The 1,153,433-nt window shown below is 39.9% G+C and overlaps 9 protein-coding genes, 1 non-coding gene and 3 pseudogenes across 20 annotated transcripts; 7 read left to right on the top strand and 6 right to left on the bottom strand.

Moving 5' to 3' along the window:
- The first annotated feature begins 6,656 nt into the window (after positions 1-6,656).
- On the top strand, positions 6,657-92,346 carry Itprid1 (ITPR interacting domain containing 1). Its single transcript, XM_026401572.2, has 14 exons — positions 6,657-6,843; positions 8,089-8,137; positions 8,455-8,498; positions 24,308-24,359; positions 26,788-26,874; positions 28,819-29,021; positions 32,155-32,729; positions 34,761-34,818; positions 77,010-77,092; positions 77,652-78,890; positions 85,061-85,188; positions 86,630-86,741; positions 87,149-87,293; positions 92,258-92,346. Exons 1-14 carry the CDS (start codon positions 6,684-6,686, stop codon positions 92,344-92,346), a joined length of 3,024 nt encoding a protein of 1,007 aa, XP_026257357.2. The 5' UTR covers positions 6,657-6,683.
- Positions 92,347-124,943: 32,597 nt separating this feature from the next.
- Ppp1r17 (protein phosphatase 1 regulatory subunit 17) lies at positions 124,944-138,031 on the top strand. The gene is made up of 4 exons (XM_026401575.2): positions 124,944-125,025; positions 128,470-128,622; positions 129,997-130,149; positions 137,952-138,031. Exons 1-4 carry the CDS (start codon positions 124,944-124,946, stop codon positions 138,029-138,031), a joined length of 468 nt encoding a protein of 155 aa, XP_026257360.1.
- Positions 138,032-186,971: 48,940 nt separating this feature from the next.
- Positions 186,972-775,367, bottom strand: Pde1c (phosphodiesterase 1C). 3 transcript variants are annotated; one of them, XM_077796773.1, is made up of 20 exons: positions 775,076-775,367; positions 693,272-693,358; positions 593,095-593,145; positions 560,703-560,874; positions 303,794-303,907; positions 301,442-301,624; positions 300,424-300,490; positions 296,057-296,173; positions 293,689-293,829; positions 278,563-278,663; positions 275,723-275,851; positions 270,197-270,298; positions 269,525-269,645; positions 258,457-258,538; positions 255,450-255,570; positions 253,406-253,584; positions 244,789-245,016; positions 238,395-238,472; positions 205,507-205,575; positions 186,972-187,141 (listed from the first exon to the last, which is right to left on the bottom strand). In XM_077796773.1, the coding sequence occupies exons 1-20, from the start codon at positions 775,365-775,367 to the stop codon at positions 186,972-186,974; spliced, it is 2,604 nt and encodes an 867-aa protein (XP_077652899.1). The 3 variants fall into 3 exon arrangements, with proteins under 3 accessions (XP_077652899.1, XP_026257325.1, XP_026257326.1); XM_026401540.2 differs by lacking the exons at positions 693,272-693,358; positions 775,076-775,367 and adding an exon at positions 677,574-677,659; XM_026401541.2 differs by lacking the exons at positions 560,703-560,874; positions 593,095-593,145; positions 693,272-693,358; positions 775,076-775,367 and adding exons at positions 462,384-462,410; positions 482,037-482,137.
- Positions 775,368-809,879: 34,512 nt separating this feature from the next.
- Positions 809,880-810,335, bottom strand: LOC113191739 (ribose-phosphate pyrophosphokinase 1 pseudogene; annotated as a pseudogene).
- A 16,119-nt stretch (positions 810,336-826,454) lies between these two features.
- Lsm5 (LSM5 homolog, U6 small nuclear RNA and mRNA degradation associated) lies at positions 826,455-830,033 on the bottom strand. Its single transcript, XM_077796774.1, has 6 exons — positions 829,972-830,033; positions 828,648-828,743; positions 828,331-828,358; positions 827,745-827,813; positions 827,335-827,407; positions 826,455-826,918 (listed from the first exon to the last, which is right to left on the bottom strand). The coding sequence occupies exons 1-6, from the start codon at positions 830,015-830,017 to the stop codon at positions 826,886-826,888; spliced, it is 345 nt and encodes a 114-aa protein (XP_077652900.1). The 5' UTR covers positions 830,018-830,033; the 3' UTR covers positions 826,455-826,885.
- A 198-nt stretch (positions 830,034-830,231) lies between these two features.
- LOC113191741 (signal recognition particle 14 kDa protein pseudogene) lies at positions 830,232-835,168 on the top strand (annotated as a pseudogene).
- Positions 835,169-838,002: 2,834 nt separating this feature from the next.
- Avl9 (AVL9 cell migration associated) lies at positions 838,003-945,777 on the top strand. Of its 5 annotated transcripts, none has more exons than XM_026401580.2 (16): positions 838,003-838,317; positions 852,516-852,636; positions 853,969-854,054; positions 858,058-858,129; positions 860,321-860,410; positions 861,487-861,553; positions 862,553-862,593; positions 864,958-864,996; positions 868,164-868,233; positions 868,573-869,111; positions 874,387-874,521; positions 875,992-876,211; positions 879,670-879,787; positions 883,041-883,094; positions 883,595-883,683; positions 945,741-945,777. In XM_026401580.2, the coding sequence occupies exons 1-16, from the start codon at positions 838,225-838,227 to the stop codon at positions 945,755-945,757; spliced, it is 1,851 nt and encodes a 616-aa protein (XP_026257365.1). In that variant the 5' UTR covers positions 838,003-838,224; the 3' UTR covers positions 945,758-945,777. The 5 variants fall into 5 exon arrangements, with proteins under 5 accessions (XP_026257365.1, XP_026257362.1, XP_026257364.1 ...); XM_026401577.2 differs by lacking the exon at positions 945,741-945,777 and adding an exon at positions 902,078-902,786; XM_026401579.2 differs by lacking the exon at positions 945,741-945,777 and adding an exon at positions 895,830-895,875.
- Positions 920,954-947,051, bottom strand: Kbtbd2 (kelch repeat and BTB domain containing 2). 2 transcript variants are annotated; one of them, XM_026401582.2, is made up of 4 exons: positions 946,986-947,051; positions 934,765-935,267; positions 927,185-927,350; positions 920,954-923,882 (listed from the first exon to the last, which is right to left on the bottom strand). In XM_026401582.2, the coding sequence occupies exons 2-4, from the start codon at positions 934,932-934,934 to the stop codon at positions 922,347-922,349; spliced, it is 1,872 nt and encodes a 623-aa protein (XP_026257367.1). In that variant the 5' UTR covers positions 934,935-935,267; positions 946,986-947,051; the 3' UTR covers positions 920,954-922,346. The 2 variants fall into 2 exon arrangements, with proteins under 2 accessions (XP_026257367.1, XP_026257366.1); XM_026401581.2 differs by lacking the exon at positions 946,986-947,051 and adding an exon at positions 946,463-946,748.
- A 23,366-nt stretch (positions 947,052-970,417) lies between these two features.
- On the bottom strand, positions 970,418-1,010,238 carry Rp9 (RP9 pre-mRNA splicing factor). 2 transcript variants are annotated; one of them, XR_003301929.2, is made up of 8 exons: positions 1,009,994-1,010,238; positions 999,771-999,801; positions 997,657-997,786; positions 994,500-994,591; positions 991,153-991,214; positions 989,673-989,997; positions 987,349-987,557; positions 970,418-972,506 (listed from the first exon to the last, which is right to left on the bottom strand). XR_003301929.2 is itself a non-coding variant. In XM_026401568.2 (6 exons), exons 1-6 carry the CDS (start codon positions 1,010,143-1,010,145, stop codon positions 989,799-989,801), a joined length of 666 nt encoding a protein of 221 aa, XP_026257353.1. In that variant the 5' UTR covers positions 1,010,146-1,010,238; the 3' UTR covers positions 989,414-989,798. The 2 variants fall into 2 exon arrangements, 1 of the variants encoding a protein (XP_026257353.1); XM_026401568.2 differs by lacking the exons at positions 970,418-972,506; positions 987,349-987,557 and having other exon boundaries at positions 989,414-989,997.
- On the top strand, positions 983,772-984,286 carry LOC113191742 (translationally-controlled tumor protein-like; annotated as a pseudogene).
- A 12,431-nt stretch (positions 1,010,239-1,022,669) lies between the features above and the next one.
- Fkbp9 (FKBP prolyl isomerase 9) lies at positions 1,022,670-1,070,315 on the top strand. Its single transcript, XM_026401555.2, has 10 exons — positions 1,022,670-1,023,052; positions 1,040,787-1,040,932; positions 1,041,465-1,041,654; positions 1,042,281-1,042,426; positions 1,051,231-1,051,420; positions 1,053,048-1,053,193; positions 1,059,513-1,059,699; positions 1,063,875-1,064,020; positions 1,066,396-1,066,559; positions 1,069,633-1,070,315. Exons 1-10 carry the CDS (start codon positions 1,022,820-1,022,822, stop codon positions 1,069,807-1,069,809), a joined length of 1,725 nt encoding a protein of 574 aa, XP_026257340.1. The 5' UTR covers positions 1,022,670-1,022,819; the 3' UTR covers positions 1,069,810-1,070,315.
- A 3,285-nt stretch (positions 1,070,316-1,073,600) lies between these two features.
- Nt5c3a (5'-nucleotidase, cytosolic IIIA) lies at positions 1,073,601-1,122,653 on the bottom strand. Of its 3 annotated transcripts, none has more exons than XM_026401560.2 (10): positions 1,122,245-1,122,319; positions 1,095,466-1,095,520; positions 1,085,980-1,086,078; positions 1,084,840-1,084,909; positions 1,081,495-1,081,541; positions 1,080,583-1,080,668; positions 1,077,801-1,077,890; positions 1,075,954-1,076,116; positions 1,075,178-1,075,378; positions 1,073,601-1,074,287 (listed from the first exon to the last, which is right to left on the bottom strand). In XM_026401560.2, exons 2-10 carry the CDS (start codon positions 1,095,499-1,095,501, stop codon positions 1,074,186-1,074,188), a joined length of 894 nt encoding a protein of 297 aa, XP_026257345.1. In that variant the 5' UTR covers positions 1,095,502-1,095,520; positions 1,122,245-1,122,319; the 3' UTR covers positions 1,073,601-1,074,185. The 3 variants fall into 3 exon arrangements, with proteins under 3 accessions (XP_026257345.1, XP_026257344.1, XP_026257343.1); XM_026401559.2 differs by lacking the exon at positions 1,122,245-1,122,319 and adding an exon at positions 1,099,839-1,099,900; XM_026401558.2 differs by lacking the exon at positions 1,095,466-1,095,520 and having other exon boundaries at positions 1,122,245-1,122,653.
- On the top strand, positions 1,076,946-1,077,052 carry LOC113191748 (U6 spliceosomal RNA). Its single transcript, XR_003301932.1, has one exon. It is a non-coding gene; the product is annotated as a U6 spliceosomal RNA (small nuclear RNA).
- Positions 1,122,654-1,153,433: the final 30,780 nt, after the last annotated feature.

The following is a 1,153,433-nucleotide window of genomic DNA, read 5'->3' on the forward strand; positions in this document are numbered from 1 at the left end:
GGACTTCGACACTTGGATAGGAAGGGGGAGCAGAAGGGCAATTCCTGGCTTCACTCTGTTGTTTCGTTTTTCAGTTTTCCAAACTTATGAGTAATAAAACAATGCTTTCTTCTTGTTGTTGTTTTTATAATTTTGAAGAATATAACTTTAAAATATTTTAAAATGTGAGCTCCATTGATCAGATATTAAGCAGTCCATGTGGACCCTGGAAACAGAATAATGAACTTATGGAATCATCTTATTTCATCCAATTATCTCATATTATGCAAAAGGAAATAGCATTCGGAGTGAACTTGAAAGTACATGCCGGATGTCATACAGCCAATTGGTAACTCTTTGTTGATTAATGAAAATTAACTTACTTTTTTGTTTTGCGGGTGATCAATTCAGAACTTTCATCTGCTTGTTAGCTGTTAGGGAACATATAAAAGGAGCTAAAAGACTTTGTTTATTCAGATAGTTGTTTTTCAAAAGGCTGAAGAGGCACTCACCAACTGATTGGTCAGAAAATTTTGCTAGAGAATGGAGAAAATATTGTATGCATGTGTGTGTGTGAGTGTGTGTGTGTGTGTGTGTGTGTGTGTGTAGGTCTATAATCTCATCATTTTTCTAATTCAGACTTACAGTCCATTACTCTTTGGTGCTGTGAACTATTTCTGGCAAATTTGTAGTAGCTGCACTTCCTGATAAATTGTTTAACTACCAAATAACAAACTAACCTTAATTATGTCATAATCAGATTTTCTTTGCGGTTTCTCAGTTCCTTTTGGTATTCATGTAAAGACCCAGCCATTCAACAAACATACAAGAGTACCTTTTCCCTGTAGTTATATAATATGAGCTAAAATCTCTATCCTGAAGAAATTCTTAGGGTGGTTAAATTGAAGTGTAAATAAAGATTTATAAATCAAAGTAAAATACCTTAATATTGAACCATGGGATTATCAAAGAACAATTAAAGTTACGCTCACTTGGAGACAGCATGTGAATGGAGGGGATTGTGGATAGCTAAAGTTTGAGGTATAGAACATATAAAATTTAGAGGTCAGAAAGGGGAAAACCAGCCAGTAAGCTTGAGAAGGAAAAGCTTTGAGTGAGGTAGGAAGAAATTTTGAAGGGGAAGATGCTAAAACTCAAATTAATAGAGTATTTCCATTAAACAGAAGTGATCAATTATATAAAATGTTACCAAAATTTCTAAAATGAAAGAAACTGAGAGTTGGCCACTAGTGTGCTGATTCAGGTGGGTTGTGGAGTGAAAGGCGTGGTCAGCTCTGTAGATGGGAGCCTCTTACTATGATCCAAGTGTAAGTACAAGTTCTGGTTCATATCAGCAGTAAAGGTAGTTTGCCTGAGATCTATTGTAAGGGGATCTCTCTTTTTTAATGATTTAATGTGAGATATGAAAGGAACAGAGAAATCAAGGAAGACTTGTAAGTTCTTGACCCAGCAACCGTCTTGATGGTGATGCCATTCATTGAGATAGCCACACTGGAATAGAGGCAAGTGTGTTAGAAGGTAAACAGTAGGCAAGGAAACAACAAAGAATTCAGTGCAACATATTCAAGTTTGTCTAAATACATCCAAGTGAAAATATCAAGTAAGCCATAATCTGAATTTCTGAGGCTGGACCAGATTTGGAAATGTGAATTTGGTGGATTATTTGCACAGGTAATGCAATCTTCCAGAAAGACCATAGAAATGGCATTCTAAAATTTTCAGTAAAATAAGAGACAATGTTCTGGATGGTGACAACTCCTTAGGATGATGCATATGCTTCAAGGGACAGAGAAAACAAAGTCTGAAAGCAGCAATGAAGAGCATAGAGGAAATTTATACCATCTCCAAGAATATGGCAAGATTATATGATAGGAAAAAAAGTGTCACAACTTGAGAGCAGCAAAGGAAGACATGTACAGATTTCAGTTAGAGAAAGGAGATGAAGTCACTGTCAATGAAGAGGTTAGAACAGAGGGGACTTGGTGGATGGCAATGAATGAATTCCAGAGGGCACAGGGGTTAGAAGAGTCCAGGAGGGATGGTAGATTGGCTCAATGAGATAATGTCACTGCCACATGAGCATGACCCAAGAGAATGATGAATTACTCCTGGGGTTTCCAGTTTCCTTGAACTGTCAGCCTCTCAGTACTGAACTTTTAGTTTGTAGAAATGAGTAAGTAATGTTAAGGCTCATGATAATCATCTTTTTGAGAACATGAGTTCTGGGGGCTACCTTTATGAACTTCTAGGAGTGGCACCATAGCTGGAAAAGGGGCAGATTTTACTGGAGCATGTAGATTTCTTTTAGATGATGCTATTGGGGAAGCACTGGTTACCGAGGATGGAAGGGGTAAGGCAAGCTGGACAGTGTTGGGGACCTTAAAAAGGACTGAAGAGGGGCTGTGATGAGGAAGATCCATAGAGGAGACATGAAGGTTGTTGGGAGTCACCCTGGCTCCAAATACTAACTTCCCCATCCCCCAAGAAAAGCCGTCCAATGGTGAGCCCTGCTGGCTCACATGATCTTGCCATCCAATGGTGAGCCCTGCTGGCTCACATGATCCTTACCCACCAATCAGACTAGCCCTGCTGGCTCACATGATCCTTACCCACCAATCAGAAAGCACCCCAGCCCACTGTCAAACCGGTTTGTTCAACCATTAAACTGTCATAACTGTCAAACCACCCCCGGCTCTATAAATATGCAGAGCTGTTCCTCAATAAATGGGCATTTTCTCCAAAGGCAAGCCTTGATCGTTCTTTCAAAGATACTGTTAGAGATCCCTTGTGGGCCCAAAATGTCTTGGGGTTGTTCTCCCATTATGAGATTCTATTCCTGACCACAGAGATTATTCAGAAGTGGTGGCCAAGGCCAGCACAACATCCTATGATTATAACCTTGAAATTAAGTACATAGTTGAAGGAAGTTCAAGACTGTTCAGAACCTCTAACTCTACCCTCAGGAAGATATGCAATTTCTTGGTCACAGAAAAACTCTATCCCATAGCCCCCAAATATCTCTTCATTACCCAAACTAAGCAATCTGGAGACAACACAGGTTATCCATAAACTAATAATGTCGAATCTATCTTCTATGAGAAAAACTCTGCACGGGTTGGTGAATCTTCTTTCCTTGGCAATTCTTGAACACGATAATGATACAAGGAAACAGAAAAGAGAAGGAAAAAGAAAGAAAACTGACAAATATGAGTATCAATTGTTTTATATACATTTTCCATTAATTTTTCCAAACAACCCTTTGAAATGGTTATTTTATATCTACTACAGATATGAAGGAATAGATGAGCATAGATATTTGAAAATTCTCTTAAGATGTCAGAACGCAGCAGAGCTGAGATAAAAATCAAGAGTTATCTGATCTGAAAACTCTTGCTCTTTTATGGTTGGCACATGTAATATCTGATGAAAAACTCATTTGTTAAATGATGCAGGAATTTTCAGAGGTGAAATGATTAGATTATAGAGCTGGACCCTCACTATTGAATTAATCTATTTGATGGATTAATAATTTGGATGACTACTGGTGGTAGTAGGCAGGTGGAGCATGGCTAGAGGAAGTAGGTCACCTTATAGGATGTGTCCTAGGACTATATGTTGTCCCTGGCTTCTCTCTCTTTCTTGGATTCCTGGCTGACCTCTGGCAAGCCCTTCCACCATGATGTTCTGCCTTACCTCAGACCAGAGCAATGGAGTTGGCCGTCCATGGCCTGAGGCTCTGAAACTGTGAGCCCAAAATAACTTTTCCTCCTCAGTATTATTCTTGTTAGGTATTTTAGTCATAGTGACAAGAAACTGACTACCACACTGGCCAAGCTAACTGGATGTTCCTTTCCCATGTAACCAAGCAATTCACTAAACAGAGTATTTACCCTGGGCCAAATGTTGTACTGGAATCTATGGAGAAAACATAGAACACAGTTTCCGTTCTCTCAGTATGAATGTCTTGTTTGGCAAGACAACCCGTCTGCATAGAGGTACAAAAAAGATGAACCCCAATGGACAAGAATGTAATGATTGTCACTGTTTAAATTTCAACGTATCAAGTTCTATGGTTTCATGGTGCACTGAAGACACCATGGTATAAAGGAGCAGGTATGGGTAAACTTGGTCTAGTTCAAGAAAACATGAGGCAGGGTCAATTTAACAAAGTTAATTGTCTTCTAGTGTTGATTATAAAAAATTGAAAACTTGATAACATTTTGATGCATTTCCTTTTCTTTGTTTTCAGTAGTTAGTGTTTTTCCTTTTATAAAATGAAGGTTTTTATGAGTATATAATTTTGCATTTTTTAAAAATTAAAATGACAATATAAGCAATTTCCCCCCATTACTAGACACACACACACACACACACACACACACACACACACACACGTAAGGATTGATGAAAGTATAGTAATTCAAAATAGAAGGAACTGAAGTACAGGGGAGAACCTGATCCAGGATGAGGGTGCCACTTTGGGCCAAGTCAGAGCTGGCAAGAATTGGGCTCCAAATGGTCCTGGGGACTGAGGGGTTAACTAGAGGAGTTGGCAGAGGTCATATGCCAGAATGCTGCCTGTCTATCCTCTGGGCAATTCAGGGTTGCCACCTGATCCAAAGGGCTGCTCTGGGGAGCCACGTGAGTGGATGCCAAAGGAAGGTCATTCAAGCATCAGAGAATCCATTTCCAGAAGCAGATTTGTTTACTAACTGGGAAGGCATCCATCGAAACAGAGGGAACAAAAGAGTTTTTCTTTACAAACCAGTCCCTGACCCTTGCCTTTAGCAAGGGTTCCCACTTTTCTTTGGCAGCCTTTATTCTGCTCTATAGCCAAGTACAACTGAGCTGGCAGAGAGCTTACCTTCTCTGGTTGTGCAAAGCTAGAGGCTGAGGTCAGACTTGCCATTGTAGAATAGGAGTTTGGGGACATGCAGATAAAGTAGAGCTTTCATTAAAATTTTTACAAACTTTTATGTTATATATGTGGAAAAGCAATAGCTGGATTAAAATTTAACATTATGGTACCTGCTTCTTGTCCCTTCTCTTTACAATGCAAAGTCTCTCCTACTAAATAAAAATTAAAATTTGTATAGTTCACTATCAGAGGCTCTTCCTAAAATTGACTAGGTAACTTGTTTTCTGTCAGTGTCGATTGCAACTGCCCACCTTTTGCCCTATGTTTTAGCTAACTGAAATTTTTTAGTGTTTGCTTATTTTGAATGTAAAATTAGCAGCCATCAAAGTTATCATTATTTTTCAGCAATTTACAAATATACAGTATTTATACTGTGTATTTATACTTCAACAATGTTTGCATTTGAATATATAAAGCACATAAAGAAACTGCTACTGCTAGTTGCACCTAGAATGTTCACCTATACTTAAAAGAGAATAGTCAGATGTTTATAAAAAATCAGAATGGTTTACCTTTCTTAAAAAATGATTAAAAGATGGTTTACATGTATGTCATGTGAACAGTGATTGCACACCAGTGTGGAGTGTGAGGAATGCTGAAGTGGTGTTGGGCTCTTTGGCTATTTCTCTAAACCTGAAGAAAACACTAAAGCAAATTTAAATATATGCCTGGAAAGAATTGAGCCAGAAAGTGTGAAGGCTAGTTGCGTCTGAGCCCTAGCCCTGTTTATTTTTCACATGTTAATTTAATACCTCTTGTGTGCCAAAAATTCAGTCAAATACTAAATACACAAATGAGGAAGGGAATACCTCTTGTTCTCAAGGTGCTTATAGTCAGGGGAAATTGAACAGTTTATATAGCTGCTCTAAGCTCTGGTCTCCTGCTCTAAGTCTATGATAAGGAGGTTCATAAAAGTCAAATTAGATAATAGGAACCATTAATATTTCTTGTGCCAGGTGTATCATATATTCATTAGCTCTAGTTGTCCCAACAACCCTAGGGTAGATAGTACAGTCTCCGACTATGACTGGAGGGCCTCTGTTTGAATCCTAGTTGGCTGTATGGCTTTGGCTATGCAACTTAATCTCTCTGTTCTTCAATTTACTATAAATTGTGACAATTATGTAACTTCTTTCACTGAAGATTGTACCTTCTGTAATAGATGTATAGAATTCAGCACAGAAGCTAGCACACAATAAATATGCCACTGAAGTTAACTATTATTAAAGTTCAGTACAATGTACCCCCAAATAAGGGGGTGAGAGAGACTATGTAATTTATACAAGACCACACAATAATAAGTTGTAGAGATGACTCTCAGCCAAAATCAATCTGTTGCCAAAACCTTCATTTCCACCCATCATTTTGGGTCTCTAAAAATATTTTTAGAAATGTAACTGTTGGATAAGTTTGAAGGCTATTCATGGGTGGATCCTCAAGTCCAATTTCTTTACTCTCCATCCACATCCCAGACTATCAAATTGAATCCTTTAGCATGTGGATGTGGCCTGGTGACTGGCAAGGCCAAGTTGGTCCCTGTTCCCCAGCTGTTGGTTCATGGAGAGAAAATAATTCTACCAACTTGAGATCAGGAGTTTGGCTCTCATGGCCGAGCCAGGCTCCCATGTGACTGTAGAGCTGGACCACTCACTGGACCACAAGCATCCTGACCTACTCCCTCGCACTGAGCCAGGCCTAAAAGCTAGTTCACTGCATCTGATTTGCTTGTGTGATTTAAGTTAGTTTGCAGAAATACCCTCTTGTGATGGCGGAGAGGCCGCGAGGACCCGACAGACCACAAGATGGTCAAGAAAAGAGCAAGAGACGGATCCTGAGGTACACCAAGAGGGCGTGGGCTCCTCTAGATGAGCAGCTGTTTCCTGGCTCTGAGGAGGAAAGTCAGAGGGTCACCATACCCCTGCTAGGTGAGAAGGGCACTCAGGGCTATTCGTAAAAGGTGCTTCTGGGGGTGGCAAAGGATGCAGGGCTTTGGGCTGGAACAAGGGCTTGGCTTTGAGGAAACCAGTGTTTCTGGCTTAATGCCAGACCATTCTATGAAATGGACACTCTGGTTTTCCACAGAGATTCAAACCACAGAGACTCTGAACAGAAGTTGACCAACTAAGGAATGAACTCTACTTCCTTTCCATTCCAGCACCCCCTCATCCCAAGTTTCAGGGACTTGAGAGCTAAATGGGATCCAAGTTTGTTTCAGGACATCATTTTATTGAAAGGTTCTTGGGGTCTGGCATGAGACATTAACAATAATGTTAATAATTTGAAGGGTGATAAATAGAAAATACTTCTCCCTCCCCTTCCTGAGATGTTAACTGTTGGATGTTTGTTTTTTTTCTTTTCCCATCAGCTAATTTATTCTGTCCTTAATGGCACCTTGATTGAAGAACAAACACACCTCTAAGGCCATGGCTTTTGGTTTGGCTGACATCTTGTGAGGAGGATAATTCAGTGCCCCAGTGTTAGGAGAAAATCAAGGGAGATCAGCCCAGGTTAGATAGTAGCCAACCAGAACAGAAATAAATATTTAATAAGAAATGTTGCCTTTATATCCTTTCTTTATGCCTTCTGACTTATCTTTTGAGCCAGTGCTAAAGATCCACCTTAAAGACTGGTGCCTTTTTAACACAGGGTGCCTTTGGCAATCCTGGGATTCTAGTGCAATTTGTCCCTGGAATGAATGCAAATTTCATTTCTAACCTGGCAGAGAACTCCTTGCAAATAAACATCACTGGCTGTCTGCCTTAGGTAAATGTAGTGATTCAATCAGGAGAGGCTCTGTGGTGATTTACACCCCAAAGAGAAAGACAAAACTCTCATATTCTTTTGCACCCTTTCTATTCACACCAGGTAATTTAAAAATTATTCTAGCATCTCTTGCTCTAGTCTGATTTATTTTTCTCTTCTTTAACATTTTCTTTAATTTTTTCCTAAGTTTCAGTCCTTTGGCAAGTTTACACACTCTTCTCAGGAAAGGATGATTATGGAAAACAGGAGGTTGTACCTTCAGGGATAAAAAATGAATATGCTTATAGAAACATGTGACTAAATATGTAGGGAATTGAGCTTTTGAGTGATGACTGGATGATACAGTGGAGTCATTTGAGCTGGTGGTGGTGCTTTAACTAACTGTGCTGTTTCTTTCTCATTTTTAGAAGATTCCAAACAGGAAAGTATCCAGCAGTGGCTAGACTCTGGATTCTTGTAAGTGTTGCTTTGTGTCTTCTATATTTCTCTTGTAAAGATCCATGACAACCATTTGGGTAACCCTGACTGGACAAGGTGGGATGCTCATATTCACTAGGTACTTGAAGGATTATCCTATTATTGCAAAAGATCTATATCAATTTAAAAGTACAAAAGAAAATGCTATTTGAATCCCTGACTGTTCACTGGTTTCCAAAGGTCCTCTTTCCATAAAATCTAACTGCATTCACACACGTCAGTTTAATTAAAAAGCAATTTCATACAGTTTGCTTGCCTACATTGTTTGACTCACAGTACTTTTGTTTTTTTTATAGTGTCTCTGTAAATGAAAACTTTCAGCAAGTCACCGATCATACTGGTAAGACAAGAGAACCCAGAACAGTTGTAGTTTGTGATGCTGACGATGAGACGTATGTGTGAACGTGTCTATGTGAGAATTATCAGAGGTTTTTAGAAATGGAGCAGACCTCAATCCTTCTGTTTGATTAGTAAGACAGACTCAGAAGGCAGAATGGGTAGTTGTCTCCTGAGCACCAGGTTAGGGACTGAAATCGGGGCTCCTGTCCTGTCATCACTTAGACTATAGCAGGACACCTGCTGGTTTCTATGAAGATGTTTGCAGGGATATAATTGTGGAAATCGTTTGAATTTCCCTTGTATTGTATTGTACTTTTATTTCTTAATCCAGCCTCTATTTTTGGTCTCAAAATTACACTTACATTTTTTTCTCTCTCATGATACATTTGTTCTAGGGAAGAACAAATGACTAAATCCTAAAGCAAACAGTGCAAGTATTTATGAGGCAAAAAAAAAAAAAGTATGACATTTGTCTTGCTGAGATTTGATAAGAACATTATAAAAAGAAAAAGAAATTTAATTACAGGTCTCACATATTTCATCTTTCATCCATGAAATTTCATATTTCATAGAATCTGAGATCCCTCAATTACAAAATGTACTTATAATTACCATTCAGATAAATTAAAATGAAAGCCTGTTGGTAAATGAAAGGCATCCTGATTTTGTATATATTAAAATGTGAAAAATATGTTTTAAAATTGATTCCATGTCATAAAGAATGCATGTGAGGAAAAAAATTGACATAAATTAGAAGTTCAATGATTAGAAGGGAAAATGATCAGTCTAGTAGTAACTAAATTTGCTGGTTTTAATTATCTCACTCACTTTCTCTATGGAGATTTTAAGTGAAGTTTGACCATTGTCTACAAAACAGCTTGTATTTATAATTTTTTTTTACTTAAAAAATTCCTCAGTTTATTATTAAAATTTCCTTCCTCACCAAGTTTTCATTTTTCTTTAATATCAAAGTTCCATGATATCTAAAGTTCCAATAAATCAGATTGAAATACCCCTCTATTCATAATAGCTCAGACTTAAGGGAAAAAAAATGCAAGAATTTAAGAAATCCAGCTGGGTATTCAATGGCCCTGAGGATGTCTCTTGCCCTGGTGCTGGTGAGAGCCTGGTTCCGGGGTCATCAGTAACTGTGTTAACATTGTCACTTCCCCCAAATTAAAGTCAAATCATGGCCTTGCTTCCTCAGAACCAGCTCAACAGATGACAAAGGCACAGATAGGATAGAACCACCTGGAGGAAAACAGGGCCATCAGCAAGGCTAAGCTCTGAGAGACCCAGCTTAGATTCGGCAGCTCTTTCATCTCCAGCAAGACTTTTAATAATAATCGAATCGCTTCTTACAAGTTTAACTGAGCCTTTCCCTTGACAAGCCCCTTGCTCATCGATCATACATTAAACTCAGTAGCTAGGATGGGAATGTGGCTAGTTCTCATTTCTGCTTCACAGATGAAGAATCTGGGCACAGAGTGGTCTAGGGCCATGATTTTTGGTCACAGCTGGTTAGAGGCAGGTGGAGGAACTGGAGGCCCAACCTTCCATGAGCCCCTCCATGCACTGGCCTCGGCCAGGATGCAAGAGCTGCACACCGAGCTCAGGGAAGCCCAGAGTCACCTGGGAAATGTGGGTGTGGGCTCTGTATGGATAACTGGTCACCAGAGGTCATGGAAAGGGTATCAGGGAGAAAAATGGTGGTAGATGGTAAAGGAAGTTCAGAGGAAGAAAGGTGTCACTACTGGAGAAATTATCCTGCCAAAACTCTTAAAATCCTGATAGGATGCCAAGTGAACATGCAGAAAGTTATCAGGGCAGCCAATAACAAATGAGTTCTAACCTGATGCTTAAAACACAAGAAATTTATTCTCTCAAAGTTATGGAGGCTGGACGTCCAAAATCAACGTGGCAGCAAATCATTCTTCCTCTGGAGAATCCTCCTCTGTCTCTTCTCATTCCTGGTGGCTCCTAAAAATCCTTGGTATTCCTTGATTTGTGGGTGAATCATTTTGTTCTGCCTTCACAAGGCCTCTTCTCCCTGTGTGAGTTCTCTTCTTCTGAGAACACAGGTCATTGAATTTAGGACTCACCCTAATCCAGCATGAACTCATCTTAACTAATCATACCTGTAAAATCCCTATTTCTAATTAAGCCCATCTTTAGAGGTCCTGGAAGGAAATCAAATTTGGGGGAACATTACTAAACTCACTGTAAGTGGAATTTATTCTGAGGCTTCTTCCTCATTGATTATTTCTGAGGCTTGGCACATGGAAGTGGTATTAAGAGCCAAAGGTCTTATCAACTCAGTTCTAACTGGATACCTTAAAATACAAGAACTTATTCTCTCATAGTTATGGAGGCTGGACGTGCCCTCCATGGAAAGCATTCTGCTGGGCCTATGGGCCCTGCACTGGGCCCAAATAAAATGGCTTCGGTGGTTCTGTTCCTGGGTTTCTCCCGAGTCCTGTGATGGTCAAGATGAGACCTCAGTCTGTTATGGTGATTCTTTGGCTTTTGTGCTCTTGTATGACTACCTATGGTCTCATTTTTATTAAGCTAGCATCTAGTTGACCCATTTTATACCTCATTCATCACCCTGTGCTAGGTAAAGCCTCTAACCTTTGGCACTTCAGCCTCTTCATCAGCAGAACTGAAACGGGAAGGAAATTAATATGCATTGAGGGTGCACATGCTAAGTTTTTCCTGCATATTGCTTCATTTACCAGAACCATATCCTGAGGTGAATATTACTACAATTAAATTTTTAAAAAAATATTTTCTGAATTGTAGATGGACACGGTATCTTTTTTTTTTTTTTTTTAAATCTGGGGATTGAACCCAGTGCCTCATGCATGCTAGGCAAGCCCTCTACCACTAAGCTACAACCCCCTGCCCCTACTATGATCAAATTTTGCAAGAAGAAAAAAGAGACTGAGAAAAGTTAAATACCAAAGTAGTTCAATTAAAAGGTAAAGGAATTGAGATGTGAACTTGGACTGGTCTGTCTGTATAGCCTCTTGCCCTCTCAAGAAAATCAGTGGTATTTACTATACACGTCACACATGGCAAGACCTGAGAGCCCCAGCATCCTTGCCGAAAAGTCAGAGCCCCACGAGCAACGGGAGAGAGAGAAGGAGCCACTGGCACTGTCTCCAAAACTTCTCAATCGAGTGCACCAGCTCTCTGGGATCACTACATGGTCCTGAGTTTAAAAATTTTATATGGGACAACACTACTTTTTAATGTCAATCAAGTGTCTATGGAAATGCAGAATGATCACATCTAGATCTTAAAATTGAAAAAAAGAAACATTTATCAAGTTGACCAATAGGTACAAACTCGAGGAATAAGTTCATGAGCCCTGATGTGTAGTATGGTGATTATAGTTAACAATCCTATATTGTATACTTTAAATTTGCTGAGGGGGTAGATTGTAAGTATTCTTGCCTGAGGATAAAAGTAACTGTGTGAGGTGATGGTTTGTTAATAAGGTTGATTGTGATAATCATTTCACACTATAGATTACACATACATATATGTATATACCTATATATGCACATACACATCAAAATACATTGTACACCTTGAACAGATATCATTTGGTCAATTATACTTTAGTAAAGCAGAATAAATATATCAAGTAATTCATCTGGAAAGCTCTAAGTAGTCATTTTGCTTAGGTTTCAGAAATTTTAAATTAAAAGAAACTAAATTCTTATGAAATTTGATGTGATTGAAAAACTAATGCTTGAAACACTCTATGGTGATTGTCTTTTTCTGATACTGTGTTTCAGATCTCCATACAGTCTGGACTAAAATAATGATTATATAAGTACTATGATTAGTGATTCTTATTAATTATCAAATACTTATTGTGTATTTTAAGACTATTTCCAAGTACACCTCAAGCAAAACAGCAGGATGACTAACTTTATTAAATACTGAGGAAGTTAGATATTCAGAAAGGTTACAGGATTTGCCTAAAACTACACACCAATGAAAGATAAGAGACATGATTTGAATTCAAGTGTGTCTGATTTCAAAGTTCATGCTCTTTCTATCAGAAACTAGTATGCCTTTCAACTTCACTAGCTGGAAGTTGGTGTAAATCAACTAATATGCCTCTAAACTGCACTAATGGTAGTGGATGTAAATCAACTACCATAAATTTTATCTCCAGCTTGTCCTTACTTGTGTGAGTCAATTTGGGGTGGCAGAAAAGAACTCTCCCTGAATTTAAGATTTTATGCTGAGACATGCTCCAAAGTGTATTCCATTTAAACCTACATGTACATAAAGTAGATTTTAGTTCAAAGAAAAATTGATTAACAACAGTTCTAAAAGTAAGAAAGAGGTTCGATACTATTCTGAAATTAATCTATAAATAACTCCTGTAACTCAAATTTGTATTATGTCTCACCATTTTGCAAGTTTCAATTATGTTATTAAAAAAAAAGTTGTTTCCCAAGTTTGGGTGGATTATTGCTACTATCTTGGTATCACAGGATCTTTCTGCAAAATGACTCCAGGAGAATTTCTGGAAGCCATTAGATGTTACAGGCATTTTCATGAATGAGTCCCCTTCACTGTCACTTATGGTACTCCAATAGAAACCTCTTTGGCATTACCTCATAGAAAAGTTGTCTTAACACTTCCTAAGCATCCTGTTCTTCTGCTCCCCAGGGACCACCATCATTGCATTTGAGCCCTTACACTGCTCTATTTCTTGCAGAATTTGTATAAATGCTCATTTTCATTCTACTGCCTGACTCTATCACCTGGGGATTTAGGCAGTGGTACTAGTGTTTTATGTTACATAAAATGCATGAAGGAAGTAATCTTTCAGCTTATTCCTGCAGTCCATATTTCTCCTCACACCTTTGACTTAGTCTGGAGACTAGAGAACAAACATGCTGTCCACTCCATTCCCTGCACACAGGCACAATGGTGCTGACAGATCCCCTTTTGTTCCATTCTTCAGTTTTTAGCAAATACATATAAGATGACCCTACAAACTAGATGCTCCTTTAGGATTGGAGACAATGAAGAAAATAAATGTGGTGCTAAGATAGACAATAAACAATTAAGTAAACATGTAACAGCCAGGAACAGGCATCGGGGAAGGCATTTCAGCAGCTGCCTGAGAGAAGTGAAAGAGAAGGACATTTGCTTCTCTGGGGGAACTGGACTGTTCCAGGCACAGGAAACAACATGAGCAAATGCTGTGGGGTTGCAACATGCCGTTTGTATTCCAGGTAAACCAAGGAGGCTAAAATGGCTGTAGCTCAGTGAGCAAGGAAGAGAGTAGCAGGCCAGAGTTTAAACAATTAGCTAGAGCTGGTACAGTGACACATGACTGTAATCCCAGCAGCTTGGGAGGCTGAGGCAGGAGGATTTTAACTTCTAGGCCAGCCTCAGCCACTTAACAAGGCACTAAGCAACTTATTGACACCTTGTCTCAAAATAAAATATAAAAAGGGCTGTGAATGTGACTCAGTGGTTAAGTGCCCCTGGGTTTAATTCGCAGTACTCTCCCCCCCAAAAAATTAGCTAGAAGCAAAATAATTTAGGGCCATATATAGCCCTATAAATACTTTGACTTTTATTCAGCATGACTTCTTGAAAAAAATTTAATTAAAAGGAGTAGTATGATCTTGATTCTTTTCTGCTATCTAATTGGCTACTATTTGGAGAACAGACTCCAGGCAGTGGGGAGCTGGAAAAGGTAGAATCAGGAAGCCCAGTTAGGAGGCTAATAAAATAATTCAGAGGAGAGAGGATGGGGACTGACAACGGGGCACTAGCAGTTATTATAGAGAGAAGTGTTGGATTCTGGATTATTTGGAATTTAGGATAAAATATGTTGATGGATTAGATGTGGGGCATTAAAGATAGGAGAAGTCCAAGGGGACTCTAATGATTTTTTTTTCCCAGGCATCTAGGAAGATGGATGGCCATTTACTGAGATGGGAAAAACAATATAAGAATCAGCCTTGGGGTAAGAGATGAGAAACTCAGTAAGAGAAACTCAATGTTAGACATGTAATGATTCAAATGCTTAATAGATATCCAAACAGATACTATCAGGGAGGTAGTCAGAAATGAAAATCTGGAGTTAAGGGAAAAATGACTGGTCATTTAGATGGTGTTTAAAGCCAGAAGATCAGATGAGATCATCAAGCAAGTAAGTATAGCTGGAGGAAAGGCCAGGAAGATATGGGGAAAAATAGCAAGAGAGAAGGAGAAGGATTGTATCATGAGGTCCACAGAGAACCAAGAGGAAAGAGTCTGGAAGGAAAGTTGGTGTGTCAAAGAGGGAGCGATCAACACCATCAGCTCCTGATCATGGTTATAGATGAAGAGGAATGACAGCTGGCCCTCAGGTTTGGCAGTAGATGCCATTAGTGACCTTGAGAAGATTTGTGTTAGAGTAATGCTGGGGAGAAAGCCTACATGTACAGCCTTCTCATGGGAATGAAAGCAGAAGAAGTGGAGACAGAAAACTACTCTGAGAAGTTGCCAGGTGAAAGGGAGCAGTGAAATGAAATTATAACTGCAAGAAAGGAAGACAAATGCAGATTTTCTCTTTGTTGTTGTAAAGGGGTAGGAGTTCTTCCCAGATTGTAGATTTTAACCCCTTGTTGTACATATGATTGACACGGGTTTGCTTTCACAGGTGGCTGCCCAGCAGGCGTACAGGATAATAGGCATGATCAGTGAGTGAGATGTACTAACCTGCTTGGCGCCTCTGCCTGGCCTTCTGTGGGACAAGCCTGGGCTCCCCTCTGGGACCTCTGCTCTTAGGGCTTTGCGATCTCTTCCAAAGAAACATTGCTCACCCAAGCTTACTTGCTGCAAAAATTATTTGGGTCTTTCCTTTTAATGGTGCCAACCTTCCCTTATACCTTCTTCCTATGTTAATTTCAATCACTGCTGAAGACTGTATGGGTGCCCCTGCTCATATCCCAAGTCAGACTAAAGAAATTCCTGAAGGATTCTCTTCTTACTTCTGCACTGTCTTCTGGTGAACATTAGGGCATTTTAGCTGAGTGCTCTCACAGCCTTCTTTTTAAATATCCCATAGAATTTGCTGCTCAGGGTACATGGATGACTTACAAGGAAGAGCCTCCTGGTCATCTTTCAACTGTTTTCTCTTTTCCCTTTCCAAGAATCCCCACCACTGAGTGCAGAGTAACTCTGCTTAGTGCATACCAACTGCACAAGCAGTTGATTCTCAGTTTGGTCACAGTCAAGATCCACAAATCTTCCTACAACCATAACCATAGGATATTCAGAGCCCCTGTGGGATCCATCATGGTGCTCTAGGGATGATGGCCACGGGTGCTAACATTCCTCTTCCCAGGCCGCTGACTCGTTCTTAACCTCATACTCTATCTAAGTATAAGCAAACCCATAGAATGTATCCTGTTTGTGGCAAACTTGTTCACATCACCAGAAAACAAATTAAATATCAGTACTACCCAACAATAAGAGTACATGGTCATTACAATGCAAAGGTAAGAAGCATATAATGAATGCATGCTTCAACACATAGGTTTATATAATTGGCACTGGTTTAACAACTTATCCAAGCATCATTATAAGTGAAGTACTAGAACTATCTCCTACAACAAAAAAAGGCAGTTTGGCTCAAAGCTCTGCTTGGTGCTAGTTACTACTTGATGGGTAACTAATTTATTTGTCCTTTTTTTGTTTTTTATTTTGTTTTCAGTATTCAGAAAAGAAGAGTAAAATTCATTTCCAGGAGGAATGTATTAAGTACTAAGAACTTAGAAAATAAAATTCTAAAACCCGTGCTCTATATCATAAGAAAAGGTCAAAATAAATCCAGTTAAATAGACTAAATGTCCCCTTAAAGCTTCTCAAGAGAATATGTCTAGAGCAAAGACCTGTACTAGGTGAAGGGTACAAAAATGTAGAATATGAGACTTATACTCTCAGGAATGTCACTCACTTTCTAGGATCATCCCAATTCAAATGTAACCTACACCAACTTTTCTACAAAACCTTCTCCTCTTATCTCTTTTCATTGCACTCCTGGTTCTTGACCTTCCTTCATCTAACTCCTCTTGCCTTAAAGTCAGCCCCATTCTGATAACTTCTCACAATTCTCTGGAGGCCTGAACCAAGCCCCATATTCTCTATGAAGCCCTCCCTGACTTCTGCACTGAGACACGATTTCTCTTCTGAACACCCCTAACATCTATTCTGGGTTCTAATCAAGAGGCAGTTCTTCTGTGCTGCCTCACATTATGAGGGATATGATCTTTCTCCCTGAAAACAGCTGTGATCCCTGCTAGTGTAGGAATCGTCTCTCTCCAAATGTACCAAGGCTAGTCAATAAAAGAATCTTGGTAGAACAAAATGAAGATAAGGTTGTCAGGTTGAGAAATCTCAGAAGTGAGATTTGAGCTAACCAATCAGAAAAAAATAAAGAGGCAGAGCAAAAATGTTTAATTTGGTGGAAATAAAAGAAATTTGAACAAAATGAGAAGAAACTAAACAGGTGTGGGAAAGTAATCAAGCTGGAGATCTGGTTTCAGGCTAGAGAACAAGGGTAGAACTTTCTCTGCTACATAGGGTGTGGTCAGATTATAAATGTCTTTAAAATCCAGAATGAAGGAATCATGCTTGATGTCATAGGACTAGGATGGCACATCTCTAGTTCCTCTTCAAATGGATAGATAGTTGTAACCAGAATGAGGAAGATTTGGGTGGAGGATCTCTGTTCCCCTGAAAAAGATGGCATGAATAATTTAGGATAATAATTGCAGGAAATCATATGTTACCACATCTCTGTTGTGGTGAGTTCTGAACTCAGTACAGTGAGGAGAGAAATGGCAGACCTTGGTGCTTATCTTGGCAAGGGGAAGAAGGTGCACATGTTGGGAAGAAGTTACAGGACTCAGGTTTGAGCTGACAAGGACTTATACTGGGCTTAACAGTGGAATGGGGAAGAAGAGTATCACCATCTCAAAAATAAACAGATACCAGGTGGGGTATGGGGAGAAGAGACCAGCATTCCATTTGCTTTAAGGTTTTGAGCATGAGAATCAGGCAGAATGTAAGAATCTCATTTTGTAAGAATATGGGCTAATAATTTGCCAATGGAGACAATACACTGCTGACTGCCTTTACTAAGTATCGTGGTCATGCAGTAGTTAAATATGCAGAAAGCTGCAGAATGCTATTATTTTAGAGCCCTGCAAAAATGTGATTTGATTAGTCTATTGGACGATATTCCAAAGAACCAAATGTCTTCCATGAATCAGTCAGAAATGCTTAGGAAAACCAAAATAAAAAATGCTTTCTAAGCCAATAAAGGTGCTAATTAGTGCCTTCTGCATATCTAACTACATCTTCTCCAGTAATACATTTTGCAGGGTTAAGTGCGGTATCTGCTGCTTCAGATGGCAGAAGTCCGCCTCACAGTCGGGAGGGTGGCTAGAGACTCAAGCATCTAGAAGGGAATCAGAATTGGAATTTTAACCCATGGAATGGGATGTACTAGATAGAGCAGGGACTTTTTTCTCACTTTAATTTTCCTCTAAACCGATCCTTAGGAAACTTGGGGATAGCAGGACTTAATTTGTAATTTTTTTTCTTCCTCCCCCAGTGCTTTTAGAAAATAAAATCTGGTTTTAAAATTTTAACAAGGGTATCCCAGAAGGAAGAAAGAGGTGAAAATATCAAACCCAAGCAATTAGAGAAGTGAGTGTGAAATTGAGAAGGGCCTAGCTAGCAGAGCTTTGTGTGGGAGACACAGGTAGGCATCCAAGGGTCCCACCTTCTTCGTGGGGTATCCCCAAGCCTGATGCCTGCAGAGGCCTAAGGAGATCTGGGGTAACAAGGGCAGTTTGTCTGTCCTGGCATGGCCTTCCCTTTGTATCAGAGTCTTGCTCTAATCAGAAGCTTCCAGGAACGGGCAGGTAATCGCTAATGAACAAAGCAGGTAAGAGGGAGACTGCGGAAAATTGGAGAACCCACTGCTTTTAACAGATTGCTGCCCCGAAGACACCTGGGCCTGTAATGCTGGCTTTTCCAAGTTTTTAGGCAAATCTAGGAATCCCAGTCTCTGTGAGAACTGGCACATTGTGGGCTATCAGCTTCTGTGTCTCTGTTCAAGTTCATTATTGAAAACAGGCCAAGGGAAACAGGACCTGACCCCAACAAACCAATTCTCAGGCTCCAGGCAGTTTACCTTACAAATTAGCAAACTGGGAAAGAAAGAAAAAAAAAAAAAAAAAAAAAAAAAAAAAACCTCTAACAGACAAGGAATCACAGGCAAAAACAAAACCTCTTTTAACAGTCAAGTTTCTGCTCTGTGCAAGACTCTTAGCTGCCAGAATCCAAATGCCGAGAAGGCCAATCACTGATTCCCCCATAACCAAGAAGTCAGCACACAGAGACACCGTGAAAATAGCACTTGGTCTCCGAGGACCTAGAGAGCCAAGGAATGTAAAATGGAAATCAACCAGGGAACCTAATTAATTTTTGATGATTTTATCACAATTGAAAAAATCAGGCTCATCTTATGAATGTTTCAAAAATTATACCAGTTTTCCTTGGCTTGAGTTTCTCTAAAAAATCTAAGCTTGGCAGCAGAAAAGGCTAATGTCTGAATGCATTGGCTACAGATAGACATTTGTGTCATTTTCAGCAAGATCAAGAAGAAAGAGGAAAGGGGTGTAGGAAAGAATATAAATGCTGTATTTCTTCATCAGTGATGATGGGGTTCAGGTGAGGGGGCTAACATCCCCTAACTGTTGCTGATGGTGGGGGAATGGGACACAGAATGTTAGCTGTGGGGTATAGGGGAGGAAGGTCCTTCTCCCTGCTTGTGCTAAAACCCTAAGACTTTCATATATGACAGAAACCCTCCACTGTGATCAAGCCAATCCACTTCTCACTTCCTAGACAGCACCTTGCCCTTGGACCTTCTTTTCTCCTGGATGAAGCTTATGGTTTCCTGGCTACCAAAATTGCTTGTAACAACAGTGGCAGGGGCTAGGGACGTGATCCACAGAGTGCGGCTGGCAGATTTGTGTGGACTCTGGGATCCATGAAGAAGTCCTGAGTGAAAGCCTCCAGATCCTACATGACTAGATTTTTTTCTGGATGACAAGATTTTCTGCAGGGCTAGGGTTTTGGAAAGTTCAGCAAGGCTGAACTAACTCTTCTCATCAATATCTGAAAATGGATCATTTCCTCTATGACAGTTTGAGCAATTCATTATGGTCACCGTGGCAGGTCCCTGGCCTGGACATGCTTGTTTGTTCACACTTTTTAAGAACCCCAGAGCAGTAGCAGACAACTGGAAAAGATAGAGAGAGTAATGAGGACTGTGGCACCAGCAGAACCTGCAGCCAAATGGCCAGGACTGTGGGAAATTTTAGGCAAGGAACACTGATCAGAAACTCTCCAGAATTCTCCAGATGAGCTCACTCAGGTATAAATGTAGGCTTATTTTATGTGTTACATGCAATGCTATAGTTACAGGTAGTGCTGGTTAAGAAGGTGGGGGACAGGGGAAATGGGAAATTTTTGTTAGGGAAATAGGAAATTATATTTATCTTACCTTCTGTTTGGGCCACTTATTATTTATTTCATCTTGGTATCAAGTCATTACAAATAGTTGCCTAAAAATTATACTGTGCTTGGATCGATGACATTAATGAATAGCAAAAGCTATTCTTTCATGTGACATCTTCAATCAACTGGCAGTGGTTTTATGAGTTGGAGTTGTGCTGAGACTGGGTTGGGTTCAGTAAGCAACTGTGTTGCAATGGATTAGTAACGCCCAGAAGAAAGACCTGTGTCTGGAAGTTGTCAAATCTTTCTCCTGGAGGTGCCTCACAGGGTCAAGGAAGAACAGAATGAAAGAAGGCATGCCCTATAGTATTTTATATTCCCCATAATGTTTTATATTCCCTATAATGTATTTTCTTAAAGTTGTTGACATCTGAAATTTAGGTGCAAGACCTGAAATTTCTGTTTTTCTCAACTACTCACTCAGGAAGTTTAGTCTAAACAAAGGGTGGCAAATACACTCCATCTCACAAGACAATCCCAATCAGGTGTTGGTGACTATTTTGAGAGCCTATCCAGGCTCAGTGAGAAAGTAATGCAATTGATTAATGATGTCTGCCATGGGCAGTGGGCTTGAAATTGGAGCACAGAGACCATCCTTAACTGTTTCAACCTTTGAAATCAATTTATGTTTCTCACTCTATCTGACTGCCATAGTGACAGAGTTACATTTGTTTTGCAAGGCAAACATTTACTGTGCCTGTTCTTTCACTGTCTCTAAATGTAGTTGTATATTTTGAGCTTAGTTCAGAATACTCTATTTGCACACATCTTAACAATGTATCTCTGTCTTTTTCTTTCTGGACAAGAGTTCCTTTTTCCTAGCAGGGTAACTAAGCTTTTTTAAAAAAATCTGCTAAAAATGATGAATATTCCAGCTCTGATTTTAACTATTTCCTGTCTTCTATTGCTTTTGGTGTTGATTTGTTCTTTATTCTAGGGCTTTGAGATGTAATGTTAGTTACATATTTGATAACTTTCTATTCTTTTAATGGAAGAGCTCAATGCAACAGACTTTCCACTTAGAACCACACTCATAGTGTCCCAGAGATTTTGATATATGGTGTGTTGCTATTCTCATTTTACCTCTAAGTATTTTTTAAAATTTCCTCACTGTTTCTTTTGCTAGTATTCAGGTATTAGAGTAGTTTCTATTTTTCACTTTATCATTGATTTCTAATTTTGTTCCATTGTAATCTGACAGAATGCAGGATTTACCTCTAATTTTTTTTTTTTTTTTTTTTTTTTTTTTTTTTTTGCAAAGTGTTGCTTTGGGGCCTCAGATATGGTCTGCTTTGGAGAAGGATCTATATGCTGCTAAGAAGAAAGTATATTAAGTTATTGATGGATGAAATATTCTATGTATGTCTGTTAAGTCTAAATTATTAATTGTATTTTTTAGTTCTGGACCTTTTTTATTTAGTTTTCATTTGGAGGATCTATCCAGTAATGAGAGAGCCATGTGAAAGTTACCCAGTATTATTGTGTTGTGGTCTATTTGATTCTTGAAATTGAGAAGAGTTTGTTTGATGTATGTCAATGCTCAATTGTTTGAGGCACAAATACTTATGATTGTTTATGTCTTGTTGATATGTAATTCTGTTAAGCAGTTATGAAGTGAGATGGTATCAAACTCAAAAGTTTCTTCACAGCAAAGAAAACAATCAAGAATGTGAAGAGAGAATGGGAAAAAATCTTTGCCACCTGCACCTCAGATAGAACATTAATGTCCAGGATAAATAAAGAACTCAAAAAAATTCTGAACACCAAAATAAATAAACAAATAAATAGTCCAATTAATAAATGGGCAAAGGAACTGAACAGACACTTCACAGAAGAAGAAATACAGTCAACAAATATATGAAAAATGTTCAACATCTCTAGCAATTAAAGAAATGCAAATTAAAACTACACTGAGATTTCATCTCACTCCAGTCATAATTGCACAACAAAAAGTAACAATAAATGTTAGTGAGGATTTTGGGGGAAAGGCACATTCATATATTGCTGGTGAGACTGCAAACAGGTACAACCACTCTGGAAAGCAGTATGGAGATTCCTCAGAAAACTTTGAATGAAACCACCATTTGACTCAGTTATCCAACTCCTCAGCATACATATATAGTGAGAGACCACATCAATGTTTATAGTAGCTCAATGCACAATAGCTAAGCTATGGAACCAACCTAGGTGCCCTTCAACAAATGAGAAGATAAAGAAAATGTGGGATATATCCATAACAGAGTAGTATTCATAAAAAAGAATGACTTTTGCCAATAAATGGATAGATCTGGAGATTATAATGCTAAATGAATTAAGCCAATCCAAAAAAATCAAAGGCTGAATGTTCTCCTGATATGCAGATGCTAGCACACAATAAGAGTGCAGGGAGAGGAAAGAATAGAAGTTGATTGAATTAGACAAAGAGTAATGAAGGGAAGGGTGGGAGGATGGGAGTAGGAAAAACAGTAGAATGAATCAGACATAACTTTCGTATGTTCATATATAAATAAACCACCAGTGAAAGTCCACATCATGTACAACCACAAGAATAGAATCCTAACTAGAATAAGTAATACTCCATGTATATAGAATATGTCAAAATAAACTCTACTGTCTATATCTAAAAAGAATAAGAAAATGTGATTATTGCTATAAAAATTATGGAGATCCCTATTTCCATCCACCAAATTTGACATTCTCAAACAAGTTGGTTCATGGATAACTTAAAGCCTACATATAGTCCACTGCCCCCCTCTACCACCCAGACAAGAATTCTGGTTCCAAATGAAAGCTCTTTATTATTTTCAAAATTCTTTCGTATATTTTAATCACTCGGGTTTGTTCATCTAAAACTTTTTCCAACCTGCATTCTCTTTCTTATGATGAAAAACTTCATGTTCTCATAGAAGTACAGGGTGAGGACACTTCCTAGTGTTGTGCATGTTCCACATTTGTACCCAAGAAAGCCATGAGGGAAAGTAAGTGATAAAATGTACACATACTGGGAAATAGTTCCTTTTGCAGATGTCAGCTGCATGTGTTGTCGTGACACACAGTATGATACTGCAAGAGCCCTGGAATGGGCCTCGGATATCTAATACATGTTCATCCTGAGATATTCTGTCCTCAGCTCCACTGCCCAGCAAATGGACTATCAGCATCATCATTCTCACATTTATATGTTTGCTCAAAAACTTTTCTTGGTTTTTCATGTCCTGATGTATACTTATAAACTCTCATTTTCAGTTTTCAAGTCAACTACAAGATATTCTATTAGCAGTGTGTGTTTTTTTTTTTTAAAAAAAAAAAAACAAAAGAAGCTATGGCATTTTTAGTGACCATGAGAAATGTATTTAATCTCTCTGAGCCTCAGTTTTCTTCTCTATTATGTGGGAATAAGAACAACAATAAAAATTTTGGTTTTATTTCGTGGTTTTATTGTAGAAAATGGGATTATGCATGTAACAGGCTTAGCTGTTGCTTGAGTAGATTATACTAAATACATTGTGGTAAATAGATAGTATGTTATTGCTAAAATCGATAATACAGGTAGTAACAAATTCCTAGATCTGTTACTTGATCATGGACTCATTACTAAATTTCTGTGAGTCTCAGTTTCCTTATTGGAGAAATGAGGTTATATCCTAAATCAAATGGCTTTTGGATGGATTGGATGGTACCCGCTAATGGAAGATGCTCCGTAAATGCCAATTCCTTCCCTGTGTTCCTTTGCCTGCCCAGGCTGTGTTTTTGATGGGCCACAGGTTCCACAAGCGAGCCTCCCCACGTGCTCTGCCATCTAATCAGATCAGTCTCAGACCTTCCTCTTTTTACAGATACCTTTTTCTCTTCTTTAGTGGTGATACCTACTTTCCATTCATCAAATTCACCTCATTCTTAAACATCCAATATAAATCCCATTTCCCCCATTGAAACCTCCACTGATTCCTCCATTCGCTCCTGACTTCTCGCTTCATTGAACAAGTATATTTCTTCCAGGGCTTTGTCCTACGGTTTAGCCATTCATTATATTCTGTCTTGTTCACTCCTGACATACCTTCTCTTCCATGCTTATATAACCCGGGAGATGGAAATTCAGTCCCACATTGTTTCATTTAGATATAAGAAAATCTCCCATGAGATAAAAGACAATTAAGTTCACCTCTACTGTTTTTTTTCTTCCAGTTTCTTTGCATGAACAAGGAATGGTTCAGATGACTGTGAAAGACTACATGAGGTAGGTAGCAGAATCAGAGTTCCTTCTCCCCACTATGTTACATTTGAATCTTTCCTAAATGAAGTAGAAGTGAGAAAATTTCTCAATAATACCATGGATCCTAGGCTCTCACGAAAGGTCACACTGGTTGAGTGCCTGGAACATGTTCACTAACCTTAGAGAAATAGAGATTCCTTAGATGTCATAAAGGAACAAACAAATTAAATCAGCAAATGCTGACTTGGGAGGCTATTTAATTAGAACCTGTGCATCAGTGACATTTTACTATAGTACAGCTGTTCATAAAGACCTGTTCATATGACAGTTGTATTCATACTTTCATCTGGCCAATGTTATTAATCATCATGATATTTACTGGATAATAATGCATACAATTTTCAAAGTTAGATTGAAAGCAGTGAGAGTCTCTTGATACAAGGAGAGAGACTAGATCTCAAAGTGTGGTTCCCAGACCAGCAGCACCAGCAGCACCTGGGAACTTAATAGAAAAGCAAGTTGCTGAGCTCCCTCCCTGCTCAGACTTACTGCACTACAAACCCTTCAAGTAAGGTTCAGAAACAAAGATGTGTTTCTTCAAGTCTTCCAGATGATTCTTGGGCATACTCTAGTTTATAAAATGCTGGGTTAAACTTTGAGATCCCCTGAGTTTAGGAACTCTGCTTTCTGGGCTCTCATTCTTGCATTTTTGAGATAATTCCAACTAGCCAGAAACCATTGCTATATCCCTCTTACTTCTACAGTTCACACTTTGTTTTAGTCAGCTTTTTCACTGCTGTGACTAAAGGACTCAGCCAGAACAATTGTAGGGGAGGAAAAGTTTATTTGAGGGTTCATGGTTTCTCCATCCATAGACAGCCAGTTCCATTCCTCAGGGCTCGAGGTGAGGCAGGGTATCTTGGTGGAAGAGTATGGTGGAGGGAAGTTGCTCACATAATGATCAGAGAGTAGAGGGCAAGAGAGGTCTCCACTCTCCAGATACAAAATATATACCCCATAGCCATGCCCTCAATGAACCACTTCCTCCAGCCACACCCACCTGCCTCCAGTTACCACTCAGTTAATCCCATGAGGGATCAATTCACTGATTAGATTAAGTCTATGACCCCATCTTTCTCGTCCAAAACATCTTGCATTGTCCCACACATGAGGTTTTGGGGGACACCACATCTAAACCATAACACACTTTAAATGCCATTTTTCTTAATTTTTTCCCTCCCTTTAAGGACTGTTGTTTTTGTTTCCTGTGGAATCATAGAGTAATATAGGATCACAGGAAGCTCCCAGAAAACCCTCTATTTTCTCAAAAAGGAAGATGAGTGTTGGATTCAGTGACCAGCTCTGCTCCCTGCCCCCACCCCCACTTTATCAGAACAGTGACTAGACATGAATTCTTCTGGACTCAAGGCCAGAGTTGCTCCTGGGTGTCTCTGATGAACATTACAAAATAAGATGTGACCCATAAACGCAAAATGAAAAGTAACTTAAGCACCGTTGCTAAAAACTGAGATGTATCAATAAATAAAAGGATATTTTTCTGCCACACCTCAAGAGTCAATAGTCTTTTAAAACTGGAGTTCATATTATCCAGAAACATGCTCTTTCTCAGTCTTCATGAAAAGAAGCAATTAAACAAGGAAGTGGCAAACCCCAGCTCTTCTTCCTAAATGTGGACAGAACAAAGACAAATTCAGCAGCCCAAGTAAGAGAACTTGATGTCCTTGGGAACACTGCCCTCTGCATTGGAGTCTTTGATAAAGTCTAATTGTATTGTCTATTGTGTTTGACGATTCTAGATGTGACCCATGGTAGAGCCGAGATTTATAAAACTGAACTACATAATAATAATGTTCCACTCTCCTTGAAAGTGCTTTCAAATGATTTGTAAATGCAAACCTATTGCATAGAGTGACTAATTTTTTTTCTTTTCAGTAATAAAGGAGTTTGTTACTGTTGCATATGGATGGCCACAAGAACCCTGGGGATAGCACTTCGAGATTTTTCTCCTTGCAATATGAAATTCTTTTCCATTATAGAATTAACATGGATTTGCTTCAGTGACTGTTCCCTGTGCCTATTTCAGCACATAATTTTAACTTCTTCCCCAAGGTTGGAACCTAACAAAGCTGTGTTCCTGAAAAGGTTCCCCAATGATTTACCATCTGCCAAGAGTATGACACTCTGTCACCTTTATAATGAGCAGTAGCTGGGCACCTAACACTTAAATTCTCACACCTGCTATAACACAGTGCTCTGAAACGAGAATCAGCCCTGGGCTGCACACTTGGTCTCTTCAAAGTTGTGGCCAATGTGGGGTTGTTAGAAACTAAGAGAAATGCACATTTGATCTGGAAGGGAAAGATTGACAGTGACCTCCCAGGAACTACCTCAATCAAAACATCTCATGTTGGCATTCCCCCCTTGGTTGTAGGTCTCTGCATCAGTTTTCTGAAACTCCCACTCTATCCAGAGGAACCAGTTTCAATTCTTGCCATTCTACCACAAGTGTACCACAAAGGTATGTGTTTTCCACACATTTTTCCTCCAGAAATACATTCTGGGCAACAACCAATTTTATAAAATTATAAATAAGGACTTGAGAAAAACTTGCTGAATGAATGGATGAGAGAATAAACAAAGGACTTCCAAATTCCAACTTGCAAGAACCATAGTTATGTAAAAATGGCCAAATAAACCATTGGCCCATTCATTTTATGGAATTTCATGCAATGATTGAAAAAGTAGGCAGAGATATGCCCTGTATATACAGTTTATTCCCTGTAGATCTGCACCTATTAGAAAGATCTTCAAGGCATATCTTTTAAGGGGAAAAAAGCAAGATGTAGAAAGATACATAGAGTGTGTTACTATTTATAAAACAAGCTAGTGAATCTGTGGAGCATTATATAGCTATATAGAATAATGTCCAGAAGAATATACATAGGTTTAGGAGGAAAAGGCTCAGAATTACTGGGGACAATGAGGAAAGTAAGAAAGATATTTGTGTGTAATATTATAATTTTTAACATGTTAAGCATATTTTAAATATTTCTTGCAAAATTCAATAAAAAATTTAAAACAGTGATATTTTCATAATGATTTGCAAAAATTTTAAATGACAAACCAATCAATAATTGTATTATTGGCCATGAGATTGTACTTTTGGATTGCAAGGACTATCTTTATTCATTTTTGTGCCATAGGTGCCTAGCATAGAGGCTAGAACATGACAGACACTCAATAAATATTTGCATACATGGGCTGAATAAAATTTTGTGCAATAAGGTCAATAGACTAATGGATTAAGTCTTCCCCCATATAATTTAGACTTCTTGCCAGATATTTTTTTCTCCCTTGAACCTCCTTTTGTTCCTATGTCCATATCATTGACAGATGGGCACTCCCAGTTCTTCCAAGTAATTTCTATGACTAAATGTACAAGCCAAGCCATTTCAGTTCCCATTGAAGGTTGCTGGACTACCTTTTCTTACGTAACTGAATCAAGAGGCAAAGCACTAAATATCTATGTTACTTGGAAAGTGAAAGTGTGTTGCCGGTGGTTTCATTAAGCAGGCCTGGCCATGAGACTAAAAGTTCATGACCATAAAATCATCTCAACTATTGCAAATAAGCTCATCAGTGTTGCATGTCAAGGTGAACACTAACATCAAACAAAAAGGCGGAAAAAAAAAGAAGAAAGAAGTAAAAAGAGAAAAAAGCAAATATGGTAAAACCTCATCAAAAGTTCTGATTCCCAGAATCCATGAGTTTTAAAAGTTCCAACTCAAAAGAAGCTCAACAACTGGGAAGTGAACTAGTATACATAAATACAAATTCCAGATAACGGATATTTATCATTTTCAGTGACAAAGCAGACTAGAACAATTTGATGCAAACATTTGTTTATCAACCAAGTCCAAAAAAAGAAGAGAGATAGAACATGTGAATCCTACCTAGGGACTTAAAATCATTATTCATAAACATGAGCCCTGGGGTTCTGCATTTAATATCCTCAACAGATTATGTAGCTGAGTATGCTCCACACTAATACTCTTTAAAAATATTCTTCTGCGAGTCTACTGTTGACTTTTTTTCCCCCATATTTTTCTCTTGCCATCAATTACCACTTCTTTGTGGTTGACAGTGCACTATCTCTGGCATCCATTCCACAATCTTCCTGCACTGTCTAATTTAACATTTGCTCTTGGGGAAATAAAAAAGCCAGATGGATGAACTCGTGATATTGTATGTAAAGTATAGGCGAGCAGTCCCTCGGTGCAGAGGCTGACTGTCCTTTAAGTAAGTATATATGAATGCTAGTGAAGGCACCATCTGTCTGTTCAGGTTCCTCTTCCGCTCAGTTTCTGGAAGTTTGGGTGACTAGAAAAATGTGGCTTAGGCTTCAGTGAAGTGTTATGGATAAAGGGACTCATATATATGTTCATTTTTTTTTTAATCACAGCATTCCTGAATGGCTGGAATTTTGGGAAAAAGACCCAGTGGAGATTCTCTTAGATCTGGGGTTTGGTGCTGACGAGCCAGACATCTGCACACAAATCCCAGCCAGATTCCTTGGTTGTAGCTCAGCAGCCAGAGGGATCAACATCCGTGTTTTTCTTGAAGCTCAAAAGCAGCGGATGGACATTGAGAATCCTAACTTGTATGGTAAGTGACGACCTTGTGAGCACCTCAGCAATGGCAGTGAGTGGCCGGGTGGACCACAGTATTGAACGGACAGACTAGTAGGCTGTGTGTAGTGACATTCTGTTCTTTTCGCACAGTAGCTTAAAGCAGAAGAGATTTCTTTCTTGATCAGTCTACATGTCCACTGTGGGCTGGTGTGTATATTTGGAAGAAGGATCGATCTGCTCCAAATAGTCCTCATTTGAGGAATTGCTCCCCGCCCCCACCCCACATACCACCAATATGGAATGTCACTAGTAGCAATAACAGGAAAAGGGTAGAAATGGAAAGCCATAGTTAGCACTTAAATCCTCTGCCCATAACTACACGTATCAGGTCTTCTCAGATTCTATTGGCCAGAATATGTCATAGGCTTACATACCCCAAGGGGTAGGAAGATGTAATCCTGCCATATGCCCCTGGCAAGAGGAAAACTGGTAATACTGGTGAGCAGCTCTAATATATACCACAACCACATACCCAGGAAGCAGAGAAACCAAGGTCTGACCAGGCTTATCTGGGTCATCAGGTGACACCTTCTCATCTGGGAGGCTTAGACACACACCATTGGCAACCTGGGCTATAAGTGGTAGTTATTAATCTGTCATACCTGCAGATTTGTAGACTAGCTCTGCCTAATCTTTATAGCTATTGTACATTGTTCTGTTTCTGCTACTGGTCATTAGTGGAAGACTTTTCTTTAGGACATTCCTGAGGATGTTCTTGAGGTACACATACTGTGCTTGAATAATTTGGAGGGAGGATATCTTATAGTTTATTTACTACAGGATTGATGTAATAAATCAAAGGTGTATTTTCAGTGTCCTAGAGGAGAAATGCAGCATTTTAAAAATCATTTGAATTTAGAACCCCCTCTTGGAGCAACAAAGAATATCTCCATGGAACAGAGTTTGAGTGACTCTAGATGGGGAAAACGGCAAAGTTCTGTTTCTGAAATAAATTATTTTAAATAAATAAATTCACTGAAAGGAATGTCAAAGGGAGCTGAAGTGTGATTTTTTTTCATCAAATAATTATCTGAAATCAGGACTTCATGTGGATTTCTTATTTTAGTTTCCACTTCTCTATTTCTATGTAGATGAAATGGGTTTTAAAATTGAAGCAATGGGGTTTTTGAAAGGGAGTATATCAACCTGAACATGTTGTGATGTGAATTTTCTTTATTTTTTTAGAAGCAATTAATATTGTTCTTTGTTGTCTTCTCTTCTGAGTCCCACAGAGATGTAAGCTTCTTGATCAATTCTTTATTTGGGAAAAATAAGGACATTTACAAACTCTTGAGCAGTGTTTGAACTGATCTGTGAAGGAAACACTTTCCAAATGAAATCGACATGGATTTTAGAGGAACTAGGAGTTTTCCCATAATCCTGTAATGGCTGCCCTCTTATTTCTGCTACTTAACAATACACTTTTGATTCAAGGCTGCTGAGAAGGTCAAATGTAAAACTAGCAATAACAAAATTAGTTGGCTGTTAGAAAGATAGATTGGAGATGTATGTCTCATTCAAAGTCAGGAGAAAAAAAAATTCAAACATGAGGGTGAGAATCAATTCGTCCATTGTTCAGTCTACCCAAAGGCAAAAATAAAAGAAGACACTCATCCAACTCTTCAGACTATTGTGTTCTCTGAATTGACTGAACCAATTAATTTGATAGGCTTTGTCTAAGTATAAAAACCTGCTATGGGGTAGATGGGAGACAATCATAAAAGCTGAATTATGCTTCAATCTTACCCTCTGGCTCACAAAAGAGATTTGGTTTCAACTAAAGCTTAACTTGGGGGGAGGAATTTAATCAGAATTATTCTGAAACATCCCAAACCCAAATTCCTATAGGTGTTAAAAGAATAACACAGTCCTCTATGGGAAATCCCTCATAATTTTTTGGAGGATGATGAGTTAATATCTTTTCCTTTCCAGTGAAAGAAGCAGGTAAGTGTAAAGATGTGCCCAGCATTGCTGTGATGGTGGGAAAAAAAACAAAAAAAACGTGCAGAGGACAGCACCTTCCCCTCCCATGTGGTCCTTGGCCCTCGCTGGGCTATGCAACCCTGCATGCTGTCACCGAGTTTTAAAAAAAGGGCTGTGAAATAGATTGAGTGTTTTGTTTCCATTACTGTGGCTTCATTATCTTCAGATACCAAAAATACTTTTTCAAACTGGCAAAGTATCCTCAAATGAACCCTTAGTACATTAGGCCTCACCCTCTGCTAAGTCAACACTTGCATATATTACCTGAATACTGAAGCCAGATCATCCATAAAGACTTACAAGATGAGCGGGTTTGTTTTGAAAGACAAATGCATTTTTGCATTCATGACTTCTTTCTCTTGAAAGACTGAGTAAAATACATTTCCTTCCTGTCTTGCACATTGAAATCATTTAACGGCTGATACTTTCATAGCAGCATGTTTTACAACTTTTTTTGATGCTCACAGCAAATATGACACATATATAAAACAGTCATGATTCCAAGATTAAAAAAAAAGAGAAAAAAACTGACCATTTACTATGTCTGGCATAGAGATTAACACTAACTATTCATTCATGTAGTCAGGGTTGAAGTTCCAGCAATGATTCACCTGAGATTTGCATCCAGGCCTTCTGGCTCCATATGCCAGCCATTCCACACTCTCTAGTTCTGGAGATGATGGAGGTGATGGAGGTCATGATGAGATATTGACCCCATGAAGCTGTGAGAAGAATACTCAGGCTGCTTCATGTTGAAAGAGCCAGGTTCATTCTTTTACAGTTAATTTAATACATATAGGTGTATAGACTCATACATGTCCATAGTTTTTAATAAATTAACACCTAAAAATGAGGACATATAATCCATATAGCTATGTATATTCAGCTACATTTAAGAGGTGTTGACTTTCTCCATAGCACAAGGATTTCTCATTACACTGGAGAATCATCTCCATACGAGCAAAGATATGTGTAAAAATTTACTTTCAAGAGTTCAAAGTCCTCCCCGTCTTGAAAATCACATGGCAACCAACTTTTCCATTTTGACAACACCATCCACCGCATCAGTGCAGTTTTGCTGAGAAAACTCAGTGTAAAACGTTTGCGTTCCTTGTATTCTTCAGGTCGTTTCCGGCAGCTGGAAATCCTGGACCACGTAACCAATGCCTTCTCATCTCTACTGAATGATGTCAACCTCCCACAGAGCCCCGCAGAGGAGAAAGCCAGAGGAGACAGGATTCGAAGAAGGGCAGCGAGTGGGGCTAAAGAGCCTCAAAGAAGAACAAGAAAGATTTTACGGAGAGCCTCGAGATGGCATATCCAGAGGGACTGTGACCCAGAAGCATCTGAATCTTTCAAGATGAAAGACAGAATTTTTATCCCTTCTGCCAAACCTTGTGAGCGTGGGACAGAGTTACCAGCAGCCTCAATCAGCCACAACCAAAGCCATGTGTCTCCTTTGGCGGAGCATTGGTCTGCGCAAGCCTGTGATGACTTGACACCTTGTCACCCTCCCCGAGATCTTCTGGGCAAGCAGTGGCCTCGCTCACCCATGCTGGCCAAGCAGGCTTCTCTTTCCCACGTGCCTGAGGGATCAGTCAGGGACAGAGCTCGGAAGGAGAATTTGATCCACATTAACAAGCTCAGGAACATGCCTCATCTTGTGGGTAAAGGACCAGACTCCTTTGAAATGGAAGAGGTCAGTGTTGTACCTACGTGCTCAGCATCCTAAGGGGTATAACCTGCCTTCCAACTCTCACTTAACTATCTTTCATCCTGTCAATGGTTATTATTCCTAATTCAGTTTGGTCTAAGACATTTAAAGCTATTCTACTTGCTTGAGTCAGAAATAATCTAGTATGAAATGAACTTTCTTCACTTCCTTTTCTTTGTCTGGCCCACAGATTAATCCATGAGTTGCTTGTGCTCACTGTTTTATGATGCATCTCAGTGTGCTTTGTATGATCAGTATGCTAACTTCACGTTTCACCTTTAAGGGTCACATCAGCTACTGCCCTCTCAGTGAAACCTGCCCTGACAATTCCCCCGCCGTGTTCTCACAGCTTGTTTTGTAAGAAAATTGCACATGAGTCAGTGGCCCCTCCAGGTCTCACCTCTCAGCAGCTTGGAGACCAGGGACTGTGTCTTGGAAATGTTTTCTCTGCCATGCCTACTACAGTGCCAGGGGCAAAGCAGTAGAATCCAGTGGGTTTTGATGTTAGGGGGTTAGTTTTATTTTCTCTGGGGTTTGTTGGTATTCATATGTCTTGACCTTTTTCGCACGTACTCTCTGCTCCTTCATGTCACCTACAGTCACACTAATTTTCACTCTCATTTAGATCTCTACCAGTACTTCTTAGTCCCCCAACCCCCAAATACATACATCTTTCCACTCTCTTCTATTCATATAATCCCCAGGTGGGGTCACCTCTCCATTGAGCCTTCTATGTGCCAGCCACAGACAGAACAGCCCAGAACTGGTAATAGAATCTGCTTTGAAGGGAGCTCCAGAGAAGTGTTAGAAAATCATAACGTGGGACAGTGGCAGGTCTGCAAACATACTTTTAAGGCAATCTATAGACTTGTTTTGGTGTATCCAGGCAGCAATTAAAAGGATTCTTAACCAGCCAGGGGGGTCTAAGAGGATCATGGAAATTATGGGAAATAAAGCTTAACTAAAATATTAAAAGAAGAATAGGATTTAATTAAGTAAATATAATCTATCACCAGCCCTCCCTGCCCCACAAAGACATAAAAATTTATTCAAAATATGTTTAATCCTGCATCTTTTTTTTTGGTCATATAACCACAATATTTAAAATGTTTATGTCCTTTGATTCAGCTTTCAATATTTAGATATCAATCCCCAATAAATAAAATGATATGTAGAAATAGATACACAAAGATATTATTGTTAGTTGCAAAATTTTTAAAACATTCCAACAATTGGAGAGTTGTTATGTAAATTAATGTACATTTAAATTATGGCCTACCAGGCAGTCATGAAAATGGTGCTTTCAAAGAAACTATATGATGTGGGTGGAAAGCTTTCCTTCTAAATTTTGAATGAAAAAAATTGACTACATCATCATATTCAGGATAAATTTACAAAAAAGAAAACTTGCGAAGAAACACTTCAAGATGTTAGCAGTAACTGTTTTCTTATACTTTCTTTTTTCTGCATCATGCTTCTATAGTAAAGTACATTACCATTTTTAAAGTAATATTTATTATTTTGTTTTAATATAGCCTTATTCTCCTTGATAGAGTATTATTTATTAGTTTCTAATAAATATCAAAAATAAATTATGCTCCATTGATTTGTAAATTAAATTTTCTTTTATCCATCTAGGCACTATATAGCACTTCAATTTTTTGAATTATTCTCCATAGTTTAGCAAGCCAAATTAACTTAGTTTCTCCAAATATTTTTAATGTGTTCTTGATAGCAAAAAAGTCTTTCATAATAATATTATTACGTGAATTCAATTAAAATTTATATCTCCCAAGAAGAATTGTGTATCCTCACCTTCTTCCCTTCTCCTGAACTCTTTAAATCTTTATCTTGGGTACTTCATCCTTACCATCTCCTCCAGCAGACTATAAACTATTTGAGATGAGGAATTCATGTTTACCCTACTTACAAGTTGCCAGTAGACAGTTAACTAAATGAAGAGAATCTTTATGAAAAAAAAAATTCTAATGAGATTGTTGCAATTTGATGCCTTAGGTCCAGAGCTTTGAAGAAGAGACTGGTAACTCTCTTGACCTGACTTCAGGAACTGTAGGTAAGAAGTCATCAAGGTCAATGACTGCATTCATGACCTTTCAGAAAGAGAATGTAAACAACTGGCTTAACTTTCTTAAATATGTGGAGAGCTTGAATTATCTCCAGAAGATACCCTACATTATGCATCATTTTAGCTGTTAACAATCTAGCCTTAGTGCAAATGTGTACATGTGAATTTTAAAATACTTACTAGGAAAAAAGGTTTGATATCCCTAGGGCTAATGGAGTGTGTGGATGTCTAACACCAACTCAGTTATGATCTGCCTACCTTAACTGAATGGATTTCAGATAGGACTAACTAGGTGAATACCTTCCTATTCAGACTACCAACTGCTTGATATTGCACAAGTCATATCTTTTTATTGATCCTCTTCCTAACTATGATGAAAGATAAGTACAGATAATTTTAAGTTCTCTACCAGCACTTACATTCTAAACTTTGTATGACCTTGATGTTCAGCTCTCAGTGGAAACAAGTTGTCTAGATCTGACTTCCAGATGTCCTCTTAGAAGGGTGCTCTCTCATTCCTGTCACAGAAGAGGAAGTCTTTCTTCACTCCCGGACCTAATGCTCTCATGCAGTTATCATAGTGATTCAGCATTTCCATGATCCTCTAATGGAGCTAGACGGAGGCATTGATTAGTCAAGCAAAATAGAGCAGATGAAGCTAGTGCATTTCCTGGAAAAAAAATATGCAAATTTTTAATTTAATTTAGTGTGGTGTCAAACACATCTTTTCCATTACGAAGTGTATGTATAGGCCTCATTTTGCTAAATGCTGTTTAGAAATTATGCATTAGTAATTATAGGGTCCTGCTGATTACATAAATTGTTATCCTGCTCTTTGAAGTAATTACCACATAACCTGCATTGAGGTTTATAAGACAAAAATAAGCATCTGTTTTCTATCTAATTGAATGCTTCTCAATGAAGCTGGAGGTCCCCCTGCCAATAGAAACTGCCTTCCTTGACATTAGTTTAAGAGGTCTACTGATATCATGTAAGCCATTCCAATTATGCAAAAAAAAAAAATGATTTAGGAAGTTAGGCCAAGAATTACTAATCTACATTTAACCTCAAACTGAGAAAGTAAAGTGAGATAAGGTTAAGGCTAGCCTAATGGAGAAAATCTGGACCACAAATGAGATTTATTACTTTCAAAAAGAGTGTTGTTAACTTACAAAATGAAAAAAAAATGGACTGAAATCTAATAAGAAAAATTAGTTGAATTAATGAGGTAATGATCTTAGATATGTGATTACTTAGATCCACAATATGTACACATCATATCTGCATTTTAACTAAAATTTAATAGACCACTGTTTAATAGACCACTTAATTTGAAATATAAAGGCACGTGGAATATTTTGATGAACCGAATATGGCAGAAGTGATGTAGCCCTTAGCCCACTCACCTGCTTCCTGGCTCTTGGGAAGTCATTCTTGAAACAGTCCTGCTGGAAACCCAGAGCCCATGTTGTGAGAAGCCCAAGTTACCTGGGGTGACATGTGCAGGCACTTTGGTGGACAGCCCTGAGTGTGCTCCCCCATGGATAAGCCTTCAATGATGTCCAGCTTTGTTAACCTTTCAAATGATTCTAATCCAGATTCCAAATCCAAGTGAAGCCCCACAACTGAGCTATCTAGCTCACAAAACCCTGAGAGATAAGAGTACCTTGTTTTAAGCCATACGTTCCACACACTATACACAAATACACAGGCATGTGATAATATCTTCAAATATCTTTAAAATTTAATTGCAAATCACTTTAAGTCGGTATGGTCTCTACACATGCAAAGTACCTTAGCAGGAAAGATGTACTTCAGCAATTTCTAAATGAATTTAAGCAAGGTGACTTCCTATAGAAAATGGAGACTCAAAGCCCCAGATGTACTGTCCTACCTTCACCTCTGAAAATTCATCACTGAAATGACAAGGTAACACAAGGAGAAGAGGGACATGATTAAAAGTGCTATTTAAAGGGTAAAGGTACATCATCTACATTCCAGAAGCTCTGAGTACTATAAGGGTGATATAATGCTGTGGGATATAATGGTGAATGAGGATGCAGACAATTCTTTTCTTTTTAAAAATATTTTTAGTTGTAGATGGGACATAATAATTTTATTGATTGACTGATTGATTGATGTGGTGCTGAGGATCAAACCCAGTGCCTCACACGTGCTAGGCAATCGCTGTACTATTGAGCCAAAACCCCAACCCAATTGCAGACAACTGTAAAGGAAGAATCATCTAGGGATTAAAGGGAGGTGTTTACTAGAGGTCAAAATTTCCAAATGAATCCTACTTATCAAATTGAACATGGCATACTTTCATTCCTTATGAAATGGATAAACACAAGAAAAATTACCACAAAAAGATTGAGTATTTTAAGAATCAGATTCAGAAGAAATGCCCCTATTACTCAAAGCATGAGTGCAAGGAAACATTAGAAATTCTTGGAAATGAATATATGTATGAGGAGATTGTATCTGCAAAGAAAACAATCTCCAGTAAGTAAAGTTAAGATTCCTTTCAGACATGATTGACATTATCTGATTCTATTTCTGATAATAGATAAGTAAGTCCTAATGGGCCAATCCTCCCACAGATTACTACAAACTCTGGACAAAATATTTTTTAAATGCCTATCTAAGGACACTAAAGAGTACACAAGAGCAGGCAAATAGGGTGTTGGGGTGGGATAGGGAGTCAATACTTGAACACTTGGGTCAGTTTCCTTTATTAAAAGAGTTTTAACCTGGGAAGTGTCTGCTCAGTTCCTTGACCCATTTATTGATTAGATGATTTGTCAAAATGGCAGCTATTAAAAATACAAACAATAATAAGTGTTGGTGAGGATGTGGGAAAAAAGGCACACTCATACATTGCTGGTGGGACAGCAAATTGGTGTAGCCAATATGGAAAACAGTATGGAAATTCCTTGGAAAACTTTGATGGAACCACCATTTGACCCAACTATCCCACTCCTTGATCTATACCCAAAGGACTTAAAAACAGCATAGTATAGTGATGAAGCTACATCAATGTTTATAGCAGCACAATTCGTAATAGCTAAATTGTGGAACTAATCTAGATGCCCTACAGCAGATGAATGGATAGGGAAACTTTGATTCCAGGCAAGTTTCCTGCCTCCTAAAACAATGTACAATTCCCAATATCCAGGCACAGTAAGAATTTACTTCACACACACACACACACACACACACACACACACAATGGAATATTATTCAACATTTAAAGAGAATAAAATCATGGCATTTGCAGGTAAATGGGTGGAGTTGGAGAATATAATGCTAAGTGTTAGCCAAGTCCAAAAAAAACAAATGCTGAATGTTTTCTCTGATATACAATGGGGATCGGGGGGCATGGGAGAAATAGATGAACTTTAAATAGGATAAAGGGAAATGACAAGGTAACATAAAGAGAAGAGGGAAATGATTAAAAATGCTATTTAAAGGGTAAAGGTGCATCATTTAAAGGGAGGGAAAGGGAGGGGGAATGGGAGTAGGAAACTGGGGAATGAGATGGACATCATTACCCCAATTACATGTATGAAGACACGAATGGTGTGACTCTACTTTTGTCCCAAACAAAGACATGAAAAATTATGCTCTATATGTGTAATATGAATTGAATTGCATTCTGCTCTCATATATAACAAATTTGAATAAATAAAAATTTTTATGAAGACTTTTAACCTGAAGGCAGGAACCATTCTAACCCTCCAACAGACAGTAGTAGTCTTACTACCCAGAAAAATCAGAAGACAGAACCTGGGACAATGGCAATAGCTGGAAAGTGAGTGTGTGTGTGTGAGTATGTGTGTGTCAAGGGGAAATCCCAGAAAAGAGAGAGATTGGAAAATCCCTAAATTCTAATCTTGAAATCTGTCCATATCTCTGGCCAATATGTGAACTCAAATGCATAGAAAAGACTTCAAGAATTTCATCTAAGATTAAAGGAAAATTTCCATTTTAAATTTGATTCCAGGCAAGTTTCCTGCCTCCTAAAACAATGTACAATTCCCAATATCCAGGCACAGTAAGAATGTACTGGACATATGAAAAAATAAAAGAATGTAACCCATAGTGGGGGGTAATTAGTAGAAACAAGCCATGAGAAAATCCATATGCTGGAGTGAGCAAATAAGTGCTTTAGGTGGGGTATTAGAGTCACACTGAAGAATGTAAAGGGAAATGTCCTATAATAAATGGGAAGATAGCAAATCTCAAAAGAAAAATAGAAATAATACAGATACAGGATGAAATGGAAATTCTGTAAGTGAAAATTACAGTTTTGTCATTCAAAACCCATTGAATAAATTTAACAGCAGGTTAAATGATAAAATGAAGACTTGGTGAACTTGGAGATATAACAATCATCCAACAATCAGGAGAACAAGGGAAAAAAGAGATTAAAAAGTACATAAAATTTTTTCTGAATTTCAAGTTCCTGTGAGACAAGAAATATAAAAAGGTGAAGCATTTGTAGTTACAGACAGAGAAGAGGAAAGGACTAAAGAGAAAAATACTGGAAGAAATAAATGTGAAAATTTTTCCTAATTCACTCACAGAGACATTTATAGATTCAAAGTTCAGTAAACTCAAAGTGGAATAAATAACAGAAAATTATACCTAAACAGTGTTATGATCAAAGTCATAAAAATCAAAGATAAGAAAACATGTTCAAAGCAGGCACAGAAATGTGATAAGGGAATTAAGATTTGAATGCCGAGACATCTCATTAGAGAAAATGGAAACTAAAGATAAAAGAATAAAGATAAAATAATCAGGAATAAAGATAAAATAAAGACATTTTCAGATAAAACAAACTCATTAAGAGCATACCTGCTCTGCAAGATGGACACTGTATTGTGTTGTTTTATGCCATATGCTGATGTAATACATGATAATTTATACCATAGAGGATGGAGGAATTGGTAAATGGAGCAAGAATACAATAAGCCTTCTACATTTTACATGTAGTGGTACAATATTGAATTTAAGTAGATTGTAAAAATAAGGATATAAAACCGTCACCAATATTAGAGTCATACATATAGAGGTGGATAGACAGATGATAATGATAGAAAGTAGACTAGCAGTATAATTAAGCCAATTCTGTCATTTATGATAGAACCAAATAGATCCAGACTCAAATTATAGCTAGTTACTACTTTTATGTGACCTAGAGCAAGTCAGTTTACTTCCTCATTTCCTTAAATATAAAACAATAGCAATCTATTCACACAGTTGTTGGGAAGATAAAATGAGTTAATTCATGAAAGGGGATAAGAAGATCCTGAGCATGTAAAACACTCAATAATAATTGTAATAAGTTGCTAATGTAAATTAAGAAATAGCAATAATACACATTATTTAGAAATAAACTGCATGACTAGGAGAATCCCTTTTGGAAAGGAAGTAAAGTGGTTACCTTTCAGGAATTCATTTTCTTTGCATGCTCTTTTAGTACAATTTGACTTTTTATGTGTGTATTATGCTTTGATTAAATAACTGTTGCATCAAAATTTGTTTTTATTAAATCCAAGCACATCAATGAAATGAGAAAACCTAATGATAATAGTAAAATGCACAAATTAGAAGGATATAGCATCCACAAACATCCAGATAGAAAAGCATAAATTAATCACAAATAAGAAAAAATTAAAACATTCATAAATAACACTAAATAGTGGATGAAAATAAACTAATATACTATAATTTAGAAATGGAAAAGTAAGAACCAATGATTTTGTACCTGGCCATATTCTTCTCTTATCTATAAAAGTAGCCTGAAGTTATTTTCAAAGATAGGAGGAGTCACCCTCTGTATCTCCCACTTCACCTCTAGGACAGTGTCTTCCACAGAGTGAGGACATGCTTGGATCATGGATATAGGAAGCAAATTTCAGCTTTCTTAGATTCCAATACTACAGTGTAGCAATTGCCAGCTCAGTTCCTCTAGACAAATTATGCAATCTCCAAGTCTTCATCTAAAGAAAATAAAAATAGGATTCATAAAAGCATCTACTTCATGGTATTATTAAAATATTAAATAAGTTAACACATGTAAGACCCTTAGTTTATCAGCTGTTTTTATTCTTCCTCTAAATAAGATGTTACTTAAAGCACTCTAGAATAACCAAAAAATGGCATGGGAAAATGAACTCAAGTAGTAGAATCCACAAAATATATGTTAAAATTTAATTAATTATTATTAAAGCTTATGAAAAATAAAATGCTAAAATACTTATGATTTAAAAATTACAATAATGCTTTATTTAAATGTACTTTATTATAACAAACTTATTAAGGAAGGTTAATTCTGAAAGATTGGCCATACGATAAGAAAAGAAAGACAAAAATCAATCAGGGGCTATAATATTAAAATCTAATAGTAGATACTTTAAGGCAAAGGAAAATTTTAAAAATAAAATAGAAATTTAGAAATTAACAAATTATAAACCTCATTTAAGAATTAATAATTAGGGCTATGTGGCTCAGTGGTAGAGCACTTGCCTGACATGTGTGAAGCACTGGGTTCAATCCTCAGTACTGCATATAAATAAATTAATAAAATAAAGGTATTTAAAAGAAAAGAATTAATAATCATAAATCACTATTTTCCAAATAGCTTAATATCCAATATATAAAAGCTGACTCTATTAATGTTTTTAAAAGCCCACATAAATCAATAAGAAAAACAGCAAGATCATCTTATTAGATTAATAGGGAAAGGAAATACATGGGCACTCTGAAGGAATAAATATAAAAGATCCACAGGAAGTGCAAAACATGTTCAACTTCATTTTTTTGTCTATCACATTAGCAACTATTTAAAGGTTTAGTAATATAAAGTGAGAGAAGAAGTGTTAAATAGACACCCACTATTGGTTTGAAATTAAATTGTCATAATTACTTTGTGGTTTGATGTGACAGTTTAAAATGGATGTAGCTTTTGATGCATTTATTTCAGCCCTGGATTTTAACCTGCCAACAGAATCCAATGTACACACAAAGATTCATACTACAATAATTCATACTACAATAATAACAAGCTAAAGACAACCTACATACACCCCAAATTAATATTCTTTGAGAAACTATGTTACATCCCTACATTAAAAACTATTCAGTCATTATTTTGAAAAATGAGGAAGAATTTTATGTATTGATAAAGAAAGATCTCTCATGTGGCTTGAGGATATAGTTATAGCTCAGTGGCCAAATACTTGCCTATCAAGCATGAGGCTCTGAGTTTGATCCCCAGCACTGCAAAAAAAAAAAAAAAAAACAAAAAAACAAAAAAAAATGGAGTTGTTAAATGAGAAAAAAGCTATGTGCAAAAGATTCTGTATGTGCACTCTTTTGTATTAAAATAGTATGTTTCTATTGCATGAAAGTATGCATAAAATGCTTCTGGATGAATGTAAAAGGAACTGTTAATGATAATACTTTAACAGAAGGGAAACTGAAATGTGTTAAATTAATTGGCATCTTTTAATTTTCTTTTGTTGCGATGTGCATATGTTATTTTCATAACACTCCATAGCAAAAACTTCTGGCAATACCACAGGAAATGGACACAATAAAAACATAATGTTTTAATATTTCTCTCAGTCTTTTACAGAAAGAGCATGAAATTAAAAGGATGATCAAAAGATATTAATCTTATAATTAATAACATTCATTTAATACAAAAATATTGAAATAAGTGTTCTTTGCCAAAATTCTTGAAATATCTACTTAAATGTCAAACAATGCATAAATGCAAAGATTATTTCATTAATTTTTTCATACAGATGCAAACAGTAAAGGCCGCTTTTCCATAGACATAAATGTATATAATAACATTGACATTCAATAGTAAAAGTAGACACAACAATTTCCAAACCCAGATAAACAAACTAACAATCCCAACAGTTAATGGCTGTGTTTACCATCCTAAATAAAATGTAGAAAATTATAAGTTAAAACTATGAATCCAGATAACTTAAATAACGATAAAGGTGTTTTATTAAAATCAGAGTTGTAGCAAAATCAGCAATCTGAGGCAAATTCATAGCATTGATTACTTTCATTATCCAATAAGTAAAATAAACTGCCTCTAGAAGTCATGAAAATAATAAAATGAGCATAATTAGAGATTAATGAAAATACATGAGAATTAGTAATGTAGAAAGCAAAAACAAGTGATATGGTAAGTAAAATCCAAGCACTAACTCTTTTATAGGAGAAAAAGTCAAATTTAAGAACCCAAAGAAATAAAAGAGAAACGGTACATACAAATACAATTAGAAAAGCAAAATAAAATTAGAGACAAGACATAAAAACATTCATGCAGAAAATAAAATGAAGAGCTGCAAAATCTTTTTTTAAATCACAAAAGAACTCCAGTACAACTATTATATTTAAAACCAGTTATTAATTACTATGAATTCCATTTTAGGAAATATATAGATGTGCATGTGTTGCATCTTATATAATTCATAAAGAGATATATATATATATATATATATATATATATATAAACTTTGTGTTCATGTATAAATGCCATGCAAATTTTATTGTTTTACATATGTTATAAATTTTATATAACAAATAACTGAAATTAACAATTAATATAGTCAATATGCTAAATTAGGAAATTTAGTGTTGGATATTTAGTGTTTTATATCTTGTCTCCTGATTGTTGTATTCTCTTTTTTAATGATTGCCTGACATCCATTTTATGTATTATTATTTTAAAAATTCTCCTTACTGGACATTTAGGCTAGTTCTAATTTTTCATAGCTCTTTTATGGCCCTTAGGATAACTTTCTAGCGGGTCCATGAAGGTCAGGATGTGAACACAGTTGAAGGTTTCTGACACACATTGTTCTAATATGTTTCTTGGCCAATATTAGATTTCACAGACTCCTAAACCTCCACTAATTTAAAATTCATTTGTCTGAGAGTAATATCAATTTGTATTTCTTAGATTGGAGCTGAGTGTGAAAATTGATCATTTTACACACTTCTTATTTACCAAAATTCCTTTTGATATCTTTGGGTTTTATTAATTTTTTGTTAAAAAAACATGAAATATCTGAAAAATCTTTCAAATCAATGGAAAGTATAGAAAAACACTGCAGATATTTACTCCTTGAAGCCACCCAAAAGCTCTATTAAAATGCAACCTTTGGTTTGGTCATAGTCATTTCAGAATTTCTTTAAAAGGAATCATTACAGATACAGTAGGAGTCCTGGGTTTACCTTTTCTAATCTCATGTCCTCCTTCTCTTCTTTCCTCCCAGAATTAACCAGGGTTCTGAATTTGGTGTTTATAATTCCCTTGCATATTTCTGTACTTTTACTTTGTGTGTGCATTATTAACACACAAGTTTGCTAAAATTAATATATCTTATATGCCTATGTATCCAATTTATATCTACCTTATATTTATGATATTAATCTATATAGATAAATTGTTTATTATCATTGCTGCTTGATAATAAACATTTTATTTATCTATATAGATACATGATATTTATCTATATAGATAAATTATTTATTATCATTCTACAATATGAGTATGGTACTCTAAATTTCCTAATTTAGCATATTGATTATATTAATTGGTTAATTTCAGTTATTTGTTATATAAAATTTATAACATATGTAAAACAATAAAATTTGCATAGCATTTATATATGAACACAAAGTTTATATATATAAAAGAATTATATAAGATGCAACACACATGCACACATCTATATATTTCCTAAAATGGAATTCATAGTAATTAATACCTGATTTTAAATATAATAGTTGTACTGGAGTTCTTTTGTGATTTAAAAATAGATTTTGCAACTCTTCATTTATTTTCTGCATGAGACATTTTTATGTCTTGGTCTCTAATTTTATTTTGCTTTTCTAATTGTATTTTTAGGTACCTTTTGTCATTTATTTCTTTATGTTCTTAAAGTTTGACTACTTTTTCTCCTTCATGACAAAGTGATTAAAGACATACAGTTAAGAGACAAAAATATTCATAAAATATACATTCTCACAGGAAAATATCTCAATTCTCTTACATAAAATCACATATATCATCATTATAACATACATAAAAATTGCATAGGAGACGAACTACACTTAATAGTTTGGTGACCATTTGAGTGCAATTAGTTTTGAGTAATATATTTTTCTTTCTTCCTTTTACATATTGTAGAGTGCAGATTTAATTTGTAGCAAGTATCTAACCTCACCCACAAAAATAGAGATGATATATCCATAGGTAGATGATAATCGATCATAGTGTTGACAATGCCAATCTTTGATAATAGGATTGCACCTCTTTTTTTCCCCTTATTTGCTTATCTCCTAATTTGTCCCAAACATTACAAATAATCATTCAACAAAGATAACCCTAAGTGTTGATGTTTACAGATTGAGTACACTTGAGAATTTATTAAGAATAAATTATTAAGATTTTATTAATAGGAATTTTGCTCTGAATCAGACTTAGAAGAGTTTAACTTTGAGTACATATCTTTTATATCCTGTCTCCTGATTGGTTGGCACTAAACACTAGTCTATTTATTCATTCTCTCTCTTTCATTCTTTGATGATATTTCAAAGGAGTTGAGGTGTTCATCAGAACTTTCTCCATTCTGAAGAAGACAAATTCTCAGTCTCTGCCTCTCTTCCTCTTCCGTTTCACCCCCGCTGCCCTTGTTAAATGACATCTCTACCGGTCTCACTAAAGAAACTATCTTTTTGCTTATGTTTCTCTTATGGTAAATTGTGCGCTGCTTAAGGGTAGGACCCTTGACGTATTTACTTTGCATCCCTAGACTTGTAAAGAAGCCCCCAATCTTATCAAGGCATCCTTTTAAATTCTTGGCAACGTATAGGCAGCCTCCTCACATGGGTCGTGTCACATCTGAGCATCTTTCATCTTAGGAAGAAGAGTTTCCATTCTATCCACCAACTTGTGATTTAACTCTGCAACAATATATTATATGCAGAGTGTTCATGACTATTCTGACAATGTATGACATGATATTTTTAGTTACTTTGCTGATAAGGATTGCAATAGGGTCATTCCTCATTATCCTTAGATGATTGATTCCAGGACTCCCTGACAGATATTGGAATCCATAGGTGCTCAAGTCCCTTATTTCAAAAGGTATTATAGTTGCATATAATCAACATGCACCCTTTCATATAGTTAAATCATCTCGACATTACTTGTAATGTGTAGTGGAGTGAAGACACTATATAGTTGTTCTATTATTTTCTTTGTGTTGTTTTTATTGTCATATTCAAATATTTTTCATCTGTGATTGGTTGAATCTGCTAATGTAAAACCCACAAATACAGAGGGCTGACCAAATTAGGTATGTATTCAGTTATATATTCTTTCCAAATTTATAAATCAGTGCTTTACTATGTAGAAGTAAAGACAGTGAGGCCAGCTTTGGCACAAAGGTGGAGGTAGGGGTTAATTGCCTTGTTTTGGGATGGCTTTCTGGTCTCTGATAAGTCTGAGTCCATGTTTTAGTTCTTGTCCTCTGAGTGTGTAAACCATGAAAATTCCAAATAAATTTATTTTACTAAAAAAAAAAATCAGTGCTTTATTTTTTGCACATTGCATTTAGTCCTAAGTAATACAGACCTCTATATTCAAGTTTCAGACTCACTACAGCAGCATGTCTCAGAAAATGGTTATATCTGAATGTACACGGAGTGTGTTGCTTAACTTTATATTCCAAATCAATTACAGTTTGTATCAGGAAGCAGCTCCTTGTTAACATAGTAATAATTTACACTGATACACAGGTTTTGCACTGTCCTAAACAGTTTCAATTATATTATTAAATGCAATCTCATGCTACTCTTTCCCTTTTAGAGATTGGACATCAATGAATTAAATAACTTGCCTAAATTACACAACTGGCTGAGGAGGACCAAAATTCAAGCCAACATCCTTTGAATTCAAATCTATTCCTCTTTGTATCCTGAATCCATGTATTCAACAAATATTTAATGAATACTTATATGCATAGGAACCCATTTTGGGTGCTGGGGATACTGATGGGAGGAAAAGAGAAGTCCTCCAATTCTTCCAAGTCTCATGGAACTTGTACGTGTTGGAAGAAACTAGTAATTGGTGAATTAAGTAGAATAAGCAATAGATAGAAAGATGCTAACATCTGTGAAAGAGATAAGAAAACCTTTTAAGGCATCCTTTTAAATTCTTGGCAACCTATAGTAAGTGCTTACTCTGCCAGCTGAGGTTCCAGGCACTTTACATGTATTAATTCGGGAATCCTCCCTGGAGGTAGATTCTGTTGTTCCTAGTCCCATTGCACAGATGAGGAAACTGAGGTAGAGATGGTGCCGCTGTCCACAGCCACACACTCCAGAACCCTGACTGTCTGATTCCAATTGCTTTCTGACTTGACCTTGAGCAAATGCTCCCAGCCAGGTGCTGCAGCTCTTGCCTTAAATTCTAGTGCTGCAAAACAATTAACCAACACCAATGTTCAAAGATAAAAGAAACTGAAATCATGAGTCTCCGAAGATACTGATGCCTTCAGCAATCTACACATGAAACTACTTTGCCATTGATGGTTTCATTCCTGGATTATTGTCACTGTCCTCCCTGATGAGGTGAATTGCTAATGCAGAGGTCAAAAGGGACTCAGCTGTCACTGAAAAGAGGGATGAGGCGCTCATCTTATTTGTTGGTTGTTTGGTTTGGGTCGTGCTATTTGTTTTCAGGGGATCAATGCATATGGGAGAGAGATACTGTTCATCAGCAACTGCTTATTCACAAGACAGAGTAAGACCAGGACACTGGTGGAGAACAAGCCACAGTGGCCCTGTCCCTTGGCTCAGTCACCTGGCCTCAATTTGAGTCCAATTGCTTAATTTTCTGTACACCCTGTGAAAGCCAATTCCCATGTCGCTCTGTGTCTTCTTTATTTTTCTCCATAATGTAGTTTCTGGCTGTTTGGCTGTTTAACTGCAGCAGGCTTTATGATAAGGTTTTTTTTTTTTTTTTTTTTTTTTTACTTTTACTTTTTTTTTTCTTCCTTGGCAATAGGCATAGACTTAATTTTAAAAGACACACTCAAACTCCAACAGCCCTGAACAACTTGCACAGAGAGCGGGGTGTTTTCTGCCTTGTTTTTAAAATATTACAATTTTTTTATTAGGCAATTTTATCATTGTTATAAATAAGTAATTGTACTGGGGAGAAGGGATAATCCTTATTTAATTAAATTCATCTATACTCCCAGGTTGGCAGCAACAAGACATATGTGAGACTAATACCCGCAGCCTGCCTCTTTGCATGTGCAATTAAAAATTCACTCTACAGTAGCACTGGCAGTTTAGTGTTGCTTTTGGCATTTACAAATTCTTTTATTTTGTGACTTTTTTTTTTTACCATACACATATGCTGGAGCAGATGTTGCTTATTTGTTGTTTATTCAAATCTGTAGGCTCTGGCAGCTAACTCCATTGTTCTGTAATGAAGCTTTATTCACTGTCCTGTATTAGGACCCAGCGCCTGCATGAGAGGCTGCCTTCGTTCCCAGTAGGACGCCACAGTTATTGCCCTTGTAGTTGGCTGTTTATAGTTGGAAGCTTGCACTGGGGGAAAAAAGCAGCCGAAAAAAGGCTGGGTGGTCACCGTCAGGGTGCGTGCAGGGGAACCGACAGGAAGGTCATGGAGCTGTGTCCTCTGCTCTGTCTCTGCCTGGTGGTCTCCGCCTGGCATCCAGCTCATCTGCTGTGGGGATTTGGTGTCTGCGACTTGGAAGCATTGTCTTCCTGCTCCCTCTCTGTTTTCCCTTTCTTTTTCTCTGTCTAGTTATTTATTTCCTTCACAAGCAGGCTGTCCGCTGCCTCTTCCCACTCCCGTCACCACCCTCTTATTTCCACGGCATCCATAGAGTTTCGTTCATAACCATGCTTAGCCCTAGAGCTCCGTCCAACACAAACCGGTTTCTTCCACATCTCACACCTTCATCTCATCTTTCCTGGTCCAGGCACTGTTTCTGGCTGCCCATGTCTTGGGGGCAGCCACACTTCATAAAGTTGAGAATGTCAGGTCCATGTTGACCATAATAAAGACCTGCTGATCCCCAGAGCTCCAATGCCAATTTGGAGACACTCGCCTTCAGAAAAACCCCGATCTTGGCCAGGAGGCAATCAATCAGAGATGTAACCACCTCCATCTGGCACATTATGACATGGAACCTCACTATTAACACATTTGTGATTCATCTTGTCCCAACGAGTGGTGCCAGGGATCAACCGCATCCTCCCTCCCCATGGCAGCTGGGAGCATTCTAGCTTCCCAGCATGCAGAGTTAACACATTGGCTCCTGTGACATCGCAAGTAACAATTCTTTTAATTATCACACCTTCCCTCCCCCTCCCCACCCACTCTACAGACATTTTGTCACCAGGGGGATATTTTGCAGCCGGCAATCAGTACTTTTCTTAATTGACTGATTACGTTCCAATAACGTGAAGCCTGGTATTTTCCACTATCATCAAAGGGGAAGTTCTTTGATGCTAAGTTCTATAGATACAACACCCTACGCTTGTTTGGGGGGACTTTTACTTCTATAAGTATGCTGCGGTGTTCATTCATATTTTTTAATTGATTTCTGTTGTCCGTATCATGAGTGTGAATCCCTTTAGGATTGAATTCAAGGTCTTTTCTATTCTGACCTCAGCCCATCCTGATAGCCGTCCTTCCTCTCCAATGCCTAGACTCTGTGTGTTGGGTTGCTCATCATCTCCCCAAATTCTCTACTTTCACATTCTCTACTTTCACATCTCATTCTTTCCTTTTCGTGGAATCTACTTCTGAGTTACCACACGCCAAAAGTCATCCATCGTTCAAGGTCTCAGCTCATTTACTGCCTCATCTATTATTTCCTCCAAGAACCCTACTCCCGGGTATACTCCTTCTTCAGTACTCCTGAAAATGTACATATATATATATATATATATACCTGTACCACAGACCTTAGCTCCCTTTGCCTTGTGTTGTAATTAGCTGTGTACATAATGTATGTTCTTAACATTACTTCTTTTAAGGACAGTTGCCATGTGTTTTTGTAGCTATCTCTTGTTCCATCTACAGAGGGGGCTCGAGCAAATATTGTAAGAAATGACAATAAAACTTTATTGAGCATTCTGTGTGCCAGTGCTACACAAAACACTTCAAATTCTTAATTCATCCTTGAAACCTCCATGGTAATAAGTGAATATTATTCCCATCTTACAGATGAGGGAAGAGAGATTCAGACAGGATAAGGAATTGGATCAAGATCACTCAACTAGTGAGAAATTGAGCTTGGATTCACTGATCCGTATGATCCTAAAATTTTATTCTTATTAGAACACCCCTCTTTTCCCTAGCAAGAAAGAAAAAAATTAATGCTGCTATGTTAGAATGATTAAAATACCAGTCTAATATTAAAATATAGAGAGAACTAGATTTATGGTTCAATAGAGAAAACGCTGCTAAATTTCTAATGGAATATTAAAATCAAAATATATTATGTTTGAAATGATTCATACCAAGAAGAGCGAGAGAACAAAATAAGGCTTATTCTTTAACCAGTGATTGAATTCATTTGAACTCAGGCTTAGTTATGGTTATCATCATCATCATCATCATCATCATCATCATCATCTAAACACTCTCACCCCTGTAACTATGGCAGATAGAAAAGTGAGCAGGAGGCTGCTTTGCCATGCCTCTTACAAAAATTGAACTTTTATGTTTAACAGGAGATGTGTTTCCGAACTTTTGCAGAGGACATGTCTATGTCAGCCTCTGTTTTGTTTTAAGCTGGGGATTTTTTGGAAGGGGGTTGGAGAGTAAATGTCTGACAGGTCTTTGAGCCTGAAGAGGTCACTGTGGAAGGAGCGACAGTGGCCCAGCTAGCTGGTAGTAGTCTCTGAGGAAAAAGGAAGAAGGTAAAGCTGATGTATTTCAGGCTCTTTTTGTCTCACTGGCCAAGTGTGAGCATAAAACAGTTCCAAGGTCAACAGTAAATCAGGAAATCTGGGCTATTAATTAAGGAGTTTATGTTTTGCCAGAAGTCCCAGGGAGGGAGGGAGCTGGGGAAACCCTTAGCTTCCCACCTCCTCTTCAGGTGTCTGTTGGAAGCACCATCCCAGGTTTTGCCTTGTGTAGCAAACAGGATTCTTTACAATGAACATGAGGCTCTGTATGGGGTTGAGCAAGTAAGGCATCCCAATGAGAAGGGAACTGGTGACCGAAGAGGCTTCGGGTGTTAGGGTTCCTCCTTCCCTAACTAATCTGATTCTAGCTGTTCTTGCCTTGGAAAGAGATTTGGCATTTCCCCTCCTCGCCTTCCCTGGGAAAGTTGAAGCCAGAGGTGAGGCTGGGTCCTCTTTCTGGGAAGAGAGGTTGGAGAGGGACTCAGAGCCAGAGCAGCTGAGATTTTGATTGGTTTCTTCTGCTGCCAACTCTCGCCAGCTTCTGGTGCCCACACAGACCTCAATGATGATATCTGACATGGTCTATTTCCTCCATCATGTGCAATTTGCCCACCTGCGTGGCCTTCTCACAGGTTTAACCTTGGTCACAGATGGCTGCGCTAACCAATAGGATTTACATTTGTTTTACAAAATGTAACACGATATGGATTTGTAGGTATTCTGTTTTCATTAAATGACTTTCCTTTAAAAAATGTGTAGATTTGGTCTACAGGGAGTTTCAAATTTCTAATTTATTATTATTATTCCCGTTGTGTTAAGGGAAAGATTAATAACACAAATTCTTACTTCTGAGCAATATGACTATTGAAAAAATACATTTAACTATAAAGTGAAGAAATTATAATTTCATGGGAGTACAAAGATCCTGACATGCATAGTCTGATAATCCCACAGTTTTTTCTGTGGGATCTGACACCTACGGGAAGCTCAGTGATTATTTGTTCAATGGGTGAACAGGATCAGCAAAGGCTTCTCAGGGGCTGTATCTGTCTGTGATAAAAGCCAACAAAGCCAAACCCTTCACTCACCATCTTTATACTGCAGTGAGACAGACGAGAGAGTGGGGTGGGGGGAGAGAGAGAGAGAGAGAGAGAGAGAGAGAGAGAGAGAGAGAGAGAGAGAGAGAGGAAGGACTCAAGATGGTCAAGCCTCAGGCTTAAATAAAACCACTTAGATAAAACTCTGCAAAAAAAAAAAAAATGTAGCCCAGTATCATACATGTGTATTACTCTGACTTTATATGGATAAAAGAACTTAAAACTTAGAGGAATAAAAAAAATTATCCATCAGACAATGATATATTTCAAATAATACTATCAAATATTATGCCAACTGAAGTTTTCATCAGGGAAATTGAAGTGGAAATTAAAAGCTTACAAAGAGATGATTTTTAAAAAAAGGTGTAAACCAAGACATTTCCAGGAAGTATTTTGACTGGGTTCCCAGATCACAGATTGACTGATTTTTTATGATTGTTAGGATTGACCACTGACACTATTTTCTTTTGTATATTGGCAACTCTTCCATCTTGTCCAATATATCCTCAGTATTTTTTTTTCACAAAGTAAATTTTTATATCAGATCAGATAGGAAATCTAACAATTTGAATTTACTCTTCTTTTCTTCCCCTCTATTAATTTCTATTCTTTTTCTCTCTAGATAAGGTGATTGAAACTGTCACCCTTGTTTCACCTCACCTTTTTCTTGGATTAGATTCTCTCTCTCTTTTAGAGTTCATGTCTGTCTTCCTCTTCTTTAAACACTTCCTGCATCTCTATTGATTGTTTTTTGAATAGAATATACTCCAACAATTTTACTAGATCCCAAGGTGCAGTGTTAGAGAACAAAGCTGGGCCCTCTGAGTGCCTTTCCCACCAACCCAATGGTGCTCTGATTGCCTGGTGCACCCATGCCTTTCTAGGACATTTTAGCATCACCAACTTGGAGATTCCCTTGGATTGGATTCTTGTTAATCTCCTGTTTCTTGATCTTGTCTGTATTGATGGGTACCTTCACTTTGATGAAGGGCTGTCTCTATTAGCTTCCTAAGAAGTATGCAAAAGATATACATTTTTTGAGAACGTGGATATCTGAAAATGTTTTAATCCTGCTCTCACTATTAATATGTGGGCTCAGCATCATATTCAGGGTTCAAAATTACTTCCTTCAGAATTCCGAAGTCTGTGCTCCATGGTCTTTTTACTTCCAGTGCTATACTGTTGAGAAGCATGAAGCCAGAGTCCTGTTTTGTTTTACTCTCTGTCTAGAAGCTTATACATTTTCTTACTGTTTCTAGTACTCTAGAAGTTCACATTGATGTGTAGGAGCCTAGTTTCATCTTGGATTGGGTGCTCAGGGTAAATCACAAATCAATGCCCTTCAGTTTCACATTACTGTTAATAAATTTCTAATCCTATTTTTCCCTCTATTTCTTCTGAAAGTTAAAATTATTTGAATGTTGGCACTTATGACCAAATTCTCAAATTTTCTAATTCTTTATTAGTTAACTCTACTTTCAGGAAGAGTTTTTCAGTTTATCATCTAATATCTTTAGATTCTGTTATGGTTTGGATCTGTCATGTTCCTTTAAGGCCCCTGTGTTGAAGGCTTGGTCATCAGCTTAAGGCACCATTGGGAGATGGTGGAACCTTTAGGGGGCGGAGCCTAATGGAAGGAAATTAGGTCATCAACAGTGTGCCCTGAATCCCATCTCTGCTCTCAGTGCGATGGCACTATGAGGCAAATAGACGTCCTCTGCCATGTGTTCCTGCCATGATGTACTGTGCTGCCATAGGCTCAAAGTAAGAGGGCCAAGCAACCATGGACTAAAACCTCTGGAATTGTGAACCAAAGTAAACCTTTCCTCCTTTTATGCTGATTATACAGTATTTTTTTACAGTGATGGAAAGCTAACACAAATTCATTTGTTTTTATGTATTTAACTGACATAAGGCTATATTCTTCCAATGCCCCCCAGCATTCTTTTCTTGTGTAATCATTGCAAAGTTTTTTTCTTATCTCTTTGAATATAGTGATATTTTATATATATGCATGCATGTTCATGTATGTACCTGTAAACTTTTCTTCTCACCACAAGTTTTTTTCTGGTCAATCTTTTTTTAAAGAGAAAGAGAGAGAGAGAGAGAGAGAGAGAGAGAGAGAGAGAGAGAGAGAGAGAGAGAATTTTTAAATATTTTTTAGTTTTCGGTGGACACAACATCTTTATTTTATTTATATGTGGTGCTGAGGATCGAACCCAGCTTCCCACACATGCCAGGCGAGCACATTACCGCTTGAGCCACATCCCCAGCCCCTGGTCAATTTTTTTTTCCATTTGCTTATTATGGTCTTTATCTTCTATGTTGGCAGTTATTTTAGATATCTGGTGGTCTTTCATATATATATATATGAAAGTTGGCAATCTGGGAACCTAGTCATGAAGAGTTTAGATGTTTTAGCTTTCAATATCCAACATATGCACATCTATAATATGGTAAGCAGAAGTATCAAATGAAAGTCATTGTATTTTCTGTTTTCTGAGGACCAGTGAATGAACTTATATCATTTTTTTCTGGGTTGAAGTTGGGGAACCACTCAAAAAGGTGGCCTTGTAAAGAGAGGGATCTAGGATTTAGTGGCTTCACCAACAGCCTTTACCCAATCCTATTATCTCCATACTTCCCTTTACCTCCAGTTATGGAAGTCATTGCTATTGGCAGTTCTGAGTTATGTATGGGGCTGGTTCTCATTTTTGTTTATGGTTTAGTTTCCTCTAGGAAATATATATATATACACACACACACACACACACACACACACATACATACACATTCACACACACACATATACATACACACTTTCCCATCTACTTCCTAGTTCTTAAAATAAATAAACAAAGCATATTTATAGTCATTTGTTTTTAAGACATCTTTATTGACATATCATTTATATGCCATAAATTTTACCCTTTTAGCATGTGCCATTTAGTGATTTTTAAGGATATTCACAGTATGTAACTATCACCACTAATTTTAGTTTCCCATCCTTCTCAAAATAAATCCTATATCTATTAGTCATTTCTTCATTTCTGATGCCCTCTCTTCCTAGTCTACATAAATAACTAATTTATTTTCTATTTCAATGTCTATTTGATACATTTTATAGATATGGAATCACACACTATGTGTCTTTTGTGAATAGTTTCTTTTATCATAAGATTGAGTTTCATTCATGTTATAGTATGTATTATATTTTATTCCTTCTTGTTGCCAAATAGTATTCTCATGTATGGATATAATTCATTTTATTCATCTCTCAGATGATAGATGTTAAGGTAATTTCTACATTTTCACTATTATGAATAAAGTTGCTATAAACATTCACATTTAAATTTTTATGTAGACTCACATTGTTATTTCTCTTTGGTGTATACCTAATAGTGGAATTGCTAAGTCATGTGGTGGCTCTCTGTTTAACATTTTCAGAACTTCTTAAATTGTTTAACAAAGCAGTTAAATCATTTTACAATATCACAGAAAAGTGAAGGTTCCAATTCTCCTAATCATTGTTGACATTTATTATCTCTCCTCTTAATTTTCACCATTCTAGTAGTACTTTATTGTGGTTTTCATTTGCATGTTGAACGACTTTTAATATAATTATCAACTATTTATATAACTTGTTTGAAGAAATAATTTGAAATTCTTTTCCCATTTTTAAGTTGGGTGATTTATCTTTCTATTTTTGAGTTCTAAGTGTTTCTTACATATTACAGATATAAGCCCTTTATCATATAGATGATTTTCAAATAGTTTCTCCTATTCTATGGATTGTCTTTTCCTCTTGACAGTGTCATTTAAAACTCAGTTTTAAACTTTGAGGAAGTCTCTATCTCTATTTCTCTACCTTCCCCCCACCTCTCTCATGCTAGGGATTGAACCCAAGGGGTGCTTTACCACTGACTTGTGATCCTTCTGTCTCAGCCTCCCAAGTGTTCTTGGTTTCATATCTCAGAAAACATTGCACAGTACAAGTTCATCACATTTACAACTGTGTTTATTTATAAGTGTTTCATAGTTTTATGTATTGAAAATTATCTATATTCATTTGAGTTAATATTTGTACATCGTATTAGCTAGGAAGTTCAACTTTATTCTTTTACATGTGGCTCTTTGGTTGTTCTGACATCATTTGTTGATACATCTATTTTTCCCCAATGAATTATCTTAGTAACTTTGTTGGAAATTAATTGACTATAAATATACAGATTTATTTCTATTTACTTCTTTTAATTTTATTCCAATTAACTATACGTCTCTCCATATGCTAGAGTTACACTGTCTTCATTATAAGTAAGTTTCAGATAAATAAATAGAAGTCCCCCAACTTTGTTCATCTCTCTCAAGACTGTTTCAGCTACTCTGGGTCCTTTAGATTTCCATATGGAAATTAGGGTCACCTTGTCATTTCTACCTAAAAAGGTAGCTGAGATTTTGACAGAAATTGTACTGAACCTTAAAATCAATTTACAGACTATTGTTATCTTAACCTTAGTTTTCTGACCTATATATGGAGTATAGTTCCATTTATTTGTTTGGGTTTTTTTTAATATTTTCAACTGTGTTTTATAATTTTCTATACAGAAGTCTTGCAGCTCTTTGGTTAAATGTATTTTAAGTACTTTATTCTTTTCAATGTTGTTGTAAATGCAATTATTTTCTTGATTTGTTTTGAACTGTTTATTGCTACTATGTGGAAATAAAATGTTTCTATATTTATCTTGTGTTCTCCAACCTCAGTGAGTTTATTTTTAGTTTTAATAGTTTTTAGTGGATTTTTTAGATATAGATATATGTTTGTGCATATATATATATTTATATATATATATATATTCATATGTGTGTGAACACACACACACACATGATCATGTTATCTGCAAATAGACATAGTTTTAATTCTTCCTTTTCATTCTGAATGTCTTTTTATTTATTTCTTTTTCTGACATAATTGTCCAGAAGCAGGGAAAATGGATATCCTGTCTGCTTCTTAATTGTAGGGGGAAAACATTCAGTCTTTTACCATAAAGTACAATGTTACTCTGTTAATTTTGTATGTGCCCTTTACCAGGTGGAGGATGGTCAGTTATATTTCTAATTTTTTGAGGGTTTGGATCATTAGAAATTGTTACATTTTGTCCAAGGCTTTTTTCTGCATCAATCTAGGTGACCATAGGTATTTAATTCTTGATTTTACTTATTGCCTATGGCATTGACTGATTTTTAGTTAAAATATCATATTTCTTTTAGAAAGAGTGGGAGAGAGAGAGAGAGAGAGAGAGAGAGAGAGAGAGAGAGAGAGAGAGAGAGAGAGAATTTTTTAATATTTATTTTTTAGTTCTCGGCGGACACAACATCTTTGTTTGTATGTGGTGCTGAGGATCGAACCCAGGCTGCACGCATGCCAGGCGAGCGTGCTACCGCTTGAGCCACATCCCCAGCCCCTTATTTGGGACTTTTACATGTATATTCACAAGGACTTTTCATGTGATGTCTTTGTCTATACTTGATATCAAATCTAGACGTAGAATTAGTTGGAAAATGCTATGGTTTGGATCTGGAATGTCCTCCAAAGGCCCATATAGCAGAGGTTTGGTAACAAGTGTGGTGCTGTTGAGGGATGGTAGAACTTTAAAGACATGGGGCCTAGGGGAGATCTTTGGGTCTTAGGGGCATGCCGTTGAAGAGGATAATGCAACCCTGCCCCCCTCTTTTCTCTCTCTCTCTCTCTCTCTCTCTCTCTCTCTCTCTCTCTCTCTCTCTCCATGGTTGTGAGCTGACCTGTTTTGCTATACCACACATTTCCATTATGATATTCTTCCTTGTCCAAAAGCAATGAGACTAGCTGATCATGTACTAGAACTTCCAAAGTTGTTAGCCAAAATAAAGCTTTTTTCTTTATAAGTTGATTACCCAAGTATTTTTTTATAGTGACAGAAAGCTAATATAGTAAATGTTCTCTCCTCCGGTATTTTTAGGAGAGTTCTGAAGTATTAAGTTATTAAGGTTTTATTAAGAACCTTATATTATTAATAATTCTTTAAACATTTGGTAGAATCCACCAGCAAAGCAAATAGACATGGGCTTTCATTTGTGAAATGTTTTTAAATTATTAATTAAATACCTTTACTTTTCATAGGCCTCTTCAGATTTTTTATTTCTTCTAGACTAAATCTCAATAGGTTTTATCTTTTTAGGAATTTCTGCAATTTATCTAAGTCATCAAATTTGTCATTCATTTCATTTTCTTGTAATGCATGTTCCTTCAGGAAAGTTACTAATACTATGTTTTCTTTCATTTTTGATTTATTAATTCAGTCTTACTTTTTTTCTTGGTCAAGCTACCTAAAGATATGTCAGTTTTGTTGACCGTTTCAAAGAAAAAAATCTTTAAAAATCTTTCTATTGTTTTTTAATCATCTATTTTACTTATCTCTCCTCTATATTATTTCCTTCATCCTGCTTGTTTTACATTTAGTTTGATAGTTTTGTAGTTTCTTAAGGTGGAGGTTTAGATGACTGACTTGAATTCTTTCTTAATATAAGCCTTTTAGAGCTGAAAATTTCCCTTGAAACATTGCTTTGGCTGCATCCCATAAATTATGACTTGTTGCAATGGTTTGCACTCATCATAAAGTATATTCTAATTTCCTTGTGGTATCTTCTTTACTCGGGAGTGAGCTTTTTAAAACAACAAGAACAAAAAAAAAACTTTGTGAATTTCTCAGTTCCTTTTGTTACTGACTTCTAAATTTCATTATATTGCACTCAGAAAATATGCTTTGTATATTTTAATCCTTCAAATATATTGAGGCATGTTTCATGACCTATTATATGGCTTATCCCAGAGAATGTTGCAGTACATTTGAGAAGAATGTGTTTTCTTCTGTTAGGAGGAGTGTTCCTCAAATATCTATTGGGTTTACTTGACTTATGGTATTATTCAACTCTTCTATTTTGTTGTCGATCTTCAGTCTGATTGTTCTACTCATTATTAAAAATAGAGTACTAAAGTCCTTCATTACTATTGTTGAATTATATGTTTTATCTTTCAAATCCATCAGGGTTTTTGTTTGATTGTTTGTTTGTTTTAATGTATTTTGGAGCTTGGTCTTTGGTATATTTTTTGGTTGTAATTGTAATGTCTTCCTGATAAATTGATTATTTTATCATTATAAAATGATATATTTCTCTGATTTTATTAACAATTTTTGTCTTGATGTCAATATAATATAATGTAATATGAAAAATATAGTCACTCCAGTTCTTTTTGGGTGCTATGCTTTTTCTAACATTTTACTTCAAACTTATTTGTCTTTTCTAATCTAAAATTTTTCTTTTGTAGAGAGTTTATAGTTGAATCATATTTTTATTTTTTATCCATGATGCCAATCTTTTTCATTTGGAGTATTTCCTCTATTTTGATTTAATGCTATTATTGATAAGGTATCAATTATCTTCTATTTTGCTAATTTTTTATGTCTTATATATTTTTATTCTTTTGTTCCTACATACTGCATTCTTTTTTAATATTTATTTTTTGGTTTTAGGTGGACAAATATCTTTATTTTTCATTTATATGATGCTGAGGATCTAATCCAGTACCTCATGCATGCTAGGCGAGCACTCTACCACTGAGCCACAGCTCCATCCCCCATACTGCATTCTTTTGAGTTAAAGAAATATTATCTAATATGTCATTTTAATTATGTTGTTTTTTATTACATTTTTAAATTTAGTTTCTTAGGGTTAATCATGGAATTGTCAACGTCTTAGCTTGGATACCAAAAATTTTAAAAGCATGTAAATACTTTGCTCCAATATAGTTTCATTCCCTACCTTCATTTATAATATTATTGCCATATAAGTTATATTTTATACATTATGATTCCATTAATACCATTTTATATTTATTACTTTTTCTTTTAAATCAGATGACAGAATAAAGAAGTTATAAGCAAAGATATATTGTTATTGTATGTCATCTTATGTAGTTATCATAAGTGTGCAGTTTAATTCTTCTTGTGACTCTGAGTTACTGTGTATTCTTTCATTTGAGACTGAAGAATTTTCATTAGTTTTTCTTAACTAAGAATGAATGAATTCTTTCAGTTTTTGTTCAGTTAGGATTTCTTAAATTATATTTTATTTTCGGAGGATAATTTTTCTGGATAGAGAATTCTTGATTGGTATTTTTCTCTTTCAATAGTTCAAATCCCTTTAAATCAGCCTTCCAATTCCCATGGTTTCCGCTGAGACGTCAGCTGTTAATGTTACATCCCTTGTATTGATGAGTTGTTGTTGTTGTTTTTTTTTATGGCTACTTGAGAGATTATTTCTTGTCTTTAGAGAGTTTTACTACCATATATATAAGTATGTATTTCTCTAAATTTATACTAATTGAAGTTCACTGGATTTTTTTGATTGATCTCATTATTTTTTAAATCAAATTTGGAAAGTTACAAACATTGTTTATTGAGATAGTCTTCATGCTCCTTTCTTTTCTCTTTCTTGAACTCGTATTATGTACCAATCTCTAATGCTCTGTTAGTTTTTCTTAATTTTTTTTCTATTTGTTTTGACAGCTGAGTAATCTAAGTTGACTTGTTCTCAAGATTTCTGATGCTTTCTTTGGCAATCTCACTTCTGATGTCAACAACCTGCTCTGAATTTTTCATTTCATTTATCATTCTTTGCAACTCTAAAATTTTATTGATTTTTTTAATAATTTAAATCTATTTGGCAATATTCCAAACTTGATGAAACATTGTTCTCACATATCCCTTTAAATATTTAGATATAGTTTCCTTTAATTGTTTTCCTTTAATTTCCTTTAATTGTTTTCCTTTAAAATATATATACATACACATATACATACATATATATGTGTATATATATAAAATTATATATATATATAATATGTACATATATTATATATATTATATATATATATATATAAATAGGCTAATTTATTGTTCTTGTGACTACTTCTGCACTTTCTCAAGTTTTATTGACTTTCATTTTGTTTTGCTATGTAGTGACCATACTTACCTGTTTCTTTTCATGTTTTATAATATTTTGTAATAAACTTGGCATTTGGAATAATATAATATGAAATTTATCAAATTCAGATATTACCCCAAGGAATTTCGGGAGTTGATTTAGTTGTATTTTTATAGCTAGTTTGGGATGAATTGCATAAAGTCTATTCTTTGTCATTGCAGCCACTGAAGTCTCTACTAAAATTTCTTAGTTAAGCACTAAGTTAATTAAGCTAATGACAGAGATCTTCTTAAGTGCCCTGAACAAATAAATTTAGCACCCCATGATAAGGTGCTCTGTATATTGTTGGGGCATGCTTATGATATTCTAAGTATTTAAAATTCTGCTTTAGTTTTCACTTCCTATTTGTTCAGCACCTCATGGTCAGCCAGATGTGAGTAATCAAGGTCATCTCACATCTTTCCTGAGCATGCACACAAACCTTGCAAAGAAAAAAAATTATAGATATGTATGTTCATTCTACCCTTATAGTCAGAGTCTATTTTATAAAATAATATATTTAATTATATTTAAATCAAGGTCTATGTTTATTATAATTCCTCAATAGTCTACCTGATTTTTATTGAATAATAGACTTAAAAATATCTACTAGTAAACTATCCAGTAGAAAGAAACACCAGAAGGAAAAATATTCTTGTTCACAACCATCCTTCATTTAAAATGTCCTTATGACCAAAGGTCTCATTTGCTCTCTGTTCTATCTTTTAAATAAAACTCTTTGCACTTGGAAAAAATAACATCAGTAAACTAGAATAATTATAAAAATATGCTATAATAAAATTATGGTCCCCCCCTCTCTGTTCTACACCTCCTCAAAATACCTACTTGTGCCTGGCAAGTGGTGCACATGTCTAATCCAGTGGCTCGGGAGGCTGAGGTAGGAGGATCACAAGTTCAAAGCCAACCTCAACAATTTAGCAAGACCCTATGCAACTCAGCAAGACCCTGTTTCTAAATAAAATATTAAAAAGGGCTGGGGACGTTACTCAGTGCTAAAATGCTAGTGTGTTCAATCCCTGGTACAAACAAAACAAAACAAAACAAAAAACCCTTCTTTTATTTGTATCTGTATTCTACTATATTTTGCAGACTATAGTTGAATGTGGGTAAGTGAAACACAAAACTGGATAGGTGGCTGGGTGCAGTGGTATATGCCTATTACCCCAATGGCTCGGGATGCTGAGACAGGAGGATTGTGAGTTCAAAGCCAGCCTCAGCAAAAGTGAGGTACTAAGCAACTCAGTGAGACCCCGTCTCTAAATAAAATATAAAATAGGGCTGGGGATGTGGTTCAGCAGCCCAGTGCTCCTGAGTTCCATCCTCGGTACCCCCCCAAAAAAAATCTGGATAAGGGGAACTACTGTAGTAGGGACTCATCTTGAAAGTAATTTGCAATATTGTGATATTTTTATCCACAAAAATGTGAAGGCATGATCAGTAATTATCAATATATAGCCCTTAGTACTCTCTTAAGGAAAATGAGACATTAAATCATTCAAAAATGAAAATTCTTTCTTTGCTTCTTATTAGCAAGGTATGTGTAAATTTGTAGACTTCCATTTTTAGATATGACCAAAATAATTACTAATAGTACTAAGTGACTAATTAAGCATTAATACAAGCAGTGTGTTGGAGTTTACTAAGAATTCAAATTTGGTTTTCTATGAAGAGGCCTGCTTTCTATACAATGCTTTAACAATATACTGCAAGATTCCTACTTTACATGCAAACATAGAAGTTTTTGGGAACGTTGCAATTTTCAATAATTATGATTTGTAATCACTATATTGGTAACATCTTGAATGGATCGTGGTTCTCCATAGTGGCTTACCTTGCATTTTAAAATGTAAATAATTATTAATTTACCTTTTATATTTATGTTTATTATTATATTTATGTTTATACCTTTAGGATCTAATACTAATGTTGGTGCCTATTGCCATCAGTAGATTTTTAAACATGTAGATCTTAGAGTTCAGTTACAAATCATCCCTACCACTTGTCATAGATTAGGTTTCCCAGAGATAGACTATGGGTTGATGTTTGATTTATTAAGAAGTGCTCCTAGGAAGAGCAGTAGGGGAATGGCAAATGGGATCATGAAGAGAAGAAGAAAATCCACTCCTCAGCACATCCTTCCACCCGCTGACAAAGATCCAATTGTTCTGTCATCTTTTGGATTCCTCAGGGCCTATTTGTTTCAGCTTCGAAAACAGCTAGTACCTTAAATCACACAGTCAATTCTCCAGATCGCTTGATGAGCAGTTTTCAATGGCCTTGTCTCTGATTTCCTCTGTGCCCAAAGCAGAAAGCAGCATGAAGATTATGCATAAACAAAAGAGAGAAAAACAAAAACAAAAACAAAAACCACATAAGACCAAAAAGGTTTCTAAAACTCACATGTTGGCAGCTTAAAAAGAGTGGCTTATCTTTCAGACAGTTATCAGACACTACCACCCCCCATCCTTCCTCCTGCTTTTGCCTTTCCAAATCCAAACATTCTATTTATAAAAGGAATGCTTTTAATCTTGTGGTTTGTGGGTATGGGATGGGTGTCCTGGTCATATTCCAATCAAGATAATTACATTCTTTCTTCCTCAAACCCCCTGTTGCTTACATTCCAAGTGACATTCTTCTTTCCTCTTTAGCAAACTGCTCTGAGGCAGCACTGTGAGGTGGTAAACAGCTGGAGGGGCTCCCCCAGAGGTGGTTGCACATCAGTGTTAAGTGAGCTCCTCCCAGTATAGTTTGTCTATCAACTTGTTGAAAGCATTTGGCATTTTTAAAGCATTTGGCATCTTTCAGAGGAAAAAAAGGGAAGATTCTATGATTAGTGCTATAGCCTCAGTAGATTTGAAGCACTGCTGTAATTAGAATGGAAATAACAGCAACAATTAAAAAGTGATAGACCTTTGCAGACAGGATGATTGATATAAATGAGTTTCTCAATAACAAGTGTTTTATAGATAACCTATAATAAAATTAGACCTTACATTTTAGGTTATCAAAGATACTGTACCTCCAGTATTAAGCATTTTCAAGCTAGGCAAAAGGCTCATTGAAATAGTAACCAAATTTCCCCAGTAGTTTAATTAAACTGAAATGCCTATTAGCATAAAATCAAAATCATATCATTTTTGTGAAAAAAGACATCCTGAATGTAGATAAAAGAGTTCAGATCAAGTTATTTCCAGAGAAATACATTCTAATTGGTTTCCTCCATTTACAGGGACCCTTTGGATGAGTTCCTTACCATTTGAATAATTCAGTGTCCTTGATTCATATCACCACACTCTCCTGCCATTTTCTGGTTTAGATTTGTGTACCCTCCCATACCCACACCACCTGAGGGACACAATCTAAAATTCAGTAAGTTTGGTCGAGAGAATGAAGATAAATAATTTGAAGAATATTGGAATTTTAGATGAAAATACTTGGTGTCTTAAGAAAAGGTTGCTTAGATTCACTTCTCACCCTACAAATCATAGCAGAGAAAGAAAATTCAATCCCTCTTCTGTTTGAACATGACAGGGAAAGAATTTCAGAAGTAGACATATTTGCAGTCAGTAGAGAAATTGCTAATGCTCAGGGACATTTCAAGCAGATGTGGTCTCCCTGGGATCCTGAGGGAAGGAGAGAAGACAGACCTTAGGAAACCATGTGCCTTCTCAGAGCTCACCATGTGACTCAGTCACCCAGATCAAAAGTGTAAAGTTCCTCCAAACTTGAGATCAGCTTTTCTACTTGATCTTCTCCAGCCACTACCCAATTTGCTTCCCTCACTCCACAACACATTCAGTACCCTGTTCCAAATAATTAGGGCCGTTAGTGGGAAAATCTGGAGGGGGCAAGCTCAGTTACTCTTGGGAAGACCCTTCCGTCTATGGAAGAAGAGGCATCTAGGCGTTGCCTACTCCCGACACTTGCTCAAATTCCACAAACCTTTGAGAATGTTTCTTTGCTGACTCATAGCCTAATCCCCAGGTAAGAATGCCTCCAGAGGCCCTTCTCCTCGCAGGTAGAGCTGATGTTAGAAAAGGGTTTGGGCCAAGAAAGGCTAAAAGCGGATTTCAGAAACTCCCCTTCCGGTTATAGCATAGATCCCTATGATTAACCTGTTACTAACTTAGTCTTTGTTTAAACCTTATTTGTAAAGCTAGGTTGGAAGCAATGCATTCCACTCTACCATAGCATTCTGAAGGCAAGGATAATACCCAATTTCTTTTCAACTGCCAGAATTTACCTCGGTGCCTGGATATAAAACAGATTCTCAAAAGCATGCAAGTTAAGGAAACAGCTGATCAAGTAGGTAAATGAAGCAACTTATCTTCTTCACCATTAAAAATTAGAGTGAGCTTTTCTTAGAATGCCTTTAAAATTTTTTTATAACATGATTTTATAAATGTTTTATCAAAGGAAAGTGATCTCATCTAAAATTAAAGAAATATATTTCAGATTCTACTACACTCAATGCTACTAAGAAGGGTCTTTATTTACAGATAGTTGGATATGATAAAAATTTTCAGCAAACTTTTTGAGACTTAAAGAATCTATGGCTAAATCTATTATTTTTTTCCAATGCTCAAAGATACCCCTATTGATTCTAAAATCAAAGAACAGACAGAAGTTCAAGTGGGTTGTAAACTTGGCAACAACATACTCTACCAAGAAATAAAAAAGAATTTGGTTTCAAAATCTGTTACAGTACAGGCATCTTCTGGTTTTCCTTTTACAAGAGAAGTCCAAGAAAAAAGAATTGTAACGTCACTTAACACAATGAAATATACTTTATGTAACTAACAATATTAAAACCGCTTTTCTGAAAATGAGGCCAAAGGATGTAACTCCCTTTGAAAAATCAGTTTGGAAAAATAAGCCACTTAGTGACCATCATCTTGCCTTAGGTGTGGGTGTTTAACCTCCTCTTGTCATTTGGACCTTGATGACCTAAAGTGATCACCCTTTACTGTCATCACTCATCTGATAGCAGTGTTTCTCCATTGTATTTCTGTTTGCATTTTACTGTTTATAAGCCCAGGACTGTCCTGTCTATATGGTGCTTCCCTCTGCTCTCATGAATATCGCAAAGGATACAACAGCTTGATTAGACTTTTTCTGTGGTCATTATTGAGAACATCTCTTCCGAACAGTTTTTGGCACTTGAATTTGTTCTTCATATGTCAGTGCAATTGTGCCCTAAAGGAAGAGTCAGTGCTGCAGGGACAAAGGGGCTTAATTCTAAATGTGCCCAAGGACTCTTATGACAGGCAGTCTTACTGTCTGCAAGGGCTGCTAAATATCCTCAGATTCTAGATTTGAAACATTAGATGGAACTTCTAGAGAACAGAAGCACAGTCTTTCACTCCATTGCATCTTCTAATCTAGCACATTGCCTAACACACAGTAAGCCTTCAGTAGACATATGTTTGTGGAAAGAACCAATATAGCAAAGTATAGTAATCTCTCTCCTAGAGGGTGGATAGTTATCCAGCTTTATGATTAATTTATTTTACTTTGAAGTTTAGGAAGTATTCCTTGTAAATTGTGTGTCTCTAAAAACAATATACTGGGAATTGTGTTTTTCATTGCTATGATATTAAATAAAATTCATTTTTTAAAAAAATATTTTTTAATTATAGTTGGACACAATACCTTTATTTTTATTTGTTTTTATTTTTGTGTAGTGCTGAGGATCAAACCCACCACCTGGCACGTGCTAGGCAAGCACTCTACCGCTGAGCCACAGCCTCAGCCCCAGTAAAGTGCATTTTTAGTATTTTTCTTTACTCTATATTTTAACCTTAATTTATAGCTTGTCACTTAGACAAGTACCTCAAAGGATGGGCCGTGTCTTACAATTCTCTAATCAGTGCCTAGACAATCAATGTTCAATCAGAGCAGCTGATTAGAAAAGGCTGCTATACGAATGACTGAGAATATAAAAAAATAATGTCTACTGTGTTTAAAATAATATGGAAGCAATAAAAATAATATTGCTGGTGCCAAAAAAAGGTAATATGGAAGACATTCTTTAGAGAATCATCAAAATGCTAGTGAACAAGCCAGAGATGAAAGGATTAAATTTGACAGATATGAAGGATAATGTCCCAATCTTCTCTCCATTTTTGTTCTAAGCTTGGATGGTTTGAGATCCCTAAAAACTCAAATTTCCTTTTTGTTACAGAGGAAATGAATTCAAATTAAAGCAAAAAGATACAATGTTACATGAATACTGGGTTAAATTGTCTGGCTGATTGTGGTAGTTGTATCACTCAGGCAGAGAAAAAAAAACATATTCTAAAAGGGTTTAACTGAAGAGAGTTTTGAAAAGGGACCATTTACCAAAGTGGGCTGGATTCATGGAACCACCAAAGAAACACCCAAGGCTAGCAAGAACAGAAAGCCATTGTCACTTTTAGGTCTGGGGAAACAGTGTGATCCTGGTCCTGGAACCAATAAAAGTTGGAGCTTTAAAAGAAAGACTCAAAGGGGTCTTTTATCCTAAAGATGCAGCCACTTTTAAACTGTCCCTAGAAAAGGAGGCGATGGATATGTGATCCTTTCCCTTTCTCCTGTCCATCCATCTCCTTCTTCTCCTGGCACATCCCATTGACTAAACACAAGTCAAAGCCTCGAGTACAGGCAGGGCAGACAATGATGGGAATGGAGGGTAGTGGAGACCAGGAAGGGTGAGTGTAGAATAATGCACACACATTACCTCCCTGAAAAGACTCTGTCTCTCACAGAGCCATGAGTCCCTGTGAGGCCTCTAGAGTACAGCTGGAGATGAAATCATCAGCTTGACTTTTGATGGAAACTTTGGTTCTAAGTTGGTCAATATTTATTTTCTTCTCCAACTTGGGTTATTAGTTTTGATCAACTAGGCTGCCATAGAAAAGGACTACTCCTTCTTTCTGTCTGAGCATTAGATGTAATCACCTGCCAATCAACTGGTTAACTAAAGCAAGGATAAATGTTTGTTCCCACTCAGATTCACAAGAGAGGGGAAAAAAAAAATTGGACTAGTTATCACTAGAACTATGCTAGTTGAATCAGTACAGAAATTAAACACTCAAGAGAAGTCAAAATTTGAAATCTACTTATTATCTCACCTGGAGAGACTGTTCATGTAGTCCTAGAAATGTCTATTATTCTGTTTTCAAAGATCTAAATTAAAATTTGCCATTACTTGACATTCTTACAGGATAACGAATGAACATTTAGTACTCAAAATTGGATCTCCCCCCTTCTTTTTATCTCAGGAATGTCTAATAAATAAGTATCCTTGTAGACAAAGAAGATAAGTGTGGTTAAACAATACAATCTTTATAGATTCACAGAAATGTTCTACTTCAGAAATATCTAACTGTATTAAAATCCTGGCTTTTTTCATTCCAAGATCCTGGGTCACCAATTATTCCCTGATTACTCTATGCCACAAAGCTCCAGGAACCCTGGCCTCTTTTCATTCCTCTGACAGAAGCATAGTAGGGGAAGGGAGATCGAGGACAGATATCATTGGGTCACATTCTCTGAATATATTACCCCAGAGTGTTCTTTTCAACGATTTTCAAGGTAAGGTGTTAATCTGACAGTTTTTAGAGAGAAAGGTATTCACACTGCTAGAGGGGCCAGATGAGTTATATATTTAAAAATACAATGGTCAGTTAATTGGACCAACATAGGGGTTTGGTTTTTTTTTTTTTTTTTCATTTTTGTTTTTGTTTTTTCTCATTGATAGCTCAGCAAATGTCCTCAGGTCAGATGCCAGAAGATAGTATAGGTGCATACTTTTTTCTTTCTTTCTTTTTTTCTTTTTTGTAGGAAGAATTGAACCCAATGTTACTTAACCAGTGAGCTATATCCCCAGCCCTTTTTAATATTTTTATTAGAGACAAAGTCTCACTGAGTTGCTTAGGACCTCACTAGTTGCTGAGGCTGGGTTTGAACTCATAATCCTCCTGCTTTGGCCTCCCGAGTCACTGGGATTACAGCAATACACCACCAAGACCAGTTTAGAATTCTTGAGTAGTAAACTTTATACTTTAAATTCCATGGATGTGATGGGCGCAGTGGACACCCCTGTAATCCCAGTGACTCCAGAGATAGAGGCAGGAGGATCTCGAGTTCAAAGCCAGCCTCAGCAAAAGCAAGGCACTAAGCAACTCATTGAGACCCTATCTCTAAATAAAATACAAAATAGGGCTAGGAGTGTGAGTTCAATCCCCTGTATGAAAAAAAAAATTCTATATGCTTTCAGGTGTTCATATGAAGCAGCATTTCAGATAAGCAAAGGCCAAGGAAATAGAGCATCCATGGATTCTTCCTGAAAAAGAAGTGTACAAGATATATAGCAGCCTACCAGATAAGGGAGTCCTGTTTGAGTGGACAGGCAAGACAGAGTCTGAAGAATTATAAATATAATTGTGAATAAGATAAATTATCATGAATATTTAAAAAATAACAATTACTGGATCTAAAATTCTAGATCATGTCATAGAAAGTTATAATAGAAGAGAAACTGTTAAATATGGATTCATTAGGAAGTCAATAGATACTGTTTAGTTCTCAACATTGACAATTATAATTTTAAATGGGTAAAATTTTGATGTTAATATTGTTAAATACAAAAATATTCTATAAACCTTTGGAATTACTGTGGGTGGAGGGGACAAAGAAACAAAGGAAATATAGTCCACTGGCAAAAGAATATGAATTGAAAACTAATTATATTAATAAAACTATCAAATATTGAGTGTCAGAGTAAGCTATGCAATTTACCTTATCTCCTTTTATTCTCTTTCTAGTCTCTGTGATAACTATGATCCAACTCAAAATCAATCTACTTACGCATGAAATTAGGTCAGTTTTTATTGATACACCAGTAAGTAGAAGGACGACGGTTAAAAACGTGTGTTCTGATTAGTTTTAGCCACTAGTAATTTTGATCTGACAAAGATGCTGAGGCTGAATTCCAGTATAGCAGAAAAATCTGTCATGGACTATTAGTGATACCTATTTCCAGAAAAAGAGGGAGGATTTGTATCCAGTGTGCCACATTTTTACTACATCCATCACAATTGTAAAAGTAGATAATATACAATTATAACCAATAAGATTGAATGTATATCACATGAAAATGGAGCTAGAATAAATATATCTAAACAAAGAAATAGATTTAAAGGTCATTCAAAAATTCTATTCACATTTAAAATAAAGAATCAAAGAAAAGTAAAGAGTAGAATGAATGAGCAAGATAAATACCAAAAAGTATGCCAATGAAACAACAAGAAAACAGAAAATATAGCATGTATTACATACAAAAATTTATGAATTAAGACCACAACTAAGATGAAAGGCAGACATAGTATTCTCCATTCTTAGAGAATATGAAATAAAAATAAATTATTTAATTGATGACATAGAAAATAAATTTAAAAGATTGAGTTTAAAAAATCACTAATTCAAGAAGTAAAAAATCCTGAAATTTCAGTAGTTTCTGAAGAGATTAAGTGCTGCTGGTGGCATGTACCCTGAGTCCCAGTTATTGAAGGCAAATCATAAAGAAATTAAAAGTTGCCACAAAATTTTATCTTTTATGGTATTTTTATAAGAAAAAAAATAATATATGATGTGACAAAAGCAGGATATAAAGTGTGCATATTATGATTATTATTTTACAACACAGACACACACATGCATGTGCTCAAAGACAATTCAACCTGCAGAAATATTTTCCTAAATGATTAGATTATATATGAATCTTTTTTGCTTTTTTGCATTTCTTCACCACTATGTATTGCTTCTATCATAATGAACAACAAGTAATGGTATTAAGCCAAGAAAAGTTAATTTTAGAGAAGCAGCTTTCCACCCCCCCCCCTTAATGATGAAGAAAGTTTATTCTAACAAAAGAACAAAGGAAAAACAGCTAAACTGAAGCAATCAGTAAGAGAAAAGGGAAGGGGGAAGAGAGAGAAAAGGAAATGGGAAAAAAAGGAGGGGTGGGATTCCTGGGCTAAGGAACTTGAACCAAAAGTATCAGCAGGATGCTGCTAATGGAAGTTATCAGAATGTTACATAGAAACCTTGCAGGGGAAGTCTTCTACCAAGACTTCTGGCATAGAAGGAAGAATCAACTTGTCTCAGGAATGTCTTCCATAACAACTAATTCTCCTGGGTCACAGTCAAGACATAAGCTCCATGAGGGCAGGTGTCTTTGCTGACACTGTGGACTATCTTAGGACTGCATAGGACATGGGGGACCAAGGCTCATTTGTTAAGAATGAAGATTTCCTCAAGAGCCACCCAGGCTCTGCCTCCAAAGTCTGTTGCCGTCAGTAATTAACAGTGCCTTGATCCACAGCAAGAACATTTTTCCAAGCTATAGATAGATAATACAAGTAGGTTTCAGAATAAATACATGGAATAAATACATCTAAACAAAGAAATAGACTTAAGCATCATTCAAAAATTCTATTCACATTCAAAATAAAGAATCAAAGAAAAGTAAAAAAGCAAAATGAATGAGCAAAATAAATACCAAAAGTATGCCGACAAAACAAGATGAAAACGGAAATTATAACATGTACAATATACAAAAATTCATGAACTAAGACCAAAACTAAGGTGAAAGGCAGACATAATATTCTCCATTCTTAGAGAATATAAAATGAAAATAAATTATTTAATTGATGATCAAAATCATCCTTGACAGGAAGGCACTATGATCTCAAATGAGCAATTCCAGAAGGATACAAGCTAAATCCTTCATTTAGTTTTCAGAATATGTATTCCTTAGTTTCAAAGTAGAGGCCCATGTTGGCATAACTCAACCCTGGGAGCACCATTTCTAACTAAACTCCACAATCTTAGGCTGTGTATGGAACCAAAATACCCAGAAATAGGGATGAGAACAATCTTCCTGCCAACCATGCTGGCCAGACCAGTTCTCAGCTGGCTTCGGAAACAAGATCTGGAAGCCAGGCTTTACAGCAAGCATTATTAAGTAAGAGCTTATTGGAAAGTACAAGGGACAAACAATAGGAAATCCTGTCCTATGAGGACTGATCTAAAGGGACTGGGGGGACTACACTAAGGAGAAAGACCTGGAAAGTACAAGAGAACTGTCTTCAGAAAAGGGGGTTAGTTGTGTTCTGTTTGTTACTTCACTGAGTTTTACTGTGATCAATAAATGAAAAATTCTATGGATTTCAGCATTTTCTGAAAAGTATAATATGCTTTTAGGTTCTAATCACATAGGAACAATTCCCCATAACAAGAATTGTGAACACTGCTAGGTGACATCTATTAGGATTATTCTAGAAGGGATTCCTGCATTATATGGTACATGACACCATCTTGACTTCTTACCTGGAGACTGTGGCCAATGGAGAGATTTTGTTAGTCTAGAAAACATTTTTAAATTAATTTTTAAATGCCCTTGGGGAACAACCAGAGTAGTCCACACAATCCACACCACACCACTCCTGGTTCTGAACCCAGCTGCTTCACATACTTAGGCTACCTGCTCACCTCCTAAGGGTGTTTGCATTTGCCTCATCTGCAAAGTCCACTCCAGTTCTAAGATACCTTGGTCTGTGACTCAGCTTCAACCCTGAGCTCTCACAGAAATTTTCTATCATTATAAGATGGAAGAGATAGGAACTCGGCAATGACATAAATGAATTAGAATCTCTGATGAAGGCAGTGAGTCCAAACATTTTCAGGTTGTTCTCTTTCTCTATACAACTTTGGCCTGCCATACTATTCTTTTTCTCCCTCTGCCTTCTTAACCTTTCAATTCCATAGGTTTTTTTTTCCCCTGAGCCTTTATGAACAGACTATTTAAGATGTAAAAATTTTCACTTAGGATTCAGAAGCTTTTATTATCATTACAGTCCAGAAAAGCAGCCTTCAGGTTGACTTGGCTTACTCATTTGAACCATCCCAAGGTTCTTGGTAGGGATCTGGCTCCTCGCTCTGTGGTTGGTGTAATGCTGCCATCTAGTGATTATTTAGATAAAGTGCCTGAGGCATTGGCCTCCTCCCAGGCACAAAATGTTTTTAAATGTATATAACAGTGAAGTAGTCCTGCACCAGGCAGGGTCCACCTAATTGGGAGGATAAAACTGATATTCATGAAGACAGCTGTGTACTGAAAAAGGAAACTTATAATGAATATTAATATTAATCACAGTGATCATTCATGATGTTTAATAATAATATCAATAGTGATTGAGTTATAATAATGATGCTCTGCAGGAAATATATATACATATATATAATGACTTTCATATAATATTTTTCAATATCTTTCACATGAAGTAAATATATATATATATATATATATATATATAATTAGATTTTTTTTTATTTCTTACATACATGACAATAGTGGATATTATTCTAATCAAAACTCCACAAATAACAGTATCATATTCATTCTTTCCACATGAGGGATCAGACACAAAGAGGGCAAGCAGACTTCCCCCAGATTACATAGCTCATAAATAAAAGAGTGAGAATTTGAACCAGATCGGTGGCTCCAGATCTTCTAGATGATTCAGTCACGGAGCCTAGCAGCATTTCAGCAGTGTTCATCATAGAGAAGTTGGCCTGGTGGGAGAACCAGCCATTGAAACAACACAACAAAATCATGTGGAAGGTTGGTAGTGAAGGGTTCTATTTATCTAACTGGTTTGGAACAAGAGCCAGCCAGGAGTGGAAGGCTGGGGTAATAAGATCTAGCTGGAGGACAAGGACTGGTAGCAGACAAGTTGGAAGTCAAGGCCCCCATTTAGCAGAGTAAGGAAGAGCTCTGGCTCTTGGATATGTTAAGTGCTCAGGGGAAATTCTCTTGAGGATCCTGAGACTTGGGTTGCTCACTCTTGGTCTAGCTAGCTTCAGGGACTGACCTGGGCATGCTGGTACCATTGCTGTTACTCTTACCAAAAGCCCAACTGCCTTTCCTGAAGTCCAGCCTCCCTTGTGATACACATTCATATGAGGGTGGGGGAGTGATAAATGATACACATTTGTTTTTGTCTGTTTGTTTAATAATCCATCATAGCCATCCTGAGCTAGGTGATTTCTCATCCTTTGTCTTTTTAAATTCCTACAACCCTAAGGGAATATTTAGAATTTGGAAGCCCAGTATCTAGGTGCTTAGGGTCTAGTTGCTGAAAAGGTGCTTTATAAGGAGCAAGAATTTTGAACCTCCTAAAGAAATTAACCCATCTGTAAATTGTCCCACATTTTGCTTGCTGAGTTTCTTAAAATAATTTAGATGCATGCATTCAACGTTTAGAGCAAACACAGGATAAAAAGCTTCATTCCTGACAGAACCATGCCCAACTCCACCATTTGATCTCATCACACAAGTGAGGTTCTTAAAGCCTGATGGACTCACAGATTCTCTTAAGTCAGTTTCCGAGATTTGTTTGGTTTTGCTTTATAGTTAATGAAAAGTACCAGTTATTTGACAAATATACCCCTTTTAGAGGAGATTACTCCTTGTACTTTTTAGAGGCCCTTCATGTATATGGTTGTTTATTCTGTCCTCCATACATGAAGGGCTTCTGCATCCACAGCCCAACCACAGAACAAAAATATTCGGAGGAACAAAGCTTTTATAACTGATCATATACAACACATAACATTGACATTGTATTAGCTATTATAAATAATCTAAGAAGATTTAAATTACATGAAAAGCATCCTAAAAACACAAAGTACACGTAGCAGGGCATGGTGGTACATGCCTGTAATCCCAGCAGCTCAGGAGGCTGAGGGAGGAGGATCACAAGTTCAAAGCCAGCCTCAGCAAAAGTGAGGCGCTAGGCAACTCAGTGAGACCCTGTCTCTAAATAAAATACAAAATAGGGCTCAGGATGTGGCTAAGTGGTCAAGTGCCCCTGAATTTAATAGCCAATAATTTCCCTCTCTCCCACAAAGAAAACCTAACTCAAAAAACAAAGAAGATATGTGAAGGTTATATGCTAACACTATGCCATTTTTTTTTTAATATAAGGGACTTGAGCATCTGAGGATTTTGGAATTCTGGGAGAGGTCCTGGAACCAATCTCCTACCCATACCAGGGACATCTGTATTTGCATTTGAACCAGACTGTTATGGGCCACCCAGTCCGTGGATGAATACTCTGTAACACATCATTTTATTCTAATATTCTAATTTATCATTCCATTTTTCATTGTAAGAAGGGGAATGGCAAACATCATATGTGAAGTTTATACTCCAGAATAAAAATTACTTAGATATTATCTGGAAAGTTGAAATAATAATGACATACTGGGAGTCCTTCAGTTTGTAGTGCAAATTTTATACCAAAACATAAAGAAAGAACAAGAGGTTGCAAAGTCTACCTTGCCATCCTCCAACAAGGGTTCAAGCATCCTGTTGGGTTTCTAATGCTATGTAGTATGGGGGTGGGGAGTGAAGGGTGGAAGTTAGTCCTGTCCTCTTCTCTCCTGTCTGCATACTGTACTGCAGAGGGGCTTTGGGAGTGAGTAGTAACAGGCAGCCAGGGGTCCTGAAGCTTGTATGATAAGCTTGCAAGATGGGGTTCATGTAGAAAATATTTGAAGACAGGGTGTCCACACTATAGGGTTGTGCCAAAATGACAGGGCCCGTTGCAAAATACTTTAAAAAAATTATATTCTGCACTGAGCTTTTGAAAGTTTACTACCATCATCATCATTTATTTTTTTCACAGAAGCACAAATTTTTCTCCTAACTCTGAAAGGATCTAGAAAGTTTTAATACTGATTGAGTTAAAATTATAATAAAAGCATTAAAATCACATGTGTTACACAAATTAAATATACATTTAATTTGTATATTTAAAATGTATTTATTTCTATAATAAATACACAATCAATAGTCTCTATTTTCTCTGACAATAAGTAAACAAGTCTATTACCCAAGTTAAATGTTCTGTACATATTGCACATGTTAAAGGAATATCTTTGGGGTAGCTATTACCATGCACACAACTCAGTTTTATAATAATAAGTGCTAATTTTTGCAGACTTTTCACTTTTCTAGGTCTTTGTTATAATCCCCATAACACATTGCTATTATTTTTGTTTATTCAATTATCTTCTTTGTGTGTGTGTGTGTGTGTGTGTGTGTGTGTGCCAGGATTGAACCCAGAGTCACTTAACCACTAAGCCACATTCCCAGCCCTTTTTTTATATTTTATTTCAAGAATGGTCTCACTGAGTTGCTTTAGGACCTCACTAAGTTGCTGAGGCTGTCTTTGAATTTGTGATTCTCCTGCCTTGACCTCCTGTGCCACTGGGATTACAGGCTTGTGCCACCACACCTGGCTTAGGAAAAGATTCTCATCTAAAATTTAGTAACAATTTAGTAAAAGGAAAAAGAATATGTAAATATACACACACGTACAAATTTTAGTTTTTTACTGTTTTATTAGTGTAGCATTTAAGGCGTGTAAGGTCTCCTTCTGAATTTTCTTCCCCTTAGTAAAGAATCTGCTCACAACCATATTGTTATTGAGTTTTTTGTTTGTTTGTTTGGAGGGGTGCCAGGGACTGAACTCAGGGACACTCAACCACTGAGCCACATCCCCAGCCCTATTTTGTATTTTATTTAGAGACAGGGTCTCACTGAGTTCTTAGCACCTTGTTATTGAGGTTAGCTTTGAACTCTTGACTCTCCTGCCTCAGCCTCCCAAGCTGCTGGGATTACATGCATGCATGACCGTGCCTGGCTGTAATTTAGTTTTGAGAGAAGTTAGTTCCCCTTCCTTTAGTACATGCTTTCCTCTTTGTATTGGGAAACTAGAGATGCAGATTTACATGAACTCTTTAGCAACTAAGAGAGAAAGTCATGGAATTCCTTTATTCCTATGTGCTTGGCATTTGTGGAGGCTCTCTGACATGCCGGGCACCTAGGGGGTCCTGTTGGCAGCATGTTTTTATTTTACTGACCTCATGGCCTCTTTCTTCCCACAGGCACCAGGGTGGACAGAACAAACAGCTGTCAGTCCGACAGCAGTGGGTTTCTGGAGGAGCCACCGGAAGCCCCGCCCTTCCAGGTAGGAAGAGGGCCCTTATTGCTCACCCCACATGGTCCACTCTAACCTCACTCATGGCTAACTTAGAAGGAAAGATAAGTTTAAGGTGGCTGCCAGATTCGGAAGGGTTTGGAGGCACATGCCATGTGCAGTCAAGGGGCAGAGCATGATGGAGTCACTGTAGATGAGGTTCCAGAATATTCCACCTTTCCTTTTCATTTTTTTAATATATATTTTTTTAGTTGTAGATGGACACAAAACCATCCCTTCTTTTTTTCCCTTTATTTCTTCCTTTCTTTCCTTCTTTCTTTCTTCCTTTTTATGTGGTGCTAAGGATGGAACACAGTGCCTCCCGCATGCTAGGCAAGCGCTCTACCACTGAGCCACAACCCCAGCCCCATCCTTTTAACTTTTTTAATCAAGAAAGTGGAGCCTCATCAGCTGATGCTGGATGAAGCACTCACTGATGTAGAGCTTGAGCCTGTAACTTCAGAGTCAACCACGATGACACTTACAACCTTACCCCTATTGCCTTCCCCACCTCCTGACACCTTTCCCTTTGTCCCGGTTGCTCCTGCAGATGCCTTCCTTCCCAAGCAGCCAGAGTCCTGCTGAGAACGGAGGCAGAAAGCCAGGGGATCAGAGCCACAGCTTAGTGTCATCCCAGGACTGTCAGCAGGAGTCAGAGAGGTCTGGTTCCAAGAGCATGGTGGGCACATCTTTTTCTAGCCAAGACTGGAGCATCTTGGAGGAAAAGGCTTCAGCATCTGTGGTGGAGGAAGAGCCTCAGCTTGAGGCCACAGAGGGGCCACCAGAGCTGTTGATCCCAGACGCGACCCTGGCCAAGACCGCCACTGGGAAAGAACACCCAAGGGAAGTCAGCCATCTGTGGCAGCCCCCGCCAGTGTCCCATGCTGAATACGAAGGCCCTGGAGCCATGGTCACCTCCACATATTGTGGCCCTCTGGGATTGGCCCACATCACAGAAGAGAAGGACAGGACTCTGGGGCCTGAGGGAACAGAGGAAGGGCTCGCACAAGGCCACCACTGTGAGTCTCAAAGTTTGCCTGGGATTCATCAGACTCAAGACAATTTCCCTCATGTGGACTTGGAGGCCCTAGGAGCAGAAGAGGGCAGCAAGCTCTGTCCCGACACCAGCCACACCTCACCAGTACAAGAGAGGCCACCACAGCAACTTCCTAAGCACAGAGAAGTCACGTCCTGTTCAGTTGACCTTGGCCAAACATCTGACAGGTCTGTTTCCCACCTCAATAAACTGCCTGGAGATGTTCCCACCGACTCAAACGCTGGCTGCTCCCAGGCTGTGTCGGCCCAGATGTCCTCTAATCTGGTGTCAGCTGCTCACAGTGCCATGGCCTTGGGGACTGACTGTGGAAGCACAGATTTAGAATGCACTCTGTGTGACCCTCTGACTACCACAGGACCAAGACTAGGGACAGAAGCGAGACAGGTCGCTGATGTTTCTGTTCAGACTTACACCTGTGAACCCCAGCCCTGGTGTTGCTGTTCATCCCCAAGTGACAAGGCCTTCGCTCAGAGGTCCCTGCCCCTCACCAAATCGGTCTCTCTGGACACGGGTTTCCCTAGTCTTTACCCAGTGGGCACCTGCCACACGACACCCACCCTCTGCTGTGTCTGCTGTCATCACCATCCCCACTGCTGTGCAGAAGGGCCAAGCCCTGGCCCTGCAACTCCAGCCTGTAGGCACGGCCTGGGCTCACACACAGATCACCCAGAAGCCCAGTTCACGAAGACCTTGAAAGCCCTTCAGGACGCCGCCATGAGGGAGCTTTGTTCTGTAAGTGTTTCCCCTGCAAAGATGAGAAGGCAAGTGCAACAAAGGCACCACTAATGCCTCAGGGATAAGGTCGAGGCTTCCTTTCTGAATGTGAGATCTTGGGGATCGCCCTCCTGATTTAAATCATGGGAACTATTTGTAGAGTACTTTATCATGGAGGGCATATTCTCCCAAATCTCTTCTTATTTCCTGCTTCTAATCAATCACCTTTTGAAGCAAGGAAAGCAGATTTTATGATTGGTCTTCATTTTACAGAAGGGAAAACTAAGGCATAAAACAGTAAATACATATCCCCAAGATTGTCAGCATTCATGCACTCGCTCATCTCCAGTTCAGTCTAGCTGAGAAGTTCTGGATCTTACATTTTTTCTTAGCTAAATAATCTTGCCCAAGCCATTTAATTTCTCTGGGTCCACCCTATCAAATAAGGAGATGAGGCAGTCTGCAGATATGGATTGTCTTATTATTAAATAAGCTTGTAAAGTACTCAGCACAGTCTGGTACAGAGAAGCTCTAGGTAATATTAGTTGGGTGTTCCTCTCATCTTCAGTTATTAATACTGTTTTACTTCTGCTCACCTCTTGAACCTAGAACTCCTCATGTCAGGTAGAAGGACTTTGGTCCACCCTTTTCTAGGCTTGTTTCAAAGCAGACACTGGGGTTATTAGAAATTGATCAACCTTTTTGGGCCTTTGATTAGTCAACAGGTATTTAATGAGTCCTTCCAGTGCCTTCTTTTCCACAGTCCTCAAGGTATGAAATAATCTAGGCCCACCATTGATTCAAAAAATCAAGTCTCTCACACATGAAATTGCATACAGAGAGAGTTAAAAGAGGGACACAGACACTAGGATTGCAGCTATTCAAAGAAAATGAATAGAAATTGTGATTTACTGAGCATCTAGGGTTTGGTGTCTGCTAGGTTACCTTCCAATTCTTCAGTTCCATAAATATTTGTTGAGTACCTACGCTAACCATTTTAATGACTTTACGTCCTTTGACCTTGGATTCATACATACCATAAATATTTATTGGATTCCTAATATATTCCATGTCCTCTCTCTTTTATAGACCAGGAACTAGAACTGAGAGAGGTTATATAATTCTTCCAGCACTTCCAAACTACAAAGTGATAAATACAAATTCAAATTTGGAAGACATGAACGTTTTGGACATCCATTCCAAGCAAAGGTGTGTCCAACTCTAAAATATCTAAATATATATAAAAGTAATGTTAACATTAGAAAGTGATTATTTGGAAGAGAAAGCATATTTCTACATGATCTCTCAACAAATAGAAATAGCTATCAATGTGATGATAAAGAAAATAATTACATGAAAGTTGAAATAATTTGTCACATTATTCTTTCACATTTCAAAACTATCAGGCATTTGGAATGTTTTTAAATGATACATGAATGAAGGTTATCTTCTTGTAAGAGAAAGTTTTATTCAAGCAATAAGATAGTACCTCTTCTGTTCACATCCACCCTTGAAAACAATACAAATCACTTATTGATTGTGTTGAGAAGAGAGATTCCAAACATGTATCAATTGAGAAGCACTATCATTCAATTTATCACTTGATATTAAAGTCAGGTATCTGTGACAACAGATGAGTATAGATACTCAGTTAGACTATCCTTCATTCAGTGATTTGACCACAATTGAACAAAGGGGAAAAAAAAGGTAACCCAGTCTCCCATGGCACAAACTAAAGTGTCCAGCTACAGGAGGTTATTTGACGTGGTTGAGTTAATGAATACATAAGCTCCAGAGTCTAGAGCAGCTAATGGATGGGCTTGACACAAGTTCTAGAAGGATGCCTACTTCATCAGGCAAGCCCTGGCATCCAGGAGCACAGCAGATCAAGTAGCACAGCCTGGTCAGACCATTGCTACTGAAGGCTTGGAGATATGAGGTATTGGAGGTGTCCTCAGAAATTTGTAGGAGCATGATTCTGAGGACTGAGAGAGAAAGTGGGCATCTGGCACTAGGGAGCATATAAGCAGGTAGAAGGACTACAGCTTCTGGAAGGCAGAAACAGACAGACACAGCCCTAGAGAAACTTAGGCTCAGGAATCCAGAGCCAGGTACTAGGCAAGGATGCTACTTAGACAGGAGACTAACGTAGGTCTAGGGGTGACCCTGAGTCTAGACCAGAGGTCTTCCCTTTCTTCCTACTTTAGGCCTTGGGCCTGCATAGTCCCATCTGGGTGTTACAACTTGTCATCTAGAAATAGATGCTCCTACTGGGTTGACCCTATGACATATCAGCACTTCTGCTGAAAATAGAGAGGCTTTGTGGCCCATAATGCAAAGTGGACATCCTCAGATGGCTATGTAGGTTTTAAACAAGCAGGAGTTGGAATGAGTGTGCGTGCCACCAGCCCACGGTTTAAGATACCTTGCCTTAGCCTTCTCCCCTTCTAGAGCTTGCAATTATACAAAAAAGTACTTTTACCAAATTAATTTGGTATTATATACCTACTTAAATGAATACTATATAGAGTTTTACTAGATGTTAATGTTTATCTTTATTTAGATCCAAGGAACCAGAAACACACATTGAAAGGAAACAATCAAAACACATGCAACTATGCACATGTGTATTTGTGCTTGTAAGCAGACATACATACATGCCTACACACACACACACACACACACACACACACACACACACACACAGGAGAACAAGTGAAAATAAGGGATTGCATTCCTCGGTGAGCCCAGAGGCCACACAAAGAAACTTAAAGAACAAAGAGGAAAAAGGTGCATAATGAAGCAACATCTGCCACCTGGGTTTATAAGGCCTGAAAAATATTCCAGAGAAAAATGATTTTAAGTTAAATGCTATGTGTTGGCAAGGGTTAGGAAAGATATTTAGGAGAAAATTAACTAGAAAATGCGTCTTGGAGCAAATGAAGATTATAGGCAGGCATGGATATCTCCTTTTACATAACAGGAATTCCAAACAGAAGTTAAAACTAAGAGCGATTTTAGGTAAAATATATGACACAGAGAAACACCTCCAGCTTATCCAGTGGTTTCACTGCAGAGAAACACATGGCCATTTTTGTGGTCTTCTGGGATATCTAAAATAAAGGTTTGCTGATACGAATAAATTCTTAGAAGTGAATGCCCAGTGGACATCCTCAGATGGCTATGTAGGTTTTAAACAAGCAGGAGTTGGAATGAGTGTGCATGCCACCCGCTCACGGTTACAGGCCTGAGCCTGTTTTAATGGGTTTGGGTCAGTAGAGCAGAACTTGTATTAGATTAGGGTTTAACCTTATGACCTTAAATTGGAAAGAAAAAAAAAAAAGCCAAGTGTGGTGGGTTAGGCCTGTAATCCCAGCAGCTCAGGAGGCTGAGGCAGGAGAATCATGAGTTCAAAGCCAGCCTCAACAATAGCAAGGCACTAAGCAACTCAGTGAGACCCTGTCTCTCAATAAAATACAAAATAGGGCTGGGGATGTGGCTCAGTCATTGAGTGCTCCTGAGTTCAATCTCTGTACCAGACACCTCCCCCCCCAAAAAAAGAGTACAAAATACATTCTTCCTTGCATAAAGTTTCCTTCCTTGCAAACTGTTTCCTTATCTGTTCTAGGGCTAAAATGTATTTTCTTTGTGTTTCCAAATGACCAGAAGATGGCAGCCTTTCAGAATCTTCCACATCACTGAGGGGAATGTGAACATTCCATTGGTTATTTCCAAATCCAACCCCACACCATCCAATCATGAAGGGTCACCCTGAAAGATCTAGATGGAGCATGAAACCCAATGTTTATGATGTCCAGCCAACTTGGGCAACGTCTTTTGAAGGGCCTAATCTGACTGTCCCCAGAACTTTGAGGTGAATTTGAACCAGCTGGCCAGTCTTGGATATTGTATAATAGTACATTTGAACTACTTGATCAACTCCTTCCTGAGGGACAGATATTTTCTCCACCTGTCTAGCTACTCCATAGGCCCTGTTGTGACCCAGTCAGGTACCGAGAAGAAAAGAGATGAATCTGGAGGCTTGGGTTTGAATTCTGGCTGCCATTTTTTTTTTGATCACAAAGTGATTAACCATTCTTTTTCAGAACGTGTGTCTATGAAGGAAGCCCTCATGGTCTCCAGGATATTTTCTGGCTTTAAAGGCCATAATATGATCATCCTCCAAGCACTCTTGCCAATATCAAAAATGCTTCAGAGTTTCCTTATTGGTGGTTCACATACACTCGGACTGAGGCAGTTAAATGGTGCATTAAAAAATTATAAAATTTGGAGGATAAACTCAAAACTTAACTCTCAAAGCAAAAAGAAAGTATTATCATTATGACAGTTCTGAAAAGAACAATCATAGGACTGCCAGGATCTTGGCCATGTGGTTTTGGGGAGAAGGAAAAGAAATATGGAACTTCCTAGAAACAGGACTGGAGGAATTAGCCTAGGTAATTCCTGTGGAGGGGTGAGAAGAAAATGTTAAATGGGCTTGCTAGCCATGTCAGATTCCTCTAAAGAGTGTCTCAAAGGCCCACATCAGGCTCTCTGCTTCCATCCCATTGGCTGTCCTATCTGCAAGGGACACTGGGAAATGTAGTTCTTCAGCTAGACACATTGCTGCCCCTAAGTAGAATTATGTTAATGAGAAGGGAAAAAGTGAGCAGGCAGCTAGGCACAGTGATGGGGTCTGGGGAACCTGGTAGAGATAACTTTAAGGTCCAATAAGCATTAACCTCATCCAGAGTTGGGTAGGTAATGATCCTAGGGTCCTGGGTCCTGGGTTTATTCAAAGCATGATCCAACCAGATTGCAAAATGAGGGAGACAGCTGGGTAAAAACTCAGCATATCATCAGAGTGTCCCACAAATGGACAGAGCTTGAGTGTGTCAAAGATACACAGCAGACAGAAGTCAGAGCAGTGAAAAGAGATTTTGTTCAACTGCTGGTAGTAGGGGAAAGAACTGAACTCCATTCTGGTTTGCCCCCAGATCATTTAGGCATTTTAAAGAAAGTAAGAGAAAGGGAAGAGCAGGAGCTTAATAGAGTCAGAGATGAGAAAACTTACAAAAGGTTGGTCAGTGTAAATGCTGTTCAGCCAGCTGACAGGTACTGAAACTAAGATTCTACCCTCCCACAGAGCCTGGGCAATAGCCTTCCAGATGAGTATGTTTCAAAGGAATTGTTCTTGGGTCCTTGAGAAAGACAATTCTGAGTTGTAAGAGATATACTATCATAATTTTAAGCCCCTTTTAGTAAATGATATAAGAAAGGTCAGGGGTCTATGCCAGGTTTTGGCTAAAGCAAACTATAAATTTTCCTGGCAGCCCTGAGCTTTTCTCGGGCAGGCATTTTAATTAGGGGCTGAGGCTAAGCATTCTAGGGACAGAGTCTTGTTCTACTAGAAGCCATGCTAGAGTTTGATTAAGTATGTTAACACAGGTCAGAGTTGTTAGGTGGAGAGAATTCTGCAATTTCAGATGCTGCAGGAATATGTTTAAATTAGGAAACCAAGGCAAAGGCACAGTTCTAGAGAGAATGTAAAATTTGAAGGATGATTCACACCAGGAGCAATGGAAAGCAAGATGGAGAGTGTAGATGGAGCTCAATTCCAGATTCCAACTCCCAGAAAGGATGGGATGCCCAACCTTTGGCTGTCTTACTCTGGGTGGGCTTGTTAGCTGGGTGGAGCTGATGCTGCAGATCTCAACCTCCAGGAATGGTGGCTAAGCAGGGCTATGACTCATTAAAAATATATTCTAAGCAGATTTTCTTTAATCAGGCACACACCATCTAAGCAGATGTGTCCAGTGTTCTTGGTACTCAGCACCAAAGTTAAACAAAATTAAATGAAAGATACAATTTTTCTAAGCACAAGCCCTCTGGCTGGCCTCCCCCACCTCCTTCTCTCCATGTCTTTGCAGCCCCACATCACCCAGTCTGTTTGAGAGGTAATGATTGCCACTCAAGGGCTGCCCAAGAACCTCTGCCTTCCTGTTTCAGCTAACTATGGGCCCTAGTTACTTCCTGAGGCCCAAGGCTGGGTCTCCCTATTCTCTTCCTCGTATATTAACAGGAGAACTTTGATCCCCAGTGGGAAGGAGACCCATTCCCTTCTCTAGGTGAGCTTTTCCAGTGCATCAGAAAGGACACCTTTCTCAGCTCTTTCTAATCGTTCTCAGTGCACAGTCCTCGAGATGGAAGCCATGAAGACTGTATGCCAGAGTTTCCGGGAGCATTTAGAGGAAATTGAGCAGCACCTCACAGGACAGCAGGCACTTTTTTCCAGGGACATGTCGGAGGAGGAAAGGTAATTATCTGAGGGAGTCATAAAAGTAAGTACCAGACCACACACCTGGAGCAAGGGAAGGTAATCAGGGCAGGACAGGACTGGTGAGCACCCTGGAGCAGGGCTAATGAGAAACGGGCCAGGTTTTCCTTAACTTTCATGGTCTTGTTTTTGCTTTCTCAGTGGGAGCCTGTGAGAGTCATTTGCTGGATGGGAACATTTACTCTTTAAGGCCAGGGCTATATGAGAAGGTCAGAAGAAAGGCAGTGGGCTGGGAGGAGGGGGATTATCTGCAGGAAATCTTCAGGGGATGTGAATAGGGTTCGTGCAAATGCAAATGTGTCCAGATTATTAGAGTTTTGAAAATCTGCATTATTTTCACATGGATTAAAAATATGTCCCAAATCTCTCAAAAACAGAAAGATCAGTAGAGGCCAGTCAGAGGCTCTAAGGGGGGTGGAGAGGGAGGAAAAGTGAAGTACTGGGGACTGAAATGGAACAAATTATATCAAAATGATTTTATATCCGGCTGGGGTTGTGGCTCAGTGGCAACGAGCTTGCCTAGCATGTGTGAGGTACTGGGTTCGATTCTCAGTACCACATATAAATACATAAAATAAAGGTCCATCAACAACTTAGAAAATATTTTTTAAAAAGAATTTAAAAATGATTTTATATCAAAATGAACCTTACCATGATATATGACTATAATGTACTAATAAAACATTTTCTTAAAAATATGTCCCCAAAGCAGAGGCATTGTTCATTGCCTGAACAATAGGATAGGGGTAGGATTTAACTGTACAGGGCCATGAGGGTTCTTTTTGGGGAGATGGTACATGAACTGGATGATGGTAATGGTTGCTCACCTTGTTAAATTTATTAGAAATCAGGTAAACTTTAAAACAGTAAACTTTATGATAGGTAAATTATACTATCATGGAGTTGTTTTAAAGAAAAAAAAGGATGGGAATACAGCTCAGTGGAAGAGCACATGCCTAGCATGCATAAAGCCCTGGGTTCAATCCTCAGCACCCCTACCTGCCTAACACCCCAGAAAAAAGCAACCTTCGTGAAGAATATATCTGTTTCTGTAACTGAATCAAATAGAGAAGGCGACATTCTCTTTTCAGAAATTTCAAAGAAAGGCTAGGCATGGCGGCACATGCCTATAATCTGTAATCCCAGCTCAGGAGGCTGAGATAGGAGGATCCCAAGTTCAAAGACAGCCTCAGCAAAAGCTAAGTGCTAAGCAACTCAGTGAGACCCTGTCTCTAAATAAAAAAAAAACAAAATAGGGCTGGGGGTATGGCTCAGTGGTCAGACGCCCTTGAGTTCAATCCCATATACCCTGCCAAAAAAAGAAATTTCCAAGACAGGACCAACATTTTGAGAGGGACAATGTAAGACTGCCCTTAGAGGTGATCATTAAATTTGGTTATTTTCTGTTATTTATCTGCAGGGAAGAGGCTGAACAACTTCAAACTTTGCGTGAGGCCCTGAGGCAGCAAGTGGAAGAGCTGGAGTTTCAGTTAGGAGACCGGGCTCAGCAAATCAGAGAAGGACTTCTATTGGTATGGAGCAATGGGGGCAGAGTGTGACTGTGTCCAACCTGCCAGAGGAGGAGGGCATTCATTGAGAACCCGATTTTGCCATCATTTCAGATTCCAGAATCATGTGCCCACACCTCATTTCAGGAACAAAGTACCTTGGGAACTCAGTTCCCCTAACTGCCATCTTCAGCATCCCCCCTGCCCCATAAATAAGAGGGGAGTGCTATCACCCATTTTCCAATTAAGAACAAGAATCACGGACATGGTGCAACTTACTCTTGAGCCAATCGAAACTAAGTACTACCATAATGTGCTGCTGGCCCATTCTAGAGAATTTATACCTCATAAATGCCTCTCTCCCGAGTGAGTGAGCTATTTGGTACAAATACTATACGTTGTCCACTCTTTTTATTCTTGTTTCCCTTCAGCAGCTGGAGTTTCTCACGGCGGAGCCTCCTGAACACTATACACACCTGCAGCAGCAAAACTGGACAGAAGAAAACAGTAGCCAGACTTCAAGTGCTAACACCCACACAGCCATGGACGATGGCCAGCAGCCTCCCTGCTCAGGTGTGGTCCAGTTGGCTGCCCTTGATTTATCAGCCAAGGAGACCAGAACCGAGATGTCTCCCCCATCACCAGCTCCAGAGGAGGGAGAAAAAGATACGAATACCTTCCTCTAGTTCCAAGTGGATTTGGTGTACAATGTAAGAGCTCACAACAGCTGTAGCAAGGAGATCTAAATTTCCCCTCCAGAATTGTCTCCCAACCCTTCATCACCTATATCTTTGTTTGTTTGTTTTCATATTCTGCTCTATGATTAAACTCAAAGCAATTTGGAATACTACGTACTCATTGATTATGGAGTAATTAATCACCTACTATGTACCTGACCCAGGCTATACAGTGGTAACCAAGTGGTGTACAGTCTTTGCCCTGCTAGACCTTACTGCCTGATGGGGGAGAGAGAATATAAACACACACATGCATTCGTCATTAAAAGCTGGGTAAGTGCTTTGAAGAAAATTACCAGATTTTAAGAAAGAGGACACATTGGAGAGTCTGATTCAGATTAGGTGTTCAAAGGCCTGGTTGGGGAAGTGACAAAGGTGAGGGAAAGAGAATCCAGAAGGCAGAAGTACCAGGGCATCCAAAGGGCCTGAGTCAGTCAGCCAATGGAGTGCAGATGAAGCACGTACAGTGTGCCAGGGATCCTTTGTGCAAGAGGCAGCCAGGAGCAAGACAGAATGACTACATTGCATGAGTCAGGTGAAGATTGCAAACAACAACCACGGACAACTCAGTGAGCTAATTTCAGTACTGACAATATGGTGGAGAAGCCTGTGTGTAATGTGGCAGAGGGTGACGTGGAGTGAGAAGTGTTTGACATTAACTTGTTCCAGAGACACTGACTCTCTGTGGAATGGGGAATACAGGGAGAATAGAATGGGCAAGGAACATGTCATGGAAAAATAATGCCCTGGGGGAAGTTTATAATTTGTAGAAGAGAATGGACAGGCAGAGGTCACCCTCTAGCAAAGGAATTAGGACACTGTTTTGAAACTGGCCATCGCCAGAACCAGCCTCACCACCTGCTTCCACTCCTCATCCTTCTTGCATTTTGGAAACTCTTTGACTTTTTATTCCCAACTTCCCTCCTTGATTCCTCCACTGACTGTACTTCCTCAGAATGTGGAAGCTCCCATCCTCTCCTTAATTCTCCTTTTCCCTTCATACCGCTCCCCTCCATATACACGTCCCCTCTGCAGTCCTCCATGCCCCCAGTTCCTACCTGTCTCCGAAATCCCAATCCAGCATCTTCTATTTCCCTGCCACACAGACTCTAAGCCACCATTTTGCCTTATCTTCTCATGTCTTTGTCCCTGTTACCTCAGAATCTGTCACCATGTTATTGCTGAGTTTCCCACCACAACGTGGTCTCCAGAAGTCCCTTCAGAACCTGGTGACAGCACAAGGCAGTGGCCTTCTATGTAACCCTAGCTTCTTTCTCCCTGAACCACACTGGCCTCTGCCTGGTTGGTCCCCCTCAGGCACCACTTGGGCCATATTTCCTTGATTAAGGTGAGTACCAGGAAGTACTTTTAGGATATCCCAGAGAAGTGAAGAGAAATCACTAGATCATATCACCCCCACCTGCGCCGTCTTCCACCAAAATGTGTCTTTGCCCCAGAAGCAACAAGCCTCTGCTCTTGTCTCCCATTGTATCACCTCCCTGTGCCATGTCCCTCTTTTGGGTTCCTGCATTCTGGCTCTACCTCTAGTCACAATTGCATTTGTACCTACCAAATGGCTTTTCTTTCTGAACTTCTTCAAATCTTCACCTGGATCAGGCTTTAGGCCTCCATTTTCCAGGACACTTTGAGTTTGCCTGTGATCTCTGCCTGCTTCTTCCCCATAACTCCTGCTGAAGAGAAATACCTGGCTCTGGGCCCTCCCTAACCTGACCACCATAGCTTTACAGTCTCAGATCCTACTCGGCCTTCATATGAATCTTAAATGCTATTCCACCAAACCACCCCGTACATGCCTGCTCCCTTGATAATCTATACAAACTACAGTCTGATCTCCATATCTACAGGCTCTCCATCCATGGATTCAACCAACCAGGGCTCAACAATATTCAGAAAAAAAAATGCATCTGTCTCAACATGTAGAGACTTTTTCTCATCAATATTCTCTAAATAGCATAACAACTGTTTACCTAGCATTTACATTATACTAGGTATTGTAAGTAATCTAGAGATGATTTTAAGTATGTGGAAGGATATGTAGGTTCTGTGCAAATACTATACCAATTTATAGAAGGGATTTGAGCCTCTATGATTTTGGCATCCTTGAGGAACCCAGAACCAATCCATTGCAGATAAAGGGAAGACTGCATCTCTCCAGTAAGTCTTGGGCTCGACCTCACCCATACATAGCACAGGATTTCTTTGATGATCTCTGGTTGAAGGGATCCCTATGTTTTGGAACTCCTTTATCACTTTGCACCTTTATTAAGACCCTTAAAACCTATTACCTTGAGTTATCATTATCTGCATAGGATGCATCCTCCCCACTAAACCAAAAGCTACTTAAGGGCTGTATAGCACCCTTTACCCTTGTGTTTAAGAGAAACTATCAGGATGAAAGTTAAGGCTTCTTTTTACCACATAGGACTTTGGCCACTTGCTATCTTTTCCCTCACTTCTTCCTCTGTAAAATAAGAATAAGAAAAACCACGCCAGGTGGTTGGACAGAATAAATGCAGTAAACCAGGTTTAGCAGCAATTCATCCAGTACCAGTCACATAGTAAATGCTCAGTGTATGATGGCTGTTATGTTGAGTGCACGAGAACTCAACAAATGCCAGCTTCCTTCTGTCGAAAAGCACTCTGCGAGCAAAGTACCTTACACACAAAGAATATTAACAAACGCCTGATGAATGAGGGAGATGGAAATAAATTAACAGTCTCAGGAGGGAGTGAGGAAAATGATCTGAATACAGAAGAAGCACTATTTTAGGCTATAGTAGAAGCTAAGTTTGGGTTTTAAAAATGGATTTGTTTGTGGTTATTCCTGACAATCAGGCAGATGACTTCAGATATGATGGAGGAGTAAAAGAGACCCATTGTTTCCAAGTGACAGTTAGCATATGGAATCCCCAAAGACCTCTAAATATTCCATGGTGTTTCCTAGTTTATTCTTCTAACTCTCCAACAAAGATCACAAAGAGAAACTGAGATGTAGAAAGGCCAGAGCCTTTGCCATCTTCCATGCACCATGAACTGGTTAGCAGTGCTGCTTCCCAATCCCACCTCTCATTCTCAGGCCTTTGGATGCAGACTGCATGACACCACCAGCTTTCCTGGTTCACATAATAAATCTCCTCTTACCTTTGCCTGGCTCTGTTTCTTTGTAGAAAACTAAGAGTACACTAAGAAAGAGTTCAGAGATGGAGTGACAGACCTACAAAAGGTAAACAGAGTCCTAAAACATATTAATAAGAAGCAACTGAGCTCTGGTGTTAAATTCAAGATTTCAGGCTTAACCTATTGTGGCTCAGAGTCCCATGTAGAAGACCCCCTCTATGGAATGCTGGGACACAATGAGTTAAATTCAACTCCACTACTCACTATGTATTCTGGATAAACTATTTCATCTCCCTAAGCCCCAGGGGCATCATGTGTAAATTAACAGAAGCAATGCACACTAGCCCTTTAGACAAAGCCTGGAATGTGATTAGGGTCAGTAAACCCTACTGTTAATGATTAGGAAGATACTGATAGTAAGGAGAGTGCATGCCATTTATTGAATATCTGCCTATAGGCCAGGTATTGAGCTAAGCACTTCATGTGCCTTAGCACTTATCTTCACAATAATCCTGAGAGGTAGGAATTCATCTACATATACACACACACACACACACACACACACACACACACAGAGAGAGAAAGAGAGAGAGAGAGAGAGAGAGAGAGAGAGAGAGAGAGAGAGAGAGAGACTATATTGTCTAAGGTCCAGCAACTAGTAAGGGGTTGAGTTCACACTCTGGTTTGCTAAACCAATGGCGTATCATGATGGTTCTGCCAGGCCTAAGGGCTTATATAAAGCTCACCAATGGGCCCAACTTAAACACAGTGTCCCTGCTTGTGTCTGCACTACCTAGTGGGCTGAAGCAGGTATTTTTTTAAAAAAAAAATACTTATGGCTTAGAAAAGTTTGAAAAATATTGCATGAAATCTAATCACATATAACCTCTCTTGCATTCAAAGAGGTTCAGAGCTGCTTTTATTCCAGGAGACATCTTCTATCACAACAATCTTTTTGAACCTCTCATCCTGCCCAATTTCAGCTTGCTATTATCTGCTCCTCTCCCACAAAAAAAGTGGCCAGAGTCTCTTTTCTGTCCCTGCATGGGATATCTTACTATTCTCTCACCAAGTCCCAAAGTCCTGGACTCTCTTTTTCTCTTTGATGTTAATCATGTTCAAGTTGATTCTACAAGAAAAACCCAGACCACATATATGAAAATAAAGAAGAAGATTTCAATAAATACTAGCAGAAAGTGAATAACAGGAACTCTTTTACTGAAATTGGCATGATTTCCTTTCAATTAAAAAGAAATAAAAAGTAAAATGACACTATCTAATGGTTTTCAGTTTAGAACTGGCCAGGGAACAATTTGGCTTATTCTACCTCAAAGTTTCAGGGTCTTTCCCTGATTTAATTTATTCCATCTGGGTTCCACATTTCAGTGTTCAAGTCCTATAGCTGTGAATAGAGAGGTTGATCTGAGAAACAGCCCTTGGAATGCAAGTCACACATTTTCCTTGATCTCGTTATGCATGAGTAAAGACCCAAGTTGCATGATTGAGACACAAAGATGAAACCCTGAAGGCTCTTCTGAACCAAAGCGTATGTGTAGACCTTGTAGATTTCAGTAAAGAAATCCATTTTTTAGCCCATAGAAAAACATTCCTCAGAAAAGTGGCCCATTAGATTTGGTTGATTTTACAGATATTCTCTTACATGTAAACTTTTGTCCAAAGAGATGGAGCCTTTTTATTTCCTTAAAAGGAAATATTTTTTCTCAAGTGGAAAAATAAAATCAAAAGACTTTTGACTGGCATAAGAATCTGGCCTGCTATAATTGTTGCTTCTTTATTGAGGAAGTAGTTGGTGTCTTTGGTATAACATAAGTCAATAAAATAGGCCATTTGTGAAGAAGTTAAAGGAGACAAGCTATTTCCCTTGGAAAAGACAAACTTTCAGAGTGTTTTCAAGTGGGTTGCATGCCTAATTTGAACAACAAATGGCAGCTACAATTGCAGGGATTATAGATTATTTAAAATAATGTCAAATTGCCTTTCTTACAAATTGGAGAATATAAACACAAGCTAAAACAAGGCATTCTTCTCTGACCCAAGCTCAGCCTCTCTGATAGTCTAATTTTAAAACATTATCAGGCCAGAAGATTTGGTATGGGATGTTCCTCTCTGAATTTGTTCTTGGCTAAGAAAGAAATCTCCACATCAAGAATGATTTCAAATCATAAGAACCACATAAGAACCAAATCATAGGACTTTGGCCACTTGCTATCTTTTCCCTCACTTCTTCCTCTGTGAAATAAGAATAAGAAAAACCACGGCAGGTGGTTGGACAGAATAAATGCAGTAAACCAGGTTCAGCAGCGATTCATCCAATACCAGTCACATAGTAAATGCTCAGTGTATGATGGCTGTTTTGATGAGTGTGCGAGAACTCAACAAATGCCAGCTTCCTTCTGTTGAAAAGCACTTTACACGCAAAGAATATTAACAAACACCTGATGGAGTACTTTGAGAACTCGAATTCCATCCAACACTAGTAAGGCCCTCAAACACTCAGTGTCTTATTCATTCCCCAGAAAAACGGAAGTGAAAGAAAACACTAGCATTTAATGCAGTTCTTAAATGTACCACCAGTTTCTTCTCATTATATTTAACAATTGTTTATTTGCTAGTTATAATGTATCAGAGTCACAGGACATCTATATATTTTTCTTTGCTAAAACCTTAAATATTTGGGATATCTCACAAGGGTGTAGTTTGCAAGACTAAAGAAATATAAATATAAATATCTGGCATTTTCTCTCCCCAAATGTGTGTGTGTGTGTGTGTGTGTGTGTGTGTTAATTCACTATAATTATATGTAATATTATGTATAAAATTGGGGCTCATTTTGACATAATCATTCAAGCATAGAATATAATTTGTTCCAGTTCAGTCCCTAGTACTTCCCCTTTCTCTCCTCCCTTTTTCTGTTCCCCTCCCTCTACTAGTTTTTCTTCTATTTGTTTATAGTTTTTTTTTAAAAAAATTGGTGCTTTATAGATATAAAGATTCACTGTATTATATTCATACATACATATGTACATAAGATAGCCTTGCTCAATTTCATTCCATCATTTCTCCCTTCTCCCCATACCTCCTCCCTCCCCCAATCCCTTTCCCTACTCCACTGACCTCACTTCTACTTTCATAGGATTTCTGCCCCCTCCTCTCCCAGCCCCCTGCATTTCCCCCCTTATTTTGATCTAGCTTCTGCACATGAGAGAAAACATTCATTCTTTGACTTTCTGAATCTGGTTATTTCACTTTACATGATGGTCTCCAGTTCCATCCATTTACTAGCAAATGCCATAACTCCATTCTTCTTTATGGCTGAGGAACAGTGCACTGTGAATATATACCACATCTTCATTATTCATTCATATGTTGACAGATAACAGATATGTATTTTAAAGTGATTTATTCTTACTTTGGATCATCTGTATTCTTCTATGGACACTTGTTATTTGTCAAATGTACTGCTTTGTTTTTAAGTCCTACGAATAAAAGTATTCCCTTCTATTTTGTATTACCTAGTGGCATAGTTTCCTTAAACTATTCGAAGCTGTTGAACCATGTGAAATGTATCCTGCTTTGATCAGTAGCCTATCACTGATGTATGTTGGGGGGAGGGTTTCTGCCCTGAGCAGCAACATCACTCATTCTTGCTCAGTGGTCTTGCCCACTTTGTCTGTTCCACATAGCCCCAAGTTCTACCTACCCCTCTGCTTCCTCTGCCCCAGTGGAGGCTCCAAAGCTCAGTAGGGCAAGCCATAGACAGTTATATGTTCATTGCTTGTTTAGAAAACAATTCCTTATTCTCTAATCCAAACAAATGTATATCTTCTGTTATTTTGATGAGAATGACTGTCTTCCATTTCACACTTACATCAGGGCTCATCAGTACAAACTGTGCTTTAAAGTCTTTGATAATTTCCACATCTGGGTTACCTTGCAGTTTGTATCTAGTGATTATATTTTCCCTTGAAGGGTATTAAACTTTTCCTGGTTCTTCATATGTCAAGTAATTCTAGATTGTATTCTGGACATTTTGACATTATTCTATGAGACTTTTAAGTTCTGTTAAAAAGTTCCTGAAGATTGTTGTTTGCTTGCTTGCTCTAAAAGGTAATCAATGCACTTAGCTTTGAATTCTAGTCCTGATCCATCTGTGTAATGGTTCCAGAGTCAATTTTGGCTTTCTCAGCCTTGTCTGACCTATCTATCCAGCTCTGTTCATGTACCCCATACAGGTCAGTCTTCGACCTGGATGGTGGTCTACACTGTAGTTCAATTTTCAAAGCCTTTGTTAGATTGCTTCTGATCAAGGTTCAGAAATGAGTTTAAGACTTTATGAATGAATTTAAAGTTCCCCTTCCTCCAACTACCTCTTAATCTCTGAATAATCCCTGTCCATAATCTCACTCCTATGGGTCTCTTTTCCAGGCTCTGGGTAGAAAACTATGGTTTTGGCATCCTGTACTATCATGGATCTCCTGCAACTGAGTCCACCTCAAAGCAAAGAGAAAACAGCGTCAAGAGCCAGAGCTGTTACCCCTGATTCCATCTCCATTGCTATGGCAATTGCCACTGCATGAGAGAAAATGCCACTTCATTGCTGGGACGTGCCTGAGGAGGATTGGGAGGAATAAAAGGTCTCTGTTTCCCAGGAGCTCCTTTCGCAGATCTGCGGCCCAAGACAGAATGCTTTACTTGCACCTGTTTATGTTTGTACCTGTTGCATAATTTCAAATTACAGGCTGCCCTAGAAATATGGTGGGGGTTATTTCCTTAAGGGTTATTCTTTTTATTTTTGCTCCCCAGTTGTCCTGTTATTAATTACTTTCAAATTCCTCAAATAGTTGTTTCATATATTCTATTCAGGAACGTCAAGTGGTAATCAATGCAAAAGAAAGAGTAGCATTAACTTTCTCCTAACCAGAATTATAATATATAAATGTAATTTTTTTTAAATCCGGAGTTGCTTACCACTGAGCCACATCTCCAGCCCCTATTTTATTTTATTATTTATTTTGAGACAGAGTCTCACTAACTTGCTGAGGCTGGATTTGAACTTGTGATCCTACTGCCTCAGCCTCTTGAGTTGCTAGGATTACAGGTGTGCACCACCCCACCCAGATCAACAGAAATGTTTTTAATATTCTGTTATTATGAGAAAAATGCTAACACTTATTTATCATGTGCTAAATACTGTGATAAACCTTTTATATGTGTGATTTATATATTAAGAAAACAAACATTTTAAGTAATTATCATTATCCCAACTTAAAAGATGGGAAAACAAGGGCTTACTGAGGTTAAGTGAATTGCTCCATGTCACACAACTGGAAAACCGGACATAATCCCAGTTCTATCCTGAGCTAAATGCTGAATCACCCTACACTGTAGCCGTTGCCAAGTCCGTTATGCAAACTGGGTTGGGCCAGAGATGCTAACATTTTGATTATCTGAACGGATCAGGCAGTACGGAGTCTTCTCGGAAACTTGTGTTTTTCTAGCTTTCTGCATTGATTAGGTCAAGTTGAAAGACGTACTTATGCACAAGGCGGATGGAGATTTAATATTGCTTTGTGTTGGTTATTGGGCAGGTGTTTGTTTAAAGGAAGTGGAAACAGGTGTGTGGGCCTTGATTCAATTACATGATGGAGGGGGACACATTGATCCATGGCCATTTTCAAGGAGAGCTGCTGATTGTGCTAATTAATCATTTGTCTGTCAGAACAAAATAGAACATAATGGAAAATGATGTTCCAGTGCCATAGGTATGGAACACAGACTCATGGGCCTGGCTCTCCTAGCAAGCAGATGCAGCTGTTTATGATGACAGTCGTTACGATGCAGTCTCTGACTCCTCCCGGATCATCATGTCTGCGATGGTTTGCAGGAAGGGCGTTTTATAAACTCTTGCCAACAGCATGGGACCTCATCCAACAGGAATTGCCTCTCAAAGAAACCTTTCCCTTCAAAGAGATTAATTAAGTCTTTTTAGATCATGAGGGCATCCCCAGGATAGGGCTGGAAGGGACATTTTCTATTCTGTGTCTTGGAACACTCAATCTACTTCACCTGACCAGACATTTGTGCTCATAATGGGACATCATAATAATACTTAATTCATTCTTTCAATTATCCACTTGCCAATCAATAGACATACTAGTCTTTTAAAACCATTAATCAGGCACATTGATCTGCTTGAGTATCTTCAATGACTCTTCAGCACACTTATGATGAAATCCCAACTCCTTACCAAGATTGACAAAGAGGCACATGATCCCACCCTGCATATCTCTCTGATCTCATTTCTATTCTCTCTCTCTCTCTCTCTCTCTCTCTCTCTCTCTCTCTCTCTCTCTCTCTCCCTCCCCTCTCTCCCCTCTCTCCCCTCTCTCCCCTCTCTCCTCTCTCAACTTCATGGATCTTCTTGCTATTTCTTGAGCACATTAAAGTCATTCTGGTCTCAGGGGCTTTTCCTCACTGCTTCCTCTTTGTATGGCTTTCTGCATTTCTCAGATATTCATAGGGCTGGCACTTTCTCAAGCCTCTGATTAAATGTCACCTCTTCAGGGAGATTTCTTTGACAACTGTGTCAGTTGTCCATGAGTATAACAAATACCTGAGATAATAAATGTAAAAGGAGAAAAGATTTCTTTTGGAGGTTTCATTCCATAATCCATTGCTTTGGGGCCGGTGGCAAAGCAGCACATCATGGCAGAAATGTGGTAGAGCCTAACTGCTCACCTCATGGTTGGCAAGAAAAAGAAAGAGGAAGGGCTGGGATCCCACAATCCCCTTCAGAGGAATATTTTCAATGACCAGAAGACCTCCTTCTAGACTCTACCTCTTTAAAGTTTCTGTTACCTCTTGATGATGCTAAGCTAGGGACCAAGACTTTAATATATGAGCCTTTGGGGCCCAAACTATACCAAAAAACCTTCTTATCCAAAACAGGACTTATTTCTACACACAACTCTATTCTCCATCCACTTACCCTACTTTGTTTCTTTTCATAGCCTGTATTATCTCCATAATTATTTGTTTGTTTTCTTGACTGTCTCCCCTACTAGATTCTAAAGTTCATGCATAAGGGACTTGCCTCTCTTTCCCATATTAACCCCAGGCCTAAAACATTGCCTGACTCATAGTGAGTTTAGAAAATGATTTGATGAATGACTGGACAAGAGAATTAATTACTGTATTTCACTATGTTGTCACCACATTAACACATATTCACGAATGTTCTGACATCCTAAGCTTGGGCCTTAGGAATCAATTTTTTCAAGCAATACCAGCACAATTTAAAAAAAAAAAAATCTTCACATAATGGTCACATCCCATTTTTTTGGACAAAACATTTAGCATAAAATCTGCAATAATTATGCAGTAAAATAAATATATAAATGTTAATGAACATTGAATAAACACAAACAAGACAGAGGAATTTTTAGTTCGGGGATGAAAACACACATAGCTAATAATCAGTTCATTCTACTTTTTTGTTCATCCCTCCCTGCCAATTTCCTATCGGTAAGAGGGCTCTCAAGCCTGAGATCACAATTTTCACAAGTTCATGTGAAATGAGGAAAAACTAATATTAGAACTACAGGGCCAGTCTTTAATGAAGTCAATGCATCTCAAGTAATACTGCTGTCCCCCTTGTGCCTCAGCTGCTTCTCTCTCTAAATGAAAGGAGTTGTCTCCAGTTGGTTTCAGCATCATATAGCTGACTCTCATCATATAGTCTGCCTCCAGGGTTTCCCCTGCACTCTCTTCTGCTGTTTACCTCACCAGCACAAGGAACTCTTTATCTGCAGAACCCGGACCCCCTTGTTGTAAATCAGCCTCCTTTCAAGAGCCTGCCCTGAAGCAGGATTCAGTATGAACAGGTTTCCTTTCCCTTTGAGACTCCATGCCTGTATGGGTTTTGCAAATTTTAGTCAAGTATCTAGGTTACTGATTCTCAAATGTGATTGTCTATTAATAAAAACTGAGAGATTGCAAAAGATATCATTGCCTAGAAAATACACACAGAAATGTTTATAGAATTGGTCCAGGGTGAGATCTGGGCATTGGCATTTTACAAAAATGCTCAGAGTAATTTTAATATGTACATGGGGTTAGGACCATGCATTTGAATAGGAAAGACAATGAAAATGATTCTGACATAATTTTTCTAGGTACATATGTGAAAATACCTACATGAATCCCACGATTGTGTACATGCACAAGAACAAGGTGTTAATTAGAACAAGATATATTCCATATTTGTATAAGTTTATAAAAATGGATTCTACTGTCATGTATAACTAAAAAGAACCAATAAAAAAAAGAAAGAACCATTAGTTTACATAACCTAGAGAGGATTATAAGGACATAATTTAAATACATATGCTAAATTTGACTTCTGTTCCAAAGGAGAAGCGACTCACAAGGTAAGCACTTCTTAGTTGGGCCCTTCATTTATCCTTTAGGTCCTATTCTTGGTTACCTGTTCTCAGGTTTGGGGTTTTTTCTTCAAAAAGTACCTCATTCAAATATTCTCCATAAAAATATCCACTGGTTTTTGTTGTTGTTGTTGTTGTTGTTGTTGTTTTTAAAGCAACCACATCTCCTACCTACAAATGTTGTTATTGCCCCACGATCATCCCTCCTCTCCAAGTCTGCATTGTTAGGTCTTGATCTTCACTTTTGGATTCCTCAAAATTCCTTCAGACCTTTTCTCTAGTCTTATGGATGGAGTGGAGAGCAGAGAACATGAAGGTACTTACTCCCTGGATTGAGACTCATTTTCCCTTGAAGTGTCTGATTCAAAAACACCTTGCTACATCATACATCACTTTCAGAGAGATCTCCTTCTCTTAGGATATAAAAAGTTAAAGTGAGTGTCACTCTGAACAATGAATACAAGTCAGGTAAAGGTCAAACCTATAAAAAATCTGAGATCAAGTAAATGGAAGTACTTTTCAAGTACATGGAAATCAACCTCCTACCTCTTCCCAGGAGAGATAGCCTTGTTGCATTGGTGACAGAGCATGGGAGGAATATTGATTGGTATGTGTATTTTTTTGTGTGTAGATAAAAGCTATTAAATTTTGCACATTCACTTTATAACCCAGATACCATATTTTTAAAAACAGATATTCTCAGAGAAAAATTATCCATTGATATCCCTCATGAATGTCAGTACAGATATTCTTAATAATATATTAGTAAATTATATTTTCATTGGATAAAAAGTATAGCAAATTGTGATAAACTGGGGCTATTCCTAGTAATGACAGGTTGGTCATTTTTAAAATGAAAAATTACATGAAAAATACATATAATCACCTCAACAGATTCAGAAGGCACATTAATTAAAAGTTCAAGCCTTTCATAATAAAATCTCTATGGAAGTAGGAGTTAAAGGGAAGGTCCACAAAAATGATCAAGGACATCTGAAATAATCTATAGGTTACCTCATATTAATGGTAAAAGATTTGACTGTTGATCCCTAAAAGCAAGAACAAGGCAGGAATGTCCACTGCTATTCAATATTTTACTGGACATTCTACATGGTGCAAAAGCAAGAAAAGTGAAAAAATGGCAGAGAGATTGTGAGGAGATAAAATTCTTTCTGTTTTCAGAAAAAGAATAAAATTCTTTCTGTGACATTATTGTCTGCGCAGTAAATCCCTAAGAATCTATTAAACAACTATGGAAACAATGAGTTTAGCAAGACCATGGGATACTATGCCAACATGTCAATCTTGTATTTCTTCATACTATCAGTTATTAACCAGAAAAAATTAAAGTGTAATGTAAATTGTAGCAAAGAAAAAATTTTGCACATAAATCCAAGAAAATATATGAAATTTTCCTTAGTGAAAACTACAAGATATTGATGCCCCTCACCCAGAAGCCTTTGCTAACTTCCTGTCTTTTATGCCTACTAGAGGAGGGCCATTCCTTTTCTGTTTTTCCAATGAGTGGCATCTACTTCAACCCTATGCCTCATGCCTAGAGTCTACAACCCACTGCTGCACCACTGCCATGCCAACTTTTGCTGCACCCTCTACATGCATCCTCTGCTGCTCGGGTACTTCTGTATTTGGCCATGCAGAAGTTCCTACAGACCATCCTGTTAGAATTAGTCTGGCCTCTCCTGCTACAAAGCAAGACTCCTCCGACATTTCAGTCATTTTTGTTTTAGCCATTGGTTCAGATAGGAACAACCTCTCATGGGAAGGCCTCCAGGAAACCAAATTAAGGTGAACACTGGTTACAAGAGTAAGTTCAGATAACAGGAGACGGGGACACAAGCTGTGGTCACACTGGAAGCAGATGGTGACTAATGTCTGGTTGACCCATTAACCATAACTCTCTGAATTCCTCTTTCTTGTAGTCACAAGACTAGGATTGGTCCGTGAATCTAGAGTTATAGTAGATCCTTAGGAAGGAGCCATTACCTCTAGTTTGGGAAATTAAGAAGACACAAGTCCGAAACTATATGAAAGGCAGAGTCTCTGTTCCATGCAGCTGTGCATTTCAAGAGACTTATTCCAATTTTGGTTTAATAATTATATGTCACTTTATTAATTTGGATAATAAATAGCGATTGAGTGTATATTCTATGTCAGGCTCTGTTGTTATAGGGTCTCAAAAACAAAAAAATATAGACAAGTTCTTACTTTCAATTAAACAAATATGCAAAATGAAATTTCAAATAATAATATTTTATATAATCAATAAATTAGACAATATGATAGTGATTGTGGGTGTTACGTTACACTGGGTCATGAAAGTGGGCCAGCTTTATCACTGGGTTGCAGACCAAAATAATGAAATATTCAACCACATACATTGGTGAAGATATAGAGAAATTGGGACCCTCTTACACTGCTGGTGGGAATAAAAAATGGTTGTAGCTACTCTAGGAAACAATTTGTCAGCTGCTCAAAATGCTAAGCTACCACTTTATCTAGAAATTCTACTCCTATTTACCCAAGAAAATGGAAATGTATGGCCACACAAAGGCTCATACATCAATGTTCATAGAAGCATCGTTCATAGTAGCTAAAAAAGAGAAACAACACAAATATCTATCCACTGATTAATGGATAAACAAGATGTGGTACATCCATACAAAGGAGAATTTTTGAGCAATAAAAAAGACTGGAGTACTGACACCTGCTATGACACAGCTGAATCTCAAAAGCATTATACTGAGTGAAAAAATTCAGACACAATAAACCCATATATTTTATGTTCCCATGCATGTAAAGTGTTCAGTATAGACAAATATATAGAAACATAGAGTACCTTAACCATTGTCCAGGGTTGGAGAATGTTTTGGGGGAATGAGTGATTGCTATGCATACAAGGGTTTTTTTAGGGGTAATTAAAATATTATGAAATTAGACTATGGAGATGGTTGCATAATTTTGTAAATATATTAATAACCACTAAATCATTTACTTGAATTGTATCATATGTAAATTATACCTCAATGAAGGGTTTAAAAATAAGCAACCACACAAACATTTATTGCAGGGTGTTAGACAGCAGCAAACACAAGCACCTGAGCTGGGAAGGAATTTTCTCTGTTACAGAAAGGAGTTCAGTAAAGCTGGAGCTAGGTGAGTTAAGAGGTAAGTCAGGGATTTCTTCATACTATCGGTAAGAAATTGGAAAAAAACTAAAGTATAATGTAAATTGTAGCAAAGAAAAATTCTTGCACATAAATCTAAGAAAATATGTAAAAATCTTCTTAGTGAAAACCACAAGATATTGCTGAAGTAAATCAAAGAAGACCTGATGAAATGACAAGAGGTATCCTGTTAATGAATTGGAAGACTCAAAATTGGGTAAGATGAGTTATGGCTTGTGTGTCAGCCTGCTCTCCATCACTGTGACAAATACATGGATAAACAATTTAAAAGGAGGGAATGCTTTATTTCATCTCACCATTTCAGAGGTATCAGTCCATAGTTGGTTGGCCCCATTGATTTTGAGCCCATGGTGAAGCAGAACATCATGGTAGGAATGCATGACTAAGGAAAAATTACTCATTTCATGGCAACTGGGAATCAACAGGAGAGAAAGAGTCCCAACATCCCTTTCAAGGGCATGAACCCCAACAGCATAACTTCCTTCTGCTAGGCCACTCCTTTTAAAGGTTCTACCACCAACGAACATTGCCACAGGTTGGTGACCAAGCCTTTATCATGAGGTCTTTGGAGAACATTCAAGATCCAAATGTTAGCAGTTTAAGACACCATGGTAGGGATTTGGTTTTAACTTTGCATATAATGAGAAGCATCTGAGGGTACAAAGTAGGACACTGATAGAACATGTGATGCATTTTAAGATGATTAGTCTGGCTACTTGGTGAGTAATTGACTCGTGACAAGAAAGGAAGAAGGATAACCAGCAGGGAGCTACTGTAATGTGGAAAACTCCGAGAAATGTAGATTTCTTTATCTTTTCTTCCCTTTCCTTTTTCTTTCCTTCTTTCCTTTCACTTCTTTCCTTTTGTTCAGAGACAAAAGACAAGGTCACATTATATTTAGCAGAACCATTCTCATGAGTTGTCCCAGAAAAAGATGCTATTTGACCCACGGTTAACCTTCACTGATCACTAAAGAATAGTCTATTAATAATGAAAAGTAAGCTGCTTTTACGTAATTAGTACCTATAAAGGGAGTATTATCCCAATTTAGTATCTGAATCCACTTTTCCTACAAAAAACATTGTCAAGGTAAAACGTAGACCACTTTCTATGGCTATGGAAACTCTTTCCACATTAGTTCCCTAGCCCACAGCAACCAAATGACTTCCTACGTCACCACCCACAGTCTTCAGTGCTATATTTGGAAAAGGGACAATAGGGCATCTGTAGGAACACAGAATTTGCATCAGACTCCTCTTCTTGCCTAAGGAGTTATTTCCGTTGTGCAAACTAAAGTGGGTGGCAAAGAACAGGCAGGCTTTGTTAGACCATTACTCATGTAATGAGATTTGAGCTCTGCTATTCAACACAATTTTCAATGGGCACTTTCCCCAGAGCTAAATTACTGCCTACACACATTTTGGTGATCAAATATAATTTAAAAAATAAAAGAGGACAAAATACCCCTTATTTTCTCTAGCTCCCGGTCCTTTTGAGTTGGTTAACTTATCTTGTGGAAGAAGGTTGCAAGGCAGGACACTGCTCAGCCTTGAGATGTCCCACTCTCATCTGGGATTCCTCGGGTCCTTCACCCATCCCATGACAGGTCCCTCGGTAGCTCTCTTGATAACCCAGTAGGGGCAAAATACTGGGGAGGACCAGGTCTGTGTCAGGAGCCAATCAACCTTGAAAGTATGAATTATTTGACCCCTGGTCTCTCAGCCAGCCCATACCTACTTCTCCATAAAACTGAGCCACATCCAACCACTGGCTATAGATCCTGCTTATCAACTCTAAATCTGTTCCTACTCAGTGCAGTTTTCTTCCAGGTTCTCTGTCTCCTGTGTGATCCTACATATCTCCCTGTGAATCTTCTTGTGTCCCTAATCCCGATAACTGGTAACTCTTGTTCCTGTATAGCTTGAATTCTAGGAGGCTCAGAGTATGTTTCAACATAGATTAGAAGGTATCTTAAGAACTTCAGGCCCAAGTCCTGACTACAAAAACTGGTATGATGTTATGACTCTTACCACCTCTATTACAAAGTCCCATTGAACCTCATTCATTGTCTTGTGCCCTGGTGGTAGCCTCACAGGTCCACTGGCTCTCCAAAGTCAGGTACCAGCTGTGCACCCCACACACACCACCTCATCCCACCAAACTGGGTACAGTGGAATGTCTGGCTCTCTTCTACACCATGCCAAGATTTTGCCATAGTATCTTCCTCTCAATATTCACATAAAAGCTACATTCACCCGGCTGGGGTTGTGGCTCAGTGGTGGAGCATGTGCGAAGCCCTGGGTTCGATCCTCAGCACCACATAAAAATAAATAAATAAAACAAAGGTATTATGCCCAACTACAACTAAACAATAAATATTTTTTAAAAAGATACATTTATTAACAATGAACCTTATTCCATATCCTGTCCATGTTAAATCATATCACTTACTTAAATCCTTGCTAGTTTGATAGATGAGCTTGGTTTGTGATTGTCTAAATACTAGTGAGCTCAAATGTATTTTCATACATTTTGAACACTTTCTGATTTCTCCTCCTCCTTCTCCTCCTTCTTCTCTGGTTTTTAATAGTTGTCCATTCAAATTCATTGCTCACTTTTCTATGAAGTACATGTTCAAGGGTTTATAAATGAAGGTATAAATGAAGACCATTTAAATGAGAACAGACAGAGAATATCTATTAAGAGCTGGCTAGAGCAATGGAATAAGCCACATCACTGTTTGATAGATTCAAAGGCAGGCAAAAGAGCTAAAAAGCCTTAAAAAGAAAAGGTTGGGAAGCTTCAGTGTGCCTTGATTAGAAGTTGGCAGAGGGAAACTGGAGGCAGGCTAAGTAGAAGCAGGACTTCCTATGTGGTTGATTTATGAAGCATATTTGGCTTTATCTGATGATTTATGGAGTTGAAAGTAGGGGCAAAATACTAGGAAGAACCAGGTAAGAAATTTTTGAACCAAATCCAATTGCTTCAGAGATGGAAGGTTAGAGTTATATTTTTGTACATGATTTGATCAATTGTATGTTCAGTTTTTTTAGGAAATAACCTCTCTTTCTCTTTGATATGTAAGAACTCTTTATAGATTAAGGAGATTTGATTATTTTTTACCTGTTGCAAATTGATTTCGAGTTTTTAATTTGTTTAATAGGCTTATGTTTTGACAGTTTTTTAAATTTTACATAACCAATTTTCTTATCCTCTCCTCCAGGTTAGAAAGATTTTTCCCACTCAAAGAATGTAAAATGTTCAGTTGTATTTTCTTCTAGTACTTTTAATGGGCAATTTGTTTCTTACATTTAATGTTAAAATCTATTTGGAATTTATGTTGGTAAAAAGCAGGTGGTGGTAATTAGTTTTCTATTTATCCAGATTTATATGCCGTTGTCTTAGCTTTACTTATTGACAAGTCTCTTCATGCCCTACAAAGGATTCGCCACCAAGAGTTTTCCTTTTGCTGAGATCATAGTAGAGAGTGAATCTCTGGCTGAGTTCTAAGTGATGAAGTGCCTTCCAGAACTTTAGGAAGAGTCCAAGGGCAGGAAGGAAACATCATGGGCAGACAAAAGATAATCCAGAAAACCTTATCTGGTAAGAGTTTGCATTTAACTTATAAAATCTTGTGTTTTCTTTATAGTTTTATTTTCTTTAAATATGCAAAGAAGAGCACAAAATGTACATTCAATTATTTTTTGACATATGTTTACACCTGTGCAATTTAAACTACTATCAAGATAAGAGGCAGTACATTCATCTTGGAAATTCCCTCATATTCTTTCCTGATCAGCCCTGCTCTGCCCTACAGAGAAATCATGGTTCTGATTTTTTCCTTGTAAGTTTTGTCCATTATGGTCAACAACTTACTTTGAAATTCGTCCAAAAATAACATACATGGGTGAGAGGATAGAGGGATGGATATGTGGAGAGTTTTACATTAAAGCAAATATTCAGTAAAATGACAGTAATAAAATCTGGATAATAGGGATATGGCCATTCCCTGTAAAATGTTTTCAATTTTCCTGTAAGTTTGAAGATTCATATAATAAAGCATTAGAAAAAAAAGAGAAGAAAGGCCCAAAAAAGAACAACAATACTTTTGAAGAAGATAAAGATCAGGGTAATATATCTTGCTAGATAGCAAGGAAAATATAAAGATAGATTGATCAAAACAGTGTAATGACGGTTCAGATATAGAAGAATTGGAAAATGGAACAGAACAGAGAACCAAGAAACAGTTCCACATATGCAGAAACTATGACAGAAATAGCATTGCAGATCACGGAGGGAAGAACATATTTTTCAAGAAACAGTACTTGTACAATCCGTTATCTATGTGGAAAAATAAAATAATACCAGATGAACAAATTAAGAACTTAAATTGGAAGACAAAACTGTGAAAGTTTTAGAAGAACTTAATGTAGTTGAGTGATGCTCAGAATCCATTTCTTCGATATATTTTTCCTGCATGTTGGAAATCTTGAAAAAAAATTAAAAGACATTTCTTAATCTCTCAGTATCTAATGATCTGGATATTAATTAAGTCCCATCTACCAGGTGAACTCACATAAATTAAGAAGGTGACAGCTAACGCCTGCTGATGTAAGCTGTTTTCTGCTTCACGGAGCACTTTACTCTATAGGAAGAGTCCAGCAGGAAGCCAGCCTCCCACCTGCCATAGCTCCAGCCTTCACTCACCTGCTTCAGAGGGGTTAAGTGATTGGAATGGTTTAAATCTGAAATGTCCCCCCAAAGGCTCATGTACTTTCCATAGTATTTTAAAAAACAATTGGCTCATAAAGGCTCTGACCACATCAGTAGGTTAATCCATTGATTAACCCTCTTCAGCCAGGTTCGGCTTTGCCTCAGGCCCAAAGCAATGGAGCCAGCCCCAAGTGGACTGAATCCTATGAAACTATGAGCCCAAACAAATTTTTCCTCCTGTAAGTTGTTATTGTCAGGTGTTTTGGTCATAACAACAAAAAGCTGACCGTCACAGTGGGCATGCTGTAACTGGATTGTGTTACTAGTCCCAAATATAGCTGCCCACTGCATGACAGATAATAAAGTCTGGAGACAGGTGGTGAACCAAGGAAGGGACCTTTATTCAAAAAAGTCAATGGAGTGAGAAGGTGTCCAAAGTCCATCTTGCTCCTGAGGGCCAGTGAGGAGATTTTAAAGGTGAAGTTTAAAGAAGAGGGAACAAAGGAGTACAAACAGAATCCCAAAGTTATTTTTTAATTGCAGGCTGCAGGCCTCATGAAGATTGGCTGGCTGGGGTTGATGCTGTCTGGTCCTCCCAGGTTTCTGTAACTCAGTTTCTGGTTAGCATAGATGGTTCACCTTAAGCTACTCATTAACAGATCATATGCTTCCTGCTTACCTGTGTGCAAGAATGCAGGTTGCTTAAGGGCTATGTTGGTTACCACTGTGTTCTGTGACATTACTGGCAAGTAATATATCAAGTTTTAGCAAGCCTCTATTTTCTGGGACTAATAAACTTTTCAATATGGAGTTGATGCTGCCACAATATCAGCTTTGCAGCTATGGCTTTCTGTTTAGCTAATAACTACAGTGGTACATCTATGAACCCCACAGTTACCATGGTGACTATTTGATTTCCTCTCTTCCGATTTGTGCACACTATAAACACCTATTGAAAGTTCTATCATTTCTGGGAGTCATTTATAAAGGCTCAATTTAGATTTTGCCCGTACAGTTTTGACATAGATTTCATCAGAATTAATGTCCTCTTTCAAAAAAAAAATTCTGATGAAAACCTTGGCTATGTTGCCAGCACTGAATTCAAATTATCCAAATATAATATTTTTAAAAATATGCTAACAGCCTTGATATTAAAACATTTCCTAAACAGAATACATATTGGACAAACCATATATTAAAGTGATTCACATTTAACTTCTATTCAACAAAAGATAACATAAACAGACAACCCTCATAAAATTGTAGATGATGTTTGCTATACATAGGTTTGGCATATATCAAAGTCCAATTAGATCTTTTTAGAACTAATATGAATAAATAAAAAAGGAGGAGAAAAACACAAAAATGGGCAAAAGATATGAACAAGAGGAGGTACATATTCCATAAATATAAATGTCATGGTTTAGAGATGAGATGTCCCCTAAAAGGTTTATGTGTGAGACAATGCAAAAAAATTTAGAGGTGACATAATTGGGTTATGAGAGTTTTAACCTCACCAGTGCATTCATCCCCTGATAGGGATTAACTGGTGGTAACTGTAGACAGGTAGGGTGTGGCTGGTAGAAGTGGGTCATTTGGGTGAGGGGTACTTTTGGGGTATATATTTTGTTCCTCTGAGTAGTGAAGTATCTCTCTTTTCTCTCCCTTGAGTTGTTCTGCTTCACCTTGAGTCCCAAGGAATGGAGTGGGCTGTCTGTCGACTGAGACCTCTGAAACAGGAGCACCAAATTAACTTTTCCTCCTTAAGATTGTTCTTGTCATATATTTTGCTCACAGAGCAAAAGTTGACAAAAAAACAAGGAACGATAGTTAACCTCATTTTACCCCCAGAAAAGGGCACATTAACCCCCTTTTAAGGGGGGGGTTGTATGAATCAAATTTGAAGTTAAACTGGTTTTGTCTTAACTTTGATTAGATTCACTTCATTACTAGCTTCAAACATTTTCATAGTGGGATAAGGGCAATCCCTTCAGAAAAGGTTAGGATCCATACATTAGTAATTTCAATTACTAATCACACACTCTGGAGTGATTTCTCTTGATTTTCTTGCTTGTCCCCAACATTCAATGGTGGCTGCCTTATTCCCAGTGAAGGTCTGCAGTGCCTCAGGTGTTTCTTGTTAGCTTTCCTGCCTTGAATGCAATCTTTAACTTGGAGTAGGTTCCACCAGTCTCAGGGAAAATATCTGTCTTGTTCCAGATCTCCTCCCTTCCCCTGTAGCATGTCACCTACTCTGTTACATTTGGGAAAGAGAGAGCGAGCAGGTGGAGAATCTCTCTGACAAAGGCTCTTCAGGATTCTAATTCATCACTTTAGCTCATTATGACTACTTCTTTTCTCTTTTCTTCCTCTTTTTTTCTCTACCCTGGATTCTTCCTTCTCTGCTCTCTCTACCATTGGTGAAGGCAGCCATAGTCCCCTTCCTCCTAGGATGTGTTACTTTTTCTAACAGCTTATTCTCAGATTCCCTTGCATTGTCTATTATTATTCCTTTGAATTGTCTATTCCCTTGCATTGTGATGGTTAAAAACACTATGATTTTTTGTCTTATCGTGTAGCCTCTTGTTATCTTCAGGATATCCAGATGGGGTTGAGTTCCCCCTCATGTCCCAAACAAAAAATTGAGCAAGACACACATAAGTAACAGGCAAAGTACAGATATTTTGAAGGTGAAGGTGGAAGTAGCACTCTGTTGAATAGAGCAGAGCAGGCCTAGCAAGACAGAGGAACTCAAGGCCCAGATGTCTGGAAATTGGTGTTCTATGTGATGAGCTATGAGGTGTTATCTTTGCTACACAGTCCTGATTGAAGGCCTTACTGTCACCTTAGGATAGTTGATTAGAATAATGCCCAATTTTCCCCATTGGTTACTTCAGAAAATCTAATTCGAATATTGCACACTTGACCCACACTGGTCAATTAAAAATATCAAACCTGTGGCAGGAGTTGTCATGGTAATAAATCCTCAGTGGAAGGAGTTGTCATGGTAACTTATTGTGAACAGGGACTTATTATGAAGTGGGACATGACTGTCTCCCCGAATCCACCATCTTGGTTTCCCTGAACTCCTACATAACACTCTCATTGTTAGAATCTTGTCATTTGTATCCTGACTGGTAGCAGAAATATCTACCTTTTCCTTTGTGTATACTTTGAATGCTCATGGAGCTATATACCCTTTTACCAGATGTTCTAACACATGATTTTCAAAATTCTGTGAGTATCTAAATTTAGAGTTTGTCTAAGTTTGTCCAGGAGATTTATATTTGACTAAATTAAACTTGACATTATCATTAATGGAAAGGTAAGAAAAAAACATGATATAAAAGAAGTGAGGAAAATGAGTATTAGGTGTATGCCATGAGCCAAGCCCTGTATTGGATACTTTGATGTATTATCTCACTTAACATTCATCACAACTTTCTACCACAAGTATTTTCATTCCCTGCCATCTCTAGGTGGAAACAAGCTCTCAGAGATAAAAATCATCTGTGGTCACCCAGAGCACAAATAGAGAAGATAGGATTTCAGCCCAGTTCTCTATGATTTCAGATCTTGCACGTTCTTTCTCTCTATAGTATATGCATGAAAAACACATGATGCATGCACACCGGGGCTATCTCTCAGTCTGGAGATGTTGGCTTCTCCCTTGAATGTGTATTCCTTGCTTTACCCCCAAAACTTCTCACTCTCGAGATAGTTCTTATTCTTCCATGAATGTCTCTGGTTTTGGAAATAAAACTTAACCTGTATCTCTGGGGGGAGAAAAATAAAGAATATGTAGGAAAAAGCAAGGATGAAATTGGTTAGGAAATAGTGGACAACCAGGTCCAGGCTGGAGAGGTAAGACAGGGTGATATTCTTGCTATACAGGTTCAAAATTGACTTCAGGGAAACTGGTCTCATTTCATTTTCCCAGATGGTGGTGGGAATGTAGGAAAAGTCTCTCTGGAAGCACTGGCAAAGCTAAGGTCTGATTGACTTAGTCTGCACCACCAATCCAAACCCAAATGAACATACAATCTAGTAAAAATCATGTGCTTTCTAAATACAGCCTGGAGGAAGATCCTCTGACCTCCCCTTCCAACCAGAGTGCATCCCCTGGGCCCCTTCTAGATAGACATTCTAGAGCTGTCACTGCCCAGCCAGGGTATATGGGACAGATGGGAGGAGAAGGCCAAAGCTCTGCAGAGAGACCCTTGCCAGAAACTGGGTAGCTGGCCTTTTCATTGGCAAAAGGCAAGAGAGTTTCCTACTGGGCTTTATGCGTACAGTAATATGAGGCATGTGATTTTCTTGAAATCAAGTGCAGAAGTTATAGCCGCTATTTTAAATACATGCTGGGTTTAAAATTTGCTTTCACATATTCCTAAATTGTGTGTCATTTTTCATACAGTTGAAACCAAAGAGGCACAGTCCTAAAACTTTAGAAAGGTTTTTTTCCACCTCGTAAAAACCTTAGTCGACACTTTTCCTTATGCTCCTAGAGAGTTAATGAACTTACTTATTAATATTTTGTAGCACAATTCAAACACGATAACCCTGCATATCTAAACACTTCTCTCTGAGCAACAAAAGCTTTAAACAACACGGCACATACCTTAAAATTCTATGTGCCCTCTGGGAAAATATATATACTTGCTCCCTCTGTGTTCAGAAGCCCCCATAAACAGTGTGCTGTGTCTGCTGCTATCACCATCTGGTAGCTGACATCAATTCCCTCGCTGGCTCCCTCCAACAAGGCAGTCTTATATGAATGCTCACAGCAACATTGGACAGGCCTTGGCGACACGGTGGGGAAAAGGCTCGGTTCCTTTATGATGCTGCCTCTCTAGTGGAGAGTGCTCAGAATCCAGGCAATTCTCAGATTTGGAAAATTATAATAGTTTCTCTGGATAGAAGCAAGCGAGGAAAGAAGGCAGCAGCTTGGTTCTCTCCAGGCCTATTCATTCTCGTGTGCTGTGAGAGGTAAGCGGTGACCGGAGTGTCCAGGCCTGCCCCTTAATGACTTCCAGTTGCATTAGTCAGCGTATTTCCAGGATGTTCCTCATCTTCAGAGCACTCACTTAACTGAGTGTCAGAGAAGCTGTGATAGAATTAATATTCCAGTAAAGCTCTGGATTAGTAACCGAATAAAAGCCACATGGCTCCCTCGCTGTTCTGCTGAGTAGTGATCACCGTTTTATACCGAAGCCAGATGTCCAGCTTTGAGAACATGTTACTCAAAAAAAAAAAAAAAAAAAGATCAGCTTGGTTTTTGTGAAGGAGCAAATGTTGGGTCAGATCCGTTTCATTAATGCCAGAGAAGAGCATGAAGCATGAGGAGACCGCGCCCCCCCCCTTTGTGGGGACAGCTGGGAAAGGGTCACACTCATTCCAGAGTGAGACAAAGGGAAACACTGGAGAAGACAGACGTGGCTTCAAGTCACCCCCATCTCTTAGTAGCTATGCGGCATGGACCAGTGACCCAGGTCGCTGAAAATCAGCTTTTACACTTATGCTATAACACGAGAGGACACACTTTGTGGAGATCTGATGAGAATTAACCAGAATGTACTTGGGAGATTGGAGTTGAGAACTTCATGAAAGGTAATTAGATCAGAGTGTGCTTGTGGCCCTTTCAATCAGAACAGTCACAAGGTCAGTGTGACTTTGGTCCCTTGGGTCAGAATGTTCTTAAGGACCTTATGTCTCTGGATGTCCATTGAATCAGACAAAGCAATAGAGACGAGCAGCTGGAGTCTAGATGGAAAGATGGTACCTTTGGTGGAACAAGGCCCGGAACTGAATCAGTTACAGGAAATGAAAGAAAAATCAAGGCAATGGGGTGAGATTAAAATAAAATTGGAGTGGGGAGTGGAAAATGGTTACATCTTGCAGATCAGATGCCAGGTCATCCAAAGCTCCAGTGACAGGTCCTGTTGGGAAAGTGGTGCATCCTTAGAGATATTCAAGTCAGCAACTGACACGAGAAAGTAGGGACCAGCCCATACATAAAGGAGATTTTCTCACATCCCAGATGAGATGCTAGGATGGAGACAAAATATCAGAAATATTTCAAAGGTTTATTTAAAATTTGGTGGTTCTTGAAACCATATGGCATTGCCCCTCTGAAAGACTGGAACTTTTTTGTCTCAATAGGGCAGTTAAATAGTTGCTATCTTCTTCCAACTTTCAAAAGTTGACTAGACTTTGCCATGTTCTCCTGCCACTTGCCATGCAAAGGACTTTGAGATTGTGGTGGCAGTGTATTTTGTACACCATTGAATCTGCAGTACCGAATACTACCTGTACATTATTTCATACTGTTCAGTAGATGAGTGTATAGATATATGGATGATGGACAGATATCATACTACTTCTCACCCTTGATTATCTTTTCTTTTCTTTCATGAAAAGTCCTCCTTATATCAACCACTCTTGCAAATCTCTCCAGAAATAAATTCTTGCTTCTTGCCCTGTGCTTTGAAAACACTTGATCAGCCAGGTGTGGTGGTGCATGCCTATATCCTAGCAACTTGGGAGGCTGAGGCAGGAGGATTGTGGTTTTATGCCTAGCCTCTGCAATTTATGGAGGCCATGGACAATTCAGTAAGACCCTGTCTTAAAATGTTCCTAGCAAATTAAAAAATAAAAGGGGCTAGGGATGTAGCTCAGTGGTAAATTACTCTTGGGTTCAATCCCCAGTACAAAACTAAAAAAAAAAAAAAACAAAGCAACATTTGATCATATTTCTTTTAGAGTACTGAGTGCCCCTTATGATAATTTTATGCATCAACTTATGAGCTCTAAAAAAATGGGCACCACAGACTGTTTATATTAACTCCCTAACACCAAGTTAATCTTCAGTAAACAACAATTGAATAAAAGCACTCCTTTTCAATTCTTTGAGGCCAAAAATTGGCTGATGCTTTTTCTGACTTATGGTATATGTTTCAGGGCTTGGCAGAGAAACCCACATGTTGGTAAAATCCAACAACAAAGTAGAGGCAACAGTAATCATAACAAGTTAATTTTTTTGCTAAATGTCCTCTTAGACCTTGTTGAAAGTGACTTTCTCTGAAATGAGTCTCCATTCTCTATCTCTCAAGCAGCTTTCAAATTACAATCTGGTCAGTGACTTAGGGCACAGATGCTGGAGCCAGACTGGGATTGAATCTTGTTTCTACAGCTTCTTGTGTATGTGCTTAGCCTCTTTGTGCCTTAATTTATCCCCCAAAGAAGCTTAAATTATAATCTCTCCAGGAAGGGTTATTATAAAGATTAAAAGAATAGATTCCTGTACTTACTTAGGTGCTTAGAACTGTGTTTGGCACATAGTAATTACTCAACTAAATATGGAAAACTTTGACAATTTACCATTTTTTAAATATGTAAAAGGGAAACCTCTCATATAGATAAGATGTTATAGAAAATAAGCAAATGTCATGAAGAAATATTTTGCTGAAGAAGATGGAAATAAGTACATGAAAGCATATTCAATATCATTAGCCATCAAAGAAATGCAAATTAAGTGGATTAGACAAAGGGGATTGAAGGGAGGGGAGAGGGATGGGACTAGGAAAGTCAGTAGTATGAATTGGACATAACTTTCCTATGTTCACATATGAATACACAACCAGTGTAACTCCACATCACATACAGCCACAAGAATGGGAAGCTGTACTCCATGTATGTGTAATATGTCAAAATACACTTTACTGTCATATATTCTAAACAGAACAAAGAAAAAAGAATATTAGTGCAGTTAAAGAAAGAATAAAAATGAAAAAAAAAAGAACTCAGCAATATATTACCTCACACCAATCAAAATAAGTGAAATAAAAAATAATGAGAACACCAAATTCTGGTGAGGATGCAAAGAGACCAGCTCACTCACATATTACTGGTAGGGATGAAAAATGGTCCTATTCCAGAAAATACTTATAAAATCAAACATGCAATATCCTGTGGGCCAGCAATCGCACTCTTGGGCATTAATCCCAGGGGTATTAAAACTTACATTCGCACAAAAACATGTACGCAAATATTCCTAGCATCTTTGTTTGAAATAAGTGAAACTTGAGTCACTCCAAATACCCTTCAACAGGTGACTGGATGGACAAATTGTGGTACATTCATAACGTGGATATTTCTCAACCAAAATAATGAATGAGCTACTGATAATATCTGCAAAACCTTCAATAAATTTTCACAGAATACTGAGTAAAAAAAACAACAAATACCAATGATTGTATGCTATATGATTTCGTTTGTATAACATCCTTGAAATGATGAGATTATAGAAATGGAGAACCAAATTACTGGTTGCCAGCAATGTCTTGGAAGTTGGGAGAGTAAAGGGAGGGACCCTGGTTGTAAAGAATAGCAGGAGGGATTCTTGTGGTGTTGGAAATATTCAGCACCTAAACTGTGATAGTAAATAACATGAACTTGCTCAGAAGATAAAATTGTACAGAACTTAACACATGAGAAAAACCTGAGTAAGATAGGATTTTAATATTGGTCCAGTCTACCTGATTGAGGCAGTGTGATATTCGCCCATAATTTTACAAAATGCCACTATTAATCACAATATACAGGGCATCTCTCTCTCTCTCTCTGTATTATCATTTACAACTATATGTGAATCTACAATAATTTCCATGCAAATTGCCTTTGAAATTATCAAGGAAAAGACAAGTATTCACCTTTTCTCTTATTTTAATAGGTACTTATTAAGTATAACATAATTGATATCAAACAGTGAAAGTTTTCCATATTTTTAATTTCAATGAAATAGCAATTGATATTATATTTTCTTTTAGCTTAACTCAAATAGCCTCCTATTATCAAGAGTTAAAATACTTTCAAAACTGCCCAAAGCAAAGACGTGGACACTTATTTTCAAGATATTGATCGAAAACAGCTAATTCCCTCTATGAGAGGCTGATGGAGACATTCAAGAAAATCCAGCAAGAATTCTGGACAAAAAAAAAAAAAAAATGCCTGAAAATATTCAGCCTCATTCCTCCACCTCACAAACCCCTGTACAGTCAGAGTCCTGTCACCCATCAACACAGAAACTTCCAGATGGACGTGAAAGGCAAATCTTTCAAGTGGACATTTTATAGATTATTGACTAAAATCATCTGGAAATATTCATCACTGTGATGGGTCTGTTGATAAGGATGGGATATTTGTGATTAAAATGAAAATAGATTCATTTAACGCTAGTTACCATTAGGCATCCATCAGGAAAGAAGCCAGAAGCCAATTCAGGCAGAGAGCAGAGGGCCTTTGGACCTACAAATCATGTCATAGACACAATGGCTCCTTGCACTTACCCTGGGAGCGCTGTAGGCTGCAGGGTCTATGACTTCAACACTGCACACATGCGGATATTATTTAGAACTCTCCAAGGTATAGATTTACATGACCATCTGCCATCTCAGTTGCTGTTTACATCTGCCTTAGAAGGGGGAGGGACAAAATCAATTAAAGTGCATGTAGAAGGTCTTGAAAAAATCAACAGCAGCAACCACCTGAACTTGAGGCAAGTATGCATGTCTCTCCAAAGGTGAAATAAGGGGGAAGTAACGAAAGGGTTTCTTAAAATCCCCAGGCCCTGTACACTTGGAAAAATGAGAAATTATACCCCATTTGATTCAAATGTATGATATGTCAAGATCAATGTATTGTCAGGAGCAACTAATAAAAAAAAAAATCCTCAAGTTAAAATACCGTAAAATAGTTCACCTGCTTTAAAAAGCCTCAGGAACTCTCTCAACAATGCATGCTTTCAAATTAATTTACTTTGATAAATTAGACTTTGTAAAAATTAAAAACTTTTGCTTTATGAAAGATACTTACTGTTCAAAGGTTTAAAAAGACAAGCTACAAATTAAGAGTAAATATTTGCTAACTGTATTTCTGACAAAGGATTAATATCCAGAATATATAAAGAACTTTGAAAATTCAACAACAAATATTAATACAATTAGAGAGCAAATAAAAGACACAAATAAAAATATACAGGTGACAAATAAGCACATAAAAGATGTTAAGTCTCATGAGCCATCGAGGAACTACAAATAAAAATTACAATGAGATATTTCTGCATACCTATAAGACTGACTCTAAAAAAAGTGATGACACAAATTGCTGGGGAAGATTCAGAAAAATTGAAGCAATCTTACTTTGCTGGTGGGATTAAAAAATAGTCCAACTACTTTAATGGCATCATAAAATTAAACATGCAATGGCCAAAACTTGCACTTCTGGTTTTTCACACCAGAGAAATGAACAATTTTGTTCATACAAAAGCCCCTATACAAATATTCATAGCAGCTTTATTTGTAACAGCGAAATATTAGGAATAATCAAGATGTTCTTCAACAGGTGCATAGAGCAAACTGGTGTGTACCCCAGAATACTACTCAGCAATAAAAAAGGACCACATTTAAGTGATGGACATTATTATCCAAAGTACATGTATGAAGACACAAATTGGTGTGAATATACTTTGTATATAACCAGAGATATAAAAAATTATGATACACACACACACACACACACACACACACATTTGATGCAGGCAACAACCTGGATGAATCTCCAGGGAATAAAGTTGAGTGAGGAAAAAAGAAAAACACAAAAGATCACACACTATGATTCCATTTTTATAACCTTTTTGAAATAACACCATTAAAGAAGTGGAGAACAGATAAGTAGTAGGCAAGTGTTAAGGAATCGGTGGTGCTAGAGAAGGTGAGGAGGAAGGAGACCGGGGTGCCTCTTTAAGGGCAAGATGGGAGAGGCTTGTGGTGGTGGAAAGCCTCTGTTTCTGCCTGTCTCATTGTCAATATTCAGGTCTCCATATTGTACTATAGTGTTCAAGCTGTTGCTATTGAGAGAACAGTACGAGTGTTCTCCAGCTATTATTCTTTACAACTACATGTATGTGGCTCTACCATTATCTCAGAAAGGTGACACTTAAAAAGAAGTTAAGGATTTAGGAAAGGATATCTTTTCCACTGAGGTTGGATGAAGACGCTGCTCACTCAGTGGCCAAAAGGCTTTGGACAAGATGAAGCAGGAAGCCAGGCACAGAGGGTTGTATCTAGGCACCATCCCACAGAACCTGGGCCTTTCTTCCTAACCAGGAGTAGTGCCTATGGACAGCCTCCATTTCCTTCCAGAAGGTTCCAAAAAGAAAGCAACCAAGTGAATCAGACAAGGATGCCCACTTCCTGCCAACTTGTTACCAAGGCCTCTGAAGAAATCCTTACCCTGCAAGTCAACCTCAAACTAGTTTACTGTGATTCCAGTTCTGTTATTTAGAGGCTCGTCAGTGGAAGGGAAGCATCCATCACCCATTACCAGAGACAAGCAGGGGGAAAGGGGCTGCCCAAGGCCTGTACTGTACGTGACCTCCAGGAAGGAAACAACGTGCTTGATCGTGATCGGTCATCATCTGTGAAAAGAAGTCTCTTGGGCATCATTGGGTGGTATCTGGGCTACCCTCGGGGGTCTCAAGCCCTTCCTTCCTGTCTGTGCTGATCCCTACCTGATCTCTGGGACTGTCCTCACTGCAAAAAGATACCCAGAGCCATGACTGTGAAACTGCAGTTCCTCCAATCAGCACAGAGAGCTCACAGCGAGCTTTCTTCCCCTGCACCCATTGGCTCCAAAGCGTGCGTACCACATGTGCATTCCTAATACTGGAACATTTGGTTCAGTTCCTTTGAAGGAGTCAACTTTTCCTGGCTTCCCCATCCCAACCTGCGTAGTAAAGAGTTGCCTTCTTTGCCATTGTGCTATTTGGAATACTCTGGTGAGCAGTGTTGCAAAGTGGTTAAAAGTATGAACCTAGCATCCGGTTGCCAGGTTCAAACCCCAACCCTGGCATTTAGTAGTGGTGAGATCTAGGGTAGATGATTTGATCACTCTGAGTCCCAGCTTCCTCATCATTATAATGGGGAATGACAGTCTCTCATCTCACAGGGTTGTTTGAGGATTAAATGAGTTGATACATGTGAAGAGTTTGGAAAAGTGCCTGATGTATGAGAATATTAACACCATGTCAACAATAATGACAATTGCTATTATTACTTTTCCTTTACCTCATCATCATATTATTCTAAGAAACAGTAGGAGTAGTCAAAAGTCTGCTGAACTGAAATTTAAATTGATTTGAGGGTCAATTTAAAATATGCTGTATCACCGTAAGGTCAAGTCACTTAACCTCTCTGGGCCTCAGTTTCCATATCTGCAATATCAGGCAAAAAAAAGAAAATATAAAACTATTGCTGGATTGTTAGGGGGCTTTAAGGATGTAGCTGCTTAGTCGGAATTTCTCTGGTTTGCACACTGTAAACCCAAAGCAGGATTCGATGCATTGTACTTTTCTAATATTCAATTATTGCTGTTGAGAGCAGTGCCCGCTAAGGCGAGGTTAGTCCTCTCTCCTTCTCCATCCCCCTTGCCCTGGTGCCTGAGAAGCAGAGCATCCCCATAGCAACAGCAGCAGCTGGTCCCTAGATAAGAGGAGCTGGAGCGGGGCAGCAGCAGCCTCTGCTGCAGAGCAACCAGCCAGCCTCAGTGAATAGGAAAGCCTCCTCCTAGTCTCTGGCCTTCTCATCCCGGGGCCCTCACCGATTGGTAAGTGCTTTGGATTTTTTTCTCCACAAACTTTTGTGATGAGCAAAGCAAGTTTCCAGTAAGTTACAGCTTCTTTGTGGTTGCTGGGACAAAGAAGGTTGTAGCTGATGGCACTGGGGTTGGGCTTTATGGAGCATGGCTAAGCCGAGGTGTGGAGCAGAAAGTCACTATTTTCATGTCATTTTTTCCAAGAGACGTGGGGTCCTGAGTTTTGTGAAAGCCTGTACCCTCGCAAACTACATTGTAAAGTTTTAAAATGAGCGTTGTGTGTATCTGCGTATTCACACAAGGAGTCTCAGCTTATCAGGCTGGGCAATGTATACCATCTGCATGCCCTACTTCAAGTCACTCCTTGAGGAATACTGTGGATTTAGGTCTTCTCAGTGAATAAATTTGATTTTTAAACATCGTACTCTTTGGCCTGAATTTCTCAGGTTAAAGAGAAGGGGTAGCAAAGGATATGAATTGTACATAGCTAGATGGGGCATTAATCAGACATTAATCAGCACATTGAGTGATGGTTGTAATTGTTGAAACTTTTGATTGCATCAAGTACATCTAGACCTGATTACTTTTAGGATACTCTTTAAAATACCATCATCTCACCCAAGTATCCACTGGCTACAGAGAATCACTATGTGCTCAAGTTCTGAAAGTGGGTATTCTGCCATTGGTTTGTGCCTTGAAATGTTCAAATCTTATTAACAGCTTTAGAGAAGTCCAGGCATGGAGCGGGATTATTCTGAAAATCAATTTAGGTAGTTATAGATGTAGGCATCATAATCACAAGACTAAGAGTGCAAAGAAGGCAACTCATGCTCATGATAGTGTTAGCATGCGCTGGGTCCTGGGCTGGGTGCTATCCGCATATTATATTATTAATTCTCTCAGTGATGCTAGAAAACAGGCACTAGCATCCCCTATTTACAGATGTGAAAGCTAAGTTTTTCAAGAGAACACATGGATTTCCCAAATTCACCAAGTTAAAGAGGGACAAGCAACCCAGCATTTGCTTCTGCCTCCGAGCATACAAGGTTTACAGTCAGAGAGTAATTTTCTGCCCATGAGTTAAACCATATATTCTTACATCCAACTGAGAAAGTTACTGGGTCTCAAAAGAAAAAGTTTCCAGACCAGCTTCTGACCTCAAACTGAACTCACTAATCTCCTGCAGCTGCAGAGATAGCATGTAATCCCCCTGAAAAAGAACTAGCCTGAGATGATGGAAGCTGGTCTCAGCAAAAACGGCTCCTCAAGTTTCTGCAGGCTGGATTGCCCTCCGGCAACTTCTTGGGGATCCTGCCCAGGCATCCAGTTCCTTAGCCCTTTCAGTTGCTCTTCTCAAAAGGTTAGGTGACCTCTGCCATTAACATTTGTTGAGAACTGTGACATCTGTTTATAGATCTCCTCTCTCAGTCCTATTTGCTTTTACAAGTGTCTCTGTGAAAAGAAAGGCTTTGTCTCTTGGGAAAAGGATTAGTCAGGAAGTTGTAAGAGTTTAGCATCTGGGGTCCTACAAACCCTCCTCAGATCCTGAAATCACAACCCCTGATCTCTTTCTTGTACATGCTTTGCTCATTCTCCCAAACCAACACCCAAGAAAAGAGTACAGATCCACAATCCTTTATTCTCTAATTAAGAAATGTGAAAATTTCTGAAAACCAAAAAAAAATCTGATGCTGTTTGTGTGAAGCTCAACATAAAGTTATTTGGTAGCCAAACCTGACCTGGAAGGATTGGAATCTTCATAGGGTCTGTGCTTGCCGCCATTCAGTGTGAAGATTCATATTTAGCTGCAGAAATAAGGTGTGCAATCCCTGGTGCTCCCTAAGGCCCCTTGGGGGTATTACATAATAAAAATGCCCTCATTTCCACAGCATATTTGACTTCAAGCTCATCAGGTGAGGGTAGGTGGCCTCAAATTGACAATGACAGAGCAGGACAAGCCACACACTGTCAGTGTTAAAATTCAGAGACCACGCTGAACCAGAAAAGGCAAGAGATAATAAAGGGTCACAAATCTTTCTACTAGAGACAATTATGGAACAACCCCAAAGGTAAAGTCTCCATCAACAAGTGCCACTGAATGCCCTAGCTTTTGCGTTGCAATCTGAAGACCCAGAGAACCTTAGATATAAAGGGAACTGGTACCTCCCAAGTCCCCAAATGATAGGAAGCTGCTCAGGAAGATGATGGACACTTCCCTGGATCACGTGACTAGGGCAGGTCCCTGTATGATGCCTGCTTGGAGGGGAGAATGAATCAAAGAGGAAAGCAGGGCAGAGTCAAGAAATAGGCTCAGGTCTTACAATGGTTTGCTCCTAAAGAGCATCCTTTTCTCTGAGAAGGCAAGTGGGGAGTGGAGCAGGTGGTGGCCTCAAACTGATATTCAACAGGCAAGTACAGTGGCAATGATCAATAAGAGGGTACACATTCCAAATAGCTCTGCCCTGCAAGTACTTGCTCTTGATGGAGTTTCTGACAGGAAGGTCACAATGACATAACCCCATGGGCAGAATGTGTTCCACCAAACATGGGAAATTTTTGTGATAGAAAATATTTTTGAATCTCAAATCTGGAAATCTTCTCTCAACCCCTCTAGCAAATAGTCCTGCTGGTTCACACTGATTTAGAACAGCGTTTGTTTTCCCCATGGACGATACAGCCTCCTTGCAGAGGTAGCACCTGTCAGTCTCATGAGGAATCTCTAGCTGCCCTAGCATGTCCGGGGCCCTCTACTGTGTGGAACTGATCAACCTGGGGCAGGTTCTTCTCTCTCTGCTCGGGTGCTGTCAGGGCAGCTTTGTTTGGATGAAACTGCATTTGAATTGTTGAAAACAAAAGGTTCAATTGTTTCTTAGAATTTTCCACTTACACAGCTATCTAGTGAGGTGTAGAAAATGGTACATGATAAGAGCTATCATCTCTTGAAGAGGGAATACAATGTGCTAAGCAGTGAACTACACAGGAACTCTATGAGGCAGTTATTATTTCTGTTTTACAAATAAGAAAACTGAGTAAAAATGGCAATTGTGAGGGGGGGGTGGGGTGCGGAGAAGAGAAGGCCATATGTCCCTGAGGGTCAGTCTATAGGGGTATAACAAAGAAGCTAGTCTTGCAATTTTCATCACAGCTTCTAGGGATAGAGGGTAAAAATGACTATATTGGGCTGGGGCTCCATTTACCCTCACCTCATCATTAATATTTAGCAACTTCATCAAAGTCACATAGCTTTTTAGTTACTAACTGAGCTGAGATTTAACCAAGGTTTATTGACTTGAAAGCCTGTGTTCAAATTAAATAATCAGCTATTGGACACTTGGGGGCAGCCTTGTGACCCAAGCATGAAGAAGAGCTACCTTAAGTTGGGGAGAAGAAGAAGAACAATCACCAGATAAGACCAGAACTCCAAGATCAAATGATGGCTTTGACCATGAGTGCATAACTACTTGGGTCAGATCTTCCCTGGGGTGATTTTCTGTACAATGGCTATGACTGGACCCATGACTTCCCAGAGAAGAGAAAGATGGGTTAATTAGGTGCAAAGTTCCCCATCTGAGGCTGTAACTTTTCCTTGAGACCTCAGCACAGAGCCCCCTTCTAAGTAGTTTCCCATAGCTCTTATCATTAAAGATGGAGGTAGGAGCTACCCGAAATAATAGCACACTTCTTTATGGTCCTGGGGAGTTGGCCATGTCTATATATACATTAAGAACAACGGTCAGCATTGATTTCTGCTGAAGTCACATAGCACAATCAGTCTGCCCAGAGTGACACTAAAAGCCAGGCTCAAGTGATCAGTTAATGGCTCCATCTGCTATGCAATGATCTCAGCTCACAGGGGGAGAGGCCCTCCAGCCTTTCCTGAGAACACTGGCTAATTCCTCAGAAGACAACTGAGTCGAACTTATTCTATGAGCTTGAAATGTTAGCACAATTGGTCTTTGTGTTCCTCTGCACACCACAGGTCCAGAAAATCTCAAGAGAAGATGATTAGCTGAGCCAATTTAATCTTATTTGTTCCTCCCCCACCATTCTTACTATTGTAGGACCTGAGTGCTAATTATCAGAGAACCTCAGAAAGGAACTTAAGAAACAGAATTTGAACAGTCTCTAATGAAGATTTCCTATAAATCTCAGCTAATGCATTTTTCATTCAGACCTGACGCATGTCCATTCTGGATTTTCACTCCTCCTGGGCAATGACTATATCTAATGGCTCTGGAAGTTCAAATGGATTTGTGGTTCAGGAAAGATGGAGGATAAGGGGAGGCAGACAGATTTGCTCTCATGTCAGGAATCCCTAGGGAGAAAATAATGAAGATCCATCTGAGGCCTAAATTTTCTCCTGGCACAGCTCTACCACCCTCATAATATGGACTGGGAAGCAGTCTCATAACTTTATAGTTATGAGATAGAATGGTGGAAAACTAGAAGCCTGGTTAAATTTGGATTCAATAATTCACTTTGTTTTTAAGAGATGTGTCTAGTGAAGTCTGTAGAACTAGATTTGGATCTAGGCTTGGTAATTTAATAGATGCATGACTAAGTAAATTAGGTAAACTTTGTGAGCCTCAGTTTCTTCATCTGTGAAACAGACATAATCCTATTTTGCAGGATTCAGCTGACAAAATACAGGTGAAGTTCAATCAAGATTTTCTACTCTGATATGTGGATGCTAATCCATAATGGGGATGTGGGGGGAGCATGGGAGGAATGGAAGAACTTTAGATAGGGCAAAGGGGAGGGAAGGGAGGAGAGGGGGTAGGAGAGATGGTACAATGAGATGGAAATTATTACCCTAAGTACATATATGAAGACATAAATGGTGTGACTCTGAACAACCAGTGACATGAAAAATTTTGCTGTATATATGTATTATGAATTGAAATGCATTCTGCTGTCTTGTATGACAAATTAAAATAAATAAATAAATTTAAAATTTAAAAAAAAAGATTTTCTATAACTCTGAGCTAACTCATTTCTAACTCAGAATCGGTCTAGGTATTTATTCTGAAACTCTTAAAATACCTCTGAAAGAGGAAAAATACTGAACATTTGATATATGACAATTAGCAAATAAATTGTGCCTGCATGGGTGGGTGTATGATCCATCTTATTTGGGCTTAAAGTTTCATACCTAAGTATAAGAAGCAGTCTTAAAAAATAAGATTCACTTGGGAAATAATAGTTAGTGCTCAAAAAAAGATATTTATTTAATAAGTGAATGAGTGGATGAGCCAAGGGCACACTTACGGACTGTTTCTTACACACCTGTAGTATAAGAAGCACACCCGCTCTCCTTGGATGATGTCCACTGAGCAAATGCAGCCCCTGGAGCTCTCAGAAGACAGACTAGACAAACTAGACCCTCGTTACAGCCACTTAGGTAAGTGCTCCACTGTGAATGTCAGTCATGGAAGTCAGAAAGGGGTGTCTCTGCCATACGGCTTGCAGGCAAGTCAGAAAAGAGGCCCCTGAAACCTGATAGACTGTGCCTTCTGGTGACAGCTAACACCAGCTGGACGGGCAAATAGCCATGGGTCTGTGGGGTCTGCCATGTAAATATTAGCTGAAGCACTGGGGACAGGTTCATTAAAGAGAGAGAGAAGGAGGAAGCATGGTCCTCTTTTGTGGGTCTGCTAGAGTCCCAGGCAAAGCATTTTTGAGGCAATAAATGGGATGTGGCAGTAGAGGTTGTTTCCAGTATTTCCCGGCACACTTACACCCCATGTGCAGTGCCAATAAAATATTTCAAATATCTCTCTTTGCCTATCAAGACAGAATTTTAAATAGCCTTTTTCTGTTTTATTGTCAATCTGTTTCCTTTCCAGAACTGACTTTTTGCATAACCTTTGTAATGAAAATACCAGAAACATTTCTGCCTCTACCCATTTCTAAAAATGAGACACTCAGACTTTTGATGGATGGGCCTTTTGCATATTCATAGCCTTTGTTTATGCCTCGCCCGGTTATGACTCCCCCCTCCTCTTCCCACTCCCCATTTGCCATCAAGATATTTTATGTTCAGAATTTCTCCAAAAGTGGGGAAAAATGCAATTGAAGTTAAAGTATAAACTGAAGCAAATGTCTTGCTCTATGTACTGTGTGCAGAGTGTAGTGCCTTAGGGTCAAAGGGTGGCCCACACCCCTGACAGGTACATTGCCAGGCTGCACCCCCAGAGACCCCACAGCTGGGCAACACCCATTCTAAGCAACATTCATTCATTCAGTAATTCATTCATTCCTACCTATGGTATGTACAATATGGGAGAAATTAACTGTGCTGTGGGAGAACATGTTTTAAGAATTGCTCTTTTAACCAGGCATATGAAGACTCACAATTCCAAGAGCCCAGGTTTAATTCTGATCCCATAACCTGCCATTAGTGTCCCCTTCTGCCTTTTATTTGACATTTTGAACCTCATTTTCCTTATCTGCAAATTGGGGATAAACAGTACACTGTTTTGATAGGCTTCTTTTGGAATTAAATGAGATGATGTGTTCAGGAATAATATTAGTGTATTTGACAACCAGGAAAGCACAGGCAGAGGTGAATCAGAAAAACCGCTGGCCAATCTTGTGTGCTGGAATGACACGGAATCACCTAGAACATAAGTGATACTCAGTAAAGGCTCCTTTACAGCCTTTTTATTGTATATATAAACTTCGTATAATCCAATGCCTCATACGTAGTTTGACTTCAATAAATGTTTATTAAATGGAGATGATTGGATGAAATTATCAAAATCTTTTAGGTAAAGGAAATGTTTATTACTATGCATGTGACTGAAGAAAATAATGTTATTTGATTTGGGGGTTATGTATAGTGACCTTTTGATAATACAGACATACTAATGTATGGTTACCAAGGGATGGTGGTTTCCTCAGGCATATTGAATTTTCTAAAACAAAGGATAATTGTTTTAGAAACAATTGTTTCTATTGTTTGCCCAATAAACCATAAAACTTGAAGGCAAGAACAATCTACTTGTCCTTTTTATTCCTAGATTCTAGCAAGCCCTGATAATACACTAGGAGCTTAATAAACATTGATTTTATAAATGAACAAATGAAAGATCCACAAATGTCCAGATCCACAAACTAAAATGAAGAGATTTGACCTATTTAATTTTCAATGTTTCCAAGAAATTTATCTGAATATTTTACTGAAAAAAGAAACAGAGAAGGAAAGAGAAAGAGAGGAGGGGAAAGAGGGAAAGAGGAGAGGGAGGGAGAGGCAGGGACCTGAAAGACCCAGTTAACCTCTGAATGTCCCCCATGTTCCTTCCCATTTGTAGATCTAGCCAGACTGCATTCAGATCATGGCTCAGAGTTTCCAGAGAGGACAAATAACCTGGTTGTTTTTGTGGAACTGGCTTCTTTGAATCCCAACAGAATATCTCTTTACGCTAAACATGTTGGAGTCCATTCATTCAAACATATATTCAGCAGACATTTAATTATTGCTGCTAAGGAGATGAAAGACAAGATGCTATCATTAAAAAAGGGAAGAGAAGACCTGCACAAATCAAAACTACGTCAGTAAATTCCTCACTCATCTTCACTTCTATGGCCAGAAGAGGCCTCCTGCTGATTCACGCTCGGGCTTCATCATTTGTCACCTTTAACAACTCTGAAGGTGTTACCTGAGCAAAAATCCTGTGACTATTCAGAAAATGAGAAAGGACATACAGGACTGGAGTTTGCATGGAAAGACGGACGAAGAGGGGGCCTTCCTCTGGGCCTGGTGGGACTTTAAGGGCTGAGCCATGGCAGAGGGAACGTTTTATTAAAACATGTGAAATATATCAAATGTATCAGAGGCTTTGCTAACATGAGCAAACACACACACACACACACACACACACACACACACACACACATTCACACACTGATTCAATATTATCCTTGCTTTAAATATTGAGAGACTATTAAAGTTCCTACAAATTAAGGCCACGCTCCCACAATTGGCAAATGAGAGAGTTAGGACTTGGACGTGGTGTGGCTGATTCTCATTCAACAAGCACTTATTGAAGGGAGAGGCCATTAAGAATAAAATTGCATGAAAGCATCTACTCTCTAATGTCTGGGAAGATGCTGAATAGAGCAACAGATGAATCACGGGGAGCAGAGAAGGACGAAGGAGAGCAGTAACAACCTTCAGGGGCCACGACTGATGATCTGATGGAAGTGAGGTAGCCGCTGGACTCCAAAGGCTCTCCTGAGGTCCTGAGGGGACTGAGAAAAAGAAAGAGATGCAGAAGAAGACAAAAGGGCTGGGGCTAGGATGGGCAAATAGGAGAGATGCCAGGCCGGGGAAAAGAAAGATGAGTGGTGGAACCCACGCGTGAACCATCAGGACGACAAGGCTGTCCCAGAAGCGAAAGAGTCAGGAATTTACTGAGCACCCCAGGGAAACTTCCCAAGATCAAGGGAGCTGTAGGTTCCACGCTGACCCTTGGGGTGTCTAAAGAGAGCAAGCCTTGGGCAAAGGAAATTGAGCATTAGCACAGAGAGCCTACCCCGTCAGAAACAACGCAAACCCACGCTGAGGTCTGCCCAACCATATTTTGAAGTTCTTCTTTGTCTTGCTTTTCAAATTCTCTTAATTTGGGGTTTCACAGAATTCCAGTTTTCCTTTCTTCTATTCTAGTCTATACTTGAGTAGATCATTCTGTAAGTCTACCTAAGTCCTCTGCTGAAGAGACAAAAATAATAAACATTTTCCTTTTTCAGAAAAATGACCTCTGCTCCCAGTGTGGGACTAACCCTTACTCATGTTATATTCTTCTTCTTTTTTTTTTTTTGCTTCATATCCTGTCAAAAGCAGATGATCTTTCAGACCAGTTCATTAAGGACTGTGACCTCAAAAAGAAGCCAAGAAAGGGGAAGAACACACAGGCCAACCTGAATGTTGAGTCAGACCAAAAAAAACCAAGGAGGAAAGATACACCCGCCCTGCACATCCCACCTTTTATACCAGGTAATGGACAGCGCAGCCGCCTTGCACAGCTGTGAAAGGGAACCACCTCCACTGGACCATGTTGGTCCTAACACATCTCTTTAAATATTTGGGTATTTAAATGCTAAATAATAGCTATACATTTCTATATTTATAATGGAGTATTTTTAACTCACTGAGAGTGGACTTTGGGGACAGAAAGGCATGCACTGCTCCAGTCATTGGGGGTCCAGCTGATGGGCTCTGATGTTATCAACAGACAGTGAATAAAGCCACCACGAGAACTTCCAAAGCCATCATGCTCATCAACATCCAGCAGGCATGAGGCGTTGGAGAGGAGGGTTGGTGGGGAGATGGGTGTGGGATAATCACAGGCCACACCTGACTACAAAGGAGCCTGGAAATCTAATCCAGCTCCATGCCCAGGAAAAACATGGAGCAGTTTGATGAACAACTAACATGTCTCTCTATAAGACATGAGATGTGACATGTGACACTCCCTGATGCTCTTACACTTTATTTGCTTGGTCTCTTTCTCCTTCACTCTTGGTCATTCCCTTCTTGTCCTTTCTATTCACAACATACTTTGAGGGGTACAAAATAAAAGAAACAGATATTTCTGGGAAGGAATTTTCATATGTGTAAGAAATAACAGCCCAGACACACCTGAAATCTGAAATAAGAAGAAACATCATGGGCTGGGATGGAACTCCGTTGTAGAGCACTTGCCTAGGATGCCTGAGGCCCTGGGTTCGATTTCCAGCACTGTTAGAGAAGGAAAATGAAGGAGCATCATAATGGATGTTCTAATTAAAAACCAAGGAAACTGAGCCTGAGTAGTGAGTTTTGATTTTTAGAGCATTATTAAATGATGGAGAAAATTTTCACATGCAGAACAGAGGTGAGAAGGCAAGTAGGTAAAGGTGGGTGGAGGTAGGGCAATAATTAAAGTCTAAGGGTGGAAGTGTGAGGCACAGAACTTGCAGAACAGAAAATGACCCCCCCCCCTTGGCTAAGGAAGATGAGCTTTGGAGACAAAAAAAATCCAGGCTCAATCCCTGTCCAACACCTAGGAAATGGAATAAATTGAGTCCATTTCTTTATCTCACCTATCATCTCAGGTAGATCATGGTGGTGGTAATACTAAATCCCTCAGGGATTTATGAGGCTAAAATGAAATCAGGCATGCAAACCCCTTTGTATAGAGGATGCTCTTAGTGCAGTCTGCATAAGTATTATTCTTACGCTAAGGAAACTTCATTGATTAAAATAATTTTGGGAAAGCAACCTTGACTACCTTCACCAGGTGTATGTGCTGTGTTTATGCACAACCCTTCTGTATGGGATATGTTCACTTGACCCTGCTTCTGTCTCTCTGTTCCCCTAACCATGCAGGTGTGATTTCAGAACATCTAATTAAAAGATATGATGTTCAGGACAGACGTCCAAAGGGCAAAATAAACCCAGCTCTTCATAACTCTGACCTGGAACAGAAAAGGCCAAGGAGAAAAGACACACCTGCCTTGCACGTGCCCCCCTATGCAGCAGGTAAAAGAGCAGGAGGTGGTGGTGGGAATGGGTCAGGAGCCTGACCATCTGGAGGTGCCTGGACATGGCCTTTGTCCTGGCCCAGCAAGCTCGGTCTTGCCCAAGTGCTCTAGGGAGGAGTCACATTTACTGCTGCCTCTCAGATTTATCTTCATTGGCAGTTCCCCGGGGGATGACCTGGAGATGCCAGAGGCTCGGAGATGACTCCTGCTTCAGCAGAGCTGGTCAAATTCACTGAGCCAGTGAAACAGAAATGTCAGTGGGTCCTTGAGAACTGGTGAAATACCCTTCCCCGTCGCAAGTGGATCGTGTGTCCAGTAACTGATGGCTGATCCTCCCAAGTCGCATGGACTGATTGACCAAGTTCTCAAAATAGGAGAGAGAGGAAGGGAGGAAAGAAAGAGAAATGCAGAAATACTGATAGCTATCTTATTATGTGTCCAATAGAAAACCTTACTGATCTGTGTTTATAATCCCAGGCTATAAGGGAGACTCTGTATGAGGTATAGTTCTTGTCCCTGAGAACTTTATATGCAAGTTAGGAAATAAAATGTGTACACTCATGATGATTAGAGTGTGAGACTGTGTGTGTGTGTGTGTGTGTGTGTGTGTGTATGTGTGAGAGAGAGAGAGAGAGAGAGAGAGAGAGAGAGAGAGATACAGATGGTTTTGTAGGGAGAATAGCAAGTGAGAGATGAACTAATATTTACTGAGAACCCACAAAATGTAAGAAATGGCTTGTATCATGGATTTTTAAAAAGTCTACTCTAACAGAGTAGCATTAACCTCCCTTTAAAGACAGAGAAACAGAAAAACAATTTAATTCACTTGTCAGACGGTTTAAAGTCTTACCTGGATGAGATGGATAGATGGAAGGATGGATAGAAGGATGGCTGATTAACTGGTTGGACTAATGATAGAATGGCCAGATAAATAAGTGAACCAATCAAGGTTAAACACTACTAGGTAGAACAGCTGGAGTTCAAACCCAAGCCTCTCCGGCTTTAGCCAGGTTTTTACTATGCTGTGGGGTGGTTTGGACTTCTAGCATCATAGGAATGCAGAAGTTCCACTTTTGGAAGGAGATAAGATTTGATTGTTATTAAGAGTTTTCCATTGTTTAATTTTTTTGGGGGGGAGGGGGTACTGGGGATTGAACTCAGGGGCACTCGACCACTGAGCCACATCCCCAGCCCTATTTCTTATTTTATTTAGAGACCGGGTCTCACTGAGTTGCTTAGCGCCTCACTTTTGCTGAGGCTGGCTTTGAACTCGAAATCCTCCTGCCTCAGTCTCTTGGGATTATAGGTGTGCACCACCACACCCAGCATTCCATTATTTAATTTAATAAAGGAGGAAAAAGACATCTCAGAAAAAGACACCATGACAAACGAGGTCAGGGCCTCTAGACCTCCAAGCAAGCTAGAGGGACGAGTCCCAAGTTCCACGAAATTTGTGTTCTCTGTCCTTCCCTTCCTTCCATACCCCTCATCCTCTCTTTCCAACTCTTTTTCCTTTCATCCATCCTTCCTTCTTCACCACTTACCTACTTACCTGTATATCAAATGTATGTGACCCCACCTGGTCATGTTTAGCAGTATTTCTCCCCCACCCCACCCCACACACACACTTATATCCACACACATTTCTAGTGACCAGCCTTTCTGAGCTCTGACTAGATGTAACCTTTTAACATAATAAATTATACTGATAACACAAGAAGTTTGGAACAGGCAGAAGTCTAATCCTCAAACAACCCTCAGTATCTTAATGAATATTTATTAAATCCTTGCTGTGTTCTAGGCACGGATACTGCAAGAAAGTCAATCATCATAGAGTTAGCCAGAAACAATAGTGCATGCCTATAATCCTTGGGAGGCTGAGGCAGGAGTTCAAAGCCAGCCTGAGGAACCTAGTGAAGCCCTCTCTCTAAATAAAATATAAAAAGGGCTGGGGATGTGGCTCAGTGGTAAAGTGTCCCTGGATTCGATCCCTGGTACCAAAATAGTAATCATAATCATAATCGTACAAAGAGGCAATAGAATCTCTCCTAGGGATAAATGCTAGGGAGAGAAGTAAAGGTGGGTATGGAAAGACAGAGAGCTAGAGACTGCTTCCTGAGTAGGGAGTGCAGGGAAGACTTCTCTTATGGGGAGACACTGAAACAGAGACCTGATTGGGGAGTGTGGGAGGGTGCCATGGGGATAACTGGGCGAAGAGTATTTGAGCCAAAGTGATGAGTTCAAGTGACCTCAAGTGGCAAAGTCTTTAGCCTTTACTCCCTCAGTATTTATTGAGAACCTACTATGCGCTAGGCACTGTTGGGAGTGCTAGACATACATTAGAAAACAAAACTAAAAAAAAAAGTTCTTGTTTTCCCCAAGTGTATATTCTAGGTAGGGGAATATAATAACTAAATATTTGGTCCTGAAGCAGTAGAATTAACACACATTTTCCAAAACTCACTCACAGGTAGACAAATTGTAAACCACGAGATAACTCGCTCAGAGAGAAGGATGGTTCCCATGATCCCTTGTATCACTTGCCTGGGCAGGATCTGCATTAGCCTCTTCCTTCCCTCATTTGTCTTTTACTTCAGTCAACAGAGGTGGCTGAGCACAACTCTCCTACCTCATGCAGGACTTGAAGGAAGAAGCCGATCTCCAGCCTCTAACGGGTACACGGAGAGCAAGCCAGGGGCAAAATCCTTTCTTCTTTCACAGTAGATTTGCTATTGGAAAAGGAGTCCAGAGACCTTGGTGTAACTGACTTAAGAATAATAGCCAATAGTTACAATTTATCCATTCCCACACTTAACCAAAGGAAGAAGGAGCTGTTACACGGTGATATTTCCATGGTAGAGTTTCATCCGTTGATGCAATAATAAAATATCTGATAAGTCTTGCATCAAAGTAATCATTTTGACTTATGTAACCCAGATGAGCAAACTCTGATCCATTGCCATGATTTTTTTTTCCTGTTTCCTATTAGTCTACTCATTCTTTAGGTTATGCTGCAATATGGGAAATTCTATTTTAGAATTGTGTATGACTTAAATCGATTTTCTTGTTTTTTTTTTTTCTTTTTTTGCCTCTATTAAATATTTCTGTCCTTAAATCAAATGAGAAGGAAAGAAAGACACAGACTGTAATACATGCTTTCTCATTTGCAAATAAGGGGCAGAGCGAGGCAAGGTAGGGTGGAGCATATAGACAATTCTCAGGAGAAATGGACCAAGGATGGGTGGGAAAGTCTACTCCTGCTCAGCCATGCTGCGTTCCCACCTTTACTGACCCTCAAACTGACACACTTTCCCCCAGCTCCCCCGGTCCAGGTCCCAGTGACCTCAGCCAACTCAAAGCCTCTGTTGACCGATCTTTTCAAGTCCAAAATGACTTTTTCCTTTCCGAACTAACTCTCTACTAGACATGGGCATGCAAATACCCAAGACTCTGCCATTGTTGTTAGTATGGTCTTTTGTTCTCATTACTGTTATTATACCTGTTACATAAATTGACCTCCGTCAACAACTTGTTTGCTGAGTTCATGAGGACTGGGTTGTGATTCAATCGCCTTATGTTTCTGGTGTTGACCTTGATATCAGCTAGTCCAATCCTTTCTATATAGCAATGCTCCATAATTATCTGCTGATTTGATATTCTACCTGTCAATCATGATTCTGCAGTACCTGATAGAGACTGATTATTTTCTACCCATTCTTGTGTTTATTTTACTGCCACAGAGTTAGTAGAGGGAACAAAATACTTACAGGCAGGGAGCCATCTGACTACATAAAATTTTGCATGGGCTTTGAAGGCAAGAAAACTCTAGATTTTCTTTTCTGATCCTTAGTACCTTCAAAGCTCTGGAAAATGAACACAACTAAGAACTTTTTTTTTATTTCATCCATTCCTAAAAGGGGGGCTCTAAAGTCTATCTCAAAGCACTGAGAAAACTATTAAATAAAGTGTCAAAGCACTTAGCAGAGTTTTTGGCATATTGAAAGTCCTCAATAAATGTTAGTTCCTCTTCATTTTCTGTTTAATCTTACATTCTTTAAGATAGGTCAAACAATTTCTGAAGATGAGAATTCTCCTACTTCATACAAATCTGCTGATTCAGGGAACTTCCTAATTGATTGAATTCTGATCACTTGGCAATGGATGTTGCCTATATGCCACTACCTAAATCCCCAATTAACAGCTTCCCCATTGAATCAAAAATGTTTATCAAATACTGCAGCATGTGTAAGGGTTGGAGGGGTGCTGTATGGCCATAGACTCGACACTCATTATGGAAATTTTTTGAGTCAGCAAATGTTTACATTTAAATATGTGCAATTATAGATATTGTTGTATGATTCTAGCTTTTATTAGCATATTAGCTGAAGTACTCTATTTTTGAAGAGCCTTTTAGTATCTAAAGATTTGGCAGTAATCAAAATGCTAGTTAAGCTGATAAGGATAGCGCCTTCGGCAGATGTTCAGAAAAACTCACATTGGTTCTAATGAGGGTGTTGGGAGGAACTCACAGACAAATGCACCCTGGAGACATCTCCTCTCATTAGCCCTTGGCAAGGGAACACTGGACATGGATTCACTCTCCCTTCTAAGTCTCTTGCTAACCACCGTCCTTCTCCTAGGTTAATGAGCTCATTTGACAGGTTCCAACTGCCAGAATAGCCCCTCAATAGGGTATCTCAGGCTCCCTTGCCAGCTCCAGGCTTGCTCCCAACTTGGTCCACAGTTTGCCAGGACCCCCATCTTGATGATTTCATGGCAGGGAGTGCTGGTGATTGGTCAGGACCAGGTAACCAAGCATTGCTTGAGAGAGAAGGAAGTCTTGAGTTGGAGTCTGTAGCAAATAGAGCCAAGCAAAGCTTGGCTAGAAGCATGAAAGAGGAACCTGCTGGAAAACTGGTCCATAAGCTGTGAACATCTGGCAGTCTAGGGGAATCAGACATTAAAATAGTGTGCTTGTACAAAGGAAAGGGAGTGGTTTGTCCTTTGAAAGTGACACCTCCTCTGTCTTGCTTGTAATAACGTATTTTCTAAGATGGTTAGTTAGGACAGGGGGTGCCTTCTCTCTGGTTCCTCTAGGTCAGAGTGGATGATCAGTTGTAGATGGTGCTTTACATGGGATCCTGCTCGAGGTCATTTTCAAATCACCAAAGCATCAAGAACAACAATGCAGTGGTGAGATATATATATATATATATATATATATATATATATATATATATATTCAGTTTGTCTCACAATTTCAGAGATTTCAGTTCTTGGTCCTTGACTCTGCTGCCTTTGGGCCTGTAAAAGCAGAATATCATGCCACGAATGGTGTGATGAAATAGAGCGACTCACCTCATGATGGCCAGGAAGCAGAGAAGAGAAAGAGAGAGAGAAGGACCCAAAGGGGCCAGTGTCCCAATATCCTCTTCAAGGGCATGCCCACAATGACCTAACTTCCTCCCACTAGGCCCCACCTCCTAAAAGTTCCATCTCCTCCCAAGAGTTCTGTAAGCTGGGGAACAAACCTTCAATATCTGAATCTTAGGGGAGACATTTAATTAAGCTCCAAATCATAACACATAACTTTATTATAAAACATTAAAATTACTGTTTAGCTACACAAATATAAAACAGTGTTTCACATTATTTTTTTATTTTTTTAATTTGGTATAATTAGTTTTACATGGCAGTAGAATGCACTTTGACACATCATACATAAATGGAGAATAACTCTCATTCTTCTGGTTGTACATGATGTAGAATTAACACTGATCATGTAATCATATATGTGCATAAGATAATTTATGTCTGATTCATTCTACTATTCTTCCTACCTCCATACCCCTTCCCCTCCTTTCACTCCCCTCTGTCTAATCCAAAGTAACTCTATTCTTCCCTAGCTCCCACCTTATTATGAATTTGCATCCACCTATTAGAGAAAATATTCAGCATTTGGTTTTGGGGATTGACTTATTTTGCTTAGCATGGTAGTTTGCTTTCAACTTGAAATTACCTCATGTGCTCCTGTGGGTAGGCCACTCCACTTTAGGCCTACTTTCAGCCTTTGTCATTTAGTAGGTTCCTCCTATCCTTGAAATCCCAGGACCTCCCCACCCCCCCAACTTTTGGCCCAGATTTTCATCTTACTCTATGTCAAGGATACCCAAAGTAACCACAAAGCGTACCAAGACCTGGGAATACAAAGGCTCTCACCCATTTTGAATCAACCTACATGGAGCTTAATATAAAGACATATCCAGGAAGGAAGGATGAAAAGTTTCAGAATTCAACATAGTTAAATCGACATTCTCCTACAGGCTATCTTAAAATCAAATAAAAATCCAATCCTCCACGCAGCTGGTATCAGAGAGAATATCTCCCACTGTGTTTCATACGTGATTTATGCAGAAGCTTTAGTTCCAGCCAGACTCTTGAAATTGTTTTTCTCCTCCAATAAATATTAGCTAATTGGTAAGGAACCCATCAGAACAAACTAGGAACTGAATCAAATGAATAGTCATTAAGATTAACACGTAGTTTTCATTAATTTGCCACTGTTGAATGGAGTCCAGTGCTATAGACAGGCCTCTTGTGGTGCTCAGCTTCCTTCCTCAAGTTTAGATCTTTATGAACTGCTTCACGGACTGGAGCCTCTAATTACGAGAGGAAGGAGAGAGGGATCCAAGGCAAGGGTACAGGACACAACTAGGGGCTGGAATGGGAGGACAGGATTGGCCTCAGTCACAGTTCCACTGACCTTTGTTAAAATGATTCTACTTGACCCTTCATAGGGTGAGCAGAACTATCCCGACCTCCTTGGCTGGACTTTTCTGAGCTAATCAGCCCAGAAAATTGGGCTCAGAAAAGAAATTCAGACTTCTGAGTTTCATAGACCAGAAAATTCTTTAAGAACAAAATACCACGGGGCCCAACAGAGGGATAGCAACTTCTTTATTTTATTTTATTTTTTTTTGAGTAAGAATAAGAAGAAACAATCATCTAGCATGTCTAAAGATTTTTAAAAGAAAAAGATATTTTAATCCTCCAAAGAAGGCAAAGAGTTGTCTCAAAATAAAGAGCCCCTTTTTTAAATTATAGCTATAGAGTTATATGGAAAAACTCACTACATTTTTTCTTATTTTCCCTTTTTGCTCTAAACTATGTGTACCTCATCATTTCCTGGGACTAACTTTTGGAAATGGCATGTCCAGCACCTTGGCTTAATATTTTCCCTGGTTGTTGGTAAAATATTTCAAAGCTTGACTTCATGAGGATGACCAGTTGATTTGGGGGGTGGGGGGAGGGGGGGAGGGGGGGAGGGGGGGAGGGGGGAGGGGGGAGGTGAGAAAGAAAAAGAAAAATGCATTTAGTTGTTCACAAGTATGATTCTTTGCTAAGTGGGTTATATTTACCTTAGTTAACCCAATAACACTTTATAATAAGCAGTAGTGTTCTCATTTTACATATGAGATTAAGAGGCTGGCTGAACTAAGCCCAGTGTAATTGAACTCCAAAATCCCATGTTTTCCATCCTATAGTACTGCAAGCTTAGGATCAGAAATCAGAGAAAGAAGGTGAAGGTTGTCTCTGACTCCCAGGCTTTGCATCCCCTTGCACCCAGAGTGGTGTCCTCATTGAGCACCTTGGGAAGGCCAAATAAGGCCACCCAGTACCCTCTCCCTCAGCACAGATGCTAAACGTTTCTAGGTTGCTGAGCTCCTGTGTCTGCACTACAAGGTTGTCTAATATTTGAAGCAGAGGCACTTAATTGCAGCTCTGTGCTTTGTTTTGCAGGTGTGAGACTGCTCAGGGACCAGAGACCCAAAGCGATTGTGGAAGATGACGAAAAGGATGGTGACAAGATAGCTATTTAAAGATATTTCCCCTGAGATCACTTGTAAATAGGTTAGATTGGTTCCCTATGGTGACCTAGGGAAAAAAAATAGCCTTATTTCTGTTCGCATTTTGTCCTAGTCTGACGTTCAGATCTAGACACCTTCTCCCCAAGAGACATACTACATCAGATTGCCAGTCACCTCTGCTGTCTTTTTTTTTTCTTTCTTGAGCCTGGTTTCTATTCCAACTCTGTACATTTTCATTTTCCAATGCATGAGAAAAGAAACAGATCATCCCAAATTAGGAGTTAACAGGGAAAGCTCGGGGATTCCATTTCTGCATCTTCTGGATCAATTCACAGAGCAGAGAACATGGATACCAAGGGGGTCCTTTGTGGCTGGTTCATCTGTGAGTCAGAACTCACCATCCAAACACCAGTTCTGGTAGGGGCTCCCTATTCTAGCTGGGGAGGTAAGAAGGTTTGGATCTTAACTCACTGATTGCTTTGGAGTCTTATTTCTCCTGCCCTGACTTGAGAGTCCAGTTCTTTTGACGCTCCTAAGAATCTTGTAACAGAAGCTGTAAAGGTGAATTTATGAACTCTAAGAGTCGACCCAGTTCCCCATGGCAGGGCTGAAAATGCTGGTAACAGAGAGGACTTGTCTGTCTGGAAATTTTACCAACATATCCTCTTATTTATTTTTGTTTTTTTTTTTTTAAAAAACAATTCTTCACCATGGTTGTCCTGACATTTGAGAATTATGTCACAAGTGAGTTATTACTAATGGTGGGTAAAATATCGATGCTCATGATGGATTTACTTTTTATAAATTTAAGGCCAAATGAAGGTCATTCTCGTATTTTTTGGCATCTCACTTATTATGGTTTGTTACAGAAGAGAGGAAATTGTGGTGTTAGCCAGTGAGCAGTGGTCTGTATTTAGCTCCTGTCCCGGTTTCCAATCTGCGGCTGCCTTTGAGGAGTTTTGCAAATGGATCTCATCCATCAACCAATAGATGAGAAAAAAAGACGAGAACTACCATTAAAAATAAGAAAAGCCAATATTGAAATCATCATACTTCAGAGTGAGAATACAGAAGCTCTGTGTATTCCCTAGTTCCAACGGTTTATTAATTCCTTCTGTGTTTCTGTTCCCCTCACAAAGAGGAAAAAGATGCAAGACAGCTGGAAATAAAGATACTTCTATCCACATCTCTATGCCCTGGTGCATTTGTCCTGAAAGCACTACTTACAAAGAACGGAGGTTGCAAAAGAGACTCCCAAGTCTTGGTTTTGGTTCGGTTTGGTTTGGTTTGGAAATGCTTGAATTAGCTGTTAATATGTAACAACCCAATCAGGAGAACTTACACAAAATTCTAGATTTCCAGATTCTCTTGGGAAAAAAACATCTCAAAAGCTAGTAACTTTGGGTCTGATTAGAATTGTGGACCTCCAGCAGGAGCTGACCACTGGATGCCCTTGTAGAAGAAGCTAGGTTCCCAGTTGGCTGTGGGCTATGTTCTCACACCACTGTGTTTACCTCCAGCCTTTGCATGTAAGTAGAGAGCCCAGTAGCAAGGACCCGCATCCTATTCCCTGACTTTGGATTCCAGCACTCCATTCCCATTCTGAACACCTCAATCCTAGTGTTTTGAGGGAGGGAAATAAAGTAATCAGGTTGCTGGTTGCAGCACAAATGGTTAAACAGCCTATAAGAAGCCAAAGCAGGGCTGGGGTTGTAGCTCAGTGGTAGAGAGCTTGCCTAGCATGTGTGAGGCACTGGGTTCAATTCTCAGCACCACATAAGAAAATAATAATAAGTAAAATTAAAGTTATTACAACTAAAAATATTTTTTTAAAAAAAGAAGCCAAAGCAATTATAGGTATGTGAATAGCAGGATTATATCACTACCAATAGCCATTTTTACCAAAGGATCCTTACCCAAAAAGCATACATGTACTCTCGTCCTATCTGATTTGCTGAATAAACATGTCCACAGGGTATAATTGACAACTCCTAGGCTGCTCAGAAAAGTCTCCATTATTTCTGACTTCCTGAGGTAGGGTGACTGCAAAGTGGCTATTGTAGAAATAAAGATCCTAGTTCCAGCCCCAACTGAGCAAGTCCCTGGGATTGAGTCTGGCTCTTTTTTTCTTGAAAATAAGGATAATAATATTTGCTTTTCTTTCTTTATAGTTTGAGAATTAAACGAGATAATGTGTGACAAAGAGCTTTGTAAGCTAAAATGCCCTCTCCAACTGTAGCACAGGAGAATGTGAAGACATCTTCAGAGCATGGACCATGCCTTTTCCATGTTCAAGTCCCCACTGCCTGGGTGTTGAATGGGGAGCAATTTTGTAGAACTGACTCATGGCACTTAAAGAAGGGTTTCAAGTAGGGAGATCAGGTCACTTTTCACAGTCTTCACTGAAAGACCAGCCCTCTCCTCCTCTGTGGCCCAGTTCCAGCCTCAAACCAGGCATACTCAGAATGGGAGGGACCCAACCAACCCAACCATAACCAACCCTCACATTGCTGGAGTGATTTGGATGGAACCCACTAAGTGGACAGGATATGTCACATTCCTCTGCAAACTGCCTGTTATCTGCAAGAAAATGCAGGCAGGGATATGATATTGATAAGAGGAGCCCAAGTTACTTTGAAGGGAGAGACTTTTGTGATTCTTTTCACAGACCAGATTTTGGAGGCAAGGATAATTCTGTGGTTAAGGAACCAATTAGAACCTCTGAGCCTGGGCTTAAGTGATAGAGTTGATGTCGCCCTGTTGTCAGCCAAAAGTCAAGAGGTGGACTTGGCAGGTTTCCTTGGAAATTTCCCTGAGACCCCCAATAAAACTGGAGTGCAGGACAGGCACCTTGTCCCTCTCCTCTCTGAGAGGACCCACTCTCTCCCTTGAGAGTGTCCCCTTCCCCTTTTCCTATCCCTTTTTTTTTTTTAAGAGAGAGTGAGAGAGGAGAGAGAGAGGAGAGAGAGAGAGAGAATTTTTTTAATATTTATTTTTTAGTTCTCGGCGGACACAACATCTTTGTTGGTATGTGGTGCTGAGGATCGAACCCGGGCTGCACGCATGCCAGGCGAGCGCGCTACCGCTGAGCCACATCCCCAGCCCTTTCCTATCCCTTTAATAAACTCATTTCTGTTACTCTGAGCAGACATGTCTAAAATCTTTCTGACTTGTATAGGATTCAGGGTTTGAAGGGGGTCTTCATGCTGCCTCAGTTTCCTGGAAGGTCGGCTCTGAACATCACGGCATAATCCAATCCAGCCCTAACCAGCCCTCACATTGCTGGGGTGATGTGGGTGGAAGCCAAACCTCGTGTCCCTTGCCCCATGGGACTGTTTTCTAGCTAGGTAAAGGAAAGGTTTAATTACTAGGTTTGCATTCCAATTATAATGATTCTCAGTATGTTTTGAACAACTGCCCTCCAACCAATAATAGTTCTAATAAATTAAAAGCATTTCATGGTATCCATTCAGAAAGAATGCTCAAATTTAAGGCGCCCCAACAGGATTGGCGCACAGCAGCCATTCCTTCATGCTGAAGGCCATCTACCAGGACATGGAGCCCAGGCTGCTGAGAGGAGGAGGCACTGGAGAGACTTAGCTGCCTTTCAAAAGCCCCACACAGGGCCTTTCTTTAAATCCATACAGCCTTTAAAAGCCATTGGCTGAGATCACACAGCCAGCTTCTAAGGCCTAATTATCACTTGAAGAGGCAGAAGCTGGTGCTGATGGGTAGAGATAGGACCATAAAGGACTCAAGCAGAGTTTCCTTTTAAATGCAATGAAGTGGGTTTTCTCCCGACAGCCTGTGCAGTCCAGGTTCTCTTCTTCAAAGAAGGATAGGCTGAGATAGCATGCAGTCATGAAAATAAGTTAGTAAAGCAATCATTTTTTGCCAGCTGAGAATCAGAGGCTAGTTACATGACGGATCTTAGAGAATCTCTGTCATCCAGTGTAAATGAGGCTCCCTTGCCACCTGCAATTTGTAAGTGTGAACATGTGTCAGAAAGCTCCCTAAGGCCATGAGAGAATGCACAGGAAATGGATGGACTTGCAACTTCCTCCTCCAGTTCTCCAGGACTGCCTTTCACTTATGATCTGTGCAGAGGCTCAGAACACTCTGATGACCATGAATGATTCTTAACCCAAAAAAATCGGGGCCGAAGACTCTCCATAGGTAAATGTACTCATAGGGAAAATCGTGTGTGATTCAAAATCACCTCTGCCCTGGAAAATCCAAGATATCAGCTACCATTTCTCCAGAAGAAAAGGATGGGCATGTCCTAAGATAATGGAAACCTTCTGAGATGTCCTAAATTTTGTTATATGGGCCAACAAATGGAGGAGGGGAGTGGGGGGAGAGATAACATGTCAAACTAACAGTAGAACTATTCCACACTCCAGATTGAATGCTGAAACCCTGACTCAAATCCCAGGTGGCCCATGGACACAGGACATCATGTCCTGCTTACCTCCCCCAACCAACCCAGAAACAGTAAGGGCTTCTCCTTATGATCTGTCATATTCCCAAACTTTCTCCATTCTTTTGTCCTTCCCCTCTTATCTACATCTAACGTAAGCCTGAGGCAAACTCTGATGCTTTCCTTCTCCAAATTTTCTTTATAAAATACTCTCAGCTCTGTCCAGTAGACAGCTTTCCAATTTCTATATAGACTTGCTGGAACTTCTATACAAGTTTGCTGGAACTTGTCCCAGATTCTAGGACTGTGTCCTTTTATGGTTAGCACTGTGAGGGTTCAACAAAACCTTTTATTTCAGAGTTCCATCAGTCTCAAGACTTTGGACTTAACACTAACCCAGAGTAACATGTCCTTCCTAGTAAGATGAGATTCCTTCAAGGAAATTGCAGGAGACTTCCTGAGAAGAAACAAGATATGGAAAACAGATTTGCTCCTCTGAAACCACATGGCTCTTCCATCTGATGTCAGATATGTACCTTGAAGGCTAAGTAAAAACAGCAAATTTTAGATTTTTGTGTCCTTAAAATGTATGTGTTAAAGCTGTAGTGAAACAATATATAATTTAATATTTATCAGTTAAATCATACTTAAAATTTATTACTTAACTACTGAAGTAGTGCTCTTTGGAAAAGGAACAGTGTTCTCTGAGCCTTTGTGTTTGTTCAATGTTTTTCTCATGTCACCTCATCTGATCCTCAAAAGCAATTTATAAGAAAGCTAAGGTGGGAAACGGAGCTGGAAAGGAAGCCAGGACTGGAACTCAGGTCTCAGAACTCCCTGCCCAATGCCATTTATATGGTACAGAGCTCTTCTGAAATCTTCCTTTAAAGTAGGGCCCAGCATGTAAAAGAGGTCAAAGAGGGAAGTCTTTCAGAGATCCAAAAAGGAATAAATTATAAAAGTGTTTTCTGACCCTAACCTTCTGTCTCCATTTTTGAATGAATAAATATATAAACTTTCCAACATGCAAAACTGAATCACTGCTACCAGACCAAATGACAGAGGGAGGTGATGAGGTTATTTCTGTCTTCTCACTCCATCCTAGACACCGTGTCATCTATTCTCCACTTTGCAGCTAGAAGGACCCTTTCAAACTCACATCTTATGATGTGGGGCCCTCCTATGTCTTCTCTCTGCTTCAAATAAGGGCAGATGTCTCAGCCAGTACCCTGCTCTCTCCACCTCCACTGAGCTCCAGTGACATTGGCCTGTACTACTGCAGGGGACACTCCTCTCCCTTCTCTCCTTTGTATCCACTCATCCATCCCCAGCCCTGCATCACACAGTGAAATCCTGCTCACCCTAGAACTCAGCAAGCTGCTACTTCCTCTCCTTTCTGACCAGGCCAGGGTTCTCCATTATTCACACGTTCATGAACCAACAGGTTCTATTCCTCTACAGTTCTTAGCTCCTTTTGCGATCATTCATTTGTATAACTGGTTAACATCTGTCTTCACTGTTGTGCAAGGGCTGTGAGTGCAAGAATTGTGTCTGGTTTTGCACCACTTGTGTCCTATATAGGGTTTAGAATTTTGTAGATGCTTAAGAAATGTCAGTAAATGAGTGAATGAATGGACAAATTTTGTAAGAATCCAAGTTTGATAGCTCAAAGTTGTCTTGCCACCTCATCAATTGGAGGAACACAAGGTTACCATCTCCTGCAAAAGATTAGGTAATGACTATAGAGCTGAAAGCAACTATCAGCTACAGCAAGTTGATCTGCTTCCTGGACCCAATATCTTTCAGAGAGTCTTCTTAATACACAAACCCACCTCACCAAGAACAGTTTCCTGTCAATAAAGTCTACAGGCCCTCAGGAATCAATAGTGAGGCACAAAGAGGGAAGAGCACCTTCCACCAACCTGAGGGTTCTAGTGTAAAGGCTTCAGAATACCATGGCCAGCCCAGAGGAGTACCTCACAGATGCTGGAGCAGGAGAGTTTCAGCATGAGATGCAGGGGTTGCTGTGCCTCCACAGTTCTGCTTTGTTAAGAGCCTGGATTTTCACTCTGTGTGCACAACCTAGTGGTTACTTAATATGAGGAGAAAATGCCAATAATTGACATTTGAGAACTATCAAAAGGTCAAGAACTAAGGTGTTGGTTTGACCATTAAAATTATTATTACAATAGCAATAACATTCCTCATTAATTATATATGAAGTCATCTTTGCATAATCATAGGAGGAAGCACTCTGTCATTTGACTCCATATTCCTTGTCTATTGACTATATTATATGTTTTGGGCTGGGAAGCCTTCAGTTAGCAGACATACCTTCTATACCTTAACCTTGGACCTATGGCGTTTGGGTCTATCCATTGGCTATACCCTAAAGCTCTGTGTGTCATATATTCTGAGAATAGGAACCTTCTTGTACACAAATACCTTATCAAGCTGCTTTCACTGAGACTCATCACTAAATCACTCCTGCTGCTGTTCTAAGTGGCTACTAAGTGAGTCAGCTTGTAATGTGGCATCAAAGGCAACAAGAGTCCATGCCCACCTGTGTGCATTAGTCTTAGAAAAATTCACATTTGTTATGAGTTTGGTTGATAATTCCTCTTACAAAATGATCCTTTGATGGTTCTGCTGTACAGCTAATGCCTACCTTGGTCCTGTGATTCTGGCAACTGTCCCTTTTTCTTCTGAGACTTTGGGCCTGAATCCAGGGCCATCTGAAATGAGACAAGTAAAGGGTCTAGGGTGCAAAAGAGAAGAAGGAATTCATTCTCAGGGACATGTAAGTGCCAACCTCGTTTGATTCAAATTTCCTCTCTCCTGAATTTCAAGTATCTTCCTATCCATCCTCTTTTTTCACTCAGTAACCCAAAGTATTTCCTACAGGACCAGATTCTACCCAGTGTGAACTCACCAGGAAAAAAAAAATACACGCAGTTCTAAAGTTGCATAATTCCAATATATACAAACTTGGATTACCACAGTTTAGTTAAATACCATTAGTCCTGCCATAACATGGTTCAGATTTCAGAAACTCTGCATGGTATCTAATACTGACATACTGAGAGTATATTTATCATAACTCATAAAGTATAAGCTTCATCAATAGCTCTTCAACCCCAAAATTACTGTGTAAATAACAGATATGCACCATGATCAGTGACCGGTTTCTTGGCTTCTTTCAAAGTTTGCTGGCAAATGGTCTCTGCATGTGTTATTCAGTTCCTGCACAGACAGAAAAGCACATAGTTAGGTTGCTTTTTTATTTCCTGGTGATAGACCAATTTCACAAAATCAATAATTTAAAGGAGGGAATTTGCCACAGAGATGAAAGTGTGGGAAAGAAACAAAAAGAAATAACACTAAGTGAAAGTGAAGTTGAAGGCAAATGTAGTTAAAGAAAACAAAGCCAACCATAGGCCTAATGAGGCTGCCAGTGTCAGGAACTTGAGGCATGTAGCAGAGGAACTTCGTGAAGACCGTTTGATCAACAAAAAATGGGAAAAGCAGTTGTGATACAAAGGATGAACCCATCCCAGAAGAAATGAGGCCAACATAAACCTCACATTAGAACAGCTCTGAAGACATACTTCATGACATTGAAAGTGCAAAGTATAAAATGTTGGAAGTTGATCCAAACTTAAACCCTTGGACAATCCAAAGGGGAAAGAAGGGAAGGGAGAAGGGCTAGGAATAGGAAAGGTAGTAGAATGAACCAGACAGAACTTTCCAATGTTCCTAGATGAATACAGCACAATGAATCTCCACATCATAAGACTGGGATCCTAATTAGCACAAGTTATACTCCATATATGTTTGAAATGTCAAAATACACTCTACGGTCATGTATAACTAAAAAAGGACAAATAAAAAACAAAAAAATAAAAATATTTAAAACCACACACACACACACACACACACACACACACACACCCCTGAAAATTCAACAAGACATAGGAAAGGTACTCACTCTTTATTGAAAGCCATGTAACAAAGATAAGGCACAATAGAGCGCTGGGTCCTGTGTTCTTGATAGGATTTTTTGTTTTTGTTTTTGCAAAGAAATAAAACACTTTTAATTCTCAATATCCCTAGTCTTTCAAATGACAAAATACTAAATATTAATTTTACTATTTTTTATTTCTCTATGCATTCATAACTAAGAGCAAGGTAGTATTTAATGTTTTTATAAAAAAAATGTTAAAGATCACAAAACAATGGTAGATTTTCCCATTTATGATTAAGATCACTGTTCATGGTTTCCATTTGCAGAGCTGTATTTATGGTTCCAAACTACCACAGAAGCAAAGGTTGTTTGTCTTTAGGTCTTGGACCAACCCAAAGAGAGTGAATGTGTGCTACTTGGGGTGGAGCTGGGAGAAGGAAAGGTAGGAAGGATTGCATATTATTAATTCATACAGATTCCAGGAAGCAAGAAGAGATGATTAGGACCCAGAGAAAGAGGTCCCAAGTGAGAAGCCAGAAAGTGAACTATGCAGCCTAATGGACAGGGTAAACAAATTAGAATGCAAATAAATAACAACAACAAGAAGAAAATCATAAAATAAACAATTTATTGAGACTTTAGAAATACCAGCTCTGGAGCCCAGTACTCCTAAGACTTTGCTTTCATTCACAATGATAACTATTTCCCTTAAAAAGACCTCAGAATTTTAGAGACCAGTTCCTACTTTAAAAACAAAAACAAAAACAAAAAACCCTCTTCAGGCATAGGGAAAGAAGGTAGCCCTTTCCCTGGACCAGCAGCAACTCGGAGACCTGAAATGGATGCTAGAGTCTTTGAGATTGGCCTTTGTCAATAGAAGATGGGACAAATTGAGAGTCGTGGGGAAAAATCACAACAAAATTGCTTTCCAAAATGAGGATTTAATGCAAGAATGTAAGGGAAGTAGAGATAGCAAGCAGCAAGGCATTCTTAGCTGTATGGTGGCCCCTCCAGATTCAGAACTTGACTCAAGAATACCAGCCTTGGATTCAGAGTAGGTTCACTAGTTGGGAGCAGGGTCCCAGATATCCCCTGAACTATACATTTGTGGGTGTGGTGGGATCCCCCATTAACACCTTACAATCTAATCTGCAGGCTGCATCTTTATCTGGAAGCTCTAATAATGGGCAGAGGGACACACAGGATGGAGACTGAAAGGAAGACTTGGTCAATGGGGATGAAAGAATGGGCAAACAGCATTGACTTGGCTACCCATGAATTTTCGCACCATAATTTATTGCATTAGGTTCATAAAAAATGAGAAGACCCAAACCTACTTGTTTTTTTTTTTTTTTTTGGCATGGAGACCTGCAGCTAAACACAGTGTTCCTAAAGAGGAGAGCTACAACAGGAACATCCTGAGCTCTCCCCAAACAAGAGATCCTGACTGGTGATTCTTTCCTATCAAATAGTTAAATGCCAGTAGATCACTTTGTATACCTGGTTGAAAGACTGCCCATCAGGAGTGAAGGGATGCTCTTTAACAATCTTCAAAAGAAGTGAAAAGGAGACTAGGTTGTATCAAGGCCAACTTCTGGGTGTGCTCATGCACTATAATAATGCAAGAAGTTGCCTCTGGAGGAAACCAGGTAAAGGGCCCATGAGGTCTCTCCATAGTTCTTCTTACAACTGTATGTGAGTCCATGGTTACTTCAATATAAAAGCTTTAAGAAAAGGGACAGGAGTTGGGTGCAGTGGCACATGCCCATAATCCCAGCAACTTGGAAGGCTGAGCCAGTAGGATCACAAGTTCAAAGCTAATCTCAGCAACTTAGCGAGGCTCTAAGCAACTTAGCAAGACACTGTCCCAAAATAAAATTTAAAAAAGGGCTGAGGATATAGCTCAGTGGTTAAGCACCCCAGGGTTCAATCCCTGGTACCAAAAAAAAAAAAAAGATAGAAGATCATCACGTTAATGTCGTCCATGTATTTTGTTTGTTTGTTCTTACTGGGTTTGTAATTACATCTTATAGCACTTTACAGGCTATTTTTTTTTTTCTTACAGAAGCAATGTCTGATTTTAAAAAGAGATTCTGCACAGTAGAAGGAAAAAGAAAGCAAGAAAAAATTATGTGTATTTTTCCCTCATTAAGTTGATAATGGTACAAATGTGGTTAGATTCTTGGTTTCTTATGGTTTTGTGAAATTAAAAATAATACTCTTAATTTTATATTTTCCACTTTCAATTAACAATTCAGAAATCAAAAAGTGACCTCTGATTATCAGAGATCTGACCTGGTACTCATAGCCAGGTGTTCTCCTGATGAGCGTCAACAATTTCATAGGACACCAACATCAAGAAAAGCCACTCTGTAACCATGATAGACCAAAACGAAAACAAGACCACCTGTAGCTATGTCTGATTCCAGGTGAACCATGAACATTAAGCCACAAACTATCTCCCCCATATACACCTTAGTGACTATGAGTGACAGTTGTTTGGAAGAATGGGCCCATTAGGAGCTCAGAGGGGAGAACAAGGACCACAGCATGCATGGACATCAGATGGTGAATGCTTAGCTGTCCTCTACTACACATGGGTGGGGTACATAGACAGGGACAGCAACAAAGTGCACAGAAAACCCAGTCACTCTTAGGGAATAAAGACTCAATTTTGTGACTCCCATCTGAATGAAAAACCAGAGAGGCTCTCATTACTTTCTTCCAGGAGCTTGATGTGAATTGTTCAACCACATCTGAAGGGAAAGAAGTTCTAAGACCCCAGGTTCCTGGTGGCTCATCTCTGGGACTGTGAGCATCAGAGTTAGAATTCTGGAGATTGGGCACATGCAGACCCAAGCCATAGGTCTTTGTTTGAGGCAGACCTTGTGGTAGGCAGAGGAATCCCTACTCCCACTCCCTCCCCTGCAACACACACATCTTTCAACATGAACTCGAAGCTAAAGAATGGAAATTCAGGGCCTAGACCTGGAACTGGGAATGGAGGAATTACCACTGAGTACTATCCTCTGCAGCTATTAGCTACTGCTGGGCACCCAGGGTAGCTCCTATGGCTTATCACAGGTCCTGGGATCACCTTAGGGGAAACACCCACCAAGGTAAGTAGAGTCAAGGCTGTGATCCCTCCTGAGGTTTGGAAACCAGTCTTACACCAAAAAGACCCTCAGTGACTGGCATGGGGCCTCCAAACAGCAGCTGAGAAGGGATAAGAGGCAGACAGGAAGATTGAAGGAAGCGTATAGAGATGGGGTGGGAAGACTGTGGGTTGGGAATGAAGCTAGGACCAGTGGCAAGTCCAAGTTCTGGAATCTTGACTATTTGGGCCCTTTCTTTTCAGGTTTCTTAGGCAATTTAAGAGAAATGCTTAGATAGGAATGCTTCCTATTGGTAGCCTGGATAACCCCCTCCCTGAACACTCAAGAGGATCAATGCAAGTGAGGGGCCCTCAGGCTTGGACGTTTTTAACTTCCAGGTAAATCTCTCATTAGGCAGACCCTGAGACAGTAGACTGCCTGTCCTGGGAGGAGCAGGGGCTACCATGAGCCTGAGCAAGGTTTTTTTTTTTCTCCTTTTTTGCAGAAATTCTCGACATCATATATGTTCTCCACATACTGTCACTGAGCGCAATTTTTTGGCCACATGATTGATGGTTTTAAAAGGTGAATGTTAATAAGACTGAAAGTACCCATTTCAGGAAGTTTAAAGACGTCTCTTCACAGTTCATTGTCAAATGTCTGGGGATCCTTTTGTTGGGAGGAAATCACACTTAGAAGTCCAGCATGTGGAATACATAAAAACTGAGATGCCAAGTTGGAAGAGTGGGGGCATGGGGGCAGTCCCCTGCTCTCCACTTTGTGCCCACCCCTGGCCTTCATAGAGTGGCCTTTAGAGAAAGCCCTAGCACTCTTCAGAGCAGGGTCAGAAAGCAGCTCACTAGGTGATCAGGCAGGTCTAGCTTTCCTTCAGCTGCCTCCAACCCATGTGAGAGTTCTCCATTCACCCTCAGCCCCAACCTCCCATGTCGAGTGGGATGAGGGCTTTCATTGCATGGGTAATGGATGGGTTTTAATATACAAGCTTGCCGTCTCTGTCTTTGATATACCCTGTGCATTTCTGAATAGGAACAACATCCCTGGCGACTCCACACTCTGAGCAGCAGCCAAATCGGCAGCCCGTCTCCTATAGAGCAATGCAAAAAGCCAGCAATAAAAAAACTAAATAGCAGATCAACAGGGTGTAGTTCTTGAACAAATGTACATTCATAATTTGTAACTGTGTAGTTATAAATCCCCTCCTAGAGCTTTGCTCTAACGACCCAAAGCAGAGAGGAAGCTTTTATTCTATTTTTTTTTCCCGTTTGAATATTTGGTGAAGGAACAATGTACATTTGTCAACAGTACAAATAGTTAATTTTTTTTAACCTTAAAGAATTACCTCAGACATAATGGAGTTACAAAGAATCAATGCCTGAATTTACTAAACCTTGCCTCTGAAATGGAAATTTTCATCAGCTACATAGATAATTTGAATAGAAAAAAAAGTATACTTGATTTTCCCCCAAAAGATTTAAGGACATTGAGTCCATTACCAAATCCTCAACTGCAGGCTGTGTGTGTGAATGAATGCATATAAATCAGGATCCCAAAGGTTCTTTCAATCAATGTTAATTAAGCACACAGCGCTTGGCAAAAGAGCACATTCCAGGTCCATTTCATCTCAATTCTGGAGAAGAGTGGGCAAAGAGGTCACCAGGAAGAAAATTCTAGAGCAGACAGAGTGCTTCCCATTCAGAGATGACTGGCTCTCAACTAGGCTTCCAGTTTCAGAGTGCTTAAGGTAGCAAACATTTGATTATTTGAAACAAGAGTGACCAATAGAACACCATGCAATGACAAATCTTCTAGATCTGTGCTGTCCAATATGGCAGGCACTAGCCACATGAGGCTACTTGAGCTCTTGGAATGTGGCTAGTGAGTGTAAATTAAGTTTTACCTTCATTTAATTTTGATTAATTTAAATTTAAATAGCTACATGTGAGCACTGGCTACTGTATTGCCCAGTGCAGATGTGGAACATTAGGATCCTAATTTGGAATTCTGTGGTTAGATACAGAGTCAACTATCCAAGGAGCCAATCTGATTGAGTATGCAGAAACAAGGAGTTTTAAGTTGGAAGATATCTTAGCATTCTCCTGTAGGGGACAGTAGGGTTCAGGTACTTTATGTTATATGCTAGAGATTAAATAATCATGGAATTGTATAGGAATAATGGCAGTGCTTAGAAAGCTCTGTTAGGAATCTCCAACTCATGCTGAGATGAGTTTGGTCTCAAAAGAGCCAACCTGATGACCTGATATCTCCCCAGTTGCATAAAGAAAGCCAGAGGAGGGCGCGGGGGAAGATGTCAGAAGAGAATACTATTCCCTAAATATATACCCTGTAGCAAATGCTTTCACCAATGGCCTTTCATATCATTGTCACAACCCCAATGCCCAGAGAGTAGGAAGTAGGAAGGAGAAACAGCCTCAGAATACAGAGGCTTAGACAGAACTCTTGGGATTCAGAGTCCAGACATATTTGCATCAAAATCTCTCAGAAGCTGAACTTGGTGGCTCACATTTGCAATCCTAGTGGCTCAGAGGCAGGAGGATCAAGAGTTCAAAGACAGCCTCAACAACTTAGTGAGGCCTTAAGCAACTAAGACCTGGTCTCAAAAAAAAAAAAAAAAAAATGAAAGGGCTAGGGATGTGGCTCAGTAATTAAATGTTCCTGGGTTCAATCTCTGGTACCCCAACCCCCCCAAAAAAAATCCCTCAAAAAACTTTGTGTCTTTCTTCTAATAAGGACTTTCTCCAATAGACCTTATTTGTGTTTGGTTCTCTCAATTTCCCTCTTCAGCTTCTCATCCCACCCCTAAATGCTTCAGCCTCACTCCCAGGAGCTCAGATGCCCTCCCTCCCTCTCCAGCCCTCCAGCAAGCCCCCGTCCCCATCCTCCACTATTGTGGGCACCTGGCGCTGGCTCCACACTGAGAATCTTAGTTCTGAAACTAAGGTCTTGTCAACCTGACTGCTTTTTTGGTCTCTCCCTCAAAAGTTCTGAACTCTTCTACTGGTGTGAAATTTACTAACCACATCCACTCAGTGATTACTCCTTGAACATTGGACTAGATTAATGCCCCACAAAATGGTGATAAGGACCTTGCCCAATTCACCAGCTAAGCAAATATCAAAGCGGGAATAATTCAATTATGTATTTAAATACAATCATGCTGGGTACATCAGGGTTGGGAGGGCTTATAACAAGAGAGCCTGAATTATCTGGGGGCTGAGCAGTAGTCAAGAAAATCTGCCTCCAAGGAATAATATTCCAGCTGAGATCTCAAAAATGCATGAGAGTTAATAGGTGAAGAGGGAGGAGGGGCGGAAGAGGACCACAGTTCCAGATGGTTAGAAGAGCAGGTGTTAACCCCTAAGAAGGAGCAAGGCTTCCTAGAGAAAGCCAGTGTAATTGGAATGCAGAGAGTCCAGGGGGTGGCCAGAGATGGCCAGGGGGTTCCTTCAAATCAGGAAGATTCTCGTCTTCACTGTTTTCAAGTCATAGTGTTTTCCCTTCCTCCAGAAGATGTTGGTGGACAGTTCTTCTCTACTCTGCATCTGTTAATGTGTGTTTTAGCTTTTCTGCTGCTGCGACTAAAAGACCTGACCAACACAATTTTAGAGGAGGAAAAGTTTATTTGAGGGCTCACAGTTTCAAAGGTCTCAGTCCATAGAAGGCCAGCTCCATTCCTCAGAGCTCAAGGTGGGGCTGACCATCATGGCGGAAGAGTGTGGCAGAGGGAAGCCGCTCACAGGATAGTCAAGAAGCAGAGAGGGACTCCACTTGCCAGACAGAAAATATATACCCCAACGCCACGCCCCCAATGACCAACCTCCTGCAGCCATACCCCACCTGCCTTCATTCATTGCTCAGTTAATCCTGGCCATCCACAGGGGCTGTCAGCTATGAAGGGTGCTCACTCTTCATTGCTGCTTTTGTCAGCCTGGGTACAGGAAAACAGCAGTGACCTTTGCTACAGATGAGTTTTCTCACCATGATTTAGTGCAACTTCTGATAAAGCTCTATCCAAAATGATAAGGCCCAACCAACTTTCTAGGCATGAAGACTTGTGGCAGCCAAACAGAGTGGTCCTAGCCAAGAGGAGAGCTACGACCAACAACTTCCTGAGCTTTCCCCAAACAGAGATCCTGGCTGATGATGCTTTCCTATCAAATACTTCAATGCCAGGAGATCATTTGTTGACCTCGTTGAAGGACTGCCTGTGAGGAGTGAAGGGATGCTATGCTCTTTAACAATCTTCAAATGCAGAAGTGAAAAGTGAACTGGGTTGTATCAAGGCCAAGTTCCTGGTATGCTCATGTACTATAGTAATGCAGGGTATTTCCTTTGGGGGAAAGTGGGTAAGGGGCACATGGGATCTCTCCATAGTTCTTAAAACTGTATATGAGTCCACAGATAACCTCAAAATAAAAGTTTGAAAACAGGAACTGGAGTCATTACACTAATATCATCCATGTATTTATTTGTTTGTTCTTAGTGGATTTACAGTTACATCTTATTGCACTTTACGGTTATTTTTTTTCCTTACAAAAGCAATGCTTGATTTAAAAAAAAGAGAGAGAGAAATCCTGAAAGGTAGGGAGAAATAAAAAAGAAAGCTAGAAAAAATTCTGTGTATTCCTCCCTCATTAAGTTGATAATGGTACCCATGTGCTGAGATTCTTGGTTTCTCATAGTCTTTGTGAAGTTAAAAATAATACTCTTAATATTGCATTTTGCATATTTAATTTTAAAATTAACAATTGAGAAAGAAAAAAGCAGCCCCTGATATCAGGGAGCTGGTGTGGCACTCACAACGAGGTCTTGACATTCTCCTGAAGAGTCATGATTTCATAGAACACCACCATCCAGCAGGGCCACTGGGTAACCATGATGGATCCAGACAAAACCAAGACTACCCTAACTGTGACAGATGATTCCAGATAAAACATGAATATTTCCTAAACCTCAAAATAACCAAACAGAATTCCCCCATCTTAGTTACTCTGAGTGACTACTGTGTCTTTCCTAATTATAGCTTGAGCTTCAATCTAGCCTGCTCCCTAAATAGAATCCCCTTCACCTCCTGTCCACAGCTGATCCAGAGCAAAGCCCTACTCCCCAAACCCTCTCCAATCATTCATCACAAGCCCAAGCCTATCAGTCTTTTCCGACCCTCTTCTGAGACCTCTCATTTCCCTGCTGTGTGTATTCTCCCTTCTACAGTAAGAAATAAACCTAACTTCTTCAACCACAGGTGTGTCTCCAGCAGCTTTGGCTGAAAGGCATTGATACAGCATATTGTAAATATTCAAATGTGCTATCACATGTACTTCTCTAATCTTTTTTTTTTTTTTTTTTTTTTTGCACCAGGAATTGAACTCTGGGGCACTCCACCACTCAGCCACATCCCCAGCCCTATTTTGTGTTTTATTTACAGACAGGGTCTCACTGAGTTGCTTAGTGCCTGGCCATTGCTGAGGCTGGCTTTGAACTCACGATCCTCCTGCCTCAGTCTCCAGAGACATGAGGATTACAGGCATGTGCCACCATACCCCCCACTCAGTTTTCCTTTTTAATACTTGCATTATACTTCATTCAGTGACTGTAACATAGTTCCCTTGACCCTAATGATGGACTACTAGTTATCTTTCAGGTCCTCCATTTGTAAATGGTTACAGAATGTTCACCTCATACAGATATTTCTGGTTATTTCCTCTGATAGGATGAATAGAAATAGAATTCCCAAGACAAAAAGTGTAGGTATTTTTAAGGCCCTTGGTGTATATTGTCCATCTTTTCATTTTATGCAAGAGGAAAATGAGAAACAGAGGTGGAAAGTGTCTTATCCAAAATTAAAAACTATCTAATAATGACTCAGGATACAGGTTTACTGACTCCAAGTACAGGCTCCTTTATTTATTTATTTATTTATTTATTTATTTATTTGGAGACTACAGAGATATGTGCATATAAATCAATAAATAAAACTTCTCACGTTGTATCCATGTATGGATGACTTATAATCACTGAAAGTGTAGGTATACAACAAGGGGAAAGTGCATGAGCAGTGCTTGGTTATGCTGAGTGAGGGTCTCTGGAACCATCTGGCACTTGAGCCTCTCAAGGCCCCTGTGGCTATGTCTTTCCTAAGTGCTTCAGAGGCACAGGTCTGAATCTATTAGGTATTAATCCTATAGCCTGTGGGCCCAGGAAACCCTGGGGCTGCCCTCCATCCTCTGGGAAAGACAGCAGCTCTTTTCTCTTTGGTGAAGACAATCAGGCTCCATAAGGTACAGACCTTAGGTCCCAGGGGATCATTAGCCTGTGGATAATGAGGGTCATTCCAGGCCAACCAAATACCAAAACATGAGAAAGCAGCATTTTTCTTATCCAGTTCTGTTTTTGGCTATTATTTTGGAAATTCAGTTCTTCTAAATTGACTTCAAGGCCCTCCTCTATAAAAAAGCAGGGAAACAAAATCTGAGCACACAAGTTGACATTATAGTCCTTAAAACCAATGTTCTCGCCTTAAGTCCTGAAGTTTTTTAGCTCTTTTATGAATGTATTCCCTCCTTCCTCAGGGATTTATGGATTATTTCCTGAAAAATGAGGATTCAGAGATAAGATAGGTCACAGTCCTGACCTTCCCTGAGTTCACGCCATCCTGGAGGAGGCCACCTTATATGCAGGTATGACTTGTTATGTCTAGTCTTAAATAAATGTCCATTCTGAGCCCCAGAAGGATGGGCTGGAGCTAAGTGCTGCCAGAGAGGAACTCAGAGAGAAAGTGAGATTTGAGCTTGATTTAAATCATTTGGCAGAGAGAAAATGGGAAGAAGAGAGAGTCCTCTCAGACCTAAGGACAACTGAGCGGAAGCAAAAAAGGAACAGAAGTGAAAGAATATATTCTGCATCCTATGGTAATAAATTCTGCAGTCTAGAGCCTGGATTTTGTACTTTGCAACTGGTGGTCCTGGTTCAATATCAAGTCCACACCACTAATATGGATTTGTCCTTAGGCACATGTTTTTACCTCTTTGGAATTTTGCTTCCTCATCAAAAAATATAAATGATAGGGTTTGGGATACAGCCCAGTTGGAAAAGTGCTTGCCTCAAATGCACAAGGCCCTGGGTTCAATCCTCAGCACCACCAAAAAAAAAAAAAAAAAAAAAAAAAAAAAACTATAAATGATAAATAAAGCTGTCATTAGGCAATTGTGAGAACTAAATGTAAAAACACATGTGAAAGTTTCCAGCACTGGCCCTGGCATGAGCGAGGCACAAAATAAAGACTAGATGCTTATCAGTAAAAGTCAGTGTTTTTTCTTCATTCCACGGACCCAGGTCATCTTTAGCTTCACTGTTGTGGAAGATGGTTGCTTTGACCCAGAGAACCTCAGCCATTTACCTGGTCTGGGGTAAGCTTAGGCTGAAAGGATTCCTTGTCCTCCTTATCAAAGGCTTTGCTCTGGAGGTAAAACCAAATCTCTTAAAAGTCCAACTCCTATCATACACCACAGGCCTTCATAGAGTGAGCACTTATGGAAGGCACGGTGAGAGAAAAGAGAACAATTTTTGCATTTTTAACATTTTTACCTGTTGCATGTGTTTTGTCTTCAAATTTTTAACAACAAAAAAATAAAGCTTCAGCATCACCTGCTGGTTCTGAATCTACCTTCCCAGTAGGTGACTCATCAGTTTCCCAGTGACTCACATCCAATGTATTAGAGAAAATTGTGGCTACAACCTATTCCCAGCCAGGTTGGTGAGCCCAGGCCAGTTCCAAATCCTAAATTCAGTCCAGTTGGAAAAACTGAATCAGGTATGTCAAGGGTGCCAAGGATCAGCAAAGGGCCTTAAATGATCTTCTTGGTCTAATCCAGAATCCACAGATACATGGGACAAGTGTTTCTGATTGAATCCATATTCTAAAGTGTCCTCAGGATGCTTCTATACAAAAAGCATAAAAACATAATTTGAAAGCACAAATATGTATCAGAAGGACAAGTGATATCCAGGGGACTTTGGAACTAGACCCATGGGGTATGAATATCAGCCCAGCCCTGCACAGCTATCCCTCCTGCGGCAAGTCACTCAACCTCTATTGATGTCAGTGTATGGATAGAAACGATTCAGTAAACCTTCTCATCTGGTAGATATGACAAGTAATTGAGATCATGCATTTAAAGCCTCTGGTTCCAGACACTTCACAGAAGAAGAGATATGATCAGTCAACAAATATCTGAAAAAATGTCCAAAATTTGGAGCAATTAGAGAAATGCAAAGTAAAACTACACTGAGATATCATCTCATTCCAGTCAGAATGGCAATTATCAAGAATAAAAGTAACAAGAAATGTTGGTGAGGATGGAAGGGAAAAGGTACACTCACACATTGCTAGTGGGATTGCAAATTGGTGCAATCACTATGGAAAGCAGTATGGAGATTCCTCAGAAAACTTGGAATGGAACCATCGCTTGACCCAGTTATCCAACTCCTCGTTTATACCCAAAGGACTTAAAATCAGCATACTATAGTGATGCAGCCACATCAATGTTTATAGCAGCTCAATTCACAATAGCTAAGCTATGGAACCAACCTAAGCACTCTTCAACAGATGAATGAATGAAGAAAATGTGGCATATATACACAATAAAATATTACTCAACCATAAAGAAGAATGAAATTATGGCATTTTCCAGTAAATTGGATGGAACTGGAGACTATCATGGTAAGTAAAACAAGTCAATCCCAAAACACCAAAGGCTGAATGTTCTCTCTGATATGTGGGTGCTGACTCACAATAAGGGGGAGGGAGGGAGGAAAGAAAAAAAGTACTTTGGATTAGACAAAGGGGACTGAAGGCAAGGGAGGTGAAATGAAGGGAAGGGGAGGGTAATGGGAATAGGAAAGATAGTAGCATGAATAGACATTACTAACCTATTTTCATGTATGAATACAGAAACCATGTAACTCCACATCACGTACAACCAGAAGAATGGGAAGTGATTCTCCATGTATGTATGATATGTAGAAATATCTACTCTTATGTATAACTAAGAAGAACAAAAAAATTAAAAAGAAAAAAAGAGTACCTATGAATACTAAAAAAAATTAAATTAAATTAAAATAAAGCCTCTGGTTTCTCTAGACATTAATTCAGTCTTAGTTTACCTTCCTGACCCACTACACTCCTCTTGGCAGCTGTGGCCTTAAACTAGGCGGTTCACTGGTGGACGCTGTTCTGCCCAGACGCACACATGTAATGTACACAGTGCATATGCGCACCCGGATGTGATTTTCAGCTCAGGAGAAATATTTAGAAATGCTGATATCCAGTGACGAAAGGATGGCACCGGCAGAGTAGCTCAGTGGTACAGTGTGTGCTTAACATGTGAGAGGCCCTGGGTTTACTTTCTAGTACCAAAAAGAAAGAAAAAGAAAAAAGCACTTTTTGTTGTTGTTGTTTGCTTGTTTAGAACAAAATGACAACAAATTTAGCTTAAAGATCTCAAATGTCTTTTATTTTCACTTCTGGAATCAGGCGGCACTTCATTCCATGAAACAGAATAAATGTTCTGGTGAGCCTAACCATAGAAGTTGGTTTGATGGACATAGAAAGGCTAAGAAAAGCAGCGATTGGTCTTTTTGGGTTACTTTCTGTTTTTAGTCAGCTGTTTTGCTGCTGTGAGTAAAGGACCAGACCAGAACCATTGCCAAGGAAAAAAAAGTAAACTTGGCTGCTTCTCCTTTCAGAGATCTCAGTCCATAACAGGCTGGCTCCATTCTGGTTCCAGGTGAGGCAGATATCATGGTGGAAGAGTGTGACTGAGGAAGCAGCTCACAAGATCACAAAGCAGAGAGAGGACACCGTTCTCCAGATACAAATATACACCCCATAGCCATGCCCCCAGTGAACCACTTCCTCCAGCCACACCTGGCCTACCTCCAGTTATCACTGTTAATCCCATCGGGGATTAATTAACTGATGGTTAGGTTAAGGTGATGACCCAATCATTTATCCCCCAAACCTTCTTGCATTGTCTCACATGTGAACTTCTGGAGGATACCTCACATCCAAACCCTAACACCTTCCTGGTAAGACAGGAATAAGGAAACAGAACAACAGAAAAATGACTGAATGGCTAACAGCAGGTTGCTTCAGGTTGCTGTTTTGGTAAGAATTAAAGCAGAGGGGCTCTCACTAATGTGTCAATTGAAACTAGTCTTTTTGGAAAATTTGACTAATATGTCTCCCTCCTGATTTCTCAGAAGGTTACATAACAATTTAGTTTGGTGATGTGAAACTTCAGCATGGGTAGCTCCGCTTTCATTTTTACTATGGTCTGTTGGGACCCAGGACAGGAGCCTCACCCCAAACCACCCTCCTGTAAAGTTTACTTACTCTGATCTGCATTCTCAGCCCTTACTTTCAGTCTCTGTTCCCTTTCTCTGCCTCCTCCTCACCCCAACCAGGATTCCACCTTAGCGCTCCTCATTCTTTCTTTCATGGTGGCGCTCCAGTTACCTTCTCATCTTATTCCCATTCCAGCACATCCAGCCTCCCTGACCTCTGAGCTGTAGGTGGATCAAGCACAAGTTGTTTAGTCTGTGATTCCTTCCATCCAGAATTGTGTGGAAGACAAAGACTGGGCTTCCAGGTCAACAGTTAAATAAACACTTAACCCCCTTCTCATGTTTCCAGTTGAGAATCAAGTGCCTACTGTGTGCCCACTGCGTGTCTAGCACCTTAGTAGGTGCTGCAGATAAGAGGCTAAGTCACCTCTGTCCTTGGTGAGCAAGAAAGGGCAACTCTGGGAAGGCAGAGAAACAGGAATATTGAAACCCACGTGACAATGGGCGTGAATCTGAGAAACAGAGGCCCCGCATGAGATGGCCAGGACTACTTCACTGGTAAGGAAGCAAGTAGATCCGAGAGAGCTTAAGGAGAGGGAGACCTGTGGAAAAGGGTGTGAAGGGTGGACAAAAGAGGAGATGACCTTCAGGGGGAAGGAACCACAGACCTGGAATAGCCTGTAGGATTGGAAAATCTAACTACTTGGTCACAAAACGCAGGATGGGTACAAACCAGACAGTCACTAGTAGGTGCTTGGCTGAGCTTCTCCGGGGCTGTGGGCAGGAGGAGCGCCACGGAAGCTGTCCATCACCAGGAAGGCTGCGCATCATGGAAAGGAAAGGCATTGATTGCCATCTATCTGCCTTTTGGAAGCTTGCAGCGAGTTGGGTGGGCAGATCCCCATCCAACCAAGAGGGAGGCAGGGGAATCCAGAGTCACTAGACAGCAAGCTCACAGATGGGAAAGGAGGGCTGAGGGTCCATGTGGTGTTGGGTGTTTAGCCCTGCGCAGGGGCCCCCAACCTACCACTGCCACCGTCACCAACACACACCGCTGCGGTAGAGCATCTGGCAGGGAGAGAATTGGCAAACGTATCCAGGATTACCTTTGTCACAGGCGCAGGGTCTGGCGCCAACCCTCCTCCAAGCTACCCTTCTGCCATTGGGCAGATCTGGCCCACATTCAGGCAGAGAAAGAGGGGAGGGCTGAGGAAGAGACACACTCCTTCCTGGAGTGACTCCTTGGACAGTTGAATTCCTCACAGCTTCTTCGGTTCTGAACCTGATAAAACAGGGCATGGTTAGGAGGGATTCCCGGTGGAGGAGAAAATGCTGGTGAATAGGGGACCGACAGCCTCCCAGGGGCCCCGGCATGCAGAGGTCCCCACCCCATCTCTCCACCGGGTCCTGACTCCATACACCTGTGTTGGACATGGGCACTTCATTTTCCTAAGACATTTGCCTGGGAAAGTTCCTCCTTCCAGAATCTTTTCTTCCACTCAGTTTTACTCATCTGAAAGTAGTAACAGCTGAATCATAAGCAGCTCATTTAGGCTATTTGGAAGGGGCTTCCATCCTTTTTGAATAGCAACTCTGTGGTTAATATACAGGTCAACTTGGCAAGATTATGGTGCACCGCTGTTTGGGGAGGGTATTTTTTTTTTAGATGTGCTTAATGTTTAAATCTGTAAACCGAATGAAACATAATGTGGATGGGCTTCATCCCACCAATTGAAGTCCGTAAGAAGAAAGACTGAAGTTTCCTGAAAAGGAGATTTAGCCTCAAGATTACATCTTAGTATGGCTATGCTGAATCACAATAGATAAGGGTAGGGTGGGGAGTGAAGGTTCACCCGATTGGACAGGGGGGAGTGGAGGGAAGGAAGGAGGGATGGAAATGAGAAAGATAGTAGAATGGATTGGACCTAACTTTCCTATGTTCATATATGAAGCCACAACCAGTGTAACTCCACAGGAATATACTCCATGTAATGTATGAAATGTCAAAATACATTCGACTGTCATATATAACTAAAAAATTAAAATTAATTTTTTAAAATAAAAAATAAAATGCAAAAGCAAAAAAGAAAAATTACATCTTAGAAACTGAGCCTGAGTGTCAGATCTACCTGGTTTATCCTGAAGATTTCAGACTTGCCAGACACCATAATTTCTTGAGCCGACTCCTTAAAAAAAAAAAAAAAAAAAAAACTGTGTGGGGGGGGGAGTAGGGGAAGATAGATAGATAGATACATAGAGAGAGACAGAGAATATGTATGTGTTATTGCTGTTTCTCTGAAGTACCCTACCTAATGCACTGACACACTTAGAGTTCTTTATTCCCGCAATTCGTGTTTGGATTGTTTTATGTTGAACAGTTAACATGGCTAAAATCAATAATGGTAGACTATCTCATCTCAGAAAGACCTCAGGGGATTAGCTGATGGATGTTTTTGGATCCTATTCTCAAAAGAGAGGGTTGGTAGAACCCTGAAGCGCATCAGCTCAGGGCAGGAAGGACAGCTGAGTTAGGGGAGTTGAAGGAATAATTCACCCTTATGCAAGCTGAGATTGGTTTTCATTTTAGGGGAAAATCTCAGGTTCTGAGCTTGGAATTTCCATTCCTCGGGACAAGCCATGCCATAGGATTATCTCAAGGAAACAATAAAAACACTAGGCATTTTTCCAATGTCCATTTTCTTTTGTTTCCCCAGATCAGGGTGAAAGTTGCTGTCTCAAAGGACACATAAATATTTATGAGATAAATTGACTGATGATGCCTAATTTGTTACCTCTCAAATGGATAGAGATGGAGTGTCTCCTTCTCCTCCCTAATGGCTCTTTTCCAAATGTCTGCATCACAGCAGAGCCCCATAATTTAACAAGTAGTGCTGGAGTGAGGATTTACACTCACTGGTCATGATTTTCAGATGCTAATGTCATTGCTGAACATAGCACACACAGCCAGACTGTGTGGAGGGGACATTGAGAGAACTATGGAGATGGTGACGGGGATTCCTCACTCACCAAGTATTTTCCCATTCAGTGCCTCTTTGGGGTAGAGAACCATCATTTTGAACCTCATTAAACAGAAAGAGACAGGTACAAAGAATCAAATGACTTGCTCGAGTTGTCTGTGGTAGTAAGCAGCTATCCTATATTTGGAATCTCAGCTCTGACTGTATCTGCACCCATTGCCATTTCTAGAACTCTGTGATACAAGGGTCTCCACTATAAACCTTCATTTCTTTTTAAAATTATTACAAAACACTGGCCATTAAAATGCATCTTTCTTACATAAAAATGTTTTGGATATTAAAATAGTAATAAAAATCTCTTTCTCTCTCTCTCTCTCTCTCTCTCTCTCTCTCTCTCTCTCTCTCTCACACACACACACACACACACACACACACACACACACACAAGCAGGAAATTAAGGTCTTTTCAAAAGGTATTTATTGCACAGATTTTTGCCGAACAAATACTGTGTTCAGCAGTATTTGGGTATGATGCTGAATAAGACACAGCCCCTGTCCTTTATCAGCTTAATTTCATGGGGGAGCTGAGGTCATGGGATGTGTTGAAAAAAAGTTAGAAGCATGGATATTATATCAGCTTGATCTTAAGGGCTGGTTGAGCTGATCCCTCTGGAGTCAGTAAAAGGCTCCAAGATGTTGGCAACCTGCTGAGTCAGCCAGTAGTTTAGTAAGAATCTGGTGCAAAGCTCTCAAGGTCTCCTCACCATAGTGCTTTCATGTAAGTCAGAGTGCATTAAACACACTGTTCCCAATCTGTGTACCAAGGAGTCATAGGGTGCCACAGGGTATTTTAAGTTTCTCAGAATGCAGCAGGGATTTCTGAGGGAATCTGTTACACTTCATGTGAACTACTTGCTCCAGTAGTTCCCTATTTTAACATGCTCAAAATTCCTTTTGACAGTATCATTCCCTTTATAAGCTGAGTTTTCAGCTGTTGCTTTGCTAAAGAGTGAATAAGGCAAAACATCAGTAGAAAAACAGAAAGTGAGAGTGAGGGGGATACAATCCAATTTCAGAATTCAAGGAGTTGGACAGGGCCAAGGAGTGCCTATATTCCATTAGTAATTGTGGCAATTTAAGAGGAAAATATGAGTATTGTTTTCTTTCCTTACAGAATTTTTTTTTTTCAAATAGCTACTAGCTACTAAGTTGTTAGAACCTACATACTTAAGTCACTTAGACCTAATATCTTAAAAAACGGTAAGAATTTCTTTGGGCCTGGTGTTCTGGGAAAACCAGAAACAATGAAAAATATTAGGAACCTCTGCAAATGGAAATCTTGCTACTCAAAATATGGGACCCCAACTAGCACCTTTGGGGTCATTAGAAATACAAAACCCCTGTCTCACCCAAATCAAATTTCATTTTCATAAGAGCCCCTGGAGATCTGTGATTCATACATGCTAAATTAGTGTTTGCAAAGTGCTTCACAGAAGTATCCAAAGGACAATATAAGCAAATGCCTCAGGCCTGTTACTGCACATAGAATATAAGCTGGAGTCAGATTTCAGGTCTTGACCTTGACATTTACTAGCTGTGGATTTTAGGTATTACTGTGAATCCTCAACCTCAGTTTTATTAACCATCAGGTGAGAATGATGGCTGCTCCTCTCTTTGGGGGATGGTAACAAAAGTTAAGTGAGATGATGCTTCTAAATTAGAATTCCCATCCCAGATAGCTGGATACAGTGGCGCATGCCTGTAATCCCAGCAGCTCAGGGGACTGAGACAGGAGGATCTTGAGTTCACAGCCGGCCTCAGCAACTTAGTAAGGCAGTAAGCAACTCAGTGAGATCCTGACTCTAAATAAAATATAAAATAGGGCTGGGAGTGTGGCTCAGTGGTTGAGTGCCCCTTGAGTTCAATTCCTGGTACCAAAAAAAAAAAAAAAAAAAAAGTGCCCATCCCACAGTAGATGTTCAATATAGAACAGTTTCTTTTTCCTTCCTAGATCCAAGGCTTTAGGGCCGGTTATTTGTCTTCTTTTTCTGAACCTTTGATAGGTCACAACTGCAGAAGGAATCAAATTTTATATACAATCACTGGGGAGATGAATGCCTCCTACAATGGCCAGGCAAATATAAATACTTATTCTCTGGCCAGGTCTTGTGCCAAAATGTGCTGCCTGGAAATATGTGTAGATTTGCCTTTGGCATTTCTCTGACCCTTCATCAAGAACAAACACTGAAGGTCCAGGAACAGAAAAGAACTATCTGGGTTTTTTTTTTTTGTTGTTGTTGTTTGATTTTAAAAAATTATTTGTTGAGAGCAGCATGAATGACCCTGCCTGATAGACAAGAACACATTCTCCCCTAAATCTGTGAGTTACCCGAGCTGAGAGACCCTGCCATACTACACCCCCTTCACAGCTCCGCAGGTGCCTGGAGAATGGAAGGGCCAGTATGTGTTTGCTGAGCCCCACAGAAATGTACCAAGCCAGCCCCCATTCTCTATCCTGGGGACCTTTGTCCCAGTGTGGCTTTTCTTCCTACACACCACTGCCACCTGCTGGATAAATTGTCACATTGCAGTTGCCAGTTGATGGCTAGTAACATTTGTCAAACACGGATTTGGAATCTCATGTTCAGGATTCTTTAAAAACAAGGTTGAAATTCGTTTTTTCTTTCTTAGAGATCACATGTAATTGAATTACATTTATTAGTATGCAAAAAAAGAAAGCTGTGGCAGGGAGCATTTAAGAGAGAAATCCAGGGTGACATTCCAAACTCTGAGAGTTTCTTGTGTGGAACAAGCACTGTGAAAAAAATGGAACATGGCAAAGCGTGACAGCAGTATGACACAGAGGTCGAGGCCAGAGCAAGCTGGCCTTTAAAAGTGGTCATTTAATTCAGTTGATGTTCAGATTATACACTGAAGCTGTTCTTTATCACAGCTCTTTTAATTCTAATCATAGCTGCAGGGGAAAAAAAAATAAATGAATACCCCACCATTAACCTAGTTTAGTCTTTTTGTCTTCATTATTCAAAAAACTGATTCTTTTGAAAACTAGAATCAAGATTTGTCTAGCAAGGAAGAAGCAAGGGCTTGGACTCAAGCAGACCTAGGTTCAAACCAAATTGTTCTTTCTTTGCAGAACATGAAAGTTCCCTCCTGGTCTCAGCTCTCCTTCAACCCCTGCCTCATATACCATGTATCTGTACTCCATCCCACACCCCTATGAACACCCTACCTGCCTGTTTGCATCCTCAGCCTCTAAACCCAGTAGCATTTTTCTGTGTGCGCTGTGCTGTAACCTATTGAGATCTTTCAAGATTCTGAGATTGCTCCTCACTAAGACATCAATGGCTGGTGTTGGCAGTAACTTTTAAACACACACACACACACAGATCCCTTTCTAATGGATTTCAATCATGATTACATCCTTGAATGAAAAAAATTTAAGTTTCACTCAGACATTCATTGGCCAATCCAGAATAGAGTTATGAAGAGTGAGGGCAAGAGAGTCCTACGAGAGCTCCTAGAGATGGATGGCATGGGTGATAAAGAGCGCCCTTATTTTAAGAAGTCTCCTGAAAGCACTTGTAGTTTCAATGGGAATATCAATCATCATGTATATGCCAGGCACTTTGTTGTAGTTTTATGTGCCTTTTAGAATATAATCATCCCAACTACTATTATGTACGTTTAATCTATAAGAAGGTAGTTGCCTGAAGGTTTCAATCATCCGTCCAGTATCACACATCTGGGGCAGCTGTAAGTCAACAGAGCTGTGGTGCAAGTCTAGTAATGGTCATGTGCTTAGGAGCCAAGGCTCTAGTAGCAGTCCTCCTGGAAGGCAGCTAAAAATCACACTGTCAATGCAAGGGTGGCTTCTGGTCCCTTTTTGACCACCTGTCCCAGCTGCCTCTTTCCACTGAGCACTATTGCTGGTCCTCTTGGATTGTATCTTGACCAGCAACGACTGCAATAATCTGTGCAGACTGATATCCTAACCAGCTCAGCCCTCCCATGGCCCAGAGCTGCCCCTCACTGCTCCCATTTTTGTCATCAAAAAGAAATCTGGTAAATGGAGATTATTACAAGATTTAAGAGCAATTAATAATGAGATGGTTATTATGGGACCTGCTCAATCAGGGATTCCTCAATTGTCTGCTTTACCAAAAACGTGGCATGTTTTAGCTATAGACATTAAAGATTGCTTTTTTTCGATTCCAATTCATCCCGAGGATAGTCCACGTTTTGCATTTACTATCCCTGCATTAAATCATGAAGGTCCTGATGAGAGATATGAATGGAAAGCACTCCCTCAAGGGATGGCTAACAGCCCAATTATGTGTCAAATGTATGTTAATAAAGCAACCCAGCCACTTAGAAATCAAAATCCTGAACTACAGATATTTCACTATATGGATGATGTGTTATTGGCACATAAAGATAAAAACACATTGCTGGAATGTTATGCCACACTTACAAACTTGTTAAAAAATTATAATCTAGAGATAGGAATAGATAAGGTACAATTAAATTTTCCAATTAATTATTTAGGAGTTCTATTATCCTCAACCATGGTCCGTCCACCTAAAATTCAAATACGAGTAGATCAACTCAAATCACTTAATGACTTTCAAAAGTTATTGGGAGATATAAATTGGATAAGGCCTTATCTAGGCATACCAACAGGAGAGTTGGGACCTTTATTTGATATTCTAAAAGGTCCATCAGATCCAAATTCACCCCGAATGTTAACTCCTAAAGCTAGAAAGGCATTAAAAATTATTGAAACATATATGGAAAATATGATAGAATTGATATAAGTTTGCCTTTATTATTTATTGTATTACCAACAAAAAATATTCCTACAGGAGTATTTTGGCAGGAAGGTCCATTATTGTGGATACATTTATCTTACTCTCCTAACACTATTCTTACTAGGTATCCTGAGGCTGTAGGACAATTAATACTCAAAGGAATAAAAGCAGCAAAGGGAGTGTTTGGAATTTCTCCCAATAAAATTATTACTCCATATACTATGGAGCAAATTGATGAGTTAGCTAATGAGTTAAATACATGGGCAATAATCATGTGTAAATCAAATGTTTCATTTGATAATCATTTACCATCTAATCCTTTGTTGTCTTTTTGGTCTAAGCATCCTGTATTTCCTAAAATGACAAGAAAAACACCTATCGTGAATGCTCCAAATATATTCACTGATGGGTCTAATAATGGTACAGCTGCAGTAGTTACCCCTGATCAAACTTTTACATTTTTAGTTCCCAAACAATCAGCTCAAAAGCTAGAGCTTAATGCAGTTTTACAAGCTTTTGTAATGTTCAAAGATTCTGTATTTAATTTATTTTCTGATAGTCAGTATATAATTAATGCTATAATATCCCTTGAAGATGCTGGTAGGATTTCCCCTTCCTCTACTGTTTTCTCTTTGTTTTCCACTATACAAAGTCTAATCTGGGATAGAAAAGATCCATTCTTTATAGGACATATCAGGGCACATACAGGATTGCCTGGAGCCCTTAGTTTGGGCAATGATTTAGCAGATAAAACTACACATGATATACATATTTTTTCTACTGTAGAAGAAGCTACAAATTTTCATAAAAGGTTTCATGTTAATGCTAATACTTTACAAAAGCATTTTAAAATAACTAAGGAACAAGCCAGGCATATAATAAAACAATGTCAAAATTGTGTGACCTTTTTACCACAAGTTAATCTTGGAGTCAATCCTAGAGGACTGATACCTAACCATATTTGGCAGATGGACGTCACACACTTGCCAGAATTTGGAAAATTAAAATATTTACATGTTACAGTTGATACTTCTTCCAGATTTTTGATGGGCTCCCTTCATGCCGGAGAAAAAAACTAAAGATGTTATAGCTCATTGCTTACAAAATTTTGCCACTGTGGGCGTTCCAAAACAGTTAAAAACTGATAATGGTCCTGGTTACACTTCTAACTCTTTTAAACAATTTTGCTCATCATTTGGCATTACTCATATAACAGGAATCCCATACAATCCACAGGGACAAGGCATAGTTGAAAGAGCTCATCAAACTATTAAAACGTACTTATTAAAGCAAAAAGAGGGAATTGGAAAGGGGTATATATCCCCCAAAGATAAACTTAAAATAACCCTTTTTACTCTAAACTTTCTAAATTTGGATTCATCAGGACTTAGTGCTGCGGAAAGACATATGTATCCAAAAAATGTACATAAGCCTAAGGTACTTTGGAAAGATATTCTAACAGGACAATGGAAAGGTCCTGACCCAGTTATTGTCTGGAGTCGGGGTTCCGTTTGTGTGTTCCCACAGGGAGAACAGCAGCCGATTTGGATTCCAGAGAGGTTAACCAAAACGATTTCTACAGAAAAAGAAGATGATTTGACTGAAATTCATAACAGCTGATATCCAGAGCTCCAGCTTGGCTATTCTTACATCTGCGACAGTGATTAACCACGGTGCTTTTTTTCAATATCTATTTTATTATAGCATTTTTCCCACATCATAAAGTTCTATTTTATTTTTTGAGCTCATACAAACCTAGGTTAATGTTTTTCTGATCAGTTTTGTTTTTTGACTGTGTTTTATTTTTTGACTGTGGAGTTTTAAAACATTGCAATGGAGATTTTACTTAGGTAAAGCTACAAGGCCGTTATTATTGTCTTATATGTTGTATGTTATGTGTGCACTGTTTTGTGTTGCATGTCAGTATGTGTGTATGTCCATATTTTTATTTGAGGAGCGCTTATGAAATAATGGATCCGAATTTTTTTTTTATTATTCACGTGATTTAAGTGGTTTAATCTAAATTAGGTAAACAGCTGTTAATGATTGTTTTCAAAGGTGGTTAACAGATCTGTTTGCTTACTATTGTTTTTAAAAGTGATTAACAGATCTGTTTGTTTACTTTCACTTTTCCTTTTCATTATATTTAACAATTCTGTTCAGGATAATGTCTCTTTAACATCATTGCCAGAATTCCCATCTCCATCCCAGTGCCGGTGAAGACTAAGAAAACTAAACTACAGCTTCTATGATAGCTATCACAGTAAACTGTATAAACTGATGCATCAATGAATATAACTCAACAAGTAATGCTCAATCAAGGACTTGATTTACTTTGGGAGGAAATGGACATATTGATAGACTCTTCCACTTTGAACTGCCTGCAGAACTTGCCTGGACTATATATCAGTTGCATGCATTGTTAACTATCGTCTGGTGCAGCGAATTGTGGTACTGCTGGCATATTTTTGCTGATGGTGTCACCAGTGACGCAATTTTTCCAAAGGAGCCGTCAATTGGCTTGGTGTCGTGGCATTTCTGTATCTTCCTCCCTTCTACTAGTGATGGTCTAAAATTTGGGGGCCAACAGAGGTGAGGCAAGAACCTCACCCCCCCCACTGGTGCTTAGGCCTATCCACAAGCATGGCTGAATGCTGGACCGGTAGTCAGTGACGGGTTGATCTGGTTGCAGTGGATTCAACCTAAGACAGGAAACTGACGTCTAAAGGTCAGTTCTCCCATGATGGGTAAGAACCATATGTTGAATTAGACAACCTACCAGGCACGGTCCTTAAGCCACATTGCTTGTTGTTTAATTAATCAGAAGGGGGGAGATGCTGAGAGTCATTACAAGTAGGAATGACACATCGTAATCCTTGCCAGTGTACCCCATGTTAATTGGACTTGCCTTGGAAATTTGCTGCGACCTTGCTTGTGTGTTTGAGAAAGATGACCCTGCTCAAGGTGATCGAGGGTGGATCCAGGTTTGAGGAAGTATCCTGCAGGTTTGAGGAAGTATCCCGGTCCTTGGGTTTAGGGTGTTCCCAGTTTAAGGCGTTTCCCGGTTTAAGAATATGGGTTTTAGGGAAGTTGAGGTTGAAGATTATGGCTGCTGGGATTAGGGTGTTCCTGCTGCTTGTTCCCGTTGAGTTCTCGTGAGAGTCAAATGGGATTTGAAAAAAGCCTCGTGGAGTAGGTGAATCGTGGGGGCAGATGGAGACTGCCCCTGAACGTGTGTGGAGGCTGGTGTGAGATCCGGAATGAAGAATTGCTGTTTGAACCTACAAAGCTGTGTGGTGGCTCGTGATTCTGTGCCAAGCCGAGACATTGGCACTTGGCTTTTGGCATGCTACCTGCCCCAACCCCAGCGTTGTCTCACCAGCTGACCCAAACCAAGCTGGGGAAACAGGACATCCACAGGCAACAGATCCACGACAGCTGGCATTTGAACAGCTGAAGCTCATGGAGCATGAGTGGGAGGGTGAAGGAGCAAAGATGGGCAGCAGGCAGGCACAGGTCACTGAGGGCATCTGAGCTGCCTCAGACACTCAGATCCAGTTCCAAAAGCAGTGGAAAGTGACTTGGTCATATTCGGAATTAATATATTATACTGGTAGTTTTAGTAGCTGTGACTTTGCATTCTGCAGTCCATGAAAAATGTTTTGGGGTCTCCAACTCAGTTGTCATGGAATGAACAATAGTAAATTTTCCTGTAGGAAAAAGAACAGTTACCTAGAAACCATGGAATTTTAGAAACAGAAGCAAATATTAGAGATTACTGAAGTCACTGATTCTCTATATTACTATTAAAAATGTCCCAGCTCGTGTGGTGGTGCACACCTATAATCCCAGAGACTCTGGAGGCTGAGGCAGGAGGATGATGAGTTGGAAGACAGCCTCAGCAACTTAGTCAGGCCCTAAGTAACTTAGTGCAGCCCTGCCTCTAAATAAAATATAAAAAGAGCTGGGGATGTGACTCAGCACCCCTGGGTTCAATCCCCCGTAGGTGCTGCCCCCCCCCCAAAAAAAAGTCCCAACATATGTGAAAACAGACTTATGGAAAGAAAACATGCTTTGAGAAAAAGAAATGAGAAAAAAACTACTCCTTTGAATTCAACAATATTAGAGGTCTACTTTACTGCTTACAACCACATCCACAAAGTTTTGGAAGGAAAATCCATATCTATATCTCCATCTATCTGTATATAGATCTATGCACATGCATATGAGTGATATGCCTTCATTTTGTAGAATCTTGATATATAAACAAAACATTTTCTAGTTAATGATGGGGATAAAATAAAGTATTATAAAGACATAAAAATAACTCTAGGTATTTTAGAAACAAATATATTTAGCAATCTGAATACCAGCAGACATACCTCTCTCCTCACCTCAAAATGCAAACCCTAAAACAAAAACAGTGATGACACACGGAAGTCAGTTTAACATCTACCCAAGAAAAGGTCAAAGCAAAGTCATATCCTCTGCATAATATGAATTTACATAGTTTGCAGACATTTGGAATAAAATAGGGCTCATCAGGGTGATCTACTGCAATACACAGCCCCAACCTCAGTGGATTCCTACCTGAAGGAATTGTTTGCCATCAAGCCACAGCCCAGCATGGGCTTGCAGGAGAGTTGATGGGGAGATATTTCCCCAGACTCACTCATGCAGGGACCTACCATCTCATGGCTGCATCAACCTCTGCAGCTTCAGAGCTTACGGTAACCCCTTGCATTCAGTGGCTGATGAGGTTAAAAAAAATATTGCAAATAGTATAGGAAGTGTGAAGGCCTGAGCTGAAGGACACGTCATAGGTCATCTTTCCCTACATTCCCTTGGTCAGGACTCAGTCCTGTGGCTCGCCTAATTGCAGGTGATTCTGAGAAAGGATAGCTAAGTGAGAGGCCAGCAGGAAAGGGAACTGGTTTGGTGAACACTCAATTCATGTCAGCCACTCTATTCACACACAAATGTTAAAAAGGAAAAAGAAAAGAAAAAGAATAAGAGAAAGTAAGGAAAAAAAGGTAAAATCCTAGAATTTGTATCCTTATCTAAGAAGGACAAAGTGCACATCAGAAATGATATCTCCAATAGCAGTCTTCAAACGGGATTTGCCCACCATGTTTATTGTGAACTTTCTGAGGGGCACATGGACATAGGAAAATTAAGACAATTCAGTTTTGTGATTGTTTTAGGCAGCATTTTTTGCTGCTATGAATAAAAGGACCCAACCAGAACAATTGTGGAGGAGAAAAAGTTAATTTGAGGGCTCTCAGTTTCATAGGTCTCAATCCATAGACAGCAGGCTCCATTTCTTGGGGATCAAGGTGAGGCAGAACAACATGGTGGAGGAGTGTGGCAGAGGGAAGCAGCTCACATGGTGATCAAGAAGCAGAGAAAGAGACTCCAACTTGTCAGCCAGGCCCCCAGTGCCCCCACCTCCTCCAGCCACACCCCACCTGCCTCCAGTTACCACTCAGTTCATCTCATCAGGTGATTGATTCACAGATTGGGTTAAGGCTCTTATAACCTAATCATTTCTTCCCTGAACCTTCTTGCGTTGTCTCACATGTGAGCTTTTGGGAGATACCTCACATCCAAACCATAACAGTGATTTTTCACTTTCTTCTTCTCTCTCCTAAGAACTGGTCTTTGTGCTCATATAGGTTATCATTCCTCATCCCACTTTTTTCCCACTTTATGAAAGAAAAGCATGTCACAAAATACCAGCTGTGGAAGCCTCGAGTGATGATTCATCAAAGCCCAGAAGGCCAGCCCAGAAGGGCTGGTCCTCCCTGTCTTGAGCTTTTTGTTATGAAAGGTTAGGATGTAACTTTGGGCCCCCTCTGTAGGGCTCTGGTGGAACTCCCTGGGATAACAATGGGCTCTTTGCTGGTATTTGGAGGATGTAGTCCATGAAACCACCCTCTACCCCACTCTTTAATGTGGCAAAGAAAAAAATAATATTGGCAAAGTGCACCATAACTAACATTTCTTTTTCCCAAGTGGTGAATGACTTTTACATATGACTTTTAGATAGATAGATAGATGACACACATGTGCACACTAAACACACATTATGTGTGTGTGTTTATAATCATTTGACAAATCTAGGTAAAAGCTTTCAGTATTTTTTTAATTGAGATGAGTGTCTCAAAAGCCTGCGTTATAAATACCTCTCCAACTCAAGTAGCTTTCCGTTCTTCACTTACAACAAAATTGAAATAAGATCTATATAAGCTGTCAGAATGCTATCACCATGTGCTTATATTTGGCACATTACCCCAAAAGAGTTTAAAGATTTAAGGAACATTACTATAATAAAACTCCATCCATTTCTAGATCTTTATTTATGTGAAGCAGTTTTCTCAATGCTAGAAAATGAAACACCATTCTAGCAATAAATAATATCTGGCAATAGAAGCATGAATTAATCCAGAAAAACAGCCTCATTCCCTCATTAAGAAAAGCATTGCCAAAGAAACTGTACATTTTCTTTCATAATTTGCTTATCAAAATTTATAGTGTAATTTTGTTATTTTGATCTATTTTGTTCCATTCATAATTCTTTATGATTTTTACAGTTGAAGATAATTTTCACTATATTCTGTGATATAATATATGTTAGCCTCGCATTTTGTGGTGCAATGCCTTTGCATCTTTTTTGTTTGTCTTTCCCTATTCTGTCTTTCCTGGGTATTATTTCTTAGACATGTGGAATGTTTACCTGAGGTGTTGGTGACTATGTTGACTGGTTTTATCTTAACTGTATCTCTCTCTCTAAATTTTCATAATAAATACCCTAAACAATCAATTTTCAGCCTTTTTCCATAATTTCACTTCATATAGTTTAATCTTTAGGTTTTAGGCTTTTCTGTTCCAAAATCATACTTGTCCATATTAATTATTTTCTCACTCCTTTATAATAAAATCTTTCAATTTCTTATGTTAGTTCCCTTTTATCTTAATTTTATTCTAGTATATTTTAAATTTTGTCCTATCTTGACCTTGGCTTTTAGTCTCAAGCGTCTATTCGGTCATTCTTTCCCACATTGAGTGTCACCCCAGCCTGCCTTTCTCCTGCCTATAAACAGAGTGGGTTGTCCACCCTCTGCACAGTCCCGGGACTCTGGCTCATCACCAAGGCCAGGAGAGGTGCACTCAGCTAGAAATTTGGTGTGAGTGGAATGAAAGGCATCAGGGCAGGAAAGGGCCACAGAAGACACTGGAGAGGAGGCAGTCAGCTCTTCCCATGGGACCTGGAGTGAACAGCCTTCTGTTCCCACAGCCCAGGGACAGCCCTCTGCAGGCTGTTTACTGCGCAGTCAACAGTTTCTTGTTCCTAAAGCTCCCTGTGCACTGGATGAGTGCTCCTCAAGACCAGGGGCTGTGCCTCTGTCACTGTGGCTGTCCCAGCACCCTCAGCGGGGAAGGAATCCCGACACTACTATGGAAGGAAAGAATAACCAGATGGTACCCCAGGCCGGGAATGAGGGGCATGCAGAAGGAAAATGAAAATGGCATGGCACGTGTGTTAGCCAGGTTTTTGTTGCTGTGACCAAAATATCTGACAAAAACAATGTGGAGAAAGAAAAGCTGATTTGGGCTCATGGTTCCAGAAGTTTCAGTCCATGGTCAGCCAACTCCAAGGCTCCAGACCTGAGGAGAGTTAGAACATCAAGGTGGAAGGCAGTGGCAGAGGAAAGCTGCTCAGCTCACAGCAGCCAGGAAGCAGGGAGTGGGAAAGGTATACCCTTCTAGGGCATACCCCACTGACCTCCTTGCTCCAGCTAAGTCCCACCTCCCTGTAGTCCAGTCAGTCATCAATGGATTAATCCACCAATGAAGTCAGAGTCCTCATGATCCAATTGCTTCCCAAATGACCCACCTCCCAACACATGAGATTTTGGGGAACATTCCAGACCCACACTATCATAGCATGTGTATATGTATATGTTTGTGGACAGCGAGAGCACATGTCCTTTAATTTTACTAAGGAAACAAAAGGAACCCAACAGCATTTCACAGAAGAAGACGTACAAATGGTCAACAAATATATGAAAAAAAAAATGTCCAACATCTCTAGCAATTAGAAAAATGCAAATGAAAACTACACTGAGATTCCAGCTCACTCTAGTCAGAATGGCAATTATCAAGAATACAAGCAACAATAAGTATTGGTGAGGGTGTGGGGAAAAGGCATACTCATACATTGCTGGTGGGACAGCAAATTGGTGTAACCACTATGGAAAGCAGTATGGAGATTCCTCAGAAAACTTGGAATGAAACCACCACTTGATTTAGTTATCCGACTAATAGGTATATATCCAAAGAACATAAAACCAGCATACTACAATAAAGTAGCCACATCAATGTTTATAGCAGCTCAATTCATAATAGCTGAGCTATAGAACCAAACTAGGTGCCCCAAAATAAATGAACCCATAAGGAAAATGTAGTATATATACACAGTGGAATGCTACTCAGCCATAAAAAGAATGACTTTATGGCATTTGCCAGCAAATGGATGGATCTGGAGACCTTCAGGCTAAGTGAAATGAGCCAATCTCAAAAAAACCAAAGGTCAAATGTTCTCTCTGATATGTGGATGCTAACATGCAACAAGAGGGAAGAGGGGAAGAATAGAAGTTCAGAGGATTAGACAAAGGGGAATGAAGGGAAGGGAGAGGGAATAGGAATAAGAAAGACAGTGGAATGAATCTGACACAACTTTCCAAAGTCCATATATGAATACACCACAGTGAATCTGCACATGGTGTACAACCACACGACTGGGTTCCTAATTAGAATAAGATACACTCCATGTTGTATAAATATGTCAAAATATACTTTATTGTCATGTATATCTAAAAAGAACAAATAAAAATATTTTAAAAATATTTTCATATTAGCAAAGAAAAAGAACAAACATCCCACAGAACTTCTGTTTGCTCAAGAAACACAGAAGGTCCTGGGTTCTGCTGGTCCCATCAGCTCTTCGCATCAACCAAGAAGCCAACTCCTTCCTAAGGTCATTGCCGATGGCTGTCAGGACTCTGCAGTCTGTTTCTTTTAATAACTCTGGGCTCCCTATGAACCAGGCCTCAGCATTACATTCTAACTGAATTCAAGCAGCACTTCTCAGTCTGCCTTCACTGAAACACGAGACGGGGTGTAAGGTTCCCCTCGAGAGAAGAGCTTTGCTTTCCACATTCTGAAACATTACTCGCCCAGAAGTCACCTAGAGCACAAAAGTAATGTGAAGTACAGTTGGGGTAAGGCCAGGTAGACCATGAACATTTGTAAATGTTCTAGTTTTAACTTGAACTTTCTTCTGAGCTGTTGACTAGCAAACCAACGGCTAACTATGTCTTATAAAAGTTATAAGTGAAAGACAGAACAGTTTTCCCTCCTGTTCTAACCCACTCCTCTTTACCTGCCTCCCATGTAACCAGGAGCCAGTGCTTTCCCTTAGCCCCACCCTTAGGGGAATCAGCACTGACCCTCCTCCCTCAACCCCATCTCAGTTCCTCCACATCTGCTCAACTCTCTACATCCAGTGCCACTTCCATGTCTGGCTTCAGTTCCTCCCTAGCTCTGTGGTTACCTAGCTGGCTTCTTAGCTTTATCTCTGGGTCCTCCCCCCCCCCCAATGATCTTTGTAAAATGTGAAGTGTATGCAGCTGGAATCCTGCTAATTTTTGTAAAAATAAAATTCCATTGCATTTAATAACAAATCCCCAACCCCCCAATACACCCCTACAGGCACTGCAGGATTTAGCCCTATCCTGAGGGCTCATCTCCAGCCAGCTCCCAATCACTCACAACCCTCCCACGATGGAGGCCTTTTCCAGTTCATTACACAAGCTCTTCCTCTGCTTAGAATTGCTTCTCTGTCCTGCAGATGCCTGAGGCTGATCTTGCAGAAATTAAGATGAAGAGGCTCATCAGAAATGGAAGAAATGACAGCTTGGGCTTCCACATCAGTGGACCCATGGTGTCAACAACCAAAGTTCTAAAGTCACATCAGCATTGAACAGTCAATCCACTGAAGGACACAGCACACCCCCTACACACACACACACACACACACACACACACACACACACACACACTTCTGCAAAAAAGTAAACTGGATGTAGAAGCATCTTATTGGTAGTTCAGGGAAGCAAGGCTTCTACTCACTCAGGAATTAGCATCCAGGGTAACAATCGAAATAGTTAACAGCAATATAATGTGAAATACAGTTGGGGTGAGGGAAGGTGGACCATGAACAACTTAAACAAAGAAGAGTATTTTCCTTCATACATAGTAGGCCACCAGACATCAGCCTAGGAGTGGTGTGGCGTTTCAGTAGTAATCAGGAACCTTTCTTCTTGCTCTGCTACACGCAGCAGGCTAGATGTCAATCCCAGGCTCCTCATTGCTCCCTGGGCTGCTACTCCTCCAGGCTCAGGTGGGTTCCCCAGGCAGGAAAAGGACACCTGGAAGAGGCAGCTTTACTCTCATTAGCCAGAATTGTCCTGTGGCTTCTCCTAGAGGGAAGACAACTGGGAAGTTGAATGTTTAGCTTTGTCAGGTTCTCAGCAAGAGACAGGCAAGGGACAAGACCTTGGAAATGGAGGTCGAGTCAGTAAGTCAGCATCTTAGTGATAATAAATAGAACTGAGTGGTACTTTGGCCATTTTTTATTCACATATATAAAATTCCATGGATATTGTCTTTAATTTTTTTTTTAAATTTCTTGTGGTTGTAGTTGGACAGAATGTCTTTATTTTATTTGTTTATTTTATGTGGTGCTAAGGATCAAACTTGGTACCTCACATGTGCTAGGCAAGTGCTCTACCACTGAGCTTAAGCCCCAGGCTGATAATGTCTTTTATTTAGAGTCCTGTCTTTATTATATTTACTATGATATCTATAGTTTGTCTCCCCACTGTATTTTCTTCATTAGTTAAGATTTCTTCACTTATATTTTTAACAGTAGGACTATTCAAGACCCCAGGACCTGTGTCTGATAGAGGAACAAGCCTATACAGAAAAGGACTGGTCACTACAGCCTGCCTGCCCATCTGAAATCTCAGGTTCAGTGAGCTATAAACTACCCTGGTGAAAGACGCCTGGAACTCCTGTTGCCTCAGGACGGTAGGTGGCAGTGCAGGCCAAGAAGTGACCGATCCAGTCGGATTAGGGCTGCAACTGCATCCCGTCAAATTAAAAAAGCAAGTATAACTTTTTAAGTTTGGGTCTGACCCAAGTCCTTGAGCCACCAAATCATGGTGGCTTCAACCTCATTCCCAGAAATGAGAGAGACGTGGTGCCCTTGGAGGGCCGCCCATTGTGTTTACTTGTTAACAGGCAAATTCACCTCAGGGGGAGGCTGTTGACTGCAAACACAACTGTGTTGTCTCACACAACATCACCAAGGCATTGTCAGGCTACATCAGGAAATAACAAGGTCACACTCTGATCTTGTTATTGTGGCCCAGGTTCTGGATTGCTAGGGAGGCTCCACAGGGAGGATGTTGGGGTGTAGAATGTTCCAGACAGACTATGGGCTTTTAAGGGTGAGTTTGGAGGGCTGGAGCTCTATTCTTTTCTGTTCTAGGAATTTTGACTCTTGAAAAATATAAAGCAGAGATACATGAGGAACATTGGCATTTTGTGAAGAAGAAGAAAAAAGACATGTCAATCCTTAACATACATTCATTTTTTAATTAAGATTTAGACATAGAAAAAGATGTTTGATCAGCAATCCTAGCATTAAGAGAAAGGCAACACTTGTTCCTCTTCTCATCCAGGGGTACTAACTGGTTTTAAGACCATGAAAACGCCAGTGGATTAGAATCGGTGGCTTGAAGCTCTGTGCTGGGAAGACTTCTGAGGCTCTCTTTGGGCTTGGCGAGAGCAGTGAGTGATGGCGGGCCCTCAGTCAGTGGTGAGGACAGGTAATGTGTTTTCTGCTCACTTGCACATTTTCTGTCCCTGTCTTGCTCCCATTTGGTACCATCCCCACCCATGATATTTTTGAGGATGTGTTTTATATAAAACATGATGTTGATCACTAGAGAGGAATCAAATAGGAAAAGGGGATGGGATGATCTCTGCTCTCAGGAAATGGTCTTACAGCAGAGGATTAAGATCTATGAACTTGGAGGTGGAATGACTTGAGAGTCCTAAGGAGTAAAATGGACCAAAGCATCATTTTTACCTGAAGAAACTGGAGCCCTGAGAAGGTGAAATCGGCTGGGCCTTGAAGCCTAACTAAGACTCACACAGGCAGAAAGCCCATAGAAGGAACTTTTTAAAAATGGAGTCAGGTCAACAAAAATGAGACCTGGCTCAGTTAAGACCTGGCTCAGCCTTGGTACGTGAAGACAGAGAGTGAAAACCGTGCTCAAAGTGGTAGGTGTCACTTCATGAGGAATGTTGTCTTCCAGAAAAGGAACAATTAATAGGTTCCCTACATATTTATTCACTAAGCAGAATTCCCCACACCTTTATGGCTGATAATGTTTGAATTCAAGTGTTTGGGCATTCATTTGATCTCTGTGCTGAGTGTGGTGGGGGAAGAGGGGACAGGCAAGAACCTGTGCAAGGCATCAGCAGTACTCAGACCTCTCAACTCCTCAATATTTATGGACAGGTGCTGGGTCTCAATCTGTGAGAAGCCTACTGGGTGAGATGGCAGTGGGCAAATTTCTCCAACAGGAAGAACACACATGCTGGCAAACTTGTTATTCATGTTGCTTTTGATAAAGCCTCCACCATTGGTCATCGAAAGTGGGTTTTCTGATGGGAATAGTGGAGCATACCTGTAATCCCAGCAGCTGGGGAGACTGAGGAAGGAGGATTGCGAATTTGAAGCCAGCCTCAGCAACTTAACAAGGCCCTAAGCAATTTAGTGAGAACCTGTCTCTAAATAAAATATTTTTTTAAAAAGGGTTGGTGATGTGGCTTATTGGTTAAGTGCCTCTGGGTTCATTCTCTGGTACAAACAAAAAAGAAAGAAGGAAGGAAAGAAAGAGTGTTTTCTGCTTCTAGGAGGAGCCTGACATGGAAGGAAATATCATCTCTTGCAAAAGAAGTCTCTAAGGAAGGAATTTAGAACCTTTAGCAGAATCCCAGAGAAAAATCTGTGACAAATGACAAATGTAAATTCTGATTTGAAGAAACAGACGAGATCAATGACCTTGAGAAAGCAAAAGTAGGAAAATGGTGGTAGCAATAACAGAAATCTAAACACCAGAAAGGGGACAGTATGGGAACTGTGAAGGAATCTGGGAATCAGGCTTACAGAATAAAAATCTAAATGCATAAGACCCAGGGCCTTAGAGCTAGGCTTGCTCTGAGTGTGAACACACTCAGAGGAAGAAGTTCAACCATCAGATGGGAATACAGATATAGGATTGAGAGATAGAGTTTGATACTTTTAGCAGTCAAGCTGATAGAGTTGGTGAGTAAAATCCTGAGAAAAGATACAGTTTGTGAGAAGAAATTTGCAAAAGAGAAATAAGATGTTGGTATAATCTTGAGGAAAGTCCTATGAGTAAGAGAAATGGTAGATGCCAATAAAGCAGAGAAGAAAAAATAAGAGATAAATCAGGAGAGGGCAGTGCTCACAGGCAATCGGGGTGGCTTTCTAAATGAGATGATGTGGTCAACCTTGTTTAAAGCTTTGGAAGGCTCGATGGGAATGGGCCTGTGAAAACATGATGTTTTAGCAATTTGGGTATCTATCTACTAAATGGTTATACTAATTTCATTGCTGATTTTCTATAAAAATCAAATATGAGCATATTGGTCATTAGAAAAGGGAAATGTTTCAGAGGTGGAAAGTGGTTTTAAGGAGAAAAAGAGACATGGTTTCATCTGAGAAGTCAGGGAAGTATAAGAGATGGTACGGAGTCAGATGTTTACAGAGCGGGGACACAGAGTAAGTAGGTAGTGCTCCCCACATGGAGTGGGTTTCTTTGGGCCTGGTGGAGGAGATGGGAGAAAGGATTTAAGGAGTTGAGGAAAGAGCCATCTATTTGGATTATTGATGAGAGGCGAGGACAATTCATTCAATGAGCAATGGTCTGTGGAAGATTGAGGAACAGATCTGTGAGTGTTGTGGTACTCAGTTGTAGGGCTTCTCCTAGCAAGACCATCCTCCCTTAGTATCCATAGGGGATTGCTTCCATGACCCCCCAAAGACACCAAAATCCATGAATGCTCAAGTCTCTTATATAAAATGCATCGTATTTGCATATAATTTATATATACCCTTCCATATATTTTAAATCATTTCTAGATTCCCTTAAATACCTAATACAGTATGGATTCTATGTAAATAGGTGTTGTATTGCTTAGGGAATAATAAAGGAAATAAAAGTCTGCTTGTTCAATACAGATGCATTTCTTTCTCTGTGTACTTTTGATCCACAGTTGGTCGAATCAAGGAATGTGGATCCCAGAAATATGGAGGTCCAACTGTAGTTCATGACATGGTTTCAAAATAAAGGGCACAATCCTGGTCTAAGATGAGGAGAGAAAATAACACTCCGTGTGTGGGGAAGGATCCTGCTGTTATTGCTGGTCCTGAATCTGTGTTGGAATGACATGAGCATGGTTAAACTCTGGAAGACTCACGTTGAAGGTGAGTAGGTTAAACAAAGAGGTGCACATGGAGAATTTGGAGAAGCAACATGGTGTACAGAAAAAATAAATAGCAGTGTGATTAAAAATCCTCCACTGAATTCCACTTTGTAAAAATGCAAGCCATTTGAGTCTCAATTTACTAATCATTAGTAAGGACAATAAGTCTTCTCACACAGGCTTACTTAAAAGAATTAAGTATATTAACATATATAAAATAGCTAGAACTTGGTGTTAAATTAAAATATTAAATGAATTTTAAAATCTATTGTGCTAGAGCAGTGTTCTATAATTTCAAGTTTTCAGTCACTTTAATTGGACATATTTCTCTTTTTATTTGTTTACTGTTCTTTTATCTCTGGGTTTTAAAGTTTAGAATCTTCCTTTAAACAGGAAATCATAAGAGTTGCTGATAAAAGGGTAATGATCATAAGTGAGCTGTTTCCATAGTGGCTGGTTTCCCAGGTGAGGACTTCCGTAGGCTCAGATCTACTGAACATCTTATTTCAAGTATGCCAAAGAAAGCATGCCTTGGAGGATCCATGGGGAATTCAAGTTGAAGGTTAATGGGTGCATGCAAGTCAGGAGAGTATTCTGTAGTTATTATTCCTTGTTATTCCCCCAAAGCAGCTTTTCATGTCCTCTGAATATAACAAAAGTATATGCTTAAGTCTCTTATATAAAATGCATCATATTTGCATATAATTTATATATACCCTTCCATATATTAAATCAGTTCTAGATTCCTTTAAATGCCTAGTATAATATGAATTCTATGTAAATAGATGTTGTATTGTTCAATACAGTCTGCTTGTTCAATACAGATATTAATGCTCCTATGTCTCCCAAATCAGTCTTAACAACAATGCTTGTCATCAGCAATCCCACTTTATCTTTGGTACTGCATGGCTTCTCTTGCCTCAGCTAGCTTTGCTGCAGCCATCTCAGGGTTATATGCAAGATTCAGCAAGGAAGCCAGTTCATTACCCCATCACCCCCCATCACTCCCATCCCTAGTTCTAACATTTGACTGATTTCGAATAAATCAACGTGTTGGCCCGATAGGATTTTTTAATTGGAAATGAATAAAGATAATGTAACTGATCAAGTGCAGTTGGCAGCCAGTGGAAAAACAAACTCTTACAGACAAGGAGTGACCTTCTCTCTGTCTTAGGAACAGCATTTTGGGTGGAAATCCTAGATTTAAAAAATAGTGGATATCAACCACCCCACCCCACCCTTTTTCTATCCTGTGCTGAAACTAGAAATAACCTTGGGAGCACTGGAGAGCTTTTTCTATTTCAGAAGCTCAGCAAATGTGCACATGATAAGGCTTGATCAGGTTGTGGCAGCAAGAGAAGAAAATCAGTGTTTCCAGAGCACCTATAAGTCGCTGTCCCTGCCCTAACTTCTGCAGTTGGTATCGTAACTAGATGAAAAAAGAAAGAAACAACCAGATCTCCTGCAGATTCTTCTGGTCAGAGGGTGGGGATCAGAGAAGGAGAGACCTATTTACAGTGCTTTTTTCTTACAAGGACTGGTCTTCCCTAAGAATTGGATTATGTTGAAAAGAAAAACTGCCACTGTGAAGCTTTGAGTTCTTTGAGCTTATATAAAGGGGACCCAAAGTAAATGCCATGTATTGGCAGAGTGATTTCACACACTCTGAAAATGCCCACATCTGAGGGGTGTACGGGGTGAGAAGCAGACCGCTCTGTGCTGTCCCAGGAATGCAAACCATTGTAGAGGAGAAAGGTGATGGTAGAAGAAATCCAAGAGATAGAAGTTCACCTGTGCTTAAGGAAGCCACAGTCAGGGAGAAATCTTCACAAAGGAAGGCCAGCTGACATTGTGTTGTTGTTATTGTGGTCTGGTTTTTAATTGAAGTAATGGCTTTCACCATGCCGTCACCCAGAGTCTTCAGAAGAATCTTCTCTGTGCAGTTAGAACACTTGTCAGGGTAGAACTTTGGAATAACAAAGCAATTGGGTATGGGGGATGGATAGAGTGAACAGGAACAGAATGAAGGATCCGCATTGTAGAAATCAAGAATCAGGAAGTTGGTCAGGTATTCAGAGGAAGAGGGACTTGAGAGCAAGAGGAAGCCAAAACAGACAGAGGCCCAAGACTCCAGGGTGTGGGGACACAGGTGAAGGGGACCTTGGGGGGAGGGCATTGAGTTTCCTACCGAGTGTAGGAATGCATTGAAGACTCCAGTGCAAGGTGATGTAGAACTGGGTACCTGTAGGAGTAGCCAGATGGGTAATGCACAGCTAAATTATCAATGCCCTTTAACTGAGATCAAAAACTATCTACCTGATTCATGCAACTAGTAGGGAACATGCACAATTAAGAAGCAAATTGAAAAGGATAAGTTATACTATTCACCTTGACAAGATATTCAGGGCTGAATAGTGCCAAACATGGAGGGAATCTAACTTTTTTTCAAATGAATTCCAGAGCAGAAAAACATGACTCACAAACAAGAATATCCTTTAAAAGCATCTTTTTATTCACTATAAGAATATAATCTGCATGTCTATACAATCCATCATGCAAAAATCATGGTAGGCATTTTATAAGCAGTTCAGACTCTCAACATCTGTATGTTTGCCCAACTAAAATATTAACAAAGGTTGAAAAACAACATCTTAGGAGAAAGGAATGCAGAAGGAACCAACTCTCTTCCTCAGCCACATGACTTCCAACATCAAGAAGAACAGCCAAGAAAGCACAGCCACACTGAAGTCTGAAACCTGAGTCCAAAGGGACTGAGAGATATGGAGCATCACCAAGGATGCCTCCTCTTTGGGTATCCAAAGAGCTCTGCACAGCCAGCACTAAAGCATCTGTAGACAAACAGGTAGGAATTAACCTAATACAGGTGGAAGAGACACTGTCAGCCTGCAAAAGGGTCTTCTTACCCACACACCAAGCAGGGAGCTGAGAATAACAATCGCCTCCCTTAATGAAAAGTCACAGTGATTTTTCTGCTTGTACAGCAATTAAATTTCCCCGAAACACCATCAGGAAGCACATTATAAATAAATTGCTCAATAGCATGATGGTCACTAAACTCTGGAGCTTGCTCAACTTGGTTAGCTGCAGTTTAGAAATGAATGTGGGTGAGGACAGGACAAAGTGACACTAAACCCTTGACAATCAAGTCCTGCAGGTTGTGGCTATGGAGGACTGCTCCTTCTTTGTGGGACTGTCCTGGAGCATTTGTCCCGCCTATTCAATGCTCTTAGCTACTTCTTTTGTGCAAATATTATCCACCAGTTTTAGAGATAGCAATCTGAAACCTACAACATTGTTCATTAATCTCCATCACAAAAGGCAGAGTGTGTATTATGATTCTCATTTTCTAGTTAAGCAAACTGAAGCTTTTTAAAAAATATGCCATTAGACCAGGGATCTGAAATGAGGCAGAACAGAATGGAAATCTCATCAACAGCAAACCTAGATTTGTCTGTTGAAGCAGGCCATTTCTGAGGGAGCAAAAGTTAACTGTGGTCTTGAACCTTTCCTTGCCATTTCTGTGATTTTATTCCCAAAGCAAAAACTCTAGGGAAAAACACAGAAAAAGCTAAAAATGCCACCTTGAAGAGAGGTGAGATATAAAGGCCCCTATTCCACCAGCAGCTCTGAGAGCAACTGGGGTCCAAAAGGGCTTCATCATGTGGTTTGTCAGGAAGGAATCTTCAGACTCAAGGAGAAAACTATGGAAATAAGAAATTAAAGCTACATTCACCATTTTACACCTACCTGTCCTAGGACTACAAAACCAAACTGACATCTCTAGTGCTAAATCTCAAATATGAAGTCTTTAAGGCCTGGGAATGCTACTGATTTCTAGTGTTTTCTACTGTGGTATAAATAGAGGATTTTTTTTTAAAGGAGCCAAATGCACCCACTGAAAAGTCTCAAATCCTTGAAAAAAACACTGAGACTACTGGGCATGAGACATGCGATCAGAAATCAGAAAGACCTTTTTATTATCATTTTTTTAAACCTGGATCTATTTTGTAAAGTCTGAATTCCAAAATGTGCATGAACACAACAATTCATGGGTCTTTTTGCTCTAAGATTATTACATTCAGAAACACAAATTTTGTTTTGAGAGCAATTTACTTTGAAATTTACATATTTGCTTTAATTTTACATGTAAATATTTCAATTTTAAATAAAGATAGTTAAAATTGAAAAGGCATTTTAGAAATGCATTTATTAATTATGAAGAATATTAAGCCAGTATATTTATTGAGGCAAGTCAACTCTTAGAGATGAAAACAGTGGCAGGGGGAGGAATTTCATCCCCCTGCACCCCATGAACAGGAGCTATCATTCCATTGGTCCAACTTAGACTCTGAAAGACCCAAACAATAAAAACCACACATAACAACCTGCTTACTAGTTTGTTGCTACATCTGGATTGATCCCACATCTAATGATTGAGGAGTCTACTGGAGAATGAAAGTGCAAACAGCTTCATTTTGCCTTGTTGGAGTCATCCTTCACAGAGCCAGCCCCAACGACTCCCACGGGTCTGGGAAGCCTGTCCTGCTGTGGCCGGTGAGGGCAGAGAAGCAGACACGTGGCCCTTCTTCACTCCCTCTCCTCTTCCTCTTGACCTACTTTCTGTTCCAATTATGTGAGATGTTCTGAATCTTTTTCATTTTGATCCTCTGATCCAGCATCTTGTATCTTGCAGGATGCTCATCAGTTTTCTTTGGAACTGAGGGTACGTAGGAACTGGACGCATAAGCAGGGCGTTTAAAATGGCGCAAAGGAGGCTTGATGACTGGAGGCCATGGAAAGGAAGACAGATAGTCATTAACCTCAACAATGATATGGCAGGACCTAAATATTGGGGCAACTTTCCTTTTGACTTTTCTTTTTAACCTTTAAGAAAAGAAACAGTTGTATTCTTATGGAACTTATTGAATATAGATGAATAAGCACATTATCAACTTGATCATTGGCTTAAAGTACATAAAGGCAGGAAATTCCTAGAGAGAGATAGTGCTGACCCTATACATAAAGGTTCCCTGACAATGAATGGATGAGGTTAAGGATGTGAGAGGGCACACTGAGATCACTATTGGGAATAGCACAACAAACACTGGTGGGCAGAATCCTACCATAGACAGCATGTAATATTGCATATAAGTTTTTAGGGTTGCAAAGTCAGTCCCAAAGGGCTACTTGTAAGTTCCTCATTAAGAAAATATTTGCAAAATGCAAATAAAGGTTATACACACACACACACACACACACACACACACACATTAAAGCTTCACCAAAGGAAACAACTCAGTTTAAACAGGGGCAAAAGATCAGAATAGAATTCTCACCAAAGAAGATACATATGTCAAATAAACACAGGAAAAGATGCTCAACAAATTTGTCACCAAGGAATTGTAAATTAAAAATACAATGATATTCTACTACATATCTACATAAAGTTAAAATTTAAAAAGTTGACAATATCAATTGTTTGCAAGGATCTAGAGCAACAAGGACCCTCTTCCTCATGGGGATGCAAAATAGTACAGCCACTTTGAAAGACTGACAGTTTCTTATGAAGCTAGACATAGTCTTATGTGATACAGCAATTGTGCTCCCAGGAGTTTACCCAATTGACTGAAAATTGTCCACAATAAAAACCGGCATATGAAGTTTTGTGAAAACTTTATTCACAAGTGCCCCAACCTGGAAACAACCAAAATCTCCTCCAACAGGTGAATGGATAAAGAAATTGTAGTACATTCATACCATGGAATCTTATTGAATGATAAAAAGAAACACATTATCAAACCACACAAAGGCAAGAATGAATTTTAAATGTACATTGCTAAGTGAAAGAAGTCATTCTGAAAAAGCAATCTACCAGATAAACCCATTTATGTGAAGTTCATGAAAGGACAAAACTATAGGGATGTTGAGATTAGAGACTTCCAGGGGATCAGAGGAAGGATTGAACAGGTGAAACAGAGGATTTTTAGGGCATTGAAACTATTACATATGATATCCTAGTGATAGGTACATGACACATATTTGTCAAAACTCATAGAATTTTATAGAACAAGGAGAGATTTTATTTTTTAAAATAAAAGCTATTTAGTAAGTTCTGAGAATGCCAGAATGGAATTCAAAATGTAGCAAAACAATCTGAATGTGTTGCAAATGCAGGAAACAGTCTCACTGTAGAGGGTGGAAGACAAAATGCTTACCAAAGTAAATTTTGATATGAGCAGAATCTGTAAAACCACAGAGGAGAGAAGCTGTACACCTGCACTGTGTTTGTTGATAAAGTTGCTCCCCACATAGGTACAGGTGAACAATTCTAATGCCACTCTGCATGTGTCTGGAATCAAACAATTATGTCAGTGGAGAGCAGAAGGTGAGAACTATTGGTATAATTTAAACTATTGGTTTATAGATAGGCAACAAGGAGACTAGAATGATACATGTACTATTGGATTAGACTTGAAGACATGAATGTGACCTCATTTAGCTTAACAGTGTCATAAACATATCTATAGAAATATGTACTCACATGGGCTAGTACACACATTTTCTTCCTGTATCATTTTAAAAGTCCTAGAAGAAATGATGTAGCTACAGACCTAGTAGCAACAAACATGCCTGTCACGTAGATCTTGATTTCTAACATCATTCTCCAGTAAAAGGAACCAGAGCGCCTTGCAAAAATGCCTCCTTCTAGGACTAGAACAAAAACTATCAAAGATAGACTGGGAGAATATTTTAGAGCCATAAAATTAAAAGGCGCTCAAGACCAAACAAACCATGGTAGAAAAAAATAAGAGTTCTAAATGAAAATCTACCAAATTGTACAAGTCAGAATAATTTGAGCACCAAAATAGGTAAGGCAGTACCAGATCATAACTCAAAGTATAAAATAAACATCCATAAGTCTTTACTGACATAAATGATTGGATAAATAAATAATTATGAGAGAACAGACAAATCTCTTAGGCAGATTTTCAAATAAATTATGTGGATATACTACTCACAACAAGAGGACCCCTTAGTGTGGGCAGGACTTTATTATATCCTCCCAAAGAACATGGTCTAGAAAGGAGACAATGGAGTAGTTTTTCAGTGAAAAAATCCAATAAACACGACCCCATTCAGGAGACTGATGTTGACATCAATAGGAATAAGTGATGTTGGTAGTATGCATCTTTGGACTTATGAAATGGAAATTAATATTTTGTGATGAAAATGGAACTTTACCTCTGAAAATACATAATCCCATTTTAATAATGAGAAAATATCAGGTCAATCCCAACCGAGGGATATACCACAAAATACCTGACTGGTATTCCTCAAGCAGTCAAGGTCATAAAAAAGGAGAAGTTTGAGAAACTGTCCGAGCCAAGAGGAGCCTAGAGAGACATGATGACTAAATGTAATATGTTATCCTGGACAGGATTTCAGAACAGGAAAAAAAAGTCACAGGTAACAGCGAGGGAAATGTGAATAAAGTATGCACTTCAGAAAATAATAATAGAAGTAGTAATACTAGTAAAATAATATATATCATCTAACCTACAGTTCTATAAAAATAAAAAAAAATTAAAAAAAATAAAAAGTAGGGATTGATTCTTTCCTCCCAGCACCTCTAGTCTCCTATCTCCCTTTCCCATATCTGCTGAAAAGTGTTTGGTCAGTGAATAAAGGTTAAAAAAAAAAAAAAAACTGTCAAATTATCACTAAAGAACAAGTGGAGCTGGCACTGAGCCACCGCTCCCAAAACCAGCTCTCCCTGGAGCCATTGCACTCTCAACTGAAAAACCAGCAAAGGAGAGAGAGAGAGAGAGAGAGAGAGAGAGAGAGAGAGACAGAGAGAGAGAGAGAGAGAGAGAGAGACAGAGACAGACAGAGACAGAGACAGGTGGGTCAGCTTGAAGGGTAAGGCTGGGTACACATCTGTGAAATTACAGACAGAGGCTACCTTTGAAAAACACCAGCTCTTCTGCGTATCTCTGCCAATAATAGGAACAGGCTTTGTGTTTATGATGAACAGAAAATTAGACACAACTTAAATATTCAATCATAGGGAATTAAGTTCTGGTATATTCTTAAAACATACTACTGTGACATCATGGAAAGACGACATAGAAGTCTACTAACAAAAATAGATGTTCAGGTAATACTGTAATGGGAAAAAAAACAGTGTATACAATCTAATCTCATTACTGTAAAATATATAAATATGTGTGCCCAGGAAAATCTGAAAGAACAGCCATTTACATCATAGCAGTGGTTATCTCTGAGTAGCCTAAACATGCTATTTCATTAGGTTTGTTTATTGGGGCTTATCCTTTCTGATTTTTCCATGGTGGCAGGGTTTTAGTGATATAGCTTTTTAAAAAGAAATACACTATTAAAATTTCTCCTATAGAATCAGGAATCACGACGATTGTACAAAATCATACCTAATGGGAAGTCAGTAAAACTGAGTTCACTGTGGGCTTTTGCACTAGATGGCTGAGAACCCATAGCTGAGTGAGCTTTTTTTTGCATTCTACAGATTAATATTTATTCATTGATTTCTTAGAGCACCTACTGTATGCTGCTGATGTAACAGTGAACAAAAGACAGAAATCCCTGCCCTCATGGAGGGCACCCTAGGAAACTTTTTAGCTGGTTTTCAGAAGAAAAATGTGCCCAGGTTTAAGTGCTCATTAATGCCAACATTGCCTTTTGAGTTATCCTAATGTTGTAAAGACTGTCAGCAAAGGGTCCTATTGTGACAAAATAATATAAATTCTTCCATAATAATATAGAAGAACATAGTTATTTTTAAGATCTTAGAGTGTGTAATTTTGTTTCTTAGGGTAAACAAGGGATTACAGTACCAAACACTATGAGAACAAATATAAAAACTGTCTTGCTACCCTGGAGAATGGAGCAGAGATAGGAGAGGATTTCAGATCAAGAGCAAATGGCTGGAAAGGTCTGGGCTAGCTGATTTATCACCCTTCCAGTTAGCGTCCCTATCCACTTCATTCTATTTTTGCAACTCAGCGTGAACCCAGCCAAAGTATTATTGAATTTCCCACTTCTCAGCAGGAAGAAACATTCACCATTTGCTGGAATTCTGATTGTCAGAACAAAAACTCCTTACCACTGGAGTGGCTGCAAATAGAGTTGGGCCTGCTGATAGAGTTCGGCTCCCCGCTGAGGCCCTGGAAATACTTGTATGCCTGCTGTCACCCTCACTCAAAGTGTGAGAAAAGGGACATTTCATACAGAGCTGTTTTGTATGCATTCATTGCCTTTCCCCTCTGCAGGGGATAGTGATTGGATGACAGGGCACAAGAGCAGTAGCAGGTGTCAGGGCACCATCTGGGGTGCTAGGGTGGCCTCCTGAGGGTGTTTCATTCATCTTCTGGCTATTCCTGAGATTTAAGAAGAGGTCTGACCCTCCTTTCAGTAATTGGGCCCTTCCACAACTGAACCCACTGATAGTACAACCTCTTTTCCTTGGTGGAGAAGAACTGAGAGGGAACAAAGCTCTTCCCACTCATATGCTTAATTACCAGCAAGTTGGACACTTTTTACCCTTGGGGACACATTTGAAAAAAATCTCCTCTCCCCTCTTAGAGCAATTTACTTGGAGAAAATGATCTAATCAGCTAATGAAGGTTTTGACAAAGGCACATAATTCTGCACAGAGCCCCAAGTTTGGAAAGTCATTATCTGTATTACTTTTAATCGCACTTAGGAAAAGTTCAAGACAGAAATGGACACATCACCATTCTTGATCTCACAATTAACCATAATGTTTACTTCTCTTTAAAGTGATGCTTTTTGGAAAGTTTTAACTCTTGTTAAACTCCCATCTTTTTAATAAACATCACAGTTCCTCTCAGAGATGTCTATGACTTTCTCCTCTTCCTCTGCCACCACCAACCCCTCTGTATTCTCCCTCCCCCCGAACCATGCTTCTTGCTCTCAGACCATTTCGCTTAATGACTACTTTTTTTTTTTTTTTTGCATAGGAAATTATTGCACAGAACTTTTCTTCTTCAGAAAACAGACTATGACTTATTCCTAAATCAAATTCTTACAGTTGTTAGTTGGATTCAGATGTCAAAACATAAGTGGGAATTTTTAAAACTCCTTCTTTAAGATTATTTACACTAGACTCCTATTTCCAAAAGTATCCCTTAATAAAGTTGTGAATGCCATAGGTGGGTAAGAGAGGGGGCTTCTTCGGCCAAATTTAAGAGACTGGGAGTTAAACAAGGACCTTCACACCAGAACTTACCAATGCCTTACATAATGGTGACAGTATTATGAGTCTCTTAGAACAGCAAAGGGTGTATAGTTTTTCTCAAATTTAATTGTCTAAAGGAGCTTCCTTTTTATCAGGAGTATCTGATAGAGTGTAGAAATCTCTGATAGAGAGTTCAGCAGAAAACACCTTCAGAAAAACTGCATTAAACTCCTTTTTAATAGCATATCATATATCCTAAGTCACTAATTCAGTACACCCTTCCATTTTGCATTGAGAGTAATCCAGAATGAATAGTCACTAGTCCTCATCCAAAGTTGGGTCTGCTCCTAATTACCTTGACTTAAGCTTGATTTTCATTGGAACTGGTGTTGGTTCTTTCAGCCCATTGTGAGACTTGTGATCTTTTGGAACCATCACTCTCTAGCACAGAGCTGCATCTTCAGGTGGATAATTTCCAAATTTCTGTCACAGTGCATCATCTTCAATGAGGATAACACAGTCTACTCTTCACTGCTGAATAGATTCTAATATTGGCATTTTTTTTTAAAAAAAAGAAGCATTGGACATCTGTTTTCATCTCTTTCAAAGGTAATGCCATATGACCATTGGAAAAAACATTTCCACCTATAGATATTTTCTACCTGCATTTATATACACACGTGTGTGTGTGCAAAACACATACACTAATCCAAGATAAAAATAATCATTTATTGCCACTTAAGTACTGTTTTGCATAAATAGAAAAATTCTATTGTTGTACACTCCATTTCTAAGATCATTATCTATTTGTCGTGTTTCTGTGAAATCTCACGGAAGGCCCTTACAAAAATGCACAAAAATCACCCAGGAGTTTGGAATTGCATGAGACTGGAATGTTAACACAGCTCCCCTGAAGATGGAGCAATATAAGAACTCTGATTTCCATTTCAAGAAGTGCTCTGGTGAAATAAATACAGTAGCTGACGTGTATTGTGTTCTAAGCAAAGCACACTGCTAAGGATTTACCATGAGTTAGTCTTTAATCCTCACTGTGCCCCTCAAGGCAAACACTCTTATCACTCCTTTCCTGGGTGAGGAAACTGAGGTTCAAAGAATGAAAGTCACTTGCCCAATGTTACTCAGCTAGGATGAAGGATATTTGGAGACTGGCTTTACATCTAAGCAGCTGGATTTCAGAGACTTCTCCCATATTAAAATGATTTGGGTAAATGTCAATCTTATAACTACCATGACTGGTTAAAAGAATCAAGTTACAACTGTACCTCATTTATAGTATCAATACTTGAGTATATACCTGTGTCATGTGCTGGATTCTTGGATACCCTTGTTAGTAGCTATGATCATGCTTCCCCTGAAATGGTTTCAATAATAGATTACCTTAATACAGTACATGGTCATTCAGGAGGGAACTACATAAACGCCTTCTCTAAAAGATCTACTAAGTAATTTCTTTCTTTCCTCACCTACGCATGTTGAAACAGGTATTCTGAAGGTCTAGACCAGTGGAAATAAGCATCAAGCCAGGTGAGATCCAGGACCTTAGGTGAGATCCAGGACTTTAGGCGAGGTTGTTCCTTGGTGGTTCTCAGCCCAGGCTGCAGACAAGAGCCACATACAGTCTTTAAAACTCCTGGTGCTCACTGTGCAGCTCAGACACTTAGAGCAGAATCTAAGGGGTGGGTGGTGTGGGACTGAGCCTCCAGAATTCTGGAGTTTGAGTGCTACTATTCTCATCTCGCCAAGCCTCTCCTTTCTCATCTTTACAACCATTATCTCATTTGTATCCCCAACATCCTTGGAAGGTGGTCAGATTCAGCTCTGTCCCCATGTGACTGATGTACTTAAATTCAGTTTCCCATTAGAAGAAGAAGGAGGAGGAGTAGGGGGGAGGAGGAGGAGGAGGAGAAAGGAGGAGGAGGAGGGAAAAGGTGGAAGAGAAGGAGGAGGAGGAGGAGGGAGAAGCAGGAGGAGGAGGAGGAAAGAAAGAAAATAGCACTCACTTCAGAGGACTCTGATGAGAAAGAAAAGAAATCATGCATGTGAAAGTGACCAGCACATGCTGACGCCTGGCAGATGCTCACTTGAGATCAGGTTCCATTCCTTTCCTGAGCGAAGACCCTACACTTCTGTAATTATCTGGAAGACTTGAAGTTGCTAGGAAAACTCAGTAGCAGCCTCCATCCCCTACTTGGGAATTCATTCTTTCCCAAAACACAGGAGCATTTCAGTGAAGCCACACTGATAGGCAGTCCTTTCCTTTTGTAGAAATGCAATTTAGCAACGTTAACCCAACCAGAAAATTACCCTTAAACCATGCACATAAGATGTAGTGTTGTCTAAGGTGATAATCTATTCTTAAACTCCTCAAAGTGTATTTTATATTAAAAACTAGAATGATTAAGCTCATTATCTACCTTTTTAAAGATTCTGGTCCTCCAAGGACTTTACCTGAAGAAAATGAGCAGACTAAATTACCTACTGTGGCTTCTTCTTCTTCTATTTTTTTTTTTTTTTAAAGCTCAGGGGAAAAAAGCCTATAGTCTGAGAAGCTGTATGGTAAAGCGGAGTTGAACCGCCTGAATCAATTCACTATCAATGTGGTTATGGAAAGATTGCCCACTAGCATTTCAGGTCTCCAGAGTAACACCTGCAGAGATGGAAGAGATAAGCTACGAAGTTTCTCTGCCCTCTACCCAACTTGAAGCTATCTGTTGCCACTGGTGTTCCTCAACCCTAGAGGTTCATCAGATCACCAAGGAAGCGCTACAAAGTACTGATGCTTAGGTCCTACCCCGAAGAGTCTATGAAGTATTTTGGAGTGCTACCAAAGCATCAGTATGTTTGTAAGACCCAATCACACTACTGTGTAGCCAAGGTTAAGGACCACCGGGCTGAGTTTGTTTTGAGAACAAGCCAGCCATCATATAGGCATGTGCCACATTGTGAGAATCCATCACTGACAGCCACATATAGAACAGTCTATGCCACACAGGCATAGAGGTAGTAGGCCACACCACCAAGTGTTGTATAAGTACACCGTGTCATGTCCGGACAACAATGCAATCACAATGAATGTGTCCCTGGTGTGAAGGGACATATGACTATATTGAAGGTCAGAGAGATGGCTGGGGCAGCTGACGGGTCTGGTCAGTATGGGCGAACCTGCTCCCATCCCCGCTGGTTTGACCTTCCCACCCTTGTCAGTGTCTATGATGGAAAAACAAACCCATGAAATCTCCTTTGGAGAGAAGCATAGCCTGGGGCCCACAAAACTGGGCTAAGTAAGCGTTACTAGTTGTAAGATCCTGAGGAAATCGCTCATCAGTTCTGGCATCCAGGGATTTGTTCTTTCTTCCTTCTGTAAAATGGGGAAAACAGTAGCTGTCTTGCATGGCTGTTAGGAGGATTTTAAAGTGAATGTAAGTGAGAATGTGCATGGAGTCCCTGGCACAGTGTCCAATGTGTAGCAGGTACTTGGAATAGGGTGGCCACTATTACACAGCACAGGAACACAGAAGGCCATCACCAGGACCTTGTAAGGGTGCCCTCACAGCTCAGTTCTCTCACGACGGTGCAGAAAAGTCATTAATTCCCCACACAGTTAGATTTTACCTCATAAAAGGTCTGATCACACAATGAAGAGATTAAATTAATGAATTTATTGGTGAATATTTGGCAGAGAGGCAAATTTTCCACATATTTTCCACATAGCTCTCTGTCGTTCGTCCCACACTCACAGTGACCACTTGGATTCACAAAAAGACTAATTATCCAAAATGTACATTTGTAGGTATCTATATGTTCTTTCTTTTCCCATTCATTCAGAAAGGGAATGACTTTCTGAAACCACGTACCATTCTAAGGAAAACATTTTGAATTAAGCAATGTAAAATTATGGGGGTTCATTCAGTTTCTTTGAGCAAGGCCTAACCTCAAATATGAAAGAGTGCCAGAAATCCCCGTGGGAAGTGTGGTTTAGACAAGCACCCACCCTGGAAGGAGTTCTAGTCCCTGAATTTTAATCTTGTTGTAATTAGGAAAATGTAGGGAAATTAGGGAAATGGCAAGGGCGCTTCTGATTCTTTCAGACTCTTTGCATTCATTAGGCTGAGGCATAATAATTCTTTGAGTCACTTTCATTTATAAGCCATTATTGAGCCGATTCCCTGATCTTTTAGACCCTTCATCTTTGTGCTTTTCCCCACAGGCAATTCAGTCCTGCATATCGACTTCCTGAGGACAGGGACACTAGCATCCCTAGAACTTCATCACAGTACCGATCACGGTTGGTGCTGAGAAGTATGTAAACCGCTGAACACATTACATCACACTCAGCTGCCTTCAGAAATTTCCCATTTAAAGGATAAATGACTCTCCTGAAATATACAGTAAACTGGCAAAGTTGCCAGAGTCCACAGAAGCCAATATTTCTTCCTTACTTCTGCAGCCTAGGTTGGCTGCCCGTGTCTGCCCACAAAGAATGTCAGCATGTTCCTTTCCCCTCAAGTTTCAAGTTTGGGGCCTGAGTGAATTTCTGTTTTATTACAAATGCTCCAATCTCAGCTTGTTTCTACAGGTCTCACAGTAATACAGAAAGGCACTGAGGCATAGTTTCTAAGCCCTCCTCTCCTGACAGTGGCAAAGAGGAGGAACAATTAAATAAGGTGGGGAAATCAACTCTTATTCTAATAGTGATTATCTGTCAAATACACTGTGTGTGACATTGAAAAAAAATTTTTTTTTAAAAATAAGCTCCTTGAAGGAGCTGATCATTTTTAGTTTCATTCTTCATTTTCATTTTGTTTGCTATGGCACGTACAAGGGGCATGATTCATGCTGTTTCAATGGAGAAAAATATTTTAGATATTACGCAAGCTGTCCTTCACTTGATTTTTTCTCATCAACGTGTATATTTTCTACATAGTTCTCTGTCCTTTGTCCACACTCACAGTGACCAATTTCAGAAGAAGCCTGTAAAGACACATTTCTTCAGGGTCATAGAACTCTGAAGCACTAAATCGAAGCATAACAAATGAGCTTTGACTCTGTCCATAGTAAATGACAGTTGCCATCTCTCATACTGAACTCAAGGTGAAATCTAGTCGCAGAGAGAACAATCATTCAAGACTTCACTTGAAAGAGTCTAGGGTCCCTCCACATCCCAATGAGGGACTTGGAGTTGGTAGATGGGGAACTGATCTGCTCCCCATGCAGAATACAAGTGTGAACTAAGTAGTAACAGGTGTAGACTAATTAGCATCAGCTTTGCTAAGTGGCAATGAGTTGCACAGAAAAGGGCTAACTTTGGGCTAGTCATTATCTGTGCCTCAGTTTCTTAAACTGCAAAACGAAGGTAAAATACCTTCCTTGGAGAGCTGTGAGGTTCTAATACATGTTAAGAACCTAGCATTGTCCCTGATTTTTATAGATATGTAATACATATAAAGATACTTGTTAAAAACATGTATTAGGAACTTAGTGACATGGCACACACCTCTAATCCAAGTAGCTCGGGAGGCTGAGGCAGGAGGATTGCTAGTTCAGCAATTTAGAGAGGTGCTAAGCAACTCAGTGAGAATCTGTTTTTATTTTTATAAGTAAAATATAAAAAGGTTTTGGGATGTGGCTCGGTGGTTAAGTGCCCCTGGGTTCAATCCCTGTTACAAAAACAAAGACAAAAACTAAAAAACAAACCTGTATTAGGGAGCTCAGAAGTCAACATATTTGAAGTTAAATACTCAACAACTTACAATATGTATCATTTTTGTTTTGGAAAAAGAATCATAAGCTTTCTAAAATGTCTTCAGACCTCAGAGATGGCCAGTTCTCGTCCGAGGAAGCTTCCAGAGGGATGTTTTATCCGTAGTCCCCTAAAACAGGACACACAACAATGTCATTGAGAGCCAGCTGGCGTCTAACCCACAAACTCTTTCTACAGCAGGCAGTGGAGTTTAGAAGCAGAGCCGCGTCTACTGCCAAGACTAGGGTGCACTCCAGCAGCAGCACGCAGGGAGGAGCAGTCAGCCACATCTGCATCAGCAAGTGACTAAGGTACTGTACCTTTTCATCTAAGATCACTTCAGGAAAGTCAGGCGCCCTGGAACTGCTCAGAGGCAAGTCCATGGACTAGCCGGGATCATTAGCGGTCATGAGCCACTCCTCCAGGAAGAGCCAACATTCCCCCAGCTCTCCATCACTGATGGCCCACCCATGGAGCTTGGTGGGTTCACAAATCCCATGGGGCAATAGATGAATTGGGCTCTAGAAAAAAAATGGCTGCAGGTGCTATTACTTTCCCATACAATAGTCACTTTGCTACAGATGTACAAGAAATCAAGGCTGTGTCCCCACAAGAAGTTTTCCAGGGCTAGATGTTCCAGGTGACCCCTTAGATAATTTTAGAAACCATACAGGCAGCTGTTTAAGGAAGGGATTGCTGGTGGCTTCTGGATTGCCATGCTGCTGACAGAACTTTCTTCATACTCAAATGCTCATATCCCAACACCATCCCACCCAAGAGGTTAGAGAGGAAGGCATTACATTTCTTAGAAACACATGTTAAATCATCAACTTGAAAGAAACCAAACAATATTGGTTTGCACAACAGCCAGAGATTTTTCGCATAAAATTTCTTTAATATAAGCTATTTTAAGCATACAAAAAGCAGAAATGCTCACATAATAAAAACCTGTATTCTCAGTACAGTTTAGTCAGATATTAATGCTTTCCATAATTGCTCAAAAATGTTTTTAAAGAGATTAGATAATACTGGTGAAATTGAGTTACCTAGTATTCCTCCTTTCTATTTTATTCTCTGTAATCACCCCCCCCCCAAAAAAAAACCCATCATTGAAAATTTGGTATTTATTATTCTTGTGCATATATGTATGAGATTAATATATTTGCATCCATAAAATATCTACTATTTCTGCATGTTTTAAATAATATACTTTGTATTAGATGTAATATATATTGTTGCAACTTGCTTTATTTGCTTAACATTATGTTAATAATGTAACATTAAAAAATCAAAACAACCATAAATAGGAGGATGATTAAATATCTTGTGGTACATTTGCATACTAGAATGCTATACAGATACATTGCAAAGAGCTACCTTTATATTTTGCATGTCTTTTGTAATACATTAACAAACCTCAGTAAGTTTCAAAATAGATGTGTCTCCTAAAAGCAGAAAGGAGCTGGATTTTTTGAATCAGTTAAGCTCTGTATTTTAAAAGAAAATTTAAACCACTTGCAATTATTGTTATTTATTGATACTATTGGACGTATATTGACCATCTAATATTGTTTTGTGTTTGTCATTCTTTATTCTCCGCTATTTTGTTTTTCTTTCTTTTACTAAGTTGATGTATTTTCCTATATTCTCTGTTGTTGTTCATTTGTTGATTTAGATATCTGTTCTAGTCAGCTTGGGATGCTAGAACAAAGTACAACGAAAATTTATTTCTTTCAGTTCTGAGGCTGGAAGTCTATGGTTGGGATGTCAGCATGGTTGGGTTCTGGTGAGGGTCCTCTTCCCTCGGGTTATGGACTGTCAACTTCTTCTTGCATTCTCTTTCAGTGGAAAGAGCAGCCAGCTCTCTGGCTTTTATAAGGGCACTAATCCATGAGCATCCATTCTCATGACTAACTCACCTCCAAATATGGTTATACTGGGGTTAGATTTCAACATATGAACTGGGGGCTCATTAAGTTCATAAAAAAATGTAAGTCATATTTTAATTATTTCACAAATGATCCTTTGTGATAAAAGTTACAAAATTACCAAGTTGTGCCCAAAGACAAAATAGATCATAGTATTCCTTAACTCCATATTAAAATATCTCTTCTTCCATACATAGCCTCTGTTTCATATTTTAATCAAAATTGGACATTATTTCTATAGCCACTAGTTACTCAAACTTATCAACTAATTTTTTAATTTACTTGTGTGGTCACCATTAATTCTTGTATTTCACTCCTTTGTTTTAGGTATATCTTCTTGAAGTATATCTCCTAACACTTTTTAAAGCAAAGGCTTATAAGTGGTAAATTATATCCTTGTATACCTGAAAATATTTTTACTTTGACTTCACTCATGAATAATAAGCTAGCTATTTTAGCTATTACATATTTCTTTATTTTCCCTTTGCACATGGAAGATATATTTTCATTGCCTTCTGGCATCTACTGCTGCCAATGCAAATTTTGCTGTCAGTTGATTTCTTTCAGCTTCCCTAAACCTAACCAGCCTCTTTCAGCATTTAAGACCCCTCCTCACCTGGCATAATTTTGGGGCAATCCCCCCCACACCAAATGTCTTTATGTATGCATTTGTTTTTAGTTAGGGCAATTGGGGTACATGTACCATCTTTGAATCTGAATATTTCTTCAATTCTGGAACACCATATCTTGTTTGATGAAATGTGGCTTCTCCACTACTTTTTCAATATCCTACTAGAGTTCCTGACAGATGCATGGTAGTTTATCTTCATACTCCTTCATTTTTTATTGAGTTACAATTCATATACCATAAAATTCATTTTCTGAGGTATACTATTTAGTATCTTTTGGGATATTAATAACATCACTACCACCTAATTCCAGAGCACTTTAATTACCTCTAAAAGAAATGTTCCACTCTTGAGAAGTCTGACCTCATTCTGACCTCACCTCAGCCCCTGACAATCACTAATTTGCTTTCTGTCTCTATGAATTAGCCATTCTGGATATTTTCTAGAAAAGAAATCATTTGACACATGTCTCTGACTTTTTCTGCTGAACAAAATGTTTTCAAGGTTCATCCATGATGTAGAATGTATCAGCGTACTTCATCCATTTAAAGAGATATGACATTTTACTTATATATTCATCATTTGATGAAGATTTATGTTGCTTTTATGTTTGGGATACTATGAGTAATAATGCTTCTGTGGACAGTTGTAAACCAAGTTTTATGTGAATATATTTTCATTTCTGTTGGGCATATACCTGGGAGTGAACTTGGGGGGTCACATGGTCACCCTATGTTTAACTTTTTACTGTCAAACTTTGACAAAGTGCTTATGCCATTTTATATCCCTACCAGCAACATGTAAGGCTCCCAATTTCTCTACGTCTTCACCAACACTTCTTATTATCCATTTTTTTAATCTAGCCATCCTAGTGCATTTGAAGTCAGCTCTCACTGTAGTTTTGATTTGCATTTCCCTGATTTACACGATGTCAAGTATCTTGCTATATGCTTATTGGCTGTGTGTAGATCTTCACTGGAGACCTGTCTATTCTAATCCTTCCCTCATCTTTTAGTTGGGTTGCTTGGTTTTTGCTGCTGTTGAAGTTCTTTACATTCCTGGATGTTAACCCTTCATCAGGCATCTGATCTGCTAATACTTTCTCCCATTCCGTGAGTTGCCTTTCATTCTGCTGGTAATGTCCTTTGATGCGCACAAGTTTTTAACCTTGATAAAGTCCAACTTTAGTGCTTCTCTTGTGACCTGTGGAATTTTAGTGCTTTGTGCTTCCCTACTGCCTTCCCTCCTGCTCCCCAAGTTCCTTCTCCTGTCTAGAGTTGTATAATTGTTTCTATGGGTCCCTTAAACTTCCACATCAGAGCCAGGACTTATAATGATAATTTGTGTCTAGAGTCTCCAGAATCATTGGGGATATTGCAGATCCAATTCCGAAGCTAGTGTGGTCTGGTCGAAAACCTGGATCAATGTTTTTCCAACTCTCTAGGCCACCAGCTTCCTGTTGGTACTATTTGGCTGCAGCAGCAGGCTGCAGGTCAGCAGTAGTGGTTTTAGCCCTCAGCCCAAGTCCTGTGTTCAGATCTCTCCTGACAGTTTAGCTCCTTCTGCTCTTTCCTGACCCTTCCCACTCAGGATACAGAGCACAGCTGTCTATGGCTTGACTGTTGGTCACAGTTTGTGTGAAAGGATTCCCTTTTATTTCTGGTCCCTAGAGCAGGTTGTCTAATATTGGTCTTTAATTTTTTTAAAATTGATTTTTCTATTTTGCCCATCCTTACATGTGTTTGGAGCAAAGGAATGTGTGTTAAAGAATGAACTTCCTAGGCCACTTGGCTGGAATTCACAACAGACGTTTTCACCCCTTAATGCAACAATGATTGATGAATTGATCAGCCTGCAGCTAACAGAGTTGATTACAATGGATCTGGCCAAGTAGATGGTATTGAAGAAAACAACATCTAAATCTTGAAATCCTGAGCTAGGTCTATTCAACTGATTGTATGATCAAAGGTGTTTAAAAGCTGTTTGTTGTTGGTGGTTAAGGATTGTGCCTTGTACAGCTGTGATGGCAATGAGACTCCTCTTAAGCGGGGGCATGAGCAGGCACTGGCGAGGCCAGGGGAGGAGGCCTCAGTGCATTTGAGCAACAGGCAAACGATGAGTGAAGCTCCTGAGGGAGGACGGGAGGGGAGCTGGCCACTGTAATGGGCGAGGTGGAGAGGATCAGCTGGACTGTGTGGTCAATTGTGTCATGTGCTTTGGGAGCCACCCTTCCACTTCTCTAGGCTTTCAAGATGGTCAGAACTCAAAAACCTGAGACACAAGTCTGGGATCAACTCAGACTACCATAGTCAGACTAAGAACAAGGTGGTGTGCCTCTGATCAGAGGCCATGCAAGCCCAACAGGCCAGCCATTGGTGCCCAGCAGAGCAGGTGGGACCCTGTCAACTTGGCACCTCCTTGTGTAAGACCAGGTAGACCTCCACGGTTCCACCTGAATCAGGAATAAAATGAGTCTATGAGGAGCAGATGTCATCCCTTGACTCTGGAATTGCTTGGTATAGAGCTGTTTTCCTCCTAATGCTTTAAAGTCCTAAAAGCATGATGGCCCCAGCAAGGACACCATGACAGGGGCTTCCAGACCCTGTGGGGCCAGGTCCACTCAGTACTAAAAAGCAAGCGAGTATAGTTGAAAGGAATCCAAACTTCAAAATGAGTTTGGATGGTTTCTTTCAACAGCGTCATGTTTCAACCCACTCTTGTACCCAACCTTGTAAACACTGGCTGATGCCTGGAGTCAGAAAAGAATAAGATGGTCTCCACTGTGGAAAAAGCAACCTATCAACAGGTAAAGGCATGTATCAGCAAATCCCCATAATGCAATCACCACCTAGATGATCTGGAGAGGACTACAATGAGAAATGAACCAAGAGAAGCCAAGGGAAATTAGTTTCAGGCAGTGACAGAGGCAGGAAATTCAAGGGCTACTCAACAGACACCCAGTGAATACAGATGTTGAACCGGGGTAAAGAAGCTGCAGAAATTGAAGTTGAAAAAGCAAGTAGACGTAGATTATATTTCATTTGCCTAATAATGCCACTAATTATGAAGTGAACTATTATTTCATGCACAAGCAAGAAAAAATAGCTGCTAGTTAAATTATCACAGACCACAGACTGCAAAGTACCCCGACTTCAGAAGGGTTAAAATACAAGGCAATGTGCCTTTCAGAATGGATGCAATATGTTAGTTCCCAAAATAAGAAATCCAAGACATGAATTAACATCACAAGACAGACAGGTTTTTTTTTTGGTAAAAATTAATAAAGGCAAGCCAAATATGAATAGCATGTCATATTTTCTTACCAAGGTGGTAAAATATTAAAAATAATGCTCAGCATTAGCAATAGTGGACAATAGTGGAATGGGAAAATTCACACTAAAAGTGTAAATTAACATTACCTTTCTGAAAATTATTTTGTAATAAATGTCAGGAAACTAAATATGTATAAATCCTTAAGTTAATAATCTGTCTCTAGGAATCTATCCCAATGCATTCTTATAGGCTCTTGCATAAGAAGATAACATTACTTATAGCAATAAAAATGTAAGCTACATGAATGGCAAATTATCAATAAGTAAATCATAGTGTAATCACAAAAATATGAACCAATCACTGAAACATTTGTTAAATTTACTGACATGAAGAAACATTTAATGTAAGGGTAAATTTCAAAGGGGAGAAACAAAATTCCACTTAAAGTGTCATTTGAATTTAAACATCAAAGTATTTAGTGAAGACGGAAGGAGAGGTCATTTCGGTTAAGTCTGAGGGAATACCATTATTCTTCAAATTTTTCCTTCCCCAATTTTGTATTATTTAAAAAGTTTTTTAGATGGCCATGTTTACCTTTTATAATCTCTCCTTCTCCCCAAATAGTTATGTGTTTTCCAAGTTCCACTACAATTAAATTGTAGTAGAAAATGTAAGACTATGTCTGGACACAGAGTGACCAATTGGCACCCCTTATATTAACTGGCATCTACAAATGATCATTATCAATGTTTAAAAATTATCTAGTCTGGGTTAGATGGGATCCAGGTCATGAATATTTTCAAATTCCTCAAAAGTAGAAATGAGCTACATCATTAGCTATGATACTGGGTCAGTACTATGCTACATTTACAAGCATTATTTCCCAATCCTCATCAGACAGAGGAAACCCATGAGAAAAACAAAGTTCCAGTAAGATACAGTGTAGATGAGGTGGCAAAGTTTGAACAAGGCAAAACTGAATTATGAATTCATGTCTTTCTCTCCAGATCCACACTTCTTTCCCTACACCACCTGCCTCTCAGACTACAGGTTTCTGTAGCCTGTCTAGATGAATGTCCATAAAGAACAAAACTCTATTCTTTCCGTTGGTGAGTAGAAGAGATTGTGAACCAATTATGGAACCCTTTCTGTTGGAACCTCACCCATATCGATGCCAGGCACGTAGCTCTCTGATAGTGAAGCAGAATAGATAAACAAGGGGCTAGATTTTCAGTTTATTAACCACTACACTCGACTCTTGATAAAGCAGTCTTCTAGGTTGTGTGTGGTCACTAAGATCATAGCACAATACCATTTACCCACCTGGCAAGGTAAGTCGACTTGTGGAGCTAGTGCTGGGGGCTGGTGAGCCATGAGAACGCTTCTTTGTGCCTGTGAAGAGGAAAAAGAGGATAAGGAAAAGTAGGATGGTGGATACACACCTGAAATACGTTTGATAAATCCAAAAGTTTGGGTCTAATAGAAAGTTGGGTGAGATGACAGGGCAATGCACAGTCTATGGTCCCAAAGAGCCTCCAGTCCAGCTTTGACTTTGAGTGAGTGATTGTGCTCGGTCCCCTGGTTGGCAGGTTGGCATGTACAGACCAATGCACCTGAACAGATTGCACCTTGGCAGCACTAGGAAAGCTTCCAAAACATGCAATTCCTTAGGGTGTTGCCCCCAAATCTTCTGTTTACATGGTACTGGGGTGGAGCCCAGCTTTAGTATTTTTCTTTTGATACTATCAATTAAACCCAGCAATGCTTAACCAATGAACCACATCCACATCATTTTTGTTTTTTTTTCTTGCGACAGAGTCTCATTGAGTTGCTTAGGATCTTGCTAAGTTGCTGAAGCTGGCTTTGAATGCCATCCTGCTGCCTCAGCCTCCCGAGCCTCTGGGATTATAGGCATGTGCCCATGCACCCGGCTAGCATTGGTATTTTTAAATCCCCTCAGATGATCCTAATATGCATCCATGGTACAGAACTACTGGCTGAGAAAGGAAAATTCTGGATTTAGAATTGAGGAACTGGGGTTTGGTTCCTGCTTTTTTTTTTTTTTTTTCCTCTCTAGCCTCTCCTTGCCATTGGATCTCAAGTCATTATAACCAGATCTCTCTGAGGCTCAGGTCTCCACCCAAAATAAAAGTGAAAGAAGAATAATTACATCCAAGTGTGCTGGTGAAGATCAAAGGAACCAAGGTATGTTAGAGCACTCAGGAACTGTGGGAGACTGCACAAATGCCAGGGAGCAGATTCTCTGAGCACCCCAGTATCTTATCAGGAACGGGATTATCTGTGTTCTATAAACAGTTTAATGGGTTCCTGAGGGATTGAAAAGGCAGCCTCCAGAATAGAATCAGTAAGGACAAATCAGCAAAGGGACAGAGGAAGGGCTGATTGTTTTACAAAAGAACATTTACATTTTACACATGTGTGTGTACACAGATAAGTGTACTGGTTATTGTATACACACATACACATACATATTCATATGTAAATATGTAGGTACACATCGACTCATACATGCAAATGTATTTTATATACATTTATAAATATCATTCATTCAATCATTCATTCTTTCATTCTTTGATTTTGCCATTCAGAATGAGGAGGAAGAGGCCTGGAAGCCAGAATCCAGCAACCCAGCAGATGCCAGAAGTCTGAGCTAGTAGGAATGCAGAGAGAATCCTTGAGCAGAGAGTAGAGAGTCAGTGTTATTCCTGTTATGAGTCCCTCAGATTTTAAATGAAGTTTGCTCCATACATGGAGGCCTGGTGTGAGTGGTAGTTGGGTTGATGGAGAAAACTGTCAACAGAGTCACCAGAAAAGGTAACAAGATGACCCACAGGCTGATAGGCATCAAAGGAAGCAGGAATTTGGGGCTGGAGGTAGTGGGTGAGCAGTGAGCTTTCCCTGTACCTGGATTCCTGGTGAGAAGTGGGGGAATGCATTTTGGATGGTGTTTGAAGCTGTTTCATTTTAATCTTAAAGAACAAGGGAACAACCCCAATGTTCTGTGTTATTATTAATTATTAGTATTATTATTGGCAGGAATAGCAGTAGTGTGAAGGATTAATAAAAAATAGAAAATACAAAATCAATCCAATCACCTCAGACTTATAAAAAAAATTGATTTGCATGAGGTGTAAAAAAAAAAAACTGTATCCGGCAGGATTTCAGTTGTACGTTTCCTAGGTTTCATGGCTGCCCTGAAAGTCAGAGTCATAGGGGGAACTTCAAAGGTCTAACCTGGCTGCACCTGTGCTTCAGAGTCCCTGAAGGCAATTTTTATAACTATGGCTTTCAGAGTTTTCTCCTGGACCCTGAAGAAGAATCTGTAGGAATGGAGTCAGTGTTCTGCCTTTTTGGCAAGTTCCCCAGGTGAATCTAGTCTCATAAGGTGTCTTGGTCACTACAAAATTAAAAAAAAAAATGTACCTAGGATGACACTGTGGTCCAGTCTAGGCCCACCTCACTGGTGCAGCCCAAAGGGTGTGGTTCACATTGTATTCCACATAAAGCATGGAGGACCACTAGTCAGCCCTGACCAGGGGTGCTACCAGGATGCAAATCCAACCTCCGAACTTCCTGCTCCATCAGAAATGCCTGTGTCCTGATTGATCCACCTCCACTATGGGGACAATAACTATGGCTTTCAGAGTTTTCTCCTGGACTCTGAAGAAGGATACAATACGTTTATCCTTCCTTTTTGTTTGTCTCACAATATTTGGGACATGTTTTTTCAACAGGGACACAATGACATTTGAGCTGCATGATTCTTTGTGATGGGAGTGTCCTGGGCATTGCAGGAGGTTTTAGAACTATTCCTGGCCTCTACCCACTAGATGTCAGTACCACCTCCCACTGTCACAACAATCAAAAGTATCCTCCGGGCAATGACAAATTTCTTCTGGAGGCAAAATTGCCCTCAGTTGAGAATGCCTCTTCTAGGATGGAGACAGGATTTAGGACTTTTTTATTCAGAGCCATTATTCCCAATGGGTTGCTTGGTCCTTAGTAATAGTCACTGCCAGCTATTAAGAGGTTTCTATGTCCCTGGTACACTATTAACTAGGAACAAGGAAGTGCACATTCTTTCTGAGAATAACATTCTGACAATAAGATTATTCACATTTTATGATATTTGGAGACAAAGGAAGTTTAAGCAATTTGTGCAAAGTTACTGGGTATTGAGGGTGGATAAAATTTAGCCAAGACCCTTCAAAGTTCAAACATACAGAATTTTTTTCCCCATGGCTCTTACTTCCTCTTGGTCTTCCAATACAGCCTCTCCACTTTGTGTAAGGATCAGAAAAACCTGGAACAATGAACAAAAGGAGAAAACAAAACCAGGTTCTCTGACCAGACCAAACCCTAGGGAGCCAGCACTTCTGGAGAAGATGCCCCAGGGATATGGATATTTCACATTTGCTCCAGATGGCTCTGAGGTGGCTCTCAGCTGGCTGTGAGGCTCAGGCATCCATTTACCCACTTCACCAGAACTTTCCTTCCTGGTAGAAAATATGGCTTTTGGTGGAGACTCTTCTGGAGAGGTCCAATTTAATGCTGCCTACATGAGTACTTGAAAATTGCAAAGCACTTGGAGACACTGCTTTCAGCAGGGAAATATCTACTGTGACCAGGTTACTTCATAGGAATTTTGGGTGCAATTAAAAAAATAATGACGTACTGTGATCTTCCAAAGCCTGCAGTTTAATAGCTTGCCCTGGAGGCAGGTTTTCACTCCTTTGATGCCTTCTTAGCAGACACCAAGTAAGACAGGGAACTCTTCAGGCCTCGGGGCAGTGAAAAAGCAGAGACATGCCCTATCTTCTATAAACGCTGTTGTTTACCCTGTTTGCTTGATGAAATGTGTGGTCTATCAGGAAGGGTTGAAACCATCCCAACCAGCCTCTCAGAATCATGAGTCATAGGCAGGCAGCAGGCAGGGATGCATAAAATAACCCTCAGACAGCACCTAGGACCACTGGGGGTGGTGAGGTTCTGAGTCAGCCTCCCAGCGGATGCCAGTTTACTGCCTTTGCATTCGCAAAGTCATTTTCCACTCCAGAGCCAACCAATTACCTATCACTCTGCTCAAAAGTTCCACTTGTGGGAATAATACCAATTCAGACTTAAGTTTTGACTTCTAAAACCCTTTGCCTCTCTCTGACTCCCATCCCAGGGAGAACATTAGAAACTGTCAGAAGATCCAGATACAAGTTCAGTTTCTAAACTTTGCTCCATGGTACCACGTAGGTGGACAGCTGGGGACAAAGCATCCCATGGAACTGGCTTTTGGATGTACTGCAGAAGTCCAGGCAGGGATACTGATCCATGAGTGACTGGTTAACCACTCTGTCAGTGGTTTTTAATCCTGGCTACATATAAGGATCATCTGCTGTCATGTGGTGACATTTGAGTGCTTTACCCAGGGATTGGTTTGGTTTGGTTTTTGTCTGGGGTGGGATCAGGGCCTAGGTACTTTGTAAAGTGAATTCCCAGCAAAGATGTTTCTTTCAGCTGTCAGGAGTTCTGTCATCTGAAGAGCTAGGGTGCTTTATCCTCCTACAGAATATGAATTTTGTAAGGAATTTCTTTCCTTTTTTTTTTTTTAAAGGTTTCCTGGAAGCTCAGATCCAGTTTAGGACTTCATGCTGGGAACTGGGAAACCTTTTATTTAACATGCATGTTCCCAAAGGAACATTTGCCCTGGTTCACTAACTCACTATGCCTCAGTTTTATTCTGATGTTTTTTTTTAAGCAACAGGGATTAAACCCAGGGGTGCTTAACCACTGAGCCACATCTCTAGCCCCTTTTTTAAAAAATATATTATATTTAGAGACAGGGTCTCACTGAGTTGCTTATGGCCTTGCTAAATTGCTTGGGCTGGCTTTGAACTCAGGATCCTCCTGCCTTGGCCTCCCCCAAGCTGCTGGGATTACAGGCACATGGCACTATACCCGACTTTTATTCTGATTTCTTAATTCAAAGAAAAACAATTTTATAATCAATTTATGTGATTTTAGAATTCTCAAATATTTTACAAATGAGGTAGATAATATAAAAACAAACAATTATGTGGATACTGACATAATATTTCATTTTCCTCATTTTTTTTAATTTCTAAAAACTTCAATTTGAGAACATAATGGTGAGGCTCAAGTAAGAAAATACTTGTGTAAACCGTGAAGTGTAACATACTGTTTGTTATTATTCAGTTTATATTCAAAGAAAGTGGTGTGTGTGTGTGCGTGCGTGTGTGTGTGTGTGTGTGTGTGTGTGTAGTAGGTAATACATCATCTTTGGTAAATAAACATTTCAAGGTCAAGAATTACATTGTCCTTGACCTAGAGTGAATGTTTAAGGAGTAAACAACCCAATCAGTCAGCTTGGGGCAGAATGTCATCACCACAGCTTATGTGACTGGAGGTACCTTCTGACAAATGAATGGCTTTCAGTATTTCAAATTAATGTCCTTGGTTGGTTCAGCTAAAAAGGCAATGAATTCAATTCGTCAGGAGTCTGGAGAGAGGACAGTGATGGAAGTGACAACCAAGGCTGCCCGCCTTGGGGTGAACACACACATCTAAGATTCAGGATGTCCTGAAGTTAGTGCTAAACCCCGGTGATTTGCAGCTTAACCTCAAACAACTCACTTCCCTCTGCAAAATAGGGTTAGCATGGCCAAGCCCACGCCTGCTGGGCAAAGGGTGATTTAAAAGCCCTTCTAGACCAAGCATCATCTGTATGAGCGGTGTGACAACAGCAATATTATGATAGAATTGGGCCCCACAGGGCAGAGGTGGATGCTGAAAGACTAGGGAGGGAAAGAGTTTGTCAACATACTAGACATTTTCAACCACTTTCTTTTAGCGTATTACAAACGCCAGCCTTTATGACACCCACAAACCTCTGACCACAATTGTACCTGTGTCTGCTGACATCTTTATGTTCCATTTAGGCTGTAGTAAAGGGCAACAAGCCAACATCTCAGAACACACCATCATTTTTGCCCTTTTACATCATTACAGAAAGAGCATCAAAAGAAGTCCAAGTTCTGCTTTGGGCCATGGAATCACTGAGAGTTTGGAGGGCTTCAAACCACTCACACCTGTGAGTTGTCTTCCAATGGTATATAAACCAGAAGTGCATCTTCACAGTTTTTTTTTTTTTTTTTCTACCGCAACACTATCTATACTATTCTGGTTTGGTGTGACCTGACTATGTTCATCACAAAGAACAATGATCAAAAACACAAGAGCACATCAACAATATATGCTGTTTTAATATTTGAATATGCTTTGAAATTGTTCAGAATCTTTGACACACTGATTGCAATCTAGAAATTTGTCCAGTGGAGATATTTGGAAATGTGACAAAGATTTATATAAAAAGGGATTCATTGCTTTTATTTAAAACTGCTAAAACTAAAAAATGAAAACATAGAACTTAATTGTCCAACAGTGGAGTGGTCGTTAAGTAAACTGCTAGAGCCACAAAATGAAATATTGCATTATGTTGCTATTGAAATTACATTAATGAGGAGTTAAAAAAGAAATCAGAAAAATGCTTATAAACCAATGTTATGTGAATGAATCATAATGCAAAATTAAATATACTGTGTGGCTTTAACTGTGCAAAAATTCATAGTAAAATACCATAAGGGCATAGAGTATTGACTGATTGTCAGGGTATTGCAGGTGATTTTAAGTTCTTGGTCTGATAACAGCAATGTTGTTACAAGTACAACCAGATCCCACAGGGCATAGGTGGATTTCAAAGACTATATTTTCCAAAATGGATAATAATCCAGGGGAGTCACTGCACATGAATAATACTTGGTGGCAGCCCACCAAGGGGTGGTATTTGTGTAATGCACCTCATCATCACTAGGGGGTCCCCTTCAAGGAGCCTGTTTGAAGAAAGCAGGCTGGGTGCTTGACAATATGTAAACCACTTGTATCAACTAATGACTATTTGCTAGTCAGACTCCTGAAGAGCAGGAGAATATTTACTTACAAATATAAGCTTTTCACAAGAGAAAAGGGAGAAAAAAAATGGAATTCGAAAGCTAGCATCACATGGCTGTAAAACCATATATCATTGTACCCTAATGAAAAATAATATGCAAATCAGCCTAATCCCATGAGTGCTGAGGTTTCTTATGCCTTGGAAGAGCTTCTGATAACCCATCCACCTCATCCCCAATAAAAAAGGATTATATGAAGCATGATACAGTTGTATGCTGTGAATATCCACCAGTGTGTAGGCAAAGGTCCTTTGTACCTGGAAATTATGGGGTGCATGCAGAAATATAAAAGTGACAAAGGGCAGAGTGAGATTAGGCAGCTACATATCGGGGAACAGAACATAGACAACAATAGAAAAACATTGGAAGAAAAAAAATACAGCCTTTTAATTTTTCAAATTCCAATTAAGAGGTTAACTCATTGTTTTTATTTGGTTATCAGAAGAACATACAAGTCGTTATTCATTACTAGATGCTGGGGGGGGAATTATACATTGAAGGACTATCAGGCTCATTGGTGCAATAAAGATTTACAATAAACACATCTTTAATTTTTTGAGAGCAGTTTAGCATTCTCTGCTTTACATGAATCTTTATGATTTACTTTTGCATTTGGAGATATAATGCTATGGCATTGGAACAGATTGTTTTAGTAGAAAGCAGCATCACAGGGAACAGAACACTCTTTGTTAGAACACGTGGTCATTCTCTCTCTCTCTCTGATGTACTGCAAACTGTATTTTGTTTGCCAGAAGGACGATTCACACCATGCAAGTACATAGCATCACTACTGCAAAACAGAGATAAGTCCATTTCCATCTTCCCTTTTGGAAGAGCATTTATAGATCCTATACAGAAATCTCTTCCTTATTCCTGTGATCTGGGTGGGAGTTTGGGATTTTGTGTGTTCTGATTGTTTCCTTCTTTTGAGTTTTGCTAAAGCATCTTGATATTGATTCAGGCATTTCCCACAAATCCAGTGGCAGGGATTTGAACAGTAGCAAAATCGAAGGCTGAGGGGATGAGCCAAGTTTTCAGTTCACATGTGAACAGAGCCCTTACTAGCAGGCAGTCTACAGACTCATGGTGAGGGTACAATATCCTACAGAGAAGAGCTTGTGACTGTACAGACTGTATTCCCACCGAGAGAAAAGAAGAGCCATATTACAAGGGCCTTCAAGTGACTCACATTGCTTTGAGTACTGGATCTCCCATCAGGACTTCTTTTTTCTTGATTCCTTTCACCCATCTATTCCCTCCCGCCACCTACCCAGCTGTACCTTTGACATGTAACTCTTCTTTGTGTACATTACACGGGAACTTGGTGCTTTTTGTTTTTTCCTCCATTATTTTGTGTTCTGTGTGCAGAATGGCCTACCTGGACAGAGGTGAATGAAAGAATTTCTGAAAGGTAGAAAAAAATGGAAGAAGATAAGAAGGAAGAGATAAAGAAAGGGTATGAAAGAGGGAGAAGAGATTTAAATTAGATGGGGTTGACGGGTCTGGCTGTTCAGTGGGCACGAGAGCTGATAAAAAACCTAACCAAGCTCTACCAACGAAAATAGCAAATATATTTTCAAGAAATTTACAGCATATAAAATTGTATAAAAATATCATCAAAGCAAGAAAAAAGGAAAAGTGTACTCTATAGTTCTACTCTAGAATCAGTTACTGAACAATACTTATGGCTGTAGATTTGTACTATAAATCTATGCATGTTGGTGTGTGACTTCTATATTTCTGTACCATTGCACACATACCCACTCAGAGACAAGGATAATAGTGCAAAAACCCCTACCCCAAGATAGATCAACACTGAAGAGCAAAGACTATACAACAGTGTGCCTCCAGAACAATCTATTTAAAAACCATTCCAAAGCCACTGGGTAGTGGGAATTATTTCAGTTGAATTACCCTACACATAAACTGACTGATAAATGCTTCTTCTGGTGCAGAAGTCAGAGCCCATGAAGAATACATGGCTGAGGTCCAAGTGCCATGACCGAAGCTGACCAAAGTAGAGGATGAGCCTTCAGATGGCACTGACCATGGCTAGCTACAGCCAGCATTTACCCCGGGAGGTGGCACGGCCTCCCTAGAGAAAACTGAGCTCTGGGTGAGCTGAAGGAGCCCACACAACATTTCCTGGCTCTGCCATGGCAACCTAGGCTGGGTTCAAGTTCATTCAGTGAAGCTCGCCATTGTCCGTGTTAATCCACTTCTGCCTGGGAACAGAAGCCAGAATGAATGTGAACTCATCTTAGATATGCCTGCCAGTGTTTTAAAGAAAAATGGGTAGGATGAGGATGTTAAGAGAATAATCAGGAATGAATAATATTTAATATGACCTCTATGAACCATTCAGTCCGGGTCTCCCACCACACCTCATCTTTGTTTAATGTAAAAAGGATTTCTCTTAATAAAGGAATTCTTCCTTATCATGGATTCTCCTGGAGAAGCACCTGTCTTTTTCAAATACCTGATGAGGATCTCCAGAGGCCAACTTCCTATTTTTTTCTCGACTCCATGGACCCATATTCACTAATAACATAAACCCTAATGTCAGCAGTGCTGGTTTATTCCAATTCTAGTGTCATTTCTATGCTCATCAGTGTCTTTGATGACAGGAAATCTTAAAACTAAAATTTGGCATTGAGGTAATGTGTCTCTTGGTTCTCAGAGGGATATTTCAGAAGAATACCGTTGGTGTTCATAACAATTTTTTCATTAAGTTCATTTTCTCAGTGATAATGAGGCTTTTAATCATAGATCACTGTTGATGAATTACAAGCATTACTCTCCATTTATTCATGAATAAGATCCAATATAACATCATTATTGCAACATTATGTTCTTTAATATCCAATTTTGCTGTGGTTCAGAGCTATACCCACCGTAATAATGGAGAAGCAGAACTGCTGTGCAATGATTTCTCATGGTGCACATATAGATTTTCCTATTTTCTCCAAGAGAGTGCACTTTGGATCTAAAAAGTTTACTTTGATTCAAAATAAATCCACTGACATTTCATTCATGGAGAGTGGTGTCATCACTTCTTTTGGTAGAACATTCTCAGACAAATTATGTCGAGTTGTTATGATTTTTTTCATTTCTCTTACATTAAAAGGCCATGGTAAAATTCTTATTTATTTTTCTTAAACTTGGCTCTCTTAAACAGTTTCCCCTACATAACCTGCCATTTTCCATATCTTATAATAAGCTATTTGTATGACCAGGGTGTGTCTGCATATATTTGAAATACAAGTCTCATGAACATAAGTGAAGTGCTTGGCACATGGGAGTTGCTGAATACATTACCAGGCAAATTTGAATTTTGTTTATATGAACAGGTGGATGATGGGATCCATTCAATAATTCCTCCTGTGTTTTCTGAAGGCTGGCAGAGTGCCAGGCAGTGTGATGGGCCAGTACAACTCTTATAATACACAAGGGCATCTCAGCATCAGGAGAAAAATGTTGCCTGAATCTCCCAAATCTTTATTTGGGAGATAATTCAACATACATAGGCTTTTGATCTCAGAATCTATCCTGTTATTTAAAAAAAAAAGGAAAAAAGATTTTTGTGCTTTTTCTTTTGTTTATCCCCAAGCTTCACTGGGAATATTACAAAGTAACTTCTATTATCTAAGTCTCTGTTTAGACATTAAGAAAGACTAAAAGAAAATATGTTCCATATACTATCTATTCATCTATCTATCTAAAGAAAAGGGATCCATGAGAGAAATAATAGTCAAAGGCCAGGACTCCCCAAATGTAGATTACAAAATTTGTTTTTCTTTTTTTTTGTTTTTTAATCTGCTCTCCCTCTCAGAGCCCATGATAATGTTGCTTCTTATTTTTCACTTTTACACAAATACATGGTACCAGGTGGATGTCATAATGTCTTAAATTCTGCAAATGAAATGGATATGTGATTTTTTCTTTGATTTCATATGTGCAGTATCATTTATCATTTAAGTATGTCTCCTCCATAATGGGATCCTGTCGTATGTCTTCAGTAGTTCTTATAAAGCTCCAAGAATGAAATGGACTGTGGAAGAAAGCCCATTTGAATTGATGGGTTTGAAGCAAGTCTTTTGCTTGCTGCCATAAGCTATTAGGGGTCAGAGTCGAGGAAAGGTAGGCACGAATAAAACATGGCACATGGACCTCTGTAAGGATAAGTCATCATGCCACCCAACCACACCACAGCAGAACAACCTGGAAAGGGAGCTATTTAGTGACATGGGCACACACACTCAAGGGCTGACTCCATTTGTCAGGTTCTACCCAGGAATACGTAGCATGTGTGGTTGACTAGTGGGAGAATGTCTCTACTGCTACATTACACACTAGTCAATCTTCAATTCAGGTGTGTGCACCCTGCTCTGTATGTAAATCAGAGGCAGATTCCACCATTGGCACAAGGAAACAATCTTCATCTCTTATTGCAGCTGAATTTGGAGAAAGTTGTTTCCAGAGAATTCAAAGACCCTAGAAAATGAGCTAGAGCTTTGGAAACACTGTTCTTCCAGTCAATACTGACTTGTAAAAGTTGTTCTACTGTTTTATAAGCTCCAACCCCAATTCAGAACATAATACAGATTTTTGTGCACTTTTTAAATAAATTTGCATTTTTACTCAATGTGTCTTCAAAACATTTTTTAAAAGATTTAAGTCAGAGTGAGTTACACAGAGCTTTTGTTTTTCCTCACTGAACATTCCAGACAAAGTTCTACACTGTATAAAATTCTCCTCCCATTCTTTTTCAGTTGGTTAATGACTTAAAACAAATGAAAATATTTCCATCTTTATTGGTGCTAGAAAAAAATGGCTATATTCCTGTTCCTTTTTCAAATATTGTTTAGTGTTGCTTACTAGATTATAAAATGGAAGCTGTAGACATTCTATTTTGTCTGCACAAAAAGCTCCATGTACAAAAATACAGAATAGAAATGAGGTAAAAGGTCCAGGTTCCAAGGTCAAGAATTGACATCCCTTAGCTCATATCGAATTCCTATACAAAGTCATATCCCCCTTTAAGAACACAGTTTGCTCCCTGATGTCCCACGGATTACAAACAGCTCATCTACATATTTTGTTTGACCCGCACAGTATAAGTTTCTGAGTTAGTTGCCAAGATGTAAAAATTTTGAAAGGATTTACATAAAATTCTAGATTTCTAGAATCTTCCTTCCTACATAGAACCCCTGTGGCTACATAGCTCAAGTCAGGTGGCTGACTATACTCTGCCTCTTTTTGACAGTACCAACCCTTGGCAATTCGTCACAGTTCTCATTGATCCTTACTGTCTCCTTGATGCCAAACCCCTTGATAAATTGCCATGCATCACAATAATTGGAACATTGCATGGCTTGCTTTCCTCATTTACTTGACCTGGTAGGCACCTGAAGTCATTTGAATTTGTGATCATATTATCTACTGTGGGCACTATTAGGAAAAATGTAAGTATTCTTATGAGGCCAAATGTAAAATGGACAGAAGAGACCTGTCACATATTAGTATGCTACTGGGTACTCTTTATGATAAAGTTCTGCAAATCTTCCTTTGAAGAATATTTCAGTGAGCAAAAAGGCCTCATAGACTACCTGTGATCTCTCTCTCTCTCTGAGGAAGTATGGACATTTTGCTTTAGTAAAACAGAGGTTTCTAAACATTTGTGCTTTTGTGTAGAAATTAAATCTGCAAGGGATAATACACTGAAGCCCATTGCTTAGCCCACTTTCTATTCCTAATCCCACTTCACCACAGAATACCCATGTGATTTACTTTTGGGAAGAACTCGGGATTCCACAGGCACATTGTAAGAATCATTTGTATCCAAATCATACCATTTAGACCCATAAAATCACATGCTTTTCTTGTACTCCATGGGATCCCACTTTTATTTTGGCTTCAAGGGATGGTATCATTATTCCTCTTCCTGGATAAATTTACTATTTTTATTTTCTACTTTTGTGCTATGAAAATCAACTCCTATCTGTTATTTGTAAAGCCTCACTAAAATTAAAAAAAAAAAACTTATCTGACCTATCTCCCTGGTACTAGGATGCTTATCACTTCCCTGGAAAAAAAAAAAAAAAAAGATGAAGTCAAATCACAGATATCCCAAAGAAGAGGACTAACCAATCTGTGGTCAAAATTTCAGTAACCCCTTGGTTATGGATGCCACCCAATGAAAACAATAGGGTTCCCACCTGACAGTAGAATCATCAGCTGACACATTTGAGGTTCACATTTATGAATGCACAGATAAAATAAATTAAGCATCAAATACAGATTCCCATAGGATAGTCTCCTTAAAAAAAATAAACGGAATTTTATATTATACAAATGGGGGGAAAAGGCATAAGAACAATTTTTAAATCTAAAAGAAAACTGGAGAAAAACAAATTTTCTCGACTCAGGAAAGAACCAGAGATGGAAATCATTTTAGCTGTGATGAGGGCCAGCATGGCTATTTCTACCATCAGTAGCCAGTGCAAAAGAAAAAAAAAAAAAAAACACAAAAAAACAACATTTCACAGAACAGCATTGACAGTTATAAAATGGCAAGTAAAGTGTGTGTGTGGCTTTTCCAGGCCTCTCCCAGCACATCCAGGGTGTCCGTTCTCATCAGGCCAGACAGGTGCCGTGAAAGCCACATCATTGGCAAAGGATTTTGAGGAAGTCCCTTCACGTTTTGTTTCTGCTTGTGCAAAAAAAAAAAAAAAAAAAAAATCTCAAGTGGTTTTGTTGGCTCAGGGGAAAATCCCCTAGAATTCTAAGGACCTCAAACCAACCTCCCAGGACTCATCCCTGGGAGGAGATGGCATGAGAGAAGGCCAAGTGTGGGGGGGCTTGTTTTTGGAAGTTGTACACCTTCCCCAGAGAGGGGTCTTTGTGGAAGAAGAAGAAGGAGAATGAAGAAGCTCAGCTAAAATGAAGCAAGACACTGGCAGCCTCTCTTAGTGTATATGAGGTCTTTTCTACTCTTCGGAATCTGAAAAAAAAGAAAAAGAAAAAAGAAAAGTGTCAATGCTGCCTTCCCCACCCCCTCCACCCTCCGGGTCTTAGGAGAAGAAAATCTGGGGAGGATAAAAACGAAAACAAACCAACCAAAAAAATAAATAAATAACAATTAAAACACGGATCAATGAAAAATTCAAGACTGATCATGGTGGTCTCCTTTGTAATATGATTCATTGAATCCATAAGGGGAAAAATCTTAATGTAGAACTTTAAATACTGGTACATTTGAAAAATCTAATAGTGGCTTTAAACTAGATTATAAACATTTGGTTCATGCAACATGGATATTAAATCACTTTATTTTGCAATCAAGACGACAGTGGTTGCTCATCTGGTCAATTTACCTCAATGGTCAGCAGGATTGGAAGAAATCAGATTCATCTAATCCCAAGGGCCTCCATGCAAAAAAAGCAAGGTTGCTCTTTCACAGAATTCTGTGAATTCTCAGCAGCTTCCCAAAGACATTTAAAACAAGACGCGTCCCAACCAAAATCATTACAGGGATGTTAAATCACCGGCATCCTCCACTGGACCCAGAGTGAGGGGGTGGAGGAAGGGAATGAAGATGAAAACAGGACTAAGTTAATGGAAAAAGACAATGCTGGATTTTTTTCTTCCTCCTGGCATTCTCTACCCCATGGAAGCTAATGGTCTTGGGCAGAATTTAAAACAACAAAAAAACACTATATTATTGGCTCCCACTGGTGAGCCATCTTGCCTATAGTTAAGTGTCCTGGGCAGGGTTCTGAAGGGATTGGAGTACAGACTTTAAGAAGGGTGATGTAATCACCTATAGAGATGTTCAAAGTCAATTCAGGATAAGGAAAATTTCCCACTCAACTTTAAAGGCTAAGATCCTCTCCTAAATAAGGTTTAACTGAAATTAGGCAGAAAATGAGTTGGGAAATAGGAGAACCTCTTCTGATCTATTGTAATTACAGTCAATTCTTAATTTTCCAGGAGCCATTGATTTAGACCTCCTGTGGTTCCTTTCTTTAATCTGGTCCTGATGTTTTGTTATGTTTACCCTGCATTAGCACCTTCTCCTATTTGAAAGAGAAATAATAAAGAAAAGAAAGCTCTACTATGATACTTGCACTGAAAACTTGTCAGTGAGGGAAGGAGACACAATAAAGCCAAAATCAAGAGTTAGAAAATTTCCACTGATTTTTTGACAGCCTAAGTACGTGTGGTCCATGGGGAAGATGCAAGCCAGGGCTGCCTCTTTAGTGCTCTGGCCATCATGATCGGCTTAGGGTCACATGTACTACTAATCACCTACAGTGATATTTCTTGGCCTCACATGCAAGACCCATAAAGCCCAGTTTTGTTATGATGACTTAAGATTGAATTTTATTCCCATTGATTGGAAGGAAGCTAAGGTCAGGCAGCTGGTTTAGTAGGAAGGACCACATTAAACATGGTGAGCTTCAACTGGCCCACAAGGAGACTGATGCACCTGCTGTCCCAGGCTGCCTAGGGCAGCAATGCCCACTGACAAGACTGGTGGGTGCCCAAGATGCAAAAAGGCCCATCGGGGATCTTAGGGAATCCAAAGGTCTTTCTAATCATGGCTTGTGGGGGGGACAGTGGGGTGCTCCCTCTGGCTATGGACCTCCATTCTCCTCTCCACTTTTGGATCAAGAGTGGAAGGAAGAAGCTGGTCAAGGGGTAGCAGAATGGGCAAAGAGAGAAAGCTTGTGTGTTGTGTGTTTAAGATGCATTTGTGTTCCCGGTCATTAAGTACAATGAACATCAAAAGAACTAAGGGCTTATGTTCTGAAGCTGGGGCTGTGATAATAATTATTTGTGAAAATAATTCAGAATATTCCCAAATTCGTTCTCTCTCTCTCTCTCTCTCTCTCTCTCTCTCTCTCTCTCTCTCTCTCCCAGGGATTGAACTCAGGGGCATTCAAATACTGAGCCATATCCCCAGCCCTATTTTATATTTTATTTAGAGACAGGGTCTTCCTGAATTGCTTAGAGCCTTGTTTTTGCCGAGGCTGGCTCACAATCCTCCTGTCTCAGCCTCCCAAGCCACTGGGATTACAGGTGTGTGCCACCACACCTGGTCACATCTGCTCTCTCTCTCTTTTAAAAACATCTTGTTTTTATTTTGGTAGTTCAAATGGTTAAAGGCTGGCATGTACATATTTAGCATTGTTTACACAAATATAATGAGTTTGTTCCTCATGTAAGGAAATGCTCAAACTCTTCCTAACTTTTTTTTTTGCATTAAATCCTTATTACGTGTATACAGTACAATTTTTTCATATCGCTGGTTGTATATAAAGTATGTTGACACCAATTGGATGATGATGTCTATCACACTCCACCATCCTTGCTAATCCCCTGCCCCCTCCCTTCCCTCCCACCCCTCTGCCCTATCTAGAATTCATCAAAGGAACTTCTGTTTCAGAATCTCTTCTGGCACTTGTCCTGAGGTGCCTAGTTTCGGAGCTGGCTGCAGGCAGATGTTTTACCCAGATTACAGAACCCTTGAGAACGGGGAAGGCATCCTACTTCTCTAACACCTCCTGCAGGTGAAGCAATACCAGATACATAGCACATACTCCACAAATAATTATTTTTTAATTAAAATGAAGTGAATTGAATTAAAATGAGATGGATGGGGATAAAGATGACGAGCAAGAGGTTTCCTGCCACACTTTCTAATTTTGACTTTCATAGCGTAAAATAAAAATTAAAAAGAAAATCATAAGGACATTGATTTTATATTTTATTTAATAGCAAGGTGTGATATGTCAAAAAATTATATTACCTGTAAAAAAAAAAAAAACATTATGGACGGCTTTCTGAGCGCTTAATCTCACAGAAAAGGAACATTTGCTACCCAGGTGTCTTTGCCATGGTTTGTAAATCAGGGCCAAGTCGCTCCTCATTTTATGTACTATATTTGCTTTATTACATTTTGGGTTTCTGTATTTGTTTTCAATTTAAACTGAAATGGAGTAAGTATCAGCAAGATCACAAAGCATATCAAAACAGGGACCCCGAGGGCAAAGTGTTAAGAGGCCACTCTGTACTGAACTGAGAAGCATGACCATTTTTGTAATTGCTGCTTTGAAATCCATTGATTCTAAACCTATGCTGGCTTTTTGGAGGGTTCAAAAAGTAGTTAAATGCACCACACTTGATGAACTAAAATGGAAGCTGGTCCCATCTTGGGTACTGAAGCAAATTGTCATCCCTCACCTGCCCCTGAACCAAAGACTTCTTGTATCTCATAAGGGGCAGCTGGAGTGGTTTTGAATCCTGGAGCACAAATATTCTACCTAGTGTATACTTATTCTGAAGGTAAGAAGATATGTTGTATATAGAACTTACAACCAATTGGTTTAAAGATACTTGTTTTAAGAAATGGATAAAGTTCTCATTCCAGTCAGAATGGCAGCTATTAAGAATACAAACAATAATAAGTGTTGGCGAGGATGTGGGGAAAAAGGCACACTCATACATTGCTGGTGGGACTGCAAATTGGTGCAACCAATTTGGAAAGCAGTATGGAGATTCCTTGGAAAAACTGGGAGTGGAATCACCATTTGACTCAGCTATCCCACTCCTCGGTTTATACCCAAAGGACTTAAAAACAGCAAACTACAGGGACACAGCCACATCAATGTTTATAACAGCACAATTCACAATAGCTAAATTGTAGAACCAACCTAGATGCCCTTCAGTAGATGAATGAATAAAAAAAATGTGGCATATATACACAATGGAATATTACTCAGCAATAAGAAAATAAAATCATGGCATTTGCAGTAAATTCATGGTGTTTAAGAATATCATGCTAAGTGAAGCTAGCCAATCCCAAAAAAACAAATGCTGAATGTTTTCTCTGATATAAAGATGCTGATTCATAATGGGTATGGGGGGCAAGCAAGGGAGGAATGGAGAATCTTTAGATGAACTTAGATAGGGCAAAGGGGAGGGAGGGGAAGGGAGGGGGCATGGGGGTAGGAAGACAGTGGAATGAGATGGACATTATTACCCTAAGTACATGTATGAAAACACGAATGGTGTGACTCTATTTTGTGTACAACCAGAGACAAGAAAAACTGTGCTTTATTTATGTAATATGAATTGAATTGCATTCTGCTGTCTTATATGACAATTAGAATAATAAAATAAAATAAATGGATACAGTTGAAGTTAATATGACTTAACTCTAAAAAATGTGATTATCAGTCATTTGCATTTATGCCTAGCTCATACATGGCATGTTGATGAGGCAGACTTCATAAGAATCTGACACTGGCTTTAAAAACATTGTAAATACATTTCTTTGTCATTTTTCTTGGGTTTGATTTGCTGTTGTTGTTGTTTACAGTCCGATTCAACTTTCACCCAAACACAAAGTAAGTTCACTTGACTGGAGATAAAGGAGGGATTCAAATCAGATTTTTAAGTCCCAGAAAAAAATATTGCTGCTTCTCTATAAAATTAACTTTCTACAGAAACAGAGTGACACAGGAGGCAACCAAAACAGTTGCAAAATACAAAATAGAAATAAAGCAAGTGGAGAAGACTAAAGCTCGTGAACCCAAGCCCAATTTTAAATGTCAAATTGGATTGTACTGGGCATGTGAATGAGTCTTGGTTTTGTTTTATAATAATGAGAATATACTAAGAAAAAAATTCTTTTAGAGATAGCTGTTGGCTTTTCAGAGTATAGATTTCACTGTTTCTAGATGATAAGTGCATTCTAGCTATTTTAAACTACTTTTTTTTCAATGTGTGCATGCTTTCTCTTTGCCCCAAACCATAATTGTACGATTATAATAAGATTTTTCTAAATTAATTTCACTGCATATAATATCAATGTTACAGCATTATTAAAATACTCTGATAATTTACTATTTTTCTGTAGCTAGATGAGATAGATGGTTGAATGGATAGGTAGGGTAGTAGAAGGGTAGGTAGATTAGAAAGGTAGATGATAGATACATGATATTTATGGCAACAGAACTTCCTAAAGCCCAGCCTATGGCGTCATCTTATAGAACAATGGTGCTGAACTTGTTGATTATACTTGTGCTGCTTTCTTTCTCCCTTTATTTAGTATGTCCTTTCTTTACAAAATTTAAAATATGTGAATAACTGTTTCTGTTCTTCTGTCTGTACTCTCCAAGGCATCTTCCTGTTGTTATTCCCCTCTGTTGTAGGAACCTTGTACAATGACATTTAAGGAAATATTAAAATGCCAACTCTGCAAGTGCCCCAGGGCCCAGCCCACTCCTGGCAGAGCAGTATCAGCCAGGTCTGGGGAACTCTTGCAGCTGCACTGGGGATGACCCAACGGCCAGCCTTCTCAGAGTGTGACGAGGACGGGTTCAAGCAACCCTGTCTACAAGAGAGCTTTTTTGCTTGGTCAGCCTTGGAGTCTGTGAAGCCAAGAAGCAGCCAGGACCATAGACAAAGAAAGTCCTTCAGAACATGCCAGAAAGGCTTGGATTTTAGACCTCACATATTCAGACTGCTCTTCACATTTTTTCTCAATCTTATGAGTTCAGGAAAAACACCAAATGCTTCAGAATGAAAGAAAATAAATAAAGCACAAACATTTTCTCATAGTTTTACTGTGCCTCCAGGTTATACAGTAAAAATAGCACATACTGTAGCAGGATAATACTTAGAAACATAGATGTCATCACTTGGAGATGAGGGTGCCCCTTGGTGGAGCATGCTAGGAATAAATACAGAAGGACAGATGGAATACTTGCTTGATACTGCACTGGACATGGCTCTTGGAACACAAGGACGTCTAGACAGGAAATGGCACTAACTATTAACATGGACCATCCAAAGTCCTGGCTTTGACACATACTTGCTTCAAAGGCAGCTGTTTTTTTTAAAGAATGTTTTATAAAGTCAATGAAGAGTTCCCTTTGGCAAAAGTGTCATTATTTTTGTTTCTCCAGTCTTTACACAAAATCTGACAAAATATAACTTTTCTACAGGGAAAACAGATAAATATCTATTTCATGATTGCTAAGATTTTTTTTAAAAATTCTGAACATCAGCATTATGGAAAAAAAAATAAAAATTGCTTTTTCTCTAGTCATTCCAAGTTTTTGATTCTCTCTATCAAGCTAGGTTCTTTTAAAAATAGAATGGTACATTAAGAGAGAAGCGAAATGTCCAGGAGATAGAGTGAAACAATGAAAGTTTATATACCAATAATTGCAAAGGAAAGTTGTTTTAAAAGATTAATTTTGTCATTAACAAAAAGTGCACTACACACTTTATTTGATCCTTCACTATGTAGTTAGTAACAGACTTGAATCTAAAAAGCTAGGTAAACTGCACAAATTGATGTTAGAAGTTTTCCTTAATATAACACAATTTAATTTCTTAAACCCACCAATCTTATGTTACATATATATGTATGTGTGTATATATACATATATATGTAATACATATATGTATGCATTTATATATATATATATATATATACACATACATATATATACACACACACATATATGCACTGTTACACATATATGTATATATATATACACACACATATATGTACATACACAAGATATATGTGTGTGTATACACATGTGTACATGATTTCAATAGCTTTTTTGATACTAAAAATGTGAATTTCAAAAATGCAAAATCTACAAGAGGATGATGCCAGTCACACGCCACCTTTGTCCTTTACAATGTCCATGAGGATATCTATTGTATGCACTCCTTGAAAAGCACAAGGACATTCCTTGAACCTAAAGTTGTATTAAAAATGCATTGATTTGTGACCAAAAGAGCTAGCTGTTCTGATTTGCTGTGATTCACCAGTTAGAACCTTAGGTAAGTGACTGGCTGGGCATGTCCATACTCCCAGGAGTATAAGCCCACTGCAAAAAGGAGCAATGATGTTTTCTAGTTCACCCACTTGACCACTTCTCACTCACATATGGATTGGTTAATAGATTTCACCCAAATCCATCCAACAACACACACACACACACACACACACACACACACACAAATTATATTGGGTCTCAGCATCATTGAACTCAAAATAACTCTTATTACTGGGTCAACCTACAGCCCACATTCTGAAATTAACCACAAAATGACACTAAAGTATATGAGCAAGAATATTTAGGCAACAAAACTGTTTAGAGTCTAATGAGCAAGGGCTTATGCAGATGCATAACAGGCAGCCACCTAAAAATAACACTGTGATTCTCCTCTCCATTTACTGATGCTTTGCTGTGGCCTTCTGACGAGGACATCAGGTGTAGGCTCAAATATTTGTCAAGCTACTTGAGAAAATAAGGGTGTCAAATGATCTAAAAGACCAACACCCCATGCCTATTCATGTAAACCACAGCTTTTGCTTACTGTGGGATGTTGGGTAAAAGGTCACAGGAGTTTTCAGCAACACATGGCTAAGGGAAAAGGGATACTGATCAGAGCACATGCTATAATGAGGATTTATCTTAACTGGGATCCAGAGCATCCAGGTAGAGTGTCTCTACACTCATGAAAACTAATCCACAAAGACACTGGGTTCTTGTGTTAAGGGCAATCCTTTCATTAATCAATAAGCCTGCTTTTCTGACGATACATAGAAGACTATAGTGAGATACTTTTCCAGGACTAAGAAATAATGCTATCCTCTGAGATGAACACTAGCTCAAAAACTAAAGAAGGCAATTAACTATTGGGAGAAACGACGCTCAAGTCAGCAGATGTTGATTTTAGTGGCATCATCAAATGGTGAGGTGGACTGAAATCACTCATTATTAAAAACCTGTTAAGCACCAAAGTTAAAAAGTTCTCATCTTTAAAGTAATTAGAATTCAAGGTCATGATGACACTTTCTTGAGTAGGAGAGAAAAGGATGGGGTAACAGCTACTGTTCCCAGAACTTCTCACCATCTGTGGCCTATTTGACACACCACAGGATCTGGGCACACAGTCGGGAGGGGAGTGGGTGAAGAGTTAAGGGGGACAAAAACGAATGAGACTGAAAAAGTTTGAGAACACCTGCTTATAGACACCAAATTTCTTCAAGATCAAGGCAGAAGAAAGCAAACAAGGAGGACCAGAGGTGAACAAGAATAATAACCTATTCCAAGATATTAACTATCTGATGGCTAAAGGTGACTGAGAAGGAGACTAGAAACAGGATGTCGTGGAAGAGTACTTCATGCCCTGTCAGGATACAGGGCACACGAGACCACCCCCAGTCTCCTCTGCAGGTCCGTCCCAGTAGTAGAGACAGACATCAGGGTATTCTATTCCAAAGTTATAGTTCATCAACTAACTCCCCTGTCATCCTCAGGTGGCCAAGCAACTTTCTGGTGTTGGGAATTCACAAGCAAAATTTCCTTTAAGAAGAAGAAACCCCTGACTGGCCTGTTGACATGGGCATTCCAGTGTACACAGAGCATCTATTTCTAACCGTATACCAATAAACTGGCAGTCAAAGCTATGCCTTGGTCAAAAAAAAAATTCATTTCAGTGTCAACAAATCCTCTGCATCTCAATCAATGCTTCATTTCTGTTCGTGTAGACTTCTCCGTCATCAGGTGCATCCCAAGCTCCCAGGTAAAGGATGTCTATTTCCCACATGAGGGAAATGTTTATGTATGAATACATGACCAGTGAAACTCCACATCTTGTGTACAGAAGAATATGGTGAGTCACAAAGTGGATTTCCCTTCAAGACTCCTATGTAGCAGAATGAAACTGAACCCTATCTCTCACTCTGCACAAAACTCAACTCAAAGTGGATCAAGGACCTAAGCATTAGACCAGAGACCCTGAACTTACCAGAAGAAAATGTAGGCCCAACTCTCCATCATGTCTGCTTAGGAACCAGATTCCTCAACAAAACTTCTAGGGTACAAGAAGTAAAATCAAGAATCGATAAAAGGGATGATATCAAAATAAAAAAGCTTCTTCACAGCAAAGAAAATAAACAAGAATGTGAAGAGAGAGCCTATAGATGAGGAGAAGATCTTTGCTACCTAATGCTCAGATAGAGCATTAATCTTCAGGATGTATAAAGAACTCAAAAAGCTTAACACCCAAAAAACCAACAACCCAGATCAATAAATGGGCAAAAGAACAGAACAGACACTTCACAGAAGAGGAAATATGATCGGTCAACAAATATATGAAAAAATGTTCAACATCACTAGCAATTAGAGAAATGCAAATTAAAACTACACTGAGAGTCCATCTCATTCTAGTCAGAATGGCAATTATCAAGAATACAAGTAACAAGAAATGTTGGTGAGGACAAGGGTATACATTCGTACATTGCTGGTGGGACTGCAAATTGGTGCAACCACTATGGAAAGCAGTATGGAGATTCCTCAGAAAACTTGGAATGGAACCACCATTTGACCCAGTTATCCCACTCCTCAGAATATACCCAAAGGACTTAAAATCAGCACACTATAGTAACACCGTCACATCAATGTTCACAGCAGTTCAATTCACAATAGCTAAGCTATGGAACCAAACTAGGTGCCTCAAAACAGATGAATGGATAAAGAAAATGTGACATATGTACACAAGGGAATATTACTTAGCCACAAAGAAGAATGAAATTATGGTACTTGCCAGTAAATGGATGGAACTGGAGACTATCAGGCTAAGTGAAATCATCCAATCCCAAAAAACTAAAGGCCAAAGGTTCTCTCTGATATGTGGATAATAACACATAATAAATGGGGGGGGGAATAAAAGTTCATTGAATTAGACAAAGGGGGAATGAAGGGAAGGGAGAGAGAAAGGCAATAGGAAAGAGAATAGAATGTATCAGTCATAACTTTCCTATGTTTATATATGAATACAAAACCAGTGAAACTCCACATCATGTACAATCAGAAGAATGGGATCCGAATTAGAATAAAGTTTCCCATGTATGTATAATATGCCAAGATACACTCTATTGTCATGTATTCCTAAAAAGAATGAATAAAAATTAAATTAAAAAAAAGAATTCTCGAGATGCCACAACCTCTTCAATGATTGAATTATCTTATATGTAGTTCATGTAGGATAGAAGTTTGAACTAAAATGGCCATAAAGACCACCACCCTGTAAGAATTGTGAATGTATTAGAATTCTTCCTAAAATCATATTGACAGTTCCTTAGAAAACACATCAACCTTTCAGAAATTGAGAAAAACATTAAATCGGTACAATATTCCCTATCAAGTCCCCCGCAGCTAGGGTGCAGGAGATTAATTAAAAGATGAGTGTGCTGAAAATGAGTCATGTGTTCAATGGCTGCTGTGGTTCTGAACTGACTAATGCACAGTCACCATCAACCTCGGGTGACAAGAAGTCCTTCAGGAAGAAAGAGCAGAGACGGGCCATGAGGTAATAAGATGAGGCCTCCATGACAAGGACAGGGAAGGTTATAGAGGGGTCTGAAACAGCCAATTGTTAGTTCTGAAGCATCAAGACAGCCCAAGGCTGTTGCTCTGAGCAGTACAGGGGTGGGGGGCAGCAATACCAGGAAGACAAAGTGAGATGAGGCTAATTCCATGAGACAGAACACCAGGACACAGGCGTCTCTGCTGACAACCACAGTCTCAGTGCCTGGATGACAAGTGGATGCCCACCTCCTGAAAGACAGTAATGTTCCAGGGCATGCGTTGCTTCCCAAATTCCTACATTGGAACCTGAGTAAGAAACAACCTCTGTGGTATCACGGGCACCCACATGTCGTAGTTCTGCCAGCTTGGCTTTCCTCCCTGGATCTGCAGAGCTGGGTGCACCTCCAGGTCTGCACAGGCCCCATCTGTCATTCACTACCAGGTCCACTGACAGCAGGGTGGTGCCCCTTCCTTTAGGTAACGAACAGAGTCCAATGTAACATAGGAATGTTACAAGAATGAAGTGCAACTCCAACGTAAAGGCTCATGATTATATCCTTCTACTGCTTTTATTAAGAACTCAGTAAGTATAATAGAACAAAAGGTATCTAACAAACTCACTCCTTCCAACTTTATGTATGTATCTCAATCCAAATTAACTTTCTAGGAATCAGCTATTTTAAAAAAAATGGGAAAACATATTCAATTCTTCAGATGACTCTTGTAAGCTCTGTAACAAGTCAGGGTCACAAGATAATAGCCTGGTGAAGGACCAAGTGACAGGTAAGTTCCTCTTCCTCTTGTGTTCACAATAAGCCTTCTGATCACAATTAGTTGCTCTAAGCAGACTCCCAAGAATATTAGCTATACTGCCTCCTGCATTTTCCCTGTACTGAGATGTTGAGCAGGAGAATAAGAGCAGCTTAAGAAATGAGGCTGGGGTCAAGGCTCAGTGGTAGAGCGCTTGCCCTACCATGTGTGAGGCACTGTGTTTGGTTCTCAGCTATATATATATATATATATATATATATATATATATATATATATACATACACACACACACACACACACACGTATGTAAAGGTCCATCGATACCTATTAAAATATTAAAAAAATAAAAAGAAATGAGGCTACAAGAAATATCATATGCTCTTTGAGAAATGAGCTAAAAAAGTTACATCCTGACAGTCACAGAAGTCAAGAGCTAAGAAATTATTAGTTGAATACAATCTGCAAGTGTGAAATCTTCTTCTTCCCTTACATGAGCTTCATTTTGTTTTGTTCTCTCTCAATATGTTTCATTTGTCTTCATTTTTTAATTTGTCTCTCCTTAATGATGCTAAAGACCCTTTAATGTGCTTCTTTGCTAGCGGTTATCTTCCTTTGTGACATGTTGGTTAAAATGTTCATATGATTTTAATTAGATTCTTACTTTCTTATTATTGAATATTGAGAATTCTTTCTATATTGTGGATAAAAATCTTTTAACAGATCTATACTTTGCAAATATTCTCTCAGTCTGTGGATTGTATTTTTATTCTCCTACCAGGTCTTTAAGAGCAGAAATTTTTAATTTTGATAAAGTATCATTTATCAATTTGTTCTTTTATGGTTTGTACTTTTATTTTCATATCTAGGATTTTTTCCCTAATCCAAGTTAGAAGGGAGTTTCTCATATGTATTTTTAAATAGAGGTTTATAATTTTACATTCTACACTTAGGTTTTTGGACCCATTCTAGTATCATGCGTTTATGTGGCACACACACAGGTAGAAGTTCATTATTTTGCTCCAATTGCTCCATCACCATTTGCTGATGACCATCATTTTCCATAGAATTTCCTTCTCCCTTTGTAAAAAATAAGCTCTAATGAACATACGGATCTGTATCTGGACTCTATTCCATTGACCATTGTCTATGTTGATGCCCATAGTATGCTGCTTTGATTACTGTAGCTATAGAAGTCTTGAAATCGGGTCAACTTTTCCTTCTCTTCCAAAGTTTTTTGCTTTGTCTATTCTGGGTGTTTTGCATTCCATACATATTTTAAGTCAGTTTGCCCACTTCTACAGAATGTCATGCTAGGATTTTAATTGGGACTGTGTTGACTGTATAGATCAATCTGAGGAAAACCAACATCTCAACTATCTCTAGAAATCCCCAAATATTTAGAAAGAAAACATTATACTTCTAAATAACTGTTCAGTTGATGTAGAAATTGAAGTGGAGCTGGGCACGTTGGCTCATGCCTGTAATTCCAGCAGTTCGGGATACTAAGGCAGGAGGATCATTAGTTCAAGGCCAGCCTCAGCAATTTAGTGAGGCCCTAAACAACTAAGTGAGATCTTGTCTCTAAATAAAATTTAGAAAAAGGGATTGGAGATGTGGTTCAGTGGTTAAGTGTGCCTGGATTCAATCCCCAGTACCAAAGGGGAAAAAAAAAAGTAGAAATTAGAAAGTATTCTGAGCTCATATAAATATATACGCAACATATCCAAATTTTTGGCATGATGCTAATGTACTTATAGGGAAACTACAGCACTGCCTAGAATAGAAAAAGAAAAAAAATACTCATTGACCTTAACTTCCACCTTAAAAACTAAAATAAATAAATAAATAAGTCAAATTATATCTATTAGCAAGCAGAAGAAGGAAAATAATAAAGATCACACCAGATATCAATTAAATAGAAAAGAAAAACAACAGATAATGTTAATGATAATAATTAATAAAATATATTAACCTCTAGCCAGACTGGTCAGAAAAAAATTATGAAAACACAAATTTTCATTTCAATATAATGTGTGTTCTCCTATTCTACTTCTTGAGTATATCAGAAATGCCAATTAGGTCAAGTTGATTACTAGTGTTGTTTCAGTCTTTTCAACACTGATTTTATATCTACTGATTCTATCACTTATGGAGATGACTATTAATGTGTGCAAATGGTGGATTTAAATTTTTTCTGCAGTTCAATCCATGCATTTCAGTGCAAAAATGTGAAATATCATTATATTATTATATTTTCTTGATAGATGGACAAATTTATCATTAGGAAATAAACTTCTTTAACCCTGAAACTTTCTTTTTTCTGTTCTTTGCCCTGAAATCTACTTTGTTTGATATTAATGTAGCTATTCAAATATTCTTTTGTCTAGTGTTGCTATATCAATTTCAATTTTTTTAAATTTTGGGGCAGAATAAATTGGGGTCTTATGATCTGACAATCTCTACTTTTTAATTGGGGTATTTAGGTCATTTATATTGATATGCTTGATTTTAAGCGGATGGTGTTCCTATTTATTTTTTATTTCATTTTCTCTCTCTCTCTTTTTTATTTCCTTATTATTCTTTTTTCCACCTGCTTTTGGATTAATTATTATTTTTGGTCCCCTATTATCTCTTGTTAGCTAGTCAGCTATATATCTTTTTTATTATTTTGGTGATTGACTTAAAGCTTATAGTATATGCTCTTAATATATCTCAGTCTCTCTTCACATATTACACCATTTCGTGTATAGCATTAGAATCTATAATAGTATACTTCCATTGCTTTCCCTTTGTATTTTATGCCATTGTAGTCACACATTTTGTTTTTGTATATGTTATAAGGCCAACAATACATTAACTACTTTGTTTCAAGTAGCCAATTATCTTTTGGAGCATTAAATAATAATAAAGTATATACATTTGTCTTTTGCTATCTGTGGGAAACTGGTCCCAGGACCTGTCACAGATACCAAAATCTGTAGAAGGTCAAGTTCCTTGCATACAATGTCATAGTATTTGAACATAACCTATGCACATCCTCCCATATTCTTTTTAGATTATCTCTAGATAACTTAGACTACCTTACACAGCATAAATGCTAGGTAAATAGTTATTATAGTATATTGTTTAGGGAGTAATGATAAGAAAACCTTTGTATGGTATGAAATTATCTTTAATGAAAATTATCTTTAGTTCACCTGAATTTCTAAAAAAAAATATTTTTGGTGGATACAGAATTCTTGGGTGATTTTTTTTTTTTTCCTTTCAGGATTTTAAAGATGGTGCTCCCCTGTTGACTTGTTTTCTCTAACAAGAAATCTACTATCATCCTCACCTTTGTTCACTTGTGCACATGTGGTTTTTTTTCCCTCTCTTTGGCTGTTTTTAAACATTTCTTTTCATCTTTGTTAAGAGCAATTTGATTTCGATATGTTTGGTGTAATTTTTTCTTTGTGTTTCTTGTTCTTGGGCTTTATTGAGCTTCTTAGATTTATAGTTTTCATCATGCAGCAAAATTTTGCCCATTGAGTCTTCAAATAGTTTCCTTTCTTCCCCACTCTTTCTTCTATTTGGAGATTCCAAGGAATCTGCTATTTATAATAATTTATATTGTATTCTTTATTCTGTTTTTATTCCTTTTATGCTTTATTTATATGTCTAATTTTTTCACTACTTTTTTTCCCTCAATGTCTAATCCCATTGCCTTTACTATTAATCCCACCCAATGTCTTCCTATTAACACCATCCAGTGTATTTTTCATATCAGACCTATAGTTTTCATATCTGGAAGCTTGATTTTTGATCTTTATAAATGTATGCATGTCTCTTCTTAAGTTCTGAACATATGTACTAAAGTTGTAAGAGCTGCTTTAATTTCCTAGTCTGATAATTCTAACATTTATCTTTGAGTTGGTTTCAACTAGTTGGGTATTTGCTTGTTAGTTTATTCCTCATTATGAGCAGTGTTTTTTTGTTGCTTTGAATGCCCAGGGATTTTATTATTATTATTATTAGATGCAGACATTGTGAATTTTAATTTGTTGGGTGCTAGATCACACACACACACACACACACACACACACACACACACACACACCCTCCTTGAGCTGTGTTCTGGGATGTAATTAAGTTACCTGGAAACATTTTGATCCTTTTGTCTTGCTTTTTGAGATTTGTTAGGCAGGACTAGAGCAGCACTTAGCCTACAGCTAAGTAGCTAATTATTTCTCCCTACAAATTCAAGACAATTGTGAGTACCTAATTTCCTTTAAATGATGAGAGGTTCAATTCTAGTTGGTGGGAATAGGCACAATTCTTGCTCCTTGTGAACATCAGGACCATTACCTCTAATCCTCTTGGCTGGTTCTTTTTAGGCCTCAGGTAGTTTCCTCATTGCATGGGTTGATCAGAATTCTGGAGAATACATTCCAGATCTCTGGAGTTTTCTAGTTCTCTTCTTTTATATTTTATTTTGTCAACCCTAACCAGGTTGGAACTCAGGGATGGAATGCCCAGGTTGGTTTCCCTGAACTCTTACTCAAATTCTCAACTCAGAGGGTCAACCAGGTCTGCCCATGTCCCTCCTTTCCATTGTTGTCGAAGAATCCTCTCATGGCAGTAACTGGGGCCATCACAGGGTTCACCTCATTCATCTCTTTTCTCTCCAAAATCACTCTTCTTCATTTTCTGACCTCTGGTATCTTGAAAACCATTCTATTACAAACATTGTCCAGTGGTGGTCAGCCTCTCTTTTCCTCTCTCTCTTGATTCAGGTGAGAAGAGAAATCCAGTTCTGGTTATTTCTCTTTGTCAGAGGCAGACATTTGTGGATTTTCTTTTGTCCACCTTTTCCACTTTTCCCAGCTTGCTTTTAAATTTCATGAACTGATATTAAACATTCCAATTCCCAGAATGTTCAGTGAAGGAGAAACTCCAGTTGGACTCACTCTCTGGGATTTGGCTAATAACAGTGCAGGACCTAATTATAACCCATCTTCTGAGAGACACAAAAGGTGGGCGTCTCATCTCTCTCTGTTACGTGGTCAAGTATAACGAAGGGTAAGTTTGTATTTTTGAACAACTATAATAAATCATGTTAGGTCAAGAGGCAATGCTCTTACAACCATGACTAAAAATGCCCTAAAAGAATTAATTTGTGTGGTACCCTGCAAGTCTCCCAATAATGATGGAAAATTTTAGACACTAAGAGAAATTTGGCTCAGAGACCTAGATTTTTTTATGTTAGTGCATTTCTCTCTGGAGGTAAGTAAGGTACTTTCAGAGGACAGCCATTCTTTGAAGTCAGTTAGAAAATTATTGCTACAGGGTACTAAAGAGAACCTCAGTAACCTGACAGAGATAATGTGCCATTGCAGTGTGGTCATTATGCAAGGATGTAATTTACTGTTTCAGAACACATTACCTCCCCACCATGTGCAGGCCCAAGGTCATGAGAGTTTGGGAAAAACCAACTGGTTTCTCTCTGAATGTTTACAATGCTACAACCACGAACCATAGTGGGTTAATCACAGTGGGTATGAATTGTACCTGGATACTCCCCTCTCAAAAATTATAGAGAGCTACTCGTCAATGATTCTCAGGGTTGGAATGGGAATAGGGTCATTGAAAAGTTAAATGAACTCTACCTGGTCACCAAACATAATAAGAGCCACTAGAACGAAATGTTCAAAATGTTATTTCTATATGGGATTTTAAATCAATATATCCACTGATCTATATATTCCTTTAAAAAAAAAAAAAACTTCTGTAGCAAAGAGCTTTAGTGACTTAAAAGGAAAGGGTAGGTGAGAGTCATTCTTTTGCACTTCATTCCACCAAGAATTAGCTTTAGTCCTAGTAAAGGTTTTGGACTAAACCATTGTAAGTCACTGAAGTTCAATGCTCTGCCTCTTGGGTAGGTGCCAAAGTAGTGATGATGACAGATGTCAGATCGGTTCAATAACGACATTAGAATACAAAGTTGTTCCTGTCTATGTTTGCATATAAATTTGCAAGTGTAAGGGCACAGCAGCCCCTCTTGAGGCTGGTGAAGGGTGGGATTATGGAGGAAAAACAGAGGATAGATGTTAGAGCTTGTCTTTATTTACTAGAGCCAGTTCACACTCCCATAAGATCAAGAATCCTGCTCATTAAATAATCAAATTTTACACTTATTTATACAACAGGATATAGAATCTATTTCATCACCTTCCTCCCCCTAAAATTTTTCAGTCTTATAAATATTTGGAAATCATTCAGTTAAAAGGGGACCAGATAACATAATAGGGCTTTATGAAGGTAATAGAACTTAAATCACAAGGCCCACATGACATTATAGCAGCTATTTATAGTATAATAAAAATCATAAGATGGAAGATTCCATATTAAAAATTTTGGACCTGATTTATTATGGGCTTTTGTGCTATAGGAATTCAGATCAGGGAGCAATGGGCCAAGTGTGGATGGGGAAGATGTCCAGGTGCTAGGTTTAGGTGACCCCATTCTTCCTCGGTACCTTTCCTGGATTGGGTTGCCTTGATGTGGGTCCGATGATGCCTGGCAAAGAGTCCCTGGTATTTGAACAACCTTTCCCATAAAAGTCTGATTGAGATATTACCATTTTGAATTCTATTTTATCTCTGTTTAATTCACTTCTTATTTACAATTATTCAAGGAGATATGTTCATTAAGTGGTTTCTATTTGCATAAGCAAGTTGGTTAAAAATGACAGATGTGAGTTCCCCAGGTATTGTGTGATAAGACACTTGGAGTGACTTCTTACATCTTAAAAGGAAAGGTTTGAAAATGGATTTCATGCAAGCATGTTGTTATGGCGTAAGGCTAAAAGCTAAAGGAGCTGTTTCATTTTTAATAGATGTGTGAATGCTCGTGTTTAAATTTCTTCTTATTCCTGAACCTGAATACCCAACACTTGTTCTTATTCACAGAATACCTTAGCATCAAGTACAATGTCTCCTGGGAAGTTTCAACAAGGGCATGGGACTCTTAACAAAAGCCATGCCCACGAAATTTTCATTTTTAGTTAAATATCATGTCAATGCCTAAAGGGATGCTCAAGAATGAACATGTATGACAAACAAAACAATAAAATGTATGTAAAAAGTAAGGGTAGGTTTCTCAATCCAATAGTTCCAAGTGTGGCAGGTAATTTAATTTTGAACTTTCAGGTTTTAGAAAGAATGGAATGTTGTTTATAAAAAGTATAAACGATGCTCATGAAGCACCTCACTGTGGTGGTTTATGCTGCATTTTGCGCTGTCACTGCCTTTAGGACTTGTTCTTACTGGCCCAATTGTGTTCTATAACTATATATGTTGCATTGCAACATTGCACTGACCCAATTCCTGTTTATTTTTACCAAAAGTAATAATTTACTCAAGGGAAAAATTGTGCAAACTAAAAGCACAGAACATGTCCTATTTATGTTGCCCAATTCGTGATCAGAAACTCATAAATACATTAGCAGAATGTCTTATTCCATTGCATTGCAGTCAGCAAGTCCAAAATGAAGTTTGGGATTTTGATGAAGTTTAGGATTCAAATATGTCAAGTGGGAAAACTGATTTCATGCATGCAAGTAAAGGCAGCATGGCGGTATGGGGTGCAGCTGCCAGCTGAAGGGGCTCTCTCCTTTTTAATAGATGCATGAAGAATTATGTTCAAATTTCAAAACCACTCCCTGGAAACTTTCACTTTTAGCTTGATATCATGTCCATGCATAAAGAAATAATTAGGAATGAGCCATTATGACAACCAAAACAATGAAGGATTTCAGAGAAGAAGAGACACAGCAATAATTAGTAAATTATTGAAAATGAGATACCAGTATTATTAAATGTAGTGGAGTGGGGTGTTTTTTAGGGTGTAAAACTATATTAACCATCTCTATTTCAGTTTCAGGTATGATTCTAACAAGTTTTCAGTAATTGCAAATTTTATGGAAAAAGCGTAATGGGAAAAATACTCTTACCATCTGTTTTCTTTGAATCATTTCCGATGTTGGAGTGATCCTTCTTGTCTGTCTTATTTTTACCATCTTTCAAGTCACCTGAAAGCAATAAACGTGACAAACAGTATATGTATACAGCTAAGGGGAAGTTATGAATATCTCTAAACCTGCCAAGGTAAAAAAAAAAAAAAAACGTGTGGCATAATTTTATAGTCACAAGGGAGTACATGTCTCAGTGTAAACATCTTCCATCATCACGCATTAGATTCTGGTAATTGGATTATGATAGGAAATCAAGATTGAAAGTTCCTAACAGACAAGGTTGTAATTAAGTCCACAGTGTTTGTCTTCTAAGAAAGGCAGTTCAAATTATGGTTAGACTGTGGAGTGAGGAAAAGTCTGGGTTAAGTGTAAATTCTACCAGTTAATAGCTATTTAACATCTCTGTGCTTCAGTTTTCTTATCTGCAAAATGGGTTTATAATGCCTATCTACTGGCATTTAAAACGTGTAAGTACTGAATATGATACTGCTCAATGATAGCTGTTATTATTCTAAAACAGAGCTATAAATAATATTCTAATTAACAAGCTTGTCAGAGTATAATTTATAAGGTTAAAAATTTCACCCTTAAACAAATGTAGAATGAACATGTGTGAAAAATACACTGAACTTATGTATGAGGGAGATGGTAAGGATGGTTCTAAGAGCATTTAAGGAAATAGGCATTTTAGAGACATGTTAAAATAAGATTACTAAGAAACAGAAATGTTTATACTCCACAAGGCAATAAAACTATAGCCTTTTTGGTTATCTTCTCTATAAGTCAAAATTTTCCAAATTAGCAAGTAACTCCACAGTTAATTAGTAAATAACAAAATAAGACACAGCCATATTCTCCAACAGCAGGGGTCAGCAGATTACAGCCTATGGGACAATCAGGCTTGCCACCTGTTGGGGTCAATAAAGTTTTATTGGCATGCACTCATACACATCCACTTACATATAGTCTGTGACTGCTTTCATGTGGCAAAAATAGAAACAAACGAAAATATTTTCTGTCTAGCCCTTTAAAGAAAAAGTGTGCTAATCCCTGTCCAGGGTAATTTAATGATCCTTAGGCAGGTCTGTTCAATCATAGGCCAGTGTCATACCAAAAGATCATGGATACCTTCCCCTAGCTTTATTTTAAAGTTTTGGCATATTTATTTTTAATCAATTTTACTAATATAGGCTTTCTTTTTAGCCCTGTATACATTTAAGAATACGTTACAACTCAAATGTTGTGCACCTACTGAAGCAAAAAGATCCTAACACTAACTAAAGTGAGGATAGTATCCAAGCCTCCAAGATGTGTATGTAAGGAAAAGGATTTATCTTTTTGTTTTTTAGCTTTGTGCCAGGAAGTGTGCTAAATGCTTTGTATGCATCATTTCATTTAATTCTTACAGCAACCTCATTATGAAGGAACTGCTATTGGAAGTAGAGAAACTCATCAAAGATTCACCTACTAAATGGTCAATTTGCTAAATAATCAACTCACCAAATGATTGAGGATGTTTTACAAGTTTGAATTTTTCCTGACATCACTGCAGCCACCTGGGCAAACTCTAGCCAGTCCATCTGCATCTTGTGTAACCCACTGTCCCCCAGCATGCATTTCAGACACTCCCCTGGCCTGGCCTCTGATCCCAGCCTTATATCCACATCTCCCTCCGGTGGCAAAACTGTTCCTGTCAGCTACTGTAGATCTGGTTTAAGCCACTTGTCTGACAGGTTGTTTTTGTTTGTTTGTTTTTATTTTAACAAATGGTCAATAGATCTTTCTACAAAGTACTCTCACTTAAGTCAACTTGTAAGGAATCGACCTGAAACACATATGACATATCATCCCTATTTTATGGCCGAGGAATCTAAGGCGCACATATAACACCACAGGCCACGAGGGTGGGTCTGACTCTAGAGACCAAATTTTCAACTATTATAGTTATAGCTTCCCTTCAAAGCTCAATTTTTTGATTTCAGTTTTCCATTTCTAAATGCCTTTGGATCTACAAAGAAATGATTACCTAAGGCTAATGCAAGGCTATTTTGGGCTGTGATGCAGTCTATGAAGTTTGTACTTCTAATTGGACAAATCCTAAGCTAAATTAGATGTTAATAAACTCCCCCAGGTTTTTCTCATTCTTAATTCAGAAATGGGAAGAATGGAGAAGAAGGGATGTCCACCTTGCCCTGGGCCCAAACAGGTCAGGTTTAAGTAAAGGACATGATTATCTCCCCTTCTACCACCAGCGCTTGTCCAAAGAGAAGGGTCTCTTTAGAAGTCCCATGAAACAATCCCCACAACAGCCTTTCCCTCTTTTAGGACACCAGAGATGGACTCAAGGATCTCAAGCCCTGTAGTCAAATTAGTGTCATGCAGAAAAATAACCCTTCTTCCTGAAGCGAGCTTTCACACCCCACATGCACTCTATTTTAGGCCTTCCAGCTTGCTCTGAACTGGAGTTTGACCCACAGCTGCAGCAAGACCAAGATGTCTTCCTAAAGTCAGCAGAAATGGTTCGATTTGCTGGATGCCAGCCAGTAGCCCATGCAGCCTGTATACTCAGCCAGGGTCTGGAAGGCTGAGGGAGGAAGTTGCCTTGATCCAGAGCTTAAAGGAACCACTAATTGGCAAGAGGAAAGCAAACCCCCAGAACTTCTCTAACCAATATCCTTCAGCCCTCACCTGGAAAATGCCTTGGGCAACCCACAAGGAGGGGTGCCTAGGAAAAGACCCATGCTTATTTGATGATGTTCCCTGAACAGAACCCATTAGGCAATTTCCCATGGGTTGGGCATAGAGTAATGGCTGATGTGAGCTGTTACTCAATAAACAGGGGCAAACAGAAGAGCCTTTCTGGGCAGTCATAAATCATTTTAATTAGGCTGCTATAACAAAGTCCCCAATCACCATTAGCCTTTCTTATTATTGCTCTGAATTGATTTCTTTTCCCACCTCTGATTTCATACTCAATTTTTAAGGGAAATGGTAGGCTAGTGCTTTGGAAAATAAACACAGCTGTGGAATCAAGCCAGCCTTGTTGGAGAGGCAGGCTCCTGTGTCTTTCAGGATCCCTACACCCCTGACATCTTCAAAATAAATCCCTGTCCCCTCTGCCCTCTCTGATTCTTTGTAGGATTTATGACCATTTTGTGTGTGTGTCTGGCTTGTTAGTGTTTATTGGTTTCTCTTACTGACTAAGCCAAGGGTTAGCAAACCAGGACCCAGGGGCCAAAGCTGGCCCTGCTGCCTGGTTTTATTATCATCCACAAACTAAGAACGGCTTTTATATATTTTTAAAGGACTGGGAAACAAAAAGATTGATATTTTGTGATGTGAACATCAGATGGAATTCAAATTTTAATTTCCATAAATAAAGTTTTATTGGAATACAGCCTCAATCATTTGCTTTGGTATCATCGTGTCTTTCACGCTAAATGGCAGTGTTGAGTAGCTGCAACAGAAACCATATAGCCCCAAAGCTGCAAATGTTTACTATATGGTCCATTACATAAAAAGGGTGCCAACCCCTGAAACAAAAAGATACCGAATATATATATATAGACTGCAGGCACAACTCCTATTTCTCCTATTCCCCACTTTCTCTGCCATCACCAAATCTGCAAATGATAAGGGTGTGGCAGTTACATAGTAGAGAATAGAGACACCCATGAAACTGAGTTTCGCCTGGGATCTCTACTGAAAGGTAGCTTGACCTTAGGCAAGCGATTTAATTTTAATTTTTCCAACTGTGAGATGGGAATAAGTATCTTGACAAAATTGTTGGGATTTTTAAATGCTTTAATCTTACGTTAAAAATCTCAAGATACAGCATCTGGCACATTAGGTATTCAATAAATGGCAGTACTCTTAATTATGATTACTGTTTTTATTCAAGACATGTTTAGCCAGAAGAAAAAAGGAGGGAAGAAATGCATTTTTCCTCTTTGGTGGCCCCTCCTTTGGAGGAGTGACTTAGCTAGGAGGAGGAGCCAAATTACGCAGTGCTCACCCCAGCCACCCACTTCCCTTCCATGTGTTTTCCACAAGATGCACATATATTCAGTCCCTGCTGGGGGGTGGAGGCACTGAGCCCCAAACATGCCTGGTTCTCCCAGTGTCAAGTTGTAAAGCTCAGCTCAGGTCAGATGCAGGAAGAAGCCCAGGTGTTTAGTAGAACAAGTCCATGTTCCCAGGCCAGCTCCAGTTGCCATGGAATTGACACCTTCATCATTGACTTTCTGATTTTCCTATCTATTTCTTTGTTGGTTCAGATCTCAGGAGGGGAAGAGAGGGATGGTTTGTATCACCCTCTAAAACTTCAACAGGAGCATCATAAATTCTTAATAACAATTTTTTTTTCTGGATGATGATGCATTTGAATACAAAACATACTAAAATGTCTCCAGAACCAGGCTGCTAGGGATTGGACTAGCTGGAACAATGGCCTTCCCTGTCACTTAAGAGTGGTCATGAAGATTAGTTGAAGGAACTCATGCAAACTTCTTGGAGTGTGATATGAACTATTATCATCATTATATGTTTTAAAATACTCTTTTATGATTTTACATAAAACATGGTATATATTCTATTTTTAAAAGTTGGAGACTGTCGTGTAAGTACTTTGCACTATTTCTCATTTCCCCAGACCCTGTAGCATAATAACTATAGCTAGAGGAAATCGCCTGGTCCTACTGTGCAGGTAAGAAAATAAATATGGAAAGAGAGAACTTAAAACAGCACCTGGCATAAGTTATTTTCTTTGTAGTTTTTGGTACCATATTATTATTAAGGCTCATAAGAAAACCATGCTGTATGTACATTGAACAGAGACAACGAAAGGTTAAATAATCTGGCCAAGGCCACCAAGAAGAGGAAAAGATGTAACTTGAATCCGGGTCTGTTGGACTGCAAAGCTACCTTGCTACCCATCCACAACCTGGCACTTGCAAGCTGCAGACTCTGAACTTCCTGCCCTTCCCAAAACAAGGGGACCAAGTCCATGCCCTCAAAGGGCATTCATCAAGTCCTCTGTGTCTGGAAGCCTCTTTTTCCTATTTTATCAGCAAACTTCAGCTCTTAACACCTGGCTGAGGCCCCATCTCCTCTTGAAGCCTTCTCTGCCTTCACCCTATCTCACACCTTCCCGTCCCAACAAAGTTAATGTCTTTCTTTGCAGGGTGTTTTTTTGGGGGCATTTTATCTGCCACACCATGGCTGTTTTCTGTCTGCATTTCACTAGAATTATTAGTGAGGCTGTCTATGTCCCCTATGACATCATAGATTTCCTGGGGCTTCTTCATTCTAAATCCCCCATGCCTAGTAAAGCACTTGACACATAGTTGTTAATGAATCAATATCTGTTGTATCAAATATAAGACATCATGAATTAGCTGCACATTATGGTGGCCAGCTCGTCCCAGCTTGCCTGGAACATTTTTCTGTTGTTTATTTCTGTTGTTTGTTTCTGTTGTTTATTTTTTATGTTTGTTCTTATTAGTTATCATGACAGTAGAATGTATTTTGACATTTATGGTTATATCATGTATAACCATTCTTTTGGTTGTACATGATATAGAATTATACTGGTCATGTGTTCATATATGCACTTAGGAAAGTAATGGCCTGGACCATTTTTTATTTTAAAACTGAAAGTCTTGCTGGGCGCAGTGGCACATGCCTATAATCCCAGCAGCTCGGGAGGCTGAGGCAGGAGGATCACAAAGTTCAAAGCCAGCCTCAGCAAAAGTGAGGTGCTAAGCAACTCAGTGAGACCCTGTTTCTTAATAAAATACAAAATAGGGCTGGGGATGTGGTTCAGTGATTGAGTGCCTCTGAGTTCAATCCCCTGTACCAAAACAAAACTGAAAGACTTGCATTCCAGGAAATTCTTAGTTTCAGGCAAATTAAAATGGTTGGTCACCATAATACCTGCACGACTGTGGGTGGTATGTACATACAAACAGCAAGAGGCCTCAGGCAGACCTAAGGCCTGGCTCTCCTGGGGCTGGAACAATTGAGAAGTTCACTTTTCATCCACCCCCCTGGCAGCGAGCTCCCAGGACTGTGCAGGTGTGGTTAGTGGTAATTTGCACCTGGTGGGCATGTGGGCATTGGCTAGAGTCTCCAGGGCAGCTGGGAGAGCCAGAGAGATGCCAAGCTTCCTAGGGGGAAGGCGCAGAGGAGCTGGTGGCTGATTGTGATGGGATCCTGCTGACATCCCCAGCCAGGGGAAGTGGGATCAGCAGGAGCCAATGGTCAGGGAGGCCCTGGGCCAGGAGCTGCTGACATGGGGAAGGGTCTGGCCAGCTCCCACTCATCACACCATGAACACCCCAGAGAGCCACTGTCCAGCTGGCAGTCTACTCACCATTCTGCTGCTTTTCTCCTGACTTCTCCGCTTTGGGATTTTTCCCACGAGGCTCGTCGCTTTTGTTTGTTCGAGTTCCGTTGACGTGACTCTTGGGGTCTCCAGATGCCTTTTTCTCAGTCTTGCTGGACGAGCCTTCTTGGGCCTGGCTTTTGGCTTCCATTTCCTTTTGCTTCTCCTCTGCAGCCAGGCGGGCCTTCTCCTCGGCCTCCTTCTTGGCCTTCTCCTCTGATCCGCAGCAAGTCAGGCAAGGAGAAGGAAGCGGGGAAAGAAGTCACACCTTTAGAAGACCTGCCTCTTTCAAAAACAGTAGTGACAGTGATCTGCAGTGGGAATTAATACACTCCAATTACCTAAGGTGTCCAGTGCATGTTCTGAGGGTATTTTTAGTTAACCCAAGCCATATTGGCATATGTATTTAGGAAGGCAATAAAACAGCCTCATCATCATGTCATTTCTGAAAACAGTGAGTCAGAGGAGAGGGCAGGGAGAAAATCATTAGGATGACAATGATTAATGAACCAGTATTGTATTAGACATTATTATTACTAATAATAACATTTATTGAGTATGTTCTCTAGGCCAGGTATTATGTAAAGTGCTTTTCTTTTTTTTTTTTAATTGGTTGTTCACAACATTACAAAGCTCTTGACATATCATATTTTATACATTAGATTGAAGTGGGTTATGAACTCCCAATTTTACCCCAAATGCAGATTGCAGAATCACGTCGGTTACACATCCACAATTTTACATAATGCCCAATTCGATTCAAGGGTTTTTTTCATTCATTTTTTTTTGGGGGGGGGTACCAGAGATTGAATTCTGGGGCACTCAACCACTGAGCCGCATCCCAAGCCCTATTTTATATTTTATTTAGAGACAGCGTCAAAGTTGCTTAGTGCCTCACTTTTGCTGAGGCTGGCTTTGAACTCACAAGCCTCCTGCCTCAGCCTCCTGAGCTGCTGGGATGATGGGCATGTGTCACTGCACCTGGCTCTTTTCATTCTTAAAACAACTTTTCAGCAGCTATTAATATTATGACCCTATTTTAGAGATATGGAAATTAAGCCTCAGAGAGAAGATAAAAGTTTCCTCCAGCCACAGGGAAAAGAAAAAGAACAGCATTTTATGTAGGTTTGCTTAGGACCTAGACATACTCGATTAATTGCAAAACAAAAAGGGCAAATAACCAACAACAGAATAATATATATTCAGGCCACTGTCTGTTAATTAATAAATAAGAAGAGGACAGTTGTGCCCAAACAAACTTGGTCCTCAACTGTCCTCAGGATGAGAGGTGGCTGTTAGGTTGGCCAGGTACTGAGTCTGTGTCCTCCCCTTTAATGAAAGTGTGTCAGCATTATTTCAAATTCAGCTGATTATGAAAGGGCTTGGTTCTGTGCTTAATGTAAAGTACAGCATCACTGCATAGGTCAAATATTTATGAAAAGTTTGGTTTTTTTCACTCAATGAATATTTATTGAGCAGCTACAGTGTCAAGCACTCTTTTAGGTATTGGGAATACCTAAAATCTCAAGCAAGATGGAATCATGGAAAAGCTCATTTTTAAACAAACAAATAACTGAAATAATTTCAAATGGTATAAAGTGCTTTGCAAAAAAACAAAGCAGAGTGAAGTATTGAAATACCATCAGCTTTAGAAATGTTCAAAGGACACTGAGTTGCCTACTATGGCCAAAGCAGATTTGGCAAATGGTCACTAAGAGATGATGTGATCAAATGGCCAAGGACAGGCAGGGTTCAGAACATGCAGGGGCTGGGAGGCATCCAGGGGAGCTCTGTGGAAGAGAACAAGATTCATGGAAAGCTCCCAGCAGAGCCCAATCCTCCTTGAGGTCTAGAGACTCACTCTCTATATGTTCAGCTCACTCAAAAGGCCTTCTAGACTGTGCCATCAACCTCCACTGGGAAAAGCATGACTATATTTTTCTCTAGATGTCTTAAAAATGCCCACATCTCATTATCGAGGGTCCTATTCCACCCCCCCCCCCCGAGTTAGTCCTGGTCTTAAGAAAAAGCTTGGACTTTATAGATGGTTTGTTTGTTTTTAATTAAGCAAACACAAGAGTAGTTATGCATCTAATCATGTTTCCCTTTTGTTTTAGCCGCTAAAGTGCTCAAAGTTCAAATTTTACTTTTTCTGCCCGTCTATTTGCTCACCCCAAATGTTCTCTCTAACATATTAGGGCATTTTCATCCATTATTTCATTGCTCCTTCAACCCATCTATCCATTCACGCACCCACCCACCCATCCATCCACTCATCTGTCCAAACCTAAGGCCTGGCCTCACCCCAGACAAATTAAATCAGATTCTGAAGAGACAGGGACCAAAAGAGGATATGTGAAATGTTTTTTTAGGCGATTCTAACAAGCAGTAAGGATGGAGAAAGACTGATTCAAAGTTTAAGAGTTTGCCATTCAGCATGTCATGACTCTCTACTTCCCAACATGATTCGTTACAGCTTACATTGAAAGGAGAAGGAAATATTTCTTTATAAATAACAAAATGACGTGCCTACCTATCATGTCTTCTGACTTCTACAGAAAGGCAGGACTTAAAAGTGAAAGAACGCCCACATGGATGGCAAGACGGTATTCCCAGTGCACTGCAGGCCACAGAAGATCCCTAGAATGCTCCCCATGCTACCCCTCATCCTTCTTTAATGCCCTAAGGATAGGGGTTAAATGTCACCTCCAATCACTGCTTGGCACAGCACCTGGCACATAGCACATATTCATGAAGGACCTGTTGACTCAGTGAAACGTACCCCAGGGGTGTGGTGGACACTCTCTACCAATGTACCTTCCTTGTACGTTTTCCGTCTTCAGCTATCTAGACAGGTACACAATACAGAAAATATGCCTATTCTGAAAGAGTCATGTGACGAATATTAGCTTCCTTGAACTGCTAATGTGAGTAAAACAATGACTGTTCTGACTACACAGGGAGGGAAAATGAGGCAAGGAGGAGGAAAATTCATGCACACTCAGCCTTCAGTATCAGGGAAAACAATTTATATCTCTTTCAACAGTATCCCTACTGCTGACAAGCTGTCAGCATTTAAAATATCCCTACGTTGAACATAATTTTGATGAAAAGTGAAGGTGTTAAATTCTGGTTTGCTACCAAAGACCATAAAATATTATATGAGCAAGAAAAATTCATTTGACAACTGAGTCAGACCAATTTTCCACAGGAATCTAACAAAAGTTTTGTTTAAAAACTGAGAGGAGACATATTTCAGAAACAAATCTGCTTCTGCTCAAGTGTGGCTGGCATCGGGCAATTGATGTTAAATTCATGAATTTAAATGCATTCTTTTGGCATCATGATCAAATTAGATATGAGCCTTCCCCCCTGTGTGGTTCCTTTCTCTGCAGTGATCACTTTCCAGAGGGTGGCTCTGCTCATGTCTGAAATAGCTGATACAAGTGCCATCGGCCCATAGGGTACCCTAAAAGATACTACTCAGAACAAGTAGACAAAAACCAGCAAACACACAGACAGAAAACAACGCAGCAACAGGAGGCAGCTCTCCACTGCAATCAGATTCCTTCATGTTTCCAAGGTGAAATTACTAGTACAGATAAATAAGAAAAAAATAGGTGGCCACACTGTTGATTGGTTGGCACTGTTAATTGGTTCATATTAACAGGTTCCAATGATGTCATGGATACAAAGGACACATTTTCAAGTCTGAGGTTTAGCATCCTTGGCACCCCTAGGCCTCTAGGCTAGCATAATTCAAATTGCATTTTCCAATTGCCTTCCATTTCAAACTATGTGTCACGATGTGACTCACTATGAAAATGGCCAATGGCAAGCAGCTCAACAGTTAGGGTGGAACAGAGCCCTCAAAATCCATAAATTACACTCCTCCTAACAGACAGCTGATTCTGCCTCACACTGAACATCTGTAGAGACTCAAAGACATACACTTGATTTCTTTATTATGTACATTCTTGAACAATAATACTATGGGCTCTGTAGTTAATAATGCACTGGGATAGTTTTCTATCCCAGTGATACAGCTTTCTGAATCTGTACTTAAACTACCACAAACAAAGAGAAAGAAAAATAAAAAACAGGAACAGGGGACTGACAGACAGACTGGGGCGGTTGGGGGGGGGGGCGGTGGCACAGGGAAAGCAACCAAAATACTATGTGAACTTTCCATTGTGTTCAGTACCAGAACGATAGAAAGGAACTTTCAGGCACATCTAAGAACTCACAGGTGTTCCCATAGCAACTTCCCGAAAATTTTAGTCAAAGAAGTACTACGGGTGACAGAAAATTTCAATCAATGCTAAAAACTCAAAAACGAGGAAAACATGTCAATTGGGCAAGTGAAACTAGCAAAATTTATTGCCAAATAAAATTGTTGCTAAACTAGAAATGAAATTTGATGAAATTATGAAAAAAACAATATTTAAGAGTAATTTGATTATAAAAGAACACTTCACACCAGGCATAGTGGTGCATGCCTGTAATCCCAGCAGCTCAGGAGTATGAGGGCAGAAAGATCCTGAGTTGAAAGGCAGCCTCAGCAAAAGCAAGGTGCTAAGCAACTCAGTGAGACTCTATCTCTAAATAAAATGCAAAATAGGGTTGGGGATGTGGCCCAGGAGTGGAGTGTCCCTGAGTTCAATCCCTGCTATGTTCCCTTAAAACAAACAAACAAACTTCACTTAAAACCAACTAGTTTGAAATTCCCCTCTTCAGTAAAAGCTGAGAATTGATGAAGGAAATGAGTAAAAATTAACTGAATTTCTCAACATTGCAACGCAGCATCACTATATACTCTTCCATGTATACATTTATGGAGAATTATAAGTAAATAGAAAACCTTAAAAGTAATTTTTAGAAAAATGAAATTTGGAGGTATAAAGAGAAGAGGCCATAAGCAAAGTTAAAAGCATAAGACCAACTGGGGTGGAGTACAAATTGGAAGATATTTTGACAACTAAAGAATTATCATCCTCAATATATAAAAATAATTATGACTCAATGACATGAAAGTAAACATTCTGATGGAAAAATAAAGGAGGAAATGGTAAACAGAAATAGGCACTCTTACTATATGTCCAATTGAGAGAGAAAATTTCTTTAAAAATTTAGAGAAATTTTATAGTATAATAACCAAGAATTTAAAAAGTTTTCATCTGCCTTGACAGAGGAATATCAGATCTAGGAATTTATACCAAATAAATAATCTGAAATATGCTCAGAAACTTTTGAATATGTAGGTACATAATAATGTTATATGTAATAGTGAAGTGGAAGTCTAATACTGAATAATAAAGAAGGATTCAACTATGGTTTTGTAAATGATGGAGCCACTTAAGTCAGAATATGCAGCATCAGGATAAAATACTTAGAATAGAAAAAAAAAATAGAACACAACACATATTCTAGTATGATCCCAATTTGGTAGGGGAAACCTTTACTTACACATATACATAGTTAAGCAAATAAAAAAGAATGACTTTAGGATATGAACAATAGTTAAAATCCTGAATAGGTCATAAGCACTTATGGCCTAAACACATGATATTCTTACATCAGAAAATTCATGTTAAAATATATTAAATATTGGGTGGAAATTGATATAGATCTGACTTGCAAACTGTTATACAGAATATCTTGATTGGGAATAATGATATTTAGCCCTAAAAGTTATAAAAAATCTTGATGTTACATTTCCTAAGAACTATGAATTCTGGCCTAGTTGGCTTTGTAAATTAGGTTGGTTAATAAAACCAAGACTTTAGATCCAATTCCATTTCCAATCAGTTTAATGACAATATATGTTCAAATGCCACATGGAGGGCAGACACTTTTGAAATCAGGGTCCTCTGAGGGGAAATGGGGAAAAACAAAGCAATGTGAAACACACCTGGGATTATCTAATCAAGCAGACCACTGAAACAAATGCAAACGGAACTTCTCATTAGCATCAGTCAAACAATCAACAGTATTACCAGGAAGCCAAAAATGTTATAAAAACATTAGCTTTAGGTTGGGTATTTTTACCACCTGCATCTCGACTTTGCTTTACAACTGCTAACCTTCTTTTCTAAAGTATTTAGATAACAGCTGCCATTTATTAGGCACTACCATGTGCAGGCTCTGTTCTTAGTGCTTTGCATGTTATCTCTCTGTGCATCAACTCTGTCAAGTTCATTACCATCCCCAAAATGGACTCTAAAAGAACCCAGCTGAATTTGCCAAAGAACCTTGCAAGTCAGGATTCAATTCTCCATTTGCCCACTTACTGAAATTTGCCTTGGTAACCAAACGATCCTCCCACAAAATACCCATAACCCGGGCTCTGCACCTGGATCCATCTTCTTTCTCCTTGTTCCCATTCCTAATGCCTCCTTCAGGTCCACTCAGGTGTTCTTCAAATCCTTACTACACAGGGCCTTAACCAAAGAACCAAGCAGGGTGAGGGAATAGTCATTCTATGCTGCTAAAAAAGCCTAACACATCTTTATCTGCATACCTAATACATTGAAAAATTTGAGCTATTTACCTGTCCTTCTTTTAAAAGCCAATTTTCCATAGGAAAAGAAATTGCCTAGTATTTTCCCAGGTAATTAGTTTCAGAAAGTAATTTTTGTAAGCTAGATGATTGCAAACAAATTATTTTGAAGTACCTCTTTAAACTGTGCCTTGTCAGGCTTTAAATTTTCAAGTGCAATTGATTGCGAGTGTGTGCTTCTTTTGAGATGATGCAGGAGCTGCCATGGCTGCTTGCAATGCCTGCCAACATGGAGGATTTGAATGTTTGCAGCATTTGAATGGACTGTGAGCCCTCCAACACTTAAAATATGGAAGAGGTGTTGGCTCCCTCTGCAGCTCAGGGTGCAACATCTGTCCCAAATGATAAGGGTCCAATTATGCCTTAGAAGCACCATAAATGCAAACACTTTGCTTCTCCTCAATGAGCAGCCATGCGGACAGGATTTTGTGGGCAAGTCACATTGTTGGATCTTTAAATAAATCCAACGGTGAGGATGAGGCTGCTCCTCTCCACTGGGAGCAGACCCGGCCTACCCTGATGTATGAGGATCAAGACTGCCAGTCATGCTCTTCCTCTAAATGGTATCAAAGTATCCTCCAAATTTCACAAATTGAAATTTTAATCCCTAAATTTATACATTGCTTCGAGGTGGGACCATTGGGAGGTAATTAGGATTAGAAAAGGTCATGAGTCTGGGCCTCCATGATGGCAGGAGTGGTCCTGTAGAAAGGGGAAGAGAAGCTGAGCTAACATGCTTGGTCTGCCTCAACAAGTGATGTCCTCCACTAGGCAGATGCCAAGAGTGTGTTCTTGGACTTCTTGGCCTCCAGAACTGTGAAACAAATACATTTTTAACCTATATAAATTTCCAGACTTATGTATGTTGTTATAGCAACAGAAAATGGACTAAGACATCCACCATCCCACCCTTCTTTTCACACATTGTGCTGACACTGGGAGAATAAAATTCTGGGGAGTGTGTTTGGGGTTAAAACCCTCTTTGACTGCTGTGAGGGTCTGGGGCTCAGGGTTGGTGGGGACTGGTGACAAGTGCAAGGTTGCGACTGAAGTCCTACGCTTCCTCTGCAGGCAACTCCAAAGTAATGTCTATGTCCCTCTCCTGCCAAAGACTGCCACCACTGAGGATAAACATGTCTGTTACTCATCTCTATGTCCTCAGCACTGGGCACACAACAGATGTCAGCAAAAACTGACTATTGTTGAAGGCTCACCTCCGTACAGCCCACTGGAATCAGGCACTTCACTGAGCCCCAAGAGTCACCCACGTCTGTATCTCTGGCTGGAACCAGGCCTCAGAGCTTTCCCCCCTCACACCAGGTTTGTGCCACCTCTGTTTATGGTGCCTCCGTACCTAAGATACAGGCTGCTCACGTAGCACATGCTGATCCTGAAGTTCATTTGTTCACACCAGCATGTTAAGCTTCCAAGAAATGAGTGAATTTCCGTCTTTGTGAATAGTCCCACAAGACAGTTTTTCTGGTCTGAACTTTTGATGATGTTGACTCAGGGGATTCTGTTTACTTACAAGTCACACCATCTCAGAAAAGCAGTTTTACGGTCGGAGCAATGAGTGAATGGAAATAGTGAATATGAAAGAAACATAAAAATGTATGCACATAAGGAAAGAAAAGCTCCTAATATCCCAACATAATGGCCAAGGTGGGTACTGGCTGGGCTTTGCTTAGGCAAAAGAAATAGTAAAGGCCTCAGAACATGAAATGAGTCTGACAAGATAGTCTAACAAAAACCAAGAAATAATAATACCCCTCCCCCACAGAATCATCACACCAGGAAAAGGAGTCCAGTTAAATCACAAAGGGCAAGATGGCAGGAGGCACCGAGGCCTGCCACAGTTTACCACACATTGAGTTTCAGGTAACTAAGATCAAAGATGGGAGAGCCTAATAATCAGTGACTGCAGCACCCTGAGCACTTGTGTTTTATTTGCCACATCCATAGTCAGGGAAGACAACCATTGCTTCATGAGTGAATGTTGAGTTGGTTTAGGTGTCCTGGAAGATTCTTTCCCCCATAGCATATTACCTTTTGGCACCTTGGCTCTCCATCTCTCCCGATTGATGTGCACCACCTCCGTCCAAGTGGCTTTAAAGCTCTTGTAGTCAACAGGGATAACGGAATTGTTGATGGGGGCACTTCCTTCTGACCCAGAGCTCTTGACACCTGATCGCTGCTTTGCATCTGATGAGCTGATGCTGTTCAAACTGGAGGACCAAATAAGAAATTGCATCGAAGAGGAGTGTTACTGTTTGAAAGACGTATGCAACAAGCAAACCCAAGAGAAAGGCAGTTGGCACTCATCAATACGTTGTCATAAAATTCCTGGGTCCTGAAAATATATTCCTGGAAATACATTTTCCAAATATGAAACGTGGGAAATTCTAAATTTTCAGCAGGAAAAATATCGACCCTGCACCCTCAGGAGTCTTCACAGTCCTGCTTCTCTTCTGGGCTGAGTGATCCCTTCATTTTTCCTGTACCTAGAATCCACCCACATGAATTTTCCAGTGTATTGTCTCATATAAATGAATTTGAACTTGGAAATCTACTTGTTCCGCAGTTTACCCCCTGCTGCTACACTGGCTGCTTTTCCAAGTTACCCAGCAATTTGGTCCTCTCTCTCTCCAGCTCCTCCCTTGTCCTGGACTCAGGGTCCCTTTGCTCTTGGTTTTCTGAGTGCACAAGGAGTGAGGATTTCCTCATGTGCCTTGGAGATGACAGAGAGACACAGACAGCTTGGAGGTTGTGGAGGATGAAGTTGTGCAAAAGGCCTTACTTTAAATGAATACTACTTTATTCTTCGAATGTGGGTGATTTAGCAAATATCAGAAAATATCATACTGACGAAGTATTTCCTACTCCTCAGTGGCTAAGGCAGTGACTGGCATAAATGACTATGACAATGAAGGCTAATTTGTCACTAAATGACAGTGAAGACTGACTGGAGGAGCAAGGTAAGTTTCAACCAGTGCTTAAAGAGCCCTGGGATTGTGAGGACTTGGTCACGGGCTTCTGTCCTCTTTGTTAGCAACCTCAATGGTGGTCCATCTTGAGTATCCCTGACATCTCCCTGTCCTAATGTTCCTCTTACTTCCCCCCTCCCCATTAACTTTTTTTCTTGACCTTTTCTTCTCTTCTTCCTATCCACTCTGTTTTTTTCTCCTTGATGATGAAGCCCAGGGTTTTGCATGGATGAGGAGGAGAATGTCATTATAGTAGTAGCAGTAGTAATAGTAGCAATAGTGTGAAGTAACACTAGCTATAGTAGTGGTGGAGGTATTAGCAGTTTTCATTCAAGTCATAGTGGTGGCAGTAGTAATAGTACTAGCAGTAGTAGTAATATAGGTGTAGTAGTTGTAGGAGCTGCAGCGGTAACCTTGCCAATAAAGACTAATTGCCAGCTTTAATACAGTTAAATTTAATGCCAGATTCTGTTCTAAGCAGTTATATAATGAATAACTCACTGAATCTTTCCAGCAACCTATGAATATTATAATCCACACTTTCTCAGATGAGGAAACTGAGGAACCTGCTTGATACTGCACAGGTAATAAGTGATGGAGTCTGGATTCTAACACCGGCACGCTCACTCCAGAGTCTGAGCTCTCCTACTCTACACTCTTCTCCATTTGGAACAATAGCACTGAAGCAGAAGGCGATTAAAAATGTTCAGGGTTTTTTTTTTTTTTTTTCTCTATTCATTCTCTTCCTGAATCTAGAAATGAAAGTCAGTTTCAGTTCTTGTAAGAACTCTGATCAGTGGTTCTTTTTGAAGAATCAGGAGCAAGGCTTTCTGGGAACAGTGGGCTAAAGTTCAATGGTGGCTCCTTCCATGAGCAAAGGCCAAGAGAGGACAGGGGTTGGGGGTACCAGGGACCTGCCAGTCATAATTTGAATGTGGGTTACCATTTTCAGGCCAGTCTGGAGAGTACAGAGAGTAGAGTTTCAACTTCTCTGAGGAAATAAGCAGCAGATCTCTCATAAAAAGGAGGTGAGGGTCCCCACCAACAGGAGAGGATCCTTGTAGACAGGCCAACCGCCCCCCCCCTCCTCAAACTTCTCCACTGACCTTGAGCGCCTCTGTCCTGTCCCACCAGTTTGGGAGGTTTCATCGATTAATGGACTCACAATCTTTTCGGTCATGTCCGTGAGCACAGTGAAGGTCGGTTCCACAATGAAATCAATAAAACCTGCAGAGAAACAGCAATGCCTCAGAGGAACTACAGAGTCAATGGGCTGTTCCACGCTCCCCAGGGGAAACGGGTGAGTCTTTTCTGTCTTAAAATTCAGGAGCTGAAGATCAGATTAAGAGCCAGCGGGTCTTGTTCGTTTAATAGATTCCTTGATTTGAATGCCATGAGTCAGCTCCGTGTCTCCTTCCTAACTTTATGGCTTTTCAATAGGAAATACAATTAAGTACTTTAAAATACATATTCAGCACCTGCCGTGTAATAAGCAGTGTGATAGGAATTGTGAGAAGAATAACCGCACCGGCCTGCCCACAAGGAATTTACAGGAGAGATGAAATGAACACAAAGATGACCCCCAGGAGCATTTGGAGGGCCAGAGGAGGAAGGTGTGAGAGAGAGGGGACACTGCCCTCCGCTGAAAGACCTGTGAACAGCTTTATGAGGTTGTAGTGTTTGAGCTGAGGCCTTAAGAATGGGTGGAGAGGAAGACTCGGCCACTCACTCTGGGTAGACAGGGTGGGGTTAGTGAAGGCAGATGGGACAGTGCCGGAGGTGTTGAGCAATGTTTGGGGGCTTCTGGACTCTTTTAGACTTGAGAAAAGAAAGCTCAGAAGGTAGATCACCCGTAGTTCAGGAAGGGGGATTCCTAGGGAGCTGGGACCTAACAGGGCACTGGAAACCTCTGAAGATGTCTAGGCAACACTGTAATAAGATTTTCAAAATGTTCTTTGGGAAAGTTAATATGGCAAGATGGATGGGAGGGGAGTGAGCCACATGAAAGTTGGAAGGAAACTAATATCAACCAAAGGATATTTTCCCGGTGGATATCTGGAAATGTATGAATACATATTTGGTTTTCACCATGATGGAGGTTGGGGTGATACCAGTCTTTGACGCTCAGCAGTGAAGGATGCTAAAAATTCCTACCATGGAATTGACAAAACAGGAATTGTCCTAACCATGTATCAGTAGTATCCTGATAAAGAAACACTGAAAGCCACATTTGTGTTCTAGTTAATTATAGTATAATGTTGAGCTCAAACACAAGTATTTGATGGTCCCATTGTGACTTTTCCCCCAAGTTAAATGCAACATATCCAAACCAAAGCTAACATATTAGCTTTTTCTCCAACCTTGTAACTGAGATTGAGGTCCAACCACATACTCTAAATTCCCACCTTTCCCAGAACTTTGTATTCAGCCAAATCCTTCACACTTGGTATGCCTTCTTTACTCTGGAGAGTCCCTGTCACCAACTCAGTTCTGACAAGCCTCATCTCTTCCTCCCAGTCCTGCAGGAGGCATCCAATGGGTTTCCTCACTGCTATTCTTAACCAAAACCCTCCAACTCATCCTCCCTAACTACTGGTGGGGAAATGTTTCTAAAAGAGGGTCAGCAAACTTTCTGCAAAAGACTAGAGGGTGACTTTAGGTTTTGTAGGCCACTCATCTCTATTAAAACCACTCAGCTCTGCCGCCTGTAGTGCAAAAGCACAGACAATATGGAAATGAAGGGACTTAGCTGTGTTATAATAAAATTTATTTACAAAAACAGGTGGTGGGTCCAATTACGCCCACAGGCTAAAACATGAATTTGTGTGTTATTTAACCTTACATTAAATTCTTTAGGTAGAGCTTCATTCTGGTCAGAAAGTGTAGGCATGTGCTATTCTTAACGCAATATAAAATCTGGGCCTCATTTTCTCTCCAGACATGTCCTTTGCTGCATCCTACTCCCTTCCTACTGCTCCTGCCATATGGAGCTGTTTAGAATTCACTGACCACAGTTTCTCTTCTCTGTATAAGTTGTACGTCCTGCCTGGACTGCCTTCCCACCCACCCCTAACTCATCTCTAATTCGATTCACTATTTGCCTACATAATATCAGCTTACTTCCCAGGATGCAGCTCAAATATTTCTCTCCAGTAAGTCTAGAATGGACCACTGGGTCTAAGGGTTCCCACACTCTATTTTGTACTGCGAGGTACAACGTTCGGATCAGAAATTTACCTTAACATATTAATGCTCTGGAAGATTTTTGTTTTTATAACATCTTGTCCTCTCCCCCAAACTGGTTTAATATCTTGGAGGACAGATACATATATCATTTGTCTTTGATTTTATAATGTCTATTTTAATACATAGCAGTGTCTAATACTTGACAGGATTCAAGCTATATTATGAAAAAAAATGAACAAGGATTCAAAATACAAGTAGAAAAACTGATAAATGCTTATTAAATTTATTTTTTGAATGATTTCACTCTTCAAGGTGGAGATCACTGATGATATTTAATGTATGCATTACATTTAATTTATGGATGGCACTGCTACCGCCACCCATAGCTGAAGATTTTTGCTATACACTTAATGTAGTCATTAACAATACAAAGGTGATCCTCACCAAAAATTAATGTTTTGTTTAGTTTAAAAAAAAAGGAAGGAAGGAAGAAAAATATTTGAAGAGCCATTCCTGGAAGTAGAGTCATCCAGAAAATGGGTCCATCCTGAACACTGAACTAGCAGTAGCATCACGAGGGGATATACCATAGAAACTTCTAGTGTTGTAAGCAGGATGGAAAGACCAAGGCAGAACGTGCTTCCTGACAATGACTCATCATTTCCTTAAAAAGCTGAAAACCCTTTCATCATGGCAGGGAACATCAGAGACACCACAGTGTCACTGTCTGATCTCCCCAGGAACTAGCCATATTCCAAGCAGAAGAATGAAGAAGCTCCATCCATCCAAGCAGCCAAAGCTGATGGTACCTCATGGCAGACCAGAGCCAGTCTCCTGGCCAAGGAATCACATAGAACATCTCTGCTGAACTTCCAGAGACTTCCCAGCTGGTGTTTCCTGCTGTCCAAATGGCTGGCAGACACCTACCTACTTGTGACTGAGCAACCATGGTCGACTTCCTGTCACACAGAGGAGAAAAAGGCAGCCCCAGCTCTGCTTCTCTGTCACCCTACAAAAACAGGAGGTCATGGTAAATTAAAGAACAGTAGGTCGAGCAGCCCAGATTTTATTTAGCAACCTGCCACTTAGGCCATTGGGTTTTATTTTAATTATTACAATTACGTTATGTAATACGTTCTTGTGGGTTCCGCTCCTCTGCATAAAAGACACCAAGAAGCCAACACCCTCTGGGGTCCAATCATTACATCCAGCTACAAAGGCTCATGCTGTCGCTAAGGCTCATGCTGGTGGACAGCAATAGATTCCCTGTGGAAAATAAGGCAATGGGCCATGTGTCCTACGGCCTGGAGTCAGCTCTGCAGTCAGAACTACTGTGTTTTCCCAAGTTTTCCTGTGTCTGTGACCTTTCTCTAGCCCTAGATCCCCTCCAAGCTATGGGCAGTGTCCAACTAAAGTTCAAACTGTACTGATTCAGTTTTGCCTGTTAGTGCTACTTAAAGGTGCACACAACTGGAGTAAGTGCTCCTGTGCTTGTAGGCTCAGGGCTCTGTTGACAAAGATACGGGAACTAAGAAGAATCAGAGTAGCTGGGCATGGTGGCCCATGCCTGTGATTCCAGCGTCTCAGAGACTGAGGCAGAATCACAATTTTACAAGCCAGCCTCAGCAAAAGCAAAGCGCTAAGCAACTCAGTGAGACCCTGTCTTTAAATAAAATAAAAAATAGGGCTGGGGATGTGGGTCAGTGGTTGAGTGCCCTTGTACTGAATAAAAAATAACAAACAAAAAAACACAAAAAAACCATAGTAAGTAACTATCAAGTTAGACAATAATAAAGCATAATTGTCTGACCGATATATTCTCAGTCTCACCAAGAAGCATCACTATAATAAATAAGTGCTTTGGAAAAATCTGTGGATGGAGATGATTTTTAAAAACATGGGTCAGAAGCTCAATATTCCAATCACATCAGTGAAAATATGTCACCCATCTTCCAGGAGTGAAGTTGCTCTCTTTCATTTACCAGGAAAAAAACCTGCCCCAGGAATGGCTACCAGCTTATGCTTGAATCCTGCCCCTCTCCTGGGAGACATGTAATCTTAGGAAGCTTATGGTTCCTTCCTAAGTTTCAGTGTTTTCATCTGTTAAATGTGGGATAGTAGTCACTACCTCATAGAGTTATGAAGAGGAAGAAAAAGAAAAATGTATGAAAATAAATAGAACTGTTTGAAGAACTATTATTGTTTCTCAATAGTCTCTATGATATTTAAGGTCAAGATTCGAGAAATATTTAGTAAATCTGTTCCATCAAATACACTCTGGCTTGATAAATATTACCAATGAATTGGTAATAAATAAAAGGTAATAGCAACCTGAAAGCAGATCTGGCTCAAAGACTGAATGTGCATTATTTTTAAGCCATGTTATCAAAGAGAAGGACACTAGCTCACACACACACACACCACACACATTTAAATCCACTGAAAAAAACAGAAAAGGAGTGGGTGTCTGAAGAAGGTGAACAATGGCTCCTAGTAGGATTTGAGGACATGCAAGGGTCTCAGGAACAGTCCTGAAGTGGCTCAGTTCTTTTGCACACTTTTCCTATACAGACATCCAGGGGTGTCTCTATTTCCTGGCTGAGGGATGCTGTGTCTCTCAAAAATCTTTAGTGGGAAAGTGGGAAAGCTTAGTTAAAACAATTAAAATCCTTTTCTTATTTCTACATAGCAGGAACACAAGTTGTTTTGCTGATACATTTTAATGGGACAGAATAAGAAGGTGAGGTGGTGAACATTCTCCACCTGACTTCTAAGAAGCAAGCATGAATTTGGATTTCATTATCCAAAACTTGCATGATATTAAGTAAGTTCTAATTCTGTGGACTTGCTCATACCCACATCCATTCAGCACTTGCATCTTTTGCTTTTATTTGAGCTGTGTAGACTCAACCATGAAAAGCCTGTTTTAAAACAATGGTTTCTGACTTCCCTTTGGAGGACACATTCACTTATGAACTCTTTAAAAATGTACCATAAGTTATGTGGATGAATAAACGTCTACAGGTGAATCCATCTTGATTGATAACACAATATCCTATGACTTTATAGTTACTGGCCCTTAGGGGATTATTCAACCGCTTTCCTTTTTACTGAAGAGGTCAAATTTCTCAGAAAGTCTCAGTTGTAATAAAAGATTCTTTTTAAAACTAACTATTTTTTTTTCTTCTAGGACTACTCAGAAAAATAAATATCATTTCTATGGTAGGGGTTAAGATAACTCCAACTGCTTAAGTCACGCAGTTGGTATGCAGAAGGAAGATAATGAATATTCTGCTGAATGAATGAAAAGACTAATTTGGTTAGAAACACTTAAATTCCTTTGTCACTGAGACATTTATGACAGGTAAAGTAGAGAGCAATTACGCAGGTAGTTCACCAGATTCCTACCGCTCCTCTGTTTCCTGTTCACACAACTGGTCTACATTGTGCAGAATCTCTTCTGCTTAGTGCTAGATAGTACAGCAAGAGGAGAGGGGATGTAGTTCCACCATGGTTAGGGCCTGTAAAATCTCCTGTACCTACTTCTCCCTATCTTCCCCCTTTTGCTGGCTTGATGTAGACAAGCACAATAGAAGTCATTTAGATGATAGACTCTGTTTATCATAGAACCACCTGTCAATCAAGAGACACTTGTCCTGTATCATAAGTGGGTGACACACTTACATTTAGGTGTGCTGCATTAAATTTGAAGGTTAGTTTGTTACTGAAACTATATGTAAGCAGCAAACTAGTAAAAAGAAATAAGAGTCCTTGAATTGGAAGTTCACAGGGAACCTGGCATCTGCCAATGTGAGAACTTAGAAAACAGGTGATATCTCAAGTGAGCCTTTTCAGGTGGAGGGAAGAAAACATAAGTATTTGGGGACTGAACAAAAACATAAAGCTAAAAAAATACAGCAGTATACCAGGCACAGTGCTACACATTTGTAGTCCTAGTGCCTCGGAAGGCTGAAGCAGGAGGATCATGAGTTCAAAGCCAGCCTCAGCAACTTAGCAAGGCCCTGAGCAATTCACTAAACAGAATACAAAATAAGGCTAGGGATGTGGCTCAGTGGTTGAGTGCCCCTGAGTTCAACCCCTGGTACTAAAAACAAAAACAACAAAAATGTGGCATATACACACAATGGAATTTTACTTTAGCATTAAAAAAGAACAAAATCATGGCATTTGCAGGTAAACGGATGGCCTTGGAGAAGATAATGCTAAGTGAAGATAGCCAATCCCAAAAAAACAAATGCCTAATGTTTTCTCTGATATAATGGGGGTGACTCATAGTGGGGTAGGGAGGGAGAGCATGGGAGGTTTAGATTAATTCTAGATAGGAAGGAGGGTTGGAAGGGAAAGGGAGGGGGCAGGGGATTAGCAAGGATGGTGGAATGTGAAGGACATCATTATCCAAAGTACATGTAGGAAGACTTGAATTGAGTGTCAACATACTTTATATACAAACAGAGATATGAAAAATTGTGGTATATATATGTATTAAGAATTGTAATGCAAAAAAATAGCAAAGTACCTGTATAAAGGCATAAATTGGCATAAACATACTTTATATACAGAGATATGAAAAATTGTGCTCTATATGTGTAATAAGAATGATGCATTCCACTTTTGTCGTGTATTAAAAAAATAATAAAATCAATAAAAAAGAATTTAAAAAGTTTAAACTAGAGTTAGCATAAAACCCATCAATTCCACTCCTAGTTTATACCCCATGAGTATTAAAAACATATGTCCACACAAAAACTTGTATATGAATGTTCACAGTAGCATTGTTGATAATAGATAAAAAGTACAAATGTGCAAGTCATGTTACTTGATAAATGAATAACAAAATATGCAATATCTGTATAATGAAATGTTATCCAGCCACAGAGAAATGAAATACTGATATATGTTCTGATATAGATGAACCTTGAAAACATGATGCATTATATAATAAAATCTAGAAAAAGCAAATTCACAGAGACAGAAAATGGATGAGTAGTTGCCAGAGACTAGGGGAAGGAGGAATGGGGAGTAACTACTAACAAGCACTTTTCTTTTTTACAGTGATGAAAACGTTCTAGAATTAGATCATGGTCATGATTGCATGACTTTGTGGATATGCCGAAAACCACTGAAAGGCGTCCTGGGAAAGGATGAATTCATGGTGTGTGAATTCTGACTTAATAAAAGAAACTCAACAGGTTAGAGAAAAAGTTTAAATACAGTTAAAATTCCCACACTCTATTTTTCTCCCTACTCACAGAGACACCGCTGTACTATATGAAAAGAAATGATTTCAGGTTCTCAATAAAAATGAATGTCAATGGCAACTAAAAAAAAAAACAAAAAAACAAAAAAACCCCCAAGAACAACCACAACAAAACCAAAATGCAGCAATGTACACTTTCCATCCTCCTCGAGAAAGAGTGCACAAAGATTAGCTATGAGAAAAGTATTGTGCTTTTGGATTTAAAATAGTAAATTTTAGCCCTTTCTTCTAAGAAATTATCACCTTCACAATAAGGAGAATAAGAAACAGAAATACAAATACTATTAAAATCTGTAATCTAAATAAAAACTTTGTATGGAAGTGCCATTAAATGCTGTGAATATCAAACAGGGATGTCGTGAGATACTGAGGCTGGTGGAGGGCAGAGGCTGAATTATGAGCAATCCTACCATAGCTTCCTTCTGATATCTTGGAAAACATAAAGGCACACACACACACCACACCACACACACACACACACACACACACACACACACACCACTGCATAGGAATCACAAAATCAACCAAGGAAAATCCCAGGTTGCTTAGAGTACTACTGCTCTGGTTTCCTCCTGGTACAAATCTTCTGCAAATAGTTGGAACAAAAAGAATTCATTTCACTCAAATATAATAACAATAAAATGAAGAAGGAAAAAGAAGGAGGGGGAAAGGAGTGGGAGGAAGAAGAAAAGAAAAAGAAGGAAACAGAACAGAAAGATGAGTATGAGGACCCCAGGAAGGAGAAGATGGAGAAAAAGAGGAAGAGCAAGAGGGGAAAAAATTTTTTTAAAGCCCCCTCAAAGTGGGAAGAGAAGGTATGGGAGTAGCTCATTGGCAAAGCACGTGCTCAACATGCAGACTGCCCTGAGTTCAATCCCTAGGACTACAAAAGAAAAAAAAAAAGATAAAGGGACAGAGGGAATAAAAGAAAAGGAGGAAGAGGAGGAAAAGGAAGAAGAGATAGACAGACTAACATCAGAAACAGAACAATGGTGCCACCAAGATCAAACATATCTTAATGAACATTGAGAAATACATGTTAATCACAAAAACAGGGTTTCAGGAGAACAAGAGTGAATAAAGTACAGGGAAGATAGATGTAGAGAAGAAAACCAGAATCATAGCATCCATGGAGGTCAGGAGTGAGAAAAGCAGACCAAACAAAGGGTTAAAAATATTAAGGAAAAAACAACCAACATGGAAGAGAAACAAGCAAGAAGCAACATATGAGCTGGAGTTTGCCCCTAGAGAACAAGTGGACAAAGGAGAGGTTCAAAGATGTCATCCACCCAACTGGAACCTGTAGAGTAAAGAACATGCCACGTCCCCAAATGAAGAGCTGACAGGAAACAATCATTACCCAAGCACTCCCTAGAAAGCTCACTGGGCTCGTAGGAAAAGAATTCATCTCAGGTTGTATACATTTAAAATTTTCCATAATAAAAAATCTTTTTCTTTAAAACAAAAAATAATCTTTAGGAAACATATGCCAAAAGATAAATCACCTCAACACGGAAATATTGTCAGCCTGGCTTCAAACTCTTCATAGCAACATTTGGGTGTGGAAAACACTTGGGGGAGAATAAACAAAGACCTCATGGAAAGAAAGTTGGATCTAAAAACGTCACACCCAAGCAAATCGGACCCAAGTATCAACAGCAGCAGGGAAACTCACAAGCAAACAATGACGAGGCTTGAAGAAACTCCATTGTTTCTAGAAGGAACTTCTTGAGGAACCACCTTGGGCAAAGTGCCAACACTGAGTACCACCAAGACAAGAACTACCAGGGAATTACGCCTTTGTCAAGTTTGGTTTTTTTCCACCTTTCTCAGTCACATTTTGCGGGGCTGTGCTTTGTGTATACCATATAGTCTACAAAAGGGAATGCTCACTTAAAATATTGGGACAATTTGGAAATAATATAACCAACAAGCAGCAACAAGGAATTAGTTACATTATGAAAGGAAAGGAATCAGGTAATAAGAGTATGAATCACTGCCTTGTCTTTTATAGACAGGGTAAAATATATCATTTATGTCTGATATATAAAGTAAAAGGGCTTTACTTAAATAATCAAGGGACACAAGAAGTAAGCAAGATATTAAAGCCATCTAAAGTGGGTATTGGTACATGTATGAAGACATGAATTGGTGTGAATATACTTTGTACATAACCAGAGATGTAAAAAATTGTGCTCTGTATGTGTAATAAGAACTGTAATGCATTCCACTGTCACATATAAATAAAAAATTAATTTACCAGATTATATTGTTATGTTGTGTGCATGTGTAAATACGTAACATCGAATCCCACTTTTATGTGTATGCACCAATAAAATTTTTAAAAATATATAAAAAAAATAAAGTGGGTATTGCAGAAGGAGTAAGGGAGGTCAACATTTACTAATTTTTATAATGGAGACAATAAATACTATCTGAATAAATAGAGAATTTAGTTTTCATTAGCAAGTTAACCACTAGAAGAACTAAAACATAAAATTTTGAGATAATCAGAAAAACCAAATATATAACAAAGTAGTCGGCCCAGAAAATATAATGAACTATTTTTGAAAAACATATAAAAACAGAAAGCATGATATAAAATGTGATAGTAATTAAGATCAAACATTCCTGTTATTTCAATAGATGATAATGTGGCTACCTTCAATTATACAACAGAAAACATCTGATTGGCTTATTTAAGAAATTCAGTTGTATAAAGATTTGTATAAATCAAAATGTCTATAAAGGCTAAAAGTAAAAACAATGTGCAAAGACAAGATCAGATTCTTCATGTGAGTTAAATTTGAATTCTAGGAAGAGCATTTATACTGATGCAGGGCATAATAAACTATGAGGGTCTAACAGTTACAAATATCCAAAAACTAAATGGTATAGAATCAACATGCAGCTAGGCGGGGTGGCACATGCCTGTAATCCCAGCAGCTCAGAAGGCTGAGGCAGGAGGATCGAGAGTTCTAAGCCAGCCTTCAGCAAAAGTGAGGTGCTAAGCAACACAGTGAGACCCTGTCTCTTAAAAAAAAAAATAGGACTGGGGATGTGGCTCAGGAGTGTCCCTGAGTTCACTCTCTGGTACTCCTCTCCCCAAAAAATCAAATTTTGTGAAGCAAAAATTACAGTGCATAGAGAAAATCATAGAAACACCTGTCAGCCCACGATAGCTCAAATTTTTAAAAATGATATATAAAATACCTAAATATCATAATTATGAAGGTGGATAGATGCCTGGTTTTCCTTTAACATTACCCTGCAAATAGGAAATAAATCTACCTCTGATGATCTATGAATACTTGCAAAAGTTGACTATATAGCAGGTGATGTACAAATTTCAAAATAAGATCTAAATAATGGAAAATTCTTTCATCAAAATTCGATAAACAAAAATTAATTACAAAGTTCTTAAACAAAGAAACATACCACTGAAGAATTATAAACAAGGAAACAAAACTTTATCTGAAGCAACTGCTGGCTAGAAGAGATCAAAATCCAAATTACAGAATATTTAGGAAAGAACAATAGTGAACATGCTGCCTATCAGGACCTATGAAATTCCTGATAATAAAAAAAAGAAAAACTCCTAGTTTCATGTTTTCTAAACAAGCAATAATGAAAGTAAATGAATTGAGCATCCAATTCAGAATTAGAAAAAGAACAAAACAGATTCAAGCAGAAGGAATGAATTAATAAAAATGAAACAGTGATTACAGCAGTATTAAATAAAAAGGAAACAATAAAGCAATTATGTAATTTTGTAGAGAAAGAAGGGGGAAAACCTAACAATCACAGACACAGAAGGAATTAAGAATTGAAAGAGAGGTTTGTGAAATATAAAAATATACAGCAATACAAAGGAAATGAACCTCAAGCTTTTACAAGATGTATTTGCCAGGAGGTAAACATACTTTTTAAAAAAGTCAATATTTCATCGAAAAGCATCCTGAAGCAATGGCTTGGATTTCATAAATTATGGATATAAAACTGAAGATGTAATGCCCTCTTTAATAAAGTATGTAAGGTCTGGTCCATGTGCACTGAGGCTATGCCCTTATTTTGAAATATAACCCTACTTTTTAAAAAGACTCTACAGTCCCATTGAGATTTCCCATTTGAACTGTCCAATTTAAAATCTATTGTTAAGAGCTGAGGCAACATTTCTCCTACATGGGTTACTTGCTATGGCTTATGGCATCTAAGTTAAAATATTAAGCCAATAAAAATAATTTACTGACTTATAATTACTAAACATAGTTCCAATCCAGTGAACTAACATTAGATTCCCAACAGGCAAAAGAGTTCAATATGGTTAGTTTTGCATTGCCTCTAACATATTTTTATTCAACTTGAGTTTATGTGTAAATGTATGCAAACAAGGTTTCCTTTATAGGAAGAAAATGTTCACATATTTAAGTCATTCACTCATAATTGAAAAGAGGAAATCACTTTGATCCATCAAACTTAAATGATTAGCTAAGGTCAAGGACTGAATGGGAGTTTTATTACAAAAGTCATATGGAAGTAAGCATATGGCCAGGGGAGTGGGTATTTGGAGAAAGTTCTGTCACTGCTATTAGAAAAAATAGCCCAAAATAAAAAATGGCTCAAAATAAGCCTTAGATGAAGGATGGATTTGCTGTCCTGCTTTTATACACAAGTGGGCCACACCTGGAAAGTTCTAGCTCCCCTCTCTGCATACTCACCCTTAAATTCCCTTTGAGAACTACCCTGGGAGACCAGGCATTGACTTTGCAATGGGAAATGACCCTATTCAGAAGAAGGCACTTGCTGGTGTATCCATATAACAGCTTGTGGGTTCACATGAGTGCGCACATGTGGTGGACGAGCCCCCAGGGACAGAGTGAAAGAAACTGAGCGCTTAAGGTTGGAAGGCTCTTAGAAAAATGGTCCAAATTTACCCAGAACCCCTTATCCCCCTCAACAAACAAACTGCAAGACCATAAGGAATTAGAGGGGTGACTTAATTATTCCCAGGCCTCAAATTCATTGGAATAAAAACTTCAATAAAAGGTTTTGTGATGCCGGGTGCGGTGGTGCACACCTGTAATCCCAGTGACTCAGAAGGCTGAGGCATGAGGATGGCAAATTCAAAGGCAGCCTCAGCAATTAAGTGAGGCCCTAAAGCAAATTAGCGAGACCATATCTCAAAATAAAATATAAAAAAGGCCTGGGTATGTAGCTCAATGGTTAAGCACCTCCAGATTCAATCTACTGTACAAAAAAAAAAAAAGGCTTTCTGACTTGTATATGCTGTTGACACTAGTCCCACTTTATCACTAAAATTTACAGCTTCAGAAGGAACAAAATACACAGAAATACATTCTACAATTTCTCCCCTCAAATGAGAATCATAAGATTATGAAAAAGCACAAGAGTAATTTGCTCCAAAAATCTTTTGTAATCAGTGTGCTATGGTTTGGATGTGTCCCCCTCAAATTTTCATATATTGAAAACTTAATCCCTAAAGTCACATATTACTAGTATTTGAAAATGAAGACTTGGGAGGTAATTAGGATTAGATAAAGTCATCAGAGTGGTCCCCCCATACAGTACTAGTGGCATACAGTATTAGTGGCTTTGTAAGAAGAGAAAGACCTGAGCTCACAGATTTGTTCCGTGGTGCCTTCCATCATGTTATGATGAAGCAGGAAGGCTCTGACCAGATGCACACCATGGTCTTGGACTTCCGACTTTCAGAACCATAATCTAAATAAATAGCTGTTCATTATAAATTACCCAGTCTCAGGCCTTTGTTATTGTAACAGAAAATGGACTAAGACATAGCTAAAGAGCCTATCCCTTATCAGTTTTAAAGGACAAAGGTAAGACTGGTGCTAATAAGTAGTATTTTATGGAATTTTAGATACCTCCAAATCCATGTCCTATACCTCCCTTCTTCAATTAAGAAAAATTAATTGAATTAACTTTATTAACTTGAATTAACTGTAACTTAGGTCACACCATTGACATGTTACATTTTCAACCTTAGGCCATAATATCTTCAGCAGATGTCTGAACATAATTCTTTTGGAGACCAGGTTAGGTATGCATGCCTGAAACTGAAAAGACTTTGGTCTTGGTAATGTGCATGATTTTCCTTCCTATTTCTCTGTTCTAAATATGTATTTTTAAATTTGTTTGAAAGCAATGTATATTCATTAAAGACTCTGTCTATTCTTGTAGATAACACAACTCTGGATCTTAAGATGTGGTTAAGTTTAAATATAATTGGAAAAACAGTGTCTAATGATTTCCTTACCCTGATTTGCCACACTTGGTTTTGGAATTTAATACCCTGGATGTTTCCACCCCACCAATTATAACAGAGACATGAGTTAAAGATTAACAACTTAATCCCATAGGTCAATGCCAAAATAAGTACCATTTTTTCAATCCATTAGAAAATAAAGAGGAGGGGTCCTCAAATGACATAGAAAATGCTTTTTCTTCTAAACAGAAATGTATAAGATAGAGATACATTTTATAATGTCCTGAGAATCAGAATTTGGTTAAGATTCAAACATGATATATCCAGGAAGGAGGGATCAAAGCTGTGAAACCCACCACTCCACCTGAAGAAAATAACTAATGTCAAGAGTCCTAATCACAGTGGTCTCAAACATGAATTTCCTAAAATACCCAGGGATGACAGCCCTGATGACCAGCACAGCAACAAGGTACCTGTCTGAAGAACTCCTCCAGCAGTGACATGGTCCAGCGGTGGTGCAGGTCCCACGCTTTTGCAGGATGGCTAATGTCTGCTGTGTGCAGCATCAGGGATAAGGCTTTGGGCTTCTCGATTCTGAAAAGCAAAGTGGCCACTCTCAACGAGCACACATCTATCCTCAGAAGGATTTTAAAAATCACTGAGAGTTTAAATCCCTTCCATTCCCCCATCTCAAATGCAAACTTAGCTAAATGAAGGAAAGGGGCATTATCTCGCCCAGTGACGGGGTACACATCACCTTGGTCTCCCTGTTTATTGAACTGGATGCTTCTGACTCAATCCCATTCATGGGCTGTATCATTCAAGAAGACAAGGATCCAAGAATCACAGGCTTTTACTTCCTGTCTCTGCCTTAAGTGGATCTTTGATCATTTAATTGCTCACAAGGGACTATTTTAAATTTTAAGGGGCAAACGGTTGCTGGCCCTATGGTTTGTTTCAACTCTGATAAGAATATGCCTAATTGTGAGATATGTATAATATTCATGCACTCTCCTCCAAACACCCCCACTTTATGAGAGCACCCAACAAGGTTATGTGAAGGAAATGTGCTTTTACAGTACAACAGGGACAAGGAAGCCTCAGTAAAAACACCTAGGAAAACACTATGTCACCAGCCCACTTACGCTTCTGGCTGCTGCAGAGCTGTTTTCATTGCTTTGATTTGCTGGAAATGGCAAGACATATCCGTGGCCATCACCATCTCAATGACCAAGGTTCGAAACTCCCTTTCAGGGGCACCCACAGAGAAAAAAGGATAGAAGTAAAAGAAAAAAAAAGTGGAAAAGAAAAATTAGTTTATTTTTTGGCACTTCTAATCAAAATCAATTAATCATTTGTGACATTTCTAATCTAATTAGATTCTTTTCAGTGGGTTTTTATGAGGAATAAATGAAGGTTAAAGATTAAGGAAATCATTTATTAGGAATATGATTCATGAAATACACACATCATTTGGAAAAGTAACTCACAGGAAAACCCAATGAAGCTGAAAATTATATTAAAGTGCTCATTTCTCAACTCAATTCAAAGTTTTGAGGATGAATTAACTTGAAAATGATTCTAGGAGCTAGATTGATAATCCATATTATATTTCAGGTAAAGGGATTCTACCTTTTTTTTTCAATAGACTTTAGTTTTTAGAGTAGTTTCAGGTTCACAGATAAATTGAGCAGCTAGGATAGAGAGTTCCATATACCTCCTCTTCCCTGCACAGTTTCCCTTAGTATTAACATCTTTCATTAGTGTGGTGCATTTATTACAACTGAGAACCAATACTGACATATTATCTAAAGTACATACACGAGGGTTCATCCACCACATTGCCCAGTTCTACAGTTTTCAACATATACGTAAGGTTATGTGTTCATCATTACAGTATCATACAGAATAATTTCAGCATTCTAAATTTTCTCATGCTCCCCCTAGTTCCTCCTTCTTCCTTCTTCTGAACCCCAGTAAAATACTCATCATTTTACTGTCTCTAACAACTTCGTTGAGTTATAATTTACATAGAATAAACTGCTTCTGTATAAATTGCATAACTCAGTGAGCACTAACCATTTTATACACATAACACACACACACACACACACACACACTCACACACACACAAAAATGTACTCTTTTGTTTTGGGCTTCCTTTCCTCAGCACAATAGTTTGCCATTCATCCGTGCAGTGGTTCATCAACAGTTCCTTCCCATTTATTGCTGAGTGGATATTCCAGGTTATTCCACAAGTGAGAAGTTCTATTTCCCAATGGATGGGCAATTTGGGTAATTAGATTTTTGTTGAGGGCTATTGGAAATAAGGATGGTACAAGTATTCACAGACAAGTTATTGGTGTGAACATATGTTTTCATTTCTTTGGGGTCAGTACCTAGAAGTACAATGGTTGTTGTTTTAGGTAGCCATTTTTTTCCTATTATGAGAAACTGTCAAACATTTTTCAAAATAGTTGTATCACTTTGCATATTGACCACCAGTGAAAGAAAGTTCCAGCTTTTTTTTGACTACTTCTGTCAGTCTCTAATTTCCATTATTCTAATGGATGTGTACTGGTGTCTCAGTTTAAAGATAGGCAGGAAGGATTCTATTTTACTCAAGGAGGGTCAGCCTTGTTATCTTTTCTAGCCCTCAATAATTGAATGAAGTCCACCCATATTAGGAAGGGCAATCTGAGTCTACTCTTTCGCACATTAATCACATTTAAAAACACACACACAGAAACATTCCAAATCATGTTTGATCCAATATCCAGCACACAGTAATCCAGTCATATTGACATAAAATTAGTCATCACACACTGATGCATTATCATTATATATATATATATAATTATATTAATTTCATTATTGTTTAATAAAGATTGTTGTTACCTATGTTTACAAGATATATTGGTCTTTAATATTAAAGTAATGATGTTTTGGGCAGGGTATACGTATGGTGTCAAAATTAAACCTCATAAAACACAAGGAGAATATTTTTTCCTTCTTTGTTTTCTAAGTAAATCGGTGTAAGGTTGATGTCATGATATGTGGAATGTCCACCCAAAAGCCCATTACTGAACCCATGGGCCCCAATTCAGTAAGGTTCAGTAGTGGGTCAATGGTTGAATCATGAGGGCTATGACCTCATGGTAGTTCATTTGATGGATTCATCCATGGAGAGCTGAATGGACTACAGGGAGGTGGGACATAGTTGGAGGAATTAGGTCAGTGGGTACGTGCCCTGGAAGGGTTTATCTTCTCTTCAACCTCATCCTTTCCCCACCACCTCTCTCTCTCTGCTTCCCCACTACTATGAGCTGAGCAGCTTCCCTCCACCATGCCCTCCACCACGATGTTCTGCCTCATCTCATGAGCCCAGGAAAACTTTTCCTCCTCTAAGTTTAAGTTGGGTAGTCTGGTCACATGACAAAACATAAAGCTGACTAACAAGTTGCGGTTATTTCTTCTTTGTGCATTTAATGGAATTGCCAGTGAAACCATCCAAGGATGAGATTTCTTTGTGGGAAGGGTTTTTTTTTAAATGACAAATTCAATTATCTTAAGAGATATAGGAATATTCAGATTTTATGTTTCTTCTTTTTAATGGAATTTGTCTATTTCATCAAGATTATCAAAGAGATCAAACTATAATATTTTCTTATGTATTTGGTGTCTATAGAATCTGATGGGTAATGTATGTTCTCTATCTTTGGTATTGTTCAGTATGATCAGAGACATCAAATTGTTTTTGCTGTTTTCAAAGTATTAGCATTTAACTTTAATTTTTGCCATTATTTGTTTTCTGTTTTTTCTTATTTCTTCACTTATCATTGCTAATTCCCTTTCTTCTATCTACTTTGCATTTACTTTTCTTTTTCTATTTCCTTGAAGTCATTTTGATCAGATCTTTCTCCTTTCCTAAAATGAGCATTTAAAGCTATAAATTTCCTCTAAGCACTGCCTTAATGGGATTCCACAAATTTTTAATATGCTGCCATTTTCATTCTCATTAAATTTGAAATATTTTCTAATTTTCCCTGTGATTACTTTCTGGACCCATGAATTATTTAGAAGTGTATTGTTTAATTTTCAACTATGTGAGATTTTCCCAGATACTTTTAATGATTTCTAATTTACATCCATAGTGACCAAAGATTATAGAAATACATGTTTCTCTTGTCTCTCCTACTAATGTTTATATTTTATATTTTGGAGATCTGTAGTTATGTGATATTTATTATGATTGATCCGTTATTCATGATGAATTAACTCTTTCATTGTCAGAAAACTTTCTCTTTCTCTTTCTCTTGGCAATACTCCTTTTCTTACAGTTCATTTTACCTGATATTAAGATCACCACTCTATCTTCTTATACTTACTGTTGGTATATTTATATCATTGCTTTCATCTTATTTGTATCTTTATATCTGAAGCATATCTCTTATAGATGGAATGTAGTTATATGTGTGTGTGTTTGTGTGTGTGTGTGTGTGTGTGTGTGTGTGTGTGTATGATATCAAGGTGTTACCTTCACTTGAGATTTCCTACAAAGTCACAAAAAGAGCAAATTTACCTTGTCTTGTCACATTCTCCAAATTTTGACATCCATTCAAAAGTTGCCTGATTTTGTTCTCCCTAAATCCCTCAAGTCATGAAGTCATATAAAAACTTTTTTTTCAGGGTTTCTAGCTGTTATTTGCATGCATATCAGTTCATTAACAGCTTATTTGGCCTGCCAAAAGTAGAATTCCATGTTATTCCAATTTGAAATGAAATAAATATCTGGTAATACATTTGCTTGTAAAGGTTCTAAAAAGTCTGATAGAACCTACCAACTATTAAAATTTCTTTCTGAGAAAGACATAGAAAGCTAAAATATGTTGTCTTTGGGTCAATGTGATTAGCTGAGAGCTCTAATTATTAAATTAGTATTTCATTTATGAGATAATACCACACTGTATCTAAAAACTAATAAAATATGATAAAATAACAAAATAATATTTCAAGCTGTCCTTAAATGAAGATAGAATACTTAATCATGTAATTTAAAGTCATAAGCTGTAATTTTTGTATTATGTAAATCCCAAGAAACAGGTGTAGAAATAAAACATGGTACAACAGTTTATAACTATCAGAAGTTTCCACCAGTAACTGAGACATTCCATGATATCAGTCCTTCCTTGAGATAATACTTAAATTCACTCTATGAGACAACATAGCATTGAATAAGAAACACAGGTATGGAAGGCAAGCATATAAATAGATTCCAATCAACTGTATTTTCAAGAGACAAGTCTGTTTATATTTTATACTAATTCTACCTATGTATTCACATGATTTTATAACTTTCTTTGTTTAGAGTAAATATCAGGTTATTCATAACTGGTACTTCACAAATATCCACCAATAAGAATGCAGAGATAAGCAAGGATGATTGGGTTGGTGTGCAACAATGTGCCTGGTGTGAACTGATGCATTCTGGGTTATGCTGGGTGAAGCAGTGTCTACACCAGACTCGCTGAATGAGTGAATGAAGCTCATAGTTACAGTGGAATGGAAACACAAATAATGCAGCTAAATTTTGGAGAACTATAGCTAAAGAGAGATAGAAAATCCAAAACAAAAATAAAGATGAAAAAAGTGGCATAGCTATGTTTTAAAAGTATGTTAGAGGCAATAATGCAAATTGTGCAAGCTTTGGGGCAACTTGTTAGATTGTCACTTGGCCGGGAATATCTACTACCTAAACAGGCCCTCATGCAATACTTTAAAACTCCGATGCCTCTAAATCTGTGCGAAGCTCTTCTCTGTCACAGTGAACCTTGAAAGGATGGAGAAATTTTGTCTCTAAGTTTAAAAATGCCTTGATCCGTATTTATAGCTACAATGAGTTGTGGGTTTGTTATATATCTTCTACAACGTGTGCAAAGCCTTTTAAATGGATGATATCATTTATTCTAATCCTAACCACATTGTAGAGTAAATGTTATTATCTATTTTCTGGAAGAGATTAACTTCCTCAATGTCAGACATGTATTATGTGATTCAATCCATATTCAAACCCAGGAGTGCCTAAATCCAAAATCACACACTGTCATTTAGGAGACAGAAATAAGTACTCAGGATTTTTTTAAGTGTAAAATAATTTCCTTAGAAAATTTTAGAAGATCGCTAAGAGTCCAAATCAAATACATAAGGTGTTTTTCACAAACACTAACTGATAAAGTTCAGAATTAAGAAGCTTATCTAAAAGCAACACAAGTTTTCTAAGTTAACAAACAAGAAATCTTTGCAAAATACCCTCAACTGGATACTGTTAGAAGAGGATTTTCCAGTTTTCCTCCTCAAGAAGTTTTAGCTCAACACTGAATTATTTGACCCCAAATCCTTCCATTTTCCAACCCATTATTAGAAACACATTGTAAAGATGGAAAAACTAAACAGATGGGATCAAAGCATCATGGTCTATAGCCTCTATTTACAAACACTTCAACATTTTTTGACAAGAAAAAAAATTAGACATAAGAGAGATGTACCTGCAAACAGAAGTGAGAGCTACAACAATTAAATTGAAATGGGATGCCCTTTCTTCAAAAGCAGTACACTTCATCTGTCTGCCCAGTTCCTTCTCTGGCTCCAGATCTCTCACATCTCATCCTTACCTCCAGTCATCCTTTGAGAGGTTGATCAAGATATTCATCTCCTCATCCTCTTGCAGAAGGCGATAGGCTGCACTCAAATGGTGATTTTCCAATACAGATCTGTCGTTGTATAGAATCGCTGGATCAGACCTGCACAGAGCCACACAGGACTTTTCAGGACATTCCCCCCGGAATCCCTGCAGGGAATGCCCACAGGATGGAGTACACATGCACTTCTTCTAGGTTTCAGAACCATCTCCACCCTCATGCTATCTGCATAAATCAGAACCTCAAAGGAACACTATAAATTATCAACAGATGCATGTAGGCTCCCTCAATATCAATATCTGGGTTTGAATTCTGTGTCATCCAGCTCAGGAATTCTCTGGAAGCTATATAACCAGATCTCAATGACCTGAAGTAGTGGCAAAGGTAGTTTTTTAAAATGTGGATTATGTCAAACTTTCTTATATTTTCTGGAATAACTTTTAAGTTAAAATTTTTACTTAATTCAATGAATGTACCAACTTATTTATTTTAGTTGTGAGTCTCTGAACACATATCCCCTGCTGGGTATGGTCTGCAAGTTGCCTCTTGATCTTAAAAATTTTTTCATGCAAAAGCCACATGTTGATAATTGAGAGTAGAGAATAGAGCTGGGCATGGTGACCCATGCCTGTAATCCCAGTGACCCTGGAGTTTGCAGGAGAATTGCAAATTCAAGGCTAGCCTCGGGAACCTAGTGGGGCCCTAAGCAACTTAAAATAAAATAAAAAGTAGGACAATACACAATTTAGTGGCAAAGTGTCCCTAGACTCAATCTCTAGTAGGAAGGAAGGAAGGAAGGAAGGAAGGAAGGAAGGAAGGAAGGAAGGAAGGAAGGAAGGAGAAAGGAAAAACCAAAATTATATGACAGCTGTCACTTTCTCTAAGACCATTTTTTAACTGAATGTCACCAAACAGAGCTGTATATTATTTTAATTGAATTTATTTATTTTAATTGAATGAAGGCTTGGATTTTTAAAGCTCACTCATTTCTCAACAAGGAAGCTGAGCGCAGAGATGTAAAGTGGCTTCTGAGGGCCCCATGGTGGCTGAGTGTCAGGGCTGGGACGGAGGTGAGGACTTCTGACAGAAGGGCCAGTGCTCCCAAGATAGCTTTCACCTGCCACTGGCCAAACTTTGGGATGTCACTAGCATACCTCAGAAGTGTTAGGCTTAACATGTTGTCCATCGAGGGACAAACTAAGTCACAGACTTAGTTTTCTGCAGAAGGATCACATTGATTCAGACACACTGAATAAAGCTCTGTCCAAGAAGACCAGTGTTTGAATTTCATTTTAAATGGAGCCTAATGGGACCCACTGGAATTTCCCAAAGGAGATAATACAAAACACACAAATGCCTTGGTGAAAGAAGACCTTTTAGATATGCTGAGTAAGTTAAGTACCAGTGGGTGTGTATTTCGTGGCAGGAAGCTACTTTTCACCTCCTGTAATGAAGCTGCTTTCTTGAGTTGTGACCGTTAGTTCTGGTCTCCAGGCAAAATCCACAGTCACTCCAACCACCTCCCCCCCTTCCTGCAGCAGGTGCTCTTCACTGCAGTCTCTGTCCTCAGAGCAAAGATTCCACCTACAGACCCACATTGAGCAGAGCTGCTCTGTGGAGTTCCCTCCATCTAAGTACCTTAGAAAAGAACTACAAAGGGCTGCCTCCTTGTGGCTGAGATCACCATGCAGGAAGGCAGGAGCAGGAACTAAAGCAAAGAGCTTCCGCCCTCCTGTCTACTCCCTCTGTGCTGGAATGCCCCTCCTAACAGACCAGATGATGTTGTCATTTGTATGTGCACCTCACAATCTAGCATTGAGTTCATTAAATACATATGGATTGATTCAATGAACACAAACCTATCTGGAGTACACACCTGCTTTTTCAAGTGAAATCAGCAAGTATTTATTTAGTATTCAACTATCCAACCCCTGCCCCCATGATTTTTCTCTTTGTCTTACCACCTTTCCCCAAATCCAAGCTTTCTTTGGTTCTTATACCAAAGCCCAATTAACCCTACTGTCAGATTCTGTTCAATTCCACATCACAGTGTCCTGAGAAAAGGCAAGGTTTTAGGTTTTCACAGAGGAGGAAAGGACTGGATAGATCCACATCTTCGGGAGAAAGCATATCAAAATCAAAATCCTTCATCCTGAAATCAATCATTGATGTCTGTTAAAGATCAGGAGGTTCAGAATGGGCCACTTGGACCCGCAGGTACTATTCTCAGTGGAGGTTCGTGTTTACCTGTGCTGTTCATCAGGAAGGATGCACAGGTTGCTCATGGTGAAGGTGGCTGGCATGAGACAACCCAGCTTCCCAAGCCCTGTGCCAAACAACAGTGCAGGCACTGAACAGAAATTAAATCAGAGAAAATGAGCAGAGCAACTCACCAGAACCCCAGAGATCAGAGGTCAAGAAGGCTCAATTACTGTTGATGTCAACAGAAATAGTCCAATCATCACCTGTCCCTGTTTTAGTCTGCATGGCTTCTGGGCCTCTGTGCTACTACCCTACCACCTATCAGAAATAGGTAGAGCAGGCCTAGGACATTTTAAATAAAGAACAATTAAAATAGAGAATGTTTGCTTGCTAGATCTGAATCAAATACAAGAATTAAGAGCAGATGGCTTTTTATACCCTAGGTCTTGATTGACGCTGACCAGGCCAATTTTTTGTGTATATGCTCATTTTTTTTTCAGAAACTCAAAATAGAGTAACCATGTAAAAGACAGGTGACAAATACCTCTCTGACTTCTAAAACTCTACCCCTGCCCGATCCCGCCTCTTCTCCAACAGGTCAGCATCCTCACCGAGTCTGGATATGGAAATTGTTGGTAGTTCCGGTGTGTTCATAGTCATGGATGGCAGCTGAGAAGATTATAGCAAAGATCTCCAGCTCCGTCAGCCAGTTCTGAAAGGGAGATTACAGAGCAATCAGATAATCTGTCTCATTCTCAGAGAAAGTCTTCAGCGTGCTGACGACAGACCACAAGGCCGCCTTCCCACCCACAGCTGTAAGCTCCTGCCAAGCTTTCTGACATGCAGAAGTGAGGGTGTTTTGTTCTCCCCTGTGAAGAGACAGCAGGACTTGTGACTTAAAAAGAGCAGGCACAGTTTTGAAAGAACTGGTACTTTTCTCTTTTTTTCAAGAAAGCTGAAAAACAGTGAACACAAAATCTTTAAAAGCCCTCATCATTGCATTCTCCAACCATTTCCAAATAATGTAACTAGGTTTCTCTGTCTCACAAACACTCACACACACACACACACACACACACACACACACACACACACAAGGTTTCAACAGAACATCAAGCGCTAAGAGGAATAGAAAACCTAGTGTCTGATCACTGGGTGAATATCCACCACAAGGTGGGTAAAGACAAGTGGAGAAATAACACCTGACTTTCTGTCCTGTGTATGGTATCACCATACACACTGTCCAGGTTGGTGTAATTCAATGGTTTGCCAAATGTGTTCCTTGGACCAGCAGCAGCAGCATTACCTGAAGCTTGTTAGAAATGCAAGCAAATTCTTTGGCTCCACCCAACCCCATGTGGGGATGTGGCTCAGTGGTTAAGCACCCCTGCTTGAATCCCAGGTAGTAGACAGGAATCAGTGAGATGGCCCAGAAACTCTAAGTTGTGGTCCAGTCATCTGTGTGTTAGTAAACCATCCAGATAATTCTGATACACACCAAAGTAAGAAAACCACTGCTTGTGGAAGTTCCTTAACTGATTTCCATCTGGTGGTCTCTGTGGGTTCAGGGATGGTTGCCATCCTCTCTGCAACCCTTACTACCCAGTGCCCACACATCAGAACCTTCATGACTCACAGGCATCCTCTTTGGGACCCTCTGCTCACTTTCATTGCTGGTTGAATGGATGCTCACAGAATTCAGTATGGTTATTCCCAGCCCCACTCTGACACTTTGTACTCATTATTACTATTACGTAATTAAATGTGACATAAACCAAGAGGATATGAACACACAACAATTAAGTTGTTATTTCTACCCAAATTCAATGCTTTGGAAAGTTGCTAAAAGAACTGTTTCAAAATACATGACAACTGTGAAACCATAGAAAACAAGTATAAAAATTTAAGGAGACTATACATTCAATTTGTTTCATGAGTCTCTTTAACTCCCATTTCACTTGAAGGACATGAAGCTAGAAATCTTAGATATGGGCAGGATTGCTCTCAGATGACAACAGACACTGCAATTAGCAGAACTCAGAAAGAGCTTACAGTCTAAATTAAAGATAAGTGCATATTTATATTTATGATTAAAGGTCATACAAAATGACTTAAAATTAATTCATTTTTTGTGATATCCTATTTAAACTATTTATTTTATTTAAATATTGATTTTCTTCTTTGTCTAAGAAAATTCATGAGATTCACTGTTTTCTTTGAGGATGGGTAAGTGAAAAATAAATAAACAAATGGCATATAACCTATAAAAATACTTCAGAATAAGACGAAGAATAAGCAAAAAGATAACTCAAAGGAAAAAACTACACTTTTTTGATGATGATGTGGGGAAAAAGGTACACTCATACACTGTTGGTAGGACTGCAAATTGGTGCAGCCAATATGGAAAGCAGTATGGAAATTTCTTGGAAAATTGGGAATGGAAGCACCATTTGACCCAGCTATAGACCTCTCCTCGGTCTATACCCAAAGGACTTAAAAATAGCATACTACAGGGACACATCAATGTTTATAGCAGCACAATTCACAACAGCTAAACTTTAGAACCAACCTAGATGCCCTTAATATATGAATGGATTAAAAAGATGTGGCATATGTACACAATGGAATATTACTCAGCAATAAAAGAGAATAAAATCATGGTATTCATAGGTAAATGGATAGAGCTGGAGAACATAATGCTAAGTGAAGTTAGCCAGTCCCAAAAAACCAAATGGAGAATTTTTTCTCTGATATAAACATGCTGATTCATAATGAGTATGGGGGGCAAGCATGGAAGGAATGGAGGATCTTTAGATGAACTTTAGATAGGGGAAAGAGGAGGGAAGAGTAGGGAGATGGAATGGGGGTAGAAAAGACAGTGGAATGAGATGGACATCATGATCCTAAGTACATGTATGAAAACACTAATGGTGTGATTCTACTTTGTGTACAATCAGGGACATGAAAAATTGTGCTCTAGGGCTGGGGATGTGGCTCAAGTGGTAGCGCGCTCGCCTGGCATGCGTGCGACCCAGGTTCGATCCTCAGCACCACATACCAACAAAGACGTTGTGTCCGCCGAGAACTAAAAAATAAATATTAAAAATTCTCTCTCTCTCTCTCTCTCTCTCTCCTCTCTCACTCTCTCTTTAAAAAAAAGAAAAATTGTGCTCTATTTATGTAATATGAATTGAATTGCATTCTGCTGTCATATATAAATAAAAAATTATATTAAAAAATTACACTTTTTATAAATTATTTCTATCAAAATCTAGCATGAAATGTCAAGAAACTTTTTGGCATCCTCCATAATACAACTCAAAAATACACACTGAGGTCAGGTGTGGTGGCACACACCTGTAATCCCAGCAGCTCAAGAGGCCAAGGCAGGAGGATGGCAAGTTTAAAGTCAGCCTCAACAACTTAGCAAGGCCCTAAGCAACTCTGCAATACCCTGGCTCTAAATAAAATATAAAAAAGAGCTGGGGATGTGGCTCAGTGGTTAAGCACCCCTGGTTGAATCCCGGGTAGTACTACTACTACTACTACTACTACTACTACTACTAATAATAATAATAATACAAACTGAGGTACAAGGAATAGAAAGACAGAAATCAGTGATATGGAAATCAAAAAGAGGGGAAAAGGAGACAGATAAGATGAAGAATGACAGCAAGAAAATTGAAGCTACAAAAATGTTCTGCAGGTAGCAAAGAACCCTTTATCACCACCCCAAGGTACCCAGGTAGGGGGTGTCCCTTGGTGTCAGACCCAATTCTAGGTGCTTTTTATGTAGAAACTCATGCCACTCTCACAACATCATAAAGGGAGGTGCTGTTTAGTTGATGCTCACTTACATAAGAGAAAACTGAAACTGGTAGAGACTTAAGACCTACCCAAGGTACACCTGTGTTGGCCATGTGAAAAGCCAACATAGCATGACTCCAGAATGCTCACTTATGATCTTTTAAGTTGTATTTTCTTTGGGTCATTGCTCATGTGTTCATACAATTTTTCATAAAGTTATATAGGTATAATTTTATATTGCACATTTTCTTGATGTTGTCCAGACATATCACATATAGTTTTTTTTTTTTTTTTTTACTTTGGCAATCTCTTTCTTTCCTTTCCTGACATCCTATCTTGACCCCTCCACCCCTGACTCCCTCTACCTACTCCCCACATACATCTACTTTTCTAAACTCCTGTAAAATAATTTAACATTTTAAAGTAAGATTATGAATGGGAAACAGTGTAGCATCTAAGTAAATCTGAGTCACAGAACATCAGCCCAGTCAGCAGAAAGCCTCTAAATTAACTGTAATTACAGTTCCCACATCACAAATACCAGTGACACTTCCTCCCTCCCCAAACATAGGAACCAAACCCTGGCTTTGGTGTAACTCACTTCTAATAAATCAAAACAGTGCATGATTAAACGAACATACAAAAAAATACCTCCAAAACCATAGCCTTTAAATCTCATTTTAAAACCCAAGCTTTTCAACAATCCAAACAGATGTTTAGGGTCAATGATGGTAGTTTAGGGATACGAAGAAAGAAGAGATGGTGTCTGGGGTAGGTGAAGGGAGGGGAGAGAGAGAAAAATTTCACAGAGAAGAGACATTTAAGGTGGGCCTTGAAAACTGGACAGTGCAAGAAGTGGAGGTGGGTATTTTCAGGAGAAACTTGTTCATCTTGAGGAAGGAGATAAGCCCTTGAATGGAGTGGGAGTTAGGGCTGATTAGGGCCTGGTGAGCCTAGAATGAGTGAGGAATGGAAACTGGGTTCATCAGGCAGTGAAGTTCACAAGTAAGAGAGTGAAGTTCACCCACACCCAGCACACCACTGCAGGAGCAGGGAAAGGAGATAGGAGAGCATCTTCTAGGGACTGGAAAGTTCTTATAGGATACAGGGACAGCTTGGAGGTAGGATCCAAATGAACTAGCAATTAACTGAATTCATAGTGGGGTGGAGGGGTCAGTTAGAAGTTGCAGTCAAAGAGAAGAATGAATTCAATGTGACCTCAGCACTCCTATCCTGAGTAGCTAAAAACACCTTGGGTATGAGAAAAACTCTTTTGACAGAAATTGGGCTTCATATTAAAATAAAACCAATAAAAATGAAATAAAATACAGCTCAGATCCCCTTGCCTTTTCTAAATTAATATCTGAGAATGCAGATGGTTTTAGGTCAATGTATAATGAGCCAGAAGTTTAAGTCCTACAGGCATTTTATACCAGATTTATTAAACTGTCGAGATATGCCATACATCCTATCAGTGTTTCCTTATTTACAAAATATGAGTGGCATGGATGATTATTGACAGGCATTTCTAGACAATTGGTAATGGTGGACTGGGATTGTGCTGTGACCCCAGGAAGGCAAGTTGTATGTGGGTTGGGGGGCGGGGTGTATGGGGGCAGACAGGGAGAGATGGATGTAACAATCCAGAGGAAACTGGGAGGAAAAAGACCTGGGTGATGTTCCATGGCTAGAGGAGATATTAGTAATTCGTTGACTTTGAAATGTGAATGGTGAAGTTTCTTTAGTTAACTGTTTCACTCCAATTTTTTACTGCTACCTTAACAAATGACCACAAACTTAAGAACACTTCTCATTTATTGGCACATAATAGTTCTATAAGACAGAAAACCAGAACAGCATGGTTGGTTTTCTGGTCAGGGTTTTTTACAAGGCTGAAATCCAGCTGTCGGCATGGTTGTCTTTCTTTCTGGGAGTGTCTGGGGCAGATATATATTCATAGCATGAGTGAAATTTATTTCCTTCTCATGGTTTGCATTTGCAGGGTTTTTCCATCTTTAAGCTAGCATTGCTTAGGTCTCTCAGACTTCTTCTACATTGTCTCTTCGACTCTCTTGTGAGATGCTCTTGGGACCACCTGGAGGATCCAGGATAATCTCCCTACTAAGGACTTCTGATTGGTAAACTTAACTGTAAATTTCCTTCTGAATTTTTTTTTTTTTTACCATCTTATGCAACATGTTAGCAATGGGACGCCATAGGATAAAGGTCACAAGGGCCAAACTTCATCCAATTACAGTGCCTAATAAAATTATTCAGCACTATTCAACCAAGATGTCAGTTTAACATCCTTAGTGTTTTCCTTATAAAGAAGATGACATCATATTTGATCAAAAGAAAAAGATACACACCTTCTCCTTTCTGAAAAATCAGTGTTAATGGCACCATGCCTGACCAAAGCAATGAAACAACCATGGATAGTTCTAGAGTTTAGAATATTTTGGCCTAAATCAAAAGCAGACCAGAGCCTGGAGTCTGACTAATATCTACTTAATTAATAACAACTCTTCAATCTAAATTTGCTCAAGGCTTTTTCTCTTATAAGTGAGCAAAATAATTCTGAAAGAATTCAAGCATCTTCTAGATACTTCTGTTAAACAACAATGAGTAAAACAAACAGATTACAATGTGTAATACTGTTGATGTCCAAGCCCAGACACCACTTAATCAATGGGATATTTTAGTCCACCCTGTGCCTCACAATTCATAAAACTGAAATGATTTAAAGCATTCCCCCCTCTTCATTGGTATGGAAGGTTAGAGTAACAATATACTCTCCATTCATCAGAATGCTCCCCAGTGCATCTGCAAGCTCACCATGAAAGAGGTTTGTTTTGAGCTGCATTGCCAAAAGAGAGTGGGTGGGAAGTAGTTTCTATATTTAAGAATTATTTTGAATACAGCCTGGATTGATAATAAAATGCAGACCCAAATGGCAAATGAGCTCATTTAAGAGCAGTACGTAGTACATCATGATCACTGCTATGATGTAACATTTATGTCAATGACAACTTGGATTAAAATAAAAGCTTGGGAGTTTTTTTTTTTTTTGAGAGCTGAAACAGCTGTGTATGATTCACCTTTATATTCTTGTAGCATACTGTGCACAATACATACTAAATGTATGTTGAATGGATGAATTCAATGGGCATTTCTGACTTCATTGTGTTCTTCACCACAATATCTTCAAATAAATGCACTTGAAGAGTCTATGGCATAAGTAGCTCTTGTTGGCCAAAGACATTGTAGAATCATGGCTAAATATTTCAGTTCATGGTCTTAGAAGTCAGACTGCGTGCCAAATACTGTTTCTGTTGTTGTATTGGTTTGCTGAGGCTACCATAATATAATACAAAAGACTGGATAGATTAGCCAACAGAAATTCATTTTCTCCCAGTTTTGGAGACTCTAAATCCTAAAAAAAAGATACCAGCAGGTTTCTTCTGGGCCTCTGTCCTTGCCTTATGCATCCTTTCATGATTTTCTTCTTGCATGCATATGACTATGTCCTAGTCTACTCTTAGAAGGACACCAACCACATCAGACAAGGGTCCACCCCATGACCTCATTTTACCATATGTCTTCTTTAAAGGACATCTGTCCAAACACAGTCCCATACGGAGGTACTGGGGTTAGGACTTTAATATATGAATTTATGGGGAGCATAATCCAGTCTAGAACAGCTACCAGGATAACCTTAATCTCTGTGAGTCAGAGTTTCCTCTCCTTTAAAATAAGACTATTTCTACTTGGAGGGAAATCACTGCTGGTTGCTCAATTTTCCCTCTTCCTAACAATATCTCTGATTTTGTTTGGGAAGGTAATGTTTCCAGTCTTCTCTTGACATTACAGTGGCCATATGACACAGTTCTGGACAATTCCATGTCAGTGAAAGTTGCTGAATTGGATTTCAGAAAAGCTCTTTAAATGTGGGTAGATTTATTCAGTCTGCATTTTTTGTGTTCTACCTTTTCCTGTATCTTCCTGATCCGCTGAATCAGTCTGGATGATAATTACCTTTAGGAATGCTCTCATCATGAGGTGATGCAGGTATGTTTATATGCATATACATATTCAGAGTATAGATAGACTTATTTATCTTATTTTTCAGTTATTACACATTATGATCATTTCCCTAGATCATTATATAGTCATGATAATAAGAAAAATCATTATATTCCTTAAATAATTTTTGGTATGGTTCTACTACTATAAATGATACTTCTGGTTTTGTTTCTTATACAATAATATTTTCCCACTAGAGTTGAAAGAGCTATTCTAAAATCTAAAATATGAATATTCTCAAAAAATCAGAGATCACTAGACATTTCAGGGAAAATATACTAATCATCATCTCAGGACGAGAACCTCCTTAGAGGTGATCGTTATCTTCAGTTTAGTGTTTACCTTTTAGGTGTTTTCTATGTATTTTCATGTATACATCTACATATGCAAACACATATGTATATACATGTGTTATGTTTAATAATGGATAAAGTATGGAACATACTTTTCTGCAGTATTTTTAACTTAATAATATATCTTGAATTTTAGTCAAAAACACTATTTTATTATTTGTAACTATGGTATTCCAGAGTTTTAATTATTTCCCACTGATTATTACATACTTTGCAATTTTTTACGATTATAAACATTGCTATAATGAATCTTGTTGTATGAGGTTTCCTTGGGCATACTTGGAAGAACTAGAGGATTGATATGCATATTTTTCTTTATAATAGTGTTATCGTTTGGATCATAAATGTATCCCAAAGACAGGGGTGTTGAAGACTTAGTTCCCAGTTTGGCACTACTGGTAGAAACTTGAAGAAGTAGGGTTTAGTGGGAGGTCTTCTGGTCACTGGGGGTATGCCACTGAAGGTCATAGCAGAATCTTAGCCACTTCCTCTTCCTCTCTTTTGTTATGAGTCATGAGGTGAACAGCTTTGCTCTGCCATATGATCCTGCCACAATGTGTTCTCACAGGTCGAAAGAGCAACAATCAGTCATGTACTGAAATTCCAAAACTGTGAGCCAAATAAACCATTTGGCTTTCTTTATAAGTTCACCTGTCTCAAGCATTTGTTATAATGAAAGAAAGCTAAAACAGAAAACTGGTTCCAAGGCATGTTAGTCAGCTTTTCATTACTGTGACAAAATGCCTGAGATAAAACAGTGTACAGAAAGAAAAATTTATTTTGGCTCATAGTTTCAGAAATATCAGTCCATGGTTATTTGGCTTTGTTGCTTTGGGCCTTTGGCGAGGCAGAACATCATAGTGGGGAGTGCATGGTAGAAGAAAGCTGTTTGCCTCATGACAGGAGGAAAGCAAAGAGAGAAAGAGAAAAGGGAAGAGAGACAAGGTTTACCCTCAGGAACACACACTCCCTCAGGGACCTACTTCTTTCAACTAGGCCTTGACTCCTAAAGTTTCCACCACCTCCAGTTAGCACCACAAGCTGGGGACCAACCATTCAGCACACTCCAGATCCAAACCTTAACACAAAGAAGGGATCATTGTTGTGACTACACGGAAGATGACGTGGAAAAGCCTTTTAGGATGGGTTTGCCGAAGAAGTTTGCAAAGCAGGCTAAAGAAAGTCTAGAATGCTATAAGTGAAGATTAATGGGTAGCTTACTGGGTGATTCTGGTGGGGCTCAGAAGACTAGTGAAAGTGCAGACTAAAGGCTGTGTTGATGAGGTTGTAGATGTGAAGGAGGGCTCTGCTGAAAACTGACCTAGAGGCCACAATCCTATATAAGAAAGAATTTGAAGGTATTTTGTCCATGCCCTGAAAATTTGTGGGACACTGAGTTTAAAGGTTATGGACTAATTTATCTAGGGAAGGAAATTTTAAGGGCATGGGTATTACTTTGCTGCTTTTAGCTAAATTTATAGGAAGAATCAGGAGCAAAGAGGAGCAGGTCAGAAAGATATGGAAAACTTGCAGTTGACCTTGTCCTAAGTTCATGCATGTAAAGTTCTGACCAGGAAGAGTGCTGGTGCAACTAATAGAGCCATTAAAAAGAAAGTAAGTGCTTTGCACAAGGACAATAGAAAATGTACCATGAGGACTTCTCAGGTATGGGCAAGAACCTACCCACTGCAAGATCAAAGGTGTAAAAGTGCAAATTTGTTTCCAAGACTCTCCAGGACAAAGTCTTTTCGGAAGACAGCCCTAGGGCATCCTGTTTTCTCAGGACCACCTAAGCCCACAAGGGACCCAGAAGCCAATGCAGTCATTGTTTAAACAGGTCCAGGTACAGCTCACACTGGCTGCTGACCTGAGATCATCCATGTGATGCTGGTTTTGCAGCATGCATAATGCAATAGTTATGAAGTCACAGAAGCTTCCACCAAGACTTCACAGAAAAGCCTGGGAGGCCATACAGGGTGTGGCGGGATCAGACTCCCTATAAGCAGCCCATGACCGGGAGGGCAACATATTCAGCTGTGAGAGTGAAGCCGAAGCTGCAACAGAGACCCCAGACAATCAGAGATGCCAGGATGATGATCATCATTCAGAAGGAAACTGCAGGCAGCATGCAAAGCCAGCCCAACAGAGGTTGTGTTGCTGCTACCAGCAAAGTGGTTGGTGCCAATGCCCAAGCTTCTGGGACCCCGCATCCTGCCATAGTGTGCCCCCTGGATGCCAAACATGGAACAGCAGAATTTAATGTTTGTCCTTCTGGGTTTGGGTCTGATGACTCCTTGCTACTTGGCTATTTCTCTCTTTGGGAATGTGAATATTCACCTTGTGTCATTGTATTTTGGAAGTAGATATGTACATGGAAAAGAGCAAGTAGGTAACTTGCCCTTTTTGAGTTTTTGAGGGACTTACATCAAGCTTGAGGGACTGCAGCTAAATTTGCCTTGAGTCTTAGAGGAGAACTTGGAATTGGATTTTTGATTAATGTTGGAATAGTTAAGATTTTAGGGACTCTTGGAGATGGAATGAAAATTCTTTTGTTTGCTGAGATAGACATGAGTTTCAGGAGGGTCAAGATCAAATGCTACAGTTTGGATCTTCAGTGTTCCCCAATGGCCCATGAATTGAAGTCTTAGTCCTTGGGCTTGGTGCTATTGGCATGTGGTAGAAACTTAAAGAGGTAGGGCCTAGTAGAAAGTCCTCCAGCCATTGAGGGCCGGCCCTTGAAGGGGATAGTGGAATCCAAGCCACTTCCTTCTTCTTTCTTCTCTTTTGTTCATGGCCACGAAGTTGAACGACTTTGCTCTGTCACGTTTCCCACCATGATGTGCTACCGGGACCAATGCAATGGTATCCTCCACTGAGTACACTTCTTTGCTTGGCTTCCATGACCCCAGGTCCTCTTGCCTTTTGTCCCAACATCACTGGCCATTCCACTCGGGTTATTATTTTTGGCTCCAATTCTTTGCTTTCATTTTAAAACTCTGGAGTGCTCCAGGACCCACTTCAGAGCCTCGTCTACCTCTCTGTTCACCCTCTTTACATAACCTTGTTTGGTTCCCTATCACTATCTGGGGACAACATACTCATGATGACCTCATCTACAAGTCTATCCCTGACCTCACCCATAACCCAGAGTCTTTTTGTTTTCTCCCTACCTGCCATCTCCACACAGAGGTCTGATACAGATTCTGAATCTTTATGTTATCCAACTCAATCTTTATATTGTTCAACTCAAAATTGTTGATTCTTTCCCCCCCAGGTCTGCTTAACCAAGCTCTCTTGTCAACCTTGTTCATCAAACCAAAAATCTAAGTTTTACTCTCAATTTATCACTTTAATTTCTGACTTCTAGTCATCATATTTATTTGTCCTAATTAGTTATACATGACAGTAGAACGTACTTTGACTATAATCAGTCATCCCATTTTAACCCTAAAAGGCAAGTTTTTCTTTCACTCCATCCCAGTAAAGTACTTTCTAGCTTAGACTACCACTAGCTGTCTGCAGGCCTCCTCCAACAGGCTGCCTCTGAATCCATCCTCCACCATAATCCTTTTCTAATTTTTATCAGATGGCATTCATTCCCATTTCCAAAACTCATGAGAGGCTTCCCACAGCACTTAGAATAAAACTGGAACCATTGCCCAGGCTTGTAAAGCCAGACCTGGTCTGGCTCCTGCCTTCAACCTCATCTTGTGCCACTGTCACCCTCACATGCTGTTCCCACCATGCTCACCTTATTTCTGCTCAGTGAATGCAGCCAGGTTATTCTCCCACCAGGGCTTTTGTGCCATCGCTGACATAGTCTGCTGACATAGTCTCCTTTGGCTCTCAGCATGGCTACAGCTAAAAACCACAACTATCTCAGCTTAAATATAACCTCTGGAGACAGTCAGGAAAGCCTGACTATCTAATCAAACTCCCAGCTTTCCCTGTGTGGTTGCCCACTTTTAATTCTCTGCAGGGTATTAGTGTGTCTATTTTTTATTGGTCCACTCAAGCTATACCGTCCCACTAGAATGTAAGTTCTTGAAGTGCACAAGAGGTGTATCCTCACCCTGGGTCTTAGTCCACTCAAGCTGCTATAACTGAATGCCACGGACAACAGAAGTTCATTTCTCACCACTATAGAAGCTGCAAAGTCCAAGATCAAGATGCTGGCTGATTTGGTGTTTGGTGAAACCCCATTTCCTAGTTCATAAAAGGCACCTTCTCACTGTATCTTCACATGGCAGAAAGAGAAGGGTCTCTGGGGTCTTTTTTGTAAGGACACTAACCCCATTCATGTGAGCTTCTCCCTCATGACCTAATCACCTCTCAAAAGCCTCATATCACTGTCTGGTAACAACATGCTCATGACTACCTAATCTACAAGTCTATCCCTAATGATGGTATTTCCTAATACCATCACTTTGGAGTTAGGATTTCAACAGATAAATTTGGGAAGGACACACACTGAGTCTGTAGCAACCTGTAAAGAAGTACCTAGCACCTAGCACCTAAGATGTGATCAATAAATATTTGGGTGTATTTGTGGCTCTCTCATTAATTTTATTGATATATTTGTTTACTTTTTCATAAATGCCACCCATTTTACTACTACAGCTCTGTAGATATTTTAATATCAGTAGAGTAAAACTCTCCCCACACACATTATTCTTTTCAGAGTTGTCTTTCCTAAGATTATGAAATACTTATTTTATATGAATTTCAGATTCAGATGATCATGTATCATGCTAATTCTATAGGAATTTTGATTGGTATGTTTTTGAATTTATAGATTAGTTTGAGGAAAAATGACATCAATAGAATACCATGTAAAACATTATATAATTCTCCACTTATTTAAACATTATTTTTGTGCCCTTTAATTTAGCTTTATAGCTTCCCTTTTATGAGTTATAAAGTTCTTTATAGGTAATAATTTTTGAAAACTGTTGGGAATATTTATTTTTCTATGATACTTATTAATTTTCAGTGTGTAAGGTAGCTTTTCTACTCAGACCTTATTGGGGTTTCTTATTTCTTTTATTAAAACTTTTAAATTTATATATGACAGCATAATGCATTACAATTCTTATTACACATTAGAGCACAATTTTTGATATCTCTGGTTGTAGACATAGTATATTCACACCAATTCATGTCGTCATGCATGTACTTTGGATAATAATGATCATCACATTGCAACATCATTAATAACCCCATGCCCCCTCCCTTCCCCTCCCACTCCTCTGCCCTATCTAGAGTTCGTCTATTCCTCCCTTGCTCCCGCTCCCTCTTATTTCATCTTGTAGATAGCGTATAGCTGATTTTCTCGATTTTCTAAAAGGAGAGGATCTCAATATTTTCACAGAGTGTTCCTTTACTTTTTAAAATACTATATTGCATTAGGTGAGATGTCCGTAAATATACCCAATAACAATATAAATGTGGACACCTGTATTTGACCCCATGCTTTCCTGGAATCACTACCAAGTGTGACATTTGTTTCTGGTAGAAATCCTTTATGAAATAAACAAGTTCTCTCTATAGTGTTTCTATAATTTTTTTAAAAAAGACAGCCTTTAAATAACATTTTTAGGAAATCAGTTTTACAACAACAAGTAAAAAAAATACTAATAGGTTTTGGTAAAATCCTGCAATGTTTTAACAACAACACTTCCTAATGATTGAGCTTCCTTTGTGAGGCAGACAAGGGGCTTAATATATTTGATACTTTATTCCTAGCTGTCAAAGCATTTTTACAAGGTGGAGTATTTTCCACCACTTTAAAAAATGAGACAATATTGGCTCCGAGACTCATGTAATTCATCATAGGTCACAAATCGAATAAGTAATTAATCAGAGATTTACATCCACTATATCTAGCTCCAAAGCCAACATTCCTCCCACTGTTTTCCATTTTTAATTCAGTGAGATATTAAACCACGTCTTTCAACATGCCTTAGCCATAAAGATAACAAATGTGCACTGGGTTTATGAGCTAATTGATAACCACAACCAAAGAATGTCGAGAGCCACAGCCAAAGGGGCCCCAGCAAACTTTCAGACTGCCAGCTGATGATTGGCTCACAGCGGCCCCAGCAACTTCTAGCTGATTGGCTCCTCTGCGGTGATGCTCATTGAGCTGTTTCCCCGCCCTTTCAGACTGCCAGCTGGGTCGCATGGGTGGAGCCAAAAAAAGTCCCCCAATGAGCAGCTCCGTAGTCTGAAAGGGCGGGGAAACAGCCCAATGAGCATCACCGCAGAGGAGCCAATCAGCTAGAAGTTGCTGGGGCCACTGTGAGCCAATCATCAGCTGGCAGTCTGAAAGTTTGCTGGGGCCCCTTTGGCTGTGGCTCTCAACATCTCCCCCTCTCTGTTTAAACAACAAGCATGTGGCTTAGGGACCCTGCCTGCCTTAGGTTGTCCAATAGTCCATATGGTGCTTACGCGTTATCGGATGAGCTGACCTCAAGGCATCAGCCTCCTGTCTTAGGTAGGTACCATTTGGTTGTTTAAACAACAAGCATGTGGCTTAGGGACTACGGAGCTGCTCATTGGGGGACTTTTTTTGGCTCCGCCCATGTGACCCAGCCAATCGGCCTCAAGAGCAGGAGGAATAGGGGAGGTGGAGAGGCTTGTGGGAAGCCAGTGGTGGCAGTTGGGCTCTGAAGGTTTGTCCTGAGGAGCAAGTTTTATTTGGCCTGTGTGGTTCTAAAAATAAAGTTCGTTTCTTTTGACAAGTGGCTCCTGATTGTGCCCAGCCAGACTTCGGCAAAGAATGTCTATTTTGGTGCCAATTCTGATGGAGAAGTAAAAGGTCCTTGAGACCCTCTCTGGTCACTAACAGCTATGCCCTTTATTAACGGCTTATATCAAAGTTTAAGAAGACAAAGGCACAGATAACCAATTTAGGTCAGCTAATACAATGGATTAGGGAAGAGAGATCCAGAAACATCTAAAGAGCAGAAAGGCTGAGCCATAATAAGCAATAAGGGTTTTTTATGATTATAAGTAAAGATTGAACCTTAGGTTCAAAAAGATCAAATGCACACAACCAAGATAAAAAATAAGCACAGTCTTGTGAAAAAGACCTAGCAGTTTAAGCCAAAAGGTAACTTGGTATAATGTGGTTGCCACAACTACTCAATATGGGTGTATATCATAGTTCTTGACCATCCCACTATATCTTGACCACTCTCTATATCTGGGAGTACATATCTTGTTTTGGATGTTATATTTTTATTGGTCATAGCCTGGTGGAAATGCTAGCAACAGCCAGATATCTACTTCATCAAGTCCAGGATGAAGAAAGTTTCAGAGGCAACAAGGGGACCCCAAGACTTCCCACCGTTGTTAGATAGCTTGGGGAACAGGGAGTCCACAGAACAATGAGCTCCTTATGGGCTCAACCTCATCAGGTTTGGAACATGCTCCAACATGAAAACCAACATCACCTTTTTTATGTAACTAAGAGTTCCTATCTTTACTTACTGCCACTCCCGTTTTATAGAGGAGGTAATGTACAGTCTGGGTGACATCAGCAGCATGCATTAAATTATGGTAAGGATTTTTATGCTTGCTGTATCCCACTTCCAGGGCCTCCACAAATGAGACAAGTGCAGAAATGGGAATCTGAAAGAGAGCCACAAGCTTAATTAGTGACTGGATTGCTTTATGTGAAGAAGCAAAAGTCTAAGGCACCTTGACTATTTTTTTTTCTGAAGGATAACATGTCACATGAGGAAATTACAACTTTTCATAGTTAATAAAAATCAGTGGAGAAATTATCAGATGATTTAAAAACCCAACAACGTCCCAGGTTGAAGAACAGTCCACTTTGCAAATCATTCTTTACTTCAATTCAGGGACCCTGGGGAATGACACAAAATCATCTCAAAGAAATTTAGTCTTACTTACGTGAAAAGCAATGATTTTTGATGCAATGTAGAAAACCATGTTATCAGCAACTATGCTGATCTTCTGAATTTCCTTGTCCCCATCTATCCTTAGATACCATCCAACTCCAGTACCAAGGTACACAAGACCCCAAACAATGTGGTAAGCAATGTTGAAGGTCATAATAACAGTAATAATGAGTACCATTTTGTGGACTCCTTCACAATTCCTAACATATGGTCAGTGGAATGAGATCTTCCAAATTGCAAGTCACCAGTAACAAATTGCAAGTAATAACATGAGTACACAGACTGTTCCTGTTGCCATGTATGACCGACTGTCACATTGCGATTTGGGTTTTGTTTTTTGTGTTTTGGTTTTTCTCATGTGTCCAAAGCCAGTGACAATTCCTAAACAGCCTGGTTTTCAAGAAGTCGATATTTCTTCAATTACTGGCAGCATCTCACATCTGCTTTGCAATAACTTGATAACTGGAGGTTTTGTGTTATTTTATGTTTTCCCACAGGCAAATTGGATATGCTGCATGGTATGTATTCATGTGTTTCTCAAGACATAAAGACTTTAGTCTCTTTTCGTGAAATTACCAGTAACTGAGGACAATATTTCCAACTGGCTTAACTGATTTTCCATCTCAAATAGATATAATAGACATAGCTTCCTTTTCAATGTGGCAGAAAATGAAGAAGAATTGAAAAATGTATGTACTAAATAAGGGGACCCTGGAAACATTCATTGTGTTAGTTTTCTGGATCAATGCCGTGGTTCGGGGTAAATTATGCAGTTCAGGGATAAAGGAAAAGAATTGAAGATGAACGATCACATTAGTAAGAAACACTAAGGAAAATGCATCTGAGGTTCCATAACCTGTTTCTCCTTGGTGTATTCTTCGTGGTTGCCATTTGTGGATTTTTTAAAAAAATTAAACACGAGAATTTATTTTTTAAAAAAATTAAACATGAAGTCAGAGATGAACTCATTATCATTTTTAAAAATGGGACTGCTGGGTTGTTCTTTGGAGCCCTGTGAGCCAATAAGATGCTAAGTAAAGGTATATATGTATGTGCACAGGAGATTTGTTCCAAAGAAACAGTGTCTGGCTTCATGCAGGTTTCAGATGCACAACAAATAAAGGACTTATGGGCCACTGCCATGAAGTATTTACAGTCATGCAAGAAAAAATTGGAAGCATCCTCCAATATGCAGTCCTTTGGAGGAGATAAAGACCAGGCTATCCAGAGAACTTAATATGTTGTACAGAAAAAGCCCTGCATTTCCAAAGTCTTGTCCATCTGATGCAAGAAGTCTGAAGAGCTTGATCAGGGAGATGTCAGCAGATGAATACACAGGTTCCCTGGAGGACCTGGTCTGACCTCGAGAACCCATGGTATGAGATGGCTGAGCGGGGAGCAGAACACTGGAGACGAGTCATGCTCTTTATTTAACATGAAGAATTAATTTGAAGCATGAATGGCTGGGAAATACCAATGGTCTGTCACTGATGATATGTGAGAGTATTTGTCTGAATGAGCCAATGGGTGGAAAAAAAGTTTACAGAAGGATCAGAGGCTCACTCTGTCTCCATTACTGCCTGGCTGACAGCAGTGGTCGATAGTACACGAGGTCGTGCTGAAATGAGAGCCGCAGGCAGCCCCCACAGGGGAGCTCGGCTATTGTAGGCTTGGGTTGTATTTCTAGGAAGACAGGGATCTGATCGGGCTCCTCCAGCCTCTCACTGTCCCTGAGACCTACCAGCCTGGGTGTAATGAAAAGTACCCCCAGGAGGAAAGCACAGCAGCCTTGTCCTAATGATGCGCTCTGAGTCACGGAGAGCAGTTTGGGCCTATTTTAAAGTATTCTCTTGGTCTTAAATCCAAAAGTCACATGAGGATGAACCAAACAGGTACACTTTATTTACTTTTTATCTTTTTAATGAAGTACTGACCTTAAAGCGGCTGATCAGATCATAGCGGGTAAGTAATTCATAGAAAATGAATTTCAGTGCATGATCCCCACTGGCCTCATTGAGGGAAAACACATCAAAGGACCATTTGTCCACATCCTGCAGGACAGGGCAGGGAGGAAGAATGTATTAGTCTGCAGTCATTTATTGAGCTACCAATCTCCCCATTTTTGAGTCTTTCTGTAGCCTTTCCCTGTTAATTTCATAGCCCAAGAGTCTTAACTTCCACCTTCAAATTTTTCTTCAATCTGTTAGTCCTACCTAGAATTTTCTGTTTAAAAATCAGGTCATCTCATTACTGAGCAACAAAAGCCATCATTTATTGAGTGCAAACTGCATGATAGGCTTTAGGCTCTGTGATAAGTATGTAATTTTCCTGAAAACAACTCTAAGTGGTGGGTGACATTAGTCCCATTTTACAGGTGAGAAAAGCAACACCTGCCTAATTTCCCTAAGACCCCTTCAAGTAAGTGCTTAAGACACAAGTGGAATGAGAACAGAAATGTGTCCACCGACCCCTATGCTCAGGCTCTTCCAATCAAGCCCTTGAGCTACCGATAGGGAAGTCATGAGTCCCTGGGCTGCTTCATCTTCAATCTTCTCTTCTGTCCACATCATCCAATGACTTCCTCTTGGTCAAAATTGATAATGTTAACTCATTTAAAAGTATTCAGAAACACGCATGATAAAGTGTGCCTAATAGCATGTCACCTCAATCTTCTGAGCTGAAACTAAGGAGAAAGCTTTCATTTCACAGGACAGAAATATGCTACCTTTCTGAAGTCACTAATCCTGGGATCTAGTTCTCAAATCTGTACATCACCTTACTGAAAAGAGGAAAAGGAAAAGCTAAGTGGATCACACACTTGATAAACCATCGATGAAGTTCTAATTTGTCCATCAAGTTACTCCAAAATACATGTAAACATGATCTGAAGTGCCTTTGACCTAGTACAACCAGCTACTTGTAGACATAGTCAACAGTGTGTCTAGTCAACAGTTGAAGCAACAGTCATTTGTTTTCTCGTCACTTCCCAATCCTGTCCTTCTCTAAACATTCCACCTGTCAGATTCATCTCAAGGTCATCAAGGATCTATCTCTTGAAAGCCAGGGCACAGGAAAACATCTGTTCATAGGAAAACACAAAATGTTCCTTAAGGATTTCAACTGAATTGTGTCAATTCACATTTAAAGGTAACCTCACTTCAATCTTCATGACCCTTCCATTAAAAAACTAAAGAAAGAGCGCTGGGTACTGAGCACAGTTTCTGTGAAGTGATGATATACATTCACAAAACCTCACAACTCTAGAAAAAGGTGTCACCTCTTCCAGCATTGCAGATGGCAGCCTCAGAGAGACTGGGAAATTGTCTGTGGCCATGCAGTAGCAAAACCAGGTAACAAGCCTTGGAGATCTCACTGGTGACAGATGACACTGCAAACTCAGTGAGTCTGTGCTGTGACCCAGGTCTCATCCCCAAAATACCCAGCAAGGGCCCAGGCCATACACAGCAAGTCTATTAAAGATTTACTCAAGACCTAAAGTTTTACCTTGGTTACTAAGATTGGCACTGCCATGAGTCACAGTCATTGTCTGATCCCTAGTCCTAAGGAAAAGGCCACTGACAACTCAATGGGTTAGAAAACACTTTGTCACATCTGACAATTTTTAATCCTAGACTCCAGGATGAATTAAAAAAAAAAAACCTTTCTATCACTGGAAATTGAGATCATCATAATAAAAAGTCAAGATTTATCTGGATATCAGTACTGAGAAATGGGAGGATGAGTGATGTATTTACTGTAAATGAGGGGGAAGTTCTCTTTGGCCCCTCATTTTAGGGAAATCTTAATTGTGATTTTTCTAACCATTTAGGGGGCCTTACTGAAAATACTGATTCAGGATGAGGGACACAAGACTGAAGAATCCTGGGCCTGGAATCTGCATTTTTAACAAGCATCTAGATGAACTGCCTCAAACCATTCTCCCTCTTTTACGAAATTTTGCCTGAGGACAATTTCCTGTTCACACAGCCAAAAGGAAGCCTCAACCTCCTCACTTCCTCCCACTTTAAACCTGGAGTTTATCCAAGGTGTTGCTTCCTGAGCCACAGACAGCTGCTGTTCTAAAGAAGAGAGTACTTGTCCATTTTCCAGTAACCCCACCCCAGGAGACTGGAGATAAAATACCTCAAATTAGAAGTGAATACGTATTGAATGGAAAAAAAATTAAAAGAACAAACTGCAACCTATTTCAAATTTAGAGCTGGGTGGTGGCTCATTGTTCTCTTCCTTAAATGTCATTTTAAGCCATGTTCTTATATTAGCCACAAAAGTTAACATGATAGTAGCATAATGGTTATTTTAGTGAATTGTATTTTCTCAGTCTTTAGAGAAATTTTCTGCAATAGAAGAGAACAGTAGTGATTCTATATAAACTCTTGGCAGGGAGGTGGAAATGACCTCTTTTCCCAACAGGTACTATACAAAAAAAAAAAAAAAGAGAGAGAGAAAGAGAATCTCTCTCTCCAACTCACCTCCAATCCATTGCAAATAAATCAGGAGTCTGGGGAACTGGAAAAATATGCCATTGTAAAAAAGGTTTTGAACTTTCCCGGACAACGGGGGGTAGGGCCAAAAGAAATAGCAGCTTTAACCTTCATGCACATATTGGCAATCCATGTGGAGAAGGGTAGCAATTTAGAGCTAGTACTCACTCCTAGTTTGAATAACCTTTTCCCTTTTCCTTCAGAAAGACAACATATGTGCATCTGAGAATTTTCTTTTCCCTAAGTATAAAATAACAATTTGTGCACATCACAGGTTGTTCCATGAGTTTTTTCCCCAGTTATTCTGCATAGAAAAGAAGCTCCAATTTGGAAGAAATAGTCTCATAGATGTCTCGGTATCAGTATACCCACCTGTGTTTGTGTTCATGATAAAGGAAGAAATTAAAAATTAAAGTATGCTTTTAATGTTCCCAAGACTTTCACTGAACATTTCAGGTTCAATTATGAAAATCAATGCAATTTCATAGTGGTTGTTACAAAACACTGGATCTCGCGAAGCGATTCCACTGATTAAATGGGAAAGATCACTGTACATTACACTGATGTATTGGGCATTAGCATGATAGTTAGGGAGGAATGAGAGAAAACACATGGCTTCTTGCTGTAGCCTTCCTGCTCTTAAGATAAGCTAAGAAGAGACAAAACACATAGAGACAGAAAAAGTGGAAATGAGAAATCTGCTTATATAGAGTCTCCTAAGTTCAACTATTGAATGTGTCTGAGACAAGAGGAAGAACTATTAATACATAATTGAGAGGGTCCTCCAGGGCTCCTGCCTGACATTACATTAATTAAGAACTCCCACCTGCAATTCTATTTTATTACTGGGTAAGTTACACTATCAGCCAGTCATGCTTTTTCAGATTTCAGAGAAAGACAACAATTTTTGTACAACTTAGAATTCTACAGTGTCCCCCAAGAAAATGAACACAGTTCTATGTGTAGACACCCTACAGTGTCAACCAGCCCAGTGATTCGGGGCCTTTACACAGCCCAGCCTTGGAATCCAGAGCTAAACTGGGTTTAGCACCCCTGGATTTACACCAACACTACCTGGAGGAACACATCATCTTGAAGGCTCTTAGGGATATTCTATATGATTTCAAAAGCTTGTCTGGTTGGTAGAAACTATGAAGGATCTAGACCAGTTGAGCATAGACATTTGAATGACTTTCCATGGAGCATTTGGCTCAGTGTGAGTCTTGGGAAAACTGTAGGATATATGGGGATGGTATATATCCACAAACTCTAGGGGCATACATTCATGCCATAAAACGTTACTGAGACGTTACCATGTGGTAGACACTCTGTTATCAAATCCCATCTTTGTCTCCAATTAACTCTGTCCTTTTAAAAAATCTTGCTGAGTCTTAGTTTCTTCATCTGTAAAGTGGATTTGGAGTAGGTAATCAGGGAATGATATAATTACAATCACCAAAGAGCCTCCTAATGTTGAATAATACTTTTGACATAACACCTCCTATGACCAAGGTTAGATCAATCTCATAATTTCAGATAAATATATAAAACTAAACTCCCATAGAAGAATAGAAAGAAAGAAAACCAATACAGAGTTTGATTAAAAAAATATATATATAAAGTCAGAGGGTGAAAATATATTGACAGTGTTAGAACAGATAAGAAAATGATAATGAAAGATTAAAGTCAGGAATAACTGGGAAAAGAACTTTAATTGGAAACCCCTTATTTTCTAACAAATTCAACTGTACTTTCTATGAGATACTATCTACATTGTAAAATCTTTTCATCAGTATTACCTTTAATGCTTCAATAACAGCTGGTGGGTAGCTTAGTCCAACCATGTTTGATGTCCGTCTATACATTCTGGCAAAATTAGAGAGGAAAAATGCAATGTGATATCTTACAAAAAAATGATTAGCATCCCACAGACTTACACAAAATATTGGCAAATAATAAGAAGTCAAATTGACTGGTGACCCAAGGAAACTAAAATTTCTTTTTTGATATTTTTCACAGTCACTGAAGTGGCCTAACTGTTAAATTAAAAAGATATTCAAGCAATCTCAAACATGTGAATCCTGGTAACACACACAAAAAAAACTTTAAGTCTAGCTGCCCAGATTGGAAACTAAATTATTAAAATGGGTTACCTGTTCTGCTAGAAAAACATATAGTACATCAAAGATGGAAGGCAGTGCAGGAGTTGAACCTGAATGATGAACCCTGTGGGCAACCCATTTAGGAAAGTGTGTTCTTTAGAACTATCCAAAAGTAAGAAAAATGTCCCAGGCAAACTTTCAACTCACCATGGCATTTCTAAAATGTATAATTGCCCAATAGGGATTGCAGGAAAAAGGAAATCTATTTCTGGAGTAGCGGAGCAGTTCAATTTCAAAAGGATGACAAAATTGAAGTGTCACAGGGAACTCACACCTTTTAAATGAACTTTCCTCCCTGGGTCAGCAACTTCAAAGCACTCTGACCTGTTTCAGAGGTAGAAACATTCACCAACCCATCATCTGATCCAAAAGACTATGGATTAGATTATTTCCTTCTTTAAACATTAGACATTGAACTCAAACTAATTTTTTTCTGGTTATCAAAAAGAATTTTGAGCAAACAAAAAAGCTTGTCCTAATGATGCTGCAGAGATTAAAATAGAGGTTTTTGCCATCTCTAATTGAAGACTACCTGCTTCCACCCAGAATTTTCTGCATTTATAAAGATGTCAGAACCACATTAAGAAGAAGCTTCTGGTTATTGGAAGCTGGCATTCCTTTTGCTGCTTTGAATGACAACGAGTGACACCTTTACCTCTCCACAAATATTCCAGCTTGCACTGCGTGAACGATGCTCTTGAACCTGGGCTTCTCCTCACTCCTCCTGAGCATCATCCCCATCTGCCGTGTAAAGGTGGAGGCCAGCCAGTCTCGGACTTCAGAAGGCACAGCATCTGACTGAATGTCACTGAGCTCATCCTCTGTATCCAGGAGTCTCCTGAAGATGAACATGAAACATAATCAGGACACTGAGATTAAATCTAAAGTTAGAACTCTCTTTTCAAAACAGGTGCAAAAAAATTGGCCACAGAATATACAGTGCCATTTTGATAAAGCTTGTGGAAACTCACTATTGATGTTTCAGGTTGGCTCCCCTGACCACACTGAATGCTCTAGGTCCATGTGTTGAAGACTTGGTCCCCAGACAATGGCGTTTTCCGGGGTAATGGAAACCTTAAGGGGCGGAGCCTAGTGGGAGGTCTTCAGGTCATTAGGGGCATGCCTCTGAAGGAGACTGTGGGACTTAGCCTCTTTTCTTCCTTTCACTTCCCAGTCAGGAGGTGAGCAGCTTTGATCTACCATGCATTCCTACTGTGACATGCTACTTTGTCACAGGTCCAAAAGCAATGGAGCCAATCAATCATGGACTCTGACTTGAAACCAAAATAAATCTTTCCTCTTTATAAATTGATGATTTCGGGTGTTTGTTATAGTAGTGGAAAGCTGACTAACACATGGGATAAAGGGAGAAGAAGAATTAAACACATTCCCTCTGAGGCTCCACACAGGTGGTAGGCGCACTGTACTTTAGGAGTACCCAGTGTCCTTAACCCTTGAAGGTTTATAGAGTTTGAATGAAACTAAAAACTTCCCTTTAAAAATCCACTCACAAGGAGGCTTAACTTAATTTTATAGATGAACTATGTGACGTTATTTAAAAATAAGGTATTTATTAGACATTTAGTTCCTGTTACCTATTAATTTAGAAAGAATATCAGTTGACATCAATTAGGATCATTACTTCAGAGGACTGGGTTGATGTGATTTGGGTAACTTATTATCTGAATTCAAGCAAAATTTACAAAATAATGTCATTCTTTTTTGAGCACAATGAGGTAAGCCATCTGACAGTTGTGTTTTGCTGGTTTGTCAAACTTGTTCACAGGTCAGACACCAGAAGGGAACAGAAACTGTTGTACTATAATAAAACCTAAAATTACACTTCATACTATATTAATTCATAATGAAAACAAGCAGTAAAAGCAGGTATCATTGCAAAAGTATTCTTTTTTACATGAGATGCATAAATTGGGGAGAAGGGAAGAAAATATTTGAAAAAAAAAACCTGTGATAGCAAATTACCTTAAATTAGTAACATAGCATGTCATCACAAAAATAAACCATGCAAGCCTCAGATTACAGTGAACTACTTCCAGATTGGAATTGGCAAAGGAAACTAAGACATCACAAGTACTGACAGAGAAACCTGTGCAAATTAGGGAAAAAAATTAAAATAAAGCCTTTCATACTCAACACCTCAACGTTTTTCAAAAGAAAAGCAATTTTGTGACTTTCAGATGCATTTTTTAGTACCTGAAACCACTTTAATATTTTGGATAATTCAAGTGGAAAAATCTGCTAAGGAAAATCAATAACATGCATAAGACTGAAGAATGGATACTGTCGGCTTAAGGGAGCAAGTGTTTCTCTTCCACTTCATGAGCCTCCAACTACTGATGGATATTGTGAATTAGGACAAGTGCAATTTTTAAACGGACATTAACAATATGTAATAACTGCAGTGAAACTCTACATTGAATAAGAAACCTTTCCATGATTGTTAGAGTCAATTTTTCTCCTTGTACATTATCTCACTTCATTGTCCTAATGGCTACGTGAGAGGAGTTTTATTAGCTCTTTTTCTAGATGGGGAGGACTCGAGGAGAAGGGACTTGTCCAGATCTGTCTCATTTACTTGCAGAAACCATTTCTCCTTCCCTCTCCCTCTCTCTCTCTCTCTCTCTCTCTCTCTCTCTCTCTCTCTCTCTCTCTCTCTCTCTCAATTCATTTTGTACCAAGCGTTGAACCTAGGGGCACTTAACCACTGAGCCACATTCCCAGCCCTTTTTTATATATACATTTTATTTAGAGGCAGGGTCTCACTGAATTGATCGGAGCTTCACTAAGTTGCTGAGGCTGACTTTGAAGTCAAGATCCTTCTGCCTCAGTCTTTCCAGCTACTGGGATTGCAAGTATGCCCCACCTTGCCTGGCCCAAAGCCAGTAATTTAAATAATAGCTCATACTTGCTCTGGAGGACACCTTTAAAAAGCTATTTAAAAACCTTAGCATTGTTTTACTAACTACACTGGTCATCTTTAGCTTACCTGGTTTCATCAATGTATACAGATTCAAGCACTGAGGCTGCATATTCCAGATTCTTCTTAAGGTCAACGACGGAAGCCTCCCCTCTCTCTAGCTGCTTGACCAAAGACCGTAACCTAGAGAAAAAAAGATATGGGTTTCATTAGAATAGAGGCAACAAGGAATTGGACGATTATGGTGACATAATTTGTAGTCACTGAATGTCTTCTTAATTTCAATATATCTGAAAGGAAAAGGCTAATGGGATCAAAGTTGCAAGTTACCAAATAAATGCATATTTCTTTGCCATCATGAAATAAGAATAAACATTTTTCTCATCAACCAGGCCGTGATCACTCCCAACACTTTCTACCCAAGTTTTATCTTTTTGAGTTGCTAAATTAGCCATGATTTTTATGTTTTTGGTTCTAACAGGATAGGGTAAAATATGATCAGCAGCAATATCACCAAACCCTCTCTTGAAATTCTGCTCTCGAAGGCTCTGTATTCAGTCCTGGCCATAGAGAACAGCAGCCTTTGGTCCATATATGTTGAGACATGTGAAAAGTCAGATCCCACTATTATAGCCATAAAGGATGGAAGAAATAGATGAAGACAAGTGATTTCATTGAGAAAGAATCCCTTGATTATCAGTAAAATACTCTTGGTTTTTTTTTTTAAGATGATGGATGATGAACCAAGAAATTCCAGGTATTATTACTGCCAAGAGAAATATAGTATTTTCCAATAGAAATATAGTGTTATTGTAGTAATTGAAAAACAGCAACTGAGACACTGCAAATCCCACAGGGATCTAGAGACTGGATGGCTCTTCAGGTTGTTTGTCAAAGAAAAGAGTAGAGATTTTTGAAGACAGATTAGAGTTTGGATCCTATTTCTATTTCTCAATGTATTAGCTATGCAACGCTGGGTGAGTTATTTAGTTTCTCTGAGTGTTACCCACCAAATTTCTCAGGTTCATATAAAGACTAAATGAAATTGACATAAAATTTGTGATTTATGTCTGTTTTTTTAAGGCAGTTGTTGAAATTATTGTTGTTGTTATTTGATGACCTTGGTCATCAGAGGTAATCAAATGAGAAAATGCTGGCTGAATACTTAAGATTACTGTCAGGGGCTGGGGATGTGGCTCAAGCGGTAGCGCGCTCGCCTGGCATGCGTGCGGCCCGGGTTCGATCCTCAGCACCACATACCAACAAAGATGTTGTGTCCGCCGAAAACTAAAAAAAAAATAAATATTAAAAATTCTCTCTCTCTATCTCTCCTCTCTCACTCTCTCTTAAAAAAAAAAAAAAAGATTACTGTCAGGTAAACATTTCCCTTTGGTTTATGCAATCTGTCCTCACCTTCCTGACTTAAAAACAACCTTCGACCAGCATTTATAGGAGAGAACAAGTGGATTTCTTGGAGAGATATAAACTACTCCCCTTCTGATCTTCATGAAATATACAAAGGACATCTCTAGGAATTTAAGTGGTACAAAATAGAGATGAAATTGGACGGAGAGTCATTCTCATCTAACTTTGAATCTCCAACATGTGACAAAGAAATATGCAAAGGAAATGAGCAGAGGACTGTGTAGACTTGGAGGTGTCGTTCAGTCCAGCACATCTCCTTGCCAGTTCTCAGAATTGTTCTGGATGTCAGAGGGAGGACAGGACAGAGAATTGGTTTGGAAGGCCTTGCCAGTCACTCAAACACAGTGGACAGCCAGTCTGCCAAAGAATGGGGAGATTGCAGCCCGGAGCCCTGACTGCTGTTCCAAATAAGGGTTGGAGGCTCTTTGGCAGCACATTCCTGGCTAAGTCTGTCTCTAGTTCTGATTCTCACCTCAAGGGGCCTACCTACCCCTAAGCTATCTGGAGTAAAATGAGAGCAGATTTAAACTTTAAAAAAATTTCCTCCTCCAATTGGAGCTTAAAGATTCTACCAGGAAGCTCTGATAGGATCAATTTCAATTCTTAAAACCTAAGAGGAAAGAACAAAACAGAAGAAAATAATGAGGGAAAATATGACTAATAAAAGAACCAGAAGATGCTATCTGCCTATAATAAAGCTTCCACAGGAAATAAACAGAAAGCAGCTTTAATCAAAACAAGTTTTCCTAGGCGGCACTAAAACCTGAGTAAGCAGGGGACATAAGAAAGTCAGAAAAGAATAAATGAAAACATCCCACCTAGGCTGTTCTAATTTTTCATTCCAAAGAATAAAGAACTGAAAAAACTTTGAGAAAATAAAATGGATTGCTTCGAAAGTAACAGAAATTCAAGCTGTTCATATACAGCTACATGTCTAACACCAGAAAGAAATTTAACAATACCAGTTTTGTGGAATAGTACGGTGTAAATGAAGATATTTATATCTGTAACGAGTAGCATTGTCATGGATAGGCAAAACCAACAAAGATATTCTCAGGTATCAAAAAGTTTACAATGTTATCATTCATATGCTTTTCCAGAAAACAAATGCAAAACCAAGCTGTAAGGCTTGGTACACTCCTGGGTCTCCGGTGAAGTGGATAGTGGATTCCCAGCCTCCATTAAACTAAGCCAAACTTGACAAAGTAGAGGAGTAGTTTCAAAAGAGTCCCTAAAGAAATGGCTGATGAAATATAATGCTAATGCTGGGTGTGATAGCGCACACCTGTAATCCCAGCATCTCGGGAGGCTAAGGCAGGAAGATTGCAGGTTAAAGCTAACCTTAACAATTCAGTGAGGCTAGAAGTAAACTAGTGAGACCTTGTGTCAAAATAAAAAATAAAAAAGGGCTCAGGATGTTGCTCAGTGGTTAAGTGTCCTTGGATTCAACCCCTGGCATAATGATGATGATGATGATAATAATAATAAGAATAACAACAACAACAACTAAGTGTAGAAATGAGCTGATACTTCTTAAAATACACCTCTATTGCCACTAGAAACATCCTATGCCATTTTCACAAACCAGAGACTAATAGTCAAAAAAATAAAAAAAAATAAAAAAATTGAAATAAGAACACCACAAGGACTATGGATTTATATCCACTGTTTTTAACAATTCTCATTCCTGGGAAAGCATAGTATTGAGAGAATCAATATGGCGTTATCTTTCTACTAGGAAGCCAGACCTCTAGACCAGAGACAGGGAGGTGCTCCCAGAGAAAGCACAGCTTGGATTCCCACCCAGAGATTCAGATCAGCCCCACTGGAAAGGCCTGGGCTCTGTGCCACAATTAACAGGAAATCGGCACAGCAGGGGCTTCTCCATGATGCCACCAGTAGTGCCAGCCAGACACTGGGCAGTCACTCTTGTGTATTCAATGTGAAGCTCTAATCAAGGGAAGGCTGCAGGAAACAAAACTCCTAGCAAAATGGCTTCAACAACCCCAGGAAAAAAAAAATGACACAGAAATAAAGTGCTTTTTGATGCATAAGGGGTACCAAAGATTTGGACCTTTCTAGCTTCTGAGATGAGCAGAAGACTCCTCCACCAACCTCCTGGCAGAGAGGGTAAGGAACCTGGGACAACCCACCCTCTGTATATGAAAAGTCATCAGTTGACAGTCACCTCTCCTGATTCAAGGATAACTAAACATAAAAAAAAAAAATCTATAAGAAGATTCAGCAATAAAGACAGAGGGGAACACAGCAGCACTTGAAAGGCAGAAAAAAAGGACTTGCTTCTTGAAAACAAGAAAATTCACCCATGGAAACAGCAGTCAATTTTAAGAAGCATCTGCTGTGGGCTCAATAAAATTCCAGAAAGCATAGATCTGAGGAACCTAGAATGGATGCAATAAAAAGTGAACATATTGAGAGAGAAAAAGGAATTAAAAAGAAATGAAACATGACAATAGTAAAACAATACAATTTTTTTTAAAAAAAAGAAGCAGCAGCAGCAACTTGCTAAATACCCAACTCCTGTTTGACCCAAAACCCATGTAAGATTCAAGCTGCAGCTGTCAGCCATCTGTTTTAAGTAGATGCCACTCAAACTCTTGGAGTGCCAGACGACCCTTCCCTCCTATATTGCTGAGCTTTAGCCTAGTGCTCAGTGGCTGCTGCCACACTGGCCCTCAGCCCACCCTCACCTCTAGCTCTTTACTCTTCCCATTAAGAACACTGCCCTGCCCTGCCTTCCCCCATCTACCACCTACTATTCTGTGAAACTGCTATTTCTTGGGCATAAGAGTTTCTAAGAGCTTTTATACTACTGAACAAGTATTATCCACTAGTCTCAAAAATTCTCAAAAGTCCTGGGAATAAACAACCTTCCCTGTTTTTCATCAAAATGCAGGTTTTCTCTAGACCTGAATCCATCTTTTTTTAAAATTTGTTCCTGTTAGATATACTTGACAGTAGAGTGTATTTTGAGATATTATACATACATGGGGTATCACTTATTCTAATTAGAATCCCATTCTTCAGGCTGCACGTGATATGGAGTTTTGCTAGCCGTATATTCACACATGAACATAGGAAAGTTATGTCCAATTCATTCTACTGCCTTTCCTATTACCATATTCCCTCCCTTCCCTTCATTCCTCTTGTTCTAATACAATGAACTTCTATCCTCTACCCTTGATTGTGTGTTAGCATCTGCATATCAGAGAGAACATTCAGCCTTTGGTTTGGGGGGGTTGGCTTATTTCGCTTAGCATGATAGTCTCCAGTTCCATACACTAGAAAAACTAGGGATAGTAGGAACAAATCTCAACATTGTGAAAGCTATAGATGCTAAACCCAAGGCCAACATCATTCTAAATGGAGAAAAATTGAAAGTATTCCCTCTTAAAACTGGAACAAGATAGGGAAGGCCTTTTTCATCACTTCTATTCAACATAGTTCTTGAAACTCTTTCTTTTGTAATTAGATGAAAGAAAGAAATCAAAGGGAAATAGGAAAAGAAGAGCCCAAACTTTTCCTATTTGCCCACAAAATGAATCTATATTTAGAAGACCCCAAAAAATACCACCAGAAAACTTCTGTAACTCATAAATGAATTCATCAAGTAGCAGGATATAAAATTAATACAAATAAATTACTTGTGTTTCTATACACCAATGATGAATCAGCTGAAAGAGAAATCAGGAAAACCATCCCATTCATAATAGCCTCAAAAAAGCACCTTGGGAATCAATCTAACAAAAGAGGTGAAAGACCTGTACAATGAAAACTACAGAGCACTAAAGAAAGAAATTGAAGAAGCCCTTAGAAGATGGAAAGATCTCCCATGTTCTTGGATAGGCAGAATTGATATTGTCAAAATGGCCATACTGGATCCATCTTAAAAAGAGTTTTTGATAAAGTAACCAGGACGTTTTACCCTCATGTAGTAAAATAATTTTGTTAAATTCTGGGAAGAGTAGCTTCCCTAATTTTCCTAATAAAGTGCAAAAAAATGTTTCTCCAGGCAAGTTCGTCCCATCTAAAAGGCCACATGCTGAGTCCGCTTGTAAGTGACAGCCTGCATTTTGAGAAAGATGGATATCTAACTTATTAATCCTACATGAAAGGATTTTTGGTCTGGACACCTAATGGGAGTTTATTTCATGGGCATTCAAAATAAATTCACAAAGAAGGAAGGGAGGGAGAGAGGAAAGGAGCAAAGAAGGAAATAAAAGTAATAAAAATAAAGTTTCTCTTCTGAGTGAATGTTCATAGTTTCCAGCACCCCATCCATTTCTGTCACGGGCTGCCAGATAATAGTTCCAGTGTAAAAGTACAACACCATTTTAGGAAGAGCTTATGCATCCAAGCTTTGGCAAGATGCCTCTGTGGGGCAGTGTAGAATGTCATCCTGGATGAGCTGCTGGGCCTTCATGCACATCTTCCATTTCTTCCCATAACCCCTTTGCTTCCTTTGTGCTTCCTGCTGCAAGGCATAGTGGACAGCTGCATCACTCCAGCTCTCTGTGCCCTCAAGTCTACAGCAAGTCCTGAATGTGGAGTCCCTGGACCACTGCTGTTTGGGGAAGAAGAAATGCACTGGAGGAGGGAAACTAGGTGACAGGCCTGAATGTCTTAGTTTAGAATTCAAAAGGCAATTGAAGGGGAAGAGAGAAAGTCTTCATTATTCCACACAGTTCCTGGGACTGATGGGGTGGACCTCATCAGAAGGCAACTTAAGGGATCAACTTAATAAATTTTAAAAAAATACCCTAAGCTGGACACCATGGCCCATGTCTGTAATCCCAGAGACTTGGGAGGTAGGAGGATCATGAGTTCAAATATAGCCTCAGCAATGGAAAGGCACTCAGCAATTCAGTGAGACCCTGTCTCTAAATAAAATACAAAATAGGTGGCTCAGTGGTTGAGTGTCCTAAATTCAATCCCCAGTGCCAAAAAACAAGCAAACAAAAGACACCCTATATTGAACTGGCCTTTGTTCCCTGTCCAGGTGGAGGCCCTAAGAACCCTTCAGTGTTACATTGTGGGAGTGGGTACTTTTGATGAGCTTCAGCCACTGCTAGAATGAAATCATCCAAAAAAAAAAAAAAAAAAAACAAGCAAAAATCAATAGGGTATAAAGCTACAGAAATGCATTTTCTTACATCTGTCCATTCTGCCCAAAGTTATGCTTTCTGCAGATAGATTAAGCAGTTCCTAAAATACCATGTAGCCCTCAATGGCTGTTGTCTCAGACAGGCTTTGTTCAGTTTGAAAGAATGTGAAAGGGAACAGGATCCTTTACAGCACTTCTCTTACATGATCCAATGAATCATGAGCCAAAAAACACTCATTTGAATAAATAATAAAAAAAAATCTCCTTTTTAGTTCATCACATCCGTGTGTCTGTAAGGCACAGGTGTCTCTGTGTACTTTTCACACCCGCCTCCTCTGCCACTCCTGTCCCCTGCCACTTACCTAAATGCCATAGAAAATAACTTAAAATGACTCCTCCAAGTGGTATGCCCTACAGCAACTTTCAGGCTTAGGATGCTTTAAGACCATCTGATCATAGCACCCAGGGTGATTTTTGGTTTATTTCTATCATTAATGACAAGCTGGTTAAGATGGCAACACTTGAACTATTCATTCAACATCTGAGTGTTCTGTGCATGGCATCGTGAGAAGCTCCAGTAACACAAAGGGGGAAATGTGCTCCTCCCCTGGATGAGGAGGACTTAGTTTATGAATACGCACTATGGAGACCGTCAGATGGCAGAGGTATCAAGGGGCAAATAAAGCGAAAAGAGAGGAATCTCCAACCGGAAAGAGTCTCCTAAAGGAAGATGATATCAGAACTGTCTTGAAGGTCAGTCACACAAGATGGGATGGAGACATGGTGGACTGAAAGAGCAACCTGAAAACTGATCTGTTCAGAGAATTCCAGAACTCAAGAGCATGACATCAAGATATGAAACCCCAGAAGAAGTCAGAAGTCAGACCACAGTGGTCTTAGCATGCCAAGCTACAGAAATTTACTTTTCTCCTAGAGATAACAGGGCACCCAAGGAGAACTTTTTTTTAAAAGGGAAGAGAGAGTAACATGATAAGATCTGCATCTTAGAAAGGTGGATCTAACCATACAATAGAGGAGCATGCTCATGGGTAAGTGGGAAACTATACCATCAGCCCTATGTATCCCAGGTTCTGCATCTATGGATACAACCAACCCCAGATGAAAATGCTGAAAATAACTGTCTGTACTGAACATGTACAGAGCGATTTTTTTCTTGGTATTACTCACTAAACAATACAACAATGAATTAGTAATTAATTAATTAATTAATTAATTTTAAGTAATCTTGAGGTGATTTAAAATATGAGAAGGGATATGTGAAATTATAAGCAAACATAACTGAGATGTATACCATCATACATAAAGAACTTCAGTATCTGCAGATTTTGGTATCCTTGGTGGGATCCTGGAGCCAATCTCCCACAGATAACAAGGGATGCATATTTGCATCATAATGGAGCTTACTGAATACCCTGAACAGTGTGGTATGAATGTTCTCTTTCATGGGACAACACTTCCATAGGGTGAATAGAATAGATGATGGCTTTCAAAGAATTTTGGGGAAAGAACTTTTTGGGAGTGTGTGTTTTGCTGATTTAGTAACCACTGAATTAAAAGTAAACAACAACAACAACAAAAATAATGACTGGCAAGTCAGGCACAGTGGTGCCCACCTGTAATCCCAGCAAATTGGTAGAGACAAAAGGAGCTCAAGTTCATGTTCAGACTCAGCAACTTAGCAAGCAAGACCCTGTCTCAAAATTATAAAAATTATAAAATTAGAGAGAGAGAGAGAGAGAGAGAGAGAGAGAGAGAGAGAGAGAGAGAACTCAGTAGTAAAGTACCCTGGGTTCAATCCTCAGTACCAAATAATAATAATAATAATAATAATAACAACAACAACAATGACGACGACTGGCAAAAATAGCCTAGATATGTTCTTTTTTGCCTTTGCTAATGCCATAAATGTTTCTAGTGCTCCAATTTATACCTACTTGATGTAGATAAAAATTTGGTGCTTATATTTTTAATCATTTTTATATTTTTACATAGGTCTCTATGTAATTTGCTAACTATTAAAAATAGTAAAGCTATAGAAGATTTTAAATAATATTAACAAAAGTGACCTAACAGACGTGTAATGAGCACCACACACCAGCACACCACTCTTTTCAAGTGCACATATAATAGTTATCAAAACCGACCACAGGCTGGGCCTAGAGAAAGTCTCAGCAGATTTCAATGAATTCCACAACAGTAGAACTGAGCTTGAGATCAGAAACAAAATAAAATCACTGGCAATATTCCGAAAGTTTGGAAATTCGGAAATATATATTTTTATATAACACGTAGGACAAAGATTTTAAATGAGAAAATAATTTTAACTGTATGAAAATGAACCTATGATGCATCAAAACTAGTGGTACACAAGTAAAGCCATAGTTAGAAGCAAATACATAATCTTTTTTATTTGTAGTTATCCATGACAGTAGAATGTATTCTGGCACAATATACAGACCTAAAATATAACTTATTCTGTTAGGTTCCCACTCTTGTGGTTGTTCGTGATGTGGAGTTACCCTGGTTGTGAATTAAAACACAAGGCTAGGAAAGTTCTGTCCAATCATTCTACTCGCTTTCCTTTTCTCCACCCAGTTCCCTTCCCTTCATTACCCTTTGTCTAGTCCAAGCTAAGAAATGTATAATTTTAAATGAACATATTAGAGAAGAAACAAGTCTCAAAATAAGTCATCTCATTATCCATCTGAAGGAGTAATAAAAAGATCAAGTTCAAAAAAGTAAAAACAAAATATAAACACAAGAAAACTTAAGTGGAAAACAAACCCAACAGACAAATAATCGACAAAGCAAAAGCTCGGTCTTTGAAAAAGCTTAATCAAAGGACAAGCAAGAGTGAGCAAGAAAAAAAAGTACAAATAACCAATATCAAGAATAAAGAAAAAATCACTCAAGATCCTACAGACATTTATAAACAACGTCATGAATACCTTTCTGCAAACACACTTAAAATTTAGATAAAATAGAAAATTTCCATAAAAACTTAATTTATTAGAAGTGACATAAGAAAAACTATAAAATAAAAATAATTATATATCTATTAAAGAAACTAATTTGTAATTTAATTTTCCCACAAAGAAACTATAGATACATATCACTTTACCAATGAATTAATCTAAGCATTCAAAGAAGAAATTATATAAAATATTTCAGAGGATAGTGAAAGAGAAAACACTTTCCAACTCATTTTATGAAGCACTATACTCAATCTCCAAATCAAACAAACACATTATTAAAAAAAAAAAGTTAATAGGCCTATCTCTCTCATGAACATAGATGCAAAAATCCTAAATAAAATTTGAACAAGTTAAGGCTGATGTGATAAATAAAAAAAAAAGTTAACAAATACTGAGCAAAGTGCAAGGTTGTTTTAAAATGTATAATCAGTGAATAATTGTAATTCATTATTTTAATAGACATAGTAAAGTAAAAATATATGATCATTGTAATAATTTGATAAAATCAAGATAAATATCATGGGAAAGGAATAAAAGTGAATTTCCTAAATTTGATACTGAGCTTTTAACAAAAAAAAGCTAAAGCAAACATCATACATTACGCTAAAATATGGAAGACATAAAAATTAGAAAGAAAAGGTAAAACTGTCATTATAGATGAATGTATATCTAGATAGGGCATCTAAAAGAATTTGAAAATAGACTATTATAATTAAGAGGTGAACTTAGCAGGGTCAATATATAAATAGCAATAAACAATTAGAAAATGGTACTGTCCATAAAGGCATTGAAATTAAAAAAAAAATCTAGGAATAAATCTTACAAAAGACTTAAAAGTCTTATATGTAGAAAACTGAGGGATGTTACTTACAGAATTTTAAATTTGCTAAAGAAATGGAAAGATAAACCATGTTCAGAAAATTCTGAATTATAGAAATGTAATTTATCTATAGATTTATTGTAATTCCCCATACATTTCTCATAGATCATAGATAATGACAGACTGATTGTAAAATTTATTTGGAAATGCTAAAACTCAAATATAGTAGTATGGTGAAGAAGAGGAGGAGGAGGAGGAGGAGGAGGAGAAGGAGATGATGATGATTTATATTCCTAAATACCAGAACTTCTAATTCAATTCTGGACCTGTGTCCCTCTACCACATAGCTAGTCAAGCTTTCTTCCTTGCCACATTCAGTTGGAATAAGAGGACAATAATAATATAAGTAGACAAGTAAATATGGAGGGAGGAGTGGGGGTGAGGAGGGGAAAGAGGAGAAGGAGAGGAAGGAGGGGGGAGAAGAAGGAGAAGGGGGGGAGGAAGAAGAAGAAGAAGAGGAAGAGGAGGAGGAGGAGAAAGTCGTCAAATATAAATTGCTTTTGAGTTAAATTACTCCAAAGGGATTAGCAGGTACCCATTCTTTGGTGGTCCAGGTAAGGGTACCACTGTCTACTCTTGGTGGCTAGAGATTTTCTGATTCTTCCATTCCTTTTGTTTTCAGGAAGTTATGCCAAAAAGCAGCTGTGCACGCTTAGTCTTCTAGTTTCTGCTCCACAGGGTAAATCTCCTTTCAGAATGCATGTTTGTGAGCATGCAAATGAGCGGCAAGTGAGCAATCATGTGTCCACATGCATGACAGGTCACTGGATGTGAATACTAGCTGGAAAGTACTGTTGGGCCCGAGAGAAGTCTCATATTTTTATGGTGTTATAGGAGGTATTCTCATCTAGGGTTAAAATTTGAATCCATTTTGAGTTTTTAATATCGATCTCTTGCCTTAGGAACCCTTGCAGAAGAATAATGCAGTAATTTAGAAAGGAAATACCTCCCAGTCATTTGTGGCCTCATAAAGGACTATTTCTTAAATCCAATTTATCTATAAACTATTTTTACTGCCATTGAACACAAATTTTGTTTAAAGGAAATGACTTTTGTTTTTTTAATGCAAGGTACATAATGATGCTAGGAAAATCTTTCCTTGAGGGAAACCACCTCTCCAAAGTTTGACTGGAGTTGGGTAGAGCTTACTGGGAAAGGATGTTAATATAAGAACCCACTTTACTGGCCAGTGCTCTTCAAGAGAAAGAAAGAAAAAGAAGATAAAAGAAAGCCCAGAGCATCATTCAGAATCCACACAGGTCATGTTGGGGACCAGGGAAGTGGAAGGAGATAAAATCTTCTATGCTGTCAAGAGGTAAGTTCCAGAAGCCATTTTTCATTTGCAGCTATTCATGTGGAAAGAATCACCATCACTTTTCTCAGCTGATAAACATGCCACTTCAACAACATCTGTCTTGGTAAACCAAAGAAACAAGAAGAACTAAAAACATCTTTGAATGGTGATAATGAGAAAAGGAAGATGAGCAGAAATGATAAGAAAAGTTTGCAGGAAGACTCAGGAGGGTTGCAACCCAGGAATAGACACAACTGAACTTGTGTTAACTAGTCAACCCAGTCCTTCATTTTCCTGCCCTGAACTCTGTTTTTTTATTCAACCTGCATTTTATCTCATTATGATTATGCAGAGAAGCTAAAGCTCCTTCACCCAGTCAGATTATAGGAATTCTATAGTACAAAAAATACAACATATGGTAGGGATCCTGTTTGCTGGAACACAGGGTTATTTATCTGGATTCAGCAGTAGTTCAAATTTCTCTTGAAAGTAGGAGGATTAGGACAAGCAACAAAATTCCGAACTCACCTCCTAAGGTAGACGCCAAAAGGAACTGATGTCACTGTGAAGAAACACTTGGCAACAGTCATGTTTTCCAGAATCTCCAATTGCTCCTTGCTTATCAAATGCAGCTCACAATGTACATAGAAAAGTCTGTGCTCAAGGATGTGCAGAACTGCTTTATCAAACCAGCTGAAACTGGCAGAGTGGCATGTAATAGGAAGTGCTTGATAAATATCAGTTCAACAAATGCAGTATTGAGTAGATTTATTTATTAGCATTTTTTTTTTTAAAAAAGAAAGCACAATCTAAATAATTTAAGTATGAAACCATCTTTAGAAAAGGAAAACAAGGGGCTGGGATTGTGGCTCAGTGGTAGAGCACTTGCCTCGCACACATGAGGTGCTGGGTTTGATCCTCAGCACCACATAAAAATAAATAAATAAAATAAAGATATTGTGTCTATCTACAACTAAAAATATACTTTTAAAGAAAAAGAAAAGAAAAAGAATGTGTTTTAGTTAAGCTAAACTGAAAATTATTTTTCTTACTTCTATTTTAATGTCTTCTTTTATAGCCACAGCAATAAATAAAATTAATTCATGGATTAAAAAAAAAAAAACTTCAAATAATGCCTAACAAGATGCCGAATCAGCATAGTCCTCATCCTCAGGTTTAATTCCAGGAGAATTATAGAAAGAAAACCCTAAAATGCAAACAAAACTGTGAGCAACCTCTAAGGAGACTTGAGACTTTGCTTTGAATGAGTGTGTGGGGACTGTGTGGTGCAGGAAGGCAGCCCAGCCAGGCCTAGAGGAAATGACTGGAAAGAAACTATTACTGTCTCCTTGTCCCTCTCCCTCCACTGGCCCAAATGCACAGAGGCTGTCCCACACCTGTGCTGACTCAGAACTCTAGGCTCAAGTTTGATCAGGGATGTTGGTCCCCCTAAGCTGGCCATGGTTTTCCAAGACTGACACAGAACACAAAAGGAAGTGGGAAAGTATGAATGGGAGGATTTTTATGAACCAGGCAGGAATGAGAACTCAAGTCCTCTAGGCATTTCTCATTGTCCAGAATCATCACACAGCCACACCTTTCTAAAGGAGAAGCTGGGTAATGCAGCGTAGCTGTAGGCTCAGAGGAGGGGAGAGTGGGTTTGAGAGGGAGCCAGCCAATCTCTGCTACACCTAGAAAATGTCAAATTCTCATAAAAACTTATTTTTTTTTCTTTTTAAACTTTTAGTTTCTATGCCATATCGTGAGGATCAAGAGGAATATCATATATTAAAGTAGATTGTTGCTAGCCAATCGCTAAAAAACAAATGCCAAATGTCTTCTTTGATATAAGGAGAGTAACTAAGAACAGAGCAGGGAGGAAGAGCATGAGAAGAAGATTAACATTAAACAGGGATGAGAGGTGGGAGGGAAAGGGAGAGAGAAGGGAAATTGCATGGAAATGGAAGGAGACCCTCAGAGTTATACAAAATTACATACAAGAGGAAGTGAGGGGAAAGGGGAAAAAAACAAGGGGGAGAAATGAATTACAGTAGAGGGGGTAGAGAGAGTAGATGGGAGGGGAGGGGAGGGGAGGGGGGATAGTAGAGGATAGGAAAGGCAGCAGAATACAACAGACACTAGTATGGCAATATGTAAAACAGTGGATGTGTAACCAATGTGATGCTGCAATCTGTATTTGGGGTAAAAATGGGAGTTCATAACCCACTTGAATCAAAGTGTGAAATATGATATATCAAGAACTATGTAATGTTTTGAACAACCAACAATAAAAATTAAAAAAAAAAACAACATCATGAGCAGCTAGAAGACAATGGAGCAGTGACTTCCAACTGAGGAGAAATGGTTTTCAACTCAAAATTCTATACACTGTCCAACTATTAAATCTGAGAATAAAATAAATATGATTTTAGACCTTTAAAAAATAAAGTAGATTGTTAACAAACCTATGAAACTAAAAGATATGACCTTTTGTTATGGTTTAGATATTAGATGTCCCTCAAAAGCTCATGTATGAGACAATGAAAGAGGGTTTGGAGGTGAAATGATTAGGTCATGAGAGCCTTGACCTAATCAGTGCATTAATCCCCTGATAGGGATTAACTGGGTGATAAATATAGGCAGGTAGTGTGCTGATAAAGGAGGCATTCCTTTGGGGTATATATTTTGTCCTGTGAGTGAAGTAGTCTCTCTCTTCTTTCTCTCTCTCTCTCTCTCTCTCTCTCTCTCTCTCTCTCTCTCTTTCTCTCTACTTCTCTCTCTCTCCCCTTCTCTCTCTTTCTCTCTCTCTCTCTCTTCACCCCCTCTCTCTTTTCCCTCTTGTGGTACTTGAGGCAGACATGATGTTCTGCTTCACCTTTAGTCCCCCAAAATCGAGCAGACTGTCTTGAAACCTTTGAAACCATGAGCCCCCATATGAACTTTTCCTCCTTAAGATTGTTCTTGTCAGGTCTTTGGTCACAGCAACGAAACAACAAACTAAACACCTTACTAATTGTGTGATAACCTCCCAAGCAATCTGATAAAAATAAGAAAGTTCTCAAGGCAATTATTTTGAGTAAAACAAGCCCATCCCAAAATGACATCTACAACATGATTCCACTTATATAACATTATTGAAATCACAGAATTATGGGATGGAGGGCAGATGAGTGGTTGCCAAGGGGTGGGAGGAAGGAAGAATGGGAGGGAGACTTGGGTATAAAGGGTGGCACAGGGATCCTAGTTGTGGAGAGCAAATGAGCCCCGGGTCATTGGGTGATCCTGCTTTGTCGGCAAAAGCGAAGCCTGGGAAACATTGCTTGCCAAAAGGCAAGGATGTTAATAGCCTTGACACTTGGCTCTAACACTAACAGTTATCAGGCATTCTAGTACAGTGAGCTTCCTGGGTGCAGCAGAATAGTAGCAGGATGTTCCCAGCACTGCAACAGTAGGAAAGATGTTCCCAGCACTGCAACAGTAGGAAAGATGCTCTGTCACTTGTTAGTGCACAAAGAAGCCTCTTGATAACTCACAAAGTTTGAGTGATTTACAATGCCCCTATAGTTTAACTTCGTGATTATGAGACCCTATAATATAAACTTGCAGAACTAGTTCTGGGTCGCTGTTCCTCCATTAGAGCACTGTGAGCCACCTGCTCCTAGCATTACTTGAAAAGGTCCCGGTGTTTCTTTGTCTCTGGGTTTTTCTCCATCTCCAGTCGAACCTACTCGAGATCCTTTGTTGATGCTGTGTGGATCACAGCATCAAGTAATGATGGAACTGTTCTGTATCTTGATGGTGACATGGATACACAAACCTACATGTCAGAAGACTGCACAGAGCTGTACACATACACACACCCACAAAAAAAAATTCTGGAAGAATCTGAGTAAGATTAATCCATATCCTCATGGTGAAACTGTAATTTAATTTTGCAAAATGTTTCCACTAAAGGAAACTGAGTAAAAGGTACATGAAACTTTCTCTGTATAACATTTTATAATAATATGAATCTATAATTATCCCAAAATTAAAAGCCTTCTACATCATGTATAATCAGAAAAATGAGAAGTTATACTCCATTTATGTATGATGCATCAAAATGCATTCTACTGTCATGTATAACTAATTAGAACAAATTAAATAAATAATTAAAAAATTTTTTAAACTAAAAGCTTAAAGAAGTAGGACAGAGCTAGGGATGTGGCTCAGCAGTAGCGCGCTCTGTGCTCACCTGGTATGGGGTACGCTGGGTTCGATCCTCAGCACCACATAAAAATGAAATCAAGATGTTGTGTCCACCGAAAACTAAAAAATAAGTATTCTCTCTCTCTCTCTCTCTCTCTCTCTCTCTCTAAAAGAAAGAAAGAAAGAGAAAGGAAGGAAGGAAGGAAAGGAAGGAAGGAAGGAAGGAAGGAAAAGAAAGAAAGAAAGAAAGAAAGAAAGAAAGAAAGAAAGAAAGAAAGAAAGAAAGAAAGAAAGAAAGAAAGAAAGAAAGAGGGACTTAGTCATCCAGCTCAATGGAATATATGGAAAACAGCCTGACACATGATTTATAAGTGCCTCGCTGTTCGTGTGGTCTATTTAATGTCTCTGAGATCCTTCTGCTTAACAGCAGCAGCAGTAGGGAGGGAGGGATCAATGCTCACCATGAGCTCTTAACTGTGTCTGATGACTTTGGAAAGGATCCAACAAGGACCATATCCTGTAATGTTGGAAACTTGGTGGAAACCAGACTCAATGCTTGAGAAAACCTTTAGAAAGATCACTGGAGGTTCTCAAGATCAGCTCATAAAACTGAGATGCAAGCAAATAAGCTTATGCTAACCAAAAAGGACCCAGTGACTTCACTCAAGGGCTACCCATGCCACCTTTACTGGCAGTAGTCCCTCGGAAACTCTGCCATAGAAGGCACGCTTTGCACTCTCCTTCTCCCTCTTCAGTTCATTCTTAGCAGATTCTTTCATTTTTGAGGTTAATTTCACTATGGCAGGCTGGACATGAAGGATTTGGAAAGGAGAAAATCCACACATACCATCCAGCCTCTGGGAACCACCATTCTACTCTCTGCCTCTGTGAGCTCAACTATTGTAGATCCCACATATCAGAAAGATCATGGTACATATATTTCTGTGCCTGGTATATTTCACTTAACATGTGTCTTGTGGGGAGTGGATAGGAAAGGGGGAGTCAAAGGACATAAAGCTCCAGTTAGATAACTCTTGGTGAGCTATTACACAGCATGACAATTATAGTTAATTATATTGTATTATATCTTTCAAAATCACTGAGTTGATGTTTAAAGATCCCATCAGAAGGAAATGATATGTTATGGGAAGGAAACATTAATTAGCCTGATTTGATCATTCCACAATGTATACATGCATTGGAAATCTCAATATATGCAGTTATTCTTTGTTAATTAAGAATAAAATTAAATTTAAAAAAGAATTGATCTTATAAAATAAAAGAAAGAAATTCAGAGCTGGGTATGAGGCTGCTAGAGTTAGGGTAAGTAAGAAGCAGTGTTGAAATAGCTTTCATGGTGCTTGTGTTGTGTTCATTTCCAATGAGTAGGAAGACACTTTTCATATATTAACGTTTCAAGTGTTTTAAAGGTAATTATCATTCAATTTCCTCCCCAAAATAAATCATTTCGTAATAGCTTTGGAGTAGGGAGTGGGTAGGAATTTGGACCTGTAGTGCTTTATCATTCATGGAATGTTCTAGTGTATTCTAATAGTTGATTGTTTTTCCTTTTGTTTTCTTTTTTCTTTCTGTTACATACTGATACAAAAAGAAGAAAGGAATTGGGGAAACTTTTAAATTCTTGCATCACAATCTTATTCACCAGCACAAACTTCTCTGTCCCTGGAGATGAAGGATGGGACTCATTTTGCTTTCTGTGCTATTAAAATAGTGTAATCTTATTCTCTCTTTCTCTGTGGTTAGAAACACAAGCTTGATAGAACTCAGGTAGCTTATCAAGGTAACTGCTAATATACGACCCAACTCCCATGACTATTCGGGAATGAAATTCATCCCCCGTTAGCTGATTGCTGTCAGAATTTACATGGAGAGTTGATTTACAGAGGAATTAGCTGCAATAGTAGCAAATACTGATAAATCAATATGGATAAAGCACTCTGCATACCCCAAGTAAATATTCCTCATTCACAATGGTAATTTTTGCAGTTTAGAAGTATCATCAAGTGCTTTGGAGTCTGTCCCTCATGAGCACCATGAGCCTCCACTGTACTAGGACTTCCTCATTTAGCATTTTTAAAACCTCCTAAATCTGGGCATGTACTCTGTGTGATTTTTTTTAAATGACATTTGAACCTATGGAGTGTTGTAATATACTTGATTATTATGTGCAAAAAAGAAGAATTTTTTGAGAAGAGCTTTATTGAGATTTAGCCTCTGGCTTGGGGACTGGAAAGAGGAAGAAACAATTCTGTTAAGTGATTTTCTAAGAGAGGAAAAGAGGCAAGAGGAATTTGGGGACTCTTCAGCACTTGCAGTTAGTTCTCTGGAAGTGTACATGAGGTTTGTAAAATCTCGAGGAAAGATTGTGATGTTCACAACTATGCTATTGAGTGTTTCTAGAGAGAGTTTTCCTTTCTCCCTACCAGGCTGTGAACATAAACACTGCAGGGTCAACGATGCTCCCCAGCTTGGAGTCACACCAGACAGGCACTTGCCTGATCCACAGCCTACCAGAGACAAAGGTGTGACAACTGATGACAGGTCTCGCCATGGAACCTGAGAGATGGCTGAGCTTGGTCCAGCCGTGAGGAGACGTGAGAACAAAATGAGAACCTTTACTGGAGTAGAGGCTGGGCTTTAAAATTTATATACATATGGTTCCACAAACAGCCCATGCCACCTCTATGTGTGACTTTTGGCTCTGAGCTGTTTGCAACTGCTGGCTGTGGACTAAGTGTGGATCCCTTCCACCTCTTTTATTTTTAAGTCCCAAACACAAATATTTCTAGGAAAAAAGATGTCACTGGAATCAGAAGTACAAAGCTAAAACCTGTGGCCTGGGGGACCTGGCCCTTGATTCTCACACCTAAACCTCTCCTTTTGCCCAGTGCAGGGATCTCCAGCTTGAATACACTGATGTGCTACAAAGAGTATTTGGCCATTTTTACTTCTCGCATCCATTGCCAATGGCCATGTCCACTATGACAAGCCTCCAGGAAGCAGGGGACAGAGGAATCTTGGGAAAGAGGAGTCTAGGAAATAGGTTAGTGTCCTATCTCAAAGTCCTGAGGCAGGAGATTGTCAGATGGGCCTAGAGGAGACCATGGAGCTGAGAAATTTAGCCCCACTTCCATTTTTGTACTCACCAAAGAGAGGCCCTCCAAGGCAGTGCCAGCACACCCTCAGCCTACACAGGAAGTAACAGAAGCAGATGCGTGTTAGACAGAGGAAGGCCACAGCGCAGATCTGTGAGCCACCCTTGACTACCGGGAAGGGAGCAAGAAGGAGTTGGAGGTCCCCTGTGCCCTGCAAAGGGATGTGGGAAGCAGCTGGTAGTGCTGACTGGCAGGGTTGTGGGAGGCACTGAATGGCTGAGAGCCAGAGGATGTCACCCCAAGCCAGAGACCAAAGAGGAGTCGCAGCCAGAACTCAGCAGGAGCCATGGTGCCAGGAGCAGCTGGGCAAGGTCAAGTTGGAGGTGGAGGGGACAGTCACAGACCTGGGTTAGAGGTGTCACTGACTTCCAGTGACCAAGTGGACAAAAGACATCACTATGGAGACAAGAGGTACCAGGGGACAATCCATGGACCCAGGTTGTCTTGGAAGGGAACAGGGAGAGTAATTAGGAAATCTGAATGCCCGAGACTTTTTTTAAAAAGTGGGTTACTTAAAAACACTGTTTAAATGATTAGATTGGGTCGTGAACTGGATTCTCTCTCTCTCTCTCTCTCTCTCTCTCTCTCTCTCTCTCTCTAGATCACACATCTTTGCCCCCTGGGTGTTCTGTGAGTAAGTAGCTCCCCTGCTAAATGCAAAGCTTTGAGCTCCTCACAGGAGGCAGGGACCTTGGGAATCGGAGATGGATACAACCCACACCTGCTCTGGGGGCACAAACACCTGGGATGGAAAGCAAGCAGGTACAAAACCAATGATCATCTTCCACAGCGAATCCTGTGACCAAGCTAGAACCAAATATCATTAAAGCCCAGGGAAGAGGGAAAGTACTCCAGGTTGTGGCAGGACAAGTTTCCACAGGTGTTGGCATGAGAATGGGATTCAGTTATTCACATTAACCCATACTTCATGGGTGCCAATAATAAGTCTGCTTTTGTGCAAGGTCCATGCCTCTTGAGGGTATACAGTCCGATGGGGGAGGCAGCACAGAAAAATTCTAGGCAACACATTGAGTCTTAAAATAGACGGCAGTGGCCATGATGGAAGAATTTACTAAGTATGAGCCTGTCAATCACAATTCCTAAAGAACATCAAGAAAGCCAAAGTTGAAAGCAATTAGCACCAAAATTTATTGTGTCCCACAGGGTATGAACAGTGCGCCTGCCAGACAATTAGCTCTGCGACGGGATCAGAGAGATTTTATAACAAGAAACATAAGCCTAGAAGGAGGAAAGGAGGATGCCAGGAAGTTGTTAAGAAGAGGGTGCTGTGATACTTCAGAGGACAGGCAGCACCCTTCTAGTGGGCTGGGAGGGTGCTGCCCACTAGAGAGATTTCCTGTTACTGCTTCACAGAGAGGAGAGTGTCAGAGGAGGAAAGGCAAAATGAGCAAGCCTTAAAAAGTTAATACCCCCACTACACACTCTCTCTCTCTCTCTCTCTCTCTCTCTCTCTCTCTCTCTCTCTCTCTCTCTCTCTCTCCTCTCCAACAGGTAGTGTCTGAGAAAGGACACATGAGTACAACAGCAGCACTTGGTGTGATTTCTGAGTTTTTCTGTCTTACCTGAATCTCAAGAGTAGAGGGCAAATGGAGATAAGGGAACCATTTCTGTTTTGGAGAGAGATTCTCTGTTGTTGTTTCTAACAGTCTATCACTGGGGCAAAGCAATGGGATCATTTCAAAGGAAGAAAGAAAGGACATCAAAGATCCATCAGGGTCTCCTTCTAAAGGACTGCATGGGCGCCCATGGCCAGACTAGAGATGTCCAGATGCTGGACAGAGAGTGTTCTTGGCACCACTGTTGTCCGTGCCCAGGTCTCTGTAGGAGAGAGAAAGTGAGGATGCCGTCTCTTGGGCTCTTGGGATGGGGATGGGTTGTGAGACCTGCACAGAGAAGGGACAGTGCAGGGAAGGTCTGGGAAGATGCATCACCAAACAGCTTCAGTTATTTCCAGAAGGGAGGATTCCTTATTCTCAGGGCTTCTCTCTGTGTCTATATGCTCTTACTCGCTCCTTTGATCTACTTAGTAAAGAATTTGTTTTCACTACTGTTGTTTATCAAGAGCAGCTACCTGGACCTGGTGACTCTGCTCTCCAGAAATTTCTTAGCCCTTTAATTTCTTTCATGGTCTACTGACCTCCATGGCAGCTGGTCAACAGGCACTGAGAAAAAGTGACGGGAGAAAATGAAGATGGCATCTTGAAGTATAATTTCCTGGGGGGATTTTTTTTATAATATAGAAACTCAGACCTGACTTCAGATCCCAATTTGAAGTGGCATAAAAAAATGCTGATGACCCTGACCTTGTAGGTTGGGGGTAACACTTTCAGCCAAGTAATCTGAATAATAAAACTACCTTGTGAGGGTTTATTTAATCAGTGCTTTTAAAATTATATTCCTTAGAACACTCAACCCAGGTTAATGGGAATAGTTTTCTGTGTGCATGTTTTGGAAACTCAGGGTAAGCAAAGTTAAGCAGTTCATTCAGTCTTTGCCTTCTCAGAGCTTCAACATGGATGCACACTAGGATCCAGCAAGATGAGGCAGTCCTGGACAGCATTTCCCTGCTAGATTAGACAAAACCCTATGTTTTCCTTTCTGAAGCCTCAGGATTAAAGGGTTCTACTGCATGGAATTTGAGGGCTGCTCCTGGCACCACTACAGGGCTCTGCTTCCATGGATAAGCAGGTGCCCTCATTAAAGTCAAGGATTAGGCAAACTTGAGATGAAAGGACAATTGTAAGTCTGAAATGACTGTTTTCTCTCTTTTTTAATGCATGGAAAGTATTCTATTACAAGTTAGGATAAAAGGTAAAGGGCAAAAAGAATATAAGACTCTACATTGAAGGAACCAAAAGAGTAAACCTGGACACGCAAATCTCCCTGAAACCAGCTTTTCTATTTTATGAACATTTCATTCACTTCAATCTCTCTCCTTTCCAACATTCTATCATTACTGCATTATTAACCTAGGATTCCCAAAGCTAAATGAGAGAAATAGTCTCAGATGATTGGATGTATTTCACTTTTACCTCTGCAATGATGAAAGACCAGTTTTGAACTCTTTTCCATTTGTTTTTGAATACTATCTGTCTGAACAATTTTTCCTTTTTTCTTTGCTGGCCAATTAATATAATTTAAAAGGACAAATGGGCACACCATTATGACTGACAACTCTCAACTCTACTATTACATATTTGGAATATATTCCCTGAATTCAGCATAGATCTACAACGAATGTGGATTTGTCCACATTCTCATGCTTTCAGTTAGAATCTCTGATCAAAACTACAAATAACCTAATACATATTAATATTTTACTTCTTTCATTTTCAATAGCCAGAAAACTAATAAATGCTATTTATGTACCTTAAAACACTGTCAACTACAATGTTGGCATATAATTGTTTTCATGTCTACCTCTCCCAATAGTCACAAAACCTGTAATATTTTTGAAAGAAAATGGAAATACATTTGCATAGGTATATATATTTGTGGGGATAAGGTATTTGAGATAAGATGATCTCTTTTTTTAAATTTTTCTTTTTTGGTACTAGAGATTGAACCTGGGGCACTTAACCACTGAGCCACATATCCATCCCTTTTATATATATTTATTTTATTTAGAGATAGGATCTTGCTGAGTTGCTTAGGGTCTCATTAAGTTGCTGAGGTTGGCTCTGAACTCACAATCCTCCTGCCTTAGCCTCCCATGCACCACCACACCCAAATAAGATGATCATCTTTAACTAGACATGTTTTCTCCATCCCAAGCAGATTTTAACTGAGGGAAATTATTTATGTTTCTAATATAAAGCAGTAAAGAAGCATTCTTCTCTCTTCCTTGTCTCTCTCAAGCATCACTGTTCCTCTTCAGAGGTGCCCTAGCAGAGCACTGCTGCTAGTTCTAGTCCTTACCAAGTATGCGGATCATCCCACTTAGAGCAGTCAGTCCTGACTGTGGATAACACAGAGCCGCAAAAGTATCAAGTGGGGGTGCAAACCCCAGGAGACCCCAGTTGTTAACAGAAGTATTAAAAAGAAAAAGAAAATCACAGATTGTATGACATGTGTGATACTAATGTTGAAACCATGAGGGGGGAAAAAGAGACAGAGTGAAAGAAAGAGGGTGTGGGGACAGGGAAGGATGAGGTGATGAAAAATAAAATACATACGCCCTCATAATGAGCATGTGTGTTTCCTTGGTAAGTGCAAGAAAGCAGGTCAATCTATTACCTTTACTCCACTAGATTTAATTAATTCAAAGGTGTCCATCATCACTCTCTCTTCCTAAGGCAGTGGTTCTCAAGTGGGGCAATTTTGTCTTCCATGGGGGATTAGCAAAGTCTGGAGGCAGTGCAGTTGTAACGACAGGAGGGTACTACTGACATCCATTGGTGGAAGTCAGCAAAGCTGATCAACATCCTGCAGAACACATGGCGGTCCCCACACACACCATGGTTATCTGGCGCAGAATTTCAGTTACACCAAGGAACCTTACTTCAAGGAAAAGTCAAAGTTTACCTGCCTGTTCTTATAGAAGAAAGGCAATGCCATTGACTACTGCATCGATGTTTTTTTAAAGCAACAATAAGATAAAAAACAGAAGCAGAAGGATTTCTAGCACATCACAGATCACACTGCACTCACATAATCATTTTATAGGTATACAAATTGATTATACTATATAATACACAAATATCAGTTGCACTGATCACATATACACAGTATATTCTCTTATCAACTATTTATTCTTCCTTATTTAGAGTATGCCCTTGCTAAAGTCACTTTTCTGGAAAATAAGACAAAGAACTAGTTAAAAGTCATTAGCTTTCTCTTCCTGGTTCTTTCTTTGTTATAATATACAATACTTTACTGGAAGCTGTAAAAGTACTGTCAAAAGATTAGTTCAAAGATAGTTCATCTTTTACATTAATAGCTAAAATTTACACGTAAACACAAAAACTATCAATTAATAGAATTATAATAAAGCATGTGTTTCCTAGAATGTATTAGGTGTCCCAACATTCTATATAATATTTATTTGAAGGAAAATAAAATATGGTGATATTTTATATACATCATAGTTTTATATGCCATATATATCGATATTAATATTACAGATGTATCATAACAAAAAATAGTGTTGTCTTTGGAGCACTATCAATATCCTGTGTATCCTAGAAATTTGTGTTTGACTCATATTCAGCTTTAAATACCTAAAAATTAAATGTTCTCAGTTTTTCCATTATTTAATACATTCTCAAGATTCATATTACCAAGGATGGTTCAATATTTTAAAATTGATTAGTATAATATAACAAAGAAACCCTTTTTGATATATGATGAAAAGCAATTTAATAGTTCACTATTATCCCAGATTTAAAAATTCATAAAGGAAGACTGTGAGAACAGTGCACAGATCTCATGGCCCTAACCCTGGAAAATGGAGAGCTGCCTCAAATCCCCCACCTCTGACGACATCTGTCTGCTTTGCCAGTTTCAGTCCAGCCTGGCTAGCTTTTGGCAAGGGATAGAACTGGATCAGGAGCTGCTGCCACCACCTTATCAAGAACAAGTTCCAGGGCTAGTCTAGCATCCAATGCCTGGCCAGGCTAGGCTGGCAACTCAGCAGACTGAAGAGGAACAAATCAGGATGAGTCACAGAGGCCTTATACAACATCCACCTGAAGGACATTATGACCCTGGAAGAAATGGATTTAAAAAAAAAAAAAAGATCCAGGCGTGTATGATATGTATAATGGACTTGGTTTATGAGGACCTAATTTGATTTCTGTTGTGCATGTATATCTGTCACCTGGACCGTGTAGGTGACGGGCAAACTCATCTGACTCACCTTCAGATACCCTCCTGCATGAAGCCAGTAACCACATCACTGTTTTCCTCCTGAGACTTAACTAAGCCAGGGTCTCTTGTCTGACTTCAAGTGAACCATCATTTTTGGTGATTTTGATCTTTTGTCACTAAGTCCAAAGAGTCAGGGATGAGGAATTAAGATCATGTACAAACAGTTTCTAAAACTCCTAGACGGTTGCAGAGGTTTGAGGAAAATATGTGATATTTTGGAAACTTAGAAGGGGAAAGTAGGGTGGTATTTTTATACTTTGACCCAGTGTTTTGATTGTTAAATATAATTGATTTAGATCTTGTTATTCCTCCAGTAAATAGCAATTGTGTGAAGTGTTAACAGCAGCTGTATAGGTTTAAATTGAATGTATTGAAGATTAGGAAAAAGATAGTGGTTATATTTCCTAAATGAAATAATTCCCTTCTGTCCACCTAAATTCTTTTCTGAAGTTACTGGCATTTGAGTCAAGGTTTTATTAAAAGCTACATTTTATAACACTGGCACAGAAAAAGTAGTTTTAAATTTGTTTGCACAGTTTTTTCTTTCCACTGGAAATGGAATTCATCGCCTTAGGTCTTTTAAAATAGTGTATTATTATCGTTGAAGCTGGCTCTATGCTTGAAAACCAGTCTGTTTATAACCTGTTATAAGTGCTATATTCTGTTTGCAGTCAGAAAATGTGGAATTCAAAATGATCTCCTAGCTTATAAGCAAACTTAAGTTGCACTATCCCTTTTCTATTAAAAATGAGTTAATGTGTCAATAGACCAACTCTAGCAAAGTAGATTGAATATTATCCTTTCCAGTGTGTTCTAATTCTTTTGGTTGTTAATATGATGATAATTGAAAGGCAAAGTAACTTTTTCTTTGAAGACATTTCATCTCCTTTTAATTGAGTACTTCACTGACACCATTTCCTCTCTTGGAAACAATTAGGTTCCAACCTCTCAAGAATATCACATCTGACCAGACTGAGAAGAGGTATAAACACAGGCCCCAAACAAGGATTTTAAAAAAGTCAAACATAGCTTTTCCTTCCACTAAGAAAAGAACTGGGAATAAAATAATCTAAATCTCCACCTTCTAAAGGTAGAAAAACTGGAATTCTATGTAAACATAGAAACCAAACTATATCAGAAATGAAGTTCTTTTGTCATATACCCAAAAGCAAGATGATTTTGAGAACTACATCTCTGACCATCTGGCCTCTTCTGTTAGGAATGATCCCACTCCAGCATTTTCAAATAAAGATGTTTTTATTACTATTTAATTTTCCAAAGAGGAATCCAATCTTCTAAAAGGGATATGATAGATCAGAATAAATCAGCTCACTCACAAGGAATATTCCTGGATAGTGATTTTTTGTTGCTGAGAATATTCAGTGTATTATGTCAAAGTAGCATAACTCAGGGCAGAGTGAGAAAAGAGAATTTAAAGGTGGCAGCTACATTCACTGACAGGTTTATGTAGGACACACATATCTTCAAACCCCACATTTTTACGCCAAGGGGCCAAGATCTCTGATCAGCAAAATAATTTACTTCGTATGTTACAGTGTACAGAATGGAGGGGAAGACACTTCTTAGAAGGTGAGCAACAGAAAGGCTTTTGCAAAAAGGTTCATGCCACTCTGAAGTGTAAGAACCGGAGCACAGAGCCTCGCTGGCCTTCATCAGCTTGACCCTTCCTCTTTGGTTGCAATGGCCTCACACTTTCTACTGGCTTCTTCTCCTTTTCCTCCTCCTCCTCTTGGAGACTGATGTCAGGTATTTCTGCATGCATTCCTGCATTACATAGAATTAGTCTTCACAGACGGATCCCTTGGTATCTTCTGTGTTACAGGGGAAGTAGGAAGAGGCCAACTTGAACTGTTTCCCACAGGGCCACTAGCCATTTCTCCAAGACATGGGCAATTCCAGTTAATGTCCCCATTGACTGCATCAATGTATTCCTCATAGGATCTTTGGATCACATGAGGAATACAATGCACTCCTGGGAGTGTCATGGTTTTATGTGATCACAAATATGATGTCATTATGCCCTTCCTGCTGGCAGTAGGCCATCATGAATTTTAAATATTAAGATTTCTGATTTATTCTTCATTTATGTACAATGTGTCAAAATGCATTCTACTGTCATGTATGGCTAATTAGAATAAAAAAAAAAGAAAAAAAGATTTCTGATTTATTGAGTTTAATTATGCCACTATGCTTATGTAAAAATGAAGGTGGCACCGTGGTGAGGCTTAACCGGAAGTGATTTCTCAGTTTTAACAATTTTCATTCTCTTTCTTATGAGCTCTTTCCCTGTTTTCTTGAACCATATCAAAAAGATACTGCATCTCTCATTAGCATAGTGCTGAGGTTATTGAGGTTGTAGTTACACATCTCAGTCTCTGTTTTTTGGAAAGGTATCTGTTAAGTCCTGCTAGGTGACTGGCTGCAATCAGTAGGGAGAATAAAGGTACATGTGCTTTATGTTTTGTATACAAATGCAGAACTTCTATAACTACACAACTTTATAGTTGTTATTACAAAAGCAATTTCTCTTTTAATTTTTCTTGCTGTTTATGCAAGAATATTCTAAATCTCTAAGCTTCTGAAGTGTCAGAAGTAGAGATGGTCTAGTAAAGATGTTGTAATGTTTTATCCATTTACCATGTATTTATTTTTCCTTATGTATACAAAGTTGACTTATTTGTTCAGCTCAGTGATATGACAGTTAAAGCCATTCATTAGTAAAAGGAGAAGAACTCAAATGTTTCTTATTTTATATTGAGTTGAATGGTTGACTTGAATAATTTTCTACATACAAACCACAAATTTCTTCAAGATTCTTCATAATTGCCTTATAAAAGAATTTAGTACATCATACATACTTAATCTGACATTCAGCTATAGTGTCCAAAAGTTGGTTAATTTCCTTATGAGCGTCATAATGGAAACACTAAAAAATGAATTTGAGAACAATTAAAAAAATTTAAGTTATCAGGTTCTGTTACATTGTTAGTGTATCTTGCTTAAGTTTCTAGTTCATTAATTTATATCCACCCAATTATATAAAGCAAAATTGGAAGAAAAAATAAAAATTTAAAAAAATCATAGTGAACTAGTAATTTAATGATTTTTAAAAAATGACATATAATACATGTTTCAAAACAATAGGATTTTTAAAAAATATTTATTTTAGTTGTAGGTGTATACAATGACCTTTATGTTATTTTTATGTGGTGCCCAAGATTGAACCCTGAGCTTCACATGTGCAAGGCAAGCACTTTACCACTGAGCCACAATTCCAGCCCCAATAATAGGATCTGATTTAATAAACAACCACTAAAAGATTCCATTAAAGACTGGTTCATAGTAAAGACATCCTCTAGAAGAGATAGGATGTAGGGGGAAATGGTTAGAAAGTATAGTTAATGAAATAAGAATAGAGATATAAGACAGAGGTTATATAAAAATTGTATTACTTTTAGTTTGTGGAGAGTTCCAGTAACATTAATAATATTAAGAAAAATAATACATTCAATATAGCAACCAAAATTATATCTAGAAACAAACACAAGCATAAATACTCTGATTCTGTGAAGAAAACTATGCAATTCTACTCAGGAGTCTAAAATGGAAAAAATAACCTGAAGCTCAGATTCCTGAATGGGAAAGATTATTGTTTTAAAACTGTCACATTTTCCTCAAATTATACATTATGAACTTGTGGTAGAATTTGAGAGTTTATTAAACAATGATTAAGCTTTCAAAAATAGGAAATTTCAAACAAAAAAAGAATTCAAAAGAAAAACAATTTCTTATCTTGCCCTACTAGACATAAAATATAAAATTTGAAATAAAAACAGTGTAACACTATTGTCAATACAGAAAAAAAGCAGTTTGATATAATGAATAAAATTTACATGAAAAAATACTAAGTCATATAGTAGGACTTGCATATGATAAATTTATTTCATTGCAGTGAAAGTGTAATTAAACAAATAGTGTATAACGAACTCATTAAGCAGTTGTAAAAAGAATATGACCTCTGCATTTATCACACCTTTACATCAGAATATTTCCCAAGTGGATTAGTGATATAAATGTAAAAACAAATGGACCCGTGTAAATACTCAAAACAGATGTATAGTATATATTTGTATAATTTGGGAGTAACTTAAGGTTCCCTAAGAAAAGCATCAAAGGAATAGATTAAAACTTATTAATGCAAGAGATTTTAAAATGTCTAATGAAATTAGAAAAAAATTCTATTTTTAATGTATTATAATAAAAGATGAATTCTAAAAGATTTTTATGTCAATAAAACACTTACGATGGAAAAATGCAAAAATGTTAATAAAACCAATTCACAAAGAAAGAATTATAAATGTCAAGTAACCCTCAAAAAATTGATAGACTGGGCTGGGGATGTGGCTCAAGCGGTAATGTGCTTGCCTGGCATTTACACGGCACAGCGCTGGGTTCGATCCTCAGCACCACATAAAAATAAAATAAAGATGTTGTGTCCACCAAAAGCTGAAAAATAAATATTAAAAATTCTCTCTCTCTCTTTTCTCTAAAAAAAAATAATAATTGATGGACTGCCAGGCATGGTGGTACACACCTGTGATTCCAGTGACTCAGAAGGCTAATGCAGGAGGATTATAAATATGAAGTCAGCTTCAACAATTCAGTGAGACTCTCAGCAACTTAGCAAGATCTTGCCTCAAAATAAAAGATTAAAAGGGCTGGCGATAGAGGTCAGTGGTAAAGTGCTCATGGGTTCAATCCCCAGCACGAAATACACATACACTTTTGTAGTACCTCACAGTGATTAGCAGGAGAATAAGATAATTAAAACCTGCTTGGTCTGCATTTAAGTGTCTGGACACATTGGATTTACACTTTTTAAAAAAGTGACTCAAGCCACTATTCAGGAAAATCTAATAAATCTACAAAACTAACAACTGTCATAGAACCCTAAACTTAAGAGAAATTATCTTTAATTACATAGAGATTTTTCGCCTTCAGTGCTTTGCTTGCAAAATTGTGTTATTAGAGCAATGCCTCCAAAATCTGGATTCACTGTTCTTCACAATGAGAAGAGCTAAAATCTCCCATTGGGATCTATTTGAATCCATTTTCCTCAATGTCTTTCGAATGATTTGAACAATGACAAGCTACTTATGAGTTGATTAAGGAATAATTAAAATTATTAGTCTGCTAAAGTTGTTTCTCTTTGCTTTTTCATTTTATTCTGTGTTTATCTCCAGTGCCGATCAAACCAAGAGTTAAAATGGTTTATCTTCCTAATGCCCAGTTCTATGTCAATCCAGGTTCCATCTGGGTTGATGTAAAGCTAGAATGACAAGCATTTCCCAAAAGACTACATGTACAGCCCTCTAGGTTATTGTGCACTCAGAAGGTTGATCATGAAGCTAAGAAAATCTTCACTCTGTCTGAATTTTCTAATGAGCCCCAATTCACCACTTTACTTATGCAGGTGAAATTTTAAGGAGGAAAACCAACTGGGCAGGTCAGAAGAAGTTTAAGAGGGAAATGACCACTACCTATCTTCTCTCAATCATATTTATTTCTACAATAGAGGTAGTCAAAGAAGAACTGATTATTAAATAAGCATTAATGGTAGCCCTTTGATTAAAGCTGTAAATATAATTTCCGAAACATCCTGTGAGCAGTGGTAAAACATGATTAGATTGTAATAATAAATAAGTTGGACCAAATGTTTTCCTGTCTGAGTAAGGCTGCTATCTTTGGAGAAACATCCCTTAAAGAAACATTTTTACAATCCCAGGCTCCTCACTTTGAAGCTTTGGCAAAAGAATGGACTATCATGATAATTTAAATTCTTAGTGATTGCATCATTTAAGGGCTGACAAGAGTAGATCATGCTCAAAGGCTGACAGGCTATCCAATGAATATTAATCCAGGGACTGGTTTAAGAACCCGACCATCTGGTTGAGCACCATTAACAATTCAATGGGATACTGATGTACCAAAAAAATATATCAGATCTTTAGAATTCTTTATTAATCGAATTGTTTTATCATTGATGTCCATATTTCTTTAAAACAATCTTTTTGTTTTATAGCATATTTGTAACGAAAGGATCTCTCTCAATTCTAGTTACTAGCAGGATATAAATTACAATTTGTTCAAAAGTTTTGAACATCTGAACATTGTGTATATCTTCACATATTTTTGTTTTCTATGAAAAGATTAATTTTAGCATTTTAAGGCAATTTCTTTGCAGTGTCCCACAATGCCAATATTTATAGAAGCTTTTACTTTTACAATATTGCATTTTCTTGAAAAAAAGCATATTTTCATAAGAAATGGAATGGTTTCATTAAAAGAACACTATTCATTATTTTTCTCTTAATTCTAGTTACTGATTACTTTCTTAAGAAACATCATGGTAGTTTTTGCATTAATTACACATGATCGTGTGCAAAGTTTCTTTGTTCAAAGGAAGAATGAGGTTGTAAAATTTCCTGATAAGCAACAGTAAACAAAACAAAACATTCTGATTTCAGAATTAAGACATACTTGTTTGATGTTTCCAGAACTTGGTTTAGAGAGATCTTATTGGCTAAGAAAGATCTTATTATGTTGAACATATGGCAATGATAAATATGTGTGCCTACCCATTTCATAGGTGATAAAAATCTTTCAAATTAATAAGTAATTATTCTATATAAGACATAATTTTAAATTACACGTTTTGTACTTATTCCCAAGTCACTTTCTCACAAACACCCATGTTTAACACCTTTAATCATCTCACTTACTCTTATACAACTCTTCCAGTTTCTTCAGGCTCTTTTGAAGTGTTAATAACATAAGATTTTAATTAGTTCCTCTCTCTCAAATGTCAACTTCTCTTAATAATTTCCAAAGCTTGTTAACTTTTTGCATTACAAGAGAAGCTTACACTGGGACTATGGTCAATATGTGATTCTGTGTCTTCCCTTTGCTTTAATGATTGAGTTGTACAGTGAAATATATTTTCTTAGTTTTGGTCTGAATATAGGAAGTTGTTTAGATCAGAAATTCCAATGTCCAAAGCTAAGGATCCTGCTGAATCCAACAGCATTTACTGGAGTCAAGCCCATAGGAGATACTCTATGAGGAAGAGAGAACAGAATACCAGAATCTTCACATTGGGTGGGAAGATAGGCATCCACTCAGGCAACTAAGAGTGAAAGACAGAAGGTCAGCCCAAGAGTCTAGCATGTGACCTTTGGAACACAAAGCCTTCCATTATAAAGCCTGGCTTTGAAATTCACTTGCTGGATTACATTGACATTTTTTTTAAAATTCCCATTATTGGGAGAATAAGAGCATCTACCTCTCAGATCTGGAGATGATTATATAAAATAACATATAGCACAGTGCTTTTAAGCCTTCAGTAGATACAATGTATGCATACACCTGTGTACAGACTTTGTGCCAGGTACTCTGATACCTATGTAAATAACTATAGTGCAAGGCAGAATGAAAAAGAAATTAAATGAAGAGCAAGAACAGGTCCAGTGAATAAGCCAACTACCTCTCAATACGTGGAGAGTCTGTGTGTGTGTGCTTCTTAACCCAGAGTCAGAAGTAATTGCAGAATGGTAAATTCTGAACATACAGTTTAAGTAGATCAATGAGTAAGGAAAGTAGCATCCATCCAAGACACAGTTTACAAACTTGTAGATGATTCTTCCTTCCCTAAACATAGAGGCCTCCGTAGACAGGGTTGACTGCAACTCAACTTATTCTATACAGAGGCCAGCGCTGAGAAAAAATCAGTAGGCATCAACAGGTTTTTCATAAATTAGAACCTGTAAAATTTTACGGGAAGCAGGTGTTTGCATCCAGTCTATGGAACATGGGCCTAAAGAGTTCTATGAACTGCTGTGGGGTTGTTCTGCATATAAATGATGATGGGAATGTAATCACATGCCCCCACAAACTAGACTATGATAAGTCTCCTGTTGTTAGGATAATGCCACTTACACATTTATTTATAATTTTATATTCCTCCCTTTGATTTCATTCTTCATTGAAAGTTAATGTATTGCAACTCATTGTCAGGCAATTTATTTTAGGTATGAAAAGTAATCTAACAAAAAAATAATAAAGTCTGTGAATGTGACAAATATCCCAAAGATATAAGCAGATTTATTATACATAGCTGGAAAATGTGTCTCTCCTATGCAGCCATTCATAAAGTGAGCTAGCTTCTCTGTGCAGAAGTTTTTTTGGAAATGTACTTGCACGAAGTCATTTACTTTCAATGTCAGAAATCACCTGGGAACAGGTGAAATTACTTGTACAAATCAAGAAGTATTTATATGGCCCCAAATAACTGAAAATAAAGCCTTTCAGAAGGAATGGATAAGCATGCTAGAAAAAGCAGGATGAGGAGGGAGAAAAATGCAAAATGCTAATGATCTAAAAAGATGCAGAGAAATGCTATTGGCAGGAGACTGTGTCTTCCAGACACTGATGCTGTTAGTTATATATTTTTAGTTTATAAACTAAATTAATTAATTAATTAATTAATCCAAAAGTGGGTCCATGTTTCCCATTTTATTGATTTTATCAACTGTTATAATGTTTTATGGACGCAGCCCAAATAATATAATCAATATGAAAATACTATTTGATACGTAACAGTGGACTGAAATACTATGGCCATTACACATCAGTAAAAAATGTACAGCTTACATCAGATGTCTTCCAAACATTACTGTGATGGTCTGTTTGATGTGTCAGCTTGGTGAGGCTACAGTCCCCACTGATTCAACAAACGCTAATCTGGGTGTCCATGTGAAGGTGTTTTAGATGTGATTAAAGTTCATAATAAGCTGACTTTAAATAAAGATGTCTGTTCTAGATAGTCTGGGTGGACCACTTGAAAGATCTTGAAAGCAAAACTGAGGCTTCCCTGAAAAATTTTGCATATGGACAGCAGCTTCAACCATGCCTGAGAGTTACAGGGTATCCTTCCTGATGGCCTCTCCTGCAAATTTCAGAATTGGCTCTCCAGACCCCAAAACTGAGTACGATTGGTTTTTTCAACTATTCTATTAATGCATATCCTACTAGCTCTGCTTCTCTAGCTGAACCCTGACATAATTATTCTTGCAATTTGACATGACAAAACACTGTGGTTACTATGGTTAGTTTATCAGCTTCTACTCAATGAACATAAAGAGTTTAGAAGCAATTCAAAACTTAGCACCAGCTAGGACTTCCTGCCACTATTTTAATGAAAAATAATTTTTTAAATAATGAGAAACATTGTGGCTGGGGATAGAGTTTAGTGGTAAAGTGCTTGCCTCACACACACAAGGCTCTGGGTTCAATCCCCAGCACTATAAAAAAATAAAATAAAATAAAAAAGATACAGATGTGTGGATCTTTTTTTTAAGAAAGAGAGAGAGAGAATTTTTTAATATTTATTTTTTAGTTTTTGGTGGATACATCATCTTTATTTTATTTGTATGTGGTGCTAAGGATTGAACCCAGCGCCCTGCGCATGCCAGGTGAGTGTACTACTGCTTGAGCCACATTCCCAGCCCAGATGTGTGGATCTTTAATAAAGACCCTGAACTCTTGCTCATTTTTATCCCACATTGTCAGTACTCAACAAATGTCTTAAAAATTAGTAAATGAATGAGGGGATGAATGAATGTGTTGGTTTGGTTGCCAGATTTCTGTTGTACTTTATCTTTCAGATTCATCACTGCAATGTTTGGTGTGCAAAATTTAGAAACAACACCACCTAATAACTGATAGATTTTAATGCTTCAGAAGTATCCTGTGAATTTCTAATTTTAAAGATAGTAATTTGCACCCTCAAATTTTATAATTCTCTCACCCAGAATTCCATTGGAATAACCCCTGAAATAAAAATATGGTTATCACCATGAGAAATGAGAAAATGAGCCAGGCCAAGATAACTTCTTCCATGTGTGGCCTAAGTCCTTGCAGCTGGTTACTGAAGAATCAGCATCTAGTTATAACTAGGTAAGTAGATGGTCTGGGCCATGACGGCTATCTGTACACACTGCTGGCCAGTGATCTCCATCACTGTAAGAGAACAACATGGCTCCCTTGATGTCCTCTAACATCACAACAGGTCATAGAACTCTAATAAGACTCCATGCCCTCACTAAGGAAATAACTCTTATTACATCTTTGACCTCAAATGCCTGAATCCTCTCTAGTTTCATATCCAGTTCTTCCTTTACTCCACTGGAACTGGTAACCAGGATCCAGATGTGTGCACTGTTTCACATAAAGCCAAGGGAACACTGACTTCTACAGGTTCATTAACATGAAAGAGGGAACTTGACAAGGAAGAAGAAGTAAATGAAAAAACTCCATTCTTCCTCCCCATTGAAGGGGAAAATATATATACTTTCATTTTGTCCTTCCAGACTTTATAAAATGGGTCATATCAATTATCCATCTAATACCCATTAGCAGATGATGTTATGATGTAATAATATTTTAACTTTTCATTGTCATTTAATTTTTGACTGAAAAATAATATTGGTACATATATATGAGATAAAATGTGATGTTTTGAATCATGTATATGATGGGTAGTGGTAAACTCAGGGTACTGAGCCTATCCATCACCTTTAACATTTATCAATTCTTTTTTTTTTTTTTTCTTGTTCATTTTTTTTTTTTGAGCACATTTATTTTTTTTTTATTTATTTTTTTTTTATTGTTGGTCGTTCAAAACATTACATAGTTCCTCATACATCATATTTCACAGTTTGATTCAAATGAGTTATGAACTCCCAATTTTATCCCGTATACAGATTGCTGCATCACATCAGTTACCCTTCCATTGATTGACATATTGCCTTTCTAGTGTCTGATGTATTCTGCTGTCTATATTATTCTCTACTATCCCCCCTCCCCTCCCCTCCCCTCCCCTTTTCTCTCTCTACCCCTTCTACTGTAAATCACTTCTTCCATTTGAATTATCTTGTCTTACCCCTCCTTTCCTCTTATATGTCATTTTGTATAACCCTGAGGATCGCCTTCCATTTCCATGCGATTCCCCTTCTCGTTTCCTTTCCCTCCCACCTCTCAACCCTGTTAATGAAAATCTTCGTCTCAAGCTCTTCGTCCCTACCCTGTCCTTGTTTCCTCCCCTTATATCAGAGGAGTCATTTGGTATTTGTTTTTTAAAGATTGACTAGCTTCACTTAGCATAATCTGCTCTAATGCCATCCATTTCCCTCCAAATTCTATGATTTTGTCATTTTTAAATGCAGAGTAATACTCCATTGTGTATAAATGCCACATATTTTTAATCCATTCATCTATTGAAGGGCATCTAGGCTGATTCCACAATCTTGCTATCGTGAATTGTGCTGCTATGAACATCGATGTAGCAGTGTCCCTGTAGCATGCTCTTATTAGGTCTTTAGGGAATAGACCGAGAAGGGGAATAGCTGGGTCAAATGGTGGTTCCATTCCCAGCTTTCCAAGAAATCTCCATACTGCTTTCCAAATTGGCTGCACCAATTTGCAGTCCCACCAGCAATGAACAAGAGTGCCCTTTTCCCCACATCCTCTCCAGCACTTATTGTTGTTTGACTTCCTAATGGCTGCCAATCTTACTGGAGTGAGATGGTATCTTAGGGTAGTTTTGATTTGCATTTCTCTGACTGCTAGCGATGGTGAGCATTTTTTCATGTACTTATTGATTGATTGTATGTCCTCTTCTGAGAAGTGTCTGTTCAGGTCCTTTGCCCATTTATTGATTGGGTTACTTGTTGTCTTATTGTCTAATTTTTTGAGTTCTTTATATATTCTGGTTATTAGGGCTCTATCTGAAGTGTGTGGAGTAAAGATTTGTTCCCAGGATGTAGGCTCCCTGTTTATCTCTCTTATTGTTTCTTTTGCTGAGAAAAAAACTTTTTAGTTTGAGTAAGTCCCATTTGTTGATTCTAGTTGTTAACTCTTGCGCTATGGGTGTCCTATTGAGGAATTTGGAGCCTGCTCCCACAGTATGTAGATCATAACCAACTTTTTCTTCTATCAGATGCCGTGTCTCTGATTTAATATCAAGCTCCTTGATCCATTTTGAGTTAACTTTTGTGCAAGGCGAGAGATAGGGATTCAGATTCAGTATATAGTATATATAGTATATATAGTATATATATGACTTTTCATTTGTACAAAAACCACATAATTTTGAAGTGAAATTTACTTTGGAAGAGAAAGTACTGTTTTCGTATCATGGTTCATTAAAACACAGATAATTTAAAAATTAGTTTTGGCCTTTGGGAGAGGGAGTTAGTTCCCTGTCAAATAACAGAATGCATGTCAGAGGACTGTTTCTAAGGACAAGAGCTAGTTGGCTAGAAATCATGAAAAATTAAGTTATTTCTCACACCAAAATGTGTTTAATAGGGTATAGCTAAAAAAAAAAATGTTTCACAGATCAGTCCTGTCAAACAAAATCATGGTGAGCCATTGTTTGGGACCAAGTTCCTGTATTAGGCCCCAGTGAACTAGAACAAAATGGAGTCACTCATGCTAAATGCCACATCATCAAACTGGAACTTTAAGAAAGCAGATAGATCCCCAAACAGATTCTAATCCACCTGAATCAGAGTAATAAGAAAGTTCTCTCTGCTTTAACCTTTACTTAACAGTAACCTGAAGTCATCTCATGTTAACTGATAATTTTTCTGTTGTTCTGTTTTGTTGTTCCCACATTATTCTGCTCACTATTCTGCTGCTATCCAGTGGACACTCTCTTTTTATTTTGTAGAATGTAACTGCATTACTGTGACCAAAATACCTGGCAAGAACAATTTAGAGAAAGAAAAGTTTATTTTGGCTCATGGTTTCAGAGGTTCATTTCATGGTCAGTTGACTTCACCGCTTCTGGGCTGAAGTGAGGCAGAACATCATGGCTGAAAGGCATGGAGGAGAAAGTTGCTCACTGCATGGCAGCCAGGACGCAGAGAAAGAATGCAAGGAGCCAGGAACAAAATATAAATCCCAAAGGCACACCTCCAGTAACCTACTTCCTCTAGCCATGCCTTACCTGATGACAGATAATCACACAGTACAGTAGTCCTCTCAAATTATTAATCCACCCAGTGGATTAATCCACCACTTAGGTTACAGCTCTCATAATCTAATCATTTTACTTCTGAACATTCCTGAACATTCCTAGAGTGATAGGAGCTTTGGGGTGATACCTCATATCTAAAACATAATAGAAGTTTATCCTCCAATCTACAAAAATCTTATAGAATTTATAGAATGAAATATAGAATGAAGTTATTTTGTAAATAAAATCAATAAAATAGAATTTGTAATTGATGAATCACAAAGAAAAGCAGTTAGATTGACAACTAAATTTGTTGTAACTTTGTCTTTTGACCATGCAGGTTATGTAGCCCTCATTCAATAATCCAAAATAAAAAAGGTTTCAAAATCCAAAACTTTTTGGGCACCAACATGATGTCACAGTAGACAATGCCATACCATGAAACTGTTTCAGATGCAAGATTATAAAAAATATTAATAAAGTTACTTTCAGGCTACACCTATAAAGTATATATGAAGCACAAATGGATTTTGTATTTGGACTTGGATCCCATTCCCATGTTTGCTCATTATATCATTTCAAAAATATTTCAAAATCCATTGAAGAAAAGATAGCCTCTTCAACAAATGATGCTGGGGAAATCTAGAAATCTATATGTAGCAGAATGAAATTTAACCCCTATTTCTCACCCTGCACAAAAATCAACTCTAAGTGGATCAAAGACCTAGGCATTAGATCAGAAACCCTGCACCTACTAGAACCAGCAGGCCCAACACTTCAACATATTAGCATGGTAAGTGACTTCTAAACAAGATTCCTTACACACAAGAAGTAAAATCAGAAATTATTTATTAAATGAGATGGCATCAAACTAAAAAGCTTCTTCACAGCAAAGGAAACAGTCAAGAATGTGAAGAGAAAACCTACAGAATGGGTGAAAATCTTTGTCACCTGCACCTTAGATAGGATGTTAATTTCCAGGATATACAAAGAACACAAAAAGCTTAACACCAAAAAAAGAAAAAAAAAAAACAAATAACTCAATCAATAAATGGACAAAGGAACTAAACCAGCCCTTTTCAAAAGAAGAAATCTGATCAACAAATATATGAAAACAAATGTTCAACATCTCTAGCAATTAGAGAAATGCAAATTAAAACTACACTTCAGTCAGAATGGCAATTATCAATACAAATAACAACAAATGTTGATGAGGTTGTGGGGAAAATGAAATGCTCAAACATGCTGGTGGAACTGCAAATTTAGTTCAACTCTTCTGGAAAGCAGTATGGAGATTCCTCAAAAAACTAGGAATAGAACTACCATTTGACCCAACTGTCCTACTCCTCAGTATATATCCAAAGGACTTAAAATTAGCATACTTCAGTGACACAACTATATCAATATTCATAGCAACACAATTCACAATAGCTAAGCTATGGAACCAACCTAGATGCCCATCAACTGATGAATGCATAAAGAAATTATGGTATACATACACAATGGAGCATTACTCAGCCATAAAGAAGAATGACTTTATGACATTTGCCAGTAAAGGGATGGATCTGAAGAATATCATGCCAATCCCCCCAAAAACCAAAAAGCTGAATGTTTTGGCTGATATGTGGAAGCTAAACCACAATAAAGGGGGCAGGGGAAGGGTAAGAAGAGAAGTTCAGTAGATTAGACAAAGAGGAACAAAAGGGAGGGGGGATATGAATTTTAAAAAGTAGAATAAATCGATCAGTTTTCCTATGTACACATGAAATACCTAAGCGGACCCACCATTGTGCCCACCCACAAGAATGAGGTCCTAATTAGATAAGATATATCATATGTTTATATAATTTTATCAAAGTGGATTCCACTGTCATGCATAATTGAAAAGAACCAATCAATAAAATTTTATAAATTGACAAAGTCTGGAAGTGTGTCTAGAAATCAAAATCCATCATAATGCCATTAAAAGAATGAGGATCAAAAAATAATTACTACTATGTAGAAGGAAAATAATAATTCATTAAAAATAAATGTCATTTATTATTTTTAAAAATCCAACCAAATTCAAAATCTGAAATACTTCTGGTCCCAAGCAATTTGGATAAGGGATACTCAGCTTATATTCAACTGCTGGCACATGTACTTGGACTCAGTCCTTATCTTTTTGCACCCAGATGTCTGGATAGGACACATGTTTCACATCTCAACCTATAGTTTTGGTGGCCAGAAGACCCCAAGGATCAGGGACTGAGATGTCTTCCCAACTCTGTTAAATTGCCATGTCAGTCTGGGGACACCAGAATCCATCTCAGCTTTCTCCCTTAAGGAGTAATTGTAAGTAATTACAAGTAATTATCATCAAAAAGGGAAAATGTACACATTTGAAGCTATACTATGTCTCACATTATTTACAGTTTGAAAGTGCTGAGTCTACTTTCTTTTTTTTTTCTTTTTTTTTATTGGTTGTTCACAACATTACAAAGCTCTTGACATATCGTATTTCATACAATAGATTGAAAAGGGTTATGAACTCCCAATTTTACCCCAAATGCAGATTGCAGAATCTCGTCGGTTACACAACCACAACTTTACATAATGCCCTATTAGTAATTGTTGTATTCTGCTACCTTAGTTCACTGTATGATACATAGTCAATCACCTAGATTTTCAATAAAATTTTTTCAATGAAATTTCAACACTGCTAAAAAGAAAAGCAATCCCCAGGGTACTAGTGAATGCTTTGCCACAGTTGTGTCTGAATCCATTTTATTAGGGAGTGAACTAAGAAAAATGCCATAAACAATCAATTGTGGCCAATTTGGATCATATGTCAGGAAGGAGGTCTACAGCAACACTCAACATTGGGCCAGAAAGACAAGGCACAAACCTGCAGTGAAAGGGCACAAACTACACAGCAAGGTGAAACCAGAGAGATCTATGATGAACATGGAAACAGCAAACAAGAGACATTTCAGTCTGAAGGGCAACTGGAGGGTTAATTTGAGTTTTAAAGGCAAGTCAAGTGATCAACTCTGGGATCTGTGTTTTGGGACCTGGACAAGAGCAGTCTGGAGTAAAGAGATAGTATTGGCAAACTCTTCTAAGAACCAAGGCAAGCTGGTATCCATCCTTTCATAGTTCCTCAATCTTAGCCTCATAAAAGCAGGTCAGCTATGGATACAGAGCAGCATTTGTGTGTGGGTTTGCCATGTCTGTTCTTGAGCACAAAGAACAAAGCTTTTCGGAGAGAACCTACACAGTCCACTTCATAAATCTCTCTTCATCTTGCTACCTTCCACCTACATCTCAGGGTTGTATGCCAGTTAAATCCATAGCAGTTATATTTTTAAACCCGTAATTATCCTTATTCTGCTCGCTGACACTCCATACAGTTAGTCTGGTTTAGGTCCAAGGAAAGAAGGAAGGAAGGACGGAAGGAAGGAAGGAAAATCTATACTAGGTAAAATAAATTTCACATAAATATAACAGACTGGCTCAAAGATGACTCAAATGATTTTGAATTTCAATATGACTTACAATTTCAATATAACATACAGGTCAGATTCAAAGTTAGACCTACACCAAATATGAATTACACATACATTTCAAAAACAACTGAAAAAGAAGTAAAAGGTCAAGATCTTCATTAAAACACAGTTTACTTTAGAGAAGGCAGAGATTATCATAGAAAATCCCTATCCTAACAAGACAAATATAATAGTTTGGATAACATGTGTAAGAGCAAACACAGGCTGGAAGGAGATTTTTATGCCAAGGAGTAAAGGGACGAATTTAGCAATTCTACATCCAATGTTATCCATCTATACTCAAATTTCAACATACCTTGTTTTTCTATTAGTTTATTAAATGATACTTAAAAATGATAATATGAAGACTCAAGTGAAAGTAAATATGAGAGCTAAGATAATACCTCTCATTTTATTGTAGTCAATTTACTCTAAATATGTTATTTAAGCAAGGCCAGGAGGACTGGTCAAATTGACTCCTCTTTTCCTACTATCAATACCCTTTCAATCATCACAAAGGCTGAATAACAAGCTACCAAATACATAAATAAGACACTGGCACAAGGACAACTTTGGTAAGATACTTATGACCTATAGACAAATACAACTTATGGTTATCTTGAGATTTTTTTTTAATGTTGCCCCTAGCATTTATAATAGGAAAAATGCTATCCAGTTGAGAAGTAGAAGACTCTAGTTTTAGTTATGAAAGACATCACTATCCTCTAAAGCTATGAAAGAATTAAATAAATCCACAATTGGGGGGAACTAAGCAACTCAGTGAGACCCTGTCGCTAATTAAAATACAAAATAGGGCTGATGTGGCTCAGTGGTCAAGTGCCCCTGAGTTCAATCCCTGGTAACTAATATACTTACATACATACATATATACCTACCTACATACGTACATACATACATACATAAAACAAATCCATTATCACTGAAGATAATATGGTAAGAGTATCTGTTTGCCCTCTCACTATATATCTCCAGTTCACTTAGCTATAGCTTCTCAGTCTTGCAAAAATAAGATCTCTGAAAGTGGTGGTCATTGCTGACATAGAGCAGGCACACTGTAATGTTCATTCACTCATCACTTATTTCACCATCCTTCTGGAACCAACTCATTTGTTACCTAGAATGGAGGGTAAGATGACACAAGTATTTAATAAAAAGTTATACTTACTGCTGTATAGACTCTGATCTATGGGCTCAGAGCCTATGTCCTTTAAAAATATACTTTCTCACACAATGAGGATTCGGACTTTAAAGTCCAACCTCAGCCACAAAAATCCAACTGAAATACTCAAAAGCCCCAGAACCAGACTTGGCCTTGGTTTTCAGTGTTTCGGACATTCAAGATTCAGCTTCTAAGATACAATCCTTCCAAATGGGGTCTTGGTCGGGTATTTTCTAAATCTTCCTAAAAATTCCTTCCTGTCCAGAAGGCCTGCTGCCTGCCACAAATTAGCTCACCATGAAAATCTACCCCACTTTTAGTTTTAATATGGATGAAATTGGCCTAGACCAATGATACTTAAAAATTTTCTAGATTAAGGATTTCTATATGTATACTGGGTAAAAATGGGAGTTCATAATCTGCTTGAATCAAATGTATGAAATATGATATGTCAAGAGCTTTGTAATGTTTTGAACAACTAATAATAAAAAAAGAAAAAAAAGAAAAAAAAAACTCAAAAAACAAAAAAAAAAAAAAAAAAAAAAAAGGATTTCTCCATGTACTTCACATTCCACTGAAACCAAAGAATTTTTCTCTTGGTTTACTTGGCCTTAAACATCTGCATTAGCTTCCATGTCTTGGTTTTCTAACCTATAAAAAGGAATAATATTAGTATCTAACCAAATTATATTATATATTTATATATATGTATATCATGTATATATATATATATGTATACATACATATGTATATATATATGTGTGTGTGTATATGAAACTTTCAACATTGCCCAATACATAACACATGATATGTAAGTGTTATTGTTAGTACTTGTACAAGAAGTCTTTTCTTCCCATCTTAGGTTTATGGCTGAGGCCCTTATAACAAAAGACAGATTAATCCTACAGATGTATTTAAGTTTTATGGGAAATGAAAATCTAAAGAAATAGCAAACATATGTATCTTTTTTGCGTCGATGTGAAGCACCAGGAGTCATGAGGAAGATGACCGGAGGAGGTATAAGCTATAGTTATAAACTGGTAGGAACTTAGCAAGGCTGTTTGTTTAAATTCTTTTCTGTGTCCCTATGTCTTCAGAAATAACGATGTCCCTTTCCTCCAGGTAAAGGAAGGGCACCCCTGGAATGAGGTTGTCTTGAGCTGCTTCCCAGAGAGAAGACTGGGAGAAAGTCAAAGAGCAACCTTCCTGAATCTGGTGCTTCCTCAGATGCCAAGGTGCCATTATTTGGGGTGGTATGTCCTAAATCCCATCATAGTATTACTACTCCAGTAAGGAAGCTGTAGGATCTCTAAGAATGAAATCTGTGTCTCAGGCTACGGTTGTCTGAAATATTGAATACTTGAAAAGGATAAATGGAAATATTATGAGGACTATTACACAGCTCTAAAAAGTAAGACTGTAAAGATCAAATTGCCTGCTTAGGGATATAAAATAACTAAAAAAAGCCAGGAATTCAAGACAGTAATAAGCCATACTGCTGGTTCTATGGACTATTCTTTTATCATACTGCTTTCCTGAGACAGAGAACCAATGTATTTACTCTGACTTGGTGTTACATTATGTAAATTAACTTCTCCTTGGGCAGAGTCAGGGTATGGAGTAGAGGCTTTGGCATTGTTTATTCATTCCTATATTTATGAACCAGCCCTAAGTGCAGAGAAACTACCGTGAATAAAACAGATGAAAAGCATCCCCATACAGAGCCTACATTTGTGAGAAATAGACAATATTTAAAATATTATTTTATATTAAATTGGGATCATTGTGAAGCACACTGTTGAAAGGCTGTTCCATCATATTCTTAAAGTGATAATTTACCTCCTGCCCCCATTTTTATACCCCTTTCTGGAGGCTGTGGGACAATTTCTCCAACACAAAGGGGAATATAGGTTTGATGCTGAGAATGATATGACATTGCTACTTTGCTGCCAAGACTTGTGCAAAATTATATCCTCCACAATCTTCCTCAGGAAGAATCCCCCTACCAGGTATAGAGAGTAATTTACGTGGCCCCAGGAAGGTTCAGCAGATCAAAGTGGTGTGGCACCCCTGGATGGGAAAGGCATCACTCTGTCCAGGTAGACAGGTACCTGTTGACACCTAAGTGATTCCAATTCTGACAAGCTTTCCATCTCAAAGTAAATCCATAAGATAAACAGAGAGTTAATCTTGGTAAGGATTGTTCTCCTTTTGCAGATAGAAGATATGTTAGGTCATGTGTGCTAAATTCCCAGGGATTATTTTAGAGAAAAAGATTTTTTTAGAGCTGCCAATTGCATTTTTAGGTTTTTGAGGTTCCTTCAAGATTTTATGACCTTTCACCAATACAGCAATCACAGATGGGTTCCATTCTTTAAATCAAATTAATGCCAACCTAAGTATAAATGAGTCAGACCTGAGAGTCTCTGAGCACTATGTTTCATTATGCTGCCAAAACCAACTCTTTGTAGACTTAATGTTCTGTGAATACACTGTGAATAAGCCAGCTGGAGAAATAGTTCACATAATGACACTAATTGTCTTGAGATTGGGTTTGAATAAGTTGCTTTAACATAGAGCAATTGAATGAGAAAAAAAACTAACAAGAGACACTGAATAACCCTAGAAATCAATCAATATGCTTTTTCCCTAAAATTACTATATTAAACTTGCATTAAGAACCTGGCAAGCTATTGATCCACAATTCACAGTTCTTTAGATTCCTTCCAAATAGCCACACTCTTCAGTAGGATAATTCTCTTCAATCATGATGTTTGGTAATCAACTTGCCTTACAAATTACTTGTTAAAAATATCTGTACCTTTGCTTCAGGAAAAATCTTATATGAGAAATGATACATTGAATAGTTTAGACTGAAATCACTTTCCTGATTTAAAACCTATGCAAATAATGATGCTCTAGTAAATAATATCAAATGTTGCCCACAACCCCATATATCAAATATTGTCAAAGCCATTTAGTATTGAAGCCATTTCCAATATTAAGCCACGAGAGGTTCATTAGAAGTCAAGGTGATTAGACTTCCTTAATTAGAATGTAAATTCAGTCATTGACTTATCATATCAAATAGATCCATGGGTAGCTACTTACCATGTTCTTTTTTTTTCTATTTCAGTGACAGATGTTAATATTTAATTAATTCCAGCTATTCATCCTATTTTCCTTTACATCCTAACCAACTGAAAATTCAAAGTCAAAGCTCAATACTAGCACTTGTTAATCCTTCTCATAAGCTTGGTTTCTTCTCCCCACTTATTTTATTAAAATCTATGTGTCTATGTGTCCTCGACTGAGTTTTTGTGAGAAGTGCGAATAACTCCAAGAATCAAAGTCATTTGGAAACACTCATTCAAAGCCTGAAACAAACCCCAGCTACAGAAAAATAAGTGTCCAAATGCTGCACAAGATAAATTGGACCTCATCTGGCATCTACTCTTCCTTCTAGTGCACATTTTGGAACTGCCAAGGCTAGAAAATATAAAGTATATTTTCTATACTCTCTTGTAGCAGTGTTCTAGATATGATTTTGTTTCCTCCAAGAAGATGGTTCTTGCAGAAGACTTGAATTCAAAACTGAGTTAGGAAGTGACAGCAGCAATCACACCTACTGCTGGCATAAATGTGCCAGGCATAGTAAATTCTTAAAGTTACCATCCAGACAGCAGTTTTCTTATCTCTAGATAGTAAGTCATGCTTTTTCCCTAAAATTGGGACACTGGCTTCCTGATTCTTCACCTTGAATGTGGCCAGGGAAACATTCTGTTAACATTCGTTTGTGTGGTATCTCAGGAGTCATTCTGGAAGAAAGCCTCCCAATCTTCCAACAATTTTGTAAACATTTAACTCTTCCTATTAAATCCTCTTCTCCCTAAAATAACTACAGGGTGTTCTGCTGCCTGCAACTTAATTCTAGCTTATATATGGAGGAAAGAGGGAAGTTGATAGAGTACAGCTCATGTGATAACAAGCACCAAGCTTTAATCAAGAAAACAAGGTAGAATCGCACATATCTTTTTAAATGAACTGCTTACATTCAATTTCATGTAATGCTACTGCTACTCTTATTAATAATAGCAACTATTTCTTAAGCATGATCACATCACACTGTTTCCATTATAAATCATGATAATGCATATTATAATTATTTCTAGATGCATGCATGCATTTTGCATCAGGGGTTATATTAAGTATTTTAAGTATTTATCTTATTTAATCTCCACAACTATCTGAGATACATATTATTGATACTATTCTATAGATGAGAAAATTAAAGGTAAGAGAGGTTGAACAGAGTTTCTAAGCCTGAAGAGCTGATAGGTGGTAGAGCTATAATCCAAATCATGTTAGCCCCCTGAGTTTGCCTCTTAAACTCTATTATACCATCTCTCTGTGCTTATGCAAGTCAATGACATGAATAGTAAAAAGGGAATCTGCTTTGATAATACTTAATTTTTCTTTAAATACTTTTTTGGTGTGATTTCTTTGGTCACTCTTAGAAATACTTCAGATTATTTGGAGTAGATTCTATTTAACAATCCTAAGGAAATGCTCTGGAAGCATCAATGGAATTGAACTATTAAAATATAAAATCTCATTGACCCAAGCCAGCATGTGCTCTAAAATTAGAGCCAGATTTTGCTTAGAATTTAATAGCCTTTTCCCTCCCAATGTTTTCATAGTGATACAGCTTTTACGGAATTTTAATCCTGAATTTATATTTCAGAAATGTCAATCTGGAGGCTGCAATCCTACTAACTTTTCTGGCAGCCTATAATTCTGAATTCAAATAAATATTTATTTCCTTTAAGCAGCAATTTCAGAGGTAAGTGTATCCCCAAAACTTTAATCTCTGCGCAAGCCATCATAAAACTTCCCTGGCATCTCTTACACTTAACCGAATTACATTTGGGTGTTTGAAACAAATGAGGATCTAACAAAGCAATTTGGGTTGATAAAATGTATGAATTGCCTCCTATTTACGGAACACTTAAAATTCTATAGGCTGACAGCTATGCTTAGAGGAACCATTGAAAAATCAAATAAAAGAACCCAGGGGGTTTTAGGAAAAGGAAAAAAAAGGAGATGTTAGTCTTAAAGATAAGTGTAGAGTCAAGAAAGAGTTTTATGAGAAAACAATCCTCACTACAAAAATCCTGGAAATACTATAAAGAACAACACAGTTTATAATGACTCTTGGGAAAGGGGTCTACTCCCAGAACTGCAAGCCTCTATCCCTCTTTCTCTCTTTCTGTGGCTCTCTCTATATAAAAAAGATTTCTGTCAGCTTCAGTGTATTTTCATCAGATTTGGAGTGTACATTTGGGAAGTTAGTTGACCACACATAGATATGCTGAATCAACCTGGGCGCGGGGGTGGGTACTCCAAGCAGCTGATGCTGAAGCACTATAGGGAGGTCTCCAAGCAGAGAGAACACACACAAGCTTTAAACACAGAGGCTTTAAAGGAGAGTTCTCAAGTCAGTACTTCCAATGGGAGATGCTCTAAATTGCCTTTTTGATTTTAGACTGGGCTGCTCCTCACTTGGCCCCACAGTATGATTCAGGCACAGTGGTTTTCCAATGGCTGCATATAAGACTGATTTGAACAGCTTTTAAAAGACTGTGGGTGCCTAGGCCCCAGCTACACTAGATAAACTGAAATCTAAAGGGTGGGATGGAAGATTGGGGCCCAAGACAACTGCATTTTAAAAAGCTCTCCAAGTGATTCTAAGGTGGGCTGGAGTTCAGAACCACTGGCTCTGGGTGAGTAACAGACAAGATTCATTTAATGATGGTTGATGATTATCTCCCTGAATAACATGGAGGAGGCCAGTTAGCATGATATAAAATTAACATGACACTTTGCTTATGAATATTAAAATATTTTATGTCACCTATATGTCTGCATCCCACATTATACTTGCAGAAATCTACAGGATATCAGAAGTGGAATTTGGTCTCAGCAAAAAGGCAAGGTATAGCCAAGTCCAGTGCTTATAATAAGGTTTCTCTGCCAACAGATGAAATAGTCTTGACTCCTAAGGTGAACATTTTCCCTACTATACAGGGTCTTATTACTATAGTTTCAGTCGAAAGACAATAGAAACATGAGTTTTTAAAACCAGATGTAGGGGTTTCTATCATCTTGGTTAGCATTATTTGTTTAGACTACCATAAACAGTCTCTGAAAATCAAATAGTAAAAGTTTAGACCTATCCTAATTTGTAGCAAAGCCGACAGAAGATTCCTCTTAGCTGACTAGCATTTCCCATTCCTTCCATGTGATCAGCTTTGGATTCCAACACAAAGCACTTGCTTATTGCCTAGAGACATCATGATTGATGCTGATAAAGCCCCACCTATGTATAGAGATTCCTTAGAAAACTTGGAATAGAACCACCATTTGACCTAGCTATCCCACTCCTTGGTCTATACCCAAAGGACTTAAAAACAGAATACTACAGGGACACAGCCACATCAGTGTTTATCACAGCTCAATTTACAACAGCTAAACCATGGAACCAACCGAGATGCCCTTCAATAAATGAATAGATAAAGAAACTGTGGTGCATATACACAATGGAATGTTACTCAGCATTAAAAGAGAATAAAATTATAGCACTTGCAGCAAATGGATGGAGTTGGAGAATGTCATGCTAAGCGAAGTAAGCCAATCCCAAAAAAACACAAAGCCTGAATATGTTCTCTCTGATAAGTGGATGCTGATCCATGATGGGGGTGTGGAAAGAATAGAAGAACTTTAATTGAGCAAAGGGGAGGGAGGGAAGGGGAGGGAAATGGGGGCAGGAAATAAGGTGGAATGAAATGGACAGCATTACCCTAGGTACATGTATCACTCACATATGGTGCAGTGCTACAGTGTGTACAACCAGAGAAATGAAAAGTTGCGCTGCATTTGTGTACAGTGAATCAAAATGCATTCTGATGTCATATATAATTAAAATAAATAAATAAATTTTTAAAAAGCCTCACCTATCAGCATTTTAGACCATTCTAATCAACAAATCAATGAGAGCCACGACACCTAGTTAACTGCACAGGACCTTTTCTATGAGTGCCCTTATCCTCCACTGATCCAGCAGCTGCCCCTGAGTTTATATTCAAACAAAGCTCAGAAGAAAGGCAATGTTTGACTCTGCTGTTTTCCCAATTCAAGGAGAGTGAGCCATGTTCTGTTCTGTTTCTGGAGCCAATTGGACAGTCCAAAGCATTGCATTTTCCCCAAAGGAAAAAATATTGGTGTCTTATGGAGACAAGATGATCCTGTTATTAAAATACATTTTAGAATCTCAAAGAGTGAAGTTCAAACAGGACCATCAGTAAAGAATGAGAAGAGCCTTAGGTTCCTAAAACTACTTTATATACCAACAGTATAATTATTGAAGTATAATTTATTCAAATTACATTTGCTAAGTCAGCTCATATACACCCCACCCTAATGCTAAAGTACATTAAAGTCAAAGACAGGAGAAGAATGAATGAGTGAAGGTGATATATAATAGATCTAACCAATCTTTGTGAGATGCAAAAAGAAAAAGGAAATTAGGTGTTTGATCAACCACAAGCAAACTATAGTAATCAATGAACTTTTGCTATTGCTTCTTTATTTACACAAAATTAGAAGAGAGCAAAAAAAAAGTCCTTAATTCATATATGAATATAAAATTCCAAGTGTATGTCCCAATTTGCTAGATTTACAGAAATGAACTAATAGAAAAATTTCTTCCATATTCTCAAAGCACCTCTCTAAGAACAGATATCTCCCTCTCTCTCTCTCTCTCTCTCTCTCTCTGTATGTGTGTGTGTGTGTGTGTGTGTGTGTGTGTATGTGTTTCATTACTCTGGGGACCAGAGCTGAAAAATGCCTCTATCCATCAGTGGGGAGAATAAATAAATATTTAAATTGCTAAGTCCACAACTATTTATTGAGTATCTTATCATGTGTATGGTACTAATTAAGGCACTGGTTCAGCTATATAATAAAATTCCCTCCACTCATTAAAGAGAATAAGAGAAAATTGTACAGAATGCTTAGAAAACACTAAAAATAAGAAAGAAAGAGAGAGAGAGAAGAAGGAGGAAGAGGAAGAGGAGGGGGAGAGTGGAGGAGGAAACCCAAGTATATAATATCCTTCATTTGTGTTTTTAGAACTTACTTACATTTATATTTGTACAAACACATAATTACCTGGAAAGTACTTGGCACAACACACAAGAAACCACTGACAAGTTCTGAGGAGTGGTTGCCTCTGGGGCAGAAGGGAGACCCAATTCCCATCATAATGTTTTCAGTTTTTTTTTTTTACCATGCACATCTGTTATTTTAATTAAAAACAAAATATTTAAGTAGCAAGCACCATTTTCTAGAGTCAAAACATTATTTTCACTGGAAAGAAAGAATGATTTCAAAGAAACACGAGGAGTTTTGAAATGATGTTCAGATATTTTAAAACTGAGGACTATGAATTTTCAAATAAAATTAGTATTCAAAATAACTAGAGGTTTGGCAAACATACAACTTGTGTCTGTCAGCACCCCCATCACAATTTCCATGTGTGCTTACAGGCATGCTCCATGCCAGTTTGTCTGCAGTTCCTCTCTCCCCCTGCCCACTCCAATTCACCTCCCCACAAAAACCATCATTTCTCCTTAACATAACAGTAATGTAGCACACAAGTGTACCTGTTATTACATATTGCTATTTGCAAGCAGAATATTATGCTGTATATTCATAGTGAATATATAGAATTATTTTTACCCTACTTAGATTCCTGTGCATACACACATGAATGTATACACACATATAAAGCCTGGCATTCATGTATTTTTCAACTCTATATCTTCCAATTTATTTTCTCTTTCAGTAAAGTCACTCACTGGCCTATGATATGGAATGTTTTGCTACTTATAGATTTATAAGGCTAATATTCAAGCCCACACATAACATTATCATGAGAATTAAATAAATTGAAGTATGTGAGAGCCCCTGACTCAGATCCTAGTACAAAGTAGTCACTTAAACAAATGTTTGTGGAATATAAGTGCCTTGTAAACAAATGTTGAAAATGAATAAAGACCTATAAACATTTTAGAAACAAACTCTAAAAAAATGGAGCCATGTTGCAAAACCAAAAAATGTTATTAGTTTACTAGATGTTTTGTTCTTTGACTACAAAAAATACAACATTGCAACTTCAGTTTATTTCAACAATTATAACAGGAACAGAGATAAGAGCTCAAGTATTTGCTACTGGAAGTGACAATACAGTGAATGTTGAAATTGAAGAACAGCTCCTAATTCAATTTCCCAGAATTGAGAAGGCTTTTGATTTTTCAGCACTAAGTATCATATTAGAAGGAAGTTTCTGTCAAAAGAGCAAGTTTTTATGCCAACCACAGCCAACAGGGTCCATTATGTTAAACAAGTCTATAACAGCTGCAGGATGATACTGATAAAATATCACCCAAAGAATGAATTTTATTGTTTAAAGACACTTGACCATACACTATCAATTTCATCCTTTTCCACAATTATGTACATTGAAGATAGTATGGAAATAGAGTTATTCTAAGATTAAATGCCACCACTTGGCTCTCTGCCAAGAGACTCTGTATCCTTCTATCCTTCAGTTGCCACAGTGCTAAGACACAATCAAATATAAGACTCCTCTGATTTAATAACTGCTTTTCAGAGTATGAAAAGAAATGCTGCATTTGATATACATCCTGCTGTGAAAAGTACAACTTCAACAATGATTCGATGTTTTAAAATACACTTTCTAGAATCAAGAATTTATGTTAAAGATCTCTCAGACTCTTAGTCTCAATTCATCAACATGTTATTGACAAGTCTAATTCAGATGACATCATAATTAATGTATTCCTTGGCATTTATTGCATGTCACTTTTTTTTCCCTGTTTAAGATGCTTTGCATTGAAACTAGTCTATGTTCCTGGCACAACTTGCTCCAAGTAGAAAACACTTGATGTAAAAATCTCCAACGAATTCAATTGGCACCACCAATAAAAAAGAAGTCACACTAGCTCAAGTGTAGATGCCAGTCTGATTTATGTGTTTAAATCATACGACTCTTCTTTCCTAGTAAGAACACTCTGGAGTTACCTGATTTGTGGCATACGTGAGGAAGGGCGATCTCCTATTTTGCTTCCATTCTCATAAGAGGCTGTGACAGAATTTTGAAATACAGTCACTTGTAGCCCTTAATGTTCTCATAGTGACTAGAGGTCAAGCATGCCTTCCATTCTTTAATGGGATTTCTGTGAGCCAGAAATAAAGTTTTTGTAAAGTTTGGCTCTACAAAAACTAAGGTCCTCAAATAGTGAATTACTTTTCCAGTAATATGTCAGTTTATTTGGGGGGGGGGATGAAAGGAAGTGAGTGATGAGACTGAATCAAGAGGTACTATCCCATTGACATATTTTCCCAATCCTTCTTACTTTTTAATTTTGGGACAGGGTCTTGATAAATTGCCCAGGCTGACCTCAAACTCTCAATCCTCAGCCTTCTGAGTTGCTGGATTGCAGTTGTGGGCTACTGCACTCAGCCCAATTTCATTTTAAAATTCAACCATAACATTGCATTTTTTAAACTAAAGATCTCATTTATGCAATATACATGTATGGATAAAAACATACAGTAAACAGATTTTTTTCTCTTCATATAACAAAAACTCAGATGCCTTCTTTGGTGACAGCCAATGAATAAAACTATCACCTGCACGTGAGCCCACAATCCCTAATGTCAAGACTGAAAGAGTGAAGGCATCTGAGTAGGTCGAAATCAAGAAGTTTCACATATTGACCCCAAATTCCTTAGTCTTATTGATATCAGCACTACTTACCTGGCAGCCCTGGACCTTCTCCATTTCCTTAGCAAATCAAGTCAGCTATTTCAACCCTGCCCTTTGCCCCAGACCTGCACTTCAGTTCATTATAGACTTCCTCTCACTGACTCATTCTCCTCTAGCTCCTGCTTTTCATGCTGAACTTCATATCCCCAAAAGGAAAACCAATTTTTCTCAGGAAAAATTGGAATCAGCAATGCTAAGGTCAGAGAGAGCTTCCAGTGAGCCACAGGCACATTCATGCATTTATTTATCCACCAGCACCCACTCCATGGCAGGCCCAGCACTAGATCCTGAAGACAGACAGAGTGACAAGTAAGGCTCAGTACTTTGTCTGCAAGATGTTTAAAAATCTGGTCAGGGAGAATAAAATGAATAAGTTAATATGCATATGTTAAGATCAGTATGAACAAAGGGCTCACGCCACCCTTAACAAGATCAGACCATGCATATCCCTTCCAACTCACATCTCTACACACAAATTCAGGGTTAACATCAAATAGGAAATTAATTCTACCTGAAACACTTTTTCTGTATTTGACAGATAATAAGTAACATTCCAATCTTCTAAGCAGAAACAGAGATATTTCAAAACACCGAGCAGACACCTACTTGAGCTGTCCACCCAAGCACAGAGCAGACACCCCTGACACATGGTGGATATTCTACAGGAAAGCAAAGGCTATCTGAGCTCTGGCCACCCTGAAAATTTGGAAATGAGGTCCTAAGATGTCTCTGTCACTACACTGAGCACAACACTAAGAAGCAATATGGCGGGCAAGTGGAGATGGCAGTGAAGAGGAACGTCCACTAACTGTGAGAAGGTGAAAGATGGAGAGAACCTGATCATCAGTATTGTCTCCACCCCAGAGTCAAATCCATCACCCCTGGAACTGGCTAAGCTTCCTGTAGAAGACATCAGTATAAACTCCAGTGTCCCCAAACTCATAGAGATTGTCAAAGGATGACAAATGTCTTTTTGTCTAAGCTACAGAAGTTCTTTTGTCCAGTCCAGAAAGAGAACATCCCCTTTGCTTGTAATCTTCTCCTACAGTCACCACATCACCCGGCTTACAGTCATTGTTCTTGCAACTGAATCATAAAGTATGTCTGCACCTGTGATCTTTGGAGATCCTCAGAGAAGGTACATAATAATGTATGTACTCTAAATATGGAGTAACAAATATTTGTCACCCTCTCAACACTCCCACCTCCCGTTAGTCAACTCTTCCTTCCTAACTGAGGCCTTTAAGATATTCAGAGAAAAGAACACTGGGCTAGAGGAGTTAGGGATCTAGTTCCAAATTCATCTCTACTGCTCTTTAGTCCCATGCCCCAGGCATATCCCTAAACTTCTTGAGTCAGGGGTTTGTCATCTGTGATGTCATGATGAGAATACGTGAGTCTCTCAGAGCTCCTTATGTTGGTCAAATAAGATGATGTATGGAAATGTTTTAAAAACTGTTAATCACAATGAAGGAGTGTTTCAAGTACTTTAATTTGATTCAATCATGCAATAAATAGTGTTGATCCCTTTTTTAAAACAGCAAAAATGCACAAAAGAAATAATAAATACTTCAAGCAACACTGTGAATCACATATCTACTTAAGAGGCTATATTCACCTCTAAAGACAGTTGCTAAGCATAATCCTAAAAATGGATCAAACAGCCCCATTTTTCCCTTTAAGAGCAGCATGAAGAAAACACATGGAAATCCTATTATGCACCATAGATTCCAGAGTCTGTGGAGGCTTCATTTCTAAGCTCAGGAGGGAAATCATGAACATGAGCATCCTGCTCATGTCAACCTGAATCATGATTCCTCCAAGGTTCTTCAGAAAAAGTATCCACTCCAGAGTTATTAGCTCTCAACTTACCAAACTAGCTTATTACCATAGTCAATTCCCACTTTAGTGAGTTGCCCCCATGGGTGCCTTTCTATAGTTATGCTCCTCAATATTTATGAAATTGAAAAAATGTTTTCAAAGCCGTTGGAATTCCCAGAAAACATACATCCTAGAAATGTCATGAATTGAAATGAATGCAAAGCACATTAAGACGGATATGTGTTCCCCTTTGTCTCATGTGTGATAAATGATGCTGCACAGGAAGAGGTGATGCAAAGTATTAGAAGAATCTGAATAAGAAACTCAAAATTCTTCTTCTTGGAAGTGACTCATTCTGAGAGGCAAGTGATAGCTACTTTCTACAGGTGGTAAAAAGAAAGTGATGGTCTTTCCTGCATTAAATCTAACTTGATGGATGATTGCTACCCTTGGAATTTGTTCCAATGTAAAACACAAATAAAATCTGTTTTGTCCCTCATTCAAATTTCATCCAGTACAGCCAATCCCCAAGATTCTTCATTCACTGAAGGAATTTTTCCTTCTGTTGATAACCCTAATGATCTTAATCCTCTACTAAGATGCTATTTAAAAATAGTATCACATAGGTTACTATAGAAGCAAGGATGTCAATCACACTTAAAAATACAAATTGCCATGATGGGTATAGATGCTGAGCTGGCCTGAGACCAGATCCCCAATAATAAAGCCCTGAAAATTTTCTATATCTGAAAGTGTACAAATTCATTATGCTAGGGATGCCCCTAGCTAAGTCACTCAAAAACAAAAAGAGATTCTGTACTTCGGTGGTTCGGAAACCTGTGAGCCTCGTGGGATAGGACACATGTGTAATAGCTATAAATTCAAAACAAATGCCACAGGATTAGTTACACATAAAGTAACAAGTAAGAACCATACACCCATTATATGTCTCCCAATCTCAAAAGGATAGATGAGGTCCAGGCCAAAGAGGTTCAGGACATATGAGATTCGACCTTGCCCTGCATCCACCAGACATCTAGTGAACAAAGCCTGTGAGAGACGCTTCAAGGAACTGATTCCATGAAAAGTCTTATCCAACATAAAGCTATAATGATTGTTCATTCACTTTGAATTATTTGATGCAACAGATTTAGCAAACTGATTTTGTATTACTGATGTTAATATACCCAGAATCCAGAGATAATCAATCTTCATTATCCACCATCTAAAATTGCCATTCAAATCACTCAAATTTTAAGGTAGAAATGAGTTCACCAACAGTAGTCCCATAAACATGATGTACAGAATAACATTAATATATATTAATATATTATTATTAATCAATCAATGCATTCTTACCATTATTGCTTTACACAATTACCTTTTCATCAGTATTAAGAAAAAGTATCTATTTTATGGTCACTTTTTCCTTCTCTGATCCTCTTCATTCTTTATGTAGATTCGAGTTCATAATGTATACCAGTTTTCTTTAGCTTGAATAATTTTTTAATATTTCTTAAAAAGAAGGGCTGCTGGAAATGAATTTTCTCAGTTTCTAGTTGTCTGAGGAAGCATTTATTTCTACATTACTTTTTTAAAAACTTGATGATTTATTTTTATTTTTATTGGTGCATTATAATTATACATAATAGTGGAATTCATTATGCCATATTCATGAATGCACATAACATAATTGATCAACCTCATTTCCTTACTTTCGAAGGATAATTTCACTAAATAAAAAATTCAAGGAGAGTAGGATTTTTTCCTTCAACATTTGACAGAATTTCATTCCACTCTCTTCTCACTTGAATGCTTCTTATGAGAAGTCTTGATGTATTTATTTTCCCTGTTCCTATAAAAGTAAGGTATTCACTTGCCCCCTCCTGCCTGGCTTATTTAAAGATTTTCTCTGCCATGGTTTTCTGAAGTTTGAACATGAAATGCCTAATTGTGTCTGAATTTTCTGGTATTGATGCTGCTGGTTGTTCTCTGAGTTTCCTGGATCTATAATTACATATCTATATCATTAGTTTTATTAGTGTGGGACATGAGTCTTTAGGGACATTTCATATCCAAAATCTGTAGACCAATGATACAGAATACAGGACACAGAGACTAACCCACAAAATTACAATTATCTTATATTAGGCAAAAGGCACCAAAACATGCAAAAACATTGGAGAAAAGATAGACTCTTCAACAAATGATGCTGGGAAAACTGGAAATCCATATGCAACAAAATGAAATTAAACCCCTGTCTCTCACCATGCACAAAACTTAAATCAAAATGGATCAAGGACCTGGGAATAAAACCAGAGACCCTGCATCTAATTGAAGAAAAAATAGGCCCTAATCTCCATCGTGTAGGATTAGGATTAGACTCCTTTGGCATAAGAATTAAAATCAAGAATCAATAAATGAGATGAACTCAAACTAAAAAAATTTCTGTGTTTACCATAGAAGAGGTCCCATCACTCATCACTGCTGAGCAAAGAACTCCCAGTATTATTTTATTGAGCAGCATCGGTGAGAATGATGTATACATGGGTTGCCAATGGCAAATATTCCCCTACTCCCTGTCCTAAAGAAGCTTTTACAAAATTAATTCTGCATTCACTCAATCAATTCACTCAAAATATTAACCAACCATCTATTAGAATCAAGTAATTATAGGAGATGCAGAGACAAGATACAGTATATCAGTTCAACATATGCTTTTAAGGAGAGGATCAAGTTCACAGACAAGGCAAATTTACCTGGGAATGTTCACTCTAGTGAACACTCATACTAAAAAAATTCAATAAGATATATAAATGATGGTGATAAAGTAAGAGGAAGAATGATAAAAGGTTTATCTCTATTTTCAGAAATGAGTCAAAATCTGAAAGACAATCTAATACTAACCAGATCCACCAAGAGGTCTGGGTTGGTGGTATTGGTTGCTACCTTTGTACAGCACCTGCTAATCCTCAACCTCAATTTCTCCCTGGGGCTTTTTTAACAACCCAGCTCACCAGGCAATAAGTTGGCATCTTTTCAAAGCCTCACATTATAAAAATGCATTCGTCTTTCTCTAGAGATATCAACTACAGTGACTCATAGGAGAGTTCTTCTCTTATCAATACAGTTATGTGTACTTTATACCTTGGACTTCAGTAATAGGAATGCTCTTATTCGGCAAATAAAAATACCTTAGCTCACTGGCAACCCCAGGAAAAGGATCTGTAAATGATAAACTCTGCAAGGTTGTAGCTCAGCCTCCCTTCAATACAACAGTTTAGATATTGGCTGAAAAAAAAATCAGAAATTGAAAAGAAACATTTTTGTTGTTGTTGTTGCACTAAGGATAGAATCTAGGAGCTAGGTAAGTGTTCTATCAGTGAGCTACAACCCCAGTCCAATTATTATTTTAAGTTAAATTTATTTTTTAATATCATTTGGAAATTATCCCTTTAAGTTCACTTAGCCCCACAAAGGCTGTGAATCCATCAGTATGCTTGTGATTTAGAGCACAAAATAAGAGAATGGTATCATTTTACTGTAATAGTATGTGAATAGTATTACTGAATTCAGTAATGGTACATATTACAGTCCATGCTAGAATAAATGACATAACTAATATGCATAATGACTTGGGTTCACCATAATCTAGATTGAGAGCTTTCAAAGTCTCACAAAAATGTTCACCCTAAGTCATGCGTTTTTAATCTCTGAGTTTGACTCAAAATGATAACCTAGAAAGTTAAGTTACATGGAGTACTGTTTACCCAAAGATGCCTTGATAAATGAGGCATATACTGAGGCATACAGTGCTTCCAAAACAGAAGCCAACTATCACCACAGACAGTTGTTAGTTTATTTTCTTCCTGGGATTTTTGTTTTATTTTGCTTTGGTTTGTTTTCATTGATTAACTAGTGTCTGACTTTCCTGCCTCTCCAAAGACCCATCCCAATCAACTGTGGAAGCTACAGATGCTCAAAAGCACAGCTCTTCATTTATGCATTTAAAAGTGTGTATATTTCTTCATTCTCAATAAAAGTTGTATGCTTGAGCAGACAGTGTTTATTGACCTTTTCTCCTGCTTTACTTTGGTGACAGTTAATTAACCTAGTCCTCCAGCTATACTAGTGAAAAAACTGAAACTCCCACTTAAAGAGTTAAGTTACACTTGTCGGGTGCAATGGCGCATGCTTATAATCCCAGCGGCTCAGGAGGCTGAGACAGGGGGATCCTGAGTTCAAAGCCAGCCTCAGCAAAAGTGAGGCACTAAGCAACCCAGTGAGACCCTGTCTGTAAATAAAATTCAAAATAGGGCTGGGGATGTGGCTCAGTGGTCGAGTGCCCCTGAGTTCAATCCCTGGTACGGTGCTCCCACCAAAAAAAAAAAAAAAAAAAAAGAGTTAAGTTACATTTATGACTGGCACTGTGTCAATCAGCACTGCATAGAAAAATAAAAAAGAATTCAAGGTTACTCATGAAGGGCTTTTGAGAGGTTTAACATAGACAACAGAGGGTTAGTATGGGCTCACATAGATCTGTACAAACCCATCCCAATATCAGTGAACTGAAACACACTTCCATAGTCCATGCCAGTTTCTATACACTGAAGCACACTTTCAGAGCAGACCCCAATTTACATAACACCCTCAGAAATATGCATGGTAGCAGAGAACTACCAGATCCTTGTTGCCACAGCTGTTGACCAGCTGTTGCCGGGTCCCTTGTGGGTCTGTTCTGTGGTGCAAGTTTTTTTTTTACTTAACCAAACACCTGGACCCAAGGACAGCTAAATCTCCCCCACTTTTTTCAAAGTCACCTCATCCTAAACTCTGTTTGTGACAGATCTGGACAGTCTCTATTCACTTGGCCTCTGCCCCTGCCACCACGGAAAGGTTGGTTTAAGTTCACCTCTTCAATGTTCAATATGGAGAAACCAACTTACAGTTCCACTTGCCCCACCCTGTTATGAAATCCATAACCAGTTTAGAAAATTAAAATAAAATACTTGCTATGGAGTGCATACTGCGTGCCAGACACCATGATGTGTGTTTTCTTTTCAATTATTTCATAAGTCCTCTCAACAAACCCACGTGTTTACTAAAAGGACAGCTGAGACTCAGAGAGGTTAAATAACTCTCCCAGGATTGTACTAGAAAGTAGCAGAGTTAATATGCTAATCTCTATTTCCTGAACTCAGGTTTTATCTACTATTCTTTTTTTTCTATGTGCATAAGTATAAATTTTCTACTTGATTAGGTGTAAGAATGGACCTACAGCTGGGCACAGTGGTGCATGCCTATAATCCCAGAGGTTCTGGAGGCTGAGGCAGGAGGATCTCGAGTTCAAAGCAAGTCTCAGCAACTTAGCGAGTCCCTAAGCAACTTAGTGAGAACCTGTCTCTAAATAAAATATTTTAAAAGGGCTGGGGATGTGGCTCAGTAGTTCAGCAGCCCTAGGTTCAATCCCTGGTACCAAAAAAAAAAAAAAAAATGGACCTGGCAATCAAGAACTATCTACTCTCAGCCAAAGTTCCTGTATAAGGAAGTAGAGAAGGTTTAGGTTCTGGCCTGGTCCTGGGATTTGCACACTGTGCATCTCCAGTGAGCTACCGCCAGGCCTCACTGTGCCAGGTCCACATCTGGAAAATGGACTACTGTGATAGTAGGAGCAAATGTGACTCCATTTTGTTTTATGACTTCATCCTGTAAAACAACCATGCCAAGCAGAAGAGTCATGACTGGAGCAAGATGTTCTTTTCCTTTTGCTATAGAAACCTTTAAGAACACAGAACTACCTAATGGGGTATTGTTTCTGTAACTAGGGTAACGGGGCTCTGTTTCTGTAACTGGGGTGATTGGGCTAACTGTGATTGGTTAGGCTTCCCTCCGCTTGACTGCACTGTCCTGCTTCTGTAACCTGGCTTGCTTGCATTGGCTGGACCCCCGAACATCCCTTTTGCGGTTTTCAGGCTTATAAGGAGTGCCCTTGCAATTGTTCCGGGCTGATCAGGGGAACAGCTTTATGTTCTGGTCAGCCGCCACCAGTGTGCTTCAATAAAGGTTTGATTCGATTATACATGAGTGGTCTGGAAGTCAGTTTATGCAACCCTGGGACAAAGCTTTAACTATAACACTACTAATAGCTGCTCTTTATACCACAGAGCTGCAAAAATAAAAATGAGGTGCTGCATGTGAATGGGGTTTGAGAAAATTCAATGAAAAAGTTAAATAAGCTTATTTATTAGTCAAAACCCAAGGAATAATACTCTCATACTATTCTTCATGGCATCTCCCTGGACATGACATGCCCAACCATCCAAGATTCCTCTGTCCTCCAACGCCTCTGAGAACTTAGTTTGTTTCACTCTCTTGACCCACAAACATACACCTGGTATTCTTTAGTTTTTTTCCTGCATCATGTAGAAATCCTGATGAACCTGTAAGTGCCTTGGTTTTGGAGATTCTACTCATTCTTTTTTTTTAAGAGAGAGAGAGAGAGAGAGAGAGAGAGAGAGAGAGAGAGAGAGAGAGAGAGAGAGAGAGAGAATTTTAATATTTATTTTTTAGTTTGTGGTGGACACAACATCTTTGTTTGTATATGGTGCTGAGTATCGAACCCGTGCCGCACGCATCCCAGGCGAGCGTGCTACCGCTTGAGCCACATCCCCAGCCCGAGATTCTACTCATTCTTAATATTTTTTTAATAGCATCCTAAATGCTTCTCCATATAGAGGGTATATTAAAAATAGGCTGTTAGATTGATAATAAATAGCTATAGCCATTAACAGCCAGAGAGCTGGCATTAACTGCTTGTTATTAAGAGGTTTATTTCATAATTAGTGGGAGGTTTGCTAATCACATCTTTGACCAGTCTGCTTGGATCTGTTTAGCCTACAAGAACACAGGTTTGTAACTGTGCTGACTCATTTAGTAACTCAGATTCTATCCATAACTCAGCTTAATGAACTCCATCCTCTACATCCTATTTCCACCACTAAGAGAACTCACATTCCATTCTAAAGGCAGAGGGGACGGGGATCTTGGAGAGAAGGGGGAGGCTTCTGATTCTTTAGTCTCAACATAAATGCAATTTACCAATTTACCTCATGAAGTACTTTGAAATGAAAGGACACTCAGAAAAATTACTAAAATTACAAGAAGCCCAAACCAGAAACAGACAAGGGCTCCCATACTTGACGGCTCCAAACATGAACATCTTCTCCAAGAAGACTTTACTTGGATTTCCTCTGTAAAATTAGATTTTGTTTTCATTTCAAAGCACTCTCCCCAGAGAAAATATCAATTCATTCCTTATTATGTATAGGTGACAGAGCTCCATGATAAGGGAAATGCATTTTGACACCTCAGAAGAGCATTAGAACTCTCAAGTGATGCCACCAAATAGGGTCTTGACAAGCCTCTGTTTTGAGAGCTACAATTAACTTGAAGTCCATAGGATGGCCTCTTGCATGAAAAAATAAACAGAGCCAGGCATGGAGACCCATACCTGCCATCCCGGTGACTCAGAGGCTGAGGCAGGCAGGTCACAATTTTGATGTCAGTTGGGCAACTCAGCAAGGCCCAGCTACTTAAGCAAGACTGTGTCTCAGAATAAAATTTAAAAGTAAAAAAGGGGTGGGGATGTAGCTCAGTGGTAAACTGCCCATGAGTTTGATTCCTCAGAACCAAATAAATAGAAAAAAAGAAAGAAAGAAGGCAATAATTTCTGCTCTTGAGTTTACAAACTATATACGAACAAGTAAGACAACAAAGTAGAGGGAGTAGAGCTAGAAAACCAGAATTCCTTGGTGCACAATAGTTTGATGGGCATATTTTAAACTGTGATGGTTTGAAAATTCACCACTTGAAGTTAAAGCACCACCCTGTTGCTTTTGATAAATACATCCTCCTACTCCATTCAAACTCATGAAGATGAGGCCTATAAGGCTGGGGGAAAAAAAGTCCAATGTGTGTAGCCAAGTAGCTGAGGACTTACCAAAGACTCAAGCCTTCTTTCCACAGTGCACAGCTGTGAAAGTGTGCTGTCCAGCTCCTGCTCTGGGAAGCAGCCCTACTACCATCTCAAGTAAGGCAGTTTGTATCAATGACACTCTCTGTCCCAGTTTGTATTATGATGTATCATTTGATGTGGCTGCTGATTCATCATATATGATTTATCAAACTGATACTTACTATGGCCATTTCATTAGTTCCTTCTTCCCCAAATCAGAATAGTTCTATACACCCAAAGTACTTGGTCAAGATAGCTGAGTAGAGGAGGTTACTTTCATAGCTGCTCTCTGATGCGAGACCAGGAAAACAGACACAAGGCTTCTTCTCTTTGAGGTGAGTGAAAAGAGAAAACTTGCTGGGGATTTAGTAACAGACTCTCAGAACAACCTAGGTGCTCAGAAGTTTGGATAGAATAAAATTTAAAACAAATTAAAAAATCCACTGCCAGCACCAGCATCCACCAATTTGAATACATAGCAGGCAAATCAGAGAGAAGGACTAAGAAAACCCACATTTAAGTTGGCACCATGGAGTGTCTTGAAATGGAGAAATCAGTGATCTAGAAAATTGTTGAACAGGGCTTGGTGGCGTATGCCTATAATCCCAGCAGCTCAGGAGACTCAGGTAGGCGGATCAGGAGTTCAAAGCCAGCCTCAGCAAAAGCGAGGTACTAAGCAACTCAGTGAGACCCTGTCTCTAAATAAAATACAAAAATAGGGCTGGGGATGTGGCTCAGTGGTCGAGTGCCCCTGGGTTCAATCTCCAGTACCCTTTCCCACCCTCAAAAAAAGAACATTGATTGTCGAGCTGATCCAGCAGATGAGCTATATTCTAGTATGGGAAAGACACTGCATGTCTCCTGGTAGTCTGTGGAAAGCCAAGAGAGCCACCATTATTTCCCATTGTGGCAGTGAGTGTGGATCCAAACCCAGACCTCAGACCTGTGTAATTTCAACTGGATCCAAAATCCTGATCTGGCAGAGGCCTATGGCAACCCACAGCGTGGTTAGAAAACAAAGTGAAATTCAGGCGTGGACAGTATTGTACTTAGGAGAATTCAGAACCCTGGTGTCTTTCATCCTTTGAGTCTTGTGATTTGCAGGACCTGCTGGGGAGGCCCTGGAACTTGATGGGGGCAGGGAGTGAATGTGAGCTTTGGGACTGAGCCCAACTGTGTTCCTATATATCAGTGATAAACCAACTGAAAGAGAAATCAGGAAAACTATCCTATTCAAAATAGCCTCAAAAGAAACAAAGAATACCTGAGAATCCATCTAACAAAAGAGGTGAAAGACCTCTACAATGGAAATTACAGAACATTAAAGAAAGAAATTGAAGAAGACCTTAGAAGATGGAAAGATCTCCTCATGTTCTTGGATAGGCAGAATTAATATTACCAAAATGGCCATGTTACTAAAAGTGACATATACATTTAATGAAATTCCTATTAAAATTTCAATGATGTTCTACATGGAAATAGTAAAAGCAATCATGTATTCATTTGGAATAGTCAAAGCAATCTTTAGTGAGAAAAATGACACAGAAGGCATCACAACATCAGACCTTAAATGATACCACAGAGATAGAGTAACAACAGCTCAATATAGTAACAGCTCGATTCACAACAGCTCAGCTATGGAACCAACCCAGATACCCTTCAGCAGCAAGGTACTGATGCCAAAACAGACAGGAAGAACAATGGAACAGATTAGAAGACACAGAGACAAATTCCCATAAACATCATTATCTTCTACTAGACAAAGCCTCCATAAACATACATTGGAGCAAAGATAACCTCTTCAACAATTGGTGATGGGGAAACTGGAAATCTATATGTAGTAGAATGAAATTTAACCCCTCTCTCTCTACCCTGCACAAAACTCAAAGTGGAACAAAGGCCTAGGCATTAAACCAGAAACCCTGCACATATTAGAAAAAAATGTAGGCCCAACTCTCCACCATGTTGACTTAGGAACCAACTTCCTCAATAAGACTAAGGCACAAGAAGTGAAATCAGAAATTGATAAATGGAATGGCATCAAACTATAAGCTTCTTCACAACAAAGGAAATAATCAAGAGTGTGAAGAGGGAGACTATAGAATGGGAGAAAGTCTTTGCCACTTACACTTCAGAGCATTAATCTCCATGGTATATAATGAACTCAACCAAACTCAACACCAAAAACAAACAACCCAATCAATAAATACAATAAAAACACTTCCCAGAAGAAATACAAGTGGTCAACAAATAGATGAAAAAAATGTTCAACATCTCTAGCAATCAGAGAAATGCAAAATAAAACTACAAGGAGATTTCATCTCACTCCAGTCAGAATGGCAACAATTAATAACACAAATAATAAAAATTGGTGAGGATGTGGAGAAAAAGGTATACTTGTATAGCTGGTGGGACTGCAAATTGGCACAACCAATATGGAAAGCAGTATGGAGATTCCTCAGAAAACTGGGAATGGAACCAACATTTGACCTAGTTATCCCACTCCTTAGCATACTATAGTGATACCACCACATCAATGTTATAGCAGCTCGATTCACAACAGCTCAGCTATGGAACCAACCTGGATACCCTTCAACAGATGAATGGATAAATAAAATATGATGCATATACACAATGGACTATTACTCAGCCATAAAAAAGAATGGCTTGGTACTTGCTGGTAAATGGATGGATCTACAATGGACTATTACTCAGCCATAAAAAAGAATGGCTTGGTACTTGCTGGTAAATGGATGGATCTAGAGATTACTATGCTAAGAGCCAATCTGCCCCCCCCAAAAAAAAAAACAAATTTCAAATATTCTCTCTGATCTGTAGATGCTAACTTACAACAAGGGGGAGAACGAATGGAAGTTCAATTGATTAGACAAAGTGGAATGAAGGGAAGGGAGGGGGACAGGAATAGGAAAGACAGTGAAATAAATCTGACACAACTTTCCTATGTACGTATATGAACAGACCACAATGAATCTCAATATCATGAACAACCATAAGCCTGGGATCCTAATTAGAATAAGATAATACTCCATGTTTGTATAAATATCTCAAAATATTTTTTAAAAAACAACAAAGTATAAGTGTTGTCCTTTTTACTCTCACAGATGGTGAAACGGGGCTAAAAGTTTATTTACCCTCACTGGTAAAGCTACTTACCCTCAAATTCAAACACATTGCTGAAACCATCAGTTAAATAAAGCTGATCTAATAAAGAAGTAATAAAGTCTGGCCATCAAGGGCCATTCCCAGATATCAGGTTCAGAGACAGAAATTTCCTTCTGCCCCAGTGAGGTGAGCCGTGGGAAGCATTCTGAGTCACTATCCTGAACTACAAAGCTCCCTCCTCCCCAATCAAAGCACTGACTGCAACACTCCACCTCGGACTTTTTCTGGAATTACATATTTGGGCACTTAACAATATTTCCAGGTACAGATCTGCCATGTGGTGGCCACAGCATCCCTCCTGCCTGACACCACATCCAGCTGGCATCACAAGCTCAGTGTGTGACATCCCTGCTCCTCGGCTGCACTGCCTTCCTCTGGGGGCAGCACTGTCTATGTGTATCATTATTGGGGGTGCATAGCCCTGCTTTCAGCCAAATGACCTGGAGAGTCACTGCCCTCCTTGAGGGATTAGCAACAGCAACCAAGTCACCAGGCTAAGGCTGGACCCACAGGGCCTCTCTCCTGGAACTTAATATGGCCTCAGCGAATGTCCACTGTTTCTCCCTTTGGGGACACCAGTCAGGCAGTCTATAACTGCGGAGCGAGCCTTGACTGACTGACCTATTTCTTCAGCCAATATTCAGATGGTTCTGTTTTTTAAAAAATATGTTGCAACTTAGATCAACACAAAAGTGCCCATAGGGGACAATCAAAGAGCCCCATTCAAGGAGAGAGGGAATCCCTCTTCATACTCTTAGGGACTCCAATTTGGGGACTGGAAAACTGACCCCAGGTGAATTAGTTCAGATATTCTATGTTTCTGCTTTCACTGGGTGAGCTCAGAGGTGAAGGTAATCATGAACTTGATTTTAAAGGTAAGTTAGGAAAGAGCAAAGATTTTTAAAATTCTAATATTTACGCCTTTAATTTAAAAATATTTAACTATAGAGTTTAATATGTGTTCAGAATAAGCTCAGTAGAAGATTTACCAGTAAAATGGACTTCCACTTGTGTGCATGAACTTTGTTGTCAGGAAGAATGTTGTACCTGAACCTCCCAACAGGTAGAGACAAGTTATAGGAAGTGAGAATTTGTTAACTGGAGTATGAGTTGAAAATTTTTTTATATTTAATATGTTTTACTTTCTCAACACAATGTCAACCTGTGAATCATCTCAGTGTGCCCCTTGGGAAACACTCTCCTGAAATTTGCTTCTATTCACTATCTGTCTATGTCTCCTGCTGCCACAAAGGGGAAAAATTTCAGATTGAGTTAATGAAGCAAAATCTCAAACTAAAATCTATCTTAATCTATCACAATTGTTTTCCAAGAACAAAAGACTCAACAACCAAATCAAAATTCTCATTCTTTGTCACAACTCTAAGAGACCTTCAAAATATTTATAAACAGAAAACCAAGCACCAACCAAAGTAATGGTCAGGTAATGCGTGGGATTACTTTATATTCATGCAGGTCTCAGATACCCATTTATAAATTGGTCTCTCCAAATATGCAGAAAATGTTTCTCTGAGTTCAAATGTTCTTTCTGATGAGCCTACCTAATTTCTCTACAAAGAAATCAGAAACTAGATATGTGAGTGGTACACACCAAACTGATAAAAACTGGAAAACCCATTAGCAATCTTTTTTTAGAAGCAAAACTAAATTGCTCAGTATTAAAACCAAGTGCTATAATTTTAAAATACATTTCATTTTCCCCAGTCTTACAATGCACATGAGTCAGCCCAGTCAGTTAATCCCTCTGACACAGGTATCAAGAAGGCTTATGCCATCCAATGTTTGGGGTTACAAGGTTAATGTGTCTGGTTTTGGTTATTTTGACTGTTGACATTAGCTTATGGCTATCAGGCAAAAATACAAACCTTTCTGCTGTAATCCTGGCATCTTTCAATTCTGTGAATCAACAGCTTCTTACATGATTCTTAAAAACAGCTTCAGAGGAGACCCCAGTAGAATCTGAGCACTCCATTCCCTTTATCAAACAGAGCAAACTACCTAGCACCCCATGATGCACTACAACTATGGTTTGAAAGGGTCTCCCAGGATCTTTGGGTTAAAGGCTTGGTGACCAGTCTGCCAATGGGAGGTAGAGCCTGGTGGCAGAAGGTTCCTTAAGGTGATGGGGGCCTAGAGGAAGGAAGTTAAGTCATCAGAAGCGTGTCCTTTGGAGGATATTGGGATGCTGGCCACATCCTCTCTCTACTTCTTGGCTACCATGAGGTGAACAGGCCTCCTCCACCACATACTCTTGCTATGATCTACTGTGATGCCACAGGTCCAAAGCAACAAGGCCAAGTAACCATGGACTGAAACCTCTGACACCGTAGGCCAAAATAAGCCTTTTATCTTTTTAAGTTTATTATTATTTCAGGTATTTTGTCATAGCAACAGGCTGACTTATACAAGGAGGGACCATGAGATTTCAGAGCAAGTGAGAATAGGAAGGGACTCAGCATTTGGGAACTGTGCCATTACTGGCAAATTTAGACTGGTTCCCCATAAGGTAGGACAAGAAAATTCTTTCTTTTCCTGTTAACACTGTCATTTTTTATAAATGTGAAACCATGGTCACATTAGCACATTTTTCATGCAGCACTGCATACGCTAGTATTCTCTTCCTGAGTAGCTATGCAAAAAAAACAAAAAAGCATTTTCTCAGAAATTTATTATCCAGGTGTGGTTTTGGTCACTGCTAGAGAGGAGAGGGTTGTAGGGAGGACAGAGATAAAACAGCATCTGTGTCAAGCCACTGAGAAGCAATCAGGATCTGATGCACTTTGTTATTTGTTAACAAAAAACTAAATGGTTCTGAAAATCAATTGAGTTTTTATTAAAAGCACTGCTTCCATCCATGGATCTCCAGTTTGACCCACGTGGAATGCTGAATGTGCCAGTGAGTGGTTGGCTTTCCATTCATTGAGGACTTCTAAATCTTAAATACACTGCACTGATTAAATGAAGGGCCTTTTCTGGTTTAAAAATTGCTTTAAAGCTAACATTGTACAAAAACGTTTTTTATCCAAACATCTGCAAGTCAAATTACATTGCATTCATGCTAGAGCCAAGCCAAGTGACAGAGACAGGAAATGTTTGATCTCAGTTTTCTCATTCAGGTCTCATCAATTTACTCTAATGAGTCTCCAACCAACACTCATAATCATCTCCTTTAAAAAACTGCAATCATATTTAGACATGTTTTAGCTTTTGTAAACACTTGCTTCAAGCACAGAGGTGCATCTGACATTTTATGGTCAAAATATTCCTAAGGAACTGTCAGTAAACTGACTTTTTGTGGGGTGGGAAGAACTCAGCAATTTAAATATGCAGCTCAGGGTACTCGTTATTGACAGAAACCTTACAACCAATGCTTTTTGCAAAGTTGCCTTTTTCAATTTGAACAGCCAGCCTTGATTTATCTATTTATCTATTTATCTCATAACTCCCAATCTTCTACATCAAGCATATATAAAAAGTGCCTACCACAGTGCCTGGAAACTCCTAATCATTAATAAATTGTTCTGGTTTAATGTTCTTGCTGCAGTTTCAGAAAACCTACAAAATGACTTACTATAAATCATAGTGGATCTAGACATAATTTGTAAAGCAGGTATATACTATGTGAATGCCTATGACCTAGGAATACTGTGGGCATCTTAGATGACTTCCCACAGAATCTTGAGATTCAAAAGAAATCTCTGAATTGGGTTAAACAGCAGGGAAATATTCACCTGTATCTCTTCATGCCATGGAGCATCATTGGGATATTCTGATGTGTTTACTGCACAGACCAGTAATCAATTTCCACATCTTCAACTTTCTACAGCTGAGGCTTCCTGCCATTTATCCTTCCTACCACCCTTTGCCTTGATTCAAAAACCTCACTAGTAACAAACAAGAAGAGGAAAAAAAATAGAAGTCCTCAAAGCCAAGTTTGATCAAGGTACCATAACTACCACTTTCATTTCATTGGAATTTGTATGACTAGTTTTACAGGTAACATTTACAAAAGGCTATAATTAATTCATATAAGTTTTATCAAATTTTTACTAAAATAGTTTAAAGATAACCCAATCTGGAGGAAAAAATTGATACTGAAAAATTTATGGTCATAGGAAACTGAAAATAAATGTATTTCCATTCATATTAATATCCTTCCAGGATATCGTCATCAATAAGAGGTTTTTGAATGTAGCATAATATTTTATTATCCTATAGTGGAAAGAGTCAAATATAAGATAATAAAATACTATCCTATAGTTGAATTAAAATGGTGTTTCCAACCTTTAGAGAAGAACTTGCTCTTGTTATTTAAGAGTTATATTAGGAATCAACACAAACGTTCTGCGACACCCACTATAAGGAGTGATATAAGAGTAACACTTTAAGTCATCAACATTTGCAGTACACCAGAAACAACTCAACTTGCTAAAATTAAAATATAGTAACTTTAGAGTGGAGAAATCTGGAGGACACCATCTTAACCCACTGATCAAAGCCAGCAGACAAACAAGAGTCCACTGACATTCTGTGCCTTGATGTGCCAATACTGAGATGGGCACAACCTCATTTTAGTGATGCTCCTTTCAAAGATGCATGACCTGATACCCTAATGGTGAGGGTATTTCTGACGAATACAAGTTGAGGGATATTCCACAAAATAACTCATCTTGACTCTTCAAATATCAGTCATGAAAGCAAAGAAAGGTGAGAAACTATTTTGGATTTCTCCAAAACAAGAGGTGATTCTGGACTTCAGGGGGCATGCTATGCACTGGAAGGTGGTAAAATTTTAATATAAACTATAAAGGAGACAATAGTGTTTTGTAAGTACTAAACTTCCTGGTTTTGACAGTTGTGCTGTAATTGTGTTAAAAAATGTCATTTGGGCTGGGGATGCGGCTCAAGCAGTAGCGCACTCGCCTGGTATGCGTGCAGCTGGGGTTCGATCCTCAGCACCACATACAAACAAAGATGTTGTGTCCGCCGATAACTAAAAAATAAATATTAAAATTCTCTCTCTCTCTCTCTCTCTCTCTCAAAAAAAATGTCATTGATCCTAGGAGATACACACTGAAGTATTTAAGAGTAGACTTATTTCTCATCTCAAATGGTTCAGCAAAATAGATAAATAGATAGATAGATAGACAGAAATGAATAAGCAAAACTGGAAAAATATTAATAAATCTGGGTAACCGCTACAGCATAGTTCTTTGTACTACTCTTGAAATTCTTCATGTGTTTGCCATTGTTTTAAAATAAAAAGACAAGGGTCAAATGTTTACTCTCACATGTGAAAGAAAAAAATTTTTAAAAAGGGAATCTCACAAAACTAGAAGGGAGAACAGTAGAGTTACGCATCAAGTAGAGGGAAAAGGGGAAGGAAAGAGGAGAACTGGGGAATGAAATCAACCAAAGTTTACCGAGTGCATCTATGACTATACCACAGTGAATTCTGCTTTTATATAGAATTATAGTGCACCAATTGAAAATTTAAAAAATAAATGGAAGGGAGACATTATAGCAGAGGAAGGGAAATGGGAGGAAAGGAGGAGATGGAACTGTGGTGGATGAAATGAAGCAAATTTTGTTGTGCATATATATAAATATATTACAATCAACCCCACTATTATGTATAATTACAATGCACTAAAGACAACATAGTAAAATTTTTAAAAGTCAAAAATTAAAATAAAAGTAATTAATATAAAGGAGACTCTTCATATCAAATTAAAATAAGGGAATGACTACACAATTTCCAAAATCTTATCAGGTATTTCAGTCAGTCTGCTGCAAAACACTGAAAATCATGGATTTTTTGTTTTCTTTTCTCTCAATGATTCTTGTCAGTGATGCAGTTTCTATTCTCCTGAGCAGTCTCCTATTGGGTGCATTTCCCAGCAACAAGGCTTGTGCGCTTCAATTTCATCATCTCCTTTCTCAATTTGGCCTAACGAATTGACAGTCTGCCACCCTCTTAAGAAATAGTGAAGAAAGTGCCACTTTTCTGTTTGAAAAGCTAAAATTGCTTTGCTTAGAGAAGCAATGAATCAATTAAGTTTGAAGATGAATGATCTGCAATTAATCTAGCTGCACTCACATTGTCAGCATATAGAGAAAAAAAGAAAGGCCCTCCAAGAGAAAAGAAAATGGGTCTGAAACTCCTCACTACTAGTAAGTCACTTTTATTTATAGCCTATATACGCTCATTACTCTGCATTATATATTACATACAGTATGCACACACACATATACCTAATTAAGTTTGGAGTATATGAAAAAAGTTACTCTGATTATACCTGGTAAAATACATAAAGTATAATATTGAAATTTCTCTTTAAAAGAAATAAAGTGGGTCTCAATGCATATTTCACATTTACATAAAGTCTCATTTATCCCCACTCCATTTTTTTTTTTTTAGGAAGACAGCACATAATCTTATTTTAACAGATAAAAATTCAAGGACATAATTGCCCACAGGCAGGAATCTGGTCGCCTAAGAGTAAGAATTGGTGCACTCAGTTGCCTCTCCCCAGTTTCATACTGGGTCACACTGGGTTTGGCTAGAATTTTTCCCTTTCCCCCATACAGTTGCACATCTGAACATTATAATCCTGCGTTCATAGTATTATATGTGTGGGTCTCCATTGCAGTAAACATGGAGGAGTGCATGTTTATGTTCATAAACATAACATAAATGAACATAAATAAATACATAAGTACACATATCATTTCATTGAAACTCAGGCAAGAACCAACACCAAGAAAAATATCTTCAGAAACCATTTATTTCTTTATGTCTTTAATCGATAAAAAGAGTCAGTGTAAACAAAAGAAAGTGGGTATTTGCAAAAACAAATCCTGCCTCCCTTCACTGAGATGATCTTTAAGCCAAAAGTTCAAATTTCAAAACACAGAAACAAAATATAGCTATCTTTGTAAACTCTAGAGTAAACATCAAAAGAAAAATTGATAGTACACAGCCTATCTACCATGCCCAGAGTTTCATAATCAGAAATCAAATTCTGGCTTCTTCATGTTCAAGAAAACTTATGGCATCTTTGCTTTAAAATAGCACAAAATGAAGAAGCACCTTGCTGCCACTGATCTCTCAGGGCTCTTACTAAAAGCAAACCAGCTCCAACTGGAGGATCCTAGCTAATATTTCAAAGTGTTGCTACACCTAAAATCTCTACCTCTGAAGCAATTAAGTGTTTCAAAGACAGTTCACCTCGCTTAGTAAGAGCCAGCCTTGGAGAATCTACAGGAAAAGTAAGTCCTTGGGTGCTGTTTGCAGAAGTGGAAAACCAAAAATTTCTAGTTTGACATGTGTCTCAGATGCTGGAGAAAATCAAGTTTGTGATGGGAGGAAAGGTGTATGAGCCATGTTTTGCACTCACAGAGAAGTGGCTTGGTTCTGTTTCCACTGCTGTCCCTCAGGGGCTAGAGAAGAGGAAGCTGGAGAGGAGGGGTTCCGAGGATGGAGCAAGGAGGCCCAGGGTTGGAACTAAAGCAGCATAGCCTGAAAATTCTCAGGTCAGTAAAGCTAGAGACAACTTCAGCAGGAGAAAGAGTGAAGAGAAGACCTGGTTATTGCCAGAGAGCCCTGAAAGGAAAGATGGCCGCAGAAATGAAAGCGACGCAGAGGTTACCAGACCAACGTGAGGGTTGGCATACCCCATGCTTGCCTAGGGTTGGTCTTAGCCACACATGATTCCTTCCCACACATCCAAGTTGCACCCCTCTATGTTAACTGCAATGGAGACCCACACATGTGGTCACACGTGGTCAGGCCCAGACTGTATAAGAGGTCTGCAGGAGTAATCTGGGAACCAGACCACCAGCAGAGCATAACCACATCAAGAAGCTTCTGAAAAGACAGGCCTATCTGGCCTTAACCAGTGAAATCTATTTTACAGATGTTTGACACCAAATATCAATGCTGAGTCACTAGGTTATATTGCTCAGCAAATATTTGCTTGTTTGTTTACATATTTATGCATTTATCTAGTGATAAAATTATTTTCAGGTTAATATCTGAAGTTTTCCCATTCAGAAACATAGACTATTTTTCAATTTATTCAAACTTTTTTTTATGTTTCTCAGGAAAGAACTAAAATGTTCTTCGTAAGTACTGTCCATATGTTATTGAGTTTATTCTTAGGAAAACATACATACATCTATGTGGTATGTGGATTTTTTTAAATGCTGGGTATTGAAACTGGGGTGCTCTACCATAAGCTATATATCTAGCCCTTTCTATATTTTATTTCAGACAGTGTGTCTCTAAATTGCAGAGGCTGGCCTCCTGCCTCAGCCTCCAGAATTGCTGGGATTACATTTTAAAGTAATTATGACTAATATCCCTTTCTCCCAATTGTTGTGATTTCTTATATATTTATTCTGAGCTCCCCATAATTTTGACAGCAATCTGTTATATTTGAGAAAAAAATCCAACAAAATTTCTAATAAAGATTAAAATCTCAAGGGTTGCCAGGCATGGTAGCTCATACCTGTAATCCCAGCAACTCAAGAGGTTGAGGCAGGAGGATGGCAAGTTCAAGGTCAGCCTGATCAACATGATGAGACCCTGTCTCAAAATAAAAAATAAAATGTCTGGGGATGTAGCTCAGTGGCAGAGTGTCCCTGGGTACAATCCGCAGTATCAAAAAGTAAGGAAAGGAAAAATAAAGAAAGAAAAACTTGGGGACAAAGGGAAAGAGGAGAAACTAGAGATTAATTGGAATTCATTTTCTTGAAAGAGAAAGAAATGAGTTAGAATGCAGTAAACCTCAATTAGCAACTACTTATTTACTCAGTCTGACACTGAATTTGGCTTTAGAGGGTTATGAAAGAATTCTGTAACCTCTGACTATGGCCTGAGGGAGCTTACAGAATAGATAGGAGGTTGAAAGTCAATATATGAAAATCCGTTAGCATCTACAGACATAGTAAGTACTAAATTGTGCAACATGACTACACAAGCTATATGTTAAAGAAAAAGTGTCAAGAGAGCCAAAGTGGTGGTATAATATCCCATCACAATATACAAGCATATATATCATTGGAACAGTGGTCAGTGGACATAAAAGAAGTTAATATAAGCACAGAGATGATTTAATATGAAACCAGAATAACATATTTATGTTGAGCCACAGTCTCCACTAAGCTCTAACGTGTCACTCCTCAATGAAAACCATCAGCAAATACTCTTTACTGAAAAGTCTTGGAAGGAGAGAGAAAACAAGACATCTATGAAATCACTTCTCAAAGTTTAAACAACCTGTTTGTTTCTAAGACCCCGGAAAAAACAAAATGTGTGGGCTGCCTTCTTCCTGGAGGATTCATTTATTCAATTGCTCATGATACCAATCTCTTTTATTTAGTTAAGAATTGATTGCAGTTTCATCTTTTCTAAGAAATGGAAATTTCAATTGTTGAGTAAACAACTTGGAAAGCTATCTATCTCCACTGACACTTACGAAGCACTCTTGCTCCCTGCACTGAATTTCTATTCTGAACACGTCACCAGATCTGAACTGTCTCAATTATAATCCTTGCAAGAACAGAAGGAAAGACCATTTAAAGCAGTCCTCCTCACTAGAGGGGAAAATGTCCTAGCCACATGGAGCTGTGTACTACAGTTTTTTTCTACTTTGATCTGAAAAGGAACAACAGGAAATGGGAGTGGAAGGGAATGAATCCGTGTTGAGCATCTGCTCTCTGCCTAGTGCTCTGTTCAACACTCTCCAGGGTCTTCCACACAATGACCCTCTGAGGTAGGTCTATTACCCTTATTTTACAACTGGGAAACTGAGACTTGGAGTAAATATAGTACAGCAAAACTGAGATGTAGACACAGGCTAGAGAATATACCAAACCCCAGCTCCCACTGGGAATTTCTCTCTCTCTCTCTCTCTCTCTCTCTCTCTCTCTCTCTCTCTCTCTCTCTCTCTCTCCTCTTTTTCTTTTTTGTACCAGGGATTGAACCCAGGTTCAGTGCTTAACCACTGAGCCATGTCCTCAGCCCTTTTTATATTTTATCTAAAGACAGGTTCTCAGTGAGTTGCTTAGGGCCTTGCTAAGTTGCTGAGGCTGGCTTTGAACTTGCAACCCTCCTGCCTCAGTCTCCCAAGCCACTGGGATTATAGGTAGATGCCACCACACCCAGGTAGCTGTGTGATTTTGAGTGAGTTATTTAATCATCTGGAGACTCAGTTTCCTCCTTGATAAAATGAGGGAGGGTCTTTGAGGGTCGCTCAGAGGATTATGTGTATGAAGAGTTTTGCTCAGTGCACGGCATATTACAGCATTCACTAGACAGCAGCCATCTTTAGTGGGACCTGCGCTGGTTCTTCTGTCTGCCTCCACCCTCAAACTGGATTATCCCCTGCCTTCTCTGCCCTGCTCTGTGACCTGGACTTCCTTCTAAAGATGTATCTCCAGAGCTCCCTCACAGGAAGGCATCTGCTTAGAGAAGGCCAAGGGGAGATGCTGACAAGAAAGTAGAGATCTGAAGCCAGGACAGAGTAAGGGATCTCATGCCCACTCCCACCTTCCTCTGACAACATTCCTCATGTTCTCTGAGGAATACTGTTCCTCCAGGACACCAGCTGACAGGAGACCTCACTTCGATAGCTCCTCTTCTCACTGGTTTCCCTCCTCTTGCACCTCCAGGACTAAGGATGGTAAAACCTTCACACTGGAGTAAGTCTCTGGGTGCCCAGTGTCCCTTGGTGTTGGCTTTAGCCCCCAGGTCTGCAAGCAGCCCTTTCATCAAAATCTCTTGAAGCATCTGATTTGGAATCAATTTCTTGTGTAACTCTGACTGATATCCAAACTCAAAAATCCTAAACTGGTACATGAGGGACCCAGTAACTCTGATTCTTGGCCAATGCTTTACAAAGAATTCACTTGCCAATGATAATCTCATGCATCAGTAGTTTATGACAAAGGATTATTGAACAACCACAGGAGCATCATGAAAGTACAGCTGGCCAACACTGAGAAACGCATTTGGTGACTTGATATGTAAAATATGTCATAGCTAATTCTGAAGTCCCACCTCCAATGACACAGATTGGTCCAAATCCAATCCTATAAGTAGCATGACTAAAATCCAACTTTCTGAGAAATGTCAATCTGACTTTGTTCTGAGAAAAAAAAGGACACCCAAGACTTTTCATAGAACTCTCGGAGAACTCTCATTGATCTGAAGTGTAGCCTGCACAGCTTTTCTCAATCCTTCTGAAACTGTTCATCCCAAACTTCCAAGCTCTGGAAACAGCCATTATTACCAAAACACCACCATTTTGCAAAACACCATTTTCAACCACGTTCAGTTAGGACTTGACAGAAGCCACTTTAGCAGGTCTCATTTTTCCCCCTAGCAATTCCAACTATAATTGCTAATCAATCCACAGGGCATGAATAAGCATGTAATTACTCAGTTAAAGAGTAATTATATGGGAATTTGTTTGTACCCTATCAGCTCAAGGGGTATTGGATGCATTCTCCAAAAGGGGCATACTATATATTTTGAAAAACTCCAATTTGTGTTTGCTTCCCTGTTTCCCTTTTGCTATTTCTGTGGATTTTTTTTGGTAGATTTTGTTTTGGTGCATGGTTTTGCTCTGTGAAGATTAGGCACAGTTGGATGAAATGTTCAGAGTAATTCATCACAGTGTTTCCACATGACTGTGCAATCAATTTTGACGATTTGAAGCAATTCTGTAAGTTACCCCACATTACTAGTGAATCATTACAAATGCTTCATTTTGGAATGAAGCAATCAAACGGTGGTCTTGGTAACTGCTGGTCATCAAGAAACCTCAAGCTGGCAAGGCAGGCACAGAGCGTGAGCTCTCAGAATCTGGCAGCTTGTCATTTTCAATAATTATATTCTGCCAATCTTAATTCCCAGCTGCAGTGTCAGCTGGATACATAACTTTTACCTACTTCCTGCTCTGAACCCTACACCATCCACCCATGCAGCTGCAGAGCTCTGCCCCAGATGCCAGGGCATTCCACCGTGGAGTAAGTGATGGCTTACCAAAGTTTTTCCCATTAGAGAAAATGTGCCATAAGCACTTGCTGAAATCACGTGGGTACATGAAGAAAGGCGATCTCAGCTGGACTTCACTGTCATCCAGCACCCCCCCCCGCCCCCAGCTGCACATTCCAGTCATCCAGACCTGCACAGCTTTTAAGTTAGGATATCACCGTGTTTACTTTCCTCTTCAAGCTACCATCCCCTACTTGGAGCTCTGACTCTTCCAGGCACAAAATCAACATTTGGTCAATGAGGAAGGAAGTAAATGACTAAATGAATGATGAATGAATGAACAAGTCCCCCTGGAAGTTCCAAAACACAGTTCATTTTCCCATCTAATGAATATCCCTCCCTCATTGCTCCACATCAAATGTTATAGGCATCCTGAGTCCATCAGACCCTGCCTGGTTTACTCATAACCTGAGAATCTAATCTGTGGATCCACTTGCCATGCCCCCACACTGCCTCAACCAGTGCCACAAACTCCGCTCCTGTCTTGCTCCAGCCCAGCCGCTATATCGGTTTCATGTTGTTTCATTTAAAAAGAGCTCACAGAGCTACCTTTCATTCCCCACGCCAGACTTATCACAATCAGCTGCCACCGAAGGATATATCACTAACATAGAGTAATTGCTCAATAAATGTTCACTAACATCAATATGTGTCCCCTGATCTGAGTGTTATATTAGAGACTTAAGATGCACCTGTCAGTAAGCTTTTACCCCTATCCCTTTCATAGAACTCATTTGAATTTGCAAAGAGTAGAAAAGTGAGATAATGGAAATGAGCCAAAACACAAGGAGAAAGACAGCAAATTTGGCATGGAGATGTCAATGAAATCATACAAACTGTTTGTTTAGAAGGCAAATGTAAGACATGGAGTTCATCCCCCTCCTTCTCTAAATCTGAAGAAACTTGGGACCACAGAGTGGCAGCTCCTAAGCAAAAGTCAGAGAGCTAATAAGCAACAGAGTCTAGACTATGCATCTGCTTTCAACTCCCTAGGCTGGGAGAGGAAGAAGGAAGAACAGATGAGGAGCAGGACCAAAGGCAAGTCAGATCACTTCACAGCAAGAGAAAGAACTGAGAAAGTAACAAAACTCTCAGAACTGATGCTCCCCTCCCATTGGGTCTTCCTGCAGAGGATTCCCTTCACCGATGACCTGGTGGTGTCCAGGAAGTCAGGGCTTGTCAGATGGCACATGATTCTATTGTGGGCTGAACTGTGCCCTCCACAAAATTCACAGTTTGAAGTCCTAACCCTCTGTACCTCAGAATGTGACTGTATTCTGAGGAGGGGTCTTTGAAGAGATCACAAAGATAAAATGAAGCTATTAAAATGGGGCCTGAACCTAATACAACTGGTTTCCTTTCAGACACTGAGGATGTATGCTCACAGAGGGACGACTGGGTGGGGAGGCAGCAAGAAGGCAGCCATCTGCAAGCCAAGGAGACAGACCTCCAGCCGGCCTAGCGGGCACCTTGATCATGGACTTCCAGCCTCCAGAACTATGGGAAAACAAGTATTGATTGTGTGCCTCTAGACTGTGGCATTTTGTTCCTGGTAGCCCAGGCTGACCAATGAGCCTTCTGATCCTTCATTTCAAAAGGCTCCCATACTGCAGAGGTGTGGAGATGAAGAGGGTGAAACTAAGTGAGACCACCAGGCTGTAGCCAGATTAGAACCAAAATCCTACCTCCCAGCCCAACACTGCTGCCCACTCCTGGCATCTCCCTGAGTCCTGGGGTCCTCCTCTGTGATACCTGAATACACTGTAGATAATATCAGCCTTGACTACCTCACAGTCTTATTTTGAAGAACAGATGAAATGATAATGTCAAGAAAGTTCTAAAAAAAAACAGAAAAGGTTTTAGAGTAATTTTTAGTGTTTTACTCTCATATGCAGGACAGAGGGAAAAACAAGGAGACTTGAAGACAGAACAATACAAAGAGACACTTGTGGGGCAGAAGATTTAGTTGTCACATAATTGGAGTCACAGAAGAAAAGAGGGTAATGCTGAAAGCATATTTATGAAAATAGTAACTAAAAACTTCCCACCTTTGGTGAAAGATAAATCTGAAGCTAAGAGAACCTCAATGGGTAAATGCAAATAAATCTGCACTAAAAAACATAATTAATGTCTGAACACCAAAGACAAAAAAAATAAATAAATAATGTGGCAAAAAGTCAGTGTGATGATATTCTGTATTGGGAAGTCTTTGCATACCTAAAATGCTTTACCAAATACATGTATAGATAGACATCAATAGACTATAATGTTTTTAATGTGTCAGATATTTGTAAGTGCTCTGATAAATATCTCATTAAATTCTCAATCTTATGAGGTACATAGTATCATTCTTAGTTTCCACATAGGAAAACTGAAACCCAAAGAGGCTAACCAATTTTCTCAAGGTCTCATGGCTAGTGAGTCACACAGCACAGGATTCAAAATCAGACAGTCCGGCTCCAGAGACTACTCTCCATTGCTCTTTCTGGAGGTAGAATAGAATCAGCCTTGAATAATTTCATGCATAGAATCAATAGCAAAAGTGGACAATTAAATAATGAGACAATAACCCATGAGTTGGTACAAGGAGAGGTTTTTTTGTTTGTTTTGTTTTATTAAAATTTTAAAACACATTAGGGCTGGACATTTTGGCTTCTGTAGACCTGGATGTTAGCAAATTTCATGCTTAGAATTGAGTTTATATCAAATTTGTATTTGGTGAGAACAATGTTTGTTTCTGGCAGAATCAGATAGTAAAAGACATTCTGTGAGTAGTTTTCCAAGGTGCAATGAAGCAGTCGGTTCCGTTGGCTTAGCATTTTTATTAAGCATCAATTCCAAAGTCTTTTTTTCCCATGGACCAATGTCCTAAGTAATTTTTATCAAAACAGATAAATTCTCAAATATGGGAAGCAGTTATATTCATTATTATATTAATTCAAAGTTGGAGAGAAAGAGAGAAAGAAAAGGAATAGGGAGGAAGGGCAAGTAAGGAAGGAACAAACCAGATAACTGAACAATACAGGCACAATTAACAATGAACATTTTTTTGTCAAATTTGAAAATGGCACAGGTCTTAAATAAAAATTATTCCTTTTAGAATTTCTAGAATCTTCTCTGTTGTAATATAAAACCATTTCAAAAATGTAGTATCCTGTAGACTGAAATAAAACTGAGGTGTTTTGACATACTACACTACACTAAATACTACAGATGACAGCCCTTTTCATGAATGACATTGAACTGGGAGAGGACCATTGGACATACTGGTATACACTAAGTGTTAAACAAATGTAACATGGGGAAAAAAAAAGTAGGGAGGAAAGGAAAGAAAGAGATTCTAGACTCTAGACTTAGGTCCCTTAAATCTCTTCCCAGTCTCATGTCTAGCATCCTTAAATGAAATGCACACTCTAATATCTTACAAAATCTGCAGTGTGAGAACTAAGAGAAAATAACTTAGGAAATCTTTGGAAAATGGTGAAAATTTTCTAAAACTACTGTGGCCATGGTTCAACAACTCTGTGAATTTACTGAAAACTACTGAATTGTATACTTACACCAGGTAAATTTTGTGTCAGGTAATATTATACCCCAATAAAGCTACTTAAAAAAAAAAAGAAAAAACTATAGGGTCTTCCTATTGTCTATAGGATAAAACTCAAGTTCATGAAAGGTCCTTCGGGATAAGGCTCCTTCTTATCTCACACTTTTTAATTTTTTTACCACCTGTGTTACCCCAACTCCTTGACTGAGACTTTACTTAAACATTATATGTACTCAACAACCTGCAGTTTCCAGAAAATCCAAGGTGTTTCATGCTGCACCCCTGTGCATCCACTCACCCTGCTGCCTTTGCCCTCTGCCTTGGAGTGCCACAGGTACCTGATAAAACCAAATGTGAGGTCCAAGACACAGCCCAACCTGACCTCTCCATTCCAGGAAGCTTTTCTGGCTGTTTCTTCTCCTAAATCCCCACGCACACAGTCATTCAATGGCCATAAACAGTTGTTCCTCAAAGATAACAAGGCATCAGCAATTCTATCAAAATGTCTACTGTTAATTAAATAAATTAATGAATAAGCCCAGTATAAACCCATTTAACATAAAATTAGAATGCCAAAGTTAGAATGGTAATAAATACCCAACACTGATGAATAATAACTAGCATCCAAATTGCAGGCTTGCTATGGGCCAGCCCCTGGGTTAATATTTTTCTCCTGGTTTCTCCTTGAATTCTTCCTTAGAGCCCAATGACAAACAAGAGTCATCACCCTCACTTTAGAGATGCAGAGAGTGAGATGGGAAGAAATTAAATCAACTGCCTGAGACTACAGAGTTGGTTATTTGCAGGGCCAGAGTTCAAACCCAGACTGTCCAACCTCACCACCTTTATACTGCCTCTGCTTCAGATAAAGCATCTGCCAGGTATCCTGAGCACAGATGTGAGCCGACTGCAGGGCTGCCCCGTGAGAAGGCAGTCCCCCAGAGTCAGACCTCCCACCGACAGCTGGGCAGAGGGAAGCCAAGTCTGTCATCCCGGTCCCACAAAATTATCATGTTAGCTGATGGATATTTAGAGAATGTACATTTCAGAAGCCTCTTAAATTGAGTGCAGATGTTTAGAAGATTAGTGTCAAATTAGGAAGCATTAAACAGACATTAAGGCAAAACAAATTGGTCTTTTCAGGAAGCTGGGTCAGGATGGAACAAATGTGTGCTTGCTAAGTAGGCCAGGTTACTCCAAGGTGGGTCCTCTAGCTGGTGGTCGGGGGAGCCCCACTTTGCCAAAGGATGAGACAGAGTAAGAGGCCTGAATCGTTTTAGCATTCACTGAAACTCTGAATAGGAGGAAATGGATACTGCTGCAAGACCTTACAGTAGTCTGTAGGTAGACCACTGGATCCCAGGAATCCGGATATTTCCTTCACTACTGACCTGATGCCAGAGATGTTAGGGATGTCTTAGAACTCCACTTTCAACAGAAATCAATAGAAGAAATGAATGAGATCCGACCCCTTAAAGGGCATGCCCACATCATCCACCTATAGATTTCCAGGGTACCCAATGATCTCTGATGCTTTTTAAACCAAACTGTGCTTTTATTTTCATCAGAGATTCATAGCCTAGTAATTATTTTTTTAGAAATCCTATAGTTGCCATAGTTTCATCATAGACAGACTGGGGTCACTTCCTCATCCTGAAATCTCATTCTCAAAATCCCTCTCAAAACATAGGTGTTGGTCTCCAAATGATGCCACCTAACCAGACACACCTCCTTATCGGACTAGATGAACCCCCAGTAAAGGCATTTTATCTCATGCAATAGAATATGCTGAGCATTCACCTTCCCATCTCTAGTGCTCGTGACAGAAGTCATGAATGAACCACAGCCTTAGAGTCCTCCTTAACCCATCAACCTGAATTAGCAGGCAAACACTGTGTGCCTCCCTTATCATGAGCAATTATATGGAAACAAAGAAGTGTATGAGGCAGTATAGGTTGGCAGTTAAGAACTCCACTCTGGAGTTAGACCTACACATTCACATCTTGTCTTTGTTACTCTCTGAGTCAGTTTTGTTATACCAGCATGCCAGAGACTGGCTATCATATTTCTGGAGACCAGGAAGTCCAAGGTCACCGGAACCCGCATCTGTCAAGAGCCTTCTTGCTGCTTCATTCCATGATGGAAGGCAGAAGAGAGAGCGAGAGGGAGAAGGACAGAAACAGAGAGAGAGGACGCACATGCCAGAGAAACTGAACACAGCCTCAAGTTCTTTTAATAATCAGCATTAATAGCATTCATGAGGGTGAAGCTCTGATGACCTAAATGCCTTTCATTAGGCCCTGCTTCCCAGCATGGTTGTATTGGGATTAAGTTTCCAACATGTTTCTGTAGGACACATTCACACCATGACAGTTTCTTACAAACCATGTGACATTGAACTAGTTACTCCTTCCATAGTTTGCATCTCTGAAATACAAACTCGGTGCTCCTTACATATTAACTCATCTCATCCTTAATCTTATGAAGTAGAAAGTGCCATTAGGCCCCTCTTGAGACAAAAGACACAGAGAGCTGAAGAAACTTGCCCAAGGTCACACAGCCATTAAGCTGGAGTTGTGGCTCAGTGGTAGTGCGCTTGCGTAGCAAGCATGAGGCACTGGGTTAATTCTCAGCACCACATACAAATAAATAAAATAAATATCCATCAACAACTAATTTAAAAAAAAAAAGTAAGACCTCAAAATAGTCATCCTGACAGTGGGAGAGGAGTGTACATCACCATGAGCAGATGGAAGCCTAAACAAGTGTGTGAGGAACTAGCTCCATTAGTAAAAAGTAGGCTCTTTGCCCTGGCTGAGAAGACAGCAAAGAGCCCTGTGCCTGCCTGCTCTTTTCTGCTCTGCACGGGATGGGCCTTCCAGCCACCTACAATTCAATCTATCAGTCTGCTAGCGGCCCACAGTTGGGCGGCCCACTTCACTGCGAGGTTTCAGATGAGTCACAGATGAAAAGCGAGTCCTTAGGTATCAGGGATTCATAGCCTAGTAATTATTTTTTAGAAATCCTATTTAATTTGAGGAAACATGGACCTTCAAACTTCTTCCTGTATAGATGATTTACATTCTGGATTTATAGCCACCTACTCAAATTATTATGACTCATCTGGATATGGAAATTTAAGTTTGCCTAACAGCCCCTGGGTGGTACATTTCCAATGGCTTCAGTAACTCCTGGGTAGTAAAATCACTCTTTACTAAAATCTACATTTCAGAAATGAGACTTTTGGGTTAGCACTCTAGGAAATGAACAGTGAGCAGGTTTTCACCCTCCTGATCAGGAATATTCTTCTACCTAGGACCTGCCTGCTTCCTGACTATTGTTGTTGCTATAACAAACCATCACAGATTTAGTGGCTCACAACAACACAGAATCCTTACAGTTCTGCAGATCTGAAGTCTACAATGGGTCTCAATGGGCTGAAATCAAGGTGTCGGGCGGGGCAGTGTCCCTTCCATGGCACAATAAGAGGAGGAAAAATTTATTTGCGGTCTCAGAGGTCTCAGTCCACAGGGAGCTGGCTCCATTCCTCAGGGCTCAAGATGAGGCTGAACATCATGGTGGAAGAGTGTGGCAGAGGGAAGCCACTCACAAAATGATCAGAAAGCAGAGAGAGACACCACTCACCAGATATAAAATCTACACCCCAAAGGCATGCCCCCAATGACCCACCTCCTTCAGCCACACCCTACCTGTCTTCAGTTACCACTCACTTAATCCCTATCAGGTAATTAACTCACCAATTGGGTTAAGCCTGTCATGACCCAAACATTTCTCCTCTAACTTTCTTGCATTGTCTCACACATCTTAAGGGACACCTCACATCCAAACCATAACAGTAAATAAGCTTATGAATAAATTTTGACAACATATATCACTTACCTAATTTAATTGGTTCACTTCATATATTTTAATTATAAAAATGTATACTGGGGCTGAGGATGTGGCTCAAGTGGTAGCGCACTCACCTGGCATGCGTGTGGCCCGGGTTCGATCCTCAGCACCACATACAAACAAAGATGTTGTGTCTGCCGAAAACTAAAAATAAATATTAAAAATCTATCTCTCTCTCTCTCTCTCTCTCTCTCAAAAAAAAAATGTATGCTAACAGAATTCTAGTCCAATTAATCTACTTTCTTCAGAAATGTTTCAATCTGCCCACAAGTATGAAGAAAATCTCCCTGGATTTTGATCATGATATTTTTACCCTTTAAGAATAAAGAGGTCTATAGAAATTTGTTAATGTTTTCTAGACTATGGAACCAAACTAGGTGTCCCTCAATAGATGAATGGATAAAGAAAATGTGGTATATATACTTACTGGAATATCACTCAGCTTTAAAGAAGAGTAAAATTATAGCATCTGCTAGTAAATGGTTGGAGTTGGAGAATATCATGCTAAGTGAAATAAGCCAATCCCACAAAACCAAACTCCAAATGTTTTTGCTAATATGCCCTAACCTTTAGATTAGATAGAGGGAAGTGATGGGATGGGAGAGGAGGGGATATAGGGATAGGAAAGATAGTAGAATGAAACAGACATTATTACTGTATGTATATATGTAACTCCATGACCAATATGATTCTGTAACATATACACTCAGAAAAATGAGAAATTATATCCCATCTATGTATGATATATCAAAGTGCATAAATGCATTCTACTGTCATGTATAACTAATTAAAACAAGTTTAAAAATTATTTTTAAAAAGAAGAAGAAATAGGTCATGATAGTTATGGTGATGCACACCTATAATCCCAGCTGCTTGAGATGTTGAGGAAGGAGGGATTCCAAATTCAAGACCAGCCTGAGCAACTTAGCAAGACTCTTTCAAAATAAAATCTTAAAAAAGACTGAGGTATAGCTCAATGGTAGAATGCTTACCTAGCATGCCAGTAAGCCCTGGGTTCAAGTTCCAGCACTACTACAATAAAAAAGAATTTATAAACTATAATCCACAGTTTAAGCCACTACAAAGTTTTATTACTGCTTTAGCTTCAAATGTGTCTTCTTAGGCACTTTTTCTAGACAGCCCTGCCTACTTCCTTAGCTTAAGTGGATGACACTTTTCTGCCACTATATATAGCTGTATGTGTCAACACACAAAGGGGAGATAACAGAGAAAGTGTTACCCTGCTTATATTATATCTTTTGATAATATCAAAGCAATTTCTGAAAGTTAAATATGCAATAGAAAAAAAGAAAGTTTCATACCAGATGACATTGAATAGAATATTTTCCAATGACACTTTGTTCTAGGTGCTTTCCTCAAACAACCATTCTCAAATGTATCAGATTGTTGTCAGGGCTTTAAAAATAGCCCATTGTGTTCCCTTAGCTGACCCCCTTCCATGCTGCACAATGCAGTTCATTCCCTGCCTGCCACGTGGTTATGTGGAGGCTGACTATCTCCTCCAAGGAACCAAAGGCCCTGGGTAATGAGTTTCAACAAGACCCCCCCCCCCATATAAGTGGCAGCATGCAGTCACGGTGGCCTGGACAGGTGGCACTGCCATGGGGACCACACCAAGGGTGCTGCTATCAGATGTCTCTTTATCTCAATGAGCACATCAGTAAGAGTTAAAAAGAATGAAAGACTGTGCCATTTGATAGTCATCTGAATGTTTTGTTCTGGAAGTGGCTACAGTCAGTTACAAACAAGGGATCTCATGTCAAACCCCTGTGCTCAGCTAGGCCTGACAGTCAACTCTTGATAGCCTGTTTGTAAAAAGATGGAAGGATGCAGACAGATACCATTCACCGAAAACAAGCATGCTTTACTGCAACCAGCAGGGTAGCAACTGTCAGTGATATTGTTCTTTCCTCCTTTGTTTTTTCTTTTGCTACTTTTTAGTTTAGTTTTTTTTTTTTTTTTTTTTTTTTTTGGTACATAGGTAGAATTGGTCTCTATCTTTGAAAAATTCTGACGAGTTAAAACTAACAGATTTAGAAAAGACCCTATAAATAACACATTAAAAATTGCCTAATTGGAGCCAAGAACCAACACATTATAACAATTGTAAAATCTAGGTGGTGAGTTAAAGGATGTTCATTATTCTAATTTTTAGTTTGCCTGTGTGTTGGGAAAAAAAATTCAAATTCCAAAGTTAAAAATCAAGTAATCAAATAGAAAGGGAAATAATTCGGGCTGGGGATATGGCTCAAGCGGTAGCGCGCTTGCCTGGCATGCGTGTGGCCCAGGTTCAATCCTCAGCACCACATACCAACAAAAATGTTGTGTCCACTGAGGACTAAAAAAAATAAATATTAAAAAAAAATTCTCTCTCTCCTCTCACTCTCTCTTTAAAAAAAAAAAAAAGAAAGGGAAATAATTCATAAGATACTTTTGAAAAATCTGGACTCTGAGAAATTGGCATACATACAAGGTGCCAAGTTAGTTCATTTCTCCATAGTCAGACCTCCCACCCCAGAACTTTATATAAAATCTAACTCTTGAGAAAATGGAAACTCACGGTGCTTCTGTCTCTTCTGAATGAACAAAATGTGACTGGTGTAGAGTGAAATCCTTTAGAGAAATTTTCTTTTGTAGATCATGTCATCGTGACATGCACTAGAATAGCAATTAAAATATTCTAAACCCATCCCCCCTCCATGTAACTATCCTTGTCACACTGTCTTTAAGTCAAAGTACAAACTGCTCCAGGCCTAAGCTATGACAGAAACAGCTCCCAATCTCTCCTGGTTACACAGACTCAAAGACAGGTACAATGAATGCTCAAATGCCTACACACTCCTCTTGAATTCAAATTTCCTGAGACAATGAATGATCAAAGAGACTTACAAGAGCTTCTAAGCAAGACAGGAAATGAGAGCCAAGACAAAAGAGGGTGGGGGAGTCAAGGAGGGAGATATAAACACAGCTCTTACTTTAAAATCCATTTATGGATGACTCTCTAACACACTGAAGAAAATCTAGCACAAAAGCAAATACACTGAACTAGGTAAGCCATCAACTACTGAAGCTGATAATCCAAAGCCTTTTGTTGTTTTCAGAAAGAAAAACAAGTGCTCCCCAAAAAGTGAAATGAGAATCAAAAAGCATCATAGAATATGGGAAAGACACTGCTACCGCCTCACAGTGTCTTTCCCAAAGTCGTGTGCAAATACCTCTGCAGTCTGTGCAAGAAACCTGAGAGCTAACTTGGAAGTCAGATAGCCCTGCAACTTCCCATTCCAACACTTACTTTGCTCATTGAATTAACTCAACTGAAAATAAGCAACTCTCAGCAGAGGGCCAAGAATGTCTCTGAGTTAATAACACGGGTGGCAAACTTCTCCCTCCACACTTCATGCCTGTTCCCTTCTCTCCCACCCTGTCCCTCAGAGGTAACCCCTTCCTTCTGACTGCTTCAACTACTCGCCATTCTAGCATTTCTTTCCCATTTTTTGTCTTTTCCTTGTTCCTTCAAGGCAAACTTCAGTGCCCAGCCCCTTCAAGTGGGCTATAGTCAGTTCTTAAGAAAGAACAATGGCAGGAATGAGTGACCCAACCATACAGAAAGTCATTTTAGGAATTGGTGACCAAACTGTACAGAATTAGAGAGCAAACCATACAGAAAGTGGTAAAGAAAGAAAGAAGGGGGTCTTTGTAAGTTTTTTTGTTTTTTTTGTTGTTGTTGTTGTTAGGGATTGAACCCAGGGGTGCTTAACCTCTGAACCACTTCCCCAGCCCTTTTTTAAACATTGTCTTTAGAGACAGAGTCTCACTGAGTTGCACTAGGACCTCGCTAAATTGCTGAGGCTGGCTTTAAACTCAGGATCTTCCTGCCTCATCTTTCCAAGATACAGGGATTACAGGAGTACACCCAGCTCCTTTGTAAGTCTTCAACAAGCAAAGGACTCTCCAGTGAGTGACTAATCCAGCCAAGTTCAGTTGAAGAAGTTACTCCATGCAGACAAAACACTTTTAAAACTTAGTTCCCCCAAACCCTCTGTAAAAGGGCTAATTGACTAATTGAGAATTATCAACTTTTGAATGGTAAAGCAATTGTCGTAGAAAGATGAGTGAATTCAAAACAGGCAAATCTGAGCCACCACTTAGCCCAGAGTCTTTGAACGGACTATGAAATCTTTTGAGCACTGTGGTTTTATCTGTAGCAAGGATATGATAACTTTTATCCAACCGGGAAGAAAGAAATATGAGCGTGTGTAAAAGAACAAGACTCGGAGGGCATACTCAGGAAAAAATAATATGAGGGTGAGTTACTCAATCCCAGGCTAGGTGGAAAGTGGTCACATGTGATGTCTCACACAACCAGATGAAGTTTTACTGCCTCCCCCCCCCCCCCCCGGAGAGATCAGAGCCACATCAACACCACTGGTTCCCAAATTTGGCTTCATGTTTCAATCACCTAGAGACAGTTAATAAAGGCTGATGCCTGAGTCCTAATCTTAGAGATTCTTACTTAAGAATTCTGGGGTACAGTCTAGACATTGGGATTCTTAAAAACTCCCTGAGTAACCTTTGTCAATAGCCCCAGTTAAGAATCACTGTTCTAGAAGCATCCTTCCCCTTGAAATTTGGAGAAAAATAAAATATAACCTCTGCAGCAGGAAATGAAATCAAAGTCCTGAGTGTGAATGAGTAAGGGTCATCAATAATAATTCAGAGTGGCCCAATCATGCAATAAGCAGATATTTAATTAAAAGCCTGCTTCGTACCCAGCACAATATTAAGTACTGGAGACTGAGCAGGGGACAAACACGGACATGTAGCCTGACTTGATGGAGTTTCCAGTCAACTTATAAGAACCAAAATAGAGGTAAGTTCCAGGTTCTAAAGAAGAAAAGGATAGCCTCCCTCAGCAGTCTGTTTTCCAGAATCATCCTTCCAGGCTGGAGAACAGGTAGGGTATCGTTTTTCTAAAATCCCTGGAATCAGAGAAGTATCTCAGATTTCAGATTTTTTTGTTTAATTTCAGAATATCTGCATATACATAATGAGACGTCTTTGGGATGGGATACAAGTGTAAACACACAATTCATTTATGTTGTCTAAATACCTTACACCCAGAGCCTGAAGGTGATTTTATGCCATATTTTTAGTGTGCTTGCACTTTGTCTGTGACAAGCCGCATGAAGTCAGGTGTGGGATTTTCCAACTGTAGCATCAGTTCAGCACTCAAAAAGTTTCGGATTTTGGAACATGTCAGATAAGAGATTGGTCGGATTGAGGATGCTTGTCCTGTAGCAGGCCTTCCAGGAGACAGAGCAAAACAGGGTGAGGGTAGAAGAATAGAGAAGAGGAGAGATCTGGCTAAGTACAAGTACAAATGAAGGAGCAAAAATACAACTAGGGAACTATCTGCAAAGTGTCCCACACTCTGCCTGAGAATTTGGGTGTCTCCATGAGGAGGGGACTGCCACACTGACTCTTTAAGTCAGAGGCTTGGCATGTGGTGAGAGGATCCTAGGGAAAGAAGACACCCCACAGGCAGCAACTTGGAGCCATGGGGTGGGCTCCATGCAGATGATCTAGTACATTTCCTTTCCCCGTCTCCCATTCCTTCCTTAGGGTATTCTCCCTCCTCCTTCCCTGGAGATGTCTCCTCCCACCCCTTTATTTTGGGGCCTTTATTTTTCTCTTTTCCCCCCTCTTATTCCTTCCTTTCAGCATCTTTAACTCCCCAACCCTCACCTCTGCCCTACACCTCTTCCATTTCTTCTTAGGTCACCATCCTAGAATCAGGGCCAGAGTCAACAGTCTGAATCCAATGGCCTGTGCTCACAAGAACCTCCACACTCAATTTTATACTCTGATGTGGCCATTTTTAAGTTCTTCATGATTTTGAACAAGGGGCCCCAAATTTTCACTGTGCAGGAAAAGTTGAAAATTACTTAGGTGGTCCTGCCCACAAGGTTTAGAGATTCACCAGTCTAGAAAGAGAATTCTGGAAAACAAATCCTGAGGAAGGTCACCTTTGGGCAGTATTTTTATAAAAATTGTTGTGTGCAGATTCTTTGTTACCTCAGTTTATCAAAACATGGAGTGCTAAATTAAATGTTGCCACAAATGATGGAAACATAACCTACTTTTCCCTTCTAAGAAATTCCAGTAAATCAACGAATTGCAGTAGGAAAGCCCTAGATCAGAAATCTCAGAGGTTGCTCATCCCTCTGAGTAGTGGATCATTAAACTACCCACCCAGGGTCCATTCCTTAGCTACTGTGAAGGAAAAATCTTTATTTCAAAATGTGAAAGAGGGAAAGAAGGTAAACAACAAGGCCAACAATTAATTAAGACCACCCCCCCAAACCAAAAAAAAAAAAACCTCACGGGGAGGGGAAGGGGATGAGTTTTCTCAGGCTTCTCTTTTGTTCAGGGCTCTGTGAAAACACAAAAGGATCCTAGACCACATTTTAAAAATAGTAAGACTGTTTATATAATCTGATAAACTCACAATTGACCCCAAAGAAATAGTTTTCCAGAAACCCAGAGAATTCTTTTAATCTCCAGGGGGGGGGGGAGCTTTGAACTTCAACTTTAAAAAAGTGACCTCAAGGCCCTGCTCTGCCCTCTCCCTTAGTACCCAGGGCCTCATCTGTAAAGCAGGTAAGATCACATGAGCCAACTCCCCTCGCAGCAAAAGTGCTGTGAACTAGAGCAGGTTTTCCTTCATATCATGTCTGCCTGGAGGCTCAGAGTGTGACTACATTTGTTTCTTAAGGATGCAATAAGAGTTGACCACAAACTTGGTGGTTTATAATAGCAGAAATTTATTCTCTCGCAGTTCGAGAGATTGTAAGTCCAAGACCCAGATGTTGGTGGGAACATACTCTCTGAAGGACAATGAGAAGATTCCTTCTTCACCTTTTCCTCATCTCTGGGGGCTCCCGACCATTCTGAACATTCCCTGACTTCGATCTGTATTACTTCAATCTATTCCTCCTATTTCACATGTTTTTTTTTTCCTATTTCTATCCTTTCTCCTTCTTAAAAGACCCCATAGTTGGATTTAGGGGCCAGTCCTAAATATGAGTGAGCATATTGGCAAAGACAACTTCCAAATAAAATCGAATCCTGAGATTCTGAGTAGACATGAATGAGGGGGAGGAGGGACATTATGTCCCACCTACTGCAGTGATACTTGGAAATAGTGATATATATAGTAAGGGTCAAGGTGACATCCTATTGGATTAAAGGATACCCTAAGTCCAATGACCCTGACAAGAAGGGGAGAAATAGCCACTTGAAGTAGAAAGGAGAAACATCAGGGACATAGATACCAGCCAGGGGCTACGGAGGATCATCAGGAGCCACCAGAAGCTGAGAAGAGGCAAGGAAGGATTTTTTCCCTAGGACCATCGGAGGGAAATGGATACCATCTTCATCTTGGACATCTGGCCTCCAGATCCATTGATAAATAAAATATGTAATATTTTATAAGATTCTCTTGCCTTAAGGCACCCAGCTTGTAGTCATCTGCTACAGCACTTAGAAACCTGTACAGGGAAAGGGCCGGAGTGCAGAGTGTCTGAAGTATAGGTTGACAGAATAATTAGATAAGCTCCTGTTTTCAGATAGGAAGGGAGGGAGGAAGTAAGAAAGGAAAGAAGGAAGTATTGATTCTGTTTCAAGACAAACTCCAAACCCATGTCCTGTTAATGCCAACCCTGATGACACCAAAGGCATATGAATCAGAACTATTTTACTAGATCTGTGCTTTGAAACAGCTGTGTGGAAGAAACCATGCTAGTATGGATGAGGATGAAGCCTTTGGATATTTCCTTTATTTATTTATTCATTCATGTATTTATTTATTTAGCAGAGTAGAGTTTTTTTTAAAAAGAGAAGCCTTTAAATTGTTTATCAGGAAATCCCCGCTAAAGAAAACAACCAGTTCTCTTAATAAACCAAAGGTTCTTGGGGAAATTAGGAAAAGTAAATAGAGACGCAATGCAGTGGGCAATTCAAAAGATTTATTCCCAGGACAGTGTGCAGGCCCACCCAGCTGAGCTCATCATGGTCAGCCTCTCTTCCAGAAAGCCTGAGTCAAATCCTCCCATGGATACCTCCTCAGGAACAGTGGAAGACATTACAGAGACCTGGAACTTCTAAAATGGCCTCGAGAGAAAACCACACTCATGCCTCAAGGGAAAAGAGTGGACAGGGGAACTAAGCACACTTCTGCAGCTGCAATCTCCTCAGAGCTTTATTCTCTGGAGTCCTGTCTCTGCCAACTACCCAGCTGAAACAAAGGGCAAGGTCTTGGGTAATCAAATATTCTTTTCCTTAATAAAACCAACTTATTTGAGCATCGCTACATTTTTCTTTTTTCCTAGGGAGCAATATTATAACCTCAGAGGAACACAAAGTTGACTTAAAGTAAGTTATTTCTGGTATTATCGGTAATACAAGTGCCTTGAAATGCTATCCAGTGGGGACTTAATCTTTAGCTGAATTCTTGTAATGAACTTTCAGTATCAGGCGGAAAAACTACTTGAAAAGAAAATGCTGTGTATCCGTGAAGGATGTTTTTTGCCAACTCAAATCCATTCTCCCCTTCTCTGGGCCATGGGAGGGGTCCGTGGCTTGGGGAGCACTCTGGCCCTCTAACTTCTCCTGGACCTTCTGTTGGAAGCACTAGAAGAATTTCAGAGAGTGGGAAGAGAAGGAAGTTGGGTGGGGGCCACTTACAGCCTATCCCCAGCTCTTATCAAATTGGGGCGGGGAGCAGTTGAACAGATTCTGCTGTTCCCAGTCCCTGGTGCCTCAGGTTCACTTTGATTCTGTTCACTCTATCCAAACACCTGTGGCAAAGAACACCTTCACCAACAGCCCTGAGTTAAGCCCTTGGGCCTGCTCAGGGTGTTCAGGGTAACAAAGCCAACATTGGTACATCATTTTTAAATATGTCCACCTGCTCCATAAAAATAGTCACCACAACTCATAATATGACATTGCCTTCTTTACAGGTTTAAATTCTGCCCGTTCTTCAAGGATCGCTTTGAACACATTTCCTAATTGCATACAGATTCTCCTACATTTGGGCCTCTATGAATTTTTTTTTTCAATTTGATTATTGGGAGACTACCTTTGATACTTTTATCATTCTGTTTTATTTTCATTTAGGCTCAGGTTACAGCTTCTTTCTTGGGCTGAACGTTCCTTAAGGCCACTGACAGAATGGCCCTCATTTCTGCATCTTCCCCCACCCAGTAACTAATCCAGTACCAGGACAAAGACTCAATAAATGTGTGTTGTTGTAAGCTCTGGCCAATTAACATATCTTCAATGATCTTTCCTTCATATCAAACCAAGAATATTCTGAAAACACGGGTAGCAGGTTTTACGCATTGTATACACATATCACATATTAAACATCCACATAAACACCCTAAGCTGAATTTTTATCTGAACTTTCTTCTGCCATCTGCCCTCCACCCTTTTATTGAATCGAATGAGTTTTTGCCTTTGGACAAGCAGTTTTACAAACACTTTATACATTCCCACTTCAGTGTCTCTGCTCTCCCTGGAAGAACTCACTTTCTTTCTTGTTTCCTTTTCCATTTAATGAGACCCCAACAGGTCACTCATTAGCATCATGTTGGCTCCTGATGGGTTCTGTCTTTTCCTTTCCCTGGCTATTATATTCTCAGAGGCCAGCTATGTCTGTCTGTCTGTAGCCTTCTTCTGGGCAGGCACTGATTGCTGCCAGCACCGGCTCCGATTATTCACATGATCATATGGAAGTTACCTATCCATTCACTCTTCCCATTCAGTTCCTCAACTAGAAGAACATGGGAATGATTCACTGGTTTGATTATTTAATAACTACTTATTGAGGGCTACACACTGAGTGAGCTAGGGAAGGCAGGAATCTGAGGCAACTCCAACCTCCCCAAAGGAGCTTGTGGGGAGGTGGAAACCATCAGGGAAGGGCAACCATGGTCAGAGCCTGGGAGCACCAGAGGAGGGCACCTGATCCTAATCAGGTGGGTTGGTGGAAAGAGGAGAGGCAAGACTTCCCAGACCAAGGCTGCTGCAGCAAGCCCCCCATTCTAAATCTGAATTAGACAGATAAGGAAATGCCCTGGATATTCATTGGATTTTGAAAATTATGAAAATAATATCAGTCACAGTTGCAATAGCAGAGAAGTTGATTTTCACAACTGAAATTAGTACGAATTTACTTGAATTGCATAAAGAGACATTATCTGCTTCGGTGAGTGTGACTATGAAACTTAATTCAGCTTCAAAATTGAATTATCTTCTGCTGGAGGTTCACCCTGAGCAGTAAGATGGAGGAAACATGAATTTAAATTATCATTAAACTTTAGAATTCCCTGTATCATTAAGATCTTACTATAAAGTTTATTTCAAGTTTAAACCACTGCAATTCCCTCCTTACAGAGAGGGGTCTCGGGCACAGCCTTTGCCAGAACTTCAAGTGGCTTTCATGTGGTGAAAGAGGCTCCCAGCTCCTCAGTTCTCCCACATGGCCAAGGAAGATGATCTTGGACACTGATGGAAGCATTTTAAATAAATGCAGCTATTTTCATTATATCAATATCCAATTTACAAATTTTCAAAGGGTACTCACTACATGTGTGTTACATGTATTTGAATATATATTTGAATATGCTCCAAGTTTATTTGTAAGTAATTTACTTAGAATGTGATATATTATACAAGCAATACCTTAAAGCACTTCGATTCTCAAATGTCCTCAAAAGTCTACTACACTATAGAATCTGAGCACCAGATCCAACACCTCTTATGGAGAAAACATGGGCGATTCAGATTCAGAGCTCTGGTTCTGGTGAAATAAATAAGGTTAGAGCCTCTGAGGCAAAGATTTGGAAATGCGGTGCTGGGGAGAGTTAAGTGGGGTCTCTGGGGCTCCTGTGCTGTACTAAGGAAAGAGCTACAGCTTTCAACTCAAATAAACCAGGGTCAGAATCTCAGGTTCATCTGCTACTAGCTTCTGTGGGCATCGTGTCTTTACCTGCAAAGTAGAAATGGCTTAAGAGTACTGGGAAGATTCAATAAAATAACCTGTGTAGTGTGCCTCCACTATGCCTGGCACCTATCAGGAACAACCCCTGTTGTAGGTTGAAAAAAGAATGAAGTATGTCTGTCTGTGAGTGTGCACACACCTGCATGTATGTACTTATGTATGCCTGAGTATGTGTATGTAACATCAGTACCTAGTAAACATGTGCTTAGGAAGAACTTAGTAAATAATGGTTGGCTTTATTTTTCCTCTACCTCCAAATACCATACTGACCAGCCTGCTTCCTTTTCCACTGACAACCTGCAAATTCTGGCTTGTGACTCTGCCTCCGTCCACTGCACTGTGAATCACAGTGTTTCTCCTACCAAGCACAAAGCTACTGTTTCTATGGCCAGTGCTATGTTATAGGGTGCCTAGCCGATGCCAGACCTATCTGGAGTAGACTGGAGAAGGGGAAAGGAGGCAGTCTGCAGACATTTGTTTCCTGAGCTGATGGTCTAAATACCACCCCTGGCTGGAGAGGAGTATAAAGAGGATGACCTGCTCTCCATAGGACCCCACACACCAGGCCTGAGACCCAGTGGGGAAAGGAACAGCAGGCAGAGGTCATAGGAGTAAGTAAATGAAGGAGAGGAACACTTTCCGTGTGTGCACAGAACACACTTGGTTTCAGCATAGTGATACCCACAAAACCACCCAGGAGTCCCTAAGAGGCCAGAGAAGCAACATCCTAAAGAGGATATCAGTCAGAGTGGCAGGATGTGTCCAAGTGCCTTGGACACCAAGGAAGGAAGGCTTCACAGAGGAAAACCAAGAGAAAATTGGTTAACATACGAGACATGCTACAAAACACCCCTGAGAACTCCCAAACAACTGGGGAAAGACTTTTAGGGGGAGAAAGGAGGCAGTTGCAAGCCAGGAAAATTTGAATTCCTTCCATGTGATTCATTGTGCCTCTGGAGGCTGGTGAGGTCTGAGGGAAGATGCAGGCAAGATACCTCCAAGGAACAAGTTCCACACCGCTAAGTGGACATGAATGCAGCAGTGCTCAGTCACCTGGTAGAGCTAAGTTTCAGTGACTTGATGGCATAACAGAATAAGTGATTACAATTGTAGCTGTGCAAGCAAAACAGTTGCTAAATATTGTGACACCTCTATTAATAAGCATGACTCTTTCTTAAACAAACATATGCTGAACCCTTATTGTTCACTGCCATACAGAGGTGACAATGATGACTTGCTAGCACTTGTCAGGATCTTTAGTGGAAGACACTATAAATATCAATTATAATCAGTTGAAGCATTATAAATTTTCCAATCTGCATTGGCTTTTTATATGAAATAGAATGGAATTTTGATCTCTTATCCTCACACCAGCACCTCTGAGTACCCTGACTGCTATATTATACTCTGATCAGCTTATGCCAGTTGCTCTGAGAACACTTTTTACAGGGGCTTTTCTTATCTAAGAAGTCTGCTTCTGGTTTTTTCCAATACATGCCAATGGGTGCTGGTTAATACTTAAAAGGCTTTACACTAAGATAATAAAAAACAATGTTGGAACTATGTCTTAGAGAATAGCTGTGATTTTCCTCCCTCACAGAGCTATAACATTGTTTTAGTCCATTCTGTGCAGCTGTAACAGAATACCTGAGACTGGATCATTTATGAGAATAGAGATTTACTTATTACAGTTCTGGAGATTAGGAAGTTCAAGATCAAGGCACCTACAACTAACAAGGGCCTTCTTACTGTGTCATGATTGGTGGAAGGAAAATCATCAAGAGTATGTGCAAAAGCAGATCAAGCCTTTTTATAATTGCCATAAATCTCTTCATGCTTTGTGGTGGATATATTCAAACCACAGCAAATGTGATCATTCCCCATCATTCAATATGAATGGTTAATGCAACAGATAATTGTTCTTTTCTAGTTTCTTTTTTAGTTGGTTGATTTAAGGATATTTAGGGTAAATTATCCTGGGAATTGCAGAAGATCAAAGTCCCAGCTAGACTGGAGATAGGAAAGTAAACAGGGCGCTTGGGAGGGCCTGACTGGCAGCTTCTTGGAAGTGTAACTTAAAAGAAATAAGAAAGGGAAGCATAGAGACATAGGGTATATCTCAGATCTCCTAAGTGATCAACTAGAAATCAAGAGATAGATGTACATCCGCCATCAGTCCAAGTTTTTTTCCCTATTGCACAATATAATATGTTTTATTTATAAGAAAAGCCTTGAATATGGAAAATTAAGAAAAGATTCATTTTGACATGGGGAGTCTCATAGAATTTTGCAAATCACAGGATATACTATTAACTGTTTAAATATTATTAAATAACAAGCATTTGAATCCTAACACATGTAAAGGATGAAACAGTAAAAATAGAATTCAGCAGAAAATTAGAAGACCAAATTCTGTTTCTAGAGCTAAAACTCAATTACTCTGTGATCTTGTCAAGGCTTTTAATATCTCTACATCTCTTTTGTTTTCTCCCAGCACTGGGGATCCAACACAGGGCCTCATGCATGCTAGGTAAGTGCTCCACTACTGAGCTGCATCCACAGCTGGGCATCTCTCTATATCTCTCTCCTCATCAGTAAAAAGAAAACTTTATTACAGTGATCCCTTAAAATCAAACAGACAAGAAAAATATTTTACAACTAGACATATGCAACAGCTCTGGGTTTTCCCCTTTCGGGTGGTACATACTTTAGAAGGCATATAACCCACTTCTCAGACTATCTTCTGAATTTCTCTGTGCAGAAAACAAAATAAATCATTAACATCCAAGGAAGAGAAAATAGAAAGTAGAAATCCATGATGCTGTTGAATCAATGCTGGGACCTGATACTCGTTCCATTTTCCTTTATTTCTTCAGTGTCACCAAAACCAATAGCAAGGGCTCTAAGCCTGAAGGAGACACACAGCAATGAACCATAATCACAAAGTACAGTAGAAAATAGTCTTGAGAAAGCTCCCAAATTTCCTATGTCTTAATTCTCTCATCTGGATTTGTCATTGATATTATCTAAACTATGTTTCTCATAAAAAGGGTCATGAAAATGTTTTGAACATTCAAAAACAAAGGATTTCTTGCCACCCAGACAACACACACACACACACACACACACACACACACACACAATCATGAAGTTTCCCCACGATCCAAGCCATACAAAGGCCTTGCACTTGCTCGTGGTTTCTGGTAGGCCAATGGTCCCTTGGTATACTGACAGTGCAGGTTGCCTGATTGGGAGGTACAAAGACCCTTGGCAATAGGTGCAAGTTCCAGAAAACATATGTTTCTTGGGCCATCTGCATCACTCCAAAAGGGACATCTGTTCATCAGGAAGTTCCCACTCTGTGTCAGCCTTCAGAACCATCTGCCTCTTGATGCTTCCGGACATAAACACATATACAACCTCCATTCATTCACTGGGTATGAAACCCAAGCCGAGAGAAAGAAGACAGCAATATAAAACATCTCCATCTCCTTCCCTGCAGAGGCAGGAGGAACACCTGGGAAAGAACCATTATGATTCCTACCAGGGCTTGATGTCCTCAAGTGGAAGGAAAAGTTTTCCTAGGCTGACCAAGCACCACTCCAGCTCAGCCCCCTGCTAGATCAGAAACCTAGAGGCCTAATAAAGAGATAATAAATTTATCACCCAAGATGATCTCCAAATTTAAATTCTAAGTTGTAGATCTGTTGTAAAGTCTTTTAGCATTCAGAAAAAAAAATAAATGACTATTTTAAAGATGATTTCAAAAGGGGAATTTAAAGAGCAAGAGCGTCTTTGGGGTGATGACCTTTAATTACAGTGTATGGTAGATCAGATCAGGTGACTCAAGCATAGGACAGTGAGAGCAAGGTCACTCAAAATGGCCAGATACAAGCCAAAGGCCAGGAGACCCAGGGTTTATCATACTAGTATCTATGTACTATAATATTGGAAAAGTCACCCAAGTGAAATAAGCTTGTGATTTTTCATCTCGAAACGGAGATATGGTACCCACCTGTTCAGGTTATCGTATTAAGTGAGATGTCACAGGTAAAGCATCTCATACAGTACCTGGTCAGTCAATAAACAAGAAATGTTGGTTTGCCTCTGACCACTGACCCTCATAATGGTTGCATTTGGGTCTCCATGAAGATGGAACAAAAGCCAGAGACATAATGCCCTTGAAAACATTTCCAAGGAGAATGTAGATACTGTAACAGATACTACAGAGTTTGTAGGACCTGGAGAGAAGGTGGCTGGCCTGTCTCTTATGTTGACAATGATCTCAACCACAACCAGGGACTTGCTGCAGGGGTATGCAGACCCAGCTCTCCAGTAAGCACCTCAAATGTAGATGATCTCTGTCGCTGATCAAAGAGACCTTGGTATTTGAGACATGCACTGCCAAGTGGCAGGACTAACATCTTTTGACAGTCTCACCCAGATGGCAGACCATCCCACTTCCACAGAGGACTGGCAGAAAACATGATGATAGATAACACCAATTCTTCATCCCAAAGAAAACATACCTATGAACCTCTCAAGTGCTTAGAAAAGAATAAACTGGGACTCTGAATCATAAGATAACCCTGTATCATAGAGTACTGGGAGCAATAAGTTCAAATTAGAACAGGTATGAGTAAATGCCACCTACTTTAAAAACCAACAAATATAAAATGCCTCTATGTGACTGTTAGAAGACATTTTAATAGCATTGTCACCGGATGGAAAAACAAATGTGTGCATCACTGGATGGGAAACTGAATACTCAATAATCTTTTACAGTATGTCTGACTCTGCATTAGGCCTTTACACATATATTATTTTACCTAATTACATCAGTAGGAAAATAAAATAACACAATGAATTATCAATACCCACTACCTTTATATATATCTAGGTACAACTATAAGTTTATATTAGTGATCCATAAAAGAATTGTTGAACTAAATTAAGTATCCTACATGATCATGTATATGGTCCATGATACAATTAAAGGAACTGATGCAGGAAATACTACTGGCAGAAAACCATGTAATTTCATCAACATATACATTGCTTTGAGCTACAGGAGAGATTAATAGAAATTTATTTCCATGGCCATTTTCCAGTCCCTGTCAAATTTTATAATATCTGCACATTTTCTCAAATGCAATAAGCCAAAGCAACAGTTTAATTTTAGCAACCCTGTGCAATACCCATTGCAACCAAGAAGGTCACAGCCAAGGTTACTATGCCACTTCCTAAGGGCTGTGCTGTCAGAAACACCATGAATCATTCTCAAGTACCAAGTCATGAAAGGAATGTTAGAGTCCAGTACCAGAGGAACTAATATATTTGGAGCATTCTCAGAAACTCACCTCCCTAGATATAACCATTCACTCACTCAATATTTCTGACTTGTTCAGTGTATGCACAGGACTGCAGTAGGCTCCAGGGTTGGGGCGACAGGATTATATCAGACAGATACAGCCTTTCTAGAACTCAGACATTCTCAGACCTAATCATAAATGTCAGGGCACAGTCTTCTGGAAGTAAAAGTCTTAGAATCAAAGTTCAGTTACATTAATAGGCAAATAGGCTCTTTGTAGAACTTAATCATGAGTTGGACATGCTCTAATTATGCTTATGAAAATGATCCAGCATAGCAGACACTCGATCATAACTCAGTCCGAATATCCATCTTGGAGTTCCCCAGCCAGAGAACCTATGTAAACCATACTCAGTAGAGCCCAACAGAGACCAGAAGAAACACCAGGAATCTCTGCCAGCCCCAGGTGTCTGATCCTGAAGCCACTTCACACTCAACTTCAAGAAAAGCCCCAGGTAACTTTGATAGATTATTAAATCTATTGATCATATGCCAGACATGAACATAAAAATAAGGAAATGAAACTTCAGGCAAGAGCACAGATGAACTTGAGGTAAGATGTCAATTTCAAGACACCAAATGTTCTTCTACTTTTCCATATGCAATTTCAAATCTATTACAGTGAGACATGCCTTAAAATTTTAGTATCCCATGGCTGCCCTCTGTGTGAGGAATACTAATCACTCAGACACTTTAATATGGCCTTTGGTATGCAAAGAACAATTTCTAGTATGGCTATGTTGGGAAGGAAAAGGAGACTCTAGAAGTGGTGGGAAGAATAAAGACAGGTGCCTCTAATAATACCAGAAGGGTGTATGCAGAGGCAGCAGGTCACAGGGCAGAGTTCAGAGAATAACTTGGGAAAGTTGTTTAGCCCTTGAGCTTCCAATTCCCTGACACTAAAATCAGAGATAACCACACTCAATTCATGGACATGGTGAGGATTGAATGATGGAAGTCATGGTTATCACATCAGGCAGCAATAATTTGAAACTGGGCTTTACCACTTTGTAAGGGGGCGCCTTTCTGTGCCTCAACCTTCCTCGATTGTAAAATGGGGATGACAACAGTCCCTCACATGGTGGTTGTAAGGATTCAATGAGTCAATTCATGAACAGAGCTCAAAACAGTTTCTGGCACAGTGAGAAAACAAGTTAGCTCTTACCACTGCTGTATTCTTGGGTTTATAAGAAGGAGCAGTGAGGGTAGTGGGGAAGATTTGGAAGTAAGAGTAGAATTTCACCATCAAAGTTTGGTGGGTGTATTGTAGGGAAGCAAAAGGAGAACAATGGAAAAAGAAGAGGCAGGAAAGTCATTTGGTAGGTCTGAAGCCCAAAATGGCACCCTTGTCCTTTGAGTTCCCTGCCATGAGCTGCTTCTGCCCCACCCAATTCCTCAACCAATCTCTACTAGTGTGGCACCCTCTCACCAGCCTCGGTCAACCAGAGGCCAGGGAATCAGTGCCTTCATCACAGAGCAGGTGCTCAAGTTGAGTCCGGGACACTAACATGACTATGAGACTCTCCATACCCAATCCCATTCCCAGAGCCATGCTCCAGTCTCCATTCTCAATATGGGATATGTACCCAAGAACTAGAGGCATTTTCTGAAGCTATTTAGTTTAAGTTCCAATACACCAACCCACCTGGTTCTTATGTGTCATATTTATTTATCATAATACTTTCACATGATATGAAATTTTTGCCTTATTCCCTAAGAAAGTATACTAATTGCTATGCTATAATGAGATAAAGACTGATATTTCTCTCTCTCGCGCTCTCTCTCTCTCTCTCTCTCTCTCTCTCTCAGTGTGTGTGTGTGTGTGTGTGTGTGTGTGTGTGTTTGTGTAGAGAAAGCATACTAGGTGAAAAATGTAGAATTATACATAATATGATTACATCTGTATATGTAAAAGAATAGATATTCATATATTATCAGTATATAAATAAGAATTCTTGAAAGACATAGAAGATGTTCACAGTAAATTTTCCTTGGAGAGGAGGACCAACAAATTGACAGTGAAAGAGACTAACTTTTCATGTAATGCACTTTTGTATGTTTTAATTTTATACCACACATGTGTACAGTGTACAACTTTATTTTTTGAGTGAGTTGAAAAATAATCAGGAAATCCCATGCCAGAAGTTCATTCTGATACCATAGTAAGTTGTTGGTAAATAGCAGCTGCTTCTTTCCATCACTATTATAATTCACATTATTACTGTGTGTCAAAGGATGTATCGGCATCCTGTCTCCCTAGTGAGGCTGTGAGCTCTCTGAGAACAGCTCCTGTCTGGGCTGGCCTCTGCACACACAGCATACACAACATCTCCCACAGAGGAAACCATCATGGCAGATTGACCAAACCAACACCCATGGGAATAAATGTCCTGCCTAAAAGACTCTATCAGTGAGGGAGCAAATGCATCCTTATCTCAGTTTGCAGGTGAAGAAATTGAGCTCCCACTGGGGTCATGCAAGTGGTCAAAAGTCAAAAAAGAAAGAACTCAAACAAAATCTAATTCACCAATGCTCCCAGGCTGAACTTGCTATCAGCAGCAGCTGGCACATTAAAATGCAATCTGACTCAATGCCAGTGACTAACACTGAGAATCCAGTGAGAATTGCTACAGGGACTACTAAGAAATAGGCTTTCTAAAACAGAACGATGAACACCATTTCACTACATATATGTCTCTCCCCTGATACTAGTGAAGTCACCCTAGAGGCTCACACACATGGATTCCAAACAGGAAGAAAGTAGACCAGAGGGAAAGAAAGAAAGAAAAACACTCCTTAAGATAGACAGGAAGCCTGCTGCAGTGGCACACACCTGTATTCCCAGCAGCTCGGTAGGCTGAGGCAGGAGGATTGAGAGTTCAAAGCCAGCCTCAGCAAAAGTGAGGCGTTAAGCCACTCAGTGAGACCCTGTCTTTAAATAAAATACAAAATAGGGCCGGGAATATGGCTCAGTGGTTGAGTGCCCCTGAGTTCAATCTCCAGTATAGCCCCCCCAAAAAATATACATATATATGCATACACACAGGGAACCTTGTAGGAGAGTTCTGCTAACAATCATGGAAACACTAGGTTCTCAGCTCCTGACAGTCAACAAAGAGTTGCCAAGTTGAAAATAGTTCCACCACACAACATCGGTCAAGTTATTGAACCTCTGTGGGCCTCAGTTTCATTTGTAAAAGTAAGTTGATCCAGTACCTACCCCACATGATCTACCTCAAGAATTAAATTGGATTATAGATATAAAGTAATCAAAAGAGTGACTGACATAAAAATCACTTAGCAAATATCAATTATATGTTTGTTTTTTCCATTATTACTAGATATAAAAGCTACAGCCAGAGTATAAAACTAACACATATACACACATCATGAGAAGAATTATTTGCCACCTCTGGATGATATATTTCATAGACTCCTTTCATACTATGTATCTCAGATACTAAAATTGGTTATGTGCAGATCTGTCTCTCTTCCTTCTAATTGGGTGCTTCCTAAAACCAAAACAAGGGTTGTCTTATCCAATTTTATATCCTCAATGCTTAGTCCCTGGAAAGTGCTCATATATGTTCGTTAAAAACAACAAAGTGAAATGAAAAAATTTAAATCATTTAGACTCACAGAGTGATAACTGCAAGCAATATTCTGAAAATTGAGATTCAGTTTCTTTTCATTTTATTGATATCTTTTTAGATCATTCACCATAAGAGCAATATCTATAAATAAAGTTAACTTATGCTTGCAGGTCCACTAATGTGCTAAGCTCTGGAGCTTCTCTTGATGTTCATTCAATTTCATTTCTGCAGAGTTTAAGCCTGCACATTCCACCAAATGAATTCAATTTGTCAAGGAGCCCAGCCTACTGGGCTCTGCTCCTGCTCACACCCAATCACCAAGTTCTCTCTGGAATAGGGAGGTGCAGACCCTCTTGCTAACAAGTGCAGTCACTGGACTCTGCTCTCTTTCTCAAAGATTGGTGGAGGGCAGGCAGGCATGGAGAAACTGGCACTGGAAATTAATCTACTTCCTGGCACTGTGGTAACATTCTGTGGACAGAGCAGGGGCTCTGTTATCTCTGTCAAGTAGATTCTGAGACTGTGAGTTCCAAGATTGCATTAATAACAAACTTTATTCCGTTTCTATACAGTGCAATCACATTTGTCTTAAGATGCAATTGTGTGGTGCGAGATAAAACACTCAAGAGTACAATGCTTATTGTCTTTAAATGTAAGTCCCATTTATCATGATGGCCAGACTCATTCCTCGCCTAAAGCCAGTAATATCCAGTAATATGTCTTTTGGATAAAGCACAAACTTTAAAAGTTAATAACTCCATTACATTGCATGGCCCATCCATTATAACATGGCTATGGTGGGATTCAGCTAGAGTAGTTACTGAATCCAACTTCATTTACAAAGCACAGTGTGTGCCTATGACAGCAGCAGCAGAACAGTTCTGGAAGCCATTCATTCATATTCTAGTAATTGTTAATTTTGTGCCTACTATGTACCACATATAGGTGCTAAGGCTTCAAAAACCAAGGCAGAAAAATAATATTCTTATGGAGTTTAATATTAGTGAGAGGAAACTGATTGAAAAAGAAAACAATTTTCAGATAACTAAGTGTTGTTACTGAGAATCAGGAAGACCTTTTGGATGAGGTGAAACATGGATGAGAAAAGAGCTTAACATGACTGATCTATTTGAACTTATGTGGAGCTTATGTGGATGAAGAGGCACAGCTAGGGCCGATCATGAAAATTTGAATTCAACTCCATACCCCAAAACCCCTAGATGCCAACATCCCTAAAAAGGGCTGTCAAACCCTTGCATGTAGTTTAGATATTTGGGGCCAACTTCAGTCTTTTCATTGTCTATGGACAAAAATGGCACTCAAGACACATAGGAATAACATAACAAAAGAGACCACTGAAACTCTCATTGTCTCATTAAAGGTAATATGCCTTCTCTAAACTTTACTGAGGGACAGTGAACTCCAAAGGCCGCAGAAGACAGCCAAGAGGTCTGTACATAGAGTGGATACATCCTATCTACTGACCCCCTGGGGGTCACTTCTCCTTCTCTTTGTCAGTAGGACACGCATTTCTTCCCTTATTCTCAGGTCATCTGTTTTGAGACGACCCCACTCTCAGCTCCAAGAAGACTGCCTGACCCAGACTTGGTCAGCATGCACATTGGACATTGTCCCCTTCCATGGGCACTGGCGAGGGATAAGCATGTGGCTACAGTTTGTGCAAGAATCACCTGAGACACTGTTTCCCCTGCTGCACATGAACCTGGGGTCATGTGAGGCCTGGCTGCAATGGTAAGCCTGGCAGAGTACAGAGCCTGTGCAGAGCAGGAATGTGGGAAGACACAGTGGGACACTGGGTCTAGATGTCTCCATCAGAACCAAAGCCACATCTAATTCAATCAGGTTCACTGGTTAATAAATGAATTTTTTATTTCTTGTTCTAATTTAAGATGGGTATTCTATTCCACGCCACAGAAAGAATCCAAGTAAATACAATAGGTTAAGTCCTCCTTGATGCTAAATTATTGGGAGCAGAACATATTTCTCAATATACTCAAAGAGCAATTTGTAGAGTGTTCCAGACTGTGAGAGAAAAATGAGGGCTCTTTTGCTTTCCATTAGTCAACATTTATTTAACACATATCATGTTTTCATATTGGTGCCAATTCTGCTGAAGGATGAAAATGTATAAAACATTGCTTCCCTGGCCTCAAAGTGCATATCCTACAATCGATCACAATTACCAATGGTTTACTGATTTGTGCTGTTTAATAGGTTACAGGGAACTTTTAACACACTAAGTTTCAGGTCTATAAAATCAGACAACATTCATCTAAATATTCATCATGGACTGTCATCACTGCCCCAGGCACAGTCCCTTTTATCAAGTGCCCACAAACCCCCACTTCCCATCATCTCATTTCATCTTCACAGCCAAACAAGGAAATGGGGATTCTGAGAAAGGAGGCCAACTACAAAATTAGTGAGTATCAGATCCAGAACTGTGTTCTACCCACTCCTGCCTCATCTGCCTCTTCATATAAGAATAAAAGAATGGGTTCCTCCAATCATATAAGGAGGAGCAATGGCTGGTATGTTCAAAAGCACAAAGACAGAGTTGAGAAGATTGCTGATCTGACCTTTTCTAATGTGGTCATTCTAAAGACATTTTGCACAAATTCAGTCCCTGCACTTGGTATCTTTTCCCCCCTCCACAGACTGGCACCTACAGACAGAAATATCCAAGTCAGACTTAAACCAGAGCTTTTCAGCACAAAAAGAGACATCTTAAAGTATCCATGGAAAAATGTTGGTTTTTTTTAAAGTCACTTCTTTAAAATATCATCACTAATATTTTTAGTAGCCTTTGATTTTTTAAAAATTAACACATAAGGTGACTTTTTACTTTTACAGATCAATAATAGGTCTATTATGCCCTTCTTGGACTCTCTGGTTAAACTAAAGTCAATCAGATACAAAAAAAGCATAGAAGTTTTCATCTATTTATGAGAAATAAAATCAACAAAAAAATGGCTTTTTAAAATTTCATTGCAGGGCAGGTACTTGCTTTATACTTCTTTGCCTGAAATGACTCTCCTCTTTGTTTTCCTGTTAATTTGGTGAAGCAGTTTCACTAGGTTGGAATGATGCCCTCCAGAGAGAGACCTGTGTTCAAGGAGGGATCCCTGGCCAAGCCATCACTTAAAGTTGGCACTGGTTGTACAAGGCAGGTTGGTGCTATTTTCCTTAGAAGAATAAAAGCCCAATGTTGTATTTTTTTTTTTAAGTAGAGATTGAGCCCACTATGGTCCTTAACCTCAATGCTGGAATATTTCCTGTCTACTCATAGGCACAGAAGGAAATGCAATTCCATGAACAAGAAAGCTGAGTATGGAAGAGAACCACTACCGATGCTGGCAAGGAGGCAAATTCATGGCCAACAAACATGAGGAAAAGGGCCAGCTGCAGTGGCACGTGCTTGTAATCCCAGCAGCTCCAGAGGCTGAAGCAAGAGGATCACAAGTTCAAACCAGCCTCAGCAACAACGAGGTGCTGAGCAACTCAGTGAGACTCTGTCTCTAAATAAAATACAAAATACAGCTGGGGATGTGGTTCAGGGGTCAAGTGCCCCTGAGTTCAATCCATGGTACCCAAAAGAAAAAAAAAAAGATGAGAAAAAGGGACAAGACTGTGGCCCATAAAGCCACCAAAGTCTGAAACAGAGAGTCACAGTGTAAAGAGCTTGATCTACGGAGTTAGCCCATGGTGGTCCACACCCTGGCTCTGACACACTCCCGCTACAAGGTCCCTTAGCAAGACAAAAATGCCAAGAGCCCAGTGTCTGCCACACCAAGCTTCGGGTGTAGTAGTCTCGCTCGCTCCCTTCCCCACTTACTTTCTGTGATGGTCTTTGGTGTAATCAAAGCCCAAATTCTGCCAAGATTTATCTTATTTCATATGCTATTTGAGAACACACACCATGACTAAACTATCGAGAACAGAATTTGAGATCCCATAAACAAACTAATTTTCATTAATCTAATTCTATTAAGATCCAGAAATGTCTTAAAAATTTAACTTCTCTGAATGTGTCAGAGTCAGCTGTGTGCCATTTTCTGTTTAATATCGCTGTCGGCTCATATAGGGCATGTGTCAACCTTTACCCACACAAAGGCCCCATTACTTCTTTCCCCCCAAAGAACCAGCTCAGCACATCTACCAACACCCCACTTGGTGTCTACCAAAGCCTCAGCCCACTGGCTTTTGGAATACTGTAAATCATACCAGTCTTCTTATTAATCCTCTTGGTTGGCATCAGGAACATGAACAAATAAAGGAGGTCATGGAAAGGAATCATGCTCATTTGAAGGTGGTTTCATTATTTATAAAATAAAACAGAGGTTTATCCCAAGCACAATGGAGTTAATGGTGACCTACTCCATCTTTGCCTTTTCTGGGTACATACTTTTATTTGCACACAAATATCACCCACACCAACATTTATATCCATAGTCCTGACAAGCTTTTCCCCCTCAACATGTGGTCCACAACTGGTCATGTCATATATTTTACTTATTTACTTTATCTTGTGACTTACACTTCCAGGATGGAAGTTCAAACAAATTGTCAGTTTGTTTGTTTGCTTTTCACTTTGGTACTGGGAACAGAGCAGGCCCTCAAAAAATATTTGCAGATTGAATGGCCAGATCTAATATCTTTTGAGATTTTCTTTCTTCAAAGAAATGTCCCAAAGAGTAAAAGTCAATATAATAGGGAAATACAGAAAAAGGGTTTTCACAGAGAAACTTCCAAGATAAGTTGTAAAAATGTGTTATTTACCAATGAAATCCTTGTTTATCATTTCAAACATGGATTCTAGTCTTGTTTTCCACCAGTCCTCCAATAAATACTTACTGAAAACACTCCTTTCCAGCTGCCTGTTACACATGACTGTATCATAGTGCCATATATGTATATTTATATATTATAGAAAATACAAATGTATTGAAAAGCATCAATGAAGTTGTAAAGTTTTTTTACATTATGTATAAATCAACAGACATTAAGGGTCCAAATGAGGGCTCCAAGAATGTTTTGATATAGATAATACTAAAATAAAGAATGATGGGAGTTATAGCTATAGATTCTTCCGAGTTAGGTGATCATGAAAATAGACCCTTAACCAAGACACCATTCAGCTGGGCGTGGTGGCCTATGCCTGTGATCCCAGCAGTTTGGGAGGCTGAGGCAGGAGGATTGTGAGTTCAATGCCAGCCTCAATAAAAGCAAAGTGCTAAGCACTCGGTGAGACCCTATCTCTAAATGAAATACAAAATAGGGCTGGGGATGTGGCTCAGTGGTCCAGTGCCCCTGAGCTCAATCCCCAGAATCCCCCCCCCCTCAAAAAAGACATCCTTCAATGTAAGGTTATAAGAAATGACATGGAAGGTTCTGATTCAGGCCAAGATGTAGTGTGAATGGAGCATCAATGTACAAAGAATCCCACTTAAGTACACAGCTAAGTGATGAGGAATCCGTGTGTGTCAGCGGACATGGCTGACGGGCACCACAACAACAGAGTTTAGTAGTTACAGACACTACATCCTCTTGCCAAGCACATATTCTTACTTTTTACTTTACAGAAAAGAATTACAACTCCTAACATCAGAATTATCAATAAAAGACCATATTCTTTTTAAATTGAGTCTTTTTAGTTATATATAACATTAGGATACCTAATATAATTTGCTCTAATTCAGTCCCAACACTTCCCCTCTCCCCCCCTTTCCTCCCCCAGATCCATTCCCTCTACTGATCTTATTTATTTATAGTTTTGTAAAATTAGTGTCTTGTGGATATACATAGGAAAGCCAGTCAGATTCACTCCACTCTCCTTCCCTTTTCCCATCCCTCTTTCCTCTCCATCAATTCCCTTCATATACTCTTTCCTCTTGAACTTTCCTCTATTTTGATGAAATTCCCTCTTCTCTTTCTTTATGCCGCCCCCCATTCCTCTTTGCATTAGCTTCCACATATCAGAGAAAACATTTGACTTTGACTTTTGGGGACTGGCTTATTTCATTTAGCATGATAGTCTCCAATTCTATCCATTTACCAGCAAATGCCATAATTTCTTTCTTCTTTAAGGCTGAGTAATATTTAATTGTGTATATATGCCATATTTTCTTTATCCATTCATCTGTTGAAGGAAAATTAGGTTGATTCCTTTTGGCTACTGTGAATTGTGCTCCTATAAACATTGATGGAGCTGAATCCCCATAATATGCTGATTTAAAATCCTTTGGATATATACTGAGGGGTGGGTTAGATGGATCACATAGTAGTTCTATTACTAGTTTTCTGAGGAATATCCTCACTGCTTTCCATGGTGGCTGCACTAATTTGCAGTTCCACCAACAATGTATCTGTGTACATTTTTTCCCACATGCTTATCAACATTTATCATTATTTGTATTCTTAATAATTGCCATTTTAACGAATCAGATTAAATCTCAGTATAGTTTTGATTTGCATTTTCTTAATTGCTAGAGATGTTGAACATTTTTTTCATATATTTGTGACCATTTATATTTCTTCTTTTGAGAAGTGTTTTGTTCTTTTGCCCACTTATTAATTTGGTTTTTGTTTTGTTTTTGGTGTTTTCTGAGTTCTTTGTATATTCTGGATATTAATGCCCTATCTGAGGAGCAGGTGCAGAGATCTTCTCCCACTCTGTAGGCTCTCTCCTCACGTTCTTGTTTTCTTCACCATGTAGAAGCTTTTTAATTGGATTCCATCCCACTTATTGGTTTTTAGTTTTATTTATTATGCTTTAGGAGTCATGTTAAGGAAGTTGGTTCTTGTGCCAACATGCTGAAGTGTTGGGCCTACATTTTCTTCTAGTAGTTGTAGAGTTTCTGATCTAATTCCTGGGTATTTGATCCATTTTGAGTTGACATTTGTGCAAATAAATAAATATTGATCATAGACCTCAACATAAATCCGAAAGCCATAGCTTCCAAAAGAAAATACAGGAGAAAATCTTTGTGATACAGTTTTAGTTTGCTATGCCCAACCACAACAAAGGATCAAAAGCTGGTTGACTTAAACAATAAAAATATATTGTCGCTCCATGTTGGATGTTAGAAATCAGGATGTTGGCAGCATTGATTCCTTCTGAGAAATGTGAAAGAATTATCTGCTCCGGGCCTCTCTCCTTGGCATAATGAAAGCTGTTTTGCATCAGTCTCTGTATGTATCTGAGACTTCATTTCCTATATTTTATGAGTACAGACCCAACCTAATGACCTTATTTTAACTTCATCACCTCTACAAAGACTCTATTTCCAAATAAAGGTACATTCTGAGGCACAGAGTAGGACTCCAAATCTTTTTTTAGCGAGAACATGATTTAGCCCAGAGCAGACACCCAAATCACAATCCACTGGTAAATTGGACTGTATCAAAATTAAGAACTTGTGCTCTTTAAGAGAGCAAGCCACAGACTGAAGAAAATATTTTCAAATATGTCTGATAAAGGACTTGTATCTCAAATACATGAAAATTCAACAATGAACTAATAATTTTATAATAAGCAAAAGAATTGAACAGATATTTTACCAAAGAAGATACACCTGTGGCAAATAAGCACATGAAAAAATATGTTCAACATCATTTGATGTTACTGAAACACAAACTGCAGTCACAATGATACACTAATGTTAACCTATTATAATGGCTAAAATCAAACAGGCCATGTCAAGAATTGACAAGGATGTGGAGCAACAAGAACTCTCATACCCTGCCTGCAGAATGTAGAACGGCACGTGTTTAGGAGAAAGCATAGCAGTTCCTTAGAGCATTAAATATAGCTACTTTATGATCTAGTGAGTCCACTTTTAGGTATTTATTCTAGAAAAGTGAAAGCTTATGTCCATACCAAGATTTATGTATGAATTTTCTTAGCAACTAAGAAAACAACCCAAATGCCCAGCAACAGTGAATGAATTTAAACATTGTAGCATATAGCCCACATATTATTTGATACTATAAGGACTGAACCAATAATATGTATGACCACATAGATGGCTCTTGAAATAGTCAATACCAACTGAAAGAAGCCAGCTAAACAAAGGAACTGTAATGGTTAATTTGAATTATCAACTTGATTGGATTAAGAGATGCCAAGGATTAAGAGGCTTATGAATGTGTCATTAGGGGTGGGTCTAGGAATGACTGACATGTAGGATAGCCAACTGAAATGGAGACCCTCCCTAAGCATGAGCAACACTGACCAGTAGGATGATGGCTTGGATGGAATAAAAGTTAGAAGAACAATGAAGCAGTAGGAGATGCAAGCTTGATTCTTCTTGAATGGGTTCTTAATTGCTGCTGCAATCATCTGAGGATACCAGACTCTTGCTTCTTCATTCTTCCAAAGCAGATTCTGCCAGTGATTCTCCAGAAACCTTCAGTCTTAGACTAGGATAGCACCATTAATCCCTCTTGTTCTGGGGCTTCAGCCCCTGGACTGCACAGCTACTGGTTCTTCCAGCTCTCCAGCTTACAGACAAGCATTATGGACTATCCAGCCTCTGGTTGCATAAGCCAACCTAATAAGTCTCATTTTTATAATTACACTTCCTGATGATTCTGTTCCTCTAGAGAACCCTGAGTAATACAGGCACCTACTGTATGAATTCACAGACATCAAATTCAAGAAAATGAAACACAATCTATAACACTAGAAAGCAGATACTTGATAGCCTAGGAAAGGGTACATTAGAAAGAGCCATGAGGAAAGCCATTATAGTTTGGATTTGGAATGTTCCCAAAGACTCAAGTGCCATAGGGTTGGACCTGGTAGTGCTATTGGGAGATGGTGGTAACTTTAGGATATTAGGCCCAATTAAAGGAGGCAGGCCACTAGAGGTGTGTTCTTGAGGATATATCTTGTCCCTGGCCCTTCCACTCTCTCCCTCTCTGCTTCCCACTGGCATGAGGTGAGCATCTCTGCTCTGCCATGTGCTTCCTACCATGATGTTCTGCCTCACGACAGATGTAGAGAGATGGGGTCATGTGGCCATGGACTGAAACCATGAACCAGAATATATCTTTTCTCCTTTAAGTTGATTTTCTCAAGTATTTTGTCAGTGACAAAAAGCTGATTAACACAGATGGATATGCTCTTTATTTTTAATATGGTGATGGCTTTGGTATATGTGTATATCAAAATATACTGCCTACTTTCATGCAATTTATTACATGAACCCAGTAAAACTTTCTATAAAATCTGCATCTCACATTCAAATGGCCTACAGTTTCAAGTCCTGGCCCTACCCCTTCCTAGCTTTGTTATCTTAGAAAAGTTATCTCTGAGCTTTATAATTTCCAGTTGTAAAATGGCAATTTATAATGTTCATTTCACTGAGTTATTTTGAATATTAAATGGCAACTAATTTAGTACCTGAAAAATAGAGATACTCAGTATATTGTTGTTATTGCTAATAAAAAAATAATGAAGCCACTCATTTTACTAACTTCCTGTTAAATAAAAACCTAATTTCAAATCCAAAATGTACAGCCCATAGTTTTAGAATCTAGAAAACTAACTCTCCTCCACCTCCTCATTCAGTGCATCAGAAAGCATGAATGTTAATGAGTTTTGCTAAATCAAAAGTGCATTAGAAGAAAGTCAAAAGCAAGTATCTCTGTTTATCTGAAATATGTTCAAATATGAGTTGTGACAACCCTTGCTATAAACACAGTGACTTACATGTTATAAAATCACAGCAAAATAACACTCCTTAGACACATTTGTGAGACTTCCTCAACTATGATTGACAAAAATCACCTTCTAGTTTTAAAAAAATACACACACCTAAGTTTTCAGCTTAAAGATTCTTTTTTTTTTTTTTTAAGTGAGATTTAGTTTAGATCCTCAGGAAAGAAATCACTGACAAGTTTTTCCCCCTCCTAGTGACCACATGGGTGAGCCCCTGGGATGATACAAACAGAAGAGACTCGCTGGGTGAAACCCTGGTGAAAGACCAGATCTGAAAAATGCCCCAAAGCACTGCAATAATTGGCAAAGGGCAAGACACAAAAGGACTGTATTTTGCTAAAATCTTGGAAAATCAAACAAAAAGCCTTCATGTGCAAAAACTTTAAATGTCAAGTCCTGAAAAGATGGTCTTAAAACATCTAAAAGCTATCCAGTCAACCAAACAAAAGTTTAAAAAAATCACTCCATCACAGTAGTGGCTTCTGAAAAGATAAGATGACATTATTTTAATACCCACAAATCTGGTTTGTCTGGAAATGAACACTTTCCAGGACTTGTATTTATAGTTCTGCATCTTTAAGAAGTATAGTCAAGTTCTTATTTAACTTGGAGATTATAAAGAACCCATTTATTCCTATCATATATTTTCCAAGTTCATTGAAGGAGACAAGGTCTGCAGTTCTGCATAGAAATCTCAATTACATTGCAGGGATGTTGTTTAACCCCCAGTTTTCTGGGAGTGTTTATTTTAAAATTTCAGAGGTAAAACAGAGGTTACTAAACCAATGACCAAAAATAAGGAATAAAATTCTTAGTTTATATGAATAGTGGCCCTGTAGTTTGTAGGCAACTAAAAATGTGATAATGCATTTAACTATGCATTTCATATTCAGATGGCCCAAGTTCCAAGTCCTGGTCCTTCCTCTCTCTAGCTTTGTTATCTTAGGCAAGTTATCTCTGAGCTTTGCATTTTCTAGGCGTAAAATGGCAATTACAATGCTTATACTAATAGCGGTTTCCAATATGAATATGCTCTAAGATTTATTTCTAAAATTTTTCAATAGACTTAAATTCAGTAAAGTTGTTTAATTCTTTTCCCTTTTGGAGCAGTGTCTAGCTCAGTCTAACAGTCTCACCGGGGTTTGAATCTATACATATATTTCCTAGAAATGTTTCCTGGCGCTTTTACCTTGGGCAACTTACTTAACCTCAAGAAGCCTGAGTTTCCTTCTATGCAAGATAGATATAAAAACAGTATTTTGCAAAGAAAGTACTTAGTATGACTTTTTAACTAAGGGCAGGTACATGTCTAAACACTTGGAAAGAGGATACTCCTGAAGCCAGAGTTCAAATTAGACATATATTTCACACATATGGGAAAACCAGATTAAAAAAGGGGAAAGATCCATTTTCTAAATCATGTCAAGTCAGTCTGGTTGCCATCACTGTCTTAACCACAAATACAATTAGGAGGGCAGAAAATGGTTCCAAAAAACCCCAAATCTCCATGGTATGCCAACCGAGATGGCCCATAAGTAAAGCTCAAAATTGGCTCTTTTGGTTTTATGAACCAAGTTGTCCTAAAAGGATATATGATTTTATATACCTTAAGTTGCTTGGGTTATAAGGTATCATGTCTAAATGCTAAGAGCAAACTTGAATGAATGAAAACCACAAGTGGGGTGACACTACTGAAAACCTCACCACTTGAGGAGATGCCAGTTCTCCACCGCAGACTACCGCACTACTGACACTTTCAGTGCCAAATGGTTAAACTGATGCTTTATTTTTCTGTAAGCAAAGGGACTGTAGATAACCAATGCTTGAAATAAATCAAGCAGAGGAAACAGTAAAAGTTCTGTTTTTTGCATTTGTGCTTGCATCCCTGCCTCCCAGTTGGTGGAAGCCAGGAGCTACCTCTTTGACTTTTTATTTTTAAACACAAAGATGCCATAAGGAAGAAAGTTTGTATTTTTGCTGATAATTTTGCAATCTAGATTTAAATCTTCTAAACATAAAAAAAAGAAATTTAAAGAAAAAAATCAAAGAAAATGTCAAACTAGGGGGAAATACAAAAAAAAAAAGACATAAGGTTAACATTTTTAATATATATAAAAAATATTGGATGATAATACAAGTAAAACTATGAATAATTCACAAAAGAAAAGTATAATAATCATTGATACCTATTCAACCTCACTGGTAATACTGGTTATCAAAGATACATGCTAAAATGATATAGTATCAGAGTTCCCTATTAGATACAAAATATAAAATATTAATGGTAAACAGGTAGAAATGTCCTGGAGAAAAATTCTTCAATGCATATGAAGAGTTATAAATTTTTTTATATTTTTTAAATTCCCATAAAGCAATTTCTCCTTAGCCTAATGAAAAAGCAAAAGTACATCAGAAGAAGTATGTTCTAAGATACATGCATCACTGTTTTTAAGTTGAAAACAATCTAAATGTCCAACAACAGTGGATTGGTAAACTCAATAATGGTGCGGACATGGGGTAGATATTATGTAGACATTAGGTATGGTGTGTTAGATGTAGACTTATGAGCAAGGAAAGCCAATAATCATAAAGTAAATAAAACTGTACATGCAATCTAATCCCACTGTTATGACAAATGAGTTGTGCACATAGAACAGTTTGAAGGCCTACCTATACATAAAAATGTTGATATTAGTTCCCTGAGACAATAAAATTTTTAATTGTTTTAAACTTTTATGTCTACTATAAATAAGACACAATCAGGCATAGCATGATGGCTAGGAACACATGCTCTAGGGTCTGCTCATGCAGGTTTAGATCCTGCCCCCTGATACTTACCAGCTGTTTTAAGTTATTTAGCTTTTCCATGCTCTGCTTCTTGCCAGTAACATGGGGATAACAGCATTGCCTATCTCATAGAGTTACCAAGTGGCAAGACTCAAGTGGTCCCTAGCACCTACTCAAGACTCAACAATGTTAATTATTATTATCTTACACTAGTATTACTTATATGACAAATAATAATATTGAGAACAATTAAGAAAAAGTACCCTGACATGTGCAAGGATACCAAGACATTTCAATGAGAAAATAAAGTCAGCCCTCCACATGTATGGGTTCCATATCTACAAATTCAACCAATAACAGACGAAAAATACTATTTTTTTAAAACTGCATCTGGCTGGATGCAGGGCTATATACACAGAATCTCAGCTATTTGGGAGGTTGAGGCAGGAGAATCACCAAGTTCAAAGCCAGCCTGAGCAATTTAGTGATACCATCTTTCAAATAAAAAAAAATTTAAAAAGGCTAGGGATGTGGCTCAGTGGTAGAGCACCCCTAAGTTCAATACCCAGTACTGGGGGATAAAATTATATCTGTATTAAACATGCACAGACTTTTTGTTGTTGTTGTTATTCCCTAAACAATTATTTACATAGCATTTACAGGTATTATGTATTATAAATAATCTAGAAATGTCTTTAAGTATAAAGAAGGATATGTGTAATATGTGTAAGCTATATGCAAATACCATGCCATTTTTATATGAGAGACTTGATTATCCTCAGATTTTTATATCTGTAGGGGATCCTGGAACCAATCCCCCTTGGATACAGAGGGAAACTATAACAGTCTTTTCAATGAACAGTGCTGGGACAACCAGATATCTATACCAAAAGAATAAAGCTGAATCATAGACTTAACTATTAAGAGCTAAAACCATAAAACTCTAAGGAATAAATCTCTGTGACCCTGAGTTAGTCAATGGTTTCTTAGGTATGACACCAAGAGCATAAATGACCAGAAAAAAAAAACACTTACTAGGTCTATAGCAAAATTAAAAATCTTTGTGCATTAAGGATATCATCATAAAATGAAAAGAAGACATACAGGAGAAAATATTCACAAATCATGTGTTTGACAAGGGACTAGTATATACAATACACAAAGAGTCCTTAAAAACCTATTAATTAAAAAGCTAACTCAAATCTTTAAATATGGACAGAAGCTCTGAATAGACATTTCCCCAAAAGAAATATAGCATTGGCAGTCCATGAGCACATGAAAAGGTGTTCAACATCATCACCCCCTAAGGAAATGCAAGCCAAAACCACAATGAGACACCACTGCAAACAGCTAGGATAGCAATGCTCCAAAAACCAGACCTGGTGGCTCATCTTGGTTGCCATGCTGACTGGACTAATAAGATGCCTAAAAAATGGTAAAGCACAGATGACGGTGGGTCTATGAGTATTTCCAGAGACCATTATCATGTGTGTCAGCAAGACCTCTTGAAAGTGGGCAGCTCCAACCACATAGGCTGGGGGCGCAGATGGAACATGCATGCACTCTGGACTCTTCTTGAGGGGCTGCATTTTTTTGCTGCTGCCATCATCCAAGGACTTCGGTCTGCAGATTCTTCAGGCTTTGAAGATGGATTTCCACCTGTGACTCTCCACGGGGCTTCCAGGCCTGCAGCCTCAGTCTGAGCTGCAGTTTTTCATATACATATACATGAACATGTATCTCCTATTGGGTCTATTCCTATGGAGAAGAGCTAATACCAACAGACAATAATAGGTGATGGTAACAATGTGGAGAAATTGGAACCCTTTCATATTGCCAATGGGAATGTAATAATGTACAGCTGCTTTGGAAAAGTGATTGGAAGATCCCCAAAATGGTAAACTGAGTTACCACATGACTCAGTAACTCCACACCTATGGATATATTGAAGAGAAATGAAAACATAAAACATATATCCACACAAAAACTTAGACAAGAATATTCACAGAAGTGTTATTCAAAGTAGCTATATTGGAAACTCCCAAAATGTCCATCAAATCTGTTATAGCCACAGAATGGAATATTATTTAGCAATAAAAAGGAGAAAATGTTGATACCTGTTACAACATGGATGAATCTTGCTCATTGAAAGAAGCCAAACACAAAAGGTCACAAACATATGATTCCATTTATATGAAATGTCCTGAGCAGGTAAATCTACAGTAACAGAGAATAGACTAACAGCTATCAAGAGCTGAGGGAAGAACAGAAAGGAAGAATGGAGAATGAGTAAGAATGGATATGGAAGTTCTCTTCTGAGTGATAAAAATGTTCTAAACAAATTTTAAGACTGTTTGTACAATTCTGATTATACGTAACTCTCTCACCCATGTCCCACACGGGTGGTGGAAATGGGGTTCCCCTCAGTGGAATGGGATGCCTGAGAAATAAAAGCTAAAAAAAATAGAATGACAAAAAAATCACAGGACACAGAAAATGTTTTCAAAAGGAGGGCGGGACAGGGGCTGGGGATGTGGCTCAAGCGGTAGCGCGCTCCTCTGGCATGCATGAGGCCTGGGTTCGATCCTCAGCACCACATACCAACAAAGATGTTGTGTCCACCGAGAACTAAAAAATAAATATTAAAATTCTCTCTCTCTCTCTCTCTCTCTCTCTCTCTCTCTCTCTCTCTTTAAAAAAAAAAAAAAAAAGGGAGAGTGGGAAAGGCAAGCCAATCCATCATGTGGATGGAGCTTCCACACTACAGCAAAATGGAGCCTGCACCAGGTTTATTTAAATCCAGAAACATCAAAGGCCTTCCACAGAATGTTCTTCACCAAAAAAGGTTAAAGGTGGGCTGTCCAGTTCCCAATGGGTTGTGCCCATCTCCAGAGCTACTATGAGAGCTCTCCCTGGCAGAATGAAGATAAAGGTCATGTGCCTTGGGCAATCTATTGAGTGGGAGAGCCACAGATATTTCCCAAGGTTAAACCTAAAATCTCCCTGGCTTCATGCTGAGAGAAGATCCTCATGTGTTTTTCACGGATGGCTCCCCACACATAACCATGGACTCATACACTTTTAAGTGGGTAAATCTCATGTATTTTCCATAAAGACATTTTTAAAAATTTTCTCTCTATTCCCCTGGTAAATCTGAGCATGGTTTTTAAGAATTCCCTTTGAAGAGCCAGCCGTTCATAATGGAAGCCAAAAAGTGGAGTCTGAAAAGATCCCCTACTGTGCTATGAGAGTCAGATACTTTACGTCCATATTCCCATCCCCTCCCCCATGACCTAGTCACGAATTCTTCATTCAGTCCCTGTGACACAGGAGGCCCACTGCTAGGTAATAGGACAAGGGAGACCCAAGTGAAATTTGTAATTGAGTGGAAGGGAACCACAAGCCATGGCTTGTTATAAACAACAATAATAATGTCGAGATGGGCAAAGCACAAGGCACTTGGCCACACAGGGAAGGCCGGAAAAGGGAACCATGGTGGAAGCAGCGACCTATGTGAGAATGAACTAGTTAGCAAGCTAGTGTGCAGGGAAAGAAGAAACCAGCTGTGTGCTGGGCAGAAGGAATGTGTCCAACAGATTAGAGACATGTACTGTTTGAAGAACTGCAATACCTGCCATATGGCTGGAGGACTGAGAACACTGGTAGGAAAGGCAAGTGAGGCTACTCATAAAAGATGAGGTGTGCTCTGGTAGAGAGTTTGGACATGAGTTTGTGTTATAGTGTGGATGTGAGCTGTCCCCCCAAAAACTCACGTGTGAGACAATACAAGAAGGTTCAGAGGAGAAATGATTGGGTTGTGACAATCTTAATCTCATCCTTGAATTCATCCCTGATGGGATAAACTGAGTGGTAACTGGAGGCAGGTGGGATGTGGCTGGAGGAAGTGGTTAACTGGGGGCGTGGGTATGGGGTATATATTTTGTATCTGGAGCTGGAGTCTCTCTCTCTGCTTCTGGATCCCTGTGATGTGAGCTGCTTTCTTTTACTACCCTCTCCCGCCATGATGTTCAATCTCATTTCAAGACCCGAGGAATGGAGCTGGCTTTCTTTCGACTAAGACCTCTCAAACCAGAAGCCTTCAAATAAACCTTTCCTCCTAAAATTGTTCTGGTCAGGTCCTTTTCATCACAGCAGCAAAAAAAAAAAAAAAAAAAAAAAAATTGACTAACAATTTGAAAACAAAGCAGAGCTGTTAAGCAGAAAAAAAAAATGTAATTGGTTCATTACAAGATTATTGTGACCTTAGTGTAGCTCCACATGGGCCACTTGGTAAGAAAGGATTGCCTGAACGGTGCTGGTGATGGTATGGATGGAGAAAGGCAGGTAGATTCAAGAAATACTTCACAAATAGAATAGACACAAATTTGTGATTTTATAAGGGAGAAGGAAGAACGACCCCTAGATTTGTGGTTTGGGCAAGTGGATGGATAATGGCACCCTTTCCTAAAATAGGAGCCAGCCAATCTGGAAAGGAAGACTCTGAACACGTTCCATCTGGACCTGTTCCACTGAGGTGCCGGTGAGACTTCTAAGTGGCGATGTCAGGTCAGATAGATCGGTCTGAAGGTCAGGAAACACAGCTAGCCAACAGATTACAGTTCCAAGAATCAAGAGGCTGGAAAGACCAGACGATCCTCTTGGAGTAGCTACAGTATCTGGGAAGAAGTGAAGAGGACCTGGGGTGGACCCAGGAAACACGGAAAACCTGGGCTGTGAAAGCCTAACCCCAGTCCCTCAGCTTCTTGTGAAATCTTTCTCTGTCCTCGGAGGTCGGCTGCCTGGGCCCACATCAGCCATCTTCCTGGTTTAGATTTCCAACGTCCCCCGCTTCTCAGGCACCATCAATAAGCTTTCCAAAAATGCAGAGGAATGATGGAGCACTAAGAACCATCCTGGATGCTGAGCTATAAAGAAGCCAACACATCCCTGCCCTAGAAAGGTCTTGTTGTTGGTCAAGGGGACAGAAAGAATGTAAGTGACATCAAGACCCTAAGATATGTGGCTCAGGTGAGGTCCTACCCCGTGAGCTCTGGGCCCAAGTGAAGAGAGGTCACAGGAAGCACAGGCCGGCTCCAGTCGAACGTGCTTCTGGGAGTATAAGTTTTAAAAACTAAAGACAAATCAAAAGCACAAAAGAGAAACGGATCTAGAAGTGTCTAGAAAGCTTTAGAATGGCTGTCGTCATTCTAATCCATGAGTTGGATCCCAGGTTCCATTCACGAGGGTGCCTCTAAAAAGTGCAATACAAATGTTAGTTTGCAATCATTTTGTAATAATGTAATATGTTAGAATCAAACACTGACTATTCAGAGCAGTTGTCCCAACCAACAGGTGACCAGCTGCTTTCGGGGAATAAGTTCACTCCTGCACTTACAGTTTCTGAATCTGTTAATCACTGCTGGAAAAAAAAAAAAAATACACATATGGAATCCTCTGTAGTTTTTACTATTTTTTAATTCTACTGTAATACTACTGTAAAAAAAAAGGAGGTAATTTAATTTTACAAATTCTGAAGTCATTCTTTTGAAATAGTGAGCACATGAAATAATACAAAGATTTTCAAAACACCAATGTTATAACAGATTATTTTCTCAAAACCGGATGCTTAGCTGGGTGCGGTGGTGCATGCCTGTAATCCCAATGGCTCACAAGGCTGAGGCAGGAGGATTGCAAGTTCAAAGCCAGCCTCAGCAATGGTGAGATGCTAAGCAATTCAGTGAGACCCTGACTATAAATAAAAAAATTCAAAAAATTAGGGATGGAAATGTGGCTCTGTGCGTGAGCACCCCTGGGTTCAATCCTCAGTACCCCACCCCCCAAAAAAGGGTTGGGGATATGGCCCCTGGGTTCAATCCCTGGAACTAAATATATATATATATATATATATATATATATATATATATATATAGAGAGAGAGAGAGAGAGAGAGAGAGAGAGAGAGAGAGAGAGAGCGCTTAAATGAAATCCCAAAAATCTGAAGCACAGAAATTTACAGTCTTGAAAATCAAGAAAAAAAATGCCAATACTTGTTTTTCTGCTATAAAAACATTTGAGTGTAAAATTGCAGTTGCACTTTTCTGAAAAGTACACAAGACCCTCAAATCCCCTATTTTGAATAAGAATAAACTACTCAAACAAGGCCCCCAAGAGTTCAGTGTATGCTGGATAAATTTTACACAGATCTATGTTTTACTCTGGGGAGCAAATCAAAATCTTCCTGATGACATACAGCTCATACGGCATTTGTTTTCTTCGTAATTGCCAGGAACATAAAATTCCAAGTCACATTTGGCTTGCACTGATTCCTAGACCCTCCATCTGTTCAAACTCTTGCAAACCTGTGACCCAGGTGGGTGTCCTGTTTCTCTGCTACCAAATGATCCGCAGCAGAAACAAAGATGAGCAGGAGAGAAGCTGCACAAAACCAACATCTGAGGCTAGTGAGTTTCCCGAAGCGTTCCTCAGCTCACCCCTCTGTCTCCTTTCCTTTTTTGTACTCTGATCCAGTTCTAATGGGGCCAATGAAGATGGTCACTGAAGCCTGCCCTGCTCCCAGGATCTCTCATCCCACTCTTTGATAGCCCCCCACGCACAGTGGCCAATGCCTTCCTCATGTGATGGTAAAAGAAATGTTTCCCACAGATTTTCACTGTGTGGAAATGAACTCCTTCAGCTTCTACGGTTTTTTCCCCTAAAATCCAGGGCACTGAACTTCTGACAGCTTTGTACATTTTTCCCTGCAAATCCCCACTTGGATTGTGGGGATTTGTAGGGAAAAACTGTTACGACAAATTGTAACCAGTGGAAGTTCCCAGCTTCCAGGAGGATTTTTTCTGCATGCTAGGGTTTGGATATGAGGTGTCCCTCAAAAGCTCATGTGTGAGACCATGGAAGAAAGTTTAGAGGTGAAATGATTGGGTTATGAGAGTTTTAACTTAATCAGTGCATTCATTCCTGATGGGATTAACTGAGTGGTCACTGAAGGTGGATAGGGTGTGGCTGGAGGATGTGGATCATTGGGGATGTTCTTTGGGGGTATATATTTTGTGTCTGGCAAGTCTCCCCCCCTATTCCTTCTGCTTTCTGATCATCCTGTGAGCTGCTTTCCTCCACTCTTTCACCATACCTCAGGCACGGAGGGATGGAGCTAGCTGTCTAGGGACTGAGACCTCTAAAACCATGAGCCCCCAGATAAACTTTTTCTCCTCTACAATTGTTCTGTTTGGGTCTTTTAGTCACAGCAGTGAAAAGGCTGACTAAAACACTGCAAGAACTTTTTTTTTTTTTTTTAGAAGAGGGTAAGGCAGAGAAGAGTTAAAGGATGGCATTCTCTTACCATTTATCAAGCACCTCATTGTGGAACAAGATACAAAATTAGATACCACCCAGGGAAGTGACAAGCATACCAAACACTTATTCTCCATTTGCACTTACTTTTAAAATATTTTTTAATATTTCAGAGCTATATTTTTTACTGAAGCATTTCATATACCAAAGTCATTCCAACACGTAATTTGAATCCTCCTCATGTCTTACTGGGATATTTTCAGTTGATGTCATCAGCTGACACCTAGCTGATGTCTGTCAACAAAACTTAGAAAACAACAATTTTTTTTTGTAGTTTAACAGAATCCCAGGAAGGAGTTGAAATTCTATTCAGACTACTGGCATTGAGGAAAATTACATGTAAATGTTCCTCTCCTAAGGGGAAAAAAATAGCTTGCCTTCCTTTAAAATTTCTGGAGAGAAATATTCAATATTCTTTTTTATGATGTCTTTGGTTTCTCAGTCTAACAATCAATAAGATTTTTTTAAATCCCTCATGTTTCGAATAAATATACAATCAAGGCATCTCAGGGACTTAGTCTGTGCTTTAACTCTTTCCACCTGAAGTCCCTGTTACAGTGACTGGCACGTAATAGGTCATCAGTGTATGAATACCTAGAGAGAGGGGAGAAATTGATGAAGGAAGAGAGGGAAACAAAGGTAGAAGAAAGAATGAGAAGATGGAAGGAAGAAAAGAGGGAAGGGGAGGACAGAAGAATAGATACCAAGAAGAATTAAAAATGAGTCCAGAATTTAAGAAATGGACAATAGAGTAGCAAGGATGTGAAATGTGTGTAAATAGTCAAAACATGGAGCAGAAAATATTAAAAGAACTCAGATCAAATGTTGGGGAAAATGAGAAGAAAGTTATGTAATTTTCAGCTTGGAGGTAACAGTAGGGACTCAAAAGAGGAGGCTATATTTGAAGTGCACCTTGAAGAACAGGTAAATTTCCAACAAGTGGTTAAAAGGGACAAAGGTGATTCTAGGGAGAATGCAGGAGATCATGGGGTGCTAGAGAAAAAAAGCAGTTTAAAGGAAACAGAACATGGGATGGAGCTTCATTAGTATCCAGGCTTATCAGCAAAAGTATTGTAATTATTTAGGAGATCATTTGAATGAATGAGTGAATGAACAAAAAATGAATCAGCATAGGCCTGGTACTTTAAAGATAAAAGAAGATTATGAATATAGTTTCCATAATCCATTCATTAATGTGAATTGCAAACCACCTCTTTCTAAAGGACCTTGTGGAAAAGTCTTCCATCAAATTAGATCTACTTGAATAAAAAAAAAAATAATGACAGAATGCTAATTTTTTCAGCATTTGCATGTCACTTTATTTTAATCTCAAGGATATGGGAAATCAATAGTCTGTCATTTTCCTAACATTACAATCCAGTGTAATTTTACTTTCTTTTTTTCTCATTTTTTTTTAAATTTAAATGCAAATTGGAAAAAAAAAAGGATTGCTCCTGCCCTCCCTGTTTCCTGTTTGCTTCCACCCTTTAACGCACATATATATCAAAGATGGTCCAACCCATTTGCCAAGGAAGACCTCTTCTGCTGGCTTTTATAGCTGATTAATTTCTATTAAAGAGCTAAGAAATAAGAGATACTGCCACACTGGTTCTGGGAAAAATATTGTCTAGAATAAGATGGATAAAACAAAATCAGTATACAAGCCAGAAAGATTAGTGAAAGCTTTGACATATGGCTTGTGATGGTTGAAATCTCTTGTGACCTCTGATGTTTACTAAAGATTATATTTGCTGAAAAACAACCTCAGACACTGGCATTAAGTTTTAAGTGCATTTTTCTCTATATGAGCTGCCAAACTTTCTCTACAATATGGTTCTTTTCCATACATAAGCACAAAGTAATTTCAGTACATCATAAGAGCTATTCTCTTTTCCATACAGGTATTGGTACACAAATGCTCATAACAGCTTTTATTTGTAATAACCCCAAACTAGAAGCAACCCAAATATCCTTCAAGGAGTGAATGGTTAAATGAATTGTGGTACATCCATACTATGGACTACTACTTGGCAATGAAAAGGAACAAAGTATTGCTATGCACCTCAACTTGGATAAACCACAAGGAAATTCTGCTAAATGGGGAAGAAAGCCAGTTTTTAGTGGGATGTACTATATGATTCCATGTACATAACATCATGAAATAACAAAATTATAGATATGAAGAACATATTATTGGTTTCAAGAATCAGAGCTATAGCTATAAAAGAATAACATGAGGGAGTCTTACGGGCAATGGTACAGCAGAGTCTCTTGATTGTGTTGGTCATGCAATGCTACACGTGTGAGAAAACTGCATAGAGTTACACACTCACACATGAGTGTGTGCATAACTGGGGGAGTTGGCATAAGCTCTATGGATGATAGCAATGTCAATTTTTCAGTTTTGATATTGTACTATAGTCATGTAAGACAGCCACTCCAAGGAAGCTGAAGGATGAGTGCACAGTTGTCCCCTGTGCCCTTCTCTGAAGACCTCTACAAATCTGATTATTAAAATATAAAAGTCTAAATATATACAGTCAATGCATAGCAAGGTTTCTCTGTGCTTAGTTGAAGGGTACCTAATGTAGAAGTGAGCATAGAATAAGGACCAAACTAAACAGTTTTTGAAGAAAAGAAGTGAGGGAGAGAAAAGGGATAAAGGTATATAACCGTCTCTACCAAATGCAAAATTGGCAAAACCCTGATTCAAAGACCAATTTATAATATTATCTTGAGTTTCAATATGCCTTATATGATGGTGACACTAAACCATCATATGACTAGTTTCCTTTTTGACAAGAAAGACGATCAGAAACCTACTTTATATGGGAGTTGTAAAAATTAAATATATAGATACTTATATAAGTAATTATCTCATATAATTACATGTATCTCATATAATTACATATATCCCTATATATAGTTTATGTATATACATATGAGTGTATATATATTATATGTAATATGTGGTGTGTGTGTGTGTTTGTATATATATATACATATATATATATGTGTGTGTGTATATATATGTATATATATATGTGTGTACATATATATATGTATATATATATATGCAAGAATTGTGTGTGCACATACATGAGCCTAGAACTCAAAAAGTGTTGATTCTCTTCCGATAAGCAAAAGAAAAAAGACAACAGAAAAGAAAAACCCTCCATCATTTGTTTCTTTCTTCATTTCTTACTCTTTCTTATTGCATAGCCTCATATCTTGGTGAAATTATTTCTTCTGCTCTCAACAGCTATCAGACAGCAAAGATCAAACACATGTGCTCATGTAGGCATGCCTGCAGTTGGCCTAAGTTCCCCCGCTGAACCACTGAGGCACAGCTGGTGTGAGTTCTCAGAAGCACAGAATCCCACACAGTTCAACCACAGGGCTGCAGGGTGTGGCACGTTACCAGGAATCATGCTTTGAACATTTAACACCCAATTTCCTCTACCTGTATCACCTTACCAAGATATTTCAATTCCACTTCCCTCAGTCAATACAAATCCCTACTAATACCCCCCTTTAGTTAATTGTAAGGTCCTGGCCAAGTGATGTCTTCAAGTACAAAACCAATGAGAAAATGCATGCAGGGGGCTTAAAATGGAACGGACAAGCAGGCCAGAGACCAGCAAAGCAGGAAATGATCCTGGATCCACCTGACAGAATAGGAAAATATCCCAAAATGCAGTAGGTCCTCATTGGCCCCAGGATCAGGGTAATGAGGGCAGAATCAGGAGCAAGCTCAGAGTCATTCTTCGGTAGGCTCACGCTCTTTTCAGTAGACACTTTCCCATCTCTAAGCTGCCTGTTTGTTTACATTAAATTGTATGCCAACCCCCTCCCCCCAAAAAAGCCAAGGGTGTAAGAGAAACGTCAGACAAAATGACAGCCTGAAATGCAAGGCCAGGCCCCAACTGGGGGTGGGGAGAATGTGAGGATGAGATATGGGTGGAGTCAAAGAAACCAATGGGGCATGAAGACCATAATTAGGAACCCAAAGACTTTGCTGAAACAGCTTCAGGCTATCGCTCAGGAACAGAAGGTCAATTACAGGCTGACTCAAATTGTGCCTATAATTACAGCACCCTGGTTATGAATGGAGCTCCCAATCCATATTTATAGCCAAAGGCCACACTGTCATGACGCTGGCCCGACTCCCCTGCTCTGTTCACAAGGGAGCATGCTTCCTTTTTGAGGACAAGAAAGAGGATCAGAAACCTACTTAGACGTGCCTTTTCTGGCCAACCAAGTTCTGGCAGCTTCTGTTTCCTTGTAATGCCTTCCCAGGAATCTGCTCTGCTAATGAGGCCCCTTCCATCTGACAGCTGGTTACACAAGCTGCTATCAGAAAACAAAAGCTGCATGTTGAGGTAACCCATACCCTCCCCACCCCCGCGCCGCCACCACCACACACACTATTACACTATAATTCAGGAACCATGCTCATAAGGAACCAAGCACCAAATAAAACCAAGCCTGCCTCCCCAGAGTTTAGACTGAATTTTTTCTAGCTTAGACTCAGTATTGCCACTTTTTTATTTGCCAGACCCACAGCACGTGCCACTTGCACTTGCACAGGACAGAACTGACCACAGCTTGCAGTTTTAATGAAATTCTGGGGTCTCCATCTCTGGCCTGCCATCTTCTCTTGTCTCTCAATAGTCAGCACAGAGGGGACTCTTCCCCCGCTCAGAACATGCCTCAGTCCTCCAAGAGCGTTGGTACAAGACAATTCCAGCTAACCATGATCTGGTGATGCTGCGGCAATCTCCATCACTACATACCCTCTGGGATAGCCAAAATCCAACACCAAATGACAACACCAAATGCCAATGAGGATGTGGAGCAAAAGGGACCCTCACTTATCGCTCCTGTGAATGCAAAAGCAACAGCCACTTTGGACAATATTTGGGCAGATTTCTTCAAAGACACTTTTCCCCTAAGATCCAGCAATCATTTATTTATCCACATAAGCTAAACTCTCATGTCTACCCAAAAACCTGTGCACAGACGTTCATAGAAGCTTAACTCATAAAAAACTGGGAAGAAACCAAGGTGTCATTCAGTAAGGGAATGGTTAGATAAATGGTGGTACATCCAGACAATGAAATATTATTCCCATTTAAAAGAATTATAGCTGGGGTGTGGTGGCTCATGTCTGTAATCCCAGCAACTCAGGAGGCTGAGGCAGGAGTATCACTAGGTCAAAGCCAGCTTCAGCAATGGTGAGGCACTAAGCAACTCAGTGAGACCTGTCTCTAAGTAAAATACAAAATAGGGCTGAGTATGTGGTTCCGTTGGCAAATGCCCCTGAGTTCAATCCCCAGTACCCCACTCCCCCCACCAAAAAAAAAGAATTATCAATAGAAGTTCATTGGATTAGACAAAGGGGAATACCGGGAAGGGATATAAATAGGAAAGATAGTAAAATGAATTGGAAATAACTTTCTTTTATTTTAATTGATTTATTTATTTTAATTAGGTATATATGACAACAGAATGCATTTTAATTCATGTACACAATTGCAGCACAACTTTTCATTTCTCTGGTTGTACATGATGTAGCATCGCACCATATGTGCAGTCATACATGTACCTAGGGTAATGATGTCCATCTCATACCACCATATATGGACCATCTTTCCTGCCCTCATGCCTCCTCCCCATTCATCCCTCCCCTTTGCCCCATCAAAGCTCTTCCATTTTCCCATGTCCCCCGCCCCAATATGGATAAACATCAACTTATAAGATAGAATATTTGGCATTTGGTTTTTTGGGATTGGTTTACTTCGCTTAGCATGATATTCTCCAACTCCATTCATTTACTTGAAAATGCCATCATTTAATGCTGAGTAATATTCCAATGTGTATATACCTCAGTTTCTTTATCCATTCATCTGTTGAAAGGCTTCTAGGTTGCTTCCACAGTTTAGCTATTGTGAATTGAACTGCTATGAACATTGATATGGCTGCATTACTATTGTATGCTGATTTTAAGTCCTTTGGGTATAGATTGAGGAGTGGGATAACTGGGTCAAATGGTTGTTCCATTCCAAGTTTTCTAAGGAATCTCCATGCTGCTTTTCAGAGTGGTTATACCAATATGCAGTCCAACCAGCAATATATGAGTGTGCCTTTCCCCCCACATCCTCAATAACATTTATTGTTGTCTATATTCTTAATAACTGCCATTCTGATTGGCATGAAATAAAATCTTAGAGAAGTTTTGATTTGCATTTCTCTAATTCTAGAGATGTTGAATGTTTTTTCATATATTTGTTGATCTATTGTATATCTTCTTCTGAGAGGTGTCTGTTCAGTTCCTTAGTCCATTTATTGATTGAGGTTGTTTGTTTTGTTTTTGTTTTTGTTGTTGTTGTTGTTGTTTTGGGTGTTAAGTTTTTTGAGTTCTTGGTATATCCTGGAGATCAGAGCTCTATCTGGGCATTCGCATACGCTTGGGTTATATGCAAACACAAGGAAACCTGGCACAAAATTGTGTAACCCTGCCCTGACTGCAAATGATGGGCTTTATAATAATGATGTGTCAATGCAGGTCTATCTGTTGTAACAAATGTACCACTTTGGCATGAAATGTGGATGGCGAGAGAGGCTGTGAGATGGTAGGGGCAGGAAGTACATGGGAAACCTCTCTACCTTCTTTCCATGTTTGCTGTGAACCCAAAACTGCTCTGGGTGCAGAGGAAGCTTCTCATTCATTAAAACAAAATTTTCAAAGACTGACAAAATCAGATCAAAACTATTCTGACACACAAAACTAAAGGCATATATTGTGTGTTAGATAAATATTTAAATAGATACCAAGTTATAGTATTCTAAAGAAATGCTGAATTTACCAATAGGACAAAACAAAAGACACCAAATATACCACAAACGAAACTCCAGTGCTTCCATTTTTTTTGCAAAAGCAAAAAACACAGAAACACACACACACACACACACACACAGAGAGAGAGATATGGGAAAGAGGGTAAAGGAAATAACCTTATCAAAAATCACAACGATGGTCATGTATAACTAAAAAGAACAAATAAAATGTTTTTTTAAAAAAATCACAACTCTGATCCCCTCCCAAGTTAAGCCTCCCCACTATGGGCTGCCTCACAAACTACTGAAGCAAAACTTTAAATTTTTTTCTCCCTGTCAGGCTAAGGTAATGATGACCATTTCCTCAAATTCTTCACTTAATGTTTTCAGAGCCCGCAACAAAATCTGATGTAATATGCTGAAACCATATTAAATCTTCAATAGCCAATTAGAAAACAAGCATACGCAAGGCTTTGTAGGACTCAGACTTAATCACCTTAGATACTAAAGGTCAGATCAGAACTCAAGCATGTCCTTAACGAAGGGAAGGATGCAGAAGCAATCCCAGCTCAGAGCCAACCTCTGACTAACCGTGAGAGATGCTGACTCATAGATGCAATTTCAAATATTCTAATAGCCACATTTTAAAGAGTAAATAGGTAAAATTAACATTAAGAGTGTATATGCAAATATACACTCTTAAGAGTGTATATTTGGCATACATATACATTAAGAGTGTATATGTGGCAGTAGCAGCCACATATCAAGGGCTCAATAGCTAGGGTCTACTACTTTGGACAGAAGATCTACACTTGCAATATAAATCCAAAAAGTCCCAAGCTTCTCCCTCTCAAATATTTATTTATGCATTCAAACACACATATTAAACCTCTTCATATGTTTCATTATTCTTAGTGCTAGATGTTCACCATGATCAGAAGCAGTAGTACTTGGGACACCCATAAATGCATATAAAGCATTAAAAAAAAAAAGTTGAGGTCTATGTTGATGTGAAAACCAGCTCAATTTCAGTTTCTTATTGTTATTATCATTATAATCTATTATTATATTTTATTTCTAGTTTATATCTTTCTCCTTTTTATTTTTATTATATAATTTATTTATTTTATTAATTTATTTATTTTATTATATAATTTATTTATTTTATTATATATTTATTTATTGAAAATTTGTAGGTATTTGTGAAGTACAAAGTGAAGTTACAACTTCACTTTGTTAACACAATGTAAAATAACTAAATCAAACTAGTTAACATATCCATTGTTCAAACATAACTTTTTTGTGGTAAGGACATTTGAAATGTACTCTTATTAATTTTGAGATGTACAGTAGTCTATTATTTACAATGTTCTCCATGCTATGCAACAGATCTCCAAAAAATGCCCATATTCCTTCTGAGATTTTCTATATCCTTTCACCATCATCTCTCCACAATTTCCTGACCAGCCTCTGTAACCACTATTCTATACTATTCTACCCAACGCTTCTATGAGTTCCATTCTTTTAGATTCCACATATAAGTGAAAAAAATTAATTTGTAGAGACCACCTACCAGTTGGGAGAAAATATTTGCAAGCCACACATCCAATAATGGATTAATATCCAAAATATATAAAGAGGTCAACTCCATGGCAGGAAAACAAAGATCCAAGTTAAAAAAAAATGGTCAAGGGACTGAACAGACCTTTCTGAAATAAAAATAGTAATGTTCAACACTGTAAATCATTAGAGGACTGCAAATTAAACCATGAGAGACCATCTCACATCTGTCAGAGTAAATATTAAAAAAAGGATGAGAAGAAACTGGCATTGGTGAGAAGGTAGAGAAACAGAAATCTTTGTACACTATTGATGGAACATCATTGCACCATCATTATGGAAAATGGCTTCAAGGTTCATCAAAATAATAATAATAATAATAATAATATTATCATGTGATCCAGAAATCCTACTTCTGAGTGTTTACCCCAAAGATTTGAAATCAGTTTATGGAGGAGATGTCTGCATGCCCAAGAGCCACAGTATGGAATGCACTTCCCAGACTGGAGAAGCAAAGAACTTCTCAAGTTCATCTTCATGTTTCAACGTGATGTCCTCTGTGGTTTTAACCATTAGCTACAGATTATTTTAAAGTAGAATAAACCAAGAAATAATATATACAAAGACATCTGCAATGTGCAAGAAAAATGGAGGTAGGTATAGAGAGAGGCCTGAGGAGAGAAAAGGATGAGAGGAAAGAAAGCCAGGCAGGAGCAGACATCACAGCACCTCACAGAAACAAACTCAAAGAACCAAGAGGTTAAAAGTGAGATTTCCACAATCACTGACTTTCACCCAAATAGATAACATAGCCTAGATCTAAAAAATTGTGCAAATGTTAAAAAAGGGATTTTCAATGCACTGAACATTGATTACATGCACCAATACATCTGAAAGAGCTAGAAAATACAGTTTAGCTGAGGCATTTATGCATTTTAAAAGACTTTCCCTTCATAAACATAACAATGAGCCTTCATCTTTCATTGCATCATTACTTACTATAGAAAAGAACTGGGAGCAACCTGAATGCCTATCACTAGGAGAATAGGCCAATTAATAATGATTTGGCTGTACTATGAAATTTCTAAGAAGAGGTAAATTTTTATGAGCTGACATAGAAAAATCTCTAAGATATGGTTGTAAGAAAAGGCAAGTTAGAGGTATAGCTCAGTGGTAGCGCGCATGCCAAGCATGAGTGAGGCACTGGTTCAGTCCTCAGCACCACATAAAAAAAAATAAATAAACCCAATAAAAAAATAAAGTTAAAAAATGATTCAGTGATTAAAAAAAGAAAAGTTGCTGAAAAATGCATATGACATACACACATACACACACACACACACACACACACACACACACGTGTGTGTGTGTGTGTGTTTGTGTGTGTGTGCGTGCCAAACTGATCATAGTTATAATCTCTGAGAAAGTACCTGGGATGTGAGAGGTTAAGATGCATTAGCTTTCTCGATAATAGTTTGATTTTTTATAAAGTAAATTCATGTTACACAGAAAAAAAATGTTTTAAAGTAATAATGCACACTGTCAAATGTGTTTATCCCAAATCAAAATGTAGTACACTGTAACCACCACCTTCATGCTTATACTCACCTAAGAATAACGCTTTCCTTACAATGTTTATATTCATAAACATTGAAAACATATGATGTTCATTGAATACATACAGATGTTCCTGGACTTAGGATGAGGAAACATTCCTATAAACCCATTGAAAGTTGAAAATGCATTTAATCCACTTAAGCTATCAAACATCCTGGCTAGCCACACGGCACACAAAAGAGTGTCCATTGTTCCCACTGCCATCCTATAGATGGCTGACTGGAAGCTGTGGTTCCCTGCTACTGCCTAGCATCATGGGAGAGCATTGGTCCATATATTGCTAGCCTGGAAAAAGAGCAAAGTTCAAAATTTCAAGTGTAGTTTCTACTCGCTTTGTACCATCTTAGAAGTTAAACCATCATAAGACAGGACCATCTGCATTTGAATGTGTGGATGTATCCCTGAATACAAAAAAGTGTTCTTTTGAATTGCATATTTTTAAAAATTCAGATCTCTGCAAATCTTCTCATGCAAAACTGAAAAACATCAGTATGCTCCTACTTATCTTTCAATGGGATTCAGGACACGATATCACAACATATGGCTACCTGGGCATAGTGAATATTTTAAAACTGAAGGAATTGCCGGGTGTAATGGGGCATGCCTATAATTCCAGAGGCTCAGGAGGCTGAGTCATGGTGAGTTCAAAGTCAGCCTCAGCAACTTAGCAAGGCCCTAAGCAACTCAGTAAGTCCCTGTCTCAATAAAATATTTAAAAAGGACTAGGGATGTGGCCCTGTGGTTAAGCACCCCTGGATTCAATCCCTGATACAAAAAAAAAAAAAAAAAACTGAAGAAATTTGAGAAATAGCATATGCAAAAAGGGCTCCCTGACCAATTTCCCTAAAACAGATCATAAAACCTGTAAGAGGTGCCCTCTTTATACACAGAAGAAAGGTGCATTCCTATCTCTGAAGACACAGGGATAAAAGCAGAAATCTGAAAAAAAAATCAGGCCTGGCTAAATTCACCTCAGTTCATTACTCTCAGCTCATACTTCCTTTGTCCTATCATCTGCTCCACAATTTCCCACCCTCAACCTAGCATAAGAAAAAATGCAGATTTAACTACTTCCTCAGGTCTTTGTTTTCTCATGAAAGCTCCTGTGTCACCTAAAACTTACCTTAAAAAATCTGCATGCTTTTCTCTTGTTAATCTGTCTTTTGATACAGGGGCCCCAGCTAAGAACTGAAAAGAACAGAAGTAAAAAGCAATTTTCCTCCCCCGATGCTGTGTATAAATCAGGGTCTTATAACACTATGAAATAAAAATAAAATGGAGAAATAAATTGTATGCTAAACTTGATACAAGACAGCAACTATGATTCACAGACCCTCATCATCTTTTGACAGACTTCATAATAAACCTAATTAAGAATTTATAATAAAACTTATGTAAAATTTATGAAATAGATGCAAACCATGGAAGATTCGAGTACTATTTGCGAATATGAACCCCCCTCTCTCCACAGGAGACTAATACTCCTTCAACATACTGATGTTGGATTTGGCCATGAGATTTGCTTCATCCAAAGGAATATAAATTATGATATATACAATAACCAATCAAACCTTCAAAGATAACCAGATGAAACCTAGTCTTTCTCTTGCTTAGATCCTGGGCTATAAGAGGCACACCCTAGAAAGCCTTTGAGTGATTTTATAACTCTGTACATTATAGATATCAGTAACAAAGCAAAGTAAGTCTTATCTACAGACATGATAATAAAGTCTGTTAGGTGGAGATTCAATCAACCTCCTTCCCCCATTATGGAAAATGTTTTGTCCTCATTTGCACACTTAGTCTACAAAATTTGGATTATTTCAACTGGGTGTAACGTCTTATGAGTTTCCTCATGAATGAGTTAAGCTCTTCAACACATGTTCATTTTATCTCTGAATGAGAGTGTAATTTTGCCTTCTTCTGAAAATCCTAATGGTGTTTAATATGTGTTAGATAGGTTTATTATACGTTTAATCCCTCGAACAACCCCACATTTTACTAATGTAGAAAATGGAGGTCCAAAGATTAAACAGCTTGTTTAAAGCCACACACTGAGTAACAGCATGGCTGGAATCTAAAATCAGGTGTAGCTGGCACCTTCCTCCCACTGTCTCAAGGGCAACTATTCCAAGAAAGGAGAGATTATGGTGGAATCGGTTGGAAAATCACAGGAATGTTAAGGGTCAGTTCCTTTTTTATTGTCACATGAGAAAACAGAGGAGGCATAAAGGTATGAAGATCTTGTCTTTGCTGCACAGCTTCTTGTGGGTAAGGATGAGAACCCAGGGCTCCCACAGTGAGTTTGGTGATCTTGGGTTCCAGGTGGAAGCAGAATTGAACTAGAGCCTTGATAGAAAAATAGCAGCAATAGACGGCAGGATAAGGGAAGCAGGTAAGAACAGCTTGAATCCACAGGGCAGAGTAGAAGCAGGTCCCTCTGGCCCAAGGGCCCAAGGGCATTTATACATTCAGAAGAAGGAGAATGACCCAGGGAGGAATTCACAAGAAGGCTCCACGTCCAGACATGGTCAGAGACACCGGGAGGACAAAGCCGCAGGGTAGTACTCCAGGAGCAGTCCTGCTTGGTAGAGAAATACCAAGAGGTTTTGAAGTAAGCTGTCCACTTCTGGAGATGTCAGGGGCCTGAGGGCCTGGCCCTGTGACTGTGGGCCCAATGTTCACCTGAGATTGAACAAGATAATATCTGATTCCTTGGAGGGTCAAAAGCTACAGCACAGTGAGGGTAGAAAAGCCCTCATCTGGTCCTGGAGAGTAGAGACCCATGGGGGGGGGCTTTTGGAAGCACAGGTGGAACCTCACAGCCTATGAGGAAAACAAAGCCACTCACCTCCACCTGACTGGGCTGTCAGGCTGTGGTCCCAGTCAGCAGGGACTTCACACCAAATATATCTAGGGTGTTTTGGGGTTTTGTTTTATTTTTTCTTTCTTTTATCAGTTAGAACTCTCAAGACTTTCTAACACTCAAGAGTTTTCCCAACTCTGCCACCTGGGCATACCTGGTTCCTCACAACTCTAAAGGAAGAATCAAAATCACAGTGAATCTGTTCACTGCTGAGGATGTGTGGAGAAGGCCACCCACAGGAAACAGGAACCTTTATTCCCAAAGAGACACATAAAATGCAAGATGAATGCATAAAGAAACGTGATCAGAGTAGAAAGTAAAGTTCACCTCTCCCCGGGAGGAACTCCGAGTCCTTAATGTAGATAAACCCTACCATCTACGGTTGCACACTAGGTCTTCTGACACTCCTGGCACCCACACACCAATCTGGGGGCCTCCCTATTTAAAGACTGGTCAGGGATCAGGGTCACAGCATCACCCATTAAGAAATGCAGTCTCAAACCCCAACCCAGACCTTCAGAATCAGAATCTGTATTTTAATCCATCCCCAAGTGATCACATTCAAATCTGAGAAGTGCTATTCACAAAGTTCCCAGGAGTGACATAGCAGCAAAACATAGATGCACAAAGAAGGCCTAACGAGCAAGCAGAGAGCTGGAGATGGAGAAAAAAGAGTCTGCAAATTGGAAAACATGAGCTCCATTACTGATGCAGTAATTGAGAAGGTGACTTCTCAAACCTCATCTTCAACTGGCATCACCTGGCCACACTAAGACCTCCCAGGACGCACAGAGAACTGAGTCCATGGGCAGGGAGGCATGCAGGAAGAGGGGTGGATGCTTTCGAAGGCATCCTAGCAGAATTAAATGTCAGTTCCCAAAGCTGCCCTAGGATGCGCGATGCTCTGTGGTGAATTGTTGTCTCTTTGTGACTCACCCACAGATGAATGGGCTTGCAGAAAAGGAAGAAGCGAGCCATGAAATACAGTAAATTACAGCTTAATCTTCCTCACCCTGGAACTCATTCAATAGTTTTAATGAACTTACAGTCTGGAAGGCAAGGTGAAAAACGCGTATGAAATACACTTCATGCCACCCTGTGCATCAAAGACGCCCAGTTCCCTTTGTTATTAAAGAGATAAATGTCCTTCCTCCTGACAGTACTTTGGCAAAGGAAAAACACAAAAACCTGTTTTCCATTATTGCTGTTATCTGCTATGAAGCTCCAAAGAATGCAGATGCTTAAGGGCCTATTAGAACAAAAAGTGGTTCCCAAGAGCACAGCCAGCTTCCCTGACCGTGCTTTCACCCAGCAACACAGACAGGTGAAGGCAGAGGACCCTGGACTCCTCCCTGAACTCCACCAGGTTGTCTCATCTGGGAACTACTGCCTTTGACTTGACCCACAGACCCAACCTGAAAGAAGCATTTAAGTGACTTACTTCTAATTCAGGTTAGAGGAAAATCCAAAGTCCCCTGGAAGGATACTGAGTTAGCCCTAGGGAAAAAGTAAAAGAAAAAAATATGGCTTCCCTAATACATTGAGACACATCAAGGTATTTCCAGGCTGGCCAGGTGCAGTGGTGCACACCTGTAATCCCAGAGGCTTGGGAGGCTGAGGCAGGAGGATTGCAAGTTCAAAGCCAGACACAGCAACAGCGAGGCACTAAGCAACTCAGTGAAACCCCGTCTCTAAATAAAATACAAAATAGGGCTGGAGATGTGGCTCAGTGATTGAATGCCCCTTTGTTCAATCCCTGGTGTCCCCCCACTCCAAAAAAAAAAAGATATTTCCAGGCTTTACTTATCATTCAAATTCATTCACAAAAGGATATAATTTATACTCTTATACTCAGCTCCCACACATCATGACTACTAATTTTCAAATGACGGCTTGACACCCATGGGTGGATAATAAAATCACTTTACTTGGGAACATTTTTTTTATGTTCATAAAATAAAATAATAAGAAATATTGGACTTTCTGGTAGTAAGATAAATATTACTTCACAAAACTTATTTCTGAGGCATGCATATGTGTGTATGTATGCGTATGTATATGTGTGTGTGTGTGTGAGAACATGGTATAAAATGTATTTCTTACCATGGGTCCCAGTCATATTAGCATGAAAGCCATTTGTTGCACTATAACCCCTGGAAACCAGCCCTTGCTGGCAAGAAAAGGGATGCATCTTGAAAAAGAGCTGTAAAAATATGTTTCCTCCATAATCTTTGAAAAATCCTCTTGTGGCCCAAGAGATAACAAATGGGGCCAGAGCTTCTGGGTATTCCCTCCTCTATTCACAGCCCTCTAGTTATGGCTCCATCAGAAGCCACACTGCACAAAAAAGAAGAGGAGTTGATTTATGCCAGCACCTGTGCCTCTGCCAGAAATGCCAACTTAGTGCATGGACTCCCCTCAGCAGCTGAGAGGCTGAGCAATTTGGAGGTCCTTTTCATTGGCACATTTTCACTGACTCACTGACTTCCTTGTTCTCCATAAAGATCATTTTCCTTTTCTCCTCCAGGTATGTCCATGGGTAGCCCCCAATCATGCTTGGCTTCAAATGCACAAGAAACAGAGGACTTAGGCAGATATCCAAATCATGCACATCAAAATGAGTGTAATCAACACAGATGAAGAATTTTAATGCAAACACCAACTCCTAACCCCACTCTTGTCATCATCTCTCAATATCTCCAAAATTAGAGAAACAGGATAGCCTAGGAGTGAAGAGTTTGGAGTCAAAACTGGCCTCAAGTGAAGCAAACCCCATCATTTTCTGACCTTGAAAGGTTACCCAAAGTTTTCTGAGACTCGGTTTTCTCACCTATGAAATCTATCAGAGTTATTAATATTGAAAATTAAGTAAGCAGGTAAACCATTTATTTAATCCAGTGCCAGGAACCTCACAATGATGATGAATTAGAATCTATTATTGTGGATGTTATTACTATCCATAGTTTTTATTAAATCTCAAAGTGAAGTTTAATTTCTCTTCAGGCTCGCTTGTTTGTTTCTTTGTTGGTTTTGCAGTCTATATATCACTGGTGTAGACTAAAAAGCAGAAGAATAAAGAAATTGTGTTCATGTGAAAGAGTTGCATGATTATGAACATCAAAACTAAGTTCCCAAAGGAATTCCCTATTTCTACTCAGAGAACAAGTATCATGATTCCTCTCCCTTTAAATAAGTTGCCAAAAGCCAATAATTAAGAGTTTTTATCTCTGAAGACCCAGAAGGTAGAATTCCAACGGTAAGAATCCTGTGTACTTTCTAGGGGTCTCTTAGTGCCAGGGTACATCAGTGGAAGGTCCTCTTGCCTCTGACAGCAATGCACCCCAGCTGCTGCTGAGGAAATGGGAAAAGCAATCCCACGTTTCAGTTATAACACACCTGGTCAGTTGTGAAATCCAACTGGAAACGTCAGAAACTTCATCCTGGATGCCAAGGCAAAATGAGCATGAAGGGTAGCCTGGCCTCCAGAGGAAACCCCACAGAGGGGCCACCTCAGAGGGTATTCAACCAACTCAGCAGTGGAACAATGGTCTCTGAGTGCCAGGCCAGCTACCCATGACAGTCTTCTCCCCAAAAGAAACACACTCCCCCATTTCCAGAGTTTGCTTCAGAAATGACTTTTCCATCCATGAAGGATATTAAAGGACCTCCCCACAATCTGAGAACTATGTATGCAAGAAACAAGGACAAAGAAAGAGGCATCTAACCACCAGGCCAGCCTCATCCACTCATTCACCTGCTCTAACACACCTGCCCTGTGTGTGCTAGGAATAAAACAGTGGGGACAAGAAGGGGGTGAAAAGTCAAACTGACCTCAACCAAGCTCTTTCCTTTTCTTCTATGAGAATCTTTTCTTTCTTTTATTCTCTCCTGTGAAGGAGCTTATGAGGCAGTTGGAGAAACAAACAAGGTGCCCAGGGTGGTAATGGCAACACTAAAGCTATGGAGGAAGCACCAAAGATGTACAGAGAAAGGAAGTTCTGGAAGAACTTCAATGTTTTTGTAAGAAACAATGAAAAATTTAAAATGATGGTTCTAAGTTCATCTTAAGAAGTTGCAAAATGAAGAGCAAATTAAGCCCAAAGTAAAAAGAAAGGAAATGTTAAAGATAGGGGGGAAAAAAAACTATGAAATAGAGAACTATCAATAGAAACAGTTAAGAAGAACAAAAGTTAGGTTTTTAAGAACATTCATGGAATGTTTCATGAAAAGTTAGAAAGACTGATGAAGAAACAATGAGAGAAAGCACAAATTATGCCAGGAATAAAAGAAAGAACAGCCATGCATGTCTTGCAGAAATTAAAAGGATGGTAAGCAACATTATAGCAGTGGATTTCGCAACTTAGATGAAATGAACAAATTCCCTGAAAAACACAAACTTATCAAGAATACTCAAAAAGAAATAGAAACTTTGAATAGTCCTACAACTATTAAGGCAGTGGTTTGCTGAGTGTGATTCCCCATACTACTAGCAACAAGGAACACCTGGGAACTGTCTGAAATGCAAATCCTTAGACCCACCAAATCAGAAACTCGGAGTAGAGTCAGAGGGAAGGTCTCAGTAATTCATGTCATTTGGTTTTTTCTTTTTGTACCAAGGGTTGAACCCAACAACACTTAACTACTGAGCCACATCCCCAGTCCTTATTATTTTTTATTATGAAACAGGATCTCACTAAGTTGCTGAGGCTGGCTTCAAACCTGCAATCCTCCTGCCTCAGCCTCCTGAGCCACTGGGAAGACAGGTGTGTACCACCATGCCTGGTGGCAATTCATGTTTTAATAGACTTTCCTGGTGATCCCAATACCATTTGAGAATTGTTTGAATACAATCTTTACACAAGGAAATCCAGCCTTAGATGGTTTTCTTGATGGATTCTATCAAATATATAAGAATGAAATACTACTAACCTTACACAAACTATATAAGAGGAGGGAACATGTCTCATCATTACTTTTGATCTCTACTTCCTGATGGAAAATGTAGGACACTCTTTTTATCTGCACTCTCATTCTTATTTTGAAGGGATTCTTGGTTTCTTTGAGAGGGATCATTTTGACAGACATGTGAGCCACAAAGCCCAGGTGGCCACACTGCATGCCCTCAAGAAGAGAAAGGTCTTCATCAGACCTCTCTCCTCTGCTCATAGCCCTTAGGGAGGTGATAATTTATTTCTCCATAAGGTAACCAAGGCAGTGAGCTTACAGCCCTTGCACAAGGATACCCACAGTAAAGCCTTTCTCTCCATCCTTGCATAACAAACCTCACCCTTGCCAGAGCAGGCACTGCAATTCAGATAACAAAACTGGTGTTAAAAATCAACTATCCACCCATTTTTTTTACTTTTAATTAAAAATCTCATATCACCTTTCCATATCTGGCTGTTTTTTTCTTATTTATGTTTAAGCCTCAGGAAGTCATCTCTGAACTCTCAAACGAAGCCAATTTCTATCTTTGCACCTCTGTCAAAGAACACAATGAAATGCCTACCTGAGTTCCAATAGCTCACATTGTGCCATTTGCTCTTTCAGGATAGAAACTATATCTTGTGTGTGTTTGTTTGTTTGTTTAATGTCTTATAGTGCATGACCAACATAGAAGTACTCAGTGATATATAGTGGGATAAAAGTTGGGAAGCAGAATCAGACAAGTCACAATTTACATCCACAAACACAATGTGCTCGACTCAATACTGTTGATACAACTCATTTTTAAAAATAAATACTGTACTTTCAATTTGCTCATTGTCCAAATTGTCAGTGGTATTGTCCATGCCAACCATATAGGCTGACCTTCATTCTGAATATCAGACTTACCCCTTTTAATCTAGGGTGGACACAGTAGATCCCTACCCACAGACCCACACATTGCAAATCTTATTAGAGGATGAGTACAGGGACCAAGAGAGTGGCAATGAAGATGACACCTTGACACCTAGAATTTTTGACTAAAAAATTTTTGGATTCCTTTTTTTTTTTTTTGGAGGATCTTTCAGCAAACCTACATTCAGTTTTCACAGCCCTGTGGATCAGGCTGAAGCATGAAGCAGCAATTTCTCTCACCCTCACCCATAATTTGCTGGGACCATTCCAACTAATCCTTTGATAAATGAGATCCTAAAGGATTAATCTCCTGTATAAGCAGAATAAATCCCCAAGGGTGATGAAGTTTTGCCAGGAGTTTATAAGGTCTCACTCTTAATTATAACAAAGGATGGAATTCTGTGGCCATTAATTTTTGCTGGAAGAGAAAGCATTATATTAACCACTAATATTTTTTTAAACTCTTACTGTGTAGCCAGAACTGGGCCATATACTATTTATACATTGTCTCATTTAATCTTTAAAACAACCCTATAAGTTAGATACTATTAGTAATCCATACCCTGAGAATATCATGTGCTTAACTAGCTGATAAATCACAAATTTAAAGAAGAGTGAAAACTGGATTTAAGCTCTGAATGCCAATGTTCTATTGCCTTGTTTACATAGACTTTTGGTATAATTATGCTGCTACATTGTCCCATACAAACCAACGGCAAAAGCAAGGAAGGGGAATCATTTGCCTCTCCATCTACAAACCAAAAGTATCCTTTAAAACATTATTCATTTTCCACACTAGAGTCTAACTTAAGGAAAAATTTCTTTCTAGTCAAAATAATGATGCTAAATGGGAAGCAATTTAAGTTTTACAATGGCTTCATCAGGACCTCATCTGTCAAATCCCTAAATCATGCTCCCGGGACACATTTTTCAATACAGTGAAATCAACCAGGGGAAAGCAGATGAAACAGGTGAAAAGTATGAAGTCGGCATGATCTAGGGATCAAGGGCTGCCATCTCAAGAAGAGCTGTGCTCACAGCCCACCACTGACACCAGAAGCACTGCCACCACCTTTTCTGGGGTGGTATTAGTAAGCACCTTCACCCCAAAGATGCACATTGTGTCCTCCGAAAGAACGGGGCTTCTATCTACCCATCAAACCCGTCTAGCCGCATCACCAAAAGGGTAAATTTTCTATCTTTGCATCTTAAAAATGGGTCATGAGTGAGCATTTGTGACTGCTAAAGATGGTATTGTCACTAACAACATGGTACACTCGCAATTTACCAAATTATCACAGAATTGTGGCAAAATTATCAAAGACATGAAATTATGGATTTGGCCTAACAATGAAAGTTCAATCGATGATCATCTCAGAGTACATGTTGTATACGTCAGGTTCTCCAGCTCTTCAATTGCTGTGTTAATTCTAGGAAACTCTTGATAACTATCTAATGATGAACACATCTTAAAGATTAAGAAAATGATTAACGAGAAGTCAACCCACAAGTCTCCATTTATACTTATAGCAGAGAACAGAAAAACAAATGGGGAGAAGTCTGTCCCCTCATGGTGGCACATGGCAATTTAGGAACTCACAGCAGAGGGCAATTTGCTGTGACACCATGCTCAGCTCTGCTTTCCGAGGGACTACACTGGCTACTGGACTGGTACTAATTTCAAGGGATAATTTCATTGTCTGGGTGGGTCTGCTAACTAGGAATCCATTCCCATTGATACTGTGGGCTTGCTTTGAAGCTACTAACTTCCACTGAAAGTACTTTGATAATTTACTCTCTGCACCCCCCTCAGGTAAAGGATGAAACTTCTTTCCTAGCAAATTTCTCTGGTTGTATTGCCTTCTAGGTAATAGTGTGTAATAATGCCAAAGTGTTTCTGTTAATATCTGTAATTTTATGCTTTTTTGAGACTAGTAGGATATAATAGCATATGGAACTTGTGATTTTTAGATTTGTTTCAGGATAAAGCATACCATATTTACATACATCAAACAATATTATCCCTTTAAACAACTTGGAAATCCCTTCCAGTGCATGATTAAGGGCACTTTAAGTATTTTACCTGTAAAATTTAAATGCATTTAATAGACTGGTAAAGTTTTATCTGTCACTTGCATAGACTATGAAACATAATCCACAAATGTGATACATAAACAATGAATCAAAAGCAAAAATAGTAGCCTTAATAAAAATAGCTAAAACATTCTTTACACTTACTAAAATCCAGGGAGTACGCTTAATGATTTTCATCTCATTTAATGCTTATTACAATTTTATAAGGTAAGTACTATTAAGAAAGAAAGTAAAACTTAGAGTAAATTCTCAACCTCAGCACTATTTGGTTAATTTTCTGCTGTAGAAATGTTATATGCACTGTAGGTTATTTACTAGCATCTGGGGCCTCTATTTGCTAGATATCAATGATAAATCTCAAACCCAGAAGTGATAACCCAAAATGTCTCTATGTTGTCAAAGGTCCTCTTGGGGCCATTTCACCCTGTGTTGAAAACCACTGGCTTATGGAAATTAAGTGATTGACTAAAAAGGTCAAGCACTTAAGGAAGACTGGATTAGAAGCCCAGCATTCTGAATCTACACTGCATACTCTCAACCAACGAAATGCAATACTATTTACTCTGTGATGCTGTAAAAGTCAGTCACCAATTTCTAGTCAAGGTTGATTCTACCCCTCAATAAATACAGCACAGCCCCTGGGCTCAGAGTCCCTAAAGTGCAAGGCCTGACTGTTTCCTGCAGTTCTCTTAGATGATTCCAGATTTTCAAACTGCACCATCCCTCAGTGCAAGCCCCCTGTATAGGGTGGACATAGAACCCTGTATCCTTTCAGAAATGTCCCACACATTCAGTGACTAAGCACTTTCCACATGCCCAAGGTTTCTTGTGTGATTTACATAGATTACTTCACTCTTGGCTCACAAAAAAAATCTAGGAAGCAAGTTTTTTTTCCATTTGACCAAGAAGAAACAGATTCCCACTGGTCAAGAGCCTCTGCCCACTGCAAGCATTGCACAGGATTCCTGCCAGGAGTCAGGTTTCAACCTGAGAGACTCCAAGTCCCTGCTCTTTCCTCCAAAATTTTACTAATTTCATGGCTGAGCAAAGACGACAGACATGGCTCTTCCAAAGTTATGTCCTTCGCTTACTCTACTCTCTCCAAGTTACTTAGAAATTCTTCATTTTGGTGCCTCCCTCTGATGGCCCAAAGTCATAGGAAACAACCCTGGTTCCACTTATGGGGAGGCAAAGGGAAAAATTCAGGTAGTGACCTCATCAACTTTGAAAAGGCAATATCGTATTAAATCAGAGAACAGAAAAACACAGAACAAGTTTTCTTTGGTCCAATTCTATTTTTGTTATTTACTTTTTATGCATAGTTATCTACTCATGTATGACTGATCACGCTGCTTCAAAGCTTTTAAGCTGTTAAGTACAAAAATAGACTATTTTGGAAAAAAGAACCTGATGGTGGAGGTAAGGATTTTCCCCCTTTAATAACATTTCTTAAATACAGCTTTTTTAAAAATCTTCATTGAATGTTCCTGAGAAATTCAACTTTTAGATTAAGGTCAAATATAAAAACTTTGAAACATAAAATATCCTTACAAGAAAAAAAAAAACAATTGGCAGAGTAGGGAAATGAACTACTAAAGGTATATCTTTCTGATCCCTTGACTTTATTCAGCTTGAAGCTGCTTCATTTGGGGAAAAAAAATAAATATAACCAAGGAGTTCTATAGATGTAAAAAAAATATGTATATATAATACCACCAGGATGGAAAGAACTCAAGAAGCTTTTAACATCTAAAAGAGATGCCTTTTAAGCCCTGACAGCAGCACTCCCCTGCTCTGAGACTTTAGTCAAGTTACTTCTTTTCCCTGAGTTCCTGACCTACAAGACAGGATCACTGCCAAACAGTAAATAAGATAATGCATGTGAAACATCTGGTACACAGTCGGCACATAATAAATTGAGTCAATACAGTAGACTTTTTAGACTTTTCTAAAGATTGTGCTTTGGCAATTATCTTGTTAATATGCTTCCCATGATTAGTTCTCCTGGATTAGATTAAATTAGAAGTATTCTAAACCAAGTAATCCAACTGGTAGCCATGGACCATCACTATGGGACTCCGAGGATGTTACCTACCAAGTGACCTCTGTTCTAGCTGGCAATTTGATTCTCTTGAGGATTCAGCTACAGGGCACAGAGTGCCTACTACCCCTGCAAAGGTTACCTGGTGGCCTGGAGCCACCCACATGAAAAGACCTAAGAAATCAGGAACAAAGAATGTCATTTTTAAGCCAAAAGGAATCATGCTTATCGCTCTATTGAACCATATGTCTTCACAAACAAGAAGGACACCAAAACCAGAGAGGAGCAATTTGGCACAGCTAATTCAGAACAGAACCCAAGTTCTTAATTTCTCATCTAGACCTATGGTTCTCAACTACAGGCAAATTTGACTCTCAGGACATTTTTGGTTGTCAAAACTAAAACATGAAGGAGTAGCAACTGGTATCTAGTGGTAGAGACCAGAGATTTTGCCAAGCATTATCCAATGTACAGAGCATCCCCAACAATGAAATCGTCAACCAAGTCAAGGTTACCCAAACTGATCTATACTGGTAGACCCAGTTTCTCCAGGGACCCTAAAAGTGCTTCTTAAGCTACTGTTGTTGGAGCTGGATTTGGCCCCAATTGGAAAACCCTCAACAATTACTGAATCTGTTTAGCTAATTCCACCTCTTTTTGGTATTGAGGGCCACTGAGATTAGCAGGGATGAAGAGGCTTGCCTCCTTAGACAACTTGAAGTCTGGGCATAACTTTTGAAGCACAATGATTGCACTAGTGCTATTGATAGCCTTAAAGACACACTTAGGTCTTATCAGGAAATCTAAGAAAATGATTCTCAAAATCATTTTGGCAAAATACCTCAGAAGAGCCAAATGATGCATAACCACAGTTATCAAATACTCAGAATGATTTGCTTCGAACAAATACATTTGACACTGCAATGAACATCTCCAGGCTCATTGATTTGAATGAGGGAAAATAGAGATTCAAGCCCTGATGCAGAGCAAAAATGCTTTCAGTTTCCACCCAGATAGAGTCCACGTTGGAGAAACTGAATTGGAAAAACAGAGTCGATGATCCAAGCAATTACGTACTTTCTGGTTCTTGCCATGCATGCCATCTGTCTTGCTGACCTCACAAGCCTCCACAATGGCCAGTGTGAGGGCCAAATGAGAGTCTGGATGTAGGAGTATGCAGTGAACTGCAAAGTCATTTGTAAGCATGAGTCATTTATCAGCCTGAGCTTATTTACCCACAATTCCACCTGGTAACTCTGACTTAAGTTCTGACCCGTGATAAAAATAAACATAGGATCCCATTCATTCATAAATTCAACCCACTTTTAATAAATACCTGAAATTCCCAAGGCACCATGCTTTGGGGCAGCATATCCCTTACTCAAAAACAAAACTCTCAATGGTTCCAAAGCACTCAATTAACTCTGGTCATGGAATTAGAGCAATAAGAACTAGGAAATCAAGATCTCTCTTAGGTGTAAAGGTCTAAGAGGGTTCCAATGAAAGAGATGGTATTTGAATAGGGTCTTGAAGAAAAAAAATGCAATTTTCAACAAACATAAATAAGAACACTCAAAGTGCCAGAAAGAGTATGGGTAAAGAAGGGCTCATAGAAAACACAAGGCAAATATGCCAATGCGGTGTTCAGCTTCACTGGTACTCAGGGTGAATGGAAGGGAATAACAGACCAAGCAGAAAAGTTACGGTGGAGGCACAGATAGAGAATCTCAAAGTCCTAGATGAGAAGACAAATCTCTAATAGCCATCGGGAAGCCACGGGAGGCTTCCTGTTGTTGTTTTTCAACACATCAGGTACAAATAGAGGAGCTATGGTGAAGACGCCATCAGACATGGGCCTACAGAACGGAGAGGATGTAGAAACCAGAGTAAAGAGAGTGGTTAGGAAGTCATTCAATAGACTAAGCAATGGATAAAAAGACTAGAATAAGACCACGGGAATAAAAATAATGGGAAGGAGAATCCCACCATCTATTAGAGACCCAGTCGTCGGGGGTGAAGAGGAGGAACAAAAGTCAACACTGAAAGAACACACAGCAGAAGGACATATAAAATGTGTCACCATTTGGCTCTGGAATGTTCCCCAAAGGTTTATGTACCCAATGGTAAAGGGTAAAACTTTTAGAAAATGATTGGATCAAGAGGGCAGGACCCTAATCAAAGGATTGATCAATCCATCATGGCCGAATGGACGACAGAGACAAGGAGGACAATGGGGGAGGTGGGACCTAGTTCGAAGAAGTGGGTTACTGGGAGGTGTGACCTGAATGTGTTTCTCTTGAGTCTGCACTTCCCTGGGATCTTCCATGGCCATACAGTCTGGGCCCTTCCAAACTTCCTAATGAAGGCCCATGTCCCCATGGCTACTACCCCGTTTGCTCCACTGGTCCACCTACCCCAGCCTTCTTTCAGTCCCGTTCCCCCTATCCCAAAAGTCAGTTACCAATTTCTAGTCAAGGTTGATTCTACCCCTCAATAAATACAGCACAGCCCCTGGGCTCAGAGTCCCTAATGTGAAGGCCTGTCTGCACTCCCCTCTCGCTCTCCCCCTCTGTTTCTGGGCTGCTATGAAAACTGCAAATTTCTTCTACCACACCCTTCCAACAGAATGTTCTGCCTCGCCTTAGGCCCCAAGCAATGAAGCCAGCCGACCGTGAATTGAAACCATGAGTTGAAATAAATCTTTCCTCCTCTAAGCTGTTTTTCTGAGGTATTTTGGTCACAGCAACTAAAAACTGGCTAACACAAATGACTCAGAAGTTTTGATTCTTGATGAGCAGAAGGACAGCAATTCTCAGACACAGGAAGATGGAAGAAAAAAAGATTGAGTTGCACCTAGATGTACCTCTTGACTCAGAAAATGACAGCTCAATGCTAAGGTCATCCCTGCTTCTAGCATCTAAGTAAACAACCCAGACTCAGTGCCTGACCTACTTACTACAACCTGGTACCTCTCCTCAGGCCTCGTTCCTATCTCCTGCTAATCAGCCTCTCTGGTCAAGATCCCTGCACCTGTCCTCTTCAGACACTCGATGACATATCGGGAGGGTGAGTGAGTGATTGAGGGATGAGTGAATGACAGTCTACCAGTGTAGACCCTCCCTCACTCTTTGTGGACAAAGTCTCAACACCTATCTGTATTCACTAGTGCTGTTCTCTCTGGTCTCCCTTGGTCTGCCATCACTACCTACTATGAAGTCACCCTGATTGATTCAGCAGTCTTGGAATGTAAACTGTGCATATTCTTATGGCTGATGTACTCATTCTTACTACTTTCAGAATGTATTAGGCATCACAAATAAAGGGAAATATTTTTAAAGGTTTTTATCTCTTACAAGATCCACATATCTTTGATTAAGTACTAATTCTCATGCTCCAAATATCAATACTACTAAGTAAAATTATGCAGGATTCATTACACGCCAGTATGCGAAAACAAATATGTGCTTTGATTTATCCTACATTACTCCTGTTAACTTTCTCAACAAATTATTTAGTTGCTATTTTTAATTTCAAATGTAGGAAACAAGAGTCAACCTAGTTTATTTCAAAGATGCCAAAAGACCTTCAGAATGTACTGATGGGCCTTAACATAACCTGCGAAGGACATGGAGGTCAGAGTTAAGAAGATGCACCTGTCAATGCTAGGATACCACCGAGTAGCAGGTAGCCTTCCCAAAGGGTGGCATACACTCACCGTCCCACCCATCACACACAACAATCTATTATTAACAGCCAAGGTGGCAGTTCTGTTGGTGACTCATTAAGTAGGCTGATTCATGAAGGCTGAACATAGGCAGACCTGACTAAGGGAATCATTTGCTGGATTTAATCAATTATTGGGCTCATCAAATGTGATTACTGAGCCACATCAAAATCCAAGTGGAAGAAGGCATTAGACACTTGGGAGGGGAAATAACTTCTTGCTTTGCCTTGCAACAAATAGAGGCCTCTGTACTAATGACAGCGTGATATTTACTTTGTCAATATCTCCATATAAATTGGCATCCTGAACGGTCTTCCTCCTGACATCCAGAATATTGTTGAGCCATTTTCCTGTTTGAAGAAAGGCCTAAAATATTTTAAAAACATATATTTTAAAAATAACTGTAAACAGGAAGAAAACAGAAAATATTCTATTGTATTAGACTATTGTTCTATTGTGTCAGACTTCAATGTGCCCATACTTGCAAGACCCCGGAATAGTAAGTAAATAGCATGGGCTGTGTTTGTGATCTTGTGAGAGAAGGGTAGGATAATGCAAGTTTCCTCCAAAAGACCTAATTGTTCCCAGTGATCTTCAATAGTGAGATTAGAACACTCACCACATTGTATCATAATTCATTTTTTCACCTCTATCTCACCTACAATCCAGTATACCTATTCACGGAGGCATTTTTTACTTATATTTTTATTTCCAGTGTGCACTAAACTATAGCAACATTAATTGCTAAATAAGTTTTTTGTTAAATTGGAAGATTTTTGCGAAGTACTATGCATATGACTATCAATGTAATATGATTATCAAAAAAAATTTAACTGAGGTTAAATGCTCACAGTAATGTCTCCATTGATGAGTCAGATACAATTCGAACCAGAACTTGTACTTAAATTATCTAAGCAGAGCTATAATTAATAACAAATAAACAAAAACCTTATGCTAATGAGGGTTTCATTATCTGTTATGGCTTAAAACTCCAATTCTTAACCACCCTGACCAAATTGCCACAGAGCAAACATCCAAAGACCAGCCTTGTGCCTGCAGAGATCCTTCAAGTTTGTGGACACAACTGCCTTGTGTCTCTGCTTCTGAATTATGCTAATTGATCACAACAGCCCCTAAACACACTGAAATAGAGGGGTGTGTGTGTGGAGGGGGGAACAGTTATAATATAGATGCAGCTTGATAATTTCATCTCTGACAGTAATTCCTTTCTTCAAGGGCAATCCAGATGTATTTGATTATTTCTAGGTGTTTGTGAGTATTTTGTATATTGCCCAACATGCTTGCTAAGACATACAACTTCTCTGAGCCAGACCTGATAACTTGAAGCTAAAGGTGTATTAAAAGAAACCTCTTACAAAAAAATTTTACAGGGAAGCAGGTTTACTGTGTAATCCTCTCTAGCTGACAAATTGCTATTTTTCCACTTTAGCAAGTCTCTGGAAATGACTGACTCTCATGGACAAAACTCATTCACAGGGCAAAAGGAGGAGGGCTCCTTTTAATCATGACAGTCTGAAGTCCGATTCAATAAGGCATTCTGTTCAAGGATCCTACCAGTCCAGAGCCCTTCTAACATTACTCCTTCCATTAGAATTCTGGTCTTGGAAGAGATGAATACATTTCCATTAATGCTTAAGTGAGACTTAGAAGCACCAGAATCATCAAAACATTCCCTTGGGTGAAGATCTGCCTTGTACTTTATGAATTACTTAAAGAAAGATAACAATGTCTATTGAGCGGTAGTAGAAAGATTACTTTGAAAGCAGGTGGATTTTTTTAAACATAGTTTTAAAAGATAAATAAATATTTCTGTGAAATGAAATGAAACAGCAAGAAAATTGTAAAGACAGGTAGATTATTTATGTATGCTGGGCTATCTTCCCTTGTTGCTTAAATCAAATCTATTCCATCTAAAACTTTTGAACAGAACATTTATACCATTTACTTTTCCCACATGAAGTCACCAGCATTATTTGACTAATGATTAAGTGAAGTCAAATAATTACACTTAGAATTCAGTTGAGTCCACACTAATGTATTTATCCCTAACATGAAAAAGAAATCATTGCTACTCCCACTCGAAATGAATCATGAAGTAGGCAAGCATACATTCAAACAGACTAGCACCTGACTGCAAGGGGCGGGTGTCAAAATACATACAAAATTGCCTACCATGCATCAAATGAGAATCCACCTACTCTAAATCTACAGATCCCCAAGAAGGTCCTCAAGCAAATTCACTCTGAAAAAGTTTGGAAGTTTGCTACCTGGATTTAAAAAGTCCACATTTTTTCTTTTCTTTTTTTTTTTTTTTTTTTCTGTAACGAAGATTGAACTCAGGGGCACTCAACCACTGAGCCATATCTCCAGCCCTGTGTTGTATTTTATTTAGAGACAGGGTCTCTAAATGCTTAGTGGCTCACTTTTGCTGAGGCTGGCTTTGAATTCTCCATCCTCCTGACTCAGCCTCCTGAGCAGCTGGAATTACAGGCATGCACCACCGCACTCAATAAGTCCACGATTTTTAAATGCTTCTTTCACCAAGAGATATAATATATGCTATGGTATATGCCCCCCTTATCATGAATTTGGATGAATTTGAATGGATTAGCTTAAACAGTAAGATACAATGGAAGTGACTCTGTCAATTTCTGTGCCCAGGTTGCAAGTAAGAGTCTAGCAGCTTCTACTTCCTGTCACTTAGGGCACTTGGCCTAAGAAGTCACAAGAAGGCAACCAGTAACACTATTCCTGCAGTAAGAATTCTAAGAGATATGGAGATATCTGTGTGGTGATATCCCAGAAGATAAAAGCCATGTGCAGAGTCAGAAAAAGAGAAAGAGGGGGGGTAGGATGGGTGCAGGGGCAGGAAGACATGGAGCCCCAAGGGCCCTGATGTGAATGAACACACTGTTTTGGAAGTAACTCCTCCGTCCCCAGCAGCCCCAGCTGTCACCAGTTGGATCACATTCAAACCACCCCTCCAAGACCTTCCTGAATTCCTGACCCATAAAACTGCCAGCAAAATAAAATGGTGGTTTGAAGCCACTAAGTTGGAGATTTTTTTATTATTATTCAATGATATACTCACAGAGTATGAATCTATTTCTTATGAAAAAATATTAAAAAGAGGTCAAACTGATCCTTTATTAATTTGCATTTTAAATTACTTTCAATGAAGCGGGCAGTCTGGTGTTTTTCTTATGATATCATAAAAATGAAAACAGCATTCACCTCAGATATGCTTTCAAAAAAGTCAACATAGTAATTTTAACCTTGACAGGTTTGAGCAGCTCTTGTAAAACTCCCTCTCACCTGTCTCTTTATCTCACATTGAAAGAAAATTGAGGCAACTCTGAAGTGCCTTGTACCTCAGGTTACCTACATGTAAAGATGATAAATTACCTTTTACTCCTGAAGACCATTGTACCCTCTAATCTGAGTGATTAATTTACATCCTGCTCAGTGGTTCACATGCAATTATGACCGTGAGTTCAACGAACCTGAACAAGACAGAACTGTCTAGCCATCTGTATAAGCTGACTATATTTAGAAAAGTATAGCAACCTCCAGGAAGCCTTCAAAGTTTTCATTCATTTTCCTCCCAATATCTCATGTGCTTTACGTTAAATACTAAATTATCATAGCACTCCTTTGGACTATCGACTTTATTTGGAAACCATAGGACACAGGAATCTCTACCCCAGGAGATGATCATCATTAGAAAACGTCATGCAAAAATGCCACTGTTGAAAGGTATTGGCACATTTTGAACTGCATCAGTGCTTTTTGGTTTGGTCTTGTTTTAATCTGGATCGTGGGCTTCCAATGCTTGGCAAACAACAAGCCTAAGCAATTCTATTTCTTTGCAACGTGCTTTCCAAACTCTTCTCAACAACACAGAGTAAATATTTTGTCACTTGCATTATTTATATTCCAAAAGCTTCTTCTTAATGAGAGGCCACCAAGACTAGAGTGGCTGATGCTAGAACATGATTTTCATTAAATATATTAATTATAAAACAGTACTCTTGTGAAATTTTTTTCGTGAGATCATGTCATTCCAATTCTGTCTCTTCCAGAATTCATTCAGACTTCCTGGAAAAGCCCTGGGAAGAATCACATGATGCTATCTGGTACATAAAATAGGGAGCCTATATATTACAGAACAATAGTTTGGTTTATATTTTAATTGACTCAGTACCAAGTTTTGTGTAATATAGTTGTGGCACTTCTCCCTGATGCCATTACCAATAGTCTGGGGTAAAAAATCAATTTAAAAGTTCAGTAAGAAAAGCAGTTAGTATCATACATTCAACAACATTTACTCAGGGGCTACTATACACCGAGCTCTATGGCAGTCAAAGCAAACCCCAGAAGGCACAGTATACATGTTGCCCACCATTAGTCAGGAAGGAAAGATAAAAAGATGAGGGCTCACAAGAGCATACAAAAGACAGACATCAGAGTATTAACGAAGGGTCAGGTGGGGAAAAGGGAACAGCACATGAAAAGACACTGGAAGAATCAGCACAGCATTTTGAGAAAACCCAATGTGTTATCCCAACAGGCCATGCCTATCTACTCTGGTATCCCAGGGAGTGCTGAATTAATATCTTGTCCCCCTCACTCAGGAAAGCTTCAGAGAAGTACACTGACCACAAGTTTACTAAAGCTCTTCCTAAGAAAGCATTTGTGATCATCGGGACCTTTGGAAGCAAAACTTGGCTGGAAGTTCATAGTTCATGTTTAGAGGACAAAGAGTGACACTGAAAGTTGCAAGAGATGATGCTGGGAAAATAAGAGTTCATCCTAGAGGCCTTAAATGCCATTATTGTCCAGTTAAATTTATGAAAATGAATCATCGTAAAAAGCAAAGTATATGCAAGATGAACCAACAAATGAAATAGGGGAGATGATAGATACGTTGATTTGCTTGACTATAATAATTATTTTACTATGATTATCAAAGCATCATATTGTATACTTTAAATGTATTTAATCAAAAAATAAAGCCCATGAACCAGGAAAAAAATTCCACCATGATGCACCTGATATTTCCTAATCTCATTTCATTATTCTCTTTGGGAACCGGAACCCCACCCGCCCTGCCCATGGCCGCAGCCTATGCGCATGCACCGTGCTCCTCCAAATCAGCAAACACCAGCAAAGGGCAGTAACAGGGACTTGAAATCACATACACACAGAAAAATGGGTTCCTCTTTGGAGCCAAGACTCCACACACCTGGTAAGTCATTTTGGAACTATAAATACAAAAGACACAAGTCCAAAGTTTAATAGCCCCATGGGTCAGAGCCAGTGTCCACCTGATCCCTTCAAGACTCCTCATACCAAAGGATCTTCAAGGCACAGCGTAGAGCCAGGCCAGGCTTCATCTGTATACATCCCCTCTTCCATGCAATGGGGACATGAAGGGGAGGATAGATGGTATTCTACTTCAAATTACCTTCCCACAGTCCAATCAGTACACCAGCATTGCCCTTAAAGGAACTGGTACCTCTGCCATTAGCTCAATAGCCCCCACCAACCAGGGTCAAGGTTTTAGTCGACTCACTAGATGGCACAGCTGTAGCCAGCTTCTGGATCCACGGGATCCACTCCCGTGGGCAGTGATCCACCCCTACTGTGCTGCGCTAGGTGCCTGCAACCAATTTTTAATTACAGCAGTAGTAGCGATCACGAGATAAAGCAAACAATTCACTGAGAAGGAACCAAGACACTGTTTATTACAATTCCAATCAAATATGAGCCATATTTACCAAGAGCTGTGCCACCAATGACTCAGCTAACCCTGCCCGCAAAGCTCCCCATTTTCAGAAAGATACTCTTACCTCTGGGACGTTTTCTTATATTTCCTCCTGTAGGAAAAGAAGCACAAATACACATCAGAAAAGGGCTTATGGCAGGTAGTGGGAGTAAGGGAAAGCTTGAGTGAGGGATGGGTACTGAGATCAATACCTCTAGGGGTTCCCTCAGTAAAGGGGGAACTAGGTTTCAAAGCCTAGTTAAAAGTTTGGGGTTGCTGTGTTACACTATGATCAGCTGTATATAACTTTAGCCTTAGTAGTGAAAAATAGCATCAAGAGCCCAATGGCTCTGCTCCTATGCTCTTCCAGCCCCCTTTGAAGGGCACTGTGGCATGTTGGTTGAGGTTGAGCTTAAAGACAACAAGATCCAGATTCCAATCTCAGCCCTTCCATCTACAAGACTCATGGGGTGGTGGCAGAGTAAATAGGCAGAGGCTTGTAAAACATTTATTTTGACTGGAACTTATTAAGTGGTCAATAATTATTTTATCTCTTCACTATTGTTGGTATTATCCACATCATCGAGTGTTATGGTCCCTTTTAAAAAAAATATTGGGAGGGGGGGTTGTAGATATAGAACCCAGGGCCTCAAGCATGCACCCTACCTCTGAGCTACACTCCTAACCCCAAGATGAACTTTTTAAAATATAAACAAGTAATCATGCAACCAAACCATGAGATCAGATATAAGGTCTTCAAAGAAGTGGAGAAGGGTAAAATGAGAAAAAAAATCTAGAAGGAAATGGTGGAAGCAAAGTTAGGAACTTGCTAGTGACCCCATAGGGCACTGCCCTGGGAAGCAGAAGAGGCCCAGGTCTAGCCCACCTCTGCCACTGACATCGTCAGTTAGTCTTTAGCAAAGCTCTTATGCTTTGGGCTTCTTGACGCAGCAATGCAGATAGTCTCATCGGCCCTGACTATTTCACCTAGGTCAGAGTGGCATTTGAGGGAAAATGGCCACAAAGGTATGTTGACCCTGTCCAGATGTTCTTCATATGTTTTGTCGACTGGGCAGACGCACAAAAGAGTGCTAACAAGCTCTCGGTGGATTAGAGGAAGGGAAGAGATAGGAAAGGAAGATAAATCTCCTTGAAGCATCTCCAGGGAGTTCTTCCCTGTTGTTCTTAGTTCCACATCTGCCTGCCCATTATAGTCACTGCACCTAGAATACACGCCACTCACTTGCTAATTGGAACCATATATCATGTGTTTTAAATCAAACAAAGAAAAGCACAGAGGCTTCAGGTTCAAAATCACTATGGCCTGTTACATCTCTGTTAAATCAAAAGCATGTTCGGCATTAAGTTAGGTATTAGGTAAAGAAACCAGCATGCAAAACAGACCCTACCATGCACAGGCTTCGCCATATATGTATTGATATCTATTTCTCTGAAAGGAAACAAACTAGAACATTAACATAATACCAAGACACTGGGTTAATGGATCTCATTTCTACTTTTATGAAGTTTTAAAATTTTCTTTAAGGAATGAGTATCATGATCATGATTAGAAAAATATCTAAAACTATGCATAAATATACATATTCTATGTCAGGCCAGAACAGTGTCCTTGGCTTCTACTTAGAATCCCAACTGATTTATCAGCAGAGGATATCTTCTGAGATTAGAAGAAGACAACCTTTGCTCCTGGCTTCCAAAGAATTTTCTCAGCATTTTCCAAGCACCATACAAAGTCACATATAGAGATATACACATATATAGGAAAATACAGGTAGGAAGGTTCACTAAACCAGTGGTTAAGGCTTGGGCTGTAGAACAAATGACCCATTATGGTTTGGACCTAAAAATGTCCTCCTAAGAGTTCATGTGTTGGGCAATATTCCAATATTCCAATAGATCAGAAGGTTCAATTATTAAATTCAATAAAGATTGAATTGAATTCTCTACATTGGATTAATCCATTTGATGAATTAATTATTTGGATGGACTATTGGTGGTAACTACAGGCAAGTAGTGCATGGCTGGAGGAATTAGGTCACTGGGGACATGGCTTTGGACTCTACCACTCCCTGCCTCCCTCCTCCACCCTTTCTCTCTCTCTGCATACATCTGCATGATCTTGATCTCTCTCTTTCCTTCCCAGGTGCCATGAGCTGAATAACTTTCCTTTGTCATATGTTGTACCATAATGTTCCACCTTACCTCCGGCCGAGAAATGGAACCATGAGCCAAAACTGAACTTTTCTCTCTTGTTCTTGTTCTCATCAGGTACTTTGATCACAGAAACAGAAGGCTAACACACTACCAATCTTGGCTCTGGCAATTAAATCTATAATGTTGGAACAGTTATTCAACCTCTCTGAACCTTAATTTCTTTATCTGTAAAGTGGGAATGATCAGAGCACTTCTCTTGGGATCTTATTATGAGAAATAAATGAGATAATTCATCTGAGCATCAGTTTTCCAAGGGCAGGTTCTTTATGTGGCTCCCTTCTACATGCCAGTGTCTAAAACAGTGCCTTTTTCTCTCTCCTAAAACTGAGATAAATGAGCTCCTCTCTCTCTCTCTCTCTCTCTCTCTCTCTCTCTCTCTCTCTCTCTCTCTCTCTCTCTCTCTCTCTCTCCTGAATCCTGTCACACTGATATCTTACCCTCTCCAGGCAGGAATCACAAACACAGTTCTTATGTGCAAGCACAAAGCACATGCACTGTGGTACGATCCGCACCCTTCACCACAGTCCAATAAACTAAGCTAAAGAACCTCTGGTAAGGCTGGAAAAAAAAAACATCAAGAGTGTTGAAGGACCAAAGGGCAAGAGGGTAGTCAGGCCAGAATGGTGCCCTTGGCCTCTAGTTAGAATGTCAACTGATTCTATCAGCAGAAGATATCTTCAGAGATTAGAAGAAGACAACCTCTACTCCTGGCTCCCAAAGAATTTTTCCAGCATTTCCCAAGCACCATACAAAGGCACTGCTGGGAGTGCTGAAAGAACCAAAGAGGAACAAAAATAAGAATAGCTTCATTTTCAACACCTACTTGTAATAAGCACTTAAACATGGCTCATCCTCATAACTCCAAAAGATCCACTCTGTGAAAGAATTTGAATTCTAGAAAGTTATGGCATGCACCTTAAGTCTTATTTTGTTATAACAAAAAAACACACAAGAAATAGCTCAAGGAAAATTTGCAGAAGAGGTAATCTTGACGGATGGGTAAGATTTCAACAAGGAAACAATCCAACAAGCAGGGGAAACTTCAGAGGAATAGCAACAAATAAAGCTGAAAAGTGTAAAGACAGTGTTAATCAGGAAAAGTGAGAAATTTATACTTTTAACCAAAGACAATATCTGTGGGGGAGAGGTGGCCTCTTTTGTGCACCCCTCTTCTGTGCTCCAACAACAGGCTAACACCTAGCACACACCCTACTCCACTGCACCACATCTTCTCACTATGACTACATGGAGAGGCAGCAGGGCTCTGGAGGGTCATAGACATGGTTCAAGACCCAACTTCACCCTCCCAACTGGGAGACCTCATGCAACTCTGTGATAAATCAAGCTTTGGTTTCTCTATCTATAAAAGGATGGAATGACCTTAGATTGAGATAGGTATGAAATTCACCAAGTGTCATACCTGCCATGTCTTAGGTTTGGATCTTGAGTGTCTCAGGTTTGGATCTCGTGTGTTGAAGGCTTGGTCTCCAGTGCAGCAAGCCGCAGAAGTGAGGCTTTGGAAAGTGATGGGATCAACTGATCTTATCAGTGGATTAATCCATTGATGGCTGAATGGATGACTGTCAGGTAGTAGAAATTATAGGCAGTTGGGGCATGATTGAAAACAGCAGCTCAGCAGAGGTGTGCCTTTGGGGACTATATCTTGTCTCGGGTCTCTTTCTCTTTCTCTCACTACTTCCTGGCTGCCATGAGCTGAGGATCTGTCTTTACTCTACCCCACTTTAATGTTATGCCTCAGCTCAGGCCATAAAGGAATGGAGTCAGCAAACCATGAAGTGATATCTCTGAAACCATGAGCCAAAATACATCTTTCTTCCTCTAAGTTTTTTTTCCTCAGGTTTTTATCATAGTGATAAAAAGCTGACGACCACACCATGTGAGGGGCATTCTAAAACTTCTAAGCCCTTTTGCATTAGGAATCCCATCAGATGGATCTCTGTATGTGTCCCAGAGGGCTTGTACATCAACTGGCACATGATTGGCAAACACACACACACACACACACACACACACACACATACACACACACGTAGGTGTGTATGTATGTATACAGAACAGATATATGTACACATATATATGCTAAATAAATGAATTATTTGCAGCTGCTATCCACATGTGTCAAAATACAGGTCATGCCTCAAGAATGGGATCCTAATTAGAATAAGTTATACTCCATATATGTATGTCAAAATACACTCTACTCTCATGTATATCTAAAAAGAACAAATAAAAAAGTATGAGTTGTGCATTTGAAAAACTCAGGGAAAGGGACTCACACTCCCCACCTCCATAATTGTGTTCTTGGCCACACACATTGTAAAGATTCCCCTTATCATCTTTGCACTTGTGACTCCTTATGGTGTCAATAATGTTACACTAATGGCAAAAATGACGGCTTGTCCACTATCTGCTAGTGTTTCTCCCTTACACTCCTAACATGGAGCGTGTGGCAAATGGCAGCTGCTCAATACATTGTTGTTAAATGAATGAATAATCTTAGCAAGACATTTATTTTTTAAAAATGCTTTCTCTTTGTCTATTATCCTTCTGTTCAGTGATGATTTACTAAGTAAATAAATGAATTATTTGCAGCTGCCATCTACATTACTAAGTAAAATAAAGCTATCTACCATAGCCTTGATGAGAAAGGCAATGAATGAGAGAGCTGGGAGCGCCCAGCTGTTGAGCCTCTTCTGCTCCATGCCTGGCAGGGAAATTAGCTCACTCGACCCTCTGTAAAGCCTAGGAGGTTTTAACCCACTTCACACTTGATGGAAGTGAGGCCCAGAGAAGGTTTGTCATTTGCCTAAGAATATAGAATCTTAAAGTTTCTGAAACAGAATGCAAGTACTGAAGCCTTCAAAGAAAATTGAGGAAATGATGCCAAGAAGTCCAAAGATTTCAGGAGGAAACTTAGATACTAGACAAAACAAACAAAACCAATAACAATAAAGCAGACTGGATTCTTCCCATCCAAATGCAGGAAACGAGCCAGAAGAGAAACCCAGTTTATTCTTGGCCTTTTGTTTTTTTTTTAAGAACAGAATTTATCCCTGACTCACTACCTGAAAAATATAAAGAGATTGCTTTTGGTTTGTTTTTCAAGCTAACTTTAAATTTACAATTTTTTTTTGAAATTGGAAATAAGACAGCACAAATCTCAAGACTCGTGTTGCTAGACTGAGCTGATATGGAAAGCAGAGCATGTCCAGGAACTGCTGTGCTCCGGGACCCGCCTAACCTGGCAGCCCTGTGGAGGATGGAGAGAGCCCGGCTCATGCTGCAGGAGGCAGCTTGTCTCCTGGAGGCCAGGCCCAGCACAGCACCTCAGAGGAGGTCCATGACAGTGCTTTCTGCAAACTATCCACCAAAATGGGCTCTTTTCTCTCTCTCTCCTTTTCTTTTTTTCTCTTTCTTATATACAGACACATACACATTCATGGTGCACAAATGGAATTCCATTTGTTTTTCTGTTTTTGTTTTATTTAAAAGAGAGGCATTACATATAGTGCTTAAAATAATGTGCCTGAGCTTAATCTCTTCTCCAATTTAACGTGTCCAATAAGCTGTGCGACCTTTACCAATGTAAATTACTTTCTTCATCATCAGTTTCCTCCTCTAAACAAATCTGGGTAACAATAATACCCACTTCATATACTAATGGGAAGTTCAGTGTGATGAGGACCATAAAGCATTTAGCACAAAACTAGGCGTTCAGTAAGTGTTCAAGAAAGGGCCCAGTACTGCATTAATAACAATGGTAGTACATAAATAATAATGGTATTATAACTCAATCCATTTTTTCAAATTTTATTTGAAAAAAACAGCCTTTCAGTGATTTAAAAAGTCAAGAAAAAAGTTGAAGATTGCTTTTCTAAAATACAAAAACTGTTGACTCCTAATTCTCCTTATCTTGGAACAGTTGAACCACAAAGAAAGCAGGGTCTAATCTCAGTCCCATTCAGAGGAGAATAAGCTAAAACCCTGTCTGGCTTTCCTCAGGCCCACAGGACCCTGAAGCCTGTCCACCCTGACTCTGTTCCTACACGGGTCCCAGCTAACCTAGTACTGCCACACACTTTCCTCTAATGGCAAAGCTGGGCCACTGCTCAGAAGGTAGAAGAGAAGAAAATAAAACTGGGGGTTGACGAACTGAAGAACTCAATTATTCTTAGAAATACCAAAAATTGTTTTTAACAAAAATGCTTTTATCGATAACTCTAAGCGCCGAGCTTAGCATACTGCTTACACAGCATCCTACGTATTCTCGGCAGGAACTCAGCGCATGGCTCTCCTGTGCTACTCCTGGAATTATTGATTGATCCACACTCATTTACCTCTTAAGTAAATTAAAAGACTGCTGGTCTTCACTGAAAATCAATGTCTGTTTAAGTCTGGAGTGATTCAACAGAACTGTGGCTTGTCCAGGAAGTATCAAATTGTGTGTGTGTGTGCGTGCGTGTGCGCGTGCGTGTGTATGTGTGTGTGTGTGTGTGTGTGTGTGGACGAACACCTGTGTACAGAACAGGGAAATTGAGCTCCAAAACCTCCCCTTGAAGGCTTCAGCCCATTTACATCCAGTGGGTCACATTCTGACAAGTGGATCCTAAGACAGGAGCAAGGAGAACTGACCCCCAAAATTTTTAAAGGTTTCCCAAAGCTCTTCTTGGCTCTGTCGTCTAGGAGAACTTCATGATCCTGAACTTCACCTTATCTCTCCTGGCCCCCATCAAGGAAAGAAAGGATGAAACTAAGCAAGGCTAAGGGGTAATTCCACAGCAAGGACAGAGCTGCCTGGGTCAGAGGAGCAACTAGCAGAGAAAAAAAAAAAAAAAAGAACCAACAGGAAGGTAAGAATAAGGATGCTTTTAAGGGACTCTGGTAGCTAGGACTTTCCAAACCACTGGGAGCACCTGCAGTCAGATGAAAATCAAGTGCTTCAAAGTCAAGCAGATGATTTGGGAAATGTTTCTAGTGGCCTGAGTAAGTGAGAGTCGACCAAACACTGATGCTAAATTATGAAGCGCCTGGCAGTCTTTCCCTTTTTCAAAGTGAGTATCTTTTAGCAAGAGCCATATGGGTGCTGCAATAATGAGGTTTATAAATAGGCTTAATATTCTAGTGAGCTGGCTTTGAGAAACCAAAACTCAGGCTCTGCTTCAGGTTGACAGCAAGACACCTCCCAGTTGGGCATAAGAAGACTTTTGTGTATGGGAGATGGGACAGGAAATAACTGCATACACACAGAAAGACTCGGCCTTCTGTGTACCCTGTGTACCCTTTCCCACCAGAGAGAATCCTATCTCCATCTTTGCCCACAGAGACCACCCAGCTGCTGACACACAGTCAGACAGCTGTGGAAATCTTGAGTGTCAGCTCTCAGTTCCCTTGAGGGAAAGGAGGAGGCTGAGGACAGACTCGGAGACAAAGGAGACAACACTTATGTAGCTAACTACATGTTCTCACGAGGCTGATCATTGACATCTCACTTGTGGGAAAGTGGATGGAGAAAAAAAAACACAAATAACCATGAAAGGAGCCAGGATCAGAATGATCATCTGATCCTCAGGTTTTATTTTTCATTGGCATGCACAGTGTAGACTGGATATGTCTAGAAACTTCTACCAAATCCATCTTACATAAACTAATCTCCAGGTTGCTGAGAATGGGAGGTCTTTACATTTACTTTTCTTTCTGGTGATTTCCTTTCTGTGATGCATGTTAAAACTTAGAGTTATAAAGATATATGTACATACTGATTGTTTGCTGCTTTTTCCAATATTTTGCACAATAAATGCCAATAAGAAAATACATACAAACTTTTGATCTCCTGACACCTTCCTACCAGAATATTTAGGGGCAGGGAAAAAGATAATAGATAAAAATAACCTCCTCTCTACTAGCTCAAACATTTCTTAACAAAATGAAATACCATGTGCATGATGATTCTATTTTCCTGCTCAGTCAAAGATCCAAGGTTGGAAAAATAAATTTTTAAAAGCAATGAAATGATATAAACTCATTTTCACCTGGAACACTTCAATCATTAAGGAAGAGGTTTTTGTTTAAATCTTCAAGGGGATTTTTCTGCCAGGACTTCTATTGGGGAAAATTATGTTAGGGCCTCCTACCCTCTCTCTGAGCCTTCATAGAAAAGGATGCCCCTATTCAGGGACAGAGATCCCCCAAAGACACAAAATATTAATGGATTTAGCCAGAAGTGAAGAGATCAAAACCAAATGAAAGATGTCTTTTGTCAGTGTGGTTTGGGGTTCAGGAGAGTGAACAGGAAAAAAAAAGGAGAATGCTAATCAGAATCAGAGGTGTAAATAAAACCATCAGTTTTCTACTCACTCCTGGGAGTAGGTGTCTATCTAGTAATTGTGGGCAGGGGCAAGTGAGCCTTCGAGGAGATGGTAACCTAATCCAAACCAAACAAGCCCACAGGAGACGCCTTCTGAAACCTTACCAACTCACAGCAAATCCACACTGTGGCTGTGTCCTATGGCCCCTTCCTTGCCCCCCCGCCCCATACTCCTCAAGCAAACCTGGCTCTACCTAGTTCTCCCTCCCCAGCCCCTCATCTGCCTGCTAACAGCTGGCCAGACACCGAAATCCAAGACTTTTTGTCATGCCTGTTTCTTGCCTGAGCCTGGATTAAAAATTCCGGTACTTGGATTACTGTCTAAGAGGCCCCCAAATAGGATCCCTCCCCACAGAAAGCTGAAATCTTCCCTTGGAAAACAAGGTGTCTTGAGCAGCTCAAACACCGTTACTTTGCCCTCCAGCTAAAAATCCATTGCTTAAATCCAGGCAGTGAGCTAATCGGTGGGACCAAGGGGGCGGGAAATGGAAAGGTTTTCAGAGAAAGAAAATAGAAAGTAAATGTCACGCTTATTGAAGTTCAAGTAGTACGTTTTTTGCATAAATGATTTATTCCTCTATTCATGCATTTACAACCACTTGCTGTGGTATAAATACAGCAAATCTGTGTGGGTGGGAATGGAAAAGATGTCGGTGACCTCCTTCCTGGGAGCCCAGCTCTTATTTAAATAAACATCAATGAGAAAGGCTGAAAACAAAAATCTCTCTTAATATCTGTGACAGCGCTGCCAAAGTGGGGATAAAATCCAAAGGCTTACAACCAAACCTCACTCTTCATTCATATCCCTGTAATTAAAGGCGGCTTAGTAGGTTGGCTGGTTTGTTTGTCTTCATTGAATTATTCAGAGTTGCTTCAATTCTCTGCTTTGTTTTTCTCCATGTAGAATCAGCCAGAATAAAAACTGTTATCTTCTGCCAAGTTGAACTTCAGTGACAGTTCAATTTTTTCCTAAGCCTTTCCTGTCCACTGCAGTAACTAGCACTCCTTCCCTCTCTCGACCCATAGGCCATTCCTACCAACGCTCAGCAAAACCTGCTCCTGGCCCAGAAAGCAGCTGTTGGTCACTGAAACTTCCAGGTGAATTCCAGTTAATGTCACAGCTCCCTGGAAGCAAAGGGCTTCCCTGTTTCCTCTAAAATCCTGTCTCATAGTATCATCTTCTGCATAAGGCTCTCTGAGCACTTATGTAAATCTAAAACAATATAAATATGACAAAATGAGGAGCTGGGCATGATGGCACATGCCTATAATCCTAGCAGCTTGGGAGCCTGAGACAGGAGGATTGTAAGTTTGAGGCCAGCCTCAACAACTTAGTCAGGCTCTAAGCAACTCAGCAACATTCTTGTCTCTATATAAAATATAAAAAGGGCTGGAGATGTAGCTCTGTGGTTAAGTGCCGGGCTCAATCCCCAGTACCAAAAATAAATAAATAAATAGATGAATAAATAAATAAATAAGACAAAATGAAGCCATTGTTCAAGACACAGGGCAGGAGGAGGGGGGACTAGCAGATGTATTCCTTGGACCCATTTTGAGCTCCTCCACCAAATGATATCAAATGAGCATTGGAACTGAATTTTCCTGAGCTAAAGTAGTTACTTGCACTGAAATTATGCCAAAGCTCTCAGCAATGGGTGCTTTGAACAATTCTTTCGTTTTCGTCTAACAATTACCAATTTCAGCTAGTTGTTCCATAGACAGAATGGCAGTTTTAAACATTTATGATGCTCCATTTCTGATCATCAATCCTTACATTTCACAAATGAGTTACATGAGACCTTATTAATTAAAATGTTTAGTTTCTCACAGTGAGCGGACAGGATTTCCAGTAATGACTCCCTAGAACAGTATAGAGTACAAAATAAAATCTATTTTATGGATCTTAATTTGAAGGTATTATAGAACCCCTCAGAATAATTCTGAGGCAAGAATCACAGAGGTAGAGAAAAGAGGTGGTGGGGTGGGCGGTATTAATCTGAATTTAAACCACTCCTAAAACACATTTGGAAGTAGCTTTCAAAGATTCATCTTGGGCTGGGGCTGTAGCTCAGTGGTAGAGCACATGCCTAGCATGTATAAGGCACTAGGTTCGATACTCAGCATCACATAAAAAATAAATAAAAATATTATAAAAAAGCAATAACATTAAAAAATATATTAATCCTTACTACCATATTTACTAAGTGTATTTCCAGAGAGTAGGAAATGTCCACATTATTTAAGGATTTTGGTTATTTGGAATCTGGACAAACCTGATTTTCCGGGTTCAGAGAGTTTCCACCTAGCCAAGCTTTACCACACCCCTCTACATTGTCCTGGGCTCTGGGCTTCAGGTCTCAGCTGCCCAGCTCCTGCCCTGTACCTCCCAGAAGTGCCTGATGAGGGTCTCATCTCTTTTGGGCTTTCTTGGTAACAGCCTATTTCTGCCCTTAGAATGCTGAGAAGGATCCCACTCACTCCAGGCTGCTGTCTCTGTGCCAAGCCTTCATTGTGCTGGGCATTACACGAAGAAGTCAACATAAGAGCCTCAACAAAGCTATGTACTGTAATTACTAGCTGGGCTTTCCCATTATCTTGAACAAGCAAATGCCAGTGAGAAAATACATGTAAACTTCTGGTCTCCTAGCACCTCCCTGATATTTAGGCTGTCAGGCTAAACTGTATGCTTTCAACATGTGAGATTCATAGTAATATTTATTTATTCAGCATCACTCACTCACACACACACACACACACACACACACACACAGAGATTTTTTTCCTTCCTTCTTTGTGGCTTTAAACATTATATCTCTAACCCAGACCTTTCCTCTGATCTGCAGGTCCATTTACCCAATTGCTCATGCTTCACTGTATCTCCCTCGGGGGTGTGCTCCTGCAGGTCTCTAATATTCAGCATATCCAAATAACTCATCATGATTCTACCACACCCACAGCCAAACCTGCAAACTTGTGCCCCTTGGTGACCTTGATCTAAGTCAACAGCACCTGGGGATTCAAGCTAAAACCTGGATTTTAGATCACACCTTATTTTCTCATCCACTATATCCAAGTCCTATTGGGCCTACTTCCCCTAAAGTCCTCAAATCCATCCCTACAAACAATGGCTTCCTGGGAAACTCAGGACCCTGGTGCAATGAGGCAGAATCTGGTCCCTCTCCAGCTGTGTCTCCTGCCTGAGGTCTCCTTATTCTCTATGCTGAGGCCACTGGCCTTATTTCTTTTTTCTCAGAGGATCATATTCCTTCCTGTCTTGAGTACCCTAGAACACTCTTTCCTGATTTTTAAAGTACTATGTACTTAGTCTTCATATCTAACCTTAAATCTTACCCTTCAAAGGTGAGATTTAAGATTAACCTGAATTTTGAACCAGGTTTGGGCCTTCTCTTTATAAGTTTTCACAGTATCCTGTATGTCTGTGTGTCACACATCACAATAAATGATTATTGGTGGAAATATTGTTTAAAATTTGCTTCTAGTTGTAAACTGGACACTTCCTGAGAGAGAGCTTTTGTCTCATTTCTCAATACATCCTGAGAACCTAGCACATTTCAGGCACAGAGTAAGTGCTAGAACAATGTTTGCTAAGTGAATGAGTGATAATTGAGCTCACTGCATATAGATGTGTGCACATTCATTCAAATATATAAATAAAAGTCACTATTCATAATTTTCAATTTGAATTACTCTCTTAAGCTCTTTCATAATTTCACAATGTAGTAACATTTCACATTGCACTCATTAAGATTCACTTATTTTGTTTAATAACGGCTGTCGAGAGGAATAAAGAGTGCACTCCAATAGAAAGCTGAAGAATACCAATGTTTTACATGGATATAGTACACTTTCTCCAAACTCATTGTTCCATTTGTTGTAGAATTCATTTCTTATTACTAATGAGAAATCATTAATGACATTCTCAAAGCTATCACAGACTGTTTTATGTGTCTCATATTTAACAATTATCTTAGTTGGTTCTAAAAAGGCCAGAAGGTTAAATCACAGAAGCAGTTTCCCTTCATATAGAGCAATGGGAACTGAAGAAAGTTTTCTATGAGCCAAACAAAATTAAAGACAGAAATCTAGAATTGGAAATGCAGAAACCTCTCTGCCTAGGGCTGCTTTCCAACCAACGGAGTCATGTGTAAAATTTGGCCAAAATAATAAGCACATAGCTGCCAAATACTGAGTTATAATTAGCTAATAAGTTATTAAAACAGCCAAGTGATAAGAAGTGATGATGTGCTATTAAACTGCATTCATATTCAAGTAAAGAAAATTTAACTCTAAATGTGACAATCTAGTTACCCTCTTTTTATTATAGTCATCATTTTCTGCCCTTTGTTGTAAATTGAGAATGCATTTCAGAGAAACTTAACTTGATTTTATTAGGAAGAGAAAGACTGAAAGTCAGTCTCTCAAACACAAATATTAACTTCCCTAAACCCAACCTGAGTGTGGTGTCACTGTCTCTCACTTAGCATTAGTTATTATCTTTTATTGCTGTTTTTAATCTTCACATGCATAAGAATTCTCTCACCTCCTTAACTAGATTCTTAAGTTTCCTGAAGGCAAGGATTGACTCCTGGTACTTTTATATTCCTTCAAAGCTCTTAATAAGTGGTATATAAGAGGCACCTAATAAAAATGTGTTGATATTCCCAATTAAATGGGAGAGTAGGGTGATGACCTATTAATACACTAAATATATGATAATATACTAAATGTATGATAATATCATATATTTAGTGTATTAATGATTAATTAATTAATTAGGAAAATACTTATTTAATTAGGAAAATAAACAACAATTTTTAAAATTATTCTTTTGGAATGGCTTTTGGGGGACACTCAGGTCATTCCCCTCTACTTTGGGTCCCACTTGCAAGACTTTAGCTCAGAACTAGGACTGTCAGTTCCACAGCTCCAGGCCAAAGGCCTCTCAGAAGTTCCAGATGGCTGTCACCCACAGCTACCAGGACACTCCAAGTTTACCAGGTCAACATGTCTGTGCCCAAACTTACCATTCTGCTTTATCCAAGCCTGCTGTTCTCTCCACAGTCCCTAGCAAGGCAAATGGCACCAAAATCACTGACATGTCCAAGCCAAAACAAACTTGGAGACAACTTTGTGTGTGTGTGTGTGTGTGTGTGTGTGTGTGTGTGTGTGTGTTCCAAATCTAAGTTTGGTCAATTCTTGTTTCAAGTACACTCCTCAATTCAGGCATCTTCTCCAACTGGTCTCCAGGGCCCACTCGCATCTCTAGTCTGTTTTCTACACTTCATCCAGAACTATGATCCTAAAATTCAAATCTCATCTTGTTATTCTCCAGCCTAAAATCTTTCAAAAAGTCCTAATAACTGAAAGGATAAAATATATCCTTAAAAAAAAAAAAGCAAAAGATTTCAGGAGAAGCTTTAAAAGGGAAAAACCTAGAACATAACACTTTTTTGTTGGATAGTAAAATGTGCTCAAATAGCCACCTCCTTTCTGAACGTGTTTAATTTTGAGCAAAATGAAAAATAAGTTTTAAAAACTCCATGTGTCACTCCCTGCCCATGCCTTCCTCTCCAGTGTCCTCTCTCCCTTCCCCCCTGGTGTGCCAGGGTTTCTCAAGCCTTTACACCTTAGCACACACTGTTCTCACCATTCATAACTTCTATCTATCCCTTACTATTATTGCAAAAGCTGTTAAAAAGAGGCCACATTGGAATCTTTAGAGGAAAATAACAAAGATTTTGTGAATTGATTTATAGGAGGAATTCACTCTATTACCTTGACCAGTCCAGGGACCAACTGCTTCAATGCTGACGTGGGTGGTCTGTCTAGTAGATGTCAGCAAAGAGACCCAAATATATCCTGTCCTTTGGGAATTATTAATGAAAAATGAGCGTAAAGAAGCTCACTAGGACTCAAGTCATGTCCTTAGAAGAATAAACAGCTTTTCTAATGGTCCATGAAAACAGTTCAGCACTCTGAGCTGGTTTATTCTGGGCCATGTAGATGATTCTGTGTTTTCCCCACATCTTTGCATAAACCTTCCTTGTATCTTTGCAAAGAGGCTGGCATCAATGAAAAGTAATCTTAGTGAAGACAATAAGCAACCCTCAAAGAGAAGTACACGTGAGGAGATGTCTTTAAGGACTCTTCCCAGGCAGAAGTAGCTCCCCCTGCACCTCTGTATTTCTATTCATTCCCTCTGGGTATTCATGTCAGTCTTTCCCCCTAGCCTATGAACCGCTAAAGGTCAGCTAGGCATCTTCCCAACTTTTACATACCCAGGCCTCACCAAGTGACTGGCACATAACACATACTCATTAAATGTTAATTGAGAAACCTCACCTGTAATTCTAGCAGCTGGGGAGGCTGAGGCAGGAGATGGCAAGTTCAAAGCCAGCTTCAGGAACTTAGTGAGGCCCTAAGAAATTTAGCAAGACCTTGTCTCAACATAAAAGATAAAAAAGATTATGGATGTGGTACACTGTGGTTCAGTGCCCCTAGGTTCAATATCTAGTACTAAATTAAAAAAGAGAGTGAAAGAGAAGCCTCATGTTGACTGAACATCAATTACACTATTTAAGAATTCAGGTGAATAGAAATGAAATAAAGATTAAGAATGTTTAAATAAAATCTCAAAGCCAAAAATACAGGTGTTTTTGCCTAGGACACCCCTCAATACACATCTTTACTGTATAGTTTGAAAGAGCCACTTAAGTTCTATGTACATCAGGGGTTTTAGTTAAGACTACTTCAGAGAAAGGAAAACAACAGCCTAAGCAAAAACAGTCTGACTGACTGACTCAGGCAGCTGGTTTAGCCAAAAAAAAAAAAAAAAAAAATCAGAGAAACATCTGCAGGAACTGGGTGCTTGGGAGCCAACCCAGGGGTTCCCACTCCATCTTCTCACCTGTACTTCTCTTTGAGGGTTGTTCACTGTCTTCACGAAGACAATGGGAAACATATCTAATGGGAGGCACCAAGTCCAGAAGAAGCAGAAAGCATCAATCTCCCATGGCCAGGACAGAAATGTCAAGGAAGGATGTTCCTGATTGGGTTCTGTTCCCTGTGACAGGGCTCAAGGTACAATCGGGGAGCAAGATCTGTTACCATAGTAGGTGGGGAAGGGTTGCTGGGTAGACAAAAATAGTTGCTCCAGTCCACTAATCTAGCCGTCATGCACCTGCTGTTATACCTATTACATACTCATAATATTACTTTAAATAATGTGAAAAATTATCTCCTTCACAGAGCACTGTATAAGCATAAAATTTATTCCACTGACTACTTCATATTTGGGCAAAATGAATAAATGGCAACATTTATTGTCATAATTATAATTAATGACAATAAATGCCAAGGAATACATTAAACCTATCCTCCAGTGTGTGTGTGTATATACACACACACACACACACACACACACACACAACACACACACACACAAACATAGGAACAACTTTTTGTCATCTTGCAGCAAGCAGCAACAGAAACACTCTTGGTCAGGACCCAAGGCACAAGTCAAGACCCTCTTGCTCAAACCCCTGAGGCTTCCCCCACATTATCAGGGTATAAAGAATGCCCATTGCCAACAATGCAATTAGGAGGAGCTCTTAAAAATTCTACCCACTCTTACAGAGAAGAGAAATATAACAACAGCCCATGGGACACAATTATAAGTTCACAAAAAAGTGAAATGAAGCTGCTCTCAGGAGGAGAGAGAGCAACACCCCCTGACAGACTGACTTCAAAAAGCTCAGGTGAGCAGTATTTGTTCCCTTCTGACTTAAAGTATTGTGAACCTGGGTATCAGAGCTGGTGGAACTGCACATCACATCACAGTTGGCCTCCCTGCATTAGCACCTCATTGGAAAACCAGAGGAATCCACGTAGTTGTAAACACCTAGGCTTGCAGGCTGTTATCATCTCAGCTGGGGTAGACAGTGCTTAAGAATCAGATTTCCAATATTCACACACTATTCATATGTTGGTAATGCCACAATGCTGGGTTAAGAATGTTTCTTGTTTCTTTCCTCAAAAAACATGTGAAATAGCTCTAGGTTTCATATAAGTGTTGGGAATTCACTATACACCAAGCATCAAGCATAAACCAGTGAGCAAAGCAGATCAAGATTTAAAAAAAAAAACTCAAGGAGCTAATATTTTGTCAAGGGAGAAAAATAATGTGCAAGACGAATCAATAAACTCTACAGTATTCAGATCGGGAGAAGTCCGAGGCAGATAAAGCAGGGAGACTGGTGGAATTGGAATAGATAGGGAGTCATCCCCTGTATTTCCTGCACTGTAGATTCCTTGCAGATGATAACCATAGAAATCCTCTTGCTGCTGATAGAGACTAAGCCTCCCCAGTGCAGAAAAGGAAGTTATGAGGAGAGGGTAGAGCGAACCTCAGTAAATATGCCAACAGGATCCAGCCCTGGGTCATGGCTTTGTCACATCTTCCCAGTTCTCATACCAGTTTAGATGACACTAATAAAACCTGTTCTCTGTCAACCAGGGTTGATAGGTTTTAAGCCTCATAGGCTGACTCAAATATATATTCATCTTCATTTTGCATATTAAAAAGTTCACATCAGAATCCGTATGTTTCCTTCAGCACCTTTTGATTGAGTACCAAACACTGTTAAAGACACAGCAGGATTAAGGCACATAAAGCATCTGTCCTGTAAAACTTTCACCCTAATGGAAGAGATAAAATTCAACAACAGATTAAATAGGGGAGACTCCAGCAAGGAGAAGTGACACCATTGAACAATCCAAGCATGAGGTGATCATGTCCCAAACTCATATGCTTTCGGACCAATTGAACTGAATTCCTGACCATCTGTGGTCACATATAAAACCCTTCCAATAAAGTGTCACGATAATAAATTGATATGAAAATCCAATTGTACTAGCTACTGGCTCTTTCTAAAATATTGAAAGAGCAGCTCCCTTTCTCTTGCTGACAATCTGTTGTGTGGACAAATACACACATACATACACACTCCCTTCCTTCTCCTAAGGGTTTCTATTTCATGGACCTCTGAAGTGTTATTCCCAGTTGTATAAATGAGCATGTGCTTTGGCTTTTGGAGTCCTTAGCAACTGATTCCAGCACCATTGCTTTGCATTAAAAAAAAAAAATGATAGTAAGAATAGTAGTAGAGTCATTGTAGCAGGAAAAAATGTATTATAATAACAGATAATAATATACCCTTCTAAATTAGAAAGTCAAGTTAAAGATGTCAAAGATTGTTGTTGAGCAGCTTATTCCAGGAGGGAGGACAGCGAGAGGGGTTCCAAAACACTTTGGGGGAAGAGGCAATCCACGCCTTTCATGTTCAAAGGCACCAGATTCTGGGTCAATAGGAGAGACTAGAAAATGAAAGTGTGACTTCATCACTCCACAACACGCTGGGGAGAAAAGCCTAACAGATAGGAAACTGAGAAAGCTACAAGACAGAGTGGTGTAAGTGATAAATGCTTTCTTGCACAAGTTCTCACCTCAGTTTTGCTAGCCTGAGTGACTTCGTGGAATGTTAAGCAAGAGAAGCAGTGCCTGGGTGTGTGGATATGAGTCCCTCTAAGGCGAGGCTGACCACACTTTCACATCGTACACTTCACACCCAGACTTTGTAAACAGAACTGACTTTCTGTGTGCAGCACGGTAAAATTGGATGTAATGTTCACAACACTGAACATGAGCTTACTGTAAACACAGCTCTGAAAGTGCTGCAGACACCTAAACTGTGAGAAGAGCCTGCCAGCCAGAGAGACAAGACTTCCAAATAAGTTTACCACTTCTACTTGTGGCCACACAAGTCAAAATCAAATTATTTGGTAAGGTTTCCCATGGGGCCAATGGCAATGAAGCTCACTTAGATTACTGACGGAATGACTCTTATAAATCACTCCTTTCAATGAGGACCCCTTATATTGCATTGGGATGTGGTCATCCCAAGACAAGCCACCTTAGATCAGCATCTCCTTTATTTGTTTCGTTTTGCTGTGTGTCACGCTTTCAAAAACAATAATGGCAGCAAAACAAAATAGCAAAGAGCTGGTTTTCCCACCACTGCCTTGGTAGGAACAGAAAGTCTGTGGAACATGTTTAGAGAAAAATGACTTTTTAAACCACACTAGGTCTCTGGTGCCAAATAGGTGCTAAAATGAATATATAGTATTCATGGAAGGGGTCTTTGGGAGCTGCCTGGTCAACTGAGAAGCAAACTGGAAATGTACAACCATCACTGCAGCTTTAGAACTAAAGTGACCAGAAGTTCATTGTTTATGAATTATTACACACACACACACACACACACACACACACACACACACACACGATTTTCAGGTCACCTCTTCTCAGTGTCCAAAACCAGAATCCAATAAGTGACTGAAATTCAGAGATCTCTTCCCATCGATCCATCTACCATGTTGGTCACCAAATGAAAGGCAAATACCTTTTTTTGATCTTCGGATATTGTTAGGAAACTCAATAATGCTTCTGACCCCCCACTTTTCTCCATAATGGCCCTTCTTTCTAGTAAGAGCTTTTCTGCCAGAAATATTTTATATATATATATATATATATATATATATATATATATATATATATATATATATATATGAAACTAAACTGAGCTGGAAAGAGCCATAAGAGAAGAGAATCCAACAACCAGAATATATGTTGAATGTGAACTGTTGGTGAGTTCTTAGACCACCCGCCAAGGTGCTCAAAGCAGTTTGCAGGGAAAACTGTTTGAATAAATGTCCCTGAGCAAGGTCCCCAAACTTTCCTCCCTAAGGCAAAAGAGCGGGAAGCCCCTCGATACCAATTGTGCTCATCTAAGGACATATCCTCTTCCCCCAAAAAGGAGAGATTTGGAAATAACAAGGAGTCTTTTAAAAAAAGACAACCCTCCCTGCGTTAGAAGAAAGGTAGCAGTGACTTTAATTAACAGAGAGGCAGTTGTGGAACTTTTAGGGTTGGATTTAAAGGTACATGCAGAAAGGGGATAAGTATATGCTTCTAGTTGTGCGAGAAAATAAGGATGGATGAAGGGAAATAGGGAAAGAGAAGTAAATAGGTTTACTTACAGTCCTCGGAGCCGAAGCCAGATTTTCTCAATCTGTTCCGGTTGAAGGTATTTCAGAGAGTTGCTCTCGAATTCTTCAATCTCCTTGGTTGGGGACTCCATAACTGCAGGTTCGGCTGGGGGTGAGGCGGAGAGAGTTCGGGCTGTCCCTTCCCAGTCTCCTTTCTGGCCCGGCCAGCGATCCCCAGCTGGGCGCGGCACGCGTTCGCCTGGCACTTTTTGGGTGCGCTCCCGCGTCTGCGCCCCCCAGACCCCGCTTAGAGCAGGCTCAGATCGCGGGCGATTCTGACCCCAGGTGTGCCCGGGAGGCAGCTGCGGAAACCAGCCATGATCCGGAGCTATTGCCCAGGGATAGACATGGGGATTGTGCTCCTCCTGCTCCAGGAGGAAGCACCTCAGGCTTATTCAGATTCTTTTCCCCGGGCTAAACAAAGCCACAGAAGCGATCACGGTAGCAGCTGAAGGCTTTGGAGGAGAAAGGGAGAATTGGGTGGGGAGGAAGTCGGGGAGCAGAAGAGAGAAAGTGAGCAGGGGAGAGAGGAGTCGGGATGAGCTGAGGGGAGCTGGTGCGGGCGGGTGGTCTGACCCCGGGCCTCGCCCCCGGGCTCCGCCCCGAGCCCCCCCCCCCCAGCCCCTCTCTCCCCCACCTCGAAGTCGTTGCGCCCCCTCTCTGTTTTCTCTCACTTACCAGCAGCTCTGCTGACAAGCGAGAAAACTGACAAGTGAGAAAAGTCGTCTGTCAGCGCGCTGGGGTTGGCGTTGGCGCTGGCACCGCTTGGGCGCGGAGGGAGGGGCGCGCCGCACCGCTGTCTGCAGGCCACACGCTCCCTGGGCACCAGCCTCCGGCCAGCACACCCGCCCCCGCAGGGCGGCCCACTGCCACCACTATCCCCAGCCGCGCAGTGTCTATGGCTCTTGGATCCCGCACAACATAAAGGACAGAGTTCCGCGCGCAAATCTTAGGGAAGGAAAGTCTCTATCCTCCCAGAGGGCTGGGGAAGAGTGCACAGCAGCGGCGAGGTTCCCTGGAGTTTCTGCCTGGAGCTTTCTTCCCTTCACAGGTCCTGTTTTCTAGCTCATGGGAATCTCTCCCACTCCCCCACCCCCGTCCCCACTCTGGAAAATAAAGGATCTATAATCCCAGCTGAGAGAAATTCGGAATATAAATGCCACATGGGGTGGGGGGGGTGGCTTTTGGTTGAGCTGCTGTGGACCATTACTTGTTCCCCTAGGTCATTCACAAAGTCAGTAAAACAACTCACTTAAGAATGGGACTATGTGTGGGATTGGGGGCTGCAAACTGAGTGCAGCCCTGACATCACAGAACTGGTCACCAAGCTCCCTTTGTGGGTAAGGCCACTGCCACTTCAAACAAGGAACTTGGGACTCATGGATCCTGAGATTCAGAGTGCAACACTCTGTATACATTCATTTTCTTCACTGTCAGGTAAAATTTCTTTCAGCCACTTTTCCAGCATTCTTTCTCTATTAGATATTTGCTTACTTCTCAAAAGCAAGTTAAAGGTAAAAGTGAGCACTAGGTTTCCATCATTGGGCAAGTCAAGTTCCATTCATTTGACCTTTACAAAGGAATACAATGGTAGTGTCTAAATTCTAAATGGTCACTCATTTCGTAGTTATCACTTACTTCCCAGTCATTGGAGGTGAGAGTAATGAAGTGGCTGGCTCTATATATTCTGGTAGAGAAAGTACCTGAAACCTGGATATGAGAACTGCTGGATCAAAAGTGACTTGCCCACTCACCTCCATAGACTTAAGTCACTCCATAAAAGTCAGTCCCTAAAGGTGTTCTGGAATTACGTACATCTTCACTGAATGTAGCCAATAAATATATCAATGTGGAGTTCATTTATCTGAATAAAACCAATTACCCAATGTCACCCAGTCTGAGAACAGTGAAATAGAATGTGAAAAGAAGAAATTATCATCTTGGGCAGCCTGCTGTCAGAATATGGAAGTGTAGTAATAATAACAATAGCAAATAACAGAAACTTCTAAGCGCTCTTCTAAAGGTTCCACACTCATATAATACAACAACTCTATGAAACAGATATTATTATTATCTCCATTTTGCAATAAGAAAACCAAAGGACCCAGAAGTTCCCTATAGAAAGAGAACTGAACCAGAGACAACCATAGTTTGAGTTCTGGTCCTTATGTCATCCTATACAAATGTGTCCCCACCACACAAGGTGCCGATTTCCACATGTGCAAAGAATCTGGGCAAAAAGGTTTCCTGTGTCCATTACACCTTTCTGATTTTTTTTAGTTCTTCTGGAGGTACTTGGGTGCTGAAAAGATAGAGTAGTGCTGAATACACACTTGTATTCTGTCATGGTTTCTCCAAGGATGGGCCTGGGATGACAGGAGAGAAAGGAATGACAAAGAATGGCCTTTGCCTTCCTGTCCTATGCCTATAATTTGTTCCTAATGTTAGTGGGACTTTGATTAAGTCCGAGAAAGGCAAATTTGGAGAGAAAAAGAAATCAAGCAAATAAGATAAACCTTTTTTTTTATAAAAAGTTCCTAAAATAAGATTTTGTTTCATTTCAGAAAATGTTGTTAAAACTAAGCATGTATTAAAAAGTTGGTAAATAGATAGATAGATATAAATATAGATATAGATATAGATCTTGGCTTTATTTTACAGCAACGGCAGTTTTTAGTTTCTAGGTTTTCAAAGCATTTAAGCAACAGAATATTTTATCTCAAATAACACCTTGTAAGAGACCCCAATGCATACTTCAGCTTCAAAACAAAAAGCTAAAGGTATTCTGGTGGAATGAGGAAGGGAAATAGTTATAGACTTTGCCCACTGTTGTCTTTCCCATCTCTGAGTGCCCAATTCTCCCACTTTATAGATGAGAGAACCAAGGCCAAAGTACCTTAAATTATGTAGGATTATTTGTGCCTAATCCAGGATTCCAAACCACATTTGAAAATGTCTTTCTGATAACTTTATTTTATTCATTATGTTGTGCTGAGAATCAAACCCAGTGCCTTTTGTTTGCAAAATATTAAAGTTTTAGATGCACCATGGTTTTATGTCACTCAAGATTTGTTCTCTCCTTATCCATCATAGAGTAGCTTGATATAGCAATAATACTACCTGCCACAATTCTACTGGCATTCTACTAGGAGGCAAGCCAAAATCAAATGCAAAAGCACCCAGAATTGAAAAGTCTAAGAAAGCACAAAGCCACCCATGACTTTTCAGTAGGGTTAATTTCCATTGTGACTTCCTAACTCAGCTTTCTTAGGGAAATCTCACACTGTCAAATATCACTAAATATATTCAGATATTGCATACATACACATATGCATACATGCATATATGTATACATACATATAACCAACAACTTAGTCTCACAAATATTCATATGAAACTTAGCCTAAGTACCAGCAATACCAGTATTAAGTATCATAAAAGATTAAAAAGTGAGCTCCCTGTCCTAAGCAGAGTTCAGGGAGAAGCTGGATGAGTATCTGACAGGGGGAAAGGAATAGGCATGAGAATTATGCTCAGGCCCCTTTCATCTTTTCAAAATTTCATGATTTGATAATAATCACAAAACAACAATTACCACCCCTACCAGTTATCAAGAACCATCACGTGCCATGCACCATGCTACACGTATCCCAGTTTGATTCATTTCATCGTCAAGGAAAGACTTCAGCAAAGTCTCATTATGCCCACTTATGCAGAAGAAGCCTCAAAGGTCAGATAACTTTTGCAAAGACATATAGCTAATGAATGGCAGAGCAGGTTTCAAACCCTGATCAGAAGGCAAAGTTCATGTTCTTTTCCCTTTGCTATGCCTCCACCCTACAGACATATAAAAAGACTGGGAAAGACACATACCAGAGAAAGTAGCACTGCTCCAGGAGCACAGATAAAGAGGCCACAAATACTGAAGGGATCTTAGTGGGCTACATAGTGGGAGTGACATTTGAACTGAAGCTTGAAGGTGAAATGAGTAGAAGGTACTTACATGGCAGGTGGGTGGTGCAGATAACTCCATGAAGAGGACATGGTAGGAAAAGGGGAATGGAAACATGAAAATGGCTGGGATGTCCAGCAATCCACAGCAATCCACTTGCAGATAAACACATGAGTAGGGATAGCAAGAAGAAAATGCTGGAAGGGTCAGCCAGCCCCTTGAAGTCAAGAGGAATCTTTGGTTCTCTCCTACAGATGTTAGAGAGCCAGGGGTGGTTCTAAGTGGGAGGTGACATGGACACATGTGGCATTGAAGCCAGCTCTCCAGGAACCTTCCATAGGGCATGTGACAACCACAGGACAAATGATAACAAGGGCTCCACAAGAGGACTCCAGCTAAAAAGTCAAACAAAGAGCATAGACAAAATCAGAAAAGGCAAAGCACAGTCTCAACATGAACCCGCATCTTCCAGCTACAAGAAAGAGTATGACTTCTTGCTTTGACCTCCATGAAGCCAGCCTGTACCCTTGATCCATTTTTCACAACTTGGCAGTGACATCAGCAAGAAAGTCTTTGAGAGGAAAATTCTGAAGACACATTTAGGACATCGAAAGTAGCACCAGGCACAGCAGCCCCTACTTGTCACCCACACCAGATGTGAGCCAGCCCCATAAGGGACTGACTGTCCATAGAGACTGCTCTTTCCCGCTGACTTCCTTCTAGACAAGGGGCCTGTGCAGTAACACTGTCACACAACTTTTCCCTCTGATGTCTTCTCTGTAGCCTGAAGTTCCCCGTATGTTTCCCACTCTGTCTGGATTCTTCAGATGCTCCATAGATTTTCATGTAATCCTTCTGATGACGTTTCACTAGAAAAACAAAGGACCTGGGGAGGTACTGATGAGCCCTTCACCCAGGATACAATCCTTCTCTTCTCTGGCCATGGCCAGGTTGGGCCTGGTGACTCCTGGATCCACTTCTAGTCCTCACTTTCTCTGATTTGAATGCCACAGTCTGACCTGAGATAGCTGGGGTTTTCCTGAGACCAAAAATACTATTGGAAAACCTGGATCTGATCCCACCAGGACAGATATGACAGTCGGAAACAGAACTCAAGTTAGACAATCTGTCGTGTACCTTACACCTCTGAATAGTGACAAGTCAGGACTGGCATATAACTAAAACAGATCCAAGATGGCTGTCTTATGGGGGATTATAATGTGGTCACTTGAAGAAAAGGAGATGATCCATTCTCTTAATCTTTAGGCTTCAGATTATTGTGGCTCTGGTATCTTTTCCACCATGTGGAGAGAATATACCAGAAAAAAAAATGACATCAACAGAGAAAAGAACTAGAGGAAACAAAGAAAATAAAATGTGAAAAGATCTTTTGAGCCCCTTGACCCAACCCTGCCTGAAGTCAGAGATACCCATAGTCTTTGAAGTTACATGAATCAAAAAAAAAAAAAATGCTCCCTCCACCATTTTTTTACTTAAACTAATTTGAGTTGGATTTCTGTCATTGATAAAGAATCCTGATTCATATAACTCCTCCCATAAACAATTGTCAAGACTGAAAATAGACCAGTGTCTCATTGGAGGCACTCAGAAAATAGATCCTCCCCAGGCTCATTCTTCCAACAAGATACCAGAGGATTGTACAGGAATCTTGGAGAGAGCAAAGCAAGGAGCTTTTATTATTTTGATGCATAGATTAATGATCTTGTATCTTGATAATGATATATCAAGTCATCACCATAGCATATGCACAAGCCCTTCAAAACAACACTGAAGTAAATGAGACACCAATTATTTTTATTATTCCTAGTTTAGAAACAAAGTGGCCAAGGTCCAAGAGGTCCCCAGCTTCCCTCTCACTGCCCCCTTATCCTCTAGCTAACAGCAAGGCAGCATGACTGTGTGAGATTCCTCCAGCCCCTGTGGCCACTCTGCCTCTCAGAACACACTGCCAACCCAGCAGAATTAACTTGGCTGCACTAATGAAATTGAAATTTTTGAACATGTAAAACTGCTGATGCTATAGTCAGCCAAATTCTGACCCAAATGTACATAAATCAGCAAGTGGTTCCTCCTATCACTGTAAAGCAAATCTGAATAAGGAAACCTCAGAGCTGGAAGGGATCTCAGCCATCCTGTCACCCCAGCTCCTAGTTGTACTGATAAGAAATGGACAGCCCACTCAGGCTAAATAACTGCACAAGTGTGCATCAGAGCCGGACCTGGAAACCATGGTGCCAGATTGCCTGCCCAGTGCTCCATGATCAAGAATGCCTCTATTTCTACCTAAGATTTGGGCTCAGTGGTTTGCTCATAAATAAGAAGAAGGAATGCCCACCCAAAGCATAGGCTGTTGGTAAAGGCTTCCTGGAGGAGGGGGTTCTTCTGGGAATTATTGAAATATAGAAGAGAGGGGCCAGGGAAGTGGAAAACTGCCTGGTCCCTGGGCAGCAACACAGGTGACAGCAAAGAACATGCTGTGATGGGTGCCAGGGGATCAAGGAAAGAACACAAGGCTGAGACTGGACATGCAGACAGGAGGGTCTAGGTTGCCACATTAAAGCTTAGGGCTTTTCATGCTCTTGTCAATGGGGAAGCATTAGAATCTGTTGGGCAAGCGTATAATGCATGCAAAGGGCCATACAGGGAAAGGCAGTATGTACTTTACAGCATAAAAGTGTCCGCTTTCACCAGGATTTTGATTTGCAAAGAAAGGTAGAAAGGGTTTTCAGACATTGCTTTTGCAAGTTCACTAGAGGTGAAGATTTGAAGATCTGTCTCTATATCTGGGGAAGAAAGATGCCATAATGAATTCAATGCTGGAACCTTTTGAAATTCATTCATTTGTCTAACAACCATTTGCTGAGTGCTTGCCATGTGCCATGCATTCTGTGATACCAGGTATGCAACAGCCAATAGAAATGCTCCAGTCTCTCTACCATAGAGCTTCAACATAACTGGAGAACTAGACAGTAAGCAGATTTTAAAACAACACCTATATCATTGTAAAGTAAAAGGTGCTATTAGGAAAAGAAACAGAGTGCAATACAAAGAATCATGGAGATGGGACCTATTTACAAATAGGGTAATATTTCAACTATTTGTTGCTGTGTAATGTACCATTTCCCAAATTTTGGTGACTTAAAACAACCATTTTTTCTTTCATACTTCTGTATGTTGACCAGGCCGTTCTGCTGTTCTTATTTGGGGATTCTCAAGACATGGCAACTGGAACTAGAATATACCTCATATACCTAATAATATGGTTTCACTCCCATGTCGGGTACCTTGGCAGAGACAGCTGGGATGTTGGGACTTCCTTCTGCACATGATTTCTCCATGTGGTCTCACCCTTCATGGGTACTAGATTGCCAGAGCAAATGTTCCAGAGAGAGGAGGCAGAAGACACCAGTCCTCTTAACGGCAGACTCAGAGCTGGCACGCATCCCTTCTGCTGCATTGGGTTGGCTAAAGCAATCACAGGGCTAGTTCTGATTCAGTGGAAGGAGACACACACCCCATCTCTCAATGCAGGAATAGGAGGAGAGGAGCGACAGATTTTGCAGCCCTCTCTAATTTACCCAGGTCCAAGGATGGCTTCCGTGAGCACATAACACCTGAACCAGGACTTGGAGGAGTTGACCAGGTAACAAGTAGGAAGAAAATACATCTGACAAGAGAGACCAACACTATGAAGATCCTGAAGCAGGAAGGAGCTTGGGCTCAAGGGAATGCTAGGAGATAAGTTATGGGGGGAGCCATGTGGCAAGGGGAGAGGGGCCAAGGAGGCAGTGGTTGGAGGCCAGGATAGAACCTTGAGAGCAGATTTAAGGTCCCATTCACCTGTCATCTCCTAGAGAACCGAGATCTTGAATGCCTTGACCATCACTGTTCTCCCTCCACAACAGAACAACTGATCACCAGCCCATTGGGCCTCTCTGAGAAGGTCTGTGAAGTTTATTTCATTTCAGGTTCAAGGGTCCATACAGGGAAAAGCAGTACACACTTTACAACATTAAAGGGTCCACTTTCAATTACCTGGCAGAGTACAAGGCTTCCCTTCACCCTCCAGAGAAGTGAAATGTTACTCTGTGTGTGAGTCAGCACCCAGGTGAGTGAAGGATATTAACTACTCCTGATAATGTTTTCCAAGTTGTCCTTGGGGACATCTAGATGGTCCTTTCTAGTCCCTGTGATTCTCAGAAATGAAAGGATTTTGAAGACCGGGGAGAATAAAAGAATAATGGTCTCTAAGAATCCCTTCCACCCACATGCTTTTAACAGATCCATGCTAATAAAAAAAAAAAGACCTCAGAGCCACCTTGAATCAGCCCATAATCCTTCCCACATACAAGCTGACAGATCTAGCAGAAGTTGATACATGCTGTATTTCTACTTCTGAGATAAAAACGGGCTCCTAGAAGCAGGGAGTGAGACTTGATCTATGGAGAGGAATAAAATTTAAAGAACACAATGCAAAAGTAATTAGCATGCAAAGAAATCTTGGCAAAAGACTCTCAAGCTGCTCACAGGCCCTCATACCACCAGGGGATTCAGAGGCTACATGGCTCCCCCCACGGCCTTGGCTAGATGTAAGGAAAGAAATGAAAAGTATTCTCAATGAGATTTAGGAAGCACTTGCGAACTTTAACCAAAGCATGGAAGGGCTAGAGTGCTGAGCCCTTGAAAAGAGCTCCCATCAAGTCAATTAAGACCCTGTCAGAAATCACTCTCCTCTCATTATGGGCAAAGCAAACAGAGCCTTTGGAATCAATGAGTCTCTAAATAAGAAAGGTTTCATTTAATACTTCCCCTCCCCTTCCCGGGTACAAAGAGCATTTGGGAGAAGGAGTCCCTCCCGCCTCACCCCTTCAAATAACAGCCAAAGTGTCCTCTGCATTCCACGTAGAAATCAGTCCCATTTGCCACGAGGGCTCCTATGGATACCGAGGTATTTCCTATAGAGTCTTATTCTCCATATGATTCGGCTCTTTGGAAACCAACCACTCTGCCAGGTCAATTCTAGGCAATTCCTAAGACTGTTCTATTCCTGGGGACTTCTGACCAATTTTCCTATTTATTTATTCATTTATTTCAAGATTCATTTGTGTCTCAGTCAACACATGCTGACATCTTCCATCTAGCTGATTAAAGAGGAAATTTTAACACATGACCTTTCCAAACCAACCCTGCACCTTCCACAGCAAAAATCAAACTTATTTTGAGGATGTGTTGACAAAGGGCTGTTCATTTACCACTGCTGACCTGGGGAGCCTTGATTCGATAACTATGGCTTTTAGAAACAACATTCTCATCCAACTGAAAATGTGTTTATGTCAGGCTATTGGCAGAGAGATTTACACTGTTCAGTTTGTTTAGAAATGTGATTTAGCATTTCACTATTAGCCTGCCTTCCACCATTACTATCTAGCCCTGGAATCCAGTACTAATAAATACATCATAAACCACTTAAAAATAAAGGGGAAAAGGCAGGAAGGAAAACCACTCCTAAGAAAAGCTGTAGCATATTTTAAGGCATAAAGATCTCTGAAAAACGAAGCAAGTGGACTTTGACATTTTCTCTCTCTCCCACCAATTAAGCAGGTGGTTAAACTGAGAGCTTATCAGAGTTTTTTCTTCAAAGTACAGGGACTGCATGATTCTGGGCATCTTGGCAGCCGCCTCCAACCGAGTCATTTTGTGGGGTCTGAAACACAGATCTACTGGCTGAGCCCCCTCACTTGGCAATTTTTGCAAACATTCCGGGCCAGGCTTTTCTAATCTGCAAGGTCCACCAGAGCCCCACAGCGCCAATGAGGCCCCATTTGTCCCAGCTGCTACTAACCATGGCGCCAAATCAATATCCCGTCAGATGGCACTTTCCTGGCAGCGGTCAGGATTGATAGCGTTCCTGAGGCTCTGTGACGTCGCGGGTGTTTGCACAGCAGAGGAAAATCCCTCTTTGCACCACAGCTCTGACCTCACTCCAGCAGAGCGCGCGCTTGCCTCTCTTTAATCACCCGTGAAATGGTGCAGGGGAAAAGCAGCTAGGTGCAGAGGAGAGGCTGTACGGAAGTAGCCCAGGGGGGTGACCAGCTGTGACTCATGCTTTTCACCTTTAAAGAGAAGGAACATTTTGGAGCAGGGATAGCATGCTGGCTCGCCTCCAAGGGACACTAAAGGGAGAGAATGCCTTTCCTGTTCTCAGCAGTCAGAGACCTTGCAATGCAGCTGAAAGAAACCGCCAATATCAATAATGCATGGGGACCAGGGACTGACACAGTTTTCAGCTATTTGAGTAACTGAGGAGTTGTCAAATTGGCTCTAAAAGGCCATGTGTGGACAGAGCCACCGTTGTTACTCAAAGGGCAGGTTTAACCATACATGGTATCCAGAGGGCATATCCCAGTCTCTGTCCTGTCCCCTGCTACCAGGGAGTGGCAACAGTCAGAGCAGTAGCACAGTAATAATAGCTACTAATTAGTAAATTATATATGAATGACATTCTATTTATTTTTATGTGCATCATACATACTACCCTTTTTGCAGGCATGATATCCCATAGAATCTTCACAATGAAACTTCAAGTAACTTGCTCAAGGCCATACAGTAAATGGCAGAACTGGATTTGAACTGAATCCTGTCATTGACCTAAAGAATAATGATATCTCTCATAAGCAGGTATTTTGGGTGTGAGTCGAGAGGCTAAATCTATGTGTGCTCTAACAAGCCCTCTGACCAAGGTGCTATGATTTTGCAATTACTGACCACTTCAAGCTAATTTGCTTTTGTTTTTGTTTTTTGCAGTTTTACAAACAAGAATGAGGAGAAAAAGTAGAGGAAACCCCTACCCCAAGGCTACAATTGCAGAAGGTGGTAATGCTAAAATAAAAAGGAGCCTGTGGTTCTTGTTATGGAAACCATTTCAGTCATTCATTTGAGGGTCTACAAATAAACCATCAACCTCAGAATGCCACAGCTTAAACAGGGTGGTGCTAAAGGCCACAGCTTTCACAGGGAAGTGACAGTTTCTCCCCCTGACAATAAGCTAATACTCAAGCATGCTGAGCAATGCCTGAAACCTTGGAAACAGAGTTAGGAGCCCCAGAGGAAAAACCCTATATACACATACCCAGGAAACTCCTCTTTCACCTCAATCCATTTCCTTACTTTTGCCTCAACAGCATTTTTCTTTCTTTTACTCCAAAGAAGAAAAAGGCCAGCATTAAATTTTTTTCCTTGCTTGCTTCATTAAAGCAGCACAACACAGTTTCTTGATACCATTTCCTTGCCTTTTAAACCCCTTTCATTCTTTTCATCTAGTTTTCATCTCTTCCATCTTGCAAGAAATCAAAAGAAACCGTTTTCCTGGAATCATACATGGAAATGAGGTTCCAGTGAGAGCAGCTGGAATAACTGCTGCCGAGCTGAAGATAATGCAGGGAGCTAAGGGTGTCCTACTGTTAACTAGGTAAATAATAATGATAGCAAAATCACAGCACTCTGGCATTTATCTCCCCCTGGGATAGCCCCTTTCACAGGCTTCCTGAGTCAGAGCCCAGAGTTATACTGAGCGCTGAGGGGTTCTGTGCTCTGATCTGGGCTCACCCTAGATTAAAGAAGCATCCCCAACACCTGTGCTTGCACTTCTCGCCCTGTCACCCCAGCTATCTCAGAGGGGGGTTCCATCTGCGTGGGAGAGCAAACCTCTAAATTCCAGGGACTCAGATGGCAATGACCTTGACATGCACAGGCTTCCCTCTCACATTCAGGAAGCTGAAGGGCTCAGCACCATACCAGACAAAAGCCATCTTCCGTCCTGGAATTAATTGTCACTTCAGAGTTTCCATTTCAAATCTTTGTTTTGTTTCGAGAATCCCAGAATAGCAGACCAATCTGCTCGGGGGTTTTAGAAAGGTTTTTTTTTTTTCCTTGACATGATTTTTTTTATTTTTTAATTTTTATTATTGGTTGTTCAAAACATTACAAAGCTCTTGACATATCATATTTCATACATTTGATTCAAGTGGGTTATGAACTCCCATTTTTACCCCGTATACAGAATGCAGAATCACATCGGTTACACATCCACTGTTTTAAGTGTTTATAAGTCAAGGACACCCTCTGTGAATCTGATAAAAGTTTTAAAATGTATATACTATGATTTGCATATATTTGGGGGAGGCTCTTTGACCTTCCTGGAGTCCATCCAGGTCACTTCCCTCAAACTCCTATTATGACTCAGCATTACATGTGAGTACACACGTGTGCCAGTACACATCGACAGCAAGTTTGATCTTAGCACTAAAAGAAATATTAGGAACTTAAAGAGGAAGATCACTTACAAATAGCATATTCAGTTTCTTCCAATAGGAATCGTATTTAATGAGCGTGTTCTCACCAAGTTCTCTACCAGGCACATTATACACATTTTGTTTTAATCCTTTTTACAATTATATACCAAGGGCTGTGCCTTCCATATTCACCTCCATCACCAGTGCTTTTATAGCCCTGGTGTTTACCAAATATTTGCTGAACAAATTAATTATTACTCTTTTGCAGATGAGGAAACTGAGACAGTGGGAAGTTAAATAACTTACCACAGATTGGACAGAGAAGAAATGGCAGAAGTTGGATTTCAACTCAAGCCTACCTGGTTAACTTTCCCCTGTGCCTTGATTAATAGCTGATCTGATCTTCTCTAAGACTAAAAGCAAAGACAAGAACATAATAAATAACTGAATTACATGCTATGTTGGTGACCAGAGCTCTGGGGAAAAGGCAAAGTAGAGTAGAAGGGCTAGGAATATATGGAGGGGAAGGAAAGGCAGTCTGTTATCCACCAGGGTGATCAGAGCTTGCCTCATGGAGAAATTAAAGTGTCAGCAAAGTCTCAAAAGAAGTGAGGGGTGAGCAGAGAGTATGCCACTGTGGAGAGGTGTGTCTGCTGGCTCAAAGAACAAGGTGGCTTCTGTGACAGGAGTTGGAAGAGCCCCAGGGGTAAGAACAGGAAATGAGGTTGGGTGGGGAAAGGACTGGGGAATGATATGTGTCAGTCATTGCAAAGACTGGCTTTTACTCACCGTGAAATAGGGATTCACTGAAGATCTGGAGCAGAGCAGGGATATGACTTGACTTGCATTTGATAAAGACTACTTTGCTGCCACATTGAAAATAGACCACGGTAAGGGCAGGGGCAAGGGCAAGAGAGAGAGGACCAGGTTGAAGTCTAATCCAGTTATCCAGGTAAAGGTGGTAGTGGCTTGGCAAGGTGCCAGCTTGGGAGATAGAAAGAAGTGTATGTGGGTACGTGAGAGAAGACAGGAGAAAGGACCCCAAGGTTTCTAGCCCAAGGAGCAAAACCAACATCTGTTAGGCTCACCCTTGCATTCTAAGAAGCTGACCCCTGGAAACCTGCTGACTGATTCACAGGTCCTCAAAACCAACCAGAGAGAAATAACATGATGTGCTACAGTTTCCAAAGATGCTTCCTTTCTTGCATGAGAAAGATGCTTGGTGCTTACTTCCTGCAGCCCGAGAGAAAAGGAGAAGCAAGGAATTCCTTTAAAAACACATGTTTTTCACTCAGTTTCAGTTTTGTAAGGCAAGTTTTGTAAAGTGTTCCATTTGCACATCTCCTGCCTGATGTCTAAGGCTGAGGGGTCTCCTGCTTTACTTGATGCTAGGTTACCTGGACCCACGCGCCTGGTTGCTAAACACTGGGAATTTCAATCAGCTTTCTAAAGCTGGGAGCTCTGAGCAGATGCTGAATTCCAGGTGACCTGTATCTGACATCATCATGGACAAGCCAGGGCTGTCCCCTCACCTGCCACAAACAACACAGACCTAGGCTGCCAGGTAAATGTCCAGCCATCAGCTCTGAATACAATCAAGTGTGAATCTGGAGCTTCCTTCCAGATCCTGCTGCTTGGCCTTCCAGGACAACAGTCTGCTGGGGGTAAAAGACATTGCTGAAGGTTTTACAGACAGTAACCTCCCACTTATTTGGTTTGAGGTCTTGCTTTTTAAATGCTGAAACAAACAAACAAACAAACAAACAAAAGCCAAGATGATACAAAAACAATATTTTTGTAACAAAAATTATATTGCACATCTACTATGTGCAAGCCACTGTGTTGAGTGTTTTTTTAAAAAGTGTCTCTCTTTCTTTTCTTTTCTTTTCTTTTTTTTTTTAAAGAGGCTAAGCAATTTGCCTAAAGTGATATACTAGTCAATACAGATGCGTGACTTCAAAGTACAATTGTCTCTAGGATGACCAACTATCCTCTCTGCCCAGATCTGGGAAGTTTTGGGCAAACAAGGACTGGATGGTCATCTGTATTACTGAATCTTTAAACTGAGGTATGCATATAGGAAATGTACTTACTTCAAGCATACATAGGAGATTATGTAGAATAACTACCCAGAGGGCTCATCTTCCAGAAAAGCAAGCTCTTTTCCCACCCAGTAACAGCCATTCTTCTGCAATCGCAAGAGTGCAGTCCTTGACCAATATTTGCTGCATGACATTAATCCTCAACTTCCCACACCAGGATCACTTCTTCCAGCTGATGCTCTGCAGCAAGCTTGCCAGTTGTGAGTGTTCCCAAAATTCAGTTCCCTTTTGCATCTGTTTGCTACAAAATGTTAACAGCATCCCTTGCTCTGGTCATTATAATTTATTCCTCTGTCTGATTTACCCCAGCAGTTTGGCCGCATATGTTGCTGAGGGGACGCCAGTGAATTCAGCAGCTTGGGATAGGATCCAGCTGCTTAGAAAGGTAGTGTTACTTGCACCATTTGCTAGGGCTTCCCCACTCATTCATTCCACAAACATGTAAGTCATATAGTCACATGAGCCTGTCAACTGGCTTAGGATTCCCTGTCTTTAAGGAGTCTCACTGGTGTTAGTGCCCTGATGGCTAAGGATATGGGAGAAAACATAGATGACGTGCTCCTCCCCTTTATCATCTAGTGACTTGATCAAAGAAACTAGGAGCAGAAAATAAGCAAACAATACTCATGGGTGCCGTGGGGTTTGAACAGCCCACCCAGCTGTGCCAGCGTGAGAGGCCCTTGACTTTAGGTCGTGTGCTCTGGATCACGGCTGGCAGGGTGGTCCCAGATGCCAGACAAGTCCCTCTGTATATCTCTATTCACAGGCTGTGTGCACAGGAAGGCACAATGTTCTGACTCTCCTCTTGATCCTAGGGACCATGCTCAAATGGAAGGGAGGGTTGGAGATGTCACAGTGACCAGAACATAGATGGAAAGGGCTCCTCCTCCTCTAGCATGGATAACAACCCCTACCTTCCCCCCACACTGTCTCTCTCTTGCTCATGAGAGTGTCCCCATTCAGTGGTGTGCTGGTAAATGTTTAATAACCAGCTCTGGGAGTGAGGATGGGGAGAAGCCTTGATATGCAGCATTTGTTGATTCCCGATGTGTAAAGACCCCTCCACGGTCAATTCCAAGTTTCCCACCTGATGTCACTAAACACAGAGTTGGGAAGAGATACGAAGAATTGCCTCTTGGGAGGCACTCCCAGCATACCACCATTCAAATCCCCACACTCTTGAATTTCTCCCTTACCTGCCTTTAGTCACATTCTCTTGCAATTCTTGAACAAATTCTTGTTGTAAGAACTGGAGGGAAGCATAGGGCATTTTCCTTAACTCTAGCAGCAAGTGTGTGAATTTTTATTTCAAAAAGTCAAATAATTTTTTCTTCTATTGTTAAACAAGTTCACACGCAGTATTTCAGAGCAACTTTTTTAAAAAAGTGTGAAAGAGAGGAAGCCACTGTTATTAAATAGATAAGGACACAGGCTCAGAGACGGTCAAGGACCACTAACTGAATGACTAAACCTGAGTCCAAGCCCTATTTACTATTTTTTTTTCATTTGCTTATGCATCCTTGATCCTTCTCCCTATAAAAGAGCCATACGGTTCTGCCCACAAGGACTGACAGTTCTAAATCATTTAGTGGCTTCCTGTCACTCCCAGGGTCAGGTCCCAGAGCACAGCATGGCACAGAGCCCACCGTTTCCCTAACACCACCTTCTCTGCGGCTAATCTCATTTTCCACCTCTCCCTCCCAGCCCTACAACCTTGTCTAACCTCCAGCCACATCACGTGGAGTTTCCTTAAAAATGACACAGCTCTGGACTCAAGAGCTGTCACCACGATTTGGGACACCCCTCCTTTACACCCAGCCCCCATCTCCAGCTAGAATCCACACCTCTTTCTACTAATTGGCCTTACGGTAGTCTTCCTTTATCTTTGGTTTCATTTCCTGCCTGGTGACCTGCAACTAACCATAGTCTGAAAATACTAAATGGAAAATTCCGGAAATAAAGAATTCGTAAGTTTTAAGCTGCATGCTAGTCTTGGTAGTGCAACTAAATCTTCTTCCATCCCGCCCTGTCCCACTCCAGATGCGAACCATCCCTCTGTCCAGTACATCTATGCTGTACCCACTGCCCAACTGCTGTAGGGTGCAAGATGGTTTGAGAGAGACAGCATTTACACAACTTTTATCACAGAAATTTGTTATCATTGTTCTATTTTATTAGTATCACTACTAAAATATTGTTATTAGTCTCTTACTCTGCCTAATTTCTAAGTTAAACTTTTTTTTTATAAACATGTATGAGGAAAACACGGCATACACAGGGTTTGGTGTTATCCAAGGTTTCAGGCAACCCCTGGAGGTCTCGGACTCCCACAGATAAGAAAGGACCACTGCAGGAAGGCCATCTGCCTCTCTAGACTGCCTGTAAACTTCGTGAAGGTAGGCATTGGGCAAAATTTGTCCTCTAGAACATACAGGAAATGTATAATAAATGCTTGCTGAATCATCATGTTATGTCATTAAGAAAAACAATCCTGCTGCTCAAAAAGAATTTTTCCATACTCAAATTGCCTAAAGACTGAACACCTTGGAAAGGAACCAGACAGCAGTGGCTTTTCTGATGAGAGGCTGGCCCTTGTCAGAGAGGAAAATAGGGTGAAGGTGGACAACTGTGTCCCCACACAGGCAGTTCTGGTGCTCCTCCATGGGAGCATACAAAGTCCTCCCTCTTGACAAGGAGTCTGAGATGTTCCCTCTGCAAGACCGCTCTGCCCCTCGGCTGTCATAGTACACAGCTGCAAAGGTTAAGCGGCTTGGCCAGAATCACACAGGCCATCAACTGAGTCAGAGAATGCCAAACGGGACACAGGTGCTTACTATCATAGTTCTACAGCCCACATTGGGACTTAAACACGTGTGTGGCTTTGCCTTGTCCCTCTTCTATACCCAATATGCTGCTTCCGGCATGGATGCTCTTCACCAACTCAGTCTGCAGAACCAGAAAGCTGCTTCTAGGAAGCTTCTCTGTTTCCTGAACTTCAGAAACAGAGTTGCTATTGACTGTCCTGATGCAAATGTGGACATGTCCACCAGGCCTTCAACCTATACGAGACCTGAATTCTATAAATAACTGTGGACAGAATAGCCTGATGCAAAGCTCCTGAAGCTGGCTCCCCTCCAGCCTCAACATCTATCCCATGTTTAGGCCAGGAGTTCCCATAATGTCATGTTATGTAGAATAATCAACTGAAATCATTTAAACAGCCTTTTTTCGGGTAAGTTATAGAAATTTGGGGTTACAAAATATGTCCTTTACTGGACAACATCCAATAACCTGAAAGGTGTATTATGAACTTCCAAAATGGGGCTCAGGTTGCTGTTTCCCAGACTTCTTGGGCCACAGAAATCTTCACTCACCCTCATGTTTGGTGCGGATCAGCTTTAGACCCTGAGGTTCTCCCAACCCAGCTCCACCTAGCTAGGAACTCATTCAGCACTGAGCAGGCAAGACACTTCAACCAAAGCCAGGGAGAGGGAGCATGAGTGATTCTGGAAAACATTTTGGAAAGCCCACATCAGGGGAGGCTACAAGGTAAAGACTGACAATATGATGTTAAACAGAAAATGTTGAAACACACCCAAAACCACTTTTTAATCCTTAGTTGTAGAACCATAGAGAATGCTGCCAGAACAAACTGTCCATTCACCCTGAAATCAATTTTCACCATGGTGGAATGAGCACAGGCTTGGGAATTAGACACACCTGGGTTCAAATCTCAGCTCTCTCCTTTCACTGGCTCTAAAATGGCCTCAGTGGACTGTTGTGGAAATTAAATAAGACAATGAGCACAATCCCATAATAACAAACCATTAACATATGCCTTAAAATATTATTTTTCTATGGTACGGAAAACAGCTCACTGTGTCTTGTACAATTAACCTCTGCTGGATCCACATAGAAGTTAGGATTCTATTCCAAGTTCTATGTAACCTGGTCCAAGACAAACCTGTATTAGGAGAACTCATAAGAAATAAAGACACATATATGTGGGAGGAATTATATCAGGAATTGGCCTTTTCTGTTATGGAGGATGAGAGGTCCCCAGATCTGCTGGTGGCACTGGAGAACCAATGACATGGTTCCAGTCTGAATGCTGGCAGGCTCAAGATCCTGGAAGAACTGATGTTGAAGACCAGAAGAGACCCGTGTCCCTGCTCAACAGTCAAGCAAGAGAAGATGTCTGCCTTATGTCTGTCTTCGTCAGCTTTTTTTTAATTTAGATTTTCAATTTATCAGACAAAGTCCACCTTGGGAAAGGCAATCTGCTCTCCTCAGATCCTGATTCAATTGTTAATCCCATCCAGGAAGTCCTTCACAGACACAATCAGAATATTTCGCCGAAAGTCTGGGCACCCCATGGTCCAGTCAAAATTTACCATCATGATATCTATATATATAGCTACTGAATTAACTAGCTGGAGTAAATCAGAAGACTAAAGTACCAAGCAACAGGTCGAAATGCCAAATGACCACCCAGTTCCAGTGTGAGATTCCTAAAGAACTGGAGGAATAATTAACCACCTCGCTGAAATGAACTACTCAGCAATCTTGTCTGCTGCCAACGACCCCCAAAGATCAGCAGGTCATGGCTCCAGCTTCACTGCCAGCATCACTGTCAGCACCTGGAGAACTATAAAGGAGAGGGGAAAGCTCTAGGTCACCCGACGAAGCCTCCCATGTTGACAGAAATGCTGTGTTTTTAATCATGTCACCCTATTCAGTAGGTTCTTTTTAAAAGAAAAAAAACACTGACGTACCCCAACAAACCTCTGCCAGCACTGATAAAAATGAGCCAAGAAAACACTGAGACTCCTGTTTGGCAAAAGCTGAATAATCAGGAAGCACAGCTGCCACAAGCACTAAAATATCAGGTGATGAGACTTTAACTCTCTAAACCCTTCATTCTACCGCCCTCCATACACTCCACCTTTAGCAGAAACCTGTGTCACAAGGTAATGTAGTATTAAAGAGAAAGGAACTAACAATTGCCGAATGCTCACACCAAGCAACATGCCAAGCCCCTCACAGACCAGAACCCTCCTGCCTCTGACCACAACCCTGGAGAGGATAAGCATTTGTTTTCTGTATTTTACAGATAAGAGAATTGAAGTTCACAGAAGTGATTTATCCAGATTTACATGACCTTGATGAGCCTTTCTCCTTATAGACAGAGAATCAGGTACATTATTTATTTGCCCCTTTTTTAAAGATTCCAGAAAACTCAAATTCAAATGATCTGAACACAATCCCTGCTCAGGGATTTTACTTAATTTTTTTCTTGTATTCTTATAAGCCACATCAAATACCCTACAATCAAAGTAAAAGAAGGATAGATAGATAGATGCATAGGACAGCTGGAGTGATAATCCAGATTTATCTGATTCCAAAGCTCTTTTTCTTTTTATTTTATTAAATTGGAGAGATTTAGTTGAACTAGGCTTTTGTTTTGTTAGGGTTTTCTGTTGTTATTCATGGATCCTTGAATATTTTCTAGGGTGAGTATAGATCAAGGTATCTCAGGCTTGCAAAAGACATTTGAATAATTTCCCCCAGGATCAACACTCCTTAACCCTCTACTCCTACCCCCATCTTCTCTCTCCTATTGAATGGGACCAGAGTTCTTTTCTTAGCACTAAACTCTCTGATCAAGTTAGCCCTCTGTTGTGTAAATTAAAAACATCTAGTTATGGCCATAAACAGATGTTAAATTCTGGATAAGATATGCACTCTGAAGCATTTAGGGGGAAAGATCCTGAGTCTGCAACTCACTTCAAAAGGCATCAGAAAATAATATGAGGGAAACATGGATTGATGGATAACAGGAATAGATAAATGGATAAATTTGTGGAAAAGCCAATAAAGCAAACTATAGAGTTGAGTTAGTGGTATATAATGCTCTCTGAATAATTGTATCACCTTAACTACATATTTGAAATTTTTCATTTAAATGTTGGGTGTTCAAAATAAATATACAGTGTTAAATTTTTTTTTAAAAAGTGGGTGTTCATAGAAGAAAGCAAGTGGCGTGGTTGTCAGAGACCAGGGAGAAGGGAAGGTTTGGGATGATACTGAAGTTCCAAAGATGGACACTTGAGCACTTGAATGCACTTGAGGCCACTGAACTGTACAATCAACAAGGGTCAAAATGGTAAACTGCATGTCATATCTATTTTGCCACAATAAAAATAAATGAATAAAATAATTTTAAAATGTTAGGGCAAGAAAATTAGTCAATTATTCTGAAATTTTCCAGTAGCCACAATGGTTATTCTAAATACACAGATAAGACAGAATAAGAAAGATGTACAAATATTGTTACAGAGATATGAAAAAAAGAAGTAAAATATACTAAATTAACCACACCTCATCCAAAAAAGTTCATGTTTCTAAAAAAAAAAAAAAAAAAAAAAAATCTTGTACAGATCATTCGGTTTCAAAAGAAGAAAGTACCTGAGGGAAGAAATATTATTTTTGGCATTAAAAAGAACCCTGAACTGAATCAGGAAATCTGATGTTGATTCTAAAAATGTCCTCTATATAACTGTGTTCTGCAGCACCGTGCATCTGTGTGTTTGATTCCATTGTGCAAATGTCAGCTGGGGAAAAAACACTGGATTAAGTGATACTTCAAGTCCTTTTCAACTCTCACATTTTCTACTTTTTTGGGGAATCTTTTGTGTATTTCATACAAGCCCTTGGACATTATGGCTAAATCAAAACTAAACTAATTGATTAAAAAAAAAAAACCTCTGTGAAGTCCCCTTATCTTCTCCCACCCCCTGGGCATGGCACAGAAGACCCTACAAGCCTCCTACTCCAGCCTCTTCATCTCCTGTTATTCCACTTTCCTCAACTGCACCAACCACCGTGCCTTTGCATATGCTTGTTTCACGACGGGCCAGGGGTCCCTGGCCGCCTCCCTTCCCCACCCACCCTTCCTGACAGGTGAAGCACATTCCCTTGCTTCGCTCTGATTCTGCTGTAAGCCATCTCAACTATCTCCTCAGTGAGGACTCTCTGACCTTTACCTTCCTTTTCCCTTCATCACCATTACTATGAACATAGTTTTTCTACCTTCTATGGTCCTTATTTTTTATAGCTCATTATCAATCCTATTCACACAGCATATTGTTTGTAATATGCTATCCCCCCAGCAAGTGAGTGTGTGGCAGGGAACCGTCCCTTAAACCCCGTTCTATTCCCAGGTGCCCAGCATAGCAGGTGGTGCACCTTCATCTCTCAGGTTGTAGAGGAAAGAAGGAAGGAAAGTGGGGAGGAAGGAAAGAGCAAAGTGCTCATTTCCTTTTGTCCCATCGAACCTCAGGCTGTTTCGATATGCCATTCCTAAAGAAGAATTTCTCATTCGAAGAAATAAGTGGTATAAATTCTGCTATGTTTGATAGGAAAATAAATCCATAGTTCTGGTTGCTCCCATTCGTCATCCAGTGCCATAAATTAAACTGCTGCCTGGTGGCATATCAATCTACTTTTGCTTAAATTACATACTCATGCCATAGGCTTTGAGCTGTCAATCTCTACTAAATAAAGGAAAAAGTGAAAATGATTTTTTACTTAAAATTTTCAGAAAGCCATGTAAACAATCCAGTCTTGGGTAAGGCGGTACATAATACCTTGCAGAGTCAGACAGGAACCCTATCCCCCTTTAATCTGCACTGACCCATTTATAACCTACCTACTTACCATAAATAAGAGAGGTGAGCCTAAAGCACCAAACAGTATCTGAGCCAATGTGTGAGATGACCACATGTACATGTACACACACACACACACACACACACACACTCACACACACACACACCACTGGTTTTCCTGCACTTGATTTTCTCTGTGTGGTTCCAACCTCCCATTCCCACCCAGGGCCATACTTGGTGTCCCCATATTCTCCCCAGTACTTGAGCAAACATGCTAGAGGAAAAGAAAGAACTGGACGAACATGCCCTTTTAAGAAATGACTGAACTGATTCACCATCTTGTTCTAACTAATGAAGTTCCTATATGGCACCATACATTGGACCAACTGAATGTTTTAGTCACATGTGATGTCACATCTCATTCTGAGACTCCCATCTAAGCATAAGACCCTAGTGACAGAAATAAGAAACAAGACCCAATTCCAAATGATCTTGTCCTCTAAATATAAGTTTTTATTTCTCTATTTCTTTTTAAAACATTCTTTTGAAAAATGTTACAAAAGAAGGTCAACTTGCTTCTCAAACAATGATGTGATATCAACCAGCAAACCTGTTCTCCAGGTGGACTCTCCACACATGGCCTTGAAAGTAGTGACAAGAATTTGATTTCAATAAAATTAGATACTCGACATTTTTTTTTAGTCAAGAACAATTGAAAATTGATTGTTTAGATACTGAGATTACTGGATTATTCTAATCAGTGATCTATAATCCAAGGTATTATTAAAGATCTTAAAGTAGTGGGCTGGGGTTGTGGCTTAGCTGTAAAGCGCTCGCCTAGCACTTGTAAGGCACTGGGTCCGATCCTCAGTACCACATAAAAAATAAATAAATAGATAAATAAATAAAGGTATTGTGTCCAACTACAACTAATATATATATATATATATATATATTTTTTTTTTTTTAAAGTAGTGAGGAAAGGGGAATCCTTCTTGCATCACATTTGGTCACTCAAATCACATGCATTGAGCACACAGAGCATGGTTCTTTTTAGGTTTCCTGGGAACATGGGCCACCATTTTCTTCAACATTCAGAGTGATCTAATGAAGGTCTCTAGACATACTTGGGTTCAAATCCCCATTCTGACATTCAGCAGCCTTCACCTTGGCAAGCCATTTAACCTTCCTGAAACTCAGCTTCCTCATCTGTAAAGTGAGGGTATTAATAACTATCCTCAAAGGATTGTTAAAAGAATGAGGTTAGCAAACTTATATGAAGCACCTGGCATGATACCTACCTCATTACCTGTCAATTCCCCTCCTTGTTCATGTTACTATCTAGGAAGACTCAACTGTCCAGAAAAGAGAACACTTATTCCTGAGGGGTATGGAGTGACAACTGTTTCTACAACATGCCATGCTGCCACTATGGTGACAAAGGGGCAAAGGTGACTTTGGAGGTGACTACTGCTTAGCCTTTTTATTTTTGTTGCTGTGTCTTGGAGACTACTGACCCTGGACCCCCAGCAGCTGCCAAGGGCAGGTCATGCAGAAGCTGGCTCACTTATGTGCCTTTCACACTCTGCAGATGAGTATACAAAGCCCCTCCTCTCCCCTGGTCTCAGCAGAGTTACTGCACATATGTAGAGAAGCCCAGATCCAGGAATTTCCCCAGATGATTGAGGAGCATGTCACAAATTGCATGAAATCAGATCCTATTCAATGAGGAGAGAGGTTCCTGTCTTGGCCAGGGGGAACTTAAATGCCATCTACGAGAAAAGGAGAATTGCTAGGTAAAAGAGAGAGAGAGAGAGAGAGAGAGAGAGAGAGAGAGAGAGAGAGAGAGAGAGAGAGAGCTATTAAAAAGAAAATATTAATCCCCAGCACCAAAAAAAGGGAAAATACATATTAGACAATATTTTTCAGAGAGAAGGTTAAAAAATCAAATATAAACTAAAATCAAAAGCCATGGAAAATTGTACAAAATATCTTTAATGATAAGAGAACCATCAAGCATTTCCAGGATCTGATAAGAATTCCAGATGGAGCAAGGAGAATATGGAAGGAAAGACATTATCAGAGGTAACACCTCCCAGAACTGAGTGTGAGTTCCTGGATGGAAGGATCCTCAGCATGCCAGTGTACTGAGAAGTAGGATTCATGACAAGGTACCTCTTCATAAAGTTTCAGAACACCAGAGAAAAAGAGACTATACTAAAAGGTTTTCAGAGAGGAAAAAGAACAAGAGCTAGGCACCATGGTTCATGCCCAATCCCAGCTTCTCAGGAGGCTGAGGCAAGAAGATTGCAAGTTCAAGGCCAGTATGGACAACTTAGTAAGACTCTATCTCAAATTTAAAATTTTCAAAAAAAGGGTGGGGATATGGCTCAGTGGTAAAATGCCCCTGGGTTCAATCTCCAGTACAATTTTTAAAAAGAAAAAGAAAACTGTAATCAGTATCATAGTTCTCAATTATAACACAGATATTAAAGACAAAAGGCAATGCCTTAATTGTTTGAGAAAAATATTTGTATCAACCTAACCTAAAACTCTTGAGCCTAGCTAAAATTTTGAAGAACTGTTAGGGTAGAATAAAGACATGTTCAGACATGTTCAGCCTTCAAAAGAAAGTATTCCTTTTCTTGGGTAGCTATGAAGGATATGCTAACCTCTCTACTTGACTTCTCTCCTGAGTTGAATTGCCTATTTCTTTGTCTCATGATGAGAAATAGGAACACTAAATATCAATGATGACACCAAAGAGATAATGCAATGTGGTCCAAGAGAAGCGAATCTTTACCAGAACAAGAAATCACTGGAATATATCTAACCTTGAAAAAGCAAGAAGAGCACTATGGTCATGAATTATTTTGATAAAAATAAATATTAATTCAAAATTTAAAATGACCAGAAACTTAACTGACTTACGCAAAAGAAGATCTAAGTATGTCTGTTCAAAGTCCCCAGGGCTGCATGAACCAACAAGGTGGTAGGAAATAGTGAAGGAAGGCATTTCCACCTAATGCCACACATTTACTCCTTTTTCTCCCCAATGTCTACCAAAGGAACCATAGTGATATTTTTTAAATGCGTATGGCTATAGAGACAAAAGAGAATGTAAAATTTTATAATAGCAGCACTATTTTGGAAGCTGGAGAGCAATGAGTAGTAACTGACTCAGAAGACTCAAGGAAGAATCCCCCAAAGACTCTGTAATTGGTAACAGAATGTCCCTCTTAAAGAATAAAGACTGAAAATAAGAGGATTGAGTGAAAATCTAAGAATCACACACCAGTTGGGCACATGGTACATGCCTGTAATTCCAGTAACTTGGGAGGCTGAGGCAGGAGGACCACCCAATTTGAGGCCAGTCTGGACAACTTAGTGGGTTCCTGTCTCAAAATATTTTTAAAGACTGGGGAGGTATTGCTCAGTGGTAGAGTGCCTCTGAGTTCAATCCAAACGTACCACACAAAAAAAGGAAAATCATATCTCAAGGTTTATTTCCTTACTCTGTATAGACAGACAATTCCCTTATCCCCCAAAGACTGAAGGTTTAGTTTTGGGAGAGGAAAAAACACAACATCTCTGGAAAGAGGGAGGCTACCCACTCATCTTCTCCTTTTGATCCCAGAATAGTGACAGATAAGCATTTCAATTTCAGTCAAGAATTTGGAAGATTCTTCCCTGAGCAATCTGGACCAGCCCAACAGGATATCCCAAATATGTATCCCAAATTGGTATCAGAGATTCTGCCTCATAACAAACCAACTACAGATTGAGTATCCCTTATCTGAAATGTTTGAGACCAGAAGTGTTTGGACTGGGATTTTTTTCCCCAGATTTTTGAAATATTTGCATATACACAATGAGATTTCTTGGGGATGAAACCCAAATCTAAACACAGAATTCATCTATGCTTCATAACCCCCCCCCCCCGTATACACAGCCTGAAGGTAATTTTATGCAATACTTTGAGTGTACCTGCATTTTGACTGCAACTTGTCACCTGAGGTCAGGTATAGGATTTTCTAGTTGTGGCATCATGTCCATGCTCAAAGGCTCAGGATTTTGAAGTATTTCACATTCCAAAGGACTAGAGATGCTCAACCCGTAGATGACGGTGAAGCCACCAATCACCACACTCTGTCTAAGGGCAGAGCTTGCAACTAGCATTTCAGTGCCCTTCTGTTAAATATGAGTAGCCAGTCATGGAACACCAGACAGGAGAGAAGGGAGGAGGAAGAGAGAGAAGACTGAGAGGAAAGAGAGGTTTTGTAAGGAAATGGAAACTCAAAAATAACTGCAATTCACCTCATGCCCACATTAGTAGGGCTCCTCTATAATAATAGGGAATTATACCTAAAAGAACTGAAAACCACAAAAAAAAGAGGGAAAAAATGGGACAGATGGAACAGGATATCCAAGAACTGGGGGGAAATTACAACAATTACAAAATGGGGATATCAGAAAAAGAAAAGAGAAGGAAACAAAAAAAAATATTCAAAGCAATAATAGCTGAAAATCTTTCAGAATTAATGATAAACCAGGTCTCTGGGATCTCAGAGAACACCAAGAAGATGATAGCAAAAAAATCCACACCTAAGCCTATCATACTCAAACCTCAGAAAACCAAAGACAAAATCTTGAAAGAAACAAAAGAGGGTGATAAACACCTTACTTACAGCAACAAGGATAAGAATTATATTGGCCCTCTTTTCACAAGCCATGCCAGCAAGAAGAGAGCACAGTCAAATATTGAAAGTACTGAATGAAAATCAAATACCAACCTGGAATTCTACAGCCCGGAATATAATTCACCAAAAATGAAGGAGAAATATAATTTCTCAGACAGAAACCAAGTGTTACCAGTAGACCTGCCTTGCAAGAAATGTCAAAAACACTTCTTCAGGCCAGGCATGGTACCACGTGCCTATAATCCCAGCAGCTCAGGAGGTTGAGGCAGGAGACAGAGTTCAAAGCCAGCCTCACCAAAATCGAGACACTAAGCAACTCAGTGAGACCCTGTCTTTAAATAAAATACAAAATAGAACTGGGGATGTTGCTCAGTGGTCAGGTGTCCCTGAGTTCAATCCCTGGTACCCTAAAAAATAATAATAATCATAGAAGTTCTTCAGAAAGAAGAAAATGATGGGCCAGAAACTCAAATCTACATAAAGGAAGGATAAATGTTAGAGAAAAAAGAAATGAAGAAAAAGCAATAGCAGTTTTTTTTCTTATTCCTAATTTATCTAACAGGTAACAGTTCGTTCAAGATAATATAGTAATCATGTATTGGGTGATGTCACTTTAAGGATAAGTGAAATGAATGACCACGTGTCATGGGGGATAGAAGGGTGGAATGGTGACAAGGCACCTGCACTACCCCTGGGGGAGTCCATTGACAGTTGAAAGAGGATTTGGATCACTGGTAAATGTATTGAAAATCTAGGGCAGCCACTAAACATATTTTTTAAATAAGTATAATCAATAGGCTAAGACGATAGAGAAAATGGACTAATATAAAATGAAAACCAGAGAAGACAGAAAAAAAGTAGAAGAGGGAAAGTAAAAAGAAACAAAGAATAAGAACAATGAATAGAAAACAGTTACAAATGTGACAAACATTAATACAACTCTGTCAATAAATCACTTTGTCAGGGTGTAAGCATGCCAACTGAGAAACAGAGACTGCAAGAAAATAAACACTTCCAACAAGATTAAAACAAGACCTATCTATATGTGTTCTCTCTCTCTCTCACACACACACACACACACACACACACACACACACACACACATCCTATCGTATTTACCTTCAGTGAAATAAGAGAATAAGAAGGAAGCCTTAGAAACTAAGGATGTGATTAAAATGATTAAAAATTCAGTCAAAGCCTTATATACAAGGTTTGAGGAAATCTCTGGAATAGAGCAAAAAAGAAATCATACACACAGAAATAGAAATGAAATAGAGTAAAGAAGCCTAGGAGATAGTTAAAGTTCAAAGGGTTACTAGCTTGTGAATCCAGAAGAAAATTCTAAAGATATAAAACACGGGAGCTCAGTCCTTCCCTGAGCACTTATTGGGCAGTTATTATGGACCAGCTGGCAAGACAAATGCCAGTGTTTGGCTCAAAACCTGTATCAGATTGTTCCCTCCTTGTTCTAAGAAGTTTATAGGATGCACAGCATAAAGAGGCAGCATGTAGGAAATCTAGCCATGGTCTCCCCCTACACCCACATGGTAAAATACCAACCCAGTCCCCTTGACCTGGTCCATGCTGCAGACCCAGACCTGCAAACTGTGCCAGAGCACAGCAGATGTAAATGGCATCTGAGTCACCCAGAGCAGGATGCCACCAGCGCAGGCTTCAGTGCCAACGTTTGTGCCTTCTCTTCAGTTCAGCCCTACCCCTGGCATGCATACATTCTGATTCATCTGCTCTTCACTCCAGGACTTGAGGTAAAGTAAGGCCCTTGGGCTGAAGGAACCTGCAGAGAACATGAAGAAGAGCAAAGCAATGAAGAAAAATGGAAGCTCAGCCTTGAGGTACATTTACCCTATGCCCACCCTACCCTGAGAAAACAGTGTGAGCGTCTGTGGGTACAAAATTAACAAAAGTGCATAAATATTCACGAACAAGAACTTTTCTCATAGTGTTGTTTATGGTAGAAAAAGAAGAGGAAGAAGAAGAATAAAGAAAAAGAAAAAATCCTAAATATCTGAAAATAAGGAAAAGGTTATGTAAGTAATGATGCATCCTCATGAAGAAAGAAAGGATAATGCACAGGCTTTAACAATATCAGAGAGGTGGATATATAGGCACAAAGAGATGTCTGTTACTGAGCCAGGGAAAGGTTACAAAATAGAACCTACTTTTGATTTCATTTCTTATTATTAAACAGAGCATGCACTAAGAGCTCTAACTCAGGGCTTATCAACCTCAGCACTATTGGCATGTTGGATTAGATGGGGAGGATGCTGTCTTGTACATTATAGGATATTTAGCAACTTGCCTGTCTTCAACTCACTGGGCACCAGCAGCAACTTCCCAGATGTGACCACCCCAAATGTCTCTAGACATGGTCAAATACCCCAGGAGGCAAAACTGTCCCAGTTGAGAACCTAGTCTAAAAGAAGTCAGGAAGGGCATGCAGGACAGATTTTGCTATTTCCTGTTCAGCAAAAGTCTAAACCATGGCTGTCTCTCTTTGGTGAGGTAACAGGTGATTTGTCTTCTCTTTGGAGGGAGGAAGGATTTTTTTTAATGTTTTCAGAATTTTATGGAATGAACACACATTTCTTTTATATACATATATATAAATAAATAAACTTGGGAGTATAACTTCCCATTCCACATGATGTGGAGTTTCACTGGTCATGTATTCAAGTATGAACATAGGAACATGTTGTCTGATTCATTCTACTGTCTTTCGTATTCCCATCTCCTCTCCTTTTCCTTCATTCCCCTTTATCTAATCCAACAAACTTCTGTTCTTCCCTCCCTGACCCCCTTATTATGTGAACACACATTTTATGAGGAGTTATTATTTTTTTAAGTAGTGTGCGATCAAGTTGAAACAAAAAGCTCACCTCTGTCAGCAAAGTTTGCTTATTAACCCAAAATGAAATGTACTATTTCTACACTTGCAGTTTGAATAAATATCCCTGAAATAAAGATGATTTTAAATTCAGAAAGCAGGAGCATCTTAGAGGTGGAGGAGCCCTTTAATGGTCCTCTAGTCAGGGACAGATAGGCAAACTAAGGCTGTGAACCAATCCAGCTACTACCTGTTTTAGTAAATAACACTTTTTGGAGTCCAACCACAGGTGTTGCCTGTGGTGGCTTTCAAACCACTTCAGCAGAATTGATTGGTTACCATCAAGACTGTATAGCTCAGAAAACAAAATGGTTACCATGCAGCCAGGTACAGAGGTGTCTGCGGACCTCTTCCCCATATACAGGCATCCTGTCCAGGAGAAGTGGTGCTGGTTGGTCTCCCTAGCACCAGGGCATCACTATTTCTTAACTGGATGGCTCTGAGTGTGAGCTTTTGTTTATCCTTTCTTCAGTTCTCAAGCTGAAACCTGCTTCTCTGTAACATTCTTTGTCCCCAGGTCTGAACTGTAGCACAACAGGTGCTATTCCTACCCCCCTTCTTCCCTTCAACTCCCCCCATCTTTCTCTCATTGTCTACCTCTCCACCCATAAATCCTGTGACCTCCACCCTAGAAATACAGCATCCCCCCATCACTGGGGTTTTTTCCCTCTCAGTTTCAGTTACCCATGGTCAACCATAATCATAAAATATTAAATGGAAAATTTCAGAAATAGTAATTCGTAACTTTTAAATAAATTTTATTATAGCATATTATTATGATTGCTTTTTATTGATAGTTATTATTATTAATCTCTTACTGAATCAAATTTATAAATTAAACTTTTTATATATAGGTATGTACATGAAATGTGTGTATATATATACATATATATATAAACACCTATATATAAAAATTTTGATTTTTATATATATTTCACTACTAGCCAAACTTTCAGATATCCACTAGGAAGGAGTCTGGGAATATATCCATTGCAGATAAGGTGGACTACTGCACATCTAGAATATGACCACATCTTACACTTTCACTGCTTCTACCTTTCTGTCTCTCACCCTGATTCTAGCAATTGCAAGGAGTCTCCCTCTTCTGCCTTAATTCCTCCTTACATTTCCCTCAGAACACCTGTTGAAGCGATCCTTTTAAAATACAAGTTAAATTATGTCTCTCTCCTACTGAAATCATCTCTAAGTAAAAGCCAAAGTCTTTATAAATATTTCTGGCCTCATTTTCTACCCTTTGTGCCCCCATCCCCAGACCCCACCCTCATCTTCCCCTTCCCCACTCTGCCAGTCCAGTATCCACCTTGACATCCCTCAATGAGCTCCCTCCTCCAGGCCTTTGCACTTGCTGTCCCCTGGGCCCTAAATCCTGTCACATACAACTATCAATATGACTCACTCCCTTATCTTCTTAGATCTCTGCTCAAATTCATCTTCTCAGTGAAGTCTTAATTTTAACCCTTCTCCCTTCCCTAGTGCTCCTCCTCATACTCATTCCCTGCTTAACTTTTTCCACATTCCCTATTTCCATGTGACCTGCAATATGTCTTATTTACTGCTAGTTGCTGGATACATGCTAAATATAAGCAGGGTCTTACATCTGTGTGTCCACTGCTGTATACCTGACACCTAGAACAGTGCCCAATGTGTGCCAAACATTCAAATTCACCACCATCCATACACTTTTCTCCAAATGCACTTGTATATTTGTATGAATTAGTTTTCTTTAGGCCACCCATGGAGAACAGGTCTGGGGGCACTCTTACCCACTATTTTAATAAAGCATTGAGATGCTCAACAAAACACATTACTTATCTAATTAAGTCTGCCTTGGCCCTGAAAAAAGGGAGTGACAGAGAACTGAACACCATGCTGTGCAAGGCTTTCCATTTTCAAGATAGATGCCAAAGTAGGAACAGGACAGCAAAACTATTACATTGAAAGGGGAGTAACAGGTATAGATTATGAGTAAAATGAAGGAAATTCTATTTCACAAAGGACAAAGTGAGGATCTAGGTGTGCTCAGATGAGGCATTCCATGTCTAGGTCCAGAGAAATCAATCAGGATCATGAAACAATACTGATCTTGAAAGCCTGACATGCCAGTGAGCATCAGGTTCCTTTAATACCATTCAGAGTAGGAATATAGATGAAGAAACTGAGGTTTAGAAAATTCACTTACCCAGGATCACAAGTTACATGTGATAAACTGCAGTGTGCCTCTCTTTAACCCCATAAACTTTCTACTAATTGATATATGTCATCAAGAGCTTAGAACAAGCCAGGCATGATGGAGCGCATCTGTAATTCCAGTGACTCAGGAGGCTGAGGCAGGAGGATCTCAAGTTCAAATCCAGCCTCAGGCAAAGCAAAGCACTAAGAAACTCAGTGAGATCCTGTCCCTAAATAATATACAAAATAAGGCTAGGGATGTGGCTCAGTGGTCGAGTGCCCCTGAGTTCAATCCCTGGTACCCCCACCCCCACCACCAAAAAAAAAAAAAAAGAGCTTAGAACAGTTCCCAGCATATGGACTGATAAAGGTGTCAGTCATGATCATTAGCAAGTCCTGCTGCCTCCCATGAAGAAGCTCCAGCAAAGAAGTCAGGATGGGTATTTCCCTTGATTGGCCAAAAGTAGATCATAGCTGCACATGTATCCCACCAAGCCCCTTTCCCCTGCCCCATTCTGTAATCACCTCTTTTTCTCCCCACCCTCTCCTTCCTGCCTAATTGAAAAAGGAAGATTAACCTCAATCCATACACCATGGTAAAGATGTTAATGAATCATCATCCCTCAGGATTCTGACACCACCACTAGAGTCTTTCAGTCTTCATCTGATTAAACCCCAGAGGTGGGTAGTGTTTTCTGAACAATTACATTTAAGATCTCAGACGCAGGTGGGTAAGCTGAGCTTATCAGAAGATGACTTTAATTGACTATAAGGAAACAAACAAACAAAAACATTCCTGAATTAGAAATCTCAAAAACTCTGGAGTAGCACTGAGCACAACCACACAGTGGCTACTAATAAAACATCTCACACAGAAGCAAACAAAGTTGGAGGATGTTGTTCTGAGATAAAAGGGTAGGCAGTGAGCTGAAGAAAATTAATCTCTGTAGTTATTCCTCTTACACACACACACACACAAAGCATGGAGAAGGCTTTTTAACTAGATGGCAAAATAGGACTTCTTAGATAAGAAGCTGTTCCTATCCTTCAGAACATGGGTCTCCCTCTCAATGTCCCAGAGAAAACTCAAGGGTGTTCTCTGAATCAGGCTCAAAAGGCCCAAATCTCTTAAAAGCCTCAAAAGACATAATAAAATAAAATAAATCTCGAAATGCAAAAAAATACATATCATTAGTTCATAGTACTTATATTTTCAAGCTTTGATTAGAGGGGCAGGGATGAAATGATAACAATATATGTCTAAGGCCCCAAAGCCTGTAGGTTTAATTACAGATCCTGAAGTGTTTTAGAGAATAGTATCACATTCATAGCATTCGAGACACAGAATTGTGTGAGTTGTAGAGTGTTGGCTTTGTTAAATCTGTCATAATCCCTCCCTCATGAGAAATGGTGCAGAGAATAGGGATGGGGCAAGGGGCAAGCAAGGATGGTTTGATCACAACCAATTAACCTGAGAAAGTAGAAACATGGTTGGGGTTAAGTTATTCTAAATCCAGGTGTTGGAAGCCAGTAGACCACCAAGTCAAAGTCTATTGGGGAAACTGAGGCTCAGCCCAAGAGACCTTTGGACCATAGTCAAGCAGCAAACAACTTCAGGAGAAGAGGAAAAAATACCTTGGGAATGCAGGAGATATAACTCACTTTATTGAACAGCACATAGATGGTATGTCACACACTAGCTTAAGGGACAGAAGAAAAGTAGACAAAACAACACTCAATAATAAACCCCCACAACTTACCTACTTGACCACTTAACAGGATAACATAGATGGTCAAATAAATTAAATTGATTTTCCTTGATATTCTCTCAACCTCATTTTGGTATCTTCACCCAGAGTGAGAGCTACTTACAATACTGCTTTAACTCACTTATGGGTATAGTATTATCCTTCAGTTGTGAACCCATAATTCTGTTCTCAAACAGATGGGTCATTAGGAGCTGACATGTGCTGACACACTGGGAATCATAAGAGAGTGTGCCACGAGCCCTCTGTGGATTTTCCCATGGCTTCCAGTGTTTGCCTCAGATTGCTGGACAGCCCAGCCACTCAGCCTTTCTCATCTCCAAATTGACATTTTCTATCCCTTTTTCTACTTAGGTTATTTTCCTCCTCATCTATTTTATCTTTCTTCATTCCTGACTCCTCTTTCAACATTTTTTCCTCAGAGTTATGTAAATGACATAAGTGATCTAACTTCATTTTTTTATAAACATTTTGCCTGTGGTCTCAACACATTTCATCAATCTACCCTTTCTCTACCAATTGTAAAAGGCTTCTTTATTTCTATAAAGCTTTTAGACGTAGATATAGACAATATAGATAGATCTCAATTTCTGGACTTTTTGCTCTTTTAATTCATCTCTTATCTATCTATATATAAATCTATGCAGGGTTTTTTTTTAATAATTTTATAATACCTTTTGCCAATAATGAAAATTCTCCCTCACTATTATTCGTAGTATTTTTTAAATAATTGTTGCCCATCTATTTTTACTTTTATTAGCAATTCCCTTAGAATCAGATATTGTCTTTTTACATCAATTTATTTAGTAATGAGTTTGTGGTTATAAACTATCTTTGCATTTCTGGCATAGGTTTTACTTATTATATATATATATATATGTATATATATATATATATATATATATATATTCTAAAAACATTGTCAATGTAAATATGTCAGTATCAAAAATAAATAAAACCTATGCCAGAAATGCAAAGATAGTTTATAACCACTAATAAACATATATATTCAGAAATGAAATATAATTTCTGAGAAAAATCATAACCATGATCTGTAAGGTTAAGTTCATTGTATCTTCTAATTTCTAAACTCCATGGGGCTAAATAGTCCTAATAAGAAAAGATAAACAAACAAAAAAAAGAAGGAGGAGGAGGAGGAGGAGGAGGAGGAGGAGGAGGAGGAGGAGGAGAAAAGAAAAGAGCCACTCTGGGCAATCTACCAAGTGGTTGGCCAAGAACAATATGATAATTTAATCACTAAAGGATACAATTATAAGTGTAGATGTTACCATTTTCTCCAATTCTTTCCCCAACTCTCTGAGGGAACAAAGGATGAAAACTGCATGGGCAGATCAGAGTCAAGAACTATACCTCCCAGAGGGGACCTTGCCAGGTGGAAAGATGACTTTGTTGGAAGCCTGCAAAGCTGAACATGAATAAGGAACAGAATGTGGGGACAAACTGGCATGGATGAGAGAGGTGTGCTCCAGAAAATATGTAAGAAAATTCCTGCAGGCTGGGGCTCTACAAAGAGAGAGAAAACGGGTATTTTAAAAATAAGCTCCCTCTTAGACCAAGTCCTTAAGGCCTCTGAAATATTAAAGAAGCATGAAAGTTTTGTCCTTAAACATGACCTTTACCTGGGATGGAACCAAAGGGTGTCTTGAAACATCAGTGAATGCTTTCATTAGCATCCTCCTGTCAGCCCATTCCCCCTTTAGTTTCTGCACCCACACCTGCACTGGGGTGCTCATGCACTTTTCATTTTGTAGATCTGATGTATATTTCTTCCTCCTTGGACAGAGAAGTACCTATGCCATTGTCAAAGGATGCTCATAAATGCACTCAGCAAACCCCATAACACGGCTATTCTCAAGAGAATAGGAGGAACTGTCCTTGCTGCCTCTGATCAAAGCGGACGCATGGTAATAACCAAGAAGCAGGCAGGTATTGGGAAGGGGAAGTGTCAGATTTATTCCCCTGTACACACCTAATGACCTCCCCAAATGGCAGGGGGGCTGATCATAATAGGCACATGCATATGTAAAACAGCAAAAGAGAAGGTGCCAGAATTTTTTCTGCCACCTGTACTTTCCTCCCTGATTCTACCACCTGGGGTGAGAGGGATGATGAACCATTGGAAAAGCAGAAGGAGCATTAACCTTGGGAAGCTGGAGGCTGAGGAAACAGGGAGCTGGAACAAGGGAGGATGGCCTGAAAGCCCTTGTAGTCCAACTAAAAAAAAAAAATCCCTATTAGGTGATTTTTATTTGATTCAGCTATTACTTAAGGCTATAAGCTTAATGGAATTATAAAGCCTGTGCCCCTTGTAACCACATAGTCAGCTCTTCCCAGAGCTCCAGTCACATCTCTAGACAAGTTCATCAACAGCATTCAACAGACCATTTCTCGGCAATAAGCTAAGCATCCAAATAGAGGGTTAACTTTCCTCATCTTGCTGTGACTTCCTGAACCATATAGGGAAAATGCATTTGTTTGCAAATTATTGCTCCATTATACAAGCAAAAAAATCTGCTTCTTAGCTCTTTGAAAAAGACAGAAGCAAAAGGCAGAAATCAAATCCTCACTTGGTATACATCTACCAGACCCTTGGGAAAACAGCCTTGACATTTCTGCCTCCCTATATCAAGTCAACTTATCTTTCCATCCAACCTCTAGGAGAAATTTGTTTTAAAAGTTAAAAGAAAAATCCTATCTCAAGCAGGTTGTCTTGCTAGACTTTCTAAACTATTTGATGAAGGGCCATTTGACCCAACTCCACTAATAATAATTACAACAATAACAACAACAACCAAAACTTGCCTTATACATAAATGATTGTATAACTCATATGGTGATTTCATGCATGTGATCGCGCTTTGGGGCCCAGGGATATGGGTCAGTTACACTCTTTTTGATAAGACTGAGGCCCATAGAAGTTAAGGGACTTTCTCAAAATTATTATCAGAGTCATAACTGGAACCTAAGTCTTCTAATTCCAGACGAGTAGGTGCTCTTTCACTTCTTTATGTCTTCAAGCCTCCCAACCTTATCATTATAATAGTTGGTCAATTTACCAAATATATAGGCATGCGCATGTGCACATATAGATGTGTGTACCAGGATCTAGGTGAAGTCCCCTCCTTCATTCCTAATGCTGGTAAGTTGTCTTCTTGTTTACTGTCTTGATCAGTCTGGCTATGGGTATATGTGTGATGACAGGTTCAGTCAAGAGTGTTCAAAATTCACTGTTCACCTTTCCTTTCTGAACGACTAAGGAAATTATGGAATAGAGTGAGTGATGAGAAATTAAATTATCCTCATGCTTTTAGTTTGGGGTTTGTGGGGAGAGGTGTTGTGAACTCATCAACCCAAAGAATTCTAGCTATTCTTCCTTTCCCCTCTCAAGAGGATGTGAGCTTGGCTCTGTGTCCTTGGTTTCTGTCACCCTCAGGGAAGAGTTAAGAAGACAATGTTTTAGAAGAACTGCCCAAAAGGAGGACAGAATGGACCCTGGTGCCACATGAGGATTTCACAGGAGTTAGATGGGAAGTCACAAGAGTGTTCTGGGAAATAAGAGGGAGGGAAGAGAAAGTGGCATCACCATGGTCAGGCTTGCTGTCAACGAAGAGGAATCCCCTGAGCATCACAAGGATAGGTGACAAGGACCAAGTCTCAGCCAAAACACCAGTGAGCAGATGGAGGGAGGCTGAAGAGGGCCACTACCATGTACATGTGACCAGGTTCTTCCTCAACTACCCAGGAAACACAAGTGCTGAGGTCCTTGCATAATTCAGTAGAGAGGAGAAAGAACCCCGAGTCAAAAGGAGCCTTATACTTCCTCCCTGATCACAGCTGGCAGGACTCAGAGCCAGGTCTGATTTCACTTAGAAAAATAAAATAAAAGGTGACCTAACTTTTACTCCTCATTCTTAAAGCATTTTTCAGGGGTTCTATGCCTTTTTGTGATTCTATAGCAGAATGACTGACTTTTGAGTCTACTCAGAACTCCCTCTAGAAGGACCCCTCCAAGATGGGGGTGGGGGTTAAATGCCAAGACAGATGATGTGCCAAAGAAATCCAAGGCCCAGGGGACTGGGGACCAAAGGTACCAGATTCGTGGCAATCTGGAAGTGAGTTTTTATTTTCTCCTCTCTCCCTCTCCCATGGATTCCCTGCTGTTCACATTGATCATGGATATCCTTTGTTTATGCTTAAATTCCAAGTCTATAAAAAAAAAAAACCCAAGGGGATTCTCAGAAAACTGGAAGCAAAGAAGGGAGACTGCAAACACTCCAACTACTGAGCCCAAACTGCCAGCTGGAAGCACTCAAGTGACACTGAAGAGCCCCAGGTCAAGCCCAGCTCTCAAGTACAATTCCAGGCTCCCCTGAAGCTCCTCTGGCAGCACCAGAGAGGTCTCAGCTCAGTGAAAAACACACCTGTTTCCAAAACAGACTACATATACATGAAAACAATGAGGGAAGTAAACTTTCCAAACACTGAAAGCTTCAGTTGGTTGGGCAACTCAAAACACAATAAACTGAAATAATTAAGATGGATGCACTTCTCAGCAGTTGCTGGGTACTCTGCTGATCATATTCCTGAAAACCCTGGATACACACCCCACGAGCAGCCTTGTTTGTTAGATACAGAAGTGAAATTACTGGGGCAGGCCCCTGTCTCAATATGACTGAGAAAACTGGATTCATGCAAAAATTTACCAATATTCGCTTGGGGAATGGGATTGGAACCATAATTAATATTTTTTTTTCATTTACCTAGAACACTACTGTGCACCAGAAGACTACCTCTGCATACAAAAGAGTTCCAAAAGAGTTGGTGAACCACAGAACCCAGTCTCCCCGCACTCAGTACTCGGGTTATATTTATATTAATGTAATTATCACTTCGATTCTGTGAAGTAGGTGATTTTTGTGATTTTTGCCTTTTTATAGATAGAAAACTGAAGCAGAAAAAAAGTATCTTATCCAAGGAAGAGTGGCAAAAACAGAATTTTAACCCAGGCAGCCTGACTGCAGGCATTGAACCATTATATGATACTATAGACGTCACTCATAAATACAGAGAAAGCAGGAATTAAGACAAACTACTAATTAATTCTGTCTGCTGACAAACAGAGAGGCTGGCTACACAACTAAGGAGAACATAAATAGCATAGGATATATGAAAACTTGAGGCATTTCAGAGTTAGAAAGCCAAGTTTGTATAATTCAGAGGTGAATTGTATCCACACACAAAAAAAAATCTAATAATGGAAGCAGAGTACAATTTTAGATAACTGTTTCCCAGTATAGAATAAGGAAAGAGGAGGATGAATAGGAATAAACTAAGCTAAAATTTAAAAATTATACACAAGAAAGGTGCCAGATGAGATAAAGAAGACAGAACAAAATGAAACGTTTACTTGAATTAAGTTAAAATAAGAAGTAGTAAAGAACGTAAGTGCACTTGAGGGAGATCAAGACAACACGATGGCTTATTTTATGTGTCAACTTGACTGGGCCACAGGGTACCTGGCATTTGGCCAAGCATTATTCTGGGTGTGTCTGTGGGGGTTTTTCTGAGTGAGATTCACCTTCGAATTGGGAGACTGAGTAACATAAGTTGTCCTCCCCAATAAGAGAGGGTCTTATCCAATCAGTTGAAGGCTGGCCTAAAACCAGAAGGCTGTTCCTCCTGCCTGTCTCAAGTTGGAACACTAGTTCTTTCCTGACCTTGGATTTGAGCTGAAACATCAGTGTCTTGAGCCTTTCAGCATTTAGACTAGAACTATAACATTGGCTTTCCATGATCTCCAGACTTGTCAGCCTCCAAAATTATATGAACCAACTCCTTATAATAAATCACTTCCTAAAGATACATACATCCTATTCTGTATTTCTGGAGAACTCTGAATAATATAGGCAATAATATAAAAATTGACTGAAGAGCTCTTCAGAATACAAAGAAAAACAGAGAATAGTTAATATAGTTCATATATATACATGCACACACAAATATAGACATATATGTCTGTGTGTTTTTAATCAGATTAACATTTGAATTGGAAGACTGAGTAACACACAATGTATGTTACTATACATATGTATGTATATGTATACATACATATATCATACAGACATATATGTTAATATATATATGTATATGTATATATATATTTTTAACACAATAGGGGCTCATAAAGCAGAAAAAGTAAAACAGAAGTAATAATCAAAGACACAATAGAAATAAACTTTACTTAGATAACCGGAAAATGCTGTGATTGTCTACTAGGAAAATAAACAATAAAACCAATTAAGAAACTCAGAAAGAAAAGTGTGTTAGTAAGTTTTCTGTTACTATAACAAAGTACCTGAGATAATCAACATGAGTTGTTTAAAAGAGAAAAGTTTTATATGATTCCCAATCCACAATAAATTAGACTCATTGTTTCTAGGCCTTTCTGGTGGGAGTGGCAGATGTCAATGTTAAAGTGTGTGATAGAGTAAAGCTACTTACCTTATGAGCCAGGAAGTAAAAGGATAGAAAAAGGAAGGGGCTGGGATCCCACAAGCTTCTTCAAGGTCACCTGCCCAGTAACTAAAGACTTCCAACTAGGCCCCACCTCTTATAGATTCCAATAGCATCATCTTGGGGAACCAAGCCTTTAACATGTCTTTGGGAGATATTCAAGATCTAAACTATAATAAAAAATAATAATGGAAGGTGGTTGTGGCTCAGTGGTAGAGCACTTGCTTGACATGTATGAGGCACTAGGTTCAATCCTTAGCACCACATAAAAATAAATAAACAAAGACATGCTGTCCATATACAACTACAAAAAACAATTTTTTAAAGATAAATATAAATTGTGAAGAGACCCACTTAAAAAGAAGAAATTCAAATGGCCTGTAAGGTTATAAAATTTTTAGCTTCAATGAGGAAAACTACCCTATTCACAAAGGCCTCAAAATAATAAAATACTTGGGAATCAATCTAACAAAAGAGGTGAAAGACTTCTACCATGAAAACTCAGAACACTAAAGAAAGAAATTGAAGAAGACCTTAGAAAATGGAAAGATCTCCTCATGTTCTTGAATAGGCAGAATATCATCAAAAAGGCCAGACGGCCCAAAGTGCCATACAGATTCAATGCCATTCCCATCAAAATTCCAATGACATTCTTCATAGAAATAGAAAAGGCAGTCTTGGAATTCATTTGAAAAAAAAATAAGAGACTCAGAACAGCCAAAGCAATCTTTATGGAGGAAAATGAAGCAGGAGGCATCACAATCCCAGACCTTAAAACACACCACAAAGATAGAGTAACAAAAACGACATGGTATTGGCACCAAAACAGACAGGAAGACCAATGGAACGAATAGAAGACACAAAGACAAACCCACATAAATACAGTTATCTCAGGTAGACAGCAGCAAATAAATTATGGCTTTGAACTCTGTAGCCTGGGACAGCTTGACCCCACATCTGGGAATCTTTCCGTGCCCAGGTGTAGAAAGACAAGCCCATTTGCAGGCAGTAGCTGTTAATGGGGCCGATTCCATGCCTGGTGTAGAATCTATGAGTTCAATAGCTTTGAATTTAGATGCCTGTTAGCCCTGGGTAAGAGATACCAGTGCGTCTACACAGCCTGGAGGCACCAGCTGCCTGGAGGAGGAAGCACTACTGCCCAACCAGGCCACTTCCCACAGCCTCTCACCTCTGGTTTACCTTGAAGAACCCCTCTTTGCAATAAATTCCTTTGGTGTGTTTCACTATAAATAAAGCATTAGCATTTATTTATAGTTTTCACTACAAATAAAGCATTTGTTGGGATCAGAACCAGGTCTCTTCCACCTGTCAACCCTCCCGTCCACTTTAAATATATTTTCCTGTGCCCTTTGTACTATCACGTAATACTACTTTGCAGACTTTTGTTTCCAGCTGGTCCAAGGGTTACTTATTCCCTCCCCATGCAGGCCACAGGTGAGAATCCCATAGTCGACAAACACACCATAAACATACGTTGGAGGAAAGAGAGCCTCTTCAACAACGGTGCTGGGAAAACTGGAAATCCATATGTAGTAGAATGAAATTGAACCCCTATCTCTCCCCTTGCACAAAACTCAAATCAAAGTGGATCAAAGACCAAGGAATTAAACCAGAAATCCTGTGCACGCTAGAGGAAAATGTAGACCTAACACTCCAACGCGTCAACTCAGGAACAGACTTCCTTAATAAGACTCCTAAAGTACAGAAGTAAAATTAAAAATCAACAAATGGAATGGCATCAAATTAAAAAGCTTCCTCACTTCAGAGGAAACAATTAAGAACATGAAGAGAAAACCCACAGAATGGGAGAAAATCTTTGCCACCAACTCCTCAGGGAATTCAAATGCAGGATACGCAAAGAGCTTGAAAAACTTAACACCAAAAAAAAAAAACCCTAATAACCCAATCAATAAATGGGCAAAGGAACTGAACAGACATTTGGCCAAGCAGTGGGACACGGGCAATCTCATCCACCACTCACAAGATGTCAGCTGGTGTGACAGGCCTGGGAGACGGTTTGACAATGGTTAAAATCCATGTCCCACAAGTATGGGAAATGCTTTTTTAAATTTTTTAAAATTTGTTCTAATTAGTTATACAAGACAGTAGAATGCATTTATGCACTTTGATCTATCATCCATAGATGGGGTATAATTTCTCATTTTCCTGATTGTACGTGTTGTAGAATCACTTCAATCATGCAGTCATATATGTACATAAGACCATAATGTCTGTTTCATTCTACTGTCCTTCCTATTCATATATGTCCTCCCCTCCCTTCACTCTCCTCTACTTAATCCAAAGTAACTCTATTCTTCCCTACATGACCCCCCCCCACCCCTGCTGATGGTGAATTAGCATCTGCAAATCAGAGAAAACATTTGGACTTTGTTTTTTAGGGATTGGCTTATTTTGCTTAGCAGGAGAGTCTCCAGCCCCATATGTCATGGGCCAGGCTATATGGGCAATGACCAAACAGCCTCCATTTTGCCCTGAGACTCCACGTCATGTAAGAAATGCTTCTCCTAGGGAAAGCACCACCTCTGTATCCGTCAACAGTTACTTTTTTGTGTTTGTCAACACAAAATGGCAAAATTCTTATACAATATAAAAGTGTTCTCTCTTTGGTTCCCGTTTTTCTTGGGCCATGTACTCTGTCAGAGATTGATTGTCTAGATGTTAGTAACCATTCTTTAACTTGTACACAAGTAGGGATGTTTTGGCCCAGTCTCTTTTCTGCTTAGGATTTTAGATCTCATGACATTTGTTTATAGTTTTGAATCATAGCAACAGCCACTTATGCTTTAATATGGTTTTGGACTATAAAAGGTGTACTCAAACCCCCGGAGCGGGTTGAGGGGTATAGACTTGCAGCCTACTCCATGGCTCACCAGCTGGTGGATTCAGACCACCAACTCCAACTGGTGAATAAAGTTTCCGTCTCCTGCTCTAAGATCAACTCAGTGATTTATTGCGATTTCGCCTTAACACATACATTTACCAGCAAATGCTATAATTTCATTCTTCTTTAAGGCAGAGTAATATTCCATTGTATGTATGTATCTGTGTGTGTGTGTGTGTGTGTGTGTGTGTGTGTATATATCACATTTTTAATTCATTCATCTGTTGAAGTGCACTTAGATTGGTTCCATAGCTATTGTGAGTTAAGCTGCTATAAACATTGATGTGACCACATTACTGTAATATATGCTGATTTTAAGTCCTTGAGTATAAACAAAGGTGTGGGATAGCTGGATCAAATGGTGGTTCCACTCCAAGTTTTATGAGGAAACTCCAAACCACTTTCCATAATGGTTGCACCAATTTGCAGTCCCAGTAGCAATGTCTGAATGTACCTTTTCCCCACATTATCACCAACATTTATTGTTGTTTGTATTCTTGAGAATTTCATTGACTGGGGTGAGATGAAATCTCAGTGTAGTTTTGGTTTGCATTTCTCTAATTGCTAAAGACACTGAACATTTTTTCATATATTTGTTCAAAGACTGTATTTTTTGTTCTCTGAAGTGTCTGGAGCTCTCACTTCATTTTTTATGTAGTTTTTGTATATTTTTTATGTAGTTTATATAGGTTTTTTATGTTGTTTTATGTATATTTCTCTCCACTGATGGCCACAAGCTCAGGGCTTTCTGATGCTTCATCTTCTCTAATGTGGCCCTTCTCCCTTTCAAGATTAAAATACACTTTAAAAGTATAACCTGGCCAGGAAAGATGATGATGAGCCAATAGTGAAAATCCCAGGCAACCGGAAGGCTGCACACAGTATCGGGTACTTACCTCCCACTGCCTAAATGCCACTTCAAACTTTAAAATTTTAACAATCATTGATTTCATTGATTTGGTCATGATTCTGCAATGGGGGCAGGCTGGGCAGGAATGGTCTCTTTGTGATGTCAGCTCAGGATCCTCCATTCAGTGGGCCCTCACCTGAGAGGACAAGAAGGTCCGGGATGGCATCATGTTCCCCTGTGAGGCTTCAGCTCTGAGGGTGGCAATGTCTAGTCGCCCACTGGACCTCTCCCTGCCCCTTCCCCTGGCCCTGCCTTCTTTCTCCCTCTCCACATGGTCTTTCCAGGAGCTTAGCCGAGCCTCTTTATGTATAGAGTTCTGACAGGGAAAGCTGTCCTGAAGGCTGAAGCCCAGCCCTGTCACAGCTTCATTTCTGTGGCATCCCCCACAGGTCAAATCCCAGAAGAGCAGCCCCATTCCTGGGGAGGGTCAATAAGCTCCAGTTCCTGTTGGGAGGAGCAACCAAAACATGTGGCCACACTGAATCTACAATAATGTTGGTGCCTGTAAAGTTTGACAGTCACTCCAAACCACAGAGAGGAAGTTCAGAAGGAGGACTGGGAATGATCTGAAGGTAGTGGTGCCCTCGTTGTTGCTGGTTTTGTTTTCAGTTTTGCAGACTTCCAGCGAAGTTCAGGCAACTACGTGTGTCTCTGGCTTGATGCTTAAATCTGGTCATTCACAACATCTTCAGCGCCTGTGTTCAAAAGTAGAGAATAGCGCCAACAAACTGCAGCCCTCATGGATGCTTTTGTAGATACAATTTTATGGGAACACTTCTCTACCCAGTCATCTGCCCATTTTTTGTGGTTGTTTTTGTGCTATAACAATGCAGTTGAGTAATTTGACAAAGGTCATGTGATCCACAAAGCCAGAGATGTTTACTTTATGGTGTTTTGGGTTTGATAGGTCTACCGCGGCAACAGAGCACCATAGACTGGATAGTTCAATCAACAGAAATTTCCTGTCTCACAGTTCTGCAGTTCACAATGTGTTGGCAGTTTTGTTTTGTTTTTGGTTGTTGTTGTTGTTGTTGTTGTTTTCCTTCTGAGGGCTTTAAGAGAAGGATGGGTTACAGACCTTTCTCCTCGGCTTATAGATGCCCACTGTCTTCCTGTATCTTCAGATCATCTTCCTCTGTATCTTTCTGCATCCATATTTCCTCTTCTTATAAGCATACCAGTCATATTGCATGTGGGTCCTCATTTTTAACTTGATTATTTTCTGTAAAGATTGATTTCAAGCAATGACATGGAAGATGCCATCAAAAGCCTACCAAGAAAGAAAAGTCCAGGACCAGACAGATTCTCGGCCAAGTTCTATAAGACCTTCAAAGAAGAATTAACACCAATCCTCCTCAAATTACTCTATGGAATAGAAAAGAAAGGAACCTTTGTAAACTCATTCTGTGAAACGAGTATCACCCTAATACCAAAACTAGACAAAGTCATATCAAGGAAAGAAAATTTCGGACCAATATCCCTGATGAACATAGATGTAAAAATTCTTAATGAAATACTGGAAAATCACATACAAAAACATATTAAAAAGATAGTGCACCAGGCATGTAAGGTTGGTTCAACACACAGAATTTAATAAACATAATTCATCACATCAATAGACTTAAAGATAAGAATCACGTTATCTCAAAAACTGCAGAAAAAAATCATTTGACAAAATACAGCACTCCTTCATTTTCAAAACACTAGGGATAGTAGGACATACCTCAACATTTTAAAAGCTATATATGCTAAACCTAAGGCCAATATCATTCTAAATGGAGAAAAATTGAAAGCATTCCCTTTAAAAACAGGAACAAAACAGGGATGTCCTCTTTTACCACTTCTATTCAACATAGTCCTGGAAACTCTAGCCCAGAGTAGTTAGACAGAAGAAAGAGATTAAAAGGATATGAATAGGAAAAGAAGAACTCAAACTATCACTATTTGATAATGACATGATTCTATATTTACAAGATCCAAAAAAATTCCACCAGGAAATTTCTAGAACTAACAAATGAATTCAGCAAAGTCACAGAATATAAAATCAACACCCATAAATCAAATGCATTCCTATACATCAGCAATGAATCCACTGAAAGAGAAATTAGGAAAACTACCGCATTCACAATAGCTTCAAAAAAAATAAAAAATAAAGTACTCATGAATCAATCTAACAAAAGAGGTCAAAGTTCTCTACAATGAAAACTACAGAACACTGCAGAAAGAAATTGAAAAAGACCTTAGAAGATGGAAAGATTTCCATGCTCCTGGATAAGCAGAATGATTATGTCAAAATGGCCATACTACCAAAAGCATTATACAGATTTAAAGCAATTCCTATTAAAATCCCATCAACATTCTTCCTACAACTAGAAAAAGCAATCATAGAATTCATTTGGAAAAATAAGAGACCCAGAATAGCCAAAGCAATCCTTAGCAAGAAAAGTAAAGCAGAAGGCATCACAAGACTTAAACTACACTACATAGCCATAGTAACACAAACAGCATGGTATTGGCACCAAAACAGACACATAGAAAAATGGAACAGAATGAAAGACACAGAGACAAACCCACACAAATATAGTTATCTCATACTAGACAAAGATGCCAAAAACATTCCCTGGAGAAAAGATAGCCTCTTCAGCAAATTGTGCTGAGAAAAATTAACAAAATGAAATTAAACCTCTATCTCTCCCCCTGCATGAAACCCAACTCAAAGGACAACACTTTTTAATAACAGCAATTCTACATCTAGAGTCTAATTGTAAGAAAACTATCAAGTGAGGAATGTGGGGGCCTCCCATTTTAAAGACATAATATAACATTACATATATGATGATTAAAATTGAAAAATAAGGTAGTCAACAATTGGAACTTTGTTTTTAAAACAATATCATTTATACTGTCATTTTAAGTGATTCTTCCAGTTAGTATATGTCACAAGGTCTTTTTTAACATCTCTGCCTGGTCTCCTTAATCCTCATAAAAAAGATTGACATAGGATACTATTTTCAAGATTGTTTTTAATCCCTCAATTGCATTGGAGTAAAAGAAATGATCTGCATTGGAGATGCACATTTATTAACATGGAAAAAATGTTCCTGATAATGCATTCTTGCAAAGGTGAAATTAGAATGCAAAACGACCCCATTTTTGTTTTGTTTTTGAGAAGCACATGCACAAATAGTAAGAAAATACTATAATGGTTATATCTGGTTACTGGAATTACATTTTTAAAGTTTTCTTCTTTTGGCTTGTTTATATACTTATTTACTTATCAAATTCAGTATATTTATAAACATGTTAATAATATTTTAAGAATAGGAAAGTAAACTACTTTTAATTTGTTAAAATAGATAACTGCTCTCAAGTTTCTCTTTAGCATAATGTTAATGTTAGTATTGGTTTGTCAAAAGAACAGAAGTTCATGATAATGAATTCACTCTTGCTTTTTCAGTTGTCTTGCAGTTAACACAAGTTCTCAGATTCAAACTTTTTGCATTTATTCTCTCCAAATCACTCCACATTAATTTGAAAAAAAAAACACAAAATAGTCTTGTAATAATATCACCTTTTATTGCTTTCATCCAAAGACTCTCAATTGTTTTAACTAGTTTATGTATTTTTTTCTTCTCTCAATTTAAGACAGAAATAATCTTTTCAATGACTCTGTATTTTCAGTTTAGTATTAATAGAGCACACATTGTTCCAATACAATAAGGCCTCAAGTTCTTTAATTCAGTACTTTATAAAGTTAGAGAAGTATAAAATTGTGAGTCTAGGCTTCCAAACTTTATCTCCTGTTAACCTGGAAACAATGTACCTTAGATAATAATGAAACACAATTCCAAAAGCCAATCTGTTTACTGTGATCAATTTTTTATAATGCAGATTTCTCTTTTTGATTGTTGTTACTTATCTTTAGTTTTTAAAAAAGTGTGCCTAAATTTGCAACTAGAAAAGGCAGAGCCAATGGCAGGGCATCCCTCTCACATTCCAGAACAACTATCTAAGGAATCTTAGGAGTTAATCCACCTTGAGAGGTCAAAATACCATAGACATATTTTTTTTTTTGAGGGAAAGCAATGTTTCTCAATTACAAAAGATGGGGGGCGGTAATTAAGACAAGGGAAATACATTACAAATTAGTTGAAGGTGTGCTTATTAATTAAGAATTTCTTCCTCAGCTCCCTTTTTCTCCTGCCCTACCTTCCCTACTTTCTCTCACCCTCCCTTTCCCATAATATTCTGAGAAAGCCCCTAATTAGGAGTCAGATTCTAGAGTGCTACTGTCCTGTGTGGCCATTTCCTAGTGGCCATTTCCTAGTGTGTAATTTCTTCAGACCTCTTGTTCCCCAACTTCAAAGTGATCTCCACAGCCCTTGGCTTCCCTAACTTCCAATGGCCCCTGTGCACACTCCTCCTGTCCCCACGGTACTTGCCAAAGATCTAGCCAGCAGGAAAACAGACTCCCTCTAACTGTTTTCTCCTACTAGGCCTGGTGCAGGAGATAATGAAGTAATTAAATAGCATCACCAGGCACATTATCTGAAGGAAAAGGAGAAAAGCAATGACCATGAAAAATGATAGCTTTTCTGCCCTTACCACCTCCCCAAAGGACCAGCGATGACAATAAGCATAAAGAGCATCTCCTCAGCATCCTTGGCCCATTATAATGATAATGGTAATAAGTGCACTATGATTGTTAACTTTTGTTGGGCATTTTGTATTCTAAGCCCTGCTTCACCTTCTTATTCTCTTCAGTTTGAGAAGGTCAGAATAACTCGATGTGAATCAAGACTGCCACATTCCCCTACAGGGTGCTGGGATTTTCTTAATGGCTTCTCCATGATCTGTACACGTGCCTTTCCCTTAATATCTATAGAGTTTTACTTGTCCTTCAAATGTCACAACTCAAGAATCTCCTTTCAGAATGTTCCCTGAAACTTTTATAACCACTCTCAGAATAATAGCCCCTGCCTGTCACATTCCCCCAAAACAGCATTTATGCTGGGTGGCACTGAATGCTATAGGTAGATTTTTGCTAGATAAATATTTCTGTGATCTAGATAAGCTAGATAGAGATTTTCTGAATGACTGACTCTAACCACATGAAAACACAGGCCTGTACCTAATCACTCCTAAATGCCCAGAGCGTGGCCCAAGACCAAGCGCATGGTAAATTCTCAGCAATTATTTGCAATTTGGAGGATGGATGGATGGATGGATGGATGGATGGATGGATGGACGGATGGATGGACGGACAGACTGAAATGTTTAAAACTGTAAGTATTTAGAGAAAGCAAATGCTTGGTCACTTGGACATCATAGCTGAGTCTGTAGTTTTCACCAATAAGTTAGTGACCCTTAAGAACTCTGATAAAGCCAGTTCCTTAGAGTCAGTAGGAGCTAGTAGGCCTAATTCATCCACTCTCACCTTAAGATTAAATAGAGAGATAGAGATAGAGATAGGTATATGTATATAGATATAAATATGATTCCAAACTGATCTGATAATTTGACTCATGACAAGATATCCTACTGAGTCTATCTTCTCTCCTGATTTCTGCTGCCCTTGCTCAGTTTCTCCCCTCTAGACCACAGCCATTGCCTTCCAAATGGTTTCACATTCCTTCCTTCCTTCCTTCTTTTAATAATGTAACAAGGAATAAAGGGAAAAATGGTACATACACACACACAATGGAATATTACTCAGCCACAGAAGAGAACGAGATCCTGCCATTTGCCGCAACCGGAATGAACCTGGAGGACAGTACACCAAGTAAAATAAGCCCGACACAAAAAGACAAATACTGTATGATCTCCCTCATATGTGGAATCTGAAAATGCCAACCTCATAGAAGTAAGAAGGTAGAACAGTGGCTTGGGGGGATGGGTCACCAAACAAGGAAATGTTGATTAAAAGGTACAATCATTGTGATCAGACAAAAATGTTCAGGGGACCTAATGTACAATTCGCATGGTAACACCTGTGTTGACGGATCGTGATGGTCATTATGCAGTGTCTCCATAAATCAAGTCATCACGTCATACACTCAGGATGCATACAATCTTTGACAATTACATGTTTTAAATTTTTAAAAAATGCATCATGAAAAAAGGAGGACATGTTAAAGGAGGCACAAAGAGCCCTCTGTGATCAACCCCATCAGCCTAACCTTAATCTATTCATTCTTGCTTGCTTTCCCTGGGCCCACAGTTATCTAGCACATGCCAAAATGCCCAATAAATATTTTTCTCAAAGAATGAATTGGTTCCAAATGACTTAGTGTGATTCCTTTCTTGATTTTATACTTTCTCAAAGGACTCTTTCTGGTAAAAATAAATAAATAAATAAATAAATAAATAAATAAATAAATAAATAAATATGCATACTTAGTTATAGAGAGAAGGGGCCAAACATATATGTACCAATAACAGCAAGACCAGAACTACTAAAAGGGTGACCCAGGTTGAGGTCGCTTTAGTTCCATTCTTTGCTTCCAGGATGTATCTCCACTGCATTATAATTAAACAGAAGTAGTGTCTGGACCTAAAAGAATGTAAAATGTCTTCTTCCTTTCCAAAAAGTTGCCTTCGTGTGAAAAGACACACAAAGTTCATTTGTTTAATTGGAAGTAGTTTGGTGGTGTTTCTTTCCTGATGAAAACAGGAAACTAATTACACCCAGGGGAGTTCCTTTTTTAAACCAGCATATGTAAACACTGTAGCTTCTTTATATGTTCACTCCTTACTCACAGTCATGAATTCATTTATTCATCCATTCATCTTTTATTTCATTGTCGTGTGTAGCGATCTAGGGTGGGGCATGAGAATATCGTAGTGTTTTTCCAAAGCAAAGGTCTGGTACTAAACACAGTATGTATTGTGGAGGGAAGTTCACTTCCTCAAACCAGGTTTCATGCAGTAAGTAAAGATGCATAGCAGCAATCTCAGCAGTATAAAAATAGACCAGGATACACTCCCAAGCCCAGCACTTTCCATCTTGACTCCATTAACAGAAATGTCATCGTCGCATGGTTCATCAAGGACTGGGCAATTGCAGCCCCTTTTGGTCCATACTCCATGTTTTGGCAACACAATCATATTAATCTCTGTCATATGCTCTGCGTAGGTGTCACCATTATTAAGAAAGTAATGTGGATGCTGCCTTGAAAAACATTGATGAGTAGCCCCGGTTAAATAAAGGCCCCCAAATTTTATAATCAACCCAATGATGGGACCGCTGTTATATCTGTTGCCAGCTGTTGTATCTCCTCCATCTCCTGGAAAAGCCACAGAAGGGGAGGTGACTAAGGCTGTTCTTCATCAGATTGAATCATAAGAAGAGCCAATCATCATTTTCCACTTCAATATTTGTTATCTAATTCACTTGACCTATTATGCAAGTCTTGTTTACATGGGTTGAAAGGACGTTTCCTGTCTGGAAACAATATTCACAGAGAATGCATGAGAGAACAGAGGCATGTCTGACCTTTCAGTCCCTTATGCTCTCCTCCCACCCTCCAACTCTTTGACATCATCCCCGAGTGGACATGGAAATGGTTAGTAAAGGAGAGGCTGTCCTCCATCCGTAAGTGTTGACATCTCCGACTGATAGAGGAAACTGGGTCATTATTTTGCATACCTTTCATGTCAAGATCCCCAGGTTCTTCCATGATTACTTATGAATCGAATCCATTTACTGTGTATTTCACAACTTCCTACGAGAGTTTAGTGTGTCCGTTTTTCAATTATCTCTAGCAAAGGGGAAAAGAACAAACGTATCATGGAGAACAAAGAAGAGCAGCCAGGGAATAATAGGAATAGCACTGAATTTCAAATCAGGAGTCCCAGGTGCAGATTCTAGTTTCTATAGCCATGTAAAGCATACATTCTATGTGTTCAGTGAGAACTGTATTGGGCCAAGTTCTTATTTCATTCTTTAAAAGGTACCCCACACTAACATGTCACAGAGCAATAATTAAGTCTTTTCTTTTGTCTAAAAATGTGGCTAACACATTAACTTATAGGTTTGCTATGAAGATTAAAAGGAATAACAAATGAGAATTCCAATATAAGGTACTATTATTAATAATACCAGTAGATAATTAAGTCAACAGGATTTCCAAACTTATTTGAAACAATAATGTCCTACCAAAGTTTCACCTAAGAAATGGGCAAACTATAATTTTTTACAATTTGAATTTAGCACATTCTCTTTTTCCCATCTTCTGGCTGATGAAAGGGTCAACAGTTATAATACACAGGGCAGCCTAAGACAAGTGGGAAAATAAGATCACCCCTACATACCTAGGCATTGAAGTTCTGGAGCATAAAAAAAGGCACAAAATAAATTAAATACCAGTTAATTAAAACATCACAAAGGTAGGCACATTAAGAATCATCCATTTCAGTTTTTAAGGTCAACTTAAAAATGACTTAGGTTCAGAATTTCTGAATGTTGATCCAGAAATAATTTTTGTTATTTTTCTCAGTCAATCAATTTACCCATCAAAAATGATTAAATCTAGCTGAGAGTAGTGGCACACAGCTATAACCCCAGCATCTCCAGAGGCTGAGGCAGGAGGATCATGAGTACAAAGCTAGCCTCAGAAACTTAGTGAGGCCCTAAGCAACTTAGCAAGATTCTATCTCAAAATAAAAATAAAAAATAAAAATAAAAAGGGGTAGGGATATGGCTCAGTGGTTCAATCCCTGGTACAAAAAAAAATTAAATATACACATAGATAGTAGTCCTGGGTTTCTTACTCCCTCCCAATTTTAAACCTAGAATGGTCAGGAGCACGCCTGAGAGCAGAGCCCTACAGTAGAACTTCCTGTGATGATTGAAATGTTATAGAATCTGTCTGTCCAGTACTGTAGCAACTGGCCACGTGAGGTTACTGTTGGCCTGTGCCTGATGTAACGGAGGCATTGATTTTGTAATTTTATTTCATTTCAATTAGTTTCAATGTAAATAACTAACCAGGGATGTTTCACGAGAAACCCTTCAGCTGTGCTTCCAGGAGAAACTCCTCTATCTTGTGGGAATTCAAGAAAAAGGAGTCATAAATCATTCTTTAGACATGTTTTAGCAACTCCTTCAAACTCTGAGAGTCTGCAATGTTAAAAAATTAGCCAGGTGACCCATTTGAAGAGGAGGAAGAAGTATCTACACTTGCATCAATTGAACCAATGGCCAGCCTTGTGAATTAGCTCAGTAGCCTGGTCTGCTTGATCTGTAATAGATTCAACATGCAGAAGTGCTCCTCTTTCTTAACAGAGGCCAGGTTATCTTTTAGTCAAAAGTGTAGGCATTGCCTCAGAAAAGGCTGGACCAACCTTTGCCTCAAGAGTGTATCCTGAGTGGTTTAAATCCATTACAGCAGCCCATGAATCAGACACCCACCTGTGATGTCATGTTATAGTATTATATAGCAACTGGTTGTCTGGGAAAGGAAGAATGGGGACAGGCTGCTTTTGAAAAATGGTTTTCTAGAAAAACACTAGAAGAGATACTTTATCTTCCAGTGTGGTTTGTCATCTGGGAATGTGATGCTTAGAACTTCAGCAGCTTAGAACTTCAGCGGCCTTATAGTGATCATGAAGAGAACTAGTCTGAATGCTAACCCATCCTTCTGAGAATGGCAGGGCAGAAAGAGGAAAAGAACCTGGGCTTTTGATGATAATGTTGAGCCTCTAAACCAACTGATCCTAGAGTCATCCTACCTTTATTCTTCTCTTTATAGGAAAGAACATAAATATGATTTTGATTCTCTGGGCAACTTTGGGTTGGGTTTTCTGTTACTGGCACCAAAAGCATTCTGATGTGGCTGCTACCTATTAAGTCATAGACAGGCACTTAAGAGGCATTACTTCATTTAATCCTTGCAGCAACCATCCAAAGCAAATTTCATTGACTCCATTTTTCATCTTAAGAGAGATGAAGTTAGAAAAGTCACTTGGTGGGGCATGGCAGCATCCTCCATGTCTCTGCAAGCAGAGGAGTGAGGTAGAGTGCTGAAATGTCTAGCCTAGCATCCCAGGGCCTACCATAGTAACTGATTACCAAAAATTTGTTGAATAAGTGAGCAAAAAAGAAAATGAAAAAAAAAGGGGGTGGAGGGCTATGAAAATGCTTCGTCTTGAAAATCTTGCATGCTTTACTTGTATGATAAATGAGTCATCATGGGAAGTAAAAGTATATTATAAAAATATTACCTTTAAAATAGTATTTACTGAATATATATGAATCAACAAGAAAATCATTTCTATTTTTTTTAAAAGGCCACTTGACTAATAAATGCCAAGACTGAGATTCAGGTGTGCCTGATGCCAAAATCCAGGTACCTGTCTTCCAGTTCCTGCCTCTTTACATCCCAAAGAGCATGTGAATTTGCAGACAATCTGAAGGTGGCCTGTTTTCTTGCACTCAGCTGCATTACTTTTCCCATCATCCATAGAATAAAGTGATCTGCTCGCATGATCTCACTCGACTATGATTATAAATAGAAAACAATTAAAGCTGTGATTCATTTCAATTTTTATTTCAAAAGCACTTCCTTCACACTTCTGACAGCTGAGAAAGCTGGCTTTGAAGCCGGAAACTGCTCCTCCCATCAGACCCTCTAAGGGTCCCTGTCTGACTTGCCTGATACACAAAGCTGGCTAGATAGGGTGTGGTTGGGGCTGTTAAGGGGCAAAACACACCCTTCTGCTCGCTTCCCTGTCCCAAGCAACAGAGCACCTCAGCATCTCGGCCTGACACCAAGGCAGGGAGCAATTCAGAGAATCCAAGGCTCTTCCAACCAAGAGTGAAGGTGTGCACTTGTGAATGATGGAGGAAGGGATGAGTCCAGTGCCACACAGCCATTCTCAGTCAACTGTCAGGGGAGCTACTTCATAACATGATGCATGCTAATAGGTTCATTTGCTTGCTTTGTTTCAATTCTCAGGATGGACTTTCTCTCCTACCTGGGTAACAAAAAAATTGTAAGGTTCTTCATTTGGTTGTCATGGAGGTAGCTTTGAAGCCAAAATGTATGCCCATCTTGATGGCTCAAGACTATTCATAAACTTTGAAAGTATTTAAATAAGAAAGCAAAAAGAACAGGACACTCTACATAATATTAAGTAGATATTTTCCCCTCCAGGAGGTGAAGCTCATTCCCTTGAGTGCTGGCTACACATAGCACAAATATAGTATGGAAAGGGCAAAATAGGAACATTACAATGGAGAAATTTGGCAAACAGTCCCTTATTCAAGTGAGGAAGTCTAAAAGTACAAGTAATGTCACATGGGTATCATGGACCCCCTGCTGTGATGGGACAACTTCACCTCTGTGGTTTTTCTCCCAGATCCTGTAACCTTAAACTAATCATGAGAAAAATTTAAAATAAATAAAGAAATAAAGCCAAGGACCCTTCCACACAATATTCACCAGTACTCCCTAAAACTATCAAAGTTACCCAGAACAAAGACCAAGAAACTGTCACAGGCCAGAGGGGACTTCAGGAAATATGACAACTAAATTCCAGGTAGTACCCTAGACGGCAGCCTGAAACCGAAAACGGATATGGATGGAAAAGTTGGTAAAAGCTGAATAAAGGTGGTAGTCAAGTTAATGGTAGGTACCAATGTTGGTTTCTCAGTTTTGACAATGATACCACAGAAACTAAGATGTTAACTTTAGTAGCATGGGGTGAAGAGGCTGTGGAGACTCTCTATATATTCTTTGCAACTTTTCTGCAAATCTAAAGTTATTCCCAAATTAAAAGTTCATTTAACACAGAGAGAGAGAGAGAGAGAGAGAGAGAGAGAGAGAGAGAGAGAGAGAGTCCTTTTCTCCACCTTCCACGACCACTGGCGTCCATGCCCAACTGTGTGCACTTAGGTCTTCGGCAGTTGGGCTTGGGGTGAGAATAAAAAGTAGGTTAAGAGAAAACAAAGGAACTGGAAGAAGGGAATAGGAAAAAAAAGATGAAAAGAGGAAATGTGTAAAGGGAAAGGGGAAGAGGAGTTAGAGAAGGAGAGGAAAAGAAAAGGCCAGAGGAGCACGAGGAAGAGAAGAAAGAGCAGAAGGAGGAAGAGGAAGAGGAGGGTGAGAAAAGGACAGAGGAAGGTGTAAACACAAGGGCACTCAAGGAGGTTTCTTCCCCGTTCAGAAGCACGGCAGCAATCAGTAATGAGGTTGCAAAATTTGGTGAGTGCAATGCTGCCCTGCACAGGCCTTCAGGGGCTCCAGCTTCAGGGCTGCCTGAGAGGTTTAGGGGACTTTGCTCAGAACTGCCAGAGGACACAGAAATGATGGGACAACTTCTCCAGTAAGGTACTGGAAGTGACGTGACAAATATTCATCAATCCCATTTCCTTGTCCAGGGCCAACCAGAAAACTGCATTTCCCAGCTACCCTTGCTTCTAGATGGCACCACATGACTCAATTCTAGCCAGTGGTGTACGGGCAGAAAGAACACAGGCCACATCCTCGCCTACCCGCTAAAACATCTTATGCCATCCATCCCCCTTCTCTTTTTTTTCCAGCTCTCAATATGTGTAATTGGCAGCTAAGGCTCTGAGATGGCAAAGACATCTTGGGCATGGTGGCCACATAGAAGAGATGCTTAGGCTGCACTGGATAGTGGGAAAGTGAGAAATAAAGTTTGAATGTGTTAAGCTGTTGAAATTTGAAAGCCATTTGTTATATTAGCTAACCTATCCTAATGCAGAAGAAAAAAAAGGAGAGGAAAGGAGGAAGAAAGGAAGGAAGAAAGATATCACACACACACACACACACACACACAAACTCTTATAACCAAAATGTTCTAGGGCAGTTCAGAGAATGGAGAGGTCAGTTCAACTGAGAGCTTCAAGAGGAGGTAGTAGCATTTGTCTATGACTTCAAAAGGCCATAGCTTATGGGTTTACAGAATTGGGAACTGAATTTCCCAGTGGAGAGGTCTCCCTAAGAGAACTATCCAGACAGGCAACAGCAGGGCATGATCAACTGCAGGGATCACCACCTGGAACATAATAAAGAGGAAGTGAACCTGGGAAAGAAAATCCAGGCCACACAATGGCGAGTCTTACGTGAGCCTCCACAGAGGTGCCTTGGTTACATAATGTGTAAGCAATGGTTAACCAGCCAGGCTGACTACAGGTTCATTCTAACCCAGCACACAGGATGAGATGGGGAGCCCTATGAGAAGCATCTGTAGTAGTCCAGCAGGGAATGGAGAGAAGGGCAGAGTCCTGAGAGATGTCCCAGGGGGTGACAGCCCATCTGCTATGCAGGATGCAGTGTCACTGATCATGACTTTATGTAACTCAGATGGGATCGTGGCTTGCGGCTCTCTTCTTGCCATTCCCATGTGCTGTGCTAAATTCCTCCTGTCTAGGCTACCATATATTTTGCAGCTGTCAAGTACTAACAGTTCCCAGAAAAAGAGATTAAGTGGGTTTAACTTGTTATTCAACAAGTTATTCCCATCTTCCTTTACTCACAGCCCAAGCTAAAGACTCACATTTTAAAGAGCAAATGTACTTTTTTTTCTTTTTTACTTTCTTTCTCTCTTCCCCTTATTACTGCTCATTTTCTGCCTTTTTATATATCTATATTGCATTCAACAAATATTTACTATCACAGAAGTTGTGCAAAGTGTTAGGGTTATGCATTTAAAAAAGAAAGTGTTTGAAACGGAGTATTCCATAGTAAGGAGTTAGAGATATCAATATGCATGTAGTTAACTATAAGACAAAGTGCAATGTCATGGATGACCTCGGCTACAGGGACACAGAGAGGTGATGTCCTCTGTCCAGGTAGGATGGAAAGGTACTAGAGAAATCTAAGGAACCCAACAGAATACTGCTGGGTTGAGCAATGGAGATGGACATTCCAAACCAAGAGCAAAAACACACAATCATAAAGGGCTTGCCCTGACTAGGGAATAATAGGTTCAATAAAGTAGTCAGGACTCTGATTTAAAGAAACAGAAAAGAAATTCATAATGATTTAAGCAAGAGAGACAGATTGACATGGTATTGGCTCATAAAACCAAACTGTATCTAGCTTCACATGCACCCAGGGACTCAAATAATGCCACTGAGACTGTGCTGATCTGCCTCCCCGTGCTCCTCTCATCTGTGACAATGGCACACTCAGGCAGCCTTTCCTCCTGGGTGTAAAAGACCCCTGGCAGCACCACACACGCATCCTACCTGTTCCACAGCCTTAGTGGAAAGACAGCACCTCCTCCCCAATAATTCCTGCAAAACCACAGGGTGCATCTGATTGGCCCCAGTTGAAGCACCTGCCCATTTCCAGCCAATCACTGTGATTGAAGGAATCCCCTACTTCTGTTGGCCTATCAGGTGATACCCATCCCCAGAGGAAGAGGTAGGGTCAACCTTACCCAAACCCTATAGGGCTGAAAATAGGGAAACAACTTCTCCAAAGGGAAACTAGGCTGCTGTTCCCACACACAGGAAAGCACATCATGGGCAGGAAATGAATATCTCTGCAATCATTGTAGCTGGGAAATAGCATGGGATGAGGATGGCAGGAGGGGTGAGGAGGCAGGAGGGAAGGATCAAAACAAAGTGGGCCCCAGATCATGGATCCTTTTTATGGCATACCGAGGAGCGCAGGTTTTATTTTTCTGACTACTGGTTCTCTATTATTTTACCCACAGAGTAAATGATGGATGGTGCTGTCTATGGGCATAGCCAGGGTTATTCACAACCTTTCCATGCATGAGCTTTCATTCTGCCCTCACCCTCCCACACTAGACAGCAATGATGCAGTGAACCTTACTCTAATTGGTTTTTAAAGAGTAAAACAAAAAGAGAATACATTATTCACAGACTTCTGCTCTCTAATTATTAGTAGTAACAAATTACTTTGATTCAATACTGTCTTCCATTGCCTCTGTCGAGCACGTATGTTGTGGGCAATGGGGAACCAAAGGTTTTTAAAAAGTTGAATCTGCTTTAAATATATATATACCTGTGCTGAGCATGGTGGTGCGCACCTGTAATCCCAGCAGTTTGGGAGGCTGAGACAGGAGGATCACAAGTTCAAAACCAGCCTCAGCAACTTAGCAAGGCCGTAAGCAACTTAGCTAGACCCTGTCTCAAATAAAATATAAAAAAAGGCTGGGGATGTGGCTCAGTGTAATAGCAAACTATGGAATAGATTAGATGAGGACATTCTAAGGTCAGCTGGGAGACTATTACTGTAGGAAGGCGAGAGGTGCCGAGGACCAGGGCCAAACAGAGAGCTAAAGAGAACAGAAGTGGAGAAACTAAATACAGAAACATGCCTTGGATGCACCTGTTGAAGAAAGAGCAACAGAGCGATGCTTCAGGTTTAACCAACAGCTTCCAAACCATCCATTTTCATCACTTCCTCTCTTAGCTATTTCACCTGCAGCTAGCTATAGCATGCATACTCCAAAAAAGCAAATGAGATGAACAGAGATGGGGATCCCCATCTGAGCAAAGTTCCTACTCTCAAGCTGAAAGGAGTGTTTCTTCACATCTGCTTATTAATTGTACTTTAAACCATAATCCAACAATAATTTACAATGAAAATTGTTGGTGATTGTTATGTGATTATTCACGGTTGTGTGAGCATTATTAGCAAGACCTATCATTACAATCATTACAAAATTACTATTATAATAACTTCAAAATAGTGCCTTACATTTTACAGCACTTTCATCTAGCTCCATTCATTTTATTTTCACAAGTCATTCTGAAGAAAGAATTACAGATTCCATTCACAAACTGCATCAGAGCTGTCCAAAATAATACAACCGATATGTGGCAGAGGCTGGATTGAAACCCCAAACTTCTGCAATAAAAATTAAATAAAAACTATTCCTTCAGTCAGAGAACTGGGTATCAAGTCTGCACATGAATAACTAATGCTGGGCGAGGCTGAGCAGTGCGCCTGGCCACACAGGATATACAGTCCCTATTTAAACCAGGAGATCCTAAGCAAAAGGCCTTCCCAGGTGAGGTCCAAATTTAGACTGAACATACTGAGGAGAAATAAAGGTTTCTCGAACATAAGTATTGCTGGGGAAAGCTCCCTTTTTCTGTTAGGTGAGGGTGTCTTCTCCTCGTGAGCTTTTGTTCACATGGGGTTTCCTCCCCCTTCGCCTGACTCTTGTTCCTCCTCCTGGAATGAGCTGGGCTCAACAGCAACCAGGGCCCAAGGTGACTCAAGGACACTAGAAGAACAGCAAAGACTCTGATCCTCTTCAGTGACTGGGGAAGTGGCCTCATGTCCCTCGGGATCTTCTCTGACTGTTCCCTCCGCCTCAGCCACCACCCTTGCTCTTATGATCTGCTGTGGTGATTTGCACAGCATGGGGCACCGGCTAAGCACTTTTTTGCTCAAAGATCTCATGTGATCTCACAATAGTCCTGATGGTTAGAAAGGAAAAACATTTACCCTGCTGTACAAATGACAAAACTGAGGCACCTGGAGGTCTCCACAGCCTGATGGCATAGGCCAGAGAAGGGCGGCTGCCTCAACACCTACTCAGTGTTCTTTCCAGTGCCCTGAAGGTTCTGAAGCCTTTTTTTTAAATTATAAACACTATGAGAATCTGAAGAAAGTCTCAGATTCCCTAAAAAATAAACAGGTAACCCTAGGCCCTCATTTTGGACATTCCCAGAGCTCCTGAAGCCATCCTTCAGGTTAAGAACCTGCACTACACTAGAGAGCCATCCACATTGAGGTGCAAGGCCTTAGTCATGACCGACACCTCAAGAAAGCTTGTGCTTTAGTCAACAAGACAGGAAAGTGGGCGTTCACCTGAGCCTTCCAAGGATGGACTGTTAACTGAAAAGTTCAGAATTGTCCTCACCGGACAAACATCAAAGATCACAGGGCCTCACTTTTTCAAAAAAAAAAAAAAAGCTAGAATTTGATGCAGTAATTTCTTTTTTAATGAAATAGTAAAATAAGTGATCTCATATGAGGCAGCCGCTCAGCCCATCCAGAATCACAGGTGATGGGAATATTACATCACTGCGGCAAAAATAAATAACCTTTATGATCCGATGATTTCTACATTTGGTTAGGATAATATGGTCACTTTGGCAGGCCACTTTGAGACCAGGTTTGAGAATGTGCTTAGCTGCTTGTCATGCACAGGAGCTATAAATTCTACAAAGAGAGGGACCAGGTCAATTTTGTTACCATCATATACCACATACTTTCGCACCTGGCACAAAAAAAAGGAGCTCAACAAATGGTTACTGTAAATGAATGGATCCTAAGGAGTTGCCAAGTCCATGCCTGCCCAATTCTCCTGCTCTGTTCCAAGCTACCCCCCCTCCCACATTCCCTGATCCTGATCTGATTTCCTCTGTGTCACAGGCATGGTTCAGTGTGTTTCTGCCAATGACAGCAGCTATTCAGTGATGAATGGAGAGATCAGAGAGGAAGTTTGGGGATAATGCAGAATGAAAAGCACTACTATAAATGTAAATTGTTTCCCTACAAACAATTTGTTATTTACAGAGAGGAAGATGTATAAAATATTGAAGGACAAAGTAAAGCCACACATTTTTTTCTTTCTACATTTTTCTTCTATTAACTTTGAAAATTAGCTCTTTTGCATTCCACACAATATCTAAAATGAAAGTAATTTTAACAATGTCTAGACGGGGAATACAGAATTTAAAAGGAACATTTCTATCCAAAAAAAAAAAAAAAGATTCATGCATTTATTTACATTTATTTTAAAATAATCACAAAGGTATGAAATCCTCAGAACAGTTTTTACCCCTGCCCATAACCATTATTTATTTCCTGATTAATAAGTCTTTAAAACAAATAGTCTTTGTAAACAGAATAGCATTTCCTAGAAACCACATGGGCTAAGCCCCCAAAACAGCTATTTTCGAGTGGGAACCAACTCCATCCCCAAACACGGAAAGCTAAGGAACTCAAAACTCAAGTGTTCCAGGTGCCAAGCTTTTCTAGTGTTCCGATTCCTTGAACTTCACAGCTACTTACTGTCCAGCACTAATTTCCAGCATTTTTGGAACAGAGGCAGAACTTGTCCCTGACAGTTCATGAGAGCTAATTGTGTACATCTTTTTCCAGTTCCATTCTGTGACTCCATCTTGGTGACTTGAAATCAGCCATGGTGGGAATATTTACATGACAGGAATTGGAAAATGCTAATGCCCAGCAAAAAGTTGAATGAATTAACAAGTCATTTTACACCGTGCAATGGAATACCACTCAGCAATACAAGGGGATGATCTATTGATATATGTCACAACATGGATGGCTTTCAAAATAGTTGCACTCAGTGAAAGACACCAGAATACATACTGCTTGGTTTCATTTATATACAAAACTAGAAAATGCAAACTAGTATGTAATCTGTGGAGGTGGCTGTGGATGTCCATTGTGTGGAATGCAAAAGAGCTAATTTTCAAAGTTAATAGAAGAAAATGTAGAAAGAAAAATCTTGGAGGGAAGATGGTTCATGTAGTGATGATGTCACAGGTGTATACAAATGTCAAACCCATTGGAATATTTGAAAATGTACAGTGTTTTTGTATGTCAATTATATATTAATAAAGCTATGTAGAAAATTCTCTTCTCTATTTCTATGATAGCATTTAATTATATTTTTATATAAATCATTAATACTTTAGCATATATAAAAATTGCCACTTCACCATACAGTAATTATTAAGTGACCTCTCTGTTTTCTCCATTAAACTTCCAGTTCCTTGAGGGCAAGAACATACATGAAGTCTTTCCTGGGCAAGTGATTTCTTATCTCCTAAGTCCCCAACTCTTCATCCCAAGAACAATTCATTAGTTCATTCTCTGTCTCCTGTTTCCATATAGGGAATGGAGAAGAAAATACAAAGGCTTCAGGACCAAAATTATACAGGTTTCACTCTGGGCTCTGCTGTTTCTTAGTTGTATGTCCTTGGTGAAATCACTTGGTTTTTCTGAACCTTACTCTGCTATGATATAAAAGAGGATGATATTGATTCCCTCAACATCAAAGAGAGACTCTAATGCTCTTCTGAGCAGGGCATCAGCAAAAGACAACCAAACAGTCATCATGGGCTTGTTTGGTTTTAAGGAAAGGACAGCCTACCTTGAAAAAAACAATAATTAGGGCTGGGGTTGTAGCTTGGTGGTAGGGCACTTGCCTAGCATGCATGAGGCACTGGGTTTGATCCTCAGCACCACATAAAAATAAATAAGTAAACGTATTGTGTCCACTTACAACTTTAAAATAATAAAAAAACAACTATGAATAGTCACGTCAAAGCTGTGAGAAGTGAGTATTACTATACAAAATCATAAGGCATTCAATGCTGGTAGGAATTTTGAAGCTTCTCAGGGACCTTTTAGTAATGAGGTTTATTAAGAACTAAGATGCCCTTTATTCAGTGTTTCTATTTATACACTAAACTGGATGCAGTTTAAAACTATCTAGATACGTGAGGATTTTGGTCACAGCATCCTGTTGAAGAGTGAAAAACTGGGAACCACCTAAATGATCAACAATAGTGGCATGGGTAAATAACCTCTCCCACATTTCACACACACAAACACGCATTATACAGCAACATGGGAAATATATAATGGCAATAAAAATTAGCTTACTGAACTACATCCACGCTATAATGACAACTATAAGAATAAGGCATGGATATTGATGCTTCCGGAAGGATGCCAAAATGATAGCAGGGATTGTATTAGGAATCTTTTCTACTACCGTTTATCAAATGTTCTCTAAGGTGAGTATGTTGGTTTATGACAAAACATCATTTTGGAAAAGACAAAGAAAAGAGAAACTGGTGACCAAGAAACTGAGGCAATCTCTCAAATCCAACTTTCCAGAGAGTGATGAGACCCGGCAGCCACTAAATCCTAAAGTAAAAATAGTCAGTGCCTAGCAGGCTTCTGAAAGCTTCCACGTAGCGCATTCCCAAAAGAAAACATGTGATTTGCCTGCATTCTGTTGAATTGGCTTATGGAGAAAGACAACATAAGGGACATTTGGTGACACTTCAGTTATCTAAAATGGCATGGACATATGGCATCTCAAGGGGTAGGAGAGCTCATTCTGTGATCATTCCAAAACTCCAGACACCCACCCCAGATAAATCCTACACCCTGTGAGAAGGCAGCACAGTCTGCATCTGGTGACAGTGGTCAAGAAAGGCCTAAATGGTCATTAAAGAAATGGACTTGGGGACATCAGCACACACCAAGGCAATGTGGATACAGGAGAATGAATCAAAAAAAGAGAGGGACCAGGGGCAGCCTGACCAGAAGAGCCTGCAGAACACCCAATTCTGGCCTCGCCTAAGGTCACGACTTGACTGCTCATGAATACATTCAACAACCTGATTTAAGATAACCTGATATTTGAACAGAGACCACAAAAGTAATAAAAGGCAAGGTTTTCAACTGGGAGAAGAAGAAATTATAGCAAGAAGAGAATTCAGTGGCGGTTGCTGGTGGAGGCCACTGATGTATTGACGTGGTGCAGTGCATTAGAAAAGGGTTCTAGAATTTGTTTGGTCTACTCTCTCCTTTCTCTTAGGTAGATGCTTCTCTCTCTGATTTTGTGTTTCTGACTTTGCTCCCCTCCTCCATCTTTCTCACTCTTTTTCATACACACACACACACACACACACACACACACACACACCCTCAAAAGGTTGAGCTTAAGTCAAAGAACAGAATTCCTGATGACACTTTAGAATTTTTAAAAAACTATGATTAATGGAGACTAGACACAATGCTAAACGTTGCTGTTTAACCTTTTGTTGAAACAATTATGGACACACAATAAGTTGTGAAAACATTTCAAAGGTGCCACTCACCCTCCATCCTGCTCCCTTAATGATAACACCTTGCCCTACTTTGTCCATGATCAAGACCAGGAAAACTGACATTGACACAACACAATGAACTTGACCTAAATTGCAGGAGTTTTGTTTGTTTAATAGTTTCAGTTGTGGGTGGACACGAAATCTTTATTTTATTTGTTTATTTTTTGTGGTGCTGAGTGCCTCACACATGCTAGGCAAGTGCTCTACCACTGAGCCACAACTCTAGCCCAAGACTGCAGTTTTTAATACGAGGGTTTACATACAATTTCCCATCCCATCTTCTCATCATTGTCATTGGTGCTTTACAGAAAAGAAAACTGAGTCTAAGAGAAGCTAAGCCACTGCCCCAAGGAGGTAAGTGAAAGAACTGGGATAGAAATCAGCTTTGAATTCAAGCACTTGTGCTAAATCACCTTCCCCCCTCTTATCCCCACCCTGCATGATATGTACCACATGGTCACAGCCTCAGTCAGGGCTCTAGTGATCTGCAGGGTGTTTGATGCCAGTGAGTGGCTTGTAGAAGCCTGTGGGTGGCGAGCATGTGGCAGACGCAAACTCATAGCCAGGAGAGCAGTACAGGTCTTCAGAGCTTTCTAGTTCTCCAGTCCAGCAGTTAACACTGCGTTCCTAGACTGACAACCTGTGGTAGGAGGCAGTGGTAGTCAGAAGGTCAAGTCCCAGGCAGCCTGCCAGTTGGTGCAACAGTAAGACCAGGCACCCAGAAATGGTAAGAACCAAGCAAGCAGGCTGATCTGGACACCAGCACTGTATCAGGCTGGTGGAGAGAAAAGCAGGAAGCAGACACCCTAACTGAAGGGCTGCTCCACATCAGCAATGAACCCAGACAATCCCAACCCGCCACCTCCATGTTCCACCTGGAAGGCAGTCAAATACCTTGCAATAAATGGAGAAGGCAGGGTTGCCTAGTGGTTAAGTGTGGATTCTGGGGCCACACTTTGAATCCCAGATCTACTGATTGGTAGCATGTCTTTGGATAAATGAATGTCCTTGTGCCTTAGTTTCTCCATCTGGAAAATAAAGTATTAGATGCCTAGCTCAGAAAGATGTTGTGAGGATTAAATAGCTTAACAGGTTGAAAAATGATTGACGAAAACCTCCCATGAGGTTAGCTGAGTCACCATTCTAGGTGATGTGGCTGCACAAGGGGGAGAGTGAAATGCTAAAAAGAGAAAGAACCTCAGAGGTCCCAGGTGTCAGTGGTGCAGTGCTGAGGGCCACATGAGCATGAACGAAACTAATTCCTTCACACAACACAGAACCTAGACCCACCTGTACATCTTGCAAGAGCACCAAGCAGGATGCCGAGCATGAAGCACATCACTTACTAACAATAAAGCACTTGCAGATGCCAATCACCCCGCTCACCATTCAATAGCCATGGCCTCCCTGACTCTTCACAGGTATCCCACAAGGACTAGGACATCTAATCCCATTAAATAGAGGAACACACTAGGGATCAGCTTAAACTGCACACTTAAAGTTAGGTGGAGCAAGAGTAAAGCTGTGATTATAACCAGAGTTCAGAGGCTCCCAAGAGGCCCCTCATTGGTAAGATTCAGGCAGCTCTTCCTAACCATTGGGTGCTGGTCAGTGGGAGCAGACAGCAACCCAAAATGGGCAGAAAGAGACCATAGTGGCCATTCATAGCAGCAGCAGGGCAGGTAATTAGACCCTGGATCTGTTGATGTACACTTTCATGTTTCATGCATTATAGACTGACACACTACCCCTACCTCCCCTCTGCTAGTCTTTATGAATTTTCTCTAACAACCACTGGGACTCTAGCTAGGATAAAGATATAATGACTTACAAAGCATTGGATGAAAGAAGAATCCAGCATCCATATGAATACTGAAATATAAAGGGGAAAAGATGGTCTTATTTATAGTCAAATATCATGTAATAAATGGAGAAGGAATGATAGAGTTAGACAACTCTACTCCAACTAGGGACAACTCAACCACTGATTCAGACAAGATGCAGAACCATTGCATAAGCTTGTTGAGTAAAAAGTCACAGAATCTCAAAGCACCACCCTAAAAATAACTACAAAAGGAAGAAAGGAACCTTTACCACAGGTCAAGTGGAAGAAACAACCTTAACCAAGTGATCAAAGTCAATACCACCAATAACACAACAAGCCTACCATCTTCCTCCTCATTGCTGCGCTGAGGACAGAGCATCACTTGTGTAGTAGTCAACCCTTGCAAATGGGTACCTGAAGGGCACCCTTCAGACAAAGCCAACCTGGGAAGCCCTCCACACAACAAAACACATGGCCTGTTTGCTTCTAAATGTCAATGTCATGAAAACCAAACAAACAAAAACCACCTGAAAACCCGTTTCCGATTAAAGAAGACTAAAGGGACATGACAAGTAAATGTAATGGGTGCCTTTGGAATAGAGCCTGGATCAAAAGATTACACTAAAAGATGTTATTGTGACATTTGGTGAAATCTGAGTATGGACCATATCCTGTATAAGAGTGTTAGATCAATATTGAGTTTCCTGATTATGGTAATTTTACTGTAAGAAAATAGCTGGTTCTTAACAGATACAAGCCCAAGCTAGAAGGTCATGATGTCAACTACTTGGGGTAGAAGGTTCAGAAAAAAAAAAAAAAGATAGATAGTAGATCCAAAACAAATATGGTAAAATGATAAAAAGATGACTCAAAGTAGGAGATAATTATTGTTTTACCATTAATTGTGCTGTTTCTAGAGGTTTAAGTATTGTCCAAAAATTTTTTTTAAATGCAAAAGCATTTCTTAAATATAGTTACTTATATGTCAGCTTACAGTTAAACAGAATAGTGGGATTGAGTGCTACCCTACGAAATTTAACAACCAATGAAACTTAATCCTGATATTGGGCAGACATATTTATGAATAAAATAACTAACAGAACATTATAAAAATACCTCCACCCAACTACATAGACCATTTCTTATCCCAAATCTGGGCCATTTTCAAAGAATGAGAATGATAGTAACTCAAAGTTTACAATTTAACTCAAAGTTTACAATCTCTAGGCCCAGAGATCTATTTGAGTCACATCTTCCTGTTTGTACTTTGTGAGTCACGCTCTCAGGCAGTCTTCAATATGTCTACCTTCCAGTACGTAAGCCTGGTCACCTCAGCCAGGGTTAGCCCTTCCTCTAAATGAGGACAACAATGCTTCCCCAGCTGAGCTGGCTGCCAAGGTCTGGAAGTAATTATCCCAGCAAATTCACTTTCGGCCACACTTAACATTGATCAATAAATAGGGAACCGTGGTAGATTACAGATATCAGCTGTCTAGTCACTAGATACGGCTGCATTCGAAAGTAATTTTTAAAATGATCTCTTTTCCAATCCATATAGGAAAACATATTTTCATCAGTTATTTCTCAGAACTACCCATATACCTCCTCCAAGCTTGGCAAAACCCATAGGTGTTCAGTCCCCGATGCCATTCTCCAGCCCCATTATTCCTCGGGAAACCATTTTGATGCTATGTGTGGAGGAGAAATGTAACTCCTCATTCTGTAACATAATGAAAAATAGTCTCCCTTCTGCTTCCTTAAAGTTTCCAAAAGCTTCCAAGAGCGTCTGCCTCTGGAATAAAATTGAAACTCCACAGCATACAAGGCTCTCTCATATATGATCGCTTTCCTTTACCTGGTTCCAAACTTTAACTGCCTCCCCTTCCCATGCCTTGGGTGCAAATCCAACAGTTCCTTCAAGCCGTGCCAGGTTTTCATGTCTCCCGGCCCTGGTTCTTATGTTCCTTCTGCTTCCCTTTCACATCCACTGTGATCCAAAGTTGCCTGTTTTATAGTTCTATGGTGTGTGTGAGACCGAGAGGAGCAGGGCACACGCTGGTCCAATGTACCAGTGCCCAGCCAGGCGGGATGCTACTGCAGAGGATGCTCAGAGCACTTGAATGGAAAGACAGCATTTGTTACCCGAAAGATTCTAAGATAGAAACTGCTCCTTTTCCACTGGCAAGGCCAAGAATCCTGCCCTAATGCTGCAAATATGAACAAATATTTCTACAGAGTAAAACATAGAGTCATTATTGTAAGGTTAATAATGTGACCAGGAGTCCCTGCTGCAGAGGACAGGGATCAGTCACCAATAATGATATCTAGATTTGCATTATTATAGGATCCAGTTTTAAAGGAATTTGCTTTATTTTTATTTAAGGTACCTTGAATTAACTACAAAAATAAATGCAGTAGTCATTTATCATTTAATATTTGTGAGGGGTGACATACGGTGTTTTTGAGATGTCTCCCCATGCAGGGTCCCATATCACTGGGCCAATCTGCCTCTTTGACTCATCCACCATTACAACTTAGCCCCCAGCCTGGCACTGGGGAGGAAGAGGAGATGATGTAAGAGAAGTGAATAGTCAGCCATCTACTTCTTTTCTGGCTGGGGGGATTCATGGAGAAGGGAAATGAGGGCAGAAGAGGCAAGGATGAAATCTGTTGTTCCTCCCTGTCCTCTCCCTAGAGGGACAGGTGCCCACAAACTAGAGGCTCCACATCAAAGTCAACACAGGTAAAGGGAAAGCAGGTTTTAGCTTTCCCAGATTATCCCTTAAGTCTTGTGTGGTTTTGAAAGGCAGAGGTTACCACAGCTCCTGCAGTCGAGCCTCAGACATCACCTGGGATAGTGACTAGAGTCAGCCAGGATGGCTGACAGGGGGGCAGAGCAGCCCAGGCGGGCAGAGCAGTCCAGGGCTGTCAGCTAGACCATGGCATCCAGAATCACAACCAGCCCTTTGTGGTCCAAAGCACTGGCATGGGACTCGGAGGACAAGAAGCAGGCAAAGGAGCCCACATCCCACCCACCAGCAGGGGGAGATGGAGGACCCCATTCCTCAGTGGCCAGAGCCACACAAAATGCCACTGCATTGGCAAAATGCAGGGGGAGAGAGGACGGAGGACATCTGAACAAGAGAGTATTTGTCCAAAGAAACCAAATCAGCAGAGGGAAATAAAAAGCATATGAGTCCATAGTTGACTTTAAATGTAGGGTTCCCTCTTCTGGTACCAGGAAAGTGGGGGCTCTGGGAGAAAAATCAGCTCCACTAAAAACAAAATTTAAATGCTACATTTTCTTGCACATCTCAGTACTGACAAAGTTGTGACCCTGTTACTCAGGTACTTCTCACGTTGTGATGTCAATCTATAAAGCACATTCTCTGTAAAGCAACTCCCGGTTCCCTACTGATTGACAAGAATAAATCCTGTATCCTCTAATAAGTCAAAATAAAAAAAAATAGCAAAGAAAGGAATCTGGTGGCGGCAGCGCTGGCAAGGGCTTCTGAAGCTTCCAGCAGCAGTTCTGTTGCCTTCTCTTCTGACCAGAGGTTCCCCTGATGTCTGGGATGTACTGAATTTGCACTTCCAGCGCCAAGAACTACTCTACCCTTACAGTAGGGTGGTGAGTTAAACCAGAAAAAGTGAATTGGGCTGCAAAACCACAGTCTGTCCATTATCAACAAATATTCTTTGAGCATTCTGATATAACCCAGGCTGTGGGTCCCTGTCCCCGGAAAAATCAGTTTCTAATGCAAAATACGAACAAGAATAACACAGGACGTGTTCTTGGGGGAATTGTAAAGTGTTCAGGGAGCACGTGAGTAGGAGTTCCAGCTGTTCAGCTGTGGAAATACCCAAGCAAGAGCACAGGGAGCCCTTGGCCTTGGGCTACACCTATTTTCCACACAAACCATCCCGACTGCTGCTGTCACCCCCATAGCTCCCAATGCTACCTTCAAATATGGAGAACTCTATTGAAAACTCCTTTCTTATGAGTGTACAGGTTGTGTGCAATAAAGTTACTGCTTGTGCATCTGGAGAAAAGACACATATTTACCACGTTTCCCACACTGACCCCTAGATGTTATTTGGTCCGAGCTGATTCCTTCATGCTTCCTTCATTAATTTAGAGAAAACAGGGCTGGGGATATAGCTCAGTTGGTAGAGTGCTTGCCTCACATGCACAAGGCCCTGGGTTCAATCCCCAGCACCAAAAAAAATAAAATAAAACATAAATTAGGGAGGACATTGGGGATTACACATCTACCTCTTGGCCTTGGGCAGAAACTCCTGTTGCTAATTAGGAAGTGTGGAGAAGTTTATCCACACTTGACACTGGCTGAGAGATGAAGACTAGAAGGAATGCTCCATACCTCCTTTTCCACCTGAGAGTACTGAAGCTCCTTACTCCTCCCTAAGGGGCTATTCTAGAATGAATAGCTTGCACTTTGTAAAATGTGCTAAGAGTTGCTGTGATTTAGAATACACTTCAGAGGAGCTTCATTCCTGGAGGTGGGAGTCTGAATTTCCCAATAACCAGAGGAGAATGTGCTCTGGTTTGAAGAAGGACACATTCTTGAGGGGAAGTGAGTCCTGGATACAGGTCCACTGGCTGGGAACCAGACTGTGTTCAAAATCCAACCTTCTGTATGGAGGTCAACATTTCTTAGTTTTTCCCTTAGACAATGGTAATAGCCATATTTTGAGTATAATTTAAAATTCTCTCCACTTCTCTTGCAGTTTCTTTACTTAATCCAAGAAAATAAGTTATCTCATAGGCAATTTAAGTTTCAAGATACTAAAGAAAGATGTGGCCTGGCTAATGTCCACCCTAAAACTATAGCCCATGGGGAAGACATATCCTCAAATATAAAATATAAAATTAAATCCTGATCCAGGATTCCTAGGCCCATAAAACTGAAACTGTGCTTATAGCACCAAAATACAAGTACTGGGTGGATCATAGTGAGACAGGACACTGTGTTTAACCTGAACCTTTAAGAAGTAAATGCCAAGGCAGGATTAGACATACAAGAAATTTATCAGGGAGAAAATCTGTAAGAGAAAAATGAGCTGGGCATGGTGGTGCATGCCTGTAATCCATCCCAGCAGCTCAGGAGACTGAGGCAGGAGGATTACAAGTTCAGAGCCAGCCTCAGTAAAAGTGAGGTGCTAAGCAACTCAGTGAGACCCTGTCTCTAAATAAAATACAAAATAAGGTTAGGGATGGGACTCAGTGGTTGAGTGCCCCTGAGTTTAATCCTCAGTTCCCCCACAGCAACCAAAAAAATAGAGAGAGAGAAAGAAATGAATTAGGAGCTGGGAGAGGTTCTGATTTCCTACAAAGCAGAGAAGGAAAAAAGATTGGGTGAACACATCTTGTACTACAGTGCAACTCTAAAGCAAGTTCAGCAAGGCCACTATCCAGCCAAAGTCACCCCCAGAGGAGTCCAGCATCTCCAAGGACCAACTGGCCTTAGGGATTTCTGCCATGTCTGGTACAATTGGGGTACACAACCTTGGCCATCACAGGGACAATTTTCCCCACACAACCACCAGAACCATGGGTCCCCAGAAGTCTCCAGTGGGTGAGCAATACATGGTGATAGAGAAATCCATGTGATCAGACTTCCCATGAGCTAACTGGGAATTTTAACCCATGACTCATGCCGGGGTGGGATCAGAAGCCACAGGGGACTCTAACACACGCCATGCCATATCATCAGCCAGATTGCACATTTCCTGAAAGTAATCAAGTCAGAAACGGACTTCTTGGCAGCATCCCCTGGTGGAAAATTGACTGCCAAAAGCCAAAATGAGGACGAGTTCAATGATTTAATTCTGCATGGAAAACGAAATCCATTAAATGGGATCTGACAAGGCCTTAATCTCATCCGTAGCTGAGGTGTTGGCTCCGTGCAGTTCTGCTCTTGGAAACATATTCTTAGTAAGCTATGTATAGAATCTAGAAACCTTTGCCAAAGCCCAAATAAGTCCATTCTAAGTGGGGAAAGACACTCATCAACCACCGGGTGACTCCCTAGGGCATAAGCATGCTCTTCTTCCAAACTCAAAGTTACCAAAACCTGGCAACTGAGCCCACCCAGGGGGTCCCGTGGTTCAAGGTAAGTAACTGGGATGGCTGGCACACTGGGTGGCTTCAGGGGTTCCACTGCTGGATACTGAAGTAGTGCCTTAGAGGCCTTCTATCCAAAAGGAATGGGTGGGTTGAAAACATAGGTCTGGACCAGAAAAAGATTTAGTGCAATAGAACAGAGTCAGTCTTGAAGGATATCTAAGGTATACATCAATCTGTATATTCGAAGGGAACACCCCATCTAGTACCACCCACAACACTGAGAACAAATTGTCATCCACAACAATTCCAGAAACCCGAAAGTCGAGGCGATATGGTGGAAGCAGAACATGGTGGAGAGTTCATAGTTTAGAGCTAGGTTGACTGAGTTTAATTCTCGAGCTGAGCCATCTGCTGGGTGTCTTTGGGCAAACTGCTTAATCTCACTGAGCCTCAGTTTCCTAGTCTGTACAACTAGGATAACAATGCTCAATTTGCCAGGCTCTGGGGAGATTAAATGAGCAATTGCCTGGCTAGTCCCTGGCACATCACAGATGCCCAAGATGCATTCATTTCCTTGACTCTCAGTATACTATGGGCCAGGTTTCACCTCTGCAAATGTGTGCTGGAGGCTAGAGAGAGAAAAGGCTCTCAGCTGCCAGCTCTTTCCTGTTCTCTTGGGTCCTCTAGTGGCAGGTATTGAGATTCCTGTCGCCGGTCACACTGGCTGGACTTGTCTATCTGCTTTAGCCCCAGATTCAATTCATTCTCTATTCACCTTTAAGAAAAGCGCAGACAGACCAAGAGGCTCATGAGGAATAAGGAAAAGAGACACCCAGGGTGATTTCCCAGGGGGTCACCTTCCAGGCACTGAAGTCTCCACTTTTTCCTTTCAAGTGTATCAGCTTTTGAAAGCAGATTTCTCATGGAAAAGGCTTAGTGGGCTTTCGAAGCTCACAGTGTCTGCACCTGGAGCCACACACCCGACTTTGATGCACATATTTTCTGTGGGTAAGCTCAAGGGCATTCCAGGGAGTGCTGAACATAAATACAAGATCAATACTTCCTGGGCCCATTCTGCCATTCACTGCTTATCTCTTTCACGTAGGTCACCTTTAAATCCTCCCCAAGCCCCTGGGAAGTGAATGTTTTATCCCCATGTCATAGATTTCAGAACTGAAGACGAATTAGGTGAGTGACCTGCTCAAATTAACATAACAAAATATTTTCAAGTTCAAAGAGGTATTAAATATCACCTAGCTCAATAGTCCTTCAACCATCGGCAACAAGATCACCTGAAGCTTGTTAGAAAAGCACATTCCAGAGCCCTGTCCCACACTTGAAGGTGAGCCCCACGATCCATGTCAATAAGTCCCCAGTGATGGTGATGCCCAACTGAGTTTGAACTGTCAGGGCCAGTCCTGGTCCAACCTCTGTGACAATTAAGAAAAGAATAAACAAGTAAGCATGTGAGGTGAGGTGTGTGTTAACTAGCTTGATTTAATCATTTTCCAATGTTAACATACAACAAAACATCACATTATACATCATAAATATATACAGTTTTTATTGACAATTATACTTTCATGTATTTGGAAATAAACAAAGAAAAGGGAAAAAAAGATGTTTAAATAAATGAAGAAAATAATTTGCCAATAGTAATAGAATTGAAACGAAAACCCAAATACAGCCACTATCAGAAGTTGAATAGTCCTAACTGGGTAGCTTAGAATGAAAAACCCATCCTTCCATCCCCTGTACTCCTCCTGAGACTCTGCTGAACTCTCTGCTCCAAGTCACAGCATTTGCTCAGCACTGCCTAGCAAAGAGAGGGACAACAGGGAAGAGTATCAGGGACCATATTCAGAGTTGAGATGGCATTTGCACACACGTCAGCTATCAGTGTATAGCCCTGTGGGGAGAAAGGTGGTGCCTCTCATTTTCCAAAATCTTTATTTCTAAATCTGTGTGTCAAATTCTCACTTCCTGCAACACCTCCTGCGTGATTGGTAACTGACCTAAAAAGTGTTGGCCACCAATGGCTGTCCCAGAATGCTTACAAAACAGACTCAGAGGTGGCACCCCAGTTGGAAGAGGAGTCCCAGGGACTTGTCTTGAAGCTGCATTTGAATCACAGGCATGCTTTTTATGAAAGTCTAAAAGAGATGTTTATGTGATGATATTCCAAAGGCTGACATACAGCTTAACAGCTACACAAGCTACCCCTTGCTGCTGCCATTGGTGATCACCAATCTCCAAGCAATCATCTATATTACTTTGTATCTGTATTTAATCAGAACCTTAGATCTACCTCTCTGGGCCAGTTTCTTCATCTCTACAGTGGACAACATCATAAGGCTTCTGGAAATAAGAGAATAGCTATTGTTATTGTTATTTTAACAGAGAACCCAGGGGAGACTGAGACACATTCACTTTTGAAACTTTTTGGAAAAACACCTACTACCTATAAATTTATAATCTACCTATAAATTTTACCTAGGGAATGGAAAGAAGAATTTAACTGCAGAGCAGAGTGTCCTTTTTGATCTGGAAAGAACTACTTGAATGAAAACATTATGCAAATATTAACCAAGGGTTACTCTCTTTGTCCTGGAAGTGGCTGGTATATACCAACCTACTTGCAGAGAGCTAAAAAAGATTCATGGAGAAAGTGGAATGAAGCATCTAGCCCCTTCCTTTGGAAGGTCAACATTATAAGAAAAACTGGTAGTGTCACCTAAGCCCAGGTGTCAGGAAAAAGACAGCAAAAGTCACGGAGAGGAAACATTCCAAAGAAGAGGAGATCTGGGTTGGTGATGTAGAGTCATAAGCTCAGTGGGATCAGAAAGTCCACCCTCAACATGAGACCCCATTTCTTGACAGAAGGCAGATCAGGAAAAGGACAAACACTGAAACCATTGTCCGTAAGCCTGGGGGCCCTTAGGAATAGTTAGGGAGAAGAACCCCAAGAAAAGACTGAACTTCCTAATAATTTGGTACAATAGGCTTATTATCATTGGAATCTCAATCTTGTTTGATAATAGGAGCTGATGATATTTCATGGCCCCAGGTTCCAAATCCCTTCCATGTATGAACAAGGAGAAAAAGATGGGTAAACCCAAAGTTATCACTTTTCCTGAATCACTCAGTGATGATGACCCTGCAGAGGAGCTTCAAGAGGACAGATGATGCCCATCCATGGGAACCACATGCCCTTCAACAAAGACGACATTCCAAAGTAGAGGGGTACAGGATGTTGACAACTATATGTGCAGATCTTCCAATTGTGTGTGTGTGTGTGCGCACACATACATGCACATTCAGGGCACTGGGGCTGAGAAGTTCTGGATTCCAGAGTTAAAGAGAAGAACCTGATGCTTCAACCTCAGCAGAGGGAAGACTATGTCCATTGGCATAAGAAGAGCTATCTTACCGAGAGTACTGATCATTGATGCAACTGAAGTTTAAAACTGCAGGGGTGTAATGCACCATTTCTCCTGTGTCACTGATACCGGGAGCCATCAATTCTCCAGTTTTTTCAGATCTTGAGTGACACTGAGGGCGAGGAGGGAATGCATAAACGATACACTCCTATAGCATTACTTAAAAGTCCAGCCAGAGTTCATTCTTCTTTGAAATCCTAAAGTCATATAGAGATGTAGCTCAGTGGTAAAGTGCCCCTTGGGTTCAATCCCAAGTGCCAAAAAAAAAAAAAGAAAAGAAAAGAAAAAAGAAGAAGGAGGAGGAGGAGGAGGAGGAAGAGGAGGAGGAGGAGGAAGAGGAGGAGGAGAAGGAGGGGGAGGGGGAGGAGGAGAAGGAGGGGGAAGGGGAGGAGGAGGAGGAAGAGGAGGAGGAGGAGGAGGAGGAGGAAGAGGAGGAGGAGAAGGAGGAGGAAGAGGAGGAGGAGAAGGAGGGGGAGGGGGGGAGGAGGAGGAGGAGGAGGAGGAGAAAAGAAAGAATCAACCATCTCCTTTGGAAGAAAGAGTGGTTCCAGAACAGCACAGCAATAAATGAGTAGTCAATGGCAATGAAATTTCTAGCCTCAATTGCTAAAGGATTGGCATAACTGTACCTTCTGTGTCTTTCCTATTGTGCCAAATGTTACAAGGAACCAGGAATAAGTCCTGACTTAAAAAAAAAAAAAAAACAACTTAGAATTTAGTCTCTCTCGGGAACCCACACATTGACACATGGTACAACTAGCAGATCAAGTGAAGGGCCACCAGTCAGTACATTCCATCTACGAAAAAGCATGAAGAGACTGCAAAGGGAACAGGTGGTGGTCCCGGAGGTGTTCGTTCTTGGAGAGCACCCTTCTGCTGTTCATTGAAGAAGACAATAGACCTGCTTTGAGATGGAGGAGTAGCTATAGAGCCCTGTGGAGAGGTTGGCTCCAGAGTGAGAAAACATAAACCAAGAAAGCCATCCGACGCCCCCTCTTTCACCACAGTCACCTGCAGAGAGCTGCAGGTTCACAGGATGTGCTTCGGGTGAGTGGGTTTTATTTTATTCACAACCTCATAAAGTAATAACCAAACCCCTCCTAGGGAATAAGAAAAGCACTTGGCTGCGATTCTTGTCTTACCCATGTAGTCACCACCTTGTACAAAGAAATCCAAACCCCTATTCATCACTTTTGCTGTAAACTCATCTATAATGCAGTCTTTACTAAAAAGAACCTTCACATAATGAAATGGCTTTTATTGAGCAATTACACACATCACCTGGATGCAAAAGACAGCATATCTTTCAAATATATTTCACAGACCCCCAAAATTATCTGAAGTGAGATCCGTATACTCTACTAACCATTCGGAAAATATAAGTCTATGATGGAAAGAAAAGCAAGAGATTAAAAATAAGGATACCGAAAGAAAGAAGGGGAGGAAGACAAGCTGGAAAATTGATTAGATCTTAATTCTGGGTTTTGGGGGGGAGAGGGGTTGTGTATTTGTTTATTTATTTGTTTGTTTGTTGTTTTGGTACTGGGAATTTAACCCAGAGGCATTTAACCACTGAGTCATATCCCGAACCTTTTAAAATATTTTATATAAAGGCAGGGTCTCCCTGAGTTGCTTACCACCTAAGTTGCTGAGGCTGGCTTTGAACTCTCGATCCTCTTGCTTCAGCCTCCTGAACTGCTGGGATTACAGGCATGTGCCACCATGCCCAGGTAGATTTTAATTATGGTATGAGTAGTACTGTATGTTTCAATACTTATTCAAGATAAAAAAAAAAATCCCTTTTATACCCCATTCATACCCAGACTGATTTTCATTAAGCCTAGGTGAGAAAGTCAGGGATAGAGTTATAAGGAAAATGGAATACAATATTAAATGAAAATAAGAGGCTTTCACAGGGAGAGGCAAGACTAAACGATGAACAAGAACAGAGTAGACAGCCATCTGGGAACCAACACAAGAAGATTCTCACTCTCTTTCAACTGACAGCAGCTCTTACATCTCTCACAACCAGAAACCCTCCCCCAGCAAGAGACTCCAGAGACACCGGGTTGAATGAATCCCACCACACACTTTTTTTTCTGTGCACTTATCTGGATGCGACATCCTCCTTTGAAGCAAAAGACTCATTAATCCAATTTAAATTGTCAACATCAGTAAGTTCTTTACATTTAAATGCCAATATCAATTAAATGCCAAGAACAACTTATCCACTGAGATAATCTTCACTACATTCGGGACACACAGCCAGGAGTCCAGCCAGCACTGATTCCAACTCTCCTTCATCCTCTCTAATTTACTCAGCACAAAGACATGATATAAGTTGCAGGCCACACTGGCGATGCACCCAACTGGATTGAAAAAAAAAAAAAAAAGCTCCCAAGCAGATAAAAAGGAACAAAGTGAGTTTTCATCCACCAAACCTGAATGATGTCTTCACCAAGGCTTCGGGGCTATCCAGCTGTGGCAATTCATCTGCTAGGATTTCTTCCGGGGGCCGTGGGTCATGAACGATTGTTGGCCGTGGCTTCTCCTTGAGATTCCCGGTGAGCCCATCGATGAGGGAGTTCCACAGACAGTTCTGCGACTTCGACCCTGAGGATGAGGAGAAAAGGATGACGTGCAGGTAAATCCCCAAACTACTAGGTGTTCTGCCTTTCTGTTCAGGATGTTCAAAAGCAGGGCAGGGAGATTTGTGCCTTTCTCATCATCTCCACCAACATCCAAGGGCTCCAGAAGATACTGATCAGGCAACATATGGAGTAACCAGGAATTCTTACATTTATTCAGAAAATAGGCTAGCACTGAGCAACCTGACTTACTGTCCGCATTATGGATACATCCTGTCTCATCTCGGAGGTGTTCAACCCTCAACTCCTGGGACAGCCTCAGATACCTACTAAGATGTTCATTCAGCAATTGCAAGTGCTCTAAAGTGCTACCATTTTAGGGAACAGTGGGGATGTTCAGACACAAATCTCCCTTAGGTTCTTGGCTTGCCTGAGGCCTAAGCTTCAAAACTCCATTCTGTAGACACGCCCACCCCAAAGAGATCCCCACCCCTAAGAACTGGAGCTCACAATTCCCAGGTTGATTCTTCTGCAATATGAAGACCCAAAGAAAACTACGCTGCATGTTTATTGATATCCTACTCTACAAACACTTCAAAATACAAGATAATCATGAAAGGCAAGCACCAAGTGAAAGTGGTGTCACAAAAGTAGAGCCTGATTAGCCAGGTGGTCAACATCAACAGTGACAAGTGATATGGACAGTGTGGACCCTTGATGTGATGTGAAAACAGCTCTGGGATCGCTCTCGTCAAAACACATCTTCCCCGGGTAGTAAGTATGATCCCATCTTTTGTAAACTTCATGCTTTAGCGTCTACCCTATCTGAACCTAGCAGACACAGCCAGCTCTGTCACTTTGCCTTGGTCCCCACCTCTCTCAGCACCCACCCACCCCAGCATCACAGGGGGATTCATCCTCCCAGGGATGCACGTTTCAAATACAAACCAGCCAGTCCATAATCCATCCAAACCTCTTCCCTCAAAGGGATTTCATGCTCCTTGCCCCTATCCACCTGCCCTAGCAACCCCAGGCCCAGGTACCAGACAGCTAGGTACTAGACAGCCCTGTGCCCAAGAACCCATTCAAACTAGCCAAGCCTAAGCCTGCTTGTCCAGCCTTGCCTGTTCCTTCCCACAAAGAAAAAAAAAAAACAATAAAGCTCTTGTCCATGATTCCTCTCTCCTTCTGCCTCAGAACAGACCCCAAGTGCTTCCCCAAATGCCCCCAGGACACGATGTGGAACCCACCCCTAGGATCTATCAGTACAACAAGCTGTCTTTACAATGGCAGTTGTCTCCAGATCTGTTGGCCTTCCCATATGTAAATAATAATAAAACCTATTAAAACACCCAGTCTAGTCATGGGGAAAACGTCTGATAAATAAGTACTCTTTAAAACCATCAAGGTCATACAAGGAAAGTCTGAGAAACTGTCACAGCCAAGAGGAGCCTAAGAAACAAGATGACAAACTGCAATGCGTTATCCTGGATAGGATCCTGGACCTAAAAACATTGTTAAGAATCCAAACAATGTATGGAATTCAATTAATAATAATGTATCCAAATTAGTTCATAACTGTATGAAGTGAACCGTATTAATGGTCCATTACAGAGGTATCCAGGTGTGAGGGATATCAGATTTCTTTGTATTGTTTTATTAGAAATCTAAAAACTATTAAAATAATTCTAAAAATAAAAGCAAGTAGATAAAAGTAAATCCAAAACTTCACTTAAAATGTCTATGAGTACAAATTTTTTCCAGTCTGAGAGCATTATCATTACTCAAATACCATTAGCTTGTGCTGCTTACACACTACTCAGAGGAAAAAAAAAATGATTTTACCTTTGTACAAAGACTTTGTCAGACAACCAACACCTGTACGCATGGATCTGTGTCCATCCTGAGGGAAGTGGCTTTTTCAACCCCATTCAAGCAGAGGGAATGCCTCTTTCTAACTCACACAAAGGCTCTTTATGGGGCACAGGTGATGTGCAGGAAACAGTAAGAAGCAGCGCCAGCTAAAGCATATCGTGCATGTGACAGGGGTGGAGAGACTTGGTTTGTGTGCCCATAGCCTTACCTCAACACCCTGACCAGCCACCTATAACCCACCTTATGATATCACCCAGCTTCTTGTGCCTGAAGGATAGTTTTGCTACTAGGATCAAAAGAATTTCACACACAAAGAGAGAAGCATCTCACAAAGTTCCTTGAGCTTTCACCAAGGATACCCAGGATCAGCAAACAATTCCTGTAATGACCATGGCCATGACTGATTCCCCTTGGGGTGTCCATCCAAACTGCTTTCAGGTCAATCAAGAGCACTTTAGTGGCAGGAAACAGACCCCCTCCAACTCCTGAATTGCAAAACAACTTTTTTAAAGCCCTAAACATATATCTTAATATGATCTAGTCTTATTAATGAAGGTCTGGTCCTATGTTGATGAAGATCTCTGGACGCTAATGAGGATCTGGTGGTAGGAAGAAGAACAAGAGCAGGGCCTGTTTTCTTAAATTTGGCCTAAGTGAAAGCCTTGCAATAAGCCTCCTGCACACTTCCCTTCGTTCCTTCATTTTGTTCATTCTATAAACACATATTTAATTTCCTCAGTATGCCAAGTTCCTTTCAGGCCCTAAAATAGAAAAATGAATGATTGAGGAATTGAGAATGTAAAAGGAGGAGACGGAGGTAAATGGTGAGTGATACTATTTATAACTTCTACCCCAGCCTTCTTTTAAATTTATTGATGTAACTTTTGTAACTTTGACCCACAAGCAATCACGACAAATAAGCAATACCCATAACTAAGGGGCAAACAAGGTGTTCCAGGAGCCCAGGGAGGGCTCACCTACCCAGCCTCAGCACCCTGAGGAAAGCTACACTGAGAACACAATACATGATGTGAATCTAAAGCCAGAGCAGCTCTTCAGCAGGTACGGAAGAACAGGGAGATGGTTCAGTGCAAAGAGTATGTGCAAAGGCTCAGGGGCACAGCAGAGTGGTTTACTGAGGCTGGAGTCAAAGAAGGGACCTTGTAAAGTGCCTTGAACAAAATGCTAATCATTTTAAATTTTCTTCTGTAAGCCAAAAAGTACTTAAGATTTTTAAGCAAGGTTGTGGTGTCATACCTGTTTTAGAAGAGAGACCACATGTTGTAAGGCAATGAGCCCATGAGGAATGGCAGGGTTATACAAAGGGCTCTGTGAATGCAGACAAAGCCAGGCACTTTATCTGTAGGTGAGCTAAAGTCTCACGCACACAAATGACTACTTTGAAGTACATGCAGATATGACTAATAAACGAAAAATCATGAATTCAAAGCATTCATGATTCATAATAGCTTTTTTACCATGTTCTCAGTAGTGAATGAGAAGGATCAAGGGACCCAAGCCAAGGGGCTGGAGCTATAGCTCAGCCGCAGAGCTCTTAACCTCGCATGCGTGAGGCACTGGGTTCAACCTCAGCACCACATAAAAATAAACAAATAAAACAAAGGCATTCTGTCCATCTACAACTACAAAAAAAAAAAAAAAAATTAAAGAGACCCAGCCAATTCTCCATTACAGGTTCCAAATAGACACACAATGATGTCTCCAAAAGGTACTAACAGCACAGACACACTGATAAGTTCAAGAGAAGAATATAGCATTATAGCATAAGCTATAAATAAGATTCTCTTAACATTCATCCCTAACTAGACTTTCACTTGCCATCTTCTTCTCAACAGTCTAGGAAACAATTGGGTGTGGTGCACACACCTATCATCCCAGCAGCTCAGGAGGCTGAGGCAGGAGGCTTGCTAGTTCAAAGCCAGCCTCAGTAACTTAGTGAGGCACTAAGCAACTCAAGGAGTCCCTGCCTGTAAATGAAATTTTAAAAAAAGGGCTGTGGATGTGGCTCAGTGGTTAAGTGCCCCTGGGTTCAATCCCTGGTACCAAAAAAAAAAAAAAAAAAAAAAAAAGTTTAGGAAACAATATATGCAATTTTTAGCCTCTTTTGCTGCCACAGTTAACTTTGTATTATAATTCTGGTCCAATGAACTGTAAGTGGAAATTTCTGAGCTAGTGTCTCTTCCTAACAGACCCACCACCACTGCCCCACAAAGAAAAAGCCGGGGGGGGGGGGGAGTAAATACTCATTATAAGAATATTTTTGCCAAAGTTTTGAAAACTTGGTCTTTCCCTCAAAGATCCTCCCCATATTCATGAGCAGAAAGTATGCAGATTTCACAGTATGATGAAGTTTAAAAAAACAAACAAAAAACTTACTTTCTTGCTAAATTCAAACAAAAGCAGAAAGCTAAAATAACAATAACAATTTTAAAGATGGGAAATATCCAAGCCCCATCCCTGTCTTAAAACATTCTAGTCATTATCCCACTTGACATAAGCTGTAATTACATAGAACTTAGGCACCATTAACAGGGATTAACTAAGAGCTTATTAATGCAGCACCTATAATCTGACCCTAAGAAACAAACCCATTGAGGTCCAGGCAATTGGCAGGATAAGGGCATCACTAGGAATTTTTGTTTTATTTCTCTTTTAATCTCTTTCAGAAGATAAATGATTAACAACTGCCTGCTTCAGGTAAATTACACAACACAAAATGGGAAGACTTAAGAATGTTGCTATGCCTGGAGGATGAGTTCACTGATTCATGCCAACCAACAACAGAAAAGTACTAAGTGCCCCCCAAGCTCTGGCATGGTGCTGAGCATTTCAGAGCTTTGTGCTGAAAGCTACAGTACACATAGAAACCTTTATTCCCTTACTCAAGAAGCTTTGAAAAGAAGGTGAAAACACAAGGCAGACTGGAGCTACTCTTTTGAAAAATGAACTGATTTTCCCCTAATCTCTACCCCTATCCCCTTCACAAACACTATCAAGAAAAAAGGTTAAGACTTTAAAATGGGCAAAAAAGTTTAATGGGTATCCTATCTAATTCATCAGGGTCATCTGGGTTTTATCTCCGTATTTCATTATCATAGAACTATTTTATACAGTGTAAATTTGAGAAAACTGATAGTAATGCAAATGATTCTATTTTTAATCTTTTTTTAGTTGTAGATAGACACAATATCTTTATTTTATTTATTTTTATGCAGTCCTAAGAATCAAACCCAGTGTCTCACATGTATTAGACCAGTGCTCTACCACTGAGCTACAACCCCAGCCCAACTAATGATTCTTGTCTAAATGAATGCAAACTGTGTCCCATGAAATGCAACTATTTGCTTCCTTGTAAATCCTAATAAGTCTTAACAGTTTTAGATCTATTAAGCAAACTCATTTCAGCATTTATATTAATCTGCTCTTTGGATATTCCTTCACACCAGTTGTAACATCTTATTGGTTTCTTCATCAACTAATGAGTTAAATGAAATCATTAACACATATTCTCTTTATGTTTGTGTAAACTTTTAAAAATTATCTTTTAGTAATACAAAATTCTCATGTTTCCCATGACCAGCATTTGCTGCACCCACTTGATAAATTCTCCTATAATTAGCATGACTACATCTAGTGGCCACTTGAATTAATTATGGCATATTCACATACTGGACTACTATGCCACTGAGTAATATTCTAAAATTAAAGAACTCTGTAAACTAATCTCTAAGATGTATGATAAGTGAGAGAAAAGCAACATACATGAGACTTTTATTTTGCTCTCTTGAATAAGATACAAAAGCAAATGTATTTGCTTATTTATGCAAAAAAGATAAGAGAAATGGACTAAAACCCATGAAAATGGTTATCTATAGGGATAAGTTGGGAATAGGGAAACCAGTTGGAGATGAGTGAATGACTTCCATATATAGATTTCACTACTGAACTATGTAAATTTTTTAATGTTTATTTTTTAGTTGTAGTTTGACACGATACCTTTATTTTATTCATTTATTTTTATGTGGTGCTGAGGATAGAACCCAGGGTCTCGCACATGTGAGGCGAGGCCTCTACTGCTGAGTCACAACCCCAGCTCTGAACTATGTAAATATTTTAATATTAATAAAATAAAATCAACAAGGAATTTTAAAATTATAAAATTGAATGCAGACAGAAACAAAGTTAATAATATATCAAATTAGTAACAATCATAATTGAAAATAAGAATTAATTTAAATATCTTTAGAATATAGTACTCCAACCTTACACCCTTGAAAAGACTAAGGTTTGTGTACACACATACTCAGCAAAAAATAAAAATCTTAAACTTCCCTTAGTTGGTTTGCAGTCAGTGGTAATCATAAGGTAGTAATTCTAATTTATGTCACATATGTTGTAGGATACAGCAAATTAGCAGCTATAAAAAAAATGGTGCTGGGAACCATAACTCTTACTTCAGGAAAATACAAATAGGCAATGAAAAAGATGAAGAAAACCCCTGAGGTGTTAGATTTGAACTAGAACTAACAGTTTGAACCCATGATTATGTTTGGCAGGCATCAAAGAGATGTTTTCTGGCTGAATGAATTAACCAACGATGAACTATTTTTTCAAAAAGTGAGCAAGAACAGTTTCAACAAATTTAAGTAAAAATTATGCCACAAGAGAAGTGCACCAAAAAGATGAAACAAAAAATATTATACAGAGAAATAGGGCCTTTCTGGGTCTACCCATGCATGAGTATGAGGCAACTTCCACATAATCAGAGGATCCTATGGCAGAAAGAGGACCTCCAAGTCCTGAATTGTTTCCAATGTAGGACTTGGGTTCACTTCTATAAAGTTGAACCGGGGACAAGGGCATGTGAAAAGTTTATTTGAGAAGTGATTCTAGGAAGCAGGAAAGGACAGGGACAGTAAATCAGAGACTGTCAAGGGAAGGGAAGACACAGGGGCACTATGGAGTTATCATCACTTTAAACAAGTCAATCATGTTCCTGGTTTTTGTAAACTTGATGTTTTCACATCTGCCTACACACATGCACTGGACGAGTCTTGCTTCAGACTGCAATAATGCACAAGAGTCACTTTGTCTTCACCTACTGCCTTGCCATTCACCCACCCTAGAAGGAATCTTCCTCTCAGGGGTGCACTTTTCAAGTACAAACCAAGCAATCTAGAATCAGCATCCCCAACCATCTCCGTTACTGGTCTCACACACTCATCCATATCCCTTCATCACCAGAAGACCAGATACTGGACAACTAGGGTCAGGCCTGCTGCCCCAGAGCCCACTGAAATTATTCAGACTAGCCAATATTATGCCTGTTTGCCCTTGCTCACCTGTTCCTTCTCACAGAAACCACAGTAAGGTCTTACCCACAGTTCCCCCGTCTTCCTCTGCCTCATATCCAACTCCATTGCTTCCCTGTGCGACACCCTTGGTATCTGTGAGTACAACTTATTTTTTCAATGTCAGTCATCTGCTCATCGGTTGGTTCTACTGTGGCTAAATAATAGCTCTATCAAAAACAGGGCAACTGGGTCTAGGTTGTGGCTCAGCAGTAGAGCACTTGTCTCGCACATGTAAGGCATTGGGTTCGATCCTCAGCACCACATAAAAATAAAATAAGCAAAATAATGGTATTGTGTTCAACTACAACTAAAAAAATTAAATTAAATTTAAAAACAGGACAACTGCCAGGTAAGGTGGTGCACACTTATAATCCCAGTGACTCTGAAGGGTAAGACGGGACAATCACAAGTTCAAGGCTAGCCACAGCAAGTTAGAGAGGCCCTAGGCAACTTAGAAAGGACTGAGAATGTAGCTCAGTGGTAATGGATCCTTGAATTCACCACCCGCCTCCAAAAAAAAAAAAAAAAAAAAAAAAAACAGGGCAACTGGGGCCAGGTTCTACAGGATCTTCAGAAAAGCTTGGATGGTGCTCCAAATTATTCCCCTGAGAATTTGGCAATGGGGCATTTATCTGCAGACTGCCATTCCCCTTCTCAGCACACCCATGCATGAGTAGGGATCAATTTTCACATAATCAGAGAGTCCTAGGAGACATTTTGGAGAGAATAGTGCATTCAAAGCTTAAAAATAAAGCCCAGAATAGGTGAGGCCAGGTGCAGTGGTGCCCAGGACTAAGGGGTCTGCATAGTTTTTCGTATCCTAGAAAAATGCAGCCAGAATCCCGTCTTCTACTCACTCCTGCCTTAAAAGGATCACAGTGGGTCTCTGCATTTGATTCATCCCAACTCAATCTGGCATGAGCCTTTTGGAGCAAATACTCTCCTCTTTGAACTCTGAGAGAGTGGAAAAGAACACTTCTTCCGATCCTCCCCAAACGTGGGCAGAATACTCTCCAGGGGCCCTGGAAAGGTCTGCTCTGACAAAATGAAAAATAAAAATTCCCCCACTCTGATTTATTTTAAGCTGATCTTTGAAAGCATGAAATGTTTCTGACTAAATAGAGGCAAAAATACGGAAACACCCAGAGTCACACAGGTCTTTTTCAATAATATCAAAAACCCCAGGAGGGAAATCATAGGTAAACTAAGCCTTCAGGGTACCAAAAATAATGTGGCTCAGGTGCAGGAGATGAGAAGCTCCATTCAGCTCACTCCATCTCAGCTGCTTCTCCTGCCTCCCTCCCACCCCAGCTCCCCTCTCTCCTCCGACTTGGGCCTCACTCAGTGCCTATTACCTTCTCCTTTTCTGTTCTTTCCCACTGTCCCTACCACAAATTCTCTCCTTATCTTCCCAAGTCAACTTTTCACGTACCCCGTAAACCCTCCAGACTGATTATAAATCCTGTGGACTCATAAACTCTGCCAGCAACATCTGTCCCACTGAGCCCATCGAGAACAAGTGCTCAGACTCAGATGTGACAAACACCCTTCATTACTTTGCTGTGTGCCGGGCATTGTCACGATGCCTGAATCTGAGCTACTTCATTGAACCATCAAACCAACACTTTAAGTATCACTAAAAGATGATGAACACTAGGACACTGAGACTCTGAGATCAAGTCACTAGATCACACAGTTAGAAAACAATAGATTGTTTTGACCCCAAATTTTCCTGATCCAGGGTTCCCTGTGATATATCATAGACCATTTGTACTTTATGTCTGAGCAAATAAGCACACCCACAGTGTGGATCATGCAGAATGTTCCACACTTCTGAACAGGAAACACACAACCTTTTACCTAAGGAACAAGATTCACCTTAACTAGGTAGCCTAGGTAGCCTTGACTTTTCTGTCTTGCAGGAAGCAGAATGGAGGTTTAGAGAAGGAAGTTCAGGCTGCAGGGGAGGATGAATAATGCAAGGTGAGTTTAATGGGTTGAGAAAAGACAAGAAAGCAAGAAAATGAGATGAGAAGAATCTAAATCAGAAGTAGCTACAGATTCATTTTGTAGAGTGCCTAATGGAAGCAGCTGATAAACTTCAGGCAGGAGAAGCCCAAGGTGATGTGGTAATCCCATTTAAATCTGACAAGTGACTTATCAACTCAGTTCTCTATAAAAATACACAAAGATTATGCCGGCAAAAGGCAGAGAATTTAAGAGTCCTGCAAAGCACAGACAGAGGAAGAGATTTAATTCTCCAGAAAGGGAAGAAAAAACACTGCTGGAAACCCTCAATGGTTCCCAAAATGTCTGTCACATGGATTTGCAGCCATCCTCCCACTTGGGGAGGATAAGGCTCCTGAAATTCCCAGTGGGTAGGAAAACTGGGACTGGGGGGCAGGATGGGTACACAGTGACCAGATAAACATCATAAAACTTAGACTAGGAGCTTTACACAAACAAAATAATGACAACACAAAAAATACCAATGTTTTTAATGTCCTAAATCAGTCACGAAGACATTGTTCCTTTATCTTCAATATACTAATTCTTAGCTTTAGAAACTTTTCAGAAATTCTGTCTCTAGCAATATTGAAGATATCCAAAAATTTAAGTCCATATCGTATATCCTGGGGGCTGGAAAAGGACTCCTTTATCAAAATATAAGAATCCAATTTGATTTGTGATGACAGATTCTAAATCTCAAATACATTAGAGTTTATTTCTGAGTTATCCTATTTAACCTGTCCTTTTTTTAAATGACTGGATCACATAATTTTACTTACTATATCTTTTAATATCTAATCAATATCTGATAACTCAAGATCTCATCCAATCTGTTTTTGACAAGTCTTGCTTATTCTCTAGGAAAACCTAAGTTGAAATCAATTTCTAAAAAGAAAATCTCCCTTTTTCATTTGTATTGAGTGGCAGTTAACAAAAGTATAATTAGTTATTTAGCAAAATAATTATCATCATTACAATGTATCATGTTCTCATCCAGATATATGACAGCTCCTTTCTATGTGGTCCATCTATTGGATTTGTCTACCCAACACTCCTTCCTCTTTACTGTCATAGCTCCTCTTACTCTATTTTGGGAAATCTCCTGGCCCATTTCTCATTTCAGGTAAGTCTGATGGACTCTCAGCAGTGCGACTCCATGGCCCTCACCTTGGTGACTAACTGAGGTGTAGGTATATGACCCAACCTTAGAAAAATCATGGTTCTCTTCCAGTACTTTCCATACTAAGACCAAGGGGAAGAGCCCCTTCTTTTCTCTTAGATTGAGAGCAACAGCAACCATGTCCCAATACAAGGAGGAGTCTGAGAAAATAAAGCTAATTCCCTAAAGAAAGCAGGGGAAAAAAAAGTTCTGACAGTAGCATGCCTCTGGTTCTACTCCCTCTTATCCCCATATCTATCAAGCTTTTACCCCAATCTCTGAAAGTCTATAAACTAATACAGTATCCTTCCAGTGAATCCCCTTTTGAGTTTAGAATAGTTTGTATTGTGTTGTCTGCTGCCACCCAAGAGGTCTTTCCATACATCTAGGGTTTTTTTGTTACCTTGTTTTGGTACAGGGGAATTGAACTCAGGGCACTTGACCACAGAGCCACATCCCCAGCCCTATTTTATATCTTATTTAGAGATGGGGTCTCACTGAGTTGCTTAGTGCCTTGCTTTTGCTGAGGCTGGCTTTCAACTTGCAGCCTCCTGAGCTGCTGGGACTACAGGCGTGCATGTCCGGCATTTCCATGTATTCAGAACTTTTATTCTTTCAGTAAAGCTTTAATTGGGGGGGCAGAAAGGGTTAGTAAGTTTGTTCCCTTAGCATTTTATATATTTGCCTGCTGTTGTTAGTAAAGTATTTTCTAGATCACTATTGCTGAAATATGTGATAGGAATTCATGCACTATATTTCCTTAACAATCTATTTCCTTACTGAACTCTTATTCTTTTTAAGAATTTCTCTGCTTTCATTTTTCTAAGCAAATAAATCATCTGCAATAATTTTTCCTTATCTTTTCTCACAGTTATACATTTGATTTTTGTTTCTGGTCTTATTGCAATGGTTAAAATTTCCAGAAATTGTGCTCCATTTGTGTACAATGTGTCAAAATGTCATGCATAACTAATTAGAACAAATTAAAACAAAACAAAAAGAAATGCACAAATGATAATAATAATAATTGATAGGTATTCCCTCAAAAGATAACAATGATAAAATGTCATGTGTCCATTCCTTGATACATACAAATAAAAATTTTGCTAATTAAAAATAAATGAATTTTTAAAAAATTAAAACTTATTGGTAATAGTAAGCAACCCTATAATTTTGCTGCCTTCACTTTATTTCCTATTTACAAATTTTCTATGAAGTGTTCTATTGCAGCTTTATTAATTTCTCTATCACAAGCTAATTTGAGAGAAAGAAGGTGGAGCAATAAAGCTGGAACCATACTTGGTGCTAAGGTTTGAATGGTTTTATCTCCTCCAAAATCCACACTGAAATTGATCCCCAATGCAACAGTATTATTGATTCATTAGATGCCCTTGTAAAAGGACTCGACTAAGGCATCTGTTTCCATTTTTGCTCCTCTGTCCCTTCCATGTGAGGACATGAAGTCCCTCCTCTCCAGAGGACATACCAACCAAGTTCCACTATTGAAGAGGAGACAGCACTCACCGGACACTGAACATGCCAGCACCTTGATCTTGGATTCCCAGCCTCTGGAACTGTGATAATAAATCCATTCTTTATAAATTACCAACTCTGTAGCAACACATATAGACTAAGACACTTGACAGAACTAATTCCAAAGGCTATTGAAACCTGGTATTCATGTCTAAGTTAAACACTGTGTAGAATCATAATGTAACCAGCAGTCCAGAACAGTAAAATCTCCATACACTTGCTGATTTATAGAAGTGATACTGGAGAGAAGACTAGAAATTATGAAAAATGGACTATGTCTCATCTTTTGTTGTCTGGTAAAAATTAAATCCATATCTTTAAGACATGAAGAGTAGAAAAAAATTCAACAGGCTCATAAAATGACAGTCAGAAGTAAGAAGAAACCCCTAAAAACTTTCATAGAAATCATAGGGATGGAAATCACATGTACAATGGAGGTTTGAAACAATCTCAAACAGATCTCCTTTTTAAATATTTATTTATTTTTAAGTTTTAGGTGGACACAATATCTTTATTTTACATTTATGTAGTGCTGAGAATCGAACCCAGTGCCTTGTGCATGTTAGGCGAGCACCCTACCACTGAGCCACAACCCTAGCCCCTCACACAGATCTTAAAAGGAAAGTCTACATGATCATACATTTTCCAAACTTCCCAATAGTAACATCACTCAAGTAAGTTCTCTTTGGTCAGGTAATGTTGTTATTATAGTATACTTATAGATGTGCACTGCTAGGAATTCTTTTTAAGGCTTTTTCTAAATATAATATAATATAATCATAAAGGAGATTATCTTTCAGTTTCTTATTTATGTAGTCCCTTGTTATAGGACTCCCTTGATATTTAATTTAAATAAACTACCCATAAAAATCTTGGGATCCAAAGTCTTTTTAGCGAAGTGATTATTTTGTGAATTTTTAAGAAGTTTCCCTTTGGAAAAAAAAAAAGAGTACATGTATAATGGCATAATTTGGCATGAACATACTTTATATACAGAGTTATGAGAAATTGTGCTGTATATGGGTAATAATGAGTGTAATGTATTCCACTATTATCATGTATTTAAAAATAAATTTTAAAAATTTTTCTTTTGCCATAATTGCATTCTTCAATTTCTTTTGGAATCGATATTTTCCTTTAGAAATTGTCATTTTGCAGAGATATTCAAATCTGTTAGCATCAATTTCTATGCACTATTTATTTTAATCTTTTTCTACATGTTAATAGTTTGGGGTATTTACTTACGTATTCACTTTCTTCTCTGGTTACTTTCCATAACTGTTCCATGCAATATGATAGCCATCAGTCACATGTGGCCACTTAAATTTAAATTAATTAAAACTGAATAAAATTAAACTTTTGCATCCTTAGTCACACTAGCACATTTCAGTGTTCAATAACTAACATGTGACTAACAGCCATTGTGTTGGACAGTGCCAGCATACAACATTCTATCATCACAGCAAGTTTTAGAGGACACTTGATATTCTAGAAGTCTGTTTCCTTGTCTTCCAGATAGCTCTGAAATTTATTAGCTCTACTGTTTTTCTCATCTCAAATTTGCTTTGCCTTTAGATGTGACATTTTCATTCTCCTACTTTCAATAGATTAGTTTTCTTTTTCCCCATTTGGCTTTCTATTTTGTTTTGTTTTGTTTGTTTTTGTTTTTTAATCAGAGAACATGTACCCAGGGCTTTGGCTTCATGACACCAGTTTGACATGTTACCTTCTCACTGAATCTACAAGGACTGTCATGTCAATTCCCATTCCCCTTTTGACTCAGTGATTGTCTGTTTTTAAAAAAATATTTCAAGTGGTTATTTTTGGTTGCTGTTATAACTTGAACTTTTCTTCTTTCTTTACTTTTTTATTTTCTGTTCTTCTTATGAATGGCCACATAACATGTAATATTATGCTAACAATCTGGTAACATTATAACAATATGGCAAGAGATTATGTTCTATTTACTCTAATCTTGATCTAATCTAATTCTGTCGTCCAATTCATGGTAACTATTGTTAACTATTTCATTGACACATAATTTAAAGAAAAGGATGGTCCCTATGTATAGATACAAGGTAAAGAGTTTCAACATCTTCCTTGTGGACCATATCTTTTATTAATAGAAAATTGCTCACTTTGCTCTTTACTCCCTGTATTCTGATTTTTATAAAGTTAGTAACTGCCAGAGCTAACTCTTTCTTCTTTGTAGATGCCGACATTTGGGGTTATAGGGTTGAACTCAGGGGCACTCAACCACTGGGCCACATCTGCAGCACTATTTTGCATTGTATTTAAATACAGGGTCTCACTGAGTTGCTCAGTACCTTGCTTTTGCTCAGCCTGTCTTTGAACTTGCGATCCTCCTGCCTCAGCCTCCCAAGACAATGGGATTATAGGCGTGCACCACCGCATCCAAAAGCATTTTTTAATAAAATTAAACTTTTACATATTTAGTCATATTAGCACATTTCCATGCTCAATAGATAATTACGTGACTAGCAGCCACTGTACTGTACAACTGTACAACATTTCTATTGTTAAAAAATTTTTGAACATTTTTGTTCATCATTTTTAAGTCTTATTTCTTGAAACACTGTATAGCTATAATATGTTTTAATCCAGATAGGGAAATTTATAACAGGTATCTTTAAATTTAATATCATATATTCAAGTATTGTTTCTTTCATATCACAGCAATAGCTTAATAGCATCCATTGACTCCTACCTGTAAGATGAAACTGTCTCCTCTCTCCCTTTCCCTCTATTCACTTTCATTGATACTATATGAATTTTTAGATTTTATTGCTAACTTGTTATTTTAATAGTTAGATGCTTTACTGCGAAGAATTAGGCTTCTCAGTTGGACACAGTGGCACATACCTATAATTCCAGAGACTCCGGAGGCTGAGGCAGGAGCAGCCCAAGTTCAAGGCTGGCCTCAGCAATTTAGCAAGACCCTGTCTTAAAATTTTTAATTTTTTTAATTAAAAAAAAGGACTGGGAATGTAGCTCAGTTGTAACTTTTCGGCAACTTTCTTTATCTTTGTATCCAAAGATAAAGGCTCTTAGGTTCAAATAAAATAAAATAACTTTTAAAAAGAATTGTGCTTCACATTGTATTTTGTTTTATAATTTTATGTTCAATAAATATTTGGACTCTAGGATACATTTACTTAGTTTCAGACCTCAGCAGTTCTTAAACATAATTTAAAATCTAGATACAAGCTATGTATGTAGTCTGAAATTTTTTAACAGCTACATTTATTAAAATAAAAACAAATGAAATTAGTTTCAATAATACATTTTTCTTTAAGCCAATAAATACAAAATACTGTCATATTAACATGCAGTCAGTATAAAAATATTAATAACATTTTATATATTTTTTAAAATCTAGTGTGCGTTTTACATTTACACCACATTAATTAGAAATAGCTACATTCCAAACATTTAATAGTCACATTGTACAGAACACAGCCTACAGAATTTAATTTGATTCATGTTTCAATTCACTGAAGTACATATCCTTAAATGATTTTTTCCAAAAATTATACACTAATTAAATACACATGAACTACTACTTAGCTATGGATTTATTGAATTTTTATTAAATACAACTTATTTTTTCATTGTCATCTGATATTTATATATTGTGGAAAAAATAATTAGAAACCAAGTCTGATGGACTTTTTCTTCTTTTTTAGGCAACTTTCTTTATGTTTGTAATTAAAAAAATTCCTAGTATATATATAATTGCAGGTCAGTTTTGCTGAATTTTAAATTTTCTTTTCTTGAATACAGTGATCCCTTTCAATATGCAAATCAAGGCCTTAAGTTTTTTTCTCTTCAGGCAAGCTGCCGTCAACTTTATCTTCCATTGCTACTTCTGTTCCAATTGTTTGGCTTTCATCTCCAAAAATCTACAATTCACTTATTTATGTTGATTCCTTCTTCTCTGACCTCCAATTATCTTTTATCATCATTTTTAATTCTTCATTTTTATTCTATACTTAAAGACAGCATCCTAAAGTTTGTCTTCCAGGCATGAAACAAATATTTTCATTGTCATTTCTATTTTCTGTGTTGATTTTAATTCCTAGGTTGCTTATGTACATTGTTTGTGTTGTTTCCTATGCTTCTCTAACTCAAAATCACTTTCTTCTCTTCATAGGTACTTCTGCTCCTATCTGATATGGGCTGTGTCTTCTTGCTTCTTATGAAGAACACAAAGCAGGATTGCAATTTTTTTCCTTTTGATTTCATTTTTAAATGGCATTTCAAGAAGTCTTTCTTTCCTCTAAATCATGAGGATGGAATTTCATTTCTTTTTCTCTTTCTTTCTTTTTATTGGTACATTATAGTTGTATGTACAACCATACGGTGGGATTCCCTAGTTCTTCATATTTTGTTTGGAGTTCCATTTTTAGTTTATCCCTAATTTAATCATTTCAGAGTGCAAAAGCATTCATTACAGAGAGAGTTACTCTCCAGAAGGTATGTGGACTGCTCTAGGTTTCACTCATTGTCTACTTGGGTTGTCAGATAAAATCAGCAGAAATAACCAAAAATAAGACTGACTTTGCTATTTAAACAGATAGTTATCACAATAATAATGTATAAGAATGAGCCAGAAGAACAGTGCCCAACTTGCTTGAAAGTAGTCTTGCACTTGTCCTTACCTGACTGATGTGCACAGCTTCTACATAATTTTCAGTCTCTTTAGAAATTCATCTGGCATGATAGATCACTATATAGTGAGACCATCAATTCCAAGAGGGAAGGTCTCAGTTATTCTTTTTTTAAATATTTTTTTTTAGTTGTAGTTGGACACGATATCTTTATTTATTTTTATGTGGTGCTGAGGATCGAACCAGTGCCTCACACATGAGAGGCAGGCACTCTACCAATGAGCTATAGCCCCAGGCCAGGTCTCAATTATTCTTTGTCTTACATAAATGAAATGAGTCTGTTCAGCAGAGTAATGTTATAGACAAGATTAAAGTTGTTTTCAAAAACTTTGCATTCATTTAGTAGACTAATAAAAACAGAAGTTTATCTATTATGAATGAAATCGGACAGGCACCGTAGTGCACGCCTGTAATTCCAACAACACAGGAGGATGAGGCAGGAGGATGGCAAGTTCAAGGCCAGCCTCAGCAACATGATGAGACCCTGCCTCAAAAAAAAAAAAAAATATATATATATATAAAAGGACTTGGAACGTAGCTCAGCACCCCTGAGTTCAAAAGTCAGTACCAAAAAAATATAATAAAATAAAAATAATTAAAATCTACTTGACAAACACTTTGTAAATCGTTAGTGTAAGTTGGATTCTTGAGAATTAAAATAAAGGATTTTTTAAGTTTTCTACAATTTAGACTTTCACTAATTCAAACACTGCCTCCCCCCATAATTGAGTGAAAATCCTCCAGTGCATAACTACCTTGAAGTGTGCTAATGTCTGCAAAGCATGCAAATATCCAAGTCTTGCCATCTGCTGGATGATTCATTCGTAAATCTGCCTAGTATTCCCTTGGGAAGTTCCAGGCATGATTTTTAACCTCATTATAAAAACTCGGTGGGAATGAATTTAGTGATTCAGTACCTATGAAAGTGCTCAGAGGGTTTGGAAAATGTGCCATGTTAATCCTAAACAGGTTTAAAGGGGATATGTGCTGTTTTGATCAAAAATAAAAGCGGATGAAAGTAATTGCTTGAAGATTTAGAGTTTTATGAGAGTTCCAGAAAAACAGAAGATCTGGGATAATATACAAATCACAGATAGACTTTTTTTTTTTTTTACTTTCAGTCCAAACTATACATCGCTGGTAGGTAATAAAATAATGCAATGGATCATATGTTGGTGGTAAGTTCCTTTAGGAAAAGAAATATGACTTACTCATTTTTATACCCTCGCACCCAAAAGGACTGTTCAAGGTTAACTTTTGTATCTGCTTCTAATATTTTAACATCAGAGACTATAAAACCATTTTAAAAACTTAGAACATTGGGCTGGGGATATGGCTCAAGCAGTAGCGCACTCGCCTAGCATGCGTGCGGCTCAGGTTCGATCCTCAGCACCACATACAAACAAAGATGTTGTGTCCGCCGAAGACTAAAATATTTTTAAAAATTCTCTCTCTCTCTCTCTCTCTCTCTCTCTCTCTCTCTCTCTCTCTCTCTCTCTCTTTAAAAAAAAAAAACTTAGAACATAACCAGGCTTGGTGACACATGCCTATAATTCTACCTACTCAGGAGGCTGAGGCAGGAGGATCACAAGTTCAAGGCGAGCCTGGGCAACTTAGCAAGACCCTGTCCCAAGTAAAATTTTAAAAAAGGATGGAACTAGCTCAATGACTGAGTGTCCCTGAGCTCAATCACCAATACCAAAAAAAAAAAAAAAAAAAAATTTGAACACTTCCCCAAGCTCATCAACACAGCATCAACCTTTTCTTTCTTCCATCTGTTTCAATTATACCATGCATGAATTTTCTTTCTAACTCCATTGGCTCATATCTTGATCTCCATTCTAGTCTTGTCCTGATGGTTTAAGGAACCTAGCTTCATAAGATTTTTTAACTTGAAAACTAGGCAATTCTTTCATGAGTTTCACACTTATCACTGCAAACTTAAAAACCTCAGTACAGCCCCTAAGACTACTTGCTGCAAAGGGGAGTTGTCCGTGACTTAGACTACAGGATAACACATCCACAAATTGCATATTTCACAGTCTACAAGACTGTATGTAGTGTCCTCCTGGGCTTCAACTCAAGCCTTTGCTAAGGCCTAATGCACACCATGATAGCTTATGTAGTAAGAGATGAAAAAGATATTTTAAAAGCACAGGGATAAGGAAGACAGAAATAATTGTTCCTTTTGCAGATGACATGGTTGTCTATGTAGAAAATGCCAAGGAATCTATTAGCAAAATCCCTAGAACTCATAAATGAATTCATAAAGGTCCAATTATACAAGATAAACATACAAAATCAAGTATATTCTCACTTACTAGACACCAAAAAATAAAAATACAATAGTGTTTACAATTTCTCTAAACAACATAAGATATGTAGAAATAGATCTAACAAAATGTGTATAAGACCCGCGTGCTGACTACTATGCAGTGCTCACAAAAGAAATCACACAATGTCTTAATAAGCAGAGAGATACACAGCTATGTGTTACTTAATTATGGAAATATGTTCTTAAATGCATTGTTAAGTGGTTTTGGCATTGTGTGAACACAAATATAAAGTGTATATACACAAATTAAGACAGCCAAGTTACTAGCTGGCATGATCTTACAGGACCACCATCATGTATGTGGTCTGCAGTTGACCAAAATGTCATGTGGCACTTGGCTGCAGATTGAAAGATAAAACAGATGCCAATTCTCCCTCTGTTGAACACAATTCCCATCAAACAACAGAAAGATTTTAGATATGTGTGTGTGTTTTCACATACATAAATATTATATATATATATATATATATATATATATATATATATATATATATATATATAATATATATTTTACATACTATATAGTATTCTTTCCTTTTCTGTTTTCTGGAAGAATCTATACAGAATTGTGTTTTGTTTTTCTTCAAAATTTGGTCGAATTTTCCAGCATGTTATCTAAGACTGGAGATTTCTTTTGGAGATGTTTCTAATTACATATTCCACTTCTTTATCGCTATTGAAATGTTGTATTTATATTAGATAAGTTGCGGTAGCTTCTGTTTTCCAAGAATGGAATCTACTTCATCAAAGTTAAAAGATTTATCTGCATAGAGAGGTTCACAGTATTCTCTTATTATCCTTTTGATATCTGCATGGTCTCCATTGATATCCTTTTTCTTCTGAAATTTACAATTAGCATCTTCTCTTTTTTCCTTCATCAGCCTTGCTAGAAATCTGTCAATCTTATTGATCTTGCAAAGAACCAGCTCTTCTGTTTCCTTGATTTTTTTTCCCATTACAGTTCAGTGTTGCTTACCAATGGGTATTTGTTCTGAGAAATGTACAGTTATGCAATTTCCTCTCATGCCAATATCAAAGAGTGTACTTAAAAACCAAAATGGCTGCATCACTAGGTGATAAATCTCATGGGACCCCTAAGTACATACCTGATCCATCGTTGACTGAAACTTCATTTTGTAGTGCACCACTGTGTTTTCCTGTTTGCATTTTCATTGACTATTATTCTTATCTTTATTATTTCTTTTCTGCAGCTTGATTTGGATTTGTTTTGCTCTGTTTCTAGATTCTTGAGGTAGTAACTTAGATTTTGACTTTGGGCTTTTCTTCTTTTCCAATGTATACATTTAGTGCTATAAATTTGCCTCTCAAACCTGTTTGAGCTATATTTCTTTTTATTCCTGTCAGATTATATTTCACATATTTTGTAACTCCTTCATTTATTGCATAAGCATATTGGATTGCTATGTATTCTTGGTGGGTTGATTATTATTCCATTATATAATACTCACTGACTAAATTTTCTTTTCTCCGAAGTCTACTTTATATGATGCCATACAGGTTTCCTTTCATTAATGTTTGTATGAGCCCTTTTTCTATCATTTTATTTTCAACCTACTTATATGGTTATATTAGAAATGAGTTTCTTGTAGACAGCACAGAGTTCATTGTATTTTTAATCTACTACGTCAATCTCTGTCTTTTAATTGCTGTGTTAGGGCCATTTATGTTTAATATATGTATTAAATTAGGGCTTACATCTGTCATTTTAGTGGCTTTTTTTTTCCTGTTTGTACCCTCCACTTTTCATTTCTCTATTTTCTCTTTCCTGCCTTCCTGTGGCTTACTTGAACATATTTTATAATTCCATTCTCATTTATCAATAGTAAATTTTGTATAGTTTTCTAAGTAATGGTACTTGATATTATATTACATATAAATAGCTTATCATAGGGATGGGGATGGAGCTCAGTGGTAGAGCACTTGCTTAGCATACCTGAGGCCCTGGTTCAACCATCAGCATGGCAAAAACAAATCAACCAATAGGTAAATAAATAAACAGCCTAGCATAGTCTCCCAGCATCATCATTTTGCCAGTTCCTGAAAACCATAGACGCCATGCCTCCCTGTACAGCACATAACTTTCCTCCACTTATAATTATATTACTTCCTTTACATACATTTAGAACCATAACAAATAATGTCAGAATTTTTTTTTCTTCAAACTTCATACATAATTTAGAAAATTCAAGAAAGGGAACCTCTTTTTATTTGTCCCTATTGCTGATTGTTGTATTTTTTTCTTCCCCTCTGATGTTCTGAGGTTTCTTCTTTGTTTCCTTCTCACTTAGAGAACTTTCTTAATCCCTTCTATTAGGGTAGGCCTCATTCTTGGTATTCCTCCATATTTTAATGTCTTGATTTCTCCTTCCTTCCTGAGGGATATTTTTTGCTGGTTTTAAGATTCTAAGTTGACAGTTCTTTCCTTTTAGAACTTAAAAATATTGTGCTTCCATGGTTTCTTGACGTGAAATCCGCCATAATTCAAATTGTCTTCCCCCTATAAATAAGTTGTCTCTTTTCTCTGTCTGCTTTCAAGATTTTCTGAGAGTTTTTAGACGTTAAATTATAATGTGTCTTGGCATGGATTTCTTCAGGTTTGTCCTATTTACTGACTGTTGCTGACATTGAACCATCAGAGAAAGAAGGTGCTGCCTCAGACTGCCCAAGGGAGGTGGTCAGGTTGAAGCTGCCCACGGGTCTCCATTTCATTGTAGCCAAAGAAGAAAGGAACTTTGTTACTGCAGGGAGGTGGTGAGAGTTCTGGCTCCCACGTGGTCTCTACCAACACTGTGGTGGGGGTGACCTCATCATCAACCCTGGGCAATGATGTAAGTGATGATTTTTCCTTAGGCACCACCCAGAAGGAAGGAAAAGGAATGCTTTCTTCCTGCCATTTGGAGGTGGAAGTCTGGCTTCCCCACATATTCCACTGACAACATGATGGAGAGGAGGAAAGCTGATGTGGATCCAAGTCCCAGATCCCAACCTGCCCTTGTCCAAAACCACCCCAGCTAGGGTGTTGATGTACCTTGCTACAGTCTTGAGGGTGGAAATCCAGGCTTTCCACCCAGCTATTTTTTTTTTTCAAGTGTGGATGACGAAGAGAGCATAGGGTTTTTTTTGTCTGTTGTGGTGTTTAGCTAGACTACAGTGGTTATTGTCTAAAAGTTTTTCTGTCTTGGAAGCAATCCCTTTTCTGGTCCCTGGATAGAGAAAGAAGAGTGTTCTTGGGGCACCTGTTGTCATTTCGAGGTTTCCAGCTTTTCAGCTCCAAAGCTTAGATTTATGCAGCAAAAAATAAAATCCAGGAAACTCACCACCATTTTACTTCTTCAAGGGGTCCCAAGGCCTCTAGCCAGTCTGCCTTCCACTCCCCACCATTTATAGTCTTCTTATATTGGTTTAATATATAATGTCTAAGGTTTTAAACTGCACTTAATGAGAGGAATAGGAAAAGGCACATCTATCCCCCTTCCTAGAGCAGACATGAAGAGGAGTGACATGGTCAGATTTATCTTTTGAAAGATTGCTCTGGCAGAGAGGATAATTGATTTCACAGAGAAAGACAGAGTCTCAGTGGAACCTGTAAGGAATAATAATAAAGAGGAGACAGAGAGACAAGGTGCAGAGGCAGGAATGTGGCAGAGTCGCTCTTTGTCTAAGAGGTCATGTTTATTTATACCAATAGGTTACATTAGGTCATTAGTACCATAACCACATTATTGTTTAGAGTATCGGTATGGTTGCGTATTTTGCTGGTACACTTTACAGTTACAATATGTAATATTAGGAGCTCTGTGCAGTTCTCAAGAAAGTTCCATTGTCTGAAGTTACTGTTAGGTGGGCTGGGCCAATCCAGGAGCACCAGAGTTTGATGAAACATCGTAGTTATCTAGCAAGCACATTCCTTTATTCCCAGAAGTTGTGTGCCTAAAATTAAGGTCGAAGCTGATAAAGCTCTTGCATGGAGGGCATTAACATAGTAACTGGGTATCACCATAGTAACTGGGCATCCTATGCCTTGGCACAGAAACTTTCCCAGGCACCAAGCATGCCATAGTCATGAAGTCATCAGGGACCCCAATCCCAAACACAGAATCTCTATAGGAACCTATTATAAAAAATCAGAATGAGATGCTACCCTTTGTCTTAAAAACTAACTAGCTCTCCAAAGAAGATATGCAAATGGACACTAAGCATATGAGAAGATGCCAAATATCATTAATCACTAAGAAAATGCAAAATCAAAGCCATAATATGATACCACTTGTTATAATTTGGATCTGGAATGTCCCCCAAAGTCGTTTTGAAAGCATGGCCCCAGTGCAGCTAGAGTCAGAGGTGGGAGCTATTAGGCAATGACTAGATCATGGGGGCTCTGATTTCATCAGTGGATCAATCCATGGAATGGAGTAATCCATTCAGCTATGATAACTGAATGAATTCAGATGAATGGATTACTAGGATGTGGGACCTAGTTGGAAGAAGTAGGTCAAGGTCACTGAGTGTGTGTCTCAGAAGAGTTTATCTTTTCTTCTACCTGGAATCTTCTCCATTCTTTCTCTCTTTCTCCCACCCCACCTCCACCACCCTGTCTCCTTTCCAGCTGCCTTGAGCTGAGCAGGTTTTGTCTGCCACACATTTCTACCATGATGCTCTGCTTCATCTCTGGCCCAGAGCACTAGAGCTGACCAACTGTACAGTAAGAACTGTGAAACCATGAGCCAAAATAAACTTTTCCTCTTCTAAGTTGTTGTCAGGTCTTTCAGTCACAGAGAAGAAAAGCTAACATACCATTCACACACACTAGGTTTTATTTTATTTATTTTTAATAGCCACACCAACTGTATGAGGAAGTATTTGGAGTAATTAGAACCCTCGTATATTGCTGGTGGGAATAGAAAATGGTGAAGACACTTTGGAAAACAGTCTGGCAGTTCCTCAAAATGTTGAACTTAGAGTTGCCATATAACAGCATTTTTACTCCTCGGTTTATATTCAAATAAATGAAAACACACCTACACAAAAACTTGTACACAGTGCTCATAGTCACATTATTCATAATAACCAAAAAGTAAAAACAACCCTAATAGATGAAAGAAAAACTAAAATGTAGGTGGACCCACATTATAGAATATTGTTCAGCAATAAAAAGGAATGACATCCCTATACATACTAAAACATGGCTGAACCTTGAAAACATTATGCTAAGTCAGAAAAGCCAGTCACAATAGCCATATATTATATGTACTCGTTTATTAAAAAAATGACCAGAATAGGTAAATCTATAAAGACAGAAAGTAGATTAATTGTTTCCCAGGACCAGAGGTATGGGTTTCAGGATGGAGAGTGACAATCTACTATTCTTTTTTGGGTGAGAAACGATTTCTAAAATTAGGTTAGAACACTATTAGACAATCATACAACACCATGAATATCTAAAACTACTGGACTGCACATTTTAAATAGGTAAACTTTATGATATGTAATTATAATTCAATAAAGCTATCTTCAAAAAAGCGGAATACTAGCAATCACCTTAATATTCTTTATAATTTTTAATTATTAATCACATAAATAATGGACAAACATTTTTTCTTGCATTCATGTTTTTTTAATGGTTCCAACTATCTTCTTCCTGAGGTGTATCCTTCAATAGTTTCTTCAGCAAGGATATGTATATGGCAAATACTCTCAGAATTAGTTTTCCTGAACTCCATCTTAAATGATATTTATCTCAATATAGAATTCCAGGTTGATACTTTTCCCTTATCAATATACAAGTATTATTCAATCTGTCTCCTGGATTCTAAATACACTGTTGAGAAGTCTGCAGTCAGTCTAATAATTAATCATTGGTAGATGCATCAGTTAGGATTAAATGTACCTAAATAACAGAGATTCAAAGTTTCAGCGGATAAATCAAGATAGAAGCTTGTATTTCTGTTACACATAGGCATTTCTGAACTCATAGAGCAGTTATATTCCATAAAATCTGCAGATTTCCACTCTACAAAACTTGGGTGTGGGCAGTAGTACCTTTGTGGTCAAATATGGTTGCTAGGGCTCTAGGAATCACACCTGTGTTCCAGGCAGCAGGATTGAAAAGAGATAAAGAAAAAGCCTCAGGAAAGTTTCCAGAAATCTTTCCCTGATGGTCCTTCCTTCCTTCTACTGCCTAGAACTTAATAACATGGTCACATACAGCTTCAAGGGAACTCGGGCAATGCACTCTGTTGTGAGGTGCCAGGACATAAGCCTGGCTAAAAGTTGGGGTTCTTTCCACATGGAAGAGCTAAACTTGTAGTTTCATACACAATGATTAACATGCTTTTTTTTTTCTCTCAGATTGTCTTTAGAATTCTTTTATTGCCAATGGAATTCTACAATTTCTCTATAGTATGTCTAATAGGAGATTAGTTCTTATTTTCCTGCTTGAAACTAAGTATGATTCTTCAATCTGAAGATTCAAATATCAATAACCAATTCTGGAAAATTATTCTCAGCCATATCTGCAGCAATTACTTCAGCCATATACTCTCTAGTCTTCCATTCTGGAATTCCTTTTGAATATATGCTGGACCTTTTCATTCTATCTGCATATTGTCTAACCACTCTTCGTCTTCATCACCTCTTGGTGTGATGGTCCAGATGATCTCCTAAGATACATCTTTCTTCTGGTGCCTTATGTCTCTTCTTAGTCCTATCAACACAGTTGAATAAACCACATTTCAGTTTTGTTGATTTTTTTAACGCTACTTTTGCATTTCTTGGAATCTTATAGGTTCTCTTAAAATGTTTCCCTTTTTTTTTTCCAAAAATGTTTATTCCTGTCTTAGTTTCAGTTCTTCTTGTGTCTTAGTCATGATTAAATAGACCTGGTCTGTCTCAATTCTCAGGACTCTGGTTGTCTGTTTGCTGAGCCCACTGACTCTTGTTCATCGGATGGATTGCTGCCCCCTCTGGAGTTTTTATTTTGACTCTAGGCTCATATTTGGTTGGTTCAGTTTTCTCTATGAGAATATCTTATGACTTGGATTGTATTTCAAAAGACTTTTACATGTGATTCTTCTTTACTAGTCTAGACCCGACTTTCAAATGTCTTGGTCTGCAAGGGTTCTATGACCAGGCAAGTCATTTCAATTGTCCAGGTAAGGCCTCAAGAGCCAGAAGGGGCAAATGAGTATATTATCTCTCTATGCTAAAGGGTGCATTGTCTTCCTGAAGGTGTAGCCCCCTGGTCCACTTACCTATTGCTGCATAACAGATTGTTCAAACTTAGTGACTTCAAAAAACAATAACCATTTATTTTGTGTACAAATCTGCAGTTCGGGAAAGGCTGGGAGGTGGGCTGTCCACAGGGTCTCCCAACTACTCACAGCATAGAGTCAGTGCTCTGAGGACAAGCATCCCAACAGGCAGCAGGTGGAAGCTGCATTACCTTTGAAAATCTAACTTTCCAAGTCATAAGGTATTATTTCTGCTACACTGACAGGCCACCAGGATTCATAGGCTGGGGATACAAGCTTCACATCTCAGTGGGAGGCTGTCAGCATCACATTGCAAGGAGAGCATGTAGGATGGAGATAGAGATGCAAATATTTTTGGAAAACAAAATCTGCTGTATGTTTTAAGAGCCCAACTTGAGGCAAAGTCTCAGTTTCGGCTGCCCAAGCTGCACAGCCCAAGGCCTTACCCTTTCCCCATGTAGATACTGATCCAACCATGGATCAAAATATTCCAAAGCAAACATTGCATTTACAAAACTATTTTTCCTTGTCATTATTCCTTAACCAATATAGCATAACACCTATTTATGCAGCATTTACATTATATTAGATATTGCAAATAATCTAGAGATGATTTAAAGTATTCGGGAGGATGTGAATATGTTATATTCAATTTTATGGAAGGGACTTGCACATTCTCTGATTTTAGTATCCAGTTCCTGGGGATACTGAGGGATACAAGGAGTCCTGAAACCAGGTCCTGGGGTAGATACTGAGGGATGATGAGCTTTGGACTGGATCATTTTTAAGCTGTACTCTAACTTAAAATGTTTTCAATCTAAGATAACAAACTGATATATCTGTTGACTGAACCAACTGATTTGCTCAGGTGATAGTAACTCTTTTTAATGAAACAAAGGGAGAGAGGAAGTAAGATAAAACAGTGGCGCCCCCTTGAGGACAAACAGATAAATCTTAGGTAAACAGAAGTTGGGGAGTAACTGGTTGGGAAACACAAAGGAGTCCTGATAAAAACCAACATATAAGGATGATGGCCCAGGTCAGGTAAGGAGCTGTGGCTAGCCAAGCTCTTACAACAGGACAAGGTAGGAGATGACTTAAAAATAAAAAAAGGATTTGATCCAAGAGATGGTATGGAGCATGTCCAGCTCCAAGAGGTGGGATGCGGGGACCGTTAGACCCCTCCCAACAGTCTCCATCAGCCCCTCAAAACTCTGCCAATAAAACAATAGCTGTGATAGCACACTGTTCTTGGATAAGGACAATTGACTTTGGCTTCATCTTACATATAAGTGACTTCATATGTGCTCTAGAAAACTGTTAATTGTATTATTCTGCAATATGTAAACAAAACTAGAACACTGCATCCTGGCCTCTGCCCAGATCCCCTGCCAGAGTCTCAAGCTTTCATGGGAACCATGACCACTGATGCACCTTCCTAAAACCCTTGGGATCCACTCCAAGGGTTTTTGACCCAGCAGATCTGGGATGGACCTGGGAACGTGCCTTTCTAATAAATTCCTGGGGATTCCACTTTGAATACCACACTGAGCTAGATTACTGCCTCAGAGCCCTTCATACACAAAAGTTCTAGAACTGCCACTGTCAAGATAACTTTTTTGCTGGGATAAATGGGAACTAGAGATACTTAGTTCTTGAATATTGTTGAGGTCGGACCTAGTGCTATTCACAGGAGCTTAAGTTTTTAAGAATTCTTAAGTTTGTTTAAGAGAAATCAAGAAATGTCTAAATCCAGCCCCTGTCCTAGCCCCTCTTCCCCACTTTTTAAGCTTTATTGAGGTATAGCTGGTATACAAAATAATTGCACACATTTAAAGTCTGCATTCTGGTGATTCTGATCATACGAATATGCCTCCTACACTACTACAGCAACCAAAGTACTAAACACAACCATCTCCTTCAAAAATGTCCTTATGTTCTTCTGTTTTCTATTTATTTGGCTGCTTGGGTTTTGTGATTTTAAAAAAATCAACATAAGAGCTCTCCTTTTCTTTTTGAGAACTCAGTAGCAGATTTATCAGAAGCAATCAAGGAAAGCTCTCACAGCATGGGAGGGGTCCCAAAAAGGGTACTATCGGTGAAGAGCTATCCTCTTATTTTAAAGTGCACAAAGGTAGTATCAGGGGAAGGAGGGGAGAGAAAGGGAAGAAACTGGGGAATGAGAGCAATCAAATTATGTAAAGTGCATGTATGAATGTAGCCTAATGAATCCCCCTATTTCATATAATTATAATAGACCAATAAAAAATAAATTTGAAACATCAAGTGCAGAATCCCACATTGTAAACTACAGGCATAATGTTGGACATCAGATCTCCAGAACTATTCCCTTTGCTTAAATGAAAATAAAGACCCATTGGACAACAATTTCCTACTCTCCTCAGCCCCAGTTCTTCCCTCACCATTCTATTCTCCATACCCATGAGTTTATCTCTAGTTCCCCATAACACCCTCCATATCTACGAGTTTATTTCTAGTTCCCCATAACATAACATAATCGTGCCTGCATGGGCCCTCAGTGTGGTTCACTCTCTGCCCCAGTACATGCCCCTAAGAACTAAAAAAAAAGCCCTCCCCTGCCACAGCCCACCCCTCCTGGCAGTTCTCAGTCCTGACTCCTATGCAATTTCTCTTCTCCTTGTGTTCACTGTTCTGTTCCACAATCTGTCCACCCTCAACTCAAGCTCCTGATATTTGTTACAGACTCTCCTAGCTCTGACACGGCCTCACAGCCAGGTGACTCCATCCTAGAAGTCCCAGATGTCTAGCTTCATGGCCTCTGGGTGCTCCTTGCCCAGCTAGGACCTATAACTGAGCAGTTGTTCCTTCTAACAGAACAGGTGTCTGTGGGAAAGACATTAAAAGGCCTGCTATCAATCATTTTCACTATAATAAGAATTACTATCTCCCATGGGAATTTGCATTTCAAGTCTTAAAGTTTTTCCCTTATCATGAGGAATTTCTGATATTAGTGAGCTGGTGGAAGATGGTATTTGTGGAAGTTCTCCCCCACACACACACAGGTAAACATAATTGTAGTGGATGTCACTACAACACAGATCTATGAAGACTGTTTAGCACCTCCACTATTATGTTGGCAGACCTCCAAGGCTCCAAGCCACAGAAAACACAAACCCTAGCCCCCTAAGGAAAGAAGCTCACTTACCAATTGCCAAGAGGGGAAGTCCCCACACACCCAGGTTCCAGCCTCAGGACAGCTAGCTTCAAGATGGCGCCATTCTCAAACCAACTGGTGGTCTAAAGCCAAGTTATCCCCAGCTCACATACACTTTAGAGTCAAAGTCCTCTCTCCTGAACACTGTCACTCTCCTCTACCTATCAAAGGAGCATATTCTCCACTGCCTTTGAATCTCACCCCCAGCCCTCCTCTTCTTCCCACCCCAGATCCTAGGAGAATGATCAGCATTGCTCCATGTGCCCAGGGTTGCTAGGCAGATGCACTGATAGAAGTCAAGTTGATCAAAACCCAAAGTGAGAGCCAGAAATGATGGGACAGGGGCAGGGGCAGGGGCAGTGGAAGGACCTTTGATAAAATACAGAGACTGACAGGACACTCTACAGGGTCCATCAGCACAACCAATTAATCCTCCTTCCCCACTCCAAGCATTTCTCTGACCCTCCAGAAAGGATCCAGTCATCGCAGCAGAGGGTCTTGCTCACCATTTCCATTGCACCTAAATCCATACTGGGCAATGCATATTGGAAGAGCTTTACATCTGCCTTGTTGGATGCAAAAATGAGAAAATGTTGCAGTTTTTCATTTTCTAGTCTCCAAAGAAAAGTTTATCATCCAAATCCTCCCCATATTCCCAAACTGAACACTTCATTCATTTCAGTGTAATAAAGTGAAGTGTCAATTGGACAATGTTACATTGAAATTTGTTTTTCCTTCTTAAAAGCTACCTAATGTTCCCCTCTAGTATTTACTACAAAAAGATGTAGTAGGTAATGTGCCAATGTACCAACTGACTTCTTTCTAAGACATCGTACCAAGTCAGGAGATTGTTTTTCTTTTTTTTTTTTTTTTCCCCACTTGAATCAGCCCAACCTAATTAGTTTACCTGATCACTTTTTTCCTGTAGAGATTTTTTTTTATTTCCCATGTCCTCTCTAATCTCAAGCTAAGATGCTTTCAACTGACATATCATCCTTCAAACTCAGTCACACAGCTTAGAAGTCACAGAAACCATTCACCAGAGAAGTCACCTTTGTCTGTGAGGGGACTCGCTGCTGTGGGGCCTCACTCTGGCCTCAGGGTTCAAAGACCCTCCCTGCTCCCTCCTAGACCGAGTCAGGACTCACATGGGGGGCCCACCCCGGCGCAGTGCTGTCCTGCGGGGTCAGCTATGATTCCAGCTTGTTAACATGCCCAAGTCTTGCTCCAGAGATAAGAAAGTAAAGGGAATAAATGCATATTCATCATTCCCATTGAGCTGTGGGATGAAATACTTATTTTGGACTTAATGATTCCAGGTAGGAGGACAGTGAAAAATAGAGCCCATGAGAAGCCGGTGTTTTATCACGCAGTTTCTAAAATGTGAGCACTTAGTGCTCTTTCATTACCATACGTTATTATAGCTCTATAAAAATCATTTCTAGGAAATCAATCCCAAACTTCGAAGCCTTTCCAAAAAAAAAAAAAAAAGCTAGTAGGTAGAGTTTAGAAGCCTTGTAAATGGAGAGAAATTGAGAAATCATACTTTCTATGTTTGAGGGTTCACTCCGGCCGTGTCACGCTCAGACATCATCCACCCTCCGTGAGCAATGCACAGACAGGAGGTTTGTGGCTCTCTTCTCAAGCCGCGATTTCAAAAGATGGCAACATTTTTAATAACTTCCCTGTTTTCCATTTGGGAAAACCGAAGCCCAGAAACTGTAGGTAAAATTGCACCAAGTGAAAACGAGAGCTGGGGGTGGACTGCATCTATTTTGATTTCCAACTCAACCATTCCTCCACTGGAGGCCCAGCAGGTTTGGGGAGCACCTCTGCCCAGCCCCCCACTCCATCCCTGGTGTTCCCGCTACCCTTGTGGAATCCAGGCTTTCATTCCAGGGAGGGTGATCATTTGCCCTGCAATTTGCTGGCCACACTGGCACAGAAACTTCTGGGAGGCTTTTGACTCCTGCTCCCCCACTGAGATCAAGACCTGGAGAGAGGACTTGAGGGAAACACCCCAGGCTGACTGCAGCCTCAGGAATATCCCAGCATCTAAGGAAAACCATTGCATCTACCTGAGCTGCAAATTGTCACTAGGCTGGGCTGAGGTTGTGGCTCAGCGGTATAGCGCTCACCTCTCACGTGCGAGACCCTGGGTTCGATCCTCAGCACCACATAAAAATAAATGAATAAAATAAAAGTGTTGTGTCTAACTACAACTAAAAAAATAAATACTAAAAAAAATGTCACTAGGCTGAGACACAGCTGGTGGTGCAAGTACATAAAATCCACATTAGGCGGTGATGATGCTTTTAGATGTGCATCGACCCAGACAGCTAGAGGCACTTCACAGTCCCTTCCTCCCTGTGTCTTCATTCAGAACCACCCACTGCGTACACTCTGAGGACATTCCTGGCATCGTGCTTCTCAAACCCTAATGTGAACAGGAATCTCCTGAGGATTTATTCAAACAGAGTCAGCTTCAAAACATCCGTGGTGGGAGGCCTGAGGCTCTGTGTTCCTCAAAAGCAGAAGTGAGGTTGATTCTGAAGCTCTGAGGACCATTCTTGGGATAGCAAAGCCCTGGAGCACCTTTTGGAAACCACAGTTGTGAGGAACAAAAAGCCCCTAGCCCAGAGTGGTCCCCTGTGATGGGGCTCAAGTGGAGGTTGAAGACATTGCTGACATAACTGTGTTAACACCAGACCAGATTATTGGGGTGAACCATGTAAGCAAAGGCCTCTGGATAACAGATTCTGAAGGAGCCCAGGAAATTAGTAAAATAAGATTTACTCACGGGAGAAGCGGGCAAGTGGTCTAGCGTTCTTATCTCCAGCTTCATTTGCAACTAGGGAAAAAAAACAGACATGCAATTAAGAACAAAGTATGCAAAAAAAAAGAAAAGAAAAGGAAGAAAGAAAGAACAAGGCATCATGTATGTCTACAGAATATGCCCAAGATACCAAGATACAGGCTTTTTTCTTGATGCTGCAACGTTATAAATTTGAGCCTTAAAGTAGATAAAAGCAATTTTACCCTTTCTAGATTTCCATTGTTACTCTCAATTCCTAAATGAGGTCAATGTTTCAGTCCTTTTGATTAGAACATTTGAATAAACTGGAGAGATCATAAATGACATCTAGTCAAATATGCCTGGAGAAAGTAACTGATTTGAATCTGCTTAGTAAGAAGCACATGTACCAACTTTCCATATGAGGGACATCCTAGACCCTGGGCCTCCTCTGATGGGACTGTCCCTCAACACACAAAAGCACACCAAACTCCTAAAATGATTCCAGTGTTCTTAGATCCATGGGGGCAAAGCCAAGGCAGGGATTCAGAAGATAATGACCAAGTTGTGTTTGGTTAGAAAGTCTTAAATTTGGATGTTAACAAACAGGAGAGTTCATAAAGGGGAATCGACAAAACTTTCCAGAGAACTAGCCCAGAAAAACTTGGTCATAAAATTTCTCTGAAGGGCAGTTTTCCTCCTTAGAAAATTGGCTATAATTTTCCATCTAGTACCTGGAGTCACAATTAATTTTCCCTGTAATTTATGAACCCATCTTTGTGGATTAAAAAAACTCAGTTATTTAGTTTTGCTCACTTTAAGTTCACTTCTAATTTTCATAAAGATGGCACTATGGTTGTTTTGTATAAATAGGACAGACAGAAATATGTGTGATCTGCTTGAATATATATCCAAAGCAACCAACAGGAGAACCCCATTCCTTTTAGCTCAGGGGGAAAAAATAATGAATGCATATTCAGAATAAAAGATAGCTGGTATAATAATTATTATATAAAAAGTTGTAGTAGGCAGACAAAAGAAATATCAACTTCCTGAATATCGTTTTGCAAAGAGTGAAAGGAGTCACAAAAATTCTTTTGGCAGTCACACAAAGGTAAACATTAAACGTTGACTACATTGGGACAACTTTTTTTAAAAAATTAATGAACTCAACCTCTGTCTCTTCCTGTCTCCACTCTCCTTGTATATTACAAACATGACATTAGACAAAAAGTGACCAGCAGGGGGAGGTGACACTTCATCCAGCTGCTGTCATCTCCCACACCACGGCATTTCTAAACAGAAAAAGAGACCGATCAGATTCCTAGGCTCTGGACCAAATACATTTTAGAAGAAAGGATTCTCAACTCAAAAAAGGGCCCAGGTGCTCCATGAGAAATGAGTGTTTTCTTGTCTCCTAAAGCCTTTTGTGGAACTGCCACCTGAATGGAAATCATTTGCATTCATATTCCTGCCTCCAAGCTGAGGTACTTCTGAAACACTTCAGAACACCCTCCTGCTCTCCCAGGAGAAGTCTTTAGGCATAATTTCACATCCTTGCATGAAATTATCATAGCTAAGTCTGAGAGGCATTATGAGCACTTGAAAAACTTGGATAACTCTCTGGAGTTTTCTAGAATCAAAGTTATAACAAAAAATAAATAAATAAAATAAAAAGAAGGGAGAAAAGGGCAGGGGAAGAGGAGAAACAAGTCCAGGTTAGTTATAGACCTGAGTTCCCCGGATCCCTGAGTTCAGCTGTTTCCTCTTTCGACACCATAGATCTCTGAAGAAAATAATAGAATGGGGTATTTTTCTCAAAACCTTTGCTGCAGAAACTGATGGACTGCACTTAATTATGCAAAATTACAGAGATGATGGCAATGGCTGAGAACACGAGCACCCACCTGGGGGAGTGTGGTTCTCCCAGAGCCCCATAAAGTCCCCAGTGACCTTAAGATGTCCCATGAAGTCCCACTCAGCCGGGGACCTCCCCACCTGACACTCTGTCCATGGATGGGAATTGCTGACCCAGTTCCAAGTCAGGCCAGGAGAGGCAGGAATCAAGATCCAGGCCAGCAGGGTACCAGCAGAGTTGCCCTTACCCAGAAGGAACATGAACCCTGCTACCAGTGTTATTTTCCAACATGCAGACCTGATGCCACAACTTCCTAAAAGGTCTCTGGGGATGTGCCAACACCTACAAGACACAAGCCAGCTCACTTGGCCTGGAATCAAAAATCTGGTTCCAACATCAATGTTTATAGAAGCTCAAGTCACAATAGCTAAACTATGGAACCAACCTAGGTGCCCTTCAACGGATGAATGGATAAAAAAAAAAAAAAAAAACCTGTGGTACATGTACACAAGAGAGTATTACTCAGCCTTAAAGAATGAGATTACGACATTTGCCAGTAAATGGATAGAACTGGAGAATATTACGCTAAGTGAAATAAGCCAACCCCAAAGAACCAAAGGCCGAATGTTTTCTCTGATATGTGAATGCTAACTCACAATAAGGTGGGGAGGGGTGAGGGAGTGGGAGTTGGGGAAGGGGCATGGGCATAGGAATGATAGTAGAATGAATCAAACATTATTACCCTATGTGTATGTATGATTACATGACCTGTGTCATTCTACATCATGTACAACCAGAAAAATGAGAGGTTACACTCCATTTATGTATGATGTGTCAAAATGCATTCTATTGTCATGTATAACTAATTAGAATTTTTTAAAAATTAAAAAAAAAACTGATTCCAACTTATTCCCCGATATTGGGTCAGTCAGCTTCCCATCCCAACAAATGCCTGAGATAATTAATTCATAAAGAGAAAAGGTCTGTCTTTGTTCATGGTTTGAGAGGTCCCAGTCCATGATCAGACAGACTCATGGCCTTTATGCCTTGATTGGAGATGCCCGATGGTGGTAGCAGGAGTGTTTGATGGAGCAAAACCACTCACCTCCTTGCCAAGAAGCAAAAGAAAATGAGGACAGGACTAGGGTCTCACAATCCCCTTTGAATGCACACCCCCAGTGACCTAAAGGCCTGCCATGAAGTCCCATTTCTTTCACTACCTCCCAATAGCACCACCCTGAAGACAAAGCCTTTAACACATGGGCCTTCAGGGACAGACAAGAGTCAAACTGTAGCATCTCTATTTCCCAGAGTGGCTTTAGTAGCCACTTGCACGCATTTCCCAAATGTGCCCTTGACAGACTCTCCCCTCCTCACTACACTTCTGCTGCCAATCTCCCCGTGACACTCCTCCCTGTCTTGACCCAACCAATGCCGACTCATCCTTCAAGATTCAGGCAGAGATGTCCACTTCAGAAAAACCTCCCTGAGGAGCCGGAGATGTGCTCACTGGTAGGACACTTGCCTGGAATGCGCAAGGCCTCAGGTTCAATTCCCAACCCTGCAAAGAATAAGAAAGAAAAGGAAAACCTCCCTGACTCCTACCACACCTCTGCTTGTACATCTGACTCCCTTCTGGACCTGTGGTTCTCAAACTTCAGCAAGCATCAGAACCACTGGAAAGGCTCGCTCTAGAACCCGGATTCCAGGGTTTGTTAAAATACAGTTTGTGACTCAGTGGGTCTGGTGTGTGCCCCTGAATCTACGTTTCTGATCAGTTCCCAGGCAATATGGTGGCTGCTGATTTGGGATCAAATTTTGAGAACAACTGCTCTAAACTATGAGCTGCCTCACTCAAAGCACGGATCATAACTTTTCATCTTCATATTTCCATTCTTTTGCATAGTGATCACCACACAGACTGATGCAGTCAGTTAATATTTTTAGAACCAAATTAGACTGAATAGATACAAACAAATGGCTTTGTAGACCAGAGATCTCAGACTGGCTTCCAGACAACCAAAGAAAACTCCAGTATGTTTCATTTTTTGATTAAAAAAAAAAGTAGTTACCTGCATTTAAAAACGAAGAGATTTTAAATATAAATGCCTATTTCTGACTCATTTAGGATCACTGGGAAGACTGGAATAGGAGGGACTCAACCCCCACAGGATAGCAAAGAATCGTCCCCGGGATGCCCACCCCCAGTGGATACACTCCTTTGTGCCCAGGCTGTGGCTCTTTGCTGCTATATCTGGAATTTATATACTCCCCGCATGGTCCAGAAGGCAAGTGCAAATAGGACCATTAAAATGTGTAAAGAATGAAACAAACAAACAAAAAAAAAAAAACAAGAGAGACTGGTAGCACTATAAAAAGAGATCATGGCTGGATTTGCTGAGCCCTTCTGTCTCCACCCCATAACCTCCCGACATGTTTGATGGTCCACGAGCACACTCCTGGCCTGCTTGGACATACCCAGGCTCCTGGATCAGCAGAAAGGCCTCATACACTGCTGTTTGTCTTGTATATTTTTAAAATATACATCAAGCTTTAATTATAAAGTAGATGTTCCATTTATGTTCTTTTATCAGTTGTAATTAGAGCTTACATTTGGCATTATGATAAAAGTGTGTAGATTTATGGAAAGTTATTTGTCACACTGCCATATTGTTGCAAAAAACACAGGCTCTGGGTGAGTGTGCATGATGGATCCCATCAATGCTGAGTTGCATGACCAGATTACCTGTGTGTGTGTGTAGGCACAGAGAGATAGTGCATTGATCACCAGAGGTATGAACAGTGCTTTCTCCATGTGATACCATTTGGAAAGATTTACAAGCTTTTTTATACTTTTCTGCACAAACTGAATTGTTTATAAGTATGTGCCATGTTTATAATCAGGGGAAAAATCGACTATTTCTCTTCTTTCAGACACATGTACACACACTATGTATGTATGTATAATAATAATATGTATTTATGTATTAACATGTACACACACTATGTATGTATGTATAATAATAATATGTATTTATGTATTATATATGTATATATGATTATATCTACATATTACATATTGTGTTATTTTATTTATTATGTATATATGATTCAGATTTAGAAGCATTCTTGGATCACAGATTGCAGGAACATGCCATCTCTAGTCTAAGAGGACTCCCCGTAAGAAATGCATCTCTTGCTAGATGTGGTGGCACATGTCTGTAATCCCAGCTGCTTGGGAGGCTGAGGCAGGAAGATCACAAGTTCAAAGTCAGCCTTAGAAACAGCAAGGCGCTAAGCAACTCAGTGAGACCCTGTCTTTAAATAAAATATAAAATAGAGCTAGGGATGTGGTTCAGTGATTGAGTGCCCCTGAGTTCAATCCCTGGTACCAAAAAAAGAGGGAAGGGAAGGGAAGGGAAGGGAAGGGAAGGGAAGGGAAGGGAAGGGAAGGGAAGGGAAGGGAAGGGAAGGGAAAGGAAGGGAAAGGAAGGGAAGGGGAGAGGAAGGAAGGAATGAATCTCACTCCCCTCTCGGGGGTTTGCACACATTCCAGATCAGTGATTTGCACCCTGACTGCACACTAAAATACCCTGAGTAGCTTCACAAAATCCTGATGCCCAGAACATATTCCAGGCCAATTAAGCAGGGCCTTTAGAAGGGGTCTCATCATCTGTATGTTTTGAGTTCCCAGGTGATTCATTCCATCAAGTAGTCAAGATTGGGAAGCACTAATAAATAGTGTAACTTCATGCACCTTTTCTGTAGCACCATTCAGGGAAGAGGATGTGGATCAGATCCCTTCAAAAATAATTACCCCTGCTCAGTTCTTCTTTTCAGGGTGCTACTATTTTGTCTTTAATATCCTAAACCAAGGCACGCCTCTGTTTTAAGAAAAACCCAACTGCTAAGAGGGCAGACAGCAGACATAACTCTGGAGATGGGTTAGTAGGCAACTCTGCTCATTGTGAAGGGTTCTTGATAAAGGGCTTGCCTCACATGACTTCTACCCTTCCGTGCATGTGTACTGAGCATCACATGGGCACTGGACACTGAACCAGACCCTGGGAGGGATGCAACTGTGGGTCTTGACCAGCCTGACACACAAATGAGGGAGGTAACTGCCTTTGCATCTAGGTTTGCCCGAGTGTGACCAGCTACGAAACTGACGTGACAGTGATGATGATGATGCAGATTCCTTGGTCCCACCCAGATCCACTGAGGCAGAATCCCTACAAATGGGGACAAGACTCTAGGCTTTAAATAAGTGCCCCGGAGGCCACTTAGATATGCTAACGTCTGAGAAGCAGCATTCCAAGTGACATGTTCCCATTGTTTGCTGTATTTTTTTTCTCAAAAAAAAAAAAAATAGCCCAGAAACAAATCTCAAAGTGATAATATCTGGACATGGTGCCCAATGGGAGGGATGGAGGTGAGATAGGAAGTGAAGTCACAGCAGTGAGTATCCACGCCCCAGGCAACAAAGGTGGCTTTGATGTCCCAGCTAAGCCAGAAGCCATCTAGACCATCAGAAAGGACAGAGAGAGTTCCGGGGTGGGGTGAGTCAACCAGTTGTGGTGGCGACCTGGACAGGTGGACACTGCTTTGTAACCAAAACCAGCTCCAAAAACACTGCCGCTCTTGTTTTGAAAGCCCTGGCACCTGGGTGAACATAAACGCAGCTGGGATGCTGGGTGCCAGGACAAAGGGCCAGCAGCAGGCCCAGAACAGAGCCAGGCTTCCTGTAGGGAGAGCTGCCTAAGTCTGGCCCAGGGACCCTCTCCCAGTGAGCTCCTTTGGGCAGCCTGGTGGCCAGAATGCCAGGCACCCAGGACCCCCAGGAAAGAAAGGGTTGGAATGAGGCACCCTCCCTAGTTACTGGAGAAGGTAAAGCTCAGAAGTGTTCACAGAGGTTTGACCTCACCTCATCTGGCCTTGAACTAGCAAAGACCTGGGCAATAGCAGGAAAACAAGAGGGTGTGTGGGGAGAAGGATGCAGTCCAAAGTCATCCTAATTGTGTTTAGATGCCACCTAAACACCTAAGTAAGGTCTTCCATGACCACCTGTTAAGACCACAGCCCCCAGCTCTCCTTCTCCCCTGCTCCTAATCCCCCTTCCTGGCTTTGCTCCTCCTTTCAACATTTACCATGAGTATCTTCTTTTCCAAGTTTATTCCCTTTCTCATTCCATTTTAATGAAAGCCCCACGTAAGCATAGATTCTCTGCCAATGAAAAACTGCTGTGTCCCTAGTGCTTAAACACCTGGTACACAATATTTATTGAATGAATTGATGGCCAACCTCCTCACAATATACCATGCAGAATATGACCACAGCCAAGTATATTGGAAAAGGAACAGGAAGAAGATATAAAGATACTAACATCCCTTGAGCACCCACAGGTGCTCTAAGGATCCATTCACCGCTTCAAAAATATTTATCAATGATGAATGAATACCAGATAAATGGGTACACTGAAGCCCTGGTCCCTGCCAAATAGGACTCTTATTCCCACTTAATATACAGCTCAGAAAAATTGAGTAATTTTTTCAAGACCAACAGTTGTGTGGCAGAGCCCCAGTCTTAACCCAGGTGTATCATGATCCAACATCCATGTCTTTCCACCAGCACCTTTGCTTTCAAGAAGGGGAGACAGGGCAGGGTGCAGTGGTGCAGGCCTGTAATCCCAGATGCTTAGGAGGCTAAGGCAGGGGATCACAAGTTTAAAGCCAGCCTCAGCAACTTATCAAAGCCCTAAGCAACTTAGCAAGACCATCTCAAAAAAAAAAAAAAAAGAAAAGAAAAAGAAAACAGTTGGGGATGCGGTTCAGTGGTTAAGCACCCCTGAGTTCAATCCCTGGTACTAAAAAGGGGAGATGGGGGGAGGGGAGGAGAGAGGTTGTCACCTGCTCAAGAAAAGGCTGCACCTGAAGAAGAACAGGTTGCAGACTGAACCTCTCCCCTGTGCCTCTAGCCCCAATGAGAGGCAAGTACCAGCCTGAAAAGAAAAGGGGAGATCATGTGTTTGGCACTTGGTACCTGGCATGAACCCAGAAGATTGTAGGTAGAAGCAGGCTCTTCAGTGAAGTGGGAGAAGAAACTGGGACTCGTAGCAATAGAATCCAGACAAAAGGAGGCACTCCATTTCCCTACTCCCTCAGGGGCCCCAGCTTCAAAATGTCTTCTCAACCCTACAAGGGCCTCCCACAGTCAGAAAACAAGAACAAGGGGACAGAATCAAGAATCAAATCCATGAACATGAACAGCCCTTGGGAAGCAAGCCCTAATCTCTTTAATAAGTGAAGAAAGTGATTTGCAAGAAATTAAGTGGCTTGTCTAAGATCAGAGCAAGGCAGAGCTGCAGAGTCAAAAGTGTCATCTACATCTTCCAGTTCCAAGTCTCATGTTCTCCACGAAGGGACTGCACCCCAGTTCTTAATAATATCATCATTTGTCAAGGGAAAAGCAAATGACTTAGCTTCCTTTGCCCCTCTGTTTTGATAAATGTAGATGCTTGACAAACCAGAGATATGTTTTTGTTGTCTTGTGGGGTTTTTTGTTTGTTTGTTTTGTTTTTGTTGTTTTGGTTTTGGGGGTTTCTTTGGTATGGAGATTGAACCAAAAGTCACTTTACCACTAAGCCACAACCCCAGCTATGCCCCCCACCCCACTTTTTTTGAGACAGGGTCTCACTGAGTTGCTTAGGGCCTTACTAAGTTGCTGAGGCTGGCCTCAAACTTGCAATCCTCCTGCCTCAATCTCCCAAGACACTGGGATTACAGGCATGCACCATTGTGCATGGCCCTCTGAGATCTATTTGAAGTGTAAAAATGTGTAACCCTGACTGATGATGACTGAGTAGAGTGTTGAGAGGGCTTCTGATGTGGAGCCTGGGCTTGGCAAGATGTGTCTGCAACAAATGAAGGAAACCTACCACAGTTGGGGTGGGAAAGGCAACAGGGGGACCGCAGGATGGTAAGTGGGAAAGTCCCTGCCAGGTTGGATGTGAGATCAAAGAATGTGTCCTAAAATGGATAATCCACTAAGATCATTGAGCTAAATGCTTACACAGAATATGTTATTGGTGTTGCTTAAAATGAAAGACATCATATAATACATATATATAGTCTAAGCTCCAAATATGAATATCCCAAAGCATATCTGGAGCATGCTAGGCAGTGCTCATTTGTCACCTAATTTTATCTTCACAAAGACATTCCAAGTTTATTGCTATTCTTTCCCCATTTTTTCAGATGTGGAAACAGAGTCTTTGAGAACTTAATTTCCTGAGATGAACATCTAGTCATGACAGGTCTGGAAACTGGATCCAGGACGCTTTTATTCCAGAGCCATAACATTTTATGTCCATTGTATGTTCTACACCCAGGAAATGCTGCTATTTGGAAGACCCCATAGTCACACAACCCAAGTCTGGAAGGAGAATCCTTACCTCCCCAGCATTTAGCCTCAAGCTGGAAGCACCATGGAGAACCACAATGTGCCTGCTGCTCCTTAGGAACAGAGCTCAGAAATCTAGGTGAAATCTGGACCCAGAAACATAAAAGACATGGCCCCCACCCCCATCCTGTTCCTCTCTCCACTTCCTGATTCAGAAATGCTTGCCATCACCTCATTATACCTTCCAGGCCAATGTGGCTGTCAAATGGACTCTGACTTAGGCTCTTATACAAAAGAAAATAAAACCAATTTCTAGTGGTGACTCACTGGGCTGATCATTTGCAAGTGGCTGGGATGGTACCCCCTTCCCCCACCCAGGAACACAGCCCTATAAAAGGTGGGGTTCACAGGCCAAAGGGTAGGAGGCTCACCCGCTGGCCTGGCCCAGGTGTGACGAAGCACAGAGAGTGTGATGGTTTGGATGTGAGGTGTCTCCCCAAAGCTCACATGTGAGATAATGCAAGAAGATTCAGAGGAGAAATGATTGAACTGTGAGAGTCTTAACCCAATCAGTGGATTAGTCTTGATGGGGATTAACTGAGTCATAACTGAAGTGGTGGGGTGTGGCTGGAGGAGGTGGGCATTGGCAGTGTGGCTCTGGGATATATATTCATATCTGGAGCTTGGAGTCTCTCTGCTTGCTGATCACCATGTGAGCTGCTTCCCTCTGCCACACTCTTCCAACATGATGTTCTGCCTCACCTTGAGCCCTGAGGAATGGAGCCAGCATTCTTATGGCTTAAGACCTCTGAAACCGTGAGCCCCCAAATAAATTTTTCCTCCTCTACAGTTGTTCTGGATGGGTCCTTTAGTCGCAGCAGCAAAGGAGCTGACTAAAACAGAGAGGAAATCAAAGAAGCCTTGCCAACCTGAGACAGTGGCTTGAAAAACACGTCTACTGTTTTTCTTCTTACTTGGGGGGATATAGGCCATAGGCTCATGAAATCTCTTTCTCCCCTGGTTTGATATGTCTGCTTATCTATCTATATCCTACCTTATTCCACAAATCATATTTTGTTTATGTTTTGCTCTATATACCAATCCTGCTTGGGAACAAAGTGAAATGTTAACAAAAAGTGAAATGAATCTATTGCAATCACTTCTTCACTCCCTCTCCCTGATGCCTCCTTCCAGGCTACCAGGCTAGACCCCAGTTATCCTGTTGAGTGCCATGATTTTGTTACTCAGATCCAACAACCATTGTCCCCGATCCTCTGTGCCAGGGAGGGGGGATGGACATAACCTGAAATGCAGCTAAGACCCTGAGACCTCTCACTGAGCTTCTGGCATGTAGCATTCAAGTTGTTGTCTTATGAATTTATCAAGGTGTTTGCTATTTCTGTACAAACCACCTGGCCAATATGCCAGACCCTGACCTCAGGGAACCTGAGACCTTGCTGGAAAAACATAATATTAATGCATGAGATGATTGAAACTTTATTGAATGCTATATAAAGTGCCCCTGATCACAGAGGGGAGAGATTCTTGTGACCTGGAGTGAGTGGTACTAGGGTCTTCTAGGAAGGAGGGACAGGTGATACTTAGGGAGGTGGAGAGGAGCCGTGGAGTCTGTCCTGGGAGAGGAAAAGGTGTATTGCATTGTAGGACCAGAAGCAGACTGAGATGACACAGCCAATCATACAGACTGACACCCTGACAGCCACCACAGATGTAAACCTCTCCTTTTCACAGGTCAGGGTGGTGAACAGCTTCAAAAGCAATGAAAGGTGCTATAGTTTGAATGTGTCCCTTCAAATTCACCTGTTGGAAACTTATTCCAGTGCTGGAAGATGGAGATTAATCTGGGTGATTGGCTCTACTCTCATGATTGGACGAATGTCATTTATCACCAGAGTTAGTTGTTAGGAAAGCAAGTCTGGCTTCTCATTCTTTCTCTCATGCACATTCTTGCCCTTCTGTCATGTTGAGGCCTAGCACAAAGGCCCTCTCTAGATGCTGGTCCTGTACTCTTTTTGACCACCCCATCTTCAGAATCAGCAGCCAAATAAACCTCTCTTCACGATGAATCACCCCAGTCCGTGGTATTCTGTTATAGCAATACAGATAGAATACAGACCAACACAAAGGATAGCACTCAGGTCTTGAAATAAAAAGGCCTCTCTCGCTGCAGCTTCCTTCTTTGATAGTCCCACATGCAAGTATGTTGCATCTGCTGGTGAGAAAGTGAATTATCTGAGAGCAGGTGAGTCTGAACTTGCTCTATATGCAGGTACTACCCCATCACCTCAGCACTGGCCATTGCTCCAGAACACTGCCCCTGACATGGACATGACTTCTTCCTGACAGTGATGACGAGAGCAACCCTGTCCAGCCTTCCTGGCTGACACCCTGGCAGCCACCACAGACATGGGGCTACAGGGCTCCTGTGATTCTGTTCCCATTAAAAGCACCCCAGTTATCAAATAAGGGAAAGGTCAACCATTAGCAGTTAAGAATCAAAAAGTGTATGAGCTCATTGGGTGCAACAGTACACACCTATGATGCCAGTGACTCAGGAGGCTGAGACAGGAGGATTGCAAGTTCGAGGCCAGCCTCAGCAACCTAGGGAGATCCTGTCTCTGTAATAAGTAAATAACAAATAAACAAATAAATAAATAAATGAAAAGGGCTGGGGATGTAGCTCAGTGGTAAAGTGCCCCTGGGTTAGATTCACTGTATCAAAAAAAAAAAAAAAAACACTATATGAGCCAGCTACTCAAAGTGTTAGCTAATTACCATCCACCCTCAGATAAAGCAAAGAAATTGAGTCTCAAGAGGAGAAGGGACACTGAAATTTGCTAAGCCCCTACTTCACGCCAGGCACTGGCAGCAATTCTCCACTCGTAATTTTTAACTAATTTTCAGAATGTCTCATGAGGTATCATTATTCCTGTTTTCAGATGAGAAAAGAGAAGCTCAAAAAAAGTTAAGTAATTTGCCCACGTCAGGACTCGTCAATGGGAAAGCTGGGATCCAAGCCCAGTTCTGGGAGCTCTTCCCTTTTCTCTCCCACTGGAAAGCACATTGAAAATTTATCTGATTCAACGGAATACCTCAGGCTTGAATCCTTCCAACAACATCCCAGAGAAGTAGGGAACCAGCTCCTGCGGGAACTGCCTCTAGGGACTGGAATCCTCGACTCTAGAGGTAGCCTTCCCCCACCCCCCCGCCCTACCCAGCCCTCTGAACCTGAGGGGGGTCTCCTGCATAAGGAAGCAGCTTTCCGAAGGTCTCCATCTGCCCCTCCCAGAATAGGTCTGGTTGTCTTCCTTCCTGAGGGCCCTTCCAATCCAGATGACAGCCATTGTGCCCTCAGACCCCAAACCTTCTCTTCTCCAGATTGACAAGCCCAGCTTCATCTTCCTGTGACCCAAATATCCCACTCCTTTAAACACAAAAGTCAAGTCACCAAAGTCACTGCCAAGAGAAGAGAATAGATGCTTTATTTCAAATAAGCCCATGAAACCCACCGCTGAGTGCTGCTCCTTTCCACAGTGCTCATGAGGCCAAGCCAAGTCTCCACCTGCCTCGGCCAAGTCCCTTTGTCTGCTGGATTCTCAGGAGCAGTGGAGGGCACCTGGGAACCATCTTCTGCACGGCATCCAGGAACCATCCAAAGAGACTGAGCCTGTGCCAGGAGGCTGCCGTCGGAATCAGCAAGTCCCAGACTTGATTGGGTACAGGGGCCCCTGCAGGGCTGGTTAAAATGCAGGTTCTTTTCAGTCCATCTGGGACAGGGCCTAAGGTTCTACATCTCTAGCCAGAACCCAGAGGATGGCCATGGTTCTGGTCCTGGAACCACAGGTGGAGGGCAAGGTGCTAAAGGACACGACCAACTTCGAACAGGATAAGCCAAGTACACTTCTAGGAGCTCACTGGAAAGCCCCCAGTGCTTTTGAAAATGCACTCAATAGAATTCAGTGTTCGATCCCCTTGATTCATTTCAGCAATTTGGGGGTGGGGAGGGGGTGGAAAGAACCAACCCAACTTCAAAAGCCATCTAAAGTTACCAATGGTGTGTGCCAGGTATGAAGGATCATCCAAGACAAAGGTAGAGGAGGACAGAGAAATTCACCTCTTCACAGGTATTAAATGGAACAGCTGAGCTACAAGATCACTGCCCAGCTGGGCCAGCTACCCGTGGTGTGCAAAGCCCCAATGCACTGAAAGATCCTTATATTTGCCTTAGAACTCAACCTCACAGCCAGGACTGAACTTGAGCTGCAGCATTTGGATCCAGCTCCTCACGACAGCCACCACGTGAGCACATGCACGCACTCACGCACACACGCCTCCCCAATGGCAGCTCAGGTGTGCGCTGCCAGCACTGCTGCGTCCAGAAGCATAAATCATCGCATCGTTACCAACTGGCTGCAGGCTGAGAGGCTCCAAATGCATTGGATAACAAAACATGGCACAGAACATCAGGCCCTTGGGCCAGGACCCCAGCTGCCCACTTTTTAGTCTTTCCTCCAGACTAGCACAGGGCCTGGAACACATGAACTGCTGAATGGAAGACTGCTGAGTGACAGGAGGAAGCCAGGCCTGGTCAGGAAGTCACAGAGGCCCCAGGATGGAGACTGGCCATCCTTCCAGAACATTCCTTCTCTGTCTGCATGCCACAAAGCCTTTCTCTTGTGCCGCAGTCTGGCTGGGCACAATTCAGGAGCCACTTGTCAAAAGAAACTAACTTTATCTTTAGAACCACACACGCCAAACAAAACAGCTCCTCGGGAAAAACCCTCAGAGCCCAACTGCCACCACCGGCTTCCCACAAGCCTCTCACACAAAAAAACCAGGCCTCCCCCACTCCCACAATCCTCCTGCTCTTGAGGCCGATTGGCTGGGTCACATGGGCGGAGCCAAAGAAGTCCCCCAATGAGCAGCTCCGTGGTCTGAAAGGGCAGGGAAACAGCCCAATGAGCATAACCGCAGAGGAGCCAATCAGCTAGATATTGCTGGGGCCACTGTGAGCCAATCATCAGCCGGCAGCTGGAAGTTTGCTGGGGCCCCTTTGGCTGTGGCTCTGAACACTCTTGGATATTTGATCTTCTAGGCCAGGTGGAAGTTTGGGGACCTTCCGGGGGTTGCAAACTGAAGGCAGGTGTATTTGTCTTGGCAAGCGGGTACCTTAAAAATAAATAACCTGAATTCCCTTGGGAACAGTTCCCCAGGGTCACATGGATCCCACATGCTCATGCCAGGCTGCTTCATTCCAACTGCCCACTGCAGACCTCCACGTGGGTGCGTGTCAGGACTCTCACTCCAAACGTGACAGCACAGAATGTCCTCTGCAGATGCCCAGACTTCCCATCTCTGCACATGACACTTCCTTTCCCTCCCGGCTGCCCCTCCTACCAAAGCTGATCAAACAAAAGTGTGGCCATTCTGTCCTTCATAGCCATAGCCCCTCCGTCAGAAAATCCTGCAGCCTTCCCCCCTCACACAGACCCTCGCTCCTCCCCCTCCTTCCAGTTGCACTCCTGGAGCTCCAGCCCAGGCACCCAGGAGCCAGTTCCCCTGGCCACACCACCTGCCTGATCCAGCTGCTGCCTCCACAGCCCTTCCTGAGCCAACCTCATCTCCTAAGCTCATCCACTGGTTAACGGAGCTCTAGCTACGCTGTCCACCTTTGTGTCTCCCAAATCTGCCAAATGCATCCCCATGACACTTGCTTTTCCTGCTTGGCATGCTGGGCCACCAGCCTGAGGGATCCCAGGAGCAGCAGCTACCCTAACAGGCCCTTCCATGTAGCAGGCACCGGTCTAAGCATTTCACATGCCCTAACTTAAGCAGTCTTCCTCATAGCCCTGGGGGTAGAGCTGTTGCTATTTTCACTTTATAGATGTGGTAACTGAAGCACAGAGATATTAGGTGACCTGCCCAAAGCCACATAGATGGTAAAGGGCAGAGACAGATTCCTATCGAGACCATCTAGTTCCAGGGCCTTGTTTTACATCACACCTGCTGCTTACAGCTCTGATGGCTTGAACAGCAGCCTCCTTCTTACCTTTTAGAACTCAACTCAAATAGCATGTCTCCAAAGAGGACTTCCATGGCCACTCACCCTCATTTTTTTAGCACCTATCAGTTTCTGGAATTATCCTCTTGTATGCTTACGTCTTTCTGCACCACAAACACCTGACACAAGAGGACATAAGCTCTCTGAAGGCAGCTCCCCATAGTCTCGTTCTCTGTGTCCCAAAAATTCAAACTAGTGCCTGGCACAAAGCCAACCCTAAGAAACATGAACGAATCTACGGTCTAGCTTATATTACTGCCTGCTCCCAGTCCTCCATCTGGTCCCCTCCTGTGGTATCCTGAAGTCTCCCATAGACTGTTCTAGAGAAGAGAGCCCATGCCTGGATCACAAACCTCTGCTAACCTGGCCCCAACTAACCTGGAGTGGTGGGGGAAGACAAGCTGGAGATGCAAAGCCCTCCCAGGAATCTGGGACTCTGACTGAACCTTCAGGAATCAACTTTATAGTTTTAAAAAACCTATCAAAATATATGACTATGTATTTGACTTTGGTTTTGTTTTTCATACTAGGGGTTGAACCCATGGTGCGCTTCCACTGAGCCGTATCCCCCGTCCTTTTTATATTTTGAGACAGGGTTTCACAAAGTCACAAGGCTGGCGTTGAGCTTGCGATCCTCCTGCAACAGCTTCCTGAGTGGTGGGAATTCCAGCCATGCACCCCTGCACCCAGCTTGACTATGTACTTAACAGCCAGAATTAAATGAGGCTTTAGAAGTAAACTGATCATTTCCTCTTTTCAAAGAAGGCAGTTCCTCATCGGACATTAGTAAACTTGCTGGACTGTTTAAAATTCCAATGTCCCAACTCAGAGGACTTAGAGGAGAACTCGTACCAGCTAAGGAATGTTAAGGGGAAGTGAGGAGGCCATGCACAGTAGAGACCTTCAGGGAGGGCCCGCTGTGTTTGTAAAAGTCTCTACACAGCCCATCTTTTCTTCTAAGCATTCACCACACACACCCGGCTCTCATAGCCCCTAAGTGCCTGGGGGTCTGTGGCAGTTTTCATTTCTCTCTCCCAAGGTTCTTGTGCTAATGAGCTTAGTCTATTGGCTACACTAATAAGCACTAGGGCAGAGTCCAGGGCCCCCTCAGAGAGGGGGTTGGATGTTAGATGGGGTTGGAATAGGACTGTGAGGACATCAAATTAAAGGTCACAATCAGATTTCAAAAAATAGACTGCCTTCGAGTCTCCAAAGGGAGCTGCATACCCTCTGCTCCCCTTTGCACAGATCCCCACCAAAGGAACCTGGTCTGAGAGGCCAAGGAAATGCACAGCCGATGGAAGCAGCTCTGTCTACTCACTCTGGGCAACTGGGTGTTAGCAAGCTGCATTGAGAGTTACTTCTAATTGTGGGACTGGGGATTCTGATGTCCGTTGTTGCTTATCACAGGTAACATAGTGTGGAGCTCCACGTTCAGAATTCCAGGACCTGGCTTTGAATCCCCGCTTCTCCTTATCTGGCCCTGATTTGCTTCTTCAGCCTTTTTGGGCCTCAGGTGCTTCTCCTGTAAGATGTCTTTAATAGAACGTGTCCTGCCTATCTCACAGCGTTGTCTTAAGAAAGGCCTGGGTTGGCTCATTTATAAAGAAGCTAATTTATAAGAGCTTTCTATTAACTTTAAAGGGGAGGGCTGGGATTGTGGCTGAGTGACAGAGCGCTCGCTTAGCATGACGGGCGGGACCCGGGTTCGATTCCCAGGACAGCATAAAAAAAATAAAATAAAAAAATAAAGGCATTATGTCATGTCCACCTACAAAACAAGATTGTTTTCTCTCTCTCTCTCTCTTAAAAAAAGAGGAGAAGCATCCACAGGAGTTCCTGGCACATTGTGAAATTTCATACCTCAACAAATGCAGAAATTTTAATATTTTATTCCCATGGACAATTATTGTAGCCGGTTTACTTATCTTTAGGGTTTGCATTTCAGTATGGTTAGTACAATGAGAAAAACTACAGGCAGGTAAGAAGATGAAGAGGTTTCAGTGGAATGTCAGGTAAGGACCCAGTGTGGTGCTCTAAGCAGAGACCCACATGAAATAAGGATGGTTAGAGAAAAGCATCACAGGCTGAGGGAGTGGCTAGTGAAAAGGCCCTGGGGTAGCTACATGATGGATGGGAGATAATGCACATTGCATTGCCTAGCACACAATAGGAACATAGTAAGTAGGAGCTACTGTGACAATCATTGTCATTCTCACTGCTGCCAGAACACCTCATTGCCACTCAAGATGAGTCTAAGTCAGGGAAACCCAGTGTATCACATCAGGTGCTAGTTAGGGCTATTTCAGATGGTGGCTTCCAAGTTCCAACTTCAGCTGTGGGGGCTGCTCCAGGAAACAGCCATGGGAGGGCAGAGGTCATTAAGAACAAGCACAGGAGGGAGCAAGGTCACCCCATTTCACTCTCATTTGCATTCTTCCTCTTCTATGTTTGTCTTCCTCTATCCCCAAGCACACCTTCTGAGGAAAGGAGGTCTCTGCCAGTGGCGGCTCGTATTGGCTGATCCCCAAGTGTGTGCCTTCCTTTGGGCTAGGATGGGGGACACTGACCTGCGGCAGGGTGAGACCCTTCTCCAGAGAGGTGTGCTGCTCGAGGAAGGGACATGGTAAAAATAAAGAAGATCAAAAATAATGCTATCCCGGTTGGAGATGCACCAGGTAGGGCATCAGTACAAAGTGCTCTGGCAGCACAGAGGAGCAAATGTCCCGGGAACTTTGATGGCAAGAGGTCCTCTCCCTAATGTTCTCACGGAACCCTCTTCCTTCCCTTCCTTTCCTTCATGGTGCTTACAAAACTGTCAATGAATAAAGATTGGTGGGGTGGTTTAATGCCTGTCTCTCTGATGGATGGTGGGTTCTGAGGCAGAGTCTTGTCTTTCTTGTTCACACCATACTCCTGGCACCTAATCCACAAGTGGCAGGGCCACAGAAAGACACTGTTTAAAAACATGAATGTTGCCAAACGCCAGAGCACCTCAAGCTGTTGGAGCAACGTCGTCACAGTCTCTAACATGCCCCCAATACGCCAAGCCTCCTGGTATTCACAACCTCTACCCTCCTTTTCCACAGAATTCGATGGATCCGTGTGACCAAACCAAATCATGGGACATCATGATGTATGACTTCCAAGGTCAGGAAAGCTTCCAGGATTCATGAAAAACATAACCCCTCCCACCTCACTCTCTCCTGGATCACTTGCTCTCATGCACTGGGCAGCCATGCTGTGAGGACGTTCAAGCAGTCATGTGGAGAAATCTTCCTGGAGAAGACCACCAGCCGACATCAACTTGCCAGCCATGTGGGTGACCCACACAGGAACCAGGTCCTCCCGCCTTCAGGTGACCACAGTCCCAGCAACATTTTCAAAATGACCTCATGAGACACCTTAAGGCAAACACACCCTCCTAACCTGCTCTGACATTCCTGTCTCACAGGGACCCTGTGAGACAATCAATCTTTCCTGTGGTTTTAAGTCTCTAAGTTTGGCAATAGATAGCAAATAGAGGAAAGTGTGAGAAAACCTTCCCAGAACAGGGTTTTGAAGAGCAAGGACTAAGAGGCAGACATTGTGTTTCCTACAGAGGAAGGCACAGAGCCTGGAGAGCATGGCAGATGGCCGGAGCAGAAGGTATTGAATGACGCTGGGGCAGCGTCCTGGACAGTCCTTGATCATTATTCTAAAGAGTCTTGATCTTTTTGAGGTGAAAACAGTTATGTTTACTTCACAAATGACACAACTAAAGTTCAAAAAGGTTAAGGAATTTGTCCCAGGATATCCAGCTAGTGACAGTCCTAAAATTCAAATGCAGGCTGGAGTAATGGCAGAGTTTTCCAATGCTGCTATGCCAAGAAAGCCCGACAGCCCCTCAACAGGAGGCCACGAAGACCTCCAGTGGCTCCCTATCGTGTGACCCCATAGGTGACCCAGTACACTTGCCCTGCTCTTGATGCAGCAGGGTTTGGCAGGAACACCCCACCCAGTGCTTCCCAGGGTTGCCCCTCTGCCTGGCAAGAGCTCCTCCCAGGCTGGCTGCTCTTCCTTTCTGAACCCAAATCTCCTGAGCCTCTGCACTGCTTCACAACCACGACGCCACTCTGCGCCCCAGGCGATCAACTCTGCCCCTGGGGCTCTCCACTCTGCCCCTGGGGCTCTCCACTCTGCCCCTGGGGCTCTCCCTTCTCCTCTGCAGGGCAAACAGAGGTTGCATTCCAAAGCAGCCTGGAATGAAACTCCCAGGATGCTGCAGAAGCAAGGGCAGGCTGCAGGAAAGTTTCCAAGCTCCAAGCCCACTGTGGAAATGCTAGACTACCACTTGCTGCTCTTTTGGAAGGGGGAGGTCCTTTGGCCCCTGAAGACCACAGACTGAGAGTTCCCAGAAAAAATAAAATAAAAAAAGGAAGGAAATTCATACCTCCAGAGTAACTACTGTATGAGCCGTAGATATTTTCCATATCTCGCTGTCTGCACCACCGCTCTGTGGGACAGGCATTACTATCTCCTTTTGCAGATGAGTAAATGGAGGTCTAAAGAGGTTAAGCAACTTGCTGAAGGGCAGACAGCTATTGTGTACAGTTGGGTAGGTTGTGCATTGCACAACCCGATGCAGCAGAAATCACTTCATATTTACTGTGGTTTTAGATATTTGTCATAAACATTTTCCAGTAGAAAGTGACTACAACCAGGCATAGTGAGGCATGCCTATAATCCCAGCAATTCAGGGGGCAAGAGGCAAGAGGATCATGAGTTCAAAGCCAGCCTCAACAACAGCAAGGAGCTCAGCAACTCAGTGAGACTCTGTCTCTAAATAAAATCCAAAATAGGGCTGGGGATGTGGTTCAATGGTCGAGTGCCCCTGAGTTCATTCCCCAATAGCCCAAAAATTAATTAATTAATTAACTAATAAAAATAAAAAGGGCCGGGGATGTGAGTCAATGATAAAGAACCTCTAGATTAAATCCCCAGTATAAAAATAAAGAGTAAACCAAACAAACAAACAAACTGCAGAAGGGGCACTTTTCCTAATTTGCACAAGACACGGGGAAGCAATGATTCTACACATCCCCTGCTGACCCGTCGTGATTTGACCACACGTCTGACCCCAAAGTCCTTGCTTTTTTCTGTCAAAAAAAAAAAAAAGTGCCTTCTTTTGGATAAATCCAAGCATTTTCATAACAAATTCTTCACAGTTTAACTGACAGAGATAAAATCATAGAATTTAGACCATGCCAGTTGGAAAAGAAGTTGGTATTCTATAATCCACCTCCAAACCTTCTTTTTTGAAAGGGGTAGTGAGTTCCCTGAGATCACACAGCTGGGCTTTGGATCCTATGCAACAGAGGATACATTCGACCTCGACATAAAATCGTTCTAATTGCAACCACAGAACTGGATCCTCTCGGGTGGTGGTCTCCACTTTTCTTTGCAGGGGAGTCACTTGATCAACTAGAGGTGGAGGCAATGAGTGAAGGGTCTCAGGGACAACGTGCCTCCCCTGACAACTTCCTGAGGTCCAAGTTCAAAGACAAAGAACACTGAAAAGAAAGGGGGAGCCGAAAGGGCCTCAGCTCAGAAGCGCCTCCAGGACAGGAGAGAAGAGCATTCCTCTGTAGGCCCGTCAGGCCCTGGGAGGGAAACCGTTGCTAAGTAGAAGCTTCCAAGGCCTCTCAGGTGCCTCTCAAGGCAATCAGCGTCCACCGTGAAGGGAAGACTCAGACTCCACACAGGCCTCTCTGGGAGCCCAAGGAGCCATGGCGACAGCCCCCATGTGGCAACACGGTTCTGTCTGGGCTCCAGCTGGGGTGACAGGAGCCAAGGGAGAGAGATCACAGGGAGGAAATCCGAGCACTTAATTTGCTGTTCCGTGGAAGATCCCAATTAAAATGTTTCCCCTCTCTGAGCTGCCCATCAGCCCTGCTCTAAGGTATGGCCTCGTTGTCAGCCCCTTCTGGGCCCTTGAAGGTCTAATCTGCTTTCTGCATAATGGGGCTCAGGTGTGCCCAAGTTGGAGGGCTGAAGACCCCTTGGAATCTGACTCCCCACTGAAACTCCAAGGGACTGAGTGATTTCAAAGAAATGACTCAGCGGGTCCTCCCTGGCTCAGCAGCAATCATGACATTTTAGACAAGTGCTCACTTCAGCCCTGGATGAATGCAACCCACCCATCTTCCTATGTGAGTCACTGCAGGGACCCTGCACTCCTCTGCTAGTTAAGAGCCATCCAGGGACAAGATCAAGTCTAGGATGCCGGACTCCCAGGGCTTCACAGCGCACACAGCCTGGGGAGCCTGACTACTGATTACCCTGCAAACTGATGCTGGAAGAAACTCCTGGAAGAAGGATCTAGATCCCATAATACCTTGCTGAGCAACCGTCTTCTAGCCTAGCCCTGTTCCATTACAGTAGGAGTCCAATTCTTACAAAGTAGAAAGATCAGCTTACTATTTCAGAAGAGTTAAGTAAATCTTAAAACCAGCATGTAGGGGATACGGAGTAGAAGGAGAAACACAACAAAAAGGAGTTTGGAGAATTGAACCTTTGCATGACGCTACTGATGAGTGTTAGCTCCATTTTGCAAATGAATAGGATGCAACATTGGTCAAAACAGAGGAGTTGCTGTTATTCAAAATTTGCTCCACACACACAAAAAAATATGGGTATCAACTCAATTCAGAATCCTACAGTGGAGAGTTCATTGGCTCAGAGGGTCTTTAGAGTACACTGAGAAGATGCTCACCAACTGAGAGCAACTGAGAGCCTGAGACAGAATGCCAACATCACACACACACACACACACACACACACACACACACTCTCACACACACACTTGCACACACCCACATACACACACACACACACACACACACACAAGCATACAGAGTGTAATTACAGCAAACTATAGACAATTTTTGTCAATGAATTTAAAAACAGTTGAAATGAACAAATTCTTAGGAAAAAAAATACATAACAGCAAAACAGACTCAAGAGATAGTCAGGCATAGTGGTACATGCTATAATCCCAGCTAATTGGGACATGAGACAGGAGAATAATAGTTCAAGGCCAGTTTGAGCAACTGGCAAGATTCTTGACTCAAAATTAAAAAAAAGAAAGAAAGAAAGAAAGGGCTAGGGATGTAGCTCAGTAGTAAAGCACCCTGAGTTCAGTCCCCAGTACTTGAGGGGGGATGGAGAGAGAAAGAAGGAAAATTATTTGTCTGAATAGACCTTATACCACTAAGGAATTAGATATGTAGTAAAATAATGATCCACCAAAATAAATAAATAATTAAATAAAAGAATGATACAAGAAAATGCCTAATTTACATGATTCTACAGTCAACTTCTACCAAACATTCAAGGAACAGAAAAAAAAATCCAAATTAATAATATATGTTTAATAATCTAGGAAGAAAAGCAAATTAAAACCAAATGAGGAAGAAGGAAGGAAATAAGATGACCATTAAAATCAATTAAATTGAAAACAGAAAAACAATAGTGAAAATCAAACTAAATCCTGATTATTGAAAAACATCAATAATACTTACGAATCTATAGCAAACTAAAGATAGCAAAACAAAGAAAATAAGAGATGACACAAATGACCAGTAACTGGAATCAAGAGGAAATACCAAGTTAGACCCTGCAGACATTGAAAGATAAAAAACTATTATTATTAACAACCCTATACATGTAAATTTTATAATTTTCATGAAATGGACCAACTTCTCAAAACTTCAAATTACCACAATTCACCCAAGATGAAATATACATCCTAAATTGTTCTATAACTATTAAGGAAATTGAACTTGCATTTTAATGCCTTATGAAAAAGGCAGGGACTATGGTGCTCACCTATAATCCCAGCAATTTAGGAGGCCGAGGTAGGAGGATCCCAGGCTTAAGGCCAGCCTCAGAAACTTAGTGAGGCCTTAAGCAAGTTAGCAAGATCCTTTCTTGAAATAAAAAATAAAAAGGGCCAGGGATATAACTCAGTGAAAGCACCTGTAGGTTCTATAGAAAAAAAAAGAAAAACAGAAAGGAATGTTTGTGAACAGGAAGAGAACAGCATACAAATGTTTGTTCTTTCCAAATAAAGAGATATATTTTAACTGCATAAGTATTTGTAAAGCATTTAGAACAGTACCTGACATGTAATAAGTGAGATATAGCTGTTGTTGAATAAATAAATCAAGATTTCAACAAGGATTTTCAGAGAGCTTGACAAGCTTGTTCTAAAATTTGAAAGGCAGAACAATAGTCCAAAAATAGCCAAAGCAATCTCCAAGAACAGAGGTGGGAGGAAAGATAATGCTCATTCTGTCAGATATTAGTACTTAATTATAAAACCATTAAGACAATGTTTTTGTTGGCCAGAAATATATACACAGACGAACAAAAGAAAGAGCCCCGAGATGATTGCTATATGGAAATGCGATATATAACAGAAAAGCTGTTACAGATTAAAGAATGCCGGGACTGTTATTGCCCATAGTGGAGAAAGATAAGGTCCTCATCTATAATTTTCAATGTCAGGCAGAATAAAGACCTCAACATGAAAAGCAAAACTTTAAAAGAAAATGCTATTTCCTCAGGGTAGCAGGATTTCCTAAGCAAGATGCAAAAAAGCACAGACCATAAAGGAAAAGACTGACAAACAACCAAGTATTTTAAAACTTGTATTTCAAAAGATTCCATAAACAAACTGCAAACAAACCATACAGTGGAAGAATATCATCATAACTCATAAGACCAACAAAATATCAGTATTCAAAATATATAAAGAACTCCTGTAAATCAGCACAAAGCCAAAAAGTAATAATTTTTAAATTAGATAAAGTAGATAAACTAGCATTTCACACAAGAGGAAGCCAAATGCTTGCTAACCATAAAAAGCTGCTCAGTCTTACTAACAATCAGGAAAATGAAAAATTAAAACCACAATGAAATAACATCAAATTAAATATAGAGATGTTTTATAGAGGATAGGGGAAGAAATGGGACCAGGAAGGGGTCAGTAGAGCTTTAACTGTATTTCTAACTGTTACTGTCATGAGAACCATTCACAGATGTTGATATTGTCCTCTTTCTAGGTTCATGGTATGACTGCTCCTTCCCATTCCATCAAGCTAAGCAAGGAAGTGTGATTTGCTTCTGCCAAGGAAATGTAGACAGAAGTGTCATCAGCAGGTAGAGACCCCAAGAGTTTCCCTGTGTCCCTCTGTCAGGGGCTGACAATGATGCTCTCTCTCATCCTGGATCCTGAATTAAGTCACTGCACCCCCTGTGAGAGCACGTAGCATGAGTGAGAGGTACAACTGTTTGTTGCCACTTGAACTTGAGAGCTGTTTGTTACAGCAGCATAAACTAGCCTGTCTCCGTGGAGTTGCATTTCATTCCTTTAACTGCATGTGGGCACGTAGATGCTCATTATATTATCCGCTGTACTTTGCAGACTTAAAATAGCTTATAATTTTTAAAGAAAGGTTTCAGGCAGTGAATTGCTACCTAGGTGAAGTGTAGGATATATGAGCCTTATTCTACAAATATGAATAGAGGACTTACTGCATGCCAGGCTATGTAATAGTGCTAAGGATTCAACAGTGACCAATAAAAACAGCCCAGCTTTTGTGGAGCTTATAAGAGGGAAAGACAGAAAATAAAAACGTGTTTGATGCCAGATGGTGTTGTTAACTATGATGAAAGATTAAAAAAGCAGGGCTAAAGAACAGAGAGTAAGAGAATGTCATTCTAAAGAATATGGACAGAGCTGGGTGTGGTGGAGCACATTTATAATCCCAGGGGCTCAAGAGGCTGAGGCAGGAGGATCTTGAGTTCAAAACCAGCCTCAGCAATCTAGTGAGGCCCTAAGCAACTCTGTGAGACCCTGTCTCTAAATAAAATATTTTTAAAAGGGCTGAGGATGTGGCTCAGTGCTTATGCACCCCTGGGGTCAATCCCTGCTACCAAAGAAAGAGTGCGATCAGGCGAGTTTCTGGCAGGGAATATTCTGCCCTCCATTTCCACAAGTTTCATACCCTCAGATTCTACCAACTACAGATTAAAAATATTTGGAAAAATGTGCTTACACTGAACATGTACAAATGCTTCTATTATTCCCTAAACAATATAGTATAACAACTATTTGTATAGCACTTATATTATGTAGGTATTTTAAGTAATCCAGAGATGATTTGCAGTATTTCGGAGCATGTGGGCAGGCTATATACAAATACTGCACCCTTTTATACAAGGGAGTTGAAGCATCTATGTATTTGGGTAACCATAGGGGATCCTGGAACCAATCACCTGAGATATCAAGGAATGACTTCACAGAGGTTTGGCAGGGAGAGAGACAGTAAGGATAAAAACCTTACCAAATCATAATGATAATAATAATCAAGGAAACCTGGTTTCTGGAGCTAAATGAGAGCAGGGAGCAAGACCATGAGAGGTCTCTAATACAGAAGGCCAACAGAGCATATTGAGCAGACCTGACCTGATCTAAATAGATCATTCTGGCTGCTATGTGAAGAATATTTAAGAGTTTCTGGGTAGAAGCAGGGAGATAGCCCAGCCCTAGCTGGAGCAAAAAGGTAAAGTGGCCATTCAGAGAGGGGGTTGAGGTGACAAGAGATGTGGCTGATGAGACAACGAGGACTGCCCAGGAGGTTTTAGGGGACTGAGCAGAAGAGAGACCCTGAGTCAGATTCATGGACACAAGAGCCACATGGGGTTGAGTTTCCAGGAGACGGTGATTGATGGCCTTGGGCTTGCTGAAGAGCCCAGTGAATGACTCCTGGGAGAGTCCCAGGGAGAAACGTTCTCTTAGGCAGATTAGGACCTGAAGTGGGGACGACTCGGAGGAGGAGAGTGTGGCTTGGCTGGCTCTCACCGGCACCACAGTCTTTTACCATGAACGTACGTGTGGTTTATTTCTTAGGAAAATTCTTTTGAGACAAAAGAGCTTTCTGGGAATGAAGACCCAAGAGGTGACTCCACCCACACGCAGGACCTTCTTCCCGGGTCGGGACATGCACTGCTTGCAAGGCAGGAAGAGAGAACCCTCAAGGATTCCTTTGAGCTCTCAGAGTTCAGAAGTTTAGGTTGACGTCTTCCAGCAGGGGGAGGCTGGTGGCACTGGTTACAGATGGGATGCGGAAATTATCTGTGGTTTTCAATGATTCACTCTCCCCAACCCATGGGACGGGCTCTGGGCGGACTCAGAATAGTACCAACTGCATAACAGAAATGACAAGACCAAGTCCCCTTTCCATGGCACCGAGGTGAAGAGAAGTCAGGTCTTCAAGACCATCACTGTAGGAGCAGGAGAGAAGGACGACAGGGCCCGGAAGAGTCAAATGATAACATCTGGAGGGAAGCCAGGCAGGCCGAGGTTTAAATCCTACCTCTTTCCCGACAGAAGTCATTTTTCCTAGTTTTAGTTTCTCCATCTGTAAACACGGGGGCTGCTAATATCTGCATTTGATAGTTGTGAAGATCAAAGTCTGTTGAGCTCTCTTCTTCATCACTTTCCGCTATAGTTTGGATTCAAAATGTCCCCCACAGTCCACATGGTAAAAGGCTTGGTCCCCAGGGTGGCAGATGGTATGACCTTTAAGAGATGGGACCTCATGGGAGGTCTTTAGATCATTTAAGTCATGAGATTGGAAGTGATTATTGAGAATAGCTAAGCTATGGAACCAACCTAGATGTCCTTCAACAGATGAAGGGATAAAGAAAATGTGGTCTATATACACAATGGAACATTACTCATCTATGAACAAGGCTGACTTTATGACATTTGCCAGCAAACAGATGGATCTGGAGATTGTATCATGCTAAGTGAAATAAGCTAGTCCCAAAAAAACAATGGTCAAATGTTTTCTCTGATACGTGGAAGCTAAACCACAATAGGGGGGGGGCGGTGATAGGAAGAAAAGAAGTACAATAGATTAGACAATGGGGAATGGTGGGAAGGGAGTGAGGATAGGGAAAGGAAATACAGTCTAATGAATCTGACATAATTTTCTTATTTACATCTCTGAAAACATCAAAGCGAATTCCACTACCATGTACCTCCATAAGAATGGGGCTCTAACTAGAATAAGATATATTCCATGATTGTATAATTATATCAAACTAGATTCCCCTGTCATGTATGACTAAAAAGAAAGTGATTGGGAGCCCTGATTCCTTCCTCTTCCTTGCCCAGCCATTAGGTATGTGGCTTTGCTCCAATCCAGCTCCCTACCAATGCTCCCCAGCACCCCCACCAGAGATCTGAAAGCAATGGTTCTGCATAATTAGGAACAGGAACCTCGAAAACTGTCAGCCAAAATAAACCCTTTCTCTCTTTAAGTTGGTAATCTCAGGTATTTATTATAGTAAAGGAAAGATGACTGACACACCTTCTTTTCTGCAAAGAGAAAGTGAGATCTGGGTCATAGAGACCTGAGTAAGAAAACAAGAGGCTATCAGTATTCCTGATCAGCAAGACACAATAGCTTCTGAACTGGCTGCAGGAAGAATGAAGCACATCTCAAAAGCCTTTCAAGATGAGGATTTAGGTGTCAGAGGGTTTCCAAGGAGACCATTTTTACAAAAGCTACTATGAGACACCTTCCTTCACAAAGAGAGACATCACACTCCTGCTCTCGGCAGGCTCCTTCTACATTCTGACAGATCACAGAAATGTAGGAGGAAAGGGCCTAAATGCTGGGTACGAGGGCAGCGCCCCCACACCTGACTTGTTGAATGGATGAATGAACAAAGAAATACTGTGCTTCTCCTTCATGTAGAAATGGAAGGAATGTAAAAGTGGCCCAAGGAGAGCACACAGAGACACAGGGAGACAGTCTCTGAGATAAGTAGTCGGCCCTAGATAACAAGAAAGCAAGCAAGAACCTACCCTGGTTCTTAAGAGTTTCAGCCAACCCAAAGACCAGGTAACTAGAACCACACAAGAAAGCTGGCCTCCCAAGCCAGCTTGGGACTATTCCAGAACATCTGTTCTGACCTGGCTGATCCTGTACTATAGCAACATTTAGAAAAAAAGAATCTGTGAACATGGAAAATGGAATTCACTTTGCTTCTTTTTCCTTTGTGGGTATTTGCTATACCCCCCTCATCAGTGGCTCACGGAACATGGGGCAGTTTCCCAGTGAGTGTTCTGTGGAACACCAGCATCACAACATCCATGCAGGGATCATCTGATACCCCCAGAAACCCTTCCAAACAATCTCCACACCACACTGACACACAGTGTGCCTGGGCAGATTAAAAGTTCAAGATGCTTTGCCATCAAGAAACTTGAGAAACTTGATGAATACAGTGTTTTTAAAACATATATAACCAGAAAATTCCTTTTTCTCATCCAAACATGAAACTTCCGGCTGGAAGGGGTGTTCTGGCAATCACTACCCTGGAGGTCATCCTCAAAGATGGGGCTCAGAGAGATTCATCAGCCAGCTGATTGTGCCCAGTCACTATTAAGCAGACCCTGAGCCCAAGACCTGGGCTCCGAACAAGGGAGAGATGGCAGTCTTTCACGCCATAAATAAACAGGAGAATGCAAATCATTTAAAAGGCGATTGCAACATGAAAGAGCTATAGACAAAATGCTGTAAACTCAAGAATAGAGGGAGGTTGGCACACTGGCAAACCTAGAATATCAGATGGAGAAGACATTGTAGGGATCATCTCAATTTGGGGTCACACAGATGTCTTGGCTATGCAGCAACGCTTAGGTCTTGCTGAGAGAATAGGCATTTTTATATCTGATTCTCCCAAGCTCGCATTTGTTTCCACAAAGCCACGGATTGAAAAATGTTACACAAATTCGAAGGCTTTGTTCATAAAGAGAAGTTGAATAAGAGTGGACAATTATTTCTTGGCATGTTGTCCTCTTACCCGCCTGGACTGGAATCACCTGAGAAGCTGGTTAAAATGTATTTCCAAGTTCACCCAGATTTTGAGGATCAGAACTGATGAGGGGGTGTTATAGTATCCATATGAAATGTCCCCCAAAGTTTCATGTGTGGAAGGCTTGGTGCACAATCCAGGACTGTTCAGAGGTGAAGCTTTGGGGAAGGGATTGGGTCATGAGGGCTCTGACCTCATCAGTGGATTAATCCATTGGTGGGTTCCTAATTGAATGGATTATTGGGAGGTGGTGGAAACTGTAGGAGGTGGGGGGGGCTAGCTAGAGGAAGTAGGTCACTGGGGGTGTGTCCTGGAAGGGCCTATCTTGTCCCTGGTCCTTTCTTTCCCTCTTTCTATCTGTATCTCTATCAATCTCTCCTTCCCAGCCACCAGGAGGAGATGGGCAGCCTCCCCCTTCACCAAGCTCCCAACACCATGATACCCACCAGAGGCCTAACGTAACAGAGACATGGACTGAAGCGTCTGAACTGTGAGCCAAAAATAAATCTTCCAAGCTGTTTTTTCCCAAGGATTTTCTCACAGAAGTAGAAAGCTAATATGGGGAATTCCAGAAATCTGAGTTTTAAACAGATCCCCCCCAACACACACACATGATTCGGATCCATGCTCCTAGCTGAAAACCACTGAATCCAAAGATTTCCAAAACTAGTAAGAGTCGATTAAGCTTTAGGGAAAGGAATGATTTGGAAATTGGTGGCGCAGAGTTCACAGTGACTAACAAAAATAGAAGCCCAAGAGAGGAAATGGGTCAGTCACAGGCCAGACCCTTCACGCTGTCCCAGAAGCTGCCCTGACAGTGGCCAGGACTGTCACAGGCCTGTTGGCAGGGGTGCTTTGTGGTAGCAGTGGGAGGCCTCAGATGGACAAGAGGAGCCATTGAGAGCACATTAAGAGTTTGTGTGTTTCAACACAAACTCTAATCTCAACAAGAACGCTTCGGGGGGCCAGCTGGCTTTTCAGGCAAACTACCCTGCTACAAAGGGAGCCCCCTCCTAGCACAGCTGCCTGTTGGGGCCCTGCTGAGGACTCTGGGTATGTCAGCCAGGGAGGTGGCCAGGAAAGCCCTGCAAGGCAGGCAGCTTTATCCTCATTTTAGAAATGAAGGAACAGAGAGGATGTGACCTGGCCAAACTGGCCTAACCACATGGGGGAGGCTGGGACCCCAGCCAAATTCTGAGGGACCCCAAAGGCAGCATACTCTTTCCTCTGCCAAAGGCGCTCCCAAGGGAGAAAGTGCACTCACCGCAACATGAGTATTCTAGTCCCCTGGGAAGTTAAATTTCTCATTGTAAATAAATAAATTGGTGGGAGCCATGGTAACCTCACCCTGGTACTGCCATTCTCTCAGGCTCAAGGAGACAAACAGCCCCTCTCCTCATTTATCTTCAGTGGAAACAATAACACCCCTAAGAGACCTTCCAATTTTGAAATATCTTGTTCCTAAAAAAATAATTATGCAATATGATTAGCTCCTTGGTTCCCCATAGCTAGTCCTAAGGCAATTGATGAAGAAGCAGAATTCATTTCTGTCACTACTCTAACCCAATCCTTATTCTATTTTCCCTTGCACCACCTCCCACCACCCCCCACAATCCTGTCTTCTGCTGTTTGGAGAGGACCTAATAGCAGCCAGTCAGCATTTGTTGAGCATTTTATGTCCCTGGGTTCTCTCTACCAGGTGTAGCGATGTCTCAACATTTCCAAAGCTGTATTGACTCACCTCAGTGATATTACACTACATGGGCAGGGGCAAAGGCTAGGAGTTGAAGGAAGACAAGTTGCCATTCAGAATAGGCTTGAGTGCCTCAGGTGAGGGGGTTAAAGATAGCTAATACCTTACATGTTGAGGTTGAGGTCCCCATGGTGCTCCCAAGTTGAGCAATCCAATTGGCAATGAGATACAGGTCTAGGCTTTGATAGAAATGACGGGGGACCCCATATAGAAATCATTGCAACAGGTAAAGTCCCCCAGGGAGATGACTAAGACTGGAAGAGAGGACCAAATCCTCCTCAAGTCATTATCATAATCATGGAGCACCAAGATTATGAAAATCACTGGACTGAAAATATTTCAATAGACAAGCCAGGGTCCTGGCCTTAAGCAGATTTTTGTGACCTATGAGGAGAGTCAATGGATAAACCTGAAATAGAGAATGCGAACTACATGGAAACTGAAACCACAGCTTGAATCAGTCCTAGAAGGGATTTCCCAGAAACTGGAAGATAGATGATCTAGGGAGCTACCCAAACACAAAGCCAGGAGGAAGGCGGGCTCCCAGCGCACAACAGACTGACAGAAGCCTCCAGAGAAGAGAGCCCTGCAGAGACCAGGAAGGGTGGGTAGGGTCTGCAAGATGGAAAACACAACCTCTGCCAATGACTCTCACTACCTCTCATCAAACAGACATGACAGGACCCTCTGCAAGAATCTCTGACCCACTTTTCACACCATAATTAACTTCTAATCACACTGAGAGGCAAAAAAAAAAAAAAGTCACCAACACTTGGAAAACAAAACACATGGTCAGGACACACTTTGTGAAAAGCCTCCTTCTATTTTTTGTGCTTTGCACACAGCACACAGCACTATGTGAAGCACAGGCATGAAGGTGCTGGCTGGGAGTATCTGGAGGTGATCTATGGTAAGGAAGAAGAGATCTAGCATCTTCAAATGCAGGAAGGGTTGTCCTACAGAAGGGAGCTGAACATATCCTCTAAGGTGCCAATGGTTGGGAGCCCTCGAGAGACATAATAAAGGTGCCCAATAGTCAAAGATAGCCCAGAAGAGAGTGGTCTGCCTTGGGAGACAAGGTCCCCTTCATGGTTGGCAGTTTTCAAGCAGAGCCTTGACAACCTTCTATCAGGGATGCTATGAAACAGATTCAAACAGAGCATCAAATGTCCATCGCGAGATTCTAAGTTTCTGAAATTCTCAGCCAAATAACCCAGATAGCTTCCCTGAAGGTGGTGCTTCTAAATGCTACAAAATACGGCTGGGAGAAACCCCTGATGGTATTCTCCTTTTCCTCTGGGTACTCTTTTCTCCTTTCCTTATAAATGCAAGTCATGGGCATAAAAAGCACACATTTAACTGTCTGTTGAGAAGTGCATGCCTTACATCAGGGAAAATGGCATCAGTGCTGGAATAAGGGTGTCCCTCACGGCTGTTTGCAGCACTGAGGGAAGAGAGAGGCCTCCTTAAACACCAGCTTAACTTGATTAAAAAAAAAAAAAGGCTGTTTCCACATTCTACAGTGATGCAGCCACATCAATGTTTATAGCAGCTCAATTCACAATAGCTAAACTATGGAACCAACCTAGGTGCCCATCTACAGATGAATGGATAAAGAAAATGTGATAAATATATATAAAGGAATATTACTCATCCTTAGAGAAGAATGAAATTATGGTACTTTCTGGTAAATGGATGGAACTGGAGAATATTATGCTAAGCAAAATAAGCCAATCCCAAAGAACCAAAGGCCAAATGTTTTCTCTGATATGCAGATGCTAGTTCACAATAAGTGGGGGATAGAGATATTTTGGCCTAAACAAAGTGAAGGGAGGGGCGAGGGCATGGGAGTAGGAATGATAGAATGAATGGGACATTATTATCCTATGTGCATATATGATTACATGACCTTTGTAACTCTACATCATGTACATCTAGAAGAATGAGAAGTTATACTTCATTTATGTATGATGGGTCAAAATGCATTCTACTGTCATGTATAAATAATTAGAACAAATAAAAATATATATTTTTTAAAAGGCTGCTTCTACCTGTGTCAAGAAGACAAAAGACATCCCCTGATCAGTTTCTGGGGAGACTACTTTTGTTAGTTCCACTATGGAGTAATTGAAAACATTCTTTTTAAGAACTAAGTGCCTTTTGCAACTGCAATCTCACATATCCACCCAACAGCCCATGAAATGTCATTATTTCAATTTTACAGATTAAAAAAATCAAGGCACAAAAATAAATCAATCATCATGTCTTTTAAGTAGAGTAGAGTCACACCTTCTGTGGGGGCGAGGTTCTAAAGTTAGCTCCAAAGGCAAACATCACCTGTGCTCCAGAGTTGCTTTAAAAGTCCCTTAATTTAAGTGTAAAGTATGGTCCCTCTGGCTTTCTGTACACATCCTAAACAGCATGCAAGATAAACACATGCAGCAGACTACTTCATAAAGGCTCTAAATGTAGAATATAAACTTGCAGGATTTTAAATTATATAAATGAGAGAAAGTGAGGATAGACAGTTAAGCTTTCATAAATCAAATATACATATGCTATTGGTCCACCAGAGCCACAGCATGTCAAGTCTATATCTCTGTATGATGACAGCTGAGTAATCCTCGGTCAGCTCATCTATCAGAAGCTGAATGATGACAAGATCCTCCCATTTACCGGGCACTGACTTCCTGCCAAGCACTGTGCTGAGCATGTTATTTATTGCAACTACCTGACTATTGTGTAGACACTGTTACCTTCCCCATTTCACAGATGACACATCTGAGACTGACCCTGGGTCACATACCCATCCATTAAGTGGCAAAGCTAGAGCCAGACACCTGTCTGACTCAAAATCATGGCCTTTGAAGAGTAAGACTTCAATTAGGTGTGTATCAGAGTTACCTGTGGGGAGCTTAAACAAAAATGGAGTTTCCTGGGTCCTTCTCAGATAGATAGAATCAGAATCCTGGCTCATTTCCAGTCAATTCTGATGCAGGTGGTCCTTAGACCACACTTTGAGAAACCCTGCTGCAGGTTTTAATTCTCTGCCTAATACACTTTCTACAAAACCACATGTCAGTGCCGTCTGCCCAGTGCCATAGAGGCTATAAATAAAATGTCTGATTATGGCCACTGATAATGCCACAGTCACATCCTCTTACTACTCATCCCGGAAGAAACATGCCTGAAGACCCTCCATACGCACACCCACAGCTTTCGGTGTATTTTAATGATTTGGGACAGAGCAAAGCCCTTGAAACTGTGAGACTTTTTCTTGCAAGAATTCTATTTCATAGTTAATCCAAGTAATCTTTTTACTTAGGAAAAAAAATGCCTCAAAGGCTGATTCCAAGTTCGTTATTTGGCTATAGCACACCACAAAGGCAGCCAGTCAGGGGCTTGCATTTCTGAATAGAATCATTCTGCTCCTTTTGATTGAAAAGGCACATGATCTAGTGCCAGATGGCGACATTTGTACAAGTCAAGCTGGATTAAGTCAAGAGCTTTAGTGAAGCATGACGCAGATAAAGATGACAGATTAGCAACACACGCCTGTATGTGCACCACACACACACACACACACACACACACACACATACACACACACACACACAAATGCTAAATTCTTTAAACTGTGGTAGTACATCCCCCATCAACCTGTCCCTGGTCCCTGGCCTCTGTCCCTTGCCTCTCACCTGCTCCTAGGTGAGAGGACCAGACCTAGGCCTAAATCAGGACTTATTAGTGCAGGATGAAGCCCCTATGTTTTTTCTCACCCCATTTCTAGCTGCACATTTGAAGCTGGTGCTACAGTGTCCCCCAAAAGTCTATGTGGGAAAGGTTTGGTCCTCAAGAAGGCCCTATGAAAAAGTGATAGAGACGTTAAGAGGCCGGGCCTCGTGGGAGATTTTCAGGTTTGGAGAAGGCATGCCCTTGAAGGCAAAGGTGGAACAGAACAGCCATGACCTAAGCCACTTTTCTCCACCAGGCACTGTCCCATAGCCAAAGCAAAGGAGCCAACCAACTGCACTGAAACCTCTAACACTGAAAGGCAAAATAAACCTTGTCTCTTTTTAAGGTGATTGTCTCTTGGTAAGGTATTGGTTATAGTAATGGAAAGCTGACCAACACAGCTGGCTTGGCCTACTCTGAATAGAGCATGAGCAGCCAGAAGCATCAGCTCAGGAAAGGACACCAAAGTCCACTGAGTTGTCCAAACCAGGCATCGGGGCATCCATCATCCTTCACTGCTTTTTCCTACCTTCCATATCTAATCCATCACCAAGACCCGTCAATTGGAATACCTGGTCTATCTCTCTGTCTTACCAGTCACCACTGCCAAGACAATCTTAGTTCCTGTCCCAGCCACTATGCTTCCCCTTTGGATTGCTGGAGCAGTCTCCTAACTGCCCTGCCCAGGATTCTCTCATGCCTGGTCAAATGTTCTCCTAGGAACTTGAAGATAAGCAAGATATAAAAATCACAGTCTAGGTAGGCAGGGATAAAGCACTGTTACTAAGCACTGTTACCCTCCTCCAGTGCCTGGCTCAGAGAAGAAACAAATGCAGGGACCATTGGTTCATGAATGACAAAGATCTAATTTAAATATCCATAACCCCTTGCCCTTTCTCTATTCTCCATCCTCCACCCTGTTTACCCTTAAGTCTTTGTGCCTGCCCCTTCCTAATAAAGTCCAAACTCCTCACATGGCCTACACAGGCTGCTCATGACATCATCCAGGTGTGTCACTTGCTACCTCCCTCATCACAGTCTGCACTCCAGTCACAGTGAAGTCCTTTTAGTTGAGGCCTGTTCTGACTGATTGTCTCAATCAGATCTCAGCCCTGAGGTTGTAAAAACATCCCAATTGATGGCTAATATCTCCAGGGAGAGTTCCATTTTATATTTCCCTTCTCAGCCAGGATACTTAGGGGTCATGAATATTTTAGGTAAATTCCAGTTATTCAGGGAGTGATGATCTAATTGCATTATACAGATCACTTGTGTCCCCTCCTTTCCGACCTTCCTACTCTTAGTCTAACTGCTCTCTTGTTCTAAAATTATAACATATAAGTATATCAACAATATACAAAGTGCTTTTTCCAATGAATTCTTCATTCACTCATTTAGTAACTGTCTTTTGAGCATCTCCTCTGTGCCTAGCACTCTGCAAGATCCCAGGATGACATCACACAAGCCACAAGGCAGCCTCAGCCCTTTCCCTCTTGGAACCTATATTCTAGAGGAAGAGAGGCCTCAAGCAATGAATTGCACAATATATTACATTATTAATTATTTGATGACAATTTTCTGAACGACTATGAAGAACAACAGTCCAGTGCAAAGAGCATATCATTGGATAGTTGGAAGGAAAAGATGACCACTGAGAAACTGATGCATGAGCTGAGACTCGAAGACAAACAAGAAAAAAAGGAGAAAAAAAAGAGGGAAAAAAAAAACAGGCAGGGCAGACAGGGAGAAAGCAGAGGGAATGGGCAGAGGGAATGGTCCGCAGAGCTCCACATGGCATTGTTGGAGAAGGCCAAAGTGGTTATGGCACAGATAAAGATGAGAGGATTGAAAAACAAATTCAGGGAGACAGGCAGGGCCAGGTCAGGTCAGTGCTTTTCCAAGTATTTATTTCCCAATATTTCATGGATGGATACTTTTATTAAATACCATAAAAACAAATTATTTGAAAATCGAAATTAAAAGATTTATAAAATACAAATCCCAGGGGTTTTTTTACCATTAATTTTAAAAGACATAAGATTATTCTGCCAGTTACTATTTTTAAGTGTTTCCTCTCTCTTTGTTCCTTTCTGGCCCCTCAGACCAAACTTTGAGTAGCACAGTGGACAGGAAACTCTCAGAGGGCTCTAAGCAAGCATGCAGCTAATTCAGAGGTGTGTGTTGGTTTTTTTTTTGTTTTGTTTTGTTTTTTTGTTTTGTTTTGTTTTGTTTAGCTGTAGTTGGACACCAGAACTTTATTTTATTTGTTTGTTTTTATGTGGATGGAACCCAGGGCCTCAAATGTGCTAAGCAAGCACTCTATCACTGAACCACAACCCCAGCCCCAGAGATATGTTTTTTAAAAATGATTCTGGTTATTGTATGGAAAATGGGTTTGGGGTGGGAGGGGCAATTTGGACTATCACAGGTGTGTTGGGATTGGCAAGAGATGATGTACTTTAGAAAGAATGACAGTAATGTTTGCAACAAACTATGAAACGGGCATCAACATCCAGTGATGAAATTAAGGTCATCTCCAGAAGTAGAACTCACATTTCCAAAAACCTTGTAAATCCAGACTCTCGGAAGCTTTATTTAAACACAGTCTTCAGGGCCACCTTACTGGTGACCTTAAAACAAGATCGTTTTTACTGCTTCTGAAAACAGCCTTTCTATGCGATATCCATGGCAGAACCGGCCTTATGATCCATCAGCCTTTCGGGCCTTCCAGAGAACCCAGCGGGCCATTCTTCATGCAAATGCCTCCCAATGAATGAAACCCCAGAGGTAGACAGAGAATCTGCTTATAATGGGTTGTTCTTTTCACCGATTCCTCTTCTCTCTTAAACTGATGGATTTCTAAAGGGTCCTGATGACTTGGAAGAGACAATTGAGTTTCTGCAGCTGGGGAAAGGGAAGGGTTCAGGGAAGGCCAAGAGGCAGCTGAGTTCGGGAGAAGGGGCAGAGGCCCTTGCTTGTGACATGCCTCCACACCTATCTGACAGACTCAGTGCCTGCCATGCAGCCTCTCTGTGCCTCAGTTTCCTCATCTACAGGTTGGAGCACATAATTTCTGCTCTGGCTCAATCACAGGAAGGATGTAAAGATGGTTTTAAGCTTAACTCAAATAAATATTTCTGTGGCACAAGTGATATGCCAGGCTTTGAGATGGATGCTGAGGTCACAGGCATGAGGAGATGACATGTAAATAGTAAAGGGCAACACTGCATGATCACTGCCGTACACAGGTGCACAGGACAGCCCGGAAGAGGTAGTTCCCATGCTGAGGACAAGGGACAGAGGTCAGAGAAAGTTTCCTGGATGAGGCAGTGGCCAGTCTGCTTTTAAAACAGGGAAAGGAATTTTCCAAGTAGACAGACCTAAGAACATCATCCTAGGGAGAAGGAACAGCATGGTGCGCTGGATACCACAGGCAGCTCATGGCTAAGAAAAAGTATGGGAACCAGGGCAAGGGAGCAAGGCAGGACAGGTACAGAGGAGTCACAAAAGGCTCCTGGGAAACAATGTCCAAGGATTGAGGCTGGTTAAGATTACATTCAACTATGGATCACTGGTGTGATTGTTCCAGCTGAAAGAGAATTTAAAAAGCTCTTTACATGTGACATTCCTTTAGGGACACCTTCAGAAACAAGGGGGTGAGATTCTGGAGGAGCTGGAAGTCCTAGGTACCCAAACAGGGACAAAAGACAATGATATCTGCCCACTGGGCATGATGGTGCACACCTGAAATCACAGCAGCTCAGGAGGCTGAGGCAGGAGGATCACGAGTTCAAAGCCAGCCTCAGCAACTTAGTGAGGCCCTAAGCAACTTAGTGAGACCATGTCTCAAAGTAAACTATAAAAAGAGATGGGGATGTTGATCAGTGGTTGAGCACCCCTGGGGATTGTATCTAAAAAAGAAAAAAGAAAAGACAATGATTATCCGACATGTTACTGTGACCTTCCTTGGACTGAGAGATCCAGGAAGCTCATTCATGAGAAGGTACAAAATTTGAGGTGTTCGGTGGAAAAGTACAACTCTCCTCTCATATCTTCTGAGAGAACAGGAAAAAAAAAAACCCTCTCCCTTTACCCCAACTTTAAAATGTAGCCCAAAGGCCAATGTCTTTTCTTACTTGTATCAAAAACAATAAATAAATGTTGCTTTCTAGGCAGATGAAAAAGAACAGAAGACCCTCATGTTTTCTCTGATATTTATTAGAGTCAATACCACCTTAAAGAGATCCACCTAGAGTGAGCATGTGTATGCACACATGTGAGTACATGTGCACATGTGTGTACGCATGTGTGTGCATGTATGTGTGCACACATGCGCAGGTGGGAGAGAAAAGATCTCAGACACCCTTCGACAGGTCTTTCCGCCTCCCAGGGAGGCTGCAGCAGACGGAGGTCTAGGACCCTGCCATCAGCTCTGTGTACCAAGGTGGCCTCTCTCCACCAAGGAAATCCTAAAGAGAAAACAGCTGCCCCAGAAAGCCAAACACACACTCTTAAGTCTGACCTGGAAAAGAACTCATAAAAACACCATTCCTTTCTTCTTAGCACTCTGTTGAATACAGCCAGTATAAAGTAGCTGAAACACAGAAGCTGGACCCATTGCCAAATATTCCCCAAAGAGCTCTGAAACCCAAGTCCCTGTTTTGGAAATTGCCCACATTGATAACAAGAGGTCCCAGAGGTTGGCGAGAGCGCAGAGCATGAACGAGGATAGGGGTGGCTGACGTCACTTTGTAAAGCTGTTAAGAGCATTAATGAGTTCATGGGAGTCAAGGCCACTTGGATGGGAGACTCCAAGATTTATTCTAAGCCATAGAGGTCCTGCCCAACCTCCTTCCCTGTCCTCACCAGACAGCAGCAGACGCAGTGGAGGAGACTGAGTACAGCCTGGGTGTTGGCATAGACCTCTGTCTGAATGTGGCTGGACCACCCTCAAGATTCCTCAGCTCCCACGTGCAGCAGAACCACCTGGAGAGCTTCTTACAATGCAGATTCCTGGGCCTCGTTCTCCCTGGCACCACATCCCATCCAGAGTTCCTGGTTCTGGGAAGCTGGTATGGGCCCAAGAATTTGCATCTGACCCCAACTTCCCAGTGAGACTGAGGCAGTGAGGACCACCTTTTCAGCAGTCCTGAACAATCATGTAGCACCTCTGTGACCTTGGCCAAATTACTTATGTTCAGGTGTCCCCTAGACCTGACTTCCTCATCTTTAAATGAGCAATACCCATCACCTGAGTATTGTTATTTTCATTTAAAACAACAAAGTTTTATATTTATAACAATATGTCTCTCTTGGACAATGCATGAGAGGACCTATTTTTCAGTGACTAGCACAAAAGAAGTATTTGATCAATGGAATCTGAGTTTTTCCTGGAAGAAAAGAAGTGCTAAGAAAGCCATGAACTCTCTGGATAGTAATACAAGTAGAAACCAGGGGCCTGCAGGCCTAAATAAAAGATCACATACATGCACTTTCATTTATTAAAGTATTATCATATCTCTGCGTTCCTGGAAGTTTACTTGGTCATAAGAAGGAAGCAAAAGAATGTAGCTACAGGGGACATCCCTGCTGGCCTCTGGCTTCAGTGTCATTTAGTCAAGGAACATTCATTAAGTGGAGGGAGCCAAAGTTCTGTGCTGGGCACTTGGACCCAGCTAAATAGGCCCCCACTTCTGTCTCTGAGAAGAGCCTGGGAGTTAGACACAAGCAAATCAATAAAATGCATTATTATTAAATATTGCATTTGAAACCAGGTGAAATTCCATGGAAGTGGAACTAAAAAGGATATTTATCCTGACTGCAAGAAAGCAAAAGGTTTGGAAAGCATCACAAAGAATGGCACATTTGTGGGGCTGGGATTGTGGCTCAGTGGTAAAGCGCTCACCTAGCACACATGAGGCTCTGGGTTTGATCCTTGGCACCGCATAAAAATAAAATAAAGGTTATTTTGTCCACCTCCAAGTAAAACAAAAATTTAAAAAAAAAAAAAGAATGACATGATTGTGATGGACCTTGATACACAGAACAGGAAGACAGGACACCCACACAGAAACAAGAGCGCAGAAAAAGGACAAGGGGGCAAGCTTGAGGTAGCACGTGCTGTGCCGTACTCAGAGTCAGGTATGCCTGCCCAGGGGTGGCCGAGGCTAGTTCAGATATTTGAAGGGCATGGTAGACTATGGTGAGAAATTCCTCATGAGGAAAATAAGGACACATTGCATAATCACAAAGAAAAGGGACATGCCATCTTTGAGTTTTGGAGAAGACACTGAAGCAACTTTGTACAAGGTGGACTGCAGTGCCAAGATCAGAAGTAGGGAAAACTTTTGGTTTCCAAAAGGTTTGTCATCCCTTCTAGAAGGGCCCAAAAACTGGCACCTGACCCAAATGTTCCAGTGGGAGTGAGGCTTCCAAAAGGTTTGTGTCATCACAGTCTGTGTCATCATTTCTGTCTCAGAGTGATGACACAGGAAAAAGGATTAGGGGAAGAATTCGAAAGGCATTTCACAAGAATCACCCAACTAGTGCCGATGTGTTCTACCACTTCCTCTAAGGTAAGGTGCACACAAGGAATTATTCCTCCAGGGCCTGACGGAGCATATGAACTTTAACAGACAATTGTCCCCCAGAAGGTTTTACTGAAGTGGGTATAAAATAAAAGCAGCTTGTCTGATGATGTTTTCTAAAAGCTTAACATGGACATCCTCTTTGGAATTGAGAATAGGGGCAGCCCCTGCATCCCTCTATCTATCAGGTGTCCCCGGGTGGAAGCTCAAGAGAGGGGCAGCCAAGCCAGCTATCTGGTGGCGAAGCCCTGGACATCCATACTCCCGTCCCCCTAACCCCAGTGCAGGAGGGCAATGGCTTACTGGCAGCCAACTCGCCAGGGGCCTGTATTTCTTCCCCAAGCAGCAGTTCCCTCTGTGGTCCAGCCCAGTTTCCTGTGGCCCACTCAGACTCACCTGGCTCTCCAGCCTTGCTCTGAGTCTGGCCAGCCCCGCTGGGGTAGTGGGAGGACTACTGGAAACAAAGTAAGGAGATCATGGGCAAGTCACTTCTCCTGTGTCCTCATTGGTAAAATGGAGCCTGCTGCATCTACTCTACCTCAAATGTGTTTTCATGAGGATTAAATACATCAAGGTGCATAAAAATGTTGCGTGAACTGCAAGTCAATATGTGGTGCCATCATTTCTACTTCCGATCCAGTCTCCTCCTTTGAACTGCTTGTTGGGTCTTATTCTCTTCCTGCCAGCCGCCAGCCCTTTGCTCCTTCAGGAGAGACTGTTCTGAGGCTGATCTCTGGGAAGCAGGGCTGAAATTCATCACTGTCCACCCATCTGTACTTCCAACCCATAGACATGTGTCCAGCATTCTTCATGCACCAGGCTTTGAGTGGCTGCTGCCATTCTCAGGCACAGTTCCCGACCACAAGGGGCTCACAGGTAAGCCTCAATCTAAAGCTGGATGACAGCCTACTCTGTACCTATGCAAGACATCAGAAAAGGTTGAGGGTGATGAAAAAAGCAAATATAAGATTTCAGAGAAATCTTATATTAGAAACAAAGAAGGGAACAAAATGGGAAAGAGGAACAGCAACTTTCAGGGTGTTACTCCAAACTGCCTGAGTTGCCAGTGTTTGGTCCCTCTGTTCCAGAGCTGAACCCACACCTGGAAGAGAGTGAGGACCCTAGGAAGACCATCTTGTGCTGCAATGATGTGTCAGAAACCAACTCCCTACATTCAAATCCCAGCTCCCTCATTTACTGAGTGACCATGGACAAATTATGTGACTTCTTCGTGCCTTCGTGTCTTCATCTATAAAATGGGTAGATAATAATTAAGTCGAGATCATACCTATTTTAAAGTATTGTGAAAATTAAACTCAGTTGATATTTGTAACATGCTTAAAATGGTGCCTAGCACTTTATAATCATTCAATGAGTATGTACTATTATAATTTTTATTCTGATTATTATTACTACTATTGTTGTTACTAATTTTAAGCAATCTTGAAATGGAAGATGTGGTGGACATCCCTTGGGTAGCAGGAAAACAATGCCACTCAAGTTCACGGTCACCTCCATTGCTCAAACCTAGCATAGGCCTCAGATGACGAGAGCCCTGGCAGAGGAGGCTGCTCCCAGCCCATCAGAAACCAGCAAGGGCTCTCTTCTTTCTGCTCTCTAAATTTGCATGGCCACATTTTGTCTTTGGGAGCAGAACCAAATATCCTCATTACAACCTGACAATGCATCAAAAGAGATAAGCAGAGACCCTCCCTCAAAGGAACTGTCCTGCTGCCCAGGACATGGGTACAGCAGACTACATGCTACCTATCCCCTATACCTGCTCCTCCAGCAAGCCAGAGACACAAATTCAAAAACACCAAGCTATTCTGTGAAGTTTCCAGCAGCAGCAGATGAATGGAGCAGGGCCTCAATGTGAGGCCTCTTGAGACCTCACAAGGCCCAGAGCCCAGGCAAGTCTCTGCTCTATAAAGGACACTGACTTGGATTCAGGGCAACAAGATCTGAATTTAGGCTCTTTCTCCTATCTGCCGGGGGAACATGGGCAAGTTCGCTAATATCTTAGAGTCTATGTGCTCTCTGTATAATTAGACTAATAAAATCTGCTTCCCATAATTAAGTCAAGATCAAACACATCATAGACATTCAAAGCTGTGAGATGAAACAGTCTATAGTGGATCTGATAATAATATTGGTCCCTGACTATGAACCTGCATCTTCAAAACAGGAATGCCTGATAATGACTCATTCACCAATACATTTTCCATGTGCTTCCACCCTTGCCCATGAGAGCAGGGCCCCTGCACATTGCATAACCTGGGGACAGTCGATGTGCAGAGGGACAAGGGAAAGGGCATGCCCCTGGCGAATTCTCAGTTAACAAGCTGTATGCGTGCCCAGCAAAATCTGTGCCAGCCAAGGGAATTCAAGACTTTGGGGTCCCTGAGGAACCATCATGTTAAAAAAAATAATAATAACCAAGTCAATAGAAGTGTCTCAATCTGGGGACTGGCTCACATGTGGAAGCTCCAGGAAATCCAACAGGCCATAGCAGCCAGTTTCTTGAAGTTTTATTTTGGACAAGCTTGCAGCCTTCTAGATTGTTTTGTGCACCCCCACCTATTTTTTACTTAAGAGTATCAAACCCTCAAAGAATCCTTTAAAATGCTCAGCTCCTTCCAGGACTGTGGACCCAAGTCACCTGCTCTCTTGGCCCCAGTCCTCTCACCTGTGAACTGGAAACAACAGAACTGACTCTTGCAGCAGGTATGAGGGCTGAGAGAGAAAATGTCCTTGGTGTGCCCAGCACAGGCAGATGGGGGTCCTTAGTAATTCCCCCCACCCCATCTCATGTCATGGTTTGGACTCTAGTGGATGGCTGTACATGGCAGAAAGTCAGCAAAGAGTTATCAAATGGAAAAAGGCATTTTTGCAGTCCTGTCTTTGAAGCATTTCATACGGTGTGTGTTTCCCAACTCCCCAGACCCCAGAGATGGTGTCTCTTGCTTGCCCGTATCCTGAACAGGGAAAGAGAGCGGCCCAAGGCTGGTGAGGAGCAGCACTGAGACCCCCTCTTCTTCCTTCTCCTTGTTCCTCCACCAGCACTTCATTCATGACATGACTGGACAAGTGCCCAAAAGGCACAGGACACACACCCTACTGTGCTCAGGGGTCATTCAAGCCTCTGTTGTTGGAAGGACTTAGAGTCAGAGCAAGTGGGTTAACCTTGGGTTGTGCCTCCTTCCAGTGGGGGGCCCTGAGAAAGTTCCCAAATCGCTCAGATCCTCTGTGGCACACTGGGAATGGGAAGATAACCTTCAGACTCGAATCCAGACTTGAGTTCTCATGGTTTTCTCACTACCCTGGACTGAAATTTTAAATTTTAAACAAAACAAAAACACTTCTTTTAAGGAAAGATTTCATTTGTTCTCCTTGTCTTCTCCCAGGGAAATTTCTCAAGCAAACATCATCACCTCTCTACCCCATGATACTAATCCAGCAGCCCAGGTGGACCCAGTTAATCCGAGAGAAAGGGAACCCTGTCAACAGAGGCCACCTATCACCCATCATCTCCTCCTGCCTCCAAGCAGCGATGGGTCCATTTGCTATGCACCCTCCCTTCCCAACAACTCCAGTTACACGAATCCTCAAGGGTCACTAGATCAACTCGTAACACAAACCCAAGGCATGTCCTTTCTTTCACCCAGCTATGGAAGGAGGCCAGAAATTCATCCCATCTCAACCAGAGGATGGGGCAACTTCCCAAGAGGTGTGATGAGGCTCTGAGGTTTAGGCCAAACCAGTCTCCAGAGGGGTGGAGACTTTCCTGTTTCCCAGCGACTGATGAGTGTCCTCTGGGCAGAGGAGACTCCAGTGTTGAGGGCTTAGAGTCCTCACCCAAGGCAGGAAGTCCGTGAAAATAAGGGGTAAGCCTAGGAAACGAAGCAACTCCGGGAAGAGTAGTAGCTGAATCGACTCCTACCTGAGCAAATGAACAAATTAGTCAACTCACTAGCTGTATGACCTTGGAAAATCTAGACCCTCAGATTTTCCATCTACAAAATGACTAGATTATCTCTTCTTTTCAGGACCCTATGAGTATCGTGAGACAATACACACGTAAAAACATCCAGTCCAGAGAAGGCGCCCGTGAAACATGAGTCCAATTTTCCTTCAAATATGATTGACCCCAATTCTTTGTTTGGTGAGCACAGTGGTCAGTCCATGGAGGGCAGCCTTCTGTGGTTTTCTCTGTGGAGAGATTTCATCTACCTCATCTTTTGGGGATTGAGAGAAGTCAGAAAGTCCCCAAAACTGATTTGTGAGTTCACTGTTGGCCTCTTGGATCAGAGGCTGGGGATGAAGTTAACATTGATTTTTACATTGATCCTGCCCATAGATATCTATCAATATTACAGCTAGAATAATGGGAATCAAAAAATCTTGACAGACATTTTGGTGGGTTAGAGTCATTCTGAAATCATTTATTTCCTTAACATTAGTTCAATAACATGACTTGTAGATTCTTCTTTTAACATGCCACCAGTTTTAAAGTATTATCCTTAGATGGAAAAAAATATATATCTGAACACTATTAAACTAAATAATCCTGAGACCTTCATTCTAGAAACCAAAACACTTATCAATATTTTGTGCTGACCCCAAGAAGGATAACTCAACCTTATGGCTGTTCTAGGATTTCTAAATGTGACAACCACTGGTTGGTAAGAAAACAGCTGCCAAAGACCAGATAAGAAAGTGGAAATTCACCTAATTCTCCTAATCTAGGTGGAAATATTTTAAAATTTTTTTAAATCTAATTTTACATCATACATAGGAGATGAAAAGGTGGCCCAAGATTCCCTGTGCACTCAAATACGAGAAAGAACAAAGCCACCAAGGAGGAAACAGGCTGGGACCATTCAGCTCCATGGTGCCCAATGGACCAGCAAGCAATGACTGGGGTCTTCCTTCCCTCTGCCACTTTTGCTGCTCTGGTTACTGGATTTCTATGAGACTTGGGAAGTGAGATATCCAGAAATGACCCTTTGAACTTCCTACCAACCTATTGGGATGGGAGGTTGGAATAAGGTTTAAATTGATTTTTAGAAAATTCATTAAACTGATACAGTAGGGTAGGTGGCCCATGGCTGTAATCCCAGTGGCTGGGAAGGCTGAGGCAAGAAGATCTAAAGTTCAGGGTCAGCCTCAGCAATTTAGCACGGCCCTAAGCAATTTAGCAAAATCCTATCTCAAAATAAAAAATAAAAAGGGCTGAAGATGTGGTTCAGTGGTTCAATCCCTGGTGCCAAAAAGAAAGCTAATATGTTTTACACAACTAGGTGTGTGGCCTAAAATGTCCTTACTACCTCTTTTTAGTCCTTAGTCATAGTTTCATTCAAGACTATACAGAATTATGATTCTTGGTTTGAGCACCACTGAATCCTAACTAGGAATTTAAATGTCAAATGTGATTGATTGCCTGCCAGGGTACAGCACTTCCTTTCCATCAGGCAAGATGGAAGGATATGAATATCCAGGAAATTTCTTTAACACACACCTGTTCATCACCATCACCCCAAAATTCCTGGTAATCCAGGTCCCTAGGAGCATGATATTGTATTTTAACTTTGGGGAAAAAACTTACAAAAAGTTACAAAACTAAAAAGAGTATGAAGAATAACCACATAGACTTTACCCAGATTCACCTACTATGAACATTTTACTTCATTTGCTTCTGCCTCACCTCTTCCCCTCATCACGCCTCTCCCCCACTCTTCCTTTCTTCCTGAATACATATTTATATGTTTCTTTTTTTTCTGAACCATTTTAGGGTAAGGTACATACATGTGGCATTTTACCCCTAAATACCTAAGGGTGTATTCCTAAGAAAAGAGATAACCACAGTGCAGCTGTCGATTTCATAAATCTATAACAATACAGTGCATTTTAAAAAATGCTTAGTTGAAGATGGACACAATGCCTTTATTTGATTTATTTATTTTTATGTGTTGCTGAGAATGGAACCGAGTGTTCCATATGTGCAGGGCAAGCACTCTACCACTGAGCTTCAGCCCCAGCCCCAATACAGTACTTTTACCTAACTTACTGTCCCTATCCCAGCTTTGCCAGGTGACCTGGTACTGTCCTTCATAGCATTTCCCCCCAGACAGGATCCAGTCTGGGGTCAGGTACTGCATTCATCCCCAGGCAGGCCCTTACTCCCTCTTTCATCTGGAACATTTCCAACAGTATTTCTTTGTCTTTTATGATATTAACATTTACATATATGTGTGTATTGGGGGCAGGGGTGTGTGTGTATGTGTGTGTGTGTGTGTGTGTGTGTGTGTGTGTGTGTGATTCCCATTGTTAGTGTGTCTGGTACATCCTTGTGATTAGATTTGGGTTTTCTATCCTCAGCCAGAACTCTGCATAGATAATGCTGTTTCTTTCTCAGGGTCTCATTTCTGGAGGCACACAATGTCCATTTGTCCCTCATAAGTGATTTTCATTTTAATCACCTGATCAAAGTATTGTCAAGATTTTTTCCTCAATATCCCTACTGTTTTATTTTCTGCCTTGCAAGACAATTCCGGGCCATGCAAACATTCTACTCTTCAACAAAATCTCACCCAACTCCTAGATTTATTATCCATTGATCATTCTTACCATGTTGGTTGTGAGATTATTATAAAAGTTATGACCCACAATTAAAATCTACTAGGTAGAGAACTCCTAAGTATTGGAAAGCATTAAGGATTTAAAATATAAGAATCAATATTGGTAAGATTACTAGTACTTATCAAAGAAGGAAGAAAGCCAACATTTATACATTACCCCTAATGACCTTTCATAACCACATATGCAGTAGTTTTTTCTTTAATTGACTTTTACAGATTAACTCACTGAGGCTCTAAGTGCTTTGCTAACATGTCTAGAGTTAGACATGTCACACAGCTATTAAGTGACTATACTAAGATATGAACCTAATCCCACCTGACTCAAAAACCCATGTCTTTTACACTCTCTACTTTCATGGCTAGCATCTGATTCCATCCAAATAGTTCCAAGCTGTTAGGTCTACACATCACAGTGAGGGTCTACTGGAATGGGAAACCTCAAGTGAGAATACCTTATGCCACCCTGGATTTTGCTTGCGTGCAGCCCATGTACAATGCTCAAGGGACAAGGCTACCAGCAATTCTCCAAATGGACCCACTAGACTTAGTGTCTACATTGACCCTTTTCCTTAGAGTTGATGAACCAGAGTGTTAAGTGCCCCCACATTCCCTGAGCCTATGACAGAGTCAGAAAACAACCAGGCATATGGCACTAGCAAAGGCTCTGCTGAAAATTCTTTTGCATGTCTCCCTTCCTTTTCAAAAATGCCCAACAGATGATTTTTGTTCCCCCAGTTTCACAGTACAATTTCCCCTATTGTTCTTTAAACTATTACATTTCCCTTTAAAATCTGAGATGACTTTGCCAAGAAGCAAGGGAAATAGCCCAGTTTGTGATGGAACTCACTCAGATACATAAAATTAATAGCAGTGACGGATCTAAGTAGTTAACAACAAAAAGGACAGACCATTTCAGAAGGGGCAAGATTGACAAGAAAGAAGTGAAAGAAAAGAGAATTCATTCCACTAGCACCTATGCTGTCTCACTACCCTTTCACCCAATTCATTACAATGCCACAGATGTTAGCTGCCAGTAAGACAGGCACATTTTGAGGCAATTTCCCACATTAATGCACCTTCAAAGTGTCTGCTCTTTTGTTTTGGCTAAAACTTTTTGAAGACATGAAGAACCAGTCATGATTTTCAAGATCCTGAAGCCATTCTTAAGATTTTCTTTTAAGTTCCTAGAAAAAAAAAAAAAACTGGCTCATTATAATATTGAACTGAGCATGTCTAGAAGCCATTTTAACCTTTTACTATGTGGCTCTATGACCTTGAGCTGAGCATGCCCAGGAATGTATCCTCCATCTTTTCTTCTTGGACTATGACCTTGAACTTCTTGGAACTATGACCCTGAGATGCTCAAGAATGTGCCTGACCCTAAAGTGAATATGTACAGGCTCCTAGAATAAAATCCCCATGCTTCCTTTGTTCCAAGGGAGAGCATCATTTTGCAGATAACTCTGCTGCTCTCTGAACTCACTTGCAGTAATAAATCCTTATTCTTTTATTTTCTAGTCATGCTCATTGACTTCAACTCTCCTAGAAGAGATCCCTTCTCTTAGGCACACTAACATTAATAAACAACTCTGGACAGTACACACTCAATCTTTCTCAATTGATGAGGTGTGAGTGAAACTGGTTCTAGCCTTCAGCTCCTGGGGTAGCCACCTGATTTAAACCTGGCCACTCAGTGTATCAGCTGTCCTCTAGCCATGGAGACTGGTTCAGGGATAAACTCATGATCCAATCCAGGCTAATAAGACTCTGTCACAGGACTTTATGCTGGAAAAACAGAAGACAAGATTATTCTTTTTCTTTTAAGGACAAAGTAACAGACACCACCACACAGACAAGGTTTTCCTGAGAGTGAGGCCCACACAAGTCAAAGTAGAGCCAAAACAATGGAAGGGAGACATAAACAGAGGACAAGTATAAGGACATAATTTGACCCACTGAATCCAACTATGGCTAAAGCTAGGCTACCCCAAGGTGGGTTGTTGTTTTTTTCTGTTTTGTGACTCACAAAGTTGGGATTTTCACTGAAATGAACCGTGTTGAATCTTTATCACTTGCAACCAAATGTATTCTGACCAACCATGAAAGATATATATTCAAATAACTTTAAAATAGATCAGATTGGTAGCTGTTGGAAATGAACACAGGATGTGTGTTCACAGGAGAAAGACTTCATTCCAATGGAGCAATCAGAGAAGCCTGCATCAAAGAGATAGTAAGTGCGCAAGCTCCTAATCAATGTGTAGGAATATATGGAATATTAGGGAGAGGCTACTTTAGACAGAATGGCCAGGGCAGGGCTCTCTCGGGTTACAGTATTTGAGTGGAGGCCTGAACTACAAGCTGAGCCATGATGAGATGAACATTCTAGGCAAGGGAAGCGCAAAGCCCCAGAGGTGCAAGTAAACACCAATGGATGGGATTAAATGTGCCAGGATTTCCCACTGTGTGGCGCCTGCAGATAAAGTAGGGGAGGGAGCGGGGAAGCAGGAAGGGCCATGGGACCACAAAGCAAGGACCTGACCCCAGTGAAAAGAGAAAGTGCTCTAGATCACTGTGTAGGAAGAAAGTCTGGCAAGGCCATCCTGAAGCGGAGATCAGCCTGATAATCCTGTCTCCTAGGAACCTCCCCGCTGCCAACCAGTAGGAGAAGCCCTGGGAGGCGTGGCCTCCGCTCAAACGCCATGCCCAGCTGGGGGTCAATTAAACTCCCTGCAGTTGGAGATCGCTTGCTCCAGGAGGGCAGTAAAGATGAGGTCAGAAAGGAATTCCCAGGCCAGCTCAAAGGCCAGGTGAGGGCAAAGTGTATTTAGTTTGAGGCATGCCCAGGAGGGGGCCATCTAAGGGACAGTTGGGTGGAGCTGTCCAGGGGCAGGCAAGTGACTCTGGAGTTTCAAAGAGATCTCCAGGAATTGCTGGTGCACAGGTAGCAGCAAACCTACAGAATGAATGGAAGCATATGGAGTGAAAAGAGGGGGTGGGCTGAGGTCCAAACCTGGTGGTACCTCCATGAAAGGACTTGGTGGAGAAAGGGGAGTCAGGCAGAAGAGAAGGAAGAAAACAGAATTCAGCAAGCTTTGGGGTCACATTGGGCTCTGGAAGAAGGTGCAGTTAAACGGGCCTTTTCCCCTGGAGAGATTGGTAGGAAATTAATCTCACCCATTCTCACATAACCTCCAGCATCCCAGAGCATAACTCCCAAACACTCAAAGTGAAGTCTCTTCTGACACCCCTGGCAATCCTGGGCAGGGATATAATATGCAATGGAGGAAACCCCATAAATCGTCTCTTTTTCTCCTAGTCACTTCTGTATTTCTCTACCCAGCAGAGCCCATGCCCAGCTCTGCCTCAAACAGCAATTTCTAGAATGCTTGGGCACTTTACAAGCATCATCTTTAAAATCACTACAACACTCCTAGGCATTAGGGATCCTTCTCCCCATATTACAGAGGTGGAAACAGTGAAGGAGAAAGGCTGGCAGTGCTACCAGGTCAGGCCACCAAGTGCATGGGGTGGAGGGGATTTTCAGATTCCTCAGGGTGTTGCTACCCAGTCATGTGGGTCACACCAGTCTGGCATGACAGCTGTGGAATTCCATTCCTAGAACCAGGACTGAGGTACAGGATAACTGCTGATGTCAGGAAGCTAAGTTCAGTTCAATCTGGAAGTTTCCGAATGGTTCACCACTTCATCTTCCAAAGGGTTTTGTTAAGCCTTGATTAGCTTGGCCTGGCAACTGCAGGGGCAGGACTGGGGGTGGGGAATGGGTTTTTGAGCCAGACCAGGGTTTAAATGCTGGCCCCAACACTTACTGACCCCTTTCCCATGGGCAATCACCAGTCTCTCCAGCCTCAGTTACTTTACTAGAAAGTGGAACTTATGATACCTCTTCCTAGAATAATAGGAGAATTGAAAAACACATCTGAAGCATAGCATATAAGACAAGAAATGGCACAGTAAAAAAAAAAAAAAAAAAGTGGGGCTCTATATTTATTTCTACCTTACTTTGTTCCAAAAGAAATTCAAGGCAGCTGGTGAACAATAAATATTTGTTGACTAGATACTGTAAAATAAAGAAGGATGAACTTGATCTGCCACAGAGAGGCTCAAAGAGAAAATGAGGGGAAATTGCCTACAGTGAAATTCATTAGGTTGTTTTTAAAAATCAATGATTTGAGCTTCAGCCTTTCACGGAGAGGAGGGGAAACGAGTTTAGTTTATAAATGCAGTTAGAATAATGAGTATCATTCCAAATACCATGCAGCTTTTCTGTAATTAATAGCATTGAACTAGACATCGCCATATGCCTCTCTTCCCCCACCCATTCCCAACACATGCATATGAAAGAATTCCTAAAAGCTGGATGGAGAAGAGGCAAGAGATCTAAGGGACCAGCCAACATACCCAATAAGAAGATATTAGTAGATATTCTGATGTAGAGAGAAACTCTCGCCTCTCATGAATTCTTTCCCTGGAACCTGAGAGCAGTAGGAAGCTATAAAAGAGCCGTCACCAGAGCTTGTTGGGTTTGTGTTGTCACAACAGCAGTGGCAGTAGCAGTACACAGAGACCTCCTTAAGGATGTCCTCTAAATGTTCCTCACAGCGTTGTTTATAGTGAAAACACTAGAAATGACCTAAATGCTAAATGCGCAACAGGGTGGACTGCCTTCAACCAGCCCTTCTCCCATGTCAGTGTGACAGGAGTCACCTGAGGAGGGGGTTCCACTGCAGTCAAAACCAGTGCGGCTGGGGGTCAGAGTCTCCATTTCTGACAAACTTGCCATGAGGACAGTGCCCACAGGGACCCTCTGAGGAGCAAAACCTCAGTTCAAATAATCTCTAATAAGTTAATGTTGAAATAATGTGCACCTTTTAAAAATGAGGATATTTTACACACAGAGAGAGAAGGGGATTTAGGATGTGATTATGTGGTAAAAACAGTATATCTGTAACAGAGGGGAAAACCTAAAGGAAACCTTCCAGCTTCATTTGCTGTTACTTAACTAAAAAACATTAATGTTGGAGGTCACACAGCCAAACAGCATGTTATCAGCCTTCCACTAGCTTTTCTGTAGATGACGCCTCTGAGAGAAGCCACCTCATGGGTTAATATTGTTCCCCAGCAAATGTTGTTTTTGTTCTCTTCCCATTGTGTATCTTAAACTTCAAGGTTAAATATTCCTGGAGAAAAAAGGGAGAGGGGTATATTCTAATCAGTAACTTTTCTTTAGAGTTACAGAACCCAGAACATGAAGTGATCTTCAGATAACAGTCACATGTACGTCAGAAAAGCAGAGCACCACAATTTATGACCCCTGCCCCCACCAGAGACTCAAAAGCTACTTCCCCAAACACCTATATAAGCCTTGCTCCTGTGACCCCTAAGCAAGATGACTTTTTTTTTCAGGACAGGATTCTCCATCTTCCAACTTGCCAAATTGTTGTCAATAAGCAATAAGCTCTTTTTTCCCCAGTCAATGTGTCTCTCCAGTTATTAACATCATCCAGCAGCATCAGAACTAGACCTTTTGTGGCCACATATCCAAAAGGATTAAAAAGAAAATACAAAATAATATATATAATCCTTTTATGTGCAAACAGCTGGCATGTAAAAAAAAAAAAAAATATATATATATATATATATATATATATATATACACATAGGTATTTCAAAATCTGATAGTATTCACCCCTATATAATGGAATGTAGAGTGGCTTTAATTTATTTCTCTCTTAGTGCAACTGTGTTTTCTAATTTTGTTGTCCAATAAGTAAGTTGCATCTGTGTAATATAAAAGAAAAAAATCTGCAGGAAACTATGAGGCCCAGGAAAATGTGTTCTCTCTGGATTATACAGTCAAGAAAGTAAAGAGATAAAATGACCACTTGGGACATCAAGCTCATTTCAAGGTGACCACTCCATCATCCATCAAGGCACCCCAACACATTTTAGAGAAGACATTAATTTCCAGTGGCTCACTGTGAGAAAAGGACTTTATGCATGACAAGTTGAAAGCCTATAGGTTAAGGGCTGGTCAGGAGACACAATGCCACCTGGCCTGGAGACCTAAGATACTCGGTACATATTTTTGTGCTAAACTCAATACACACTCTTTACTTTAATTAATTTGGGCAAAGTTATAATGCTATGTTATTCTAGAAGAGACAAACACTAAGAGATATCACTTTTTAAAGAAAAATGTATGGAAGAAAAAGTTTAAAAAATAAGAGCATTGTATTTAGGAAGACGATCATTTCTGAACTAGGAATGATACTGTGAAGTGGGAAGTTTTCAGCAGACGGAAATCAATTACATTGGAAGAAGATACAGTGCCATGTTGATTAATTGAAATTAAATAAAATACATGTGGAAATACAGGAAGCGGACAGTTCCAGAAGAACTTATTGACAGGCAAATATACAAACTTGACACCTCCACAGGTTTTGCATGGACCCTACCAACTTTAACACCAGGGCCTCCACCTTCTGATACTGTTAAATAGGGAGAAATGTTTGAAAAAGAAATGAACACATCAGTCATGGGACTGGAGACTAACAGGAAGGGGAAACAGCCAGGAGTGAACCAAGATGAGGCATAGCTAGCATGCTGAGGACTAGTCAGTAGGTGTCCTCGCCACCCTAATTGACTGACCTGTGCTAGGGATGCAATTGGACTAAAAATGATTAAATCCTCATATAGCCAAAGCAAACACTCCAACCATCCCAGCAGACCAAAAAATAGTAATACACACACACACACACACACGCACGCACACTCCATAAGGGAATTTCAGAAAAGATGTTAATCCAACCTGAACCAATTCTCCCATTTAAGTACATTCTGAAAACTCTAAACACTTTTTTTGCACAAATCAATAGATTCTCAAAGCCAAAGTTCATTGCCTACAATGAAATTTATTATGCAATACAACCCCGATTTTCAACCAGGAAAATACTCACTTAAGTTACATGTGTCACTCTTGGTTATGTAACCATGACCAGTACTCTCTTCAAAGACTCAAAAATAGAACCTGATTAGGTCTGCATGCAACGGACCCATTCTGATGGAATGACTTACGATCCTTTGAAGTCAATAATGCTAGTCTCCTACTAAGCTAGGAACATGTACTTGAATCAGTTCTAGCCAGTGAGGTTTAGGGAACAACTGCAGAGTCAGCCATTTCACCAACACTAAGTGATAAGCTGGAGAACAAAAGCTGAGAACTGTAGGGTTATTTTTATTGGGCTACATGTTAAATGTGATAAGGTAAAGGAATACATTGGACAAAGGAGACACACGGATGCTACAATGTTGACAAGTCCGTATTAAGCATCTACTCCATGCTTAGTTAACCCTGTGACATTGGGTATGAAATAACTGCTATAGCACTGACTCTGAGGAGGAAATGGAAGTGGGGTGTTTTGAATCACGGGAGAAGTGCTGTAGAGGAAGCAATCGAGACATCTTGTTCCATTTGGACATAGCCAGGAAGTGACTCTTCCAGCACAATATTCAGATGTTAGCTGCAAAAAGAACAGTAGTCACAGCCGAGCAATGAAAGACAGTGGACAAAGTGCCCAGTCAGGAGTGGACAGAGTGCAGCCTCTCATAGTCAGTTCCATAAGCCCAGGAATAGCAGCCAGCATTTTGCAAAGGATATCAGGGGAAAGCAAAACTGTTTATAAAAATTAATTGATAAACTCTTGGTCCTGCACTTTGAGCAAACGTATAAACATACGCCAAGAATTTCCTGCAATTACAATATTTTTGAAATGAAAACATGGCAGGATTAAACGAAAGGTCATCCCCCAGCCATTTCCTCAGCTGCAGTGGACATAGATTAACACAGTGAGGAGAACTGGAACTGCACTGCAGAACCCACTAGACTTCCTTTGTGGTTCCTTGCATGTGTGTGTTAGTAAGGCAGCAGTCATTCAGGGCTCAGGCAGCAGGACAGCTGAGCCTGGTGATGGTCAGAGCAGGAGCTCCCCCAGAACCAAAGGGTACACTTGGACTTGGGCCTTCCAAGACTTGCACACCAATCTATGGGGGGACTTGCAGCTATGCAGAAGTCCCCTCTCTTTCCACAGGTTTGCTTTCTGCAATTTTTGTTACCCATGGTCAATCATGGTCATAAAATATTAAATGGAAAATTCCAGAAGTAAATTATTCATAAGTTTTAAACTACATGCCATTCTGAGTATCATGATGGAATCCCACACTGTTCCTCTCGGTCTGCTCGGGATGTGAATCATCCCTTTATCCAGCACAGCCTTGCTATATATACACCACCTGCCCATTAGTCAGGTAGACTCAGGTGGGATTGCAATGCTTATCGTCAGGTAATATTATGTTACTTAATAATGAATTCAAAGTGGAAGAATAGTGATGCTGGCAATTTTATTACAAGTATATTGTTATAACTGTTCTATTGCATTATTGTTGTTAATCTCTTACTCTGCCTAATTTACAAATTAAACTTTATCATAGGTATATAGAGAAATAACATATTATGGGGTTCAGTACTATGTGCTTTTCAGACATCCGCTGGAGTCATGAAACATATCTCCAAGGATAGGAGAGGCTATATTAGCTGGGTCTATAGTCAGCACAAAGCCAATCCATTCGTTAACAAAACCAGCTGTGTCAATACCATAATTGTGGTGTCACCTAGTTCAGAAAAATCAAACATAAAAGTGTCTCAAACCTAAAAACATTAATCCCTAGTGTCCCCACCTAACTCCTGCAGCTGCCTCACTTCCAGAGATCTCAGAGCAACATATGATTACCATTCTTTTTACAGATGGGACAGAGGATCGAGTAGGACAAATATTCACCAAAGCATAGTGGGAAAATTGGGGGTACAGTTTATTCTCGGGAAACTTCTAGAACTAGAAAGAGTCTTAGAAACATAGAACGCAATGCCTCAAACATTTTTAGCAGTAAAACATTTTATTCAAATGAGGTTTTACACCAAACTCTAATAGATATATTAGCATAGCATTTCTTTTTAAAGTGGAAACTTACATTTATTACAAAGTGAGCTCAATTAGATGTCATTTTATTGAACATGTAAATTTCATATCAGGGGGAAAGAAGTTGTTGTGTTCTAGATCAGCACCAGCTTCTACTGTATCTCTCTGTCATGTGTCTGGTTACAGAAGATTGAAAACATTCTGATGTGCACTTACAAATAAGGAGGAACTTGTAAATAGGGATGAACTTTGCTACTCACCCTGCAGTCTCAGGAGACTTTCCAAATAAACTGAAATGAACAGAGACACTTTATTTCAAGAACTACTATCTTGCAACATAAATCAACATATAAACCATCGCTGATGTGTTAAAGAAAATCAGCATATTCTGTAAAACAAGTGAGCACACAATGGTGTTTAAAATTTTGAAAATATGCTTGTCACCTGATGTGTGAACCAATGGTGTACCCCCTTCCGAAGACACCTCTTCATGGTCCTACGATTCTGCAGAACCTGTTAAAAATGTCTTATCAAATTAAATTCCTTCTTCTTACAGATGAAGAATTTAGGCCCAGACTGGGGAGGTTATTGATCAAAGTCACACTATTAGAAATGTATATCTAGGATTAAAACCCAGAAAGTTTTACCCTAAGTCCAAGACTGCTTCCACTAAGCAGTCTGCTGTGTTAAGCAGTTTCTCCCTTCTGTATAGGTTTTCTTCCTACAGCTAGCAAAGAATATAAGCTGACACATTTTATCAGACAATACCTGAACACTGGTGACATATATTTCCAAGTTTAAAATGAGGAAAAGAAAAGAACTTTGAATATAAACTCCTTGTAGGATTCACATGCCCAACCCGCACTGATGTCCATGAACCTGGTGAGCCAAAGCAAGCTCCTGCAAATTCCTATAGTGCATCATCAGCACCGTCATTCATGTTAGTGGCCTCTCTACCTATTTCCTCAATAAATCTTACCAAACAAGTGACGGGCCAGTTGGGTTGCAAAAACAAACCATTTCTCCTTTGTTCTCACATTACACTCAGCCCTGAAGACTTCGGTGACCTCAAGCCATTCTGCAGCAGCAGACACCAGCTGGATATCCTCTAATCCAATTCAGTTCTTACACTGTCTACCTGGAGAAAGTGTCATACCCCACAGATTGAGTGCTCTATCCCCAAGACTGCCCCAACCTCCATTCGACTTCATGTGACAACTGCAAGCCTAGGTCCTTTCACCTGTTCCTCACCAAGCACCTGTAAATCAGGTTTCCCACAACTTCCTCCTCAAATTCAGTTAATTTGCTCAAGGAGCTCACAGGATTCAGGAAACACTTCTGTTTACCAGTTTATTATAGAAGATATTACAAAGGAGGAATGATGAAGAGCTGTATGGTTCCTAACCCCTTCCCCAAAGCGGACCATAGAGAGTAGGATTTTTCTTCCCCAGGGAAATTCTTGGGCAAGTCTTGTGGGTCACAGACACTCTAGACCCACCATAGAGCACACTATGCTGTCCAGGCATACCACTCCTCTGGAACCTCCTCATGCTATGACCTAGAGACTCTCTGAAGCTTGTCTTTCTGTGGTTTATGGAAACTTCAGTTCATATATAATACTAATAGACTAAGTGAGGAAGCCAACAAGGACTGTCCATTTAGACCCTTCTTGGCCACTCTATGTAGCTGTCATCCCTCCAGGGTCTGAGCAGGATCCCTTCTGAAATGGTGGTATTATGATCTGCCACCAAACAAGGCAGGTCAGAGAATTTCTTCATGGCCATCTCTAAGCCAGAAAGGTAGGCGGAGAGTATAAGCCTTGGGGAGGAAGATATGAGCCAGGAATCATGGATGAAAACCAAAATATGTAACCATGATATCACACCATATACCCAAAAACAAGTTTTAAGGAAGAGTCTAGCATCAAACAAAGAAATACCAACAGCAGGAAAATAGCTCAAACCCTTTTCTGTATCCAGCATCTAGCTTAAGACTTCACTACCTGCAAGTTGACAGAAACACTGAGGAAAACAAAACCAATAAAACCTTAAGTCTTTCTGGTCTTCCCTGCAAATAGGTTGTAGTGGCAGAAGAACAAAGAAATTAAGTGAATATGTAGAATTTCCCCTGTGATTCATTTATATATGCACCCTCAACTCCATAACCATAGAGAGTTGATAAATCACTTGTTTCTGAGTTTAACTGAATGTCAAAGACAAGATGTCATTTGCAACAGGTAAAAACATCTAGTAAATTCATCGACACAATGACATCATACATAGCCATTCTCATTTAGAAGGACCCTGCTTTAGTCAACTTTTTCACTGCTGTGACTAAAAGACCCAATCAGAACAATTGTAGAGGAGGAAAAGTTTACATGAGGGCTCACAGTTTCAGAGGCCTCAATCCATAGACTGAAGACTCCATTCCTCAAGGCTCAAGGTGAAACTGAACATTATGGTGGAAGAATGTGGCAGAGGGAAGCAGCTCACATGATGATCAGGAAGCAGGAGAAATCTCCACTTGCCAAATACAATCACATACCCCAAAGCCATGCTCCCAATGCCCCATCTCCATAACCACACCCCACCTGCTCCAATTACCACTCAATTAATATCATCAGGTGATTAATTCACTATTGGGTTAAGGCTCTCATAACCCAATCACTTCACTTCTAAAACTTCTTGCATTGTCTCACACATGAGCTTTTGGGAGACGTCTTACATCCAAACCACAACAGACCCTATGATGTAGATACCAGCTCATAAAGTTGGCAAACTTTTTGAATTTCAAGACAACTGAAACTTGATGCTCAATCTGTGAAAATACAAGCATATTTTCATAGATGACCATAATGAAATTAGAAAACAGAATTATACTATTACTATTAATAATATCCAATTACTCGATTTATGGATTATTTATTATGTACCAAGCCCTGTTGTAAATAGCTTATTTGCATTGGTGCCTAAATATTTGCTATAACCCTAAGAACTAGGTTCTCTCATTAATCCCCTTCTACAGCAAAGCAATCTGAGGTAAAGACAAGATAAAAGGTATTAGAACTGACCCAAACAAGTAGAAACAGATCTTGAATGAGGCTATAGTTTAGATCTTAAGTGTCACCCCAAAGATATGTTTAGTCAAAGGATTTTGCTCCATAGGATGATACTACTGGGAGGTGGTGGAACCTTCAGGAGGTAGGGCCTAAAGAAAGATCTTTAGACCATTGAAGGTATGCCCATAAAAGAGACAGTGAGGCCCCAGCTTTCCTCTTCCTCTCTTTTACTCTCTACTCATGAAGTAAGCAGATTTGCTCCACCATGCTTCCACCACAATTTGCTGCCTCACCACAGGTCCAAAGTAACAGGGCCAATCAATCATGGACTCTAAAACGGAGAGCCAAAATAAACCTTTTTCCTCTTTTAAATTATCTCAGTGTTTTTTTTATAGTGATGGAAAGCTGACTGACACAAATGAGTATGTGGGTTTTCTTCTACCAATTAATGGGTAGCTAATCATAACTCAAAACACAAGGAAGACAAAGCATTTCAATTTCCCACACATGCTACATTACCTTCAGTTCTCATGTTAACATAAATAGGAGGTATTTGGATCCAAAAAGAAACCAACATTAAATCCTATAGTTTAAGGCTGAATGGAGCCTCAGGATGTCAGAGGAGGATTGGTAGAGAGGATGCCACTGTGAGAAGGTGTACTGCATAGTGACCAGGAGCTAGAACTTTGGAACCACAGAGCCTAGATTCCAGAGTTGATTCATGTGCCCCTTGTAAGCTCTATAATGTTAATCAAATTGTCTAACCTTTTATATGGGAATAAAAATAGTATTAATAAAAAATATCTTGCAAGAGTTGTATGTAGTGAGGATTAAATGAGACTTCTGAAACCTGGACACAATGTCTTCTCCACAAGAACCACTCAGCAAGCATCAGTTATTTTGAATAACCACTACCACCATCATCTAGGGAAAGAAAGAACTGGGAAATGTGACTTTGGGGTAGCACAGAAAGAGCAAAATCCTGGCTTTTATAAGATAGTTCTTCACGACTCTGCTTCCGAACTCATTCATAGAAGAAAAAGATCCCTATACCTCACATCATTAAAAAAAATCCATTCCTGATGTTTTCCCACAATAACCAGCAACATATAACATTATTCAGATATAGTTTTTTAAAAATCTTTCAACCCCACTTGTACAAAGCCTTCACAAATTGTCACAGGGCATTTAAAAATTTTTACAAAATTCATATAAAATCAAATATGATGTCTCTGGCCTAAAATGGTATAAAGCCACAAATCCCTAATGCATATGAGTTCCTATAAATGGAAATGCAGACATAAAAAATGATAATAAGCTGTAACAAAACTAAACCTGACCACAGACCAATACTAAAACCTGGGAGCAAATGATGGGACTGATGAAAACCATAGCTGCTGAGGCTTCAGCTCCCCAGTCTGGCTTTGATGTGCAAAACAGAGATCATCAGATGAGAGACAGAAAAGAGGTATTAAACCTCCCCTATCATCTCTCAGGCTCAGGCCTTTGATTTTAGGGATTGGCTTACTTCACTTAGCACAATATTCTCTAACTCCATCTATGTACCTACAAATGCCATAATTTTATTCTCTTTTAATGCTGAGTAATATTCCATTGTGTATATATACCACAGTTTCTTTGCCTATTCATCTATTAAAGGACATCTAGGTTGGTTCCACAGTTTGTCTATTGTGAATAGTGCCACTATAAACATTGATGTGGCTGCATCATTATAGTATGCTATTTTTAAGTCCTTTGGGTATAGATGGGGGAGTGGGTAACTGGGTAAAATGGTGGTTCCATTCTGAGTTTTGTAAGGAATCTCCATACTGCTTTACAGATTGGCTGCACCAATTTGCAGTCCCACCAGCAATGTATGAGTGTGCCTTTTCCCCACATCCTCACCAATACTTATTGTTGCTTATATTCTTTTTTTTTAAAGGTTTTTTTTTTGTTTTATTTATTTATTTATTTATTTTTTAGTTCTCGGTGGACACAACATCTTTGTTTGTATGTGGTGCTGAAGATCGAACCGGGCCGCACGCATGCCAGGCGAGCGCGCTACCGCTTGAGCCACATCCCCAGCCCTGTTGCTTATATTCTGGATAGCTGCCATTCTGACTGGAGTGAGATGAAATCTTAGAGTAGTTTTGATTTGCATTTCTCTAATTGCAGGAGATGTTGAACTTTTTTATATATTTGTTGATTGACTGTATATCTTCTTCTGAGAAGTATTTGTTCAGTTCCTTGGCCCATTTGTTGATTGGGTTGTTTGGTTTTTTTGGTGTAAAGCTCTTTGAGTTAAGTTATATTTTAAAACCTATAAGCACCCAGGCCAATAAATCAAGTTGCCTCCAAAGTATAAAAAGTTAATCAATACTCCAATCTCTCCAACACTAGAATAAATCCAATGACTATAGTATTTTGAAGAAGGAAAAAAGTTACAATCCAGCAATTTTATGTCATCAATCTAACTGTCCATATGAGGAAGGGATTTTCAGAAACATGAGCTATTAAGACATGCGGGAGTTTCAAGAAAATTTCTTGAATTTGTTGTTCAACAATCTAAAGATGAAGACCTTTAAGATAAGCACTCCAGAAAAGGCACATAAGTGATTGGCAGTGAAAAATAAAACTAGTTTAAAAAGAGGAACAATTCTCAGAAAGCCAGATATAAAACCAGATTAAATGAGAACAGGCTTGGAGGTTCTTTTGTAGATGATGGAAATGTTCTAAAATTGGATACTGGAGAATTACTAAAATTCATTGAATTGTATGCTTCACACATAGGTTAAATTTTTGGTGAACTATTATTATTTTTAATACAAAATCAAATATAAAAATTTATCACATATAAAACCCAAAATCAAATATATTAATATAGCCCTAAGAGGACAGGATAGCCAAAATTGTGTTAAAGATCTTGTCACTAAAAGTCTCATTTCACACTTGACTGACAATTGAAAAAAGCTGATTAAAATACAATTTTTAAAAGTTAAAGGTAACTGTCAATAGTATATATGCTTTCCAAACACTAGAAAAGAAAAAGGGTAAAGCAAATAGAGTCCATATATCTAAACGAAAAAAACAAAGGTAAGAGCATCATAGTATATCTTTTTCAGTAGAAAATAATGATATGTTACAAGAGCAATATAATAATTATTTTTAAATTATATTAATCTCTCTTTAAAAATTAAAACTATCAAATTGGGTCAAAAATAAAATATTGAGTTGGGTGCAATGGCACATACCTTTAATCCCAGCTACTCAAGAAGCTAAGGAAGAAGATCACAAACTCAAGGCCAGACTCTACAATTTAGCAAGAACTTGTCTCAAGATAAAAGTTAATGAAAAAGGGTTGGAGATGTCGGTTAAAGGTACAATCCTCTTGAGTTCAATCCCCACTACAAAAAATTTAAATTAAAAATTATATACATATGGACTGGGGATGTGGCTCAAGCGGTAACGTGCTCACCTGGCATGCGCGGGGCGCTGGGCTCAATCCTCAGCACCACATAAAAATAAAATAAAGATGTTGTGTCCACTGAAAACTAAAAAAAAATAAATATTAAAAAGTTCTCTCTTTCTCTCTTTCTCTATAAATATATGTGTGTATATATATATACATACACATTTATTATACACATTTGCACACATGCATATAGTAGTACCTAAACAAAGTAAAACAAAAAGGGTAAAGACAAAAGAATAGGAAGCCTAATTTCTTGATCTGATGAAAGTATAAACATTTCCAATCAAGAAGCTCATTTAAAATGGTTACTTAACTTTATGTTTGTTGCAACAGAAAGATGACTGTCATATATTTTTAAAAGGGAAAAAATGTTGATTACACAAAAACATGCAAAGAAGATTCCCACAGCATATTGTGAATCTGTGTGTTCATATGCCTACATACCCAACGTGCAAAGGGTGTTCACCAAAATGTTAGAACTGGATTTGAGGAGATTTTAATGTTTTGGTCTGGTTGAATTTTTAGTAATGAGAATATATTCACACACAATATGTATTACAAATTTGTAGGAAAAAAATGGCAAATACCATTTCATGATACCAACCCAGAGAATTATTTTATATTGAAAAAACAAAATTGGTAGTGAATATATAACCCACATAAATTTTGCAAAATAAGCTATAGTATGCCAAAATATGTATAAAGTTAAGATGGAAATAGAAGAAAAAGTGAGATGGTATCTTAGGGTAGTTTTGATTTGCATTTCTCTGACTGCTAGCGATGGTGAGCATTTTTTCATGTACTTGTTGATTGATTGTATGTCCTCCTCTGAGAAGTGTCTGTTCAGGTCCTTGGCCCATTTATTGATTGGGTTATTTGTTATCTTATTGTCTAATTTTTTGAGTTCTTTGTATATTCTGGTTATTAGGGCTCTATCTGATGTGTGTGGAGTAAAGATTTGTTCCCAGGATGTAGGCTCCCTGTTTATCTCTCTTATTGTTTCTTTTGCTGAGAAAAAACTTTTTAGTTTGAGTAAGTCCCATTTGTTGATTCTATTTGTTAACTCTAGCGCTATGGGTGTCCTATTGAGGAATTTGGAGCCCGATCCCACAGCGTGTAGATCATAACCAACTTTTTCTTCTATCAGATGCCGTGTCTCTGATTTAATATCAAGCTCCTTGATCCGGCACTCTTGTTCATTGCTGGTGGGACTGCAAATTGGTGCAGCCAATTTGGAAAGCAGTATGGAGATTTCTCGGAAAGCTGGGAATGGAACCACCATTTGACCCAGCTATTCCCCTTCTCGGTCTATTCCCTAAAGCCCTAACAAGAGCATGCTACAGGGACACTGCTACATCGATGTTCATAGCAGCTCAATTCACGATAGCAAGACTGTGGAACCAGCCTAGATGCCCTTCAATAGATGAATGGATAAAAAAAATGTGGCATTTATATACAATGGAGTATTATTCTGCATTAAAAAATGACAAAATCATAGAATTTGGAGGGAAATGGATGGCATTAGAGCAGATTATGCTAAGTGAAGCTAGTCAATCTTTAAAAAACAAATACCAAATGACTCCTTTGATATAAGGGGAGTTAACAAGGACAGGGTAGGGACGAAGAGCTTGAGAAGAATATTTACATTAAACAGGGATGAGAGGTGGGAGGGAAAGGGAGTGAGAAGGGAAAGTGCATGGAAATGGAAGGCGATCCTCAGGGTTATACAAAATGTCATATAAGAGGAATGGAGGGGTAAGACAAGATAATACAAATGGAAGAAATGATTTACAGTAAAAGGGGTAGAGAGAGAAAAGGGGAGGGGGGGAGGGGAGGGAAGGGGAGGGGAGGGGGGATAGTAGAGAATAGGACAGACAGCAGAATACATCAGACACTAGAAAGGCAATATGTCAATCAATGGAAGGGTAACTGATGTGATACAGCAATTTGTATACGGGGTAGAAGGGGGAGTTCATAATCCACTTGAATCAAACCGTGTAATATGATGTATTAAGAACTATGTAATGTTATGAACGACCAATAAAAAAAAAATAAATAAATAAATAAATAAATAAAAAAAAAAAAGAAATAGAAGAAAAAAATTTTCTAAGGCAAAGATATAGCAGAAGTTTCTAATAAACAATCAGTCTCCATTAGATCAAACAACCCAAAAAAAATTTTAAAAATTAAAAAAGAATCTAAATTATGGTATTAATAATAGCTAATCTGTATAATTGACCTGGGTTACATAATGAAAATATAATTAATTTAGTTAATATATTAATGATATACATGAAAACAGGATATTTACTTTTAGTACCTATAGAATATTTCCAACAATTGATTTAGAATTGGAACACCTAGGAAGTTGCTAACTCACACTCTTAACTACAACCCTATTAAAAAATCTACATGTTATTTTAATGAAAACTGACAAATATGAAGTCCATCAAAAAGAAAAACAAGCAAGAATAGCAAAAAACTTTTTGAAAAAGATGAATGAATATAGTCTTGTCATATTAGATGTAAAAATATACCACAAGGGATTGGAGTTGTAGCTCAGTGGAAGAGCACTTGCCTAGCATGTGTGAGGCACTGGGTTCGATTCTCAGCACCACATAGAAATAAATTTTTAGGCCTAAGGTCTATCAATAACTAATGTGTGTGTGTGTGTGTGTGTGTATATATATATATATATATATATATATATATATATATATATATATATATGTCACAAAGTTACAATAACTAAAAGCATCACCCAAGAAGAGGAAGAGACTGACAAATAGCATAAAAATTATAAAAAGAGACCCAAGTGTGTGTACACATGTGTGTAACATTATTAATTACTAACGAAGTGTTTTAAATCATTGCAAAAAATAATGGATAAATTTAGGGGAAAAAACAAAATTAAAACCCACCTGGGCATTGTGGCACATGCCTATAATCCTAGGGGCTCAGGAGGCTGAAGCAGGAGGATCATAAATTCACAGCCAGCTTTAGCAACTTAGTGAGCCCCAATCTCTAAATAAAATATTAAAAAAGGGCTGGAGATGGGGATGTGACTCAGCGATTAAGCACCCCTGGGTTCAATACCCAGGACCAAAAAAAAAAAACAAAAAAAAAAAATTTAAATCCCTACCTCATCATTTTGTCTGAATTAAATATTTAAATATAAAAATAAAACTAAAAAGTTCTACAAGAAAATCCTGATGCATATTTTCATAATCCTTTCTATGTAAAAGGTTTTTCTAAATATGAAAAAAATAAGTGAACAAAAAAATGGATTGGATTACTTAAAAATTGAACACTTGGACACAAAACAAGTTTCCAAGGTTTACTTACAAAATGAAAATTATTTGCTGCCAATATTACCTAGGTTTCATAGCCTAAATATATTAAATGTTTATGTAAATTAGAAAAAAACATGGGCTGGGGATGTGGCTCAGGCGGTAGCGCGCTCGCCTGGCATGCATGCGGCCTGGGTTCGGTCCTCAGCACCACATACCAACAAAGATGTTGTGTCTGCCGAGAACAAAAAATAAATATTAAAAATTCCCTCTCCCTCTCTCTCTCTCTCTCTCTCTCTCTCTCTCTCTCTCTCTCTCTCTCTCTCTCTCCTCTCTCACTCTCTCTTAAAAAAAAAAAAAGAAAAAAACAATAGAAAAACCACCAAAAGGCAGGAATGTGGTATTTATAAAAGAAAAACAGATGATAATTAATACCTGGAGGGAAAAAAGGTTCAACTTCACAAAGAGTCAAGAAAAGCAATAGGAGAATTATATGCCATTTTTTATCTAGTAAGTTACAACTTTTTTAAAGGTTGAAGTCCATATTTAAACCATGTCAATAGGTAAATATAAACTTACTTTATATGGGGAATTAAAAACTGGTACAACATTGGAGATGGGGATGGTTTAATATATATATATATTTCAAATATCTCAAAAGTATTCAACTCTCAATGCCCAACAACTTTACTTCTAGGAATGTATCCTAAGGCAGAAAAAATTTATAAAATGGTAGAGGCATTGAGACTTTATATAACATTATTTGTGACACCAAGAAAGTAGAAAGGACTTAAATATACAACCATAAAGAATCAGCTAAATAAATCATCGTTACCTGAAAAATTTTATGAAGAAGATTGATATGAAAAGATATTAATTACACTTGTTATATGGGGAAAGAGGTAAAGAACATCCAATAATGATCTGGGGAGAAAAAAATCAATGAATATACGTGTGCAAATTCATTAAAAACGTTTTTCTCAGACAGTCACTAAAATGTTAACAGTAGTTCTCTCCACATATGGACATTACAGGTATCTTGTGTTTTCTTGGCCAATCTTGATTTTATAAAATTTTCCATCATCAACATGCACAACCTGCACAATAACTATCAAAATACTAACAATCATAGTAATAAGGTGCTAAAATGATTGAGTTTTTCTTCTTTCCAAGAGCTAGTTCTTTTTCTCCTTAGCATGGAAGGAACTGCTACGGTTCCCATTAATGAAAAAAGACATGGCTTGCCATCACCCGGAGGGACACTGTCAGTGGAATGATTACAGCTGCTATGACAACAAGGGGAGGATGTGATGTCACATAATGATCCAGTGACTTCGACATTCCTGTCCCAATGCAGAGCTTTTGATGCTAGCTGGAAATCCAGCAGAGACCTCATTAAGGGCATCTGTTCAGTAATTACTACAAGTTTCCCCTCATCACGCATACAACTCTGAAAACAGTCCCAGCACAGAACTCAGATGCCTGAGTCACAGAGGGCCCTTAATCTTCCACTTCTGTAGAGCTCAGACTGACAGCCACCAGAGATGCAGGGTCAAGTTTCAGCACAGGCAGGAAAGGCAACCTTGATCAACAAGAGACCAGGAGGGAAAAGGCGGAGGACTTAAACTGAAGCTAAGATAAACTAAAGCCTCAAGGTGTTTAACTAAGGTATTCCGTTTTGCATTTCCCTGGCACATTTAGATATTTTCATTTCCATCAGAGAAAATTTAATATGCCTCTAACCTATCACAAAAAAGGGCAAATAGCAGTGACTGCACAGCCAGCCAGAGAATCCATTGCAATATCCGAATGCATAATAAATTCTCCTTCAATGAAAATGAAATCCCAAGACCCTCCTCGCACAGCAGTAGCACAGAGCTCTGCGTGCAGGAGAAGCAGGTTGCTGTGGTGGAGGGAGCCAGACAGAGATGGCTTCCAGTCCCAGCCCTATTATTTAATCTCCGAGCCTCAGGCTTCTGACCTATAAACTGAGAATAATAATGCATCAAAAAGTTTGTTGAAAATTAAACATAAATCTCTGAGCCTAGTATCTAGAACTTCAAAAAAAAGTTAGTTCTTCCGTGTGTGTGTGTGTGTGTGTGTGTGTGTGTGTGTGTGAAATATGAAGAGGTCAGTGAATTAACTGGTTCCTTATTAAATCTTAAAAAGTTTCCTACCTGCTCCCTGGTCTCTCTAAGATTCATATTCTCTCTCTCTCTCTCTCTCTCTCTCTCTCTCTCTCTCTCTCTGCCCCCCATCCTCCACCCACCCCCTACTCCTACTGCTAACCACTATCATGCTAACATACCATTCTCTTCTTATGCATGGTATGCCTCTATCTAGAATATTCCCCAACTTCTCCCTTATCCATTGCATCTCCAACCTCATCCAGCTCAGTGGTTTCTAAACAAGACTGCACTTCAAAATGAGCTTTCTAAAAATGTGCATGCCTGGGCCCCATCCTAGAGCTATGGAATTAGAATCTCTAGTGCATGTAGTCCAGAAGTCTTTAACAAGATCCCTATTTGTTTCTAATGCAGCCAGCTGCAGTATTTGAGATGTAACTGGTTCCTCCCTCTTTAAAACTCAGTTCAAGAACTCTCCTACATCACTGGTAGGATTGTAAATGGTGCTTTTAAAAACTGCCTGGCAGTTCCTTGAAAGTTACACATTAAGCCAGGTGTGGTGGTGCATGCCTATAATCCCAGTGCCTTGGGAGGCTGAGGCAGGAGGATCACAAGTTCAAGGCCAGCCTAAGCCATTTAGTGAGGCCTTAAACAACTTAGCAAGACCCTGTCTCAAAAAAATTTTTTTTAAATATAAAAAGAGCTGGGGATGTTGCTCAGTGTTTAAGCACTCCTGGGTTCAATGCCCAGTACCAAAAAAAAAAAAAAAAGTTACCCATGAATTTACCATACAATGCAGCAGTTTCACTCCTAGGAATCTACCCAAGAGACTGAACACATACAACACATACATCCACACAGGCTTATACAAAAATTTTATAGCAGCACTATTCATAATAGCCAAAACCTGGAAACAACCCGTGTCCATCAAATGGTGAATAGATAAGTAAATCCATTTATTGGAATACTATTCAAATAAAACAGAATGAAGCACATACACCTGGTGACTGCACAACTCTGAAAAATTATTTTAAAATGTTGAATTGCAACCCTTAAAATGGGTGAATTGTATGACATGTAAATTATATCTCAATAAAACCGAAAGATGGAAAAGGAAAAGGAAAAAAGAAATGGGAAGGAAGAAAGAGGAATTGGAGGGGCTGGGGGAGGCATGGAATGGAAAAGAAGGGAAAGCAAAGGAGAGAAAAACAGCAAGAGTAGAAAAACCTGAGTCCAAGCTTGTGTCAACTCCTACAGGAAGTTCCGCCTTCACACCCCTGAGTTATCCTCACCCTTTACAAATTCCTGAAACAGCACTCGGCCTGGGCATGGTACTCTTCAATGTCAAGTCTCCCCACAAGCCCACACACTGCTCAAGGCTGAGAGAAATTGTCTAATGCCTCCCTATATTTGCAGGGCAGTGCGCGGGCACTCAACTGTTTATAAGAGAAGGGAAAGGAAGGAGTGGCCTTCTGAGTTGTCAGTTGAAATAAACTGTAAAAAACAGGTCCTAAGAATTTGATATTCAGTTCTCCTCCCTCAGGCCAAGTCACAAAGCCTCTCATTGGAATGCTAAGAGGACATCCCAAAGGGCTTTGGATTTTTACCAAAGGCTTGTCCCACAGATGTAAGAAGAGCCCTCTAACATCTCCAAGCATAGTCGGGGTTGCACACGACCATTATAGCTTATGATACCCTAGATGCCCTTGTCTGCTTCCCTGGACAAGTACCTTACCTTCCCCACAGGAAAATGGGGATTTAAGTAAGCTAATGTTTACAAAGCTCAACTGCAGACAGAGAATAAGTATATATGATGTGTGTGTGTAAATGTTTGTATATAAAATAAGTGTGTGTGTATAAGTGGTGAGACACCACCACGCGTGCTGTGAAACAGATAAATTTCACCTGGCTCCTGAGCATTCAGGATCAGAGAAGGTAATGTGAGCATAAGAGGACCTAGGCACAAGACAGAGAGAGGGGGGGGCACTATGTAATTCAAAAGGTCTATATACTATGAAGTTTTTAAAAGCAAGTAATAGAACACATATGAACCATATAAATAAAACCGTAATAGAATCACATGTGTGCCTAGGATAGCATATTAACAGAGGGCATCTCTGGATAATGAGGGTTTTTTTTCTGAGTTCCTAAAATTAATATGGATCATTTTATAGGCAAATAAAATAAATAATTCTATGTTCATTTTGTTAAGAAATGAATTAAGTAATTAGGAAAATGAAGACAGCCTCCAGCCTCCAAGGACCACCTTCAACTCTGGCAGCCTGAAAGTTTGTCTGGTTTGCTCCAAAAAGAGAACTAATACTCAGAAGGATCCAGGAAGGCCCAGATACAGAGAGGAAAGTCAAACACACAGTAATAGCTAGTTATTACCGATAGCAACACCATTCATCTCTCACCCATTGACTTGCCACAGAAATGCCAGAGTCTGTTTATAAACACAAGTCTGATCAGGTTGCCTCTGCTTAAAATGGTTGTTGCCTTCCACTGCGCTTGGGGAAAAGACCCAAAGCTTGACTTCATAGTCAGTCTTGACTCTGACAACCTCTGCTCACCCCCCTAACCTCTTCCTCTACCCACCCAACAGCCCATTTCACCCCTCTGGCCACAGGACCACAGAGGTCAGTGAATTAACTGGTCCCTTATTAAATCTTTTCTGGACCAATGCAAGTCTCCTACCTGGTCCCTGGTCTCTCTAACTGTCTCTCCACCCCCCTCTCTCCCCACTCCCCACTCACCCCCTACTCCTACTGCTAACCACTATCAAGCTAACATACCATGCTGTTCTTATACATAGTATGTCTCTGTCTAGAATGTTCCCCAATTTCTCCCCTGTCCATTGCATCTCCAACCTCATCCAGCTCAGTGATTTCTAAACAAGACTGCACTTCAAAATGAGCTTTTTAAAAACTGTGCATGCCTGGGCCTCATCTTAGAGTTATGGAATCAGAATCTCTAGGGCATGTGGTCCCTCCCAACTCCTCTCCCACAACCTTGAGCAAGGAAGCCCACCGCAACCTCAGGCAGGTTTAGTCCCTCTCCTGGGCACTCCCACAGCACCTGGGCCTTTCCATCTGAAGACAGCATTTACCACCACCGTCTAAGACCACGCTGGATTACAAACGCCAGGACATCACACTGGTCTGTTTTGTAACCCAGGTGCCTAACACAAAGCTGCCTCAAGGTGGCTCTTCACAAAGACAGATTATGTGAGTGACAGCAACCCAGGGGGGCAGGCAGGACTGGCAGGGGAACTGCCAAGGAGGAACCCAGATAAAAGCAAAATCAGAGTTAGGGGAAGCCAAGGAGCCCTACCTGGGAAGGAGGACATGATCCTGCAAGCAAGGGGAGCTTTTTAGCAAGAGGGCAGCAGGATCAGAAGCTCTGCAGGATTTGAATACTAATTAGATGAGGTGGATGGAGGTGGAGACACAGGAAAAGGAAGGTGAGAGGGTCCCCAGATTTCTAGTTCCAATGCCTGAGCTTTCTCAGAACTGTAGAAACTAGGTTTGAGTCACTGTTCTGAAACAAGTCGCTACGACTTCTTGGAACTCCAGTTTCACTTGGCCATTCCTTGAACACTTCCCACTCTGGGAAAGCCTGGGTGGTCATCAGGACTCAAAACACACCCCCTTCGGGGAGTGACAGGCAGCAACCAGTTCATTTTATATCTGTAGAATGGAGCTAATCATAATGATCTTGCACAGTTTTTGATAGAATCAGCCGAGTTGATATTTGGGAAAGTACGTCACAAGTGGTAAAGACTCATCAACATGAGGGCATCTTGCATAAGTGCATAATCACCCTCCCTTCCCAGTACAAAAGGCAGCCTCCTTGAAGGACTCACTAAGAGCAGGTTTATGGTCTTACACAACTGAACTAAATTCTGCATCTTTTAAGTTTGTCTATCTTATGCAGTAGGCCTCAAGAATGACCCAGATGAGAAAGACAGAAAGAAAATACATCTTGTTGGAAAATGGGTTTCCCTGGGGCTCAGCAGATGGCTAGGATGGAGTTCAGCTCAGAAATCCTGCTGCTTTGCTTCTTCAAAGACACTGGAATCCCCTTTGATACTTATTGACTTGACAAAATTTGGAAACCTAAAGTAACTTCCAACTGTTAAAGAAAGATGAGTCATTAGACTCAGTGGGCCTTTCTTGGAAACTGTAAACTAATGCTTTTAAAATAGAAATCCATCCACTTTCCCACTCACTGCCTAAATTCTATTGTGTTGATTTGGGTTCCCTGGGCCCAGAGTGAAGTAAAAAAATGCTAGCTTTTTCCTGGAGCCTGTCAGAGACCAAAAGCCTCCCCAGGGCTGGAGGGGTCCCATATTTTGTGATTACAGGGCAATCATCAGACCAGTTGAGATACCTTCAGGTTTGGCATAAATTATGGAGGGAGAAAAGGAGGGAAAAGAAACTGATATTTTATAGTCACCTACAATGGTCTCCTTCCTGCACCATATGTCATCTGATAGGTAGACCATGTGTAGAAATGTAGATAGCATGTGTATCTTTTAGAGGTATTAGCATATGTAGATATTATTCCTACTTTACAAGATTAGGAAACAAGATTGGAAAAGGTTAAAAAAAAGTGGTCAGATATCTTGTAAATGGTGAACATCTGAACTCAGCAATTCAACTTCTGGATTGCTCAAAAATAAAAAAGGAATATTTTTTCCTACGACATACACCACCATAATTTTTTGAGAAATTTCCAAGAACCAAGCATCTGAGCAGATCCAACATTGCATTCCAACCAAACACATACACACACACACACACACACACACACACACACACACACACATGTACCCAGTGAAACCAGGACAGAGCCCTGGAGCTGAACTGCAATGGAAACCCTCACTCATTAGTAGGACTTTGGAAAAGTCACTTCCATATCTAATTTCAACTTGTGAAAACTGAATTAGACCATCTCTTAAAAGCCCTCGAATGCGTGCTGGTGATCACGAAGCATATCCTTCTTTTATCTCTTTCTCCAAGCACATGGAATCCTACCTGTGCCACTTTACAGGGTTGTCAAGAGAGGAAACACAGGCAGCATTTTGGAGAAGCACAAAGGGCAGGAGTCAGTGCAATTAACATGACTCGCCCTCAAAAGAAAGCAACTCTGACAGCAGTATGTGTGCTCTAATCCTCATGGACAGAGCTACTGGAAGTTGGTTTGCACCCTCATCCAGCAGCTTCTTCCCTTTGCCACGTGCAATCCAACTTCCAGCAGCTCTGTCTCAAGCCTAAGTAGGGCCCCTCAGGGAAGCACTGGTTCTCAGGCCAAGATCCCACCACACTCCAGAGCTTGCCTGCCAGCTGCACAGGAAGTGCCAACCGGCTCTCCCCAAAGCAGCTGGCACCAATTACCCAGACCCAGCTGGAAGCACTTGGCTGAGGAGAGGCAAGCCTCCAGATCTCTGGCCTGGTCGGAAATCCTACCCCAAAACAAAGACAGCCTTGCAGCCACACCAGCACTTGACATAAGTGCTGGTCGGGGGCTGTGGGAGGCAGCCAGTGGCAAGCTGGTGCACACCATCCAGAGAAGCAGCTGCAGGTCTGGGAGTCTTGCCCGCTCCCTGATTTCAGAGCTTCTCCATCTTCACAACCAACAGCTACCAATTATCAGGCACCTAGAGCAAGCTGGGTTCCTACATCCCTCGCCCTGTTGAATCCTCCAACAATGCACCAAAGTAGGAATTATTATTTCCATTACTGATAAGGGGCCTGAGACTCAAAGAGGTGAATGATCTTTCCCACAGCCATAGGGACAGGAAGTGCAAGAGCTGGATCTAGAGCCCAAGTCTTCAGCATGGCTTTTCTCTCTACCCGGCAGCCCAGCCTAGAAGAGCTCACCATCCAACAAGGGCCTGGCAGTTAGGGACTCACTTTGCCAAACTATCACATTTGACATGTCCTGAAAGATGATCAGCTGGTTGAGGGAATGTGGGTACTTGGAGGCCCATCAGGAATCCAACACATTGCAAGATCAGAAAACCAACACCCCAGGACACAAAAGTGAATGCCTTTCAGCAGGAAATGCCAATATTGAACAACAAAAACCATAAAACCAAGGTCATCCTTACAGCTTACAGTACAAATGGGTATCTCAAGAAGCAGAACTGATCTGGTTATTATTTTTATGCTGATATTAATGTACTGTTATTATATTTTATGTTCATGTATTATGATGAATAAGTGATAATAAAAGTATTATTATAACAGCTACATAAAACTTACTGTCCCAGGTGCAGTTTCAAGTGCTTGATATGTATCACTCCATTTAATCCTCCAACACCCTAGGAGATAGGTATTATAATTATCTCCATTTTACAGATGAGCGTGTTAGATGCAGAAAGACTAAATAACTTGTCCAAGATCATACAGCTAATAAACTCTGAAGCCAAAATTCAAACCAAAACAGTCAAGCTCCAGATTCCATGCTCTTAACTTCACATTCTGCCTCTTAGACCCAGCAAGTATTCACTGAGCTGGAGCCAGGCTCCCTGCTGCTATGGATCTTATCTGTTATTACATGTATTCTTTCTAACCACCAAGTCTACCAATGTGAATTAAAGTCATAAAGGTTCCACGCCACATCTGAATGGAGTTAAGCTCGCACCCAAGCAGGAACACTTGGAAATCTCCACCTAGCTCCTCATTCCTGCTGGTCATTAGCATCACTAGAAAGCCCAGACAGCTACACAGTGACTTGTCCTTGGTCCTTGCTTAAGACTAACTCAGTGGTGACCAAACATCACTATATTTCAAAAAAAAAAAAACAGTGCAAAGTTGTCTACAGAAAACTTAGTATGCTTACTTCAAGAATAATTCTCAGCCGGGCACAGTGGTGCACACCTGTAATCCCAGCAGCCCAGGAGGCTGAGGCAGGAGGATCATGAGTTCAAAGCCAGCTTCAGAAACTTAACAAGACTCTAAGCAACTCAGTGAGACCCTGTCTTTTAAAAAAAAAAATACAAAAAAGGGCTAGGGATGTGGTTCAGTGGTTAAGTGCCCCTAAGTTCAATCCCCAGTACCAAAAAAAAGAAAAAGATTAATTTTAACTCTGAGCTTATCATTAGTCCTACATGCAATTTGTTTCCCTTTTGTTCCAAATTCTGCAAAGATTCTTCCTTTACACCCTATGTGGCTGTTCCCACACCCTCCCAACTCTGAGAAACCTAGGGGTCATCAGGACTCAAAGCCCACCTTCCTTCTTCAGGAGATTTTCCTACCCAACCAGTTCATTTATAAATGGAGAAACTGAGGCCCATGTGAAGTGACTTACTCAGCATTAGAAAGCAAGTAAGAGCTAACCCCATCTATGGACTCTGAGTCCAGTGTGGGTCTTCCCCATACGGCTACACTGTTTTTTTCCTCATGGTCCGTAGCCCTGCCCTTCCCCAGTATCTAGTTCAGTGCTAAATGCAGCCAATGTTTGTTGACTTGCCAATAACTCTAGCTAACAATTCTGGAGGCCCAGGATGTGCCAGGCCCTGTACTAAAAGCTAGAGTTACATTTTGATTTTCTTGGACCCTAAATATGTTTGCCATTGTGGACTCCTTCCTCCATTAAAAAAAAATAATTTCTACAATTTTAAAATATATTTTAGAATTGCATTAGTATGAAGAAAAATATATTAATATCATAAATTTTTACTTTTTTCTGGTAAAAACACTAAACATGAGATCTACCCATTTAAAATAATCTTTACATGTACATAGATACAATGCTTCATAGCAGAACTCTAGAACTTATTCATCTTGCTTGACTAAAACTTTATAAATAGATATTGAGCTTCAACATCCTTTCTGATTTTAAAAGAAATTAATATTTGCATAGGCTCCTAAAAATTTTGTGTGCTGAACACTTTGCCTATTGTGCCCAGTGAATATGTCAGCCCTCACTTGCATGACCTCATTTAATTTCCCATTCCAGCAAGGTAGATGCCAGTTATTATGTCTTAGGAAAGCCGTACCAGTTGTACGGCTTAGGAAACTTGACTTTAATCATGAAATGCCAGATGTCTGATATCACAAGCAAAAGAAGACAGGATTCAGGATTGGAACCTTGAGTGGCTAACTCCAGACAGTGATGGTTACAGTCTGGACTCTACTAAGTCCAGTTTTGGCCCCTCTTCCTGCTGTGTCCCCATCCAGATCCCCAAGTCAGGCTCAGGATTGTCAGACCTGCAATGTTGTTCTCACTACCATCCCCAACGTCCCCATGGTGCCAGGTGGACTCTGCCCAGGTCCCTGGAGCCCAGAAAGACATGACAGCCATATAAGATGGCTCAGGAAGGCCCATTAACCCATGCAAGGCCAAGAGGGTGCCCAGAGCACACTTTGCTCTGATTCCCATCTAGTGTCAAGGCCAGCATAGTCGTACAGGGCGTCCTGACTGCCTGTCCCAGAGTGCACCCACAGATCCTCAGGATCACACAGTGACCTTCATTCCTTATACTTCCCTCGCCGTGGCTCACCTTCCAGGATGGTATCACTAGTCCTATTTATTCCAAGAAGAAAAGTGTGCCTCAGAGAAATTAAAAGACTTGCCTAGTGGGCATCACAACCCCAGAACCCAGGGCTTCCCTTGACAATGCCACCTCTCAGCTGACTCACACCCCTAAAACCATGCACCCTGATGGCTGTTGACAATCACCACCCCACAGTGAGAACCTCATTCTTCAAACTGAAGACACGATTCCTTTTGCTGGAAATGCAGATGCCATGATACGGGGTGGTACACCACTATTAACTTTGCACTACTGGCAAGAAGCATTTGAAGGGCAATTAGGAGTCAACACAGAATTTTTTTTCATATATAACTGCACTCAATCCTCACCACAGCTTGATAGCTGAGCATCACACTCCCCATTTACATATGAAGAAACTGAGGCTAAGAGAGGTGAAGTGACTTTCCCAAGGTGCCCAATGAAGGGAAGCTAAGAGGCAGAGCAAGAATCCAAGCCCCAGTTTGCACACCTCCTCTCTCTGCACCCTGCTCCACCCGACTCTGGCTCCAGTCTTCCCAGGGATGTGAGGAAAGGGAAGGAATTAGGTCAGTGAATACCAGGAGGTATCTGTAGTGTACAGCAGCTTATCTGCAGTTTCACTCTCTGAAGCTTTTAGTTATCCACAGCCAACCATGGCCCCAAACTATCAAATGGAAAATTCCAGAAATAAGCCAATTGTAAGTTTTTAATTGCACCCTCTTCTGAGTAGCATGATGAAATCTTGCCATCCTACATGAGAGGTGAATCTTTTTTCTCTAGCACATACCCACCATTATACATACAGTATAAATAAGATATTTGGGGAGAGGGAGACAACATTCACATACATTTTATCACAGTATATTGTTAAAATTGTTCTATTTTATTATTAATTATTGTTAATATCTAATTGTGCCTAATTTATAAAGTACACTTTATCAAAAGTTTGCATGTATAGGAAAAAACATAGCAGACATGGGGTCCCCTACAATCTGCAGTTTCAGGCATCCATGGGGGTCTTCACAGGTATCCTTTGTGAACAGAGGGCTCTGCTGTTACCTTAGCTCTCTGTTGGGTTCTTTGACCCCCATCGTTGTCTCCACCAGGCATACAAGGACCAAAGAAGGTCTTGCACCCACTTGGACAGACAAGACAACTCAGTCAGGAGTCCTCAGCCATATGCACCACGGGAGGTCAACATTATGCCTTCGCTGAATGTGGGCCACACTCTCAGTGCTGGCACAAACCACCCTGGCCTCAGCCACCTACAGAGCCCTGCCAGCACCAGGTTCTCTCTAGGACAGCATTTGCCTTCAGGCCCTGGCAGGCCAAGGGTGACTGGGAACCCTCAGTTTCAATCCCTCCAGCCTTGGATTGCTGTCTAGGGGCCCCTTGTTTTTCCTCCTCTGTGATAACCCAGAGAGAGAAACACAGGGCAGGGAGCCATTAATAGTTGCTACAGGAAACACACCCCCCTGTGAACAAGGCCTAGAATTTCCCACACCACCACCATCTTTGAAGGAAGCAGCTTCTCTGTGACACACCCACCAGCTTCACATCCTCCAGCCTGTAGTTCTATCCATTTCACTGAATATCATCACTGGGGGCGGGGGGGGAATGAAGGGCCCTCCCTGAGCCCCACTTGCACATCTGTAAAGTGAGAAATGAGGAGCATCCAAAGAGATCTAGTGAGGCCCACTTGGAGGATAGAGGGGTGACAAGAAAAAAGCACTATGCCCTTTTGCAGACCAACTTCATGGGGTGGAGGAGGAGGGTATCTGAATTTCAGACAACCTCAGAAACAATCTGCATCCACTTAATACCAACCCTGATAGATATCCAAATGCCAGAAGACAAAGGAAGTTTGTCTGAAAAACAAGATTCTGCTTCACCATTCCCCCCATTCACTTTATATTCAATAGTTCGTTTGAACATGTACCTCCCCAGAGTCATACGGCCTCCATTACCATGGATCATGATAATTACTTGCCCATCACAAGTTCCTATACACAGAAGGCTCCCTGTTCGTGCTTTCTGCATGTGGCACATGTTCACCCGTTTCCAAGACCTCTTGACCACATGTCCACTTTGTGACCTGAGAGATTCATAGACAGAGAACATAAAACCACTTGCCCTGGGACACAGGAGAGGGTGGGACAGAACCAGGGGCTGGGAGGGGCAGATTAACAAGCCTTGGTTTTTTTTTTTTTCCCTGATCTCTTCCAGGGAAGGGACCCAGGACCTGCCCTGCCTAAGGCAGTGGTTCTACTTTCACTCCAGTCTGGGCTGGTTCAGCCCACCTGACAAATGGAGATCAAGGAGATCATGGATTGTCCCAAGGCTGGGCAGAAATGACGCTCACTTAGGGAGGCAGTATGGCGTGGAGCAAACCATGGTGGACACATCAGGGCAGATATGGTTTGACCCCAACTCTGCCACTTCCTTCTTACGTGACTTCTGGCAAATTACGTCCTCTCAGAAGCTTAGGAGTTTCTTCTCCTAAAATAGGAGTCATAGCAGCTACCTTTCAGGGTTGTTGTGGAAGGTGTGGAACAAACTGCTGAAGCCCCAAGTCAGAGCCTAGACCACACCCACAGCTACTCTTCCCAGGAAGAGGCACCTGTTCCCAGGGCAGCCTTGGCCAAGAGTCCCCAGAGTGCCTGCAGCTAGGGCATACAGGGGTTCAGGGGTCCCAGGCTTCCTTGCCAGAAGGAACCTCATAGAATTGTTCCAAGGGATGCGACTGGTGTTTGGGATGGTTCCTTGCTGTGTAGGGATGTACTTGCTGCAGAATGTTTAACTCCTCTGTCCCCTGCTCACTGTCTGTAGAGTCTGTCCCCCAGGCCTCCAGCATGACAACTACTAAAAGGGTCCTGCATGTATCCAAACATCCCCAGTCCTGAGGGAGAACCATAAGATGAAGGCTGCTTCATACCCAATCAGAACCAAAAGAGAATGCCTGCCCTCAGCCCAGAATGTGCCTTCAACAGGAGCCCCCCCAAAGAGAGTTTGTGACCACAGCTGGCTCACATCTCCCTTCCCACAGAGTCCCCATGGTCCCCACTGTTCCTCACAGGACTCCCCATATAATAATTTCTCAAATCTCCATTGTCATACCATATGCACTCCTTTAGTAAAGTCCTTTGATCTACAAGGTTTTTAAATTAACGTCCTAGATTGCCACCCTAAAAGAGGAGGTGATTCCCTAATAAGAGAAGATCAGACACCTGAGAAAAGAGAGCTGGACCTCTCTGGGATTCTTCTCCCACACGGTAGAAGGGACACTATCTGCCTACTCCATCCTACTGAAATGCACCATGAGCTGGCATCCACAAGTGTGGGCTACAAGCTATCTGCCTGTTCTCTAAGCAATCCTACCACACACTGATGTTGCAAGGGTATGAGAGCTCCTGCTTGGAAGAAATGTTTGTAACACACATGTTAATGTATGTATATATAAATTTATATACATGTATATATATATAGACATATATATATACATGTATATAAATTACCTGTGTTATAATGAGCACTATTAATGTAATAATTATATGACTAACATAGAATATTAAAGTAGTTAACAGGTACTATTTATAATTACATGGTATATAAATTTAATGCATCAGTTATATGCATGATATATATACATATATATACATACATATGTGCACACACACACACTAAGAGTGCTCAAAAGTTAATAAAAGTTTTTCCCTGGAGGAAAGACACAAAGAAAATTTTACAAAAGAAGTAAAATAACTTGTGAATTGAGATACCACCTTCCACCTCTCAAACTAGAAACTTTTTTTTTAAACAATAGCCTTGGGTATTCATGAGAGTGTGACACATGGCTGATAGAGTGTGAACTGCAAAGCCTTTCCAAAGGGCAGCTGAGCAATATGTTTTAAAGTTCCCAAAGTATGCATGTTCTTGAACAAAGCAATCATACTCTGTACAAGTTCATCCTTAAAAAATTGGGGGCTGGTGATGTGGCTCAAGCCATAGCCCGCTCGCCTGGCATGCACGCGGCGCTGTGTTCAATCCTCAGCAGCACATACAAAAAGAATAAAGATGTTGTGTCCGCCAAAAACAAAAAAATAGATATTAAAAAATTCTGTCTGTCTGTCTGTCTGTCTCTCTCTCTCTCTCTCTCTCAAAAAAAAAAAATTGGGCTGGGTTTGTGGCTCAGTGATAGAGTGCTCTCCTTGCACCTATGAGGCACTGGGTTCAATTCTCAGCACCACAAATAAACAAATGATTAAAATAAAGGTCCATCAATAACTAAAAAAAAAAAAAAACTGGGGTTGTGGCTCAGTGGTAGAGCGCTCACCTAGCTCCTGCGGGCCCTGGGTTCGATCCTCAGCACCACAAAAAAATAAATAAATAGAATGAAGGTATTGTGTCCAACTACAACTAGAAGATGAATATTTAAAAAGAAAGTACTTAGGGATTTATTTTTATCATTGCTTGTTAATGATAAAAACTAAAAGCCTCAATAATCAAAAACAGGAGGTTGATTAAATATTTTATATATAGCACAAAACAAAGCTAATATTATTAAATAGCAGATTTCCAAACATTACAATTGCATTTTCTTTAAAAATTTTTGTCTATGCAAAAATGTACTAGAAAGTACATATAAGAAATATTAACATTTGGCCTGATAAGATTTACAGGTGATTTTTTTAATAATCTGCATATTTTCTAAAATATCCATACTGGCCTAAAATTTCTAAAATGTCTCTTATTACAATAATTCTATTTTGTAATATGTTTATGTATGAACATATCACATCACCCCAAGAACACAAATTCCCTGAGTACAAGTCCTAAGTCTGATTTATCTTCATGACCTCCCCATTATGTTAGTTTAGTGCCCTGAATACTTACAACAATTACTATTTATTTAATTTTTGCCTTGTGGAAAGCATTGTGCTAAATTGTATCTTTTAATACAGTGAAGTTCAATAATCATTTGTTGAAGAAAGGAGGGATAAAAGGAGAACAGATAAAAAGAAGTGAATTAATAAATGCCCAGCAACCTGAAATGAGCTGGCAGCTATCTCAAATGGAAGTGACAAGATCACTTTTGGGTCCCTTTCTAACCACCAGGCCATACCAGTCTGCTAGACCATCCCTTCTAATGGTGAGGGACAGGATTAGGAGGAGGAGAACCATGCTATGATCCTGGATTTTAGGAAGCCACACTTTTTGCAGGATAAGATCTGGTGAGAACTAGTACTTTAAAAAAAAAAAATCACTTCTGAAAGTTTTCCAGCAGAGTCAAGAAAACCAATACTAACATGAAAATGACATTTTAAATAAATGCTTTTGACCTTGACAACTTTTAATTCATTTCTATAAATGATCCCTGAGTGCCCACCATCATGTCTCCATTGGAGCAGAGAAAAAAATAAATAAGCACAGTGTCATCTTTCATAATGCAATGAAGACCACAGGTGCCAAACCAATGCCAGGCAGGGTGTAAGCTATGGTGGAGTACCCCTCCCCACCAATGGGCAGTGTGCAGTGGATGTTCTTTCTGATGGGGATGGAGAGACCCAGAGGTAGCAAATGAGAGCAGACATTTGGAGGGCAGACAAGATTTCTCAATGCCAAGTTGGGGGAATGGCATTCCTGGCTGCAGGACAGTCAAGGCAAAGTCTCTAAGCTGTGGGGCTGGAGTTGTAGCTCAGTGGTAGAGTGCTTGTCTCACACAGGTAAGGCCTTGGGTTTGATCCTCAGCACCACATTTTTTAAAAAAACGATAAATAAAATGATGGTATTGTGTCCATCTACAACTAAATGTATATTTTTTAAAAGTCTAAGGGTTGAGATAGGGTATGTTTGGGGAAGGACATGTGTTGAGTCCATGCCCTAGAAACCTCGGGCCACTTCAGAACAAGCAAAACTGGCCCAGAAATGAGTTGCTCATCATCGGTCTCATTTTCCCCCAGCACTTTCCCACCACACCTCCAAGCAGGTGCAGCACACCAAAAAGCAAATTAACATGCTCCCCCATTTTCAAAGTCTCTGGAGTTCAGATCAGATTTAAAGCCACAGAAATCTGAGTGCTCCCAGAAATAGGAATGCAAGAGTACCTCCTAAGCACCTGTCCTTATGCTGCTGTTCTCCAAATGCTGACATCCACAGAGCCCCCTGCCACTAACTGGGCCTCCCAGGTCTGCTCACCCCCAGGAAGAGGAAGACACAAGACCTTGAGAAATTGTTTCAAAACAGTGGATGCGTAAGACCAAGAAACACATCTTGGACAGATATCTTCAAATGCTCAGCCTCCAGAGGGTGAGCTCTGTGGTCCAGCTCCCTGAGGACAGGAACAGTTAGGGGCAGAAAGAAAGCAGGAGCCACTTCGAGTTCGGAAGACTCCAACACTCGCCTCCAACATTCGGCTCAGGGACACCACAGCTTTTTCTCAAATATTTCAGTAACATGATATATTATCCCTCTCTCCCTGCCTGCATCCTGCGTCTCTCTCAGAGACTCTGAATGGGTTTCTTCTTCTAAGTCTCTCCTCTCTCCTCTCTCTCCCCCCTGTGTCTTGGCATTTCTATCTCTAACCTGGTGCCTAGATGCCTAAACGTCTTTGCCATTCTGTCCCTGTGAGTCTCTTTGGTCACTGTCTTTCTGTCGCTTTTCTATCTTCCCTCCTTAGGTTTTCCTATCTCCATCATTCCATCTCTCTGTGTCCATCGCTGTCTGTATTCTTCCTCTTCTGGATTTTGTTATTCTATTCGCTGCAAGAAAATCGAGCAGTTCAGAGAAGTATGATCCTGAAATCTGGCTCCTGCGGGATGCAGGTTGATGGGTGCCTCATGGACAACCCCCGGCGCAGCTTCCTGTCTATGTCAGTGGCTCCCAGGTGCTCCTGCCTGTCGTGCACAGTCCTGGCCCAGGCCGACCCATGATCCCTCCACACACACCCCTGCTTAGATAGTGACCCTCACCACCACCGGAAAGGGTGTTTGCCTAAGCCAGGCGTCGGACACCGGGGATGGAAAGTTCTCACCGATAGTGAAGCTGTAGCCATCGATGCTGAAAGTGGCGCTCCGGCATTTTTTGAAGCCCTCCTTCCTGTTGCTGGCGTCCGTCATGGCTCAGCCGGACGGGCAGGGTCCAAGCAGCTGGCCAGCTGCCTCCAGGGATCCCCACCGCTAAGCGCACGGCCCCGCGCCGGGCTCTCGCCGGCGTCCCCTCTCCCGGCGCGCCGCGCGCTGTCACGCGCAGACCCGCGCTAGTTGCTAGTAGAGCGCTCCGGCTGCAGGCACCGGGACCCAACGTCAACTAGTGCACCAGGCACACGGCGGAGTCAGCGAGCCATCGAAACCGCCCCATCGCTAACGGCCAGTTCCAGATACCAGGAGAGGAGAGTTACTAAGGCGAGACGCAGCGCGCGGGTGCCTGTGGACCCGGCGGGTGGGTGGGTGCCGGAGTCCCGCCTTTCCCGCTCTACTCCCTGGGAGCCGCGGAAGCCAGAGCGCTATAGGCACGTCTGTTTTCTATTTCAGCTTCGCCTTCCCCTCTCTGGAGGCTGGTGGGGTTTGAGGACCCAAGGGAATGGCTGAGATTTGGCGTCGTGCTTCTTCAAATATGTTTTCTCTGGCCAGAGAGCTCCCCAAAAGCACATCAACAGATGGAAAAGCAAACATCTTAGCCGTCAGATGCTGCCAAAGTTTACTCCAAACAAGGAAGTCCAGAAGATCGCCACGCCCACTTCCTCCCACAGCTGTCCCCAGAACTCCTCTGAAGCCCCGATAATACACGACTTCTCAACAGTCCCTGGCCAGAAGATGATTATCAAAGTGACCCATATTGGTGGACAAGCGTTTTCACCCGGAGGCTCTAAGATGTGCGATTCACAAGCGAGTTTTGAGTAGCTCCGTTCTTTCAAAGTTGGGTTTGCCAAACATGATAAGATTCCTGGCATTTGCAGACCTGGGAAAGATCTTACCAATCTTGGAGCTAACGTTTTTTATGACAGAAGACGAAACTGAGTTTGAGAAGAGCTTGAGGAAGGTGCTTCAGCTAGAAAGTGGAGAGAGTGGAAGAGAAGTTTTACTTTATTGACCCCAAATCTGTTGTGCCTTTCTGAGTTAGGCAAGGCTTGAACAGGGGAAATCATTCCTGGCAGCCAGCAAGCAGTTACTGAAGATTTGCAGCCACAGTGCTCTGTGTTGGGTGCTGAGGAGGCGTCCGTTCTGGGTAACACAGGGAATGAAGGTGCTATGCCCAAGCTCTCTTGGGACTACAATTAATGTAACCTCATTGGGGGAGGGGAGGATGGTATTTGACACAATAAACACTTGTCAATAAAAGTTAAGCAGGTGTATGTCTACTTGATTCCAGTGAAGTTTAGAGGACAGTGATCTTCAGAGTCTAATAAATTAGAAAACCTCTCCAAACACACACACACACACACACACACACACACAAATTTCAGGAGACCCATAAAGTCCTAAAGCCCATAGAAACCTAGGTTAATGTACATCTCAGAAATTTAGCCTTCTTCAATTCACCAAATATTTTTAAAGAAATTGATTTTTTTTTAATGTCAGAGTGTAGTTGGTATTTCAGTTTCAAATTCCCTCATGGAAGACCCAGAACTACACAAGATAGTTTGATTAGGTTGGTGGCAAGATTGATTAATCATAAAGGCAATGGGTGCCATGAATATGGTGTCATGCAGAGTAGCCCTTCTCAACATGGGAGCCATGATGTAGTCCTTAGAGTATAAGGCTCATGTCTGGAACTGGTTACAATGCACATACAGACCTGGGTCTGGAATCTGGATCCACCGCTTACCAGCTACATAACCTTGAGCAAGACGCTCAACACCCCTGAGTCTAGCTGTCCTCATCTTACAATGAGAGAGAAGAACACCACTATGTACAGGCATTCATTTAGGGCATTCACCTGACTCTCAAGTTTCATTACGCAGACACTACAAAATTCTCCACAACAATACTTTGCTTATAGGTGCCACCATTAATTTTATAAGAGAAATTTTATATGTAACATGTGTATGTATGTGTGTGCATATGACAATATATTTTATTATAGTAATCACCAAAATTTTCTTGTAATTTCCACTTCCTTGTATTTTTTCCATATTCCCAAACCTTTAAATGAGACATATGCTTTTTTTTTTTTTTTGAGCCAAGGAAAAGTCCTGGAATGAGGAACCTGAAAACCCTGAGTTAATCTTCTATAGTAAATTATCAAGGAAAAAAAACTAATGTGATGGAAATTTTTCTTTGAGTGAAATTAAAACTTTGCATTTAATCACTCTTAACAGAAAAGCTTCTTGAAATATAATCTATAAAAATAATAACAATGTGATCATTTATCTGTCCCCTCAGTCTGGTAAAAATAACTTGCCTGAACAATTAGAACTGTTTTTAAACTGCTTCTCCCCAGAATCATTATCTCTCTCCCTGGTTTTAGAGATTACACACCTACAGAACCACTAAATGTGTTGCTTCCAATCTTAAAACAGCCTTCTCAGTGCAGGGCTCTTACACCAAACCAAGCCAAGCTCAATGCTACATTACATAAGCCAAGGAAGAATGAGGTCAAGACTGAGATCAAAAGACACTTGGCTAATGCTTGCTCTTTCAGAAATGTTCCCTTGAGAAAGCCTGTGGAGTAGAAAAACCAAGACATCCAAGCAGAGTTGAGTAGTTGTGCCTAAAACCAGGTGACCTGTAAAGCCAATACCTGTACCATCTGACCCTCCCATAAAATGCTTCCTGACTTCAGGATTATAGCATGTCATACACCTCATACCTGCCAGGGATTTGGGGTAACTTTTGGTTTTATTATATTTACTTTAAAATTTAAGTTTGTAAAGGGATGGATCTTTTTTTAAATACTGAACTGGATTCTAACAAGAAAGGCACAGTGTTAAATATTTGAGGAATGAATGAAGAAAAGAAGGAAGATACATATCGTTTGATCTGGTCGTTAGCTGAGATTAGTTAAGATTAATTTCTCCTAAGAAACAATGTGAACCTGACCTCATCTCTAGATAGAAAAGTAGGAACTGAACACAAGGCCCTTATCAGTTCATGGGTCAAATGATATCCTTCAAAATATAACTATATGACAAAACACACACACACACACTCACACACACAGAATATAGCGGGTTATACAAAAAATAAAAATCTTGGGAATCCAACTCAGGTGCTAATCAAGTCTTTTGATTAGTCAAAAGACTTGATTCCCCGTGGATCTGTTGATAGAATCCACTACCTATTTCTATGTAGGAGAATAGGTATTAACAGAAAGTACTTGCTGCTGATTTGGGGGGTTTTATAGTTCTAGAAAAAGGGGAGACACTATATTTATAATATGTTATCAAAAACTGAGCTAAGACCTATAATCCCAGCAGCTCAGGAGGCTGAGTCAGGAGGATCACAAGTTCAAAGCCAGGCTCAGCAACAGCGAGGCACTAAGCAACTCGGTGAGATCCTGTCTCTAAATAAAATACAAAATAGGCCTGGGGATGTGGCTCAATGGTTGAGTGCCCCTGAGTTCAATCCCGGTACCAAAAAAAAAGAGCTAAGAAAATGACTTTTTATTTTGCATGCCAGATAGAATTTCATTAATGCCCTGCAGCCATTCTCAGGTAGGACGCTGCCTAAAATTTGGAATTCTCCCAGCAACCAGTGGTCCAAGATTGCAAACCCAATTTACCCAACACAGTTCCTGGCACAGAATAAACCCTTGAAAAAAATTCAATAAATTAAAAATTGAACAAAGATGTAAAAGGCAAAGTTACACAGCCAGGTAGTGATATGCTCTGTCAGTCATTCTTTCTCTTCACTCACCCTCTACATTCTTCTATGATGAGCTTTGGAGGCAGTTCCAAACACAACTCCAAAATAAGTAGGCTTTAAAAAATATAAAATTTTTAAAATAAAATAGAAAACTCCACAACTTGCTAGCTGTATGACCTTGGACAAGTTGCTTAGCCTCTCTGAGTCTGAATTTGTTCCTTTGTAAAACAGAGTTATAATATTTATCTCATAAGAAATATGTGAATTTTAATGAAATAATTTAATGCTAAAGACTTAACTCAGGCCTAACCCATAGTAAAATTTCAATAAATATTATTTTTAATACCAGCATCATCATTATGTGCTTCAAATAGGATCCATAATCAGAGGCAAGAGGAACAGGCTTAGAACTCTCTCACATCTGGATCCAAGGCTCCAGAGTATCACCCGTTGAGCAATGGAGCCAGAAATTCTAGGCCTCCATCATTCAACTGAGCTGCAGAAACTCTGAGGTTTTCTGAGAATTAGAGTCTAGACATTAGACAGAGCCTGGCTCAGGGCACTCTCAGAAGATGCAAGATCCAGCCTCCATCACCAACCCCATTCCATGACACTTCTGTCATCTATGCTTTGCTGCATTTAGTAGATATGCTGTGGTCCTCACCTCCCGGGTCTCTTGGCAGCATTGGACTTGTGGACCATGGTTACACCTACAAGCCTTTGTTTTCTGGACATCCAGGCCACAGCTTGCTCCTGGCTTTTCTTCTAGATCTCCAGCCAATTCCCTTTCTGATGAGGTTGACCATTGTGTTCCCTCTCCTCTGAGTGATTCTCTTCACTCTTGATGACTCTGTTAATGACTGTCAAGCACCTGTGTCCAGCCTGGATCAGGTTCCTGAGCAACCTTCTTTCCTTTCAGAAGGTCTTACAGGCAACTTGACCTCTATTCGGCCAATCAGAACTCTTTATCTCCCCCCATTCCTCACCCAGAGTTCCACTCGGGTGGGGGGTTCTGCACCCCTTCTCATGCCAGTCCAGCCTTTACTATCCTCTCCCCAGCTGCCCTATTGGAGGAGAATTTCTCAGCTGACTGGTTGGAGTTTCCAGGCATTCCTTGGGTCAAATTCACCAGGGAAAGTCTCTTCTGAACCATAAGGGCCTTCTCCCTGGGAAGCAGCCCCATTCCAGGACAAGCACAGAGCTCAGGGAGTGGCACATGGGCTAAGTGTTACTTCTTCTGCTTCCTCAAGGTCAGGCATTTCTGGGTTGCTAGCCATAACGTTCCCAGAATATCATCCAAGCTGACTCTTCACCTCCAATGGTGCCATTCCTGTAAATAGTCATTCTGACCACTCAACTGTCAAATCAGAACCCGCGAATCATTACTGTCCCCTCTATCTTTCTCATCTAAACAGCCACTCATTCCTGGCAGAACCACTTCCTCAGTGTGTCTGGCATCTGTCCTCATGCACCCCTCTGTGGTCCAGGCCACCACTATCACTCACATTTTTGCACTTCTGTATATTTATGTTTTCTAGTTACAGAAAGAAAGAAATTATATGTCACAAGATGATGCAATGTTTAACTACTACATGAATTAGATTTGGGGCTTGCTTTCTAAAAGCCAGAGTGATAACATAGGATTAAAATGATCTCTGCTCTCAACCAGTAACGGGCCACTTGAAAAAGAAGAGTCCTTTAGGAAAATTAAGCTTGATTTTCATCATGGTAGTGGGCTCAGGTACACTGGTCACAATAGTCCCCCATCTCCCCAAGCAGCTTGCTTTCCGCCTGTCCTAGTAGCCAAAATAAAAATGGAGTCATATCCTTCCTCTGCTTAAAACCCCTCAGTGACTCTTCATCATTCTAGAGAAAATTTTAGAATAAAGTAAAATCTCCTTACTTTGTCTTGTAAGGACCTACAGAATCTTGGAGGAAACTGGGGAGCATAAGTGAGTTTGAACTTTCTCCAAGGGCAGTAGGAGGCATGAGATGCCTTTTTTTTTTTTTTAATTGAGGCAAGGGTACTGTACTGGGGATTGAACTCATAGGCACTCACTGAGCCACATCCCCAGCCCTATTTTGTATTTTATTTAGAGACAGGGTCTCACTGAGTTGCTTAGCGCCTCTTCATTGCTGAGGCTGGCTTTGAACTCAAGATCCCCCTGCCTCAGCCTCCGGAGCTGCTGGAATTACAGGCATGTGCCACCATGCCCAGAATGAGACGTTTTTAAGCAGAAGATAGGAAAGATCAGGAGGAAGCTGAGAAGTTAGCAAGTTAGACAAAGACATGAGAGCAATCACTGAAGGCCAGCTAGCTGCCACTTTGGCGCCTGGGTCTGGTCCTCAGGGAGCATTGGGAGCCAGTGGCAAGGCATAGGTCACTTGACTGGATTCCTGACACTCTTGCAAAGGCTTTGTTTAGATGAACCCTATCGATTCATCTCACCTCGAACTTCACAGAGAGAAGTCAGGCATTCTGTGCTTTCTGAGGACCAAGAAATAAAGCACTAATGTTTATTCATCACCTACTATTGCAAATACTATGTTAGTTTGCTTACCTAACGTTTGTAACAAATATCCAAGTTCTCAAGTGACCTGACACCATGATAAAGGTTTGTTTCCTGCTCATGACAAAGTCAAATATAGATTAGATGAAGGGAGAAGGGCACTAGGTTTCTTCTATGGAGCTTTTCGGGGACTGAGGCCCTTTCTGTCTAGTAGGTCCACCAATCCTGAGGATCTTGCCTGGATCCTCCACAGTTAGCTGGCAGATGAAGGAAGAGAAAAAAAAATAGAGGGGATGAAGAAGCTATTTAGGAACCAGGCCTGGAAAAACATATATCACTTCTCCCCACATTCTCTTAGCCATAAATTAGTCATATGGCCCAAGCAAACTACAAGGTGGGTGGATCTGGGAAATGAAGTTAGGAAAGAATAGAAGGTTTAGTAAACACAGGCCCTTTGAAACCCTATCCTTCAATGCACCAGGTGGAGATGTGGCTTCTAACCCCAGGTCTGAGATACTAATCTTTACAGAGTTTTCCCTTTCAGTTTTAAACCCAAGCTCATAGGACCAATGTACCTGAGCCCACCACCATGATGTATATTAAGGCTCGCTTTCCCCAAAGGATTCCTCTTTTTCAAGTGGCCTGTTACTGGTTGAGAGCAGAGATAATTTTAATCCTATGTTATCACTCTGGCTTTTAGAAAGCAAGCCCCAAATCTAATTCATGTAGTAGTTGGATATTTCATCATCTTGTGACACACAATTTTTTTTTCTTTCTGTAACTAGAAAACATAAATATACAGAAGTACAAACAGACTTGTATGTTAAGAGACAGAAGAAAACACAGAGAGAAATTTAGTAAGTAATCTTTCGTAGGCCAGCAAAATTTGCCACATCAAAGATGCTGACGAGGACCCAGGGAACAAGGGACTGGAATAAATACAGAGCATCCAAGGTTACGACTTGCGCAGTGATAGGTCCCAGATGGATAGCCGAGGACTGGCAGGGGCAGCACACACCCTGGCTCTGCCATGGGGAAGGGAACTTGGGCTGGCCTTGGTCAGGCCACTGTGTTCCAGGCTCTGGGCTAAGGACACATGCATCTCATATCAGGCCCCCAGCCACCAAGAAGGGAATGGTGGAGTTAGATGCTCTAACCATGGAGCTGAAATCCCTGGAGGAGGTAACTCCTCCCAGTGGCCACCTTGGCAACAGAATTATCAAGAGCACCAAGAATGCTGGGGCCCCAGAGAATAGACAGCAGCCCAAAGGGCCATTTCTGACACAGAGTGGCTCCAACTAGTTTCTCAAATGACTCTTAAAAGAGAAGTTCTCCTCGGTCTATTATTCATTGACAGCTAAATTCATCTAGAACTTTCTTCTGGCTTAATGATTCACCTCAAACTAGATAGAAAACATGTTCCTTATTACCAGCAAACACATATCCCTACATATGTATGCACACCCCATTTTCTATCTTGGATGTGTTTTCTGACTAGGGCGACAATGATAAAAATGCTGGTATTTTGCAGAAAATGTCAGAGAACAAAATGTTAAGGAAAAAGAGCAAACAGTGAAGTAGGAGACAATAGAATCTTAACTCTGTCAAACAGTTTGTCTTGAAAGAAAGAGAAATGTGAGCAAGTCGTCCAGCAAGTAATAAATCAAGGACAGAAAATTTACATCCGTGGTTGCAAATTGGTTTCCCCCAGATCAAATGCGGCCTATGGATGTGTGTGGGTTGGTTGGATGGTTTGTTATTGTTTTTGTTTTGGTGTACCTGATATTTAAAACAAAGTATTTAAATTACATATCATAAAAGATATAAAGGAGCAGGTGTGGAGGCAGATGTCTGTAATCCTAGTGACTCAGGAGGCTGAGGCAGGAGGCTCACAAGTTCAAGGTCAGCCTCAGCAACTTATCAAGACCATGTCTCAAAATAAAAAATTTAAAGGACTGGAGGTTCAGCTCAGTGGTGGAGGTATCCCTGGGTTCAACTCCCAGAACCAAAAATAAATAAGAGAGGAGGGAGTGGAGAAGGGAAAGAAGGAGGAAAGGAAGGAAGAGAGAAGGAAAGGAAGGGAAGGAAGAATGTCAAATGATGCTAGTGATTATATTCTAGTACTGGGATTATAGTTAATTGGATTTCCTGGAGACAGCAAGTTCAAGCTTGACCTAGTTCCTATGAACACAGACTGGCATCCCACCTAGGAACATTGACTATTATTTGATTTTTTTTCTTTTATGTGTCCTCCAAATTTTCTACCATGCCCATAATTAGAAAAATAAAGAAACACTTTGAAAGTTGGTCATCAATACAGGCATGGATATCTAAATGATTTATTACAAGAGTTTTTGTTTAAAATATTTCATATTTTAAAATAAATATTAAAATTATCCAAGCCAGATCAATGACTGATCCAATTTCATATTCTCACTAGACTATAAGCTTCAAGAGGGTTATGTCTGTTTTATCCACTGATATATTCCAAATACTTAGAACAATGCCTAACACCAAATGGGGAAGTAGTAGATATTTGTTAAATGAAAAAAAAAAAGTTCATCATTATGTCCTTGATATTTTAATAGCACTAGCAACTGCATGATAGAAATAAATAAATCACAAGCAAGTGATTAATATAGAGACTGAATTTTTTATGAGACTTCCTGACTTCACCCACTACTCACCTTCTCTTTAGTTATAAAAATAATTAAATAGGAATATTACTCAGCCATAAGGAAGAATGAAATTATGGCATTTGTCAGTAAACAGGTGGAACTGGAGACTATCATGCTAAGTGAAATAAGCCAATCCCCAAAACCAAAGGCCTAATGTTCTCTCTGAGACGGGATGCTGACTCACAGTAGGTGGTGTGGGGAAGGTTCACCTGATTGGACAGGGTGGAGTTGGGGAAGGGGGAATGGTCTAGGAAAGACAGTAGAATGAATCAGACATAAATTTCCTACGTTCTTGTATGTGTACATAACCAGTGTAAATTCACATCAGGTACAACCACAAAAATGGGAAGTTATACTCTGTGTATGTATAATATGCCAAAATGCACTCTACTGTCATAGATCACTAAAAAGAACAAATAAAAATTTTTTAACAAATTAAAAAATAAAAATAATTAAATAATCACTCTTTTTCAGCTGGTAGCACTAAGATGGATGCTTTTCGTGGTTGCTTTCTGTTCATTGACTTTAATGTTGTAGATTTATCCAGAGCCAAAACCTTGAACATCAAAGACAAAATGTACTTGACCTATCGTGAGAACCCGGCCACAGAATCCTCCAAATGCAAGGACCAATTCCAGATACCTGCTAGAAGCATGTTCTCATGCTCTTCCATATGGGTAAAATGTGGATGTGAATACTTTCTTCATCCTTTGCTGGATGGGGACAGTGGGATCATTTTGAGTCTCACAAGCAGTCTAGATTTCTATGTTTACAAGCTTGAATAAATCAAACATCTCAAAAAATATTAGATACTTGTCAAAGGAATGAATACATGCATATTCTGTTTCTGAGTTGCCTTAAGAAGACATATAAGGATTGGGGATATAGCTCAGTGGCAGGCACTTGCTAGCATGTGCAAGACCCTAGTTGTCATCCCCAGCACTGGGAAAAAAAAAGAAAAGGAAAAAATAAATAAATATGTCATCCTTCTAAATCAGGATGTGGTCTAACCATTCTCCAGGCATCCAGGTAAGATGGCCATGTTTGAGCTGGGGCTGTAGCACAGTGGTAGACCACTTGCCTCGGCCATGTTAAGGCACTGGGTTCCATCCTCAGCACCACATAAAAATAAACTAATAAACAAAGATATTGTACCCATCGACAACTAAAAACATATTTTACCAAAAAAGATGCCCATGCTTACCACTGATGGAGTGATGAAGGGGCTTGTTCTTCTGCAATATACCAGGACCTAATGAAACGTCTTACTGCCACATCATCACCATGTGCTACCTTATTAATTGGTACTTTGTAAAACTTTAGGTATTTTCACCATACAAGGTGAGCTGATGCCAAAGGAAATAGATTGCAGAGTTCCGTGATTGAAGTTCTAAATTATGATCCTAAATTGCAAACTCTTCCTATGTGGGGAAAGCACAATGTCTTTCGTTGACAAGCTGACTGAAGTCTCAAATCACAAGCAAATTTTTCCAGATGTTGATTACACCGCTGCCCAAAAACTTTACCAGAAGATCAGACAGTCTGTATTATCATGATAAAAGGAAGCAGTTATAGTTGGCAGCAGGTGGGAGTATTAATGATTTGATGCTGAGATGCTTTTGTCAGGTATTTAAGTTACCAACATGTACTTTTTTCGTTATGATAAATTCTTAAACATACATTGGGAAACCAAATTTTTAGCACAATGCCTCTCAAGCCAGCAAAGAGCATTTGGGAGAAGAGGAGGTGAGTTGGTTTTCTGTTTTCACACGTTACCTCTTGGCTTCATCAGTTCTGCCTCGGATTTCAAAGTCATTTGCCTGTAGCCTGCAGTCAGCACATGCTCATGGAATTAACTCGAAATGTGCGACAACGAAAGCAAACGGCAGTTTGCAAGACTCCATGTTGGAAAGAATAAGAAACAGAAGAGGGCCAAGGTGAAGTATTAGTTCAGAAGTTAGATTGAGAGAAATAACAGAAGAGCCAGTGGATCCTTCTGGAGTTTTTATTGTCAATTCACGTTCGTTGGGTCCATATTGCATTCTAGTGTGGGGAAAAATACCTCCAAGTAAATCACGAGAAGCTTTGCTTCTCTCCAACTTTCTCCAGCCCTCATTCTCCCTCAAGGCAAGTCACAGAATCCAATTTCTCTTTCCCAAAATGGGCCATAGAAACCAGAGCCCCCTTTCCCCCATAGCAAGCCATAAAACCTAAAAATATTACTCTTTCTTCAGCCTTTTTGTAAAAGAGTTGGTCATGAAGAAATGCTCTGACCTAACTTGTCTGATAGTAGGTCACAAGACTCTCCTTCCAGAGAGTCCTGCCCCACACCAGGAAGGAAGGAATTCTGTACAGTCAGGCCAAGAAGAATCTGGACAGACAGTCCATGCTGGGTTTCCTTCCCTGGTCACTACCATTAGATCATCCTACTTGTCCAATCATGTTTCTGCACGGCTGTCTACACCGCAACCAACCTACACACAAAAATGGAGAGTTCACTCTGTGTCTTTCCATCTTCAGCCTGAAGGCTTCTGTGTCATATAAAACTATGATCAAATGTTTGTTTTGGTTTTCTCCTGTCGGTCCACCTATTGTCATTTTATTCCAGCAGACTCAAATATCTAACCTTCAGAGAGAAAGTTTGAACTTCCCTACACTGACCACTGTGCCAAACTCTTCTAACTATAGAATCACATTTGATCCTCACCACAATTCCCCATTTTACACAGAAAGAAACTGAGTTAAGCTCTAGTAAGATGGGTGTGCATGCTCACAGGAGACCAGTCTGACTCCTTCCCTGGGCTCCACCTGCCATGCAAGGTGGCCTCTGTATCTGCTGAGAGGATGTGAGTAGCAATTGCCCTCAGCTAACAGCCCTCCCACTCACTCTGACTTTTTTCAACCTCCGCCTCTTTGAATAAAGTGCAAGGAGATAAATAAGCCATGAGGAAATGGGTCCTGCTCGAGACTACAGGTAGCCCCATTCCTTTCCCATCCCCTCCACCCAGAAGACAGAACAGTTCCTTGAGGTTTGCTGCCCTGGCAGTTTTTGTCCCTGGTGGAGGGAGCCCTGCAAATCTCTCTTCTACCCCATCCTCCCAAGCACCTCAGAGGGGCCTGGTCCGACCCTAGTATGATAGGCCCTCAGCAATGACCACTATCAGCTTCCTGCTGCAGAAATGCAAATGAAAAAACCCCATGCATTTGGAGATGATTCACCCTGAAGTGAGTAGCCTCTCAGAGGACCACAGAGCTGTTTCACTGGTACCCACATGGACCCCTAAGGCCTCTCAATAAGGACTGTCCTGAGCAAATAGGAAGGAGATCCAGATATCTGGAAAGATTGAGAGGGAAGAAAGAAGGGGAGAAAACATCACCCGTATCCAGAGGCCCAGCATCCAAGCTCCAAGTAAACCTGCTGGGGCTAGGCAGGATCAAAGCCTTCATCTCTGCCTTCAGGCAGCTCAAAGTCTAGATGGGTCCACCTACCCATGAATAGATAATAATCTAACACGGTGCTCACAATTCACAGTAGCCTAGATGCCCATCAACAAATGAGTGGATAATGAAAATGAGATGTGTATATATACACAATGGAGTTGAGACTCTACAAAGAAGAAGAGAACTTTATCCATTCATCTACCTAAGGGCATCTAGGTTGGTTCCACAATTTAGCTATTGTGAATTGTGCTGCTATAAACATTGATGTGGCTGCATCAATGTAGTATGCTGTTTTTAAGTCCTTTGGGTATAGACCAAGGAGTGGGATAGTTGGGTAGAATGGGGGTTCCAAGGAATCTCCATACTGCTTTCCAGATTGATTGTACCAATTTGCAGTCCCACCAGCAATATATGAGTGTGCCCTTTCCCCCCCCCCACAATGGAATATTATTCAGCATTAAAAGAGAATGAAATCATGGCATCTTCAGGTAAATGGATGGAGCTGGAGAATATCATGCTAAGTGAAGTAAGCCAATCCCAAAAAACCAAAGGCCCAAGGTTTTCTCTGATAAGTGGATGTTGATCCATAATGGGGGTGAGAGGAGACTGGGAGGAATGGAGGAACTTTGGATAGGACAAAGGAGAGGGAGGGGAAGGGAGGGGGCATGGGCAGGAAAGATGGTGGAATGAGATGGACATCATTACCCTAGGTACACATATGAGGACATGAATGGTGTGACTCTACTTTGTATATAACCAGAGGAATAAAAAATATAATGTTCCAGATGTGTATCATGAATTGAAATGAATTCTGCTGTTGTGTAGAACAAATTAGAACAAATTAATTGATTAATTTTTAAAAAGAAGAAGAATAGAACTATATCATTTTCTGGCAAATGGATGGAATTGGAAAACACCAGTGAAACAAGCAAATTAAAAAAGTCAAGGGTCAAATGTTTTCCTCTCATATGCAGAAGCTAGAAAGAGGGGAAACAAGGAAAAAAAATAGGTATCTCATGAAAATAGATAGGAGTCCAAAGAACTGAGGAAGGGGATCAGAATCAAGAGGAAGGGAAGAAGGGAGGCCATGGGGAAGTGTTGAGAAATGAAATCTATTAAATTACACCATGACCACATATGAATATACCACAATGATTCATATATATATATATATATATATATATATATATATCCATATATTATATATATATATATATATATATATAATGCACTACTTCAAACAATAATAATAACAACAGAAGGAAGATAAAAAGACAGAACAGACAGGTCGGGGGAGGGGAGTAAGGTGGGAAAGGGGAGGTACTAGGGAATGAGACTGATCATATTATGTATATGCATGTGTGAATGTAGCATAATGAATCCCACTATTTTGTATAATTATAATGCATCAATTAAAAAGCAAAAGAATAAAAAAATCATAAAATGCACTGCTAAGACAGAGGGAAGTTCAGGACTGGGGTGGAACCCAGCATGGGAGCCATTAGTCCAGTGCACATTTTCCTGAAGGAGATAACATTTACACTTGTCTCCTTGTCTCCTCTGGAGTGATAAAAGCCATGAGAGAAAGGGATAGGGCTCTTTGTTTTTGTTTGCTGGCTTTTTTGGTATCACTTCCGTCTTAACCACATTCATGTCATTTACCTTCCACCCTTTCTACCCACGCTCCTGTTGATGTGGAAAAAAATCGAAATGAACAGCACAAGCTCTGCAGTCAGACCTCTGGAGTCAAATCCTGGGGCAGCTCATTAACTGCATGATTTTGAGCTCTGTCTCAGTTTTTTTTTTTTATTGACAACAACTGTCCTATAGTTCTTGTGAAGATTAAAAAACTCAATGTGGGGATGATGTTTAGAGCAGTATCTGGCACATAGTAACCACTCAGTAAAAATGAGCTGCAGCAGGCGGGTGTCAAGGCACAGGCCTGCAATCACAGCAACTCAGGAAGCTGAGGCAGAGGGATGATAAGTTCAAGGTGACCTGGGCTAGCAAGTTTCTGTCTCAAAATAAAAAAATGAAGAAAGGACTGGGAGTGTAGCTTAGTGGTAAAGTGTCCCTAGGTTCCATCACAGGTACCAAAAATAAAAATAAAACAATCAGCTGCTGCTGTTACCATCATTGCTACCAGGTGTTTACACTTATGCATTTCAATGTGCTTACACACATCACTTGACATAGTAGCTTGTGACAGATGGGAAGACCTATGGTAAAGGGACGTGGTCAGAGAGGGGAATAGATCACCCTAATGATTGAAACTAGTTAGTGCAGTTCTGGCTCCAGAACTTCTTTCTGCCCACCTTATTTCCAATGTGTTCCACTTCATTAACTTGCTTTAAAACACTGGAGTTTCAGAAGACCATTCCTTTAGAAGTTTTGATGGTCCCATGCTCCTTAAGCATAAACAAGAGGAGAGGAATTGTAGTGGGAGACTTGACTCTGGCAATCTTCAACAGACACCAGGCCCCACATCGAGGGTTAACTTGTGAATCCCAAGTTGAGCATCCAAACCAAATCCCCTTCTGAGTGTGATGAAAACAAATGGTCTCCCCCTCCCTCCAACCACCTTATCCCACAGCATCAGGAACTTCATTCGAGAAAACACAGGCTCTTCCCACCCCAACTCCCTCCTGTGAGGGAGCTCACCCAATGCCAGTGCATACACACAGCTGTGCTTACAGCCAGCACTGCGGAGGTGGGGTGCCAGCATGTTAGGGGAACTCAGCAGCCCAACTCAGGTCCATCACTTCACAGAAACGCAACAGGAGGGAGTGCCAGGGAGGAGGAGAAGTGAAAGATGATAGGCAAGCAGGGAGCTTTCTCCAAAGTGCATGTCCACTGATCATGCAGAAGTGCCAAGGAGCAAGGGAGGTGACCATAGGAGCAGGAATTATGTCCAGAAATCATGGCATGATCGGCCGTGAGGCCACAGAGATGAGCCATATTTTCTGAGAATCTTCCCGTGAAAAGAGCCACCAGAGTCCCTCCCTGAGGCCTTCTGTGTGGCCAGATGCCTGCAGGAAGGACACCATAGCTCACTCCCTGGCTAGGGCTTGGGAACTGGAAATGCTTAGGAAACAGGTAAGATGCTGCTGGTCCGGCACCAGGGGCTGGGGACTGAGGTTCAGGAGGGCCAGACACAAATCATTTCTTGGCAACGCCCAGTCCGCATCAGGACATCATTTTGTGAGGACTGAGTGCTTGTCACTTTTGCACTCCCTTCAGCTGGCGCGAGAGCATCTGGAGGATTTGGAACCTCCTCTGTTGCTCAGCATAGCTTACCTTGCTCACCTGCACCCTCAGTTTGCTTCCCAGTTTCCTCCAGGGCACTCCACTCCTCTGCAGCCTCTGTCTTCCTGGTACCCGTCTCTACCCACAAGAAAAGAAACAGGGCCTGTGAGCAACTGAGGATGACCAAAGCACCCGTCCTTGATGACCTTCCTCTGCCTGACTTACCTCCTCCTGCACTCCAAGGCTCAGCTTTGCCCCAGCTGACCTCCTACCCTCCCCCTGCCCTTCCCAAAGCCATGACATCAGTCCCCTTGGGTGCTGTTGTCTCCTATCCCTCCAGCCAACATGAAAGGACTGGTGCCACCTGGGCAATGGACAAGCCACCCCCAGAAAAGGGACCAGCTAGAAAAGTCAGAGGCACCTCCTCCAGAGTCTTCCCATGATCCCAGATCCCTATATCCTGAGGAAATTGGCCCAAATTAGGCACAAGTGGAAAAGTAGGTCAAACTCTGCTGTAGAATGTCATTTGCTACAACTCTGTGAGCAATTATAATGATTCCCCTTTTTCAAGTGGAAAAACAAATTTAGAGAGTAAGTAATAAGCCCAAGATCACACAGCTCGTGAGCGGCTGGAATTGAACGTGGTCTTCAACAGGCCAAATGCACTTTCTTCTTCCCCACAAACACCTCTCTTAGTGTGAAGGCTGAAACATTAAGAAAAGGTTCTAAAGTGAAAATGCTCCAACAGATGTTTTTCTTAACATGGTGCATAAGCCCAGTGACTCTGAAGGCTAAAGCAGCAGGACCACAAGTTCAAGGCCCTAAGTAACTTAGTGAGACCTTGTCTCAAAATTTTTAGAAATTTTTTAAAAGGGATTAAGATGTAGCTCAGTGGTACTGCAGCACTGAGTTCAATCCTCAGTACTATAAAAAATATATAGTATGTAATACACCTATTTTATATTGACAAAGTATTTTCTCTCAGTTTTGTAGATTTTATGCCATCTTAGATGAACAAGTGAAAATCAATTATACATTCTAATATCTCAAAATCCAGAAATGAATGGAATGGAAAACACCCACCCCCCCCCCCACACACACACATATCCCCTTGCACCACAGCCTTGGATACAGAGCAAATCTTCTCTGCCCATCACCAGCCCAATTGGGAATGGGGTAGGCAGGTGGATTTGAGGTCAATTCAATGGCCTCATTAAATTTTGAAGCAGTAGAGCAAGTGAAGAACTTTGGGATAGGGGGAAAAAGGCAAGAAGCTTTTCTTGAGTACCTAGTAAGCCCCTGGGGCTCTGCCTCAGAGCGTCTCCAGGATTGCTTCTTCATGAAACTCATAACCATATTCAAAGCAGGTGTCATGATCTGTTTACAGAGGAGGAAAGAGAAGCTCAAAATAAAAGAACAACCAATAAAAAAATATAAAAATTAAAAAAATAAAAAATAAAAATAAAAGGTGCTTCACAGGCTTAGGTCATTCACTCAAAGAGACTGAATTCTGACTCAAACCCAGATCTGACTTGCCCCAGAGGCCACAGATTTGGGAGTGAGACACAAAGGATAAATTTCACAATGCAATCCCCCATCTCTTACTATGATCTACTTTTATCAGCCAAAGAACGATGGTTCAATGACAAAAGAATAAAAACCTCAAAGAGAATATTGTGGACTTCAATCACTAAGTAGATCCTTTAAAAAACCAAATTAATACTCCTCCTTTCATTTTGAAGCAGCCCTTCTTTAGCACAATCTCAGGGCAGAGCCCAGCTTTTTGAGTCTGGTTTTGGTTTGCCAAAAGACAACACAGGTGAATTCCAAAAGGAAGAAATCACTCAGAAAAAGCAAAATGACCATGGGTGGGGGCATAGGGGACCAACAGGTGGCAATCTCTAAGTCACCATGCCATTACTTTTGGGTGGCTGTGAGACTGTGGCAATGTTAATTTCCCCAGCAAGCACAAAACAGATGCCCCAGAATTGCAGAAAAAAAAAATCTCCACTTCTTTCTGCTTTCTCTTCAAGTGCATCATTCAGTAATTAAAATCTATTATATTCCTAAAGCAAAACACTTAGTAACACTTCAGCAGACACTGGGAAGGAGGGAAGTGGAATACTGATAGCAGGTCTACTGCTACCTTGAGATAAAATCAGCTTAATGCTAGTCATTTTCACATTCAGTTTCTAATTTTACCAAACAGCTTACCATTTGGAGAGCAGGGTTCCTTCTATGAATGCCTACTGAATTAACCCTCCCCATCTCCCCGCACTCCACCAACCCAGTGCAGCCCACTTCAAACGCTACAAATTGTTCAATCCTCTTTCCCCAGCCCACATGGGTGGCTCCCTTTTCTAATTCCATTTGCACTTTTGTTCATACAATTAGCATTTCATAGCATTTGAAATACATTAAGTTATATACTATTTGACATGTGGCAGACAATACAATTGGAACTGAACAAAAATGATTAGTAATAGTACCTGAACCGACTGAATGTTCACTAAGGACAGGTATTGTTCTAGATGCTTTTCCATGCATTGTTTGGTCCCTGTCCTCCATGAGAATATCCCACTATTAACGCCCATTCTACAGATGAGGTAGACCTAGTGACCTAGTAACTCACTCAGGGTTACTAAGATCAGAGGTGATGGAAACCAGAATTTAAACCCAGGCATCCTGGCTTGAGAGCCCTGGAAATTCACTACTAAATGCTCTACAGCTGCCTTTCTTGGCCCACATTCAAGGAGCTAACAGTTGAACAAAAGATAGACATGTGATCAGAAAGACACCAAGATGTGATAAGTGTTATGCCTGAGCCACAGAAGGGGACCAGCATATACTGGAGGGTCTAGCAGGAACAGTTCCAGAAAATTCCAGAAGTAGGAAGATATTCCCAGCATTTTTTTCTTTCTTTCTCTCTCTCTTTCTTTCTTTCTTTCTTTCTTTCTTTCTTTCTTTCTTTCTTTCTTTCTTTCTTTCTTACAATTTAGCAAACTCAAGTTACGTATAAATCCAAACTTCTTCTAATTCTACTATTTTATAAATCAGTGAGTGGTGTTGTGCACTCATCTAAAGAATCACTTTACCTAGGCTGACAAAGAGTGCTAGAGAGCTGTGCTGGTAAACCAGTAATCGAGCACAGAAAAAGAAAAGGAAGGGGAAGACAGGAGAGGCGAAGGGACAGGAGGGGAGGAGAGATCCGGGAACCTGCTGGGTTTGCAGATTTACTTTGCTGCTTTCCATAGTATAAACCATAAACACTCTCTCTGAGGCAAATTTCAAGCTACCAACCAGACATGGACAAAATCAGAGCTGGGTACATTTGGGCCTCCTGAGCTGCAAAGCAGCTCCAACATACCTCCGCAACAAGTACTCATCCTGAGTGTCAGAAACCCAGGGAGCCAAGAACAATGTGAGCAGGAAAAGGCCCACCCTCAAGGGAGAGGAGCACTCAGGAGAGAGGGAATGTTTTCTCAGTCTCTGGAAAGCTGCAGCACCCTGAAGGTAAAGCCCCCGAACCCAACGCAGGGCAAATGGGGATATAAACCACAGAACCAAGTCAAGGAGGGACATGGCGCCACAAAAGAGATCAAGGTGAACACTGAGGTCAGAACCAAGACCTGAGAGAAAGCAATGCAAGGTCAAAGGAAGAAATGCCTGAGTTCAATCAGCCACTACCTGCAGGGGACACCCAAGCAGGACCTGAGGATGCAGCAGAAGTCCCAAGAGCCTGATCAGCTCTCCTTCCCAGCCCACCAAAGCCTGATCCCCAGCATGAACTGGGAGATCCTCCTCTGGGCTCTCCAGGCATCCTGTGATGACCTCTAACACAACACTGCCACAAGGCTGTGAGCTCCTTTAGGTATAGAGCGCCAGGCAGGTGTTAGCAAAACTCAGCCTGTGGATCACCTCTACCCTGCCACTTGCTTTCATAAGTTATGCAAGCAAAGAATGATTTTTACATTTCTTAATGGTTGAATAAAATCAAAAGAAGAAGAATATTTTGTGATACATTTGTTATATGAAATTCAAAATTCAAACAAAGTTTTCCCGGGAAAACAGCCACTGATTGTCTATGCCTGTTTTCAGGGTACCATATGGCCTCCAAAACAAAGAATGCTCACTCTCTGGTCTCTTATATGGAAAGCTTAGCAACTCTCATGCCACATTGCTGCATGCCACAAGACAGGGACCCTGGATAAATGTTTGATTGGTGATTACTTGACCCTCGATCTAGCCCCAGTCCTTTTAAATTTTATATTATCATCCAGGCTCTCCCACCCTTATCCTAGCAAGAGCTTTGCTCTCCAGCCCCTAGGAGCACTTGGTTCCCAGTGAGAACATAATTAGATCTTTCCAAATGGGTTCATCCCAATCTGCCTGCAGAAGCATTTCTAAGTGGGTAGGCCCATGGAGTGTCGAGACAGTCTACTAACACACACATACACACAAAGGATGCCACAACTCAAAAAGCTTAATAAATGTCGAGCTAAAAAAGTGAGCATGCTTCTTATTTCAAAGACTTTAAGAAGCCAGTGTGCTCTGTGAAACTCCAGATGCGGGGCGGGGGCATTTCCGGAACTGATTTGGCTTAGGGCCTGTTTCTTGAGAAGTCTTTCCCAGAATCCATTTTGGGAGTCTATGTCTAAAGGAAGTAGATTTCTATCAGAGTTCATCGAGGCTTCCTGGAGACTTAGTTGCTTTGACCTAAGTTGTTGACTCAACTGTGACCACCCACCACCATTTGGCTGTGAGGAGCATCAACTACAGCAACTACAGCCACCTCACCCTGTAGAGAGAGGCCATTGCTTCACTCCTGGCAAGACCACTGCCTGCAGATCCCTTTTCCTCATGCTCCTGCAATGCCAGCTTCCGCTCCTCCTCCAAGTCTCCCCTCAGGTGTCACCTTCTCAAGGAGGCCATTCTACATCAAACTGCAAGGATGATGGCTTGGAACAGGGTGGAGGAGCGGAAGCATAGGAAGTAGTGAGATTTTAACTGCAATTTAAAGGAAAATACAACAGAACTTGCTGATGAGTCAGATATGAAAAAAAAAGATAAAAAATTCAAGGATAACTCCAAAGTTTTGACCTAAACCAAGGTGGATTTGGCAAATTGCATTAAAAAATATTTTTAAAAATATTGCACCATGAATAAGTGAGGTTCATTCCAGGGATGCAAGCTTGGTTCGGCATACATAAATCAATAAACTTAATTCATCACATCAATAGATTAGAGATAAGAATCATATGTTTATATCAATTAATGTAGAGAAAGCATTTGACAAAATACAGCACCCTTTCATGTTCAAAACACTAGAAAAACTTGGGATAGTAGGAACATACCTCAACATTGTAAAAACTATCTATGCTAAACCTAAGGCCAACATCATTCTAAAGGAGAAAAATTGGAAGCATTCCCTCTAAAAACTGGTACAAGACAGGGATCCCCCTTTTCACCACTTCTATTCAACATAGTCCTTGAAACTCTAGCCAGAGCAATTGGACAAATGAAGGAAATTAAAGGGATATGGATATGAAAAGAAGAACTCAAACAATCATTATTTGCCATCAACATGATTCTATACTTAGAGGATCCAAAAAATTCCACCAGAAAACTTCTAGAATTAATAAATGAATTCAGCAAAGTAGCAGGATACAAAATCAATACCCATAAATCAAATGCATTTCTACACATCAGTGATGGATTCTCTGAAAGAGAAATTAGGAAAACTATCCCATTCACAGTAGCCTCAAAATAAATAAATAAATAAATAAATAAATAAAATATAAAATACTTGGGAATCAATTTAACCAAATAGGTGAAAGACTTCTATAATGAAAACTACAGAACACTAAAGAAAGAAATTGAAGTAGACCTTAGAAGATGGAATGATCTCCCATGTTCTTGGATAGGCAGAATTAATATTGTCAAAATGGCCATACTACCCAAAGCACTATACAGATTCAATGAGATTCCAATTTAAATCCCAATGTTATTCCTTATAGAAATAGAAAAAGCAATCATGAAATTCATTTGGAAAAATAAGAGACCCAGAATAGCCAAAGCAATCCTTAACAAGAAGAGGCATTACAATACCAGACCTCAAACTATACTACAAAGCTATAGTAACAAAAACGGCATGCTATTGGCACTAAAATATGCATGTAGATACAGAATAGAAGAGACAAAACCACATAAATACAGTAACCTCATATTAGACAAAGGCACCAAAAACTTACATTGGAGAAAAGATAGCCTTCTCAACAAATGGTGCTGGGAAAACTGGAAATCCATATGCAGCAAAATGAAACTAAACCCCTATCTCTCTCATCATGCACAAAACTCAACTCAAAGTGGATCAAGGACCTAGGAATTAGACCAGAGACCCTATGCCTAATAGAAGAAAAAGTAGGCCCAAATCTTCATCATATTGCATCAGGCTCTGACTTCCTTAACAAGACTCCTAAAGCACAAGAAATAAAATCAAGAATCAATAAATGGGAGGATTCAAACTAAAAAGTTTCTTCTCAGCAAAAGAAACAATCAATGAGGTGAGGAGAGAACCTACATTTAGGGAGAACATTTTTGCCACCTGCACATCAGATACAGTACTTATCTCCAGGATATATAAAGAACTCAAAAAACTTAACAGCAAAAAAACAAACAACCTAATCAATAAATGGGTTAAGGAGCTGAACAGACACTTCTCAGAAGAAGATATACAATTGATCAACAAATACATGAAAAAAATGTTCAATATCTCTAGTAATTAGAGAAATGCAAATCAAAACTACTCTAAGATTTCATTTCACTCCAGTCAGAATAGCTATTATCAAGAATACAAGCAACAATAAGTGTTGGCGAGGATGTGGAGGGAAAGGCACACTCATACATTGCTGGTGGGACTGCAAACTGGTACAATCAATCTGAAAAGCAGTATAGAGATTCCTTAGAAAACTTGGAATAGTACCACCATTTGACCCAACTATCCCACTCCTCATTCTATACTTAAAGGACTTAAAAACAGCATACTACAGTTACGCAGCCACTTCAATGTTTATAGCGGCACAATTCACAATAGCCAAACTGTGGAAGCAACCTAGATGCCCTTCAACATGTGAATGGATAAAGAAACAGTGGTATATATACATAATGGAATGTTACTCAGCATTAAAAGAGAATAAAATCATGGCATTTTCAGGTAAATGGTGGAGTTGAAGAATATCATGCTAAACAAAATAAGCCAATCCCAAAAAAACAGGGGCAGAATGTTTTCTCTGATAAGTGGATACTAATCCATAACAGAGGGGACATGGGATGAGTGGAGGAACTTTGGATGGGGCAAATGGAGGGGGGAGATGCAAGGGGGTAGCAAAGATGGTGGAATGAGATGGTCATCATTACCCTACATGCATGATTGCACAAATGGTGTGACTCTACTTGATGCACAACCAGAAATGTGAAAAATTCTACTCCATTTATGTACAATGAATCAAAGAGCTTTCTACTGTCATGTATAACTGATTAGAACTAAAAAAAAATAGAAATGAGGAATAGGCACAAATTAATAATAATTTTTTACCAACTAGGAAATCTTGGGTGTTGTGGAGGTGGGTGGTTGAGGAGCAAATAAACAAAAATCAAGTGGAAGAAAGAATGAATGAAGGTCAGAGCAGAGATTGATTATATTGAAAATAGAGACAATGGAAGAGGTCAACAAGACAAAGAGCTGCTTGCTTGAAATGATTCATAAAATTCACAAATTTATAATAACATTGATGAAGGAAAGAATAGACAAATTTTCAGTATCAACAATATCAAGTATTAGATGGAATATTAATTACAACAAGCCCTGAAGACCTAAACAATATAGTAAAGAAATAGTGTTGCTGTTGTTTGGATACCTGTTCCACCCCCAAATGGCTCATGTATTGTCAGCTTGGTCTCAGTGTGGTGATACGGCTGGTAGAATCTTCAAGAGGTGGACCGAGTGAAAGGTTATTGGATCACTGGGTATCAGGAATTTGCAAGGTAAGGAGCTCTTTCACACCAAGGAAAATCAATAGGACAAAATGTACAGAGATGCTCAGAGGAGATGAGCTACAGCAGTGTAGCCATCTCTTACTGAGCCCATGCTGGATGGGTTGAGCCCCGTGTACTACTCTGCAAGAGTCTACCAAGTGCTCCTTCTCAACTGTCCATGAGCTTTTTAGCCAGTGTGAGTGACCTCAGGGTGCCTGGGAACTCCTGTTTCCTGCTTTGGATGACTCTGCAGATATACCCTTTCTTTCAGAAGCATGGCAAATTTTAAATTAATTTGTTCAGTTCATTATTTCAGAAAGTTTTGGGTGCTTTCTTTCCTGATAATAATGTTAAAAAACGTATCACTTAGAAAAATTGGAAAATTAATGAGAGAATCATAATAGTTTTCCATACTTCTATTTTTCTATCCAGAAAATATAAGCTTATCTCTTTCAAGTCTTTGTTCTTTTTTCCTTTATTATCAGCATTAGTCAAAGGCTCAGGAGAAAACTTGATTGAAACCACAGTATAAAGTAGGACACTTGAGGGATTCTGATTTTTCAAGCTCACATTGTCCTTTTTGTCCAAAACTGGTAGAAATGAACCGGGGGAGAGACTATTAAAAGCTTCACAAGGAGCCTGTTTCCAAATCATTTGCTCAAATCACCTTCCCCACCTTGCTTTCGACTCCCCATCAGGGATGCCAAGGACCCTGGTGGTAATACAGCAATTCAGCAAATATTGAAATCAAGAGTGAACAACTAAACAGACTGAGAAGCCATAGTTGGCCTGAAGTTGGAGATTCTGTTTGGAAGGGGGAATCACATATGGGGTGTGGCAGCTCAGTGCTGAATACCTCCATGACTTAATTAATTCTCACCATGACCTAGTGGCAGGTGTTTTCTCCAGTCTGAAGATAAGGATGCTGAGGCTTAGCAAGGTGAGTGAATTGTCCAAGTTCCACTGAGGGTGGTTGAGTCAAGCTTATGCCAAATCTCTCCAGGTCCAAGCCTTGCTTGACCACACTGATAGATTTTTATCTCGATGGTGAATCACTAGAATCAAAGGAAGAAGAAAGGGGGCAGGGGGACATTTCCTCTGCTGGATTGAAAATTGCTTGTGAACCCAGTGCTAAGCACAGACTAAAAGAGACTAGGGAAAATATCCAATTAATTGAGATCATCACGGGGTTAGATTACTACTTAACAGAAGAGCTAAACCCTGGGGACATGGCCTGAATACTGTCAGGCTTTCAAACTTCAATCTTGTTTTTCCCAGATGTACTTGGATGTCTCACTCCCCGCCACTACCTTTGATAAGCCTGCATTAAATAATGCACACTTGGGGCAAGAAGCTGGAACACTGGGAGATGGGCAGAGCTCCTTCTGCAGATCCAGGCCATAATCTGCACCACTATGAACTTCGGTTCCAGGAGTGAGGTCAGAGAGGGCATGAGAACGGAATCGACCCCCACACTTGCTTTGTCCCCAGGACACAAGTGCACTGGGTTCCCTAGAAACACTACGGGTGGGAGGAAAGTTGAGGCCAAAGAGTCTGGAATTGCATCTGCTAAACGAGGGGAGTTTTCCAACTAAAACAATTAAGTGAGGACATGGGTACCCTGGGAAGATTTTCCTGTTTTCAGTTTTGCCAAGCCCCCCCCACCCCTCCTCCCTTCCGTTCTGCTTCCTTGGGGTGGAACCAGTAGCTGGGTTGCTCTTGACCCACTGTGTCCTGCCTGCCCCAGAAAAGAGTTAGGATAATTGCCATCCACTCCCAACTAACTGCCCCTCAGAGTTCAAGGGGACTCAATTCACTGACCCAAAGTCCCCATCTGGTACTGGACAGGAAAGTAACAAACCTTACTTCCAACACTGAAATCCAGTGCATGGCTTTCCGGACAAATACAAGAGAGATGTTCTCAGGGACTGTGAGAGATCCATCCCTGGAAGTGTCCAGGAGAGGCTGCATGGCGGCTTTAATCAAGCACTGGGGACAAGATTCAGAACTGACATGAGGCACCGAGTCTGTTCAAATCAGCTTTTTCACTGCTGTGACTAAAAGACCCTACCAGAGCAACTGTACAGGATCAAAAGTTTATTTAAGGGGCTGGGGTTGTGGCTCAGTGGTAGAGCACTCACCTAATATCCTTGAGGCACTGGGTTTGATCCTCAGAACCACATAAATATAAAATAAAGATATTGTGTCCACCTATAACTAAAAAATAAATATTTAAGAAAAAAAAAGTTTATTTAAAGACTCATAGTTTCAGAGGTCTGTCCAAATAGAGCCAGATCCATCATGGCAGAAGAGTGTGGTGGAGGGAAACAGCTCACATGATGATCAGAAAGCAGAAACACTCCAAACAGAAATATATACCCCATAGCCACACTCCCAGTGAACCACTTCCTCCAGCCACACCCCACCTGCCTCCAGTTACCATTCAGTTAATCCCATCAGGGATTAATCCACTGATTAGTTTAAGGCTGTAACCCAATCATGTCTCCTCCAAACCTTGCATTGTCTCACTCGGGAGCTTTTGAGGGACACATCCAAACCCTAACAGAGCCAACCGCTTGTCTTCAAATCTAATAGCTATCTATGAGCAGCGCTGACCGGTGTCCGGAGCTGCCTTCCTGTGGTTCACAGGCCAGTGGGGAAGACACAGCTGAAACACAGGCAGAGAGAAACGTGTGGCTGCCCACAATGACAGGGGCCACAAGGAAGAAACGCAGGCCTGAGGAACAATAGCAGGGAGAACAAAGAACTCTGAGGAGGGGTTTGAATTCACGCTTGAATCAGTTTGCTGTGGCTGCCATTTTCAGACTGGGTTGAGAGATGGAGGCCAAACCAGGCCTTATTGGCCTCGGTGGAGATGACGTGGCTGGAACCATGGTGTGGGTGGTGGAAGTGGGGTGATGTGATCTGATCCATTGCATATTTTTGGACATGGAATCAACAGGAGTTGGTGATCCTGGAGAAGTAAGGGCTTGGGGAGGCAAGGAAAGGGAGACAACCCCAAGTCTGGGACCGGAAAAATTCATCTGAAATTCTAAACTTATAATTTATATCCATCTGGCAAGACTAGGGGGCTTCAAAACCCAGACTAGCCCACCAAGAGGTGGGGCCCAGGGACATTAAAGGCACTGCCACCTAAGATGCCTTTCCCACACTGGGACTGAAAGGAGAAGGGAAGGAGGGTCTACTCTGGCACCCACCCAACCTCCCTTTCTATTATTTCCCCGTCTGTGCCCCACCTTTCAGGACCCCAGGACTCTCCTGCTACCTCCACCAACCAACTTATAGGAGATATAAATAAAAGATTCAAGATAAACCAAGGTCATAGCCAGAGAATTAGTACTACCCAATATCAAATTAAAAGAGTAAGGATTTTTAAAAGAATAATAATTTAAAAATGCATTCTACTGTCATGTGTAACTAATTAGAATAAATTTTAAAAATATATTTCTTAAAATCATTGCATTTCCAAGTATTAATCTTCCAAGCATCTTTCCAGCCTGATAAATTGTACCACAACATTCAGCTCCAAATTTTGTTTTGTCTGCAGGCTGTGGCTGTATTTCGAAGGTTTCAAAGCACCGTGGTATCACTCTCTGGTTATCTTTTATATACATGTATATGTACACTCACGTGTGCCTCCAAGGGTAGTTCCTACCCATAATATAAGTATGTGACTACGAAACAATGAGAATGATTCCCATAGCCATTCACTAAATGAGTCCGATTACTTTATTGTCACAACTGATTTTCATGTGCATGCTCTTTGGCACTGAATACCCATTAAAGGAGCCTGAAAATGATTTGAGTAGCTGTCCTGGTCATCGGAAAAATGTGTGTTGCGTAATGAAAGAAACACATGCTCTGGGCCACCACTTATGGTCTATGTGCTCCCTGACAATTGATTCAACCTTTTTAAACTCAGATTCTGCTCATGTGGAATGGAAAAAAATATACGACCTAAATTGTGGGAGAAGAGTGAGAATTAAACAATATAGTTTATGAACAAGTGCCTGGCATGTACTAAGCCCTTCACAAATGCAACATGGATTCAGTAATGCAATAGTTTTGCCAAAAAGCCTTGTAAAGCCTTATAATTTTGCCCATTTTAAAGGAAGTACATTAACATTTTTTACTTCTTCCATACTTTCATAAGGACAAAAGGTCAGGCCTTTTGAATTTAGTTTCACACACTGGGAATTTCAGAAAATGTTGAAAAACATCCCAGACCCTGTCATTTCAGAAAGAAAAGCAAATAAGGAGAAAAGATACATTTGGGGTGTATAGAGCAAGCACCTTTTCAGGTGAGCACACTGAAAGTGAAAATAAAAATAACCATTAGTTAATGATGGAATGAAAAGAAGGAATCAAGAAGAATAAATTTTATTTAATTTCACATCTTAATCAAATTTCTTCCAGTAAAACTAAACTAGCTCCTGTGACAATACATAATTACTAAAAAAAAGAATGACTTCAACTGCAATCATCTAAATAAGATTCTTAATTTTTTGGTAAGTGGATATATAATTTGTCCTTTAAAAATGTTTTTCCTGACCCAATGGCATTCCTCACAGAAATAGAAAAAGCAATCATGAAATTCATCTGGAAAAATAAAAGACCCAGAATAGCTAAAGCAATTATAAGCAGGAAGAGTGAATCGGGCGGTATAGCGATACCAGATTTTAAACTATACTACAGAGCAATAATAACAAAAACAGCATGGTACTGATACCAAAACAGGCGGGTGGACCAATGGTACAGAATAGAGGACACAGGAACCAATCCACAAAACTACAACTATCTTATTTAGACAAAGGTGCTAAAAGCATGCAATGGAGAAAGGACAGCATCTTCAACAAATGGTGCTGGGAGAACTGGAAATCCATATGCGACAAAATGAAACTGAATCCCTTTATCTCACCATGCACAAAAGTCAATTCAAAATGGATCAAGGAGCTAGGAATCAAACCAGAGACTCTGTGTCTGATAGAAGAAAATGTTGGCCCTAATCTCCATCTCAAGGGGTCGGGCTCCAAATTCCTTAATAGGACACCTATAGCACAAGAGTTAAAATCAAGAATCAATAAATGGGATGTATTCAAACTAAAAAGTTTTTTTCTCAGCAAGAGAAATAATAAGTGAGGTAAATAGGAAGCCTACTCCTAGGACAAATTTTTACCCCTCACACATCAGACAGAGCTCTAATCTCTAGAGCATACAAAGAACTCAAAAAATTAAACAATAAGATAACAAATAACCCAATCAACAAATGGGCCAAGGATCTGAACAGACACTTCACAGAGGAGGATATACAATCAATCAACAAGTACATGAAAAAATGCTCACCATCTCTAGCAGAGAAATGCAAATTAAAACTACTCTTAAGATACCATCTCACTCCAGTAAGATTGGCAGCCATTATGAAGTTGAACAACAATAAGTGCTGGCGAGGATGTGGGGAAAAAGGTACACTTGTACATTGCTGGTGGGACTGCAAATTGGTGCATCCAATTTGGAGGGCAGTATGGAGATTCCTTGGAAAGCTGGGAATGGAACCACCATTTGACACAGCTATTCCCCTTCTTGAACTATACCCAAAAGACCTAAAAAGAGCATACTATAGGGACACAGCCACATCAATGTTCATAGCAGCACAATTCACAATAGCTAGAATGTGGAACCAACCTAAATGCCCTTCAATAGATGAATGGATTAAAAAATGTGCCATTTATACACAATGGAATATTATTACTCAGGACTAAAAAATAACAAGATCATGGCATTTGCAGGCAAATGGATGGCATTAGAGCAGATTATGCTAAGTGAAGTTACCAATCCCTAAAAAAAAAAATAAAATGCCGAATGTCTTCTCTGATATAAGGGGGGTGACTCAAAATAGAGTAGGGACGAAGAGCATGAGAAGAAGATTACCACTAAACAGGGAAGAGAGGTGGGAAGGAATGGGAGGGAGAAGGGGAATTGCATGGAAGATGGAAGGAGACCCTCATCGTTATACAAAATACATATATGATGGTGTGAGGGGGAAGGAAAAAAGAGAGAGAAATGTGTCACAGTAGATGTAAAATGTTTTTTCCATACCAGACTTTTCAACATTATTCCATTAACATTTTTTCCATATTTCTGATTAGAAAATGAACTTAATTTTGCCTGAGATTAGGTTATTAAATAAATAATAAAGCATGGGATATTTATATTAGAATGAAACCATAAAATTTGCATTTTTAAGGAATATTTGATGGCTGAAAAATGTCCATAAAATATTTTTTAATAGCACAGAGTCTATGAAACAGCACATGTAAGTATAATTTCATTTCATAATATATGTGTGTTTTCACATATGCATGAAAAGAAATCTTGGGAGGACAGTGATTCAAAATATTAATAATAGTTATTTGTGGGAAATCATGTTTCTTTCTTTAAACTTTTATCTTTCAAAGTTTATGCCAAATTATCTATTACTTTTATAATAATAAAATACTCTTTTTAAAAAATGATTTGTAATTGTTTGATTTTTTTTCTATATTCTTTTCCTCTTGGCAGAAATCTAAGGGTAGATTTATAAAATCTTTCTGCCTCTGTCACTGCATTCTCCCTTATAACTAGTTCCATTTTTTCTGTTAGTATAAAGCATTTATAAATATCATTTAACCTAAGGAAGAATAAGTAATTGTATGGACATATCCAGATTTTAGACCCTATACAGCATTTTCTCAATAAACTAAAAATTGTCGCATCCCACTCTCTTAAAGAAACTTATGTGGTATGCGATGAATTCAAGCCTGTAGTCTGGCCTCTACCTGAATATGTGACCCTGGAGAAGTCCTCCAACTGTTCACAATGTCAGCTCTTCATGTGGGCCTCAAAAGGACGGGCTTACCCATTGCTAAGACCCAGAAGGCCCTGCAAAGCTTACTGAGAGGTCTCCACAAAATTGGTAGTATATGGCCAAAGACCTCTGTAATAGTTTGCTAGGGGCTGCTGTAACAACCAGTCTAGGTGACTTGAACAGCAAAAATATATTTTCTCACAATTCTAGAGTCTGAGATCACCATGTCAACAGAGGGGGTTTCTTCTGAAGCGTCTCTCCTTGGCTTGTAGATGGCCATCCTTTTCCCCTGTGTCTTTACATAGCCTTCCCTCCATGTGTATCTGTGTGCTAATCTCCTTAAAAGAACACCAGTCCTGTTGAATTAGAGTCCAACCCACAAGACACCATTTTACTTTAATTGCCTCTTTAATGGCCCTGTCTCCAAATATTGTCACATTCTGAGGTACTAAGGGTCTGAACTTCAACATAATGAATTCTAGGGGAACATAATTCAGCCAATAACAAGATCCTATTTTTAAAAATGAACATATAAGGTAGAAGAAATAGGCGTGACAGAAGCAAGAGAGTCTAATGTTACAAACTAAGCATCTCTCCCCAAATGGATAGAGTTCCATTTTCTTCAAACCCCTCTACAGCAGGACACTGCTTCACAGAGTTGCCCTTGGCCAGGGTTGAGGAGGGGGGGTGTCTTTATAGTCTTACCCAACAAGCTGTCATGCCAGCTGCCAGCTTATAGTTCAATCTTAGCACTATCCCCACTTTTATCCACCAAAGAGAGATTGTTTGTGCACTTATTTGAATATTTTACTGAGTTTGCCCTTATTATGTCAAATAAATGTGTAGAAAATGGAAAAATGACAGGCTAGAACTAGTGATTAGGAATATAAGTCTCATAACCTTACTACAATTGACATGAAAATGGGAATTATCATGTGGGCTCAAATCAGGGACTCTCTCAAATGTGAGTTCACTGAACTTGAGCTGATGTGCATACATTTGTGAAGGGGAAAAAAAGAAAAGCTAAATAACAGATCAAGTTCCAAAACCAGATGACCCAAGATTGAGTCTAAAAGATCAGACGTAGTTTGGAATCTTAAAATGTGCTTTGGCTCGAAAGAAAATGGAATTTCTCTCGCCACATCCAAACATCTCATACAACCTGCACACATTTGATCTCTGGGCACTTGATTTCAAGAGCTGCCTGCTGGAAACTTTCTATAGGAAAATAGAGAATTCTCTACCAGAAAGGAGGGAACTGCCTAACACAGTTCTTTTCTGACAGCATTTTCACAAATAATATTAGATAACAACTCGGGTGAGCAGGAGTTAACAAGTCCCTAGCCACATCCTGGAAGCATTCTTACTGCACAAGTCCTGATTCACCTTAGGCCCTCCTTCCCCCTTCCCAAACATTCAGATTTCATGTCGTCTTCTTTTTTTACTTATTTCATATTTCTTACTTTTCTTCCTACTTTTCCATGTCTATGCAAAAATACATATATATATTTTCTTGTACATTCTTGGTGGTAAGGTAAAATAATGCGACCACTGTGGAAAACAGTATGGTCAGTATGGTGGGTCTTCAAAAATTTAAACATAGAATTACTATGTGAGCCAGCAATTCTACTTCTAGGTATATATCCAAAATAATTGAAACCAAGATCTCAAAGAGTTATTTGTACACCCACATTTATGGCAGCATTATTCACAATAGTCAAAATTTAGAAGCAACCCAGATGTCCACTGGCAGATGAATAAGCAAGAAATGTCATACACGTACAGTGGAATATGACTCAGCCTTTGAAAGGATGGAAATTCTGACACATGCTACATCATGGATGAACCTTGAAGATATTATGCTAAGAGCAATGAAAAATCCATTAAAGACAAACACTGAATGAGTCCACTTATTTTTTTTAACCACACGATTTATTTTTATTTGTTTAGTCATATATGACAGCAGAATGTATTTTGACATATAATACACATGGAATGTACAAACATTAATCATAATGTCTATTCTATTCTTCTGCCCTTCCTATCCCCCCTACTCCTCCCCTCCTCTCCCATCCTTTCTCTCTATCCAATCTAATGTGACACACTTTTTTCTTTTTCTCATCACAACATCATATATGTATTCTGTATAACAATGAGGTTCTCCTTCCATCTTCCGTGCAACTCCCCTTCTCCCTCTTTTTCCTTCCCACATCTCTTCCCTATTTAGTGGTGATCTTCTTCTCATGCTCTTCCTCTCTATCCCATTTTGAGTCACCTCCCTTATATCAGAGAAGACATTCGGCATTTGTTTTTTAGGGATTGGCTAACTTCACTTAGCATAATCAGCTCTAATGCCATCCATTTGCCTGCAAATGCCATGGTCTTATTATTTTTTAGTGCTGAGTAATATTCCATTGTGTATAAATGCCACATTTTTAATCCATTCATCTATTGAAGGGCATCTAGGTTGGTTCCACATTCTAGCTATTGTGAATTGTGCTGCTATGAACATTGATGTGGCTGTGTCCCTGTAGTATGCTCTTTTTAGGTCTTTTGGGTATAGTTCAAGAAGGGGAATAGCTGTGTCAAATGGTGGTTCCATTCCCAGCTTTCCAAGGAATCTCCATACTGCTTTCCAAATTGGCTGCACCAATTTGCAGTCCCACCAGCAATGTATGAGTGTACCTTTTTCCCCGAATCCTCCCCAGCACTTATTGTTATTTGTCTTCATAATGGCTGCCATTCTTATTGGAGTGAGATGGTATCTTAGAGTAGTTTTGATTTGCATTTCTCTGATTGCTAGAGATGGTGAGCATTTTTTCATGTATTTGTTGATTGATTGCATATCCTCTTCTGAGGAGTTTCTGTTCAAGTCTTTGGCCCATTTATTGATTGGGTTATTTGCTTTTTTGTTGTTTAACTTTTTGAGTTCTTTGTATACTCTAGAGATTAGAGCTCTATCTGATGTTTGAGGGGTAAAAATTTGTTCCCAGGATGTAGGCTCCCTATTCACCTCACATATTATTTCTCTTGCTGAGAAAAAAACTTTTTAGTTTGAATACGTCCCATTTGTTGATTCTTGGTTTTAACTCTTGTGCTATAGGTGTCTTATTAAGAAATTTGGGGCCTGCCCCACGTGATGAAGATTAGGGCCAACTTTATCTTCTATTAGACGCAGAGTCTCTGGTCTGATTCCTAGCTCCTTGATCCATTTTGAGTTGACTTTTGTGCATGTTGAGAGAAAGGGATTCAATTTCATTTTTGTTGCATATGGATTTCCATTTCTCCCAGCACCATTTGTTGAAGATGCTGTCCTTCCTCCATTGCATGTTTTTAGCACTTTTGTCTACTATAAGGTAGTTGTAATTTTGTGGATTTGTCTCTGTGTCCTCTATTCTGTACCATTGGTCTATCAGCCTGTTTGGGTGCCATGAATGAGTCCACTTATATGAGAAAGTAAGAGTAGTCAAATTCATAGAGACAAAAAGTGGAATAGTGGTTACCAGGGACTGGAAGAAAAGGTGACAAGAAAGTTGTTTTATGGGTACAGAGTTGCAGCTTTGCAAGATGAAAAAAGATCTGGAGATTGATCTCACAACAACCTGAATGCACTTAACACTACCAAACCACACACTTAAAAAATGGTTAAGCCAGGCACGGAGGTGCACACGCATAATACCAGCAGCTTGGGAGACTGAAGCAGAAGGATCAAGAGTTCAAAGCCAGCCTCAGCAACTAGGCGAAACCCTGTCTCTAAATAAAATATATAAAAGAGCCGGGGATGTGGCTCAGTGGTTAAGTGCCCCTGAGTTCAATGCCTGGTACAAAAAAAAAAAAAAAAAAAGGCTAAGATAGTAAACTTTCCATTATGTTTTTTTGGCCACAATTTTTTGAAGTAGTCCATTTTGTTATAAGGTTGAATAATGAGATGAAGACAATTGTTTATGGCAAGATGTGGCATCAAAGACCTCATTAAAGCCATTTCAATTCGGTGAATTACAGGAGTTTGACGGAAATGCTGCTGGGAGGGACTCAGGGACAGGAGAAAACAGCCCTAGTGAGAAGATTTTAGCTTGAAAGAAGCTAGAGATGAGGCCTGGGCAGGAGGAGAGCATGGGGTCAAGGTCGACGGGGTCAAGGTGAAAGAGACTGAGAATGTCTGTAGGGAACCGTGGTAGGTAGGGCAGCGTGGGCATGGTGGCCCTGGGGGATGGGTGACCTTATATTTGCATCGAGCCCCCTTGGCATGGTGGAGTCTTTTCTCCAGCCACGAGCAGCTCTCAGGGCAGGGACAGGGTTGGTGGGCATCTATTTTACCCAGTGTGGTGGGTTTTCTAGGCAAGAACAGCAGAGAACAGAGAGAGGTCAGAGATTGACAGGAAGTGAGGACAGGAGAAGAGGGGCCAGGAGGGAAGAAGAGGCTGCACTGGGGTCTGGGACACCCATGAGCTGCAGGCAGAGGAGGTGAGAGCCAGAGAGCAAGAGACTGGAAGCTCGATTTCAGAGGGGTGGTTATGGCAGAGTCAGGAGAGCCAAAGGTCATTGGATTTAAGCAGGTGAAGGAAATGAGGGTTCCGAATATCGATGGGTTCACCTACATAATGATGAAATTGCCCCCAAGACAAGAGAAGTGAAGAAGAAAACAGAGCAAGAGAATAGGGGGAGGGGATTGTAGCTCAGCGGTAGAGCAGTTACCTACACATGTGAGGCACTGGGTTCGATCCTCAGCATATGTCAAAAGAATAAATAAAATTAAATAAATAAAATAAACGTATTGCATCTATCTACAACTAAAAAATATTTTTAAAAGAGAGAGAGGAGGAGGAGGAGGAGAAGCAAAGGAAACGGCAGGTGCAAAGGCCCTGAGGCAAGAGAGAATATGTTATTTTGAGGAACAGAAAGATGTTCTTTGTGAAAAGAATGGAGAACAGAGAACCATGTGGGAGATAAAGCTGGAGTGGAATGCAAGGCTATTTTTGTGATGATTTTGAAAAACAGACTAATGAGTGTATATTTTATCTTAAACACCACATGTTCTCTCTCCTATGTGGATGCCAAAAGAAAGTTGATGTGAATGTAGAAGAGCGATTACTGTAGGCTGGGAAGGAGAGAGAGAGGGAACAGAGAAAGGTTGAGAACAGTTACAGAGGAGTAGTAAGTTTAGTGTTCTACAGCACAGTGGGATAACTACAGTTTATAGTCCTTTATTCTATATTTCATGATAACGAGCCCATAGGAGCTTGGAGGCTAATGATGATTTTTAAAAGTGTACTTGGGTTTTTAAAAGATCACTCTAACAAACTGGTACATCAGACCATGGAATGTCGTTCAGCACTAAAAAGAAATGAGAAATTAAACTATGATTACTAAATGAAAGAAACCCATCTGAAAAGGCCTTACGATCCCGGTTACATGATATTCATGGAAACAAGAAAAAGATCAGTCGTCCAGAGGGGTAGGAGCAAGGGAGAGGTGAACAGGTAGAGCACAGAGCATTTGGGGGCCCGGAGACTCTTCTGTCTGATCCTACAGTGGTGGATGAGTGTCATACATTTGCCAAAATTAAAGATGGTTAAGCCAGGCACGGTGGTGCACACCCATAATCCCAGCAACTTGGGAGACTGAAGCAGAAGGATCAAGAATTCAAAGCCAGCCTCAGCAACTAGGCGAGACCCTCTACACCTCCAAGGGAGAGTCCTAAGGTAGACTAGGGCATGCTGGGTGATAACAAAATATCCACGTAGGCACATCCACTGTAGCAGGTCATCCTGGTGGGGCATGTTGACAGTGGGAGGCTGTGGGGACAGGGGAGGTAGATAGGAACTTTATACTTTCTGCTCAGTTTTGCTGGGAACCTCCAGTCGTGGCGGCACATGACAGTAATCCCATGACTCGGGAAGCTGAGGCAGAAGGGTGACAAATTGGAGGTCAGTCTGGGTAACTGAGCAAGAACCTGTGTCAAAATAAAAATAAAAAGGACCAGGGATGCAGTTTAACGATAGAGTGGCCCTAGGTTCAACCCCTAGTACCACAGAATAAAAAAAGTCTATGGCCATAAAATTGCTATAAAAAATAAAGTCTGTTTTGAAATCACTCTGGAGTGCTGTGTGGTGCAAGAATGGCACAGAGGCAACTCTGGAGGAAAAAAGCCCAGATAACCAGCTACTTTGGCCGTTCACTCAGAGCACAGAAGAGGGGTGAGTTTGGGGACAGTAAATTCATTTCAGAGAAGCCTGTTAAGTCTGAATTTCCCAGAGCTGAGGGGAGTTCATGCCCAGTACTTTTACCATCTAAGCACAATGCAAATAAAAATTCCTCACTGTGGGCCGGGGATATAGCTCAGTTGGTAGAGTGCTTGCCTCACATGCACAAGGCCCTGGGTTCAAACCCCACCAACACACACATACACACATAATAATAATAATAATAATAATAATAATAATAATCCCTCACCGTGTATTCCTGCACTCTGTAAACATTCTCACAGCCAAGGCCAGCTTGAGACTGTTCACACAAAGCCATGTAGCATGTGCTCTGGAACCAACTCCCTAGTTAGAATCTTAGCTCTGCCTCTTACCAGCCTGAGCAAGTGGCTTTCAGTCTGTTTCCTTATCTGTAGATTGGTGAGTCACAGTAGTCCCTATCCCATTAGGTTGCTATGGATGAAATGAGTTAGTATATATAAAATAGTTTTAGCAAGTAGGGAATGAGCCACAATGAACGTTTGCAATTAATTCTGTGAAAACTTAAGAAAGCTTAGCTGATATATTTATGCATTCATTCAACATATCGCTAAGAGTCCCTACTACACTTACTCAAAAATAAATCAGTTGGGTGTGGTGGCACAGGCCTGTAATCCCGGGAGCTCAGGAGGCTGAGGCAGGAGGATCGAAAGTTCAAAGCCAGCCTCAGAAACTTAGCAAGGTCCTATGTAACTCAGGAAGACCCTGTCTCTAAATAAAATACAAAAGGGGCTGGGGATGTGGCTCAGTGGTTAAGCACCCCTGCATTCAATTCCTGGCACAAAAATAAATATATAAATAAATCAGACATCTATGCTGTCTCAAGAAGTTTTAGTCCAGCAGAGATTAAGATACACAGAATTTTACACATAAATCCCAATCTGAAGAACAATTTGAGGTAACTAATAGTAGCAAATATTGCTAAAGAGATATGTAGCTGATAGGGAAAGATGGCCACAAATAGAATGCAGCACACCCTGTGTACCGCGTCACTGCGCAGGTGAATAACGAGTTAGAATGACAAAAAGCTATCTTGTTAGGAATTTAGCAAAATTGGGGTGCACCGAAATCTAGAGGAAGGATTCCATCACTGAGGACCGGTTATTGAGTATCAAACGTGAGCCAACTGTGCGACCGGAGATCCAGGCTGACTGATCCGCCTTCCGCCACGCGGCCCGCCCCGTGGCTACAGACGGCGGGCACCGCCGAGAAGCGACCAGCAAGCAGAGAGAAACGGTGCCACGGATTCTGTGGAGTCCTGCCAGCTGCGCCCTCACTGAGCACCGGGCTGAGTTCGGGGTTTGAGACGGGGAAGGAAGAGGTCCAGTTCTATCCCCCACAAAGGAAAGTCCACCAAGGAAACCAGCGGCCACCATCTTGGAAAGCTGACGTCACCACCGCCAGTTTCCGACAGATTGCATCAATAAAACAGGTGTGTGTTACTCAGCCCATCTCCCATACAGCAGGGAATTCGCATAAAATCTCTCCCAGGCTTTCCAGGGGAGGGATTATCAGAGCGAGCCTGCATAGAGACACGGGGAAAGGTAGAGACACCTGGCCTCCAATCCCCCTCCCATCAGTGGCTAAAACTAAACCTGTCCAGCCAGCACTGGGGGAGGGGCAAGTGGAAAAAATCAAAACAATAGAGTGTCAGGGTTCCCAATAGCCACCCTCCACACCCAGCAAACGGCAGGCCCAGAGTACAGTGTGAACTGCCGAGAGGCATCACACAGGGGAAGGCCGGGCTAGCAAGAAAAGCCAGGGGACGAGAGGCCAGGCCCTCACGACTGGGCGGCTAGAGACCGCCCCCCGCCCGCTGCCCAAGCAACTGGGCGACTGGAGGCTGCCCGCCTGCCGGCGACCGCCCGCAAGTGGCTAAAAACCGCCCGCCCGCCGGCGACAGCCCGCCCGCTGCCTGTGCCACTGGGCGGCTAGAGACTGCCCACCCGACGGCGACCGCGCGGCTAGACCCCGAGGTGCGGCCCAGCAGGTACAGCGCAGAGACTCTAGGAAGAGGTCTATAGCCAAGCCTTCATGAAGTAGCCACCCGGGAGCTGAAACCAACCAGAGACAAACCAGTCCCACCCCTCCCTTTGGACACCCCGGCAAGGAGCCTGGGGCCCGCCATAGGAGAGAGGTGACGTCACCAGAGTTCGGCCGACGGAATTCCTTCCCAGGGGAATCCACTTTAGCAGGCATAGTCTACCACCACCAAGGAGAGACAACAGAGATATACAAAACCAAAACAAATTTATAGGAGAGAGCAGAAACATAGCAATCAAACAGAGCTGGAAAGTAACGTGAACAACGTGAAAAAACAAGGGAAAAAAGGATTACAAACAATGCAAGACAACTTAAATCTACAGGAGGACCTAGAAGCATTAGAAACAGGGATAGGGAAAGAACTCAAGGCATACCTAACTCAGATGGAAAGGTATATTAGAGAAGACATGAGACAGCAAGTCCAAGCAATGACAGTATATTTTTAAAACGAATTAAACAAACAAATTCAAATGGCAAAGAACGAGCTTTACCAGGACATAGAGATTAAAAAAAAAAAACAGTAATCCTAGAAATGCAGAAAACTATAAACCAAATTAGAAACTCAAACCAGAATATTACAAATAGACTAGATCAAGTAGAAGTCAGAACATCAGATAATGAAGACAAAGTTTATCAACTTGAAAAGAATATAGTCAACACAGAAAGGATGCTTAAATCTCACAAGCAAGCTAATCAAGAGATATGGGATGTCATAAAAAAACAAACTTGAGAGTCCTCTGGATAGAAAAAGTTACAGAGGTTCAAACCAAAGGAATGGACAATCTATTAAATGAAATAATTCTAGAAAACTTCCCAGAGATGAAAGATGGAATGGATTGCCAAATCCTGGAAGCCTACAGGACCCCAAACATTCAAAACCGTAATAGACAAATTCCAAGACATATAATTATGAAGATAGACAACATACGGAACAAGGAGAGAATATTAAAAGCTACGAGAGAAAGGAGGCAGATTAGATTCAGGGGTAAACCAATTAGGTTAACAACTGATTTTTCATCACAGACTTTGAAAGCGATAAGATCCTGGAACAATGTATTTCAAACGCTGAAAAATAATGGATTCCAACCAAGAATACTGTATCCAGCAAAATTAAGCTTCAGATTTGACAATGAAATTAAAATCTTTCACGATAAACAAAAGCTAAAAGAATTCGCAGCCAGAAAACCAGCACTGCAAAGCATTTTGAGCAAAATACTACAAGAAGAGGAATTGAAAAATAGTGCCCAAAACTAACAGTGGGAGGTATCTCAGTAAAGGGGGAGAAAAATAACCAAAGAGGAAAAACTAGCCAAACTAAAATAAATAAATAAATAAAGAAGCATGACTGGAAGTACAAACCATATTTCAATTGTAACCTTAAATATTAATGGCCTAAATTCACCAATCAAGAGACATAGGCTAGGAACCTGGATTAAAAAAAACAAATCCAACAATATGCTGCCTTCAGGAGACTCATATGATAGGAAAAGACATACACAGGCTGAAGGTGAAAGCTTGGGAAAAATCATACCACTCACATGGCCCTCGGAAGCAAGCAGGAGTGGCCATACTCATATCGAATAAAATCAACTTCAAACCTAAGTTAATCAAAAGGGATAAAGAAGGACACTATATACTGTTAAAAGGAACCATCCACCAGCAAGACATAACAATTATCAATTTGTATGCACCAAACAATGGAGCTGCAACATTCATAAAACAAACTCTCCTCAAGTTCAAGAGTCAAATAGACCACAACACAATAATTATGGGTGACTTCAACACACCACTCTCGCCATTAGACAGATCCTCTAAACAAAAGCTGAATAAAGAAACTATAGAACTCAATAACACAATCAATAACCTAGACTTAACTGACATATTTAGAATATATCAACCATCATCAAGTGGATACACGTTCTTCTCAGCAGCACATGGATCCTACTCAAAGATAGACCATATATTATGCCATAGGGCAACTCTTAGTAAATATAAAGGTGTGGAGATAATACCATGCACCATATCTGATCATAATAGAATGAAACTGGAAATCAGTGATAAAAGAAGGAAGGAAAAATCCTGCATCACCTGGAAAATGAACAATATGTTACTGAATGATCAATGGGTAACAGAAGACATAAAGGAGGAAATAAAAAAATTCTTAAAGATAAATGACAATACAGGCACAATATATCAGAATCTATGGGACACAATGGAAGCAGTTTTAAGAGGAAAATTCATTTCCTGGAGTTCTTTCCTCAAAAAAAGAAAAAAACAACAAATAAATGAACTCACACTACACCTCAAAACCCTAGAAAAGGAAGAGCAAAACAACAGGAAATGTAGTAGAAGACAAGAAATAATTAAAATCAGAGCAGAAATCAATGAAATTGAACCAAAAAAAAACATTGAAAAAATTGATAAAAATAAAAGTTGGTTCTTTGAAAAAATAAATAAGATCGACAGGCCCTTAGCCATGCTAACGAAGAGAAGAAGAGAGAGAACTCAAATTACTAACATACGGGATAAAAAAGGCAATATCACAACAGACACTACAGAAATACAGATGATAATTAGAAAGTATTTTGAAACTCTATATTCCAATAAAATACAAGATAGTGAAGGTATCGATAAATTTCTTAAGTCATACCATGTGCCCAGATTGAGTCAGGAAGACACACACAATTTAAACAGACCAATAACAAAGGAAGAAATATAAGAAGCCATCAAAAGACTACCAACCAAGAAAAGCCCTGGACTGGATGGGTATACAGCAGAGTTTTACAAAACCTTCAAATAAGAATTAATACCAATACTTTTCAAGCTATTTCAAGAAATAGAAAAAGAAGGAGCTCTTCCAAATTCATTCTATGAGGCCAACATCACGCTGATCCCGAAACCAGACAAAGACACTTCAAAGAAAGAAAACTACAGACCAATATCTCTAATGAACTTGGATGCAAAAATTCTCAATAAAATCCTGGCGAATCAAATACAAAAGCATATCAAAAAAATTGTGCACCATGATCAAGTAGGATTCATCCCTGGGATGCAAGGCTGGTTCAATATACGGAAATCAATAAATGCTATTCACCATATCAATAGACTTAAAGATAAGAACCATATGATCATCTCGATAGATGCAGAAAAAGCATTCGACAAAGTACAGCATCCCTTTATGTTCAAAACACTAGAAAAACTAGGGATAACAGGAACTTACCTCAACATTGTAAAAGCTATATATGCTAAGGCTCAGGCTAGCATCATCCTAAATGGAGAAAAACTGAAGGCATTCCCTCTAAAATCTGGAACAAGACAGGGATGCCCTCTCTCACCACTTCTATTCAATTTAGTTCTTGAAATACTAGCCAGAGCAATTAGACAGACAAAAGAAATTAAAGGCATAAAAATAGGAAAAGAAGAACTTAAATTATCACTATTTGCAGATGATATGATAATATATCTAACAGACCCAAAAGGGTCTACAAAGAAACTGCTAGAACTAATAAATGAATTCAGCAAAGTGGCAGGATATAAAACCAACACACATAAATCAAAGGCATTCCTGTATATCAGCAATAAAACTTCTGAAATGAAAATGAGGAAAACCACTCCATTCACAATATCCTCAAAGAAAATAAGATACTTGGGAATCAACGTAACAAAAGAGGTGAAAGATTTATACAATGAAAACTACAGAACCCTAAAGAGAGAGATAGAAGAAGATCTTAGAAGATGGAAAAATGTACCCGGTTCACGGATAGGCAGAACTAACATCATCAAAATGGCGATATTACCCAAAGTTCTCTACAGGTTTAATGCGATGCCAATCAAAATCCCAACAGCATTTCTTGAAGAAATAGATAAAGCAATCATGAAATTCATATGGAAAAACAAAAGACCCAGAATAGCAAAAGCAATTCTAAGCAGGAAGTGTGAATCTGGAGGTATAGCGATACCAGATTTCAAACTATATTACAGAGCAATAGTAACAAAAACAGCATGGTACTGGTACCAAAACGGGCAGGTGGACCAATGGTACAGAATAGAGGACACAGAGACCAATCCACAAAATTACAACTTTCTTATATTTGATAAAGGGGCTAAAAGCATGCAATGGAGGAAGGACAACATCTTCAACAAATGGTGCTGGGAAAACTGGAAATCCATATGCAACAAAATGAAGCTGAACCCCTTTTTTGCACCGTGCACAAAAGTTAACTCAAAATGTATCAAAGAGCTTGATATCAAATCAGAGACTCTGCACCTGATAGAAGAAAAAGTTGGCTCCAATCTACATATTGTGGGGTCGGGCTCCAAATTCCTTAATAGGACACCCATAGCACAAGAGTTAATAACTAGAATCAACAAATGGGACTTACTTAAACTAAAAAGTTTTTTCTCAGCAAGAGAAACAATAAGAGAGGTAAATAGGGAGCCTACATCCTGGGAACAAATTTTTACCCCTCACACTTCAGATAGAGCCCTAATATCCAGAATATACAAAGAACTCAAAAAATTAAACAATAAGATAACAAATAACCCAATCAACAAATGGGCCAAGGACCTGAACAGACACTTCTCAGAGGAGGACATACAATCAATCAACATGTACATGAAAAAATGCTCACCATCTCTAGCAGTCAGAGAAATGCAAATCAAAATCACACTAAGATACCATCTCACTCCAGTAAGAATGGCAGCCATTATGAAGTCAAACAACAACAAGTGCTGGCGAGGATGTGGGGAAAAGGGTACTCTTGTACATTGCTGGTGGGACTGCAAATTGATGAGGCCAATTTGGAAAGCAGTATGGAGATTCCTGGGAAATCTGGGAATGGAACCACCATTTGACCCAGCTATCGCCATTCTCAGATCCCTGAGGATCTTAAAAGAGCATACTATAGGGATACTGCCACATCAATGATCATAGCAGCACAATTCACAATAGCTAGACTGTGGAACCAACCTAGATGCCCTTCAATAGATGAATGGATAAAAAAAAAATGTGGCAGTTATACACAATGGAGTATTACACAGCACTAAAAAATGACAAAATCATGGAATTTGCAGGGAAATGGATGGCATTAGAGCAGATTATGCTAAGTGAAGCTAGCCAATCCTTAAAAAACAAATGCCAAATGTCTTCTTTGCTATAAAGAGAGCAACTAAGAACAGAACAGGGAGGAAGAGCATGAGGAAAAGATTAACATTAAAAAGAGATGAGTGGGGGGAGAGAAAGGGAGAGAGAAGGGAAATCATATGGAAATGGTAGGAGACCCTCATTGTTACACAAAATTACATATAAGAGCTTGTGAGGGGAAAGGGGGGAACAAGGGAGAGAATTGAACAACAGCAGATGAGGTAGAGAGGGAAGATGGGAGGGGAGGGGAGGGGGGATAGTAGGGGATAGGAAAGGCAGCAGAATACAACAGTCACTAATATGCCATTATGTAAAAATGTGAGTGTGTAACCGATGTGATTCTGCACTTTGTATTTGGGGTAAAAATGGGAGTTCATAACCCACTTGAGTCAAATGTATGAAAGATGATATATCATGAGCTTTGTAATGTTTTGAACAACTAATTAAAAAAGAGAGATGTGTAGCTAATAAATATACTCAAAATACCACAAAACAGCCTTGATGAACCAAAGGCATTTATTTATCTTGTGTCACATACAGTATATAATTCTCCTTTCTATGTTTCTGTCTTTAAATGGCATATCTTAAATGAAATCTTTGGCTTCATACATGACTGTGCACACATATGTATACAAATGTATAATTTGCATTTTATAAAACCAACTGTATACCCAGCCTTATAAGCACTGGTATGGTGTAGTGGTAAAAAACAGACGACTTAAGTTTCAATCCCTGTTCTTATTGAGTGACCTTAGGCAAATGAGGCCTTTTGTGCCTCCGTGGCCCCTTCTGTAAAATGGGTATATAGTAGCATCCTGAGAGTTGCTGTGAGGATTAAATAAGCTAATGAACATGTAACACTCAGAAGACTTCAGAGCCTCAATCGTTTTGGCTATTAGCATGTAGAAATGTTCCACCCAAGTTTTTTATTCTGTGCTCATTTTTAAGACAAGCTTAATACTCAAATAATTTAATTAAGCTCTGTAATATGCTATATTAACAAAGGGAAACATTGGCTTTTACATGAGCTTGGTTGGTACAGGCACTTCCCATTTCCAACAAGGTTCCTCTGAAATGATAACCCTAAGGTCTTGCTTATCCGCTAGTCTGTAGCTAGAACCTGCCACCAGAGGGCGCAACAATGGATCCTTCACCAAGGTGAACATCATGAGACACAACTGGGCCAATTTAATCAGAATTCCTTCTGGATCTACCCCAACTAGCATTCAGAAAATCCAGTAATGCTTTTCCATTTAAGGTAGGATCTTTTTCTTTATATTTTTAGGTCCAATGTCCCCAAGGCATGCAGAACTTTCTGATTAAAGAGAATGATGATATTTGTTGCAGTTTTGCCTTTTCTAAGAATCATGTTATCACGTGATTTGTAGAACCTGTCACAAATATCTTTCACTTGTTCACAGATGTTGAGCTGTGTGCACAAACCACCAAGGATGAGCTCTGCCCACTCACCCCATGAGGAGTTAGTGTCTCCAAGTTTAAACCGTCCCAAATGGGCTGAACCTCTGTTGCCAGGATGCACACAGAGACAGTCTCTGACTCACCATCCACATTACTCCATATTACTCAGGGAGACATAAAAATATTTCCAATGAGCATCTTATATATAAAAATTGCATACTTCATTGAATTGCTTTTTATTTGTTTGTTTTTGGCACCAAGGATTGAACTCAGGGGCACTCTACCACTGAGCCACATCTCCAGCCCATTGAATAAAATATATGTATTTTATTTAATACATATTTAAATTCATGTATTATAAATGTATTTAAATATTTATTTAAAATATACATATATGTGTGTGTGTGTGTGTATTTTAGTTGTAGGTGGACACAATACCTTTATTTTATTTTTATGTGGTACTAAGGATGGAAACCAGTGCTTCACACATGCTAGGCAAGCACTCTACCACTGAGCCACAACCCCAGCCTTGCCCCCCTCAGCCCTTTTTTATATTTTATTTACAGACAGGGTCTTGGTGAGTTGCTTAGGGCCTAAAGAAGTTGCTGAGGCTGGCTTTGAACTTGTGATCCTCCTGTGCTGGCCTCCCAAACCACTGGACTTACAACTGTGTATGTGCTATTATGCCTGGCAAGTTGCTTTTCAAACCTCTGTCTTCATTATAATGCTATGTAGTTCCTCATTTACAGCCTGCCTTGTGATAAATTATTCTTTGAAATTTCCCAGTCTGCATTTTATGGTTGATTTAAAACCTAAAGAAAATAGATATAATTTTTGTGTTTAAATTTTATTTATTTGCACATGAACCAGTACATTTATTCTGGTTCTGTAATAATTGGTAGCTCTGTAATAATATTCTTGATCAATTTGTTATCCTTAATTATCCAAACAGTATCATTTGTCTCTTTTTTGTTTGCTTTTCCGTATTCATTTTTTTCTTTTTTTTAATTGATGCATTATAATTATATATGATTATGCACTATGCCATATTTGAATATGCACATAACATAATTTGATCAAGGAAAGGTACTGAAGAATGAGATCCATCAAATTATGTCTTTTGCTATTTAAAAAAGTTAACTACTGGGGCTGGGGCTGGGGCTCAGCGGTAGAGCACTCACCTAGCAAGTGCAAGGCACTGGGTTGGATCCTCAGCACCACATAAAAAATAAATAAAGAAAATAAAGTATTGTATCCAAGTACAACTAAAAAAATATTTTTTTAAAAAAAAATTAACTACTTTTGGGATCAATGGGGCACATCTGTAATCCAGGGACTTGGGAGGTTGAGGCAGAAGGATTCCAAGTTCGAGGTCAGTCTTGGCAACTTAGCAAGACCCTGTCTCAAAATAAATTTTTTTAGAAAAATTAAAGGGCTGGGAAAGTAGTTCAGCAGCAAAGTACCCCTGAATTCAATCTCCAGTACCACCAAAAAAAGTTAAGCAAAAATTAGAACTATTATTCAATAACACACTGAATTCTTCGTATGGTTCAAAGAATAACCTGAAGAAATGTAACTACACTTGAATGGCACAGAAATTCAGACACTGTTGCACAAAATTTGTTCTACTTCACTCTACGGAAAAAACTAAAAAACTTGACCCTGACCTACATTATCTGGCCCCTTTTTCTTTCTGACTTCATCTCCTGCCTTACTCTACCTTGTCATTCTGCCCAGACCTCACAGGAACCCTTGAACATGTCGGGCATACCAGCACCTTGGAGCTTCTGTCCTGGCCAGGGCCTCTTCCTTTGTTACTCCTTCTCCAGATTTCACTTCCCTACCTGAACGTCACTCTCTCAGTAAGCTCTCTCCTGACCACCCCATAATAGGAAATACCTCCAGCATCCTTGGTCCCCCAGTCCTTGATATTTTTTCCCATAATACTGATCACATAACTATTTTTCTGTAATACTACCACTTCTATTACACAAAATGATTTTACTTATTTTTTAATCTGCAGAATCTTACAATGCTTAGACTTAGGATGGTTTGACTTGCAATTTATCAACTTCACAATGATGTGAAAGCAAGATGTATGCAGGAAAAAAAAATAATTGAAATTCTGAATCTTGATCTCTTCCTGGGCAGTAATATTGGGTACAATCTCCTCTTGATGTGGGGCAGCAATAGTGAGCTGTAGCTCCCAGTCAGCCATGTGTGATGACAAGGGAGAAAAACAACTCTCTACCATGTTTGGTTGCTAAACTGGGATGTTCAATAGGTGAATAAAGCTGTTTTGACTTAGGATATGCCCCAGTGAGGATGGGTTTATCAGGCCACAGCCCCATTGTAAGTTAAAGAGCATCTCTAGTGTCTGTCTCCCTCTCCGAAAATGTAGGTTCAACAGGCTCAAGGATTTTTGTCTGCTTTGTTCTACTGATATATCCATGGGCCTAGAACAATGCCTGGCACATAAGAGGTGCTCAATAAATATTTGTAAACTAATGGACAGGTACTAATAATATAAGAATCTCCTGATTCTTCCTTTCATAATTAAATGGATATTCCATCTATCCTGCAACTTAAGCTGACACTGAGGTGGATGCTCATTGCTAACCTAGAGCAACTCTCAGATCTTGAAACTAAAAGACCTAAATACTTAGAGCTTTGGCCTCAAATCGATTCCCTTCTGTTGTGATGAGAGATGAGATTTTCTGGAAAAAATTTCTCCCATGGGGCCTGAGAATCTCTCACCCTAAAGTTTCCCTGTGATCGTTTTTCTCATGATGAGTAGAACTTTCAGGCAGTGATTCTTTATCGATCATCTCTAAGCAGTGTCACATCTGAGTGGGGAGAAGGCCAGGGAGGCGCTGCAAAATCTCCATTAGTCTCCATATCATGCTCATTTCCTCTCTTTTCCCTATAACAAACCAAGTATGCAGTCAGTGACAATTATCACCAAGATCCCTAATTTCTTCCCTGAGGAGAATAATAAAAAAATCTAATGACACCAAAATGTGATCCATAAAAAACATTAATAAATTGGACTTCATTAAAATTAAAAACATTTAAAAAAAAGAATATTACACAAGTGCAAAAGGAGTTCATGCCATCCCAAAAAGAAAAAAAAAATTAAAAACTTCTACTCTTTGAAAAACACCCATCAAAAAAATGAAAAGACAAGCCACAGCCTGGAAGAAAATATTTGCAAGTCATATAAATGAAATGTTTTGTAGCCAGGATGCAGGAAAAAAAAAAAAAGTCCTAAAGCTCAATGATAAGACAAAATGCCGAATTTCAAAATAAATGGGCAAAAGATTTAAACAGACACTTGGTCAAAGAAAATACATGGATAAAAAACAAACACATGAAAAGATGGTCCATATTATTGGTCATTTAGAAAATGCAAATCAAAACCACAATGAGACACCGCCACACCCCCAGCAGAATGGCTATCATCAAGAAGACAGGTAATAATAAGCCTTGGTGAGGATGTGAAGAAATCCTCTAAGATTTTTAGCAGAAATGGAAAATGGTACAGTCACTTTGGAAAACAAGTTGGCATGTTTTTAACAAGTTAAACACACACCATGAGGTGTAGCCATTACATTCCTAAGCATCCCTAAAAAGCATAAAAGCATATGTCCACATGAAGACTCTCATAAGTAAATGTTCATAGCCAGAAACAAGAAACAACCTATATGTCCATCGTCTGATAAATGGATATACATAGTGGTGGAATACGCAGAATCAGGACCAGCCTCACAGGCATGCAAGCAGTGCGGTTGCACATAGCCCACACTCAGAAGGGTCCTGTGCTCAGGGTGTGATGCTCTGTGGTCACCATCTCAAAATTCCTAATAAATTTATTTTTGAATTTTTGCTTTGCAAATGATTCTAATGGGTCAGGCATTCGATCTAGGCAGCCAGCACATCCAAGCATGGAGGATGCATTATCTTTGGGGGTCACTTGTCCACCAGGGTTTGAGGCAGTGGGCCCACACAGAAGAGAGATGTCAGGTTTGACTTTCCCGAGCCCATTCAAGCCACAGCATGGTGACCCAGTGTTGAAGGGACCCACTGTGGGCCATCCATGGGTAGTGAGTCATGGGGCCCCAGGGGGCTGTGAGGTGTATGATCCCCTCAAAAGCATCCACACACCTGGAGGGAAGAGATCTTCTACTAAATAACAAATAGAAAACACCATGACAGGCTAAGAAAGAGACTGCAGAAGAAAGGGAAAAGCAACATACTTCAGTATCTTTAATGGTACTCTCTTCCTGATTTTTGAACAAGAGGTCTGACCTTTTGACTTTGCCCCAGGCCTGCAAATTATGTAGTGAGTCCTGAATGGAATGTTAAGCAATAATAAAGAACAAATTAGTGATACATGAAACAACATACATGAAGCTCACAGACATTATACTAAGTAAAAGAAGTCAAATACCAAAGACTATGTATTGCATAATTTCATTTATATAAAATTTCTAGATAAAATAAGATAACCGAGTCAGAAAGCAGATCAGTGGCCCGGGTGGTGCACACCTGTAATCCCAGCAGCCTAGACGGCTGAGGCAGGAGAATCTTGAGTTCAAAGCCAGCCTCAAGAATGGTGAGGTGCTAAGAAACTCAGTGAGATCCTATCTTTAAATTTAAAAATACAAAAGAGGGCTGGGGATGTGGCTCAGTGGTCGAGTGTCCCTGAGTTCAATCTTTGGTACCCACCCACCCACCTCCCAAAAAAGAAAGCAGATCAGTGGTTACCTGGGCCTTGGGAAGTCAGGGATTGGATACAAACAGGACTAAGGGAACTTCTAGGATAATGTAAGTATTCTAAAATCAAGAGTATGGTGATGGTTTAAATCTATAAATATATTAAACTCATTGAACCATACACTAAAGATAAGTAAAATGTATAGTGTATAAATTATACCTTAATAAAGTTGTTTTTTAAAAATCAGAAATCCAGTCAGGTATGGTGACACACACCTGTAATCCCATGACTCAGGAGGATCACAAGCTCCAGGCCAGCCTGAGAAACTTAGCAAGACTCTCTCAAACGTTTTTTTAAAAGGAGATTGGGTGCAGCTCAGTGGTAGAGTGCTTGCCTAGCATTCAAAGTCCTGAGTTCAATTCCCAATATCATAAATAAGCAAATAATAATACCAAATCTTCATCTCTCCTTCCCACAATCCACCCACACATTTATTCTAGCTAGGTCAGCAGAGACTTAGTGGCACAGCATAGGAAAGCCCTCAGACTTTACAGTCCAGGGAGCACCATTAGCCATGGAGCTGAAAGCACCCTGGCAGTTGAAGGAACCCCCTAGTGCAGAGGAAAAGTGCAGCTGATACCTGGGAAGTAAAAGTATTTAATTTCTTTAAGAAATCGAGGAATAGTGGAAGCCTACTGGTCAGGCACTGTTTTTAGGGATCCCGCAGGTTGCTTGTTACTGAAATAAGGAGGAATCAAGAGTCTCACTGTGATAGGCAAAATTCTAAGATGCGTCCTGCCCCCTGGTGGTCATGCCCTGTATAGTCCCCTCCCCTGAGTATGGGCTTGTTCTTGGCCAACAGAATATAGCCAAGGAAGGTAAAGGTGTTTTTGCAGATGTAATAAAGGCTCCAAATCATTTGGTTTTCAGTTCACCAAAAGGGAGATTATATCAGGTGTGCTTGACTTAATCTGGTGCAAGCCCTCCCTGAAGTCAGGGGTTCTCCTTGCCGGCTTGATGAAGTAAGCCATGTTGAGGAGGCCCACAAGGAGCTGTGAGTGGCCTCCAGAATCTGAGGGCAGACTCCCTCTGAGTGCCAGCAAACTTCTGGAGACCTCCATCATATACAGCTTCAAGGATAGGAAGTCTGCCAATTACCTACATGAGATTAGAAGTAGATTCTTCTCCAGATGAGAATGCAGCCCAGCCAATGCCTGGAGTGTGACCTCATGAGACCATTGGCAGAGGACCCTGCTAGGCTGTGTCAACCCCTGACCCACAGAAACTATGAAGTAATAAGTGTGTGTTGTTTCAAGACACTAGGTTCATAATAATTTGTTACATAATGAGAGAAAACTATACAGTTATCCACAAAAAGGATGAGTCTTTGCCTTTCTCCAAAGCTAATGAGACAGAAGAGAAAGGCCAAATCTCTCAGATTAGACAGGTATTTTCCACTTTAAAGTCAACCCAGGATCCCAAAGGACCCAAACCACTAAGAGTATGCTGTAATCCTAGGAGCAGAACTCTTGGTTTGTTCACTCCATTCACATTTTCCTATGTTCTTTCTCCTCCATGACTGCCAAGTTCCCTCCCAAAGCATGATTTGATTATCCTGATGGACCATCATGCTATCTAAGTATCTCAAAAAAGAACTAACTACCAAATTATTTCAGGAGAACTAAGTACATCAACTCCAAGGTCACTCTCTTGAACTTTGGTGAACATGGACATTTGGCCAGTAATGATGACCTTGGGAATTCTCTCATTTTATCAATCACATTTGTTGAATGTTATTATATTGTTGACTCCCAGAGATCTCTGCATTTTTCTAACTTTTAAGTGTTTGTAAAAACTCCTTGCAGGGGAAAGAGGGCACCATGGGTTTGGGCTGGCCATACAACCTGTTCCAAAGTCCTAGGAATCAGAAGATCTGGATTCCAAGTGTGAAATCCAAGTCTTCACAAGCCTGAACACTGCACTTGCAGTTCATAAGGGGACCTCTGAACCTTGGCTTAAATAGTATCAAGTCTAGGGAAGGCAAGATTTCTGGGATCATCTCAGTCCTGAGCAGGCTAAGCATCCCTTAGCTCTCCCTACAGACACAGAATACACAGAAATCATGCAGCCCTTCCTAGAAAGGACAATTCGTGCTTGGAGCATGTACAGCAGTCCCTCATGAGCTAAGAGGATTTTGTCTAAAACCAAAGAAAGAGCATCTTGACACTCCTAGGAGCGCCACAGGGGTCTTCCCTTTCCTACAGTTCGTCTCCTCTTCCTCTCCAAATCTCTCCCCAGCTCCTGCTTCTCCACCAAATCCAGTCAACTCTTGTCAGGTCAAAAAGCCCAGCACCAACAGAACTACCCCATTAGCTTTCCTCATCGGAATTCCCCTCAAAGTTTGTTCATATTTCTCAAGTGGTTTTCAGTTTGCTAGAATATTATTATTTGCTTACTCATCTGCCCTTTAGGTATATCATGAGCTCCCCAGGGACAGGGACCTTGACTTATTTATCTCTGCAGCCCCAGGGCCTGGCATAAAAAAATGTACTCAACAAACAAGAGCTGAATAAAAATGGAATTTAATCACACCCATTCTTATCAACTGCAATTTTGTGAAATAGATACTTCCTGAAGGAGCTGCAAATTTGAATAAATACTGGAAATGTATTTTTTTTCAAATCTCCCAAGCTAAGCTAAGATGCGAATTTACTTTCAAAGATCCCCAGAGATATTCTCAAATGTTCAAATAGAATCTACTTGGCTGCCATGTTTTATTCCTTTGAGATGCATTCCTCACTGAGAGGAAATCCATTAAAAATATCGTGAAAGATGATTGGACAGGAGAAGGAGCCTATGCACAGAGTGGGCAATGGGCATACCAAACACACACACACACACACACACACACACACACACACACTTAGAAATAGGGAATGATTCTCTGTTCTGTCAGAAAGCAGATGACCTGTCAGAGACACTGTAGAGGACAAAGATAGAATTTTGGAGCAGATGACTGCGTAGTCACTTTCCTAGTCAATTTCCTTGTCACTTACTCCCACTATCCCGGCCTTGATTTTTCAGATTTATATTAAATCAATTGCCTCTGTTTTTCATGGGTAAAACTCACTAACTCTACAAACGAACTATGACTATGTGTACACCAGCCTCATTTCTATACTTAAGAGAGGGCACAACTCATCCCTGGATGAGAAAAGGGAGAGTTCAACAGATGCTCACAGGATGCTTGAGGGATATCACTTGTCTTTGTCGAGATCTACACACACCATTGCTTTCCTAGTCTGGAAAAAAACCTGTCTCCATGCTTGGGCACAGCAGTTGTGGGTAAAGGCCTCAGGTGATTCGCTGTGGTTCAACAGCGTGTAACTCAGAGAAAACGTAAAACAAAAGGCACTTGAATTTATATCCGACCTGTCTTCCTTTTAAAATATGCTTTATGTCCCTTGTTTGCTCTGGGAACTGGCTTCAGAATGGAAACATTTTAAGAGGAAGCTCAACCTAATTCCTTTGGGGGATTAATGTTTGGGGAAAGGCTTAGCCAAGGGTATTTGAATAGAAGCAGGAGGACCCTGTGGATGCCCACATCCACAAATCTTCAGACTCTCTTTAGCCAGCCCACTGTTTCTTTTGCCTCCCTGGACAGCACTTTGGGGATCTGACACCAGCATTTTCCTATCTATAGTGCCATCTGGTGACTACACGCCTGCACTATCATAGCATGTAGGTCACTGGAGCTGGCACCTATCAGGGGTCCTCACCATGCAGTGTAGGGTTGATAGAAGGTCAACATTCATCTGGGCTTTAATCCCACTCAGCAGAGAAGATTTGCATTGCTATGGTGTAGATATGCTAGAATGTCCCCCCAAGAGTTCATGTGTTGAATTTAATCACTATTGTAATGTATTAAGAAGGTAGAAACTTGCCATTTACCGTGGCACACACCTATAATCTCAGCAGCTCAAGAGGCTGAGGTAGGAGGATCACAAGTTCAAGGTCAGCCTCAGCAACTTAGTGAGCCTCTCAGCAACTTAGCGAGACCCTGTCTCAAAATAGAAAATAAAAAAGGACTTCGGATGTAGCTCAGTGGTTAAGTGCCCCTGGGTTCAATCCCTGGTACCAAAATGAAGGAGAAGGAAGAGGAGAAGGAGAAGGAAGAAACTTAATCCAACCATAGTGTTTCGAGGTGGAGCCTTTGGGAAATGATTAGGATTAGACAAGGTCATTAAGGCAGAGCCCCCATTATTGAATCTTAATGGCCTCATAAGGAGGGAGAAACAAGATGCACAGACTCCCTGTCTCTTGACATGTGATGCCCTGTGCCACCTTGAGACTCAGCCAGAAATATGGCCATCTCCAGATGTGGCCCCTTGACCTTGTGCCTCCGTAACTGTGAACCAAAGTAACCTCTTTTCTTTATAAAGTTAGCCTGCCTTGGGCATTTCATGATAATAATGGAAAATGGACTGACACGTGAGTGAGTCTTTTGGAGCCTCTTTGTTCATAAGTTGGTGTTTTATGTCTTATCTGAAATTCTAAAGTTTTCTATGTGCCCCAACACACCTGTATGGAACAGAAAGTGGTCCTTGAAAGAGTCCTCTGATTGTGTTATTGTCCAGAAAGTGGTACTGTCTCCTTAGGAGAATGTACGTGGGACATCTTCTGTTATCTTGGATTATGTTTGCTTTCTTCCTTCCTCCTCCCCCATTACAGAACCAACATCCCCAAACCAGATCAAGGGTCTGCCTTGCCCCCCCAGAACAAGCTTGCCAAACCAGCCAGCAGCAGCTTTCCTTCCACATTCCCAACAGGTGTGTTTGTTCTTTGAAACTTAAGTTGACTTCAAAAGCTGGGGGTGGTGGGGGTAGAGCACTCACCTAGCAAGTGCGAGGCCCTGGGTTCAATCCTCAACACCACATAAAAAATTAAATAAATAAAGGTATTGTGTCCAGCTACAACTAACATATAAATATTTTTTTAAAGCCAGAGGGAGCAGGAACTGGAAAGGAACAATTCTCTCCATGAGGAGTAGTTGCGTAATATAATTGGACTCAGATCACAGCCCCTATCAAGCGGCAGCATCTTTATGAGCAAAAGGAGCTGAGCTCCTCCTTTACAGGGTGGTCAGAATATGCTGAGTCTGTAAAGAGACCAGACCCCAGGAGGTGGGGGTGTCCTCAGAGACAGTGTTCTGCCTCCCACCCTGTTGGACATGTCAGTCTGGACAGCTTTGGCATCTCTTCTGGGGCTGTGGTATCTCAGCCTGCTTCTCTCCATGGTGTTCGTCACGTAACTCAAATATTCATGGAGAAGAAAACATCCCCACCATTTTCTCCCTCAGTTTAATCTCTTCACATCCCTATTCTGCCAGATGTCCTGGGCCACACAGTGAATAACAGGGTTAGCTCAGCTGGGGAGGACATGCAGCTGCACAGATGTTCACCACAGCTGATTTCATGAGCAAAAGCCCCAGTCCAGAGGGCACGGTGGTAATCTCTGACTTACTGTCCTCGGCAGGATTTTCCTAAAGCAGACAAGCAGTGGATGTTAAGGTAAGTACCACCCTGGATCTGATGAGGCAGATCCTCAGAACCCCTCTGAGCGAATGTGCTACCCCCAAAGGCGAAAGACAGACTCAAGGCCCAGGCAACTGGCAGGCAGAGAAGGCCCAAGTGTGTGTGGCCTTAAGGTGGATCGTTCTGTCCATTTGGGAAAGGAAAGGTCCCTAAGGATGATGGAGAAGGAAGAAGTCAATCTTGGAACAGACCCATTCATGGGTGAAGCCATAACAATACCTAACATGTACACAGCATTTACTATGAGCCAACCACCCTTCAACTTGCTTTATAAATATAGTGACCACATGGTCATTTATTGACTAAGAGAGAAATACTTTTTTTTGCGGGGGGGGGGGGGTACTAGGGATTGAACTCAGGGGCACTCAATCACTGAGCCCCATCCCCAGCCCCGTTTTGTATTTTATTTAGAGATAGAATATCACTGAGTTGCTTAGTGCCTCGCTTTTGCTGAGGCTGGATCTGAACTCTCGATCCTCCTGCCTCAGCCTCCCAAGCCACTGGGATTAAAGCCATCTGCCACCCGGCCAGGTATACTTTTAAGAGTGAAGGGCACATCATTACTAATAACATTGGAGCCACAGGCATAATCACAAAATATCATAGGACAAACCACTATAGATAAGTGTAAGTTATTTAAACTCATGAGGCAAGTTGTATCATTAACTCCATTTTCCAGATAAAGCAACCATCTGAAAGAAGCTAAAATAACTTGCCCAAGGTCACAGAGCAGATAACCCACAGAGCTGCGATTCCAAGCCAGTGCATCTCTGCTATGACCCTCTGCATTCTATGAAGGCATTTTACGAAGCCTTGTGTTACAGCCAAATCCAAAACATTTCTAACCATACAAAAGTCCCCAGGCTGTGAAATGAACCTAAATTAATCTGAATCGATTATCAAGTCAGGCTGAATCTCACAGTGTGTTTAAGGAAATGAAATTCGATCACGCTCCCCACTTGGAGATTATATAATCAAGTAGTGTATTTGAGGCTCTTCTGTGAACAAATGGACCAAGATGATACAAAGTGGCACATCCATTTTATTTAAATGGGCTCTTCCAGCATGCTTAAAACCCTTCACTAAGTGGGTTGAGCATCACATAAACACACTTGTGTTTTCAGCATTAGCTGATGCTGCTCACACCCAGCTGCTGCTTAAAAGTTACTGAGGACAAGGTCAGCATGTTCCTGCTAAAAACCTTTTTCTCTTAAAATTAACAATAGCTATGATAACAGACAACATTTACCAACCCCTTAGCATGTCCCAAGATTTTCCGTGTGTTTCTCATGTATTGACCCACCAGTTCCTCATGACCACCCTATCGGCTTCATGCTAATATCACTGTCATGATAAAAATGACAGTGAGGCACTAAAACTGAGGCACGAGGAGGACTGATAACCTGCTCAAGGTCATACCATTGAAAGTGACTTCTTGGGAGAATTTTAAAACAATTTTCAGCATAGCTTTTTCCTTGGAAGAAAAATGATAGCTGTTAGAAGCAGTCATAGGAGCATCACGTGTTCATCGTTACTCTGCTGATTCTGTCTTTGCATCTGAGAAGGACCACATTTCCAATCCCCGCCATGCACATGAACATTTCATGAATAAAACATACATTTAGTCAATGGAAGAAGTTTGATCTTGTGTGTGTGTACATACGGAACACCTTTTAAGAATTCAAAGACTTATAAACCAACCCTTGCCTGTTAATCTTATGTGAAAGTGATGTTTTAGTAAAATATAGCTTATTTATTCACATCTTTCCCACCCCAATACACTGTTAAAGTTTAGGGTTAGTTTTTTTCCAATTTAAAATGCAAGAGTATAGAAGATAAATGTGCAATTCCTCCTAAGCATTCTAACAGCACTTTATGTCATTAAGATGGCACAAAGAATTTGCTATCAATAGATTTTAAATCTTAGATTACAAATGATTGCAGGATCAGGTAATATTTTACTCATGTTTAATGCCTACAGTTTATTCTGTAAGATGCTTTGGAATTCATTTCTGTTTTCATTTTTTTTCTGTTTAGAGCAACTTTCTTTCTCTAGGGAATCACCCATTTTTCATTTTATACAGTGTTGGTGAAATTACCAAAGTGACCTTGGTTCCTATGGATGGTCATTTCACCTAAGAGAACCCAAAAATCTCTTTTGAGAATGTAAATCTCATAAGACCTTAGAATACAAAATAATTAGAGATGATTAATCATCGGGTGCACAGGGAAGGAAATGTTGTGAGTTTTCTACCCTCCTTCCTCACCTGGCTCTGTTTCTTCTACTTTTTGAACTCTGATCTTTCAGATGTTTCTATAATTAAAAGAACATTCTTTGTACCATATTCTTTTTTTAATTGAACTTTCTATTTAAAAACAGAACACAAATACAGAAAAATCACACAAAACAAATGAAAAGCAAAACAATCTATTATAAAATAAACAGGCTTACAACACCACCCCGGGCAAGAGATAGAGCTTGACAGAAGAAAGGAATAGCAACCAGCACCAGGTTCCTCCTGCCTCCCTCTACCCCACTGTGATCTCAGCTCTGTACTTAAAGGAGGGAGTAACTACTAAGTTGACATTTATTAAATTTCCTTATAACTTTATCAAAAACACTTTCTGGACGCTATAGTTTAGTGTTGCCCATTTAAAAACAAAAGTCCCTGTAACTTTTAATCTCTTTTTCAATCATTCATGTTTATTGCTTCTATTTCTATGTGTATAAATGCACTGTTTAAAAATGTTTTTAAAAATGACTTCTTGGATACATTAGTAGGGGAGTTAATTACTTTAATAATAAATCTTCCCATCCGTGAACATAGAATGTCTTTCCATTCATGTAGATCTTTCAAAAATATTTAGTTTTCCAAGCATAACTTTTGCACCTGTTTTGTCAAATTTATTCCTAAGTGTTTTATTCTTTTTGGTCCTTGGATGCAGCATCTGAATGCACGTATCTACGCCTTCCTGAACACTGTGTGTCCTGCCTTGGCTCCCATCACACACTGCTCCCCACCTCCTCCCTAACTGCACCCACATGGGCCTTTCTTACATGACCCATGCTACTCCTTTCGGTCTCTGGTTCTTCAGTGATGCTGTTTCTTATGCCTTGAATACTGTCCTCTGTCCTAGCTCCCTTCCTGCACCACCACCCCAAAAATTGAGAGAGATACTTGCCTTCACTGACCCTACTCCTATGTATACCTCTGCCTCCATTCAACTATCACTTATTCAAGGAATCTTGAAGAAGATTCCCCCAGGCTAAAATATGACCAAAAAGCAATGAAGAGTTTCCTTCATTGCACTTCTTAGTTTGTGAATAATCAAAACTTGTTTGAATTATTATTTGATTAATGTCTGTACTTACCCTCCCCCTGCCACAATTTGTCTATTCAGTTAGTCAAGTACTGTGCCTGTTTTTGATGCTCACTGTATTCCCAGTATTTGGCAGAGTATCTGGCTACAGCATATACTTATTCAACATTTTATCCAATGAATGACATGGGTGGATATCATGGTGGTCTCAAAAACAAAGGCTATGGGGTTGTGGCTCAGTGGTAGAGCAAGAACCTGGGTTCTATCCTCAGCACCACATAAAAATAAATAAGTGAAATAAAGGTTAAAAAAACAATGGCTATAAAATTCAAATAATTCCATACACAAATACTTAGGACCCAAAAGAATAAAACACTTATGAATATATTTAACAAAATAGCTGCAAAAGTTATGCTTGGAAAACTACATATTTTTGAAAAATCTACATAAATGGAAAGACATTCCATGTTCATGGATGGGAAGATTTATTATTAAGGTAATTGACTCCCCTAATAATGCAATCCCTATCAAAATCTCAATTGACTTTTTTGCAGAAATTAACCAAACTGATTTAAAAATTCACGTGGAAATGTGAAGGACTCAGAATAGGCCAAAACCATCTTGAAAACGGAAAAACAAAGTTGGAGAATTCACACTTCCTGGTTTCAAAACTTATTACAAAGTGCAGTAATCCAGATAGTGTGGATTGAAATAAGAATAAACACACAGGTGAATGGAATAGAATTGAAAGTCAAGAAACAAACTCAATGGACATTTGACAAGGGGACCATGGGGAAAGAATAGTCTTTTCAGCAAATGGTTTTGGGACAAGTGGTTTTAGGATGACATCTACATCCAAATGAATAGAGTTGAACCCTTCCTCACATAATACACAAAATTAACTCAAAGCTAAGCTATAGCCAGTAAACTCTTAGAAGAAAATGCAAAGAAATCTTTGCTTCCTTTGGTTAGATAAAGCCTCCTTGGATATAACACCAAAAACAAAACCAACAAAAGAAAAATTAAATTGGACTTCATCAAATTAAAATTTTTGGTACTTCAAAGAATGTCATCAAAATGGGAGAGAAAATTGCAAATCACACATTTAATAAGGGATTTATGTAGAATATAAAGAATTCTTGTAACTCAACAGTAAAAAGACAACACAATTTAAAAAGGGGCAAGACCTTGCTTCAAAGAATCTGACCAATAAGCCCATGAAAATCTACTCAACACTACTGGCCATTAGGAAAATAGTAAATCAAAACTACAATATGTTACCATGTCACATCAACTAGGAAGAATAAAATTAAAAAGAAAAACTATTCTAAATGTAGGGGAGGGGGGAAAATTGAAACCCACAAATATTGTTGATGGGAATAAAAAATGGTATAGCCACTTTGGAAATCAATCTGGTAGTTCCTCAAAGACTAAACATAGTCCTACCATGTAACCCAGCAATTCTATTCCCCGGTCCCACCCGAGGCAAATTGAAATGTACATCTCCATAAATTTGTAGACAAATGTCCATAGCAGCATTAATCATGAAGTCCCAAAGTAAAATAACCCAAATGTCTATAAACTGATGATCAGATAAATGAAATGTGGTATATCCATATAATGAAATCTTATTCAGCCATAAAAAGGAATGGAGTACTAATATATGCTCCAACATGAACAGACCTTGCTGGGAAAGAAGCCAGACAAGGGACACATATGTGTGAATCCATTTATATAAAATGTTCAGAACAGGCAAATCTATAAAGTCAGAAAGTAGATTAGTGTTCTCCTTCCAGGGAAAAGCTTGGAAGAAATGGGGAATGACTGCTAATGGATACAGTATTTCTTTCTGAGGTGATAAAAAATGTCCTAATATTGATTGTGATGATGGCTGAAAAACTCCTGAATGCACAAAAAAACACTGAATTGTGTACTTTAAGTGGGTGAATTGTGTGATATGGGAATTATGTCTCAATAAGACTTTTTTGATAACCACAAAATCGTTTGGCATTCCTTGAATGGAAAAGTGAGACCTAGGTTCTCTCTCTATAAATTGGTATTGATCTGTGACTCTTCAACCAAGAGCACGTCAGAAGTGACACTGTGTGACTGCCAGGCTAGATAAAAGGCAATGGATTGTTCGCTTGGTTTCCTGAGACACAATGTAAGAAGTTCCTCTGCCTCGAGGCCAAATGCTGGGAGGAAGCCCAAGCCACAGGGAGAACGTTTGTCTTCCATCATCGCAGCCCAGGTGGCAGACATGTGAGGGAACCAGCCACCAGAAGATTCCAGCCCCAAACTGAGAGGACCCAGCCTTCAACTCTTCTCAGCTGAGGCCCAGGGCAACATTCCTGCTATGACTACTGAATCATAACATGGTAGGTTTGGGGGTTTGGGTTTTGGAGCATTTGGGGTTTTTGGTTTTTGGTACTGGGAATTGAACCCAGGGGCATTTAACCACTGAGCCACATCCCCAGCCCTTTTTATATTTTATTTAAAGACAGGGTCTCACTGAGTTGCTCAGGGCATCACTAAGTTGCTGAGGCTGGCTTTAAACTCATAAACTTCCTGCCTCAGCCGCTGGGATTATAAGCATGCACCACCGCTCCCAGCATAGTAGTTGTTGTAAGCCACTTTAAGCCATCTGTTTTAAGTTGGAGGGTACCTGGTCATGCAGCAACAGATGCTTTAAAATGGATCTTTAAGGATTTGAGCAAAATGGAAAATGTTTTGAATCCCTGACATCATAGGAACCCAGTGATCTCCCAGCTCATGAGTCGATCTCATGTCCATGATGCCCAGCTCTAGACAGGCCATGGCAAAACTGAGTCACTCACACATCATCCCCAATATAGGACAGGCATCACTGAACAACCAAATCAGGTTGCCCAGATTCTTTGTATCTCTGAGTTCTATCAGGAAACAGAAAATAAAAGGGATAATCTGAGGAAGGCGCAAAAGGACCCTTCATGAAATTAATAATAAAGAATAACCCTAAGATTCCTTCAGCAACCCAGGACAACTAGCAGGTGTTACTTCCCCTAGTCCCACAGGGCCTGAGAAGGAGGTGTTACCAAAAAGAAAAGAACTGTGTAGTCAGTTCTTCAGGCAGAAGAAGAATCCTTCAATCAAGGCATACCCCAGCCCCAAGTGGCCTTGAGCCCTACATAACTACACCCAACTGGAAGGCAGAGGGCACAAACCCCTTGATGTAATCCCAAGGGTCCGTCTCCAGGCCAGAGGGCTAAAGAGGGGTTCAATACCTGAAGAACAAACAGAATATAGGGGTTTTGCCCACCCCCCTGGGACTATTTGGCAATATCTAAAGATACTTTGGGTTGTCACAAGGGGGGACAGCATCCAGTGGGTAGAGAGCAAACAAGTTGGTACATACCTCACAAGACTCAGGTCAGCTCCTACAATGGTGTCCACATTGAGATCGGTGGTCTTATATTGAAATAAGCTCCACTGGCTTGACTGGGTGGGTTTTCCATCAAAGAGCAGCTGCTCAGGGCAGGTGCAGCACAGGTGGGTACTTTTTTTTTAGCAAGAACAACAGAGGAAAGAGAGAGTCTGACATTTACAGGAAGTGAGGGGGAGAGGAGGGGCTCCATGTAAATTAGAGGCTGCACTGGGGAACGGTCTACTCCCCTGTCAGTCTAGAGAATGAAGCAAAAAGGATTAGCCCATGACCCCAGAACAAGCAAGAGCTGAGCACAATGGCACTGCCCAGGGATGACCCAACAGTAGTAAGTGTGCAAGGCTGGCTGTCCAGGAAGCCTGATTATCTTCCCTGCCCCCTCCCCCTACCTAAAGCAAGGGTGAGGCCTCCTCCATTTTCCCACAGCTCTCTGTTCACACCACCCATGAAAAACATTACACCCTGCCACAGAGTTAGCCTGCAGCACTTGTCTTAGACTGGTATTGGATACGGAAAATGAAAAACCCCAAGACAGTGTGGCCTGAGAAAGGGAATAAAAAAGAAAGCCATACATTGATGGCTTTCGTCTCTCCCAAGGTAAGTCTTCCCAGATGCTGGCCGCAGGCGGGGAGAAAGTGGCAGTCTCTAGGAAACACTCATCTCTTCCAAAATAACTCCTCTCCAGGTGCTGGTCACTGACCCCAACCCAACAACTCAAATTCCTAAGTGCCCAAACTGACACGCTCACTAAATCACCCACAACCTACAGAAGCCCAGTCTCCACCTTTGTTCCATGGCTCATTTTCCACCAGGAGAGTCCATCAGAACCATGACTCCATTCCTGGATAAAGGCTGTTGGCTGATTTGTGAAGTTTGCGTCAAGTCCAGTCTCCTTGTTCTAACAGACCAATATGCACTTTTTAGTAGCTATTTTTAAATAGTGGATGGTCCCAATCTCTGGTATTTCGATTGGGAAGGGCCTTTTGGTGAATCTCTTTAGAGTTACTTTGCATTGCCCTTGTCCTTCTATCCTCAAGTGTTCCAACTCACCAATAATAACAAGATGTCTTAAGTCTCAGTGTGGCCAAGCCCTATCCTAAGATCTTTGCAGGTGTTCATTCATTTAATCTTCACAATAATATTATGATGTAAGTTACTATTGTTCTGTTCATTTTAGGAATGGGAAAATTGAGGCACAGAGTAGATAAATAGCTTGCCCAAAGAAGTAAAATCATCAATAAGTGGGATGGTATCAGTGGTTCCCTTCAGTATGAAACTCTTTAATGTGACTGACAACACCCTCTCTGGTCTGCCAGGCTCTCCAGCCCCAGCTCCAGCTTGCTTCAGCTCTAACACAGCTGAAAAACTTGCAGTTCCTTGAAAGAAGTAGCATGTTCCCTGACTCTCCACTATGGCTAATATCACCACTCACTGTTCTGTGATACCCTTGAGGACATGTCAATTAATCTGAGTGCCCTCTGCCTGGCATAGATCTGGCCCAGGGTAGCATCTCTGTCCAGATAGCCAAGTAGAGTTCCTCAGGGCCCAGGTGGGATCTGGAGTACCAACTCTTTGCCAGTCTTCCAACCAGATCATAGGGCTGATAACCAGAAATTCAACAGCCGTACCAGGCAAGATGTGCAGGGAGAACCGAGAGAGGCCTGAGCTGAGGAAACAAGACACAGCTTGGGACTCCATGGATGAGACTCCTTGAGGCAAAGACCCAACCATCAGAGACACCAATCCAGGCAATTGCCTGGGCTGCCAACCAAAGGGACAAAAGGGAAAGGTTGTATTTTCAGTAAGAAAAAAGCAAAAATCGGGGCTGGGGATGTGGCTCAAGCGGTAGCGCGCTCGCCTGGCATGCGTGCGGCCGGGGTGCGATCCTCAGCACCACATACAAACAAAGATGTTGTGTCCTCTGAAAACTAAAAAATAAATATTAAAAAATTTTTTAAAAAAAAGAAAAAACAAACATTGTCACAACCAGAGAGAGAAAGAGGCTCTCCCAACAGCAGCGACACCCCCTCTCCCACAATCATCCTGTTTGAGGGCAATGCCCCAAGCTCTCCAGGTGATAAACCTTAACTAGAGCCAGAAAACAGAGACTTCCTTCCAACCACTCAAGATCCTGAAGGAAGAAATTGTGCCTTTGGATAAAAAAGCAACCCCACTGCCTAGGAGCTTCCGGAAGCTGTCTGTTATTTGAAGGGCCATCATCCAAGATTGTCAGTTCCCGGCAATGCTGATAAAGCAACCCAAGAGTCCACCCTTATAAGATTTGCTGAGGACATCTAAAAAAAGCCTATTGGTGGACTTTCATCTCATTAATTTTCCTGAGGGCTTCTCTCTGACCCATTTAAATGCAAACACAGCTGACAATTGCTGCTGCCTGCCTGCTTTAATTGAGCTGTTGATGGACAACTGCATCATTTGGAAGCTAAGAATTTCTTCCAGCTGCTATGGGTAGCTGCCCTGTCTGGTTTCAGATAATAAGTTCAGCAAGTTCACTTTAATTCTAAGTCCAGAAATCTGAAGCTATGAAAAGCACTTAGTTTTCATCCCTGGGATGAGTCTGTCAAGATTCTCTGCAGGGTTCACTACGCCATGGCTGCCCCTTTCCCTGGGAAACACCCAGTGAGCACCCAGGGCTCTCGTGCTGGGTGCCAGCTGTTGTCTAAGGCTATCTCCTCCTAGGGACACAGAGCCATCCCCTGCTGTCCGATCAAGATTTGGCTCCTGTCATTGCTCCCCTCCTGCTATTCACCCCACCCCACCCCCAGTGGATTATTGCCACCGGCACACTGATTTTACTTCCATCAAAAAAGAAAAACCTTGCCAGGTGCCTTGGCCCACGCCTGTTATCCAAGCTGCTTGGGAGGCTGAGGCAGGAGAATCATGAGTTCAAAGCCAACCTCAGAAACCTAGCAAGGCCCTAAGCAACTCAGAAAGACCCTGAAAAAGAAAACCCACCCTAACTTGATCACACGTTGCCTGCCAGACACTTCTCTATCTCTCTGTTCCCCTCTAGTAAAGTCCTCAGAGTACACTTCTGTCTTTACTGAGTCCCCTCCTCCATCCTCTCTTGAACCCATCCCAGTTCCACATTCACCCCCACTGCTGCACCAGTGCTGCCTTAGCAAAGTCAATGACCCTGTGCTCCCAAATCAATGGCCAAACCCCATCCTCACCTCTTCCCCACCGTTGTGACCCATTTGATCACTAACCCTTCCAGAAACTGGCTGATGGTTTTCCTTCCATCTCCCTGACCCAATTCCGCCCTTCCCAGCCTCCCTTGTATCATCGTGGTCTCTCTGGTATTCAACATTGGGGTGCCCCAGGACTGTCCTCCCAGGTGACCTTGCCCAAGTGCAGCCCTACCACACACCACGCCCTGGCTGATGGCGCCCTGTGTTACATCTCCACCTCTAGTGTCCCCGGAAGAGCTTCCTGGCAATCACAACTGGAAGTCTCCCAGGCATCTCAGCATGACATATCCCTAAGGGAAGGCTGAACCTCCACATTGTCATACCAAAACGGGCAGCTCTGTCTTTCTAGCTGCTCACAAAAGTGTTTGAGTCATCCTTATCCCTCTCTTTCCTTCTTATTCCAAGCTGCTGTACCTTCAAAATATAAGCGGATAGCTGGGCTCAGGGGCACCCGCCCTAATCCCAGGCAGGAGGATGGCAAGTTCAAAGCCAGCCTCAACAATCTAGCAAGGCCCTAAGCAACTTAGCAAGAGCCTGTCTCTAAATTTAAAAAAAATAAAATTTTAAAGAGCTAGGGACGTGCTCAGTGGTTAAATGCCCCTGGGTTTAATCCCTGGTCCAAAAAAAAAAAAAAAAAATCCAAGCAGATCATGACTTCTCACCTGTCCCCCTCCACCTCTTCTCAAGCCCAGGCCACTGCTCCCTGCGGCCTGAACTATTGCAATGGCGCTGCAGGTTGCCCCTCATTCTCCCCGCCCCACTCACCTGTCTATCCTCCACCTTGCAGTCAGAGAGATTGTGAAATGTCACAGCTCTGCTCAGCCACCTACCCAGCCCCCTGACATTTTTGTCTCACTCATAATAAAATTCAACGTCCTTATTGTGGCCTACGCAGGGGCTCTGTGGATCTGCCCCCAGAACCTCTCTGCCTTCACCCCCCCTGCCCCACTGACTCACCCCACTCCAGCAACACCGCCCTCCTTACTGCCCACACCTACTGCCCCCTCAGGGCCTCCAGTTGCCCTTCCTCAGGCTGCAAAGCCGCTGCTCCCCCCATTTTCCACACTCTTCTCTCCATTACCCACGTTTCCCCTCCACGTCAGAGAGGCTTTCCCTGACCACTTTATCCAAAATACCTTCCCCCTAACCTTTCGCTCTGCTTGGTCTGCCCTACATACTATCCCTGGATGGTATGTGTATATATTCTCTGCCTTCCTGCACTGAAATGTCAACTCCATGAGAGAAGGAAGTTTTCTGAAACACAGAAGACCCTCCACATATTTAGTAAGCCCTGCCATGTGCCAAGCACTGATGTGGGTGCTTTACATAAATTGACTCATTTAATCCTCCAAAGTGTCTACAAGGCAAGTGACATTATTATTATTTCTACAACTTTGATATGAAGATGTGTCACGTTTGAGGTGCCTAGGAGACTTCCAATCGTGATTGCCAGGAAACTCTTCCAGGGAGACTAGAATAAGTTGAAGACATCCACTCTGAAGCACAGAGCGGATATATATTTTGCTCAAGATCATACAACTAGTAGAAGGCAGAACCAGAATTTGAACCCAGGCAGCCCGGCTCCAGCACCCAGTCTCTTAGCCACCACAGTACACCTCCCTGTTGTCTAGTCTGGAAGAATGTCTAAGATACCATCCTCCTTGGTTTTCAGGACTTAACATCGGCAACTTAGCCCTAACATGGCCCCAGCTCTGCTCCCAGAACTTCTCTCTGCTCTTAAAGCAGATCCCTACTTGAACCCCAATTCTAGAAGCTTCCTTCCTCCCTGCTTTATTCTTTGGTAAAGAGAATCCAAAGTCTCTGTCTTGGCCCACATGCCTAGCATCCCTGTCTTCAGAATTGGGTCCTGCCAGAGCCCCCTCCAGAGAAGACTTCTCGTTCTGCCATAGGCTGAGAGACTTTAGATGATGCTCATCTGGATATCTGGTCAGAGCCGATTCCAAGAGTCTTATTAGTAGCCTGTTGACAGCTTTCAACATTAACCCTTGGAGAGAAGTCTGCCTGTCCACAAACCCCTATCAGTTAACCCCACCAATTTCTAACCTACAGCTCATAATCCATTCCTAAGTCACTTTCAGTGTGCCAGACACTATGTACAGCACTTCCCTAAATCAGCTTATGGAACTGTCAGGTAAATATTATCAAATTTACAAATGTGGTACTTTACAAATTTAGAAATTTACCGAAAGTCAAAGTGGGAAAGTGAACCATCTAACTCCAGTTCCTACGTTCTTTTTAGCACCAAGGATTGAACCCAGGGGAACTTTACCAGTGAGCTACATCCCCAACCTTCCCCCCCGACACACACACCCCAAGACAGGGAACAGGGTCTCACTCAGCTCCCAAGGCTGGCCTTCAACTTGTGATTTTCCTGGCTCAGCCTCCCCAGTAGCTGGGATTGCAGGAGTGCACCACCAAGCCCAGCCCTCTGAACTCTCTCAATTACTTATTCCTCACTGTCTCCAGGCTGACCTTTCCCCCTCTGTGGACATTTCTGCTTCCTCCTAGCTCATCTTGAAGTCACCAAGGGGTAGTCAGTTACCTGACTGTCTAGTATTACATTTCAGTGTGGCCTCAGCCAGTGGATATCTCTATTCAAAATTAACAGACAGCTGCAATGGGGCATCTCGGGACTGTTCACATTTACATTTAATAATAACAATCAAGTTATTATCTTTGACACTAATGGTGGGAATTTGAACAGATAATCACAGCTCAAGACATGAACTTCTCTTTTGCTTACTAAAAATCACAAGGAACTTTCCTATGACTGATCCATGAGTCATTACATACACTGCAAGAGTTCCTAGCAGCAAGGACCATCACAGGACCATCAACAAGCATTAATTGAACACCTATCATATATTAGGTAGCAAAGCCCATGGCATAGAGCTCTGAAGGCCATGGTTTATGTCCCAGCTCTGCCATATATTTGCTATTTCCTGGGTAAGTCATTGTTTTTCTGAGCCTTGATGAAAAGAGAGAATGGCACTAATTGGCCTCTAATAAGATCTCTTCTATATTTGGCATCTGTAGAGAATCCCACACAGGAGGTACCAAAGGGAAGCCTCTTGAAGTCTGCTATTAATGGAAAATACCACCATATTAGTCACCTTTTCATCACTATGACCAAGATACTCAACAAGAACAACTTAGAGGAGAAAAGTTTGTTTGGGCTCATGGTTTCAGAGGTCTCAGTCCATGGTCTGCTGACCATTGCTTTGGTCCTGAGGTGAGGCAGAAGGACTTGGCAGAGGAGTGCTGCTCAGCTCATGGTAGCCAGGAAGCAGAGAGAGAGTACAAAGAGTCAGGGACAAAATATAGAATCCCCCAGGGCACACTCTGAGTGATCCACTTTCTTCAGTCACACTCCATCTACCTATAGTCACTACCCAATAATCCATCCAAAGCATTGATCAATCAAATTGATTAATCCACTGATTAGGTTAAAGCTCTCATAATCTAATCATTTCACTTCTGAACATTACACAGAATCTTCTGGGAGATACCTCTTATCTAAGACATAACAACCAGGAAGGACTATTCTATGTTAGAGGTCACCTTTTTAATGAGAAATACCTGCTATAATAAAAATAATTATCAAAAGGATGGATAGAGTTGGGCACGCTGGCACACACCTGTAATCCCAGCACTTGGGAGGCTGAGGCAGGAAGATCTTGAGTTCAAAGCCAACCTCAGCAGATTAGCAAGGCACTTAGCAACTTAGAGAGATCCTGTCTCTAAATAAAATATAAAAGAGCTGGGGATGTGGCTCAGTGGTTAAGTGCCCCTGGGTTCAATCCCTGGTCCCCCCCAAAAAAAAGGATGAATGGATGTATTCACTCAATCAATTCACATTCTTTCAATCAGGACAGAAATGACCAATGCTAACTTTTTTAGTTCCTGATTCTTCAGAGTCCTAGCTTTGGAATCAGCTACTCCTTGGTCGAAGAAACAACTTCAGCTGTTTAAAATCAGTATAACCCTTGGCACATCACTTAAGTTCTCTGAACCTCAGTTTCTGCATCTTTAAAATGAGACAACAGCTCTTATTGTCCCCTTCCCCAATATTCAAAAGACCAAGACTAGACTCGCTTGAATACACTCAGATCAAAGGAAGTAGAAATTAATTTGTCACCACCACCACCCCCATCTGAGAAGGTCGTGCACTTAGAGGACTGCTCAAAAGCCAAAAAGCGCACCTGGGTTCACCTAATAGTTCTTTATATTTCATAGTCAACATCAGTATAGCGGAAGTTCACCACCCATTTAACAAGCTTTTGCTGCATGTCATTTTGTGCCAGGATAATGGTAGATTCTAAGGATTCACAAACAAATAAACGTGGCTTTGGTTCACACCAAGCTTTTAGTCTACACAGGCACAATCCAGAATATTCCCAGCAGCTTGTATCCCAGCACAAATTAGACAGGTGTTGCATATATATTTTGAAAAAATGAAATGTAATAACAATAAATTAGTTAACTAACTGGTGAAGTACAAGATACCATGGGAGCGCAGAGAAGGAAACCTATTCAGACATGGTAGGGCACAGATCTCCTTTAGGAAGAAATGTGTCAGAGAAAGAATATTCCAGGCATAGGGACAATCACATGCAAAGCCCCAGAGGTAAGACACAGAGCTCCGGAGTCAGAAAACTGAGAACAGTTCAGTGTAACCTGAGATGAACCTGCACAGATACTTAGGAACAAGATCCTAGAGGAATTTGTAGGATCATTTAAGGGCAGTAGGGAGCTTTAATGGACTTTCTTAAAGATGTAATTACTTATTTATTCTACATCGATGCTTCTCAAACTTGTAGTAGGGTATTACCTGGCCATTTTGTTAAATGCAGATTCTGATCCAGTAGGACTGTGGTGGGGCCTGGGATCCTGCATTTTTAATGAGCTCCCATGTGATGTCAATGATGCTTCAATGGATCAATGTTGAGCATTAAGGTTTTAAAGTGGTCACTCAGACTACTTTTAGAAAATGGACTGCAAGACAGCAGGACCACGGAGGCAGGGACACCAGTTGGATGGGTAATGATTAGGCAGGGGGCTGAGGAAATGGCAAATGGAAAAGAAAGAAAGGAACAGAAATGGAATGTGGTGGGATTTATTGGGGGATAAGAAGGCAAAGCTGGTGCTCCAGTTGCTGACTTGAGCATCTGACTGAATCAAGGTGGCATTCACCAAGATGGAGCACAGAAGAAGCAGCTGAGTTTGAGAGAGATGAATTCCTCTTTGGCCATGCTCCCCTGGAAATTATAAGTAGAAATACTCAGTGAGCAGTTGAATATATAGATGGAAGATTCAGAAGAGATTTCTAGGCTGAAGACATGGATGCCAAGACTGAAGCTGCAATTCCCTTCCACCTGGCAGCCCTTGAAGTGCTTCTACTGTGATGAAGCACGAAGCAGAGGGCTCACTGATGAGCCTCTTCTTGAGCCTGTCCACTGCCCTCCCAGCTCCTCAGAGTGAGCAAGGTGCGGACCTGCTGGGAAGAAGAGCGCTCCCCCACAGGGCCTGGTGTGGAGCTCTTCCTGCCTCTTTGCTTCCATCCACTGAAGCCCAAATCCAATCTCCTTCAGAGAGTATTTGAAAACAGGAAATGAGAGAAAGTTACAGAGAGTGCTTGGCACAATGTCTGGCAAAAAGTGGAAGGAGAGAGAGGGTTATCATCATGCGTGGTGCTATGCCCAGAGGAGCCAGCCAGAACTTAGCAGGGCTTACACCCCAGAGGGTCAGATGAACCCCAGGCAGAGCAGGTGTGGGAAGCAAGAAATGCAGGAGGGAACTAACTGGCCCTGTGCAGCAGACTGATTACGGCAATACAGGCACAAGATTAGCAGAACCAGGCATGAGGTTGTGTTTCCTGATGTACCCAGTTATTGTCCTGGGTTTCTTGAAACTCCCACATCAGGACTTGTACCAGTGCCAGAGACTGGAATGGCCAAGTGGCTCTGGACATGGGGTTGAAAGGGCGCAGTGTCACACCTTCATGACTTTATTGCTTCAGCTCCCTCTACTCTCCTTTGTTCCCCCATCCCTTCCTTTTGAAAGTCAGCTTTTCCAAGAAGCCTTTCCTGTCCTCTCTATTTACCTTCCATAGGTAACTGTCATATCCTCTGTATAAGTTATTGTGTGTAATGGTTTAATGTCTGTCTCCTTGGATGGATTGTGAGTTCCTCCTGGTCAACACACTGGAGTGATATCAAGATGACACCCAAGTGTAGTAGCCACGCTATGTTGATAATTGAAAGGTTGACTTTCCTTTTCAGCCATATGATAGACTTGGTTGTCAAAGAAAAAGATTCTGTTACAGAACAACTAAATATCTAGTAAAACATTGTAAAAACTTCTTTTCACTTACATAGCTGAGCTGGCATAAGAATAAAAGAAACGTTGAAAAGTCAGGAGGACTGAGAAATAAATGCAGAGAGATAAGCAAGCACTGAAAATGATACTTCCCCTGGAGCCTTCTGTCCATCCCTAGTGACTCAGGGACTGATTTTAATGGGCCACATGAGCATGGGAGGACAGGAAACGAAGCCTGGAGCCAGATCAGGGTAGGATACTGGATTTATGATCCCACTAAAAACTAGAAGGTCCAAAAAACATCAATAGTAATTTTTTTTAAATTTCTTCACAGTGTAGGCAAACAGTGGAAATCTTGAGTGTTTTGACCTTGACTCTGGGAAGAACAGAACCAAAATAAGTGGGAATAGGAATATTCCTAGGGAATTAGTAATCAAAAGCCTTTACTCATGTAGATTTGGAACCAAAATTGATACTATCTGTGGTGAAAAATAAAACCTCAAGTCAAAAAAAAAAAAGAGTAAATCTCACAGAGTAAATCTTAAACAAAATAAACAAAAGGAAAGGCATACCAAATATATTGTATTCAAGCTGCAAAACACAATATAAACAGAAAATTGTCACAAAAACAGCTTAAATGAAAAGACAGATTTCTCTATAGTGGAATGACCTTTAGCCTGACAGCTAACTTCTTATGCAATGATGAAAGTTGAAAATGATGGAAACCTAAAGAATGCACCCATTTTAAGTCAATCCAGGTCCTCCAATGTAAATTTCATACTCACCCTTCTGAGACCTGGGCCATTAATGAGGCACAAATTTTTTCCTGGAGAACAAGTAAATGCCCTCTTAGAGCAATAACTTTGCCTCTGTGGCAAGGAGAGAAATACTATTTTCTTCTAATAGTATTTCTTTCAAAACACACACACAAAAAAAAACTCTAAAGAATGTCAGTAAAAATTCCTAAATTTGCTGTCATATCTGAAATTAAAGGCCAAATTAATCACATCACACTTTACTACAAGTATTACATTAAAAATAAAGATACATTGCCACCATTCATTAGTTTTATAACTTTGTATAAGTTATTTCTCCTCTCTGAGCCCTAATTTAAAAAAAAATAGTCATAGTCAAAGGGATCTTCTCTCTTCAATGAAAGATTAGGAAGGTATATTCTACCTTTAAAAAAAAAGTAGTAGTTGAATGTGATGAGTTATGCAGTCCCCTCCAGATCCAAAAAAATTCCATTTGTACTTATATTTATTCCCTTAGCTTGGATTTGACTCTTACCAGATGCTTTATTTCAGAAATGTAAAAATCACAAGAGCACATCAATAGCAAGAGCACTACAACTTCCTGTCCTATAATTCATAAAACATAAGACTCCACCGTCCTCTGAGGAAAAGTAAATTGTGAGGAACTGAAAACATCACAGTAACATAAAATAAACTATATAAATTACAAAACATATAACAATTCAGTTTGTTGTGTGATAGTGCAAAAAAGCATATATTTTTCAAGACAGAAAATGAAAAAGAATGGCAACTGTGTGTGTCATCCCATGGGAAGATCAATCACGAGCAGATCATATTACAACCTTCCAGTCTTAATTCTGGGAGCAGGGAGTAAACAAGAAGAGCATGCCCCAAAGCAATTCTATTTTTAAAAATCAGAGCATGTGAATGTAACAAGTATGAGTACAGTTATAATGCCCCAAAGCCAGAATATTTTAAGTTGGGAACTAAGAAAGGTCTGAATATGAGACATAGAAAGAAAAAAGGAAGGTATCAGAGGTTATAGGAAAGGCATGAGCCTAAAGTCAGTCAGACAGCCTTCTTTCAAGTCCTACCCCTACCATGCATCTACCTTCCTGGACCAGGCTGTGAAACCTTCAGTGAGTCAGTTCCACTCTGGGCACCAGTTTTTTAACCTTTAAAATGAGAATGATTATACCTTCCTCACGGGGCTCAGTAAAACACTGGCACAGTGTCAACATTTAGCAGGTAATCAGTAAATATCATTGTTTTCTATCACTCCCCATTTGAATCCCACCCCCAGTGGAAATCAAGGAGGTGGAGAAGCAGAAGGACAAACCAGTTGGACAAATCAAGCTCAGGGGAGTGCAGAAAGGCTTTTCCTTGTCTGAGTTAAGCCTTCTCAAGAAACCCAGCTTCTCTCCTTTTCTCTCCCCCATCCATCTCCAATCCTTACTGGGTAGGTGTGACAGAATACTGCTACAACTCTGGGGGCTGCCTCTCTGGGAGGTCCCAGGCAGGTCCCTGGAGTTGGAGCCAACTGTTTTGACTCCTATCTCAGAGTCCTAGCCAAGCACATGGATGAATCACAAAGAGGAGCAAATGGACTCCAAAAGGCACTTTTTCTTTATTCCTCCATTTCTACTTGACAGCATGTGTTACGAAGAGGACTCTAAATTTGAACTTTCTATAAATAATCTAAGGATAGAATGATGATTAATACCAGCATCCATTAAATAACAGTAACTTACCAGCCATTTAAAACATTTCTTTAATCCTAAAATCTATGATGAAAAATGGGTGTTATCGTATGTATATCTATTTTAGAGATGAACAAACTGAGTCTCAAAAATGTTGTAAAACTTGTCTAAACCCCAAGGCTCATTGGTGAATCAGCAATTCTCTTTAGGTCCAACTGACAAAGTTTCTCTTACAATCTCCTCAGGTTTTTCTCTTCATATCTTCTCTTTCTGAGCTAAGAGTTACATTATGTTGAAGCAAAGAATAACATCCGCCTTACCTCCCAAGCTGGACCCAGATTGGTTCCACTCTACATTTACCAGCAATGGCAAGTACAGGTTAATATAAAAGATTTTATAAGCTTACTTTTCTCCTTAACTTCTATAAAAATAATATAACCATAACACTGCATTGTCAGGTTTAGAACATATATAAACTATACACACATACAACTCAACAACAGTGATTGGTGGATTCAGTTCCAACTCTCAGTAATAAATGAACATCTAAGAGAACAAAACAACCAGAATATAGAAGATTCAAACAACACTACCAACTGATTTAATTTAACTGACATCCATAGAACACTCCACCAAACAGCAGAGAACACATTTATATAGTGCACATGGAATATTGTCCAGGACAGACCACATGCTAGCTCAAAGAACAAGTCATGATAAATTTAGGTTGAAAATATTTAACTTGTGCTTTCTGATCACCATGGCATTGTATAAGAAATCAAAAATAAGAAATCTGAAATCCACACCTATTTAGAATTAAATACATTGTATAACCAATGAGCCAAAGAAAAAAACTACAGAGGAAATAAGAAAATATTTTCAGCTGAATGAAAATTTAGGCATGACATATCAAAATTCTTGAGATAAAGACAAAGCAATGCTTAGAGGTCTGTTTATAGCTTTAGCTACATATATTTTTAAAAAGGAAAAAAGAAAGGTCTTCAATAAACTTCCCCTTAGGAAATTAGAAAAGAATCCAAAGTAAAGCAGAAAGAGGGAAATAATAAAGATTAAAGCAGAATTCAATGAAATAGAAGACAGGAAAACAATAGAGGAACATTGCTAAAAAGAAGTGCTGGTTTTTGAATCACAAAATTGGCAACCCTTTAGTTAAACTGACCAAGAACAAAAGAAAGAATTCTCAAAATCCCAAAATCAGGAGTGAAAGAAGGCACAAAAAATAAATACCATAAGTAACTTTATGGTAAAAAATTTGACAATTTAGGGCTAGAGTTGTGGCTCAATGGCAGAGCGCTCGCCTAGTGCAGGTGAGGCACTGGGTTTGATCCTCAGCACCACATAAAAATAAATAAATAAAAATAAAGTCATTTTGTCAACCTTCAACTAAATTTTTTTTAAATTGGACAATTTAAATGAAATGAAAAAATTCCTAGAAAATCATAATTTGCAAAAATTGACTCAAGTAGAAATAGAAAACCTGAATAGACCTTAAGCCCATAAAAATTTGAATTAGTAACTCATAGATTTTCCCAGAATTAAAATGCCCAGGACCCAGTGGCATCAGTAGTAAATTCTACCTAGACTTTAGAGAAGATATATTACCAATTCTTCACATTCTCCAAAAAACTAGAAGAGGAAAAGAAGGAGTTTTTTCCAACACAAAATGGAAGAATTTCCGAGATCACTTAGTAAGAGCTATGACTCCAAACTGAAGAACAGCCAGCAGAGAGTGAGCTGGAGGAATAAAATTCTATGAGGTCAGTAGTACCCCAATACCAAATCCAAAGCATCACAAGAAACATATGCACCACTATCCCTCCTGAATATGGACACAAAAATCCCAATGAAATATTAACAAACTACCTAATAACATATTTTTAAAAATAGTTACACAACATAACCAAATGAGGTGTAGCCTAGAAATTCAAGATCAGTTTACCGCTTGAAAATCAATTAATATAATAGACTATATTAATAGAACAAAGTACAAAAACAAAATGATCACTTCAATAGATGCAGAAAAAATTATTTAACCACATATACCCTCTGATGGAAAAAAATAATAACATTCAAGTGAGGAACAGAAGAAAATTTACTTAACTGGCTAAAAAGCACATATGAAAAACTTGGATCTAAACGCATTCTTTTTTTTTTTTTTTCCTTTTTCTTTTTGCAGTACAGGTGCATGCTGGGCAAGCGCTCTGCCATTGAGCTACATCCAGGAGTCCTAAACTCATCCTTAATGGCCAAGCACAGACAGGGAGGAGTGTGCACTGGAGGCTGCAGGGAAGTCTTCCTGGAGGAGGTGACACTTCAACTGAGTTTACAGAAGCAAACAGAAGTTTACCAGAAAGAGGAGGTGGGCAAGGGACCATAGCCAGGAGTATGAGCAAAGGTCTAGAGGGATAACAACAGATGACACGTGGGAGGAAATATGTGGCTCCCCAAGGCGAGGGTGTGCCATGAAGATGGCAGAAGAGGAGGTGGACAGGTTCCCAGAAGCCAGGAAGGCAAGGCTTAGACTCCTGATCTGCCTCCTATTGACAAGTCGGGAAGGAAAGCTAGAATTCTTACCTGTCATTCCAAGGAGCTGTGCTAAAACCTGGGGTGAAGTCATAAATTACAGAGAAAAAGATATTGGGCCAGTAAATATGAAACCTTTTTTTTTTTTCCAGTTAGAGCTATGAAGCTAAGAAGTTGTTTTGCAGAATATTGACCAATCAGCAGCAGCAGGCAGAGAACTCTACCAGAGATATAACAAAATTTGTTAGAGATATAATAAAATATATTCCCAGAAAAAAAAATCTCTGTGTGGAAAACTTTAAAGCAATCTTAACTTGAACAATTGGGGGAAAATAAATCGTGTTCTCTTCTTTTTGTTTTTTTTTTCTTCCTTTTTTTTTTCTTTCAAATTTAATTTAAAAGAAAAACATCTTTTCTTCTTGAGTAGAACAACACAGTATCATTTTTAGAAAGTCAACTCTTCCTAATTTAAAAGGTTAATACAATCACTACAGAACCATCAACAAGCTTTTTTTATATAAAAAAGGAACTAGATAAATTGATATTAATGTTTATATGGGAAAAGAATCCTACAATAGCTATGAAAACCCAGAAGAGCTGTGAGTCAGAAGGACTGGTCTTACCAGACAGTATGACACACTACAAAACCTCTATAATTAAAATTGATGTGCATGTTGAAGTACTGGAAGAAGTGCAAAGCCTGACTTCCTCTGCGATGCATGAAAAAATAAGATGTTGATGGAGGAAGAGAAAAATGATAGATGGATAGATATGGAATAAAGTAAAAATAGTGATATGTTCATTTTGGAATCCAAATAGACATGTGGGTATTTACCAAAAAATTCAATTTTACTGTACACTTGGTATAGTAAGTTGTTGGGGAAAAAAAAAGAAAATACAATGCAAACACAGTAATGTGATAAGAGCAAATGAATAAAGCACAGAGAAGTGTAATAAAGTCCTAACTCCTGAAATAGTTTAAACTGTATATGGAAATTTAATACTTGATATAAGTGGCATCTCAAATCACTTGGATCAGAGATGATGATTTTAATAAATCGTTTGGGAAAAACTTGGAAAAAACATAAGTAGATTTGTGCTTCACACTATAAACATGGAAAAATTCCCAAAAAAATCAGAGTCCTAAAAGAAAAGGAAACCTAGCAATTTCTAGATGAGAACCTGAGCAAATTCCTCTAGGGAAAGCTTCTTAACTATGACTAAAAATCCAGATGCAATAAAGGAAAGGATAGATAAATTAGACTACATGGAAATGTATTTTTAAATGACAAAAAGTATTATAACCATTGCCCCCCAAATTTGCAACATATCATCACAGAGAATAAGATTATATATACATATTTTTTTTTCTTTTCTGGAAAAAAATGCTGGGGGTTGAGCCCAGGGATTCCCACATAAATGTGCTCTATCACTGAGCTACACCCCCAACCTGAAACAGGCTTTTTTATTAATTGTTGGTGGGAATACAAACTGGTACAACTCTTATGAAGGAAAATTTGGCAATATTTAACAAAGCTACATATGCATTATCCCTTTGACCTTGCAATCTCATTTCTAGGCATTTACCATGACGATACTCCTCCAAACAATAGTAGAAACATATATCCCAGGTTATTTATTGCAGCTTTATTTGCAATTGTAATATGTTGGAAATAATCTAAATGTCCATAGATGGGAGAGTGTTTGGATAAACTACAGAAGGTTCACAACTGCTTACATTTTTTTAAAAAAATGGAAGAATTTCCAAGATCACTTAGTAAGAGCTATGACTCCAAACTGAAGAACAGCCAGCAGAGAGTGAGCTGGAGGAATAAAAGTCCTGACATCACTTTTCCTCCACCTTCCACCTTTCTGTTTTATTCTGTTTCTTGGTAGATTTGGTAATGCCCAACCACATTGGTGAGGGCCATCTTCTTTAATGAGTCTATCAATTCAAATGTTGATCTCTTCCAGAAATATTCTTACAGTTGTATCCAGAAATAATATTGTACCAGCTATCTGGGCATCTCTTAACCCAGTCAAGTTGGACATGAAATTAATACTACACTCACCCTCTCTGTTGTTTCTGCTCTGAATTGGAGAGATATAGTACTTAAATGATGTTATCCTACACCCAGTTTCAACAAATAATAGTAATTATTATTGACAGCCCCCCAAGAGTCCCCCAAAAACGCTGAAAGTAAGTCATTAAGATGAGAGCATTAAAAAGTTACTTATGTTGGGCCCTGTCTGGCAAAAGAAGGTGCTAAGAGAAGGAGCTTGCAAGGAACGCTGACCAGGGCAAAAATAGGTCCCTAGGCCCTGCCTAACACTGTGGCTATGGAGTGTCTCAGGACTACTGGTGAGTCCATTCTGAATTGGAGCCAGGACCCCGAGACCATCCCAACATAATGTGTTCTCATTTCAGATAATCAGCTACTTCTATTCTAACTCCATTTCTAAAAGCATTTTGGTTCTCCATGGAGGACAAAATTCACTATCCATGAATATTCTACAACATTAATAATAGAAATCATGCTAACTACAGTATGTGGGGGATGTGCCTCAGCGAGAGGGCACTCCCATGGTATGCACAAGGTCCTGGGCTTTATCCCCAGTAAAGAATATGGAAAATGACAACCCCCAGAACAGGGAAATGACAACCCCCCAAAACTGTCTGACCCAGAGGAAGAGGGAGGAGGAAGGCAATCATTAATCCTGTCTCAGTAAATCCTTTCCCAGTAACAATGGGCTCTGAGGGAAAAAGCAAACTTTCACTCCTTCCCAGATTCCTACCCCATATCTCCACCAAAAGCAAACATTCATCCCCTTCCAACCACAATGGGTCCTGAAGGGAGGGGGCAGATACTGACATGCTGGGCCCTGGACTTTGACCTTTTCTCATTGCTGATGAGTCCTGGAAGGAGAAAAGAAAAGAGTGAAACTCTGGGTAACAGTGGTTCCCAGAGGGAGAAGAGAAGCCATGAACACAGAGCTCTGAGTTTTTCCCAGTGACAATGAGTTTTGGGCTTCTAACAACTTTTTTGCTAAATGCCCAAACCAACATATTCTGCCTCAGTCTTCAGTGATTAATTCACCCTCGTGGTAAACTATTAAACTCAGACTCCTTCTGGAACTGGCAGCCATTTTCTACACAGAAAATAAGGCCCTCAAGTGCCTGATTGATTGACTCCAATCAATGTGGAATACAGGGGAGCTTGCTGATTCGTTTGAGGTCTGCGTCCATCCCGGTTATTTGTGTTTTCATAATGGTGCCAAAACCAGGTTGGTTATTTTTGCTTACATCCAGTACCACAAAAAAAAAAAAAAAAAAAAAGTGGGTGAAGACACAAGCCTAGAGACTTGGACTCCATGCTTCCTGAACAGCTAGGATTTTAAGGCATCATTTAGTCCTCCCCCTCTCCACCACAGACTTTCACTTCCAAAAATCTCTAACAATCCTTTGCTCTTTTCTATGTTCTAAGACTGCAGCACTGAAATCCTCCGTCCCACCACTTTCTCTCTTATGAAATAATCAACACTGGTTTCTGAGCAGTGAGAGCAAGTTAGGTATATTTTAAGGTTTGAAGACACTCAGATGGAAAAGCCAAACCATAAATGTAAACAAGCATCAAAATCACTCATCACTTCAATCATTAAAGGGGACCTGTGGTGGTGGAAGTACAAACGTTGTGGCCATCACACTCTTCTCCCCTCACAATAGCCAAGCTATGGAAACAACCTAGGTGCCCTTCAACAGGCAAATGGATAAAGAAAATGTGGTATATATACACGATGGAATATTACTTAGCCATAAAGAAGAATGAAATTATGGCATTTGCTGGTAAATGGATGGAACTGAAGACTATCATGCTAAGTGAAATAAGCCAATCCCAGAAAAACAAAGGCCAAATGTTTTCTCTGATATGCAGATACTAATACACAATAAATGGGGTGGGATGCAGAATAGAAGTTCATTGGATGATACAAAGGGAAATGAAGGGAAGGGAGATGGGATGGGAATAGCAAAGACAGTAGAATAAATTGGACATAACTTTCCTATATTCCTATATAAATACACAACCAGTCTAACTCCACATTATGTACAACCACAAGAATGGGACCTCCCTATTAAATACTGTATGTATGTATAATATGTCAAAATACACTCTACTGTCATGTATAACTAAAAAATACAAATTTTTAAAAAATAAATATTGGTTCAGTTTTCCCTTCTTCAATCACCCTGAAACTACCCCATGGTTCAATAATCACATTGGCTTTGTTGTTGTTGTTGTTGTTGTTGTTGTTGTTGTTTTTGTTCTGTGGTGCTAAGGATTGAACCCAGGGCCTAAAGTATGCCAGGAAAGCACTCTTCCACTCAGCCACATCCCCAGCTTACAATGTTTTATTTTTTTTTTATGTTGATTGATTCAACAGTGCAAACTGCAACTATTCTTATCTGGTACAGTGACAGTGTTAGGTACTGAGAAGTGGGGAGCCGAGAGTCACAGAAAAGAATGCCCTTTTTATATCTTTTCCTTATTTGATTCCAAGGATAGCAAAGTTCAGGAAACATGAAATCCAATAATAATGATTCTAAAGTTATCCGTGTTCCATTCCCAGCAAAAGAATTTTCATGATTGCATCAAATTTTCCCTGTGCATATGTAACAGCCCAATGACTAAGCACCTGGGCTCAGAAATGAATTTCTGGGTCTACATCCTGGATCCTCCCGTCAGGGACCTCAACCAAGTTCTTGAAGTTCTCAGTGCTTCCTTTTTCTCGTGGCTCAAATAAAGATTACAATGACAGCCCTTATTTCATAGGATTTTGATGAGGACTGAAGGATTTAGAAGGCATTTAAAAAGTGCCTGCTGCAAAGCAAGCAAAAAATAAGTGGGAGCTGTTCATTATGGCATGCACACTGGTGTTTAATTAATTTTCAACAGCTGTTATTTCATTGTTCAGTGACACTGACAACCCTCCATATTCTTTAGGTCTGTGTGCATGGGGGTGTGGGGGTGCCCCTTGGAGCTGCTTGATTTTTTCTTTTTTTGATTCACTTTTATTGGTGCATTATAATTACACATAATAATGGGATTCGTTGTGCTTTATTCATACATGCCCCTACTATAATTGATTTTTCTTGATTAAGGGAACACAAAGAAACACCTTCCAGTTAAAACACAGCACAGAGCGGTATAACTTGAGTGGGAAGAAGAAAGGAAGAGCTGGTCATGCATAGGCCTTTTTCATTTTTGCTTGCTCCTTTGACTCTTCCTGCGGTAACCCACTTCGTATCAGCCACATGAACAATTGATGTGTATCCTGCACTGGTGGACGGTCATCTAACCAGAGAGAGGTAATGAGAATATAGTTGACCCTCCATAACTATGGGTTCCACATGGATGGATTTAACTGATAGAGGATATTTGGTGGGGGGGAATATCAGCATCTGTACTCAACATGTACAGACTTTTTTTCTTGTCATTGTTCCCTAAACAACACAATATAACAACAATTAACATAGCATTTACATCATATTAGGTAGAAGAGATAACCTAGAAATGATTTAGAACATATGGGAGAAGGGAGGAGAGGAGGGGAAAGGAAGGTGCTGATGAAGGAGATGGTACAAATTATGCTATGTGCAAGGACGAATGACAAAGTGAATCCCATGCACCAATAAAAAATAAGTTAAAAATAAAAAACTATTCAAGAAGATGTGCCTGGGGTATATGCAAATACTGTGCCATTTTATATAATGGACTTGAGCATCTGCAGATTTTGGTATCGGAAGGGGGTTTTGGATCAAAGCCCATGGGAATACTAAGGGTCAGTTGGGCATGAGCAGTGAAGACTGTTTTCTTAAAAATAGATATGTGTTACCACTTAATATGCCTTGTTTTATGTTTTATGAATCAGTTAGAAATCAATTTAAATCAAATAAAAAAGAAAGCACAACCTTGTGTTTAAAAAACATAGAATCATAATATCTACATTTCTATGAATCTTGCATTTCTCATTTAAAATGTCAGCTGAAGTGGCTTGTTTCCTCAGAGGTTTGTCATTTTACATGAAGCATTATTCTATCAAGGGTTTATCTGGAGTGCTATGGACCTGGGTTGATAATCCATCTCTCCAGCAAGTGTTTTCATCTCCTGAGTCTGGACCCCAGGAATGGCCAACGTTCCCTTCATGTCATACAGTATCCCAGACCACACAGATAGTCTGAATCAGAACCTCAAACCCAAGCACAGCAAAAGTGCATAGATGAAATCTTCAAAGAGACTTTTATTTCCTCCATCCAAAACCAGGCTAAACAGCGAGTTAACTTACTGTTACTTTTTACTATAACTGGTATGCAAAATTTCCTTTAACAAATTACTTCCTCTTAGCTTCATGCAGAGGGTTCAGTCCCAGCTGCCCAAACTCAGAGCCAAAGCCTTGTCTCTTGTCTTCCAGAGCACTCAAAACCTGGTTTTGAGATCAGCAGCACGCCCAAGAGGTTCCCAAGAGGTTCCCTTAATTTCCTGCTAGCTCAGCCCTGCATTTAGAAAGATATTGACTGTGCTTTATCAATTATTCTAGGAATTGGTAAGAAGACTTTTTCCATATATCTATTCCACTGTAAAGATCTGATGAAGTGAGAAGCCTATTACTGTATCTGCAGATCCACAGATGCACACCTGTACCTTATGCATTAGACCAATCATCATGCCAAATGCCTTTCAAAGTGCCTTTCATGCCCAATACAGTCTTTGGTGAACTCAACAACCCCATGAGGTAAACCAGGTATTAGTATCTTTGTGTTATAGAAAAAGCACAGATGTCCAGACAAGTTAAGTGCCTTAGCCCACAGAGGCCAAAAACCAAACTAGAGGCAATGCCAGGACTAACACCTTGATATCCTCTGCTCTTTCCCCTGCACTATCAAGCTCCTTCTGTTGATTTCTCTACCACACTTCTTAAAGTAAGCCAGATCTAGTGTCAGACACTAGGACCTAAAAAATAAAGAAAACGAAGCTCCCTCCTAGACGCTCCATGTTGGTGGGGAGAATAAGTAAAATCTTCCAGGACAATCCACTCAGGTACGAACCACAGAATGAGCGATAAGGAGGAAGACATGGATTTTTCTCAGATGCCATTGATGACCTCTGTATCTAATTTCGAGGGAGGAGGAAAAATGCTTCAGACTTTCTCTTGCTCAGCAAAACATATTGATGTTTTCAATAAAACCCTTCTATAATGAAAAAAAGTGGGATTCAGAAAATTCAATGGCATAAAATGCTGAAGTAGCTGAAATCAGAAAGTTTTTCAGTTAGCACATATTACGTATGCCTGTGGGACTGTGTGCGTGCTCCTTCCAGACGACTGATTTTTCTTAGCTGGGACAGGGAAGCAGGAAGATGCCCTCTCTGGTCAAATCCCTGCCCAAGGGTGGATGTATCCTGGGAGAGAAGAGGAAGCAAAGGGCCAGGACAGCACAGACTCTATGCTTGGCCAGTCAGTAGGAAGGACTGTGGCCTCCTTCCCCTGGAAGAGTCAGGAATGCTTTACTTTAAACTGAGAAAGATCCACATGATGGTAAAGGAGTCCCTTCTTCACTTCACCAATTCCTCTCTCCCACACAAGTGACTGGAATTTACCAACAGCTGGGCAGATGGAGGCGAACATTATCCATTGTGTGGAATCTGAATTTCACCATCCCAGGGCACCATGATGGTTGGGTTGCACTGTAAAAAAGATCAGCTCCAAAATATCAACTAGAGAAGTAAGACTAACAGACCTAGAAAACTCTCCAGAAGAAGAATTTTGAGAGATGAGGAAGCTCTTATTGGAAATAAAGAGAAAGCAAAGCAACAAGAAGTGCTGAGAGAGACTCGATGAAGAAAGAAGAGAGGAGTTTACTATGTAATTTTAAGTTGTCGGCTGCACTGACAATGTTACCTGCCTCCACTGTCCCTGAAACTTCCATAAACTGCTACGTTATCCACAATCTTGGGTTGGTGGTATTTTGGAGAAAGAATGTGGACAGTATCCAATAAGGCCACAGTGGGGTGACACTACTTGGGGCAGCACCAGGCAGAGTAAAGAATTGGACAACACAGAAGACTCTGGACATCAGAAATTTGGGATGACCAGGAGGAATGTGCACAGCCCACTCCTGGGCACAAATCTGGTGGTAGAACTTGAGCCCATCCTGCTTGAACATTAAATAACATTAAAAGAAATCCAGGCATGGTGATACATGCCTGTAATCCCAGTGGCTTGGGAGGCTGAGGCAGGAGGATCTCAAGTTCAAAGCCAGCTTCAGCAACTTAGTGAGGCTCTGAACAACTTAGTGAGACCCTGTCTTTAAATAAAAAAATTAAAAGGGCTGGGGATGTGCTCAGTGGTTAAGCACCCCTGAGTTCAATCCCCAGTACCAAAAATAAAAATAAAAAATAAATAACATTGGGACTGGGGTTGTGGCTCAGTGGTAGAGCACTTGCCTAGCATATGTGAGGCACTGGGTTCGATTCTCAACACCACATATAAATAAATGAATAAGATGAAGGTCCTTCAACCCTAAAAAAATTTTTTTAAATAAATAACATTAAAAGAGGCATAAGAAGCTACACAACTCTAAGTTAATAATTTTTTAAAATCCAAATGAAATAGACAGTTTTCTTTTGTCTAAAGATGCCTTACAAGAAACATAAAAGTCTAAGTGGTCCAGTTTCTGCAGAAGAAAGAGGGGGAAATGATCAAAACACAACCTCCTAGAAAAGCACCAGGCCCCAAGTTTTCACAAAAGAATTCTACACACTCTCAAAGGGCAAGAAATTTCAATGATATCCACACTTTCTGTAGTATGAAAAGAAAAGGAAAACTTCTATGTTATTCTTTATTAGGGGAATAGTATATTGATAATAAAACCTGATAAATATTTCACACACAGTAAACACTAAAGGCAAATCTCACTTAAAAATATCAATACAAAAATCCTAGATAAAATATTAATCAACAGAATGCAACAATGCATTAAAACACTAATACGTCATATGCAAGTAAAGTTGATTCTAGGAAGGCAGAGGTGGTTTTGTATTAGGAATTCTATTGATTGTTCCTACCTATTGATCTAAGGAAAAAAGTCATAGTGATTCCTTAAAGGCAGAAAGAGCATTTGACAAATTTCAAGCCCTATTCTTTTTTTTTTTTTAAGTAAAACAAAATAGAGTTGGGGATATAGCTCAATGGTAGAGCACCTAGCTGCCTAGCATGTATGGAGTCCTACCTTCAATTCCTGGTACCTCAAAAAAAATTATTCTTTTCCAACCAAAATAAGCAGCTTTGAACAATTTCTTATATTTATCTAATATATAAAGCACATAAATATATGTATATGTTCACTTGTATGTGTATACACACATATTCCCACATGTGTATCCTTAACATATTATATTTCTTAATGCACATGATTTTTAATATATGTGTGTACACGTGCATATACACATGTGGGATTCGAATACAATCAGAAACAAGAAGGTTCACTCTCACTATTGCCATTCAACCTGGCCCCAGAGATACTATGAATGTAGTTATGAATATAACTAGACAAGAGAAAGAAATAAAAAGCCTAAAAACTGGAAATTACAATATAAAACTATTGCTATAATATCATTATATATCTGGAAAAGTCAAAAATAGAAAAAAAAACTGCTTTTTCTCCACTTGCCATTACCCACCACCATTTTCTGTCCTTCTCTGCCTTGCCCATGTTTTGCAGTTGTCAGCGATGTTTTATGCCCTCAGGCTTCCAGTAGCAAGCACTGGTAGAAGATCGGAGGTTCAGGGAAGGACCTGGTGTCTCTTCCCTCTTCCCCGGCTGCTTTCCAGGAGGGGGCTCTGTTCCACATACGACAGTCCTCTTTGGGTGCTCTCTCCTCCTGCTGCAGCTCTCATAGGACTGATGACACCATTTCTCCTCTGTTCCTTCAGGCCTGCAAGTGTACCAGCTTCCCACCAGGGCTGGTCTCTGGATGCCCTCATATGCTCCCTCAGCCTTGCCTATACCTTCATCAAAGGCTCTCCCTTTAAAGCATTGGTGTGGAATTCCGTTTCCTACCAGGCACCTGACTGAGGCATCAGCCCTTAAGAGAGGACTCACCTTACAGTTATGTTATCAAGTCTCTCCTTCCTGCTGGATTAGAACTAAGACTTTACAAAAAGAGGAGAGATGGATTGGAATGTCTGACACCTAATGAATGTCTGTCATCAATGCTTACTTGTAAAATTTCCAGTGGCAACATTATTCAAACAGTGCTAGAATACAAACGAATAAGACACAAAGGAAGACAATCCCCCCCCAAAATAAGGGGTTTTAGTGCAGACAACAACAATAGGGATTTAAAACATAAAAAGATTTGATAAATTTTTTTCATGGCGTGTAAGAATGAAAACTTAATATCCTAAATTAATGTTTTATGCAACTTGAGATTTTTAAATAGGTGAAACAAAAGTATCAAATAAATATTGAAAGTACACATGCAATTTTTTCCAGTCCCTTCAAAGTTTGTATATTCAAGTAATCCATTTACACACACACACACACACACACACACACACAGGAGTACTCTCCAGTTACCCCTCCTTTCCCGGCCCTAGGGAGCCAGGATCCCAGGACTGACAATAACAAAGCTAAAAGGCTGGAGAAAGGCTGACAACTCCAAAACACTGGGCAAGGCAGAGAGGGAACTAGGAACAAAGCCCTGCCTTCTTTCCTTCTCCCTGAGGAGCCTACAATTAGTGTGGCTGTGGAAAAAGTGACAGAATGGAAAAAGGAAGAATTCACTGCAGCCCTATCATCTCCAAGGCCACGTGGTGGGTAAAAATCCCACTCCTCCATCCCAAGTTGGGCAGGGGCTACTTGTTAGGGAAGGAAGCAGTGCCCACCTCCCTCTGCCCCCAGGGAGACTTCAGAGGTGATATGGCCTGACCAGGCCTTCATCAGAGCCTGGAGTTAGTCAAGGGCACTGATATGTAAACACAGGCCTGGTCCTCAATGGGGTAACACATTGAGTACCCTTGATCTAATAGAGGGGTTCCTCCCAGAAACATCTTCAACACTCACCCTGCTTCTGACTCCTGTGGGATGCAGAGGCTCACAGTGTCCTTGGAGATGACGTAGGGGCAAGGGCCTCTGGATACTCCCTGCCCTGCATGGGTAGCCTGGAAGGGAGAGAGATGTCCCTTCTTCCTCCAGAAAGCTCAAAATGCAATCTTGGAGGGAGTTCACCATGTTCATTCACCGCTGGGTGAAAAATGGCGATAAGATGGAACCCTCCTGAAATCTGTAAGCTGGAGAAGACAATGTTGGGGAGCAAAGCTTGGAGGAAAGAGCCCACTACTGAAATTTGACTTCTAATTTAATTTGTTATGCCTCAGAAAACAATATTCCCAAATATGGCCCCCAATATACCGAGTATTTTAAGTTAAAGGTCCTTAAGGGCAACAGAAGAGGAAAAACAGAGTTTGACTTTTCCTTATCTGCCTGCAGAGCAGACCCACCTAAGAAATAACTACCTTTAGTCTGTTCCCTGGGTTTTCATCAACTGAATTTGTATCTGTGGGAAAAAAAAATATAACCACTTCTGGGAAGATCTGATCACAAGCTGTTGCCCATCTCCTAAGTCCACTCAATTCCCAAAAGACTCATTTACTGTTGTCTGAGTATCGAACCCATACTCATAATTATTTACTTCCCCTCAAGAATCATCACATCACCTACATCCCTTCCTCCCTGAAGAAGGTATGGAAGAGCTGGGGTTGTAGCTCAGTGATAGAACACTTGCCTAGCATGTGTAAGGCACTGGATTCTGTTCTTAGCAATGTGTTTAAATAAAATAAAGGTCCATCAACAACTAAAAATATATTTTTTAAAAAAAAAGATGGTATGGATCTCACTGGGTTTGGGGATAACCACACTCCTGTGATTGCTCCCTGCATATGTTAAATATATTTGTATACTTTTTTCTCCTATTAATCTGTGTATTGTTAGTTCAATCCAGCAAATCTTCAGATGGTGAAGGGCTTTTCCTTCACTCCTACAAATGCACATATTGTTCAAAATATCAATTTTCTCATATTCTTCAGAATATTTAATAAGATAGAACTTGCAAAGGAGAACACTAGAAAAAAAAATAGAAATTACAGAGGAGAGATAAAAAGCAGCCCCTCCAACTGCAAGAAGGTTCACTGGAGGGTTAGTTTCAGCTCCCTCAGGAGAGGGAGCCCCTGGAGTGTAGGAGGACACCTTGTCAGCAGCTCCACGCAGGTCCAGCCACCTCAGTAGAAACCTGCAATGCTGCACCTTCCTGGTAGTGTTTGGAGGATATGGTAACCACATGCCATTTCTAGATCATCTGCCCATGCAGTTAAGACCAAAGAATATTCCCAACCTCCACTGGCAATGACTGTCCAGCCCTGGACTTCAGCTCCTTCCTTCTAAGAAGTAACAATATCTAGTAATTTGGCCTCATTTTTCCTTTACACAAAAGGAAAACCTCAAGCCTCCACTACTTACATAGATGCCAACAAGCATACTTCTTGTCCTCTGGGAGTTTGCATTCTACCAGCACAGCTTAAACACAGCCCGTGAGTGGACAGCTATAGAAGACACTTAGAGGTCAGAGATCCAGAAGCTAATCCTACCTCATACCTTCAGCTGTGTGACCATAACAAGTTCAGTCACTTCTCTGAACCAACCTCAGATTTTTCACTTGTTAAAAGAGATCATAAGAGGGCTGGGGTTATGACTCAGTGGTAGTGCACTTGACTAGCATGCATAAGACACTGGGTTCCATCCCCAGCACCACACTTAAAAAAAAAAAAAAAACTAAATAAACAAAATAAAGGTATTGGGTCCATCTACAACTAAAAATTTTTAAAATGCTTTATAATAGATCATAAGAGCGTCATCTCAAAGGTTTATTGTGAAATTCAAGTGAGATTGTAATTGCTCAAGTAATATGAAAACTAAATGCAAAATTAAATCATTATTTTAAAAAATACTTGACTAACTAAAACTAAGAACCTGTGAAAGATGATTATTTTGAAGCTTCTTTTACTCAGGGTCAGGTTGTTGAAAGTGGAGATGACATCTAAGAAGGGCCAGTTTAAACAGAGCCGACATTAATTTTCTGGGATATTTGCTCATTATTTCCAATTGCTGCCAACTGTGGCCCAGTGTAGGCGCCTATTTTCCTGACCCCAGCCATTCTGAAAATCAAATCAATCTCTGACCTATGCATACTTTTTCTTCTTTTCTCCACTTTTTTGGATGCATTATTGTTGTACATAATGGTGGGATTTGTTGTTACATATTAATGCATGTGCGTACTATTTCACAAAGGCCTTGAACATCCATGATCTCACTTGATTTTAGTTCCATTTCATTCTATCCATCAGCTGGTCACTTGGACTCTCAAAAGAATGATGCAAACACCACAGGGATGGGGAGCACATTTTCACCGTTGGGGTGATTAAGACTCATCGGGGGTGTAAAAACACATTTCTGGGCCTCACCATCAGATTCTGATTCATTCTCGAATGGTATAGAGGTGGGCCCGAAAGGATGCATTTTAATAAGAACCCCAAGTATTTCGGAGGCAAAGCATTTCCAAGTACCCTTTGAAAAGCAATGCCATGGCATAAACCATGCAATTCAATCAACTAGAGTCCACCTTGCACTGTTCACCTTTAACTTAACATTTACCATCTTTCCAACCCAATTTCACGTTTGAACCCTGGCTTTGCTACTTACTAGCTCTGTAATCTCAGGCAAGTCACTTCACTTTTGAAAGGCTGTTTCTTCAACCGTAAAATGAGGAAAATCAACTCTAACATGTACTAATGTCATGAGTTCTCACAATATTTACTGTTCTGTTCCTCTTCCTGGACACAGAGATTTCATTTCCAGCTCCTTGCACCTGGGTTGGGGCCATATAGCAAAGAGAACCAGCCGGCACTCTAAGCAGGATTCAGCCTCAAAATCCTCTGCTAACAGAACCAAATCAGAGACGTAGGAGTAGGGAGCCACCAGAGCAGGTATAAAAGACTGGACTCACAAGACTTCTACACCCCATTTACTCAAGGAAAGAAGTACCTGACAAGATTTCTAACCAAGTGGCATATCTTAAACAGCTCTCATTTTGACCAATGAAAAATTATTTCTAATTAACCATATGTTGATTTTAAAACTCTTTAACACAGTTAAATATAACATAGTTGGAGCAGTTGGAGGAAGAGTTGAAGAATATAGAGATGCACTTTTCTTGAGTATTTCTGATAAGGGTATTAATGTTAACTATTCACTCCCAAAAGGAAGATTAAAGCCAACACATTCACACACACACACACACACACACACACACACACACACACACATCTAAGTTGAAAAATATGAATATATTAAAGACAATATAAAACTGTGGGAATTGGCCAGGCATGGTGCCACATGCCTGTCATCCCAATAACTCAGGAGGCTGAGGCAGGAAGATCACAAGTTCAAAGCTAGCCTTAGCAACTTAGCAAGGCCCTAAGCCATTTAGTCTCAAAACTTTTTTTTTTTAATTTTTTAAAAAGATCTGGGGATATGGCTCAGTGGTTAAGTACACCTGGGTTCTATCTCTGGTACCTAAAAAAAAAAAAAAAAAAAAAACCACACACACACACATGGACACTGAGTCATTACCTTAGAATTAGGTGATCCAGAGCCCCAAAACTCTAACACCATGTGGACTGTGGTTTTTGCTTGCTTCCCCTCTGCCTTCAGTCCCACTCTCTGGCCCCACTCCCTTTCTCTTCTCCATCATCTTCTCTCCCCTTATTAACTCCCACTGAAGAATCATCATGGCGTTGTGGAAAGAGTCCAGAACTAGAAATCAGCAGATCTGTATCCTAACTCTGCCAGTCCATAGACTGTAGGACTCCAGCTCTAGGTGGGGCTTTGCCTCACACAGTTACTCTCTCCATTATCTGTAAAGGTACCCAATATTTACTAAACAACTATCATGTCCAAGACTTAAGAACCTATATCAACTACCTTATTTAGATGAAGTTAGTACCATTTCCATTACCCAGATAACAAAATGGGCTCAGAGAAGTTAGTTCACGGAGCCAGGAAGTATCAGAGCCTCTGAGATTCCAGATCAAGGTTCTGGAGACGGCCTCCCTGGTGTGGTACTGCCTGGAGGAATTAGCAATGGGACACCTGAAAGTCTAACTAACTGGCGGTGGTCTAGGATAAAACATGTCATCAATAATAAACTAAAAGGTGATTTAAATCTGCTTTCTTTATTAAAGGAGATCAATAAGGCCATCGGTCCCATCTCCCTCAGAAATCTGTTATGAAGGGAAGATGACAAAGAGGCTCCCGAAGGCTTTCTAATCTGTAGAGTGCTGTACAGATCAGAAGTACCAGTCTTCCACCCAGCAGCAGGTAGATGTGCCACAGGTGGCTCAGAGCTAAGAAGGGCACCCCACTCTGGCCTCAGCTGAGACTGACTTCAGAAGCAATGACTTTAGTAACTATAAGAAGAGAATCAGAGGAAAGTGGTTCCAAGACTTCTCAGCCTTCATAGGACTCTGGGATCCCGATTTGTGTCCCTTAGGGGAAGGAGGTGTGTTGAGGGGGCAGTTCTTGGAGAATGTCACATTCAGGAGCCCAGTACTTGCTGGTCACACGTCTGTTCTCATCAGTATTCCCTGTCACTAGCCTCAGCTTTAGAAGGCTGCTCGTGTCTGCTTAAATTAACTCAGAACAGGGACACATGTTAAAGATGTTGTGAGTGTTGAAAAATCAAGGTACCCGTGGTGTCGACACCTCACCCATCCACCCACAGATCTTTAAAATGACGAGAGTTTTGTTTTATTTTCACATTAGTCAGTCCTTTTAATTCAGCTAAAAGTTACCCAAAAATTTAATCCCAAGTTAAAAGCTTCACTGATAAAGGATCATAATTATCCTGACATTTTAGAAATTGGCAAGAAAATGGTTGCTAAGGGGCTGAGGAGGTGAAGGAAAGAGATTGAGTAGTTGAAAGCTGTTGGAATCCAGAGTTTCTCCTCCACAGCATTTGCCCAGGTCCCAAAACAAGAAGGGCTAAGGTGACATTCTTTATTTCCAGCTGCCCTCCTGGATGACTTTTATTAGAGGCAACTGGTTTTCAAAGAATGACCATTTGAACAGAAACATCAGCAGCAACTGGAAACTTGTCATAAATACAAATTCTCTGTTCCTTGTCTGACCCACCAATCAGAAACTTGGGAGGGGCCCATGACTGTGTTTTTAGTAAGTCTCCAGGTGCCTGCAATAAACACTTGGTGGTAACAGAATCACCTGGAAAATTTGGCTAATGTGCTAAAACCACAGCCCTATCCCCTAGCAACCAACCTAAGGCTCTGGAATTACCTCTCAGGTGACTCTGATAAGCACCGATGTTTGGAAACCACCAATTCTAACATCTGAGAGGGCCCAGCTAGAGGCAATAGTAGCCACGTCATCGGGAATCACAGAAGTATTACATGGAAACCAAACAGACAAAAGTCCGGCCAGATAACTCTTCAAGGCTGCCACTGGACAAAAACTGGTTGCATTTTAAAGCAATTTAAATCCAGTGCTTACAGGACATCTTTTCCAAATGTAAAAAAAAAAAAAAAGAAAGAAAGAAAGAAAAGAAAAAAAGAGGACAATAACTAAAAATAAAAGAATCCTTAAAATATTAATACATAGATTATTGCCCCCCCCAAAAAAATCACTTGCAACAATAATGAGGGTTTTCTAACAAAATCTAGGAGCCTTTGGTAAATAACCACAGATTATTAAGCAATAGAGAGCTGTGAACAATTTCTTGTTTGTTTTGTTATTTATTTACTCTGAGGTGCCTTTTCATTAAAGAATTAAGTTTCTCCCTCTTTTCCCTCTTTTCCACCAAAGTTCTCAACAAACAAACAAACATAGAAAACACCCATGCTTAATACATACCAGGTTGGGCTGGGGATGTATGTATGTACGTAGCTCAGAGGTACAGCATGTGCCCAGCATGCATGAGGCCCTAAGTTTAAGTCCCAGCACAGCCAGAAAAAAGATACACACACACACACACACACACACACACACACACACACACACACCCAAGATCCTCACTTGGATTTTGTTGATTTATCTCACTGAATCTTCACAACAAGATGAGAAGGGAGTAGGGAAACAATCACCATGCCTAACAAAACAAATCTCAGAGGCTCAAAGAGTTAAAATTTCCATGAGAAAAAAAAAAGTTGACTTTGGACCCTGAATAGTGCACTTGCCTGGCAGGTGTGAGGCACTGGGTTCAATACTCAGCACAGTATATAAATTTAAAAAAATAAAATAAAGGTCTATCAACAACTAAAAAATATTTTTAAAAAATAATAAAATAAAGGGGAACAAATGGCAAACTAACACACAGAAGCTAAGGAACAACTTAGAGAAATAGATAGGAACATATAGTTCCAGAGTCAGACTACCTGGGTTTATATGCTTGCTCTGTCATTTGCTAGCTGTGTGACTAGTTAATAAACCTCTCTGTGCTTTAGTGTCTTCATCTGTAAAATGATAATTTAAAAATTCCATCCCACAATCTCACAAAATAGCATCCCACAAATAATTGTGGGATGTATGTGTATGTGTGTGTGTGTATGTGTAAAAATTTGTTTAAAATACAAATTTTAAGCTAAATGCAATGGCATACACCTGTAATTCCAGTGACTTAGGAGGCTGTGGCAGGAGAATGGCAAGTTCAAGACCAGCCAAGGCAACTTATTGAGACTCTGCCTCAAAATTTAAAAAAATAAAAATTATAAGGACTGGAGATATAGCTCAGTTGTGGGTTCAGTCCCCACCACACACACACACACACACAAAAATAAAGATAAGATATGGGCTGGGTGTGGTGTCAAACACCTATAATCCCAGTGGCTCAGGAGGCTGAGATGGGGGAGAGGGAGATTGTAAGTTCAAAGCCAGACTCAAAAACAGGGAGGTGCTAAGCAATTCAGTGAGACCCTGTATCTAAATAAAATACAAAATAGGGCTGGGGATACGGCTCAGTGGTTGAGTTCAATCCCCAGTACCAAAAAAAAAAAAAAATACATATGCAAACCTAACTAATTTGCTCCCAGGTTTCACAAGTTTCTGTTATTCTATGCAACACCATAAATTTTTAGAAATAAATCAGTTTGGTTCAGCAAAAAGCCACCAAGTTTCATAGTGAAAGACAACACACTTCATTTTTACAGATGATAAAAATGGGCCTCATCTGCAATTCCAGCTGTCTGAAACCCACCATACTTCAGAGATGTAATCTCAAGCACTAATTTTTTAAATGACAAAAATAAGAAATTATTAAATTTTGTATAAGTATCCTAGGTGATATAAAACTCAGAAGGTAATTTTAATTGGAAATATTATTTATGAAATAAAAATGGAAGGCATAAAAATATCCTGTACAATCAAAAGGTTAAAGTATTTCCAGGGTATAGTCATTAAACCTAGAACAGAAATTAATTGAGTGCAAATTCCTAGAAATTGGTTTCATGGCATTATAAATGTGTGAATTAATTGCAATATCCTAATCTTCTGATCACACCAGCAAAGGCATAGCAAAGAAAAAAAGTATTAACCATTCATGGATACATAAGTTTGTAAGTCAACTAATACCCCACACAAAAAATAATATTTAAGAGTTCCCCAATGTAGACCATAATACATTTGTATAAAAACTATTCACCTACACATTAGAAAATACTAAGTCTCCAGATACTTTAACAATGCTTTGCTCTTATACAATATTTATAATGTGCCAACCATTTCTACCCTCATAATTTCCTTTGAACTTCCTGGCATAGAGGATGAGATAACTACATTCGTACTCATTTCTAAAGAGAAGATTGTACAACCTTAGAAAATTTAAGTAAGCTGCCCAAAGATGTTGAACTTAGCAGAACACAGGATCCTAACTCCTATTCTCTTTTTTTAAGTACCAAAAGATATGTCCATGAAAACATATTTAACAATGGTAAGTCCTCCCTAATCAGAACAACATGTGTATTTCTTCTTTTAATTGTGGGGAGATGTCTGTTTGAATTGAACAAGAACAAATAAAAGCTAATGGGAAAACTGAAAATGTGTTTTTATTTTTTCACAGTACTGGGATTAAACCCAGAGGTGCTTTACCACTGAGGTATATTCCCAACCTTTTTATATTTTGAAACAAGGTCTTACTGACAATATTTTTTGAAAGAAAATTCTCAAGGGAAAAATAATACACATATCCTTACCTCTCAGTGAGTCCAGGTGTAAGCCAATCCCCTCTCCACTAACTTCATCCTTTTGCACTTAAGGGGACCAACATTGTACGCTTGATCTACTCAATCCTTGAAAACTAGCAAAGGCATAATAACAGATAATCCTCAGCTTTGCTTGAGATGAAGTGAGGATTCAAGAATGAGACCAAAGGCCAACATATATATTTAGCAACATTCTAGAGTCTTTTTAAAATTATGACCAAGAAATTTTACTCCCACTTGCACAAAGCAGGACCTGCTTTGAATAAATGGATCTTTTGAATATCTCCCACTAAAAATTTTAAAAGTTTCGTCATCTCATTCCCTCAACTGATGAAGTGAAAAGATCTCATTCAGATATAATATTGGATATTTGCATAAAATTCTACAGTTTGCCAAGTACTTCTGCATGCATCTGGATATTAGCATAGAATTCTACAGTTTGCAAAATATCTCTGCATGCATCCTGTCGGCTCATATTTTCCAGCTACCTAGGGATATGAGTATTATTACCATCCCTATGACACAGATGAAACACTGGAAGCACAGGGAAAGTCTCTACCCAAGATCATAGTGAAGGCAGCAGGTGGAGACTGAGATTCCCTGCTGACTCCAAATCCTGTGAATAATTTTCACTTCTCCCACATTGCCTGTCCTAAAAGTCTTCCCCTAAGCTGGCACCCCAAGTCCCTTCTGAAGGAACTAGTTCGAACCCTGGCTTCCTTCTTCACAGGAAAAATTAAGTCTTGGACCAGCAAGAATTTTCTGCCCTTTTCCTAATTCCCCTGGGACAAGGCAGAAAGGAATGCTTCTTTTGTACTTGTCTTTCCAAGGCGACAAAAAGACATTTCCCCGTGGTACTGGCGCCAGTACAAAGCTGAATAAAGGGGTCCTTGGGGTGTTAGCTGTCTTGCCAGCTATGTTTAAACCCCAATGAAAAATAGTCCTTTTAAAATAACCTCTACTGATCTAAAAATAAATTTTAACTTGTAAAAGAAATTATGGCCAAGACGACAAGAAGAGCAAAGTCCCGTTGGGATAGAGAGTCTTCTCTTCTCCCCCTGAAGGTAAGAAGTTCCCTAAAAGGTCTCCTGGCAGGAGCTCCCCGCGATTTATCAGGCGAACTAGAGAAACTCACCCGCAGGGCTGCAGCTTCGTGGCAAGCAGGATTGGGACATAGTCTCCACTCGCTTCAGCACCGCGGACAGCTCCCGGCTCTCCAACTTCGGGCGCTGGTCCCGGCTCTCGGCTGCTGGCAGCGCCTCCCAGGCTGCGGGAGGATTGGGCGTCTCTTCACGAGTTTTGGGGAACACGAGTGTGTCTCTGTGAGCAACTGGAGTTGCCGATGGAGCCTCGGGCTGCGATGGCGATGAGCCCAACTGCACCACGGTGTTGCGGGACCGCGCCAGCGCCGAGGAGACCGATCCCATCTCGGCGCGCCAGGCCGGGCCCAGGTGAGCGCCCCGGCTCCCCAGAGGATCGACACCCCTAAGCTGCCAAAGGCTTACTTCCTTCAGGCATCGGGGCGCCCTCCGCCGACTGCTCCACCTCTGTCCCTTCAGGAAGAGGAGAAGGCTGCAGGGAGTGCTGCCCGCCCACCCCAAGTAGACTGAAGTAATCTGGGTGGTGTCAGCGCCTGACAGTCCAATGTGGATGGGGCACTTGGACAGAAGGAAGATGTTGACGTACAGAGATTGTCCGGAGGCTTTAATGGGGGCCCGAGAGAAGGAAGGGGCGTGGCATTGAGCACGGGATACTTTTTCCCCCACTTTTGCACTCGGTTCACCGGGGGACAAAGGCTTGGCGCCCTGTTCCTCTCCTCCTGGCACATCTGGGACGCTTCTGTCCCGGAGGAGGATGGAAGGTTTCGCGAGGGCGAAGGAGGAGCCAGGATTGTTTTCTTCTCAATTACTCTTCTTAAAGCTAAAGTCTTGCTCTTCTAGGCTGTGCTTCCCGAAGGGTGCCAGGCTCAGGGCTGCTTGGTGATCCCCTCCCCAGCATGTCTTCTCCAGTGTCCCTAACCCTGGACGCCGCCCTTTTACCCTTCCTTTAGGGGCTTAAGATCTGAGAGGGAGGCGGAAGTGCCAGCAGAATCAGCTGAGCTACATCTGGCTCAAGAGAGCAAGCAGGGAGGCGCCAGCAGGCCCTGGGGGCTTCCAAGACTGGAAGCCGAGCAGCCTGGGGCCCTATTAATAGGCTTGCTTTGCTGGCCAGGATGAGGCCACTGGCCCCATCTGTTTCTCTGCCTGCAATGAGAAGATAGTGGTGCCTAATGTGGGGCAGAAGGGAAACCTGGGATAACGTTTCAGTTAAAAGGTGTAACTGATCCCACCCCTGTTCTCCTAGCTACTCAGGAGGCTGAGGCAGGAGGGTCACAAGTTGGAGACTGGTCTTGGAAACTTAATGAGAATCTGCCCCCTAAAAAAGTGGCGGGGGGGGGAGGGCCCTGGGGTATAGCTCAGTGGTAGAAGGCTCTTAGGTTCAATCTCCAGTACTGCCCCATCCAAAAGAAGTGTAGCCCAGAGAAGTCTTGCCCAAGGTCACACAGCCAATTAGTGATGGAGCTGTGTCTTGCTCATGGCACTCTTCTTTCTAAATCTGTTCTCCTATCCATACTGCTCCTGTTCTAAAGGTTGTCAGGCACTGAATTGTGAAACAAGACACTTGCATAATATACAGCAAATCTGATGTTGTAATGTGTGAGGGGAGAGTGACTTCATAGAGGATTCCTCAACTGGCCTAGAAACCTGCCTTCCTCTGCCTTAGCATCCAGCACTGTTATGGGTTGGATGTGAGGTGTCCGCAAAAGTTCCTATGTTCACAAAGGAATATTTGGAGGTGAAATGATTGGATTGTGAGAGCTGTAACCTAATCAGTGCATTTGAGTTGGGCTGACTGGGTGGTAACTGAAGGCAGGTTGGGGGTGGCTGGAGGAGGTGGGTCTGGGGCATGCCCTGGAGAGGCTCCTCTTCATGTGGCCCTATCCACTTTCCCTATCTGCTTTCCCTCTGCTTCCTGGCTGCCCTGAGCAGAGCAGCTTTCCTTCACCACACCCTTCCACTATGAAGTTCTATCTCATCCTGGGCCCAGAACAATGGACTCAGCCAACCATGACCAAACCTCTGGAACCTTGAGCGAAAATAAACTTTCTCTCATCCAAGTTGTTCTTTTCAGGTGTTTTGTTCACAGCAATGCAAACCTGACTATCACAAGCACTCTTTTTGTGGCAGCATGATATGTGTCTTGACACTGTCATCTATGAAATGCCATGCACACAAGTAAATGAAAAGTAGTATTTTTGTAGAGATGGCTTCCAAAAACAATCAAATCAGCAAATCCAAAAATTGGAGAGGAACAGGAAAAAGGGGTTTTCAAGTCCCAAACTGGTAATTTAGAGAAAAGACAAGTCAAGGGATTAGCCAGGATGGGACAGCTATGATACAACCGAGTGTACTCTTCCTCCATGTGTCTCTCTCCCTCTCCCTCTCCCTCTCCCTCTCCCTCTCCCTCTCCTTCTCCCTTTACCCCTCTATTTCCCCCTTTCTTTTTCTCCCTCCCTCCCTTTCTCTCTCTTTCTCTAGACTCTTTCCTGTGATGTGGGCAGAAGCTAAAATCCTAGACTCCGAGCCAACATTACACACAGGAACCTCTACCATTTAGGGACACACATACCACTACCTCCTACACTTTGCAAGGGCTAGGGTAGTGTCTTCTCACTTCTGCCAGCCTCAGGGACCCATGTTCTCAGTGCAGGCAAAAGGACCACAATAGGATCCACCTGCCCATTTTGGATTAGTCTGGGTTCTCCATAGAAGCAGAATCTAAAGGACATATAGATATATGCAGATATAAATAGAGAAAAGGGAATCAAGATTAATCATGAGTAATGAGCTCATGTATTTTTGAGGTCCCATGACCAGCAGCAGGCAAGTTGAAAACCAGAAGAGCCTATGATAATTTCAGTTGGTGATTCCAAAGGCCTGAGAACCAGAAGAGCCAATGGCGTAAACTCCAATCTGAGTCTGGGTCTGAAGGTGGCGGAAGACTATCAATCAGAAGAATTCTCCTTCATTCCAACTTGGGATTCAATTCAAAGAATTGAATGAGGCCCACTAACCTTGGAGAGGGCATCCTGCTGTACTCAGCCCCCCAATTCAAATGAAATCTTACCCAGTAATTTCCTCACTGATAATTCTGGAATATGTTTAACCAAACATCTCAGTACTCCATGGCCCAGTCATGTTAACACAGAAAACTAGCTATGATGTCATGCATTTATATGACTATGTTCATTTCTTTATGATTTTTTGATTACCTTTTTATTCTTTTATTGCTCACCTAGAAAACCCCAATATAAATCCTCACTCTGGGAAAACCCTCTCTTAAGAAAGAGAATTCTGGGTCTGGGGTTGTGGCTCAGTGGTGGAGCACTCGCCTCACACGTGCGAGACCCTGGGTTCGATCCTCAGTACCACATAAAAATAAGTGAAACAAAGGTATGTGTTCAACTACAACTTAAAAAAATAAAAATAAAAGAGAAAGTTCTTTTATTCTTATACCTTGGCTTGCCCTTCCAGTAAATTAGACATAGGCAACTTTATTGCCATGGTTTAGATGTGGTTCATTCCCTAAAGACTGATGTGCTGAAAGGTTGGTCCCATTGTGGTGATGTTGAGGCAGTGGAAACAGAAAGAGGTGGGGCTTAATGGAAAGTAATTAGTTCCTGGGGGTTCCCCCCTTATGAATGGATTAATGCTCTTACAGAAGTGGATAGAATTCGAGAGTAGGTTATTGTAAATAATGCAAGGCTGGCTCCTCCATGTCTCTTGCTTCCTGGAAGTCTTGCCATATGATCGTTCCTTCTCCCATTTGTTCCCTCCATGATGCCTTAGCTGTGATGTGATGTAGTCAGAAAGTTCTCACCAGAGCTGAATGCTCTAGATTCTCCAAAACTGTGAGCTAATAAACCTCTTTTCTGAATAATGTATCCAGACTCAGGTATTGTGTTATAGCAATACAAAATGGACTAATACAAACATTAATAATGCAAAAGTGGGCATGGAAAGAAGATGTCCCTGACCTACCCTAAGTGAAATATTCCACTTAACTATACCTATTGTAAATATACATGAATATAATACTTCTTCTATATGGAATGGTAAAGAGCTGCTATCCTAAACCTCCAGACTTCCCCTGCCACTCTGGCTAACACAGGCCTTCCCCCCAAGACAGACAGACAGACAGACAGACAGACACACACACACACACACACACACACACACACACATCTTATAGCCGGCCAGCACAGCAGGGGGCCTTGGTACTGAAGGTAGTATCTGATTGATTGGACCTCTAGTCTCTTTTTTTTTTTTTTTTTTTTGACATGTGTAGTACTAGGGATTGGATCCAGGGTTGCTCTACCACTGAATTACAACCCTGGCCTTTTATTTATTTATTTATTTATTTATTTATTTATTTATTTATTTTTATTTGGGAGACAGTGTCTTGCTAAGTTGCCAAGGCTTGTTCTGAACTTGCAATCAGATGAGATTGCAGGTGTGTGCCATCATGCCTACTCATACTATTCTTACCTATTTTGAATATCCCTACCCCTTACACAGTAAGGGCTCAGTGAATGTCAATGCCTTTCCCCCTTTTCATCCCTTCTGTGTTTATTCTCTCTAATGACCCTTCAGGATTTTTTCCCCACTTTTCCAGATGAGGAAGTAAATTCATCAGCAAGAGTTAAATGACTGTTCACCCTGATAAAAATTGCAGGATCAAGTTTCAAATCCAGGTCTCTCTGGTTCTGACATGTTGTCCACATTTTTCTTTTTCTTGCTTTCTGAGCAATTTTACCCCAGAACCCAGTTCTTCCCTATTGATGGATGATCTGGAAAGGCTTTGCCACCCTGGAGATGATGTCTCCTCCTATTTCTTATCCCTGAGTTTAGGAAAACACACACACACATACACACACACACACACACACACACACACACACACACACTTTCTCAGGGACAGAAGTTTAGCTCAACTGTGAATTTTGTATATGGTGCTATTGCTAATAATCAGATCCTTCCAGTTATTTTGTCAGTGGCATGAGAAGAACCTGAAAAATTAAAACAATCTTCCCTGTCTTTTTTTCCCACTTGTATTTTAAAACACAGGGCTGTAGCCAGGTACAATGGTGCACATCTGTAATCTCAGCTACTTGGGAGGCTAAGTAGGAAAATTGCAAGTTTGAGGTCAACCCTGGCAACTTAGTATGACTTTATCTCAAAATAAAATTTTTAAAAGGGCTAGAGATTAGTTCAATGCATAAGGCCCTGGGATTAATTCCAGGATCACTAAAAAAAAGAGGGGGTGGATATGCTTAGAGCTTGGTTAGAGAACATGCCAGCTGTTGGTTACCTCACTCTCCTCTCTTCTCCCATCCCATGACCTCATCCACCAAAGGCAGGAGAGCTCCCACCGGATTTCCACCAACAGCTGCTCAGCAGAGTCTACACTGAGAAGCATTGAAGAGATCTTCTGGCTTACCTGCCAACTTCCCACCAGAACTGAGAGTCATCCATGAGGAATAATCCCTTTGGATCCTGAAATTCTTAAAATGTTAAATTTATCAGAGCCCCATCCTTCTGGAAAACAGTGAAGGTTAGGACATCTCCTATTATTCTTAGTGAATTCAGACTGCTATGCCAAAAATACCATAGATTGGGCGGCTTCAGCAACAAACATTTATCTCTCGTATCTCTGAAGCTGCAAGTCCAAGATCAGGATGCCAATACACTTAGCAACACAGAGAAGCAGATTTCGTGTCCCTTTTTCTTTATATAAGATTACTAATTTCATCAGGGGCTCCAACCTCATGACCTAATCTAACCCTAATTATCTCTCAAGGATACCACCTCCAAACACCATGACTTTGGAGGTTAGGGTTTCAAGATATGAATTTTCAAGGGAAACAACATTCAGTCTATAATGCTCTACCATTTTGTGTTTTGGAAAACAGCCTCATCACACAGGATTCATGGATGATCCCTTGCTTCCCTAGGACCAGGTTAGACATAGACCCTCCTCATCTTCTATTCTTTGTCCTCTAAGTGATTAACTGAACTGTTTCTTCAGCATTCATCTATCATAAAATGCTTGTTAATCAAGTTGATGAAACGTCTCTCCTTTTTCCCAGCCCTGACCTTTGACCCACCCTAAGCCTGAGCTAGCAGACAACTCCTCCTGAGAATAGGGCAGCCTTGGGGTCAAATCTTCTCTGATCTACTCTCTAGCATGCCAGCCTTTCAACCCACTTCCACATACCCAATTATATCATCCCTTGCTATTTCCTCTCAATAAAAGAAAACACTTTTGTCTAACTCTTGAGAGCTTTGCAGATCTTATGATCAGAGCACTCTCCCTATTACAAGTCTCCCTCCCCTATCAAGACAATCCCCACCCCCTACACCTGCAAGAGTTTCTTCAAATAGTCTCTCCATGCTAAGTCTGGGTGTGATTTATTTTATACTGTCTTGAATGGTTCCCTTTTAGAATGAAGCAGCAATTCCTTCCTAAGATGTTTCCTTTTCCTTTTTATCTCTGTTAACAGCTGCAACCTGCTAGTTTGTTTCTGTAACCATGCTTGCTCAGCAGCTATGGCAGGAACCAGAGCAGCCTGGAGAGAGGGGAGGGATCAGGATAAAGTCTTCAAACTCAGAAGTCTATGATGTATAAAAGGTACTGAGAACAAAGGCTGTGCTCAACCTTTGAAGAAAACTCCACTGAGCCAGCACTGGTGCTGAACAAACCTTGCTCTTCCGCATCTCCAAATGCTGTTCATCTCTTCCCATTGCCGTAATTTTTCATATTTTCTGAAGGCAGACAAGAATACTTTGAGAACCTACTGATCCCTGCAAACCAAAAAGGTAAAACAAAAGCAAAGATAGTTTTTGCTCAGGAACAGAATAGACTCCAAATTGGGAGACACATGTTCAGTTAGAGACTAAAGTGTTCTATCAAAGGTAAAGAAGGACTGGGCTTATAAAGAGAAAAACAGGGAACACTGATAAAGTGATATAACTTGTTTTGAACAACTTTCTCTTGGCCTTGTTACATAAGTTGTTCTGAATGAATTTCGATTGGTACTGGAATCTGTTATACATTAAGCTATACATGACTGGTTGCTAGGAGGCTGTCATGGCCCATTGTACCTTTGAATCAGCCAACAAGTCAGCAGAAGTCCCAGGTCTGGAAACTGTTGCAAGCTGGACTCATAAAGCACATTCCTTCCAAACAGCACTTTTTTATCTGTAAGTAAAAGATGGAAGGACTTGTGTTTGTGCAGCAAACTACACACAGAAAATTTTACTCTCTTTCTTTGGACCATTCTATAGCCATCTTAACTTTATTTTCATAGCACTAGACATAGAACTTGATATTATACATACTTTACCTCATTTAATCCTTACAGGAATCTTCATAATAATGTGAATATATCTTTGTTTTACAGATGAGAACACTGAGGCTCAGTAATGTGAAATGGAACCTGGGTCATTAACTTGGAATTCACAGGTTCAACACAGACAATAGCCCCCAAAGTTTATCATAAAGATCCTGAATCCTCCTGGATCAGGTGAGGAAAACCAATATCAAAGAAGGGAATTTATGACTCTGTGATGATGGAAATTAAATCAAGCCACTGACAAGTGTTGAGTGTAAACACACAGGCAGGGCTTTTATTGGAGCTTCAGCTGAAGGGACACAGCCCTGACAGAGATGGGACCAGGCTGCTCTCAACACAAAGGGAGATATGATTTTGTCAATGTTCTGGGGTGGACTAAAGTCTGATAATTTTACATTGGCTAAGGACATGGTCCTTGTACCAACACCTTGGCCTTGAGGAATGGGCAATTAGTTAATCCCAGAAATGCTGAATTTCTTCTAACAAGACATTCTGGCTTTTACGATGCACCTGGTCTCTGTGGTTGATATGATTGCTTCCGAGAGAAAAGGAGAGTAGGGAAGAACACATACCACACTTTTAATGAGCAAGAGGTCTTTGAGTTAAGGCCTTGGGAGGGTATTAGCCCTTGGTCCCCATGGTGGTCCCTGACTGAACTAGAGTCAACCAACATGTTAGAAGTGGAGGAGCTCAAGGTAGAGCTTTCCTGCTCCATTTCACTCCAGCACAACCACTGCTCTCACCAGCTTCTCAGATCTGTCTATCATCAGTCTTATTCTAACTACCCTCTGCGGAAACAGTCTTGACAATTCCCGAGAAAGTTCATAGGGCTCCAGAGAAGGCCCCCAACCAGGTACTCAGAAGTCAAATCACAACACATCAAAGCAAAGCAGTAACTCTGCTGAGCTTCTTGAACATTGATTGGTCTGCTTTTTTATGGTCAGCTATAAATGCAGAACTAGACATGGCTCCTGCCCAGTGGGGCTGAGAATATAAAATAATGCTGGGAGACTGGGATGTGCCCCAGGCATTGGCAGACAAGAGAGGGAATGAGAATGCTGAAAGGTCAGAGGGGGCCTGCCCCAGGGAAGCCTGAGAGATGGAGAAAGGTTGGGATGGAGAGCTCTGGCAAGCTGCACCACTGCTAAGCCTCTGGGTATGGTTCAAGAATAAACAGCACAAGAATTGCTCTTTAAAATATGACACTCAGGCTGTGGTTTTTCTGCTAGATGCTCCATTGTTTTATTTGTCTTAGTAGTATACTTGTAAATCATAAAGATTAAATGTATTATTCTCTCTCATTCTATATTAAAGCAAAACCAAGGCTTAAAAGCTAAAAGAGATCACCCAAACCTCAATGGTAAGCAGGGATAAACACAGACCTCGTTCCCAGGCCATCTGACTCCAACTAATGTTCTGAGTACTATTAAAAAATTTGTTTTTAATATCTGAATTAGATTTGGGGGCTATCTACTCCAATTTTCTCTGCAGTATAGGGACTCATATTATCTCATAATAGAGATATTACTCTCAAACAAAACAAAGTAAAATTAAAACTTATAGCTCCTAATAGTGGGGAGTCCATCATTTTTTTAAATACATTCTTTTAATAGAAGTTTAGTAGATTAGACAAAGGGAATGAAGGGAAGGGAGGAGGATGGGGCTAGGAAAGACAGTAGAATGAATCAGACATAACTTTCCTATGTTCATATAACATATGTCTAGGATAATTCCACATCATGTACAACCACAATAATGGGAAGTTACGCTCCATGTACGTATGATATGTCAAAATATAATCTATTGTCATGTATAACCAAAGAGAACAATCAAAATTTTTAAAAAAAATACTTTGCCAGGCACAGTGGCACATGCCTATAATCCCAGTGATTTGGAACGTGAGGCAGGAAGATCACAAGTTCAAAGCCAGCCTCAGCAACTTAGCAAGGTCCTAGGTAACTTAGCAAGACCCTGTCTCAAAATAAAAAGGACTGGGGATTTAGCTCAATGGTTAAGTGCCCCTGGGTTCAATCCCCAGTACATATATATATGTATATATATATATATATATATATATATATATATATATATATATATATATATAATCTTTTTCTGATTATTGAAATGACACACATCCATGGGAGAAATTTTGGAAACTACAGAAGAAAATAAAGTATAAAATTTAAACCACTTATAATGTCACCACACTGGCATGTTCTTAAGTTTTCCCTTGCTATTAAAAAAATAAATAAATGCATGTTGATTATTTTAGTGCCACTACATATGATAATCTCCAAGATATGATTTATATTAATTTTCAGAATAGTATCTTCCAATCATATATATCTATCCAGTCATGTAGCCTGTCCAATATATTCATCTTTTTAAAAATTAAGATCCTATTTTACATACTATGTTGAGATGAGATTTTTCTATGTTAATGTATTTTCTTTGTTGTTGTTGTTGTTCTAATTAGTTATACATGATAGCAGAATGCATTTAAATTCATTGTACAAAAATGGAGCAAAAATTTTCATTTCTCTGGCTGTACACGATGTAAGGTGCACCACATGTGCAGTCATACATATACCTAGGATAATAATGTTTGTTAATGTATTTTCTTGAGAACATAATTAAAATTTTCTGGGTTCCATCCCAAGCACCATGAAAAACAAAATCGTACAACATGATTTCAAAGGTCAGTAATGTATTCACTCATTCTTTGATGTACCATAACCAACACCCCAACGTTGGCAATTTATGCTATTAACATTTTTTACTATTATAAACAACATGGAATGAACATTAAATCTCTTGGCCTATTCTTGTGATAATTTATTCATTGCAACTTTATAATAAGTGTTAATAACATTTTCCAAAATCTTCTTCTAGATCTACTTTTTTCAGAATATCTCCCTTAAAAAGATGTTATTTGGAATGCGATCTTACAGACTCATCTAAAGAGAATAGATAAAATTGATTTTTCTCATTGCTTTCTGAGACTGTCACTCATCAACTAGGCAATGATTCTAGGCAATGACTATCAACAGTCCCTAAAAATAACAAAAACGGAGACCAGATAGCACATGCCTCCTGATGGTCTCAGCAAAGTCTAGGCTGTGAAATTTTATTTATTTTTTTTTATTGTTGGTCGTTCAAAACATTACATAGTTCTTAATACATCATATTTCACAATTTGATTCAAGTGGGTTATGAACTCCCAATTATACCCCATATACAGATTGCTGAATCACATCAGTTACCCTTCCATTGATTGACAAATTGCCTTTCTATGTCTGATGTATTCTGCTGTCTGTCCTATTCTCTACTATCCCCCCTCCCCTCCCCTCCCCTCCCCTCCCCTTTTCTCTCTCTACCCCTTCTACTGTAAATCATTTCTTCGATTTGTATTATCTTGTCTTACCCCTCCTTTCCTCTTATATGTCCTTATGTATAACCCTGAGGATCGCCTTCCATTTCCATGCGATTTCCCTTCTCACTCCCTTTCCCTCTAGGCTGTGAAATTTTAAAGGACAGCAACTGATTTCTTGAACAGATAAATTGCCTGTGTCGATGCAGGGGTAAAAATCTTACACAAAGCTATTTAGAACTATCCACCAATTGGAACGTATGAACTTTATTTCCTGAAATATTTTATTTCAGGCCCTGATTCGAACAAATTATTGTCAAAAACATTAAGGCAACAATTGGGAAAATCTGCAAATTATCTGCATATTTGATGATGTTAAGGAATTATTGTTAATTTTTTATGTAAAATAGGTAATAGGCTTAAGTTTCTACAAACAGTTCTCATATTTTAAGGATGCCTATTAAAATATTCACAGATGATGGGGCTAGGGTTGTAGCTCAGTGGTTGAGCGATTGCCTCACACGTGTGAGGCTCTGGATTCGATCCTCAGCACCACATTAAAAAATAAATAAATAAAATAAAGGTATTATATCCATCTACAACTTTAAAAAGTATATAAAAATATTCACAGATGATATAATATGGCTAGGATTTGCTTCAGAATAACCCAGAGTAGGAAAAGAAGGAAGAAAGTAGAGAGAAAATAGATACACCATGAGTTGATAACGACTGAAACACAGCAATGGGTCTGTAAGCAAAAGTAACAGAAAATGGGAGCAGGCCTCATGGGTCAGCAAGCTGTCTTTATTAAGTAGTGGTGGAATGGAACATAGCACATTTTCAGGGGAGAAAATTGGCACTGGTCACAAGAGGGGTCTGCTTTGCATAAGTCTTAATGGGAGTTAATCACAGCAGAATGTTTAGTGTGACTTCATCGTTAGAGACTTGGGACATGCCAGCTGGGCAGTCAGGAAACTAGTTGTGAAAGTTAAAAAATCTAATTCAGAAAAACAGCTGTAAAAGCTTGAAAGTCATTCTAACTCAGGGAAACAGTTGTAAAAGCTTGAAACTTGTTACTAGTATAAAAATCTAGAGCCCAGATTCCATTTGTTTGCCTTCCCCTCCAGGACTCAGGGTTACTGGGAAAGAATGAAAGATCAGAGCCCAGAGCCTAATGATTACCTTCTCTCTCTTCCCCTCCCAGATGGATCACACTGTCCTCCTTTTCTCCCTGGGGGCTGACATTTTCCTTTTCTTGAGGGATGTTATTTTCCATATCCTTCATTGTCCATGAGGATTAATTATCCCATCCTCTCTACTTTTATGTGTTTTTAACTTTCCATACAAAAATGCTTGTTCTTTATATGGTACTGAAATCGGTTCTACTTCAATCTGTAGCTAATTCTGATCTCAGGAGCAGCATCATTCAGGCTGTGGTTTTGACCCTCCATTGGGTCATTAAATGAATTAAATGGTTTCCACCAACCTTTGTTTTATAAGGAATGGAACCGAAAAGACATGGCAATCCATTCCATTTAGCGTGTCCCTGTATTTGATTGGTAGTGGCTGCCTATAGGTCTGTGTTGAGCAGGTTTCTGGAGCTATATTCAGGCAGATCAGAAAAGAGTACAGTGATGGATTCAAGATGCCTGTCAAAGACAGCAGTAAGGAGAGAGAGGCAACTGTGCCACCAATTTGCCAGCAAGGCCCCTTGGATTTTACTGTGGGTTGAATTTCTTCCAAAGTCCTGTGATTAAAATCTAAAGGCTATTAGTAGGTCTGCTTCAATTGCTCTTAATTGTCACTACCCTGTGGTAGGAAATAAAGCCAGAAAAGAAAACCTAATGTCTATAATTACCTCAGACTTCAAAGGACATCTACATATTCAAGACTGATCATTCTGTTTGTCCCTACCCACCCAATTTTGATCCAGTCTAAAACAGAAACAGGAAACATAGTCTGGAAAGGAAACCAAAAGATAAGAGACAATATTATTGGTATTATTTTTAATAATTCATAATATTACATAAAATGTGTGTGAAAATATTATTCTAATTTTATATAATATTATATTATATGAAGTATTTGTGTATGAATTAAGCACTCCTAAGGTAGATATATACCTTACATGTATACCTTATATCTAAAGACACATAAAATCATAGCAAAAATACACAGGAAATAGCCTCGCACCTAGCAAATATGGACATGCAATGGAAATTTGTTGCATTTACTTAAAATACTTTTTATTAACATGTAATAATTGTGCATCTTTATGGGGTATGGTATGATACATGTGACACCCATGTATACAAGTGTGTACTGATCAGGTGTGTGCATCTCTATCTCCTTAGCAATTAAAATCGTTTCAATTCTCCAAATTCAAACTATTAAGTGAAGCAGTTACTCCAAAAGTGTGAAAATAAATGAAGAACACCCAAATGAGAACAAGCAATGATTATTTATTCATAACCTGCAGCAGCAAAGGAATTGGCCATTATCTCTGGGACTCCCAGGCAGGCAGAGGAATGGGAAGGCTTTATGAGGCTTAGGGGAAGGCTTTAGGTGTACCCTAATTGGAGGCTGTTGGCCTAGGAAGCTGGAAGCTGGCTAACCAGAAGTGGGCCATCCTACATGATTGTTAGGGGAGCATATTTGACTTCTCCTAAATGGTCACAAGTTAGAAGCAAGAGCTAAAATTAGAGAAACTGTCCATTATTAATCAGGTTTGGCATTAAAGAGCAATTGCTACAGGGGTTCATTATTTACTTTCCTGAATTGGTTGCTGCAGATAGTAGGTCAGAGTTATATTTTTAGTTTGGCCATTTCTATTTGTATTATTAGTCTCTCAAATGCAGAAGACTGAAGGTGTCTTCAATTCTATACATGCCAGAAACTGCATCTGCTGTAGGGTTCCCAGGTTTACCCATGACCCAGACAGCTGCAGATTTTCCTCATGGGGCTGAACTAAAGTCGGGGTCTTGAACCTGTCCAGGCACTGATTCAGGTGTTCAGGTTGTTGTACAAAACACTGAAAGAAACTAACCCCAGGACTGAGCCAAATTCCTTAAGCCCTCACATAAACTCCATAACCAGACCCCCTTGTTGCAGACATAACTTGAATATGACATCTCTTGTCTCACTGTCTGTCCAGTGGAAGCTGCAACCCTCTGTATATACATTCCCCTAATAAATGCTTTGGACTAATAACCCTACTGTCTAGTGTTTATTTGTTTGTTTGGAAACCCAATAGGCCCCATCTCAGGATGATTTGGAGAAGTGACTTGTAGAAACTCCTTTGCCACCACTTTTGGGGTGATTTCAGCCAAAGGTTTGGCCAGATGGAACACATCATTGGCATAGCACAGTGAGGCCAGTATGGCATTAACACCATTTAAGAGAGAAGGAAACAGTTTGGAGGAGGTTCTGCCACCTGTCCAAGTTAACACAGGTTCAAACCCAGGTCTTTCTGACTCAGACCCACGCATGTTCTTACCTACGGTGCTACAATAACCTCCCACCATTTATCAAATTTGCAGCATTTTGAAAATGACAGAAGTATTTTGGATCCAAGCGCATTTATTCTTCTATTTTGTCTGTTTTTTTTTAATTTTTGAAGAACTTTTTTGCCAGTTTTTCTAAAAGGCCATTAATTCAAAATGAAACTGGGGTCATAATAGACATTGAAGCCATATCCTAAAAACCAAAGGAGTCACCAGTTCTGAGTTATGAGGAGGAAGTTGGGTCCCAGCAGCCAGTGGGTATGGTAGAGGTGGGGAGGTAACAAGCTAATCTGAATAAGAGGTCAAGGCAAGGGGAGCAGTCTGGGAGCAGGAGACGTGGGCATTTTCACTTCATCTGGTTTCCACCATAACAATTAACTTTCTATCAATATAGAAATTAGAACATTGAAAGGTTGAATGACAAGCTCTTTAATTAAATGTTTTAGTCAAGATTTATGACAGAACTTGCTGTGGACGGCATAGAATAGAAGGAAATGGTTTGGGTTGGAAGGAAGGAACCACAGAGCATCCATCAGATGTTGCAGGTGGTACACTGCATTTAGCTCATGAGCTATGGGGGCCCATGGAGTCCCATCCAGATTGAAAGAATTCCAGCCAGAGTAGAACACACCACATCCAACTGGAGCATGAGCTCCCTCAGGGGTCTACCTCCAAACTAGGGGCTGCCCCCATCCACAGAAGCAGTTCCTGGAGGTAGGGCAGAGGGAGTGAGGATGAAAGTAAAGAAAGGAGAGAGAGAGAGAGGAGAGAGAGAGAGAGAAAGAGAGAGAGAGAGAGAGAGAGAGAGAGAGAGAGAGAGAGAATGAATATCAGGGTAATGGTGGCTTATCCACAAGTGTCTGCATCCATCTGGCCCTAACAAAACATCTGGAGGTAGGAAGCTCCCAGGTTGGTCAGCCTCTCTGCGACTGTGTTGGTCTCATTTCCAGGGCCACAAGGTGGCTGCCAAAGCCCCAAGCATGACATCTTCACACAACAGCAATCCAAGCAAGAAGGAAGAAGACTGATGAGGAAGGGCCTTCTCTTAATATAGGTCTCTCTTGTATTAGGGATAAATAAAATTGTCCCTTGGAACTCACCCATTAAGTGTTCCTCCTGATCTCTCACTGCCCAGAACCAAGTAGTATACCCAGTCCCCTAAACCAGTCACTGACAAAGGGAAGTAGAACCCCATAATGAGCCAAAGTCAATTCTGATTTCTCACCTAGAGCTGGGCGTAGCCTTCCAAACAAAATTGGGCTTCTTTTACCAAGGTTAGGAGGCAACAATGGCTCCATCTCCTATCCCCAGACTCTCTCCCCCTGAACTCAGTCCTTGATTAATCAAATCCTTTTGGCCTGCTCAAGAAGACAGGAGAGCTCTTCTTTTTTTTTTTTTTTTTTTTTTTTTTTAATTTATTTTTTTATTGGTCGTTCATAACATTACATAGTTCTTAATACATCATATTACACGGTTTGATTCAAGTGGATTATGAACTCCCCCTTTTACCCCGTATACAAATTGCTGTATCACATCAGTTACCCTTCCATTGATTGACATATTGCCTTTCTAGTGTCTGATGCATTCTGCTGTCTGTCCTATTCTCTACTATCCCCCCTCCCCTCCCCTTCCCTCCCCTCCCCCCTCCCCTTTTCTCTCTCTACCCCTTTTACTGTAAATCATTTCTTCCATTTGTATTATCTTGTCTTACCCCTCCATTCCTCTTATATGACATTTTGTATAACCCTGAGGATCGCCTTCCATTTCCATGCACTTTCCCTTCTCACTCCCTTTCCCTCCCACCTCTCATCCCTGTTTAATGTAAATATTCTTCTCAAGCTCTTCGTCCCTACCCTGTCCTCGTTAACTCCCCTTATATCAAAGGAGTCATTTGGTATTTGTTTTTTAAAGATTGACTAGCTTCACTTAGCATAATCTGCTCTAATGCCATCCATTTCCCTCCAAATTCTATGATTTTGTCATTTTTTAATGCAGAATAATACTCCATTGTATATAAATGCCACATTTTTTTTTATCCATTCATCTATTGAAGGGCATCTAGGCTGGTTCCACAGTCTTGCTATCGTGAATTGAGCTGCTATGAACATCGATGTAGCAGTGTCCCTGTAGCATGCTCTTGTTAGGGCTTTAGGGAATAGACCGAGAAGGGGAATAGCTGGGTCAAATGGTGGTTCCATTCCCAGCTTTCCGAGAAATCTCCATACTGCTTTCCAAATTGGCTGCACCAATTTGCAGTCCCACCAGCAATGAACAAGAGTGCCCTTTTCCCCGCATCCTCTCCAGCACTTATTGTTGTTTGACTTCCTAATGGCTGCCAGACTTACTGGAGTGAGATGGTATCTTAGGGTAGTTTTGATTTGCATTTCTCTGACTGCTAGCAATGGTGAGCATTTTTTCATGTACTTGTTGATTGATTGTATGTCCTCCTCTGAGAAGTGTCTGTTCAGGTCCTTGGCCCATTTATCGATTGGGTTATTTGTTATCTTATTGTCTAATTTTTTGAGTTCTTTGTATATTCTGGTTATTAGGGCTCTATCTGAAGTGTGTGGAGTAAAGATTTGTTCCCAGGATGTAGGCTCCCTGTTTATCTCTCTTATTGTTTCTTTTGCTGAGAAAAAACTTTTTAGTTTGAGTAAGTCCCATTTGTTGATTCTATTTGTTAACTCTAGCGCTATGGGTGTCCTATTGAGGAATTTGGAGCCCGATCCCACAGCGTGTAGATCATAACCAACTTTTTCTTCTATCAGATGCCGTGTCTCTGATTTAATATCAAGCTCCTTGATCCATTTTGAGTTAACTTTTGTGCACGGCGAGAGATAGGGATTCAGATTCATTTTGGTGCAAATGGATTTCCAGTTTTCCCAGCACCATTTGTTGAAGATGCTATCCTTCCTCCATTGCATGCTTTTAGCCCCTTTATCAAATATAAGATAGTTGTAGTTTTGTGGATTGGTTACTGTGTCCTCTATTCTGTACCATTGGTCCACCCGCCTGTTTTGGTACCAGTACCATGCTGTTTTTGTTACTATTGCTCTGTAGTATAGTTTGAAGTCTGGTATCGCTATACCGCCTGATTCACACTTCCTGCTTAGTATTGTTTTTGCTATTCTGGGTCTTTTATTATTCCATATGAATTTCATGATTCTTTTATCTATTTCTACAAGATATGCTGTTGGGATTTTGATTGGCATTGCATTGAACTTATAGAGAACTTTTGGTAATATCGCCATTTTGATGATGTTAGTTCTGCCTATCCATGAGCAGGGTATATTTTTCCATCTTCTAAGGTCTTCTTCTATGTCTTTCTTTAGGGTTCTGTAATTTTCATTGTATAAATCTTTCACCTCTTTTGTTAGGTTGATTCCCAAGTATTTTATTTTTTGGGGGGATATTGTGAATGGAGTAGTTGTCCTCATTTCCGTTTCAGAGGATTTGTCGCTGATATACAGGAATGCCTTTGATTTATGCGTGTTGATCTTATATCCTGCCACTTTGCTGAATTCATTTATTAGCTCTAATAGCTTCTTTGTAGACCCTTTTGGGTCTGCTAGGTATAGAATCATATCATCTGCAAATAGTGATAATTTAAGTTCTTCTTTTCCTATTTTTATGCCTTTAATTTCTTTTGTCTGTCTAATTGCTCTAGCCAGTGTTTCGAGGACTATGTTGAACAGAAGTGGTGAGAGAGGGCATCCCTGTCTTGTACCAGATCTTAGAGGGAATGCCTTCAATTTTTCTCCATTCAGAATGATGCTGGCCTGTGGCTTATCATAGATTGCTTTTACAATGTTGAGGTATGATCCTGTTATCCCTAATTTTTCTAGCGTTTTGAACATAAAGGGATGCTGTACTTTGTCAAATGCTTTTTCTGCATCTATTGAGATGATCATATGGTTCTTATTTTTAAGTCTGTTGATGTGGTGAATAACATTTATTGATTTCCGTATATTAAACCAGCCTTGCATCCCAGGGATGAATCCTACTTGATCATGATGTATAATTTTTTTGATATGTATTTGAATCCGATTCGCCAGAATTTTATTGAGGATTTTTGCGTCAAGGTTCATTAGAGATATTGGTCTGTAGTTTTCCTTCTTTGACGTGTCTTTGTCTGGTTTCGGAATCAGGGTGATGTTGGCCTCGTAGAATGAATTTGGAAGTTCTCCCTCTTTTTCTATTTCCTGAAATAGCTTGAAAAGTATTGGTGTTAGTTCCTCTTTAAAGGTTTTGTAAAACTCTGCTGTATACCCATCCGGTCCTGGGCTTTTCTTAGTTGGTAGTCTTTTGATGGTTTCTTCTATTTCCTCTATTGTTATTGGTCTGTTTAGGTTGTCTATATCCTCCTGGCTCAATCTGGGCAGATCATAGGACTCAAGGAATTTATCTATGCCTTCAGTATCTTCTATTTTATTGGAGTATAAGGATTCAAAGTAATTTCTGATTATCTTCTGTATTTCTGAAGTGTCTGTTGTGATATTGCCTTTTTCATCCCGTATGCTAGTAATTTGGGTTCTCTCTCTTCTTCTCTTCGTTAGCATGGCTAAGGGTCTGTCAATTTTATTTATTTTTTCAAAGAACCAGCTTTTAGTTTTGTCAATTTTTTCAATTGTTTCTTTTGTTTCAATTTCATTAATTTCAGCTCTGATTTTAATTATTTCTTGCCTTCTACTTCTTTTGCTGTTGTTTTGCTCTTCTTTTTCTAGGATTTTGAGATGAAGTATGAGATCATTTATTTGTTGGTTTTTTCTTTTTTTGAGGAATGAACTCCAAGCAATGAATTTTCCTCTTAGAACTGCTTTCAATGTGTCCCATAGATTCCGATATGTTGTGTCTGTGTTTTCATTTAACTCTAGGAATTTTTTAATTTCCTCCTTGATGTCTTCTAAAACCCATTGATCACTCAGGAACCTATTGTTCATTCTCCAGGTGATGCTTGATTTTTCCTTTCTTCTTTTATCATTGATTTTCAGTTTCATTCCATTATGATCAGATAAGATGCATGGTATTATCTCTACCCCTTTGTATTGTCTAAGAGTTGCCCTGTGACATAGTATATGGTCTATTTTGAGAAGGTTCCATGTGCTGCTGAGAAAAAAGTGTAGCTACTTGATGTTGGGTGGTATAGTCTATATATGTCAATTAAGTCTAGGTTGTTAATTGTGTTATTGAGTTCTATAGTTTCCTTATTTAACTTTTGTTTGGAAGATCTGTCCAGTGGTGAGAGAGGTGTGTTGAAGTCTCCCATGATTATTGTATGTTGGTCTATTAGACTCTTGAACTTGAGAAGAGTTTGCTTGATGAACACAGCTGCACCATTATTTGGGGCATATATATTTATGATTGTTATGTCTTGTTGGTGTATGGTTCCCTTGAGCAGTATGAAGTGTCCTTCTATATCCCTTTTGATTAGCTTTGGCTTGAAATCTATTTTATTAGATATGAGTATGGACACTCCTGCTTGTTTCCGCGGTCCATATGAGTGATATGATTTTTCCCAACCTTTCACCTTCAGTCTATGTATATCTTTTCCTATCAAATGCGTCTCCTGTAGACAGCATATTGTTGGGTCTTGTTTTTTGATCCATTCTACTAGCCTGTGTCTCTTAATTGGTGAGTTTAAGCCATTAACATTTAGGGTTATTATTGATATATGGTTTGTTCTTCTATCCATATTTGTTTATTGATGTTACTAAACCTGATTTGTTATCCTCTTTGACTACTTTCCCCCCTTTACTGTCCTACCTCCCATTGTTGGTTTTCAAAGTTATTTTCCATTTCCTCTTCCTGTAATGTTTTGCCAAGGATTTTTTGAAGAGATGGTTTTCTAGCTGCGAATTCTTTTAACTTTTGTTTATCGTGGAAGGTTTTAATTTCATCTTCTAATCTGAAGCTTAATTTCGCCGGATACACGATTCTTGGTTGGAACCCATTTTCTTTCAGTGTTTGAAATATGTTATTCCAGGATCTTCTAGCTTTCAGAGTCTGTGTTGAGAGATCAGCTGTTATCCTGATTGGTTTACCCCTAAATGTAATCTGCTTTCTTTCTCTTGCAGCTTTTAAAATTCTCTCCTTATTCTGTATGTTGGACATTTTCATTATAATGTGTCTAGGTGTAGATCTCTTAAGATTTTGCACATTCGGCGTCCTGTAGGCTTCTAGGATTTGGGATTCTGTCTCATTCTTCAAGTCTGGGAAGTTTTCTCGTATTATTTCACTGAAAAGACTTTTTATTCCTTTGGTTTGGAGCTCTGTGCCTTCCTGTATCCCAATGACTCTTAAATTTGGTCTTTTGATATTATCCCATAATTCTTGGATGTTCTGCTCATGGTTTCTTAGCAGACTTGCTGAGCTGTCTATGTTCTTTTCCAGTTGAAATACTTTGTCTTCATTGTCTGATGTTCTCTCTTCTAAGTGATCTACTCTGCTGGTAGTATTCTCAATTGAGTTTTTAAGTTGGTTTATAGCTTCCTGCATTTCTAGAATTTCTATTTGTTTGTTTTTTATTACCTCTATCTCCCTGTGAAATTGATCTTTTACTTCCTGGATTTGTTTGTCAATGTGATCTTTCATTGTCTGATTTTGCTGTCTCATGTCTTCCTTGAGACTCCAGATCATCTGAAGCATATAAATCCTGATGTCTTTATCTGACATTCCATCTGTTGCAGCTATTACCTCTTCTAAAGTTGAGTTGACCTGCATTGCTTGTGGTCCTTTCTTTCCTTGTCTTTTCATACTGCTGACGTTTCTTTCTGCTTGGTGCCACTGTTGTGTTTTTGAAATTTACCCCCTATTTATTTATGTTGCTCTTGTATAGTTGGGAAGTCTCCCTTGCAGGGCGGGTATTGGCTTTGCTCCTCCTCTAATTATGGTGGTCTGTCTACCCCGCTGATCGGTCGCAGGTCTGCCCCCGCTGCGGGCACGGGTGGTGGCTTTGCTCTGCCCCCACTCCAATTGTGGTAACTTAACTACCACGCCCTGGGATCGTTGGTCCTGATCTGGATGTGGGTGGCGGCTCAGCTGGGCCCCCCCGCTCCAATTGGTGTGACGAGTCTACCGCGCTGGCAGACCTCTAGGCCGGTGGGTCACAGTTCTGCACAGCCCCCACTCCCAATGGGGGTACCTGACTACCTCTCCAACGGGTCGCTGAGCCCCCTCCGGACCCGGGCGGCGACCCTGCTCCACCCCCACTCCAACCAGTGTGACGCGACTGCCTCGGTGTTACGTGTCCACCCCGCTGGCAAGCTACCTGGCCTGTCTTGCCAGTTGGCGGCAGGTCTGCCTGCCCTGCTTGCTCGGATGGCAGCTCCGCACAGCCCCTACTCCAAATGAGGTTACTTGGCTGCTGCGCCGCGGAATCGCTGGTCCTGTTCTATGCGTGGGCGGCTGCTCTCTTCAGCCCCAGCTGCGTTTGGGGTGTCATGGCACCACGCCGGCGGGTCACTTGGACTGCTCTGGGCGCAGGAGGAAGATCCACTCTGTCCCTACAACACCCCGCCGGACCCTGATTGAGAAGCAGTCACCACCGGTTCCCTAGCCTTGGGCCAAAGCAGCTTAGGTAGCCGGAACCCCGCCTCTCCTATCTGATACACTCTCCGCTGGGAGCTGGCTCCAGGGAGCGACGCCACGGGTTTCCCAGCCCCAGGCCAAAACTGTTCCGGGAGTCAGAACCCAGTCGCCCCAAGCTCAGCGCACGCTCCACTTGGAGCTGGCCTCCGCTGGCAGTCTCCGCAGTTTCCTCAGACCTGGGCCAGGTTAGCCCCGGGAACCCGAATCCAGCTGCTCAGTGCCCGGCGCACGCCTTGCCAGGCACGAGCCTCTAGGAGTATTCTCCACAAGACCCCCCGCCCCGAGCCTGAGCAGAAAATCTGTCTGCTAGAAGCAGGCAAATACCAGCCTGATATCACCTGTTCGTAGTTGAATGGGCTGAGATCAGTAGAACACGGGGATGATTACATCATCTCTCCGAAATGGCGGCTGCTGTCCTCCACTGTGGTCCGACCGGTGTCTGGAACCAAACTGGGCCGCTTCTCTCCTCTGTTTCAAAGCCAGAACTCAGCACTAAGGGCTCCGATGTACCACTGGCGGGAGCCTCCCTGGATCCGTATCGCTGTTCCCCTGCTCCGGCACCCTGCCGCTCCCCGGTGCGCGCCACAGACTGCAGCCGCGGGGCGATCGCCTGTCAGGCTATGCGACCCTCCGTGCGGGGAAATGGAGCTCTCAGAGCCGAACTTCGCACGATGGAAATCTGTCCACTAGATTCTGGAGCACCTCAATTTCACTTGAACTTCCCAAAGATATCCTTCAGCCGTTTTGCATCGTCTTTCTCCCACTTAGTGACGCGGCGCCCTGGGGTGATGCAGTCCCTTCGCCGCCATGTTAGATCTCCCAGGAGAGCTCTTCTTCTTCTTCCTTTTTTTTAAATTTTTTTTTAGTTGTATATGAACCAAATGTCTTTATTTTATTTATTTTTATGTGGTGCTGAGGATCAAACCCAGTGCCTCGCATGTGGTAGGCAAGTGCTCTATCACTGAGCTACAACCCCAGCCCAGGAGAGTTCTTCTTAATGAGGGGGCAGGGACTTTGTGTGAGGGCCAATTTCCATGAATTATATCATTAAAGCTCTAGCCACAAATATGACCCACAGAACCTAGGCAGTGTGGAACTCCATGGGACAGCTCTGTTACTACCATAAACCAAAGGACTCAGAACATCAACACAGCTCAAAGCAGATCAACTCCACAACAAATTCGCTGATTATGGATAATCAAGATTCCATAGAAGTGGAAACAAAGAAGTGGACAGCCTCAACCCTTCACCCCAGTGAGGCCACCTTGCACAACCTTCAAATCCACCTCTTTATAGCCTGCCCTTCCCCTCTCTATCCTTCCTTTACACATCCTTGAGAAAAATCTCCCTGAGTAACCTGCCCTTGCCTTCAGCCTACTTTACCCACTCAGCCAAGTGACGGCTCAACACCAGTTCATGGATCTGCAACCAAATATTCCTCAAGTAAAGCAGCTAAAATTATCATCCAATATTACAGAGGATGATAGTAAGTAGGATGAGTAGGAGAGTAAGGAATGCAGGGTGGCAATTAAAGAATAAATAATTTTTAGAGCTGAGGCTGAGATTGCTCACAAAGGTGGAAATTTCCAACAGGGAATATTGGAAGGGGAATGTTGCTTGCTATATCTTTGGCCAGATACCCATTTTTTAGGTCACTCAAGAGTAGCTAACTCTTAAAAGCCCTGTCTAAATGGGATAAATATATATATATTCAAAGCAAGAATAAGTCACTTCTGGTTGTCATTCCTCACTTTCATTAGCTCTAATTTCATGTTCTAACATTTTCCTACTGGGAAAAAGTGTATGTCTTTATGTATGCATTAAATATCAAGATTAATTAGCCAAATGGACCCAATGCTCTAAACTCCTCAAGACTTTGCGATAGTGAAAACCGTTTTACAGGCTACTGTCTGATATATATAGACAATTATCAGGGTACTCTTAGAATCTGCTGCACCTGAGGGCTTGCCATGCTGTCCGTCCCTCCAGTGAGATCCAGGCAGATCAGGCCGGGATGAAATAAGGAATCACTAAAAGACTCATTAGCCTTAGTCTTCTGAGAGCTGAGGCTGAGACAGCTCACAAAGAAGGTGCACCTGCTGCCTTACCATTTTCAGAAGTGTTGTGGAACAGAATCACTGGAGCCACTGATGGAGAATTTCTGAGAGTGAACTTGGCTCAGATGTGCCCTTCCTGGTTCCTATCTAGGCAAGCTGTTTTCACCCTGTATTTCAGTTTGCTGTTACTCTCCAACACACACACACACACACACACACACACACACACACACACACATACACACACACACACACACACACACACAATGTAGTGACTTAAAACTACAATGATTTTATCACTTCTCCTAAGTCTGTGGGTTTTGACTGGAATATTCTTCTGTTCCATGTACTATTGGCTGGAGTCCCTCAGGCAGTTGCATTCAGTAAAGGACTAAGCTAGGGATCCCCATTCTCCTTCTCATGGTCCTTCTTTCCAGGGTGTCTGCAAGTCCAGCTGTTCCCTTATATGGTCTCTCTCCACTGGTATAGCCTAGACTTCATTATAGCAATGTAGTTGGGCTCCAAGAGGGTTCATTCCAGAGAACAAGCCTGATGTACAGCTATGTATCCAGCCTCTGCTTGTTTCATATCTGCCAATGGCCCATTGGCAGAGTAATATAGCAAATGTGAGAAGAGACTACACAAGGGGTTCATTGGGGACCCTATTGTACCTATCTCAAAGCACCAATTTCTTTGATTACTTTTCTGGGGACCATGAAACTCTGCAGGGAGAGAAACTGTCAGATCTTGTGACTTAAATACTCTCTTGGTCAGCAGAAACAACCTGTGACCAACCATGAATATAGAATTAAGTGAAAGAGGATTTTAGAATATGTGTTGCTATATAGACTTATCACTAGTGGCTCCCACACACAAAAAAAAAAATAAGAAGAACCAGTGAATCCGGGTGCAGTGGCACATGCCTGTAATCCCAGTAGCTCCAGAGGCTGAGGCAAGAGGATCACTAGTACAAAGTCAGTCAGCAACTTACCAAGGCTCTAAGCAATTCAATGAGACCCTGTCTCTAAATAAAATACCAAAAAAGGGCTGGGGATGTTGCTCAGTGGTCAAGTGCCCCTGAGTTCAATCTCCAGTGAAAGAAAGAAAGAAAGAAAGAAAGAAAGAAAGAAAGAAAGAAAGAAAGAAAGAAAGAAAGAAAGAAAGAAAGAAAGAAAGAAAGAAAGAAAGAAAGAAAGAAATAAAGAAAGAAAGAAAGAAAGAAGGAAGAAAGAAGGAAGGAAGGAAGGAAGGAAGGAAGGGAAATCAGTGAAGCTAGGGACAATGGCACACATCTGTAATCCCAGCAACTTGGAAGGCTGAGGCAGCCTCAGCAATCTAGCAAGGCCCTAAGTGATTTAGCAAGATCCTGTCTCAAAAAACAAAAGGGTTTGGAATGTAGCTCAGTAGTAAAGCACCCCTGGGTTAAATTCTCAGTACCAAATAATAATAATAATAATAATAATAATAATAACATCAATAATATTAATATTAATAATCTGCAGAAATATAAGCCCAAAATTTAATCAGAAAGTTTTAAGTTACAGTCTATAAGAAAATAGGTGTGCCTAATGGAAACTTGCCTTCAGAAATGCTTTTCTGTCCTGCTTGTTTCCTACCATTATTGCAGTTTCCACTTTTGCACATTTGTGCCTTTATTCCTTCAGTAAATGTTAGCGATATCACAGGCATCCCTTTATGTGCTAAGGTTAGTGCTGGGTCCTATTCCATCTCTCATCTTCTACCTGGACTCTGACGATGGCCCAATAGCTAGCTGGTCTCTGTACTCCAACTGCTTGAACTCCAACATGTTTGTCTCAAAACACAAATCTCCCACCCATTTGGTTTCAGCTTTAATATTCTCTGACCCTATAAAATCTAAACCTCTAGAGATGCTTTCAAGGCTACTCAGAACTTAACTCTCACCCACTTTTTCTTAAAGGTATTTTTTAAATAAAAGGTAAAATCATGACTTCCATGTAAATATAAAATGAATATTTACATTTTATATTTTACTCACATTGAATATTTTACTCAGCTCATTAATTAATGAGGAACCAATAAGATATTTAAAACACAGTTTACATGGTATCCACAACACAAGACAACATACGCACTGAGGAATGCTGAGATAAATTTGTTAATAAATGCAAAGGTACAAGCTTTGACAGGTAGGGCTGGAGGTTGGGAGAAGCGGGAAATATACTGCATTCACTTAACATTTTCTTTTCTAGAGACAAGAATCTTTTGCATTATCAACTTGTGAGTGGCAAATGCTCAAAATTACAGACCACTATGGAAAAGTGCACTGGACAATCCCTAGTATATTACAGGACATCTCTCAGTAATCTTTTCTCTTTAGTTTTTGTTTGCTTTTTGTTGGGTTTTGTGGGGTTGCGGGAGGAAGGTTTGGCCCTTTCAAAGTCTCAAAGGTGTTTTTTTTAATTCATATATGACATCAGAATGCATTCCAATTCATATTACGCATATAGAGCACAAATTTTTCATATCTCTGGTTGAATACAAAGTATATTCACACCAATTTGTGTCTTCAAACATGTGCTTTGGATAATGATGTCCATCACATTCCACCATCATTTCTGACCCCATGCCCCCTCCCTTCCCCTCCCACCCCTCTGCCCTATCTATGTTTTCTCTGATATAAGGAGGCTGATTCATAATGGGGTAGGGAGGGGGAGCATGGGAGGAACAGACAAACTCTCTGAGGTTTTGTTGACACTTCCCAACCTAGCCTTCATCAATTCCTCCAGCCCTCCACCCTATGCTTTAATCACACTGTGCTACTCACAGTTGCCTAGGAAAGCCCCAATTACTCCTGGCCACTTTCTGTACCTTCTGCATGAAATGGACCACCTCTTTATTTGGAGATCTGCTACCCATCATTCTTTCAATTTGTTCAGCAAATATCTCCTTCTATGCCAGCCATGGACAAAGTAGTGACGATTCAAAAGTGAAGGCAATAGACTAGGTGTCAGACCTCAACAGGGAACTTGTACTTTGGGTGGTGTTTTTGACCTTGACTCATTCAGACTTTGGGAAATACACTGATGTCTGCTCACTGTGTGACAGTGAGTTAGATGGGCTTTCTCTCATGGTGCATGGACTTTTCACTGTTGATCATGCAGAATGAAAGAGGACCCCTCAAAGGAAACTGAGGAAGAATATTTAGTGAGGGAAGGAAACCATGAGAGACCAGACAAGGCAATTAGAAGAACAGCAACAGTGCCACCACCATGGTGAGATCCAGTAAGAATACAAATTAAATACTCCCATTTGTTTTAGAAACCACCTTTTGCAGAGTGTTTCAATGGAAAATTGGAAACAGAAGCCACGTTACTTCAGACTGTCAAATAAAACTCAGAGATATAGAATTGCAAAGCCCAAATATAGTTGGTTTTTTTTTCTTTTGAAGGACTAGGGATTCTATTACGAAGGTAGGTAGGAAGGAAGAAAGCTGGAAAGAGAAAGTGTAGGTATACCTAAGTCTTCCTCGAAAGAAGAGTCTCATATATGTAATGCAGAGAAAGCACTAAACTTGGAGTTAAAAACTTATACTCAAACCCTAGCTATGAAATTTACAACTTATTACATAATCTCCTTGGATCTTAGTTTTCTCATCTGCAAAAGGGAAATAGTAATACCTCAAAATATCATCCAATGATATAATATCTATGAACAAACATAGTAAAAAACAAAAAGAAAAGAAAAAACCTAGAACATAAGAAAATATAGGGTCAACACTCCAACATATAGGCATAGGCAATGACTTTCTCCATAAGACTCCTAAGACTCAGGAATTAAAACCAAGATTAATAAATGGGATAGCGTCCAATTTTTTCAAACTTCTGCACAGCAAAGGAAACAAGAGCATGAAGAGAGAGCCTACGGAATGGGAGAAAACATTTGCCAGTTACTCTTTTGACAGAGGATTAATATCCAGAATATATAGAGAATTAAAAAAAACCCAATCAATAAATGAGCAAAGAACTAAAAGGACATTTCTCCAAGAAATACAAATTGCCAACAGATACATGAAAAAAATGTTCACCACCTTTAGCAATTAAGGAAATGCAAATCAAAATTACCTTGAGAGGGCTGGGTTTGTGGCTCAATAGTAGAGCGCTTGCCTAGCATGCATGAGGCACTGGGTTCAATCCTCAGCACCACCAAAAAAAAAAAAAAAGCAAAATATAGGTTAAAAAATTACACTGAGATTCCATCTCACTCCAGTTAGAATGGCAATCACCAAGAATACAAATAATTACAAATGCTGGAGAGGATGTAAGGGAAGAGAAACACTTGTACACTATTGGTAGGACTGTAAATTAGCATAACCTATGAAAATCACTATGGAATTTCCTCAAAAGAGTAGGACTGGAAATTCCCAACTCCTCAGTATTTACCCAAAAGAACCAAAGTCATCATACTATAGTGATACACACATATCCATGTTTATAGCAGTGAGAAGGAATATTCAGTGAGGGAAGGAAACCAGCCTAGGTGTTCATCAATGGATGAATGGATAAAGAAAATATGGTTTATAACCACAATGGAATTTTACCCAGCCATAAAGCACAAAGTTATGCCATTTACTGGTAAACAGATAGAACTGAAGAACATCATGCTTAGTTAAATAAGACAGACTCAAAGTTAAGAGTCATATGTTTTCTCTCATACTTGAAAGCTAGAGAGAAAAAAAAAGGATTTAAAAAGGGATCTCATGAAAATAGAAGAAAGGCCAGTAAATCAAGGAAGGCAATCAAGGGTAGGGAAGAAGAAAGGGAAAAGGGAGGTACTGGGGAACTAAATCAACCAAATTATGTTTTGTGCATACATGAATCTGTAACAATGAATCCCATATTATGTAATTACAATGCACAAATTTAAAAGCCAATATGTGTTATTTTAAACTTCAGAGAGACAAACTATTCGGAGTAATCATGGTAACAATCTTGACAAATTCCTATGATAACCATTAGCCATTGAGGTCTGGTTTTGGTGGGTTTTGTTGTTTCATTTCAATCTTGCTATTTTTGCTTGTTTTTCAGTTTTGCCTGAGCAGAGTTCCAGAGTTGAAAGCAAAAGGCCTGTCCGAATGCTCTGCACACCCTGTTAATAAGAATTTCATGTCAAGAGTTCTCTTCTAATAAGAACCTAAGAGATTATCTTGATTTGCTTTGATTTGCTCTGTTGAAGAACAAGGACCAGAAAAAGGAAAAGCCTTATGGCTAGACACAGTGGATCCTAGAACAAGCTCTAGAAGCCAGGACTTCTGAAAATGTTCCCTGTCCTTTCTACAATATTAATTAGACCCCAGAAGTGGAGTCTAATTAATATTGGAGACAAATGGGAAACATGCCATGCTTTTATCATGGCAAAGCAACAGAACATTGAAGCAACTTGAAGGAGAATTGGTTCAAACCCTAGGCCTCCTACAACCAACCGTCCCACCTGCTGCTTTCCCAAACCTTACACACACACACACACACACACACACACACACACACACCAAGAAGACTAACTACTTGGAACAGATGACATGGCATTAGGTTTCCTTTTCTGTCCTAAAGAGGGGAAACCACTTTCTCTTCTCTAGACAGCATCTTAATTTGTCTCCACTTAGCCAGTAGCTCAAGACAAGAGCTTTTGAAATTAATGATGCTTTTCTAAGAGTAATTGCTTCTGGTCTAATCACATGCTATTTCTTGCTACCCATGGGGCTCAGTATTAGGATTGCCTAAAGGAATAATCAGCAAATTGCCCAAAATGCACTGCTTTCAAGCCTCCAAGGTGCCTAACAAATGATGATGATGAGTCACTCCAAGCCAGGTAGTCACCTCACACCATTTATAAAGTGAGCTTGCCTGTCAGTATGCTTCCTGGAGGCAAATCCAACCATGGGGCTGGGGGTGGTAGGAGCTCACATTTGAAAAAAAAAAAAAAAAACTTTCCAGCTGCTTTTTTCTTTTCAATGAGATGGAATTCACATAACTTACAATTAATCATTTCTAAGTATACAATTCAGGGTGGTTAGTGTTTTCACAATATTGTGTAACCACCAGTTTCTCTAGTTTCAGAACTTTTTAATCACCCATGAAAACACCCATTAAGTAGTCACTCCTCAATTTCCCTTACTCCTCCTATCCCCTGGTGCCCTCTGATATACTTCCTACTTTATGGATTTGCCTATTCTGGATATGTCCTATAAAAAGAATCACAATATGAGACCATTCAGGGTGGTTAGTGTTTAATGTTTTCAAGTTCCATGAATTATAGCAGTAATCAGTACTTCATTCCTTCATTTTATTATTGAATAAATTCCATTGTATGGATATACCACAATTTCTTTCATCCATTGATGGACATTTGAATTGTTCTCATCAATTGTGAGTAGCCAAATGAACTAGACTAGAACTGGACTACATCAATCCCCAGTAAGAAAGAACAAAATATTTTTAAGAGAAAATGATTCTGATTTTTGCTGTTTTGATGATTTTATTGAAAATACCTTAGCACATTATTAGCACAGTATTAAAATGCCTTAGCACATACACTAGTCCCCTGGCCCACTTATCCAGAAGTTGCATCCCAAGACCCTCATTAGATGCCTGAAATCATGGTGTTTTAGTTAGCCTTCTTGCTGCTGAGACTGAAAGACCCAACCAGAAAAATTGTGGAGGAGGAAACATTTATTTGAGGGCTCACAGTTTCAGAGGTCTTAGTCCATAGAAGGACAGCTCCGTTCCTAAGGGCCCGAGCTGAGGCAGAACATCATGGCGGAAAAGTATGGCAGAGGGACAGGGCTCAAACGATTTTCAGGAAGCAGAGAGAGAGACACAACCAACCAGATACACCCCAAAGCCACGACCCAATGCCCCACCTCCTCCAGCCACACCCTACCAGTCTTCAGTTACCACTTCAGTTACCAGTTAATCCTATCACATGATCTCTTGGGGGACACCTCACATCCAAACCATAACACATGGAGAGTATCAAGCCCTATGTATACTATGTTCTTTCTTACACATATTGTGACACAACTTTTACAGTTCAAGGTGTAATGACAAAACTAGCATGAATTTTTTTCTTCTTCACAATTTCATAGGTAGAAGATTCATTGCTACCCTAGATCGTAACAACTTCAGCATGCGATCTTTTTCCTTCCTTATTAAGTCAAAACTTAAACCTTTTCACTTAAAGGAAGCACTTTCTGGCTTCTCTTGGGCATATCCAAATTTCCAGCAATTATTCCTCTTCCACTTTGGGTCCATTATTAAGTAAAATAAAGGTTATTTGAACACAAGCACTATGATACCACATGGTAGATCTGATAACTAATACAGCTACTAAGTGCCTAACAGGTGGGTAGGATACACATTGTGGATGTGCTGGACAAAGGGATGAGTCATGTTCCAGGCAGGTTGGAGCAAGATAATACAAGATTTTATCATACTACTCATAAAGGTATGCAATTTAAAATTTATGAGTTGTTTATTTCTGAATTTTCCATTTTATATTTGGGGACCATAGTTGCTCACCAGTAACTGAAGCCACAGATAAGGAGGGACACACCACAATATCACTATTCCGATGTGTTTTTGACTTACTCTATGGTATAATGTGAACAACAGTAAGTTGACTGATGTAACTTAAGTGTGGTGTTCAATGACTCTCATATGGTCATATTCCTCTGACTCTTTATATGACTAGATAGAGAGTGAGCCTCTCTGGATTCAGCAGAGCTCTACATGACGAGAAAAAGTGATTGGTTTCACCACTTTCAGACCATGAGTAGTAACAGATTGGGGAACACTGGAATCCATGTTTGCAAAGGATCTTTTCAACTACATTAGATGCAACCCACAAATCTTCTTAAAACTTGGCCCTTCATTAGGGCTAAATTCAGCCTAAGTCACAAATGTGTATAAAATAATTTAAAATATAAAAGCAATATTAAGGGGCTTGGGTTGTGGCTCAGTGGCAGAGCACTTGCCTAGCATGTATGAGGCACTGGGTTTGATTCTCGGTACCACATATAAATAAATAAAAGGTCCATTGGCAACTATAGTTTTAAAAAAAGTGGTTTTTTAAAAAGAAGAAATATTAAGTAATAATAAAACAGTAAATTATCAAGCCAGGAAAAGAATGCAAATTTTAAATCACATTTTCTGTCTGAGGATCACAATTTTTAAATTTAGCTCAGTATATTTTTAGACTTTAATAATCTCAAAGCAAAATGTTTAACTGTAAATGAACTTGTTTTAGCCTGTTCTGTATTTAGTCTGAAAATAATGTCAAGATGTCTTCAAGAGCATGTAAAAAAAATTACATTTACATTTCTCTAAGGGAAGAAATTCAAACACAGATTTCATATATTCACAAAAGTAATAAATAGTACAAAGCTTCAAAAAAAAAGGCTCCTTTCACCATGCTAAGCCATTCTCTATAGATACAAACTGTTACCTGTACTGCTATATTGTAATGAGTATCATCCTAAAATAAAATTCTTACATGAAACCTCTTTCAATGTGAAATAAAATATACCAATTCTGTTATAATATTTCAATGTTATTTGCTAGCTTCAACTTTAACCTCTTACTGTTAAGAGCTTAAAACCCTAAATGCTATTCAACCTTGTTTAATCAGTAGCTTTGATTTTCAAGTTACAAAATTTAGATTAGAAAGTGTGTTCTCTCCCTTTTTTAAGATTCAGCAGAATGGAGATTCCAGATCCCCATCTCCCTTTTTGATCTGAATTGTTCAGGTTGCCTGTGCAGCTAAGGTGCTTATGAAGTTCAGCCCTTCTCTTCAGCATGGCAACTCACTTAGGAAAATGTTTTAAACTGCAGCTTGGGGGCAACATAAGCCTTAAGAAGTTTTTGTCCATCATCACCTCTGGCAATTTTTGGAACATTTTTCTGATTGTTTACTTTGTCCTTTTTTCTTACCACTCTTCTACCCATGTATTCCAAATAAAAACTGTAGTTAAATCAATTTACCTGTGTTGCTTTGGAACACAAAAGACAAAAACATTAATATGAATGAGTAAACAAATGCATAGTGTTTGAATGTATATTTGGACACAGTCATAACAAACTCATTTATTTCTTATCTCAAAAAGCAGAATAAAGGGGGCTGGGGCTGGGGCTTAGCGGTAGAGCTCTTGTCTAGCATATGCGAGGCGCTGGGTTCAATCCTCAGTACCACATAAAAAATAATTAAAATAAAGATCTAGTCTTTGTTTCAAAGGAAACCCACAACAAAATCATTGAGGGGAAAAAAATAAAGGGTAGAAGCTGCATACTCTAAGTAAAAGAACAATCTGGAAGGATATATTAGAATGCATGTCAAAAAACTAGAAAATACAGTACATCTTCCAACTTCAATCTGTAACTCATTAAAGCAATCAAAATTTTTTCATCAAAAAATATAAACAAAATAATTTTTAAATTGCTCATCCATATGATGATGAGCTTAAAAAATGGCGTTATTGCTGTACATAACTTTGATTAAAACAGAAATTCAAGTAAGTGTGGGTAGTTATTACATGTTTTCAGAAGTGCTAGTTAAAAAGTTGTGGTGATATCCCTGTTATACTAGAGAAATTTGTAAAACTGCATTTAATTAGAATTACATCGTCCTTGATTAGTCTAACGTAACAGAAAAGAAATAGGTCAATGGCTATTTTTAGTTAAATAAAATTTGGTTCAAATTAAGCAAAATAACTAACCTAGTTTATTCTAACCCTGAAAATCAGTATTCATGATTTTTATATGATTTTTTACAAGGTATTATGTGATTTCTTAATGTTCACTCAAAGAAATGTTCTGATTTCATATATGCCTTTACCCAAATAGTCATAACATTATTATTACACGTAAACAACCAAAGTGCTTTAATAGGAAACAATCTTTAGCAACATTTATTAAATATGTAAGTTTACTAATCCATTTTTTATTACTATAGCAAGATGCCCGAGACCAGCTAACTTTATGAAGAAAAGAGGTTTTAAGCTCCATTTGGGGAGTTGACAGTCCAAACAGCACAGTGCCAACTCTGGCAAGAGCTCCATAGTAAATAGCAGGATATTTGAGGGAGGAAGAATAGATCACATCACCAAAACAAGAAGCCAGAGAAGGACTCAGGGATCAAGACCACTTTCCATGACAGCTTCCTTAATCCCTTGGGAGCACAGCTCCCCCAGTAACCTACGGACCACCCACTCAGCTCCACCTCTTAAAGATCCTACCACCTTCCAACATTACCACACTGGAGACCAAGTTCCCACCCAACACATGTACCCTTTAGGGACACACTCAAACCATGTCCAAACCATACCAGTAAGTTATGAATTTCCAAAGTGGGTATTATTACAGAAGGAAATTCCATAAAATAATATAATTGTGCATCAAAATACCACAAGAATAAAGGTAAAAGATAACTGTCACAACAAGTCAAAGCCAGCCAAGCATGGTGGCACACACCTATAATCCCAACAACTCAGGAGGCTGAAGCAGGAGGATGGCAACTTCAAGGCCAGCCTCATCAACCTACTGAGAACCTACCTCAAAAAAAAAAAAAAATATATATATATATACATATACACACACATATATATTTTTAATACATAAAAATCCCCTTTTTAAAGGGAGCGGAAGACATAGGTTAGTGGGTTAGAATGGTTGCTTCGCATACATAAGGGCCTGAGTTCAATCCCCAAAACTGCAAAACAAGTCAAAACCATACAGATATTTCTTATTTAAGACATGTTCAATTATAAACAAAGTAAATATTTCTCTACCTACTGTGTCCTAAAACCATAAAGATATATATATAAGGTTCAAAATAGATCTGATGCTCAAAGATTCATCATTTTGTTTTATTGCGTTCCAAAGTTAATTTTTTTTTTAATTCAGAATATCATGTTCTAGAGCTACATGGAGACATGGCTAAACAAGAAATCTATAAGAAACAGATTTGGTGTCATGTGCTCTTTGGATTGCCTCAGCCAAAATCATTAGAATATCAAAATAACCGGAATCTTAAAGCAGTGTATCATTTTGTCTTTTGGGGGAATGGTGTTTGTAACACTGACAATCTCAGAGACAGCAATATTAATTCTGCAAACAGCTGGCCCAGAGAAGTTCCCATGAGTGAAAATGGCATTAACCCTAGTGACTCCAGCAAAGAGTAGCTTGTCTGCAGCATGAAGTGTTGTGCCATATGCATTAGGCATGTCATCAGTGAGGATAGCCATCAATGTTTTTGTTGTTGTTTATTTAGTTTTTTTTATGTGGTGCTGGGGATCAAACCCAGTGCCTCACGTATGCTTGGCAAGCACCCTACCACTGAGCCACAACCCCAGCCCACAACCATCAGTCGTCGACATCACCAACCAAAAACATCCTACCACCCGCCCTTGCACCCCCATGGCTCTCCTCTCTCAGCGAAGGAAGGCAAACTCCATGTTTGGTCTATCAATGAGTTATGGAGTCTTTTTAGACCCTCCTACTTCAGGTAAAACAGTGACATAGTTCCTATAGTCTACAATATTCTCTTGGATCCACATGTAAGTCATCCACAGGGATAGTGAAGAATCTCTGTATCGCAATTCATGGTAATGATGTGTTCCTCCTCAGTTACTGAAACGAATTGGCTAAAGTTTTGGAGTAACTGGATCATGACCCTTGTCCTTTTTAATTCATTGGGTATATGGAAAACATGGGAATCCCGCCTTTGCTTTGGAGGACCATGTGGTTTTCACCCATCAATGATAATGAGAGGTTACGTCAAGGCGTCATTCATTTTCACGCAGCTGCTCTGTAGGAATCAAACAGCTTCATGTCTCACACTCACCAGTCACTATACTGACCCCCTGATTGCTGAACTTCTTAGAGACCACCTTGTGCAGCTCCAGCCCCAGCCTATTCACCACTTTGGGGGACAGATCTTGGTGTGAACTGCTGCAAACAGTACCACATAAGCGATGGCAGGCTTGATAGAGCCATGGGATGCTCAAGGTGGTGGCAGTGGCAAGAGCAGGGAAAAAGCTGCCAGTAGGTACCATTGGAAGAGGAAGGGGAGGAGGAGGTTGAGAAGTGCTATGGCTGAGCTGGGGCAGAGAGCCCAGCTCTTGAGGAAATATTCTTAATTTTGCCACATGTTGCTTCACCTATTTCACATTCATTCTTTTCCATGAGAACAAAGAAAAAGACTACAATACAAAAAAGGAAGTGACCCATTAGTGTAGATTGTAAAAATCAGTACTACTAGAATTTTCAAGGTTCCTGAAGACACTGTAATTCCCCACAATGTTATTCTGGTGGCTCCTTCCCTATGATTTGCAGGAAACTTTTTAAAAACAAAACAAGTTTGTATGCTTGTGCAGCACATGCTTTAAGGACCTTGAGTTCCTCAGGAGCAACCTTGTGCCATTGCTGCCAGAGAGGCTGCAGACCATCTTACACAGAAAGCATCCCAGTGTTGTGCAATGAGGTGGGAGGGCAGTTCTGTTCCCAGCCAAGATCCCTTCCAGATGAGGTCTCTTCTTGCCATGGGAGACTACAGTTACAAAGCAGAAAAAGTTTACTAAGGTTGAAAGCAGGCACCAAAGTATCATACTGGACCACTCTCTAGTAAGGCAGATAAGAGCTACTCCAAGAAAAGCAAAAACAGAATGACCTCAATATATTGCAGCATATATTGAAAGAAACAATTGATTCCCATCAATTGATTTCCATGGAGTAAACACCAACTTTTTGCAAACAATTGCAAAAGTAGAGTCAGAGACCTTGATACAAGGGCACCAAGAACTAAGATTAATCCGACTAGATGAGAACCACATGGGACAAATGTAAGAGGAGTGACAGATTCTGGGCACAGAAGACTTGATATGAACAAAGACTATTCTGTGGTCCATTGGCTGAGAAGTCTGCACTGGTCAGCATGCTTTCAGCATCAAAATACCAAAACAGAAAACCCCAATCCAAATTAGGTGAAATTATAAGAAAATCCATTGACTTACTAAACTGGAACACCGAATACAGAGTAGCTCCATCTCCATTTCTTTGACCACCTACCTGTCTTGGCTCCATCCTTAGACTGGTAAAGAGAGAGCTACAATCGCTCCTGGCCTTATCACACACACAGCAAAAGCCTGAGAGTGAACATCTCTTCCTGCAGATTTCTCTTAAGAGAAAATAAGCTTTTCCCAGTACTCCCCAACAAACTTCCCAAATTGAGTCAGATGCTCATTTCTGATTCAACCACTAAAAAATGTTAAGAGTACTATTTATTGCCTCAAACAGTTTAGGCCCATCCTTGGAGCCACAAAACCTTACCCACAGTATGGCTGTGCCTCAGTGGTGGGAAAGCATGATGGATGGTAATAAGATACTGTAAAGGTTTCCCAACAGTATCTTGGGAGAAACTAGAAATCATGCTGGAACTCTACAAAATATTCTTAAGAGTTTAAAACTTACCTTTGTGCTAATTAGGACTTTTGAGTTACAAGTAACAGAAACATAATTCAAATCAGTTTAAGTAAAACATGGAACTGAATGGTCTTCAGCATCTAAGAAAATATTACCCTTTTCTAAGTCAACCTGAGAGAATATCCAGGGATGCAGCTGGGCCATGGTTGGAACAAGACCATGAGTGCTCAGGGCTCTCCCTTTATCACTTAACTTTGCTTCTTTTTGAATATCTTTCTTTCCCAAGCAGACTGGCTTTTTTTACATAGCAGGAAACTTGGTTGATGGCAGCTCCTAAGATTTCTATCTTATAGCTTCAGCTACTGGAGAGAGACTGAATTCAAGCCTCTCTAGTTCCAAGTTCAAAATTCCTTGGAAAGAGTTTCAATGACTGAACTTCCGTTAGATGACAATGCCTTGACTAATCAACTAAAACCCAGGGCCTGTCAGTCACTCTACACTAACACAGCAACTTCTGTTTTGACTATATGGAGAGAGAAACTCTAGGAGAACAATTTCAAGTGTCTACTACAACAATTATGCTCGAGAACCAACTACATAGAACTCTCATTCCAAGGGGAGGGCCCCTTCAAAACTCCACAAGCCAGGTGCAGTGGCACACACCTGTAATTCCAGAGGCTCAGGAGGCTGAGGCAGGAGGATCACGAGTTCAAAGCCAGCCTCAACAAAAAGTGAGGCACTAAACAACTCAGTGAGACCCTGTCTCTATCTAAAATACAAAATAGGGCTGGGATGTGGCTCAGTGGTCAAGTGCCCCTGAGTTCAAGCCCCATGCAGCAAAAAAGAAAAAAAAACCCACAGAAAAGGGGTACATTTATACATTGTTGGTGGGACTGCAAATTGATGCAACCACTCTGGAAAGCAATATGGAGAGTCCTCTAAAAACTAGGATTGGAACCATCATTTGACCCAGTTATTGCACTCCCAGGTTTATACCCAAAAGACTTAAAATCAGCACACTACAGTGATACAACCACATCACTGTTTATAGCAACAAAATTCACAATAGCCAAGCTATGGAATCAGCCTAGATGTCCTTCAACAGATGAATGGATAAATAAAATGTGGTATATATACACAATGGAATATTCCTCAGCCTTAAAGAAGAATGACTTTATGAAATTCACTGGTAATGTATGGATCTGCAGACTATCATGCTAAGTGAAATAAGTGAAAAAAAACAGGGCTGGGGATGTGGCTCAAGCGGTAGCACGCTCGCCTAGGGTGCGTGCGGCCCGGGTTCAATCCTCAGCACCACATACAAATGAAGATGTTGTGTCCGCCGAGAACTAAGAAAAAATAAATAAATATTAAAATTATTCTCTCTCTCTCTCTCTCTCTCTCTCTCTCTCTCTCTCTCTCTCTCTCTCCCCCCCCTCTCTCTCACTCTCTCTTTAAAAAAAAAAGAAAAGAAAAAAACAAAAGGTCAAATTTTCTCTCTGATATATAGATGCTAACCCACAGCAAGGGTTGGAGAGATCAGTGGATTAGACAAAGGGTAATGAAGTGAAGATAAGTGGAATAAGAATAGGAAAGAAGGTGCTGGGGGTATAGCTCAGTTGGAAGAGTGCTTGTCTCTCAAGCCCAAGGCCCTGGGTTCAATCCCCAGCACCAAAAAAAAAAAAGAATAGGAAAGATGGTGGAATGAATCAGACATAAATGAATCTCACCATCATGCATACCCACAAGACTGTGACCCAAATTAGAATAAAATATATTCCATACTTGCATAAAATATATTAAAATAGATTCTACTGTCATGTGTAACTAAAAAGAACAAATAAAAATTTAGAAAAACAACCCCACAGGTATTGTAAATAATGGACATAATTTCAGTCAAGATTGGCAAAGCAAATAGCGTCCTCTCGTGCCTTCTTTCTGATTGATGAAGAGTTATGGGTGAAAGGACAAAACTGGAAAGACTGTTACCTTCCACAATCCTGGGGATTGAAGCTTTCCCCTCCCTCAAAACTGACAGCTGTGAAGTGGCAGGAGTTCATGAGAAAGGAAAAAGAGAACAGTGGGAGCTGACCCAGGTTGGAGAAGTAGGGCCTATGTTTCAGAAGGCTCCAGAGCTATGAGTTTTCTCTTGGTTGTGGTTCCCCCAAAAGCAGATGCTGAGAAAAAACTTGGGAACAATTGCTTTTAGAGGTCATCTCAGAAAGCAAATGAGGGAGTGGGGCGGTATGTGATACTATGCAACTGGGTGAGCTAATAAGTACAGCTGCTGTAGACAATTGTGGCTCAGTCCTGCTGGAGACCCTCCAAGAGAATGTGCAGAACACAACACAGAATCATCCCACCCAGGAGAAAGGAAGCTGGGATTTTTATCCATCAAACCTGTCCCCTTCTGTTAAGAGCTGCTCTTGGCTATATTAAGTCCCCAACATTTCTATACAGAACATGGTCATGAGGTCAGAGAAAGCCTTTAAACAAAGAATCTTGCATTTGAAGTAGGAAGTCACTAGTGTAATATGGAAACCATCCACCCACGTGAATGAGCTAACAGAATATTGCAGGGGATATTGACAGCATCCACTGCAGTTCCTAGAACCCACTCCACAGGCAGACCCCTCACCTTTCACACCTTTAACCATACTTCTCACCTCCCAGATGGCCCTGGTATCCAACTTAACTAGATTTTGTCTGAATGCAAATGGCAGCCAGGGATGAATGGCTTCCTCACAATGTGCAGAGCCTCCCCCAGCAGTGATCTAGAAGGAAGGAGACCCAACATGTACTGAGTCACCACTATAGGCTAAGTTCTATACATATCTTATTTCATGGTAATGTTCAAAGCAGTCTTATGATGTACTTAAGAGAAGGTAACAAGGACTAAAAGCAGAAACCCAGAGAGAGGGGCAGCATCTTAGGTCAGGTTGTTTGCTCTCACCTAGAAACAAGAAATCAGAATCGGGTTCCATTTTTATACTTATTCCCCTAGAAGATGAAAAAAATTACCTTTTCTGTCAGCCCTGGTCAATTCCCAGGTACAATCCCTCCCTGGTAAGGTAAAGAGATCCCAAGTCTGGCCTATGAATGGAAAATAACTATATTTCACTTTGGGGAGTGGCAGGTACCCAGTCTCAGAACTTCTGTAACAGCTTCTTGGTGCTGGCAGCCATGGTGACCTAAGCACTTTGAAGTCCACTGTCTTATCTTGCTCAGGGGCCTGCATTTGCCCTTGGTGATAACGATGTTGCTGATCTGGTTGTCCGTGTGGAGGCAAGTGGGTACATGTGCTCAGGAGGGGCCACCTAGGAGACTCCTAGAGGAGACCCTCCCTCCCCACTACCAGGCTGAGAACTCTCCAGTCTGACTGCATCAAACTTCAACCAACTTCCAATTGCCAGTTCAACCTGCAACCCCCAACTACTGATTGAGCACAAGGCATCAAGCTTTTGACCTCTGGGGAAGATGATTGCTATCTATTGTGCTTTCCATTTTACAAAGGGAAAAAACAGAATGCTCCAAGAATAGTCAGTATCCTCCCCACTTCTCCCTTCTCTTTCATCCCAACAGTGTACATCCCTTTCCCCAGCAGTTAGGGGAACCTGTTAACACCCACACCAGATCCTGTATTGTATATATTTGAAAACTGAGACCTGGAGACGGAGGTAAATTTGTCCCTTTCAAACAGCTAGGAAGTGACACAGCCAACACCCCCAATCAAATGTGGTTAACTCCAAAATCTTGCTCCCTTTCCTCCTAACACATGAAGCAAAACCAGTTTTTCTCCTCCAAAGAACATTTCCCTCAGATCAAGAGACTCAAGTTTAGGTAACTCCTGGAAAGTTCAGAAATCCCAGTCATTCCAGAGCCTGGGGTGAAATAAACCTGTCTGCCAAGATATCATTTACTAGTATTGAAATAACCACCAGTACCCTGCTTGCAGGTAAACAAGTCCTTAATTCCTTAATATGCCCACTGAACACAAAGCCCTTTGCATGACAGGCTGGCTATTTTTGCTGCTTTGAGTTGATCTGAAGAGGGATAGATGTGGAACAAGCCATAGGGCAGAAACCTATATGTTACCTCAGCAACACTTGCCAGGGTTTTGGATTAAAGGAATTCAGAACCTATTAAGTGGACTTTGCCTACAAGAAGATAAAGTTCTAAAGAGTCCATATGACATATGAGGCAGTATTTTCCTACCTGGGGATTGCATTGCACAAAAAAAATCAGTAATTTTAGCAAGATCACCTGCAGGTAATTTCCCCAGCAAACCACCCTACATGAGCTGGGAGTATCGTTTCATCTCCTGGAAGATATTGATCCCCCATCAAATCTTTTGCCCCACCCAAGAAGTTCCTAGCACCACTGATTGCCATGATTTCATGTTATACCATGGGCAGTGACCCCAATCACACTTAGGTACTTAGTACCTACACCTGCCTGCCCCATGGAAAGCGAGAGTACAAGGTCTAGTCCATCCCTCCAAGACCTCAAGGGACGGAAGGTTCACATTTACTGTGTTAAATTAGACAACTATGAAGGGTCTGGCATGGTGGCTCACACATACAGGTGCACAGTGAATGCTGCTTCCTTTTCCTTTTCCTTTCCCTTAATAGTCTTTAAGATACTCATAAAGGAATTGTCTTGTTGGTTTCTCAGCTTGGAATGAGACAGAATAAAAGCACAATGACTGTCAGATGTGATGCTGCACACCTGTAATCCCAGCTGCTCAGGAGGCTGAGGCAGGAGGATAATAACTTTGAGGCCAATCTGGGCAACTTAGCAAGATCCTGTCTCAAAATAAAAAATACAAAAGGTCTGGGGATGGAGTTCAGTGGTAAAGCATGCCTGGGTTCAATCCCCTGTACCAAACAAGAATAAAAGAGAAAAAATACAGGAATTATTAAAGGAAATATATTATTAACTTCATATTTAGTTGAAGAATAGACCACAGTGCCCCATGATTGTTAAGGGCAAGGGCTGTGAAGTCAGTTTGGAATTCTGACTCTACCCCTTGAGTATAAATTCACACTTTTCCATGTTGTGTTCAGAGTTGAGCCCAATCTCTCATCCTTACTATAAAACCCCATTTCCATAGTCCCTTTACCTATTATGAGAGCTCCTCTAAAGAAAGTCTTCCTTACTGCTCTTTAACAATTGTCAAAAGTAATGTTTTCTTTAAATATATATAGTCACACACACACACACACACACTCCTGGTTCTGCTTCTCTGGAGAATCCTGGATGATGCAGGAGGCAATAATATATCCCACCTTACTGAGTAGTTATGAATATCATGCTTAGTAATGTGCCTGGCACAAAGGAATAACCACCTTACATGTCACCTAGTTGAGATCACTTATCAAGCAGCTGTGAGCTACAACAAGCCCCCAAGTTCAGGACTTTAACACCACATTCCAAATCTCCTCTACCTGCTGTAGAGTTCTGCCCATCTATCTGAGCATTACAGAGCCACTCGAGTGAGAGTGTGAGTGCATTTTCCAGGCCTCCCTCTTTGTCAAATGCCTGGCTCCCACTGCTCGGTGATGGGGATCCCCCTATAGTCAATCTTATTCCTCTCTATGGGCAGCAGGAGTTCCCTTAAGAATCCCCTCAAAACTGCAATTTCGGTTTGGGTTTAAACCAAGTAGGTAGTTCACTTTTGTATCAAGGGTCATTGACCCATGATGAATAGATAATAACCAAAATCTAAAGGTAAAAAGGTGCTTAGGATTTTTTTCTTTTTTAAGAATGAGCATATTTTTATCATCATATTTTGGTTTTATATTGATCAGTCAAAGAAGAGAGATTAGAAAGTGGTAAAGGGGGCCTGAGAAAGAAATGGAATTTTAGAGCCAGGTGGAATGGCACATGCCTATAATCCCAGCAGCTGGGGAGGCTGAGGCAGGAGGATCGCAAGTTCATAGCCAGTTTCAACAACTCAGAGAGGCCCTAAGCAACTAAGTAAGACCCTGCCTCTATATAATTTTTTTTTTAAAAAAAAGGGGCTGGGTATATGACTCAGTCATTAAGTCCCTGGGTTCAATTCCTGGGACCAAAAAAAAAAAAAAAAGAGGGAAAGAAATGGAATTTTAGAATTTGCCATGAAGTAAAACTGTTTATTACAATGAAAAAAAACTGTTTATTCTGACAGGAAAGGAATGGGAAGTAGGGCAACCCAATAAAATTTTAAAAAGATAATATTGTCATCATTTGTTCTAAAAAGTACTATTTAAAATAGTATTATTTAAAATCTGAAGCCACATTTTACAGGCAAAATGGAATTACTTTTCATGAGGTAAATATCCATCATGTGACTTCTAAAACACTGCTGCTCAAGATCATTGCTGCATTTTAGAAAATTTTAGGTCCTTAGAATATTGTTTCCTCCACCTGCCTCCTTTGCCAGGCAAATGACCCTTAACAGAGTTCTAACTCTTTGGTAAAGGCCTTTCCTGACTATCCCAGAGGAGCTGACCACTTCATTCACCTTTCATTTGAGCACTCACAGCACATTTTCTTTCTCTGTAGCTGACAGGACACACCCACACCCTCCATCTAATCAAGAACTTCCTCACTCTTCTTACTGATCTTTGTCCTGTCCCTAATAACAGCATTGGCACATAATTGGTGCTCAATATATACGACATGAGAGATCATGGATTGGAGAGTTTCAAAGGAACTCACATGTTAAATAAATTAAGCCAAGGAATTTGAGTCAGAAGCTAGAGGTGTCTCACCACTGCACTGTTTGCTTTCAATGAAGCACTCCAGCAGTGAATGGTGACAAGAGTAAAAACCAAACAAGTCACACACCTCTGAGCAAGTCAGGAAACTTGGACCTGATTGACTTGTGATCCCCAGCCCTGTTGCTCTTTAGCTCCCTTGGGTTAGCCACATTCTAAGAACAAACGAGTTGCAATGATTTACCCTGTCCCTCAGAACTATGGTTGCAGAAGCTCTGGACAAAGGTTTTTTGATGTAACAATCAAATGCAATGAGAATATCTAGTTTGGATTCTAATTCAGAAAACCCACTATAAACGGACAGTTTTGATACAACTGCATGGATATGAAAACAGACTGAGTACTAGCAAACATTAGAAGCCACATTCCCCACCTCACACCTTTAAGTTGCTTCCTGGGCCCTCTTTCTTCCTTCCCAGCTCCAGTCCCAGCTAAGTCCCTCCTCCAGATCCTCCCACACCCTTAACTTCCACTGCTGATTGTCAGCTTTTTTTCAAGGTGTCAGGAACCTGGAGGTGGCAGAAGAATCACTCCAAGGAGTTCTACATCTGCAGCAAAGAGGTGGCTCTATTGAAATAAGCCAGAATATCTGTAGGACAGAGAAGTGCTGAAGCTCAGGCCTAAAGAGGTGAGGGAGAGGTCATTTTCTTCAGGGCAACTCAGCCATCACCATTCAGTCATAGAGGCAAAGCAAGAGCTCTGAACCAGGTTCCAGTGCCCCAGCACTGGTTCCAGCACAGCAAATGAGTCCCTTAGGCAAGTCAAGGACCCTCTCCGGTTCCAGGTTTCCTCGGTTTTAAAGTGAAAAGTTGGGCCTAGAGCTGCTGAAAGCCCTTCCAACTCATCACACTCTGGATGCTGTGTTCTGAAAGCCACAGATCCCAAAACAAGCTTGTGTCATCCTGCCCACCAGATGAGAGAGCAGGAAGCCCTAGGGCTGGGCTTCCTCAGCTAGGATGCTCCCGTCTCAAGAGTTCATCACTGACTTTCCCAGCATAGATGTCAGGTGCCCAACAGAAGACACCAGGCATCTATAAGGACACACTTGAGACTCCCTTCACAATGGAAATTTCCTTAAGCTTCTGTAATCCCCACCTGAGGTGATGTGCACACCCAATCTGGGTCTAGGAGAAAACCTGGGCCAAATTGCCCCCCTGAGCATATCACTTCTTCCCCAGCCCTTTCTCCCCCTCTGGTTGACACAGGCTGCCTCTTGTCTGACTCAATTTTCTCCACTAATTAAATGTCACACTTGCAGTTGCAATCACCAAGAGACACTCTCCAGGCAACTCAGTAGAGAAAGAATAAGATCCTTCCCATTTCTTACCACCCTTAGGAGACACTGACCATGAAGCTAGTTAAAAACAGTGACAAATAACAGGGCTGCTAGGAGGAAGTGTTAATGGGGCCTATGGACCAAGAAGCAGCAATTATGAGGCATAAGAAAATACTTAAAAGGAAGTAAATAGAGTCCTTCCCAGACAGCACAGAAGCAGGAAAGCCTGTGACCCACATATCTATGATTCATCACACCCCATGGTCTTTGAGTATAATTCTCTATTTTATAAGAAATATAATGACCAATTATTTTGTAGACATCCTTGTTGGCTGCCACAGTTCTTTTTGAAAAGGGGTAGGGTAGAGTAAAAAGATATTCAGGATATTAGCAGTGGGTATTCAAAGATGAAGAATGGGGGTCAAGAACGGCCCTCATGTCAATATAGAAAGTTATTTAAGAAAAAGCATCTCAAATCTATGAATCTCCAGGATAAGTGGGGAGCAGGAAAGCCATGAGTCGGGCAGCAAAGAAAACAGAAGCATCACAGTTTTAAAAGATTAACTATGAAAACTGCTAGACTTCCACAGCACAGTAAATCAGAAGCAATCCATAGATATGGGAATGTGCTCTCAAGTTCTGAATGGCTCCCAATGCAGATCAGATTCCAAGTACAACATACTAGGTAATGGTGGGGCAGATAATGGTTAGAAAGAAGAGGGAGCTTTTGAACGACCAACAATAAAAAAATAAATAAAGAAAGAAAGAAAGAAAGAAAGAAAGAAAGAAGAGGGAGCATGCCTGAGTCTTGAAAATAGACCACAACTCATAGTGAACATCCCTCCTCTCAACTTGTACTTCAAGTCTTTGGCTGATGTTTTCTTCTATTGAAATGCATACAACCCAGAGCATAGGGTTGGGTCCTAGGAGGAAGCCCAAACACTCAATTCAACTCGTTTTATAGGTAAGAAAACTGAACCTTTGAAACAAAGGAGTGACTTGTTCAAGGTTACACAAAACTAGCAACTTGGACTTCCTGACTGCCTTCCTACCTACTTTGTGCACTGTGACAGAATACCTTTGATTTATAAAGAACCCAACCCTCACCATCCATAGAGGTGGAATAGCATAGCAACAGCTCCAAACCAGGTTCCAAGGATGGCTACAGTTCTGGAGGCTGGGAAGTCCAAGATCCAGGGACCCACATTAATGAAGGCAGGGGCAGCCAGAACTAGCATAGGTGAATTCCCTGCCTCCCACTGGGACAAGCAGGACCCACCTGTCTCCTCTCCACATGCTGTAAAGTTTAATGTATTCATCACATTGTACCACAGATCTCTATTTCCCTGGCCAGGCACAAAGCAGATGATCAATAGATGATCACCTTATTAATGAAATTATAACATATCATAATGAATTATCTTGAAATATTCTCACATCTTTGTTAATTGTTTTATTTTGTTCTTCACCAACTCATAAAGCCCATTTTCTATCTCATCTTTAAAAATAAAAAAAGATCATTTCCTATTCTATAGTCACTACTTCATTCAAATGTTATCTGAGCCCCTGTGCCTTAAGCACCATGCTTTGTGATGACTATAGGCTCATTCTTGGACAACTGTTATGGACTGACAGTTTCAATTGTTTGTTTTGTTTTTATTTGTTCTAATTAGTTATACGTGACAGCAGAATGTATTCAGATTCATAGTGACACAAATAGAGCACATTTTTTCATATTTCTGGTTGTATACAAAGTATATTCACACCGTTTGTGCCTTCATACATGTACCTAATGATGTCCATCTCATTCCACCATCTTTCCCACATCTTTGTCCCCTCCTTTCCCCTATTCAAAGTTCCTCCATTCCTCCCATATTCTCCCCCATCAATTGTTGAAATTGCTGCAACAGAAAAAAAAAAAGTTGACACAAAGGCAATAACATCTATCCGTTCATTGACACTTACTATATATTTGAAAATATATTGGATGATTTACATATAAAATCTTTGTTAGTCTTTACAACATTGAGAGGTGGTTAATATTCCCAATTTACAAATTAGGGAATTGAGGCCAGAGAAGCTAAGTAGACTGTCCAAAATTATAAAACAAGTGTTTAGGATTAGAATTCAGGTAAATCTGATTCCAGAACCCATTTTTTGTTTATCCACACTATACTGAAGACAATATTTGAGGGTAGAAAAGCTCCCTCATGTAGAGAATGTGAAGAATATGAATGAAAAGGAGAATTTTTGAAAAGTGTGAAATGGTCATGAGTTTACCCCTTTACCTGCGCTTGTCCTGCAATCCAACAGTAAGTACAGCCTAGCAGGCAACCAGAAACCTGAGTTTCAATGAGGTTCTAGGAAAAAGGACACTGTGGCTTTAGCAACTAGCAGGCTGGTTCCTAGTGCCCTCTGCTGGTCAGTTGATATAGTGCATGATTTTCCTAAACTCAAATATGAAAAGCCTAAAAATCAAAGATTCTGTCCAGGGTCACCCTTGAATAAAGTAGATGAAGCCTGGTTTCCAGTCATTTTCTGTCCCAGTTCATATCCACTGACCTCACACTCCTTGTGACTGGCATAGAAATAGTATGCATGTGGGCATCAGGCCTGTGAGATGAAGTAGTCATCACAAATATCAACTTACAGGATGTCAGCCAGGAGGCCTGAGTGGGAATCACAGAGCACCAGGACCCTCCCAACCTTCTGCCTCTGACCTTTCCTGTTAATAGCCAGAAGTACAATTACCATGCCAAACTCTTCCGATATTCAAATGATGTAGTGTTAGTGGCAGCTCAGACTCTGAACTCTCATCCAACAGTAATTTGTTTTCTTTGAATGGCATGCACTGCTTGATGCTGTTTTACTAGAAGTTAACAATTGTACAAGTCAGTATAACGGAAAAGCACTTTGAAGTCTCTACAACCTGACTATATAAGCACTGGGTAGTGGCAGAAGGGTGGAAGATATTGGTGGAATTCCTGGAAGAGGTAATGCTTGATCCTAGTCTTGACTAGAAGTGAACCAAGTAAAGAGAAATCTGGATATAGGGACATCCACAAATGTCCAATATGATTCAAATCAAAATCCAAATTAGGGAAATAGCCAGTGTTACAATACAAATTCTATTATTGAAAGGAAGACCAAGATATAGCTGGCAGTCAACAAATAGCCACAGAATACTGTTAGGGAACTCTAGCTCTCTCTAAAGAGAGTAGGTTATTGAAGGGGCTGAAAGCCCAAGTGTCATATGACCTCATTCTACATTTTAGATATATCAACTCAAATGCTCTGATCATTGTGAAGGACAGATGTGAAAGAGTACCACAGCAGGCAGTCAGGAAACTGAGGAGTTTGTAGTATTAGTGCATCAGAGACTTGAGAAATACTACAGTTTGCAAAAAAAAAAACCCAATTAGTACACCCCTCTTCCATAACTGATTTCTAAACCTATAAAGAAAAAAAGCAAAATGGTAAACAGACTGGTCATTTTTATTACTGACATAGGCTAGGTAAATGATATAGCTTTCATCAGCGAGCTGTGGTTAACTTTTTTGTATGAACACGAGGATACTTCAGATTTACTCACCAAACCACCATGATCTCTTCATCTAGGAGCCAAAAGTTATAATAAAACTGACAGCAAAGAGAACTCACACTAACTGCAAGCAACACAATCCCAAAAGGAAAACAGTAAACACATTTAAGTTCCACTCTCCCTACATTCAATCAAATAAGTCACTGCATATCTCCTGGAGTATGAGGAATAAAGGAACAACAAAGGTCAGGTGTGTTACATTGATCTTTCTCCATGTCGAAAAAAAACACCAGAAAGGGGAAAGCATTCCTCTTTTACCTTTCCCATCTTTTTGTTATTTTTACCCCCTTGGCTTAAAACATTACATCTCCAGAACCAGTGCAGTCTATCAAGAAGTCGCCCCAAATACCAACTACCGTTCCTTTGATTGTCTTTTTGGAATCATTGGAAGCTTTGATTTTGTTCCCAAGATTCTGGATGTGGTCAGAATAATAGATGAATTTAAATAACTTTAAGGCTACAAAATTCCAAGACAAAACTCACTCCACTGCCCACCATAAAGTATGCCTGCCACACAGTCTAACCTGCCATAACGGAGCATCAAGACCCATTAATAAAATACCAACATACACATGCCCAAATCAAAATCTAATTTCCTCTCATTATCAAATTTACAAGGAGAAATTCAAAAATTCCCCTTGCAAATCAAAACTCAAGTCGGGCATAGCGGCAAACACCTGTGATCCCAGCAACTGGGGAGACTGAGACAGAATCTCAAAGTTTGAGGCCAGCCTCAACAACTTAATGGGACCCTGTCTCAAAAAGATTAAAAAGAGGGGGTGGGGCAGACTGGAGATGGAGTTCAGTGGTAAAGCACCCCTTGTCTTTAATTAAAAGTCCAAATATCCAACATTCTTAAGTTAAAGGTAAAAAACAATCTTCCTGGAACTAGAGTTGTGGCTTAGTGGTAGATCACTTGTCTAGCACATGTGAGTAACTGGGTTTCATCCTCAGCACCACATAAAAATAAGTAAACAATCTTCTTAAATTCTCATTCTGTTCAATATTAACCAAAGGGGGTCTTGATGATTAGATGGAGTTAGGGTCCTTTCAACAGCCACAGCCTGGGCTGACACTTTTGGAAAAGTGATTCTTTTGGGGCCTCAGAAGTTACATTACACATTATCTCCCATGGCTCACTTTTTTAAAAATTGAGATGTAACTACACATGCCATAAAAATCACCCTTTTAAAGTGTACAACTGGGTTTTAGTATACTCACAAAGTTGTATGACCCTCCACCCTGAGCTTCACATTTTTACCACCCCAGAAATTCTATACCCTTTAGCAGTCACTTTCCTTTCCCCACCCTGCCTCCATCAACTACTTTCTATGAATTTGCCTGTTATGAACATTTCATATGGTCTAACGTATCTGGTTTCTTTAGCTTAGCATAATATTCAAGATTCATCCCCACTGTTGCATGAAAAAGTACTTCGTTCCTTTTATTATAATTATTATTAAATTATTATTAATATTCTTCTTTATACCTTTATTTATTCCTATGTGGTGCTGAGGATCAAACCCAGTGCCTCACACATGTGCTCCACCACTGAGCCACAACCCCAGCCCACTTCATCCCTTTTATAGCTGAGTAATATTTCATTGTATGAATAAATCACATTTATCCATTGGACATTTGGGTTTCCACTTCACAGCTATTATAAATGCTGCTGATGTGAACATATGTATATAGGGTTTTATGTGGTATGTTTTTAGTTTACTGACTATAAACCTAGAGTAGAAGTGCTTGGCTATATGGTAACTTTCTTTTAACTTTATGAGAAATCCTCAAAATGTATTCCACAGCTGCTGCATCATTTTACATTCACATCAACATGTACCAGAGTTCTAATTTTATCATTTCCTTACCAATACTTGTGATTTTCTCCCTTATTATAGCCATCCTATAGTACATACAAAGTACGATCTCAGTGAATTTTTTTCTGCATTTCCTCTCAGTGAGATTTTGATCTGCATTTCCCTAAAATGGTAATGAGTGAACACCTTCTCATGTGCTTATTGGTCATTTGTGTTTGTTTGGAACACTATCTATTCCAATCCTTTGCCCATTTTTTAAACTGGATTGTCTTTTTATTATTGACTTATAAAAATTCATCCTATATTTTAGATGAGTCCCTTGTCGGCCATGTGGTTTACAAATAACTTCCCCCCACTCTGTGAGTTGTCTTTTTTATTTTCATGATGGTGTGCTTTGAAATAAAAGTTTTTAATTTTGAGGAAGTTCAATTTACTTCTTTTGTTGTTTATGTTTTGCTTCACTTTTTAATGGAACCAGAGAGAGTTAACTGGATCCACAAGATTATCATCAAACCCACCCCAAATTTAGAAAACGAATCAATCCCCAGCCCCATTGGTCCTACCAGGTAAAAATGTCTTAGAACCCAAAACTCAGCAATGCCAAAGAAAAATCCTCAGCACAAAATACCAGAGTTCAAATTTAATTCTAGAATCATTTCAGGTATTTTAAATGTACCTTTCAAAATCAAAGTTCATCATTTTGTTTGAAATAATTGTTTAGAAATCAAATGATAATATAAATGAGGATGCAAACTGATATAAAATGACAGGAAAGCAAATGGCAAAACAACTACAATCTTTGTTCCTCTGGCTACTGTAGTATAATAAATAACAGTTAACCAAAAACACCTTTATTTTTTAGTCTTCAAAAAACAAACTAATTTCTTCTTTTCCAAGATAATCATGATTAACTTAGAAAAATGGTCATACAATACATCTTTAAAGCATTTCCCTTTAACGGGAAAATTAGCTTTAGAGAATCTAAACATTAAAAGATTTTAAAAAATCTATTTTGTTGTCATTATAAAACAAAATGGAATCTAGCATAAGTCAAGGAAATTCATTCACACTTCAGGTCCTTCTCCTCCAGGAACCAGCTGTATTGGAGGAAAAAGAGTATATTAATAATATCACCATGTCATCTAAAAACCCCTATGTGCTCCCCATTAATCAAAGCCACCTTTGTCTCTTCCCCCCTCCCTCACATCCCCATTCTCTCCAGGTCATCAATATCTGGCTGTAATTCCCAACATTATAAATTAATACTATGTATCTCAACAATGATTTCTAACAAAATACAAAATTTTAAAAACCCAAGCAAATTAATCTTTAGGCCCAATGCCTTTACAATATCTCAGGCTTTTGGCCCTGACCATCAGAGAATCCTTAGTCTATCTTAGACACTACGGGCCCATGAGCATTTAGTGAAGCAACCAGCAGTACAAGTTAGTTTTGTAATCCCTATTCTGCCAAAAGGACTAGCACCTAAATAAAATAGCTTAATGGGTCTTACCATCGTTATATTATTTCCATTTAGCAAAATCTGATCTAATTTAGTAATCCGTCTTCCTTCTGGTGTGATTTCACTAAATGAACAGATAGAATTAGTCATGATAAACAGATAATCAAAGCCAACATTTTGGAAATACATTTCCTCTCTAAAATGGCTGTTCTTGAAGCTGGCATGCACAAAGCCTTGAGTTCAATCCCCAGCACCAAAAATGTTAATTTGCACATAAATGAAGGTGAGGTCAGGCAACTATATTAGTAATTTTCAGAGAAAAAAAGATTATCCACTAGGTAATGTACATTCTTCCTCATGGGCAACAGATTAGACTGATTAGCCTAAGATCTACATCTACTTCTTCATAAAAAGAAGCCGAAACTTGGGCTGAGGCGGTAGCTCAGCAGTACAGCGCTTGCCTTGCACGTGTGAGACACTGAGTTTGATCTTCAGCGCCACATAAAAATAAATAAAGATACTGTATCCATCTATAATTCAAAAAATATTTCAAAAAAAAAAAAAGAAGCTGAAACCTGCGATGGAGATCCAACACAACATGAAACATTTAGCAGCCTCATTCTTTTTCTTTAACGTATCTATTATTGCTGATCCCTAGTCATTAAACCAATCTGTAATCAATTCAATTTTAAAAACAGATGGTTATAATTTTTATAAATTAATACCATCAAGCCATAATTTACATTTTGTTATACAGTTAAATGTTCTTATTACTAGTTCTTTAATTTGACCTGAGCTCTAAAATTACTCTTTTTTAGTATCTTTTACCTTATAGCTCTGTCTATATTAACTTCCTAGCAATTTACTAAAAATTACATTAATAACCCTCTGATCCAATTTTACAAATATCAGTAAATAAAATTTGTTTTTAAGGTAATCCCATAAGTAATTTTTTTTTATCATTTTACTGACTCAATCATATTATAATTGCATTTAACTAAAAAGACAGACATTTCCCCTGATTCTTTAATCCTCCATACTACTTACAACTCAGTGACATCTTCCAGCACCATATCTGAAATTTGGAGTTAAGAAAATACATATATCAGGTTGAATTTATTCTGGCTTCTGCTTTTGTTCTATTTTAATTATGTTAACACATTGACTCAAATTGAAAAGGCATGTTATTGGTAGGAACTTCGTCTTCTTTCAGTATAACTCTAACAATCAATCCTATCACCAGATTCCCCCAAATAAAATGATTTTTATCATCAGTCAGAAATATACTGAATGTATATAACTCGTACCTGCATTAGTAAATACATTTTAAAAACCTAGGCCACCACCACTTTTTGAAAGGATACTGACAAAGTCATCAAATCCTAGAAGTGTTCCAACAATTTCCTTATCACTCTTCATCACAATGTGAATTCGTGATCCTATACACTTGTCCACAAGCTCTGTAGAGAAAACATATTTTATCCATTCATTATTTCAACAAATTTGAAAGAGTGGGAGTGTGGTTCAGTGGTGGAGACTTGCTGAGCATACCTGAGGACCTAGGTTCAATCCCCAGCACAGAGTGTGCCTACTGGCATGCCTTATTTGTATATTGTGAAAGTTAAACCAGGAAAAATATTCATTCAACAACTTTAGGTCTCATAAAACAAATTTCTGTTCAAGCATTACTTAACAGAAAAGTCTTCCTTGATCTCCACTTACCTCTTCTTTGTAGTTATTTGACTGTAGTTTTATTGTTTTACGTTACATGATTAATGCAACACACACACACACACCCACCATTCTCTCTGACTCTACAGTCCATCGGGCACAAACCATGGTTATTCTTGTTCATAACTCTTTCCCCAGTGATCCGTGTCTGACATATGTGGGGCATTCCAAAAGAGTCTGCCCAAGGAAAATGATTCAATCACAGTCACATCCACTAACTCAAACACTCTTCACCAACTACATATTGGAGGAAAGAGGCATAATTATCTTCACCAGAAACTTTCCTGTCACTACCTCCCTCACCCAAAGAAGTCCATCTGTGTTCTGACTGCAACATCTCTTTAGTCAGCTTAGCATTATTCTTACTGGCGTGCTGTCCGAAAGCACAGGCTGTGATTTTTTTAAAATACATTTTTTATCTGTTGATGGACCTTTATTTTTCGGTGCAGAGAACCAAACCCAGCAAGCGCTCTACCACTGAGCCACAACCCCATCTCCACAAAGGCTGTGACTTAAGTTCACTGTTGAACAGTGCCCAGATACTGTGTTGCAAACTACTTGATGAATGAGTGAGAAAAAGGACTAGTTTCCAGATTCCTCTTTTAAGGTTCGCTGCGGACGGTGACACCAAGCTCAACCGACCTCACAGATTACGGGGTCTATCTAATCTGTGAACCTTAAATGCCAAGCCGAGAAGCGAGAAGCGAAGCGGCTACCCGTGGCACAGTAGAGGCGAGTTCACCACAAAGAAAGCCGAGGCCGCTTTCGCTAAGTGTACACCTTTTTCAGTGCCGGCTGTGCCTCCGAAACCACGTTAGAGAGCAGCGGCGGCCAGGCGCACGGAGTCCTGGAGTCCAGACCAGCCGCCGAGCGGGAAAGCGCTCCATACTTTTCCCCCTCGCTCCCAGGTCCTCAACCTCAGCTCCCGGCTCCGACTCCTAGCGGGAAGACAATTACCTAGCGGCAGCAGCTGCGACGGGTTGGTTGTAGCGTTAGCCGCCATGGCTAAGCCGGAAGTGGCCAGCGTCCTTCGACGTTAGAACGGCGACTTTAAAAGAGCGCGCTTCCGCTTTTTTCCCGGCGCCGAAGCAGGCCCGACCAATCGGAAGCCGAGTGTACGATCTGCACAGTCCACGTGTATCGACCCGCTTAGTTTTTTTACAGAGTGGGATTCAGTGAAATAATTCCTTTCTCTGAGTATTCGGCCATTTCGACGGATGCCCTTCGTGCCCTCGAAGTTTCAGAAAAACGTTAAAGGTATTTTGCTTCGTGAATAAATCCTTCCCTCAATCCGGAGGACTACAAAATACGTAGACCATTGTGGCGCCTTATTTCCCCCTAGAAAGTTGCATCTTATCTCAAACCAGTATCTTTCTTCAGAACAATAAAATAAATTCAAATTTCCCGTCTCTAAGTGTGTTCTGTAGTTTTCGCAAAAACTACTTTAAAAAAAAAAAAAAAGTTGGGGTGGGGGGATTTATCCCGGGAGCGCTTTACCACTGAGCCACATCTCCAGCTGTTTTTTCTTTTGTTGTTGTTTTTGGTTTTTGGTTTTGGAGGGTTTTTTGTTTTGTTTTGTTTTGTTTTGTTTTGTTGAGACAGGGCCTCGCTAAATTGATAAGACTTGTGATCCTTCTGTCTCAGCCTTCAGAGTCACTGGGATTGCAAGGCCTGTGCCACTGTGCCAGGCACTACTCATTTTCTTAAGGAATCTGCTGCTTCTAAATCCAGAGGATTGAAAATCTACAACTAACTTAAAAAGACTTTCCATACTGGGACTTCTTAATTTTTTTCCCTAAGGTCTTACTAGTTTTGTTATATCTAGGCGTCTAACATGGGCTTTTCCATTCAGTATTTCTTCACCAAATAATTATTGTCTGACAGGTAACCACCAAATGTCAGTCATTCTACATGTCAATGTCATCACACTTAGAAAAGCATGCTTTTTCACTTCTGTTTTAAAAGTATAGAAAGCAAACAAATTCTTAGTCCATTTTACATTCGTAGTCCGGGAACTTAAAGCTAAACAGTATAAATGAAATGTCACAGAAAAAAATAAGTCCTGCAATAAATACTTGATAAATATTCATTTCCTTCATGGAACACACATGTATTTGTTGCATACTATGTGACCAGCAACTTGTTTAGTACAAAGTGATGTACAGAACAAAAAGGGTCTTCTGCTCTTTTTTTTTTTTTAATGTTCAAAACATTTATGAAACCAGTTGAGTTTGACTTACATAATTTCAGCAAATAAAGTATTTAATGATAAATTGTGGTATACAGTGCACTGATGCTAGAAAAAAAGCTTATTTACAACTTAAGGAACAAAGTTTTTAAATTAAATATAGATTTTAGAAATACATTCATTATGTAGTACTACCATAATCAAAATGGATTTTCCCAGAATCATGTAAGTATCCAGTGAAATTATGAGGTGAACTTTATTTTTTTCCAATTATATTTGTAAAATCTAATGTGTTTACTTGCTTGTGAGTTTTTGCCTGTCTGATCTTTTCAGCTTTGGTGATTAACTTCTCAGTGCCTCTTTTCTTTTACCTTCTTCTATTCTTGCTTAAGGATGAATGGAGGAGAAAGACAAGTACAAACTTTATGTACAAGGCACCATGAATAATAAAACCAAAAGGCCTCTTGAGAGATCCTGGAGAACTCAACTCATTTCTAAATTTCAACAAATCTGTCTTTTTCCCCACCCCAATCCATAAATATCAAGCACCTACTAGGTACCAGAACACTTAACAAATATACTTCTAACCTTTACAAACATCTTTTGAGACAAGTATGATGAGATTCCTTGTACTCAAAGTTAAACAATTGTCCCACCAGCCAAAGGAATTGACAGAAGTCTAGTCTCAGAGTGTGTATAAAAGTTAAACATGCAAAATAGGGGCAAGAGCAATATTCCAAATAAAGTGGCATGTACCTACCCCCATACCTCTCCTGCTGTATTTTTATTAAAATCTTACATACTTCCTCTAAGTTTATCATAAAACCCTTCCATTCCCAAATATATTTCCATAATAGCGGTCTTCAGTGATTTTATTTTAATGTACTTTATGATCCCCTTCCCCCACTTCAGGTAAAATCTTGCACATCCTTCAAGACCCTTATCAAATATGATCACCTCTGACTCTTGTAGACTTGGTGGACTCTTTCATTATTTGGCAGCAATACTAATAGCTATCAGAATGTTTTCAGTGATTTTCGTATAATTATTAACAAGGCTATCTCTCCCTAAAAGACTAAGTTCCTTGAGGCAAAGAATATTGTAAAGCAGTAGTGTGTAGTGTTTAAATCCATTGACTGATTCAAACTCCAGCTCCACCATGATTCCTTGTAATTATTTGACATGGGCAAGTTGCTTAACCTTTTTAAGTCTCAATTTACCCACTGGTGGAAAAAAGGGATAATAGTACCTATTTAAGAAATTACTATTAAGATTAAATGAGGGGCTGGGGATGTGGCTCAAGCGGTAGCGCGCTCGCCTGGCATGCGTGCGGCCCGGGTTCGATTCTCAGCACCACATACCAACAAAGATGTTGCGTCCGCCGAGAACTAAAAAATAAATATTAAAAAAAAAAAAAAAGATTAAATGAGGGCTGGGGTTGTGGCTCAGTGGTAGAGTGCTCGCTATTACATATGAAACACTGGGTTCAATCCTTAGCACCATATAAAAAGATAAATAATTAAGGTGTCCAAAAAAATTTTTTAAAAGATTAAATGAGATAATTGATGAGAAAGGTTAGCATAGGACCTGGAAAATAGCAAACTATTAAATTTGAGCTACTATTATTTACCTTTGTTTCCCTAACATGATTGTTGGCTTAGAGTAGGGTCTACACAATTAGCTGGTTTAAAATTCATCTTATTTTTATAACCAAACATAAACCACTTTAAGGCAGCAATATCCTGTTTGATGCACTGTGCCTAACACAATTCCAGTATACTGTAGTTCCCAATGAATGTTTATTAAATTCTTTTTCATTCATACCCATCAGTATTCTACTTAATCTCCATAAGGTTCTAAACACAATGTTATGCTCTTTGTTTGTGAAGCACTATTCTTTCTGTGGTTTTTCTTTTCCATCCTTATTTCTGTTTTATTTTCACCAAACCATACTGAGAGTATGGATCAAATTCAAGGCATTGCCATTACTAGATATGAGTATAAAAATCAGAAAAGCGTACTTTTAAGAGGCCATGCAAGGTGATGCACAACCGTAATCCTAGTAATGCAGGAGGCTGAGGAAGCAAGATCACAAGTTTGAGGTCAGCCTGGGCAACTTGTGAGACCCTGTCTTTTTTTTTTTTTTTTTTTTTTTGTGGTGCTGGGGTTTTGAACCCAGGGTCTTGTGCATGCTAGGCAAGCACTATACCAACTGAGCTATATCCCCAGCCCAAGAGAGACCCTGTCTTAAAACAAAAACAAAAACAAAAAAAAAATTAGGGATGTAGCTCATTAGTAGAATGCCCCTGGGATCAATCCCTGGTACTGGAAAGGAAGGAAGGAAGGAAGGAAAAAAGGAAAGAAGGAAGGAGGGGAAAAAGGAAGGAAGTCATTGCTCTGAATTTTCCATTATAAGAGCAAAATGAATGTTAGTGATTTTCAATGCCACTAAAGAATAAAGAAAGTCTCTTTAGACTCTGAAAAATGTGTCACATATAGTTCAATTACACAATAGAATTAATAAGTACTACAGTTAATAAGGACTACTACTAAGTGTCTCATTAAACACTTGTTTATCAGCAAAATGATAATAATGTAAAGAAGTTGTTATTCTAAATAGAATACTCTAAACAGAAATGGTAGTGGTTTTATTTATTGTATTCTTTTTGAGGCAAGATCTCAAAAAAGAAACAACAGGCCAATTCCAGATGGAATTTTAATGAACTTGAAAATGTCATATTTCTATTTCTCAAGGTTTTTTTTACCTTTAGTTCTTTTTTTTGCAGAGCAGACATAAATAGAATTTATAATTCATCATAAAGTGTATGTAATTTGAAGAGGCTCTCCAATGTATTATGTGTTCAGAAAGGTATTTCTAATTTTTTTCCCTGGAGCTGAATGTTATTGTGTAAATATAACCAAAAGTCTCCTTTCAAATAAAGTTTCACAAAAGTAATCAATTTTCTCAAATTGGTGTTTCCAGTCTTGATAATCTACTTCTAATACTTTTTAAAACAGAGGAGAAATTTCTGTTATTTTCCTAGTAGATATTTGTCCTTTGTGGGCAATATCCTGTTAATAAATTTATTCAACGTTAATAGAACTCGTTTAAAAACTAATGTAGACCAGTGGCTTGGGAGACTGAGACCGGGGATTGCAGGTACAAAATCAGCCTCAGGGGCTGGGGTTGTGGCTCAGTGGGAGAGCACTTGCCTTGCATGTGTGAGGCACTGGGTTCAATCCTCAGCGCTACATAAATATAAAGAAATAAAATAAGGGTATTGCATCCTTCTACAACTAAAAAAAAAAAAAAAAGAAATTAAAAAAAAAAACAGCCTCAGCAACTTAGCAAGGTCCTAAGCAACTTAGTGAAACCCTATCTCAAAAAAAAAAAAAAAAAAAAAAAAGAATTTTTTTAATCTGTTACTGTTGTGATACCTGGTACCATTTTTTAAAATCAGTTTCTCAATCATCATCTGAAAAGAAAACATCCTGTCTCAAAGTTTTTTTTAAAAAAGGACTGGGAATGTTGCTTAGTGGTTAGGTGCCTCTGGGTTCAATCCCTGGTACCAATAATTAATTAATTAATTAATTAATTAAACCTGCTTGGGACTTATGCTGGCAGAGTAGAGCCCACAGTGCTGTGATGTTGCTCCTGGAAAGCAAGCCAGCAGTTCCTGATAGAGCTGACCAGATTCTTCCAAAGTGTCAGTTGTCCCTCGGTGCAAACATTGAAGAAATGTGAAGGTGGAACTAAACCTGCACTGAGGAAAGGTTCTGTGGAAGACTATTGAGCTCTCAGACAAGTGTCTGTTAAGATCTATGAATGGAAAAAAGATCGCCATTGTGGTAGACTCCAAAGAAGTGAATAAAGTTTCAGATGGCTTATTCAAACCTATTGAGGACTAACATGGATGGGCTGCAGCGAAAACCAGCAAGAGCAAGAAGAGCAAAGCAGCACAGTGAAGGGCACTGAATTCTCGGCTTTTGCTAACTAACCACTGAATTGGTATTTTTTCTTTGGTTTTTACTTTTGGCCACAAAGCTAGGCTTCTGGTTCCCTCACCCATAACTGTATTTGTGTAAGATTCAGGTTGTTTGGGGAGAGAAGGGTTGCAGTCAGTTTACAGGATAATTGTGGTAAGACAACAGTTTATTTCAGATCTGTGCTGCATGGATATATATTCCTGGATTATAATTTTTATAAGTCTCTATAGTCACCTCTGTGAAGAGCAGTGTCTCATTAAACACTTGTTTATCAGCAAAATGATAATAATGTAAAGAAGTTGTTATTCTAAATTGTTAATGGATCAGTCTGTATATTTGCAGACAGAAAAAAATACTAGAAATTCCCTTGCTTATTTTTCTCTCCCAGTTTTCCCAGTTACATATTGTTAGGTCGGTGGCAGCGACTTGGTGGCGACTTAGAACAAAGCAGCCCACGCTGCTTTGAACATCAATCAGATGCTGGCGGAAACGCCTGTCAATCAGCCAGATTTCCTAACTCCTGTCAATCAGCAGGACCCCCTGGCCAATCCTGGAGTTCAGCCAACTCCCCTGACCAACTCCAAGGGGGCAAGGAACCCTAGAGACACCTTTTCCTGTCCCAAGCCCTTCCCTTCCTGCTGTAAGCCCCATAAAAGTCCAGTCCAGTCAGCTTCCACGCTGTTTCTCCTCAGACCCTTCCCCTGTCCCCTCTGTGGGTCTGATGGATATTGAGTGATATCTCAATAAAGCTTGTTCAGCGGCCCTTTTAAATCTGCCTCCTTTGGTTGCTGCCTGCCCAGCCTGATCTGACACATATCTCCTTTGTTTATAGTATTATTTTAAAGGTAGTAGGGTCAAACCCAGGACCTCTTGCATGCTAGACAAGTTCTCCACCACAGAGTTACATCCTCAGCCCCAAGAATTTTTTTTCAACATTTAACCAACATAACAGATATGAATAGATGATTTAGTCTTAGGTGAAAGCTCCAGGATGCAAAGTGACACACATATATAAAAGCTGTTACTGAGTAGACAGAGTTCTAAGATGCTCTGTCCTTACATTTCTTTAAAAGGCTTTCAGTTAGTTTGGGGCTGGGGATGTGGCTCAAGCAGTAGCACGATCTCCTGCCATGCGTGCGGCCCGGGTTCCATCCTGAGCACCATATACAAAACAAAGATGTTGTGTCTGTCGAAAACTAAAAAATAAATATTAAAATTCTCTCTCCCTTAAAAAAAAAAGGCTTTAAGTAAGACTTAAACTTTAGCTATTACAATTGTTGGAAATATCAGGGCAGTTTACATCAAGAAAATTTTAACACAGCAAATAGTTGACATATCAAACAAGTAGCATATCAAGAAATAACTAACAAATTCTATTTATAGGGAACAATATAATTTTACACACATTTCTGAGCCAATGCCAAGTTTTGTAATATAAAAAAAATGGATGGCAACATACTGAAAATTCTCAGTATTTTATTAACATTAAAACAGTTTTACTGGCCTCGAATGGTAGCACACACCTGTAATCCCAGCAGCTCAGGAGGCTGAGGCAGGAGGATCAAAGCCAGCTTCAGCAACAGTGAGGCACTAAGCAACTCAGTGAGCCTCTGTCTCTAAATAAAATACAAAAATAGGGCTAGGGATGTGGCTCAGTGGTTGAGTGCTCCTGAGTTCAATCCCTGGTACCCCTCCACCAAAAAAAAAAAAAAAAAAAAAAACAGTTCTACTGAATCATAGAAATTAAACTTGACTCGAAAACTGCTGTTTTTCTCAGATATCTTTAGATTAGAATGGAAGTCTTTTACATTTCAAGACAAAATATGGAAAATATCAAATGCTAAAGTTGCCTATACTAAAGGACATGCAACTTAGTGAAGATATGCTTCAATTCCAGTTATTATAGTAATATCAAATTGTATTTGAAGCAGGCAGCTATACTTTATTTAATTCTCAAACTTCCCTGGCTATGACTTTTTAAATCTGCTAGCATTTCTATTATTCACTTTAAATTTATATGAGATTTGTAGATTTAAAATTTTGAAATAATACAATCAATAAAGGAATTAAACCCTAGACAAACATATCCATACATTTTGTGCTAAGCTAAATAGTAAACACATGAAAAGATGGAATGAAAAAAAATTTAATCTTGGGACTAGATAATCATTTTACAGGTCTCCATGTAAACATCCTTTATTGTCAAGGATGTTCTGCTTTAGGCCGTAAAAAAGCTTCCAAACTCTTTTTTGCCCCCAAAGTCTTACAAATTTTAAATGAGAAAACCAAGAAGAAAACAAAAAGCAATCTCGGGTAAGTAAGCAATTTAAAGGTTGAATACACAAGATACTCTGCTTCGCCAATCTGCTTCCTTGTTTTTAAATATTTAAAGGAATGTCAGAGCAGAAAGACTCTAAGCCAGAGGGTGGAGGGTCTTAAAGAGAGAACAGAAGATGTTCACAAAGAAAGCAAGCTAAGGAACAAGGAGGGAAGGGGCATAGATTTTAAGGAGGAAGAATAGATAACAACAGGAGGAGAAAAAAACTTGACGTCAAATCTCAAGAAAGAGGAGCAGGTGTGACCAACAGCGCCCCCAGGACCTCCCAGAGGCCCCGCCCTTGCCCCCCCACGATGATTCCTCCCTGGCCCCGCCCTCTCCGTATGAGCCCTGCCCACCTACCACGAAGGCCACGCCCCTGTCTTGGAGACCTATCTTCCTCTAACCACGCCCCTCCCCAGGCTCCGCCCTTTCCCCTCCGGCTCCTCCCCGGTCCTGCCCCGCCGCGCCTCGCCGGCGGCGGCCGCCGCATCAGGTGACAGCCCGGAAGCCGCGGAAGCGGATGAAGGAAGAGCGGCCGTGGCCGCGGGGGGCGGCGCGGAGCTGCGGGAGCTGCTCTCCTCCTCCGGGGCTCCTGCGCTGCCCTCATGCGGCCCTCTTGTTGACACCTGAGGCCCGCCACTCTTGGGCCTCCGAGGGCCGCGGGGTCGTCCGGCCCTCCGGCCTTGGCGGTTGAAGTCGTCTTGGTGCGGGCCCCATGGAGAAGGCCGGGCGCGGTAGCGAGGGTGGCCCCCGGGGGCCTGTCCTGCACATCGTGGTGGTCGGCTTTCACCACAAGAAGGGCTGCCAGGTGAGGAAAGGGCCCGCGCCCGCATCTGGCCGTTCGCGCGTTCGCGGGCGCCCGCTGCCCTCCACCACTCTGCTCAGCTTGCTTCTCTTCCATCTGCCCCTCAACCCCTTCTTTCTTCTGCTCCTGAGAATTGCTTGATGAGCAGCGGAGGTGCTGGTTGGTCCGTGTAGGTTGTTAGGTTTTTAGGGCCTCCTTTGGTGGAGTGGGAGGGAGGAATGGAGATAGTCCCACTCTCTTCCCCATCCGTCAGTGTCTCCACTGACTTGCGGGGTGTCCACCCATAATGCAAATCCTTACAAAAATCCAGCATTCGGTCTTGGGTTTTCAAGGTTGTGAGCGCAGTGGCTTCCACGCAAATGCCTCAAGTAGGTTGAGGCTAATGCATGCGCCGTGTAGGAAAATCAACTTCCTTTGTTTATGTCTTGGACGCTTTAGAATCTGTCATGCTAGGGTTGGCGACTGACCCCGCCCCACCTTGGGCCTTTTGCTATTTGATCTTGTCCAGAGCTTGCCTTTTGATGAGGTTGACCTCTCTAAATAATTGCAATAATAGAAAGTGTATTCACCAAACAAATTGTACAGATAGACATTTTTTCAGGTTCTTCACTGGATCTTTAACCCAGCATCTGAAATTGGACATTTGCAATCTGTGTATTGAAGGCCAAGGAACAAATAGAAACAGGATTATTTAATGAACCAGCAAACACTGGAAGGCAATGATGTCATAATGTGCCAGAGAACACTAAGGTGAAATGTTTTCTTAAAGTATTGAAAATACTGATTGCTACCACTAGAAGGTAGCTTTTGGGTTTCTGCCTTTCACGGAAGATGTAGCATTTTAGAAGACTTACTGGCAAGAGTTCAGTTGTTAGAGTATGATTACAAACGTGGTGAAGGGAGGGAAAAGATGTGTTTTAAAGACTACTTAAATATAAGATATATTCCTCATCCCTCAGATAAAGACAGCATAGAAAGATACCAAGAAGGATGAAACAGCATCCAATGTAGCACTCACTAGTTTGAACTTACTAGTCACTTTATAACTTTCTTTGGATATGGGTGAAGTAATTGAAACTTCAAAGAGGTAATATGATCTTGCTTGCTGAGGCCACACTGCAAAACAATCCTGGAGTCAGAACTAGCATTGCTTCTCACACCATATGTGTTTATTCTGCTGTTGCATTGTAGAAGTGTCTCAGGGTAAAAAAAAGATATGGAGGCCCACTTCAGAACCACACAGAATGGAGCTTTGGACAAGAAAGAAGAAACTATCTACATTGGTAGGAGATAGGTTGAAATCTCTTAAATTTGGCTGTCGTCCAAAAGTCAAGATTTATTGTGTTTTTTACTTTGTGTGTGTGTGTGTGTGTGTGTTAGAAGTAATATAATTTATATTTTCAGAAAGGAAATGACATGCAGTACTGCTTAGAGATTAGAGAAAACTGAACAACAGGTTTAAGAGACACTTAGTATACAGGGGGCTAAAGTAGCACCTGGAGACTTTGACATTTCTTTGCCTTTTCTGGCTTTGTGTTTTAGCACACAAGTAAAATCACTAGTTTTGTAAAATTAATACTGTACCAAGAGTCAGGAGATCTGGATGACATCATGGAATCACATAGTTCCTGTGACCTCCAACACGTCCAAATAGCTTAATATTTCTTTACTTCCCAGTTCCCATTATCAGATACTTTACAAGAATTTTACAAGAAAGTTAGATAATCCACTCCAACTCCCTTAAATTTCCAGATGAATAAACTGAAATGCAGAGAGATTGGGACTTGAGTATATTTTACAGCTAGCTCACTAATCAATATAATTGCATCTCTCTTTTTTTAAAAGTATACATAATATTTATCATTTTAGCCATTCATAATTTTACAGTTTAGTAACAGGTTCACAGCATTGGGTAATCATCACTGCATTCTGTACCCAAAACTTTTCCATCATCCCCAACAAAAAAAATCTTTTTTTTTTTACCCCTTGTAGTAGTGAGGATTTAACCCCAGTCCTCAGCCACTGAGCTACAGCTTTTCCTTTCTTCTTCTTCTTCTTCTTTTTTTTTTTTTTTTTTTTTTTTTGAAACAGTTCTTGCTAAGAACTTACCTCAAACTTGAGGTCTTTCTGCTTCAGCCTCCTAAGTAGCTAAGATTGTAAGCATGCGCCACTGTGCTCAGCTACATCCTTTTCAGCATTTTTAGGTTGTAGGCTCTTAGAAAATAAAGATGAATTAATTGGGGCTGGGATTGTGGCTCAGTGGTAGAGCACTTTCCTAGCATGTGTGAGGCACTGGGTTCAATACTCAGCACCATATTAAAAATAAATAAAGTTGTAAAAAAACCTTTAAAAAATGAATGTATTATTGTTATGGTCCATATGGTGCTTCACAAAGACTGGCAATTTGGGGGGGGGGTTGGTTTTGTTTTTAATAAACTTGTTAAATATGGGTTACTTATAGAAAACAGTGCAGAGGGTTCTGTCACAGTGCAGTGAAAGATGAGAATCCCAGTTGTTGCTCAAAATGGCTTGATTTATTGCAGCTTTTTAACATTACACCCACCTCTCTTGTATTACAGCAGAAAATGAAGCACTAAAAGCTATAGTTTTTGCAAGAATCAAATATTTATCCTAATGGAACTATTACTACTTCTTAGAGAAACATTTTTGGCTTACTAGTAATCATGTCAGTTTTCTGTTGTTCCTTTAATGGTGGTAAGTTGAATAGATGATACTGTGATTCTGTAGCCTAAAGAGAGTTAAGGTTTGGGCTGGGGATGTGGCTCAAGCGGTAGCGCGCTCGCCTGGCATGCGTGCGGCCCGGGTTCGATTCTCAGCACCATATACAAACAAAGATGTTGTGTCTGCCAATAACTAAAAAATAAATATTAAAATTCTCTCTCTTAAAAAAAAAAAGAGAGAGGGAGAGAGAGTTAAGGTTTGATGAGTGAATCATCTAAAAAACCAGTGGAGATACCAACCAGATTGTGTTAAGAGGGGCTGCTAACCCAGCCAGTTCACTCAGAAAACAGAAAGTGAATGAAAGTCTGACATTGAGTTGATTAAAACTGTCAGTTTAATAAAAAAACAACCAAACTTTTGCTGGAGACAAATTTGTATAAATTCATGGTATTGTATATATAGTATTAGAAAAGGTAGAAAATTTTTTTCATTTTGTTTACCTTGCTTTCCCCCTTTTTAGTCTTGGTTTTTATAAAGTATTAAGAAAAATGTTTTTTTGACCGAGGATACTGGGGAGTGACATCCCCAGACCCTTTTTAATTTCAAGACAGGTTCTCACTAAGTTTCTGAGCATGGCCTTGAATTTGCTGTCCTCCCATGTCAGCTTCCTGGGTTGCTGAGAATACAGGTACGTGCCACCATGCCTGGCACAATGTTGATTTTTTTTTTTTTAACCAGGAAGAAATGAGTATTATAAAAACAACGGACTAGAATTTTCACTGTACCTTATATTCATTCTTAAACTATGTTTCTCACTTATGCAAATTAGTGTCTTTTTAGATGTTTTACAATTCTTATTTTCTTAACCCCTCAAAATCCAAGTTCATTTTATGTTTTAGAAAGTGTGTGTTACACACATCTTAAAATATTTTATGGACACTACTGTTGTTTTTAACCAGTATGTCAGGTGTTATGAGAGGCTGTAATTATGTAAATTACCCTAGAATGGATTAATTTGCTGCCTCATTCCCCATCTTCAGATTTCCTTCCAGGTGTAAAGGATTAAAAGTGCATGGCTTGGGCTGGGGTTGTGGCTCAGTGGTAAAGAGTGCTTGCCTCACACCTGTGAGGCTCTGGGTTCAATCCTTAGCACCACATAAAAAAAAATAAACAAAACAGATATTATATCCATGTATAAATTTAAAAAAAAAAAAAAAAAATATATATATATATATATATATATATATATATACACTTTTAAAGTGCATGGTTCTTTGGATTGTGACTCTTTTTTTTAATATTTATTTTTTTAGTTTTCAGTGGACACAACATCTTTGTTTGTATGTGGTACTGAGGATCGAACCCGGGCCGAACGCATGCCACTTGAGCCACATCCCCAGCCCCAAGGATTGTGACTCTTGACTTGAGATGGTTTTAACTTGCTTGAGTGTGCTTTGTTAACCTGCTTTTTCAACTGTTGCTGTGGGTCAAGTTGATTACCACTTCTTTCTGTGCACTGAGATTATTCATAGTGAAAATTCCCTAACCTGACTGTAATTTTAACTTTTAGATTCAAGTGCACTGAGGTAAAACCTTTATCTAAAAGTAATGCTTTTCAGCAGTCTGCTTGGTTAAGCGTGATGACTTTGTTGCTTCAAATGGACCACAACGTAAAAGCCATCTTCTAAATAAAGCTATGTTGAGACCCAGGAACTAGGCTTGTAGACAATGTTTGTTCATCTTTTCTGAAATTTTTTCCACCTTTGAAATCTTAAGTTGTATTTTTTTTTTAAGTTGTAGATGGACACAATACTTCTATTTTGTTTGCTTATTTTTATGTGTTGCTGGGGATTGAGCCCAGTGTCTCACACATACTAGGCAAGCACTCTACCACTGAGCTACAACCCCAGCCCTTTCAGTTGTATTTAAAATTTTAAAAAAGTCCTTCATTTAAATTAATAAGAACATCTATTAATTTTCTCTCTTTTTTTTTTTTTTTTTTACTCTTTTCGGAGTAATTTGTAGGATCGAATTCTTCTGTAGATAACATGCTGGTTTGCAGCAGTGATTTTTGTAGTTTATTGATACACTTCACATTTAAAACATTTTAAGGGATTTAAAATACTACTCCAAGGGTTGCAGCTGTAGCTCAGTGGTAGAGCACTTGCCTAGCATATGTGAGGCACTAGGTTTGATCCTCAGCACCACTAAAAATAAATAAAGGTATAAAAATACAACAACATTTTTAAAAATATTACTACAAAATTAAGATAATTTTGAAATATTTATGAATTCTAACTCTTTTATCTGAAAAAAAATTTTAATTTAGCCATTTAACAAAGGGCCCTTCTTCCTTAAAAACTTACCTGAAAGTAGATTCTTAGTCATAAAATGATTTACATTCACCTTTTCTGTACTAAATTTGCTTCCAACAGGTTGTTCCAGAGTTTTATTTGTTCCAGTATATGAACTCTATTTGTCAGATTAGCCTCATTTTTTGCTAAGTAAATATAATCATATATATCAGATAAATTCTTTAGTTCCTCCATAGAAAAGTTGGAACTTTTAAAATCCATGATAGGAAACAAGTTATTTTTCAAATTGATGTCATAAAATGTTGGCCTTTTTAAATTTTTTTTTTATTTTTTGGTAGTTGTGAATGGAGAGAATGCCTTTATTTTATTTTTTTATTTTGATGTGGTGCTGAAGATCAAACCCAGTGCCTCGAGCATGCCATTGAGCTACAGCCCCAGCCCAAAAATGTTGGCATTATTATTTTTTTAACCTCTTTCCTGATAGAGTTGATGGTTTCGTATACATAGCTAGCAGTTTTAATTCTTGAATAAAGTTCTGTGACACTGTAACTTCTAAAAACAGGAAAATTATAAAAGAACTGGAGCAAATATTAACAGTAATTGCAACAATGCATAAAGCAACCAGGAGAAGTGAAATGAACAGCATAGTTTCCTATTGATCTGAGTAGGCTGGGAAAGTCTTCCTGGATGACAGAATGTGGCAATGAACATTCAGGGGTGAGTTGCCATTAGGGAGCTTGGTTTATGTTAGGCTGTACTCAAGCTCTGATCCATTCAGATTTGGGTGACAGATGGCCCTCTGAAAAGCCTGTTGTTTTGGCACCTGCTCTTGACTGACGTCCTGTAGTGACAAATGATAAAACATTTCTAAAGTTACTGTTTGTGATTCTTGTTGAAGTATGTAGAATTTTGGAACAGAAAGAACAAAACTTTAGAAGGTTAGAGTAGAACAGCATTTTTAAATTCTTATTTACTGGCTTTAGAGGAACTTTATCCTAACAGTAAAATGAGAGTTTTAAAATTGTTTGTTTATATATTTATTTATTTATTTGGTTTTTGGTGGTGCTGGGGATTGAACCCAGAGCCTTGTACATGGGAGGCAAGCACTTTATCAACTGAGCTATATCCCAAGCCCCACACTTTTATTTCTTAAACTTTGGTATTTTAGTGAAGTGTTTTCCCTGATTTGGGTTGTGCTTTTTGTATATGCTCAAATGATGAAAATCTCTGACCTTGCAGGGCTCTAACATTACAGGAATAGTTTTCATTGGGAAATAGTTTTCTTTGGCATTATGGCTGGCTAAGCAGACTGGATGTCAAGTTATATCATGGAAGTTTAGAAATAACAGGGAGATTCCTTTGTCCTCTTATAATCTCAGCTGGCTGGAAAGTGCCTTTCTTTGGCTTATGTCTTTGATTGCTAACAAAATGCTTACACACCATGGGTAACCTTATTCTTCATGTTATTAATAAAATTCAGATCCCTTGCTGAGTATAGATTTTGCTAGATGTTGGAAGACTGGAGAGAGACCCTGGTCTGCTAGGGATGAGTACTGTAAGAGGTAGATGAAGACATATAGGGAGAGGAGTCTACTTACCTACTTAATATTTCTGAGTAAGACTGGTCCTATTATATTTGCTTAAAATGCCATCAGATCAAAGACAGGTTCTGCTGGGAGCTGTGACACATGCCTGTAATCCCAGTTACTCCAGAGGCTAAGGCAAGAGGATTGAAAGGTCAAGGCCAGCTTCAGTGACTAAACAAGACCTTGTCTCAAAGAATAAATAAATAAATAAAAGGATTGGAGATGTAGCTCAGTTATAGCATACCCCTGGATTCAATCACTAGTGCCTCAAAAAAAAAAAAAAAAAAAAAGTAAATAACTGTCATAGGTTTTATAAAAAGGAAACCTAAAGCCTTCTTGTAAATAAATTGATATACAAAATATTACTAAAATTCATTGAAATAAATTGATTTAAATAATTTTAGGAAGATTCTAATTGATTTTTTAAATTTTTTAGTTGTAATGTACACAGTATCTTTATTTTATTTGTTTATTTTTGTGCAGTACTGAAGATCGAACACAGTGCCTCACATGTGCTAGGCAAGCACTCTACCACTGAGCCACAACCCCAGCCCAAGATTCTAATTAATTTTTTTTAAGTTGTAGTTGGACACAATACTTTTATACTATTTATTTATTCTCATGTGGTGCTGAGGATCGAACCCAGGACCAGGTGAACACTCTACCGCTGAGCCACAACCTTAACCCTCTAATTAATTTTTATTGGTTCTTTTTAGTTATATAAAATATTAGGATACATTTTGACATAAGCACAAAAACATGGTATATGATTTACTCTAATTCAGTCTCCAGCACTTCTCCCTCTCCCTCCTCCCTCCAATTAAATTTTTTCCTTCAAGAAAAATGGGTTTTGTAGCTTTGATATCATCCTTGTTTATTTGAGAACCTGGAAATAAATAACTTTTCATTTGTACCATCTCTTATCTATGATTCCACCTTATTTTTATATAAATTCTTATCTCACCTCTGGTAGAGGAGCTTTAGGTACAGTATTCTTAATATCCTCTGTTCTTTTAACTAGTTTCTACTTGATCAGCAGAAAAGTATATGAAGGAATCAAGAGAACCAAGATTCTCTTGATTTGGCCTGAATGATTAATGGCTGTGTAAGCTAATTGTTTACAATTAGGCAAGTTGTTTATGTTTATGGACTTAAGTTTAACAGTAAAATGAGAGTTTTAAAATAGATGATTGCTGAAATTTCCTACATTTCCTTGATTCTTTAATGAAATCAGCAAACTTTTGTGGAATACCCCTCATCAGAGACTATCTTCAGAAACATGCCCTTCAATTTAAGGACAGACAGAACTGATGTTTGGCTATAGTAGTCTGAACAGGGCTACATTCTGGGATGAGGAAAGTTGTGTATCTTGATGGAGTGTTTATCAATGAATGCATAGTTCATCAAAACCTCTATAAGAAAAAAATTGAGATTTTTCTCCACATAATTGTACACATTTGTGCTACATGATCCAAATGCTTGTTTTTCTTGCAACCTAGGAGTGTAAGAGTTCTACATTTCATCAGTATAAAAGATTCTAATGAGGGGTAGGGGATGTGGCTCAAGCAGTAGCGTGCTTGCCTGGCATGTGTGCGGCCAGGGTTCGATCCTCCAGCACCACATACAAACAAAGATGTTGTGTCCGCCAATAACTAATAAATAAATAAATTTTAAAAAAAGATTCTAATGAGCCAAATAAATTTAAAATCCTTCATGATTTTTTTCTCCCAATACTGGAAATTAAACTCAAGAATGCTTCACCACTGAGCAACATTTCTAGCACTCATCCCTTTTCTTTTAAATTTTGAGATAGGATCTCACCAAATTGCTGAGGCTAGCCTCAAATTTAGTATCCTCCCACCTCAGCCTTCCAGATAACTTGGATTATAGACATGTATGTACCACCACCATGTCTGGGCACTATTTTTTCCTTTTTTTTTGAGATAGGGCCTCACTAAGTTGCCCATTGCCACAGTCTGGCTGGGCACAATTCAGGAGCCACTTGTCAAAAGAAACGAACTTTATATTTAGAACCACACACTGCACCACACAGCTCCTCAGGAAAAACCCCCAGAGCCCAACTGCCACCACCGGCTTCTCACAAGCCTCTCAACCTCCCCCACTCCTCCTGCTCTTGAGGCCAATTGGCTGGGTCGTGTGGGCGGAGCCAAAAAAGTCCCCCAATGAGCAGCTGCGTAGTCTGAAAGGGCGGGGAAACAGCCCAATGAGCATCACTGCAGAGGAGCCAATCAGCTAGAAGTTGCTGGGGTGGCTGTGAGCCAATCATCAGCTGGCCGCTGGAAGTTTGCTGGGGCCTCTTCAGCTGTGGCTCTCAACAGCCCATGATGCTCTGCCTCAGCCTCCCAAGTAGCTGGGATTCTAGTCCTTGCCATGGCATTGAGCATTTTTTACTTTTAAATAAGAGCTCATAATTAAAAACATTTGAAGCTGTCTAGCTTTACATAAAGTAGCTCTCCAAAAATTAATCTGGTTTTACTGGGAATTATTTGTCTGAAATACAAATCAAACTGTATTAACACCATATCTGAGGGTATTTCTGATTTTTGAGTTGTATGTCTGTATATACTGATGTTTCAGTGAGTGCCAAATTTCTATAACAGAGATTTGTATATATTTACTGTTAACATTAATTGAGACAAATACTTACAAGATTTTTTCTTCCTAGAAGAAATATTTCTTTTAAGGAGCATTATACTATAAAGGTGTATTTTAATTGACTGTGTATATGTACTCTTTCATTTTAATGAACATATATACTTTTGTAAAGTTCCAGTGATTTAAAATAGAAAACAGAATGATGAGTTCTTAATTTTGGTGCCTCAAGAAACTTTAGTATGAAAGCCTGCCTCCTTCATATTATATAATTACATCCTTCATATTATATAGTTAAAATGCCATATTTGGGCTGGGGTTGTGGCTCAGTGGCAGAGCGCTTGCCTCGCACATGTGAGGCACTGGGTTTGCTCCTCAGCACCACATAAAAATAAATAAACAAAATAAAGACATTGCATTCATCTATAACTAAAAAAATAATTTAAAATAAAATAAAATGCCATATTTTATGTAATATAGTCTTGATGTGATTCTGGTTTCACTGTAGTAGGATTTACAATTATATAAAAAATAAATTTCTTACATTTAAATTAAAATGCAAAAAGGCAGGAGAGATGTGAAATGCATATCATCTATCTTCCTGGTGAAAATCCAAGTAAGTACTCCATCTTAAAAAATATAGAATAGTAAAATGACTATTTAATTCTTGGGGGAAAAATAGTAGTAGCAGCCTTTTATTTAAAATACTTAAACCCATAAAAGCAAATGCTTTAAGATTTTTGTTTGCATTAATCTAGAAACAAACTTCTTTTGACTGGTATGTCTCAGTAGTACCATTTTACTTCTATAGTATACACTATATTTTTCTGGGCCTCTCGGGCATTCATGAATCTATGAAATACTACATCATGCTGAGATATAGGATTGTTAAGCACAAGTTGTCTTAAAAATCAACCATTGACAAATACAGTGATTTCTTGTCAACTGTGAAGAGGAAAAAATGCCAATTATTTTTATAATTATTTTTATAGTATTGACTTTTCAAAAGCTTTGGAAGAGAACATAACTGAATGAAAACATGTTTTTGACTTCCAGGACTATATTTTTTAGACCTAATCTTAAAAATAAAAACATAGTATTGTTTTGTTTTTGTGGTGCTGGGGATTGGACCCAGGGCTTCACAAATGTTAGGCAAGTACTCTACTACATCTACTACATCATTTTTTTGTTCAGTGGAAAACAAGGCAAAGCCTTGACTTTGGTGCCTAAACTGTTAATGTCTATTAAGAAAGGAAACACTTTTACTTCTGAGTGACAGGCAATAACATTTTTGCTGTGCCTAGGAAGGGAGCAAAGAGGTAGAGCAGCAGTAGAATTAACTGGGAAGCCCTTTCCTCAGTAAGCCATGGTGTATCCGTGTTTAAATGGATGGATTTAATTTGTGTGGCTTCTATTGTGTGATTTTGAGAGTGGAATGGATATTACATTGTTAAAAAGTGAACAAAGGGTACTGCTGAAGTACTCAAAGTTCACACTAGGGTACTATGCTATTGTTTTTATTTTGTAGTCTTTGTTTGTTTTCTCAACATTATTTTCAGAGAACAAAGTAAATGTCTGCTGACTTGATGTATAAACTATGAAAAGGGTTATGTGGTGATTTTTACCATTCCTGGAGGACAAATGTAGGTCACCCTTTATTGCATAGTTCATTTGACATTTTTTTAAAAAAATGCTTTTTGGGGAGAGGGGTACCTGGGATTGAACTCAGGGGCACTTGATCACTGAGCTACATCCCTAGCCCTATTTTATATTTTATTTAGAGACAGGGTCTCACTGAGTTGCTTAGAGCCTCGCCCTTGCTGAGACTGGCTTTGAACTCTTGATCATCCTGCCTCAGTTTCCTGAGCTGCTGGGATTACAGGTGTGAGCCACCACGCCTAGCAAAAATTGCCTTTTTATTCTTGGTGATTATAGCATCTTTATTCAGCTTTCATTTTTTAGAAGTCAGCCATTGTCTTCTTTTTCCCTCCTCTTCTCAGTTTGTAATCATGTGAATTTGTAAAATGATTGGAATCAAGGTAGACTTGCTACATGAATATTGGTTATATAAATAGAGAGAGATATTTGAAGTTTGCTTGATTTAATAACATTATTGTTCTAATTGTGGGGGCATTCATTCCTCTTTCACATTGGTGTGTGTTATCAGACAGCATTTTAAAATTGTTTTTAGTTGTAGGAGGACACAATACCTTTATTTTACTTATTTATTTATATATGGTGCTAAGGATCGAACCCAGCACCTCACACATGCAAGGCGAGCACTCCACCACTGAGCCACAACTCCAGCCCCAGAGAGCAACTTTAAAATATTTTTTCTAGTTGTCAATGGACTTTTATTTTATTTATTTATATGTGATGCTTAGAGTTGAATCCAGTGCCTCACACATGCTAGACAATTGCTGTACTACTGAACTACAACCCCAGCCCTCAGGTAACATCTTTGATCCCCAAATTTGATTTAGATTTTGGACTATGAACTTATGCTACCTAATTTTGGATAATAGTCTAGATGTTTCTTAATCTCTACAGAGTTTAATGTTGGTTTTTGTCTATATTTTTCATATATATGGAGGGCTGCCATGTATAGTTGTGTAGACTCTGTAACACAAATTGTTACATGGAGAGCCATTTGTATAAACTATGGTGATCATGATTTCCCCCTAGAAGTAGGCAGTGAGGCGGACTACCATTACTACCTTGACTCTCTGTGGCAGTGGTTGATTTAATTAGCATTATTGTTTAAATTGCATTTTGATTCAACTGAGTATATTTAAAATTTAAGGTAACTTCCAAGAGAATTCCTATTAAGCTTCTGTGTCATGGAATTATGCATCTGCCTGGGTTTATTTGAACATATAGAAAGGGGACATATAGAGTGATTAGTATTCAAAATATGAAAAATATACAATTTAAGATTTAAAGAAGCCATCAGTTTGGAAATCGCTGATTATTTTTTGATGTTTGATCTCAGATTCTTATAATTTTTTTTTAGTTCACCAGATTCTTATAATTTAATCCTATTCTGACATTAACTACTCAGCATCAAACTATACAGGCTTAAGGTCTCAGTTCCCCAGGATTGCTCTCAATTCAGATACCAGTTACAAATCCAGGGTCCTCAGGCCACCTATAATTCTGACTGGTTTCAAATTCAGAGGACAGTGGGGATGACCTTCAACTGAGATAAAGAAATGCATAGCACTTGTCCTGTGATCCTGAGACTAAGACAAGAGGATTACAAATTCAAGGTAGTTCAAGGTCACCCTCTACAATTTAGCAAGACCCTGACATAAGAATAAAAAATAAAAAGGGCTGGGGATGTAGCTCAGTTGTAGAGTACCTCTGAGTTCAATCCCCAGTAACATACATACACACACACACACACATGCTCGAAGGGCATGAAGCATCCATGCCCTCTCCAGCATGCCACTCTCACTTCACTTTGCTATTCTTAACCTGGGAGCTCTCTGAACCCTATTGTTTAGGAATATAAAGATTTTGTTACATAGGCATGATTGATTAACACATTGGCCATTGGTGACTGAAATCAGTCTCTAGCCTCTTTCCACTCACCAGAGGTCAAGGGATGCACCTTAAAATTTCATCTTTCTTATCAAAATTTGGTGTTTCTGATGACCTTCCCACATCCTAGCATAAACTTAGGTATGGTTGATTGGCATTTATTATACATTATGAAAGGCCCTCATCTTCCAGGAAAAGCCAAGTATTTTAGGAGTTTTGTTCTAGGAACCAGACACAAAGACTTGATTGATTGATTGATTGATTGATTAACATATAGTATATAATTATATATTTATTACATATTTAAATATTTTATTTTATTTATTTATTGTGGTACCTGGAATGGAACCCAGGAAGTGCTTACCCACTGAGTCATATCCCCTGCCCTTTTGTATATTTTATTTTGAGACAAAGTCTCACTAAGTTACTGAGGCTTTGAACTTGTGATCCTCCTACCTCAGCCTCCCAAAGTGCTGGGATTCTAGGTGTGAGCCACCATGCCTGGCTAAATATTTTAATATATTTGCTTAAATATATTAATATGTGAAATATTAATATATAAATATATCAAATATATTTTATTATCACACTTAAACACTATTGAAGCTTATAATTTTAAAATTTAAAATTCTTTGAGATCACCTTCTTTATTAATTGATATAATGATATTTTTAAAAACCCAGAGAATAGCTGGGCATGATGTGCATGCCTGTGATCCCAGCAGCTCTGGAGGCTAAGGCAGGAGGATTGCAAGTTCAAAACCATCCTCAACAAGTTAACAAGACCCTGTCTCTAAATAAAATACAAAAAAGGGCTGGGAATGTGGCTCATTGGTTAAATACCCTTGAGTTCAATCCCTAGTACAAAAAAAAAAAAAATGATAGAATATTGACTAATGAAATGATACTGTGTGGCCATTATGATTGTTTTTAATTGTTTTGTGTACATATAGAAATAGAAGTGAGTTTCCATTAACTGTTTTGAACTCAACTAGCAGGTTGATAGTAAATCTACCATCAGGCCACAAGAATTCTAGAACACTGCCAACACAGTGTAGGCAGACTACAATTTATGAATGAGTTGTGTTCTAAAGCTGGCTGTTTAAAATTCTGAACACGCTTCTCAAAGAAACCATGTTGTAAACACTCTAGGTCTAAGTCAGCCTACAACAGCCTTAATTTTACTCAGAATTCTTGGACTATATGTAGTGTCCACACTTTTATTTATAACATTTTTTATGAATAGACAGCATGTTGAGTTCCAACTGGTGCCCTTCAATCAGAAAAGGCTTACAAATCTTTCCTTCTTTTTTACTCTTCTATGTCATAGGATTGCTGATAACATCAGTGAATGTGGCTTACCCCAACTAGTGTCCTTTGGGGTTTAAAAGTGTTTTTGCCTGTCAGGATAAGATGCTTCTTTTGATCAACCACCTTTTAGCTAACATTCCTTACTGTTGTAGGTTGAATTCTCATACCCACCCCTGATTCCAGGAGATGGACATGACAGCCACACTTTGCCTGAAGAATGGAAATATTTGCCCTTCCTTGCCTTACCAGATGGTGCACACAATTACCAGGAAGGTATGTGAGAAGACAGTGGAGAAATTAGTAGGTCCTATTTTTACTTATTTTTTTAGTAGGTGCTAGTTTTTTTTTTTTTTTTAAATGCTGTGGTGAATGAGTCTTTTGACCTGTTGTAGTTATTTATAAAATATTTATATGTAATTTGGAGATGACTAGTCAAGCACTAGAGAAGAGAATGTCCAGAGAGTGCTGAACTTACATGGGCCATGGCCTGTGATCCTTACCAGGAGCCCTGACAAAAGTGATTAGCAAAGCAGGACAGCTGCTACTAGAAAGCATTCCCTATAATTATACTTTATTTTGACTCCTCTCAGAGACAAAAGAAGAAAGTTAGCTGAACACTATTTGAGTCTGTAGCTTCAGACTTACTAGCTTATTACTCCAGTGCCCGCCCACCTGCGAACACCTGAGATGGTTTCTCCAGCTCTGGAGCTGTCACGAGTCTCTGCTTGCTCACATGCAGAGCATGTTCACACCTTCAAAGAAAGTAGTAGTTTGAAGTTCTTACTGAGTCTCCTACACCATATTTTACTATGGTGTTAAAGATGCAGGAAAATACCAGATTAAACTTGATTACCTGTTTTCTTAATATAGTATTTAATAATTTCCTTACAGAATGAATCAGTTGTTACTTACAGTTAAGCATAGGATTTAAACATAGGATTTGTAACTTCAGAGATCCTTTTTCTACATAACTTTATATTATTAAAGTTTCAAACACAGAAAAGTTAAGATTACAGTGAATATTCTGCAAATTTTTTTTGTATTTGTGTATGTGAACAGTTTTTTTCTGTACTATTTTAAAATCAGCTGGAGACAATGACAGACACTTCACCTTTAATACTTAAGTAGGCATCTCCAGAGAATAAGATCATCCCCCAGCATAACTTCTAATACCATTATCACAGCTAAGAGATTTAACAGTAATACTATGTAACATGCAGTTTGGGTTCCAGTTTCCCTAGCTGTTCCCCAAATTTCTTAGTTGATTCAAGATTCAGTGTTGCCCATTGGTTTTTATGACTCTACTTTGTTTTAGTCTGGACCAGTTCTCTTTATATAAAGTACATTCTGTGTACATTCTGTAACTGTACTGTTTGACCTGTTCTAATTCAGCCTCTTGTGTTTTTTGTGATGAGCATATACTATAAGGCATTGAGATAAATTTCAAGAAACCAGTGATTGTGATGCTGAAAATAAGTATGACATGGTTCCTTCATACATCTTCATTTGCATGTTAATAACTACATTATGATAACTTCAAATTTTTATACTTATTAATAAGGGTGATTTGCCTTGTTATTTACATTTTTTCCATGTATCTCTTAGATACTGTGTTTTTTCACTTGCCACCCAGAAATGGAAATGGAGCCACCGTTTATGGTATTTCTTGCTATCGACAAATTGAAGCCAAGGTATGATAGTTAATGGTGAGCAACAATAGGAAAAAAAAACTCCCAACTCCTTTCTTAAGTGTTATTAGTGAAGGAAACACATCTTTATTTTTCATGTGGTGCCTGTGATGTCATTTTAGATTTTCACTGATTTTTTGGTTTTATTTTTGTTTTGTGCTACTAGTGATTGAACCTAGGGCTACCATAGGCTAGGCAAGCACTCTACTACTTAACTACACCCCCAGCCCTTTTTAAAGCAAGGTCTTGCTTTAAAAGACCTTTTAAAGGCACTTGCCCAAGTGCCTTTGAACTTGTGATCATCCTGCCTCAGCCTCCCATGTAGCTAGGATTACAGGCATGTGCCATCACACCCAAGTTCATTTTAGATTTTTTTAAAAAATATTTTTTAGTTTTAGATGGACACAATATCTTTATTTCTTTTATGTTGTGCTGAGAATCAAACCCAATGCCTCAGTCATGCTAGGTGAGCGCTCTACCACTGAGTCACAACCCCAGCCCCCATTTTAGATTTTTATAAGCAAATTATAACTATTCTAACATTACCAACTTAGTCACATTAATATGTTTATAAATTGACATTGGTGCCTATAATTATATAATTGTACATTTTGTACATTTTTTAATTTTTTATTTAATTTTTTAATTTTTTTTTTTTTCATTTTTGGCGGACACAACATCTTTGTTTGTATGTGGTGCTGAGGATGGAACCCAGGCCACACGCATGCCAGGCGAGCGCACTACCGCTTGAGCCACATCTCCAGCCCTGTACATTGTTTTTAGATAGCAATATCCAAATGATTCATTTGTCTTTGAAATGCTGTGAAGGTTCCACCAGCTCCCAGTTGCACCACAGGCTGGTGACTAAGTCTTTAACACCTGGGCCTTTGGGGAATATTTATCCAAATTATAGCAGTATTGTTAGCCCATTTAAATTTAATAATTTATTTGAAAGAAAAAAAAGAACAAAAAAAATTCACAAATTGGGCAGCTCCTAGAACCACAGCAGGTTTGGAGAATAATAACCAACAGCATATGTAGACAGCATTTTTAGAAAAATTGAAGGAGGCATAGAAACCAGTAAAGCTGATTATATTCTAAATTACTCATTGGCTAGAGTCTTCTGCAATCAACCAATTTAACTGAGATTAAACTCTATTGGTTTGGTCTGTTGACTCTAGTATAAGAGCACAGTCCAAATTAGTGGCCTCTTACAGTTTTATTTAACAGTATATAACATCGAAAAATGGACCATAATGTGCTTTTCAAACAACATTTTAGTAGGGCAATGTACTTAACAATGGTTTCCAAGTGCACACAGTTAATCTATAACTAAGATTTTGATTACTCTTAAACTACCTGCCAACTTACTCCCTAATTTACACTAATATCCCTAATTAATCAATTCAAATAAACTAAGATGGGTATCCCCACACTTTTATGGCGCTTGTAGGATGCACTATTTTTTGTGGTAGGAATAAATCTTTATGAATAAAAATCTCTTTCTTCTCATTCATGCTCTAAAGTAGTGTGTAGTTCTTAGCCTTGGCTACAAATTGGAATCACTGAGAACTTTAAAGTCAGAGTTGGCTGAGTCCAACCCCAGAGATTTCGAGCTAATGTTCTGGGCATCAGGAGTTTTAAAGATGCCCCAGGTAGTTCTAATGTGTAATCAAGTGTCAAAACCACTGCACTGAAACAATGGTTTCTAACAGAATTACCTGGAGGGTTTTTTGTGGGTTTTTTTTTTAAGGGAGGGGTTGGTTGGTTGTTTTTAAATATTTTTTAGTTGTCAATGGACCTTTATTTTATCTATTTATATGCAGTGCTGAGAATCGAACCCAGTGCCTCACACATTCTAGGCAAGTGCTCTACCACTGAGCCACAATCCCAGCCCATTGTTTGTTTCTTTGACTGAATTAGAATCTCTGGGGGGCTGGAGATGTGGCTCAGCGGTAGCGCTCGCCTGGCATGCGTGCAACCCGGGTTCGATCCTCAGCACCACATACCAACAAAGATGTTGTGTCCGCCGAGAACAAAAAAATAAATGTTAAAAATTCTCTCTCTCTCTCTCCTCTCTCACTCTCTCTTTAAAAAAAAAAAAAAAAGAAAGAAAGAAGCTTTAAAAAAAAAAAATAGAATCTCTGGGACTAGAGCCTGGGCAATTATAAAGTTGAAAAGATATCTGAGATGAATAATTAATAGTAAACATTTTTAAATTTTTATAATGAAAATTCCAGACATGCAGATAAATTAAAAGAATGGTGCAGTGAACACATATATACCCACCACATAGACTCAGCAGTTCTTAATGTTCTGCCTCTCCTGATCTGTGTGTGTGTGAATTTGTTTCCTGAACCATTCATAAGTAAACTACAGGTGTAAATTTCAAGATATCTGAAGTAGTTAACTACTATGAAATAACCCTCCAAACCCAGGGTGTGGAATATAGAACACACCCAGATAATGTTTGTAGAATGAATAACTGAATCTAAAGCTAAATATATTACTTCACATTATCAAGTGTACTTTAACCTGAAAATCAGAGTGTCAGGAGGCTCAGACCCTGGGAAGCAGATCCAGGATCCCAGCAGGTGCAAGAAGATGTGAGGCAAGTAGGAATAGTGCATATTCAGAAGTGACAGTATTCCCCAGCCCCCTGAGTCTTTCCATAGACCTTTTTTATATGTAGACCAAACAAAGCACAGTGCCAACAGGTTACATAAGTGAGTATATGCCCAGAAGCAGATATTTATGACCTTGAGTACATACGCTGAATTATGTTTATGACAGGGACTACATACTAAAAGCATATCTAGCCGGAAATGTCAGTGAGGAAGCCATGTTGGGCCTGCCTCACAAAAAGTTAGCCCAGTAGCTTTGTGCATTTGATTTCTTCATATATTGTTACTCTTACGAATATGAGATGAATTGAGCTGCTGCCCTATTTCAGAAATCCATCCCTTTATTTCCTCTTGTCTTCTGTAGGTCATGTGAATACTACTAAAATTATTTCTTCCAAGTTCTTCTTACCCCTCATTGTTGTCATTAACTAGAGTTCGAATACCCTGCATGGGTTTTAAATACTACCTCTCTCCCCCAGCCCTTAAGACTGATTAATCCATTTCAGAGTATATCAGAGTTGCCCATTTCTCTTAAGTTTTTCAAGCCACATCTGAGAAACTGGATAGATAAGCCATATCTCAGAAGGACTTAGAGCCTAGGAGAAAGACTTTAATTCCCTTTGAAGGTAAGACATAATAGATGAATCCATTCAAGGAAAAAGACATCTACTTTTCACCCAATGTAATGATTAAACACCAGTCACTTGAGGTCCTTTGATCCTCTGGACAGATCCAAGAAGAGTGACGCAGCACCCTAGAAGCCAAACAGTCCCTCTTATTTCCCTCACAGCTTTACCTGAAGTTGATCAAATCAAGACTTGTTTCTACCAGCAGAAAACTACAGAATTCTTACATGGTTATCATTATTGAGAAATGAGTTATGCTTAATGCTGGGCCATAATCAAGTCAGCTAGAACAGACCCCAGAACAGGCTTCCCAGAACAACTAACTTAACAAAATTGCTGACAATTCTTCCATCTGTAGAGAAATAAGCTATTTTTGTCATCTCTTAAACTAGCCCTATGTCACCAGAAACAATCCTGTGAAAGGGTGGCCTATTTTAAAACCAGAATCAGTAGTGGTTGGATTGCATTGATTGGTTGATTTGGGTGTGGTGAGTTGTACATAATCTCCATCAGCCTACACATTGCTTGAGGATAGGAATTAACCCTTCTCTTATATTCCCAGTGCCTGTCATAGCTTCTGATGCAAAGTGACTAAGCTGACATTTATTCATTCAATAAATATTTTCTGAGATTCTCAAATAATTTTTTAATTTAAATATAAGAGATTTCTTCTATTTAATAACTATTTTCATATTGAAAGATGTTTTGTAATATTGCTATGAAATATTTCTGATAATGACTATTTGTTTATAATAGGCATTGAAAGTAAGGCAAGCAGATGTCACCAGAGAAACTGTTCAGAAAAGTGTCTGTGTTCTAAGCAAGCTGGTAAGAGACCAAGTAACTTGTTTATGTGTGTGTTAAACATTCATGGCAAATTTATTTGAGAATAAAGCATTATTAGAAGAGATTTATCAGAACAATAATTTATTAAAATTAGTCAAGAGCTTATTATTTATGCTCTTGCATTTTCTCTTTTTACCTTTCAGCAATTTTACTTTCATTTGCTCCTCTACCCAAGTATAGGTAAAAGGGAGGAAATCTGATAGTTTGTTAGTTTGGAAGCTGGCACTTGATAAAAATGAGGTAGCTGATATGTTTCATTTATCCATTTTTGTTTAGTTCCCAAGATATTGGATAAATAATATTTTACTAAAATTTAAAATATAATTACTAAGATTTTATTGATGATACAGAAGTTCATGGCTATTGTAGTGAAAATTTTTAGACTTAAATTTCTCTTTAAATTTTAAAGTCAGAGATAGTGTTGCATGCCTGTAATCCTAGCTACTTGGGAGGCTGAGGCGGTAAGAGGATTGTGAGTTCAAGGCCAACCTCAGCAAATTAGTGAGACCCTATCTTAAAATAAAAAAGACTGGGATGTGACTCAGTGGTACAGTGCCCCTGGGTTGAATCCTCAGTACAAAAAAAAAAAAAAAAAAATTTTTGTTTGAGGAAGGGAAATGACATAGTGAAATTGTAACTATAATAATACATGAAAACTATGTTTCTTCTGGGTACAAGTTGATCAAATGGGAGAGTATAATTATTTAACTTTTTATAAAGAAGATGCCTAACATTTCTTGGCTTTCATAGCTCTCTTAATTAAATCATTTACCACCATATCATGTTTATTACTAAAGGGATAATAGCACCTTTCCAGTACAGTCAAATCTAGTTCTACATGTTAAACATACATAGTCCCCAAAATCCCCTTTGTGGGAATAATTCATATCTGCATCATATCAGTTATCTTAGAGCTATATGATTGTCATATAGAAATGTAGCCATTTCTACAGTAAACCTAAATCAAAATTGAACTTTTTTCACTAGCCTTGTCACCAAATGTATGTAGGTTTTGTTTAATTATTTCTTCTGCAATTGTCTACTTTCATGTACACACAGGCAATTTAAGTGTACTTTGCATAATGCAAATTGTTTTTGCAAGACATAATGTATTTTTGGTTTTTATTACTAAGCTAAAAAAAACCCTGAATAATAATCATTCTTTGGGCCTTAATAAGATTTTTGAGATTCTATATTTCTTCTAAGAAAATAATTTTAAATATAGGATAAGAAGAGTCTGCTGGAAAAGGAATTATAAAAGACCCCAATATCATAAAATTGGTAGGTTGCTAATCTCATAATACAGTTTTATGTATTATTTATTTAGAAGGGTAGCCTATATAATTGTCATTATTATCTTTATAACAACATTGATATATTTGCTTTTTTCATTTACAAGTAAAGACATCTCAGAGAAACAATATCTGATTCTCATATGACATGGAATTGATAAAAATCAAGGTGAAAATCCAATTTTTATCTGTCTCTAAAACAGATATGGATAGGAAGAGCTCGCTCACTCAGTCTGTTTGTTCGCAGTACATTGTAGCCTGTATATAAAAATATGGTTATAATAATACACTAACAGGAATATTGGGGATAAACTATTCCAGCATGACTTGTTGTTAACTAATTAGAATATATATCAGTCTGTGCATCCTAGAAAAGGACATACAAATGACAAAACATCTAGAAAAGAAGATTAAAAAGATGGATGCAGTAAAAGAAGATCTTATATAGAAGAAATAAAAATTATATAGCTTGCACAGTGAGAATGCGTTTTAAATCTAATGTTGGGTGCCTTCTACATGTCAGTATTCTACTGTTTTTATCTGTTATTTAGTCCTTAAACAACTGTGTGAGATACAGTCTTGTTATGCCTGCGTTCAGCTTAGCAAGCAGGTGTGAGCGGTTGAGTGCCCAGAGTTAAGCACTGTCTGAGCCCACACTCTGACTCACTGTACTGCCAGGGCACTAGACACCTTCCCCTGCGGTACAAGAGCAAGTATAGGGGACATCTCAGCTTCCTGCTATGAATAAATAATAAGGGCCATGGAGTTGACAGTGACTTTCATCTCTCTCTTCTGTTCAAGTTAAAAAGTTGTAGGGGTTTGTTTATTGTTCTTGTTGTTTTCTATTATAAACCTAATGGTAATTTCTCTTTTCTATTAAGCCCCTCTATGGCTTACTTCAAGCAAAACTTCAACTCATTACACACGCATATTTCGAAGAGAAGGATTTTTCCCAAATTTCCATTCTAAAGGTAACCTTATGCCCCTGCCTAGATGTGTTTAACTGAAGGTAGAGTTCATGAATTAAATGCATCTTGTCAGTAACACTGTGAAGGATAATCAATTATTAGCTTAAGAAAGACACTCTTTGAAATCCCTTTACAGTAAAACATTGAAGTACTGGGAATCTACCCAAATACTTAATTTAACAAAATTGTGTTTTTTAGGAAATATGACTATAAATAACTAAATGTTTCTTTTAATAACTTTTCTTATTAATAAACTGTACAGTGTGTTTATATATCAAGCTTCTCGTTCCTAATTCTCATAAACCAGAGAAACCATAGGATATTTTATTAAAGACAGATAACGTGTTTTTCTCAAGGCTGTCATTTACCATACAGATGATGGATCTCTCCTAAATACTGATAAGAGTAGGACAGTTAGGAATTTAGCAAGGAAGCAGAGGGAATTCATCCTAAATGTTCATACCACCATGTGAATGAATCAAGCTCTAAAATAGAAGTAATACCCTGATAGCTATTTTTAAATTATTATTTTTAAGTTGTAGAGGAACACAATACCTTTATTTTATTTATCTTTAGGCTGAGGATCTAACCCAGGGCCTTGCCTATGCTAGGCAAGCACTCTACCACTGAGCTACAACTCCAGCCCATCTGATAGCTTTTTTCACGCTTGTATAAGATCTCTTATGGGGCTGGGGATGTGGCTCAAGTGGTAGCGCGCTCACCTGGCATGCGTGCGGCCCGGGTTCGATCCTTAGCACCACATACCAACAAAGATGTTGTGTCCGCCGAGAACTAAAAAACAAATATTAAAAAATTCTCTCTCTCTCCTCTCTCACTCTCTCTTTAAAAAAAAAAAAAAAAAAAAAAAAAGATCTCTTATGATAGCGCTCATGTCTGAAAAAGAAGGAATGAATGTTGAAAACTGGCAAGATTTCAGAGAGACCTTGATGGTTCTAAATCTAGTACCTGACAAAATAAGCTGTCTCAGTTTGTAAACCAACTATCTTCTGATCAGTGTATTTCTAACTCATTGTCAAAAATGATAATAAAGTATTCTAAACTCAGTTTTTATTTCATAGGAGCTTTATGACCATATGAATAGTTCCTTGAGTGGAACTTCATTAGAAGGATCCCAAGTATATCTTGGTAAGTAACATTTTTATAAGTCAGAAGAAATGCCCTCATTTCTTTTTGTTCAGCTAACTAAAATGCATGTAAAACTTTATGATCAGAATTACATCTGTATGTGGGACCTAAATTCTTCAATGTATGATACTGCTTTTTCCTTAAATATCCTGTTAGGCATTGTTTAATTTTTTTTATTTATTTATTTTTGTACTGGGGATTGAACCCAGAGATGCTTTGCCACTGAGCTACATCTCCAACTTTTTTTTTTTTTTTTGAGACAGAGCCTTACTAGGTTTCCCAGGCTGATCTTGAACTTGAGATCTTCCTGCCTCAGTCTCCAAATCACTGGATTATAGGCATGAACCACTGCACTTAGTTCAAACTTTATAAATTTTAAACTTGTATAGTTTGCTTATACAATGGAAGAAGATATTAGACCTGCACTGTCCACAATAGCAGCCACTAGCAATGTATAGCTATCTACATTTAGATTAAAATAAATAAAAATTAGATAATATTTAAAAGTTAGTTTGTCAGGCTTGGGACAGTGGTGAATGCCTGCAATCCCAGCAGCTCAGAAGGCTGAGGCAGGAGGATCAAAAGTTCAAAGCCAGCCTCAGCAATTTAGTGAGCCCTAAGCAACTTAGCAAGACCCTATATCAAAATTTAGAAAGGGCTGGGGACATGGCTCAGTGGTTAAGCTCTCCTGAGTTCAATCCCTGGTACCCGAAGTCAAAGTCAGTTTGCCTGTCACACTTGCCTTATTTCAAGTATGTAGTGACCACATGTGGCTGCTATACTGGACAGAGCAGGTTTAAAACATTCTAAAACATTTCCATCCTTACAGAAAGTTCTATTGGATAGCCCTGTTTCTAAGCATATGTGTATTGAATCAAATATTACATAAATATTTGAATATTTGCATTATCTGAGTTTCTTTTTTAACCTTCTCTTCCTAATTTTCAACAAAAACAGTAGAACTATAGTCACAGATTAGCTTTTTTGTTAACATTATAGGTCTGTCTCCTCGAGATCTTGTCCTTCATTTTCGACACAAGGTATGATACCTTCTTTAATTTATGATGTGCTAAAATGGGAGACACTGTTTTTACTGTGTTTATTTTAATGGCAAATTTAAGAGTACTGCATCAAATAGAGATTGTTTCACGCTTGTATCAGATCTCTTATGATAGGCATTACTCTTAGTTCTTCTAATATAGTGTTTCATCTTATAACTATACCAAGTTGAAAGTGTCAAGAATGCTTGTATCAGAGGACTGGGGCTGTAGCTCAATGGTAGAGCACTTGCCTAGCATTAGCAGTAACCAAATTCTTTTAATCGTCAGGATAATTTTTGTCTGTTTTTGAGCAGATGTTTTCTTGCTCCTTGGATAGCTGTGAATATATGAACGTCTCATCAGTAATGTGGGCACTGCCCAAATGGAGATCAGCATGTCTGAGGCCCTGGATTCAATTCTTAGCACCACATATAAGTAAAATAAAGGTCCATCAACAACTAAAAAATATTAACAAGAAAAGAGTGCTTGAATCAGAAATTTCTAAAGGAGCGCATACTCTGTTTACTTCTTATGATATAATGCATTTCTCTTGTCTTTGTAATTTCAGCTATAATGACATTAGACTAAAAAGAACATGTTTTGATCTTGCAGAGTAGTTTTTTGTTGTTCTACTTAGTTATTCATGACGGCAGAATGCATATAAATTCATTATATGCAAATAGAACACAATATTTCAATTCTCTGGTTGTACACATGTAGAGTCGAACCATTTGTACAATCATGTATGTGCCTAGGGTAATGATGTCCATCTCATTCCACCATCCTTCCTGTCCCATACCCCCTATGATCTTACAGAATATTTTGTGTTGTCATGAAAATGGAACATTTTCCAATAAAATATCTATCTTTATCCTTTCTGATCTTTTTTGTTTTGTTTTGAATGTGAGGATTATGATCTTCATTGTTAAGGCATATGTTGACTAGGACATACACATGTCATTCATTTATCAAACTTTTTTTTTCAAATTTATTCATTCTTATTGATTTATTTTGACTATACATAAAAGTGGGATTCTGTCACAACACATGACTAAATCATTCAGGTTGCTCCAAGTAAATTTGGGTTGGCACAAAATAATCACACAAAGACAGAGAAAATACCTTTTTCTCTGGGTCCAGTGACAGCTCTCAACCTTAGAGGTCCGTTGGAAAGAGCGGGAGCCACCTGAATTTTTTATTTTGATAGAGGGGGCACAAGGGGAGGTTCAATGGAATGTTTCCAAATAAGGCAAAGGGTCAGGTTTCAGGGAGTTAAGTCTCGATTCATGATGTCTTGTTGTCAGTAGATTTATTGACATCTTGGCAAGTCACACCCATCTCAGGTGCTTTGTGGGATAAAAGGCAGAGAGAGAGGAAAGTGCCTATGTTTGTTGCATGGCCCAAAGAGCACGCAACATCAGGCCAATCCTCCCATGGGCTCAAATACTCATAGTTCACACACAGCCCATGGCTGGCCTGTGACAGGATTCATTGTAACTTAGTAGCTAATATTTGATAAATTTCTTTCCCCTTTTCCCTCCCCTTCTTCCTTCTCCTGAACCCCTTCCTCAACTCTGCTAATATCCCTTCTATTTTCATGAGGTTCCCTTTTTTAACTTTTTTTTTCTAGCTTTCATGTATGAGAGAGAACATATGACCTTTGTTTTTCTGAGTCTTATTTTGCTCAACCTAGTACTCTTCGGTACCCTCCCATTTTCCAGCAGATTTTTTTCTTCTTAATAGCTAAATAAAACTATTATGTATATATCCCCTATTTATTTTTTTAACCATTTATTGAATGACATCCAGAAATAAATGAATAATCCCTGCCCTTTAAAAACTTACACATATTCAAGCAAAATGGCAACATTCCTTCCAAAAATGATTATTTCATTTGAAGATTTAAGTTACGCTCACAAATTTTTAGAGAACATGGGTAGTTATCTTATTATAAGGATACAGGTAGCTGGGTTTTGGTGGTACACACCTGTAATCCCAGCAATTCAGGAGGCTGGGGCAGGAGGATCGCTAGTTCAAAGCCAGCCTCAGCAACTTAACAAGGCCCCAAGTAACTTAGCGAGACCCTGTCTCAAAATAAAAAATAAAAAGTCTGGGGATGTAGCTCACTGGTAAAGTATCCGTGGGCTCAATCCCTGGAACCAAAATCAAACAAACAAAAAAGATACTGGTATATATTTAATTTCTTGGTATGAGTTCATAGTTTTTTATATATTTTTTTTAAAGTGCTGTAGTTACTTAATATTAATTAAATGATATATGATTGTGTTTCAGGAAGGGAAACAAAATGATTAAAAGACTTGAATTTCTCATTATAATACAATGTTTCTTTTTTCCTTTCTGCAGGTCTTAATCCTGTTTAAACTCATTCTTCTTGAAAAAAAGGTGAGAGAAAAGATGCAATATTTATTACATTTTTTACATAAAAAAGGAACAGATGATAAAGTATTAACACATTTTTGGCCTATCAAATTGTGAGCTGAAGCATATATATATTCTTTTTCACTGCCATAGAAGGATAAATTCATGCATTTCTTCTGGAGGTAGTTTAATCTTTGCCTCGAACTTGCAATCCTCCTTCCTCAGCCTCCCAAATAGCTGGGATTACAGGTGTGCACCATCATGGAGGTCTATCTTACCTGTTTTAAAGTGTATAATTCAGTGGTATTAAGTTACTTCACTTTGTTGTGCATCTATCACTGCCATCTATCCATAGACCTCTTTTCATCACACAAAACTGAAACTGTGCACCTATTAAACAGTAACTTTCCATTCTTCCTTTCCCTCTCTATTGGCAACCACCATTTTACCCTCTGTTTCTGAATCTAACTACTCTAGGTTCCTCATATAAATGGAATTATACAATACTTGTTGTCTGAGTGTACATGGAGTGTGGAGTGCTAAAGATGAAACTCAAGATCTCATGCATGATAGGCAAGTGCTGTAATGTTGAGCTACATCCCAAACCCAGTATTTTGTCTTTTTATAACTGAGTTTATTTCACTTAGCGTAATGCCCTTGAAGTTCATGCATATTGTAGCACGTGTCAGAATTTTCTTTCCCTTTAAGACTGAATAATATTCCGTGTAGCTATACTATAAATGTTTATCCATTTACAACAAAAGTACATTATTCAATGTGTAGTTGTTACTGTTCTTTAACAGGCAGGCAGACATTTAATCAAATATCTATAGAGCTAAAGAGTGAGTGTATCCATTTACTTTTGAAAGATTTTCCTATTATAAGATTACTTTAGGGCTGGGGTTGTGGCTCAGCTGTAGAGCACTCACCTAGCACGTGTGAGGCGCTGGGTTCGAGTCTCAGCACTAAATAAAAATAAATAAATAAAATGAAGGTTAAAAAATAAAGAGTACTTTAAAATTTATGCCTTGATTCTGGGCTTTTCTGAATTTGTCTTTTAAATTACAAAAGAATCTATTAATATATAACTTAATTTTGTTCTTTCTTTTCTTTTGTTTGTGCTGGGGATTAAACCCAGAGCCTTTCTCATTCTAAGCATGCATTGGCCACTCAGCTACACCCCCGAGCCTGTGATTTCTTTTTTTTTTTTTTTTTTTATAAGAGAGAGGAGAGAGAGAATTTTTTTTTTTTTTTTTTTTTTTAGTTTTTCGGCAGACACAACATCTTTGTTTGATTATGGTGCTGAGGATCGAACCTGGGCCACACGCATGCCAGGCGAGCGTGCTACCCCTTGAGCCACATCCCCAGCCCTCTGTGATTTCTTTTTTAAACATAAGCAAATCTTTGCTTGTTTACCAAGTCATTTAGCATTAGCCGGTATTAGTTCAGGTGTAGTCTCTAACTGAATCCTGTTTCTAATTTAATTTTTTCTCAAATTTTATTCTGAAAAATGATAAACCTACTAAAAGTTGTTAAGATAATATAATACCTTTTTACCCTTGATCTGTATTTACAATTTGATACTTTCACATTATATTGCTTTATACATGTTCATTTCATTTTTCCCCTGAATTATGATACTTTTTGAGGGGGGATTATTGGGGATTGAACTCAGGGACACTCAACGAAAAATTTTATATTTTATTTAGAGACAGGGTCTAAATGAATTACTTAGCATCTCATTTTTGCTGAGGCTGGCTTTGAACTCACGATCCTCGTCTCAGCCTCCTGAGCCACTGGGATTACAGGCGTGGGCCACTGCGCCCAGCTGAATCATGAAACTTTGAAAGAAATTTTGTAGACATTATGATACTGCAAATAAGGGAATATTCCTGCATAACCAAAATACCAATATCACTTTTGAGAAATTTCACATGACCCAATAAATAACATCTAGTAAACAGTCCATTTTCAAATTTTCCCAGATGTCATAATTCCTTTATAGCTGTTTTTTTCCTGGTTCCTCAAAATTTTAATTGTATTTTTCTAGAAATACTTTATATGTTTGAAGTGTACTTTGTGACTAGAGAATTTCTTATCACTGGAGGTGTTAGAAGATAGATATTAAGGACTTTGCAGAATGGATTCTAATTTTAAATAGAAAATGAATTCTGAGGTTACACAACCCTCTGGTGTTAATCTCTAAATTTTGTCTCTATTGTACCTTAGTGTTTGTTTTTGTTTCTCAGACCTCTCTTGACTAGACTTATCCCATCAATCTCTTAGTAATATGTATTTTTATAAAAATTGCAGTTTTAGCCAGGCGTTATGGCACATACCTGTAATCCTAGCAGCTAGGGAGACTGAGGCAGGAGCAATGCAAGTTCAGAGCCAGCCTTATCAACTTAGGGAGGCCCTACACAACTCTATGAGACCCTATCTCAAAATACAAAGAACTGGGAATGTTGCTCACTGGTTAAGTGCTCCTGGGTTCAATCCCCAGTACCAAAAACTAAAAATAAAAAGAATGACTGAACTTTTCTCCTATGTGAATATAACCTCATGGACATAAGACTAAACTGTTAGCTAGAATTTACACTTGTGTCACAATAAATAATTTATATTTTGTTAGAGATTAAAAAAATCCATAGCTAATAGTTGATTTTTGTAGGGGATCCAATCAAGGATTATGTATTATTGCATTGCTCACTCCTTCTAATTTCAAACAGTTCCACCATCTCTCTTTTTTTGTTAGTTTCATTTTGTTTCTCATGACATTCGCACTGTTTAAAAAATCCAGACTAGTCTTGTAGTGTTTAGTTTCTGTTTTCTTGTGGCTAGTTTCAAATTTAACTTTTTGGTAAGAATGCTTCAGAGGTGGTGGTATATTCTCAGGATATGACATCAAAGGCTCATAACTGCTTGTACTATTTCTGGTGATGTCAATTTTGGTTAAGGTGGCGGTTAACATGTTATCAGTATGTAATTTGTAGAATAATGCATTGTGAGTATCCCTGTTGTTCAACAATCTTTCACAGTAGTTTTAGTGTCTTTGGCAATTTTTACTCAAATCATGATGGACGCTAAATGGTGATTTTCTATCATTGCTTATACATTTATTAATTGCTGCTCTTCCCCTTTTTTAATATTATGGTGGATTTTCTAATTTATTTTGATTGAATCCATTTCAGGTTCTTTTTTATATTTCTCCAGTGAATAAATTGGTGGGTGCACTGATGACTGTGTTGTCCCTTTTTCCAGGTAAGAGGATGGTAGTATCTACTCTATCCTTTGTTTAACATTTTGTTTTGTTTTGTTTTTGCACTACTGAGGACCTAGTACATGCTAGGCAAGCATGCTACCACTGAGCTACATCCCCAGCCCTAATATTTCTGTTTTAACATGGCATTTTCCTTTTGGCATAGATTAAGGGAGTTCTGGGTTTTCTTTCTTTTCTTTTTTATTTATTAAAATGTATGTAAACATAGCTTTAAAATTTTTTTTAATAGGAGACTTTCACTAAATAAAACAGAATATACAATTCTTATTTTCTCTCATTTTATTATAAGCCAAGCTGTTCTCCAATATTATGTATTTTAGGCATGATTGAACATGGTCTCAGTGACTGTTCTCAGTACAGGCCCCGGAAGAGTATGTCTGAAGATGCTGGTCTTCAGGAAAGTAATCCTCCTGCAGATGATTTTGTTTCTGGGTCAGCTTCTAACATGTCAAATACCAATTTGGGAACTGACAAGAAAATCATAGCAGGAAACCATGGAGGAGATGCTTCCATCAAGACTGAAAAGCCTTTTTTCCAACTAGAACATGACAGCAGTAAAGGACAGGAACCCAGTGATACTAATCAATATTTGAAACCTCCATCTCGTCCATCTCCAGAATCTTCAGAAAGTGACTGGGAGACCTTGGATCCTAGTGTCTTAGAGGATCCCAACCTGAAAGAAAGGGAACTGGTGGGGTCAAACCAGACAAACTTATTTCCAAAAGACTCTGTGCCCTCAAATAGTACTCCAATTACTGTACAACCTCAAGCCAATATGGGGCAGGTGGTCCTGATACCAGGGCTTATTTCAGGTTTGGAAGAGGACCTGTATGGCATGCCCCTGGCCATCTTCACAAAGGTAAAGTGTAATGTCTAGTAATAAAGACATTAATATTTAACTTTCAGTATCGGATACATTTTCAGATCTGAAAACTGTCCTTGAAAATTGTAAAATACACACTAAATATATAGCGCTATGATGTTCTGTGACCATAGTATAAAGCAATAGGGAAATAACTCAGAGGATTTTAATTAATAAGAGTTTGAAACTTAATAGATATGGAGTTAGAAATCACTGAATGTATTGGATATTGGGGGTTTTTTTTATTGTTTTTTTCTTTTTGGTAGGGGGGACACCAAGGATTGAACGCAGGGGCACTTGACCACTGAGCCACATCCCCAGCCCTATTTTGTATTTTATTTGGAGGCAGGGTCTCACTGAGTTGCTTAGCTCCTTGCCTTTGCTGAGGCTGGCTTTGAACACTCAATCCTCCTGCCTCAGCCCCCTGAGCTGCTGGGATTACAGGCATATGCCACTGCACCTGACTTGGGTTTGTTTTTAATTATTCAGATTTCTTTTTTTAAAAGGATGAATTGAGGAAATCCAGTCTTGACTGCATGTAATATATATTAAAATACTAAAATTATAGCCTGTAGTCCCAGTTTCTCAGGAGGCTGAGGCAGGTGGAGTACTTGAGCCCAGGAGCTCAAGAACAGCCTGGGCAATGTAACAAGATGCCACTTCAAAAGAGAGGCCAACTGTGGTGGTTTGCATTTTTCAGTAATCATTATTTTCATGAACTTTTGGCCACTTGGTTTCACTCTGCGCAGTATTGATTCAAACCTTCTGGATTGTCTCCCTTATTGTCACTGATTTGTGGAACTTCTTCATATATCTAAATATCTTTTCTATTAATTTTTTACTTTGGTTAGTGCTTTAGGAGTCTTATTTAGAAATTCTCTACTACCTCAAGGTCATAAAAACGTTTTCCTATATTATTTTTTTAAAAGCATTATAATTTTGAATTTTATCTTTTGGGCTACCTGAAATTGATCTTTTTGTATAGTAGGGAAGGGAGTCAGTTTCTGGACTCTTGTTGCTGTTTGTTGAGGCATTTGTCTATCCTGTACCAGTCCTCACATTGTGCTATTACCATGTGAATCATTTTGGTAAAGAAAAGTCTTCCTGTCATAGCATTGTTCTTCAAGTGTTTCTTGCCCTTTACATTTCCACAACAGTTTTAGAATCGACTTACTGAATCCTCACTCATGTAGATTGAGATTTTCGGTAGATAATTTTGGAGAGAATTGGAATCTTTACAGTATGGAAGTTTCTAGTTCATGAACATGCTTACTGACCCTAACAAGAGAAAAGATGAGAAAACAGCTGTTATTTCCAGTCATATCTTTACTTTTTCCATGTCGCATGAAAAAATCACATTGTGGGGCTGGAGTTGTGGCTCAGTGGTAGAGCACCTGCCCCATACGTGTGAGGCACTGGGTTCAATCCTCAGCACCGCATATAAATAAATGAATCAAATCAAGGTACAAAATAACTAAAAAATATTCTTTTTTTTTTTTAGAGAGAGAGAGAATTTTTTTAATATTTATTTTTTAGTATTTTGGCGGACACAACATCTTTGTTTGTATGTGGTGCTGAGGATCGAACCCAGGCCGCACGCACGCCAGGCGAGCGCACTACCGCTTGAACCACATCCCCAGCCCCAAAAAATATTCTTAAAAAAAAAAAGCACAGTATGCTTTCCCAGCTCTTTAGATGAACTCTTAGTGCCACCAGAGTTACTAAATTGAAATGTGTTTTTTACTTTGTTGCTCAATTGTAGTTAAAAAAAATCAGATTTACCATCTTTACTAATTTTAAGTATATAGTTATTCAGTAAAATTAACTGTATTCACATTTTTGTGCTACAGATTTCCAAAATTTTATCTTATAAAACTGAAACTGTGCCCATTAAATAACTCTCCATTTTCTATTCCTCCCAGTCCCTGACATCTACCATTCTTTAAATTTCTATGAATTTGACATCTTTAGCTCCCTCATATAAGTAGAATCATACAGTATTTGTCTACTTGTGACTGGCTTATTGCACTTAGCTTAACCTCCTCAAGATTCATCCATGTTGAAGAATGTGATAGGACTTCCTTCCTATTTAAGGCTGAATAATATTCCATGGTATAAATATGCCTGACTTTCTTTATTCATTTGTTCATTCATCAACGGATAGTTAGATTGCTTCTACCTCTTGCCTGTTGTGAATAATGCTGCTGTGAACATAGATATGTAAATAGCTCAGTGATGTGTACATGGTGACTTTTTATCTTAGTGATGTTTGCTTGGTGATTTTCTTAGTGTTTTTTGTTTTGTTTTTACTATTTTATACTGCAGTTTCACATATGGAAGTTAAAGTGTCCTTAAAAAGTAGGAAACCAGGAGTGGGCTTGGATATGGAGGCTGCTTTATGTAAAAGGAACTGCACTTTTGCTACCACCATACATTAAGGTTTCTAAGATTTACACTGAATTGATCATCATTAAAAGTAATGGCACAATTTTAAAACTGCTTCAAAATATCATTTTAAACAATGTGATAAATATGTAATACTCCCACATAGTTCAGTAGTTAAAGATTTCAAAGCATCTATAATAAAGTCTCTATAGGCTGGGGTATCGCCCAGGAGAAGAGTGTGTTAAGCACGCACTAGGCCCTGGATTGAATCACCAGCATCAAAAAGAAAATAAAAAGGATTTTTTAAGAAGTCTTCCTTCCATTTCATTCCTGCTATCCAGCTGCCCTTTACAATAGTAGTCAATGGTATCATTGTCTTACATCTCCTTCTGGAGATATTTTATGCATAAAGAAATGCATAGAAGTAGGCACAGTGGCACAGCCTATAATCCCAGCTACTCAGGAGACTGAGACAGAAGGATTACAAGTTTGAGGCCAGCCTGGACAACTTAGCAAGTCCCTGTCTCGAATAAAAAAAAAATTTAACTGCAGTGGGGCTGGAGATGTAGCTCAGTGAGTGCTCAAGGACTGGGCATGCATGGGCCTCTGGGTTCAAAAAAAAAACAATGCATAGATTTATCTCCTCCCTTTTTACCAAGTGTTAACTGACTATGACTGTTTTTCTGCGCTTTAATTTCCTTTGCATGATATTCCTTAAAGATGAACTTCATCACTTTCTATGGCTGCAGTGTGTTTCTCTATATGGCTGAACATTTATTTTAGTCCTTTATTCTTGAACAGTTAGGATTCCTATGTGTTTATATAATGTCACAGTAACTTCATAAATGGAATACCACACATGAGTAGGTTTATCTGTAGAATAAATTACAGGAGGCAGAACGCTGGGCCAAAGGGTTTATATATTTATTATTTTTAAAAGTTTTTGTTGTTTTTGGTTTTGGGGGTGCTTTTGTTTGTTTTTTCAGGATATCACTAAGTTGCCCAGCCTGGCCTTGAATTTATAATCCTCCTGCCTCAGCCTCCCAAGTCATTAAGATCACAGGCATCTACCACCATGCCCATCTAAAGAATGTTTTTGAAATACATTTTTTAAAAGCTTATAACTCCTTTTTTTCCTCTTTTTTGTGGTGCTAGGGATCAAACCCATGCAAAGCAACTGTTCTCCCATTGAACTATATCTCCAACTGCCTATTTAAAGAAGAAAAAATAAAAACCTACTTCTTAGTTTTGATACTGTTATTGACTTAGCCAAGAATCCCACTGTTGATAATAGACCTTTCTTCCCTAACAGAATTGATTATGAAATGTAAGTTCTCTTACTGCTATTTTGCTGTGTAAATCTTTGGTGATAATTGACAGTTCTGAGAGTACCTTTATCAAGAGTCTCAGTCCTAACTGGGAAGCAGGTATTCTGTAGGGATCACATCAAGTGTAAGGAACATTCAGTATTGTAGAGGTTTTGTTTGGAAATAGGCATTTGTGGGGGTAGGAGGTACCATTTCTTTTAAATGCACGGCACACAGCTCAAGCATGAAGCATGAGCCCCAAACCACCTATTTTGTCTGAGTGGTTCTGAATGAGGGCACAGGTCCTTTCAGCCTTCAGTCCCAACAGATCTGGATTGAGAAGCATTATAAACATCTCTATACATAGACATTGATCTGTTTTGCTGGTTGTATAGTTAGGGTTTTATTGAGCATCAAAGACATTGTCAAGAATAAGAATAAAACCAAGTCATTAGGCCTATATTCCAACTTCTGGAACTCTTCTCTCCCATAGTAACTGCTTAACAACCATCTGTCAGATACAGATGTAGTGAAGAATATGAAGTTATAAAAGATGTATCTCCTCTCTTTAGATTTGTTTCATGGTACAATCAAGTTATATCTGGCATATCACCCAAATAACTAATTTAGTGTTTAAAAAGTGATGAGAGGTAGAAAACTTACAGAACTTGAGACTGAAAACAACTTCATGGGCTCAACAAGTCTGTCCTCCTGGCTTCATGCACAAGTGAAACCACATGTTGAAAACTATTCTGTTTAGAATCATTAAGCAGAAATTTCATATCCTTCTTCAGTCAGTCATTCCAGTGTTCGTACCTTTATTCTCAGGAAGTATGGGGTCTTATTTGTTTTTCGTATACTTAATGCCTATTTAAAGTTTAGCAATTGAACTGTAATTATCAAAGAAGTGCTATTTCAAATACAATTCAAATGGAAGCCAGTTAAATACACAACTACTGCCAGTGTCATTTTTGCTTTAAATAGCAGCAAGTATTTTTACATTTTTGCATGATTTTTTTGGGGAAGGGGGCTGGTTCTGGGAATCAAACCCAGGCCCTCCTGTTACTAGACAGGCACTCTACCACTGAGCCCCAGCTCCAGTCCTGCATGATTTTAATAGGATAATAAAATAATGTGGTATTCTTGTAATAGTACTCAGTGTTTACATGCAGATACATGTATTTTTAAATTTCTAACAGCTTTCTATTAAACAACATACTTTTTTAATGGGCTTAGTACTTCATTTCCTGAATTATAAAATTCAATTTGTTAATTACTAGAGAGGCTTTTAAATTGAACCAGGAACAAAGTGATCAAGTAAGACAACCTTCATGTTAACCACCTTGCCAATATTTAACCCCTCATGAAGAAGATTAGCTAATCAGTAACTGGATATATTGCAGTCAAGAGTGAAGATTCCCCTGGAATATTATTTTAGTGAGTCAAAGGTTAGCAGATATAGAGACAGGCAGGGAGCAATAGGCATTTCTTTTACTGTTAGCTTTCCTGCTGTTAGCTTGAAAAGAAAGGCAGCTGTTCTTTATTTTTCTGATATTTCCTATTACTCTTATGATCCACAGGGATATCTGTGCTTGCCCTACATGGCATTGCAGCAGCATCATCTTCTCTCTGATGTCACCGTTCGGGGATTTGTTGCTGGAGCTACTAACATCCTTTTTCGACAACAAAAACACCTCAGTGATGCCATTGTGGAAGTACGTTGTATATCTAAGTGGGTATACTTGGCCTACTGATCCCTTTGTTCCTTTCTTAAACGTAATTTTAAAGGTATAACAACAACACTAGTAAAGATAGTGATTGCTTACTGTATGCCAGGCATCCTAGGCACTTGCTGTTAACTGATCTAATTATATTACAAAACTACTCTGTGAGATATAGGTGTTGTTACTGTCTATGGATTACACTTGCATGAGCTGAGGAACTGAAAGATAAGTGTCTTGCAGGTGTCAAACAGCTAATAAGTGATCAAGTCAGGATTCCAACCTAAGCATTTTGGATCTATGACTAAAATGTGTTTATTGTTCAAATAATTTAAACCTTTCTAGCCTTATTAATATGCTCTTGATTCTAAAAAGAAAGTTAAGGGGGCTGAGGTTAAGGCTCAGCGGTAGAGTGCTTGCCTAGCATGTGCGAATCCCTGGGTTCTATCCTCAGCACTGCATAAAAATAAATAAATAAAATATTGTGTCCAGCTACAACTAAAAAATAAATATTTTTTAAAGTTAAGAATAGAGATTTGACATTTTATCAGTATATAAAATTTAAATCTTTTTTTAACTTTACAATTGAAGTAATTTTAAGGAAAAGAAATTTTAGACACGTTAAAAGTTTTTGGAGTTAATGATGGAAACTACTTGCTTCATGGGAGAACAACAATAATACTTGAAAAAGCCATGATTGAAATCATATTTATTATGATCCCAAATTTGGAAAGGAAACAAAGTTGTACACTGTTCAAGACCATTGGATATGGACAGGAGGACCAGAGTTGCTTCAGCATTGTTGGTTATATTGTAGTACAGAAGTTGGTTGGCAGCTTCTTGATTATTTGTTTTATTATTTCTATTTGAAAACCAATGTAGGGGCTGGGGTTGTGGCTCAATGGTAGAGCGCCCACCTCGCAAGTGCGAGACCCTGGGGCCTCAGCACCACATAAAAATAAATAAGTGAAATAAAGGTATTTTGTCCAACTACAACTAAAAAATAATAAATATTTTTTCAAAAAAGAAAACCAATGTATAAGTTACACAAAAACTTCTTTTTATATCAAGTATTACATAATAAAAGATATTCTGAAGTATGCACTTAAAAGGAAGACTTTTGAGGAATTATACTTAAGTTCATTTCTATAGTGAAATAAAGGTAATTTTATTATATAGGTATCTCTATTATTCAAAAATATTTAGAAACAACATGAATTACTTTTATAATTCAGTATAGTATATTTATGCATGTATTTCCTAAAAACAGAAAATGAGTATTTTTAAACACAAAAAGAAAAAAGCTCCAGTATAAAAACCTGGCACATTTTTAGAGTCACCAATTGAGAATGCTATTATTCATATATTTTTATTTCTAGTTCCAACTTCCCAGTAGTTTTTTAAGTGTGGCACGAATATCTGCATGAATGCCCAGATTCTGACTTATACCTGGGCATCCTGTAGGTAGAAGAAGCTCTGATCCAAATCCATGATCCAGAACTCAGGAAGCTACTTAACCCAACCACTGCAGACCTAAGATTTGCTGATTACCTGGTGAAGCACGTGACTGAAAACCGAGATGACGTCTTCCTGGATGGCACTGGCTGGGAGGGAGGTGACGAATGGATCCGGGCCCAGTTTGCAGTCTATATCCATGCCCTGCTGGCTGCTACATTGCAGTTAGGTAAGAAACCACTTAGCACACAGTCACCCTTTTTTTTTTTTTTTTTGTAATTTTTCATGTTGTAACATATATGATATTCTGAATTGCACAAGAAATACATATTTGTTATAGAAAATTACCTGTTACTCCTTTATATAGAGATAACTACTATTAATATTTGAATATTTTATCTTTAAGACCTTTTTAATCCATGTGTGTATATATATATTTGGATGTGGGCTTTATGGTGGTATTTTAGGGATTTTTTTTTTTTTTTTTTTTTTTTTTTTTTTGAGATGGGTCTTACTGTTGGCTCAACTGGTCTTGAACTCATGGGATCCAGTGGTCCTCCCACCTTAGCCTCCCAATTAGCTGGGATTACAGATGTGCATATCAGACCTGGTGCCTCTGGTATTTTTGGTAGTCCTTTTGCAAAAAATAAATCCCTTTAAACGTGTTCTGAAACTAAATTTTTCTTTGTAGTAGAAGCATGAGCTTATATGAAGACAGTAAATACTGATCTTCATCATTCTTGTGTGAAAAATAACATTCTGGATAATTAAACCTTCAAATGTATACCCCATTGTAAGAAATAATATTTATTCCTATTAATGATTAAAATGATTTAAATATAAATGCAGTGTTAAAACTATCTCATTCCACTTAGGAAAAAACATATACATACAGTGGAGTAGAAGTCTGACATGAACTTTTCCACCTTGGACATTTGGCAACTATTCACTATATTTCTTGTTATTAAAAGACTATTGAAGCCAGGTGCAGTGTCGCAGGTCTGTAATCCCAGCAGCTCAGGAGGCTGAGCCAGCCTCAGCAACTTAACGAGGCCTCAAACAACTCAGTGAGACCCTGTCTCTAAATAAAAAAAATTTTTTTAAAAAAGGCTAGGGATATGGCTCAGTGGTTAAGTGCCCCTGGGTTCAGTCTTCAGTACAAAAAAAAAAAATGTTGAGCTTGAGTTTTCTGTCTCCTTCAGTTATCTCTACCACTATTTTTTTTAAATTCTCATGAAATACATATAACACAAAATTTATCATCTTAATCATCTTTTAATGTACATTTCCACAGTGTCATTAAGTACATTCACATTATTGTGACAGTAATTTTTTTAATCAATATTGTACCACCTTTTCCTAAGCCAGTTCTTCACACATAGGATATATAGAGTTTTTTTTTTAATTGATTCTTTTTAGTTATACATGGCAGTAAAGTTCATTTTGTTAAAATTATGGTGGGATTCACTGTGATATATTCATATATGTACCTAGGAAAGTTAGGTCAGATTCTTTCCACTGTCTTTCCTATCCATATCACCCTCTAATATATGGAGTCTTAAGTCCAGGCATGGTCTTCATTTGTAAAGGAAAGCAAATTAAAAAATCCTTATTGGTCAGTGGGATGCTTTTAATTGTCTGCTGCCTCTATAAATGTAGCAGCTGAAACACTAAAATTAAATCTTGTAACCCAGTAATCTAGAATGAATCTCAGTCTTTACTAGTCTCTACCAGTCCCTTGGCTTCCAGAGTAATTAGTTTAACTTTTAAACATATTTTCCCAGGGGGCAGTAAAACACTGAATAATAGAATTAGCTAACTTTTTAAAAAACATTTAATGTGTATAGCATTTTCCATGTAATAATTCATTTCATCCTCATAAGAATTCTGGAGGGGGGGGCGGGGGGGGGCACGGCCTGGGTTTGTGGCTCAGTGGTAGAGTGCTTGCCTAGCATGCATGAGGCACTGAGTTTGATCCTCAGCACCAAATAAATGTAAAATAAAGATATTGTGTGTCCACCTAAAAATAAAAAATTTTTAAAAATTAAAAATTTTAAAAAAGAATCCTGGAGGTAGATACCTTTTTTCCTCACCCTCCCAACCCCCAACCCCCGCATTGTATGCAAGACAGAATGAGGCAGAAAGAGTTGAATAGCTGGTTCATACATCTGGTAAGAAACAGCTAGAATTTCTTTTTTTTTTTTTTTATTAGTTGCTCAAAACATTACAATGATCTTGACATATCATACATTTGATTCAAGTGGGGTATGAATTCCTTTTTTTCCACGTGTACAGATTGCAGTATCACATTGGTTTTATAGCCACGTTTATACATACAGCCATATTAGTGTCTATTGTATTCTTCTACCCTTCCTATTCCCCACTCCCCTCCTTTCCCCTCCCATCACCTCTCTCTACCCACTCTATGACACTCTTCTCTCTCTCTCTTTTTTTTTCTTCCTCACACCATCTTATATGTAATTTTGCATAACAGTGGGGGTCTCCTTCCATCTTCCGTGTGATTCCCCTTCTCTCTCCCATTCCCATGCATCTCTCATCCCTATTTAATGGTAATCTTCTTCTCATGCTCTTCCTCCCTGCTCTGTTTTGAGTGAAACAGCTAGAATTTCAGCCCAACAGTCTGGCTCAGGCCCAGGTCTTATCAAGGAAGAGAGCAAATTGAGCCCAATGAGCTGCTTGAGGAATATATTCTTAGAACACTACCTTTATAATCCCTGAAGTTCAGGAGGCTGAGGCAGGAAGATGATGAGTTCAAAGCCAGCTCAGCAAAATCGAGGTGCTAAGCAAGTCAGTGAGACCCTGTCTCTAAATAAAATACAAAATGGGGCTGGGGATGTGCTAAGTGGCTGAGTGCCCCTGAGTTTAATCCCCAGTACCCTCCTGCCAAAAAAAAAAAAAAAAAAACCTTAATACTGCAAATGGAGCCTCCTATCTCCTACTCTTCTTTTTCTAGCAACAGAAGGTACTTGTATTTTACCTTCACAGCAAAAAACATGCAGTTAATACATAAAGCAATAGCCATTTGAATATGTTCTCCGTTTTCTGTTCTCCCAAGTGGAAGAAATGCTCTGCTTTGAAAACTTTGAGCATTAAGTATGAAAATCCCCATTTATATTATTTTTAAGTATTAGCTCAGTGGTAGAACTCTTGCCTTGCACAAAAAAAGGAAATGTGTCTATCTACAACTAAAAATATGTTTTAAAAAGAACTAATATATGTAGTCACCTTATTTTTGTAGAAAAATAACATTTATGCAAAGAAAGATATCCTAACTGCCTTATCCATATGTATAAACCAGTATGTTTATTCACAATCAAATAGATAGTTTTTGTTTAATAAATAATGCTGTCCTTGTAATAGTAAGTAAAGAGAACAGGGAAACATTTTGGAGTTGTAAGGAACCTTGGAAAATATCTGGCTCAACCCTCTTATTTTCCAGTTAGGAAAATGAAGTTCTGAGGGATTAAGTGACTTGTCAAAGACCACATAGCTTCTTAACAGGATTCTGGAACTAGACCCAAGTTTCCTGACATCTGGTAGGCTATCTCCCAAAACAAGTTGGGGGAGTGGGGGATAAAGCCATTCCTTCACCCTTTATGGTTGTTAATCTTCACATTGTGAAAGGCTACAGACAGGATCAACTTCTTTCAAATATTTACTTGACAGATAATGAAAAGATAATATCGGACTATGGGACAACTTTTGTTACAGCATGGAAGAATACTCACAACTACAGAGTATGGAACAGCAACAAGCATCCAGCACTTGCAGAAATAAATCCAAAGTAAGCACATCCTCTGAAGACTGATAGTACATAAAATGGTTTCTTTACTAAGTATGCCCTATACAAAGAAAACTATGTCTTAATTTTGATGTTGTGAATATCTTCAAGAATCACATTAAATAGTTTATTAAAAAGCTCATAGAAGTGGTATACACCTGTGATCCCAGGGCATACCTCACCCAACCAGGAATGCTAAAGCAAGAAGATAAAAAAGTTCAAGGCCAGCCAGTGCAATTTAGTAAGACCCTGTCTCAAAACAAAAAATGAAAAGGGCTGGAGATGTAACTCAATGGTAGAGCACCACTGAGTTCAATTCCTGATACCTGCACCAAAAAAAAAAAAAAAAAAAAAAATCAAAAAAACCTACATACAGAGAAGCAGCTTAAAAACTGCTTTCATATTCAAAGTCTTTGTACAAAAAACACAAGATATTATTGGAAGGATTAACATTTCTCCAGCATTGATGTGGTCATAGTGGAAGTTCTTGACATGGTAATGCTCAGAACATAATGATCTTCTCTCACTTTCCCTAGAGCTGTACTTCAGCTGAGTGAGCAAACAAGACTAAGTTTAGAAGGAAATATCTGAGATTCTAAAATGCAACAAAATTTAATACCTGCCACAATACTAAATATTGACTGGACAAACTATCCCATGTAGGCATAAAAGATATACTGTGGAGTGATACAGTTATGAAATAACATTTGGGTGTGAATACAACAGAGTAGAATCCTAGGAGATCGATTGATATAATTCATACATGCTGGGAACTTATGTTTAAAAGATTTAAATGATGTTGTCTTTAATGATATAAGCATACCTGACTGGTTTTATATGTGTGTATGTTTGTGCATTTTAAACTTTTACTTCTTGGTAAGAAATGGACACATGTGTGAGACCTTGGGTTCTCCAGTATTGCAGAAAAATCCCCAGTACTTAAAAAAAAAAAAAAAAGGATAGGCATGGTGGCTCACATATGTAATCCCAGCAACTCAGGAAGTTGAGGGAAGAGGATCACAAGTTTAGGTCCAACCTCAGCAATTTAGCAAATCCCTGTCTCAAAATAAAAAGAACTGGGGATATAGCTCAGTGGTAAAACACCCCTAGGACCCAGGTTTAATCCCCAGTACCAAAAAAAAAAAAAAAAAAAAAATTCACAAAGGTCAACTTTGTACTGACTGCCATCCTACTTGGGAGCAAGGTTTAATTTTATTTAATTAAGGATGTGATTTAAATGGTCCTAAAAAGGACACCCCTGCACACACACCCAGATATTTAAGCGGTAGTGACCTGGGGAAGTGTGTGGGGGTAAAGTGATGTAGAAGAGTTTGGGGAAAAATGTCTCTATCAAGAAAAATTAATAGGTTTGGTGCTAATGTGGGTTTAGTTATCATTTAGTTAACATAATGAACTGTAAGAGTTTAGTTACTGCTGCTAGTGCCTTCATCTTGAACCAGCACTGCAGACTGTAATGCAGGTCCATGAGAGTGAGTTTACTTGGAGTAAGTTTTAAAGGACTGTAAATAAAATTTTAAAGTTATGTAAGTTGAGAGGAGGCTGAAGAAAGATTTATTAACTAGGGTAATTGTATGGTCAAGATAGCAGATTTTCAATATTTTTACCACATTAAAAACAAGAAATGGGAGCTGGGGTGCAGCTCAGTGGTAGTGGTTTGGTTTGTCTAGCATGAGTGAGGCCCTGGGTTCCATCTCCAACACCATCAAAAAAAAAAAAAAAAAAAAGAGGAACAAGAAAGAAAAGTGATAGTCTTTAAGTATAATTTAGAAATACTCCAAACTAATTGTAATTTTTGTTATCTGTGAAACCCTTTTCAACTTCTAAAGATTAGAAAAGGCCATTTTCAATAAGCCAAGGGCACATTTCATTCCTAAAATACAGCCTTCCAGGAACAGAAAGAATGACTATGTGATCTCCACGGTTTTTCAGTCTTGTGATTCAGGAATTCAGAATTTTTCTGGAGGAAGAGTTACATATGCTTAATTTGACCCAGAGCAATTCATTGCCATTTTTTAAATAGCACTTAATGAGCAGCTATGGAAGGCTGGGGATGTTGCCTAGTTTGCATGAGTAAGAATTTACCAGGGTTATGTTTTGTTAGACTTTGACAGAGGAACCCCTGAATATGAGGTAAGGATTTGGATTTCTTTTTTTTAAATATATTTTATAATTGTAGATGGACAGAATGCCTTTATTTTATTTGTTTATGTGGTGCTGAGGATCAAACCCAGTGCCTCACACATGCTAGGCAAGCACTCTGCCACTGAACTACAGCCCCAGCACAAAGATTTGGATTTCTTGACCTATTCGTTCATAGTCTGACTGTAGTCAAGATGTGTGTTTGGGGTTTTATTTTTGTTTTTGTTTGTTGAGAAAGGGTTTTGCTGTGTTTCCCAAGCTGGCCCTAAACTCTTGGGCTCAAGTGATCCTCCTGCCTCAGCCTCCCGGTTTGTTTTAATAATATAGTACCATTTTGAAGACCTGCTTTTCTTTTTTTTTTTTTTTTTTTTTGGTATCAGGGTGTGAACCCGGGCACTTAACCACAGAGACAGGGTCTCACTGAGTTGCTTAGGGCCTCGATAAACTGCTGAGGCTGGCTTTGAACTCAAGATCCTCCTGCTTCAGCCTCCTGAGCTGCTGGGATTATAGGCGTGTGCCACCATTTCCAGCAAGACCTGCATATTTAATTGCTTTTTTAACAAAGTATGGATTTTTGCTGGTCCACCTACCTCTCATGACCAGTAGCACATATTTATAAGTTGACCGGGATCAAGGTATAATTCATGACCAGGGCCTCAAGTCAGTGACTCACCTTTACTGTCCTGGTGAGCTTTTAAAAAATGTTGATGGGCAGGCACAGCTCTATGGGATCACTTAATCTTGGAATTTGAGACCTACCCGAACAACATGGCCAACCCTATCTTGATAAAATTAAATTAAAGAAAAAAAATAAATGTTGATGCTTGAGCCTAACCCAGACCAAATAATTCAGAATATCAGGGTACAATAATATAACTGCCCATTCTCCCAAACGCACGTACACACAAACACACACACACACACACACACACACACACACAAACACACACATTTAACAAGGGAGGAAACTAAAACTCAAGAGGGTTTGAGTAATCTCTTTAGAATCTCATAGTGTTAATAGAAAGCTATGACCCAGTTATGTCACCCTTGAGAAGTTTACTAATTTTTGTGTATATGGTAACTCTTTGTTTTACAGCCATCCATTTCAAGGCCAGTACTCAGTATCAGACATGAAGTTAAGATTCTCTCAGTGAGTACCCCAAAAAATATGGGGAAAACTCTTTTGCTTGAAATTTATGCCATGTGTTTCATTGTTAATTAGGAATTTTATTTTTCTGCTTGATAAACTGTGCTTTAAATAGTAACCAAATATATGCATAACATTGTCTAGCTTGGCAGTGTGTATATTTCAAAGTAAAAATACTTTTGTTCCATGATAGAGAGGGAGGTTAATCCTAATAATAGGATTTGCCATTCTTATTTTGGTGAAGTACCTTTGGCAAACCACATCTATCTAGGAGATTTAACTACACATCCTTATGTCTTCACCTTTTTGTTTGTTTGTTTCATCTAAATCTTTCAGTATATTCTGAAAATTTGCACTTAAATGGTTAATAGATTTTATAACAAATAATGAATAATTTTAGCTTCTTAATAATTCTAACTTGGTATGGTTATAGAGTGATGAATGTATGTGTGCATGTGTGAGATTTTTTTAAATTGTACTTAACACTTGTCTCTCTTACTCAGTTCTGTTCAGAATAGTGAACGTGGCAAAAAAATTGGAAACGTCATGGTCACAACTAGCCGGAATGTTGTACAAACAGGAAAAGCTGTTGGTAAGGCATGCCTTTAACCAGGAACAGATTGGAGTTGTACATTTCTATTTTCTGCCCTCAATATGTAATTGATAAAAACACAGAGTTTTTGAGAACTACATATTACAATAATACAAAAGGGGTTTCAAATTTTCATCTTACCTATTTAAAAAAGTTCTTATCACACCAGATAATATAGGATTCATTAATTTCACATATCTGATGGGTAGTGACAAAATTTTCTAATGAGATCACTATTCTGCCACCAGGGTCAAAACTTCACCAGAGTGTTTTGCACCATTCCCTGAGATGTCCACAGTTCTTTATAAATAGCAGAGACTCAAAATAAAATGGACATTAGGAGCTGCTATCTTCTGATGTAGTATCACATGACAAAGAAAATTAATGAAACTAAAGGTTGAAGTTTTTTGTTGTTGCTAAAGATCAACGATATTGCTGGGCATGGTGGCACATGCCTGTAATCCCAGTGGCTCGGGAGGATGAGACAGGAGGATTTTGAGTTCAAAGCCAGCCTCAGCAGCTTAACAAAGCCCTAAGCAACTCAGTGAGACCCTGTCTCTAAATAAAATACTTAATGGGCTGAGGATGTGGCTCAGTGGTTAAGCACCCCTGGGTTCAATCTCTGGTACCAAAAAAAAAGAAAAAAATAGATCAAAGACATTTATAAAGCCTTTATAGATTGATAAAAAGAAGAAGAAATGCCAGGCACAGTAGCATATAATCCCAGCAACTTGGGAGGCTGAGGCAGGAAAATTGCAAGTTCAAGGTCAACCTCAGCTACTTATCAGGGCCCTTAGCAACTTAGCAAGACCCTATCTCAAAATAAAAAATAAAAAGGGCTGGGGATGTGGCTCAGTGGTAGAGCACCACTGAGTTCAATTCCCAGTACCAAAAAAAGAGAAAGAGAAGGAGAAGACACAAATAACCAATATTAGAATGAAGAATGGTACATCACTATAGATCTTACAGAAATTAGAAATAAAGGAACATTGTGAACATTTCTATGTCAACAAATTTGACAACATAGATGAAATATACAGATTCTTTGAAAGACTCAAATTATCAAAACTGATGCAATAAAAAACAGAAAATCTGAATAACTTTATATATCTAGTAGAAAAATTGAACTTAAAATTTAAAACTTTGCCACAGGTTTTAAATTTAATCTTGACCTATATGGCTTCACATTGAATTCTATCAAAAATATAAGGAAGAAGTAATACTAGTTTTACACAAAATCTTTCAGAAAATAGTGCATTGAACTAAGGCTGTTATTGACCCAGATACCAAAGCCAGACAGATAATAGCATGCTAAGTATATAATTCTGCACCTAGCTTTTTTCACTTAAAAAAAAAAAATTATATGTTGACTGAGATCAAAGTATAATTCATGACCAGGACCTCAGGTCAGTGATTCATCCTTACTGTCCTGGTAAGCTTTTAAAAAAATGTTGGTAGACAGGCACATTGGCACATACCTATAGTCCCAGTTATATGGAAGGATCACTTAATCCAAGAATTTGAGACCAACTCAAGCTACATGACCAAACCTTATCTTGATAAAAATTAAATTAAAGAAAAAATTGGCGGGGGAGTCCTGGGAATCTAATCTAGGGCCTCATGCATGCTAAGCGGTGCTTTGCCAATGAGGTACATCCCCAGCTCCTTTATTTTGAGATAGGATCTCACTAAATTGCCCAAGTTATGCTTGAACTTGTGATTGTCTTGCTTTAGCTTGTCAAGTAGCTGAGATTACGGGTGTGCGCCGCTGTGCCCAGGCATTTAAAATATTTTGAAGATTGTTCCGTAACTATTCTAAAGTTATTTCTCATTCCTTTTCTATACTTTTAACCTTTTTTAATTTCAAACTTAGAAGCATTGTAATAGTAAAAGGAACTCAGTTTATCTCTGACTTGCCAATTATGTTTTGCTTCATTTGCTTTGTCATACAAGTAGAGCATCTCTCATTTCTTAGTTCCTGAGAAAGGTTAACTGACCCTTACTAAACAGTTCAAAAGCTCCATGTTAAGATCCTTATAGTTCCAACATCCTATATCCCTAGAAGGACAGTGAAAGAACTCCACAGGCTCATTTTAAAAGATAAACATAGGGGCTGGGGTTGTGGCTCGGTGGTAGAGCACTTGCCTAGCAAGGCCTTGGGTTTGATTATCAGCATCACATCAAAACATAAATAAATAAAATAAAATTGTCATGTCCAACTACAACTAAAAATAAAAAAAGATAAACACAGGACTTATAGCTGTAGTACAGGTTCACTTTGTTTTGTTTTGTTTTTGTGGTACTGGGGATTAAACCCAGGTTCTTCATGCATTCTAGGCAATGCTCTACCACTGAGCTACATCCCCAGTTCTTTTCTATTTTTAAGACAGGATCTTGATAGGCTGACCTTGAATTTATGATCCTCCTTCCTTAGCCTGCTGAGTTGCTGGGATTACAGACGTGTGCTACCACACTCAGCTATTGTACTTGATTTTTAGTGATGCCACTGCTAATAATAATAAGTCCAAACCAAGCATGACGGTGCACACCTGTAATCTTAGTGGCTTGAAAGGCTGAGGCAGGAGGATCACAAGTTCAAAGCCAGCCTCAGCAACTTAGCAAGGCCCGAAATAACTCAGCAAGACCCTGTATCTAAATAAATTACCAAAAAGGGCTGATAATGTGGCTCAGTGGTTAAGTACCCCAGGGTTTAATCCCAGTACCAATTAATAAATTCATCCATTCAAAGGCCAATTCTCTTCTGCATTCCCCTTTCTCAGAATGTGATTCAACTTAAATAATTTCATGTTAGTATCAACTTTTCAGGTAGATAGAGCTCTATAGTTGGTGAATGTAACACAGTGTTAACTTATAAAAAGCAAATTTCCCTAAGACAACCTAACCACTCTATCCTGATTAGGTTATTATCAATAATCAACTCAATATTTAAGGTATGAGAGCACTTTTTACTTTTTAGGCTCTCCAAATAATTCTGATGCACAGCCAGTGTTGATATTAATACTGCATTAAACAGGTTGATAAACAGGCTGGTAGCAGAGGCTGCATGGCTCTTTTAGGTGTTAGGTGCTCCTGTCCATCTTTCAAATGCAAGAGTGGACTCCTATACACAAAAAAAAATCATCCAGTTTCCTATAAGATATTCCCATATGGAGAGGGATTGTTTTGAAACCAGAAATGTAAATGGTTATTTTCCTAATTGGCGTCCAGTGAGTTGACTTTATTAATGAGCATTATTCTCTCGCTGACATTTTTCCTTGTTTATCCTTGTCATTCCACCCAGGTCAGTCAGTTGGAGGAGCTTTTTCCAGTGCAAGGACAGCTATGTCTTCATGGCTTTCTACCTTCACCACATCTGCCCCCCAGAGTCTCCCCGAGCCCCCCGATGGGAAGCCCTGAGGCTGGTAGCAGAGGCTGCATGGCTCTCTTAGGTGTTAAGTGCTCCTGTCCATCTGCTGCTCCCAACCTCTCCTTCACTGGCCCTGGGTCCACAGCAGGGGACTGAGACGTAGAACTGTTTACATGGACAGTTGCACTTTTTCTAAATGAAGACCACTGGATGCTAAAAAGATGAAATCACATCCATGGCAGGAATGGGCTTGGGGTTTAAATTGACTCCAGGTTGGGGTTTAAATTGACTACTTTTATTTCATTTTATTTCATTCTGAGCCTGATTAAAACACAGTGAACACACAATGAACATCTAATGAATTCTGAGATGTACATTTGTTTACTTTAGAAAAGTTTTTACTTATGTATATTTTGTTCTATTTTGCTATTTGAATATCTAGATGGCCATTTTAATTTATATTTGCTAAAATTAAGTTATACTATTATTTTAATTTCTCTAAAGTTAACCCTAAAATGTGTTTATAAAGTTAAAAGGCCACACAGTCCAGCCTTTGTTTTCCTGAGTTAGAGGATGATTTTTGGTTTGTTTTTTCTACCCACAAAACACATTTATCAAATCATTTCTTCCCAGAACTGTGAATGTCAGAAGGGGAAGTTCTGAGGTTAGGGTGTCGTTTTCGGTTTTTTAATTTGTTCCTTCCTGACGAACTTGCTTTGAAGCAGCCAGGAGTGTCACTGTGTTCCCGTCCTCTTGTCCTCTTCCTAAGCGAGCCAGAGAATATGCAGAGAACTAACATAGTGACGGTGACCGTGGTGTTGGAGCAGTTTGACATGAATGTGTGTGGGGCAGTGCTCTCCAAGACCAATGTGTTGCTTCCATCAACCCTAGTCAAGTTACTGCCTTTATTTTTTTTTTTTTAATCCAAAGTTTGTGCCTTCTATTTCTTCTTTTGAATAGTTTTCCATTGACAGACCTAGACAGGTTTTTTTCTCTTAGCTTTGTTTTGTTTTGGGGTGGGGTTTGGTTTGGTTTGGTTTTGTTTTTTGTTGTTTTATGTTGGCACTGCTGGAGATGGAACCTTGGGCCTCACACCTGCTGGGTGAGTGCTCCACCACTGAGCTGCATTCCCCAACCGGGTATTCTTCATAAAGCTTTTCAAGGCACTTGGCCTTCCCAGTTCCTTGACAGTCCTCTTGTAGTCAGTCCCTGCTCCCTTCTAAAAGTGTTTTTAAGAGAAAAATAAAATGAGTCATAAATATTAAATAGAAATCTCAACTTAGGAAAGCAAGAGGCAGGGGAAAAAAAAACTACAGCCATTCCCTCAGTCACTATTTCATAAGGATGTCTGATTTTAGGTTGCCACGAGCATGCATGTGCTGCCTGCTAACTATCTGTATACAGCTAGAGCTCAGGTGTTTGCCTGCTCAGTTCATTTGTTTTGCAAGGGAACTTGAATGATGTTCTCAGGGAGTGCTTATGGGGAACAGATTGCCTTCTCAGTAGCAAAGGACACTTGGAAATTCATTGTAAGTATAGTCTACATATGATACGGGAAGTATTGGGGAAATATGGGATCTAATTAAGGACACTGATTATATTTGATTTATCCCTTTTGAAGTGTTTGTTTATAAAGTAAATCCTCGTAAGGCATGGGAAATGAACATGGAGGCATAATCTAAATATCCCTAAATTTACCAATTTGTGCTACTCAAGTCTTATAAATCTAAAAGCATATTTATGTTGGAGCATAACAACTCAAGAATTCAGCCAGGTGCAGTGGCACATACCTATAATCACAGTGACTTGGGAGGCTGAGGCAGAAGAATCGCAAGTTGGAGGCTGGCCTGAGCAACTTGGCAAGACCCTGTCTCAAAAATAAAAAAGACTGGGGATGTGGCTCAATGGTAAAGCATCCCTGGGTTCAATACCCATACCCCTTCCCCTCCCCACCCCCCCAGAAAAAACTTGAGAATTCAATGATGATAAATTGAGGGGCTTAATGTGAGAACTTCATTATTTCATGTTAGCCAGAAAAATTAACCTCAGGAAATATTTGAAGATAAGAAAATAATACCAAACAAAACCTTAAAAGGTACTTTAGTCACTGTTGTACTGAGACTATAAAGAATTCATTCTAAGATCTCATTTCAAGGCCACATCATTAGTTGGAACATGATGGTATATTCATGTTCAGTTGTTACTTCTCAACTGCCAGGTCACATGCCAGGAGCCGAGAGCCTTGTGAAGGGTCAGCCAGCAAGATACTGGTTCCTCTAGTTTGTGCCAGGTTTGCATGATGGGGGTAAACTTCCATCTCCCATCCAAAAGCAGTCCAACCCATGTTTTGAAAACTACTAAAGTAAAAATAGTTACATGAAGTTTAACTTTGCTTTAGTATCACCTGTTCCTCAATTGAATGTATATTTTAATTGGACATTCAATTAATGTTGCATGTTAAGGGTCTGACTCTTAAGTGATCACTTAACAAATATCTCAGAAAATAGAATTTTAATCAAAAATGGTCAGAAGACCATACCCACACTTTCCTTTAGGTTCTAGGAGATACTGGAGTTTTCAAGGCTCATAGGTCATTATATTCTCAGGAAGATCCCTAAGTTCACAGCATATTGAGGGCAGGAAGCCTGGCCCCTGTCCTGGGAGCCCACCTAATTGCATTCCAGACTCCAGCTAAGTGGCTAGCCCCCCTGCAGACACTGATTTTGTGAGACATGAGAGGCCACTGGGACCATTTTTTGACATCACACTAATAAAAGGTGTATCTGTTGGTGGCTATACTTTCTCCAGTGAATACCAAGTCTTTTATGTTTAAGAACTGAGTGTTTGTAACTAGGCCTGAGGAGCTAGAGTCAGCCGGCTATTCTCAGGTGTGCAAACACACAGACTGTATCTAGCGGGATGTGGTTTCGCTGCTGTCCATGTGACTTAAAGTACTGTTTGAGGAAAACCCTAGTATATTCCTACAAGGCACTACAATAACAACAGCATAGGTAAGACAGGGAGATCTAACACTGTCTGTGGGCTAGATGAATAGAAAAAGTTGCATGTTGCAAAGGCTTAGAATGATTTTGTGTATGTGTTTGGCTCATGTGACCAGTATGAATAGTGTATCCCCAAATCCTTTAGTGATTCACTAGCTCCCAAGCCCTAAAGAATTCTTATCTACTTTCACTTTAATATATTGCAGCACTTATCTTTGGCAGCAAACCAGAGATATGACCTCACTTCCTCAACCATATCCTGCTTTCCAAGTTCTATCTAATAGTCATTTAATGTTGTTCAGATTAATTTCCTTTGGATAACTAAGGAGAAAGCAAATGAGGAAGAAAGAGAAGTGAGATATGGTTGCATGACTGAGGAACAGACACTTAGAATCTGAATGAAAGTATTTTGAGAGCAGTATTTAATCTGCTAACATAAGAATTTTTTTAGAAGTTACAATTTAATCTGCTAGTAACAAATTTCTAAATGAAACTATGGCATAATCTTCCTAGCAGGCAAGTTTTGTTAATATGTTCTGTGGAGAAAAGTTTTGTGGAACTTAGCCAGTGGTCCTCTTCTCACCAGTGCTAGTGGTAAGTTTGAGAGCTCTTAAATGCTATAAGGGCCAGTGTCCCAATCCTTAACCACAGAAAAATGTCTGCTGCCTCTCCAGTGTGGAGAGGAGCCAAAAGTGGTCTGTGAACTGTAACCCTATTGGGCATTCCTTGGGACTCTTGAAATGGCATCGACATTGGCGTGCTCTGAGTCTTTGGTCAGAGATGGCATGCATTCATGACTTCCACCCATCCGTTGGTACCTTTTAAACATGACAGAGAACACTGCCCTGGTCACTCAAGGTGATTGTCATCCCATGCAGCATGTAATGTGCCACTCGGAGTTTTCTCATTCCAATCTTCAGGCTTCATAACATTGGAATTGTTCTTCCATAATTCCCAACATTCCATAAATATTTGTCAAAGACAAAGAAAAGGAATGTGCATCTTTGTTCTTTTCATATGAATGACTTTCTTTTCATATGAATGACTTTGTACACGTAACTTCCTGCTTTCATTATTGAGAAGAAACAAGCTCCCTTCTGTGGCAACTCCAAAGAGATTGTGCATGTCTAAGGGGTTGGATATATTTTGTAAAACTCTAAATATGTTTGTATTTCTGTGCTGTTCAGAAGTTTACCTTTTTACTTAAACTAATTAAAGATATAGAGACTATATATTTAAATCATGTAAATGTAATAGTTTAGGGGGTTTTTCCAATCTTATTTTTCATCAGCTTCTCACACACATGTAGTATGCTGCTCAAATTTTTTTGTGTGCAATATAAACATTTGAACATTTCAGTCAGGTACTGAGCCAGAAAAGGTCATTGAAGTTTTCAGAAAGCTTCTGTGCTTAGAAAATATTTTGGGTTTTTTTCTTAAGATATTAATATTTTATAGCTGGAAATAAGATCGAGACTTATATGTTTTATTTGGTCATTGGTTCCTAAATTTAGGAAGCATTTGATCAATGAGTTAGTAAAGGCACTTAGTGGTTATAAAAATAGTTTAGATATTTGAGATGAAAGGCTTTCCACAAACAGTTTCTAAGAATGTTTAATTTAGAAAAGTTTAAAAAGTTTTCTAAGGAAGTTTAGCTGTGCTACATGTTTTGATCAGAAAGGTAGTTTCTCCTTGCTCTAGAAGATTTATAATTTGTACTTGTTCTTTGTTTCTGTTGCAACTTTTTTTTTTTAAAAAAAGTATTAAAATTATAAATCAAGTCTAATCATATTGAATTGTAAAACTTCTATTGTATCTTTATTTTAAGAAAAAAATGAGAATAAAATTATCCTGTTTGTCTTGCATACAGTGGTACTTGACCTGTCCTCCTAGACACGCCCTGCCTGTGGCCCTCTTATTCCTGGTGTGCCTCCGGTAGGACGCAGTGCCAGCTTCATTTACTAACCAGCACACAGATGAACCAAAGGACTCATTGCTCATTTAATGCCTCATTCTGACATTGCTCACAGGAGGGAGCGCCTCAGCTTTCAAGGTGGTGACCTCCCCATGGCTTCTGCGGAACACTGACTGCTCAATACTGCACAAAGTACCAAAGAAGTCTTTAATGTGATAATGACATGTCACATTACTGACAGCCCCAGAGGAGTGGGATGCTGTCCTGAGGCAGCCCACTTTTCCACCTGGACTGCTAAGCTTCAAAATATCCCTTAACATTTCCCTAAGAACTCTAGTACATTCTCATATATATGTCCATGTTCTGTGGAGCCCTTACAACTCTTCTACAAACTGGGGCTTTGTGATGTGCATCATAGAAGCAGCAAAGGTCCTTGCGGCTGAGAATGTGTGCTTCTCTGAGTGATGGTACAGGGTTAAGTCGAAACCACCAGTGTTCTTTGACATGGACCATGAGAGCCCTGGAGCTGATGGGAGGACTCGAGGGGTAGAGCTTGGCCCTACTGGCATCCTTCCCTATCTGATTACCTACTCAGACAGGGTCCCCATCACTACCCAGGAAAGAGCTACCTTTTGCAGTAACTGAATCTGGTAGCATTTGAAAGGAGCATGATTTTGGAACCACTTCTTTCCAAGAAACACTTCATGAAGGACTTTACGGCTTGAGATAATCTTGCAGGGTCGGGGAAGCACACTGTGTTAGAAATGACCTGTCCAACTAAATCATCAGCAAATCCTCATCTGGTGCGTGCAGATACACTCTGCATGATCACAGAGTTGGATAGATCAAGTGGGGCAGCAGATCGGTGGATGTGTTCTTTGTTCTTGATCCTATGAACACCCGCCTTTAGGTATCCTAACATGACACACAAATTAGAATTCCCTGGGCTTGGTGGTACATGCCTGTAATACCAGCAACTCAGGAGGCAGGAGGATCTCAAGTTTGAGGCCAACTTTGCCAACTTGAAACCCTGTATCAAAACAGGCTGGGGATATCTCAGTGGTAAAGAACCCCTGTGTTCAATTATCAGTACTGCCAAAAAAAAATTAGCTCTCTAATATTTTTCAATGTATGTTTTATCCTTCAGTGAACTGGGCTACACTCCTGGAACACATAAATGTGGACTGGAACCATAGAAAAATGACAAAAGCCACTTGATGAAATGTTGGTCATGGCTAAAGTTGAGTGAGGGGCCCATTAGATTACTCTGCTTTTTAATGTGTTTGGGAATTTCCATAATGGAGAGTTAGAAACTGCTTGCTGGCCCCAAAGCAACTTTGCTGCTAAATGAAAAGGCCACCAGTTCCTGTGTGATGAACCCTGAGTGCCTAGTGTGGGACCCTGGACTTAATAGCTTCTTCAACACTGATGCCCTGACTGCACGAGCCCCCTGGCCAACAGAAGCCTTGGCCATCACCACTGTGGTTGCTTTTCCACCCTTCTAGTTGTTGGTGAAGCATTATGGAGAGAACCCTTTATACACGTTAGTCAAAGACCAGCTCCAGCCTACCTCCTTCATTAGTCTTTCCAACTACTGTGAATCATGGATTCGGCATTTATTGAGCACTAAATAAAATGCTTCCCTGTCTTAGAGATTTACAATCAGTAGGACAACTTAAGCATGAAATACACGTAGAAAAGCATAAAATATACATACAGTACAATAAATACAAAGTAGAAATTCATGCAAGCATAATTCAGTTAAGGAAGATATTACCAGCACCTAAAAAGCCCACCAGCTGTCTAAATCATTCCTTCTTCCTCCAAATCATTCATTTAGCATTCTAACTTATATGGTAATGATTCCTATGTTTGTTCCAAAGAATACGGTCTGCTTTTGCCTGGTTCTAAACTTTACACGTGGAATCATACCATTTGCATCATTTTCTGTTGAATTTGGGGTTTTGAGATCATTCTCCTATTACTTTCTAATTCTGTTCCAATTTACAGCTCTGCCACCGGATGTCCAGTCAGCTGTAGGCAGACTTGAGCTGCTTGAGGTTGAGGCTGATGTGAAAGCAGGACTGCTCTGACCATGCTCATGTGTGCGTGTCCCTCTGTGCCTGTGCCCATTTCTCCAGGGTATAACTGTAGGAGGGGAATCACACCTCTGCAAAGATGCACATCTTCAACTTCAGTTAATGCCAACTTGATTTTTAAAAAGTGGTGCTACCATTTCCACCCAGCAGGGTATGAGAATTCCCGTTGCTCCATATTGTTTCTATCACTTGATATCAGACTTGTACATTTTTGCCCTTCTGGTGGGTATTCCATTGTAGGTTTTAACTTACATTTCCATGAGTACTACTAAGGTTGGAAACTTTCATCCATTTAGATTTCCACTTTTGCAAAATGCCTCTTGAAGTCATCTATCCATTTTTCTAATAGATTTTCTATTTCTCATATGCATGAGTTTACACACACACACACACACACACACACACACACACACACACATTGTTGTAGGTTTGCTGCTCTAACAAAATATCTAAGACTGGCTAATTGATAGAACAGAAACTTCTTCCGCAGTCTGGAAGCCAGGAGTCCACAATCAAGGCACTGGCAGTTTCAACTTCTGGAAAAAACTGGTTTCCTCTTATAAGATGACACCTTGTTTCTGTATCCTCTGAAGGGAGGAACACTGTCCTACCATGGCACAAGGGACAAGAGAAATGAAAAAGGGACTAAACTCCCTGTCAAGCCCTTTCATAAGGGCACCTAATCCAGTCACCTAAAGGCCACACCTCTTTTTTAATATTTATTCTTTAGTTATAACTGGACACAATATCTTTATTTTTTCATTTGTTTTTATGTGGTACTAAGGATCGAACCCAGGGCCTCACACGTGCTAGATGAGCGCTGTACCGCTGAGCTACAACCCCAGCCCCAACCACACCTCTTAATGCTATTACTTTGGGGATTGAGTTTCAGTAGCATTTTGGAGATGACAAATCAAAACGATTAGCACACTCAAGTATGAAAGTGTGCATGTGTGTAATGTGTGTTTTCTGGATACTGTCTATCAATTTATGTGTGTTGCTAGAGACTCATTCTGTGACTTATCTTCAATAGTGACATCTTCTGGTGGTTAGGTTTCTTAATGTAGTCAAATTTATTTACTTAGGTTTAGGAATTTTTTTAATCTTATTCAAAAAACCCAGGCCAGGCACAGTTATGCACACCTGTAATCCCAGCAGCTTGGGAGGTTGAGGCAGGAGGATCACAAGTTCAAAGTCAGCCTCAGCAAAAGCAAGGCACTAAGCAACTGTATCTAAATAAAATACAAAATAGGGCTGGGGATGTGGCTCAGTGGTCAAGTGTCCCTGAGTTCAATCCCCAGGACCCCCCTTCCCCCCCCAAAAAAAAAAAAACTTCTTTACCTCAAGGTTATGAGAATATTGGCTTGCCTCGAATGCACAAAGCCCTGGGTTCAATTCCCAGGACCAAAAAAAAAAAAAAAAAAAGCTTATAGTAGTAGTAATTAAATATTCTAGAATGGGGTTGTGGCTCAGGAGTAGAGCATTTGCCTAGCATATAAGGCACTAGGTTTGATTCTCAGCACCACATATAAATAAGATATAGGTCCATTGACTACTAAAACAAATATTTTTAAAAATATTAACTAAGGGGGCTGGGGCTGTAGCTCAGTGGTAGAGCACTTGTCTTGCACATGTAAGGTACTAGGTTCAATACCCAGCACCACATAAAAATAAATAAAGATATTGTACCCATAAAAAAAATTTTTAATATTAACTAAGGTTTTACTCATATAATTTGTCCATATTCTTCTCATTTTGTTACAGGGCCTGAGCAGAGCATTGCCTGATCTCAGGGGAAGAGTTACCTGTTTGGGTCCCCACCAAACAAACAATCACATAAATGTCCAGTGTTTACAGAACTGTCCTGGAGAACCACAAACCTGAAGGACCTTTAACCCTGCCCCAGAGACAGTGACACCACCTCACCCCTCATCCCCTGACCCCATCCCCCCCCTCCCCGAGATCCAAGATTCACAGTCTTTGGCTGTTTATTTGCACTGGAAGTCACTCATTAGACTAACCTGAGTTCCTCACACTATTTTAAGCCCTGCCTTCCTTGTGCAGTATGTGAGTGCCTACTGTATACCACACATACTACATGGCACATGCACAGTTCCTGACCCTCGTGGAGCTTGCTGGTCCAAGGTGGGCAGTCAGCAGAGGGTAGAATGTGCTGGGTTGTGAACCAGGGTGCTGAGCCAGCACACCATGGGGGCCAACAAATGCTTACCTCTTCCTCAGGCTGAGAGCTTTAAGGGTGAGGTGGGAAGTCAAGAGATGTGAAGGGCCCCAGGGCTGAGAACAGCCAGGGAAGGCTTGGAAGCAGCGTGGCTTGGAAACCCAGTGTTCTTTGGTGTGGCTGGAACCAGGGCAGCAAGGAGGGTCAGGCAAGAGATGAGGCCAGAAGACAAGGCGGGTCAGAGTGAGGAGAGCCCCAACAGCCTGTGAAAGAGCGTGAACTTGGTCTAAGGGTAACAGGGACACCGGGACATTCCCCCGGGGGCAAGTGGCATTTTAGAAAGCACATCCAGGAGCTGGGCCCGCTGCCTCCACCTGCCTCACCTCTGGACTCAGCCGCCACCCCGGGCCCTGCCTCGCTGGCCCAGTTTCGCAGCTTCCCTCTCACTTTAGATCACATGTGCCTCCAACACGATAAGCCCAAGAACAAAAATTGGGGCACAGCCTTTGGTCAAAAACCAGCCACTGTGAAAACATTGCCTCTGATTTCACCAGAGGTTAGCTCAGGAGAGCCGGGTGGTGGTCATGAAAAGTCCTTGTGAGATGATTGTGGCTGTGGGGTCCCAGGGCCAGGAGGACACTTGAGCATCTGCTTCAGTCACTCTGATAGAGCAAAGCGCCCGAGATGCACAGCACCGCTACGGTGCTGATGCGTTCAGACTGGGAGAAAACTCACTTATCCATTGTGTATTTTACAAGCAGGGACTAGGTTGTGTGTGTGTGTGTGTGTGTGTGTGTGTGTGTGCAAAAAGTCCATTTGCAAGTAACACCAGGATTCTCATTTGTATGCAATTCAATCCACCGATTATTTTTTTCCTGATAACATTTAACAGAAAAATTGTACTTGCTATGGGGAGAGCTTAAGTCAGAAGCAGGACAGCCGAGAATGCACCAGTAGCCTTTCCACCTGCCCTAGAAAACAGTCATGGAGCAAGCGCTTCCTAGAAGCTTCAGGACAGGTTCAGTTACACTGTCCCTGGCTACTGTGTCCTGAATTGGTTCTTTGTGCAAGATTATCCATTTAGAAACCAAAGCCTCTGTGCCCCCAATACGTCATTCACTCTCACAAAATGCAGATGGAAAGTCCCAGGTAGAGTTTCAAGACAAAGATGAATTGAGTATTTTTGTGTGTGTCACCACTTTATCACAAGGCCAACAGGACTGGAATTTTTAAATCTTTTGTATATAATAATCTTTAAGGTGTGTTTTTCCATTGGTGACAGATTCCTCACTTTGAGACTCAAAGTTTCAGTGCAGTTAATTATTTTGAACATCTGAGGTTTATCCTTAGAATTTTCTTTTGGGGGCTTGTCACCATTCTTCTAGTTGGAGCATGTCTTTTGGGTCCTTTTAAATTGTTGAGCTAATCATGGGACTGCTCTCCCTGAAAGGGCAGGCTGTTTCAAAGTGTCTAGTGTCATTCATGGAGAATGCAAAACGGATTTCCCACATGGACAATGTCGCTCATGGGAGCTGCGCCTTAGCTCACCAAAGGCTGCTCTCCAGGAAGCCAGAGTATGGTCGACCAAAGTATAGCATAAAGTGTTCTAGCACAGAACCGAATGCTCCCCATGACAGGCAGAGGAACCTGCTAATTCACAAGCTGACCCTGAGATGATGGCCACCATCTCTGCAGCCCCAGCAGAAATGAGTACAGATTCACCCAGTCACAAACCCACCTACGATGCATGAGGCACTGCCTGTGTCCAGAAGGAAACCAGCATCAGTTTGTGACATAAAGAAAGTGATGAGAATGTTGGGAGGGCCACTAAAGTTTCATGGCAGTCCTTTCTACTGAGACAAGCAGAGAAGACTTCTTGGATGAAGAGGCGTTTGAGCTGCTTCAGTGAAGAGGGTAAGATTTCAAGAACAGGTAGTAAAGATAGGAGCTGATTTTCAGTCCCCACCAGATGGGGGCTTTATGGTCTGAGATGCAGAAAAGGAGCAGGTCAGTGTGAGTGAACCTCCAGTGAGGGGTGAGGGATGAACAGAGGAGAGCTGAAAATGAACAGTCTTTGTGGATGCTGAAGCCAGAAGGTCCCATAAAGAAGAGAGAGCCGCCTCCTACTCCACCCTGGGAGATTAGCTTGGTGAAACTTTAAGTATGAAGGTACAGATGGGCGTTGTGGGGCACTTCTGTAATCCCAGCAGCTCAGGAGGCTGAGGCTGGAGGATTGCAAGTTCAAAGCCAGCCTCAGCAACTTAGTGAGGCCCTGAACAAGTCAGAGAGACCCTGTATGAAAAAATAAAAAGGGAACCAGGTGCAGTGGTGCACGCCTATAATTCCAGCAACTCGGGAGGCTGAGACAGGAGGATCGGAAATTCAAAGTCAGCCTCAGTAACTGTGAGGTGCTAAGCAACTCAGTGAGACCCTGTCTCTAAATAAAATACAAAATAGGGCTAGGGATATGGCTCAGTGGGTTAAGCACCCCTGGGGTTCAATTCCTGATACCAAAAAAAAAAAGTATGAAGAAACAGAGTGAGAAGGGGAAAATCCCTAGTGGCAGAAACAGGCCAGAGAAGGACTTGGGGTCCTGTCTGTGTGAAGATGGTGTCAAGTGACATGGCTGTCTTTCCAGGGTCAAGCTTCTGAAATACCTTCCATAAAGTAAGCTAGAAGGTTTTGGAAAGTGCAATTAAATTTATACCAACTTCACAGGCCAAAACATTTAGTAAAGAAACATCAAGGGGGTGGGATTATGGCTCAGCAGTAGAGCACTCACCTAGCACAGGCGGGACCTGGGTTCGATCCTCAGCACCACATAAAAGTAAAGGCATTGTGTTGTGTCCATCTACACCTAAAAAATAAATATTAAAAAAAAAAACATCAATTCATTTTCTTTGGGAACAAAAAGATGCTTTATCCTTTTTCAAACTGTGATATATTGCAGGGTTAAGCTTATATTGATTGAATAACATGGCCCAGGTGGTTATATATGTGCAAAAACTTAAAATCAATGGGCTGGGGCTGTAGCTCAGTGGTGGAGCACTTGCCTCACACATATATCGGCACTGGATTCTATCCTCAGCACCATAAAAATAAATTAAGGTATTGTGTTATATACAACTAAAAAAAAATCAAGTTGTACACGTAAAATGTATCTGACATGTTCAAATTTATTTCTGGAGTTAGTTATGTATGGTCAAGGGAAGGAATATGGCTTAGTTTTCAGGCACATCTTTCTAGAAAATGGACAAGTGAAAATTACAAAAAGATGCCTGTGTTTTCATTTCACTAGACATTGACAACAATAATCTCACTCTACATTTGCTCAGAGCCTTATAATTATTAACAAGTTGGGACCATAAACTGGAGTATCCAGTACCCACACTTGCTTGCTCCTTAACCTCTGAGCCATAGGTTTTCCTGTTACAGTGGGTTTAAGGACAGGATGCATATGTTATAGATGCATTTGCTCTCATATTTGTCCATTGTTATTCCCCAAGAATGTGAACAAGAGCTTGTGTCTGTTTTATCCACTGTTGTATCCACAAGGCCTATACAGTACCAGGTACTTGGAAGCACTTAGTAAACCTTGGATAAATGAACAGACAGTTCTGATGTGTAACTGGGGAAGAAGGGAGACGTTTCATGATACCAGAGGAGAAAGGGTCAAGTCCACAAGAAAAAGAGAGACAATGAAGAGAACGGTGTGCATTCCTGTAGCTAGTAGGGAGAGGACCAGAAATGAGTGATATCATTGCCTATAGAAAGGACTGTGAACTTGTGCATACTCAGACTGGTGCTGTGTCTGATACGTGGTCAACTCTGAATACACGTTTGTTCCAGGAGCACTCTATACCACTGGGCTATAGCCCCAGCCCTTTTTATTTTTGTTCTGTAACAGAGTGTTGCTAAGTTGCCCAGGTTGGCTTCAAACTTGGGAGTCTCTTGCTCAGCCTCCTGAGTTGCTGGGATTAGAGGCTACTACTCCCTGGTGCTTCACTGTTTTTTTTATCTTTATTTTATTTTTATGTGGTGCTGACAATTGAACCCAGTGCCTCACGCATGGTAGGTGAGCACTTTACCTCTGAACCACAACTCCAGCCCGATTATTTTTAATTCTTTACACTAACCATTGACAATGAGCTGGAGATATAGCTCAATGGTGGAATGCTTGCCCAGCACCCATGAGGCCCTGGTTTAATCCTCAACACTGGGGGAAAAAAAAAAAGCTTTAAAAGAATGTTCAAGGGCTGGGGATGTGGCTCAAGTGGTAGCGCGCTAGCCTGGCATGTGTGCGGCCCGGGTTCGATCCTCAGCACCACATAAAAACAAAGATGTTGTGTCTGCCGATAACTATAAAATAAATATTAAAATTCTCTCTCTCTTAAAAAAAAAAAAAGAATGTTCAATGTGTAGGGTGTAAGAAGTAATAACAATCCATCATCTAACTGAACATGGTATCTCTTATCCCTATTTTTTTTAAATTTCATCACATATTTCCCTTCTACACAACATTATTTTCAAGGGGATTTTTTTCAGATTTTTTAATTTTATGCAAGTTGAATCTTGAATATATACATGTATACATATATATATATATATACAATTCATGTATGTATACATATGACCTGTTGACTTGCTTTTGTTGGTTCATTTAAGTCTTTAAGTCATGTTGCTTTGTCTAGCTATTCATCATTTTTGCTACTCAAAAGTATTTCATTGTATGAATATACTGCAATGTATTTCTTTTTCTTTTTTCTTTTTTTCTTTCTTTTAAGATATACATGAACACGGGGTTGTGGCTCAGTGGTAGAGCATTTGCCTCGAAGGTGTGAGGCACTGAGTTCAATCCTCAGAACCATATAAAAGAAATAAATGAACAAATTAAAGTTATTTGTAAAAAGATATACATGGCAATAGAAGAGTTTTGTGGTTGTGGTTGTGGTTGTTGTTGTTGTTAGTACCAGGGATTGAACTCAGGGGCACTGAACCCCTAAGCCACATCCCCAGCCCTATTTTGTATTTTATTTAGACATGGACTCACTGAGTCGCTTAGTGCTTAGTGTTGAAGGGCGTCTAGGTTGGTTCCATAGTTTAGCTGTTGTGAACTGAGCCACTATAAACATTGATGTGGCTGTGTTACTATAGTATGCTGATTTTAAGTCCTTTGGGTATGGACTGAGGAGTGGGATAGCTGATGGTGGTTTCATTCCATGTTTTCTGAGGACTCTCCATATTTGCAATGTATTTCTACACTCACTTTTCATGAACTGTTATTTCATTTGCCTCCCTTCCCAAGTTAGTGATTACAAGCAAGGTTGCTATGATCATCTTTGTGCACATCTCCTGAAGCATGTGTGGAAGAGATTCTCTGGGGTTCAGACCTAGCAATGGAATTGCCGAGCCAGAGTGAGTGCACACCTTCACCTTTGTAAGGCTTCTGTTCTCTACCACTGCGTAACAATGCCTCCCCAAACTGGTGCTTAACAGAGGCTCTTAATGGGATGACGGAAGTGTTACAAAGTTCTGGTAATGGTTGCACAACATTTCAAATGTACTAAAAATCACTCAAACTAATTTTATGGTATATAAATGATGGCATAATTATACCATAAAATTAAAAAAAAAAAAAAAACTAAGCTTCAGGGCTGGGGATTTAGCTCAGTTGGTAGAGTGCTTGCCTCACATGCACAGGCTCTGTGTTCAATCCCCAGCAGCATTAAAAAATAAATGAATAAAAATAACAACAAAAAAAACTAAGCTTAAAACAATAATGTGGAAGGAGGAAAAACACTCTAAACAGTAATGGTCATTTATTTTTCTCAAGGATCTGCTATTTGGGCAGAGACTAGCAGGGATGGTTCATCTGATCCCAGAAGTATCAGCTGCTGAGATTCAACTAAACTGGAGGATCCAACTTCCAGTGGCAGCTCTTGGGTTCTAACCAGCAAAGAGACACCCCCTGGGACACATGGGCTTCCTGACAGCATGGAGGCTGGGCTCCAAGAACAAGGTGCAGGCTTCTTCTTGGAAGTCCCAGAATGTCACTTCTGCTGCATTCTATTGGCCAAACTAAGGCCAGCCCCAGTTCAAGAAGAGTCGTCAACCTCTCAAAGGGAAGAAGAGCAGAACATGTGACCATGTATCACACAAGGTAATCCCAGTTGATTGCCACATGGCAGCACCAATGGCACTTGCACCCACAGAATATGCTCTTTAACCACACCAGTGCTTCAGGTGGGAATTAAAAAATACCTTGTAGCTTTAATTTGTATTTCCCTAATTTCTAAGAAATTGGACATTTTTTCAAGTGATTATTGGTTGTTCCCATTTCCCCTTCTGTGAAGTGCTTTGCTCAAGTTTTTTACCCATTGTATTATAGGGTACTCTGTCTCATTTGTAGAAAGTCTTTGTATATTCTCCATACTAGTCCTTTGTCAATTATGTAAATGCAAATACATGTACAGTTCTAGGCTGGCTTCATGCTTTCTTTATGATAGCTTTGGATGCACAGATGGGGGACTATTTCAAGACACTTTCTATTCCTTAAGTCAATTAAAGTCATTCTACCTTTTTTTTTTTTTTTTCCCCCGAGATGTGATCTCAATACAATGCTCAGGCTGGTCACGAACTCCTGGGCTCAAGCAGACCTCCCATCTCTGTCTCCCAAATGGCTAAGGCTATAGGCATGTGATATCACACCAAGATAAAGCTATTCTATCTTATTTATCACTTCATAATATAATAATTTACAATAAAGCTGGGCGCTCTGGCGCACACTTGTAATCCCAGCAGCTCGGGAGGCTGAGGCACCAGGATCACGAGTTCAAAGCCAGCGTCAGCAAAAAGTGGGGTGCTAAGCAATTCATTGAGACCCTGTCTCCAAATAAAATACAAAATAGGGCTCAGTGATCAAGTGCCCCTGAGTTCAATTCCTAGTACAAAAAAATCAATATAATAATGTGCAATCTTGTCACATTATTATATTGAGGAGGAGGGTTCTACACAATGATATCCATGCTAGCTAGACTATCAGACCTCATTGTGGAAAAGGCAAGGACTGTGGCACAAATTGGATTCAAGGTGAATAGAGAGGGAGACTGAAACTCAGGCTTCATCAAGGAGAGGAGTCAGAGGAGCCTGACTAAAGAGTTGACCAAAGACAGCCTTTGTCAGAGCCCTTCTAGCAAATTATGGAACACAAATCAGAGGTCATAGAAACACCCAGCTTCTAACCAGTTGGTCAGAAATACAGAGGTCCTGGGCTGGGGTTGTAGCTCAGCAGTAGAGCACTCACCTTGCATGTGTGAGACCCTGGGTTTGATCCTCAGCACCACATAAAAATAAAGATATTGTGCCCATGTATAGCTAAAAAAATATATATATTTTAAAAAGAAAAAAAAAGAAATACAAGGTCCATATTTTCCATTGTCATCTGAATTGGAGGCAGTTGTGTGGGACCGAGCCCTCCACTTTTGGGATCTGACACCAACTCCACCTTGATAGCATCAGATTTTTGTTTTCAGATGGGGTCTTGCTTGCCTCAATAGCACCTGTCTGGTCACAGAGGGCAGAAAATAAGGGATAATCTTTCAACCTTGTCATTTGAGGACACAAGAAATTCTTTAGTTTCAGATCACAAATAAACCATTCACCTAAGCATCTAATGTTCCAGCACACATGGGGCACTCTGTATCCAGGATGCAATGGCAAAGTTATGATGGCCATCACTACAAAATGGAATCTCTTCCTAATTTTGTGTACGTGAATTTCAGGGGGGAAAAAGCAGTTGAGAGCTCTTGTAATAAATAAATCCCTAACTACAAAGCCTGAACTCAAAATAGCCTCTTGATTACCTACCCATATGCATCAGATCCTTCATTAGTAATCATGAGTAAGTGGGCAAATTAAATGAGTACCAAAAATTTTCCTTCAAAAAATTGAGAAGAAAAAAAAAAAATGAGAAGCAGCTCATAGTGGCACATGCCTATAACCCCAGTACTTGGGAGGCTGAGTGTTATTTTGGATGTGAGGTGTCTCCCAAAGGTTCATGTGTGAGACAATGCAAGAATGCTTAGAGATGTAATGATTTGGTTGTGAGAACCTTATAACTCAATCAGTGAGTCAATCCCCTGACAGGGATTAACTGCGTGGTAACTGAAGGCAGTAGGATGTGGTTGGGGGAGGTGGGGCATTCATGAAGGCATGCCTTTGGGGTATACATTTTATATCTGGGCAGTGGAGTCTCTTCCTCTCTGCTTCCTGATCACCTTGTGAGCCACCTCTCTCAGCCACACTCTTCCACCATGATGATCTGCCTCACTTTGAGCCCGAAGGAATGGAGCTGGCTGTCTGTGGACTGAGACCTCTGAAACCTTGAGCCCCCAAATAAACTTTTCCTCCTCTAAAATTGTTCTTGTCAGGTCTTTGAGTCACAGCAGCAAAAAAGCTGATTAAAACACTGAGGCAGGAGGATCAAGGATCAAGGATTGCAAGTTCAAGGTCAGCCTCAGCAACTTAATTATGCCCTAAGCAACGTGTCAAGATCTTATTTCAAAATAAAAAGGGCTGGGGATGTGATTCAGTGGTTAAGCACCCCAGGTTCAAATCCCAGTACAAAAAAAAAAAAAAAGATACTGGGAGATTGTCTTGGTCAATTTTCTGTTGCTATAACAAAATATCTGAGACTATGTAATTTACAAAGACTAGAAGTTTATTTGGCTCATAGTTCTAAAACCTGAGAAGTCCCAGAGTATGATGCTTGCTTCTTCTAGAGCTGCCTACATCTAGTTCAGCTGTGATGCTAGAGCAGGGGTCAGTAGAGCGCCATGTGAAGGAGGCCTTACTCTCTCTACTTTATGCCTCACCCTAACTCCAGCTCTGACCTAAGGACTGAAGGGGTGGCTCCATACCCACTGATGAGCTGAAAGTTCCCCTTGAGCAAAAACACAATCACCTACTCCCTGCATCCAGGACTTGCCAATGTAATCCAAATTTCTCTTTCCAGGTCCCCTTCCTTCCAGGAGGGCAGCCCTTTTCTGGGCCTGCGCTGGGTGCCAGAGGAAGGATGGAAGCAGTAAGGGTCCTACCTTCCAGTAGCCTCAGGTGCCCCAGGGACACTGTGACCCCAGAGAATTCTGCTGGTGCACGAAGGGTAGAATCCAGTGAAACAGGGAAGGCACTCAGGACCGAGGGACCAGAGAGACACAGAACAGGGGCATAGAATCCATCTGGTCAAGCTTCCTTCCTTGGAAAGCACGATGGGGCTGGAGCAGGTGAGAATCCTCACCAATCAGAACACCCTTAGAGTTTGGTAAGCAACAGGGAATCAAAGGTGGGCTTTCACCACAGGACAGATGTGCTGTTTAAAAAAAAAAAAGTCCTCACCGCTTCATGGAAAGGAATTGGGAGGAGAGACAAGAAAAAGAAGGTGATCTCCCTCTTCCCTTGGGCTCCCAGGCCAGTCACAGCCACGTGTCCCTCCTTTACTAAAAGGGGATTTCTGTGCATACACAGCCCAAAAGGTGGAGCCAGAAGACAGGTCCAGATTGTTGTGTGAACTCAGACAAGTTAAAGAAAATTAAATATTCTCTGGGCCTGTGTCTTTAAAAAAAAAACATAAGTAAAGGATTTGGACTGGTTATCTTCAAATACATTTTGAGATGGGAAGGTCTTCGCCCAAACTAAGTTGTATCCAGGTGAAATGTGCAAGCTGCACAGGCTGAAGAGGACACTGGACAGGACACCTGGCCACCTGTGATGGCTTTGTTGAGGTCTCCACCACTCTGTTTCCCGGCCTGCAGCCAGGGCCCGTACTCTGACTTGGTGACTCTCTCAGGGATGCGTCTGGATGTTAAGCCAATGCTTGCTGCATTGCTTTAAAAGAGAGGTGCTTTTGAGAAGCATGGTCAACAACTCAGGAGAGCAACTAATTCATTTAAAACACACTCACTTCCATCCTCAGCCTGACCAGCATTGCAGGAGATAATCCAAAGAAAAGGGGGAAAGTTAAGGGAGTGAAGTTCTATGATGTGATGATTTTTATAATAATGAAACATTGGGGACAACCAACAGAGAATTGGGTTTGGATACTGAAGTGCAATACTAGTAAGCCTGGACTCAGTGTGAACTCAGTGTCAGACATCTAAGGGGCAATCATTGGGAAAACTGGGGTAATGTGGAGACGGGGAAGATGCAGAATACAAAACTACCTAAGGGGGCTGGGATGGTGGCTCAGTGGCAGAGCACTTGCCTGGCATGTGTGAGACACTGGGTTGGATTCCCAGCAGTGCATTAAAAAAAAAAAAAAAGTCCATCAAACAACTAAAATAAACAAACAAACAAATAACACTCTAAGGGAGGAGGAGGCTCACAGGCCAGCAGGAGTCAAATGGGCTTCCCCTGCATCTCTTCTCTCTCCTTCCCGTGTCTCTTCTCAGTGCCATGAGAACATAGAAAGTGAGTTGCTTTGTTAGGGAGATTTACAATGGTGATTTTTTTCTGCTTTTGAATCATTGTTTGTGGTTGGGGGCACAGAAGCCAGGCATAAAGAAAGGTAAAGGTTGGGCGTGGTGGTGCATGTCTGTAATCCTAGCAGCTTGGAAGGCTGGGGCAGGAGGATCGCAAGTTCAAAGCCAGCCTCAGCAAAAGCAAGGCACTAAGCAATTAAGTGAGACCTGTCTCTAAATAATATACAATAGGGCTGGGGATGTGGTTCAGTGGTCAAGTGCCCCAAATTCAATCCCCAGTATCCTTCCCACCCCCCCAAAAAAGAGAAGTAGAGGAGACCCTGCATATGGGCAGAGCCCAGCAGCCGGCTCCTAGGGCTGTTCCAGCAGGTCCAACTGGTTCCCAAGGGGGTCTGAATGCCTCTCCATCCCCATCCTCAAGGCCTGGGGGCAGCTATCTGGACTTGTAACTAGCTGTAAGGACAGGGAGACCCACTGTAATGAGCGTTGGGACATTAAGCATTCCTTTCCCACGTGAGGCCTTGTGGTTATGGTTTTCAAAGTCCACTGTAGCTGACACGCTGTGATGACTGAACAAACAGCAAAGGGAACTGAAGGCAAGAGAAGCCAGGCTTTCAACTATTTCTGTTTTACGAGTACCTGGTGACACTGTAAAAGGATATTTAGAAACCCCACAAGTAGGCCAAGGGTAAGAAAAACGCTCCACACCCAAGAGAATCCAGCTGACCAAATTCAGTCTGATACAGAATACACAGCTCTCATCTGGAAATCTAGCAGTTCCAGAAAGCACCGTCCAGGGGAAAAAGACCTGCGCTGTAGATCTGCATAATTATGCAACCTCTTAGAAAGGAGGGAAGAAGCATCCTCGTGTGCTGTGCCTGGGGAAAATAAAGTCGGGCACGGGCAAACTCAAGCTCGCTCAAGAAAATAACAGCTCAGTCCTCGAAGACAACTTTGTTACTGTAGAGAAACTGAGCTTGTGTGCCCTTTCCCACAGGCTAGACTGACCTCGATCAGTTTCTCGGTGCGCACGCAGCATCCGAAGCCCAAACCAGGTTTCCATTATTGATTTCCTCCATCAGCAATAAATCAGCTGCTCAGGTGCACAGCATTGCTCGAAATGAAACACCTTGAAATTAACCAAGCTGAGCTATTGCAAAAAGGTAAAGATCATTCTTGGTTTGTTTTGTCAAGAAAAGCGCGGACTTGGATAGAGCACTTACCTGGGATTCCGGAGGCCCTGGGCTCAAGCCTCAGCCTGGAATAAAACCCAGCATATTGGTGTCCTCTTAAAAGTCAATTAACAACATCAAATGAACTAAATCCCAAATGGTAAAAAGGTTGGAAAACAAACCTACTTTCTCCAACAAATGTAGAAATTGAGGCTCGAAATTAAAAGAAGGGAAGTGAAGTGATATTTGTATTCTGTCACATTCATAGCAGCAATTTTTCTTTTCTTTCTTTCTTTCTTTTTTTTTTTTTTTTTTTTTGGTGGGGGCAAGACACTGAGGATTGAACCCAAAAGTGCTTTTCTGCTAAGCTTTTCCCAGCCCTTTTTATTTTTTATTTTGAGACAGGATCTTGCTAAGTTGCCCACGCTGGCCTCCAACTTGCAATCCTCTGGCCTCAGCCTCCCAGATATCTAGAATCATAGGCATGTACCACCACACCCAGCCATAGCAGCATTTTTCACAACAGCCAAGAGATGGTGTTAGGTGCAGGACAGGCTGAGTAAGCTGTCTGCAGGGCATGCCAAACAAAGTTAGCTGCAGGATGACCTGGCCACTCAAACCTCTGTCTAGTTCTTTATCACCTGTTTGCTTCAAGCCCAAACGCCCAAGCCCCCGCTCATGGCTGAGCACTCAACCTGCCACTCAGGTTAACCCCCTTGTGTGCCAACAAGGCAGCTTGCAGACCCAGAGACCCCATTAGATTTGGGCTATTAAAAACTCCCTCCTGCTGGGCCCCTCTCTCTCTCTTGCTCTCTCTCTCCCTCTCTTGCTCTTGCTCTCTCTTACTTTCTCTCTTGCTCTCTCTGTCTCTCTTGCTCTCTCTCTCTCTCTTTCTCTCTCTCTCTTTTTCTCCTCTGTTGCACTGCTGCAATAAAGATCTCTTGGTCAATCCGAGTGTTGTGGTCACTTTCCTTTCAGGGGGAAGCAACACAACTGTCTCTCAATGGATGAACAGATAAGCAAAATGTGGTACACAAATACAATGGAAGAGTATTCAGCCCTTGAAAGGAAATTCTCACCCATGCTACAAAATGGATGAACCTTTAGGGCATGTGAAACAAGTCGGCCACCATAAGGCAAGTGCCATATGATTCCTCTTAAGTGAGGTACCCTGAGTAGTTAAATTCACAAAGACGGAAAGTAGACCAGAGAGTAGACAGTCAGTGGTTGTTAGGGGCTGAGGGGAGAGGTACAGAACTTCAGTTTGGGAAGATCAAAGAGTTATCGAGATGGACAGTGAGGATCGCTACACAACAACGTGAATTTGCTAATGCCACTGAGATACACACCATAAAATGATTAAGATGGCAAATTTATGTTATATGTATTTTGCTGCGATTTTTTTAAAAACCAGGCTTGTTAAATGATGGGAAAGTTTCTTTGTTTTCTACTTTAAAAAAAATTTTTTTGTAGTTGTAGGTGAACAGAATGCCTTTGTTTATTTTTATGTGGTGCTGAGGATCGAACCCAGGGCTTCACACATGTTAGGCAAGACTCTGCCACTGAGCTACAGCCCCAGCCCCTGTCTTCTACTTTTAATGAGGACATTATATAAGTCACCCTTTTTGCATATTAATTTTTGGTATATAGAGAACACTGGTTACCTAGTGTTGAATATACGTGTGTGTATACACACATATATATATAGTCAACACATATGAGTCAACCTAAATAATTATGAAGAGGTTTTTGTTTTTGTTTTTTTGCCTATTACATTTCTGGGGGTTGAATCCAGGGCCTCATAATTACTGAGGGTGTGCTGTAGCCCTGAGCTACACTTCTAGTCCCCAGTATTCTCTTATTTTTAGTCCTAGGGATTGCACCTTGAGGCACTTTGCCAAAGAGCTACATCCCTCGCCCTTTTTATTTATTTATTTATTTATTTATTTATTTATTTATTTATTTATTTATTGTTTCAACACAGGTTCTCACTAAATCTCTTAGGACCTTGCTAAATTTCCAAGGCTGGCCTGAAACTCGGGATCCTCCTGCCTCAGCCTCTGCAGATGATTGGATTACAGGTGTGCTCACTACACCTGGCTCCAATGTTCTATGGAAATTAATCTTTTTGTTTCTCTCACTCATCCAATAACAACAGTCATTTCAGCTAGTCATGTGGTACACACCAATAATCTCAACTACCTGAGAGGCAGAGGTAGGAGGATCACAAGTTTGAGGCCAGCCTAAGCAACTTAGCGAGACACACTGTCTCAAAATAAAATTAAAGAAAGGACTTCAGATGTAGCTCAAAAAAAAGTTATATTAAACAATTACTATATGCCAATTAATATGCTAAAAAGCTTAGCATACTTATAGATATTTAATCTTAATATATTAATGTCATTATTTTCCCCAATTTTTTGAGAAAAAACTCCAAGGTGGAACTCAAATTCAGATCACACATAATCTGTAACACAAAGTGGCCCTAGAGTTAAGATGCCCTAGAGTTAAGGAGCTGGAAAAGGCACTTGGAGGAGATGGAGTGTGGCTCAGTGGTAGTGTGTGCATGGCATGTGCAAAGCCTTGGGTTTGAGCTGGAATAGCGTGCATGCGCACGATCACAAAGGAACACCATTACCGTTGTTAAACTCGTTGTTAAAATTTTAATCCCACTTTATTCCTTTGTGCATTCTCTTTCTCCACCTACTCACACAGGTTTCTGAACCGTCATACCATTTGAGGGTATGATGCCTACTTCATGCTCCTTTACCCTAAATATACAATTCAGGGCAGCGGTGTCCTCTGTGGTAGAGCATGGCATGGGGTGTTCGAGGCCATAGGTTCAATCCCCAGCACCACAAAAATGTATACGGCCTCTCAAGTTTCCTCATGATCGACAGCTGGCTTCCCCTGGAGCAATGCTCCTAGAAAGAGAGCAGTGGCTCCTGTGATCTAGTCCTGAAGTCATAGTGTCATCTCCCCCATGTCTGGTCATTAGAACTGAGAGTCAGTAGGTCCCAAATTCCAAGGGAGGAGAATAAAGTTCCAACTTTTATTTTAAAGCTCCCACCCTTGAAGGGAGAATATCAAAGTATTTCTTGACTATTTTGTAGCCATCATAAGTACCCACTGATGATTCTTACTTGATTAAATCTTCTGATAACTGCAAAAATCTTGATTTTTCTGATTATCCTATATTAATTTTGAAACAAATCCCAGCATCATATTTCACCTATAATAGTTAAGAATATATATTATTAAAAGATAAATATTTTTTACATGTTTATGTCTTACAATAATATCTTCATATTATCAACTAACAAATCAATATTTAAATTTCCACTAGTTGGAGACTAGGATGTTAGAGCATTTGCTAGGTGTGCACAAGGCCCTGGGTTCATCCCCAGCACCACAAAATAAATAATTTCCACTTGTCTTATAAATGCCATACTTTTATTGAGACAAAGTTTACATGTCCCACAGTCCATTCTTTTAAAGCATATGATTCAGTAGTTGATAGTATATTCAACAAACGTGTAAAACCATCACCACTGTCTCATTCCATCACTCCCGTTAGCACCCATTTCCCATTTCCCACACAGGCCCTGTTTCTTCAGGGTCTTCTGTGCTTCCACATGAATTTTAGGATTTTTGTCCTAGTTGTGTGAAGAATGTCCTTGGTATTTTGATAGGGATTGCATTGAATATGTACACTGCTTTGGACATTTAAACAAAGTAATTCTTCCATTCCATGAACATGGAAAGTCTTTCCATCTTTTTGCATCATCTTCAATTTCTTTTATCAGTGTTGTGTAGTTTCCATTATAGAGGTCTTTTACTTGGTTAAAGTCATTCCTAGATTCATTCTTTCTTTCTTGTTTTCTTTCTTCTTTCTTTTTGCAGCTATTGTGAATGGGATTGCTTTTACAATTTCTTTCCTTCCTTCCCTCTTTCTTTTCTCCCTCCCTTCCTCCCTCCCTCTCTCCCTCCCTCCCTCTCTTCCTTCCTTCCTTCCTTCCTTCCTTCCTTCCTTCCTTCCTTCCTTCCTTCCTTCCTTCCTTCTTTCCTTCCTTCCTTCCTTTAATAATACTGGGGATTGAACTCAGCTTTACCACTGAGCTACATCCTCAGCTCTTTTTATTTTTTATTTTGAGACAGGTATCACTAAGTTGCCAAAGCTGGCCTTGAACTTGGGATCCTCTTATTTCAGCCTCATGAATCACTAGGCTTTTCAGCCATGTGCCGCTGTGCCTAGCTGCTTTCATGATTTCTTTCTCAGCAAATTCATTATTGGTGTATAGAAAAAGATATTGGTTTTATACTGTATGTTGATTTTGTATCCTGCTACTCTATTAAAATCATTTATCACTTCTAATAGTCTTTGGGTGAGGTGTTCAGGTTTTTCTATGTATAGAATCATGTCATCTACAAAAGGAATAATTTGATCTCCTTTCCTAATTGTCTATTATTTGTTTCTTCCTGTTGCCTAATTGTTTGGGCTAGAACTTCTAGTTCTTTACCGAATTAGAGTTGGGAGAGTGGACACCCTTGTCTTGTTCCTGCACTTAGAGGAAATGCCTTCAGTTTTTCCACATTCAGTATGATGTTGTCTTGGTTTGTTATATATAGCCTTTATTATGTTGCGGTATGAACCCTCAATACCTAATTTATTCAGGGATTTTATCATGAAGGGATGTTGAATTTTATCAAATGCCTTTTTCTGCATCTCTTGAGATAATCATATGATTTTTATACTTCATTCTGTTTATGTGATGTATTACATTTATTGATTTGCATATGCCGAACAATTCATGCATCCTTGGAATGATCAAGTATAATCTTTTTAATTGTGCTGTGAAATTTGATTTGCTAGTATTTTGTTGGTGATTATTTCATCTGTTTATCAGAAATATTGGTCTCTAATTTTCCTTTTTGGTGGATCCTTGTCAGGTTTTGGTAACACAATAAATTTAGTGTCAGAAAACATTAGGAAAGGTTTCCTTCCTTTCAATGATATAGAATAGTTTGAGAAACATTGGTGTTAGTTCTTTCAAAGTTTAGTAAAATTCTTCAGTGAGGCCATCCTGTCCTAAGTTTTTCTTTCTTAGGAACTTATTACTTTTTGAATCTTATTAGTTGATATTGGCCCATTTAGTTTTTTATATTCTCTTGATTGAATTTGTCTGTTTCTTAAAGATTTTCCAATTTGTTATCATACAGTTTTTCAAAATAATGCTTAATGGTCCTTGAATTTCTGTGTTATCATTTGTAATGTCTCCTTTTTTTGTCTTTAATTTTATTTGGGTCTTCTCTCTCTCTCTCTTTTTGTCTTAGTTAGTCTAGCTAAAGATTTGACAATTTTGTTTATCTAAAGAACCAAGTCTGGGGCTGGGGATGTGGCTCAAGTGGTATCGAGCTCGCCTGGCATGCATGCGGCCCAGGTTCGATCCTCAGCACCACATGCAAACAAAGATGTTGTGTCCGCCAAAAACTAAAAAAAAATATTGAAAAATTCTCTCTCTCTCTCTCTCTCTCTCTCTCTCTCTCTCTCTCACTCTCTCTTAAAAAAAAAAAAGAACCAAGTCTTTGTTTCATAATTTTTTTAAAAACTCTGATCTTTGCTATTTCTGTTCTACTCGTTTTGGATTTGTTTTCTCCTTGCTTTTCTAAGTCCTTGATATACATTATTAGGTTGTTTATTTGAAATCTTTTTTTTTTAAATATAGGCATCATTGCTGTAAAATTCCCTCTTCATGCTGTTTTGGCTGCATCCCATGAGTTTTGGTATGTTGTGTTTATATTTTCATTTTTTGCTAGAAATTTAAAAATTCCCCTTCTGACCTCCTTACTGTTTGTTCAAAGTATGTTGTTAAGTCTCCAATTATTTGTATCATTTCCAAATTTTCTCTTGCTATTGATTTCTAATTTCATTTCATTGTGATCAGAAAAGAAACAAGATCTGAGAATGGGAAGATCAGTGGGAGAGTGCTTGCCATCATGAGGCCGTAGGTTTGACCCCCAGCACAAAACAAAAGGATGATTATGATTTCAATATTTTCAATTTGCTAAGACTTGTTTTGTAGCCCCATATACTGTTCTAGAGAAGATTCTACACACTGATGAAAAGAACATGTATTCTCTAGTCATTGGATGGATTGCTCTGAAAGTGTCTTAAGTTCATTTGATCTAGAATATAATTTGACTCTTTTTCTTTATTGATATTTTGTCTGGATGATATATGCATTGATGAGTGGGGAGCATTGAAATACCCCATTATTGTACTGGAGCCTATCTCTACCTTAGATTTATTATTTTATAAAATTGGGTGCTCTGACGCTAGGTGCTCAGATTTACAATCATTATATCTTCTTGATGAGTTGGTCACCTGACCATTATATAACAATCTTGTCTCATTTACATTTTTTGTCTTAAAGTCTATTTTGTCAGACAAAAGTATAGCTACTCCTGCTTACTTTACAACTCCATTTGTTTGAAATATCAATCATTTTCCATGCTTTCACTTTCGGTCTACATGTGTGCTTGCTGGTGAAATGAGTTTCTTTCTTTTTTTTTTTTTTTTTTGGTACCAAGGATTGAACTCAAGGGCACTCGACCACTGAGCCATATCCTAGCCCTATTTATTTTGTATTTTATTTAGAGACAAGGTCTCACTGAGTTGTTTAGTGCCTTGCCATTGCTGAAGCTGGTTTTGAACTCTTGATCCTCCTCTCTCAGCCTCCCAAGCCACTGGGATTACAGGTATGTGCCACTGCACCTGGCTTGAAACGAGTTTCTTGAAGGTAGTATATTGTTGGGTTTTGCTTTGTTTAATTCAGTTTATATGTTTCTTTTAATTAAAAAACTTACTCCATTTACTTCAAGGTTATTCAAAGCCATAAACATAATAAATCTGTTATTTGTTTATTCTTTTCTAGTTGTTTTGAATAGTCTTGGTTCTTTTTTTTTTTTCCTTTCTTATATAGTCATAGTTTACTAGTGTCAAAGATGTGTCTTAGGGTATTTATCAGTTTGTTATGCAGTGTTGGCTTTACTTCTAGCTAAGCACTGTAGTGAATTCTCCCTGTAGTTTTTTTGGCTATGATTAGTGAGTTTAGGCTTAGTGCATGCTGTGTCAGAGCTGGAGAGAACCACTACCTCTGTGAGTCAGCAGAATGTGTGGGATGCACACTATGTGGCCATTCCTACAGTGGGAATGTGGCTTCTATCAGGTAATACATGGCACTGCTGATGTTGGCTCTTTACTTGTGATGGCCTCTGGTACTGGCAGCACCAGTGATGAGGGACCTGAAGCCCTTATCCTCCAATCAGACAGTGGTATGGGCCCAGGAGCTTCAGAGAGAGATGGTGTCAGGAGCTAAAGCACCCTCTCTGTGGCATCACACCCAGTCCTGCCAGCACAGTGTGATCAGACAAGATGGGGTGTGGCTGGCAGTGAGACTCTCATAAGTGTGCTGTCAACAGTTGTGATGTTCCTCTCTGCTTCTACTGTGCATGTGCCTTCTTCTTGCTGGGACTCTTTCACCCTCGGCCACTGAGTCATCTCCTCAGCCCTATTTTGTATTTGATTTAAAGTCAGGGTCTCACTGAGTTGATTAACACTTTGCTTTTGCTGAGGCTGGCTTTTAACTCTTGATCCTCCTGCCTCAGCCTCCTGAGCCACCCAGATTACAGGTGTGTGCCACCGTGCCCAGCTGCCTCTCCCTTTGAAGTACAATATTATATTCATTATACTAAGATTTTTAAATATTTTAGTGTAAATCCTCCAACTTTATTTTGGCTATTTTAAATCTTTTGCTTTTCCATGTAAATTTTGGAATTGGCCCATTGATTTCTATTTTTAAAAAGGAAGAAAAAAGGCAATGTGGGGGCTGAGTTTATGGCTCAGCAGCAGAGTACTCACCTAGCACATGTGAGGCACTGGTTTCAATCCTCAGCACCACACAAAAATAAATAAAGGTATCATGTTCCTCTGCAACTAAAAAATAATTTTTTTTAAAAAAGGCATGTAAGTAGTTGCTAGGGATTGTATTGAATTTACAGGTTAATTTGGAGAGAATGGACATCTTGACAATACTGATTATTCCAAGCCACAAACATATTTCATTTCTTTAATCTTTCAGCAATGTCATAAGTTATCAGTTTATAAATTTTATACATCTTTCATTAATTTTAATCCCAAATGTTTTAATTTCATTGTTAATAGTTCCTATATTTGATAGTACATAAAATGCAACTGTTTGATCTTTTTATCCTATTACCTTACAAATTTAGTCTAGTTGTTCACTAAGATTCCTTCTAAGCTATGTGCCTTTTCTTTTTCTTGCCATATTGGTCTGGCTAGGTCTATTTTGAATAGAACTAGTAAAAGCAGGCAACCTTGTCTAGTTCCTGATCTTAAGGAGAATGTTTTAAGTCTTCAAATATTATGCTTTAGGAGTAGACTTTTTATATGTTTATAGGGTTGAGGGTGTTTCCTTTTGTTCCTAATTTGCTGAGTTGTCATAACATCTTGAATTTTGCCAATTTTTTTCTTCTATTGGCATGATAATGTGGGTTTTCTTTCATTCTGCTAATATAATTTAGTATATGATTGTCAGATGTTAAATTGACCTCCCGGAGATAAGCACTGTTTGGTCTTGTCCTCTTTATATTTTGGGAAGTTTGTTTAATTCAAATCAATTAATCCTTACTTCATACTGTCAAAGACATTTCACTATTGATTCCAAAATCCTGGTTTCAATGATCCTGGTTACTCAAATCCCCTTTGTGACTTATACACTGCTTTATGTAGATTTTGTTCAGTTGAATGCTTACTATGTACCAGCCATCCTTAGTGTTGAGAACACAGAAATAAATAGAACAGATACAAGTTCTTGTCCTCACAATAGTGATAACAATCAAAATGAGTAATTATAATATAGTTTGGTGTTAGGTAACACACGGTGCCTCTGAAATTTAAATAAAGGTAACCCAAGGTAGTAGAAAGATTTTTCTTGCTGCTAGACAAGCATTCTTCCACTAAGATATATCTCCAGGCCAGTAGAAATGTATTTTTTAAGCCTCCTTGAGGAAGATACCCGAAATGTATCTTACACCATTTACCAACCAAACAGGAATATTTTGAGAGTGAAAGTGAAAGCAGGCATAAACTAGAATGTACAATTACCTCAGATTTAACCAAAGTGTTTAAAAGGAAAGGGATGTGTATATGAAAGAAGGCCCATTAAAATAACTAAAACATTCAATTTGGTGAATATGTAAATTCACAGGAAGGAAATTAGGCCAGAAAAGCAAGCAGAGACCTGATTCTAAAGGCCTTGTAAATCAGAAAGGAACCTGGGTTTTATTCTAAGGGTAATAAAGACTTTGGCAAAAGTGTGTGTGTGTGTGTGTGTATTTTTTTTTTTAAAGATAATCTGGTTACAGCATAGAGAAATTATAACAATGAGGAATCATCTGGAAAGAATGGAGTATGCTAAGAGAACTGTTGGGGGTAATGAAAATGTTCTTTAAATGTGGTAATGGTTGTACAACTCTGAATATACTGCAGGCAACTGAACCATATACTTTAAAGCTGTTTCTATAAAGAATTACTTAGAAACTTTTAAAATTCTCCAGGTGAGAGATGATGGGCTCTAAATTAATGTTAGAAGTGAGGATGAATTAAGGATGGGTTGTAGCTCAGCGGTAGAGCGCTCACCTAGCATGTGCCCTGAGGTGCTAGGTTCCATCCTCAGCACCACATAAAAATAAATGAAATAAAGGTATTGTGTCCAACTACAACTAAAAAAAAAAAAAAAAAAATGAGGAGTGAGGATGAATTAAACAGATTTGAGAACCACAAGCCCTTGTGACTTGACAGAATGTGGAGGTGAAGGGGAGGGATGAGTCAAAGCTAACTTGTAAATTTCTAGCTTAAGTAGTCAGATGGATGATAATGCTTTTTTCTTTTCTCTTTGATATGTAGCCTCACACATTGGAGGCAAGTGCTATACCAATGAGCTCTACCCCAGCCTGTTTTGATGATGTTGAGTGAAAGGGAAAGACCCAATTAGAAAGGTTAGATACTGAAACAATTACCTGGTTGCAAAACAATCAGCTGGGAAGGATTACTTTAAGCTTAAAGTTTTGGGGTTGGGAAAAAAGTTTAATATTTTGAGAGCCAGTGGAATCACACAGTAAAAGTTTCCAAGGTCAGAAAGGATGAAATCTTCAATACAGACCCTTAAACACTTCTGTTTTCTTTATGAGGAGTAGAAGTAAATGGTGGATACAGGTAGGTAGCTGTAGCAAGGTATATAGCCAAAGAAATTTCCCTTTTTTCCCCTGTGAAATAGAAGTAAACTGCAAATTGAGAATAATTGGGGAAGGTGAAGATTTAATGGGGCTAGTGGTTTCAAATTGTTATTAATGTGTTTGCTTATGTTTAAGACCTAGTTGAGGATGGTGACTGCAAATGATATGCTGGCATCAATCTGTGCTATCTTGTGGTTTTCTATAGTAATACTCAACCCCGGTATAAAGGTAGATAAGAGGGGGTGGGGTTGTGAGAGTTCTTGCCTAGCATGAATGAGGCACTGGGTTCGATCCTCAGCACCACATAAAAATAAATAAATGAAATACAGGTATTGTGTCCATCTACAACCAAAGAATTAAGAATAGAGTTGAAGTTACCTAAGGTTCAGGTTTTTGTGTTGTAAGTAACAGGGCTAAAGAGTTTAGGATATTGCTGTAGTATTAAGATGACAGATCCAGGTGGATGTGGTGGCACATAACTATAATTCTGGGGACTCAGGATACTGAGGCAGGGGGATCACAAGTTCAAGGCTAGCCTGAGCAACTTGGCAGAGAACCTGTCTCAAAGAACTGTAAAGGGCTGGGGAAGCAGCTCAATGGTAAAACACCCTTGGGTTTAAACCCATGTATGGCAACAACAAAAAGATTTAAGAAGATGACTAAGAGTACTTCTAATCAAAGTAAGGTATTTTCTGTATTGGGTTTGACTCTTTCAAATTTCATAAGGTTTGGATCTAGATGTCTCCCAAAAGGATGTGCTAAAAGCTTGCTCTCCATTACAGCAACGTCCAGAGGTAAGGCTCTTGGGAAGTGAACACTCTTGACATCAGTGGATTTTTAAAATATTTTTTTAGTTATAGATGGACACAATACCTTTTTTTTTTAAATGTGGTTCTGAGGATTGAAACCGGTGCCTCACATGTTCAAACAAGTGCTCTACCATTAATGGGTTTTTTAAAATTTAATTTATTTGCAGTAATAGGGATAGAACCCAGGGGCACTCTGCCTGAGCTGCATCCCTAGCCTTTTACATTTTTTTTAAGAGACAGGGTCTTTTTAAATTGCAGAGACTGGCCTTGAAAGCATAATCCTCCTGCCTACATAACTGGGATTACAGCCCTGCACTACTATACCCAGCATTCATCAGGGCACATGGATTAAACCATTGATGGCTGAATAGACTACCTGGAGGTAATGGAAAATAAAGCAGCAGGGCACAATTGGAAAAAGTAGGTCACTGGGAATACAAGGGCACATGCTTGGGGATTGTATCTTGTCCCTGAAACCCTTTTGTTTACCAGCTGCCAGAAGCACAGCTAGGTTTCTCTACCACATTCTTTTATCATGTTTCTGCCTTGGAGCCAGCAGATTAAGGATTAAAACCTCTGAAATAACATACTAAAATACTTCTTTTGTGTTTATCTGCTTTTCATACAACGTTTGTATATACCAACTATATACAGTGCACTATATTGCACTGAAGGGGATATAGCTGTAAATAAAATAATCTCCACTCTTAATGACCATTTTGCTTAGAAAAAAAAAGCATTAAAACAGATAAAAGAATACTCAATAGAATGACCAGTACAATTAAGAGCAAAATACTAGGCATTAAAAGATCAGAAGTGATTCTTTTCAGCAGAGTAAGAAATGGCATCAGAAAAACACTGACTTTAAAACTACCTTAACAGAACTTGAATAATACAGAAAAACACAAAGATAGTTGTGATGAAAAAGACCATTCTATGAGTAACATAAAAAGTACAGCAAATGCCTGATTATAAGGTTGATGGGAAAACAATGCACTTTAAGACTGTGAAGGTAATTTTAAAGGCAAATTTTAGAGGGTCTTAAAGCTAAAGGATGGGTTGGGGTATAGTTTAGTGGTTCAGCGTATTTGCCTACCACATGCAAGGCCCTGGGTTCAGTCCCAGGACAAAAAAAGTAAGTGTAATGAAGAATCTGAACTTCACTAGAAGAAAGTTAATGTCTGTAAACATGATGAAGATATGCTCTAGGAAGACTGGTAAACTTAAATCAATCCTTAAATATTTAAGGCCTAAACCAATGAATGGTACTCAAATACGACTGTACCAAAGAATCACTTATAATGCTTTCAAAGATACTGTTGCTGTGCCCACCCATCAAGAGCTTGTGGTTTATTTGTGGATCTAATTTGGGATTAGATTCAAGCAGCACAACAAATTTTGTTTTGAATATTTGCTTTGAGATGGAGTCTTGCTATGTTGTCCAGACTAGTCTCAACTCCAGTGATCCTCCTATCTCAGCTTCCCCCGTAGCTGAGACTACATGCATGCACCCAGCACCAGCTTACCCCAAGCTTTTAAAACTACAACCATAGGGGCTGGGGTTGTGGCTCAGCAGTAGAGCGCTTGCCTAGCATGTGCTAGGCCCTGTGTCCAACTACAACTAAAAAAATATTTTTTTAAAAAAGAAAGAAACTACAACCATAGATGATTCTAGTATGTCAGCAAAGTTGAAAAATTGTGGTAGTATCAAATCCTGATTTTTCCTGTATCATACATATCTGTAATAAAACTTATAAATTAGGCACAGTAAGATTAACAATAACATAAAAATTATAATAGACCATAAGTTATACAAACACAGTATCTCTCTCTGTACACAAACATGACAAGTGATGGCTCTTAAGTGATGATTCATGTCCCATGCAGGACAGAACAGATGGCAAGATTTCATCGTGCTACTGGGAACAGCCTACAATTTAAAACTTATGAACTGTTCTTTCCCACTTATTTTCAGATCTAAGTTAACTAAAACTGCAGAAAGTGAAACTATAGGTAATGGGAGACTATTATGTATGTGTGTGTGTGTGTCCATCTCAAAATTCTGATGAAATTACCTACAACTAGCTAAGCTGACCCAGTAAAACCCAAACTAAAAGCAGTTATACCGTTCCCACCACAAAACAAAAACAAATTGAATATATACAATTTATTTAATAAATTAATGTCATTCAAAATACAGTGCCAGAACATTATGCAGTTGAACATGCTAGTAATGTTTGTCATGAAGCACCTGTGCTCATGTTAGATTGGCGGCGCCCCACTACTGCTAGTGGTTCCTGGGATTAATGCCAGAGCAGCGCTAGTTATCTGCTCTTCTGCACAGCTTGTGCAGAAAATTCCTGAACAGTTCACCTTCCTAATCCTACCCCCCCAACACACACACATCAGGTTAAAAAAAACACACCCTGACAGCTAACAGATACCTATACACAATCACTCTACAGTAATGCTTGTTATTAAATTAAGATGTAATGACCTGGTTAACCCACTCTAAAACTTTAAGATGGAGAACTACATCAGCAGCAGGTAGTTATATGCATGAGCCAATGTTAATGTAATACAGAAGTGGAGACATTTACTGATTAAAGCTCCACACAGACCCGCACAATGAGGGGCTAGCAATTCATATTGCAAGCCCAGCAACTTAAGTCCACACCTGGCAAATGACCAGCTGAATGGACAACCTGTATTCTAGATAGACAAGTATAAGTTAGTGGAAAGAGAATACATGCACCTAATAGTATAGTTAGACTGATCCTGCAGTCATAGCTTTCCCTGTGTAATACCATGAAGTTACGGAAGATCTTCTTCAACTATAGTACAGGATTTAGACAACATTTCTATACCAACATGGACATTAGTGTTAAGTGCAGCTGAATTAATTACACTGGAAAAACTGTATTCCAGGACTTCAAAACAGAAGCACAGGAATGAAATCCATATATTGAATTAACCTCAGCACAATTTGTGATATACCACACTAGGAACAGGAAACTACTTTTGTAAGTGAACTTCTTCAACTATACATACACAGGGCTAACAATGTTAGATAATCAGACTCTTATGCTCTCATGATACACATAAAAGTTTCTCATTATTGAATAACCTATTTCAATTATGGAAGCATATCTTTCTGTAAGACTCACTGATATATATTATACTGATGCAAATATTAAGTAGGGCATAAAAATAAAATTTATCAAAGATAGATATTTATGTACTCATATTTAGTCCTTTCATATCCTCCCATTTAGCAAAGGAAATGACAAAGCGCATGAAATCAGGTGTGCACTCCCTGAACTCCACAACTATACAGGTGGTAGTGTGACCATTTCTCCATCCAGTTCAAACTCTTCTGTCCCATCTGGTGAAAAAAGATAAGTTGGTGGTTTCCATGGAGATTCTTCAAGGCAGGATGGATAAAGTTTCCCCACAGTGCATCGAAAATCTCTCCCTAAGTCCCACAGTACACGTTCAGATATGTGCTGCCGCAGAGACCACCGATCAAGTTCCAGATCATATTGGTAGGTGACATACTTAGCTCGCTCATTTAAGTGGGTTTCTCGCATAAACACACAAAGAGAATTTGAGATCACAACAGCTCTAACACAAGGGTCAGAGTATCTCTTAGCAGGGATGTTGGCTGCCATTTTCCACTCGTTTTTATTCACATCATAGATTTCCACAGTTACTGAAGACCCATCTACAGTGCCAGAGGGGAGTCTTATGCCAGAATTGGTAGCAATATGTAACCCTCCAATATAGAAAATTTTATCACCGAAAGCTGCAGCTGAAGCAAAGGATCTGCTAGTCTGTCTCATGGCCATTTCTACCCATGAATCAGACCTTGGAAAGTAACAGTACATGAGGTTCAGTGTCATCACATAAATGCAGTCATGAACCACAACTGCTGCACTCCATTGCCAAGCACAAGGCAAAGGGCTTACCATTGTCCACTCATCCTTCTCAGTGTCATATCTTTCTACAGTCCTCCGATTAAGTTCTCCACCTACACTATCTCCTCCAATTGCATAGATGTAGCCTTCACAGCAAACCAAAGATGGCTTTATGCGGACAAAAAGCATTGGGGTCTTTGGAAACCAGGTATTTTGCTGTGCATCAAACCAATAAAAACAATTCACAGTTCTGAAGGCAGTCTGGAGTTTACTTGTCTTACTGTGATTTGTTTTTGTGTTTTTTAGAGGAACTTGACCCCCTGCTATGTAGATGTCATTATCAGGGGTTACAACTGTCCCAACCTTATGCAAATCAGCTGGTGGGCTGCATAGCTTGTAAACTTTTTCTGCCTGGGGGCTGTAACAGACAGAAGAGTAAAGACTACATGGATTTTCTGAAGATGCTTCAATAAAAATCATCATCTCCTCTTTAGTCATCCCCAGTCTTGGTTTGAAAAACTTGGGCATGGACTTATAAAGACCTTGAACCACCACAGACTTATCATTGGGTGGCAGACCTTGAAACCAAGCCCTTTGTGTTACTTCTGAAAGCGCATCAATTCTGATTTGGCTAAGAACTGAAGACAAATACTGGGATCGTGATTCTGTGTTGTACTCTAGCCATAGCATAGCAGCTTCTCGAACTGTTTCTTCCTTTTCTACATTTAAATTGTCACTACTGAGAATGTCTATCAGTAGATCATGTGACAGCTGCATAAATGCTTCCTGGTGATACACAGCAGTAAACTTATGCTCCACCATTCTTTTAGCACTTTGTTTTAATTCTTCACAACTGAAGAGATCAGCAAAACTCAACAATCGCACACAATTCTCTGCATTAATTTTTTTAATTAAATATTCTCGGCAACGTTGTAACACATCTTCTACCTAAAGTAAAACAAACAGAAAAAAGGCTGGTAAAAGCAAGATAGACAGTTTTACTGTTTTGGTGCTAGAGACTGAACTCTAGGCCTCATGCATTCTAAGCAATGCTCTACCACTGAACTACACACTCAGCCCCAACTTTTATTTTTATCTAAGATATAGACATGTGTTTGGACTAAGGTTAGGACTAAGGAAATAAGGTCTTCCAGTAATAATAGAAAACTGCAGTTTTGCATTTTCTTTCTCTCACTTAAGGCCTACACACCTGTCCAAGAAAGAGAATACATGCCATGCATAGTGGCACACAACTGTAATCCCAGCCATTCAGAAGGTTTAGGCAGGAGAATCACAAGTTCAAGGCCAGCCTAAACTAGTGAGACTCTGTCTCAAATTAAAAACAAAAATTTTAAAAAAGGGCTGGACAACAAATACCACTATGTATCATTATAAGGCATCAATAAAGAAAGAAAAAAAAGTCCGAGGTGGGTTAGGGATATAGCTCAGTCAGTGGTAGAGTGCTTGTCTATCATGTGTAAAGCCCTCGGAGTTCAATTCCCAGTACCACAAAACCCATCATATAGTACTGAATAGGCATTTAAAAAAATAAAAGAGCCTGGGGGCTTGGGTTGTGGCTCACTGGTAGAACACTCACCTAGTACATGTGAGTCGCTGGGTCCTATCCTAAGCACCACATAAAATAATAAATAAATAGGACTGGGATATAAAGCCTATATCTCAGGCTTACCAGACAACCCAACCCAAGAGAGAGAGTACTGCTGCATCTGGGTAAGCAATATGACTTTCATTAATATGGCAGAAAAGAATTATAAGGAACAGTGTTGATATTAACATTAAATGTTCTAGAATGTGAATTTATTTACAGTAAGTATTCTAGAATCTGAATTTCTTTAAATGCACCAATATCTTAGCAATTATTTTAGTTCCTGGCTTTAAGAAAAACTTGCAAACTACAGAAAATCAGTGCTTACAGTAAAGCACTCATGGGTGGTTTAGTTCCCAGTTCCAAAACCCAAACTTCAAACTTTTTACAATTGAAATAAGGCAGTCATATGAAGCCAGAAAATCATGTATAATAAATAAGAATTAATTTACCATTCTTATCCAGAGAGGTAAGACAGAAAATGACATTTATGTAAGTTATAAATAACCTACTATTTTTGTATGGTGCTAGAGATCAAACCCAGGTCCTTGGCACATCTTGGACAAGTACTCTACCACTGAACTACACTTCCAGACCTATGTTACCTACATTTAAATGACACACTTTGCTATTCTAAGCTTCTGTTTCTTTCTTCCTAAGAAGGAAAAGTAGATCTCCATTGGTCAGAAGTGCTACTTACAGCCAAGTTTGGTAGTGCACACCTATACTCCCAGCTACTTATCAGAAGGCTGAGGCAGAAGTATGGAAAGTTCAAGGCCAGTCCAGACTTACCAGGACCCTATCTCAAAATAATAAAAGAGGCTAGGGATATAGCTCAGTAGTAGAGTGTACTACAAAAAAAAGAGTGCTTCTACAACACTTTTTCAGCATTCTAGTGATTAACCAGAAACACTTCCTAGTGAGAAATGAAGTTGCTTGAATTCAGAACTTGGATTGGCCAGTCAGTACATATGTACTATTAGGAAAGTTGTTTTACCTCTCTCTCTAGGCCTCACTTTTCTCTCATATAAAATGGTAAAATAGTTCTCGTCTACTTCAAACGATTATTGTTAAGGATTAGATGAAAATCTACATGAAGCATCAGTAAATGTCTGGTATCTAAAATATTACTTTGAGCCAGGTGTGATGGCACATGCCTGTAATCCCAGATGCTCGGGAGGCTGAGGCAGGACGATCTCAAGTTCAAAGCCAGCCTCAGCAATGGCGAACGCTAAGAAACTCAGTGAGATCTTATCTCTAAATAAAATACAACATAGGACTGGGGATATGGCTCAGTGACAGAATGCCCCTGAGTTCAATCTCCGGTACCAAAAAAATAAAAAAATTACTTTGCATGATTAGTAATGAAAGTCAAGTAGTAGTCATAAAAAGCCCTATGTCTCAGGCTTACCAGACAACCCAACCCAAGAGAGAGAGTACTGCTGCATCTGGGTAAGCAATATGACTTTCATTAATATGGCAGAAAAGAATTATAAGGAACAGTGTTGATATTAACATTAAATGTTCTAGAATGTGAATTTATTTACAGTAAGTATTCTAGAATCTGAATTTCTTTAAATGCACCAATATCTTAGCAATTATTTTAGTTCCTGGCTTTAAGAAAAACTTGCAAACTGCAGAAAATCAATGCTTACAGTAAGCAGTTTTTCCTTCCAAGTTTGGATTCAGGAAGTGAATACCTTTGAGTCTAAAGCACAAAATAAAGCTACTACAGCCTCAACTTCCACAAACTGTAGACACAAAATACTGCACAATTTTACAGTACAAGACTGAAAAGAAAAGAAAAGCTACATAGGGAATGAATTGAATTCTAGTTCCCAGAGTTATACTCAGGTGTTAACATCTGACTAGTGTCATTCATATACCTATGAAGTACCATGAACTTTTTGCTCCCCAAATTTAACCAATGGAGAAAGTTTCTGAAGTAGCATTATTCCAAAACATGAAAAGAAATGAGGAAAATACTTATATTCCTCTTAAAATTAAAAAAGGGAGGGTTGAGGTTGTAGCTCAGTGGTTCAGTGCTTGCCTCGCATGCATGAAGCACTGGGTTCGATTCTCAGCACCACATAAAAAATAAATAAATAAATAATACAAAGATATTGCATCCACCTACAATAAAAAAAAATTTTTTAAGGAAATGTAAGAGAAAAATACAGTTTATCACACTATATCAACCATCACTTTTTGTTTTACTTTACTTCTTAATAACTTAATAGTCCTATAACCATTATAAATATTTAAATTCAATAATTTCCATGAAAACCTAAACTCTGTGAAAATACCAGACATTAATATGTTTAAGTTTTAAACAGAAAATTATAGCATTTAAATTTAAAAACATGAATTTGAAATCTAAATTCGCAGGCATATTAGGCAGAATATGAAATCAGGATGAAATTATCATCTACCTTTTTAATTAAGTTCCTATTATAAAACTAGGTTAACCAGTGAAACAAAACCTATTCTTTATCTCTTTTCACATTTTATAAATAGAGAAAAAAAAAGTTCCCTTTTAAAATCTGCAATAAGAAAATTACATACATGAAACATCAGCAAAACAATGTTTCCTGAAAAAATAAACCAACTGAAGTACATAACCGAGAGGGAAAAAACTGCTTACCTGAAGGAAACAAGCTGTTTCATAAAGCTGTTCTACAGTGCTGTCACTTATTGCCAAGTTACCCGTGTATGCATAAGTTATTATTATCTGTAAGGTGGCAGCATCCACATTCCTCAGGTGTACATGTGTCTGCTTGCTTTCACTTAGTCCACTCATGAACATAGCCCTATAGTAGAACATAGGAAAACAAAGCTGAAGAATTCAGTGTAAAACAAATGCAGAATTAAAAAGAAATGATTAGACAACATGAGATATTTATTTAGAATATATACTTAAGAAGATTATTGAAGGAAACAACAGAGAAGCATGTATGATCCAGTCCCAGAGATATACCAGATTATTTCACTATGCCATTGTGGATAAACACATATAAATTAACCTATTCCTGGGGCTAGGGTTGTGGCTCAGTGGTAGAGCGCTTGCCTAGCACATGAGGAACTGGGTTCAATCTTCAGCACCACATAAAAATAACTAAACAAAATAAAGGAACTGCCTCCTTACAACTAAAAAAAATTAATCTACTCCTTATAGTTGTACAGTGGAATACTATTCAGCAATTAAAAAAAAAAACAAATACTGGGGCTGGGGTTGTGGCGCAGCGGTAGAATGCTCGCCTAGCATGTGTAAGGTGCTGGGTTCGATCCTTAGCACCACATAAAAATAAATAAATAACAATGAAGGTATTGTGTCCAACTACGACCAAAAAAAATAAAATTAAAAAAAAAGACAAATATTATAACATATATGAACCTCAAAAACATTGCTGCTCAGTGAAGAAGCCAGATATAAGATCACATATTGTATAAATCCATTTGTATTAGTCCAGAAAAGGAAAATAAACAGAGAGATTAGCAGTTACCTAGAGCAGAGATTAAGAATGGGGAGTGACCTCAGTACTGGCTGCAGGATACACCTGACAAAATCCAAAATTGCACAGGTCTTTTATATATAATGGCATAGTTCTTGTATATCCTTTTCTTTTGGATAATTGAAAATGAAATATTATTCAGCAATAAAAAAGAAATGTTCATAAATACTATACATAAATGAACTTCAAAAACATTATGCTCAGTGAAGAAACGAACATAAGACCACGCTGCAAGTATCCATTTATATGAAATGGTTCAAAAAAGGAAAATAAACAGAGATTAGTAGTTACCTAGGGCTGAGAATAAGAATGGGGAGTTAATGCCAAATGTTTTCTCTGATATAAGGAGGCTGACTCATAGTGGGGGAGCATGGGAGGATTAGATGAATTCTAAATAGGGAAGAGGGGTGGGAGGGAAAGGGAGGGGATTAGCAAGGGCAGTGGAATGTGATGGACATCATTATCCAAAGTACATGTATGAAGATTTGAATTGGGTGTCTACATAATTTATACATAAACAGATATGAAAAATTGTGGTATATATGTGTAATAAGAATTGCAATGCAAAAAAGTACATGTATAAAGGCATGAATTGGCATGAACATACTCTATATACAAAGATATGAAAAACTGTACTCTACATTTGTAATAAGAACTATAATGCATTCCACTGTTGTGTATTTAAAAAAAAATAAAGAAAAAAAGAAAAAAAAAAGAATGGGGAGTTGAACCCTGGGACGCTCTAATCACTGAACTGCATCCCCAATCCATTTTATTCTTTGTGATAGGGTATATGCATAGAAGAGAAAAGCCCCTAAATGTGGTGATTAAGAAAGAAGAATGATTAAAAAAGAAAGAATGGCAGGTGGGGCTGGGGTTGTGGCTCAGTTGTAGAGGGTGTGCAAGGCCCTGGGTTTGATCCTCAGCACCACATATAAATAAATGAATGAATGAATAAATAAACAAATAAAATAAAGATTATGTCCAAGTACAACCAAAAAAAAAAATATTTTTTAAAATTACATACAAGATGGTGTGAGGGGGAAGAAAAAAAGAGAGAGAGAAATAATGTGTTACAGTAGATGGGGTAGAGAGAGGTGATGGGGGAGGGGGAGGGGGGGAGGGGGAGGGGGAGGGGGAGGGGGAGGGGAGGGGAGGATAGGAAGGGCAGCAGAATAAGACAGACACTAGTATGGCAGTATGTATAAACGTGGCTGTATAACCAATGTGATCCTGCAATCTGTACACGTGGAAAAATAAGAATTCATACCCCATTTGAATCAAATGTATGATATGTCAAGATCATTGTAATGTTAAAAAAAAAAAAAGAATGGCAGGCTGGGCTGGGGCTATAGCTCAGTGGTAGAGTCTCACAAGGCACTGGGCTCAATCCTCAGCATAAAAACTTATGAATAAAATAAAGGAACTGTGTCCCATCTACGATTAAAAATATTGGGGCGGGGGAAGAATAGCAGATCGGGGTTGGCTCAGTGGTAGAACAGGTGCCTAGCAAGCGTGAAGCATGGGTTCAATCCCTGGTACCACATAAAAATGAACAAATAAAATAAAGGTATTGTGTCCACCTACAACTAAAAAAAAAAAAAAAAAAAAAAAAAAAGAATGAGACATCAGGCGGGGCACAGTGGTACATGCCTGTAACCCCAGGAAGGCTGAAGCAGAAGGATTCCAAGTTCAAGACTAGCCTCAGCAGTTTAGTGAGGCCCTAAGCAACTTAGCAAGATGCTGTCTCCAAAAAAAAAAAAAAAAAAAAATTATTTTTTGTTTTGGTACCAGCCAGTAAAATCAGAGGCACTCAACCACTAAGCCACATCCCCAACCCTTTAGTGTTTTATTTAGAGACAGGGTCTCACTGAGTTGCTTGGTGCCTTCCTTTTGCTGAGGCTGGCTTTGAACTCTGGATCCTCCTGCCTCAGCCTCCCAAACTATCTGGATTACAGATGTGTGCCACTGGGCCTGGCTTAAAAATTTTTTAAGGCTGGGAACATGGCTCAGTGATTAAGCTCCTCTTGGTTCAATCACCATTACTCCCCCACCCCAAAAAGAATGGGATCCATCATAACAATCACTAGCTTTGGCCTCTCAAGGATAAGATGAGGAGTCAGACATGATGGTACATCCACGTAATCCCAGCTACTTGGGAGACTGAGGCAGGATAATCACAAATTCAAAACCAGCCTCAAAACCTTAGCACCTGGTCTCAAAAAATGAAGAGGGGCTGGAGATGTGGCTCAAGTGGTAGCGCGCTCACCTAGCATATGTGAGGCACTGGGTTCAATTCTCAGCACCACATAAAAATAAAATAAAGACATTGTGTCCACCTTAAAAAGAACATTAAAAAAAAAATGAAGAGTTGGGGGACACCTTCAAAATTGATAAAATATGGTAGAATCCAACTGTTAAAGGGGCAGAGTTGAATACATAAGGTTCATGGAGATACTGAAAAATAAACTGGAATGATGAGTTAGACATCATGGAAAGCCTTTTAAAGTAAGATAAGAGGTAAGTGGTAGAGTAGGTGCTTATTAGCATGTACAAGGCCCTGGTTCAATCCTCAGCACCAAAAATGAAAAAAAAAAGGAGGAGTCTGAGCTTTTTCTTGTACATAATGAAAAAGACTAAAGGATTTTAAGTCAAGATTTAGTATGATGGGCAGGGGTTGTAGCTCAGTGGAAGAGCACATGTCTAGCATGTGTGAGGGACTAGGTTAATTCCTCAGCACTATATAAAATAAAGGTCCACTGACAACTAAAAACTATTTAAAAAAATTCAACATGATAAAATGTACTGTAGGATGACTTCAAGAACCAAAGACTAGCAGTATGAAAACTTGTTTTAGGCTACAGCAATGAGAATTAAAACACCTGAGATGAAGGTGCCAGAAATGGATACAAAAAATATTACAAAGGGCCTACAAGTCCTGATTATTTTCTGAACAAAGGCAATGGGATAGAGCACAAAACAGACAAGGAGGAGTCAAAATTACCTATTCATTTTCAATTAAGAACCTGAAAAACTATTGTTAGCCATTTAAGAAAAATTGTAAATCCAAGAAGAAAAGTTAATCCCAGGGGAAAAGTAAGTTAAATTTTGGATATATGCGATTTAAGAGCAGATGGGTCAAATGGAAATAATAATCAGATAAATATTAAATATCAGTGGAACAATGAAGGTGACACATTCATGCAGTAGAAACTAAAGACAGGTAAGTTATGTGAGAAAGACTAAAAAACTATAAAAGAAAAAAAAACCCACTCAAGAATTTCAATGATAGGGTTGTGGGTTAGTGGTAGGCACTTGCCTAGCATGTGTGAGGCACTGGGTTCAATTCTCAGCATCACATATAAATAAATAAAATTTTTTTAATTAAAAAAAAAAAAAAGAATCCCAATGAAAGAGGGCTGGGATGTAGTTCAGTGATAGAGCAACTGCCTAGCCTACACAAGGCACTGGGTTCACAGGTCAGTGGTAAAGCACCCCAGAGTTCAATCTCCAGTACCACCAAAAATAAAATCATGAGAGAAATAATCACCAGACCAGCATAACACTACTCAAAACAACAGCAGAGGGTGTCAAAAACTGTGAAGTTGGGCTGGGGCTGTAGCTCGGTGGTAGCGCACCCGCCTCGCATATGTTAGGCCCTGGGTTCGATCCTCAGCACCATATAAAAATAAATAAAAATATTGTGTCCAAGTACAACTAAAAAAAAAAAATTTAAATTGTGAAGGGAAATAAATGCCATAAAAGCAATTAGTCACAGATGACTTCTAATATAGCTCAGAATGAGCAATAAGAATGGTAGCTTGATTCCAGACAAGCAAGGAGTGGAAAGGGGGTACAAACAATGTCAATTAGGGTTATCAATGACTTCCCACTAAAGGACACCGAATGGCCACAAATAAATTTGACTGAAAAATAAAGAGCCAGGAAATATTCTTGAAAAACGTTCAAAACACTTATTGCTACCAGCTTCACCTTTCTGGCATGGAAAAATGGGAGATAATCACAAGCAACCTGAAAAAGAACTGTAAAGGTTCTGAATAAAAATGAAAGATGGGGCTGGGGTTGTGGCTCAGCAGAATACTCGCCTAGCACATGTGAGAGGTGCTGGGTTCGATGCTCAGCACCACATAAAAATATATAAGTAAAATAAAGGTATAAAAAAAATTGAAAGATTTAGGGCAGGGATTGTGGCTCAGGGAGAGAGGGCTCGCCGTGCACATGTAAAGCACTGGGTTCAATCCTTAGCACCACATAAACATAAATAAATAAATAAAATAAAGGTATTGTATCCATCTAGCAACTAAAAAAAATATTCAAAATAAAATGAAATATTTAGGGATCAAGCGGTTGTTTTTACCTTTATTCTAGAGGGCAGTAACTTTAAGTACCATACAAGTTCTGGTTAATTCTCAAATAATTCTCTCATTTGGGGTCTAAAACGTTCAGTAAATGTTACCAGGAAATAGAAACTACTATTCAGAAGTATCTACAGGTTTTTGATGTGATGGTACAGGTAACACAAACTACAAAGGAAGAACATATCTAGTTTAACAGGCAGAATTTCTAAATTTGTAGTAGCACTGTACGTAACAATCTGGAAACCTGAAAGTGGAATCCTGTTGAAGAACACTTGGAAAAAGATCAAAGTATACAATAATTTACCCATTTCAGATAAAAGATCATATATGGCAAGAATATATTAATATATGGGTGTTTTCTTCTTACTGCTATTCAATTGACCCACAGATAAGATCTTTGTGATAAGTAGCTTTAATACAAACATATACTGGACTATTAACTCATTTCATAAATATAAAATATATGACTTGCTTTTGGGAGGTCATATTCCTTCAGATGATCAAGGAAACTTAAAAAAAAAAAAAAAAAGGAACCGCTAGTGATAAGAAATAATGAAAGTCTTGGAAGGACTCGTCTTTGGAAGGACTCGTCTTTAAGATTGTAATATTAATGGAAAATTCAAGTTTCCTGGTCTTTAAGAACACTAATTTCAATTATATTGTTTAAAGATAAATAACCTCATGGCTAGAGAATTTTAAAAATGTTATCTCTACAGTCACAAACTTTATAATAAAGGAGGAAAAATGGAAGACAACTAAGTAAACCCATGTGTTACTTTCTGGTCAAAATAAAGAAAAGACAGAAAATATTAATAGAATTTCTGTACAGGTTTGAAAGTTAGATCAGATGACAAAGGATCCTAAATTACAAATCTCAATCGGAAAATCCATAACTAAGGCAAAAAGCTCTTTCCATAAATGGGTAATCAATTTATAATTAATGGCCATTAAAAAGGAAAACTTATGAGCCAAGATATTGACTGAACTTGGAACCTTGATCTGTAACCTAAGTTAATGAATCTGGGGGGGAGGGGGAAAACGCTCCCCCCCAGCATCATAACCATTTGCAATGTTCTTTAATACACAGATTCTAATAAACAAATGCAATTTCATATCTCAAACCCACCAAATGAGTAGTTCTGGCTTTGTAATCCAATGATCTCCAATTGTAAAAGCACCCAATAGAATTCTAATGATTAAACAGGTTTTTGAATCAATATTTGCAAACAGACTAATCTTTCTGACAGAGAAAAAAAATCAGTGTCTGAAATTTCATAAAAAATTCAGATTCAACCAAAATAAAAAATATAGGCACAGCTAGGCAACTAGCATTTTGGCCTTAGCTTCTGCAATTATGGGATGTGGTACATTGAGGAATGTGAAGTTTCTCTATCTTCATATAAATTAGCCTTGAAAGGTCAGTTTAATCTGTCCTGTTTATAGCTGCCACTAAAGAGCAGCAGAAATTAATTCATTGCTGATCTTCACATACCCTGTTAACATTTGTAGCAGGAATACAGTGATATACATTTAATTCATCTTTATTCACCCTGTCCTTTCCAAATATTAACTAAAAGTCCACTTAAGGGTACAGAACACAAAAAGCAATTTCTATGTCCAGCTTCTATTCTTTTTCATGCAACTTAAAGATGCAAAAGATCATAAAAAATGTGAAGTTAAGCTTTAAAAAAGGTATCCCAAGAATAATAGTAACCAAGTCTAAGAAAAAGATACATTTTTGTGAAGGAAATAATAACAGTTATCATCTTCTAAAAATTATTAGTCTATTACAACTTAAATTTATAAATAAGGATCACTGTTTTCTCAGTGATTTCTCAGGAATATCTCCAGAGTAAAATTATCTGATTTTCATTTCTCTGGAAGAAAAAAGTATTCTCAATCTTCATGTCTTCCTAACATTAAAACTTTACCTTAGGTAATTTTAATAAATCTCTTGTATTTATGCCTTTGTAAAATCTTTTTTTGTATGTTACACATGTTAGGAAATAAATTGACAATATTACATCATCTAAACTGAAAATTTAAGCAAAACATTGAGACCTAATTTTTTTTCCCAAAGCGGGGGGGGAGAGAGAATTTTTTAATATTTATTTTTTAGTTTTCAGCAGACACAACATCTTTTGTTTGTATGTGTTACTGAGGATCCAACCCGGGCCACACGCATGCCAGGCGAGCGCGCTACTGCTTGAGCCACATCCCCAGCTCGAGACCTAATTTTTAAAAAAAATTTAACATATAAAAGAATTCCTCCTAAAACAAGCTAACAATCTTATTTATAATTACAATAACCTTATCAAGGTTAAAGTACTTACCTGAAATAAGAGCTACATGTTGCAAGAACCATCTTATGACAAGGGAATTCGGTGCCCTCAACAATTAACACTATGTCAGTAAACAACTGCTGTTCATAAAACAGTTTCAACTGTTCCAACAAGGATACAGCATATTCAGTATTGATCTGCCTCTCGTCTTGAGTGGACATGACTGTATTCCATTAATATCTCCCGGAACAGATTAGAAAAGTCAGTCTTGATAGAAGGTCAAGTGAATACTTCAGAAATAAAAGAGAAAGTCTGCTTGCTGTTATCTGCAGCATTCAGAACCAAGACTGACACAGTCACTAATGAATAGTATCTTGTTATAGGCTTAAAATCACTGCTAGGTCATCCTGTGTTAATTAGATTCTTCAGAGTTTTTCAACATGGTCTTCAGACATCCTGCTCAAATTTGCAATTGTGTAGCTCATGAGTAAAAGAGAAAAATACAGGAGGTAGATTTTGTGGCAACATCCTATGTTCAATGATCCTCCAGAGAACTAAAAAGAAAAAAGATCAGTTAAGTTATCTAGGCCAGTACACTTCTAGACTACAATTTTTAAAATGGCAGCTTATAAATTATATTTGAAATTAAACTTTAGACATTAAAATAAAAATGACACATGAGAAAAATGAACATTTTAAAAGTCTACATTTAAAAAAAAAGAAAATTAGCACTTAACAGTTTTTCCACATCAACCACAAGAATGAGAAGTACAACCATAAGAATGAGAAGTTATATTATATGTATGTATATGTCAAAATACATTCTACTGTCATGTATAACTAAAATAAAACACTTAAGAGTTTTAACTTTCTGTCTTCTATGCAAAGTATAAACATCCTAGGAAAATAGAAACACGTGAGTAAGCATACTTTTTTTTTTTAAAGTTCTTCAAAGAATAAGTTGCCAAAACCAGATCTACTTATTTGCTTAGCAAAAACACATAACCATAATTAAAGGGGAGTAAGAACCCTCACTCTTATATTTTAAATGTTAAGACTTCATATTTAATTAAAATGATTTAAACTACACAATAAATAGATTTAAACTGTTTATTTCCAATGTGTAGGATATGTTGGGGGGCGAATATTCTTCAAGGTGCTTGGGATTGGACCTAATCCTACACACATGCTAAGAAAGCAGGCACTACCACTGAGCAGCACCTTCAGCCCTAAGCTATGTATTCTAAAATCTGCAGGTCAATAGTGTGAGAGAAGAAATGTATTTCTTTGCAGAATGGATCTTTCCTAGGAATCTTATGTTTAAGCATACAATTTTATTGAAAAAAAAAAAAACCTAAATGGAGGGAAATATGTGTTCATAAAACAGTAAATGCCATATTACTCAAATATGAATATTTTCCAAATTAGTAAGTCAGTTTAAGTACAAATACAATCTAAATCTTATTTTCAGGGAAATTACCTGTAAGAATGCACAAAAGATGTCAAAATACTGGGGGGGGGCAATTTCTTAAGACTCATTAAATATTAAGACGTATTATCGATATAATATAAATCCAAGTACACACAAGTCATTAGACTACCATGAGGATAAACATGGCATTTCAAATTAGGAAGACTGGCTTATTTCAACATATAAAAGCTAGAAGAACTGTCTAACTACTTGAAGGAAAAAAAAAAAAACCTAGGTTTTAGTCATACTGCATACAATTCATCACAAAAATTCCAGATGAATGAAAGTTTCACTTTGAAATCTTATTTGGAATTTAGTATTTACAATATCTGGCAAAGGAATTAACAGAAAAAAACGAGAGAAAATCCAGACAAAATGCTACTAACATATAAGCTACAAAACTACCACCTCGGGGCTGTAGTTGTGGCTCAGTGGTAGAATACTTATCTAGCATATATGAGGCACTAGGTTGGATCCTCAGCACCACATAAAATAAACAAAATAAAAATATTGTGGCCATCTATAACTAAAAAACAAACAAACAAACAAAACCTACCACCTCTTCTTTTATTAAACAACCTTTAGATCTCTTAATCAGAAAATAGTGATTTTGACATAAAAATATGACCATCACTAAAACCACTAATATTTTTCTCTCAAAATATCATCCATTATGTCAAAAAGAAGATCATATCGTATCTTCCTGCCAAGCTATACTATTACACAAATTGTTAACTTGATATAGACTGTCAAATTCCAACAAATATGGAAATAACTAAAACAGGTGCAAAAGCAGAGACTTTGGTTCATTTAAGGTAGCATCTTTACTTTTCCAGAACTGATTTATACTATAAATCTAAGTTCTGTTACTCCAACTTCTAAAGTTAACAATACCTAAAATCACTGGCTATTGCCACATTAATAATGCAGCAAGATCTGGTGCTATAAGAGTGTAGAAAAACAATCATTCTCATACACACAAGTAAGCAGATACCCACCCACAATCCCTTATTCAAAACTCTTGGGACAGTTATATTCTGTAATTAAGAATTTTTCAGATTTTACGGCAGTAATGTGGTACATGTATCCTATTTAAAAAATCCTCTCAAGGACTCTAGGACAGTGCTCCGTAAGAAGACACATTATCTTTGCTGGGGGAAACACTGTAAAAAATAAAAATTATACATAGCTTCATGTATACTTTTCTTCATGTTTCTTCTTCAGGTCAGGTTTACTAGCAAAATTTTTCTTTTAATTTTTTTGAATCTCAAAATTGCAAGTAAAGTATTGCAAAAAACAACAGTTGGCATTGCAAATGCTTACTGCCTTCTACATCAATGGTATCATAAAGATTTTTCTCATAAAAATATATGCATTTAGAGCAGTACATGGAAGACACCCATACAGAGGCATTTATGACATTTGTTATGTAAGGAAAATAAAGGAATAGAGACAGAGCAGGTGGTTTTTTAAACAAGTGTTTGTTTGCATACAACAATATGAAGGATATGTCAAGGCCATGAAGTAATTTTAAAAACCCCAAGAGCAATATGCCTTCTTGAATCCCATCCCCTTATTAAAAAATTAAAACTATGGGGGATATATATATACACACACACACATACATATACACACATGTATATGCATCCATTTGGGCTGGGCATATAGCTCAGTAGAGCATTTGCCTGACTTGTAAAGTCTGGGGTTCCATCCTAGCCCTGCAACAAAAGGCCTGGGGGGGGGGGGATACATGCCTTAATAAACTCAAAGTCCTAACCCCAGCTATAGGACCCCAAATTGTCTTCATCCATGTTCAAACAAAGTAACAGCAACTGGTGACCAGGGCCAAGTTGCACTTAAGGATATACTGCTACATCTCAGAATTTCTTAGAGACTAGTATAGATAAGTCCGGTCACTCATTAGCCACACAATGATATGACCTAATTTTTCTATATTGATTTTTGAGGGTCTCATTTTTATTTTTCATCCAGATTTTGCTAGATTTATAATCCAGGAGAGAAATCTTAAATAAAAGTTACATTAAAATAAGCAGAAGTCATTCAGACATCACACTAAACAGGAATTCAAACAGATGTATATCTAGTACAATTTAAAACAAAATTAGTATCTTATCTCTCTGGGAACACAGACTGCAAAAATGTATCAATTAAACATACAAATAGTTCCAAAGTTTAGGATGATCAAACAACACCTTTCAAATTCCCCATAACACATCTAACAAGATTCCTTCACTTCTTTTAAGAAAGAAAAGAAAGAAAATCTGTACTATAATACTTAACTATGAAGTGAAATATTACATATTCACAAAAATTTCTTTAACTGTATTGTTTTTCATACCATTCCATATTACATCAAAAATTAACTTCAAAAAGTCACATTTTCCTGTTTTCTTAGAAGCTGGCATCCTCAGATTGAATAATTCTCAGGTACCAAGTTAACTGTTTAATTTTATTATAAATTAATAGCTGCTTAAATTTAATTCAAGAATGTTTATTGAGAATTTATTAAGTGCCAATCATTGCATTTGAAGTACCTAGGTTGAGAGGTGCCAATCATTAAAGGTTCCAAAACACCAAGTGCATTTATTCTCACTGCAGGCTACAGGGAAAACCATAGTTGGCAATTAAAAACATGGTGTTTTAAAAAAAAGTAGTCACGGGGCTGGGGATGTGGCTCAAGCGGTAGCGCGCTCGCCTGGCATGCGTGCGGCCCGGGTTCGATCCTCAGCACCACATACCAACAAAGATGTTGTGTCCGCCAAGAACTAAAAAATAAATATTAAAAATTCTCTCTTTCTCCTCTCTCACTCTCTCTAAAAAAAATAAAAAATAAAAAAATAAAGGGTCAATCATCTCCCTTGGAGTTTTAAAAAAAAAAAACAGTAGTCACTAGAGGCAGGTAAATGAGTGAAGCAAGCTGCATATTAAAAACATTTTTCTTGAAATGGAACTGTTCTGGTCTTTCATTTCCAAACTTTTTATTTATTTATTTATTCATTCATTTTTTCAAGAGTGGGGTATTGTAGACTGAGTCCAGGTTCTTGTGAATGCTAAATTGAGCACAGGCTCTACCATTCAGTTACACTTCCAGCCCTAAAACTGTTTGTTTCCAAGATAGGGTATTACTCTATCACCAAGTTTGGTCTTGAACTCCTAACTTTTTGTTCCCCTGTGATAGCGGGGGTTGAACCGAGAGGCACTCTACCACTAAGCTAAATTCCCCACTCTTTTTATTTTAAAACAGGATCTTGCTTAGGTATCATGACTGGTGATCCTCCTGCCTCAGCCTCCTGGGTTGCTGGGAACACGTGTGCACATCCTCACACAGCTTTGAACTCCAAACTATGATAGAAACAAGAATACGAGAAATTTTATTCTTTACCTTAAAAACTATAATACAAGTAAAATGAACAAAGGCTTGGTGCTTGGTTCCACTGCTAACAGTAGTTCACACTGGGAAAGAAAGAACAACTTACTGAAGATCTACTTAAATATTGCAGGTTTTATTAACATATATAATGATTTAATTTTTTAAAAAAAGAACTTTCCAAAGATATCATATTTTCTTTCACCATAAAGACAAGATACTTTAGGGTTTGGGGACTGTTAAGATCTCCCTGCGTCCAATGAGTTTGTCTGGATGAACCCAACTATGATATATAACCATAATGCTCTTAAAAGAAAAAAAAACTCCCATCCCAAGGCAGCCAAACACAATATGTAAATGAATGGATATGAGTATTTCAATAAAACTTTATTTACAAAAACAGGCCACATGTACCAATCTCTGCTTTAGACTGCTTGATGAAATATTGACTCAGTGACTAAAATATATACTTGGAAGTTTTTGCTGGAACGTTTTCCCTTCAGACCACAAAAATGAGAAAAATTACAAATTTTAAATTTTTGGAAGTTGAACTACATGTAATTCTTATTTAACCTAACCTGTATAGATTCTTTTCTTCTCAATTGAATATTCTAATCTCTCTCACCTAATCACACAACTACCTTCCCAAACTCTGCTCGTTTGCTGGACTTCAGAAACAGATTTTGCTATGAATACCTTTTATTAAGGTTCAAAAATGAAGAAGACATCCCTCTCTCCAGATAATTTGTTGGGGCGGGGGAATAACAACAAAGGCTAATACAGATTTGAAAACACTTAGCTAGGTTCACACCTGCATTCTCTATTACTTAGGAGGCTGAGGCAGAAGGATTTCTTGAGCCCACGAGCTGGAGGCCAATATAGACAATATAACAAGACCCTGTTCTAAAAACCAAACCTAAAAACAAACATTACTACCACTGCCACTACTGATGATGATGATATTAAAAAAACCTTGAAACTACTATTTTGTCAACCACATCTATATACATTTGAAAAACAAGATTTATACAAGACAATTCTTGTATAAAGGTATTTAGTGAACACATGGATTCATTAGATGAACCAAAGGCCAAAGAAAATAGGAAATCACTGTTATATGCCACAATTCCTGGTACCAAGTACTTGAAGATTAATAGGAAAGTCCTGTAACTAAAGTTGATCATTATAACATATTCTACAACGAAAAATACCAACTGGTGTTAAAAATTAAATGGGAGCCATGCAAATAGCATATACTCAAAGAAAAGTACTATGTATTTTGACATGAAAACTGCCGATTTATTTTTTTTTTAGCTGTAGCTGGACATAATACCTTTATTTAATTTATTTTTATGTGGTGCTGAGGATTGAACTCTGCCTCTCACATGCTAGGCAAACGGTATACCACTGAACCACAACCCCAGCCCAAAACTATGGATGTTTTTAACTTCTTCCCCCCTCCCCAAGTCCTGAGCTCAGTTCAATGGTTTTAACTGATTTGCTTGACAGAAGAGAATAAGAGTAAGGTTGGAATGCTACACACAAAATGAGATCCCTTTCTCTATCCACTAATTATTAAAAGTACAAAGTCCTGCTTATTTTTTACACCTAAGGACTTCCTATACAAGTAAAAAGATAAATTGAAATAACTGAAGGAAAAGAAAACATTTCTCCTTCTAATATATTTAGAAACTCAAGTCTAAAAGGTTCTGAGTAAAAGTACCACAAAAACATTTCAAAGCAAACAATCTGCAACTAAATGAGCATCAAAATTAAATAAATCAGTAATGCACAGACACACAATTCCACTTACAAATCTAAAACACCTCCTACAGAAAATTATTTCAATGTTTTTCTCCCTTAAATAATCAAAATGATTAGAGTAAAATCTTTCTAGAGCTAACCTGATTTTTCAATTTTACCATAAAAACAAACGCAGAAAGAAACTAACTTATTTCAGAAGTATAAGTTCTGTCTGAATTGCTCACTTCACTTTCCTATAATAGTATTAAAGGGCTGGGGTTGGGGTTCAGTGGTGGAGTGCCTATCTAGCACGCACAAGGCCTTGGGTTAGATTCCCAACACCACACACAAAAAATATTTAGGTCTTCAGGATGCAAAATATGCTTGAGTATCTGCAAAGGAAATTTACACAAATACTGTTCTAATACTCATAAAGAGATAACAATAACAATGAATTTGTCCTATAGGTTTTAAATATTGATATTAAAGACTAAAGAACCAACGAAGATTAATGTATGAAATGCTGAAATTTTTAAAACCATTCCAAACGCCTTCTAAGGTTTCAGAGGTTGAAGGCAGTATTTTCATGGGGGAGGGGGTTGAGGAAGAAGATGACTAATTTCACTTTGAAACCTAGTTATCATTTTACAGATGTATCAGTAGAACCCTTCTAATGAGGAGTTACAGAAACACAAACAGAAGCAAAGCAAACTTTCCCAATGTTAATCAGGCAAGATTACAGGCTCAAGAAAAAAAAAAGTAAGGGATTAAGTACTATGAATATGAAAATGAGACAAATAACTGAGCAATGAATGAAAAATGAAGGGGCTGAGGATGTGGCTCAAGCGGTAGCGGTAGAGCACTTGCCTGGCATGAGTGCGCTTGCCTGGCATGAGTGCGGCCCGGGTTTGATCCTCAGCACCACTTACAAACAAAGATGTTGTGTCCACCGAAAACTAAAAAACAAATATTAAAATTCTCTCTCTCTCTTTAAAAAAAAAAAATGGAGGAAGGATAAATAATAGAAAGATGCCAGGCATGGTAGCACACACTTTGTAATCTCAATGATTTGAAAGGCTGAGATAGGAGGAGTGCCAAATTTAAGGCCAACCATGGGAATTTAGCAAGACTCTGTCTTAAAATAAAAAATAAAAAGGGTTGGAGATGTAGTACAGTGTAAACTGCTCCTGGGTTAAATTCCCAGTACCAGAAATTTCTTAAATAATAAGACTGGGCACAGTGGTACACACCTATTTTCCCACTTGGGAAGCTGAGGCAAGAGGATCACAAATTCGAAGTCAGCCTGCACAATTTTTTAAAGGGTTCAAATGTAGCTCAGTGGTGGAATGTTTGCCTAGCATGCATAAGGCCCTGAGTTCAATCTCCAGTACTGCAAAATTAACTAATTAATTAATTAAGTAATTAAACAAGGGCTGGAAGCATAGCTCAGTGGTAAACAATTGCCAAGAAGCACAAGGCTAATTTTGAGCCCAGCAATGCAAAAAAATATTTTTAAATAATAATAATTATAATCACTGCAGCTATTCGGGAGGCTAAGGCAGTAATATCTCAAGTTCAAGGCCAATCTGGGCAACAAAGCAAGAATTCTTTTAAAAAAAATAACAACAACAATTAAATTTTTAAAAATGGGGCTGGAGTCATGGCTCAGTGGTAGAGCACTTGCCTGACATGTGTGAGGCCCTGTGTTCAAGGCAGATCTTTCCTCCACAAAGGGTAGTGGGATACATACTTCATTTCATCCACAGGAAACACTTTCAATGTGCTACATCTTTCAATGCTACAAATATCAGTACAGAAGACTGAAAACTTAGAAAAGATTCAGAGTATTCTGGGAATCAAGTATTGCCCCCCCCCAAAAAAAAAGTCATGAGCATGGAACTCAAAACTACTTGGTTTGAAAGCCTAGTTCTGCACTGAACTGTTTGCTCATCTGTAAAATGAAAATAAAAACAGAACTCTCTTCAATGATTTATTCAAGGATTAAATGAGTTTAAAGGCCTGAAACACATACTACTATGTAAAATTTTGCAATTACCATTAGTCCACTCACTGGTTAAGCTTTTGTAGTACTTTCCAAGTTCCTGATCTCCATACCTTTACCAGGACTAAAAATTCCAATTATGAGATCTCAGCACTTGAAATAATTCTTTTCATACTGGCTAAATGGTATTTTGTTTTTTAGCAGTGCTAAAAAAACACAGACTGGGCAAAAGCTCTATTTATGACCTATTACCCCCAGTCCTAAATAGTATTTGAGATAAGAATAAAAAAGTTTTTAGAGGATATTTTGATGGTACAAATCATCAAAAAAAAAAAAAAAAACAAATTCATCAAAGACTAGTATTGTGAAAACTGATGTCAGTGCACAAAAACTAAATTCAGAGTCATGATGGCACAATCATAAAAACTAATCTTTCTTCATTTCAATGTGATAAGCTTCTCCTTTGGTAGGACAAAACACTGATGCTAGAAAGTTTGCTTTAAAATTATCAAAAGTATTTGTTCTTTTGATTATCAAATGCTACATAAACAATTTTCTGAGTTTTAATAAGTAGCAACAACAAAAAAAAACACCTTGCCCCTTGAAGAATTTCTCAAGTTTAATAAATTTCAACATTTTTCTTTCTCTAGCCAAATTCACAACTTATAACTAGTCTCCCCTGTGTTCCTTCTTTATAATACTGAAAAGACCAAATGGTTCCATTAGGTTATTATGTTCAGCACCCTAAACAAATTCAGGGTAGTGTAAGAATCTGTACTGTATTATGACTAGTAAGTTATCTTGCTTTTAAAAAACTAAAGAATAAAAAAGGCACACCACCTGTGATAAAGTAATTATATGAATGTAGTATGTCCTTTTATTTTGGACACATTCCCCCCCATAGCCTTGTATAGTGTCTTATTAAGAAAGCTGTGGAAAGGCATGCTAACGCAAAACTGACCTCAACTTTTTCATGGAACTTCATTTTCCACCAACTCAATGATTTATTAAATCACAGTCGATTTCCTAGATATTCAAACACTCATGTATGAAGTCATGAAGAGCCTAGCCAACAATGATTATGACTAGTTTCTTTCTTTAAGTAAAAGTGAAGGTAAACTTTTTCTTAGAAGCTTACCACAGAAATTACAAGTCACTACTTGTCAGAGGCATGAGAATGGGGTAGAGAAATAAAGACTCTCTTATCAAATAATTATATTTTCTCCAAATCTCTTATAATAATTCCTTTCTCCTACAAAGAATCAAGCACTTCAAATCCACACCAAGAGAACCAGCAACACTCTTCATACACTTAAAATAACTACTGGAACCAAACTGGGCATTCTGAGTTATTTAAATATCATTTGGTCTATTCAAACTCTACAAAACTGGAAAAGACTGAGGTGTAAGGAAAGAATGAAATCTTCATTTGTATGTCCTTTTTTCCAGTACCAACTGTGATAGGAATGTGGACAAAGAAAATAATTATTTTTTCTCTTAAACGTGCATAATCTTTAGAAAAAAACAAGGTATTCTTTGGCTTTATAAAGACTGCACTCAAGTTTCTAGGAATTTACTATGCACCATAAATACAATGTTCAATGTTTAGATATGATGAAATAGTTCATTATTTCCACTAACCAAAGAAAAAAAAATCCATGGAGTGTGTACTTAACTACTAGAATATGTCTCTTCCATCCCATCTTCTTTCAGGTCCTGTGAATAACATTAGATTTTGTGATTTTGCTTCTTATGGGAGCAAAAAGGGGTAGGAGTTACAGAAGTTACAAACTCTTCTACAACACCATGTACTGAGAAAAAGAGCACTACGTAGAGAATAGCACTCTGTGTGGACTAGAATGTGCTCAAGAGAAACGCCATAGTCCTGAAGAAAATTGACAGACCTCTTAAAGATTTTAGGACCCTATCTAAAAGGTATTTAAAAAGCACTAGGCCAACAAAAGATCAAAGCAGTAAACTTAAAATAGAAAATTTCACACCATGGAGACTGGAAAACTGGCTGAATTGACTTCTGAATGTATTTTAGGTGGGGGGGGGGGCGGGGGGAATCCTTCTGAAAAAAATTGCCAGAAAAAAAGTTCTCTACTAACTCAACTCATTCACAACTGGGAAGAGATGCGCAGTCCTTACTACTCAAATTCAGGCAAAAATTCGTAATCCAGGGTAGGGTAAACTAACTGCTTCGCTGGAAGAATTAATTTTCGTCAGAGCGCACTGCGATAGGGTTGTTTCTGAATGCCTGATTGCTCAGTGAGCCAGACATACAGATTCATGTATAAACAACACGTGACCAGTCCTGGTCCCCTACGTTTTGATGAGACTAACTGATGTAGACGTTGGCCAAAGCATACATTTTTAAAGTTAACTTTTCCATTCTGAATCCTTTGTTTTAATTTGAACAGGCATTCGTGGAAACTGACCATTCTAGAAATCCTGTAGACAGTGGAACGGATATTCCTCTCCCTTTAAGGTAACTACAAAGAGATCTTAAAGATTGCTCAGCCAGAAGGGAAAAAGCCGTTATCTCCAAACAACTGCGGGACGGCGAACTAAGATACACTGCTACTCCACTACTTTCCAATTCATAAGGAGAAGGAGGTGGTCGAGTTCATATTAAGTTAACGATTTCACAGTCTACAGTAAACACGTACACAATTTCCCGTCTCAAAGAGCAGCTTCTGCTTTCTCCTTAAAATCATTAGTAGACCATAATAGGATCTCCGTTAATCTAGACCGCTCTTGGTTTACTTAAGACGCATCAGAAACATAACAAAAATAAAAACATAAGGAAGGGGCTGCTCTCCTTCAGCGCACGCTGTCGCGAACACACCGCGGGTCGTCGAGTGAAGGCGCGCTGTTCGGGCAAGGGCGGGCGGCGCCTGGGAGACCCGCGGCCACTGGGAACCCAGGCCCGGGCCGGAAACGCCCCCGCGGGAGCGCCCGGGCCGCCCCTCCCCCAGCGGCGGAAGCGACGCGGGTTTGAAAGAGGCCGCAGCCGCCGCCGCCCCCCGCCCACCGGGCCACAAAGGGCTGAGCCCCCTCTTGCCACAGGCTTCCTCCCCAACTCTTCACACAGGTCGCCACAGGCTCCCCTTCCCGCCCAGCGCCCGCGATGCCTGCTCACCCGAGTCCCTCAGTCCCTCGATCCGGCCGGCGGGCCGGAACACACAAGGCCGCGCGGGCGCGGTGGCGGGGGCGTGGCCCTTTCGCAGCGGCACCGGCCGGGGTCTCGCCTCCGCCTCCCGCCGAGGAAGGCTGGCGCCGCCGCCTCTTCCTTCCGGTTTCTTCTCGCGCCCACCCTCGGCCCGCCAGTCCGGTGCGGAAAGCAGCGTCTTCTGCGGGAGCGCCGCACGCTCCTCAGGGCCCAGCGGCCGCCAGACTCCTCCCTCGGGAGCCGCGCCGCCTCGTCAGCCCCGGGCCGCAAGACGCCCAACTCACTGCCCGCGCCCCGCCCCCGCCGCGCGCTCTCGCCCCTTCCGCGGCCCGGAAGCGCGCTGGCAGCGGACCGTTGGCCCGCCCGCAAGTGCGCCCACCCCTCCCCCGGCCTCCCTTCCCTCCCCTCGCGCGCCCGTCGACACAAGCGGCAGTTTTTCAGTTTCCCGGGTTCTCGAGACAGGCCCCCCGTCCCCCGCCCTCAGCTGACTTACCCCGCCCTTTTCCTTTGCTGGATCCCACCGGAAAGCCAAAACAATTGAGGCCGCGCAGGCGCGAAGAAAGAAACGGAAAGAGCAGGAAGGGCGGGGGCGGCGCGAGGTGACGGCGAGCGTAAATGAAGGGGGTTCCCGGGGAAGGTCAGGGGAGCCCGCCGAGGGCGCCTGCGCGGAGGAAGGGTCTCGGATCAGCCCGGGCCTGCGGCGCGAGCTCTATCTGGCAGTGGCGGGTTAGAGGGCTGGCGAAAGGACCGGCCTGAGAAATTCAGCACTAAGAAATCCAGGCCCCAAAACACCCTATTCTATGACACCGGCAGTCGTTTTCCTCTTGGATTTTTTTCCCCTGGAAATGGCAGATATTTGCAGGCTGGGTCAAGGAGTGGGAGCTTGTAAGACTAAACAATGCCAGACCTGGGAAGTGGGAACCTAGGGTCTCGAGACGTTGGGCTTTGTCTCCTCCGTCCTTGCTCTCCAAAACATGCCTTCCACTTTCTAAAGCATGTTGAATTTTCTGAGGCCAAGGAAAAGGTCAAAGTAGCACCCGGAAGGACCCGCAGTTGGGGAAGGAGGAGAGCCTCTGCGAGGAAAGGCTCCAGTTAGTTTTTGGTGCAATGCGACGACGGCCCCCCTTCTCACAAATTCCAACGCGAAGCCCTTGTATCAGCGAATGGCTGTAGCCCTCACTAGTGTGATTAACTTGCCATAGCTTGTTAGCAAGCAGAAGGTTGTAGTTTTGCTGTCTCATTTGCTAGGAGTTATTCATGGATCAAAAAATGAGCAGAAATGCTCACACAGACTCTGCCTAATTTTCACTCTTGGCACAAGCCCAGTCTAGAGAACGGAGATGACTTTAAGATAAAAACATACACATTACTAAAGGAATTCACTTCCTGGATGCTAGTCTAAATCACCTGAATGCACGCCAATATGTGTGGTATCTGGAACTACTGATAATTTGTTTTACAGAATTTAGAAAGAGTCATTTATTGAATTCCCTCTGGGCTTATCTGATAATAGTCCATATAGAAAAATAAAACTAGACCCTTATCTCTTTTTTAAATATATATTTTAGTTAGAGATGGACACGATACCTTTATTATTTATTTATTTGGTCCCGAGAATTGAATTAAAAAGGGCATCCCAAGCCCTTTTTAATTTTTCATTTAGAGACAGGGTCTCCCTGCATTGCTTAGGACCTGGCTAAGTTGCTGAGGCTGGCTTTGAATTTTCCATCCTCCCAAGCCGCTGGGATTTTAGGTGTGTTATTTTTTATGTGATACTGAAGATCAAATCCAGTGCCTCACATGTGCTAGGCAAGCACTCTACCACTGAGTTACAACCCCCAGACCCTAGACCCTTATTTCTTACCCTGCATAAAGGCCAACTAAAAATGAATCTAAGACCTCAGAATTAGACTAGAAACTATGCAACTTCTAGAAGAAAACGTAGGGTTAATACTCCAACATATAGGCACAGGTCTGGGGCTGGGGATGTGGCTCAAGCGGTAGCGCCTGGTGTGCGGCCAGGCTTCGATCCTCAGCACCACATACAAACAAAGACGTTGTGTCCGCCGAAAACTGAAAAATAAAAAATAAATATTAAAAAATTAAGGAACTCACTTTGAGTCTTTAAATATATATATAGAGAGAGAGAGGGGGGGGGCACAGGTCCTATTTCACAATAGGACCCCTAAAACTTGGGAAATAAAGCCAAGAATTAATAAATGGGATGGCATCAAATTAGAAGTTTCTGCACAAGGAAACAAGAATCTGAAAAGAGGTGGGACTGCAAATTGGTGCAGCCAATTTGGAAAGCAGTATGGAGATTTCTTGGAAAGCTGGGAATGGAACCACCATTTGACCCAGCTATTCCCCTTCTCGGTCTATTCCCCAAAGACCTAATAAGAGCATGCTACAGGGACACTGCTACATCGATGTTCATAGCAGCACAATTCACGATAGCAAGAATGTGGAATCAGCCTAGATGCCCTTCAATAGATGAATGGATAAAAAAAATGTGGCATTTATACACAATGGAGTATTACTCTGCATTAAGAAATGACAAAATCATAGAATTTGGAGGGAAATGGATGGCATTAGAGCAGATTATGCTAAGTGAAGCTAGTCAATCTTTAAAAAATAAATACCAAATGACCCCTTTGATATAAGGGGAGAAAACAAGGACAGGGTAGGGACGAAAGTTTGAGAAGAAGATTTACATTAAACAGGGATGAGAGGTGGGAGGGAAAGGGAGTGAGAAGGGAAACCGCATGGAAATGGAAGGCGATCCTCAGGGTTATACAAAATGACATATAAGAGGAAAGGAGGGGTAAGACAAGATAATACAAATCGAAGAAATGATTTACAGTAGAAGGGGTAGAGAGAGAAAAGGGGAGGGGAGGGGAGGGGAGGGGAGGGGGGATAGTAGAGAATAGGACAGACAGCAGAATGCATCAGACACTAGAAAGGCAATTTGTCAATCAATGGAAGGGTAACTGATGTGATACAGCAATCTGTATACGGGGTAAAATTGGGAGTTCATAACCCACTTGAATCAAACTGTGAAATATGATGTATTAAGAACTATGTAATGTTTTGAACGACCAACAATTAAAAAAAAAAAAAAGAATCTGAAAAGAGCGCTAGGTTTGTGGCTCAGTGGTAGAGCACTTGCCTAGCACGCATGAGGCACTGGGTTCAATTCTCAGCACTGCATGTAAATAAATAAATAAAGGCCCATCAACAACTAAAAAATGTTTTAAAAACAAGGAGAATATGAAGAGAGAACCTCCAGAATGGGAGAAAATCTTTCTTAGTAATTCTTCTGATGGAGAATTAATATACAGAATATATAAAGAACTCAAAAACTTTATACCTAAGAAACAACCCAGTTAATGGGCAAATGAACTAAACAGACACGTCTCAAAAGAAGAAATACAAATGGCCAACATATATGAAAAAACATTCAACATCGTTTGCAATTAGGGAAGTGCAAATCAAAACTTTCCTGAGATTTCAACTCACTTCAGTCAAAATGGTAGCCATCAAGGATACAAAAAATAATAAATACTAGAGAGGATGAGGAGATTGGTGGGATTATAAATTAGTAATAACCACTATGGAAATCAGAATAATGGTTCCTCAAAAAACTAAGCATAGAACCATCATATGACACAGCTATACTACTTCTTGATATTTGTCCTAAAGAATTAAAATCATCATACTATATGACACATGCTTACCCATGTTTATAGCAGCACAATTCACGATAGCCAAACTATGGAACCGGCCTAAGTGTCCATCAACAGATAAATGGATAAAGAAAATGTGGAGACATATTCACTATGGAATTTTATTCAGCCATAAAGAAAAATGACATTATGTTGTTAGCAGGAAAATGGGTGGAACTTTAGAGCATTATGTTAAGCAAAACGAACCGAACAGATGGTCAAGGATCCTGTTTTCTTTCATGTGGAAGCTAGGGAGGAAAAGGAAAAAAAGATGTGTGTGGGAGGTGTCTCATGAAAATCAAAGGAAGATCAGTAGAGTAGAAGAAAGAAACAGGGTGTGGGGGAGAGGAAAATGATATTGGTCAAATTATATTGTAATATTGTGTGCATGTACGAATATGTAACAACAAATCCCACCATTGTGTACAACTATAATGTATCAATTAAAATATGAAAAAACCTTAATAATCAAACAATAAAGAAGCCATGCAAAAGATTCAATCATTCTAGCTAGGGGTGTAACTCAGTGGTAGATCTGCTTGCCCTGCAAAAGGCCCTGAATTCTATCCACAACACTAAAATTTTTATTTATTTTTTGGTTGTTGAGGACCTTTATTTTTATTTATTTATATGCAGTGCTGAGAATTGTATTTAGTGCCGCACACATGCTAGGCAAGCACTCTACCACTGAGCCCAAAATTTGGTGCTAAAGCTCTACCCCAGCCCAAAATTTAAAAAAATTTAATATAAAAGATTCAATCATTTGACAAACACTTGAGCACCTACAATATGCCAGACTAGATAGGAAGATGGAAAGTCTAAAATCAGAAGGCAGCAATGACAATCACTATCTATGGTGATTATAAGGTAATTATAAAACTGGTAGATGCTGGACTAGAAGTAAGGATACAAGTTAGGAAGGAGTACAAACCAATGTCAGTGAGAATGATGAAGTACAGATGAACTCGAAAACTGATAAACAAGACTTAATTACCAAGAATATTGGGAAAAAAATAAATCAAGGATAACTGAATTTTCTAGTTAGGGTGATAAAACAGTAATAGCAAATATTGGAGGAATAAAGAAGTATAAGTATAAAGATGATAGAAGGGACTAAAAATGTATCATTTTAGTGCTTACACAGTGAGGAAGGCATTTGAGTTCAAATTAAAAAAGAATTCCATTGCAAAGGCTTAAACAAATAGGGGTCTAGTTGGTCACCTAACAAGCTTGCAGATAGGCAGCTACCTTTATTGGTTCAACAGCTCAAGAATAGTAGAAACCCTGTGTGTCACTGCCAGTAATACCAGCTGCTACGGAGGTTAAGGTTGGGTAACGCAATTGTGAGGCCAGCTTGGCTAACTCAGACTTTTAACATGTAGCTCAGTGGGAGAACACTTGCCTAGCAAGTGCAAAACTATGGGTTAATTTCCCCAGTACCAAAAAGAAAAGAAAAAGAATAGCAATGCCATTGATTCTGTGATTCTCTAGAGGATGCAAGATGGTGACAGTAGTTTTACCCTTTTCACTCTTACACAAGGCAAGAAGATGGGGAGTTGTTTTTTGTTTATTTGTTTGTTTGTTTGTTTTTGTTTTGCTTTGTTTTTGTTTTGTTTTCAGGAAAGTAAAAGCTTTCTCAAGACACAATCTTATTCCCCCACCCCCACCTCAACAGACTTCCATGTTCATTTCCTTGTCTAGAATTGCAATTTGGTCACATATAGCTGCAAGCACTTCATTTTCCCAAGTTTTAGCACAAGTCTACAAGGGGGGAAAAAAAGCACTGGGAATGAATATTGTGTGGTCAAATAGTGTGTTGGTTAATATTTAAGACATCCCTTCTTTTTTTAATTTTTTTTTTTAGTTGTAGATGGACACAAGAGCTTAATTAATTAATTAATTAATTAATTTGATGCTGAGGATCAAATCCAGAGCCTCTCTCATGTGAGGCAAATGCTGTATCACTGAGCCACAACCCCAGCCCCAGGCATCCTTTCTTAACACTTAAGACCATGAGGGCTGCCAGGACAGACAGATGTTTCTAGAGTTTCAAAGAAACTACTCTTTTTGGCATGTTATTATCTTAACCCGGGAAAGAACAGGTTGAACGTTTATCTTCAAATTTTGTACTTGTTTGCAATCCATTATCTCAAGGTTTTCATCCCTTTTTTAAAAAATAAGTATCAAAGGGAGCTGGAATAAAACAATGAGAAAGAAGGCACCAGTACACAGGAGGCTGACTCATTGTTCAGTGTTCCTTTTGCAACGACCACCTTAGAACAACTACAGGATGCTTGACATCATTAGCTTAGGGGTCTACCTGAAACACCCTCTACATTCATTTACAGATCCTGCCTCTCGGCTTGGAAAGCCTTGAAAAATCACAGCTTGTTACACTGTCCACTTCAGGAAGAACATAAATCAGTATTTTCTAACATGTACACAATTTTTTTTGGAATATATAGCACATTCCTTGTAATCTATATTCCAAATTAAACACATGACATCATTTCAAGCATTCATTTTCAGTTAACAAGGCATGATTTCATTTAATTATTAACAGCCATGAAGGGGGGGGGCAAAAATACTGAAGATAAACAATGGTAAATTTGGCTTGTCAAAAGTTTTCATTTTAACAATATTTTTTTGCAATACCAGGGATTAAACTCGGGGGCACTCTACCACTGGGCAACATCTCCAGCCCTATTTTGTACTTTATTTAGAGACAGGGTCTCATTGAGTTGCTTAGGGCCTAAGTTGCTAAGGCTGACTTTGAACTCGTGATCCTCCTGCCTCAGCCTCCCCAGAGGCTTTTTTTTTTTAATATTTATTTTTTAGTTGTTGCTGGACATGATACCTTTATTTTACTCATATATTTTTATGTGGTGCTGAGGACCAAACCCAGGGTCTCTCAGGTGCAAGGCGAGCGCTCTAACGCTGAGCCATAACCCTGGCCCCGGGTTTAACAATATTTTAACCTATTAAAATTCTGAGTCAGGTCAGGGGCTAATGCCTGTAATCCTGTGGCTCAGGAGGCTGAGACAGTAGGATCAAGAGTTCAAAGCCAGCCTCTGCAAACGCAAGGTGCTAAGCAACTCAGTGAGATCCTTTCTCTAAATAAAATGCAAAACAGGGCTGGGGATATAGCCCAGTGGTTGAGTGCCCCTGAGTTCAATCCTCAGTACTCCCTTCCCAACAAAAAAAGAAAAAAAATGCTCGGTCAGGCATGATGGTATGTACCTAAAAATTCGAGCTGCTCAGGAGGCTGAGGTAAATTAGAGGCTGGCTTTGGCAATTTGGCAATTTAGACCCTGTCTCAAAATAAAGTAAAAAGGGATGGGATGTAGGTCAGTGGTAGAGTACTTGTCCAGCATGTGTGAAGTCCTGAGTTCAATATCTAGTATGGGAAAAAAAAAAATCCTGGGCTCTGGGGAAGGTTGTTACTGGGGCCAGCTCTGATGGGAAGAGTACAGAGCTCATGTGTAATATATCCTCTACACTCTGCTTCACTGTAATGATACAAAGAAAATCTAGTTAAAATGGATATTGTTATGAAAATGTAGCACAAAGAAGTTCTTTGTGGTAACAGAACAGTTCTGTATCTTGATTGTGTGTATATATGATCATGAATCATAATTCTATATATATGATAAAATTCCATAGAACATTTGTTTAATATATAACACCTACCAAGAAAGAGTTTACATAAAAGGTGACAAAATCTAAATAAAGTCTGTAGTCTAGTTAATTGCATTGTGCCAAGTTGACTTTCTAGTTTTGATACTGTACTGTAATTATACAAGACAATATTTCCCAGAATCCTGAACAGAGCTCTTCCTTTACTGGGGGCCTCCTGCATGCCACACAAGAACTCTGCCACGAAGCTACATCCCAGCCACCCACATTCCCTTTTAGTTTTTTGAGACAAGGTCACACTAAGCTGCCCAGGCCGGCCTTAAACTTGCAATTCTCCTATCTCAGCTTCCCAAGTAGTGGGAATTATAGGGGTGCAGCACCATGCTAGGTCAGAATTTCATTTATGTCCTCTAGGTTAGTAGAATGAGATTGTTGTAATTAGATTCCAATCATTAGTTGGGAAAGAGATCCCTCTTTGATCACATTGCTTTTCTTTTTTTGTGGGGGGATATTAGGGATTGAACACAGGGACATTTGACCACTGAGCCACATCCCCAGCCCTATTTTGTGTTCTTTTTAGAGACAGGGTCTTACTGAGTTGCTTCGCGCCTCACTTTTGCTGAGGCTGGCTTTGAATTTAGGATCCTCCTGCCTCAACCTCCAGAGCAGCTGGGATTACAGAAGTGCTACATTGCTTTTCATTATCTTAACAAAATCTTGGTTCTCTCAGCTAGGAAGAAAAATGGCTGAGACTGCAAAGACAAACAAACCATAAGATCAACATAGCAAATCACAGTGCTTTTCAGGCTGGGGCTATAGCTCAGTGGTAGAACACTTGCCTAGCATGTATGAGGCCCTGGATTTGATCTTTAGCACCAACATAAAAATAAACAAAGGCATTCTGCCCATCTATAACTACAAAAAATAATATTTTAAAAAAAGTGCATTTAGGGCTGGTGACTGAACTCAGTGGGTGGAGCGCTTGCCTGGCATTTGTGAGGCCCTAGGTTCAATCCCCAGCACTACAAAATGAAAACAAAAGCAAAACAGAATATATTTAGCTCTGAACCAAATTCTCTTCTCAATCTACCATTCAGACCTGGGAACAATGGCATATTTACCTGTCATCCTTGGTACTTCAAAGCCTGAGGCAGGAGAATCTCAAATTTGAGACCTACCTGGGCAAATTTGCAAGACACTGTCTCAAAAAAGAATTTTTTTTAAAGGTCTAGGAATATAGCTCAGGGGTAGAGTTCTTGTTTAGTATGTGGTGTGGCCCTGGGCTCATTCCTTAGTACTGAAAATAAATAAATAAATAAACTGTAATAAGCAAACAAATCTACATTCACTAGCTATTTGATAATGGCAGGCTATTTAACTTCTCTTAGCCTGGGAGATCAAAAAACAGTCATTCAATACCTTAATATTGGCCAGGTGCAGTTGCGCACTCCTGTAATCCCAATGGCTCAGAAGGCTGAGGCAGGAGAATTTCGAGTTCAAAGCCAGTCTTAGGAATGCTGTGAGGCACTTAGCAACTCAGCAACACCCTGTCTCTAATAAAATATATTGTTTAAAAAAAGGACTGTGGGTGTGGCCCAGTGGTTAAGCACCCCTTGGTTCAATCCCCAGTATTAAAAAAAAAAAAAGCCTTAATATTGTATAAGGCTTTAATAAATGTAAATCTGAAAGGGTAAAGTTTCTAAGCTGCAAAGCCTGAGTTAAAATGTAAAGGACCAGGCATTGTAAACCTGCTTCTAAACTGCAAAGCATGGGTTAAATTCCTGAGACAAGGCCCTACTGGCCATTTAGTTGATTTATGGCCTGGGATCCTGTGTGACTCCTCACATAAGCATTCAAGACCCTGTGCTGCTTGTCACGTAGACATTCATGGCCTGAACCAATCAGTTTAAATGTAACCCCCTCCTTAGGAATGACCTATCACTCCAGCCAGCCCTGTTCCCACCAATGAATGTACTAATCAAGTCTAAGAATTGTTGTTTGATTTCCCCGAGGTGTATGGTGATTTATTAAAGGAGACTATGATGTATGCAAAGCCCCCGCCCTCCCCCAAAAGTGTACTTAAGCATTGTTCAACCCCTGCTCTGGGCTCTGGGCTGCTCCCCTTTCCTGAGTGGGCACGGAGCCCCAGCATGCTGGAATCTCAATAAATCCCCTTCTGCCAATTGCATGAGTGGTCACTTGGTGGTCTCTTCCTCCGACATTTCTCCGGTCCCTTACAAATCAAGTTCCTAGAACACACCAGCCACTTAATAACAGTTCATATTATGTGTTTTATCCTTGTTAAACATAGAGAACTAGTAGTATTCAGCAGAAGAGCATTTGCCTAGTATTTGTGAGGCCCTGGGTTGGATCCCCAGCCCTGCACAAAAAAACAAGAATAAAAAAAACAATATATACACACAAAAGTTAAATATAGCATTACCATAGAATCCAGTAATTCCACTCCTAAGTATATATCCCCAGGAATTGAAAGTAGGAACATTAGCAGATATTTATCCACCAACATTCATCACAATATTATTCACGATAGCCAAAAGATGGAAACGTTGGAATGGAAACTGTTTGAATGGATGAAGAAAAAGTGATATATATATATACAATAATATGGAATATTATTGCAATGCAATCAAATATTATGCAGCTTTTAGTGTTTGAGGTTTTTTGTTTGCTTGTTTGGTTTTTGGTGCTGATGCAGGTCTTGAAGATCAGGTCCTCCAGTGCCCCCCAGTGCCTCCCCCTCCCATGTTGAAGATTAAACACCAGAGAAATGCCTAGGCATAGAAAGCGAGTTTTATTTAAGAAAGGGACAGAGATAGACTTCTTTGGAGAGAAGTGGGGTCCAGAGCTGGGTGCTGAAGAAGTGAATGTGTTCGTTCTTTTATAGACCCCAGAACCCCCGCCTTCTCTTTTCTTCTAAGGGCAGGAAGGAGCAGCCCAGAGGGTAACCGCTTGTGTCTTGGAAGTGTGATCTGGAGGCTTAGCAATCCTTGGTGCAAGAAAATGTGATCTTCTCTTTGATAACCAGCCCTCATCTTCTCAACCCCTATAATTTATTACTTACACTGACTGCTAGGCCTTCAGGCCCCCTGCCTATTTGTTGAGGAATGTGACATTTCCTGTCCCCTTGGGCCAGGCGGGGGTTGCAGGCAGATTGCTTTTTGGCAAACAAAGCATATGGGAAGTCAGAATAGTGGGCTCACTTTATAGGATTATTCTCTTAACCACGTGTTCCCCCATCCTCATCTATTTGTCCCCTTACAGTGCCAGGCATTGAACCCAAGAGCCCTTTATCACTGAGCCACATCCCCATCACTTTTATTTTTTTATTTTGAGACAGGAACTCATTAAGTTGCTTAAGGCCTTGCTAAATTGCTGAGGCTGGTTTTGAGCTCACAATCCTTCTGCCTCAGCCTCTCAAGCCACTGGGATTACAGGTATAATAATATTACAGGTATAATAGCCACCATGCCCAGCTATTATGCAGATTTTAAACAGAAAAAATTATGAGAGGGGCTGGGAGCATGACTCAGTGGTGGAGTATTTGTCTAGCATGTATGGGGCACTGGGTTCGATCCTCAGCACCACATAAAAGTAAATAAACAAAATAAAGTTGTTGTGTTCATCTACGACTAAAAAACAAATTTAAAAAAATTATGAGATCTGGGCTGGGGATGTGGCTCAAGAGTTAGGGTGCTCGCCTGGCATGCTTGCGGCCTGGGTTTGATCCTCAGCACCACATACAAACAAAGATGTTGTGTCCACCAAAAACTAACTAACTAAATAAACAAGTATTTTTTTTTTTAATTATGAGATCTGCTACAACATGTACTTTGAAGACGTGATAAGTGATATAAGCTTAAAACAAAAAGACAAAGATTGCATGAGTCCATTTATACAAGGCATACAGAACAGTCAAATTCATTATGACAGAAAGTAGAATGGTGAATGCCAGGGCCAGGCAGGAGAGAAAATGAGGAGTTACTTTAGGAAACAGAGTTTCAGTTTGGGAATAAGAAAATGTTCCAGAGACAGAGGTGATAATGGCTGCACAACAATACATAATACCACCGAATTCTACACATAAAAAGGCTAAATTGTAAATTTTACTTTGTTGCTTTTACACCCAAACCCTTTTTATTTTTTAGTTTGAAACAAGCTCTTCTTAAATTGCTGAGGCTGGCCTTGAATTTGGGATCCTCCTGCCTCCATGTTCCAAATCCCTCCAAAATATGCCACTTCAGCATGAGAATTATTTTAAACTAAAAGCACTTTGTGTGTGTGTGTGTGCATGGAATTGAACCCAGGGGCACTTAACCACTAAGCCACATCCCTATCCCTTTTTATTTTGAGAACAGGCTCTCACTAAATTGCTTAGGGCCTCACTGGGTTGCTGAGACTGGCCTCAAATTTATAATCCTCCCGTCAGCTTCCTGAGCCGCTGGGATTACAGGTGGGTGCCATTGTGCACAGCTAAACTAAAAGCATTTGAAAAACAACAGGCAGAAGCACATTTTGTGGCTCCTTTTCATCCTGAAAGCAGGAGACAAAATTTCCATTTGAAAGATGACCTCCCTATTCCTGAAGGAAAAAAGAAACATTCTTATCATCAGAGATGGGGAGTCCAGACTGAGAGCATTCTGTACAAACAGACCTTAAGATCAGTTATTTTCCTTTAGTCTTCCTATTCACTGTAACTACTTTTCCACAATTATCTCTTTGTTTAACCTAACATTTAAGCACTTAAGATTTTACTACTTCTTTGGTTCTTCATTATTTTTAATGGGAACTCCGTTTTTATATAAAAATTTCCTGCTAAGTCTATTTAATTCTCAGACCCAGCCAGAGATCCTAAGTGGGTAAAAATTTTTTTCTCTTCTAAATATATTTTGCCGCATTTTTAAAAAATATGGGGGTTTTTTTGGTGCTGGAGATCAAACCTAGGGCCTCATGTGTGCTAGGCAAGCACTCTACCACTGAGTTATATAGTTCCAGCTTTAAGATCAACATTTTATATTCCACGTGCATGAGATTGTGCACTAATTGTCTTTCTTTGTCTGGCTTATTTTATTTAATATCCTCCAGTTTCATCCACATTGCTGCAAAAGATAGGATTTCATTCATTTTTATGACTGAACGGTGCGTTGTTGTGTATTTGCTCCACATTTGCTGAATCAAATCATCAGCTGATGGGTACTTAGGTCCATCCATTTCTTGGCTATTATGAACAGTGGTACAAATGAAAATGGGAGTGCAGATGTCTCTTTGGCACACTGATTTCATTTCCTTTGGAAACATATCCAGGAATGAGATCACTCATTGATCTCATTCAGGAATGGATCAAATGGTAGTTTTATTTTTACTTTTTTGAGGATTGGTATCCTCCTGCCTGGTTTTGAACTTGAGATTACTCCTGCCTCAACCTCCCAAATCACAGGAATTGTATACATGCACCACTACATCTGGCTCTTTTAGTGTATTTTTAAGCTCAAGGATTTGTTTTTCTTCTCCTCCTCCATCTTCTTCCGTGTGTGGTACTGAGGTTGGGACCCAGGGCCTCGGGCATGCAAGGTTACTGCTTTACCATTGAATTACATCCCTGGCTCTCTTTTTGTTTTGTTTTGTTTTGTTTTTGGCTGGGGGAGGCATACCAGGGATTGAACTCAAGGGCACTCAGCCTAGAGCTGTAATGCCAGATTTGTGGAACCCCAATAGACCTCCAGGAGCCGAATCCGATGCAATCACACAAGGGTCTTTATTGCAAGCCTGGACTCACAATCGTTTCCAACGCAGTGGTCCCAGGGAGTGAGTCTCGGTCCTTTGTTCAGTGAGATTTATTAGGTTTGGGGAGGATACTCTATGCGTCACAACATCACACAGCAAATCATTTCACATCTCGGGAAAGTGAAGTCAAACAACAACTCTTAACATTGATTAGCATATTTACTGGCAGGAACAAGTTGGGTAGGGGTGATTGGTTAGTACAAGAGGGAGATTCCTTTGAACTGATTGGTTTAGGCCACGAGGGGTGTACATGCTAAACTACATGGTTTCCCAACATGTTATCAACCACCATAAACTACTGGGAGGTCATCTGGCATCCCAGGCATTTTCCCTGTATCTTTGCTGATTGGAGATTGCTAGGGGGTTGCTGTGGGTCCTCACCTAACTTAACTGAGTCAGGGATACTTGGCACCTCAGTTCTCTCCTGCTATTTACAAACAACTCAGCAGGGTGGGTATGTGCCTAGGAGTGTTCTGTGGGTTTTTCCCAGGACCAGGGTCACGCCCCCTTCCTTAGGAGAGGCCTTGAGGTAGAAGCTGCTGTTATTTATTTATTTTTAAAAATGGAGTCACATCAGTTTCTCAGAGCCCTATTTTGTATTTTATTTAAAGACAAGGTCTCGCTGAGTTGCTTGAGATCTCGCTTTTACAAAGGCTGGCTTTGAATTCTTGATCCTCCTGTCTCAGCCAGCTGAGCTGCTGGGATTACAAGCATGCACCACAGATCCTGGCTCTGGCTTTGGTTTTAAAAAATTTCTTACAGCTATTTGTTAAGATTCTATGTTAGGTGGAGCTGGGGTTGTGGCTCAGCAGTAGAGCGCTCACCTATCACGTGCAAGGCACTGGGTTCAATCCCCAGTACCACATAAAATAAATAAATAAATAGGTATTGTGTCCAACCACAACTAAAAAAAGAAATATTAAAAAAAATTCTATGTTATTGTATCATTTCTCCAAGTCCTCTTGAAGCTAGTTGAGTTTCCTTAAAAGCAGTGTTTAAATTGTCCATCTGAGTGTTCTCTCATACTGATGACTATCTAGGCATCTTATTTTGACTGTTAGGGAAGGTCATAGTTTCCTGAAAGCTCTTGATACTTGTTGGTGTATGATGTTATCTGGGCACTGAAAAATTAGATATTTAATCTGGCTTTGTTTGTCCCTGTCTTTCCAGAAATTCTAAGTAGCCTATTTATTTTTTCAGAGCATGTAGACACTTTCACCATGTATACAAATCCTGGTTTGCCACTGTTGATGTGATGTGAATTTTTCAACACTAGAGGGCAATTTCAAGCTCAGGTTTGTCCCTAATTCACAGTGGGTGTGTTGCTCAAAATAAGCCAGGGGAATACCTAGAAAATGTCATCAGTTCATCCTCAGAGTACTCTAATACTTAACCTGGTACTGAGGTAGGCCCAAACACCTCATCCACAGGCAGGCACTGTGAGATTCTGCATAGCTCTGAGCAGAATCACTGTGGATAGACTAGCCCCAGGCTTACAGGCTATGCCAGTCACCACCAATGCCAAGCTGTTCAATACCCTGACTCCTCTGTCTGCCAAGACTAGCACAGCACCAAGGAAGACCAAGACTCAGGGTAATATGAACTGCTACTGCAAAGGTGGACTCATGGCCCAAGACTACTACAACCAACCACAGGTGGATCTGGCCAGAATAGAAGCCTGATGGCCTGAGGCCATGTGTCTTCCTGACACTAGGGAAGAATACATTTTCTTAAATTTTTCTTGCTAAAGAAGCCCTTTTAGCTGAGCCCAGTGTGGTAAACCTGAAATCCCAGCTATTTGGGAAGCTTGAAGATTGCAAGTTAAAGGCCAGCCTTGGCAACTTGGTGAGCACCTGTTTCAAAATAAGAAATAAAAAGGGCTAGGAGGGCTGGGGAGATAGCCCAGTTGTAGAGCACCCGCTTAGCAAGTACACAGTCCTGGATGTGATCCTCAGCACCACAAAAAAGAGGGAGTGTGGCAAGGTTGGGATTTAGCCCAGAGGCTTGACATCCCTGGGTTCAATCCCCAGTACTTCAAAATTAAAATAATAATAATAATAATAAAAATAAAGAAGATCTAAAGTGAGGTTTAGTATAAAAAAAAAACTACCATCGGTAGATTTTCACAATAGCTTCTCAGAAACTTGCTAAGTTTCCCAGAATGGTCCCAAACTTGCGATCCTCCTGCCTCAGCTTCCCAACTAGTAGGAATCACAGACATGCAGCACCGTGCCTGGCAACAAAGTCTTAAATGGCATAACCTGAGCATACCATCTCTAACCTATGCTGTCTTCTAAGTGAATGCCATTGCACTAGATAAACATGGTATTTCTAAAAAGACTGTTTCTATTCCTTAACTCCAAAATCTTGCTTTGCCTAGGTAAAACTTATTACTATTTTTAGGCTAAACCTTCCCCCTTAATGACAGTCTCCTTCTGTTTAGTTTACTTACAAATAATTAAAAACAGTTTGAATGAAACTCTTTAGAAATAAACACAGTGATAGAAATGGTGCTAAAAGACATCAAATATAGGGTTTGTGACCGTGGAGAGTGATTATTGGGTTTTACAAGTGACTGAATTTCACTCACATAGAAAAGTGATATGAGGGCTGGGACTGTAGCTCAGTGGCAAAACACTTGCCTAGCATGTATGAGGCACTGGGTTCAATCCTCAGCACCACATAAAAATAAATAAATAAAGTAAAGGTATTGTGTCCATCTACAACTAAAATTTTTTTTAAAAAAAAGAAAAGTGATGTGAGCCAGGCATGGTGGTGCACACCTAACATCCTAGCTACTCTGGAGACTGAGGCATATTTGAAGAGTCAGTCTCAGTAACTCAGGGAGACCGTGTCTCAAAAGAAAAAATAAAAGAGTTGGGGATTTAGCTCAGTAGAAGAGTGCTGCAGGTTTAATCCCTACTATAAAACAACAACAACAACAACAACAACAACAAAAACAGTGATCTGATCATTTTTACTGGTTTTTTTTTTTTTTAATTTATTATGTTTTTTTTTTTTTTTTTTAGTTCTCGGCGGACACAACATCTTTGTTGGTATGTGGTGCTGAGGATCGAACCCAGGCTGCACGCATGCCAGGCGAGCGCGCTACCGCTTGAGCCACATCCCCAGCCCCCATTTTTACTGTTTCTGATGTGTTAATGGTTGTATGATAGAAGTCTCTCAGACCTCATAGGGAGGCTTCCTGTTAGGCTTTACAAAGAGTGAACACTAAAAGAACAGAAATAGAATCTGTAATTTACAAACAAGTAGAAAATTCAAAATATTAGAAGATAAAAAACTGAAAAGTTTTATACACACACACACAACCGATGAAATTGATTGCTTAAATTACTGGGATGGAAAAAGGCTCTTATAACACCAAATATCACCAAAAGGAAAGCTGAGTCAACAATATGCATGGAAGACAAAACAGACTTTCAGAAGAGGGATGGGGGGTGGATATGACATAATCAAATAAATCATTCACTAGGAAAAATGCAATTCAGTATGTGTTGAATGATACAATATCAAAATGTGTTTTGATTTTTTTGTTGTTGTTGGGTACTGGGGATTGAAATGAGGGCACAAAGTCACATTCTCAGTCCTTTTTTTTTTAATTTTTAAAATTTTAAGATAGGGTCTTGCTAAGTGCTGAGGGTCTCACTAAATTGCTGAGGGTGGCCTCAAATTTAGAATCCTCCTATCTCAATCTCCTGAGCACTGGGGTTACAGGTGTGCTTCATCACACCCAACTAAGATATGGTATTTTTAAAATAAAATTTCAAGGGAAAAAAATCAATAATATCCACAATCATACTGTGATATTTTATTTTTGTAGGATGTTTGTTTTTATAGTACCGGAGATTGAACTCAGGGGTGCTCTACCTCTGAGCTACATCCCCTGCTCTTTTTATTTTTCATCTTGAAGACAGGGTCTCTCTTAATTGTGCAGGCTGGCCTTGAACATGTGATCCTTCTGCCTCTTGAGGTGCTAGGATTACAAGCATGCATCACCATTCCCAGTAGTACTATATAAGTATCTATTCATTCCTCAAATATTCACCCTCTAGTTTTAGTATCTGTCCTTGTTTTAAACAGCCTTATTGAGATACAATTTAAGTGCCATACAATTCACCAACTTGATATATATAATTCAATATTCAAGACGTTTAGAGCTGGGCAATTATTACCATGATCAATTTTGGAATATTGTCATCACCCTAAAAAGAACCCAGAACCACGAAGCAGTCATTCTCCATTCTCCCCCGCTCACCTCTGCTATGAATATACTTTCTGTATCTACAGATATGCATATTTGAATATAAGTGTAATCCAACAACATGTCGTCTTCATGACTAGCTTCTTTCATTTAGCATGTTTTCAAGGTTCACCTATGATGTAGCATGTATCAGTTCTTCACTCTTTTTACTACCAAATAATAATATTTTGTAAGAAAATATCACATTTTGCTTATCCATTCCTTCCTTAATAAATATTTGGGTTGTTTACTATATGGCTATTATGAATAATGGTACTGTGAACAATGGTGTAAGTACTTTCGTGTGGACATATATTTTAATTTCTCTTGGTATACACTGGGGACTATAATTTTTGGGATACATTTAAGATTTTGAGAAATAGCCAAATAGTTTTCCAAATAGGCTGCTCCATTTTTAAATTCCCACCAACAATGTATATAGTTCAAATTTCCCTACATCCTTGCCGATATTTGTTATTATCCTCTCCCTATCCCTGGGCCTATTTTTAAGAAACAGGGTCTCACTACGTTGCCCAGGGTGTCCCTGAATTCCTGGGTCAAGCAATTCTCCTGCCTTAGCCTCCCAAATAGCTGGGACTAAAAATGCATAACACCACACCTCCACCCTTGGTGCTGGGGATTGAACCCAGGGGTCCTTTACCACTGAGCTGCATCTCTGGCCCTTTTTTATATTTTTTATTTAAAGACAGGGTCTCACTGAGTTGCTTAGGGCCTCACTAAGTTGCTGAGGCTGGCTTTGAACTTTCGATCTTCCTGTCTCAGCCTCCGCAGCTGTTGGGATTGCAGGTGTGTGTCATCTTGCCCAGATGCCATTCTTGGTGTGCAGTGACAAATGGTGATTTTCTAAATTCATTATTCCTTCTACATTTATTAGTTGGGTTTCAAATTAAAAATAAAGGGAGAGATTTCCCTTATTATACATTTATCACAGATTCTTTTTAAAAAATATATCTTTTTTAGTTGTATAGTTGTAGATGGACACAATACCTTTATTTTATTATCTTTTTTTATACCTTTATTTATTTATTTTTATGTGGTGCTGAGAATTGAACCCAGGGCCTCACACATGCTAGGCAAGTACTCTATCCCAGAGCTACTGAGAAACTAAAGTGACTCCATTCAAAAAAATAAATAAATAACAGCAGCTTCTACTTCAAGGCCTGTCCTAAGGAAGGGGGTGTGACCCTGGTCCTTGGAAAAACCCACAGAGCACTCCTAAGCGTATGCCCACCCTGCTGATTTGTTTGTCTGTAAATAACAGAGAGGACTGAGGCACCAGGTGTCCCTGACTCAGTTAAGCTAGGTGAGGACCCATAGCAACCCCCCTAGCAACCTCCAATCAGCATAGGACAGGGAAAATACCTGGAATGCCAGATGACCCCCCAGTAGTTTATGGTGGTTGATAACATGTTGGGAAACCACGTAGTTTAGCATGTACACTCCTCGTGGTCTAAACCAATCAGTTCAAAGGAATCTCCCTCTTGTACTAACCAATCACCCCTAACCAAATTGTTCCCGCCAGTGAATGTGCTAATCAATGTTAAGAGTTGTTTGACTTTCCCACGATGTGGAATGATTTGCTGTGTGATGTTGTGATGCATAGAGTATCCTCCCAAAACCTATAAAATCTCACTGGACAAAGGACCAGGACTCACTCCCTGGGACCGCTATGTCGGGAACGGGTTGAGTCCAGGCTCAAGCTTGCAATAAAGACTTTTGTGTGCTTGCATAGGTTCAGCTCCTGGAGGTCTATTGGGGTCCCTCGAATCTGGCATAACACTACAACCCCAGCCCTGAGACTCTTTTTAAAAATGGGTCATGACCTATTACTATCATTCTTTCTTTAAATGCTCATGTGTCCAGATTTGGCAAGTAGGTGACCATAGGAGCTGACTCCTATGAACTTTTTTTTTTTTTTTTTTTGCAGGGGATACTAGAGATTTAACATAGGGATGCTTTACCACTGAATTATATCCCCAGCCCTTTTTATTTTTTATTTTGAGACAAAGTCTCACTAAGTTGCTTGGGGTCTTAAGTTGCTGAGGTTGCCTCAAGCTTGTGATTCTCTTGCCTCTCAGCCTCCTGAGTTGCTGGGAATACAAGTGTGCGCAACCATACCCAGCTCCTATGTCCTTTCAGTGTGTCCCCCTTATTCTTTGTGTCCCCTTATCTTCTGGCATAAGATGTTCCAGGCTCATCTTGATTACCCTGCCTGAGCTCTAGAATCAGCAATTTCTCCAAAAAGCTCTGATTCCTTTTAGTAGAGAACAGTATTTAGAAACAAGCTCTGGGAACAAGTTGTGCTCTTTATTCCTGAGGTATTGTTGATTTAGGCCTTTTCAGCAAACGAAACACAATGTAAGCAGATGTAAGCATATACCTGCACACACAATTATAAATGTTATTATGGGAACAAACACAAGTCACACAAATTCCTACTGCTGAACACTTATTCTTTCTATTTAAAAACAGAGAGACACCCCAAAATGTAGCTCTAGAGTACTCACCTAGACCCTGGGCTTTAGGTTCAATCCCTAGCATCACAAAAAGAAAAAAATGGAGTGACATTTGTATATATGTAAATACATGTATACACCCATGTACATATATATATATATTTTTTTTTCTTTTCTAATTTTAATTTTTTAAATTGCTTTTATTTTTTTAAATACATGACAATGGAATGTATCACAATTCTTATTACACATATAGAACACAATTTTTTATATCTCTGTTTGTATATAAAGTATGTTCACACCAATTCATGTCTTCATACATGTACTTTGGATAATGATGTTCATCACATTCCACCATCATTGCTAACCACCTGCCCCTTCCCTTCCTCTCCCACCCACATATATATTTTTAAACATATTTTTAGCTGTGGATGGACACAATGTCTTTATTTTTTATGTGGTGCTGAGAATCAAATCTAGTGCCTCATATGGACTAGACAAGTGCTCTACTTCTGAGCCACAATTCCAGCCCTTGTACATATATTTTTATATCAATCCATCTATATGTATATTAAAGCCATGAATTCAATATATATATATATATATATATATATATATATATATATATATATATATATAACCCTGAGTTAGATCCCCAGCACCACAAAAAACAAAACAAAACAAAACAAAACAAAAAATCATATCTCATAATGGGGGATTTTAAACATACACCTGGGCATATTAGCACCCATTTGTAATCCCAGCTACTTGGAGGCTGAGGCAGGAGGATTGCAAGTTTGAGGTCAATCTTAGCAATTTATAGAGACTCTATCTCAAAATAAAAAATAAAAAGGGCTGGGGATATAGCTCAGTGGTTAAGTGCTGCTGGGTTCAGTGCTCATCAATGAAACAAAACAAAACAAAACCCCAAACCAAAAAACAAAAAAAAAATAAATAATAAAAACAAAATCAAAACAAAACTCTACTTTTCACTTATACATGAGATAGACCAAAAATTAGTAAGTGTTCAGGGAATTTGAACTAAAAAGTTTTGATTTGAATAAACTCCTTTTCCAGGTAATATAAATCATTTATAAAACTTGAATATATATACTCACACACACACACACATAAGGCAAGTCCAAACAAAAAGCAAAGTATTGGTAGCTTACAAACCAAATTCTTTGACTGAAATTTAATATAATTAGACATTTAATATAAATAGATATGATAGACATCAACAAAATAATAATCAAAATAATCGAATGTTTATAAATTGAAAAACTTAATGCTGGGCATAGTAGCAAGTCCTTGTTGTATCAGCTACTCAGGAGGCTGAAGTGGGAAGATCGCTTGAGGTCAGGAGTTTATGGCCAGACTTGGCTATATAACAAGAGGTGTCTCAAAATAAATGAATAAATAAATAAGAAAAGAAAGGAAAGGAGAAAAACTTACCTCTTACTAATTACAGAAAACAAAAGGATAAATACTGTAAAAAGTAAAAAAAAAAAGAGCAAAGAATAGAAGTTAGAAAATATTTAGGTACTAATGACTATGATAACACCACATGTCAAAATTTGTAAAATAAAACTAAAAAGTATTTAGAAGGCTGGGCACAATGGTACACACCTGTAATCCCAGGTACCTGGAAGGCTGAGGCAAGAGGACTGTAAATTTGAGGCAGCCTGAGATGTAGTTCAGTAATAGAGGATCTGCCTAGCATGTGCATGCGAGGCCTGGGTTTAATCCCCAGTAGCATACATACTCCAAAATAAAAGTTAAAAAAATGAATAGATTTTTATGAACATTAGATAAAATGCATCTCTAGTCAAGCCTTTCTACCAAAAATATATACAACACATTCTTTCAGAGAACTTCTACCAAATTTTCAAGGAACAGATAGAAAATTCTCTTCTGCAAATTGCTGTACACAACAGAAAAGATGACAAGTTATCTTACCTATTTGATGAGGCTAAGATCTCTTGAAACCATATACCATATGAGAATTGGAAGTTATAAATGATTTCATTTCTAATCCTAGATTCTAAAATCCTAAATATCAGAAATTAGAATTGTACAAATTAAAATATATCATGACTGAGTTGGGAGTATCCCAGGAATATAAGGTCAATTTTTTTAAACTTATTTTTTTAGTTTAATGAGAGAAAAATCTACTAAGAAATGTGCATTACTGCCCAGCTCAGGAGGCTGAGGCAGGAGGATTACATGTTTGAGGCCAGCCTCAGCAACTTAGCAAGGCCCTAAGCAACTTAGCAAGACCCTGTCTGTAAACAAAAAAGTAGAAAAGGGCTGGGGATGTGGTTCAGTGATAAAGCACCCTGGGTTAAATCCCCAGTACCATATGTGCATTACTGATGAGCACAATGAAACACATCTGTAATTCTAGTGACTGGTGAGACCGAAGCAGGAGGACCACAAGTTTAAGGCCAACCTTGGCAACTTAGTGAGACCCAGTCTCAAAATAAAAAATAAAAAGGGCTGCAACTGTAGCTCAGTTGTAGTGTTGCCCTGGGGATAGAATTGGAGGAAAAAAAGTATGCTTGATTAACAAAGCAAAGGAGAAACAACGTGATTATTTAAATTAATGCAGAAAACCATTTGATAAAACACAATACTCATTCAAAAATCTAACACTTCCCAGCCAACTAGTAATAAAAAACCCTACTGACCTGATTAATGTCATTTATAAAAAAAAAAACTACAATTATAACTTCTATTGAATCCCTAGTAATTAAATATAAGACAAAACCTGCTTTTTTTTGGTGTGTGTGTGTGTGTGTGTGTGTGTGTGGTGCTGGGGACTGAACCCAGGGCCCTATGCACGCAAGGCAAGCACTCTACCAACTGAGCTATATCCCCAGCCCTCTGCTATCATTTTAAATTCAATATTATGCTGAAGTTGTTTTTTAAATTTTTTTTTTAGTTGCTGATAGAACCTTATTATTTTTGTTTATTTATATGTGTGCTGAGAAATGAACCCAGTGCCTCACACATGCTAGGCAAGGGCTCTACCACTGCGCCACCACCTTAGTTCCCATGCTGAAGATTTTAACAGATTAAAACAAATAAGACAAACGAGAAGATATTTACTGAAAGGAGGAAAAAATATTATGTGAAAAATCTAGTTAAATCTGCCCAAAATGGAACCAAAGAGATTTTATCAAAGTTGCTAGGATTTAAAATTAATATGCAGGGGCTGAAGATGTGGCTCAAGCAGTAGCGTGCTCGCCCCGAATGCGTGCAGGCCCGGGTTCGATCCTCAGCATCACATACAAACAAAGATGTTGTGTCCACCAAAAACTAAAAAATAAATATTAAAAAATTCTCTCTCGGGGCTGGAGATGTGGCTCAAACGGTAGCGCGCTCGCCTGGTATGCGTGCAGCCTGGGTTCGATCCTCAGCACCACATACAAACAAAGATGTTGTGTCCGCCGATAACTAAAAAATAAAATATTAAAATTCTCTCTAAAAAAAAAAAAATTCTTAAAAAAAAATTCTCTCTCTCTCTTAAAAAAAATTAATATGCAGATCCCAATAGTCTTCCTATACACTTCTAAACAAGTTAGAAATAAAAATAAATCAGTTACAATGTCAAGAAAAATTATAAAATTAAGATATTAATAAATTATATTCATAAATTCTAAATTAAAACTGTGTATTTGAGATTTATTCGTGTAGATAGATGTAGTTCCAGTTCATTTAACTCCTTTATAAAGAAGCCACTTTCACAGGCTCATAAGTTTTTTTTTTTTTTAAAGAGAGAGAGAGAGAGAGAGAGAGAGAGAGAATTTTAATATTTATTTTTTAGTTTTTGGCGGACACAACATCTTTGTTTTTATGTGGTCCTGAGGATGGAAGCCGGGCCGCATGCATACCAGGCGAGTGCGCTACCGTTTGAGCCACATCCCCAGCCCTCCTATATAGTATTTTGCCATTTATCTATAACTTATTTGTCCATTTTCATTTCATGGACATACAGGTGGTTTCAATTTTTTTGTTATAAGCAATGCTGCTATGACAAATATTTTAAATGAATGTGTATGCATATGCAAGATATTTTCCTAAGATATTTCTAGAAGAACTGGTAGTTCACAGGGGTTGACACTTTTTCAACTTTATTTAATGTATTTATTTTGTGGTACTAAGGATTGAACCCAGGGCCATAGCATGCTAGAGAAGCTCTATCACTGAGGCTTCATCCCAAGTCCTTTCTAAAGAAATTTTATTTATTTTGAGATATGGTATCAAGGGCTGGGTGGTGGTGGTGGTGGGGTGCAGCACATTGCCACAGAACTTTTGCCTGCTCAGAGGGATAAGCCTCCTAAGAATTTAAAGTCAGAAATAACTGCTGACAAACAAAAGACAAAGAGTCAGAAAAGATAGTATTAAAGGAAGCCTGCAGCTCCTGATAGATCCAGGCCACACAGGAGCTGGAGCTGGACAGTTAGAAAATGGTTCCTCTGGTTTATTTAAGGGGGTATATTAAAGGGCAGGAATTAGGTTTTGGGGTGGGGTCTTGCTTCATGGTGTCTTGCAGTCAGCAGGTTGATTGGCATCTTGGCAGGTCACACCCATCTCTGAGAGGCTGTTTGGCTATAGCAGGTCACTTCAACTCCAGTGCTGTGTGGGATCAGGCAGAGCTTGAATAGGGCTCATAATGTGTCTGGGCAGTCAGCCAGAGAAAATGTCCACTGTAAGTTCCCAGACACCAGATTCTCCTATTCACTAGGCTGCAATGCCATCCACACACAGCCCACAGATGGCTCTTGACAATAGGATCTTGCTAAGTTATCCAGGTTGGCCTCAAACTTGTCATTTTCCTGTCTCAGTCTCTCAAGTAGCTAGGATTATAGGCATGTGCCACCACACCTGACCATTTTAAACTTTTTTAGGTACTTCAAACTTTCTCTATAAAGCCATTTTACTGATTTGCATTCCCCTGAACAGTGTATACAGGTTCCTGTGACTGCACATCTGCCTTGACCTTTGGTGTTATTGGACTTTTTATACCCCATCCCCAATCTGATGATTTAAAATCACATCTTATTGCAAATACTGACAAGAAATCAGGCTTTCTAGGAAAATCAATTTGTTTTCTTTCTCTGCCCTTTCCTTAGGGCTAGAATTGTACTTGTCTCTTTTTGGTACTCAAATATTTGTGCAGTGGATGAATGAACCTACTAGTGAGGCCCTGCATCTTTAATGTTAAAGAGGCTCAAGGTGAGGAAGGTGTTATGGTTTGGATGTGGTGTTCCCCAAATACTCACATGTGAGATGACGCAAGAAGATTCAGAGGAGAAACTATTGGGTTGTGAGAGTCTTAACCTAATCAGTGTTTTAATCCCCTGATAGGGATTAACAGGGGTAACTGAAGTGGTAAGGTGTGACTGGAGGAGGTGGGAATTGGGGCCTGGCTTTGGGTATATATTTTGTATCTGGTGATTGGACTCTCTCTGCTTCCTGATTGGCATGTGAGCTGCTACCTTCTGTCACACTCTGCCAGCCATGATGTCCTGCCTTGAGCCCCAAGGAATGGATCCTGCTGTTTATGAACTAAAAACTGTGAGCTCTTAAATAAACTTCTCCTCCTCTATAGTTGTTCTGGTTGGGTCCTTTTAGTCACAGCAGCGAATAAGCTGACTAAAACAAAAGGGAAGACCATCTTTCTACTTAATGTTTAAATTTTCCATCTGGTTAAAGGTATAGCTGGTGGTGCCTGAGTTCAATTGCCAGCACCAGAAACCAAATAACAAAATCTTTAAAAAGGGGCTAGGAATATTGCTCAGTGGTAGAGGGCTGCTTAACAAGCATGAAGCCTTGGAGTTGAATTCCAGCACAGCAAAGAAAAAAAAAAAAAAAAAGAATTCTACATCTGGGATCAATAGTGTCAACTGAGAGGAAAATAAAATCCATCTCTTTTAAAGCAGAACAGAGAATATCAAAATGAGGGCAATAATGACTACCCCAACAACAGGAAAGGCACTGGGTTTAGGAATCCAAAGATCTCAGGTTACTCCTCTCCCAACTATTATGATGGCAACTTCTCCAATATAGGTGGATTAATTAGCATCTCCAAATCTCGATGTCCTCACCTGAAAACAGAGATGAAGAAATAATAGTGATTTGGAATCCTGAGTGGAGAATGCAGTTCACAAACTGGAACCTCAATATATAAATAGCAATCATTAAAAAACCTCAGGCATTATACACCCTCTCACACAAAATGCCTTAGTTGATAGGAAAATATCCAAATTCAGAGATCTCGGTGAAATCTGTGGAGACTGGGTTCTTACTGATAACAAGAAACCTCGAAACTAGCCTTCAGGTAGCCTATCTTCAAGGATGTTTTGATTTTAGAATTTAGGTAATGAATGGAACCCAGGGCCTTGGGCATGCTAGGCACAGCACTTTACCATAGAGCTATAGCCCCAGCCCCACAGTTTTTGTATGAAAGAAAAACTTTTATTCTGTTTCAGAAACTGCTGTTTCTGCTCAAACACAATCTCCATCTGATAATACACAGAGTCATTCCAAACTTCAATGCTTCCTTCAAGCCTTATTCCTGCATCTCCCCAGGGGAAATGAATAAAAGGTCATCAGATGCTAATACACTTTGATTTCTGAATTGAGGCTCTGCAAAGTGGCACGCACCTGCAATTCCAGCTACTTGGGAGGCTGAGGGCGGAAGATGGCAAGATGGAGGCCAACCTGGGCAACTTAGCAAAATCCTGTCTCAAAATAAATGGCTCAGGGGTCAAGTGCCCCTCAGTTCAATCCCCCTGATAGACCCAACCTGATCTTTTCTTAAAATTGGGAGCCATCTTGCCACAAAGCCATGAAAAGATAATTTCAGCTTTACTATAAATTACTGCAAATTCTGGGGGCTGGGAATGTGGCTCAAGCAGTAGCATGCTCGCCTGGCATGCGTGCGGCCCGGGTTCGATCCTCAGCACCACATACAAACAAAGATGTTGTGTCTGCCGAAAACTAAAAAGATAAATAAAAATTCTCTCTCTCTCTCTCCCCCCGGGTTCGATCCTCAGCACCACATACAAACAAAGATGTTGTGTCTGCCGAAAACTAAAAAGATAAATAAAAATTCTCTCTCTCTCTCTCTCTCTCTCTCTCCCCGGGTTCGATCCTCAGCACCACATACAAACAAAGATGTTGTGTCTGCCGAAAACTAAAAAGATAAATAAAAATTCTCTCTCTCTCTCTCTCTCTCTCTCTCTCTCTCTCTCTCTCCCCGGGTTCGATCCTCAGCACCACATACAAACAAAGATGTTGTGTCTGCCGAAAACTAAAAAGATAAATAAAAATTCTCTCTCTCTCTCTCTCTCTCTCTCTTTAAAAAAAAAAAAAAAAATTACTGCAAATTCTGAACCTGCTTGGAATGCCTGCCCGTACCTTGAACTCACCCATGCCTTGCTCTCTGACCACATAGTAGCCCTTCTCTGAAACTTTTGTAACGCCTCACAAATCTTGGCCTTCCCTGGCCAGATAACAACCCTTTCTGAGGCTCTAATGACCTTCATAAATTCTGATATCGGGGCCAGCAAAAATGTAAACTACCATTAGTGTTATGCTTGTCAGAGTTCTGTTATCTGTAACCCCCCTCTGTGTAACTTTCTGGGCTATAAAGCTGGGCTGCAGGAAAGATGCAGCTGCTGTCTTGTTCCTGTGGTTTTGGGTGGGAGAGGCAGCCCAGCCGGTCGAAATAATAAGCTTGCTTTAATTTGATTTTAATTGGAGTCAGTGGTCTTTTCTTGTGTCCTGGTCTAACACCCCCCCAACACACACACACCGTCATAAACCCATCCATGGGTTCCATGTGGGTCACCATGCACGGAAACCTAGTGGATAGAAACATCTGGTGTCTGGAAATGATCAGTGGACATTTTCTCTAGTCAATTGACCAGGGACATTGTGAATTTCTATCCTGATCTGTCTAGACCCACACAGCACCTGAGATGGGTGTGAGCTGCCAAGATGCCAATCAGCCTGCTGACTACAAGACATTATGAAGCAAGGCAAGACTCTGCCCTTGGAACCTTATCTCTGCCTTTGATGTACCTCCTTAAATAAATCACCAGGGGCCATCTTTCCCTTGTTTACTTCCAGCTCTTGTGTGGACTGGATGTATTGTTATGCTTGAATTCGGGACCCCCAAAAGACCACCAGAGACCAAGATCGATGTAAGCAGCAAAGAGGTGTTTATTGCGAGCTAGTTCAGTCCTCTGTGCTCACACAGCAACAGGTGATGCTAAGAGGCTCCGAGCCCAGGGTTTGCAGTAGTTTTATACATTCTTTGGGGAAGGCAGGGACCCCCACATACATCATAGCATCTCTTAGCAAAACATCACACACCGAGGGAAAATCAAACAACAACTCTAAAACATGATTAGGGTATCAAGTGGCGGGAAAGAATCTGGAAAGAATTACTGGTTAGTTCAAGAGGTTGACTTAAAGTTGATTGGTTTAAATCATGAGGCTGCCGCAAGGGGGGTACGTGCCAAACTGCAGGGCTTCTAGCTTAGATATTGGTCACCACACCTAGGTGGGGGCCATCTGGAATCTCAGATATTTAGATATCTTGGCCTATCTTAGGCAATCACCATCTGTGGCTTTTCCGAGAACTGTTTCCACAGAGCTTTTCTGTGGTATTTTCCTGACTTTAGGACTGCAGTAGGTCAGAGGTTAAGTTTCAGAGCAAAATGAGGTCCCAAGTGGAATGAGATTGCTTAGGTCTTTTGTAAGTATATTTCTGACCCTGTATTTGTTCTTCACTAATTATTTTAGACTTTAAGTTTTCAGGTGGCAGGAAGAAGAACCTCCTCAGCAGGAAGAAGAACCCCCCAATGACACACTGGCCATATCCCCTCTTCCCCAACCCCCAATAAATAAAAAAATAAAATAAAATAAAATAAAATAAAAAGACAAGACCCTGGGTTCAATCCAGTACTGAAGAAAAAAAAATCCTGAATTGGGGATTGCATTTCCCACTAGTCGCAAACATCTGACTTTTTTCTGACCAAGACAAATTATTGTACTCAGGCTCCTTTCCTGCCTCCTCAGAATACCCATTCAAACATTTATTCTCACTCCCTTTGCGAAATACAAATTCCTAAATCTTTTTTTTTTTTTTCAGATCCACTCGGTGATTTATTGCAATCTTGCCATAATGTAAGTATAATTATAAAAAGAGGGAGTTATTAGGTTGGCTTATGCAACCAGAGGCTGGATAGTCCACAATGGCCATCTGCAGGCTAGAGAGCTGCAAGAACCAGTAGCTGCACAGTCCAAGAGGCTAAAGCCTTAGAAAAAGGGGGATCAACAGTGCTACCCTAGTCTGAGACCTAAGCCTTCTAGAGAATCACTGTCAGAGTCGAATATCCTCAGATGATGGTAGCAGCCATTGAAGAAGAATGTTGCTTGAATTCTGCTGCTGTTTCCTTGTTCTTCCAACTTTTATTCCATCCAAGCCATCAACCTATTGTTTGGTGCTGCCCATGCTTAGGGAGTCTCCATTTCAGTTAGCTCTTCCACATGCCAATCATTCCTAAACACAGCCTCATTGACACACCCATAATCCTCTCAATCCCTGCAACCGATCAAGTTGAGGATTCAAGTTACTCAGTACAAGTCCACCCCTTTTCAAGTTGATATCCAAATATGAATCTTAACATCATATTTAATCTCCAAATAAACACAATATCGAGGTCATAATTCCACCCAACATAACTATCCTTCCTACAACCAATGCACTAGTTCTTTCTCCAGAATAGAAAAAAACAAAAACATTGCTGATGTTAAGTCAATCAATATTACATTACATGATGAATAACAGGAGAGTAACAATAATTTCCTCTTAATAAATGTGGAAATATGCCAAATATATTCTGAATGGAATAGGGAAGAATTATCAGTGGCAATTACAATCCTTGTTTCTGTAACTGGTCACATGGCTGTGGTTAGTATTTATAACTACCTTCTACTACCCATTCCGTATTCCCTCTACCTTCAGCAAGCACCTTAGCAGATCTTGGCTCTTTACCTGGAAGTGTGACCCATACCTTCACTCCTGAAGAGTCTGTGACATTTGTCATCTTGCCTGAATTGGGTCATTGTACAAATCCCTAAGTCTTAAAAAAAAAAATTACAACCCTTCTTACCACCTACAACTCCTGTTAACTACTATCCTATGTCTTTCTACTCCCACACAAGGAAAGAATAATGTTATTTATTTATTTATTTTTTGTACTGGAGATTGCACTCAAGGCTACCCTTGAACTCCATCCCCATTTTATTATTATTATTTTTTTTACTTTGAGACAAAGTCTCACTAAGTTGCTTAGGGCCTCACTAAATTGCTGAGGCTGGCCTTGAACTTGCAATCATCCTGCCTCAGCCTCCTGAATCGATGGGATTACAACGGTATGCCACCATACCCAGTGCCCCATTCCCTTTCAAACTGCTCAGTTATCACCTGTGGCTTTCTACCCCACCACTTTTCTCAACCAATTTCTTCTTCTCTGCTGATTTAACTCTCAGTACTCTTAGGTATGCTTAAGGGCAGGTTCTGTGTGACTCTTCTCTCAAGCCCCTACTCTGTCCAGGTTGGCTTCCTCCTCCTCTCCTTATCTTTGACCAGCTTCTTTCCTCAAATGTCAGCAACTTCAGGGCTAAGAAAGAAAGATCAGAAGACGCACTGAAGACCCACCATAACCTGCCTCCTTCACAACATCAAACAGATGAGACAGCCGTGCATACCTATAATTCGAGAGACTTGGGAGACTGAAGCAGGAAGATTCCAAATTCAAGGCCAACCATGGTAACTTGCCTCAAAATAAAAATAAAAAGGGCTGGGATGTGGATCTGTGATATATCACCCATGGGTTTAATCCAGGGGGGTAGAGGTATAAAAAGACTGCTTCATACTATAAACCCTGGTTTCAGAGGTTTCTTGCTTTTGTCCTGCTCCCACGAATACTACCTTTTCAGTGACCAAAGGTCTTAGAGATGTGCTGTTCCAACATAACATGTTCTACTGAGGGTGCCTTGGACGCTAGTGACCAAAGTTCAAACCATCTGAAATTTGAGCTTAGTCCTTTACCCAATACTGTTTTAATCTCTCTCTCTCTCTCTCTCTCTCTCTCTCTCTCTCTCTCAATCTCTCTTTTCAGTTTACATTTCCTTATATATCATGTAAACCAACTGCCTGGGAGTGAAATTCATGCAGCACACCCCCTACCTTTGTATGCTTTCTTTTCCTAAACTACAGGTTTCCCTGAGTGAGGGCTATTCTAGACATTATTCCATTTTCTGATACCATGTGTTCTGATTTTTCCAAACAACCAATTCTCCTGCACCAGCTCCATGTCCAATGATTCCATTCAATTATTGACAGTCAAGACCCAGAGTTAATGGAGTCCTCATAGGTAAAGGACTTAGTCACATAAGACTGCCCTCACTTTGGATACCAGTCTCAAATGGGATGCTCATGCTACCAAAAGGAGATAGCCAAGCTAGCTCTCAGTCTTATACTATGAAGACCACATAGTTTTAGAAGGCTGAGCTACAAACGAGCCAGAGTCAAGAATGACAAGGTCACTAAAATCAGACTCACTGAGACAAGATAATAGTGATCCCTGTTATGAAAATAACAGAGACTCTTCCAGAAAATAAAGGGCAAATTCCAGGGGAGGACATGGGGAAGGACCAAGAAACGAAATCTACCAAATTATGCTATGTCCATGTACAATTATAACACAAAGACTCCTGCTTATGTATGCAATGACAATGCACTAATTAAATAATACAGATAATAATAGAGGGGAAATCAATAGCATAGAACTTGTGGATTGGGGGTACAAGGAGGAAAAACAAAGGTAAAGTACTCTGGAAGGAGACGATCAAATTGTTATGTGTACGAACATAGCATAATGAATCACACTATCATGTATAATTACAACACACCAATAAAAATTTTAAATAAATAAAGGATGTCAGTCATATTTAATTAGGTCTCGCCCCATGACCTCATTTTACCTTAATTACCTTAGTAAACACATCCTGGGTCCCTTAAAGAAATCATTGTGCATCCATATCCCAACAACAAGTATTTTGTTTAAATAAAACTTCGGTACACCGAACGGAAATGCCGATTTGGAAGTGTGCAGTATGATGGTTGTACGTGAATACTTGGGTGAAAATGCACAGGGAGTGTAGTTAGATAAGAAGAACAGAACCTGAGGGTCATAACCTGGACAAAGTGAGTATTAAAGAGGAAAATTACGGAAGACCATAAAGAATTATGAGAAGCTGACATACGCAGGAGAAAGCACGCTCAACTGGTACCTGAAAGCGTGATCCACGCATGCGCACTGCCCAAAGGCTGCGCTCACGCCACAGGCGGTTCCTGATAGTTCCAAGATAAAAAGATATAAAAGCTGGAGCCACCATAGCAGTCCCCATCAGAGGCGCTGCAGGTTCCAAGAGTCTTGTTGGAGTAAGCCTGTGAGAGCGATGCAGAGATCGGGTGTGGTGGCCCTGGGGCTATGGGTTGCCCTGGTTATAAGGGCGGGAAACAGGGTCAACCAGGGGAAAGGTTTTCAAGGCCTGACTCCCCTGGTCTGGAGACTAGTTTGGGGTGAGAAGAGGAAAGATGGGCTTGCTGGAGAAGTTGAGGATGAGGGCCGGATAAATAGGCCTGCACAGATGCCCTTGAGTGTAGCCCAGGAGGGCGCGACCCCTTTGGACTTGGGGTCCCACAGAGCGTTTCATTGGAGGACAGAGCTCAGCTGCCTGGGCCAGTCTTCTCTGATCATTGAAGAACCGTGCTCCCAGGTGGGCAGCAAGCAAAAGCTCTGGAACCTGACACCCAGGCCTAGAGTTCTAAAGGGGGTTGGGGATGATTTTTCTGCCTTCGCAGCAGTTTACAGGGATGGGTGCTGCTGCCCTGTCCTGAGACCTTTCAGCCTTGAAAATGAACTAATTTTTGAAATGAACATAGCTTTTGCAGGTAGTAAAGCCAGGCCTTTTTTTTTTTTTTTTTTTTTTTTTTTTTTTTTTAATGCAGGCCATGGCCCCGCTGTTCTCAAGTCTTTGGTTCCAGAACCTTGTCCACAATTCTCTTTGTGTTACTGGGACAGGTAAGGGAATCTGTGTAGAGGATCAGTGGGATTATACCCTCTGCCCCCATAAACCAATGCCTGATGCTTTTCTGATCCTTTTCTCCATTACTTCCCTTCCCTCACGCTGTCCTGAAGCAAAAGAGAAGATGGCAGCAAAAGAGAAAGGTGCTTGCCTTTCATGTTAAAATGTAAGTTTGAGCAGGGGCACGGTGGCTACCTGCAATTCCAGAGACTTTGGAGCTGAAGGCTGAAGGTTTGCAAGTTCAAAAACAGCCTCAGAAACCTAGAGAGATCCTAAGCAACTAAGGAGACCCAGTCTCAATATAAAAAATAAAAGGGCTGGGGATGTGCCTCAGTGAGTAAGTGATCCTGGGTACAATTCCCCAGTATTTAAAAAAAAAAAAAAGTGTGTGTGTGTGTGGGGGTAAAGTTTGAGTTATAGCTAGTTTCTCTGTTAAATATGTGAAATGCATTCTTTTCATTTGCTATACCAACAACCTGAAGAGATGTTGCTGTCTTTGTTGCAAAATGGAGGAAATGAAGAACTCAGGGAGGGAGTAAGCAGTGATTTGACCAGGGTTACCCAGTTGTCAAATAAGAATCTTATTCTGGGGCTGCAGATTTAGTTCAATGGTAGAACATGTACTTAGATGCATGATGACCTGATTCAAACCCTAGCACACCCCCCCACACACACAGGAGAAAGAAAGAAATGACATTCTCTTTTATGTTGTTAACCTGTTGGAGTGGGAAATTTTCCTTCATTGAAATTTAGTGCTCCTTGTTAAATATTTTTCGACAAGACCTAAACTTTTTTTTTTTTTTTTTTGGTACTGGGATTTAACCCAGGGGCACATAACCACTGAGCCACATCCACATCCCTGGCTTTTTAAATTTTATTTTGGAACAGGGTCTCACTAAGTTGTTGAGGGCTTTGCTAAGTTGCTGAGGCTGGCTATAAACTTGAGATCCTACTTCCTCAGCTTCAGGAGTTGCTGGGAATACAGGCATGGGCTAAGACCTAAACATTCTGAAAACTGCTACATTGAAGTAAAAAAAAGTACATGATATGAAGGACAAGACTGGAGGGTAGACAAGTAGGATTTCTAACAGAATAGTGGTTAGTTATAATAGGAAGGAACTTCAGAGATCAAAAAGGCAGACACGGAGGAAGGAAGAGGAGAGCATATGAATATTTATAGGAAGTAGGTACAAGAACAACTTTGGGGAATTGGGTGATTCTCCAGTCTGCTCTTCAGGTAGCAATGATAATTTTAATGGTCTCTGTAGTTAGTACTGTGTGTTGTGTACAATGGGTAACTTCCCAAGTAGAAAACTGTGAGGAGGGATTTTGAGTTCATGATGTCATCCTGATATAGATGGTCCCCACATTTCTAGGCCTGTATGGATAATAACCCCAGAGATGAGCTGTCTCTTTACAGTAGTCTTAGCAGGAGTTCCAGAGATAGTTCCCCTTGGTATGGCTTTGTAACCCATCCTTGAATCAATTCACAGAATTAGGAAGATGAGAGGGAGAGCAAGGGAGGAAGATTACCTCTAGATAGGGAGGGAGGGAAAGGGAGGGAGAAGGGGAATAGCATGGATGGTGAAAGGAGACCCTCATCATTATACAAAATACATGTATGAAGATGTGAATTTGGTGTCAACATACCTTATATATAATCAGAGATATGATAAATTATGGTATAATGGTGTTTCAAGAATTGTAATGCAAAAATAAATAAAGAATAAAAAAGAATTAGGAAGATGGTCTAGAGCTTCCTAGCCATTTGTATGCCATTATTGAGGATGGTATGAGATGACCCCATACAACTTGGCTGGAGGATCTTCATCTTCTCACATATAAAGGCCTGCTGGTACAAAAAAAAAAAAAAAAAAAAAAAAAAAAAATTCCTTACAGGTTCTCTGAAGTTAGAATACCTTATTCTTATTTTTGGATACAGTTAGAGTAGAAAGTTATAGTACTGTAAAGAAATTGACAAATAACTTGATGAAATTGTGTTTTGTCTGTTTTTGTTTTCCCACTACTGGGTATTGAACCCAGGGGCACTTTATCACTGTCCACTGAGCTACATTTCCAGCCCTTTTTATTTATTTATTTTTAATTAATTTTAATTAGGTATATATGACAGCAAAATGCATTTTGATTCATTGTACACAACTGCAACACAACTTTTCATTTCTCTGGTTGTACACGATGTAGCATTGCACCATATGTGCACTCATACATGTACCTAGCCTTTTTATTTTTTATTTTGAGACAGGGTCTCAATAAGCTGCTGAAGCTGGTCTGGAATTTGTAATCCTCCTGCCTCAGCCTCTTGAGCTGCTGGAATTTCATCCATGCACCAATGCACCTGGTTGACAAGTAGTTTGATAGGTGTATACACAGTAAGGATTGCTGTGTCTTCTTGGCATTGTCCCCTTTACCATTAAATAACAACCCTTTTTATCCCTGACCACTTTCATTACTCTGAAGTCTGCTCTCTCTGAAAATAATATGGCTACACCCACTTTATTTATTGATTTATGGTACTGGGGATTAAACCCAGGGCGTTTAACCTCTGAGATACATTCCCAGCTTTTTTAATTTTTTTCTTTTTGGTACCAGGAGACTGAACCCAGGGGCGCTTAAACACTGAGCCACATTCCCAGCCCCTTTTTATATTTTTATTTAGAGACAAGGTCTCACTGAGTTGCTTAGGGCCTCACTAAGTTGCTGAGGCTGGCTTTGAACTTGAGATCCTCCTGCCTCAGCCTCCGGAGCTGTTGGGATGACAGGCATGCACTGCTGTGCCCAGATATCCTCTTTTACTTTTTGAGATAGGAGCAATTTTTACTTATTAGAACAAAAATCAACTCTGTGCTATATAATTAAAATGTGAGGGCTATTATTATGAATGTCTTTTTTTGTTTGTTTGTTTGACTGGGGATTGAACCCAGGACACTCTACCACTGAACTATATCCTCAGACTTTTTATTTTAAAACAGGATCTTTTTTTTTTTTTAAAAAATATCTATTTATTTATTTATTTATTCTTTAGAGAGAGTGATAGAGGGGGAGAGAGAGAGAGAGAGAGAATTTTTAATATTTATTTTTTAGTTATTGGCAGACACAACATCTTTGTTTGTATGTGGTACTGAGGATCGAACCCGGGCCGCATACATGTAAGATGAGCGTGCTACCGCTTGAGCCACATCCCCAGCCCCTTAAGACAGGATCTTGTTAACTTACCTAGGCTGTCCTCAAATTCGTGATCCTCCTGCTTCAGCCTCCTGTGCACCTGGGATTATAGGTATGCATTACCACACCCAACTATGAATGCATTATTATTTTTTAAATATATTTTTAGGGCTGGAGTTGTAGCTCAGTGGTAGAGCTTGCCTAGCATAAGTGAGGCCTTGAGTTTAATTCTCAGCACCACATCTGAATAAATAAATAAATAAATAAATAAATAAATAAATAAATAAAATAAAGGTCCATGTATATATATTTAGTTGTAGATGGACACTATACCTGTATTTTATTTAATTTTATGTGGTACTGAGGATTGAATTCAGTGCCTCACACATTCTAGACAACTAACTGTTCAACCATTGAGCTGTAATCCCAGCCCTGAATGCATTCTTTTTTTTGGGGGGGGGAGGTACCAGGGATTGAATTCAGGGGCATTTGGCCACTGAACCACATCCCCAGCCCTATTTTGGATTTTATTTAGAGATAAGGACTTACTGAGTTGCTTAGCACCTTGCTTTTGCTGAGGCTGGCTTCGAACTTTCGATCCTTTTGCCTTAGCCTCTTGAGCCACTGGGATTATAGGCATGTGCCACTGTGCCAGGCCCTTGCGTGCATTCTTACTAATCTAATTTTGAATAAAATTTTAACATTTATTTACCTTGGCTTCTTCCCTTGTAAAAACAGCTGAACATGGGGCCGGTGTGTAGTTCAATGGGCAATAGTTAAATGCAAACTAACTTGTGAAAAGATATTAGATGTAGAGGTTAAAAAGGGGTCTACAGGCTCCACTGATCAAGTCATTGTCCAAATATGAGGTTGGGGTGTGGCTGGGTTGGCCTTTTCTGCCCATTCCCTCCTCCCCCTCAGTGCTGCTCTGGGACCTCATCTGTCCTGACAAGATACTCTCCAATATTTACAAGATCTGGGAGATCTCAGACAGGCTCTGCCTGGAGATGGAGGGCAAGATGGTCAGTAAAAGAAAGGGTAACATTGATGACTTGCTTATTTGGCCTCTTCTGAAGGACCCAAGGGTACCAAAAGTGCAGTAATCACTGGTGTTGATATTGTCATGAACCACCACTTGCAGGAAACCAGCTTCACAAAAGAAGCATACAAGAAGTACATCAAAGATTACATGAAGTCAATCAAAGATAAACTTGAAGAACAGAGACCAGAGAGAGTAAAACTTTTTATGATAGGGGCTGCAGAACAAATCGAGTACATTTATTTCAAAAACTAATTTCAAAAATTACCAATTCTTCTTTGGTGAAAACATGAATCCAGATGACCTGGTCTCTCTCCTGGACTACCGTGAGGATGGTGTGACCCCATATATGATTTTCTTTAAGGATGGTTTAGAAATGGAAAAATGTGGGGCTGTGATTGTGGCTCAGTGGTAGATCACTTGCCTAGCATCTGTGAGGCACTGGGTTCAATCCTCCACACTACATAAAAATAAATAAAAGTATTCTGTCCGTTTACAACTAAAAAATTAAAAAAAAAAAAGAAAGAAAAGAAATGGAAAAAGGTTAACAAATTTGGCAGTTGCTTTGGATCTATCATCTGTCATCATAACTTACTGCTGCTTGTCATCCACACAACACCAAGACTTAAGAAATCATCTTGGGCACATTTATTTTGACGGGGATTTATTTGGAGTGGAGGCATTGTTTTTTTAAGAATGTCATGTAGGTTTGCCTAAAACTAAAGTGCATTTAAACTCATTTGAGAGAAGTTCTCTTAGTTTAATACATGTTTAAACTAAATCCAACCTGTAGTGTTCCTGGAGAAAGTTAGAGCCTGATTGTAGGCCACCATTAGAAAGCTGACTGTCTTCAGATAATTCCTGCAGTGAGAACTACTTCTGCAACTGGAATATAAAAAACAAGAATATAAAAAACAAGTTTTAATTCTAACTTATAGTAAAGGGAAAAAAGCAGTGCCAACATTTTAAGTATGGAACATTGTACATTTCATCACCTACAACAGAAATAGTTCACTCTGGAAGAGATTATCAAAAGAATAAAAAGAGACTAACTCAGTTGTGTGTGGGTGGGAGTCACTGCCCATTCTTCGTTGAATCTTAGGAAAATCTAGGAAAGAAGTGGTAAGCAGTAGTTAACAATGACCTGGAAGTAATTCTGTTTTACCAGTAGATGCTCATTCTGGTGCTTTCTGGGTGAATATTGGTACTGGCTACAAGAGTTATAAAAGAAGTAACATATTCTAACTATGGCTTGGTGATAGAGCAGTAAGTAGCCTAGCACATTCGAGGCCCTGGGTTCAATCCTCAGCACCACATAAAAATAAACAAATAAAATAAAGGTATTATATCCAACTACAACTGAAAAATAAATTTTAAAAAAAGAAATAGAAGTTTGTATTTTCCATATTTATTGGAGCTGCCATTCTAGTGCCACAATCTCTATTGTCTACATTTAACCTGAGGCCTATATTCCCTAAGTTTTATCATACAACACAATTTTGGCTTTATAATGGATTTGGAAAAAGAAAGCAAACAGGAACACTGGGGGCAGTGGTGCACACCTGTTATCCCAGTGGTAAGTAGGCTGAGACCAGAGGATTGGGAGTTCAAAGCCAGCCTCAGCGACAGCAAGGCACTAAGCAACTCAGTGAGATCCTGTCTCTAAATAAAATAAAAAATAAGTCTGGAGATGTGGCTCAGTGGTCGAGTGCTCCTGAGTTCAATCCCTGGTATCTAAAAGAAAGAAAGCAAACAAAGAGACTCAAACTGGTCCTGAGCAGGCTAGAAATACGTGCACCAATCAATACACCCATATACAAGCCATCAGCCATGACAAAGGCAATTTGACCAGTATCCCTTCTGCTGTTGACACAGACACTAAAAACATTCTTGGAAAAAGCAATGGTGCTGGGCTGGGGATGTGGCTCAAGTGGTAGCATGCTCGCCTGGCATGTGTGCGGCCCGGGTTCGATCCTCAGCACCACATACAAACAAAGATGTGTCCACTGAGAACTAAAAAAAATAAATATTAAAAAAATTCTCTCTCTCTCTTAAAAAAAAAAAAAAAAAAGCAATGGCGCTTTATCATCTGTGGCTCCAGAGAGGTAGCTACATGGTGTGAGACCTTCTGATAACACTCTGAATGCAAACACACCTCTCAGAAGCTCTGCTGCCTCAAGAAAAAGAAAGACTCATAGAAAGGGACAGTGGATCTCCCACAGTCACATTCTGAAGGGCTTTTAAAGAAAGCATCTGTTTGTATGACCTGCCTGGCCTATGATGAAAGTACACCAGAGAAAGTGGCCCAGTCCAATGTCATTTCCCAGCATTCTTATGAGAGTCAGGGTGTGTTCTGCCACCTTTCTGAGGGTGGGGACATCACAAATACAGATGAGCAAAGAAGTGTGAGGCTATGGGAACAGCTCTTGGGAACTGAAGAAGAGGAAGTTGAAGAAGTCAGGTACTGGTGTGGAGATGACCTTAGGTTAAAAAAAGAATGGATGTGGGACTGCTCCCCAAATCCTGCCAACTACCAATAAAGTCAGAGATGAGCTTCAGTTGGGTAAAGCCAAATAATGTAAAGAGGAAAGGGTGTAAGCCTATAGCAGTAAGCCAGCTCCAGCAGGAGAGGTAACTCTAGTCCAGCATGGAGGCAGAAGACCTGAGCTTGCAGGTGAGTGCCCAGAAGAACCTCAGTGAAGAGAACCATTTTCCCCCACCCACCCAGAAGTGCAAGAAAGTTGATGCAGTGATCCAACTGGATGTTAGGGTGACTGAGAAGCAACATCTCAAAGCACAAGTGCTCATCCTGATCTGGAGTCTGAAGTAGATGAGGAGGCTGAAATAAACAAGGAAGCTTATGAAAACAAAGAGCCATATGAACATGACTCCGATGTTGAAGTACAAGATATATTTGAACTGCCATACTAGGAGAGACGTATCACTGTGGCCCTTCTCTGAGATCTGATCATTCAGATCTTTACATCTTCAAGAGGATTAACATTAAAACTGATGGAGGGATCCGATGTGATATGAGCTGAACCAAGGAACTGCATCTAATAGGACCTGAGCTTCCTGGTTGTGATTTGGAGCCTGATGTAGACATGGAGCTATGTAACTAGGAGGATGACATCAAAGTGCATGATAAGCTCAATGTCTTTGTGGGGAAATGAGATTCCTTATGCCTGCCCTGCCATTACATTTTCCACTTTCTCACCTCCTTAAGATAGCTGATGCCCAAGTCAATGAAGCAATACAGTGTGATCTGAGCTGCACTGAGAAAGAAGATCTAATAGGGCACGTGCCTCCTGGTCCTGATATGGGGCTCAATGTAGTCAGAGAATGATGTAGACAAGCAAGAAATAATCATGAATGACATTACCTTCCCAAAGCAGAGTTTGCAATGTTTTCTATTGCTCTGTGGAAAATTACTAAAAAGGCTTCACACAATCATTTATTATCAGCAACTCCATGTCAGATGGGGCAGGCTCAGCTGCATTTTCTGCTTAGCTCTGCAGTGTACCAAACCCAAAATGCCAGTGGTATTGGGCTCTTACCTGAGGCTCTGGGGAACAATATGCATCCATGTCACTGAGGAAGCAGAATTCAGTTCTTGTTGCTTTCAGCTGAAGGCATTTCCTTGCTCAGGACCTACTATTAGGGTCTGCAACAGTCTCATCTTGTGGCCCTTTGTCTTTATCTTTAAAAGCCAGTGATGGCACATGACATCTTTCATAGGCTTGGAATCTCTTCTCTTGGTTACCAGCTAGAGAAAATTCTGGAGTTTTAAAGGGCTCTTTTGGTTTAATTAAGAACACTCAAATGACCTCATTCTCCCTGTTTCAAATGACCTCATTCTCCCTGTTTCAATTGACCTCATTCTCCCTGAACTGTAACAACCTAATTGTAAAAGTGAAATCCATTTTTTAATACTGCTGAAGATGAAGGGGAACCCTCATGGGGTCATCTTAAAATTCTGCATACCACAATGATGACAAAGTCATTGTGGCTAAGGTTGGTCTGAGGGCTGATAATGCCTCCTGGAGAGGAATGGAAAATGCAGTTCCTGAAGATGTGAGCAGCAAGATTTGAATAGGCAACTAGCAAATTTTGCTGGTCTGCTTTATGGGCTCAGTTTTCAGTTGAGTTGGAGGTAATTAACTGATAGAGGTAATAATATGTTTGATATTATTATTATTAGTAGTATTTTTTTTTTTTGTGTGTGTGTGTGGTGCTAGAGATTGAACCCAGAGTTCAATCATACCATACATATTAGTTAAGTATACCACTACTGAACTTCATGTCCAGTCCTGTGTGATTTTTACCTGGTGATTTTGAATAGGAGCTAAGGAAGGATGAAGGCATGGTTGACTCGGTTAGCCTTCTAGTTTTCAGACATAACATCCCACAGGCTGGGAGTGTAGCTCAGTGACAGAGTATTTGACTAGCACACCCAAGGACCTAGGTTCAATTCCCAGCAAGGTAAACAAACAAGCAGGTCCTCAATATTCCAGTCTGGACTCTTGTGATTTAAGGGAGTATTCCAAGACCAAGACTGGAAGTATTCCAAGGCTCTGGGCTTGGACTCTCTGCTTTCTGCAGAGGGGATAATCCAGTTCCTAGGAAAAGAGGCAGGAAAAGGACGTGTGAGTTTCTAGGACCCCCGCTGAGGGCTGAAAGCAGCAGTATGTGCTTGATGTAGACTGACACACTTGTCTTTCAGCAGGCTGCACTTTGACTCAGTGAAGAACAGAATTTTTCTTTTAGTTTCAGGTGCCACCTGACCTCTGCTGTTAACCAGTTTAAGTTACAAGAGCACAGCTGCTCAGACAATAGGAGGAGGAAGCAAGTGAGGGGTGTATGTCAGGATGTGGCATCTCTACATTCTTAAATCTTTTCTGAGTCAAAAACCTGAAAATCTCAGTGGCACAAGGTCCAGACAAGTTAAAAACAAGTCAATCAAGGACAATGGAACACACCTATAATCCCAGCTCCCAGGAGGCTGAGACAGGATCCCAAGTTCAAGGACAGCCTCAGGAACTTAGTGGGACCCTATCTCAAAAAATTAAAAAGACTGAGGTAGCTCAGTGGTTGAGCATCTGTGAGTACACTAGTACCGCAGTATCTCCCTGCCCCCCCCCCCGACAAAATAACACAAGAGTTTTCATTGTTGTTACACGAACCACTCCCCTCAAATCAACAGATCATGTCAGATGACTATAAGCATTACATTTTATATAGCAGCAAGGCCATATTTGCTCAGTATTAAGATAATCACTTTCAGGGAGAGGGGTTGTGGCTCAGTGGTAGAGTGCTCAACTAGCACATGCGAGGCCCTAGGTTCGATCCTCAGCACCACATAAAAAAATAAATGAAATAAAGGTGTAAAAAAAAAGATAGTTACTTTCATACTATTAAGTTTAAAAAGTAACAGTACACAGGTGTATTTATGTAATAAAAAAGTCATATTTGTGATATATACTTCTGAAAGATGTCAATACCAAATTAGTAAGATTGGTAGCCAATGGGGAAGGAACTGGGATAGAAAGGATTAAGAAGAATTTTCTTTTAATTTGGACCACATGCTGATATTATTCATAAATAACTACATTTTTAAAATAAATCATAAGCTTTTATTATACTCAACAACATAGAAGAGTCCAGCCTAAAGCCTGTGGGAAATGAGTCACTCACAAAGGGCAAAAGCTGTGCTAACACCCAAAAGCACCTCCCCAGAGATACCCCACTATCCTGCCAGGCTGCAGGAGGCCTTTCAAGGGACTCATAGACTCAAGCAAAGAGCAGGGAGGGATCAATGAATAAGCCTTCCTGGAGGAATTCAGCGCAGTCCAGACCTAGCACCTGAGTGGAGACAGCTCACCATGGCAAGGTGGTAAGAATCCACAGCTGTGAAGCCAGATGTCCTCTGTCACTTGTTACTCCTGGGTCACATCTCCCTCTGTTCTTTGGCCACAGTGTTTGATTTTTGTAGAGAATCTAATTCTTGTCAGTCCGAGTCTGAACTCTCACTTGACTTAGAAGACTTATGCTTCCGTTTTTTCTTCTTTTTCTTTTCCTTCTTCCTTTTCTTATGCTTTTCTTTCTTCTTCTTTTTCTTATGCTTTTCTTTACATTCTGAAGAACTGGAACTGCTCCCATCCTCATCTGAGGTGGAATCCTCCAGTAACTGTTTTAGTTGCTGAATCCTAGACATAAAAGATTGATCAAAGAAATGTGATTTTTAACTTCAATAGGTTTCTTATATATACATAAATTTTATTTTGAGTGCTGGGGGTTGAACCCAGTGTCTTACACATGCTAGACAAATGCTCTACCACTGAGCAACATCCCCATCTCTTAGGTAAGCATAATTTAAAAGCAGTATCAAGAGGGGAAGAATCATGATTAATTCACTAAAAAATAATATTTATCTTTCCATTGTCTTAAATATTTCTACAGGTTCCAATAGTCCTTAAAATTTTAACTTCTAACTGATGCACACTTAACCTTTCCCCAAATTTCATAGTAATCAACTCCTAGAGCACTAATTCAATGCAACTAATTTGAAAACAAACCCTCTTTTTTTTTTTTAACACTCTCTTTAATCGTGGCTAAGAATACATTTTAACACCTCAGATCCTCAATGACATTGAAGACAAACTAAATGACATGGAATGGTCAATTGCACACTATGTGTAGACACCACAGTGTGGATTGTCAACATCACCTCCAGTTGTGTGACTGTACTGGGCCAAGAGGAGGCTTGCCTGCTGGTTTCCTCTACACTGGCCTTTTCAGCAGTGACTCCTGCAGTTATAGTTTGGATGGGAGAAAAGCTAACGTATGAGACAATGCAAGAAGGCTTAGAGGAGAAAAATGATAGGGTTTTAAGAGTTTTAACCCAATCAGTGAATTAATCCCGATAGGAATTAACTGAAGTAATTCAGTTAACTGGTAGAGTGTGGCTAGAGGAGATGGGAACTGGGGCCTGGTTTGGGGGTATATATTTGTATCTGGCAAGTAGAGTCTCTCTCTCTCTCTCTCTCTGCTTCCTGATCTCATGTAAGCTGTTTCCCTCAGCCACACTCTTCTGTCATGATGTTCAGCCTTCTTCAAGTCCCGAGGAACTGAGCCAGCCTTCTATGGACTAAACCTCTGAAACTGAAAGCCTTCTAATAAACCTTTTCTCCTCTAGAATTGTGCTGGTCAGATCCTATAATCACAGCAGGAAAAAGCTGATTAAAACATCTGCCCTCCAGTCACTCAGTTAAAATACCATCCCCCTGATATCAGAATGGCTGTTTCCAATGCTAATCAATTTAAGACTTAATAGGTTGTTATTTTCATCAGGATGACCTCACCTCACATCCTTTTCATGTCTTTTATTCTCTCGAATGATGTCATACATGGGATCTTCATGTGCCTTAAGGGTCAGAGAAGATTAAAGTCTGGTTAGGCTTTGTGGACTATTAGTTAAATAAAAATTAAGTCCCAGGCTGGGGTTGTGGTTCAGTAGTAGAGCCCTCGCCTCACATGTGTGAAGCACTGGGTTCCATCCTCAGCACCAGATAAAAATAAATAAAGGTATTGTGTCCATATACAATTAAAAAAATTTTTTTAAATATTTTGTTAATTTTTTAATTATGTAATTGAAACCAATTTAAAAAAATTGTTTGATATAGCTTTGTTTAACATGTTCTAATCCATTTTTTTTACTAGAACACAGTATTTACTTTTAAATTTAGTTTTTGAATATGTTGTATACTCACATGATTCAAAAACCAGAAAACACAATAGATTATATAGTAAAAAGCCTCTTACTAAGACTCATACCCCATCTACCAAGACATCACCTTTATAATATGTCTTGGTTTGTATGTGAAGCTAAAAGTAGTGTCATGCACTTATTTTCCCAGCTACTCAAGACTGAGGCTGTTCTAGTCTTTTTTTGTTTTGGTACTGGGAATTGAACCCAGGGGCACTTAACCACTGAGCTGTGTCCCAGCCCTTTTTCTGTATTTTGTTTTGAGACAGGGTCTAACTGAGTTGTTTAGGGACTCGCTAAGTTGCTGAGACTGGCTTTGAACTCGAGCTCCTACTGTTTCAGCCTCCTGAGCTGCTGGGATTACAGGTGTGTGTCACTGTGCTCAGCTGTACTAATCCTTTTTAAGAATCATCACACCAGGTGCAGTAGCACAGGCCTGTAATCCCAGAGACTCAGGAAGATTACCAGTTCAAGGTCAGCCTCAGGAACTTAGCAAGAACATATCTCTAAATAAAAAGTAGAGAAGACTAGGGATGTAGCTCAGTCATAAAGCATTCCTGGGTTCAATCCCCAGTACAAAAACAAAAAACAAAAAACAGTCAGATCATTGTAAATTCATTAAGGCTACAAGAAGAATTTCTCTGTTAGAAAAATACAGGAAATAACTAAATATTATCCATATTATCCATCAGGAAATAACTCCATAAACAGTGGCATGGTCTTTGTATGATAAAACAGTACTCAAATTGAGAAATATTGAGGTATAATAAAACAGCACTCAAATTGAGAAATATTGAGGTGATTCTCTTCAGTCTACATGGATAGTTGACTAAGAGATAATATTAGGTGAAATAAATGAGTTACAAAATGATTGTAATAATAATGTTAAAAATGTGTAATTTAGAGGCTGGGGATACAGCTCAGTTGGTAGAGTGTTTGCCTTGCATGCACAAGGCCATAGATTCAATCTCTAGCACTATTTAAAAAAAAATGTAATTTGTAAGTTAAAAATGCTGGGCATACTGGCACATGCCTGTAATCTCAACATTTTAGGAGGCTAAGGAAGGAGGATGTCATGTGGGAGGCCAGCCTAGGCAACTTAGCTACACCCTGTATCAAAATAAAATGAAAAAAAAAAAAAAAAAAAAAGGACTGGTAGAGTGCTTGCCTAAGAGTCATGAGGCCCTGTGTTCAATATCCCATGCAGCAAAATAAATAAGTACATACATACATAAGTAACATAAAAATGCATGTTACATATCACCAACTGAGTCTGAAAATACATGCGTCAAACTACTTGCTGCAGACCTCCTTTGGAAAGAGACTAGATTGGATCTGCTGGTAAAAATTCTACTGTAAGGTTCCTATTTTCTTTAAAGGCAATATATTCTTTTAAGGCAAATATATTCTTATATAGATAATTTAAATCAGCTTCAAGTACTTAAATATACTTTATTTTTTCACCTTCTTTGGGGGGCGGGTACTAGAGATCAAATCTCTGAGCTACATCCTCCGCACTTTTCAAAAAAATATATATATTTATTTTTTAGTTGTAGTTGAACACAACATCCCTGTTTCGTTTATTTATTTTTATATGGTGCTGAGGATCGAACCCAGGGCCCCATCCATTCGAGGTGAAGTCTCTACTGCTGAACCACATCTGTTGACCCCATTTTGATATATGCTGACAACCCCAGTACATTCACCACTTGGCAGAAGCAGTTACTGAACAATGAGTTATCACCTCTAGAAGGTGATTCTGTTAAAATAAAGCAAGGAAATAATAGATCTAGTGAGGAAATATACACACACTTCTAGCTTAATTAAAAGATATCTTTAAACAAAAACTCGTTTTTACATTTTTTTTTTTTTTTTTTAATGGTAAGAGGAATTGAACCCAGGGGTGTTCTACCACTGAGCTATATATTCCCAGCCCTTGGTATTTTTTGTTTAGAGATAGGATCTCACTGAGTTGCTGAGATTGGCCTCAAACATACAATCCTCCTGCCTCAACCTCCAGATTCACTGGAATAACAGGGTTATACCACTACATCTGGCTAAAATTCGATTTTTTTTTTTTTTGTGGTGCTGGGATTGAACCCAGGACCTTCTGCATGCAAGGCAAGCACTCTACAACTGAGCTATATTCCCAGCCCTAAAACTTACCTTTTATATAACTAAAAATGGGGGGTTTGAATAGATAATGACTACTTAAGAAAAAGAATTATGGTGGCGCACCCCTGTAATTTCAGTGACTCGAGAATTTGAGGAAGGAGCATCACAAGTTCAAAGCCAGCCTCAGCAACTTAGTGAAACCCTGTCTCAAAATAAAAAGGGCTGGAGATGTGGCTCAGTGGTTAAGTGCCCTAGGTTCAATCCCCTGTACCAAAAAAAAAAAAAAAAAAAAAAGGAAAAAGAATTAGGTGTTATTTGCTTATTTTTGGAGGGTGGGGCACAGCAGGGAGTGGACCCAGTGGCATGTAACCACTGAGCCACATCCTCAGCCGTTTTTTTATGTTTTATTTTGAGACAGGGTCTTGCTAAATTGCTGAGGTTGACTTTGAACTTCTGATCCTCCTGCCTCAGTCTCCTGAGTCACTGGGATTACAGGTGTGCATTATCAAACTTGGCAGCAAACAACATTTTAAAATAGTTGTTTGTTGTTTTTTGTTTGTTTAAGAACTGAATCTGGGGCTAGGGGTAGAGCACAGTGGTGAGGCAAATGCCTACTATGCACCAGGCCCTGGGTTTGATCTCCTGCACCCACCCTCTCAAAAAAGAACTAATCTGTCACACAAATGCAATTTAACACAGAACTTAATATGAAATGCTCTGGAAAAAATGTTTCTGGGGAATTATTTTATATGAATATTCATTTCACTGGTGACTACCTGGCTCATTGATAGTGTGATAAATGTGAATTGATACTGGGGTTTTACTTACTACTCTGAACTGTTCTAACTTCTGGTTGCCTTTGATAAAAAAAGGGCATTCTTTGTCACCCGTTCGGTGACCATACCGTTTGCATCGCCAACCTAAAAAGAAAAAGGGAAATATTTCTGTAAGATAACAGCTCCACTTCATCCAGATTATATTAAAGTTTTTCTTAATTAGACTCCCATTCTAAAGGCAAAGGTAGTCAGTAAACTATGAATGGAAGATCAGAGAAAACAGAGGTAAACTAATTGCTTTCACAGACATCCTTGAATCTTAATAATAAGCTTTAGAAATAAATATTCCATCATCAAGTATTTACAAAGCAATCCAATGCAAAAGAACCATAAAAGGAAAATTTATTTTTATATACTTCACTCTATTTTTTACAGCAAATCTTTTCCATTCATCATTCATCAAGTGGCTCTGATTCATTCTTTCTTATTTAATTATTTATTCATACATACCAGGGATTAAATCCAGGGGTATTTAACCACTGAGACACATTCCCACCCCTTTTAATTTTGAGACAGGGTCTTGTTAAGTTGCTTAGGGCTTTGCTAAATTGCTGAGCCTGGTCTTGAACTTGTGATCCTCCTGCCTCAGCCCCCAAATCCCTGGAATTACAGGTGTGTGCCTTCATGTCCAGCTGATTCTTATTTATAAAATCACAGTTCTTTTAAAAAATGTTAATGCCATTACAACCCTAGTGTGACTTTCCCTGCAGAACAGGGAAACTGTCCCATTTAAAGAGGCCCTTTATTAAAGGTAGCAAAACATAAGGAGGAGACATAAGGCAATATATAACATGTGTCAAGGCAACACAGGAAAACACATCTTCAAGGAATTTCAATGATTATGAACTTGACATCATGTATTGAGATCTAAAGAGAAGATGAAATGGTGAGAAAGCAGGAACGGAGAGACTTCTCTGACCTGTTTTATCCTCTCAGATCCATCTGGATATGAGGCAAATCATGAAACTGTATGGGAATAGTGACATAAGTCAGAGTCTGTGCTTGGGTATCAACCAAGGAAGTCAGGAAGCAGGAAAGGAGATCATGGGTGAGATTAGCCAATTTTCCTTCAAGCTGGCAACTATGGAAAACAGTCAAAAAGGAAGAGATTTCCCTTTTATTTTTATTTGAGGGTTGGATTCAGGAAAACATTAAAAAGAATCAATTTTGGGAGCTCATCATGGATGGCCTCTGAACTGTCCCTGTGTTTATCTACCCCATCCTTTGATGTATGGAAAGAACTAACTTCATTTAAACCAATTGCCTTCTGTATAGTAAAACTGAGGGGCTGTGAAATGCCATGGATCTAGGTTAACATGTAGATGTCTACCATTTTAATTCAAAATTCTTTTAGAATTAAAGGAATCCTTGAAATACCAAGTGTGATTCACAGCAAACTTGACAACACAAGGAGACTGTTAGTAATGCAGACTATCCTCCCCTCAAAAATACTAATAAATAATCTGAATTTTACAAGATTAATTGCTTTTTAGGCACAGTGGTTCTTGCCTGAAATCCCAGTGACTGTGAGACTGGGAATATAGCTTAGTGGTAAAACACCCCTACATTCAATCCGTAGTAACAAAAAAAAAAAAAAAAAAGGATTGTTGATTTGCAGACAAATCAAAGGGTGAGAAAACTTTACAGTTAACACCAGAATCAGCGAATATAATGAAAGTGTGTACATGTATGTGTGCGCGTGCGCGTGCACCTTTTTTCCCATCTGGGATGGATCTAAGTTTTGTGAGACCTGAACCTTATATCACTGTGAGGAGGAAGGTGGGGATTAGAAGGGCTATTTAGGAAACAAATGCAAAAATATCTTCCCTTGGAAAATTATACAACATCATATAACCACACAAACATTAAAGAAGTCCCGAAAGGCCTTTTATTTTTTTATTTTTTTTAGAATTTTTTTTTAATATTTATTTTTTAGTTCTCGGCGGACACAACATCTTTGTTGGTATGTGGTGCTGAGGATCGAACCCGGGCCGCACGCATGCCAGGTGAGCGCGCTACCGCTTGAGCCACATCCCGAGCCCCACCAAAAGGCCTTTTAAAAAAAATGTCAGGGCAACTAAAGCTTATGCTTCATTAACTTCTCAAAAAAATATATGTGAAATACAACTAACCCACCTCATTACACAGAGAAGTGGTATTTAAGCTTTTAAAAAAAGCTGTAGGGGCTGGGTTTGTGGTTCAGTGGTAGAATGCTCTCCTAGCATGCTCAAGGCACTGAATTTGATCCTCAGCACCACATAAAAATAAATAAATAAAATAAAGGTATTGTGTCCAACTACAACTAAAAAAAATATATTAAGAAAATAAATTGGGCTGGGGATGTGGCTCAAGTGGTAGCAAGCTCGCCTGGCATGCGTGCGGCCCAGGTTCGATTCTCCGTACCACATACACACAAAGATGTTGTGTCCGCCGAAAACTAAAAAATAAATATTAAAAATTCTCTCTCTCTTTTTAAAAAAAATATTAATTAATTAATTAATTAAATTAAATTTTTAAAAAAAGCTATAAACTTCTGAGTGATGACAAATACTCATCTGCTTTCTTCCCCTTCCTGAGATTCCACAAACATGACAACTAAGGAAATTTGTTTACACGGTAATATACCAGGAGGTCTCTCAAGCAATCTGTTCCTTCTTAAAAGTAATGAAAATATAGTTACAAATTGGACCACAACAATTTTATAAACTCTGTAAGTTAATCAAAGGCTTGCCCCAATCAGATAAACATCATTTTAAGGAAACTACAGAACCACAGTGAGAATAATAGATTTCTAGTATTTGAAGTGGGCCTACTCCCAGTGTTCATTCTTTTATAGTTTTGTAAAAATCAGCAACAATGCCAACATCCAGGGATCAGATTGGTTTTGTGCCGCTCAAAAGACTATTACTGAGATCACTGTCACTATTTGAACTTTTCTCACAGTTGCCTGGGAAGGGAACATCTATACACAGTATTGTTATTTGGTCATGTCTTTCACTTTACAGGAAAAGCCTGATCCCCAGATCTTTTGTTGAAAATAATCATTTGCAGTTGTTTAACATTACAGCCTAAGGCTGTTGCACACTTTGTACACTGTAGTATGTAACTTGCATATTATGAGAGTGTTATTTAAACTCTTCTACACTCACACTGCATAACTTTGACTTCTTTCCCCAGTGGCATCCAAAGTCCTTTAGTTGGCGCGTGAGCCAGAAATTCCCTGGCATGTTCATTGCCTGGTACATCAGGAATACAGTCTTCTGGTTTAGTCTCATCTTCCTAAATGAAGGAAACAGTGTGTAAACAACATGGCAACAAAGCATTAGAATTTTGTCCCTCCTTCCTAGAACCCAATATTGCCTTGCTTTCTCTTCTGCAGTTGGTCCCAATGTCATCTTCAATCATCCCCATGAACAAGAGAGAAAGACAAATTATACCTGATAGATGGGACAGATGAGACTGGACACTGAGGAATTAGCAGGAAGCAGGTTTATTGGCTGCAGCCAGATTCAAAAGGGGGGCTTTCACCATAGTCCATCAATCCCTCTGAACCCAGAGTTCAGAAAGTTTTAGAACTTTATACCCAGTGTGTAGGGGTCAGGCTCAGAGGCTCATAATCTGCAGAATTCCATAACAATAGTTTTTGTTTTTTTTTTTCTGGACAACCAATTCAGGTCAAGGACACTCTTTGAAAATCAGTGCCTGGGAAAGGGAGAGTTTCCCTCCCCATTTCTTGTCAGCTGGCTTCCCAGCCAAAGCAAACACCTCTGTGAAAGCCTTGGGTTAGTCTTACTTATCAACTCTACTTCTGCAAGTATACCCCCCACCTGAAAATTTTAAAAAACTTTTTTTCTTTTTAGTTGTAGATGGACACAATACCTTTATTTTGTTTGTTTTTATTTTTATGAGTTGCCGGGGATCAAACTCAGTGCCTCATGCTTGCTAGGTAAGTGCTCTACCACTGAGCCACAGTCCCAGCCCCCTGAAAATCCTTTTGCAGAAGTTCTGTTGACCGTCTAAGAACAATTATGGTGAGGGTCTCTGGAGAAGTTTAATTAAGATTTTTCTGTGGAGGAGGGGTTGCCATTACAGTAGGAGAAACAGGAAATCAATGTAGGAGAAGAACTACACCAAAAAAACAACTTTCTGCATAAAACAAAACCAAACTTTATTGCAGGAAAGTTATAGGAAAGCACAAGTATGTCCTTCACACAGGAATGATTTATGAGTGACACATTCTGATGTAAATTAGATGCAAAGATCAAAAAAAGGTTTCATTCCCTCAAAATGTGTGGAATCAGGCAAGGCATAAAACTGAAGTGGGGGAAGCATGCAGCTCTATGGTAGAGTGCCTAGCATGTATAAGGCCTGGGTTCTAACGCCAGCACCACCACCCCCACCACCAAAAAAAAAAGTAAACCAGGTTTTCTGTAATAATAGGATAGTATTTTATATTAGAACAGTTCATTATGGCCCAACACAGCAGTGCACATTTGTGATCCCTAATCCCAGCTACCTAAGAGGCTGAGGCAGGAGATTACAAATTCAAAGCCAGCCTGAACAACTTAGTGAGACCAAAATGAAAAATAAAAAGGGCAGTGGATATAGTTCAGTGGTCGAGAGAGTACTCCTGAGTTCAATCTAGTACCCTCCCAACCTAAAAAAAGAAAGTTATCAATCACAAGAGGTCTTTTGGCTTCACCTACTACTCTAGTCTCCCTTATGCAGAGAAACACCCTGACAGGGTGGCCAGGGAGCTGGGAGATGGGTCCCTGTTCAGGGAGGCTGGAGTAGATACACTCTCAGGTCTCCTGAGAGGCTGCTCTTTGAGCTGAAGATATTCAAGACCCCAGCATGGGGTGTACTGAGGAGCTGGCCAGGTAAGGTAGGCAAGGAAAATGAAGCAGCAGTGCTTTAAGGAGAGGCAACCAGTGAGAGAAGGGGAGCTATAGCCCAGAAACAAACACATACCAACAAACGAACACACGAACGAACACACACACACACACACACACACACACACACACACACACCTGCACACACACGTGCTGCGCCTGGCTGATTCTCTAGGGAAGGTAACACACTTGATGAAATTTCCACAGAGGCACAAGGCCCCAAATTAGGACCTGTCTGGCATCTGCAGGGAAGAAACAGTTATTTTCATAAAAGGAGATTTAAAACCTATAGACATTTTTTCGTAACAAGTTATTGAGTGTGTTAAGTATGTTTCACAGAATAACCAGAGTGAAAAGTTCACACTAACCTTAATAAGCCCAGGAGGAGGTTTTTCATAGCTAAAAAAGAAAAAACAAGAAGTAAAACTTCATTAACCACATTAGTAGGAGCATAACACTTCACTGAGCTACAGGTAGCTGCCAGGTCAGAATAAAAGGATATTTGTAGTAAAAACTTAAAATCACATTGTTTCTATATCAGTTAATAAAATATGTTCAGCACTAAAGATCCCATGTAAATAAAGTGATCCTGCAGAGAACTACATCTTAAATTCACTGAAATAATAACTTATTATCCCACCGTAATGATTTTATTTTGGAAAAAGGGAAAGAGATTGTAGAAAGAACATGAAGTAGGAAGACTATGGGGTAGTCTGGTTCCAGAACATAATGGTGGTTTGTCAGGTTGCCTACCCAGCATAACACCCACTACTCAACAAGGAACGGGCTCTTGGGGGGAAGGCAATCACGTATTCCAGCACAGTTAGGGCCTCTGTCCCAGAGGCCCCTTTGCCCTGGCTTCTACCTACCCCACAACAGGGCCATCAGGAGCAACTTCTCAGCTCTGACAGCTCTTCCATTCCTATACTAACCACCCTGAACTTAGCCTGCAGGACCACTGCTCGGTGCCCCATCCATGGGGTACAGTCAGGACCATCACTGCTGTATCAGTCTACTGTGGGCCCTTCTTTCTATTCACCAACAAGCTCTGGGACCACCAGGGTCTTAAGGCTATAAACTGGGCCTGGGCTCCTGGTTCATTTTCACTTTTCACCATTCTGCTGAAACAGCTTGAAAAGGCTGCTAGATTCTATGTTTAGAAAATCAGCACCATATGCTCGTGTTCATTTTTAAGTAATGACACATAAACACACGCTATCAAACACAGCGTGGGTGTTAGTGTTTAGTCACGAATGCCTAATGGACCAAAAAATATATAAAAAGGGAAGAAAGAAGGCAAAACTACGGTATGACTCAGGTCTCTTCAATGCCTCCACGTGGAACATTTTACTGAAAGAGGTCTATCAGGGCACTGAGGCTGCCTTAAGAGTATATCTAGACTCTAGATAAAGTTGGAAATGTGGGAGCCCCCAAACTGCTGAATAAGTAGTGAAAGCTGGAGTGATGATTTTCTGTTTCCATAATGGAAATATTAAATCTGATCATCAGAAAAACACTAAAAAACATTAAAAGAGTGAACTAGATACTGATAATAGGATAATCATCTCCATAATAGTTTGGTCTACAAAGTAATACGTGCAAAACAGTGTACTTGGTCATTATATATGACTATGTATAGATAGATATTTATTTTTCATTCTATACACATTTACACATGTAGTGAACTTTCCACAGATGTCCCTTGCTGGGCTATGACCTTTCTGGCCTATGATTTAGAAAACTTTGTTTCACTTCTGGCTGTGGAGTGGGTATATCAGCTTTTAGACAAGTCTACCCCCATCTTCTCCAAGCCTCATAAAATATGTCTTGGGCTGGGGTTATGGCTCAGTGGTAGAGCACTTGCCTTGGTGCATGAGGCACTGGGTTCGATTCTCAGCACCACATATAAATAAATGAATAAAAGTAAAGGTCCATAAACAACTAAAGAAAAAAATTTTAAATATCTTATTTTTCTTTAAGTTATTTTGTTAGAGCCTCAGAACAAGCAGAGGGTGCCTGGTGAGGTGGCGCATTCCTGTAATTCCAGCAGATCTGGAGGCTGAGACAGGAGGATCACGAGTTCAAAACCAGCCATGGCAATGGCAAGGCACTAAATAACTCAGTGAGACCCTGTCAAATACAAAATTGGGCTGGGGGATGTGGCTCACTGATTGAAGACCCTGAGTTCATTCCCTGGTACCAAAAAAAAAGAAAGAAAGAAACAGAGGTTGACCCATAGGCTTTGACCTCGTATCCCAGTGGTAAAGATGATCTATACACTTAAGAGGTAGAACTGGGACAATTACTCAGACCTCATGACATCTATTTTGTTGTTGTTTTTATTTTCTGATGACAGAATTTTTATTTGCAAAATAAAGTGTTAACAAACAAGAAAATAAATCTGCTACTGTGTACATATGATAAATGAGAGAATGAACAACTATAACAAAACCATTCCAACAATCTTCTCTGAGCCTGACAGCAGAACTATCAACCTGTTTTCTAGAAATATTCTATCATCAAGCCTATCATTTACCCAATTTTCCACTAACTTGACTTTCATGTCAAGTTTTTAAAAATAATATCAACAATTAAGTATAAATGAAGTAGATATTATAATCTAAAAGATATAAATATTTGGGGCTGGGGTTGTGGCTCAATAGTAGAGCACTCGCCTAGCAAGTGCGAGGTACTGGGTTCGATCCTCAGCACCACATAAAAAATAAATATATAAATAAAATAAAGGCATTGTGTCCAACTACAACTAAAAAAAAAAAGATATAAATATTCAACATCTGTAAAAATCAAGCAATAACCATATGCTCTATACATATGTCTAACTTTAAATACCAATACACCAATAGGGTAAAAGCAAAAAATGAGGAAAGTAAGCATGAGAAATCTGAAGTAGACCTATTAATATAAAATTTCAAGAAAAAGATATTCAGAGATAAAGGGGGAATATTTCATAACCATAATAGGATAACTTCTTCAAGAAAGTATAACAATCCTAAATGTGTATATACCTAATAACAAAATTTCAAAATACATGCAGTAAAAATTTATAAAACTAGAAAGACAAATCCACAATCATATTTGGAGATTTTAAACCCCTGCACTTTGCTGGAAGGAGTAATGATATAGAAGGCTTAAAACATTATCAGCCACCTTTACCTATTTGTTATTTATAGAGAACTATACACAAAAATGACAAGTAGAAAATTAATAAGGATAGACTATATTCAAAATAAGCTTTGAAATTTAAAAAATTTGAAATCATGCGGACTGTTTCCTGCATGATTTATTACATTAGAAATCAATCCCCTTAAAATACATAGAATCCCACCTCCATGTCTCAACTACTTCAAAATTAAATGGCACACTTATAAATATCTCATGGGTCAAAGAAGAAAGCACAAGAAAAGTAAATAAAAAGTGCTTTGAACTATGAGATAATAAAGTTTAAAATATCAGAATCTCTGGAATGAAACAGTACTCAGATGAACACTTATAACTTAAAGTACTTGTACCAAAAAAAAAGCAAGATAAACAATCAAATTAATTTCAAACTAGGTAGCAGGAAGGAAAAACTAAGTAGAAGCAGAAATATATGAAATAGAAAAGAAATAATAAAGCTAAAAAGTTGATAAAAATCTTAACAAGTCTAATCAAGAAAAAACACAAAAATTAATATCAATGGAAAGGGAGCTATGAAAACAACTCTACAGATGCTAAAAATATATTAAGGTGATATTACAATTATATGCCAACATATGTGATAGCTTACATAACATGCAGACCTCATGACATCTGGAGTTCTCCTAAAATAAATTTGGCTGAAAACTCCCTCTCTGTACAGAGTAAATTATAACCTAACTTAATATGTAAACAAACTGCAACATAACTTGAAAGTTTATTCTAAAAACAAGTGGCTGATTCTTAGCCAATCAAAGCATCCAAGATTTCAGCTAATCACAGAGCACAAACTCCCAAAACATGTTCATCTAAGGCTAATGTCAACCTATAACCAATCAAGTGGTTTCTCCTGTCATTTTTTCCCCCATGTATAAATACTGACAGACCACATGAGTGGGTGTAGGTCTTTGAACATTTACTGGTTTGGTGGTGTTATAATTTGAATCTGAAATGTCCTATGAGGCTCAGGTGTTGAAGGTTTAGGCACATGGCCAGTCAGAGTGAAGCAGCTAGGTAGTTCCAAAGCTGTTGCCCAGTACCCACACGCCAGCTCCATGTCAAGCTCCACCTGTACAGGACTCTTAGTAGATGTGCAGCTGGAATCCAAGAATTATTCAGTATTATGTTTGTCACTGGTTGGGGACAAAACACACCAGGAAGCTGGGCACTGTGGCACATGCCTATAACCCCAGAAATTCGGGAGCTGAGGCAGGAGGATTGTGAGTTCAAAGCCAGCCTCAGAAAAAGTGAGATACTGGGCAACTCAGTGAAACCCTATCTCTAAGTAAAATACAAAAATAGGACTGGGGATGCGGCTCGGCTCAGTGATTGAGTGGCCCTGAGTTCAATCCCTGTTACAAAAAAACTAAGACAAAACAAAAAAACCCCACCAGATTCTAATAAGTGTTTTTTTTTTTTTTTGGGGGGGTGGGGGGCGGTTAAGGTGGGGAATTGCTTTCTTTTTTTTTTTTGAGACAGGGTCTCACTAAGTTGCCAGGCTGGCCTTGAACTATGCAATCCTTCTGCCTCAGCCTGAAATTACTGCTGAAATTACAGGCTTGTGTCACCACACCTGAGTTAGACTCTTCACATTTGCAGCAAATGTCTGATGGGTAGCTAAGAGCAGGATTAAAGAAACAGAAATTGGTAATAAAGGTGTCTTTGTATCAGAAGAGTTGCTCCTAAACAACCTTTATCACCTGGGATACTTTTATGTACATGTCAAGGAATCTTTATTCCCCATGAGACAGGGACTGAACCAGGGACCCAGAAGGCTGAGCCCATAAGCTGGAAAACATCAGGCCAGAAGGAAAGGGCTTTCTACAGGCTGTTTCTGTGTGCACAAAGAACAACTCTCAGGCTCTAAAAGAGTCATATCGCTTCCTCAAAAGTAATACATAAACTATTTTTTAGCTTAGATCTGTGCCTTAACCCTCCAAATCTCCAGGGAACCAATCATTTCAATGTTTTAATATTTTCTTCATCATGACTGACTGTCTTATCCACTTTTACTGCTATTATAAAATACCAAATGCTGGATAATTTTAAGGAAAAGAAACTTCTTTCTTTTGTTTCTTTTTGGCACTGCGGATTGAACCCAGGGGCACTCTGCCACTGAGTTTACATCCCCAGACCCTTTTTATTTTTAATATTAAGATAGGGTCTCACTAAATTGCTGAGGCCAGCCTGGAACTTGGGATCCTCCTGCCTTAGCCTCCCATCTTGCTGGGATTACAGGCATGTGCCACTGCACCTGACAGAAATGTATTTCTTATAGTTCTGGAAGCTGGAAAGTCCAGGACTGAGGGGGCCCACATTTGGAGAGGGCCTTTGTGCTGTATCATCCCATGGTGGAAGAATAAAAGAACATACATGCAATAGAGAGCAAGTGAGGGCCTCTAAACTTTTCTAACCACCCCACTCCCAAGATAAGGTCATTAACCCATTCATGAAAGCAGAGCTCCCATGACCTAATGCTCTTTTAGGCTCCACCTCCCAACACTGTTGCAGTAGGAATTAAGTTTCCACATGTGAGCTTTGGGGGACACATTGATTCTATAACATCCTTATGTACTGACTTTATGAACTCCTTATGTACTTTATGTACTCCTAACTTTAAAGAACTTTTTTTTTAAAAATATTTTTTTAGATGTATGGACCTTTTATTTTATTTAATTATTTATATGTGGTGCTGAGAATTGAACCCAGTGCCTCATACATGCTAGGCAAGCCCTCTACCACTGAGCCACAGCCTCAGCCCCTAAAGAACTTTTTGAACAGAGTAAATATCAGAGGTGATTAGGGAGAATGAACCCGTTGTTCATCGCCAATGTGTAGTAGAAAAGAATTTTGCTGCCAGGTGTGGTGGCGTGCACCTGTAATCTCAGCGGCTCCAGAGGCAGAGGCAGAGGCAGTAGGATCACAAGTTCAAAAACCAGCCTCAGGAATTTAGTGAGACCCTGTCTCTAATAAAATACAAAATAGGGTAGGGATGTGGTTCAATAGTCAAGTGCCCCTTTGTTCAATCCCTGGTACCCCACCCCCCCAAAAAAATTTTGCCAGCTGATGGATGAGAAATGTCATAAATGGCTACAGCAACATAGCCTTCTTTTTGGCTTCATCTGTGGAGCCTTCCAAAGGACTGATCAAACCCTCACCATCATTTATCCAGAGCTTTGCTAAGGGGTAGAGGACAACTTAGCCTCTGAAGAATACATAGTAAATAACTAGGTATAAGAATTAGCTGTTTAGGTATAGTACAATGTTTTTCTATAGCAAATACTTAATAATTTCTAATGGAAAACTGTGGTGTGTGATAAGCAAGAATAGAAACCTATATAACATGGGAAAATGATACAGTCCATCTAAAGCCACTAACCAGAAATATTAATGCTATGCCTTATGCATAGAAACCTAAAAGAGTTTGAATGCACTGGTGTATGCCTATAATCCCAGCGACTCAAGAGGCAGGAGGATAGCAAGTTCAAGGGCAGCCTGGCAAAAACGAGACCCTGCCTCAAAATAAAAAGGGTTGGGAATGGGCTGGGGTTGTGGCTCAGCGTTACAGCGCTCGCCTAGCATGCGCAAGGCCCTGGGTTCAATCCTCAGCACCACATAAAAATAAATAAATAAACAAAATAATGTTATTGTGTCCAACTACACATGAGCTTATTGTACATTATGGCTTCTGACTGTGAAAGATCTTTGTTATCTTTGAAGTCAGTTCTTAAAAAAAAAAGAGTCCATTATCTTGCATGATTTATAAAGAAAACTTACTATTAAATTATTTAGAATCTAGTAAGTTGCTCTTAGGGGAAGATTAAATTTAGATAACAGGAGGTAAATGTATTCTTCCAAGGCAGTATGTGGGGAGAAATCCTTATTTTGCCAGGTATTTTAAAATACTGTTTGTGGGATATGGTTTCTTTTAGAGGGGTCCTCCCTGAAAAACATTCCATTGCACCCAGTTGTATCTGTAGCTGTTTCCTACAGAGTTGGAAACTGGGTGAAAACAGATGCCTTATAAAACCTGGCAGGTATGAAAAAAAGGCAAAAAAGTAAGATCAAATGTAAGAATGTAGAGTAAGGCTAGAATGGAGTAGGGAGACCTAAAGAGGAATCATCATAAAGAAAAAGGTCTTGAATTTTATAAAAAAACACTATGAGGGCTGGGGGTGTAGCTCAGTGGTAGAACACTTGCCTAGCACATGTGAGGCACTGGGTTCGATCCTCAGCACCACATGAAATTAAAAAAAAAAAAAAAAAAAAAAAAGAAGGTATTGTGTCCATCTACAACTTAAAAAGATATTTAAAAAACCCACTATGAGATATCCCATTAAATTGAGGCCTACAAATTACCTTGTTATATTGTGTGCATGTATTTGTAACAACAAATCCTATCTTTTTTTTTTTTTCCTGGGGTACTGGGGATTGAACTCAGGGGCACCAGACCACTGAGCCACATCCCCAGCCCTATTTTGTATTTAGAGACAGGGTCTCACTGGGTTGCTTAGGGCCTCGCTAAATTGCTGAGGCTGGCTTTAAACTCACAATTCTCCTGCCTAAGTCTCTCAAGCCCCTGGGATTACAGGTATGTGTCACTGTGCCTGGCTAACAAATTCCATCTTTATGTACAACTACAATCCACCAGTAAAAAAAACTTGGAAATAAAATAACATGGGGCCTGACCAACTTGCTTATCTACTTTCCCTCCCTAAACCCCCTTAAAATTCCAGTAAAACAATAAGTAAGCAGCCACAAAGAAAACATGGGAGGAGAAAAAAGGCAGAGAAGAATTATAAGAAAAAATTGGTAAGACCATGGAAAATGTCTGATTAGCTACTTTGTTACAACATTTGGAAGATGGGAGCTGGAAGGGAGGGGCTGAAGCCTCCAGTGTTATCTTTCTTTACTGCCCCAGGAGATCTAACTGCCCAACCCTTAAAAGAAACTGCAGGCTGAATCCTCTGAGAAAAAACTGGAGAGGCCAAGCTGCATAGGAATACTGGAGATCTGAGAATGGCGCTGAGCACTTGGAAAACCTGTTGAGTCTTAGTGTGAGCTCTGCAATGCTCTGCTCTGTCCCCTGTCCCAGAACACTGGCAGCCAGGCACATCTCTGGCATTGAGACATAAAGTTGTTAGTTTAGTCTTTGAAACAAATGGGTCCCAGGAAAAAGCTCCATTTACTGAAATGTGGGGGTTTCTCCATAAGAAGGGGAGATTATAGTTTGGTTTCTCTACAGGGAAACTAACTAGTCATCAATTTAGGACCTTTGCTTTATTTCTCTCCTTATCAGCCCCCTTCCAAATGGCATTATGGAGCTTTACTCTAAAATATGAGGGAGACCCCAGGATCCCTACATATTAGAATTAAACCTCTACCTGAAAAACATTAAAAGAAAATACAAAGAGCAAGGAATGATGGTACATGCGTGTAACTGCAGCTACTAGGGAAGCTGAGGCAAGGAGGATCACAAATTGCAGATCAACTTAGAGCCTGTGCAACTCAGGAAGAACTGTCTCAAAAGAAAAAAGGTAAAAAGGGGTGATGAGAGGGAGAGGGAGAGGGAGAGGGAGAGGGAGAGGGAGAGGGAGAGGGAGAGGGAGAGGGAGAGGGAGAGGGAGAGGGAGAGGGAGAGGGAGAGGGAGAGGGAGAGGGAGAGGGAGAGGGAGAGGGAGAGGGAGAGGGAGAGGGAGAGGGAGAGGGAGAGGGAGAGGGAGAGGGAGAGGGAGAGGGAGAGGGAGAGGGAGAGGGAGAGGGAGAGGGAGAGGGAGAGGGAGAGGGAGAGGGAGAGGGAGAGGGAGAGGGAGAGGGAGAGGGAGAGGGAGAGGGAGAGGGAGAGGGAGAGGGAGAGGGAGAGGGAGAGGGAGAGGGAGAGGGAGAGGGAGAGGGAGAGGGAGAGGGAGAGGGAGAGGGAGAGGGAGAGGGAGAGGGAGAGGGAGAGGGAGAGGGAGAGGGAGAGGGAGAGGGAGAGGGAGAGGGAGAGGGAGAGGGAGAGGGAGAGGGAGAGGGAGAGGGAGAGGGAGAGGGAGAGGGAGAGGGAGAGGGAGAGGGAGAGGGAGAGGGAGAGGGAGAGGGAGAGGGAGAGGGAGAGGGAGAGGGAGAGGGAGAGGGAGAGGGAGAGGGAGAGGGAGAGGGAGAGGGAGAGGGAGAGGGAGAGGGAGAGGGAGAGGGAAGATACAGGCGATAAGGTAGAAGAAAATCATAAAAGGAAAAAAGAAAACTAATGGGTAATCCTTAAAATTCAGTTAGATATAATATTGACAAAATAAGAAAATGTCCACAAAAAGGCAATATTCAAACATTTAGAATTGGTGGTGTACACCTGTAGTAGAGCTATTGCTGAGCCTACGGCAGGAGGATTGCTTCAGAGAGCAACATATGAAAATGCTGTCTCAAAAAAGAACTCTCTGCTCCCTGACGCAGCACGTGGGAGCGAAACCAAAGCTTCAGGCTCACAGACAAGTGCTCTAACATTGCGGTACACCCAATCCCGGAGTTTTTTCATTTTTTTTTTTCTCTCCCCCGGTATTGGGGATAAAATCCTAGGGCGACACTCTACCCCTGAACTACACCCCCTTTTGCCTTTATTTTTTATTGTGAGACAGGGTAAGTTGCTCTGTCTAGTCTGGAACTTGAGATCCTCCAGCCTCAGCCTCCCGGCTTCCCTGGCTCTTTCTCGCGTCTCTAAACTAACATGGCTTTTCCCTTCCCATGTGGCGGAGCCCACTCAAAGAACCTAGAAGGGCAGATTCAGATTCCACTTGACTCTCCTCTGCAGCCCGCGCTCTCCAGGTCATCTGGACTCCTGGAGGCCTCTGGAGTCTGGACCCTGCCCGGACTCGAAGGACTGCGGAGGCGCCACGCTCGCCGACCCCGCCGCCAGCCTTGGCACGCTCAAGGCCAGCTCTCGGGCTCCAGTCTGCTCCCCATAGCACAGCGACACTCCCGGGGCTCCTCTTCCCTCTTAACGGCCGAGGATGAAGGGTCGGGGGTCGCCCCTTCGCGGTGGGCCATCATAGGGAAACGAGGAACCACAGGCCCCAAAGTGCCTGGCGGGGCGTGTTCGTCACTCGGTCCACCACGCCGCCCGCGTCCCCGAGACGTGGCTCCTCCTGGCGGCGGCGGGGACACGCGCGCGGCCTCCCAGGAGCCGACACCGCCCTCCATGTGTGCGGGAGGTGCCTCCGGGCCCGGGTCTGCCGCTCGCAGAACGAGGCTAAGCTCTCGGGCGCCGGGGCCGCCACTCTACGCGCAAAGGAGGGGCCTGAGGCGCCGGCCCGTGTCGCCGGATTCCCGGCTCCCGCCGCGGCCCAGAGGGCAGGGACCGCCCGGGCCCGGCCTGGCGCGCAGCCCCCTTCCCGTGAGGGGCGGCGGCGCCCCGCAGACTCACAAGGACTCTAGGTGTTTGAGCTGCTGCAGCTGCTGCGCGTCGTGTCGCCGCCGCTTCTGCTCCCGGCGCCGCTGCAGCTCCTGCTCCGCCGGCTCCCGCTGCCGCCGCACGCCCCGCGCCCCCGCGTCGTCGCGCCCCGGCCGGGAAGACATCGCGACTCCCACACGCGGCTCGGGTGGAGGCCGCGGCCAAGATCGCAGCGCCCCCTCCCGCCGTCCCGCGACCCGCCGGCCGGGAGCCGGGGGCCGGTGTCCCAGCCGAGGCCGTAAGGCCTCCGCCTCCGCGCGGCGGCCTCCGAGTTTGGGCTTCCCGAGCCCCTGTCCCCGACCCCAGCCGCGTACTCTGGCGCCCGCTGGCGGCGACCTCGAGCAGAGGCGGGCGGGGGGCGGGGCGGAGCCTAAGAGAGCTTCCTGACCCAAGCTATAGCCGGGCGCACCCTGTAGTGGGCCTGGGCCCCGTGCAGGTCACTTGTGTGTCCCTCAGGGGCTAGACACACTACACACTCATGTTAGTGGGATTCATCCATTTTTGGAGGAAAGTATATGTCTTCATATAAATTTTGGAGTTTCACAGATCATGTGACCTGTGGTCAACAGTCAACGTTTATTGTGTTTACAAAGGTTTGGGTGCCGGAAGTTAGCTAAGACCTTAAACAATTTAACTAAGGCTTAATTTTTATTTAGTTATCTATTTTTTATTTATTTATTTTTGAAGTACTGGGAATTGAACCCAGGGCCTCATGCATCCTAGGAAAAGTGCATTACCACTATTCTACATCCCCAAAACTCCCAATGTAGTTTCGATTTGCATTTCCCCAATGACTACAGATGTTGGAGATTTTTTCATATATTTGGTGGTCATGTATATTTCTTCTTTAGAAAAGTGTCTGTTTAGTCAGGTGTGGTATCTCACTCCTGTAATTCCAGTGACTGGGGAGGATGAGGCAGGTGGATTGCAAGTTCAAGGGAAGCCTCAGCAATTTAGCCAGGCCCTAAGCAACTTAGTGAGACCTTGTCTCAAAATTAAAAAAAATAAATAAATAAAAAGGGCTGTGAATGCGGTTCACTGGTTAAGCACCTCTGGGTTCAATCCCTGGGAAGAAAGAGAGAGAGAGAGAGAGAGAGAGAGAGAGAGGGAGAGAGAGAGAGAGAGAGAGAGAGAGAGAGAGAGAGAGAGAGAGAGAGAACAGAAAGGAAAAAAATTTTAAAATGTATTTAGTTCATTTGCCCTTTTTGGCAGGGGTAGGAGTGGGATGGGGGGGCGTGGCGTTGCCAGGGATTGAACCCGGAGGGGCTTAATAACTGAGCCACATCTCCACCAGTTTTATATTTTATTTTGAGATAGTGTCTTCCTAAATTGCTGAGGCTGGATTTGATGTTGTGATCCTCCCACCTCAGTCTCCCAAACTTGGGCTTATAAACCTGTGCCACCAGGCTCAGCTATTTTCCCCTTTATTGAAATTAATTATTGGGGTTTTTTTAAAGTATTTTTTTAGTTTATATGAGGTGCTGAGAATCGATCTCAGGGCCTCATATATACTAGGCAAGTGTTCTACCCCTGACCACAACTCCAGCCCTTGGAGTTTTTTGTTTATTTGTTTGGTGTTTTTAGTTCTTTATATATTATGGATATTAATCCTCAATTGGAAGAGTATCTGGCAAAGATTTCTCTCTTCACGTTGTTATAAACTTTGCTGTGCAGAAGAGTCTTTAATGTATTTTGACACCAGACTGATGTTTCCTGATTGCTGGTCCAAAGTGACATGCTGGGTTTTGTAGTCAGTCCATGGCAGCATGATGAGCCCCACACCTCTAGAACTGGTTTGGTGCCAATATGAAAGGTATCACACATGCAGCTAGAGGTATGAAAAATTTTATTATTCACATATTGAGACTTTTTAGGAAAGCAGGTCAGGCACCTCCTCAGGTCAAAAAATGGCTTAAGAAAAGATGAGTGGCCCTGGGTTTTATTGTAGGTAGGAGGTGGGACTTGGTGGATTCTTCATGATCAAGGGCCCAAGTGTTCTGTGGTTTGGACTTCCTTTTGGTGCCAAGGGGAGAGAAGCACATGGGCCCCTTTTTAAAAATCAGCTTTTCTGCTTGTGGAGCAGAATATAAAGTGGAGATGGACCTTGAAAATTGACATCACCAGTGGAGTCAGCCAGACACAGTGATGCAACAAATGTAGTTCCAGCTAAACTTGAGAGGTTGAAGGAGGAGGATCCTTTGAGCCCAAGGGCAATTTTTAAAATACTTTTTAAAATAAATAAATGAATAATAATAGTAAAAATAGCTGTAATAACAACAATAACAAACTTAGGACATCTCAGATCCAGTCCAGTTCTCTAACAGTGACAGTCAATACAATCACATTCATCAACCAATGAGACAAACAGAGATTCTTTCCCTGGTGGTTGTAATTTCTAAAAAGTTATTTTTATCCATTATCCTTTAGTTTATGTCTTTAGCTCCTGGAGGGGTGCTCTCCATATGGGAGAGAGAGTAAAAATGTTCTTAGTTAGCCAAGAATACACTTACTTAACCCAAATAAAAATGATTTAAACTGGGCGTGGTGGTGCACACCTGTAATCTCAGCAGTTCAGGAGGCTAAGGCAGGAGGATTGTGAGTTTAAAGCCAGCCTCAGCAATTTAATGAGGCCCTAAAAAAATGGACTGGGGCTGGGGATATAGCTCAGTTGGTGAGTGCTTGCCTTGCATGCACAAGGCCTGGGTTCAATCCCCAGTACAAAAAAAAAAAAAAAAAAATGGACTGGGGATGTGGCTCAGTGGTTAAATGTCGCTGGGCTCAATTCCCAGTACCAAAAAATAAATAAATAAAAATAAAAATTACTTAAGTGAGGGCTGGGGATGTGGCTCAAGCGGTAGTGTGCTCAAGTGGCATGCGTGTGGCCCGGGTTCGATCCTCAGCACCACATACAAACAAAGATGTTGTGTCCGCCAAGAACTAGAAAATAAATATTAAAAAATTCTCTCTCTCTCTCTCTCTCTCTCTCTTAAAAAAAAATTACTTAAGTGAGGGAAAAAAAAAAACCACTTGGTGGCATTCTTCACTTTGTATTCAGGCACAGACAGGGGTCCTCCTTCCCTGTTGCATCCCCTTGTCCACAATCCTTTCAATTTTTTAATTCTTCTGCCCCCTTCTTTTTGTTGTTGTTGTTTGTTTGTTTTGTTTGTTTTTCTGCTTTTTTTTTTTTTTTTTGGTGCTGGGGATCAAACCAGGGCCATGTGCATGTGTGGGTATTCAGTCGCTGAACTACACCCCCATCCCCAGGTTCATTCTTGAGGCCAGCCAAATGGCCTTGGTCTCAGACTTGTTACTGGACAGGTTTTCAGAAGCATTACAAATCTACTCAGAGCAACCCAGAAAACACTAGAATTCTTCTGCTCATATTGACTACCTTTCATAGTGTAAACTTGATGCTATTATTTTGCTCCTAATGTCACCAGACTGGAGTCCAAGGACATCCTTCCAAGAGGGCAGTGGGACCTCACCTTGGCTCAGGTGGTTTCTTGACTTTCACCACTGAAAAGAATTTCAGGATACATCCAAAGATATGCACAGGCACTGTGGCTCAGGCCTGTAATCCCAGTGACTCAGGCAGGAGGATCACAAGTGTGAGACCATCCTCAGCAATTTGGTGAGGCCCTGAGCAACTTAGTAAGAACCTGTCTTTAAAAAAAAAAAAAGACACAGACACAGATTTATTAAAGGATAGCAAAGCAAATGTATACATATCCCATATGTATAGGAAAAGAAGAATTTAAATAACTCCACCAGAAAACTTCTGGAACTAGTAAATGAATTTAGAAAAGTAGCAGGATATAAAATCAATACCCACAAATCACAGGCATTTCTGTATATCAGTGACAAATCCTCTGAGAAGGAAATAAGGAAAACTATCCCATTCACAATAACCTCAAAAAAAAAAAAAAAAGATACTTGGGAATCAACTTAACGAAAGAGGTGAAAATTCTATGCAATGAAAACTACAGAACCTTAAAGAGAGAAATCAAAGAAAACCTTAGAAGATGGAAAGATCTACCTTGCTCTTGGATAGGCAGAATTAATATTATCAAAATGACCATACTTCCAAAAGCACGATACAGATTTAATGCAATGCTAATAAAAATCCCAATGACATTCCTCATAGAAATAGAAAAAGCAGTCATGAAATTCATCTGGAAAAATAAAAGACCCAGAACAGTTAAATCAATCCTTAGCAGGAAGAGTGAAGCAGGTGGCATCACTATACCAGACCTTAAACTATACTGCAGAGCAATAGTAACCAAAACAGCATGGTATTAGCACCAAAACCAACTGGTAGACCAATGGTATAGAATAGAGGACACAGAGACTAACCCACAAAATTACAATTATCTTATATTAGACAAAGGTGCCAAAAACATGCACTGGAGAAAAGATAGCATCTTCAACAAATGGTTCTAGGAAAACTGGAAATCCATATGCAACAAAATGAAATTAAACCCCTATCTCTCAACATGCACAAAACTTAAATCAAAATGGATCAAGGACCTAGGAATTAAACCAGAGACTCTGCATCTAATAGAAGAAAAAGTAGACACTAATTTTCATCATGTGGGATTAGGCCCCAACTTTCTTAATAAGACTCCTATAGCATAAGAATTAAAATCAAGAATCAATAAATAAATGGGCTGGGGATGTGGCTCAAGCGGTAGCGCACTCACCTGGCATGCGTGCGACCCGGGTTAGATCCTCAGCACCACATACCAGCAAAGATGTTGTGTCCGCCGAGAACTAAAAAATAAATATTAAAAATTCAAAACAAAAGAATCAATAAATGGAATGGAATCAAACTAAAAAGTTTCTTCTCAGCAAAAGAAACTATCTGTGAGGTGAACAGAGAGCCTACACCCTGGGAGCAAAATTTTACCCCTCACACATCAGATAGAGCACTAATCTCTAGGGTATATAAAGAACTCAAAAAGCTAAGCACAAAAAAAAAAAAAAAAAAAAAAAAAAAAACCCAAACCAAAAACCAAATAACCCAAACAACAAATGGGTCAAGGACATGAACAGACACTTCTCAGAAGAGGATATACAATCAACAAATATTTGAAAAAATGCTCATCATCTCTAGCAATTAAAGAAATGCAAATCAAAACTACTCTAAGATATCATCTCACTCTAGTCAGAATGGCAGCTATTATGAAGACAAACAAAAATAAGTGTTGTAGAGGATGTGGGGAAAAAGGCACACTCATACATTGTTGGTGGGACTGCAAGTTGGTGCAGCCAATATGGAAAGAAGTATGGAGATTCCTTGGAAATCTGGGCATGGAACCACCATTTGACCCAGTTATTCCCCTTCTCGGACTATACTCAAAAAACCTAAAAAGAGCATACTACAGGGAAAAACAGCCACATCAATGTTTATAGCAGCACAATTCACAATAGCTAGAATGTGGAGCCAACCTAGTTGCCCTTCAGTGGATGAATGGATAAAAAAAAAATGTGGCATATATACACAATGGAATTTTACCCAGCAATAAAAGAGAATAAAATCATGGCATTTGCAGGTAAATGGATGGTGTTGGAGAAGATAATGCTAAGTGAAGTTAGCCAATCCCCCCCCCCAAAAAAAAAAAAAAACCCAAATGCTAAATGTTTTCTCTGATATAGGAGGCTGACTCATAGTGGGGTAGGGAGGGGGAACATGGGAGGAATAGATGAATTCTAGATAGGGGAGGAGAGGGGTGGGAGGGAAAGGGAGGGAGCAGGGGATTGGCAAGGATAGTGGAATGTGACAGACATCATTATCCAAAGTACATGTATGAAGACACGAATTGGGTGTCAACCTACTTTATATACAAACAGAGATATGAAAATGATGGTGTATATGTGTAATAAGAATTATAATGGGGGCTGGGGATGTGGCTCAAGTGGTAATGCGCTCGCCTGGCATGCCTGAGGTACTGGGTTCGATCCTCAGCACCACATAAAAATTATTAAAAAAAAAAAAAGAATTATAATGCATCCACTGATTTTTTAAAAATCAATTTTAAAAAAAAAGTATACACATCCCAAAGGCAGGATACATATATCCCTCAGCTCTTAGAGAAGAGGAGTGACAAACCCAGGGTTGAGCTCTCTGACCATACATAGGATTTTCTTAGAGAGAAATGTGCATGTTCCCAGGCAAACTTTTGTGAAAATCTAATCCCATATCAATACTTTGATATTTGAGGTTAGGAAGATTTCTTCTTGGTTAAACAGTCTCGCCATAAACATTGTCTAAGTCTTTGACTGTTGTAACATTTAAATTGTGTATGTTTTTGTTCTAGTTGATCTGGTAGAAGCAGATGCTAGAGGTTTTGTTCATCTAACTAAAGAGACAAGCATGACTGGTCATGTTATAGACCTGGGTCTCCTTCTAGTAAAGGTCTCTTTCTTTCTCCCAGAGAGCCTACCTATCTCACTAAGGAGAGATGAGAGAAGAAAAAAGTTAGCAAAAAGAAAATATCATATCCTAAAACATATTGAAGAAACCAGGAGTGGTGGCACATGCCTAGAAGTCCAGCTCTCAGGAGGCTAAGGCAGGAGGACTGCAACTTGGAGGTCACCCTCTGCAATTTAGCAAGACCCTGTCTCAAAAAATAAAAATACCAGTGGCTTGGGAGACAGAGGCAGGAGGATCTCAAGTTCAAAGCCAGCCTCATTAAAAGCAAGGCACTAAGCAACTCAGTGAGACCTTGTCTCTAAATAAAATACAAAAAGGGCTAGGATGTGGTTCAGTGGTTAAGTACCCCTGGATTCAATTCCTGGTATAAATAAATAAATAAATAAATAGGGAAAAGGGCTGGGAATGTAATCCTTTGGTAGCATGACCCTGGGTTCAATCCTAGTTTTTAAAAAAAGCCACATAGAAGAGATATTGAAAAATCTAATTTTTTCTTTTATCCAAAATTCCACACTTCAAAGAATTCTCTTGGTGAGAGAAATAATATGTGAGGTGAATAGGGAGCCTACATCCTGGGAACAAATTTTTACCCCTCAAACATCAGATAGAGCTCTAATCTCTAGAGTATACAAAGAACTCAAAAAGTTAAACAACAAAAAAGCAAATAACCCAATCAACAAATGGGCCAAGGACTTGAACAGAAACTTCTCAGAAGAGGATATACAATCAATCAACAAATACATGAAAAAATGCTCACCATCTCTAGCAATCAGAGAAATGCAAATTAAAACTACTCTAAGATACCATCTCACTCCAATAAAAATGGCAGCCATTATGAAGTCAAACAACAATAAGTGCTGGCAAGGATGGGGGTGGGGAAAGGTACACTCATACATTGCTGGTGGGACTGTAAATTGGTGCAGCCAATTTGGAAAGCAGTATGGAGATTCCTTGGAAAGCTGGGAATGGAACCACCATTTGACCCAGTTATTCCCCTTCTCGGACTATAACCAAAAGACCTAAAAAGAGCATACTACAGGGACACAGCCAAATCAATGTTTATAGCAGCACAATTCACAATAGCTAGAATGTGGAACCAACCTAGATGCCTTTCAATAGATGAATGGATTAAAAAAGTGTGGCATTTATACACAATGGAATATTACTCAGCACTAAAAAATAACAAGATCATGGCATTTGCAGGCAAATGGATGGCATTAGAGCAGATTATGCTAAGTGAAGTTAGCCAATCCCTAAAAAACAAATGCCAAATGTCTTCTCTGATATAAGGGGGGTGACTCAAAATGGGATAGGGAGGAAGAGCATGAGAAGAAGACTACCACTAAATAGGGAAGACAGGTGGGAGGGAAAAAGAGGGAGAAGGAGAGTTGCATGGAAGATGGAAGGAGAACCTCATTGTTATACAGAATACATATATGATGTTGTGATGAGAAAAAGAAAAAAAAATGTGTGTCACATTAGATTGGATAGAAAGAAAGGATGGGAGAGGAGGGGAGGAGTAGGAGGGATAGGAAGGGCAGCAGAATAGAATAGACAATATGATTGATGTATGTACATTTCACATATGTATTATATGTCAAAATACTTTCTGCTGTCATGTATGACTAAAAAAATAAAAATAAATCGTATGGTAAAAAAAAAATTACAAAATAAAAACCTTGGACTTGAAAAAAAAAAAAGAATTCTCTTGGTGGATTATGCCCCCAAAGGTCCATGTTCATAGTCCTCTGCAACACAGCAGAAACATTTGAGAAGCCCTGTAGTAATGCACCAAAAGTAATAATTAAAATTATTTCTGCGGGGCATGGTGACACAAACCGGTAATCCCAGAAGCGCTAATGACTGAGGCAGGAGGATCGCAAGTGTGAGGTCAACCTCAGCAAATTAGTGAGGCCCTAAGAAACTCAGCAAGACCCTATCTCTAAATAAAATATTTAAAAAGTCTGGGGTGGAAGGGAAGAGACCCAAACCTGATTGGAGTCTGGGTGAACATCTTCGATTGCCAATCCAATTGCCATTCTCCCTTCTCTGTCTTGCTAACAGTTCTCTAATTTTGTTCAGGAATCTCAGCATAGGGTCTGGGGATGTAGCTCAGTTGGTAGAGTGCTTGCCTTACATGCATAAAAACCTGGGTTCAATCCCCAGCACTACAAAAAAAAAAAAAAAAAAGGATCTCAGAGTAAACCTGTAATTCTAGGTACACAGAAGTCTGCAACAGGAAGATTGCAAATTCAAGGCCAGCCTCACCAATTTAGCTGAGGTTAAATTTTAAATTTTATTTCAAGCCACCTTAAAATAAAATTTTAAAAAAGGGCTGAGGATGCAGCTCAGTAATAGAGTACTTTGCCTAGTGTGCACGAGCCCCTGGGTTCAATCCCCAGTACTGTAAAAAAGAGAAAGAATTTTAGTGTAACCCTGAAAAAGTCCAAATTTTGTTGCTGCTTGATAAGTTCAATGACTCAAGAGACAGAGTGACAGAAGAGAAAGGTTTATTTGGTGGCCCAAGAATCAGGCTCTTTGTTCACAGATCAGCCTTTTCACTACAGGGAGTTGAAGAGTTAATAGGAAAGGAATAATGAGGGAGAGAAGATAAGAGAGGGTAATAAAGGGCGGATTATTGAAGTCTTTTGTTTGAGACTAGGAGGAGATCTTTCAGGAATTTAAGTGTCACCTCTTTGTTTCTTTTTTGTTCTGGTGTTTCTGGTCTTGGCTGGTTGGTATCTTAAGCCTTGAATGTGGGGAGAGAAACTAAGCAAATGTAAATCAGCTAACTCCATATTGTACAGGAATATAGGAAAAAAATTTTTTTTTCTTTTTTGAGACAGGGCCTCACCAATTTGCTGAGGCTGGCCTCAAACTTATGACCCTCCAGCCCTGGCCTCCTGAGTAGCTGTGATTACAGTTATGGTGACCACACCCAGTTTATAAAACATTTTAAATGAACCACAGGGGCTGGGGCTAGCTCAGTGGCACAGCACTTACCTAGCATGGGTGAGGCACTGGGTACAATCCTTAGCACCATATGCAAATAAAATAAAGGCATTCTGTCCATCCATAACTACAAAAAAAGTTTTTTTTAAAAAACCCATAGATGGGCTGGGGAATGTGGCTCAAGCGGTAGTGAGCTCGCCTGGCATGTGCAGGGTGCTGGGTTTGATCCTCAACACCACATAAAAAATAAAAATAAAGATATTGTGTCCACCTAAAAACCTAAAAATAAATATTAAAAAAACCCCATAGATTTTAAAAACTAAATAAATAAAATGAACCACATGTTTATATGTGGAGCTGAGTAGAGTCTGATCAAAGTCTAGAGCAGCAAAGGAGATATGCAGAGGTATTAAACTTTTTCATGCCCTTCTACTCACCCATCCGACTTCTGAAGGCCCAAAAGAGTCAGTGTTTTCAGCAAAAACAGTCTCAAGTCCCTGAACCAACCTAGGTAACTCTTACCACTGTAACCCACAGGACAGAGGTGATATCCACGTCAAAGCCAGTAGAAGACTAATAATATATTGCCAAGCTGTGTGACCTCCAAAGTTAACAATTTTCAAATCAACTAAGAGCAAGTGAAGCTAGAAGGTTTATTTAGATTTTGTTTCCTCAGTAACATTAGGTGGGCATCTAGTTCAGAGGAAGCCGATTAGAGTTGAGGATCCTTTCTTCTTTTCTGGGGGTGAGTTTTGACCTGCCTAAAGCTAACTATAGTAATTCTGTTCCCCTTCCAGATTGGTTGGTAAAGGGTATGTGATACAATTTTAGCCAATGGCACATGAGAGTAGGTCTGGTGGGAAGTTTCCAGGGAAAGGTTGTCCTTGCTCCTACTGAATGATACTTGGAGGATAAAAGATCCCCTTGTGTTTCAGGATGATGCTACTTACACATATTAGCTGTATCTGGGGCAGCCATGTTGCAATCATGAGGCAGTAGCCACCCTCCTGGTAGAGGAACAGAGACCCCTGGGCCCTTGTGGAGGTTATATAGACAATTGATTAATGAGTTCTGGACCTGCTGCCAATCCAGACTTCCTGTTTTGAGAGATGGTATTTTTCTTTCATTTTGAGTTGGATTTCTAATACTTATAGATAAATATGATTCCTAATACATAATGCTGTGCAGATCATCTACATCCCCCAATTGATAGTCTCAGAAACCTTATGGGGCAGAGTAGACAAGACGTAAAACAGCAGGAGATTGAGGTTCAGATAATCTGTCTTCTAGTCCAGGGTTTTTCATCATATCTCAAGGTGAATTCAGGTGTGTAGTCAATACTGGGAGTGGGAGAATATCTAAGAAACCCTTGGGGAGGGAATAAGACGCGGAGCTGTTGGAAACAAAGTTCCCTGACTTCCCAGTGGCCTCAGTTCAGCTCCGATGGCTGGTTGAGGATATTTTTCTTAACACTGATAATTTCTTTTCTTTTTTTTCCCAGTGCTGGGGACTGAACTGAGCTTCGCCCATGCTAGGCAAGTGCTCTGCTGCTGGGCGGTGACCAAGCCCAATGCTGGTCATTTCTTTAGCCCTGCTTAGTGAGTGCCAAGCTAAAGTTAACAGCTTGCATCTTTCAGCCTCCAGGATTTACTGCTCTCAGAGGAACTTCCAATTCATAAAATCTCCTTTATTCCAGGATCAATAAAAAGTAGATTTTTTTTTCCTTTGGTGTACTATCTCCACCAGATTGTTTGATTTTATTGTTAACATTTGGCTGAGATGTTCTGATGAGGTTATGGACAAAACCCTAGTCTTCTGACTTTAATTCATTTCAATCTGTTTTCAGATCCCCCTTCCCTTCCTTCAAGCTGCTCTGCACCCCTAAACTGGCCTCTGACCTTTCAGATATTCCTTTTTTAAATTTTGTTTTTAGTTGTTGATAGACATCTATTATTTATTTATTTATTTATTTATTTGTATGTAGTGCTGAGGATCAAACCCAGTGCCTCACACATGCCAGATAAGCACTCTACCACTGAGCAACAACCCCAGCCCTAGACATTCTTTTCTAAAATATATTTTAATTTTATTATTATTTGGTACTAGAGATTCAACCGAGGGGCACTTAACCAATGAGCCACATCTCTAGCCCTTTTTAATTTTTATTTTGAGACAGGGTCTTAGTAAGTTGCTTTGGGCCTTGCTAAGTTTCTGAGCTGGCCTGGTACTTGCCATCCTCCTGTCTCAGCCTCCTGAGTTGCTGGAATAAAGGTATGTACCACTACCTACACCTTGCTTATTTTTAAAAATTGGTGCTGATGATTTTTTTTCTTTTTCTTTTTTTGGTAGTATTAGGAATTGAACCTGAGAGGTGCTTTACTATTTCTATTTCTAGAATTTTGGTTTTGTACTGGAGATTGAACCCAGGAGCACTTTACCAAAGAGTTGCATCCCCAGCCCTTTTTGCTTTTTAAATTTTGAGAGGTGTTGCTAAATTGCAGAGGGTCTCTCTAAGCTGTTGAGAGAAGTCTCGAATTTGAGATTCTCCTGCCTCAACCTCCCAAGTTGCTGGGATTACACATCTGGCTGGTAATTTAGTGTTCCAAAATTTTAATCAATTATAAGCCAATTCTAAGCACAGGATGCGTTTAATGAATTTCTTGTGGCAGCTGGGTCTCTATTATGAAGTCCTACCTACATGGTTACATACATGTGGATCTGTGGTTTGTCTGTAGTTTTATCAATCCACACTGCATCCATGAATGACTTTGTGCACATTAAGCAACTTAAAACTTTCACCCGGACAACTATCAGGATGAAACATGATTAGCATGTTTAGCGAGGCATGTCTAGCAAAATATGCCTCCCCCTTTCTCTAAATATTAAAAAAAAAAAAAATGCCGAAGGATGGCTTCGCTCAATGTAGATTCTACCCTTGTAACTAATTTAAAACAAAACAAAACAACCAAGCTTCCCCCTTTCCGCGAGGCAGTAAGGGAAAACTGGATCCGTGGCCACGTAGGAGCTTCTCCTGGCCCTAAATAAGTCACTAGGGAGGGGCGGAGATCAGCGGTTGGGCCTGAGGAATAAACTCTCCCAACCTCGGACCTCAGCCCCTAGCGGAAGAATTCGCCAGGTTCGGGATGCAGATTGGGCCCCTCTCCAGTTGCCACCCCCTCTTCCCGGCCGGCCAACTCCTAAGCCCCGCGGAGCTGCGCGCCCGCCCCCGGCGCGCGGCTCCTCCCCTCGCGGCTGGGGCCGGGGGGCGGGCAACCAGAGAGGGGGTGGTAGCTGCGGCCGGGACGGGACCCGAAGGCTTTTCCACGTTTGCAAACGCCGCTGCGCGCCTAGACTCGACCCACGCCTCCAGAGCTCCAGTCTGCGCCCCCTCTCTCTCCTGTCTTCGCTGCCCGGATGGCGTTCAGGGTCCGGGGCTCCCGACCCCTGCCGCCGCCGCTGCTGCTGCTGCTGCTCTGGGTGACCGGACAGGCGGCGCCCGTGGCCGGCTTGGGCCTGGGCTCCGACGCAGAGCTGCAGATCGAGCGGCGCTTCGTGCCCGACGAGTGTCCGCGCACCGTGCGCAGCGGTGACTTCGTGCGCTACCACTATGTGGGGACGTTCCCCGACGGCCAGAAGTTCGACTCCAGGTATCGCGCACGCCCTTTGCGCCCGCTGTCCCCTCTCCGGACAGGCCTTTCCCTCCCGACGGACCTCCCCCAGCCCCGCCCCGGGATCCCGCGCTCCTCCTAGCCCCTCCTTCCTCGGTGCTCCCGGATCCTGATCTCACGGTGGCGGGGGTGCGCCTCCCCGCCTTTGTACGCGCCCCAGGCCGCCTCGCTCCCAGCTACTGGAATCCTGGATAAGATCTTGCCCAGCTGAGCTGAGACAGATTCCGCTTCCCTCTGGTCCCAGCGCTTTGACGCTAGACCACACTAGGAGACCCCCAGAGTAGATGTCGACGAACGCCTGCCGCCTTCCTTGACTGCCCCTTGGCGACCAGTCTCTTGAGTATCTAATCAGAAATGCCTCTCACAGATTGACGATGACGTTGAAGCTGAGATAATCGCAGTTCCTAACATTTATTGAACTGTTATACGATAGGCGTAGTTTTTTTTTTTTTCTTTTTTTTGTGCTGGGAATTGAACCCTGGGCACTTTACCTCTGAGATCCTCAGCCCTTATTATTTTTTATTTTGAGATAGAGTCTTTCTAAGTTGCTAAGGGTCTTGCTAAGTTGCCGAGGCTAGCCTCAAATTTCGGATCCTCCTGCCTCAACCTTCCAAATTTCTGGGATTACAGGCATACACCAACCACTACACCCAGCTGTAGGCATAGTTCTAAGCGCTTTCTATGTATGTGTGTACAGAATTAAATGAGTGTATGTATACACACAGCACTCATTTAATCAATAAATTCATTACACACACACACATTCATTTATTTCTTATAACAATCCTGTGAACATTTTACCAGTGAGATAACTGAGCCCACCGAGGCCAAGGCTAAGAAACTTGTGTAGATGGTGGAGTCAGATTGGAATCCCTGAAATTCAAGTGCAGACTGTGCATGTAACCTCCACTGCTTTCCCTTTCCTGGTTGACAAACATTTCTCTGAGGTGGGAGGCGGTCCACAGCAGTCCTTGCCCCTGGGGCCTTGTACTGGACTAGTGATTTCTTCTTTCAACTCTGTCCCAACATCACATTCATTAGGACTCCCCAGTTTCTCTCCATTATAGCTTTGGGGTAAACAGGTCTCCTGTAGCAGGCTACTGTTCACTAAGGCTTTTGTTATAAACCCTAGTATGTGCCAGCAGTTCTCATAATGAATCATGGGACTAGGCCGAAAACTGTTTGTTGAGCTGCTGCTATATGCCTGAGGCTGTGCTGAGCTTACTCACTAATTGAAAACTTGCTGTCTCTCTTGCCTTATTTAAAGGCAAGGAATGAATATACAGAAGTTATTTAGCACACAGTACTATCTGGTACCTACGGGAGTGCTTGGAAATTGTTTCAGTTGCTGTTCTAAAACAAAAGAAGCTTTATTGAGATACAGTTCCCATATCATACAGTTCACCCATTTAGAGTGTAATGGCAGTTGCAGTGGTGCATACCTGTAATCCCAGGGACTCTGAGGCTGAGGCAGGAGGATCATGAGTTTGAGGCCAACCTCAGCAACTTAGTGAGACCCTGTCTCAAAAAATAAAAAGGCCTGGGGATTTAGCTTAGTGGTAAAGCACCCCGGGGTTCAATTCTCAGTACCCACCCCTGCAAAAGGAACATATTTGGATGGTTTAGTATAGCCACAGAATTATGCAAACATTTCAACTATCTAATTCCAGAATATTCCCATCACTCTGAAAAAGAAATGCTGGACCCATTAGCAGGCACTTCCTACCTTTCATCCACCTTCCCTCTAGCCCCTGGCAACCACTGATGTACTTTATGTCTCCATAGATTTACCCATTCTGGACGTTTCATATAAGTTGAAGTGTACAATTTGTGGTGATTTGTATCTGGTTTTCTTTTTTTTAGCATGACATTACCAGATGACATCCATATTATCATGTATCAGTACCTCATTCCATTTCATGGCTGTGTATATATTCTGTTGAATGGATATACCACATTTTGTTTATTCATTCATTAGTTGATGGACATTTGACTTGTTTATACATTTTGGTCATTTTGAATGATGAGGTTATGAATGTTCACATACAAGATTTTGTATGGACATGTGTTTTCATTTCTTTTGGATATATATATATATATATATATACCCAGGAGTGGAATTGCTGGATCGTATGGTATCTGTGTTGAATTTCATGAAGAACTGCTAAATTTTCCCATAATGACTGTGCTATTTTATATTCCTTGTTCCTAGTTCTTGACATTATCACCAACACTTGTAATTCTCTCTCTTTTTTTTTATTTTTAATTGGACACAATACCTCAATACCTTTATTTTATTATTTATTTTTATGTGATGCTGCAGATTGTACCCAGGGCCTTACATGTGCTAGGCAAGCACTCTACTGCAGAGTCACAACCCCAGCCCCTCTTTTTTTTTTTTTTTTTTCAGAAGTAGGAATTAAACCCAGAGCCTTACTGTAGTGCCACTGCTAGGCAAGTGCTCCACCACTGAGCTACATCTCTGACCCCTTTTTGAAATTTTACTTTTGAGATAGGGTCACTGAGTTGTGTGAACTTGTGGTCCTCCTGCCTCAGACTCCTGATTATCCGGAATTTTTCTTCTTTGTTATAGTCATCCTGGTGGGCATGTGGTCATATCTCATTGTGGTTTTGATCCACATTTCCCTAATGCTGATTAAAGCTGAGCATCTTTTCATGTCTTCATTGGCTGTTTGCATGTCTTCATTCATTTGTTCATTATAAAATAGGGAAGAATTTCTTGCTTGAGCTGATTGATAGTCATTGATAATTTGCTAAGTAAAACTGGCTTCGAATTTTGGAAGGCTGGAAATGTGGCTCAGTGTTGGAGTGCTTGCTTAGCAATGCATGAGGGCCTAGGCTCTACCCCCTAGAACCACAAAATAATGATAATAACAACTCGCCCCTAGAACAAGTTGTTCTACCCTCTAGGGATGGCAGCCACTGTGAGGCAGCACAGGACAGCAGAAAAAAAAAAAAAACTCATTGAAGCTACATCCAGTCATCATACATTTTATCCAGTATCTACCTCAAGACCAACTAGTCCTAGTGCAGCACATCCCCACCCATCCTGACCCTGGCACTTATAGCCTAGGCAATTGCCACATGATGTGGTAAGTACAGTAAAAATAGTATCATATCCTGCCTCATGGAGTTTATACATAGTTCTTACCATGTGCCTTCATATACATTAATTTATTTAATCTCTTTTTTTTTTTTTTTTTTTTTTTTTTTAATTTTTTTTTTTTTTTTTTGTTTAGAGAGAGAGAAGAGAGAGATGGAGAGAGAATTTCAACATTTTATTTTTCAGTTATTGGCGGACACAACATCTTTTTTGTATGTGGTGCTGAGGATCGAACCCGGGCCGCACGCATGCCAGGCGAGCGCGCTACCGCTTGAGCCACATCCCCAGCCCCTATTTAATCTCTTTAATCTTAAAAGAATTCATTTAGCCTCATAAGACAGTGAAGAAGATACCTCATTACAGACAAAGAAAGTGAAGCTAAGAAAGTTCAGATGACTTATTCAATCAAGATACCTAACTACTAGCCGGTCAAGTGAAAATTTTAACCCAGGCAGTTTGTGGCCATAATCTGTGGTCTACCCATAAATATGGTGGAAGAAGGCAAGAAGCTGTGAAAATACACAGGAGGCTTAACTATATGTTGTGTGTATAAATGGGGATGGTGGTCAGGATGGAGTCCTGGGATTGTAGCATTAAGACCTAAGCATAGCTGGGCATGGAGGTGCTTGCCTGTAATCCCAGCAATTTGGGAGACTGAGACAGGAGGATCTGTAAGTTTAAGGCCAGCCTCAGCAATTTAGTAAGGCCCTAAGCAACTCAGTAAGACCCTGCCACAAAATATAACACAAAAAGGACTGGGGATGTAGCTCAGTGGTAAAGTTGTTAAATGCTCAGTACCTAAAATAAATAAATAAATAACCTAAACATAACTAAAATTATAGAGGCACTGAGGGGTGTGGGCTGGGGTAGGGGTGAGAGCATGGCAAATAGAGGTGAAAGCGTGGAGGTTGGATCACTGGGTTGGAATTAGTGAGGACTGGTCAGTATGGTCTGGGATTGGAGTAGGAGTCAGGTAGTGAAAACAGGAACAAAGGGAGAGATAATAGGAGGCTAGAGAGAAAGGTTGAGTTAGCCTCTTTTTTAAAAAAATGACTTTATATGTTTATTTTGGGACACGGGATTGAACCCAGGGATGCTTTATCACTGAATTGCATCCCTAGTCCTTTTAATTTTTTGAGACAGGGTCTCACTGCTTCACTTAGGACCTTGATAATTTGCTAGGTAAAACTGGCTTCGAACTTGAGATTCTCCTGCCTCAGCCTCCGAATCTCTGTGATTACAGGCGTGCACCATCACACCTGCAAAAATGATTATATTTTAAAATTTGCAGTTGACATGTAAGAAGTCTTCATATTTATTTATTTTTCTTTTTTTTAAAGAGAGAGTGAGAGAGGAGAGAGAGAGAGAGAGAGAGAGAGAGAGAGAGAGAGAGAGAGAGAATTTTTAATATTTATTTTTTAGTTCTCGGCGGACACAACATCTTTGTTGGTATGTGGTGCTGAGGATCGAACCCGGGCCGCACGCATGCCAGGCGAGCGTGCTACCACTTGAGCCACATCCCCAGCCCCAGAAGTCTTCATATTTATGGGGTACAGTGTGTTTGTGATGGGCCAGCATTTGAGAGCTCTTGCTGCCTGGTTGTAGAGTTTGGACTTTGTCTAAGGATAGTGGAAAGCCATCGAAGACTTAGTGACTTTGATATTCCTTTACCAAGTTTTTGGGGAGAGGGGAAACCTTAGAGTTTGGGGCTTTGGCTTCTGATTTGGAAGTTTTGTCCAGAAGAAAATATCTGCTTTCATTCTGAGCAGAGTCAGCTTATGGGCATTTATAGTTGCCAGGAGGCCCACATCTTCAGCTCTCGCCACTGGGTTGGACATGGTTTGGTTTTATTTCACAGTGTCCATGGGCTTGTTAATGTGCTCCTGTGGCCATTGCTGCAGACTCATCTGGATGGCAGTGTTTACCTGCAGGTTTCCATGAAGGCTTCTTGTCAAGTCATTCCTGATTCAGCTTTTTAAAAATTTTATTTTATTTTTAATTTTTTGTGGTATTGTGGTGCTGTGACCAGCACGGATATTAATTCAGAAACCTGTGAGGGGCAATTGGAGATTAGAAAAAACAAACAGACACACATAGAGAGAAAGCTGAGACCAGGTGGGACATCAATTCCTGATAAAGAATGAATGACCCAGAGCTACTAGCTCAGAATGTTTATTTTATAGGTTTTAACATCAAAAGGGTTTTTCTGAGGTTTCTTCAAAGAAAGCAGGCTGAAAGATGAAGTTCTGGGCAGCCAATTATAATTATCTGATAGTGGCCATGCACAGAATCTTCTTTGAGTAGGGAGTCACCATAGCAACTGGGCAGTCTTAACCTGTAGCCTTTGCACAGGAAGTTCCCAGCCCAGGCACGTTCCTGCCACAGGACAATCAAAGACCATGATTCACATCACCACTCCCAACACTGGGGATTTAATCCAGGGTTTCACATGTGGCTAAACTAGTGCTCTACCACTGAGCTACATCCCTTTGAAAAAACAATTTTTTAAGGGGCTGGGTTGTGGCTCAGTGTCAGAGCATGTGCCTGGTACTCAGTGTGAGGCACTGAATTTGATTCTTAGCACCACATATAAATAAATAAAAAATAAAGTTACATTAACAACTAAAAAATATTTTTAAAAAACCCACAATTTTTTAAGAGACATGATCTCCTTATATTTTAAAAGATAGGGACTTCTCAGGCTGGTTTAGAACTTGAGATCCTCCTGCGTCAGCCTCTCAGGTATCTGAGATTACAGGTGTATACTACCTCACCCAGCTTTGATTAAGTTTTTAGGACTTTCATGACATTCCTAGAAATAGAGTAAGGAGAATGATCAATCTGTGCACCATGATTTCCTTTTGGGGACCAAAGTTTACTGTATTCCTGTTATCCTTAAAGCTGGTAAAATGAGTGTCTCAGGCTGGTGTTGTAGCTCAGTGGTAGAGCACATGCTTTGCATGTGTGAGGCACTGGGTTTGATCCTCAGTACCACATAAAAATAAATAAATAAAATAAAAATATTGTGTCCATCTACAACTGAAAAAAAAAATGAGTGTCTTATTGGTTCATTCACAGCCTCCAGATCTGTCTGCAGACCATAAGGTCCGGGCATTCAGTAAATATTATTGTGGTATTCAATAAATCCCACATGCCTTTGTGAGTATGTAGAGTCTGGATGCTCTAGCACAATGGAATTCAAACTGTGCATGCATAAGGTTTACCTGGAGAGCTTGGTATACAGAGTTTCTGATTAGAGCTCTGGGAGGGGACCCAAAAATTTGCATTTCTGGCAAGTTCCCAGCTAATGCTGCTGGTCTGAGGACCATATTTTGGGGACCAAGGCTTTAAAAGAATCATAGACTCATTAACAGGGGTCAACTTTATTTTATACATTCACTCATCCATTTATTCATTCAACAAATATTTATTGAGCGCCTACTCTTCCAAGTGCTTGGGATGTAGCAGTTAATAAAACAGAAATCCTGCACTCCGGAGCTCACAGTCTAGCAGAGAACAGTTATACTGTTAAGCCATATAGTAAAGTAGAAGTCTGTGAGGTCTATGAAGAAAGATAAAGCAGTGGGTTTTGGGATGGAGGATGATGTAATAAGTCCAGAAAGGTGTGATGACATTGGTCCTCTGGCCAGTAACTGACCTCTGAATTCTCATCTGGGTGCTCTTTTGGCTCACACAAGTCACCTGCCTGAGAAGAGTGCCATGTGAGTTTGAGACATGGATATCTCTTCCAAAGAGAAGGGGATTTCTTTGTGCTGAAGGAAGTCAAAGAGAGGCTTTGGGGAGGGACTGGTACTGAAGCCTGTGATTCAGCTTGGGTGGGACTTCATTCCTTGAAACGGGGGTGGGGGGATGTTTAAGAGAGTAATGGGATGGGCCAAATCCTGCGTATGAGCAGCAAAAGGCCCTCATATTTGGGCCAAGAGGCAGGGAACCCAGGACTGAAAGGTATATGAAAACCAGAGAAGGCTCTGCTGGCCCTGAATGTTTATGACTGGGATCTCTTAAAGGCTTTTCCTCAGAGGAGTAAACAGATTGATCCAAGAGATCCTCAGTGGATTGTGAATAGGAACCCTAGAGATCAGCTCCTTAGGGCTTCATTTTACACACTCATTCATTGAGCTTCTAATGTTGGGATATGGCAGAGAATAAAAACAGATAAAAATCTACCCTCAAGTTGGGATGGGGGAAGCACACAAATCCACTCCAGCTGACTTAGCAGAAGGGAGAGGGAATTAGTTAGTTAGAAGGATCTCCATTGCCTCATGAGAATCCAGAGTCATGAAAGGAGGTGACTTTCTGTGTCTTTGCAAGGGCTTACAGAGGGGCTCCCTCTTCCCTAAGGGGAGAGCTCCAGCTTGCTTTCCACGCTGCACACAGAACCTCTTGGATCCAGTGCCACTCCAGCTGACTGCCTCAATTCTTGATTCTCAAGAGAGACTATGGGCCTGTTCTTTGTCCACTCTGGGTATTTAGTCATGTGGTTCTAAGATGGTGCCTATTCCCCTGTCCCTGCCTTCAGCAATACTGTTGCATGAAGAAGAACCGGTGGACTAGGCAGCACCTGGGATAGTGTCAGGGCAGCCTGGAGGGGGGTATGTGGGGACTGAGCCACTGGTCAGGTCAGAAAGTGTTAAGAGTGTGAATCTGCACAACAGCTCTTCCCTGAAAATAAGGTGATGCTAGAGAAGTTTCTGGTGGGGGCTAGGGATATAGATCAGTACTAGGGTGCCTGCCTCGCATGCATGAGGCCCTGGGTTTGGTCCCCAGTACCACTAAATATAAATAGGAGCTTCTGGTGAGGGTTAGTCCTGGAACCTAAGCTAATTTGGGGGGAGAGAGCCTAACCTCTAGGATAATTCTTCTAGGGTCTCCTGAGGCCATTGGCAGGCAGGCCCAGCACCCCATGAAAACTTATTGGCAGTACTTTTAATTTTCACTTGTAGAGCATTGCAGACAACTGCACATTCATATTAATGGTTTAATTTGGATGTCCTACTGGGCTGAACACTTGTGTAAAATAGAATAATCTATAGGAATCTGACATTTTGATTTGAGCAGTTGCATTAATACAAAAATCCACGACGGTAATGTTTTTAGTTTGCTTTGCAGAGTTTTCCTTTTAATGGTATTTTAATGTGCCAAAGACCATCCAAGCCAGCTATTCACATTTCATGGTCTGATCCTCCATGGAGATATGAATGGATGTGTTGTGTTCTCTCTCTTTTTGCTCCTCTCTGTTTCTTCTCTCCTCCCTCCCTTCTCCCTCCCCTCTCTTCTTTCATTGCAGTCTTCTCTCATTTTGCTATCTGGGTAGCGGACAGGTAGTTTGCCAGTTCATTAACTGGTGTCTTTTCCCCTTGCCAGGTCTCATTATTTGCTGGTGGAGGTGGTTGTTTGAGGGAAATACCTGGGTAAAGGGCCTGGGAAGCCCAGAGTCACCATTGGGAATACGTAGTGTGAGGAGAGAGGAGGGAGGCAGAAAGATCAGACCTTGTTTCCCTCATTTCAAGTCTGCAGTTGAGTCCAGTCTTGACAGTGGATCTCTGCCAAGGGAGGGTATGAGTCATCATCTCACCTGGAGGTGAATTTCAGTTCTCCTCTGATGTGGCAGTGGCAGGACCATCATCTTCATATCAAGTAGGTCCCCTGTGAATCAGCCATCTGAGTTTGCCCAGATGAGACTGGACCAACTTTAAGGCACCCAAAAGCTGGCTCTCTGTCCAGTGCTTGCTCTTTATTACTGTATTTCCTTCCTGTTATACTTTCTCCAAATATGGAAGTCTTTTTATTTGTTTGAGATGGGACTGGTCTGTTTCCCAGGCTAGTCTTGAACTTCTAGGTTCAAGCAACCCTCCTGCCTCAGCCTCCCAAGTGCTGGGACTACAAATGTACACCACCATTCCTGGCTTAGCATCCTTTTTATTATTTATTTATTTATTCTTTTTTTTTTGGGGGGGGTGTATCAGGAACTGAACCCAGGGGTGCTTAACAACAGAGTCACATCCCCAGCCCTTTTTATTTTTTATTTTGAGGCAGGGCTTCCCTAGGTTGCTTGCAGCCTTGCTAAGTTGCTGAGGCTGGCTTTGAACTTGTGATCCTCCTACCTCAGCCTCTGGAGTGCTGGGATTACAGGCATGAGCCACCACTCCCAGCTTAGCAGTCTTTTTTAAGTATTCAAAATACTGTTTTGAATTTTTCATTATCCAAATGGAATCTGAAACTGACATTTACAACAAGCTGATTTTTCCTCTCCTAGCTGAACTGGGCTTCAGTTCTCCTAATGGAACCAAAAGGCAATTTCCTGTTCCTTCTGTGATGCCCATATTTCCTTTGTCTCTGGATCTGAGATCAAAATACCAGGAATGAATAGAACAAGTGTATGCCAATTTTTGCAAAAATTTACGAGTTAATTTAGCTGGGCAAGGTGGTATATTCCTATAAACTAGTTATTTGGGAGACTGAGGCAGGAGGATCATAAGTTTGAGGCCAGCCTGAGCAATTTAGGGAGTCCCTATGTGAAAGAAAAAAATAAAAAGAGCTGGAGATATAGCTCGGTGGTAGAATGAGTGCCCTTGGTTTCAATCCCCACTTACTGAAAAAAAAAAAAAAAGTTAATTTTAAACAGTAATGTAGGTGGGGATGTAGTCAATGGTAGAGATTGTGGAGACTCTGGGGTTTGTCACCAGTACCTAAACAAATAAATAAATAGTAATATATATACACATAGAGTTTTAAAAATCAGATAATTCTGTAAAACTTAAAATTATAGTTGCCAGCTACTAAGAGTAGGAAGAGGGCTCAAGTGTGTGTGTGGCTGTTCTGAATGCACACTGTGACCCAGTGCCTCTTTCTGTACTCTGGCATCCTTCCCGAGCCTCTTTAGGCCCCCAGGATGCACTGTGGCCACATTTCCTGGATCTGTGCCTTCCCTTCTAGATCCATTCTGATCCTCTGTTTGTTTTCTTTTCTTTTTTTTTTTTTTTTTTTTTTTGGTACTAGGGATTGAACCCAGGGGCGCTCACCATTGAGCAACATCCCCAGCCCTTTTTATTTTTTGTTTTGCAATAGAGTCTTACTAAGTTGCTTAGGGCCTTGCTAAGTTACTGAGGCTGGCTTTGAGCTTACGATCCTGCCTCAGCCTCCCAAGGCACCAAGATTACAGACAAGTGCCACCGCACCTGGCTTCCATTTGCTTTCCGTCATCCAAAATTTTGTTACCATTCCTGGACTGCTGTGGCCTCCTTTCCAGTTATTTAAGTCTTTCAGGGAGGAATGGGCTTTGGAGGCTTTAGGGAGTGAATGTGCTTACATTGCCATTTGTTTTTTTAAAGTGTTTTCTCACTGCAGATTTAAATGTACCTTCAGAGGTAGAGTCACATTATCTATGTTTTAAGAATAGAGCCAACAGTGTGGTTACTTATTTAAAATAACATGGCACGTGATAATGTGCTTCTGTGTAGGCAGTTTAATGAGTTGAATATGATAGGTTTTACACAGTGTCTCCTGCCTTAGGGTCCTTGGGTGGGTAATTTGAAGAACATCTTTGGAGGGTGCTGCAGACCCATCACCTCACTGGGACGGGGCAGGTAGCAGTGTCTGGGGGCAGTGATAGAGGAGCTGGAGCAGTGAATGAGCTGGGGACAAACCAGTGGAGAGGAAAGCAGGTTGCTATTCACTGGGTGACCACTATTGGTCTCTCTAGGCCCACACCTGTTCCACCCACTGTTTACTCTGTGAGGCTCACCTGTATGGACCACATAGTATAGCATAGTATGTGTTAGGTCATTGATCTCCCCTTGATGTCATACTTTGCTTGTGTTCAGCCAGTGGAGCATTAACAGATCAGGGAAAGAAGAGTGAAGTAGAGGTATTTATTTTTTTAATAGGGTCACCATGGGCTATGACCCTAAACCAGAGGTCCCAGCTCCTCTAGGTAGTTCCTAGCTCCCTAGCTCTTTGGGGCCTTTAGGTCCAGGTGTGACAGTAGCACCCCTTATCCAGCCGTAGAAGTACTGCACTGCCCTTGTGATTTACCATATCCTGTGCACACCTATGCACACAGCCCCTTTATTATTATTATCATTGTTATTGTAAAAAAATTAAATATACCATCTTGGCCATTTTTAGTGTACTTGAAAGTAGTGTGGACTATTTGTACATTGTTGTGCATCAGATCTCTGGAACTTTTGAATATTGAAAAACTCTATTGTTATTTTCCTTTTGCTCTTCCTGAAATGTTTTGCCAAGGATGTTCAATGTTCATAGCAGCACAATTCACAATAGCAAGACTGTGGAACCAACCTAGATGCCCTTCAATAGATGAATGGATAAAAAAATGTGGCATTTATACACAATGGAGTATTACTCTGCATTAAAAAATGACAAAATCATAGAATTTGGAGGGAAATGGATGGCATTAGAGCAGATTATGCTAAGTGAAGCCAGCCAATCCGTAAAAAACAAATGCCAAATGTCTTCTTTGATATAAGGAGAGTAACTAAGAACAGATTAGGGACGAAGAGCATGAGAAGAAGATTAACATTAAACAGGGATGAGAGGTGGGAGGGAAAGCGAGAAAGAAGGGAAATTGCATGGAAATGGAAGGAGACCCTCAGGGTTATACAAAATTACATACAAGAGGAAGTGAGGGGAAAGGGAAAAATAATACAAGGGGGAGAAATGAATTACAGTAGAGGGGGTAGAGAGTGAAGAGGGGAGGGGAGGGGAGGGGGGATAGTAGAGGATAGGAAGGGCAGCAGAATACAACAGACACTAGTATGGCAATATGTAAATCAATGGAAGTGTAACTGATGTGATTCTGCAATCTGTATATGGGGTAAAAATGGGAGTTCATAACCCACTTGAATCAAAGTGTGAAATATGATGTGTCAAGAACTATGTAATGTTTTGAACAACCAACAATAAAAAAAAAGTGCTTACCAACATTGGAGATAGATTCTTTTTTTTATTGTTTATGACCCATATCCCCCAAAATTACCATAAGGAACTTTATGTTGTTCATATATAAATCTCCAATGAGTAGGGTAATATCTGGTGCATAACAGCAGTTCAACAAAAAATTTGTTAAATAAAAAATTTAAATGAATAAAAAAAAAAAAAAGAAAAGAAAAACTCTAGACCCACTGAGCAATCCCTTCCCACTGCCCTCTACCCTGGTAACCACATTCTTTCTGTTTCAATGACTTTAACTACTTTATATGCCTCATATACTTCATTGAATCACATGGTGTTTGTCTTTTTAAAATATATTTTAGTTGTTGATGAAATTTTAATTTCTTTATTTATATGTGGTGCTGAGAATCGAACCCAGCACCTCACACTTGCCAGGCAAATGTTCTACCACTGAGCCACAACCTTAGCCATGGTGTTTGTCTTTTATTTCCTTTAATGTCCTTAGGGTTCATCCAAAATTGTTGCACATGATGGGATTTCCTTCCTTTCTAAGGCTGAATAAGAGTCCATTGTGTTTATATGCCACATAGTCTTTATTCATTTATCAATTGATGGACATTTAGGATGCTTTTATCTCTTGGCTATTGCTGCAGTTAACATATGTGTGCAATGAATGTGTGTGTGCAGACATATTTCTCAAAGGTTCTGTTTTCAGTTCTTTTGTATGTGTACCAAGAAGTAGGATTGCTGGATGAGATGGTACTTCTCTTTAGTGGGGAAGGTGAATCTAGGGATGCTATACCACTGAACTACATCTCCTGCCCTTTTTAATTTTGAGACAGATCTCACTAAGTTGCTGAGGCTGGCCTCAGCTTCCAGAGTTGCTGGGACTACAGATGTGCACCACCATGCCTGGCTGGTTTGCTCATTTTTTAACTGGGCTGTAGTTGCTGTTGAATTGTAGGCGTTCTTTAGGTGTTCTGGATATTAACCCTTATATGGTTGCAAATATTTCCTGCAATTCTGTAGATTATCCTTTCACTCTGTTGATTTTTTCCTTTATTGCTCAGAAGTTTTAAAGTTTGACATAGTCTCATTTGTCTGTTTTTGCCTTTGTTACTTATGGTGTCATATCCAGGAAATCTTGTGAAATCCAATGTCATGAAGCTCTTTTCCCATATTTTCCTTTGGGAGTTTTATCATGTCAGGTCTTATGTTTATGTCTTGAACCCATTTTGAGTTGTAATGGTGTGAGGCAAGGATCTACCTTTTTTCTTTTCCTTTTTTTAGTGGTAGTTGGACACAATACCTTTATTTTATTTATTTATTTTTATGTGGTGATGAGGATTGAACCTAGGGCCTCGTACATGTGAGGCAAGCGCTCTACCGCTGAGCCACAACCCCAGCCAGTTTTTTCTTTTGCATGTGCATATTTGTGTTTTCCAGCTCCATTTATTGAGGAGACCATTCTTTCCTCATCATGCCATCTTTAAAACATTTTTTTTGTAGTTATAGATGGACAGAATGCCTTTATTTGTTTATTTTTCTGTGGTGCTAAAGATTGAACCCAGTGCTAGGCAAGCTGTCTGCCATTGAGCTTCAGTGCTAGGCAAGCTCTCTGCCACTGAGTTTCAGTCCCAACCCCCAGCATGCACTCTTGATGCCTTTGCAAAGACCATCTGCCCATATACATAAAAGTTTATTTTTAAGCTATTCCATTCCATTGGTTTATAAGTCTTTCTGCTATTGCTATACTGTTTAGATTATTATAGCTTTATAATATGTTTCCAAATCAGAAGTAGGAGTATAGCTTTATTCTTTCTCAGGATTCTATTGAATACGTGGTGACTTTAGAGATTTTATATGAATTTTAGGATTTTTTTCCCCTGCAGAAAATGCCATTGGGATTTTGGTAGGAATTGCATTGAATCTGTAGATTGCTTTGGGTAGTAAGGACATTTGAACAACATTAACCCTTCCATCCCATGAATGGAGAATGTTTTTTTCACTTATTTTTGTTCTTTTTTTTAAAAAAAATACATTTTACTTGTGTCCTTTTTAATTTCTTTCAGCAGTGTTTCTTTCATTGTGTAAGGCTTTTGGCTCCTTGTTTTAAGTTTATCCCTAAATAAACTTTTTGATGCTATTATAAATAGTATTGTTTTCTTAATTTCTGTTTCAGTTTATTCACTGTCAGCACAGAAACACAACTGATTTGGTGTATTTGATTTTGTATCCTGCAATTTATGGCAAATGTGTTTTATTCCAACAGTTTCTCTTTGGAATTTTGGATTTTCTGCACATAAAATACTACTATTGGGGCTGGGGCTGTGGGCTCAGTGGTAGAGCGCTCACCTAGTGCGTGCAAGGCCCTGGGTTCGATCTTCAGCACCACATAAAATAAATAAATAAAAGCAAAGGTATTGTGTCAAATGACAACTAAAAAATAAATAAATATTAAAAGATACTACTATTTTACTTTTTCCTCTCCACTTTGAATGGCTGGTATTTCTTTTTCTTGCTTAATTGCTCTAACTAGGAGTTCTAGACTACTTGGATAGATGTAGTGAAAGTGGGCATCATTTCCTTATTCCTGATCGTAGGGGAAAAGATTTCAGTTTTTCGCCATTGAGTCTGATGTCAGCTGTGCACAGCCTCTTTATTAAACTTTCCTGGAACTCCTAGTTTGGGTGTGTCATCTGTTTCCCGCAGGACCCTGACTGGGACATCTATAAAAGGTGTAAATGAGCTAGACACTGGGACAAGCTGTGTAAGTGCTTATTCCAGAGTTTGCAGAAATGCTTTTCATGGCCAGTTCTGGCCTTGATACTACTTGTGACTTTATGCCAATTGCACTGATCAGCATAAATTTGCTAACGACTTTATTTTTCCAGATGGTCAGAGTTTTAAGCCGTAGATAACACTGGTCTTGTGTTGTTAGTTACTTGCGTGTGTGAATGTGTACGTTTTTTTTTTCCCAGAAAGGTATTTATTTATTTAAATTTTGGTACCAGGGATTGAACCCAGAGGTGCCTAACCACTGAGTTACATCCCTAGCCCTTTTTATTAATTTTTTAAAAAAATTTTGAAACAGTGTCTTGCTAAGTTGCTTAGGGCCTTACTAAGTTACTGAAGCTAACCTTGAACTCACAATCCTTCTGCCTCAGCCTCCCAAACTGCTGAGATTACAGGTGTGTGCCACTATTCCTGGCTAGAAAGTTTGTTTGTTTGTTTGTTTGTTTTTTTTTTTTGCTGTTCACAGTGCTTAGGCATTCATTAAATTAATTCTGTGGGGCATCAACAGTTTATATACAACATATGGGAAGGCCCTGTGCCAGGAGCATAAGAGTTGATAGTCCTGAGTTCTAGCCTTTTTTTTCTCACTTGGCTAACTTTAGGATCTTGGGGAGGTTTTTAACTTCCAGCGAGCCTGACATACACCCACCTGGAAGTGTTGTGTGGGGATTAAATGAGGATATGTGAAGAGCCTAGTTTGCTGCTGGGCCTGACACATAATAAATACTTTGTAAATTGTAGTTATTATTAAAAACTTGCATTAAGTTTGGGAAAACAGGTATTTTTAAACTAGCTTCCTGTCTATGCATTGTTGCTGTTTGCACATGTTCTGAACCTTGGGAGACTTTGAAGCTTGTCTTTTGGGTGCATCATTATAAACCTGCTAGTTCTATGATTGCTCTGTGGCATGGTGAAGTGCAAGCCAAGTGCAGCTCAAGAGCTGGCATTCCAGGGGGAGGGTGTTGGTTCCGGAGCTGGAGGGTGGAGGTGTAAAGCTGACTTGGGCACAAAACTGACCATGTGCTTTTGTCCTCTGGGTTGGCCTGAACTTGAATTCCTGCTCTCTATTCACTGACCTTGAAGAAAGGAAGACTATTAAAATAGGCCATAAAACTGGGAGGAGATGGAGGTGTGGAGAGGCAGATCTGACGGAATTGCCCTGCCTCCAGTGGTGAGGTGGACTTCACTGCTTGCCCAAGCTGTTCATTAGGGGAAAATGAAGCAAAAGTGGAACAAATTTACAAAAGGAATGGTGGCAGGTACCAGGGATTGAAGTACCTGACGTCAATCTGAACAGCTCTTAACATTTTACTAAACAAGAGATTATATGATTTGTGTGTGTGTGTGGTTCTGGGGATCAAACCCACACCTGCATGCATGCTAGGCTAGTTCTGAGCTACACCCCAACTCGCACTTCTTTTTTTTTTTTTTTGTTTTAGTTGTAGATGGACACATATCTTTATTTATTTGTATGTGTCCATATTTATTTATTTTTTATTATTATTATTTTTTTATGTGGTGCTGAGGATCAAACCCAGTGCCTCATGTGTGCTAGGCAAGTGCTCTACCACTGAGCCACAACCCCAGCTCATGTACTTATTTTATATATCCCCTAAGCATCTAGCAGTCTCTTAACAGGCAGACCCTTGTTGGTTGCTAAATTTGACACTGAAAAAAATGAGGGCAAGAATCACAGGCTTTGGGACAGGACTTCCCTGTGTTTCTCCTTTGCTAGCAAAGCAATAAACCTTTTTTTTTTTTCTCAAAAAAAAAAACCCAAAAATGAGTGCATAAGTCACAATCATGATTTCATTATTTATTTTCTGACATAAGGCCATCAGCTGTCAGTCTTCAAAACATATATCTGAGTTATTTCAAGACTTCCTCAAACTATCTATTACCTGTGATAATTATAGTAAGACGGGCATAACGCTTAAGTTTTTGGAGCACTTTTCACATTGTTATGCAGATCCTGGGATGGCTATTATTATTACTTTCATTTTATAGTAGAGGAATTGAAGTTCAGAGAGCTTAAGTATGCTTTTTAAAAAATTTGTTTTTTAGTTGTTGATGGACTTTTATTTATTTATTTATTTATTTATACACGGTGCTGAGAATTGAACCCACTGCCTCACACATGGTAGGTAAGTGCTGTATCACTGAGCTACAACCACAACCCTTAAGTAAATTTTATGGTATACCAGACAGCCACTTCGTTTAGTCTTACTTGGATGATTTGGTTGTGTGTGTGTGTGTGTGTGTGTGTGTGTGTGTGCATGTTCTAATTTGGGCCTTTAATCTCTATTATGCTGCTTTTAGATACCAGTCACATAGAAAATGGAATAAATTTGCTGGACATCGTGATACACACCTTAATCATAATGATTTGGGAAGCTGAGGCAGGAAGATCACAGATTGAAAGGCAACCTCAGCAACGTAGCAAGGCCCCAAGCAATGTATTGAGACCCTGTTGCACAGTAAAATATAAAAAGGTCTGGGGATGTTGCTCAGTGGTTAAGCACCCCAGGTTCAATTCCTGGTACCCCCCCCCCCCCAAAAAAAAAAAGATATAAACTTTTATTTTTGTGTGTGGAAGAACAGGTAGCTATTTTACAAATCACAGTTAACATTCTTTTTTTTTTTTTTCCCTAGAGAGTTAACTAGATTTGCAGACAGTATTCAAGATAATCTGAAAACCCCAACCATACAGATGCTGTCCAGTGAAAACATTTGCTGTATCAGCATCTACTTGGCGGGCTTTTTCTTGGTTATTACCTTCAAGGATGTATTTTGACAGTTTGTTTTCCCTTCAAGGAAGGACTATTTATGGTTTTTTTCTCCTGCCTTCTGAATCTTCAGCTATGACAGAGGCTCCACTTTCAACGTGTTCGTGGGAAAAGGACAGCTGATTGCAGGGATGGACCAGGCTCTGGTTGGCATGTGTGTGAATGAGAGGCGTTTCGTGAAGATCCCCCCCAAACTTGCCTATGGAAGTGAAGGAGTCTGTAAGTTTCCCTTCTGTATTTATAAACATATCTGCAGACAGCCAGAACATTTGCAGGCTATTCATTCAAGCAGACCAGAGAATCTTAGATGTTTTGGCCAGGGAAACATGAAAAGCTGTGAATACACACACAATTAAGATTTCCCTCTTAGGTTTATCTCTTGAGATGTGAAAAAAGACGTCATTGACACAGGTGTATTGAATAATACCTTTGTGTGTGTGTGTATGTGTGTGTGTGTGTGTGTGTGTGTGTGTGTGTGTGTTTGTGGTGCTGGGGATTGAAACCAGGGCCTTGTTCATTCAAGGAAAGCATTCTACCAACTGAGGTAGAGCCCCAGCCCTTGAATGATACCCTTGGTGAGAGGAAAATCTTGTTTTTTTCCTCTCAATTTCATTTGAAGGAAAGATGGAAGAAGAATGGGTTGTTTAGGAATTATACACCAGTGACCTTCCATTCTCTCTGGCGGTGCCCTGGGTATTTGTTTGACTAGCACAAAAGGTTGTGGTTTCTCATTGCAAACTCTTTATTCTAGCTGGTGTGATCCCCCCAAACTCAGTGCTTCATTTTGACGTACTTCTGATGGATATTTGGAATTCTGAAGACGAAGTTCAGATTCACACTTATTTCAAGCCCCCAAGTTGCTCTCGGACCATCCAGGTGTCTGATTTTGTAAGGTACCACTACAACGGAACATTCTTGGACGGGACACTGTTCGATTCGAGGTAAGTCCCACCATTTATGGCAGTGTCTGTGGAAATTCCCCTTAGTTCCTCTGTCTTGTTTGTTTTCTGTTGTCAGTGAAGAAACCAGAAAGGGGGTCCTTCCCAACTTTAACTAGTACCAAACTCCTCTATGTAAGACTTTTGCTTCGTGTTTCATGCTCTATGGCTCTATGGTGCTCTATTGCACCACGTCAAAATTTAATAGATTTGAGGAAACTCTAAAAACAATCATTGCATATCTGGTTTAACAGTGTTTGGAGATCTCATTAGCAAGTGAAGGGGCCATAGATGTCATATTTTAGTTCATTTTTTATAGTTTTCCCATGGAAAGAAAGGGAAAGATGACCATGCCTGCATCTATGGGGAGAAATGGGGCTAAGCTGGAGAACAGGGTACCTTTTAGGGTTTCCTCTCAGTGCTGTGTGTTTGATTAGGGGAATAGCTGCCTCTTTCATCAGTCACTGTGGACTGCTTGTGGACTTCTGCTTTGTGTTTTGGAGCAAAGATCCATAAATGCCTGCCTATGTGCTCATTGTCTAGCTGAGATTTGGGTAACAGAAACCCTCCTGAGGGATGAGTTGGAAACACAGGGTATGGAACTTTTCCCCTTTCTCTTTGGATTTCAGTCACAATCGCATGAAAACCTATGACACATATGTGGGAATTGGCTGGCTGATTCCTGGAATGGATAAAGGGCTGCTGGGCATGTGTGTGGGGGAAAAGCGCATCATCACCATACCTCCTTTCCTGGCCTACGGGGAAGATGGAGATGGTAAGTTCTTTTTCTCATCATCTTTATTTTTATTGCAGTGAGTAATTCAGATGTGACCACATGAAACCAACAAAAGACATTTTGGTCTACACTAATAGTGTTCAATATGGTAGTCACTAGCTGCAGGTGGCAAGTTACATTTAAATGAATGAATTAAAACTAAATTCCATTCCTTGATCACTGCTGCATTTCAGATACTCAAGAGTTTTAGATTCTCAAAATTAAAAAATTTTAAATAAAGAGCCTGGGATGTTGCTCAGTGGTTAAAGCATCCCTGTGTTTAATCCTTGGCATCACCAAAAAAAAAAAAAAAAAAAAGTCATAGTTTCATGAGGCCTGCTGAACTAGACCGCAAAAAATGAGCACTTTCATCACTGTAGAAAGTTCCATTGAACAGTGATAGCTTAGATCATCTAGTGTTGAAAATTCCATTCACTCATGGTCATTGGCATTCATATGTAATCACCCTGTTATAGCCTTGCAAGGTGTGGCCTTGGACATCCGTTATTTATTTTTTCTGTCCCACCTGTCCACCTGTGATGATTTTTTTTTTTTTTGGTACCAAGGATTGAACTCAGGGGCACTGAACCACTGAGCCACATCCCCAGCCCTGTTTTGTATTTTATTTGGAGACAATAAAATATTACAATAAATAAACATCACACAGGCTCTGAAGTCAGCCACACACTGCAGGCCACAGAGCTCTTCTTTGAACTCATCGTCCAATGCCATCGCTGCCTCCCCCACCCCACCTGACACTCACTGCTGAAAGCAGGCACCTCCAACTTGGGCTACCTTCATCACATCTTCAGTGGGGTCAGCTCCCAGTTTGGAACTCCAGCTGCCAGGTACCCAGTTTCTAACTACCTCCTCTCCCCAGCAGCCGTTACCCTGGCACAGTGACACTCTGGTTACCTTCACCATGCTGAGGGCAGAGATTCCAGCTAACAAAAGATGACCCCACCTATTGAAGGAGAAGGGAATCAGGAAAGATACTGATCTCCAACCAAAACCATTCCTGTTTCTTCCTTCAATATTTGTTTTCTTCTCCTTCTCTATTCTCTTGTTCTCAAATCCCCAAAATATGTGAAACCAAGTACTTTGCATGAATTAGGATTTTGAGGACTGGGATATCTGAATAGTATATTACAGTTGTATTGTATATTCCTTTTCCCCCTTTTTTCCCACCAATTTCTACTATTATAACATTTTTTTGTTTTCTTAATATATGTGTGTGTTTGTTTTATGTACTCTATTGTCTTCCCACTTACTTGTCTACCCCAAATTACTTCCTCTCCCTTCTCCTGCTACTAATCTTCCTCTTTAGATTTCTTTCTCACTTCCTAAGATATAAAAACTATAATCTTACCTTCAATCTCCTCAGCATACCATCCTACTCCTCACCCCTGATTCTTTGTTCACCATCATAAACAGTAAAACCTTTTACAAACCTACTGAATATATTGTAGATAATAATTGAATTCACCATTTCTGTGCATTGTGACTAAACTGTAAATGTCTTAATAGCAAACATTTGTTTTTAGGGTGTATATTATTTATATTGGGATCTGTTAACATTGTTCTTCACCTCAAAGAAGAGGTATTGGATCCCTCCAGGGGCACTATAAGCTTATAGGGTAAAACGGTAATGCCTCAGATCCACAGAACTAGAAGGGAAGACACACAGGCAATATGAAAAGACAAGGGAAGAAAGTGCCCCAAACAAATCAAGGTACCACATTATCAGAATCCATGGCTAGCACAGCATAAGAAATGACAGAGAAGGAGTTCAGGATGTACATAATTAAAATGTTCTGCGAATTAAAGGATGATATAAGAGAGCAAATACAGGTAGCGAAAGATCATTTTGACAAAGAGCTACATAAACAAACATAGGAAGCAAAAGATTACTTCAGTAGGGAGATGAAGGTTCCAAAAAACAAAACAAAACAAAACAAAACAAAATCCAGAAATCATTGAAATGAAAGAAACAATAAACCAAATTAAAAGTTCAATTGAAAACATCACCAACAGATTAGACCACTTGGAAGATAAGACCTCAGACAATGAAGATAAAATATATAATCTTAAAAAGAATGTAGACCACACAGTGAAAATGGTAAGAAACCATCAGCAGAACATTTAAGAAATATGGGATAGCATAAAAAGACCAAATTTAAGAGTTATTGGGAAGAGGAAGGCATAGAGTTCCAAACCAAAGGAATGAGCAATCTATTTAATGAAAAAATATCAGAAAAATTTCCAAACATGAAGAATAAATTGGAAAACCAAATTCAGGAGGCTTACAGGATACCAAATGTACAAAGATCACAACAGATCCACAAAAAAGGCACATTATAATGAAAATGCCTAACATACAGAATAAGGAGAGAATATTAAAAGACAAGAGAGAAAGGAATCAGATTACATATAGGGGGAAACCAATTAGATTATGTGCAGATTTTTCAACCCAGACCCTGAAAGCTAGAAGACCTTGGACATCATATATCATTCTCTGAAAGAAAATGGATGCCAACCAAGAATCTTATATTCAGCAAAATTAAGCTTTAGATTTGATGATGAAATAAAAACCTTCCCTGATAAACATAAGTTAAAAGAATTTATACCTTAAAATCCTGCACTACAGATCACCCTCAGCAAAATATTCCATGAAGAGGAATTGAAAAACAATATGAAAATCAGCAGGGGCTGGGGTTGTGGCTCAACGGTAAAGCACTCGCCTAGCTTGTGTGAGGCTCTGGATTCTATCCTCAGCATCACATAAAAATAAACAAACAAAGGTTAAACAAAAACCAAAAAAAAAAAAAAAAAAGAAAAAAGAAGAAAAAATCAGCAAAGGGAGGAATTACACTAAAGGAAAAACTAATCTAAGGAGAAACCAAGTCAAGTTAAATATCAAAAACCAAAAATGGCTGGGAATACAAATCATGTCTCAATAATAACCCTGAATGTTAATGGCCTAAATTCACCAATCAAAAGACATAGATTGACAGATTGGATTTAAAAAAAAGCCCCAACGATACGCTGCCTCCAAGAGACTCATCTCATAGGAAAAGACGTCCACATATTGAAGGTGAAAGGTTGGGAAAAATCATACCACTCACATGGACTACAGAAGCAAGCAGGGGTTTCTATCCTCATATCAAATAAAGTAGACTTCAAGCCAAAGTTAATCAAAAGGGATAAAGAAGGCTATTTCATACTGCTTAAGGGAACCATTCATCAATAAGATTTAACAATAATAACTTTATATGCCCCAAACAAAGGAGCATCTACATTCATCAAACAAACTCTTCTCAAATTCAAGGGTCAAATAGACCACAACACAATAATTCTGGGTGACTTAGTACACCTCTTTCACCTCTAGATAAATTTTCCAAACAAAAGCTGAACAAAGAAACTATAGAACTCCATAATACAATCAATAACTTAGACTTAATTGACATATACAGAATATTTCACCCTTCAATGAATGAATACACTTTCTTCTCAGCAGCACATGGATCCTTCTCCAAACTAGACAATATGTTATGCCACAAAGCAACTCTTTGCAAATATTAAAAATGTAGAGATACTACCCTGCATTCTATCAGATCATAATGGAATGAAATTAGAAATCAATGATAAAATAAAAAAATAAAAGCTACTCCAACACCTGGAGATTAAATAATATGCTATTGAATGAACAATGGGTTGCAAAAGACATCAAGACGGAGATTAAAAAATTTTTAGAGGGGCTGGGATTGTGGCTCAGTGGTAGAGTGCTCACTTAGCATGGGTGGGACCTGGGTTCGATCCTCAGCACCACATAAAAATAAAGACATTGTGTTGTGTCCATCTACACCAATAAATAAATATTTTAAAAAAATTATTAGAGGTGAGTGAGAACACAGATACAATGTATCAAAACCTCTAGGACATGGGCTGGGTTGTGGCTCAGCGGTAGAGTGCTTGCCTAGCATGTTCAGGCCCTGGGTTTGATCCTCAGCACCACATAAAAATAAATAAATAGATAAAATAAAGGTATTGTGTCCAACTATAACTAAAAAATAAATTTTAAAAAACCCCTCTGGGACACTATGAAGGCAGTACTAAGAGGACAGTTCATTGCTTAGAGTTCATTTCTTAAAAGAAGAAAAAGTCAACAAATAAATGACCTAACATTGTATCTCAAAGCCTTAGGAAAAGAAGAACAAATCAACACCAAAAGCAGTAGAAGACAGGAAATAATTAAAATCTGAGCTGAAATCAATGAAATTGAAACAAAAGAAACAACTGAAAAAATTGACAAAAAAATAGTTGGTTCTTTGAAAAAATAAATAAAATTGACAAACCCTTAGCTATGCTAATGAAGAGAAGGAGAGAGAAAACTAAATCACTAACATACATGATGAAAAAGGAAATATCATAATGGACACTACAGAAATACAGAAGATAATTAGAAATTATTTTTAAAACTTGTACTCCAATAAAATAGAAAATATCAAAGGCATTGACAAATTTCTAGAGTAATATGATTTGCCCAAATTGAATCAGGATGATATACACAATGTAAACAGATCAATTTCAAGGGATGAACTAGAAGACGCCATCAGAAGCCTACCAATCAAGAAAAACCCAGGATCAAATGGATACACAGCTGAGTTCTACAAGACCTTTAAAGAAGAACTAATACCAAATACTCTTCAATTTATTTCATGAAATAGATGGAGCACTTCCAAACTCATTCTATGAGGCCAGTATCACCTTGATTCCAAAACCAGGCAATGACACATCAAAGAAAGGAAACTTCAGATATATATCTCTAATGAACATAGATGCAAAAATTCTCAATAAAATTCTGGCAAATCAAATACAGAAACATCAAAAAGATAGTGCACCACGATCAAGTATGGTTCATCCCAGGGGTTCAAGGTTGGTTCAACATACAGAAATCAATAAATGTAATTCATCACATCAGTAGACTTAAAGATAAGAATTATATAATCATCTCAATTGATGCAGAAAAAGCATTCGACAAAATACAAAATCCATACATGTTCAAAACAGTAGAAAAACTAGGGATAACAGAAACATATCTCAACATCATAAAGGCTCTCTATGCTAAGCCCTAGGCCAACATCATTCTAAATTGAGAAAAATTGAAAGCATCCCCTCTAAAAACTGGAACAAGACAGGGATGCCCTCTTTCACCACTTCTATTTAACATAGTTCTGAAACACTGGCCAGAGCAATTAGACGGAAGAAATTAAAGGGATATGGACAGGTAAAGAAGAACTCAGATTAGCACTATTTGCTGACAATATGATTCTATAACTAGAAAACCCAAAAAATTCTACCAGAAAACTTCTAGAACTAGTAAATGAATTCAGCAAAGTAGCAGGATACAAAATCAACACCCATAAATCAAAGGCATTTCGGTGTATCAGTGACAAATCCTCTGAAAAGAAAAACTGTCCCATTTACAATAGCCTGAATGAAAAATAAAATACTTGCATAATGAAAGAGGTAAAAGACCTCTACAATGAAAACTACAGAATGCTAAATAAATAAATTAAAGAAGACTTTAGAAGATGGAAAGCTTTCCTTTGTTCTTGGATAGGCAGAATTAATATTATCAAAATGACCATACTTCCAAAAGCATTAAAGAGATTTAATGCAATTCCGATCAAAATCCCAATGACATTCCTCATAGAAATAGAAAAATCAGTCATGAAATTCATTTGGAAACATAAGAGACCCAAAATAGCTTAAGCAATCCTTAACAAGAAGAGTGAAGCAGGTGGCATCACTATACAAGACCCCAGACTATACTACAGAGCAATAGTAACAATAACAGCATGGAATTGGCACCAAAAAAGACTGGTAGACCAATGGTACAGAATAGAGGACACAGACACTAACCCACATAATTACAGTTATCTTATAGACAAAGGCGACAAAAACATATGATGGGGAAAAGATAGCTTCTTCAACAAATGGTGCTGGGAAAACTGGAAATCCATATGCAACAAAATGAAATTAAACCCCTATCTCTTACCTTGCACAAAACTCAACTCAAAGTGGATCAAGGACCTAGGAATTAAACCAGAGATCCTGCATCTAATAGAAGAAAAAGTAGGCCCAAATCTCTATCAAATTAGATTAGGCCCCTACTTCCTTAATAAGACTCCTATAGCACAAGAATTAAAACCAAAAATTAATAAATTAAAAAGCTTCTTCTCAACAAAAGAAACAATCAGTGAGGTGAATTAAGAGCCTACATCTTGGGAGCAAATTTTTACCACTTGCACATCAGATAAAGCACTAATCTCTAGGGTATATAAAGAACTCAAAAAGCTAAACACCAAAAAAACAAATAACCCAATCAATAAATGGGTCAAGGAACTGAACAGACATTTCTCAGAAGGTGATATACAATCAATCAATAAACATATGAAAAGATGTTCAACATCTCTAGCAATTAGAGAAATGCAAATCAAAACTACTCTAAGATTTCATCTCACTCCAGTCAGAATGGCAGCTATTAAAAATACAAACATCAATAAGGGTTAACAAGGATGTGGGGAAAAAAGTCACACTCATACGTTGCTGGTGGGACTGCAAAATGGTGCAGCCAATATGGAAAGTAGTAAGGAGATTCCTTGGAAAAATGGGAATGGAACCATCTTTTGACCCAGCTATCCCACTCCTCGGTCTATACCCAAAGGACTTAAAAACAGCATACTACAGGGACACAGCCACATCAATGTTTATAGCAGCACAATTCACAATAGGTAAACTGTGGAACTAACCTAAATGCCCTTCAGTAGATGACTGGATAAAGAAATTGTGGTATATATACACAATGGATTATTACTCAGCAATAAAAGAGAGTAAAATCGTGGCATTTGAAGGTAAATGGATGGCGTTGGAGAAGATAATGCTAAGTGAAGTTAGCAAGTCCCTGAAAATCAAATGCCTAATGTTTTTTTCTAAGGAGGCTGATTCACAGTGGGGCTTGGAGGGGAGCATGGGAAGATTAGATGAATTCTAGATAGGGCAAAGGGGAGGGAAGGGAAGAGAGGGGGTAAGGGAGTAAAAAAGATGGTGGAATGAGTTGGACATCATTACCCTAAGTATATATATGAAGATAAAAATGTGTGAATATACTTTTTGTACAACCAGAGATATGAAAAATTGTGCTATATATATGTATAATATGAATTGTAATGCATTCTGCTGTCATTTATAACAAATTAGAATAAAAATTTAAAAAAATGATATAACATGCATTGAAAGAGTTTTCTTGGGCTGGAATTGTAGCTCGTGGTAGAGCACTTGCCTGGTATGTGTGAGGCACTGATTTGATTCTCAGCACCACAAATAAGTAAATAAAATAAAGGCCTATCAACAATTAAAATACATATTAAAAAAAGGAAGAGTTTGTCCGTTAACATTCTTTTATCCCAAATTTCTGGATTTAGAATTATTTATTGATTGATATTGATCTGTGCAGGAAGAGCTAGTACCCTATGGTGTCATGTGGATTATCCTTTTGCAGAAATTTCCACTCATGATAATTGTGTTCATAAGGAAGCTCTCTGCCCCTGCCTTACCAGCTGAGGCATTGGATACCAATCTCTCTTGCTTTCCCATATGTGAAATGAGATTGGAATTGGTATAAGTGTTATAGACATCAAGGTAGACATATAACCATATAATATCAGAATTGCCAAATTTTTCCAAATCTGGACTTCTCTTCTGTGTTTTGTCTATGTCATTAGCTCCATATGGCATAATGTTAGAAAATATATTAATTAGAATTAATGTAGATTCAATCATCCCTTGGTACCTACCGGAGAGGTTCTGGTATAACCTGCAGATTCCAATATTCTCATATGCTCAAGTCCCTTATATAAAAATGGGATAATATTTGCATATAACCTATATATATTCTCCTTAATGCTTTAGATTACTTGTAATACCTAACACAATGTCAATGCCATGTAAAGAGTTGTTATGCTATACTGTTTAAGGAATAATGACCAAAAAGAGTCTATACCTGTTCAGTACAGATAGTTTTTAAAAAAATATTTTGATCAGCATTTGGTTGAATCCACAGATGTGGAAGCCCGGGATATAGAGGGCTGACTGTATTCTGTTAGGAATATCTGAGAGAAACGGTACCCTGTAGAGAGAGAAATAATTTGAAGACTATTTAAATTTTGGGTTGTGGTTATAAATTTTTTGTTATCTTAGCTAACTTTGGTTTATTTATATCCTGTTTTGGATATACTTAAATGACTCACTGTTACATTTTGCTTCTTAAGAAAATTGACTGTAGGTTCCAAGGAGCAAGTCTTTGTAGTATTTTCCAGAACCAACTCAGGGCTTTGGAATTGTACCTTTAAATATCTGTGATTTGCATTTGTACACAAACAGAAACCCACAGAGGTATGTATTTGGCTTTGCTTATGGGTGTGCAACCACCCACAGACAGCCTTGATTTGCCAGCATGAGCTTGACACTGTGAACATAGTAGTCTCTTCTGTCATTTCAGTTAGTTTGCTCCTTTTTCTGAGTAGGTCAAGCTGTACCTGGTACACATCAGCCCATGGTCGGACACCTTGGAAACCCCAAGTTAGACACCATGGGGAACCATCCAAGTCTTAGAAGAATGTTTGTTTCCTTGTTTTGAATATTTGAAGCAATGAGTAACACCAACACAGAGGGTGTGGCGTGGTGAAGTCCTTCCTAAATCTTGTGTCCTGATTGCCTCATCTTCCTCCATTCCACTCCAGGGAAAGACATTCCTGGACAGGCATCCCTGGTATTTGATGTTGCGTTATTGGATCTCCATAACCCCAAGGATAGTATTTCCATTGAGAATAAGGTCATACCTGCCAACTGTGAGCGGAGGAGTCAGAGTGGGGACTTCCTCAGGTATCATTACAATGGCACACTTCTGGATGGCACCTTCTTTGATTCCAGGTGAGGACACAATTGTAGCCTTCATTCATCAGAACATTTATTAAATGAAGTCCACCACTGGTGGAATGTGATCTGTGTATCTGTCAGTGCTGATTTCATATGTTCATCTCCAATACGGGTCTCTCTTTTCTGATTCTGAATTTCTTCAGAGGCTGCCATGACAGTTACCTTTGGGGGGCTGATTTAGTTGGATCTGCAGGAAAAGAGGAGAGGCTCACCCTAGATTCCCACCATCACCCTATCCTGGTCTTATCTGTCCCATGGGGTCTAGCATGGGAATGGCCAGAGGTCAAGGACCTCCTAGGTGGCTCAGTCAACTTGGTGCCAGGAGACTTGGGTATCGTTTCCTGTCTATGGTGTAGTGACTTTGTGACTACATTTGACCTCAGAACTTCAGGAGCTTTGGTGTATCCCCTGTTCTAAAACCTTTCGCAGACATGGTTAGATGAGGCATATGGACTTGCTTTGCAGTCTTTAAAGGCTGACCAGCTGGAGAGCACTGGTTAGAAGCATTCAGCTCCCTTCTGGATGTTGCAGAGGCTGATTACTATGCCTCTTATTCAAAGTTTTATCAACGGTTATACAGATGGCTCAAGTGTGTTCCTTTGTTATGCCTTGCTCACTCAAGTGGCATGTGTTGTTTGGGACCACTCCTTTAGTTTCCTGTGAACAAGTAATGACAAAAGCCTACCTGTCTCTGAGGTAATAAACTCCTAATTTGTTTAGTCATCCAAAAGGCCAGGTGAGGTGGCATACGCCTAAAATGCCAGTGACTCCCAGTGAAGACACGGGGATTGAAAACTCAGGTCAATCTGGGCAGTTTAGCAAGACTCTTGTCTTAAAAATAAACATTATAAATTGGGCGCGGTGGCACATGAACAAGTAGTGACAGAAACTGAGCCAAGTTTGGGAGGCTGAGATAGGAGGATCGCGAATTAAAAGCCAGTCTCAGCAATTTAGTAAGGTCCTAAGCAACTTGGTGAGACCCTGTCTCAAAAAAAAAAAAAAAAAGAAATATGAAAAGGGCTGGGGATGTGGCTCAGTGGTTAAGCACCCCTGGGTTCAATTCCTGGTATAAAATAAATAAATAAATAAATATTTTTTTAAAAAAGGCTGGGGATGTAGCTCAGTGATATAGCGCTTGTCCAGAAGGCATGAGGCCTTGGGTTTGATCTCCAACACTGGAGGAAAAAAAAAAGGAATTTCTGTTCTCAAAGGTAATTTTTTTTTTTTTTTTTTTTGGTACCAGGGATTGAACTCAGGGGCACTTGACCACTGAGCCACATCCCCAGCCCTTTTTTGTGTTTTATTTAGAGACAGGGTCTCACTGAGTTGCTTAGTGACTCACTAAATTGCTGAGGCTGGCTTTGAACTCGAAGCTCTCCTGCCTCATCCTCTCAAACTGCTGGGATTACAGGTGTGAACCACTGTGCTCAGCTGGTACCATCTTATTGAATAATTGAAATGATGCAAAGATCTGCAATGAAAAATGTAATAATTTCCTATCAATCCCTTCCGTTCTGGCCACCCTGAGGCAGGTATTAATTTCCTCAATCTCCGTCCTGACTCATTGACACAGATGCCCTGATGTCCCCCATGAGTCACCTCTTTCTTGTCTCTTTTCTAGCTACTCGAGGAACCGAACCTTTGACACATACATTGGGCAGGGCTACGTGATTCCTGGGATGGATGAAGGTTTACTTGGTGTTTGCATTGGAGAGAGGCGAAGGATTGTGGTCCCGCCTCACCTGGGGTATGGAGAGGAGGGAAGAGGTGGGTATCACGGGCCTTCCTCACTGACTGGCAGCTTCCACATTGCCCGGTTCATGTCAAAACATTGAAGCCAAAGTTCATCTTAAGACTTGATTGCACCAAATAGGTTTAGTTTCTAGCATTCTGATATTTTTCTTTGTTCGTGGCTTACTTTCCTTTTTCTTTTGAAATTTTTAAACCTACACCAAAGTTGAAAGATCTGTATAGTGAATTCCACTTTGTCTCACCACTTGCTAACATTTTGCTCTATTTTATCTCTCTTCATGTTTGTTTGTTTATTTATTTATTGGCTGATCTGTTTGCAAGTAAAATGCAAAACCCTTCTTTTGGTTTTTGTTTTGTATGGCATGAAATTATTCATTTAAGTATATAATTCATCTGGGTGTGGGAATTGAACCCAAGAGCACTTTATCACTGAACTACATCCCCAGTCCTTTTTATTTTTTATTTTGAGATACAGTACCACCAAATGTCTGAGGCTGGGCTCCAACTTATGATTCTCTTGCCTCAGCCTCCCAAGTCGCTGGGATTACACATGGTGCACCACCATGCTCAGTGCCAGCAGATATTTAATGGCTTCATAGTGTTTGTTTGTTTGCTTCTTTTTAGTAATTTTAGATGCAGGTGTACATAATACCTTTATTTTATTTATTTATTTTTATGTGGTGCTGAGGATCAAACCCAGTGCCTCACACATGTTAGGCAAAGGCTCTGCCACTGAGCTACCGCCCCAACCCATGTTTCCATGTTTCTTTCTTTCTTTTTTTTGGGTACTGTTGAACCCAGGGGTGTGTTATCACTGAGCCACATCCCTAACCCTTTTTATATTTTATTTTGAGACATGGAATTGCTAAGTTATTTTAGGGCCTTACTAAATTGCTGAGGCTAGCCTTGAACATGCAATACTCCTCCTGCCTCTGCCTCCTGAGTTGCTGGGATTATAGGTGTGTGCCACCACGCCCAGTGGCTTCATAGTATTTCAGAACTGTTTTTCTTTTTCTTTTTTTTTAATTTTTCTTAATTATATTTTCTTTCATATGCCATTTTTTGCTAACTTACTTAGACTTGCTTAGGAATAATTAGCAACTGTATTTACTTTGCTTTAGTGTTCTTTTTGTTGATGGAATTCTGGTCAGGTCTTGTTAGTTGTACACATTAACTTTGTTAAACCTTTTCTGATTGTTGGTGATAAATCATATCAATCTTAGGAATTTTCCTTGTAGGGTTTATCTCAGAGCATCTATGAAACATCAAGCTGATTGGAAACTAGAGTATACCATGGTGATGCATGGTTTTCTTCATGACTTAAATTTCTGACTTAAGTCACAAAAGATCCCAGCTTAAGAAACATTCAATAGGTTTTACTTCATGCGCTGTTTGTTTAGTGTCTTGATACTGTTGTTTGTATCATGTCATTTCTGTATCCAGCCACAGACATACAAAAATGGATAAACATCCCTGAGCATGCCTGTATTGTGATGAACTGAAGACTGATTCTTCCTTTCTCCAGAAAGAGCACATTGATGGAAAACATTTGCTTAAATTATTTTTCCCTTTTGGCTTTCCATCAAGTATGAGACAGAGCTCTGCAAAGAATTATATGAGGCTCTGGGAAGCATCCAAAGGCTCATAAATTTTCGGAGCATGAGAATGCTTTGTTCTGACTCATGTTGTGGTGGGGGGAGGGCCCTCTGATGTGTAAGGCCCAAGTGCTGTCGTGTGGGGCCTGCTTCTGTTCTCTTGATTAGCACCTGTGGCTTCTTCATGTGGGTTGCATAGGTCCTAATGCTGTGGGACTGATTCCAGAAGGGTGTCAAGATGTGGATGCTTCCTCACCACAATCCACAGGCTCACAGTAAGGGCTCAGCACATATTTATGGCGGGAATGAATTGCTGGGTCCTCTGTGTTGTTCTCAGCTTCTATCAACCAACCCCTAATTTTGTCGTAGCACTTTCCCCTGCAGGATTGGTGGGAGAAGGGTAGGCCTTCTGGAAAAGGTTCAGGATATCTCTGCTGTCTGCTTTGTCCCATGAGGACAGCCCTGGAATTAGGAAGCTTAGATGTGTTTGCAGCCCTAAAGTAGGAACAGATCCTACCCATAGGGTTGTCCGGGAATCTCTTCCTTGATGGTTAGTTGTTACTCAAGTTACAAATTGCCTTTTCAGCACTCTTATAAGAAAAAGAGAAGAGGAAAATAACTCCTTTTTACCCATTGTGCAACTGGGACTTATTGTATGCAGCCTCATTCAAACCTGGAAATGATCTCTGAAGTATTATTATCCTCATTGTTTAGATAAAATAATGAGGTTCATGGAGATTGAGTCATTTGCCTAAGACCAGAAGAGCTAATCATTGATGGAGCCAGAATTGGACCCTTGGCTTTTTGATCCCACAGGCAGATGGAAAGAATGAATTTCCATTAAGTTGTGACTTTTTAATACCCATAAATGAAAATCTGAGGACTTAAACCAGAAGTCCCAGAGCTTTCAAAGGAAACTTACAACCAATAGGAACAAATGAATTTCCCTCCTGGGCTAGGCAGCTGGCTGCCTTTCTTTTTTGTTGTTACCTGTGTCTCTTTGTGTGTGTGTGTGTGTGTGTGTGTGTGTGTGTGTGTGTGTGTTGGGGATTGAACCCAGGGTTTCTCACATGCTAGGCAAGCAGACTGCCACTGACCTATGTCCCCAGTCATGTGTTTCTTCTTGGGGAGGCATTCTTGTGAAAATGGAATGACAACTTCTGCATTGGTTAAAGAGCTCATTGGGGGAGGCCAGGATTGGAGCCATAATGAAATGATGAACTATTTGCACCTCCTAGGTGGTGGGCACTCATTCCTACACTTAATCTATAAATAGCTTTATGAAGTCAGAGCAAGATGGGGGGTGGGAGGCCTGCTGGCTGCCTGAGGCTGAAAGCCCTGTCTTAGGGCTCAAGGTCTGATCTCTAATTTTACACTCTCAGAAACTCCCATCTGCATGTCCATCAAAGATTCAATAAATGTTTTCCTGACCAGGTCCTGGCTGTAAGTGTTGGGGATTCATTAGAGAAGACAAACAAAATTCCCTGCCCACGCAGAGCTTCCGTCTTTGCTGATGCCTGCTTGTGCCTCTGAATTAACCAGGTACCTGGTAGACAAGCTCACGTTAACTTCCTTGGAGCTGACAAACAAACCTAATGTTAAAAGTTTCTTGAGTGGGTGTGAATCAACCTCTGGACTGACCAAAATGCTTGAATCTGCAGTCCCCAGTGCCAGGGCAGCTGAATGAGTCATCAGGAGAGTGCTTGACAAGCAGGGGCAGATCTCAGGGGTGGGGGAGGGGGAGGAGGATATTCCATTTTGCCCTTGGAGTGGGCATTATATTTGCATTGACCAAATTGGTGTCTGCCTATATATGTCCCTATGTCTGGGAAAAGTCAGACTTACTGCTGCTGACTTACCAATAACATTCCTTAAATTTGGTTGCCTGTCAGAGGAGAACTCTGGAAATCTTTTTAAAAATGTCAATGCCTGGTCCCTCTCTAGTACAAGTGTTGTACAGGTATTGGTGCAGGTCACAGATGAGAATCACCTGAAGAGCTTAAAGATCACCAGACCAGCTGGGTTGAGCAGGAGAGTGGCTGGCCTTTGTGTACTCACTAAGTCCTCCAGAACATTCTCATACCTAGCCAAGACTGAGCCCACTGCTCTAGGTGAGCCACTTCTGAATCTCAGGCTAGGACCCAGGCATTGACATCATTTGCAATGTTTTTCCCCTTTTATTCTGTGAAGGTGAATTCCATCATTTTTTTTTTATTGTGGTAAAATTTATGTAACATTTGTCATTCTCACAATTTTAAGCTGTATAATTCAGTGGCATTAAACCTGTTCACAGTACTGTATTAACCATTACTGCTGTCTATACTCAAAACTCTTGCATTATCCCCAGTCTAAGCTCAGAACCCATTACCCAGTAACTTCCTCTTCTCCCCTCCCCCAGACACATAACCACCATTCTGCTTACAAATTTACCTATTCTAGGTGTTTCATGTATGTCCAGCCACACACTATTCGTCTTATTTTACTTGGCCACAGTTTTTCAAGGCCCATCCCTATTTTAGTATATATCAAAATGTCCTTCCTTTATGTGGTTGAATGACTATTCCATTGTACGTATATACTGTTTATCCTTTCATCTGTTGTAGACAGATTGTGAATGATGCTGCTTTAATATTGGTGTTCAAAATGAATATTTGTTAAAATCTCTGCTTTCAATTCTTTTAGCTATATATCTATAAAACATTTTTTAAATTTATTTTTTATTGAGATACAATTCACATACTATAAAATTTAATGGATTTGTTGCTGGGCATGGTGGTTCATGCTTGTAATCCCAGTGACTCAGGAGGCTGAGTCAGGAGAATCTCAAGTTTAAAGCCAGCTTTGGCCAGTTAACGAGGCCCTTAGCAACTTAGATCCTGTCTGGAAATAAAAAATAAATTTTATGTAAAATTGAAAAAAATGATGGGGATATGGCTCAGTGATTAAGTGCCTCTGAGTTCAATCCCTGGTACCACCACCAAAAAAAAAAAAAAAAAGTTGCACAAAAAATTAATGAATTTATTACTGCCCAAAAGGCTTGCTCTGCTTGCCACAGTTGAAGCCATCAGTCAAAGCAAGTCCTTGTTAGAGCAAGAAATTTACGGCCATATACTAGCAGATAAGAGGATGGCAGGGATTCTTGTCCCTAAAGAGCCACTTGCCAGGAGGCTGATTTTATGGGTGGTTTACTTTGCAGACTGGTGGGTGCTTTCTCATAGGTTGAGGTTTGAGACCAAGTGACACACATCTGATCCTAATCGCCTAGTCAGGAGATGCTTTCCTGTTTTGCAAATCTCAAAAACAAAGATCATAGGCTGGGGATGTAGCTAAGTGGCAGAGTGCTTGCCTTGCAAGTGTGAGACCCTGATTTCAATCCCCACCACTGCAAAACAAACAAACAAACAACAAACAAAAACAGAGGTCATTGACTTCCTTGGGCTATTCTTGTTACTGATGGGCAGTTCCCGACTATTACACAATGGATAGGCAAGAGGGGTTAGCTTCAGCCCTCTTACTGATTACCAAACTCACAATTAAGTGTATGTATGTGTTTTAGAGGAGAGGACATTCATGAAACACAGAAAGATACTTGGCAGGTATGGGAGGTGGGGTGTTCATGTATCTCTATTTGAATTGTGTCTATTGCTGTTTTTGAATGAAGTTATTTTTTACTTTTTAAAAAATTTTTATTTTAATTATACATGGCAGTAGTATTTTGGCAGAATATACACACATAAAATATAACTTACTCAGTTTAAGTTCCCACTCTTGTGATCATACATGATGTGGAATTACCCTGGTTGTGTATACAAATATAAGGCTAAGAAAGTTATGACCATTAATTCCTGAGATATAGTATATTTGATTTGGTTTTTTTAAAGTAAAATGCAGCAATAATGCTGTATATGTCCTTGGTTCTATGGAATGCTATTTAAAATTTTTTTTGACATTTGAGCTTTTCTTAAATGAGCTGGGGGAGGGTGTATTACAGCTGATGCATATGTCTAAGGGGTCTCCTTCCCCAAGCTGTCATTTAATTCAAGGAGTGTCTTTTAGTCTTGAACTTACAGTAATACCCACCTTATCAGGTAGTCTTAGGGAGTTAATAAGAGAACATATGTGAAGAACATTTGTAAACTATAAACCAATATTCAGAAGTGAGATATTTTCAAAAGTGGAGATAATGGAAAAGAAAAATGTACTAATGTGTGGAACAAGTAGAATGCGTTGTAAAAGCACTGGGTGAGTCAGGAGTACTGTCCTACGGGATGTGTGTGGGCCACTTTCCTTCTTTTCTCTTTGAAGTATGTGAGTTTGGTTTTTCTTGAGCAGTAGTTGGGCACTGGAGTGACTTTCGCTCTAGGCTGATGTTCGGGTCTCATTCTTTGGCTTCTTGTTGGGGAGGGTCAAGCCTCCATTTGTCTGAGCTTGAGTTTTCTTCCATGATCGATTGACCCAGTGTCTTTCAGGCTTAAGGATTCTGTGGGGCAACAGGCCACAGTTCTGAGTTTGAGTCCAAACTGTGCTCATGACTGGCTGTGTGACCCTGTGCCAATCTGTGCCTCAGTTTCCTTACCTGTAAAATGGTTCTAATGGCCCTTTTAGTTTTGCTCTTCAGTATTCCCTAGCATTTCATGTCTGGGTTTCCCTGTGTTCCCTGGGGATTCGACACCTGCTGATATCTGGGAGTGTGGCAGTTTAGAGGCTTCATTCATCAGTTCCCGAATGTCTGTCTTTAGGGAACATCCCTGGCTCAGCGGTGCTGGTGTTTGACATCCATGTCATTGACTTCCACAATCCTTCGGACTCTATCAGCATCACTTCCCACTACAAGCCCCCTGACTGCTCCGTGCTGAGTAAGAAGGGGGATTACCTCAAGTACCACTACAATGCCTCGCTTCTGGATGGAACCCTGCTGGACTCCACGTAAGTGCAGCCCAGAAGGTGTGGGAGCGAGCCCCTGGGTAGCAGGTCCACCATTCTCTTCAGACATGGGCTGAGAGCTCTTCTGCTCAGGCTTCCTCCCTGCTCAGGCTATTCTGAGGGTTTCCTACTAACATTCTCACTCTGCTCCAGGTCATTTCTCAGCCCTGTGGAATTAGCTCTTTCAGAACAGTAGACCTTATCATGTAACTGCTACCTTTAAAAGCCAGCCCTCAGATAAAGGCCAAGCTTCTGGCACAGGAGGCTGTATTTCTTAGCTGCATTTCTGCCTCACTGATCTCTTCTGCTGGGTCCATCTTCTGCTTTCTGTGGCCTTCCTTTCCTCAAAATCATTCCTTAAATCCTAGGAAAAACCAACTGCTTCTGTTTCTGTAATCTCCTAACACATTATGTGTTACCTGTGTTTTAGTTAACTTTTTGTTTCTCTCTCTGCTACTGGTGTGAATACCTCAGGTACACCCAATCTGTTAATTCATTTTTTTAAAAAAAATACCTTTCTTTTTTAAAAATATTTTTTTTAGCTGTCAATGAACTTTTTTAAAAATATTTTTTTTAGATGTTGATGGGCTTTTATTTTGTTCATTTCTTTATATGTGGTGCTGAGAATCGAAACCAGTGCCTCATACATGCTAGGCAAGTACTCTACCACTGAGCCTCAATCCCAGCTTCTTGATGAACATTTATTTTGTTTGTTTGCATGTGGTGCTGAGAATCAAGCCCAGTGCCTCACACGTGCTAGGCAAGTGCTCTACCACTGAGCTGTGCTCCCAGCCCAGATTCATATTTTTATCCCTTCCATTTTTCCCAGAGTTTACATAGCACAAAAAGAGCATTTAGCAAATGTTAATTGATTGAGAGAAACCTGAAAATATATTAAATAAGAATGTAAAAGGAACTTTGCTTCTTGTGAAGCTGAATCTTCAGATGTCTCTGTAAGTTAATACATCTTCTTTAGGAAAGAAACGTTTTATAGCTTTTCATTATATTTCCATAAAGTATATCCACTTTTGGACTCATCCTGACTTAGATTCCAAGTTTGGACCTGGGGAGAAAAAAGGGCTTTATTATAATCAAGTGCTGCTGCATTTATTCTAGATGCGAACTGCACTCTATTCCTCCCACCTCCTCTGCCTTCTGGCTTCAGTGACAGCGTATGGGGCTGCAGAGAGCTGGGCATGGAGACAGCCCGGGATGTGGTATTCGGAGCACTCCTTCTGAGACCACAAGATCCTACATACTAAGGCAGTTAGCATATTTCATCAAATCTAAAATTCACTGATTATTAGGGTCATTATTTTATGTATCTTTAAGAAAGCAAAAGTGCTCTCTCTCTCTCTCTCTCCCCTCTCTCTAAAAAAAAAAAAAAAAAAAAAAAAAAAAAAAAAAAGCAAAAGTGCTACCCAAAAAATAATGATGGATTTTCAATCATAAAATCTATCCTAATTATATGGGGCTGGGGTGTAGCTCAGTGGCAGAGTGCTTGCCTAGCACGTGTGAGGCAGAGTTCTATCCTCAGCACCACATAAAAATAAATAAACAAAATAAAGATATTGTGTCCATGTACAAACTAAAAAAAAAAAATTAAATGTATCCTAATTATACAGAGGTCAAAATTTGAAAAAAAATCCACATTTTGAATCAATGAAATGAGTGCTTAGCTTCTGGGGCCCAGATGCTCAGGCCCTGGCTTACCACAGACCTTGCAAAGGAATCCCAACCACTGGATCCTGGAAGCCTGGGAGGACGGTGGGAAAGAAGCGTGGTGTGTTGTTGCCCTGTGAACCAAGTGAACCACACACGGGAAAATGGCCCATGAGATGAGAACATTTGGGGTCAGTGACTGCTGTCATTGCTCTTGCCAGTGTCCACATTCCTGTCTGGTGCTCCTGAGGCGGAAGAAAGCGGACGTGGGGCTGGGAAATGAACAAAGGAACTCCTCCGTGGTTCGGATGTGCATTTCCTGTGGGAAAAGTCAGACTTCCTGCCCTCTGATGTGTTTTGTGGAACATTCTCTCAGAGCCCTCAGGAGTCATGTGATGCGGGTTCCTTGCTCTTAGGAGAAACTCCATTTTGTAGCTTCAGAGTCATTTGTATTTTGTGTAAATTGTCAGGGAACAGCAGCAGGACTTCCCTGTTGGTCTCTTCTGGGTGTGAGCTTCAAATAAAAGAAGGAAGGGAAGGATGCCAGGCACCTGCCTACCTGGTCCCATCTCGAGATGGGAGCCTGGGCACAGAGCCAGAGAGGGTGGAGGGGCTGGCAGGAAGCAGGAAACTTGGGAGGGAGAGGAAGTCAGGAGACACAACAGGAATGAGGAAGGCGTTAGAAAAACTGGGCCCTTAAAACAAATAAGTAATAAACTAGTGGGGTTTTCAGAGATGACAAATGAGAACAAATTACTTCCTTGGAGGATTCGTTATTATTCAGTCATTAGTGATCGTGTTGAAACAGACCTTAGGGAGGAAGGACTAACGTTCATTACTTGATAACTAAGGCAGTTCTCGAAGATTCTGTGAGACTTTGAGACTGTGCGATCCTGCAGGTTGGTGCCCAGAGAGAGGCAGTGTGAGAGCTCCTGGGTGCTGCTGACCACATGGACTGAGAGCAGGGGGCACAAAGGGCGACTTACTTCCTCCTGGGCCACTGGCCAAGGCATCCTGTGCCAGAGGTGGCCTTATGTGGCTTCCTTCCCAGGTCGGACAAACACAGGCCTGGTTTGGGTTTGCAGGCCCCTGAAAGCCACCCTGGCCTGGGAACCAGTGGGAGGAGGAAAAGCAGCAGCAGCCATGGACCCAGGGGAGGTGGGAAGCCTGAGGGGACCCTCAGGGGATGTCCTATCTGTATTGTCACCACCTGGTGATAGACATCAAGGGACTTCAGAGGGAGTTTCCTCCTTGGCATTTAAGAACATGCCCACAGTTTGCCTCTGGGAAGTTGATAGGAATGCCATAAATAGATTTTGAAATAGGTTTTGAATTGTTTTCAATCATGACTGAGGTGAGAGAGCCAACTTTTTTTTGGCCTGGGTTCCCTGGGGTCTGTGGGCATCAAGGATAATTAAGCTCAGTGTTTTTTTTTTTTTTTTTTTTGGAGTCATAGATTGCTACAGACAAAAGCACTTTACACTATCTGTTTATTGAGCTCTTTATCTGCTCTCTGCTGTGCCAACCTTATTTTACTACTGGCTATTTAGAATATCCCTGTGAGATAGCTAACATTATCTCCAGTTTATAGATAAGCAAATGGATAGATTACATTTCCCAGAATCGAATGAATTGGTGGAATCAGGATTGAAGCTGAGATCTTGCTGAATCTAAAATCCAGGGTCATAACTATATTATGTACAACAAAAAATTCTCATGAAAGTGCGTAACTGGATATAAAGAATGTTTCTTTCCCCTTGAACCACTAGAGAGCAGGTTGCCTTGATATCCTGTCACTCCAGATACCTGAGTGTGCCTTTTCTACAAACTTAAGACATTCTCAGTAAGTCCTGTGTAACTCAGACATTCATTAAAATCAGGACGTTAAGGAGCTGGGGATGTAGCTTAGTGGTAGAGCACTTGCCTAGCATGTGCAAGGCCCTGGGCTCAATCCCCAACACAGCCAAAAAATTAAAAAATCAGGAAATTATTGATATATTAGTACCCTGTAATCCTCAGACTCACTTTACATTTATCAAGTATTCCTGTAAGGTCTTTTATAGCCAGAGGATCCTGGGAATTCCATTGTGCTCCTCCAAGTACTCTACCACTCTATCAAGTAGGCAAGTTCTCTACCACTTGGGTTTGTCTGCAACTTGTGTTTGTCTGGTGTTTCCTCACGATTAGCTGGTGATTATGTCTTTGGTGGAAGTATCCTAGGGGTGATGTATTCTTTTTCTTTTTTTCTTTTTGGTGCTGGGGATTGAACTCAAGCACCGAGCCACATCTCCAGTCCTAGTTTTGTATTTTATTTAGAGACAGGGACTCACTCAGTTGCTTGTGCCTCGCTTTTGCTGAGGCTGGCTTTGAACTTGAGATCCTCCTGCCTCAGTCTCCCATGCTGCTGGGATCACAGGCGTGCACTACTGTGCCACTGACGTGATATATTCTTATGAGGACCCTGGCTGGTACCAATGGGTTGATGACCTCACTCATCTCTTCTGTTTCATTTTCAGGTGGAATTTAGGCAAGACTTACAATATTGTGCTGGGATCTGGACAAGTCGTGCTGGGAATGGACATGGGTCTTAGAGAGATGTGCGTGGGGGAGAAACGGACGGTGGTCATTCCGCCCCACCTGGGCTATGGGGAGGCTGGTGTGGGTAAGTGATCATATTCAGGGGTGTCAGGGCATTTTCACCATCTGAATTTTGTGAAGTATTTAGCTTCTTTTCTGGATAAAAATGTTTGTGAACTCGGTGAGCAGCCATGTTAATGCCCCCGCACTCATGAGAAAGAATGGGTTTCATTGAAATATACCAAAAGTCTTCTGCATGCTGTAGGAGATGTCCCTGGAGGAGGATGCCGTTGATTTTTCTGGGGTCAAGCCTTGTGCCTCCTTCTAGAACTGTTCCTGGGAGAGGTGGAATGCTGTGGGCTTTTCACTACTTCTGAGCCAAGAAAATATCCTTTTAGCAAAGAGCTTTCAAGTGTCTGAAAAACTGGTTTTATCATATCCTTACAGTGGTTATGTTTTACTTCGTGATTTTAGGCAGAATGTGTCCTCCATCTGAGGGATTCAGAACATGTTATTTTTAATTTTTTTTAGAATACTGGGGATGGAACCAGGGGCCTGGTACAGCCAGACTCTATTACTGAACTACATCTGTAGCCCTCAGAACAATTTTTGGTACTAGGGTTTGAACCCAGGGGTGCTTAACCACTGAATTACATTCCCAGCCCTTTTTATTTTTTTTGTAACAGGGCCTCATTAAGTTGCTGAGGCTGGCCTTGAACTTATGATCCTCTTGCCTCAGACTCCAGAGTTGCTGGGATTACAGGCATGTGCCACCATACCTGGCAAGAACACTTCTTTACAGTGTTTTCATGCTGTTGATATCTGGAGAAGGAAAGTGGTAGCTTATAAAAGTGATTGGCACTTGAAGTTTATCATGACACACAACTAAACTGGTCAGGGTCACTCCAAATGAATTTTGGCTGACTAAATAAAGACATAGACACAGAAAGTACCCTTTCTTTGGGTTCAGTGACTGTTCCCCACAGCTCCCACAAGGGGGGCAAGGAAGGCAAGAAAGAGGAGGAGCACTCCTGGAACCCAGGTTTTATTGGGGAGAAACCACTCAAATGAGGCAAGGGTAGGGTTACAAGAAACAAGCGGGTGTAATCCAACCCCATTGGGTGATGCCCACTCCTGGAGCTGCACCTCTCTTATCTGAGTGGAGGTAGGGTCCAAATGCATTGCAGTGGGTGCAATACCTGTTCAGTACCTCCTCACTCAGGACTTAAAGGTTTGTACCTAGCTCCTGTCCAGAGTAGCTCCTGACAGAGGTTGATTTTATTTTCTTCAAACTTTAATAATTGTAAAAATACTATCTGTTCCTTCCACCAATCCCAGAAGAAACCCTCTAAAAAATATGCTGTGTATCCATTTTTTTCTGATATATAAGTACTTATAATATACTATATTTATACTGTTCTATAATCTAGATAGTATATAATATTGGGGCTGAAAGTGTAGCTCAGTGGTAGGCACCAGCCTCTGGATTCAATCCCCAGCACCAAAAATAAAAAAAGGAAACAATGAAAGAATTTAAAGGTATGTCATATTAAGCCAGGCATAGTGGTACACATCTGTAATCCTAGCTAATTAGGAGCCAGAGGCAGGAGAATCACAAGTTTAAGACTAGCCTCACCAATTTAGTGAGACCCTATCTTAAAATAAAAAAAAAAGGCTGGAGATGTGGTGCAGAGATAGAGTGAGTGCCCTTAGGTTCAATCCCTGGTGCTGCAAAATAAATTTATAATTAAAACTTATAGTATATAATATAATAATTTTGAACAATATATAGTACATTTATATATCCTTATGGGTCCATACTATATGTACTGATCTTAAATCAGTTATTCTTAACATTCTGCTATTAGCTTTATTCAAGAGTTCTACGATTGTAGTCTGTGCTTTGAGGTGTTTTTCAAAGCTACACATTAAGAAATATATTTTATCTCCCAATCTTTATTACACATAAACATATACTTTTCTTTCTTTTTTTAATTTTTATTTTTTTTGGTGCTGAGGATCGAACCCAGGGCCTTGTGCATACAAGGCAAGCACTCTACCCACTGATCTATATCCCCAGCCCTGACATATAATGTATACATTGAGAATTAAATATAAAATTGAAACTTGATAGCTGGGATTACAAGTGTATGCCACCCTTTAAACTCTTTCTTTCTTTACTTATATTTGCTGCTGGGAATTGAACCCAGGGACTCATGTAATCTGTCCTTTCTATGTGTGATGTTTGTGAATCTAGTTTATTTGTTTTAAAAGCTACCCTGCCTACACTGATTTCATGACTCAAGGGGTCACTGTGGACAGTAGGAAACTAGTAGCCTCTGCCACACTTCCTTGCTTGCCTAAGAAGTACCTGCCCTTGGAGGCCCAGGGAGGGGAGTGTGACTGGGTGAGCTTGACGGCTGTTCTGTGGGTTCACACTGTGTCCTGCCTCTGTTGTAGATGGGGAGGTGCCCGGCAGTGCTGTCTTGGTGTTCGACATTGAGCTGCTGGAGCTTGTGGCCGGCCTGCCTGAGGGGTACATGTTCATATGGAACGGCGAAGTGTCCCCCAACCTCTTTGAAGAAATTGACAAGGATGGCAACGGAGAAGTCCTCCTAGAAGAGGTAACTGACCTTTGCAGGAATGTGGGACAGAAGTTGCTCAGAGAGCCTTATGGGATGCAGGGCCTCGTTTTGAAGGTGAGGCCTTCCCAAGGTGAGGAGGCTGCACTGGATTTCTCATGTTGATGGAAATCGGCACACATGTGTATCCAGGGCCTTTACACACGTTCTCGGAATGAAACTCCGCTGAAGAAACTGAGCAAGCCCTTGATGCTAGAGTACACATATCTGGATTCGGTTCTCAGTTACTGGATGCCCACTGCAGGTCTGCATGGTGTGAAGTGATTTTACATTCTCTGGTCAAGGGCAGTAGTTAAGCCCATTCCTGAACCCTCACAACAGCCATACAATCATTCTTCCCCCCCCGCCCCCAGTACCAGGGACTGAAGGGGGGGGCGTTAACTACTGAATCATCTCTTTTTATATTGTATTTGAGATAGGTCTTGCTAAGTTTCTCACTAAGTTGCTGAGAGTTGGTTTTGAACTTGGGATCCTCCTGCCTTAGCCTCCCAATATAGCCTCTCTGGGATTACAGGCATGTGCTACCACACCCTGCTTCATGTAATCATTTATATGTTTCAGAAGAAGAAACTGTGCAGAGAAAGTAAATGACTTGCCCAGGGTCACACAGCTACTCAGTGTTTTGAGCCAGTACAACATGCTCCTCCATGGAGCTGGGCAATAGTTGTACTGCCATAATCCTGGGGAATGCTAGCTCCAGGCCTGCACTGTATCTGCTTATTCAAGCACATGTTCCAGCTTTTCCCCTTTCTCTCCTATATGGCATTTCCCTGGCTCCTGGGTCGTTCTCATTAGTGTACAAACATGCCATTATTTTCCATCCTCTTGATATGTCTTTCCATTTCTTTCATTTCTTTGCTCCCTTTACAACCGTAACCTCAAAAGAATTGTCTGCACTTCCTGCCTCCAATTCCTTTTCTTCAAATCTTTGTTTGCATTACTGGGGATTGAACCCAGGGGTGTTTTACCACTGAGCTACATCCCTGGTCCCCCCTCCTTTTTTTTTTTTTTAAAAAAAATTCTTGCTGTGTTGCTGAGGGTTTCACTAAATTGCTGAGGCTGGTCTAGAACTTGGCAATCCTCGTGACTCGGTGTCCCTAGCCTCTGGAATTACAGGTGTGTGTTACCATGCCCACCTCTCATTCATTCACTCATTCATTTATTTTTAGTTTATTGAGATGGAGTTGCACTATGTTGCTCAGGCTGGCCTCAAACTCTTAAATTAATTAATTAATTAATTTTAAAAAAGTTGTAGATGGACATAATACCTTTATTTTATTTATTTTTATGTGGTGCTGAGGATCAAACCCAGTGCCTCACATGTGCTAGGCAAGTGCTCTACCACTGACCACAACCACGGCCCCTTCTATTTTGAGACAGGGTCTCACTGAGTTACCCAGACTGACCTCGCACTTGCAACCTTCCTGTCCCAGCCTCTTGAGTCGCTGGGATTGTAGGTGTGTGTCATCAAGCCGAGCTCTATTCTTTTTTGAACCCACTTCTGTCGGGCTTGTATCCCTCTGCGCCACTGAGCCTGGCCTTGCCCTGATGCCCAATACCTTCCATACTGCAGAATCCCAGTCACCTCTCACCCTCTTCCTTCCAAACACTTGTGCCCAGAAGGATGCTTTTCTTGGTGTTCCTTCCATCTCCCTGGCAGCTTCCTCTCAGGCCTCTTCTCCCCAGGTCTCCATGCCCACAGTACCTCCAGCTGAGTCCTGGACTTTGTTCTCACCTCTGTATTTGGATCACTCCCTTGGTGTCACGGGGTCCAGGGGCTTTGCCATCCATTTCCTGATGCCTTCTGAATTTGCTCCTGCTCAGGCTTCTTCCTCCATGTTGCACTTGTGTATCCAACTTTCTACTTGAAATCTTCATTTATTGAACCCTTGAAACCCTCTCTACCTCTTGCAGTTCATGGCACCTGTGTCCCTCCATTTGCTCAGGTAAGAACACTAGGTAATCTTGGAATCTACTTTTGATCACAGGCCATGAAGAATTCACCAGAAAATGCTGCTAGCTCTGCCTTGAGGACATACAGAGACTGACTCTCTCACCACTTCCCTTTCATAGCATCTTAGCCTGAACCATCATCTACCCTCCCAGGATCATGGCAACAGCCTCTTAACGATGCTCCTGCTCTCACCCCTACAGCAGCCTGAGTGGCCACTCCCAAGAACACTGTAGTCATGGCTGCTGCTTCTCAGAACCTACAGAGCCCCCATCTCCAAGGCCGTAAGGGACCTGTGGAGGCCCTTATCTGCTCACTGGCACCTCCCTGCCACTCCCCTCCCTCTGTTCACTTGGCCCAGCCACATGCCTCCTTTGCTGTTCTGTGAATACACCTGGGGCTTTGCCCCCACCGTCCTCTGCTCAGAAGATGCAGATAGATAATAGTTTGGTTCATTCTCTCACTTCCTTCAAGCCTTTGCTCAAGTCTTCCCCGAAGATTGAGGTTTTACCCTGACTACCAGACTGAATACTTTAACCCACTCTCCCTTCCCATTCTTGGCTAGATTTCACTTTTTTTTTTTTTTCTGGAGCATTCCACTTTGTAACTTAATGTGTAATTTACTGATTATGTTCATGATTAATTATCAATTCCCCCCCCCACTAGAAAACAAGCATAACAAAGGCAAGATGTTTGTTGATTTGTGTGTTGATATAGCCCAAGGGTCTAGTACAATGCTCAGTACATGGTAGATGCTCAGTAAGTTCTTACTGTGTGCATGCATGCATGGTATGTGTGCATACAGCAGTGTTCTTACAGGGTTGGGAGACAGCTTCAAGTGGGCCACTTCAGTGGGGAGAAGGACTGCCCTGGTGACTGCTTTATGTTGGCTATCTGGACCCAAGGGGCTCTTGTAGTCATTTAGCCCAGGGGTTTTCACCTGCACCAGGAGAAAAACAAAACCTGATCATTTAGTCCCCCAGAAGCTCTCATCAGTTTCCAAGTTCAGACCCCAGTCCCAGCCCCACCACCCTCAGGTGCTGTATTTCAGACTCTGCATTCTTGGCTCCCTTATCTCATGTCGTCCTGTCCCTTTCTCTTCAGTTCTCAGAGTACATTCATGCCCAGGTGGCAACTGGCAAAGGGAAGCTTGCTCCTGGTTTTGATGCTGAAATGATCGTGAAGAATATGTTCACCAATCAGGACCGGAATGGAGATGGGAAGGTCGTGGCTGAGGAGTTTAAACTTAAAGACCAGGAGACCAAACACGACGAACTCTAAACCTGACATGAGCTAGCTGGTGCCAGGGAGTGTGTGACACCAAGCCACCTGTTGTGGCAGAACCTGCGGTGAGGGTGTGAGGGTCTCTAGGAAGGTCTATCATTAGCAAGTAGTAGGTGGGTGACACAGTACCTGGTACATACATCGGGGTGGGTTGATACACACGTGAGAATTTGGGGTGGACTTTCAGTGAGGGAAGACATAATGGGTATAGAAGGCCTTGGCATGATATGTATCGAAGCATTGGAAGGGCTGTACTGCCAACTGTGATTTGTGAGCCTTCTAGGAAATTTTGTAATTAAAGGCAAATAATATGTAGAAGTTATAAACACCTTGGAGGGAATAGGAGAAGTGGTGTCCAGGTGTCTACCTAAAGAGATTAAAAAAATTTTTTTTAACTTGCTGGTGTCTTAAAAATGTTTTGTACATGGGCAGGAGAGACAAAGGACATCATGCCCCAGCAGGATTCCCAGACAGCAACCCGGGGCTGTTCTCAGAGGTCTGCCCTTCCCTCCAAAAAATCCCCCAATTGTTTTTTCAGTTCATCACCTTCTACCTGCATTGGTCCTCCAATTAGTAGGTAACTTTTAGGTTTAAAAAAAAAAAAAAGCCTCCAGGACAAAAATAAAAAGCAGAGGACCAAATGAAGGTTGTCTCAGAGCAAGCAGAGAATTTGATTCTGCATCTGCATTACCTGGTGGCCAGCTCTTGATATCCAGTAAAGCACTCCCCCTCCTCCAGCGCTGTTGCTTAGATAGATGCACATAGGGCTAGTGGCGGGGCCTCACTGGCCAGTCATCCCAATTTCACTGTGGCTGAGGTTCAAGTGTCATCCTGGCAGATGAGCATAAATAAGGTGACATTTTTCTGCTGCTCATTTGTGTCCTGGAGAGGGTAGTCCTATGCTTCTGCCATAGGAAAGCAGTGACAATGTACCTGCCAGCCTTTTCCCCGCATCATGCAGTAACCTAACCACATTGCTGCCTAATATCCTCTCTTCCCAGGTTGGTATTGGCACTTACCCTGAAGTAATCGATGATTTCCTTTTGAAACTGCTTTATTTTACTAATTTAAACTGTTTTGTACTGATGTAGTCCTGAGATAGTTCATGCAAATGCTATGCACTCGTTCAATGGAATAAATACTGTTTTTAAAAAGGAAATGTTACTGTTTACTCTTTGCAGAAGTAATTTCTGGGAAGTTGCCATGGTCTTCCTGGCTGCAGCGGCTTTGGGCACTAGTGTTCCTAAGCCCTCTTTCACCTAGTCACAGTTGCTCAGCTTTTCATTTAACAGTATTCCTTAAAATTCATTAGATAGGTTAATAATCTTGCTTCTTGCCAAAAGCAGTCAGTGGTGCAGCCTATAATCCCAGATACATGTGAGGCTGAGGCAGGAGAATCATAAGTTTGAAGGCAAATTTTGACAAACTTGAAAAGTAAAATTTTAAAAAAAGGAAAGAGGGAGGGTATCAGGGGCATAGCTCAGTGGCAGAGTGCTTGCCTAGTATGCACGAGGCTGTGGGTTTGGTTCCCAGTACTGGGGGTGGGGAAGGTAGACAATAAGTGTTAGGTTTTGTTTTAATTTAATGCAGACCCATAAGGATAATGAAGGGTAGATCAAATGCATTCCAGAGAGCAATTCAGTTTAGCAAGAAGCAAGAATTTTTTTTTTTTTTTTTGTACTGGGGATCGAACCCAGAAGTACCCTACCATTGGGCTGCATCCCCAGTCCTTTTTTAAAAAATTTTCTTCGGTACTGGACCACTTGACCACTGAGCCACATTCTCAGCCCTATTTTGTATTTTATTTAGAGACAGGTCTCACTGAGTCGCTTAGTGCCTTGCTTTTGCTGAGGCTGCCTTTGAACTCTTGATCATCCAGCCTCAGCTTCTCAAGTCGCTGGGATTACAGGAGTGTGCCACCATGCCTGGCTCCCCAGTTCTTTTTATATTTTGAGAGAGGGTCTCCAAAATTGCCCATGCTGGCCCCTACTTTGCTATCCTCCCTCAGTAGTGGGGATGTGCCACTGTGCCCAGCTTTCTACATGGTTTTCTGTACATTGTGCTCACAATCTGTTCTGGAGACAGATTGATTGAATCAGGGCCTTGCAACTTGAGGCAGAGGGGGCAGTCAGTCTGGGCTTGATCAGATGAGTGCTGCCTGCTAACTTCCATTATTCCTGAGGCTAAAGAGGGCATTGAATTGCCTGTGGCCATCTCAGCCACTATTGCCTGGAAGGGCAAGCTGCCTAGCTGGCCCCTTCATGGTGCTGTGGCAACACTTGCCTGTTTGCGAATGGATTAGAGTTATAGCTCTTCCAGAAAGGCTACAAGTGCTAAAGGGCCACACAGAATGGAAACTCCATGTGACACCCCCCCTACACACACACACACACACACAGTTTTGGGGTGGTACTGACACTGAGCTACATCCCCAGCCCTTGCTATTTTTGAGTCAAGGCTTATTAAATTGCCCAGGCTGGCCTTAGAGGCATTAACTACTGTGCCCATCTTAGTTTGGATCTTAAGTGTCCCCCAAAGGTCCAGGTTGAAGGTTGTGGTCTCTAGCCCTTAGTACTATTGAGAGGTGAAGGAAATTTTAAGATGTGGGGACTAATGAGAGGTCTTCAGGTCATTGGGGGCATGCCCTTGAAGATGTTTATAGGATTTTTTTGGTTTGGTCTTGGTCCTTTTTTTCTTTTCCTTCCTAGCTATAAAGTGAATGGTTTTGCTGTTACATGCTCCCACCATGATGTCCTGTAGGGCCAACTGGTACTTAATTCAGCCTCTAAAACTGAACCAAAATAAACCTTTCACTGGGTATGGTGGCATATGCTTGTAATCCCAGCAACTTGGGAGGCCAAGGCAGGAGGATCAAAAGTTCGGGCCAGCCTCAGTAATTCAGCAAGGCTTAAGCAACTTGTGAGACCCCTTTCAAAATAAAAAATAAAAAGGGTGGGCTGGGGTTGTGGCTCAGTGGTAGAGCACTCGCCTAGCATGCGTGAGGCAATGGGTTTGATTCTCAGCATAGCATATAAGTAAATAAATGAAATAAAGGCCCATTAACAATTGAATTTTTGCTAAACATTTATTCATTTATTTATTTTTATGTGGTGCTGAGGATCAAACAAACCCAGGGCCTCACACATGCTAGGTGAGCGTTCTACCCCTGAGCCACAACACCAGCCCTTTTTAATTTTTTTTTTTTTTTTTTTGGTGGTGCTAGGGATTGAACTCAGGGCCTTATGCATACAAGGTAAGCACTCTACCAACTGAGCTATATCCCCAGCCCATAACTAAGAAAAATTTTTTAAAATAAATAAAAATAAAAAGGACTAAGGATGTGGCTTAGTGGTAAAGCACTGCTGAGTTCAATCTGTTGTACACTCTCCCACCAAAAAAAGTCTAGATCAAATGTATCACAATGTCAAGTCTAAAACCTGTGAAAGGCAATTATGGAAGTCTTAAGGATTTAGAACAGGAAGCCAGGCTATAGAGAAATGGTGGGTCCTAACTTTGCAGTACTCAGTTTTAGCTATACTTTGAGACCCAGCTACACTATAGTTGTTACTGAAAGCCTTAAGGTACTGCCTTTTCTTGATGAGTTCAATAAGAGAAAATAATTTATGCAGGCCTCATTGAAAATATCCAATCTAAACAGCCACTATGACAAAAGCATTAGGATTCACGTATTACAAAATGAAAGATAAGAAAGGAAAAAACAAGACAGGTATTCAATAAATATTTGCTGAATAAATTAATAAAAATAGTCTTGTCAGTAGAATTAAAAAGGCTTTTCATTTCATATTTATTATCAGTGCTTCATTTGAATATTTTGTGATGATTAGTGACACATGGCCACCAACAGTCTTTTCAAATATTAAGTGCCACTGTTTTTTGGTAAATATTGGTTTTCTCACACAAAATATAACAATTTCAGGAGATGGTGATACCATTAGCATAATCCACCCAAATTATATAAATGGCAATACTTAAAATCATGCACATTATTTCACCATTTCGTAAAACTTTTTAAAAACATCTATAAACATTCCTGGTGTAAAAAGACTCTTCAAAAACTGCATGATAACATTAAGCTACAAAATTCACTTTGGAAAAGTAGGGGGTAGTTTTTCTAATTTTGGCTTCAACATATTTTTTAGGGGTTAAAAAAATATGATGAGGAGTGTATTGAAAGAGGAAAGGAGCTTCCAGGAGATGGACTCAACATGTCTGAAAATATTTCAGTTATGTAAAGAGAAAACTTCAAGAACAAGAATATATTTATAAATAAAGAGTCTTTCAGCTAGATGGACAGATGAGTAAATCTTGTATCATTTGCACCCATGGGAGACGTTTTCTTGAAAAATGCTTGTTTATAGAATCTTCTGTAAAATAGAGTTGGCGACCTCCAGTGATTCTTCTTTTACCAAAACAATATCATAAGAGTCCATGTATTTTTCTAAAAGTTCATCTACCTAATCAACAGAAGAACAAAAATAAAATCAACATTCTGGGAGAAGCAGCCAATAAATAATTTTTATACTATATGTTTACACACACACATACACACATTTTTTTTTCTTTTTTTCTTTTTAATGGTGCTGGAGAATGGAACCCAGGACATTATATATGCTAGACAAGTATTTTGCCATTAAGCTACATCCCCAGACTTTCAAATAATTTCAATATTAATCTCATTGTTATATTAGCCCTTTTAGACAGAATGAAATGAATTCCATTCAATTTCATAAGACTTTAGAAATGAAAATACAGCACATTCCTGTAAAACCAGCAGCTTGGGAGACTGAGGTAGGAGGAACACAAGTTCAAAGCCAGCCTCAGCAAAAGCGAGGTGATAAGCAATTCACTGAGATCCTATCTCTAAATAAAATACAAAACAGGGCTGGGGATATAACTCAGAGGTTGAGTGCCCCCGAGTTCAATTCCCAGTACCCACCCCCCAAAAGAAAACAGACTGAAATGTTTTAAGAAAGGAGCTTTTCCACATGGTAGTTCTCCCCCCCAAAAATTTATCTCCAGAATAGTCATTCTCAACTGGGGTGATTCTGTTCAAAGAATTTCTGGCAATGTTTGGAGGCATTTTTGATTTTCATGACCAGGCAGTGCCATCCAGCATCTAATGCCATTTTTGGAACACATAGCTTCCATGGCTGAGAGTAGAGCCCTTCATAGAATGTATGGCCTCTAATTCCCCACCTTACACACTGCATGTTTCTGTGCTTATCAACTTCTTTAATCATTCCCAAAGAAAAAGGCATAAAATCAAGAGCCTTTGGCAACAAATAGCTATAAAGTTTCATCCCAACTTTTTCTTGAAAGAAAAGTAAAAGACCTGAATACTTACTTTATCATTTAGATAACCAATCTTAAGAATGTGTTCAACATTGGCTACCCCATCTGCCATTTTTAAATCTCCTTCGGAGTCTCCCAGCAGAATTATGTTGCTGTTGTCTTTGAGTTGACTGAAATAGTCTGTATTCTTCAAGGCACCATCATGTTTGTTAAATACATGAATTAGTTCTCCTTTAAATCCTTTGAGGATACCCTATTAAACACAGAAATGTTTTGGAAAAAAATTGGTTTTACAAATTCTATTAGGTTTTCACATTTTGTAGTTTTTAATAGATGTCACATTATTTCATCATATTTTAAAGTTTATCTCTGACACTAGAAGACTCACAGCACTCGAGTACATGCCAATCATGACAGGTTGGAAGGGCCCTAAGAAGTATCTTCTAGTGACCATTTTAAATGAGTTGAGAATTCAACTTCTTTTCATTTTTAAGAATTTTACAACATACTGTCTTGCTTGGGAAAATTCATTCAATCTTAAATTCCCTTCTTATTTTCCACCTATGAATGCTAAAGAGTCTTCAGAGTTGCTGTATTCAAATAAGAGAAGTTTTGCAAATTTTAATATTAGTTTAAAACTTGTGAGCAAAAATTTACGAAGGGTATATTATTTCTAAAATATGACACTGGAAAAGATCATGAGTCCTAATACCGGGCCTATTAACTTGGGTCTAATTTAATGAATATATATAAAATTATAATAAATTTTCATGATTAAAATATTTTCAGATTTCTAAAGTAAATCTGAGAATGATTTGCTGTTCTTACATTTTCATCAAAATCCATGAAGTTGGACACTACTTTGATATTTGGATGATAAACCCCAGCTTGATGGAGAACTTCCTCTAGTACATCACCAATACCAGCCGAAAATATGAACACAGGTATGTTGTATTGTTGGAGCTTATCAAAGAAATCCTCATATCCTTCCCTGCAAGATGGAGGTACAAAATGATTAATAAAGAACAAAATACATCTCCTTTTCATTTAGAAGCTTAAAAACAAAATACTTCATCTAAATTCTATGACTCATGTATATTCTCATTTCAAAATACTGCCCAAGAGGACAGTTGGTAATATCTATACCACTACGAGTACTTTTTCAAGCAACTACTTTCCTTTAAATCTATTCTTTTTTTTTTTTTGGAGAGGCACTTTACCAATGGGCCACATCCCCAGCTCTTTTTAAAAAAAATTTTTCGAGACAGGATCTCACTAAATTCCTCAGGTCCTCACCAAGTTGCTGAAGCTGGCCTTATAATTCTCCTGCCTCAGCCTCTCAAATTGCTGGTTTTACCAGCTTGTGCTGCCAAGCCCGGCTCTTTTAATCAATTCTACTAGTTCAAAATAGGCAGAGACATGCAGTGTGTACAGTGGGGGACTGGGGGGCATACATTCTACAAAGGGCTCTACCACTGAGCTACACCCTCAGCCATGGAAGCTGTATGTTCTAAAAATGGCACTAGATGCTGGGTGGCACTGCCTGGTCAGCGATAATAGCAGTTGTCTAGTATGCGCAAGGTGCTGGGTTCAATTCCCAGCACCACAAAGAATAAAAAGGAGCAGCATTGTATTTGTCTCACTAATTGAAAATTGTAAAAGGTGGTAAAAGATATGGAAAATCAGCTTAAAGCTAGACATAGTGGTATGTGTTTTTAATCCCTGGGATTCAGGAGGTGGGGGCAGGAGGATTGCAAGTTCAGTGTCAGCATGGGCAATGCAGTGTGAACCTATCTCAGAATATAACAAATTTTAAAAGGGTGCTCACTATGGCAGCACATATACTAAAAGTGGAGCAATACAAAGAAGATTAGCATAACCCCTGAGCAAGGATGACATGCGAATTCATGACGCATTATATACCTTTTTTATCAAAAGGGAAAGAAGAGGGATGAGAAAGGGGAGGAAATGTAGAATAAATTTTAACAAAATCACATTATGTGTATATATAAATATACCATGGGGAATTTCACCTTTATGTTTAAGTAGAAAGAACCAATCAAGGGGCTGGGGTTGTGACTCAGTGGTAGAGCACTTGCCTAGCATGTATGAGGCACTGGGTTCGGTTCTCAGCACCACATATAAAGAGCCAACCAAAAATAAATAAATGAAATAAAAGAAAAATCAACAGAGTAGAGGAAGGAGAATGACTGTTCTAATAGTTCAAATAGACTCATATTGAATATAGATATAAGCCTACCATTCACAATTTATACCATTAAAAAGCACTGGGTTCAATCCTCAGTACCACATTAAAAAAAAAAAAATAAAATAAAGGTATTGTGTTCATCTACAACCAAAAAAAGTTTAAAAGGAAAAAGAATACATGGTATGATTTCATTTAGGAGAAATAGAATAAGCAAATCTTTTGAAACACAACAAATATTAGGGGTTTAATCTGGACAAAAATATTAGTACTTAAATGTGATTTATTACCCACACCAAATCTAACTTGTCATTCTAGATTTCTTATCGTACACTATCCATTTTGGACAAGTAGTATATTTAGGGTATTTTTCCATGGAGTAGTGTCATATCTTATTTTAATAAAAATACGCAATTAAAAATAAAAATACTTCAGTTCTGCAGACAATAACAAACATTCAGAAACTTACTTGAGCATAACGTCAGATTCTTCCACAATCTCTTTAATTTTAGCTTTTGGTATACCTTGTTCAACAATCAAACTATGAGACTTACTATACCTGGAGTTGTGACAAAAGAAACAAAAGTATACATTAAAACAATTATTTTTATTACAAAGCATGCTTCAGTATAAGAAAAGTTCTTTTGGCCACATATTTGGATTTCAATCTGAGATATAAAAATTCACCATTAATGAATTATATCCTAGTGTGCCTCAAAATGTGATGTGTATATTTGTTGCACATTTTCCAGATCTCTAGAACTCAGAACTTAAATGTTAATAAGATAATGAAAGAAAAGGGCTGTGAGTCTTTCCTCAGTCTACAGATAAGATCTCAGTCCAGATTTCTCTATTTTTAATTGTAGATGGACCTTTATTTATTTATTTTTATGTGATGCTGAGGTTGAACCCAGTGTCTCACACATGCTAAGCAAATGCTCTACCACTGAGCTATAGCCCCAACCCCAAACCAGATTTCTCTTGATCCTCAGTGGTTTGAGCCCTGATGCTCCAGTTCCAAGGGAAAGGCAATAGCTGGGTCACCAGTGAGCCTGCAACACTCATGGGTACTCACGATGAGTTTATCTGTCAACCCCAAACCTTTTCTCAATAGATTAATGGAAAACCAATGATAGTGAATATAAGTAGGGAATGGATAAGGGCTACCTGGTATGTGTAGATGACTACATGAATGTGCAAATACAGAACAATACATAGATGGAGCATTGTCTGGACATCTGGATGAAGTGTTCATAAGGTTTAATATGTCCTTCATATCTAGGGAAATAACTGCACCTTTCACAGGGGATTTTTAAAATATATATTTCTAGACAATAAAGATTCATTTTTGCTTTTTGTTTTGCAGAACTGGAGATTGACCCGGGGGTGCTCTACCACTGAGCTATATCCCAACCTCTGCCTGCCCGCTTTGTTCTTGATTTGAGACAGGGTTTCACTAAGTTATCCAGACTGTCCTCAAACTTATGATCTTCTTGCCTCAGCCTCTCAAGTAGCTGAGACTGTAGGCATGTCATTGCTCCCTACTTGTTTTTGTTAAAAAACAAACAAACAAACAAACAAAACCAAATAAACAAACAAAAAACACCTCATCCAAACCTAGGATGGCATAGTCATTTGTGTGACTGTGTGATCGGTAAAAGCAAAGTCACTTTTCTCATCTCTTGTAGTTTAAGTTTTCAAGAAATGTCAAAAAGTATTGAAGAAGCTACCTAGTGAGCAAGAAAAAAAAAACTATGGAAAGTATATACAACCTCACCTATTTTTTATATGAATGTAATAACACCTAAACACAGCATCTCAGTGTAACCAGGCTTTAGAATCTAACTCTCACCTTTACAACTGTCCAAACAGCCCACTCACTAACAAAGAACCTAACTTTTCACTGGAGATCTAAATAATTGCCTACATTATTCCTAAATGACACTCCTCTCTGCCTATATCAGCTTCCATTAGACAGTGTACTCATTCTCTAAGGGAACCTTATTCCATTGCCACTGCCAAATAATTCTACTTGCTAGATGTCCTTTCCTTTTATTTTTGGTACTGGGGATTTAGCTCAGGGAGCTTCAGCACTGGGCTACAACCTCAGCCCTTTTTATTTCGAGCCAAGTTACAGGTTGTTTTAGGGTCTTGCTAAGTTGCTGGGGCTGGCCTTGAAATTGTGATCCTGATGTCTCAGTCTCCTGAGTTGCTGGGATTACAGACAGGCATATACCACTGTGCCCAGAAGGATGGTCCTTTCTTCTATCATGCAGAAATCTAATTCTAACTCTGCTTCTACATGCAGGTAAAGTCTATTTTCAAGGTTCAATACCACCGGGTGTGGTGGCACACTCCTGTAATCCCAGTGGCTTGGAAGGCTGAGATAGGAAGATCATGAGTTCAAAGCCAGCCTCAGCAAAAGCGAGGCACTAAGCAACTCAGTGAGACCAGACTCTAAATAAAATAAAAATAGGGCTGGGGATGTAGCTCAGTTCAATCCCTGGTACAAAAAAAAAAAAAAAAAAAAAAAAAAAAAAAAAAAAAAAAAATTCAGTACCACAAATACAGGTATACAGGTGACATGTGCAAGGCACCCTGTTAGGTAATGGGATAATGAAGACAAATATTCCTGATCTCAGGATTTTAAGAAGTAGAAAGTGCCTTGATTTGAGAAAGAACTTTCTTTTTTGTGCACCAGGGATTGAACCCAGGGGGATCTTAACCACTGAGCCACATCCCTAGCACTTTTTATATTTTTATTTAGAGACAGGGTCTCACTAAGTTGCTGAAGCTCGCTTTGAACTGGCGATCTTCCTGCCTCAGCCTCCCAAGCCACTGAGATTACAGGTGTGCCCAACTGTGCTTGGCGAGAAGGAACTTTCTTAAAGGTTCTGGTCTTGCTAACATGCCCAGGTTGGCCTCAAACCTGTAACCCTATTGCCTAAGCCTCCTGAGTCCCTTATTACAGTTGTATACCACTGCACTTGGCGTGTCCGTATACTGTAAGGAAAAAAAAAATTCTTGGTTTTGAGTGCAGAATTTTAAATTTAGTTCTACTGAACTTAAAAAGCAAACACTAGAGTGATTAGAAAATAAAAACTTATTTTATGTTTAATTCAATTCACTGCTTTAACATGATTGAAGAATGTACTTGTACACAGTATAGACAGGGCAGAAAAAAACATCAGTTTTAACTGTAACACTGCTTTGTTAGGCTTTCAGGTTCCCACCATTCCATACACACTTACCATTCTACCATATGAGGGTACTTTTCTTCCACGGTAAGACCAGGATTAACTTCTATAGCATAATACTGTTCCTTTAGTTGCAATAACTAAAAAATAAAATAACTTAATCATCATAACCACAGTGTTTTGTCACTAATCCATTTTGTTTTACTGAAAGCAAGACAACATGAACAAGTGTCTGTAAACTGCTTTACAATAAAAGATGAAACTGGGCTGACACTTAATAGAAGCTAATTTTGTAGATATAATACATCTGCAAAAAGGTACCTCTTTTGTAAAATACTTTTATGCCAGCAATTCGGCAAACCAACTACTAACTAATCAGAGTAGCATTACAAAACAAGTTCTCATATTCACAAATTTAAGTCATCTTATTTTATTAAGATATACAGAGTTAGATACTCAAAGTACTGAAGAAATTTCTTTACTACTTTAAGGGAGGAAAAACTATGAATAAATAGAAGTATTTTTAATTTTCCAGTTAATAGAGGAATAGTAGAATATTTTAGTAATCATTTAGAAGTTTTAAATCTAAGTTTTAAATCTTTGCTTTTTTCTGATACAGGGGCTCTACCACTGAGCTACATCCCAACCCTTTTTACTCTGTCACAGGTCTTGCTAAATTGTAGAGGCTGGCTCAAACCTGTTATCCTCCTACATTTTAGCCTCCCAAATTGCTAGGATTAGAGGTATATGCCACCATTACATCTAAGTTTTGTTGTTTAAAAGTTAATATTAGTTTTTCCTTTAAAATATGTTGACAATATTCATACAATAAAAAAGCATGTACTGAATAATTATTATGAGCCAGGTATGATCATAAGAACTTTGCATCCATTCTTATTTGTGTGAATGAACCTAATGAAATTCTCATCCGGAGTGTATTTATGGTGGATTACTAGTAGAGTTTACCTTTTTTCGACATTCATCTGTAACCAGCTTACAGTTGTCAATGATATCTGAAGACAGAAAGCAAAACAGGCATTAAAAGAAAATATTCAGATGTTACCAGTTCTGTGAATAATGTCTTTTAAAGCACAAGTCAACCAGCATGGTTATTACAAATTTTGGTCTCAGTGCTATAATTCACATTAGCTAAGGAAAAGAAGTGAATTTCTATCAAGAAATGGAAATGGCCTGGCATCAAATTAAAAAGCTTCTGCCCAACACGGGTATGGTGGTACATGGCTATAATCCCAGCGGCTTGGAAGTCTAAGGCAGGAGGATCGAGAATTCAAAGACAGCTTCAGCAAAAGCAAGGCACTAAGCAATTCATTGAGACTCTGTCTCTAAATAAAATTCAAAATAGGGCTGGGGATGTGGCTCAGTGATCGAATGCCCCTCAGCTCAATCCCCAGTGGCCCCCCTAAAAAAGAAGAAATATAAATAGCAAATATAATATAAAAAAGTCCAACATCTTTAGCAATTAGAGAAATCAAAAACCTATACTGATATTTCATCTTACTCCAGTCAGAACTGCAATCATCAAGAATATAAACAGTAACTGGTTGTGGTGGCATATATCTTTAATCCCAACTGTAACTTGTTATTAACAAGTTAACAAAATAAAAAGGACTGAGGATATGGCTCAGTGGCAAAATATCCCTGGTACAAACAAAAGAACAAAAACAAAATAAACATTAATAATAAATGCTACAGGGCTGGGGATGTGGCTCAAGTGGTAGCACACTCGCCTGCCACGTGTGCGGCCCGGGTTCGATCCTCAGCACCACATACAAACAAAAACTTTGTGTCCACCGAGAGCTAAAAAAATAAATATTAAAATTCTCTCTCTCTCTCTCTCTCTCTAAAAAAAAAAAAAAAAAAAAAAATTAAAAAAAATAATAAATGCTACAGAGGATGTGGGGGAAAAGGAACACTCTTAACACTGTCAGTGGGATTGTAGATTAGTATAACCACTCTGAAAATCAGTATGGAGGTTTCTCAAAGATTAGGAATAGAACTACCATAGGACCCAGATATACCACTCCTTGGAATTTATCCAAAGGATAAATATCAGCATACTATATTGAAACATGCATGCCCAGGTTATAGCCCACAATTTATAATAGCTAAACTATAGAACCAAGCCTAAATGTCCATCAATTGATGAACGAATCAAGAAAATGTGGCATATATATACAGTAGCATTTTATTTAGCCACAAAGAGAAATGAAATTGTGTCATTTGCAGAAAAATGGATGGAATCTAAAAATATTTTGGGGCTGGGGATGTGGCTTAAGTGGTAGCACGCTCGCCTGGCATGCGTGCGGCCCGGGTTCGATCCTCAGCACCACATACAAACAAAGATGTTGTGTCCGCCGAGAATTTTTAAAAAATATATATTAAAAATAAAAATATGTTGTTAAACAAAATAGGACAAACTCAGAAAGCCAACGGTCATGTTTTCTCTCATATGTGGAGGCTACAGAGGAAAAAGGAAAAGAAAGGTGTGTGCGGTGTTCTCATGAAAACTGAAGGGAAACCAGTAGAGGAAAGGACAGGAAGAGGTGACATATCAGAGAATGATATTGGTTTAATTCAATTTTATATTGTATGCATGTACCAATGTGTAACCAAAAAATCATTACATATAATCTTTTTCTAAAAATATTTTTTAGTTGTTGATGTATCTTTATTATTATTTATTTATATGTGGTACTGAGGATTGAACCCAGTGCATCACATACGTGAAGCAAGTGCTCTGCCACTGAGCCACAACCCCAGCCCACATATAATCTTTTTAAAATAGATGGACACAACACCTGTGTTTATTTTTATGTGGTGCTGAAGATTGAACCCAGTGCCTCACATGTGCTAGGCAAGTGCTCTACCACTGAGCCACAACCCCAGCCCCCATTATGAATAATTTATAATGTGCCAATAAAAAATATGGAAAAAATGCAAAGGGAAGGATGGAGAGAGACAGGGAGAAACAAAAAAAGGAAAGAAAAAGAAGCAAGTTAAGAGTTAGGGATATAGCTCAGTAGCAGAGTGCTCGCCTTGCATGCATGCCCAAGGCCCTAGGTTCAATCCCTAGAACTACTCTGCAAAACAAAACCAAAACTAAAACAGTTTCAAAATCTGAGACTTAGTGGTTCCTCACATAACCCCTGAGCCAAACAATTCAAGGTCTTCAAACACTGTATTGTGTAGTGACTGTTCCCATTTTCATCTTCCATTTTAACTAAAGAGAAGAAACAAGCCGGGTGCAGTGTCACTTGCCTTTAATCCCAGCAATTTGGGAGACTGAGGCAGGAAAACGGCAACTTCGAGGCCAGCCTCAGCAATTTAGCAAGACTCTCAGCAACTTAGTGAGGCCCTGTCTCAAAATGAAAAATAAAAGAAGTGGGGGATGTAGCTCAGTGGTAAAGTTCCCTTGGGCTTAATCTCCAGTACCACAAAAATAAATAAACAAATAAATTAAATAAATAAAAATAAAGACAAAACAAAACAAAAATTTCTCCAAAGAGGAATTACTGACAAAAAATAAAAATCCTATTAACAGCCTTCCTTCAACCACTTTTTTTTGGGGGAGGGGCAGTGCTGTCTCAGGGAAGGTATTACAAGATCTACCATTAAGCTCCATCCTCAAGCCACAGTATGTGTTAAACACTATTTATTTAGGTTGAGTCAGAGTTTAAAATCCATTTAAATTTTTTTTGAATAATTAATAGACTACAGATGGTGAGATATATTAAGTTTCTATATCCTCTGCTATCAAAACCACACATAAAAAGAACTATTTATATAATAAGGGGGGAAAACCCAAATCCTCAAAATACAGTTAAAAGGGCTGGGATTGTGGCTCAGCAGTAGAGCGCTTGCCTAGCCCTTGCGAGGCCCTGGGTTAGATCCTCAGCACCACATAAAATAAAATAAAGATACTGTGTCCAACTACAACTAAAAAATAAATATTAAAAAAAAAATACAGTTAAGAAAAAGCAGGTTCCCCTGATTTCCATATCCAAAAGGAACTTCCAGTCATCTCACAAGTAATATAGATAAAAAGGATATCTGTGATTAGTTTTATAAATTTGTTTAAGAGTATCACACTTGCCGGTTGCAGTGGTGCATTCCTGTAATCCCAGTGACTTGGGAGGTTGAGTCAGGAGGATTGGGAATTCAAAGCCAGCCTCACCAAAGGCGAGGCGCTAAACAACTCAGTGAGAACCTGTCTCTAAATAAAATACAAAACAGGGCTGGAGTGTGGCTCAGTGGTCCCCAGTACCATAAAAAAAAGAGCACCATACTTACTATGACAAGTTGGGCATCTTTTCCCTTTGTAGGAAAATCTACTTAGTGTCATATCAAAGTCTGTTATTATCTGTAAGAAATAGGAGAAAGGCATTATGTAAGCACAGTCACCATGACCAGGATTTCTTTATTGCTATCCAAATACATACCTTCTTAGAGGCACGGGACCATGCTTAGGTTACTATTTTGACATTAAGTTTTCTAATGCTTTTCACATACAACATCCTGAAAATGACTTTAAATACAAGGTGATATCTTAAGTGCCCTATATTTATCACCAAATAAAATCTGATTAATCAGCCAGGCATGGTGTTACACACCTATACTTCAAGGATTTGGGAGGTTAAAGCACAAGGACTGCAAATTCAAGGCCAGCCTGGATTAATTTAGTAAGACCCTGTCTCAAAATAAAAGCTAAAAAGGGCTCGTGATGTGGCTTAGTGGTAGAGTGCCCCTGGGTTCAATCCCTTGTACCAAACAACAACCAACCAAACAAAAACAATTAGTTATAAATTGTATGTGATATGGTTACTTGACTCTCTATATAGAGTTAAAACAATACATAATTTCTTTTTTTGGTACTGGGGACTGAAATCAGGGGTGCTCAACCATTGAGCATTACATCCCCATTCCTTTTGAGAGAGGGCTTCACTAAATTAAAAAAAAAAAAAAGTTGCTGAAGCTGGCCTCAAACTTTCCAATTTTCCTGCTTCACTCTCCTTCAGTCTCCCAAGTAACTGGGATTATAGGTGTGCACTACTGCAACCAGCCGTTAACTCGCTTAATACTTAATACTGAAAAAATCCTAAAGTTTGGGGGCGGTGGGTGTAGGGACAGTGGTAGAAGGTACTATTAGCATGCACAATGCCTAGGGTTCAATGTTCAGCACAAATAAACAAATGAAAAATAATAAAAGAAAATGTTTATATTAAGGCTATTAATTTGTGTTTCCATTAGAGTATTCTGTTTTAGACAATTTTAGATGTCTTAGATTTCACATTCCAAGAAACAGGCCAAAAATGTCCACTTGTTTTACTCAGATGTTACCAAAATAGGAAGAAGATGAATGACACTGTTTGAATATTAATAATAAAATATTTAAACAATAAAGACATAAAGACATCTGCATAATTAGTCTACCTGAAGTTTGGCAGCTCCTCCTTTGATAAGACCACAGAGAGTTTCTTCTACTCTTGTAGGGTTCTTGATACGAACTGAACTTTTCTGGAATTCTGGCATCTAAAAGGCAAAAAGAAATGAACTATTTTACTTCCTCTTTTACAAGGTTCCTATGATACCAACCATATGATATGGTTACTAGACTCTCTAGAGAGAAAACATTACAAGCAGAAGCTTGTATTACTTGAACATATAACAATGTTGAGACATTATTTTAAATATGTAAGCTATCATATTAAGTTACCATTTAAACACACACAAAATTTAACTCAAATCAATAGTTTTCATCTAGAAGATTAAGGTGATAAAGTACCCAGGGTTCAATCCCCAGCACCAGAAAATAAAACAAAAAATCAACACTTGTGCCAGGTATGGTGGCACAATTCTATAATCCCAGCAATTCAGAAGGTTGAGCCAGAAGATTGCAAGTTTGAAAATAGCCTCAGCAACTTAGTGAGGTCCTAAGCAACTTAACAAGACCCTGTTTCAAAATAAAAAGGGCTGGATATACCTCAGTGGTTAAGGCCTCCTCCTGGGTTCAACCCCCAGTTCAAAAAAAAAAAAAAAAAAGCACTTAGTTTATATTCATGTTCATTTAAGATAACACCACACCCTCCCCACCCCTACTGCCGCCCAGTACTGGGTATTAAACTCAGGGGTTCTGGGTGGTTTAAACACTGAGCTTTAAACCCCAGCTTTTTAAAAAATTTTATTTTATTTTTGGAACCAGGAACTGAACTCGGGGGCACTTGACCACTGAGCCACATCCCCAGCCCTATTTTGTATTTTATTTAGAGACAAGATCTCACTGCGTTGCTTAGTGCCTTGCTTTTGCTAAGGCTGGCTTGAATTCAAGATCCTCCTGCCTCAACCTCCTGAGCCACTGGAATTAAAGGCATGTGCCAATGCCCCCAGACTTTTTCTATTTTTTTGTGACAGGGTCTCAAAAAGTGGCTGAGGCTCTAGCCTGGAACTTGGTGTGTACCACCATACCTGGCTACATTTTCAAATATTTCTCAACAGAAAGGAAATATTACACAATTTTTCCACACAAGTTTTTGTAAAGATAATTACAATACTTTAAATATTTTTAAATTTGAAAAGTTGCTTTAAGATCTTTCTTTTTTGGTAGTATATCCTAAATAATTCATTAATTTTTCATTGTATAATTTTTACAACAGATTATTTCAAGTTAAGATAACTATAAAAAGTATCAGACCACCTAAACTTAAGCCACTACCAGGCTGGTTTATGAAGACTTTAGGGTTATTCTGCAACCTGTACACTCAGAAAAATGAGAAATCATAACCCATCTGATTCAAATGTATGATATGTCAAGGTCATTGTACTGTCATGTGTAACTGATTAAACAAATTAAAAAAATAATACAAAAAAAAAGGAAACAACAACAAAAAGGCTTTAGGGTTGCTCAACAATTTAAAGTGTTCTTGATTGTTTCTATCCTATCACAAGAAAAATGAAACTCATCAGAAGAAAATGTACAAGAACATAGTGCTCTTACATTATGTATGCAGGACCCGGAGAAGGATATTATGGATCATTTTAAAGTCAGATATAAATCACAGACAACAATAGTAGCTCAAACCACAACTCTATACTAGTTATACTCTGTAATCTTTATTTATGTGCCTTTATTCTGGATTAGTTACTGCCAATATTAACATATTTATTTCATAAACATATTATTTCATAATATATTTATTTAAGTACATATTTATGTACTTAAAATTCCCCGAGGGCTGGGGTGTGGATCAGTGGAAGAGCACTTGCCTAGCATGTGTGAGGCACTGGGTTCAATTCTCAGCACCACATAGAAATAAAAATAAGCCAGGTATGGTGGCACACTCCTGTAATCCCAGCAGCTTGGAAGGCTGAGGCAGGAGGATCTCGAGTTCAAAGCCAGCCTCCGCAATGGTGAGGTGCTAAGTAACTCAGTGAGACCCTGTCTCTAAACAATTTAAAGTACAAAATAGGGCCAGGGATGTGGCTCAGTAGTTGAGTGACCCTGAGTTCAACCCCCAGTACCTAATAAATAAATAAATATCTCAACTAAAAGATATATTAAAAAAAATACCCTGGACTACTGTTCGATACTGTAAGATAATCTGTCTAGGCACATCTATCAGATTTTGTTTTTCCTACATATGGTCAAGAGTAGGAAAAAATCAGAAAAGTGGTAGACTGTTTAACAAAGACTAAAAGATGACATAGGTGTACAGAAAAGCAAGGTACTAACATTAAAAATTTCCTCATGAATGAAAGACTTAGATCTACCAAACACTAAATTTTGGGGTGGGGTGTGCTGGGGATCAAACCTAGAGCCTCAGTAATGCATGGAATCTATTACCCAGTCTCTACATACTTAATTGTTAAAAGCCATGTTTGAATAGGATGATAGGCTCTCCTGCCATACAAGCAACCTTGATGCAGAGATCCTTTTAACTTTGTAAGGCTTTAAAGAATTTCAATGGATTAAAGGTTATATAAACATTTATTTTACAGTGATTTTTTTCAAGAGATGAGACAGGAAAACAGGTATTTGCTCCTACACTCCTTTTTTTATTCATTAACCTGTTCATTCCCTTAACAAGGTGTGTCTCCTTTGGGCCAAATACTCTTCCCAGATGCTAGGGACATGATGCTGAACATTATTTAGACTTGTTTTCTTGTTGAGTTTAAAGAAACATTACTGTTTTGGAAAACCCTTCTGTAGCTCCTTTACAGATACCTGACAACCAAATTCTGTTCTTACCTCAGCCACAACTGGCAAGTACATAATAATGAGCACATGTTTGATTCAATAAGTAACTTACGGCACAATTTATGAGTAGCAAAAGATCTTTGTCACCAATGCTACTTTCACTGAGAAAACTGAATGCTTTCTTTCAGTGTGTCCACACTCAGTAAGATGTCTTTCTTGTCTCAAGCAAATCACTCTCTCAAAGGTTCAGATAACAGAAGGAGTTTATCCCCAAGACCACTTGGTGGCTCCAGTCAACCAACATACCCTGAATTCTTGTCAGGCAGGCTTTGCTCCTTCTTCAACAGTTTACATTATGGCTTATTACAGAACAGTTGTCTTCTAATCACAAATGATAAAAGGTTTTAGACCCATACTAATTTTCTTTAACACTGTATCATAATTAAATTATGTTTTCAGGCAACTCAAAATAACTTGCTCTCCAAAAAATCTTTTAGGCTGACTTCAGCTACACTAACAACTGTAAGCTTGGTTTATTCTAAATCACAAGTGATGAAAGAGAACCAGTGGCTACAGACATTCACACAGCTATGCCTCTGGGCAAAACACAAACATTTGTTTCAGAAAAATAAAATAAGCAGAATACTCAAATAGGTCTGAAGTGAACTAAGATAATAGTAGACAAAGAACACCTCTTTACTCCAGAGAACAATAGGATGAAATACATATAATACACTCCTCTGCTAACACACACACACACACACACACACACAGAGAGAGAAATATTCCTCAGGAACTCAAACATTCTAGAATGCAGTCCAAGAAACAGAATCAAAGACCACAGAGGATCAGAACATTAAGAAGTTGAATGCAGGAGAAGGATGAAATGTATCACATACTTTTACCTCCCAAGTCCCTTCCTTCCATATCTCTCTTGGACAAAAACAGACCTGGTTTGGTGGCACATAAAACAACAATACTTCAAATATGAAGGGCAAGTTATTTTCAATTGTCCAAAAGCTTTTCAATTTGATTATAATAAAATGGTATGAAAAATAAATATAGGGCTAAAAATTTCCCGTGATTAAAGAAAAATAATTATCATCTGCTAAAGCTGCCGTAATGTAAAATGCTGGGGAAGGAAGGAACAAAGCCTTTCTGACAAGAATCTAAGTATATATGTTGATAGAAGCCTACCTAGAATCAATACAAGATCATTAACACCTAAAATACATTTATTGTATCTGGTCTTTAATATACTGTATTTGTACAAATAAAATAAATGCCTAATGATTAGTCTACTTCAATATCCCAAAAGCAAGGACTTCTAAATAAGCTGTTTTCAAAGTTAACTATTTTACTCACAATTCAATAGCAGTATTAAATAATTTTATATCATCTTGTAGATACTTTAGGACAAGCTAAATATGAATATCTCTATTGTATAGTCATCAAATTTCTGGGCTCTTCTTGGTATTAATCCAATAATAATGTAACAGACTAATGATCATTCTAATTTCAAGAATGAAATTATAACATCATCAAAGTTTAATAATATACAAATGCATTCCATTTATAATAATGTATTGTTATTTACCCCCCTCTCCCCCCACACACATTGGGGATTGAATCCAGGGGCACTTTTAACACTGAACTCCATCCCTTACCGTTTTTATTTTTACTTTTGAGAGGTCTTGCTGTTGATCCTCCTGCCTAAGCCTCCCATGTAGCTGGGATTACAGGCATGAACCACCATACCCAGCAGTTATTCTTACACCTAAACTCCATCTAAGGGTTAGTATAATTCAGTACATATAAATAATACAATTCATATTTTAACCAATGATAAAATTACTGACAGGTGTAGTGGTGCCTGCCTGTAATCCCAGAGACTCCAGAAACTGAGGTTGGAGGATCGCAAGTTTGAGGCCAGTCTCAGCAACTTACCAAGGACCTAAGCAACTCAGCCAAGACCCTGTCTCAAAATAAAACATAAAAAGGATTGGGGATGTGGCTCAGTGGTTAAGGGCCCCTGGGTTCAATCCCCAGTACAAAAAAAAAAAAAAAGAATAGAAAAAGAAAAAGAAAAGAAAAAATCATGCATTTCCAACTTTTATGATAACAATCTTTCCTAACAAATATTTGGCCTTCCTCCACATCAAGGAAGAGAAGGACAAATCCATCCATTCATTCAACACATAGTAAGTATAAGACAATGATTGAGCAGCACTGTAAGAAATAAAAAGTGTTAATAAGATACAGCTTCTACTCAAGGCACATATTCGCTAACATTGACTGCAATATAGGAACCCAAATAACTACACATTGCAAAGAAGTCCAGTAAAATATAAGGGAAACAGAAAAAATGAAGATCACTTGTGTTGAAGCTAAGGAGGAAGAGCCAACCCAACCGAAAAAGGGGTGGAGAAGCAGTATATGCTGAGATTGGAGAGCTATCAGAGCATGATCTAATGTGAGAAAAAGAGAAGCAGCTGTTTGTCTTGAATTTGTTTTTTGGTCTCCTCTAGTACTAGGGAGTGAACCCAGGGGCAGTTTATCACTGAACAGTTTACCTTACTCTTATTATTTATTTTGAAATAAGTCTCCATAAGATGCCACAGCTGGCTTCAAACTTGTGGTCTTCCAGCTTCAGCCTCTTAAATAGTTAGAATTACAGGTGTGTACTACCACTCTCGTGGAATTCTTGCCTTTAAAAGCACTTTGACCTTTCCATGGCAGGACAGTCAACACGACATGATGAACATTCATTCTGTATGAGAGTCCTGTGTACAGCTCTTATTTTTGTGATCACTTGAAAGGGCAAGGGGTTGACAATGAGTGGATACTGTTCTAGGTCTTTATAAACATTTTCTCAATAATCTTATCTGCAAGGCAGATGTGATCTGTATTTAGAAATAAGGAAACTAGAGCTTATAGTGTAAGGTCACAGCCAAAACTTGGACCCAGGTCTCTGACTCCATACTTCACTATCTTTTCAAGATACCATAATCTTTTCTGGAGCATGATGGAAAAACTGAGTGTCCAGAATACAAAAAAAAAAAAAAAAAAAAAAAAATTCTGAAGGCACTACCAATTAATTATATGATAGCTGTGTCTCTTTGCATTTGTAGAGTGAATAAGTATTTACATATCCATTGTGCCAATGCTTTGCAGATATTATCTTATACAATCATTATTTTGTAAATAAAATAGTGACAGTCTGAAAAATTAAATTAAATCATCACACACAAAGGTACAGAGTCTGAGTCCCAACCCAGGTGTTCAGAGTTTAATTACAGTCATTTTAATTTAGAACAGTCTGTAACAGAGATTGGACTAGGGGCCTGTTTGTACATGTGGGCCTCTAGTTTTTAAGTGTAAAAGAGCTGCCAACATTTAAGAACTAGGAGGTTTCAGTTAAAATACCTGCTTTCTAGCGTTTCATGAAAAATGTGGAGATCTGGCCACAAGCCCAGAACCAAGTAGTAGCCAACTCCTCTAGTCTGGCCCCAGTCTCCAGTTAATCACAGTCATTTACACCCTTTCCTCCTTAACAACCATTAGCTTAACCCTTGAAGACTGTGAGTTTGGGAGCTCTAGACTGTGCCATGCTGCTGTCTTTGGCAACCACTTGACATGGACTGGGAAATGTAGGGGGGATGTTGGCATTTTATTTTATTTGAGAGTCAAAAAAAATGTTTTCAATACTTTTAATAAATTTCAGATCTGGAAGTAATATGTGCCATTTACTAATAATGATTAGCATTTTGTGGTGCTTTAAACTTTACAAGGTTCTTTCACATGACTTTATTTAATTGAAATATCTTATTCTACAGAAGGGAAACAAGCTCAGAAAGATTAAGTGATTTGCCCAAAGTTACACAATCAGTCACAGAATTAGTCAGAGAGCCAGATCAGAAATTGAAACTTTTTACTGTGGAGAATACTCATGATGGAGCCTCCAATGACTCTTCACAGGTCCTCAGTTGGTTAAAGGCACTCCTTGAGGCAGGTCATTTTCTTCCCTCCCACTCTCCCTCCCTTGACAGGTTATTGCTGTTTTGCCTAAATTAGCCTTGAATTTGTGATCCTCCTGTCTCAGCCTCAGTCACGGGGATTACAAGCATGTGCTACCACACCCAGCTTTAACTTAATTGTGCAGAGAAAAGAGTGTGTAAAATCTGGAGGGAGAGGTTTAGAGCCAGATCACAAGAAAAGTAACACCCTGAGGACCTGTCAATGTATGAGATCTATTAACATTTTTCGAAGGAAAAAAAAAAAACAAGCTCAAATAAAAAATGGTACAAATTAATACAATGAAGAGTAAAAGAAAAAAAACACAACTTTTATTTGTTTTCCTGAATAATTTAATAGTTTGAATTTATTACTACTTGCTTCTAAAAGAGATAATAGTTAGAGGGTCCTGGCCCCAACCAGTAACAAATCATATAAAGGGTACCATTATCATTACATTGTTTCTAATGGTAGAAAATTTCTACATCACTTTGTATTTATTTTGGGTTAAAAAAGTCAACAAAAATAAGAGTTTTAGACTGGTTTAATTTTATAGAGATATATGCTCAATCCCAATGAATCAAACACCAGAACATGTAACAGATGTATCATGTCCATGTCCATATGGATTGAACCATACAAAACAGGCAATGTTGGAATAGTTTTGAAAAACATAACAGATCCATATGGTTTAACAAAACAGCAATAACTAAACTGACAACTTAATCATCACTTTGAGTCAACTTTTGTCTTCAATCATATACTGGCTAAGACAAAGTAAACTGAAAAAGAGATTTACCAAGCATGACTAATACATCTCCTTGCTAAGTTATGTTCTAAGTTATAGGCTCAAAGCAGAAAAAAATGGAAAGAAAGAAGAAAAATTAAAAAGAGGAACAGAGGAAGAACAACAACAAAAAGAACCAAAAGAAAAATAAAATAGATCACGAGGTAGTTTTTCTTTTCTTTTCTTTTTTTTTTTTTTTTTTAATATTTATTTTTCAGTTCTCGGCGGACACAACATCTTTGTTGGTATGTGGTGCTGAGGATCGAACCCGGGCCGCATGCATGCCAGGCGAACGCGCTACAGCTTGAGCCACATCCCCAGCCCCCAGTTTTTCTTTTTTTAAAAAATATTTTTTTAGTTGTCAATGGACCTTTATTTTATTTATATATGGTGCTGAGAATCGAACCTAGTGCCTCACACATGCTAGGCAAGTGTTCCATCACTGAGCTACAACCCCAGTTAGGTAGCTCTTTCTTTAAAACAGGTTTTTAGGTTAATCAGTGGATACTAAGCTACATTTAAGAGTCAAAAGTTCTGGTACACTACTGCACAGGGAGGGACTATAGATAAGAAGTATGTACTGTAAAAGTGGGGTGCAGGGGTACATGCCAATAATTCCAGAAGCTCGGGAGATGAAGGCAGGAAGATGGCCAGTTGAAAGTCAGCCTCAGCAAAAGCGAGGTGCTAAGCAACTCAGTGAGACCCTGTCTCTAAATAAAATACATAAAGGGCTGGGGATAAACTCAGTGGCTAATCATCCCTGGGTTTAATCCATGGTATCAAAAAAATAAAATAAATTGACAATCATTGCACAATGTCTACATATAGCAAAAAATATGATATACCACTGATATGTACAATTTTTATTTTTGTAATCAGTTAAATAAAGGAAGAAAAGCGTTTTCCAAATTGTTATTTCTAGGATTCAACGTTGTGAATATAGAGAACTGATGCAAATGTGTATTACTAAATCTGCTACTTACATGTCTAAAACACGTGCAGATTATTTACTGAGCGCTTAGTTTGTGCTATTACAAACATTACATACTTTTTTTTTTTTGAGATAGGGTCTTACTATTGCTTAGTAGGGCCTTGCTAAATTGCTGAGGCTGGCCTTCTGCCTCAGCCTCCCTAGTTGCTCTATTACAGGAATGTACCACCACACCCAGCTTCATGTTTTTTCATTATATATGAGAGCAACATGAAGTTGGTGATTTCACAGTGGTCAGATTATTGCCCTCAATCAATGACATCATAGCCATTAAGAAATGAGTTAAGTAAGGGTGGGGCATAGCTCAGGAGAAGAGTATCTGACTGTAGGAATGAGTTGAGATTTAAGGCTATCTATAGTTCCAAAGCCTATATTTTTCTTAACTCATCCTAATACACAAACTCAATTGTTGTGCAAGAAGTATTAAAAAAAAAAAAATTAAGGGCTGGGGTTTGGCTCAGAGGTAGAGTGCTTACCTAGCATGTGTGAGGCACTGGGTTAGATCCTCAGTACCACATAAAAATAAAATAAAGGTATTATGTCCACCTACAACTAAAAAATAAATATTAAAAAAAATTTAAGGGCATTCTACTCAGTGGTAGATTGCTTACCTAGCATGTATAAAGCCTTGGGTTTGATCCTCAGTACTGGTGGGTAGGGGGGATTCATTCTGTATGGTTTAAATGTGTTGTTGAGCAAAGAAATTTAGCAGTAAAAGGAATAAAATAACCATTTCATGTGCTGAGAAGCAGTATAACACTCATTTTATTTAAAGGAAAAAAAATTCAAAGATACCTTTAAAATTAATTCAACAAGCAATGTGAGGTTCTATACATATAAAGTTTCAGTCCCAAAATTATCTGGTTAGAGAGAGAAGCAAAAGAGGTGAAGATTCACCATAATAAATGGAACTGGAAATAATCAAATACCCACCATTTTGTTAAGTACAGCAGGCTCTTGATTAGTCATATCTTGGCTATCCAATCTTCTGCATTTTCCCCAGGTGATGTCACAGCAAAAGAGAGAAAAAAAAAAGGTATACGTGACATACATAAATTTCAGGCTCTTCACGTATGCTAATGACATACTAAGAGGGTCCTTTTGGTATTATTTAAATGCCATGTTATCTCAGGCATATTTTTCTCTTTTCCAAGAAGTTCAGCAAAGGATTTACTCTATCCAGCCAAATTTTGGCTTTAAAATATTATACACAAGAATTTATATGGTGCTAAGAAGATATGAATATTAAGTTCATATTTGCAAGAAAATGCTTAATTGCAAGAATATTTTATCAACATTTTCTCTGAATGGAAGGATACAGTTGTAGAAAAATTATGTGTTGGCACTACTGAATCAATGTAGGAATATAAAAATGAAACAAAGTAAGAAGAATGAAGAAATCAACCAGGCCTGGTGGTACATGACTGTAATCCCAGCAACTTCGGAGGCTAAGGCAGGAGGATCACAAGTTTGAGGCCAGCCTCAGCAGTTTAGCATGGCTCTAAGCAACTAATGGAGACCCTGTTTTGAAATAAAACGTAAAACCAGCTGTGGGTATAACTCAGTGGTAAAGTGCCTCTGGGTTCAATCCCCAGTACAAAAATAAATAAATAAATAAATGAATAAAAATATACCAAAAAAATCAAATTGTACAAAAAAAAAATTCCATTCCATTTTCTTTTAATAAAATCTTCCAGAGTGGGAAGTATCCCTGGGTTCAATCCCTATCACCACCTAAATAAATGAATAAATAAATACCATTTTGTAGCATAATACAACTAAGATCTGAGTTGTGTTTGAATCTAACATAATATCTGGCACAATGTACATATTTTAGATGTTTTGGTAAAGTTTATATGTATTTATTTATTAAACCAAAAAGTTTAAAAATGTCCCTTATCATTATTCTGACTTTGTCTTTCTTACACTATAAACCATAGGGAAAATTACTAATTCATTTTCACTCTATATTGATTTTTACTTTAGTCCAGATAAGTAAAATTTTATAATTAAAATTCTGTTTCATCCAGGTGAAGTGGCACATGCCTCTAATCCCAGCAACTCAGGAGGCTGAGGTAAGAGAATTCCAAGTTCAAAGTCAGCCTTAGCAACCTAGGTAGGCCCTGAGCAACTTAGCACGACCCTGTCTCAAAATAAAATATAAAACCAGCTAGGGATGTAGCTCAGTAGTTAAGTGCCCTTGGGTCTAATCCCTGCTACCCAAAAAAGGAAAGAAAAAAAAATTACTTCAAAGAGCAACTTAATTGAAGGAGGAAAACTTGACTTTTTCTTAAATTTTATTATTAAAAGGTGTATAACAAAGCCAGTTGCAGTGGCTCCTACTGTAAGCCCAGCAACTCAGGAGGTTGAGACAGGAATATTCAAAGTTCCAGGTCAGCCTCAGCAACTTGTCTCAAAAGGGATGAGGCTCAGTGGCTAAGTGACCCTAGGTTCAATCACTGCTACCAAAAACAAAAAACAAAAACAAAACAAAAAAAAAAAAAAAAGGAAAAGAAAAGAAAGCTGGGGATGTAGCTCAATGATAAAGCACCCTGGGTCAGAGAGAGACATAAAGGGAGGAAGGAAGGGTGGGTTTGTTGGTTGGGGATACAGCTCAGTGGTAGGGTGCCTCTGGGTTCAATCCCCATTAAAACCAAAAAATAATTCTAATGGTCTCTTCAAATATCTTAACAAAAACAAGGAGTGATCAGAAACTTGAAAATGACCAGCTTTTAACAATTCATGGATATGCAAATTTCAACTGAAGAGCTTTCATACTTCCCAATCATCACTGTTAATGTGACTAGAATCCATCCTTATTCAAAGATGATCTCACATGAAATGATACTGCCATCCTTTTGTAAAAATCTGAGGTTCTGTATCACTTATGAAAGTATAAAGACTACGGCATAAATGTCAGCCTTCTGGCACTATCCAAAGACGGACATTGAAAATGAGGACAGTGTATTTTTAACCAATAGGCTTGTAAACCTATACCTGGTGTATACAAAGTTCTGCTTGCTCTGCCAACAGTCATCTGTTGCAGATGCTTCAACAGAAGAGTTGCTGGAAAAAACACATCAAGTGTAGAAGACAAATTCAAAAATAGAAAACACTACCCTTGGACTCTGAACTCTCTTCAAAGGTGGTTTTAAAGTTCTTAGATCTGGGATCTTCAAATGTGTACTGGAAAAAAATGTGAAAACTGAAGAAAATTTATTCCGTATTCTTTCAATATGAGGCTAAGGTTTCTACCATAGCAGTGTTCATGACAAGGGATGTGTAGAACAAGGCTAAAGACTGAATAAGAGGTAAGAATTTCATTTAAATGGCACAAACTTGATAAGTAAATATTCTAGATATGGTATGTCATTCTAATATTTCACAAGTCAATTAATGAAAATCGGTATGTCTACATGAAAAAAATTCATTTGCTTTAAAACAGGTCTTAAAGTATCCGAATGCAAACTAAGTATTTTTAAAGACCTGTATATTTTCTTTTTGAACCCAGGGGCACTCTTCAACTGACCTACATCCCCAACCCTTTTGATTCTTTTTTGAGTCTGGGTCTCACTATGTTGTTGCCCAGGCTGGGTTCAAACCTGCGATTCTCCTGCCTCTGCCACCACTCCCCATTCCCCGCAAGCTTATTTTTTGTTTGTTTGTTTGTTTTAAAGATGTCACTTTTTTAGAAGGGTTAGCACATGAAAAAGCAAACTATAAATTTGTTGTTGTTGTTTTGTAAGGTTAGAATCATTTTCTTGTGGCATTTCAATAATTCTCCCTGAGAATTTTAATTCAGCAATGAAAAAAGATTGCACAAACGGGAAAGTGAAACTTACTCAATAGATATAACACAAAAATGAAACTGAATAAAAGGGATAATAGAGGAGGAAAGAGAATAAGAAATAAATTTCAAAGGTTTTTTTATTTAAAAATTAGCAATTCTGGGCTGGGGTTGTGGCTCAGTGGTAGAGCCCTCATCTAGCACATGCAAGGCCCTGGGTTTGATCCTTAGCACCACATAAAAATAAATAAAATAAAGGTATCATGTCCAACTACAACTTTAAAAAAAAATTAAAATAAATAAGTAAATAAATTAGCAATTCATACAAATTATCTTGGTAAAAACAGATCAGTCAGAATTTAAGCACTTGTGAAAATGGACAATATCAGAGCTGAGAATGCATTCCTTTATCCTTCCTGCTCTCATTAATTCTAATACCCAATGGCAGTTTTCAAGATGAATAAACCAGGACAGGTAGAAATTAAGTAACTGATACTGATGACCCTTGAGGCACCCTTGAGTTCTTCTGCCCTTGACTTTGTCCTAGAACAATAGCACAGATGGCAAGCTCTGTCCACAGATGCGGAGCTTAGGTAATACAACCAAGCAAAGGGCTGAGGGTATAGCTCCGGTGGTAGAGCACTGGGTTTGATCCTGGGTTTGATCCCCAGTACCACCAAAAAAAAAAAAAAAAAAAGCTAACTACTTTATGAAATGGCCTGCTGCAGATTTAATTTTTCCAATTTAAAGTTGGGGGGTTAAATGGGGCTGGGGTTATGGCTTAGCAGTAGAGCTCTTGCCTGGTATTTAAATTATTTAAATATAACTTAGCATACTGTCTCAGGCTTTTACTGTAATATACATATTTGAATCTTGAGAACATTGTTTACTTTTTTTTTGGGGGGGGCAGATAGCAGTGCTGGGGATGGAACCCACAGTGCTATACCACTGAGGTACATCCTCAGCCCCATGTATGAATCTTAATTCTCAATATTCAAGTTGTTACATCAGCAATACAACTTTTATCAACTTATAAAATATATCAGTGTAATCTCAGTCTATAATACCCTGAGGTAAGGCTCAGAGGCACACAACAAAAACTAATTATTATTCTAAGCCAAAATAAACTATACCTAATCCTAGTGACACAAAGCATGTAGCTACCATCAAAACCAAATCACAGAGCAAATGAATGAAAAGCAAACTTGGATCTTACATTATTTTTCCCCCAACTTTGAAACACTATTTAGTGTATTTTGCTTCCTCCTAACATCAAAATGCCAAACAAGAAACTCTTAGAATGCATAAAATGTAATTTCTCAGCCCAAGACACTTGAAACTTTTATACATTCAGATCTTTGCAAACTATAGTTTTATACTACAATGGATTGTTCTACTTTTATTTCCTAATTTGAATTTTTAAATGCCCCAAATTTTCAACAAGATAAAGAATCAAAAAACTATCATATAAAAAGTTAAACACAAGAAACTCATGTTTACATGAAATGCACACACTTACCCTGAAGGTAACCGGACCGGCTACACAAGCGAAAGAAAATTCTTCCTGTCTGAGAAGGACTAATATAGAACAAGGTGCAACTGAGGGCGGTTCCAAAAGCCTTAACCAAGCCCTATGCAAAAACAGTCTTGTGACGCACTTCTGCACAGTGCTTTATTATGCTTTGGGTGACAGCCCTCCTGGCTCTGAGCTAAGTCACCAGACTACAGAGTACAAGCAATTGGAAAAAAAACCTCGATAGTTAATTAAGAGAAGGAAAATCGGTACTATTATAACACTGACAGCCAGCTCTGCAGTGTAAGAAGGAACCTCTACATTAACGCATGCATTCCCTTCCTTGTGGTGTTTTGGTTTGTCGGGTGCTTAGGAAAAGTGCACTTTTCAGCATAAATACTATATTTCAATACAAAGTAAAAAAAAAAAAAGGCTTGGTAGGTGGTGGAGGGCACTGGGGAAAAGAGGATAGAAAGCTATTGCTCAATGGGTACACAATTTCTGTTTGGGGAGATGAAAAGAATTCTGAAGGTGGATGAATGATGGAGCTGGTTGTACAACAATGTAAATGTACTTAAAGCCACCAAACTACACTTAAAAATGGCTAAATGTCCAGGTTGGGGGCACATGCCTGTAATACCAGGGGGAGGCTAAAGTAGGAAGATCACAAGTTTGAAGCCAGTCTGGGCAACCAAGTGAAACCCTGTTTCGAAATTTTAAAAGGGCTGAAAATGTAGCTCAGTAGTAGAGTGCCAGTCTTGCCTGTGTGAGGCTCTGGGTTCAATTCCCAGTATCAGAAGGTGAAGGTTATTTAAAAAAAAAAAGTTAAAGTGGTATATTTTATGTTACAAGAATTTTACTTATAAGTAAAAATAAAAGATCTCATTTTAGGCTTGTGAACAAAGACATGATGCAGTCAATAGAATATGAGTAGTCTTTACTACAGGGCAGTAGGTTTAAAGTGATTTTTATGTATATCTACATATTTTTTCATATTTAAAAATAAAGTTTAATAAGACAATGACATAAAATATGAATACTAAGCTTTATTTAAAAAAAAATGGAAGAACTGGGCCTGGCAGCCTGCCATCCCAACTGCTTGGAAGTCTTGGGCAGTGGTGCACAGCTGTAATCTGATCTGCTCAGGAGACTGAGGCAGGAGTTCAAGCTTAAGCCTCCAGAGCACCTGGGACTACAGGTGACCAGGTCTAGCTCTTTCAAGATCAGTTGAGGCAACAAGGGAGAGTTTGTCTCAAAAAGAAAAAAAACAAAACAAAAAACCTGGAAAAATGTTCCTTTTCTGTTAAAAATAAAAGCAGCGGGGGGAAAAAATACAATAGATTCACAGACTAGATTAAAGAAGTTTGAAGTTTTCTATAAAAAAAGAAGAAAAGAAAGAAAGAAAAAACAGCAATGGAACTGTTGTGATTAAAATATTTTTATTTTTTTGAAGAGAACCAGTCTTGCTCTTAAACTGAGTAGTAGGTTGGCAATATGCTAATATCATGTCAGGACCTGAGAGATAAGTTAGAATATGAGCTCAGGGAAGTTTTATCATTAGGAACATAACTAACCCACAAATATGTAAATATATATTATTTTATCAGCACTCTCTACTCTGCAGGCAATATTTCAGCTTTTTCAGTAAACTGAATTAGCATTCTGTATTAAGCACAACATAAAAAGGTTTTAATTGCTTTTTAAAAAAAAATTTATTTATGTGGTGCTGAGAACTGAACCCAATGCCTCACACATGCTAGGCAGGTGCTCTGCCACCAAACCACAACCCCAGCCCCTTGTTTTTTCTTTTAGAGATCAAGTCTTGCTTGTATTTTCCAGTTTGCAACTCCTGGACTCAAACCATCCTCCTGCCTCGGCCTTCCAAGTAGCTGAGATTACAGGTATGCACCACCCAGCTCAATTTTGTTTGATTTATCCTAAGGAATAGGTCAATGTACAAATATTTTGTTGCAAGGAAGTTTATTGCAGATTTGTTTTATAACACTGGGATACTGCAGACCTCAATGCCAATACCTAAATGATCAATAATACAGGAGAAGCCAGTGCAGTGATGCATACCTGTAATCCCAGCTACTCAAGAGGCTGAGAGGCATGAGGACCAACAAGTTTGAGGCCAACCTGGGTAATGTAGTGAAACCCTTAACAAAATTTTAAAAGGTGGGGGGAGGGGCTGTAACAATACAGGAGGAATGGATAAATTGCAATGCACACATGAAATTTAAAAATTAAGCAGCTCTTGGGCTGAGGATATAGTAGAGTGCTTGCCTCCCATGCATAAGGCCCTAGGTTCAATCACTAGCACCACACACACACAAAATAAATAAATAAATAAATAAATAAAAAGCAGCTCTTAAAATTTATTATGAAAAATAACTAAATGTATTAAATTCTAAGTACCTGACATTCCTCATTCCATGTAATACTTAAAATAATCCTAAACTGGGTACGGTGGTACATACCTTTAGTCCCAACAATTTGGGAGGCAGAGGCAGGAGGATTGCAAATTCAAAGCCAGCCCTGGCAACCTAATAAGGCCCTAAGCAACTCAGCAAAACCCTGTTCCAAAGTTTAAAAAAAGGGGGGGGAGGGGATGGGGATGTGGCTCCCTAGTAAAACACCCCTGGGTTCAATCCCCAATACCAAAAAATCAAAACAAAAGGAATCTAGAAGGCATGTGCTATTAACATCCTCATTTTACAGTAAATTAAAGCTTATAGCTGGTAACTGGCAGAAATGGATTGAAAAACAGGCTTCTCTGACTACAGAATCCATTCCTGCAGATTACTAGATGGTACACATACATTGAAATGTACATGGTGTACTACTGAAATATATACAATCTACATGGTACTCATTGAGACATACATGGTCTAATATTGTAAGGAGCCAAAAAGTTGAGTATCTAAAGCAAGAGCCCTATTTTGGGAGGAAAAATCTTTGTATAAGAATGTCTAAGGAATAATAAATAAATGATCATATCAGTGATGTGTTTAGGTGCCATATGTATTTTATTTTTTGGTACTAAAGGATAAATCCAGGGGCACCTTACCACTAAGCTACACCCCCAGTCCTGTGGCTCAAGTGGTAGCACACTCGCCTGGCATGCGTGAGGCACTGGGTTCGATCCTCAGCACCATAAAAAAATAAATAAATAAAGATATGGTGTCCACCTAAAAAAAAAATTAAAAAGTAAATATTAAAAAAAAAAGAAAATGTACCACAAGAAAAGAACAAGGGCATAAGAGAAGCATAAGAAAATGAATTTTGCTTCAAGTAATTTATTATTTTCAGACTAGATACAAAGAAGCAAGAAGTCATAAAAACAGGTTCTTTAGCAGCAGGATGGACTTTGATCTCTGTTCATAATGAATGCATCCTGTTGCTTTGGAGTTTCCTTACTCACTATCATACAAACAGAAACCATTCATATTGCTCCTATTGGCAAGCTCCAGATTTTAAATTAATATACAAAAGAGCAGAGAACTTCTCATACAGAACTCAAATTCCTGCAAGATTATTTTCCTCCCATTATCACACTGAAATTGGAAGTCTGTTTTTATTATTAACAAGTATGGATGTCTTTGTCAATGGAGAGGGAATATATACTCACACTTCTGAATAACTAGTCAGAGCTTTTTACATACTGTCAATTATTCAATGAACCTGAAATGCTGAAAATTACCACTTCCTATTTTGCTACCAAAACATTTCTCAGGCTGAATGTGGTGGTGGTACATGCCTATAATACTAGAGACCTGGGAGGCTGATTCCAAGTTCAAGGCCAGCCTCAGGAATTTAGCAAGACCCTAAGCAACTTAGTGAGACCTGTTTCAAAATCAGAAATACAAAGGGCTGGAAATGTAATTTGGTGGTAAGCACCCCAGGTTCTATTCCCAGTACCCCCTCCCCCCGCAAAAAAAAGTTTCTTTGAAGCCGGACATAGCAATGCACATCTATAATTTCCGGGTACACCTATAATCCCTGCAACTCAAGATACTAAAGCAAGAGGATCATAAATTGGAAGCCAGCCTCAGCTATTTAGTGAAACACTGTTGTAAAATAAAAATTAAAACTGCTGGGGACCTAGCTCAATGGTAAAGTGCCCCTGGGTTCACTTCTGAGTACTTTTAGATGAAAAAGTGAAAGAAAAAAAAAAAGGACATATTTGTACACAACCCTTGACCCCCCCCCCCCAAATCCATTTAAACAATCACAGACAAGTACAAACACAGTAGCTACAAATACATTCACTGATCCATTGTTTACAGTAATGAAAAATGGGGGAAAGCCGACACAGTGGCACACGCCTATAATCCCAGAGGCTCGGAGGCTGAGGCAGGAGGACCACGAGTTCAAGCCAGCCTCAGGAACAGCAAGGTGCTAAGTAATTCAGTGAGACCCTGTCTCTAAAATACAAAACAGGGCTGGGGAGATGGCTCAGTGGTCGAGTGCTCCTGAGTCCAATCCCCAGTACCAAAAAAAACCAAAAACAAAAACAAAACACAACCCTAAAAATAATGGGGGAAAACAATCTAAAATGTTCAACAATGAAGAACTGGCTAAATAAATTATAGTAAGTATTAAATTTGTGATCAGGGAATAAATTAATTAGAGAAACATTATTAACAATGTCACAGTATGATGTCATTTATAGAAAAACTATACTTAATTTTCATATGCATAGAAGATAACAAAAGGAGGACTGAGGATGTAGCCTAAAGGAAGAGGGCTTGTCTAGCATGCATGAAGCCCTGGGTTAAATCCCCAGCACCCCAATAAATAAATAAATAAATAAATAAACAAACAAACAAAATGAAAAGGGGTTGGGGATGTAGCTAAATTGACAAGGTGCTTGCCTAGCATGCATGAGATATATGAGGCCCTGGATTCACTATCTAGTACCTCCCTCTCCCGATCTCCCACAAAAAAATAGAAAGAAAATAAAGGAAGCACATGAAGTACAATGATTTTTTTTAAGGCTGTGAAAATTATAAATTACTTTTATTTATCTAAATGCATTAATCATTTTCTACAAACCTTTTTTAATTTTGTGGTGCTCAACATTGTAAGACATAAAAAAAGACTCAAGGGAAAATAGATATTGACAATGAACAAATTCCTTACAAATGATGGATCACAATTCAAGGATTCATGAGACCTTAATTATTAAGATTTTCCATAGGACATAGTGTCACAAGGCTATAATACCAGCTACTCAAAGGCTAACATACAAAGATTATAAGATTGAGGCAGCCTGGGCAATTTAGCGAGACCCTGTCTCAAAAAACAGCTTGAACAGAGTCCTGGGTTCAATCCTCAGTATCGCCCCTGTCTTCCTAAAAAAGACTTCTCTGAAGCTATGTCCATGATTGCAAATCCTTGAAAGTGAACTGCACGAGTTAATATTTTTTGAAATCCACAATGAATCATATGAACTGAGCACATTTTTTATTAGGGAGGATTCCAAAGTGATTCAAATGTATGTGGAAGCTTTATGCTTTATAATAACAATGTTTCTCATACAGTTTTAGTAAAATTAAATATCAGTAGCTTAAAATGAAATCTGAGGGCTCCAATAAAGTATTGCATATAAATAATGTATTTTATAAATTCATTATTTAATTGAATGTACTATAAGAGAGTTTCATATCTAACAGAAAGTTAAGACAAAATTAGCTGTAGTACAGAAAGCAGGGTATAAGAGAATTAATATTTACTGAATAACTTCTATGTGGTATAAACATTTTTTGCTACATTAGGTAAATCTTAACCTGAGAAGACACTACTAAGAATATAATTCTTAATATAAAACCCTGAAGGGTCAAGGGGGCAAGAAGTATTTAGGCAAATAGTCTCCATTCTAAGATAACTGTAAACTGGGCTTAGAAAATTGAAATATTTTGTCTAAGGATAAACCATTAAAAAGTAGCAGAGCTGAAATTTAAAACAACAGATTTATCAACTACTAAGCTTTCACCCATAATCTCATATTTTACACCACTGACTAGTAATAAAACCACAGATTATATGTTGTTTTTTTTTCCAAGAGAATACTTAGAAGTCAGGCACAGAGGCACACACATAATCCCAGCTACTCTGGAAGGCTGGGGCAGAAGGCGTATGAATTTGAGACCAGCCTCACCAATTTAGTGAGAGCCTGTCTTAAAATAAAAAATACCACCAGACATAGGCTGGTGGTAGAGCACTTGTCTAGCATGTGTTAGGACCTGAGGACCTGAGTTCAATCCCAGTACCAAACAAAAACAGAAAAAGATGTTCTGATCCAAATGTGTCTCTGTTCCACTAAAGTAAATGAATCAATCTGTACTGAGATGATGTTCAGATTTTTTACATCTTTGAGACTCAGACCCTAATATCAGAATTAAATACATATACATACACAGAGAATTACAAAACAGTCATGGAATGTGAGACATATTTTCTCACCTTACCAAAATTTGGAACACAAAGACACACACATATAGCACTTATGCCTTAGTATCCACCAGGCATTGGTTTCAGAGTCCCCGAAAATGCCCAAATCCAAGGTGCCCAAGTTCCTTATATAAAACGGCCAGTATTTGCATATGAAATACATGCATCCTCTGGATATTTCAAATCATTTCTATATTACCAATAATACCTCTCAGAATGTAAATACTGTGACAGCAATTGTTATACCGTATTTTTTTAGGGCATAATGACAAGAAAAATGTCTTTATATATTCAATAAAACATAATTGTTTTTTCAATTTTTTTTGTTTAGGATTTGAGGATAAGCCATCCCCAAATACACAGGTACACACGCACAAACACACACACACAAAGTTGTGCACAAAATAGAATGAAACATCTATATAATATGTAGTTTGAAAAAATTTAAGAATTTTAAAGATCAGGGCTGGGATATAGTTCCATGGTACAGCACTTGCCTACCATGTACAAGGCCCTGGGTTTGATCCCCAGATCAAACACTTTGATCCTTTTTTTTTCCTAAAGAGAAAAAAAAAAATTAAAGATCAGCCATATAGGGCTGGGGATGTGGTTCAAGCGGTAGCGCGCTCGCCTGGCATGCGTGTGGCCCGGGTTCGATCCTCAGCACCAATTCAAACAAAGATGTTGTGTCCGCCGAAAACTAAAAAAAAAAAAGATCAGCCATATATTGATTGACAAAATTACCGAGAAGGAGTAACTTTCCCTAAAAGTTTCAAAGAGAGTCAAGATTAGACTGAATGCTGACTCTGCTACTCACTAGCTACTTCCTAAAAAAAAAAAAAGTCCTAACTAGACTTATTTCTTTTTTGTTTTTATTTATTTATTTATTTATTTTTAGTTGTTGACAGGCCTTTATTTTATTTTTTTATATATGGTGCTGAAAACTGAAGCCTGTGCCTCACACATGCCAGGCAAGTACACTACCACTGAGCCCCAGCCCAGCTCCAGCTAGACTGTGTTTTAAGGATTAAAAAAGGTAAATATACAGGGTGAACTCAATTTAACCCTAAGGTTAAAACCTATCAGTTTTTATTTGCTTTCTAGTTCTAGTTCTCCTTTTTTCTTAAGTCAACTAACAGTGAGATTGTTTTGCAACATTTCAATATACTATAATGCTTTGGTTCTCAACTTGATCCTGTCTCCCTTCATCAGAATGGATCCAATAACTAATTCCTTTGGAATTTTAGGGTAGTGAGACCCTATCTCAAAATATTAAAAAGTGAGCAGGCACAGTGGTGCACACCTGTAATCCTAGTCACTTGAGACGTTGATGTAGAAGGATCACAAATTTAACCCCAGTCTAGACAATTTAGTAAGACCCTGTTCTCAACAAAAACACTCTCTACCCAGTGGTAGAGAGCCCAGGGATTAAATCCCCAGTACAACAACAACAAAAAAACCCCAAAACACTACCACTGAGGCACAACCCTAGCCCCATCTCTTTTTATTTTAAAATGGGGTCTCACTAAGTTGCTGAGGCTGGCCTCAAACTTGTTATCCTACTGTCTCAGTCTCCCCAGTTGCTGGGATTATAGGCATGTGCCATTGCCAACACAATTTTTTAAAAAAGGCTTCACATAGTGATCATACTCCACTGTTTTGCAAAAAAAAAAAAAAAAAAAAAGGGCATAAAATCAGCAATGATTATGCAGTGAAATAGGGATAACAAACTGATCTTGGTTTATGGGTAAGGTGCACAAGCATAAGGTGATCTTCTTTTATTATGATTTGTTTTCTTTTTTCTTTGGTACCAGGGATTGAACTGTGTTTAACCACTGAGCTATATCCCCAGCCCTTTCTAAAATATTTTATTTAGAGACAGGGTCTCACTAAATTGTTGAAGCTGGCTTTGAACTCGCTATCCTCATGCTTCAGCCTCATCAGCGGATGGGATTACAGGCATGTGCCATGACCACTGGCTGTTTTTGTTTTTTGAGACTGGTGCTATGTTGATCAAGCTGATTTTAACTCAGGGCTCAAGGGATCCATTCTCCTGCCTCAGCAACCTTTGGCTGGGACCACACACCTTCAGTATAGCACCTGGCAGATTATGGTGTTTTGTTTTATAAGTAGTACTAGCAATTGAACCCAGCACCTCTCTCATGCTGCCCAAGCATTCTAATTTATTTTAAAATAGGATCTCACTAAATTGTCCATGCTGACCTCAAACTTGCCATCCTTCTGACTCACTCTTCCCAGCCACTGGGATTACAAACATGTGCCACTGCCTCCAGTTATATTATGGTATTCTTAATTCTGTATGCCAAATGGCTGAACAGTTGAAGTAAGGTAAATGAGAGCAAGTGATGTGTTCAGGCTGTGGAGGAGATAAAATGAAGACAGGAAGGATCTTGCAGGCAACACTATCTTCTTCCACTTACTTACAAGAAGGAACTTGCTAAACAAATTAAGCAAACCCTCAATCAACTACTAAACAATTTTGAAATGTACAAGCAACTTGAGAATGAGGAAGAAAGAGACATAACATAGCAGTAGATTGCTTGCCCAGCATCAAACAGGCCCTAGGTTTGATCCCTAATGCCTCCAAAAACAAACAAACAAACAAACAAACAAATAAATAAATGACAAAAACAAAAACAAAGAGAGTGGCGTGTGCGCATGCACCCCCCCACACACACAGAGAGAGAGAGAGAGAGAGAGAGAGAGAGAGAGAGAGAGAGAGAGAGAGAGAATCTGAACAGGAAGATAAACAACACAAGGAAAGCCAGTGGCCCACACCTATAATCCCAGCAATTTAAGAGGCTAAGGCAGGAGACTAATAAATCTGAGGCCAGTCTCAGCAGCTTACCAAGACCCCGTATAAAAATTAAAAATAAAATAAAACAGCTAGGGATGTACCTCAGTGGTAGAGCATACCTGGGTTCAATTCCCAGTACAAAAAGAAAAAGAAAACCTACGGGAAAAAAATGACAAAATGGCATTTAAATCTGCCATGGCTGAAGGTTGTCATACTTGGTTTAAATTTTTTAGATTGTTTAAGCAACTCTGGGAGTTAATGAAAGAATGATAACACAAGAAAGATAACTGTTTTCTAAAACTTATTAAAGACCGCCTGATCACATCACAGCTCTCTCATTTACCTTACTTCAAATGTTATGCCATTTGAGATACAGGTTGGAAGCAGAATTAAGAATACCATAATATAATTGGAGGCAGTGGCACACATTTGTATAAAACAAAGTTGAAGAGTAGAACTGTGCCATGGAGAGAGAAGCCTGCCACCTGCTGACAGAAAAAACTGTGTTGTACGGATTTCCCTGGTGGCTGTTTTTAAGGGTAGGAAAAAACCTGCCAGGTAACACATTTTAAGTAAATGTTTATACTGAAGATACAAATTATAATCTTTAACAGAGAATAAGGATTCCCCAGCACAGTGGCACATGCCTGTAATCCCAGTTATTCAGGAGGATCACAAGTTTGAGGCTAGCCTGGACAGCTTAGTGAGATCCTGTCTTAAAATTTTAAGGGGAAGGTCAAAAACTCTACCACTCAAAGGGCTGGAGTTGTGGCTCAGTGGTAGAGCACTTGCCTGGCATGTGTGAGGCCCTGGGTTTGATCTTAAGCACCACATCTACTGACAACTAAAAGATATTAAAACAATAACAACAAGAACTCTACTTTCCAGCGCGAGGGAGGAGTTGAACTCCTGACTGGCAAAGAGTACAGAAGGTGGACCCCAGTTCTCCTAGTAGACCTCAAACTGCAATAAATTTGGAGACGGCATTGTCTCCTTTATCTTTGCTTAGAGATAAGCCCACTCTCTCCTTGAGAATGCTGGCTGGCTGTTTGAGTCTCAGGTTGTTTTTACTTTACTTTACCCACTTCCACTCTACTGTCATTTGTAATAAAGTTCTCTTGCATGGTAAAAAAAAGGGGGGGGGATGGGATGTGGCTCAGTGGTAAAGCACCCCTGGATTTAATCCCTAGTACCATGAAAAAATCAAAACAACAAAAATATTGAGAACATTCAAACTACTATGAAAATTAAGAATAACCCAAAACACTGCAAAAATTATAAAGTCCTATAGATTTTACCTCTATAATCTGTCTCTTTTCTGTTTTCCTCTTTCTACTGCTTCCATAGCTTTTTAGTGTACACTTGGCTCAGCTACCAGTTTAATCATACTAAAAGGCATTCCAGATTATGTCACTTATTTTGAAAACCATATCCAAAGACTCTTCAGAAAATTTACCACAAATATTCTCATAACAAAGATACTGTGCAATGTGACCACAATATTTTTTTTAATTTTTAATCTTGCCTTTAAAAAATATGAAAGTAATATAGCCAGGCACAGTGGTGCACGCCTATAATTCCAGTGGCTCTGGAGCCTGAGGCAGAAGGATCTCAAGTTCAAGTCCAGCCTCAGTAACTCAGAGAGACCCTGTCTCAAAAAAATAAAAAGGGCTGAGAATGTGGCTCAGTGGTAAAGTGCCCCTGGGTTCAATCCCCAGTAACCTCCCCCACCAAAGTAATACATGCTCAGGATATTTTAAACAGTATGAAATGGTATTTATTTATTTATTTATGTGGTGCCAGGATTGAACCCATTTTGTCATTTTTTCCCCCATAGGTTTTCTTTTTCTTTTTGTACTGGGAGGACCTAACCACTAAGTCACATTCCCAGCCCCGTTTTTGTTATTTTATTTAGAGATGGTCTCACTGAGTTGCTTAGGGCCTTGCTGAATTGCTGAGGCTGGCTTTGAACACATGATCTTCTTGCCTCGGCCTCCGGAGCTACAGAGTATGAAACGTTAATTGATGAAAAGATTGAAGTCTCCTCAGACTCATTCTCCTAAATTCACTATCACCATTAACAACCATAAACAGTTTCAAATGTATGTTTCCAAAAATTTCCAATGGCACACAAACATGTATATTTCTTTTAGAAGCACAAAGGCCATGCAACTTGTTTTTTCCCCTCAGTCACTTTCTCTTTCTTTCTCTCTCTCTTTTTTATGAAGACATTGATGGGGGGCTGGGGCTGGGGCTGTAGCTCTGTGGCAGAGCACTTGGCTCACATGGATGAGGCACAGGGTTCAATCCTCAGCACCACATAAAAATAAACAAATAAAATAAATGTATGTGGTCCATCTACAACTACAAAAATTAAAAAAATATATTTTTAAAAAGACACTGATGGGGGGCTGGAGATGTGGCTCAGCGGTAGCGCGGCCGCCTGGCATGCGTGCCGCCTGGGTTCGATCCTCAGCACCACATACCAACAAAGATGTTGTGTCCGCCGAGAACTAAAAAATAAATACTAAAAATTCTCATTCTCTCTCTCATTCTCTCTCTCTCTCTCCCTCCCTCTCTCCCTCTCCCTCTCCCTCTCCCTCTCCCTCTCTCTCTCCCTCTCTCTCTCTCTCTCTCTCTCCTCTCTCTCCTCTCTTTAAAAAAAAAAAAAAAAAATGGGCTGGAGATGTGGCTCAGCGGTAGAGCGCTCGCCCGGCGTGCGTGCGGCCCGGGTTCCATCCTCAGCACCACATACCAACAAAGATGTTGTGTCCGCCGAGAACTAAAAAATAAATATTAAAAATTCTCTCTCTCTCTCTCTCTCCCCTCTCTCACTCTCTTAAAAAAAAAAAAAAAAAAAAAAAAGACACTGATGGATCTTTATTTTATTCATTCATTTGTATGTGGTACTGAGGATCCACCCAGTGCCTCACACATGCTAGGCAAGTGCTCTACACTGAGCCACAACCCCAGCCCATTGGTCACTATCTCTTGAGCTTCTAAAAATGTTAACTTACACAGATTTATTTTAAGTTACACTCATTTCATTATGTAAATCCATCATGAGTCATTTAATCAATATATGTGAATTCAATAGAGTAAATGAAAGTGCCCATTTTTCTATATCCTCATCACCATGCTTTCTCTTTTATATGGTAATTGTCTGGCAACCCTAATTCTGAGTATTTATGAGCAAATAACCATAAAGTTTTGTGACATATAAAATTTGCACTTTGCAGGTGGTAAGAATATGGATTGTATGAATGGTTTATTTCAGCAGTTATCAAACTTAAACATGAACTGGAATCAATTAAGGACAGTTTCCTTAGCCCACCTGCAGTTGCTTTCAGTTTGTCTGGGATGGGGATAGAGAGTTTGCAATATCTAATATGTTCCTACCTGAAGGTGGGTAGAGAGCCATTTTTATGAAACACTGGCATGTGGGACAGTATATATATTTTTTAATATTTATTTTTTAGTTGTAGTTGGACACAATACCTTTATTTATTTATTTATTTTTATGTGGTGCTGAGGATCGAACCCAGGGCCTCACATGTGCCAGGCAAGAGCTCTACTACTAAGCCACAACCCCAGCCCTGTGAATCACTATATTTCAAAATAAAGTTCTACCCTTCTACCAGTGAGCTACATCCCTATCCCTTTTTAAATTTTATTTTGGGGTAGGGTCTAAATTGTAGAGGCTCGTATTTGCCATTCTCCTGCCTCAGCCTGAGTAGCTGGGATTATAGGATTACAAACATGTACCACCACATCCAGCCAAGAATTGCCCTACTAAGGGAAATCATGTCTACCCCTCATCTACTAATCAGTGGCTAGAGTTGTTAATCCAAGGATGGAAAGTAGAAAGATTTGAGGATGTGATGGCTTTTGGCTACTGTTTCTGGACAAATTTAAATGTTAGTAACCAGTTCCAGGAGGTTTCATCTATAATACAAATGAATTAACAAGAAAAGAAATACGAAAGGGGCTAGGGTTGTGGCTCAGTGGTAGAACACTTGCCTGGCATGTGTGAATCATTGGGTTCGATTCTCAGCATCACATAAGAATAAATAAATAAAGGTCTACTGACAACTAAAAAAATATTAAAGAAAAAAAAAAGAAAGAAATAAGAAAGCCCAGGCATGGTGGCACATGCCTGTAATCCCAGCAGCTCGGAAGGAGAGGCAGGGGGATTGTAAATTCAAAGTCAGCCTCAGCAATTTATCCAGATCTTAGGCAATTCAGCAACAACCTGTCTGTAAATAAAATATATATATTTTAAAAAGGAGTGTGGCTCAGAGGTTATGTGCCTCTGGATTCACTCCACAGTACCAAAAAAAAAAGAGAAAAGAAATAAGAAAAAGAATCATAAAACTGTAATTGTTTTAGGAGGTAATTATTTTTAGCTAACAAAAACAGCTCATTGAGATAAAATTTCTCAGTAAAGTTGAAAATGTGGTTAACTTGTGGCATGAGGAAAACGCACAGGAAATGTGACAAATGTGATTTGAAAGAACAAAGTCATATGGCCTGTTACAAATATTCCCATATTTGGAATATTTATTTCAATGTTTATAAACACTGAAAATCCAGGGATTCAAGGTGATCTTGAATATATGCACTGTCAATGTTATGAGTTTAATGTACTTATATTTTATCCAAACAGCACTAATTGAGCACTGGGGACTGGGGATGCAGCTCAGTGACACGAGCACTTATGAGGCCCTGGGTTCTATTAGCAGTAGAGGAGTTGGGGGGACCTACATGATAGATACATGATAGTGTTAATTCACTGATACAGCAGTTTAAATCTTATTCCCCCCTCCCTTTTCTAAATATAGGCTCAGTAATAGGCTTCACAATACAGCACAAAGGAAATATCTGATATTATCTGAAGATGCAGGAGAGGAAGAAGTTTTGCTAGAAGTTCATCTCCTGGAAAGAAACATGCTTATGTTTCAAAAAACAGCACCCTGCCAGGCACAGAGGTACATGCCTGTAATCCCAGCGTTTCAGGGACCTGAGGTAGTAGGATTGCGAGTTCAAAGCCTGCCTCAGCACCAGGGATGTGCTAAACAACTCAGTGAAACCCTGTCTCTAAAAAACAAAATAGGGCTGGGGATGTGGCTTAGTGGTGCGTGCCCCTGAGTTCAATCCCTGGTACCCCCTGCAGCAAAAAAAATGGGGGAATGGCTTAGTGTTAAAGCACTCACACAGTGCTGGGTTGTGTGAGGCCCTGGGTTCAATCCCTAGCACCACAAAAATAAGTAAATAAATAAATAAAATGCAAAGAGTCACTTGCTGGTTTTCTCCATTGTTTTTCCAGTGGCTGCTCAACCCACTGCAAGTCACAGACCAACTTCTAATCTTGGAGCAGACTGGCAGTGCTGATTCTGCCCCTTCTTGGGAACAATTTCCATTACTTCACCTCTAGCAGTTTTTGACTGTCCTTACTTAACATGCTTTAAATGTTGGCACTGCCAAATTTTCTTCTTCTTTTTTTTTTTTTTGTACCGGGGATTGAACTCAGGGGCACTCAACCACTGAGCCACATCCCCAGCCCTATTTTGTATTTTATTTAGAGAAAGGATCAACCTGAGTTGCTTAGCGCCTCACTTTTGCTGAGGCTGGGTTTGAACTCGGGATCCTCCTGCCTCAGGCTCCTGCAGTGCTGGGATTACAGGTGTACGATACCATACCTGACCTCTCCTTCTTTTTTGCTATAAAACTATGGATGAGAAATCATATCTTTCCTGGTATTATGCTGGCAGGCTGGACATTTGGGTAGATACTACTTCTAGTACCAGTATATCGCCAGAGTTCCATGCTAACATTTCCAACTGCTGTTGGTAATAACAGCAAAAGGTATATGTACATGTATATATATATTTGTTCGTTCGTTCATTCGTTCATTCATTCATGTCATTTCTACTTGGTTCTCCCTGTCCCCATTCCAGTACTGTGTGGTGAACTACTGAGCTACATTCTCAGTCCTTTTTATTTTGAGACATGGTCTTGCTAAATTGCCCAAGCTAATGTCAAACTTGTGATCTTCCTGCCTCAGCCTCCCAAGCAGCTGGGATTACAGGTGTACACCACCACACCTAGCTTGGTTATTCCTTAATCACATCAAATTTAATGACTTAATGTGAACTTATTATTTCATATTTTTCCTGCTCCTTTCCCGATTGCTCTTCAAACTTGACCCTTTCCCTGCTTTCTATCTTGGTTAACAACATAGTTAGAATCAGTGCTTACCTGGTAACTTTAAAATCATCCTTACCTATAATTAAAACCCTTTATTTAATGATTATAAATAATAAACTCTCAAAGATAGTGACCATGTTTCAAGCACTGTTATCTCATTCAATCTCCACAACTAACCTTCAAAGTTCTATTATTATATTCCAATAAAGATGAAAAAAATGGAAATCAAAGAGGTTAAGTAACTTACAGCTTAATAAGTAATAAAGACTAAATTCAAAGCCAGGTTTGCATTAGAGTTCAGGGTCTGTGCTGCCACAAAGTTCTGCTGATTTTATCTCTAAAATGTTTTGTCTTCTGATCCCTTACTTCTATCCCTACTGCTAACTGGGGTGATTTAAAGTCTCAATCATCTTTCACAAGGAATAATGCCAATAGTCTCCCATATCATTTCCTTCCTTCCAGGCTGAACCCCTACAATAAATTATCTTCACAGAAGACTTGATAATGCAACTGTCTTGTTTAAAAACAAAGGGTTTTTGTGAGATAGGTACAATTATTATCACTGGGTTCAGTGATAATAATTCAGTTCAGTTTTTTAGCCAGCACCAAAACCCAAAAACAAACATACACATAGACACAACACAAACAAACTATTCATGAATCCTTGCTTCCTTCAAATTAAGGGCAAACTATTTAGAATGTATTCATAAGATTCCTACAGCTGGGTTTTTTATTTTATTTTATTTTTTGTAGTTGTACAAGGGTAGTTGTAGATGGACAGCATGCCTTTATTTTTTTTGATTTTTGTATGCAGTGCTAAGGATTAAACCCAGTGCCTCACACATGCTAAGCAAATGCTCTATTACTGAGCTACAATCACAGCCCTATAGCTGGGTTCTTTATCCACATTCCCTATCCCATTGTCCCCAAGTATACATCCTTTCATGATGCAGCCACAATACTCCTTGTCCCTGTGCCTTAACTCTTGCTCCTCCTTGTACCTTCGATACCCCTTCTCTATTGGTTGTCCTGTTAAATGGCTGATGGCTTTGCTTAACTGTCAGTACAATTCTGTAGCATGACATTCATTCTAAGCAGATTAAGAAGTGACTTACTAGTGTTTAATAGCACCACCTTCCAATTTCTATTGAACTTTGTGGATAAAAGTCTTGTTTCTCCAAAGAAACAAGTGTGGTTCAGCGGTAGATCATACATATATGGGTCCTGCATTCAATCCTTAGAACCAAAATAAACACATAAACAAATAAAAAGCACTAACTCCACATTTAAAAGACCAGATGGCTTAACCCTTGGCAACTCATTTCTGTATCTATAAAAATGAAAGGCAAGAGTGGGATGTGATAATAATTGTACCTATCTCACAAGGAATGCACCACATTAGATCTAGGTTTGGGCAACATATTAAATAATAAATATTAACCATTATTATTATGGTTGTTTTACTTAAAAGTCACTTGCATTTCTCCTATCCTATTCTGTAAAATATTTGAGGTCTGCTACTGTGTTTCATGCACCTTTATATCCCCTAAAAGTGTTTATTATCACATGCTATAGGCACTGCACAAATGTTTGTTGACTGAATGAATTTTTAATTGAATAATGTCAATCAGTTCATTGACACTCATATTCATCAGCTTTGAGATTATGAACATTTACAAGTTTTTAACTTAACATTCATATTACCCCAAAATCACAATAAACAAAGAAAATGAAAGACCTACAGAAAAAAGTAGAAACTAGCCAAGACCCTGCAGCACAACTTGTAATCCCGGCTACTCAGAAGGCTGAGGTAGGAGGTTTACAAATCTAAGGGCAGCCTGGGTAACTTAGCAAGACCCTGTCATAAAAATAAAAACAAAATGGGCTGTGGATGTAGCTGAGTGGTAGAGCACTTCTGGGTTCAATTCCTAGTACCACAAAAATCCAAAAAACAAAACAAAAAGAGCATGAAGTTACTTATATATCCCCAAAGCCACAAACAACTTCACCTTGAGAAGAAAAAAAACAAAAACACAAAATATTAGTTCAATAACTAAAATGATCCAGTTTTCCAAAACATATTTTAAAACCTAAGTAATAGATATAGGACAATTAAATACCTTAGATTTAAGTCTCATCATTGTTCAGTGAATAGAAGAGTATAAATAACTTGCTAGATTAAAAAAAAAAGAAAAAAACAATGAATCTGGCTAAGATGTATACAGTTTGCAAATATTCTAAGTCTTGTGCCAAGGACCTACTGGCCTTGCTCTAGAAATTGATACAGAATGAACAAATTACATTGAAAGAAAAATTTTAAGTCTACAGTCTACACCCTGAATGCACCAAAGATCATCTTAAAAGAAAAATTTTTTGAAAACCAATAATTATAGGTGTCTCACACGTATAATCCCAGTGACTCAAGAGTCTAAAAGAAGGATCTCAAGTTCCAGGCCAACCTCAGCAACTTAGCAAGACTTTGTCTCCAAATAAAAACTAAAAAGGGCTGGGGACGTACCTCAGTGGTTTAGTACCCCTGGGTTTAATACCTAGTACCAAAAAATAATTAAACAAAAATAAAATAAATATTTGAGGGGCTAGGGCTGTAACTCAAACTTGCCCCTGAGTTACAGCCCTAGCCCCTCAAATATTTGCATGAGGCACTGAGTTCAATTCTCAGCACCACATAAAAGTAACAAATAAAACAAAACCATGCTGTCCATCTACAACTGCAAAAAATAAAAAAATATCTGAATCTAGTGAGAGAAATATGATTACATAAATAATTATACAGGGGAGAATAGACCAATATCCTGCATAGAAGAATTTCTAATAATTTATGTAGATACTCTATCCTCAAGCATGTGGAGCATTGCTGCCCATTCTGAAAGTGGATTTCTCAGAGTGACTTCATTCCAAAGAGAAGAGCATGGAAGGAGGGTAAGGAGAAAGCCCACAAGCACTACCTCAACCAGGTGATGAGGTTAAAGCTATTGGTTTGGTACTGTGGACCCTTGATATGTGATGAAAATAACATATCTCAAATCCCCAAACTCAGTTAATCATAAAGAAAAAATTTTAGACAAAACCCAATTGAGGGACATTCTACTAAATATATGACCACAACTATTCAAAACTGCGAAGAATGGCTGCAGTGTAGCTGAGTGGTAGAGCATGTATGCATGCTCTACCCTCAGCACAAAGAAAGAAGGAAGGAAGGTAGGAAGAAATGGGTGCGGGAGAGGAAAGAAGACACCATGATAAGTATAAGGGGTTATGCACACAGGGGATCCTGGGACAGAGGACATCAGGTAAAAATAAAGGAAATGTGAAAAAGCAAAGTTATTTAATAAATACCAATATTTATCCAGTATAATTAGTTATTAATTATAATAAATGAACTATTAATTATAACAAATGTATTTTTAATTATTAATTATACAAATTATAACAAAATGTTCTAAAATAAAGTTCACTTAAAAAAATGAAGTATCATTAAAAAAAAAGAAGAAGAAAAGAAAAGAAAAAGAGGTCTAAGCCTGTAATCCGGTGGGTTGGGAGACTGAGGCAGGAGGATCCTGATTTCAAAACCAACCTCAGGAAATTAGCAAGGCCCCAATCAACTCAGTAAGACCCTGTCTCTAAATAAAATACAAAAAGGACTGGGAATATGGCTCAGTGGTTGAGTGTCCCTGGATTCAATCCCTGGTACAGGAAAAAAAAAAAAAAGTATCTGAGCAGAGTATGGTGGTGTATCCTGTAACCTCAGCTACTCAGGAGGATGAGGAGGGAAGATCACAAGTTCAAGGATCATAAGTTCAAGACCAATTCTAAGAAACTTGATAAGACCTCTCAAAAAGGGGGGGAGGGGTGGGAAAGAGCAGGAAATGACCTTCAAAACCTATTATTAGTATTAGACATTTTCAAAAAAGGTAGGAGAGGTGGCTGAGGATGTTGCCCTGTAGTAAAGCACCCCTGGTTTCCATCTCTATTACAAAAAAGTAGGGAAGAAGTTTTTGACTATGATAAAATTAGTAATCTTAAAGAGATGTGGGGCATAAGAAAGAAATTTATTCAAACTTGCTCGATTAATAGATAGGGTAGTTGGTACATGGTCTCAGGTAACATGCAAAGGGATGATGGATTAGACTTGGAAGGAAAAAAACAGCCAACTTCAGGCTGGGGTTGTGGCTCAGCGGCAGAGCACTCGCCTAGCATGCGTGAGGGTCTGCGTTTGATCCTCAACACAACATAAAAATAAGTAAACAAAATAAAGGTATTGTGTCTAACCAAAAATAAATATTAAAAAAAAAAAAAACAAGGGCTGGGGTTGAGGCTCAGCGGTAGAGCGCTCGCCTAGCATGTGCAAGACCTGGGTTCGATCCTCAGCACCACATACAAAAAATAAATGAAAAATAAAGGTGTTGTGTCCAACTACAACTAAAAAATAAATAAAAAACAAACAACAACAAAAACAACAACAACAAAAAACAGCCAACTTCATTTAAAGTGGCTCCTCTTATCTCTGCTCTGAACATTTCTAGCATGTCTTCTGACCGACTTCCTCTATATATTTAGTTTGCTACCCCACAAGACATTTCCGCTGAAGCATGTACATCCCACTGGCAACTCCCCTCCATCTCTCAATTAAGGATTGGAAGAGCAGGGCATGGTGGTGCACACCTATATCCCAGTGACTGGGGAAGCTGAGAAAGGAGGGTCACAAGTTCTAGGCCAGCATGAACAACCTTATTGAGACCTTATTTCAAAATAAAAAATAACAAGAACTGGGGATATAATTCACTGGTGGAGCACCCCTGACTTCAACAGCAAAACAAAACAATTGGAAGAGAAAATGAACCATTTGCAGCAAGTCCGAGAAATCATTTATTTTCCTATCCCACTTTGATTAGGTAGTTACCTCTAGTTCCATTAGCTGTTGAGTAGAGCTATATGTATCCACTGGACATTCATGGGTTTGGATGGATTCTTGGAGGTAAGAGGTTAGGAGACAGGCAGAGCAGACCCCCTGTAACAATTATTAACCAGGACCCAAACCCACATTTTGGGTCTCCCAGTCGAATACTTTTCCTATCTGAATAAGCAACTTATTAAAATTACTAAGTGCCCAATGGCATACGCCTGTAATCCCAGCGAATCAGGAGACTGAAGCAGTAGGACCTCAAGCTCAAACCCAGCCTCAGCAACTTAGAAAAACCCTGTCTCAAAATAAAAAATAAAAAGTGCTGGGGATAGTTCTCACTGATTAAGCACTCCTGGGTTCAACCCCAGGTACCAAAACATTTTTTAAATACTTTTAAAAAATAAAATTACCAAAGTTAAAAAAAAAAAAGCTTTTTCCAGATTTTCCATTGAAAAGCTGCTAGCAAGACACACACATATCACACTCTGCATTAAAATAGTGTACTATGTACACATGAAAGATTTAACAAATTTCTACAGTACAAATAAGCAAAGTTAACATCCTTGAAGAACCTTCATTATTTTTCACAAAGAAAGCAAACTCTTCCTTAGGATTCTCTGAAGGGCCTGTCCACAGTTTAAATACATATAGGAAGATAGGGTAATTGTTTTCTCACATAAGTAGGATAAACTTTGGTTTTGGGGCAAAGGAAAGCTACTGATGTTCATTAACCAGGACAAGAAGAACAAAATGAAACTTCTGTGACAACTTTGTTACTCTAAACTTACAAAGGTAGAGAAATAGGGTATAATAACCCAAGAATAAACTAATTCAGAATGTAGTAATATTATTGGAATATGAAACACATGAAGTTTTTTTTTTTTTTTTTTAATATTCCTATATTCAACCTGTGCCATGGAGACCAACAGGTTTTTTTGGTTTTTGTTTTTTCTTGGTACTGGAGACTGATCCCAGGGGTACTTTACCACTGAGCCACATCCCCACCCCTTTTTATTTTGAGATACGGTCTCTAAATTGCTGAGTCTGGCCTGGAACTTGGGAGCCTCCTGCCTCAGTCTCCTGAGTCGCTGGAATTACAGGTGTGTGTCAACAGGACAAACCATCTCTTTTATTAATATCGTTACTATTAGTAACAGTAATAGATTCTCACCTTATTTGTCATAAACACTTGATCCCCAGGTGTTCACATGTACAGCACACTATCAGGAGTATATTTAGGATGCACTCCAGTAAATATATTAGACTTCTCATAGACGTGGCTAATCTAAACCAACAACAAAACTGAACTAAACATATCCAACTTCGGAACAACAAATTACTTACAGTGCACCTCAAATGGAATTCTCCAGAAAAAAATGTTTAATAAGGTTGGAAATTTCCAAAAAAAATTTTTTTCCAAACATTTTTGCAAGAGCTTTGGAGAAAAATGAGCACAAGGACACTTCGTGGGAATTTGATACATGAAGGGATAACATTCAAATACAAAATAAACTATTCTGAATTCCTACTGGTTGGGCTGGCATTTCTTAAAAAACAGTGGAGATGTTACGTTTTCATAATGTATTTATTTCATGGCAGCCCCGACATAAAAACTCCTCTTTGGTAATTCGAACTGGGTTAGTCGCAACGGTTTGAGCAGGTGCAGTCCAGAGAAAGACTTGCAGTTTATCCCTTTATCTCTTGAGAAATGGGTTTTGCAGCACGAGGTAGTTGCTCCCTGGAGCATCTATTCTCTGCCCTGTTCATCCAAACGGAGAAAACAAAGGACTCGATCCGGGAATCAAGCCCAGGTCACCAAGCCGCGGAGTCGCCCCGCGCTGGACCCCGAAGCTGTATGCCCCTTAGCTGGCGAGGCCCCAGCCTGATCGATTACGCACTCGGCGCCCCTTCGCACTGCAGCAGCTGCACCGTGCTGGCAGGCGAGGCCGGACGGACAGCGGCGTTGGTCCCTTACACACTCTCGGGGCGCCGGGCCCCCACACTCACCATCTCGATGATCTTGGTCTTGCGGCCCGTCTTCCTCTTCAAGGTGAATATGTACTGGGCCAGCACCACCCCCGCCACCAGGGCGCACACGCTGGCGCTTGCTACCGCGCCCACCCTAGCCACGGCTGCCCGATCCATGGACAGGCCCTAGTGTGCCTCCCGCCCGGAAAAGTAAAGGCCGCTAGCCAAGGCGGCGAGCCTCGGAAGCGCGGGAGCCGTGCACGCCGCAGAGGCACGACGCCCCGCCCAAAGCGCCGCTCTACGCGGGCTCGCCCTGGAGAGGCCCCGCCCACGAGGGCCGAGGGGTGGGGCCTGCGCCCGGATCCCCGGTGGGCGGTGGGGCTTTCCCACAGCCTTGTTCTAAGGAACTGCCACAAACAGAGAGAACTGCGCTAATTCTCTCTGCTGAAATCTAGTAGGCAGTGCTAACGAGCTCCGCCCAGTTGACATCGGATTCCAGTCGCGGCCCACCCAGAAACCGGTCCCGCCTCCTGGGCCTCAGCCTCTCTGGACTACAGCCCCCAGTGGGCTGCGCGGCCGCAGCGTGTGACTTGCGCAGTAGCGTCCGTTGTAAAGTGCTAGAACAGGGCGAGGGCTTGGAGTTTGGCTTTACTGGGGAGGTGTCCCTTCCGCTGGCCAGCCCTTTTCTGCTATCTCGCTGTCGCCGCCTCCTGCATCTTTCCCTCCTCTGTGTTATCAGCTTGACTTACAGTTGTTCTCGCCTGCCGGTCTCTTCCAGGGGATAAATGTTTCCCCTGCTTGTCTTTGGGGGGTGACGGGATACAGGGGAAGCTGGGCACCGTGTTGCACGCCTGTAATCCCAGCAACTCGGGCGACTGAGGCAGGTTCCAGGTCAGTCTCATTTTGCAAGGCCCTAAGCAATGAAGCGATATCTTGTCTTAAAAAGTAAATAAATAAAAAGGGCTAGGGATGTAGGTCAGTGATAAAGGGCCCCTGGGTTCAAAAATCCCAGTTCATCCTGCACCCCCCCCCAAAAAAAAAGAAACCTAATAGGAGAAAAACAGTTTACATACGTGCTTATGGGAGGGCCACAAAAATACGACACTCAAAGAAATGGCCAAGTGATTGAGGTTTATATATCATCCTGAGCCACTGAAGGGAAGAAGAATTTGATGGTTCTGTTACTGGCTTGGTGGGTTCTTGTGCCCTTCATCAGTAGAATCAGATATAAAGACACAACTGCATTGGAAACAAGAGTAAATTGGAACTTCTTGTTCTGGCAGAAGGGAGAAACAGCATTGGCCAAGAGAATATCAAGCTAGTTTCAAAGAGAGATAGTCTGACAAACGTGAAAGGTGGTAGGAGTGGCGTTTTAAGTGCTTTCAGTAAACATCAACCTTGAGGAAGTAGTCAGTGGTTCATCTTATTGTCAGTATTTCATACTAATGCCATGTCCTGGATAAACATCCTTTCCCCTGTGATGAGGATGAATTGACGTAGCTGTTAAGAGAAGATATAGGCGAGGAGTGGAAGAAAACACAAATCTTGGAGGTCCCAGGAATTTGCTGTTTTATTGACACTTCAACAGTTTTATTCATTATGTTGTTTGACCTTGGATACTCAGGAGGAGAGTATCTTGGTTTTAGTGATGCACCTAGTTTCTGATGCTGACAAGACAGTGAATAAGAGGATAGGAAAAGGCACATAGCATGCTCTGAATAGCTAAAAAGCCATGATTTAAGATGGGAGAGCAAGGAAAAGCACATCCCTGGCTTTCAATAGATAAGAAACTATGAGTTAATGTTCCTGGAGTACCTTTGCTTGTTTGATATGTGGGGGAGCAAGTTTGGGGGCACAAGCTATATCATTTGACCCCACCCCCAGTTTTTACTGTTAATCTTAAGGGGGTACTGCTTTTCATGGTGGTCCTATAAGGGGTGGTGAAAGAAAATTATGGGCTGGGCTAGTGGGGCATGTCTGTAATTACATAACTTGTGGGGCTGAAGCAGGGATCACAAGTTCAAGGCCAGCCTCAGCAATTTAGCAAGATCCTATTAAAAAAAAAAAAAGATTAGAGTTGTAGCTCAGTGGCAAAGCACCCCTGGGTTAAGTCTTCAGTTTAAAAGAAGAATTACATGAGAAGTAATATATTGTGACTAAAGAAAGGTTGCCTTGTGCACATGCAAGTCTTGGAGCTGAGAAGTAACTCAGTGGTATAAAGCCTGTCTAGCACTGGTGAAGAATGGAAAGTTTTTCAGGTGATAAAAAGTTGTCTATTTCTTTTTCTTTCTTTTTTTCTTTGTACGTGTGTGTGTGTGTGTGTGTGTGTGTGTGTATGCGCATGCGCCAGGGAGTGAGCTCAACCCTATTTTGTATTTTATTTACAGACACTGAGTTGCTTAACACCTCACCATTGCTGAGGCTGTCTTTGAACTTGCTATCCTCCTGTCTCGGCCTCCCAAGCCACTGGGATTACAGGCGTACACCCAGCAAAAGTTGTCTATTTCTGGTATAGACACCTTTACCAATGAAAATGGCATTTATAGATGTAAATATTCTCTACACAAAAGAGGTTTCTTAATTTAAACAGTTGAAGAGGAGTAGTTAAATATATTTTCCTGCTTTAACTGGTTCTCTCTCTCATATTGTATCACTGAGCTACATCCCTCATCCTTTTTATTTTTATTTTTAGTCAGGATCTTACTGAATTGCTGACAGTCTTCGATAAATCCTTGAGGCTGGCCTTGAATTTGTGGCCTTCCTACCTCAGTCTTGAGTCACTGGGATTACAGATGAGTGCCATCACCCCTGGCAAATTAAGATTTTTTTTTCCATTACTGGGAATTGATCAAGGGTTTCTCACATGCTAGGCAGGTGCCCTGATGTTACTGAAAACTTGGTCCTTGTCCCCAGTACTAATTCATGCCAATTTAATAATGAGGACACAGTTGAGAAAAAGGAAAAAGAAGTTTTATTGCTTTGCTAGCAAAGGAGAAGCACAGAGGACCCCAGGCAATTTAGGTGTGCTTTGACAGTAGGAGGAGGAAAGGGTGTCTCTTCCCAGGTGTGCCCAGATGTTGTGTTGAAATTCACTTGTTAATTTGGGAGATAGTCACTTCCTAGATCTTCCAGTGACATCTCCTTCCTGTGGTAGTTGTACACTGAAGGACCTGTAACTCAGCCTAGGAGAGGAAAAGGTAATCTTGTTCCCTCCCACACCCCACCTCCACTCCCTAGTTAGGAGAGAGAGAGGGTGTTGTGAGGGGGCAAAATTGTGACGTGTATGCAGTCCAGGGAGAAATAAAGAATGTCCACATGCTTCTGCCCCTTTTGAAAGGGTAAAGTTTCTAAGCTGGAAAGCTTGAATGTAAAAGATTAGGTATTATTAAGTTCCTCTGTTACACCCAGAACTTGGAATTCCTGAGATAGTTAAAACAACGCCCTACTGGCCATTTAGCCTAGGGCCCTGTGCAGTTCCTCACAGGGCCCAAACCAATCAGTTTGAATGTGTAACCCGCTTATGAATGACCAATCACCCTCGCCCGACCTGTTCCCGCCAATCACGTCTCAGAGTTGTTGTTCAATTTCCCCGCGCCTCATGATGATTTGTTCTGATGTATGCAAAGCCCACCGCCCTCTCCAAAAAGTGTACTTAAGCTCCACCTGACCTCCGTTCTGGGCTCTGGGCTGCTCTCCCTTCTTGAGTAAGCACGGAGCCCCAGCGCGCTGGAATGGATCCCCAATAAATCCCCTTTTGCCAATTGCATGGAGTAAGTCTCTTGTGTGGTCTCTCCCTCCGACGCTCCGCCGGACCCCTCTTACACTTTCAATGCTTTATTCACTCAAATTACTCAATACAATTTCACTCTATAGGTTCTTAATCAAGAAACAACAACCCTTAATGTTAGGTACTGCAATAGACATAATCAGTTCACAGCAAACAATTCTAGATTAATAAATTCACAGCAAACAATTCTAGATTAATTCTAAGCACTGCAAAACACACTTAATCATGACAGGCTAATGTTAGACATTTCCTCTGCATGCTAAGTTCAAAATTCTTAAGCCTTAGACTTTATGTCCAGCAGATGCACACTCACTTAGACCACAGTGATCAGATCTGAAACCAAGGCAGGCTTTTCCTGATGTGGAGGGTATGACTGGTTGAGGAGAGGGTCCTAGGGAGAAGATACGGCTCTCACCAGGGTCCAGATGAGGTGGTAGAGTTTGAGAGCAGTAAGGATCACACAGATGATCTGGAAATGATGACAAGTAATAGGATGTCAGGTCCTCATGAGGCTCTCCAGCTGAAGTGCATCCTTGTTTCAGCTGGCTGAATCCCTGTTCATCAGCTCTATTATTTATACCAATCTGGGGGGCTTTTGACCCCCCCCTTTCAATCCTTATCAGCTTCCATTGTATTTCTCCATGATATCATTTACCCTGGGGTCAGAGACATGGGTCTGACATCTCCACCCTGATCTTTCTTTCCCTCTTATCAGGCGAGGACAGCCTGCCAGAGGCTCCACTCTATTTATCAGAGTGAGGGGAAATAACTTGTCTGAGGCCATACTGGAGGGCTCTGTGGGTGTGCCTGGTGAAACTGCAGGTTTCAAACTGTAATTTTTAAAATGGAGTTGCTTAGGTTCAGGCCTAAGGCCATCCTCACATTGGGAGAGGAGGGAAAGAAAGAAAATGTCCCTTTTAAAATAAGGAGTGAGCCTTGCAGTGGCACATTCCTGTAATCCCAGCAGTTTGGGGGAGGCTGAGGCAGGAGGACTGAGTTCAAAGATAGCCTCAGCAACAGCAAGGTGCTAAGCAAAAATTAGTGAGACTGCTGCTGAAAGCTCAGTTCTTGTGCCCGATGCCAATCCAATAATGAGGACATGGTTTTGAGAAAAAAGAAAAAGGTTTATTGCTTTGCTAGCAAAGGAGAAACACAGGGGAATCCTGTCCCAAAGGCTGAGATTCTTCCCATCAGCAGGAACAGAGAAAATGAGATTAGAGAGGAGAGATCAGGAAGAAGATCAGGGAGGAGAAGGTTAGGGAAAAGAAGATCAGGGAAAAGTTTAGGGAAAGAAGATCAGGAAGGAGAAAGTTGGGGGGAAGAAGATCAGGGAGGAAAAGGTCAGGGAGAAGAAGTTTGGGAAAAAGGAAAAAACGTGTAAGTTTCAAAGTAACAAAGAGATAGTCAAAGCATCAAGTGAACCTCTGTTACAAGACCTTATCTCTAAATAAAACACAAAATAGGGCTTGGGATATAGCTCAGTGGTTGAGTGCCCCTGAGTTCAACCCCCAGTACCAAAATAAATCAATCAATGAATAAATAACAAAAAGTAAAAAAAGCTGGAGATGTGAAGGCAGGCATGGTGATGCACACCTATAATCCCAGAAGCTCAAGAGGCTGAGGCAGGAAGATCATGAATTCAAAGCCAGCCTTAGCAATTTAGCATGGCCCTAAGCATGACCCTGTCTCTAAAAAACCCATTTTTTTCAAGGCTGAGGATGTGCCTCAGTGGTGAACTTCCCCTGGGTTCAATCTCTGGTACCCCCAAAATAAATAAAATAAGCAGTGAGGGGTATATTCAAAATGGGAACTGGGCCACTGTTATATTTGTCCCGATGCTAAAGTAATAATGAGGACATGGTTTTGAGAGAAAAGGAAAAGGAAAAAGAAATTTTATTGCTTTGCTAACAAAGGAGAAACATAAGGAACTCCTCTTGGTGTGGTCCCTGAAGCCTGGATTACTTTTTTTTTTTTTTTTGGTAAGGATAAGGGATTGATTCAGGGATGCTTAACCAGTGAGCCACATCTCCAGCTCTTTATTTATTTATTTATTTTGAAACAGGCTTCTCACTAAATTGCTTAGGGCATCCCTAAATTGCTGAGTCTTCCCTAAATTTGAACTTGAGATCCTCCTGTCTCAACTTCCAGAGCCACTGGAATTACAGGTGTGCAAAACTACCCAGCTTGCATTGCTTGTTTGGTTCTTGTGGTGGCTATGTGCTCAAGTACATAACTCTGCCTAGGATGAGGAAGAAAGGTAATCCTATTCCTTTGCAGGTGAAATAAAGATTAGGGAGGGGGAGGGAGAGAGGAAGAGAAACAGACATGTCCATTTTAAAAATAAATCACAGTCAGGTATGGTGGAACACGCTTGTAATCCCAGCGGCTCCAGAGGCTGAGGCAGGAGGATCTTTGTACTGGCCCCCCCTACTCCACAGAAAATCTTAACTAAGTTTCTCCAGAAATCTTCACTATAATTGATTTTAGGACTATAGCAAAAGAGTCCCTACAAAAATGTTCAATGTAGGTTAACTTCCCATTTTCCAGTTCCTTTATTTTCCATGGCCACTGGCCTGGAAGAAATCAGCACTCCAGGTGCTAAATGCCCCTTTACTAGTTTTTCACAAATATTTATTCAGTATAATAGTTTGTAGAAGTGTTTTTGCAAATGCAAAATGTGATTTTTTTAAAAAAGGATCCTTTAACAAGGCCTCTGGTCTTGAGCTGGAGCTTCACGGAGAAGTTTACATTTCTAAGATTAGAGAAATTACCAATTAGGCTCCATGGTAAAAGCTGACAGGGGGAGGAAAGAAAGGGGAGAAAAAGCTCTCCCCTTCTCAGATGTTGTCAGGGTTACCTTTCCCAAAACAGTGAAAGAAAAAGCTGCTTTTATGTGAAATTCTGCAGACTGAACATCTGAGTAAGGGGAAACCAGAAACGAGAGGAGGTATGCGAGAAATATACACGAGAGTTTATTTGTCAGAGCTGACAAATAAAGTTCATCTCTCTATAGCAGAGAGAGGCAAAACTGGCTTGTGATCTGAGACTTTTATAGGTCAGGCTCAGGAATCAGAGCCCCATAAGTTCTAATGCAGGTGGTTAAGGGTTGGGTTGGTATGAGAGAGTGGTGAGCCTTTCTCAGAAACGCCCTTGGGTGGGAAAGTGAACTTTTTCTTTAAAATGGTGGCTGTCAATTATCATGGCTTTCCAGATGTTAAGCAAGGACCTTATATTGAGCCCCTCCCGTTACATGGGAATAAAGTTCTGAAAGTACTTGAACTTGGGGTTCAGGGGATTAATTGATTACAGCAAAAGCTGTGCCCTCTGAACCTGACTGCAGCCAAATAAAATTGTTTCCTGCTATCTTCATTGCCTTGCCTCCTCTGTCCCTACAACATTCTGAGTTCTAAATTGGCCTCTAAAAGAGCCAGGCACTAATCAAATGAGACCCTTATTTCTAAATAAAATGCAAAAAAGGGCTGGGGATGTGGCTCAGTGGTTGAGTGTCCCTGAGTTCAATCCCCAGTACCAAAATAAATAAATAATTAAATAAATAAATAATAAAAAGTCTAGGATGTGGTTCAGTGGTAAAGTGCTTCTGGGTTCAATTCTCCAGTACCATAAATCAATAGATACGTCCTTGAAGTGGCAGAACAGAAAGGGCTATATTCAAAAAGTGGATCACTGGGATATATGGTTTCTCTCTCTCTCTCTCTTTTCATTTTGAGTTTAAGGAACACTTTTTTTTATTTAACATTTTACTATTTCAGGATAATGATAATAATACACATTTAAATGGCACTTACTGTGGGCCAGAATACATTCTAAATGCTTTGCAAATTGTTAATCATTGAATCTCCACAACAACCATATGAGATAGATATGATTATCAGCTCCTTTTATTATAGACGAAGAAACTGAGACAGAGAAATTAGGCACTTGCCCAAAGTCACAGAACTTGCCAGCGATGAAGCCAGAGTTCAAAAAAGAGAGGTGGGCTCCAGAATCTAGGTGCATCACAGTATATTTAAAGTAATGGGCTGGGGATGTGGCTCAAGCGTTAGCGCACTCGCCTGGCATGCATGTGGTCCCCATTCCATCCTCAGCACCACAAAGATGTTGTGTCCGCCGAAAACTAAAAAATAAATATTAAAAAAATTTCTCTCTCTCTCTCTCTCTCTCTAAAAAAAGTAATGTGTGCATATATACATTGAATGTATCCACTCTCCAAAGGTATATCAAAGGTGCATTTTATATCAAAGATTTCATTTTATATCAAAGATTACCTCTGGATCTGATACAGCATATTGAATTGGAGGTGGGAATTCAATTTGATTTGGCAAATATTTGTTTATCTGTGGAGGTTTAAGATATGAATAAGATGTAGTCACTCCTTAAGAGGTCAATGTGTAGTGGGAAACAGAAGTAAGTAAACAGCTCATTACTGTACACTGTGGTAAGTGCACACTTCTCCTATTGTGTTAACAAAGCTTGTGGGCTGCTAAAGACAAAGGGATTAATTCTGTCTGCCAGGTTTCAGAAGGTTTCACAGAGGTAGTAACTGAGCCCAGCCTTGATAGCAGACAGGCTTCGATCATGGATGGGAAAAACCTTCCAGGGGATGATTATATAGGGAGCAATAAAGGGGCGATAATAAACTAGCTCTGTAATATTACATGAATTCTGCCCTTGAGGGTATACCTTGCACAAAATAGGTGGTATTTTCAGTCAGTATTAGTCAGCTGGTATTTTTTTTTTAGCTTCCCATTTCCACCCCAATACTATAAACTGAGAAGCTGGGCTAGACCCAAGAAGGATACATTTACCCAAGCTAGGAGGGATGAATTTCCTAGAATCCCAACAGCATAGAAGATTGCCCAAATTAGGATGTCAGACAAAATTCAATACTGATAATAGTGTCAGAATAACAGGAGCTGGCTAGAGAGGCAGGCAGCAGTGTCTTCAGAAGGACAAACCTGGTGGTGTGAGGGAGGTGGGGCTTCTGCCAATGGCACAGCTGAAGGCCCTTTAAATCACTGGAGCCTCAGAGTGGAAGGGAAACACCTTTAAAATTTATAAGCAACACTGCATGAACATAATTACATTGTTCAGCTTTCTATAATCCATAATTCCTCTGCGTGTAATAACATGTGATCAGTCCTTCTTGGACCCAGCAGCTTCAAATAACTCAAATAATTGCTTGCCATCCCACTGAGAAAAACTTCCTGACACTTCTGTGTCTTCTTTGGAGCCTCATCCTTTCCTTCTTTAACTCTTCATGTCAGGGTGCCCCAAACACAAAACTGAACCTCTTGGAATCAGATTCACCATTTTTACGTCAGGAGCCATTTTATCCAGCTATATGATCTCTTTCAGTCAGATTTAAAGGTGGGCCCTGAATTGAATCACATTGAAGAATTGCTTTTTATTGCAGCCTCTATTCTTATTCCCTTTCCCCCATTCCTGGAACTCCCATTAGGCATTTTATTTTGTTTATTTATTTTCAGTACTGGAGATAGAGCCCAGGACACATTACAACTGAGCTGAGCCACATCATTAGACCCACAACAATATTGTTTTTTTTTTTTTTTTTTTTTTTAGTTCCAGGGATTGAACCCAGGAATATTTAACCATTGAGCCACACCCCCAGCCATTTATTTTTATTTTGAGATAGGGTCTCAATAAATTGCTTAAGACCTCTAAGATGCTGAAGCTGACCTTGAACATCTGATTCCTCCTGCCTCAGCCTTCCAAATTGTTGGGATTACAGGGTACACCACCACACCCAGCCTGCCCCCTCTTTTGGGGGATACCAAGGATTGAACTCAGGGTTACTGGAGCACTGAGCCACATCCCCGGGACTTTTGTATATTTAGAGACAGGGTGTCACTGAGTTGCCATCCTGTCCCAAGAATTCAAATTTACTTCACACATGATTCTCATGAAGGATATTCTACAAGTCTTCCTACTCCTGGAAGAAAGTGGGTGGGGTCATCCAAGAGGCAAAGGAAATCTTTTCTTTCCTCTTTCATGGTACTGGGGATGGAACTCAGGGTTACTGGAGCACTGAGCCACATCCTCAGGACTATTTTGTATTTTATTTAGAGACAGGGTCTCCCTGAGTTGCTTAGCATCTTGCAGTTGCTAAGGCTGGCCTTGAACTCTCAATCCTCCCGCCTCAGGCTCCAGAGGTGCTGGGATTAGAGGCCTGTCCCACCACATGGGATATTCCAGCCCTTCTATTTTATTCTTTTTATTTTGAGAAAGACTCTTGCTAAATTGCTCTGGGTCTCACTAAATTGCTGAGCCTCACCTCTAACTTGCAATCCTCCTGCTTATCCTCCCAAATGGGATTACAGGCAGGAGCCACCTCACCCAGCTCCACCCTAATCTTGAAGTCCTGGAGCAGAGGGTTCCTGAAGGTCACATTTTCCTGCCTGGGTTGGTGGGCCCAGGGTCCTTGGATGTCAAATGGGGGCCAGAATGACCCAGTCAGCCTCTGATCCCATGATGTTATAATCCTGGGCATTCTTTTCCTTATTAGCCTATCCCTCTCCCTGGGTTCTTTTACCCTACACCTATAATCTCCTCACTCCCAGCCCTGGGAGGCTGATTTTTGAGTCTCTCATTTCCATTCTTGGCCAAGAGTAAAGGTTTATCTTCTCGCTGCTGGATCAGTTCTTGGTCTTGTGAAGGGCTCCACAGTTCCCAAAAGGAAAAAGACCCACATTTTAGGGCCCCAGAGTGGTCACATATTAGGCAGCAGGCTAACAAATACATTGCTTCCTTTTCTAGACACTATAGATTTATGATGTTTCATTTGTTTGTTCTTGAGGATTGAACCAGGGGCAAACCACCATTGTGTTTCCTTCTCAGCCATTTGTATTTTTGATTTTGAGATAGGGTGTCACTAAATTGCCCAAGCCGTCCATGGATTTGCCATCTTCCAGGTTTGGCCTGGAAAATCGCAGGGATCACAGGTGTTGACCACCATGTCCATCTTGACTTTTTTCTAAAATTTTATTTTTTGGCTGTGCTGGAGATCCAATTCAGGGCTTCATGCAGAAATGCAGAAAAACAGTCATATGCGGTTTGGCCAGATGTTCAATATGTTCATCTTGAATCCAGATTGCTGTTGGGCCTCCAAAAAGGCAAAAGCCCTCACAATTCTATTATTTAGCCTATTAAAGAATAGTCCATTTTTATTCATTTAGTGCTCACCAACCCCAACCCCCACCCCCACCCAGACACAGATTGAACCCAGGATGGCTCTACCATTGAGCTAGGTCCTCAGGGCTTTAAAAAAAAGAATCCATTTTGAAATGAGTGTGGTGGTCCATGCATAGGATCCCACAATTCAGGAGGCTGAGGTGGGAGGATCCCATGTTCAAGACCAACATCTGCAGTTTAGGGAGACCCTGGGCCAAAATGAAAAATAAAAAAGTTTGAGGATGTAGCTAAGTGACCGAAAGGCCCTGGGTTCAGTCCCTAGTACTGCCCCAAAGGACGATAATCAAATAAAAATAAAAATTTTCAAAAACCAAACCCAATTAACCCAAAGGCTGAATGTTTTCTAGGACATGCAGATGCTAATTCACAACAAAGGGGGGGGGGATGTGTGGCTAGGGAAGGACAGGGTAGTTTGGATCAGACAGAGGAGAGTCAAAAGAGGGGAAGGGTTAAGGGGTAGGAAAGGTTGCAGAGTGATTCAGACATTACTCTATGTGCATATATGACTGGTGTAATTCTACATCACAGACAAGCAGAAGAATGACAAGTCATCGACAGTTTATTTATGATGTGTCCAAGTGTAGTCTACTGTCATGTATGACAGTAGAACAGAGAAAAAAATAAAATAAAAACCATTTTTTGGAGACATGTTCTCCGTACATTTCTCACACTGGTGTGGAGGCTGAGACCCTTCTTCCTCAGTCTCCCGATTCCTGGGATGATGGGTCTGTCCCACAGACCCTGAGCCCACCCATGCATTTTCACCTGCTCCCCAAGTGGTATGGGTGTTATTGATGGGAGTGTGAGGATACCGTCTACCCCTTAAGTAGACCTGACAGCAATGGTGTGTGCCTGACCTAATGATGACCAAAGTCATAGGTTGAGAAAAACCTGCGGATCCAGAGAATGGAGATTAAAAATTGGGGAATGGGCAATATGCTGTTTTAGGGTAACCGAGGCCCATAAAGCGAGGGACATTAAAGAGGGAAATTCGTAGGTCACTCGTAAAGTGTGTGGTTAGCGAGCCCAAAACTCTGGATCCCATCCCTGCATGTACATTGCAAAAAAAATTTTGAAAAGGGAAATGTAGCTTCATTCTTTCTGTGAAGTTGGGCCCAATCCGGCCTGTAAAACCTTTCACCTTCCAATGAACCACACCCAACCTACAAAGAGAGAGGTTTAGGGAGGAGAATATAGGATCACTATCCAGGAAAGATGGAAAGGAGGAGCACTAAAGGGCAGGTTGTGGCCCACAATGCAAAGCTGAGTAAGGGCGGAGCTCCGTGGAGGCTTGGGGAGCCTATAAGAGCAGAGGGACCCCAGCGGGAGCTGTGCACTTCACTAGAGCCACTGGAGGCTTCTGGAGTCCCAGGCAGTGTCTGGTGAGTGGAAAACTTTGGCAGGGTGGAGGTGCTCTGGACAGCCTTGGCCCTGGAAGCTGTGAGGAGGAGGGTTGAGGAGGCGAAGAGCTTGCTGGGCTCCCAGGTTAACTCCCTGGGACAAGGAAAGGGTGTGGGTGAGAGCGAAGGTGACCTCATAGGTTGAGGACCAGGGAGCCAAGGTTCAGCCTCCCTGGGGGCCCTGGTGTGTATTCCCAAAAGCGGGTCATAGGGGTGATCTGTGCTATGATCAATGCTGCTTGTTGCATTGTGAACACTGCGATCACTCAGGCGTGATTTGGAGCTGCCATCCATGTGCTCGCTCCCACTGGTCACAGGCCATTCTTTGAGCTCCAGTTTGTTTTCCACTGAGATTGAACTCAGGGGCACTTGAGCCGCTGAGCCACATCCCCAGCCCTGTTGTATTTTTCTTTTCCACACAGGGTCTCACTGATTTGCTCAGTGCCTGGCTTTTGCTAAGGCTGATTTTGCACTCGCAATCCTCCTACATCAGCCACCAAAGCCCCTGGGAAGACTGGCGTGCACCGCACTGCGCCCAGCTACTTTTTCAGTTTGGGCTACTGGGATTAAACCCAGGGGTGTGCAACCGCTGGGGCACATCCCCGGCCTAGTTTCTTTTTTTTATTCATGTTTTGATTCTGGGATAGGGTGTCTCCTGGAGTTGCTTCCTAATTTAGCTGCCGTATTCCTGATCAGCCTCTCCAGCTGCTGAGATTAAAGGCAAGTGCCACTGTGGCCAAAGCTCCCAAGGGTCTTTAATGCCATGGTTTGAGCGGTCTGATAATGGTGGTGCATTTGCTGGGTAGCAGGCAGGTGGTAGGAGAGAACAGGACCACCCAGGCCTGGCTCCCAGTGCCTCCCTAGACTACTGCATGCTGGGAATGGAACCCAGAATTGCCAGGGACTCGGGAACCTTAGGCAATAGCTCTGGCACTGAGCTAGCTACCTCCTGAACTCCAGGCCTTGGCTTCTGGAAGGGACATTGTCACCATGACTTCTCTGGCTTTGCCACAGTTTTACCAAACTGATTGTGGCCGTCTGGCTTTGAGGACCTGTGCTTCAGCCTTGAAAGTGAACTCTGCTGAGGCTGGTCTCAAACTTGCCATTCTCCTGCCTCAGACTCATGAGTTGCTGAGGGAGGAGAATTCCAACTTGAAGGCCAGCTGGGTGGATAGACTTCCACTCAACAGGAAGTGAAAAGGGCCAGTGGGGGGAGTGTCGCTCAGTGACATAGTGCTTTCAGAAGGTCGGTGAAGCTTGGGGATCATTTCCTAGCACCAGAAGATAAAGTCAGTGAAGGAAATGGTTTCTCTTGAATTCCTTCTCAGATGATAATCTTCTGGAATATTTGAAGCCATAGTTATTATTCCTGGGTTTCTGAGAGCTCCGCTGAGCTTTGTTCAACCTTGTATTTTTCCCCAGTTCTCTTTTAGATGGTTTTATTGTGTGTTTTCCCTGTAGCTCCCATGACATCTCTAGTTGTTTGTATCAGCGGTTTGTTTGCATGGAGCTGTTTCCTGGCTCCTCCTATACAGTCTCAATAGTGTAAGATTACTTGCTTTGTGATACCAGGGATTGAACTCAGGGCCACTTGAATACTGAACCTCATCCCCAGCCCTTTTTTGTGTGTTTTGTTTAATGACAGTGCAAGAAAGTCTCTGCAGCAGCCATCCAAATGGATGTTAGGGCGACGGAGAAGAAGCCCCTGTTGGGAAGTGTGGTCTCTGGTCCGGGTTCGAAGACCAAAGCATATGATTGTAAAGAGCGGCTGGAGTACCTCAAGTCACAGTTACTCATGGAGGATCATCTGGGAACGAAGGACTCGATGTGGAGTCCCAGGTCTGTGGATTCCTACCACCGTGAGGGGGCTGAGCCCAAAGCCCGCAAACCACGCCACCAGAGTTCCACCTGGAGTGGGAAGCCACGTCCCAGAGGACCCGTGGCTTTTGGTTCAGATTTGAAGCCTGAGGGAGACTGGGCATCGCAAAAGGAGGAAGGTGTCCGATGGCGCGATCTATGGGAAGCGGCATGCAAGGGAAAACTTGACATGCCCTCCCCGAAATTAGGTTGCTCCCTTAAGGAGGATCAAAGAGGGAGCGCTGAGGTCCCAGGAGCTGAAGCGAAAAAGCGGGATCCCAGCCGTCCTAAGAAGACGCGTGCCTTTGAGTGTATGTACTGGGTACCTGACTGTGACTCAGACACACTGTCCGAGTACCTGGAGAACAGGGAGGAGATCGTGGTTGTGGAGGTGAGCTCTTCCGAGAGTGCCTGTTCCGCTCCTGGGCCGCAGGCTGGGTCCCCCAGGATCAAGTCCCAGCAGTGTGACTGGAGCGCCCCTGAGGACGCCTCTGCAGAGGACAGCTGCGCGACTGCGGGGTCCCTGAGGAGAAAAAAGGCCTCAGCAGAAGAGGAGAGGAGGGAGTTCAGGAGAGACGGAGAGGTGGTCCTGGAGGCTGACTTCGGGGAGGCCAGTGATCACCTAACAAGCAGCCCGAAGCTCCGGAAGGGTGCGCAGAGCAGGGAGAAGGAAGCCTTTGCTCTCTCTCCAAACCGCAGGGCCATCTGTGTGTTGAAGGGAGACCCCGATTACGACATCGCGCTGGAGGATTTGGACGACAGCCAGGATGAATGGATCTATGAGGTGGAAGGCCTCTTCCAAGAAGTCCACGCTGAGGACCGCCTGATTTACATGAAGGGCAGAATTTTTAAAGAGATTGGGACAGCAGAACCCTGGAGGTCTGAGGTCCCTCACCCGCCCCTTCTGCTCTTGAGCGGTGGAGGAAAGACGGGTGAGTTGAAGCCGCCTGTGCTCCCTAGGCTGAAGACAGAGGAGGGCTGTGAGACCCTTGATGTCTGGTGCCAGAAGGCACCCAGCCAGGGCAGCCCACCTGGAGGGATCACGGTGCCAGAGGGGCTCTGGCTTCCCCATCTCGGGAGGGGATCAGTGGGCCTGTGGGCAGAGAGTCATTGTGTCTTTGACCAGTGTCCCTGTTGGAGAAGGCAGCCTTGGCCCACCCTGCAGAGAGCTGGCAGGGCGAAAGGCTTCCCTTGATTGAGCTTTGGCATTGATTATGTCTCCCCCACTCCCAAGCCTTGGCCCTGAGTGTGGGGGGGAGGGGGTCGGAGGTCACTTGACTGACAGGATTTCAGAATGAAGACCTTTACTTTATCCCCACCGGGATACTAGAGATCTATTCCTACTGAGGCTTGTGAGACTATGTCTCTTCCATGGATTTCAGGTAATGTTTGGCTTCTCGTTCTTTCCTAGGCTCAACTCATCCATAGAGATGATACCCGATTGGCGTCAGCACGGGAAAGAAGACCTTCCCGGGTAACGACTCCTGCGGACCTACAAACAAGTTAGGAAGAATGTCTTAAAAACGGAATAAATGAGATTGAATAAATATGGCATTCCTGAATGTGATTAAGCTTTTCCCCTTCTCAGTTTACCACCCAAAGTGGCCGAGTCACAAATATCAAACCCACACCTGCCATTAAGTTCTCTTTAAACATTTTTCCCCTAGTTGTAGATGTGCACACTGTCCCCCTGCCCCCCCTTCTTTATTTCATTTTATTTTTTTACATGGTGCCAGGGTGTATCCCGGCACCTCACACAGGAGAGGCAAGTGCTGAGCCACTGAGCTACAACCCCAGCCCCGCCATTAAGTTTGGGTATTTATTTGTCCCATGGTATTTGCATGGGTCTGTTTTCAGGGTGCTTTGTGGCTACTGTAACACATGGTATTCTCAGGTCCTTTGGAGTCATGTCTTTTCACATGATTCATGCACATGTTCCCTATATTTTCATCACTCTGATGTCTGGTACCCAATTCGGCTTAAATGCCATCTAAATAAACCACTGACTATCCTGAGAATAGTGACAAGAATAAAGTGTGTCTTCACTACAGATTTTCTGATTGATACTGGAGGTTTAACACTGGGGTGATTTACCACGGGGCGCATCCCCAGCCCTTTTTTGGACACAGGCTCCCCTCCAATTGCTTGGGGCCTACTTGCTGAGGCACCACTGGTACTCGGTAGTACTCCTTCCTTGGTCTCCTGAGTCGCTGGTATAATTGGTGTGCTGCCAATATTTACTTGGATTTATTTATCTTGTATTTTGGCAGGGGAGTGTTTTCTCCCTTTGCTACCAGATCACATTTCTCCCCTCCCTCCCCTTCCAAGCCCTGTCCATTTTCATGCAATACTGGCCAGGCCCAAGGCACTTGGCTCTCTATTCCTGGGCTTGGTTCCTTGTTGCAGCCCCCTGGGCATCCTTCTGGAAGACCCTGTCCCTGTCCTGTGATTTCAAGGTCCATTTTCAAGCCCTCTCCTGTGCCTCCCCTCAGTTCCCTTTGTACTGTGGTATCTTGGAACTACCTAGACCTTCCCGTCCTCCTGCTTATCCCTAGACTGTTCTCGAATATGTCCTGGCAACCCCCAACACTGCCCAAATCCTGAAAGACCGGATCCCCTACAATGCCCTCCTTTGGCCTCCTTTGGTCTCAGTCTCTCTCTGAGGATCTACTCACCTGGGGCATAGGGGTGGAATTGGCTGGCTTTTGCACCCTGAATGCTCCCTATGGAAAACATAGCCCTATCCCACGCCTGAGCCCCCTTCGCAGCTGGAACCTTCACACCTGGCAGTGGACTTGAGTCTACGGACAACCTTGCCCTTCTTGATCCCGTCCCTTCTATCCTGTGACCTCTAACCTTGAATCCTGCCCCAACCCATCCATCCTTAACCCTGACCCTTCATGCTCCAGTCCCCAGGCCTGGCCGCGTACCTTAGCCCCTGACTGCATTCCTCGTGTCGCATGACTTCATGTGGTGTCACTTGGTGTTGGGTCTGACCCAGGGGCCCCTTGCTTGGACCCTCTAGCGCATTCCCACCGTGTCCTTTATGGTGCCCTCTGTCTACTCACCCTAGTGTCGCCCCTTCCTCTCCTTTCCCTCGTGCTTTCTCTGCAGCACAAGACTCCTGCTCCTTTGGTCCATAAACCACTGTTTGTCGGGTCGGTCCCTTTCCTGGTCTCCTTGCTTGGATCCTGGATCTTGCCCTTCTCTGCACCCACCGGGAGCCCGTGCAATGCCCTCCTGTGCCATCTTCCTGCAGTAGTCCCTAGTAGGACACCCTTGCCAGGTTGCTGATCTTTGATTTTAATCTAGGTGAAGGCATCTTATGGGAACCAGAGCACTGCCCCTCGCCTGGGAACCCTTGGTCTCCCTGGACCCTTGGTCCTGCACTCGGAACCCTGACACCTGGCACTCAAGGTTGCCTCCCTGCTGCTGGATCACCTGCCTTTTCTCCCAAGCCCTGTCCACTGTCCTGAGGCCCCTGCCCCAACACTGGCCCTTGGCCCCCCATTCCCTAGCTTGGCTCCTCACTTGAGTCTCTGATGGTCCTTGTTGCCCATTAACTGTGGGCCCCTTGCTTGGACTGCTCTCCATCTCTCCTTGGTTGCCCTGCACTGCAATCCACTAGTGCAGCCTACCAGCCCAACCTTGCCCTTCCCTGCTCTCCCCTACTGAGGGACCTCCTTTAGAAACCTAGCCAGAGCTCCTTGCTGTGGTCCTGACCCCAGCCCACCAGCACCCATCCTCCAGGTTTTCCTGCTGTGCCATTCTTTGCCCCCCCCCCCATGGTCCCTCTCCCTGTTAGGCTCTCTTTCCTGATCCGTTTCCCAGGATGCTCACCCAAGCCAGGAGACTTGACCTGGCCTCTTGTCCCTGTGGGCTCCCTTTGGGACAACGAAACCCTGCCCCTTGCCTGTGCTATTTTGCCTCCCTCAGCCTGGTGTATGTTGCCCAACCCTGAAACATCGAGGCTTCCTCTCCCTATGCCACCTTCTTCCCTCTCTCCCCTCCCTATTCTCCCAAGCCCTGCCAGGGCTCTCGAGCGTAGCTCTACATTCCTGGGCCTGACTCCTTGCTTGAGCACTAGGCTGCCCTGCTTCAGGACCCTATTCCTGTTCGTTGGTTTCAGGCTCTTTGCTCGTACCCTCTCCTGTGCTGCCCCTCTGTTCCCCTTGTGCTGTGGTATCCTGGCACAGCCCAGACACTCCACTCCCCCTGATTCTCCCTAGCCAGAGCTCCTCCAATGGGTCCTGGCTACCAACCACCCAGCAACTCCCACCCCCACTTCTGGACCCAGGGTTTCCCCACAAAGGGCCTTCCTTTGGCCCTCCTTTGGTCCTGGGCCTTATCTGAGAATCTACTCACCTGGGGCAGAGGAGTGGAATTGGCTGGCCTCTGGGCCCTGAAGGCTCCTATGGGAAACAGAGCCCTGCCCCTCACCTGGGCCCCTTTGGCTGTTTGACCCCTGACACTTGGCAGTGGACATGGGCCTTGTGAAATCCTTGCTCTGCTTGATCTCCTCCCTTCCCTCCCCTGCCCTGTGGCCTCCCATGCTTTGCCCCTACCCCAACCCAGCCCTCCCTAAATATTGACACTTTGCACTCCAGTCCCCTGGCCTGTCTCCACGCCTGGGTCCCTGACCACATTTGTCATGTCATGTGGTGCCTCATGGCGTCGCGTGGCATCACTTCCTGTCGGGTCAGATCCGGGGCCCCTTGCTTGGGGCCCCTACTGCATTCCCCTCTGTGCCCCAAGGCAGCCCACCAGCTGGCTGTGTCCTCATCCTCGTGTCACCCTTCCTCCCCTTCCCTGCTTTCACCTCGTGAGGTCCCCTTGCTCTCTGGGCCCTTGGTGGTGCACCCTGAAACCTGACAGTGTCCCTGGGCCTCGAGCCTGCCTTCCCCTGCCAGATCCCCTGCCTTCCCTCTCTGCCCTATCCACTTTTCTGAGCCCCCAGCCCCAGCCCAGACCTAGGCTCTCCATTCCCTGGTCTGGCTTCGCGCTTGAGCCTCTGGTGGCCCTTATTGCCCAGTGCATCACTGGGCATTGAATGCGGGACCCTTGCTTGGGCCTCTTTCTGCTCCTCTTTGCTACCCTGCACTGTGATTTACAGGCTTCCTGCCCAGCCCTGCACTCACCTGTCCTCCCCTCGTTTGGTCCTTGAGACTTCATGAGCCTCTGGGGACCCTTCATGCTCCAGGCTTCGCTGGGCTTGAACTGCGGGCCTCACTGGGGCCTCTTCCCTGCTCCCTTGACTTCCTTACTCCTCAGAACCCTAGTGTCTACCTGGCCCTACCCTTCCCTGCTCTCCCTGGCCTGGGCCCTCCTCTAGTTACATAGCCTGGGCTCTTTTTGGGGTCCCAACCACACCCCACCAACACCTATTCTCTGGCCCCCCACACTGTGCCCTTCTTCTGCCCTCCTGTTGTCCCTGTCATTGCTGGGCCCCCTTTCCAGATCCCTTTCCCAAGATGCTCACCAGGGGCAGGGGACTGTAACTCTGTGCCTGGCCCTGTGGAGTCCCTTTGGGAAAAACGTAGCTGTGTCCCTTGCCTGTGGTCTTTGGCCCCAGCCCGCAGTCTTCTCCTCAATCCTGTTACCAGCAGTGAACCTGGGCCTTGAGCCCTCCTCTCCCTGCACCACTGTCTCCCCTTACTCCCCTTTCTTCCATCCCCAGCCATGACTCTTTTCATGGGACCCAGGACCGGGTCCTGGCACTTGACTTGGGCCTGGTTCCTTACTGCAACCTCCGGCCGCCCTTCTCCAGGACCCTGTCCCTTGATTTCAGTCCCCTTGCTCAGCCCCTCTCCTGTGCCTCCCCTCTGTTCCCCTGTACTGTGGTATTTGGCATTGCTCAGACCCGACCCTCCCCCTGCTTCTCCCTAACCTGGGCTCCTCCAATGGGTGTTGACTCCCCACTGATACGCCCCAATCCGTAACCAAAGGTGTCCTTCTCAGTGCCCTCCTGTGGCCCACCTTTGGTCCTGGTCTCTCTCTGAGGATCTACTCAGAGGAGCAGAGGAGTGGAATTGGCTGGCCTCTGGGCCCAGAAGGCTCCCTATGGGAAACAGCCCTGCCCCTCGCCTGGGGGACCTTTGTAGCTCATCCTTGACATCTGGCAGTGGACATGGGCCAAGCAATGACCTTGCCCTGGGCAATCCCCTGCCTTCCCTCCCTTGCCTCTAGCCTTGCAAGCTGCTGCTAAGCCAACCCAGCCCTCCCTCACCCTGACCCTTCGCCCTACAGTCCCCAGACCTTGCTGCTTGCCTGAATTCCTACCACGTTTCTTGTGTCTCCTTTCTTTGCCTGGTGTCTTTTGTGTCTTAACTAGGGGCCCCTTGTTTTGGCCCCCTAGCCCTAACCCTTCTGTGCCCTTTGTGCCGCCCTCTGTCTCCTCATCCTAGCACTGCCCCTTTCTCTCCTTCCCCTACTGCTTTTTCCTGGAGCAAAGACCTACTGATCATTATGTCCCTAATATCTTTTGGTGGGGTTGATCCCTTTCCTGGGCTCCTTGATTGGGTCCTGGCACTTGCCCCTCTCTGCACCTACTGTAATCCCCCACCGTGCCCTCCCATCACACTCCTCCTGGCCCTAGTCCCTTGCCAGGCCCCCTTAGCCTGGTTCCTGGCCCTTGATTCTCATCTGGGCCAGGATGTCTTATGGGAAACAGAGCGTGGCCCCTCACCTGGGCCCCTTGCTCTCCCTGGACCAGGGCTGCACCTGGAACCATGACACTGAGAAACTGATGTGACTGTATTTTTGAGAAACCAGCCTCTACCTCAGAACAAAGCTTGTCCTAGAAAGGAGGCATGACTCTTGTCCTTGGATAAAACCGCTGAGCACTCCTAGGCACATACCCACCCTGCTGAGTAGTTTGTCTGAAAATAACAGGAGAGATCTGCGGAACAGGTGTCCCTGACTCAGTTAGGCTAAGTGAGGACCCATAGAAACCCCCTAGCAACCACCAATCATCAGGAGACAGAGAAAATACCTGGGATGCCAGATGACCCCCCAGTAGTTTATGGTGGTTGATAACATGATAGGAAACCATGTAGTTTGGCATGTACACCCTCGTGGCTTAAAAAATCAGTTCAAATGAATCCCCCTCTTGTACTACCCAATCACCCCTACCTAAATTGTTCCTACAAATGAAGAGTTGTTTGATTTTCCCTCAGTGTGAAATGATTTGCTGTGTGATGTTGTGATGCACAGAGTATCCCCCCAAAAACTAAAAAAATCTCCCTGAACAAGACGGGGACTCACTCCTCGGGACCACTTCATTAGAAATGGTTGAGTCCAGGCTCGAGCTTGCAATAAAGACTCTTGAGTGATTGCATCAGATTAGTCTCCTGGAGGTCTACTGGGATCCCAGGAATATGACATTACAACACCAGGCAATGGCGCTGGGCCCTGAGCCTGCCTCCCCCTGCTGGATCCCCTGCCTTCCCTCCCAATCCCTGTCCACTGCCCAGAGCCCCCTGCCCCAGCACTGGCCCTTGGCCCTCTATTCCCTGTCCTGGCTCCTCTCTTGGGCCTCTGGGGGCCCTTCTTGATCCGTGCTTCCCTGGGCTTCAACTGAGAGCCTCACTGGGGCCTCTTCCGGGCTCCACTTGGTTTCCCTGTACCTCAGAACCCTAGCACTGCCCCTGCCCTCCTGGCCCTGCCCTTCCCTGCTCTACCTTCACCTGAGCCCTCGTCTAGGTCCCTAGCCTGGTCTCCCTTCTGGAGTCCTGGCTGGCACCCCAACAATAACCTTTCCCCGGCACTTCATGGTGTGCCCTCTTTTGGCCCTCCTGTTTTCCTTGTCCCTGCTGGGCCCTTTTCATATCAGGGCAAGAGGATGGGACTGGGATGTTTAGCCCTACAGGCTTCCTTTAGGAAAAGTTAGCCTTGCCCCTTGCCTGGTGCTTTGGCCTCCCTCAGCCCGGGCCCTGCTCCACAATCCTGACACCCAGCAATGAACCTGGGCCTTGAGCCCTCCTCTCCCTGTGCCACCCACTACCCTTATCCCCCTTTTCTCCCCATGTACCACCACAGCCAGGAGAGAGGGGTTTTGACCTTCCAGATGGGAGACCTCTCCCACATGGGTGTCAGGGAAGTTCATATACCTAGCAGCTGAGGTAGAGGGGATTCTCCCCTCCACTTAGAAGATACTCAGAAGATACTCCCACTGGGTGTTGGGGGGGAGCTCGTATGTCACTGCAGCTCATATATGATTTGCTGTGTGACTCGCCCCTTCAGCCATTGTAGAGGAAACTCACCCCTATATGCGGGAGACGCCTCACACCTGAGTGTCAGGAGGAGCTCAAAACAGCCACAGTAACGGTACAGATGATTAGCCCCTCCAGGTGGTAGACCCCTCCCACCTGGGTTTGAGGGGAGCTCATACACCACCACAGCCAGCATAGAGGGGACTCACCCCTCCTGGTAAGAGACCCCTCCCACTTGGGTGTCTGAAGCAGTTCTTAAATGGCTGCAGCCAAGGTAGAGGGGACTTGCCCCTCCAGTCGGGAGAACCCTCTAACCTCGGTGTGCAGGAGAGCTCATATACCACCGCAACCAGGGTAGAGGGGACTTGCCCTTCTAGGTTGGAGATGCCTATCACCTGGGTGTCTGGGGAGCTCCTAAACCAACACAGCCAGGGTAGAGGGGACTCACCCTTCCAGGCAGGAGACACCTCCTAACTGGGTGTGGGGGGAGAGCTCCTATACTGGGGCAGCCAGGGTATAGGGGCCTTGCGCCTCCAGACGGGAGACCCTTTCAATCTGGGTGTCACCTGGAGCTCTAATACTGCAACAACAAGGTTAGAGGTGACTCGCCCCTACAGGCCACAGACCCCTCCCACCTGGGTGTCGGGGTGCTCATATACCACAGCAGCCAGGGTAGAGGGGACTCCCCTACCATGTGGGAAACAACTCCCATCTGTTTATGGGGTGGGGCAGCTCATATACTGCCTTAACCAGGGTAGAGGGGAATTGCCTCTCCAGGCAGGAAACCTGTCCAACCTGGGTGTCAGGGAAATCTAGTATACCACTACCAGGGTAGAAGGGACTCCTCCCTACATGTGGGAGACTCCTCCCACCTGTGTGTCAGGAGGAGCTCTTATACCGCTGTAGCCAGGGTATAGAGGACTTGCCCTTCGAGGTGGGAAACACCTTTCACCTGGGTGTCAGGGGGAACTCTTATACCGCCCCAGGCAGGGTAGAGTGGACTTGCCACTCCAGGTGGGAGACCCCTGCCACCTAGGTGTCAGGGGGAGCTCTTATACCACTGCAACCAGGTTAGAGGTGACTCAACCCTCAGGGTTGGAGACCTCTCCCATCTGGGTGTTTGGGGGAGTTCATATACAGCTGAAGCCTGGCTAGAGGATACTCGCCATTCCAGGTGGGAGACCCCTTTCACCTGGGTGTCTGGGGAGTTCCTATACCACTTCAGCCAGGCTAGAGGGGACTCACTCATCCAGGCCAGAGACCCCTCCCACCTGGTTGTTGGGGGAAGCGCATACACTACTACAGCCAAGGTAGAGGAGACTCGCACCTCCAGTCAGGAGACCCCTTCCATCTGTGTGTCCTGGGGAGATCTTATACCTCTGCAGGCTGGGTAGAGGGGACTCGCCACTCCAGGCAGGAGACCCCTCTCACCTGGGTGTTGGGGGGAGCTAGTATACCTCAGCAGCAGGAGTGGCAAGTCCCCTTTACCCTGCCTGTGGCATAATAGGAGCTCCCCTGACACCCAGGTGGGAGGGGTCTCCCACATAGAGGGGCGAATACCCTCTACCCTGGCTGCAGTGGTAGACACTGCACCTGGCTGCACCTGGCTGACACCCAGGTGGGATATGTCTCCAGCCTGGAAGCGCAAGTCCCCTATATCCTGGCTGAGGTGGCATAGGTGCTCCCCCCTATACCCAGGCAGGAGGGGTTTCTCGCCTAGAGGAGCGAGTCCCCTCTTCCCTGCCTCTGGTGGTATATGAGCTCCCATGACAACCAGGGTTTAGGGGTCTCACTTGTAGTGGGGCGAGTCCCTTCTCTCCTGGCTGCAGCGGTATAAGAGCACACCCAACTGACACCTAGATGGAAGGGGTCTCTCATCTGGAGGGGCAAGACCCCTCTACCCTGGCTGGAGTGGTATATGAGCTCCCAGGGACACCAAGGTGGGAGGGGTCTCCCAGCTAGAGGGGATAGTCTGGTTTACCCTGGCTAGGGCTGTATATGAGCCCCCACACCCTACATATAGGTGAGAGGGGTTTTCCACCTGGAGGGGCGAGTCCCTTCTATCCAGGCTGCTGCAGTATAGAAGCTTCCCCAGACACCCAGGTGAAATGGGTCTCCCACCAGGCAGGGCGAGTACCCTCTACACTGGCTAAAGCAGTATGCAAGCTTCCCCCCCACACACACACAGGTGAGAGGGGTCTCCAGCCTGGAGACGAGTCCCCTCTACCTTGGCTGCGGTGGCATGCTAGCTTTCCCTGACACCCATGTGGGAGGGTTCTCCTGCATGGAGAGGCGAGTCCCCTTTACCTTGGCTGCAGAAGTATACAAGCACCCCACAACACACAGGTGGGAGAGGCCTCTCGGCTGAAGGGGCGAGTCCCCCTCTACCCGAGGCTGCTATTGTCATGAGCTCCACTGGACACCCAGGAGGGAGGGGTCTCCAGCCTGGAAGGGCGATTCCCCTCTTCCCTGGCTGCGGAGTTATATGAGCTCCACTCTTACCTGGAAGGACAAGTCCCCTCTACCCTGGATGCAGCGGGATAGGAGCTGTCCCTGACACCCAGGTGAAAAACACTTTTTCCTGCCTGGAGGGGTGAGTCCCTGCTACCCTGGCTGCAGCTGCATAGGAGCCTGCCTCCTGACACCCAGTAGGAGGGGTCTCCCGCCTGGAGGGTCCAGTCCCCTATCCGCTGGCTTAGGTGGAATAGAAGCTCCCCCCTACACCAACGTGGGAGGGGTGTCTCACCTGCTGGACAGGTCCCTTCTACCCTGGCAGCAATGGGATAAGAACTTTCACTTTCACCCAGGTGGGAGGGGTCTTCCGCCTGGATGGGCAAGTCTGCTGTACCCTGGCTGAAGCGGTATTGGTATTGGAGTGCCCCCTGACATCCAGGTGGGAGGGGTCTCCTGTCTGGAAGGGTGAGTTTCCTCAGCCTGGCTGTTGAGTTATAGGAGTTCCCCCAGACACCCAGGTGACACGCGTCTCCTTCCTGGAAGGGTGTTGAGAGCCACAGCCGAAGGGGCCCCAGCAAACTTCCAGCTGCCAGCAAACTTCCAGCTGCCAGCAAACTTCCAGCTGCCAGCCAATGATTGGCTCACAGCGGCCCCAGCAAACTTCTAGCTGCCAACTGATTGGCTCCTCTGCGGTGATGCTCACTGGGCTGTTTCCCCGCCCTTTCAGACCACGGAGCTGCTCATTGGGGGACTTTTTTTGGCTCCACCCACACGACCCAGCCAATCCGTCTCAAGAGCAGGAGGAGTGGGGGAGGTTGAGAGGCTTGTGGGAAGCTGGTGGTGACAGTTGGGCTCTGAGGGTTTTTCCTGAGGAGCTGTTTTGTTTGGCGTGTGTGGTTCTAAAAATAAAGTTCATTTCTTTTGACAAGTGGCTCCTGAATTGTGCCCAGGCAGACTGCGGCATTTGGTGGCTTGCAAGGGGAACAACTGAGGGTAAGTGATAAGGTAAACTGCTCACCCCTGAGGGCAGGGCGAGAGGATGGGTAGCCATTTTAAGATTCTTCTTTTGTTTTGCTTCACTTTTGTTTTACATTGCCTGTCCCTGGAGATGTGTAAGATGGAAGAAAAACTGCTCACATCTGAGGAACAGATAGGGAGAAAGGACGGATGGACATTTCAGGAGGATAGAAAGGCTATAATGATTTTCTGTTGTTCCACTATTGTTTCACTCTGTTTCAGTTTTGTTTGGCGTTATCTTGTTGGGTTATATTATAGTTATAGTAGAAATATTCAAGTAAAAGAGAAGGTCTCTCGAGCTAGTCAGACAGAGAAAAAAATTCAAGTAAAAAAGAAGTCTCTCCAGCTAGTCAGACAGAGGAAAAATTTCAAGTAAAAAAGAAGGTCTCTCGAGCTAGTCAGACAGAGGAAAAATTTCAAGTAAAAAAGAAGGTCTCTCGAGCTAGTCAGACAGAGGAAAAATTTCAAGTAAAAGAGAAGGCCTCTCAAGCTAGTCAGACAGAGAAAGAAAGTTTAGAGCAGAAAAAGCCATCAGGGCAAAAGTTACAAAAGGAGACTGCTACTAACACCTTTCTATGAACAGAGGGCTTAAGTGTCCAACCAACAGCACCACCTCTACAGGAGACTGTTACTAACACCTTTCTATCACCAGAGGACGTAAGTGTCCAACTAACAAGGCCACCTCCATATGCTGGGAGGCCCCCAACCCCCGCAGTTGATAATTGGGATCCTGAGACAGGATCTCAAATATTAACATGCCCTGTATTTGAGCAGGCAGGAGGGCAGCGAATTCACCATGCTTTAAATTTCAAAAAAGTGAAGCAGCTAAAAGAGGCTGTAACAACCTATGGTCCTCAAGCACCCTTCACTGTAAGCATGGTCCAATCCATTACCAAGCAGATTGGGCTAATATGTGTAAAGCTGTGCTAAATGGAGGACAATACCTGTTATGGAAGGTTGCCAATGAGGAATTTTGCAAGGAATCAGCTAGGCAAAATGCAGCAGCTGGTTATCCTCAGAGAAATCTAGATATGTTGTTAGGAAAGGGACCTCATGAGGATCAGCAGCAACAAATTGCATATCATCCTTGCGTATACATACAAATTCCTGTAGATGCGGTTAGGGCATGGAAGACTTTACAAGGACATGGAGGTTTACAAGGGCAATTATCTAAGTTAATACAAGGAGCTAATGAACCTTATGCTGAATTTGTAGATAGGCTTATTCAAACAGCTACCAGAGTTTTGGGGAATACAGAACAAGCAATGCCATTAATAAAACAACTGGCTTATGAGCAAGCGAATCATTGGTGCAGAGAAGTCATTAGACCATGGAAACATGAAGATTTAAGCACATATATTAAATTATGTAGAGACATTAATGAACAAGGGCAAGTTGTGGCAGCTGCAGTACAACAGGTTTTAGATGCCAGAGATATTAATGAACAAGGGCAAATTGTGGCAGCTGCAGTAAAACAGGCTTTAGATCCCAGGCCAAGAACATGCTACAATTGTGAACAAACAGGACATTTTAAAAGGAATTGCCCCATAGGAGGAGGGTTTAACAAAACTAGGTATCAAAGGAGTAGAATACCGGGTATTTGCCCACGATGCCATAGAGGGAGACATTGGGGTAATGAATGCCATTCTCAAACCACCATAGAGGGTACTTCATTATCAAAAATGAACAAGGACGAGGTGTTTATCCACGAAATCATGGAGAAAGGCATTGGGCTCCATTGCTAAAAAATGGACCGGGGGGGGCCCAATGCTCCGGGGCCCAAGACCACAAATATATGGAGCACTGGAGGAACCCAGCAATCCCATCAGGGTAGTGCCCAGGACCCATTGTCCATTAGATCCCTCATCAGACAAACCAGAGGGAGTGCAGGGTTGAACATCTGCACCTCTGCCAGAACAGTACTAACTCCAGAGATGGGAGTTCAAATCATTCCCACAGGGGTAAAAGGACCTCTTCCCAAAGGAACAGTAGGCTTATTATTGGGACGCAGTTCTTCTACTCTAAAAGGACTTATGATAAGTCCTGGGGTAATTGATCCCGATTATGAAGGTGAAGTAAAAATTATAGCCAGTTCTCCAAAGGGTATATCAGTAATTACACCAGGAGATAGAATAGCACATTTACTAATAATACCCAGCCTACATGATAAATTTTCCAGTCGTATTATAGAAAGAGGTTCCAAGGGATTAGGCTCCACAGGTGTAGATTGGGCTATGCTTTCTTTAAATTTAGATTCTCGCCCCATGCTAAAACTAAATATTCAAGGACATGAATTTAATGGGCTAATGGATACAGGTGCAGACCTTAGCATCATCTCTCGTCAAGAATGGCCAAAACATTGGCCATTCCAACAAGCCACTCACACGCTTCGAGGCCTAGGAGTGGCAACTAATCCTCATAGAAGTGCAATGGTATTAGATTGGGAGGATCCTGAAGGATGTGAAGGAACTATACAACCATATGTATTGGATCATCTCCCTGTAAATTTATGGGGACGAGATTCCTAGACCAATTAGATTTGACATTAACAAATAACATCAATCAAAATTAACACACTATTATGGCTAGACAAGGTTTTAGGGAAGGAAAAAGATTAGAAAAACAAGAACAAGGTATAGCAGCACCAATACAAATAGATCAAGGAACAGACAAACCTGGGTTGGATTTTCAGAAAAGGCCACTAAGACAATAAGAATTACTTGGAAATCAGAAAGACCAGTATGGGTTACTCAGTGGCCCCTGACTAAAGAAAAGATACAAGCAGCCCATGACCTGGTCAAACAACAATTAGCAGAAGGACAAATACAACCTTCTGTATCTCCCCATAATACTCCCATTTTTGTCATCAAAAAGAAATCTGGTGAATGGAGATTATTGCAAGATTTAAGAGCCATGAATAATGGGATGGTTATTATGGGACCTGCTCAATCAGGGATTCCTCAATTGTCTGCTTTGCCAAAAACCTGGTATGTTTTAGTTATAGATATTAAAGATTGTTTTTTTTTTCAATTCCAATTCATCCTGAGAATAGTCCACATTTTGCATTTACTATCCCTGTACTGAATCATGAAGGTCCTGATCAGAGATATGAATGGAAAGTACTCCCTCAAGGTATGGCTAACAGCCCAACTATGTGTCAAATTTATGTTAACAAAGTAATCCAGCCACTTAGAAATCAAAATCCTGAACTACAAATATTTCACTATATGGATAATGTATTATTAGCACACAAAGATAAAAACACATTGCTAGAATGTTTTGCCACACTTACAAACTTATTAAAAGTTATAATCTAGAGATAGCAATATATAAAGTACAATTAAATTTTCAATTAATTATTTAGGAGTTCTATTATCCTCAATGATGGTCCGTCCACCAAAAATTCAAATACTAGTAGATCAACTCAAATCACTTAATGACTTTCAAAAGTTATTAGGAGACATAAATTGGAGAAGGCCTTATCTAGGTATACCAACAGGAGAGTTGGGACCTTTATTTGATATCCTATAAGGTCCATCAGATCCAAATTAACCCCGAATGTTAATGTTTGAAGCAAGAAAGGCATTAAAAATCATTGAAACATATATGGAAAATAAGCATTTGGATAGAATTGATATAAGTTTGCCTTTATTATTTATTGTACTACCAACAAAAAATATTCCTACAGGAGTATTTTGGCAAGAAGGTCCATTATTATGGATACATTTATCTTATTCTCCTAACACTATTCTTACTAGGTATCCTGAGGCTGTAGGACAATTAATACTCAAAGGAATAAAAGCAGCAAAGGGAGTGTTTGGAATTTCTCCCAATAAAATTATTACCCCATATACTATGAATCAAACTGATGAGTTAGCTAATGAGTTAAATACTTGGGCAATAATCATGTACAAATCTAATGTTTCATTTGATAACCACTTACCATCTAATCTTTTATTGTCTTTTTGGTCATTGCATCCTGTAATTTTTCCAAAAATGACAAGAAAAACACCTATCATGAATGCTCCAAATATATTCACTGATGGGTCAAATAATGGTACAGCAGCAATAGTTACGTCTGATCAAACTTTTACATTTTTAGTACCCAAACAATCAGCTCAAAAGGTAGAGCTTAATGCAGTATTACAAGCTTTTGTGATGTTTAAAGATTCTGTATTTAATTTATTTTCCAATAGTCAGTATATAGTTAATACTATAGTATCCCTTGAAGATGCAGGTAGGATTTCCCCTTCCTCTATTGTTTTCTCTTTGCTATCCACTATACAAAGTCTAATCTGGGACAGAAAAGATCCATTCTTTATAGGACATATCAGGGCACATACAGGATTGCCTGGAGCCCTTAGTTTGGGCAATGATTTAGCAGATAAAACTACACATGACATACATATTTTCTCTACACTAGAAGAAGCTACAAATTTTCATAAAAAGTTCCTGTCAATGCTAATACTTTACAAAAGTGTTTTAAAATAACTAAGGAACAAGCTAGACAAATAATAAAACAATGTCAAAATTGTGTGACCTTTTTCCACAAGTTAATCTTGGAATCAATCCTACAGGACTGATACCTAACCATATTTGGCAGATGGACATCACACACTTGCCAGAATTTGGAAAATTAAAATATTTTCATGTTACAGTTGATACTTCTTCTGGATTTTTGATGGGCTCCCTTCATGCCGGAGAAAAAACTAAAGATGTTATAGCTTATTGCTTACAAAATTTTGCCACTGTGGGCGTTCCAAAACAGTTAAAAACAGATAATGCCCTTGGTTATACTTCTACCTCTTTTAAACAATTTTGCTCAACATTTGGCATTACTCATATAACAGGAATCCCATACAATCCACATGGACAAGGCATAGTTGAAAGAGTTCATCAACCTATTAAAATGTACTTATTAAAGCAAAAAGAGGGAATTGGGAAGGGGTATATATTCCCCAAAGATAAACTTAAAATAACCCTTTTTACTCTAAACTTTTTAAATTTGGATTCATCAGAGCTTGGTGCTGATAACGCCAAGGTTGCGGGTTCGATCCCCGTGCGGGCCACCAAATGCCGCAGTCTGGCTGGGCACAATTCAGGAGCCACTTGTCAAAAGAAATGAACTTTATTTTTAGAACCACACACGCCAAACAAAACAGCTCCTTAGGAAAACCTTCAGAGCCCAACTGCCACCACCGGCTTCCCACAAGCCTCTCTCACAACCCAAGCCTCTCCACCTCCCACAATCCTCCTGCTCTTGAGGCCGATTG

Source organism: Urocitellus parryii, chromosome 3 (assembly GCF_045843805.1).
Source record: "Urocitellus parryii isolate mUroPar1 chromosome 3, mUroPar1.hap1, whole genome shotgun sequence".
Taxonomy (NCBI): domain Eukaryota; kingdom Metazoa; phylum Chordata; class Mammalia; order Rodentia; family Sciuridae; genus Urocitellus; species Urocitellus parryii.

Bases quoted from the DNA above. Each gene is read 5' to 3' on its own strand.
- Nt5c3a (XM_026401558.2), bottom strand. From the start codon at position 1,122,382: ATGGATCGGGCAGCCGTGGCTAGGGTGGGCGCGGTAGCAAGCGCCAGC. The intron at 1,081,542-1,084,839 runs GTAAGTATGGTG...TTCTGTCTTCAG, and splicing joins AAGATGCCCAACTTGTCATA to ATATCATTGACAACTGTAAG. The intron at 1,076,117-1,077,800 runs GTAAGTTTCTGA...TCCATCTTGCAG, and splicing joins GAATCTGACGTTATGCTCAA to GGAAGGATATGAGGATTTCT.
- Ppp1r17 (XM_026401575.2), top strand. From the start codon at position 124,944: ATGATGTCCACTGAGCAAATGCAGCCCCTGGAGCTCTCAGAAGACAGA. The intron at 125,026-128,469 runs GTAAGTGCTCCA...TGTCAAAAGCAG, and splicing joins CCCTCGTTACAGCCACTTAG to ATGATCTTTCAGACCAGTTC. The intron at 128,623-129,996 runs GTAATGGACAGC...CTAACCATGCAG, and splicing joins CATCCCACCTTTTATACCAG to GTGTGATTTCAGAACATCTA.
- Lsm5 (XM_077796774.1), bottom strand. From the start codon at position 830,017: ATGGCGGCTAACGCTACAACCAACCCGTCGCAGCTGCTGCCGCTAG. The intron at 828,744-829,971 runs GTAATTGTCTTC...TTTTCTCTACAG, and splicing joins GTCGCAGCTGCTGCCGCTAG to AGCTTGTGGACAAGTGTATA. The intron at 826,919-827,334 runs GTAAGACCCATT...CCTCCAATACAG, and splicing joins ATGGAAATAATATAACGATG to CTGGTTCCTGGAGGAGAAGG.
- Itprid1 (XM_026401572.2), top strand. From the start codon at position 6,684: ATGGCGGAGAGGCCGCGAGGACCCGACAGACCACAAGATGGTCAAGAA. The intron at 8,499-24,307 runs GTAAGACAAGAG...TTTTTCTTCCAG, and splicing joins GCAAGTCACCGATCATACTG to TTTCTTTGCATGAACAAGGA. The intron at 86,742-87,148 runs GTATGGAGCAAT...GTTTCCCTTCAG, and splicing joins TCAGAGAAGGACTTCTATTG to CAGCTGGAGTTTCTCACGGC.
- Avl9 (XM_026401576.2), top strand. From the start codon at position 838,225: ATGGAGAAGGCCGGGCGCGGTAGCGAGGGTGGCCCCCGGGGGCCTGTC. The intron at 838,318-852,515 runs GTGAGGAAAGGG...TTACTGTTGTAG, and splicing joins ACCACAAGAAGGGCTGCCAG to GTTGAATTCTCATACCCACC. The intron at 868,234-868,572 runs GTAAGAGGATGG...TATGTATTTTAG, and splicing joins TGTGTTGTCCCTTTTTCCAG to GCATGATTGAACATGGTCTC.
- Rp9 (XM_026401568.2), bottom strand. From the start codon at position 1,010,145: ATGTCTTCCCGGCCGGGGCGCGACGACGCGGGGGCGCGGGGCGTGCGG. The intron at 999,802-1,009,993 runs GTGAGTCTGCGG...TTTCTTTTTTAG, and splicing joins CTCAAACACCTAGAGTCCTT to CTATGAAAAACCTCCTCCTG. The intron at 989,998-991,152 runs GTGAGGTCATCC...TTTTATGTCTAG, and splicing joins AGACATGAAAAGGATGTGAG to GATTCAGCAACTAAAACAGT.
- Kbtbd2 (XM_026401582.2), bottom strand. From the start codon at position 934,934: ATGTCCACTCAAGACGAGAGGCAGATCAATACTGAATATGCTGTATCC. The intron at 927,351-934,764 runs GTAAGTACTTTA...GTTCTACTATAG, and splicing joins ACATGTAGCTCTTATTTCAG to GGCTATGTTCATGAGTGGAC. The intron at 923,883-927,184 runs GTAAGCAGTTTT...GTTTTACTTTAG, and splicing joins AAACAGCTTGTTTCCTTCAG to GTAGAAGATGTGTTACAACG.
- Fkbp9 (XM_026401555.2), top strand. From the start codon at position 1,022,820: ATGGCGTTCAGGGTCCGGGGCTCCCGACCCCTGCCGCCGCCGCTGCTG. The intron at 1,051,421-1,053,047 runs GTGAGGACACAA...TCTCTTTTCTAG, and splicing joins GGCACCTTCTTTGATTCCAG to CTACTCGAGGAACCGAACCT. The intron at 1,064,021-1,066,395 runs GTAAGTGATCAT...CCTCTGTTGTAG, and splicing joins CTATGGGGAGGCTGGTGTGG to ATGGGGAGGTGCCCGGCAGT.
- Pde1c (XM_077796773.1), bottom strand. From the start codon at position 775,367: ATGGGATCGGTCTCCTCGGCGCTGGCGCGGTCCCGCAACACCGTGGTG. The intron at 301,625-303,793 runs GTAAGCTAAAGA...GTTCATCTTCAG, and splicing joins GTATACATTGATGAAACCAG to GAGACTCCTGGATACAGAGG. The intron at 238,473-244,788 runs GTGAGTAGACTG...TATTGCTTTCAG, and splicing joins AGGAGAAAAGCAGCAGAATG to GTGACTTGAAAGATGGTAAA.